Source organism: Puma concolor, chromosome A2, assembly GCF_028749965.1.
Source record: "Puma concolor isolate L17-30 chromosome A2, mPumCon1.1.hap2, whole genome shotgun sequence".
Lineage (NCBI taxonomy): Eukaryota > Metazoa > Chordata > Mammalia > Carnivora > Felidae > Puma > Puma concolor.
In genome coordinates this window covers 46,163,065-47,316,497 of record NC_141668.1, presented here as the reverse complement: position 1 = coordinate 47,316,497, position 1,153,433 = coordinate 46,163,065, and the positions used below count along the sequence as shown (strand labels likewise).

At 40.6% G+C, this 1,153,433-nt stretch overlaps 7 protein-coding genes, 1 long non-coding RNA gene and 2 pseudogenes across 28 annotated transcripts; 5 read left to right on the top strand and 5 right to left on the bottom strand.

Annotated features, from left to right (window-relative positions):
* The first annotated feature begins 114,492 nt into the window (after positions 1-114,492).
* Positions 114,493-219,848, top strand: ITPRID1 (ITPR interacting domain containing 1). Of its 3 annotated transcripts, XM_086693188.1 has the most exons (15): positions 132,199-132,455; positions 132,588-132,633; positions 143,834-144,015; positions 145,395-145,443; positions 145,773-145,816; positions 154,931-154,982; positions 157,877-157,963; positions 159,978-160,180; positions 163,294-163,868; positions 170,043-170,100; positions 210,265-210,347; positions 211,412-212,701; positions 217,323-217,450; positions 218,670-218,781; positions 219,247-219,848. In XM_086693188.1, exons 3-15 carry the CDS (start codon positions 143,856-143,858, stop codon positions 219,550-219,552), a joined length of 3,147 nt encoding a protein of 1,048 aa, XP_086549314.1. In that variant the 5' UTR covers positions 132,199-132,455; positions 132,588-132,633; positions 143,834-143,855; the 3' UTR covers positions 219,553-219,848. The 3 variants fall into 3 exon arrangements, with proteins under 3 accessions (XP_086549306.1, XP_086549314.1, XP_086549325.1); XM_086693180.1 differs by lacking the exons at positions 132,199-132,455; positions 132,588-132,633 and adding an exon at positions 114,493-114,617; XM_086693199.1 differs by having other exon boundaries at positions 132,199-132,633.
* A 42,469-nt stretch (positions 219,849-262,317) lies between these two features.
* Positions 262,318-280,674, top strand: PPP1R17 (protein phosphatase 1 regulatory subunit 17). Of its 2 annotated transcripts, XM_086693159.1 has the most exons (6): positions 262,318-262,626; positions 266,513-266,570; positions 267,752-267,858; positions 271,247-271,399; positions 272,779-272,931; positions 279,465-280,674. In XM_086693159.1, exons 1-6 carry the CDS (start codon positions 262,485-262,487, stop codon positions 279,542-279,544), a joined length of 693 nt encoding a protein of 230 aa, XP_086549285.1. In that variant the 5' UTR covers positions 262,318-262,484; the 3' UTR covers positions 279,545-280,674. The 2 variants fall into 2 exon arrangements, with proteins under 2 accessions (XP_086549285.1, XP_025785760.1); XM_025929975.2 differs by lacking the exon at positions 266,513-266,570 and having other exon boundaries at positions 262,525-262,626.
* A 33,194-nt stretch (positions 280,675-313,868) lies between these two features.
* On the bottom strand, positions 313,869-827,756 carry PDE1C (phosphodiesterase 1C). Of its 7 annotated transcripts, XM_086693124.1 has the most exons (20): positions 827,122-827,755; positions 732,698-732,748; positions 703,200-703,371; positions 425,685-425,798; positions 423,628-423,810; positions 422,574-422,640; positions 416,145-416,261; positions 413,848-413,988; positions 402,090-402,190; positions 399,478-399,606; positions 397,343-397,444; positions 396,432-396,552; positions 388,383-388,464; positions 384,905-385,025; positions 383,094-383,269; positions 372,696-372,926; positions 365,918-365,995; positions 334,747-334,815; positions 327,525-327,585; positions 316,183-316,318 (listed from the first exon to the last, which is right to left on the bottom strand). In XM_086693124.1, exons 1-19 carry the CDS (start codon positions 827,204-827,206, stop codon positions 327,572-327,574), a joined length of 2,154 nt encoding a protein of 717 aa, XP_086549250.1. In that variant the 5' UTR covers positions 827,207-827,755; the 3' UTR covers positions 316,183-316,318; positions 327,525-327,571. The 7 variants fall into 7 exon arrangements, with proteins under 7 accessions (XP_025785260.1, XP_086549259.1, XP_086549237.1 ...); XM_025929475.2 differs by lacking the exon at positions 327,525-327,585 and having other exon boundaries at positions 313,869-316,318; XM_086693133.1 differs by lacking the exons at positions 327,525-327,585; positions 703,200-703,371; positions 732,698-732,748; positions 827,122-827,755 and adding exons at positions 600,460-600,486; positions 619,864-619,966; positions 620,533-620,679 and having other exon boundaries at positions 313,869-316,318.
* A 126,651-nt stretch (positions 827,757-954,407) lies between these two features.
* LOC112866378 (ribose-phosphate pyrophosphokinase 2 pseudogene) lies at positions 954,408-956,842 on the bottom strand (annotated as a pseudogene).
* A 7,057-nt stretch (positions 956,843-963,899) lies between these two features.
* On the bottom strand, positions 963,900-967,004 carry LSM5 (LSM5 homolog, U6 small nuclear RNA and mRNA degradation associated). The gene is made up of 5 exons (XM_025929723.2): positions 966,889-967,004; positions 965,670-965,765; positions 965,352-965,379; positions 964,559-964,631; positions 963,900-964,157 (listed from the first exon to the last, which is right to left on the bottom strand). Exons 1-5 carry the CDS (start codon positions 966,932-966,934, stop codon positions 964,125-964,127), a joined length of 276 nt encoding a protein of 91 aa, XP_025785508.1. The 5' UTR covers positions 966,935-967,004; the 3' UTR covers positions 963,900-964,124.
* Positions 967,005-973,719: 6,715 nt separating this feature from the next.
* AVL9 (AVL9 cell migration associated) lies at positions 973,720-1,038,523 on the top strand. Its single transcript, XM_086692995.1, has 16 exons — positions 973,720-973,949; positions 995,725-995,845; positions 997,353-997,438; positions 999,875-999,946; positions 1,010,063-1,010,152; positions 1,010,894-1,010,960; positions 1,013,089-1,013,129; positions 1,013,870-1,013,908; positions 1,017,739-1,017,808; positions 1,018,339-1,018,877; positions 1,027,009-1,027,143; positions 1,029,184-1,029,403; positions 1,031,873-1,031,990; positions 1,034,642-1,034,695; positions 1,035,175-1,035,263; positions 1,038,199-1,038,523. Exons 1-16 carry the CDS (start codon positions 973,857-973,859, stop codon positions 1,038,312-1,038,314), a joined length of 1,950 nt encoding a protein of 649 aa, XP_086549121.1. The 5' UTR covers positions 973,720-973,856; the 3' UTR covers positions 1,038,315-1,038,523.
* Positions 1,038,524-1,043,822: 5,299 nt separating this feature from the next.
* Positions 1,043,823-1,064,041, top strand: LOC147583144 (uncharacterized). Its single transcript, XR_015245714.1, has 4 exons — positions 1,043,823-1,050,068; positions 1,050,524-1,051,570; positions 1,057,008-1,057,116; positions 1,060,552-1,064,041. It is a non-coding gene; the product is annotated as an uncharacterized LOC147583144 (long non-coding RNA).
* A 634-nt stretch (positions 1,064,042-1,064,675) lies between these two features.
* Positions 1,064,676-1,089,382, bottom strand: KBTBD2 (kelch repeat and BTB domain containing 2). Its single transcript, XM_086692979.1, has 4 exons — positions 1,089,246-1,089,382; positions 1,077,488-1,077,998; positions 1,070,514-1,070,679; positions 1,064,676-1,067,400 (listed from the first exon to the last, which is right to left on the bottom strand). Exons 2-4 carry the CDS (start codon positions 1,077,655-1,077,657, stop codon positions 1,065,865-1,065,867), a joined length of 1,872 nt encoding a protein of 623 aa, XP_086549105.1. The 5' UTR covers positions 1,077,658-1,077,998; positions 1,089,246-1,089,382; the 3' UTR covers positions 1,064,676-1,065,864.
* Positions 1,089,383-1,106,454: 17,072 nt separating this feature from the next.
* LOC112866381 (RP9 pre-mRNA splicing factor) lies at positions 1,106,455-1,149,489 on the bottom strand. 11 transcript variants are annotated; one of them, XR_015245733.1, is made up of 9 exons: positions 1,148,362-1,149,199; positions 1,144,957-1,144,987; positions 1,143,006-1,143,135; positions 1,137,487-1,137,578; positions 1,130,624-1,130,685; positions 1,129,550-1,129,912; positions 1,127,227-1,127,350; positions 1,121,250-1,121,334; positions 1,106,455-1,110,247 (listed from the first exon to the last, which is right to left on the bottom strand). XR_015245733.1 is itself a non-coding variant. In XM_086693065.1 (6 exons), exons 1-5 carry the CDS (start codon positions 1,148,574-1,148,576, stop codon positions 1,121,269-1,121,271), a joined length of 534 nt encoding a protein of 177 aa, XP_086549191.1. In that variant the 5' UTR covers positions 1,148,577-1,149,199; the 3' UTR covers positions 1,106,455-1,110,247; positions 1,121,250-1,121,268. The 11 variants fall into 11 exon arrangements, 6 of the variants coding, with proteins under 6 accessions (XP_086549191.1, XP_086549213.1, XP_086549195.1 ...); XR_015245731.1 differs by lacking the exon at positions 1,127,227-1,127,350; XR_015245735.1 differs by lacking the exons at positions 1,106,455-1,110,247; positions 1,127,227-1,127,350 and adding an exon at positions 1,112,023-1,112,376.
* Positions 1,110,296-1,119,638, top strand: LOC147583143 (uncharacterized; annotated as a pseudogene). Its single transcript, XR_015245720.1, has 2 exons — positions 1,110,296-1,110,490; positions 1,118,139-1,119,638. The product of XR_015245720.1 is annotated as an uncharacterized LOC147583143 (transcript).
* Positions 1,149,490-1,153,433: the final 3,944 nt, after the last annotated feature.

Here is a 1,153,433-nt window from a genome sequence, read left to right as displayed (position 1 = left end):
CAGTGATGCAGCTGGACTCCATTGGAAAACTAAACACCTTATCCATATTAAGTAGTTATGAAGGCTAGGGCTCTGGATGTAAATAATAAATTTGCACTGCAGTCATATTTGTAAAGTACATCCCTTTTAATAAGTGGAAAGAATATGGTAATAAATTTCACACTAACTCATGTGCAAAGGAGAATTTTACAGAGTTCAAATGTGTTAAGGCAGGTAAAAAAAAATGTGTGGTATGAAATAACTAATCATTGAGATAAAACAAATGAAAAAAGATTAGAATCATGTGCACAGGATTGGATTGTAACTCTTTAACCACTTGGAGCTGGATTCAGCCTAATGTAGCTTTTTGTATGCATGATGTTTCTCTGCCTCTCTTTAAAAGAAAAATGAAAGTAAATGGGGCATTGTGCTGCTTCCCAAATTAATTCACAAAAGCCGAGGACAAGACACTTCTAGAACTAATTATTGCATACTTTAGAATATCTTTCTCTTCCCCAATTTTTAGAGGCAGGAATGAGAAGAGTAAAGAATTTATACAGGATTCCATCCAGCATTAAGCAAGCCGGCTGGGGCTCTTCCAAGCTCCCCTCTGAGTGCTCCAAATATGCTCATTAATTCATTAATCTGCCAAACGTTTAGTGTCTATTACATGTCAGGCACTGGGGATGCAAAGATCAGAAGGCACCGTCCTCAATCTGAGGGTGCCACAGTTTAGTGGAGAAAATACAAAGACACATAGATATCCCAGTGAAAAGAAACACTTGCTAAAGTAGAAAAATTCAGTGTTAGGTTGCAGAGAGAAGGGCCACTTAACTGTTTGCTTTACGGAAAGGATTTCAGACAAAAAGCTCAATAGGAGAGCTAACCTTGAGTAGTTCAAAAATAATCTTTCACAAGACTTTGCCCCAAATCTTGCTGTTTGTGACAAATTACTGGAGGTTGCTCAGTGCTAGCTTGTTTTTCCTCAATGGACCATTCACAGAAATCGATCCCAGTTCCTACCAAGACAGAGCTTGATGATTACCCATACAGTAAAATATAAAATTGAATTCCTTCCTCATGGCAAACATAAAGATGGATTTAAAAATGAAATGTAAAAAAATGAAATGGAAGAAAAAAAGAAATGCAAAAAGCTAAACATTTGGAAGAAAATATAGGATGATGCTTTATGAAGCTGGAGTAGGAAGAATATTCTTAATCCATTCTCAAAAAATGGAAGACCTGAAGGAAAAGATAGACAACTTTAACGTCATTAAAATTAAAATTTTATTTTCATCAAAAGGCATGTGCAAACAACCCTCAGATTGGAGAAGATATTTCTAATTTGCAAAACCATGTAGATTAGCCTCTTGAATATATGATACTTATAAATCAATAAGAAGAAAAATTTTTAAAAAGAAAAATAAGTAAAGAAATGAATGAGTAAAGAAACACATGAAAAGATGCTCAGCCTCTCCAGTAATTGGGATAAATGCAGATAAGTCACAGATTTCACACCTGTCAGATTGGCAGAAAGACAAAAAGACTAAGGATACAAACTGTTGGCAAGAATGTGGGGCCACAGACACTCGCCCGTACTGTGGGTGGGATTGTCAATTATTACAACCACTTTGAAAAACAAAATGGCAAAATCTAGCTGGGGTGAAGATGTACATAACTTATGACTCAGGAATTTCACTGCTCAGAATATATTCTAAGGACATGCTCATATATATACACAAAGAACATATCCAAGGAGGACATACTGTGGCTGTAAAAGAGCCAAAATGTCCATGCATAGGAACATAGAGAAAAATGTGGCATATTCATACAATGAAATACTAGACAGCAGTGAATATGATGAACATGCAAGACCTTGAGTGGAAAAAGGAGGTAATAAAAATAAAAAGAGGGGCTCCAGGGTGGCTTAGTCGGTTAAGTGTCTGACTTCAGCCAAGGTCATGATCTTGCCATTCATGAGTTCCAGCCCCATGTCAGGCTCTGTGCTGACAGCTCAGAGCCTGGAGCCTCCTTCAGATTCTGTGTCTCCCTCTCTATATGCCCCTCCCCCTTTCACACTCTCTCTCTCTCTCTCTCTCTCTCTCAAAAAGAAACATTAAAAAAATTTTTTTAATAAAAAGAAAACTGAAGCATGAGTAGTAAAACAGAAGATAATCCTGGAGGAACCCATTCAGTTTTCAGAAAGGATAGAAGATCTTGGGGTAGACGGGTGAAGTTTGAATATCTATGAGGGACAGGAGATGGGCTACAGCCCAACCAGGACAAGGAAACAAGAACAGTGCTCTACACATAAAGCTTCCCATGTCAAAGTCATACCTGACCTCACCATCTAGAAAATCTCCATTCACACTGGTCTGGTAAAGTTGCAAAAGAATTTGCTCTGTAAGAGAAGAAAGTCACCCACGAGAACTTGTGAAATCTTATGCCTGCTCCACAGTAGTAAGGAATCCCACATATGTCATATAATGAGGAAACTCCATGCTGAGCAGTTAACATAAAAGTTATCATCAAATGACAACCAAATAATAATTTAATAAATGACTGTTTACCACTCACAGACCCTCACTGAAAGGAATACTAAATAAAGGCTGAACTTTAAAAAGAAGGAAATTGGATGCAGAAAGACCCAGGAGAATGAAATCATGAGGACTAAAAGAAGTAAATCTAAATAAAATGACCGTGAAAGCAAAGCTGTAACAATGACATCTAAAAGAGTGGTGAGGTAGCTAAAACCATGTTGGAACTGAGATATGAGATCAGAATAACATGGCAGCATGAGAATGGGGAAGTGGGTTTAAAGCTTCCCAAGGGCACACAATTATGGGATAGACAGATTTAATCTTTAGACTTTGTTATATGACATAGACTTGTTAACTTTCTCCACAACTTGCAAATAATTCCTTTATTAAGCTTTGGTCAATTGACTCATTCTCATGTATCATTTTCTGTCATGGCTTCATGACTCATTTTAATGCAGACTTAAATACTTACATTAGAAATTAAGAAAGGTTATAAACAAATGAGCTGAGATGTCAGTTCAGAATGTAAATCCAAGGAAATGGAATAAATGAATTAGTAAAAAAAAATTAATGATACAGGAATTAACTATGCAATAGAGAGGATCGACAAAATCGAATCCAGTTCTTTAGAGACACTGAAAAAAGTGCTGGTTATATTGCTCAAGAAAAAGAGAAGAGAAACAAATAAATAATATTAGAAATGCGGAAGGGTCATGACTATATTATAAATTAAATGAATCATAAGAGGATATTTTGAAAACCTTTATGCAAATAGGTCTTAAAATTTAGATGAAGTGGAAAAATTGCCAGAGTTGGCTTGAAAATTATTAGAAAACCCTAATATCTTTAAGGAATTTAAAGCATTAATGGAAGTCTACTTCTCAAACCACCACCCTCAGTTTTATCAGAGAGCCAAAGAAATGAAAGCATCTGTCTTATCCAACTGTTCCAGAAAATAAAACAAGAGAAAAAGATCCCTGCCTGCCTGTATGGGTCTGGTAAATAACTTTGATGTAGAAAACAGTCGAGGATAGCACAAGAAAGGGAAATTATAGGCCATTCTCACGTGTGAACATAGAAACAAAAAATCCAGAATAAGTTATGGTCAAACCAAAGTAACATATGTAAAAAAAGATACACAAAACAAAAAAGGGTTTATCCCAGGAAAGCAAAGCTACTAATAGGTGTGTATGGATTAACAGTGGTCTGGTGTTTCCCTTACTATCTAGGATCTAAAGGGAAAAATCTTGAAGGAACTTCTTAAAGCCTTTTTTTTTCCAATGTTTGTTTGTGTGTTTGTTTATTTATCTTGAAAGAGAGAGAATGCATACAAGGGCAAGTGCAAGCAGGGGAAGAGCAGAGAGACCGAGAGAAGGAGAGAATTCCAAACAGGCTCTGTGCTGCCAGCACAAAGCCCAATGCTGGGCTCAATCTCATGAACCAGGAGATCATGACCTGAGCCAAAATCAAGAGAGGTTTAACCGACTGAGCCACCCTGGGGCCCCAGAAGTTCTTAAAGCCCCTTAAAGAAAGTCCTAAGAAACACTGGTAAAGTTTTAAAATGCAAGGTTAGCAAACTACTTTTTAGTTTTACTAGCCAGTGACTTATGAATACCAACTGTATTTCATTTTTTAAATATAGTTAGTTCTGTGAATAAGCAGAACAGAATTATAGCATGGCATAACTGGAGAAGATCTAAGAGATTGTATAGTTGAACCTCTCATTTTAGACCTAAGATACACAGGTGTGAAATAATGTGCCCACGGTTACACAGTTCATTAGAGGCAGGTTCAGTTTTATGACCTTGGTAAACTTCTGGCTCTGGTACACCAATGCCAAGGGTCCCCCAAAATGCTGACTCATGGATATGGGTATTTCCATCTTTGTGTGATGGATTAACTTGTTAGAAAAACCCTCTCACCTAGAACAACTAAAAAGGCTGGAGATTATGTATACATATGTGTGTATGATATATACACATGTAAGTGTATCAGAGGTAAGCACAATTTCCCTTCAGGAATTTACCAGTTGAGGCCGAGAGGTTGAGAAGATGGGCAGAACTTTGGAGAGAAAAAAGTTGGAATTCAAGGCCCTCTGTGACTGGGGGGGTCTTGGTAAATACCCCAAACCATCACTTGGAGTCATTTTGGACACCTGAAGGACTATACCTAAGAACTATGGGTTCACAGAATTTAACCAGCCCTTATAATGATGAAACCCAGGTTCAAATCAGCTAAGTTCCATATTGGACTAAAACACACAGTTGCTACCTAACTGCCACCCAGAAGCAAAGCAAATTATCTCCGGAAGAAAATAACATTACTCTGAGCCTTGAATTTTTTTCATACACACTGTCTGGCATTTAATGAAAAATTCGCAAACATAATTAGGGACAAAAAGAAATAAGGAAAAACTAAGGGGAGAAAATAGCAACAAGCTTACAGGTGATGCAGATATTGAAGTTATCACAGACTTTTAAATAACTAATTAGTAAGTTCAAGAAAATAGATGATGATCAAGAAAATGGATCATGATCTTGTGGTTCATGGGTTCAAGCCCCGTGTCGGGCTCTGTGCTGACAGCTCGGAGCCTGGAGCCTGCTTTGGATTCTGTGTCTCTCTCTCTCTCTATGTTCCTCCCCTGCTCACACTCTGTCTCTCTCTCAAAAATAAATCAACTTAAAAAAATTTTTTTAAAAAACTAGATGACACATTGAGAAACTTCATTAGGCAACTGTAACATATATTTTAAAACATCATGTGGGGGGGCGCCTGGGTGGCGCAGTCGGTTAAGCGTCCGACTTCAACCAGGTCACGATCTCGCGGTCCGTGAGTTCGAGCCCCGCGTCGGGCTCTGGGCTGATGGCTCAGAGCCTGGAGCCTGTTTCCGATTCTGTGTCTCCCTCTCTCTCTGCCCCTCCCCCGTTCATGCTCTGTCTCTCTCTGTCCCAAAAATAAATAAACGTTGAAAAAAAAAAATTTAAAACATCATGTGGGAATTCCAGAACTTAACAATATATAACTTAAATTAAGAAATAGATAGGTTCAACAACAAATTAAATACAACCAAGAAAAAGATTAGTGAACTGGAAGCCAGGCCAATAGAAAATATCCACATTTAAACATAGAAAAATAGATGAAAAGCACACACACAAAGAAACATAATGAACATAGTATGATGCTTGAGGTGGGACACTGTCAGAATATTTTGGAATTTCTCACCAAAGCTGCATCTCAAGTCAGAGGGGGGCCTTGGGCATGTGGCCCAAGAACCAAAGCATGTGCTACAAAATACGGTGGTACTATTATCCTCCAATTAAAGCATAAGGATTATCCAAGTAGATTAAAAAAACAACAGCCATATGCTACTTACAAAAGAAACATCTTAAAAATAGGATGCTGAAAATGGAAGTCAAAAGATAGAAAAAGATATATTCTAGTCCTGTAAAGTACACCCTTTTATAAAAAAATAAAGAAAGACTCTATTTAGGAAGATGCAATCATTCTAAATTTGTATAGATTTAAAATATGCAAAGCAAAAATGATAGAAATAAAGCTAATCAGGGCAAATTAAGTTTACCTATTCACTGAATAATTTCAGCATCTTCATATAGAAAGCGCCTCTCCTGTGATAAAATTAGAGAAGGAAGCTGCCCTGAGGCGTGAAAATAAGGGTACAAGATATCTCTAACGGTGCTTGGAATTTCACATGTTGGGATATGTTTCTTAAGAATTTTTAGACTTGGGTTTCACACCTGAGGGGAGAACTTTGTTGTAAGTGAGAACATCAAAGTGTTGGGGAATCGAATGTGAAGCAAACTCAGTGAAGGGGGCACAATAGATCCATTATAATTTTCCCATTTTTTTTCCTTTAGAGACAGTGATAATGTGCTCATGCAAGTGGGGGGGGGGGGAAGGGCAGAGGGAGAGAGAGAAAATCCCAAGCAGGCTCCACACTCAGCACAGAGCCTGACACAGGGCTCGATCTCACAACCCTGAGATCAGGACCTGAGCTGAAATCAAGAGTTGGATGCTTAACCAATGGAGCCACCTAGGTGCCCCATAGAATTTCCCCATGTTTTAGCCACACCAGTTTCTGCCTAGAATCTGCATGGCCAGTTGCTTCCCCCTATACCTCTATGAAAAACGTTTGCACATGCTTGTCATTTTCAGTTTCTTACAAACTCAGATACACTCCTACCCTTGTCCAGTGCCTTCCAAACATCAGGTACAATGATTATTCTTTGCTGTCTTACTTAGAACCATTTGGGTCATGGAATTAAAATTTACACTGCTTCTACCCCATAAGGCAGCATCAAACAGTGACACCTAATTTCCTGTGGCCATGTTCTTTGTAGCTAATTGTCTTGTAGAACTGAAATATTAAAAAAAAAAACACATTTCTGACGTGTGTGCACTATTACTGTATAAAAATCCACATTGCAGGTGTGCATGTCCTGTGCTAATTCATATCTTTGGGATTTTTCCATTGAAAAAAATGTCACTTCTCTCTAATTCATACAAAGTTGCTGTTAGTCTGAAGCCTTTCACCTCTCCCATCCTGTGTGATTGGGACTGATCTGTAGGAATCAAAAGTTGTCAAGGAAGACCATAAGCTCTGAGGCACAATAAATTATTTCATCATGTCCATTTCCTTGGATTTTCAGTTTAAAGGAATGTAGTGGCTTTAAACCCAGGCAAGGGACAGGCCTGCATCCTGCCTCAGGTACACAGAAGCTCCTGTCTGCGGGGCATTACCTTTGGAACACCTCTGTCTAGCTGTTAAGAGTTTTATTCTTGGAGCACAGAAGACGTGAATATAAATCCTGGCTCTGTAATATATTGGCTGACAGATGTTGGGCGAGGCTCTCACCTCTCTGGGCCTCAGTTTTTCTCATGTGGAAAGGAGGGATGATCTCCATCCCAAAGGTTATTGGTTAATTAAGAAAACTCATATGAAATTCAGTGCTGGCAAAAAGAGGTCAACCTCCAGGAGTCATTACTATTCAGAGGCTTACTCAGAAAGGTCTGTACAGAGGCCCTCCCAGGAAGGAATTTATACCAAAGGAGAAGAGATATGTGGGGTCCGTTTGAGGTCCTTGTGTAGGAATATGGGGGATTCTGGTGGTATCCATCATGCAGACTGTCCTGTAGCCCCAGTCTCATGACTTCTGCCTAATCTCAGGAGGAGCAGTGTAATAAAGGTCAAGCACAGAGAGGAATGAGGGCTTTAAAAAGCTGTGAGCAGAAGTCAGCACCACCATATGGTAGCACAGGTATCAGGCGTGGCACGTGGAGAGGTAGGCACTGTCCACATACAAGCTCAGTGTTGGCTGCAGTTGTGGGCATGATGACAGGCTGCGGGAGACGAGGGACCACATCCTTCAGGAGCTCCGGGTCCCATCCTCAGAAGATGTACCACAGCAACCGGAGCAGGAGGAAACACGTAGGACAGATGCACTTGCTGGAAGGACCCATCCCGGAAACCACTGTCCAGGTGCTTGAGGCCATGCTCAAATTTCCACCAAGCACTAGGTGAAGGTTGAGCCAGAGAAAAATGTGCTCTCAGCAGGCTGGTCTGGCTACGTGAACCTGGGCTGCCTTCATGTCCTGAGTGATACCTCTGGATCTCTCCATTCCACATTTCAGAGGAATGTTCTAGTTCCTCTCCAGAGGGCTTGCCATCTGTTTTTCCCTCTTTACGTGTGTCTGGCTATCATTTCTGTCTTCCTTAGAATATGATTAACCGCATGTCATGTATTTGGATTTGTTATTAGCTGGGTTTCGCTCAACCTTGGTAGGGTGTAGAATATGGAAGAGAGCTTTCACATTTTCTGACTTTTTGGTCAGTATCTTTTCCTCACCCCCTCTTCTGACCTGTGCCCTAAATCTATCCAAATATTCTTGGTTTTCTCTACAATGCTTGCTTTTTCCTTTAACTGTACTTAACCACCTGCTATTTGCTATCGTAGTTATGGCTCTGCCAATATAACAGCGTCAGTGCGAGCAGACTTGGGTATCCACCATTCACTTCTGTACCCTGTGGATGGAGGCTTAAAAGTCATCCCAGCTCATATTTTCTTTTTCATCCTGTTTCCCAAAGTGCTTTTTAAAATTTTACTTTAAATTAAATTTTTCGAAGTTAAAATGTTGAATATATTTATTTTTTAGAAAGACATCCTTGGTGTTTTCTAATGCCAGATGATGACTTTAGCAATGTCTTTACCAGGACGGTGAAATTTGGTGTAACTATAATGACAGTCAAAAGGAACATTAAAAACAAAACAAAACTGGGAGTTCTTGTATTCAAATCCATAGTGAGATTAGGTACACATTATATTTCTAAGTTAGCATCTTTTTATTCATTGAAAATTAATATAAGGGGCCCCTGGGTGGTTCAGTCAGTTAAGCATCCAACTTCGGCTCAGGTTATGATCTCATGGTCTGTGAGTTCGAGCCCCAAGTCAGGCTGTGAGCTGACAGTTCAGAGCCTGGAGCCTGCTTCGAATTCTGTGTTTCCCTCTCCCTCTCTCTATCTCTCTCTCTCTCAAAAAGAAATAAATATTGAAAAATTAAATAAAAATTAATATAATAACACATGAATGAAGAATGAGAGAAAGAAAGTAACAAGAGGAAGGAAGGAAGAAAGGGAGAGAGGGAGGGACTCTCACATGTAAATAAATGCCTTCATTACAACATTTGAAGTCACATCAATTTCACAGTCTTCCTCAGAAGACATGATGGATACAAGTCATGGTGTAATGATGGGATGGAAACATTCTAAAGGTCATGCGCATCTTTTGGAATATCCATTATTTAGACATTGGGCAACCATTCTTTGAGCAGTTATAATGAGCCAGGGTACTGTGTTTCACTCCAGAAGGTGAAACATTTGACCTTTTAAGTGTTTTCAAATGTAACTCTTAAACAATGCTTATGTTCCGTTCTGTTAAAACAGGATTGCTTTTCAAACAAAGTAACAACCGACACTGACTCAAGAGTTTGTTTCTGGTTATTTTTCTACACCACGGGAGGTTCTGTCAGGCTTTCCTCTATTGTGGTATCTCATACTGCCCTCAAAGGAGATGGTTTGGACAAGAGAGTTTGTTATAGGGGTGAGGGGTGGCTGTTGGCTGTGAAGCAGAATGGAAACAATAAAGCAGAACACAGCAATACTAAATCAATCTGGCCTGTATACATAGTTTGAGCTCATAACCTCATTTATTTTCCTATGTTCCGAAAATTCATGAAAAGCTTCATGAATGATTTCAGACTGTGTCAATCCTGTTGGATCAGTGCCCTCTCAGCTCTGTAGCACAGTAACATGAGGAACGACATTGTGGGGCAGAGGGATACACAAATATATGTTCAAAGTGCAGAAGATGGGATCATTTTTAGTGATCTGGGACCCCTCCTCCTTGGAGTAGAACTGAAGTAAGAGAGAGGCTAAGCAGGATATTGAGACTGTGGGCAATCCAGAGAGGTGAATAGAGGCCCCCAGCAACGGTGATGCTAAAATAGAGGCCGAGAGAAGAATGTCTCCATCATGACAGATCTGGGCACTTTTCTTTGTCTCTGGCAGGTGGTAGTGCTGCAGAGGCGGCCATCTTGGTGGGCAGTCCATGAGCTGCACAAAGCTCTGCCCTCACCTGCCCCTTCAACGGACCTAAAAAGGGATGCAAGACAAGCAGTCCTTTGAAGAAGAGGAGTGGTAGATATAAGGGGTGGGCAGAAGTACAGAACCATTTCTTCCTCCTACTCTTCCAGACTGTGCATCTCTTTTCTTCCAAATCATTTATACCTTCCGAACTTTTCAGTTCAGGAGCACATTTAGCTCTTAACCACATTTTCCCATTAATACTGACCTTCATTTTGAGGGTCATACTGATTTCATATTTGGAATATATAGATGCTCACCATCTGTCTAATGTAGGATCTTTATTTTCTTTTCACAAACACTTGGAATTCTCATGGAACACCAACATGCCAGCTCAGTGCCTTGACTTTTTTTTTTTTTCTTTTATTGCTTCAGGAGATCCAAGTGATAAATAATGAGTACGATACTTATTACCTTCTCTTTTGCCTAAATGCCTTACTAAATGCATTCCAAAGCTGCATCCTCCTGCCTACTTCAGGTCATGGAATCCAGCAGTAAAATATATATGTATGTGTAATTCACCTTATAAATATATATATATATATATATATATATATATATATATATATATTTGTCTAAAAGCTATTTGCTGCCTATAAGCTGTATAAGATGATTGTCTTTATTATCTTACCCTAAAGGATTCTCTCTGTTTTTGAGTTTCCAACTATGGAAGAATTGAAAACCTTGTTATTGTTTTAGAGGAGAATTATAAAATTAACAACTTTCAGGGGAGCCCAGGTGGTTCAGCCGGTTAAGCATCCGACTTCAGCTCAGGTCATGATCTTGTGGTCAGTGAATTCGAGCCCCACATCGGTCTCAGAGCCTGGAGCCTGCTTCAGATTCTGTCTCTCTCCCTGTTTCTCTCTCTCTGTCTCAAAAATAAATAAGCATTAAAAATTCTTTAAAAACCTTCCAAATAAGACTTCTGAGGAAAAGTTAAAGAAATTTAGAGAGTTAAAGGAATTTAAGATTGGGGTGAAATCAGGTAACAGCGTTCTCATATTTGAGGTTCCACAGGGCATTAATGCTTCTGCTCTGACCCTCGCTCCCTCACACAATGGCTGTAAATAGAGGTGAGGCCTGAAAGAAGCATAGAATGGGGGTTCACCTCTTTATCCTGAGTCCTGTGTAGCCTCTGGTGCCCCCTTAGCCTTTAACTTTTCCTCATCTGTGAAAGGAAGAAGCTCATGGCTACGTTCTAGAGCTGTTTTGAGAATGAAATGAGATCACCCACTTAAAACGAGCTGCTTACATTTGTGGGTGAGGCACTATTCTAAACTCTGTGTGTATTACCTTCTTCATAATGACTATGTGTGAGACCTGCTACATCCATCACTTGGCAGATGAGAACCAGAAGACACAGGGCTGAATTTTGGTTCCCAAGTCTGCATTCTTAACCGCTCTTTACATTTAGAGCATCGACTCCAACACAATAAAGTATCACTTGAAGTGAGCTAGAAATATTATTATTCCTTAGCTTTACTTTATTCCAAGTCTTCTCAAGGGTGTCTTTGGAAATTCTTACAGAAACAGAATGAGTGGTGTTAAAAATCACCTTGTGCATGCAGTGAGTGTAGGAATGCATTTGAAAGTAAGTTATATAATAATTACTAAATGTGACACATCCAAAATGATTGTGAAAATCCTGCCTTGTGATTATGATGTAGTAATTTAGAGGTACTGATGAGGGAAAGACATTTATTTCATTCCTTTCTTCCTGAAACACTAAGGATATTTATTTATCTATTTATTTACTCCTTTATAGGCAGGCGGAGCATTGTTGTTCAAATTCATAATACTTAATTTAGGAGTTGAAAGGCTGATGCCACTCATACAATGATCACAGCCTTTAAAAGTAAATTTCCCGTTGTCAGACACCCAAATTAACTGGCATAAATGTATGACACATTGTGAAACAGTTGATTAAACCAGTTGCCAAACAGAACTCCATTCAGATAATAACCCAGTGTTCAACACATTTTAGCACAGACTACATGAAAAGTCTTTAGCAAAATCAGAGAGGAAGATTGTTCTCCCACTTTGATTTTCAGAAAGATGATGTGATTATAATAATAATAATGTGATGACCTTTGGCATGAGCAGCTTCTGGATTCAGTTCACTAGAAAGTGCATTTATTTTTGCCAGTGAAGGATGTGATTACATAGTGGAAAAGATGGTGGGTTATCGAGTTTTTTTGTAAAGATTCCTTACTTTGTAGGTCATGACCAGGAAAGTCCGCTGATATTCTCAGTTCTATATAGCAAAGGCAGTGCCAGAATCCAGGACTCCTGCCTTGCTGGGCTCTTGTTCTTCTTGTAACAATAAACTGCCTCTTTATTTTTTGGGTTCCTCATACTTCTTAAGTCAGCATTTCTTTGGAAATATACTCCAGTAGAGATACTTTGGGGCCAGACTGGTGCTGAAGTAGAGAAAGGATAGGGTAGGCTCCCTCTTTTGTGTGTTATCTGTGGCCTGCTCCCTGCTGCTATGTGGCTGATTCACCACTCAGGTTCATTTTCATGACCTCCCCCTGCCATATGAACCATGATAATGCCAGTCTTCACTTAACATGATCCTGATGTAACTTAAGCGAAGGGGCGTCATTAGAAATAATGGTTAACATTTTCCCCTTCTTTCCAACAACTGTTATATTGTATTTGCTAGAACTTTCAGAAAAGGTTAAACAATTACATGAAAATGAACATTCTACCCTTATTCTTGATTTCATGGAATTCGTGAAATATGTGCTGCCTCTCTCCTCAGCCCTGACTGATATGGGAGAAACTGGTACTCAGTCTCAGAACTCTTTCTGCAGAACATGGAGGCCGTTAACACATCACACCTCTACCCAGACAGCCACCCCACAGCTACTGCCAACTGGTAGGAGTGAGCAAAGGCAGAGAAAAACATTTGCCATTCATACTCTAGAGATTTGCCATGCACAGCAAGTGCTCTCCTTTATCCCATTTATGTATGGATTTCTTTTATTGTTATATGTTTTTCATTTTTGAAACAGAATTGTACGTATACATATATATAGCATTTTCCAAAATGATTATAGCCCCCACCCCTTTTGGGGGGGGGGGTTGGCTAGTATTACCATGGATTACATTAATTTCAAAATATTAAATCATTCTTCGGTTTCTGGATGAACTATTTCTCAGCCATGGTGTACATACTCTTATATTTGTTGTTTTAATTAGGTTTTTTGGTTTCTATATTAGCAAGTGACATTTACCATCAGTGCTGTGTAACTTATTTTAAAACTATGTTTTAGTATCAAGGCTTTGCTATTTTACTAATATCATTTGTGGAATATTCATCTCTTGGTATCTATACAATTTATCTGTTTTTTAATAGGATCTACAGTGCCCCATAAAATCATTAGGACTAAGTGACTCTTGGAATATATGTTCAATTTTGTTTGTGATTATCAATATATTCAGATTTTTTCTTTAGTTACATTTCAGTAATTTACATTTTCCTGGAAATTATTAATTTTATCTACATTTTCAGATTTAGTTTCAATGAGTTATAGCTGATATTCACTTACAGTTGTTACATTCTCTTGTCTATACTCTCTCTTCTAATTGTGAATATTGAATATCTTTGTTTTTTTAAATACTTTTTACCCATGTTAGAGTTACCTATTTCATTGGTCTTAGCATAGAAACACTATTTGCATTAATTTATTAATTATATGAACCTTATTATTTGTTTTATTTAGATGGAGGTTTTTTTAAAAAAATGCTACTCCTATTAAGTTTCTATAAGATATGTTTCCATTGATTTCAATTGTTTTCCATATTTCAGTAATCATTTAGATTTTGCTTTTACTCATTGTTTTATTACTACTATTTGTAACATTGGTTCTTTATCAGTACTAGGGGCCTGTGTTCAAACTTTTTCTTTCATTGTATCATATTAACATAGGAAGATGTTCTCTTTTTTTTTTTTTTATGTTTATTTATTGCTGAGACAGAGAGAGACAGAGCATGAGTCGGGGAGGAGCAGAGAGAGAGGGAGACACAGAATCAGAAGCAGGCTCCAGGCTCTGAGCTGTCTGCACAGAGCCCGACATGGGGCTCGAACTCACAAACTGTGAGATCGTGACCTGAGCCAAATCGGTGGCTCAACTGACTGAGCCACCCAGGTGCCCCAGAACGTGTTCTCTTTGTGTTAATGCTATTGCTTGTTCTCACACAATCCATTAATTTAAATCTTTTACTGTCATTTTATTTTATGTATATTGTAAATATCAGAAAAGAAAGCTTTTACCATAAGTCAGAAATCAAAACTAGTCATAGCTTAAACAAATAAGTATAGCGTTTTTTCTCTTCTATTTTGTTTTGTTTTGCATTTTAAGACCTGTAAGGTCATAGGTTCTTTTCAAAATGCCATCCATTTTCAGCATATAATTTTGTTGCCTCATGGTTGCAAGATGGCTGCTGAAGCTCTAGACATCACAACAATTTCCAAGCCAAGACAAAAGGATAAGAATGGTACCAGCTATGTTGGTTCCTTTCACCTGAAAAGCTAAAACTTTCCCAGACACCCCATACTTCCATATCATTGACTAGAACTGTATCACGTGACCACCCCCAGCTGCAAGGGAGGCTGGAAAGTATTTATCTATTCTAAAATCTATAGCAGAAGATGAAGAGGAAGAATGAGTTGGAAATATCTGGTTAATTAACCAACTAACTCTTGTCTGCTGTAATATGTCTATTGGAAATAAAAATTATGATTTTTTTTTTACCCAATCTGAACTGTAACTTTTAGATTTATTATTATAATTGATTTTAATCCTCTCATTACACGTCTACCCTTTTTTATCTTTTAGTATTATACAGAAGATAATTTCTTTACTTTTTCCTCTTCTAAAATTTCTACTAGCAGTTAATGTTTGTTGAAAAAGGTTTTTAACCTATGTTTTTCTTATAAGATTAAAAAATTGAATTATATCTTCAATATCCTATTATTTGAAAGAAGTAATTATTAATTCCTAATTTTCCCTTTTGTTAGACTTTATCACACTCCTACTACCTGACCTATATGAATATTTGAGATTTAGATCCAGAACATAGTATTCTGTACTATTCAGTTTACTGGTTTTTAGCATATTCACAGAGCCGTGCACGTATCACCACAATCTATTTTAGAAAATGTTCATGGCTTTAAAAGGAAATACACAGAAATGAATTACATTGTTAGTTCTTCCTTTATATTTTTTCTCTTTGGAGGATAATATTTGATATTATCATTTTTTAGCCAGATTTTTAAATGTTCTTTAGGCTTAATTTCTAACTTAACTGGTTGCAAATATTTAAACTCACTCTTTCATAACCTTTGTTGGGTAGAGATTGAACTCAACAATATGTAACAGAAAACTTAAATAATGGTTGCTTAACCAAGATGGCTATTGGTGTTCCTTTGTGTAACAAAAAGTCTAACGGTAGAGAAACCAGAATTGGTATAGCAGCATCACACTGCCACTGGCTACTCAGCTTTTTTTATGCCATCCTTGGGATGTGGTCTTTTTTTCTCTTGCTAACAAGACGACTGCATTAGGTGCAGCAGATATGAGGGAATTGCCATAGGAAGAAAGGAAGACTGTCCACATGTCAGGAGAGCAATACCTTCAAAGAAGAACAATACCTTCAAAGAAACACCCAGAACACTCTACACATCTCATTGACCAGAGCTATGCCTGCCCAGCCACCTCCCATATACACCTCACTCCCAGGGAGACTTGTGGCTTTTAGATGGACACATTGCCAACTTGAACACAGTTGGGGTTCTGCTAGTAAATTAGAAAGGGGAAATCAATATTGCATAGGCAGCGGTCTTGCACATTCCCCTTTTTCGACCTCTTCCTGGTTTAGTTGAAATATGTCATCAATTAATATTTTTTAAACAGTACATTTTAAAATCTCATATGTATCTGAAACTATAGTTCTATGTTTTCACATGTAAAAACCCAGCTTTGCCTTGAATCATTAACTTTCCCACTTAAAACCTTATATTTATTTTTAAAGCTTTATCGAGACATATCTTACATAGCATAAAATTCATGCATTTAAAGTGTATAGTGTAGTGATTTTTAGCATATTCATGCAACTGTACATCCGTTGCTACCAGCTGTTTTAGAACATGTCCATGACCTCAGAGGAAATGCCATTCACGTTAGCATCAGTCTTCATTCCTCCCCCTTCCCAAAACCTGGAAACCACTAATCTACCTTCTGTCTCTATGGATTTTCTGATCCTAGAAATTTCACGAGAAGGGAATTATACAATACATGGCTTTTTGTGACTGACTTCTTTCACTTAGCACAATATTTTCAAGTTTCATCCATGTTGTACCATGTATAAGTATTTCATTTTGTTGCTGAATAGTATCCCATTGTCTGGGTGTATGACATTTTATTTATCTGTTCTCTACAATTACCATACCATCGGTGGATTATTTGACTTGTGTTCCACTTTGAGGCTATTATGAACCTTCATGTGCAAGCTTTGTGTGAATATGTTTTCACTTCTATTAGGAATATACATAGCTAGGAGTGGAGTTACTGGGTATTAGAATAACTCTATGTTTAGCTTTTTGAGAAAGAATCACACTGTTTTGCAGAGTGGCTGCACCAATTTCACATTCTCACTAGCCGAAGAAGAGAATTCCAATTCCTCCACACTGTTGTCATAACTCTTGCTATTGTCGGTCTTTTTTATTATAACCATCTTGGCAAGTATGAAGTGGTATCTCATTGTGGTTTTACATTGCATTTCCCTGATGACTAGCAATGTTGAGTATCTCTTTGTGTGTTTATTGGACATTTATATCTCTTCTTTGGAGAAATGTCTATTCAGAGACTTTATCCATTTTTGATTTGGTTATTTGTCTTTTCATTGTTGAGTTGTAAGAGTTCTATATGGTACATTTATTCTGGATACAAGTATCTTGTCAGATATATAATCGAAGATATTTTATCCCATTCTATGGGGTGTTTTTTCAGTTTCTTGTTGGCATTTGATGCACAAAAATTCCTAGTTTTGATGAAGCCCACTTTGTCTTTTTTGCTTTGTCACTTAAGCATTTGGTGTTGAAACTAAGAAACCATCGACTAACCTAACGTGCCAATGATGTACTTTTATGTTTTCTTCTAAGAGTTTTATAGTTTTAGCCCTTACATTGTGGTTTATGACCCATTTCTTTTTTTAATATGAAATTTATTATCAAATTGGTTCCTATACGACACCCAGGTTGGTGCCCAATGCCCTCAATGCCCATCACCCACCCTCCCCCTCCCTCGCAATCCCCATCAAACCTCAGTTTATTCTCAGTTTGTAAGAGTCTCTTATGGTTTGGCTCCCTCCCTCTCTAACTTTTTTTTCCCCTTCCCCGCCCCCATGGTCTTCTGTTAAGTTTCTCAGGATCCACATAAGAGTGAAAACATATGGTATCTAGTAGGACTTATTTCACTTAGCATAACACTCTCCAGTTCCATCTACATTGCTACAAAAGGCCAGATTTCATTCTTTCTCATTGCCAAGTAGTCTTCCATTGTGTATATAAGCCACAATTTCTTTATCCATTCATCAGTTGATGGACATTTAGGCTCTTTCCATAATTTGGCTATTGTTGAAATTGCTGCTGTAAACATGGGGGTGCAAGTGCCCCAAGGCATCAGCACTCCTGTATCCCTTGGGTAAATTCCTAGGAGTGCTATTGCTGGGTCATTAGGGTAGATCTATTTTTAATTTTTTGAGGAACCTCCACCTGTTTTCCAGAGGGGTTGCACTAGTTTGCATTCTTACCAACAGTGCAAGAGGGTTCCCATTTCTCCACATCCTCTCTAGCATCTATAGTCTCCTGATTTGTTCATTTTAGCCACTCTGACTGGCATGAGGTGGTATGGTTTATGACCCATTTGAGTTAATTTTTGTGTATGGTATGGGGAAGGGGTCCAAATTCATTCCCTTGCATGTGGATATCCAATTGTTCCTGCACCACTTGCTGAAAGGACTAATCTTTCCTCATTAAATTGTCTTGTACCTTTGTTGAAAATAATTGACCATAAATGTGAGGGTTCCTTTCTGGATTCTCAATTTTATTTCATTATTATGGAACATGTCTATATGTCTATTGTTATTACATTACCATTCTGTCTTGATTTCTAGAGTTCTGTAATAGATTTTAAAACCAGTGAGTTTCTCAACTTGTATCTCTTTTTTCAAAAGTGCTATTTCTGGATTTCTTCTTGCTTGTGTCTCTGGCTAAAGTGTTTTGTTCTGAGGGACGTCTCTCAGAATGCACTGTGCCACCATCAGCCTTCCTCCAGCTCCTTTTTCTGTCTTGGTGTTTTCTGGAATTTTCATCCCCTGTCTGGATATGGGAAGGCTGAGATAGGGAAGAGACCATAGGGTCATCCTCCAGCCTCTTTTCAGAGTATTTCAACAGCTCAGAAGAGGAGTGGATGCCTCAGTCTTTCACAGATGCAGTATTCCTATCAGCAGGACAGGGGATAGATTTGGAGAGACATGTAAGAATCTTTTTCCTTCCTCTTTGCTCATGGTCTCATATGGTTTCATAAAGTCTCCTTCACGAAGCCTGGGTAGATTCCTTTCAACCCCATTCCACCTTCTGTATAACTGAGGCTGATGTTTAGTCAGTACCTTCCACAATGCCTATTAGAGTTTGTTCATGACCAGCCTCTGTCATGGTTGGTTTATGCTCATGCCTGGATGATAAATATTTTGAATAATACCCTGCTCCTTGCACATGTCGATTTCCCCTAGATACCAAGATGTGATTACCTTTCAGGCTAAACTTTGCTGCTGTTATGAGCTTTCATCTGAGCTGTGCTTAGAACTGTAAACCAGGTGCCACTTTGCTCTTTGCTTTGGAGGTCTCTGTTGGATGGGATATGAAATTGTGGTGTAGCTGCATTGAGTTTCTGACTACATTGAGTAATTTCATTTAATAATCATTTTGATTTTCCCTCTGTGTAAATTTTCCCTGAGAGGAGGTTAGGCTCATTGGGAGGTGAATTCATTCTCCCAAGTCATTAAGGTTCCGGTTAGTGCTCTGCAGCTATAATTAATTAAACTACACTCAACTTCCCTAAAAATGAAATTCTCTATATCCCCAGTGAATTCAAGATTTCCACTACATAGACTGAGACATGTACACACCAAACCCTGGGTTTTTCTTGAGGCTCATCTTACCTAATTTTTTTTTTTTTTTTTTTTTTGCCTCCCAGTCTGCCTTGATGAAGGTATCTAAATTTAAGTAGGAGCATGATGAAGGTGATGTTTCATTTCTACTTTTGTACTTTGCAGATTTTTTTTTTTTTTGCTAATCTAAGTGTCTTATAGGGTAATAATATCTAAGAAGAGGGTGGTAGACAGTAAAAAGGAGGAAGTATTCTTTATTTTAATTAAAATGCTAACATAAGGCATGATCATTGAGTGATTGCATTACAAAGCAGCTACTTGTTCTGCCATAGTTAAGTGTGATTTGATGCGTCCATTATGAGCCTCTATTCTCAGGGGTTTATATCTTGGCCAAAATAGTCCCTCCAGGCTGAAACTTGGCAGACAACTCAGCCTAATTACAGTCATTTTCCTTTTTGGATTAAGAAAATGGAATTATTACAGTGTTTTAAGCCCACCCACCCCCATACTTTCAAAGGTCTATATTTATACCCACACAAATTGTGAGCTCTTGATACTTTCAAGTAAGATGGCAACTTAGGAAGAACCAAAAGGCTTCTTTAGTACCTGTGAGCAACCTGACCCAGGGATTCCAGAGGGAAGGACTCATCCTTCCTCAAGCAATTGCAGCAAGGAGTCTAGGAAGTCACTACATTAGTAACAAGGTGTGTGGGGATGTCAAGAAGCCCAGTACTGTGGGTTTGGTTACCTTCAGGAAACAGGTAAAGTGTATCTTCTCCAGTCATGGGGCCACAGCCCCATCACATTCCTCCTTTGACTTTCAGCTGGCCTAGAATTGTCCTACCACGCATCAGACCTCCATTTTCATCATTCATATTTACCCATCAATAAGGATGGACAAAAATTGAGAGGATTAGTGGTGATTAGCGGGCTCTTAGGCATAATCATAGAAATCCTGGGTCAGCAAATCTTCTCTGCAGGTGTCACTTGTCTTGTGATCTTGGAGACTTCAGAGTCCAGTGGCTTTGCCAGTCTCCAAAGAGCAGGTATGTGATATGTTTTGCTTCCCTGAGTTATCATTGTATTACTTTTGCCACAGTTATTTGACAGATCACTATGGATAGTATGAAAATTTTCATCATTTCTTAGGTGCAATAAGTGAAATTTGACTTAAAATTCTACATCTTATCTTTTATATCCCACTCGACTTTGTTTTTCTTTTATAACTTGAGGCACGTCACATCCTCTCTCAAGTGAAAGTATTGTAGATAGTAGATGGAATGCTTTTGCAGCTTTAAGACAGCTTCCCTGACAAGAACCACAACCTACAATTTGTAAACTTTTGTGAAGAAATCAGTGTGGTTGCTGCAATTTACAGCTTGGATTTCCCTGGGTTCCTGCTTGTAAATCCATCTAGATATATGCCATGAATATGTAACATGCAGACTGATGCTGAATGTAGCACTGCAATATAAATAGGATACTTGGGCTTTTCAGAAAAGCAACAGGAGTTAAAAAAATTCAATTCAGATTTCTACACTATGCAGCCCACTAAAGAGACCATGGAATCAAAATGCTGAAGATGTTAGACAGAAAATGTTGCTGAATCAGTTCCTTCTAAGAGGCTGGCAGAAATGAGTCACGTGGTACAGAGGGAGAAGGAGCTGAGGAACACCTGTAGCTGTCAAAAAATTCATTTGCTTGGAAGGTTTGGTATTTGTGTGAGTGCAGTGAGCAAATAAGCTATGTCAATGATACATAAAAACGAAGTTACAGCAATTAAATTAAAAACTAAAAAGGTTTTGAATGTTATAACTGAAAACATTTTAATTGAACATAATTCTATGGAAGACTATTAAATTACCACCTTGGAACAGAAGCACAAACAATGTGATAATGAGCTATGGAACCAAAATTTAGAACAGATAAACTGAAAAAATTACAGGTACCCTGGTGTAGGGAATGCACAGTGCTGATGATATGAAAATATGAATTATTTATACCTTCTTTAAATGTAGAATGTAAATTTGCTTGGAATTAATTTCTGTTGGGAAATCACTACACAGTAAACATGGCTGTCTCTTAAGGTAATATTTTTCCTCCTAAATGTTATTATTATTATTTTATTATTGTTGTTGTTGTACTGGGAAGAAGAGAAGACGAAAAAATGCTCAAGATTGAAACTGCCAAGTTATGGTTACACTGGAAAATTAAATCCTTTATTTCTGGGCAACATGGAATATAGAGAGCTACAAAGTAAATTATCCTACACTTTTCAACAAAGGACAGCCAAACTGAGTGTTACAGACTGAATTGTTTCCCCCTCAAATTCAGACTGAAGCCCTAACCCACAATGTGATCATAATTAGAGATGGGTCTTTGGAAGGTAATTAAAGGTAAATGAGGACGTAAAGGCAGGGTCCTAACCCACCGGGATTGCTGCCTCTACAAAAGAGGAAGATCTCTGTGTGTTTATGGGTGTGTGTATGTGTGTATTTGCACACTCGCGCGCGCGCGTGTGTGTGTGTGTGTGTGTGTGTGTGTGTGTGTGTACAGAAGAAAGGTCATGTGAAGACGTAGCAAGAACCTGGCCAACTGCAAACTAGAAAGCAAGCCCTTTCAGGAAGGGAATTGGTCAGCACCTTGATCTTGGATCTCCAGCTTCCAGAACTGTGAGAAACAAATTTCCATTGTTTAAGCCACCCAGTCTATGGAGCTTTGTTATGAGACCATGGGCAGACTAAGTAAGACACTAGGTCAGTAGAATGCACATTTATATTTAATTTGACGTCATTTTTGTATGCTCACCCACTGAAGACCATAAAGGCTTTTATGTTTTCGACCCTCTGAACTGTGTGCGCATGAATACCTGTGTATACCGCCCTTCAATGACTTCTGTTTATTGATTCATTGAGTGTGTGTTGTTGTTTCTTCAGAACTGAAAGTCTGAAATTGTTGAGATACTTTACCGTCTTTTTTCCTATTACATCTTTAAACTCTGGTGTGCATTGACATTTTCAGGCCTTATTTATTTATTTATTTATTTATTTATTTATTTAATATGAAATTTATTGTCAAATTGGTTTCCATATAACACCCAGTGCTCCTTCCAACAGGTGCCCTCTTCAATGCCCATCACCCCCACTTTTCCCTCCCTCCCAATCCCCATCAACCCTCAGTTTATTCTCAGTTTTTAAGAGTCTCTTATGGTTTGGCTCCCTCCCTCTCTAACTTTTTTTTTTCCCCTTCCCCTCCCCCATGGTCTTCTGTTAAGTTTCTCAGGATCCACGTAAGAGGCCATCTTAATTTAAACTAAGCATATTTCAAGTGCTCATAGACACATGTGGCTATCATATTGGACAGTACAAGTTTAGATTGGTTCATATTAGTTAGTCTCATGCAAAAGTAACATGGAATAAGTCTATCATATCCATAAGAGCATTTTCAAATAATCAGCCAATAAATTTTTGAGTCTTCTTAAGTATGTACATTGAATCATCTCAACTATGGTCTATGACTAAAGGGAGAAAGAAAGTATATGATTTGTGATTATCTAAAGGGCATAGACATGGGACCACTGGTTAGTGGCCTTGGGCTTCTGTCTTGACTAACATCTTCTCCTTGACTAACCTTCCACAAAACCTCAGTAGCCGCTCACTCCGATGTACTTCACAGGTGGGGAATCTGAATCCAGAAAAGGAAAGCAATTGGTTTGACCAAATTATACAGTTAATTTAGTAGCAGAACTAAAACTTTTTTAAGATTCAGGTCTTCCAGCTCTCTACCCATTAATCTTTTTTTTTTTTTTAATTTTTTTTTCAATGTTTATTTATTTTTGGGACAGAGAAAGACAGAGCATGAACGGGGGAGGGGCAGAGAGAGAGGGAGACACAGAATCAGAAACAGGCTCCAGGCTCTGAGCCATCAGCCCAGAGCCTGACGCGGGGCTCGAACTCACGGACCGCGAGATCGTGACCTGGTTGAAGTCGGACGCTTAACCGACTGCGCCCCTACCCATTAATCTTTAATAAATGATGGCATTTATGAATTGATGCCAAAATGCCTCTGTAACTCTTATGAAAATAACTATACTATATCCCATATATAAATCATATAAATCACATGTGGAGGTGGTGAGAGGGAGAGGAGGGAAGGGATCTAAATGAATGAATTGTATTTATTAGCCTAAATATGTACTAATTTATCTCAGCTGCTCAGAGTATTTTTATGCTTCTTTACCATTCATTTCTCTCCTCTATTCTGGCTAAGTCAAGGCCATGTTCTGGAGTCCTTTAGGCCAGATGGACTAGCTATGAGGTCTGGGCTTATAACTTCTCTGTGACTTAGTTTCCTCAACCTATACAACAAGAAAAAAAGAGTACTTCCTCCATAGTTTGGCTGGAGGGATTTAATAAAAAAAAGACATTAAAAAACACAGTAGAATCTGGTACATGTTAAGCATTTAATATATGTCAGTTGTTCTGGATGGATAAAATTGCCACATAACTGAGTTTCAAATAATGATGTTCATTACTTCTTATGCTCTTCTAGTAAGGGATTTCTTCTGGCTAGAATGTGTCTCCACCTTTCCTTTGAGAGTTTTGGTGGGAGGCAAATATAATAGGGGTCAAGTTCGAGAGGCCAAAAGGCAATAGATGCTTTCTCTCATATTCTCACTCAAGACACTGAAAGCCCAACACTCCCTAAGATCAAGAGGAGAGTATGTGGGGGCCCTTGTCATTCATGAGGGGTTTATTGGTTACCAGGAGCCAGTCAGACTTATATGGTGTCTGACCCAGTCTCTCAGAGTCTCTCTGCTGCCCATCTCCCCCTACCCCCTTTTAACCTTACCTGGACCTTCTTCCCATGAACACCTCTTGTTTCTTCCACACTGAGTATCTCAAAGTTCTCCCAACTCATCAACCCCTTATCCATGCTGTGTCTTTGCACCTAACTTTCCCTCTGCCTAGAACATCCTTACCACTCCCCACTCCTCCTGCCCAAAACCTCTCTTCACCTATTCTTGGCAACATACAGTCTCCAGTGCCAGCTCTGCCTTGAATTCTGAATGCTCCTGGGCTCCTCCGACATTGTTCTACTTGTCATGTTACCATAACATGTGCGTTGTGTCTCTCCCCTGCCAACAGAGGGTTCCTCCTGGGCGGGGACCCGCCTTACTTACTTCCACATCCCTAGCTCCTAGCACATGGTCTGGCACATGGTAAGTGCCCATGCAGTCCAGTTAGATAAATGAGTTAAGGACCCTGCCCACAGCTGACCACCATTCGTACCACTGTAGCCCCAGAACTCTTTCCCTTCTGTGTTCAGAGTCTGGAGCTCAATTAGGCTTCCAAATGTAAATTCTTTCTTTTAATTACAAACCGTAGAAAAATACGTGTGAATGTGGGTATATTTTTAACCTTGGATGCCTGCATTCTTTTTACCTTTGCCTGGTTTGGAAATCCATCCTTGCCTTCCCTGTGATCACGCCTCTCTCTCAGTAAATGGACATGAAAGTGAAGACGTGAATATTTTTATCTGACATTATTTTGGAGCACCGCTTTCCTGTTTGCTGCTGTTTCCTTTTCATGGACCATTAGCAGCTTCCAAAGGCAATATCCTTTCCCTGTCACACTATGCCATGGGGGGCCATTTCAACAACTTCAGACTAGGGCATTAAGTGCAATTCTGGATGAGAGTCAGCACATAACCAAATAAAAATAATAAAGGGAAAGCTTGTAGGAGCCATTTGGAACGCTGTCCTGCGCTGAATTCATTTGCAGCCTCACAGAAACCTACCCATCACCGGTGATCAGCCCCGAGCCCGACCGTACCTTATTTAATTGTAAAGTATTTCATATCCTCAGAAACAGCCCTGCTCATTTGCTTTTCCTTTTTTGGAGATTGTCTTAGTGGAATGCTGAGATTCTAATCAGTGGGAGAAGAAGAAAATGCAGGTTTTGATTTTAGCAAGCAAAATAAAAAAGAAAAGAAAAGGAGGGGGGGGGTACATTTCTTATTGCTTCTCTCCCTTCCTTAAAATGAGCATTTAGGAGGCCTGTTTGGAAATTCTTCTAAACTAGGTGCTTAGCACAGGGGAGGAAGAGACAGAAAAGCAAGGTGAGCAAGCTCACGTGCCTAATTCAGCATGAGCCACTGCTACCCCTGGTCTCCACGCAGATGGTGGTTTCAGAAATGAACTGGGGAAAACTAAGCATGGGAACTGGTTTCCAGACCAGTGTCCCTCATGGTCCACCCATTTGAGAGTGTTCTGAGCCTGCATCCAAGAAAGCCTCAGGTCTAGCCAAGCCGGGGAAGGTTAGCCTACAAGAGTGTATCCCTAACTTTCCTGACATCAGGGCCCCTTGGGGAGGCAGGCTGTTAAAGGTACTGATTCCCAGAGACTTTTCACCTTGAAATTCTTACTTAGTAGGCCTGGGGTAGGTAATGAGAATCAGTATTTTAAGTGCCTCTGAATGAACCTTATGATCAGGCAAGTTAGACAGCATTCCCTTAATTTATTTACCCATTCTCTAAACAAACTTCTCTGATAACCAGTTTTGTACAAACTGGTGTCCTAGAAACTACGGGGACAGAGCAGAAATAGAGGTGGAGCCTCCCCTCTTGGAGTCTACCATCTAGAAGAAGATTGTGGCACTTCCAGAAAGCTGCCAGTTCATGCTTTTATCTTCAGCTTTTCTACAACTCAGTGGTTCAGGTGAATAAACATTGGTGGTATATTCACTAATCAGCCAGTTAAGAAATGCTGGTAGAGTGTCTTTGCAAGATACCATTCCTAAGACCTGAAAGGGTTACACCTCAGAGCTGATCCTTCAGTTCAGAATATCAGGACAGGCTACATTAGAAGACCAGGGATGACTCATAAGTCTGTCCAACAAAATAATTCTATTCTAAAAATCATAGCTTTTATCTATCACATGCTTAGTATATGCTGAGCTCTATGCCAGGCATTTTCCTCTAGGCTCTTTAACAAGAGCAAAGGACTGTTTGTTTTGTTCATTGCTATATCCCCAGCTCCCAGGACAGAGCCTGGCACATAGTAACTGCTCAAGAAATATTTGTTAAATAAATAAGTAAATATATTATTGGCTGATCTAATCTTCAAGACAGTTCTCTGAGCTAAATACTAAATACCCCCAGATATTCTAAAACTCTGGGATGAAGCCTAGAGAATCTATCTGTATTTTTATCAAGGTCTTTGAAAGATTCTTCAGGTTGGCCAGATTTGGGAAATAGGCAATCTGGACCAACACCCTAACAGACATGTAAATTCCCTGGGCTACGTTCTCCTTCAGTGCTTTTTGGCTTCTACCTGAACATTTCAAAGGTGAGAAATTCACCACTGATTATGTTAGCCCATACTGTAGCCCTTACCAAAGTCTAACCACTTTAATTGTAGAAATGGTCTTCTTATGATTACCTGAATCTTACCTTTTCTTCACTTCTACCGTCCTTATTCCCTCTCCAGGGAAAGGATCATGCTCACAACATTTAGCTCTTGATCACTGTGTATAATGAAGAATTAAGATCATTCCATCATACCAGGATCTAAGAGGCAAGGGAGATGCTGAATCCATGGCTGATCCCAGCTGAGAAGCTTAGACTCTAGACTGTTTAAAAATCACATGGTGCCCTGAATTTAAGAAGAACACAGACCATAAACTTAGGTTTGAAACTTGACTCTCTAACATATTAATTATGTGACCTTGTACAAATTAATTGTGCACTGTGAACTTCGGTTTTCCCATGTGTGATGTGGGGAAAATAAAATATCTTACCATTGTGCATATAAAATATAATAGCTAACAAGAACAAAAACAAAAGCCAGATGTAAAAATAAAATAATACCCACAGCTCACATTTCTCATGTGCTTATTAGGTGCTGAGCACTGTGTTAGTGAATATTCCCCTCAGCTCATTTGGCCTGTTTTTTTGTTTTGTCTTGTTTTGTTTTGCTTATGGTCGTATCCCCAGCACCTAGAACAGTATCTGACGCACAGTAGCTACTCAATAAGTATTTGTCGAATAAGTGAGTTAACCCATTAGCTTATCTGCAAAACAGGTCTGTGAACTAAATGCCACTGGTAACCCCATTTTACATGTGAGAAAACAGAAGCTGATTACTTGTTCAACCAGCAGGTGATGGAACAGGAGTTTACACCCGACACATTCCCGTGTTATCTACGGACTAGTTATCACAGGCCTTTGCCATTCATTGCTAATGTCAATAAATGTAACTTTAGATTTGTACCCTTATGCACTGTGACATCTGTTGCTGGAGAGAGTGCTTGAATTTGGTTGTGCTACCGGACCTCAACCTGTCATTAATCTATCCGGTGGATGAATGTGTATGTTCAGAAGCCGGCAGCACCAGAATAGGGTCAGTGTTCTTTTTTGTCCTGGTGGTCTCACTGCCTGCTTTGTGAGACATCATGCTTTACCCAGAGCCTTCGGTTGTCTTTTCCTCCCACTGAATAGTCACTGGGAAAAGCAAGGACTCTAAAACTGCAGGACTTAAAATGAAATATGTGATGGCTTCGGGCTATGTGTTCCCTTTGCTGGGAAGCACTGCCATGATAATTGTTTCTACAAAAAGAAACTACAACTCTGGCAAAAAAAAAAAAAAAAAAAAAAATCAAACCCTCTGTTTGCTTGAACCTATCATAAAGCATTGCTGGTAATTATAGAAGCTGATTGTGCGACAGTTTAGTTTAACTTAATTGGCAATTTTTTTTTTTTAAGCCGCAACACAATAAAAATAGTACAGAACGAGTCAGGTTCTAGAGATGGAACATTTAGCTTTGGTGAAATGTCAAAGATCTGTGCACACTGCCAAAGGTGTGGGAATGTAACTCTCTGCTGTCAGCTCTGTTATTTAAACTCTTGCTACTTGTGTTTTAAATTCTGTTTCTTGAGTGCACAGAGTCTGATGTGGGCTTTTATCGTATCCTAGCTAAGCAGGTCTTTAAACGGTTGTGGGAAGAAATGTGCCCCATAAACTAATTTAGAAACATGAGAGTCCTGTGTCTGGGAGAGGTGGTTTGTACAAGATGAACTAGCTGTGTCCCATTACAGATTAAGTATAATTGCCTCTTTGGAGGGTTCATTTTATTTGATTTAAAAAATGGATTAAATTTTTGCCTCTTTTTCCATCACCAGGGGCAATCTCATCCTGTTCCCCTCCCTCGGCCTCTTCCCTTAATATCTTCATCATCGTGTTCATTGTCTTCATCCCCAGCCTCATGACCGGAATATCCTAGTAATAATAGTGATATTAGCTCGCCCACTCATTATGATCACTGCTATCTGATCATGGCCAAATACAAGGCCAAGGACTTTGGAGAGTCTTCAGGACAGATTAGAAGCCATTCATTAGAAAGTGGCAAAGCTTAGACTCACTCCTGTCTAGCACCAGGGCATATGATTTTATCCACAATGTTATTCTATGACGTTTAGAGTTTTGTCTACAACTTTGCACCCATCTCTGGAACAAAGCTTAGTGCTATTTCATAGCCAAGGCAGAAAATAGAGCAAAAACCTCAGGGCCACCATTCGGTGAGGCTTGAAATTGGTCTTGCTACCTGTAGAGCTGGTATCTGCTATGGTAGGGATGACCCTTGGGGGTTGTGTCCCTTCCAGGTGGCAGTCTTCCAAGTGCAATAACCTTTCCCCATGGCTCCTCCTCCAGGTGGGAGTTGTGCCTCTTTTCTGGGCCCACGTTGCCAGGTCCCCAGTAGGCTTGGAGCTCTTCCCTGAATGCCAGCCCACTACCTGGGGCCAGGAGAGACTCTTCTCTGTTCTTATCAGTTCCTTCCCCCCAGGGCTTGGAGTCCCAATCCTGTACCTACAAGTGTGCAGTGAAGACTAGATATTCCTTTTAAATGAAAATTTCCGTGATGGTGATGATTGTAGTGATCCATTCAGTGCTATTTACCAGCACTATTCTTAGTGATTTTACTTGTACTAAATGCCCTCACAATAAGCCTAGGAGGTTGGTCTGTTGTCCCCCCCACCCCATTTCCAAAGGAGGAAATGAGATAGAAAAGGGTTAAGTGACTTACCTGAGGTCACACAGCTAAAAAGTGGCAAAGCCAGATGCATACCCAAAGTTGGTAAGCTTAATCATAATACTATGCTGTAATGTCAAAATAGCATGGCAAATGATTTAGGGAAGCACACTTTAAAAATGCTTCAGATGAACACAACAGCCTCCAGGTCAATTGATTTAAAAGAAAACACTTCTCCTTCAAATCTACCATGTAACCTTGAAATGGTTGGGGTTCATGTAAAATTCAGGTTCCAGTCTCCTGATTCTTCAGTGGTATTTTTTCCATTCAAATTATATTTTAGGATACCTGTCCATTGCTGGATGTACAATACTATGTAATGATTGGATTATAATCATAATCATATACCTTATTCTTACATGTACAGATTTTTTAAATCAAATTACGAACAACCACATTACTACCTGTATCTGTATGTGACTCATTAACATTCAACCACGTCACTGAAATTTATGTATCTTGTTGATACTGATTAACCAGTTAACAAGGATGGCAGGCTTTTTTTTTTTTTTTTTTAATTTTTTTTTTCAACGTTTTTATTTATTTTTGGGACAGAGAGAGACAGAGCATGAACGGGGGAGGGGCAGAGAGAGAGGGAGACACAGAATCAGAAACAGGCTCCAGGCTCTGAGCCATCAGCCCAGAGCCCGACGCGGGGCTCGAACTCACGGACCGCGAGATCGTGACCTGGCTGAAGTCGGACGCTTAACGACTGCGCCACCCAGGCGCCCCAAGGATGGCAGGCTTTTATGTGCTTGGCACTTGATATATATTCAGCAATATCAAGATGAGTAAGAAAATTGTTTTGATAAGAAACACATACATCTATGATTATATGTACAAAGTCTTATTCTTTTGTATAATGGTGGAGAGGGGGTTCTTACTAATTACACCCTAGAGGTTAGCTGTGGGAAGTCATCCAAGGGAATCTGAGACAGGGAGGGAGGTAAGTCACGACTAGGGCTGGTTCTCTTTGCAAATGAACTGTGACTAAGAGGCAATCATCAAATAAGAAAAGGGAATTCAGTAGGTGGCTCAGCCAAGGTCATAAGCTCTGAGACAGAAGAAATGAGAAGTCTTCTAGTCACACACAGGCCCGGACTGAGTCTCCATGAGGATCCGTGGTGTCCACTTAGAGACCACTTGGCAGCTAGCTAATGCAATCGTGAAACTATGGTGGGTATGTCTTGGGAAAAATAAACAGGAAAGAAAGGAACAGATTAGAGAAAAATGACAAACACATCACTGGACAGAAGCCCCAGAAACCTCCGTTTCATCACAACTGCATTGATCTTGGGATAGCACCAGGAGCTAAGAAGGGGCATGCTTGCTTCCCTGATTCAAGGGGCTGAATCTGAGGGGAGACCCATCTGCATCAGTGTTGAGTGATGGGGGCAGAGGCCAGAGAACGTACTTTCTGAGCATGTGACCGGGCTGTCTGGGGGTCCGTCCAGTTCCTTCCCTTAAGGTTCCAAAGACACTATAGCTTCTAGGTGAGAAAGGCCAAAGGGAGTAGAATAACTAGAATGAGGGGCCCCTGGAAAGGCCCTGTGGAGCTCACCAACGGCTGGTGAAATGGACTCTGTGTCTCTGTCTCCGTGCTTCCATGCATTCTCATATTTAAAAGTTTCTGTCTTCATAGGTAATGACCGCTTTCAGCATTATTAAGCAAATATACCTCCTTCTAGTGTGGGAGAACATTTAGATTTCTCATTTAGCACACCGTAACCTCCTGGGATTTTTCCTGGAGGAGATGTCACCTCTTATGGGACACAGAAAGGAAGCAAGGTCTTGAGATAGGGCTTGGGACGCTTAGGAGCAGAGGCTTCCATTGTGTTGGAGTTATCTGGATAGACATGAAAGGCCGGAAAGAAGAAAGGACAGAGATATGGGCCCATACTAAGACAGACAGATGAGAATACCTCACCCCCTCCCAGGACACATCTAGGCATATGTGGGCCTATGCTGGGGACGGGCTGTGCCTGTGCATGTGGACTGGCTGAGCTGTGCCCAGGAGCAGGGGAAACTTGAGCTATGGGGTCTGGCACTTGTCCTTTCTCTGCACCTTGGGGCCCATCACCCTCTGCACACACACCACTGGTGATGGGGTGGTGGACGTGGCTATGGCGGGGCAGGTGGGCTCCTGTGCTGAAGTCCCGCCTTGGGCTCTGAAGAGAAACACACAGAGTTGGCACAATGGCTTTTCAGTGATACCATGTGGGTACAACTTTGTCAGCTTCTACATGGAGCTTCTCTAGCAAGGGACACGTTTGCCTGCTTCCTCTCCATGGGGGTATGTTATTCACGTGGTCTTGGAAAGGAGTAAATCTCCAAAGTTTTGTGACTTATCAGGAATATGAGGCCCATTGAAGAGAACTTAAAAAAAAACAAAAACAAAAACTAAGAACCATTTCAAATACACCAAAGTATAGAGAACAAAATTAAATAATTATATATAACACCCAATTTTAACAACCATTGAGAGTGTGTCATATTTGCTTCAGATTAAAAACAAAAATATTACTCATACAGCTAATGTCCATTTTGATTCCATTTTTGTTCCCCTTCCGTTCTCTTTTTTTCTCTTCTACAAGTCGTATGAAACTTCTCATTAGTGCTTTCCTGTTACCATACATGTGTGTGTCCATAAATGATATAAAGTAGTGCTGTGTTTAAAATTTATGTAAATGTTATCATATTCTATATATCCTCCTTCAATTTCAGCCAACATTAACTTTTTAAAGTTATCCATTTAATGCAGAATTAGATCTAGTTTATTTGTATTAACTTCTTTCTTCCTCTCTCTACATCTGTTATCTACCTATTTGTCTATTATCTATCAGTCTATCTATCTATCTATCTATCTATCTATCTATCTATCACCTCTCTAAAAAGAGAGTTTGATTTATTTCTAGTTTCTCCCTTTCTCACACTTAATTTTTCAATTCAGTTAGAATGTATTTTTGTATGTATGATATAGAATTTCCACATGTCACAATGTCACTTATGGAATAGAACATCATTTCCTCTACTGCTTTATAATTCTCCGTGTTTTCTTTTTTTTAATTTTAAAAATATTTTTATTTTGAAGAAGAGAGAGAGTACACATGAGTCAGGGACAGGGGTGGATGGAGAGAGAGACAGCGAGAGAGAGAGAATCTTAAGCAGCTCCACCCTCAATGCGGAACCTGACACGGGGCTTGATCCCAAGACCCTGGGATCATGATCTGAGCTGAAATCAAGAGTCGGACACTCAACAGATTGAGCTACCCAGGCACCCCATAGCTGATATAGCTATGGGTCTGCTCTTGGCCACTCTAATAATCCATTAATCTATGTCTCTGTCTCTGAACCAATATAATATTCTTCTAATGATTATAGATTTCAACAAGATCTGATACCTGATAGGCTAAGACCCACACCCTTATTCTTCAAAATGAGGAAGCTCTGATTTAGATAGTAATATTGGGCTTTGATTGACTCTATTGGAATAAAACAAAGTGTGAAACTCTGAGCCCAAGGAAGTGAGACATATTATACTGTCTGCAATTAGTTATCAAAACAATCTTGTAGAATGAAAGTATTATTCTCATCTTGGAGATGATGAGACTAAGAGCTGGTGATGTTAGGTAACTTGTCTTGTGAAGACATTTGGAAAGTGGCCTGTGCCCAATGCCGTTGACTTCACATTGGTGCTTATTAAAGATACTTTCCACCGGATCACTTAGTACGCCTTGTGAAGCCCCATGAAAAATACTTTCTTCTCCCTCAGGTAATATGAACTATATATTTTCCTCTTTGGAGTGTAGGAAATTTGGATTCAAATCGTGCTTAACAATTTCACTCAAAAGCTCCTCATGATTTAATTTCCTGTGTTCTATTTTTTGCTCCTTTTCTTAATATCCTCTTCTAGTACATATTTTTTCCTCTCTTGATTTTTAAATATTTATTTCTAATATACTGTGTTGATGCATGTCAGTTTTATAGCTAACTGTAAATAATTTACAAAAAATTGATGAATACATGTTATTTTTTTAATGTTTATTTATTTTTGAGAGAGACAGAGCAAGTCAGGGAGAGGCAGAGAGAGAGGGAGACACAGAATCTGAAGCAGGCTCCAGGCTCTGAGCTGTCAGCATAGAGCCCAACTCAGGGCTCAAACCCACGCACCATGAGTGAGATCATGACCTGAACTGAAGTCGGATGCTAAACTGACTGAGCCACCTGGGTGCCCCAAATACATATTATTTCTACTACAGCACTGTTTTCAAACTTTAACGTACATCTGAATCACCTGGGGTCTTGTTGAAATGCAGGTTCTCGGGCAATAGGTCTGGGTGTGGCCTAAGACTCAGCATCTCAAAACCAGCTCCCAGGTGATACCAGTGCCGCTGTTGACCCAAGGACCACTCTTTGAGGCACAAGGCTCTGCACCCCAGATGAGAAGATTACACAGTCACATCTCCAGGGTTCCCTAGAGGAGACATAGATGGCCACACGGGGCTGAGAGTTACTGATGACGATTCACAGATTTTCCATATTTTCAGGTACCCCTGGGAACTAAAGGTGTGTTTGGGTGTGATTTCCTGTCAGCTACCTTCCACAGCCAGGGCACAGGCCTTTCTGGCTGAGGAGAGCCACACAGGTAGTGAGGGTGTTCTTGCCTTCTGAGAGCAGGTCTCATTCTGGCTGTACATTAGAGTCACCCGGGACGCTTCTTAAGAAACCCTATAGCCAAGCCACCTTCTAGCCCAATTCAATCAGGATTTCTTGGCGACAGGGCCTCAAGAGTTTTTTCAAGTCTCCCAGGTGGTTCCAAAGTGCAGGCAAGGTTGCAAACCACTGCTTTGCAAGGAGGGAGAGAAATGGTCCCATTTGCTGGTTTTGTGGAGAATCCTGCCCTCCGCTGCTCTGCCCAGACTGCCCTTCTGGGGAGGGGGAGGCCCTGCCGTCAGGCCAGTATCAAGCCAGAACTGTCAGGATTAATTTCTCAAAACTCTTTCCACTCCTAGCCCCTTGAAAGTCTCCCTGTTGGGATCTCTTAGCAGACTGGGTTCTTTCAGAATTGTCCTATTTTAAGATCCAAATACAAATTAGAGTGAACATTTTAAATAACATAGAATTTCTTTTTCGTACTCATAAAAGATTAATTACAGACTGAATCCATTGCTCCTCCTTCCCTACATGCCCCAATTTGCATCTTCCTTTCTCTCTGTCCTTGGTTTTCAGATCCAAGTTCCCTGTGTCGGAAGGCAAGTTTCAATTTTCTCTTTATGTGTTTTATTTCTATGAAATGGAAAACAGGGAATTTGAAATCCACATGACCCTGGAGTTGCATCATATCTCCTCTAAATGTTCATTGTGTGTTGAAGAGCAAGGTTTTTCTTCATGTAAAAAAGCCAGGATAATACTGACTTCACATGTTTGTTCTATGAGTTGAGTTAAATTAATTAAATGATAATATGTGACAGAATTTCTTCCATTTCACAAAAACTCAAATCTTTGTTTCCTTCCTTCCATCCTTCCATTTCCATTTAGAAACAAGTTGCAATATATCCTTTTATATAATTGATACCCCTCCTTTTCCTAAAAGAGATTTGAGGAGACTAAAAGGCACAACAGAAAGCCAGTATACAAACAAATATTTAATGGAAAGCGTGTGCCTGAGTGAGATCATTCTTTTGGAGACATAACTATCACATGCCACCATTAAGCAGTAATGTGCTCTTCATAATCTTAATTCAAATGAAGAAGTTTTGGACAGAAGAATTGCTGCTAAAATTCCTAATGAAACACAGCAATTACTTTCTCATTTTTTCTTTTCTAAATTTTTTCTTTTAAACTTTAGTCTTGGATTGCAAAGAAATTAAATACAAGTATCTTTATCACCTATTTTTTTCTTAATTTCGGTGCTTTTTCCAATTTTGAAAATACCACCTTATTTTTATTTTTTTAAATACCACTTTAAATATAGGTGAATATGTAGACTTATTGTTGTAAAAAGAAACTCCTATTCCATTAGATTATTTATAGTAGTAGAATTTCTTTTCTGCATAAGAGTAAATAGATTCACATTTCTTATATTCTTGGAATTCAGATTGTGAGTATTTTGGGGTCTATAGTTGTGAAATGATGACAGAAGATCGCCTATTCTCAAAAGGCCTTGGTTCTGAGCTATCACAGGAATGATCTTGAATATTATTATTTGATTTCATGATACCCTTTGAAAATGTGTTGAACAACATATTTAATATTTAAGCTAATGAAATGTTTTGTTTTGAGGAATATTATGGCTCCCTTTGTACTAACTGGAGACAGGGCTGAAATTCAGCGTCTCATACACAGACAGTATCCAAATGGACACTGAGGTGATTTAAAAAAAAAAAAAAAAAAGGGGGCGCCTGGGTGGCGCAGTCGGTTAAGCGTCCGACTTCAGCCAGGTCACGATCTCGCGGTCCGTCAGTTCGAGCCCCGCATCAGGCTCTGGGCTGATGGCTCGGAGCCTGGAGCCTGTTTCCGATTCTGTGTCTCCCTCTCTCTCTGCCCCTCCCCCGTTCATGCTCTGTCTCTCTCTGTCCCAAAAAAAATAAATAAACGTTGAAAAAAAAAAACAAAACACAAGTGAAATAGCACTGCATTTGCTTCAGAACACAGAGAAAGAGTTTTCGCTTCCACAAAAAAAGAGACCCAAGCTTAGGTTTCTTTAAACATGTGGTCTTTTGTTTACCACTTTTGATAGAGAAGTAGATACAGGGAAATATCTCTGTATTCAAAAGAAAAAACATGGTACAAGCATCATGATAAATGGCCTATGTCACGTGACCTTTAGGTCATGGAGACAGTAGGGAATGGTGAGGAGTGTGGCGAACCACAGACTATGTCCAATTGTTGCCACGTGGGAATGGAGCCCAGAGTTGCCGGATCTTTTGAGTTTGCAAGGGAGACAAATAGCCTGGATTTTTATGTTGAAAGTGTCCTAAGTTTTAAAATACATCTTTTAAAAAACAATTTATAGACTAAATAAAACATGACTGCCAACTAAATTCAGCCAGAGAGCCACAAGTTCATGATTACTGCTTTAAAAATACCACAAAAGATTCAAGGGGAAGAAATTTCAGTGAGGTGTTTGGTAAGAAGACTAGCTCCTTTCTAGAATGAATTGTTAGTTGTTTAGGAGAAATATGAGGTTCCGTGTGTGTGGTGTAGACAGAAGGCTATTGGAAAAGTATTTGGTTGAATGGGACATGATACGAAGTACATCACCTTTTTGTGATGGAATGTTGAGGATCGAAGGCATGCACTTCAAGCACAGGGAGAAAGAATTGGCATACAGCCACCACACCAGATGGGGAAGGCCACTATGGTCCTGTCACTGAGGACCAAGTGAGGCTCCCAGAGGAATTGCCAGGACATAAGATAGAATGACAGTCCAGGTGAAGAAGACAAGTTGTGGTGAGACAGTGACCTGTCAAAGATGAGCTACTCTTGGAGGCAATTTTTAAAAATATCAACAAATGATAGGCAGGGCATTTCCATTCAGGGTACAGTTGTGGGGAAAAGGACTCAACGTTTCCTCAGGGTTTTTTGTCTTGCATCCTCTTCTTAGCAGTTAGAGATTGCTGTTCTCACCCTCCCTGTCTGTCACGCTCCCCACTTTCCTCTACTTCTTCTCTTTTTCCCTAGAGAAGTATAGAGAAGCCTCCTTAGGCTCACCATGGCCCCGCATTCTGGATCCAATCACCTTTTCATACTTGTAAACTGAAAAGGAGCAAGCATCCTGCACACATATTTAGTGAATTCTGGATATGTACTACATGCATTTGTTGTGTGTTTGGCTTTTTTTTTTTTTTTCAACAGGGACTTTCCCCATGTGAGGGAAAGAAAGAGGAATTTGTATTCACACTGCTTTGTAGAGTTCTAAAATGTGTTTTGGGGGGATACAATTCAAACACTAAAATAATCCATTTCATGCATATTAATTGATTTTTACATGAAAACAATTCCCATTTGCATGAGAGCTTTGGCAAGTTTTGAGTCTGGGGAAGATGTTATAAACAGTAGTGGGGAAAAAAATGAAACCAAAGATTGCACTATGTTGGCGAGAGCTTAGAAAGCCAAGTGCCCTAAGACTAGTTTTTCTTGCTGCCAATGGCAGAAGTCCGCTGGTCATCCTGGCCCATTGCTGGCCACTCTTCCCCTGTTGTCCTCCATCCAGAGTCTCAAGTTTCTAAATCCTTGGGTTTGAATCCTGAGCTTCTTCTCTTTTCTAGTAATTGTCTCTCCTTAGGTGAGCTCATTCTGTCCTATGGATTCAAAAACTGTCTTTGTGTTACTGTCTCCCAAATGTAAGTCTCTAAGCCCAGAAAACTGCCCTGGTTTCCATCTCATGGATGCTCCACTTTGAGGTCTTATCAACCCACAAAAAACTCATCTCCTAATGATTTAAACAAAAGGACATTTATTGGCTCACACATCACATATAAAGAAAAGTAGGTAGGCTTCAGGGTTGGCTTAATCCAGAGGCTTTGGCTCCATTTGTCTGTGCTTTTCTGCTCTCTCTCCTTTCCACACCATGTGCTGGCTTTGTCTTCCAGCTAGTAGTGAGATAGGTCCGACAGTGCCAGACCTTGGGCCTTCTGTCCATTGTGTCCAGAGGAAGACAGAAGGATGCTTCCTAAATCCCCTCTCATAAGAATGAGGAAGATTCTTTCCCAAAAATACCCAGAAAAGCTTTCTTTGAGTTTACTTGGTTTGAATTGAGACATGCCCATTCTGACTCTTCCTTCCAGGGCAAGTCCCATGTGGAGATTGGTTTAGCCTTCCCATCTCTAAATTACGCATGTGGCAAACATAGTGGGTGACCGTGAAAAATCTGGACTGATATTCTCAGCTTTAGAAGATTTTGCACCCCTGTTTTTAATATTGAATTTTTGTATTGTTCCTTCATTATGGTGAGATAAAATCCATACAGAATTAAATATATCTGCAAACTTATTGATATAATGTCCCAATTACAATAAAAAAGAGAAATGAAAGGTGCTGATAGTAAAAAAAAATATGTATCTCAAAATGCAAGTGATGGGGCACAGTTACCTTGGAACCTCACCACTCAGATGTGGTCCATGGACCAACAGCATCAGTACCAGCTGAGAGTTTGTTTGAAAAGCAAAATCTCAGGTCCTAGCCCAGACTTACTGAGTGTGAATCCATTTGTAACACCATCCCCAGGAAACTCATGAGTTTGAGACACACTGTGCTAGAAGACATAATGCAGTCAGATGTTGTTTCTATTTGCAGAATCACAATGAATATGATAGCCATCAATGTGACTGATATAGATGTGTTGTGTTGGCAAGTCAGACATCCACTGGTGGTATGATTTTTGGAAATGATGAACAACACTTGATACAAGAGCAAAACAAAGTACAATGTGGCCTCAGTTTGCCTAATAGTTGGATTCCTGGAAAATACGGAACATAATAAGTGATGCAAAAGTATCTTGTGTTTCCATGTAAAATGGAGTTGGGTTTCTAGGGTTCTATAATACTAAACACATCTTATACCTGATTCAGGTGTTTACTTTTGATTTTGAATATCAAATAAGATATTTGAAAGCAGCGCAGGATCATGGGACAGCTCTGCAGACTTTTCCTTATTTGCTGTCAAATCTTTTGTCCCCCATGTGGGCTAAAACTAAGTTTAGTTTGAGGTAGAAAACTCAGCTTCTCTAAACTGTCAGAACTCAGTTTATGTTCAGGTCAGATTCAGAAAGGATCTTTTGGAAATTTCCAGGTATTTCATATAGACGACAAGCCGGGCTATGAATCACAGAGGACAACCATTCACAGGTGTAAATAGGTAGAATGTATTTAGATGCCATCTGTTAAAATTAGTTATGTCACTTGTTAAGATGAATGTGTGCAAGTGTGTCTGCTATATCGATAATTACAATGAGTCTGGGAACCTTATCATTTTGTGCAGTACAATATTCCTATTTCTTAGCCCCATGATTCTCAAAGTGAGCAGACATCAGAATGACCTGGAGGGTTTGTTGAAACAAAAGTTGCTGGGCCCACCTCCAGTATCTCTGATTCAATAGGCCCAGCATGATTCTGAGAATCTGTATTTCTACCAGACTCCCACAATTTAAGGTGTTTCTTAAATTCGCCAAAGTCCAAGGATCATTCCATGAGAATCACTGACCCAATAAATATATGTGAATGAAGGAATTAGATTCAATGAGTCAACAAATACTTCAAGTGTATACTAGTGTTGAGTGCAGTTCACAAGTCTGACACCATCCTGGCCCACAGGAAGAAACATTCAGGTTGAGGAGAATAATCACATAACTGTGTGGATAGGTGTGCCAGTAGAAAACTGTGTACTCAATGTGGGAAACTGAGGAAAGATTAAGAAAGAGTATTTACAGGGGCACCTGGGTGCTTCAGTCAGTTGGGCCTCCGACTCTTGATTTTGGCTCAGGACATGATCCCTGGAACATGGAATCGATCCCCGTGTTTGCTTCGTGGTAAGTGTGGAGCATACTTAAGATTCCCACCCCCCCCACCGACCCTCTCCCTTGCTCGCACTCTCTCTAAAATATAATAAAAATATGGCACAAAAACAGACACATAGACCAATGGAATAGAATAGAAACCCCAGAACTAGACCCACAAACGTATGGCCAACTCATCTTTGACAAAGCAGGAAAGAACATCCAATGGAAAAAAGACAGTCTCTTTAACAAATGGTGCTGGGAGAACTGGACAGCAACATGCAGAAGGTTGAAACTAGACCACTTTCTCACACCATTCACAAAAATAAACTCAAAATGGATAAAGGACCTGAATGTGAGACAGGAAACCATCAAAACCTTAGAGGAGAAAGCAGGAAAAGACCTCTCTGACCTCAGCCGTAGCAATCTCTTACTCGACACATCCCCAAAGGCAAGGGAATTAAAAGCAAAAGTGAATTACTGGGACCTTATGAAGATCAAAAGCTTCTGCACAGCAAAGGAAACAACCAACAAAACTAAAAGGCAACCAACGGAATGGGAAAAGATATTTGCAAATGACATATCGGACAAAGGGCTAGTATCCAAAATCTATAAAGAGCTCACCAAACTCCACACCCGAAAAGCAAATAACCCAGTGAAGAAATGGGCAGAAGACATGAATAGACACTTCTCTAAAGAAGACATCCGGATGGCCAACAGGCACATGAAAAGATGTTCAGCGTCGCTCCTTATCAGGGAAATACAAATCAAAACCACACTCAGATATCACCTCACGCCAGTCAGAGTGGCCAAAATGAACAAATCAGGAGACTATAGATGCTGGCGAGGATGTGGAGAAACGGGAACCCTCTTGCACTGTTGGTGGGAATGCAAATTGGTGCAGCCGCTCTGGAAAGCAGTGTGGAGGTTCCTCAGAAAATTAAAAATAGACCTACCCTATGACCCAGCAATAGCACTGCTAGGAATTTATCCAAGGGACACAGGAGTACTGATGCATAGGGGCACTTGTACCCCAATGTTCATAGCAGCACTCTCAACAATAGCCAAATTATGGAAAGAGCCTAAATGTCCATCAACTGATGAATGGATAAAGAAATTGTGGTTTATATACACAATGGAGTACTACGTGGCAATGAGAAAAAATGAAATATGGCCTTTTGTAGCAACGTGGATGGAACTGGAGAGTGTGATGCTAAGTGAAATAAGCCATACAGAGAAAGACAGATACCATATGGTTTCACTCTTATGTGGATCCTGAGAAACTTAAGAGAAACCCATGGGGGAGGGGAACAAAAAAAAAAAAAAAAGAGGTTAGAGTGGGAGAGAGCCAAAGCATAAGAGACTGTTGAGAACTGAGAACAAACTAAGGGTTGATGGGGGGTGGGAGGGAGGAGAGGGTGGGTGATGGGTACTGAGGAGAGCACCTTTTGGGATGAGCACTGGGTGTTGTATGGAAACCAATTTGACAATAAATTTCATATATAAATAAAAAAAAATAAATAAAAAAATAAATAAATAAAATAAAATATAATAAAAATAAAAATATAATGTAAAATAAAAAGACGATTTACAGAGGTGTGGGCAGGGTTCGTGGAAGCACAGGAATGTGAGGTGCCCAGTGATTAGCAGGAACAGGAAGTGACCCTCCCTGCCCTGACAAAGCAGGACTAGGAGCTGTTATAGGAACAGGGAGCACTGTAGCCCTGGAAGGTGGGCTGCCTGACAGGTGCTGAGGCTTCAGTTAGAGGACCCTAGAAACAACTCCACTGATGGAGGGGTGGGAGATAGAATCCCACCTTTCTCTGTCCTGCCCTCCAATCTCCTCACTGACTCCCTTGTAGGGCTGCCAGATAAAATATAGGGTGCCCAGTTAAATTTGAATTTCAAAACTTTTTTAATGCTTTTTTATTTTTGAGAGAGAGAGAGACAGAGCATGAGCGGGAGAGGAGCAGAGAGAGAGGGAGACACAGAATCCGAAGCAGGCTCCAGGCTCCGAGCTGTCAGCACAGAGCCCAACATGGGACTCGAACTCATGAACCCTGAGATCATGACCTGAGCCAAAGCCAAATGCTCAATCGACTGAGCCACCCAGGTGCCCTTAAATTTGAATTTCAGATAAGCAGTGAATTTTTTTTTTTTTAGTGTAAGTGCAATACTTGGATATACTTCTACTAAAAAAATATTTCTTGTGTATCTAAAATTCTGAGTGTCCTGTATTTTATTGTTGATGCTAAATCTGGCAACACTATCCCCATGGGCAAACTTAACCAGAAGCCAGAAAGCATGGGGTAGTAAACGTTTCAGTACATTAAACTTTTCAGGGCATGGAGCCGGTAGAGACAGGGGATCTGCAGTTAAAGGAAGGATTTTGGAAATCAGAAAATAATTTCATGTTTGCCTGATCTGGTAGAGAGAGAGAGAGAATTGACGATTCAGGAGTGATTAAAGACATGTGTGAGAAGCTTTGGAGAGGGGCATTGACATGTTGCCCTCAGTGACCAGTGTAAAGGCAGCACATAAAGACCAGAATCTTCGCAATTGCTTGCAAGCTCACCAGCATCCCCTCCACCCCTCCCACTGCCATTTTCTCCTCATCTCTCCCTCACTTCCCTCTACCTCTCCCCGGCTTCTTGCTCCAAAACCACTGGCCTCCTTGCTGTTCTTTGATATGATTTGACAACTAGGAGTTCACAAATGGCCCTAGATGCTCATTTGGGGTTACCTGGACAATGAGTTAATTGGGACCACCGTGGTTCCGGCAGGAGGGACTGTCCCAAAACTTAGCTCCATGTGGGGATAATGGCTTCCTTCCTCTGGCAAGAAGGGCTACAAATCTTCTTGGACCCTAAGGTCCCCAAATAACTTCCATAAACACCTGGCACCTTAAACTCCACCTGCCTGACTCCAAGCAGTGTTTATTATCCACTGAGAAGGTCATTCTTACAGGGAGTTAGGTCCTTCCATAGGGGCGTAAACCCACTATGTGTCCAAACCCAGCATGCTTTGCCATGGGATGAAGAGAGGATGAGGGGGGTGGCATGCCTCGTCTAATCCTGTGAATCCCTCACTTGTAAGATTCCCCAATAAAGCCTGTTTGTTACACATTCTGTGGGATGTTGTCGAATTTATCCTCGGCCAGGATGAACAATCCCATATCAACACAAAGATATTTAACATGCATGGCTCTTGAACATTCCAAATGTGTTCCTGCCTTTGCCCTTGGTATATACTCTGCCTGTAATATCATTGCCCGAGATGTGTTTATGGCACTTTCTCTCATTTCCCTCTGGTCTCTGCTAAAATGTCTCATTAGAAAGACTTTCCTTGACTACCCAAGATGAAAGGGTGATTTAGTCCACTCCCCAACTTTCCTTTCAAATTCTACGTTTTATTTGTTTCTTGTCTTACTACCCAATTTGGATGTAAATTGCCTGAAGCTGACACTTTATTTTGTGTCATGTTATACCCCCAGTGCCTAGAAGAGTACCCAGGATGTAGCAGATGCCCAAGGATATTTGTTGAAAGAATGCATAAATACAAAAAGATGGCTATTAAGTGGATAATGGACTGCAAGCATAGCGAGATTGAAAATGGAGGCTTCATTTAGAAAGTTAGACCTGCAAGGAGGCAAAAGACCATAGCAATTGAGATTAGGCTGGAGAAACAGGATCAGAGGGAATCAGATTAGGAATGGTTTGGGGGAGAATGTTGGTAGGACCTGCTGGCAGATTTGATTTGGTGGGTGCAGGAGATGAAAGAGTCAATGAAAAGCCCCACCATGAGCAATGGAATGGTTAGGATTTCCAGTCACTGAGGTGGGAAAGGCTTGTGAAGAGCAGGGTGGAGTGGCTTGGGAGGAAAATCAAACGTTTTGGTGTGTGAGGGCGCCAGTTGGGCCTCTGACTTTGGTTCAGGTCATGATCTCACCATTCATGAGTTTGAGCCTGGCATCCGGCTCTGTGCTGACAGCTCAGAGCCTGGAGCCTGCTTCGGATTTTGTGTCTCCCTCTCTCTCTGCCTCTCCCCCCTCACACTCTGTCTAGTTCTCTCAAAAATAAGTAAACAGTTTTTAAAAAAAGAATTTGGGTGTGTCAACTTCAAGTTATCTATTAGACATCCAAAGTGCAAGCCTTATGTAAGCAATTCAAGTTTCAGGAAAAGGTGATTGGTAGACACATAAATTTGGGAGTTATATATGGTTTTCAAAACCAAGGGGATTGTTTTAGTTAATGCAGGGAAAATGTATTACTAGTAAAGAAAACGGAGAGTCAGAGGAAGTCCTGTTACCCTCGAACAGTTAGAGGCCGAAAAGGTAAGAAAAGGCAAGTAAAATGGATTGAGAAGTAATAATTCGAGAAGGAAGAAAATAAAAACAGAAGCATGTAGAGTCTTGAATACCAAGAGAAGAAACGTGAGGATGCAGAGGTTAATTAGTATAAATTTTATGGAGAAAAAATGGCAATATGTATCAATGTCTTAAAGATAATCACACTTTTTATTAAGTAATTCAACTCCTAAAAATCTAGCTATAAAATTCTAAAAACTATGCAACAAGATTTACGCATAAGAGATTTTCACTGAAGCATTATTTTATAATAGCCAAAAATTATGTACAACATAAATGTCCAAAAATAGGGCATTAGTTAAATAAATTGTGATGCAGCCATACAATTGAATATTATGCAGCCATTAAATTATGTTTATGAAGAGCTTTTAATGAGCTGAAAAATGCTGATAAGATGATATAATGTTAAGTGAAAAAAGAGCATGCAAAATTTTATGTACAGTATGATCTCAATTATTCAATCATATGTACTCATTGAAAAATACCAGGAAGAAATATCCTAAAATATTAATATAATTTCTAGCTTGTGGGATTATGAAGTTATTATTTTTCTTTGTTTTTTTTTTAATTTTCTTCAACTCATCATGTATTTCCTCTACAATCAGAAAACATTGAAAAAAATTCTTCCTTAAGTTGAGTGGAAATCTGTCTCACTGGGCTTTGTTGTCCTTTTATAGAAATAGAAAAGTGAGTAATTCTTACCTCTTTTTTCTAGGCAGCCTTCAAATATTTGAGGAGAGCTGCCAGCCAAGAGCTTTAGTTTTACCTATGAATCCATGTCCCTCTGTCTTTCAAGCTGCTGAGGGAAGAAATCATCTGATCCCTTTCATATCTCCTAACAGAGAATCTTCTACATCATTTACCACTTGGCTCTGTGATTAATCTAAACTTCAGTTTCCTCACATGCAGATTGGGAATAAATTGTTGAAGGAGACTACCTTTAGTGGGATATTGTGTATAAATGACTTCACAATCCAGGCACTGTACACATTTGAAGGAATGGATGCTCACAGGAGGATTGCCAGAGAGTGGGAAGAGGGAAGAAGGGATGGAACCTGAGCATGTCCAGCTCTGTCACTTACCACAGCAGTGGTGCAGACCAGTCACAAAGACTCTCCTCCATCAAAGGGATTATTACCAGCTCCTTGTGCTGTCTCCCAGGGTTGAGTTCAGAAAGAAATGAGGTGAGAAACACAAACACTGTGGAAAAGTCAAAAAGTCCTGTGTGTGTGTGTGTGTGTGTGTGTGTGTGTAAACATTATTTCCACATTGGGACCTTCTCCCTCACCCTACATCCCCTAACCCCTCGTGTGACAGGGACTTGTGATGCTTTCACCAGTGGATGTCTTGGCAAGGCAGATATGACCCTTCTCCAGTAAGGTCCAGTCTTTCTTATTTCTCTAAAATTTCAAATCTTACCCACTCTAAATGATACTCAGCCCATGAATATTCACTTGAACCTCCTTGAAGTATTTCTTCCTCCATTGCACACTTGCAGAAATTACTATTCCTACCCTTTGGAACTCACTAAGTTCCTGCTTTGCACTTTATATTTGCATCAGTATTTATTCATTCATTCATTCATTTTATGTTTTTAAAATTTTTTTTAACGTTTGTTTATATTTGAGAGACAGAGACACAGCATGAGCAGGGGAGGAGCAGAGAAAGAAGGAGACACAGAATCCAAAGCAGGCTCCAGGCTCTGAGCTGTCAGCACAGAGCCCAACATGGGACTCGAACTCATGAACCACGAGATCATGACCTGAGTGGAAGTTGGAAGCTCAACTGACTGAGACACTCATTCGTTTTAGAGAGATATTCATTCATTTGAGAGAGAGAGAGTTCAAGCAGGAGAGGGGCAGAGGGAGAGAGAGAGAGAGAGAGAGAGAGAGAGAGAGAGAGAGAGAGAGAGAGAGAATCTTAAGGAGGTTCCACACTCAACATGGAACCCAATGCAGGGCTCCACCCCATGATCCTGGGATCTTGACCAGAGCAGAAATCAAGAGTTAGACGCTCAACTGACTGAGCCACCCAGGCACCCCTGGAATTTCTTTTTACTGACTAAAATTGAAATCCTTAAGAGCAGGAGTGACCTATAGCATAATGGATCTGTAAGGTCTCGTAATCTGTTCATATGTTTTCATTTTAAATATGAAGAAATGGAAGACTGAGAGATGGGACCTGGTTTTCCAGCATTTTGTGTTTAATTGGAGGCAGAACCAGGACAGGGACTGAATTTCTGACTACTTTTTCCATTGGTTCATACCAATAGAAGTAGATGAATCACTGCAATCTCTTTCTCCGCAAACTCCCTGCCCAGGGCTCACCTTCATCAGAAGTCAGTGGTATAGCAGTTAGGGACTTGAAATATGTGAGTGTTGAGTAGATATTGCTGCTGAGTTGTGGAATCTTTCTTAAGCCATTTCATTATTATGAACTAGTAAACTATTGTTCCTCTCCCACCCTATCCCCTCCCTATCAGTCTTTTACCCCTACTTTGGGAATGATTCAGCCATTTGAGAAAGGAGGTATAATACAGGGGCAAGGATTATACTACACTCCCACCCCAGGACTTGAGGACAGGAAAATTCTCAAATTTGGTTAAGTGAACCTCCAACTACTTTTGGTGGGAATCTAGGCATTAACCAAAAGTCTTTTCTTGACTTGGGTTATTCTGTTTTTCTCTTGGTGGTCAACTGATGCGTTTCCATGATTCTCTTTTTCCATAAAAGGTATTTCCCCCAAATCTGAAGCTGAAATGTCTTCTATACAATACTGGTCTATCAAACATCTTATGATTATTTACAGGATAGGGTTCAAGTACTACTGCAATTTTGTTTTCAATCCAAGGTTTCTGCCCTCCTTAGAAGGGTTCTCTAATTAATTGGCATGTAAATGAGGCTTAGGAGCTGGGTTTATCAAGGGCTTCACATAGTTCTCAAAGACTTTCTCATCTCATTTTCAAGGCAATTTGCATACTTTCACTCAGTTCTCCTTACACATTTCTTTGAAGAAACCCCTTATGCCCTTGGGTGTTCTCTGTATACAACTCCCTTGACCTAACACTTGTGCTTTACTTTCCCCTGAGCAATGACATTGCCTTAGGCAAAAGTGACACATTTCCATCACTGATGAGCCTCCTGAAAGATTCAGAGAGTGTCTTGGGTACTGGCTTGAATGTATCTAGAGCTGAGGTTGTATATCCTGTCATCTTTAGAAATTCCATGCACAAATTAAAGAGAAAATGCACTCCTCCATGTAGAGAGGAATAATAATCCTTCACAAATAAATTTCCTTTCTTTTTGCTATGCTAATTAAATTTAGATGAGTTTGGTGAAGGGGGGGTTATTTTATTTTTTCTTCTGGATTCATCCTTTTCAAATGGCATTAAACAATGATGTCTTCATGAAGGACGAGTTATTCTGCCTCCTGACCTACATTTTGGCCACATTCCATCGCTATGGAAGAAGGGAGACATTCGTCTTTTTCTGAAATTGAATTTGGAAAGGTCACTTCTAGGAAAGCATAAGACATGTCACTTTGAATGCTTACATGTTCATAGTGTCATTCATCCATTCCTTTATTCAGAAAACAAATGCTAATTGAATGGTAGCACATATCAGACAGTCTCTTCTGGGTAGAAGATAGAGTTTGCCTCTAAATGCTTGGTGGCTTAGCACTCTGATATATGGTAAGGGATGGAAGAGGCCAAGAACTAGGAAAGGTGGATCATGATCCCAGATTAGTCATATTTTGTGATCCTGGACATGTCATAAGTGAGGAAACATGGTTCAAAACTATGATAAACTACTCTTATCCAATTGGAATTTTTCTTTGATATACTGAAATAGCTCTTTTAGACCTATTTAAGCACAGATTTCTAAAATTGCATACTTTCTGTGTGTGTGTGTGTGTGTGTGTGTGTGTGTGTGTGCGCGTGCGCGTGCACATCAAAGGAAAATTCAAGCAAAATAAAATAAAGCTTCTTGCGAGTTGAAGTCTTCTTAGTGACTTTTGAGCTCAGTGTTGCTGATGCTCAGGCTTTTGCCCATAGTATGAGGAGTGCTGGTAATGTGCATCTCTCTGAAGGAGCACGCCATTCTGGGTTCTGGTCTTTTCTAACCTATTGATATCCATCTTGCAAGTTTTGATACCGCAAGTTTCTTGGTCTTAACAGAATGTGTCAAATGGTGTTTTTCAGGCAACTACTGGAACTCACAGTCCTCAACAAATACTTAGTTGACTGAAAGACCCAAGAATTGAAGCTGTTTGATTATTCCACCAGTAATAACATGTTTTCTCACACACAGGCAATCACAATTTCAAGTCTACCACCTGGCTTACAGTAATTGGATGACATGGTTTGCAGAGATGTTCAAATGTATGTGTGTGCATGTATGTGTGAGTTCATATCATCAACAGTGGCATAAGAAACAACCTAATAAGAGACTCTAATCTACTAGTGCTAATTGGGACAGCAGTCATAAATGTGTCCTGGCAAACCCAGACTTCTCCCAAGCTTCCATCCCCAGGGAACATGAAGAAGTGGATTGGGCACAAGGCTCTGTATTGTTATTTTAAAAAGTTTTTTTTTTAACATTTATTCATTTTTGAAAGACAAGGAGAGACAGAGCATGAGCAGGGGAGGGGCAGAGAGAGAGGGGGACACAGGCTCCAGACTCTGAGCTGTCAGCACAGAGCCCGACACGGGGCTCGAACTCACAGACGGAGATATCATGACCTGAGCTGAAGTTGGATGCTTAACCGACTGAGCCACCCAGGCTCCCCACAGTGCTCTGTATTATTAAATTACTGGAGACATATTAGTCCTGTGAGAGAGAACTCAGAATAGGAAGGATGTCTGAATCTTCTTAGCATAATAAGACCAAGATATTAGTTCTTAAGAAAGAATCAAAGCTATGTTAATAGGGAGGGATTTGGATTTCTTGTGTATACAAGAAAAGAAGGCAGTGCTAGTAGGGGGTTAATGCTAGTGGTGGCCAAAAACGTTTGATATTGAGTATGCTCAGCCTTGTTTCTCAAAGCATGGTGCAAAGACCAGTGGCACAGACATCACCAGGGAGACTGATAGAAATGCAGAATCTCAGGTCCACTCTAGATGCACAAAATCGAACTCTGCAATATTACAACATCTCCATTAAAGTCTGAGTAGCAATGCCTAGAGGAGAGTTTTCTCCCTCCAGGCAAACACATGCACATACCATCAGGGACACCAGAGCTCATCAACCCTTGAGAAGCAGATATTCGACACCTAAGGCTATTAAATATGTAATCTACTTGAAGATTTTAATGATTGCTGAGTTTTAAATCAGTTTTGTGGGTAGGAATGGTGAGTTCTGGTTGAACAAAATTGGAGACAGAACTGGACTGTATATAGAGTGGAATTTAAAGAAGGCTTTGGGATGCGGGACAGAAAGTTTGGCAGTGAGAAAAATCCCGGGGTGACACCCTCTGAAAGCCTGTGAGAGGACATTTGAGAACTGTCTGCCCCAAAGACCTAAGGGGAAGATCTACTTTTGTGCAGGGAACATAAGAACCAGAGCAGGATAATGCCTAATTCCCCAATCCCAGTCTACTCTGTAAGGTTGGTAACAATCCTTGAACTCTCAAAAGCATTACCTAAAGTAGTGGCTTTCAAACTTTTCAAACATTTTTGACTTGCAACTCACCATAAATACATTTTACATTAGTTATACCTGAAATAAGTATTTTGTAAAATTTCACTTATCCTGCCTAATGCATTCTGATATTTTAATCCATCATATTCCATTAAAAAAAATACCAGTATGACCTGATAAATGATTTCATGACCTACCAATATGGTGGCATGGTCTGCTTTCACTCGGAGGAAAGGGGATGAATGATATAAGGACAGGTTGAGAAGGAGAATCCATTCCTCTCTGGTCTTCTATGAGATCAGGACTATCTGTCCTCAGTGTAGACACCTGAATGGCCTGTAGGCAAAACCCACAGATAATACAGTGGTGCTGCTCTCCTCTCTCTAAGGAACATGGGACTTATTCCATGGGGAAAAAAAGGAAGAGAAGGAGCAACAGCAAAATTCACAAATTCCACAGGTTACGTCACTGATTTGGTTTAAAAGCAAACTATTTGTTTGTACAACAATCATGACAAAGTATTTTTATAGGCAGGACAAAAAATTAAAAATATTTACCACATTTTCTTTCACATGAAGAGATTTTGAGGAGATTTAAGGAAGGACCAGATTGCTTTCTTTAACAAAAAAGATGGTCACTGTCTTAGTCCATTTGGGCTGCTATAACAAAATACCACAGACAGGGTGGCTTATAAACAACAGAAATTTGTTTCTCACAGGCTCTGGAGGCTGGAAGTCCGGATCACGGTGCCAGCATGACTGGGTGAGGGCTCTCTTCTGGGTTGCAGACTTCCCACGGTGTCCTCCTATGGCAGAAGGAGCTAGGGAGCTCTATAGATCTTTTTTCTTTTTTTTTTTTTTTATAAGAGCACTAATCTCATTCATGAGGGCTTCACCCTCATGACTCAAGCACGCCCAAAGGTCCAAGCCCCCAACACCATCCCATTGGATATTAAGATTCCAATATGTGACTTGTGTGGAGACATAAATATTCAGGCCATAACAGGCAGAGAGGGAAATGAACAGAAAGGAGGCCAGATGACCAACATGGGAAAGAAGAGAGGAGGAAGAGTGAATAGAGGGTATCTGTAAAAGGAGACTGGGAAACTTGCTGTGTAGTGCAGGTTTTTAGAAAATTTGGATATATCAAATCTAGTAGAATTCCTTCCTTGACATACTGCCCAATTCTAAGAAAACCTTTAGAAAAAAGTTATATTATCCTTTAAAGCTTTTGTAGAAGTGTATGTGTATTTCGTGTATGATAAAATGAGCCTTAAGGCCACCGCCAAAGAGTCAGTTTCATTTGGATTACAGAAGTAAAGTAACAGTTTTAACTAATAAATTGACTTTTTCCTGATTGAATTGAGGAGGGGCCCAATAGGAAGAATGAGTGAGTTACCAGTGGGTTACAAAGATCTGCTTTGCACTTGTAAGTATTTGCATGCAAGACTGCAAACGTTTCCTTATTAACATTTTCTTGGCAAGATCCAAGTGGGCCTGGTGAATCATATGGTTTTCATCCATTTAAAAACTTAAATGCCTTGTAAGTTTCTGGAGGCAAATCAATATTGGCTTATGAGATCTATCAGTAGACTGCAGGATCTGATCTCACCTAGGTGTAAGTCTCGAGAAACAGGATTTTCTTCCTTTCCACAAAATTGAAAGAAATCAATAAGAGTATGTATAAATAGGAGGAGACTCCCCTCTCTATGAAATTAACTTCTCACAGGACCTCAGTTAATTAAAAAAACCTTAGTATAAGAAGGAGGGCTGTAGCAACATTTCAGTGAGACTTTTTGGGGAAAATCCAACACCATGAAGTTGCATGAGCCTTCGTTTCTCTAAGATCAGAGCAAGACAGACTCAATGTGTTGAGATTACTGAGAACTGTCACATCATTGAAGCTCAAATCATCAAAAGAAAAAATATTTATTGAGCTTTCTTTGAACCTGAGGACTTGATGAAGTTGATGAGACCTATAACCCCTGCAGGTCTAAGGAGCAGATAAAATGATACTGGATGGAGTGGTGTGTGTGATATCAGTGTTTCTAGGGCAGCCTCCTTACAAGTGAGGTTTTATGAGTCACGGTGAGGAAGTAAGCAGATGATCCCCCACTGCCTTAAAGACAATAGATGAGCTGTCACCTGCTCCTGGATATTCTGAAGCTCTCAATGGCATCTGAGAGGTAGTAGTTTCACATCCTTCTCGTACAGTGTGCAGGTAAAAACCCACAAGGATCATTTCCTTCTTTTTATCTATTGTAGGAATATGTCAACTTGAGTGTGCATGCACACTTAGAGCCTTGCCATCTGAAGTAATTTGTACTGGTAGCTAAGGAAAACAGTCAACAGGCAAATCAGGACTTAGAATTTAAAAAATGCTGCCAAAATTATTCTTTTCTGGTTACTGACAATCATTGGGAATTATATTTCTTTTTTTTTAATTTTATTTTTTATTTTTTAAAATTTACATCCAAATTAGTTAGCATATAGTGCAACAGTGATTTCAGGAGTAGATTCCTTAGTGCCCCTTACCCATTTAGCCCATCCCCCATCCCACAACCCCTCCAATAACTCTCTGTTTGTTCTCCATATTTATGAGTCTCTTATGTTTTGTCCCCTCCCTGTTTTTATATTTTTGTTTCCCTTGCCTTATGTTCGTCTGTTGTGTCTCTTAAAGTCCTCATATGAGTGAAATCATACGATTTTTGCCTTTCTCTGACTGATTAATTTCACTTAGCATAATACCCTCCAGTTCCATCCACATCATTGCAAATGGCAAGATTTCATTCTTTTTGACTGCCGAGTAATACTCCATTGTATATATATTTCCACATCTTCTTTATCCATTCATCCATCGAGGGACATTTGGGCTCTTTCCATAACTTTGGCTATTATTGGTAGTGCTGCTATAAATATGGGGGTGCATGTGTCCCTTTGAAACAGCACACCTGTATCCCGTGGGTAAATGCCTAGTAGTGCAATTGCTGGGTCGTAGGGTAGTTCTATTTTTAGTTTTTTGAGGAACCTCCATACTGTTTTCCAGAGTGGCTGCACCAGCTTGCATTCCCACCAACAACGCAAAAGAGATCTCTTTCTCCACATCCTCGCCAACATCTGTTGTTGCCTGAGTTGTTCATGTTAGCCATTCTGACAGGTGTAAGGTGATATCTCATGGTGGTTTTGATTTGTATTTCCCTGATGATGAGTGATGTTGAGCATGTTTTCACGTGTCGGTTGGCCATCTGGATGTCTTCTTTGGAGAAGTGTCTATTCATGTCCTTTGCCCATTTCTTCACTGGATTATTTGTCTTTTGGTTGAGTTTGATAAGTTCGTTGTAGATTTTGGATACAAACCCTTTATCTGATATGTCATTTGCAAATATCTTCTCCCATTCTGTCAGTTGCCTTTTAGTTTTGTTGATTGTTTCCTTCGCTGTGCAGAAGCTTTTTATTTTGATGAGGTCCCAGTAGTTCATTTTTGCTTTTGTTTCCCTTGCCTCCAGAGACGTGTTGAGTAGGAAGTTGCTGTGGCCAAGATCAGAAAGGTTTTTGCCTGCTTTCTCCTAGAGAATTATATTTCTCTCCTTGTAGGTGTCATAATTTCCTTCCTCTTCAAATGGAGTGTTTTTACAGTACCATGCTCTGTCCCTGTATGTAATGGCTAAGCCCATGACATTCTGTTCTTCCACCTCCAAACAAACCATCCTGCTACTTTCAAGAGCTCACCTTGCTCTGTGTCTTATTGCCACTCTCAGCTTCGTCTTTGTAAAATGAAGGACTGAGCCCCAGAGTTTTAAGGGTTTTCCCAACTTTACTTCTCCTTTGATTTTCAAGTGTCCAACCCTGCCATCTTCCAGTGGCGTTTCCTAGCTGACCCCAGCTCCCAGCAGTCCCCATTGGCCGCTCTTCCCGACTTTGCTCAGAGACATCAGATCCATAGCTTACTTACAATCAGCCGTGGCGGGAGCAGTCCTAACACAGAGTCTGGCAAGCACAATAGATCAGACTGCTTTTGTTGCTGGAGAGCCAGCGGTTAAACACTTACCAGCACACCACCATGCCTCTCTCATGTCTGATGCTAACGAGCCTGACAGACACTGCTCTTTGAATTTGGCATGGTCATCTCAGACTCCAGGGCAGAAGCTAATACTTGGGTCTCATATTTGTTCCCTTCCCCTTCCCCACTCCTTGTCTCTTTTGAGAAAGGAATTACATATTTTTCAGTCAGCTTTGCACAAAATCTTGGTATCATCTTTGTTTTATCTCTCTGCACCCACGGAGAATATGCAGAGTTTTAATGGTTATTCCTTTGAAGTTTCTCTTAAAACCATCCTTTTTCCTCATTCTCCTTGCCAACCTTCATCATTTCACACCTGAGTGTATTCAAGAGACTCCCAACTTTCTTTTTTGTTTTTGCTTCTGTCTCTCCAATCCTATACATGGCAACAAAATTTTCTTAGTTCCCATCTTTACCCAGTAAAAACTTTCATGGCTCCAGCAGCTCTCTGATCATATTTCATGTCTAACATCCCCTGCCTAGTTTATAAGGCTCCTGTCAATCTGGCTCTGTGTTAGCCATCTCACAGGTTTTTCCTACTCTGTCCCATCACTGTTACGATGACTCTTCCTGTCATCTCACATAAGCCTCAACTCCCAAGCTGTTCTCTCAAGGACTCAGAACACCATTGCTGCAGCTGCAGAAGAGAACGAAGCGGCTGTAGCAGCTGCTGATGCAGCGGCAGATTAACCTCCCAGGCTTAACCTTCTGTTGGACCGCTCTGCATTCGCCCATGTCTAGCTCCCATGGGCCCCTCTTTCTCCATCCAGCTCATCTCCACAACTAGGCATTGCCTTCTCATTTTGAGTCTTATGGAAATCCTGACCAGACTCTGAACTGCCTTCAGTGATTCTACTGCTCTTGCTGAGAACACAGCCCTAGAGGATGCTGGTCCTAGGCTGCATCCTGCTATGCTGATAACCCCAAACGCTGTAAGTCCTGGGTCCTAAACCATGTGCTTGGAGAGAACAGACATGCTTATTTATTCCTGGTGCCTGTGCCCTTTCCTCTCTTTATTCATTTATTTGAATAAAGTTTATTGAGCATATACTGTGTCAGGCACCAGGATGGGCAGTAGAGAAGCAAAGCTGAAAAGACATGATCGCAGCCTTCTGAGACGGGGGTTGGCAACTACAACCCACGGGCCAGATTCAGCTCACTAGCTGTTTTTGTACAGCTCGTGAGCTAAGAATTTTTTTCACATATTTAAGTAGTTGGAAAAAGTCAAGAGAATATACGGAACTCAAATTTCAGTGTTGATAAATAACATTGTCTTGCAGCTCAGGCGGGCCCATTTGCTAAGGTGGCATCTATGGTTGCTTTTCTACTCTAACACCAGAGACCTTATGGCCCATGAAGCCGAAAATATTTACTATCTTGGCCTTTACAGAAAAAGTTTGTTGACCCCATTCCAAGATTTCAACATTTAGTGAGTGAGATAGACATGCGAAACAATTACAATATCCTTGGATGACTAATTTGATGGCAGTAAAAACAAGAGACAGGAGTAGGAGAGAATAAAGCTCCTACTAGAAAAAGTGTCTGGAGGCTAACGTTTGAATTGTACGGAAGGTGAAAATATGTTCAACATTTGGATCAGAGAGTGGGGGGAGGGGAAGGCACACAAACATTATGCCAAAGGCACGAGGGCAGGGGAGAGACAGGCATGATTTGGGGAAGAGAACATTTCCACGTACCTGTAGAGTTGACTCCATAGCTTTCAAAAACATAACATATTGAAGGTGCAGAATAATACTGTTTTTGTAAAGTTTAAATAATGCAGAATAATAAGATATATCTCACGTGTGAATGATAAATACTCAAATCAAGATATGGTGACTACGTTTGAGAAGGATGGGGAGTCAGACTGAGGAGAGCATCCGAGAGATTTCATCTGTACTGCAATGCTTTATACCTTTTAAAACATTTATCAGGCAAACATGGCAAAACTATTTAATGTGACGATTGCTAAAGCTAATTACTGAGTTCACAGATGCACATTACTTATTCTTTCTATATGTTTGAAATATTTTATAAGGAAAAACAGTGATTTCACCCTCTGCTTTAAAGATGCTCACAGTCCACAGTTTAGAGGTGGAGGTGACTTGGCCTGTGACAAATTTGCGTTTGGAACTTTTACAGTGACTAGAACAGAGAGTCCTCCAATCTAGCTTCGAAATGGGTACATTTATCATAAAGTCACACAAAGGACACCTCCTGAAATCGAAGGACAGAAACAAAAGTACAGCCAGGACTCCTGGGGACTGGAGCTGGGAACTGGAAAGTGGCCAGAAACCTGGGTAACCTTTCACAGAAACTGCAAGGTTGTGCTTGTCCTCTCTCTCTCTCTCTCTCTCTCTCTCTCTCTGTCTCTGTCTCTGTCTCTGTCTCTGTCTCTGATTTTCTCTGGGCATCTGCTTCACTCTGTTCTCTGCTTCCTTGTAACGCCTCTGATTCATCTGTAAGATGGGAAATGGAGTTGCCCTTCTACCACTGACGACTTCCATTTGGCTCTGTTCCAATTTATAATGAAAATATATAACTCATGTATATCATCATTTTGAAGAAGGCCACACAGGTTTATGCCCATGCCAAGTCCATGTATAGACCAGTGCCACTGCCGGATCTCTTGTTTACTCCTAGTGGCCATCCCAATACCAATAGCACCCAGGGCTGTTTCCCTGAGCAGAGGCTGTAGGAGGTACCACTTACTATTACCCCTTTTTCTTCTCTTCTTCTCCTCCTCCCATCTGCCTCCCCCTCCTTCTCCTCCTTCTACTACACCTACTACTACTACTAATAAACACTTTCTTTAAATGCCTACTGTGTTCCAAAGACTGCACCACACACTTTACAGACATCATCACATTTGCTTCATACAACATCCCTATGAGATAATACTATCATCCCCATTTTACAGGTGGGGGGAAATGAGGCAGGAAGAAAGCTAGGTAACTTACCCAAGGTCATAGTGTGAATGGTAAAGCCAGGATTCTCAGGCAATCTGAGCATCGCTAGTAAATCGACTGGCATTTCTTGCTCTTTAATTCAGGCTGAGATTGTTATTACAGAGATGCAGAATGCAGGGGGGAGGAGAGAAAGTCATTTAAACAGGATGCTAAGGGGTAAATAGGACTTCTTACAACAAAGAAGAAGAGTGGATTTAAGAAATGAAACAAATGAACATAGTGGGGAAAAAAAGAGAGAAAAACCATAAAACAGACTCTTACCTATAGAGAACAAACTGAGGGTTGCTGGAGGGGATGTGGGTGGGGGATGGGTTAAATGGGTGATGGGTATTAAGGAGGGCACTTGTTGTGTTGAACCCTGGGTGTTATATGTAAGTGGTGATTCACTAAATTCTACTCCTGAAACTAATATTATACTGTATGTTAACTAATTAGAACTGAAATAAAAAACTGAAACAAACGAAAGAACAGTGGACACAAAGGCAGGAGAAGAGCCAGGAATGCTCAGTAACCCAGATGGAACCCTGGGTTTGAGATAAGTGGGAGAAAACAGGGAAAACACAACAGCAATACCCTTCACTTAATGACCTGTAGGTGGAATTGGCCTCTGCCCAGCAACTATATGATAAGCCATCTAAAGTATAAGCTGTCTGGCTCTTATAAGTTTACCGGATGGGAAAATACAAGGGGATAGGAATTTTTATTTTCAAGGGCCTTGAAGAAATAGGGTATATACAGACATAAAAAGATGAATGCCATGGTATTTTCTGTAATAGCAAACGTGGTGGATATTATTAATATTATGGCTAATATTCACCGGATGTTTACTATGTACCAGGACCAGCTAAACTCTTTATACACGTGAGCATATTCATACACATTAGATCATTTAATTTCACAGGAACCTTACAGATACCATTATCATCCTCATTTGACAAAATCAAAAACTAAGGCTTAGAGTGACTTGTTTACAGCCCAAAGACTTGACTTGGCAGAACCCATGTCTCTCTGACTCAAAAGCCAATTATGTTAGTCACTGCGTTATAATGCACAAAAGTTCAGCAAATGTGTGTCTAGATTGGTTATGAAACGCGCATATTGTGGACTATCATGCAGGTATTCCATGATGCTGTAGTTCTTTATTTTCATGATGCATTGTTAGATGAGAATAAAGTTGCAGCATAGCATGTATGGCATAAATATATATATATACACACATTTTATTTATTAGAAATATGTACATATATTAGAAATACACAAGTTATGAAATACATTTTTATTACACACAGAAAAATCTAGAAGCATATACACCAAAATATTAACATTGATCTCCTTGTATTGAGATCTGAGATCTTTTATGTTTTGCATGGGTTATTTGCATAAATTCTAGTGACCCTGCTGTATTGGTGTACTGCTGGAACAAAGAGGCTCCAAAGTGCAGTAACTCTCTCCTGTGACTCGGCCACTCTCGACTCGCAACCTCCAAAGCTGCCTCCGGCATCCACTTGTTCCCAGTCAGCTGGGGAGGAAAAGAGGGATCCAGGACAAGCAGTTTGTCTTCAAAGCAATGACCGAGAAGTGACATGATCTCTTGCATGCACACCTCATTGGTCTAATACGATGAGGAGTGGCAGGGAAATGCAGCTTCTAGCTGGACGGCCCTACACCCCGTTCCTATCACTAAAAGCAGGAAGGGGCTAGTGAACACTAGGGGACCCTTGTATACATTTGGCTACTTAGGATGCAAGATTTTCAGGCATTCCAGAAGAGAAGACTGTTCTGTCTCCTCCCCTATATCTCCACCCTCCAAATGATGCTAGAAACCTCCTTCTCCCATAATCCTTTTCTGGGCCATTGCACAGATTTGCCCCACACAACTAGAGAGGACAACATTTGCCAATGCTGGGAGCTGAATGGTGTGCCAGACCAGGCCCAGGGGTGGCCGAGCTTCCTTTCTCTTTCAGCCTACGCTCCTACTCAAGTGAGCAATCCTTAGCAACTTGCATAGCAGTGTGTGTGTTTCTGACCTGTCCTTGGGAGACTAGGTTTGTATTGGCTGGCCTTTAAGCAAGGATGTCTCCCATCATTACAGTGGAAACCAAACTGCTCTCCCATTGCATGTCTCACTGCTTCCTGCACCACACCCTCTCAGCCACATCTTCCAGCCCTGCACTTCTCAATATATATCCCACCTTGCTGGGGTACCAGTCCAGAGCTGTTTGGAAGGACTTGTTGTTGCTGTGATTAAAGCACTGAATATGTATACATACTGTATAATTCCCTTCACTATATTTTTTTTGACTTGATGTCATGACGCCATTTCTCTGGCTAGCTTCTCTAGTGATAAAACTTCTGAAACAGAATAATACTTAGAATTCATGAATTCAAAATATCTAATTTGTCTTAAAATAGGAATGCCTACGCAGAGCAGGAAAAATCCAAGCAGGTCAAAAGGATATCGGTTTCTCCTGACTTCTGTCCTCAGTCCTCTGTTTTTCTATTAGGCAACCACGTAGCCAGTTTCTTGCATATTCTTCCAGAGGACAGAGAAACCATGGTAGTTAATTGGACACACCATAGCCATTGCATGTTTTATTTATGCCACAATCAGAGTTGGGGTCAGAACCTGCAGGGAATGGACTGAAGGCATTTTCTGAACTCACATCCTGCTCTTCCTACTGCTGTTCCATCCTTTCTCTGTTTCTCCCCAACCATGAGCTCCTTCGTATGCATGCAGGTCAGATGTACCCAGCTCCGTGATGACCTCCATTCCCACCCGGTCCCGCGTGCTGCTTTGATTCTCCAAGAAGAACACGTTTTCCCCTTTTGGTGCCCCCCGAGCACTTTTCTCCAATTCTCTAGAGTTTCTCCAGTAGTCATCATTGTTAGAATGTTCACCTTTCTCTTTCCTTGCTCCCTGTAAGTTCCTTGATTGCATAAACCCTTCATTACAGATCTCTGTGGCTTTACAAAGAAGAGTGCTTATCACATAGTAGGGGCTCCGTAAATTTTTGGCAAATAAAAGAAGACACAGACAAGCCCTTCCCATTGGTGAGTGGAATCTAATTGAGATGTGATTGAATCCCAGGAGCAAACCCTGGCCGGGCTCCTTCTCAAGAAACTGTGAATTTCTCACTGCAGCTCTCCAGAGGGGCCTGCTTATCGGGGCTCAGTGTGTGGTCTAGAATCATGTGCACCGACATATTGCAACGCGGTATTTTAACGATGCCTTAGGTAGGAGGCAGCGCTGTCACATATAAAATGGCTAGAGAACGAGACGTCTCTTCCTCTCCCCATTTTGAAACTTATCAGATATTTTGGAGGAAGATGCAAATATCAGATCCCTTCAGACACACAGATATGGGCAGAGACACATACACGCACGGAAATGCTGTGTCTTCGCTAAATATAACCCTTTGTAGCGACAGTATCTCAATAATTTTCAAGTGAAAAGATAAGGAAGGGGAGCCAAGTCTTTCATAATGAATGCAAGCCTATAGCTTTTAAGCAGGGCTAACATATGGGCCACTGATGTGAATGTGAATGCAAATTAGATATTTTTGATTGCTTGAAATAAAGTCAGCAGAATCAAAGCCTCACACAGCAAATGGTGCAGATTTAACTACGTCAGTGCCAGGTTGGGAACAAGAGCTCTTAACACATCCTCAGGAAAAAAAGGCTTTCAGGCTGGCATTTTGGATTGAGGCCTTGCTAGGTAGGGCAAAGATGTGGCTTTATTGCCATTCTGGCTCTTCTTTTAGAGGAGAGTCTTGCACCCATATAGATTAAAGATCTGCTTTGACCTCTGACCTTTCTGACTTATTACGTTGTCAAAAACCTTAAGGTGGTAATGAGCTTATGGAGATCATTTTATCCAGTCTCCTGCTTTCAAGGAGGTAAAATCATACTCACTGGGGTAGGCACCATCCTGGGTGCTGGAGGCCCAGAAGGGAATAAAACAGTCACTTTGTTCAAGGAGGTTGTACGTGTTTGGAGTTGTGAGACACAAACTCTCACTGCAGTGTTGCATGATTCTTCCTCTGGCAGAAGTGAGCAGAGGAGCACAGGTGTAGGTATAGTTGAGAGAGAGGCTCATACAGTGAGGCACACGGTCCCTTGTGAGGGAGAGCATGGGAGGGTAGTGGGCAGGCAGACTGTGAAAGCGGAGGGGCTCTTGCTCCCAGTGTGCCCAGCCAACTCATGTGATGCCCAAGAGCTGAGGGTACAGGAACAGAGATAAGATCAAGCCTTTCATAATGTGAGGCTTCTGCCCCCTCAAAAGAATGAAGTGCCTGCCAACTAGGCTCCACCATGCAGAAGGGAGCCTGCCTGGACTCAGTCAGGGAAAACATGAGAAGCAGAGGTGGTCTAGTGTCCCCTTACCCTATATTCCCAGGCTTGAATTCCAGCCACCATAGCCTATCATTTGCAGGGACTTCTACTGTCAAATCAGCCCAACACGTCTGTCCCCTTCTAGTAAATGGCAATCTTCTCTCCACTGCTTCCCTACCCTCTAGCTTAGGGTTTCTAAACCTCACTACCACTGACATTTTGGACTGGATGCTTCTTTGCTGGAGATGGGGGCTCTTCTCTACATTGTAGTATGTCTATCAGCGATGAGTTGTAACAATCAAAACTGTCTCCAGACATTTCCAAATGTCCTCTGGGGGAGGAGGTGGGGACCAAATTGTCCCCATTTGAGAGCCCTGGTTGTAACCTAAACACGCTGATACTCTCTCCCAGGAAATTCTCATTTCCCTGCTCCAGTGTTACAATGTGACCTTGGTGGGGGCTTCTGGCTCTCTTGTAACAGCCCCTCCCCTTGGCCAAAGTCTTACTGAGCCTGGTATGCCTGGTTTGAGCTGCTGCAACCATCATTTCCTCGGTGCTCCCATTGGACCCGGGAGGCTCTTACTTCTAGTAGCACATGTGGACATGATGAGCGTGGAGACTGTTGATGGTCAGATAACCAGTCATAGCCTTAGCTTCCCTAAAAGAGGTGGAGATGACATGAGCAAAATTCTGGTGGTCTATGAGTACCTGGGACTATATGCCCTAAGACCTGTGGTTTGCCTCCATGAGCATTGTACTCTCCTTTATACTGAGTTCATGTAGGTTGAGTTTCAGTCACTTACAAGCAAAGCAGACCTAAGGAACACACTGTCCCATGGTGAGGAAAGTCCAGTCTGAGGAGAGGCAAACAAGTCAACAAGATGAGGTGAGAGTGAGGTTGTGATTATGCCAATGTCTGGAGCACAGTCAGTCTGGGCTGCCAATCCCAGGCTGGCTTAGGGCAGAGCTGCTTGCTGGGGGTCATCCTACCTCCAGAGAGCAAAGCAATGACAGGGAGACAAATGACCAGAGTTGGGTTCTTGTGTGGGATCATATCTCCATCTCTTTTGCTTATCCCAGTGAAAGTTTCTATCCCCAGAAATGTGCCCTAATAAAATGCCCTGGCTCCTAGTTCTACCTCAGTCTTCTAGTGATGGATTGGCAGGGGCCAGAATGGAGCTGAGAGGAGCTTGACCCTATATAGAAGACTACATTTCTCCTCTTCTTGTTCTTTTCTCCTTTTAAAGGCCAATGACCAAGTAGAGATGCAGCTGTCTTCCCAAGGAGAGGAAATCTACTGAGGATCCTTAAAAAAATCCACTTCCCTTCGTCTGAATCCCCACCTTCATTCCTGTATCACCTGGGGCTTATGCGGTAGATGGCTCAATTCCCAAAGCCTTTATAAATGCTTCTTAAATGCTGTTTCCAGCATTAAATTGGATTGGTACTGGATATTAATAAAATTTATAGAACTTTTTTTAATGTCTATTTATTTTTGAGAGAGAAAGAGCACAAGAGGGGGAGGGGCAGAGAGAGAGGGAGACACAGAATCCAAAGTAGGCTTCAGGCTGTCAGCACAGAGCCTGATGTGGGGTTCAAACTCATGAGCCGTAAGATCATGACCTGAGCTGAAGTCAGACACTCAACCAGCTGAGTCCCCCAGGTGCCCCAAATATACAGAACTTTTAAGGAGAATTTAAAATTAACCAAATCTGAGAAGTCAACCACATTTTTTTCTGATTATGAGTTATAAGCAGTTGTATTTTTCAACCAAATTCAACAGAAAATATATTTTGCATCAAAGAACAATATGGCCACTGTGGCGCCTGGGTGGCTCAGTTGGTTAAGCATCCAACTCCAGCTCAGGTCATGATCTCAGAGTTCATGGGTTCAAGCCCATGTTGGACTCTGTGCTGACAGCTCAGAGCCTGGAGCCTACTTTGGATTCTTTGTCTCTGAGAGCTCTCTGCCCCTCCCTGGCTTGTGCTCTATTACTCTTTCTCTCAAAAATAAATAAACATTTAAAAAATTTCTTTTATAAAAAAAAAGTAATATGGCCCCAAAATGCAATTCTGATACTATTGAACCTCACCGTCTCTGTCCATGGCACAGCCTCTAATTCTAATGAAAAAAAGAACACAGAAGAGGAACAATAGTAAAAACAATAGTACAAAAAATAGTACAAAATAGTACAATAATGGTACAAAAATAGTACAAGTCTTTTGTTATCTGCCCTGGCCCCAAACATCTTCTATGATGTATTTAAGTTTCCTTGCCTTGGACAACCCTACTAATGTAATCACGACAGAAACATCCATGTTGTCATAGTACAGCATCCTTTAGTCATAGGCCTTGACTGTATGTCTTTAAAGGAGCATATCAGCCTCTTGACCATGGCTGAGAGATAGGAGAAAGAAAAAATAGATTACCTTAGCAAGCACCAGGTCACCCACCATAGCTGAGTCCTTCAATCTGAACAGCCCAAAGCTGCATGTCAGAGCTCTACTGGTTAGGAGAAGCTTCCCTGATCCTACAAACAACCCTTACACTAGCTGTGTTTCTTGCTGTGGGAAATTATACACTGAGAACACAACCGTGTAGCTGCTCAAGGTTCCTGGTCAAGCTGTTCTCATCCAAAAAAATTCCTTTCCCTGCTAATACCAGATCCTACTAACTAAACCTGGGTCATTGCTCATCAGGCCTGGAGCAGTATTTTGTGTTTTAAGGAACCCTGGGATTTGTTTGAATCAAGTAGAATAAGACATGCAGACACAGAAATGACTGTCAAGAAGCTAAAAATTTTATACAGTTCCCTGGAAATAGGAAGCTTAATATGCCATGCAGGACCGTACAGAGAAGCACTGGGGTCAGGCAGGAGGCAGAGGAAGCGGGGTCAGGTGGCTGGGGTGGAGGGGTAGGTGTATGGAAATGTAGGCAAGAGCTTTTCTTGTGGTTTCTGTGGGAAGGAAGAAGCAAGGCACCATGAGCAGCTTTAGGATTGGTTAGTTTGAATAATTTCAGCTTGCTCTGGGGCATAGGGGCTGTACCTGATGGTCTGGAACCTGGCCCCGGAGTGATTAGGGCAGGGGAATTAGTAGCTTGACATGTGAGACCCTAATAAATACTTTACTTGGGAGTATTGGTTTGCATATGAAAGGCATGCTGGCTGAGTTGTTTACTATCTCTAGGAATTGACTAACCCTGGATGACACAGTCCATCCAGGGCCAGTGAGGCCCCAGATGTCAAAGCAACAGAATATAGGAAATAAAAAGATATGATTAATACAGTTTGTCATTAGGGATATAAATTAAGGTGGTTCTCAGACCTTGTATGTGTCATGCTACAGAATTTTTTTTTTTTTTTTTTTTTTTTTTGAGAGAGAAATTGAGAGCATGAGCAGGGGAGAGGAGCAGAGGGAAAGAGAGAAAGAATCCTAAGCAGGCTGCACACTCAGTGCAGAGCCTAACGTGGGGCTCGATCCCATGGCCCTGGGATCATGACCTGAGCCAAAATCAAGAGTCAGATGCTTAACCAACTGAGCCACTCAGGAGCCCCACTACAGAATTCTTTATGCAAATAAAATGTCACTCAGATGACTACATAAAGTAGTTAAAGGATAGCTGCTCTGGTTGACATAAGGATCACCGGCCCAGAGACTTGAATACACAGCCTTCTGTCTTTTTCGTGGGTGGTTCTTGAGGCAATACTAGAGATATATGGATGATGGCTCAGAAACAGGGCATTGGAGGCCTCTCCTAATACCGGTTGTACCTGCCACAATGTGGGAGTCAGTTGCTCACATTCTAGCCCTCTGTGTATACTGCTTGAGTTGGTTGGAGGTTCAAAGAAGGTTCTGGGGACCCACCATCCACATTTGTTCTGCCAGAACACTGCTCCCATGTACACTTGTCTGAAGACAAGGCCAGGAACGGGGACACCTCAAAACAAGCTGGCACTTGTATGGGGGGCTACATCATAGAGCAACTTGTCTGGGGCCCAGAAAATACCTCTCCGAGGACTTGGACGGGACCATGCACAAGGTGCTGGCCTAGGGTAAAAGGACTTGAGCAACATCTTCTGCCCCCTTCCTCCTGAGCCTTTGAATCTCAAGTCCTCAGTATCTTCCTACTTCAATGGCTTGAAAATGAAGATGGTTCATCTGAAGATGAACCAGACAGCCAACGAAGAATAAGGGCAAGACTTTGTCTCAAGGTCTAGTCCAGAATAATCATGATGACCTGCCCCAGACCCTCTTTCTTAGGCCCGTTTCAGTTCACTACATGCAAGGAGGCAATGCAAAGAAGAGAGTAAATCAACATTTCACTATCATTGGCATCATCATCACCGATACTGTTAATTTTATTGCAATTATCATTTTTTTTCATGATATCCCTTTCTTGCTTCGAGGCAATTGTTATTAATGTAAGTTTAAGGTGCTTCATTGCCCTGAAATGGCTGGGAGAAGCTATAGCTCTCTGTCTTGTTAACCTGAATTTTCTGTCTGTGTTCTCTCAAGTGACTACAGCAGTGCTGTTGCTGTTATTTCTTGGTTGACTTATTACATCAAGTGCCTATAAGTATGCTGACAGCATGGGCTAGAGAGTCAGTCTCCTATTCCTGGGCTCACTCCAAGACCTCAGGAGAACCTCGTCTCCTCCTGTTCCCTGCTGCTCAGAGAGGATGACCATTTCTTGCCCTTGACTGTACCTCTGTACCCTGTTCCTCCCCATGGTCTTTTCTTATGGGAAAGCATCCCCTGGAAAGAAAGAGTGACCTTCCTGTTTGGAATCTGCGTTTGAAAATGAACCCCAGTTGTTTTGCACTGTGGAAACTTATAAGTAACGTCTCCTTGGAAACAGTGGCACCTGATGACCCACTTAATCACTTATTGCTCAGGATCAAGTAATGGAATTTTCAGTTTATTTCTTCTTGATTTTGAACTCAGGGCTGTGTTCTGGAGAGTTAAATGAACTGGCTGGAAATCTGTCCTCTGAAAAATTGAACAACATCCTATTTTTACTTAAGGCTGCACTTTGACTCTCAACACCTGAGCACAAAGGAGAAGTGCCTAAATTGAGAGATGAGTATATACTATGTGGAATTAGGTTCCCATTCACCCCAGCAGAAACCTGATATGGGAGATTCAAGGTGATGTATGAGAACACTTGGCTAATGCTTAGAAAACTCTTTGTAGTACAGTCATTCCTCTATGTGTTGGATGCATGATTTTAAACTCCTCTTTTCCTTTTGTTCAAACTGACCTGAAAGTTGCATGTTCAAGTGAGATTATTTATAATACAACGTTTGAACTTTATATAGAGTACGATCCATATATAGGTTGTTATTGTATGTAGTTATCTAAAATGAAAGTACATGTAATTCTCCACTTACTTTCTTGGCTTCTTAGGTAATATAGAAAATTAAAAGTTAACTGTAACTCATATGGACAGGTCGGTGAAGTAGAAAACAAGCTCATGTGGAGATGGTAAAGAACTGTCCTTGAGCAAACGAATAATGATAGAGGGAAGCAGTTGGTGATGGCTTGTGCTGTTCCCAGGCCTTCCTGATTCTGGCACAGTCACCTTGTACATTTCCAAAAATGTAGGGGCAAACACTTTAATATATATCAACAAAAAAAGCAGAGGCATTTGAGGAATATGATAGTATAACTCCAGTGTTAATTTAACAAATTTATCTTTTTAATTTTTGTAGGATCTGTTTACTTATGATCAGCATACTAAGATTTTGAAATATACTCAGAAATGTCTAAAACTCATTGATGTGGAAACCAGGCCAGACATTGTTCAAATATGTAAAGTGGAGATTCTGAGATGTTCTGTAATTCTACAGTCGTTGCTGTTGTTATTTTCGTTTTTGTCATTTCGAATTACTAAACGATAGATCCACCAGTGACATAGGAGATGAACTAGTCCAATTATCTCATGATTCACATGATCATCCCGATTTCCAGGATGATCGCTGACCTTCTCAAGGTCACATTCAAAATCCATACTGCCTTATGTGGTAGACATTGGTCACACACAGCTGTTGAACACTTGAAATGTGGCTGGAGAAACTAAAAAACTGAATTTTAAATGTTATTTTAATTAATTTAAATTTAAGGGGTGCCTCAATCGGTTAAGCGCCAGACTTCGGCTAATGTCATGATCTCATGGTTCATGGGTTCAAGCCCCAGGTCAGGCTCTGCACTGACTGCTCAGAGCCTGGAGCCTGCTTCAGATTCTGTGTCTCCTTCGCTCTCTGCCCCTTCCCCGCTCACTCTCTGTCTCTGAAAAATGAATAAACGTTAGAAAAATTACATTTAAAAACTGATATTTGGTTCAGTTACTGGAAAATTTTAAGTACATCTAGAGTAACTTGGCTATGTTAATCTACTTTTTCAACTATAAAGTTTATGAAATCTAAATACAGATCAATTACTTCTGAGGAGTCTTTGGCATCCAAAGTTAGATGTGCTGTAAGAGTAAAATACACATTAAATTTCAAAGACTTAATATGAAGAAGATACAAATATTTCATTAATAAGTTTTCTGTTGATTGTATGTTGAAATAATATTTAGGATATATTGAATTAAATAAAATTGATTAAAATAATTTTACCTCTTTCTTTGTACTTTGCTTTAATGTGGCTGCTAAAAATTTAATTACACATGTGGCTCACATTATATTTCTATTGCTAGTGCTGCTGTAGAGGATAAAACAATTAAGACTGCAAATACAGGTTTTTGATTCTTGGTCTCTTGATCTCTCCACTGAACCATGCTGCTTCTTTAGAACATCTTCTTATCTCCTCCATTATCTTTGCAAAAGCTGGTATGTGACCTTTCATCAAAAGTTAAAATGAAATTAAAAGGAAAAAAAAAACTGTTAGAGAAAGCATTCTGGGAATACGGTGGAGGAGGAAGCACCAGGAATCTGTGTCCCACCTAGACAACTATTGTACTAGCAGAGTCTGTCAGATACAGCTCTTCTGGGACTCCTGAGTCTACTGAAGGTCTGTAACTTCCAGGGGGAGCTTTGAAAGGTAATTTGTACGGTTCTTGGGTGGCTCAGTTAAGCATCTGACTCTTGGTTTCACCTCAGGTTCTCCGGGTTTGTGGGTTTGGGTCCCACATTGGGCTCTGAGCTGACAGTGTAGAGCCTGCTTGGGGTCCTCTCTCTCCCTCTCTCTCTGCCTCTCCTCCCCTCAAAATGAGTAAACATTAAAAAAAAAAAAAAAGGAAAGAAAGAAAGGTAATTTGCAGTAAATTTCAGTCAACATCAGCTCTTAGCACAGTAGCAGCTACTCATCTCCCACCCTCACCTCCATGGTAGGCAGCTGGGCATGTGCTCCTGGAGCAGTCTATGCACAGCTTTCAGGAGCCAACATGAGCAAAAAGGACCGTGTGCTCTGATTGCTGATTGCTGCTTCTGGTCATACAGGTACAGGAAAAGAGATAGGTGGCCTGTGTTGTTGCAGGAACATGGCTCCTTCCATTGAGGTGAACCTCTCTCCCTCTGGTTGAAATGACGTGCAGGAGATTTAAAGAGCCAGCACCCATTCCCTCTTCTCCTTTCATTTTTCCCCTTGCCTCCTTTATAAGCCAGACATTAAAGACTAGGACATTCAGAAGCAAAGAATACAGTGCTACAGTAATAGTTGAAGACTGCAATACCCATTTTCAATAATGGATAGTACAACCAGACAGAAGATAAGTAAGGAAATAGAGGACTTACACAACACAATTAACCAATGAGATCTAGCATACATATACAGAACAGCAACGTCATATACATTCTTCTTAAGCGATGAAGCATTTTTAAGCATAGAATATATATTAGACTACAGACTAAATATCAGTAATTTAAAATGATATGTATTATACAAAATATCTTCTCCAAGCACAACCAGATGAAATGAGAAATTGGTAACAGAAATAAAACTGGAAAAGTCACAGATTTGTGGAAACTAAATAACACACTCTTCAACAATCAATGGATCGAAGAAGAAATCACAAGGGAAATTAGAAACAACTTTAAGATGAATAAAAATGTAAAGACAACATACCATAACTAATGGAATACAGCAAAAACAATGTGAATGGGGAAAGTTATAGCTATACATGCCTACATTAGTAAACAAGAAAGAGGAGCACCTGGGTGGCTCAGTTGGTTAAGTGTCTGACTTTTCATATTGGCTTAGGTTATGATCTTGTGGTTGTGAGATCAAGCCCTCCATTGGGCTCTGTGCTGATAGCGCAGAGCCTGCTTGGGATTTTCTCTCCCTCTCTCTCTGCCCCTCCCCCACTTGCATGTGTGCACTCTCTCTCTCAAAACAAATAAATAAACATTAAAAAAGAAAACAGGAAAGATCTCAAATCAACAACCTAACTTTACAATTTAAAGAACTAAAAAAAAACCCAACTAAACCCAAAGCTAGCAAAAAGAAGGTAATAAAAAAGATTACAGTAGAGATAAATGAAATAGAATATAGAAAAATAATAGAGAAAATCAATGAAACCAAAAGTTTTTTCTTTGAAGAGAAATCAAGAAAACTGACAAAGCTTTAGCTAGGTGAATTATGTAAAAAGAAAAAACAAACAAAAACAGGACTTAAATTACTAAAATCAAAGGTTAAAGTAGGTATTACTCCAAATTCTACATAAACAAAATTTATTATAAGACAGTACTATGAACAATTTTATGCCAACAAATTGGATAACCTGTATGAAATGAACAGATTTCTTGAAACACAAAACCTATCAACATTTAATTATGAAGAAGTAGAAAATCTGAATAGACATAACTAGTAAGGAAGATGATTGCTGTGAGGCATGGGTCTCCCAGTTTGGGGACCTCACAGTGTTAAGGGGGAAGTGTGTCCATTCATGATACTTTTGGAAAATAACTTAAACACAAACCCCATTCCTTGTGCACTGCTGGTAGGAATGTAAAATGGTGCGGATGCTGTGGGAAACAGCAAGAGATTTCCTCAGAAAATGAAAAGTAGGATTACCACGTGATCCAGCCATTCCACTTCTGGATATATATCCCAAATAACTCAAAGTGAGAACTCAAGGGATATTTGTGCACCCATGGTCATAGCAAGATTGTTCACAGTAGCTAAAGCCTGGAAGTAACCCAAGTACCCATTGATTGAATTGATAAGCAAAATGTGGTATAGACCTTCCTCGACTGATGATGGGGTAACATCCTGATAAACCCATTACAAGTTGAAAATATCGTAAAGCTGTAATGCATTTACTACACCTAACCTAGTGAACATCACAGCTTACCGTAGCCTACCTTAAATGTGCTCAGAACACTTACGTTAACCTATAGTTGGGCAAAATCATCTAACACAAAGCCTACCTTATAATAAAGAGTCGAATATCTCATATAATTTATCGACTACTCTACTGAAAGTGGAAAACAGAATGGTTGTAAGGGTACAGAACGGTTTTAAGTGTATCATTTGTTTACTCTTGGGGTCACATGGCTGACTGGGAATGACTGTCATTGCCCACCAAGAGAGGGAATCATACTGCACCTTGCTAGCCCAGGGAAAGATACAAAAGATTAAAAATCTGAAGTTATAGAGGTTCAGTTTTACAAGGTGAAGAGTTATGGAGACGGATGGTGGTGCTGGGGGTACAGTATCATGGATGTGGAATACCACTGAATGGTACACCTCAAATGACTAAGATGAGAACATTTATGTTATGTGTACTTTACCACCATTTCAAAATAGGAAAAAGGAAAAAAAGAAAAACCTTTCTGGCTGGCCTGGACTCTCTGCTTGGTTATATTACCTATTCCCCATTACTGGCCTTTTATTTTAAATCTTGGTATTGCTCTCAGTGTGGGCCTGATAATTGTCTCTATTTCTTTATATTATTATTAACCACATTCACCACCCCTCCCTGAAGGAGAACTGTATCGTCATCTCTTAAACTCAGGTGTGGCTGCGAGAGTTGTTTTGACCAGTGAAGCCTGAGGAAGGGTGGGGTCTGTCACGTGGGGTTGCAAGCTCTAGAGCCGTGTGGACTTGACATTCTTTCTTTCCTTTCTGCCATGATAATAGGCCGAGGCTATGATGTCCCAGGTGGAGACTGTCCCTCATCTGGGACCTGGAGTGAAGGTGACTGGAGCAAGCTGTAGCTGTGGTGACAGCTCAGTAGTGTGAGTGAGAACAGATCTCTTGGGGCTGGAAGCCACCAAGATTCAGGGGTCATTTTTTCTTGCAGCTTAATCTAGTCTCTGGTGTTAATGAATTCTGGGGAAGGTAGGTGGGAGGAAAAGGGAAGAAGAGGAAGCTGGGTTGGCCAGCCTAGAGGCGATTTCCATTCTTTTCCTTATAGAGGTTTATGTGCGCTTGGCAAAAAATAGCCCATCTACATGATTTTCACAGAGGTAGAGGGAGAGTAAAGACTTATCAGTGCTAAAGAGGCCTATTTAAGACAACAGTGGTTGGGGGGCACCTGGGTGACTTAGTGGGTTAAGTGTCTGACTCTTGATCTCAGCTCAGGTCTTGATCTCTGTCCTGAGTTCAAGCCCTGCATTGGGCACGAAGCTTACTTAAAATGAAATGGAATTTTGGGGCGCCTGGGTGGTTCAGTTGGTTAAGCATCTGATTCTTGATCTCAGCTCAGGTCTTTATCTCAAGGTCGTGAGTTTGGGCCCTGCACTGGGCTCCATGCTGGGCGTGGAGACTACCTTAAAAAAAAGGGCAACGATGGTTGAGTTTATTTTCATTTCAGAAATAAAAAGACTAGTTATAAGGTTTTCAAAGGCAGACAGTGTAGTAAGTACAGGTCGTGTGGCTATAATGCAAATTTGACCCTGGCTGTTAGAACACAGGCTATGCCAGGCCCTCCTGATTGGAGATGTCACTACTTTTTGGATTTCTGAATGATTAACTACTTCTTTCTGCCTTTTCCAAAATGATATTAGAGGTAAAAGTGGAAAGGGAAAACAGAGTTAGTGACTCAGAGTTGCTTTTAATTGAGTATTTTTAATTATAAAAGAAGTAAACATTCATTTTCAGTTTAAATCATTCAAGAAGAAACAGAGCAAATAGTAGAAGTCTGCTCCTTCTCTGCCTAAAGTGCCGAATTCTATTCCTCAGAAGCTGTTATAATTTCTTCTGTCTTCCAGATGTGTTTTTTTTTTTTAAGTTTATTTATTTATTTTGAGAGTGAGCATGTGAGCAGGGGAGGGGAAGAGAGAGAGGAGGGGGAGGGGAGAGAAAATCCCAAGCAGACTCACACTATCAGCATAGAGCCTGATGTGAGGTTTATTTTTTTTTTAATTTTTTTTTTTTTTAACGTTTATTTATTTTGAGACAGAGAGAGACAGAGCATGAACTGGGGAGGGGCAGAGAGAGAGGGAGGCACAGAACCGGAAGCAGGTTCCAGGCTCTGAGCCATCAGCCCAGAGCCCGACGCGGGGCTCGAACTCACGGAACGTGAGATCGTGACCTGAGCTGAAGTCGGACACTCAACCTACTGAGCCACCCAGGCGCCCCTGATGTGAGGTTTAAACCCACAAAGTTGTGAGATCAGGACCTGAGCTGAAATCAAGAATCGGACGCAAAACTTACTGAGCCACCCCGGCACCCTTGTCTTCCAGATAACTCCAATGTCCGTATCAGCACAGAGATAGCTCTGGATATGTTTGCTGGAATGGTTGAATATTATTTTTTTCAAAGCACCAATATGGTACCGTGCTCCACAAGCTATTCTGTATTTGCTTTGATCACTTCGCAATGATACCTTGGGTATCATGTCAACAAAAAAATTTGTACCATTCTTCCTGTTAGCTATGTAATATTCCTCTGCTTGTATGAACTATAATTTATTTAACTAATGTCCTTTTGGGGCGCCTGGGTGGCGCAGTCGGTTAAGCGTCCGACTTCAGCCAGGTCACGATCTCACGGTCCGCGAGTTCGAGCCCCGCGTCGGGCTCTAGCCTGATGGCTCAGAGCCTGGAGCCTGTTTCCGATTCTGTGTCTCCCTCTCTCTCTGCCCCTCCCCCGTTCATGCTCTGTCTCTCTCTGTCCCAAAAATAAATAAACGTTGGAAAAAAAAAAATTTAAAAAAAAAAAACAAAAAAACAAAAAACTAATGTCCTTTTGACCAGTATCGTTGTTTCTAGGGTTTTTTTTTTTCCTATTATAAAATACTGTAATGGACATCTTTCTCTCTCTTCAATCCATGTAACATTCTGTATAAGTCTTTATGCATGCGTGTTAATATATCTGTGTGAGAAATCAAAAGAAGAAAGCATAATTAAATAGTCCTTTAAAAATGAATAAATACTGGGGCGCCTGGGTGGCGCAGTCGGTTAAGCGTCAGACTTCAGCCAGGTCACGATCTCGCGGTCCGTGAGTTCGAGCCCCGCGTGGGGCTCTGGGCTGATGGCTCGGAGCCTGGAGCCAGTTTCCGATTCTGTGTCTCCCTCTCTCTCTGCCCCTTCCCCGTTCATGCTCTGTCTCTCTCTGTCCCAAAAATAAATAAAAAACGTTGAAAAAAAAATTAAAAAAAAAAAAAAAGAATAAATACTGTCAAATTGCATCCCAAAATGTGAATGTGAGCAAATCACCCTTGACTATCTTGGGAATGATAGTTTCTTTTAAATTTTTGCTAATATGGTTCAACAGTAGTGATACCTCATTTGACATAATTTGCTTTTTACTAGAAATGCACTTGAACTTTGTATCCTACATTTATTGACCATCAAAAAGCAGAATGGGGCAACACTTCTGTGATCTCATGAAGGGACTTTAGCTCAAAGGCTGGTACCTGAAGTCCTTTGGAGAATGAGTCTGGGCCCCTGGGGGTAAGATCCATGACCTATTTATTTCTGTATCACCAGTGCTCCAACATATCTCCTGAGATATGAAAGACATTCCTTCAGTGTTTGTTGGATGAATGAATAAAAGTGGGTACAATAATGTAGGAAAAGGCTGAAGAAGGTATAGAATTTTCAGAAGAACTGGAGACATGATGTTTGGAGTACAAGGAATTGAAAGAAAACTCCATAAAAGTTACAGGCACACTCTGCTCATGGATGTGTAACCTGTGCCCCATGCTCGGAAGGGTCCTGAACTTAATTTAATGCATAGCTGGCACCATTTTGAAATTCTTAATAGTTTTTAATAAGGGGTCCTGCATTCCCATTTTGCAATAGACCTCGCAAATTATGTAGCTGGTCCTGAGTACAGAAGGTGAAAGTAAATGGGAAGATAAATATTTAAAAAGTGTTTGGAAAGATGAAGTTGCACTTGAGGGTTACATCTGGTTGAAAGTGCAAAGTGGGGCCTCTGGAACCCTTTTATCACATGCTCCTACTTACACTAAAATAGATCAGCCTATGTAGTCCTTTCGAATCCTCATTTTTAGATTAGGAAATTGATGGATAGCTGGCCTGTGGCAACAGTAAAATTATAGGTATGATCCCATCAAAAAACATCAGAGTAAGCAGCTGTCCATTGAGTGGGGAAACAAGAAATAGAAAAAGAAAACTCAACCAATTGTCTGCAATGGCAGATTACAATTTAGGATGTAATTACAATAATTACTATGGAAAGAATTACAGTGGGTGCTGAGTTAAATATTTTACTTGTGAAGAATTTCACACCAAGTCCATTGTTTTGTAATAACTGATTTATATTTACCTCAGTACACAAATGAAAATGGTCATTAAGACTCTGAAATGCAGCGGGGCTCCTGGGTGGCTCAGTCGGTTAGGCGTCTGACTTTGGCTCAGGTCATGATCTCTGGTCCGTGAATTTCAGCCCCGCGTCGGGCTCTGTGCTGACAGCTCAGAGCCTGGAGCCTGTTTCAGATTCTGTGTCTCCCTCTCTCTGACCCTCCCCCATTCATGCTCTGTCTTCTCTCTGTCTCAAAAATAAATAAACGTTAAAAAAAATTTTTTAAAAAGACTCTGAAATGCAGCAAGTGATAAAATGGAATTCATTTCTATATATTTGACAATTGGTATATTAGGCACGTATATGTCATATAATACATATTAACACAGAAGAGGGAGAATCATATGCCAAGCATCTTGCAAGGGAGAAGGAACATGGTGAATTTCAGGCACTCACTGACAAAGGAAACACCAGAAAAAGACCAAGTTCACGGTGGAAAGATCATAAGTTTGATTTCAGAAGCATATGAAATGTTGACTCCAAAGTGCCTCTGAGATATCTCAAAGGAGATGTAATAAGGAATCTTTTGTATTTAGAGAGAAAAAGAAATGTCTAGTTTGGAGTTGCCTGTGTATTGCTGATGATTGAAGGCTTGACCATGGACTAAGCCAAGAAAAATAGGAGAGGGAAGAAACCAGGGGCCAATCCCTGTAGAATGGATAGGCCTGTGTATGGGACTGAGAAGGGGGCCCCAGAAGTGGGAGGAAAACCTACCCTGTGTTGAGAACAGACACCAAGGGAAGAGATTATTTTAGGAAGAAGCAGTAGTCAGTGGTGCCAAAAACTACTAGCAGGTGCAATAAAATGATTCTTTTATTCATTACATTAAGTAACATAGAGGCTGCCACTATCACTGGAAGAGCTGTTCAGGGGCCAGAAGCCAGACCAGGATGGGTCAGGAAGTGGATGGGATAAGAATAGTGAAAATACACATTTGCTGTTACCCTTTCGCTCACTCTCTCCCTCCTTCTCTTGTCCAAAGATATAAAGAATCAAGCCATCTGGATTCTCCTTTCTACTCACTCGCTTTTCTGAGAAAGCCTGAGATGTAGTGGAGGTGTCCAGGAAGAGCCCATTCTCTCTAGGAGTTGAGGACAAAGGCAGGGCAGTAAAGGTGACTTTCCTGGACCTCTAGCCCTGCTCCAAGTCTTAGTCTGGGGGTGATGTTTGAAGTTGGGGAAATGAGTGAGCAAGAGGCTCCATTCCTCCTTTCAGAAGACAGAGATTCGGGGAGTGTTCATCGCCTTCCAGAGGAGGACTAACCCTATATGTAAGCTGACACTCCACCCACAGGAAGCGTGTAGCCAGAGTGCACCGTCCATGAGGCCATGTGCTTGGTGAGCACTGTGCCAACTCCTGGCCTTAGTGCAAAGTGTCATCTCGATAACTGCAAATGCCCAGGGTCTCACATTCGCAAACATCTGAAATTTAGAAGTATGTCTCTGGCTAGAACTGAGACCACACACAGTCTCAGAAGTACCATAATAGGATTGGAAAGAAGACAGCAAAAACTGTGAATCTGCCTCTATGCCCTTTCACCCCAGGCAACTATTGAACGTCCTGGTGCCCCAATTTCTTGAAATTTCTTGAAATATGGATTACAGAATCTACTTCATAAGGTTGTTGGGGAGAAAAAATTAAATGATGTAAGATTATGAAAGACACATTGAGCAATGCATAGCAAATAGTAAGCATTCAATAAATGTAAGCCATTGTTATTTTTATTACTACCAGATGTTCATGAACAACATGATCACATCACATTGTATTTCTGGTATGAAACATAGTTTGTTAAATGTAAATATTTTTGAAATAGCATCATTTTGTGACCTTGTTTTGACATTTCTTTATATTTTTAATATCCCAGAGCCTTAAAATAATCTAAGGGTTTCAAGCTCTTCTCCACTCTGGATGGACTGACAGTGGTCACTCGGGAGGACTTGCATATGGAAACGGAATGTGGGAGAAAGTGTCAGTGACAGGGGTTGGAGGTGGGCTCTACCTCTGTCTTCACAATTGCAAGACATCTCCTGAATGCTCAACCTCCAATGTTTTTTTTTTTAATTTTTTAAAATGTTTATTTATTTTTGAGATAGAGAAAGAGACAGCGTGAGTGGGGGAAGGGCAGAGAGATTGAGAGAGAGAGAGACAGACAGACAGAATCTGAAACAAGCTCCAGGCTCTGAGCTGTCAGCACAGAGACCAACGTGGGGCTCGAACTCTGGAAGGGCGAGATCATGACCTAGGCCAAAGTCAGACACTTAAGTGACTGAGCCACCCAGGTACCCCTTAACCTCCAATGTTCTTTACTGATATGGTGATAAGATGACTGTTGCTGCCAATTCTGTGGTCAATGTTGTTATTCAAATGGCCAGTTCTCCTTGGAAAACCGTCTTCTGGCACTTGGCCACATAGGCAAGGCCAGCTCTTAGCACATCTGCAGGCAAACGGCATTACTAAAGGTTGCTTTGTGAATTGTTATATCAAAAATTAGCTTATGGACTGTAGGTCACAAGGGATATTAATGTTTGGGGTGCTTATCAAATAGATTTAGAGCTTTCCAGAGACTGGAGTCTCTGGGGGAAAGAGGAAGGAAAAAATAGCTTGTCTGATCTAGCTTGATGGTCAGGCAGAAGATTCTTACTTTTCATAGAAAAAGTCGAGTTGCTAACAGAAAAGATTGATTACTGGACACAGTTACTCAAACTAGACAAATTAATCTTTGGGAATTCAGAGTTCATGGAATATATATTTTATGAGCAACAACAGGTATGTTACTTTCTACTATTGTCAAGGAAAGAAAATATTCACATTAAGCGATGGTGTTTCTGAAAACCAATTAATTTCTTCAGAAAGGCATTCTGACTAACTGGGCTATGGCTGTCTTGGCCCCCACCTTGGACTAGCAAGGGAACATATACAGTACTTAGCAAAGCTAAAGCTTCAGGCTGGGAGAGGAGAGACTAGTTCACAGTGAGTTCTATGGAAAGACATCTAGACCCAGGTGCATTTAGAGGCCATGAAGGAAGGCAAGAATGGCTCCCATTCCCAGGTTCTGTGCTAGGCAGCTCCATTTTGGCAGAGAGCATCTTTGTAGGAGTAGTAATTACATTAACCTGGTCGGCAAGTTGAGGAGATACGGGTAGAAGAGAGCAAACAGTAGCTCTCTTCTTGGTGCTCAGTCTGCTAGCATTCATTTTATATCATTTTTATTTACCTAGAGGATGGGTATTCCACCCACATTTAACAAATGGGGAAACCGAGGCTCAGAGAATGTATGTGACTCATCCCAGGTCACACGGCTGGCAATTTGGCAGGAGTGGGTGGGTGCTGGGGTCAAGCCCACGTCATCGCTCATGACACATGATCTTTTCTGCTCCATCCAAACTGCCTCATGGCACAGTTGGGTTCCCCCAGTTTGGATATCTCTTCTTGATGACACTTGGAGGTGTTTTCTAACCAGTGAATTACACAGATTACACGAAAATGGCTCAATATGCGTCATGAGATGAGAACTATCTGCAGTTTACTCTTCCATTAGCCTAAATGCAATCGTTATATTCCTGCTGACATTGCTTGCCATGCCTCCTTCATTGTGATGAGTTAGTTAATTGACTAATATCTACCTTGATTATGAAAGGGCTCAAACAGTGTAACAAATAAAAATATCATACAGGGAAGTAGAAGGAGCTAAAGAAAGAACTAAGAAAATGTTACAGAAAGGCCAGTAGTTCTCATTAGTACTTGGCTAAGGATGTGACTTTGCACTGCTCACTGCTGTGCCCTCTTTTTTCATTTCCTGGATCCTACCTAGCCTCTATCCGGGTCTTGTGAGGTTAGTGGGTGGTACAGGGCTGGTTGCCTCCTGCCTCCTTACACTGGAGACCCATAATCAATGACAGAGAATGGCCAGTATCAGCTGATAAAATACATCAAAGTTCAAAATTGCCCCCAAATGTCAAAATATTGGTCTATTTCCTTCTAGCACCTTTTTGTTTTTTGCATGTATATGTAAAAACATTTTTGCAGCGTTGAAATTCTACCACACACATCATTTTGTATTCTTCCTTTTCGCCCAGCATTGTATTGTTACAGCATATAAAATTCTATGAAAACAATTTGGGAAACAAATTTAATTAGCTTTTTTTTTTTTTTTTTGAGTTGCGAAACACATATATTCATATGGTAGACACCTGGCAGGGTATGCAGGATTGTGGTCTCTCCCTACCCACACCCAGCCCTGGCACATGGGGCGGAAATGCCCGCCAGACCTCTTGCTAGGGCTCTGACTCTGGGGCCATCCCTGCGGCTGGTGTAGCAGAGCTGAGTTGCAGAAATTAGAGGGGGTGTTTGCATATGGATTCTCTGGATCCCTAACCAGGCACCTTTCTTCCTTGATAGTTTTTGTCTAACTCTATGGAATATTCCCTTCTGCCCTGACTGCCAAAGGTCATTTCTACTGCTTGACCATTTATAATGACCATAATACTGTGCTCTTGGAAGATCTGGTTGTATCTGCCAGTTTGTTCTGCCCTCAGGCCTCTGGGCAGGAAGCTTGTGAGTTTGTTGGGAAGAGGGGAGCTGCATGTGACCCACGTCCATGGAGGCAGATAAAAGCAAATTCAAAGCAACAAGATACCCTAGACTGTGCCTAAACCCTCTGACCAGCTGTCTTTGCTCCTGGACTCATGGCTTCAGTTTCTGAACTCTGTATCCAACTTGGATTGCTGCCTCTGGTATCCTTGGCAACTTTCCTGCCTCTTTTTACTACCTGGTCTTTGGCTGGTTCATGTCCGTGGCTTTTGGTGCTCTCTGTTACCACGTGGGTTTGCTCCACCATAACCTCTTGGCTGTATAGAGTTTCAGCTTTGGCCATGGTAAGCCTATTCTCCATTTCCTTCTGTTGAAATGGGGCAGGTTCCAACATTTTGCCTATGAATGTTGTCGAACTGCTCACTACCTTAGGCAAAACATGAAGCTCCCCCCCACCCCCTCAACCTCCAGTCACCCTCTCACTGCCCCTACCTGGAGAATTCAGTGTGACAGGAAGAAAGGACAGTCATTATCATTGTCCCAGAGAAAGATGAGGAGATAATGGGGTTGACACTCAATTTACATGAGCCACTGCTTGTACTCACCACCACCACCTTGCCCGTATTTCTCTTCTTGAGTAATACAGGGGTAGTTCCAGTACATTTCTAGGTTCCCAAGCCCAAGAGGGAAAAGCAGAGAGGAGGAACAGGCTGATATCCAGACTGTTCTTCTTCTAACAAGGCAGAATCGATGGCCCCTCTCTGAAGGCATTCTGCAGCCACAATTCTCTGCCTCCGGAGAACGTAGGGTTGGTTGGATAATATACCACCCAATCTGGCCAGACTTGCAGAGGGCAAATTGTCAGAAGACTTTTCTTTAGGGAGGTCCCTCTTGCCCTTTCATTCACCGGTGATGTGAGTGAAATGGGCAATGTTTCCAGAAAGCAAAAAGAACTATAAACTGTATTTACATATCCTTTGTCCCAGACATACTATTTCTAGGAATTTACACTTTAGGAAATTACTGGACAAATGTAAGAAGGTGCAACCTGGTTACTGCAACAAGGTGATGACAAAGTTGGCTATAAAAGCCAAAGGTACGGGGCGCCTGGGTGGCGCAGTCGGTTAAGCGTCCGACTTCAGCCAGGTCACGATCTCACAGTCCCTGAGTTCGAGCCCCGCGTCAGGCTCTGGGCTGATGGCTCAGAGCCTGGAGCCTGTTTCCGATTCTGTGTCTCCCTCTCTCTCTGCCCCTCCCCCGTTCATGCTCTGTCTCTCTCTGTCCCAAAAATAAATAAAAACGTTGAAAAAAAAATTAAAAAAAAAAAAAGCCAAAGATACTTAAAGAGGGAGGGAAGAAGGGTAGGAAGAAGGAAAGAGAGAAAGACAGAGACAAAGATACAGAGAGAGAAGCAGAGAGAGGGAGAGAGAGAGAGAGGGAGAGAGAGAGAGAACTTCAATGCTCCACAATATGGAATTGGTTAAATAAACTGAGGTCCATCTATAAATGAAATACTATAATACAATATAACATTAAAATGATTTATATGGGGTTACTAGCCTAGAAAATGTTATATTGTTAAGTTACAAAAAGCAAGTTACCAAACAGTCTCTTTTTAAGGATATGTACTACATGTTAACAGTGGTTATCTGTGGCTGGTGTGATTTCAGGTGACTTTCAAAACTTATTTTTGTGGGGCGCCTGGGTGGCGCAGTCGGTTAAGCGTCCGACTTCAACCAGGTCACGATCTCGCGGTCCGTGAGTTCGAGCCCCGCGTCAGGCTCTGGGCTGATGGCTCGGAGCCTGGAGCCTGTTTCCGATTCTGTGTCTCCCTCTCTCTCTGCCCCTCCCCCGTTCATGCTCCGTCTCTGTCTGTCCCATAAATAAATAAAAACGTTGAAAAAAAAAATTTAAAAAAAAAAAACTTATTTTTGTTTATGTGTTATTTTAAATAATCTACAAACTCGTGCATTACTTTGGTAATTAAAAATAGTCAAGGGGGAAAGTATTTAGCAAATTAATTAAAACCCCCCACCCCAGCCATTCTGAACCCCTTGCTTTGTGTGAGAAGTGACCAGCACCTTGGGGACCCAGACACAACTTCCAGTCTTTGAAGCAACGCTGTCTCCTCAACTCAGGATGAGCAGAGAAATCTGGATGAGAACCTCATACTTGCCATACATTGCCTCATATAAATCCCGGGTGCTGGCAATCCTTAGCCCACAGCAGAATCCCCACCTGCCTGGGGGCCAGCCTGAGGAATATTTTCAAGAGCCCAGAGGACCACCTTCTGTTTCCCAGAAGCTTCTGCACAGCACCACCTGTAGGACAGTCAAGGAAATCTAATGGTTCCTTAGCTCTTTGGACCCTTTTCTGATCTCAGGAAAAGGCTGCCGTTGTCTTTCAGCGCACTAATGCCTGTCCCCACCCACCCTGACCAAACCCAAACTCGGCAGGCCCAGCTGCAAATGCGTTAAACGTGCCCTTTCAGGGGCCCCATCCCTGATGGGATCAGGATCTCTCCAGGCAGTACTCAGAATTCTGTGTTTTTAACAAACCATTCTGTACAACTAAACGCTGGAAGACAGGTTGCCCACACAGCCCTACGCTCTCTGTGCCATTAGAAACTCATGGCTTGCTGGACTAATTTGTTCTTTCTCGCTATAGCAAGGTGGCGGGTGTGTGGGAATTCAGACAAGCTGAACCCTACCAACAACTTGATGAATTCCTTCATTCCCACTGCTGGATGCTGGTGGTGAAAGAGTAAGCCACGGCCACCGCTCTCCAGAATCTTGCAAGCAGACGGAGTGCCGGCTTGTAAACACATGGCTATTATGCAGTGTAGTAGGCCAAGTAGCAGAGGTCAGGAGTAGAGAACCAAATGTGACATCATCCCAGGCCACGAAGGGGTGGAGTATACAGAACTGGTAAGAAAGCCCATGTGCCTGGAGCACAGGCTGCATGGGAAGCAAAGGGCTGAGGAATCAGTGTGAGACAGGTTGAGCCCATTCTACAGCCGAGAAAGAGAGGAATTGGGGCTCTAGTAATTTGCTTTCAGTAATAAAGGGCACTAAGATCAGAAATAACTTTTTGTCTCTCCACCCATGGGACATGGGCTGGGATTCCTACCTCCCACCCAGATTGCTATGTTTGGCCACACAACCCCAGGGAAAGGGATATATTACTGCATTAGCTCTTAATCATTTCCATGTCCTAGATCCCTTTGAGAAACTGGTGGAATGTGCCTATGCACACACACTTTTGAAAAAATCACGAGAGGTTTATTGACCCCCCTGAAGCACTTCTACCGTTCATGAGATAAAAACTCTTAACCCACAACAAAGGACAGAGAGAGGTGGGGAAGGGTAAGAACACAAGGAACTGAAATCTAAGAAAAAGATGTTCATCGTTAACTGGGAGAAAATGCCTTCTGAAGGGCAGGAGGAAAACAACAAAATGAGTAGGCTGTGTGATGCGTTGCCAGCAAAACATCCAAAGTGATGACAGCTGACGTGCTAGCAGTATTTTAGGATCTCTCCGCCACTTGCACATTTGTTCCTCAGATACACTGACAAAAGCCCACGTTGGAGATTATTGATTCTCTTTCCATTGAGCCCTTTCTATCGAGGACTACAATAAGAAAGCTCCAGGCCTGGAAAAAACATCGAGCCGTTGGTGTGATGAAAACTATGCGATGTGTATTAATGAAATCACTTGGTGCCTTTCCCACAGGATTCCAGAACATTCTCGCTTGGGGACACAGCTTCCCCTGTAGTGCCTCTCTCCCAGAAATTACCTAGGGTGGCAACGACCATCAGTGTTGGCCCAGCCCGACCTCTGCTGTTTAGAGCCTTGTTTTGTTAAAATAAATATGCTAAACTCACTCTCAGTAAGTTTGACGATGGCTGTTCATGAGGTCGTGAGTGGCTCTGTTCAGGTGGGAGCTTACCGGTTTCAGTGTCTCAGTTAGCAGAAATGAGGAATGTAAGAACACAAAGGGTGAAGAGAATTGGGGTCCATGGCCCTAAGATTGCATAGTTTATCTCCGAACATTGCCAACCTTGACATCTAGTCTGAGGTCACGTTAAAAAAGACATAGACCAGCACTAGGAATGTTTGCTCAGTGAAATTTGTCCTTTTCAAACCTCTCACAGACAGGACCTTAACTGACAAGTCCCCCCCTCACCCCTGTTTTTAGGAGCCCCAGAGGAGACCTTTGGGGAATCTCTTCATCCACTTCCATTTCAAACCTTGCAAGGTATAGATTATTATTGTTCCTGCTTAATAGATGATGAAAGTGGGTCATCTGTAGTGAAAAGAACATGGGTTCTGACCCCATGGAGCTCTGGATTTGGTGGATCTGAACCTCAACATTCTTATCTATAAAATGGATGTAAACCCTATGCAATCGCACATTATTGTAGCAATGAATCCGATGCCTTAACTAAAGTCAAGTAGACAGTAGGTGTTCAAAATACAGTTTCTTCCCTTCACTAACTGCCCGAAGTTACTCTTCTGGAAAATGGCAGAACCAGGTGTTGTAACGGCAAGTCCAGGAATCATTCCGTGCATTCTGCCCTGCCCTGCCTACATCTTCTGTCCTCTCAAAGCCACCGTGGAAAGAGCTTCAAATTCCCATATGGAGCCTTGGAGATTCACCTTTCATGACAAAGATTCTTGCAGAATTAATTCACAGCATCGCTAAGGTGGGGTGCTGGTGGATGTGAGTAATTTTTTTTATAGCGTTACAATAATTTATCATCCTCTCTCCAGCAGCCGTACTCTCGCTGGCAGCTCTAAAACCCTACAGTCCACGAGAGAGCAGTGAACAGAAATATTTTCAAGAGCAGATGTGACGTACCTTCAAAACGCAGGATTGTCCCACTGAAACTGGGACATCTGGCAACCCTAAAAAAGCCCAAACTAGATGAAATAAAAATTATGAGATGGAGAAGCAGAAAAATATGTCTTTGCATTGATTAGCAGGGAATGTAATTAATCTCCTTCAACTCCCTTTTCAGTCCTGTGGTGTAAAACAAGGAGAAATTGCAGTCCTGCTGCGTTCCCCTGTGACAGCTCTTACGTGATCATTTCAAAGTAGTACGAGTTTTAAAACTTCATAGTAATGCCTCCCCTTCTCTTGCTCAGAACTGTTCGGGGAGTGATAAAATTCATGCCCGAACGTCCTCAACACAATGCCTTCCTTAGTAGCCTGGCCAACAGCGGGGCGAGAACGTTCAGCTGACTAGAATCAGGCCAACTTTTACCGTTTTATTAGGAAATTCTACAAACAACTCTTTCTTTGCCTGTGAGATGGCTTTATTCCAATTTCCCTTTTTGTGGATGGGCAGAAATGAGAGAGGAGGGCAGACCAGCCCCAAGAAAAGGAGGGAAGATCTCCAGATTCTTCTCATCTGCTCCTCCATCCTTCTCTTTCTGTTTTGGCTCCTAGCATCCTATGTTAGGTTGGTCATTTTCTTCTTATCAAACCTGTGTTGTATTTAGCCTTAATACCATTAGACAAGACACCAGTGTCACTGTGTAGCTGTGTACCTTGGTCTGTGTTCCCTGCTCCGCTCAGTCCAGCACAGTGCCTGAAACTGTAGGTACTTAGCAGTAAAATGTTTGTGGACTTGAACAAGCCAGGCCCCTCACACAGACCAACGAGCCTTGAAGAGTCAGTATCTGAGCTCAGTTTGTAATCTGCTAGTGGACAGGCCACAGAGATAAAGAACAAAGATAAAATGTAAGAAACTAGTCTTTTTTTTTTTTTCAACGTTTATTTATTTTTGGGACAGAGAGAGACAGAGCATGAACGGGGGAGGGGCAGAGAGAGGGAGACACAGAATCAGAAACAGGCTCCAGGCTCTGAGCCATCAGCCCAGAGCCTGACGCGGGGCTCAAACTCACGGACCGCGAGACGGTGACCTGGCTGAAGTTGGACGCTTAAACGACTACGCCACCCAGGCGCCCCGAAACTAGTCTTTTTAAGCCAAATATCCTCTCTCTATAAAGGTATATTAAAAATATATAGAATATTAATATATAAATATATTAAATGATTATATATTATATGTGGTATAATATATAAATATATGTGCTATAATAATTATATATAACAATATATAATACAAATATATATGCTACATTAATTTTATACACACACACACACACACACACATACACACACCTATTGAATTACATTTTATTCTCCCAAATATTCTATTATTCCTGCTTCCTGGATCAGAGAAGCATTATGGACTGATTTGTGTGCTCCCCCAAAATCCATACATTGAAGCCCTACCCCCAGTGTGATGATGGTATTTGGAGAAGGAACCTTCTGGAGGAGGTCAAGGGTTAGATGAGCTCCCAAGAGATGAGATTTATGCCCTTATTAGAAGAAGAAGAAGAAAAAAAACCCTCTCTCTCCTTGTGCATAGTCAGGGGAAGTGCCATGCGAAGACACAGCAAGATGGCAGCCATCTGCATGCCAGCCAGAAAGAGTTCTCGTCCAGTTGACCCCTTGATCTAGGGCTTCTAGCCTCCAGAACGATGAGAAATGAGTTTCTGTTGCTTAATCTGTCCAGTCTACGGTATTCTATTAAGGCACTCAGAGCTGACTAACATAAGAAGTGATGCCTGAAGTGGTTAAACACCATACCCATGAGCACTTGGCCATGGAATTTTCATAAAGGTGAGAAAAAAAACCTGTGTCTCTGATTCCAAGCTCAGGACAATCTCCACTACACCATTCAGACAGCTCCAAGTCCATGACCCATCGTGAATGACTATGTATACTTGCATGGATACAAGCAGCTTTTTTATCCCAGGGGTTGTTCCCTCAAACAAACCCATTGAGGCTGTGCAGGGAAGCTGGAAGACTTAGGTCTGCATCACCCTGTGCCAAGCACAAGCTGTGAAAGCACACCACCTGCTGCTCCCAGCCTCAGTTTCCTTATGTGAATAAGGGGGACTTGTTAAGAGCACTAACTTGAGAGACCCTTGGGAGCTAAGTGCCTTAAAACAACAGACAGCACATCAATTTCAGTCAGAAAGCTCCTCAGAGATGAGGCAATTTCTCACTTTGCAGATAAGGAGATTGATCATAAACAATGATCTTTGAGGACTAGCCCTGCCAGAGTCACCTTAAATTCATCCCTCAGAGAGAACATCCAGGGGCCTTGTTGATTCACACAATTAAGAGAGAGGTCAGGGCCACCTTATTTGTTAGGCACAGACAGTATGGAGTCTAGGGCCCAAAAGACTTTTGGGGCCCATTTTTAGCTTCTTTTAACATCAGAAGAAAAAACATGAACTTTTAGGTCAGAAAATTATGTTATTTTCACACCAAGGCAGTTATAGAATATAATTTTTAATACTGTTTATGAAGGAGGGGCCCCACAAAGACAAAAGTGCCTTAGGCCCATAAAAGTCAGACTGCAGGCCTGAGGAAAGCAGCAAGTAATGAAAATACTTTTACTTCCAAGGGAAACATTTCATTCACTTGGATTAAATACTGCTCTGTAGTTCTGCGGCAGCCACGTTCGACTCCCTCGTGTTCTCCTAAAAGTGCAGCAATCTGGCCAAAGTCTTGTCTGCTCGCGCTGTTCCCACTGTCTACATCATCTCTTTGCTCTATACTATCTTCTGCACTAGGCAAATATTCTAATGTACACTCACCTTTGTGCCTTTGCTAAAACGCATCGCAGCCCTTGGTCTCTGGGTTTTGACTACTCGCATCACCCTCATCACCCTGTGCTTTGTGTTTTAATCATTCAGTCAGCGAGCCAGCCATATCCAAAGTTTACAGAGTGCCCTGTGCGATGTGGTAAAGCTTAGCGGTAAAGACCGGATTCTGGTCCTAAGTTCGAAACGCAGTTTTGCCTTGTCAGTAAACATACTTTCCTTCTTCCTCTGTAAAATGGGGAAAATGATAGCATTTACCTCACCAGATTCTTATGAAGATTATTTGAGAATACACACATGTGTGCACACACATTTGCATACCCAGACTCACTGCCGGGAACATAGTAAGTACTATGTAATGATAGATATTATCATTATTTATTGTTAATTAATAGTAATAGTATTATTATTATCAATTTCTAGGCCCTAAGCATACGAGGAGCCCCTTACGAGGGTCACAATCTGGTGGGAAAATAGGCAAATAAAGAAAAAAACATTAAGATATATCTTTCTAAGTATTTTGAGAACCCAGACTCTCTCTAGCTGGGGGAAGTTGGGAAGGCCTTTTAAATGGAGACTGCATGCAGGTGGATCTTGGTAGAGGGTGGGTTCCTCAGGCTGATGAGGGGGCAGGGCGTCTAGGAAGGTTTGCAGACTTGACTATCTCAAATGGCGAGCTACGTTTGGAGATTGGTGAGAAGTTTGGTTGGGCCAGAGCATAGGCCACTCCAGGGAGAGGAGCCGGAAGGGCAATAGGAGGGGCACAGCTGAGACACTCTTAGGAGTTTGGCCTTTTGCCTATAAGCTTTTGGAAACTGGAGAGTAATATGCTTAAATGTGTACTCTGGGGAGACCACTGGGTACGGATGAAGGGAGGCCTGGAGGGAAGGGTCATCGCAGGGGTAGCAGTCACCAAATTATTGTCAGCATGATCTCAGATCTTGGGACTGGATCTAAGGCAGATGGGGTGTGGAGAGAGAGAAGAAGAGGCCGGAAGTGCAAGACTTGGCAGGGCATGGTGACAGATTGGTTGTAGGAAGACGGGGTGAGGGAAAGATGGAGGCTGACTGATTCTTGGTTCTTAGCCCAGGTGGCAAGATCGATGGTGCCTGGGTAAGTGAAGACTGAAAATGGTGAAGAAGGAGGCATTTGCAGTGCTTCTGGAACACACGTGGAGACATCTGGGAAGCAACTGTAAGCATGAGTCTGTGTTCAGAAGGGAGACCTAGGCTGTGATAAAGGTTTAGAGGATTCAACAAGCCCATAGGTGATAATCAAAGTCACAAGAGTAGCTGAGAGCACCCAGGTGAGGGTGTCAGCCATGGTTGGATGAGAGACACAGATAGCCTGCAGGGATTCAAACCTGAACAGTTTTGGTGAAGTTGGAAGGAGTCAACGACAGTATATTTTGTTAATTGTTCATTGTCCTCCTTATCCACAGGAATGTCAGTTTCATGACAATAGCATCTTTGTGTTCTGCAACAAAGGCATTCAGAGCCAATGGTATCATGTGATATAAACTGGAGCATATTGGGGAAATATTACAAGCAGAGGGGAGTTGAGCATACATGATCCTCCAAGGTTCATTATCTCAGAGAAGGGTGTCAAGGTCAGGTGCACCATACAGAGAAAGCTTCCACTATTTTGAAGTTCTACTTATTTATAACAGTGGGGAGGGTGTGACCACATAACAGTAGAGGCTTCCTGGTAGAGGAGTGTCCTCATTAGAAAATCTGCGTTGGTCCCTGTCCCAGTGAGCTAACTTTCCTCACTGAGCCATTAAAGGGAGGAAGTGAGCCTCCAGGCCCATTGGATCTGTATCTCCCCACTCAGGTATCCCAAACACCTACAACATTGCTCAGCATATAGAAGTGGCCAAAAATAGTCATGGAATCAATAATCAAGGACTGTCTGGTATAGTCCTTGGTACATAGTGAGTGCTCAAGGAGTGAACTTTCCTTATGTCTTCCAGACGCTTACAGGACTCATTTCTAAAAATTCTAATTTATTTCTCTTAGTCCTCTTCCCTGTCACACATCCTAGTGGGGACTGATCCACTTTAGGGATTCTAAATACCCTGGGGTTCTTTTCATGTTCTTCTTCCAATCACATTTGTTGTGCCCTCTGTCCCATCCCTCTATCCCTCCCCTTCCTATTAGATAATAACACTTTAGAACAAGTAGGGACAGCTGCCATCAGTTGTCAGCTAAGGAAACTGAGACTCCCAGGGTTTAATGTCTTGCCCAAGACCATAGGGGTGGTAATTTGCAGTGTGCGATGGCCTAAGCCTTTGGACTCCAAGTCTATGGCTCTGCTGCTGCCTGCTATGGGAAGTACTTGGAGTATGGTTCACAGTGGTCCTTGAGCAGATCTTTGGGAGATGATGCTGCATTTCCAGAAAAGCTACACAACCCAGGCTGCTTAGGGTGGAATGGTGGAAAGAATACCGTTAGTCAGGAGAGCTGGGTTCCTGGGTCAGCTCGGACACATAGCATATGTGTGACCTTGGGCAAATCTCAGCAGTGCCCTGGGCCTCAGTTTTCACTTCTGCAAAATGAGAATAATAATTCCTGTCCATTTTACACTATAGAATTTTTGAATCAACAATTGAAAAGTCCATATGCCTAAGAAATGCAAATGTACAAATAAATACATAACTGAGTGAAAAAGTTTAGAGGATTATAAAGTTGTCCATAGTATCAGGGGCCTCTTCTTTTTTTTTTTTTTTTTCATTATAAAAATGGTCAATAATGAAAAGAGGACCATTTAGGGTCTCTAAAGATTGAGTCACAGTAGCCATTTATGTATTATGTATTAATTTAGATTCTAAATTAATTTTTCCTAAAAGGCATCAGGCATGTTTGAAGTGTGCTTTATAAACTTTTTTTTTTTTTTATCAGACAGATGAAATTTCTGATAGTTCACTCTGGCAGAAATAACTCATTGTCATTGTCATCACTTTGATAAACAAAGCTTTCAGGTCTTAAAACACCCTGGAAGATAGAACTGATATTTGCCAAGGGATCCTTTGGTCCATGAATCTCACCAACTTGTTCCTTGTGCAGTTAGTTACATGAATGAGAAAAAGAGCCTGGCTCTTGGATCTGGGACATCTGAACTGACTCCTGCCAAGTGGCAGGGACAATTTTAGTGCTGCTGAGAATCTGACTGCTGTTTCCGCCTACTCCCGCCTTCCTCCTTCCTCCTGTCCTTGAGCACGCAGATGCTGCCTGCCTTCTGCTCTCTCCTTTACCAGTTTCTTGTATTTCCATGTCTCCTTGCACCCGTTTTCCTCACTCCATATTCTCACTGTTTGCCTCCTCACCCCTCCCCACTCCCTATGCACAACTATGTATTGCTTGGCTTCTCCAGTAGACCTATGCTATCTTTCCTTAACCCTGTGAGTACAGTGGGGCACAGCCTGGGGGTAGCAGGGTGACTTCATTTTCTCTTGACCCTCAAAATGCCACTGATAAGAACCCTCTCCAAATGTGAACACGTCTCCACTCTCTCGTCTTTGTTCTGGGTTGCCGCATCCTTCCGCTAACCAGGCATCTGTCTCCAGCTCTGCCCTCTCCAGTCTGCAGAATCACCCCCTTACATTCAGAGTGAACTTTCTAAATATTAAATCTGACCAGGTCAACTTCTAGAATGCTTCAGTAAACTCCAGATAAGATCCATTCTCCTCAACTTCATATTCAAAGTCGTCTCTCACCCGGCCCCTGCTCACTGCTTCTAACTTACTCATCTCTAGCTACACATGTAGCACAGACTTAATGCTGACCTCTGATGGCATTGCTAGTGAATGGATGAGTGAGGGAGTGAGTGAGTGAGTGAATGAATGAATGAATGAATGGCAACAGTAGGGTACAATGGGAAGAGCATGGACTTTGGGGTAGACCTGTGTGCAGGTGGCTACCACTTATTTACCTACTGAACAATTAGCCTCCTTCAACCCAACTTTTCTGTTTAAATAATAGTAAGTCTTCTGCCCTCCCTCAGGGCTGGGACTAGGGGGAGGTGAATAAAGGCTTCACCTTGGACAAAAAATTCAGGGGGTCACCAAAACCTCAGTATTCAAGAAAACATTATTTGCACATAATATTTTTTAAAAATCAAAATTAATGTAAAAGAGCCCCATGATGAACACATTTCAAAACTTAATAAAGACCATTTCTGACCTTGCTCTTACGGCTTGCTCTTCGTTCTGCCCTTCTCACAGGGTTACCGTGAGAACTCAGTGCAGGATGTGAACCACCACCTGGCCTGTACCTGGCCTTTCACTTGTTCTTGAGTTCTCTAACGCAGTGATGTCTGAGTGTGGCTCACAGACCCATATCTATCCATAAACCATTGTGGATCTGCAAGGAGTTCAAAGTGTTTTTATATTTTTATAGTAATTGGACAGAGTGATGTTATGTCTGCTCACTCTATTTACAAGTTTGGGCTTCTATTTTGTATGTCTTCTGTTTCTTTCTTTTCCTTTTTTAGCGATTCGTTTTGATTATAGCTTATAAACGTTTTGGGCCATAATCATTTGGAAATCATTTTACAAAACTAGTCCTTCCTCACAGATGATTTAAACACTGAGCTCAAGTTTGAAACAATTCAAAAGGTCTGTGGCTTTCTAGAGTGGATTCACTTGTTACTAACATGGAGTGGGCCAAACTGTGGGAGGAGGTGGTCTAGGCAATACTAACTGTAGGAGAGCCCCCAATATCTGTGTAGTCTATGCAAATGGCGCCCCCTGGTGTTGTGAGCAAGGCAGCCCAGTGTGCATCCTGCACAGTCCACCAGGAGCCACTCCGAACCCCCTGCTTATGGTTCAGGCTGCATTTCATTTCCCCCTTTTATTCCTCTGCTTGCTGCTGCATTCTGCTAGACAATGTATCCATTCTCATCACTCACCTATTCAAGCAACGAATACTCATGAGCCCTTACTATGGGTGGGGACATTCGCAGATGCTGGGAACATAGTGATGAGAACACCAGACACGGTACGTACCCTTACTGAGCTTACAGTCTATGGGACAGGCCAGATGAACAATTACACAAGCGAATAATTATATCGACTACAACCTGGTGAAGTAGCATAAAAACTAAACACAGTTTATAATGTGATACGTTATAGAGCAAGCCTTACTTAACCAGGGTGTTCAGTGAACCTTTCTCTGAGGACGGGAGCCCCGAAGTATGACAAGGTCTTAACCGTACAGGCAGCAAGCAAGAAGCTTTTATAGGCAGAAGGAATAAAATGCATCAAATCACAGGAGGGAAAGGGCCTGCTGTGCTCCAGGACCTGGAAGGAGAGCAGCGTGATTCTATAGAGACAACAACACCAGGTGAGGTTGAGAGGTAACGTACCACCTCCCGCGGCATCCGGAGGCTGTAGTGAGCTATTTGCACGCCACCCTAAATGCAACGAGAAGCCTGCCCCCAACTTTCAACTGTGTGTCCTGTCTTTGAAACGTGTATTATTTGGGATAATCAGTGTAGCTAACACAAGCCAGCCTAATCTGTCAAGCCTGCGTTAGCTGCTGTGGTGGACGTTGTGTTCAGCCGTGCAGGGCCCTGCCTTCACTCGCTTCCTTGACTGCTCCTCCCCTCACCGCTACTTGTTTCTGCACAGACTCTGACCCTGGGGAACCAGGCTGGGCAGGGACGATCTGCTTGGATTCAGCGACCGGTCAAGGGAGGAGAGCGTGACCCAAGCTGAACTCCTCAGATTACTTCTCTGAGGGTTAGTCTGACTGCAACCAATAGGAAAGCCTTTTGTGATTGGACGCCAACCGTGAGCACATTCTCTGCCTTAAGGAGAAAACTTGTGCACACCGTGGAATCAAAAACAGGCGGAGGTAGGGGCGCCTGGGTGGCGCAGTCGGTTAAGCGTCCGACTTCAGCCAGGTCACGATCTCGCGGTCCGTGAGTTCGAGCCCCGCGTCGGGCTCTGGGCTGGTGGCTCGGAGCCTGGAGCCTGTTTCAGATTCTGTGTCTCCCTCTCTCTCTGCCCCTCCCCCGTTCATGCTCTGTCTCTCTCTGTCCCAAGGATGAATAAAAAAAAAAAAACGTTGAAAAAAAAAATTAAAAAAACAAACAAACAAAAAAAAAACAGGCGGAGGTAAAGGAGGGATCGATAGGAAGTCGGGACTGTATACAGTTACAGGCCCCGGGCCCTGACCCTTCTGCACTGCTCTGGTTCCTTTATCAAAGAAACCTAACAAGTCCTTTGTACCTATCATTTTGTCCAGCCTTATGGGAGTGGTTTCTGTGACCTGTAACTACAGACGTCACACCTGCAGCCTCCCCGGCTGCCCACCACCTGTAGGGCCTGTCCTTTCCCACATTCCCACATTGCCCGAGACTTCATCTGCCTCAACATATTTTATTTATTTTTTATTTTTAAATTTTTTTAAAATGTTAATTCCAGTAGAGGTAACGTACGGTGTTAAATTAGTTTCAAGTGTACCATATAGTGATTCAACAATTCTCTATTTTAAATACAGTGAAGGAAAGTCCATGTTTCCTGAAGGGTTTCTGTCAGGAACTTTCTACCACTGGGAGACTGAGTTTGACTGTTTCTCAATGTTTTGAGGTGTGCTTTATCATAGGGGAAGTTTGCAAATTTAAAGACCATAAGTCAGTATTCTTCAGAGATTCTATGGTGCTCCTAAGAGAGGACATATACATATCATCTCTTCACAGATGCACAAGTGCTCACACACGTAGGTACATACACGTGCAAACTCACACACGTCAGAGTGCGTTCTTAATGGATGTTCAGGTTAGTTTCAGTTGTTGCTTTTATGACCAAGTAAAAGGAATACCGTTTTCTTCAATGTTCCATAAATAAAAGGCCTTTTCTTGGGCTCTGGGTCAATTTCAAGTTCTTCAAAACCATCTGGAGCATGATTTCCTTTCTTCTTAACAATTTCTTTGTGCTATTTTTCTTTAAGCTCAACTCTAGTAGAGGGGGGAAAAAAAACCCTCTAGAAACCAAGCCAAAAATCGGTGTGAATCTTGACAGCAGGCTCCAAAATGCCAAATGGGAAAGAAAGAAATGGAAACACTGACTTTTTCCAAAGCCATATAACAATTCATCCATATAACAATGCACCCATCTCAATGCGTGTAAACTTTCAGAGGCTGGCCTGGGCCAGGAGGAGCAGTTTGTCTTGGTGGTTACGCATTGTCATATGCCCATCTATCCATCCACTTCTAATACTCTGAATCTGGTGACCTTTAGGATTCGCTGCAAAATCCAGATGTTCAATCTGGCTTGGAAACCCCCAGAGGACTAACTATGGGTGTATTGCAGAGGTACGTGTAGATATTTTAAGCTGCGAATGATAAGTTAATGAGGTAGGTGGCTTGTTGAAGTCTTGGAAGCAATGATCTACTGCCGGAAACTGGATTTTTCTGTGGTTTTAGTCACTTTTAAGAATAACTTCTGTTAGTCCTAGATTTATACTAAATTGCTCATAAAGGCTGCATTATAGCTATGATGATGTGCCATTTAGGAGAACCATTTACACAAAATTTTCAACTTCAAAACATATTAAGTATTCACTAGTTATTTTCATATCAAAACAATTCTGTTAATACATTTTCCTACTAAACAATTCTAGTAAATATCCAGCTTCTCTGGTTTCTTTAAAAAAGATTCTTTGTGGGCACTTTTATGTCATTGGGAGAAAAAAAATATTTTGAGTAAGGTGGGGAATCCATATATTCTGGAACAGAGGTATCAACTTGTAAGTTTTAATTATGTGGCTATTGCTGTGAGAAGGTATGGTGACTGCCTTTGTTACTTTTGATCTCAGGAAAAAATTTTGGAGTTCTGAAGCTTAAAGTGACTCTATGACTGAAATAAAGATTGTGGCTGGCAATCAGTTAAGTGTGACAGATTCTATGATCTGCTCGCGAAGCTGGTAAGCTGGTCCTTGAGAAATACCCCTGGATTCTCTTGATTGTCTGCCTGGTAAGGGACAGGTGAGGGGGCAAGAAGCCTGAACTGGGAACCAGAAATCTGCATTGGAGATTAGGATCTAGTATTGACCATCCAAGTCATCCTTTGGCAAGTCATTTATTTCTCAAAGTTCCAAGTTCCCTGTTTGTAAAATGGGAATAATACCTGCCCAAATTTTCTATGTTGTCATGGGATTTAAATGAGATTACACATGTGAAAATGCTTCTAATCTATTTTAAAAATCACATGAAGATTACTATCATCCTCTTCATTTTGTCCATAAAATAATGGTGTTCTCTGTGCCTGGAATGTTCTGTCCCTGCATCCTCTCAAGGTATATAGGTTTAGATTCCAGCAAAAGGCAGATTTCACCCCCAATTTGTTAATACAAAGACTATACTGAAGGAATAAATGTGTGGATAGGTTTAAGGGATCAGCCAGGAAAGGTGAGAAACCTAGGGAGTGGCAAAAGTGAGAAGCCATTGCTACCTCTAAGGCCAGGGTGACTGTGGCTCAGGTGGGAGGCTCCCGGTTACAGAGCTGGAGCCATGGATGGGCCACCTCATGGGAGCCGCGGTTGTGGAGGGCTACAGTCTCCCCAGGGTGCAAAGGCTCAGGTGCTAAGCAAGGAAAAATCAGAAGAAATGCCTCAACTCTCCCTCCTCCTGCCCCCTGGTGTCTCCCTTGGCCAAATTCCATTGTGAGCCAGTTGAGAAGGGAGTTGGATAGGGAAGAGCCGGTGTGGATGGGGGCAGGTGGAGAATCACCAGCTCACTGGCTAATTCCTTCTTGTTACTCAGTTCTCATCTCTTAAGAATGCCTTTTCTTACCACCTGATCTAAAGGATTTTTTGCCAATCCTTTTCAACTCCGTCACCTTGTTGTACTTTTTTGTAACAACTATTATGACTTGAAATCACTTCACCATTCATTTGCTTGGTTATTTATTGTTTGCCTCCCCCTACAAGAAGGTCCATTCCATGAGGGAGGGTCCTGGTGGGTTTTGTTCACTGCTCTAACTCTAGAGCCTGGAACATTATAGATGTTTCCTATATCAATATTACTGAAAAATCATCAATGAATAATGATGGTAGAGTAATGGAGGAAGATGATCCATTGGTCAGAGATGCCATCAAATGAATACATGAGCTGTGACTATATCAATAAAAATCATCTTTGCTCCTAACCCTGAAAGGAACTGCCAAATTTTCTAGAGAATTCAGACTGCCCACTCTTGCCAGAGGCTAAGGGATGTTTTTGAATGACTTGCTACAAAGACTAGTTGTTCCCTGATTGTTCTTTGCATGCCGCAACAAAAATAGTGTTTTCGTGACAAAGTGTCAGGAAGAACCAAGACCACTCATTTTCTATTTGCATCTGGAGGTGGAGACTCTACCATTTCCTCTACATATCCCTTATCATTCTGGAAAAAGGGGAGCACATGTTGCACAGAAGCCCTTGCCCCCAAAGACCTGAATGCATCTTGGCAATGACAACAATACTAGTAATCCCTTATACTTGTATAAAGTGCTTTAGGAATCAAAAAGTACTGTTATAGAGGCTCCTGGGTGACTCAGTTGGTTAAGTGTCCAACTCTTGATATCAGCTCAGGTCATGATCTCACGGTTTGTGTGCTGACAGCACAGAGTCTGCTTGGGATTCTCTCTCTCTCTCTTAAAGTAAATAAATATTTAAAAAATAAAGTCTTTTTAAAAGAGTACCATTATAGCCATCATCCATTCATCCTGACACTACCTATGGGAGAAGTATTATTTTCTTGTTTCTTAGATAAGAAAGTGGAGGCTCAAAGATGTTAGGTAAGTTGCCCTGTAGGAAAAATGGAGTTTGGTCTTGAACTCAGTCCCCTCAGCTGTTTCCTATATCATTATCACTGAAAAGAACATAGATCTCTACTGGCAAAAGCTGCCACTGACCAGGAAAATCCATGAATGGAAGACCTGGAAGGGTCTTATCTAGCAACTGGCATGAATTCATTTAGCATCTGTTAGTTGATCAGAGAGCTTGGTCAAGTAACAAAGAATGGATTTTGGACTCAGACTTAAGACCTTACTTTGGAACACATTTGCTTTTTGATTTTTAGGTAAGTCATTTCTCTCTGAGTCATAGTTTTCTCTTCTCTAAGTGGGTTATCAACACATGTCTTCCAGAGTCGTTTGGGAATTAACTTGCCCCAAGTTACACCATTAGCAAAGGGCAAAACCAGAATTTGAATCCAGTCATGGAAACTAATAATAACATTGAAATAATAGCATTGAAAATGAGACTGGACAGGGGCGCCTGGGTGGCGCAGTCGGTTAAGTGTCCGACTTCAGCCAGGTCACGATCTCGCGGTCCGGGAGTTCGAGCCCCGCGTCGGGCTCTGGGCTGATGGCTCAGAGCCTGGAGCCTGTTTCCGATTCTGTGTCTCCCTCTCTCTCTGCCCCTCCCCCGTTCATGCTCTGTCTCTCTCTGTCCCAAAAATAAATAAATGTTGAAAAAAATATTAAAAAAAAAAAAAAAAAGAAAATGAGACTGGACATTCCCCAGTCCTCCAATGTCTTATTTGCCCTCTCAGCCAACCCAGTGATTTGCCCACCCCATTGTTAGAAAAATGAGGGGGAGGGAAAGAGGGAAAAGAGATTTGATGTAATGAGTCCTTGCCCTCCAAGTGGGAGCTGAGTCTGAGCATAAGGAAAGCAAAAGATAGGAGCAGAGGCAGAGCGTTCACCCACATTCATCCTGGTAGAAAATTTAGTTTGAATAATCCAAGACTTGAGACTGTCCCTCCCAAATATAAAAGAATATTCCAAGATCGTTTACATGCCTATCCCATCTCTTTGACCTTTGTTTTTCAGTGGCCTCTCTGGGGGGAGGGGGGGAAGGGGGGAGGATAGGAATCCTGTGGCTCCTTTTGATGCAGGCCGTGGGGACCCAGATGAAGGTAAGAACAGGCAGCTCTCTTCCTGCTATTCCTACTGGACAGCAGTAAACAGCCAACTGTCCCCAAGGGATGCAGACCTCACCGCTGACGTGAGCATAAACTGCTAAGGCTGTACCCCGTGATGACAATGGAAGGGAGTCCTTGCAGCTCAGGAGGGCAAGTGGACTTTGCAGTTAATCAAGCAGCCGAATAGACATCGTAGTTAATCATGTCAGATATTGTGGCATCAGCTCTATTTGAAACAAAAGGAGGGTGGAGGTCACCACTGGTACCAGGTAAGAGGAATGGCAGTTAAAGAGGAATGTTTTATCTATGAATTACTCTTTTAAAAAGACGGGAAAGTATGAGGGCTGTGATGTTAATAGGGTCAAGGTTATTTGAAATGTGCATAGGAGTTATTTTTGTGAAGCACAGCTGGCAGTGTCAGTACCTATATTCACCCTAAGAGAGGTGATTCCACCATTATAGCCTCTGAAATTGGGATCAGCTGTCTTGGAAAGTGGAGCGCTCTTTATCTTCATTCATGTGTCCAGCGGAGCTGGGGGACGGTTAGGGGAACAGGTGGAGTGGATTCAATCACTGGATGGAAGAACATAGATTAGAGTGGCCTCCAAGGCTTGGGTAACCTAAACTGCCTGGGCTTCTCAGTGAGCATATCCATATAAGGAGAACAAGAACTCTAACCCCAGTGCCAGGCACAGAGTAATTGCTCACTTAATGAATGTCTAATAATAACAATACATACAGACTTTTTAAATTAAGTACTTATAAAGCAGTAGGTGTTTTGCTGAGATATTCATACATCATTCAGTCCTCTCCCCAACCAGTGAGCTGTAGAGCAGGGATTCAAAACCTGTCCCCCTAATGTTGGCCTTCACACACAGTATCTCTTGGTCGCTGCTCTCCTTTGAGGCCTCGCTGGCTAGGTGGTGTTAATCTGGGAAGCTGACTCACACAGTAGTACTAAGTGCTCTCATGGCTTCACAAGGGTCTGTGCATTTTATGGTGTTCTCAATGCTTTGATACAAATGTCCAATATGTGAAATGTTTGGGCACTTTGGCAACTTCATGGAGGTTTAGGGAAGCATGGAGGATTTTCTTCAGTAACTAGCTGCTCGTTGGAGATCTGTGCGTTTTGAGTAGGGCCAACCAAGTTCATTATCATTTTTGAAAATGTTTTCATGAATCTTCAGGAGAAACGAGACAGCGTCTTGTTAGGCACTGGAGTGGACCTCTCATTTAATCCTTACAATGACATAGAGAAACACATTGTTATTTAAATTCTTGTAGCAAAGGAAACTAAAGCTCAGAATGGTTTATGCACTTAACAGAGGCCACATAGGGACTAGCAGAATCTGGTTTTAAATACAAGCGTTCATGAGTCCAAAGCCCCCAAATCTAGAAGGTTTGGGGAAAAGTGGGGAAGGTGTTTAGTCCACTGCTTTTAAAACTTGCTCTGGGGGCGCCTGGGTGGCGCAGTCGGTTAAGTGTCCGACTTCAGCCAGGTCACGATCTCACGGTCCGTGAGTTCGAGCCCCGCGTCAGGCTCTGGGCTGATGGCTCAGAGCCTGGAGCCTGTTTCCAATTCTGTGTCTCCCTCTCTCTCTGCCCCTCCCCCGTTCATGCTCTGTCTCTCTCTGTCCCAAAAATAAATAAACGTTGAAAAAAAAAAAAATTAAATAAATAAATAAATAAATAAAACTTGCTCTGGGTTCAGTTAGATGGGGAAGACATCTTACTTTACCTTGGTTTTAGAGATTCTCAGTGCACATCAGCTCAGGAATGATGCTCAGAATTCCTACTACAAGGACCATTTGTGTATGGCCAGCACTTCTCAAGGGTATCTGACCACCCAGCCTTTCCCACCACCATTCACTGTTGTTGTTGCTGTGCAGGGACTGGTCTTTATTTCCATGTAATATAGATGAACATTCCATGAACCTTGGACTATAAGTTGCAAAATTCTGCTTTATTCTGCTCTTGTGAGAGAATCAGTGCCATAGTAGGGACAGCCAATAATTAATACTCTCTTTGTATATGTGATGTGTGTGTGTGTGTGTGTATGTGATATGTCTGTGTGATGTGTCTGTGTGCATAAGAGCCTGAGAGTTGAGTGCTACCACTATGTCTAATTGGGAATAGGAAGAAGATGAATACAGATAAACAAATGTTTTTCCTACAAGTGGGCTCAATGACTGCCCCAACTTTTCTTCTTACCCTTTATTACATCAATATTGCAAATGGGAATGTAATGGGAAATAATGGTATCAGGGATTGACATGTGTTGCTGGGATTGCTGGGAATTGGGATGACGGTTGTGGAGGAAGGTAGAAACAGGAATCCACTTCCTGGTATGAACAAATGATGCTAAAGTCTGGGATGTGACAGCTTCTTTTAGGAAAGCTGGCAAAGTGATTAGTACCCAGCTTCTCTGAGGCATTGAATATACACCTCTGACCTACAACTAGGGGTAGAGACAAAGGCTGATAAGAAAATTTTAGGATCTCCTCCAATGGAATTGCAGATTTTGGAGAGTCTGCTGGGGCATAAGTTCTTCTACCTCAGTTCCATATCTCAGATAGATGAGACTGGACTGGATGGTATCTAAGGTTTCTCACAGATTAATGCCTGATGACTTCATGATTTTAACCATCTTTACCAAAGGGTTAATAAAAATTGATCATTACGGAATTGTTCAGACTATTTCTTGGTAAGTAGCCCCCAGTATGGTCTCTCCCAGCTTCTTACTAAAATAATCATGAAGAAGCAGATTTAGAGAAAACCCAAAGCATTAGAAACTGAGATTTATATACAACTTGTTATCCGGATTTTGAATGCCTTGTTACTAAGTAAAATACAAATGGAATAATTTCGGAAAAACGATATCAATTTGTGTCATGACCTGGTTTAATGTAATGAAACAGTATGATTAAAGAAATAATAGATGTTTTCTTTCTTCCATGTCATCCCTTGCAGATTTAAGAACTAGAACCTGTACTCACAAGACTATCAGTGTGCATACTCCCCCATCCTTCACTTTTTAAACTCTTACGCAAAGACTATGTGTCTTAGAACTCAAGCAGGAGATGCAGAGGGCAGGGCTTCGGCAGAGTGCATTCTGGAAAGTTTCATTATACAAAGAAAATAGTGAAGCCCAAGTCTGAGGAAGGAAACTTACAGAGCACAGCAAGCTTGGAATGATCGATTTTCACATATTGTTTGGGCGCGTAGCCATGAGAGAACAAAGGCAGGAGAATAGCAGGAAGATTACACACTAGTTAAAAGTTTGGTAGACGCTGGTCAAGGATCTGGAAGATGTGCTCATTGACTTGCCCTTGCACTTTAGGTTGGAGAAGGGAAATCAATAGTGGAAACACCCTGTCTGAAAATACAGGGAATGATTAGATCTCACCTTTCTAACAGTTATCTTATAAACATTCATTTCTTGAAAGATGGACACTAACAGTAAGAGAGCGGTATGGTGAGCAGTATGGGAAAGAAAATAGCATCCAAATGACACATTTGGCATATCATTGGAGAAAATAAGGAAAGGAAGATACTTCTACAAATCATCCATTCATGATCTCAAGGAAAATTTTGGGTAACGGGTTATATTGAGCACAGAATGAAAAAGACATGGTCTATGTAAAATATGAGCAGAGAGCCACCAAGAGAGAACAGGTTGAGGTTAAAAGATTGGAGTGGATAATTAAAATAGACTTAAATAAGATAATATAGATTTTTAAAGACTTTTAAAGGACAGTAGCAGCATTAAATTTTACATTGGAGAAAAGTAGAACTGATGTGTAAAAAAATGTTTCAGTGATATGAATGACAAATTTGTAAATTTTTTCCAGAATGCAGAGGCAACATACAAAAAAGGCAGTGGGGGGCAGTGGGAAGACTATAAACACTAAAGACAGATATAGATGGCCAATTTCAAATTATTATTTTTTTCTGAATGAAACTCTGGAAAAAGTAGAGAGGACATACAGTTATAATAAAAAAGCATTTTCTGCATATTCCATGTGAAGTCAAAGAAATAACATACATCTAGACATTTGGAAAAAGACAAACAACTAGGATAAAGATAAAAATCAATTATGATCCAAATAAGAAAAACAGGTTTTCTGCAAAGAAACAAACATTAATTTAGCTCAGTTTCTCATTTGTAACCTTAAATGCCAGTAGAACATAAAGCAGTGTTTTTTCTCTGTCAACGAACAGTTTTTAGACCCAAGAATTTTAGACTCAATTTTGAGAGGGCAATAGAAATATATCTTCTGATAAAAAAGAAGCTCATGGGGCGCCTGGGTGGTGCAGTCGGTTAAGCGTCCGACTTCAGCTCAGGTCACGATCTCACGGTCCGTGAGTTCGAGCCCTGCGTCAGGCTCTGGGCTGATGGCTCAGAGCCTGGAGCCTGTTTCCGATTCTGTGTCTCCCTCTCTCTCTGCCCCTCCCCGTTCATGCTCTGTCTCTCTCTATCCCAAAAATAAATAAACGTTGAAAAAAAAAAAAAAAGAAGCTCATAAAATATGCTAATGACATATGTACCCTACTTGATAAAATTATTTGCAGACCTATTCCAATTAAACAAGAAGGCAAGAAAAATTAGGAGCTCAAGAGCTCAAGAATGAAGAAGTCACAGCATAAAAAGAGTGAGTCTGCATATAGTCTGGCCTATTTAACAATTCTTTGTCAGCATAATTGCACAATATCGGGTATATGTGTAAAGTTATAAGCAAGATTATAGGTGATATGAACAATATGACTAATAAAGATAATGTTAAAAATATATATCACATTTACATCCTTACAAACTGAGAATCTAAGATCCTATGCCCATAAAACACGAACACAAATCAATGACACATAAAGTCATATAGACAGTATCAAAACTTTCAAAGAATCAATAGTATAAGCCTCAGTGTCCTGACCTCTGGCCATGCCATGCTTCTAGAATTTAATAACAAAAAGTTAATTTATGAAAGCACCAGTAAATGAAAAGCAAATTTCCAAACAAACCAGGCTGAGTTTTTCAGTTTTGTTTTTCAGCTTCAAGTCTTTGGAAGACGACGCCTCTTGTCTCAGAGATGGATTGGTGTTGGAAAGCATGTCACACTGCCAGCTGAAGGAAAGGTCAGTTGTGAAACTTAGAGAAGACTGTGGGTTTTCACCTAATAGCTCTGATTACCAAGCAGCGCCTCACCCTTCAGCTAAAATTGCTTTCTTTTAAGTTTATTCATTTATTTATTTTGAGAGAGAGAGAGAGAGTGAGAGAGTGAGTAGCTGAGTCAGGGAGGGGCAGAGAGAGAAGGGAAGAGAGAATCCCAGCCAGGCTCTGCACTGTCAGCACACAGAGCCTGACCCAGGGCTTGATCCCATGAACCCTGAGATCATGACCTGGGCTGGAAATCAAGAGTCAGAGTCTTAACCGACTGAGCCACCCAGGTGCCCAAGCTCAAATTGCTTTTGTAAGAGATGTATAATATTGTATAAACCTGAGACCAATTCGACTTCAGATAAGCCAGAAGTGTCCTATGGAGAATGAAAGTAACAGGAAACACTTGCCAAATTGCCAACTATCTTATAAACATTCATTTCCTGCCCCCAAAGGGTAAGCCTTGAGTAATAAGGGAAATATGTGTCACCTCCCCTTGGCCTGCCTTTAGCAAACTTATCTGAAGTAGGTATTGTTCTTTGTTTAAGTTGAAAACCCAGTCCCCTGAAGACTGTAAGAACTTTCCAGAGGTTCATGCCATAACTGTGGCTCTTTTCCAAGTCTTACATGGTGGAGATACCCGCAGTGTGGGTTCCAGGCCTGTGGGACCTGACATACCACTGAGGGCCCCTTGGCTGTGCCAGGTGGTTTGGGGTAACTTTGCTGCTTGTCAGTTCAGGTGTCCATCAGCTTTCCTTGGTGGTCTTGATGTGCTGCTCAATAGCTTATAAGCTTAAAGGGAGTAATTCACAGTTTTTCAAAGCAGAAAAGTGGTTTGATTGTTAGGCAGCTCTTGAGTACAGTGTTGAAACATCCCGGCCACTGAAACTTCTAGAGATATTGCTCTGTTGAATCATAATGTGTAGAGATTCGTAGAGTGAAAAAGAGTATTTTAAGTTGGGCTTGAATTGCAGTGCAGTTCCTGTTTGCTGGTTCCCTTTGCTAGGATTTGGGTGTTGGAACTCCTGAAGCAGGAAGTGAAAACCACAATTTTTGCCTATGACTGGCTCTAATTGCTCATGTTTTGAAATCATCTCCTAACAGAGACTAAGGAATACAGTAGACATTTGATAGATATTTACTGAAATATCTAAGCCTAAGAGGAAGGTGTGTGGTGACCATACTTACTAAATTTTTCCAGAACCTTCTTCATTTTAAACATTCTGCCTCATTATGCAGAGAGGCATAATTTTGTCTTGATTATCAAGTGAAGAAATATGGTTTCTTTGGTGTGGGTTTCAGATAGCTAAAGGAAGAGATGCTTTGGACATGCTATCAACCTGTGTGAGCAGCACACATAAAACACTAGCACAGTGACATCATGGAAAGCCTCTCATCTTTGGAATCAGAAATTCCTGGGATTACACCCCAATTGCACTAGGTATTACTTGCATGACTGTGGGCAAAATCTTTATAATTGTAGTGGGCAGAACTGATGTTCCGATGGCCATGATCATGGAAGACATCTGGGGAGGGGGAAGGGAGAAATATTATAGAGTCATATTTCCTGGGACTGAAAGTCCAAAAGCCCTTGTTCCCCTAATACTGCACACACTGTCTTCATGGTCAGCTCTGTGCCTCCAGCTGTACCTCCATGAGAAAAGCCAGGATGCCTACAGTGGGCTTCCTAAAACAACCGGAAGAGAGAATGGACATCGGTAATGTCTCAGTGCCTTTTCCTGGAAAATATTTACTGCAACTCCTGCTCTTTCAACAAACCCAGGAGGATATTTGCAGAGCAGTGTATGATTCTGAAGTTGTAAAGAAATATTTCACTCAGCATCACGACTCTGTGTCAAGGCTGTAGGTTCATTCCAGTTTGAACGGAGCAGGAAAGGAGAGAAGGAACAGTTGTTGCATATGGGAAAAGCTTTCATAGGTAAATTCTATGATAATGAAAGCCCAGGGATAGCCTCTGTATTTAAATAAACCAACATTTTTTTTTCTTTTTCTGGTGGAAATATAATGCATTCTGTCATCAGGGCTGCTCCCTGCTTCACCAAGATGGAATAACAGCATCATAGCTGAATTCCACCTGTACCATTCTCTCACCACAATGTTTGGCCAGTGGCCTAAAATACTTGGCTGCAGATGAGGGAAATTAGAGTGTGAGTAACTGGTGCGATTAACTCACCTCTAAACTTAGGGTAAATGAAACTCCCTTTGGCAGGGGGGAAGGAGAAGGGGTTGTAATAGTTATAGCATGTGTTTTCAGCCCTGAAGAAGAAATTAGCAAATGAACTTGAGCCCAGTGATCAGGGATTCATCAGGAATTAAAAAGTACCAGATTCAATGATGCAGTCTGACCATGTTCAGTATTTAGAGATACCCTCCACTGGTCCATAGTGCACCATGGGTCTCTCTTCCACAGTAAAATCCCCTAATGCAGGTGCCAAGCTATCAGTACAATGCATTTGGACTGTTTTCAAAGCAAGTGAATTATCTACTGATTCTTTTGTACCTCAAAACCACCCTCCGAGTCAGGCAGGCATGACATTATTATCCCGATTTGGCAGATAAAGAAACTGAGGATCAAAAAAGATAGACCACCTGCCAATGTCACAGAGCTAGTAAGTGATTGGTTCAGTTCTTAAATCCAGAACAATTTGATACAATCCAAATTTATGGAATCCCTACTATGTTCCAACTTTTTGTCTCTTCTTGTCTCTGTCTTCTTGCTCTTCCTAGCAACCACAAAGTCATATCCTCAGGTCCAACATCAGTGTCACTCTGGGTGCCCATTGGGCTCTCTGGTCACAGTCTTGGCCCTGCATTTCCTCAAGACAGATGCTCATGACTGTCAGTTGCATCTCTGCCAAATCTAGTAAGAGATGTTGGCAAATTCACAAAGATCTTGGAAACCCTTTCCTTTCTGAGGCTTCATGGACCCTCTCTGTTCCAAGTGGGTAAGTGTTCCTCAGCTGTGCACATTGGAATATTCAGTAGTTTGTGTCATGGACCACAGAGCAAGGCCTATGTGGAACACATCTTGTATTTTCTCATCCAGAATGGAGTCTCAAGTGTAGAAGAGGCTTATTAGGTGTTGATGAGACTATTTATTATTAGGTAAAATTAAAACGTTATTATTAATGATGATAATCATCATCATCATCTAATAATGCTAGTAGTGGATACCGTTTACTGGTATCACACTGTTTTCCAGATGCTTTTATACAATGAGTTCACTTAATCCTCATAAAATCACTACACAAGATGGAAAACTAACATGGCCTGGGGCCTCCTTTCTGAGACTGAGCCCTGGACCTACCCCCAATGATAAAGAAAGACAAGGACAGCCCCATCCAACCTACATGAAACATGAGACATTCATGGGCAACAGAAGGACCAGCACCATGGATGAGTGACTCAGTAGGAAGGGGGTTTCACACGTGCTCTTTTTTTTTTCTCCAGACTACTTACTTCCCACTCCACCAACTCTGAAAGGCGAAATCAGCAGGCAGCCCAGAGAAGCTAGGGAACACCTGGTCAGGGTAGGGCTAGAGGCAGGCCACAGGGCCAATAGCAACAGATACATGACAACTGGACCAATCAGCAATTGAGCTTTTCCTCTTTAATCACCATCCTCCCTGAGCCCAAGGTGTTGGTTAAATGGTGACAAGTGAATGAGAGAGCCACTGTAAAGGAGCTGAGTCAGCACACAGGTACAAAGGTAGCTCAGGTGACTCCTCTGACGAAGGGGCATTCCTTCATCCCCACCATTTAAACTCCTATGGACATAACGAACAATCCAGGCTTTTACTCTTTCCCATAAGTTCATATCGCCAGCTGAGATGTCCACTATATCCAGAGGAATATGAGCTCAGAGGAAAAATAGCAAGATAGCTAAAGAGCAAACAACATGAAAAGGAAGATGGCAACTTGAACAGCTTATACTGAATAAAGGAATATTAATAGACCAGAGGAAAAAAAATAAATGACTCCCTATGTGGAAAGACACTACCTTAAAATCATGAAAGTTGACATCACCAGTAATGGAACAAATTGACTTCATATGACTCTTGATATGGTGCACTGAGAGGAACACAGAACACAGAATCACTTTAGTGGTATTTCTGCAAAAATGCAAAACCTGAATCTAATCATGGGGAAACATTGGATAACCCAAACTGAGGGACATTCTGCAAGTTTATGCTTCAAAATGTTGCTCCCATTATATTTAAAAGACTTAGGGATGTTCCAGATTAAAGGAGGATAAAGAGACATAACAACTGAAGGCAACTCATTATCTAAAATGTTCTTTTGTTACAAAGGACATTTTGGGAACAACTGGTGAATTCTGAATAATGTCTGTAGATTATATAACAGTATTTTACAGTACTTTATCAAGATTAATTACCTGATTTTGATCACTATATGGTGTAAGTGATTGTTCTTGTTTTTAGACATTTAACACTGAAGTCTAGGGATAAAGAGGTACCATGTCCATAATTTACTCTCCAATGATTTACACCTATATATTTATACATCTATCTGTAGATTGACAAGTAAATAGATAACTATATATAAAATCAAAGAGAGAGAGAGAGGACAGAAAATGTGGTAAAATATTAATATGAAATTGGGGTGAATGGCATATATACATTCTTTGTGTTATTTGTATAAGTTTTCTCCAAGAATTAAATTATGTTAAAATATAAAATTTAAAAATATGACTCCCACACACATTTCCTATCCCTTTCCTTGCTTTATATATCTTTTCTGTGCTTTTAACACCTGACATATATTCATTTGACTATTTGTTTATCTGTCTCCCTCCAGTATAATATAATTTCAATGAGACATGTTTTGTCCTAGCCATATTTCCAGCATGGAAAATAGTACCTGGCATGTAATAAGTGTCAATATAACAAATAAATGTGTAATAGCTATTCAATGAATATTCTCAAAGGAGGATATAGAAGGATATTGGAAAAATGAGACTAGAACAAGAATTCGTAAAGAAGAATTTTAGGAGGTAATGGGTATAAAATACGTTAGTTATAATGTAGTGAAACTTAAAAACATGAAAGAAAAGTGCAAGTTCTGAAAGCTTCTGAACAAAAAATGATCACCTACAGAAAAATAATAATCTAAGAGAGAGAGCAGATTTCTCAAGAGCAACAATAGATGCAAGTACACAATGGAATGAAATTTCAAAAGATTTAAGGAAAAGCACATTGAATCTAAAATTTTATATCCAGCTAAATTCTCACTTAAACTTGAACATTAAAAAAGCTATTCTCAGGAATGTAAGGAATGTCAGGACTAGCAGATATACAAAGACCTTGCAAAATAGAAATTCATGTTATTTATAATAATACATGGAAAATTCACAAAAATTCAAGTACCATCCATCAGTTAATTTCAGATCATCAGCATCATAGAAACTAAAAAATTTATAACTACTTAAAAGAAAGTTTATCATTCTAAATGTATGATCAATAAACAAGATAGGCTCAAAACAAGTGATCTAATATATAATTCAAGAAGATAGATATAAAGCAAGAAAGTAAACCCTTAGAATGAGGAAAGAAGAAATAATAAGAATTAGAGCAGAAACTAAAGCAGTATAGAATAAAAAAGAAATACAGAAGATGAACAAAACTGAAATTTTGGTCTTTTCAAAAATTTACAAACTTTAGGCATTTGGCAAGACTAATGAAGACAATTAAAAATGTTTACCAGCATATTAATTATATCTGAATTTTAAATATATAATGTAATTAAAAAATTATCTGCAAAATATTTCAGAAAGTTGAGAAATAACTATGGGAAAAATGGAAAGTGTTTACAGCTTAAAAGAATATCACGGACAACTACAGGCAACAATTTGGAAAGCTTGAGCCAAATGCATAAATTTCAAGAAACATTAAATACCAAAATTGGCACAAAAATAAATAGAAAATATGAATAAATCCTATTATCAAAGAAACAGTTAAACACTTCCATTTCCACCCTGCTTTTACCAGCAGAAAACCCCAGGCCCAGATGACTTTTAAAAAGAATTATATCCATTTTTAAATTAAAAAAAAAAAAATTAAAAGAAAGAAAGGTAATTAACTTATTTCATAAGGCTAGTATATTTGCAATTTCAAAGCCAGATAAGAACAAGAAATGGAAATTATATGGACATTTTGCCTAAAAACATAGATAAAAAGTTCAAATTAGATATTAGCTAATGGAATACTTAATGTATTTTAAGGTAATACATGATAATCAATGAGAGTTTATCTTAGGAAAGTAGTGCCTAAAAGGAAAATTTAACTCAGAAAAAATATTAGAAAAGTAGAATTAGAAGATAGTCTCTTTAGGTTGATAAAGTCTACATATTAAAGATACCCAGGAAACATATGCATATAGACTTGATCCTTTTATTGTAGGAAATTACACAAGGATATACCCACTGTCACTCTACTGTGTTGTTTAAAATGGTGTTAGAAGTGTTGGCCAATGCAATGAGACAAAAATAAATAATTAAGGAGGAAGAAGAAAGAAAGTTATGAAGATAAAAAGGAAAAGGACAATATATATATTACTGTGAATTACATGATCATCTACACAGAAAGAGTAATAGAATTTTCAAAATATGGTAACAATAGAGTTCCATAAGGTTGTCAGATACAGACTTTGCTGTATAAATATCAATATCAATATCAGACACAGACTATGTAACAATATCATTGTTCTATATTAGTGTATTGGTCAGGGTTCTTTAGAGAAACAGAATCAATAGGGTGTGTGTGTGTGTGTGTGTGTGTGTGTGTGTGTGTGTGTGTATGAAAATATACATCTTTCTCTCTGTCTCTCTCTGTCACTGGATAGAAATTTATAGAGTGGGGCCTGGGTGGCTCAGTTGGTTGAGCGTCCGACTTCCGCTCAGGTCATGATCTTGCAGTTTGTGAGTTCGAGCCCTGTGTCTGTGCTGACAGCTCGGAGCCTGCTTCCGATTCTGTGTCTCCCTCCCTCTACCCCTTCCCCACTCATGCTCTGTCTCTCTCCGTCTCTCAAAGATAAATAAACGTTAAAAAAATTAAAAAAAAATTATTGAGACAGAGATATGAGATATGTACATATATCTCGATATATGTATTGAGATAAATGGTATCTATCTATATAGACAGAGAGAGACAGAGACAAAGAGAGGCAGAAAGATAAAGACACAGAGAGAGATTTGATAAAGAAACATCTCCACAAACAGGAGTAAGAGGAAGTGGATTGACTAAAGATTGTTCAGTAGATGATATTCAGAAAATTGGCTCACCATATGCAAAAAAAAAAAAAGTTTGGATCCACACTTTATACTGTATATTTGAGTGGACTCTAGAGGTATAAAAGACCTATATATTAGAGGTAAAGCTATAAAATAATGGGGGGGAGGGACATGATAATTTATTTAATCATTAGGTGGCGAAGTACTTCTTAAATAAGAACCCCAAAGCACAAACCAGAAGGCAAAAATTGGATTTGACAACATCAAAATTAAAGACCTCTGTTCAATGAACCGCTGTATAGATTATGTTAACATATGGGTGGCAGATTAGGAGAACATATTTGCAACTTCAAAAACCGACGAGGGATTAATCTAGAAAATACAAAGGACTCTTATGAATGAACACAGTAGAAAAATGAACACAGTAGAAAAATAGGCAAAGGTTATGACTCTACAATTCAAAGAAATGAGAGCATGGAAGGATAAAAGCATATGATGAAATTCTCAACCTTGTTAGTGAAAGTGTAATGAGAGAAATGAAAATTAAAGTAATACAGACATACCACTTTATGCCCATCTTAATGAAAATCAGATACCACCCAGAGTTAACAAATGCCTGTGAAATGGGATCTCTCCTGAACCACTGGTGAGAGTATGGACAATACAACACCCTTCTGGAGATCAGTGTGGCACAACTGGGTGAGGTAAGGAATGCATGAACCCTCTAGAACAGGCGATGGCCTGACCTATAGAGATGAATAGGAGTAATGAGTCCATAAGGAAAAACCAGACAGAAGAGCAACCAGATCATTCCATTATTCTATAGCATAAAGTTCCCTTTGTGGTAATAAGGTGGACCATGGATGTTGATGTTACCCACACCCACCATACATCCCTACTCAAAACAACAAAGAGAATAGCCCAAGATGCTAGGCCTCTCAGCTATGGTATGTCCTTCACTCTTCAAGGGTAGCTGAGACCTCTAAACTTCGGAGGTGACATCCTGAGTTAAAAAGAGACCCCAGGTAGCTGTAGTTATTCAAAACACCATGGATCCTTGATATTAAGTACATCATTTACACAAAAACAAAGTGAAAATGTAAGCTTAAATATATCTGAGTCATCATTCTTCCTGATCCTTGACTCTAGACCAGCCTTTGTGACTTTGCCTAACTGACTCTGATCCTGAAATCTGACTACAAGTTATATATCCCAGACAAACTCATACACAAGGTCATGAAAGTCTGGTCATGAGAGACATGAACAAGAATGCTTATAATGTCATTGTTGGTGATTGAGTAGCACTGGAGCCCAGTTGAGGCTCTATCAATGGTGGAATGGATAAGTAAAATAAATGGACTGAGTTTGAATCTTATTTGACAATTAGGAACTCTACAAGCAAAGAAGTAAGAGGAGGTTTTTCCTGATAGAGGAAAGAAGCAACATCTGTATGGGTGTGATGTGTGACAAAAACAAAAACAAAAAATGAAAAACAAAATTATCTTTTAGGTTCTTCAAACAAGCACAATGGTGAGTAAGTAAGTGACATGATCAGATCACTACTAGCTATGAGGATAGATTGGAATGACAGGAAGTCAGGAGGCTGGAAGACCAGGAAGGTAGCCGATATAACCCAGAATTGTCTAGTCTTAAACAGGTGGTGGTGGTGGAGACAGAATGGAAAGGATAAATTTGAGAGGAGTTAAGGAAGAAGAATTGACAGGGCTTGGTTGTGAAGGGAATGAGGAAGAAGGGATCAATCTAAAATAATCCCCACATTTCTGACTTGAAATTTGAGTGAATGTTTATGTCATTAACTGAGATCAGAAACACGGGGGAATATTTTCTGGGCTTAACAAGTATAAGTCTATGAACAAAAACAATTAAGTGGTTGGCTCTGCTGTCTGGAATCTTTGAGTTCAGTGGGTAAGAAAACCACATAGACAAGTGATATTGTAGCAAAATTGCAAGGAACAGTAATGGCATTGGGGAAGGGAGATTAGCTGCCTTGGGGGGCATATCAGCAGTAGATAAGAGTATAGACTCTGGAGCCAACCATTGGTGTTTGAATCCAAATTCTTCCTCTGAGAGGTTGTGTTCCTAACCTTTCCATGTCTTAGGATCCTCATCTGCAAAACGAGAATGACAGTAGCACCTATCCTGCAGGTCTGGTGTGAGGTTTTCATTAGGACAGTGTTGGGAACATAGTGCTTTAACTGGTGAGTTAGGCATGTCCTCGAAGCAGTATGATAATGTGAAAAAGGGATTCAGACATGGGGGTAGAAGCATACATTGTTGTTCAGGTCATGTGACCTTGGACAAAGCAAGCCATCTTTCGGACTCTTAGCTTCTCACATGTTACATATAGAAAGGGAAAAAGTAAAACAAACAAACAAACAAAAAAACGAAACAAAACAAAAAATATCTTTCCTGGCCTGGGTATCCAACAGGTCTTTAGAAACAAAGTAAAATAATGGATGCATTTAATGAAGCTGTAAAGCCAATACTAAATGGAGCAAATTATAATCACTAATGTGATTTCACCGGGGGAAGAAATGCTAACAACAGAACGTACTTGCTGTTTCAAGGGTTTGCCAGTCTGTGGGAACAAGGAAATATCAAGGACAGAGATCTGACCTAGGGATAGAATTACCAATGCATTCCACCTTCCTTTCAGGGTTCTTATGACAATTAACTTGCCAAGTTTCAACCACAAGACCATATGTTTACTAGATCACGTGGGGAAATGTGGTTTGTTCTGATTATTTGTTTGCATTAACATTAGTGCAGTGCTTCATTTATTATGTTGGCCCAAATTCAATCTGTCAGGAGGCTTCACAGCACATAAAGTGTAAAAATATTCAAAATGCAAGTGATTTTTAAAATAGGAGAACCCTAAGCTCACCTCCCCCCTAGCAGACCTTGTTGGCAATCACCTTGGACCTCACAGAGAGTGGTACTCATGCTGATTACAGTCCTGACTCTTTCTAAAGATTTGAAGATCCTTCTGAAGTGCCAAAGGAATATTCACATTTACTAAAGACAGCTTTAATATTTAATAAAATTTAATTATTCTAATTATTTGGAAGTTGGTATTCAGTGACCTAATTCAAGGTAGGTCATTTGACCAACCAGACCACCCACTTTCTGAGCACTCAGAGTAACTAAATATACATCAACTCCTCCCTTCAATGTTTTCTTACAATTACAAATGGTATGCCAAATTCATACAGTAACTTGTAGGATCATTATAGTACCCAAATTCACAATTGTTATTTTCTAAGTCATAAATCATACCCCAAGGTGAGACTCCACGTAGACATACAGATGACTTTATAGCCATACATATGACTTTGCAGTTCCCCAAATGTATCATCCTGTTCAATAATTTTCTACCTTTGTTTGATGTTCTACTTTCAACATCTTTCCCACTACCCCAAGTCTAGCTCAAACCTCATCCATCAGGAAAACTCCTATTCATGCTTCAAAACTCCTTTCAGACACTACTCCTTGGTGAAGCCTTCCCAAATTCCTGGTTGATAATATGTCCTCTATCACTCTGGGTCCTCAACATTTCTCCATGGAAGTTACTAGTTGTGGCCCCCAAAAGGCTGTGAGATCCTTGGGGAGAGGAAAGTGATTTGTTCTTCACATCTCCTTTCCCCAGCCCTGGGTCTGGCACAAGGTAGACCTCCAAAAATCTTGTGGTGCCCATGCATACAGGAAGTCTCCTCTAATTTGGCTCATTTGTCTGAAGGAGCCCCACTATCTCAGATCCCTGTTTTGAATGTTTCCTGATACAAAAAGATCAGGAAAACAGGTTTTTCCCTGGGACAAATGGGCGTGGATTATGAAAATGTTATGCAAGATTAGTCAAATGCTACACTGTTTCCTTCAGGAACTGTCCAGGTACACAACTGCCAGAGAGTTCAGGAGTGGAGTTTGTGTTGCAGGTGGATGAGGGCCGGTGGAGGCTGTTGTGATGACCAGCTTCTTGAGGGGGTGGGCTTTGCTTGTCCCCTGACTTCTACTCCAACGGGCCGAGGTAAGACTGTTCATCAGTTTTGCCTTAGCAACCTGAATGTTCTTCTTGATCACTAAAAGAAGGGGCATAGAAAGTCTGTACCCTCTTTCCCTCTTCCTATTTATAAGTCCTTTTTATTTATAAGTATTTCCAAGTATCTTTTGACTGTGACCAAGCTAACACGCTTGGGTTGAATGCAGGGGATGTTGATGAGACTGCAGCTGTTAGAAACCAGTAGAATAATGTGAAATGTTGTGGATCATGCAGAGGCTGAGGAGTGAGGAGGAGACAGAGGAAGGGGATTAAGTCGGAGTCTCTGTGGGTGGGGGCAGATCACAGATGATAATAATCTAGAGCTGTAGCTAAGAAAGGACAAATACATGGTGTGGTCATGAGACCTAGCTGAATGCAGAGGAGGGGAGAAAGGCAGGGGGTGGGGTGGGGGGGGTGGGGGGGGTGGAGAGAGAAAGAGAGAGGAGAGGAGAGTCCAGGAGGTAAGAACTACTTATAAGCATGATGCTCCATTTCTGGTTTCCAGATGGTGATATTTTTGTGTGAGGATGTCATTCAGGACAATGTTCAGAATGCCCTAATCAGAATGATATTTTGGTACTTTGTAGCCATACAAAGTATGGCTTTAACAGATATAAGTTGCTGATTAATGAAACATGCTAAAACTGATGAAATTGACTGTCCAATGGGATAATAGAGCAGATTTATACATATATATTTCCATATCAACATATAGAAATATAATTGCTTTTATTTGATATATGTGTGTCTGTCTCATTATATAATAAAAGTAACTGTACTATCAGTAAATACTTTTCTAAAGTCACTGCAGGGGTCCCTCTCACTTCTCCTGGTTCCAAAATCACCATCACGGGGGTACCGTCTGGAGAGCAGGACGGTCTCTAGTAATTGTTTATTCATATTTGACGATATGTTGCTAAATAAGAACTTTCGTTGGCCACTCCCCCAACCCCTCCAAAACAGGAGATCAAGAAGTGAGGGAGTTTGAGGGAAAGGATTTTTCTTTTTTAGAAAATAGCTGTAGGGCTGCTTTTTAATTCATTTTTGTACTTCTCTGTTGAAAAATACATAGAGGGATAAATGCAATGAGACAAACAATCTGCTTTCTCCAACAACAGTAAAGGGAAGTCTAGAGAGAAACCAATCATGATATGTTCATACAATGGACAACAATATGGCCACTAATTTTGCATACATTGTCTTGTTTAAAATGTTTGTGATGAGTCAAAGTGATACCTTTCTTATGTAAAGAACAAGTAATTGAAGGAGGGGAGTGTGAATGAGAGAATGAGAAAAGACAATGAAGAAATCAGGGCACAAATCCCAAGAATGTGATCAAGGTGTACTCTTTTGCAGAAGGGACTAATGATTTTCTATTTCATGTTATAAGGGGCCAAAGACATTGTGTTAGGAAAAGACATAGTCTAAATATGTATTAAATCATCCTTAATAAGTTATGTTGCTAATAATATACTGGGCTCCTAGTTAAACATTGAACTTTTAACCAATTTAATATATTAATAAATGGGGCATTCAGGAAGGAAGGGGAGTACTTTGGAAGCTTAGTTTAATTGTCTTTTAAACCATTGGGTGCACAGAACAACTTGAACAAGTTGTAGAGAATTCCAGAGACACAGGGGGACACAGAGAGAGGGGCCAGAAATTAATAGTAAACCCCATTTTATAAACATCATATTTTATAATATGCACAATATTTTATCACCTTAGTGTCTTATTGGAACTTTAGGTCATTTTGCAAAGGTTTTTTGGTACATATTTATAGGTTCTAGAAAATAAGTATTGAAAATATTTTCAGGGGCACCTGGGTGGCTCAGTTGGTTAAGCGACCAACTTCAGCTCAGGTCATGATCTCGCAGTTTGTGAGTTTGAGCCCCACGTTGGGCTCTGTGCTGACAGCTCAGAGCCTGGAGCCTACTTGAGATTCTGTGTCTCCCTCTCTCTCTGCCCCTCCCCTGCTCATGCTCTATGTCTCTCTGTCTCTCAATCATAAATAAATGTTAAAGAAAAACATTTTTTTAAATATTTTCAAAGAAGAGATTCAATAAATCAAACTTTAGACTTCATGTAAAAAGCCCACCCAAATTATACGATCTTGTTTGTTTTCTTATTTATTTCTATTAAGTCTATGAAGTCCAATTATGCCTTTTACCCTATAATTTTAGACACCCTGGCTATCCTTCAAATCTCAATAGAGAAAACTCGGGGATAGTGGGGATATAGTGTATAAAGATGGCAGGAATTGTGGTTGAGTCAGAGATAGCAAAGCTCAGGAAAAAGTAAGTCACCCATTCTGAGCCACAGAGATAGTGGAGGGTGGAGCCCAGATTTACATCTAAGTCCAAAGCTATACTCTTAAGAAAAAGATACATTTTTCCTAATTCAAAAGTATTATATGCTCACATAGCTATAATTAGAGCCTCACATACCCTTTTACACTTTCTAAAAGGGCAATCTTTATAGAATTGTTAAAGCAGTGACTTCTCTGGGAGAAGATGTGACTGGCACCAAATGTTCCTGACTCAGAGGTTGCTGTGAAAATAGTGTTCCACACAAGAGGTATCCACTGCATTAGATAGTAAAAGAAAGATGGATATATGCTAGATGGAATAATGGCTCCTATAGCAAAGATGTCAATATATTTCCTTGCATATCAAAAAGGACTTCAGGGCACCTGGGTGGCTCAGTCGGTTAAGCTTCCAACTTCTGCTCAGGTCATGATGTCACAGTTCTTGAGTTCGAGTCTTGCATTGGCCTATCTGCTATGAGCACACAGCCTGCTTCGGGCCCTCTGTCTCCTTCTCTCTCTGCCCCTCCCCTGCTCACACTCTCTCTGTCTTTCAAAAATAAATAGACATTTTTTAAGGACTTCATAGAGATGATTAAGTTAAGAGTCTTGTGATAGGAAGATTATCCTGAATTATCTGGGTGCACCCAGGGTGAGCACAGGGGTCCTTGTTGGAGAGAGGTAGGGGAGTGACTGAGAGAGGAGATGTGTTAACACAGGTAGAGGGTCCATCAGAGAGATCTGAAGATGCCACCCTGCTGGCTTTGAAGCTGGAGGAAGCAGCCATGAGCCAAGCAATGCAGGCGGCCTCTAGAAACTGGGAAAGTCAAGGAAATGGATTCTCCTCCAGAGTTCCCAGAATGGAATGCAGCCTTCCTAACACCTTGATCTGAGCCCGGTGACACCCATTTTTGACCTCTGACCTCCAGAACTATAGGATAATAAACGTGTGTTGTCTTGAAGCTAAGTTTGTAGTAATTGGTTACAGCTCATTCGGAAACTAATACCACTGTGATAGGTTTTTCTAGGTGAACTTGTCGTTTCAAGCAATCAGTGTCACTGAGGGGCAGGAGTGAGATTGTGGAGAATATTGCTGATTAAGACAGAGCAGAATCTTTGATGTTGGAAGAGCCTCAGAGTGTGACTTGTAGATGTGTAGACAGTGAAGGGTGCTTCTCCATCATTCTTCCTTAATCTCAGGCCCAAGGAGAAAGCAGCATAATTAGAGTGACATACATATAGCAATATGTTCACTTTATCACACAGGATATTTTCTGCAGATTGTAGAAAATAAAAAAAAAATTAACTAAGATCTTACAAAATAATTATCCTTGTATTCAACCCTTTCATATTTTAACCATTTGTTAAATAATTAATAAATTATTTAAAACTTACAGAAAAAGACTTTCTGAACCAATTCCCACAGAGCATACATTTCCTGAATCTCAACCTTCCATCACCTTCCAGAAGATCCAAAAGAAGAATTTGGGCAAGCCATATAATCTCCCTAGAGTTCTTATTTTGTGAAATTATACCCAATTCATTTAGATGGGAAAAGAATCTTGAATCTTAGATCTGGAAGTAGCCCCAGAGGTGGCAATGGCCCAAATTTTTCATTTTGCATGTGAGGAAACTAGAGCGGTTACTTGTCCAAGATTTCACACTGCATTGCCCTCTGCCTGTGTCCCCAAAGGCACAATATTCCAGGATCTGTACGAGGTAGTAGGAATGCAGAATATTTTTTTTTTCCTTGAGAATTTTGTAATTTGAGAAGAAGACAGACAAAACAAACAGCATAAATGTATAAAATGGTTTCTTGTATGGGGTGCCTGGATGGCCCAGTCAATTAAACATCTGACTCTTGATGTTGGCTCAGGTCATGATCTCATGTTTTTGTGAGTTCAAGCCCCACATTGGGCTCCATGCTAACAGTGTGGAGCCTGTCTGGGATTCTCTCTCTCCTCTCTCTTTTACCCTCCCCCACTCACACTATCTCTCCCTCTTTCCACATAAGTAAACATTAAAATTAATTTTTAAATGGTTTCTTGTAAATACAATGACAGAGGTAAGCACAGGGCTCTGGTTGAGCTTAGAGGAGGGGCACACAGCCCAAAAAAGCATCAACCATGAATATCTGTTGATTTTAAAAATAAAACTTCTTTTTACTTCTTTTTAGTTTATAAAAATAATTATACCCTTGGTAAATTGTTTTTAAAATACTGTCTCTCTGAATATATATATAATTTTAATACATATATTCCTATCTGTCACTTAGCACACTATCACAAAAAAATCTTAATTTTAAAGTCACTGAATCTCAGAGTTGGAGAGGATGTACTAAATGCCATCTAGGCCAATTTCTACATGAATAAAACTTTTTATTTTTTGATAGTGTTAGATTTATAGAAAAATTGCAAAGATAGTACAGAGAGTTTCTCATGTCCATTTGTCCCTATTATTAACATCTTACATTAGTGTGGTACATTTATTATAATTAATGAACCAATACTGATACATCATTATTAACCAAAGTCCACACTTCATTTAAATTTCCTTAGTTTTTACCAAATGTTCTTTTTTTCTGTTCTACAATCCCATGCGGGACACCACATTACATTTTGTTGTCACTTCTTCTTAAGCCCCTCTTGACTGACACAGTTTCTTAGATTTTCCTTGTTTTTGATGGCTTTGACATTTAAAAAAACAAAAACAAAAAACACTGATCAGGTATTTTGCTTTTTTTTTTTTTAATATATGAAATTTATTGTCAAATTAGTTTCCATACAACACCCAGTGCTCATCCTGATCAGGTATTTTGTAGACTGCCCCTCAGTCAGAATTTGTCTGGTGTTTGTCTTCATGATTAGAGCAAAGTTCTGAGTGTGTAGGAGGAAGATCACAGAAGTAAAGCACCATTCTCTTCATACTGGATGAAGGGTACATGACTATCAACATGACATCGCCGTTGATGCTCACCTTGATCACTTGGTTCAGGGACTGTCAGGTTTCTCTACTGTAACGTTACTCCCCACCCCCCACCTTATACTGCACTCTCTGGAAGGAAAGTAACTACGCATAGTCCACATCCACGGGGTGGGAAGTTAGAAGGTGGTGTATCTACCTACATTATTTGGAATTTTTCTGCATGGGAGATTTGTCTGTTTTCCCACGATCATTGAGGACTCATGGATATTTATTTTAAACTTTTAGTTATGATCTCATACTGTTTTATTTATTATATGCTCATATTGTACCAGCTTTGGCCATTAGGAACTTTTTCAGCAGGATTTTGTATCTTTGACATACCACATCAGTGTGTGTGTGTGTGTGTGTGTGTGTGTGTGTGTGTGTGTGTGTGTACGTGTATGTGTGTGTCCTTACTTTCTGGTGCTGTCAGGACCTATGAGTTCCTGTTTTATATTTCCTGCCCTAGACCTATAATCAGCCATCTCTCAAGGAGCATTGGTTCCTTATATTGGAGAAGGGTATTAGAAACCAAGGCACGCTTATTAATGGTGCGGTGTTTTGCTTCTAGGCCCTCTCAGCTGACAGAAGAAATATATATATATATATATATATATATATATATATATATATATACACACACACACACATATATATATACACACATATATATATACATACACATATTTTATTCATGCATATGTACATATATACATATATATGTATTTCTTCTGTCAGCTGAGAGAGCCTAGAAGCATATACATACATACATACATACATATATATATATATATATATATATATATATATATATATATATATATAATGCTGACCCATGTATACAGACATACCTATAAATATGTCCATATATAACCATCTGTACCTACACTAAGTTAATCATGAGTTAGTACTGATGTCCCCAAGTCTAATCCATTACCACCTGGATCGCTGTAGCCTCTTCCCTTTGCTTATGTATAAATTTCCACTCCAACTGTGAGAAATCTGGCTCCCACATTACGTTTGTGTCTTTGCCCTTTTATTCTCAGTTAGCCTGAGAATTTATCCCTTCTATTAATCTTTTAGAAAAACTGGCTTTAGTTGCATTTATTTTTCTCTAGTGCTTTCCTGTTTCAACGTCATTGATTTTCGCTCTCATTTTTATTATTTTTCTTTTCTTCTACTTGCTTTAGGCTTATGTTGCTCTTCTTTTTCTAGTTTCCTAAGGTAGAAGCTTAGTTGATCAATTTTAGACTTTATTTTTCTTTCTAAAATATGTGCTATAAATTCCTTTCTGAGCACTGCTTTTGTAATTTTGTGTTTTCATTTTCATTGAGTTCAAAATATTTAAAAATTATCTTGAGATTTCTTAGCTCACATTGTGTTGTATAGAATTGTGTTGTTTAATGCCATTTGGAAATTTCCCATGCTTTTTTCCATTACTTATTTCTATTTTGATTCCACTGTGCATGAGAACATATTAAATCTTCACATTTGTCCAGTCTTGTAAATGTATTTTTTAGCCCAGAATGTGGTCAGTCTTGTTGAATGTCCCATGTTAGCTTGAGAAGAATGCACATTCTTCAGCAGGTCAATGCAGTTTTCTATAAATGTAATTTGGATCAAGCCAGTTAATAGTGTTGTTCAGGCTTACTGATTTTCTGCCTACTTTGTGTATCAGTTACTAAAAGAGGGGTGTTGAAGTCTCCAACTATAATAGTAAATTTGTCTATTTCTCTTTTAAGGTCTACCCGTTTTTACATCATTTTTTGGATGCTTTTTTGTTGGGTGCATATGCAAGACTGTTATGTCTTCTTATGTAATTATATTATGCCCATCTCTATCCCTGATAATCTACCTTGCTCTGAGGTCAGCTTTGTTTAAAGTGTATATAGCTAATTCAGGTTTCTTTTGATCAGTGTGGTATATCTTTGTCCATCCCTTTTATTTATCTGAGTTCTTATATTTAAGTGCATTTCTTATAGACAGCACAAAATTAGGGCTGTTTTGTTTTTTTTTTATACCCTCCTACAGTATTTGGTTTTTGACTGCTGTGTTTAGACCATTCACATTTTAAGTGATTATTAATGTAACCGGATTAGTATCTACTATGTTCGTAACTGTTTTCTCTTGGTTGCACTTGTTCTTTGTTGACTTTTTCCCCTCCCTTTCTGCTTTTAATGAGCATTTTATATGATTCTGTACTTCCTGGCTTAGTTTGTCAATTATATTAATTTAAAAACATTTTTAGTGATCTCCCTAGAGTTTACAATGCACATTTTAAACTATTCTAAATTCACTTTTAAATAACGCTATACCACTTCAGGTGTAGTACAGATACCTTAAAATGGATACCCAATTTCTCCTTCCCATCCCTTGTGATATTACTGTTACCCATTTCACTGATCCATATGCTATAATCACTCAATACATTGTTATTATTGTTACTTCAAACAGTTATATTTGAGATCATTTAGGAATAAGAAAAACAAAATGTTTTCCTTCACCTGTATTTATTTATTCTTCCATGATACTCTTTTCTTTTATCGATCCAAATTTTTTTTTTTTTTAAATTTTTTTTTTCCAACGTTTTTTATTTATTTTTGGGACAGAGAGAGACAGAGCATGAACGGGGGAGGGGCAGAGAGAGAGGGAGACACAGAATCGGAAACAGGCTCCAGGCTCTGAGCCATCAGCCCAGAGCCCGACGCGGGGCTCGAACCCACGGACCGCGAGATCGTGACCTGGCTGAAGTCGGACGCTCAACCGACTGCGCCACCCAGGCGCCCCTCGATCCAAATTTTTTACCTGCATCATTTTCCTTCCACATAAAGAAATTCTCTTAACATTTGTTGGCAGACAATTCCACTGATGATGAATTTTCTCAATTTTTGTGTTTCTGAAATGGCTTTATTTTTCTTCACATTTGAAAAATAATTTCACTGGATCGAAAATTCTAATTTGGTGGAATTTTTTCATTCAATGCTCGAAATATTTCACTTCACTCTCATTTTGCTTGCTTGGCTTCTGGTGAGAAGTCTGCTGTAATTCTTATATTTGTTCCTTTGGAGGTACATTTCCCCTCCTCTGGTTCCTTTCAAAATTTTCTCTTTGTTTTTAGTTTTCTATGGTTTGAAAATAATACAACTAGGTATGATTTTCTCATATGTATACTATCTGGTGCTTTCAAATTTCCTAAATCTGTGGTTTGGAGTCTGCCGTTAATTTTGGAAAGTTTCTGGCTATTATTTAAATATGCTTTTCTGCTCTGCTCTCTTTCTTGTGTTTCTGATATTAAAATTATACATGCCGCATCTTAAAATTGTCCCACAGTTCTTGGATGTTCTGTTTTAGACTTCATTCTTTTTCCTCATTGACTTTTAGTTTGGGAAGTTTCTACTGGCCTATCTTTAAGTTCATCGATTCTTCCCATGGCTGTGTGAGTCTCCTAATGATTTCATCAAAAGTGTTCTTCGTTTTGTTGCAGTATTTTTTCATTTCTAGACTTTCCTTTCAATTTTTTCTTAAGGTTTCCCACTCTCTGCTTACATTACCCTTCTTTTTTTCTTACATGCTGTCTACTTTTTCCATTATACCCTTAACACATTAATCACAGTTATTTTACATCCCTTATCTGATCATTCCAACATCTGTGTCATATCTGAGTTTGGTTCTAACAATTTTTTGTCTCTTCAGACTATGTTTTTCTTGCCTTTGATATGTATTGTAAATTTTTGTTGAAAGTCATACGTTTTGTATCAGGTAATAGGAACTGAGGTAAATAGCCTTTAGTGTGAGAATTTATGTTAATCTGACTAGGTATGGGGCTATGTTTAATGTTTGCTATAGCTCTAGGTACCAGAGTTTCAAATTCCTCTAGTGTCCCTGTTTATAGCTCCTATCTTGACTTTGGTTTTCTTTAAGTAACTCCTCCAAGAAAAAGTGACACAGAGACTTATAGCTCTTTCAGCTATAATCTCCTTTTATTATATTGAAACCCCATTGGCATATTAGTTAAATGTTGGGGAGAGGAAGCATTCTACAATCTTCCGATTAGATCTCAGTCTTTAATGACCTATATGTTAGGGTTGTGACTTTCACAGTTCTGTTGTGAAAAGACTGTTTGGTTAGTGGGATAGCCTTCTCCTTCCTGCCCACATTGCCCCACCTGGTAGCACCATTCCCCTCTATATCCTTAAAGCCCGACCCCCGTTGACTACATTTTGTTTTGTTTTCTCCATAGGTGACATAGGCTAAAATGGTCTAGTATAGGAGAAAAGCTCTTCTACAATTGGAGTAAGGGTCTGTCAAAGTCTTTTTCCTTTGGAAAGCTGCAAAGACTATGGAGAAGGATCTGAGCATATTTCATAATACTTTCAATGCTTTTCCTCTCCCTTTCCCAGAGCCATGAAGGGATCTTTCCTTCATCTTCTCTGTGAGGACCTGGTAGGTTTCCTGGAGGTAAACCCCACAAAAATGTAAGAGATTGTCCTGGATTGTATCCATGAGGGATGTAGATGCTCTCAAACTGTGTCAAATTCAATGTGTTTGTGTTGTGAAATAGTAACTCACATACCACCCCTCATTAGAATTGTATCAGGTTTCAATCTAGATTTAGAAAATGCTATTCTACATTACAAATAATACTACATTTTTTATTATAGTCTGTTCTCAAACTGACACTTTTAAATTTTGTTAACATTTACTTATTTTTAAGAGACAGACAGTTATTTATTTTTAAGAGACAGAGTGTGAGCAGGAAAGGGACAGAGAGAGGAGACACAGAATTTGAAGCAGGCTCCAGGCTCTGAGCTGTCAACACAGAGCCCGACACAGGGCTCAAACCCACAAACTGTGAGACCATGACCTGAGCCAAGGTCGGGCACTTAACTGACTGAGCCACCCAGGCACCCCTCAAACTGACACTTTATTTTTCAGTTGTAGTTGACGTTATTGCCCTACCTGTCTCCTTTAAGTCTTGAAGGATTTTTTCTAGTTTCTAAATTATTGGAGAGCAATGAGTCAAATTTTCATATGGAAAAGAACCTAAACTTTAAGGAAGCTGATTTCCATGTTATTTCTAACAAAAACCAATCTGTGAATCCCTCAGTGCCATGAAAATTTTTTTGTACATCTTACTTGTGAATGTGTATTTGAATTCATATTTTCAATATCACAAGGAAAATGACATGTAAATTTTTAATCTGTTTCCTTTGAAACTTAATGAGTTTTCATTGTGTCATAAAATAAAATGCTTAAATGAAAAAAAAAAAAAGAGGGGCTCCTGGGTGGCTCAGTCGGTTGAGTGTCTGACTTCAGCTCAGGTCATGATCTCGCGGTTGGTGAGTTCAAGCCCCGTGTTGGACTCTGTGCTGACAGCTCGGAGCCTGGAGCCTGCTTCGGATTCTGTGTCTCCCTCTGTCTCTGCCCCTCCCTTGCTCATGCTGTGTCTCTCTCTCTGTCTCAAACATAAATTTAAAAAAACATTAAGAAAAAGAAAAGAAAAGAAACCTGGGCTTTTTTCTTACTATGTGAAGTTTGTTGACAAAAATGATAGTTGTAAGGGTGATGGTTCTTCTTGAACCACTGAAGAACCAGCTAGACTAAAATGGCTTAGAACCACTATATTGAACAATACTGAAAACACTCATGGAAAGGAATGTGACAAGGCACATTGTAGGAAGCATAATATATCACTAATATAACAACTTTCCGATGATCCTGATACTTTTCCGTACTCAAGACAATGTGTAGGCCAGATGAATCCACGTACCATTTTTTATGAAATGTCTCTGAATAATTGACACACTCCCTTCCGACTAAACATGCAGTGACTTTAGTAGAGAAAGGAACAAAACCAGTGCCATTGGTTCAGTTTATCAGACATTTACCGAACAGTTATTTATTTCCTATGAGCACCGTAAATGGGAATATGATCCAGCTGCCTGAAGTGTCCTAGAAAACTTTCCCCAAATACCATCCATTTGCATCCTGAAAGCATTTTATACCTCAATTACAGTGATAAGCAATTTGCAGCATATGCAGCTGTTTTGAGTCCTGGCTAGTGGTCCCATTTCAGGAGTAAAGATTAGAGAGCTGCCTCCATTGTGTTACTTTTCTATATGGTCAGATTTAACACATTCATTGTTAAAAAGCAATTTCGGTCTTCTTACCGACTTTCATTATTCTGCAGAGTGGGTAATCTAAGTCATAAGAATGTACATTTTCCCCCATGGGGATCAGTTAAGTGAGACATTAAAGGAAGGGTTTTGTTGTTGTTGTTGCCAGTAATAATGCAGCCCATAAACTTTTAAAATATATCTTGAATTGCTCTGCTTCTAAAAAAAAAAACTTCATTCACCTATCCTCTGTTATCTTAGATTATTTCACATAGTGTTACAACTTTTTGTTTATTACTCTATTTCCATCCTAAAAAGAGGGCTCCTTAATTCAGCGAGACTATCTTATTTTTACATCTGTAGTACCTAGAAGAGAGTTAGCCCAGAGCTATTGTTCAATAAATACAATGAAATGTTGAGATGAAATTAATAAGATTCTATTGAGATTTGAACCTAGCCTCTTTCATTACTGAGCTCTAAACCTAACCTATGTATCCAAGCTGCCTGCACAATTATTATTATTGTCATCATACATACAAATCACAATGCATCTAAGATGACTGTAGTAAGTTTAAAGACCATTCTTCATACATTATTGCAGTGATCCCTACAATAATTCTGTGAAGGGAGCATCTGTAAAATAAATGTTTGCATTTTACTGGTGAGAATACTGAGATTCAAGAATTGAGACCTGCCCAATGTCTCACATGTAGTACACACTGGAGCCAGCTCTGGGTCCTAAGTTCTAAGCAATGTATGCTTTTCTTTTGTGTAAAATGGGGTTTTTCTATCTCAACACTCTTTTGGTATTTGGAACGGAAAAGTTCTTTGCTGCTGGGAGACGGTGCCTGCTCTGTGCATTATAGCTTGTTTAACATTATCCTTGGCCCCTATTCATTAGATTCTAGGAGCGACCCCCACCCCACTGTGACAACAAAAATGTCTCCAGGCATGGCCAAAGGTCCCATTGGCCAAATCAGTTCCAGTTGAGAGCCAATGGTCTAACAGTAGGCACAATGTGGCACAAAGTACTCTGGGACCAGCATAAATAAAATGAGGGTAAAATGGTATTGGGGGGGGGTCTCCTTCACAGTGGAAACAGCATTTAATTTGAATTTTTACTGTAGAAAGATTGAATTGACCTAGCAGGATTTATTGTGATGAGAACGAATAACAAATATTTGTTGAGCATTCATGATGTGCCAAATTTAACTCTAAGGGCTAAAATATAATAAGCATTGTTAAATGTCTTCTTAAAATGAAACACCGTCTTAACATCCATCTAGTGGAACATAGAGCTATTTGGGGTCACTTAATCTCATGATATGCATTTAACATCTAGATTTATCATTTTATCTGCTAAAGATTACTTAGGAAAGAATTGCCTCCAATTTATTTTTGTAGCTTACTAACATAAATCAGTCCCAATCATCATTTAATTGTACTGTACATGGAGATTGTATTTTCTAGTAAGTTTCTGGCTCATTGGGAATGTTCAAAACTATTGAATTAAAGTGTCTTTGCAAAATGCGGAAGGAAGGAAAGCCTACCTTTAGCTCTTGTCCCTGTTAAGCCAGGGTTCTTGGAACTGCATAGAAACTCTCTCAACAAACATGACAGATTGATGAGCCTGGGCCTAAATCTACTTCCCATCTATTCAGAACCACTGGAAAACTGAAAAAGACTCTGACATCTCTGAAAATATATGCTTTCTTTCCCTGAATTAATCATTTGGAATATGTATAGGAGCTGTTTGCATACTCTTTGTGTTGATCTCTAGAAATATATATAATTATTAAGAGTATGGATTTGGGGGACAGATAGACCTAGACTTGCCTACCTCCTACCTCTATCCATATGAACTATATGACTGAGGACAAGTTGTTTTAATATCTGTGAATCTCCGTTTCCTCATCCACAAGATGAGGATAAGAATGATTTCCACCTAGGGCACCTGAGTGGCTCAGTCGGTTGAGCATCCAACTTTGGCTCAGGTCATGATCTCATGGTTTGTGGGTTCAAGCCCCGCATCAGGCTCTGTGCTGACAGCTCAGAGCCTGCAGCCTGCTTCGGATTCTGTGTCTTCTCTCTATCCGCCCCTCCCTCCCCCAGTCATGCTCTGTCTCTCAAAAATAAATAAATGTTAAAAAAAATTTTTTTTAAAGAATGACTTCCACCTAAGTTTCTTGGGGGGATCAATTAATAAAGTGTTGTCACACTTTTCATGTGGGATTTGGCACAAGCCAATAACAAGTGGTGGCCATCATTACCATCATCTTATCATCTAATTTTTGTCACAATTACTAAATACAGAATTCCTATATGGGAGGACTCCCTTGAAATGAGAGTGGGTTTACCTTTAAAGGTATGTTGACATAATCTTTTCCCTAAAATAGGAAACACTTCATTGGGTCTTAGTAAACAATGAGGGTCTGAAGAAGATTCTAGGGAGGCTGAAGCTTTCTCTCCCTACTGCAGGCTCAGTCTCTGATCATTAATCCATCACTACCATCATCATTCACATCTTTTTTGTAAGATAGGTTTTCTGAGGGTCTAAGTGGGAATTGTAGCACTCTTCCATCCTAATCAATATGTCTTTTTAAATATTTAATAATAGGAGGTGAGTGTGTGTATAGAAGAACAATGACAAGAAGCAAAATTGACCAGAGTTCAATCAGGAGAGAGGATGCACTAACCAGAAACAATGATTCTGAAATACTGAGATTTGTTGGGATTTACTCCATCAGAGTTGTCTTGGAAAACTTGAGGGAAAAAATGTAGATTTTCTCATCCCACCCCAGACCTATTGACTGACTAAAAACATGCTCATTCAGGTTTGAGAACCCTTTAACCAAAAGTCTCAACTGTCTGTTGTCTCTCCCTATGATAACCTACTCCCAGTAGATATTTCAACAATGCATCGAACTCTGTTCCAGAATCCAAGCAACCTGATGATTAAAATTTGGCTTCTCATGCAGGTCAAAGGTTTCAGTTCTTTAGAGTTCACAAGTGTGCTTTAGCTCTTGGCATTCTTAACCCTTTTCCTCATCTTGCCCTCCTTCTGGGTCTAGATTCTCCTCTCACTCCAGACTCTCTCCTGGAGTGAATTCATCTGTCACCCTGGCTTCAATTAGGAGTTATTTTGTGGCTGCACATGTATGTTAGTCCAGACTTCACTACTGAACTCTAGACTCACTATCCAAATTGCATTGTGATACTTCCCCTCAGTGTTTCCAGGGGAACTTCAAACTACATTTGCAAAGCAAAACACACTGGATCCCTCCATAAACTTACTCCTCCTTCTATAATCCCTGCCCAATAAAGGAAATGGTATTGTCCACTTGCCCAAGTTGGCAACCTGAGAAAAATCTTTGACCACGTCTCCCTCCACATTGAGGACAGTCAGTAAAACCTACTGATTTTTTTCTCCCACGTAGTCCTAAATTACTCACATTTTTCTCTCTAATCTTGGGGCCCTGGTTGTAGCCACCATTATATCTCAACTGGTTTTCAGCATCCTGCCTTCAGTTTTTGTTCTTTCCATTCATTCCACTCTCCATATTGAAGCAAGAGGAACTTTTTAGAATATAAATTTGATCGTGTCACTTCCTGCTACCCTCAGAATAAAATGTAAACCTCTTAATAGCATATGACATCTTTCATGATCTGGTTACTCCTTCTCTCTCTGGCTATATCATTTGACACTGACTCTTCATAAGTCATGCAGTAGCCGTACCTAGATTCTTGCAATTCTTCAAGTGGACCATTCTTTCTCTTGCCTGAAGACCTTTACACATGCTGTTACCTCTGCCTAGATCACCCTCCTTTCTCCCACCCACGTAGAGCATAGGGGGGTTACCTTTACTTACTGACACCTTAAGAAGGCTATCCCAGACAAAGGAGATTACAAGTGAAATCACTTGATCAGGAAGACATTAAAACGGTGCTTCTTTTAGCCTGTTTCCCAGGATAACCCATTAATGGTTGAAGCATTACATAGGGGATTCCTGAGACTTTAGTTCTAGTGCTGAATATACCAAAATTTCATTTTGTGACACTGTGAAACCACTTAGCTTTTCTAGGTCTCACTTTTCTTATCCTTAACATTCTATTACAAGATTTCTGTGTTAACCCAAAGAGATCAAGTCTATGAGAATGGCATACTTATTGAAAATATTCATGGCATCACTTTTCTAGCTCTACCCTCACCTTCCTTCTAGTTGGACAACCCCTCCCTTTTAGTTTATTTCTCTTCTCCTTCACCTCCTCAACTAACTAAAATATCAAGTTTAAATTTGATATTTTCCAGGATGTTTTTTCCAAACCCTCAAAGCTGGGCTGAGATCTCAACTTATGAGATCCCATAAAACTTTCTTTTTCCCCAGAAAAAAACTTAGCAACTCTACTTGTCATTTTGATCTACTTTATTACCTCCTCCCTTGGACAGTGAACTAAGTCACTTTACTTTAAGTACCGATTTGTGGCTAAGGTGTGTTCTTCTGTAGGCTGAGGGGCAGACCTACAAGGAAGTGTTCTATTTGGGAGACTGTTCTTGGAATATCAGTGCACTGGCTATCAACTGCACATTGTTTACCAGGCTTTGATATATATTGTATCTTCTTTAATTTTCATGCAGAAAGCTTTTTTTTTTTTGGTATTCAGTGATGTACACATTACTTTTTCTGAATTAACTATGCCTCTGAAGAGGAATTGATTTTCCCAAGACCATTCTAGTAGGAGCTATGTTTAGATACGTTCGTGTTCTCCCAATTCCTAATGCATATTTCAATGCATGTGCACTGCAATCTCTCACTAAATGAGCTACATTAATAAATAGATATGTAATTAATAGTCAAAATGTGAGTATTTGAGGGTTTCTTTGTAGATGTGATTGCATGGTCATTTTTATTTAAAAAAAAATCACTTTAAAAAATCATCTGAGATAAAAACTGTTAAAATAAAGGACTTCATTTTCTAAGTCTAGTTCTGGACATGATATTTTGAGTAAAGTTTATTTATCAATTAACCTTTGTCCAAGACCATCATATCCTAATGGGTGGTGCAGAGATCCTGGTCTTCTCAAGGGTAAGTGGGCAACGGATGCCACAGGAGGAGAAGGATGTGGTGTTACCCCTAGCCTTGAGACACACTTGGACTCCTGAGAGTAGAGATTTCAGACATTGGTGGTGAAGAAGTGAGAGAAATCCTAAGAAACAAGAGCCATCTCCAGGGATAGGTTCAGGGCCAGTTTATATAGGGCTATTGAAATCTTGCTCACAGACACTAGGAGGTTTGCAGAGGAACTCCCTAGGTGTGTGTGTGTGTGTGTGTGTGTGTGTGTGTGTGTGTGTGTGTGTGAAAGAGAGAGAGAGAGAGAGAGAGAGAGAGAGAGAGAGACTAAGGCTAAAACAACCTTAGTCCTTCCCTTTTGTATACTGGGGTTCCTGTTTTTTTGAAGTTAAATATCATTTGAAATGCACATGGTCTTTTCTATAATTCTAAACTCTGATAATGCAGTTTATCAACATGAAGACAATTGTTGGCATGCATGACTCAAGAATAGAATAATTGTCAGGTTGTGTTTTAGCATTGTATCCTTTGTAAGGATCCGTAGTAAATGTGACCATGAAATTTAATTTTTTTAAATGAGGATGATAATGTGTTTATTTACCTTTCTGAAATGGAAATGATCTTTCAATGAAAATACTTCATAGATACTGAAATCCCTTGGAAAGTAGAACTATTAGCCCTGACAATTTGGGCCCCTTCTTTATGGGTTTGGGAATATGTGTGTATATGTTTTGTTTCCTCTGAACTTTCTAATAGAACTTCCTGGGAATTGAATCTCTCCACCTGGAATATCAAGTTCTACTGTCCTCATTTCCAGTGATGGTTTGCAATGCAAATTGTTGGGTTGGTAACACATAGCACCATAACCATGGTAACCAAATGAAGACAAGTTTGCTTTACTTCCTCAGCAAAGTACTTTCCAGCCCTGCATTCAGACCTGATGCTACTGCCAACAGTCAAGGGCATTAAAGGAACAGCCAGAGGGTTCATAGAAATAAAAACACAACTGGACCCATTGTATTCATTTCCCACACTCCTCCCCTTAGTCCAGAATTTGTTACTAAAAACTTCTGCCATTTCTAACTACTTTCTAACTGCTTTCTTGGAGGCAAGGGTAGAGAGAATCACCATGTATCTTTATCCCCAATTTGACTATAGATTTTGGCAAGCAGACTATCCTGGCTTTCTGTGTCTAACTTCAAAATAGGAGCAGATAGAAACCTGGTCACAGTTCTGTGGTCACAAGGACTTTTTTAGTGTTAGCAGCTGTGATGCTCAAGGAGACAGGAAGGTGTCCAAATAAAAACACTTTCTGAGAACAACTACAGCAAGCTACAAGGGCCACTTCTCTGCCGAAATTCCTTTCCTCTGGTATAGTAATTCTTATAATTTGTTAGTTTGTTTCTCGCCTGTGGGGGAAGGGTATTAGTCCTCTGTTCTCATTTTCTCTCCGTTGGAATGGAAGGGCAGCTGTGGCATGTTCTGAATCTTCTTTACCTGCAGGTATGTGACCGGGTGCTTCCCAGGAAGAAAGACTATTAGCAGTAAGGTAAGCAATCTAATTGTCATGGATCCTGGCCTAGATGATTTCAGCACTCCCATGACTGCCTGGGTGGCCTCCATTAACATGGAAAGGTCAAAAACACAAGGGATGGGAATGCTCTAGACTCAAGATTCTTGGTTTATTTCCCCTAAGTTTGAATACCATTTCAAGTAATGTTCCTGAGATGAGGTGCAGAGATTACATTTTCCTTCCTTTTGTAGCTATTGGGACTTGTGTGTCATTTTCACTGATTGTTTATTGCTGCAGTGTGGCTCAGTAGATGATTTTCTAACTCTGCCATTCCTTCTATCATTATTTGTTGGCATTCTACTCTAAAGAATAGCTTCTTCATCTCCCACATGTCTGCAGATTTTAGACATTGGTACATATTACCTGACTTCTCTCCAGGAGGTTTGACTATTTAATATTTCCACAGTGATGAGTGTCAATTTCCCACCTTCTAGATGTTCTCACACTAATGAATTTCTGAGAATCTAACATGGGTAACCTATTGTCTTTTTAGCCTTCACTTCCTTGTACGTTACATTTACATTTTTTAGCCATTTCTAGATTTCCTATTTTTTAATTGCCCTATTACATTGCTGCTACTTCTATGTATCTTTTTTTATTGATTTATAATTGCATGTCATATAGTAAGTACATAAAAACCTTTAATTTCACATATTCTACCAAAATTTTTAGTTTTTTTTAACATTTTGACATTTTTATTATCTTTGCAATAGGAAATTTTAAATTCTTAACTGGTTAAATCCATCATGATTTCCCTTCTTCGCCTTTGGTGTCATTTCTCCACAGGTGTTTACCACCTCAAGATTAGAAAAATGTTTACCAATATTTTATTCTAGGACTATTTTTTTAAGTTTATTTATTTATTTTGAGAGAGAAAGAGAGAGAGAGGGAGAGAGGGAGAGAGAATCCCAAGCAGGCTCTGTGCCATCAGTGCAGAGCCCAGTGCAGAGCTTGATCTCATGAACCATGAGATCATGACCTGAGCTGAAATCAAGAATCTGATGCTTAACCAGCTAAGCCACCCAGGCACCTCTAGGACTATTTTTGTTTCATTTTTCTCATATTAAATCCTTAACACTATTGAAATTTATTTTGATGAATTATTTAGGGCTCTCTTTTTTGTTTTGCTTTGTGGTTTTTTTCATTAAATTTTAAATTTAGAAAATTTAAATTTAGAAACACACATACAGTTCTAAGAAATAATACAAAGTTTACCTGCCTTAATGCAAAAATCTTTTCAACAGTACATGGATAACCTATTTCTGCCTATGTAGATTTTTATCTGGGACAGCCATCGACAGGTATAAAGTTGTGACATCAGGATAGTTTCTTACAATCACTTATAAGGAATACTATCTGTTTCTTTCTCCACATTCCCTGAGATTTTATGGTTATGATCATAGTGAGAAAGGAAGGATGATGATATCTTTGATGTCAGAGGAGTAAAGTACATGCTAGAATTTGCCTTTGTGAATAATCCAGGTAGGAAAGGAGATTTAGACCCAGGAACTGGCTTAAAATTTGATCTCTTCTCCTCACTACCAGCTATTTCTGTGTGTTTTTAGATGCAACACTTTCTTATTGTAGTTAAGAACTTAACCATTATGATGGTTTCCTATTGGACTGAAATATGATGCAATTTGTATTGTATAACAGTATGTTTTTAAACTTGAGGTGTGTGCATCTGAAAATCTTAAAGAAAATGGCTTGACCAGTCACTTTTTAAAGGTATTAGGAAAGGTATATAGAAGGAAGGTGTGATAGAGCCCAACGAAAAGTATCGTTAAGAAAAATAGTCATCTGCATTGGTCAAGGTTCTCCAGAGACATGAGATTATGTGTGTGTGTGTGTATACATATATATACATACACATACATACATACATACATATGCGTATATGTATACATATATGTGTATGTGTATGTATACATATATGTGTATATGTATATACATACATGTGTATATGTATATGTGTGTATGTATACATATATGTGTATATGTATATATGTGTGTGTGTGTAATATACATATGTGTATATATATATATAATTATATAATACATAATATAATTACATACATTTAATTATAGATAAAGAAATCTATATCTATCTACCTATCTCTCTCTCACACAATTATGGAATCTTAGAGGTTCCATGATCTGCCATCTGCAAGCTGGAGACCCAGGAAAGCTGATGGTGTAGATACAGGCTGAGTCTGAAGCTTGAGAGCTGGGAGCATTCACTTGTGTAAATCCGAGTTCTAGAGCATGAGGAGACTGATGTTCCAGCTCAACAATCAGCCAGAGAAAAGGGGAATTTTATTTACACACTTTTGTTCTATTTAGGCCCTCAGCAGATTAAATAATTCCTGTCCACACTGGGGAAAACAGTCTGCTTTACTTCAGGCTACCAATTCAAGTGTTAATCTATTCTGGAAACACCCTCATAGACATCCCCAGAAATTAGGATTAGCCAGATATCTGGGCACCCCATGGCTGAGTCATGTAGACACATAAAATTAATCATCACACCATCGGGTAAGATGAGTTGTGATTTCAGTAAGCTAACATTGAAGAGCATGTGTTTAATTGTCACAAATCCACTGCTGAATAGCCCTTTGGTGAAATTTATGCCATTATTGCTCACATGCATTTTAATCCCCCTGTCTGGAATGTGTGCCTATTCATTAACCTTCTTCAAGAGCCAGAGCCAATACCTCCCTTTCCAAGAAACCTTTGTTATGCCCCTAAATGATCATTTTCTCCTTCAATATTTGAGAACAGTTGTTTTATGCTTCTCTTAAATGTGTTTTATGTTCTACTTCGCAGTATATAGTTAATAAGTACTATATTTTGTAATCAACTGTAAGCTCCTCAAAGTTTCTTTGTACACAATAGACAGTAAAATATTTCACTGAATTGAATTAGTAGATGATATTATTGCATTTATTTACTTAATAGTCCATGCGTATGACATGCTTTTATGAGGAAGGACTAGTGCACAGTACTATCCCTGATGTGACAGAAACTATAAAGATGAGTAAGTCACACTTCCCACCTCCTGAGAGCAAAGACAGAGTCCAGCATGAGAGTAATCATTCATTCAGTTAACAGTCATGGCTGATCACCTATTATCATCCATGGCCATGGATATAAAAATAAATAAGTCATGGTCCTTGCCAAGGAATTGCCAAGGAGTCCACTTAGTTGAGTGGGAAAGGCAGAAGTGCAAATAAACTACTTGAGCATGAAAAGTGCCACTATAAGGAGTTGCAAAGGTTTCTGTGAATGCCAGGAGCAGGCTAGGATGGGAGTGGAGGGTGATAAGGGGAGAAAGTGCTATAAAGTGAGTTCTCTTTGAGCTCAGTAAAATGGTATCCAGGAAAGAGAAGGGCAGCACTAGCAGAGGGATCTGTAGCCAGTAGCATCAGAGAGGAGGGCATGTTGAACACAAGTAGTTCTGTGTATCCGGAATACAATGTATATGCAGGCACCTGGATTGGGATGCGTGGGAATGGGAGACACCCACACATCCTCTCATTCTCCCTTCCCAGGACGAGGCAAGGCAAATGTTGAGAAGACAAGAGTAGAAATAATGAGGAAAGCGGGAATCATTGAGAAAGAAAAATCTCTTTAAAGTTGGAGAAGGATTGGAACAGGGCCAGGAGTAGATGAGTCAGTTGATTCAATTTACCAGCACTTCAAGTTTCTAAGAAGCTGTATATGTAGTTATTGACCATAATCTTAGTACTCTTTTGCTTATTTCACCAGCAAAAGATGAAAACCCCAAGTCTAAGAGAACTGACTTTGGGTTCCAACTTGGGCACTACTGCCTTGTCTTTAAATCCAGCTTGCTCCTAAATATCAGGAGAGAGCACCCTTCACATATTTCATGGTGGGAGGAAGCCACCCACAGAATAAGTCATCACAGACTGCTTGTTCCTCCTAGCAGAGTATTGACAGAACACTCTATTCTCTAAGATCTGCCTTTACTTCACTGAATCACTTGGAAATCTTTACATGTATTTGTGGGACTTTGATACTTGGACAGTGAGGAAGAGCAGAAGGGCATTCCTGGCTTGGCTTTGTTGTTTGAGTTTTTGAGTGGTCTTCCAAGTAATAGAAATGGTGTTTTATTTTCAGCCCTTTTATAGTCTTGATGGACATAACTTTAAAATATGTTTTAAATGTGAGCTCCACTCATCAACCAATACGCTACGCAGAGGCCAGAAATAGAATAACCATCTTATGGAATCATCTCATCACATCCAATTCTCTCATATTATGCAAGAGGAAATTACATTCCAAGACAACTTGAAACCACATGCCCAATGTCATACAACCAATGAACTATTTGTTGATTAATTAAAATAAATTACTTTTTGTTTCCCTGGTGATGAGTTAAGATCTTTCCTCTGCTAACGCTGTTGGAAGGCACATAGGAGAAGGTAACAGAAGGTATTTACTCAGATAGCTTTGGTTGAAATAGTGGAAGTGGACAGACATCAAGCGACTAGCCAGAAAATTTTGCTTCAAAATGAAGGTAGAATATATATTTATATAGTTGAATATATATTAACATATACAATCTGATCACTTGTCTAATTCAAATTGCATTGTTCCCTGATATCGTATACCTGTTCCTGGCAAATTGCACCTTCTCATAAATTGTTTAATTGTTGAATACCACACTTTTCTTCATGGCTTAATAACCAAATTGCACCGATATTTCTCAATTCCTTTTTGGCATTCATTTAAACAGTAATTTATTCAGCAAACATATATCGAGTACCTTTTTCATACAATTATGATATTAGAACTAAGAGCTCTGTCCTGAAGAAAATCCCACAGTGGGATAAACAGAAGGAGTGTTGAAAGTTGGCAGATTATTGAACTGAATGGTCAGGTGTTGATGGGTCATCTAGATTGACAATGAAATCTTCGGGGAGGATGACAAAAAAAAGTCCCACGTTCAATCAACACACACTTATAAAATGTGAAAATACTTTAGTAGTGATTTACATTAAACTATTGGATTACAGGGAACAATTAAAGCCACACTCACATAGGGAAAGCATGTAGATAAAAAAAAAAAAGATAAGACGGAGTTGAGAACTGAGGTATAGAACACTAAAAAGTTAGAAAAACCAGCAAAAGATCTTGAGAAAAAAGCCTTGAGTGAGATAGGAAGAAATCTGAGAGAGCATATTATTAAAAAGCATTGTTTCCAACAGATTGTTTCCATTAAGAGGAAGTGCCCAACTACTGAAAATTCTAAAATGATAAGAACTGACAGTTAGTTGAGCATTAGCATACTGATTTGGGTGGGTTATAAAAAGAGTGAGAGGTGTGGATGGTGCTGTACATGGGAGCTTTTTGCTATGATCCAAATGAGATTACAAGTTCTGATTCACATAATAAGGTTGACAAAAGCAGAGGAGGTCAGTGTGAGATATATTTTAAGGGCCCCTCTCTCACTCTCTTTTAAGTAACCTGTTGTGAGGTGTAAAAGGAATAAAGGAATTAAGGAAGACTCATAAGTTCTTGGCCAGAGCAACTGCCTAAATAGTGGCACCATTTATTAATTTGGGGGACACTGGAATAAAGCCAGGGGTATGGGGGTCAAGTAGAAGTCAAGGAAAGAATAAACAATTCAGTGTGGCACATAGTAACTTAGAAATGTCAGTATCCAAGTGAAGATATCAAGTAATTGGGAATAGCCCATTTGGAAACTCAGGGGCCCTATTCTAAGGATCTGGACTAGATTTGGAAATGTGAATTTGGGAATCATCATCTAGAAAACTAGAGTAGGAGTTGGAGAGAGATTGAAGGGTCATTCAATGACCAATGAGTGGAGGATCATTTTAAGATGAGACATTTTAGCATGTTGTAAACTAAAGGGAACAATTCAGTATGGAGGGAAAACAGTGTCCATGCAACATCTACGAGTAGGATAGAGGTGACAAGGGATGTTTGAAATTGGGAGTTTAGAGGATGTTCACTTATAGTGATGAAGTATGACCCTGGGAATTGAATAGAGAAAGGAGTGTTGAAAGTCAGCAGAAAACTGAACTGAATAGTCAGATGTTGATGGGTCATCTAGATTGACAATGAAATCTTTCAGGAGGATGACACAAATACCATCCCATTTTCAGTAAGTGAGGCCATATGTCCTGGGTGTTAATGACAACTTAGTTTGGTAGCCTTGAAAGGACAGAGGAAATAAGATCTGAAAGTAGCAATGAGGAACATGGAGGAAATTGGTATCACCTCTAAGGTTAGGGTCCTGATTCAATGGGTGAAAAAGAAAAAACTCAGCTCAGAGAGTGACAAAGTAAGCTGTGTTCAGGTTTCAATTAGAAAAAGGAGATGAAGGGACATTCGATGAAGAGCTTAAGATAAAGGGGATCTGGTGGTTGACAGTCTGTGAATACCAGAGGGCACAGGTGTTGGGAGCACCTGAGAAGGGTGAGAGATTGGGCCAGATGAGGCAATGTCCGCTGTCACATGAGCAAGGCTCTAAGGCATGAAAAAATTAGTCCTATGATCTCTTAGAGTATGATGTTTGAATCAGTTCTCTTAAAGTGGCAGCCTCCCAGGACTGGTTTCTTAGTCTGTACAGGGAAGGGAGTTGTATCAAGGCTCATGATAATTATTTTTTTGAGAGCATGAGGGGCTGTGAAGGCTTCTTTTTTAAACTTCTGTGTATGAAGTCATAGTTGAGAAAGGGGCAGGTCTTCCAGGAGCATACGGTTCTATGTAGACTTCTCCTAAATTTTTCTACTGGGGAAGTTGTTGTATATGGAAGGTGGAGGGGAGCCAGGCAAGCCTGGATATCATTGAGATCTCACGAAAGGCTTGAACAGAGGCTGTGGTGATGAGGATCCATAGTGGAGACATAGAGATGGTAAGATTCCTGTAGACTCCGAATTCCTGTGGAATTTTTTTCCTGTGTGACATTTTCTTCTTGACCACAGGGCTCCTTCAGAAGTGGAGCCAAGGCTAGAACTATAGTCTGCAATTATAACCTTGAAATTAAGATCATAGTTGAAGGAATTTCCAAGCTCTGATATGTGTCTCTGTTCTCAAATAAACATGCATTCTCATGGTCACAGAAATATTTTATTCTCGTACTCTCCAAATGTATCTTCTCAATTATTCAAACTAAGTAATCTCAAAATGACACAGGTTATAGGCAAACCATGAGTGTCAAATTTATCTCCTATGGAAAAACAACTGAACTGTTACACTGATTGGTGATTCTTTTTTACTGGACAGTTCTCGACATGAAAATGACCTAGAGAGGCAACATAGAGAAGGAAAATGAAACAAAACCAAAAAACAAAAAACAAAACAAAACAAAAAACCTGACCAATGTGGGTATTGATTGTTTTATACACATTTTTCATTAATTTTTTCCAACAGCCGTATGAAGTGGTTATTTCATACTCATTACAGAGATGAAGAAATAGATTATCAGAGATGTTTGAAAATTTCCCTAAGGAGATGTCAGAAAAGCAACAGAGCTGAGATTAAAATCTGGAGTTATCTGACCTGAAAGGACTTATTTTTTTAACCACATAAGAACCAAGATATACTGGCTAAACCAGCTGGTGTTCCTTTCCCAAATAACCAAGCAATCAACTTGCAGTCACAGATTCTTTACCCTGGGCAGAGTTCTGTGCTGGGATCTGTAGGGAACACAGAGATAAATAAAGCACAGTCCCTATTCTCCAGTATGAATAACCTGTTTGGCAAGATAACCTGTTTGCACAGAGGTGCAAAAAGTTAAATAACCCCAGAGGGCAAGAACGTAACCATTGTCACTGCTTTAAGTATGAGTATCAAATTCTATGATTTCACTGTGGGCTGAAGGCCTCACAGTGAAAAGGAGCAGGTATGGTTGCATTTGCTCAAGGAAGAAAATGTCATGGAAAATTAATGTAACAACACCATTTTTTTTTTCATTTTGGCCTTTTTAAAAATTTTGAAAGCTTGATAATATTTTAGTACATTACTCTTTGTCTTTTCAATATACTTTGTTGTTGTTTTGTTTTGTTTTTACAAAATTGAGTTTCCGGTGTATATATTATTTTGCACCATCTTTTAAAAATTAAACATAATATGAGAAATTTCCCACATTAATGGAAGTTCTTTATACGCATAAGGATTAATAGCATAGTAATTGGAATAGAAAGGATCTGAAGACAGGAAAGGGACCCTCGGGCACAGGAAACAACATAATCTAGGATGAAGATTCATTTTGGGCCAAGCCAGCATCAGCAAGAATTTGGATCCAAATGGTCCTTGGGATAAAGAGTTAACCAGAGGAATCAGCAGAGACCACATCCTACAACTTCTGCTCTGTCAGTCCCCTGGGCAATTCAGGGCTACCACCCGATCTGTGTCCCTTTGCAAAGGACTGCTCTCAGGGTCAAATCCGTGGATGCCAAAGGAGGGTCATTCAAACATCAGAGAATGCAAAGCAGATTTGTTTACTGATCAGAAAGGCATCCACGAAAAACGGCTGCACAAAAGAGTTGTTCTTTACAGACCAGTCCCTGACCCCAGCCTTTTGCAAGGGTTCCCACTTTCCTTGGCAAGCTTTTTACTGCTCTCAAGCCAACGACAGCTGAGCTGGAAGGCAGCATACCCTCACTGGTTGTGCAAGCCTGGTGGCTGAGGTCAAACATGCCATTTTAGAGAGGAAGTCTGAGACATACCGATAAAGCAGCACTTCTATTGAAAATTTTGATGATTTTTACAGGGTTGTATTTGGGAAAGTGGTAGCTAGGTTAAAATTTGACACTGGAGCACAGGAGCCACAATTTGAGGACTGTGAGCTGCTTGACAGGCCCTGATCCTACTACAGACCAGAGTCCTTTGTGCTAAATAGGACCTCACTGTCAGCTGAGGTGGGTGGACGAGCAAGACTATTTTGGGGTATCTTATTTTCCCATAATACACTATTCTTTTCTTCAAACCCTGAGCACGTACTGAGTCTGATATTTCACGAATCTTGTTGAGCGTGATTTGGGAGATTTTCCCTCCTTGTGAAATTCTGAATTGTCAGAGTTGATGCTCTGATAATAATTCACATGCCCAAGATGCACTGCATTGCCAAAGAGAACTTTTTTTATTCAAAAGTACCAAAGCTTGTGTAAAATTAATAACTAGAAATTAAATTCAATTCCTACAGTTTGTCTTGTGTTATAAATTCTAGTATACCAGATAACCCTATAAAGTTTAGAAATACATATCAGGGCGCCTGGGTGGCTCAATCAGTTGAGTGTCCAGCTTCAGCTCAGGTCATGATCTCCCAGTTCGTGGGCTCGAGCCCACATCATACTCTGTGCTGACAGCTCAGAGCCTGGAGCCTGCTTTGGATTCTGTGTCTCCCTCTCTCTCTCTGCCCCTCCCCTGCTCACGCTCTGTCTCTCTCTGTCTCTCAAAAAATAAAATAAAACATTTAAAAACATTTTAAAAAAGAAATATAATCTTATCTGTATTATTTTTGACTTGTGTTAGCATCGAAAGTTTTATTAACATTTATTTGCTCCCAGAGGATATTCTAAAGGTTAACTTTCTGAGGTTGGCTGACTAAAAGTCTCCCCATAAATATAAATTTTAACTGTCTACTCCTTGCTATAGTTTTTAAATAATTGAAATTTCTTAGTAATTGTTTTTTATGCATAAAATTAATAGTTGACACAATTGGCATTAATTTTTGCAGTAATTTACTATTGCAACAATAAATGTATATTTATACTTCAACTGGATTCTAGAATTTTAATGTACAAAGCATGCAAGGAAACACTTACTGCCAGTTGCACCAACAATGTTCACCTATGTACTTAAATGAAAATATTCAAATGTTTTCAGGAAATTTGAATGACTTTGCCTTGATAAAACACTGATTAGAAACAATGGTTTATAGCATATGGTTGGTGATTATGCATGAGTTTAAGGATGCAAGGGGTGCTGCTGAAAGAGAAATTTGACTATCTGGTCATTTCTCTAAACTTGGCTAATACACTGTGCAAATTCAAGTAGATGTCATGGAAAGAAGTTAGTCAGAAAGTGCTTTGGAATTCTAGCTTTGCCACTTTAGTTTTATATGTATTTATTTAGCACCTACTATGTGCTGGGAATATAGTCAAATACTGTAGGCATATCAACAAGTAAGAGGCAGGCCCTTGTTCTTAATGTGCTGATAATCTGGGGGTTTTAACAACTCACTCAGCTGCTATAAGCCTCTGTGTCCATCTCTTACTCTGCAACTCTCATAATGATGTTAATAAAGGTTAAGTGAGATAACAAAGACGATCAGTATTTCTTGTGCCATATACATAATATACTTACTAATATTCTAATTGTCCCAATCATCCTAGAGGGTAGATGGTATGGTTTAATAATTATGGGAATATGCTTGGAGTCTGGTGCCCGGGTTTGAGTGTTGGTTGTTGTGTGGCTTTAGGTGTGCAACTTTAGATACACAACACCTTTCTCTGCTCTTCAATCTGCTATAAAATTGTGACAATTAGATTGCCTCCTTGGTTGGCAATTTAATTCAACAATAGATGTATGGAATGCAGCATAGAATCTAGCACATGATAAGTACTCCGCTGAAGTCAACAGTTATTATAACTCAGTAGAATTTACACCCAATTAAAAAATAAGAGAATGTAGAAAGATTACATAATTTACCCAAGTCCACCCAATAAGTTGCAGACATGAGACTCATCCAGGTTGATCTGTTGCCAAAGCCCTTATTTTTTACATTTTGAGTCTCTAAAAATATTTTTATAGATGTAACTGTTGGATAACTTGGAAGGGTATTTATTATGTAATCAATACTTTTAAACTTCCTTCCTGGCTGATGTGCCCTCCAGTCCACAGTTTCTTTGCATCCACATCGCAGTCTATCTGATTGGATCCACCAGAGGGTGGATGTGGCCTGGTGACAGGTGAAGTCACATTAGTCCCAGCCTCCTGTGGCCTCTCCACTTAAGAGGCAACCACTTCTCTGCATTGGGACAGGGAACTCAGCTCTGGTGGGTGAGCCAGGCTCTGGAAGATTGTAAGTGTTGGTGGTATGAGGACTCTGGCTTCTCCTTCTCACTGAACCAAGCCTGAAAGCTGACTCATTGCATCTGATATGTTTGTCTGCATGTTTTAGTTTGCCGAATTACTCCCTTACAATGGCAGAGAGGTCACATGGATCCAGCAACTCCCCAGGAGGCCAAGAAAAGAGCAGGAGAGAGATCCTGAGGTCCACCAAGAGGGCATGGGCTCGCCTAGATCAGCAGCTGCCACCTAGCTCTGAGGAGGAAAGCCAGGGTCTCACCATCCCCCTGCTGGGTGAGAACAGGCCCTCAGGGCTATATGAAAACATCCTGCTGTGGGTGGTAAGGGATGTGGGGACTTGGCTGGGGGCAAATGATTTGGAACAAATGCTTGGCTTTGAAGATACCAGTGTTCCTGGTGGGACGCCAGAAGCATCTATGACACGGGCACTTCTGACTTTCCCCACAGACATTCAAAACACACACCTTCTTGATGGAAATAGACCAACTGTTCCCTTTCTACTCCGAGGTCGTCTCATCCCAAGTCCCCCATGGACTTGGAGTCCATGCCAGAGACATGAGGCTTCCTGCAGAACACCAAACATTTTATTGAAAGGCTCTTATATGCCGGGTCTTGCACGAAGCATCCCTAATAATTTTAATAGTTTAAAGAATAATAAGTAGGAAAACACTTCTCCCTCCACAGTGATGTTGCTGTTTGATGGCTTTTCTTCCTTGCCCACCACTTCATTCATTCTACGTCTCTGGAATCCCTAAATTTAAAAATAAGCATCTTCCATGCCCACCTGACACCTTGTGAGTGGGTAAGTCAGGTACTTCACAGTTTGGTGGAACAAAGTCAAAGAAAATCAGCCCAGAGTAGCCTGTAGCCGACCAGAAAGGAAAGAAATATTTACCGAGAAATGCTGCTTTTCTACCCTCTCCTTTTTGCCTGTTAACTATTTGTTAAGCCAGTGACAAAGATCCACCTTAAAAGGCCCGTGGCTTTTTAACACAGGGTGCCTTTGGCAATCCTGAGACTGTAGTGCACTATATCCCTGGAATGAATGCAAATTTGGTTTAGAACCTGGCAGAGAACTCCTTGCAAATCAACATCACTGGCTAGCCTCCTCAGGTAAATGTGATTCAATAAGGAGAGGGTCCATGGTGATCTATATCTGACAGGAGAAAGACAAAAGTCTGGTATGCTTAATCACCCTTCATGTTCACACCAGGTAATTTAAAAATTATTCTAACATCTCTTGCACTTTGGTGATTTGTTTTTCTTCCTTTTCACTTTTGCTTTTCCTTTTCCTTTTCCTTTGCCTGCCTTCCTTCCTTCCTTCCTTCCTTCCTTCCTTCCTTCCTTCTTTCCGTCCTTCCTTCTTTCCTTTCCTTTCCTTTCCTTTCCTTTCCTTTCCTTTCCTTTCCTTTCCTTTCCTTTCCTTCTTTCTTATTTCTTCAAATCAGTCATTTGGCAAGTTTATATACTTTGTTCTCAGGAAAGGCTGATTATGGAAAGCAGGAAGTTTTGCCTTGGGAAAATGAATGAATATGCTTATAGAAACTTGTGATTGAATATGTAGGAAATAGAGCTATGGGTGGTGGCTGGGTAACAGGTAGCATTATTTTACCTGGTGTGCTTTGATTGCTCTGTTTCTTTCTCTTCTGTAGAAGATACCAAACAAGCAAGTATTCAGCAGTGGCTGGACTCTGGATTCTTGTAAGTGTTTCTTCGTGCCCTTACACATTTCTCTTCCAAAGATCCTTGCAAACAATGTGGATAGCTCTGCTGGGGCAAGGTGTGACAGGTAGGGATTTTCATTTTAACTGGGTGCATGAAGGGTGGCTCCATTATTACAAAAGTTATATATCAATTTTAAAGTACACAATAGAATACTGTTCCAGTTCCTGGCTGTTGATTGGTTTTAAAAAGCCCTCCCATAATAAAGCCTAGCTCTGCATTTACTCTCATCTGTTTAATTAAATTGCAATTTAGTATAATTGAGTTGTGCACATAGTTTGACTCGCAATATTTTTGTTTCTTTATAGGGTCTCTGTAAATGAAAACTTTCAGCAAGACATCGACCACACTGGTAAGACAAGAGAACCAGAAGCAGTTAAGCTTTGTGGACCTGAGTAGATTTATTAAAATGTCTGTGTGAATAAATCTTCTTAAAATGAGATTATTGGAGCTTACTAGAAATGGAACAGATCTCAAAAACCACCCAGCTCAATTGCTTTGTTTGATATATAAATCTGAGGCTCAGAAAGGATAGGGGGTTACCCAGCAGCAGCAGGTTGGGGGCTGCAAACCAGGACTCTTGCCACATCATTAGCTCAGACTCTACCAGAATACTCACTGGGTCCTATGAAGACATTTTGTAAGGATATAATTATGGAAATGCAATTGCTTTAACTTTTCCTCATGCTGTATTGTACTTCTATGTTTAAATCTAGTTTCTTTCTCTTCTTCAGTCTCAAAGTTATATCCTCTCTTTCTAATGATGCTCTTGTTCTCAAAAAGAACAATATTGAATTCTACAGCAAACAGTGCAAGTATGTATTTCTGATGCAGAACATATATCACACCTGTTACATTGACATGTGATAAGAACATTATAAAAAGAAAACAAAATTAATTGCAGATCTCACAGTTTCCATATTCTCTAAATGAAATAATGTATTTCATAGAAATACAATCATAAAATGCACTCACCGACTGACTGTTAGTCTGTGGAGCATGCGATGCTTGATCTCAGGGTTGGGAGTTTGAACTCCATGTTGGGTGTGGAGATTACTTAAAAATAAAATCTTAAAAAAATAAATAAAAGGCACTCACATTTTAAGTGCTGCTCAGATAGGAATATAAAACAAGTCCTGGCAATTATAAATGAAAGGCAACACTGACTACAAGATACTTTCTGATTTCATAGATGTTAAAATGTGGGGAAAAAAGTGTGTTTTAAAATTGGCAAAATGCCATAAATAATGTATGTAAAAAATGACATAAATTAGGAGTTTAATGATTAGAGGGGAAAACTATTAGTTTAATGGTTACTTACTTGACTGGTTTTCATTATTTCACTTCCTCCACTGACATCTTCAATTAAGATTGACCATTGGTTACAAACCAGTTTAAATTTGGGACTTTTTTACTTAATAAAAACAAAATAATACAGTAACAACAGCTAGGTATATCATTGAAATTTCCTCCTTTTCCAAGCTGCTTTGGAGTTGGAAGTTCCATGATCCCAAAATCTCTGAAGATGTTTGCCAATAAACCAAATTTAAGTATCTGTTTACAATAGTGCAGAATCAAGAAAAGGCAAGAACTTAAGAACTATAGCCAGCATGAGATGTCAGATGTCACTGATGTTTCATCTTGCCCGGGTCATGGTGGGAGGCCTGGAACCCACTCTGGAGCTGCCAGTAACTGTTTTATTAAAAGCTTCACTGGGGCGCCTGGGTGGCTCAGTCGGTTGAGTGTCCGACTTCGGCTCAAGTCATGATCTCACAGTCTGTGAGTTCGAGCCCCGCATCGGGCTCTGTGCTGATGGCTCAGAGCCTGGAGCCTGCTTCCGGTTCTGTGTCTCCCTCTCTCTCTGCCCCTTCCCTGCTCATGCTCTGTCTCTCTCTCTCTCACAAATAAATAAAAACATTAAGAAAAAAAAATTTTTTTTTAAAAAGCTTCACTTCCTAGAAATTAAAGACAACCATGGTCCTTCCACCTCTGAATCAAGTCAATGAACTGTAAAGGCACATACAGGAGGTGCAGAGCTGGAGGAAAGAAGGGATAGCGATCAGAAACACACAGTTCCCATTTGCCAAGTCCTTTATCTTCAGTGAGGTTTTTAATAATAGTGGAAGGGCTTATTACAAGTTTAATTGAGCCTTCATTTTTACAAAGCCCTTTATGATCTATCATATTTTAAACTCAGTCACCTGTGTGGAAACAAGGCTGGTGTTCATCTGAGCTTTGCAGGTGAAGAGTTTGGGCCACAAGGTGATCACAGCTGGTTACAAGAGGGCAAAGGAGCATTAAGTCCAGCATTCTATCAGCCCTCCGTGGGCTGGTTTAGCCATGATGAGACCAATAAACGTGGAGTTTAGGGAAGCCAAGAGTCATACTGAAAAATGTGGAAACTTGAACGGTATCAGAATCTGGTCATGTGAAGGTCGTGGTGAGGGTGGCAGGGAGAAAATCTGTGGCAAGGTGAAAAGAAACTGAAAGGGGAGAAGAGTAATCCCTACTAGAGGCAAAATCCCATAAAAACTCATGCAATCCTATGGCACCTGGGCGATTCGGTGGGTTAAGTGTCTGACTTCTGCTCAGGTCATGGTCTCCTGGTTCGTGAATACAAGTCTCGCATTGAACTCTCTGCTGTCAGCGCAGAGCCTGCCTTGGATCTTCTGTCTCCCTCTCTCTCTGCCTCTCCCCTGCGCGCTCTCTCTCTCTCAAAAATAGATAAACCATTAAAAATAAATAAATAAAAAATAAATAGGTAGATAGATGATAGATAGGTAGATTATAGATAGATAGATAGATAGATAGATAGATAGATAGATAGATAAGAAGCCCTCATGCAATCCTAGTATGATACAGAGTGGTGCATTAGTTCCTGGGGCAGCTCTAACAAATTACCACACACCTGGCAGCCTCAAACAGAAATTTATTGTCTCAAAGTTCTAAAGGCTGAAGTCTGAAATCAAGGTGTGTCAGCCAAGGTCATTCTCTTTCTAAAGGTTCAAGAGAGGAATCCTCCCTTGCCCCTTCCTAACTTTAGGTGACTCTCAGAAATCCTTGACATTTCTTGGCTTGTGATGACATCCTTTCCATTCTCTGCCTCCATATCCACATGGCCACTTTTCCCTGTGGGTCTTCTTTTCTCTTTTTTTAAGGACATTAGTCATTGCACTTAGGACCCACCCTAATCCAGTATGACCTCATCTTTACTAATTGTATCTACAAAGACCCTATTTCAAAATAAAGAACACATTCTAAAATGAGATATCAGATACGGAAATTAAATTCAACTCACTACAAGTAGAATTTATTTTAAGGCTGTTTCCTTCATTGGTCACCCCTGAGGCTTTTATACTTTGAAGTAGGAATAAGATTCAAGTGTCTGCTCATCTTATAGGTGACCCAGTGACCCCCAGAGAAGTCAGGTGGGCCTCTAGGTCTCAAACTGAGCCCCAAATAAAATGGGACAGGGGATGGCATAATGCTTCAGTGGACCTATTGCTGAATTCCTTCTGCATTTTGAGATGACCAAGGTGGGGTGCTGTCCTCTTATGGTGACTCTTGGGCTTTCCTGCTGCTCTGTGTCTACCCAAAGTCTCATTTTTATTAAACTGGAATCTGACTGGCCCATTTCACATCGTGTTGAACACCATTACGCCAGGTAAAGCCATGAGCCCTTGGCACTTCCGTCTCTTTATCAGTAGAACCGGGAGGGGAAAGAAATGAAAACATGTGAAGGCCACACAGCTAGGTACTTTACATAAGCTATCTCGTTTTCCCCAACCATCTTCCGAGGTAAATATTACCATTACTAACTTTTGCAAGAAAGAAAATGAGACTCAGAAAGGTTAAGTAACTTGCCCAAAGTAGCCCAGTCAGTAGACAGGAGGGTCAAGATTTGAATTTGGATCTGTCTGACTCTGTAGCCATGTTGCCTCTCCAGAGGACTGGTTCGATTTACTGTTACTATATGTGCTATGCATGGAAACCCCTGGGAGGAAAGCCCTGCATCAATGTCCTTGCCAGAAAAATCAAAGTGTGAGCATCATGGCTAATGTCACCGACATTTACTTCTCTCTCCAGGTCTTCTGGCTCTTGTGCATCAGCCTTCAGAGCCACAACACAGTCCTCCAGAATTTAAAAGTCTTAGAGTAAAACTAATTTTTGAAGTCAAGCGAGTATCTACGGAAATGTAAAATAACCATATCTGTATCTTAAAGTAAAAAAGACACATCAAATAATTCCTCTGGAAAGCCACATGAAGATAGGCTGGCTGCTTGCCTCCCAAGTCTCATTAAAGTACTTCACAAAGAATGCTCTCTCACTGTCTGCCCTGTCTTCTGACAAATATTTGGGCATTTTAGCTAAGGGGTCTGGCAGTCTTCTTTTTAAGTATCTCCAGAACATTGTCTGCTCAAGGCACATGGATAACTTACAGGAAACACCCTTATGGAAATCCCTCAATTTTTTTGGTCTTTTTTCTGTCTGAGAACCTCCACCGATGGTGAAGATCAACCCCTCTTCGTGGTCACCAACTGCTCACACAAACACAAGTTTGATTCTCAGTTTGCCCTCAGTGAGGATCCATGGGCCTGCCTTCTTATAGCCACAAACACAATAGGACATTCAGAACCTCTTTGGGGTCAGTTGGGGTGCTAAAGAAACATAGTTATGACTGTTAAGGTCTCTCTTCTCAGGTTTCTGACTCATTCTTAATCCCAGATTCCATATTAAAGCTGTGTATAAGAAAGCCTGGGGAGAGGAGCTAGTTTCTGGTAAACCCATTCCCACCACTGAAGAACAAATTAGACATCAGCACCGTCGCCCTATTAGAGTGCATTGGCGTTATCCTGGGGGACAGACACCTACACCGATGCGTGTGCCACATTATATAATGTACACTTGTTTACCAACACAGCCAAGAATAACTGCGAGGGAAAAAAAAAAAGAAAAAAAACCAGAACCAACTCCTACAGCAAAGAAACAGTTTTTGTCAAAGATCTGCTTGGAACCATCGATTACTTGATGGGTGGTTAATTCATTTGTCCTTTTAATATTTAGATACTTCTTCAATCCCCAGAGAAATCTTTGAAGGATAAACTTACACCTTTCTGGAAGGAACTCATTAAATAAGAACTTACAGAATCAAATTCTAAAGCCTGTGGTCTATAAGATGAGGTCAATGTAAATCCAGTTAAACATAATAGATACTCCCTAATGCTTATCAAACAAAAGCACTTAGAGCAAAGAACTGAGCTAGGGGAGAATGCAAAGATGTAGAATGCATGGCTCCTGCTCTTACTTATATCACTCTGACTTACCAGGACCATTGCAATCTGAATACAACCTGGGCCAGCTTTTCACAAGACCCTCTCGTCTCAGCCCCTCTCGTTGCCATCCTAATTCTTGATCTTTCTTCATCTAATTCCTCCTGTCCTAAAATCTTTCCTGTTCTGTTCTCCTCTTGCCCTTCTTTTGAGGCCTGATTCAGGTCCCGTATTCTCTATACAGCCCTTCCTGACATCTGCACTCAAAGACTCAATTTTTTGTCTGAACACCGGTCACATCCATGAAGGGTTCTGCCCATATGGCACTTGGTGCTGCCTCAAATTATTAGGGAGAGGACTCACTGACAAAATTGTAAATCCCACTGAGGTAGGAATTATCTCTAACACATCTGATTTCCCCAAAGCTAGTCAACAAAAGATCTTAGTAAAACTGGTCCATAATGAAGCTGATGTGAGTCATATTGGGAAATTTTCAAGGAAGAGAGACTTGGGCTAGTCAAAGAGCAATATGTATTTGAAGAAAACAAAGAGGCAAAGGAAGACAATGCCACTTGGTTCAAGGAGCTTGAACAAAGGCACGGAATGAAAAGAAAACCAAGTGTGTGCAGGAAAACATAGAAAAGGTGGTCAGATTAGAGAAATGGTTTCATGCTGGGGAGCAAAGGTGGAAATTTTTTCTGGTAAAAAAGGTGTTGTCAGGTTATAAATGCCTTAAAATCCAGAAAGAAGGAATCACACTTGATGTGTTAAGATCATCTCAGGTTCCAAAGGAGAGGTAGTTATAATTGGGGTCTGTATTGAGTAGGATTTGGGGACCGTATCTTTGGTCATGAATAGTTAGTGATGGCTGCCACAGGTGCAGTGCTGGGGAATTGAAGTCCACGTGTTACAAACGTGCTATCTCTACACTAGTGAGTTATGCATGATTTCTGAGAAGAGAAATGACAAATTCCAGTGTTTATCCTGCCCACTTTGGGAAGACGCTGTTGTGAACTCATGAACTCGGGGTGTCATGAGGGTGTGGGCTGTGTGTCAGCAGTGGAATGGAGAGGGCGAGTCAACTGCATCCAGAGAAGAAGCAGATACGTGGGTGAGGAAGAGCAAAGCATTACAGTTGGCTTTAAGGTTTTTGAGCATGAATGTCAGGGAGAAAGAAGAACCTTTTATTTTGTAAGCATATAGACTGCGATTATTTGCAAACTGAGACAACTCAACCCCGCTGACTGCCTCTACCAAGTGTCTTGGGCATGCAGGAGTTAAATACACAGAAAGCTGCAGAATGCTATTATTTTAGAGCCCTGTGAAAATGTAATTTGATTAGTCTATTGGACGATATTCCAAAGAACCAAATGTCTTCCATGAATCAGTCAGAAATGCTTAGGAAAACCAAAATAAAAAATGCTTTCTAAGCCAATAAAGGTGCTAATTAGTGCCTTCTGCATATCTCACTACATCTTCTCCAGTAATACATTTTGCAGGGTTAAGTGCATGTCTGCTGCTTCAGATGGCAGAAGTCCACCTAACAGTAGGGAGGGTGGCTGGAGACTCAAGTATCTAAAAGGGAATCAGAACCGGCGTTTAACCCATGCAATGGGATGTATTGAGTAGAGCAGAGAACTCTTTTTCTTGCTTTAATTCTCTTCCAAATCAACCCTTATAAAACCTAGGGAGAGTAGGACCTTACTTTTTCTTTCTTTCTTCATCCACCATTGATTTTAAAGAGTAGAGTCTGGTTTTTAAAAAACCTAATAAGGGTATCCTAGAAGGAAAAATAAATTGGAGAAAATACCAAGACCAAGCAACTGGAGAAGAAAGAAGGACTTAAGGAGATCGTAGCCAGTAGGGATTTACGTGGTAGATACAGACACATCTATAAGTGTTTCGTTTTCTGCTGGGGCAGCCTCAAGCGTGGTGCCTACAGAAGCTTGAGGAAATGCAGGGTAACAGGAATTTGTCCCATTATGGCATTCCCTAGGTGTCAAATTCTTGATGTGGTCCGAGGTAGCTGACTCCAGTTCTTCCGGGAGCTGGGCAGGTAACTGCTAATGAACCAAGCAAGCAGGGCAGAGAGACTGCGGAGAATCGCAGAACACGTGGGCTCCAACAGATCTCTCCCTGAAGAGATCTGGGATTGATACTGCTGTGTCTTCTGAGTTTTAAGGAAATTCTAGGAATCTCGGTGCAGGGGAGAAGTGGGCTACCAGCTTGTGCCTCTCGGTTCAGGTTCCTTATTGAATATAGGCAAAGGGAACAAGAACCCTGACAAGCCCAGGAAGTTTATCTTGCAAATTAGCAAACTGGAAAACAACAGCAACAACTATACTTGAACTAAAACCAAAAAGACCCTCCAATAGGCAAGGAATAATAGTTTCTTACTGTCTCATTAGTCTCTCAACTGCCTGGTTCCAAATGCTTGAGAGGTATGGAGTAGATTTATATGGTTCACCCCATATGACTTGTGTGGCTGAGTTACATTTGTTTTGTAGGGCAGACATTCATTGCAGCCATACTCTCACTACCTTTCAAAATTGTAGTTGTGTATTCTGAGCTTAGTTAAGAACTCACTGTTTACTCACACCTCAGTGATATGCCTTGAGTCCTTATCCTTCCAAGACTATATGTTCCTTTTCCATCCAGCAGGGTCACTGAGCCCTTGTAACAACAGATGAAAACTATAAGTGTTATTTCCATATATCAAATTTGGCATTCAGAGGCAAGTTCGTGGATACCTTGAGAACTGTTTCTAGTCTCCTCCCCAGACAAGAACTCTGGCTCCACACTGAAGAGCCCTTTATTATTTTCAGGCTCTTTTTTCATATGTTTCAATCATATAGGTTTGTTGTTGTTGTTTTTTTAATTTCTCCCACATGCATTATATTTCTTATGGTGAAAAACTTCACTTTCTTATGGAAGTGCTGAGTGGCAACATTTCCAGTGTGATACGTGTCACATGTTCGTACTCGGGAAAGCACCCGGGAGAACCACCCTGAGAAGAAATGAGAAGGTTGGTAAATTTCTGGAAGCACCAGCCTGAGTTCTGAATGTTGCCGGGGCAGCCAGCAGCCACAGCATTACATCATCACTCCTGCTTACCATAACCACAACGCATCCTAAATGGGCCTCCGCCTCCCAATATCAGCTCTTCTATTCTGCCCTCAGCACCACTAACAAGGCAAATGGACCTTCCACATCCTCTCTCTCCCATTAATTTGTTTGCTCAAAAATCTTCCCTGGTTTTCCAGGTAAACTCCTCTTTCTGCTTTTCAAATAAGTTACAGGACATTCTGCTGGCAGTGTGGTGTTTTGAAAAGCAACAATAGCAACAAATAAAAATAAGCTGTGATATCCGGCTGGCCACGGAAAATTTATTTAATCTCTCTGAGCCTCAATTTGGCTCTCTATTAAGGAGAGATTCATAATACCTATTTCCTTGATATGTTGTAAGAATTAAAAGAGGTGCTGCATGCAACATGCTTAGCACACTGCCTCTTTAATTTATTATTTAATGTTAAATAGTAACTGTTATTGCTATAATCAATAATAAAGGTAATGATAAATTCCTGGATCTGCTACTTTTGAACGTGTGATCACGGGCTCATTACTCAACTTCTGTGAGTCTGTTTCCTTATCTGAAAAATAAGGATAGGTCCTAAATTTTAAGAGTGTTGTGAGGATTAAGAGATACAAATGCATGGAAGATGGTCAACAAATGCTGGGTCCTTCATGTATTTTTTTTTGCCTGTCCCCACCCTTGCTCCTCGACCTTGTGGGCCATGAGAGAGTATTCCAAAATGGCCTATGATCCCTTCTGAATAGCCCTATCGCTGTGCTTTGCATTTGCTACAGACCCTCTTGGTGCATGGCAACACCTCTTTCCATCCATCAAATTTTACCCATTCTTAAAAATCCAAGATAGTATCTCCATGAAACCTTGGCCAACTACTCCATTTGCCACTGACTTCCCTCTCGACCAAGCAAGTACATTTCTTCAAGTGGTCGTCACACAGTTTAGCCATTCATTACATTCTGTCTTGTTCACTACAGAGATGCCTTGTACCTCATGCACATACAATCTCGGACATGGAAATTGATCCCATGTTAATTCGTCTGAGGACTAGAAAATCTCCTATGGGACAAAAGGAGATTAAGCTCATGTCCCCTTTTGTTTGTTGCAGTTTCTGTGAGTGAACAAGGGATGGTGTACATGACCGTGACGGGCTACATGAGGTAGGTGTCAGTGTCACTCTGCTCCAGTATCTGACAGCCACAGTTTTCATAAATGAAAGGGAAGTGAGGAGCTTTCTTAACAATGCCATGGATCTTGGGATTTTGTCACTGGTTTAGCCACAGCACCTGGAACACTTTCACTAGCCTTGAGAGAAATAGAGGTTCTTTAAATGTCATGAGGCAGTGAGCACAATAAACGAACAAATGCTGGCTTGGAGGGAGGATTTAATTAAAATATATGCATAAAACACATTTGACTGTAATACGAGTGTTCAGAAGGACCTGTTCATGAAATAGTTGCATCCGTATTCTCACACTGTCAATGTTAGTCATCACCATGCTATTTGCTGGGCAATAATACAGTTGACCTTTGAACAACACGGCTTTGAACTGTGTGGGTCCACCTATATGCAGACTTTTTTTTTAATTCAAGTATAATTAGCATACAGTGCTGGTTTCAGGTGTACAACATAAGGATTCAACAATTCCATACATTTCTCAGTGCTTGTCATGATAAGTGTACTGTTAATTCTATTTCCCCCATCCCAGCACCCACCTCCACTTTGGCAACCACCAATTTGTTCCCTGTATTAAAGAGTGTGTTGGGGTTTTTTTTTAAATTTGTCTTCATTAAATTAAATTAAATTTCTTTTAATTTTTAAAATTTTTCTTTGTTTATTTGTTTTGTTTCTTAAATTACACGCATGAATGAAATCATGTGGTATTTATCTTTCTTTGGCTGATTTCACCATGCAGATTTTTTTTAAAGTACAATACAGTACTGTAAATGTGTTTTGCTTTTGATTTTCTTAATAACATTTTTTTTCTGTAGGCTACTTTATTGTAAGAACACAATATATTATATATAACATATAAAATATGTAATTGACTATTATCAGTAAGGCTTTCGGTGAACAGTAGGCTATAAGTAATTCTGTTTTAAGGGAGTTAAAAGTTATATGTGGAGAGGCACCTGGGTGGCTGGGTCAGTTAAGTGTCCGACTCTTGATATCAGCTCAGGTCGTGATCTTACTGACATGAGATCAAACCTGAGTGTGCTGAGCATGGAGCCTGTTCTGGATTCTTTTTCTCCCCCTCTCTCTGCCCCTCCCCTATTCTCTCTCTCTCTCTCTCTCAAAAAACAAAGCAAAACAAACAAAAACCAAACAAACACAAAAACACAACAGAGAAATAAACGTTAAAAAAACACCAAAAGTTATTTGTGGATGTTTGATTGTGTGGGGGGGGTCAGCACCCTTAACCCTCACGTTGTTCAGGGGTTAACTGTACATAAAATTTCCAATGTTAAGTAGAAAGCAGTAAGATTCCTTAATATGAGAATAGAGACTAGGTCTCAAAGCAGTGCTCAACAGTGGCAGCCGCATGACCTCAGAACTTAATAGAATTGCAAATTTTCAAGCCCAATCCCAGACACTCTGAATCAGAAAATCTCAAGGTGGGGTTCAGAAATCTGTTTTTGCAAGCCCTTCAGGGGATTCTGAGAAATACCCTCGTGTAGGTATCCTATGCCAGTGGTATAGAAGGTGAGCTTTTTGACTTTGAGAACTCTGCTTCCATGCCTCAGCCACCCTTGCGTGTTTCAAGATAATTCCAACTAGTTGAAAACCAAATACTCAATACTGTATCCCTCTGACTCCTACCAATTCACAATTTTTCTATTTGGTCGTAGTTTTTCCTTCTTAGCAGATTACTTTTGCTGCTTATAGAGTCATAGAGCCACAAAGGACCCCAGAAATCTCTCAGACAACTTTCTCATTTTGTTGAAGAGGAAAATGAAAGCCAAGGTCAGTGACTCACTCCTGCTCTCATGGCTTGATCAGAACTGTGACTATACATGGATTCTCCTGGATCCAAGTCCAGGGCAGTTTCTGGGTGGCTTTGCTGAGCATTATAAAGGAAAGTAATGCTTACAGACCCCGAATGAAACAGAAATATGGCAGGCTTAATACAAACTGAGGTGAGGCAATAAATGAAAGGATATCTTTTGCCTCTCTCCAGGGCTCCCAGCAAGTTCAGCCATCTGTTAAAATCAGGGTCTTTATTATTCAGAAACATACACGTTCTCAGCCTTAATTGCTTCTCTTGCTCTCTTCTCAGAGAAGCAATTGAACAAAGAGGCAAAGGACAAAATCTGGGCAAGGACTAAGGAAAATTCAGGATAACTTGGTCTTCTAGGGAAAGTGAGATCTACATTGTATTCTTTGATAAATTCCCATTTTGTGCCAACTGGCTGTTACAACTGAGGCTCAATGAATCACTGGTACATCAGAACAATATAAAACTGAACTACATTATAACAGGGGCTCATTCTGTTTGGAAGTGCTTTCAAATGACTTGCAACGCAGGCCCATTTAGCTAGAGTGTCATTGGTTTTTGTGGTGGGGGAGGGGCCAGTTACCGTTGCATATGGGTGGCCACAGGAGACAGCATTTAGAGATTGTTAACCATGCACTATGGAATCCGTCACCGTTATGGGAATTAATAGGGAGTCACTTCAGTAACCGCTCACCGTACCTCTTTCATCACATAATTTTAACTTCTTTGGAAAGTTGGTGCCTAGCCGAGCTGTGTTCCTGATAGGTTCCCCAATGATTTGCCATCTGTCAAAAGTGAGACATTCTGTCACCTTTATAATGAGCACTAGCGGGCACCTAACACTTAAATTCTCACACCTTCTGTAACACAACGCTCTTGGAAACAGGAGCATCTTCTCCACTGCATGCTCTCTCTTCTCCAAAGGTGCAGCCATTAGGGATTATTAGAAATAAGGAGGAAATGCAAATGTTTGCTCTGGAAGGGAAAGATTCACAATGATCTCCCAGGGGACTATCTAAATCAACATATCTCATCATTGGTATTTTCCCCCACTGTAGATCTCTGCATCCGTTTTCAGAAACTCCCACCCTTTCTAGAGGGACCAGTTTCAACTCTTGCCATTCTACTGCAAGTATACCACAAAGGTATGTGATTTCCAGGCACTTTTCATCCAGAGAAATCATTCTGTACAACTGTGGATTTCATGAAATTATAAATAGGCATTTGAGAAATAACCTGTTGAATGAATGGATGAGAGAATGAATAAAGGATTTCAAAACTCTGATTCACAAGAACGGTGTAAAAGAGTCAGGGAGATCAAGCTAAGTATCTGCCAATGGGGAAATGGTCCAACAAACTAACAGCCCACCCATTTTATAGAATTCTATACAGTGATAAAAGGAATAGGCAGAAAGAACTATATATACTTAGAACAATCTTCAAGTCATATTTTTGAGGGGAAAAAGTAAGATGCAGAAAGATATGCAGTAGGGTATGCTACTATTTATAGATCAAACAAGTGAAAACTATAAAGCATATATGTAATATAGAAAAATATATGGAAGTGTACAGATAAATTTAGTAGGAGGGGAGTCAGGATTTGTGGGGATAATGGCCAAGGGGAAAGAAACCTTTATGTGTAATATAATGTTTTGACAATGTGAATATATTTTATGTATTTCTTACATAATTAAATATAAACAAGAAGAGTTAATGATATTAAAAATGTTTAGTGACAAATCAAGCAATCAATACATTCTGAGACATGAGATTGTGAGCCTTTAGAAGGCAGAACTATGTCTTTGTTCCTTTTTGCACCTTGGGTGCCTAGCAGAGGGCCTAGAACATGACAAATGTTCAATAAATATTTGTGTAAATGGGCAGGATAAATATTTGTACTATGAGGACAATATGATAACAGACTAAATCTTTCATACACGAGTTAGATTTCTCCCAAGAATCTTTTTTCTCCCTCAAAACATTTTTATTTGGGGGTGTCAAGTGATTGGTATCCCCAGTTCTTCAGTTCTTTCCAATGATTAAGATATCTGAGCTGAACCATTTAAGCCCCACAGTAAGAGTTTTTGGCTTATCTTTTCTTCCTTGATCGAATCAGGAGGCAAAGCCCCAGATCTCTATGTCACATAAGAAAGTGTAAACGTGATGTTGAGTAATGTGTGGTAAGTGGGCCTGCCCAGCGAGACTACAGGTGGCTGTTGTTAAATGTGTGAATGGCTAAATACATGAATTGTAATTAACCCAATTTAAATGATGAAGTCATGAAAGTAAATCATCCAAACTATCTCAAATAAGCTCCTTGGTGTTGCATGTAAAGCAGAGGCAAACAGAAACCTGAAACAAAAGAACCAGGCAAACCTAGGAAAACCTCCTCAAAAGTTCTGCTTCCCATGTAATCCATGAGTTTTTAAAAAAAAGGTCAATAGCACAGTTACCAAGGAGAAGGTCAGTGATTGGGAAGTGGTTAGTATACATAAATATAATTTCCAGAGAACTGAAGTTTATAATTTTAAGTGCCAAAGCTGAGTAAAATGATTTGAAGAAAGCACTTCTTATTTCTCACCCAAGTCCCCCCCCCCCACACACACACACAAATACAGAATATATTTTAATCCGCCTTAGGGACTACAAACTATTATTTGTAAAGATCAGTCCTTAGAGTCTGCGTTTAATGACACCCTCAGCAGATTGTGTGGCTGAGGATGCCCTCAGACTGATTCTCATTAAACACATTCTTTTTTGAGTTCTGCTGTTCACAGTTTTGTTTTGTTTTTGTTTTTTTCTGTTTCACATCACCATGAACTACCATTTCTTTGTGGTTATCAGTGCATCGCTTCTGGTTTCTGTCCCACAGTCTTCCTGCTGTCTCTAACTTAACATTTGCTTACTATGAAATAGATCGATAAATAAACTCATTGGTCTTGCATAGAAAGTACAGCCAACCAGTCCCTGAATGGGGTTGATGGACTATCCTTTAAGTAAGTATATGTGAGTTCTCGTAAATGCACCATCTATTTGCCTATTTAGATTCCTCTTCCATTCAATTTCTAGAAGATTGGGTGTGTGAGGTGACTAGAAAAAAAAAATGGGTCTTGTTAAATGAACTGTTACTGGATAAAGATATTCACATTTTTACCACAGCATTCCTGAATGGCTGGAATTTTGGGAAAAAGATCCAGTGGAGATTCTCTTGGATCTGGGGTTTGGTGCAGATGAGCCAGACATCTGCACTCAAATCCCAGCCAGATTTCTGGATTGTGGCTCAGCAGCCAGAGGAATCAACAACCAGGTTTTTCTTGAAGCTCAGAAGCAGCGAATGGACATTGAGAACCCGGACTTGTATGGTAAGTGGGGACTGCGTGGTTTCTGAATCTCAGCAATGGGGGTGGTGGCCAGGTGAGCCACAGTATTAGGAGAGACCATATGGGATATATGTGTAGTGACAGTCACCCCTGCGTTGCAGTGGCTTAGAGCAGAAACGTTTACATGTTGATCACTCTATGCTACGCGTCTGCTGTGGCTTCATGTGCATGTTTGGGGGGAAGATCTGTTGCATATGTCTTCATATGTAGTCTTGGCCCCATCACCTGGAAGTCACTGGTTGCAATGACAGAGAAAAGGTGGAAATGGAGAATCATACTTGACTCTTACCTCTTTCTGCTCGGAATTTACTCATTGATTTCATTGTCCAAAATCAGTTACATGGCCACACTTAACTCCAAAGGGGTGAGAATGTGCAGTCCTACCATATGTGCAGAAGAAAAAATGCAATACCAGTGGAAAGCACTAATATATGCCATAGCCACTTACCGGGGAGGCAGAGAAACCACGAAGCTTATCACAAGTCGCAAGGTGAAACCTTAATTTCCTCATCTATAAGGCTTAGAATGTTACTTATTCTACCATGAGCCATGAGTGGTAGGTATTAAGCTGTCAGATCTCCAGATTTGAGGATTAACTATACCTAAACCTCTTAGTTATCATACATGCTGCTATTTTTCCTCAGCTGGTGGTCAATGGAATTTTCTCTAGGATGTTACTAGGACGCTCTTGGAATGTGTGCTCAAATAATTTGGGGGAAAGATGCCTTGCAGTTAAACAGGTTTATTTACTTCAGGATTTGTTTAGTATGGTGAAGTGCACTCTCAGTCTCCCAGAGAGGATGCAGTGTAGATTTTTCAAAATCATTTAAATATCAAACCCCTCTTGGAGGAGCGTTGAAGAACATCTCCTCCATGGGATAGAGTTTGCAGAATTCTAGACTGGAGAAAATGCCAAAATGCTGTTTCTGAAATAAGTTCTTTAAATAAATTCATGAAAGTCAAGTGCGATAAAGTGGTTTTCTCAAACAAATATCTTAGACTTTTCATTTTAGTCTCTGTTTCCCCCATTTTCATGTGGGTAAAATGGGTCTCAAAATTTCAGCAATGCAGTTTTTTAAAAAGAGGATATATCCCCGAAGATGTTGTTAGGAGATGTTTCTTTACATTTTGGAAGAAATTAGTATCATTCTTTGCTGTCTCCTTCTCCAAGCCACAGGGAGATGCAAGTTCTTTGATCAATTCTTTATTTGGAGACAATAACTCTTATCAGTATTTGAGGAGTGTTTGACTTGAGCTGTAAAGTAAACATTTTATAGATGAAATTGACACACAGATTATAGAAGACCCGGGAGCTGGCCCCTGCTCCTGTGACTGTGCCCACTCATTTCCACCACTCAAAACTATGCTAATAACACACTGTGGCCATTCTCACTCAACACTTACCACTTTTGATTCAAGAAAGCCGAGAAGGTTGAATGTAAAATAAGCAATAATAAAATTAGTTGGTTGGTCCAAAAACAGAAGGGAAAAGTATGTCTTATTCAACATCAATTAAAAAAAGGCTCAAACGTGAAGGGATGAGAATCAATTGGTTCATTGTTCAATCTACCAAAGGCAAAACAAACAAACAAACAAACCACAAAACACCCACTCATCCAACACCGTAAGACTCTGTTCTCTGAATTGACTTACCCAGTTAAATGGATAGATTCCTAGTCTAAGTATAAAAATCTGCTGTAGGATGGATGGATGGCAATCATAAAAATAGAATTATGATTCAGTCATACCCTTGGGCTCACAAAGAAAGATTTTGTTTCAGTTAAAGCTGAACTTAGAGGAAAAATGTAATCAGAATGCTTCTGAAAATATCCAGAACCCAAGATTCCTTTAGATCTTGAAAGAATATCATAATCCTCTACGAAAAGCCCATCACATTTTTTAAAGTAGAAGGATCAGTAGTCAATGTCTTTGCCTTTCAAGTAGAGGGAGCAGGTGGATGCAAGGATGTGCTCACGGAAGAGTCGGTAGTCCTGAGGGTGCAAGCAACAGAACAGAGGAGAGTATCCTTAATCACCAACATGGCCTTTGACCTTTGCTGAGCTATGCAACCCTGCATGTTATCACTGGGGTTGAGAAAAGGTTGTGTAATAAAAACAAAATGTTCTGTTTCCATCTTTTTGGTTTTATGATCTGGAGATACCAAAACTATTCTTCACCATTTTCTTTCAAAGTGACAATGTGTCCCCAAATTGGCCTATCCGCACTAGGTCTCTTCCACATGCTAATTAAGTCAATAATTGCACATTGCCTACATGCACCACCCAGAAGGACTTACAAGTTGAGGAGCTGGTTCATTTGAAAATACAAATGGATTTTCACATGAATGACTATCTTCCCTCGGACAACTGAGGACGATATATTGCCTTCCAGAGTCTTACATATTTATAACTCTAACTACTGTATAGCATTGTGCTTTCACAACAGATGTGGGAGATGCATAAGATGGGTATTATTACGCTCATTCTCCTGATGAAGAAACTGTTTACTATGTGCTTGGCACGGACTAAGCACCATATTTCTATTAATTCATCTACTCTGACATCGCACACCCAATGATTGGTTGAACTGGGATTTGGATCCAGGCCTTCTGAGTCCATATTCCATGATCTTTGCACACCGTAGGTGACAGGACAGGTGGAGATGATGGAGGTGATGATTATGGTATCTGCCACCTAAAGCTACGGAAGAATACTCGAGTTCACCTCACATGAAAGAGCTAGCTTCACTCTTTAACCTTTAGTTTAATATACAATATTAAGATTGATCCTTGCCTATAGTTTTTATGGATTTACACATAAAAACTACAGGCATATATGAGTGTATATAGCTATGCATATTTAACTGAATATAAAAGCTATTAGCTTTCCCCAAGACACAGTGGCATCTTCTTATGTTGAGGAATCACCACCATAATAACCAGTGGCACATAGTGAGAAAAACTTAAGTTTCAAGAGTTTAAGTCCTTCCCATCTTGAAAATCACATGTGTTACCAACCTGTTCAGTTTTTACTACATTCATGCAGCTTCATTGAAAACACCCAGTCTAAAAATTGTGTGTTTCTTGTATCGTTCAGGTCGTTTCCGACAACTAGAGATCCTGGACCATGTAGCCAATGCCTTCTCATCTTTGCTGAATGATGTTAACATCCTGCAGAATAAAGCTGAAGAGAAATATGGAGGGGGAAATGTGCAAAGAACCTCAGTGAGTGAGGCCCAAGAACATCGAAGAAGAATGGGTGGACTTTTTAGGAGAGCTTCAAGGCAGAGTATTGCGAAGGACTGCAGCTCAGAAGTGTCAGAGTCATTGAAGATAAGGGGTAAATTTTCCATTGCCTCTGCAAAATCAGGAGAATGTGGAGCAGAATTAGCAGCTGTGACAAACAACCATGACCAAAGTCATTTGTGTCCTTCAGCAGAACACTCGTCTCTCCAAGCCTGTGATGACTTGGTACCTTGTCATTCTCCCCAAGCTCTTCTGGGCAAGCAATGGCCTCACCCATCCACGCTGGCCAAGAGGGCTCCTCCTTCCTATATGTCTGAGCGGTCAGTCAAGGACAGAACTCAGAAGGTGAACTCGATCCAAGCTAACAAGCTCAAGAGCTTCTCTCGTCTTGCAGGCAAAGTACCAGACTCCTTTGAAATGGAAGAGGTCAGTGTTGTACCTACACACTCAACTTCTAAGGGAAGTAACCATTCCCAAGGCATCTTCTGCTTTCTACCCTCAGTTAACCCCTTCACCTTTCAACCCCTCAGCTTATATCTTATTGTTCCAAATTCCTGTTTTTAGTCTACAACATTTAAGGTCATTCTAGCATGCTTTCATCCACTCTAACTTTCCTTGTTTCACCAATGGTCTTTGAGAGCCAGTTCAGCTACTTCCCACTCAGTGAAACTTGCCCACACATCCACTCTGTATTCTCACAGCCTTGGCAGGGAGAGCTTGTATGGCAGAGACTGTACATGTGTTTCAATGACATCTCCCCTGCTAGTCTGTCAGCTCCTTGACCACCAGGTTTTGTCCACAAGGAGATGTATCTTGGAAATATGTCCCCCGTGACGCCTAATGCAAGGCCTTGGACAAAGAAGTAGGGACCCGGGTTTGGTTTTGATTTTGCAGGACTAGTATTTTATTTGTTTGTTTGCTTTGGAGTTTATTGATATTCACATAACTTGACCTCCATTTCATACATATTTATTCACAACTCTGTCTACCAAGAACTTTTAGTACCAACCTCATTCCTATGCCACTACACCTTTCTGGGGCTGGCCCCCCTTCTTCTGGTGACCACGCAGCTGTCAGCATCAGTCTCAGTCTATGCCACCATGAGTCAACTCAGGAAAAGTATGAATGCATTTGATAGTTATCTCACTGTTGGATTCTCCCGGGACTGCACCGCAGCACAGAGCCTCTTGGCATGGGTCCTGTGGCTTGGCTGAAGTTCATGCATCAGTGCCTGCTTGCTTTCATCCTTTTCACCACATCTTATGCAGGCTGATCACCCTATATTTTGTTCTTAAAACACAGGAGTGAAACATGTGATGGGGAAAAGATTATACTTTTACAGACTCTTTCCTCACTTGTTTCTTCTTCACACTGCCTATTTGGTTTCCTCCCCACATCGTTTATTTCCCATCTATCCAGGGTCAGAGCCCGGTAATTCCTCAAACTTCTCTTTCTTGACTGGGAGAAGGGCTAAGGAATGTCAGTAAACAAAAGATTTTTTGTCCTATATGTGCATGTATGTATATCTTCACATATTTCACAGTCTGCTCCTTCATCTTCCCCTTCACTCACTCATGCTAATTTTCACCCTCATTTAGATGACACCCTTACATGCACTTCTCAGTCTTTTAAAAAAATATATACACGTTTTCACACATTTCTCTATTCTTTAATATTATGACAAAGGAAGAGCAAATTTTTTTCCCTTTCATCATGTAAATCATTCAGAAGTGGGGCAGAATATTTATATGCAAATCCCAAGGTGGGACCACCTTTCTTAGAAGCCCTCTACAAGCCAGGCGCTCTGATAGTCTCTGGGGTGCAGAACCTGCCAGCACGGGAACCTCAGTGCAATGGCAGGGGTGGGCACAGTAACATGCAGGGAGAGTGACAGCTCTACCGGTAAACTTTCATATCACTCTAGACATGTTTGGGACATCTAGGGAGCAGAAAGGTAGGTTCTTTTTTTTTTTTTTTTTTTTAGTGTTCATTTATTTTTGTGAGAGAGACAGAGACAGAGACAGAGTGCGAGCGGAGGAGGGGCAGAGAGAGAGGGAGACACAGAATCCAAAGCAGGCTCCAGGCTCCGAGCTCTCAGCACAGAGCCCGATGCGGGGCTCAAACTCACAAACTGTGAGACCATGACCTGAGCTGAAGTGGGATGCTTAACTGACTAAGCCATCCAGGCACCCCAAGAAGATAGGTTCTTAAACAGCCAAGGGGCTGAGAGGATCAAGAAACTTGCAGGAGGTAAGACTTACCCATAACCTTAAAAGAAGAAGAGGAATTAGGTGAATATGCCTATTGGTAGCCCTCCCTATCCCACAAAGATATGAAAATTGCCTCAAAATATGTAGCTGTTGATGATCCTAATATCTATGCATATATGTTTATGTGTATACATGTCTTATGTCAAAAATTATTTCAAGAACCTTAAAATATTAAAAAATAAGAACCTTAAAATATTAGTCTGAATGTAAACCAATAGCCTGCAGATAAATAAAAATTATAAATGGAGAGGGGCGCCTGGGTGGCTCAGTCGCTTAAACGTCCAACTTCGGCTCAGGTCATGATCTCACGGTTTGTGAGTTCAAGCCCGCATCAGGCTCTGTTACTGACAGCTCAGAGCCCGGAGCCTGCTTCTGATTCTGTGTCTCCCTCTCTCTCTGCCCCTCCCCTGCTCATGCTCTGTCTCTCTGTTTCTCAATAATAAATAAATGTTAAAAAAAATTTTTTTAATTATAAATGGAGGAAAAAAGGAGACCTTTGATCTAGTGCCCTGATTTGAAGATAAACTGAGGTAGCACTAAGAAAAATTTTCTTTTATTTCAATCTTGCAAAGATTACTTAATCACCAGACTACTACTTACAGTAATATAAAGAATATCAAGAAAATCTGCAGTCCATTTGTCAGTCTGCTATATTACTTAGGATCCAAACAAGAAATTTCACCATCCCCAGCCTGTTGGGATGCCTCACAGACTCTACTGTCCCTTTACGAAATTTTTTTATGCTTCAAGCTTGATTGACTTATAGGAAAATAAGGTCCATTGGACACCATCTATATGTGAGAGGACAGGGAGAGATAATATTACATTCAGGATAAAAAAGATTCAGAACAGAGTGTCAGTTCTTACATGGTACACTTTCAAATATTCTTCAATAGCAATTATTCAAGGCAAAGCTCTCTGGTGGTATGTATGGAGGTGGGAAGACACTCAGGCTCCAAAATAAAATAATACAAGTTCATATGTTTTGTGTGTTTGTTTGTTTTTATTTTTTTAATGTTTATCTTTGAGAGAGAGAGAGAGAAAGAGAAAGAGACAGAGCATGAGTGGGGAGGGGCAGAGAGAGACAGACACAGGATCCGAAGCAGGCTCCAGGCTCTGAGCTGTCAGCAAAGAGCCTGAGGTGGGGCTTGAACTCATGAACCACGAGATCATGACTTGAGCTGACGTCGTTCCCTTAACCAACTGGGCCACCCAGGCGCCCCTGTTTCTTTGTTTTTTAAATAAATTTATTTTTATTTTATTTTTTTAAGGATGTTTATTTATTTTGAGAGAGACAGAGAACAAGTGTAAGTGGGAGAGGGGCAGAGAGAGAAGTAAGACAGAATCCCAATCAGGCTCCTCACTGTGAGTGTGAAAGGCCAATCCCGTGAACCATGAGATCATAATCTGAGCTGAAAGCAAGAGTCAGACACTCAACCAACTGAGCCACCCAGGTACCCCAAGCTCATATGTTTTTAGGCACATACTAGGGACTCAATAAATATTTGTGAATGATTAAATTAACATAAAAAATATTTGATAATATTAATTTAGTCTGGGTGGCATCCATAGAAAAACAGAATACTCTCTTGAACTTTATAACCAACTTTGTCCCTGGTCTTTCTTTAATATTTGCCCAGGTTTGTGTGTGTGACAGGCTATATGTGTATCCAAGGCATAGAGCCCCCAAAATGATATAAAGGAAATTCACTACTTGAATTTTGTTTTTCTAAAACGTATACCTAAAATATTATGTCCTCATCACAGTCTGGGAGAAAAATATTTGTTTCACTCAATACCAATGGATGAGTAAATGAAGCTTGGGTACGTTGCATCTTAAACAGGAACTAATGCCAGATTTAATAGTCATTTTTTAATGGGAAATTTAAGAATCCAATTATAAGAAATGAAAAATATGTGTGAAATTCGCAGATTTTCATGGCATTTAAAACATGAGCCAATATACTTAAATATCTAGCTATCATAATTTCAACTGTGATTGGCCAAAATTACCTCCTGATCAATCTATGATGCTCCCCTAAAGTCCTACTTACAGGCTGAATTTGACAATATTTGGCTCACTTTTCAAAACTATGATTCCAAGAAAATTGTGCATCGATTTTTTTAGTGCAGAAATCAACATATTTTTTGTTTAATTTTACCTAGTAAAACTGAGTCTGTTCCTTTCTTTTTAAATTCTCAAACATATTAAGAGAATTTAATCCTAATGAAGCATCTGCAATTGTAAAGTCAAGGTAGGATGCTTCTTTATAGCCGCTATAAAACATGTTTAATCTTCCTCTCGCTTCCATACAGGGATCCTGCTCCTAGAACTAAATGTAAGAAACATTGACCCTACTATTAAACAATGCCAATTGGCATCCTGAGTAGGTGGAAAATGTTTCCAAAGTTTATAACTGTTCCTTTATTTTTAATTAAAAAAAATTATTAAGAAGTTTGGCTCAGGGGAAACAACCCAGGAATACACCTGGTTTCCGTTCTAAATTGTTGAGATTTTGTTGTCTGGGGTTGTTTCTCCCTAGATGACCATGTACTTTACATCACACAAAGTGGACTTTCCTCCATGATAATAATCTCAGCAGAAGAGTTTTCTTATTATACTTGAAAATGTCCACGGTACATGTATACAGTACACAGACAAGGTGCACGCTGGTTTGAGTTACAAAACCAATAAAAGTAATGTTAAGAAATATGTCTAATGAACCATAAGTATAAAACAACTTTAAAGAAAACAGATGAAGGATTAAAAAGAGGGAATAAATAGTTCTTCTTACATTGCTAAGCTGTAACCTCATGGTCTTCTCTTTATTCCTGAGTTTATGGCCCTTTCTGGCCACTTGTGCTGCAATGTTCAAATGCCCTTTGATTCAGTTTTCACTATTCAGATATGAACCTAAATGGATAATATGACATGTAGAAGAAGATTTATATATAAGGATATTCATCTCACCATTGCTTTTATTTGCAAAATTTAGAAAACATTCCAACATTAAGAGAACCATTAAGTAAATTAATGTACCTTCAAAATATGGCCTATTGTAGTCATGAAAAATGGTGTTTTCAAAGGAATTTCACAACGTGGGGAAAGAAGCTCTCCTTCTAAGTTTTGAGTGAAAATTTTTGATTACATAACGATGTCCAAAAACATCATATTAAAAGGGAAACCTGCAAGAATGAACTCTAAAATATCAACAGGAACTGTTTTCTTACCTTCTTTAACTTTTTTTATTCATCAAGTTTCTGTAGTACTCTATCTTATTACTTTTCAAGAAATTTTTTTTTTTTTTTTTTTTTTTTGAGAGAGAGAAAGTGCACAGGAGCAGGGAGGAGCAGAGGCAGAGGGAGAGAGAGAATTTCAAGCAGGCTCCATGCCAGGCATGGAGCCCAGTTCAGGTGTCATCTCCTAAAACCCTGAGATCATGACCTGAGCTGAAATCAAGAGCCAGATGTTTAATGGACTGAGTCACCCAGGCACCCTTAAAAGAAATATTTATTATTTTGTTTTACCCATAATTTTATTCTCAGTAGAGTAGTATTTATTAATTTCTGAAAATAACTTTAATGATAAATTCTGCTCTATCAATTTGGAAAACAAATTTTCTTTGAGCTATCTAAGCTCTGTATAGCAACTGAGTTGTGAATTTTCTGAATTGCTTTCCATAAATTTACCAAGTCATAAATAAATCCCTCAGAGAAATAAAATTAAATGTAGGAAATAACTCTCATTCTCCAAGTATATTTAAAGCTCTTTAGGAGCAAAAAAAAAAAAAAAAATCTAGAATAATATTATTATTATTTCAGTCTCACTCAAATGCCGCATCTTCCAGACAGGGTCTCTATTCCTCCCACCTAGAAGTGATTCCCCCATTTCCCTCTCCTGATCTTTAGTTCTTTGAGTCTTTATCCCGAGTGCTTGTACCATGCCACCTGCCTGCCCCCCAGTGTAAGCTCTTTGGGTTTAGAAATCATCGGGGCGCCTGGGTGGCTCAGTCGGTTGAGCGTCCGACTTCGGCTCAGGTCACGATCTTGCAGCTCGTGAGTTCGAGCCCCGCGTCAGGCTCTGGGCTGATGGCTCAGAGCCTGGAGCCTGCTTCTGATTCTGTGTCTCCCTCTCTCTCTGCCCCTCCCCCATTCATGCTCTGTCTCTGTCTCAAAAATAAATAAACATTAAAAAAAAATCTACTTTAAGAAATCATGGTTAATCCTCTTAGCGGTAGCCAGTAGGCACTCATTATATGTTGATTAAATAAATAAAGTGAATTCGTTATGAAAACATTTCTAATGAGATTGATGTATTTTGGTGTCTCAGGTCCAGAGCTTTGAGGAAGAGATGGGTAATCCTCTTGACATGACTTCAGGAATTGCAGGTAAGAATTTCTCCAGGTGTCCAATTTCATCGATGGTCTTTCAGAGAGAAACTGTAAATACCTAGCACTCAACTTTCTCAATATGTAGCCACCTGCACTGCCATTTACTCCCACCACTATTTCCACCTACTACTATTAAAGGCATACTAGCGATGCCAATGTGCATGCAAATTTCAAAAGACTTACTGCAGAAACGTTCAACGTCCCTAGGGCTAATGCAACATGTGGTTTGTCCAACATTAACTAAGTGTGATTTAATCAGGAGAGTGGAATGGATTCCACAAAGGACTGGGACTCACTGAATGAGTCATTTCTTACTCCTACTGACAACTGCTTGATGTTAAAAGTCACATCATTTTACTGGGCCTCGGACAAGTGGAGGTAATTTTTAAGTTCTCTGCAAGCACTTACATTCTAAATTAAGTGATTGTAGGACCTTCATATTAAACTCTCCATGGAAACAAGTTGCCTAGATGTAACGTTCCAAATAATCTCTCAGAATCATGTTACATAATCCTAGACAGCAGAGAAGGAGGGCTTTCTCTACACCTCATCCTTCTGCTCCCATTCAGCCATCATTGTGATTCAGCATTTCCATGATCCTATAACAGAGCTAAAAGTAGACAGGGATTAGTGAAGCAAAATAAAGCAGATGAAGCTAGTGCATTTCCTGGAAGAAAATATGCAAATTTTTAATTTAATTTAGTGTGGTGTCAAACACATCTTTTTCATTACAAAGTATATGTATGGGCCTCATTTTGCTAAATGCTGTTTAGAAATTATGCATTAGTAATTATAGGGTCCTGCTGATTACATAAATTGTTATCCTGCTCTTCGAAGTAATTACCACATAACCTGCATTGAGGTTTATAAGACAAAAATAAGCATCTGTTTTTCATCTAATTGAATGCTTCTCAGTGAAGCTGGAGGTCCCCGTGCCAATAGGAACTGCCTTCCTTGACATTCAATTAAGAGGTCTACTGATATCATGTAAGTCACCCCAATCATTCCAAAAAATGATTTAGGACGTTAGGCAAAAGTACCAATCTCCATTTCATTTCAAATTCAGAAAGCAAAGTAAGATGGGTGAAGGTTAGCCTAATGAAGAAAATCTGAATTAAAGTAAAGCAAATGTAATTTATTACTTTCAAAAACATTGTCGTAAACCCAGGAAAAAATAGAACTGAGAAAAAAATAAGTAAAACTAGTTCTATTTCTATTATAGGCAAAGGGGAACATTATTACTTTTATTTATATATGAATGACTGAATGAATTCATTTATGTATGAATTATATATATGGATGAATTTATATTTCTATATATATGAATATAAATGAATTTTGACTCAAAGTTAAAAAGATGACTTCATTCAAAAATGAAGGTGTGTGGACTATTTTGACCAATAGGATATGGCAGAAATGATGCTTTACTACTTGTAGAGTGTTGCCTTTAACCTACCTGGCTGCTTCCTGGCTCTTGAGATACTTGTTCTTGGAACATTCCCTATGAGAACCCAGCCCTCATGTTGTGAAAATCCCAAGCCACATGGGAGTGTCCACTCTGGTGGACAGACTTGAATGAGCCTCCATGTGAATAAGGCATCCAAGATGTCCAATCCAGTCAAACTTTCAGATGACTTCAGCTCAGATGTCATCTGACTGCCACCACATGAGAGAATCCAAGCGACAACCACATAGCCGAGCTGAGTCACCCCCCAGAACCATGACGGATAATAATCAACTGTGGTTCTAAGTCACAAATATTTAAAGGTTTAGTAATACCAAGTGACAGTAAAAATGTGAAACAAACACTTACCCACTGTTGGTTGTAAGTTAAAATCATAATAATTACCTGAAGTATAATCTGTCAATGTCACACAATTTTAAATGTATGCAAATATTCCAGTTCTGGGATTTGACCCATCAGTAGACTCCAATGTACACACAAGGTTTTTGATTGCAAAAATATATTTATAATAATAAACAGCTAGAGGCAGCCTAAGTGCCCCAACGTATAAATTAGCTTTAAATGATTATGGTACATTTTTACATTAAAATCTATTCAGACAGTATTTTGGAAAATGAAGCAGATATTTTTGTGTTGATATGAAAAGGTCTCTGAGATATACAGTTGTTAAATGAGAAAAAAAATATGTACAAAGGTTTTATATAGACACCTCTTTTTATTAAAAGAGTTATCTATTTCTATGAAGGGGAGAAAGTATGCACAGAATGCTTCTGGAAGAATATTTCAGGAACTGCTAATGGAAGTACCTTAACAGAAGGGAAACTAACATGTTTTAAACTAATTGGCATCTTTTAATTTTCTTTTGTTACCATGTGCATATGTTATTTTCATAACACTACTTAGCAAAAAATTCTGGCAATACTATAGGCAATTGACACAATAAAATGGGGAATTTTGTTGTTAATTCTCTGCTCCCCATGACAACCAGTCCAAAACTTTTGTACACTTTGTATTTTGTATCTTTTAATTTTTAAATCAAAATTATATGTTTGAAGTATGAAACATGATGTATATGCACATACATACTGAAATGATTATAGTAGTCAAACGACTTAGCATATCATCTCTTCACAGTTTCCATTTTATAAGTGTGATAAGTGCACCTGAAATCTACTCTCTTAGCTAATTTTCAATATTCAATATAATATTATTGACTATAGTCACCATGGTTCTTAGATCTCTAGACTTATCCTTACTTAACTGTAGCTTTGTACCCTTTGAACAACATCTCTTCCAAAATTGGGAAACATTTTAATATTCCTCTCAGTCTTTTACTGATCAAGCATGACATAATAGAAGATGGTAGAAAATACATTAATATTATAATTGATAATATGAGCATAATAGAAAAATATTGAAATAAGTATTCTTTATCAGTGTTCTTGATTTACTTTGTTAGAAGGGCTAATAATTTGTAAATGCAAAGATTATTTCATTGATTTGCTACACGTGCACACATTATGTAAGAGCTACCTTGCCATGGATAAATGCAGTAATATGTGAATTCAATAATAAAAATATAATACTTCCTCCTCCCAACAAACAAAACAACATACTAAATCTAGGACTTGTGGACTGAGTTCTCCATCTTTAAAAAAGTGCAGAAAGTGCTCATGTAAAGCTATGAGTTCAGATCATTTAAGTAATAATGATGAATATTTCATATAAAATTGAAGAATTGGAACAGAAGCAGTAATCTGAGGCAAATTCATAGCTTTAATTGCTTTCATTATCAAATAAGTAACAACTAAAATGAATTATTTGCCTCAAGAAGCCATCATAAAAAAAAACATATTTGGAAGTTAGAGATTATTGAACTAGAAATTAATAGTGGAGAAAGCAGAAACAAGTTATTTGATAAGTAAAATCAAAGCATTAGCTTTTTTGTGGGCAAAGCTGTCAAGCAATAAAAAGAGAGAAGTGCATACAAACAAAACCAGATAATCAAAATAAAATTAGAGAAAAGACAGAACCACTGATATAGAAGTTATACCATCTGAAAAACTGATGCTAAAATTATAAAGGAACACAAATACAAATGGTATAATTAAAAACAGGGATAATTAACATGGATATTTCAGAAAATATATGTATAGTAAAACCTTGGTTTGCCAGCATAATTCATTCCAGAAACATGCTTGCAATTCAAAACACTTGTATATCAAAGCAAACTTTGAGAACCATTGGCTCAGTTGTGATCACGTGACATTCGATGTCATGTACTACTCCTATTGCAAGACGTTGCTCATTTATCAAGGTAAAATTTATTTGAAATGTTTGCTTGTCTTGCAGAACACTTGCAGAACAAGTTACTTGTAATCCAAGGTTTTACTGTATTTATATTTCCACATTTTATATAATTTTATATTTATGTTGCCATATTTATATATACATATCTATTGTAAACCTAAAATATTAACAAAATAACACAGCAGAACTCCTAAGTAAACTAATACCAGAGAGGGATAAACAAACAAAAATTAAGTTTATCAAAAGCAACGTGTAAGAACAGCAATGCACAACAGCAAAACCAAACCAAAAGTGTTACATGAGTAGACTCTTCCAGTTTTTCAAGAGATAATTGCTCTTCTCTGTAAATTTTCCAGGTAATGTAAACATTTGTAAATCTTTCCAATTCCTCTTAGGTTAAAAAAATACAACACTTGGTTTCAAAATTGACTAAATTGGCTCATAAAATTGATGAATTTTACTTAGGAATACAGATGTAATAATTTTCTTTTTTTTTTTTTTTATGTTTCATTTATTTTTGAGAGAGACAGAGTGAGAGTGGGGGAGGGGCAGAGGAAGAGGGAGACAAAGAATCCAAAGCAGGCTCCAGGCTCTGAGCTGTCAGAACAGACCCTGACACAGGGCTTAAACTCACCAACTGTGAGATCATGACCTGAGCCAAAGTCAGATGCTTAACCAACTGAGCCCCCCAGGCACTCCTAAACATTTTCAATAAAGAAACGATGATTTAAATGTAGTAGAGCACCAGAAATAGTCTAATCCTTGAAATCTTTTATTCCAAGATTTCAATGTTTCAACAATTGAAAAACTAAAATAATTTATCAACTACTATGATAAATTATGAAAGGAAATAAATGATATGATCAACTTGATGGATTATGAAAAAGATGTGTATGCTTATAAAATATTTCACTCTTCACCAATAGAACTTTCAGATGAATGAAATTTCAGATGGATAATTAAATATAAAAAAATGGCACCTAAATTATAAAAGGGCTAATAGTATAAATGTAGATGAATTTTATATAAATTTGGAACAGAAACCTATTTTTAAAGCTTGATTAAAGTGCAATAGCTAATTGAATTAATTTTTCATGACTTTTTTCAAGTTGATTTATTTTGAGAGAAACAAAGACAGCACAAATGGGGGAGGGGCAGAGAGAGAGGGAGAGAGAGAATCTCTGTGCTGTCAGCACAGAGCCCAATGGACAGTTTGAACTCACAAAACCGTGAGATCATGACCTGAGCCAAAACCAAGAGACAGACACTTAACTGAGCCACGCAGGTGCCCCCAGTTTTTCACTAAACATTGAATATACCTATGTATGTATGAAAAACAATCATAAAAAATTGAAATGTAAATGACAAGCTGAGAGTATATATTGTCATCATAAACAATAAATGATTATGATTTTTGCTATACAAAGATTTCTTCCATTACAAACATTTAACAACTTAACAGTAGTGCTTTTCCATAAATTTGAGGGTGGATCAACATTGGTAGAGTCACTTCAAACATACTCTATCAACAGTTAAAAAAATTTAGGAATCTCAAAAGATGCAGAAAAAAGAAGACAGCAAAATGTAAACATGATTCATGATTAAAAATCAAAACAGAGAAAAATTATTTGCAAGTAGAAACAGAAGGAAATTTTCTTAATCTGAGAGGCATCTATCAAATCTTCATGCCAAATATCAATCCTAACAAGGAAACCTTCAAGGAAATCCCATTCAACAAGGAACAGAACTTGCTACACTCCTTTTATTCAACATTGAACTCAAGGTCAAAGCAGAATGACAACACCATGAAGTAAGATGTATATAAACTTAAAAACTATTCACATTCGTAGGCAAAATAACTGTCTGCATAGAAATCCCAAGAGAACTAATAGGCATATTAATAGAATAATAAGGTTTAGCAACTTTGTTGAATGTAACAGCAAAATGCAAAAATCAGTATTATCTCCAGGCATCAGCAATGACCAATTAGGAAGACATTAAAGAAAAAAAAAAGATTTCTCTCACAATTCCAACAACAATAAACCTATAAGAGTACCTTTGAATATACCTAAATGAAGACTCAGGATATTTATTGGGAAAACTATAAAATATTACCATGTCTCTTAATGAGACCTAAATAAAAGCAAGACTATGTCATGCTCAAGAATGGGAAAGCTCGGAGCGCCTGGGTGGCGCAGTCGGTTAAGCGTCCGACTTCAGCCAGGTCACGATCTCGCGGTCCGTGAGTTCGAGCCCCACGTCAGGCTCTGGGCTGATGGCTCAGAGCCTGGAGCCTGTTTCCGATTCTGTGTCTCCCTCTCTCTCTGCCCCTCCCCCGTTCATGCTCTGTCTCTCTCTGTCCCAAAAATAAATAAAACGTTGAAGAATGGGAAAGCTCAATATTATGAAGAAACCAAATATCCACCAATAATAAAATGTACAGTACAATTTCAATAAAATCCTGATAGGGCTGTTATTTGCTTTGTTTTGTTTTGTTTTTGTGTGGAACCTGCAAGATGGTCCTGAAATTCCTATGTCCTAGTAAAGGACCAAGGAGAGCTAAGATAATAATGAAGATCATGGAGGAGAAGTTTATGTTCCTAGAAATCAACACTTATATCATAATTGTAATTAAGGTGTTATACCACTGTTAAATTTTTTTTTTCTTTAAAAAGATGATGGATCAGTGAAATAGGGGTCAGAAACAGACCCTTACATGTATAGAAATGCTAAGTCAGAGAAAGCATTTCAAAACCAGTGGAGAAAGGATTAACACAATTGATACAATGAATTGGTTATCCATATGAAAAAGATAGAAAATTACACCCTTAGCTTGTCCCATTAACAAAGATAAATCCAAGTACAGCTAAGGTCTAACTGTGAAAAGCAAACCATTGCTACTTACAGAAGAAAATAAAGAAGGGTATACTTATGACCTCAGAGTAAGACACAATTTCTTAAACAGGACACCCAAAAGCACATTATAAAAAGAAATATGGATAACATGACTTCATTATAATTGTTAATATTGGTTCAACAAAGACAGCATAAACAAAGTTCAAAGACCAGTCACAGGTCAACTGTATTACAATTGAAAAATAAACGAAGTCACAAAGTAATAGATATCTACAACCTATGCACAGCAAAATGTTTGTTTCCAGAATTAATATATAATTTCTAAAAGTGAGCAAAAAAAAAAAAAAAGGCAAATGACTAAACCAAAAATGCACAGTAAATTAGTACACAATTCACAGAAAAATTAACCAATGAAGAAGAGGGGCTCCTGGGTGGCTCAGTCAGTTAACAGAGCTTGGAGCCTGCTTCCAATTCTGTGTCTCCCTCTCTCTCTGCCCCTCCCCTGCTGTCTCTCTCTCTTACTCTCTCTCTCTCTCTCTCTCTCACTCAAAAATAAATGAACATTAAATTTTTTTTAAAGAAGAAAATATGCTTTACCCTATTATAATCAGGAACAGATAAATTTAAATTATTAGATACCATTTTAGACTGACAAAAATGTTTAAATTTAATTCTACCAAGTATTGGTGACAAAGAAGAAATCTTACACAGCTGATGAGATTATAAATTGGTACAACCATTTTGCAAAGCAGTTTGGCAAAATCCAGTAAAGTTTAAGAAGCACAGACCCTTTGACTCAGCCATTCCATTCATAGGATATGGCCCAGAGAAATCATTACATATATGCAGATGTGAATGAACGTATAAAAACATTTTTTGCAACACTGAAATAGTGAAAAACTTAAAACAACCTAAGGGCAATCAAATCAATAAGAATAAGGTTAATGCTGTCATAACATAGTCATAGAGTAGAATAATATACCACAACGATAATAAACAAACAAGTTAACTTATCCACATGGAAAAATACCATGAGTACAAGGTGGAAGTAAGTAAATCAGTTAGATGCGTACAATATATAAAATAAATTTACTTTAGCAATAGTTGGTATGTATTAATAATGCATATACAAAGTAAAAGCACAAAAATATACAAGGGAAATATAAACACCAAATTCGGGATCCTGGTTAACTCTGGGAGGTTAGGAGGGAGGAAATGAGTTCAGGAAGGGATAAACCCAGGTAAATGAGACTACTGTGTCTGTAATGGTTCCTTTTTAAAACAAATCTGAAGTAACTTTGAAAAAATGTTAAATTTTAATACCACTGTAGGTGGTTACAAGGAATAGATATACATTATGCTACTTTCTATACTTTGTACATGTTTGAAATTTCCCAATGCAAGAAAATTGAACAAAAAATAAAGGTGTCAGTGGGAATTTTATTAACCAAGCTAATGCAAACAAAGCGATTTTCAACCTCAGTAGTAATCTGAGAAATATGAATTAAATTACACTAAAACAGGCAAATGAGTTATTAAATCAATGGAGGTTTAAGAAATCATAGAATCTAATGTTGGCCGGAATACATATTGCTTTCTGGAAGGCAATATATAACAATATGTATCAGAAACTTTGCAACTGTGTTTATCTTCCTACCTGGATATACCCTCTAGGAAGTTATCCTAAGGCAATTATAAAAGAGGTGTGAAAAACTAGCTTAAATGTCCAATATAGAGGATTATTTGGAATGGAATAAAATTAAATGGAATATCATTTCGTCATCAAAAATGACAACTGGTATTTCTTGCCACAGTGGTTAAAGACTTACAATTAAAAGATAAAAGCAAGTCATAAAATAAAATGTGTTTCTCAATTCACTTATATAAAATTACATATATAATCTATATAATACACTTAAAAAATAAGTTAAGCTACACTTAATAGTTTGGTGACCATCTCAGGGTGATGGGTTTCAGGTAATATTTTTCCTTTCTTTGTATTTTATACAGTTCAAGTTAAAAATTTTAATGCAAGTTTCTAACCCTCAACCCTCTCACAAAAAAACAAAATAGAGAAAGCGTGAGTGTATATGGTGTAGACAATGGCAAGGTAGATAATAAATGACGTCTGGTTCTTCCTTCTTGTGCTTCTCTGTGTTTGCTCATTTGTCCACAACAGAATAAATAATCATTCATCCAAGATAATGCTAAATGTACCTAGTTACAAATTGAGTATATTTGGGGATTTAGTGAGAGCTAAATTATTAAGGTTTTACTGATAGGATTTTTGCTCCAAAGCAGATTGGAAAAGGCAACTTTGAAGAGATACCTTTTATATCCTGTCTCCTGGTTGGTCTTTTGGTCTTCTTCCTGATCAGTTACCACTAAACTAAACTAGATTCTGTTTAGTCTCTTTCGATTTCACAATGTCTCTCTCTTCTCATCTCTCTGTTATTTCAAAGGGGCTGGTGTACTGATTAAGAACACCAAAGACAGCCCATTCTCTCTCTTTTTAAAATTTTATCTATTTAAATTCAAGTTAGTTAACATACAGTGTAGTATTGGTTTCAGGAGTAGAACCCAGGGGTTCATCACTTACATAGAACCCCCAGTGCTCGTCCCAACAAGTGCGCATCCCCCATTTAGCCCATCCCCCCCACCCCATTCTCTTCTTAGGCAGACAAATTCCACAGTCCATGTATTCTTCCTCCTTTCTTTTCTCTACCTGTAAACTTTCCCGTTATGCTATTAGTAGCCTTGATCAATGACACCTCTACAGGACTCATCTGGAAAAACACTAACCATTTGCTTATGTCTCTCTCCCTTATGCTAAATTATGTTCTGCTTGAGATTAGGAATCTTGTCTAATCTACCCACCATCCCCAGACCTAGCACAGTGCCTGACCCATTAGGGAACCCCGTATATGGCAACATCTAAGCTTCTCTTACCTTCGCCAGAAGAGTTTACATTCTCATTCAATAGTGGTGATTTAATGTTGCAACAGTGTTCTGTGGGCAGAGTATAATGACTGTCTTAAAATATAATGCATGGTATTTTTAATGATTTTATTGGCATGGACTTCGGTATTTGTAAATTAGGACTGCATTCAATAGGTGTATTCCTTTCAGATCAGCGGATTGGTGCTTTCTTTTTGCATGTTGCATTTAGTCCTAAGTAATGTAGACTTACTTTATTTTAGGTTTGCACACATTCCAGCAACATCTCTCAGAAAGTTGTTTTACCTGAATATACATGGAATCTGTTGCTCAACTCTATATTCCAGTCAATTATAATCATTATTAGGAAGCAATTCATTGGGTTTGGGGGAGGGGGGGTTATTGGTTGCTTTTAAAGTTTCTGTATTTATTTTGAGAGAGAGAAAGAGAGAGCAGGGGAGGGGCAGAGAGAGAGAGAGAGAGAGAGAGAGAGAGAGAATCCCAAGCAGGCTCTGCACTGTCAGCACAAAGCCTGATGTGGGGCTCGAACTTAGGAACTGTGAGATCATGACCTGAGCCAAAATCAAGAATCAGATGCTTAACCACCTGAGCCACCCAGGTGCCCCAGGAAGCAATTCATTGTTAAATTAACAGTTAACATTTGACACCCAGACTCGCAGTGTCCTGAGCAGTTTCAATTACATTATTTAATGTAATCACCATACTATTCTTTCCTCTTTAGAGATAAGACATCAACAAATTAAGCAACTTGCCTGAGTTTACATAGCTGGCAAAAGAAGGACCAAGTTCAAGTCAGGATCTTTTGAATTTAAATCTAGTCCTCCTCCCATACTGAATTCATTCATTCAGTGAATATTTAATGAGCGCTTATACAAATAAGAACCTGGTCTAGGTGCTGGAGACACAAATGAAAGCAAAACAGAACTTAGTCTCGTAGAGCTCGTGAATAACCAGGGAAACCAACTAATTACTGAATTACTACTATGGTAAATGTTATGAAGGAAAAGCAAAAGATAAATGGAAAGCTACTAACATCCAGGAAAGAGCCAAGTACACACTTGAGTGCCTTGCTAAAGCATCCCTTTAAATTCTTGGCAACATTTATTAAGTGCTAACTCCATGACAGGTGCCGTCCCAGGCACTTTACGTGTATTAATTCATTGAATCCTTCCTTTGGGGGGGGGGGGTGGATTCTACCATTACTATTCCCATTGCACAGATGAGGAAACTGAGGTAGAGAAATTGTGCAACTGCCCCCAGCCACACACCTCGGAGCCCCTGACTGCCTTTTGTTTCTGGTTGGCTTCTGAACTGATTTTGAGAGAATGCACCTGGTCACAAGCTCTTAGCACTTGCCTTAGCTTCTAGTGCAGAACAGCTATTAATTAAAACAACAAAATTGCTCAAAGATAAACTTAGATCACGAGAGCCAGAAGATAGTGATTTCTGTGGTTATTTACACATGAATCTACTTTGCCATCTACAGTTTCATACTTGAATTATCACCGCTGGCCTCCCTGATGATGGGGATTGCTAACGTGGAGGTAAGAAATGAACCCCACTGGCACTGAGCAGAGGGGCTGGAGTGCCCATCTCTTTTGTTGTTGGTTTGGTTTGGGTAGTGTTATTTGTTTTCAGGGAATTAGCACACAGGGAAGAGAGATAGGCGAAGTAAAGGGAACTGATCACCGGCGACTGCCTGTTCACAAAACAGACTAGGAGCAGGACACTGGCGAAGCCCAAGCCTCAGTGGCCCTGTCCCTTGGCTCCGTCCCCTGGCCTCAATTTGAGTCCAATTGTTTAATTTTCTGCACACCCCACGAAAGGCAATTCCCAGGCTGCTCTGTATCTTCTTTATATTTCCCCGTAATGCCGTCTCTGGCTGTTTAACTGCAGCAGGCTTTATGATAAGAGTTGTTGTTTGTTTTTTCTTCCTTGGCAGTAGGCAAAGACTTAATTTTAAAAGACACACTCAGACTCAAACAGCCCTGAACGACTTACACAGAAAGCAGGGTGTTTTCTAGGCTTGTTTTTGAAATATTGCAATTTTTTTATTAGGCAATTTTATCATTGTTATAAATAAGTAATTGTACTGGGGAGAAGGGATAATCCTTATTTAATTAAATTCATCTATACTCCCAGGTTGGCAGCGAGAAGACATATGTGAGACTAATACCCACAGCCTGCCTCTTTGCATGTGCAATTAAAAATTCACTCTACAGTAGCTCTGGCAGTTTAGTGTTGCTTTTGGCATTTACAAATTCTTTTATTTTGTGACTTTTTTTTTTTACCATACACATATGCTGGAGCAGATGTTGCTTATTTGTTGTTTATTCAAATCTGTAGGCTCTGGCAGCTAACTCCATTGTTCTGTAATGAAGCTTTATTCGCTGTCCTGTATTAGGACCCAGCGCCTGCACGAGAGACTGCGTTAGTTCCCAGTAGGACGCCACGGTTATTGCCCTTGTAGTTGGCTGTTTAGAGTTGGAAGCTTGCGCTGGGGGAGAAAACCACCACAACAAAGAGCTGGGTGGTTACAGTTGGGGGGAGTGGGAGGGAACAGGCAGGAAGGTCACCCTGCAGTGCTCTGCTCTGTGTTTCTGCCCGGTGGCCTCGGCCTGGCATCCGGACTCTGCTGCTGTGGGGTTCTGGTGTCCAAAGCTGGGAAGCCTTTCCTTCTTGCTCATTCTCTTCCTTGACTTTCTTTTTCTCTTTCTAGTTATTTGATTCGTTCACAAGCAGGGTGCCTACTGTACCTCCCCACCCAGCCCCAGCCCCTTCTTTCCAGGGCACCCGTGGATTCCTTAACAGCCACATTTAGCCAGAGGAACTCTGTCCGGGGCAAAGCTGTTTCTTCCACATATCACCCCCTCATCACATCTTTCCTCGTCCACATACTGTTCTGGCTGCCCGTGTCTTGGGGGTAGCCACACTTCATAAAGTCGAGAATGTCAGGTCCACATTGACCAAAATAAAGACCCGCTGATCCCTAGAGCTCCAATGCCAAATTTTGCCTTCTGGAAAACCCCTGTCTTGGCCAGGAGGCAATCAATCAGAGATGTAACCACCTCCATCTGGCACATTATGACATGGAACCTCACTATTAACACATTTGTGATTCATCTTGTCCCAAGGAGCGGTGCCAGGGATCAAACCACATCCTCCCTCCCCGTGGCAGCTGGGAGCACTCTAGCTTCCCAGCATGCAGAGTTCGCACATTGGCTCCCGTGACATCGCAAGTAACAATTCTTTTAATTATCACACCTTCCCTCCCCCTCCCCACCCACTCCACAGACATTTTGGCACCATGGGGATATTTTGCAGCCGGCAATCAGTACTTTTCTTAATTGACTGAGTGTGTTCCAATAACGTGAAGCCTGGTATTATCCACTATGGAATGAAAGGGGCAGTTGCTTGATGCTGAGTTCTGTAGTTACAACGCCCGGCACGTGTTTGGTAGCTTTTACCTCCATAAGCATGCTGTAGTGTTTATTCATAATTTTTAAAAATGATTTCTCTTCATTGTCTATACATGTGAATGTGAATCTCCCTAGGATTGAACTCAAGGACGGTCTGATTCTGGCCCCAGTCCATGCTGGCAGTCTCACTTCATCTCCCATAGCCTACCCTGCATATATTGGGGTGCTCAGTGTCCTCCATCATTCCCCACTTTTCTGTCTCTGTAGTACCTTGCTGCTTTTTCATGGAATCCACTTCTGATCTCCTTTTCCACATGCCAAATCTCACCCATCCTTCAGTGTCTCAGTTCAGTTACTACTCTCCTATCACTTTTTCCAAGAACCCTGTTCCCTGGGGATACACCTTCAGTGCTCCCATAAATTTTGACATATGCCTTTACTATAGGCCTTAACACAGTTTGCCTTGAATTATCATTAGCTGGTGTAAGACATATGTCCCTAACTAGATTGTTACTTCTTTTAAGGATTTGTTCCATGCATCTTCTTAGCTAAAGGTTGGCGTCACATCTACAGAGGGGTTAGCGTGGGGAATGGGTTTAAGGAACCAGAATCAATCTTCATTGAGCATTCTGTGTGCCAGGGACTATACAAAGCACTTTACATTCTTCATTTATCCTCAGAACAATGATCCAAACAATCCCAAAGTGGATTTTACTCCCATTTCCTAGATGAGAAAACTGAGGCTCAGAGAGGATAGTAATTTGTATCAAACTAACTCAGCTAGTGAGTGGCTGAGCTAGAATTCACAGAATTCTAGAATTTGAGAATTCTGACCCCAAGCTTTTATTCTTGCTGAAACACTCCCCTATTTTCCTAGTAAAATTTGAATGTTGTTATGTTAGAATAGCCACGTTACTACCATAATATAAAAATGTAGGTAAAACTACAGTCATCGTTCAACAGAGAAAACACTGCTATCTTTCTAAGGAAATCAAAGTATATTAATTAAATCAAGGTATATTAATATAGCTGAAGTCATCCACACCAAAAAAAACCAGGGACCAAACTGAAGTTTATGACTTAACCAGGAGTTAAATTTATTTAAATTCAGACTTAATACATAATAATTATTTTATTATGATATTAATATTATATTATTATTCAAATCCCCACAGAACTATGCTAGACATGAAAATAAATAGGACCTACCCTGCCATGTCCTTATAAAATCTTTTTGTTTAATAAGAAAGAGATATGTTTCAGAGTTTTTTCAGAAGATAGTTTGTGTCAGATATGAAACCAAGAATCCTTTATTTCATTTTAGCCTGAGAGATCGTGGGTAGGGGATTAGAAAGTCAATCTCTCACTGATCTTTTTGATCCTGGATTGGAGAGTATGAAAGGAAGGGAGGATGTGGCCAAGGTCGTTGATGGAAGCCACCAAAGAGGAAGGAAGGGCAGTAAAGTCAACACATTTCAGATGCTCTTTTTCTTGTGTTTTATCCCCTATTCTTGCCCCAGCTCAGCCCTCCCACTCCCCCCACCCCACTGGTTTCTATGACCCTTTAATAACTAGCCAAATGCTAGTATAAAACCTTTCAAGGTGAAACAAGACCATTAATTAACAAGGCCATTAATCAAGAAACTAGGCCATTAATTTAAAAGGGTTTTTTTTTTTTGCCAAAAATCCCACATAATGTGAAGTAGTATGAAGATCAGTGGCTTGAGAAAGCACAAGGGGGAAATCTTCGCCTCCCAGCTCCTTTTTCCGTATCTGTCGGAAGGAAGTTCCCGGTTCTTGTCTGGTGTAGCGAACATCATCCTGTTATGAGAAGCACGAGGCCCAAAAGGTTGGGCAAACAAGGTATCCCAATGGGAGGAAAACGGATGCTAGTCAGAGGCTTTGAATATTAGGGTTTTTCCTTTCCTAACTGGATCTCATTCTGGTTGCCCTCCTCGCCTTGGGAAGAGAGTCGGTATTTCCCCCTCCCAGCCTCAGCCTTCCCTGGGCAGGTTGAAGCCAGAGAGGTAAGGCTCATTCTTCTTCCTGGGAAGAGAGGTTAGAGAGAGGCACAGAGCCAGAGCAGCTGAGATTTTGATTGGTTTCTCCCGCTGCCAGCTCTCGTCGGCTTCTGGTGCCCACACAGACGTCAACGATCATATCTGACATGGTCTATTTCCTGCAGCATGTGCAGTTTGCCCACCTGCGTGGCAATCACACAGGTTTAACCTTGATCAGGGTCTGACGCATTAACCAATAGGCTTTAAAACGTATTTTATAAAATAACAACATGGTACGAACTTACAGATACTCTATTTTCATGAAGTGACTTTCTTTGAAAAATGGGTCGAGTTGGTCTATGGAGGCTTTCAAAGTTTGTTTTTTATCATTGTTCCTATTATATTTTCTTTTTTTTTTTTTTTAATTTTTTTTTTTCCAACGTTTATTTATTTTTGGGACAGAAGAGACAGAGCATGAACGGGGGAGGGGCAGAGAGAGAGGGAGACACAGAATCGGAAACAGGCTCCAGGCTCTGAGCCATCAGCCCAGAGCCTGACGCGGGGCTCGAACTCACGGACCGCGAGATCGTGACCTGGCTGAAGTCGGACGCTTAACCGACTGTGCCACCCAGGCGCCCCTGTTCCTATTATATTGATAGATAATATTGATAGTATAAATTCTTAGAAATAAGACTATTTCAGACACCAGTATTTGCTCTTTGTTAAAACTGGAAAGTGAACAAATTATTACGTGCTCACAGTCCGAAGCCCCTGACACGCACACCCTGGTTACCCAGTGTCTAGTGTAGGACCTGACATCTATTAGAAGCTCAAAACTGTTCAATGTGTGAATGAGATCAACAAAGATTTCTCAGGAGCTGTAGTTCCACCTATGATTCACAGACAATCAAGCTCCTCCCTAAAAGTCTGCGACACAGACAGAAAGTCAAGATGGCCAATCCCCTGAGGCTTAAGTGAAATCAAGGTCACATAGAAAAAACCTTGCAAAGATAATATAATCCAGTTTCCTAGATTTCTGTTGAACTGACTTGATATGGAAAAAGAGCTTTGAATTTAAAGAGGAAAAAAAGATTTTTTTGTGTCCATCAGACTATCATTTTCAAATTTTTTTTTTTTAATTTTTTTTTTCAACGTTTATTTATTTTTTGGACAGAGAGAGACAGAGCATGAACGGGGGAGGGGCAGACAGAGAGGGAGACACAGAATCGGAAACAGGCTCCAGGCTCTGAGCCATCAGCCCAGAGCCCGACGCGGGGCTTGAACTCACGGACCGCGAGATCGTGACCTGGCTGAAGTCGGACGCTTAACCGACTGCGCCACCCAGGCACCCCTCAAATATTTATATCAAATACTGTATTCACTGACGTGTTCATCAGGGAAATTGAAGAAACTGAAGGTTTATATGGAGATGCTGAATAAAAGATATGGACCAAGGTATTTTGGAAAAGCATTTTTTTCTTTCTGTTTATTTTCCTTTGTGCATATTGCCAACTCTTTCTACATTTTCCAATACCTTCTCAGTATATATATATATATATACATATAATAATTGGATTATAATTGGATTGAATCTTTGTTGGAGTCCCTATTTTTGGAGTACTTCTCTCCTCTGTCTCATGGATGCCTTCACTTTGATGGAGGAATATCTCTAGTAGCTTCCCAAGAAGTATGCTGTTCTTAAAACCAGGTGATTTCATCTCCTTCTAGTTCTGCCCTCATGCATTTTTATTTATTCTTCCATTTCTTTTTTTTTAATTTTTTTTTTCAACGTTTATTTATTTTTGGGACAGAGAGAGACAGAGCATGAACGGGGGAGGGGCAGAGAGAGAGGGAGACACAGAATCGGAAACAGGCTCCAGGCTCTGAGCAATCAGCCCAGAGCCCGACGCGGGGCTCGAACTCACGGACCGCGAGATCGTGACCTGGCTGAAGTCGGACGCTTAACCGACTGTGCCACCCAGGCGCCCCCCATTTCTTTTTTATAATAACTTTGTTGAGATACAATTTATATACCATAAAATTCACTTTTATAATGTGTACCAATTCAGGGATTTTTAGTGTATTCACAGTTGTGTAACTATTATCGCTAATTTTAGAAGATTTCCATCACCCTAAAAATAAGCCCCATGCCATTATCACTCACTTCTTCATGTCTGATGCCCTCTCTCTCCCTATGAAAATTGATAATCTACTTTTTGTTTCAATGTCTATTCTGGCCATTTTATGTCAATGGAATTGTACAATTTGTGGTCTCTTGTGACTGGCTTCTTTCACTTAGCATGACATTTTTGAGATTCATCTATATTGTGGCCTATATCCATACCTTATTCCTTTTTCTATTGATGAATAATATTCTATTTTATGGATATGACATAAATTCATTTATCCATTCATGAGTTGATAGACGTTTGGGTAGTTTCCACATTTTGGCTATTATGAATAATGCTTCTTTGAACATTTATGTGTAAGTTTTTGTGTAGACATACGTTTTTATTCCACTTGGGTATATACTTAGGAGTGTGATTGCTGGGTCATATGGTAGCTCTGTGTTTAACATTTTGAACAATTGTCGAATTGTTTTCCAAAGCAGCTATGCCATTTTACACTCCTACCAGAGAGCTGTCACACAGGTCACAGAGTGACAATTCCCCAGGAATGGGGCTTTTCTGGGACTTCCACATCCTTTCTGCTTCCTCCAATAACTGCTAGAGCTGTTGGCTTTCACAGCTACCAAGGTGCTGGGGCGACGATACGGGATTCAGGAAAGGTTCACTGTTCTTGTTTATACCCAGCTACTTTTTTCCTTTTAATTTTTTTAACATTTATTTATTTTTGAGAGACAAAGTATGAGTGGGGGAGGGGCAGGGAGAGAGGGAGACACAGAATCCAAAGCAGGCTCCAGGCTCTGAGCTGTCACCACAGAGTCCAATGCAGGGCTTGAACTCAAGAACCACGAGATCATGACCTGAGCCGAAGTCGGACGCTCAACTGACTGAGCCGCCCAGGTGCCCCCAGCTACTTTTTTCTTGAATATATGTTCCTTAGATTGTTACAGGACTTTGGTTAGTTCTAGAGTTATGAAAGAGTTAATTTTGACAGTTCTTGCCAGTGTTCCTGTTGTTTTTATGGAGTAGGAGGGTTTGGAGGTTATTTTTCCACTATTCTAGAAGTACCTCTCTCCCTTTATGTCTTTGTAATAAAACACATTTCTTTCCTGGAGCTGTAGTAGGATATTTGCAAGAAAAAAATGTGTGTTCCTTCTAGCATTTTGGTCCAGACCCCACATTTATGTTATTATTCAGGAACAATGGATTTTAAATTTTCCGCTAGCAGAATATCAGGTAGTAAGACACACCAGAAGGAAAGATATTCTTGGTTAAGGCCACCTTTCTTTTAAATTCCCATATGATCAGCAGTCTGTTTTATTTTGGTCTGAAGCCAGATCCAGTGGTTATGTTTATATTTATGTTGTATACCCAATAACACTCTGGACATTCCTGAATTTGAGAAATGGCTCCTCAGAAATGCAGATATCATTTTGAACTCTTCATCGTTCTCTGTACAGCATAAGGACATTAGGTTACATTTGTGGCATTCTTGTCATTAATAAGAGCTTCAATATTTTCTAGCTCATGTGTTTTTTTTCCTCACAGTCACCTGTGCAACAGCTCAAGCCGTCAGCTTATTACCTTTTTTAGCTGCTGGACGTTGGCTCGGAGGAGTTAAGTAACTTGCCAGAGAACAACCAGTTAATATGCACCAAGGTTAGGAGTTGAATCCAGGTCACCTACATTAAAGGTTAGAGACCTCTTCACTATACCATCCAGTGGCCTGGATCCCAGGTTTTTGATTGTTGTTTAATACAAACCATCTGATGCTTAAAATACCTATACAACATCCAGGATTTTCTCAAACATCTAAAATAAGGGGGCTGGGGAGGTGAGTCCATGAATGTTTCCAATAAATTATGCTTTACAAGGGAAGGCTGGAGCTAAATACCTTTACTTTTGGAGGGGCGGAGAATGTAGACGGGACTATGAGGCTTAACTTGAGCTCATCGGCTTATCTGAAAAATAATTCTGCATGCAGGTCTGCAGATTTGTACTTTTTCTAGTAACTTAACAAATATTTACTAAGCATCCATTATGTGTCCAGAGCTATAAATAATACTGACAAATCCTCTACAAAAAGAAGAGGTGACATACAAAGTAAAAGGTATATATGCCTCTTGACTATCGTGATTTTCTGTTTCATTCAATACTGTATGCCCATATCCTTAGGACATATGCATATCCTGGTACATAATTGGTGTTCAATAACTATTTATGGCATTAATTAACTCACAAGAAATTTCAGATATTTTTAAAGGTTATAAAAAGAGAAAATGGGGTAATGTAGTATAGAGTGTCTGGGCACAGGGAGCTATATTATACCGCATAATTAAGGAAGGTTTTCTGAGGAGAGAGTATCAGACACTCTTGTCATCTGACTTGAGAGTAAGTTATGGCTTATATTTTGAAACCTACTTCAGAAGGAACCACAGAGAAAACTCCTGACTTAGCAGCTATGTTTATGCTTTCAGATCACAAGGACTCCTGAAATGTCCTTTCTTGTTCCCTAGAGTAGAATGGCAGGGGTGGATGCCAGACCACACTGGGGTCCATTGCTAATATTTTCCATCGGCCAAGGGACTCAGTGGATATTTCCTTTTAGCTATAAGCTGTAGGCTTGAGAGTGTAACTTAGTTCAGGTTAACTTTATTCTAATTTTTTAAAGGAGGATAAGATGGCTTCAGGACATATATATTGATTAGCAAAATGGTAGAAGTTACCATAATCCAGAATTCACCCTTAGAAAACAAAGTGACAAAGGTTCATTAAACACATACTGCCAATATATTCTCATTTGTTCTTCAGGCATGGATACAGGACTAACTGGAGAAAAGCCAAAGATTTAATACATGTAGGTTAATGGAAAAAGGTCCGATCACATGTAGTATTCGTGTGAACTGCAGTAAGTTATTTGAGGCCCACAAATCTCAATGTTTCCATTTTCACAATGGGCATGATAACATTTACCCAACTTGGGTGATGGGCATTGAGGAGGGCACCTGTTGGGATGAGCACTGGGTGTTGTATGGAAATCAATTTGACAATAAATTATATTTAATATAAAAAAAATTCACCCAACTTGGAGTTGTAAACATGTACAGAACATCACAAGCAATAATGGCAAGCAGTAAGTATGGCTGTTAGCCCTATTGTCACCAAGAAGGATTCATCTCACAGATCCTTTGCAAATCCTCTTCTGTTATTTCTACGGACAAAGATATAAAGACATGAGTGATTATCAGTGTATTGTCCTTAGTACTCTTTTAAGGAAAATGAAACATTAACTTTTAAAAAATGGAAATCCTTTCTCTGATACTTAGGAGTAAACTATGTGTAACTACATACACTTTAATTTTCAGATATGATCAAGACTGTTACTAGTAACATACTAGGGATCAAAGTAAGGACCAATGCAAGTAGTATGGTAGAGGTTACTGGGATTTCTAATTCAGTCTTCTGTTAAGGGGCCTGGCTGCTAGACAATGCTTTGAAAGCGTGACAAGATGCCTACTATCCACACAAACATGTAAATTATTGGAATTCTTGCCATTTTCAAGAATTGTGGTTTGTTATCAATATATTAGTAACATCATCTTTAATTGACCATGGCTTTCTATTGTGGCTTTTCTTGATTTTTTAAAAGGTGCATCAATGTTCATTTATATTTCTTTATTTATCATATTTATGGTTAGCCCTTCAGGGCCTAGAGATGACTGTTTATATATCTGGGCTTTTTGCTTTCAATAGTTAGATTTTTTAACATGTAGGTTCCAGAGTTCAGTTATGAATCATCGCTACCATTTGTCTTTGACACTGACCTTGGGGAAAGGTTTGTGTTAGAGTGATTTATTAGGAAGTAGTCCTAGAAAAACAAACAAACAAACTAACTAACATAGGGGGACTGAGGAGTGGGACCGTGAAGAGAAGGAGGTAATATACTTTTTAATGCACCCTTCCACAGAGCAACAAAGGTCTAATTTTTTCATCATCTCATTGGTTCCACAGGCACTATCTGTTATTTTAGCCTTGAAAAGAGCTAGTAACTTAAATCACACAGTACATTCCCCAGGTAACTGGAAGAATAGTTTTCAGTGGCTTTTTTCTGATTTCCTCTGTGCCCAAAGCAAGAAACAGCATGAGGATTATGCACAAGTGAATGAGACAAAACACGCAAGACCAAAAAGGTTTCTAAAATGCATATGCTGGCAGCATGAAAGCATTAGCTTGTCTTTCAAACAATCATCAGACTCCCAAACCTCTCCTGCCTTCCTTTTGCCTCTCCAAACCTGAGCACTCCATTGATCAATGGAGTGATTTTAATCTTGATGGCTGGCATATATGGTGTGGTTGCCCTGGTCGTATTCCAATCTAGATAATTATATCTCCTCTTCCTCAAGCCTCCTGTTGCTGATATTCTGAGTGGCATTCTTCTTTCCTTTTTAACCAACTGCTCCGGGGCATCACTGTGAGGTGGTAAACAGTTGGAGGGAGCTGCCCCAGAGATGGTTGCACATCAGTGGTAGGTGTGCTGTCCTGGTACAATTTGTCTATCAACTTTGTTCAATATTCAAAACTTGTGGCATCTTTCAGGAAGAAAAGCCTAGAGAAAAAGCCTAGATCTTACGATCATTCCTAAACCCTTAGCAGATTTGAAGCATTGCTCTCCTGAGGATGGAGATAACACCAACAATTAAAAAGTGATAGACCTTTACAGAGAGGGTGATTAATGTAAAGGGGTTTCTCAATAGGAAGTATTCATTGATAACCTATCATAAAATTAGCCTTCTGTTCAGGTTACCCACAGGTATCATACCTCCGTGCAGTATTAGGCATTTCTAAGGTAAGCAAGAGGGGCATTAAAATAGCACCCAAGGGGTACCTGGGTGGCTCAGTTGGGTGAGCGTCTGACTTCAGCTCAGGTCGTGATCTCGTGGTTCATGGATTCGAGCCCCGCATCGGGCTCCATGCTGACAGCTCAGAGCCTGGAGCCTACTTCTGATTCTGTGTCTCCCTCTCTCTCTGCCCGTCCCCCGCTTGCATTCTGTCTGTCTGTCTCTCTCAAAAATAAAAGAAACATTAAAAAAAATTTTAAATAGCAACCAAATATATCCAACAATTTACTTAAAAGAAGATGTGTTATCAGCATAACATCAAAACCATCATGCTTTATGTGAAGAAAACTTCATTGTGACTAGAGATAACAGAGTTCAGACAACATTATTTCAGAGAAAACACATTCCAATTGGTCACCTCCATTAACAGTTATTCTCCAGACAAGTTCCTTATCTTCTAAATAAGCCAATGTCTCATTTTCTAAAGAAAAAAAAAGTCACCATACTCTCTTGTCATTTTTCTGGTTCATGGTTGTATCCCTCCCTCCAGCTCTTAGGGGAGGGACACTACTTTACGTAAAATAATCAGTTAATTTGGTTTAGGGAACAGAGATAAAATATTTGAATTTCAGAAAACAAAAATTTGAGTTCTTCAGAAGAAATGTGCTTACATTTACTTCTAACCCTACAAATCACTTCAGGAAAAGAAAATATAGTCCCTTTTCTATTTTAGCAAGGGAAATGGTGGGAAAAGAATTTCAGAAGCACACTTATATCTATTGCTGTTAAAGAAATTCTTCTACACGCTCTTCAGACATTTCCTGATAGTTGTGGCCTCCCCACAATACTAAGGAAGCTTGGAGAAGGCAGAAGCCCATCTTCCTGATAGACTTTTAGGAATTGCCTTCCTTCTTGATTCTATTAGTGTTACAGAAGCAAGGGCTATGATGTCCATATCCAGATCAAAAGTATATAAATATTTCTCCAAACTTAAGAACTTTTCTGCTTTATGTATATCTTTCTAGTCACTACCCAATTTGTCCCTCCTTCCCCACAACATGACCAATAGCCCATAACCAATAATTAAGGCTGCTCATGGGAAAATGCAAAGAGGGCAAGTTTACAAAGTCTTTGGGAGTTCATCTCATGTCCTTTTCTTCTGATATACAACACTGCTGGAGGCATCTGGGTACTGCCACCTCTGGGTACCCAAGCTTCACAAAACTTTTGGTCAAGAACGGGAAGGCACAGAATGTTTCTTTGCTGATCCATAGCTCACTCCTAAGACAAAATGCCTCCAGTAGGCTCTTCTCCTTAGAGAAGGTAGAGAAGACATTAAAGAAGGTTTTCAGTCAAGGGGCGCCTGGGTGGCTCAGCCGGTTAAGGCACCACCTCTTGATTTCAGCTCAGGTCATGATCTCACGGTTGGTGAGTTCGAGGGTTCTCTATTTGCCCCCATCCCCCACACATGTGCTCTCTCTTTCTCTCTCTCTCAATCTCTCTATCTCTCAAAAAATAAACTTCAAAAGAAAAATAAAAAGGCTTTAAGTCAAGATAGCCAAAGGGAGGGGTGCCTGGGTGGCTCAGTCGGCTGAGCATCCAACTTCAGCTCAGGTCGTGATCTCTAGGTTAATGAGTTTGAGCCCCGCATCAGGCTCTGTGCTGACAGCTCAGAGCCTGGAGCCTGCTCTGGATTCTGTGTGTCCTTCTCTCTTTGCCCCTCCCCAACCCACACTCTGTCTCTCTTTCTCAAAATAAATAAACATTAAAAACGAGAGAAGAGAAAGAGAGAGAGAGCCAAAGGGAGCCAAAGAAGGCCAGAAGCAGACTTTCAGAAACTTGCTTCCTTAATTGGGTTACAATGTAGAACATCATAATTATAGTTGAGGATTAAGACTCACCTACAATTATTCCTATTTTGTGAATGAGGAAATCAATACTCGTAAAGGTTAAGTAATTTGCTCAAGTTCACCCAGCTGGCAAATGTTGGCATCAGGACAAAGCCCAGAACTCTGACTCCAAATGGCATACTCTGCCCAGATCCCGTGCTCTAAATAACTTTATTATAAAATGCGCTTTGCTGATGCAGACTGCTTTCTATCAGAAGCCAGATGGATAAGATGGTTTGTCCCACATATCACAGGGGGTGGGCGACACACAGCATTTCAGGATTCACTCTGTACAACCTGACGGCCCATCGCCTTATATATAGCATGTCTGAGAGAGGAAATCCCTCCACTCCCTGTCTCCGTCTTTACCTTTGTCTTCTTCCAATTTCTAAAGTACACTCGTGCTGTCTTTAATTTGTATATAGTAACCATAATATTCTATTAGTTGTTAAAAATAGATTTAGCCCCCTCTCCTTTTCTTCACCTGTAAATACACGTGAGGTATTCTTTCTCCATCTCCAGAGGCTTTAGTGCACCATGTTGAGCCAATATGTATACTCATGTTAGATATTTAGGGGTGGGATTGGGGTTATGGTTATTTTCAGGCAATCACATTTTTGTCATTATAAAATAAAGGCTTATGACCACATCTCTAGGCCAACCCTCATACTTTACATATGAGGAAAGAAAGTCCCCTGAGGTAATTTGCTCCAAGTGCCAGTGATAATTAGTGCCAAATCCAGACCCAAGATTCCATTTTGAATCTTCAATTCTGATGATTTTTTGATTAACCAATTCTCTGTGTAACATGTTCCTAATTTACTCTTTGTTTACACCATATGTGTAAAGCTGAGTTCAAGCAGGTAAATCCACTATACCACAGCATTCTGATGTCAGGAATAATGTCTGATTTCTCTTCAATCCCTAGAATTTCCCTTAGTGACTGGCACATGGGAAACACTCAAAAATATGTATGTTGAAGAAACAGATGATCAAATAGGTTTTTAAGTAAAGCATGTTCTTAAAAACAGCTAAAAAATTAGAGTAAGCTTTTCTTGTGATGTCTTTTTTTCTTGATGAAACCCAGCGTATTTTATTGATTTTTAATTTATCTATTTATTTATTTTTAATTGAAATTCAAGCTAGTTAACATACAGTGTTGTCTTGGCTTCAGGAGTAGAACCCAGTGATTCATCTGTTACATGTGACCCCCAGTGTCATCCCAAAAGTGCCCTCCTTAATGCCCATCACCCATTTAACCCATGGGCCCACTCATCCACCCCCCCCCACCGCCACCGCCAGCAACCCTCAGTTTGTTCTTTGTATTTAAGAGTCTCTTATGGTTTGCCTCCCTCTCTGTTTTAATCTTATTTTTCCTTCCCTTCCCCTCTGTTCATGGGTTGAGTTTCTCAAATTCCAAATAAGAGTGAAATCATATGATATCTTTTTAAAAATCTTTTCCTTTATAAAGTTATGTTATAAATGCTTCATCAAAATAAAATGATCTCACCCAAAATTGCAACACTATATTTCAGATTCAGCTACGTTAAATGTTAATAAGAAGGTTCTTTATTTACAGGTATTTAATGATGATTAAAAAAAAAACCTTCAGCAAACTTTGCTAAGACTTCTTTATCTACGTATGGCTCAATCTGTGATTTTTCCAGTGTTTAAAAGGAACCCAAGTTGATTCTAAAATCAAAGAACAGACAGAAGTTCAAGTGGGTTGTAATCTTGGCAAAAACATGTTCTGCCAAGAAAAAAAAAAAAGAATTCAGCCTCCAAATCTGTTACTGTGCATGCATCTTCTGGTTTTCCTTTTGTATGAGCAAAGACCAGGAAAGAGAATCATAGCAACACATAAAGTAATGGAGTATATTTTGTGTGACTAAAAACATAAAAATTGCTCGTTTGAAATTAGACCAACTGTATAACTCCTTTTGAAAAGTCACTTTGTAGTTGGCCACCCTATCACCACAATTATACTTCAAGTTTGGGTATATAACCTTATGTTCCCAGAACTGCCATGAATAACATTGTATTGTATTGTATTGTATTGTATTGTATTGTAAGTTTATGTATTTTGAGAGAGAGAAGGACAGCACAAGCCAGGGAGGGGCTGAGAGAGGGGGAGAGAGAGAATCCCAAGTAGGCTTCACACTGTCAGCACAGAGCCCAATGTGTGGCTCAAACCCACCCACTGTGAGATCATGACCTGAGCCAAAACCAAGAGTTGGACGCTTAACCGACTGAACCACCCAGGTGCCCCTGTCATGAATAACATTTTAAATCACCGTAATTAGCCTAATTGCCTAAATAGCACCTAATCTGATGCTACTAGGTAGAAATAAGTTTTTCTAATATGTTTTTGCTTGTATTTCACTATTTACAGATCTGCAGTTGTCCTTTTCCTTTGTTATCATGTTTCCCTTTGCTATCATGAACATCCCAAAGGTGGATACAACAGCTTAATTTGAGTTCCCCCCTGTAGTAGTTATTCAAAATTTCTGTTCTAAATAGCTTTTAGCATTTAAATCCAACAGTTTTCACATGTCCATGAAACCATGCCCTATCAGAGAAGCCAGTGCTGTTGGGGCCTCAGGTTAAAGGGACTTAGTTTTAAATGTGCCCCCAAACTCTTGTTATAAGACCATTTATTCTTTGTAAGGGCCACTGGCATCCTCAAAGTTCATTCTCAGAACATTAGACTGTGAACTTCTGGAAAGGAGAGGGATGATCCTATTCACCATGTGTCCCCTGAATCTAGTACATTGTCTAGCACACAGTAAGCACTCAATAGATAAATGTTTGTGGAATGAATGAATAAATATAACAAACTTCTTCTAGGAGGTAGCTACTCATCAGTTTTAAGATTATTTTATTGTTTAGGAGGCATACCTTGTGAATTGTGTGTTTCAAAGAAAACATATGTTGGGAAAGATGTCCTGGGATATTTTTCATTGCTATCAAAATAAATAGAAAAGCATTCTTAGTATTTTTCCTTAGCATCTATGCTATCCTTAATGTGTGGCTTGTCCAGTAGACAAGCTCTTCAAAGCCTGGGCTGCATCTTTCAATTCTCCTCATTGTCCATCCAGTGCCTGGCACAGGGTAGCCAATCAGTAAATGGTTGTTGTTATATGAATGGGAATATATATAAAATAATTTTACCAAAATTTAAAAAGGCTTGGTAGCAGAACATTAGTAGTGCAAAGAAGAAAAGAAAAGAAAAAGCTGACATGGAAGATATCCTCTAGAGAATCATCAGCATAAACAGGACAAAGAGAAGTAAGTGAGTAAATATTACAGATATGGAGGACAATGCCCAATCCTCTGTTCATCTTTTCTCCAAGCTTGAGTGAGTTGAGGTCCCTAAAAACCCAAACCTCTTTTTTATTAAAAAGCAGATTAATCAGAATTAACATGAAAGAATATAATGCTATGAGAAAATTAATCATGGCAAGGCATTTTTAGTTGTCAGGTTGATTGTACAGAGTATATCACTCAAACAGGAAAGAGAAAGTATATCAAAGTGTTTGACTAAAAAGAGTTTGAAAAGAAATTATTTACTATGGTGGGCTGGATTGAAGGAACCAGTAAGAGATTGGGAAGTACCCCCAAGACTAACAAGAGTACAAGGCCATGTCTGAAAAGACAGACAGAATCATGCAACTGGAGCCAGATCCAAGTGGAAGCCTTAGAAGAGAACACCTCACCAAGACTCTTACTAAAAAGGGAATGCAGCCATTTTCAAAAAGCACCTTGAAGGAAGTGGGTGAATAAATACTCCATATTATTTCCCCTGCCCTTCAACCTCCTACTTCTATTTAACACCTTCCATCAGTGGAACACAAATGCAAGCTTGGAGCACAGACGGGGCAGAGAATGACCTGAGCGAGGCAGTAAGGTAAGGAAGGGTGAATGGAAAGCACCAGCACACAGCTGGCTTCCCTGAGAGCCCCCTTTGTCTCGGATGCAGCCATGAGTCTCACATCTGTCCCCTAGAATGCAGCTAGATGAAAATCATAAGCCTGATTCTTGAAGAATCTCTTAGTTCTCTAGCTTGGTGAATCTAAATGTTTGGTTTTTTCTTTTTTCCTTTTTGAACCCTGGATTATTACTTTTGATGAAGTAGACTGCCACATAAAAGGGATACTTCCTCCTATCTGAGGATTTGACATAATCATCTGCCAATCAACTGGTTAACTCAAGCAGGAATAACGTTTGCTCCCAGACTGGAGCAAACAAAAAACGAAAAACATTTGGACTGGTTGTCTCTACAACTGTGGCAGTCGAATCAGTACAGAAATTAAAAGCTACAAAAAAATCAGCATTACAAAATCTGCAATCCACCCATTGCCTAAGATGGTGATGGGGACATTGTTCATTTTACCCTGGGAACTTCTAATTTTCTATTTTCAAATATAGGATAAGCACTGGATCTAAATTTAAATGTGTCATTACATTCTTCCAGGATAATGAATGCAGGTTTGCTATTAAAAATTGGATCTGTGCCCCTTCTTTTTTGTCTCAGGAATATCTAATAAATAAGAATCTATGTAGACAAAGAGGATATGTAATTGAAACAATACAATCTTTATAGATTCTTAAAAATGTTCTGTTTTAGAAATATGTAATTGAATTAGAATTCTAACCTGTTTCATTCCAAAATTCTGCATGACCAAACCCCTAATTACTTTATTCCACTTAGCTCCAGGCACACTGACTTCTTTCCTCCTGTGGGTGGAAACATAGCTTGTGAGGGGGGAGGGAGCAGAAAGAAACATCACAAGTCACTCCCTGTGAATATATTACTCCGTAGTGTCCTTTTCAACAATTGTCAAGGTAATTTGTTGATATGATGATTTTTAAGAAAATGGTATTGAAGAGATGCCAGAGGAAGCAGTGCGAATAATGCATTTAAAAATACAATGGTCAGGGGTGCCTGGGTGGCTCAGTCAGTTAAGCGCCTGACTTCAGCTCAGGTCACGATCTCGCGGTCCATGAGTTCGAGCCCTGCGTCAGGCTCTGGGCTGATGGCTCAGAGCCTGAAGCCTGCTTCCAATTCTGTGTCTCCCTCTCTCTCTGTCCCTCCCCCGTTCATGCTCTCTCTGTGTCTCAAAAATAAATAAACGTTAAAAAAAATTTTTTTTAATACAATGGTCAGACCATGGGACCAATAGAGAGGGATTTTTGTGCTCACTTAACCTCTCAACAAACATCCTCTTAATAGATGGCCAGAAGATAGTGGAGGCACATTTTAAATTGGAATTTGTTGCTGAAGAATTCTATACCCTTTCAAATTGTCGTATATTTAGTAAAGCATCATTTCAGATAAAGTCTCAGGAATTATAAATTACATAGGCATAATGCAAATGCCATGAAAATTCTTAGAAGAAACATGACAAAACAATTCAACAACAATATCCTGGATCTAAAACCCAAATCATATCATAGAAAGCTGAATGTAGAAGAAAATATAATTTTCAGCAAATACAGATTAATTAGGGAGTCAATACATACTGCTAATTCTTAATGTTGCTAATTGTAGTTTGAAATGTTTGCATATTTTAAGTTATCACCAATTTAATTTAAAAACACTCTACATGCTTTGTGAATTACCAGAGGGGAAACAGCAATCATGAAAATATAGTATACTTGGCAAAAGAATAAACATTAAAATTTAATTATATTAATAATACTACCAAATATTAAGGCCAGGAACCAGGATAAGTGTTTTATATTATTGCCTTTAATCCTCACTGAAGTCTCTGAGATAGCTATTTATGGTGCAGTTCAAAACCAGGTCTACTTAAATGTGATGTTTGGGGGTTATTAATATAACAGTAGGATAGCAAATCCACATTATTACTTGTATCCCAGTTTTCACTGATTTGTATCAGCCATTGGTAATGTCGAACTGTTAAATATTCTAAGGCTGAATTCCAGCTCAGCAGAAGAGATTGTCGTGAACTATAAGTGATGCCTATTTTCAGATTTTCATCAAGTATATCACATATTTGCTGAATGAATTCCAGTTATAAAAATAGAAAACATAAAATTACAAACATTGAGACCAAATGCATATCTTATGAAAGTAGTTATAGATGGAATAGTGCATCTAACAAAGGAAAAGACTCAAAAGTCATTTAAAAATTTATCCACATTTAAAATAAGGAATCACAGAAAACCTAAAAGAAAAATGAATGGGCCAAAATATACCACAACGTATGCCAATGCAAAAAAGAAAAAACAGGAATGACAGCATTACTATTAGATACTATGGAATTTTTTTAAAAAAGAGGGACCATATAAAAACTTATGAAATAAGTCCAAAGCTATCTTAAGAGGCATAGACATAGTCTTTTCTCTTTTTAGAGACATTAGAATGAAAATAAATTATCTGACTAATGACATTAGAAAATAAATTTTAAAAAATAAGAATTGGGGCTCCTGAGTGGCTCAGTCGGTTAGATGTCTGACTTCAGCTCAGGTCATGATCTCACGGTTCATGAGTTCAAGGCCCGCATTGGGCTCTGTGCTGACAGCTCAGAGCCTGGAGCCTGCTTCGGATTCTGTGTCTCCCTCTCTCTCTCTCTCTGCCCAACCCCTACTTGTGCTCTGTCTCTCTCTGTCTCTCAAAAATGAATAAATGTTAAAAAAAATTTTTTAATAAAAAATAAAAATAGAAAAGTAAGAATTACTATCAATCCAAGAGGTAGAAATCCTGAAATATTAGTAACTATTGCCAAAATTAAAAATTATCAAAAAATTGTATCTTTTAAAATGTGCCATAGTCAGTGGTTTTATGGCTGAGCTCTTTTAAAAGTTTAAGGAAATAATACAATATCAGCTCTCCAAGCTGCTTGAGGGCATAGAAACAGACAGAAACCTACCCAGTTATTTGCCACACAAGTGGCACAATTCTTATACCACAGTCTGAAAAAGAAATGCATGTGTTCACAACCACACACATGTGCACACACACATTATAAGGAATTTTTGGAAAGAAAAAAGCTCACATCTATTATGTGAAAAGAAGCAGATTATAAATTGTGTCTGTTATGATTTTAATTTCACAAAATACACACAAAGACAGGTGCACAAAGAAACTGTGATGGATTTAAAGACCTATAGACATATTATAGTAATTTTCCTGCATGGTTAGAGTATAGGTGATTTTTATTTTCTTACTGACATTTTTTCATTTTCATAATTTTCTTCACCAGCATGTACTACTTCTGCAATGCTAAAAAACAACTAATGGTATTAAGCCAAAAGAAGCAGCTTAGAGAAGCAGCTTTTCTCTCTGTGTCTCTGTCTCTGTCTCTCTCTCTCTCTCTCTTTTTATTTTTTTGGTAATGATAAAGAAAGTTCATTCTCACTAAAGAACAGAGGAAAGACTGCTAAGCCTAGAGCAATAAACGAACAGAGACAGAGAGAAGGAAGAAAGGGAAAGAGAGAAAGAGAGAAAAGAAAAAAAAAAAAAGAAAAAGAAAGGAAGGAAGAATTCCCAGGTAACAAGAGGTTGAAACAAAAATGTCGAGAAGGCACTCATGGAAGTTATAAAAACCTTATGTAGAAATCTTGATAGGATAGAAACTCCTCCGTCCAAACCTGCTGGCATAGATGGAAGAATCAAATTGCTTCAGGAATATTTGCCACAATCACGAATGTTCTCAGCCATTCTTCGGTTCTAGGATCACAGTCAAGATAAATATAAGCTCTGTGAGGGCGGGTACCTTTGTTGATGTTGTGCAGGAGTTTCTAGAACAGTGTAGGATCCCGCAGGGGCCCAGTGAACGTTTGTGAAATGAAAGAACGAGGGTTTGCAGTAGAGCACCCCCCGGCTCTGTGTCATGCCTCTTCTCTTCAGAGTATTCTCAGTGGCTTGGCCCACAGCAAGAATGGGTTTCAAAGCCAAAGGTAACACCAACAGATTTTAGAATGAAGATCAAAATCATCTTGACAGGATTAGCCAGACCAAATTTCACAAGAAAACAAAATAGAGACTGATCTCAGTATAACTCAACTGGGAACCCAACATCTGACTAGACTAACCCTTGGGCTGTGTGGATAGGAGTGAAATATTCAGAAGTAGGCAAAGGGGAATCCTCCTGTACTCCATGTTGGTCAGACCACATCGCACCTACTGAATCTAGTTCTGAGTTCTGGATCGTATAGCAAACATTACTGGGTAATGCTTATTCAAAAGTACAAGACAATGGCTTAAAAACTCTGCCCTGTGAGGGCTGATTTAAAGGATCTGGGGATATTTAAGCTGAGGAGGAAAGGCCTGGAGAGTACAAGAGAGCTGTCTTGAGGAGAAGGGATTAAACATGTTCGGTATTACTCCCTGGAGCAAACTGTGACCAAGAAATGGAAAATGCTAAAGCAGATTCAGCTCAATATAAGAAGCATTTTATAAAAGGTATGATATGCTCTGACTCGATAGAAGTAGGTCCCTGTCACCACAAACGTGTAAGCACTAGCTAGATGGCCATCTGTAAGGAATGTTCTGGAAGGGATTCCTGCATTGGATGATAGGTGATACCATTCTATCTTCCAACCTGGAGAACTGACTTTTGTTTGCTCTATAAAACATGTAAAATTCATTTTTAAAATGCCTTTGGGGGAACACAGCCTCTGGAGTCCAGACACTTCACACTGTCCCTATTGTCTTGCATTCTAGCTGCTTCACAAGTTTATGCCATGCCCAGCTCCTGAGGCATCTAAGTTTGCATAGTCTGTAATGTCCAGTCCAGTTCCAAGATAATTGGCCTCTGTGACTCAACCTCACCACAGAGCTGTCACAGAATTTTCTCCCACTAGGAGGCAGAAGGGAGGGGAACATGGCAAAGAAATCGGTGAAGTATAATAGATCCATGTAGACAGTGAGCCCCAATTTAAGGCTGAACTATTCTGCTCTATACAACTCCAGTACTTGGTACACCCCCTAAAGACTCCTTTTCTTTTCCTCCCTCCCTCATTTATGTTTCAATTCCATAGACTTCCTTTCTCCTGAGCCTCTAGGAACTCAGACTACATTGAGAGTAAAACTCTCTACTTAGGATTCAGAAGTTATTATCAGCTCAGCTCAGAAAAGCAACCCTTTGAGTTGACTTTTCTGACTACTTTTAGCCATTCCAGAGACTCAGGGCGGGGCCCTGGCTCCTCTGTTCTGTGGTTGGTGTAATGCTGCCACCTGCTGATTATTCAGGCAAAGTGCCTGAGGCATCTGTCTCCTGGCGGGCAGAAATGTTTCAAACTTATTAGGCAGTGAAGTAGTCTTACCCAGGCAGGGTCCACCCACCTGGGATGGTAAAATCTAACTCTGTGAAGACAGTCCTGTGCTGAAAAAAGTCATTTCTAACAAATATTAATAATGGTAAATATTAATGATATTTATTAATATTATTAAGTTATTAATATAATTTATTGATGATATTAATAGTGACAGAATTCTAATTGGTAATGTTACTCTGTCACAAAAATTTATATATATATATATATATATATATATATATATATATATATATATAATCTTTTACAGAAAGTCTTCAAGTATTCGTGTATCCAACATGTATTATTAAATATTACCCTCATCACAACCCACAAGTAATCTATCATTACCACATTTATTCTTTTTCCCATGATGAAACATTCAGAGAGCATAAATGGTGTGCCCTAGATCACACAGCTAATAAATGAGAGAGTCAGAATCTGAATCTAGTAGATCTGGTTCCAGATTTTCTAAATGACTCAGTTATGGGACCTGTATGGATCTCAGTAACATATGATGTAGAGAAGTTAGCCCCCTTGAGTTACAGGATTGGCAGAGTGGGGGACCCAGCAGTCTAAAAGGGGCATGACAAACCCATAAGATGGCTGATGGTGGTTTGGAACAGGATCCCTCCCGTAGTGGAGGGTTTGAATAATAAGATCTAGCTAGGAGAAAAAGACTGGTAGGTAGAGGTAAGGTGGGAAGTCAAAGCCCCAACCTAGTGAATTAAGGAGGAGCTGTAGTTCTTGGGCATATTAAGAGTCTGTGGAAAATTCCATTGTAGGTGATGAGGCTTCTAAAGTTCTCCCAAACCTGGCCTAGATGGCTTCAGCAACTGAGCTGGGTTGGCCTGGGGGTGCTGGTAGTACTTCCATCACTCCCACCAGAGGCCATACTGTCTTCCCATAAGTCTTGCTCTCCATATCACTTATTAGGTGTGAGGACATAGGAGTAACAAACAAACACGTTTGAATTTGTCTGTTTGTTTCATCATCTATTGATCTATTGTAGCCACCCTGGGTGGGGAAGTTTCTCACCCTTTGTATCATTTAATCGCTACAACCTTAAGGGAATGTTTAGAATTTTGCAAACCCAATTTCAAGATGTTTATTGTCTAGTTGCTGAAAAGGTGGTTTATAGGCAAGAAAGATTTTTCGTTTTCTGAAGAAACTAAACCATCTGTAAACTGGCCCACATTTTGCTTGGTGACTCTTTCTAAATGATTCAGATGCATGTATTTGACTCCTAAAATACAAGATAAACAAGCCTCTATTCCTGGGAGAACTATGCCCAATTCCACCATTTGATCTCACCATCAAAGAAAAACTCTCAAAATCTGGTTGTTTCACAAATACACTTAAATGAGTTTCAGAGGTTATTTTTGTTGTTTTTGTTTGTTGTGCTTTGCACTAGTGTAATTAACTTAAGGTAACGGTTATAATTTTTAAACATCCATCTTAGAGGAAATTACTCTTTTTACCTTTTAGAGGCCCTTTATGTAGTGGTTGTTTATTTCCATTTGGACCAGATTGATATGGACCAACCAGCATATGGAGGAATGAACTCCAACATAGAATTTTGTTCTAGTACTTGAATGCACAATTTCATCTTAGACTTGTAAGAAGAGGAATAGCAACCATTTTATATGAAGCTTATACTCAATAATAGTAATTGGTTAGGGATTATCTAGTAAGTTCAAAGACTAATGAGGTACCTGGAGTCCTTCACAGCTTGCGGTGCAAATCTTGCACCAAAACATATAGAAAGAGGAAGAGGTTCCAAAGCTGTTTTGTCCGTCCTTCAGCAAGGTTCAACCCAGCTATCAAATATCTCTGGGCCCTTTAACGTTTACATGGTATGAGGACGGAGAGTGATTGGTAAAAATCAGTCCCTTCTTGCTTTCTCCTGTCCCATGCTCTGTCTACTGCAAAGTGGTTCTGGGGGCTAAGTAGAATGTGGGTCCCAAAGCACGTAAACTGGAACAGGAGTCTTGTGTAGAAAACTCTTGATGATCAGCCATCCACTCTGGAGGGCTAGTCAGTGGAGAGGCCCCAGCCAAAGTGATCAGGGCCCTTGGGTGGTACCAAAAAAGTATTTGACATTCTGCATTGAGAGTTTGAAAGGTTTCTGCCCTAATCATCATTTATTTCATAGCCATAGTTGATATAAGGAGAAAAATAGGTGATTTGAAAGACAAAACTAAGAGCCTAGAAGACTAAAAAACTAAAACTCTAGAAGAGTTTTAATATTGGTTGAGTTAATTATAACAAGAGCAGTGAAGTCTTAAATATTATACCATATTCTGTAAATATTACACAAGTAAATTTCCTATAATAAATATACAACAGGTATACACTATTTACTTTGTCAACAAGTAAACAAGTATTCTGTTACCCAGGCTAAGGTCTCTGTAAAGATTGTACCTCATAGTTAAAGGGAAACTTCAGAGGGAGTTCCTTCCATATAAACTACTCAGTTTTATAACAGGTGATTGTTGGTTCGTTTGTTTTACTCTCCTAGGTCTTTGTTATAAACCTCACACTACACTGTTAGTGTTTTTTGTTTAAATTTTTTTTTTAACGTTTATTTATTTTTGAGACAGAGAGAGACAGAGCATGAACGGGGGAGGGGCAGAGAGAGAGGGAGACACAGAATCGGAAGCAGGCTCCAGGCTCTGAGCCATCAGCCCAGAACCCGACGCGGGGCTCGAACTCACGGACTGTGAGATCGTGACCTGAGCTGAAGTCGGAGGCCCAACCAACTGAGCCATCCAGGCGCCCCTTGTTTAAAGAGTTAGTTGTTATTTTAAAAGATTTAGAGAATTGAAAAAAAAATCTTTAAAACTTACCTGCACCTTTTTTTCTTACAACACTGCAATGATGTCACTCCACTGTCTTCTCACTTAGATCATTTCCAGGGAGAAACTCTCTGCCTTCCTTAACTTTGTTTCCTTTGTGTATAATGTGTCTTTTTGTTTCTGGCTGATTTTAAGACTTTTCTCTTCATCATTTGTGTTGGAAAATTTCACTTTGATGTACCTTGGTACAGTTTTCTTCTTGGTATATATTTCTTGTGCTTGAGGTTTGTTGAACATCTTGAAAGAAACTTTTTTTTGAAACATTTCTTCCAGTGCACCCCCTCCTCTTTGGGATATTCCAATGACCTACATGTTCCATTACTTGGCTTGTCCCATGGCTCACAGATGCTCTTTTGATTTAAAGAAATTTTTCTTTAATCTCTGTTTTTTACACTTGACCTTAGCCAAAAGGCTGAAAGCTATAATGTCTGTTTTGTATTAGGGATACTTTCTACTGCTATGTCTTCAATTTCATGAATTTTTTCTCCTGCAATTTCTAAAATGCTGTTAATTCCACCCAATATGTATTTTACCTGAGACATTGTAGTTTTCATTTTTGGAATTTCTATTTGGGTATTTTTTAATATCCAGCAGTCTCCTCCTTATCATATTTAATCTTTCTTCTAGCTTCTTAAACATATGGACCATTGTCAGACCATTATCCTGGTAGGTAATTCTAACATCTGTGTCAGTTTCAGTTTATTGGGTTGTTTTCCTCACGATGGGTCATACTTTTCTGCTTCTTTACATGCCTGATATTTTTTGTTAGATGCCAGATATTGTAGATTTTACTTTGTGGGTGCTAGATATTACTCTATTTCCATAAATATGCTTGAGCTTAGGTCTGGGACACAGCTGAGTTACTGGGAAACAGTTTGATCCTTTCAACTCTCACTTTTAGGATTTGTGATGTGGGGGGAAATGCTCATTCTAGGCTTAATTAGTCCTCACTCCTGAAGTAAGACCTTCTGAGTACTCTGCCTCACCAGTGCTCTGAGAATTGTGAGGCTTGGGAATCTGGCTGATGGAAGCATTGCACTATTCCAGGCCTGCATGAGTGGTAGGCACTGTGCCTTTAATCTTTTCCAGTGATTCTTTCCCTAGTCTTTGGTGTTTCCTCAGGAGCTGATCAGCCCTCCGGTAAATACTAAGGGGGGTTTCTGTGAGTTATCTCTTTGTGAAGATCTCTCCTCTCTTCCACTCTTCCCTGCAAACTCCAGCTGGCTCAGCCATTCCAGACTCTTAGTTTTATCTTTTCAACTTAGGGAGTCTGCCAGGTTCTGCCTGGGTCTGCCCTCCCTCCCTACACCACAGCCTGCAAACCGTCTCAAGGCAGGAAGCTGAGTGATCATAGGGCCCACATTATTTGTTCCTGACTTTCAGGGACAGCTACAGCCATTTTTAATTATCTGATGCCTGTACTCTTGAAACCATTTTTTCACATACCTTGTCCAGTTTTTTAGTTGTTTCAGGGGAGGGAAATATAGTTCTTATTACTCCAGCTTGCCAGAAGCAGAAGTCTTCTTTAAGTCTATAACCAGAAACCATTTTCCATGTTTTACCATTAACTATAGAATAAGAGGTAACAGCAAGGTTAAAGACATTGTTTTCTCAAATTTTCTCCCATCGCTCTAGGTTTCAGCTATTAAAAACTTACAGTCTCATATTAAAGGGCTAGTATCCAAAATCTATAAAGAACTCCCCAAACTCCACACCCAAAAAACAAATAATCCAGTGAAGAAATGGGCAGAAAACATGAATAGACACTTCTCTAAAGAAGACATCCAGATGGCCAATAAGCACACGAAAAGATGCTCAACATCACTCCTCAGCAGGGAAATACAAATCAAAACCACACTGAGATACCACCTCACGCTGGTCAGAGTGGCTAAAATGAACAAATCAGGAGACTATAGACGCTGGAGAGGATGTGGAGAAATGGGAACCCTCTTGCACTGTTGGTGGGAATGCAAACTGGTGCAGCCCCTCTGGAAAACAGTGTGGAGGTTCCTCAAAAAATTAAAAATAGATCTACCCTATGACCCAGTAATAGCACTGCTAGGAATTTACCCAAGGGATACAGGAGTGCTGATGCACCTGTACCCCAATGTTTATAGCAGCACTTTCAACAATAGCCAAATTATGGAAAGAGCCTAAATGTCCATCAACTGATGAATGGATAAAAAAATTGTGGTTTATATGCACAATGGAATACAACTTGGCAATGAGAAAGAATGAAATCTGGCCTTTTGTAGCAACGTGGATGGAACTGGAGAGTGTTATGCTAAGTGAAATAAGTCATACAGAGAAAGAAAGATACCATATGTTTTCACTCTTATGTGGATCCTGAGAAACTTAACAGAAGACCTTGGGGGAGGGGAAGAAAAAAAAATGTTAGAGAGGGAGGGAGGCAAGCCATAAGAGACTCTTAAAAACTGAGAATAAACTAAGGGTTGATGGGGGGTGGGAGGGAGGGGAGGGTGGGTAATGGGCATTGAGGAGGGCACCTGTTAGGATGAGCACTGGGTGTTGTATGGAAACCAACTTGACAATAAATTTCATATTAAAAAAAAACAGTCTCTGATTTTTAGATTTTCACTTTAATGGAGGCTGAATTAAAGAATATGGAGTTTATAAACTTAGATTCTACAAAGCTAAGCTTCTTTCTCTTTACTCTGACCCCAGGATGGGATAGTTGGAATTTGGGTTGGGGCGACCACCTCTGGAACCACATCTCCACCAATTATCTCTGTTCAGACAGATGGGCAGTTAAGACTGGTGGGAGAGAGTCCTACGAGGAGATGAGGTGCTGCTACCCTTATTAGTGGGGCTTCCCTTGAGGGCTGGATCCAGAACACTTAAGCAGAGGTTGGACTGCTTGTTTGTGTGCTTTTTGCTTTTAACTCCTCTGCAGCAGCTAGTGCTTCAAGCAAAGGTAAATTCCCCGTTTCTCACTTAGACCCACACCCAACCTTTCTCCTAGGACAAATGAGGCTCCTCTTTCTGCTTCTTGTAGAAGAAGAGCTATTCTCCAAATGCCCTCTGCCCAGGTGACTTCCTCTTCTAACCCCATGAAGCATTTCTTATTAAAGAGCAGCAAAAAAATCCTACAATTTAATCTTTAGCAAGTTGATCCTCCAGTAGCCACCCATATCCCCCACCCCCGCTAATGTAACATATCTATGCAAAAAGTTCAAATAGATTTAGAATTTCCAGACGCTTATGTTTACAAAGTTGTTATCTGCCCTCACTTAACACTGTTCTTTCTCTGCCCCTTCCAGCCTATTGCAATGACAAGAGAAGCAGTCTAAAACATGAGCACAGACTTGTAGTCATATAGAGTCCAGATGAAGCTAGCTAGGTTCTTATCTAACATTTCATTAAAAAAAAAAAAAAGAAAGAAGATATACATGTCTTAGTTAGGGCTGCTATAACAGAATACCACACATTGAGTGGCTTATAAACAACAGAAATGTATTTCTCCCAGTTCTGGAGGCTAGAAGTTCAAGATCAAGGTGCTGGGCCATTTCAGTGCCTGGTGAAGAGCCACTTCCTGGTCCACAGATGGTCACCTTCTCACTGTGTTCCTGCATGGTGGAAGGGACAAGGGGGCTCTCCTCTCTGGGGTCTTTTTTATAAGGTACTAACTCTATTAATGAGACCTCGGCTCTCATTTCCTGATCACTTCCTGAAGGCCCCACCTCTTAATACCATCACCGTGGGGGTTAGGATTTCAACATATGACTTTTGGGGGCCATAATATTCAATTCATTGCCAAATATATACACACAGATATATACATTTTGTTTTTTATTGTTTTATCAGCGTGGCATTTAAGACACATGCATTTCCTGCTGGATTTTCTTCCCCTTAGTCAAGACGCATCACAATCATTTGTTATTTAGTTTTAAGAGATGGTAGTTCTTTTTACTTTATTTCATGTTTTTACTCCTTGTATCAGGAAACCAGTGGCACGATTTTCCATGGGCCCTCTGACAATCGATAAAGTAAATCCTTGTAATTCCCTCCTTCATCTACATTTCTGCATTGGGCATTTATGAGGATCTACGGCATGTCGGGCACAGAGGGGGTTTGATCTCAGTCCTGTTGACAGCCTATTTCCCTTCACTTACTCCAGGCCTCTTTATTTCTTTCTACAGGTGCCACAGTGAACAGAGAAAACAGCTGCCAGTCTGACAGCAGCGGGTTCCTGGATGAACCACCAGAACCACTGCCCCTGCAGGTAGAAAGTCCCTGGAGGGCTGGAATAGGAGTAAAAAGAAAGATAAGTAGATAACACGCTGCCACATTTGGAAAAGGGCAACCAGCCCTTAGAAGATATGCACCCTTGGGGCGCCTGGGTGGCGCAGTCGGTTAAGCTTCCGACTTTAGCCAGGTCATGATCTCGCGGTCCGTGAGTTCGAGCCCCGCGTCGGGCTCTGGGCTGATGGCTCGGAGCCTGGAGCCTGTTTCCGATTCTGTGTCTCCCTCTCTGTCTGCCCCTCCCCCGTTCATGCTCTGTCTCTCTCTGTCCCAAAAATAAACAAAAAACGTTGAAAAAAAAATTAAAAAAAAAAAAAAAAGAAGATATGCACCCTAGGCACCCAAGGGACAGGGGACGATGAAGTCACAATAAACAAGGTGCCATAGGGACACCTGGGGGGCTCAGCCAGTTGAGCTCAGGTCATGATCTAGCAGTCCTTGAGTTCGAGCCCTGCCTCGGGCTCCTTGCTGACAGCTCCAAGCCTGCCTCGGATTCTGTGTCTCCCTCTCTCTCTACCCCTCCCCCACTCAACACTCTGTCTCTCTCAAAAATAAATAAACATTAAACAAATTAAAAAAAAAGCAAGGTGCCATAAAGCTTAGCATTCCTTTCCTTTTTTTTTTCTTTTGACTTTGCTAAATAACGAAGGTGAGCCTCCTAGAGAGAAGGTCCCAGTTAAAGTAGTAAACTAACATACACCTGAATTTGTAACCCTGATCTCCTGACTCCTAAGTCAATGGTAATGATAAAGAAACGACACACACATTTTTTTTTTTTCCCGAGAGAGAGAGAGCGTGCGTGTGTGAGCTGAGGAGGGGCAGAGAGAGAGAGAGAGAGAGAGAGAATCTAAAGCAGGGTCTGCAGCTCGGAGTCAGAGGTGGGGCTCAAACCCATGAACCATGAGATCATGACCTGAGCCAAGATGAAGAGTCAGACGCTTAACAGACTGAGCCACCCAGGTGCCCCAGACACACCCACTTCTTAAACCGAGTGCCTCCACCACCCTCCCGACCCATTTGCCTTTATCCTGGTTTCTCACACAGATGCCTTCCTTGCCAAGCATCCAGAGTCCTGCTGAGGATGGCTGTAGACAGCCGAGGGATCAGAGCCAGCATGCAGTCTCACCCCAGGGCTGCCAACCAGAGTCAGATGAGTCTGATTACAAGGGTATGGTGAGCACATCCTTTCCATATCAAGGCTGGAGTCTCTTGGAAGAAAAGGCCTCGATACAAATGGCGGAGAAAGAGTCTCAGTTTGATGACATGGAGGAGCCACCACGGCCACTGACTCCGGACAGTGCCCTTCACAGGACCAGCAGAGGGGGAGAGCCCTCGGGGAAAGGGAGCCACGTGAGGCAGCCCCCACCCATGCCCCCAACTGAATGTGAGACTGTGGTGGGCACAGTCACCTCCACACGTGATTGTCCTCTGGGGTTTATGGCGACCCATATCGCAAAAATGAAGGACGGGTTGCTGAAGCCTGAGGGGCCTAGGGAAACACATGTGCAAAGCCACTGCTGCGAGTTCCAAAGATCACCTGGAATGGAACCTGCTCACAACAAGTTCCTCCATGTTGACTCTGAGGCCCCAACCGAAGAAGAAGGCAGTAAAACTTATTCTGACACCAACAGTATCTTACCGATGGGAGAAAGTCCACCACAGCACGACCCCAAGCCCAGTAACATCGTGCCCTATACAGTTGACCTCATTCAAATATCCGGAAAATCCATTCCCCACCTAGGCAAACTGGCTGGAGATACTCCCCAAGCAAAGCCAACATTTAGTGCTTTGGGTCAAATACCACCTAGGGCAGAATCTGAGATGGAAAACCTTCCTCCAAATGCTGACTCAAACACTGTTAGCTCCAAGGCTGTGACCGTCCAGATGTCCTCCAATCTGGCATCAGCTGCTCAGAATGCTGTGGCTCTGGGGACTGATTCTAAAGGAACAACTTTAGAATGCACTCTGTGTGACCCTGTCCCCACAACAGAACCAGGACTGGAGACAGAATCAAGACAGTGCAGTGATGTTTCCATTCAGACCTATATACGTGAGCCTAGGCCCTGGCATTGCTCTTCGGCCCCAAGTCTCACCAAATCTGCCTCTCTAGACACAGGCTTCCCTCGTATCTACCCAGCGGGCATCAGCCATGCCGTATCCGCTCACTGCTGTGTCTGCTGTCATCACTGTTCGCACTGCCACTCAGAGAGGCAGAGCCCCAACCCTGCGCCGTCAGCCTGTAGGCACTGCCCATGCTTCCATAATCATCTGGAGGCCCAGTTCATGAAGACTTTGAACGTCCTTCAGGACACTACAGTGAGGGAGTTGTGTTCTGTAAGTATTCATCTCTGCAAAGACGGGAAGACAGATGGAGCGATACCACCTTGGGGATAATGTTCAGGCCTCCTGAATGCGGGCACTGAGGGCATGCCTTTCTATCTCAGATCATGAGTAGTACCTGTAAAGTGTTTTATAGCTTACCATATATGCCTTCAAATTTCTTCTTATCTGATGCGTCCAATCAATCACCTTCTGAAGTAAGGAGGCAAATTTCATTATTAATCCCCATTTACAGAGGGATCTAGAACAATAAAGTCATGTGTAAGGTTATAAACAGTAACGCATCTGTACCTCATCTCCAATTCAGTCTGATTGAACAGTTCTCTGTCCTAAATTCACTTAGCTGAATAATCTAGCACAAGGTATGAACGCTCTCTGAGCCTGTTTTATAAAATAGGGAGACTATTCATGCCACCAACACAGGCTTGTTTTAGGTTAAGTGAGAGATTGCTTGTGAAGCACTCAGCACACTCAGGCACTCAAAACAGTGCCCAGCACACAGAAAGCCCTAGAAAATACTAATTGTATGGCTGCTTCTGAGACATAGCATGGGGGGAAGCTCAGAGCCAGGTACAGGATAAGGACTGGCTCTGGAAGCCAGGCAGGAAGACACTGATTAGAACGAGGACCACCGATTAAGCCTGGGCCAGTGCCAGGGGTGAGTGACCCTCCATGCAGACAGAGCCCTCCTCACTTCTCTAGTTGGTGTTAACAGATGACCTTGGGCCCACGTAGCCCCAGCTGTGCGGAGAGATCTGGCAAGTGGAAATAGACCTTTCTCTTCACTTGACACTATGAGACATCAGCACTTCTGCAGAAAATACAGGGATTTTGCATCTCATTATGCACAATGACCATCTTTAGACTTGTGTGTGGCTTTCAAATGAGTAGGCGTTTAAATGAGAGTGTCCATACAACCAGCTCATGTCTTCTAAAACCTTGTCTCACATTATCTTAGCCTGCTCTCCTCCTAGAATTCACAATTATCCAAAAAAAAATGAGGGAGCACCTGGGTGCCTCAGTCAGTTAAGAGTCCAACTTCAGCTCAGGTGATGATCTCACGGGTTCAAGCCCCATGTCGGGCTCTGTGCTGACAGCTGGGAGCCTGGAGCCTGCTTCAGATTCTGTGTCTCCCACTCTCTCTGTCCCTCTCCAGCTCACACTCTGTCTCTTTCTCCTTCAAAAATAAACATTAAAAAAATTTTTTTGATGCTATTTTTACAACAACTTGATCTGACATTATACATCCTGAAATGCATAGCATGTCAGGTTCTATTAGATGACAGTGCATTTCTCCGTATTTAGATTCAAGGAACCACAAACATACATTCAAAGAAAATAATCAGCACACACACGTGCATTATTATACTTATGTGCGGGTATACACACATGCACACACACACACTTGCAGAAAAGCAAGTAAAAATGGGGGAATGCATTCACCCATGAGAGGAGGCTACTTAAACTGAAGAACAAACTCAAGAATGAAGAGAAAAGCCATCTGTGGTGAGTGAGTCTGGGTTTGTAAGGCCTGAAAAATATTCTGGAGAAAAATGTCTCTAAATCAGATGCTAAGTGCTAGCTAGGACTACAAAAATTATTTATAAAAAAAATTATCTGGAAAATGGATCTTGAACCACATGAAGATTATAGGCAGGGATAGGTACTATCTCTTACCTGTCAATGGAAGTTCCAGCTGCGCATTGAAAGTAAGTGCAATTTTAGATAAAAGACTCAGAAAAAATCCCCATCTCATCCCCTTACAGAGAAATATGTAACTGTGCAGAGACTCATTTGACTAATTGGCAGATTCCATTTTTGTTGTCCTGTGAGTCATCTAAAATAATGGTTTGTAGGTATGATTAATTCTTATATATGTGTGTGAATTCTTCATAATAAGTTATTAATTTAAAAAAAACTCTCCAGGAAAGAAAATGATATTATCTGAAAAAGATTTTTAGATATTAGAAAATGCTTCTATAATGTTTATTATTTAGATTTAAATAAAAAGGAAGCATACACAGAACATAGAAAGTAATCAGAGCCAACTCAAAAGTGAAGTTTCAATGTTTTCTGGTGCTGTTGCTCTTACTATTGAAGTTAAAGTCTGTTTTAATGGGCTTGGGTCAGCAAAGTAGGCCTTCAATTAACCTTGGGTTACAACCCAACACTTATATTGGAAAAAAGAGTTCAAAACAACTTCTTTTTTGTTTTCCTTGCCGAAATTTTTCCTTTTTTCTGAAACTACTTCTATACCTGTTCTAGAGCTGAAATGTAGCTTTAGTATTTCCAAATGACCAGAAGATGGCAGTGTTTCAGAATCTTCCACATCACTCCCTTCTCCGGGACCAAATGGCCATCAGTTACTCCTAAATCCCAGCCCTGCATGCCTTCCAATCACAAAGGGTTACCCTAAAATAACTAGATGAAGCATAATATTTAATGTGTCTAATGCTCAGCCTACTTGAACGCCATATTTCCATGCCCCTGGCCTCACCATCCCTAGAACTTGTCAATTAGGACCATTCAAACAACTCACTCTTTTTTTTTTTTTTTTTTTTTAAATTTTTTTTTTCAACGTTTTTATTTATTTTTTTGGGACAGAGAGAGACAGAGCATGAACGGGGGAGGGGCAGAGAGAGAGGGAGACACAGAATCGGAAACAGGCTCCAGGCTCCGAGCCATCAGCCCAGAGCCTGACGCGGGGCTCGAACTCACGGACCGCGAGATCGTGACCTGGCTGAAGTCGGACGCTTAGCCGACTGCGCCACCCAGGCGCCCCAACAACTCACTCTTAAGAAACGAATAACTTCTCCCTGTGTCCAGCTACACTGTAGTTAATAATCCCTGCTATAACTCAGTTAGATCTTGAGAAGAGAATAAATGAATCAGGATACCTGGGCTTGAAATCTGCCCTTTTTTGACCTTGGACAAGTCAGTTTGCCATTCCGTTTCAGAACACTTCTCATAATAAGAGCCCTCCGTGGCCTCTAAGATTTTTCTGGTTTCAAGAGCCCTACTGAGGTCACCTTTCAAGCATGCTTGTCAACATCAATAACAGTTCAAAGACTCCTCTACCTGGTTCGAATGTACTCACACTGAAGCCAAAGTAATTTGAGAGTTTTGCCATGTAAAGTATGTTTTTCATATAAAAATATTAGAGGACGGAATCAAAACTGAACTCTCAAAGCAAAATGATGAGGAGTTTTCAGTAGAAAAACATCACTTGAAGGAAAATATATCCATTGTGACAATTTTAGTAAAAATAACCATGAGGCTGCCAGGATTTGACCATGGCGTTTTGGGGACAAGAGTAAGAAATCTGGGACTTCCTAAAAACAGGGCTAAGAGGAATTAACACAGTTGTAAGACCAGTCTCTGTGGAAGGAATAAGAGGAAGTTGAAAGAGGGCTGCCATGAAAATCAGTTTCTTTTAAAGAGCTTTCCAGGGGTGCCTGGGTGGCTGAGTCAGTTCAGCATCCGACTTCAGCTCAGGTCATGATCTCACCATTCGTGAGTTCAAGCCCCATATGGGCTCTGTACTGACAGCTCAGAGCCTGAAGCTTGCTTCAGATTCTGTATCTCCTCTCTCTGCCTGCCCCCCATCCTCATGCTCTGTCTCTCTTGGTATCTCAAAAATAAATAAACATTTAAAAAAAATTAAAGAGCTTTCCAGAAGCTCTACCAGGCCTGGGAGAGAGAGCATTACAGTCTAAAAAGCATTAATGTCACTTAAAGTCAGATGGATGGAGATGCTGGCGTTCTGGATCATGCATCTATTCAAAGCATGATCCAACCTGGGCTGGAAAACTAGGCGGGTAACTAGTAAAAATTCAGCAAATCGTGAGGTTCCTGACAAATGGACTGGGTTTAGGGGCTGCAGGAAGATACATAAATTAGGAAACCAAGGCAGAAGCACAGTCATGCAGAGAAAGTACGATTTAAAGAACGGTTCACATCAGGAGCAATAAGGAGCAGGATAGGGAGAATAGACAGAGTTCAATTCTAGATTCACTTCATGAAGAGAGTAGGATGCCTCATCTATGTCTGCCTTACTCCAGATGAGCTTGTTAGCTACATGGAGCTGATCCTGCAGATTTCACCACCAGGGATTGTGGTTAAGCAGGGCTAAGACTAATAAGAAAATATTCTAAGCAGACTTTCTCTAATCAAACACATACCATCCAGACAGATGTGTTCAATGTTATTGAGATTCAGAGTGAGGCAGTATTCAGCACCCAAATTAAACAAGATTTAACAAGACTCAACTTTTCTAAGCACAAGCCCTTGCTCTGGGCGTTTGTCTACTGCTCTCCCTTATCTACATCCTCGCACCCCCACATCACCTAGTCCTCCAGACAGCCTTTCTGTCTCTGGGACATGATGCCACCAAGGGCCATCCTATAACAGCTGCTCTTCTGTCCCAGACCAGTATTGCCTCCACTAGCCTGGAGAAGCCAAAGGCTGGCCTTTCCCTCTTTTCTCCCCCACACATTAGCAATAGGGCTCCACTGCAGACCAGGGAGCCCAAGTGGGAAGGCAGGCTCCGCCATGGTGAGCTCTTGCAGTGAATCAGGAAGGACTCCCTTCTCAGCTCTTTTCTAATTGTTCTCAGTGCACAGTCCAGGAGATGGAAGCCATGAAGACGGTGTGCCAGTGTTTCCGGGAGCATTTAGAGGAAATTGAACGGCACCTTACAGGACAGCAGGCACTCTTTTACAGGGACATGTCAGAGGAGGAAAGGTAATTATTGAAGAGAGTCATAAAAGTAAGTAGCAGCCCACACACCTGGAGCAAGGAAAGGTAATCAGGGCAGGACAGATGAGCACCAGGGAGCAGGATTAATGAGAAATGAGTCCTTTTCCTTTGCTTTCCTGTTCTTGTCTTTGCTTTCTCAGTGGGAGTCAGTGAGAGCTATTTGCTAGATAGCAACACTTACTCTTTAAGGCCAAGGCTATTTGAGGTCAGAGGATGGGCAGTCAGCTGGGAAGAGGGGGGTGGCCAGCAGGATATCTTCAATTGATGTCAATGGGACTTATGCAAATGTAAATGTTGAAAATCTGCATTATTTTCACATAGATTAAAAGCATATATCCCAAAAGTAGATTAGCCATTGCCTGGTCCTGAAGGGTGGGAATAGGGTTCAACTGTTAAGGGGCACAGCTTTTATGGGACAGATGGAAGCATTCCTAAACTGCCTGGTGGTGAGAGATACCACTTGGCAACTTTACTAAAAATCATTGTAGTATACTGTTAAAATAGGTAAATTTTGTGGGATGCAAATTATTCTGCAGTAGAATTGTTTAAAAAAGAAAGGAAACCTGGGGCGCCTGGGTGACTCAGTCGGTTGAGCATCGGACTTCAGCTCAGGTCATGATCCCATGGTTTGCGGGTTCGAGCCCCGCGTTGGGCTCTGTGCTGACAGCTCAGAGCCTGGAGCCTACTTCTGATTCTGTGTCTCTCTCTTTCTCTGCCCCTCCCCTGCTCAAGCTCTGTCTCTCAAAAATAAATAAATTTAAAAAAACATTTTAAAAGAAAGAAAACCTGCCCTGGTAATATACCTATGTCTGCAACTGATACAAATAAAGAAGGTGACATTCCCTTTTAAGAAATGCCAGAGGAGTGAGGCACCTGGGTGACTAGTCAGTTAAGCTTCAGACTCTCGGTTTCAACTCAGGCCATGATCTCATGGTTTGTGGGTTTGAGACCTGCATTGGGCTCCACGCCGACCTTGCGGAGCCTGCTTGGCATTCTCCTCTCTCTCTCTCTCTTTCTCTCTCTCTCTCTCAAAATAAATAAACTGAAAAGAAAAGAAAAGAAAAGAAAAGAGAAAAGAAGAGATGAAAAAAGAAGAGACGAGAAAAGAAATGTCAGAGGAGTGACCTCCATCTTGAGAGAGACGATGGAGGACTGCGCTTGGAGGTGATGTGAAATTTGGTGATTTTCTATTCTTTCCGTGCAGGGAAGAGGCAGAGCAACTGCAGACTCTACGCCAGGCCCTGCGGCAGCAGGTGGAGGAGCTGGAGTTTCAGTTAGGAGACCGGGCTCGGCAAATCAAAGACGAGATTCTATTGGTACGAGGCAGTGGGGTGTGAAGATTGATCACATCCTGCCCACCGTAGGAGGGATGCGTTAAATCAAAACCTGATTGCACATTCATTTCAGATGCTAGGGTTATGTGCCTCTATTTTAAATATAAAGAAACTGAAGCCCAGAAAAGTGCATCACTTGGCTCAAGGCCACGTGGCTGCCTAGCTGATGGCAGTGCAGGATTAGAACTCAGGTCATCTAATTCCTATGCCAATCTTTCCTCCTGCCTTGTAAATAAGAGATAAATATTATTAGCCATTTCCCCAAAGAGAATAAGAAACACAACTTTTGAGCTAGTATGGCTTAGTCACTTCCAGAAGCTCCTGCTAGCTCACAGAGCCCACTCTAGAGAATTCCTGCCCATGAGTACCTTTCCCACAAGTCTGGCTTAGTTATTTGGCACAAATATGGTAAGTTGTCCTCTCTTTCTTTCCTTATTTTCCTTGTAGCAGTTTGAGCTTCTCACAGAGGAACAATGGAAACACTATACAAATCTGCATCACTGTGACTGGACAGAAGAAAACGATGGCCAGACTTCGTGTGCTAAAATCCACTCAGCCATGGCCTCCCAGGTTGCCTTTCTTCTGGACGAATACCAGCAGGTTCCCGGATCAAGCGTGATCCATACGGCTGCCTGTTCTCCACCCACCTGGAAGAGCAACACCAGGATGTCTCCTCCAGCTCAGGCTGAGTCAGGTCCAGTCCCTTTGTCAAATTGTCCTATTGGAGAAAAGGATACAAATGACTTCCTCTAGATCAGAGCCGTTTTGATGACCTTCCTGCAAAACATAAGAGCACATTCTCACCAGACAAGGAAATCTAAATTTCCCCCCAAAAGGTGTCTATCAATTCTTCTTCATCTATTTTTGAAAACATTCTACTCTGGGGGGCAGCTGGGGGGCTCAGTCGGTTAAGTGTCTGACTTTGGCTCAGGTCATGATCTTGGGGTTCATGAGTTTTAGCCCAGCGTCGGTCTCTGTGCCGACAGCTCAGAGCCTGGAGCCTCCTTTGGATTCTGTCTGTCTGTCTGTCTCTCTCTCTCTCTCTCTGCCCCTCCTCTGCTCATTCTGTCTTTCTCTCAAAAATGAATGAACATTAAAAAAAAATTTTTTTTTTAATATTCTACTCTGGGGATGACTGGGTAGCTCAGTCAGTTAGGCCTCTGACTCTTGATCTCAGCTCAGGTCTTGATCTCAGGGTCATGAGTTCAAGCCCCATATTGGGGCATGAAGCCTACTTAAATATACATATATTCTACTGTTGTTGAACCCAGGAGAAACTCAATATTTCAATATTCATTCAATACAGAATAAATGAGCACCTACTGTGTTCCTGGCAGAGGGAATACATGGTAGCCAAGATATATGTATCTTGGTAGCCAAGATGTTAGACAAAGAGAGAAAATAACAACAAACGAGTAAGATAATTTCAATATTGACAAACGCCATCGGAGAGGATAGTGTGGGAACAACGTAGGGGGTGGTGTGGAAGAAAAGCATATGGCATTCCTGAGGGTGACAAGGAAGACCTTGCTGACAGGAGGCTATTTGACCAAGACCCAAAGAGTGAGGAAGAGGAAGCCATGTGAAATTCTGGGGAAAGAACCTTTAAAGCAGAAGGAATGGGAACCTTAACGGCCCTGAGACAAAAACAGCCGGAGCCACTGAGCACATGAGTGATGGGAGCACGGAGGGAGACGAAGTCCACGGGACCCATTGTGCACCAGAGTCTGAGAGCAGATCCTTCTTCCATGTGGAAGCCATTACAGGCTTTAAACAGGATTGTCATATAGTCAGGGTTACATCTAAAAATCACGCGGACTGCCTGTGGAGAACACACCGCCGGGGACTTGCAGCTAGGCAGGACTTCCGGTCATGACACCATTGGTATAATCCCTGAGGTGAGAAAGTGTCAAGCTGCTTCCATGCAGCTGGAGAGGTGTGTGAGGCCGCCATCCCAGGGAAATGCAGGATGCATTGGCAGGCTTGAAGTACTGAAGGAATGCTAAGGAACAGGGAATAATCGAGGAATGGAATCGTCAGAAAAACCTCATGGAAGAAGTAACCCCTTGAAAGAAGTTATAATTTGTACAAGACGGGCAAGTGGAGGTCACTTCCTAGCACAGAAACTAGGAGGCTAATTCTTTTGAGACTACCCACTCCCAGAATGGGTCTCCTAGCCCTTCTCATGCTTCATCCTCCTTGCTTTTCAGAAACCTTTGGCTTCGGTAGACCTCTCCTACCCTCTGGACCATCCCACAGTCTCTTCTTTCTCTCTCTCCACACCCACTTCCCCAATATGCACACTCAGTCTGCAAACATCTTTAGCTCCAGTTCCTGCCCTCTCTGGAATTCCTGTCCAGCACTTTCTACTCTCTGTCAGATAGTTTCACCCGGAAGACCTGCCTGTATGTCTCACTCAGCATCTAACACTTATCCTGTTATTTCCCAAATCAGTTCATCTTCCTGATACTCTCTGTTGATGGCATCACTGTTCTCCTTGACATGCAGACTCAGAACCACAAATTCACGTTGTCACCTCATCCTCCTTCACTCTCTTCCCCCAGAATCAATGAACACATCACTGCTGAGTTTACTGCCATAATGCCATTCCCACAAGCCCCTTCAGAACCTGTTACCCGGTGAAGACCCAACAGAGGGGCCTCCTAACTGCCTCTAGCTTCCTTCCCTCTGAGCTATACTGGTCTCTGCCAAATTGGTCTCCCTCATGCATCACTTGGGTCAAATTACACTGGCCCAGCAAGAACTTTTAGGATATCCTAGAGACTTAGAGAGAAGTCACAAGATCATACTTCCCAGAGCAGTCTTGCACCAAAAAAACTCTGTGTCTTGCCATTATTATGCCCCTCTCCGTATCTCCAGTTGCCTCATTTCCCTTTAGTACATCCCTGTTTTGGCTCCTACATGATGGTTCAGCTTCCAGCCCCAACTTGGCTCCTGTTATATTGCATATATATCCCCCTAAATTGTCTTTTTCTAAAATTATTAAGCTTTTTCCTCTTTGTCTGGGTCAGACTCCAGGCTCCCTGGTTTATCTTTATTTCTCCAATGTAGACTTTGGAAAGTTTGCTGTGGTTTCTGCCTGGATAATCAGTCAGATGACTTCAGATATGATGGAGGAGGAAAAGGAGACCTGTTGCCTTCAGATGAAGGGTAGCATACGGAAACCCCAAGGATCGCTAAACATCTCATGGCATTTCCTTACTTAGTCTCCTAACTTTCCAACAAAGAGCACAAACAGGGAACCAGGATGTGGAGAGGCTGCCCATCTCTCCAGAACCATGACTGTCTTCAGCCCCCGATGACCTGATTGCCAATGCTATATCTTCCATAGCTCATGCCCTTCCTCTCATAGACATGAGACCTCTGGAAACCCAGGCCACCTGGGGATCTGTGGATTACTGCTGGTGTCCACAGTGGTTCTCCATCTTGAATACCCTTTAAACTCACTGGGGAGCTTTAAAAAATACTGACATTGAAGCCCCACCCCAGATCAATTACATAAGAATTCCCAGGGATGGGATCCAGGTATCTACAAATTTTTAAGGTTCTTCAGATGATTCTGATTTGCAGTTAAAACTGAGAATTGTTGTTCTAGACAGAGAGGCTACCTTACAATTCAATCTTTTCCTGCTGTTTTCTAAGGGTTCTTTGATTTCCCCTTTTCCTTTCTATACCACCCCTCTCAGCTAAAGAAGTCTTTCACAATCCATTTGGTTGCGACAGTCACTAAATAACAAAATTGGGAGAGAAAAGAAAGAAAAAATGACATGTGGACTTTATTTCTGTTTTTACAGCATTGACTTCTACCTTGCTCATCAGTTTCATCTTTATTTATAGAGAAGCAGTAAACAGATGACTTTGTTCTGTTTTCCTTCCTTTCCCAAAAGTCCTATTCCAAATGTGATGAAACAGATTAAATATACATATTTGATTAGGTAGGTCAGGGTAAGGATTGTTTGTTTCCTCCATCGAACACCTTCATTCTCTTGCAGGAAACGTCTGTATAAAGTAGCCAATTACAAAAATTATGGAAATTTCTTTTCAATGTATACAGTTGTTCCACCCAGAGGATACAACGCAAACATTCTAGGAAGGTGAGCAATTAGGCAATTTTCCTTTACAATGTAAACATTAAAAGTAAATGTAAGGCTGGGTGTTTGAATATTATTTATAGCACCCGAAGATACGAAGCAAGTCTCTCAAGGATAGAATCCACAAAAAGCGCTCAGGTAACTCAAAAACCCTGACCTTATGATGTCACCTGCCTTTCGTTCTTCCACCTTCTCCATAAATAAACTTCGAAAATTCATGTGTATAAGTACCGTGCGCTAACTGAATGCACCACTGGAGCACTGGCTGTTGTATGGAAACCAATTTGACAATAAATTTCATATCTAAAAAAATAAATAAACGTTAAAAACAACAAACAAATTCATGTGCATATCATGGTATTTATAGCTGCTACAGTGCTTCACTCTGGTATCAATTTGCTCGACTTAATACATCATAAAACATTGTGGGTACGGACAGGATGTCAAAGTGTTTTCTGGAGTTACCCGGCAAAGAAAATGCCTTCCACCTCGAATCTTCGGGCATACCTTGCTGGCCTATGTCTTTATTTCAGTGTGATACACGATGTCCCATGCCAAGCCCTTACATTACAATCTCTTGTTCTCAAAAGTGGGTTCACAGCAAAACTGCTCATTAGGCTTGGAAAACATTTTTTTTTTCCTGAGAACCTAGCTTAAAGCTAAATAAGATTCCACTTTGGAGTCCAGATGTATTTTGACAAATTTCAGACATGCTTTTGTCTTGAGTTGATTCCACAGAAAACAGATGGAAATTAAGATTTGGTGGTTATTAGCTGATATGATCAAAGCGGATAAAATGGACTGACCATGCAGGATGCCATTTGTTTATACAAAACTAGGAGTCTTTTGCGTGTGACAAACTTGATCTCGTTTGAGTCTCACAGCGCTGAGGGGAGTATTCCCCATTTGAACAGTGAGGGAGTGAAGCTATGGAGAGATGGACCTACACACTGAGTCTTCTGCTTTATCATTAGTAGACAATGGCATGCTGGAGTTAGGGACTCAAGCTCTGGAGTTACATCCAGGGTTTCAAGCTTACATCTGACTCCACTACTTATCTCTGTGTCAGGTAAACTACTGTAACCCCCTAAGCCGCAGTGTCACCATCTATAAATTACCAGAATTAATACATACATTAATGCCCTTTAGAACAAGCCTGGGACATGGTTCAGTATGATTCCATACTGAGTCTGGCTCGGTATGATTAGGATCCTGTTGATAATAATGAGAATAGAAGCAACTTTTTAATATCTACTCCATGCAAGGTACTGGGCTAGATATTGTGTGTGTATTTTCACTCATCTTTACAACAATCCTGAAAGAGGAGAATGAACACAAGCTCACACACACACACACACACACACACACACACACATACTCAAGAAGGTTGTAAATTGTCTAAGTTCCGGGAACTGGTAAGAGATTGAGTTGACTCTCTGATTCCCTGCTTTGCCAGTGATTCCCCTTTGTGGCTTTGCCAAGGCTTGGGGCTTATGTGGAGCTCACTGATGGATCCAAATCAGCCAGAGTAGCCCTGCTTTTGACTACATTTCATATTGGGCTTTAATAGAGATTTTCCTTTTAAAAAAAATCTTGTTACTACAGAAAAGTTTGAAAAGTACTGTACTATGCTAATCACCCATGACTCATACGGTCAGATACAGGTTCTGAGTTGCTTTCATACAAGGAAATGACTGCCACCACACAGGAACCCTCAAGAACCTACCATCCAAAAACTCTTAGCTTACTGCCACTTGCCCCACTGCCAGGAATAAGGGCAAGAGGTCCTTTGCAGTCTCTGAATGATTTTCTGGGGAGTCTTTTTGTTCTGTCATCAAGTCCCGAGATCCTGAATTCTCTTTCTTTGAATGTTGACTGTATTCAAGTTGACTATATTCAGGAAAACCCAGATCACATATTTAAAAAACAGAGGAGATCATTGCAAAAATATTTATAGGAAGTTAAAAACATAGCAAACTCTTGCAGCACCTGGGTGACTCAGTTGGCTAAGTGTCTGACTTAGGCTCAGGTCATGATCTCAAGGTTTGTGGGTTCAAGCCCCACGTCAGGCTCTGTGCTGACAGCTCAGAGCCTGGACTCTGCTTCGGATTCTGTGTCTCCCTCTCTTTCTGCCCCTCCCCTGCTTGCTCTCTCTCTCTTTCTCAGAAATAAATAAACATTAAGAAAAAAATTTTAAGAAACATAGCACGCTTTTTAATTTTGAAACCCAAGTCAGGGTTGGAGTCATTTCATTTCATTTCATTGGCAAAAAAGGAAACGGTAAAACCATACTACCAGATTATTTTCAAATTTAGAAATTGGCAAGAAAACAATTTAACCTCTTCTTTATCAAAGGACTGGAGTTGCTTCCCTGTATTATCTTCATTCTATCCAGATTCTATTTCTGTATTCAAGGCCAAAGCTTTGAATAGAGAAGACTGGCTTGAGAAACAATATTGGTAACTCAAGTCACATATTTTCCTTGGTTTTTTTATGCATGAGTGAAGACCCAGGTTGCAAGGTGGAGACAAAAAAGATAAAACCTTGAAGATTGCTTCAAACCACAGCATATGCATAGGCTATGTAGTTTTGTCTAGGAAAGTACTTTTTTTTTGGTCCACAGATAAACATTTCCCACAAAAGTATCCCATTAGATTTCATTTAACAGATTTTCCCTTATATGTGGATTTTTGTCCACAGGACCAGAGTTATTTTGTCTTCAAAAGGAATAATTCTGTTGAGAAAAAAAAGAAGATAGAAGACTTTCTCATTATGTGAAAACCTGGTCTATTTTCTTTGGGTTTTTTCTTTGTTGAGAAAGTGATCAGTTTCTGTGGCATAACACTAGTCAAATAAAATGGGACATTTGTGCAGAGGTTAAAGATTAAAAGTAGCTTCCCTTTGAGAAGAAAAGCTTCAGAGTGTTTTATTGTGGGTTGGTGGGTTGCATATCTAATTTCAAATTATAATTAAAATAACAACAGCCATACTTTGCAGGGATTGTGGGTTATTAAAAATGATGTCAAATTACCCTTTTTGAAAATTGAGAGAATATGAACAGAAGCCAAAATACAGATGGCATCTTTCTCTAACCAAACTCAGTCTCTAATAGTCTAATTTTAAAACATTAGTTGGCCAGAGGCTTAGTATGGGATGTGCCCTCTCTGAATCTGCCCTCAGTTAAGTAAAGGAAGAGCCCTCTGCATCGAAGGTGGTTTCTTATTTGAATCCTTTTGGGGACTTTTCCCTTTGGGGGTACTTTAAGAGCTCAGGAAAATGGAAAGGAAAATGGAAGGGAAAGACAACAATTCCTAAATTACACCTACATTTTCTTTATTCCCATTATCCTTCAATAATTGCTTATTTGTTGATGACAATGTACATGAGTCACAGGACATCTGCATTTTTCTTTTTTAAAATGTAAAGTATTGGGGGCTATTTTACAAGTGTGTACTTTAGAAGAATTAAGAAACATAATAGGTATCCACATAATAGGTACCCCACATGGACTCCATCCTTATCCAAAGTCTACATGGCACTTAATTGTTCACATTCCCACCTTCCCCTGGACTTCAGAGTAAGTTTCTTAAAAAAAATTTTTTTAATGTTTATTTATTTTTAAGAGAGACAGAGTGCAAGCAGGAAAGGGACAGAGAGAGAGGGAAACACAGAATCTGAAGTAGGCTCCAGGCTCCAAGCTGTCATCAGAGAGTCCAGTGACAGACTCACAAACCAAAATGATCATGACCTGAGCCGAAGTCAGACGCTTAACTGACTGAGCCACCCAGGCCACCACCGTCCCCCCCGCCCCCCCGCCCAGAGTAAGTTTCTTGAAGAGGGGGACTGAGTCCTTATTTTGTGATATTGTTTGTACAGAGCACTATACCTGGAACATGATAGGGGCATTTGGTGAAAAAAATCCTGAGTGATATTTTCAGAGGGCTTGGAAATCAGCACTGACGGTATTTTTCTTATGACACTTTAAAATGTTATTCCACTGTTTTCTTCTTTTGTTTTTGCTTTGCCTCCATGGTTTCTGATAAGAGAGTTTCCCTCGTTTGAATCACTGATTCCTTATGTGTAATGTGTTGTTTTTATCTGGCCTTTTTAAGATTTTTGGCTTTGTTTTCTCTGTTCTTTGGTTATGATGAGTCAGAGAACGGCTTTCTTCAAATTTTTCCTATGTGAGGTTTGCTGAACTTCTTTCATCTGCAAATACATGTCCTTTTTCAAATCTGGAAGTTTTTCAGCCATTATGTCATCAAATATATTTCTGCACCATTTCTTTCTCCTCACCTTCCAGGATTGCAACAACATCAAAATAAGAAGCTTTGAAACTGTGGTTTATATGCACAATAGAATACTATGTGGCAATGAGAAAGAATGAAATCTGGCCTTTTGTAGCAACATGGATGGAACTGGAGAGTGTGATGCTAAGTGAAATAAGCCATACAGAGAAAGACAGATACCATATGTTTTCACTCTTATGTGGATCCTGAGAAACTTAACAGAAGACCATGGGGGAGGGGAAGGGGGAAAAAAAAAGTTAGAGAGGGAGGGAGTCAAACCATAAGAGACTCTTAAAAACTGAGAATAAACTGAGGTTTGATGGGGATTGGGAGGGAGGGGGAGGGTGGGTGATGGGCATTGAGGAGGGCACCTGTTGGGATGAGCACTGGGTGTTATATGGAAACCAATTTGACAATAAATTTCATATTAAAAAAAAAAGAAGCTTTGATACTGTCCCACAGCTCTTTGAGGCTCTGTGCATATTTTATCAAACTTTTTTTTTCTTCTGTGTTTTTCAGATTGGATAATTTTTATTGATCTACCATAAAGTTTATGGATTCTTTTTTTTTAAGCTTATTTATTTATTTTGAGAGAGAGACAGAGCAGGAAAGGGACAGAGAGAAAGAGAGAGAATCCCAAGCAGGCTCTGCACTGTCAGAGCAGAGCCCAATGCAGGGCTCAAACTTATGACCCATGAGATCATGACCTGAGCCGAAATCAAGAGTCAGATGGTTAACCAACTGAGCCACTCGGGTGTCCCATTATTGATTCTTTTCTTACTCATCTCCATCCTGCTTTTGTGGTGCTACAGTGGACTTTGTACTTCTGTTATAGTATCTTTCAGTTCAAAATTCCCATTTGGTTCCTGATACACCTTCTATGTTTTGGCTGAGAATTTGTCTTTCCAGGAGTGTTCACCCTTACTTCATGCACATCATTGTAAGAGGTTCTTAAAGTCTGTGTCCGATTATTACTACATCTGGGTCATCTTGGACTTTGTGTTTGTTGAATACGTTTTCTCTTGAAGGTTGCTAACATTTCCCTGATTCTTTGTATGTCAAGTAATTCTGGAATGTATCCCAGGCATTTTCATATTATGTCTATGAAACTCTGGGTTCTGGGCTTAACTCTGGGTTAAAATTTTTCTGGGGAGTGTTGTTTTTTGTTTGTTTGTTTGTTTTTGTTTGTTTTCAACCTAGTTAAGTTCAGACCACAGTCCTGACCCACCCGCATGCTGTGGCTCCAATATCAATTTAGTATTGACAAACTTTCTGTATTATCTGGCCTCCCCTGTGCATGCACCATCCAGGGCTCAGTCTGAAACCTGGATGGCGGTCTACACTGTAGGTCAGTTCTCGGAGTGTTTGCTGTGTTGCTTATGGTCAAGTTCTATGCATGCATGGCTCGTGATGAGCCCAAGACTTTGCAGACTTAAAGGATCCCTTTCTCCAGCTACCTCTTTTCTGTGAATCCCCCACATTCTCTGACTCCTAGGAGCCCTTTTTCATGGAGAGCCATGGTTTTAGCATCCATGCACTATAATGAACTTCCTGAAACTAGGTCTACCTCGGAGCAAAGTAGCAAGAGGAAAGAGCCTTCGAACCACCTGTTGTTGTGGCTGCTACCCCTATGCCATCTCCACTGTTGCTGCTATTGCCACTGCCACAGATATGCCACTACATTACTCAGGCACACCCGAAGTAGGGATTGAGGAGGTAAACCTCTCTCTTTCCCAGGGACTCCTTTCCCAGCCTTCTGGCCCAAGAGAGAATTTTTCTTGCAGCATCTTCTGCTAGCACTGACTGCACAGCTTCAAGATTCAGGCTGCCGTGGAATCTATGCCAGCAAATATGGGAGGAAAGAAGAAGCAGAGACTCTTCTCAAAAGGTGTGTCCTTTGAGTTTTTTATTCTCCTCCCCTGTTGGCTTGCTATTCTGTATTTTTCAGAGTCTTCAGATAGTTGTTTCATGTATTCTGTTCAGGACTTTGGGTTGTAATCAGGGGAAACGATAGGGTGGCATGCAGTTCCTTCATCTTAACCAGAACCGAAATTTGCCAATCTAATTGTTTCTAATATCCTTTTGTCATGGTAAACAATGCTAACACTTGCTTACTATGTGGTGAATACTGTCTTGAACCTTTTACATGTAGGAAAACAACAAACGTTTGTCGCAGGCATCATTATCCCGAGTTTATAGAGGAGGAAACGGAGACTTATGGGGTTAGGTGAATCACTCAATGTCACACAACTGGAAAACCAAGTGCAATTCCTGGCCGGTCTGACCCCAGAGCCAAACTCTGAGTCAGTCTGCAGTATAGCCATGGCCAGCCCTGTCACGCAGCCTGAATGGGGCCAGAGCTGCCGACACTCTGATTACATGTGAGGATCAGGCAGCAGTCTTCTCTGGGACCCGTGTTTTCATAGCTTTCAGCATTGATTAGGTCAAGCTGAAAGATGTACTTATGCACAAGGCAGGTTGAGACTCACTATTGCTTTGTGTTGGTTACTGGGCAGGTGTTTGTTTAAAAGAAGTGGAAACAGGTGTGTGGGCTCTGATTCAATTACATGATGGAGAGGAACACACTGATCCATGGCCATTTTCAAGGAGAGATGCTGATTGTGCTAATTAATCATTTGTCTGTCAGAACAAAATAGAACATAATAGAAAATGATGTTCCAGTTACCACAGGTATGGAACACGGACTCTAGTGTCTGTCACTCCAGCAACCAGATGCAACTGTTTATGATGACAGCAATTAAGATGCAGTAGCTGAGTCCTCCTGGACTACCATGTCTGGGATGGTTTGAAGGAAAGGTGTTTTACAGACTCTTGCCAACAGCATGGGACGTCATCCAACAGGAATTGCGTCTCAAAGGAACTTTTCCCTTCAAAGAGATTAACTGAGTCCTTTCGGATCATGATGGTATCCCAGAGATATGGCTGAATGGAATGTTTTTCCATTCTGTGCTCTTGGAACACTCAATCTACCTCACGCAACCATGACGTTTATGCCCATAACAGAGTGTCATAATAATATTCAATTCTTTCTTGAAGCTATCCACTTGCCACCCAACAGCCAGGGTGGTCTCTTAAAAACAAATTGGGTACGTTGCTCCTCTGCACAGGAGTCCCCAGTGGCTTTTCAGTACATGTATAATTAAATCCCAACTCCTCACCCAGATCTACAAGGCTCTGCACGACCCAGCCCTGCATACTCCTATGCCTTCATTTCATGCCACTCTCTCCCTTTCTCTCTATGATCCAACTTCATGGACCTTCTTGCCAATTGCTGAACAAATTGAGGCCATTCTCACTTCGGAGGGATTTCCTTTGCTGTTTCTTTTTTGTATTTGCTATTCCACTTTCCCCAGACATTCACACAGGTGGTACTTTCTCATTCGGTTCTCCGTTCAAATAGTTCAAATACCACTTTTTCACAAAGGCTTCCCTTCACAGCCCTACCCAAAATAGGGCTTATTCTTGCACATACCTCCATATATTCTCTATACATTTAGCCTACTTTGTTTTCTTCATGCATTTATTATCTGGATTTTTATTGCTTCATTTATTTGCTCAGTGGCTGTCTCCCTTACTAGAATATAAGCTTCCTGGGGAAGAGACTTGTCTGTTGCCTTTCCGTATTTTATCTGCAGGCCTAAAACACTGCCTGACACATAATACATTCGTAAAAGAATTTGATGAGTACATGGACAAGAAGATTAATTAACTAATAAATATTGGATATACACAAATAAGGCACAGTCTAATCCATCAAGGAATTTTTCGTTTGGGGAAGAAAACACATACAGCTAATAATCTGTCCGTGTCACTTCTTTGTTTATACCTTTCAAAAATTCCCCATCAACAGTGAGGTTTCTGAGCCTGGGATCATCATTTTCACCAGATAGTGGAGAAGTTTAGAAAAAAATATTAGGACGCACGTTAAGTCTTTAATAAAGTGAATGCAACCCAAATTACAGTGTTCTAACTTTTGCTTCAGGGTTACATCTTCTTTTAAGTTGGAGGACTTTCCTCTTGGTTGCAATGTAACAAACCTAACTGCATATTATAGGCTCTACCTCAGAGATTTCTCCTCTGCTCCCTTACTTCTCCAGCACATGGAACTTGCTATCTGAGTTCCCATCATTGTAGGGGCACCTGGGTGGCTAAGTCAGTTAAGCATCAGACTTCAGCTCAGGTCATGATCTCATGGTCTGTGGGTTCAAGCCCTCCCTGCGTGGAGCTCTGTGCTGACAGCTCAGAGCTTGGAGCCTGCTTTGGATTCTGTGTCTCCCTATCTCTCTCTGCCCTTCCCCTGCTCACGTGCACTCTCTCTCTCAAAAATGAGTAAACATTTTAAAAAATGTTTTTGAATCTCCATTACTGTAAAAGCACTTTCTTCCAAGGGCCTGCTTTGAAGCAGACTATCGTAGGGACAGGTTTCCTTTATCTTTAGGACCTCATGTCTATGTCGGTTTTTCAGATTATGGTAAAACATCTAGCTGGTGATTCTTGAATATGACTTCCCATTACAAAAGCTACTGTTACCTAGAAAAAAACACCCAGAAATTTTCATATAATAAAAATCTCGTACGGGACCCAGGCAATTCCTTCCAAGAACACATAACCCCAGCCCAGTCATGAGGAAAACATCAGAAAAATGCATTTAGAGAAATTCTACAAAATATCTGACCAGTGTTTCTCAAAACTGTCAAGAACATCAAAACAAAGAAAGCCTGAGAAACTGTCACAGCCAAGAGGAGCTTATGGAAAGATGGAGACTACCTATAATGTGGTATACTGAATGGGATGCTGGAAAGGACAAGGGAACAACAGGTGAACACTAAGCAAAAAAATATATAGACTTCTTTTTTTGTTAATGTTTATTTAATCCTGAGAGAGAGAGAGAGGGCAGTCAGCACAGAGTCCGATGCGGGACTCGAACTCACAGACGACAAGATCATGACCTGAGTCAAAGTCAGAAGCTTAACTGACTGAGCCACCCAGGTGCCCCTAAAATACAGACTTCTGAATAAAGTCTGGAATAAAGTATAGATTTCAGTTGGTGATAATGTATCAACATTGGTTTTTTCATTGTAAGAAATGCACTGTGCTAATAATGTAAGCTGTTAATAATAGAGGAAACTGGGTTCAAACGCATAGGAAGGAACCTTCTGTACCATCTTCACAATTTTTCTGTAAATCGAAATGTTCCTAGAAATGTAAGTTGATTTTTTTTTAATTTTTTTTAACGTTTTTATTTATTTTTGAGACAGAGACAGAGCATGAACGGGGGAGGGGCAGAGAGAGAGGGAGACACAGAATCGGAAGCAGGCTCCAGGCTCTGAGCCATCAGCCCAGAGCCCGACGCGGGGCTCGAACTCACGGACGGTGAGATCGTGACCTGAGCCGAAGTTGGCAGCTCAACCGACGGAGCCACCCAGGCGCCCCTGAAAGTTGATTTTTAAAAAGAGAGAGAGAATAATACCAATGTACAACTAAACCAAATTGAAAAAATATAAATAAATAAATTTTAAAAAGAAGAAAGAAAATGAAAAGATAAGCTGTAGATGGGGAGGAAATACTTAGAAAATACATATCAAATAAAGAACTGGCATTCAGAATATATAAAGCACTGCCATGACTCAATAATAAGAAAAGAGCCCAAATGGGGAAAAAAAAAAAAAACCCACATAAGATTCAGACAAATACTTCAAGTAAATAACATATAGATGGCAAATAAGCACATGACAAGAGACACAAATTATTAGCCACTTAAAAAGGCAAATTAAAACCACAATTAAAAAAATAACAAAAAACACAACAACATACCAGAACACATCTGTTAGAATGATATTAGGGGCACCTGGGTGGCTCAGTTAGTTAAGCATCTGACTCTTTTTTTTTTTTTTTTTTAAGTTTATTTTATTTACTTTGTGAGAGGGAGAGAGCAAGCAAGCAAGCAGGGGAGGGGCAGAGAGGGAGGCAGAGAGAGAATCCCAAGAAATGCAAGGCTTCATCCCAAGAATCGTGAGATCATGACCTGAACCAAAATCAAGAGTCAGAAGCTTAACCCGACTGAGCCACCCAGGCTCCCTAGTGTCCAACTCCTGATTCTGGCCCAGGTCATGTCTCATGGTTCATGGGATCAAACACCATGTCAGACTCTGCGGGAACAGCACAGAGCCTGCTTGGGAGTCTCTCCTTCTCGCTCTCTGCCCCTCCCCTGCTCGCATGCACACAGTCTCTCTCTCAAAATAAATAAATAAGCTTTAAAAAAAAAAAAGAATCATGCTAATAACCATAAAAATGATACTGATAATAAATTGCCAAGACCCAATGCTAGCAAGGATGTGGAGCAACTGGAAGTCTCCTACAATCCTGGTGGGAATGCAAACTGCTACAGCTGCCTGCTTTGAAAACAGTGTAGCAGTTTTTTATAACATTAAACATACATTTATGAAACAACCCTTGTGAAATTCCACAGATTATGTCAAAGGCGGACTCTGTCCTGTCTCAATGTATATTGAAGGAATATAGAAGGAAATTCTTCCAAACTTGCTTTGATAATAGCTATTATCAAATAGCTATTTGGTGCATATTATATACCAGGCACCATAGTAGAGTCTCAAACATACAAAACAAGACAGACAAGATCTTTTCTTTTCTGTGGCTTACATTCTAATGGGTAAAGGCAGAGATAAATAAACAAGAGTAAAGTCAACAAAAACAATAAAATTTCAAATAATGGTAAGTGCTTTTATGTAATCCATAAATACAACAACATGATGGTGACTGTAGAGGTTACATTGTACTGGTCACCAAGGTGGACCAGCTCTGTCATTGGGGTACAGGCCAGAATAATGGAATAAAACAAATCAGATAACAAATGTTGGCAAGGTTGCACAGAAACTGGAGCTCTCTTACATTACTTGTGGAAATGTAAAATGGCACAGACACAATGGAGAACAATTGTTCAAAATGCTAAACAAAGAATTACCACTTGACCCAGCAATTCTACTTCTGTGTACCCAAGGAAATGAAACTGTATGTCCACACAAAGGCTTGGGCATTAATGTTCACAGAAGCACTGTTCATAAGAGCCAAAAAGTAAAAACAGCACAAGCTTCTATTGACTGATGAATGGATAGACAAAATGTGGTACATCCATACAAGGGGATAACTCTTCAGCAACAAAAAACAATGAAGTACTAATAATGCATGCTGCAACATAGGTGAACCTCGAAAACATACTAAGTGAGAGAAGCCAGCCACAAGAGACCATATACTTTATGAATCCATTTATGTAAAATGTCCAGAATAGTCAAATCTGCAGAGGCAGAACTTAGATTATTAGTTCTCTAGGGCTGGAGAATGAGGCAGGTAATGGAAGTGACTGTCAATGGGTACAAGGTTTCTTTTGGAGGCCATGAAAATATTCTGAAATTAGATCATGGGTGATGGTTGCACAATTCTGTAAATATAATAAGAACCATTATATTGTTCACTTGAGTGTAAACTATATCTCAATGAAGTGTTAAAAAATAATAAGGCAATTATGCAAACACCTGAGGCAGAGTGTTTCCAGGGAGGGAACAGCGAGCATGGCCATGAGAGCTGGGAATAAATTTGGTCTATTTAAGGAACAGAGAGAAAGTAAGGCTGGAGCTAGTTGGGGAATGAGAAGCAAATAGAGACCAGGTCAGATAGAGTCTATTAAGCCATAATGGGAAGCTCGGATTTTATTCTGAGTATGATAAGAAGCCATCGGAGGGTTTGAAGTAGGATAGTGACAGGAGGGGATGCATATTAAGATTAGTCGGGCTACTTTGTGGGTAAGTGACTCAGGAATATAAAAGAAAGCAGGGAGGCCAGCCAAGACCTATTATGGCAGCTTGCGCAACACCCAGAAATGTAATAGATTTCTTTTTTTCTTTCCTTTCCCTTTCTTTTCCTTATCTTTTCTTTCCTGTGCTTCTCTTCTTTTCATCATAAACAAAAAAACAAGGTCACTTTATATTTAGCAGAACAGTTCTCATGAGTGATCCCAGAAAAAGACACTAGCCAAAATATTTGACCCTCTGTTAACCTTTAGTACCTCAAACAGGTTGTACGTCACCGGTCACAAGAGAACAATCTATTAATAATGAAAAAATTTAGACTCCTTTTATATAATTAGTCCTTATAAAAAAAAAAAAAAAAGGTAACATTCCAATTTAGTATCAAAACCTGCTTTTCACTCCAAACAGCACTGTCACGGTAAAACATAGGCCACTTCATGTGGCTATGACAACTCTTCCCACACCGATTTCCTACCTCACCGCAGCCAAATGATTTCCCTACATCACAAACAAACTACAGTCTTCGGGGTTATGTTTGGAAAAGGAACAATAAGGCATCTGTAGAAAACAACATTTGCATGAGATCCCTCTTCTTGCCTAAGGGGTTATTTGCAGTGTACAAGCTCAAGTGGGTGGCAAAGACTAGGCAGGCTTTGTGAGACCATTACTCATGTAATGAGATTTGAGGTCCGCTATTCAACACAATTTTCAGTGGGCACTCTCCCCATGGTTAAATTGCTGCCTACAGACATTTTGATTATCAAATGTAATTTAAAAATGAAAGAACACAAAATACCCCTTCTTTTCTCCAGCCCCACCTCCGCCTTTCAAGTTTTTCCATTTATCTCCTAAAGGAGGTTTGCTTAGCAGGATACTATGTTCAACCTTGGAATGTCTGACTCTCACCTGGGACTCCTCCAGCCCTCCTCCCATCCCGTGACAGGTCCCAAGGCATCTCTCCAGTTGACCCAGAAATTTCTATGTCAAGAGCCAATCAACCTTGAAATTATGAGTGATTTGACACCTTGTGTTTCAGCCAGCTCCAAACATCCATATACCACATGCCCACTTCTCCATAAAATTAAGCTACACCCATACACTGGTGATTGTAACCATTTTAGAGCCTGTTTATGAGTTCTAAACCTGCCCCTGCTTTCAGTGCAATTTTCCTCCAGTTTCTCTCCTTTATGATCCTGCATATCTCCCTGTGAACTTTGTTTTGCCCTAATCTCTCTGATAACTTTTGTCTTATTATTACTTGGATTCTAGAGAGATGAAGCAATGTTTTAAAGTAGACTCGTGAGAAACTTTAGAAGTTTGAGCTCAGGCCCTGTGTATCAACTGCTGTGAGACTGTCTTAGCACCTCGGCCACAAGCCCAGTTGTGTTTCACTGGTCACTCGATGCTTTGTGCCATGATGATAGCCTCACAGGTCCACTGGCTCTGAACCTGCTCTACACCACTTCCCTACTCTACACCATCACCACCTCATCACCAAACTGGGGCACACAGGAATGTCTGACTGTCTTCAGCATCATGCCTAGATGGAGGGAAATCATGGGACCCTGTCTTAGACCCTCTGTCCATCTCAGACTACCATGCTGACATTTCTGTGGTGCCCACTCAATATAGTCATAGGATATATAAAACTATGGTCGTGAGTCAACCAGAAGCTCAAATGGGAAGCAAGCTGTAAGTCCCCTGAGCTCTGAGATTCCAAAACCTCTATCAGGGAATCCCAGAGATCTAACAGGGATTTAACCAGAAGTGGGGCACAAAACCACACTAAAACTAAATTATTTTTCCCCTCTTATTTCTTTCCTAGCTTCTTCCACCCCTAACCCCACGAGGAATTTTGCACATGTGTGATAGGAGTGTTCTTTGTATCATAACTCCCACTATTTCATGCTCCAAGGATTGATTCAATTTGTGAAAATCTAGTCTGGGAATTTTCTAGAAAATTAATATTTTTCTCTTCTTTCCTAAAGCCCTGTTTTTATCATTTTTATCTTGATGGGGACTTTAAAATGTTCAAAGCTGAGCTATTACTTTTTGTTCTAGGCATTATCAGTTCCCTCTACTGGGGCAAAAATTCTGATTCATGGCCAAAGATTAATGTAAAAAAATGCTGGGTGGAAAGGAGGAGGGAGATATATTTTAACAAGATGAGAAAGTACATTGTGTGATCTTTCAAAACACAATTGCAAACATGAACATTGCAATTACAAATCATTTTCCAATACCACTTATAGAGAACAAGATGGGGTCACTCATGTCAAGAAGGGGCCTGTGTCAAGCAATGATGGAAGCAGTTAAGGGTACTATGGCTACCAGATATCACTGAGCCTAGCACTAGTTGACAACACCCCAGAACTGATAACAAGCAGAAGCAGAGGAGATCTCCAGGAGCCCAAAGGGCCAAATCCCTTTTTAAAAAAGGAAGGATTTTTGCAGCAAACTGTCAGACTCTTCAGACATAGTCCCCTCTATGTCTGACCACTTCAAAAAGGCAGCTGCCTGATGGATCTCTGAACAGAACTGAGGCCCTTGCCTGCTTGAACTTAATAAACAGCAAGTGCTGAGAGCTGACCCCGACCAGACTGAGGCTTTATCTCAACTGTGTGCCCACAGACGGACTTCAAGTTTGGTTCGTTAACTTCCTACCTTCTGTGTTAATCTTGTTTGTTATGTGACTTGTCTTGTGTTCTGTTTTGTGCGCTGTGTAAGAAGCCAAGTTAATCACATGGTGAAATGTCATTGAGTTTGGGATCCTGAACCTGCTTTATAATTATGTTAACCTTGCTTTATGGCTGAGTAAAGCTAACATTGTAGAAAGACACAACTCATGTGTTTGCCTTCGTAGCGTGCTCATGACACTGCTAATGCCTTCCATTGATATACAGCTAGCTTCTCATATTTCCTTCTTATTAACAATGAAATAGATATCTTTTTACACAGAACAGACAGTTTTGGTAGGTTAAATTAATAAGAGTGAAATTTCAGGGCCAAAATATTAACATTTTTAAAGCTTTAGATACATGTGGCCAAAGTATCCCTTTCTCCACATAGACCCCCCAACAATTACTCTTCCTCCATACTCTTTTCATAATAAGTCACTATCATTTATTCAGCTCTGTCAACCGGGTATGTGAGTTCGGTTTGCATTTATCTGAATATTACGGAAATCAAACAGATTTGCATATACTTTTGACTCTTTTTTTCCTTTTCTTCTTTTCTCTGTTTTTTTTCTTTTTTGGTTTTTAATAGCCTATTCATATTCTTTGTACATGTTTGGGAGTGTGGAAATAAATGAAGAGCTTTCAAATGAGAGCAAGAAAGACTATTCATTTCAGAGCCTCCTATAACAAGGCAGTCGGCCACCATCACTTGTGTTTGGCAGTGATTCAAGGGCAGACGGGGAAGGGGGAAAGCTTTATTGTGAAATAAAGGGAAGTCTTCAACTATGCTCTGGGTGGGAGTTGTTGGCATGGTGAAGCTGGAAATGAATTGAGTGCAAGTGAGCCATCCATACGATTGGTTTGGGGAACATATTTGACCCTGAGTTGGAGCTGGGCAAAAATTAGGGAAAGTGACAGTAATTACCAAGTCATGGCCATTTGGGGCTGATTACTGCAAAGGTTATGGGTCAGAGTTCTTTTTTCTTAGGTGACCTAGCCATTGTCCATTTGTATACCCAGATTTTCAAGAGGGGAAAGATGTCTTTTTCTTTTTGATATGTAAGAACTCTTTATAGATAAGGAGACTCATTCCTGGACACATGTGTTGCCAATTGATTTTGAAGTCTGAACTTGTTGAAGAGTGTTTATGTTATATCAGTTTTTAAATATTATATAAACTATTATTTTTCATAGCCTCTGCTTTAGTTCGCTTAGAAAGATTTTTCACATTCAAATATTATAAAGTATTTACCTGTATTTTCTTTAATACTTATACTCTTTTTTTTAATATATTTAGAATTTATGTTAGTGTAAGATGTGTGGTAAAGACTAGTTTTCCTTTTATCCAGACCGATAGGCTTTTGCCTCAACAACATTTGTTAACAAATCCATCCATTGCCCATCAATGGATTCCCACAATAGTTTTGGTTTGACGAGATTATAATATCTGCATGTGAATTTGTAATTGAAGTCTAAGCTTATGAAGTATCTCACAGAGCTTTTAAGAGTCCAATGTGGGGCAAGGCGTAAACTTCAAAGAAAACCTGGAACTAATTGCTGAGGTAGGAGTGTGTATGCCATTGGTAAGAGTTTACTATGTGTTTACAGTTTGTGTCCTTTAAACGTATCTGAAATGCACAAATCTTAAATACATCATTCAATGACTTTTGACAAAAAGTGCAACTCAAACTATTATCAAGAAAATGTGGGGCGCCTGGGTGGCTCAGGTGACCTGAGCGTCCGACTTCAGCTCAGGTCATGATCTCATGGTCCGTGAGTTTGAGCCCCGCGTCGGGCTCTGTGCTGACAGCTCAGAGCCTGGAGCCTGTTTCGGATTCTGTGTCTCCCTCTCTCTCTGACCCTCCCCTGTTCATGCTTTGTCTCTCTCTGTCTCAAAAATAAATAAACGTTAAAAAAAAATTGAAAAAAAAAAAAGAAAATGAACACCATAATAATCTCAGAAGTTTCCTCCTGTTCTTTCCCAGTGAGCCCTTCCCCCTCCTACAGAGACAATCATTACTCTTAATTTTTTTCCCATCATACATTAGTTTTGCCTGTTATTGTCTATAACATACTTTGAAATGCAACAAAAATAGTATGTATTGGGGCACCTGGGTGGCTCAGTCAATTGAGCATATGACTTCAGCTCAGGTCATGATCTCATTGTTCATGAGTTCAAGCCCCACTATCAGGCTCACTCCTGTCAGTGTGGAACTCATTTCAGATCCTCTGTCCTGCTCTCTCTCTCTCTCTCTCTGTCTCTCAAAAATAAATAAAACTTAAAAAAAATACTATGTGTTGATCGAAGGAGAGAGGAATAAATAGATGGATATTTATATGATAAAGCAAGTATAATAAAATGTTAATGATAAAATCTGGAAAATAGGTATATGTATATTCCTTATAAAATGCTTTCAACTTTGTTTTTGTTTGGAAATGCACATAATAAAATGCTAAAAAAGAGAAAAGAAAAGAAAAAAAATCAAAGAAGAGCTAAAACAGTTCTGAAAAAGACCAAGATTAGGGAAATATTGCTACATATCAAAAAATATATAAAGATATATTAATCAATATAGTGTGGTGCTGGTACAGAGATAGAAAAACTGACCAATAGAATAGAATAGAGAAACCAGAAATAAGCCACATGTATGCAGAAACTTCATTTACAATGGAAATAGCATTGCAGATCTATAGACGAAGAATAACTTTTTCAAGAAAACAGTACTTGGACAATTGCTTACCACATGGAAAAATAAAATAAGATTCCTTTCTGACGGTGTAATATCAGATGAATTAAATGGACTTAAATGGGAAGGCAAGATTGTGCAAGTTTTTGAAAATGTAGTTTACTGATGTTCAGAATCTATTTCCACTTTCCTCTGATGTGTATCCTTGTACTACAGAAATCTTACCAAAAAAAAAAAAAAATTCTCCACTTCCCACTAAGGAACAGGATACAATTAGGTCTAATCAATTAGGCACACTCACATGAGATTTAGAAAGTGGCAATGAGGCCAAGGCCACCTACCTGCTGCTTTAGGTTGCTTTTGGCTTTCAGCAAGTCCAAGGAGAATCCAGCAGGCAGCCTCACTGGCGGAAGGACAGTTGTGATGGCCGCAGTGGCTGGATTCTGTTCCAGGCTTCAGTTACCGGCTTCAGAGCTGTCAAGACATGGCTGACACGGTGGTTGTGACAGCTTTGTGAGTATGGATTTTTTCTTCTGGATCATAGATTTTATTTAGATGCGAGATCCAGATTTCATCAGCATTAACTCCCTCTTTTAAACCGCTCAGGTTGAAATACCTTGGTTATATTTCCTGCATTCAATCCTGACTGACAGAGCATGCAAGATTAGAAAATACCCTTATGGCCTTTAGGAAAGTATTTCTTAAACAGGACACATCAAAAAAGTCATAAATCAAAGTAATTCACATTTGACTTCTGTTCAAAAAAAGACAATATAAATAGATAAAACCTCACAAAATAGTTGGCGATACTTGCTACATATATCCTTGGTATAGATTAGAATCCTAACTAGATTTTTAAAAAAAAACTAATATGAATCAATAATAAAAAAGGGAGAGAAAGTTTAAAACTTGGCAAAATACATGAACAAGACAAAGTGCAAATATCCTATCAGCATGTGAAATTATACTTAGCTTCACTGGGAAGCAACAAAATGCAAAATAAATCCACAATACAAAATTCGAACTCATCCGATTGGTAAACATTTAAACAGTGGCTCATCCAGTGATACTTGGATATGGAAAAACCAGAATTCTAAAACACCACTAATAAGAATGTGTTCTGCTACAGCCACTTTGAAAAGAGTCTATAATTACTTGAAAGAGTCCAACAAGAGTCCTACCACACAGATATTTCATTGCCGGGAGTATATGTTTGAGAAACTCTTACACATATGAATCAGGAGGTACGAGTAAGAATTATTCTGGAAGCTTTGCTTCTATGGAAAAAAATCTGAAATCCAAATGTTCATCAGTAGTAGCATAGATGAATGAACCATAGAATATTCGTTCAGTTACTATGCAACAATGAATTACAGCTACTTGTTGCCTGTTTACTCTCAGATCTATTCCTCGCCCTACTGCAAACTACACTTTCTGGGGTCCTTTGCCAACTGACTTCTAGTTAGGTGGGTATCCTGGCCAATCAGATGTACAAGATGGAGGCTGGGGAGTTGGAGGGAGCAGAAATCTAGGATATTTCTCCCTCTTTTTTCCTCTGGTGTAGTGGATTTCCTCCAGCATAGGCCACATCTCTTCCATTTCCCACCAGAAACTCTTTTCTCTATGGATCCAGCTCTTGCTATGGTTCTAGGTCTCACCAGATGGCCTGGTTCTAAGGTCAGGACTTCTTAAACTCTTCCAGCCCCAGTGGTGGCAGGGTCTTTGTGCTGATGCTAATAGCTGGTTTCCCTCACCATTCTCTACTTCTCAGGTCTTTGAACCTCCATGGAAACAATGCCTGTATTGCATTTCTTTTGTTTCATACCTAGAGTGGTCTTTTTTTTTTCTGATCCTTAACTGATACACACAACTGCATATATCACAAGTGGATCTGAAAAAGCTTTTTAAAAAAAAAAAAAAGAAAAAAAACAAATTGCAGAAGAATACCGACAGTATAATTATAATTACATAGGTTTCATAAGTATGCAAAAGTAATATATTGGTTACGGATATAAACATATGCTAAATCTATAAAGACAAACTATGGGGAAATTTCAGCAGAGGAGGTGTAGTTTCTGAATCTTGTAAATTACCCATTAAAAAAAGATAAAACTGGGGCGCCTGGGTGGCTCAGTCGGTTGAGCGGCCGACTTCAGCTCAGGTCATGATCTCACAGTCCGTGAGTTCGAGCCCCGCATCGGGCTCTGTGCTGACAGCTCAGAGCCTGGAGCCTGTTTCGGATTCTGTGTCTCCCTCTTTCTCTGACCCTCCCCCGTTCATGCTCTGTCTCTCTCTGTCTCAAAAATAAATAAATGTTTAAAAAAAAAAAAAAGAAGAAGATAAAACCAGGGGCACCTGGGTGGCTCAGTTGGTTAAGCGTCTGACTTTGGATCAGGTCAAGATTTCATGGTTCGTGAGTTTGAGCCCCACGTTGGACTCTGCACTGACATTTCAGAGCCTGGAGCCTGCTTCAGATTCTGTGTCTCCCTCTGCCCTCGCCTGCTTGTTCTCTCTCTCTCTCTCTCTCTCAAAAATAAATAAATATTAAAAAAAAAAGACAAGACAAGGCAACAGAATAGCAAAGCCAAATCCACTGACATCTACAAGAAAGCAAGTGACCAGGTATCCATCTGAGGAACTACATATAATGAATGTATCTCAGAATCTACTGCCTCAGACATGGAAGAGAATATTTCACCACTGTCTCCCATATTCCAGAGTTGCCCCAGGAAATATTAGTGCCTTGTTAATACCACAATGCTTTCAGGTTTGCACATATGCCAGAATGGCTGAGCAGGCTTCTGCAGATGCTCAGATGGTAGAAAAGCCCAGGGCAAAAAGCAAGAGATACGCCAGTGCAGCTGAGCCAAGAGCTGTTAACAACGGTCAAAGCAAAATGGTGGGCGAGCCGGAGTCAAAGCCACATCCAAAGCAAACTCTGAAACCTGACAATAAAAGAATACATTTGCTTTTCAAATGCATATATAACATTCAGGAAAATTCGTCATAGTTTAGGTCACAAAGAAAACCTCAATAAACTCCCAAGTATGGATATGGTACAAAGAGCATTCTTTGACTCCAATGAAATAAAACTAGAAATTAATTGCAAATGATAGTAATTTTAAGAAATATAAACACACACACACATGTACATACACACTATTAACTTCTAAGTCATGGGGGAGATACAAAACAAAATTGCAGAAGTTCTTTAAAATAACAAAAAATGAAAACATTACACATCAGAAGCTATGACGTACAGTCAAAGCACTAATGAGAGAGAAAATTACATACATATATTGTATATAAGTATATATATGCAAATGCATATACATATATAAGTACAATATATATGAATTAACTACCAATTCCAAAATCTAGAAGAAAAAAAATAGTAAACCAAAATAAAGCCACAGGAAGGAACAAATAAGACAAAAACAAAACTTCATGAGTTAAAAAACAGGAAAATACTAGAATTATTAGGTAAATACAAAGTTTTTCTTTGAATAAAATAAATGAAATAGAAAAACCACTAGCCAACTAATTAAAGAAAAAAAGGCAAGATGGGGAAATGATGAAGACGTAACATCAATCAGGAATTTTCTTAACGAATCATAAGAAATGACTGCAGAGGGTGACCATTGGTCCCACCTTCCCTAGGACAGATTATGTCTGTTGTCCTAGCATTGCCTCCAGTGATCACACACTTTAGATCTCAATTGGAAAATGATTTTTATGGTCACCTCGATTCTGCACAACTCTCTCTATAAATTTGGAAACCCAAATTGAAATGAATAATTTTGTAAAAGATGCAGCAGCAAAACTAACAGCAGAGACAGAAAGTATAAATATGATAATTACCAAGGGAGACAAAGAGAAAATAATTATATGGATTCCCCCCAAATAAGCACCAGGACTAGAAAGTTTTACAAGGAAATTTTACCAAACTTTTTAAAGGTCAAATAATAGTAATGTGACTTAAACTATTCCAGAACACAGTAAAAGAAGAAAAACTTCCAAACACAGTTGTGAAGAAAGTAGATTGACACCAAAAGTTGAAAAAGATTATACCAAAATGAAAACTAAATCGCTCTCAGTTATGAATGTCAATGAAAACATCTTAAACTATTAGCCACATTAGCCAGTAAAATAAAAATATATATCCTAAGTGATCTCCTCTCCCACAAATGGAAAGCTTGTTAAATATTAGAATGCCTTTTAAAATAATTCAGCATACCAATAAAGCTAAGGAGAAAAATTATATTTTTATATCCATAGGTGCAGAAAAAATATTTTATGAAATAAGTCAGTCAGAGAAAGACAAATACCATACGATTTCTCTCATAATGTAGAATTTAAGAAACAAAACAAATGAACATAATAGGGGAAAAGAGGCAAACCAAGAAACAGACTGTTAACTGTAGAGAACAAACTGATGGTTACTGGAGAAGAGGTGGGCAGAGGGGTGAGTGAATTAGGTGATGGGGATTAAGGAATGCACATTCTGTGATGAGTACTGGGTGTTGTATCTAAGTGATGAATCCTTAAATTCTGCACCTAGAATTAATATTACACTTATGTTAACTAACTGGAGTTTAAATTAAAACATGGGGGGAGAAAGTGTAATATAGAACACAATGTCATATGTATTTTCCCTTTGATCCAATCATGTCACTTCTATGAATCTTTTCCAAAATGAGATATAGAATATTTACATCACTCCCAGAATGTGTCCTATGTTCAGTTACCAGCCTTCCTACCATAAGGAACTTCCTGATTTTTTTTTCAGCATAAATTAGGTTTGCCTGTTTTTGAATTTCATGTAAAATATAATCATACACTATGTATCTGAATTCTCTGCTCAACAAAATGTTTTGAGATAATTTATAATTTTGGGTGTAGTTGTTTACTCCTTTTCACTGTAACATAGCATTCCACTGTGTAAGGACGCCATAATTTATCTATCCATTTTCCTATTGATAGAATTTGGGTTTTGTTTGTTTATTTGTTTGTTTAAGTAGGCTTCGTGCCTAGTGCAGAGCCCATTGTGGGGCTTAAACTCATGACCTTGAGATCAAGACCTGAGCTGATATCAAGAGTCCGGATGTTTAACCAATGGAGCCACCCAGGTGCTCCTCGTTTGGGTTGTTTCTACTTTGGGTTTTTTATGAATGATGTCATTGAAAATTTGTTGAAAATACGTGTCTTATTGAACTACTTTGGCAGCCTTGTCAAAAATCAACTGGTGATATAAATGTGGGTCTTTCTGGTCGGTTTCATTGATCAATTTATCTCTTTCCACTATCTCTATGTCAGTGGTTCTCAACCCGAGTGATTTTGCCCCACCCCTGGAAGGACAGAGGGAGGGAGTCATTTGACAATGTGTGGATAAGTTTATTTGTAACAATTCAGAGAGGGGGCTGCTACTGGCATCTAGTGAATAGTGGCCAGAGATGGTGTTTAGCATCCTACAGTACATGGGACAATACCCACAACAAAGAATTATCCAGCCCAAAACATAAAATAGTGCCAAGGTTGAGAAACTCCAGTCTACATGAATATAACACTGTCTTGATCATGATAGCTTTATAGTAAGTCTTAAAATCTAGTAGTGTAAGTCTTCCAACTTTGTTCTTCTATTTCAAAATTGTTTTGGTTATTCAAACTCTATAATTTTGAATGAGAATTGCATTGAATCTTTAGATAAACAAGGGAAAACGAGCTTCTTAATGATACTAAGTCATCCAATCCATGAAGATGCTCTTAGCTGCAATATTGGTTGATAGGTTTTTTTTTTTTTTTCTTATCATGTGCTTGCCCAGTTTTTGTATGAAAATTATGCTGGCCCTATAGAATGTTTGGGGAAGTGTTCCCTTCTTTCTATTTTGTGAAAGATTTTATGTAAACTCAGTATTATTTCCATCTTAAATGTTGGTAAATTTAGTAGTGAAGCCATCTGGACTGGAAGTTTTCTTTGTGCAAGAGTTTAATTATGAATTAAATTTCCTTATAATGAAGGGCTATTCAGATTTTCTTTTTTTTTTTTTCTTGCATCCGTTTTGGTAATTTGTGTTCCCTAAACATTGCTTTAATGACACTCTACAAATTTTTGATATGTTATATTTTTATCAGTCAGTTGAAAGTAGTTGTCTTTGATTTTTATTTCTTGACTAATGGATAATTTTGAAGTTTGTGTCTTAATCATCAAATATTTGAGCATTTTCCAAACACTTTGGGTTCTTTATTTCTAATTTCATTCCACTGTGGCCAGAAAATGTACTGTTTTATTTCAATCCTTAGAAATCAAGGGTGTGTGTGTGTGTGTGTGTGTGCTTATGGCCCAGCATATATTCTATACTGGTAACGTTCTATATGCCCTCGAAAAGAATGTGTTGTTGAGTGGAATGTTTTAAAATGTCAACTTAATTTGGTTGATACTGTTCTTTAAATCTTTTGTATTGCTATTGATTGTTTTTCCACATGCACTATCAATTACTGAGAGAGATTTAAATCTCTAATTATGTTGTTAAAATCGCTATTATTGTGGATTTCTCTATTTCTTCCTTTACTTCTGACAGTTATTGTTTCATTAAATCCTGCTACTAGGTACCTACACACTTATCATTTATATGTATTCTTGATTAATTGACCCTTTGTCCTTATGAAATGTCCCTCTTTATCTCTGGTAATGTTTCTTGTCCTCAAGTCCACTTTGTCTGATATTAATATTCTAACTTGCGCTTTCTTAAGCTTGCTCTCTGGCACATTTTCCCCATTTTTTTTGCTTTTATTATATTTGTGTCTTTATGTTTAAAGTCTGGGTCTTATAAACCATTAATAGTTTGGCGTTTCTTTTTTATACAATTGGACAATCCCTGCTTTTTAAATTGAGTGTTCATTTCATTCTAATCACAAATATTGTCCATTTTAAGTCTACAATCTGTGTATTTGCTAAGTAGCCCCTCTGTTCTTTGTTTCACTTTCCCTCAATTCCTGCTTTCTTTTGAATTAATTATTTCTTGAGATTCCATTTTATCAGTGCTCTTGATTTATCAGACACACCAGTTTGGTTTTTTTTAAGCTGTTGCTCCATGGTTTATAATATACAACTTTAATGTATTACACTCTACCTTCAAGTGATATTATGTCATTTTACACATAATGTAAAAACCTTACAAGAGTATTCTTCCCTTTACCTCCCTTCCAACCTTTGTTGTCATACGATCATACATTTTACTTCTATGTGATATAATCTCAATAAGAAATTGCTATTCTTTGTGCTTTCAGTATCCAACTGTCACTTTAAAGATTAAGAGATGAAAAAAATAAAGGTATTTTACCTTTATTCACATGTTTACTATTTCCACGGGTTGTATTTTCTTGCTTCTTTGCATGTCTCAAATTTTTTATTGTATGACAGACATCATGGGCAAAAAACAAAAAAACAAAAACAAAAACAAACCAGTAGAGACTGAAGCAAATAATATTTGCCCTGAGCAAAAGGCACACTTATTCTTCTATCATACACTAGCATGGGGGCCTAAATAAATCGAATCTGAGATTAAGCTGGGTTGGGGCTTTGTTACAGCTTTCATTAGCTTCAATTCACCACTGACTCCAGGTATTTTCAGGGTGGTATGAGGACCTTCTCTTCACTAGGACTTGGGCTCGATGCATTAATGATTTCAAGACTTCTTTAAGATTCACTGTCCAGGGGCGCCTGGGTGGCTCAGTCGGTTAAGCGTCCGACTTCAGCTCAGGTCATGATCTCACACTCCGTGAGTTTGAGCCCCGTGCACAGGCTCTGTGCTGACAGCTCAGAGCCTGGAGCCTGTTTTGCATTCTGTGTCTCCTTCTCTCTCTGCCCCTCCCCTGCTCATGCTCTGTCTCTCTCTGTCTCAAAAATAAATACAAATATTAAAAAATATATTAAAAAAAAAAAGATTCACTGTCCAGCTGCTCCCCTTCAGCACCCTAGGATAGCTCTCTCTACTCATCAGTCAGCTTTCAGCTTTTTGAGTCATTGGGGGCTTCTCTTTGCCCTTCAGTCCTTCTTGTTTTGTGCATTTCTGTAAGATTTCTCTCCATCCTGCTGCCCCGATTCTACCGGTTCACAGTCTCTAAAGTGTACTTGGCGATGGCCTGAAGTGCACTGGCATGATTTCCCCTGATTTTCCTGCTCTGCTCCTTGCATTCTATGGGTTCCTGCCTTGCACTAAGTGATGGCCTGGGTGCCTCAAGGAAAATTTCTTTGCTCTCTTGCCCTGCACACAGCTTTCAGTGGAGTGGACCACTACACTTAACTTGGAGAAGGTGCTGTGAGTCTCAAGGAGATTATCTTTGTTTTCCTCCAGCCCTCCTGCCTTGCCCCAGCCCTCAGCACACTACCTACTCCCTTGCACTTAAGGCAAACCCTTGGGAAAGTGAGAGCAAGTAAATATAGTTCTCTCTGGCCAGGGCTTTTCAGGGTTCTAATGAGCCCTGCAGCTCATACCCAGCCATTAAGATTTCTCTTCATCTACAATGAATTCTTCTTTTGCCTCTCCCTTCCCCAGTGATAAAGGCAATCATTCCTCTATTTTCTCCTAGGAAAAATTCATCACTTTCTCTAATTTTTAGCTCATTTAGCTTTCTTTGCATCTTCGACAATCTGATAGGTTTAAAAAAACAATAATATTTGTGGTTTATCTTGTTTGCTCTCATTGTTAAGACCTTGCAATTTCATATATGCTGACAGCAAAAGTCTCTCCCCACCTTTAATTTTAATGAATGAACTTTGAATAGTCATGGAAATATAACCTCTTATAACATGTTCTCACATATGATTTTCAAAGTTCTACTGAGCCTCCAAATATAGCTTTTGTCTAAGTTGATCCAGGAGATTCCTATTTGACAAATTAAACTGGATTTTATTATTAATGGCAATGTGAGAATAAAAAATGAAGCAAAGGGAAGAGGATGAGTATTTATTAGGTGTCTGCTATAAGCCGCACACTGTATCAGATACGTTTGTGGTACTCTCTCTCTTACTACTGATCACAACCCTGTAAGGCAGATATTACTGCCTCCATTTTACAGGTGGGAGACTGAGGTCTCAGAAACTAAACTACCCGTGTTCACCCAAGTGTGACTAGACAGGGTAGAATCTAAGCCCAGTTTTCTAGATTTCACATCCTGTGCTTTCTTTCCCAGTATATTAAATGCTCAACACAAGAATGTAGGGGGCAGGGAATGAAGAGGAAATCACGTTGGCAGTAGGGGCTGACCAGGTTGGAGAAGTAAGATCGATCAATGAACCTCGATTCTAGTTGAAGATGTTTGAAGTTGACCTCAAAGGCCATTGGTATCATTTCAATTTCCTGGATTGTGGTGGTAAGGTAAGAAAAGGTTTTCTGGAAACACTGGCAGAGACAAGAGCTGGTTGACTTAGTTTCCATACTGTGTACAGTACCAATCCAAACCCAAATGAACACACAGTCTAGTGATAACCACATGCTTGTTTGCAAAAGTGGCTTAGAAGCCAAGCCTCCAACCTTCCCTCCCACCAGGGTGCACCCTGGGGCCTCTGCTCTGCAAGCATTCTTGAGCTGCCACTACAGAGCCAGGCAGACTGGACAGACAAGAGGAGGGGCCAGAGTCCTTGCCAGAAAGCAGGTCACTGACCTTCTCACTGGTAAAAGGCTGGAGAGTTTCCCACTGGGCTTTATGTGGATAGTAATATGAGGCATATAATTTCCTTGAAATTAAGTGCAGAAGTTATAGCTGTTATTTGAAACACATGCTGGGCTTAAAATTTGCTTTCACGTTTTCCTAAATGGTGTGTCATTTTTCATGCAGTTGAAACTAAAGAAGCAAAGTCCTGAAACTTAAAAAAAAAAAAATTGTACATCGTAAAAACCTTAGTCAACACTTTTCTTCATGCTCAGAGTTAATGAACTTACTTATTAATATTTTGTAGCACAATTCAAACATGATCACCCTTCATTTAACTACTTCTCCCTGAGCAACAGAAGCTTTAAACTACATTGCACATACCTTAAAACTCTACATGCCCTTTGGGAAAATACATGTGCTTGCTCCCTCTGTGTTTAGAAGCCCCCATAAGCAGTGTGTCGTATCTGCCACTATTACCATCTGGTAGCTGACATCAATTCCCTCGCTGGTTTCCTCCAACAGGGCAGCCTTATATGAACACTTGCAGTAACATTTGACAGGATTTGGTGACGCAGTGGGGATTAGGCTCAGTTCCTTTATTGTGCTGCCTCTCTTGGTGGAGGTTTCTCAGAATTCGGGCAAGTCTCAGATTTGGGGAACTCGTAACAGCTTAGCTTGAAAGAAGCGAGCATGGAAATGGCGATGAATTCATTCTCTGCAGGCCTATCCATTCTCACGTGCTATGAGAGGTAACCAGTGACCAGAGAGCACTCGGGTTCCCTTAATGACTTAGAGCTGCATTAGTCAGCATATTTGCAGCATGTTTTTCATCTTTAGTACACTTATTTAATCGAGCATCAGAGAAGCCATGATAGAATTAATATTCAAGCAAAGCTTTGGATTAGTCACCGAATAAAAGCCACATGGCTCCCTTGCTGTTCTGCTGAGTGGTGATCACCATTTTATACAGTAGCCAGATGTCCAGTTTTGAGAACATGTTACTCAAAAGGAATAAAATCAGCTTGATTTTCAGGAGGGAACAAATGATGGGTCTGATTTGTCTGTTTCATTGATGCAGGAGAATAGAAGAGTACGAAACATGGGAAGACCACCAATGCAGCTAGGGGAAGTGTCACACTCATTAAAGGTAGAGGGAAGAACACTGACCCTGTAGAGGAAAAGATTGGGTTCAAATCACTGCTTTGCCCTTGAGTAGCTAGTCAGCATTGACAAGTGATCTAGGTCCTGAAAATCAGCTTTTAAATCTGTAACATAATATAACATATACCTGATACAGATGTGATGACAATTAACCAGAATATAGTTAGGAGATTGAAGTAAGAACTTAATAAAAAGCTAGCTAGGTCAGAGTGACTATGCTGTTTAGATCAGAATAATGCTCAAGATCAGTCAGTGTGATTATGTCCCATTGGGTCAAAATGCTGCTCAAGGTCAATGAGACTATGGCCCTTTGGGTCAGAATAAGGCTCAAGGACCTCATAACTCTAAATCTCTATTGGATATGACAAATCAATATAAGCCAGGACCTGGAGACTAGATAGAAATGCAACTAAGTGGGGCAAGTCTTGGAACTGAATCAGCTTCAGGAAATGAGAGAAAATTAAAGCAAAGATAAAAAGAGAGATCAAAGATGGTGTATGTGTGGAAAATGGGGATGCAGCTTAGATCAAATACCCAGTCAAGCATCAGAAGACTTCAGTGTCATGTCCTGATAGATGAGCGGCACATCATCAGAGACATTCAGGCAGCCAAATGACATCAGAAAGTAGCGACCAACCCACCCCATTTAAAGACAATTCACCCATATTCATGGGAAGGTATTATCATCATAGCCAAAATATCAGAAAATCCAAAGTTTTAGTTAAAATTTGATGGTTCTTGAAACCATATAACACTGTCCCTACAGAAAGATTGGAACTTTTTATTCTTTCTCAGAAGGATAGGTAAATAACTGCTATATTCCGTCAACTTTCAAAATTTGGCTATCCTTGACCATCATCCTGTGCCATATTTCATGCAAAGAACTTTGAGATTGTGATGCGACTGTATTTTATTTACCACTGTATCTGCAGTACCTAACACACTGCCTGCACATAATTCCTCAAAGTTCAGTTGGATGGGTGGATGGATGGATGGGTAGTTGGATGCATGGGTAGTTGGATGCATGGATGGATGGATAGATTGTTTCTCTGTCTGGATTGACTTTATATGCCTTTCATTCAAAATCAATCCTCCATTTCTTCAAAGACCTCAAATCCTCTTCCAAGAAACAGATCCTTGCTTCTTTTCTGACGATCCCACAGCTCTTGGCTCATATCTGCTAGATCACACAGTGTATCCATCATTCTTTCTGTGGCTACCTCCTTTCATTTCTACCACATTATGAGCTCCTAAATGGTAGGGTCCATATCTTATACACGTTGAATTCCCTCACCAAGGGTTAACTTCATACCAGTCATGACACCAAGTTATAATTTGAAAACTAAAGGCATAGGAAAAATATTGACAGCAGCCAGAGACAAATGACAAATCACACATTGGGGAACACCAATTTAAATGACAGTGAATTCCTCATCTGAAACCAAAGATGCCAGAAGAGGTAGCATAATATTCTTCAAGTGCTGAAAATAAAAACAGAAAACAAAAAACAAAAAACTATCAACATCAAAATCTATATCTAGTGATATTATCCTTCAGGAATTAAAGGGAAATAAACACATTCTCAGTAAATGGAAAACTAAAAGAATATGTTGCTAGAAAATATACTCTTTAAAATTTAACCAAAGGAATTTCTTCTAACAGAAAAGAAATGATATAAGAAAGAATCTCAGAGCATCAGGGAAGAAGAAAGAACAGTTGAAAGACTAGAAATATGTGCACTTACAAGAGCCTAGCTTTTTGCTTATGAGTTTTTAAAATAATATTTCATGATGAAAACAAAAATTAGAATACCACTGGATATTCAAGACAATGTTTAAAAGTAGGAAAGGTAAGGGACCTAAATGGAATTCAGGTTTCCACACTGCATGTGAAACACTAAAGTGTTGATACCAATAGACTGTTATATTCTGAATGTTTTTGGATGTTTTTATGAGTGTTTATGGATGAGATTAACATTTAAGGCGGTGGACTTTGACTAACCCAGACTATCTTCTGTAATGTGGATGGGCCATATCCAATCAGTTGATGGCCCAAATAGAACAAAAATTAACCTTCCCCAAGTGAAAGGAGATTATGCTGGCAGATCGCCTTCAGACTTGAACTGCCTGAGTTTCTAGCCTGACAGCCCACCCTGAAGATTTTGGACATGCCAATCTTCATAACCACATGAACCAACTCCTTAAAATAAACCTCTTTCTATATGTATGCACTTCCTATTGGTTCTGTTTCTCTGGAGAACCCTGACTACTACAGAGATACACTCAAACAGTCTCTAAATGAATGAAGGTAGAATCCTAAAAAATGCTCAATTTACTTGAAGGAAGGCAAGAAAAAAGAAAGAGAGAAAAAAGAATCAGAAGAAACAAAAAGGAAACAAATAATAAAATATCAGAGTTAAATGCTAATATATCAATAATTGTCTTAAATGTAAATGGTCTAAATATATCAAATAACAGAGATCTGAAGAATGGACAAAAACCGCTACTCAACTATATTCTGCTTACAAGAAACTCACTTCCAATTCAACAATACAGATAAGTTGAAAGAAAAACGATGAAAGAAGATATGCATTGCAAACAATTTTTAAGAAGCAGGAGTGTCCATATTAATATAAGGCAACATAGAATTCACAACAACAAACTTACTAGTAACAAAGAAGAACATTACAAATAATAACAGGATTAATATACCAGGAAGACATAATGGTCAAAACTGCCTAAGCACCAAGTGACAATCTCATACACAAAAAGCAAAAACTAATAGAATTGAGGATGCAAGTTTGGTTCAATATCTACAAAACAACGTGATTCATCACATCAATAAAAGAAAGGACAAGAACCATATGATCCTCTCAACACATGCAGAGAAAGCATTTGACAAAATACAGCATCGTTTCTTGATAAAAACCCTCAAGAAAGTAGGGATAGAAGAAACATACCTCAAGATCATAAAAGCCATATATGAAAGACCAAACACTAATATCATCCTCATTGGGGGAAAACTGAGAGCTCTCCCCCTAAGGTCAGGAACAAGACAGGGATGTCCACTCTCGCCACTGTTATTTAACACAGTATTGGAAGTCTTAGCCTCAGCAATCAGACAACACAAATAAATAAAAGGCATCCAAATCGGCCAGTAGGAGGTCAAACTTTCACTCTTCACAGATGACATGATACTCTATATGGAAAACCCAAAAGATTCCACAAAAAAAAACTGCTAGGATTGATTCACGAATTCAACAAAGTTGCAGGATATAAAATCAATGCACAGAAATCGGTTGCATTCCTATACACCAACAATGAAGCGACAGAAAGAGAAATCAAGGAATCGATCCATTTACAGTTGCACAAAAAAGCCATAAAATACCCAGGAATAAATCTAACCAAAGAGGTGAAAAATCTACACACTGAAAACTATAGAAAGCTTGTGAAAGAAATTGAAGAAGACACAAAAAAATGGAAAAAAGATTCCATGCTCCTGGATAGGAAGAACAAATATTGCTAAAATGTCAATACTACAGAAAGCAAACTACATATTCAATGCAATCCCTATCAAAATAACACCAGCATTCTTCACAGAGCTAGAACAAATAATCCTAAAATTTGTATGGAATCAGAAAAGACCCCGAATAGCCAAAGCAATCTTGAAAAAGAAAACCAAAGCAGGAGGCATCACAATCCCAGACTTCAAGCTGTATTACAAAGCTGTAATCATCAAGACAGTATGGTACTGGCACAAGAACAGACACTCAGATCAATGGAACAGAATAGAGAACCCAGAAATGGACCCACAAACGTATGGCCAACTAATCTTTGACAAAGCAGGAAAGAATATCCAATGGAATAAAGACAGTCTCTTCAGCAAGTGGTGCTGGGAAAACTGGACAACGACATGTAGAAGAATGAACCTGGACTACTGTCTTACACCATACACAAAAATAAACTCAAAATGGATGAAAGACCTAAATATAAGACAGGAATCCATCAAAATCCTCGAGGAGAAAGCAGGCAAAAAAAAAAAACCTCTTTGATCTAGGCCACAGCAACTTCTTACTCAACACGTCTCTGGAGGGAAGGGAAACAAAAACAAAAATGAACTACTGGGACCTCATCAAAATAAAAACCTTCTGCACAGCAAAGGAAACAATCAGCAAAACTAAAAGGCAACCAACAGAAGGGGAGAAGATATTTGCAAATGACCTATCAGATAAAGAGTTAGTATCCAAAATCTATAAAGAACTTATCAAAGTCAGCATCCAAAAAACAAATAATCCAGTGAAGAAATGGGCAAAAGACATGCATAGACACTTCTCCAAAGAAGACATCCAGATGGCCAACCGACACATGAAAAAGTGCTCCACATCACTCATCATCAGGGAAATACAAATAAAAACTACAATGAGATACCACCTGACACCTGTCAGAATGGCTAACATGAACAACTCAGGCAACAACAGATGTTGGCGAGGATGCGGAGAAAGAGGATCCCTCTTTTTGGTGGGAATGCAAGCTGGTGCAGCCACTCTGGAAAACAGTATGGAGGTTCCTCAAAAAACTAAAAATAGAATACCCTATGACCCAGCAATTGCACTACTAGGCATTTATCCATGGGATAAAGGTGCTGTTTCGAAGGGACACATGCACCCCCATGTTTATAGCAGCACTATCAACAATAGCCAAAGTATGGAAAGAGCCCAAATGTCCATCAATGGATGAATGAATAAAGAAAATATATATACATATATATATATATATATATATATACACACAATGGAGTATTACTCGACAATCAAAAAGAATGAAATCTTGCCATTTACAACTACGTCGCTGGAACTGGAAGGTATAATGCTAAGTGAAATTAGTCAGTCAGAGAAAGACAAAAATCATATGATTTCACTCATATGAGGACTTTAAGAGACAAAACAGATGAACATAAGGCAAGGGAAACAAAACTAATAAAAAAACAGGGAGGGGGACAAAACATGAGACTCATAAATATGGAGAACAAACTGAGGGTTACTCGAAGGGGTGTGGGAGGGGGGATGGGCTAAATGGGTAAGGGGCACTAAGGAATCTACTCCTGAAATCATTGTTGCACTATATGCTAACTAATTTGGAAGTAAATTTTTAAAAATAAAAAAATAAAATTAAAAATAAATAAAAAATAAAAAAACTAATAGAATTGAAAGGAGAAATAGACAAATCTGTAATTAAAGTTGGGGACTTCAACACCCCAATCTCTGCAAATAGACAAGAACTTATCAAAGAAATTGACGATCTGAACAATTCAATCAATATCTAATTGAAAAATATAGAACACTCCATACACATTTTTTTCAAGAAATCATAGAACAGACACCAAGATAAACTGTATTGTGGGCCATAAAACAACCCTCAACAAATTTAAAAGAATTGAAATTATGCAAAGTATACTGTCAAACCTTAATAGGATCAAACTAGAAATCAATAAAAGAAAGACAATAGAAAAATCTGTAAACATGTGGAAATTAAATAACACACTTTTAAACAACCTATGAGTCAAAAAGGAAGCTTCAAAAAATTTTAAGTACCTACAATTAAATAAAAATAAAACCTGGCTGCCTCAGTCAGTTAAGTGTCTGACTCTTGACTTTATAGCACAGGTGATGATCTTACAGTCATGAGATTGGAGCCCCACATCCAGCTCCACGCTGAGTTTCTCCCTCTCTCCCTCTCTCTCCCTCTGCCCCTCCACTGCTCACACTTGTGTGTGTGCATCTGTGTGCACTCTTTCTCATATATGTGTGTGTGTGTGTGTGTATAATAAAACTACAACACATCAAAATATGTGGAATGCAGTTAAAACAGCACTAAAGGGAAATTTATATCATTAGTGCTTACATTCAAATAGAAGAAAGGTCTCAAATCAGTAATCTAAGTTCCTACCTCATGAAACTAGTAAAAGAAGGACAAGATAAATCCAAAGCAAGCAGAAAAGGGGAAGTAATACACATAAGAGCAGAAATCAATGAAATTGAAAAAAGGAATACGATAGAGAAAATCAATGAATCAATAAAATTGATAAGCCTTTAGCAAGACTGACAAATACAGAAGACACGAATCACCAATATCAAGAAAGAAATGGGGGGTATGTCTACATATCCTGCAGCCATTGAAAAGATAACAAGGGAACAACTTTATGCTCATACATTACAAACTTAGAAGAAATGGACCAGTCTTAGAAAACCACTAACTACCAAAATTTAACGAAGATGAGATAGCCCTAGAATCAGTAAAGAAGTTGAATTTTTGAAGGCTTGAAAGTCTTGAAGGCTTGAAGGCTCCCAAAAGAAATGTCTCGACCCAATGGTTTCAACATCTGAATAGAACACTAGTTTATCATAGCTTCTTCTAGCAAATGAAAGAAAAAGGAATAATTCCCAAATAATTATACAAGGTTAGCACTAATTAGATAGTAAAACCAACAAATGACAGCACAAAAAATATAGAAGGGATCTACCTCTTTGTATTATTTTGTGTGTATCTACAATTATCTCAAATGACACCACCTTTTATTTCAATAAGCACTTATTGAGTATTTGACAGTTCATTTCTGAAATGTTAAATTGTTTTATATCTTAATTTTAATTAAATGAGAATAAATGACATCAGAATTTATTAGTGGTTAATTGAAATAGTCCTCTGTTATGAAGAACTAAAAGGTGTTCAGAGCTTCCCAAAGCAAAACATAGACACTTATTTACCAGAAAATATTGATCTGAAACAGTTATTTCTCCTCTTTAAGGGCTGAAAGAGACAACCGAAGAGACCCAGCAAGATGTCTGGGATAAAAGCAGCCTACAGATATTCAGTGCATTTGCTTATGCTCTTTCTCTCTCTTTCTCTCTCCCTTGATTGTGAAAGCCCCATCACCCCTCAACACAGAAACTGCCTTAGATTGATTCTGGAAAGCAAATATTTCAAGTACACACTCGATAGGCTATTGACTAAAATAAATTGTCTAGAAATGCTCATCACTGTGATCATTCTCATTCATAAAGATTGAATATTTGTGATTAAAATGAAAATATATTCATTTAAAGCTAGTTACCATTAGGCATCCATCAGGAATGAAGCCAGCAGCCAATTGAGCCACACGTCAGAAGGCTCTTGGACCAACAAATCATGTCATGGGCACAATGGCTCCTTGCACTTACGCTGGGAGCGCTGTAGGCCAAGGGTCTATGACTTCAACACTGCACATATGTGGCTGTTATTTAGAGCTCTCTGAGGTATAGATTTACATTACCATCTGCCATCTCAGTTGCTGTTTACATCTGCCTTAAAAGGGGGGGTTGGGCATAATCAATTAAAGTGTGCATAGAAAGCCCTGGAAAAAAAAAACAAAACAACACCACCACAACAACAACCTGAACTTGGCATAAGTACACATGTCCATCCAAAGGGGAAATAAGGAATTCATACTCTCTTCTTTCTTTGAAATATTCCCTTTGAATTGGGGAAATTCAGGGACGAAAGAGTGTTTTAAAATTCCTAACACCGTTTAGCTTCCCTGAAGACCTTCAGAAATATTCTCAACTATATATGTTTTAAAGTTAATTTATTGATAAATGAGACCTGATATAAATTTAAAACTTTCGCTCCATGAAAGACTCTGGTAGGAGTTAGAAAAGACAAAGACAAGCCATAAACTGGGAGAAAACATTTGCAAAACCGTATTTCTTATAGAGGACTAGTATCTAAAATAAAAAGGAGTTTTCAACAACACTCAACAGTTAAAAAAAATCCAATTAAGAAATGGGCAAAAGATATGAAGAGACATTTCACCAAAGAAACATACAAATGGCAAGTAAGCGCATGAAAAGATGTTTAACATCATTAGTCCACAGAGAAACATATTAAAATCACAATGAGATACCGCTGCACACCTATAAGAATGACTTTTAAAAAATTGCAACAAAGGGGTGCCTGGGTGTCTCAGTCGGTTAAGCATCTGACTTTGGCTCAGGTCATTATCTTGAAGTTTGTGAGTTCGAGCCCCGCATTGGGCTCTGTGCTGACAGCTCAGAGCCTGGAGCCTGCTTCGGATTCTGTGTCTCCCTCTCTCTCTCTGCTATTCCCCTGCTTGCGCTCTCTCTTTTTCTCAAAAATAAATAAACATTAAAAAAACTTTTTTTGACTGCAACAACACTGAATGCTGGCAACTATGAAGAGAAACTGGATCACTCATAATGGCTGGTGGAAATATAAAATGGTAGAGCCATTTTGGAAAACAGTTTGGCCGTTACTTATAAAATTAAATATGCAACTGCCATACAAGCCAGCAATTGCACTCTTGGGCATTTATCCCAGAGAAATGAATACTTATGTTCACACAAAATCCTGTACATGAATTTTTAGAACAGCTTTATTTGTAATAGCCAAACACTAGGAACAATTCAAATGCCCTACAACACATGTAAGGTTAAATGTTGGCATATACCATGGAATACTAGGCAGTGATTAAAAAGGAACAGATTATTGATGCATGGAACAACTTGGATGAATCACTGGGAATAATGCTGAGTTAAAAAAGAAAAAAGCCAAATCCATAAAGTTTCATACTGTATGATTCCATTTATATAGCATTTTTAAAAAAATTTTTAATGTTTATTTTTGAGAGAGAGAGAGAGAGAGGAGAAGTGAGAGAGAGAGGAGAAGGAGACACAGAATTTGAAGCAGGCTCCAGGCTCTGAGATGTCAGCACAGAGCCTGATGTGGGGCTTGAACCCATGGACAGCGAGATCATGACCTGAGTCAAAGTCGGACGCTTAACCGACTGAGCCACCCAGGCACCCCTATATAGCATTTTTTAAAGATTTTATTATTTTTTTTAAGTAATCCCTACACCCACTGTGGAGCTCGAATTTACAACCCCAAGATCAAGAGTCGTATGTTCCACTGACTAGGCCAGCCTGGCTCCCCTATATAGCATTTTAAAAATAGCAACATTAGGGGCGCCTGGGTGGCGCAGTCGGTTGAGCGTCCGACTTCAGCCAGGTCACGATCTCGTGGTCCATGAGTTCGAGCCCCGCGTCAGGCTCTGGGCTGATGGCTCAGAGCCTGGAGCCTGTTTCCGATTCTGTGTCTCCCTCTCTCTCTCTGCCCCTCCCCCATTCATGCTCTGTCTCTCTCTGTCCCAAAAATAAATAAACGTTGAAAAAAATTAAAAAAAAAAATAGCAACATTATAGAAATGGAGAACAGATTAGTGGTTGGAGGGACTGTTAAGCAGTGAGTAGGAGCAGGGATAATGAGGAAAGAAAAGGGAGGGGGATGGGTGTGACTAAGGACAACATGAGAGATTCTTGTGATGGAGCCGTTCTGTATCTTGACTGTATCAACACCAATATACCAGCTGAGATACTGTCCTATGTAGTTTTGCAAGATGGCACCACTGGAAGAAATGCTTAAATGGTACAGGAGACTTGTCTGCATTATTTTTTTTTAATTTTTTTAACGTTTATTTATTTTTGATACAGAGACAAAGCATGAACGGGGGAGGGTCAGAGAGAGAGGCAGACACAGAATCTGAAACAGGCTCCAGGCTCCGAGCTGTCAGCACAGAGCCCGACGCGGGGCTCAAACTCACGGACTGCGAGATCATGACCTGAGCTGAAGTCGGATGCTCAACCGACTGAGCCACCCAGGCACCCCGCATTATTTCTTATAACTATATGTGAATCCAAATTATCTCAGAAAATGTTTAATTTTTTAAAAGAATTGAAGAATTTAGGAAGGAAGCATATTTTTTCCCCTCAAGTTTGGAAATGAAGATACTGCTAACCCATTGGCCAAAAAGGCTGTTGATAAGAAGATAAAGCAGGCAGTTTGGAACAGAGAGATGCTTCTAGGGACTTTCTCTTAATATCCAGAGCCTCCCTTCCTAGCCAGGAGCATTACCTTGTGGCAGCCTCCATTTCTTTCCAGTAGATTCCAATAAGGACTAAGACAAACCGGATCTAACAAGGAAGGCTGCTCCCTGCTGATTTGTTACCATGGCCTCTGAATAAACTAACCCTAGGAGTCGGGATGCGTTTATTATGGTTCCAGCCCTATTATTTGGGATACTGGCAAATGGAAAGGGGGAATCAGTCAACTCAATACTGAAGACTAACAGGTAGATGAGGCCAATGAGGGGCTTCGAGGGATGCACACTGCTTGCAGCCTCTGGAAGGAGAGGAAACAACATGTGTGGATTGTATTCATACCTCTTGGGTGTCATTGTTGGGTGGCCTCTTGGCTGCCCTCCAGAGGTCTCAAGCTGGTCTCTGCCCGAACCCCCAGACTAACCTCCCTGCTCTTCATGCCCAGACCAGCGACTAGATACTGCTCCTCTGGTCAACACAGGACTTCCTCCAGTGAGCTTACCCCCAACACAGACCCTTCCTCTCCATATGACAGCACATCACACCCAGCCTCGCTTCAACACCATTTGCTCCCCCTGCCCTTTCCTGTAGTGCATGTGAATTCCTAGCATTAGAACATTTGGTTTAGTTCCTTTGGAGGAGCAAATATTTCCTGGCCCCCACACCCCAACCTAGCTAAGGAGGGCTGCTTTCTTCGCTACGTGCTGTCCTCTCGGAATGATGAGCAGTATTGCAAACCGGTTAAGAGCATGGATTCCACATTTGATTGCCCAGTTCAAGCTCTAGCCTTACCACTTACGAGCAGTGAGATCTTGGGCAGATGATTTATCAGCTCAGTGCCCCAGCATCGAGAGGGGGATGATGACAGCAGTTTATCTGGCAAGACCGTACTGAAGATAAAATGAGTCAATATGGGTAAAGAAGAGTGCCTGTCACCTGGGAAGCCTTATGGAAATGTCAGCCATTGCTACTATTCTTCTCACCCGGGCCCCGGTGGTGAGTGAAAGTGCCTTGTGGTATTTAAACTCAAGTAGATTTGAGAATTAAAATCAGCTGTAGCACCTTTCGGGCAAGTCACCTAACCTGACTGTGCCTCAGCTACCGTATTTGCAAAGTCAGGCCAAAAAACCCTACTGCATCGGGTTGTTTCAGGGATTAGAGGGTCTAGCTGGCTTGTCTGGATTCCTCCAGCCTTGCACACTGGGAACTCAAAGTACCACTCTGTATTGTGTTTTGTAATGGACAATTATTGCAGTCGGAGCAGTGGCAGCGAGATTATCGTCTTCCCCTCTCCATCCCCCTTGCCCTGGCGCCTGTGAAACGGAGCATCCCCATGGCAACAGCGGCAGCTGGTCCCTTGATAAGAGGAGCTGGAGCCCAGCAGCAGCCACTGCTGCAGAGAAGCCGGCCCAGCTTGGGGAGGAGGCTTGCCCTCCCCTTCTCTCACCTTCTCATCCCAGAGCCTGCACTGATTGGTAAGTGCTTCAGATTTTTACTCCAAGAACGTTTGCAGCAAGGAAAGCAAATTTTCAATAAGTTACTGCTTCTTTATGGTCGCTGGGACAAAGGAGGCGGCAGCTGGTGGTGAAGGGGCAGGGAAGGGGGCGGGGGCGGGGGTATGCTTTCTGGAGCAAGACTAAGCTGGGGCTAGATGGGGAGCTGGAAAAGTCATCATTTTCAAGACATTTTTTCTAAAGGAGGTGGAGTTCTGAATTCTGTAGAGTCAGAATTCTCGCAAACTAAATTGCTAAGTTTCGAGATGAACACTGATATGTCCACATATTCGCACATTGTGGGAAGGCTCATCTTCTAAGGCTGGGGAGGCTGTGCTTGCCAAAAACACCTTTCCATGCCCTACTTCAAGTAAGACTCACTCCTTGAGGAATACTGCAAATTTAGTCTTTTAATGAACAAACCTGATTTTAAAACGTAGTACTTTTTGACCTGAATTAAATCCTCAGGCTAAAAAGAGATTTGACAAAGGATACGGATTTTATATAATCAGACACCACATTGGGCTGTGGACATAACCTTCTAACTTTTTATTCCATCAAATCAATCCAGGGATGATTACTTTGGGGGAAATTCTTCAGAATTCTTTAGAATTTCCTCAGTTAAGCTGCGTCCGCTCGCTTCTGAGAATCAGTAGTACCATATTCCCAAGACTTGGAAAGGGGTGTCTGCGTTGGTTTGTACCTTGGATTGTTCTAATCTCATGATTAGCTTCAAAGAAGGCCAAAGATGGGACAAGGAGACGTTTCCAACGGTTCAATTTAATAAGGATGAAAAGAACAAACAAGGCAACGCACACTTTTTAAAGTGTCAGCGTCCACTGAGATCTGGGCTAGAAGCTTTAGACACGCTGTGTGAATACCCTCAACCCTGGAGAAAGAGCCACCATCAACCCATTTTACAGATGCGGAAACTAAGTTTCCAGGAGGACATACAATTTCCCCAAGTGGACCCAGCTAGAGACCAGTACAAGTAACCAAACATTTGCTTCTACCCCGTATTGCCTCACAGGGCCAAATGCTTGATGTCAGTGACCTTGAGTTAAACTACATATTCTAACATCCAGCCAAGAAACTTACTTACTCAGTGTTGAGAAAAAAGGCAAAATGCCCAGACCTGCTTCTGACCTCAAACTGAACTGACCAATCTTTTTAACATGAGGAAATAGCACTACTGTCCCCAAAGTAGGAACCGGCTCTGGGCTGGTGGAGGCCCCCCTGCCCCCACATTGTCCTCAGCTTCAGCAGCCCACTCTGGCTTGGCTGTCCTCCTGCAATTTGGTGGGCTTCCTTCCCAGGTCCCTGATCTTCCGGTTCCTGTTCTCAAAAGAGAAGGTGACTTTTATCATTAAATGCACTGGTGCCCCTGTGCATTGTGTGATGTCAGTTAATATATCTCTTCTCTAGGTGGTGTTTGCATTTACAAGTGTCTCTCTGTGGGGGGGTGGGGAGGAAGGCTTTTCAGGTGAGGGTGGGCAGTTTGATATTATCCAAATCAACACTGTGTGTGAGTGTTAAAATTCAGAGACACTGAACGTGCAATCAACAGCAAGAAGAATGTGAGAGGGTGACAAATCTTTGTACTAGAGAACAGTTTATGTAACACCCCCAAGGCATCTCATGAGGCCCTAGTCCCTTGGTTAGAATCTGAACACCCAGGTATTTAGGTATGAAAGAAAGAGCCAGCACTAAGAACATTCCCAAATTACGGTGAGCTGCTGAGGGAGATGATACAACCTTCCAGGGCAGCATGACAAGCGCAGGGTCCCTTTGCTGGTGCTTGGGATGGGGAGGCTGAATTAAAGCATGAGCAGGGGCAGAAATCATTTCTTAGTTCATTCATTAGACTGGCTCGTGTCTTACAGTGGCTCAATCACACAGAGCACTCCTTATTCACCAGGAGGGAAATGACGAGTGAGTAGGGAGAGGGGGTCATCTTATACTAACATTCAACAGACAGGTAAAATGACAGTTACCAAGAAGGTGATGCTAAACCAAACTTTTCTCTCCTCGAGTACTTGTTCCTTTCTTTGTGTGAAGGTTTTCTGCCAAAAAGATCTTAATGACATCATCCGTGATAGCAGTATCCTCTAATCCCCTGGGCAAAACTCAACCCTGCCCAGCACAGGCTATTGTTGTGACCTAAAACCCCAAATCTGGAAACCATCTTTCAGCCCCATAACAAACAGAAGCTTGCTGGCCCGGCCCAGCACTGCATGCTTGCAATCACACTGGTTTAAAACAGTATTTCTGGGGTGCCTGGGTGACTCAGTCGCTCATGCTGGGCATGGAGCCTGCTTGGGATTCTCTCTCTCTCTTTCTCTCTCCCTCTCTTTCTCTTTCTGCCCCTCCCTGCTAGCACTCTCTCCCTCTCTCTCTTAAAAAAAAAAAAAAAAGTTTAAAGTTTAAAGTAAGTAAATAAATAAATGAATGAATAAAATAGTGTTGCTTCCCCTACAGACACGAGGTACTATCTTGGGAAAGAAGCAGGTGCCCTCACCTTGTCCAGGGACTTCCAACACTTGGACAATTCACCTGCTAAGGGAAGGCTTCTCTCTCACACATCCAGGACCGTGAAAGCCGTTTTGTTCAGATAGATGAAGGCTAGCCCGCCCATGGTTCAGCATCTAGATGAAAATGAAAGGTTTGATAATTTTTTAGCTAAACAAGCTGGTCTTCATTAGCTAGTCATCCGGTATGGTAGAGATGTTACATAATAATGACTACCATTCACTCAGTACCTGCGATGTGCAAAGCAGGGAGCTATTCCATTTAACCTTTATAGTAACTCTATGAGGTAGATACGATTTCCTCTATTTTACAGGTAAGAAAAGTGAGGGTAAGAATGGGATAGGAGGACAGAGAGGGACCTGTGACCCCGGGGCCCATCCCTCAGTGCACCACAAAGAGGCTAGCCTTTGCTAATTCTATCATAGCAGCTGTAGCTTGTAGAAAAAAGGGGAAAAAATGATGACATGGTTACTTGGGCTCCATTTACCCCCACTACCTCATTAACATTTAGCTACTGAATCAAAGTCATACCTCTTTTTGAAGAGCTGCGATTCAACCTAGATCCATGTGAACTTGAAAGCTCAGATTCGAGTTAAATAACCAGCTATTGAGCACACAGGAGCAGTCATATGATTCAAGTACAAAGAAAAGAAAGCTTACTCTGGCTGGAGAGAAGGAGAGGGGGACCATTGCCAGATAAGACCTAGAACAGAGAGTAGGAGCCTAGGGTCAAATGACGGCTCTGACTCTAAGTGTGTAACTAATGATAGGTCCCTTCAACCTCTTCAAGCCTCAGTTCTCCTTCTAAATGAACACTGGACTAGATCCTCGATGGGGTGATTTTCAGCATCAAGTCAATGACGGGGCCTGTGACTTTCTGCCCAGAGTGAAGATTGGATTGGTTAAGGCGCACAGGCCGTATTTGAGGCTGCAACTTTCCCTCGAGACCTCAGCACTGAGCCCACTCATCCCGACTGATGGTCCAATAGCTTTCCTCTCTACTTGAGCAGGTGGGCGGTAACCACCCAAGTTAACAGCATACTTCCTTATGGTCCCAGGGAGTTGGCAGTCTTTATACAAACATTAAAACAATGGTCTGAATTGATTTCTGCTAAAGTCACTCAGTATAGTCAGTCTGCTCAGAATGACACTAAAAGCCGGGTTCAAGTAATCCGTTAATAGCTCCATCTGCTATGCAATGATCTCAGCTTGTAGGGGGAGAGGCCCTCCAGCCTTCCTGGAGAAAACTGGCTTATTCCTCAGAAGACAACTGAGTTGAACTAATTCTATGAGCTTGAAATGTTAACACAACTGGTCTCTGTGTTCGTCTGCATGCCAGTGATCCAGGAATCTCAAGAACAGAGGATCAGTTTGGGCCATTTTAATCTTTTTTGTCTGTAAGTATTCTTGTTATGATAGAAAGTGAGAAATAAATTTTCAGAAAGAAATAGAATCAAGGCAGATTCTATAAATCTCAAGTAATGCATTTCTCATTCAGACTTGACATATGTCCATTCTGGATTTCCACTCCTGGAGAATGACTACAACTAATAGCTCTGAAAGTTCAATGGATTTGTGGTCTAAGAAAATGGGGGAGGGGGAGGGGGAAACAGACTTGCTTTAATGTCAGAAATCTCTAGGGAGAAAATAATAAAGATCCGTTTCAAGACCTAGATTTTTTCCTTACCACCTTATAATACGGGCAGGGAAAAAATCTTATTACCTTATAATTACTTTATACTATACATTTATACATTACATGCTATACTTTGTAGTATGTCATGATAGAAAACCAGAAGGCTGATTCAATTTGGGTTCAAAGGAATCACTGTTTTAAGAGTCTTGGGCATCTAATGGAAATCTTCAGGACTGGGTTTGGACCCAGGCTATTTAATAATTGGATCTTGGCTATTTAATAATTGCATAACTAAAGAAATTATGTTTTCTGATTCTTGCTCTCTTCATCTATGAAGTAGACATAATCCTACTTTGCAGAACTCAACAGAATATATAGACAAGATTTAATCAAGATTTCTGTAAGTCTCAGCTAACTCATTTCTAATTCAGAATTGACAAGTATTCATTCAGAAACTCCCACAGTGCTTCTGAAAGAGGAATAAATATTGAACGTTTGATGAATGGCAGTTATATCCATGTATGTGTGTGTTTCATTTATTTTGACTTAAATCTTTTTTCATGTTTATTTATTTTGAGAGAAAGAGAGAAAGAGCGTACATTCATGCACATGCATACAAGCAGGGAAGGGGCAGAGAGAGAGAGAGTCCCAAGCAGTCTCTGCACTGTCAGCATGGAGCCTGATACAGGGCTCGATATCCGATCGAGAGATCATGACCTGAGCCAAAATCAAGAGTTGGATGCTTAACTGACTGAGGCACCCAGGAGCCCCTATTTTGCCTTAAATATTAAGTTAGAGCTTCTAGTAGTTAAGCATAAGAAACAGACTTGAAAAATGGGATTGAATTGAGAACGTAGTAAGTGCTCAATAAATATGCTTATTTAATAAGTGAGCAAATGAGCAGAAGACACACTAATGGTCTTGTTTCTTATACTTCTGTAGGGCTGGAGAAGATATACCTCCTTCGATGATGTCCACTGAGCAAATGCAGCCACTGGAGCTCTCAGAAGACAGGCTGGACAAGCTAGACCCTCATCGTGAGCACTTAGGTAAATGCTGCAGCGTGCATGTCAGTAGTGAGAGTCAGAAAGGAGGTGTCTCTGCCATCCTCTCGCCATTCGGTTTGCAGGCAAGTCAGCGGGAGGCCCCCTGAAACCTGATCGTTCGTACCTTCTGGTGACAGCCAACACCAGCTGGAAAGGCAAATAGCCATGGCTCTGTGGGGTCTGCCATGTAAATATTAGCCGAAGCACTGGAGAGAAGTTCATTAGAGTTACAGAAAGAGAGAAAAGGCATTGTCCTCTTTTCTGGGTCTGACAGAGTCCCAGACAGAGCATTTCTGAGGCAATAAATGGAATGTGGCAGGAGACCCGCTTTCTAGTATTTGCCGGCACACTTACACCCCATGTGCAGTGCAATAAAATATTTCAAATATCTCTCTTTGCCTATCAAGACAGAATTTTAAATAGCCTTTTTCGGCTTTATTGTCAATCTGTTTCCTTTCCAGAACTGACTTTTTGCATAACCTTTGTAATGAAAATACCAGAAACATTTCTGCCTCTACCCATTTCTAAAAATGAGACATTCAGACTTTTGATGGATGGGCCTTTTGCATATTCATAGCCTTTGTTTATGTCTCGCCTGGTTATGAGTCCCCCCTCCTCTCCCCTCTCCCCATTTGCCATCAAGATAGTTTATGTTCAGGATTTCTCCAAAAGTAGGAAAAAGTGCAATGGAAGTAAAAGTCCAAATTGAAGCAAATGTCTTGCTCTCTGTACTGTGCACTGAGTCGTATCCTCGGGTTGAATGGTGACCCATGACTGGTCGACATCCAGCCTGTACTTCCAGAGGCCCTACCACTGGGCAGCACCCATTCTGACCAACATTCATTCATTCAACAAATGCCTATGGTATGTATGATATGGGGGGGAGGGGGAGTTAACTGTACTATGTGGCAGCAAATTTTTAAAATGGTAATTTCAGTCCTTATGAAACATAGTCCCAAGAACCTCGGCTTACTCTTGGTGCCATAACATGCCAGGAATGTAACCTTTAGTTTTTCATCTGGCCTTCCCAACTTCAGTTTCCTCGTCTGCAAATTGGAGATAATAGCACGCCTTCCTTGTGGGCTTGGTGTAAGGACTACATGAAAGAATGTGTTTGGGATACGATATGAATATTTAACAACCGGTAAGACACAGGCATTGATTAGTCAGAGAAGGTGTTGGTCATTGCCACACACTAGAAGGATGTGGAATTATCTCGTACATAAGCAGTACTCAGGAAAGTTCCCCACTCACCTCTTTTTTTTTTTTTTTTTGTATATGTAAACCTAAAAGCAAATAGTGCAATGCCTTACATATAATATGATCTCAATAAATATTTGTTAAATTGAAATGATTGGATGGAATTATTTAAATCCTTTAGGTGAAAGGAAACATGTATTACTATTAAATATGGCTGAAGGGAATGACGCTATTTGATTTTTTGGTTATATACTGTGATCTTTGGATGATGCAGGCATAATAATGTATGGTTACTAAGTATTTCTCCTGGTAGGTTTCTCACGCATATTGAATTTTCTAAAACAAAGGACCCCATCCAGACATAAAGCCCAATAGATCACAGCAACTTGAAAACAAGGACCATTTCTTACTTGTCTTTTTAGCCCTAGAATCTTGCTCAAGACCTGACATAGAGTAGGAACTTGATCAACGTTTGTTGAATAAATGCATGAATGAATGACACAGGTTATATCTAGACCCACAAAACTGAAGTGAACAGGTTTGACACATTTAACCCCCAGTGTTTTGAAGACATTGACCTGAATATTTTCATAAAAGAGAAACAGAGAGAAAAAGAAGGGAGGAAGGAAGGAAGGAAGGAGAATAAAAGGAGGAGGGAAAAGAGGAAGGGGCTGAAAATATCCAATTAATACCTGAATTTCCCCAAATTCATTCACAGCCGTAGATGTAACCAGACTGTATCCAGGTCAGAGTGAATTTCTTCACTGTCTATGGCTTCTTTGAACCCTAACAGACTATCTCCTTATATATAACATGTTTGAGTTCATTCATTCAAGCATACATCCGACAAATATTTATTAATTGCTGTAAGGAGATAGAAACACAAGATACCTGTCATCAAAGATGGCAGAGAAGATATATGCAGAAAAGGTGTTACATGAGCAAAACTCCTGCAGCTACCCAGAAGCTGAGAAAGGATACCTAAGACTGGGAAAGACTTACAGAGATGGGGTGGGAGGTGGGCTTTCTTTGGATCTTATAGAAGGTGTCAGGGGGTGAGCAATGGCCAGAGTCAATTTTTTTTGAGGATTTGAGATATATCAAATGTAACAACTGCTTTACCAACATTAACAAATGTAGTCTTCTCTCTCTGTCACACACACACACACACACACACACACACACACACTGATTTAATATTATCCCCATTTAAAAATTTGAGACGATATCAAAGTTCCTAGAAAGTGAGGGCCAAATTCTCAGAACTAACAGGGGACAGAGTCAGCAACTGAACTGCGATCAGTCCAACATCACTTATCCATTCAACATGCATTTATTGGAGGGAGAGGCAACTAAGACTAAAATTATTAAAAGGACATAATCCTTAATTTCCATGTAGCCTCTTTCTAGAGCAGGAGAGAAACCATTATGGAATAAACAGGTGCTAGAACAATGACAGAGGAGCTCAGAGGAGTGCACCATCAACAAAAACATTGAGGAGTCAGATGGAGCAAAGAAAATAATGGGCGAGGAGTGATCAGACTGGATTAATTGTGTACCCTGGCATCTGATGGATGTGATGCAGAGCCTCACAAGCTCCGGGCACTGAGAAAGGTAAAAAGCTGAGTAAGAGGGCAGGAGGACCTGGGGTTGAGATGGGCAAATGGGAGAATTGCAATGCCAGTGTGCGGTGAAACAAGACACCAATGCTGAAGGCAAGTATGAATCATCCGGGTGACCACCTGGCCACAGGAATGGAGGTGGGTGAGGAATTTGCAGAGAACTTTACTACAAGACTGAAGAGCATGCCTGGCTCCATCCTGACCCGTGGAGTCTTCAAGAGAGCAAGCCTTGAGGAAAAGAAGTTAAGAAAGAGCATTTAGCACAGAGAACCTGTTCTCCCATCACAAATTTAACTCACACCCACTCTGTGGCTTGCCTAATTATATTTTAAAGTTCTCTTTTGCTTTGATTATCCATCCCCTTTGGCGTTTTGTAGAATATTCCAGTTTTCTGTTTTACTGTGTATTTGTGCAAGGCTCCTAAAGTTTGATGTAGACTAGGCCAAAATATATAAATAATTTTCCTTTTCAGACCAAATGGCTCCCGCAAGTGATTGGAAACCAACCAGTTTATGAGCAACCCTTATTCACATCACATTCTTTTTTATTTTGCATCCCCTCAATATCAGATGACCTTTCAGACCAGTTCATTAAGGACTGTGATCTCAAAAAGAAGCCAAGAAAGGGAAAAAATGTGCAGGTTGCCCTGAATGTTGAGTCAGACCAAAAAAAACCAAGAAGAAAAGATACACCGGCATTGCACATCCCACCTTTCATACCAGGTAACGGACAATGAGTTCAGTTCGCACATCTGTAAAAGGGAACCGCTGCTGTAGATCACATTGGTCTTACAACGTTTCCTTAAATACTTGGGTGTTTTTAAATCACTGGTACTATCCCTACATCTGTCTTCATGACAATATGGCCAGCTGCTGTAACAAATGAATTACAAAATGTTAATGGCACAAGTTTTGGGTTTTTTTTTTTTTTTTCACTTATCAATAGTGCAAGTTGCAAAAGCAGGTTCTGCTCCAAACAGTAATCCCAGGATTCTGGCTGGTGGCAGTTTGCATGTCACCAGCACATGGCTTTCAAAGTCACCGTGAGCCTCAGCATCCAGCAGGCACAGGGATGAAGTGGGGAGGGGCGCAGAACAGAGGGCGAGATTGGCAGGCCCAAAAGGGGCACAGCTCGCATCCTTCAGTCCCAAACTTCACCGGACTGCAAGGGAGGCTGAGAAGTGTAGACTCTCTGTGTGCCCAGGAAAAAGCAAAATGGTTTGACGAACACGTTGTCTAACGTGTCTCTCTAACAACCTTGTGTGTGAGGTGTGATACTGTTTCCCAACAGTTTTGTTTGGTCTTCTTTCCTTTTCTCCTTCCCTCTGGGTCATGTATTTAGTGTTCTTTCCACTCATGACTCACTTGGAGGGCTACAAAACAAATAGAAGCCAGAGCTTCCTGGGAAGGAACTTTCAGTTTTACAAGACAAAACAGAAGCACCTAAATAGCTGAAATATGCAGGAAGAAATAACAACTTTATGTAAAAGTTGTTTACTTTTGTAAAAGTAAAATAATTGCTTTATGTAAGTAATGAGGTCCTTACATAAAGACTCCAGGAGCTCAGCCTGGGCAAGGGGTTGTGGAAAGTTCCCTAGAAGAGGCCGCTTTCAGAGAGTCTTTAAATGATGGAGAGAAATTTCACATGTGGGAGAGGTGAGAAGGCAGGCAAGACACTGAAGAGTGAAGCATGTGGCCTGCAGAACAACAAATGATGCATTGCTCTAGCCAGGATGGCCCTGGGAGGCAGGCAAACCTGGGCTCAATTCCTGGCCCTGACCCCTGGGAGCTGGGCTGCGGTGGGTATATTTCGGTGCCTCGTTTTCCTCAGATGTGTGACGGTGATGGTAATACTAAATTCCTCAGTGTTTTCTGAGGCTAACATAAAATCAGGCACGTAAAACCCTTTACTTAGAGGATGTTCGCTAGTGTTGCCTCAACAGAGACTAATTCTTAATATTGAAACGATTGTTTAAAATAAGTTTGAAAAGATATATTGACTACCATCACTAGGTATGTGTGCAAATATGAAGGCATAGTCCTTACGTAGTAGGATATATGTGTTTGACCCTGTTTCCCCATTTGTTCCCCAAACCATGCAGGTGTGCTTTCAGAACATTTCATTCAAAGATACGATGTTCAAGAGAGACATCCAAAGGGCAAAATGAGTCCAGCTGTTCATAACACTGACCTGGAACAGAAAAAACCAAGGAGAAAAGACACACCTGCCCTGCATGTGTCCCCCTTTGCAGCAGGTAAAAGAGCTGGTGCAAGGCATTTGCAGGGGGTGATGGGAACAGGTCAAGAGCCTTACCATCTGGAACTGCCACGGGCATGGCCTTTGTCCTGGCCCAGCAGTCTGTGTCACACAGCAGTGCTCTGGGGAAGAGGAGCATGTATGGCTGCCTTTCACGTTTACCTTCCCCGGCAGCTCCCCCAGGGCTGAGTTGGAGCCGGGGGAGGTTCAGAGCATTACTCGTGCTTCAGCAGGATTGGTCAAGTTCACTGAGCCAATGAAATAGAAATGTCAGTGGGTCCTTGAAAAGAGTTGAAATATCCCCCTCCCTAGTCTTCCATGAATCATGCATCCTATGACTGATAGATGATTCTCCCAAGACGCCTGGATATACTGACCAAATGTTTAAAACAAGAGAAAGAGAGAGGGAGAGAGAGAGAAAGGGAGATTCAGAAATAATGATAACCACCTTCATATGTGTCAAATCAAACCAAAAAGTCTTGCTGAACTGTGTACACCACCCCAGGCTATATAAGGCAGCTAATGTATGAAGTGTAGTCTTGTCCCTGAGAATGTTAAGTGCAGGTTGGGGAAAAAGACATATACATTCACGATTAGGTTATAAGACTGAGCGAGTCTTATACATGTGACTGAGTGAGTCACATGTGTGAGTGTGTGTTTTACATAGATATTTGGAGGGGGTGGCAGAGAAGAAAATGTACTAATGTTTATTGAGACTCTACTAAATGTTAGGTACTGAGTTCAGTATGTTTGTGGATTTTGTTTAAATCAGCTGAGTAACACAAGAAAGGACCTATTAGGTCCCTTCACATAAAAAAGCTGAAAGAGAATGTATGTAACTTAAAGTCTTCTGTGGATGACATTGATGGAGAGGTAGGTGCTTGGTTGATTGGTTGGATTGAGATGGGATGATTAGGAGGACAGATAAATGGATCAAATTATGCTCAAGATCCAACGCAGTGACGCAGCAGAGCTGGGGCTCTAATCCAGGTCTGCCTTACGTCATACTGGGGTGGATAGTTGGGACTTTCAGCTCTATGGCAATCCAGAAGGGACACTTAGGGAGGAGATGAGATTTTGTTGCTATAGGACTATGTTTCCCCATTATTTTATTTAATAAAAAATTGAAAGACACCTCAATCATAAATAGGCAGTCAGGGATACAGACAAGGCCACTGATCTCTGTGGAGCAGAGCCAGGCAAGGACGCATGGAGCATTGAGGAGGCATTTCTCTGAAGAAATGGACCAAGGACCAAGTGACAGGTTCTGAACTGCCTCAAACGTGTTCTCATATGCCTGCAATGAACCTCCAATCCATCACACATTTCCCCCAAGCTCTGCCTCTGTCCCAGTTCTAGTCACCTTTCAAGACTCAACCAAAGTCTCTGCTAACAGACCCCTCCAAGTCCAAAATGAATCTTTTCTGTCCGTAACTAACTCTGTAGTAGATGGGCATGCAAACTGAGACTGTCATCTTTCAGTATAGTTTTCATCGTTCTTGCTGCTATTTTTGTAGCTCTTCTTTAAATTGACTTAAATTTGATGAATTCATGAGAACTGGCCTGTGATTGCTCTATGTTGCTGGTATTGACCTTGCTGTCTAGCCAAGTCCCTTCTATACAGCAGTGCTCAATAAGGATCTGTTGATTTGATATTCTATTTGCCAGTCACAATTCTGCAGTTCCAAGTTCTCTATTAGGAGATTTTATTTCTTTACCCATTCCTGTATTTGTTTTTATTGAAGTTCTTCTAGGGGAAGACTTGATCGAGGAACAAAATATTTATGGGCATAGAGTCACCTTAGCAGAGGCATTGAACATGGGCTTTGCGATCAGAAAGGACTAAGTTTGATCTCTGGTTCTGCTCATCCTAGCTTTGTGAGCCTGGGCAACCAGCACAAACAAAAGAGCCTCCTTCATTTCATGCATTTCTGAATGGAGGACCATAAAAATCTGTTTCCCAGAATTGTTAACAAAATTAAATAAAGTATATAAAGCACTTAGCACAGATCCTGGATTGTTCAAAGTCCTCAATAAATGTGAGTTCCCCTCCATTCTCTTCAATCTTACATTCCTTGAGATTATTCAAACCATTTCTAAAAGTGAGAATTTTCCTAGCTGCAAGTGTTTTTACCTCTCCATATAAATCTACTGATTCAAAGGACTTCCTAAAATGTTAAGCCCTGTTTATTTAAGCAATGGATGCTGCCTACATCCCAATATCTACATCTTAGGAGAGCAGCTTCCGAGCTGAATTTTTAAAAAGTGTTTATCAAACAGGGCAAAGTACACAGAGCTGGAAAGAGAGGCTGTATATCCACGGACTCTACACACATTATGGAATTCCTAGGATCAGCAAATCTCTGTGTTGTATTTGCAATTATAGATAGTGTTCTATGATTCTAGTTTTTATTAGCATATTAGCTGAAGCACTTTATTTTTGAAGAGCCTTTTAGTATCTAAAGATTTGGCAGTAATCGAAATGCTAGTTAAGCTGATAAGGATAGAGCCTTCGGCAGATGTTCAGAGAAACTCATATTGGTTCTAATAAGGGTGTTGAGAGGAACTCACAGACAAATGCACTCTGGAGACATCTCCTCTCATTAGCCCTTGGCAAGTGAAGACCGGACAAGGATTATCTCTCTCTTCTAAATCTCTTGCTAACTGCCTTCATTCCCCTAGGTTAATGAGCTTATTTGATGGGTTCCAACTGCCAGACAACTCCTTAGTGAGGAGTCATCTCTGACTTCCTTGCCAACCCAGGTCTGTTCCCAACTTGGCCCACATTTGCCAGAGCCCCCCATCTTGGTGACTGCATGGCAGGGTGCATAGGACTGTGATTAGTAAGATCTTAATAGCCGAGACCTGCTTAAAAGAAAAAGAAGTCTTTAGCTAAGGTTTGTGGCAAAAGGAACCAGGAAAGTAAAGAATAACGAGGCTGGAAGCATTGAAGAGAAGTCGCTTGGAAAATTGGCCCACGAGCTGTAAATATTTGGAGATCAAAGCTCACTAATGTGCTTGTAGAAAGGAGACTGATATGTCCTTTGAAAGTGACACCTCTTCTGTTTTTCTGGGAATAGTATTCTCTCTGGTGTGGTTTGCCAGGACAGGTGGCATCTCAGCCCTGGCTTCCTTGAATTAGAGGCATACATCTATAATGCAGGTGACCAGCTCTGAGTGGAATCATGGCCTAAAACAGCTTGTTGCAAGGCTAATTGGTTGGCCCTTAGAGACCTTGGACTGACAGCTTTGGCCTTAAAAACATACGAGTTTCTAACAAACAGGCAAGTTCCTTAAACTCTCCTACACAGAGAATGGAAAGGTAGGAACTGATATTTTCTAAGTCCCTACTGTATCCCAAGTCCCCTGCTAGATGCTAGGATATCCTTTAAGAACCTCACAGTTCTTGGCCAGGCAGGCTCAGTTGGTTAAGCGTCTGACTCGATTTCAGCTCAGGTCACAATCTCATGGTTCGTGAGTCTGAGCCCTTCATCAGGCTCTGTGCTGACAGTGCAGAGCCTGCTCAGGATTCTCTCTCTTTCCCTCTATCTCCGCCCCTCTCCACCCTCTCAAAATAAATAAATTAAATTTAAAGAAAAAAAAAAAAAAGAACCCAAGAGTTCAGTAGGGGGTAGGGGTGATGGATGTATTGTCCAATGATTCCTACAATGTGAAAAGTGCTTTAATGGAGGTTCACGTAAAAGTGTGCTTGAAGCATAAAAGAACGTTGGTCTAAATCTACCTGGCAGTGTCACCCCCTGAGGGAGATATGATTTATTTTTTTCTCCAGTTTTGCAAATGAATAAACTGAGGCTCAGACAGGTTAAATGACTTGTTCAAAGTTCAATGACCACCAGGACAAAGCTTTCTGGCTCTAGAGTACATTTCTTCAATAACATACCTCTGTTTCCCATGGGAGAACATAGGCTCAGGACTGGGTTAAATCACAGACCAGTGTTTATCAAACCTCATTCATCATCAAATGAACAAAGCTGACAATATGAAGAATCAAGCAGAATGCAGTGATGACATAGATGTTACTGATTTAAGGCTCATCCTAAACAATGATAGCCATGAAATCAAGATTTTGATGAGCCGCAATATGTATTTTTCATTGTAAGACATTATTTTAAGGCTTAACTATATTAATGTAAATGCTAGTTCACTTTCCACTTGAAATTATCTCCTGTGTCCCTGTGGAAAGCCTAGCCTAGTTTGGGAAGGGCTGACCTTGATGGTTACACAGGCTCCTCCTTTCCCTGGAATCCCAAGACTTTTTTTTCCTGCCCAGATGCTTGTACAACTAGGTTTCAAGGATACCCCAAATAATCAGAAAGTTGACTGAGATCTGGGAATTTAAACGCTCTTGTCCACTTTGAATCACCTCAAATTTGGCTTGATGTGAAAAGATATCAAGGAAATTAAGATGGAAAGTTTGGGGGATTAGCATAGTTAACTGTATGTTCTCCTACCACGATAGCCTTAATTCCAAGGAAAAATCCAAACCTCTTTGCAGCGGGTATAAGAGAAAATATCTCCCACTGTGTTTCCTAAGTGATTTATGCAAAATCCTCATTTTCAACCAGACTTCTGAAATTGTTTTTCTCCTCCAATAAATATCAGCTAATTGGTAAAGAACCCATATGAACAAACTAGGAACTGAATCAAATGAATAGTCATTAAGATCAACACATAGTTTTCATTAATTTGCCGCTGTTGAATGGAGTCCAGTGTTGTAGAAAGGCCTCTTGTGGTGCACAGCTTTCTACCCTCATGTTTAGATCTTTCTGAAATGCTTAATGAACCGAAAGGATTCTAATTATGAGAAGGTGGGAGTGGGGCAAGGCACTGTGGTTGGCTGGGATGAGATGACAGAAATCACGGAGGACTGGCCTTGAATCATACCCTCCTTTGTGTTTTTATTAAAATGACCCTACTTCACAATTCACAGGATGAACAGACCCACCCAGACCTCCTTGGATGGTCTTAACTGGTCTGATCAGTCCAGAAAATTGTGCTTAGGCTTCTGAATTTCAACGATCAGTAAACTCTTAAAAAAGAAAATATATTGGAGCCCAACATAGGGATACCAACTTTGGATTCTGCCTAGTAAGATGCTAAAAAACTAACCACCTGACATGCCTAAAATTTCATAAAAGAAAGGATATTTTTTTTTTTAATTTTTTTCAACGTTTATTTATTTTTGGGACAGAGAGACACAGAGCATGAACGGCGGAGGGGCAGAGAGAGAGGGAGACACAGAAAAGAAAGGATATTTTAATACCCAAAAGGAGAAAAAGAGTCACCTCAAAATAAAGAACAATTTTTTTTTTCAACGTTTATTTATTTTTGGGACAGAGAGAGACAGAGCATGAACGGGGGAGGGGCAGAGAGAGAGGGAGACACAGAATCGGAAACAGGCTCCAGGCTCTGAGCCATCAGCCCAGAGCCCGACGCGGGGCTCGAACTCACGGACCGCGAGATCGTGACCTGGCTGAAGTCGGACGCTTAACCGACTGCGCCACCCAGGCGCCCCAAGAACAATTTTTTTAAATGGTAGTCACAGAACTTTACAAAAACTCACAGCCCGTTCTTGAGTTTCTCATTTTGCTCTGAACCACGTAAAGTTTAGCGCCTACCAGCACTGACACACAGAAATGGCATGTTCAGAGCCTCTGCTCAATATTTCCCCTAGATGTTAAAATGTAGTTGATTTTGACTTTATGCTGCTGACCCGTTCTTTGCAAAGAAGTGAACTAGCAAGTGTAAAAGGAAGGGATGGGGCGCCTGGGTGGCTCAGCCGGTTACGTGTCTGACTGTTGGTTCCGGCCCAAGTCATGATCTCACGGTTTGTGAGTTCAAGCCCTGCATCGGGCTGTGTGTTGACAGTGCGGAGCCTGCTTGGGATTCTCTCTCTCCTATTCTCTCTGCCCCTCCCCTGCTCATGCTCTTTCTCCCTTTCAAAATAAATAAACTTTACAAATGAAACAAAAAGGTATAAAATAAAAGGAAGGGAGAAGCGGACTCAGCTGCTCACAGGCATGGTGCTGTGCTCAGCCCTGGACGAGCTTCTTGTTCAATGGGCACAATAGCCCTTCACATCAGTATCAGTGTGGTCATTTTACACCCAGGAAAATTCAGGTGTGAAAGTGTTCACGGGCCCAACACAGATCAAGTGAGTGACAGAATGAGAGGTCCGAAGCAGTTGGGCTCCAAAACCCGTTTGCTTTTCATCCAACTGTGCTGTGAACTTAAATGCAGAACACAGACACGGGGGTAAAAGTTGCCTCTGACTCCCAGGTTAGTGTCTCCTGGTAACCAGAGCGGTGTCCTGCCTGAGTCACAGCTCCTCTGGGAAGGCCAAATAAGGCCACCCGGCTCCCTCTTTCTGTTGGCACCTTTAACACTTAGCTCTGCAGATGCTAAAGGGCTTTTGGGTTGTCATGCTCCTGTGTGCTGTGTCTACGCTGTAAGGTTGTCTAATATTTTAATTAGAGGCACTTAATTGCAGATTGGTGCTTTGTTTTGCAGGTATGACACTGCTCAGGGACGAGAGACCCAAAGTGATCATGGAAGATGACGAAAAGGATGGTGACAAAATAGCTATTTAAACAGAGCTCCCCTGAGACCCTTGTAAATAGGTTAGATTGGTTCCCTGTGGCGACCTAGAAAAAAAATAGACTTGCTTCTGCTCTCATTTTGTCATAATCTGCCTTTAAGATCCAGACATCTTTCCCCCAGGAGGCATACTATATCAGATTGCCAGTCACCTCTTTGACTCTCTCTTCTTTCTTGAATCTGGTTTCTATTCCCGCCTCTTGAATTTTCGTTTTCTAATGCAACGGAAAGGAAACAGATCATTCCAAAGTGGGAGGTAACAGGGAAAACTCTAGTGTTAGCTTCTGCATCTTCTGGATCAATTCATGGAGCAAAGAATATGAATAGCATGGAAATGCTTTATTTCTTGGTCTACCCTGGTGACCAGCACTTGACTTGACATTATCCAAATAGCAGCTCAAGGGGGGACTGACTCCCTGTTGCCAGTTAAGGAGGCGGGAAGGCTTGGTTCAGACTCACTGATTACTTTGGAGAACATGGTCTTTTGTGTCCTTTATCTTTCCTCAAGAGTCCAAGTGTCTCTGGTGACCTTTCTATGATCCTTGTAACTGATACCCTAAAGGCGAATGAGTTGGGCAAGTCAACCCAATTGACCATGCTGGTCTACTGAGAAGCTTAGCAATATTTCTTATTTATTTTTATTTTTTAAAACATCTCTTAACCATGTTATCCTGAAATTTGTGAGCTGTGTCCCAAGTGAACCATGATAGGTAGAATATTGTTCGTGATGAATTTTCTCTTTAAAAAATTAATTAAGGTCGATGGAAGGCGTTTGTATATTTTTAGCATTCTGACTTATTTAGACCCCAATATGCTTTCTTGAATGGGAAGGAAAAATGTGGTGTTAGCTACTGAGCAGGGATCTACACATAACCCCAGCCCCAGCCTGCTGGCTATGGGTGCCATGGGAAACCTTTGCGTGAAGGCCTCATCCACCAGGTGCTGGATGTGAGGAGATGCAAAACCTGTTGTGCAAAAATAGAAAGGTGGATATTCAAACAGATCCCACCTGAAAGGGCTAATGTGGAGGCTCTATATACACCCTGGCTCCAAAAGGCTGTCTTTCTCACAAACGTGGACAAGATATAGGACACTGCTGGTAATAAAAACGCTTCTAACCACATGTTTATGGCCCGGTGCATTTCTTCAAAAATTATTTACTTACAAATACCAAGAGAAGAGGTTGCAGGAGAGAATTACAGGACTGATTCTGTTTGTTTTTTGACCCACGTAAGTTTAAAAATATTTGAATTGGCCATTAATATTTCACAATCCAATCAGGAGAATTAGCCTAAAATTCTAGATGTGCAGATTCTCTTAGAAAAACACCTCAAGATCTGACAACCTCGGGCCTGATTAGAAGCATGGCAACTGTCAGCTGATGCTGGGCACCGGATGCCCTTTTACAAACACGCATTGTCCAGCTCGCCCTCTGCCCCGCATGGAGTATGTCGTCTGCTGACTTTACCCTCCAGCCTTCACATTTGGGTTTGGAGTCGCTGGTGAAGACCCACACTTCGTGTTCCTAATGATCTCTTGCCAACTTGATCCCAGGACTCCCTTTTCACTTCTGATGGCCTCAATCCCAGGGGTCAGGGAGGAGGGGAATAGATGTGGCCAGGCTGCTGGTTTAGGCATAAGTGGTGCAACAGGGCCAGCATAAATTCTTTAAGAAACTGAAGGCAACTACTGTACATAATAGGATTATATCACTTCTTCTGCTATCAGATTTGCTGATAAGCATGGTGTGTTCCTGCAGCCATGCTTTCAGGGTCTACTCAATAAACTCACAGGCTACTCAGGGAAAGCCCAACCCATTTCTGACTTCTAGATGGTGTGGAGAGTAGATGGGCTATTGTAGAGACAAAGGCCTTGGGTTCCAATCGCAACTGTGCGGCCCTGAGCAAGTCCCTGAAACTCTCTGTTTCTTTCTCTTAAAAATGAAAATAAGAATCCCTATTTGGCCTTCTTAATAGTTTGAGAATGAAATGAGATCATGTATGACAAAGAGCTTTGTGAATGAAAAAAACCACATCGATATGTAACACAGGATAATTTTAAAGACATTTTCGGAGCAAGGACTCTACCTCTTCTATTGCCAAATCTCCATCGCCTGGATATTAAATGGGTAGCGATCATTCAGAATTCAATGACAGCACCTGACAAAGGACTTCCAATAAGGAGATCCCATCACTTGCGCAGCCTTAACTGAAAGAGTAGCCCTCCTCCTTCTGGGAATGGCCTTCGTCACAGTCTCCGCCGAAAAGGAGCGTTCACAGAACGCAGAGGGGCAAAGCCAGTCAAACATCCAACCAATGCTGGACACCGCTGGGGTGATTTGGACTGAAATCTAATCTCCCTTACTTCCCTTGACCCACGTGACCCTTTTCTGGGCAGCTTAAGTAGAGGCTTCATAATGAGGATACATTCTGATTAACATAAACAGCTCTTAGTACGTTGTGAACAACTTCCCTCCAGCCGCATAATAGAATTAAGAAAATAAAAGCATTATATGGTAGCCTATTCAGAAAGAAGGCCCAAAGTAAAGGCATCCCAACAGAACTGGCAAACCAGTTGGCCATTTGTCCCTTCTGAAGGCATCTACCAACCCTAAGCTACCTGGATGAGGAGGCACCAGATGTGAGACACCCCCACACAGGACTGCTGCCTTTCTTTAGATCCAGACCCTCTTTAAAAGCTGTTGCCTGAGATCACACAGCCAACTTCTCATGTTTAATTATCACTTGGGGAGGCAGAACCAAGCAGGTGCTGAAGGATAGTGATAGAATCATAAAGGACTCAAGCCGTGTTTCCTTTTCAATTCAATCAAGTGAACTTTCCTTCCCAAGCCTGTGTTGTCCAGGTTGTTTCTTAAAACAAGGATAGATTGAGATAGCATGCGGTTGTGAAAACAAGCTAGTCAGGCAATTATTTTTCCTAGCTGAGAATAAGAGGCTAGTTCCATAATGGATTTTGTAGAGCCTCTGTCATCTTGTGGAACTAAAGCTCCCTTTCCACGTGTAATTTGTAAGTGTGAAAAGGTTACTCAAAAACTCCCCAAGGCAGGGAATGACTGTACAGGAAACCCATGAGCTGAGAATATCCCCCTCCCGTTCTACTGGACACAAGATTGCTTTGAACTGGCTTTGAAGTATCATCTGTACAGAGGGTTCAGAACCCTAGGATGGCCATAATTCCTGACCCACAAAATCAGGGCAGGAGACTGCTCATAGATAAATGTGCAGGGAAAATAATGCACTATTCGAAAGGAGCTCTTGCCTCAAGAGCCCCTGATATCAGCTTACCTTTTGCAAGAAGAAAAGGGTAGGAATTTCCTAACCTATGGTAGCAGGTCCTTCCAGCAAAATAAGAGCCCTCGTTTTTCAGGGGACTCCCAGAGAAGAAATAGAAAATGGAATACCACTGTGCTCATCCTAACCAATGTCACTCTGCCTCCTGATGACAAATGTGAGCATCAAGGTTGACTAAGATAACAAACTACAGATCCTCTTGTCCTTATAATTATGTGAGAGCTTCAGAAGAACAATATATAGGGGTGCCTGGGTGGCTCAGTTGGTGAAGCATCCAACTTTGGCTCAGGTCATGATCTCATGGTCTGTGGGTTCAAGGCCCTCATCGGGCTCTGGGCTGACAGCTCAAAGCCTGGAGCCTGCTTCAGATTCTCCTTCTCTCTCTCTGCCCCTCCCTGACTCATGCTCTGTCTCTCTCTGCCTCTCAAAAATAAATAAAAACATTAAAAAAATTTTTACAAAAAAGAGCAGTATATACTTCAATATTTATCAACCAAATCATTTATAAACTATATTTAAAATTTATTAAATGCTACTTAAATAATGCCCTTCATGAAAGGAACAGCGTGCTCTGAGCCCTTGTGTTTGTTCAATCTTTTTCCTATACCATCTCACTGGATCCTCAGAAGCCATTGTAGGAACTCGTACTAGCCAGGGATATTGACTTGAAGGAGTGGCCAAGACCGGAATTCAGGTCTCTGAACTCCTAACCCAGCACTCTTTGTATTTTACAAAACTGCCCTGAAAATCCCCCTAAAAGCCAGTTCCGGAGGACAGAGAAGCTTAAAGAGGGAGGTTTTTCAGTGATCCAGAAAGGAGTGCAATATGTAAACGGTTCCCTTTCGTGACTTTTCCCCGCCCTCTCTAAGGAGACTCATGTTTGCCTAAGTACATAAACATTTTCACCTTTCCGACACCCAGAATTTGATGGTGAGTAGCAGACCCTATGCTTGAAGGAGGTGAGTGGATTATCTTCATCTTCTCATTCCACCCCAGCCCACATACTATCCATTCTGTTGTACTTCACGGCCAGACTGATCTTTTCCAAAACCCAAATCTGACCATGTCTGACCTCGCCTTAGTGTCTTCTCCTGGCTTAGAATAAAGGCAAACATCTAGAGCCTGGGACTACTCCCTTCACGCTCCTCTGTGCTCCAGGGGTGTTGGCCTCCTGACAACTCCTAACGTGTGCAACATTCCCTCTACCACAGCATCCTGCCGCTTCCAGGGATGCTCCTCTCCCCTCCCTCCCACCCACTCCCCCACCCGGGGCCACAGGACACTCGGCGAAGTCCACTCAGCCTTTAGAGCTCAGCAAAATGACACCTCCCCAAGGAACCTCTTCCTAGCCACGTTTTGTTTTAAACTTATTTATTTATTTTGGGGGAGGGGAGCAGAAGAGGGGCAGACAGAGAGGGAGAGAGAAAGAATCCTAAGAAGGCTCCTCACCGCAGAGTGTGTGGAGCCCAATAAAGGGCTCGAACTCATGAATTGTGAGATCACGACCCGAGCCGAAATCAAGAGTCACACACTTAAACAACTGAGCCACCCAGGTGCCCCTTCCTCACCTCTTTGACCAGGTCGGGCTTCTCCATTACTCACATGTTCTCCAACCACCAAGTTCTTTTCCTTCATGGTCCTTGTCTTTCATGATCGTCCATTTGCAAAACTGGTTAACCTTTGTCTCCTCGCCATGAATACAGAGGTTGCATCTGGTTCTGCACCAACACCCTACGCCTGGCATAGAATTTAGCATGACATAAACGGTCTAGAAATGCCAGCGAGTGAGTGGGCGAAGGAATGAACTTTATGAGACACCAAACCTGATAGTGCAAGGCTGCCATGCCATCTGCCAAACTGGAGGAACACAAGGTTACTAACTCTTACAGAAGACCGGAGAGTCACTATAGCCACAGCAAGCTGGTCTGTGTTCTGGACCCCAGGTCCTCCTGTTGGTGCCAGAGAGTTCTCTCAATTAGCAGCCCACCTTCCGGTGAGCAGGGTTTTCTGTTAGCAAGTCCTCTCCCTTCAGAATCAATGGTGGAGTCAGAGGGAGGGGCAGTTGCCCAGTAACCTGAGGGTGTGAGTGTCATGGCTTAAGGGTGCCATGGCCGGCCAAGGTGAAGACCTCACAGACGCTGGAGTTGGGGGGTTTCCAGCACGAGGGGAAGGGAGAGCGTCGCTGTGCTCTGGCACCTGACGCTTTTTTTTTTTTTTAGTTTTTTTTTTTCAACGTTTTTTATTTTATCTTTGGGACAGAGAGAGACAGAGCATGAACGGGGGAGGGGCAGAGAGAGAGGGAGACACAGAATCGGAAACAGGCTCCAGGCTCCGAGCCATCAGCCCAGAGCCTGACGCGGGGCTCGAACTCACGGACCGCGAGATCGTGACCTGTCGGACGCTTAACCGACTGCGCCACCCAGGCGCCCCTTAAGCTGCTGTATTATCATCATATGTGTTCACCCTAGTGATTACATAGTACGTGGAGAAAATACCAATCTATTGACATTTGAGACAAATGACAAGGGAAAATCTAAGATGTTGGTTTGACCATATAATTTGTGGAAACAGTTTTTTTTTTCAGATGTATTATTATTATTATTGCAAGAGCAATTGAGCTTCTCATTAATTGCGTGTGGAAGGCATCTTTGTTCTTTTTTCTAATCACAGAAGGCATTCTCTGTACCTCCAGTCCATTTTCCAGTCTGTTGGCTTCCCAGCACAGTTTAGGCTAGGAGCTCTGAAGTGTTAGACATACCTTCCATCAGCCTTGACCTCTGGCCTGCAGAGTTTTGGTCCATCCCATTGACTATAGCCCAAGGTCCTGTGCGTCATACTCCTGAGAACGTGAGAATTCTAGTGCGCCCAATGCCTCCACAGGCTGAGGTAAACAGGAGGAGTTCTGAGACCCATCGAGGCCCAAATCATCCCTGCTGTTCCAGGTGACTTCTAGGTGAGTCAGCTTGTCATGTGGATTCAAAGACCCTGAGACCCCATGCCCGCCTGTGCCTGAGTCTTGGAAGAAATCACATTTGCCATGAACTTTTCCAGGACCTACTGTTACAAAAAAAGTCCTAATCTTTTGACTTTTTTTTAATGTTTATTTTTTTTAATTTTTTTTAATGCTCATTTATTTTTGAGACAGAGAGAGAGAGAGAGAGAGACTGAGCATGAGCGGGGGGGGGGGGGGGGGGGAGAGGGAGACACAGAATCCAAAGCTGCCTCCAGCCTCAAGCTGCCAGCACAGAGCCCAACGCAGGGCCCAAACCCACAAACCGTGAGATCATGACCTGAGCTGAAGTTGGATGCGTAGTCGACTGAGCCACCCAGGCACCCCTCTTTTGACAGTTTTGTACAGCTAAGGACCAACTGCCACCTTGTGCTATGATCCTGGCAGCTGGGTGTAGAGGAATGACTGCTGCATACAACCTTCTGCAGCTAAAAGCTGCTGCCAGGCACCCAGGGTAGCTCCTACGGGCTTGTCGTGGGTCCTGGGATCACCCTAGGGGAAAATGTGTGAAACACCCTCTAAGGGTAGTATAGTCAAGTTCAGGGCCCTCCTGTAGTTCTAGAACCAGCCTAAATACCAAACTGACCCTTGGTTACCAGCAGGGGGCCATGAATAGCAGCAGTGATGAAGGCAAAGGCAGGTTGAGAGACAGGAGTTTGAAAGAAATGTGTGAAACTAGGAGGGTGTCGATGCGGGGAGAGTGGATCCCTGGGGTAAATCCAAGTTTTAGAATCTTGAATATCAGGGTCTTCTGTGGCTTCTTTCACAATTTACCAGAAATGCTTCCAGATGGCAGCGTGGCTTTCCCTCCTCCCTGAACACTCTATGGCTCCCAGCTACCCCCAGCATTCAAGAAGGCCCTGCAAGTAAAGGGCCGCAAAGCTTAAACTTCATTCGCTACTTAATCAGTCTGCCCTCAGTGGACCCAAGAGACAGACGCTGGCTGTGCTAAGGACAGGGGAGCTGCTATGAGCCTAGGCAAGTGCGGGCACCTGTTTCTTTCACCCTTTTTTGCAGTGGTACTCAAATATCATATGTTCTCCACACTTTCGCTGACCAGATCTTGTAGCAGCACGATTGATGAAATTAAAAGGCAAAGATTATTAAGACAAGACTACCTGCTTCAGGAAATTTTGATAAGGCATCTTCCCCAGTTCTTGCAGTGCCGACCAGGTTGTCCTTTAATGCTAAGTGACCGATACAGCTCCTTTTCTAAATGTTTATGTATTTATTTTTGATATAGAGAGAAAGAGAGCATGCATGCACAAGCCAGGGAAGAGCAGAGAGAGGGGGACACAGAGAATCCCAAGTAGACTCCACGCTGTCAGCACAGAGCACGATGCAGGGCTCCGAGTCACGGACCGTGAAATCACGACCTGAGCCGAGTTCAAGAGCTGGATGCTCAATTAACTGAGCCACCCAGGTGCCCCAAGACTGATTCAACTCTTTACTGCTCTGGTCAATGCTAGCACAATTTCCTGATGTCAAGTTCTCATGTGTTCTTGGAAAGAGCTCTTTCCTTGACGTGATCCCTTCGTTCTTTCGCAGTCACACGTTGCCCCCCACCATCCCATTGCATAACCACGTGGCTCTATGTTCCTTCTGACAGTAGTTGCGACAAAAATAAACTCCACACATTTGCTGAAATGAGCCAACATCTATGTGAAGGGCTTGACGCATCCTGGTCCACACCCATTGCTCTAAGGCTTCTGTTCAGAAAGAAAACAAGCACTATGGCCAATCCTGCTCTTCCTTAAACCCCTTAATCCCACAGGAAAGCTTCTTGCTTCCATTGTCAAGTGTTTCAGGGATCCTTTTGAAAGGAAATGCTACTGGGAAGGCTGATATGTAGAACACATAGAAGCAGAGGTGTTAAGAGAGAGCGTGGTGGGAAGCGCCCTGTTTCCCCTGCCGTCCCTCCTCCCCTCATCCCCCTCTGGCCTTTACGGAAACCCTGAGGACTTTGCTGAGCAGAGTTAGGAACCACAGTAACTAGGTAATTAGGGAGGCCAAGCATTCCTTCAGCCGCTTCCAACGTGAGAGTCCTCGATTCACACTCAGCCCCAAGCCTCCCATGTTGAGTGGGATGCAGGTTTTCATCGTGTGGGTAATGTATGGGTTTTAATATACATGTTTGCAAGCTCCGTCTTTGATATACCCCGCGCATTTCTGAATAGGAACAATGTCCCTGGTGATTCCTCAGTCTGAGCAGCCGCCAAATCTGCAGCCGGTCTCCTATAGAGCAAAGCAAAAGCCAGCAATAAAAAAACTAAATAGCAAATCAACAGGGTGTAGTTCTTGAACAAATGCACATTCATAATTTGTAACTGTGTAGTTATAAATCCCCTCCTAGAGCTTTGCTCTAACGACCCAAAACAGAGAGGAAGCTTTTATTTTTTTTTTTCTCCATTTGGGTATTTGGTGAAGGAGCGATGTACATTTGCCAACAGTACAAATATTTATACTTTTTAGTACTTTAAAGCGTTACTTCCGATGTAGTAGAGTTACAGAGAATCAAGGCCTGGTTTTACCAAGCCCTGCCTCTGCAACAAAATTCCTATCAGCCGCAGATATTAATTTTAGAGAAGAAGAGAGTATTCTGGATTTGTCACGAGAGGTTTAAAGACAGGCTCCACGACAAAACCCTCAACCGCATGCTTGTATGTGTGTGTGTGTGTGTGTGTGTGTGTGTGAACATACGCATATAAATCTCACCCCAAATCTTCTCTCAAACCAATGTCAAGCACACAATGCTTGGCAAAAGACAGAACATCCTGTGGCCCATTTCATTGCAAGCTCAACCTTAATCTGCAGTAGTAAGACAAGAGGTCAACAGAAGGAGAATTCTAGAGCAGAGTTTATGTTTGCCATTCAGAGATGATTGGCTCTCAACAACAGGGCTCCTTTATCACGGAGCTTAAATGAGGAGATGAACATCCATTTATTCGGAACAACGCTGACCGGCAGAACTCCCTGCAATGATGGAAATGCTGTAGGTGTGTGATGTCCAATATGGTGGGCACTTGCCACCTTATGCCTCCTGAGCACTTGAAATGTGACCGGGGAGACTTGGGACCTCAATATTTAATTTTATCTAATTTTCATTCCTTTAAATATTAATAGTCACATGTGGGTAGTGCCTATTGTATTGGGCAGCAAACGTTTGGAATGTAAACATATCTGATTTGGGATGCTGTGGTTGGAAATAGAATCAACCATCCAAGCAGTTGGGTTGGGTGTAGAGAAGCAAGTGACTTTAAGTTGAAAGAGATGTTAACATCCTCGTGTGGCAGAGACAGTAGGGTTTGGAAACTCCAAGTTAAATGTTCGATGTTAAATAACCCCAATAATGGAATTTGTATTAGATTTCCAGGAATGCTTGGGAAAACTCTAGACAGGAAGCTCCAATCCACAGACACACACTCAGATGCTTTTGCTCTTGAGAGAGCCAGGCTAGATGTCCAACCACAGCCATGGTTGCACAAAGAAGGCTTGGTTGAAAGGGGAGAGTGTGGAGAGAGATGAGACGGTCAGATAACTGCCCTGAGCAGGATGCTATCCCCAGTGGATTCTCATTTCAACCTCACAACAATCCCATTCACGGGCACTAGGCAGGGGAAAGAGTCCCAGAAAAGTAAGAGCCCAAGGCTCACATGGTAAGTATAACCCCTGGGATTGGAACCCTGTCATATTTGCACCGGAACCCCTCAGAAGGTGCTGTGTCTCTTTGCTGATAAAGACTTCGTCTAGCGGACTCCTTTTGCACCTGCCCCCCACCATTGGATTTCCCATCCCCTCCCAGCGTGCTTTGGCCGCGCCCTCCAGGAGCCGAGCTACCCTTGGTTCCCCACCAGCCCTCCTGCAAACGCCAGATCCCACACCCTCAACTGCTCTGCAGGCACGCCGCTCTTGCTTCACTCCAACCTGGCTGTCCTGAGCCCAAGGTCTGTCAACCTGACTGCTCTTCTGGGCTTTGACGCAACGTTCTGTGTTCTTCTTTTGGTGTGAAATATAATAGCCACATTCACTCAATAAACGCTTATTGAACACAGGACTGGACATACACCAGACATGGTAATGGGAAGGTAAACAAGGACCTTGCTCACTGGAAGCCTACAGTCCACCAGCAGGATAGTTTCAAACAGAAATAATTCAATTAAGTATTTACATTGACTAAATCAGGGTTATGGGAACTTATAACAAAGGAGCCTGGCCTCGTCTTGGAGGCAGAGGGGCAGTCAGAAAAGTCTTCCCTGGAGGAACAGCATTTGTTTGCACTGAGATCTGGAGGATATATGTGTGTTAATCAGGTGCAGGTCTCCCCAGAAATCTGGGAGAACCTGGCTCTGGGTCTGATGGTGTCATTTTGGAAGTTATGTTAGAGTTCTTGTGGTCAGTTTTCTATTTGGAAGTTCTGGAAGTTATATTAATTTATCCCCCATTCCTTGGGTATTTATGGATCATCCACTGTTTTCTGAATACTGATAGTTCAGAGATAGCGGGGCACCTGGGTGGCTGAGTCGGTTAAGCATCCAACTCTTGGTTTCAGTGCAGGTCATGATCTCACGGTTTGTGAGTTCAAGCCCTGCATCAGGCTCCATGCTGACAATGTGGAGCCTGCTTGGGATTCTCTGTCTCTGTCTCTGTCTCTCTCTCTCTCTCTCTGCTTTTCCCCTGCTCTCTCTCTTTCTCTCTCTCTCTCTCTCTCAAAATATAAATAAATAAACTTAAAAAAAAATAAGACATCATCCCAGCCTTTTGTGAGTTCACACCACCGTAGAGGAAGCCATCAGCAAATGCTGATGACTTACTACGTGCAGTGCTAGATAAATGTCAGTTCTGGAACCTGGAAGAGTTGGGGTCAGAGGAGAGGCTAAGTACCGCCAGGGAGGTGGTAGAAGAATTAACAGAGGGGGTGAAATCTGAGCTTGCTTAGAGAAAGAGAGAATGAAACGTGAGAATTTCAGTTCTAAGGACTGAAGTGAAAGCAAAGAGGGGTGGAAGCTGAAGAACATAGTCCACATTCTCTGGTGATAAATCTTTCCTGTCTGGAGCCTGGGTTTTGTACGTTGTAATCAGGTAGACCTGGCTCAGTTTCAGACTCCAAACCACTGGCCTGGGATTTGACTCTAGGCCTATGTCTTGACCTCTTTGGAGTCATGCTTCCTCATCATAAATAAATAAACAAACAAACAAATAAATGCTATGCTTTTGTAAAGATTAAATGAAAAAAAATGTGAAAATTTCTAGCACCTGGTGTGTCATAAAGGAGGCATAAAACAAACGATAGAAGCTTTTTGGTAAACGTCGATTTTCTTTGTTCATTCCACTGAATAAGTGTAATCTTCCACTTGGGCCTTCCTCAGATATGGCTGCCCCTGCCCAGAGACCATGGTTGATGGGCTTGGTCTGGGATTAACCCGGGATGAATGAATTTCATTTGCTCTTTACCAGAGGCTTTGCTCTGGCATGAATGACAAATTTCATAAAGCCTCAACTCCTAATACACCACAGAGCAGCCATTTGGTGAGGAGGCAGTAAGACAAAAAAGAGGTTTTGCATTTTTTAACATTTTTACCTCTTGCATGACCCTTTTAATTTTTTTTTTTTTTTTGATGCCTATTTATTTTTGAGAGAGAGACAGAGCATGAGCAGGGGAGGGGCAGAAAAGGAGACACAGAATCCGAAGCAGGCTCCAGGCTCTGAGCTGTCAGTACAAGCCCCAACACGGGGCTCGAACCCACAAACCGCGGGATCATGATCCTGAGCCTGATCCTGAGCGTGACCTGAGCGAAGACAGACGCTTAACCAACTGAGCCACCCAGGCGCCCCTTGCATGGCCCTTTTAAAGTTTAATAGTAGCAGTAAATTTAACCTCAGTAAAACCCTCCGAATCTGAATCCATTGTACCCTGTAGTTGACTCTCCGTTTTACATCAAGGAAAAGCTTCTCACACAAGGGGTCTTGGAGAAGGGCAAGGCTATACCCCGAAGGATTCCTGTCAAGGAGATGGACTGAAGGCCAGCTCCAGATCGCAAGCTCAGTCCAGTAAAAAGAACAGTATCAGGTAAGTGAGAGATGCTTGGGCATGGGGAAAAAATACCAGGAGATTTCTCCCTTTGATCCAGGATCATAATTGCTACAAAACAAGTTTTTCTGATTGATGCCAGGAGAGGAAATGAAACAATTTAAACTTCTGTCAGGACCATGCTGTATAAAAAACATGCAAACCTAATTTGAGAGCACAAATATTCATTCAGGGAGGACATGTACTACATGGGGAGCTTTGGAACTACACCTGTGGGGTTTGACCCAGTATGACTGGCGGCTCGGTCATTTACCAGCTATGCCTTCGGTGGTGGGTTCCTTAGCCTCCCGTCGCTTCAGTGTCCTCATGTGTAAAAGCAGTTTGCTTATTATACCTTCCTTACCATGTTGATGGGACAAGTAATTGAGATCCTGCACTTAAAGCCTCTGGTTCCTCTGGTTAACTCAATCTTAGTTCAGCTCTCTTCCCCGCTTTCTCCTGTTTGTGACCTCACCGACAGATACTGTGCTGAACAAACTCACACGTGTCTGTGCATGCACAAGAGTACATACTCAAAACACACACACACACACACACACACACACACACACAGATGCTTTCATCTCTGCAGAAAATATTTCAGGATCACTGACCTCCAGTCTCACTTCTTGCATTCAATTTCTGCTCCCTCCACTAGACTTCCTCCTCACCCCCTTTACCAGGCTTCCAGCTCCCCCCACCCCAGCATCCCCCGGTCCTCCCCAGGGCCACGTCAGCCCTTTTCCCCTCTTACCACCACCCAACCACCCCTCCGCCTCTCTGACCTCTGAGCTGTCAGCTGTCTACACATGGTTCATCTCAGTCTGTGAGCCCTTCCAAACTGGAATTACCCCCCTGCAGTGTGGGAAAGAAAACCTGGGCTTCCAGGTCAACCCAGTTAAATAAGCATTTGCTAAGGACCTCATTTTCAGTTTTTCGACTGAAGCGTGTGTGCATCCTCTGTGGCAAGCACTTTATTGCCGCAGGCAGAGAGGTTGAATCATTTCTGTCCTCAGTGAGGAAGGGAAAACACACATATGAATAAATAGATACAATTCACTGCAATACATGCAGATACCCATTCGCGGGGCAGAGGTCACACCTAATAGTGGGTTTACTTTGCTTGGAAGGAAATGAGTGGCCCAGAAAAAAGCTTAAGGGTGAGAGTACCGATGAAAGCGGATAGGAAGGGTGGACAAAAGAGGAAATGACACAGCGGGGGGGAAGGAAGCGACAAATAAGACAGACCTAAACTAGCCTGGTGGGTCTGAACACCTAACGACTAGATCAGAAAATGCAAGGAGTTTCGGGGTAATGAACTGGAAAGGTACAGGTAGGCAGATCAGGGAGGGCCTTGCAGGGCAGCAGAGGAAATCAGACCTTCATCGTCCCATCCCGTTGCTGGGAAGCCTCTAGGTGACCTTACAGGGAGGAATGACACTGAGCGGTCTGTGTCGCTGCATGGTGGGGAGTGCCTGAAGGAGGCGGCAGGAGCATCAGGCACCACAGCTCCCGCAAGCTCACAGGAACCTACAAGACCCTAAGGATGAAAAGGGAGCCTGAAGATCAATGGGTGGGACTAGCTTAGCTCTTCCCAGAAGCTCCCACCAATCAGTGGCTACAAATCACCTCTTCGTACAACTAAGGACCACATGTTTGGGGGGAAATGGCATCTTCCCAGTAAACGCTAAGGCAAAATAGTTCCGGGCACACCTTTTCTCGCAATGCTCCAGGCACGATGCCGAACTTCCACAAAGTTTACCTCTTACCAGGGTTGATCTGGCCCCTATTCTGGCCCAGAGAGGAGACAGGTGGGCATGGAGGGCATTCCTTCGCTTTGTTTATTTTCCCAGAGCTCCATTCAATTCTGAATCTGAAAAAGCAGGGTGTTATTCCGAGGGGACTTGCCCTGGCGGAGGAGGAAATGTCGATGTAAAGGGTACATCAACCCAGAGATTGATTGCCTTGTGGTGATCACACACATGCAGATGTTCCCACACCCACTCAGATGTTCCCATTCACTGTGTGGGGCCAGGAAGCCCAGACATGGGGCGTTGGAGGAGGAACTTCAGTATTTCATTTTCTTAAGACATTTACCTGGAAAAGTTCCTCCACCCTGAATGTTTTCTGCCTCTAGGTTTTATTCATCTCAAAGTGGTAGCAACTGAATTATGATAAATAGCTGATTTTAGGCTGTTTTTGAGGGACTCCATCATTTTTGGACACCAACAGTGATGCTGAATTTTGTCCACCTGGGTAGCCTCTGGTGGCCAACTGTGGGCAAATACCAGGATAGATGTTGCTGAGAAAGTATGATTACGATGTGATTCCCATTTAAGTCGGTAGAGCACAATGTAGGCGGGCCTCATGCAATCATTTGAAGGCCTTAAGAGCAAAAACTGAAGTTTCCCAAAGAAGAAATTTGATCTCAAGCCTCCAGAGTGGGGCACCCGGGTGGCTCAGTCGGTTAAGCGACTGACTTTGGCTGATCTCCCGGTCCGTGGGTTCGAGCCCCGCGTCAGGCTCTGTGCTGATAGCTCAGAGCCTGGAACCTGCTTCAGATTCTGTGTCTCCCTCTCTCTCTCCTCTCTGCCCTTCCCCGACTCATTCCCTCTGTTTCTCGGTCTGCCTCAAAAAATTAAATAAACATAAAAAAAAAAAAAAAAGACTGCAACGTAGAAACCCTGCCTGTGTTTCCAGCTTGCTGGACTGCCCTGTAGATTTCAAACTTGCAAACCCCCAATTGCATGAGCTAATGCCTCAGATTTTTCTCTCTGTGTTATTGGTTCTGTTTCTCTAAAGAACTCTGACTTACACACCCACATACTTAGAGCTCTTCATTCCCGCAATTTGTGTTAACAATATGACTAAAATTGATAACGGTAAACTGCAAACCAAGGATGACCTGGAGGATTCATTGGTGGATGTTCTTTAATCTGATCCTCAAAAGATAGGTTTGGTAGAGCCCTGATGCCTTCTTATGATTAGGGGAGAGGATTGCTGAGTTAGGTGGGGGGGTAACAGTGATTCATCCTGATATTGACGTGAGGTCGTTTTAGGGATGTGTGTCAGGCACTGAGCTTGGAACTTCCATTTGAAATGGAAAGTCATTTTATAGGGTTTCCACACAAAAAAAGAATAAGAATGGCTGGCATTCTGCTGATCTGTGTTTGTTATTCATTAAATTGGCTTACAATGCCTAATTTTTTACCTCTCAAACAGATAGAGATTGAGTGTCTCCTTGTCCACTCCCAATGGTTTCTTTCAATTACCTGGATTATACCTGAGCCCCAGCATTAAAATAGGGCAGGGAGCTCCCTCCAAGTTATGGCTTTTGGGAGCTATGTCGTTTGCTGAATGTAGCACACAGTCATGTCACCCCTCTGCACAGGGGTTGGTGAGGGGACCATGGATGCCTAAGATTCGCAACCCACAAAGTGTACTCCTATGAGGTAGCTTTTAAATATCCCACAGGCAGAGAGTAGATATTACTATTCCTATGAAACAGATAAAGACACTGACTTAAGAGAAGCTAGTGACCTGCTCAAATCTGCACAGGTGGTAAGCACTTCTAGAACTGGAATCCAGACTTTAGTTTTTTTTTTAAATTTGTTTAATGTTTATTTATTTTTGAGAGAAAGAGAGACAGAGCATGAGCAGGGCAGAGAGAGAGGGAGACACAGAATCTGAAGCAGGCTCCAGGCTCTGAGCTGTCCGCACAGAGCTGGACGCAGGGCTAGAATTCATGAGCCGCGAGATCATCACCTGAGCTGAAGTCGGATGCTTAACCGACTGAGCCACCCAGCCACTCCCAGACTTTAGTTTTGAGTCCTTGTTCATTGTTTATTAATATCCCTGCCCTTCCAGGATTCCATGACACAAATGGCTTCACTATGCATCCTTTTAAAATTACTTGTAAAACACTGGCCCCTGAAAAGTTTCTTTCACACCTAAAAATGCTCTGGATATTTCAAAAGTAATAAAATCTCCACCCACCCCATTCCACCAGAAATTAAGATTTTTTTTTAGAAAGTGCTCACTGCACAGCTCTTTATTGAGCAGCTCCTATGAAGACGGTGCTGTGAGATTTGATGATAAGCCACGGCCCCAGAGACGTGTGCACCGACCATTAAAATCATAGATACTTTATCTGAAGGATCTTAAAAGTTAGTTCATGTGGTCCCCACTCTGGTCAGAAAATGACCCCAAGACCTTGGCAACCTGCTGAAGTCACAAAGTAACTTAAAGAGTCCCTTGGCTCCTGGTCCAAAGCCCTGGCCAGGCTCCTTACTGCTGTTCTCTAACACAAATCGGTGTCTTAAAGCCATGCTTCCCAAACCATGCACCGAGGAACCCTGGAGCATTATGGATACTTTAAATTTTGAGGGAAATACATCAATACTTGATATCTGTCGGATTCTGTGTTCACTACTGATTCCAGGTAGTTCATATTTCAACATGTCCTATCTTTTCAAAGCTGAGTTTTCGACTGCTGCTGTGCTAAAGAGCAAGTGTGTCACACACCCACACACAGACACCAATAAAGAACAGTGAATGAGGGGGGCGCCTGGGTGGCTCAGTCTATTGAGCATCCGACTTCGGCTCAGGTCATGATCTCATGGTTCGTGAGTTCGAGTCCCGCGTCAAGCTCTGGGCTGACGGCTCAGAGCCTGAAGCCTGCTTCAGATTCTGTGTCTCCCTCTCTCTGTGCCCCGTCCCCGCTCATGCTCTGTCTCTCCCTCAAGAATAAATAAAACATTAAAAAAAAAAAAAGTGAATGAGGGTGTTGCTGTCCACAGTGATTCCAAGGTTTGAGAAATTGTGCAGGCCTCGGGTGTGCATATATCTCATTGGTAATTGTGGTTGTTTAAGAATAAAATTAAAGTATCATAGTTTTCTTTCAATTTATGCATATAATTCTTTTCAAATGGCTGCTAAGTTGTTAGAACATAATGCCTAATAAGTTGTGTGAAGCTAACAACGTAAAAATTGGAAAAGGAAGTTCCTTTGGCTTAGAGTCCTGAGACAAAGCTGCTGAGATGCAGAAAGTTCTGGAATGTCTGCAGATTAAAGCCTTGCTACTCCAAGTGTGGCCCAGCACCTTCCCTGACACCTGGGAGCTCATTAGAATTGCAGAATCCTCTACCAAATCCAGATGGGAAGTTGATTTCTCACCAGGTGAAAGGGCCTCGGGTGATCCTCATACCCTCCCCTCACCCTTAAGCTCTGCCTTAATAGAAGCAAAGCCGAGGCCTGGGGGCTCCTTATCGGACAAGAGTATCCCCAGGAGTCAGAATTCAGACCCCACCCCTGACGCTTACTAGCTCTGGATCTTGGGGAATATTGTGAACTTTGAGCCTCTGTTTCTTTACCTGTCAAGTGAGAATAATGGCCTATCCTGGCTCTTTGAGGTGGTAATAAAAGTTAAATGAGAGAATATAAAGTAGACCGCCTGGCCCAGAGTAGTCAATAAACAATTGTTTCTTTTTGCTTCCTGGGTCTGTGGCTAGAGCCACAGGCAGGGGATTTGACTTTTTTTTTTTTTTTTTTTGGTATCTTTGAAAGGTCACAACTGCTACAATTGGCAAGCAATTAAACACACACTCTCTTCCCAGGTCTTGTTTGCAGGCTCCCTGCCTGGACATGTGTGTAGGTTTGCTTAGGAATTTTATTGTGTCTCTATAACGAGGGCAAACAGTACAAGGGGGCCCAGGGGCAGAGGACTTGTTATGGAGGGGGGTGTGTGTGTGTGTGTGTTTGTGTGTGTGTGTGTGGTAAAATACACATAAGTACCATCTTAACCATTTTTAAACGTGCAGTTCAGTGGCATTACGTTGTGCAATCATCACTGGGGTCCAGAACTCTTTTCGTCTTCTAAAACTAGAACTCCGTACCCATGAAGCGAGAACTCCCCACTCCCCCTTCCCCCAGCCTCTGGCAACAACCCTTCTACTTTTCTGTCTCTATGAATTTGACCACTCTGAAGTACTTCATATAAATGCAATCTTACAGTATTCGCCTGTTTATGACTGGCTTATGTCACTCAGCATAATGTCTTCAAGGTTTATTCCTTGTAGCACGTGGCAGAACTTCCTTTCTTTTCAAGGCTGAATAATCATCCTTTTTGCGGATACACGACATTTTGCTTATTTGCTCATCTGTCTATGGACGCTTGGTTGCTTCCTGCTTTTTGGTTGTTCTAAGGACATACCCAGAAGTGGAACTGGATCAGATAGTTATCTTTAATTGTTTGAAGAGTTGCTGTACTGTGTTCCACATCCACTGTACCATTTTACATTCCTACCAGCAGTCCACAAGGTGTGGGATTTGTTTTTAAGGATTTTCTCTAAAAGCAGAAGGAATGACCCTGCTTGATAGACAAGGACACATTGTCCCCTATGACTGTGAGGTCCCCAAGCTGGGTGACACTGCCTCACTCCTACTGGATCCGCTGGACATTTAGGGCGGTGCCCGGAGACTAGAGCGGCTCAATACAGGATTGCAGACTCAAATGCAATGTTCCCAGTCAGCGTCTATTCTGGTCTATCCTGGAGACCCTGCTTTTCTTCCTACACACCACCGCCACCTGCTGGAGAAAACTCACATTGCAGCGCTAAGGTAGTGCCTTTAATACCCCGCAAACATTCATTTAGAACCTGCATATTCAGGTTTTTGTGATCCTTTAGACAGGTTGAGGCTTAGTTTTGCTTTGTAATTTCTTTTATCAGAAATAAAAATGTCATAGAGTTAAAATAATGGGTGCACAAAAAATGAGTGTGTGTGTGAGAGAGAACCAGGATGACTGAGAATAACTTGTATGGAGGGAAGCTCTGTAAAGAAATGGAACATGGCAAAGTGTGTTAATGGTATGAAAAGACACAAGAGGAACAGGAGAGGGCCAGCCTTGAGGCACTTTAAAAGTGGCCATTTAGGGGCACCTGGCTGGCTGGCTCAGTCGGTAATGAGATGCTTGATTACAGGGTTGTGAGTTCAAGCCCCATGTTGGGTGTAGAGTTTACTTAAAAAAAAAAAAGAAGTGGCCACTTAATGAAGTTGATGTTCCAATTACAACTCATTGTAACAGCTCATTATAACAACTCCTCTGATTCTGTCCTTAGCTGCAGGAAAAACAATTAATGAACACACCCGCCATTAACCAAGTTTGGTCTCTTTGTATTCATATACAATAAAACTATAACTTTTGAAACCTAGAATCAAGAATTACAGCTTTTCAATAGTTCAAACTGACCTTCCCCAAATAATATTCAGAATTCATTCTCTCACATACGAAATATCGCCACTCCAAAGATGTCATAGTACAGAGAAGCTAAAGCCTGAATTTGTATCTGTTTCTTCCACAATAACCATCCCCAAACACTGTGACTTTGGTCATCATTAATAAGAAGAGAAATGAACAGGAGCTTTTAAGCCTCGCTTGCCTGAGTGGACTATTACATAGGTTGAATAAGAGAATATAAAGCCTGAAAACATAGTAGGTGCTCAACAGACATTTGTTTGTTTTCTCATTGGGCTCAAGTTTCCCTCCCAAGTTCCTCTCTGAGCCCCACCTCCCCCCCCCACCCCGTCTGTATCACTGAGGTCCTACAGATGCCCTGAGTGATGGGATGGGTCCTAGGGGGTTATCAGTTCACACCTCCTAGCGTTCAGCCAGGTGAGCCAGGAAGAGGGATTATGTGAGTTGAGAAGAGGTAAGGAGAAGCAGGGATGAATGCAATCTCATTTCAAAACAGGTGTTGCTTAAAAAGAAACAGCTAGGGGGGCGCCTGGGTGGCGCAGTCGGTTAAGCGTCCGACTTCAACCAGGTCACGATCTCACGGTCCGTGAGTTCGAGCCCCGCGTCGGGCTCTGGGCTGATGGCTCAGAGCCTGGAGCCTGTTTCCGATTCTGTGTCTCCCTCTCTCTCTGCCCCTCCCCCGTTCATGCTCTGTCTCTCTCTGTCCCAAAATAAATAAACGTTAGGAAAAAAAAAAAAATTAAAAAAAAAAAAAAAGAAACAGCTAGGGGAGGAGGGGTTTTGGAGAGGCCACCCTAAGGGGCCTAGTTTCTATAGTACCGAGCACTTTAAAAGGGGCCTTCAGAGGTGTCAGGAGGGCAGGGGACCCATCGGTCCCTTGGGGAGGTAGTTAGCTGCTAAAGAAGGCAGGGCTTTGGACTCAGGCAGACTGGGGTTCAAACCCAAGCTTCCCCAGTCACCTGCTGTGTGGCCCCATGCAGGACACTGAATGCTCTTAGCCTCCATTTTCTCTTGTTAGAACGGGAACGATAATTCTGGTGATGTGGTAAGGATATAAAGAACTAACATATGAAAGCCTGTCCCAGAGAGACCTTCTCATAGGACATGCTCAAAATGTGCTTGCTCCCTTTGGAGAACACTAGCTGCCCTTCCTCATCTCACCCCCCCAACTCCTCATCCACACCCCTATACATGCCCCCCTGCCAGCCCCCATCCTCAAACCTTTGGCCTCCAAACTCAGTGGCAACCTTGTGTGCATGATGTACAATTATCTACTGAGATCTCTTGGGATTCTCAAAGATTTCCTGTTCACTAAGACACTATTGACTGATGTGAGCAATAATTTAGACACACACCACACACATACACAAACCAGGCTTTCTAGAAGGAATTTTAATAGTGATAGCACCTTTAAATTTTTTTTTCAATGTTTTTATTTATTTTTGGGACAGAGAGAGACAGAGCATGAACGGGGGAGGGGCAGAGAGAGAGGGAGACACAGAATCGGAAACAGGCTCCAGGCTCTGAGCCATCAGCCCAGAGCCTGACGCGGGGCTCAAACTCACGGACCGCGAGATTGTGACCTGGCTGAAGTCGGACGCTTAACCGACTGCGCCACCCAGGCGCCCCAGTGATAGCACCTTTAAATGAATAGCATGAAGCCTCACTCAGGCATCAGCCAGCTCAGGGGAAAATTATGAAGAGGATAGGGAGCAAAAAGCCCTTCCCAGAGCACCTAGAAATCTATGTAATGGGTGAGAGGTAATGGTCTTATTTTAAGAAGGCTCCTGGAAGCACTCATAGTCTTGATGGGAATATAAATAACTATTTATTGAGTACTGACCATGTTCCAGGCACTATGCCATGAGCTTTACATGCATTTTATAATGTCATTCCAGCCACTGTTATGTTCACTTAATCAATAAGGAAAGGGTTGTTTGAAAGGTCATATAGCTAATAAACCATGGGGCTGTGAAGTAAGTCTGATGATGGGGGTGTGCTAGGGTGCCCAGGCACTCACAGGAGTCCTCCAGAAGTAAACCTAAAAGCCCACTCACGGTGCAGCGCGGCTTCTGAGCCCTCCGACCACCCTGCCTCATCTCCCTCATCTCAGTGTGCGGCGTTGCTCTTGGGTTGCGATCTTGACTTACAGCGACCACAAGCCTCTGCTGATGTTGTGAGATCCCAACTAGCTCCGCCCACCCAGGACGATGACCCAGAAGCTGCCCCTACCTGCTGGGTTCCTGCCCCACCTTATCCCCGGTCTTGGCTACTAGCTGACCCAAACCAAGCAGAGGGAACAAGGCATGCAAATGCCGTGAACCCCAGGACTGTTGTTATTTCCAGCTGCTCATGGAGCATGTGTGGGAGGGGCAAAGAATGAAGGCAAGGCAAGAGGCAGGCAGGCACAGATCTCAGAAGGCACCTAAGGTCTTCTTAGGCACTCAGTGTTCTGAAAGCAATGAGAAGCTGGAGTTCTTAGGCAGGAGAAGTGACTTGATCACCTTGGTAACGAAAAGTATCTCTCTGGTAGTTTTAGTGGCTATGACTTTGAATTTTATCCATCAATCCATATATTTATTCCTTAACCCGGTAGACTGTTTCTAGGTGTCTAACACAATCTGTAATAAAATACAAATAACATTCATCTTGGGAACTGGAACTCAATTTGTGAGTTGATTTAAAAATAAAACATTCTCCTCTTTGTTAAGAGTTGTGGGTTCTCCATCTGGGTTGTCATAGAATGGAAAGTAATAAGTTTACCTACAAATAAAAGAACAAAGTTATCTGAAATTAGGGAATTTTATAAATGGGAACAGACAGTAGAGATATTTTAAGTCCATGGTTCTCTGCATTATTATTTAAAAAGTTCCACTTTCATATAAGAAAACTTAGACTTTTGGAAAGCATTGTTTGAAAAAAGTGCATAACAAAAAGTCACCATGAATTCTACGATATTAAAGGCATATTTTACTATTTGCAATACTACCCACAAAGATTAAGAAGAAATGTGTATCTTCATGTGAATATAGATATGTGTATATATGTGAGTGATATGCCTTCCTCTTGTAAAGTCTTTGTATATAAATCAAGTTTTATCCAGTTAATGATAGGGAGTAAAATAAAATATTAAAAACCATAAAATAACTCTAGAGGTATTTTAGAAAGAAGCAGAGTCAGTCATCTAAAGACCAGCAGACTTGCCCCTTCCCTTCACCCCAAAATACAAACCCTAAGGCGCAAAGACTGATAATACATTTGGGTCAATTTATCACCAACCAGAATCCACAAGATATAAAAGGAAGTAAAACTTTGCACATTTTTGATCCCACTGTTGGCAGAAATTTGAAAGTAAACATTGTTTGTTGAGGGGGGGTGCTAGCTTCTGAAATAGACAGCCCCAAGTCTCGGTGGGTTATTACAGGAAAGGATTGTTTCCTGTGATGCCACAGTACCATGTGGGTTGCTGGGGGAGGAGATTCCTACCTCTACTCAGTCATTCAGGCCCCTTCCATCTCATGGTTCCATCAATCCCTAGGGCTTCAGGCCCCTCCACTGCACCCACTGCATGCAGCAGCTGGTGAGGCCACAGAGAAATTGTTGAGAATTGTACAGGTTTGGGGAAAGAGTTGGAGAAACATACATCACTTTCCCTGCATTCTATTGGCCAGAAATTGGTCATGTGACCGACTTGATTGCAAAGGATTCTGAGAAAGGAAGTCTAAGCATCTGGCCAGCAGAAAAGGAAACCGGTTTGGCAAACTGTCTGCTCTGGCCCTCCTCAGCTCCCCCCACTAAATATGTAAAATCCTAGAATTGATATTCTCATCCAAACAGGACCAAGCAGGCTCCAGCCAAGAATTTCAAATAGCAGTCCTCAAGATGAGACATGCCAACCATGTGTATCGCAAAGACTTTCCAAGAGGCACATGGACGCAGGACACTTTAAATGACTCATCTTCCCAGCTTAACTCTACTCTGTCCCCTACAACTGAGCTGCCTGAGAACTGGTCTGCGTGTTTACGTGAATTTCCACTTTCCACCTTACTCTGCAAAGGGAAGGCACGCCATAAAACACGAGTCAACCGTGGAAGCCTCATTTAAGTGTGCATCAAGGCCTTCTGTCTTGAACATTTTGCTGTGACAGGTCAGAACGAGGCATGTGAACTCCCTTTGTGTTGCTTTCTTGGAACTCCCTTTCTTTAGGGGATGCAGGCAACGAAGTCACCCACCACCCCTCTCTCTAATGTGCCCCAAGAAAAGGATGATATCGACAAAGGCATGCTGTAATTGTTGTTTCTATTTTTCCAAGTGGTGAATGGCCAACATGTAGACTCATCATTGATGAGTCTAGGTGAAACTTCTTGGTGTACCTGAAAAAATTGAGCCAGTGAGTGACTCTAATGCCTGGCTTAGAGATCCTTTTCAACCCACATCATTTCCACTTTTTCACTGACAACAAAGTTGAAATAGGTCCTATTTAAACTGTCAGAATAACTATTTTGGGGCTAGATTACCAGTGTATATTTTTGGCACATTACCCACACGAGGTTCAAAGATTTAAGGGACATAACTATAATAAAACTTCGTCTATTTCCATATCCTTATCTCTGTGAACCAGTTTTCCTCAAACACTTGTTTCAATGCCCAAAATGAGAGTATATCATTCCAGCAATAAATAACATCCATCAATGGATCCAGAATCTAATGAGGAAAAAGACCTCACTGTCTCATTAGGAAACACATTTCCATCAAAATTATACATTTGATGGCTAATAATGTTTTACCAAAATTTATACTATAATTATGTTGTTTTGATCTATTTTGTTGTAATCATAAGTTCACATAATCCTCATCATTAAGCATAGTCCCTATGAGAATTTGTGATTAAATATCTTTTAGTCTCAGATTTTGTGGTGCTGTGACTTTTTACCATTTGGGTTTTTCTTTCTTTGTATTCTGTCTTTCCTAGATATCATTTATGAGAAATTTGGAGAGTTTACATGAAGTGGTGGTGACTATATTAAATGGTTTTGTCTTTTTTTTTTTTTTTCAACGTTTTTATTTATATTTGGGACAGAGAGAGACAGAGCATGAACGGGGGAGGGGCAGAGAGAGAGGGAGACACAGAATCGGAAACAGGCTCCAGGCTCCGAGCCATCAGCCCAGAGCCTGATGCGGGGCTCGAACTCATGGACCACGAGATCGTGACCTGGCTGAAGTCGGACGCTTAACCGACTGCGCCACCCAGGCGCCCCTAAATGGTTTTGTCTTAATTTTACATCTCTTATGGGTTCCGTAATATCTCTTACCTGATCATTTTTCAGTCCCTTACCATATTTTCACCCTCTATTTTTTTCTAAGTTTTAGCCTTTCCTGCTCTAAACCTAAATTCATCCAATTTTCTCACTATTACCATTTTTCTCATTTTTTAAATTAATAAGGTCTGTTAAGCTCTTGTTTTGTTTTCCCTTCAATTTTATTCTACTCTATTTTTAGCTACTTCGTATCTTATTTTTAATCTTCAGCTTCAGGTTTATCTTCAGTTATTTTCATCAGTTATTCGTTTTCATCTTTAAGATTCTTCTAGCCGGTGACTGGCTTTACAGGAGCCCACAACCAGCAGTAGTTTCTCTTCCTTCTTGGCAGTCGTGCCTATATCCCCCCAGATGTGGCTCGTCAGAGGGACCAAGAAGAAATGAGCTGAGCCAGGGATGATGAGGGATCTGTTAAGAATTTGGTAGGACTAGAGAAAGCGATCCAGGGTGGGAAATGGCTGCAAGGGTTACAGGAAAGGAAGGCGGGGGGGGGGGGGGGGGGCAGGTTATTTATATCTATCTATCTATCTATCTATCCCAATTCGGTGCCTAAAGCATTCCCCAGAGCTAACAACTCTTGCTATTCTGGAAACACTTTATCCACAGCTGGAGCACAGCCCTCACTTATCACATTGCTTGGTAGTTATGTGGTCATAAAGCTACGTTCCCCACCAGATGAGGGCTCCTTGGGGACCAAGGACTATGACTCCGCCAGAGTTGCAAATTCCCAGAACACAGCACAGTGAAGGTATTCAGTCAATATTGTCCAATAAAACAATGAAAGAATGGTACTCAAAGCCAGGAACAAGAGGCATGAATAAAGAAAATGGAAGTGGCACGGCGTGTGTATGTACATTCCAGGACAATGAGAGCATGTCCCCCATACATTCCACTAAGAAATCAGTAAAGAACAAACATGGCACAGGACTTCTGTTCACACAGGAAAACCCTAAGTCCCTCTGCTCTGCGGCTATCAATCGGTTGTTAACATCAACTAAGAGGCCAACATCTTCCTAAGGTCTTACTTGATGATGGCTCTCTAGACTCTACAGTTTCTGTTCTTTTAATAACTACAAATGTCTTATGAATCGGGACTTTAGAGATTATATTTCAACTGAATTCAAGACATGCTTCCCAGTCTTCCTTCACTGAAACACTGCATTTTTTCCCACATTCTTTGCTTTCCACATTCTCGAAGCTTAATTTCACAGAACTCACCTATACCACCAAAAGTAATGCTAAGCACCATTGGGGGTAAGGGCAAGTAGATCATGAACATTTCAAAACTATGTAATGTGATCCTCCGGGAATGTCTAGCTCTAAGGCAAACTTTCTTCTGAGCTCCTGACCAGCAAATCAAACTGTTAATTGTGTGTCTTATAAACCACATGTGCAAAATGGAACAACCAGTTTCCATTCTGTCCCCAGATGCTTCCTCTTCACCTCTCCTGTCCATCCTGCCCTTGAACTCTCCACCTCAGCAACCATTGCCTTCATTGCCCTCACTCGTGCAGATAGCCCTCCCTCAACACCCCATCCCTGTTCTGTTGATTCTACTTTTCAAGTCAGAATTAACCCTACCTACCTTGCTGTTTCCAATGTCACTCTTAGTCTGGCCTCAGTTCCCATCTCTAAGGTCTCCTTATTAGCTTTCTGGTTTTTTCTCTTTACCCCAACTCATTCTCCATCCTCCAGCCACAGCAATCTTTATCAAATGGGAACGTTATTCTGCTGGAAACTTGGTAAAAAAAATTTAAACCTTCCCTCCTTCCTCCACATCCTCAATCTGCCTCTGTGACCACTACATGAGTCAGCCCTTTCCTATTCAGAGAGGTTCATCTCATGCCAGCCTCTCGACTGGTCACAGTGCTCCTATAATATGGGCCTTTTTGCATTTCACCAAGTGTATGCTTTCTGTTCATGCACTTTCCATCCTTCTACCCACTCTTAAGTCTCTTATTTTCTTCAAAATTTTTGATGTTTTTATTTATTTTTGAGACACAGAGAAAGCATGAGCAGGGGAGAGGTAGCGAGAGAGAGGGAGACAGGACCCGAAGCAGGCTCCATGCTGGCAGCACAGAGCCAGATGTGGGACTTGAACTCACGGAGCCGTGAGATCATGACCCGAGCCAAAGTCAGGTGCTTAGCTGACTGAGCCACCCAGGTGCCCCCCAACCCTGCTTCAGTTTCTTAATTCCTATCTGTCAGGTGCCTGCAACTGCCCTCCCTCCTACAGCAAGTAAGACGAAGGGGGCAACAAGAGTGTAAGCAGAAATGTTTTCTTGTGTTTTTAATGGCGACAACAACTGAAGTGAAAAGATCATATTGGCCCTGGACAACTGCTTAGAGAATGCAGTGCGTGTGCACACACACACACACACACACACCATTCTGTCCCGCAAAAAAGTAAAACGAATATTTAAGCACCTTGGTGAAACTTTCGGGGAAGCAGGGTCTTTAATTTAGCTAGGAATAGGCTTCAGAAATAGCAAGAGAAAAAGTAACTTCACAGTAATTCAGAGAAATAGTTTATTTTTCTCACAAAACAGTTAGGTTTCAAGAAATCAGGCCAAGGATGGTGTGGTGGTTCAATGATATCATCAGGAACACGGACCCTTTCTATCTTTCTGATTCCTTAGGGTCAGCATGTCGGATTTTATTTCCATGCTCCCCATTGCCTTGCGGACCCAAAATGGCTGCGGTACCTCCCAGCTAAAGTCAGTATTCCGGGAAAGAAGAACTGAAATAAGCAGCTTTATATTTCATCAGCAAAAACCGTGTCACCCGACTGCCCTTAAATTAAAGAAAACTGCGCAACTGAATGTTAACTTTCACAGCTTCTGTAGCAAAGATAGAGGGGAAAGGGCTTGGAAACGAAGGTTGTGCCAGCATGCTAGCATACTAGGGATAATAAACAGAAATAAATAGTGCTGTCATTAAATGGCAATGCAATGAAATGGCGCTATAAATAATAAATTGTTATTTATTTTCATATATAAATGTCATGGATATTGTCAACTTAGAGTTCTATCTTTATTATTTTAATATTTATTTATTTTGGGAAGACAGCAAGCAGGGGAGGGGCAGAGGATCCATAACAGGCTCTGCGCTGACAGGCTGACCGCAGTGAGCCCAACGCGGGGCTCGAACTCACAAACCGTGAGCTCATGACGTGAGCTCAAGTCAGACGCTCAACCGCCCAAGCCACCCACGTTCCCCAAGCTCTGTCTCTATTATATTTATCAGGATTTCTACATTTGTCTCCCAATATTTCCTCCAACTACATTTTCTTCATATTTAAGGCTCTATATATATAAATTATATATAATATGTATAGTTCGAACAATAAAGCTATTCAAGAACCTAAGCCTTGTGTTTGATAATAGTATAAACATATACAGAAATGTAGCAGCACGATCAGAACAAGAATGGTATTTGCTGCAGTTTGACCTTTTTGACTCTAAGAATTCATCCAGCTAGAAACTATCCCCATTAAAGATGCCCTGGAACTCAGCAAACAGCTCATGCCTCTAAAAGACACCAGGTGGCAGTGCAGCATAAGAAGTGAGTAGAATCTAGTCTGGTAACCTGATTCCACAAAATTAATCGGTATCATTTTTGAATGTGTGCCTTACCTGGCTGCTTGGACTACCAGTTCGTCACGGCTTCAACTTCCTTTCCAGAAATGAGCGAGGCAGGATGCGCTTTTAGTGATACGGGTTTCATCTGGTTATTAACATGCAAATTCTTTTTCAGCTGGAAGACTGTTGACTGAAAATACAACTGTGTTGTCTGATACCACATCACCCCTGGCATTCTTAGCCTGTTTTAGGAAATGATGAGATCACACTCTGATATTTGTTTCCAAAATTCTGGATCACGTGGGACCTCCACAGGCAGAGATGTTTGTGAAACAGATGGCCTACGTGAACTACCTACTTTTGAGGGTGAGACTCTAAGGCCTAGAGCTATATTCCATTATTCTCTAGGAATTTTGAGTCTGCAGATGAAACAGAGACACATATGAACAGCCAAGTAGGGTTTTTTTCTTTTTTAGAAAAGTACAATGATACTTCAATCTTTAAACGTACATTTCTTTTTCTGCATCAACTGAGATTTTGACATGTGAGAAGATATTGAATCAGCAGAGAATTAGAGTAAAGGCAAAACTAGGTTATTTCTTCATCCAGGGATGATACACTGATTTTAAAAGAATAGAAATGCCAACGGATTTCAACCAATTGCATGGAGCTCTGTGTTGGGAAGGCTTTTCAGGCTGGGTCTGGACTTGGTGGGAAGAGGTGTACTGACTGACTAGTAATGTCTGTCGTAAGTGAAAAGAGGAGATGTGGTAACATATTTGTCACATACGGACACATTTTCTATCTCTATATTACTCTGGTTCGGTGGCATCTTTAGCCATTACATTTTTGAGGATCTATTTTATATGAACCACTGTGTTGGTTGCCATCGCAAACACAAATATGAAAAAGTGTGTGTGTGGGGGGGTGGTCTTTACTCTCCCCAAAATGATCATATGGTAAGAAATAATTAAGATCTATGTAATTTGAGGCAGAATCACTGAAGTGTCACGAAGAAGCAAAAATAGATCATTCTGAGGGTTAACCAGGGCAAAAGACCAATTCTAGTCAAAGAGATCACAGCACATGACCCAGAGAAGATGACATTTTCTGTTGGGTCTTGAATAACGAAGATTTTCATAAGGACAATAGGTGTAGAAGGAGTTACATAAAAAGAATGATGTGAACATACAGGAGAATAGGCCTGGTTCAGTCAGGAAACAGTTCCATGTGAAGGTGAGTGTAGGTGACAGGTGTCACTTCATGAGGAGCTTGTCTTCTGGAAAAGGCACAATTAATATATTCTCCACATATTCATTCATTGAACAGAATCACCACCCAGTGATATCTTTATGCCTTTATGGCTTAGAATGCTTCAATTCAAATGCTTTGGCATTCATCTGACCTCTGATTATGGCCGAGGAGAAGGAGGGAAAGGGAGAGCTTGTACAGGATCCTAGCACACCCAAACGTCTCTGTAAACTTGCCAGCCGTCACAGACAGGCGCTGAATCTCAGCCCGTAAGGAGCCCACTGGATGAGACAACAGTCAATTAAACTCCAACAGGGGAGTATGCTCGTGGCAGACTTGCTCTTCATGTTTGTCTTGATAAAGCCTCTACCACTGGCCATTAGAAGTCAGTTTTTCTGGAGCTAGGAGGTGTCTGACATGCGAGGGAATATCATTTCCTGCTGCCAAAAGCCATAATTATTAAGGAAGAAATCTGGAACTGGCTAGCAGAATTCCAGAGAAGTGTCAGTGAGAAGAGTGTGAAAACTGATTTGGAGAAATAAAAAAGACAAATGACTTTGAGAATGGGTGACTAAAAAAAAATGGGGGTAATAGCAATAACAGAAATATAGACATCGGGAAGATCACAGTTGCAAAAGAATCCAGGAGTGAGGCTTAGGGTACCTTCAAGACATTCGGATGCAGAAGTCCATCTCAGAGTTGGGAATGCTTGTGTAGGCTTGAGAAAGTGATAGGGACAGATTTGTGGAGTTAGAAATCAAGCTGATGGAGTTGGTGCTTAAAAATCCTAAGAAAAGATACAGTTTATTGGAAGAAATCTGAGGAGAAGAAGGCTGATGGCTTGATTTGGGGAAAAGTCCCGTGAGGAGGAGGAGTAGCCAACTAGTCAGGCAGTTAAGTAAAGAGATAAAAGACAAATCAGGAGAATGCAGGGCTCATAGGCAAACGGAGGAGAGTTTCTAGATGAAATGGTGTGGGCAACAATGTGAAAGCCTTCAAAAAATTCACAGGGAACAAGCCTGTGGAAATGTCGTTGTGCTTAGGCAGTTTGGATATCTATTTATTTGATTGTTGAATTTCATCGCTGATTTTCTATGAAAATCAAATGTAAGCACGTTTTGGCAGTAGAAAAAGGATACAGTTCCGTTGGTTTTACAGAGGAAGAGAAATGATATCTTCCTTTGAGATATCAGGGACGGATAAGAGGATGGCATAGAGTCAGATACCCACAAAGATCAGAAGCAAATAATTAAGGAATGCTTTTCCTCCATGGACTGTATTTTCTTAATGCTGCAGTAGAGAGGACAGGGAAAAGGAAGCAGGAAGTTGAGCCATCCATTTGGATTAACTGATGAGAGGTCAGGAAGATGTATTCAATGAGCAACGGTCCTTGAAAAACCGATCTGCAGGTGTGTGAGTGGTCACGTTAGCTCAATTGTAGGGCTTCTCTTACCAACGCTTCATGACATAGTTTCAATAAAGGACACAACACTGGCCCAAGATGGAGAGGGACACAACCAGTCTGTGTCGGGAACAATCATGCTATCGTTGTTGGTCCTGGATTCTGTATTGGAACCACATGAGAGCATCGTTGAAGGACAGAGGATGCATAATGCGGGCGAGCAGGCTCAACAAAGAGGTACAGCAAGTCTGCAAGCAGCATGGCATGTGGAAACAATATATAGTCCTGTAATCAAAGGACCACAACTAAATCTCCTCTCTACACTTTTCTACTAGCTCTGCAAACGTTCTGTAACAATTTAACCCTTTGAATCTCAATTTATTGATTAGCAATAAGGACAATAAGTCTTTCCACACAGGTTTATTAAGAGTTAAATATATTATTAGTACATGTTAAAGTGCTTTAGACCTAGTGGGTACTTAAAAAATACTAACCAAATTTTACAATCTACTGTACTAGAGCAGTATAATGTAATTTCGGGTTTTAGCAGCCATAATTGGACATATTTGTCTCTGTTGTTACATTTACTTAATATCCTTTTACCACTGGGTCTTAAAGTTTGGAATCTTCTTATACCCAGTGAGTCATAAAAGATGAGTTGTTTCTATAATGGCTGGTTTCTAGGCAAGGTGCTTCTATAAGCACTGGTCAGCTGAACCTCTTACTCAGGTGCACAAAACAAAGTATGCCATAGAACGTTCGCAGAGAATCCAGAGAACATTAAAATACACACTTGAATACAGTATTCTGTAGTTATTATCACTTGTCATTCCCCAAAAGCAGTTTTTCATTTTCTTTAAATATAACAAAAGTATAATGAATGCTCATAAATCTCCTAAATTAGTCTTTAAACAATTCCACCAGGAAAGGCCTACTATCTACATCTATGCTACAGCAGAATCTTCCCTGGCCCCAACTGGCCTCGCTGTGGCACCCGAGGCTATGCCAGGGTCAAGCCTGGGGCCAAGTAACTAATCTTTCACCCACCCCCAACTCCCAGTCCTAACACATCCTCACATTTAACTTAATTTGACAGACTCCCAATGAATCAAGATGTCGACTCAACAGTTTTTTTTTTTAATTAAAAATGGATCAAAGAGGGTGTAATTGATGAAGTGAAGTTGGCAGTCAATGGGAAAATGAATTTAAACTTTACAGATAAATAGGTGGCCTTCCATCTGTCTTAGGACATGGATCTTTATGGAAATCCCATACTTAAAAAATAGTCGTTATCAACCATCTCCACTTTTCCTCTCTACCTCACAGGGATTAGAAATCATAACAGTAAGAGTGCTGGAGTGCCTTCCCTATTTCAAAAGCTCAATGGATACGATCATGGTAAGGCTTAAGTGGCTTGTGGTAAAAAGAGGTAGGAAGAGAAGGAAATTAGCATTCTCTCAACCCCTATTAGTGACAGTCACTGCCCCCTACCCATCTGAGGTTAGTATTACAACTAGATGGGAAAACAAAAACAAAACAATACCTAGGGACTTATTCTGGCCAGAAGTGGGGTGGGAAGAGGGACAGGCAGACTTATACTGCTCTTTTCTTACAGGGACTGGTCCTGCCTAAGAATTAGATTATATTACAAAGAGAAAAAATACCGTTCTGAAGCTTCTGTCAGTTCTTTGTGCTTATAGAAGCAGGACCCAGAATAAATGTGCTTTGTTTGGCAGAGTGAGTTCATAAGCTTTAAAAGTGCCTTGAACTTGTGTGGTGTAGGGAGAGATGGATTGCTCTGTAAATTCATAGGAATTTAAAGTTCAAGAGCGGGGGGGAGGTCTGGTAGAAGGAGAAATCCAAGAAGATGCAGGCAAATCTGTGTCTAAGGAAGAAACAGCCATGAAGAATCATCCGCAAAGGGAGACTAGCTGATACTGCTATTGGATTTTTTTTTAATTTTTTTTCAACGTTTTTATTTATTTTTGGGACAGAGAGAGACAGAGCATGAACAGGGGAAGGGCAGAGAGAGAGGGAGACACAGAATCGGAAACAGGCTCCAGGCTCCGAGCCATCAGCCCAGACAGAGCCTGACGCGGGGCTCGAACTCACGGACCGCGAGATCGTGACCTGGCTGAAGTCGGACGCTTAACCGACTGTGCCACCCAGGCGCCCCTGCTATTGGATTTTTAATTTATATATTTGCTTCTGCTGTGCCATCATCCTAAACTTTCTGGTAAAGTCCGTTCTACACAGTAGGCTTGTATCGGTGGAACTTGGAAAAAACAAAGGGATGGGGTGTGGAAAAAGAGATGGGGTGAACAGGAAGAGACGAAAGACAGAACTGTAGGAGTAAGAGGCCAGGGGTGAACAAGGGTTCAGCGAAGTGGAAGATGAGAGCAAGAGGCAGCCACGACAGATAAAAGATGGAAGCCCGAGAACTCCAAGGGTGCAGGAGACACAGGTGAAGGGAGCATGGGATGAGGGTGGGCTGTCGGGTTTCCAACTGAATGTTGAAATGCATATTAAAGATGGAGATGCAGGGTGAGGCAGAAACTGGTACCTGGGAGAACAGGCAGGTGGGTAAACATCACTAATTAAATCATTAACATCTTTTTACTGAAGGTGGAGAATATGAACAACCTATCTGATGTCATAAAACTAGTAAGGGACGTTGCTCTCAAACTCAAAAGCCTAACTTCTTTTTACTATACTCCACTCTTTCTCCAAGAAATAATAGAGAATATTTATTGCTATCGTTACCATATGCTTAGCCCTGGTACTGTGATAGGTGTTTCTACCCCCCAAAGTGCCTGTTCTGAACTGCTAACTGGAATAATATAAACCAAGTTGATAACACAGGTGTTTACCTACAGACTAGCTGGTATTACGGGTTACTCATATTAACAAATTAATCGACTGGGTTTGTGGTATGGGAAGAAGGGGGTCTAAAAAAAACCCTACCACCTATACAATCAGGAAGCCAACTGAAAAGTTTAAATTATGCTATTCATCTTGACAAGATATTCAGGACTAAATAGTGTCAAGGATAGGGAAAATCTAATGCTTTTCAAATGAACCCCAGAATTCTGAAGATGAAAAAGGTGACTCGTACAAGAAAGTCCTTGAAAAGCATCTTTTTATTTGCTGTAAGAATATAATCTGGCATTTGTACACAATCCATCACGCCAAAACAAAAACAAAAACAAAACACATGGTAGGTATCTTACAAGCAATGAGGAATCTCAGTATCTGAATTCAATCAAAATATTAGCCAAAGCTGAAAAATAGCATCTTGGGATAAAACAATACAGAAAATTCTGCCCTAGGATCATGGCTTCTAACGTCAAGAAGCACAGTCAAGAAAGCACAGCCACGTTGCTATCTCAATGCCTAAGACTGAAAGTATTGCAGGACAGATGATAAACATCACTGATGATCCACTGGAAGCAAGGAGGCCAGTACCCCATGGGCAGTTTCACTGTTTGCTTAATGGCTCTGTGAAGCAGGCACTAAGGCGCCTGTATACAAACAGGGAGGAAGTACCTGTTGAGCTAACCTTCTTCAGGCAGAATAGACGCTGTGAGCCTGCAGAAGGATCCCGTCGCTCAGGGACCAAGCAGGGAGTTAAGAATTACAATTGCTTTCCTAACAAAAAGTCACAGTGATTTTTCTTTTTGTAGAGTAATTAAATTTCCCTGAAACACCATTGTAAACCATGTTATAAATAAATTACTCACTAGCGTGATGGGCACTAAACTCTGGAGCTGGCTCAACTTGCATAACTGTGGTTTACTAGAAGTGAACTGTGGTGAAAGAGAGAAGAGAACACTAAACCGTTTGCAGTCAGACTCCAGAGGCTATGGCCATCAGTACACAGCTTCTGTGTACTGTGCCTGGGAGTTTGTTTGTTTGGTTTTTTTCCTTTTCTTTTGTTTTCTTTTTCTTTTTCTTTTTCTTTTTTTTTTGGATGTGGAATGCTCCTAATTACATCTGTTCTGTTCCTATTACTCACTGAATTCAGCAATAACAATCCACACCTACATTACCCTCAATGTTCACCACAAAAGGCAGAGTGGGTATTATGAGTCCCACTTTCTAGTTAAGTAAACTGAGGCTTTTAAAGATTATGCCGTTAGACCAAGGGCATGCAACTAGTTATAGACGGCACAGGACTGGAGATCAGAACCGCCTGACAACAAACCTAAAGTTTTCCACTGCACCAGACCATTTCTAAAGGGATCAAAAGCTATTTCTGGCCTTGAAAGATTCCTTCCCACTTTGTGTGATTTTAGTCCCAAAGTAAAAACTCTAGGAGAGATTCAGAAGAGCTAAAAATGCCGCAATGAAGAGAGGTGAGTTATTGACTTCCATTCCTCCAAGAGCTGGAAGAGCAACTGAGATCCCAAAGGGCTCAGCTATATGGTCTGCCGGGAAGATTATCCAAAATTGAACTTAAAGGTATCTCCAACTTTATGGAGAAAAATCTGCAAATTAGAGATTTAAATTAGGTTCAGCAATTTACATCCTCCTGCCCCAGGACCACAAGACTTCTCCTGGGGTAGATCTCAAACCTGGAGTCTCTGAGGCATGGGCATCTCATTGATTTCTAGAATTGTCAACTGTAAGTGAAAGTAACAAATTAGAAGTACAGCCAAAATGTATCTCCTGCAAACTCTCAAATTTCAAAAGGTACGAAATGAGGCGATTGTGTGAGCATGCAACAAAAACCAAAGCATGCGTCTTTATTTTTAACTTGTATCTTCTCTGTGAAGCCTCTGTTCAGAATTACCTATGAACTCTATTCATCGGTCTTCTTTTCCGCTGTGATTGTTACATTCAGAAACACAACTTTTATCTTTAATGCATTTCCTTTGGAAGTTACATATTCACCTACATTTTAAATATTATAATAATCACCATATTTAAGAAATGCATATGCAAAAACACCTTTTTCTACTGTATTTAAAGTTGGAAAAGATGTTTTAAGACTTACATTTCTTAAATACAATGATTATTAAACCAATATTCTTACTGGGGCAAGTCAACTTCTAGGGATGAAAGAAGTGTCAGTGGGAGGGATTCCATGTTTTCTAAAGAGGTGGCATTATTTTAATTTGGGTTCTATTTAGACTTTGAAAGATCTATACAAATATAAGCCACATGAGACTAACCTCTTACTCCTGGAGTCTCCATTGACTCCCAAATCCAGTAACGGCTGGGTCCATAACAGAACAAAGGGGAAAATCACATACAGCCTCCACTTTGCCTTGGTGGAGTCAACCACGAAAGCACCAGCCCCCAAGGCTTCCAACGGTCTTGGAAGCACATCCCACTGTGGCCGGTGAGTGCTGAGAGGCAGGGGAGTGGGTCTCTCCTTCACTCCCTCTCTTCCCCTTGACCTATTTCCTGTTCCAGTTATGTGAGATATTCTGAATCTTTTTCATTTTGATCCTCTGATCCAGCATCTTGTACCTCGCAGGATGCTCGTCAGTTTTCTTTGGGACCGAAGGTGCGTAGGAGCTAGACGCGTAAGCAGGGCGTTTAAAATGACGTAGAGGAGGCTTGATGACTGGAGGCCATGCAAAGGAAGACAGACAACCATTAGCCTTGCCAATGACACGGCACAACCTAACTACTGTGGGCAACTTGCTCTCCCCTAGACCTGTCTGTTCTCTTGAAAACCAGGAAACAGGGCGCCTGGGTGGCGCAGTCGGTTAAGCGTCCGACTTCAGCCAGGTCACGATCTCGCGGTCCGTGGGTTCGAGCCCCGCGTCAGGCTCTGGGCTGATGGCTCAGAGCCTGGAGCCTGTTTCCGATTCTGTGTCTCCCTCTCTCTCTGCCCCTCCCCTGTTCATGCTCTGTCTCTCTCTGTCCCAAAAATAAAATAAACGTTAAAAAAAAAAAAAATAAAAAAAAAAATAAAAAAAAATAAAACCAGGAAACAAACAAGTTGGATCCTCACTGGGAATCTTACTGCAGGTAGATGAATAAATAACATTATCACCCTCGTCATTTACTTAAAATAAATAAAGAGATAGACAATGGGAGCAAGGAGGCCAGAGATAGACAATGTACACAACCTAGAGACAGACAATGAGGATCCCAGAATACAAAGCTTCTCTGACAGCGAACGAATGGAGTTCAGGAAGTGAGTGGGAGCAGTGGTATCACTTTGGGGAACAGCAAAGTAAACACAGGTGAGCAGAGTCATACCATGATTCAGCATTTAGCACTGTGTGTAAGCTTCCAGGCTTGCAAAGTGGCAAACAATCTCGAAGCGCTAATAAAAAGTACCTCACGGGGAAAATATTTGCCAAACACACACAGAAAGGTCTAGTGTCCAAAATGTTTTTTGAAAACTCTTAAAATCCAGCAAAAGGAAATAAACAACCCACTTTACCTCGGAGCAAAAGATCTGAACTGACTCCTCACCGAGGAAAATACGCATATAGCAAAAAAGGCACACAGGAAAAGAGGCTCCACAATTTGTGCCATTAGGGAATTGCACATTACAAGAGCAATGATATACACCACACACCTATTAGGATGGGCAAAATCCAAAACAAAACTGATGACACTGCTGGCGAGGATGCAAAGTGTCAGAGCCACTTCGGAAGACAGTTTGACAGTTTCTTACGAAGCTAGACATAGTTTTACCGCACGATCCAGACATTCTGCTCCTGGGTATTTACCCCCACTGATTTGAAAACCGGTGTCCACATAAAAACCTGCATATGAATTTTATAGAAGTTTATTCATCATTGCCACAGACTGTAAGCCAAGAACTCCTTCAACTGGCTGTCCATGTTGTAGACCACCTACACGACGGGATATTATTCAGTGATGAAAAGAAATGAGCAGTCAAGACACATAAAGACATAAAGTACTAAAGTGATTCCTCCTCGTCTGCTCCCCTGTGCTCTGCCCCCCACCACCCACCCCACCTCTTCCCTGGCTCGGTCCCACTGGAGAGCACTCTGTGATACCATGTAAAAGTGAATAAAGGTAAAGCCAGGTTAAATGATAATCACAAACAGATGAGATAGAACAATCAGGTAAAAGGTATGAAGGACAGAGCAGGTGCTGAGCCATTTCCTCAAACACTAGTTCTCAGTGAGGCGATTGTACTAACATGTAAAAGGCCAGCAAAGAAAGGTAATACACAGTTGTGTCAGCGTGGAGGGCTAAGATTAGGGGACAGATCTATCAAACAAGAGGTTACCTTTGTGAAAACCAGTTTCACATATCTCTTCCAATATGATCAAGCAAAAGATCAGAACTTAAACATACAACTTAAATATACAATCATAGGGGTTAGTGAAGTTCTGGTACATTCTTAAAATATACTACTGTGATACTATGGAAAAGGGATATAGATGTCTATTAATAAAAATAGAGGTTCATATAATACTGTTAAATCAAAAAAGCAGTAAACAGAATCTAATCTCATCACTATAAAAACATATCAATATGCACATAGGAAAATCCCAAAGAACACACATTTAAATCATAGCAGTGATTACCTCCGAGTAGTATAAACATAGCTGTTGTTTTTTGGATGTGTACATTTTCTAATTTTTCTATGATGACCAGGTTTTAGTGATGTAACTTTTGAAAAATAAACATGCTATTAAAAATTCCTTCCATAGAATCATACATCAGAGTTATTCTACAAAATCATATGTAATAAAAAGCCAGAAAAACGGGGGTGACTCTGGGCTTTAATATTATAGACATCTCAGAGAGCTCATAGCTGAGTATACTTTTCACAGTCTATAGACTAATATTCATTCACTGATGTCTTAGAGCACTTATGTGTTGCTGATAAAACGGTGAACAAAACAGAAATCCCTGCCCTCATGGGACTTCCATTCTAGTGATTCCTGCTGAAATTTGTGACTTCACTTACAGAAGAAAAACATATTCAGGCATAATAAGGGATGCTATTACTACCATAACACCCACACCAACTTTTCCTAAGATGTCTAGCAAATGGTCCTGTAGTGACAGAATAATACATGTGCAGAAGAATCGAGAATTTTTTCAGACTTCACAGTGCTTAATTCTGTTTCTTAGGGTAAACAAGGGATTGCAGCACAAAACACTCTAGGAACAAGTGTAAAAACGACCCTGTTACCCTGGAGAATGGTGTAGAAACAAGAGAGGTTTCAGATTAAAAGCTGATTGTTGCAAGCGTCTGGGCTAGCTGATTTACTGCTCTTCAAGTCACAATCCCTCTCCATATTCATTCTATTTTCGCTACTCAGCATGAACCCAGCCAAAGTATTATTGAATTTCCCACTTCTCAGCAGGAAGAAACATTTACCGTTTGCTGGAATTCTTTTTGTCTGAACAAAAACTCCCCTTGCCACTGGAGTCGCTGCAAATAGAGTTGAACCCGCTGATAGAGATCGGCTCCCCACCAAGACTGTGGAAATACTTATATGCCTGCTGTCACCTTTACTCAAAATGTTGGAAAAAAGAAAAATTCATATAGTGCTGTTTTGTATGCATTGATTGCCTCTCCACTCTGCAGGGAAACATGATTTGATGACAGGGCAAAACAGCAGAGCTAGGGATAAGGGCACCATCTTGAATGTAATGGAGACTTTTGTTCTGGGATGCTCGCCTGGCCTCCAGGGCTCTTTCATTCGTCTCCTGGCTATTCTGGAGATACTGGAAGAGGATCTGATCCTTCCACTTTCAATGACTGCACACATCCCACAGCTGAACCCAATCCGTAGTGTTAAAATCCACCTCTCCTTCCACGAGGGTAGAGAAGAACCAAACTGGGAACAGAATCCCCTCCCCTCCATATGCTTGATTATCAGCAAGTTGGACCTTTTTTCTCTTGGGGACATATTTACAAAGTCGGCTCTCATCTCTTAGAGCAATTTACTTGAAGGAAATGATCTAATTAGCTAATGAAGATTTGACAAAGTCACATTTCTGCACTGAGCCTGAACTTGGGAAAGTCATTATCTGTATTACTTTCAAAAGTGCTTAGGAAAAGAAAAGTGCATGACAAAAGTTGATCCATCACCTCCTTTATTTCACAATTATGCACAATATTTGTTTTTCATGAAAGCAATGCTCTTTGAGGGGTTTTAATCCTCATCTGTTTACATCTTTTTAAAATTTTTTTTTTCAACGTTTATTTATTTTTGGGACAGAGAGAGACAGAGCATGAACGGGGGAGGGGCAGAGAGAGAGGGAGACACAGAATCGGAAACAGGCTCCAGGCTCTGAGCCATCAGCCCAGAGCCCGACGCGGGGCTCGAACTCACGGACCGCTAGATCGTGACCTGGCTGAAGTCGGACGCTTAACCAACTGCGCCACCCAGGCGCCCCATACATCTTATCTTACTCATCAACACCAGGGTTCTCCCGTTGTCTATGATCTTCTCCCCTTCCTCAGCCACCACCAACCTCTCCGTTACACCCTCTCTGTCTCTGTCCCTGTCTCTATCAAGACCATTTTGCTTGGTGGCTACTTTTCTTGTGGTGTGGGAGAAGAGTCTCTATAGAACTAGTTTTCAGAAAATAGATTCAGACTTAGTCCTACGTCAAAATCATGCGGTTGTTAGTTGGATTCAGGCATTGCAATGTGAAAGAGGGCTTTTAAAGCTCTTTAAGATCACAGAGCCTGGAGCCTGCTTCAGAGTCTGTCTCCCTCTCTCTCCGCCCCTCCCCTGCTCATGGTCTGTCTCTCTCTGTCTCTCAAAAATAAATAAATGTTAAAAAAAATTTTAAAGCTCTTTAAGGTCATATTAGACTACTGTTTCTCAAAGTATCCTTCAAGAAAGTTGCAAATGTAATAGGTATTGTTAGGGGATGGGGAAGTTCCTTGTCAAATTTAACTGGGTTAAAGGTAAACCACCATCTTCATGGTACCCCATCTTCTCAGACACCTAAATAATAGGGCTATGTATTAATGAATCCTTAAAAGCAGCCAATAGCATGTAGCTTTCCTCTGTTTCTTTTTAGGCTAAGGAACTCCCTTTATAGGGTCCTCTCACAGAGTGTTCAGCAGAAAACACTTTCATAAAAACAGGGCTAATCATTACCTTAGGGCATCATATCATATGCTATGATGAATCCCTACCTCAGGACACCTTGTTGTTCTGCACTGAGAGCAGGTCAGAGAGAACTGTCACTAGTCCTCACCTGGTGTTGGTCCTGCCTAATCTCAAGCTAAATAACAATTTGTGTGAGAATCCGTCTCTGTTCTTCTGATCCACTATGACTTGATTGTGATCTTCTGGAACCACTAACACTGAATCTCTGTTGCAGAGCACTACCTGTGATGGCAGCAACTTGGTCTATTCTTAGCTTCTGAATGAATTCTAATTATTAGCACCTTTTTATTTTATTTTTTGATGTTTATTTGAAAGAGAGAGAGAGAGAGAGAGCATGAGTCAGGGAGCAGCAGAGAGAGAGGGAGAGAGAATCCCAAGCAGGCTCCATGCCGCCAGCACAGAGCCTGACTCGGAGCTCAATCCCAGGAACCACGAGATCACGATCTGAGCCAAGACCAAGAGTTGGATGCCCAACCAACTGAGCCACCCAGGCACCCTAATATTAGCACCTTTTAAAAATAAGAAGTGTTATACATGTATTTTCTGCTCTTTCAAAGAGAATGCCATGATAAGAGCTTTGGAAAAAAATATTTCCATTATACACCTTTTCTATCTGCATTCACACACACACACACACACACACACACACACACTCACATCCCACATACACTAAACTAACAAGATAAAAAAATCATTTGCTGCCTCTGGAATATTGGTTTACGTGAAGAATAAAACCCCACTTCCATACATTCCATTTCTAAAATCAGTGTCTACTCGTGGTATCTGCCTGAAAGCTGATGCAAAGTCCTTATGAAAATTACAAAAATCCTTCACAAGTTTTGAATTGCAAGGGATTAGAATGCTAACATCAGCTCCACTGAAGACGGCATGATAAAAGAACCTGAGCTTGTGATTTTCATTTCAGGCTTCACCACATACACATATATATTGTATACATATATACACATATACATACAATACACATATATTGTGTACTAGGCACGATGCTAAGAATTTAACGAGAATTAGCCTTTCATCTCCTCTACAACCCTATGAAGCAAGCACTGTTACCACCCTCTTTTCGGGTGAGAAAACTGGAGCTTAGAGAACTTAAGCAACTTGCCAAAGCCTACACAACATGGCATGCAGGGAGCCTGGATTCTGGATTCACCTTCAAGCAGCTCAGCTTCAGAGCCTTAGTCCAATATTTAAGATAACCTTGGGCCAAAGTTCAGAGTAAGTTTTAGTAACTACCATAATAAGTTGAAAGAGTCAAAATTGTATCTCATTTACACTATCAATATTTGAGTATATAATCTGTATAATATATGGGATTCTTGAATACCTTGTTAGCAGCTATAGTTACACTTCCCCCAAAGCAAAAGCCAATCATCCCCCCTTAATATAATTTGTGGTGATAACTTGGGAAGGAATTATATAAAGGTCTTAGCTAACAGATCTCTTAAATAACTGCTTTTGTCTCTTCCTTCACTTATGCCAGGTTGGAACATTAACAGGAATTCCAAAAGTCTCAGCCCCTATTGATGAGCAATCAAGCTAGGTTGAGCTCCAGGTGGTTCTCTCCCTGGCTGCATATGAGAACCACCATGGGAGATTTAAAACATCCAAACGCTCAGCTCATACCCCAGATCAATTAAAGTAGAATCTATGGGGGGTTAGTCTGAGACTTCAAGAGTTTTTAAAGCTCTTCAGATAATTCCACTGTGCCAGAGTTTGAGAACTACTGTTTTGGTCTCTCCAAATGTCTCCTTCCTTATCTTCACAAAAGAAACAATAGTAATAATATTTTGCACACTGGAAGTGTTCTGTAAACTGTAGAGAGCTAGCCAATGTTGCTGCTATATTTTGATCATAACATCCTGCCTTGCTAGGGAGGAGTCTTTTGTGCATCTATTAAGGTTGCTTGTGGCCTTCAGAATTATGCTTTGTCTCTCTCTCTCTCTCTCTCTCTCTCTCTCTCCTGTCCACTACGTTTTGTTCTTCTGTTGGGTCTACCATGAAGACAAAAGCTCTGAGAAATGAAAAGGTATTTTTGTTGTTGTCGGAGAAAGCAACTTTGTGATGCTATCATTTGAGAACTCTAAGAAGACCCACACCAAGAAGAACCAACCCTGAGATTAGCCATTATTTTCTAAATAAATCTAACACTTGGAAAAGCAAAGAATAAGAGCAGACAAAGAGGACATTCCTGATGTCTGACTGAAGGATAAGATAAGAGTGAGAGCTTGCCAGGCAGAGATTAATTTTAAAGCCTGCCTCTACCACTCCTGTTTTTTTCTTGGGCGAGTCACTTTTCCTGTAAACTCCAAGTAAGTTCCACATTTCTCCTCTCCAGCCCACGCGTAACAGTTGCCTACTTCACAGGGCTTCTGGGAGGACTCAGCCAGACTGGGCATATAAAGGACTTACTATGGCGTCTGCAATAAAAAATGCCTTCGGTTCTTTATTGTTATCATTGTAGTGATAGTGACCACGTCCAAGGGTAACTCCTGGTGGATAAAGTGGGACTAAAACCCTGAACAGACAGAATGCCAAGAAGACTTCCAGGGTGGGCACTGCCATTCCCTGTAGGACTGATCTTGGGCTGATAGTTATAGTGTTGCTCAGTTTGAGATATAATCTGCCTGGCGTTAGTTTATGCCTCTGGATTTGTATTCTCTCTGGACACTTTCTATCTTCTTTTCGGGGCATCTTTTCAGATTATCTGGAATTCCAAACATGGTTTATGTCTGATTCTGATCAAGTCAGCCATATCAGCTAATTTGGCATGACTCGGTTGCATTTTGAAGGTGAGCTCAGGAGAAAACATAAAATCAGCCGAAAGACTCCTCTCTATGTTAGCATCAGCTCCACGAAGGGCTGAATCAGGCAGGATTCTTCCTATTCCCAAGGCAGAAACACACCCTTTAAAACTCTAGCAGTTCGGCTGGACTGGCTTTCAAAGGTAGTCTTTTCCTTAAAGGGCAAGTGGAAGATATTAACTGGCTTCAGCAGTAAAACAGGCTTGGTTCTTGTTCATGATCTAGGCTTCCCACGAGACGTTTTAAAAAATGAAAGCGAAATAAAACAACCTTTTACAAACTCAAGGCTTGGCTGCTTAAGGAGACCCAGTAGCATGGTCTCCGTCTTCTGTACTATTCGGTGTTTGCACACCCATTATCGCAGCTGCCCTCATCCTTGGAAGGGGCCAGATTCAGTTCTGTCTCTACCGCGTATGACTCGGGCACATGGCTTCAGTGCCCCACATTAGATGTAGTGTTGTCTAAGGAGATGATCTACTCTAAAACTCCTCAAGGTGTGTTTTATACTAAAACTAAGATAATGAAACCCATTACCTACATTTTAAGACTCTGGCTCTCCAAGGACTTTACCTCAAGAAACTGAGAATGCTAAATAACCCACTGGTTCCCTGTTTTCACCTCACAGTGTAAAGATCCCAGAAACAGGAAGCCTGCCTCTGAGAAGCTATCCAGAAGGAGCTGTGACACTGCATGAGCCAAACCACTACCTAGCATCGAATGATGACCCAACCAGCATTTTCAGGTCCCCAGAGGAACGTATGTCCATAGAGAAAAGATAACCCGCCTGGTTTTGTTGCCCTTCATCCAACTTGAAGTTGTTTGCTTCTCCACCTTGCCTGCACATCAGATTGCCTGGAGAGCTTTAAAATTTACTGATGCCCGGGGCGCCTGGGTGGCGCAGTCGGTTAAGCGTCCGACTTCAGCCAGGTCACGATCTCGCGGTCCGTGAGTTCGAGCCCCGCGTCGGGCTCTGGGCTGATGGCTCGGAGCCTGGAGCCTGTTTCCGATTCTGTGTCTCCCTCTCTCTCTGCCCCTCCCCCGTTCATGCTCTGTCTCTCTCTGTCCCAAAAATAAATAAAAAACGTTGAAAAAAAAATTAAAAAAAAAAAAAAAATTTACTGATGCCCAAGCTCTACTCTCAAAAGTCTCTGAAACGATCTATTATTTTAAGTTGGAGCCCAAACATCAGGATGTTTGTCACGTCCAGTGATTCTAACGTGTAGCCAGGTTGAGAAACACTGGCTTAGGTGCCAAGTTCGTTTTGAGAATAAGTCAGTTTATACTTAGGTATTAAGGAATATCTGGGGCAGCTGGCAGGATCTGGTCATTGCATGCAGGAGTTTCCAACCCTTAGCCATCTGCTAAAATCTGTGACAAGAATTGAACCCTTGAAAACCTACTTTGGAGGGAGGTGGTGTGGTATTACAAGAGAAGCATGGGTTTGGGACAGCACCTAACTGGGTTAAGCTATTACTAGCTGTAAGATTCTAAGGAGATGAACTATTCTGGGACTCAGGTATTTTTTTTGTTTTGTTTTCTGCTTTTCTGTAAAATGGGAAGAATAGTAACTACCTTGCATGGTGCCATAAGGATTTTAATGGGGATGTAAATGAGAACGTATATACAGTACTTTGTAAGCTTGAAGACTCCCAGTATGTTGTATATATTTGATATGTGGCTACCATTTTTATTACAGAGCATAGGGGATGAATAGTCATCACTGAGGGCCTTTTCACGGCGCCCTCCCTGATGGATTTCTTATGATAGTGTAGAAAAGTCATATAATTCCCCACACAACTAGATGCTACTACATCAAAGACCTTACCAAACAATGAAGAGATTAATTTAATTTATTTATGAACATTTGGCAGAGAACACACCATTCTGATTCAAAAAAGACTAATTATCTAAAAAGTGCATGTGTGTGTGTATATATATATATATATATATATATATATACACACACATATATATGGAAATCTATATCAGCTACCTGAGGGAACCAGTTTGCTGAAACTAAGTGCCATTCTAACCAAAGCAAAAGCATCTAGCCCACATTCTAAACTACTTATACAATGTACAGATACAATGTACAGATATGGATGTTTGTGCAATCACTTTGGGCAACACCTAACCATGAGTGTGAAGGGGTGCTGGAAATCCTGGTTGGGATGGGAAGTGTGGTTTAGACAACCAACCATGATGGAAGAAGTTTCAGTCACTGATTTCTAATCTTGATGTAATTAGGAAAATCACAAGGGCACTTTTGATTCTTAAGACTCTGCATTTATTATGCTGAGGCATAATAATTCTTCAAGTCACCTTCATTGGAAGCCATTCTTAAACCACTGATGCCCTGGTCTTTTAGATGCTTCTTTATGCTTTATCCTGCAGATCATTAATCCTGGCTACAAACCTCATGGGGACAGGGACAAGGTGTTATGCACACTTGCGTCCCCAGAACCTAATCACAGAACTGGTAACAGTTGGTGCTAAGAAATATTTAACAAATGAGTAAGCTACTCTGCATCACACTCAGTAACTTTCATAAATCTCGCATTTACTAAAGAATAAATGAATCATTTAGAAAACACATCAGCTGGCAAAGATGATGGGAATCTACAGACCCTGATAGGTCCCCCTTGCTTCAACAACGTCTTGATGTCTAGATTTGCTGCCCATATTTGTTCCAAGAAGGGTGTCAGCAAGTTCCTTCGTCCTGAAGTCTCAAGTCTGAAGCCCGAACACGTTTGCTTTACACAAATGCTACAACCTCAGCTCATTTCTACACTAGAGTATGGAGAGGCACTGAGGCATGGTTTTCAAACCCCTCTCCCTCTAACAAAGAGCTAAAAGAGGAGGAGCAGTTAAGTAAGGCCCGAAGACAAGCTCTCTTCTTATTCAAACAATGGCTGGTTATTAAATGCACTGCAACCTGAGGATTTAATGATTAATGGTTTCATTTAATAAAATTATTATTTCAATTAATAAAAAAAATAAGGAAGTCCTCCCTCAAGGAGGGATCACCTTCAATTTAGTTATTTGTTTTCATTTTGTTGGCCCCAGCAGGCCCAACGTATGTGAGCCATGCTGTTTTAAAGGAGAAAAATCTTTTGGAGAAAAGCCAAGTATTTTTCCTGAGTTTCTTTTTTCCCATCAATGTGTATGGTTTTCCACATGCACATATAAAATGGGAAGTGTAAGGCTCAGTCAGTAACTCTGCCCTTTGTTCATACCAACAAGGACCTATGCCTGGAGAAGACTGCAAAGCTAAATTTCACCAGGGGTCTGGAGCTCTGAAGTACTAAATCAAAATATAACACGTGAGCTTTGATCTACACCATTGTAAGAATGACAACTTCCATCCCTCAAACTCAACATAAAAGAATTACAAAAGAGCACTCACTGGAATCTTCACTCAAAACACAGGGCAGGGTCCCTCCACACTCATAGCTGGGTAATTGACCTAATCCCCAGACAGAGCACAAGTGTGCAAGAAAGGCGGTTACAGTGTGGACTATTTGACGTCTGTCTTTACCCACTAGCAATGAAACTCAAGCAAAAAGCATAGGCTTGTCTTGCCTCGCTAACTTTGAGCAAGCTACTTATCCAATTATGCCTCAGTTTCCTGATTTGTGAAATGGAGATAACATTACCAGGATCAAGTGAGGTAATACATGTTAAGAATCTAACATTGTCCCTGATATTTAATAGATGTGCAATACATACCAAAGTATTTATTGTTAAAAACCTGTGTTAGGGAGATCAGAAGTTATTTTTTGAAGTTCATCACTCAAGAACTTATAACACACATAATGTTTCGTCCTGGTTAAAAAAAAAAAAAAATCATAAACTTCCTAAAATGTCTTCAGACCTCAGAGCTGGTCAGGTCTCTTCTGAGGAATCCTCCGGATGGACGTTTTATCCGTAGTCCCCTAGAATAGGACACAGACAATGTCACTGCAAGCCAGCTGGCATCTCAACACACACGCTCTTTCTACGTCAGACACAGAGATTAGAAGCTGAGCTGCGTCTATTGCCAACACTACTGTGCATGCCAGCAGCTGCACACACAAAGAAGCAATCAGCTGTCTGCATCAGCAAATGGTGACAGGACTGTACCTTTCCATCTAGGGACCACTTCAGGAGAGTGATGGGACTGAGGCGCCCTGGGGAATCTGCTCAGAAGTAAGTCACTGACTAATCTCCATCATCAGCAGTCATGACTGTAAGTAGTGGTGAAGCTCCGGGCCACTGCTCCAGTGAGAGCCAACATCTCCTCAGCTCTCCATCATTTACAGCCCACCATGGAGCTTGACTGGGTTCACAAACCCCATGGGGCACAGTGGAAGTTGGCTCTAGAAAAAAATCGGCTGCAGGTGCTATTACTTTATGACACAGGAGTCACTTTGCGATAGATGTGCCAAGAATCAAGGTGATGTCCCCAGAAGAGTTTCCCGGTGCTGGAGTTTTAGGAGGACTCCTTTGATAACTTTGGAAACCACACAAGCAGTTCCTTGATGAGTTGTTCTCTGGTGGCTTCTGGATTGAAGCATGGTACCAGGGGCGCCTGGGTGGCGCAGTCGGTTAAGCGTCCGACTTCAGCTAAGGTCACGATCTCACGGTCCGTGAGTTCGAGCCCCACGTCAGGCTCTGGGCTGATGGCTCAGAGCCTGGAGCCTGTTTCTGATTCTGTGTCTCCCTCTCTCTCTGCCCCTCCCCCGTTCATGCTCTGTCTCTCTCTGTCCCCAAAATAAATAAACGTTGGAAAAAAAAATTAAAAAAAAAAAATTGAAGCATGGTACCAGCAGAACTTTCTTCATATCTGAATCCTCGTATCTCCCCCAGTATGTTAGAAAGAGAAAACATCAAATTTCTCTGCAATATATCTAAAATCAAGTTTTACATGGATGAAACCAAACAAAACAGTCTTGGAAGACAACCATAGATTTTTCACTTAAATTCTTTAATATGTAATACTTTGAGCAGACAGAAAAGTATAGACAAAGGTATCAAATTCCTATGTATTCTCAATACAACTTAATCAAATGTTAACATTTTGCATATCAGTTCAAAAATGTATTTACTTTTTAAAGTTTATTTATTTTGAGAGAGAGAGAGAGAGTGAGGGCGATGGGCAGAAAGAGGGGGAGAGATAGAACCCCAAGCAGGCTCTGTTCTGCCAACACAGAGCCCAATGTGGGGCTTGATCTACCGAACCATGAGATCATGACCTGTGCCGAAATCAAGAGTCAGACACTTAACAAACTGAGCCACCCAGGCGCCTCAGTTCAAAAATTTATTTAAAGAGATTAAATATCACAAATAGGGTTGAAGTACCTAGTACACTGTTCCATGATACTTCTCTCCCCCAACCCCCCACCACATGCAAAAAGCATCATATAGAATTGGGTATTCATTAGCCCTCTGCATATGTTCACTCAATTATTGAATTTGTGTGCATTTATTAAATATCTAATATTTTAGCTTGTTTTAAAAGATAATATAAATTGTATTAGATGGTATATATCTTGTTGCAACTTGCTTTTCTTGTTCAATATTATGTTAAGCATTGTTTGTAACAGCAAAAAATGGAAAAAAAACATCAATAGGAGAATAATTAAATATCTTGTGGCTCATTTATATAATGGACTGCTATACGAATGTTAAAATGGATAATTTTCTTTTTCATATGTTGTCAAACTTTCTGTGGGTCTTTTTAAAGGTGTGCATTTAAAAGCAGGATAGAGCTGGATTTTGTTTTCCTTATCTAATCAGATAATCTCTTAAACCATTTGCAATTATTGTTATTACTCATATTTTTGGACTTGATTCTACTACCTAATTTTGGTTTTGTTTTGAATTTGATTCTACTATCTAATTTTGTAATCATTCTTTATTCCTTGCTTCCTTTTCTTCTTCCTTCTATTAAGTTGATACATTTTTATATTCCCCTTTTTTGTTATTGTTCAGTTCCCAATTTAGATGTTACAGGCTATATCTCCACTATTTTACTAATGATACTTTGTGTTGAAAAGTTACAAAATTACAAAGTTCTGCCCAAAGACAAAACAGGTATTAGCAGTCCTTAGCTTTCCACTGAACAAACCTCCTTTCATCCATAGATTCTGTTTCTCATTTTAATACAAAAATTGGACATTATTTTTAGGGTCACTACTCAAATTTACCAATATGTTTTATTTACCTGTGCATACACCATTTATTCTTGTATCTCACACCTGCTTTGGGTTTGTTTTTCTTCTTATTGAAGTATATCCCTTAATCATTCTTTTAATAAAGACTGTGACTGATAAATCATGTCACTGTATATCTGAATTTTTTTTTACTTTGCCTTCACTCATAATTAATAGTTGAGCTATTTTAGCTATAGTATATTGGTTTATTTTCCCACAACACACGGTAGATACATTTTCACTGTCCTCTGGCATCTACTATTATGAATGCAAATTTTGCTGCTAGTTGGTTGTCATTTTATTATAGGCAAAATGCTTGCAGCCTCCTTGAATATAACCAGCTTTTCATGGCATTTAAGATTTTCTATTCTTGAGGCAATTTTGGGCAATCTCACACAATATTTTTAGATATGCATTTGGTTTTATTTAGGTATGGCAACTGAGGTGCATTTTCCACCTACGTTGAATCTCTCAAACCATTTAACTATCTTCCATGCTCTTTCGTTTTTTATTGAGATATAATTCATATACCATAAAATTCATCATTCAAAGTGTATAGTTCAGTTAGCATATTCACAAGGCTGTGCAGTCATCATCAGCATCTAATTCCAAAACATTTCCATCACTACTAAAAGAAATCCCATATTTATGAGAATTCACTCCCCATTTTTCTCTCTCCCCAAGTTTCTAGCAATCCCTAATCTCCTTTCTCTTTCTACAGATAAGCCTATTCTGGATACTTCACACAAACAGAATCATATAATGTGTAGCCTTTTGTCTTCTGGCATCTACTAGCAATTTCACTTCTTTCTTTCACTTAGGAAAATGTTTCTAAGGTTCATCCATGTTGTAGAATGTATCAATACTTCAATACTTTAGTATGGCCCAATAATAATCTATTATATGGATATAGCACATTTGTTTTTTAAATTTTTTTAATGTTTATTTATTTTTGAGAGCAAGCAGGGGAGGGGCAGAGAGAGAGGGAGACACAGGATCCAAAGCAGACTCCAGGCTCTGAGATGTCAGCACAGAGCCCGACAAGGGGCTCAAACCCACGAACTGTGAGATCATGACCTGAGCCAAAGTTGGACACTTAATCAACTGAGCCACCCAGGCGGCCCAACATTTGTTTCATGTACTCATCACTTCATGAACAGTTAGTTTCTCTCCACTTTTAGCTATTATAAATAATAATGCTATGAATATTTGTGAACAAGTTTTTGTGTACACATAGCTTTTCAGTTCTCTTGGGAATACACCTAGGCGTGGAATTGCTGTGTCATACGGTCACTGTATATTGAACTTTTTGAGAAACTACCAAACTGTTTTCCAAAGTGGCTGCACCATTTTACATTCCCACCAGCGATGTAGAAGGCTGGTAATTTCTCCACATCGTCATCAACGCTTGGTATTATTGTCGCAATTTTTGTCCATGTAGAGTCGGATCTCACTGTGGTTTTGATCTGCATTTCTCTAATGACTCATGCTGGTGAGCGTCTTTTCATGTTCATCTGTATATCTTTTTTTGAAAAAATGCTTCTTTAAATCCTCTGTCCTCTGATTAATTGGGTTATTTATCTTCTTATTGTTGAGTTGTAAAAATTCTTCATATATTCTGGATACTGGACCCTTATCAGATATATGATTTTCAAGTATGTTCTTCCATTCTATGGATTTTCCTTTCCACTTTCTTAATAGTGTCCCTTGAAGCACAAAAGTCTTTGGTTGGAATGAAGCTATATTATCTATTTTTTTCTTTGGGTTTTAGGTGTCATATGTAAGAAACCACTGCCTAATCCAAGGTCATAAGGGTTTATCCCTATATCTCCTTCTAAAAGTCTTACAGTTCATGTTCTTTCACTTTTGATATGGTTCCCTCTCTAAACTGTGTTTGGTATCCGGTCCTAAGGACTGACTTCCAACATTAATTCTCTTTTCATCTGTGTTGCACATTGAGTTTTTCTTTCTCTTTTTAAATTCCAGTGGCTATAAATTTGTTGGCTTTTTAAAATTTCAGATTCTGAATTGCTTCTTTTGCATATCTCTGTTCTTATTATTTTTTTTTTTCTGCACAATTTTATTTTATTGTTTTCAAGGATTATTATCCCTCTGGCTTTTTGAGTATCCTTAAACATGGTATTTTATTTTATTTTACTTTACTTTATTAGAGAAAAATGGGGGAGGGGCAGAGGGAGAGAGAGAGAGAGAGAGAGAGAGAGAGAGAGAGAGAGAGAATCTTAAGCAGGCTCCACGCTCAGTGCACAGCCTAACACACGGGGCTCAATCCCAGGACCCTGGGATCATGACCTGAGCCAAAATCAAAAGTCAGATGCTCAACCAACTCAGCCACCCAAGCACCCTTAAACATGATACCTTAAATTGCTTGACGCCAAGAGTTTATGGTAGAGGTATTTGAGTCAAGGGAGGCAACGTGGTATTCCTGAGGTAGGACAGTCGTGGGCTGGCCATCGTAATGAGTGAGGTGAAGGCTGTCTGCTGCACGTTGCATGGTTAATTATGTCAAATGTTTTGAGAACTCCAGTTCTGACCACTTGGAATTGCCAGAACTCAGAGCCCCCAACGCACAATTTAGGACAGTTCAAACTGCCAAACTGAGGCCAAAGACAAGGTGTCTGCAAAGACAAGGTGAGTCATAAGCCTTGGAAAACTAGCAGGCCAGCAATAGGCCCCCAGCACAGCAGGTGGGAACCAGGTCAGCTCTGTATATTATTGTGGATGTCTAGGATGAGGTCAGAGGTGCCATGTGACCCAGGAATGATATAACCTTACAGAGAAAAGCAAACACTATCACAGCACACTGGAGTTGCTTGATTTGGAGTCGTTTCCCCCCTAATGCCTATAGTCCTAACACCACCAAAACTACAAGCAGGAACGAGATGAAAGAGGCTTCCAGAGACAACAGAGAAAGAAAGTAGAGTTAGTGCAAATCCAAATTTGAAAATGAGTCTTTTTCTGAAGGCAGTTTCTTTCTCTGCAGTCATAAATGAAACTGGACAGTTCTCACTCACACACCCAGTCTTACAGACATTAATGAGCACCCAGTGTGTGCTTGTCACCTTGAAAGGCACCGGGATAGAAAAAAAGACAGTCCCCACTCTTGGAAAGGCTGCTATCAATGAGTGAAGGCGTTTACAAGCAAATCATTGTAAGTCAGTATTAATTCTACCTAGATGATTTGGAAGGACCACCAAGAGAAATCATCCAGGAGGAGAAAAGGGTAAAGAGTGTTCTAGGCAGACTGATGGTGGCAGGAAGGTTTCAGGGCTATTCAGTGGACACTGAGTCCCGTTTTTGGACTGGGGTAGGGAAGCTACAGAAGTTGAGGTTGAAAAAGTACAGATGTATGGATTATATTTCATCTACTCTAAGGTGCCACTGGTTGTAAAGTGAACTATTATTTCATGTACAATCAAGAAAAAATGCTGCTCACTAAATTATAACACAGCATTGATTGCAAAACATTCCTATTGTATAGGGGCTAAAATGGAAGGCAATGTCCTGCTCCGAGTGGATGAAATTTGGCAATTCCCAAAAGAAGAAATATAAAAGATAAATTAACATTGGAAAACGGATTAAAAAAAATAAATAAAACAAATACAAAGTAAATGTGAAAATAATTTTGTCTAATCAAATTGGTAAAGCATTAATGTTAGCATTAGCAAGGGCATGGTAAAAGGCAAACTCACCACTAAAAGTATAAAATAATATTACCTTTATGGAAATCATTTTGACAATAATATATCAAGAACCTAAATATGTACATATTCTTTGAGCTAGTAATCCTACTAAAGAATCCATTCTAAATCCACACTTACAGACTCAGAAGATTTGGATACAAGACTGTGAGATTATTTATAATAATAAAAATAACATAAAAGAGAAAGTTATCCATGAATAGATACATAAATTGTGGTATAATATGAAATGGAAGTCAGTCACTGAAATATTATTTAATATTTAATAATGGGGGAAATATAATATAACAGTAAATTTTAAAAGGGAAGAAACAAAATTCTCTGTAGAATATAATTCAAATCTAGGGGGAAAAAAGCATCTAATATAGACTGGGAGGAGCGGCAATCTTGGTCAACTCTAAGTGCTAGCATTATTAACATTTTTCCTTCTTAAACATTTTATTATTTCTCAAATTTTCCCATGTCCATATCTACCTCCTTCCTCCCAAACAAGTTTTGCCAGGTTTCACTTATAAAACTTAAAGTGTGGTAGAGAATGTAAGCCTATGCATGGAGACAGAATGACCAATAGGTGTTCCTCATATTACATAGCAATTACACAGGATCATCGTGAATGCTTAAAATTTTCTGGCAAACGTTAGATGGTATCCAATACAGACTGTACAGGACTTTCATGTCTCTCAATAGTGGAGATTAGCTATGAGTCAGTTCTATGCTAAATTCTCAAGCATTATTTCTAATCCTTACCGTCATGCAGACAGATGAGAAACAGAGTTCCAAGAAGCTGAATAAGTGTAGTGAGCTTGCACAATTTGAACAAGGCAAGGCTGGGATTTGAACGCAAGCCTCTCACAAAGACTCACACTCCCTTCCCTGTACCATTTGGCTCTCAAAGAAGTTCTTCCATCACCTGCCCCAATGGACATCAAGGAAGAACACGATTCTACTCTTTCCATCAGTGAGCAGGAAAGATTGTGAACCAAATATGTGTACATAATGTGCATTCCAAAAGGCACGTTACAAATGTTGACGGCAGAGGCAAAGCTCTCTGATAATGTGGGGTGGACTAGATAGATAAGGGACCAGATTCCCATTTTATCAACCGTCAAAATCAACTCCTGAGAAACCAGTCCTTTCTGTCCCCTGTGATTGCTAAGGTCATGGTGCTGTGCCATCTACCCACCTGGCAAGGTAAGGCGACTCACAGAGCTAGTGCTTGGGGCTGGCGAGCCGTGGGAGCGCTTCTTGGTGCCTAGAAAGAGGAAAAAAGGGGTAAGGAAAAGCAGGATTGTGGACAGACTTGTAGGACAGGTAAATGTTCATCTGAAACATTATCAAATAATCCAAACATTTGGGTCTTAAAACAACGTTTGGGAGAAGGTTGGGTGAGGTTGTGGGAGCAGCACGTATTCCATGGTCCAAAAGAACCAGGAGCATAGCCTTTACCTCTGTGCGTGTGATGGTTCTCAGTTTCCTGTCCCCAACACATCACAGAGCAGAACCACACTTTAGAACCACCAAGGAAGTTTTCTAAATACACAGTTGCCTGAGCGCCACCCCCAGAGATTCTGTTCTCACTGTACTAGGGTGGAACTCTGGCATCAGTATGTTTAAGTCCCCCAGATGATTTTATGTGCATCCAGGGTGGAAGACTGCTGCTGTGGAAGGGAAAGTTCTAGATTTAGAACCAAGGAAACAGGGGTTTGTCCCCAGAGACTTTACAGGCTATTGAACCTCAAACAATTAACTTGATTTTTCTGAAGCTCAGGTCTTCTGAAAAATAAGGGAAATAACAATGACATCAAAGTGTTCTGGCGAGTATGAAAGGGACCACGGTGTGTGTGCATGTGCAGGAGACCATACTAATGCTCGGTTAGTGGGGTCCATGGGCTCTCTGCAGCTGGCATCAAAACTCCCACCAGGACGGGGCACCTGGGTGGCTCAGTTAAGCATGAGACTCTTGATTTCAACTCAGGTCATGATCTCATGGATTGTGGGTTTGGACCCTGCATCGGCCCCGAGTTGATAGTGCAGAGCTTGCTTGGGAATCTCTCTCCCTCTCTCTCTGTCCCTCCCCTGCTCCTATGCTCTCTCTCTCAAAATAAATAACAACAACAACAACAACAAAAACATCCCACTGGGAAAGGGATTATCTATCTTCGTTCATATGAACAGTTTCGTGGGCCACGAGGGAATGACAAGGCAGACCCCAGAGTGAGGATCAGGAAGGAGAGAGAAAACAAAGGGAGGGCTGAGTTGTTGTGAAAAAGAACATTCACATAAACATATAAATAAGTATGTGTGTGTGTGAGTGTATACACACACAAGTATATATTTTTTTATTATATATATGCATATGCACACAGACATGCATGGGTATACACATTCACATATATTGTGTATACAAATGTTATTTATCCACTCATTCATCTCTTTCTTTATTTTGTCATCCAGAGTGGGGCAAAAGAGGCCTGGACATCAGAATCCAGCAACACGGCAGACGCCTGGAGTCTGAGCTGGCAGATGTGCGGAGAGAATCCTTAAACAGAAGATATACATGATCCACTGTCATTTCTGTTACAAGTCCCCTGAACCTACTCCAACTTTCTGTAACATCTACGTTACACGCAGAGGCCTGATGTGTATGGAGGTTGTGTTCATTGAGAAATCGCTGTCTGAGTCAACACAGTTGACTTCTCATCAGAGGAAGTGAGAACTTGGGGCCAGAAGTGAGCGGGGAAACTCCCCCCACCCCCCCGAATCGCAGGTGAGATGTGGAGAAATACACTTGGGATGGTGTCTGAGAAGTTTCATTTTAGTCTTACAGGCTAGGGTACCACCCTGATATTCTGTGTTATTGTTATTATTATTACTGGAAGTGGTAGGCACAGTAGTGTTAACAGGAGGAGAAGAAGCAACAGGAAAAACAGAAAACACAAACGAATCCAAATACCTCAGGGCCACAGAAACGGTTAAGTTGCAAGGAGGTGAGAGAAGCTACATCGGGCAGAACTTTACGTCCCTGTGGTTCAGGTCTCATATGTGCCCTGAATATCAGAGTTGGCAGGGAATGCAGAGGGCCCAATCCTGGCTCTGAGGGTGATTCAGAATTCCCTGAGGTGATTTCTATAAATGTGGCATCCAGGGCCCTTTCCTGAGCCTACTAAAGTGAAATACCCAAGGAATGGAGCTAGATGTCTGCAAGTCAACAAGTTGCCCAGGTGGGTCTAATGACCACTGGTAGCATGAGGTGTCGCAGACACCCCGAGGTGAAAAGCCCAAAGTGAAACTCTGGGTCAGGACCAGGGCTGCCTCATTGCACAACTCCAGGGGGTGCCCTTCACAATGCATCCTACGCAAAGAATGGTGGGCCTGTGCATAGCAAGTCAGCTCTGATCAGGGGTACTACCAGGATGCAAATCCATGCCTCTAACCTTCTTGTCCAGAGCCACTTCTGGTCCACCAGAAATGCTTCTGTGTCCCACTGATCTGCATCTACACCGGGGCGCCAATGACTCAAAGCATTTATCCCTCCACTCACAAAACACCTTACTTGTCTCACTGTCCCCTCTACCGTAGGGCTTACAACAGCAGCGCAACATCCAGGCTGTAGGAGCGGGCTGTCCTGTGCCTAGTAGGAGGTTTAGCAGCATCCCTGGCCTCTACCACTAGGTGTCAGTAGCACCTCCCTATCGAGATCTTCAAAAATGGCCTCCTGACAATGACAAACGTTCCCTAGGAGCAAAATTGCCCTCAGGTGAGAACCATTGCTTTAGGATGGAGACTGGGTTCAGGTTTTTTATTCAGAGTGGTAATTCACAATTTGACCGCTTGGTCATTAATAATAGTCACTGTTGCACATCAAGTGGTTACTATGTTCTAGGTACCATATTAGCTATAAATAATTAAATGTACATTAGTTATCTTTCCTGATAGTAACTCTCTGATGGTAAAATAATTCCCATTTTATGGAATTATGGAATTTGGAGACGAAAGCTTTTGCACAAAGCTACTGAGTGGGGCAATACTTAAGCCAAGATCCTTCAGAGTTCAAACCTAGAGACACTTTTCCCTGTGACTCTTGCTGTTTTTTGACTAACTCAATATCCAGGCTCCCTTCAAGTGCAGTCATACTAAATTTGCCTCAGGATAAGAAAAACCTAAACAATTATTTTAACAAAAAGGAAAAACAAAACGAGATTTTCAGGCCCAACCAAGCACTGGTGAGCCAGCATTTCCAGAAGGGCTTGGAAGTTTCACAACTGCCCCAGGTGATTCTGATCATCACGCAGGCTTGGAAAACTTTCTGCAATAGAAATTTCCTTGTTGTTGTCTCACTACTGGAAAATACGGCACTCTGCTTTCCACGGCTACTCTTGTGAACTTGAGAGATCAAACATAACGTTGCCTATGCGAGCCCTTGAAAACCTGCAAGGCACTGAATGACAAGCCTTCAGTGTTATTACCTGTAGAAACATTCGCTAGTACTAGGTGATTTCATACAAATGCTTGGTGCAATTAAAAGAAAAATGACTCACTGTGATTTTTTTGAAACCCTGCAGTTTGGTGGCTTTTCCTTGGGACAGGTTTTCATCCCCTTGGTATGGTCTTTGCAGACACTGAGTGACATGGGGACCTCTGGGAGCCTTGGGTCAGTGGAAAAGTGGAACCACAAGCCCTCTAGACATGGAGTTATTTTTTCTGTTTGCTGGATGAAATGCCCAATGTACCAGGAAAAGGGAGCAATCATCCACATCTCTCCTAATCATAAGTCACAAACAGGTAGCATGTGGAGACACATAAAATAAACCTGTTTGTGATTTCTCCCACCCTTTAGATGGCATCATGGACTATTGTGGGTGGTTAAGTTCTGAGTCAACCCCCTACTGGCTCCCCGTAAACTGGGGTTGTATTCCTGAAATCATTTTCCATCCCACAGCCACCAAACTTACCTATCACTTTACTCACAGTGCCATTTGTGGGAATAATACTCAACTCATGTAAGTTTCATTTTCTAAAACCCCACCCCTTCTTTGCTCCAGTTGCCAGAGAAAACACCAGAAACTGAGCTGGAAGATCTAGGTCCGGATCAGCTTCCAAATTGTGCCCTACTGTTCCATGCCAGCAGAACACCTTGGGACACATATAACTCTAGGATTTATCGTAGAAATCTACTTGGGAATGACGCTCTGTGAGTGACTCAGAATTCACTCTGTCAGAGCTTTTCTATCCTGGCTACACATTAGGATCACCTGGGGAGTTGTAAAGAAAATATGCTAAAACCCAGGCACTTCCCCCAGAAATACTGTTCAATCGGCCTGGGGTGGAGCCCAGGCCTGGGCAATTTTCAAGTTCCCAGCTGAGCCCGCTCTACAGCCGGAAATGAGAAGCACACACTCAGTGAATACCTATAGAAGATATTTCTTTCGGCCATCAGGCGAAGCGTTCTTTCTTCTGAACAACTGGTGTGCTTTCTCCTCAAGGATGATGGGAATCTTGTAAATGGCTTCTTTTCATTTTTATTCAGGTTTCCAGGAAACTCAGATCCAATTTATGAAATAACGCTGGGAACTGGGCAGGCCTCTTCAGCCTGCATGACTGCTTACTAACATTTGTCCTGGTTTGCTCCAACTACACTAGCTACTTTTTGCCTCTGGTTTTAGTTTGCTTTCTTAATGTCTTAAAAACAAATTGATTAATGATTTTACAATTCCAAAATATTTTATAAATGAAGTAGGTAAAATGAAAACATGAATAATCAACCACATCAGGGCTGACATCGCCAAGCTTTATGTTCCTCATCTCTAAAAACTTAAAACCATCGATTTCAAGATATAATTGTGGGGATCGAGTAACAGTGCACATGTGGAAGTACTTAGCAAACTGCGCAGTGTGATATAGGGTTTATTATTAGTTTATGCTCGAAAGAAAGGGTGTGTGCTTGAGTGTGTGTAAAGTAGCTAATATGTCATCTTTGGAAGATAAGCATTTTAAGGTCACAGATTACACTGTCCTTGACCCACGGCATGTGAATGTTCAAAGAGTAAACAACCCAATCAGTCAGCTCGAGGCAGAAATGTCATCACTGCAGCTTGTGTGACTGGAAGGATCTTTTGACAAACGAATAGCTTTCAGATATTTCAAATTAATGTCCTTCGTTGGTTCAGCTAACGGGCAACGAATCCAATTCATCAAGAGTCTGGAGAAGAAGACACTGATGGAAGTGACACCCAACCTTGGGGCAGATACACACACCTAAGACTCAGGACAAGAGGTTAGCAGTAAACCCCAGTGATAGGCAGCTTGATGTTGAACAAACAATTCCCCTTCTGCAAAATAGGGTGAGCACCGCCAAGCCCACTGGGAAGGGGTGTTTTAAGAGCCCTTGAGATCAAGTGTCATCATTAGTAATGGTGCAACAACAGCAATGTTGTTACAACACAAGCAGATGGATCCCACAGGCAGAGGTGGGTGCTGAAAACAGAAGTAGGAAAAGTGTCTATCAACCTACAGGGCATTTTCAATCCCTTTCTTTTAGCATTTTACAATATCTGCCTTTGTGATACGCACAACCTCTGATCTCTATTGCTAAGCACATCCACCAACACCTTCTCTGTGTTTCACCCGGGGTGTGGCAGAGGGCAGCAAGCCGTTGCCTGATGCCTCAGAATAGATCACCATTTTTGCCTCTTCCCATTCCTTGACAAAAGCATCAAGAGAAGCCCACGTTCTGCTCAGGGCTGTGGCATCACTGAAGGAGGCTGCATTGCTTCCAACCCACCCATACCTCCCAAAGAGTTGTCTTCCAACAGCGTATAAATTAGGGCTGCACAGTCACAGTTAAATAACCCTCTTCCTCCCCCCTACAACCACCATCAGTACAATGCCTTCTTTGTAACTTGATCTCTGTTTATCACAAAGAACAATGCCCCAAAACACAAGAGCTACTCAGATATGCAACACTGTATGCTATTTAAATACGGCTGTTTTAATATTTGAATGTGCCTTGGAATTGGGCAGGCAAATGACGAGTCAAACAAACGTTCATAACCCTTGACCCAGTAACTATACATCTAGGAATTCATCCAATGGAGATATTAAAAAATGCTATAAAGCCTAGGAACAAAGAACTCCATTGCCACGTTGTTTACAATTGCCAAAAAAATAAAATAAAATAAAATAAAAACAGGTAACTTAATTGTCCCACAGCAGAGAGTTGGTTAAGTAAACTGGACTAAGCCATGAAATGAAATATTCTGTTGCCATTGAAATCACATTAACAAAGAGTGTTTTTTAAATGGGACAATGCTGATAATCCAATGTTATGTGAACAAGCCATAATACAAAAGTAAACATACTGCACTCCATGGCCTCGATTGGGTAAAACACAATAGCAAAAACCAGAAGGCATTGAGGAAGGAAGTGACAGTGAATAATTTTTGGATAGGGCATTACAAGTGAATTTCATTTCATTATACTTTTCTATATTTTTTAAAATGAGTAAAGTCTGCGTTTGCTTTCAGAAAAAAAAAAATTTAAAAATACGTTTCAATGCACAGCAAACACAGCCACTTTGGATGAACATCACAGCCTCCTTTGTTAAAGTAATAATCCAGTGGAGTTACTATGCAGGAACAATACACAGAGGTGGCCCAGATAAGAGGGTGGGGTCTGTGTAATATCCTCGCCACCAGGGAAGTCCCTCTTAGTGGCTGGTTTGAAGGAGGTAGGCTCAGTGCCATCCTGTATGTAAACCACTAGTATGCCCACAAACAGGGGTAATGACTATTCCCTAGTCAGGCTCCTGATGTTCACTGCTGCAGAAAAAGAAAATATTGCCAGGTAGGCCTTTCAAGAGAAAAGAAAAGGAAAAAAAATCTGGAATTTGAAAACTGGCGTCACAGGATTGGAAAACCATGCCATCATATCCAGAAGAAAACTGAACATATGGAAGCCAGCTTAATTCCATGAATGCTGACATTTCTTATGCCCTGAGGAGCTTCTGATAACCATCCACCTCACCTCTCAAAAAAGATTATGAGATGTGATGCACTGTGTATATCTTCCAATGGGCAGGCAAAGGCACTTGGCACCTAGGTGTTATGTGGTGTTCGGAAGGATACAAAAGAGACAGATGGTTGAGTGAGTTTGGACAACCCCATATCTGGGACAGAACACAGACAACAGCAAGAAAACATTAAAAGAAAGAAAAAACAGCATTTCAGTTTTCAAATTCCAACTGAGAGATGAACTCATTGTTTTTATTTGATAATCGGAAGAACATACAAGTACTTATTCATTAGTAGATGATGGGGGAAATTATACATTGACAGACTGTTGGCCTCATCCATGAAATAAAGATTTACAATAAACACATCTTTAATTTATTGAGAGCAGTTTAGCATTTCTGTTTTACATGAATCTTTACGAATTATTTTTGCATTTGGAGATGTGATGCTATGGCATTTGAATAGTTTGTTTTAGTACAAACCAGCATCATAGGGAACAAAACACTCTTCTTTAGAATGGATGACCATTCTCTTGCCCTACGATATACAAATGCAAATCACAACCAGCATTTTATCTGCTAGAAACATATTTTACATTATGGAAGTACATTCTATCACTGCCATAAAATAAAGACAAGTCCATGTTACCATCTTCCCTTTTGAAAGAGCATTCTCAGGACATATCCAGAAATCTCTTCCTCAACCCTCCAAAAAACTACTTATTTGGCATGATTTGGATGGAGGTTTGGGGTTTTGGTTCTGCATGCCTTCCTCTTTTGAGTCTTTTTAGACATTCTTGGTATTAATCTAGACATCTCCCACAAATCCAGCTGAACAGCAGCAAAATCTAAGGCTAAGGAGATGAGCTGAGTTATGCATTCACATATGGCCAGTGCCCATATCAGGAGAGGATCTACCCACAGTGAGGGCATGGCATCCTAAGGAGAAAAACCCTGTGAGAGCAAAGTGTGCTCTACACTGAGGGAAGATAACAGCATTACATCAGCCTCAAAGTGGTTCACCTTGCTTTGGGTAACTGGTTTCCCATGAGAATTTCCTTTTTCCTGCTTCCTTTCCCCAGTCTATTCCCTACTCCCCACCTACCTACCCCACCCTTGGCTCCCAACATTTCCTCATGTTAATTACATTGGAACAAGATGGGTTTATTCCCTCCCCCCCCCCCCCCCACACACCATTATTTTGTGTTTCCTTGTGCTTAAAGATACTACAAGCAGAATGGCTTGCCTGGACAGAGGCAAAATAAGGAATTTATGAAAGGTAGAAAAATGAGGGAAGAAAAGAAGGGAAAGGTAACAGAAAGGTATGAAAAAGGGAGAAGACACTTAAATTAGGTAGGGGGAGGAATCTGGCTGTACAGTGGGCACCGGAGCTGATAAAAACCTAACTGAGCTCTACAAATGAAAATAGCAAATATTTTTAAAAATTTTGTACAGCATATAAAATTGTATAAAAATATCATCAAAGCAAGAAAAAAGAAAAATGTATATTCTACAGTTCTATCTCTAGAATCAGTTACTAGACAATACTTATAGCTGTATATTTTTACTATATATCTAAGTATATCAGTGTGTGACTATATCTCTGTACTATCACACATATAGCCATTCAAAGACAAGGACATTAGTATACAGATACCTACCCCAAGATAGATCATGACAGAGAAGCGAAGACTATACAACAATGTGCCTCCAGGGCAATCTTTTTAAAAGCCAATACATAGCTACTGGGTTTTAATGGGTTTTATTTTAAATGAATTATCCTGCACCATAACCTGACAGAGAAATGTTTCTGCAGGTTCAGAAGCCAGCTCCTATGAAGATACATGGGTGAAGTTCAGGGATCATGGCTGAAGCTGACCAACGCTGAGGGCCTCCATGATGGTACTGAATGGCCTGCTCCAGACAGCATTTACCTCCCAAGGGAGGGTGAGTAAGTGTGCCTTGAGTGAGCTGAAAGGGCCCACACACCACCCCCTGCTTCTTCTGGCTCAGTGGAAAGCAATGTGGGCTGGCACCAAGTTCATTTAATGAAGCCAGCCTTTGCCAGCGTTGAGTCACTTCCACTTGGGAACAGAAACCAGAATAAAGGTAAATTCATCTCAAATACATCTGAAATATTTCAATGGAAAATGGGTGAGATGGTGGTGGGGATTAGTTAAAATAACCAGGAACTAAGAATGTTTAAACTGACGTTCATGAATTTTCCAGTCCAGACCTTCCACCGTGTACCCACTCTTGTTTAGTGTAAAAACAAGGTGTTCTTTCAATGAAACAATTCTTGATTATGCAGCCTTTCCTGGGAAAGGACCTAGTCTTTTACAAATGTCTAATGAGAATACCCAGAGGACTACTTCCCATTTTTCTAACCTCTCTGAAGCCAAATTAACTTAACTCTGTCAAATGTCCTAGGTGGCTCTGTTACCATTCTAATTCTAGTGTCACCTCAATGCTCAGTGTCTTGACAAGAGGAAATCTTAAACAACTGAAATCTGGTCTTGGCAGGTAATGTGTCCCTGGTTCTCAGAGGGATGTTTTGTAGAAATATTGTGTTGTTCATTACATTTTTTTCATTAAGTTCATTTTCTAAGTGATAATGAGGCCTTTAACGATGGAGCACTGCTGATGAATCACAAGTATTACTTTCCATTTATTCATACATAAGATCCGATATAACATCGTTATCGCACCATTATGTTCCTTAACGTCCAACTTTATGTGGTTCAATGCTGTACCAACCGTAATATCGGCAGAGCAAAACTGGGCAAAGATTCCCCACCCCGCACATACAGAATCTCCTGTTTGCTCCCAGAGAGTCTATTTTGGATTTTAAATATTTCAACTTGGATTATAAATATAAATCCACTGGTATTTCATATAGATTGGTGTCATCATCCCTTTTAAAAGAACAATTTCAGAGAAATCCTGTTTTGTTTTATTTTTCTTAAATCCTAGAGCCATAGAGAAGTTTTTATTTTTTATTTTTTCACAAATTTGGCTCTGACAATTTCCCCCAAACTACTTGCAATTTCCTATCCCTTATGATAAGCTATTTGTGTCTCTAGGTTATGTTTGCATATACTTAGAAATTAAGCCTTTAGTGATATGCTTGGTATATAGGAGCTGCTGAATAAATGTTCAGGTAAATCTGAGCTTTGTTTGCACTCACAGGTGGAGGGTGGAATGCAGCGGGACAGTTGTGTATGCACTTCTTGAAAGCTGACTGTGTGCCGGGCCCTGTGGGGACCCCCCTGCTGCTGCAACTCCTGATGGGATATGTGGGAATCTCAGAATCAGAACAAAGTTTCCAACTGGAAAAAAAAAAAAAAAAAAACGTTGCCTGGATTCTTTAAATCCCCTTTATTTGGGACATAATACTGCACACATAGGCTTTAATCTCAGAATCTTCTCTATCTCATTATGAGAAAAAGATTTAGTGCTTTTTTTTTTTCTTGTTTTCCACCATACTCCATGGGGGACATTATGAAATCATTTCTAACATATAAGTCTCTGCCCAATGGTTAGGAATAGAAGAAAATATATATTCTATCTATCTATCTATCTATCTATCTATCTATCTATCATCTAAACAAAAGTGATCCATAACAGAAGTGATACTAAAAGACCAGTATTCTTACTCCCAAACTATGGATTATAAAATTGGTCTCCATCTTTTTGTCTACATTCTGTCTCGTCCCGTAATAATGTTGCTCTTTACTTTTCGCTTTTCAAATTTACTAAAGGCGTGGTTCCAAGTGGAAAATATAATACAATGGCTTTAATTCAGCAAATGAAATAAACAGGTACACTCCATTGTTCTATGGCTCTTAGGTGTTTAGATACTATTTTACTGTTTATGTATATCAGGTCCTTAATGGGATCCTGTCAGATGTTTTCAGTAGTTTTTAAAAGCTCCAAGAATGAAATGGATAATGGAAGAAAATCCATTTGAATTTAATGGGTTAGAAATGAGTCTCTTGCCTGCTGCCATAAGTTATTAGGGCTCATAACCTAAGAAAGGTTGGAGTGAATAAAAGATGGAACAAAGATCTCCCTATGGATGGATCATTATGCCATCAAAACATACCACATCATCAAAACCTGGATGTAGACAATTTGGTGACACAGGGACCCAAACGTTAGGGCCACCTGCACTGGAAAGCGTTCCGCCCAGGGATATGTAGAAATTGTGTTTTGTCCATGGTGGAAATGTCCCTACTGCTTTCTCCACACACTGGTCAATTCAGGTGTGTAAGCCCTTGCTTTCTATGTGACAGCCTAACACTAAGATGCCGTACTCCATGCAATGGAAGAATGTGTGTCCCTTATCACTGTTCTTTTGGAAGTTGTTTCAAGAGAACAAAAACACCACAGAGAATGAGCTAGAGCTTTGGAAATACTGACTTGTTTTATCAATGTTTTATCTACTCCAGTATCAATTTATACCACAATAATACATATATTTTTATTTTTAAAAAGTAGAATAATTTTGCATTTTTACTCAACGTCCCTTCAAAATACTTTTTCTGGATTTAAAAATGAGTTACATGGAGCTTTGTTTTTCCACACAGCAAATTCCAAGCAGAGTTCTCTACTGAAAGCAATTCTCTTCCCATTCTTTTTTAGCTAATTAATGACTCAAGGCAAATGAAAAACATTTCCATCTCTATAGGTGCTAGAAAAAATGGCTATATTCCTGTTTCTTTCTCAGATATTGTTTATTCTTACTTGTTAAGAGTATAAAAAGGAAATTGTAAGCTTTCTATTTTGACTGGCTGCAAAGCTCTACATACAAAAATACAGAATAGAAATGAGGTAAAAGGCTCCAAGATGAAAGATTGGACATGCACTGGTTGGTTGTATTTCAGTCCTATACAAAACCGTATCACCTCAAAGAGTATAGTTTGCAAACTGATGTCCCATGGACTGAATGCAGGTCACAGGCATGCTTTTTTGGACCCACATAGTCTTTGGAAATTTCTGAACTCATTGCCAATATTTGAAAATTTGGAGAAAGTTTACATAAAATCCAAAGTATCTAGGGTCCCCATTCCTACGCAACACTAATCCTGTAGCTGACTAATAATTGCCCCCTTTCGACAGCACACACCTCAACATACAAATGACTCCAATTCCTCACAGTCCCTCCTGTCCTTTCTGCCTCGCTACTGCCAACTGCCGTTGATCGCAAGAACATATTATATGGCTTGATCTACTCAATTACTTGACCTATCAGGCCTCTGCTTTGGATTTGTGACCACATTATTTACTGTGGTCACTGTTAGGAAAGCAGAGGGAACTACAGAAAAATATGTGTTATTACAATGCAAAATGTAAAGCTGACCAAAGAACTCTGTTTAAATGTCAGTACACAACTGTCATTCTATTCAGATCATTCTGTTGGGTAATATTTCAGAGAGGCAAGAGGCCCTGTAGACTACATACAGGGTCTCCTTTCTGTCTGAAGAAATAGCAACATTTTGCCTTAGGAATAGATTTTTTAAATGTTTTGGTGTTTTTAATGTAGAAATTAAATCTGCAATGGGGAATACGCCTAAGCCTACCTAGCTCTTTCTCTTCCTATTACTAATCCCACTCTATCACCAGTATGCTCATGGAGTTTCCCCTTGGGAAGGACTCAAAGATTCCTTTGTGAACCATAACCATTTTTAAGCATCAGTTTTATCCAAATCAAAGCATTTAGACCCACAACATTACACTTCACTTATACTCCACTGGATTCCATTTCGCCCTGGATTCAGGAAGTGTATCTTTATCCTTTTTCCATGCTATCTATGTCCATGATTCTTACTTTTGATTTGTGCTAAATTGTCTCTTGTGTGATATTTTTAAAGACTCACTAAAATGAGAAGAATTATCTGACATATTTCCCTGATACTAATTCCCTTAGCACTTCCCTGAATAGAAAGAAGAGTGATCAAGTGAAAACATAAATATGCAAAAGAAGAGGGCCAGCCAGTGGTAAAAATTTCAGTAAGCACTTAGTTATGGATGATAACCAATGAAAGCAATGTGTTTCCAACCTAAACAGTATGGTCATTAGCTGAAACATTCAGGTTTATATTAATGAATGCAAAGATAAATAAAGTACTTACAAATAAAGAGTCCTATAGTATAATCTCTTTTAAAAAAAGAATCTCATATATAAATGGAAAGACGAGCATAAGAACAATTTTTAAGTATGAAAGAAAGTTGGAGAAAAAGAATGTTCCTGACTCAGGAAAGGAACAACCAGAGACTGGAATCATCATCTTAGCTGTGATGGAGGGCCAGCACGGCTGTCTCCACCATCAGCAGCCAGTACAAAAATAACAATTTAAAGTAACAGCATCGACAGTAATAAAATGGCGATTACTGTGCATGTGACTTTTTCAGACCTCCCTCAGCATATCCAGGATGTCCATCCAGGCCAGACAGGTGCCTTGAAAGCCAGGGCATTGGCAAAGAATTCTGAGGAAGTCCCTTCATGTTTTGTTTCTGTTTGTGCAAAAATCTCGAGTTGTTTTATTTGCCTGGGGGAGGATTTCCCCAGAGTTCTTAGACCTCAAACCAGCTCCCAGAGAGCCATCTCTTGGAAGATGGCATGAGGCAAGGCCAAGTGTGGGGGACTTGTTTCTGAAACTTGTACACCTTCCCCAGATATGGGTCTTTGTGAAGGAGAAGGAGAATGAAGAAGCTCAGCTAAAATGATGCAAGACATGGCAGCCTCTTTAATTGTATGTGAGGTGTGTTTTACTCTTCTGAATCTGAAAAAAAGAAAAAGAAAAAGAAAAGTGTCAATGCTGCCTTTCCCCCCTCCCCCACCTTCTCCACCCTCCAGGTCTGAGGAGAAGAAAAATCTAAGGAACAACAACAACAACAACAACAAAAAACAAAAAAAAAAAAAAAAAAAAAAAAAAAAAAAAAAAAAAAAGAGAGAGAGAGAGAGAAGTATCAATTAAACATTTACATACTAGTCATTGCTGTCTCCTTTGTAGTACAGTTTGTTCTGTTCATAAAGGGAAACTCTCAGTGGAGAATTTTAAACACTGGTTACATTCAAAATCTTACCAGTTACTTTAAACTTGACTATCAAACATTTGGTTCCCTCAGTATGGATCTAAGATACTTTATTTTTGACCAAGATGACAGGGACTGCCTTGTTTGGCCAATATGCTTCAGGGGTCAGTGGGACTGAAAGGAATCAGATTCACTGAATCCCAGCCATTTCCATACCAAAAGCAATGTTCCCCTCTCAGAATTTTTGCCCTACCCTTAGAACCTTCCCAGAAAAGATTCAAAACAAGACGTGTCCCAGCTGAAATCATTGTGCAGATGGGCAAATCAACTGACTTCTCTATTGGGCCCAGAGTGAGGTGGTGGAGGAAGAAGACAAAGATGGAAACAGGACTAAATTAATGGAAACAGACAATGCTGGACTTTTTTTTTTTTTTTTTTTCATTTGGCATACCCTACCCCTATGCAACCTCACTGGGCTTGAAAGGAAACTCTAAAAAGCAAGCAGACAAACCAAAACCATTATGTTATTGCTTCCCCTAAGTGGTGCATGGTCTGCCAGCCACCATGCCTTGTAGTTAGACAGGGTTCTCTCCTGTGCAGGACTCCAGGTGGGAGAGGAGTACAGTGGCTTAGGCTTTATGGATAACACCATCACCTACAGAAATGTCAGGAGTCAACAGTGGGTAAGGAACATTTCTTATTCAACTTTAAAGACTGAGATACTCTCCTAAATAAGACTTAGTTGAAATTAGACAGCAAACTAGTCGAGAAATAGGAGAGCCCTATCTGATCTATTGTAATTACTATCAACTCTCCATTTTCCAGGGGCCGTTGATCTAGCACTGCTGTTATTCCTCTTTCTTCATTCTGGTCCATTGTATGTTTACCTTCCATTAGCACCTTCACTTATTTGGGAGAAATACTTCTGGCCAATCAGTTTACTCTGATACTAGCTAGCACTGTCAGTGAGGGAAGTTGCCAGTTGCCTCCCTGCAACCTGCCAGAGGAAAGGGGTGAAAAAAAAAGCTGAAATAAGGACCGAAAATTTCCCCCTTGATTCTAATTATCTATGCACAATTTGTTCTGTGTGGAAGTTGCAAGACAGGACCCCTCCTTAGGGCTCTGGCCCTGCCATTATCAGTTTGGGGGTCATATGTAATGAGACTCCTTTTAGACAGTCATCATAGCACTAACCATCTTAAGAGATGTCCCCAGGTCCTTAAATACAAAACCAAATTTTATAATGATGATATAAGTTTGAGTTTGAGTTTTTAATGAATGTTCAATTGGTTGGAAGAATGCTAGGGACAGACAGCTGGGGACTAGGACACCTGTTATACCCAGTGAGCCTCAATTAACCAACAGGGAAGTGATGCACATCTTATTTCATGCAGCCTGGGTTAGCAGTGCCCAGATGTCCAGTCTGCTGGGTTCCAGAGATGGAAAGAAGTCCATCTAGGGTCTAAGTGGAACCCACAGGCCTTTGACAGAAGACCTTTCTCCTTTTCTATTCATTGCTTATGAATGAGATGAGAAGTGGCTGGCTGTAAATCTCCGTCCTCCCCTCCACAGTCTTTATTTACCCCTCCCCTCCACAGGGATGGAGGGGAGGGGTAAATAAAGGAAATGTGGGTTTAAGCTGCACCTGTGTTCATTAAGTACAGCCAACAGAAAAAGAAAAAGAGACATATGCTCTGTAGCTGGGTCTGTGACCTGAATGACTGTCACAGCCTTCCTGAACACATGCTCTCTCTAAAGTAGTTTCTGTTTATGAATCTTTTAGGGCACTTACTGTAAGGTCCTTCATATCATAGCTATCTGCAAGAAGATGTTCTACCCAGACGATAGACTCCTTGATGGCAGAGAATACATCATTTATCTTTGTAACTCTTTTTGCATATAGTACAATGCCTGACATATAGCACATGCTCAACCAATTATTGTGGTTTTTTTTTTTTTTAAGTTTATTTATTTTGAGAGAGAGCATGATCAGGGGTGGGGGAAGGAGAGAGAGAAAAAGAATCCCAAGCAGGCCTGCACTATCAGTGCAGAGCCCAATGTGAAGCTCGAACTCACGAACTGTGAGATCACGACCTGAGCTGAAATCAAGAGTTGGACACTTAACCGACTGAGCCACCCAGGCACCCCAACAAATTATCATTTTTTAATTGAAAGTGAATTAAATAAGCATCAGGTGGATGGAATAGATGCAGAAGCATAGTGATGAGTAAGATTTTCCACCTTTTTGGAAATCTGGACTTTCATAGCATGAAGTAAAAACTAAAAAGAAAATCATAAATCCGTTTATTTTATATTTTATTCAATAGCAAGGTGTGATATGTCAAAAATGTATATTTCCTGGGGTCCCTGAGTGCCTCTGTCAGTTAAGCATCTGACTCTTGATTTTGGCTCAAGTCACGATCTCACGGTTCATGAGATTGAGCTCCACTTTGGGCTCTGCGCTGACAGTGTGCGGCCTGCTTGGGATTCTGTTTCCCTTTCTCTCTACTCCTTCCCTGCTCTCTCTCTCTCTCTCAAAATAATAAACATTTTTTAAATATTTTAAAAAATATTTTAAAAAATATTTCCTTTGAAGAAATTGCCCCATTATGTAGACTCATCTCCCAGAGAAGGGACACCTGCTGTGTGGGCAGCTTTGACATGGTCTGGAAATCAGGCTTGCTCCTCACTCACTCCACACTCCCTCCCCTGAAATTTGAGTGCCTTATATTTGCTTTGTTGTGGGTTGGTTTTGTGTCTTTGTTTTCAATTTAAACTAAAATTGGATACGCACTTTAAGCTAAAATTGGGTAAGACTACAGAGTATTATGAAAATAAGGTCCTGGAGACAAGATGTTAAGTGACCCCTCTGTATTTAACTGAGATAAAGGATTATTTCTTGTTACAGGGTCTTTGAATTCCATTGATTACAAATCTATGTTGGCTTTTTGGAGGCCATGAAGAGCAGTTAAACCCACCCACCTTTTAATGATTGATAAACTGAAACGGAAAATATCTTCACCTAACTTGGGATGATTCAAGAAAATATCTAAGTAAGTGCCATCCGTCCACCCACCCCTTAACCAAAGACTTTTCTTATGTCTCACAAAAGAGTAGCCACGGAGGCTCTGAATCCTGAAGACATGCTGTATGAACTCATAGAGACATACTTACTCTACAGAAATTAATAACAAAGAATGTTTCAGCAACTTCATTTGGAGAAAAAGGAGCTGGAAATGTAAAACAGTGTGGTCCTGTTTATTCCACCCTTCCCACGCTGCTCCTCCTACAGGTAAGTGGAGATGCTGTATGAAGCCATTTGTTTTAAAGATAATTGTTTTCAGAAGAGGCTTAAATTTCGATGTAACATGGTTCGACTCTAAAAAATATGTTTATCTGTCATAATGTTTATTCCTAGATCATCTATGAGGCAGCCCTCACAGGAATCTGGCACCAGGCTTGAAAAACAACTGTAAACACTTTTCTTTTTCATTTTTCTTGGGTTTGATTTTTTACAGCCTGATTCAACTATCATCCAAGCTTAATGAAATAAGCTGAGTTGGCTGAGAAGAGAGTTGGGATTCAAACCACATTTTCAGGTTCCAGAAACTCTACCATAGCTGCCTCCCTATGGAGTCGACTTTCTACAAAAATGACAAAATGATACAGTAAGCAACGGAAAGAACAAGTGTCGTAAAACGTAACCCAATTTTACATGTCTAGTAGAATTTCTGTGGGGCTTATAAGTGGGTCCTGGTTTTGTTTTGTTTTTTAATAATGAAGAAATGCTAAAAACCAACCAACCAACCAACCAAACAAACAAACAAACAAACATTATTTTAAATACAGCTGTTAGAATTTATCCAGGCACAGATTTCACTGTTTTAGGTCATAAGTGTTATTTTATTTTATTTTTTTAATTTTTTTTCAACGTTTATTTATTTTTGGGACAGAGAGAGACAGAGCATGAACGGGGGAGGGGCAGAGAGAGAGGGAGACACAGAATCGGAAACAGGCTCCAGGCTCTGAGCCATCAGCCCAGAGCCCGACGCGGGGCTCGAACTCACGGACCGCGAGATTGTGACCTGGCTGAAGTCGGCCGCTTAACCGACTGCGCCACCCAGGCACCCCCATAAGTGTTATTTTAAATGGTTATCACTAAATATCCAAAAGTATATATTACCTGCTTTCTCCTTGCCCCAAATGATAAGTGATAGGATTATAGTATGATTGTTCTAAGTTACTTTCACTGCATATAATACTAATGCTATAGCCCTGCTAAGACAGATGGGTAGATGGATGGACGACGGATGGATGGATGGATGGATGGATGGATGGATGGAGAGATAAACAGACAAGAGTAAGTGTGTAAGTAAATTTATAGGACTATAACTTCCTGAAACCCTGCCTATACCTACATGATGATCTGTCAAAATTTACTCATTTGATCTAAATACACAGAATACGTACAAAAGATGGTGGTTCTTAGCTCTAACACTTGCCCAATTTTTTTTTCTTTCTTTTTGATCCATGGCATCTGTGCTATAAACTGAGAACAATGATGGTATTAAACTTTTATTCTGTAACTTTTCTGCCTTCTTTCCCACTTCATACAGCATGGTCTTTCTTTCCAAACTTAAAATTTGTGAATAACTCGCTCTCTTCTGTACCACACTGCCCAAGGTATTTTACTGCAGTTACTCTCTGTATTAAGAACTTAGTAGTTTAACATCTAAGGAAACAATGAAAACATTCAATTCTCCAACTGCTACAGAGCCTGGCACACTCTGAAGAGGTAAGTAAACGTCAGGCACCAGCAGCCCCGACCACTCTTTGGTGCAGGTGAGGGTAGAGTTGCCTGTACACAAGAGTTTTGTTTCTGATCAGTCTTTGAATCTGCTATTTTTGAAGCCAAAAGAGACCAGAGACTGACCACAGAGACCAAGAAAGTCCTTCACAGAAAGTTAAATGAGGCTGGAATTTTATACCTGAAACATTATGACTGTTTTATGTTTTTCTCAATTTTATTAGTTTAGGAAAAGGAATATAAGTTTCAAAATAAGTGAAAGAAAAGTATTTTTTCTCAAGCTTTCACTATGGTTCCAGAATATAAGATAAAAATAGCATGTATTATAGAGGGCTAATTCTTACGAAGATACAGATGTCATCACTTGAAGATTGGTGCCCTTCTGTGGAGAATGTTAAGTATAAATACAAAGAGGAAGCTTCAATACTTGGTTGATATTGCTTTTTTAATGGTTCTCCTAGAATGTGTGTGTCTAGAAAAGAAGTGGCATTAACAATGTAGACACTTGCTAGCTCCTGGCATTATTTCAAAGGAAGCTGTTATTTTAAAGAATTTTTATAATGTTAATAGAGTTTCTTTAGACAAATGCATTGTTACTTGTGTTTGTCTAATCTGTGTAGAATCTCACAGAACCTAATTTTTCTAGGGGGAAAACAGATAAATATTTATTTCATGAGTACTATGAAGTTATTTTTAAATCCTAAACATCAGTATTAAGGGAAAAGATTACATTTTCCACAGTTCCAAAATTATAATCCTTTCTGTCAAAATGGATTCCTTTAAAAATACAATGGTACATTAAGAGTGTAACGAAATGTCTAGAAGATAGAGTGAAACGATGAAAGCTTATATACCAATAGTTCCAAGGGGAAAGTTGTTTAAAAAGATTAATTTTGTCATTACCAAAGAGTACATAATATACTTTCATTTGACATTTCTAGTATGTGGCTATTTGGTAAGAAACTGGAATCTAAATGGCTATGTAAAAAAAAAAAAAAAAAAAGCATGAATTGACTTCAGAAGTTTTCTTTAGTATAACACAACTTAATTATTTTAAACCCACCAATTTTACATCACAATATTTAGATAATATCGCATATACACACAACATACATATATTGTATATACATATATTTACAAAAGTTTAGGTATCTTATATGTATATACATATATATATTTCACTTGCTGTTTTGATACTACAAATGTGAATTTTAAAAGCACAAAAATGTATAGGAGTAGTAGCATGTCACCTGTTCTTTTATAATCTACCATGAGGATATCGATTATACACTGCTCCTTAAAAAGCATGAAGATATTCACTAAACCCAAAAGTATATAAAAATACATTGGTTTGAAATAGATGTGTGTAACCAAAAGAGATAACTGCTCTGATTCACTGTGATTCATTGATCCTAGGACCATGTGTAAGTAAAAGGCTTTGTATTTCCATGTTCTCAAGAGTATAAGTCTATAGCGAAAAGGAGCAGATACATTTTTGAAGCCCACCCCATTTGGCCACTTCCTACCCACATGTCCTGGATTGGTTAATAATTTTCACCAAAATCCATCCAAAAAACAATTATTTTGGGTTTCAGCATTGCTTAACTCACAGTAACTCTTGTTGGGTCAACCGACAGCACAGCTTCTAAAATTAACATGAAAATAATACTTAAGCACATCAACCAAAATGTTTAAACAACAAGGGGTGCCTGGGTGGCTCAGTGGGTTAAGCACTGGACTTCAGCTCAGGTCATCATCTCACGGTTCGTGAGTTCAAGCCCTATATCGAGTGAGCCCCACCTCTCTCTCTCTCCTCTCTCTTTTCTTCTCTGCCCCTCATGTGATTCTCACTCTTCCTCTTTGCCCATCACTCACTTGTGCCCTCTCTCTCAAAAAAAAAAAAAATGTTTAATCAACAAAACCCTTTAAATCTAACTAGTGAGATTTTATCCAGATGTGTGAGAATAACAGGCATCTAAAAAATAATATTGCAATTCTCTCCTCCATTTACCAACTTTCTGTAGTTTTCCTTTGACAGGGTCATTGGAGTGCAGCGTCTAGACACTTGGGTTATCACACTACTTGAGAAAATAAGAATGTAAAATGTTTTGAAAAACAAATATTTCACGGCCCTTCTTGCTAAACCATACCACTTACTTATTATTCATGCTCCACATGTTAATACATACACGTAAATTTGTTACGTAAATGGGTCACAGGAGTTTTCATGGACAAACGGCTAAGGGAAATGGGATATTAATCAGAACATGTGTTGTTATGATGACTTATCTTGACTGGGACCCAGGGCACTCCAGATGTTTGGTCCCTGTACACTTATGGAAAATAACTCACAAGGATGCTGTATTTTCACATTGAAGGAAATTTCTTTATTAAAGAAACAGGCCTACTTTTTGTCAATACATAAAAGGCTACAGTGCAGTCTCTTCCCAGAACTAAGAAAAAAAAATGTTATCCTCTGAGAAGGAAAAAAGTAAAAAAAAAAAACCCAAAGGATGTGATTAACTATTTGTAGAAACTACCTTAAGGCAGCAGCGGTTGACCTCAGTGGCATGATCAACAGCAAGGTGTACTGCAAATCATTCATTCCTAAAAGCAGTTAAATACTGCAGTTCTACAGGTTTTGTTTTTAAAGCAAATTAGAAAGGATTCAAGTTTATGGTTTTGGTAGCACTATCTTGAACGTGAGAGAAAAGGACAGGGTAAGGTAATAGCTAATGTTATTGGAACTGTTCACCATCTTGGCCTTTTTTTATCCACCACAGTTCATGATCTGAGCATAACTCTGGATGTATAAAGTTTATGAAAATGTGGTAGGCTATTGTGGGGAATAAAAAACAATGAGAAAGAAAAAGAGACATCTGCCTTAAAAACAAAGAAGATTCCTCAATATTAGACGAATGGAGAAAGAAAATGTGGCATATATATATATATATATATATATATATATATATATATATACTTTACACATATCAAGAGGTATGCTCAGATCATGAAGTACTCCTGTGCTTCTTGTGTTAAGCGTCTGACTCTAAATTTCAACTCAGGTCGTGATCTTGCAGTTCGTAAATTCAAGCCCCACAATGGGCTCCACACTAGCAGTGTGGAGCCTGCTTGGGATTCTCTCTTACTCTCTCTCTGCCCCACTGCAGCTGACTCTTCTCTTTCTCTGTCAGAGTTAAATAAGAACTTCAAAAAAAAAAAAAAAAAAAAAAGATAGCTCTTACATACAGAACAAAATTAATGAAAATCCAGAAAGCAGATTTCACTTCAAGAATTCTATGTCAAGAATTTTCAAGATTCCATAGTCTCTTCTATTACTCAATTGTCTTATTTGTAGCTTCTGCAATACAAATTGGGAGAGAAGTTGAATTAAGATGGCCATTAAGACCACTGCCCTCCAAGAGTTGTGAACCCATTAGAATTCTGAATAAAATTATATTAACAAGCTGCTTAGAAACAAACCAATCTGTCAAAAATTGAGGGAAATAGTAAATGAATACAAATGCCTGTAAAGTCCCCCATGGCTAGCATATATGGGATTGATTCAAATATGAGTGTACTGAAGATAAGTAAATGTATTCAATTGTTTCTAAAGCTCTGCATGGGCCAAGGCACAGCCAGCATCAGCTACAAGTGATAATAAGATGCCCTGTGAGAAGAAAAGCATAGACGGGAACAATGAGGCAATAAAATGAGGCAGTGACCACAAGCTACAGCTTCTTTATTCTGGGTTATAAAGACAACCTAACAACCACTGTCCTGAGTAGTGTGGGAAAAATATTTGAACAAAGAATGAAGTGAGCATGATTCCCTGAGATGAGAATACTGAGGTCCAGGTATCTATGCAGCTTCTAAAACTGGCCTCAACAAATGCATGCCTCCTGAATAATGATATATGTGCCAGTGTGTTTTTGCTTCTCAAATTTCTTAATATGAACTTAAGTCAAAAACTATCCCTGTTGTAAAGACAGACATGTGTCTCAGTTCTCCATGCACCCTGCTGTTTGTCTGTTTCCTCCCTAGATTTACAGAGAAGGGCACACCTCCAGGCCTGTACAGGCCCCATCTATCTCTCACTACCAACTCCACTGCAAAGCACATCCCATCCTTAAAGCAACTAACAAAAAAATTCCAATTTTAGCTAAAAGATAAGAACATCAAGTACAACTCAAGTGTATAGGTTCAGACTCTAGCCTTCCTCTGATTTATTAATAATTTGGTGCATCTATTATAATAGAACAAAACAACTAACAAAGTCAAAGTCATCCATTCCATTTATTTACTCACTTCCAAACTACTTTGATAGGATCACTAGATAGAAAACAGGAAAAACACATGCATTTCTTCAGTTGACTCTTGTGAGCCCAGCAGCAAGTCAAGGTCATGAGACACCAGACTTGTGAAGAATAAAATCACAGGCAAATTGCTTTAATGTACACAACAAACTTTTTAATCACAAGTAGTAGTTCTACAAAAACAAACAGGAATATTGGCTCTATTGCCTTTTATATTTTCTGCACCGGGATCATAAAGAGAATGTGAACAACCTAAGAAATATGCAAAGAACATGGCTATAAGGCAATGAGCTGACAAAGTTGTGTCCTGACTGGCAAAGTGAAGTAGAGAGCTAAGAAATTATTAGGTGAATATAATATACAAGTGTAAAACCATCTCCCGACATATAAGTTTTGTTTTGTTTCCTATCAATATGGTTTTTAATTTGGTTTTTAATTTACATTTCCTACTGGTGTCTATGATCTCCTAGTGTACTTATTTGCTAGATGTACATCTCTTCTTGTGAAATGTTTAGATCTTTTGCATGTTTTTCATTAAGTTATTTATTTTCTTATTATTGAACTTTGAAGTTTCGTTATATATTTTGGTACAACTCCCTTTAACACATATAGGCTTTGCAAATATTCTCCCTCCGTCTGTGGGCCATCTTTTCATTCTCTTAATAGAGGCTTCTGAAGAGCAGAAGTTTTTAATTTTGATAAAGTATAATTTATCAATTTGTTCTTTTATGGTTTGTACTTTTGTTGTCAAACCAGGAAATCTTCGCCTAACCTGAGATCACAAAGAGTTTCTCCTGTTTTTTTAACCATAAGTTTTACAGTTTTATATTTTAAATTTGGGTTTATGATCTATTTTAAATTAATGTTTGCATATGATGTGAAACATAGGAGATAATTACTTTGCATATGAATATATAATTGTTCCATCACCATTTGTTAATGACTACCTTTCTCCATGGAGAAATAATAAGTTGTCCATATACATGTGGATCTATTTCTGGACTCTCTAGTCTATTCTATTCACGCATTTGTCTATCTTGATGCTAATATTATGCTACCTTAATTACTATGGCTTTATTGTAAGTCTTGAAACAAGGTCTACCTTTTTAGTCCTTCAACGTTTCCCTTCTTTCTCCAAGTTGCTTTCTCTACTTTGGCTGTTTTGCATTTTCCATGTAAATTTTAGAATTGGCTTGTCAATTTCTACCAAACAAACAAACAAACAAACAAACAAACACCTGCTAGGACTTTAATTGGGATTAATTGGCATTAATCTGTAAACAATTTGGAGAGGACTTACATTTCCACTATCTCTAGAAAACCCCCCAGTATTTGGAACTAAAGAGTACACATCTAAATAGCTCTTAAATAAATGTAGAAATCAGAATGGAAATTATAAAGTATTTAGAACTAAATGTGAATACAAATGCAACATGTAAAACTTTTTGGCATACTACTAAAGTGGTACCTGAAGAGAAATTTATAGCACTTAATGCCTACGTTACAGATAAAAAAAAGATCTCAAATCAGTGACATTAATTTCCACCTTAAGAAACTAGAAAATAAGGCAAACTCAACCCAAAAGTAAGCAGAAGAAAAAAATAATAAAGATAAGAAATCAATGAAATAAAAACAGAATAACAATGGGGAATATTAGTGACAATAATTAGTAAAACTTATCCTCTAGCCAGACTGGTCTGGGAAAAAAGAGAAAAATAAACAAATTACCAATATAAAAAAAATAGATTATGTCATTACATATTCCACAAATATTAAAAAAGATAATAAAATAACATAAATACACCTATTTAATTTCACTATGACCTGTAAACATACTTTGCATGACTTGGATCCTTTTCAATTTATTCGGACTTGTTTTATAACTCACAATCTGGTCTATATTGATAAATGTTCTGTGTTCACTTGAAAAGAATGTGTATTCTCTATTGTTGGGTGTTCTATGGATGCCAATTAGGTAAAGTTTGTTGGTAGTGTTGCTCAAATCTCCCTTTCCTTGCTGATTCTATATCTATTTATTCTATCAATAATTGAGAGAGGAATAGTAATGTCTCTAAATAAAATTATAGATTAAAATTTTTTTGCAGTTCATTTTATGTATTTTAGTGCATAAGTATAAAGGATTATAATATCCTCCTGATAAATGGACAACTTTATCATGCAATGAACTTCTTGATCTCTTATGATAATGTTTGCAAGAAATCTACTTTGTCAGGGGCACCCAGGTGGCTCAGTGGGTTGAGTGTCCGACTTCGGCCCAGGTCACGATATTGCAGTTTGTGACTTCAAGCCCCACATCGGGCTTGCTTCTGTCAACATATCAGTGCAGAGCCTGCTTCAGATCTTCTGCTCCCCTCTCTCTGCCCCTCTCCTGCTTGCACGCTCTTAAAAACAAATTTTTTAGGGGGTGCCTGGGTGGCTCAGTCAGTTAAGCATCCGACTTCAGCTCAGGTCATGATCTTATGGTTCAGGAGTTCAAGCCCCGCATCGGGCTCTGTGCTGACAGCTCAGAGCCCGGAGCCTGCTTCAGATTCTGTGCCTCCCTGTCTCTCTGCTCCTTCCCCACTCATGCCCTGTCTCTGTCTCTCAAAAATAAATAAACATTAAAATTTTTTTAAATAAATTTTTTTAAAAAATCTGTTTTGTAAGATATTAATGCAGCCATTCAATTTTTTTTTTTTTTTAGAACCAATTTTAAAACCAATTTCCATCGTTTTACCTTTGGGATATTTTGTCTTTTTTATATAAAGACAGAATATAATTGGGTCTTAGAATCTGAAAATCTCTGCCTTTTTATTGGGGTGCATAGGCCATTCACATTTAATGTCATACCTGATATCAGCTTAGTTTTAAGTCTATGATCTTGCTATTTGTTTTCTATTCATTTCATATGTTCTTTGTTCCCTTCTTACAGTTTTTTTTTTTTTTACCTTCTCCTGGATTAAATATTTTTATGATTCCATTTTATCTCTTTTGTTGGCTTACTATCTATATGTCTGTTTTGTTATTTTAATTGCTTTACAGTTTATAGTATATCTTTTAATTTATCTCAATCTACCTTCAAATGATATTACATCACTTCATGTATATTAGAACTTCACAATAGTATACTTCCATTTCTCCCTTCCCAGCTTTTTATGCTATTGTTGTCATACATTTCATTTGTATATGTTATATATCAAAGGTGTTATTATTATTTTGATTATTTTGTTCAAATAGTCAACGATCTTTAAGAGCTTGAAATGATATGAAAAAATCTTGTATATTTATCCGTCTAGTTACCATTTTTTGTGTACCTCATTCTTTTGTTCAGGCTCATATTTGTAACTGACATAGTTATCCTACTGCCTCTCATTAACATTTCTTATAGTGTGGGTCTACTGGTGAATTCTTTCAGCTTTTATACATGAAAGGTATTTTTGCTGGTTTTAGAATTCTTAGTTGAATTCTTTTTTTCTGTCAGCATGTTAAAGACATTGCTCCATTGTCTTCTCACTTGCATTGTTTCTGATAAGAAATCTATAGTTATTCTTACCGTTGTTCAATTGTACATGATTTTTTTTATTCCGCTACCTATTTTTTTTTTTTAATTTTCTCTTCATTACTGCTTTTGAATAATTTGATTATGACATGTTTTGGTGTAATTTTCTTCATATTTTTTTGTGCTTGGGCTTTACCAAGCTTCTTGAGTCTGTGGATTTATAGTTTTCATCATTTGGCAAAATTTTGGCCATTACTTCACCAAATATTTTTCTTCCCTCCTTTCTCTATTCTTTATGTTAGGGACTCCAGTTACACATACATTAGGCTGTTGAAGATGTCCTACAATTCACTGATGCTCTTTACAATTTTTTTGTTGTCTCATTTTGGATAGTTTTTCACTAGTCTTTTCTTCTGCAATGTCTAATCTCATGCATTGTATTTATTACTAATCTCATCCAATGTTATTTGGCCAATACCATCCAGTGTGTTTTCCACATCATACATTGTAGTGTTCATCTCTAGAAGTTTGATTTTGCCTTCTTTATATCTCCCATGTCTCTAGTCAACTTCCATACATATGGGCTTTAGTTATAAGAACAGCTTTAATGGTCTTGTCTGCTATTGTAACTTGTTTCAGTTCTGGGTTGGTTCCAATTGTTTCTGTCTCTCTCATATTTTCTTGCTTCTTTGCATGTCTAATAATTTTTTATTGGATATTGGACATTGTGGATTTTACCTTTTGGGTACTGTATATTTTTATATTCCTATATATATCCATAAACTTTACTCTGGGATGCAGTAATTTGAAAACACTTTGATTCTTTTATGTCTTATTTTCAAGGCTTGTTAGGTGAGACCAAATCATCATTTAGCCTACAGCTAATTACTCCCCTACTAATAAAACAAGACTATTAGGAGTATTCTACTCAAATCCCTTTAAATTATGAGATATTCAAGGCTGGTTAGTGGGAATGGGCACTTTTCCCGCATTATATGAAGTATGAACATCAGGACCATTCCCTCTAATCCTTAAGTTGAATGGTTCTTTCCTGATCTCAGGTACCTTCCTATCTTTATTGGTCAATCAGTACCTTGATGTATACTGTTTAGATCTCTGGAGCTCTATATCTCTACAGCTCTCTCCTCTCTGGTACTTTATCTTGTTAACTTTAGCCACCATGGCTCTCCCTGGATCCTTTATTCAACTCTTCAACTCAAGGAATCCATCACATCTGCCAGGGTTCCCCCTCCTTATTCTGCCTGGAAACCCTCTCAGGAGTAAGTTGGAACAATCATAGGGTTTATTTCATTTGTTTCCTATTTCTTGGAGATCACTGTTCTTCATTTCTTAATGTCCAGTGTCTTGAAAACATATTCTTCCATAGAAGTTGTCTTTTATTATTATTATTATTATTATTATTATTATTATTATTATTTCAGGTGAAAGGGTAAATCTAATTCTTATTAGTCCTCTTTGGCAGAAGCAGAGGTCCATAGATAGTCTTTGTCCACACTTCTCACTCTACACAATTGATTTTTAAATTTCATGAACACCTTTAAACATTCCAATTTCTAGAACATTCAGTGAAGGAGAAATTCCTGCTGAACTTTTTTTCTGGAATTTGGCAAATAACCCTGTAGGGCCCAATTATAATCAATCTTTTGAGAGACACAAATCGTGGCTATCTCTTATATCTCTGTTAATGTAATCAGACAAAGTTAAGGGCAAGTTCATATTTCTGGGCAACTATAAAAAATTATGGCAGGCCCAAGAGGCTATGCTGTTTCAAACATGACTAAAAACACACTGAAAATCATTCATTCATTTGCATCCTACTCTTCTAGTGACCCTGTAAAGTTTAGGCCCTGGGAGAATCTTGGCTCAGAGGCCCAGATCTTTTTATGTTAGCACATTTCTCCCTTAGGGTAAACAAGGTATTTTCAAAGAACATTCATTCTTTGAAGTCAGTTTGAAAATTAGTGCTGCAGGATTCTAAATAGTACCTCAGCAGCCTGACAGAGATAATGTACAACTGCAATGTGTTCACTGTGCCAGGATGTAATTTACTCTTTCAGCACACACCCCTTCCTTCTGTGTGTGCCTCAGCTCAAAGCGTATGGGATTAACCAACTGTGGTCCAGTTTTCATCAGGTTTCTTTCTGAATGCGTACAATGTTGAAACTTCAAACCACAGTGGGTTTGATCATACTGGGCACTGAATTGTGCTTGGATACTTCTTCTCAACAATTAGAGCTGTCACCACTGGTTCCCAGGGGTTATATGAGGGGTAGGGGCATTAAAAATAGTTAAATTGACTCCCTCTGGTCATCAAATGTAATAGGATCTATTAAAAAGAAATGTTCAAAATGTATGCTAGTTTTTAAAAGTCAATGTACCCACTGATCTACCTATCATTTAAAAAAAATCTAAAGTAGAGAGTTTTGATGAGCAAAGAGGAAGAGATAAATGAGACCAATCAATTTCTTTTCCACTCATGCCACCAAGAAGAGCTTTAGTCCTGGTAAAGATTTTTGGCTAAGATAGCACAAGTAACTAAAACCCAATGACCTATGTTCTTATGATACCAAAGCAGTGATAATGACTGATGTCATGCTAGCACATCAGTGAAATTAAAATACAAAGTTGTTCACGTCCAAGTTTGTATACAAACTTGCTAGTGTAGGGACACACTTGACTCCATGTGAAGCAGTGGAAAGTTAAGAGTTATAGAGGGAAAAAGGGGTAGATATCAGAAAATGTCTCTTCTTTACTTACTTTACCCTATTCACTGAATTAGGGCTATGGGCTCAAGAATTTCACCCATTAAAAAATCAAGTTTTACATTTATTTGTTCAATAGAACATAGTGTCTATTCACTCCTTCCCATACCCTCCTTTTTCAAAAAAAATTTTTAATGTTTATTTATTTTTGACAGAGGGAGAGACAGAGCATGAGTGGGGGAGAGATAGAGAGGGAGACCCAGAATCCAAAGCAGGCTCCAGGCTCTGAGCTGTCAGCACAGAGCCCGAAGCAGGGCTCGAACGCACAGACCACGAGATCATGACCTGAGCTGAAGTCGGATGCTCAACTGACTGAGCCACCCAGGTGCCTCCCCTCATACCCTCCTTTTAAAAAAGCTGTTTAATTATTTAAATACTTGGGGACAATTCAGTTATAAAGGACACAAGTAAAATAGAAGGGCTTATTGCAGGTAATAAAATTTAATTCACAATGCCTGCATGACAACGTCATAGCAGATATTTTAGCACAATATAAAAATGCAACAAGACCTGATGTGAAAGATTTGGGACTTAGTTTATTCTTCAGTTTTACGCTATAGGAGTTCATATGGGCTACTCACTGGATGCAGGATGGGCCTGGTGTCCAGGTGCTGGGTTAATATCTAACACCATTCTCCTCCACTGCACACTTTCTGGCTTGTGTTACCTTGACTTGGGTTTAATGATATGTGGCAACAAACTTTACCCATAACAGAGTCTGACTAAGAGACAGTCATTTTGAATTCTGTTTTGTCTCCGTGTAATTCATGTCTTAGTCACAATCTTCAAGGAGAGTATTTTTATTAGGTACATGGTTTCCATTTGCATAAACAATCTGGTGAAAAACTGCACATGGGTGCTCCCTAGGTATTATGTGATAAGACACCTGGAGTGAATTATTTGAATGAACTTAAAAGAAAAGACTTGAGAACTGATTTCACACATACGAGTAAAGAAAGCCTGTCACAGTGACTTAGAGACAAAAGCTAGAGGTTGCTTCCTTTTTAATAGATATGTGAGGAGTTGTGTTCAAATTTCTTCTTATTTCTCAGTCTGAATACCCATATTTGTTCTTCAATGACATTAGAACCAAGGTAGCATTCGGTGCAGGCAAGTGTGAATCAAAGAGAGTTTGGGACTCTAACAAAACCATGTACATGTACGAAGGAGCCACAAGGAATAAGCCCATGTCACAACTGAAATAGTAGATTTCTATATAAGGCAAGAACAGTTTTCTCAGTAGGACAATACAAAGTCTGAAGGATAATATAATCTGAACTTTCAGGTTTTGGAAAGAGTAGAATGCTCTTTGTGAAAAGTAAGAGCGGCATCCATGGAGCATATCACAAGATAGCTTCATTCTAATCTGTTTGGTTGAGATTGCCATCCAAAGCTTGCCTTTAAGACTTATTCTCGCTGACCAAACTGCTTTCTACACTCTGTATGTTCTCCAATAGGTGGGTTTCCCAACATAGTGATAACACTGAACAGGTATCTGTTTTTACTGAAACTAGTAATTCCTCATTAAAAGAAAAAATATGAAAACTGAAAACATGGAGCATTTCCCATTTATACTGCACATTTCGCAAAGACTTGTATTCCATTCTAATCATCAAGTCCACAGTCAACTTTAAAGTTAAAATGAAAAAAATGGCAAGTGATAAAGCGAGAGTAGAGAATGTATTTATGATGAAGAAAGAATGGTGGGGAGGAAGAGATAAAACAATCATCTGTAAATTATCGAAAAAGGGATAGACTACTCGTTAAATGTAGTGAAGTGGTTTTTTTAGGGTATAATATAAGAATATATTGACAACCATGATTTCAATTTTAGGTGTAATTCTAACAAATTGCATTAAATTGCACACTTTATGGAAAAGTATAATGGAAATTATGTTCTTACCATCTGTTTTCTTTGAATCATTTCCGACATTGGATTGATCCTTCCTGTCGGTCTTATTTTTACCATCTTTCAAGTCACCTGAAAGTAATAAACATGACAAACAGTATATAGCTAAAAGGGAAGTTATAAATATCCTTAAACTTGTCAAGGTAAGTAGAGGAAAAAGAAGTGCATAAGTTTAGTCACGAGGGGGTACATGTCTGAATGTAAATATCTTTTATAGCCACATATTAGGCCTCAAAAATTAGATTACAATACAGAAACTAAGACAAAGCTCCTGTTAAACAATGTTTGCTTAATCCAAGAATGTTTATTTTCCAAGAAAGGCAGTTCAGCTTTATTATTAGGCTGTGGAGTGAAGAAAAACTTAAGTCAAATGTAAGTTATACCAGGTAATAGCTATTTAACTTCTATATGCTTCAGTTTCCTCATCTGCAAAATGGGGATAATAATAACTACTTTATAGACATAATATAAGGACAAATGTATTTAAGGTATTGAATAAATCATCTAGTCCTTCACTCAATGACAATTGTTACTGTAAAACAGAGCTATAAATAGTATTCTAAGTAATGAGCTTGTTGAAACATGATTCGTAAATGTTAAAAAACACTACGCAAACAAATGTACAATAAACACGTGTCAAACACTTACTTAATTCATTTATGAAGGAACCAGAGAGACAGCGAGGATGGTATTCAAGGGCATTTAAGGAAATGGGTATTTATAGGCATTTTATAAAACCGTTAAAATAAGACGGTTGTGTTGGAAATAAAACTGGTTATGTCGTACAATAAAATCAAAACCTTCGGGGGGTTATCTCCTCTAACAGTCAAAAATCTGTAAGTTAGCATAGAACTTCAGAGCACCTAGGCTTGAGTCAAATAGTAAATGACAAAGTTAGACATAGTCATGTTCTCCCACAGCCAGGGTCATCAAACGATAGCTCATGGGCCAATCTGGAAAGAAAGGTTTTTTTGGAAACAGTCATTTATATATTGTCTGTGGCTGCTTTCATGCTATAGTGGTAGGAGCTGTATGGTTGCAAGAGAGACACGCAAAACCAGGAATAGTTACTGGCTGGGTCTACGCAAAAAAAGTCTGCTGACCCCTGTCTAAGATAATTAATCCCTGGGCATGTGTGTTCAACAGTATGCCAGTGTGACATTGAAAGGACATGGCACCCTTTCCCCCAGCCTTATTCTCAAGTTTTGGAATTTTTTCTTACAGTCTTACTGATGGCATCTTTCTGTTGTAGCCTGCATAAAACCCAGAATAGATTACAACTAAAATACTGGTACTATTGAAGGGAAAAGACCCTAAGAATAATTACAACCAGGAAGAAGTGAGCAGGGTCCTATCTCTTTTTGCTTTCTTTGTGCCAGGCAGTGTGCCAAATGCTTTGCATGCGTCATTTCATTAAATTCTTGTAACAACCCCTATGAAGGTACTACTATTGAAAGTAGATAAATTCATCAAAGATTAATTCACTAAAGGATCAATCTGCAGAATAGCAAACTCATCAAATGATTGAAGAGGTTTTCCAAGTCTGAGTTTTCTTCTAACTTCCCTGCAGCCACTCTGTCATATACTGGTTGGCCCAGCTTTGTTGAACACAGTGCACTGTGTATGCCCATAACCTTGCATATGTGTCTCCTTCTGGCAGCACAACTGCTCCTGTTGGCTACCGTGGATCTGGTTTAAGCCATTCGACTAATAGTTTTTGCATAAATGGCCAATTGATCTTTCTACAAAGTGATTTTGTTTAAACCGACTTGTGAAGAATTGACATGAAACTCATATTGTCATCTCCATTTTATGGCTCTGGAACCTAAGGCATGGATAAAGTAATTTACTACAGTATACATAGATGGGTCTGATTCTAGAGGCTAAGCTCTCAACTACTGTATCTTGCAACTTCCCTATGAAGTGTAACTTTCTGATTTCGGGCTTCTGTTCACTGTTGCCATTTCTAAATGCCTTTGGTCTACAGATTTAGAAAGAAATGATTACATAAGGAAAACTCAAGACCATTTTGGGTTGTGATACATTAACAATGTATTTTCAATAAAATTCGACAAATCCTAAATTAAGTTGGGAGTCAGTAAATTCTCCAAGTTTCCTCTTAATTCTGAATGGGATGAATTGGCTGAAGGGATTGAGGAAAAAGGTCAACTTTAGCCACAGTGTAAGCAGGAGGAGTTCAAGTGAAGGAAACGGTCACCACCCTTTACCACCATAAATGGCCAAAGAGAGGATTCCTTTGGAGGTTCCATGAAACAGTTCAAATACTGGCTTCTTCCTGTTTTAAGGATGCCAGAGATAGATTCAAGGATCTTAAGCCCTGTGGTCAAATGAATTCCCTGCAGAAAAATGATCTTCCTTTCCCAAATGAGCCTTCACACCCCTAATGCACAATGCTTTATGCCTTCAGGGTTTCCCTGGACTGGAGATTTAGGTACAGCTGCAGCAAAAGACCAGGATGTCTTCCAGAAGTCAGCAGCAGGGGTTCAATTTGCTGGATTCTAGCCAGCAGCTTGTGGCAGCCTGGCTTCTCCTCAGTCAGGGTTGGGGAGGCTGATAGAGAAAGTACCTTGATGGAGACCAGAGCTTAGGGGATCTCATAGTTGCTGAAAAGGACCACACCTCCAGAACCCCACTTAACCAAAATCCTTCAGTTCTATCCTGGAAGTATCTTGGGTGACCACAAAGAAGGGCGCTGGGAAAGTGACACATGTTTGTTTGATGATGTTCCTTGAACATAACCCATTAGGTAATTTCCCATGGGTTGTATATGGAGTAATGGCTGATGTGAGCTGTTATTCAATAAACAGGGGAAACAAAAGAGCCTTTCTGCGCAGTTATAAATCATTTTAATTAGGCTCCTGTAACACAGTCTCAAACCATCATTAGCCTTTCTTATTATTGCTCAAAATTGACTTATTTTCCCATCTCTTATTTAATACTTAATTTTTAAGGGAAATGGTAGACTGTTGATTACTTTGGGAAATAAACACAGTTGTGAAACCAACCCAGCCTAGCTGAAAACTTGGGCTCCTGTTTGTTCCTTTCAGGCTCTCCCTCTTACAGTCTTCAAAATAAATTACTGCCATCTTTGCCCTCTCTGGGTATTTGTTTGTACCCATTTCATAAAATTCATAACCATTTCTATGACTGGCATGTTTATGTTCATTGGTTTCTCTCCCTGACCAGACCTGGGATTGGTAAACTATGGCCCATGGGCCAAACATGGCCCCAGTACCTGGTCTTACATGGCTTACAAACTAAGAATAGTTTTTACATTATTAAATGGTTGAAAAAAGGGAAGAATATTTAATGATGTTTGAAAATTGTATAGGATTGAAACTTGAATTTTCATAAATAAAGTTTTATTGGAATATGGCCATGCCGATTTGTTTATATGTTAGCTGTAGCTGCTTGCACTAAAACAGGAGTGTTAAGCAGGTGTAACAGGGACTGCATAGCTCCCAAAGCCTACACTATTCACTATCTGGTCTTTTACAGAAAAAGTGTGCCAATCCCGGGAATAAACAGATCATAAGCTTCTTGTGGACCTCCACTGAGCCTCAATATTTTTGATTTCCTGTTCTCCCCAGTAGTGCCAAAACTTGCAAATAGTAGGGACATGCTGATTATGAAATATAAAATTTGGACTCGGATCTGAATTTGACCTGAAATCTCTACTTAGTGGTTTCTTGACCTTAAGAAAGTGATTTAACCTCTCTGACTTTCAGTTTCCTCATCTGTAAAATGGGAACGAGGTATGTACCTCCAGAGTCGTTAGCATTTTTAAATGTAGATAAAATCTCATGTACAATGTCTGGCAGATGTTAAGCATTCATTAAATGTTAGAGATATTACAATAACTATGTTTATTAAGGGAAAGCCATTTTTTTACCCACTTTCCTAAAAGACAAACAAATAGGGAAGAAATACATCTTGCCTCTCTCAGGAGCCCTTACATATTCCTCCTTTGGGAAGGAGAGACTCATCTAGAAGGAGGAGTTTGAGAATGCAAAGCTCAGCCCAGCCACCCATTTCTCTGGTTCCCAACTCCCTTTGAGATGTGTTTTCCACAAAACATACACCTTTTCAGCCACTCCAGAAGCAGCCTGCTGGGGTGCTAGGATGCTGGGGTGGTGGCGGGAGGCAGGGGTGGTGGTCCTAGTCCTGTCTGCTCTGCCAGTGTCTGGTTGGCTAAGCTCAGCTCAGGGCAGATGTGTGACGTAGCCCATGTGCTCAGCAGACCAAGATCACATTTTCCAATTCAATTCTAGTTGCAGCAGAGCTAATATTTTGATCATGGACTTTTTGATTCTGGTATCTCTCTCTTAGTTGGTTCTGACCTCAGGAGTGGATGAGATGGGGTCTTTCGCACTGCCCTCTAAAACTCCAACAGGTATATCATAAATTCTTATAAAGTTGAACATATTTTCTGGACCATGATGCACCTGAATACAAAACAAACGAGCTATGAGCAGTCTCTAGAACCAGGCTGCTGAGGGTCTGGACAAGTGGATAAAGGCCTTCTCTACCTCCTCTGGTGGTCAAGAGGTTACCTGAGGGAATTTATGTAAAATTCTTGAAACATGATATGAGCTATCATCATTATCATATGTATTAAAATACTGTTTTCTGATTCTACATGTTATATATGTTCATTATAAAAATAACTGGAGAGTGTCGTGCTAAGCACCTTCTATATATTTCTCATTTACTCAGGCTATGTAGCATACATAATAGCTATAGTATGGCCCTATAAAGCAGGTAAGAGAATACATACATAAAGAGAGGACTTAACACAGCATCTGATGTAGGTGCACCTGGGTGGCTTAGTCGGTTAAGTGTCTGACTTTGGCTCAGGTCATAATTCCGTGGTTTGTGGGTTCGAGCCCCATGTTGGGTTCTGTGCTGACAGCTCAGAGCCTGGAGCCTGCTTCAGATTCTATGTCTCTCTTTCTCTGCACCTCCCCTGCTCGTGCACATGCATACTCTCTGTCTCTCTCTTTCTCTCTCTCAAAAATAAATAAACATTAAAAAAAAAACAGCATCTGGTGTATAGTCAATAAATCCTAGTTTGTTCTATTGCTGTAATTGTTTTTTGCTATCATTATCATTACTGGAAGCTCACAAGTGGTCCTTGCTGTGAGCAGATATTATTACACACATTTTACAGAGACAGGAGAAGGTTAAGTAACCTGGCCATGGCCACTTAGAAGTGAGAGGCACAGCTGTAACTTGAATCCAGGTCTGTCTGACTGCAAAACTACCTTGCCACAACCTGGCATTTGACAGCTCCAGAGACTCTGAACTTCCTGCTCTTCCCTGAAGAAGGTAACCAACTCCATGCCCTTGTGCCTCAGCTCATCTTGCTCCCTCTGTCTAAGAAGTCCCAGTCTCCCATCCGACCAGCAAACTTCAGCATTTAAAGCAAAGCTCAGGCATCACCACCTCCTGAAGTTTTCTGTGACATTTCTCCATTCCACAATCCCCAGATGCAACAAAGCTAATGTCTCTTTTTTGACATGATCCTTGGGCATTTTATCAGCCATGCTACTACTGTTACTAGCTCGGAATCACTTCTGAGGATGTTCATACCCCTATGAGATTGGGGACTTCCTATGGCTTTTCCATTTCTAAATTCTCAGTGCCAACCACAGTGCTTCGCACATAGTTATTAACCAATAAATATCTGTTGCCGTAAATATTAAGAAATCATCAACAGTAAGTACAATCATCCAGATCATCCTGGTACTTTTCTGGTCTTAAAACCTAAAGTTCTGGGGCACCTGGGTGGCCCAGTCTGTTGAGCATCTGACTTCAGCTCAGGTCATGATCTCGTGGTTCACGAGTTCGAGCCCCACGTCAGGCTCTGTGCTGACAGCTCAGAGCCTGGAGCCTGCTTTGGATTCTGTGTCTCCCTCTCTCTGCCCCTCCCTGATTCATGCTCGCTCTCTCTGTCTCTCTTTCTCTCTCTCAAAAATAAACATTAAAAAAAATTTTAGGGGCGCCTGGGTGGCGCAGTCGGTTAAGCGTCCGACTTCAGCCAGGTCACGATCTCGCGGTCCGTGAGTTCGAGCCCCGCGTCGGGCTCTGGGCTGATGGCTCAGAGCCTGGAGCCTGTTTCTGATTCTGTGTCTCCCTCTCTCTCTGCCCCTCCCCCGTTCATGCTCTGTCTCTCTCTGTCCCAAAAAAATAAATAAACGTTAAAAAAAAAAAATTAAAAAAAAAAAAAATTTTAAACCTAAAGCTCTGCATGCAGGAAGCCCCTCAGTCCCGGGCAAGGTGGTCACCCTAATGTATATACTTATTCACCTACAGATGGCCAGACACATACTATAGGAACAGACCCTAGATAGACCAGGGCCCCAGCCCTGCCTACTAAAGGGATAGTATATATGGAAGACTGATTTTCCAGTCCACCCATCTGGGCAATAAGCCCTCAGGAATGTGCTGGGATTGTTAACAGGTATTTCCCCAGTGGATAGGCAGGCACTGGCCAGAGTCTCCAGAACAGCTGGGAAAGGCCTGGAAGGTATAAATCTCCCCAGAAAGAATGGCTCAAGCAAGGCTCTGGCTGCTTTTGATGGGATCCTAATGGGGTCCACGGCCCAGTGAGGTGTGATCAGCAGCAGCTGGAAGACCACAGAAGCCCTGTCCTGAGAGCCGTCCTCACGGGTGTGGTTGTTGGCCAGTTTCCATTCATCACGTCATCAGCACCCCAAAAAGAGCCTTTCACCGGTGAAACTGTACTCACCATTCTGTTGTTTTTCTCCTGAGGACTTCTCAGCTTTGGAATTTTTCCCACGAGGGTTGTCGCTTTTGTTTGTGCGAGTTCCATTGACTTGATTCTTAGCTTCTCCAGATGTCTTTTTCTCAGCTTTGCCAGCCGCGCCTTCTTCAGCCTGGCTTTTGGCTTCCATTTCCTTTTGCTTCTCCTCCGCGGCCAGGCGAGCTTTTTCCTCTGCTTCCTTCTTGGCCTTCTCCTCTGTACCCAGGGCAAGTTAGGAAAGGCACAGAAAAGATAAAAAGAGGTCACACTATTAGGGAAATTGCCTCTTTGAACAAAACCAAGCCTTTGCACTGAGTGTTTGGGGTATATTTTTGGTTAATTCACATCAGATTAGTGTGTATATTCAGGAAACCAATAAAATTGGTTCATGGTGATGTCATTTGTGAAATCAGTGGATTATAAGGGAGGGCAGGGAGAAAATAATAATAATAAGGATAATGATAATTAATAAATCAAGATTATAATTGGCATCTTCAATATTATCGTCAGTGACTTCTCTTGAGTGTGTCCTCTATGCCAGGTATTATGCTAAGTGCTTTTCAAGGAATACTTCCTTACATTCTCAAAATACCTTTAAGCAGTAGCTATTATTACTAAAACCATATTTTATGGAAGTGAAGTCAAGGCTCAGGTACATTACAAAACTCTCCTGTGCCACTGTAAAAATTGGAGTTTCATGTAGATCTGTTTAGGATCTGGAGTTTAAACATAAACAACTGATTACAAAACAGAAAGACAGGAAAAATAATTGCCACTAGAACAGTACAGTTTCAGGTCACTGTGAATTTAAAAGTAGGATGAGGATGGGGTGCCTCGGTGGCTCAGTCGGTTGAGCGTCCGACTTAGGCTCAGGTTATGATCTCACAGCTCGTGAGTTCAAGCCCCACACCAGGCTCTGTGCTGACAGCTCAGAGCCTGGAGCCTGCTTCGGATTCTGTGTCTCCCTCTCTCTCTGCCCCTAACCTACTCACATTCTGTCTCTGTCTCTCTCAAAAATAAATAAACATTAAAAAAAATTTTTAAAGTAGGAAGAGGATAATTAGGCCTTACAAAACACAGGTCTTCAAACTGTCCACAAGATTAGAGGTGGCCTTTCGTTTGGCCAGGTATCCTGGTCTGTATCTTCCCCTTTAGTGACAGGATGTCAGCTGTATTTCCAATTCTGCTTACTATGAAAGGATCTGGTTCTGTGTTTCATCAAAAACATGGCATAATTACATATGGTCAAGTATTCATGAAAAGATAGATTGGCTCATTCAACTGATAGTTTATTGAATAGCTACAGTGTCAAGCACCATTTTAGGTGCTGGGAATGTAGCAGCACGTAAGAATTATGAAATAGAAAAGATCATAATTAAGTAAACAAGTCACTAAGGTAATTTCAGGTGGTGAAAGGGTTTTACAAAAATGGTTAAGCAAAATAATATGATGGAACACAATAAACATAAAGGAGGGAGGTGGCATTACATCAGGAGGTAAAGAAAGTGCTATTTGACCAGATTCTTTGTCATGAATTGCTGGCTGTGCAATAATTAGGGGAAATGGCATATAAGATAGAGGAATTTAAAAATGTCAAGGCCATGAGGTAGGAATGAGTGTAGAATGTTCAAGGGATATTGAGTTAGTCAGTATGGCTAACACAAGTTTAGAAGAGGTTAGTGACAGATGATGTGGTCAAATGGCCAAGGACATGCAGAATTGAGATCATGCGGGGGCCTTGGAGGCAATAAAGTGGCACTTGGTTGCAGAAAGTGACACACACCTAACAGAGACCAATCATCCCTTAGGGTAGAGGCTCACCCCGTTTAGCATTCAACTGACTAAAAAGGCTTTCCAGATTGTGCCATCCATTATAGAAAACATTATTTCATTTTTTAAATCTAGATATGTTAAAAATATCCTACACCTCATTATTATCAGGGGTCCTCTTGATTTCCCTTGGTTAGTGTTGGTCCTGAAAAAGCTAGCTTTCACAGACAACAAGTTTGTTTTTAATCTAATGGTCACCAGAGTGACCACCAGAGTGGTTGTTTCCCCTGTTTTACCTGGTTAAGCTTTCACAGACGACAAGTTGGTTTTTAATCTAATGGTCACCAGAGTGACCACCAGAGTGGTTGTTTCCCCTGTTTTACCTGGTTAAGAGCACAAAGCCCAAATCTGATCCAGGTTCACATGTCATTGAACTGTATTGTATTTTGTGGATGTCGATGATCTCTGGCTTCATTAGGCTTCTCCCGCCCCTAGATTTGCCTGGCTTCAATGTCCTCCTTAATATATTATGAAGTTTTTATTACTCTTTTCATTGATTCATCTATCCACCTATCCAACTCAATGCCTTGGTGTCACCCCAGACAAATTAAATCGTATTCTGGAGGGAGAGGGGCAAGAATAGGATATTTTAAATGCTCTCCAGATGATTCTAACATGCAATCAGGATTGATGAGCACTCATTTAAATTTTAAATGTTTGCCATTCACTATTTCCTGACATTCTACTTCCCAAGAGGATGCATTTATACTTTACAATGAAAAGGCGAGGAAAGATTTCTTTACAAAATAACTTAATTATGCACATATAGAGTATGATATCTCTTCTGACTTCTACAGAAAAGTACAACTAAAGAGTAAGAAGATGCCCCTGCAGAAAATAGTGAAATGGCATTCTCAGTGGACTACAGGATCACAGGAGGCCCCCTGGAATGTTTGCCCAGACTTCCTCTCACCCTCGCATAGTGCCCGAGAGACAGAAGTCAAATGTCATCGCCATCACTGAATTCCCAGAGCCTGGCACATAGAAGACGCTCATGGAGTATTCGTTAACTAAGTGAAAATGCACACAATGGGTATGATTTGCCCAATCTGCCAATAAACCTGACTTGTACATATTCCATCTGTAATCTAGACCTGTGTAAAATACAGAAAGCATACAAACTCTAAAGTCCTATCTTGAAAGAGTTAGCCATTTGACAAATGTTGGTTTCCTTAACCACTAAATACAGGTGAGTAAAAAAGATGACTGTACTTACTATATAGAGAGGAAAAGTGAGGGGGAGGGGAATTCACTCACATTCAGGTAGCAGGTTAAATAATTTATGGTCCCCTCACAGAATCCCCACTGAATCTGTGGCAAACTTTCAACATTCAAAATATCCACAAGTCAAAAGCAACTGATAAAAACTGAAGGTGTTAAATTCTGGTTTGCTACAGAAGAGCATAAAATGTGTGAGCAAGAAAAATTTATTTGACAACTGAGTCAGAACAATTTTCTATGGAAATCTAGCAAGGAAAAATAAAAACTGGGAGAAGGTACATTTCAGAAACAAATCCATTTTTGCTCAACTACAGCTGACGGCGGTCAATTGATGTTTGAATTAATGAATGGCAGCTCTTATGCCATTACAATCAGATCCCAGGCAGCCTGCCCTACTATATGACTCCTGTCCCTGTGGCAACTGTGTTCCAGCACGTGGCTTTGCCATGTTCTTCCACTTCACCACTCTACTCCCGTCTCTTCATGATTCTGTGAAATAACTGAAATGAGTGTGATCAGCTATCAGCACCCAGTGATACTACTCAAAATAAGTAGACAAAAACAAGCAAACATATAACTAAGAAAAAAAAAAATCAGCAGAAGGTATGTTTGTGCCACTGTAAAGAGATTCTCATATATTTTCAGACATACAAGATACATAAACCTTTCCTACAAAGAGAAAAAGTAGACTAGCGCACAATTAATTTGTGCTATAAGGTTCCAACGATAATATATATAGATTTAACTTGTCAGGTCTTAGATTTAGCATCCATGGCACTCGTAGGCTTCTAGACTAGTGGGAAGCAAATGCCATAGTTCAATTTCATTTCCTTTTGCTTCCCATTTCAGGATATCTGTGGTGATTTGACTCATTATGAAAATGGCCCAAACCAGCAGCTAATGAGTAAAGGTAGAGCAAAGCAGAGCAGGGCCCTCATGAGCCACAAATCTTGCTCCTCCTTAGAGCTGGTCCTATCCCACGCTGCATGCTATGCATTCTGGGAGAACTACATTGATTTCATTTCATCTCCCTTTCTGAATAATGGTTTGTAGTCTCTTGGTTAAAAATGGTATTGCACTAGTTATCCCTTGGTAAAATTTTCTGAATTGCCTTCTTAAACTACCCACAGAGAGAGAGAGAAAAGGAAACTGAAAAACAACCAAAATACTATATGAATTTTGAATAGTTAACTCTTAGTTGTACACAAAAACAACAGAAAAATATCTCCAGCTATCTAAGGACCCAGAAGGTGTTCACACAGGATCTTTCTAAAAACTGAAGCCAAATGCTCTGGTTTCTCTTCAGATTGCATAAATCTTTCACCTTTTAAAAACTGAAGCCTCGGGGCGCCTGGGTGGCGCAGTCGGTTAAGCGTCCGACTTCAGCCAGGTCACGATCTCGCGGTCCGTGAGTTCGAGCCCCGCGTCAGGCTCTGGGCTGATGGCTCAGAGCCTGGAGCCTGTTTCCGATTCTGTGTCTCCCTCTCTCTCTGCCCTTCCCCCGTTCATGCTCTGTCTCTCTCTGTCCCCAAAATAAATAAACGTTGAAAAAAAAAATTAAAAAAAAAAAAAATAAAAAAAAATAAAAACTGAAGCCAAAAAGTGATTCAACTGATAGAAAAATTCAACTAATATTAGAAACTTAGGGGGGCGCCTGGGTGGCGCAGTCGGTTAAGCGTCCGACTTCAGCCAGGTCACGATCTCGCGGTTCGTGAGTTCGAGCCCCGCGTCGGGCTCTGGGCTGATGGCTCGGAGCCCGGGGCCTGTTTCCGATTCTGTGTCTCCCTCTCTCTCTGCCCCTCCCCCGTTCATGCTCTGTCTCTCTCTGTCCCAAAAATAAAATAAAAAACGTTGAAACTTAGGAATAAGGAAATATATTAATGATGTGCAATAAAACTAGTAAATCTTAGTGTTCAATGGAAATAATTGTTTAATACATATAAAACTTGATGCAAATATTACAAATAATATTAAAGGTTAAGTTAATTATAAAATAATAATCTACTTATAATCACCTAGATTAAAAATCTCATAGTATTTCAACAAAAACAGTGATTATGTAGGAAATAAATAAAAATTCCGTAAATCAGCATTTGCAAAGGAGTGTCATTATATACAATTTCTTAATTTAATTTTTTAAAATGTTTTTTTAATTTCTGAGAGAGAGAGAGAGACAAGAGTGCAAGCAGGGGAGGGGCAGAGAAAGAGGGAGACCCAGAATCTGAAGCAGGCTCCAGGCTCTGAGCTGTCAGCACAGATTCCGATGAGGAGCTCGAACCCACGAACCGTGAGATCATGACCTGAGCCGAAGTTGGACGCTTTAACAGAGTGAGCCACCCAAGCTCAACCATACCATTTCATATTTACATTGATACACATAGGTCAATAAAAATGTAAAGGAAATCTCTGGTAAAATAAAAATAGGATATATTTTAAAAGACCATTTATAAAGTTAGCTGCGGGGTAGGGAGATGGATTAAATAGATAAAGGGGATTAAAAGATACAAACTTCCAGTTACAAATAAATAAGTCATGGAGATAAAAGCTAGAGCACAGGAAATATAGTCCTACTGAAAATATTGTAGTAATGTTATATGTTGAGAGATCGTGACTATACTTAGGGAAAAAAAGAACATAAAATTAAAAGGCATAGGACAAACTAGTGCAGGGCAGAAGTTGCAAGATATTTTGTCAAGTGATGAATTACCATCCTTAACATATAAAGAGTTAATATGAATCAACAGTAAAAATATAAACATTTTAATGGAAAAATGAAGGGGGGATATAGGGAAATATTTCCCACTTCTATTGGGAGATAATATTAGTTGAAAAAAATTGCCAGAGAGAAATTTGATAATATATATCAAGAGCCTTACAGTTTTTCATCTACTTTGACAGAGGAAATTTCACACCTAGAAATTTATCCTAGATAAATAATCATACGTAGGCTCAAAGACTTTTGAACTTGCATGTTTTTAACACTGTGATACGCAATAATGAAGAATTGGAAACCAAAATGTGCAGAAATGGAGGAATGATTAAACTATGGTATCACATACAATGCAGACATTTAAGTCATACTTTCCAAGAATACTAGTATGAAGATAAAGTGCTCAAATAGAAATAGTAAACTGAGGGGCACCTGGGTAGCTCAGCGAGGTAAGCATCCGGCTCTTGGTTTTGGCTTAGGCCATGATCTCGCAGTTCCATGAATTTGAGCCCCACGTCAGGCTCTGCACTAGTAGCACGGAGCCTGCCTGGGATTTTCTCTCTCCCTCTCTTTCTCCCGCTCCCCCACTCACACTATTTCTGTCTCTCCCAAAATAAATAAATAAACTTAAAAAAATGTTTAAAAATGAAATAGTTAAATGAAATACAGGACAATATTATACTATGATCGCAATGTATGGGGAAAATTTTTACTTATATATATGCATGATAAATAAAATTAAAAAGAATTACATTGGGGGCACCTGGATGGTTCAGTTGGTTGAGGGTCCGACTTCAGTGCAGGTCATGATCTCACGGTTCATGAGATCGAGCCCCACGCAGAGGGCTCTGTGCTGACAGCTCAGAACCTGGAGCCTGCTTCTGATTCTGTGTCTTGCTCTCTCTGCCCCTGCCCTGCTTGCACTCACTCGCTCTCCCTCTCTCTCTCTCTCTCAAAAATAAGAATAAGCATTAAAAAATAAAAATAAACCAGCAATAGCATGGCTAGGAATTTACCCAAGGGATACAGGAGTGCTGATGCATAGGGGCACTTGTACCCCAATGTTTATAGTAGCACTTTCAACAATAGCCAAATTATGGAAAGAACCTAAATGTCCATCAACTGATGAATGGATAAAGAAGTTGTGGTTTATACATACAATGGACTACTACTTGGCAATGAGAAAGAATGAAATCTGGCCTTTTGTAGCAACGTGGATGGAACTGGAGAGTGTTATGCTAAGTGAAATAAGTCATACAGAGAAAGACAGATACCATATGTTTTCACTCTTATGCGGATCCTGAGAAACTTAAACGAAGACCATGGGGGAGGGGAAGGAAAAAAAAGTTAGAGAGGGAGAGAGCCAAACAATAAGAGACCCTTAAAACTGAGAATAAACTGAGGGTTGATGCCCGGGGGGGGGGGGGGGGGTGATGGGCACTGAGGAGGGCACCTGTTGGGATGAACACTGGGTGTTGTATGGAAACCAATTTGACAATAAATTTCACATTAAAAAAAAGAGAAGAGAAGAAAAAGAAAAGAAAAAAGAATACATCAGAACTTCACTAATAGCTATGTCTGGTTGGAGAGGTTTGGAGTGATTTTTATTTTCTTCTTTATATATCTTACTTATATGTCAGCACTGTAACCTAAACACAAATTATTCTTACACCAGAAAAAAAATGTTTAAAAAGTGTTAAATACTAAACAAAAATTGATCAATATTGAGCCTGGGTGGCTCAGTCGGTTAAGCATCGACTTCGGCTGAGGTCAGGATCTCATGGTTTGTGAGTTCAAGCCCTGCGTCAGGCTCTGTGCTGACAGCTCAGAGCCTGGAGTCTACTTCAGATTCTGTGTCTCCCTCTCTCTCTGCCCTCCCCCACTTGCCCTCTGTCTCTCTCTCAAAAACAAACATTAAAAAATGTTTTTTAATTGATCAATATCGATCAGACTTGCAAATTGTTATAGCTACACATCTTTGTTTGGGAACAATAATTTTCAGCCCTGAGAGCTGTTAAGAAATATTGGTTTAAGCTTTTCTAACAACTATGGGTTCTGGTCTAGCTCGCTTTGTAAATCAGGTTGGGCAGTAAAACCAAGACTTTAGATCCCGTTCTAATCCATTTAATAACAACATAGGTTCAAGTGCTCCATACAGCTCAGGCTTTCTTGAAATCACGGTTTTCTGATAGAAAAGAATAGGCAAAACAGCCTGGGATAATCTGGTACAAACTAATCACCGAGGGAAAAGAGATGCAAACTGAATTTCTTAACACCAGTGAACTAGTCAACAGCATTACCGGGAGGCTGAAAATGTAATAAAGTATTAGATATAGGTTAGTATTTTTACCACCGTCTTCATAACTCTGCATTCAAACCTCTAACTTTCTTTTCCAATTTTTTAAAGTAACAGCTATGAGTTATCAGGCACTAACCACACACAGGCTCTGTTCTCAGTGCTTTTCATATATTATTTCTGTTCTTTGCATCAGCTCTGTGATGTGTATTATCATCCCCAGAAGGTAATTTTCTCAAGAAATCTACATGAATCTGCCAAAGAGCACAGTGCAAATAGGGATTCAATTCTCCATTTCCCCACTAACTGAAATTTGCTTTGATATTCAAACTATTCTCCCACAAAACATACATAATCCAGGCTTTGTGCCTGTGTCCACTCCCTCCTTGTTCCCCATTTTTAAATATAGCACCTCCTTCAGGACTCAACCTCAAGCATCCTTGAAGTCCTGGCTACAGGATGCCTTCCCAAATACCCAAATAAGCAGGTTTAGGGAAACGTCCCTTTATGCTTCCAAAATAGCTTAGCCATATCTCCATCAGCGTACCTAATATTTTGTAATTATCCGCTTTTATTTACCTGTCATTCTTAAAGGGCCAGTTTTCTCCTGGAAAAGAAACTAACGCTCCCCCAGGTCATTAGTTTCAGAAGGTAACTTAAGGAAGCCAGATGACTGCAAACAAATTATTCTGAAGTACCTCTTTAGACTGTGTGCTGTCAGGAATTGGATTTTCAAACGTAATGAGTGTAATTGATTACAAGAGAGTGCTTCTTTTGAGATGAGGTAGTAGCTGCCACTGCTGTTTGCAATGCCTGCCAACAGGGAGAATTTAAATGTTTAAAGCATCTGAATATACTGTGAGAGGCTACACTTAAAGTACGGAAGAGGAGTTGGCTCCGTAGCTCAGGGTGCAACATCTGTCCTGAAATGATAAGGGCCCAATTATGCCTTAACAGCACCATAAACATAAATATAAATATAAGCCCTCTGTCCCACATGAAATGAGCAGCCACTTGGACAGGATTCTGTGGACAAGCCACAGTGGCTGGCATCTGATTAACTCCAGCAGTGAGGTCTCTTCTCTCCCACACCGGAAGCACCCCCTGAAGTATGAGGGGCCAACAGGGCCGGAACATGTTGCGCCCAGCCACTCCCGCACTTCTTCCAACGTGTTGTGCAGGCACTGGTGGATGAAAGTGTCAGTGTTGTGTTTGAGGATAGAACTCTCTTTCCTTGTTATGAGGATCTGGGGACAGGGGCCAGTGAGTGCTGGTGACAAGTGCAAATCCTTGAGTGAACTTCCATTCTTTCTTTGAAAGAAACTCTGTGGTAATGCCTCCTGCCCTCAAGAGGCTGTGAGCTTTGAGGATGAGGATGTCTGTTATTCACCTGTGCACTCTTGGCACAGAACACAGAGCCTGGCACATAGTAGGGATTCATTCAGTAGATGTTAACAAGCACTGACTATTATTGAAGGCTCACCTCCACAAATCCTACTGGGATCAGCCCCCTCACCGAGCTCCTCGCTGAGCTCCCAAGAGCCAGCTATGTTTTCGTGCCTCCCTGGAATCAGGCACCACAGCATCATGCCCTTATCTCAGGTATGTGTTCCTCCCTAGACTACAAGATGAGCATGTAGTATGTATGGACCATGTAGTATGTGTTCAATAAACACAAATACATGTATGAGCAAATGGGTTTCAGCTTTCAAGAAGCGCACAGATTTCAGTCTTTTTTATTTACAGTACCAAGAGTCATGATGTTTCTGATATGAATTTTGACATTGGCCTCAATGAATTTTACCTACAAGTTACCTTCATCTCAGAAGATCAGTCTGAGTTATGACTGAAAGGAAGTTGAGAACATGAAAGGAAGATAAAAATGTATGCAAGGATATTAAAGCTCTCTCTGTCCTAACGTAATGGCAGGGGTGGCTATTGGCCAGGCTTTACTTAGAGGAAGGAAGAAATTAAGGCCTCACGAGTGTGTCACATGACACGAAATGAGAATGAAAGTAGTCTAGCAAAAACCAAGAAATAACAACACCCATCCTCTGTAGAATCTTTATACCAAAAAGAGGAATTCAGTCATACAGCACAAAGGTCATGCTGAAATGGGGACTCGGTGGGCTGCCTCATTCTGTCATGTACTGAGCATTACGTACAATGAACAGCAAAAGACGGAAGAGCCTAACATTCCGCCACTTGGATAAACAGCCTGAGATTGTGCTTCATTTGCAATACCTAGAAATCAGGGTTGGCAATGCCTTGTTTTTTTAAGTGGATTTGGACAGATCTCCAGGAAGGTTCCCCAGTAGCATGTTACCTTTGGGCACCTTGGCCCTCCATCTCTCCCGATTGATGTGCACCACCTCAGTCCACGTGGCTTTGAAACTCTTATAGTCAACAGGGATGACAGAACTGTTGACGGGCGCACTTCCTTCTGAGCCAGTGCTCTTGACACCCGATCGCTTCGCATCTGCCGAACTGATGCTGTTCAAACTGGAGATCAAAAAGTCATACCCAAGAGGATGGTTAGTGTTTGAAAAACATATCCCAGTAAGCAAGCCCAAGAAAGGAGTGAGCAACGCTCCTCAAGTTATTGGGGTGCAATTCCTCTTTCCATATGTGAGAGATGGGAAATTCTGTATTCTCAGCAGGAGAAAAAGATCAAGATTTCAGCCTCATGAGTATCCATATCCCCTGTATTTCTTCTCTGTTGATTGGTATCTTCTTATTCAATATGACTAGAATTCCCTCATATGAATCTTCTGGCTTCAACTCTCCAAAGTTAACTAATTTGAAACCAGGCTCCTACTTAGTTCCACAGTGCACCCACCTGCTTCTACCCTGACCACTTTTCCAAGTTACCCAGTCACTTGTTCCTCTTTCTCTCCAGGTCCACCTCCCCCTGTACTTGAGTGCCTCTGACCCCAGGATCCCCAAGGCCAGAGTAAGATGATTTCCTTGTATCCTCTGGGGAAGCTGAAAAGGCACAGACACCTTAGAGATTGTGGGAAATGAGACATGCAAAAGACATTTTTTAAAATGAATATTACTTCAAGCTTGAAACATGGGCATTTTTGCAAACATAGAAAGTGTAGCCTCCTGGGAAACTTTAAGGTATTATACACTTCCAGGTGGCTTGCGCAGTGACTGACACAAATGCACACCCGCTGACAACCTTGGCTGACTAGACCAGCAGGATATGTTTCAGCCCAGTCCCGTGGGGCAGGGGACCAGGGAGAAGGCTTCCGTCCTCCTTGTTAGCAGCCGTCACTGGGTTCATTCACCTTGAGTGTTCGGGATCCCACTGTCCTAATATTCCTCTTACCTTCTCTCCTTCTTGCTCTTTTCTTATTTTTCCCATTAATTCCATTTCCCCCCTTTCTCATTTATGACAAAGCCCAGGTTTTACATGGACAAGCGGGGGAGGGGCAGGAATACTAGCCATGGTGCAAGCATTTCCTCTGTGCTTGATCCTGTTATAAGGGCTTTATGTAGACTGAATAACTCACTTCGTCTTTCCTCCAACCTAGGAGTATTACAACCTACATGGGAAATCAAGAAAACTCGCCTGAGATGACACAGCTACAACGTAATGGGATTGGGATGTTTAACCTGGAATCTGACTCCAGAACCTGCCACTAATCTATACTCAATATAATGAAACCGTGTCAGAGGGTGATTTAAAACTTGCAGGTTTTTTTCCTTCCTCCACTTCATTCCCTTCCTGAACCTAGAAATGAAAGTGAGTTTCATTTCTTGGGATGACTCCGATCAGGAGGACTGTCTTTTTGGATTATGGGAAGCAATAACTGTCTGGGCTCAGGCAATCAAAGTGCCAAGGTGGATGTTGTCACGAGCAAAAGCACCGAAAGAGAGAATGTGGTAGGAAACCTGTACTGGGAATGCTCCGGTCACGGTGTGGACCTTGGTCATTCCCTTCCCGGCCAGCCTGGAGAGTACAGACAGTACAGCTTCAACTCCTCTGAGAAAAAGCAAGAGGCAGACATCTCTCTTACAAGAGAGGGAGGGCAAACATCATTATGAAAAACCCCCATCTCTCCCAAAGGAGTGACTCTGTCCTTGTGGAGAGGCCGACCTGACCCTCACCCTTCAAGCTTCTGCACTGACCTTGAACGCCTCTGTCCTGTCCCGCCAGTTTGGGAGGTTTCATCAATTAAAGGACTCACGATCTTTTCGGTCATGTCCGTGAGCACAGTAAAGGTGGGTTCCACGATGAAATCAATAAAACCTGAAGAGAGACAGCAACGCTTCAGAGGAACTACACATAAACTGGTCCCTTCCATATTTCCCTATGGAATCTGATGAACCTTCTCTTTTTTTTTAAACTTCATCTGCAGAGGAGCTCCAGATCAGATCAGGAGAGAGAAGGTTGGTCTTATTCATTTAACATATTCCTGGAGTTGAATATCATGAGTGAGTTCCATCTCTCCTATGTAACTTCCCATGACTTTTTAGTAGATGGTGCAATAAAGTGCTTAAGAAACTCATATCCAACCTCCACTGTGTCATAGATCTGTGGTTGGTGCTGCATAAAAGATGAAGATGTAGAACACAACCTGCCTACCCTCAAGGAGTTCACAGGAGAGATGACCTGAGCACAAAAATGACCCTGAGGGGATATGGAAAGGGCCCAAGGGGAAGCCCAAATAAGGCCTCTGGGAAGGGAAGGAAGGAAGGATATTTGCCCTCTCACGAGAGGTCTGTGAATAGCTTTAGGGGAGTTGTGTGTTTGAGCTGAGACCTAAGGCTCTTCACTTTAGGTGGAAGGAGTGGAATAAGCAAAGTGACAAGGATAGGAAAAAGGTAGGATGTGTCTGAGGAATGACTGAAGCTTAAAGACTCTTTTGGAGTTGGAAAGGGGAATCTTGGGAAGGCAGGTAGTCACCTGTTTAGGGCAGGAGGCTCCTGAGGGTGGAGCTAAGGAGCTGAGACTTAGATGGGTACTCTACGCTCCTTGACGTGTTTGGGCACCATCACAGTTAAGATTTTTTTAAATGTTCTTTGGGAAAGTTAATTTGGCAAGAGGGATGGGAAGGGAGAGAGCAGGAGGGGCTGAGGCTGAGAAAATCATTTTAGAAGCTGTCGAGATAGCCCAAAGGAAGGTAAGGGAGGGGAGACCCAGTGTCATTCATCATAAGGCAGATGTGTGATGGAGGCACACGTCCACGTGCTGCAGTAGTGGTGCTGTCTCCAAGGAGATCTCGCACAGCAGAGCAGAGAACACAGGGAGGATGGCGGGGGGACAAAACGTGGCTGGGGAAAAAAATGATGGGCTCAGACTTAGATGTGCTATTAGGTGCAGGGGACACATGCAGATGGCAGAGGGCAAACGGAATTGGGAGAAACAGGGCTGGAAACTGGGAGAGGGGTCAGATCTGGAACTGTACCTTAGAGATACGGCCATGTTGGAGAGACAGTTGATGTTAGGCTGGAGTCACTGTGTCAATGGCTCAAAAATACCCAAGTGTTCTGTGACACGTTAGGAGAAACTATATGACCTGAAACTATTGGTCGTCGTTCCTTAACGCAGCCATGTGCAAGTTAGAAGGAAATGAAATGCCAATCCAAGGAAATACAGTGTTTGGTACAAATGCTTATTTGGTTTTCATAATGACTGAAGTGCAGGTGATCTTGGCATTTAATGTCCAGCAATGAAGGATGCTGAAAACCGTATAATGTAATTGACCAAACAAGGATTGCCCCAAATGCCCATAGTATCCTGATAAGGAAACACTGATGGCCAAATTTGTGTTATAGTTAATTGAGGTATACTTTTACAATTTTAGCTTAAGCTGAAACTTAAGTGTTTCATGATACTATTTCACCTTTTTGCTTTCTTACAAGTTAAACTCAGTATGTCCAAACCAGAACTAACTCATCAGCTTTCCCTCCAACCATCATAAATGGGACCATGATCCAACCACTTAATCTGGATCGCTGCCTTTACCTTAGATTTGCATCCAGCTGAATCCTTAATATGTTATATGCCACCTTTCTCCTGGAGAGTCTATGTGCTTCCTCAATTCTCACACTCATCATCTCTTCCCTGTAAGCCTGCAGAAGGCACCCAGCTGATTTCCTCACCTCTAGTCTTACTCAAAACCCTCCAAGCTACCGATAGAGAAATCTTGCTATAACAGTGGTTGACAAGCTTTTTCTGTAAAGGGCCAAATAGTAAATATTTTAGGTTCTACGGGCCAAATATAGGACAGCTACGTAACTCTCACACTGTAGTGCAAAGGTAGCCACAGACAACACTCAAATATCGCACTTAGCTGTCTTATAATGGAATTATTTACAGGACCAAGTGGTAGGCCATGTATGGCCCACAGGCTACAGTTTGCTGACTCTCATTCTAAAGCATCCATTTATACATTTTTAAATCTTACTTAAAACTCTTTGGATATACCTTGATTTTCTCTCCATACACAGCCCTTACTTCATCATACACTCTGCCCACTACTCCAACCATATGGAATTATTTGTAATTCCCTGACCGTACTAGGCTGTTTTAAATTTCCCTGCTTTGTATATGCTAATCCCTTGTTTGGAATGCCCTTCCATGTGCCTGTTACACGCCTCTCACCTACAGCACCATTTGCCTACACTGTCTACTTCCTTCTTAATCCCCAACTCAAACATTACCCTTCAACAAATCTTTCTGGGTTTAACGGTCCACAGACACTATTCTGTGCCTGAATGTACCACATAGAAAACTCAATCTGAGCACTGTAACACTCAAACAGACACTGTTTTCCTAAAGTCTTGCCTACTACCCAATACTGGCTCAATGTCTTTGGGAGCAGATAGCATTTATAATTTGTATTTGTTTTTTATACCATCTAGTACAGTGCCCAGCAGTGCCCCATGCCTAATAGAAACTCAATACAATAGTATGAAAACAATTATGAAAAATAGTATTCAAAACACAAGTAGACAAAAAATCAGTAAATCCTTGTTGAATTTATTTTTTGAATAATTTCAGACTCTTCCAAGGTGGAGATCACTGATGATATTTGATTAATGTGTGATACTGGTACCCTCATATCTATGGATTTTTGTAATTCACATATATTATGGTTATTAGCAGTACAAAATTATCTTTATTTAAAAAAAAGTGCTGAAAAGTTTTTAAAAAGAAGGAAACATTTAAAATGAGCCATTCCTGGAATGAAGCTCATCCAGGAAATAGGACTGTCCTGGAAACAGGGCCAAAGGAAGAAGCATCACTGGGGAGAAATGACAGGGAGACTTCCAGTGTTGCATGCAGAATGAAGAGGTTGAAATACAATGGGCTTCCTGTCACTGATTTTTACCATGTTGGAAAGTTGAGGCCCTCTCTGCTCTTAGTGGGGAATGATAGACACAGCAGAGCACCACTGTCTAATCTTCCTACGAACCAGCGACATTCCAGGGACAAGGATGGGGAGAGGGGCTCTAACAACCCAATCAGCCAAAGCCATAAGCATGGCACAGCAGAATGGAGCCAGGTTCCCAGCCAAAGTATCACTGGGAGCACCTGCGCTTACTTCCAGGCAACCCCAGTCCGTTTTTTCTTTCCATCCAAAAGGCTGTCAACACGTACCCACTTGCGACTGAGCAACCATCGTTGACTTTCTGTCGCACAGAGGAGAAAAAGGCAGCCCCAGCTCTGCTTCTCTGTCACCCTGGAAAAATAGGAGGTCACAGTAAATTAAGATCAGTAGGTGGAGTTGCCCAGATTTTATTTAGCAACTTCAACCGCCACAAAGGCCACTGGTCTTTATTATAATTATTACAATTACATTATGTAATAAGTCCTTCTGGGGCCTGATCCTGTGCATAAAAGACACCAAGAGGCTGAAACCCTCTGGGGTCCAATCATTCCATCCAACTGTAAAGGCACATGCTGTTGTACAGAAAGCCTCATCGGGCAGCAATTGGTGCCCGAGGAAAGAAAAGCCAACGAGTTCTGTGGCCTAGAGCTAAAACTGCAGCCAGAATTCCTGTGTGTTCTCAAGTTTTCGTTGATCTGTGTGGCGTTTCTTGAGCCAGTGAACCTCTTCCTCCCACCCCTGCCAAGACACAAATTCAAAGCAGACTGATCGGATTTATTCTGCTAGTGTTGCTACCTAAAGCCACACACCTGAGGTAAGTGCTCTGGGGTCTTAAGCACAGGGGTCCATAATGAACAGTGGACCAAAAAATGAAACAGAGTAAATACTTGCTTGTGTTTACCAAGTTAGACAATAATAATTTTCTGACCAATATATTCTCAATCTCACTAAAAAACCATCACTATAATAAGCGAGTACTATGGAAAGTCTAAATAATGAGGGAGATGATTTTTTAAAACCTGAACCAGGGGCGCCTGGGTGGCTCAGTTGGTTAAGCGTCCAATTTTGGCTCAGGTCATGATCTCACAGCTCGTGGGTTCTGGCCCTGCATCGGGCTCTGTGCTGATAGTTCAGAGCCTGGAGCCTGCTTCGAATTCCCTGTCTCTATCTCTCTCTGCCCCTCCCCTGCTCGCTCTCTCTCTCTCTCTCTCTCTCTCTCTCTCTCTCTCAAAAGCAAATAAACAATAATAAAAAAAATTAAAACCCGTGTGACTTTAGTCACACACCTGGAGGAAAGGAAAAATATGACACCTTTCTTATAGTAGTGAAGGTGTGCTGATTCATTTTACAAGGCTAGAATTTGCTCAGGTTAATGGCTACTGATTTGGGCTTGAATCTGGCCTTTCTCCCTCTAGCTGTGTGATCACAGGAAGTTGACTTTCCTTCTCTACATTTCAGTCTTATGTTCTATAAAGTATGGATAATAATACTTATCTCATCAGGTTATGATGAGGATTAAATAATGAGAAAATATATGTAAATAAATAAAAAACTATTATCATTTTGTAATAGATATCTCTAATATTTAAGTCAAGATTTGAGGAACATTTAGTGAATTTATTATCTCAAATACACTCTGATTATAATAAATACTACCAATAAATTAATAGTAAGTGAAAAGTAACAACGTCATTCAAAAACTAGGCCAAGTTCAAAAACTAAATACGTTTTCTTTCTAAGGCATGTTATCGAAGAGAAAGGATGCTGGTTCACACACACAAAAGGAAAGGAAGGAAAAGGAATGGGCGTCTGAGGAAGCTGAATGGTGGGGTCACAATAGGTGCTGGGGACATCCAAGGGTCTCAGGAACAGTCCTGAAGTGGCTCAGTTCCTTCTGCACTCTTTCCTGGATAGACACCCCATGGGACACAATGGTTCTTCTGTTTCTGAGTATTCCTTGGCATGATAAAAATAATTTACCCCTGAGCTATTTCTTCTTGGGCAGTATAAAAAGAAGGAAGAGGATTTATGACATAAACTGTTGTGGTGTAGATGGTTCTGTGGGATATCTCAGCTTAAACAAGTAAAACCCACTCTTATTCCCTATGAAGCAGGGACACAAGTTAGTTTTCTGGTACATTTTAATGGGGGTGGTTTAGAAGAAGAGGTGGGAAACACTAACCACTTGACTATTAAGACGTAAGCATTAGTTTGGATTTTATTACTGAAAAAGTACAAGCTATAAAACAACTTCTTATCCCATGGACTTGTCTGTACCCACATCTATACACCACATACATCTTTTGGATTTAATTGAGCTGAGCAGGCTCAACTATTAAAACCCTATTTTAAAATAGTAGTCATTGAATTCCCTTTGGATGACAGGTACATTTATGAATTGGAAAAAAAGTAATTTGCAGAAAGTAATGTGGAAAGGTGTACTTCTGGTGAATTCAACTTGATTGAAACAATATTATATGGTTCTATAACTACTGGCCCATGTGGAATTATTCAAACACTTTCCTTTTTACTGAAGACATCAATATTTTTTAAGAAGGGCAAAAGCCTCAGTACAAAGGATAGTTTTGTAACTAACGGAAAAGAAAAACAGACCATTGCATAAAGGAAGATTGCATACGAAGCTGCACAAACAAGAGTTTTTCTCGATGGAAACACAGTAAGGGGCATAGAGGTCAGGAGTGTAAAAAGCAGGCCACACAAATACCCCTGATCAAAGAGTTAATGAAGGTTTAAAAGAAAAGTGATAGACATGGAAGAGAAACAAAAGAGAGACAACATATGAATAACTGCTTTCCCTAAAAAAGAGAAATAAATAAATGGAAAAGGAAAGCATTCAAAGATTTAATCAATGTAACCTGAATCTATAGAGGAAAAGAATAGACCAGGTCCCAAGAAAAGCTATTACAGAACAATCATTATTGAAATATATCCCAGTTCTGTCAGTGGGCTTCAAAGGTAAAGAAATGATCCTTTAGGGCACATAAGCAAAAAGATACATCACCTAGACATGAAAATAATTACAGCAGGGCCTCCAACCCCTCCATAGCAATATGCTCACGTATTTGAGTGAAATCTAAAAAAGTCTTCAGGGAAAGAAAGCTTGATTCCACCCCTGGCCCACCACCCACCAAAAAAAAAAAAAAAAAAAAAAAGCAAGCAAACTATGGCCCAAATATAATAGCAGTAGAAAAACTGGCAAGTATACAAAAATGTGTTGCATTCGTTCTTCTAAAAGAAACCACTTGAAGAACAACTTTGGCCAACCGATGGAAGATCAACCAGAGCTAAAGTACCAGCAGTGAGTAGAACCAAGACAAAAACAAACTAGAAAATTATGCTTTTGCCAGATATGTTTTCCACCTTTCCAAGTGGTATTGTTTAAGGTTTATCTTTTGTAAACAGCATGTCGTACATGCCAGAGAATGCTCATTTAAAAACTCAGGACAATTTAGAAATATGATAGCCAACAAATAGCAATAAGGAGTTAATTATGTTATGAAAAAAAATGGGGAATGGTATTGGAAGGTAATGAATAAACACTGGCTTTCTTATCTGTTGTAGATGGGGGTAAGAATATATCATTTAAACTTGATACATAAAAAAAATAACTAAATTTAAATAATAAAAGACAGACTACAATGATTAAACCAGTTAATAAAGCCAGCTAAAAACAGGTGCTGGGGAAGAGGTGAGAGGAAAAGAAGTTTACTAATTTTTATAACAAGGAAGCAATAGATACTATCGAAATAAATAGAGAATGTAAAATTTTTTATTATCAAGTTAACCACTGGAAAAACTGAAAATATAAAACTTCCAAGTCATCAGAAGAAGTAAATACATAACAAAGCAGACAGCATAGCTAATACAGTGAACTATTTAAGAAGAAACCATAAAAACAGAAAGCATAATGTAAAATGTCATGGCACCTAAGATCAAGTATTTCTGTCATTTCAATGGATGTTAATATAGCTGATTTCAAATAATAAAAGAAAAGAATATTAGATCGCCTCATAAAAAAACCTCAACTATGTACAGTGTTTATTTATTTTTAATGTTTATTTTTCAGAGAGACAGAGAGAGATGGAGTGTGAGCAGGAGAGAAGCAGAGGGAGAGAGACACAAAATTCGAAGCAGGCTCCAGGCTCTAAGCTGTCGAACCCACAAACTGCGAGATCATGACCTGAGCCGAAGTCGGACACTTAACCAACTGAGCCAACCCAGAAGCCCCTATATACAGTGTTTAAAAGGCACACCCAAACCAAAGTGTTTCTGAAAGGTGGAACATAAAAATCTATGCAAAGACAGGGGTCATATTCTTAAAATGAGTCAAATTTGAATTCTAGGTAAAAGCATTAGATGAGATACAGAGGCAGGCTTTATAATGACAAGGGGTACAGTAAATTATGATGGTCTAATAGTTATTAATATCCAAGAACCAAGTAACATAGAATCAACCTTCATACTACATAGAAAAAAAAAATAGAAACACTTGTCATCCTACAAAAGATCAAAAAAATTTTAATGATATATAAAATACCTAAATGACATAATTGATAAGGTAGGTGTGTACAGTATTCTTTGAATTTTATATCCTGCAAGAAGAAAATAAATATATTTTTCAAGAGCAGTGAATAGTCACAACACTGATTATACAGTAGGTGACAAATGATTCACAATAAAATCCAAACAATGAAAAATTTCTGTGATTTAATTTCAATAACCCACAAATAATTACAAAACTAGAAAGCAAAAGACCCTACCACTGGAAATTATATAAACAAACACTTCTATCAGAAGCAACTCTTGGGTAAAAGAAAAATCTACACAAAATTCCAGAATATTTAGAAAGGAGTGATTGTAAACATACTGCATGTATGAATCCGTAAGATTCATAAGAAAAAGACAAACTCCTAGTCTTAGTAATGTTAAACAGGCAGAATGTAAATAAGTGAATTAAGCATCCATCTCAGGAAGTTAACAAAAGAACAAAGTAAACTCAAGCAGAAGAAACGAATTAGTACAAATGAAAACCTCAATTAAGGTATTATAAAATAAAAAAGAAACAATAAAATAATCAAATGATTAGCTAATTTCATAGAGAAGGGCACAAACACTAATATATGAAATGAAAATTAAAAATGAGGAAATAGGGGCACTTAGTGGCTCAGTCAGTTATGGATCCCATTCTTGATTTTGGCTCAGGTCACTGTCTCACAGTTTGCAAGTTCGAGTTCGAGCCCTACATAGGGCTCTGCACTGACAATGCAGAGGATGCTTGGGATTCTCTGTCTCCCTCTCTCTCTGCTCCTCCCCCACTCACACATGTGCACTCTCTCTCTCTCTCTCCCCCTCTCTCTCCCTCTCTCTCTCTCTCTCTCAGTAAAATAAACTTTAAAAATTAAAAATTAAAAAAATTAAAATGGGGAAATATGGTGGCTCAGTCAGCTAAGCATCCAACTCTTGACTTTGGCTCAGGTCATGATCTCATACTTCATAGGATTGAGCCCCACATTGATGGAGCCTCGCTATCAGTGCAGAGCCTGCTTGAGATTCTCTCTCTCCATCTCTGCCCCCTCCCACTCACACTTTTTCCCTCTCTCTCTCAAAATAAATAAATAAGCATTTAAAATAATAATAATAATAACAGGGAAATAACCACAGACACAGAAGATATTAAAAGAATTGTAGAGAACATTTGCAAAATATAAAAATAAACAACAATATAAATGAAATGAACCTCAAGACTTTTATAGCATGTATTTACCAAAAAGGCAAACTTATACTTCTTTAAAGTCAATATTTCATTGAGAAGCACCCTGAAGCAGTAGCTTAGATTTTGTAAAATATGGTTATAATACTTAAGATATAACTTACTCTTTTAGCAAAGCATGGAAGGTCTGGTCTTTCAGTACTGAGGCTATGCCCTTATTTTGAATTATAACCCAACTTCCAAATGTAATGCTTTCAAAGACTCTACAGTCCCATTGAGATTTCCCATTTGAACTGTCTGATTTAAAATCTATAGTTAAGAACTGAGGCAACATTTCTCCTACATGGGTTACTTACAATGGCTTATGGCATCTGGGTTAAAATATTAAGTCAATAAAAATAATTTACTGAATCATAATTACTAAAAAGTAGTTCCAGTCCAGTGAGCTAACATTCCGTTCCCAGTGGGCAAGAAATTCAATAAGGTTATTTTCACATTGCCTCTAGCACGTTTTCATTCAATTCAAACATATGTGTATGCAAACAAGGTTTCTTTTATGGGGAAAATTTGCACGTTTAAGTAATTTCTCATATCCACTCACAATTAAAAGAAGGAATCATTTCATTACCTCAAACTTACATGAGTTACTATCACCGACCTTTGGCTACAAATTAAATACTCCTAGCCATTAGGGGTGTTATTACACAAGCAATATTAAAGAAAGCATATGATAATGGAGAGGGGGTATTTACAGAAAATCCTCTCACTAATATTAGGAAAAGAGCTTCTGGAAAAATGGTTCAAAATTAGCCCTTGATTAAGGATGAATTTGCAGAGTCATTCTTATATACATAAGGCCACACCTATACAGCTCTAGTTCCTCACATACCACTAGGTTCTCCGTGAGAACTAGTCTGAGAGACCAACCAATGCCTTTGCAAAGGGAAACAGCCAAATGCAGAACAGGGTACCTGCTGGTGTATTCACATAACAGCTGAGGGGTGCATGTGTATATGCATACCCTGATGTGAACTCCTAGACAGTATGAAGGAAGTGTAGAACATGTAATGCCAGAAGGACCCTAAGAAAACATCTGGTACAACCTTCCCCTAAATCCACTCCCCACTACCACGTCCTAAAACACAAATCTCAGATAAGTCCATTAGGAACTAGAAGAGTGATTTGATTAGTCCCACGAACCAGGTGGAATAGAAAAAAACAACGAAGAGTCATCTGGACTTCGTTGAATATGCTGTTAACTCTAGTCCCACCTCATCACTGGATACTGTGTACAGTTTCAGAAGAAAACACACACACATATAGATGCCTTCTACAATTCTCCCATTCAAACCAGAATCCCAGAAGAAGAGTAATCATAGGAGTAATTTGCTTCCAAAAATTAAGTAACCAGTGAAAGACCCTATCTTTTGTCGGTTCATGGGACAAAGTTGAGACTGGCCTTCATAAATGTTCTGTGCAGTGTCAGAAGTCTCTGAGTCCATGACATGAACCACCCTTCATGAAGTAACAAGAACTGAATTAACTGTACTGATGTGAATTGGCTGTAATTCAGGCCCCACAGTCTGCATATGTCATCTTGCCTTCAACCTCAGGACCTCGTATCTCAAAGCAGATGTTTTAATGGCAGCTCTTCTAGAGAAGACATCAGTTTTTGGTACTATGCACTTATTCCCCTATTTCTCTACTTCTGTGTACCTTTTTTAAATTTAATATTATTTAAAAAAAATTTTTTTAACATTTATTCATTCATGAGAGAGAGAGAGAATGAGCACAAGCAGGGTAGGGGCAGAGAAAGAAGGATACACAGAAGTGAAGCAGGCTCCAGGCTCTGAGCTGTCAGCACAGAGCCCGATGCAGGGCTCGAACTCACAAGCTGTGAGATCATGACCTGAGCTGAAGTCGGACGTTTAACTGACTGAGCCACCCAGGCACCCCTTTTTAAATTTAATTTTAAAGTACTGCCTACTCACTAAAGACTCTGGCTACCCTTGTAGAAAACACAACCCTGTGTCTTAGGATGTAGTAAGTTTAAATATAATTGAAGCAGTAGCATCTAGTGATTTCCTGACCACAAATTGCCACACCTCACTTTGGAATTTGACAACATGGCTTATCTGCTCAAAAGAAACAACCCAACCAATTATAACAGCTAAATTATTATGAGTTAAAGATTAACATGTTAATCCTACAGGACAATGCAAAAGTAACTACCATTTGGTCAACCCATTAAAATAAAGAGTAAAAAGGAAAGTAACCAGTTGACATTTTGACAAAAGACTGCCAAAAACAAGTGCTTGTTTTTTTTTTTTCCAAACAGAAATGTATAGGACAGAAACACCATAATGTTCTGAGAATCAAAATTTAGGTAAGAGTCAGACATCACATGACCAAGAAACAAAAAAAACAAAACAAAACAAAACAAAAAAACAAACAAACAAAAAGCTATGAAACCTTACTCCGCAAAGAAAATTACTGCAGTTCCCATAGTCTTATTATAGCATTGCTGAAATAGAAAATTCAGAAATATCTACTGATGACAGCTCTGAGGAGTAGCACAACAAGGTACCTGTCTGAAGAACTCCTCCAGGAGTGACATTGTCCAGCGATGATGGAGCTCCCATGCTTTTGCTGGATGGCTAATGTCTGCTGTGTGCAACATCAGGGATAATGCTTTCGGCTTTTCAATTCTGTCAACCCAAAGGACCCAAACACGTGAGGATCAAACTTTCAGAGTTTTTAAAAATCATTGCTTTGTGGGGCACCTGGGTGGCTCAGTCGGTTGGGTGGCCGACTTCGGCTCAGGTCACGATCTCGCGGTCCGTGAGTTCGAGCCCCACGTCAGGCTGTGTGCTGACAGCTCGGAGCCTGGAGCCTGTTTCGGATTCTGTGTCTCCCTCTCTCTCTGCCCCTCCCCCGTTCATGCTCTGTCTCTCTCTGTCTCAAAAATAAATAAAAAACGTTAAAAAAAAATTAAAAAAAAATCATTGCTTTGTTTTATCTCTTCTATTCTCCCATCTCAAACCCCACTTCAGCTGAACTGGGGGAAAGCATCATTTCATCCTACAACTGAGCTTGTTATCAGCTGAGTCTCCATGTTTATTGAGCTGCACACCTCACATATAGACTCAAAAGTATCTCTGGAATGACCGCATCGTTCAAAAAGACAAGAACCCAAGAGTCACTCACTGCCTTTTGTGGCCTCTCCGCCGAGTGAATCTTTGATGATTTAGTTTCCCACGAAGAATTATTTTAAATTCTAACTGGAGCAAATTGTTACTGGTCCTATTATTTACTTCAAACCTGATGAAAATCTATCTGTGATATGTACAATTCTCATGCTCTTTCCTCCAAACATCCCCACTTTATGAGACTATTCAGTAACGTTCTCTGAAGAAGGTGCTCTTCCAAGATGCTACAACATGGACAAGCACCTCTTCGGACACCCATAAAAACACATGAGGTCACAGGGGCACTCACGCTTCTGGCTGCTGCAGAGCAGTCTTCATTGCTTTGATTTGTTGGAAGTGACAGGACATATCCGTGGCCATCACCATCTCAATTACCAAGGTCCGAAACTCCCTTTCAGGGACACCCCGTGGAGAGAGAAGCATAGAAGTAAAAAAATGGAAAGCAAAAATTTGTTTATACTTTCTGCCACTTCTAGGCAAAACCAGTTAATTAGTTGTGACATTTCTAATCCACCTGAGCCTTTTAGGTGGGCTTTTTTTCTTTTTTTAATGGGGAATAAGTGAAGGGTAAGGATTAAGGAAATCATTTATTAGGGATATGACACATGGAATATACATATCATTCAGCATGGCTTATTTCACTGAACCTTTGCATAATGGCTAGCACAAAAATATTCGATAAACAGCTGACTGTTTAATTAAAATATAAGTACTATTTGCATCACCGTAGATTCAGAACTCTGTAAGGATTCAAATAGTTTTGCCTCTGGTGGCACCTGGGTGGCTCAGTTGGTTAAACATAGGACTTTTGATTTCGGCTCAGGTCATGATCTCACAGTTCGTGGGTTTGAGCTTTGTGTCCAGCTCTGTGCTGACAGTGCAGAGCCTGCTTGGGATTCTCTCTCTCTCTCTCTCTCTCTCTGCTCCTCCCCATTTGCTCTCTCTATCAAAATAAATAAACTTTAAATAAAATAAATGGTTTTGCCTCTAATCTTTGAAACACCTGACCTACATTTACATGACTTGCAGGGTTGCCATATACATCACAAAGTGTGCTAAGCATTTTAAATGGGTTATATCCTTTGTCATAACATTAACCAAAGCAAGAGATAAATTTTATTATCTATTTTCTAGAAAATAAATTTTACAACAGTATGAAGGGGTTAAGTAACTTCCTAAATGTCACATAGCTAGTAGCCATGTCCATATTCAAACTCAGGTGTGCCTAAATTCATTCAAAGACACATAATGTCATTTAGGCACTAGAATTAGTTATCCATGATTTTTTTTTTGAGCGTCAAAATAATTTTCTTAGGAAGTTTTGAAAGTTTTAAAAAAAGTTCAAATCAAATAGAAGGTGAAAAACATATTTTAAATAAAAAACTCAGATTTTAAGAAGCTAAGATTTATTCCTAGATATCTTAATTAGTTTTGGTGCAATTGTAAATGGGATCAATTCCTTGATTTTTTGTTCTGCTGCTTCATTACTGATATACAGAAATGCAACTGATTTCTATATATTGATTTTATATCCTGTGACTTTACTGAATTTGCTGAATTGCACTGCTAGGTATTTACCCAAAGGGTACAAAAATATAGATTTGTAGGGGTACAGGTACCCCAATGTTTATAGCCTCATTATCAATAATAGCCAAACTATGGAAAGAGTCCAAATGTCCACTGATTGATGAATGGATAAAGATGTGGTGTGTGGGTGTGTGTGTGTGTGTGTGGGTGTGTGTGTGAGTGTGTGTGTGCTGATATCAATGTAGATAGATAGATATAGATATATTACTCAGCCATCAAAAGGAATGAAGTCTTGCCATTTGCAGTGACGTGGATAGAGCTAGAGTGTATTATGCTAAGTGAAATAAATCAGAAAAAGACAAATACCACATGATTTCACTCATATGTGGAATTTAAGAAACATATAGGAAGGGGGAAAAAGAGAGAGAAACAAACCATAAGAAACTCTTTACAACAGAGAACAAACTGAGGGTTGATGGAGGGAGGTGGGTGGGGGATGGGCTAAATGGGTGATGGGTATTAAGGAGGGTACTTGTGTTGAGCACTGGGTGTTATATGCAAGTGATGAATCACTGAATTCTACTCCCGGGGTGGGGAGGGGGGGCAGGGGCAGAAGATAAAGGCAACACAAGTTTCCTAAGGTAACAAACAGCAAGTATTTCCAAAGTGCCTATAATATATTTGAATATTTGTGTTAAGCAAAAGACAGTTGGGGGGGGGGGAACAGAGAGAAAGAGAAGAGAGAGAGCAAAGGGAGGGAGGTGAGTGGTGGGGGGAAGCAGAAGAAAGGGTGCCATAAACATTTCAAATGGTATTATTTCTCCAAAAGCAGCATATTTCATCTCTCCTCACGGTTCCTTTCTTGGCCTCCAAATCTCTCTCCTGCCTCATCCTTACCTCCAGTCGTCCTTTGAGAGATTGATCAAAATATTCATTTCCTCATCCTCTTGCAGAAGGCGGTAAGCTGCACTTAAATGGTGATTTTCTAATACGGACCTATCGTTGTACAGAATAGCAGGGTCAGACCTGAACAGAAAGCCAAGAAAATAATTTAGGATGTTAAACGGTTGAGATTTTTCAGGTAACTCTCTCAAGCTAGAATGCATCGTCTTTTTTCCAAATGTAATAATTATCTTTGCCCCATGCCATTTATATCAACCAAAAAGCTAAAACCAAACACTACAAATTATCAATAGATATATGTAGGGTATTTTAATGTCAATATGTGAATGTGAAATATGTGATATCCAACCTGAGAATTCTCTGAAAACTATTCTATAACCAGATCTCAATTATCTCTACTAGTAGCAAAGGTGATTTCATAAAACATGGGTCAACTCAAACTTCCTTTGTCTTCTGGAATAACGTTAATTTTTAAAAATTTTACTCAATGAAAGAATTTGTTTATTATCATTATAATTCTCTTAACACATACCACTTGATAGGTACAGTGTGCCAAGTTCCTCTGGTAGTGCCTTGATCTTAAAATTTGCCGTGTCAAAGTCATACGTGTAAAATTGAGAGTAAAGATGATAAGAATTATATGACAGTTTTTAGTCACTTTCTTACAGACCATTGCACCAAACACAGAGCTGTGTGTTTACTATTTCAATATCTTCAGTTTAATGAAATCTTAGATTATTACAGGTTATTTGTTGCTCATCAAGGGAGCCAAGTCTCAGTGATCTAAAGTGACTTCACAGAACCCCATAGTACCTAAGTGTCAGGGTTGGGATAAAGGCAAGGTCTTCTGAAAATTCAGCCACTGCTCCCCACAATAACTGCTGACTGTCATTGGCCACACTTTGGGATATATCTAGCATACCTTTAAAGTGTTAGGCTTAACATACCATCAAAGGACAAAGAACCAGGTCACAGATTTAGTTTTCTGTGCAGGGATCACACAGGCTGAGATGCTTTGAACAAAGTTCTATTAAAGAAGCCAATGTTTAAATTCTATTCTAAACGAAGCATACCTGAACCCACTGGAATATCCCCACTCCTATGGAGATAACACAAAACATACAAATGTCGTGGTGAAAGGTCTGGTCTTATATCTTTTAAGTCAGGCTCTAACTGACATATATTTTGTGACATTAAGCTCATGTCCAGCTGCTGTAATTAAGCCATTTCCTCTGAGTTGGGATTGGTTTTGACATTGGTCTCCAGCAAAGACCCATGTACAGTCCACCCACCTCTCTTCCTTCAGCAAGTGCTATTCACCACAGCCTCTGTCCTCAGAGCAAAGGCTCCACTCATAGACATCCACTAAGCAGAGCTGCTCTGAGGAATTCCCTATATTTAAAGACCTTGCAAGTGAACCACAAAAGGCTGCTTCCCAGTAGCTGAGGCTCCTCTATGTGAAGAAGCAGGAGGTAGACAATGAAGCTAATGGCTTAAGTCCCTTTGTCTGCTGCTATCTATTGTAATTCCCCTTCTGAACAGAGATCAGACAGTACTGTCTTCTGTTGTGTACCCCATAATTAAGTGTTGGGTTCATTAAATACATGTCAGTTGATTTAATGAACACAATCCTATCTAGAGTGTGCACCTGCTTTTTCAAGTGAAACAGCAAGTATTTAGTTGGTTTAAATTCTCATCTCTCCCTGCTACGTTCTTCCTCTTAGCCATGCCATCTTTCCCCAAATTCTAGCTTCTTTTGATTACTATGCCAAGGCCCTATTAACCCTACTGTCAGAGTTCCATATAATTGTCTTAAGAGAAGGTAAGCTCTTGGGCCAGGACAGGACTGATAAGGTTTCATCCCAAATGGAAAAGACAATTGACTGAGACTGCTTGCCTGGAATTCTGTGCTGAGAGCAATATTAAGGAAAAATGTGAAGCTTCGTTTAAAAAAAAAAAAAGTTAGCAATATCTGTTATAGTAAAGAGGTTCAGAGTGGAGCACTTGGACCCATATTTAATACTCTCCACAGAGGTTCATTACAGTGGGTACATAGGTTGTCTATAGTAAGGAGGTCTACATGAGACAACCTAGCTCCCCAGGCCTTATGTGAGGGAGCAATGCAAGCACTCAACAGAGCAGGGATAAAATCAAGAAGGATAAGAAGAGCCTCCCCAGAATCCCGGAGATCATAGGGCAAGAAGGCTCAGGTATTGTTCATGTCAACAGAAACACCCCAAGCCTGGCCCATGCTCGCTGATTTAGTCTACTTGGCATCTTCACCTTTATGTGAACTGTTCTACCGCCTAGTAGAAATAGTATGCATAGTCCCTGTATAAGTAAACAAATAGCTAGCATCAGAATAGAGAAGAAAAGGATATCCATATTTGATGTGAATAAAATATGAGAATTGGGAGCAGATGGCTTCTCAAATTCTAAATCTTGGTCAAAGTTGACCAGGCTGATATCTTGTTGAAAAGTTGATTTTTTTCAGAAACGCCAAGGTAGAGCAACCATGCAAAAGAAAGGTGACTAACACCTTTCTGACTTCTCATTCTCGGTCCCTGCCCCCTCCTGCCTCTTCTCCAAATATTCAACATCCTCACCGGGTCTGAATGTGGAAATTGTTGGTGGTTCCGGTGTGCTCATAGTCATGGATGGCAGCTGAGAAGATTATAGCAAAGATCTCCAGCTCCGTCAGCCAGTTCTGAAAGGGAGATTACAGGGCAATCAGATAATCTGTCTCTTTCTCAGACAGAGTCTTCAGCTTGCTGACAACACACCCACATCGCTGTCTTTCCGCCCTGCAGCTGGCAAGCTGTTGCCAAACACACGTTTTCTGACAGACAGAATTTTTTTTTTCCTGCAAGGAGACTGGGGGACATGTGATTTGAGAGCAGCATGCCCAGCAAGGTTAAAAAAAAGCCAACGAGTAGTTTTATTATTTTTTTTCCAGGAAGCAAAAAACAACAAACATGAAGACTTTAAAAGCCCTCATTGTATTCTTCCCCAAATTCCACATAAAGTTTCTGGGTAGACACAGAAAAAAATGTATTAAAAATTTCAATGCAATACCAAGAACACACAGAGAACACACAGAAAACCTGATGTCTCTCCACTAGAAAGTGGGTAGGTAGACAGATGGAAAGGTAACACCTGGCCTTCTACCTTATGCGTGCTGATCTTTGAGAAGACCTCTCCCCATCCACGCCACCAAAACTGGCCGTAATCCAAGGTTCTCAGAGCGTGTTCCCTGGACCATCAGAGGTAGCATTACCTGTCAGCTTGTTACAAATACAAATCCTACCCCCATCACCCCAAACCAGAAACTCTGGATTTTACCACCAATCTGTGTTTTACCATGCAATCCGGACAATTCTGATGTATACTAGAATTTGATAGCCACTGCATATTTGAAGCTCTCTTAACTGACTTCCATTTCAATAACTTGAGATTCACTGATGCTTCCCATCCCTTCTGTAAACCATACTGCCCAATGCCCATATGACAGAACATCCATGACTGCTAGCCCAACCTTTGGGACCCTCAGCTCACTTTTGTTACTAGCTGAATCAATACAAGTTTCAGTGTGGTTTATTCCAAGCCCTGTTTTGACAAGTTGCACTTGTTATTATGATTACATAATTAAATATGATATAAAACCAATAAAATAGGAACACAAAAATGTAACTGTTTACCTATCATACCTAAATTCAATGATTTAGACATTGTGGCAAGTGTGAGACAGAAGGAAACAACTATAAAAATTTAGAGGGATTCTGCCCTGAGTTTATTCCATGAGTATCTTTAAGTTCCCATTTCCCGGGGCGCCTGGGTGGCGCAGTCGGTTAAGCGTCCGACTTCAGCCAGGTCACGATCTCGCGGTCCGTGAGTTCGAGCCCCGCGTCGGGCTCTGGGCTGATGGCTCAGAGCCTGGAGCCTGTTTCCGATTCTGTGTCTCCCTCTCTCTCTGCCCCTCCCCCGTTCATGCTCTGTCTCTCTCTGTCCCAAAAATAAATAAAAACGTTGAAAAAAAAAATTTTAAGTTCCCATTTCCCTTTGAAGAAATGAAACTAGAAATTTTAGATAGGAGCAGGGTTAAAGCAAGACAAATATGAGTACCCACATCAGCAGAATTCAGAAAAGAGCCAGGAGTCAGAATTAAAGATTAGTGAACACAATATATTTACTTGATTTAAGTTAGTACAAAGTGATTAAAAATTAACACATACATTTTCATAATTCCCACCTCAACTTTTTCTTCCCAATTAACTACTAATTTTGATATTCATCTTGAAAACTTCTTGAGAATTATTACCTTCTTTGTGGATAACTGAGGGTAAAATAAATAAACTACAGACAACCTATGGGGGGAAAAAGACCTTACAGTTTGTAAAAGAATAAGTATAGAGATACTCAGGGGGAAAAAAAAAACACTACACTTTTGCAAATGATTTCTAGCAGAATTCAGCATGAAATGTCAGGAAACTTTCTGGCATCTTTGATAGATTACACTTCAAAAATACAAGCTAGAGTGCCTGGGTGGCTCAGTCCATTGAGTCCATCTGACTCTTGATTTAGGCTCAGGTCATGATCTCATGGTTCATGAGTTTGAGCCCCACACTACCAGAGTTGAGCCTTCTTGGGGTTCTCTCTCCCTCCCTGTCTCTGTGCCCTGACCCTCCCCCATTTATGCTCTTGTACTTAGTCTCTCAAAATAAATAAAGTTCAAAAAAAAATACAAACTGATCTACAGGGAACAGAAAGACATAAACACAGACTAAGATGAAAAACCAAGAAAATGAAATTAACATTTAAGATAAGTAAGAACTTCAAGTGAACTGAAGTTGCAGTGCCCTCCCTGAAAGCAGTGGGGGGCGTTTTCATCGGGCCTAGTGCCTACAGGGGCTCACTTTACATCAGGCAGCATTCTAGGTGCCTCACATACAGAAACTCATGCCATACACACAACTCCGTAAGATAGGTACTGTTGGGGGCGCCTGGGTGGCGCAGTCGGTTAAGCGTCCGACTTCAGCCAGGTCATGATCTCGCGGTCCGTGAGTTCGAGCCCCGCGTCGGGCTCTGGGCTGATGGCTCAGAGCCTGGAGCCTGTTTCCGATTCTGTGTCTCTCTCTCTGCCCCTCCCCCGTTCATGCTCTGTCTCTCTCTGTCCCAAAAATAAATAAACGTTGAAAAAAAAAATTCTTCAAAAAAAGATAGGTACTGTTGTTGCCTCCATTTTCTAGATGAGAAAACTGAAGCTGGGAGATGTTCGATGACTTACCCAAGGTCACACAGCTAGCCATGTGAAGACCCACATACTAGGTCTCCAGAATTCCCACTGAATCTCTGTCACATTTCCTTTGGGTCATTGTTCCTGTGTTTACTCAGTTTTACATAAAATTATATAGGTATAATTTTATATTACACATGCTCTTGCTACTTTCCATACATATATATTTTTTTTATTTTGGCAATGTCTTTCTTTTCTTCACCAACACCCTGTCCCCACTCGATGGCCTTCACTGTCTCTACCCATCTCATCCCCCAGTGTATCTCTTTCTCCAAACTCATACAAAGTTAACATTTTATTTTAATTAAGTTTGTTCATTTATTTTGAGAGAGAAAGAGAGCATGTGAGCAGCACAGGAGCAGAGAGAGAGGGAGAGAGAGAATTCCAAGCAGGCTCCATGCTGTCGGTGCAAAGCCCAACATGGGGTTTGATCCTAATCATGACCTGAGCCAATACCAAGAGTTGCATACTTAACTAACTGAGCCAGCCAGGTGCCCCCCAAAAGTTAACATTTTAAAATAAGATTATGAGGCTATCTTGGAGCCTGTCAAGCCCTGCTTGGAACAGAGCTTCTAAAATGACAAGTATGTCTGGAACACTGTAGTCCAAGGCTATTCCTATTGGCTATAAGCAGGGTCCCTGGAAGCACACAGCTCTTCTTAAAACAGAAAATATTTACACTAGAGGTGAAACTGAATTCTCTCTAGGCAGGAGAGTGTTCGTGTGTACAAAGAAAAGGTGACCCCTCATGGCACACCCAACAAAACCAGAGTATCTGAGGAAAGGTAATTCATGCTCATGGAAACAGTGGCATGATTCATGCCAAATTCCAAAGCAACCTTCCTGGTAGGGCCATTGGACACAAACCCATGTGATGTTTTACCCCTCAAGGATTTAAACTCATGGGAAAACAAATATAAGTGTAGGGTTTTTTTCCTATTGTTAAATAAATAAATCAATAAGTCAATCAATAAAAAGATTATGACTGGGAGACAGTATACCATCTAAACAAATCTGAATCACAGAGCATCAGCCCAGACAGTAGGCGTCTAAATAACTACATAATTATGGTTCTATTACAAATATCAGTGTAACTTCTCCCCTTTGCCCAAATACACTAACAAGATCCTATCTTACTTCTAATAAACCAAAACCAGCAAATGATTTAAATAAGCAAACAACAACAACAAAAATAAGACCATACCCTTTAAAAGTCATTTTAACACCCTTGCTTTTCAAAACACCCTGTGGATGCTTAGAAATCAGTTCTGTTTCTTGAGGCTAAGAAGGACAGATGATATCTGGCACAAAAGGAAGGAAGGAAGGATACAGGAAGAAAGGAACAGAGGAAGGGAGAGAAAAGAGAAAAAAAGGAAAAGAGAAAGGGAAGGGGAGGGAAGGAAAGAGAGAAGAGAGAAGAGAAGAGAAAAAAAAGAAAAGAAGGGAAAAGAAAAGAAAAAAGAAAAGAAAAGAAAAAAGAGTGAGAAACAGCTTCACAGATGGACCTTGAAGATTGGACAGAACAAGAAATGGAAGAGGGCATTTTCAGAAGGATGAAGAAATGAGCCAGTCCCAGCATCAAAAGCTGATTCATCATGAGTAAGGAAATGATTCCCTTTAGAGGAGTGGGAGTTCGGGCTACTTAGAGCCCTGGCACTAGAAGCCAGAGTGAGGAACACAAACCAGATTCAACAGGCAATGAAGTTTACATGCAAGAGGGTAACGCGGTCAGCATGCCAGTGAGGGGGAGAAATAAGAACAGTACTTCTGCATGGCAAAGTCCTTACAGTATGCAGAGATAGTATGAAGGTAGAATTCATTGCTAACTCATAGCAGTCAACTGACTGCAAGTGGGCAGAAGAGGTTGTAGTCAAGGATAAGAGTGAATTAAAGATGGTCCTCATATTACTAGCCTAAGTGACAAAAATACAAAACAAAACAAAACAAAATAATGGGTAGTATTAGATAGCATCATTAATAGAGACAAAGAAGGTGGAAGAAGTTATTTTGAGGGAAATTAGGCTTCATATTTTTTTAAGTTCACTTATTTGTTTTGAGAGACAGAAGAGAGTACAAGCACACAAGTGGGGAAGGGATAGAGAGAGAGGGAGAGAGAATTCCAAGCAGGCTCCATGGTGTCAGTGCAGAGCCCAATGCAGGGCTCGATCCAACAAACCGTGAGATCATAACCTGAGCCAAAATCAAGAGTCAGATGCTTGGCTGACTGAGCCACCCAGGAGCCCCTGGCCTCCGTATTTTAATATGGTCCAGATCGTCTTGCCTTTTCCAAGTTAATTAGTGTGAACCCAGAAGTTTTTATGACAACCCAAAAGTAAGAAATTTAAGTCCCACATGAATTGTATTCCAGAGTTATCAAACTGTGACAAGGGACAAGCCACAGATCCTATCAGCATCTCTCTATCTATAAAATATGAGTGTCACAACTAATTCAATAACAGGGATGCCGTGACAACTGGTAGCAGTGGACTTCGAATTCTGTAGTGCGTGACTCAGGAAGCAAGCGCCATAAGTGTGGGCATGCGGGCAGGTGGAGGGCAGTGGACACCTCAAGGAAAACGACATGGGCAAAACTGCTAGAGGGGACATTATTAGCAAGTTATGGCTTTGATATGGGAATGACAGTATCTCTGTAATGTTTCCACCCCTATGTTAGTTTTCTATTGCTACCTTAAATTACCACAAACTTAAGCCTCAAAGAACACCTCCCAGTTATTGGTCAACAGTTCTTCTGTAGGTCAGAAGCAGCATAGTGTGGCTGGATTTTCCAGTGAGAATCTCAAATGGCTGAAATCAAGGTGTTGGCAGGGCTGTGTACTTTTCTGGAAGCTCTGTGGAAAACTCTGTTTCCAGGTACATTCAGGGCATTGGCAGAATTCGTTTCCTTCTTGTGCTTTCCACTCGGCCCCCTCCATCTTCAAGCTAGCAACAGCTTGTGGAGTCCTCACACTTCCTCTGCCACCTCTTGACTTTCAAGGACCCATATGTACATTGGGGCCTCCTGGAGAATCTGGGCTCATCTCCCTACTTCATGGAACCCTGATGGAACCTTCACTGTATTCGTGTTTTGGCATCCAAGGTACCATTAGTGTTGCAGCAGAGGGCAAATCATGGGGGCAAAAATTCTGTTGACCACAAAGACTAATAAAATTATTTAGCACTCTTTAACCATTTATATGTGCTTAGTGTTTCCTTTATATGATGACAAAATATATGATCAAAAGTACAAGATATACAGCTTCTCCCTTCTAAAAAAAAAAAATAAGCAAAAGGAAAATTAATGGCACTTGTCTGACAAAAGCAATGAAAGGGGCCAAGGGATGGCTTTGCAGTTTGGAATCTTTTCTTAAATCAAACCTAAATCAAACTTTGGAGCTCGGAGTCTAATTCATATTTATCCAATCAACAACTCTTCAGTCTACTTCTGTTCAAGGATTTTTCTCTTAAAAGTAGGCAAAATAATTCTGAAAGGATTCAAGCATCTCCTCAGAATCTAAGTTAAGCAATAATGAGTAATATAAACAGATTACAGTGAGTAATACTGTTGATGTTGAAGCCCAGACATCACTTTATCAATAGGATGTTTTGATTCCCTACGTGTCTTACAGTTTATAAAACTGAAATGATTTAAAGCGTTTTCCCCCTCTTGGTTTGTAATGAAAGGTTAGAGTAACAATATGCTCTCCATTCATCAGAATGCTCCCCACTGTTTTTGTAAGCTTGCAATGAAAGAAATTTGTTTTGAGCTGCATTTCCAAGAGAGTGTGGGCGGGAAGTAGTTTCTATATTTAAGAATGATTCTGAATATGGCCTGAATTGATAATGAAAATTCAATGGCAAACGAGCTCATTTAAGAACAGTATGCAGCACATCATGATCATTGGCTGCTAGGATATAACATTCATGTTAATGATAACTTGCATTAGCATAAATACTTGGAGTTTTTCTCGAGGGCTAAAAAAGCTATGTATGATTCACCTTTATATCTCCATTGTACACAGTACACAGAAAGTACCGACTAAATATATGTTGAATAGATGTGTCCAAAGTACGTTTTTACATCCATTTTGATCCTCACCAAATTTTCAGGGATCACATGAGGACACTGAGGTGTAAGAATATCAGGGGCTTATTTTTTTATGTTTCTATTTTGGCCACAGGTATTATAGAAGTATAGCTAAATACATAAATGCATGGTGTTAGAAGTCAATCCTGGGACCAAATCATGGCTCTGCTACTCTATTTGTTTGCTTGGGCTGCCATAACAAAATGGCCACCGACTAGGCAGCTTAAACAAGAGAAATGTATTTTTTCAGTTCTAGAGGCTAGAAGTCCAAGATCAAGGCATTGGCAGGGTTGGTTTGTGGTGAGAGCCCTCTTCTCAGGTTGCAGATGGCCACTTTTGTGTTGTGATCTCACATGGCCTTTCCTATGCACACATGCATGTCTACAACCTTAATCTCCTCTTTGTATAAGGACAACAGTCATATTGGTCCACCTATGTGACCTAAATTATGTCTTTAAAGACCTTGTCTCCAAATATAGTCACATTCTGAAGCACTGGAGATTAGGACTTTCAACAATATAAACTGGGGAGTGGAGGGTGGGGGGAGACCAAAGTCTGCCTATGACAGAGACTTTATAACAGGGCAATCGTAACTCTGTGAATAGGTTTCCTCCTACTTTCTACTGAATTTGTGTCTTTTCTTGTTGATTCCTTTCTATAACCTGGATCTTAATCCTTGCTCTCTCTATATTTTCCTTACATCATTATGATGATTCTTTTTACCCTACAGGTTTTAATTTTAATATACTCAGCTTAATCAATATTTTTATATAACTTTTGTGTTTAAGAAAGAATTTCCTTTTTCAAGTACATAAACATATTCTCATAGTTTCTTCTAATATGATTGGATTTTTATTTTTGTATTCACATCTTTAATTCATTTGTCTGATATTTGGCAAATGATTTAAAGTAGAGCAATAACATTCTTTTTCCCCCCAAATGAACAACAGTCCTCAAAACACTTGTTGAACTGAATCATTTTCCCTGTAATGTTGTCATCTATACACACATCCTTACCTTCTCACCTGCAATCTTTCTTCATTATCCTCAGTGTTCCATCCTCACCAAAGCACTGAGACCACTCAAGCCAAGGACACAAATGACTTCCATGTGCCAAAGGCAGTGGTTACTTGCCTATCCTCATCCTACTGGACATTTTGGTATGTGTCACACAGTTCACTATTCTCTTTTGAAGCACTTTCCTTCCTTGGCTTCCATGACACTGCACTCTCTTGGTTTTTATTCCATGTCACTGACCACTCCTTTTTAGTTACCATTAGTGGCTCTAATTCTTTACCTTCATTTCAAACTCTAGACTGCTCCAGGACTCACTGCAGAGCCCCTTCTACTTCTCTATTCACACCACCTCCTTAGATAATCTCATCTAATTCCGTGTCTTTTGCATAATATTGATATGCTGTAGATTTCCTAACCTACATGAGAATCCCTGACCTCTTTCCAGAGGTCTAGACTCCATTCATTCTCTTCCCACTGGACATTTCCACACTGATGTCTAATAACGATCTGAAACTCAACATATCTAAATCAAAACTGTTGACTCCCCCTCTCCCGAAGCCTGTTTTGCCACCAGGCTCTCTCATCAACCGCATTTATCAAACCAAAGGTGTAAGATGTACTCTTTTAAATTTCTAAATTCTACTTACCACCCAGTCCTTTTAACTCTGCTTCAAAGACAGATGTTTTTGTGTCTGTATCCCCGGATTGTCCTTCTGTGTTCCAGGATTGTCCTTCTGTGTTCAAACTACCCTTATCTCTCTGGTAGACTTCTACAGTACCTCTTCCACCAGGCTGCCTCAAAATCTATCCTCCACAGTAACACTTTTCTAATCTTTATCAGAGCACATCACTCCCCAGTCTGAAATCCTTTAGAGGCCTCACTCTGCACCTAGAAACTATACTTAAACTCGTTACCCAGGCCTATAAAGCCAAACTTGGTTTGATTCCTACCTTCTCCAAACTTGTCTTGTACCACTGTTCCCCACATGTACTTTTATATTCTGCTCCTTGAATGCTGCAAAGCTGTTCTCTCGTGACGGGATATGTGCTAGTTCCACCTTAACTCTACCGGCATACTCTTCTTCAGTCCTTGGCATGGCTCAAGCTAAAACTCATGACCATCTCAGATTAAATATTACCTCCAGAGAGAGGCTTTCCTAACTGTCTAATGAAATTCCCAGTTTTGTCTTCGTGGGTGCCCTATTTTAATTCTTTACAGAACACTATGATATATTCTTTGTTTATTTTTTCATTGGTCTTCTATTTATAACCTCCCACTAGAACATAAGTTCTGTAAGAGCAGCAATGTATCCTCATCTTGTAAATATGTACCTAGTACATAATAAGTGCTCAATAAATAAGTTTGGGTTTTGTTTTTGAAACTTTACTCAATTTCATTTATCTATTTGTCATTTTTACACAAATACCATCCTGTCTTAATTTTATTTTATTTTATTTTATTTTATTTCACTTTACTTTACTTTATTTTATTTATTTTTGAGAGAGAGAGAGGAGGAGAGGGGCAGAGAGAGAGAGAGAGAGACAGAGAGAGAGAGAATCTCAAACAGGCTCTATGCTGTCAGCATGGAGCTCCATCTCACAAACAGTGAGATCATGACCTGAGCCAAAATCAAGAGTTGGACACTTAACTCAGTCACCCAGGTGCCATGACCACCCTGTCTTTATTACTATAGTTTCAGCATCTATTTTAATACCTAGTAGAATAAGGACTACCGCATCACATACATTTTTTTCAAAACTGTTTTTTCCACAGTTGTGAAATATCTATTTTACATATATTTCATACTCAGTTTATCATGTTTCATTACTTTTCATTGGTATTGCTTTGAATTTATAGATTAGTTTGAGGAAAACTGACATCTATATAACACTGAAGATTTACATTAAAAAATATAATGTATTTCTTTTTTTATTTAAACGTTGTTTCTCTGCCCTTTAGTTTTACAGTTTCCTTTTTATCACTTTTAAAGTTATTCATTAGCAATTTATTGATTTTTTTAAAAAAATTCTCAGGAATGTGTGTTTTTCTATTACACTTGTTAATTTCCAGTCAAGAGGATAGCTACTTTATCTAGATCTTATTGAGGACTTTTATTTGATGTAATAATTTTTGGTTGATTTTCTTGATTTTTTAAATGAGATGGAAAAATTATTTTCACATGATACTTCTTCAACTTTTTTAGATATGATACTGCATTGGCTGAGACCTCCAGAAAAATGCTCAATAGCAACATTAATGCGGGCATCCCTGTTTTGTTCCATGCCTTCATGGAACCACCATTAACTAAGCCTGATCTATGTTTCTGGCAAAAATCTTTTATCACATTAAACAGGTCCCCCTTATGTATGGGTGGCTCAGTCAGTTAAGTATCCAGCTTCAGCTCAGGTCATGATCTCGCAGTCAGGTCCATGGGTTCGAGCCCCACATTGGGCTCTGTGCTGACAGCTCAGAGCCTGCTTCGGACTCTGTGTCTCCCTCTCTCTCTGCTCCTCCCCAACTCATGCTCTGTCTCTCTCAAAAAATAAATAAACGTGGGGCAACTGGGTGGCTCAGTTGGTTGAGCGTCCGACTATGGCACAGGTCATGGTCTCATAGTTTGTGGGTTTGAGCCCTGCATCAGGCTCTGTACTGATGGCTCAGAGCCTGGAGCCTGCTTCGGATTCTATGTCTCACTCTCTCTCTGCCCCTCTCCCATTCATGCTCTGTGTCTCAAAAATAAATAAACATTTTTTTATCTCAATAAATAAATAAATAAATAAATAAATAAATAAATATTAAAGTTTTTTTAAAAATCAGTTTTACAACAAAAAAGAACTGAACATTGATACGAGGTTTTTGCGGGCAGTCCAGCAAAGTTTTACTAACAATTCCTAACTGTTGAGCTTCCTTTATGATGCAGATAGAGCATTTCATCTTTTTCATAGTTTACTCCTAACCATCACAGTATTTCTACAAGATGGAATATTTTTTCACCATTTTAAGAATGAGGAAATCTTGACTCAGAGATTTATGCAATTTATCATAGGTCACAAAAATCTAATAAGTAATTACTCAAGGATTTATGTCCCACTATATCTTGCTTCAAAGCCCACACTCTTCCCACTGTGTTCCATTTTTAATTCAGTGAGACATTAGACCAAGTCTTTCAACATGCCCTAGAGGAAAAAATAACAAATGTGTTGAGTTTATGGGCTAATTAATAACCATAGCTGAAGAATGTCTACCTTGATGTCAACTCTGAAGAAGATTTCAAAGGAAAAAGTCACAAGAGAACCAACATAGAGAACTAGCTGTTTGTCACTAATAGCTATATCTTGTCAAATTAATGGCTCCCATCAAAGCAAAATGGGAAAAGGCATAGATAAGCAAGTTAAACAGGTCAGTTCATACAATGGATTATAGAACAGAGATTCAAAAACATCTAAAGAGTTGAAATGTTGGGCCAAAACGAGCAAGAAAAGTTTCACATGGTTAGAAGTAACATTGACCCTTAGGTCAAACAAATCAAACACACATAAATAGGATGAGAATAACCATAGTCCTTGTGAAAAAGGTCTAGTGTTTTAAACCAAAAGCTAACCGTGTGTTATGTGGGTGCCAGGCACATTGGTACAATTCCAGTATACATGGATAGCACTGTCATTGGCCATAGCAAGAGGTTAATAGTACTACTCTCCATATCTGGAAATACAGATTTCGTTCTAGAAATTATATTTAATTTGGCCATAGCCTAATAAAGATGCAAGTCACTATCTCATATTCATTTCATCAAGTCCAGGATGGAGAAAATGTCAGAGGCAATGAAGAACCCCAAGACCTTCAGTGACTGGTTAGGCAATTTTGGGGGAGCAGGAAGTCCACGCACCAGTGCATTTCTTGTGCCTCCAATAAAAAAAAATCATCATCACATTTTTTTCGTGTCATCTAAGAATTCCTGTCCGTACTTACCGCTACTCCTGTCTTATAAAGGAGGTAATGCACAGTCTGTGTAACGTCAGCAGCATGCATTAAATTGTGGTAAGGATTTTTATGCTTGCTGTATCCTACTTCCAGGGCCTCCACAAATGAGACAAGAGCAGAAATGGGGATCTGAAAGAGAGCAGGAAGGTGGATTAGCTAGTGATTTGGTAGCCTGAAGTGAGGCAGCAGAAATCTAAGGCACTCTAGCTGCCTCTTTCTGGAGGCATAACATACCACGTGAAGAAATGTGAACTTTCAAAATTAGTAAAAATCACTGAACAAATTATCAGCTGATTTGAAAAATCTCCCAGGAAGTCCCTGGTTTAAGAACAGTCTGCCCTGCAAATTGCTTTTTGTGCTCAGTTTCGAGCTCCAGGGGGAACGAAACAGGATCATCTCAAAGACATTTAGGGCAGAAAGGTAGGTGTTCATTTATATCTCAAGCAAAGGGTCAAGTCTTTTATTTCTTGAGAAATAAATGAATACAAGCTGTGTAGCATATATCATTTATTTGGGGGGGAAACACAAAGTACATAGAGATCTCAAGTTGTAAAATCATTGCAAAATAAACTTAGGCTGCCACCTCCTGAAAACTGTGCCCTTTAGAAGGAGTGATTGTATGCCCTGGACACATGGAAAAAACACAACAAAATATGTTCTATTACTTGGCAATTTATTATTGTTGCATTGCAATTTGGATTAATATTTCCAATTAGCCTAATTCTTTTTCTGTCTCAAATATGTATAATATACATACCTGCTTTTTTTGTGTGTGGCAGAAAATAAAGACTAGTGCAAAATACTTCTACAAAAAAAAAGGGGCCCCTGAAAACATTCACTGTATTTCTGTTCTGGATAAATTCCTTGGTTTAGAGTAAATTATCAAATATAACACTGAGGAAAAAAGAGAGAGTGTGCATTCCAGTATTCCAGGAGACTAACCATCACGTTAGAAAGGAAAAAAAAAAAAAAAAAAAAGGAAAATGTTTTACTATTACGCTTTGTGAGCATCCATTACATGTTCTTCCTTGGGCACATCCTTCAATATTTACCATTTGTGGGTTTTTAAAAATGTAAATGTTGCCTCTCATATGTCAGAGACTAAGTCATTATCATTTTTAAGATGAAGATTCAATACACCTAGGTTCTTTGGACTGTTCATGAGAGATCCATGAGTCACTGAAGTGTTAGGTTACAAGATGTGCATATGTGCACAAGAACTGAGTATCCACCAGGTTTTCAAGCAGATTTTTGATACAAAAGTAATTGAGGACCACTGCATTTATGGCTATGTAAGAAATACACCTCCACTTGTGTTAGGAAAGTGATAAAGAACTGTGCTGTCTAGAGAAATCAAGGTATTATATTAAAAAAACAAAAAACAAAAACCCTGCGATTTCCAGAGGTTCATCCATATGATGAGAGAAGTGCAAGGAACATGGTACGATAAAGGTCACTGGACAAATGCACAGATTCCCTGAGGAACCTGGCCCCACCTCTAGAGTCCATGGTATTAGAAAGCAGAGGGGATTGAACACTGAAAACAATTCATGCTCTTTACTTAAAGTTGAAGAATTAATTTGAAGCATGAATGGCTGGGAAATACCGATGATCTGTCACAGATGATAAGTGAGAGCATTTGTCTGAATCTGAGCCAAGTGGTGGGGAAAGAAGTTTGCAGAGACAGCAGATGCACACTCTGTCTCCATTACTGTCTCCATGCCAGGAGTGTTTGACAATACATGAAATCAGGCTGAAATGAGATCCGCAGGCCGAGTTGTAGGGGAGTTCTACTAGTCCACACTTCCGGTTGTACTTCTAGGAAGTACAACCTTCTTGCCTGCCATGAGCCCCACTGGACAAGGGCTTAAGGAAAAGTTCCCACTGCAGAATTCAGGGAAGCAGCTGTCTGGATGATGCTTCCCAAGTCACCCACAGCAGTTTTCAGTCCATATTAAAAGGATTCTCTTGGTCTTAGCCCAAAAGTCATGCAAGGGTGGACAAAGCATGCATATTTTAAAAGTAGGCAGTGGGGCTCCTGAGTGGCCCCTCAGTTGGTTGGGCATCCGACTTCGGCTCAGGTAACGATCTCACAGCCTGTGAGTTCGAGCCCCACGCTGGGCTCTGTGCTGACACCTCAGAGCCTGGAGCCTGCTTCAGAGTCTGTGTCTCCCTCTCTCTCTGCCCTTCCCCTGCTCAAGCTCTGTCTCTCTCTCTCTCAAGAATAAATAAACATTAAAAAAATTTAAAATAAATTAAATAAATAAATAAAAGTAGGCACTGACCTTGAAACGGCTGATCAGATCATAGCGTGTGAGTAATTCATAGAAAATGAATTTCAGTGCATGATCACCGCTGGCCTCATTGAGGGAAAAGACATCAAAGGACCACTTGTCCACATCCTGTATGGCAGGGCAGGGAGAAAGAATGCCTTAGTTCATAGCCACTTGCACAGCTACGAGTCTCCCCACTTGGGAGTTACCCCATAACCCTCACCCAGGATTTTCACAGCCCAAAACTCTAACACCCTTTCCGCCCTCAAACTTTTTCCAATTTGGCACACATAAGTAGCATGCACTGATAAAATAATTTTAAGTAGTCTTACTATTTGTAACAACAGCTCTAATTTCTGGAGTGCCTACCACATGCTAGGCATTGTGATGTGTGATAAACACATGATTTGTCCTGAAAACAACCCTAAGTGGTAGGCAGTATTGGTCACATCTTACAGATGAGAAAACTGAGAAGTGCATTTCCCTCAGACGCACCACAAATGAAGTGTTATAGACACAAGTGGGGGCGAGGACACAAACACAGTCAACAGATGCCTCAGCTCAGGCTCTTTCCATTAAGCCTGTCCACTACACGCTGAACTTCCCATCTTTATTCACTTCACAACAACCTAGGGTGCTTCCCTCCTCCAAACTTCTCCCCAGTCCCTTACTATTACCTATGGACTTCGTCTTAGTCCACAGTTGAAAACATTAACCCACTTAAAATCTTCAGAAAAATGCCTGATACAGAACAAGTAATATATCACTTCAGTTCAAACCGCTGAGCTAAAACCGTGGAGAAAGATTTCATTTCACAAAACAGAAAAATGCTACCGCTTTTGGAGTCACTGATCTGAGAACCTAGCCCTCAAATCTGTAAGTCGCTTTACTAAAAAAAGTAAAACTAAGACCTAAGCTGAAGGCGCTCCTCACACACCATTCTTGAAGTTCAAAGGCTTATATGTCTATAAAGATATAGACTCCAAGATATATGTAAACTTGTCTGATGTGTCTTTGACTTATAGTCAGCCACTTGTGGATGTAGTAAACAAAAGTGCGTTTAAGCAATAGTTAAAGCAACAGTTATTTGGTTTCTTGTGTCAAGAGTTTCACTTTCAAGGGTGCCTGGGTGGCTCAGTTAGTTAAAGCTTCCAACCTTGGCTCAGGTCATGATCTCGTGGTTTGTGAGTTTGAGCTCCACATCAGGCTCGGCACTGGTGGAACAAAGCCTGCTTGGGATTCTCTCTCTTTCCCTTTTTGTCTCTGCCCCTTCCCCACTTGTGCATTCTCTCTCTCTCTCTCTCTCTCTCATAAATAAATAAATAAACTTAAAAAGGGGGAGGTTAACTTTCAGTAAAGACCGTGTCCTGCCATAAGCATGACAATAAGGACCCATGTGAGACCATGTTGAGTCAAGGTAAAGTGTCAGATGCTTCCCTGGGAGAGACTCTGGTGGTCTGGAACTGTTAACCTAAGTGGCTCTCACCTCAGCCCTCAGTGCATTCCAACATCAGCCAGCTATTCCAATCCTGTCCCGTCTCAAACATCCCAACCACCAAAGATCATCCTAAGGCCACTAGAGTCTCTCTCTTGGATGCCAGGGCACAGGAAAACTGAATCATATATAGGGAAAACAAAACTTTTCCAAAAGGGTTTCAGTGGATTGTTTCAACTGACACTTACTGGTAACCTCACCTCAGCCTTCTATAATTTCTCCTCCATTATAACAACTAAAGAAATAGCTCTAAGTACTGAGCATATTTTCTGTGCCAGGCTCAGTGAGAGAAGTGTTAATGTACATTTGCTAGCCCTCACAACTCTAGAAATAGGTGTTACTTTCCCCACTTTTACAGATGGCAACCTCTGAAAGACGAGAGGAATTGGCTAATGCCATTTGGTAGCAGATCCAGGTAACAGTCCCACTGATATCACTGCCAACAGATGGCATTGTAAACTCAGTGAATATATGCTGTGACTGAGGTCTCATGCCCTAAATGCCCAACAGGGCCCAGGCCATAGACAGTGGGGCCATTTAAGATAACCCAAGACCTAAAGCTTCACCTTAGCTACCATAATTGTCATTGTCATGCCATCCATCGTCTGACCATTAGTCCTAAGGAAAAGTCCACAGACAACTCAGTAGGTGGGAAAACATTTTGTGATTTTTTAATCCTATTCTCTCAAATGAATAGAAAAGAGAAAGGCTGTCACTGAAAATTGAGAAATCATCACAGTAAGAAGTCATTATTTATTCTGAATATTAGGAGTTAGGGAAACAGGAGGAAGAGTGTGAATAGTGAGATGGATGTTCTCTCCTGCCACTCATTTTTATTTTTTTAAATAAAGAATATGTTTATTATTTTTTTAATATGAAATTTATTGTCAAATTGGTTTCCATACAACACCCAGTGTGCCTCCCAACAGGTGACCTCCTCAATGCCCATCACCCACTTTCCCCTCCCTCACACTCCTCATCAACACTCAGTTTATTCTCAGTTTTTAAGAGTCTCTTATGGTTTGCCTCCCTCCCTCTCCTTTTTTTCCCCCTTCCCCTCCCCCATGGTCTTCTGTTAAGTTTCTCAGGATCCACATAAGAGTGAAAACATATGGTATTTGTCTTTCTCTGTATGACTTATTTCACTTAGCATAACACTCTCCAGTTCCATCCACATTGCTACAAAAGGCCATATTTCATTCTTTCTCATTGCCAAGTAGTATTCCATTGTATATATAAACCACAACTTCTTTATCCATTTGTCAGTTGATGGACATAATGGATATCTTTCCATAATTTGGCTATTGTTGAAAGTACTGCTATAAACATTGGGGTACCAGTGCCCCTATGCATCAGCACTCCTGTATCCCTTGGGTAAATTCCTAGCAGTGCTATTGCTGGGTCATAGGGTAGATCTATTTTTAATTTTTTGAGGAACCTCCACACTGTTTTCCAGAGTCTGCCACTCATTTTTAAAAGGGCCGTAGTTGTGATTCTCCAATTTTAATGTTCTTCAGAACCACCCAAGGTGCTCAGGAAAAAATGCTGATTCTTGGTTGGGTGAGGGACTTGCAGAATCCTGCTGCAGGATGTGGAGTCTCCATTTTTAACAAGCACCTACTTTAACTGTCTTAAGCCATTCTTCCTGTCTTACCAAACTTGGCCCAAGGCCCATTCCCGAAGAAAAATTTCATGAACTTCCTATCAGTCTAACATAGCCTGAAACTCCTCATTTCCTCCCACTTTAAACCTGGAGTCTGCCCAGGGTGTCTCTTTCTAAGTTACACAACAGCTGCCTTCTAAACAATAACAACACTTCTATAATTTCAATAACCCCACCTCAAAAGATTAGAGAGAAAACTCCCCAAATGAGAAGCTAGCATATATTGGATGGAAAAAATTAAAAGAACAAAAATTTCACATTTAGAGATTGGTGGTGGTTAATTATTCTCTTATTTAAGTGTGATTTTATGCCATGTTCTTACATTAATCACAAAGGTTAACATGACACTGGCATGATGGTTATTTTACTGAATTGTATTTTCTTTCAGGAAATTTTCTATAATAGAAGGAAACAATAGTGGTTCCATATAAACTGCTGGCAATGAAGTAGAAATAACCTTTCCTAACAAGCACCACCTAAAACAAAAACAAAAGAAAAAAAAAAAGGAAAGAAAAAAAAAAAAAAAGAATATCTGTGTGATCTTGCCAACTCACCTTCAATCCACTGCAGATAAAACCAAAGTCTTGTGGGGTGGGGGGTGGGGTAGAAATATTACATTGTAAAAAGATCTTGAACTTCCCCAGTAAACAGCGGACAGGATCAAGACAAAGGGAAGCTTTAGCCTTATGCACATTATCAGCAATACTTGTGGAGAAGGGTAGTAATTTGGAGAGTTAGTACTTATTCTTGGGCTGTATCATCTAGGTTCCTTTCCCCTCAGAAAGACAACATGTGTTCATCTGAGAATTACTTTTCCCTAAGCTAAAAAATAACAATTCATGGATATCCCAGGTTGCTCCACATTTTCTTCAGTTATTTTGCATAGAAAAGACGCTCCAATTTAGAAGAAATATTTTCATAAATTTCTTAGCACAGGTATAACTACCTGTATTGATGTTCACAATAAAAGAAGAAATTATAAGGGGCGCCTGGGTGGCGCAGTCGGTTAAGCATCCGACTTCGGCCAGGTCACGATCTCGCGGTCCGTGAGTTCGAGCCCCGCGTCGGGCTCTGGGCTGATGGCTCGGAGCCTGGAGCCTGTTTCCGATTCTGTGTCTCTCTCTCTCTCTGCCCCTCCCCCGTTCATGCTCTGTCTCTTTCTGTCCCAAAAATAAATAAAAAACGTTGAAAAAAAATTTTTTTTTTAAAAAAAGAAGAAATTATAAGATAAAGGCTTCTTTTAATGTCCCTAAGCTTTCATTGAATGTTTCAGGTTCAGTTAAGAAAATCAATGCAGCTTCATAATGGGTGTTATGAAACATCAGATCTCGTGAAGCGATTTCACTGATTAAATGAGAAAGTCGCTACGAATTTCACCAATGTATTGGGCACTGGTGGGGGGATTGAAAAGGAGTGACAGGAAACGTGTCTTCTTGCTGTAACCTTCTTGAGTATCTTTCCTGTTCTTAGGATGAGCTAAGAGACAGAAAATGGAGAACTGAGAATCTGAATACAGGGTCTCACAAATTCAATTAGTGAATGTTCTTGTAGCAAGAGAAAGAGACTATAAAATATATAATCAAAATGGCCCCCAAAGGCTCACTCTTGACATTGAATTAAGCACTCCCATCCCTGATTCCATAACTAGGTAATTTAAGTTATCTTCCAAAAATATCATCAGGTAATACATGTTTCAGGTTTCAGAGAAAGACAACAATACATTTAACAATAGTAATGATGCTAGGATGTCCCTGACAAATGGATGATTCCATGTACAGACATCATGCAATGTCAAGGAGCCAAGTGATCTGGCCCTTAGCACAACCCCACCCTCAAATCCAGAAGCCAGATCCACTTTAGTACAGCCAGGATAACCTCAAACCAGTGGACCTGAACGGATGCATATCTAGAGGAATACATCCACTTTGAGGCTTTTATTTTTTTTTTTTATTATTTTTTTTTTTAATTTTTTTTAACATTTATTTATTTTTGAGACAGAGAGAGACAGAGCATGAATGGGGGAGGGTCAGAGAGAGGGAGACACAGAATCTGAAACAGGCTCCAGGCTCTGAGCTGTCAGCACAGAGCCCGACGCGGGGCTCGAACTCACGGACGGCGAGATCATGACCTGAGCCAAAGTCGGCCGCTTAACCGACTGAGCCACCCAGGCGCCCCAGACTTTGAGGCTTTTAGAGATATTCTATACAATTCCAAGAGCTTGCCTGACAAAATAATTCTCCAGGACTTAGTACACTTAGACTCAAATGTCTATGTAACTTCTCATGGAACTTTTGGGCTCAGTGGGAGTCTTGGGTAAACAGTAGGATACATGGGTTCTGGGGACACACATTCATGCAGTAAAACGTTACTGAGAGCTTACAATGTGATTGGAACTCTGGTATCAAACTTTAGCTCTGGCTCTAATTAACTGTATCTTTTTAAAAATCTCACTAAGTCTCAGTTTCTTCATCTACAAAATGGGAGTAGAATAGATAATCAGATAATGATACCACTTTGATCAGCAAAGATCCTTCTGATGGTGATGTTGAAAAATATGAAACCCACACTGTGTGATTTATTTTTTTTTTAATTTTTTTTCAACGTTTTTTATTTATTTTTGGGACAGAGAGAGACAGAGCATGAACGGGGGAGGGGCAGAGAGAGAGGGAGACACAGAATCGGAAACAGGCTCCAGGCTCTGAGCCATCAGCCCAGAGCCTGACGCGGGGCTCGAACTCACGGACCGCGAGATCGTGACCTGGCTGAAATCGGATGCTCAACCGACTGCGCCACCCAGGCGCCCCTGCACTGTGTGATTTAAAAAATTATCAGGGCGCCTGGGTGGCTCAGTTGGTTAAATATCTGACTCTTGATTTCAGTTCAGGTCATGATTTCACGGTCATGATCTCGCCACCATGAGATTGAGCCCCGTGTCAGGCTCTTGCTGAGCATGGAGCCTACTTGGGATTCTCTCTCTCTTCTCTCCCCTTCTCTCTCTGGCCCTTCCCTACTCATTCTCTCTCTCCCCCTGTCTCTCTCTCTCTCTCTCAAAATAAATAAATAAGCATTTATAAATAAATAAACAAACAACAGAAAGAAAGAAAAAAATTAGCAAGACAAAGGCAAAAAGACTGTGATACTGTAAGAACAGATAAGTGAAAAATAAGAAGTCAAGAATGACTGGGAAACCTGTACATGAAAGCCTCTCATTTTCTAACAACAAATCTAACTATACTTTTTATAGGATACTGTGTACACTGTAAGATCTTTTCATTGGTATTACCTTTAATGCTTCAATAACAGCTGGTGGGTAGCTCAGTCCAACCATGTTTGATGTCCGTCTATACATTCTGGCAAAGTCAGAGGGGAAAAATGCAATGTCATATCTTACAAACAGGAATTAGCAGGACACACACTTATACTAAGTGCTGACAAATAATGAGAAGTCATGTCGTTGGGTGAACCAAGAAACGTAATTGTGTTTTACAACCTTTTTCATAGACATTCAAGTCGCCTAAGAAAGAGTTAAATTCAAGAGAAATTAAAGCAATCCCAAATATGTGAACCATTGAAAAGAAACAAAAAAAATTAATCTCTGTGCCCCAAATTGGAAAGTCAATTATTAAAATGGGTCACTTCTTCTGCCAGAAGTGAATTATAGTACAGCATAGACAGTATGCAAAGTAGCACTTTAACCTGAATGAGGAACTCCTATGGGCAACCCATTTGGAAGAGCTTGTTCTTTAGAACTGTCAGAAACAAAAAGAAAAATGTCCCAGGTGAACTCTGAACTGAATGTGGCATTTTTAAAACCTGTAACTGTGTAATGAGGGTCATAGGAAGAATAAATTGATTTGTGCAGTAAGGATTATAGCAAGAAGAAATCAATTACTGCAATCTATTTCTGGGGAAGGGGGCAATTTAACTTAAAGAGCAAAATGGCCAACAAAATTGGAAAGTGTCATGGGGAACTCAAAGCCTTTCAACAAACTGGTCCCTCTGGGTCAACAACCTCAAGGCATCTTTGCCCTGTTCCAAATGCAGGCACTAACCACATATGTCAAAGGATGATGGATTAGATGATGGCCTTTTTTAAAACTCAAACCAGATCTTTTCTAGTTAACAGAAAGCATTCTGAGCAAAGGCAAACGCTTGTCCTAATGATGCTACAGAGATTAAATAGATATGTTTTGGCAATCTCTCATTCAAGACTATCTGTTTCCACCAGAATTTTCTGGTTTATAAAGACACCAAAATTAAATCAAAGAAAAGCTTTCAGTTGTTGGAAACTGGTGTTCCTTTTGCTGCTTTGGTCATTGAATGACAGCTATCTTTACCTCTCCACAAATATCCCGGCCTGCACTGCATGGACAATGCTCTTGAACCGTGGCTTCTCCTCGCTCCTTCTGAGCATCATCCCCATCTGCCTCGTGAAGGTGGAGGCCAGCCAGTCTCGGACCTCAGAAGGCACTGCATCTGACTGAATGTCACTGAGTTCATCCTCTGTATCCAGGAGTCGCCTGAGCGGAGGAAATACAACCAGGACACTGAGATTAAATCTGAAGTTAGAGCTCTCTGTTCAAAACAGCTTCTCCTTCTTTCTACCCCACCTGCATACATAGGTACAACGAAACCAGATAAAAATGGCCACAAAAAATACAGCATGTTTTTAGTAAGGCTTGTAAAACCTCACCATTTATGTTTCAGGATGGTTCTGTCTACCAGACTGGACAAAGAAACACAGAACTCAGAGGAAGTCAAATATACCCCATTTCAGGCTGTAGGTCTCAGACCCACTGCACTAAGGAGCACCCAGTATCTGTATTCCTAGGTTTGTGGAATTTGAATGGGATATAAATCCTCCACTTAAACATGCATTCACAGGGAGGTTTATTTTAGAGATGGACCATGTGGCATTATTTTGGGTTTAAAAAAAGAATATTTAAAGACTTTGCTATAGACAATAATACTGTATCACAAACTCCAAAGTTGCTAAGAGACTATATCTTAATTGTTCCCACCACAAAAAAATAATGATGATTATGTGACCTGATAGAGGTGTTAGCTAACGCTATGGTGGTAACATTATAATATATAACATATAATAAATCAACCCACTGTACAACTGAAAGTTACCCAATGTTATACATCAATTATAAATAAATTTTTAATAAAAATAAGTTTAAAATAAAATAAAATAAATATTTTTTTAAAAAATTTAATTTAAAAGAGAAAAAGAACTACTTTGTAAAATATTATCCAAATCACATCAACCCAGTCCTCTGAAATAATAAACATCTGAAATGATGTCAACTGATATTCTTTCTAGTTTGATAGCACATTATAGAAATTTAAATTCTAAATTCAAGAAAAATTTCCAAAATAATTCAGTTCTTTATTTGAGCTCAGTTACGTAAGTCAGATGTGCTTACCTGACTTTTCAAACTTGTTCATAGGTCAGACCACCAGAAGAGAACATAAATAGTAATGAATTATAATAAAATTATATTTTATATTTATATTAAGCCCTGGTAAAAATAAGCAGTATAAACAGGTGTTCATAAAAAGGGTTTTTTAAAAAAGGTTCTTTTTTTCCCCCCTTTAGACACATCAATTGGGGGGCAGGGGAGAAAATGAAACATTTGGGAAAAAACTAAGATATCAAATTTCCTTAAATTAGGAACCAAGCATGTCACCAAACACTAAGCCACATACATAATTCTTAGATCAGGGGGAAATCCTTTCAGATTGGAATCTGGTACAGGAAAGTAAGACTGACAGAGGAGCCTGTCTGAATTAGGAAAAAGAAGATAAGATTTTCATATTTACCATGTCAACATTTTTCAAAAGAAAAGCCGTTTTGCTATTTTCAAATGCATTTGGTGACTGGAAGTGCTTTCATACTTTTGGGTAATTCAAGTGGGATGAGTCTATTAAGAAAATCAGTAACATGTAAGATTGAAGGAGGAATTCTCGGTGCTTAAGGGGATAAATGCTTCACTACCACTTCAGGAGTTTCCGCTTAGAGACAGATGTGAATTAAAACACGAACATAATTTTTAGGCTGAGGCTGACAATGTGCAATAATTACAGTGGAACTCTACACTTGATAAGAAATCTTACCATATTTTAAAAAATCATTTCTTCTCCTCTTACATTATCTCACTTCATTGTCATAAAGGCCATGTGAGAGAAGTTCAAGTAGCTTCTTTTCTAGATGAGGAGGTACAGAGGATGTGTGAGGGTGAAAATCTACCTGATTCCTTTGTGGAAACTAAAGTGCCATGACCAGTCATTTGACTGCTACCCCATACAGGCCATGGGGGACATTTCAGAAAACCAAATGACAGAAAACTTCCCATCAGTGCACTAACTTCTGTCATTTCTAGCTTACCTGGTTTCATCAATGTACACGGATTCAAGTACCGTGGCTGCATATTCCAAATTCTTCTTAAGATCTACCACTGAAGCCTCTCCTCTCTCTAATTGTTTGACCAAAGACCGTAGCCTAGGGGGAAAAAAAGACATGACTAAACTAGAATAGAGGAAACAAAGAACAATCTTACAATTATAGTGACACATTTTACAGCCATGGAATATTTTTATTTATCCCAATATACCTGAAAGGAAAACACAAATCTAGTGATGGAGTAGACCAGTATTTCTCAAAAGAGCAAGTTATAAAACAAACACATACGTTTTTGCCAATGTGAAGCAAAAACAAAAAATGTTCTCATCCACCAGGCACTGACCACCCCCGAGACTTCTAGCTATCTTTTATCTAAGAGTTCCCTAAATTACCAATGATTTTGCTGCTTCTCTGATTTCAATTTTTTTGGTTCTCATTGGACGTATTAAAGCATGAGCAGCACCAATATTCACCAAATGCCACTGGAGATTCCACTGTGTTGAAGACTATGTTATGTTTGTTCAGCAGTGACCAGCTTCATGAGCCTGCATGGGTAACCTCATGGCCAACGGGTGTTCCAGGATAGGTAAGGAGAGTCAGACCACCAAAATACCCATAGAGGGCTACATAAGGAATACATGAAGAAAAACTATTTTCCTGGACAGGAGGAATTCCTTGCAGATTAATACCCCAGCTCTAAGCGGGGGGTGGGGGGGGTGGAGGGGTGGGGGGGGGGAAGAGGCTGGATGATAAACCAAGGTAATGAAGACAAGACCTTCCCCACTGCTGGTCAAGTATTCCAGGCAATGTAAAAGAAATGATAAAATATGCTCTCTTATTTATATCAACATTATCCCCACAGAGAAGGAGTTAGCATATATGAGAGCAATAAAATGACAGCAGAAGATCAAAGTCCAGTAACTGAGAACACTGTAAATTCCAGAGATATGGAAGTTGAACAAACTCCTTGGGCTGTTTGACACTAGGTAAAGAAAAGAACAGAAACTTTGAGGACAACCTTGGGTCTGAGCCCCATATCCCAACATACTAGCTGTGCTATACCAGGCCAGTTATTTAACTTCTCTGAGTCAGCTAAAAAAAAAGGAAGATTCAACCACCAAATGTTCTAAGTTGATATAAAGATTAAATCAAATTGATAATAATATGTTCACATCAATCATGTGGATTTTTTCTAGCTTTAATATAATTAACACATCACATTGTATAAATTTAAGGTGTGCAACACAGTGATTTGACACATGTATATACTGCAAAAATGATTACCAGAATAGGATTAGTTAACACATTCATCATCTCAAATATTTACAACCTGTTTGTGTGTGTGTGTGTGTGTGCGGCAAAGACATTTAAGATTTACTCTGTTGGCAACTTTCAAGTATACAATACTTGAAACTAATACTTGCTAACTATAATCACGGTGCTATAATCACCAAAACACATTAGATCCCCAAAACTTATTCATCTTATAACTAAAAGTCTCTATTCTTTGACCAACATCCTCATTTCCTCTTTGTTTTTCTGAAGGCAATTGTTACTATTATTGTTGCTGTTATTCAGTGACCTTGATCATCAGAGGCAGCCAGACAGGAAACATTCTAGCAATATACCTAAGAGTATTATGAAGTCTCCATTTCCCAAGGCTATGCCCACGTTCCTGACTTCAAAATATCCTCAGATTTGCCATCATAAGAGATAATAGGTCACTTCTTGGCCAGGTGTAGACTACTCCCCTCCAGATCTACATGAAAATGATCACCTGTAAATACTGAGGAAAAGTTCTGGATTAACCTTAAACAGTAGGTCAGCCACACAAAAGAAATTCCCAGGAATTTCAGTGATATAAAATACAGAAGAAATTAGATTGAGGATGGTCACTACTGGACTTGTGAATCTCCAGCATGTAATGGGAAAATAGGCAAAGGAAACCAGCAGAGGCCTCTGTGGGCTTAGAGGTAAGGATCAGCCCTGCGGCTCCCATTAGCAGCACTAGGAAGTGTTCTGGATTTCAGGGGCAGCAGGACAGGGAGTTGGCATGGAAGGGCTTACCAGTCACTCACACACAGTGGACAGCCAGCCTGCCAAAGAATGGGGAGATTGTAGCTGTGAGCCCTGAGAGCTATTCCAAATAAGGAATGGAAGTTCTTTAGCAAAACACATTCCTGGCTAAGTCTGCCTCTAATTTTGACTCTCACCTCCAGGGGCCCAACTACCCCCAAGATGTCTGGAATCTCAACCAGCAAAGTCAAATGAGGGTAAATGTAAAAAAATTTTTTTTAATTTTCTCCCTTCATTTGGGGTTTAAAGATTCCACCAGGAATTGACATGAATCTCTAATAGGACCCATGTCAAATCTCAAAACCTAAGAGGAGTGAACCAAAAGTAAAAAAAAAAAAAAAAAAAAAAAAAAAAAAAAAAAAAAAAAAAAAAAAAAAATGGCTAGGCAAAACTAATAGAAGTAAGGACCAGATGATTCTGTCTACCTGCAATAGGGCTTCCATAAGAAATAAACAAACAGAAGCAGCTTTAGTCAAATAAGTTTTCCTAGACTGAAGAAAGCCTTTTGTAAGAGGATGAAAAGGGATCAGATAAAACCAGGAAAAAATAAATAAAAACATCCAACATTTGCTGTTGTAATTTTTCATTTCAAGGAATAGAGAAAAGAACTTGAAAACGTTTGAGAAAATAAAATATATGACTTACAAAGTAAATAGAAATGTAGCTGGCCATAGAATTTGCCAAATACCAGAGAGCAATTTAAAAGTAATACCATTTTTTAAAGAATAATGTGGTATAATTCAAGAGATCTATGTCTATATCTATACAGTAGAATTGCCTACAAATATAGTCTCAGGTGTGGATAAGTTCAAAAATCCATCATTAATATGATTTTCCAAAAAAACAAAACAAAACAAAAAAACAATAATCTTGAAGGTATACTCTAGGACAGTGATCTTTCAAGGGTGGGAGTACATTCATGGTTCTCCCATTAAATGGATTGTGAATTCATGACCTAGATTTAACTAAGCCAGTCTTTACAAAATAGACAAGTAGTTTCAAAGATTTTAACAAATGGCAGATGAAACACAATCCTAATTATATAAGGCCAAGGAAATATAAAAATGACTGACAGGTCTTCTCCCAAGACAAGCTCCTGTTCCTAGTAGAAGGGCTTCCTATGTCACTTTTATGAACCAAAAAGCAATTATAATCGTCAAAAACAACTGAAATTATTAAGAACATTATATGGAATACTGCTTTGAATCCACTATTCTTAAAGATCCCTACTCCCAGGAAAGCACAATATCGGGGCAATACAAGTCTAGAAGAGTTGGGTATCATCTTGTGATCTCGCACCAGGACCACAGGCCAGAACAGGAGTGGGGCTCCCAGGGAAAGCATCACCTGGAATCCCACTCCACAGTTCAGATTAGAGTGCTGAAAATCATCTCCCCTGGAAAGTCCCAGGCTTGGTACCACAAGTAGCAGAAAATCAACAGTGTGGGGCTCCATCCTGATGTAGTCACCAGTCGTGCCAGTCAGACATTGGGCACAGCCACATTTATGTATCTGCTGTGAAGGTCTGACACGACAGAAAGTTGTGAACACAAGCAAACCCATAACTGAGTGACTTCAACAAACCCAGAGAAGAAATAATACAGAATAAAGTACCTTTAGGATGCGTAAGAAGTACTAAAAATTCTTATCTGTTCCCATTTCCCTGGCTTACAAGATGAGCAAAAGATTCTACCTACACCCTGGTGGACACAAAGGAAACCTAGGACACACTCAGTGTGTTTATGGAGAGCACCTAGTTGACAGTCACCTCTCTTTGTTCAAGAACAACTAAACAGAAATATATATATATATATATATATATATATATATATATATATATACATTATATACTATATATTATATATCATATATATACTTATGTATATACTTATAATATATACTTATATAATATATTATTATATATATAATATATATAAAACATATCAATGAAAAGATTCAGCATTAAAGAAAGAGAATACAGCACTCAAAATGAAGAGCAAGGACTCACTTTCAAAAATAAAATTCACTAATGGCAACAGAAGTAAGTTTCAGGGAACATCTGCTTTGTGTTCAATAAAATTCAAGAAAACATGGATCTGTGAAACAAAGGTGAGAGCGGAAATCATAATGTAATAAAAAGCAAACATATTGAGACAGGAAAAGAAATTTAAAAGAAACAAAACATGACAATAGAAAGACTATATAAACTTTTTTTTTAGAAAAAAAGAAATAAATGGTGACCAACTTTTTAGACGCCCAGCTCCTATTTGGACTGGCACCCATCAAACACAAGCCATAGCTGTCCCTGTCCACATAGCTGCCAGCTTTATGCTTTATGCAGCCACCACACAAACCCTAGAAAATTCCAAATGTCCTTATTTTCAAATATTGTTGAGCTCTAAGACAGCATTCAGGTGGGTGTTTCTCCACTGGCCCCCTCTACACCCTCTCCTCCTTATCCTTCTTGGAATATGATGCCCTGTCCTTCCCTACCTACCACATGAGTCTGTAGCTTCGTGAATGGAAGAGTTTCAAATTAGCTCTTTCACCACTGCCACCAAATCCCTAGATTTGAATCCATCTTAAGAAGAGTTGTCTAAAAATAGCCAAGATCTCTCATACCCACGTTATAAAGTATTTTTGTTAACTTTGGAGAAGACTAGCTAAAGGAGGAAGGCTCGGATGCCCTCCTCTGTTTTCTTAGTGAAATTTGTCTGGGTATTTTTCCATGTGGATTCATTTCACCTAAAAGCCAAGGTCCCAAAGGACCAATCCCAGGTAAGCTCTACTCTATATAACTAGCTATTTAATACTATTCATAAGAAATTTTGGTCCAGGCACCTAAAGGAAGGGAGGGAGGGAGAAAGCTGAGGGAGGGAAAGGGGAAATATACAACAATACCAATAATAAAGTTTCTCTTCTGCGTGAATGTTCATAGTTTCCAAGCACTACATTTATTTCTGTCACCATGGCTGCCAGATAATGGTTCCAATATAGAAGTGCAACACCATTTTAGGACTGGCTTATGCTTTCAAACTTTGGCAATATGCCTTTCTGTTATGAAGGGTATAATTTTATTGTGGATGAACCACGGCATCTTTACCCGAGTCCTCCACTTCTCTACAGAAGCTGCTTTCCACGGGCTTCCCAGCTACAAGGCATATGATGAAATGCTGTGTTACTTAGCTTCCTGTGCCCTCAAGCCCAGAGCAAGTCCTGGATGCTGAGTTACCTTGAGACCATGCCATTATGTGAAACGCATATAAGCATCAGAAGAGAGCAACTGAGGAAAGGCCGAACACCATATTTTTGAATTTGAAAGGCAGTTGGAATGGATAATTTTCCAGAACCAATAGGGTTGATTTTATTAGGAAACAACTTTTTGACTCAACTTCATAACCCAGAAAATTGCCCTACAATGGACTAAGCACTACTCCCCACCCAGGTGACATCCTAAAAACCCTCCTATACTATGCTTTGAAAGCACATATATTCGTTGAGCTTTAGACACTACTACAATGAAATCATCAGAAAAGCCTATCAAGCAAAAATAAACTGGAATAAAAAGCCAGGAAATACGGTTTCTTATTGTCGGTCCTTTCTGCCCCAGGTTATTCCCTTTGAGAATGGATAAGCAGCAACAAAAATGCCACCGGGGCCAAAGGATGGCTGTTATCTCAGACAGGCTTTGTTTAATTTGAAAGAATGTAAAAGGGAACTGGATCTTTTAAAACACTTCCCGTGCAGGTTCCAGGGAATCATGAGTCCTAAAAACTCTTTTGAATAAAACACTCAGTGTTTCAGTTCATCACATCCGTGTATTTGTAAGGCAAAAACATCTCTGTGTACTTTTCACACACCTGTTTCCTCCATGTCACTCCCATCCCCTGCCACTTACCTAAATGCCACAGAAATTAAATTAGAACAATTCCTCCTAAAACAGCCCTAAAGTGGGATACTCTAAGTGACCCTCAGATTTATGTTTTAATGTCATCTGCCAATGCCATCTGAGTATTTTTCTGGTTTGTTTTTATAATTAATTAGGGTGCCTGCACTTGTAACACTCATTCAGCATTTGCTGGGTGCTTTCTGTATGCAGGCACTGTGACAGGCTCTAACAATCCAAAGGAGAAAATGCAGAACTTTTCCTTAATTAGGGAAGATGGACAGCTAATAGGCACCTGCCACGAAGCATGGCAAGCATGATCCCTGAGGTGACAAAGGTGCTAAGAAAGCAAAAAGGAGGGGAATGTACAAATAACAAGGCACTCACTTGAGGAGATGACATCAGAGCCACTGGAGGCCAGATAGGCATCAGCCAGGCAAGCGATAAAAAACAAAACAAAACAAAACAAAACAAAAAACTGGCAAACTTTAGACTAAGGGAGCAGCCAGAAGACTGTGATCCATTCAGGAAATTCCCATAGGTAGCTGGAACTTAGGGGTATGTGAAGAGATAAAACTTTAGAAGAAGGCAGAAAGAAGCCAGACCCTGGCGGGACTATTGTGTCAAGCTAAAGAAATTTAATTTTCTCCTGGAGATAATGTGGATTCCCCTGGACAATTTTTAAATTTTTTTTTTCAACGTTTATTTATTTTTGGGACAGAGAGAGACATAGCATGAACGGGGGAGGGGTAGAGAGAGAGGGAGACACAGAATCGGAAACAGGCTCCAGGCTCTGAGCTATCAGCCCAGAGCCCGACGCGGGGCTCGAACTCACGGACCGCGAGATCGTGACCTGGCTGAAGTCGGACGCTTAACCGACTGCACCACCCAGGCGCCCCCCCTGGACAACTTTTAAATGGGGTAGGGAGCGGCATGATAAGATTTTCATTTTTTTTTTAATTTAAGTTTATTTATTATTGAGAGAGAGAGAGAGAGAGAGAGCGTGAGCAGGGGAGGTGCGGAAAGAGAGGGAGAGAGAGATCCCAAGCGGGCTCCACACTGTCAGTGTGAAGCCGGATGCAGGGCTCAAACTCATGAACCCGTGAGACCATGATCCTAGCCTAAACCAAGAGTCAGACACTTAACCGACTGAGACACCCAGGCGTCCTAAAGAGTAGCGTTTTAAAAAATCTAGCAGCAGAGCAAAGGAGTGCAGTTACTTAGTAAGTGGGAAAATTCTATACATTTTTGTTGTAATTAGGCTTGTCTAATAGCCTGAACAGTGCAGTAGGAATATAATCTCTCATGTGAGAGCACAGTGATAAATAAGGTGTTGCATGAGTTTGGTGGTAGCATGGAGTGTTGTTTTTAATAATTTCTGGGAAAGGACTTGTTTGGAGCATGTGATATCCTGATATAGTGACCCCCAAAAGCACGAACACCAACAAAAATGATGACTGGCAAGAATAGCCTAGTTATGTAACTTTTACCTTTTGTTAATGCCCTAAATAAAAGAGAATTTTGCTTCTATGGCTCCCAACATGCTTAGGCAGAGGTTCAAATAGATTTAAATGGATTCATGGGCTCGAATTATTCTTTCACTTAAAAAAAAAAAAAAAAAAAACAACTGGATGCCTAGGTGCATTTCTGTATTTTTACACACCTCTCTATATACGTTATTGACTAGTAAAAACATAATGTTATACAAGACTTTAAATATCATTATTAACAAAATTGACCTAATTGAACATGTACTGAATGAACACTACAGTCAGTTGCAGAGTATGTTCTCTTCAAATGCACATGTAACAGTTATCAAAATTGACTGCATGCTGGGTCATAGCAAAAATATCAACAAATTTCAAATAATTGAAATCAGATAATGTTCTCTAATAACAGTGGAACTCAGGTTGAAGTCAATAACAGAAAAAAATGAATAGAAATATTCTAAATGTTTGAAACTTTAGGAATATACTTCTAAATAACCGTGGGTCAAAGATTAAATGAGAAAACCATTCTAATGTCAATAAAAATATGATACGTCAAACGTGTGGCATTCAGGTAAAGCAGTGCTGAGAGGGAAATATATAGTCTTTTATTTTTTGATTTTTTAACATTTATTCATTTTTGAGAGACAGACAGAGAACATGAGTGGGGGAAGGGCAGAGAGAGAGGGACACATAGAATTTGAGGCAGGCTCCAGGCTCTGAGCTGTCAGCACAGAGCCTGATGTGGGGCTTGGACTAATGGACCGAGAGACCATGACCTAAGCCGAAGTCAGATGCCTAACCCACTGGGTCACCCAGGTGCCCCTGGAAATATATAGCCTTAACTAACTAGATCAGAAAGGGAGAACATCTGAAAATAAGTGATCTTATCATCTATCTCAAGAAATTAGAAAAAGTAAGTTAACCCATTTCAAGAAAACAGAAAAAGAACAAGTTAATCCAGAAGAAGTTAAAGATAGCAAAAAAATAAATAAATAAACACAATAAACAAAACTTAATTAAGTAGAAAACAAACGTTTACTTAGGAAAAATAAAGCCAAAATAATAACAAAAAATAATCACCAAAACCAAAAGCTAGGTAAATCAATAAAGCTTAATAATTGAATTCAATAATTCAAATAATTGAAAAGCTTAATGAAATGGTTAAGCCAAACAAGACTGATCAAGACAAAAAAAAAAGGCACAAGTAACCAAATATCAAGAATAAAAGAGAGAATATTACTACAGATCCCAGAGATATTTTAAAAAATACTAAAAAAATAACATAAATACTTTTCTGCAGATACATTTAAAAATTGAGATAAAATTTTTAAATTTCAGACAATTTATCAAAAAATTTTATAAGAAAAAAGATAAAATATAAATACTTCTGTATCCACTGAAGAAACTGAATCCATAGTTTAATATTTTACCACAAAGAAAATGACAGTGCTAAATCATTTTATCAATGAATTCATCCAAAGAGGACATAACACAATCTTCCAGAGAAAAGCAAAAGAAGAAACATTTTCCAATTCATTTTGTGAAGCCAGCATACTCTTGCATCCAAAACTAAACAAGACAATTATAATAACAGAATTACAGATCAGTCTCTCATAAACATAGATGCAAAAATCCTAAACAGAATTTTAGCAAACTAAATCCAGAGATAAATAAAATGGAAAGCAAACACCAAGCAAACTTGCAAAATGCAAGGTTGCTTTAATATTTTAAAGCAATGAATAAATGGTATTATTTTAACAGAAATGAAAGAAAAAATCATACACTCTTCATAACAGGTTTAGAAAAAGCATTTGAGAAAACATCTATTCATGATAAATACCTTCACAAAGAAGGAGTCGAAGTAAATTTCCTAAATCTGACACTGGGTCTTTAAAACAAAATACTACAGCAAACATCATCATACATAATACTGAAATATGGTGAGTTTTCCTGTTGAACTAGCTAATATGGGGACATGTATTACCACGAATTCCCTTCAAGCCTATATGGGAAGTTCTCACCAGCTCAAGAAAGAAAGGAGAAGAAATAAAAGGCATAAATACTGGAAAGGAAAAATAAAACTGTACTACAGATGAAATCCTACATAGACAGGATATCTAAAAGAATTTGCAAGTATTATAATTAAAAGGTGAATTTAGCAAGGTCACTGGATAAACAGCAATAAATAATTACAAAAGCATCAAAAAGGAAAGTATCCAGAAATAAACTTTATAAAAGACAAAAAAGAACTCTATAAAAAACTGTAAGATATTATTAAGAGAAGTCTAAATGGCCTAAAGAATAATCCATGTACATAAATTTAAAACTCAGTATTTAAGAAATATGAATTCTGCCTAAATTCATCTATAGATTCCATGTAATCCCAAACAAATTGTCCACAGGTCATTTGGTAGAAATTGACAGGCTGGTGCTAAAATTTATTTGGAAATGCGACCAAATATACCAAATATGGTTTTTGAACAAAAAAGAACAAAGCTGAAGAAATTATACTCCTAAATACCAAGACTTATTACAAAGCATTTAATTCTGGCCCTGTGTCCCTTAACCATGTCGCTATTTTAGCCTTCTCCTCTCAATATCCAGCTGGCATGTGTAAGGATGTGCACCTGTACTTTTATATTAATTTAAACACAACATAAGTAGGCAAGGGAATCTGCTACAAGCATAACTAAAACAGCTAAATATAAATTGCTTTTAAATGATCCTGGTCTACGTGCGATTGTTCTAGTCCACCAGCATGGGCCCATTCTTTGGATGCCCACTTGAGGGTATCACTACATACTCTCTAGGTTGCTGTGGATTCTCTGATGCCTCTTGTTTTCATGAAGCTACACCATGAACATACCTGAATATTCAGTCTTCTCTTACTTTCTGTTCTACAGAGTAAATCTCCTTTCAGGATGCATGTTTGTGGGTGAGAGAGTGAGAGGATATGAGTGCACATGCATGCAAACTCACTATCAACACCAGGCAGAAAGCACTGTTTAGACCAGGAGAAGCCTTGTATTTTTATGGTATTCCAGGAGGTATTATGACCTAGGGTTAAAGCATCAATTCATTTAGAGTTGATAATATTGACTTTGCTCCTATGGAGTTCTTATGATCATATAATGTATTGATTTAGAAAGGGGGTTCCCTCTAGTCATTCTTGGTCTTCTAGAGAAATAATTCTTTAATACTAGTTTATCCCTTACTTGTTTTCACTGTCACTCAACTCACACATTCTAGGTTTTGTTTTGTTTTTTAAGTTTATTCATTTACTTTGAGTGGGGGAAGGGGCAGAGAGAAAGGGAGAGAGAGAATCCAAGGATGGAGCCCGACCTGGGGCTCAGTGTCACGAACCACGAGAACATGAGCCAAGATCCAAGAGTCGGATGCCTAACCCACTGAGCTACCCAGACATCCCTCACATATTCTGTTAAAAAGAGATATTGCAAAAAAAAAATTAAAAAATAAGTGCAAGACACACAATTATGCTAGGAAAATCTTTACTCCTGAAGGAAGACATTGTCTCTCTAAAGTATGACTCTAGGTGGGCAGAGCTTATTAGAATAGAGTGCTAATGTGAGAACCCACTTTATTGGCCAGCTTTCTTCAGGAAAAAGAAATAAAAAGAATGAAAAGGAAAACTCAGAGCATCATTCAGAATCTACCACAGGCCATGCTGGGGGCTGTGGAGGGAGATGGAGACGAAATCCTGCCAGCCTACCAAGAGGTAAGTTCCAGAAGCCATTTTTCATTTGCAGCTATTCATGTGCAAAGAATCACCATCACTTTTCTCTGCTAATAAACATGCCACTTCAAAAACATCTGTTGGGACAGACCAAAGAAATGAGAAGGACTAAAAATGTCTTTGAATGGTGGTAATGAGAAAAGGAAGATGAGCGGAAATAAGAGGGAAATCTGCAGGAAGATTTAGGCAGGTTGAAACCACACATGGACAAATTTCTCTACATCTTAAGAATCAGCCCAGCCCCATGGCTCCCTCACTTTCCTTCCTGAATTCAGTTCCTTATTCAACCTGAATTGCACTGTGTTGGAATGATTATCCAGAGAAGCTAAGTAAAGTTCACTCGCCCAGCAAAATCACAGAAATTCTACCATACTAGAAACATAGTATATTTTAATAAGATAAATCCACTTTTGGGTTTTTTTTCTTTTATAACAGATACAAATAAAATTAATTTGTGGATAAAAACCTGCAAAGAATGGCTAACAAGATGCTGAATTAGCACAGTTCCCTTCCTTAAGATTAATTCCAGAAGAATTGTAGAAATAAAAACCAAAAAAACTCAAAGAAAACTGTAAGAGACTCCCAACATGACTCAAGGGTGCTTTGCATGTGTGAGGACAGAGCAGTGCGTGGACCAGAACAGGCAGCAGACCCACCAGGTCCCGGGAGGAAATGGTAGGAGAGGAAGTGTTACAGTCAGTAACTGTTCCCTCCCTTCTTCCACTGCCTCCAAATCCACAGTGGCCACCCCCACACCTCTGGTGACTCAGAACTCTAAAGGTCAAGAGATTCAGGAAAGTTCGATCAGGGTTGTTCATCTCACCTTGTGGCTCCACTAAGTTTGACCTAGGTTCCAAGACAGCCACAGAAGGAAAGAGAATGTGGAAGGACACATGTGGGAGGGTTTTATGAACCAGGCTGCAATTGGAACTCATCACTTCTGGTCACTCTCCATTGTTCAGAGCCCAGTTCATGGCCACACCTTTCCAAGAGAGAAGCTGGAGGATGTAGTGTGGCTGTATGCCCTGGAGGACGAGGGAGCTGGTTTGCTGGAGAGCCAGCCAACCTCTGCCACAGCTAGGAAATGGAATCCTGTCATCTATACTTGTTTTTCCTTTTTTTTTTTTTTTCAACATTTTTTATTTATTTTTGGGACAGAGAGAGACAGAGCATGAACGGGGGAGGGGCAGAGAGAGAGGGAGAGACACAGAGTCGGAAACAGGCTCCAGGCTCCGAGCCATCAGCCCAGAGCCCGACGCGGGGCTCGAACTCCCGGACCGCGAGATCGTGACCTGGCTGAAGTCGGACGCTCAACCGACTGCGCCACCCAGGCGCCCCTATACTTGTTTTTCCTTTTAACCCTTTTGTTTCTACCCTGTTGAGAAGATCAAATGGGATACTAACTGTATATTAAGGGGGCTTGTTAACTTGATAATCTTTTTAAACTGAGAATCATAATCATGCTGATTATGGGATAACTTCCCAAACTTTCTGACAAATATGACATCGTTCTCGTGGAGACTATCCTGAGTGAAAAAAGGCAATCCCAAAGTTACGTATTATATGATTCCATTTATATCACATTCTTACTACGACAGGATTGTGATACGAAGGACAGATTATTGGCTGCCAGGAGAGGAAGGGGGAGGAGAGTGGGACAAAGATGGGAGCATAAAAGGGAGCTTGGGATGGTGGCACTATCCTGGATCCTGACCGTGGGAACAATGCACAAACCAACATGCCTAATAAAGTTGCACAGGACTAAACATATGTGCACACACATGCACACATGAGTACAATAAAACTGGGGGAATCTGAGAAAGATAAGTGGATTGTGCTCATGTCAATATCCTGGTTGCACTATAGTTTTACAAGATGCTTCCATTGTGGGAACTGGGTAAAGAGTACATGGGACTCTCTCCATATTACTTCTAACAATAATCTGAATCCATCTCGAAAGAAAAATTTTAATTTAGAAAAAAGGACATAGCCCTACAGCTCAATGGAATATTGATAACAGGTTGGACTGACGTTGTCCTCACCCTGACTGGTTTTACAGGGGTCTCTCTGTTCATGTGGCCTGTTTAGTATCTACCTCCCAGATCCTTCTGCTTGGTTTCAGCAGGGGAAGGGAGAAATGTTTATGGGTGAGCTGTTAACTGTACGATGGCCTTGGAGAGGATCCAACAAGGGCTTACAATCAGTGATGTTTGGAGCATGGTAAGAACCAAAGACTCAAGGCTATTTCAGGCTGGAGAGTCTCAGGGTCAGCTGAAGAAACTGAGATGCTAGCAAATGTCACTTGCTAAGTGACTTTCCTTTGGCTTGCTGGGTGACTTTCCTAAGGGGTCCCTGATCCCACCTTTCCTGGCCACGACACCTGCGGAGCTCTAAGGTATGAGGCACCTTCCCTCCTTGCATTTGTGCTCTCCCTTTCCAGTTCATCCTCAGAAGTCCGTTTCATTTCACGGGTAATTTCCCTGAGGCAGGCTGGCCACGAAGGGTCTGTGAAGAAGGAAATCCAGAGCTAGGCATGAGGCTGATGGGGTGACGACAGGGAGGCAAGGGTGTGAAAGAACCTGTCACGGTGATTGTGTTGTATTGTACAGTCCTTACCAATGAAACAGGAAACCAATTTGCATATTATTAACATTTGAAGTTTGTTTTCAACCTAATTACCTTTCAATTTCCTGCCAACTGTAAATCATTCTGTTAGAGCTTTGGGGTGGGGGGCAGGTAGAGATCTGGACCCGTGGTGCATTACCATTCATTGTCTGACTGCTCTAGCACAATCTAATAGCGGAATGTGTCAAAAGCCAAAAGATCCTCCATTCTTCTGCTATATTAATAGGAAAAAAAAAAAGAGTCAAGGGGACTTTTTATTCAGGCATTATCACCTCACTCACCACTTCTCTTTGTACTTGAGGGTTGGGATTTATTCCACTTTCTCTTCTATTAAAATAGTGCCCCCCCCCCCTACGGTTAGAAACACAAGCTTGCTGTAGCTCAGGTCACTAAACAAGGTAAATGCTAATACAGGACCCAACTCTCATAACTATTTAGGAACACAACCCATCCCCTGTTAGCTATTTTCTACCAGAATTTATAAGGAGAGTTGATTTACAAAGGAATTAGCAGTAATCGTAGCACATATTGATGAATCAATATGGATAAAGCCCTCTGCTTATGCCAAGTAAATTATTCCTCAGTGTTCAGGATGGTAATTTTTACGATTTAAAAAATACTGTCTGGTGCTTTGGAGTTCTCCTCTCACGAGCAGCGTGAGCCTCCGTGGCACCAGGACTTCCTCATTCAGCATTTTGAAAACCTCCTAAAACTCAGCACACAATCTGTAAGTTTTTTTTAACGACATTTGAACCTCTGTGGTGTTGTAATATGTTCTGTTATTGAATATGAAAAGAAGAATTTTTTTCTGAAGAGCCTTATTGAGTTTCAGACTCTGGCTCAGGACTAGAAAGAGGAGGGAACAATTCCATTCAATGATTCTCTGTCAAAGAAAACAGAGACCCCAACGGAATCACAAAACGTCCCACACTTGGATACTGACTTCGGAAGAGTACATGAGATCTGTCAAATCTTGAGAAACAGTGGTGCCTTCACACCTACGCTATTGAGGGTTTCTGGAGAGGAATTTTCCTTTCTCCCAAAGGGACTGCAAACCCGCAAAACTGGGGCTCAGTGATTGATGCCATGACCTGGTCAAGCAGGAGAGGGGACACCTGCTCTGTCCACAGGACCAAAGGCCAACCAGACCTGATTATAGGTCTGCCTGCAGAACCTGAGAAGTGGCTGAGCTCGGTCCAGTGCCAGCGTGAACTAAGAACATCATTAGCATCTCTACTAGAGTTGGAGACCGACTGGTCTTTAAAATTGATAATCACACATATGGCTCAGTGAACAGCCACTTCTGAGTGTGCTTTGGCTCTGGGCTATTTACTATCGCTTGCTGAGGACCAGGTGTGGATTCCTGCTTCACTTTTTCTCACAGCCCTTGCACTCTCACATTTGTCTCCACAAAGATGCCATCAAGTCAAAAGTGAAAAGCTAAAACCTGTGGCCCAGGTTACCTACTGCTTTAGACTTCCCTCACCTAAAACCTTAGTTTGTCCTCATGCAGTGAATTCCACTACCTGAATTCGCTGGTATGGAACAAAAGAGACTATGCTATGTTTTCATCCCCCCCCCACCAGCCCCCCGGCCAATAAACTCCACTGCTGCCAACAGCCTTTCTGACCATGACAAATCTCCAGGAAGTGGCAGAAAGAAGAGTCTGGACATGGGTAGTGTCCTAGTCCAAAGTCCTGAGGTGGGAGGTTGTTGAATGGGTCAGGGGAACACAGAGAATTGAGTAACTCAGCCTTTCGTGAACTCAGCAAGGAGGACTCCCAGGCCATTTTCACACCAACCCAGCACAGCGACATCACAATACAAGCTGCTACTGTATGATAGTTAGACAGAGGGAGGGACAGTTCCCATCACTCAAGTCTCCCTTGGCTCCCAGTGGTAAGGAGGAAGGTGTCACAGGTGCCCTGTGCCCTGCAGAAGGACATGGGATAGCTGATAGAGCTGACTGGCAGGATTACCATGAATGCTGCCATGACTGAGGGCTACAGGGACATATTCCCAACCCAGGAGCCAAGTGGGAGTTACAGACAGACCTCAATGAGGGGACAGTGCGACGGGAGCTGAGCAGGGCCAAAACAGTGGAGAGAAATACAGACCTTAGCTAAAGCTGTCACTAAGACTTTCAGTGACCAAGGGGACAAGAGGGATAAGAGGTGTCAGAGAACAATAATGCAAGGCCCCATGCTGTCTTGGAGAGTAACAGGGAGAGAAATACAGAAATCTGAAAGTCTACGTACTTAAATATTTTTGTTTATTTATTTTTAATTATTTTTAATTTATTCACTTAGAGAACAAGTGGGGGAGGAACAGAAGAAAAGAGAGAGAGAGAGAAAGAGAGAGAGAAGCAGGTTCTGCACTGTCAGCATTCCAATTCACGAACTGTGAGATCATGACCTGAGCTGAAATCAAGAGTTGGATGCTTAACTGACTGAGCCACCCAGGTGCCCCACTTAAATATATTTAAACATGAATTACCTAAGAAGACCATTTAAATTATTAGATCGGGTGGGGGTGCCTGGGTGGCTCATTCGGTTGAGTATCTGACTTCGGCCCAGGTCATGATCTCACAATTTGTGGGTTCAAGCCCGTGTCGGGCTTTGCACTGACAGTATGGAGCCTGCTTTGGATTCTCCATCTCCCTCTCTCTCTCTGCCCTCCTCCACTCATGCATGCTCTCACTCTCTTTCTCTCTCAAAAATAAATAAACGTTAAAAAAATAAATATTTAAATTATTAGATTAGGTGGAGTTTCAAAAATTGGATTATAATTAGTTACTTTCCACTTTCACGAATCTCTCTCTCTCTCTCTCTCTCTCTCTCTCACACACACACACACACACACACACACACACACACACACAAAACACCCCATTACAGACACAGACCCAGCAGAGTAAGGCTTAAGAAGATCAGATCATGCACAGGAAGTAAAGAAGCCACAGTTCCTTTGCACATCTTCAGTATGCTGTGAAGAAACGACTGCCTTTCTACATTCAAAGCACTGAGCAACTCCTCAGAGGCAGGCAGCACACAAGAGAAATAGATGGATTTGGTGCCAAGCCTGTTCCCATGGCACTCACACCTGGCAGAGGAGGTAAATGCAAAACAACCATTATTTTCTATGGCAAATCCTGTGACAGCTATAACCAAATATTGTTCGAGTACACAGAAAAGGGAAATTACTCCTGATAGAGGTAGGACAAGGCTCACAGGTGTAGATATGCAAGTGAGGTTCAACAGTTCCATTTAACAAACATTTCATGCATCCTAATAATATATGCTTGCTACCGTGCTGGGTCCATGCATCTTGAGGGTACAGTCTGGTAGGGGAGGCAGATGCAAAGAGATAAACTCCACAAAAGACATTAAGTCTTAAAATAGACTGCCTTGGGCATTAAAAGGATAAAGTTTGAATGTGTCAACTTCAATTTCCAAAGAACACCAAGAAACCCAAAGTTGAAAGCAATCAGTGGCAAAGTTCACTGAACCCTCTATCTCCTGTTTAGGATAAAATAGTACTTTATTTATTTATTTTTAATTTTTTTTAATGTTTTATTTTATTTTATTTATTTTTTTTTTGAGAGAGAGACAGAGAGTGAGTGGGAGGGAACAGAGTAAGAGGGAGACACAGAATCAGAAGCAGGCTCCTGGCTCTGAGTCGCCAGCACAGAGCCTGATGCGGGACCCGAACTCATGGACTGTGAGATTGTGACTTGAGCCAAAGTTGTCCGCTCAATTGGCTGAGCCACCCAGATGCCCCAAAATAGTACTTTAAAATAGATATTGGGGTGCCTGGGTGGCTCAGTTGGTTGAGTCCGACTCTTGATTTCGACTCAGGTCATGATCCCAGGGTCATGGAATAGAGCCCCACTTCGGGCTCCGTGCTCTGCATGGAGTCTCCTTGGGACTGACTCTCTCTCTCTCCCTCTGCCCCTCTTCCTGGCTTGTGCTCTCTCTCTAAAAATAAATAAAATAAAATAAAATAAAATAAAATAAAATAAAATAAGGCATTATGAGAAGAGGTGGGGGAGGAAAAGGGGAGGGGAGACATATGAGACGATTTTCAAGTCATTTCCTGAATTTCTTCCCTTCATATTTGGGAATATAATACCTTTGGTCCCACTTGAAAAGGCAGGAACTATGAGTCCAGTATACTGCTTGTGTCTCCCTAGGGCGTAAACAGTGTATCTGCCAGCCAATAGCCCTGTTCCCCTTCCAGAGAAGGCTGAAGAACAATACACGTAGACTGAGAGGAAGGGAGGAGGCCTGCAAGGAGTGTGCTGCCCACTTAGGATGACGTCCTATGGGCGGCAGTGGACGCGGTCTCAAACAGATAAAAACACAGGGGAAGAAAAAGTTAGGAAGTTTTTTTTCCCCTTAAGTTTCTTCTCCAAAATGTGGACTGTAAGAGGGGAAGGGATTCCAAAAGGACAGAACACAAGTAAATATGCCAGCTCTTGTGATTTTCATTTTTCTGTCCCACCTGAATCTCAAGAGTAGAGGGAGAGGTGGGACAGAAGGACTATCCCTGCTTTGGAAAGCGACTCTCTGTTGGTCATTTCAAACAGGGTATGAATCTACATATCCCTGGGGCAAAGCTGGGGGTCATTTCACAGGGATGAGTGCAAAGGCAGAAAGACATTAAATGTCTCTTAGGGATTCCTTCCAAAGGGCTGTTTGGGTCCAGCCGAGATGTCCAGACGCTAGATGAGCAGGAGTCTGGGCATCACTGCTATACTGAGGTTTCTGCGGGGAGGCGGGAGATGTCTGCTCCTGGACCACAGGGAGGATGGTGGGTGGGGTGCAAGCAGGACCTGCCAAGAGCAGAGAACGGACACAAATGGGGAAGGCAGGATAAGATGGATTGATCGCCCACCTACTCAATTTAATTGACTACCAGAAAGTTTCCTTATTCTTAGAGGCTTCTTACTAGCTCTTGTGATCCACTTGGTAAGAATTTGTTGCTATCACTGTTGTCTAGAAATGAAAGCAGCTAACTGGACCTTGAACTGGACAGTTGAACATACTGTCCAGAATGCTTTCCTTCATGTTTTTGTGGTATATTTGCTTCCATGGCAGCTAGTCAACAGGCAGTGACAAAGAGATAAGCAGGGGAAAAAGAGTTTTGAAGAGGTAATAGCAATAGCATTATCACAGTAATAGTAATATTGGTAATTGTATTGGCATTATTCTAAATTGATTCTAGTGCAATGATTTTCAAAGCCAACACTGAATTCTAATTTCCTGTGGGCTTTTAAAAAGATAGGAATCCAGCCCAGATTTTAGGCCAAAGTATGAAATGACAAAATCATGCTGATGATTCTGACCTTGCAGAGTGGTGGTAACACTTTCAGACAAATAATCTGAATAATTAAATCTTGTGAAGTCTGAATAATCTTGACCAGTGCTTTCTGAGCTGTATTCCACAGAACACTTGGCCCACAGGATGTTAAGAGGCATTACCAATGAAAAGCCTTTCTGGACGGAAATGTTGTGGAAATCCAGGTTAAACAAAGTTAAGCAAACTTAGATATTTGTCTTCTCAGATCTCTTCCTGTTGATGTGACACTCACTCAGACTCTCTGAGGTAAGGCTGTTGTATACAGCATTTCCCCACTAGACTTGACAAAAAAGATTAGTGTGTTTCTTTTAAATCCCTCAATGTTCAAAGGTGATAGTGTATGGGATTTGGGGAACACTTCTCTGAAGCCCCCCAGCTCTGCCTCCTTAGATGGGCAGGTACAGTCATTCCAGGCAAGGGATCTGGCACACTTGAGATGAAATAATTATAAAACAAGACAGTTTCCCTCCTTTTCATGCACTTAACAATTTTCGATTATATATTGAGCTAAAAAGATACGGAACAAAACACATGCAAGACTATACATTCACAGAAGCAAAGTAGTAAACCACAACATGTGACTGTCCCTGCAACCAATTTTCTATTTTAAGGATATTTCTTCCATTGTTTTTCAGTATTACGATATTTTTACATGATTCATCGATGATTTCTTAAGTTAAACGAGGGGTGGTCTCAGATATTTTGATGAAGTTCGTGTTTACCTCTGCGATGGAAGAATATTTTTAAAAATTCTTTCCCTTCGTCTCTTACGACTTTTCTCTAGTATTTTTTCTTTCTCTCTCTGGACACTCTCTGACAATCGGTGAACATAATTTACCAGGACAAATGGACATATCGTTATGATTACCAATTCTCAAGTGGACTGTACTGTTCCACATTTGGAATACTGTCCCTAAATAAACAGAACCACCACAACCTATCTATTCTCCCATATTCAGAAGCTTCTGGTTAGAAGAACTTCTGATCAGGGGCGCCTGGGTGGCGCAGTAGGTTAAGCGTCCGACTTCAGCCAGGTCACGATCTCGCAGTCCGTGAGTTCGAACCCTGCGTCAGGCTCTGGGCTGATGGCTCAGAGCCTGGAGCCTGTTTCCGATTCTGTGTCTCCCTCTCTCTCTGCTCCTCCCCCGTTCATGCTCTGTCTCTCTCTGTCCCAAAAATAAAAATAAACGTTGAAAAAAAAATTAAAAAAAAAAAAAAAAGAAGAACTTCTGATCAAAACTACAAATAATCTGATATGTATTAATTTTTTGCTTCTTTCTTTTCCAGTAGTCAGAAAACCAATAATTAGTTGCCTACCCACCACAGACTATTTTCAACACAATGAAATTTTTTTGTGAGTAATTTTTTTTCAGGTCGTATTTAAATTTTTCTTAACATTCTTCTAACTAACTCAGGGTTTGTTTTGTTTTGTTTTGGACATACTATATAACACACATACACATATGGGATAAAAATAAAGTTTTCTTTAGTTTGTATTCTTTAAAAGATATCATAGGAGATTCCAAATGAAGTATTTCACAAATGATAAACACACTTGTCATTGGCATTTCTGTGTAGAGTACCCCACTAGATTTTCTTAAATTTTACAAATCTTTATTTGTATTTCAGAAAGAATACACGGTCATTGCAGAAAATTTATAAAATATCTATTAGAAAATAAGAGAAAATAAAGATCACACCAAATTGTTTTAGAGAACAATATTTCATCATATATCCATAAATAGATTTTTCAAGTGATGGTTTATTGGCCTTCCCTACACAAATTATTTGGTAGAATGCTTTTTATAGCCTAATACACTATAAATTTCTTCCCATGTTATAAAATGTTTTTCTCCAACCTAATTTTAACAACATAGTTTGCCACTAAATATACACCATATCTTATACAATCAGTCCATTAATATTGGATATTCAGGTTGTTTCTAGTTTTTGCTATTATGATATATATTTAAACAAAATTTTTATAGCTATATTTTTGTGCACTTATTTTTATTAGGATAAAATTTAGAAGTCCAATATCAGGATTAAAGGAAATGAGTATTTCTAAACTTTTTGATGCCTGTTGCTAAATTCCCTACTAAAAACTGTTTTGCTTTTTCACCCGCAGAACATGAGAATGCCCACTTCTCCAGATCTTCATAAATACTGGTAAGACTGTTTGAAAGGCAATGGAAATACATTTGCATAGCTACATGTTTTGTCTCTTTTTTTTTATTCCTTGGATTTCAATGGAAATTTTAGAAAAGGGGAAAATAAAGGGCTTGATATAAGATGATCACCTTTAACTGGAATGGCTCCCCTCCAACCCAACCAGATTTTAACTGAAGGAAGTTATTTATGTTTCCAATATAAAACAGTAAAGAAGGCCGGCTTCTCTGCCTAGCAACTCTGAAGCTTTCCATCATTCATGCAGTCTAGCCTCCTGCTAGAGTGCCCTTAGCATAGCATTGTTTGTGGCTCTTGTCTTTACCAAGAGCACAGGTGTCCCATTTATATCAATCAGTCCTGACTGTAGATAATAAAGCATCAAGAAGTGGCAACCAACATTGCAAGTCCCAGAAGATCTCTAAATGCCCAGTTATTACCAGAAGTATTAAAAAAAAAAAAAAAAAGCATTACAGATGTTATGTCTTATGTGAGAAAGGTGTTGGGACAAAGAGAAGAAAAAGAGGCTGAAAGGGGAAAGTGAGGAAAGAAAGAGGGGGGTGAGTGGGTGGGTGGGTGGGCAAAGAAAGACGGATGCAGGGGAGGAAGGAGTGATGTCAAAAATGTGTCAACCCTTAGAGATGAGCATTCTTGTATTTCCCTCAACAAGTGAAAGGAAGCAGGTTAATATATTTCATTTTGCCTGAAGGCTTCCATTAGATTAAACTGAGTCTTGAATGTGTTCATCATAACTGTCTCATCCTCAGGCAGTGATTCGCAAGCAGGGGCGATCTTGTCCCCCACAGGAAATTTAGCAATGTCTGGTGACGTGTTGCTTATAACAAGAGAGTGTTACTGGCATCTCATGTATTAGAGGTCAGGGATGCTGCTAACCATATAATGCACAGGACAGCCCCCACAACAAACTGTAATCTGACTGGAAATGTCAATAATGTTGAGAAACCTTGCTCCAAAGAAAACAAAAGTTTAGTTATCTGTTCTTATGGAGAAAAGGAATTCCACTGTCTGTTTCTTCAGTTTAAAAAAAAATGCTACAAACAATAACAAAAAATCTCTAGCAGATCCTAGAAAATGTCTACTTAATTAATTGGTTTTCTTGTTTATTTTATTTGTAACAGCTTTATTAATGTATAACTGATTTGCAAAGAACTACACATATTTAATGTGTATAATCTGATGAGTTCGGACAAATGCAAACACCCATGATACTCTCACCACACCAAGGTAACAGATAGATCCAATATCTCGCAGTTTCATTGTGTCCCTTTGCTTTGTTTCTTTTTGATTTGTTGTAAGTGGTAGAGAATTTAACATGAAATCTATCCTCTTAACAGATTCTAAAATACACAATACCATATTAACAATAGGCACTGTATTGTAGAGCAGATCTCTAGAATTTATTCTTTTAGCATAGCTGAAAATTTCCACCCACTGAATAATTGTTTTATTACATAAACTATATATAACAATAAAAATACATATACTTCTAATTTAATTTCATTTTCTTTCTCATAACACTATTTTATTAAACATCTGTTGAATTAATCACATATATTCAGCAAATTCTCTAATCAAATGTTTTTTCTTTCTTATCTGAAGTATATTGTTCTTAAAGTTACACCTTCTGGAAATCAAGAAAAAGGATTAGGTAGTATTCATTAGCTTTCTCTTCCTGTTTTCTTTTTTACTATAATATACAATATTTTAAATTTTTTTTTTCAACGTTTATTTATTTTTGGGACAGAGAGAGACAGAGCATGAATGGGGGAGGGGCAGAGAGAGAGGGAGACACAGAATCGGAACCAGGCTCCAGGCTCTGAGCCATCAGCCCAGAGCCCGACGCGGGGCTCGAACTCACGGACTGCGAGATCGTGACCTGGCTGAAGTCGGACGCTTAACCGACTATGCTACCCAGGCGCCCCAATATACAATATTTTAATGGAAGTTGTGAAAGTGCCAACAAAGTTTAAGTTATAGAGACAGTTCATCTTTTTTTTATTCATACTAGGGTAAAATTTACTATATAAACATGACAACTATAAATTAATAAATATGCAAATAAAACATCTGTAAGGAAAGTGCTATTGTCTGTTCAACATTCTATGTTTTATGTGAAAAAGACAAAAGCACAGTAACATAATATATACCTAAATGTATGTCAATATATATAGTATCATATATATATCATATATGTATTAATATATTGCAGATATATCACAACAAAATACAAGTGTTGTCTATAGCACCCTATTGACACCCTGAGGGTTTTAGAATTTCCTATTTCAGAGTCTGACTTGCAGTTTTAAAAATCTAAAAGTGAAACTTTTTCACGGACTCATTGTTTAGTAAGTTCTTAAAATTTCCATTACCAAAGATGGCTCAATATTTTAAAACCTGTTAATATAATGTACCAAATTAATAAGTCAGGAGAGAAAATCTATATGATCTTTTGATAAATGCTAAAAGGAAATTCAATACAGCAACTAAAAATCTGTAATATCTAGAAATAAATATAAGAAGAAATATCCTGGCTCCATGTGAAGAAAACCACAAATATTCAACTGAGGCACATCAAATAAATATTAAATTGAAATCTGTATCATGTTAATCCCATGTTGATGGGAAAGCATATATTTTAAAGATATAAATTTCTTCTCAAATTACAACATAAACTATTAATTTGTTATATGGTTTCAGAGTTTATTCCACAATTAATCTAGAGGGTTAATTTTTTTTAAATAGCCAGAAATCTTCAAACAAAATGGAATTCAAAAGAAAACCAATTTTATATTTTGCCCTACCAGATATCAAAATGTAAAGTTTGAAAATAAAAACAATATGGCACTCTTGTTAATGTAGAAAAAACAATTTGATTTTTATCTTAGTTTAGAATAAAATTTCCAGGAAAAAATAGTAAGTCCTATAATAACAATATATAACAAATTTATTTTATAACAGTAGAAGTTAGGATTATTGAACAAATAGTATATAACAAATTTGTTAAGCGACTGTAAAAATTAAGATAGATGGTACCTTATACCAAAATGTTTCCTAAATTGACTGAAGATTTAAATGTAGAAAATGAACCCATGCGTACACTCAAAAACTATGTAAGATATATATTAGTATAATTTGGGAGTGGGAATAGGCTTTTCTAAACATATCAATGTTTGCAAGCATAAAAGTAACAAACCAATAGACCAAACAACTACAAAAACGTTAAAGTATTATGAAATGCGAAAGTCTATTTATAACATATTATAACAAAGAATTGTTTCTAAAAGATTTTTTGAAATCAATAAAAAAACACAAACATGCATTTTAGGGAGAATATGCAAAGGAAATGAGCAAAAATAATTTACAAAAGATGAAATATACATGTCCAATAAGCTTAGAAAAATTGATGAGCCTCAGAAATGCAATTAAAATTTTACTGAGATTCCATTTATTTATTAAATTGGGCAGAATCAAAAACAATAATAAAAGTGCAGAGAAGCATAGGGGAAATGGTTGCTCTCATAGGTCACTGATAGGTCTATATATTATATGATCTTCTCAGTGGGCAATTGGGCAATGTTTGTCAGAAATTTGAAAAATGTGGGTATCCTTTGATTTAACAATTTATCTTCCATTTATTCATCATAGTAAAATAAATAAGGATATTCTGAAATATTCATTTACAAAGATGCTCATCAGTGTGCTCCTTTATAATGGCAAAGAAATACAAAGTTTCGACTAATAGAGAATTGATAAATTACATTAATATAGTGCCATTAATTGGGATATCTTCAATTTTTATTATTATGTATTATAGTTATAAAACAAAATTTTAAATTATATACAGCATAATTACTTATACTATTTATAATTACTTATAATGTTTATAATTATTTATAAATTTTTAATAAATTTATTCATATATTTATAATGTTCATCATATATTAAGTGAAATGGGTAAGTATACATAGTTATCAGTTTCCTTATAGAATCCATATATGAAGAGACTTTTCTTAGTCTTCCCAGACTAAATACCAAAAAATACCAAACAAGTATGTCTTAATTGTAAAATCAAAGTGCTACATTTTGATTTGTTACATATCGGAATATTCCATATTTCATTTGAACACATAAACTTCATGAACTAAAGTGTAATAAGGCCAAAGCTATACAACTAACCTTAAGGAAGTAACCATTAGCAAGGAATTAAAGGACTAATAAGGAACAGTGCTTTTTATGAAACCATTCCATATCTAACAAAAACATTTGAATTTTTTCAAGAAAAAAATAACTTTTTGACAGGAAAATAAAATTTGTGCAAATATTGGCATCATGGGATGCCACAAAGAAATTGTTTTAAAATACTAAAATAAATCTTTCCATAGAGCACAGAAAAATATCTGAAGATATATGTGATGAACTGAAACTTAATAAATTGTATTTTATTTTCTATAGGCATCAGAGGTGTCCTCTTTTTATAAATATGCCATAAAATACAAAGAAAAAATTTAAATCTTATGTACAACACTGATAAATTAATTTAGTCGGTAAGGAATTTGAGCAAACCAATTTTTCATACATCAGTACTCCAGTGAATTGTAAATGGCACTCAAATACCACAAGGCCAGATTCTTATCAATTCCTGCATTACTATTCATTGTAAAACCTGTCAATCTTTGAGCTCTAAATACTCTAGTGAGTCTATACATTATGTAATAATAGTAAGAATTCAAATATCAAGAGAGTCCATTCTTTTGCCAAAGTTTTCAAAATGAGAGCATGGAATGGGAAGACTGTTTCCTTAGGGGAGATTTCTCCAAAAATAGCAGCCTGAGTCAAACAGGAAAACAATTGGTCAAACTCATTTATTATTACAATCTAATCGTGTTTTACAGCTGCCCATGGGACATCTAGGAAATTACATTTACAACTTTAATCAAAGGGCCAGCATTAATGCTTTATGTAATAATCAGTTCTTCTTTGCTTATCTCTATAATTTAGAAAAACAAGATTAAGACAAGATAGTAAGTGGTCATTTCCCTCTTAAACTTATTCTGACCCTCAGCCTTGGTTTCCCTATTAATACTTAAACATGTAAGTAGAGCAGTGAACTTACACTCAAAAGAAAATTCAGACAGTGAGAAGGTTCTGAATTTCATGGCAACCTGCTCAGTGTACAGGAACACAGAGGGCTCTATGTGTAGTCTTTTGAGTAAACTTGTCCTTTCAGCTCCACAACAACCCAGGAGGGAAGCAGAATTCAGCCTTTAGTGATGCAGGACTGGGCAAAGTAAATAAACCATCTCATTTCTTGGTTTTATAAGCACCAAAGAGAAGCACAGGACAAAATGAAAAAGCAAAGAGAAACAACTTTAAATTTTAATGAACTTATAACTCCAAGGAAACCTTGATGAAATCATGCATAGATGGTTTCTAGTTCAAATTATTTAAAAGACATTTAAGAGCAAAAATGGATTCAAATAGATCTCAATGGGAGATTATTTAGCATTTTTCTCATTAGGGGTAACAATGAATCTGGATTCAGAGACATTGTTTTTACAATATGAAATTTGCAAGCAAAATCACTGAAAGTAAAAACATCTGTATACAATTAAAGAAATTTCTCTTGAATTTAAGGGTCTTAAATTTAGGCTCCTACCACAGTTGTTAATTTTTCAGATTCTTCAGATTCTCCTAAATGAAGATATCACATCTCCACTCACTTTTTCAAAATATCTAAATTCAGTTTGTCCAAACACATAAATATGAAAAAAGCAGGTTTTATGTATAATTATTCTCCTACTGAAAACTGCTAAGTACTGCTTCAACTTATTATAGGAATGGATAAGAATGAAAATTTTTTCCAACATTCACTGAATTTCCATCATTCTTTTAAGAAAGAACCAACTCAATAAAGACCTCTCATCTCAACTGCAGTGAGTAAAATTAATCTTTTTACAGTAAATTATGCATCCCATCCTATATGGTTCATGTCTATAATTCACTTTAAAGAACTTATGGAAATGGTTTGGATGCTCTGTTAACTGAACATATTTGTTGATGAGATGATTTTTAACATCATAAACTAGGAGCATCTTAACCAGAATTGGAATGTGTTACCTTAATTATTATTCAGCTGAAAAACCTGCTGGGGTGTCTGGGTGGCTCAGTGGGTTAAGCGTCCAACTTCAGCTCAGGTCATGATCTCACGGTTTGTGAGTTCGAGCCCCGCATCAGACTCTGTGCTGGCAGCTCAGAGCCTGGAGCCTGCTTCGGATTCTGTGTCTCCCTCTCTCTCTGCCTCTGCCCCATTCATGCTCTGTCTCTTCCTCTCAAAAATAACATTTTAAAGAAAAAGAAAAAAAGAAAAACCTGGTAAAAACTATGCTAAGACTTTTTTTTTAATTTCATTCTTTTTTTTTTTTTTTTTTAAGTTTAACTTATTTTGAGAGAGAGTGAGCAGAGGAGGGGCGGAGAGAGAGGGAGAGGGAGAATCCAAAGCAGGCTCCATGCTGTCAGCGCAGAGCCTGACTCGGGGCTCAGTGTCACAAACTGTGAGATCATAACCTGAGCTGAAACCAAGAGTTGGACGCTTAACCGACTGAGCACTGAGGCGCCCCTCCTTCTTTTATATACTGGATGAACATACTTCCTCTAGACTAGATACTATGTTAGACGCTGTGGAGAACAACAGAGGAATCTGACATGGACCTTGGTCCCATAATGCTCATAGCCTAACAGTGCAAGTTCACTACAAGATACCAAATGATTGCTTGCACTTAATTTAGTAAACATCTGAAGACTGCCAATGTGCTACACGTTATTCTGGACCCAAGGAAATGAAAGCAAATAGGTCACAAATTGACAGTATTTTATTTGGTTTCAGACATACAAATAAAGAACACCTCTAATAGATTAACTAAATGTTATCACTATATTATATAATCAGATATCAGTAGACCTGGACTTTTGTTATCTTCACTTCCTGAAAAAAACAACTGAATTAAGATAAAATGTTATGCCATCTGGTTTTAGAAAATTTTTAGAGATGAAAATGTCTATTTGAAAAAAAAATATGTCTTTTATTGCAAAATCATCTTGAAATAAATTCCTTCTACATTTTAGAACCAGGAAATAATCTGTCACTTCACTTGGACTGTGGGGACTATATATAATTCAATGTGTGCAAACTTTGGTCTTCTTTTAAAGTCCTTATGGTTGAAGTTTCATTCGTACTGCTAGGATCATAATGGACATTAAGTAAAGGTGTTGGATGGAAAATGAATGGCAAGCCAAATATTTTTACTTAAGCACATTTTCTCTTATGTGTAAATTGAATGGATCATGATTATGTGTCTCCCCAAATCTTCATATGTTTGAAGTCATCATCTTATCATAACTTCTCCTCTTTACGTTAAATATTCCCAAGTCATTGCCTCACAAACACCACATTTAACGCCTTTAATCATCTCACTCATCCTTACACAACTCTTTCTCAGTTTTTCAGGTTCTCTTTAAAGTGTCAGTATCATGAGATTCTAATTAGTTATTATCTCTTAAATGTCAACTTTTCTTAATAATTCCCAAGCATGTGTTAACTTTTTATAGTACAGCGTAAGCTAATACAAGGATGATAGATCATTCTTTGAATCCATCTTTGCTTTGTTTTAAATAAATTAGCGGTACAGTGAAATACACCTTCCTTGGTTTGGTCTTGATATAGGAAGAGGTGTAGATCAGAAATCCCCATGCCTTTGGCCAAATCCACTGTGGAGTCAATAGCATTTGTTGTTGTGGAGTACAGATGCTGTTTGGGCTATTGAGAGAAAAGTTGCAAGAAACTTCCAGTTCAGGTGGGGCACAGGCATTCATTTGTGCAAAAATAAGTGAACAGACGAGGGATCTCCCAGCAGTCTAGCATGTGGCCATTGGAGTATAAAGCCTTCTGTTCCAAAGCCTAGCTTTTTCATTTACTAGTTGTATGACCTTGTACAAGTTTTTCCATCTTTGGTAAGATGGGGATGATAAGAGTATTTACTTCACAGGTTTGGTGACAATTATATAAAATAATATATGTAGAATGATTTTTAAAAAATGCCACAAATTAACCAAAAAAGTTTTAAAAAATAAAAAATTAAATAAAATAATGGATGAAGAGAAATTAACACAGTGCTTTTAAACCCTCAGCAGCTGCCATGTGTATGTATGCACATATGTGTGTACTTTGTGCCAGGTATTCGGCTAGGTATATAAATAACAATGATGCAAAACAATATTTAAAAGAGAGTTAGGGGCACTGGGGTAGCTCAGTTGATTAAGTGTCTGACTCTTGATTTTGGCTCAGGTCATGATCTCACGGTTCCTGAGTTTGAGCCCCATGTGGGGCTCTGCACTGACAGTGTGGAGCCTGCTTGGGATTCTCCCTCTTCTTCTCTCTCTGCCCCTCCCCTGCTTTCTCTCTCTCAAAAATAAATAAATAAACTTAAACAATAAAAAATAAAAATAAAAAAGAGTTAAACTGACAAGCAAGAATAGATCTTGAGAATGAGCCAGCAACCTCCTAATATGTCTTGAGAATGTGCATGCCTGTGTGTGCATGTGTGTGTACATCGAGAGTCAGAACTAACCTCAGGGTAGGAAGTTCTGAGCCTACAGGTAGCAGCAAGATAAATATCCTTGTCCAAGGGAAGCAAAGAGTAAGAAGAATGGCATCCAAGTCCTATTAGATGTGTATTCAGCCTCACCTGCATTCCTGTGCACCATTCCTTCCCTCCCAAAGCATACAGGCCTCCGTAGATGAGATCGACTGTGACTCGTAACTCATTCTATACAGAGACTATCACCAAGAAAAATCAGCAAGCATAAAAGGTATTTAATAAATTAGAACCTGTAAAACTTTATGGGAAGCAGGTGTTTGAGTCTCATTTTCTGGAACAGGAGCCTAACAAAAGGATTATATGAAGTATTGTGAGGTTGTTCTGCCTGTGAACAATGATGGGAAATGTAATCACATGCCCCACAAACTAGACTATGATAAGTCTCCCGTTGTTAGGATAATGCCATTTATACATCTATTTATAACTTTATATTCCTCCCTTTCATTTCATTCTTCATTGAAAGTTAATGTATTGCAACTCATTGGCAGGCAATTTATTTTAGGGTGAAAAGTAATCTAATAAAGAACAATAAAATCTGTGAATACGAAAAAATATCCCAAAGATATAAGCAGATTTATTATACAAAGATGGAAAATATATCTCTTATATGAAGGCATTCATAAAGTGAGTTAAGTTCTCTGTGCAGAAGTTCTTCGGAAATATATTTGGCAGAGTCATTTACTTTCAATGTCAGCAATCACCTGGGAACAGGTAAAAATTACTCCTACAAGTCAGGAAGTAGTTATACACAGCCAAATAACTAGAGCAAAATAAAACCTTATGGGAGAAATAGATGAGTGTACTGAAAAAAAGGAGGGCGGGTAAAAGAGAAAGACCTAAAATTTAATTTACATCTAATTTAAAGACAAAGTTAAAATGGGCCCACTAACCACACAATGATTTAATTATAGGATGCTGGTAACCTTGATTTCATTTGACAACTCTCAGTAAGTAAATCTCTAAGAAATTCATATTAAATCATTTGTAGTATTTCTCTAGAACCTAGAAATTATCTTTAGGATCTTTAAATTTACTTCTTGGGGTCATGGACCTGACTTTCCATGAAAAATTTCAATATAATTTTCTCTCTTTAATTTCTGCTTCTTGATGGAACAGTTCCTCTTTCATGGTGTCATTAATCTCAATGCCCGGTTTTGATGGTGGTGCTTAGGTTCACTGTGTGAGGAGTGGATGGCCAAAACACCCCTCTACAGTGAGAATATGCAGGTATTCTCACTCCAGTGTGCTTCCGTCATGCTCTGGACATCTACCATTAATGGGCACATCATTACAACACTGTGTGTTGTTAATGGTCAGTGCATAGGCCTCTGTCAGTCAGTCCCTGTGCTGTGCCCAGACACACAGAGACTCAAAATCAGGTCTACAACTTCAAGAAGTAAACACTCTGACTTTGCAGGACAATCTCATTTAGTCCTCAAAACAAATCTATGAGGTAGTCAATATTATTATTCCTATTTCACAATGGAAAAAAAATGGCTCAGTGTATATAACTTTTCTAGGGTCACACACCTAGAAAGTGATGGCATTTGACCCCAGAGCCTCTCTCTCTCTCTCTTTTTTTAAACATTATTTATTTTTGAGAGACAGAGAGAGACAGAGCATGAGCAGGGGAGGGGCAGAGAGAGAGGGAGACACAGAATCTAAGGCAGACTCCAGGCTCCGAGCTGTCAGCACAGAGCCTGATGCAGGGCTCGAACTCATGAATCGCGATATCATGACCTAGGCCGAAGTTGGATGCTCAACTGACTGAGCCACCCAGGCGCCCCCAGAGCCTCTCTTTTTAACTACTATGTAATTCAACAAGTAACATCGATTAGATGTTTATTGGATGACTAAACAAATGAATAAGACATATTAAAACAGTGGCACCTGGGTGGCTCAGTCAGTTAAGCATCCAACTCTTGATTTTGGCTCAGGTCATGATACCCATAAGTTGAAGCTCCACATTAGGCTCCACGCTGACAGTGCTGAGCCTGCTTTGGATTCTCTCTCCACTCTCACTCTGTCCCTCTTCCTTCTCTTTCTCTCTTTCAAAATAAATAAATAAGCATTTTTTTAAAAAGACATATTAAAACAATTTAAATATGTGATCATATTCCTATTCAGTCTGTCAACTTTCTTAGAACATTCTTTTTTTGGGGCGCCTGGGTGGCGCAGTCAGTTAAGCGTCCGACTTCAGCCAGGTCACGATCTCGCGGTCCGTGAGTTCGAGCCCCGCGTCAGGCTCTGGGCTGATGGCTCAGAGCCTGGAGCCTGTTTCCGATTCTGTGTCTCCCTCTCTCTCTGCCCCTCCCCCGTTCATGCTCTGTCTCTCTCTGTCCCAAAAATAAATAAACGTTGAAAAATAAATAAATAAATAAATAAATAAGCATTTTTAAAAAAAGACATATTAAAACAATTTAAATATGTGATCATATTCCTATTCAGTCTGTCAACTTTCTTAGAACATTCTTTTTTTAAATAATTTATTTTTTGAGATAGAGAACACATGTACAATGAAGGGAGGGGCAGAAGAAGAGACAGACAGACACACAGACAGAAAGGGAATCCTAAGCAGGTTCCATGGCCCAGTGTGGAGTCCAACATGGGGCTTAATCCCAGGACTCTGGGATCATGACCTGAGCTGAAATCAAGAGTCCAACACTCAACTAACTGAAGCACCCAGGCACCCTGAGATAGAATATTCTTAAATTTGGGATTGTGTATTTCCCAGGTTAAAATTAGATCACAAAGACCATGCCCAGTACTATGGACACTGGCATTTGATGAATAAGCTAAAGCAATGAAAAGAAATATTAGTAGTCAGAGATTGTGTCCTCAAAGGACTAATACAACTAATTACACATTCTAAATCTTAGTTTATAAATTAACCAAATTGATGCAAAATGCCTCGATTTTTTTTCATTTCATTGATTCTATCAACTAATTGTGATGTTTTATAAATACAGCCCACATACTGTAATAATGTCAAAGTACTATTAGAAAATTAATAGTGGACTGAATTAACCTGGCCGTTACTTATCCATTAAAATATACAGTTTAGTACCTGGGTGGCTCAGTCAGTTAAGCATCTGACTTCAGATCAAATCATGATCTCACAGTTCATGAGTTCGAGCCTTGCGTCCGGCTCTGTGCTGACAGCTCAGAGCCTGGAGCCTGCTTAGGATTCTGTGTCTCCCTCTCTCTCTGCCCCTACCCCACTAGAGTTCTCTCTCTCTCTCTCTCTCTTTCTCTCTCTCTGTGTCAAAAATAGATAAGCATTTCAAAAATTTTTAATAAAAAATAAAATATGCAGTTTAAAACAAATTCCTTTCAAACACTCCTGGGATGGTCTTTTTGATGTGTCAATTTAGCTAAGCTAGTCCCCAGTTATTCAATGAACACTGATCTAGGTGTTACTATGAAGGTAGATGTGACTCAAGCTCATAATTAGCAGACTTCAAATCAAGGAGATTATACTAGACATTTTGAGTGACCCGTCAAAAGCCCTTAGAAGCAGAACTGAGGCTTCTCAGAAGAAGAAATCCTGCCTATGGACAGCAGCTGTACTCATGCCTAAGAGTTCCAGGCTGCCCTGCCTGATGGCCATCCCTGCAGGTGTGGGCTTTACCTGGCAGTGCTGAGAACTAAGTAAGCCCATTCCTAGCAATCACTCTCTTCATGTATCTCTTCCATGGAGTCCACTTTTCCAGTTGAAGCCTGACTGACAGAATTACTCTTGCATTCTTACATGGCAAATAGTTGGAGTGATTCTAGTCAGTTTATCAGCCTCTACTCAAAAAACACACAGGGTTTGGAAGCAATATAAAACTCAGCAATAGCTGGAAGTTCTTATCACCATTTTAATAAAAAATAAATTTTAAAGAAGAGCAAAACAGAAGCATATGAATTTTTAATAAACACCCTGAATTTTTATTCGTAACTCCAGTGGCTATTACATAGTGGGTGCTCCACACATCTTGTAAGTGAATAAATGAGTGAGTGAGTGAATGAATGAATTGATTTAGCTGACAGTTTTCCTGTGCTCTCTCAGTCTTTACTTGCAATGGGTGGGCTATAAAGGACGTAAGACCCTAGCACAAAAACTATAGATCCAGATAAATAATTGCTTTCATTCTTCAGAAGTCCCACATGAATTTCCCATTTTTAAGACAGTACTTTGCACCCACAAACTGTGAAGTCTCTCACCAATAATTCTGCTGACTTAACCACTGAAATATGGAAACATGCTTATCATCACCAAGAATTAGGAAAATGAGCCAAAGATAAAAACTTCTAAAAACTGGGGCCTGAGTCCTCTTAGTTGGTTACCCAGATGTCAGTTTCTAATCATAACTAAGTAAGTATATGGTTTTGGCCATTATAGCTATTTCTACGCACTGGTGATCAGCGATTTAATTAAATCATCACCAGAGAATGCACAGATCTTTGAATATCTAGTATCAAAACATGCCACTGGAACTCTCTAAATAAGACTCTCTAAATAAGGCCTCACATGCTCTATCATGTGAGGAATGAGTCTGGCCACCTTTCCTATCACTCCCCTGACCATAAACTGCCTGGACTCTTTGGGCTTCGCATTTGGCTCCCTCATTTTGCTCCACTTGGAGCTGATAACCAAAATCCAGAATGTGTTCTGTTACAGATAAGGCCTCAGGGGTACTGGCTCTTTCAGGTTCATTAACACCAATGAGGGAAAGAGAGGGAAGGAAAAGGAAACCTCCCTTATTCGTTCTCCATTGTTCCTAAAGCTCATAGAGTATCTCCCGTCTATGAGCTAAGAAATAACACCATCCATTTAATCTTTCTAAAACTCTGTATTTTTATTTTTAGCAGAAGAAAATCAAACAGAAGTTTAATAACATGTGCCCATGCAAGAGACCCGAGGAAACAAAATGGTTCTGGGAGGCAATGGGGGGAAAGGCAATCCTAAAACCCTATTAAACAGAACATCCCATATATTATCAATTCTAAGACACATTTATTTCCACATTTTAATATATCTTAAACAGACATACATTGTATAATCTATAGAATGACTTATTTGGCATTGATTTATCTTCCATAAAATGAAGGTGTACCTTACATTGACAGCATCTTATTTTTTTTTAAGTTTATTTATTTTAGAGAGAGAGCAAGAGCGAGCGTGAGTTGGGGAGGGGCAGAGAGAGAAGGAGAGAAAAAGAATTCCAAGCAGGCTCCACACTGTCACGCAGGGCTTGAACTCACAAGCTATGAGATCATGACCTGAGCCGAAACCAAGAGCCAGATGCTTAACTGACTGAACCACCCAGGCACCTCTGACAGCATCTTATTTTAAATGAAATAGGGTCTTCAGTTAATTTTGCTGATGAAGAAACTGATGCACAGAGGCTAAGTACCTTTCCCAAGGTCACAGAAATAGGAAGGGGCGGAGCCAGGACTTGAACCCTGGCAGTCTGGCTCTAGAATCGAGTTTCTCAAAATCGGCACTATTAACATTTTGGGCTAGTTCTTTGTTGTTAAGGGCTGCCTTGCACACTGTAGGATACTTAATAGTATCCCTGGCCTCTACCCACTCGATGACAGTAGCACCCAGCGCCAAGTTGTGACAACCAAAAATGTCTCCTGACATTGTCAATGTTGCCCGGTGGGCAAAATCACTCCTGACTGAAAATCATTGCTCTAGAGTATGTTTAATCACTGTGCAATATATATTCTTTCCTAAAAATGAAGACATATCTAGGGTGACTTCCACTACAACCAGAAAAAGGTTGAGTCCTCTCCAAAAATCAAAAACACTACTTAGCTTAACTTCTCTCCCATACAATGGTCCTTTCTCCTGATTTCTTTTATTTTTGCTCTGCTCTTACTGCCCTCCCCCATTTTAATTCTGCACAATCCTTCAAGCAGTATTCTTTCCATCCTCTTGCCACGTCTTATTTCTGTTCACTTAAGTTCTGACTTTCAGTTTAGATGGCGAACTGCAGTTTGGAAGCACCTCTGGAGGTGCTGAAGGCACCCATCCCTTCACCAGCCTTTTGCAGGTGGAGAGTTCCCTGCTGCCTTTTACTGGCTCCACCTCATACCCTAGGGACAGGTAATGGGAACCACTTGCTTGCTCCAGCCTTGGCCAAATGAGGAAATCTAGCAGAGGCTTTCCACAGGCTGGTAGCATCGTGCAATCCAGGCAATTAAAGAACATAATTTGATTATAATACGTTCTGATGAGAAGACCATTCTATTCTCAAAATCCTGTAAGTTGAGAGACCATATATGTGGTGGGTGAGTGCATGGCTTCTATATAGCTTAATGGCCTAGGTTTCAATCCCAGCTCTGCTGCTCAAAAACTGTGTGAGTTTGGGCTACTCCATCTTCCCCTACTTCAGTGTCTTCCTCTGTTGAGAGGGAAAATAGAGCCCCTACCTCATACAATTGTTGTAAAACACTTGGAAGAGTACAACACCTGGTCTATGCAAACAACAGATAAGTGTTTGCGATCATTAGTAACCCAATACTAAAAACAGCTGAAGTATGTTTTCAGCTTAGCTTGATAGGTTGGTTCCCAGCCTAGTTTTTAAACAGAATACTCACATCCAAATACTAAATGTAAAACCAGAAAAAATATATAAGCAAATTGCTTACTTATATTCAGAGCAGGATGATGGACTTAGACTATCATTTTAGATTTGGTATATATATATATATATGTGTGTGTGTGTATATATGTATATATATACACACACACATACATGTGTATACACATACACGCACACACATATACACACATATATATAAATACACATACATGTGTATACACATACATGCACACACATATACACATGTATGTGTGTGTGTGTGTGTGTATATATATATATATATATATATATATATATATATACATACATCAAATCTAAAATGATAGTCTAAGTCCATCTTCCTGCTCTGAATATAAGTAAGCAATTTGCTTATATATTTTTCACTATGATCAGAAGGAGAAAAATCAATAAAACCTATTTATTCTGAAACAGCAAATGAGAAGAAAGAAATCTCAAATCTAGTTAATCTTATAGTCCTATAGCCAGACAGTTACTACCATAAATATTCAGAATTATTTGACTTCACATACAGATGTCTTTCCATTTGGGTAAACATGTATTTCTAAATGAAATTTACTTTGGGGGAGGAACCACTATTTTTATATGATGGTGTATTAAAACATAGATAATAAAATTATTTTGGCCTTTGAAACAGGGTGTTCCCTGCAAAACAGCAGGATATGTTCAATAAAGTTTTTTAAAAAGACAACAGAGATAGCTGGCTAGAAATTACATGGAAAAAATTCATTTCACACAAACATGTTTAACAGGTAATCACTGAGGATGCTTGTGTTTCACAGATTAGTACTCAAATGTTTGCCTTCATAGTTGGACTTGATTTCTATCTTCTTCACCCCAAGTGGTTGGCTAGACCAAGCGTTTCATATTTCAACCTGTAGTTTTGGTGATCAAGAGACATTAGCGGTGAGCAACTGAGATGTCTTCCCAGCCCTGTTGATTTACCATATAACAATAAGGATGCAAACATATGGACCTCAGCTTCCTCCCCTGAAGAGGGGAGATGGTAAGGGTTCATTGTCGTCACAGGGCATGCACACCTTTGAGGCTATCCAATGTCTGACACTATCTACAATTCAGAAGTCCTATTTTCAACTTTCACATTAGCTTTCTACATGGTACACAGCCATTCACATGAATTTTCAATAAAAATTTTCAATGAAATTTTGAAACTGCTTAAAAGAAAAGGAATCCCCAGGGTACAAGCCAATGCTATACAACAGTTGCGTCCAGCTCCATTTTATTAGGGAGTGAACTGGGCAAATAAAACACCATAAATAATAAGTTGTGGTCACGTAGGAGGAGGGAGGCTAATGGAAACAATCAACCCTGGGCCAGAATGACAAAGCCAAAACCTGGAATCAGAAGAGCAGAAGTTACCCAGCAGGTGTCAACTCAGAGATGTGACTATGGATGAACATGGGAATAGCAGACAAGATGCCGGAATCTGAACAGGGCAACGAATGAGCTGATTTGAGGTATAACGGTAATCCAAGTGATCAAACCAAGTCTGGGGTTTGTGACCTGGGACCAAGACAAGAACAGTCTAAAATAATTTTAGGAGATGGCACTGGTACCTCTTTTGAAGAACCAAGCACAAACTAGTAGTCGCCCTCACACTCAGTTCTCCAATCCTTGCCTCATAAATCCAGTTTGGCTGCAGCTACTGAGCAGCATTTGTGGGCTGGTTTGCCATTTCTGTTCATGAGCACAAAGAGCAAAGTTTTTCAAAAAGAACCTGCACAGTCCACTTCATTAATCACCCTTCGGCTTGCTACCTTTTGCCTACATCTCAGGGTTGTATGTCAGTTAAATCCACAGCAGTTGTATTTTTAAACCAGCAATTATCCTCATTCCTCTCACCGACACCCCATACAGTTAGTCTGGTTTAGGTCCAAGGAAAAAACAAAAAGAAAATTATATCCTGGCTAAAATAAATTCATATAAACATACCTCAAACTGGCTCAAAATCACTCACATAGTTTTTAAGCAGCTCCAATCTGATTTACAAGTCAGATTCAAAGTTGGTTCTATACCAAGTATGAATTAATTACACAAATATTACCAAAACAACTATAAAAAAAAAAAGTCCAAGGCTTTGGCTAAGAAGGCTAAAAGGCTAAGACCTTAGTTAAAATATCGTTTAGAGAATATAGAGATATCACTGGAAAACCTTACCACATCAAGATAAATATAATAGTTTGGATTATATGTGTAAAAATAAGCATAGGTGGGAAAGAAAAGCTTGATGACAAGGAGTTCAGGGAAGAATTTAGCAATTCTACATCCAACCTGATCCATCTACACCCAAATGTCAACATATAACTTGCTTTTTCTATTGTTATGTTAAATAGGGATGCTTACACTGGCCCTGATGATAAGAGGAATCTAGGGAAGGCAAAGAGTAGACCTAACATAATACCTCTTAAACTACAGTCAACTAACTCTAAATACATGTTTTCAAGGCAAGGACATGTGGATTAAACAAATTAATTCCTTTCTCCCCATTATCAAGCTGTCTTCTTCAATCATTACCAAGGTTGAATACCAAGCTACCAAATACATAAAAAGAATTGCCTCAAGAACAACTTTGGTAAAAGATGCTCATGCCACATAAACACAGTTATGTCAAGGTTTTTCTTCCATTTTAAATGTTCCCTTTTAGCATCTGTAATAACAAAAACTGTGGTCCAGATGAAAAGAGTTCAGAAGACAACACCCCATTTTAATCATTAAAGATAGTCACTATTCCTCTGAAGCTATGAGAGGATTTGCTCAAGAATAAATCCATTATGGCAGAAAAAAAACCACTTATGTAACAATGATATGTCTGTCTGCCACTAAGTATCTCCAATTCATTTAGCTCTATTTGCTTAGTCTCACCAATATGATGTTCATTCATCCATTCATTCATTCATTCATTCATTCAAATACTCACTTTTTGAAAAATCCAATCCATTTGCAACCCAAGGTGAGATTTAAGGTCCCCCAAGAATCTAATCAAAAGTCAGTCCTCTTGCTGTGTAGACTGATCTGTGGGTTTGGAATCTGTGTCCTTTATTAAGACCCTGCCTTTCCCAAAGAGAATTGTCCTTTCAGGTGCCAATCTCTGTCATAACAGCCCAACCTAGATGCTCCCCAGGAGCCCGTGACCCAGGCTTGGCCTTGCACTCCAGCATTATCAGTATTCAAGGTTCAGCTGCCATGTTACAGCCCTTCCACCTAGGTCTTGGCTGGATGTTGTTACATCTTCCTAAAACCTCCTGCTTGCTCACTAGGCCTGTTGTCTGCTGCCAAGTTACTTCATCATGAAAATCTGCCTCCAGTTTTGATATTGACAAAATTGGCCTAGACTGATGCTACTTATGGATTTGGGGATTAATGATAACCACATATCCTTCACATCTCATTGAATCTACAGGATTTTTGCCTGGGCATGCTTAGCTTTAAATGTCTACACTAACTTCTCTGTGTTCTGATTTCCTTCTCGGTAAAAGGAGGATAATGTTAACATCTACCACAAAGGATACTATAAAGATTAAATTATATATATATATATCTTAAAAGTATATGAAACATTTATATTTTATAAGTATATAAAACTCAGAAATTTACAAGTGTCTGGCAGATAAAACATACTCTGTAAATTATTATTAGTATTGCTATTACTATTATTGTTGACTTCTTCCAGTAAGCTGCAGGATCCCTGAAGATGGAGACTGTGTCTATTCTATTCTTAAAACCCCTCAGACCTAAAGGGTGATTTGCATATCTTAGGCAATAAGTGGTTGTCCAATAAAATTGAATTACCAAGTACTTACCAAAGATATCTAGAAATATTATGTCAATCATATAGCTATAGAAAGTAATACTATAGAAATCAAACTGCCTACTTAAAGACATAAAGTCACTAAAAGAGCCAGAAATGCAAGACAGTCAAAAGCCCATAGTGCTGGTTCCATGCACGGTCTTCATACCATACTGTTTTCCTGATATAAGAACCAATGTATTTACTCAGACCTTATGATTTATATTTACTTCTCCTTGGGAAAGGGCACGGCATAGAGTACCTTGGGCATGCTCATTCATTCATTCATTCATTCATTCATTCATTCATATATTTATTAAGCCACCTCATGCCAGACTGTTTCGGGTGTAAGGAGACTACTGTACATTGGACATAAAGCATTGCCTCATGGAGCCTACATTTGGCAGGGGGGAAGTGAAGAGGGTTTAGAAAATAAAAACATTATTTTATATTAAATTGTGATAAGTATGAAGCATAATATTGAGGGACTGTTCCCTTAAATCACCTACAGTGACACGATCAGCTCCTGTTCCATTTATTCTTATCCTTTTCCAGAGCCACTGGACCAGCTTTCTCCAACACCTGGTCAGTGAAGGGAAATGTATTGATTTGATGCTGAGAGGGGTGTAACATTGTTATTTTGCTGCCAATCCTCATGCCAAAAGTCTATACTTCACAGCCAACCTGAGGAAGAACCCCATTACCAGTTACGGGCAGAAACTTACACAGCCCTAGGGAAGTCCAGCAGCTCACAGTGAGGAAGCTCTCTGGGATGGGAAAGGCATCACTTCTATTCAGCCACATGAAAAGAAGCAAATGGCCTCAATCCTGATCTGGTTTCCACCTCAAACACAACCACAAGATAAACAGAGAATTCGTTTGGTAGGAACAATTCTCTTTTTACAAATAGAAGATATGCTATATCACACTATGTGCTCTAAAACCCCAGGGATTATTTAAAAAAAAAAAGAAAAGTTTTATAGTCATCAATTTCATTTTAAGAGTTTTGAGGCACCTTCAAGATTTTATGACCTTTTACCGGTGCAACAATCCACAGATGGGTATTGCTCTTTGAAGCAAATTAATGTCAACCTAAGTATAAGTGAGTCAGACCTATGAGTTTCTAAGCATTATGGTTAATTATACTGCCAAAACCAAGCCTTTGTAGAGTAGTTTTAATTCACTGGCTTTCTGAATAAGCCTGCTGAAGAAATATTTTACTTAATGACATTAATTGTCTTGATATTGGGTTTGGATAAGTTGCTTTTTCATATAGCAACTGAATGGGGAAAAAACTGTAACAAACACATAAAAAAACATAGAAATCAATCAATAAAGTTCTTTTTTCCCAAATTACTACATTGAACCCTGCATTCAGGACCTGTCAAGCTATCGATCTACTCTTCATAATTCCGTTTCTCCCAAATAGCTATGCTCTTCAATCATGTTTGATAATTAAACATCGAAGCCTTGCCAAAGGGCCTGTTAAAAATATCTATACCTCTGCTCTGGGAAAGCCTCTGGTAGAAATGATATATCGAATAGTTTAGATTCAAATCACTGCCCTGATTTAAACCAGGTGGAAATAATACTATAAGTAATATAAATAATTGAGTGCTACCCACAACACCATATATCAAAGACCATCAAAGATATTTAATGTTGAAGCCCTTCCCAATACTAAGCCCCAGGAGATTTATAAGAGGTCAAGATGATTGGACCTCCTTAATTAGAATATAAATACATTTATTGATTTATTACATCAAACAGATCCATAAGTGGCTACTGATTTTTTTACATGGTCATTTTCTATTTCAATGACAGCCATCAATTAAATATTAATCAGAATCCCCCACCTCACCTGTAGTTTTAGTGTCCTGGACTCAAGCAAGATGGGGCATTTTGTGTCATAATTCCATGCCATTCTAGCTTCAGAGTTTTGGAAATAGAATACCCGACACTAAACAAAACTTGTGTGAAACTGCCAACTCTGAGGCAACATATTATTCATTTGTGTATGTGTATGTATCATGCATGTATGCCCAGGCCAGCTCTGCAGACCCATGAAAACCAAAATGACTCCTTCATCCCAGAGTAAAGAGGGAGAGAAGGAAAGGGAGGGGAAGGGAGAGAGGAAAAGGGAGACAGAGGTAAAGAGGGAGAGGGAGAAAGGGAGAGGGGAAGAAGGAGAGGGAGATGTTTAGTTGTGAATGTTGCAGAGGGGACCTGGGGGTCTGACTGTTCCTGTGAAGAATGTGAACTAGTCATTCAGAGCTTCTTCTGGCCCCCAGTTCCTGCATACAGTCTTTTTGTTGTTCTGCAGCTAATACGAACTTGCCTCTCTGTGCCTTCCCTCTCTGAAAGCTATTCAGTTTTCAGAAATGGCAGTTAATGCAATTTCCAGCTTTTCTGTTGACATCTCTTTTCTTTGGTCATTTCCTCTCCCCTTCTGTTCTTGTACATTTATGCCTTCTCCATTGCTTCGCTGTCATAAGGAAGAGTTTTATGAAGGAGCAGAGGTAAACACGTGTGTTTAGTCTGCCCTATTTGGCCAGAAGTCTCCTCTATACCCTGGCATACCACTATAATCTAAATCTTTTTGACCCAAAATGGCTGATTTCTAAGGTGGGACTAACATTAAAAACAGTAAATGGCATTCCTTCTCTTATTTCTTGCTCCTCTGGCTCCAAGGAATTGGTTATACACAACTAATAATCATCGGCAGTACTACTGCAAGTAAGGCACATATTATGGTGGGGTTTACAGATAAATCTCAAAGTTCAACCGTGAATACCTAGCCAATGATTTACTCTTGTTAACATATTAAAAATAGGGAGTAACACTTGGGAAAACAGAAATAATTGAGTCATAGTGTCAGGGCACAACCCATACAATCCTGAATAGACAAGACAGTCATATGTGGAGTAAAAAGAATACAGTTGATGGAGTAAAGATCACACGGAGAAAAGAATATCACGTCCTTCCCACCACTTGCTCTAGCCTGCTATTGAACCTCTTTACTCAGGTTTTCAGTTCAATTATTGTACTCTTCATCTTTTTTATTTCCGGTGCTTTTGGTTTTTTTTTTTTTTTTTTTTTTTTAGCACTCTTTTATATTTTCTATCTCTGTCACATTCTTATCTTTGTTCATGCATTGTGTTCCTGACTTTGGTAAGCACGTTTGTTACCATTATTTTGAATTCTCTATTCTATAAATCACTTAGGTCTGCTTCATTAGGGTTTCTGGAGATTTATCTTGCTCTTTTGTTTGGAACATGTTCCCGTTTCTTCCTTTTCCTTGACTCTCTGTGTTGTAAATTAGATAAAACAGTCATCTTTCGCAGTCTTGACAGATTGTGATCTCCTGTAGGAAATGAATCTTGTCACTCAGCCCAGCCTGAGTTCCTATTTGGCTCTCAAACTTTTGTGATTGCTCAAGCCACCATCTTTTTTCCCAGTGGCTCCCAGTACTTGAGTATATGCCAAGATTTGTCAGTGTCCCAAAGGGAAGAATCAAAGTGAGCACCTAGATACTGACTGACCAGAAGCCAGACCCTCAGGCAGCAGCTGAAACTATACAGTGAAACCTCTTCCAGGAAGAAACTGGGAGAAGAACATTTTTGCCTTCTCCCTCTGCACTGAGCCTAGGTGCATAGCCACAGCGGGTGCTCCTGCACCCAATTAAAAGCTGCTTCTTTGTTTGCTATGGTCCTGTGGGATTTATAAATGCAAGTGCCATTGGTTATCAGAGGTGGGTGAGTGGGGGCCCATTCCTTGAGTGGCAGCCATAAAAGTTGGGGGAATCCAGATGTGTGGACAAGCTCCTTCCAGAAAGATGCTGGCAACTTTGTTTTATTGTTGGACCAAGTGTGAAGGGAAGTGCCCACCAGCTCTTTTGGGCTTGAGGAAGGATCTCAGTCAGTACCATGCTAATTATAAGCCAGACACTCAGGCAGCAGCTTGTAAAGTGTGCAATCAAACCCCTTCCAGAGAAAGACTAGGACACAGGCATTTTTATCTGTTCCCTCTGTGCTAAGCCCTGAGGGGATAGCCCACTGTGAATGCTTGCTCCCTGTTAACTGCAGCTTCTTTGTTTGCCATGGGTCCTATGGGATTCATCAATGCAAGTCCTGTTAGCTTTCAAAGCTTTCTGATTTGGGAGCCTGTCCCTTTCCAGTAGTGACCTTAAAAGTTGAAGTACTAGATGTGTGGTCCCAACCCTTCGTGCCTCAGGGAGGGACTGGGGGCTGGATGTTTCCTCTCTGTTACTGTATATTCTGTCAGTAGTAGGATTTATGACAAGAGTGTGTTTCAGCTTTTACTACCCAATTTGATGTAAGTATTTTTTCAGGTGCCTGATGTATAGGAGTCACTCAACCAGTTTCTAGACTTCTTTCAGAGGCAACTGCTCCATGTTTAGCTACATATCTGGTGCATGCGTGGGAGGAGGGAACTTCAGAAGCCTCTTCTGTCTCCATCTTGGTCCAGAGTCTGAGTTTTATTTGTTCTTGATGAAAGGTTATTCTTCATTCCTCAGTGGAATCAGGAGAACCAATCTGCTTCTATTATGAATAATTTTATTATTTAGCTATTTAAATAATACTATTTATTGAGCATTTATTTTCTATCAGGCAGTATGCCAAATGTATGACACACATTAACTCATTTAATCTTCACAACTATATGAGATAAGTATTATCAATACCCAATGAGGAAGTGAAAAAACTGGCAGGAAGAGAGGTTAAAATAATTTGCCAAAGCCACACAGCTGACAAGTGACAGAGCTACAGTCTGAATCTGGTCAGCCTCCAAAGTTCACCTATTTACTTCTTTATTATATTACCTTAATATGCCTACGAAATTCCATGGCATGAAGAATGAAAAGACAGTCTACATTAATAACACTTAACTTTTGTTTTTTTTAAACTGCAATCTTTTAATTTTTTTTTAAATGCTTATTCACTTTTGAGAGAGCTAGAGGGCGAGCAGGGGAGGGGCAGAGAGAGGGAGACACGGAATCCAAAGCAGGCTCCAGGCTCTGAGCTGTCACCACAGAGCTCTACATGGGGCTGGAACTCACGGACCAGGAGATCATGACCGGAGCCAAAGGTGGATGCTTACCCGACTGAGCCACCCAGGCACCTCTATTTAACTTTTCTTTAAATACTTTGTGTGATGTCCATGACCCATCTTACAAATACTTCAGATTATTTTGGGTATACACTATATAACAATCTTAGGCAAACTAGTTCTGGTGCTCTGGAAACACCAAAAACATTGAGCTTTTTAAAATATAAAATCTCATTGCCCTAGGCAAGAATGCTCTATGAAATTAGAGACAGATTTTGCTTATAATTTAATAGTCTTTTTTTCTCCATCATTTGCATAGCAATACAGCTTTTATAGAGTTTTAATTCTGAATTTACATTCCAAAAATGTCAGTCTGGAGGCTGGAATCCTAATAACTTTGCGGTATGCCTATTTTACTGAATACGTATAAATGTTTATTTTCTTTAAGCAGCATATTTTGGAGGTAAAATGTATTCCAAAGGCTTTAATCTAAGCAGAGGCTGTCATAAAACTTCCCTGGAATATCTTTCTCTTACAGTTAACCAAATTACATTGGGTATTTGAAGCAAATGAGGATATAACAAAGCGATGTGGGTGGACAAAATGTATGAACTGCATCCTGTTTATGGGACATTTTTACAATTGTATAGGCTGACAGCTATGCTTAGAGAAACAGTTGAAGAAAATAAAATCATTCACTCAATGGTTTATAAGCAAAAGAGAAAAAAAGGATGTTAATCTTCAAGATAAAAGTGTGGAGTCAAGAATGAGTTTTATGTAAAAAAAAAAAAATCATTACAAAGGTCCTTGAAAGAATGTAAAAGACAATACAATTTATAATGACTATTCGAAAGTGGGTCCACCGATCCAGAATTGGAAGCTTCTGTCCTTCTTTCTTTCTGTGTGTGTGTCTCTCTCTAAAGACGTTTCTGTCAGCTCGGGTGCATTTTCATCAGATTTGGAGTGTACATTTGGGAAGCCATGACTAAACATAGACCAATGACATATGCTGAATCGACTTGGGCAGAGAGATGTGGGAGGGGTACTCAGAGCAGCTGACGCTCAAGACACAGCAGGGAGGTCCCCTGCAATACGCACTGTGGTTCTCTAAACAGAGAAAGCCTACAGAGATTTTAAACGTAAGTCCCCAAATCAATAATTGCAGTGGCAAATGCTCTGAATTGCCCTTCTGGTTTTGGCTTGAGCTGCTTCTCACTTGAGCCACACAGTTTGATTCATGCACAGTGGCTGCACATTATCATTTGGAGGACTTTTAAAGACTATGGGTACCCAGTTCCCAGCCAGACCAGTTAATTTGGCATCTATGGAAGGGGTGGGAGTAGGGGGTAGATGCGTAGCCCCAAGGCACCAGCATTTTCAAACGCTCCTCCAGTAATTCTAAGGAGCAGCCAGAGTTGAGAACCCCTAGTTCAGGGTGAGTAGCTGTCAGAATTTATTAAATGATGGTTGATAATTCTCTCTCTCCTAAGTAACATGGAAGAGACCAGCTAGTAGTATGTAAAATTAAAATATTTTGCTTATAAATAACTGAAAATATTTTATGTCAACTATATATGTTTGTGCTGCACAGTATACTAGCAAGAAGCTTCGACACGGAAAAGTTAGTGCCTTGCAGATCAGAAGTGGACTTGGTCTCAAGAAAGCCAAGGCGAGGTCACCCAAGTCCAGTGCTTTCAAAGTATTCTCTCAGTAGCCAGTGTAATGCGATGGTCCCAAATTCCTAAAGTGAACTTTTTCTATTATGTAGAATCCCATTGGTATGTAGCTCTTACTGTAAGTCCACAGTAAGTCCACAACAGAAACCTGAGTTTTAAAACCCAAATGTGAAGGTTCCTTTCATCTTGGGTAGCACTATTTGTTTTAGGTACTTTCAGTAGGAGGGTAATATAGGGTCTCTCCAAAACAAGTAAAGAGACCCCCTTCAATGTGCAGCAAAGCTCAATAGAAGATATGCTCTGAGCTGACAAGCATTTCTCATTCTTCCCATGTGATCACCTTTGGATTCCAACCTAGGAAACAGAAGGGACTGGCTTGTTGCCTGCAGGCACATGACTGGCACTGATAAATCCCTGCCTTGCATCATTTCAGACAGCTTTGATCAAGGATTCAACGGGAGCCACAGACACCTGGTCTCTGTAAAGAGCCTCTTCATTTCCTCCACTGATCCAGCAGCTGCTCCTTCCTTTTGGGGACCCCCGCGTTTATATATAGGCAGGGTTCAGAAGGAGGACACTGTGACATTGGTTGCTCTAATGCCTTCCTTATTCAAGGAGATGGGCAGCGGTTCTGTTACTGGAAGCAACTGGAAAGTCCAAAGCACTGTGCTTTCCCCAGAGGGAAATGCTGGTGCCTTGGAGACCAGGTAGTATTGTTATCAAAATAATTTTAGGATCCAAAAGAATGAAGTTCAAGCACAGGGCCATCCGCAAAGAATGAGAAGAGTCTTACGTTCCTATAACTATTTTCTTTGTCAGTAGTACTCATTTTGAAGTATAATTTATTCAATTACATTTGCCAAGTAAGTTGATACACACTACCCCAAGTGCAAACATATTAAAGATGGGAGACGAATGAGTGAAGGTGATCAATCACAGATCTAAGTATAAACCACACCTCATGAGATGCAAAAAGAAGATGGGACCTCAGTGTCCAATTAACCCCAGCCAAACTATAGTACTCAAAGAGCTTTTACTTCCGAGCAGAAAAAAACAGTCCTTAATTCAGACAACAATGTAAAATTTCCAAATATATGGCTCAGTCAGATTTATAGAAAATACCTGGTCGAAAATGTGTTCCATATGCCTGAAGCCACTCTATAAGAATAGACATTTCTCTCCCTCTCTCCCTCTCTCCCTCTCTCTCTCACTCTCTCCCCGCCCCCCCCCCCCCCTTGGTGTGTGTGAACATCATTTTGAAAGATGTTTGTGTTGTAGCTAACTGGTCAAGTCGAATGCTGACTGTATTTCTTAACCATCACAAAACCTTAAATTTGTGTAATTGGAGCTTCCTTTTGTTATCTGGAAATGGTAGGAAAACTCAGCTTTCTATATTGTTTTCTAAAGTATATTAAGATAAAAAAAAGAAACTATTGCTACTATAAGAAAAAAGAGAGAGAGACAGAGAGACACACACACACACACACAGAGAGATTTCAGAGCTGAAGAATTTCTTTAGACAGAGTCCCATCACTAAGTGGACTCCAAGGGATAAGGGTCTGTAATGCTGAGATGAACTTCATTATTAGTTTTTTTTAATGTTTATTTATTTTTGAGAGAGAGAGAGAGACAGAGCACGAGCGGGATAGGAGCAGAGAGAGAGGGAGACACAGAGTCTGAAACAGGCTCCAGGCTCTGAGCTGTCAGCACAGAGCCCGACGCGGGGTTCGAACCCACAAACCGTGAGATCATGACCTGAGCCGAAGTGGAACGCTTAACCAACTGAGCCACCCAGGCGCCCCCATTATTAGTTTCCCCCCCCCTTGAATATGTCTGTTATCATTCAGCTGCCCCTCTTCATCAGTGGGAGGAACAATTAAATAAATTATTTAAGTTATTAAGTCAATAAATGTTTATCAAGTGTCTGTCATGTGTGAGGTACTAGTTAAGACGTAAGGTCATCCATACAATAAAATTCCACACAGTCCAAAAAGAATGAGGAAAATCTATACAGGATGCTAGGGGAAAACCCAAGTGAAAAAAAAAAAAAAAAGAAATACAAAAGTATTTTAAAGTATTCTTCAGTTGCACTTTTAAAAATGATTTATATTTAGGGGCGCCTGGGTGGCGCAGTCGGTTAAGCGTCCGACTTCAACCAGGTCACGATCTCACGGTCCGTGAGTTCGAGCCCCGCGTCGGGCTCTGGGCTGATGGCTCAGAGCCTGGAGCCTGTTTCCGATTCTGTGTCTCCCTCTCTCTCTGCCCCTCGCCCGTTCATGCTCTGTCTCTCTCTGTCCCAAAAATAAATAAACGTTGAAAAAAAAAATTAAAAAAAATGATTTATATTTGTATTTTTATATGCACATAATTACATGGAAAACTTTTGATACAATGCACCAGGAACTACTGACAATCTCTGGGGACTGGGGCGCCTATGAGGTAGAAGGGAAATTCAGTTTTCATCACAGCGTTTGCATGTTTTTCACCATGTACATCTATATTTCACATTTCATAATATAAAAATGTTTAAGTTACAAGAACTATTTTCTAGAGTAGACCTCACTGTCACTAAGTGAGAAATGATTTGAAATGAAAGATGAAAAAAGTGATTTCAAAGAAACACAAATTTTCATAACTTTACCTAGTGTTCAAATGTATTTGAAACCCTAGGACTCAATTTTCAAGTAAAATTAGTATTCAATAAATGCTTAGAGATTTGGCAAACATGGAAAATCATACATAACCATACACCTGCACCCCAACCCTAATTTCCAGGCGTGCATATACGTACATACTGTGCCTTATGTCTTAAATATGTCTCTTCCTGCCCACCCTGGTGTAAGGCCGCCATTCGTCTCAAATAGCTATAATGTAAGACACAGGATACCTGTTACCACACGTGGAAGTTTATAAACAGAATTCTATGTTGTATGCTCACGATGGGTGAATAGAATACATCATATTTTCCCTACACACAGGCCTGTGGGGGGGGGGCATCATACACACATACACAGCCTGACATTTGTGTATTTGGCAAGTGGAGCTCCTCACATGCTTCTTCTTTTGCAGTGCATCATTCAATGGCCTAGGATATAAAATGTTTTCCAACTCAGAGATTTATAATGCTCATGTTCAAGCCTACATGTGGTATTGTCATGAGAATTAGCTAAATGAAACATAGGAGAGTCCCTAACTCAGAATCTTAGAACAAATCAGCAACTCAGCAAATGTTCGTGGACTGTATGTTGAATACCTATGTTGAAAGTGAATGCAAACCTATGGGTGTTTTAGAACATAGCCTCTAAAAGAGCTATGACAGAAAACTAAAAATATGATAGGTTACTAGATGCTTTGCTCTTTCATCAGACAAAATAGTAAACAAATCAATATATCAAGACGGTATTTCCAATGTATTAAAACAAAACATGAACAAAGGTAAACATCCCAGTACTTATTTCTGGAAGTGATGCTATAGTAAATGTTGACATTAAAGAACAGCTTCTTTTTTTTTTTTTTTTTTTAGTGTTAATTTGTTTATTTTTGAGAGAGAGTGAGCGCGTGCACATGGCACGTGTGTGCGTGTGCGTGGGGGAGAGGGGGAGAGAGACAGAATCCCAAGCAGGTTCTGTGCTGTCAGTGCAGAGTCCCTCGCAGGGCTTAAACTCTGGAACTAGGAGACCATGACCTAAGCTAAAATCAAGTGCTGGGCACTTAACCAACTGAGCCACCCAGGTGCCCCTAAAGATAGTTTCTACTTCATTTTCCAGCATTGAGGAGCCTTTTCCTTTTCCACACCAGTTAGCATTTTAAAAGAAACTTTCTGCTTAAATAACAGGTTTTTATGCCAAGCACAGCCAGTAGGCTCATTACATTAAATAAGAGTATAACAATTTTAGGATGGCACTTTAAAAAACCATACCCAAAGAATGAATTTTACTTTCTCAAGGCACTTGAACATGCACTGTTCCATTTATGCTTTTCCACAGTATGGTATAGAAAGAAATACGGAGTTGTCTCAAAAAGTTTAAGTGCTGGGGCTCCTGGGTGGCTCAGTGGGTTAGGCATCTGATCTCTCCATTGGTGAGTTCAAGCCCTGCATCAGGTTCTCAGCTGTCTGCTGAGAAGAGTCTGCTTAGGATCCTCTGTCTCCCTCTCTCTCTGCTTCTCCCCTGTTTACCTGTGTGCTCCCTCTCCCTCCCTCCCTCCCTCCCTCCCTCTCTCTCTCTCTCTCTCTCTCTCTCTCTCTCTCTCTCTCTCCCCAGAAAAAAAAGGGGGGGGGGGGGCCTAAGTGCTACCTCCCAGGTCTCTACCACCAGGAGACTCCATGTCTCCTGGTTACCACAATGCTATCACGCCATGAAATCGCAGGACACCCCTGACATAAGAAGAGCTTTCCACAGCATGAAAAAGGATGCTATATTTGATGTACATCTCTGCTGTGAGAATTACACCAATTTCAAAAATGATTCCAGTTTTTAAATGCATCTGCTAGAATCAAATAGTTATGGTATACATCTCTGAGACTATTAGTCTTAGCTCATTAATAACATTTTTATTGGTAAGTATAAATCAGAAAATAACATAATAATTAACATAATTCCTGTCATTTATTCTGAATGGGCGGGCCTACGCCAGCCGACTCCATCTTGTTCTGTGTCCTTCACCTTGACCACACCTCCTCCCCTTGAGTAACCCCCCCCCACCTGCCTTAACAGGACTCGGACCCTTCCCCAGGACCCTTCCCCAGCCAATCGGCTGAGGCCATAGCCATTACCTCACCAACTGCCCCAGGCCCCAATAAAACCTTTGTCCTTTTGAAACTCGCTCTCTTTCCCTGGTATCTCACCGCTGTGTCGGTGCAGGTAGGGGATTGAGCTCGAGCTAGCTCGAATAAAGGCTCTTTGATTTTGCATCGGACTCGGCTCCCTAGTGGTCTTTGGGGATCACAAATTCTGGGCATAACAATTCCACTGGTGCCCTTCTGTGTGTAACATGTTTCACACTGACACTAGTTTATGTTCACAGCATAACTTCTTTGTGGTAGAAAATTTATGACGTAAAAATCTCCGGCAGTCAGTAAAAAAAACTGACAGCCAGTAAAAAAAAAAAAAATATGTTAGTTTATGTGAGTTGATGTCAGGTTTATATGGTAAAACTCTTTTGCCTCACAATCTAAAAGTTAACAGTAAAAGTACTGAAAATTTATCTAATTTGTAGTACTGACAAGGAAGAGTAATTTTTTTCTTATGCCACCATTCTCTTTAAAGCCTGTTTGTGATGAGAACTTTTACCAAAAGTCACTGTGGCACTTGTCACTCTCATGGTGACTGGTGGTCAGGGTCGCCTTTCATTGTTTGTAGGATTGATGAGATTTTGGGGTGATGGTAGGGTTAGTGGGGTCCAGAGTCGACACCCAAGAAAGAATTCTTGAAGACGTCTTTGGTGCAAAAAGGTGATTTTATTGAAGCACAGGGACAGGACCCATGGGCACAAAGAGCTGCCCCGGGACCATGAGGTTATATACTAGAGTTGGGGGAGGTAAAGTCCAGGGGAAATTTCTAGTGAGATTTTCATTCCAGGATAGTGGAAGCCTAGCTATTGTCAGGCTAAGGTTGTTTTCCCTCTACAAAGCATTAGCATTAAGACAGTAGGGAGCTCCTAGAGAAACATTCTACTCTGCCAGCCTCAAGTATTTGTCAATGGGCTGCAGGGTATGAGGAAATTTAGTTCTATCTGCCATTTCCTTCTGCCTTTGTTTCCCCACAACACTGTGGAGGGTGATGGAGACTTGGGTCCTGCAGGACAATGGTCTTTATCAGTTAACCATTTGTTTTTCCCCTTTCCTTTGTTCCTGGGCAGCCAGGAGTGCCAGAGGAATATCACACACACCCCACCTGGGCAGGTGTGGGTTGTGGCCTGTCAGCTTGCCTTATGCTCCTTCAACAGGATTACCATGGGCCAGAAAACTAGGAAGGTCTAGCTCTGTAAGAAATAAAGTCCTGGGGTACCTGGGTGGCTCAGTCAGTTGAGCGTCTGGCTTCGGCTCAGGTCATGATCTCACGGTTTGTGAGTTCGAGCCCCGCGTTGGGCTCTGTGCTGAAAGCTCAGAGCCTGTTTTGGATTCTGTGTCTCCCTCTCTCTCTGCTCCACACCCCCCCCCCCCCCCCGCTCGTGCTCTGTTTCTCTCTCAAAAATAAATAAACATTAAAAAAAATTTAAAAAAAAGAAATAAAGTCCTCAAACACTAAATTCCCTTTTCAATAATACAAATACTTGATTTCAGGGGTGGGGGACAAAAAAGGAAGAAAGTAAGTGGTTGTGTACAATTTCATATTCAAAATGCAAAGATAATACTGCATTTTTAAACTAAAAATCTCATTTCTGGAGCACACATGTGAAGATAAAAATGTCACATGAATGGGTTCATTTTACCATATAACCTTCCTTCATGACAAAGGCAACAAAAGCTCAAATGCCTTCTTTAATAAGAGCCAATGGATAAAGATATCATTTTTATGTGGGTCTATAAGTTTTAAAATGCCAAGTTGTTGAAATAGTGAAGAAAAGGCATCCTGGGTAGATGGAAAGGAATAAAAAGTCCATATACTGACCCGAAACTCCTTTGTTTAATTGAAATCAATACTTTAAAAAAAAATGGCTGTCAGCCCTCGGCCCTGGGCATTCTCTATTTCCTTAACAAATCAAGTTAGGTATTTCAGCTCTGCCCCTCGCCCCAGGCCCATACTTCTCTCTCTTACAGAAGTTCCCTCTTACTGATTTAAGGGCACAAGTTCATTCTCCTCTGGCTTTTGCTTTTCACACTGAAGTTTCTATCTCTGAAAGGAAAACCTATAAATCAGTTCTCAGTACAAATGAAAAGTCAGCAATGCCAAGGATGAGAGAAAGGTACCAATGATATGAGGGCAAATTCATTCTTTTATTTATTTATTCACAAGCAACCACTCTGTGTCAGGCCTAGTTCTAGGCCTTGGAGACAGATGTAATGACAAATATTATTCAGTTTCTTGGCTCAAGGTGCTTAATATCTGGTCAGGGTGAATAAAATGAATTAAAGTTCAAGCACATGTGCTAATAAGAGCAGTATAAATAAAATGAGATGGTAGTCCCAAGAACAGTGTTCTGGGCTCCTTTGCACCAAAGTTTCACTGGCTCTAGGGCCTCTTATTTACCAAGTCAAAGCACCACCAAGGGGCAAATGGTAGGGAAGAAAGACAATTCTAACAGTGATAGCAGCTTCTGCAATGCCCAGTACACTGAGCATGGGTTGTGGAGAGGCGAAGACAACAAGGTCTATTAACCCCACTTCTCACACTTGATTAGAGGGGAGGGGACTTCACTCCACTTGGCAGAGGGGAACTGAGGAGAGAGTAGCTTCCATGGGATATAGGCAGCAACCTCTGTCCAGGTTTCAATCACTTCTCATTATATACTTCTACAGTGATCATATTCTGCAAACCAAAAATATGAGACATGTGGTCTGTCAAAGCATAAGTTTTTTTTTTCAAATTCAAACTAGATATATTTATATAAACACTTTTAAAGGCCGAAGACTGAACCACATATGCTTGACAAACAGCCTTGATGAAGTAGGGAATGGTCCGTAAAGCTCATTGCATGTGCTGGTATAGAGAGTTACAAGTTTCACCAAGTTTCAGCATACCCAAGTTACATGGATGCTGATGCTACAAACAAACAAACAAACAAACAAAAAACAAGTAGAAGGTTGTTTTTTGTTTTTTTGTTCTTTTGTTTTGCCAGTTGCTAACAAAAATTTAAATTCTCTTTCCTGAAGATTTTAAATAAAAGTCTACAGGAAGGGAACTCAACAATATGCTCTAAAAAAACTATACCAATGGCACTCTAGTTCCATTCCTTCCAAGAGAGAAAAGTTACACCTCATTCATCCCAAACTTAACAGGCATCAGAAACACATACATGAGCAAGTACACAAATAGGAAAGGCCAAGAAAATTCCCCAGTAGGTTCGGGTACTAAACTTCATGAAGGTGATGATAACAAGCAAGACATTTAGAGCTTCACAGGCCCCATGAACTCATATTTTGCATACAAGTATAAAAACTTTGCTTCTCTGGTTTAACAGCTCATAGCAGGTTAGAGAAAAGAATATAGAAAGATGGTAGAAAAACTACTTAAGTTATGCATATTAACAGTGCTGGTACTATGAATATTTGTTCTGTGAATGAATGAATAAATGAATGACTAAACAAGTCACATCTAGTAGCCTTGCAATAGGCAATGTATTAAAAGCTGATCAAAAACATCCAAGACCCATAATAAGAGAAACTATTTATAAATCATATATCTGATAAGGGATTAATAACATACATATATATATGTATGTGTGTATATATATACATATATATATATATACATATATATATGGACTTTGCATTTCTCTAAAGAAAATATAGAAATGGTCAACAAGCATATTAAAAGATGTTCAACATCACTAATTATTAAAGAAATGCAAACCAAAACCACAATGAGATATCCCATCTATTAGGATGGCTATCTAAAACAAAAACAGAAACTAAAAATAAGTGCTGGTAAGGATATGGTGAAACTCTACCTTTGTGCACTGTTGTTGGGAATTTGCACACCTATGTTCATAGCAGCATTATTTACAATAGCCAAGAGGTAGAAGCAACCCAGAGGATGACTGAAAATGATAAACAAGGCATGGTATTTATATACCGTAGAATTATTACTCAGCCTCTAAAAGACCAACATGAAAAGATGCTCAACATCACTAATCATTATGGAAATAAAAATTTACACCACAGTAAGATATCATCTCATGCTCATTAGAATTGCCATTACCAAAGCAATCTACATATTCAATACAATCCCTATCAAAATAACACCAGCATTCTTCACAGAGTTAGAACAAACAATCCTATAATTTGTATGGAACCAGAAAAGACCCCGAATAGCCAAAGCAATCTTGAAAAAGAAAACCAAAGCTGGAGGCATCATAATCCCAGACTTCAAGCTATACTACAAAGCTATAGTCATCAAGACAGTATGGTACTGGCACAAGAACAGACACTCAGATCAATGGAACAGCATAGAGAACCTAGAAATGGACCCACAAACATATGGCCAACTAATCTTTGACAAAGCAGGAAAGAATATCCAATGGAATAAAGACAGTCTCTTCAGCAAGTGGTGCTGGGAAAACTGGACAGTGACATGCAGAAGAATGAACCTGGACCACTTTCTTACACCATACACAAAAATAAACTGAAAATGGATGAAAGACCTAAGTGTAAGACAGGAAGCCATCAAAATCCTCAAGGAGAAAGGAGGCAAAAATCTTTCTGACCTTGGCCACAGCAACTTCTTACTCAACACGTCTCTGGAGGCAAGGGAAACAAAAGCAAAAACGAACTATTGGGACCTCATCAAAATAAAAAGCTTCTGCACAGCGAAGGAATCAGCAAAACTAAAAGGCAACTGACAGAATGGGAGAAGATATTTGCAAACGACATGTCAGATAAAGGGTTAGTATCCAAAATCTCTAAAGAACGTATCAAAGTCAACACCCAAGAAACAAATAACCCAGTGAAGAAATGGGCAAAAGACATGAATAGACACTTCTCCAAAGAAGACATCCAGATGGCCAACCGGCACATGAAAAAGTGCTCCACATCACTCATCATCAGGGAAATACAAATCAAAACCACAATGAGATACCACCTCCCACCTGTCAGAATGGCTAACATGAACAACTCAGGCAACAACAGATGTTGGTGAGGATGCGGAGAAAGAGGATCTCTTTTGCGCTACTGGTGGGAATGCAAACTAGTGCAGCTGCTCTGTAAAACAGTATGGAGGTTCCTCAAAAAATTAAAAATAGAACTACCCTATGACCCAGCAATTGCACTACTAGGTATTTATCTAAGGGATATAGGTATGCTGTTTCGAAGGGACACATGCACCCCAATGTTTACAGCAGCACTATTAACAATAGCCAAAGTATGGAAAGAGCCCAAATGTCCATCAATGGATGAATGGATAAAGAAGATGTGGTATGTGTGCATACACACACACACACACACACACACACACACACACACACACACACTGGAGTATTACTCAGCAATCAAAAAGAATGAAATCTTGCCATTTGCAACTACGTGGATGGAACTAGAGGGTATTATGCTAAGTAAAATTAGTCAGAGAAAGACAAATATCCAGGACTTCACTCGTGTGAGGACATTAAGACACAGAGCAGATGAACACAAGGGAAGGGAAGCAGAAAGAATATAAAAACAGGGAGGGGGACAAAATATAAGAAACTCTTAAATATGGAGAACAAACAGAGAGTTACTGGAGGGGTTGTGGGAGGGGGGGTGGGCTAAGTGGGTAAGGGGCATTAAGGAATCTACTCCCCAAAATCATTATTGCACTATATGCTAACTTGGATGTAAATTAAAAAAAAAAAAAATCCTACCATTTGTGACTACATAGATGGACCCTGAGCGCATTAAGCTCAGTGAAATAAGACAGAGGAAGACAAATACTGTTTGTTCTCACTAATATGTGGAACCTTAAAAAAATAAAATTAAAAGAAAAAACCACCAAACTCCTAGAAAGAGAAATCAGCCCTGTACTCACCAGAGGTAGAGGTTTGGGGGAGGAGGAAGGTGGTCAAAAGGCACAAACTTCCAGTTACAAGACAAATAAGTAATAGGGACATAATGAGATGACTGTAGCTAACACTGCTATGTGGTATATGGGAAAGTGGTTAAGTGAATAAATCCTAAAAGTCTCATCAAAAGGACAATTTTTTTCCTTCTTTCTTTTAACAAAAAGAAAAAAGAAAAAGTTGTATCTATGCGAGATGATGGATGTTAGTTAAGCCTATTGTAGTAATCATTTCACAATATATATAAATCAAACCATCATGCTGTATGACTTAAACTCGTACAGTGATGTATGTCAAGTATTTCTCAATGAAACTGGAAAAAAAGAGGGAAATTCTGTCCCAGGTTATGACATAGATGAACACTGAGGACATCATGCTACGTGAAATAAGCCAGTCACAAAAAGACACATACTCTCTGATTCCACTCATATGAGGTATCTGACTAATGTAGTCAAATTTCATAGAAGCAGAAAGTAGAATGGTGGTTGCCAGGGGCTAGGGAGAAGGAAAAATGAGAAGTTGTTGTTTAATGGGTATAGTTTCAGTTTTGCAAGATTTAAAGGCCCAGAGACTGGGTGCACAACAATGTCAATATATTTAACATGACTAAACTATACACATAATAATGGTTAAGGTGGTAAAATTTGTTATGTTTTTATAATTAAAACTCTTTAATAAGACATCCAGAACCATTTATTGCATTAATAAATATTTATACACATCAGTTATGCTCACTACCAATTATCAATGCTAATGATATTGACCATTAAAAAAGAATGGACACAATTGGACACACCAGTAGACACAATTACATACTTTCAAGATTGTCCAATACAAAATAGTTTTTAAAAGTGGCATTTGCAGTAACAAATCGCAGCTGTTATAAAATTCATTAATATGTGGCACTCCATTCCCAGACAGTGTAAGATTAAGAATTTCTCTATTTTGCCTCAAAAAAACCCCCACCCTAATTAATAAATGTATTTTGTATTCATTTAAAATAAACTCCTTTGTGATGAAGAAAAAGCCCTTTTTTATCATCCTGAATCATGCAGACTAGAGATCTATATTGACTGAGCTCTCTGGCTAATTAGTCACCACACATTTCTTACTGTGTAGATACAGTCTAACACCTATTACATGACTTACAAGCAATTTTGGAATTCTTGCAGGAATGTCATTTTGGAAGATGGATCTATTTTTGATTCAACAATGGTTATTAATCTAGTATCCTGAAAAAAATCAGTAGGCATCCAACACATTTAAAAGTGGTTTGTAGGGGTGCCTTGGGTGGCTGAGTAGATTAAGCATTCAACTCTTTATTTTGACTCAGATCCTGATCTCATGGTCGTGGGATCGAGCCCTATGAAGGGCTCTGCACTGGGCATGGAGCCAGCTTGGGATTCTTTCTCTCCCTGTCCCTCTGCCCCTCCCCACTACACACGCATGCAACTGCGCGCTCTCTCTCTCTCTCTTTCTCTCTCTCTCTGTCTCTCTCTCTCTCTCAAAATAAATAAACAACAAAATAATAAAATAAAATAAAACAAAATAAAAGTGGTTCATGGAGGTCTAGAATTTGCAGTTTCCAAACTACTCACAAATTTTGGTAATCCTAAATAATTTCTGTGTAACTTTTATCTTGTAAGATATCTCAAAAAGGAGCAAGCCAGCTGGATAAATTGAGGGTCAACAACCAAACAGCTTAAAGCCAGAATTAATTTTACTGGTGGAAATCCTTTTATATTCAATGCAATAGTTACTTTTAGAATACTTTCATTTTAATCATGTGTTCAGTGCTATAATTATCTATCTCTATCTCACGAATGTGAAAAACATTAACAAAAGTTTAATGTAAAACCTTATAAAGATCTACTTTGAATTATCTTCATACAGAGGGGATCCCTGACACCCAGAAGACAAGTTACTAGCATTTTCGGGAGAATGTCCTGGTCCTCTCCATATTAACTGGAAATATAGTATGGTAGGCAAAACAGAGAGGAAAACAGGGATTTTCAAATACAAAGATAAAAAGATAAACAAGAATCACCAAATGATTTAGAAAACCCAACACCAAACTCAATGGAAATAACACCCAAGGAAATGGAGCAAAGAGAAGATAAATTTAGAATAAATACATTGATATTTTCAAGACATGGGATTTGATATTTATGGGATCCACAAATATATTAGATATCTTCTAAATTAATTTTGATCATTGGACAAAAAAACGGAATAGAGGGGCTAAATAGTAAATTGTATTCAACTGAATATGAACTTGGGAAACTGAAATAACAAGTCAAGGAACTCTCACAGAACGCATAACAAAAATATACTGGGGGCGGGGGAGGGTGCGTGCGCGTGTGTGCGCACTATTACTCAGCCATAAAAAAAGAGTGAGATCTTGTCATTTGCAACGACATGGATGGACCTAGGAGCCATTATGCTAAGTGAAATATGTCAGACAGAGAAAGACAAATATTAGATGATTTCACTTATATGTATAATCTAAAAAAACAAAGCAAACAACAACAACAAAAACCAGAAACAGACTCATAAATACAAAGAACAAACTGAGGGTTGCCAAACAGAAGAAGGGTGAGAGAAGGGGCAAATAGGTGAAGGGGATTAAAAGGTACAGTCTTCTAGTTATAAAATAAATAAGTTTGGAGACAAAAAGTACAGCATAGGAAATATAGTCAATAATATCATAACATTGTATAATGACAAATGGTGGCTATACTTGTGGTGAGCACTGAGTATTGTATAGAATTGCTGAATCACTATGTTGTACAGCTGAAACTAATACAGCACTGTATGTCAAATGTACTTCAATGTTAAATATAAAAAAAACAGACTTCCAAAATATGAAAAAAAAAGTTAAGAGACAAGGAGGATGGATCAAGATATTTCAATATATGTCTAACAGGTGTTTGGAAGGAGAAAAAAAAAAAAAAGCACAGAGAGACAAAAGTAAGTAAAGAAATCTTAGGGGGAAAAAATCCCAGAGCTAAAAACACAAGTCTCAAATTGAAAAGGGCCCAAGTGCCAAGCCGGATGAATTAAATTATATTTGCTATACTGTGGTGAAATTTTAGAACATCAAAGTTAGTGAGGAGTAAAATAGTACAAGCTTGAAAAGAGAAATAACAGATTACCTACAACGGTACATATTGATATCAGATTCTCATTGGCAACACTGGAGTGCTAGGAGAGAAAGGACCACACTCTTTGAGTATGGACAAGATATTATTTTGAATTGGTTCCCATCAGACTAGCAAAAATATATACACATTTTTCAAACCTTCTGGCTTTTAGAGAACTTACCTCCACAGACCATCAATGAAATAATTCCCAGGTTAGTAAAAGAAATTAATCTGAGAAAGAGGAAATTACAACAAGCAGAGCAGAGGAAGGTAAAACCTTGGACAAGGGATACCACCTCTTTCAAGTAGGAAAGAAGGTCAGACCCCTGACACATAATGGTGGCCCCGTGGGTGGGAAGCCCAATTTTTCAAACCAATGTCTTTTCTCTTGGGAAACGCTCATCCCAGAATGCAACAGGAAGACCCACTGTGAAAGAGCAAGATATAGCTGCTCTGAGGGGCACCTCTGCCTGGGAAACTGGATACTGGGTTCTAGGAAGAGAGCTTAGAAGTAAGAGTCAGCAAACCACTGTCCCTCTCCCAGGTCTGTATTTGTTCTTTCTGGGTCTTGAGTTCCTTATTTGTCAAGTGGTGAAAAGTGTGCTTACCCTTTCTTAAAACACTGATCCTAGCCACTTCAAGCATATGTTTTGTAAACCAACACTCTCTCTCTAATGACAGGCCTTTAAAGATGAGTATTACATTTCATCTCTTGGCTATTCACTGGTAGCTCCAATGTCAACAAACATTTATTGAGTTCCTGATCTCTCCAACTTCTTTGCTCAGACCTAGAGAAGTACAGAGGACTGAAACAAGATCCAGTCCATGAAGGGCTCCTATAATGGTGGCTAGCAACCATTTCCTATTCCTCCAATTTCACTACAGTCTCAGTCTAGGTCTCCAATACTGTCTGGGATATCTCCAGCTGTTGGCTGGGGAAATCCCTAGTCTGCATTTTTAAGCCCCAGAAGCAAGTAGTTGCGTTATGCACTATTTCTGTAAGGCCCACATCCCATGCTCTTTGGTGGATCACTCAGGGCACTGAGCATTCTGGGTGACTTGGCCTGTGGTCTCATAACCCCTCTATATCTGATCAGAGACTGGGATGTGGTTCTGATTCTCAGTTTCAAAGCATAAATGGGATCAAATAGATCCAAGGGTTTGAAAGAACTCAGGCTTACAGGAGGGTGAGAGGTTACTACTAATCATGATCATCCTAGATACTTATCAAATACCGTGTCAGGGATTTTACACACTGTCACAACCACCTTCCAGGGAAGAATTACCACATGCACTTCACAAGGAGCAGGATGGGAATCAAGGAGGTGGGGTTATTTGCCCAAGGCTCCTGCTAGTAAGTAACAGACAGGATTTGAAGTCACATCTATCTTACTTCAAATACCATGACCTTTCTATTGTGCCAAGCTGCCTCCTTCTATCCCTGACCAACCATGCTGTGGGCTGGAGATGGAGTTGTCTACGCTATATTTTCTCCTCTGACATACTCTCAGGCAGATGCAGACTTGTCTAAGATGAAAGCAGTAATTGGGAGAAGAGATGGAAGAGGCCTGCATCAGGCTTTCCCACTGATGACTTTCTAGTTCTTCTGTGCACAGAGTTGTTGACTCATCCTCTTCCAGACTAGGAAAAAACGTTTGCAAAGGCTTCTGCTTGAGACAAAGAATGGAACCCTAGAGAACATTCAAATAGTACAGCATTGCTGGCCTGGAAAGCCTGAGGAGAGGGAAGGAGATGAGGGGCTAGGAGAAATAGCAGGGGCAGAGAAGTCTAGGGACCTCACAGAACCCACTGGAGACAGATGACTTGAGGCACTGAATAGGAATTATGAGTCAGAACTTCTCTGGAGGACGACAAGGACTGTGTCCAGTAACCTGAGCAGGAACCTGCTCCATAACGCTTATTTGGTCCCTTGCTGGTCCTCATTTACTAAGCACTAATTCTGGTATGGAATTGGGGATGCAAGGTGAATGAAAACCAGTCACTGTCTGTGGACCACCAGGTCATTTCCATCCTTCCCTCCTTTCCAGGTAAAATTGCCCTGACTATTATCACCCCTTACAAGAACAGAGCATGCATACACCTTCCATATTACACATCCACACACAAATTCTGGGTCAATTGCAAATATAAAATTAATTCCAGCTAAAGCCCCATTTCTACAATATGACAAAGAATAAGCAAAATACCCAATCTTCTGAACGGAAACACAGATATTTCAAAAACACTAAGCAGCCATTTACCTAAACTGTCCACCCAAGCACAGAGTAGCTTCCCAAGACACAAGGTTATCAGGACATTCCATAGCAGAGCAAAGGTGATCTGAACTCTGGCTATCCTGAGACTTTGGAAAGAAACTGAGTCCTAAGATGGTACTCTAAATTCACTTAGTAGAACCCTAAAAAGTAGAGGTAATGGGCAAGCAAAGAGGGAGCCTCCTCTAGTGGGGGACAAGAAACCCACTGACTCTGAGCTGAAGGACAGAGAAGACCTGCTCACCAGCCTTATCTCCACTCTAGAGTCAAGTTCATTACCTCTAGAATAAGCTAATCATCCTGCAGAAGATATTAGTACAAATTCCAATGATCCAAAACCCATTGTGCTCTGCTAGATGATGACAGAATATCTTTTGCCAAAGGCACAGAAGTTTCTATGGAGAGCCCAGAAAGGGAACCTCTCTTTCCCTTGGAACCTTCTGCATTTCTCCTTATCAGCCCTGCCACACTCCTTGCTCCTAGAATTGAACCAGATCTTGACATATCCAGGGAGGAGGTATAAGACAATGTCTGTACTCTAAATTAATATGTAAATAACAAGGATTCTGTTACCTTTCCAACATCCCCCTCCTCTTAGTCATTCCTAATGGAAGACTTTTCGACATTTTGGGAAAAGAACACTGGACTAAAGTAGTCAGGGGATCTGGCTTCTAATTTTGTCTCTACCACTCTTTTAACCAGTAACCTGGGCACATCCCTTACCTTTTTACATCAAGAGTTTGTCATCTGTGATTTTATGATGATAATGTGAACCTCTCAGGGTTCCTAAGTAGCTCAAATAAGACTATTATATGAAAGTGCTTTAAAAACTATTAATCACAATATAGTGGTATTTTGAATGATTGTTTGATAAAACCATGCAGTAAATACTGTTGATACTTGAAATAAAAAAGGAAAGATGCACAAAACAAGAAATTATATTTCCAGTAACACTGAGAGTCAGATATCTATCTATCTGTGAAACAGATATCTCTACTCATGCTAATACATGGGCAGGTAGTTAAACTTTTTGGGTTTTCCTTTTACATTTTAGAGGTAAATGTAAAAAAATAGCTAAACATCTTTCTAAGAATGGAGAAAAGAACAGCCCGTTTTTCCCTTCCCGAGCAGTCTGAGGAAACCACAGTAGGAAGAGCTGGAAGCCTCACATTGACTCCAGCTAAAGAGTGTGAATACCTCATTTCAAAGTTCAGAAGGGAAATCATAAGCTGTATCAAGCATCGTGTTTTGTGTCAACCTGCATCATGAACCTCTCCAAACTTCTCCAGGAACAGTATTAGTTTCAGGGTTGCTAGCTCCCAATTTATGCCCTTCGAATAGCTATTTATCATAACCCAATTCCCTCATGCCGCCCATAGTTGCCCAAGAAAAGGGTGCATTTTTAAAGTTATGTCCCTCAGTAATTTATGAACCTGGCAGAATGACGTCAAAGCCATTTGAATTCCCAGAAGAAATACACACTACAAATGACGTGAATTGAAATTGATCCAAGGGGTTATTAAAATGGATGTGTGCTGCCGCTTGTCTCATAGGTAATAAACGATGCTGTTCAAGCAAGCGGTAATGCAAAATATTAGAAGGATCTGAGATAGTAACTTGAGATCATTCTTCTTGGAAGGCACTCATTTTGAGAGGCAAGTGATAGTTTTGTCTAGAGGCAGTAATAAGAAAGCATGGTATTGCCTGGATTACATCTATCGTATGGTCGATTGCCATCCTCAGGACGTGCACAAATGTGAAGAGTAAACACAATCTGTATTGTCCTCATTTAAATTTCAGCCAGTAGAGCTGATCTCGCATGTGATAACAAAAGATTTCTTCAATTGCCTAGGAAATTTTTTTCTGCTGATAAGTCTCACAATCTTGTTCTTGTCGCTAAGATGGTTTTTTAAAACAACCATTCACAGTTATTGTTACTGTTCTTATTGATATACAAAAACTGCACATTTTTAATGTATATAATTTGGTGAGTTAGGACATGTGCATCAACCCATGAAACCATTATCTCAATAAAGCTGTTACAAAAAATAAAAAATAAAATAAAAGCACATGTATTTTTTTAAGTACCACGTGGGCTATTACAGGAGCAAGATGTTAATAATGCTAAAAGAAAAAAAAAATACAATTGGCCATGCCTGGTGGAGAATATATAGCTGTAGCCACTGAGACAGGCCAAGACCAGGCCCCCCGTATAAAGGAAATTTCTCATGCCCGAAAGCATGAAAAATCCCTATGTTATGTGTGCCCCTTGGTTAGGCTATTTTAAAAAAGACCCTGTCCTTCAGCAGTGTGGAAAGGTTTGAGCTTTGGGGTACAGGATCCATGTGGAAGAGCTCTAAATGCAGAACAAATGTTGCCGATTAGTTCCATGTAAGGTAACAGTTAAGAGCCATATGTCTATGATCTAGCTCCCGACGTCAAAAGGAAATCTAAAGTCTAGCCTGGAGCGGCTCAGAACACATATTTGACCTCTGCCCTGCAGAATTTGCTCACTAAACATCTAGAGGTCAGAAAGGCTATGGGAGCCACTTCAGGGAATTGGTTCCAAAGGAAGTCTTGTTCAACAAAAAGCTATATTGATTTTTCAGCCATATTGTATTGTTTTAAGTAACAGATAAGTACTGATTTGTGTTACCCAGAGTAATACACATGGGGATATGAGGCTTCTCATTTTCTGCCAACCTAAAATTGGTACTCACATCTTAAGGTGAAAGCAAGTCCACCAATAATAGTACATAAACATCAAGGACCAGGAATATAAGCCCCTAAATAAATAACTAATTCTTCTAACATACTTCATTCATTCTCTCCAGAATTTCTGTATACACAGGTGATCTTCTTTCCAAAGGCATGTGCATGAGGGCTTTCTCTCAAGGAAAGATAAACTGTACATTTCTTTAGAATAGGATCACACTTGGGGCATGAGGATGGCTCAGTGGGTAAAGTGTCCGACTCCTGATTTCGGCTCAGGTCATGATCTCATGGTTCACAACTCTGAGCCCCACGTTGGCCCCTGTACTGACAGTGCGGAGCCTGCTTAGGATTCTCTGTCTCTGTCTCTCTGCCCTCCCCTGCTCGTGCTCTATTTCTCTCTGCCTCAAAAGCAAATAAATAAACATTTTTAAAAAAGAAAAGAAAAGAATAGGATCACACTTTCAAATATTGGGATCAAAACTGATTAGAAGACTTTGTTGACTCCCTACCAGTGAAAAACAGTACGTTCAGAAAAACTATAGTGGAATCTCTAAAATACTATTTCTTAAAGATACGGATAGCTAGATAAAAAACAAAGAATCTCACCAAGAAACATCAAGTAGGACAAAACTCATATCTGTTAAGTCTCTTCTAGTCTTCACCAGTGACCCCAACCACAATATCCTGTGGTCAAGCAGAAGTCTCTGGCAGAAGCTGCCCACATTGCCTGCCACGCCCCTCCCCCCACAGCTCACTGTTTCCTATCCCAATGGCTTCCACTCAATTCCTTACTTTGTATTTAAACAAACTCCTTGCTTTGTTTGTATTTAAATGTCACTTAGGTGAAACCATGTTTTTCAAATCACCAGAACAAGACCCATTAAAAGGCATCCTTTTCCACTTTCAAGGTTTTTTAAAACTTCCTCATCTTACTCTGCCCTTGCCAGTTTTCTCTTGCCATCACTGTTAGGCTCAAGCATTCACCTACATTAAGGTCAACAAGTATGTGGCACATGATTAACAACATGGCTAGGAGTTGGCAGAGTAACTCTCCCTCCCAAAGATGTCCACTTGCTAATCCCCAAAATCCTTAACTATAACAAAGAGAATTTGCAAAGACATTAAGATTAGGAACTTTAGAATGGAGTAGCCTGGATTTTCCAGGTGGATGAAATCTATTCAAAGGAGTCTTTGGAAGCTGAGAACCCTGCCCTGCTGCACTCAGAAGATGAGGTGGCAGACAAGGCAGGAGAAATCTGAAGCATGAGAGGGATTCAGCCTACCACTGCTGGCTCTGAGGACAGAGGAAGGGGATGGCAAACTCAAGAACATGGGCAGCTTCTAGAAGCTGAGAATCACCACGCCTGGCCAGCAGCCAGCAAGAAAATGACTGTGTTGTTTTAGGCTGTTAAATTTGTGGTAATTTAACAATACAAAATTAATACAGTGGCATTTGTTTATAACAGCTGTAATAAATTGCTTTTCTTTAATATTTACTACAGGCTTTTGCCTGGCTCTTTGTGAATTGTTTTCATAAACACTAGAATTTGACTAGCTTATTATTTTACCATTTTATTGCTTTTCATGTTTCACTATTATTTGATATTTTTAAATTAAGATTTATAATGTCTTCTATAACTGGGTTTAGAAATCTATCTTATCAACCGATCAGGAGAAGAAGTTCTAAAATTATAGTCCTACAGCCCCGAATTATTTAAATAGGTACATTCTTCAGCTGTATAAATATAATGCTAATTCTAGGAAGGCCAAAAACATTTGGTTGCTTAAATAAGGAAGAATCAAATTTCAGGATATGGAAGTTTTAAATTCTTTCAAGTAGGATAGCCCTAGGGGCCATATCAGCAATGTCTAGAGAGACTTGGTGCTAAGGAAGTATGATAAAGAGTTTCATTCAGTCGCTAAATCTGTGTCAACAACATACATTCACACTCACTCTCACAAATGGAATTTGCTTCAAAATAAAATCTCTCAAATTGGATGACTAATCTTACCATTTTCCAAGGCCCAGATTATCCATAAATAATAATGTAATTTTTCTTGAAACATTCTTTGTTTATCAAAGTTTTGCTACTTTGATTTCTCTTTTGAACCAGTTGTAATATCTTACTAGTTCTCTCATTAACAAATGAGTTAAACAATATATTTGACATGTGTATTGTTAGGGCTCCACAGAAACAGAACCAATAGTGGATGGATAGGTAGATAGATAGATGGATAGACAGATGCTAGAATATATTTGTTTTTTTTAATTTTGATTAGATATATATCTCTATATATACTATATGTATGATAGAATATCATATATATATGAAGAACACTTGTAAATATTTTATATATACATATAATAAATCTATGTCTATATAGAGATAGAAATAGAGAGAGGTGGACATAGAGATAGAGGTGGGGATAGAGAAAAGAAGAGAGATTGAGATAGAGATAGTAGATAAAGATGGACATAGAGAGGCACTGGCTTATGTGACTGTGGACTCTAACAAGTCCAAAATCTGCAGGGTGGGCCAGCAGGTGGAAGACCCAGGGAAGAGTTAATGCTGTAGCTAAAGGTCAAAGGCAATCTGCTGGCAGAACTCCCTCTTCCACCAAAGAAGTCAGTCTTTTTTCTATTAAGGTCTTCAACTGATCGGATCAACCCAATGGATGAAACCTACCCATTGTATGAAGAGTAATATGCTGCCCTCAAAGTCTACTGATTTAAATGTTAATCTCATCTAAAAAAATACTTTAAAAGAAACATCTAGAATAATGTTTGATCAAATATCTGGGTCCTGTGATTTAACCAAGTTGACACATAAATTCAACCATCACAACATGGGTCAACATTATATTTGAATGAAAGCCAAGATTTACCTCTATAAAAAAAAATAATAATAACCTTTAACAACTGGCAGGCCTTTGAGGCCAAGTTATGCTGGGTCTCTTTCACTTCCAAAAGCATCACTGCACCCCTCCAAAGTCAGCCAGGTCTTCATAGTACCCATTACCATGGGGAAGCCCCCAATCATTCACCGCTGCAAAGCAAAGAACTCCAAGTATCATTTTAGTGAGTCGTGTCAGTGATCTTCATATATGTAGGGTCACCTATGATAAATATTCTCATAGTACCTGTACTGAAATAGCTTTTAAAAATTAAGTCAGCATTCACTCAAAATACTGATTGAACATTTACTGCAATCATGTCATTGTAGAAGATATAAAGAAGCAAATACCTCAAGGAGCTTAAAATACAGTTGAGACAATATACAACACATCTGTTCAACATACATTCTTAAGAAGAGGTCAAGTTCAGACACTAGGTATGTTCACCTGAGAAGGTCCACTCTAGCTATGCTACTATTCTAAAGAAAATGCAACAAGATGCACAGATGATGCTGTTAAAATGTGACGGACAATGTTATCTCTATTTTCAGGATCAGGTTAAAGATTGAGAGGCTAAACCCAACACTAACTAGCTCAGCCATGAGGTCCTGCCTGTCCACTTGTACAGCACCTAAAACATTACCAGTCCTCATCCACAACTTCTCTCTGGGACTTTTTAACAACCCAGCTCACCAGAAAACAATCTGTCATCTTTTCAAACACCCACATAAGGATACATTCCAATTTCTCTAGAGATATCAGTGTCAGTAACTCATTTGAGAGATCCTCCCTTATCAATACAGTTATGTGTACTTTGGACCTGACTAATAGGAACACTCTTATTCAGTAAACATAGATATCTTAGCTGATTGGCAACCAGGAAAAGGTGTTGTAAATGATAAACTATACACAGGTATAGTTCAGTTTCCTTTTAATACAGTAGTTTAGGTATTGGCTGAAGAAAATATCTAAAGTTTAAAAACAGTTAATTATTTAAAGTGATGGTTAAATTCTATTTTATTAATATCATTTGGAAATGATTCATTCCTTTACATTCACTTAGCTCCATAAAAGGTGTGAATCAATCACCACTCTTGTCATTTTAAGCATAAAACAAAATAAAGTGGTATTCAAAATTACCAGTTCTTGACATCTTCTCTAGACCTTTTCTTGCTCCCAACTTTCCTTCCTTACTTGTCCCTGTCCTTGATGTTTCAGTATTACTTATCCTTTTTTGGAGAAGGAGGATAGTTGTCTGGTGGAGATGGGAGGGGTAGTTTTTGTTTTTGCGTTTTGAGGGGTTTTGTTTCTGTTGCGTGTGTGTGTGTGTGTGTGTGTGTGTGTGTGTGTTTGTTTTAATTATCATCCTAACACCTAGTACTCTTTCTTGGTCACCTGGATGAGGAAGGTGTTTTTTAAAACCTATACACTGCAGTTTGATAGCAAATCTGGCTACCAACATCCAAGACAAGCCCCAAACTGGGATGCAGCAAAGAAGGAGCCCCACACAGTCAATACATTCAAATTTGTACAGTTTGCTGGAAAGCCCCTAATTTTACAAATAGTCCTAACTTTATGTAACAAACTGGCTTACCACTCAGGAGCATATTAGAAATTGCAAATGTTAAGGGGTGGGCAAGGGCAACAGGCTGACATGCTGTTTCCAGCGGAGGTTGTACTGGAAACAAGAAAACCTACAATGAGCAAACAAATTGCTCAAACAGTAAAGTCTGGGATCTTTTACACTGATGAACTATATATATATTCAATAACCCTACACAATTTGGTCTAAAAAAGCACATTACTACCATTTGCCCTCAATTTTTAGATATATGTTTTCACTTTTTAATGTTTCAGAAATTGAAATCAATATTAGAAGTGATGTGTTCCTTTAAAATAGTAGTGTTTCCTTCCTTTAGTGAAACTCAGTAATCCTACAATGTAGAATTTAAAAAACGAGGTGATGAATATGCATTAAAAAGTTGAATTGGGTTCACTGTCCTCTGGATTGAGAGCTTTCAACATTTTATAGAGATTTTCATCCCAAATCTGGCATTTTTATCTCTTAATTTGACTTAAAGGGGTAATCCAGAAAATTAAGTTATGTAGAACACTACATTCCCCATAGATGCCTGATAAATAAATGATAAAACCTAAGCATATGGAGCTCCCCAAAAATGCAGCCAAGGGCTATCACAAACCATTGCTAGTTTACTTTCTTAGTAAGTTTTGTTTTTTCCTGATTAATGCTGTTTGACTTTCCTGCCTTTTTAAAGACCCACCCCAGGGGTGCCTGGCTCAGTAAGTCAGAAGAGCATGCAACTCTCAATCTCAGGGTTGTGAGTTTGAGCCCCATGTTGGGTGCAGAGATTACCTAAATAAATAAAACTTTTAAAAAGTAAATAAAGACCCACTTGAGTGAAGTTTAGAGGCTTCATATGATTCAAAGTATAATTTGTCAGCTTCCACATTAAAAAAATGTACATATCTTTTCATTCTCACTCAATAAAGAAAAGCTATATGCTTGAGCAGACAGTGTTTCTTGGCTATTTGTCTTGCTTTATTTGGGTAACAGTTAACTTACCTAGTCCTCAAGCTATCCCTCAACACACTAAAAAACTAAACTGCCTTTTGAATATTTATAAATCTTTCTATCTGACTGGCACTGTGATCAATCAATGTTGCACACAAAGGTAAAGGAAATGCAAATTCTGCTCCCAAGGGGCTCAAGACGGTGTTGACATAAAAACTGAGGTCTTATTAAGAGCTGACCATTAATCAATAAATTTCATGTGCAATATATTCCCATAGCCCATCCCAATTTTGACAAACCAAAAGACACTTCTATAGGTCACTCCAATTTCAATAAACTCAAGTACACTCTCAAAGCTCACTCCAATTTCCACAGCTTAAAAATATGCAGAGTAGCAGAGAACTAATAAATAGCTATTGTCATAACTGCTAACTGCATATCAGAAAAGGACTCACTTTGGCAGAGATTTTCAGTGCGCCTAAGTGTAATTTAAGCAATCACACCCATATGTGTGTGTTCTTGCTGTCATTCCACTCTCTTTCTCTCTTACTCCTGAAAAGTATATTTGAAGGAAAGTAAGAGTTATAGGAATAGCCTTGAGTCCGCTCATTAAGTGAATCATTCAAAAAAATTTATGGTTTTATTATTAATAACAAATTACTTGTGACACCTCACAAGATCCATCCACAGTAGGCACTGCCAGAGAATCCAACCTAGTATAATTACATATGAAATCAGAATGATAAGATTTAAACTTGAAAAAGAGTTAGAGAAGTTAAAATTTTCACCAAGGTACAGGGTACCCTGACTGCATGGTAATCTCCACGAGTGTAGCTATTGTTCCTACAAAAATTAGATGCATCTGACCCAGAAATTATCCATGAATACATGAAAAGAAGAATAGATCCCAAACCTATCAAACCATGTGTGCCAGTTCAGCCACTGGCCCTTCTTTCAGCCTTTCAGGGAAGCTGTCTTCCCTTCCCCAAGTTTCCTGTATTTCTCACTACTATTTGCCATGCAGGTACTGGTAGCCAATAGGTCTGAGCAAAGAAGAAATGGTGAAACCAACAGTTACTTCAGTCGCTACCGTACAACTCTCAGGTTTTCTTCCCAACTGTGGGCATCACTCAGCAGGCTGAGATTGGCCCCTCATAACTAACCACAATTTGGCAGGGCCTTCCTTTATCCAGCACTCCCTCATGGGTCTTCTCTGTGGTGAATAGTTTTTGTTTTACTTGAACCAACACCTGATCCCAAGGCAGCTAAGCCTAAACCCTGTGGGCGGGAGAGCTGGACTGTCCCCACCCACTGGACACAGAATCTTGGCCTCTCTGTCTCTGTGCCTTCCATGGAAAGGCTGATACAGGTTTCACCTCTTACCCTCCCTTTATTCTCCCACAAGAGATACCAATTTACAATTCTCCTTGCCTCACCACTGCTATGAAATACATAAACAATTTCGTATATTAAAATTAAAATAACACACTTTCCTAATTTCAAGCTACACTATAAAGCTATAGAAATCAAAACAGTTTGGTACTGTCATAAAAACAGACAAATTGATCAATGGACCAGAATGGAGAGCCCAGAAATAAACCTAAGTATATACAGTAAATTAATATTTAACAAGGGAGCCAAGAATACTCAATGGAGAAAAGATAGTCTCTTCAATAAACAGTGATGAGAGAACTGGACATTCATATGCAAAAGAATGAAACTAGATCCCTATCTTACACCACTCACTAATGTGAACTCAAAATGCATTAAAGATCTGAAATAAAAAACTCCTAGAAGAAAACAGGAAGAAAGCTCCTTGACACAGGTCTTGGCAATGATTTTTGGATAGGACACCCAAAGCACAAGCAACAGCATTGAAAATAAACAAGTGTAAAAGCATCAAACCAAAAAGCTTCTACACAGAAAAAAAAAATCCACAAAGTGAAAAAACAACCTATGGAATGAAAAAAAACTCTTGCAAACCATGTATCTGATAAGGGGCTAATATCCAAAATATATAAAGAACTCATACAGCAGCTCAATAACAAAAAAATCCAATTAGAAAATAGGCAAAAGAGGGATGCCTGGGTGGCTCAGTCAGTGGGGCATCTGACTTCAGCTCATGTCATGATCTCACAGTTCGTGGGTTCGGGCCCTGCGTTGGGCTTTACACTGACAGCTCAGAGCCTGGAGCCTGCTGTGGATTCTGTGTCTCCCTCTCTCTCTGCCACTGCCCCACTCATGCTCTGTCTCTCTCTCTCTCAAATATAAGTAAACATTAAAAAATTTTTAGTAAAAAAGATAAAACAGGCAAAAGACTTGAACATTTTTTCAAAAATGATTTATGAATGGCCAACAGGTACCTGAAAAGATGTTAACATCACTAGTAATTAGGGAAATGCATATCAAAACCACAAAAAGATATCACCTCACGCCTGTTAAAATGACTGTCATCAAAAAGACAAGTCATATAACAAATGCTGGCAGAGTTATGGAGAAAAGAAAACACTTCTGCACTGTTGATGGGAACTTAAACTGGTGTAACCAATATGGAATACAGTATGGAGGGTCCTCCAACAATTAAATATAGAACTGCCACGAGATCCAGCAATTCCACTTCTAGGAATATAGCCAAAGGAAACAAAAACACTAACTCAAAAAGGTACTTGTACCCCCATATTCATAGCAGCATTATTTACAATAGCAATGACATAGCAGTGATCTAAGTGTCCATCGATGGATAAATGGATAAAGAAGTTGTGGTATACATATAGAATGCAATATTATTCATCCATGAAAAAAGGAAACCTGCCATTTGCAACCACACGGATGGAACTTGAGGGAATTATGCTAAGTGAAATAAGTCAGAGGAAGACAAATACTGTATGATCTCACTTATGCATGGAACTCAACAAAACCAAACAGAACAAAACAAAACAAAACAATACAACCCAACTCCTAGGGAAAGGATTTATGGTTATCCAAAGCAGGGTGTAGGAGGAAGAGGAAGTGGAGGAAGGTGGTCAAAACTGACAAACTTCAGATATAAGATAAATAAGTACTATAGATATAATGTACACCGTGAAAACTACAGTAAAACTGCTGTGTGATATATAAGAAAGTCGTTAAGAGAATAAATCAGAAGAGTTCTCATCACAAGTTAAAAAGAGGTTTTTTTCTTTTGCTTTCATTGTATCTATATGAGACGATGGATGCTAACTAAGCTTATTGAGGTAATAATTTCACAAACTATGTAAGTCAAACCATTATGTTGTACACCTTAAACTTACACAGTGATGCGTATCAGTTATATCTCAATAAAATAATAAGAACTAGTCAGTGAGTGCTTACTGCGTACTAGGCACTGTGCTAATTGTTTCCCTTATATTGTTTTATAAATCTCAACAAATCCATGTATTTACAGAAGGGAGAACTGAGACTCAGAGAAGTTAAGTAACTCCCATGGGATCATACAATTAGTAAATGGCAGGGTTAATATTCTAATCTATCTCCAACACTCAGGTTTTATCTACGATCTTTTCCTCCTTACTCAAGCGTAAATTCCCTACCCAACTTAGGTATAAGAAAGCACCTCTATGAGGGAGCTATTTCTTTTTCACAGAAGGTTATCATACAGGGAGGAAGAGAGGTGTCATGGAAAAAGCACTACTTTTAGTCCTGGATCTCACACACTGTGAATCTCTGGCAGGGCTATGCCTCTCTGGGCTTCTAGTTCCACACCAGGAAAATGGACATAGTAATGCCTGCTCTTCAGACTGCGGAGCTGAACAATTAAACATGAGAGGCTGTATGTGAATGAGTTTTGACAAAAATTAAACAGGCACTACAACTGGTATTATTAAAATATTTACATGCATCTACCTAGAAATGTGGATGAGTCACAAGTACTCAGTTTTGGAGATTATGTTCATTATTGTTAATATTTCCAATAGTGTGCCCTACATGCTTTTCTATATGGTAGATGTTCAAAAACTATCATGTTGTTGGAATGATAATAAATACATATATCAACCATCACAGCCAGAAAGCTGGTATTAACTGGCAGCCATTTAAAACAAGAAATTAAATTTATTTCAAAATTAACTAAATGTTTGCTAATTCTATCTTTGACCAATCTGCCTCAATCTGTTTGGGCCAACAAGAACACAAGTTTGCAGGTATGCTGATTTAATTAGTAGCCACGGCAGGTTCCATCCATAACTCAGCATAATGGACTCCACCATTTAACATCTTATTTCCATACTCCATTCTAAAGGCAGAGGGGAAACCTTGAGAGAGATGAGAGAGGTTTTGATGCCTTAGTCCTCAAGTAAATGCAAAACAATTTGTCCCACTGTGTATGTTTGATATGGACAGATCCTCAGCAAAATCACTGAAAGTTTAGGAGTCAAAACTAGAAACCCAAAACATAGGCTCCATACAAGAACACCTTCACTAGGGAGACTTAACTGGCTGGATTTCTTTTCTTTCTTCTTTTTTTTTTTTTTTTTTAGCTTATTTATGTATTTTGAGAGAGAGAGGGAGAGAGGGAGGGGGGATAGAGAGAGAGAAAGAGAGAGAGAGAGGGAGAGAGAGAGAATCCCAAGTAGGCTCTTCACTGTAGTTCAGAGCCCAACACAGGGCTCAATACCACAAATCATGACATAATGACCTGAGCTGAAATCAAGAGTCAGACATTTTCTTTTTTTTTTTTTTAATTCTTTTAAGTTTTTTTTTTTTTTTAATGTTTATTTATTTTTGAGACAGAGCATGAGTGGGGGAGGGTCAGAGAGAGAGGGAGACACAGAATCTGAAACAGGCTCCAGGCTCTGAGCTGTCAGCACAGAGCCCGACGCAGGGCTCGAACTCACAGACCGCGAGATCATGACCTGAGCCGAAGTCGGACGCCCAACCGACTGAGCCACCCAGGCGCCCCCAAGAGTCAGACATTTAATGGACTAAGCCACCCAGGTGCCTCTGGATTTCTTTTCTAAGCTCAGATTTTGTTTTTGTTTCAAACCAGTGTCTCCAGAGAAAACATTGATTCATCCTATCAGGTACTTTCACATCGAGTTCCATGCTAAGACAATGTATTTGACACATCAGAATAGCAGTAGAAACTATTTCAGATGACACCATTGAAAAGACTCTTCGCACCTTTTGAGAGCTACAACTCAGAAACCATTTCATGGTATCTTGCATGAAAAAGAAAGGAAAAAATAACTCAATAAATACTGTTCTTATGAGTTTGTAAAATATTATGCAAAAAAAAAATACACACACACACAGCAACAACAAAATAGGAGAAGTAAAACTACAGAAATAGGGTACCTTAGTACCTTGGTGCACAATATTTTTATGGTAACATTTTAAACTGTGATGATTTGAAACTTTACCATTTGAAGTTAAGCACCTTTTCTTGTTCTTTTCCCAAATATATTCTCCACTTCAATCCTCTGTGATACATAAGCAAAACTCATTAATGTGAGGCCTAGAGGACTAAAGAAGGTCCTATTTGTGTAGCCAGTGGCTGAAGATCTCCCAAAGACTCATGCTCCCTCATCCAGGTATAGGGTTGTTTCTGGGAAGAGTTGCACCATCAGGGGCTACCTGTCCCAATCTCCTCACCCCTCACTGAGGTAAGGCCATGGGACTAGTTCTTGAGTGGGAGGCATGTGTGTCACTTGAGGACCAAGAATCTTAAGGAGCAATTATCCCTTCTTCACTCCTTTTCTCCATTCTCTGACTGAATGGAAAGGTTTCAGAGGCTGTGCCACAAAACAGAAAAAGTATGGGTGCCCAAGTCACCACTTGGCAGGTTGGCTACCCACGTGACTAGGAACATGTAAAGAAGTAAATTTCAGTAATGCTAAGTCACTGAGAGTTTGGTGCTTGTTACAGCAGCTAGCATTACCCTAACTAGTCCAATTTGCTGCTTCAGTTTTCTTTCTATTATACAGTTTTTCTCTTAATAGGTCTATTCTTTTCTAACTAAAAATTTGACTCTCTGAACTATTCCTGGCTTTTGGGTACTATAAAGAATCTGTCTCTCTGATTTACTGAAATAGTTACCTAGACTTTTCTCCATTTATCTGTAGCCGCTTGGCTTATCATATTGAAATACTACTATTTGATGGAAGTGATTAGAACAGAACAGAGTTGTAGTGTGGGGCACAGATGTAAGTTTGAATGTTGATTATGGGTAACCCTGGACACATTATTTATTTTCACCAAGCCTCAGTTTCTTCCTTTATAAAAGGACAATAACACATTTTACCTCTGATTTGACATTTCATTCTCTCATCTCAAAATGTAAAGAGATAAATTTTCATTCAGTCTCAAACAGCTTCATACATCTCTTTCTGCACATTTTAAATCACTGCCCCAATAGGCCTGGCAATAGTTCTGGTACTAAGGAATCTTATTTTATGTAACAGATAAGAAGCACATCTGGAAGCAGCCACAATGTGAAATGATACAGGACAGTCTATCTGGACAATCCTCCCTGCCCCCAATTTGAATTATGTTACATATAATTTTATGTGGCTGTTCATTTGTCACATATGATTTATCAAACTGAATCCACTCTGTCCATTTCATTAAATCCTTCTCACTGCAACAGAACACCCATGGATACCACTGTGTTTTCCTCCTCCTTATTCTGGCATTAAGGAAATAGGACTAAAGTTTTACTCTCACTGGTAAAGCTATTCACCCTCAAATCAAAACAAATGTTAAAACATCAGTTAAATATTAGCTAGTTTAACAACAAAGTCAAGAAGTTTGGCCTTCAGGAGGCAATTTCCACAGAGTACACTCAACGATTAATTTTCTTGTGCCCCAAATCAGGCAGGACAATATGAAGTATACTAGGTAATTGCCTGAAAATTGAAAAACTCCCCACCCCCGATATGTAACTGCAGTAGTCTAGATTGGACTTTTAACCTATGGAAGTACATACTGGGGTACTCTAAGAATGTTCTCAGGTCCAGATAGCACCCTGTCCAACTGTCTTATTTCAAAAGTAAGGAAACTCAGGCCCCAGGAGATTCAGTGAATTGTCTACGGTCAGTGAAGGAATATGTTAATTTACCATGGGATGCCCAGGAGATGTCTGCTTGCCTGCCTCCATGTCACACTGATGTCAGAGGCTCACTGCAGAATCCCCTTCTGTGTGCACTGCCTTCCTCTGGAGACAATACAGTCTAAGCCAAGAGCTTTAGGGACACACACACACACAGCCTGATATGAACTAAGTAACCTTGACCCAGTCACTTAACCTCTCTGAAGTTCAATTTCCTCTCTAGTAACATGGTATTAAAAACAGCGCCCACATCAAGGGTGGTGATGGAGACCCACAGAGCCTTCAGTCCTGACACTGAATGTGCCCTCAACTTTTTTTTTTTTTTTTGACTGGATATGATCACTATTAAGAGGATTCCGGTGTAAAAACAAACAAACAAACAAACAAACACAAAAAACATGCTGCAGCTCAGATAAATATAAGTGCCCATGTGCAAATAAGCAGAAGAGAGAAAGGAAGGAGAAAACTCTTCTTCCTACTTCTAGATATGAATTTGATTGCTTAAGGAACCGTTCCCAAGTGAATGAGTTTGATATTGCCTGTCTTTGCTTGTTTTGCCACATCAACAGTGAAGATGATCAATTTGACTTCAAGGGCAAGTCATAAAAGATGAAAGATTTTTACACTTTCTAATACTTATACTTTTAATGTTTTCATACGTAAAACAGAGAATTTAATGTATGCTCAGAATGTACCCATTAACGGATTTACAAATAAAATAAACTTCCACAGGTGTACAGGAACTCTCTTTTCCAGGAGAATGGGCTATCTAAATCTCTCAGTAGGTTGAAACAAGTGAAGTGGAAATTTGTTGACTGGGGTTTGAATTGAAGTGATTTGTAATTGATAAGTTTTTCTCGCTCTTAACACAGAGTCACCTGATAAATCACCTCAGCTCACCCTTCGGGGATCCCTGTTCTGAAATTTGTTTCTGTGTAACCTACCAATCACCTACAACCACCAAGGAACAACAAATTTCAGAATGCGTTAGTCAAGCAAAAATTCAAACTAAAATCTAACTCACTTTGTTTTGTAACAAAGACTCAACAACCAAACCAAAATTTCTAACTCTTATCACAACTATAAGAGTCTTTCAAAAATACACACACACACACAAACGAACAGCAATAAGTCAAAATCATGGGAAGATTAACAATGAAACCAATTTATGTTTGCACAGGTCTCTGCTCCCCCTCTATAAACTGGCATGTCCAACTATTAGAAGATATTTTTCTCCTGGAGTAAAATATCCTTCCTAATAAGCCTACCTAATTTCTCTGCAGAGAGATCATAATCTAAATATATGCCAGCACCCAAGGTAAAATTGGCCAATATGCACACTAAGGAATAAAAATGGGAAAATTCATAAATGATCTTTTTACAGAGACAAAAAAAATTGCCACATACTAAAACCATAGTGCTATTAACAGAGTGTTAACAGAAGTTTTAAACACATATGATTTTTGCCAGTCATACATTTCACACTAGACAGGCAATACGGTTAACTGCCCTGATATAGACACAAAGATATGTCTATGTAAATATGCAACTCAATGTCTGGCATTTCAAGCAAAAGGGTAACATGTCAGTTTTCCATTTGTTCTTCTACTGGAGACATTAGCTAACTTGTGGCGATCAGGCACAAATATCAACCTTTTCCTATAAACCTGGCATCACCCGATTCTGTCATTCAAAAATGTCTTTCTACGTGATCCTTGAAAACAGCTGTAGAAACACAGCTCCCCTGTATGGACAGAACAAACCACCTAACCCCCACTGAACTGATGCACTGGGTTCACACAGTCAAGATGCAGGGCAAGAGGATAAAAGGAAAGTGACTCAGCATTTGGGAACTGCGACATCACTGGCAAATTTAGTTTGGTTTTCTGTAAGATCTAACAAGAGAATTCTTCATTAGCACTGTCATTTTGAAAATATGGGGAACACTGGCCACATAAGCACAGTTTTCACTCAGTATTACATACTGGTGTTCCCTTCCTGAGTAGCTCAGCCAAGATGCATTTTCTCAGCAGTTCACCTCCCAGCTGTGGCTTTGGTTACTGCTGGCAGTGGTGGGGGTGATGGCAGAACAGGTAAAAACATCATCCCCATCAAGCCACTGAACAGCCACCAGGACCTGATGTGCTTTGTATTTTTTTAAAGAGTTGCTCTCCAAATGATAGATAACTCTGAAAGCCAACTAGGTGTTATGAAAAGCACTGTTTCCCGCCATGGCGCCACAGTTTGGCCCACTTGTAATGCTGGATATGCCAGTGAGTTGCCTTTTCATTCACTGAGGTGTTCTAAACCTTGAATATACTGCGGTGGTTAAACAAAATGTCTTTTTTGGTTTACAAATTGTTTTAAAGCTGATGTTATACGAACAATGTTTGCTTATCCAAGTATCTGCAGGGCAAATTACCTTGCATTCATGCTAGAGCCAAGCTAAGTTACACAGACAAGAGGGCTTGATCTCAGTCTCCCCATTCAGGCTCATGCATTTTTCTGCATCTCATCAACTTATCGTAATAAGCCTCCAATCAACATTAGTATTTGCTTCTCTTAAAAATTACAGTGATATTTAGACATGTTTTATCTTTTGTAAACACTTGCTGCTTCAGGTGAATCTGACATACAGCTCAGAGCCTGGAGCCTGCTTCAGATTCTGTCTCCCTCTGTCTCTGCCCCTTCCCCACTCATGCTCTGTCTCTCTCTCTCTCTCTCTCTCTCTCTCTCTCTCGCTCTCGCTCTCTGAAAAGTAAATAAACATTCAAAAAAATTTTTAAAAATATTCTGAAAGAACTATCTATAAACCGATTTTTTTACTGAGAAATTTATTTATTTATTTATTTTAAATAAATTTTTTTTGAATGTTTTATTTTTGAGAGAGAGAGAGAGAGAGAGGGAGTGCAAGTGGAAGAGGAGCAGAGACAGAGAGAGACACAGAATTCGAGGCAGGCTCCAGGCTCCAAGCTCTGAGCTCTCAGCACAGAGCCCAACACAGGGCTCAAACTCACAAACCATGAGATCATGACCTTAGCCAAAGTCGGAAGCTTAACCAGCTGAGCCACCCATGCACCCCTAATTCAGAAATTTAATTCACGCAATAGAGAATACTCATTATTTACAGAAAGTCTATGACTAATTCTTTTGCAGAGTTCCCTTTTGCAATGTTAACATCCAGCCCTGATTTATCTGTTTTGTAACTCCCAATCTTCATATATTAAGCATATCCAAAAAGTGCCTAGGACAGCGCATGGCAAACAGTGGTCATTCAATAAATGTTCTGGCTTAACGCAGCTTCAGAAAATCCACAAAATGATCTACTATAAATCATAGTGCGCCCAGACACATTTTCTAAAACTATGTACAAGTTTCTGACCTTGAAATAATTTGGACAGAGTCATTCCCTTTTAGATATTAAATGACTCCATGGAATTTTTGAGTCTTAGAGAAATCTTTGGATTGGATCAACTAGCAGAGAACTAGTCACTTGGGAAATCAATTTCCAGATCTTCTACGTGTAGTTTTTCCCAGAACTAATCTTCCTGCAGCTGAGGCTTCCTGCCAGTTCTCTTTCACACCACTCCTTTCCCCTTGTAAAAACCCAAGGAGCAACAAACAAAAACACAAGACAAAATAGGAGTCCTCAACGCCTTGTTTAATCAAGTCACCATGACCACCTTCGTCTAAATTATTGAGATATATTGCTAGCTTTGCTATTTACATGTAGCAATTATTTATTTTAAAAATTATAATTCTGTCACATAGTTTTCACCATTTTATACCAAGAATAATTCTAAAGATAAGCCAACCCAGGGGTACCTGAGTGGCTCAGTCAGATAAGCAACCGACTCTTGATTTCGGTTCAGGTCATGATCTCACAGTTCATGGGATCGAACCAGGGGTCAGGCTCTGCACTGACAGCACAGAGCCTGCTTGGAATTCTCTCTCTTCCTCTCTGTTCCTCCCCCACCACTTGTGTTCATTCTCTCTCTCAAAAGAAATAAACTTAAAAAAAAATAAACATAACCCAATCCAGAGGGGGAAAAATTAACACTTAAAGACTTATGGTCACAAGACATTAAAAATAAATGCAGTTTTATTAATATTCATGTTTTTTCAAGACACCATGATAGGGTGATCAATAAGAAATGTTTAACACAGGATAATATTCTCTAGGAGATGGGGAATGAAAATAGAGTTTTTAAGAGGTAAAAACCTTTTTCCCATTTTTTTTAAAGATGATATTAGGGATCAAATTAAATCATTCTCTTCTATATACTTTAAGAAGTGATGTTAGAGTTTCATTTTTTTTTAAATGTCTATTTATTTATTTGCCGGGGTGGGGGGGGGGTGCAGAGAGAGAGAGAGAGAGAGAGAGAGAGAGAACCCCAAGCAGGCTCTGCAATGTCAGCACAGAGTCCAATGCAGGGCTTAATTATAACCTGAGAGTCACTTAACCAACTGAGCCACCCAGGTACCTCGAGTTTCATTTTAAACTGTCAATATTTACAATACACAAGAAATAACATAGTTTTCAACTTACTAAATTAAATGATAACTACAATGGAGGAATCTGAAGGACAGTATCTTAACCAAGTGACCAAAGTTAACAGACCAACAATGGGACAACAGGTGTCCTCTGACTCCTAATGTGTCACAGTGATAAGGACATAATACCACTTCTGGCAAATTCCTGCAATAGATGGATTACCTGAATCTAATCATGGGGAAATTCCTGACAAACCCAAACTAAGGGATATTCTACGAAATAACTAGTCTTGACTCTTCAAAATGTCAAGGTCATGAAAGCAAAGAAAGATGGAGGAACTGTTTTAGATTCCCACAATAGGTGATCCTGGACTCGGTGTAAATGCTATGCATAAAGACAAGCAGTAAAATTTGAATACAAAACTGTAAGTGAGATCATAGTATTTTATCAATTAAACTTCTTGACTTGGGTAACTGTACTGTGATTATGTTGGAAATGTCATTGTTCTTTGGAAATATCCACTGAAGTATGTAAGAATAAGAGAGTACTTAACCTCAAATGGATCAAAGGAAAAACTAGATAGATAGATAAATAGATAGATAGGCAATAAATAGATAGATAATGAATAAAGAAGCAAAACTGGCAAAATGTCAACAATATTAACAGTGAATTTGGTGAAAGGTATCTAAGTGTTCTTTGTACTACTCTTTAAATTCTCCATGAGTCTGTAATTATTTCAAAATAAAAAGTAAATGAAATAAAATCTACATGTCAAATTAAAATATGGGAGTGCCTGGGGTGCCTGGATGGCTCAGTCACTTAAGTATCCAACTTCGGCCAGGTCATGATCTCGTGGTTTGTGAGTTCAAGCCCCACATCGGGCTCTGTGCTGACAGCTCAGAGCCTGGAGCCCACTTCAGATTCTGTGTCTCCCTCTCTCTCTCCGCCCCTCCCCAGCTCACACCCTGTCTCTCTTTCTCAAAAATAAATAAACATGAAAAAAAATTTTTTAATAATGGGAGTGCCTACATCATTTTCCAGAATCTTACCAGGTACTATTGATCAAAATATTGCAAATGCTGCAAATTCTGGATTGCTTCTTTCTTTCTCTCAATAGGATCTCTCAATATATAACCTTAACATACATATATCATTTCACCCAAACTCAAGCATAAACCAACACCAATAAAAATATCTCCAGAAATCAGTGTATTTCCTCTTGCTCTTCTCAACAAAAGGAGGTAATGAATATGGGCATAAAAGAAAGTGGATATTTGCAAAAACAAATCCTGCCTCAGGTTGCTGAGATGATCCTTAATCCAGAGACAGTTCAAATTTCAAGACTCAGAGACAAAACTTATAGCCAGCAATCCCTGTAAAAATCTAACGTAAATGTCAAAAGAAAATTCTTGATATACTATCTTTCTATCATGCCTGGAGTTTCATAATTAGAAATCAAATGCTGCCTTCTAAATGTTCAAAAGCTTTCCAACACCTTTTGAACAAAACAGCACAAAATAAAGAGGCACTTTGTTCCTACCGACCTCTTGGACCTTTTACTGAAAGCAAACCAATTCTAACTAGAGGAGCCTAGATAATATTTCAAAAGTGTCATACTCCTACAATCTCCTTACCTTGGAAACACCTAAGTGCAACCATCTTTCAAAGCCAGTGCACCTTAGCTGGTAAGTGCCAACAACCCCCAAGAGGCTACACAAAAAAACTGAGTCCTTTGGTGCTATTTGTAATAGTTGAAAACCCAAGATTTCCAGTTTGTGGCAGTTTTGTGGAGACAGAAAATAAATCCTGCGATGGATAGGCTTATGGGCCACATTTTCCACTCAGAGAGAAATGACTCACTTCTGCTTCAACTGTATTCCATACGGGCTACAGAGGGAGTGGGGCTAGGCTGGAAGGGGTCAGAGAAGGATGGAGGAGGCACAAAATTAGAACTAAAATAACGGGGCCTTAAAATCCTCTGGTCAGAGAATAGAGAAAAGGCTTCAGCAGGAGACAAAAGAAAGAAGAGATAACACGGTTAATTTTGATGGCCCTATAGGAGAAGGTGGCTACAAATGGGAGGCCAGCAAACCAACATGAGGGTTCCAGAACTGCAAAGTGTCGCCCTAGGATTGGTCTTAGCTAAATGATTCAGCACTGACACATCAGTGTACCATCTAACACCTCTCCATCTTCACTCCAGTTAAGACCCACACATAAAGTCAGGAGCTGGGTACATACAAGGTCAGCAGGAATAACATGAGAATGAAGACAGGCCACAAGTTGAGCATGAGCTCATCCAAGGTCTTCTGAAAAGACAGGTCCACTTGCCCTGTGACCAGCGCCCTTAGCCAGGTCAATTCCAACATTAAGTTTGCCCCCTTTAAAGAATATATTGCTTTTGGTGTCTTTGGGTTCTCCTTTTTCCTTCTTATTAAAAGCAACTTCTGTTAACTTCTTGCTACAAAAGCAATGCATTAGAAAAATTAGAAAATACGAATAAGAAAAAACAAGCCGGATGCTCACCATAGAGATAAACATTATTAACCATTTAGGTATATAAGTAAGAATGAAAACTGAGTAATAAGAATAACTGCCTATATTTATTGATCAATTACTACATGCTAGACACCCAAATAAGCACTTTATATATATTACTTAATCTCACCATTAAAACTTGTTTTTAAAAAAAGGTAAGAAAAAAGTGTTAAACAAATTTTATCGATATTTAAGACCAAATGCCATGCTGAATCACTAGGTTATATTGTTCAGCATATATGTGTTTATTTGTTGTGCATAGATGCATTTATTTAGCAATGAAATAATTTCCGTATTAAAATCTGCAGTCTTCCCATTCAGAAACATGAATATTTCCCAAATTATTAAGAGTTTCAGACAGTAAAGAACTAAAGTGTTCTTCATATAGGCTCTGCCCATACCCTGTTGAGTTTATTGTTTAGTTTCGATGCAGTTGTAACTGGGATTCTTTTCTCCCAATTATATTATTGTTTGCATATTTATTTAGGATTCCCTGTAATTTTGAGAGTAATCTGTCATATTTGAGAAAAAAAACAAAATATATTTTCTAATAAGGATTAAAAACCATGGGGAAATAGGGATGCCCGGGTGGCTCAGTCAGTTAAGGGTCTGACTTCAGCTCAGGTCATGATCTCACCGCTAGTGGATTCAAGCCCTGCACCAGGCTCTGTACTGACAGCTCAGAGCCTGGAGTCTGCTTCAGATTCTGTGTCTCCCTCTCAAAAACAAACAAACATTAAAAAAAAAATTTTTTTTAACATAGGGAAATGGAAGTGGGTGGTAACTAGAAGTTAATTTGAATTGTTTACCTTGCAAAAGACAGAACTTAAGTGCTGATAGGGTAATCAATGAGCACCTATTTATTGACTTGTTCTGGTGGTGAATTACACAGTAGGGGGGTTATAAAATAATTCTATAACCACTGACCTTGACATAAGAGTTAACAAAATGGGTGGAAGATTGAAAGTTCATGTATGAAAATCTGTTAGCACCTATACAGATAGTAAATACTAAATTGTGTATCATGACTTCACCTGTGCTAGGTGTTAAGAAAGTGTCTAGAAAGCTGAGATGGTAAAAGAAATCCCACCAAAATAAAAAAGCTTATATTATCATTGAGTCAGTGGGCAGTTGGCAAATAAAAAGTCAGTATAAATATAGAGAATAACATCTTTATGGTGAGCTCCAAATAGCCACTAAATTCTTTTACTGTAGCTCCTCAAACAGTGAAATCAATAATAATCCTGCTGAAATATCTTGGGGATAAGGAAGAAGGGGACAACAAATCCATGAAATTGCTTCTCATTGTTGAATCATGTTGCTAAAATGTGGGTTAGTCAAAAAGCATAGGGCTGCCTTCTTCCTTGAGTCTTAATTTATTCAATTGTTTTAGACACAAATCTCTTTTCTTTGGCTAAGAATTTATTGTAGTTTCATCCTTCCTAAGAAATGAAAATTGCATTGTTGAACAAACAACTTGTAAAGCTATCTATTTTCACTGACATTTATTAAGTACTTTGCTCCCTGCATTGGATTTCTATTTAGTCACTTCTATTTAGTCACATCACTAGATCTCAACCGATGTCTTGATTAGAATCCTTGAAGGAAGAAGGGAGAAAGACTGTTTAAAGCCCTCTACCTCCACTGGGAAAACAGGCATCCTAGACACATGGTGCTGCAGACCACACTTTCTTTTTGCCCATTTTTATCTAGAAAGAAGATGCCTAAAGGGGGGGGGGGGATGGGAAGGGAATGAGTCAGTATTCAGCATTTCCTATATGCCTGGGACTGTGTTCACAACGTTACAGGGTCCCCCTCCTCAAAATGACCTTTGCAGGTAGGTATATCACCTCTATTTTACACTTGAAAACTGAGGCTTAGTGTAGTTACAGCATAACTGGGGTTTATACACACAGGCTTGGATACTTAAGGGAAGGGTTCAAATACCAGCTCCACTGCTTACCAGCTGTATGATCTTTTCTTTTTAATTCTTATTTAATTTATTTTTTAATTTACATCCAAGTTAGTTAGCATTTAGTGCAACAATGATTTCAGGAGTAGATTCCTTAATGCCCCTGACCCATTTAGCCCATCCCCCGCCCACACCCCCTCCAGTAACCCTCTGTTTGTTCTCCATATTTAGAAGTCTCTGATGTTTTTGTCCCCCTCCCTGTTTTTTATTATTTTTGCTTCCCTTCCCTTATGTTCATCTGTTTTGTATCCTAAAGTCCTCATATGGGTGAAGTCATATATTTGTCTCTGGCTGACTAATTTCACTTAATATAATACCCTCCAGTTCCCTCCATGTAGATGCGAATGGCAAGATTTCATTCTTTTTGACTGCCAACTAATACTCCATTGTATATATATACCACATCTTCTTTATCCATTCATCCATCGATGGACATTTGGGCTCTTTCCATACTTCGCCTATTGTCGATAGTGCTGCTATAAACATTGGGGTGTATGTGTCCCTTCGAAACAGCACACCTGTGTCCCTTGGATAAATACCTAGTAGTGCAATTGCTGGGCCGCAGGGTAGTTCTATTTTTAATTTTTTGAGGAACCTCCATACTGTTTTCCAGAGCAGCTGCACTAGTTTGCATTCCCACCAGCAACCAGCTGTATGATCTTGAGTGAGCTATTTGATCACTCTGAGACTCAGTTTCCTCATCAATAAATGGGGAGAAAACTCTTTTTTTGCAAGCACAGAGCTGGTGTTTGAACGCCACTTTGCATTCCCAAGCCTGTGTATATGTGCCTCATTATAACTATTCTAAACCTCAAAGTCCCTGTGAGAATTATGTATAGAGAGCACTATGAGGATTAGGTTCTTAGAGCACTTAACACAGTGCTTGTCACATAGCAAGAACCCAATAGGTGGAAGCTATTATTAGTAATAAATAGCAGCCATGATTATTAAGATTGGTTCTGAAGACTAATTCTTCTGCTTATTTCCCCATTAATTCTGGACTATGCTCCTGCCTTCTCTGCCCTGCTTTATGAACCAAGACTGCCTTCCAAAGATGCATTACCAGAGTTCCCTCACTGGTAGGCATCTGGTTGGATAAGGTCAATGGGAGCACTAACAAGAGGTCAGAGGTCAGAAGGAGAGAAGTTCAGGTACTTCCACTCTCTTCTTCCTCTGAGTTATATTTTCTGGTAATGATGGTGTCCCTCCACAACTCCAGCTCCTGTTAGGAGACCCTTCTTCCATAGTTCCTGTTCTTACTGGCTTCCTGCAATGCTGATTCCTCCCCTTGTGCCTTCACAACTAAAGGGAATAATAACTTCCCACTGTTACTAGTCTCTGGGTACCCAAACACCCACAGGTGATCCCCTTACTCCTGGGCCCATATTGGTAAGTAGTTCCTCCATTAAAATCTTTTGAACCATCTGAGTTGGAGTCTGCTCCCTGCCAAACCCTAACTGATATCCAAACTCAGAAACCATATATTAGTAAATGAGGGAGCAGCCACCACTATGATCCATTGCCAGTGCTTTACACAGCACTCACTTGCCAATGGTGATTTGAACTAAAGCAGAAGTTTACCACCAAATATTAAGTAGCCATTCTTAGAAGGAAGAGGAGCATTGTTAATGTATATCTGGCAATTACCAAAAAATACATTTGGTGCTTATTTTGACAGTAATTAAAAATGTTCTCTATCTCATTAAAAGCTCCACCCTAATTACACAGGTTGGTCCAAACCCAATCCTGAACATAATACCAACTACAATTCAACTTGCTTCTGAGAAATGTCAGTCTAGCTTTATTCTGAGAAAAAGAAGACCAACACTCTTCACAGAAACTTAGAGAAATATGCCCAAACTGCTGCCAGCACAGTTTTTCTCAGTCCTTCTGAAAATGTTTATTACAAACCTCAAACTCTGGAAACCACCATTATCAAAATACCACCAGAGCCATTTTACAAACCATCATTTCAACCATGTTCATTTAGGACTCGACAGAAGCCACTTTAGCAGGTCTCATTTTTTCCCTAGCAATTCCAAGTGTAATTGCTAATCAATCCACGGGGCATGAATAAGCATGTAATTACTCAGTTAAAGAGTAATTATATGGGCATTTATTTGTACCCTCCAAGCTCAAGGGATATTGGATGCAATACCCAAAAGAGGCGTACTGTATGTTTTCAAAGATTCAAATTTGTGTTTGCTTCAGTGTTTCCTTTTTGCTGTTTCTGCGGATCTTTTTATAGCTTTTGTTTTGGTGTACAATTTGCTGTGTGAAGCTTAGGCGCTTTAGATGAAATGTTTAAAGTAATGCGCCAGTGTTTCACACGACTGTAATCAGTTTTGATGATTTGAAGCAATTTTATAAGTGACCCCACATTATTAGTGAATCATTGCGAATTTCCCATTTTGGAATGGAGCAATAAAACAGTAGTCTTGACAATTGCTGGTTATCAACAAGCTCCAAACTGGCAAGGCAAGCACAGAGTATAAGCTCTGAGAACCTGGCGACTCGCCACTTTCAATAATTATATTCTGCCAATCTCAACTCCCAGCTGCAATGTCAGCTGGATACAGAATTTTTACCCATTTCCTGTCCTGTACACTGCACCACACCGCCACACTACTGCTGGGTCTTGCCCCAGATGCTAGGCCATTTCACTGAGGATTAAGTGACAGCTTATGAAAGTTCTTCCTATTAGAGAGAAGTGCCATAAGAATATTTTGGAGTCCAGTGAATCCAGGAAAAAAGAGGCAGCCTCAGGTATGCTTCCTTGGCATCTGTTCCACTTTGCATGACACCGTATACATCCAGGCCTAGTTATCCCTCTTGTCACAAGGCTCTATATTTATACTTAGCTTCCCTGTTGCCAACCCCTACTTAGCTCTTAGGTTATTGCCTAGAACATGGGCAAAAAATAAATACTTGATAAATGGGTGAGTAAATGAATGGATGAATGAATGAATTAGTCCACCTGGATGCCCCAAAATAGTTCATTTTGCCATCTAATTAGTAACCCTCCCTCATTGTTCCACACCAAATGTCATGAGCATCCTGTGCCCATCAGACCCTACCTGATTTTGCATACACTTGGAGAAACCAGCCTATGGCTACACTTGGTATCCCTGTTGCCTCAACCACAGCAACAAGCATGGGTCCTGCTTTGCTCTTACCCAGCTGCAACATCAGTTTTCTATTGACTTATTCAAAAGGGCACACCATAAGACTCCACCCTGTCTTCACAGAGCTCCCCTTCCTGCCTACCTTTGCATTATCCATGTCTGACCCATTGCAATCAGCCACCACAGAGGAACCATACCTGGCGTATAGAGTCATTGCTCAATAAATGTCCACTATTTGTCAGTAGGAGCAATTTAACAAATGCTATATCTTTATCTGAGTGCTGTATTAGTGATTTAAAATGCATTTGTCGGGGCACCTGGGTGGCGCAGTCGGTTAAGCATCCGACTTCAGCCAGGTCACGATCTCGCGGTCCGTGAGTTCGAGCCCCGCGTCGGGCTCTGGGCTGATGGCTCAGAGCCTGGAGCCTGTTTCCGATTCTGTGTCTCCCTCTCTCTCTGCCCCTCGCCCGTTCATGCTCTGTCTCTCTCTGTCCCAAAAATAAATAAACGTTGAAAAAAAAAAAATTTAAAATGCATTTGTCAACTTTTTCCACAGAAGTCATTTACATTTTAGAAAGAACAGCAGATAAAGTTAAGCAATAGTACCAAGCCAAAACACAAGGAGAAAAACCGAAAATTTAGCATAGAGATGTTAATAAAATCATGGAATTGTTTCCATTTGGAATAAAAGTACAGGGAATGGAGTTCATTCAGCCCCTACCTTTCCAAAGCTAAGAGATATCCAGGCCCACAGAGGTCACTGACCTTTTTGTTCACTAGAAAAAGGTACAGAGCTAATCAACCATACAATGAGCTTCTGGCTCCCTAGACTGGAAAAGGGGTAGGGAAGAAAGAACAGAGGACGAGCAAGACCAAAGTGAAGTTAGGTTGAATCATTTCATGGCAAAAGGAGGAATTAGAAAGTAACAAAACTTTTAAAACCGATATTCCCTCCTACCAGTTCTTTCTGCACAGCACCTGTTCACTGATGAGCACAATGGTGTCCAGTAGATTCAAATTTGTCAAGGTGTGCCTCCTTGCCCCCTGCCCCCATCATGGGCTGGATTGTGTCCCTTCAAAATTCATATGTTGAAATCTAAACCTCCAGTACCTCAGAATGTGACTGTTTGGGGGAGATAAGCTCTTTAAAGAGGTGATTAAGTTAAAACAAGGCCGTTAACATGGGCCCTAATCCAAACTTACTTGTGTCCTTATAAGGAGATTAGAACATACAGAGAAACACCAGGGCCATGAGCACAGAGAGGGAAGACAAGGAAAAGAAACAACAAGAGGGTAGCCATCCACAAGCCAAGGAGAGAGGCCTCAGGAAACCAGCACTGCTGGCACCTTGATCTTGAACTTCTAGACTCCATATCTGTGAGAAAATAACTTTCTGTCTATGAGCCACCCAGTCTGTGTGGTATTTTTTTATGGCAGCCTGAGCAGACTAACACACCCTCAGATCTTCCAATTCAAAAAGCTCCTATACTACAGAACTATGGAAATGAAGAAGGGGGCACTCCAAATGAACCCACTGGGCCAGAACCAGATTACAGTCAAAATCCTAGCTCAGTCCCCAACCCTGCTGCCTGCTTCTGCAGGCTGTGTGATTAAACAAAAGTCCCTTCCCCTTTCTGGGTCTTGAGTCATCCTCTATGATGGGGTGGAGGAGAGACACGGTACACAGTTCCAGGTTTTGCTACTTCACAAACCTGTTTTGGGGACCAAATGAAATGACAGTATCAGGAAAGTGCTACAAACATGTAAGGTATTTGAATAATTCTTATTCTTAGTGTCATGTGCAAAAGAAGACCAATTCAATCCTAAGTCTATACAAAGCAACTGCCTGCTACAATAGAATCCAGAATCTCCTAACATAACATCCACATGTCCAGGATACAATTTTAAAAACCACAGACCATACCAAGAATCAGGAAAATCACAACTTGAATGAGAAAAGACAATCAATCCAGGACAACAGTGAGATGAATCTGATGTTTGAATTCTGATAAGGATTTTAAAGCAGTCATCATAGAAATGCTTCAGTTTTTAATTTAATAAAGAGATTACAAATGCTTTTGAAACAAGTAGAAAAATAGAAAATCTGACACACACAAAAATAAAAGATATTAAAGAACCCAGTGGAAATTACAGAACTTAAAATGAAATAACTGAAGTTTTTTTTTTTTTAATTTTTTTTTTAACGTTTATTTATTTTTGAGACAGAGAGAGACAGAGCATGAACAGGGAGGGGCAGAGAGACAGGGAGGGGCAGGGAGGGGCAGAGAGGGAGACACAGAATCTGAAACAGGCTCCAGGCTCTGAGCTGTCAGCACAGAGCCCGACGCGGGGCTCGAACTCACGGACCGCGAGATCATGACCTGAGCCAAAGTCGGACGCTTAACCGACCGAGCCACCCAGGCGCCCCTGAAATAACTGAAGTTTAAAAACTCACTGGATGTGTTCAATAGCATAATTAATAAGACAGAGAAAAAATAGGTGACCTTGAAGACAGAACAATAGAAAGAGACATTGGTGAGACGACAGCAAAACATCTAATAGTCATATCATTAGAGTTCCAGAAGAAGAAGAGATAGGGCCTGAAAGCATATTCAAACAAATAATTACTGAACACTCCCCAAATCTGATGAAAGACGAACCTACAGATTCAAGAAACCAAGAGAATACCAAACAGGAAAAATTCAAAGAAGTCCACACTAAGACACAGTATAATTAAACTTCTGAAAACTAATGACAAAAAGACATAATAGGATTAACATCTAGAAAGTCAAAGTTTGTTGACAGTATACACACCAAGAAGTCTTTGCATACTGAAAATGCAAATAAATTTCTGCCAAAGGGGTATATAGATATAGACAGATATTGATATAAATGTAATACAACGTAGCATTTACAATGTATCATGTACTCATGAGCCCTTTGACAAATACTAACTCATTCAATTATCAAAACAATCCTATTAGGTAAGTATTATTATCCTCATCAACTTGCCCAGGGTCACAAAGCTAGGGAATAGCACAGCTGAGGATTCAAAGTCAGGCAGTTTGAGAGTTTGTATTCTTTATCAATGTGCACAGAATTAGTAGTATAATCAATAACCAAAAAGTACAAGGTCTTTAAAAACTAGACAATGAGATAAGAAATAATGCAGAACTTTATTCCAGGTATTTGTTTTAAACATTTTCTTTAAATGTTTAAAATATATATAAATATAATAATAATTATATATTAGGGCTGGACATCATGGCTTACATAGGCCCAAATATTAATAACTTTCATTGTTCAGAACTGAGTGTAACCTGAAGCTGTAGTTGGTGAAAACAGTATTTTTTCAGCCAGAATCATACAGTAAAAGACCTGTTATATTTTAAATCATACCAGTGTGCTCAATGATTTTTATTAAGACATATACACTCTAAAATATGGAGAGCAGATATCTTCACAATTCTATTAATTAAAACAGAAAACACATACACAAAGAAATTAGACAGCTAAACAAATACAGGCACACCAAGCAATGAAAATCTTTTGCAAATTTGAAAATAGTATAGGTCTCAGGATAAAACTGTCCTTTATAGGAGTTCCAGGCTAACATTATCTTTTTGTTCTAACATGTAACCATTTTCAGAAATGTGGTTTCCTGTAAACCAAAAGGAAACTAAAGTGTTTTTGTTACACTTAACTACACTAATGCTCTCTGTAGGCAACAGCACTGTTTATAAGTGACATTTACCTTGGAACTGGAGGGGGCCATTAGGATATACTGGAACATACTAAGTGTTCAATAAATGCAAGCTTGATGGATAAAAGGGAGAAAGAAAGGGAAGGAGAGAGATCCAGATTCTGGGCTTATTCCCCTCAAATTTCCACCTTGCTCCTGGAATTCTTGAATTAAATGCCAAACTAATGCCTTCATAAATCTGCAGTGTGAGAACTGACTGTATATGGGCACGAAAGGGGGTGATTTCTAAAACTGTTGTGGTAATGGTAAGCACAGCTCTATAAATTAACTAAAAATGACCAAATTGTACACTTAGATGAATTTTATGATATGTAAATTACACCTCAATAAATCTGTTTTGCAGAAAATCTTCTCACTGCCCTTGGAATAAAGCCCAATTTCCTGAAAGCATTCCTTGATAAGGCTCCTGCTTATCTCACCTCTTATCTTTTTCACCCCAAGTTCCCTAGCCCTGTGACCCACAACCTCACTTCTGTCTACTGCACAACCTGCAGTTTCCAGCAAATCCGAGGTGGTTTTACACCCCCATGTATCTGCTCACTTTGCTCATTTGCCTTCTGCCTTCTGCCTTCCAGTCGTCTTCACTGCAGCTGCCTGAAAAACACCAAATGGTGTCAAAGACACAACTCAACCAAATTCCTATTCTAGGAAGCTTTCTTGACCCTTTTGGTAGAATTGGCCATTTCTTCTTGTGTAACCCCAAGACACCCAGTAGCTCAATGTCTATAAATATTTTTTTTTCCTTTCAGGTGACAAAGACATCTGCAATTCTATCAAAATGTTGGTTAGCACCAATCCTTTCCTTCTCAGACCTATAAAGATAATGGGCAGATACATTGAGGCTAACAAGACAGTGATCCACTGTGAAAAAGGAGCCAAAAGAATAAAGATTGCTGTACACAAGCCAAAGAACTATGTTAGCAGCAATGAAAAGAATGTATTACACACACACACACACACACACACACACACACACACACACTCACTCACTCACTCACATATAAAACAGCCATATATAAAAAGAAAGAACATAAGCTTTGGAGCCAAAGACCTAAGTTCAACCAAAAAAGCATCACAACTGAGACTGATGAACATTCAGTCTCATGTCCCATAGCATCTCCATCTGCTTTTAAAGCATGTCTGTAGAGATTATTCCAATAAATGATGTTTGTTTCAGGCCATGAGATATCAAGAAAATGCTAACTTCTGCTTAGAACATTGCATAAGAAGGGAGGGAAGTATCTATGGACTACAGTCAAGTTTCCTACAAAGGAATATTAACATTTTAGCACACAAAGGATTAGCATAAAACCTGGGAAATTAAGTAATACATAACTGCATCCTCCCTCAATGGAAGAATTATTATGGGGATCTGTGTTTGCAATCCAGACTAGGAAGAGAAACTTAACCATTCAACAACCATTCAAGCATTTGCTGAACAAATGATGTATGAAATAATGAAACAAGCAGTCTAGAAGATGGTAACCTGTGCTCTGTGGATGGAATGTATGCTACAAAGGAGCACATGTGAAATGCTATTGGGCCTCTAATTTCAGAAAGTTAACAAAAGATTCAAGGTCAGTGATAATTAAGTTCATAAGTATAGGAAATGTTCTAAGTAAACATCTCTTAGCAGATACAGAATTTCCATTAAGTATTCAATATTAGTTAAGTCATCTTAACCAGTACTTTTTCCCTGTAGCCTTAACCAGACTATCAGCAAGCATGGAAATACACCTGCGAAATGCATGTTAAATCTGTGTGCTTCACTGCCACCAATCTGGCCCATGCCACTGCAGTCCTAAATATGGACAATTCTGGTAGCCTCCTAACTGGCCTCACTTCAGCAGTCAGAGTAAATCTTTGAAAACATCTATCAAATTAAATTATTAAACCTCTTTGGGGGAAGGGACCAATTAGCTGATTATCCTAACTGTAAATTTATAAGATCTACGTCAAGTGTTTGAAAAGAAATGGGTCCAGAATGGGCCCAAAAGACCCAGAAAGCCACCCAGGATATCTGAGTATGGAACTGAATGGTGATTGGCACCTACCCTAGAAAAAAAGTGAAGGCTGCAATGTTCCTTAAGATCCCCGCTGTGTTCCCGGGTGGCTCAGGTGGTTAAGCAGCCAACTTCACCTCTGGTCATGCATGACCTCATGGTTTGTGAGTTCAAGCCCTGCATCAGGTTCTGTGCTGACAGCTCAGAGCTTGGAGCCTGCTTCGGATTCTGTGTCTCCCCCTCTCTCTGCCCCTCCCCTGCTTGTGCTCTGTCTCTCTCTCAAAAATAAAAAATAAATAAACATTAAAAAATTAAAAAAAAAAAAAAAAGATCCCCACTGTGTTGCACCAGTGGCCAACAGCAAGTCCAGCAGCAAGACAGCAGAGAAGATAGGAAGTAATAATAACAATAAAAAGAATAATCTGGTGAAAATGGACCCCAAGTGCAGTAGTCATCTCCGTGTTAACAATCACCTTCTATTGCAATTTACTGATGGGGCTTTGTTTCAATACAGCATATACAGGGGTAATCTACAGAGTGTACTATTTAAAGCTATGTATTTTGAAGCAGCACATATCACCCTCATAGGCACTGCTAGGGGAGCCAAATCAGACTGCTCAAAAGTGAAATTACCTATAAAAAAAAAAAGAAAGAAAAGAAAAGAAAAGAATAGAAAAAAGAAAAGAAAAGGATAAAAGGTAGCAGGAAACGTCGTTTCCTTAGCACATTTTAAAGGCATTTAAAATTAATCCGGGGGCGCCTGGGTGGCGCAGTCGGTTAAGCGCCTGACTTCAGCCAGGTCACGATCTCGCGGTCCGTGAGTTCGAGCCCCGCGTCGGGCTCTGGGCTGATGGCTCAGAGCCTGGAGCCTGTTTCCGATTCTGTGTCTCCCTCTCTCTCTGCCCCTCCCCCGTTCATGCTCTGTCTCTCTCTGTCCCAAAAATAAATAAAAAAAAGTTGGAAAAAAAAATTTTTTAAAAATAAAATTAATCCGAATTAAAACATCCTCTGAAGAGATAGCAACTGTGGCTTTGTTAAAAGGAAAAGATAAAGAATATGATGCTTCCTGTTTGAAAATATAAACTGGGTCTCTGTTTCCTATTCTTTCTTTCTCCATCAACTATGTAAAAACCACATCTGACCCCAGCTACTCTCTTATCATATGTCACTGTTCCCATTTTAACACTTAGCCCGAACTGATTTTACTTTGTTTATTTGATGTGTGTGTTGATTTTGTGTTTGTACACTAAAATATGAGCTCCCTAAGAGATGCTTAAGAGAAAGGATCTTGTCTGTCTTATTAACCACTGGGGCCCAATGCGTTGCAGACAATAGTTACTCACTAGCTACAAAATAAATTAATGAATAAACCCTGCATTTAACATAAGCTTAGAATAATAATAGTGATAAAGACTCAATACTGATTAATAACAAGCATCCAAATTGCCTGCTTATTATGAGCCAGTCCCCGGGTTAAATCTTTTCTGGCATCTTCTTCCTTAATTCTCCCTAGAGCTCAAGGAGGTACAAATATCATTATCCCCACTTTAGAGATAAAGACACTGAGATGTAGAGAACTTACATAAACTGCCTGAGACTATAGAGCCAGTATTTGCTGAACCAGGGCTCAAACCCAGGCTAACCCTAAAGTTAACACTCTACCTTTGCAGAACCTGCCTCAGGGATGCGCGACTCCACCTCTCTTCCTGGCTGGCTTCCTCACTGCCGCAAGGCTCAGGTGTGTGAGGGCTCTATCCTGCCTCTGCTGAAAAAGGTATCTGGACAGATTTTCAACATGGATTTCAGCAGTCTCCCTGCAGGGACACCTCAGTGAAAAAATAGTCTTCCTAAGTCAAATCTCCTACATATGGAAGCTGGGCAGAGAGGTAGTCAATTCTGTCATCTGAGCCTCAAGAATTTATAATGTTAAGTGATGGATACTTAGAGAATGTACATTTCAGAAGACTCAAATTGAGTACAGATGTTTAGAAGATTAGTGTCAAATTAGAAAGCATTAAGCAGACATTAAGGCAGACCAAACTGGTCTTTTTCAGAAGGTGGGTCAGGATGGAAGAAATGTGTGTTTACTAAGTAGGCCAGGTTACTCAGAGGTGGTCCTCTAACTCTGAAATCAATGCAAGAAGCCCAGCTTTGCCAGAGAACAAGACAAAGTAGGAGGCCTGGACTCTGGGGCTGAAGGACTGAGCTAAAAGCTTTCAGATGAGGTAGAAAGGGAATGGATTCTCCTGCCAAGACTTTTCAGTAGCTTATAGATGCAGCACTGGAATGCAGGACAACAGAGTGTTTTCTTTCCTTTGTTTTTATTGTGGTTAAATTATGTATTACATTACGTTGTTAATATGTATATATTATATGTAAACATGAGATTTACGCTTTTAACAAACTTTCAAGTGTGCAATATATTATCATTAACCATAACCACAATGTTGCATGGCCCGTCTCTAGAATTTTTTATCTTGCATGGCTGAAATTGGAAACCTTGTACATTGTTGGTGGAAATGTAGAAAGGTGTAGCCACTTGGGAAAACAGGATGCCGGTTCCTCAAAAACTTAAAATTAGACTCCCATGTATTCTAGCAATCCCACTTATAGGTATATATCAAAAAGAACTGAAATCTAGATCTTGAAGAGATACAAGCACTCCCATGTTGAAGGCATCACTACTCACAATACCCAAGATGTAGAAGCAACCCAAGTGTCCATCAATAGATAAAGAAAATATGGTATACAAATAGCCATAGTGATCTTGAGAAAGATCAATAAAGCTGGACATATCACAATCCCAGATTTCAAGATATACTACAAAGCTGTAGTAATCCAAATAGTACAGTATTGGCACACAAACAGACATAGATAAATGGAACAGAATACAGAGCCCAAAAATAAACCCATGCATATATGGTCAATTAATCTACCACAAAGGAGGCAAAAATATACAACGTAGAAAAGACAGTCTCTTCAACAAAAGGTGTTGGGAAAACTGCACAGCTACATACAACAGAATGAAACTAGACCACTTTCTTACACCACACATAAAAATAAACTCAAAATAGTCTAAAGACTTAAATGTGAGACCTGAAACCATAAAACTCCTAGACAAAAACATAGACAGTAATTTCGTTGACACTGGCCATAGCAACATTTTTCTAGACATGTCTCCTTAAGCAAGAAAAACAAAAGCAAAACTAAGCTACTGGGAAGACACCAAATGAAAAAGTTTTTGCACGGTGAAAGACAACATCAACAAAACAAAAAGGCAATCTACTGACTGGGAGAAGATATTTGCAAATGGCATATCCAATAAGGGGTTAATATCTAAATATATAAAGAACTTATACAACTCAAAACCAAAAAAACACAAATAATCCAATTTAAAAATGGACAGAATACCTGAATACATATTTTTCTAAAGAAGACATACAGGGCGCCTGGGTGACTCAGCAGGTTAAGTGTCCGACTTCGGCTCAGGTCATGATCTCACCATTTGTGGGTTTGAGTCCCACGTCAGGCTCTGTGCTGACAGCTCAGAGCCTGAAGCCTGCTTTGGATTCTGTGTCCCTCTCTCTCTCTGCCCCTCCCCCACTTGTGTTCTGTCTCTTTCTCAAAAAAAAAAAAAAAAAAAGAAATCAAAAACAAAACAAACAAAAAACATTAAAACTATTGTTTAAAAAAACAAAAGAAGACATACAGATGGCCCACAGATACATGAAAAGATGCTCAACATCACCCATCATCAGAGAAATGTAAATCAAAACCACAATGAGATATCACTTCATACCTATCAGAATACCCAAATTAAAAAACACAAGAAACAACAAGTGTTAGCAAGGATGTGGAGAAAAAAAGGATCCTTGTGTATGGTTGGTGGGAATGCAAATTGGTGCAGCCACAGTAAAAGAGAGTATGGAGATTCCTCAAAAAATTGAAAATAAAATTTTATGATCCTGTAGCTCCATTACTGAGAATTTACCCAAAGAAAATGAAAACACTAATTAAAAAGATATGTATGCTTCTGTTTATTACAGCATTATTTACAACAGCCATGATATGGAGGTGACTCAAGTATCCATCCATAAAGGAATGGATAAAGAAGATGTGGATAAAGAATAATGGATAAAGTGTGTGTGTGTGTGTGTGTGTGTGTGTGTGTGTGTGTGTGTGCGCGCGCGCGCGCGCGCGCATGTTCATATAATGGAATAATACTCAGCCATAATAAAGAATGAGATCTTGCCATTTGTAATAACATGGATGGATCTACAGGGTATAATGATAAGTGAAATAAGTAAGTCAGAGAAAGATAAATACCACTTTTTCACTCATATGTGGAATTTAAGAAGCAAAACAAATGAACAAGGAAGAAAAAGAGACAAATAAGCAAAAGACCACTCAAATACAGAGAACAAACTGGTGGTTGCCAGAGGGAAGGTGAGTAAAAGAGGGACAGAATAAAGGGGATTAAGAGTACACTTATCTTGAGGAACACTGAGTTCCATTTATAGAACTGTTAAGTCATAATATTGTACACCTGAAACTAATATAACACTGCATGTTAATTATACTTCAATTTAAAAAAATGTAGTATGTACATAAAATGGAATATTGTTCTGCCTTAAAAAAGGAAGGAAATCTGGAATGTTTTCTTAACCAACAATCTGATGCTGGGGATACTGAGACTGAGTCTTAAAACTCCATTTTTTCAACAGAAAGCACTGGGAGAAATGAATGAGATCCTACTCCTGAAGGGACACGCTAATATCATCCATCTATGGGTTTCTAGAGGAGGCAATGTCTCTGAGGTTTCTTAAACAAAACTGTTCCTTTATTTTCATTTAGTGGTTCCACTGCATTCAGAAAGATTAGGCATATTTCCATATTGTGAAATCTCATTCCCCAAATTGCTTTTGGAGTATATGTGCTGGTCTCTAAATGATGCTACACACCCAGTCATATGTGCTTATATGATTGGGTGGGAATAATAAATCTTCAGCTAAAGATATTTAATATTGTAGAGGAGAATATGCTGATCATTCGCCTTCGTGACTTGAGGAGTCATGGCAGATATCGTTAATAAATCACAGCCTTAGAATCCTTAATCCATCAATCACAATAGTACTCCAGAAATGATGGGCCTTCCCTATCATGAGTAATTTATGGAAATAAAGTAGAAGAGGCAGCATAGATGGGCAGTTAAGAGCACCACTCTGAAGTTCAACAAAGTTTCATATCTTGGCTCCTTTCACTTACTGTGCGCAGGTTTCCACCACTAAAATGGAATAAAAATAGTCCCTAACTCATTATATGAAGGTTGTAGGGATTAAACAATTCAAGTAAGCAGATAGTCATTATTTTTTTATTTTTTTGAAGTGCTAGATACTACTCTAAGTGCTTTTCACATATTAATTTATGTAATCCTCAAATAATCATCTGAGAAAGAAACTATCCTTATCCCCCTCTTGGCAAATAGGCACACAGAGAAGTAAAGTAACTTGCTCAAGGTCACACAGCCAGTAAGTGGCAGAGCCATAATTCAAACCTAGGCAGTCTGGCTCCAGAGTATACACGTATACGCCACATGTACTAAGAAGATAATTCCATGCTTATTAGCTTCCTGCTAAGGTTTTGTGAAAGTGAGTACAAAATATGTGCTGCTTTGCTTTGAAATCTCCATATGAAAGCTACTAGAAAAATACAAAGAATTATTTTACCACTCCAAACATCAGCCAAGAAGAAATATGAGCAACAGAACTGACTACACCCAAGTACCATATAATTATTTTGCCACAGGTCAGCAACTATAGCAGATGTTGGTCTCCATCTTCCTGACAGGTGACAGGTAGTACCAACCCTCTTTAAATAATAAGACCTCAAAGTACTCATCCAGATGGTAGTGGAGAAATAACATATAAATCACCATGGGGATATGGAGACCTAAGTAAATGTTCCAGGAAAGAGCTCCTTTAACAAAAAGTAGCCTTTTTCACGCGTGCTCAGATTTCACGAAGGAAGTAGCCCATAGTTGTCAGCTCTCCTCTCCTCTGCAGATGATGAGCTTTCCAGCCAGCCAGATGCTGGCTTCTAGAAATGCAATCTAGCATCCTCCTGGTACCCCAGCACAAAGCTAGGCAGATCTACTTCATCACAAAGTTTCAGGTGAGTCACAGATAAAAAGTGAGTCCTTAATTATCAGGGATTAAGATTTCAGGAAGTAATTATTTTTTAGAAATAATATTTGATTTTTAAAAGTATGGAAATTAAAGCTTTATCCTGTGCAGAATGATTTAAATTCTGGCTTAATTTCCACCTACTAATATAATTATGATGATTAGTCTTGATAAAAGTACTTTGAATTTGCCTAACACCTCCTAGGTGATGAATTCCAAGCCTTCGGCAAGTCCTGGGTAGCAAGATTATTAGTTTTTTCTGTATTTCATGAGACCTTTGGATTGATACTCTATGAAATGAGCCATGAGCAGGTTTTCACCTTACTGGCCAAAAAATATTTATACCTATGACCAGCTTGTTTCCTGACTATATGAGTTTCTTATTGCTGCTATAACAAATTACCACAAACTTAGTGGCCTGAAATAACACAAATTGCTTATCTTGCAATTCTGGAGTTCAGAAGTCTAACACAGGTTTCACTGACCTAAACTCAAGACATCAGCAAGGTTATACTTCTTCTGGTGGCTCTAGTGGAGAATCCATTTCCCCATCTCTTCCATCTTCCAGAGACTGCCTGCATTCCATGACCTATGGCCCCTTCCTCCATTCTAAAGCCAGCCAGCCATGTGGCATCTTCCAATCTCGCTTGCTCTCTGACACTGTCTCCCTCTTATGAGTACACTTGTGACTACATTTAGCCCACCGGATAATCCAAGATAATCGTCCCATCCCTAGATCCTTAACTTAACCATGTTGGGTAATACATTCACAGATCTCAGGATTAGGATGTGGACAATTGGGAGAAGGGCATTATTCTACCTACCATACTGATCCTTAATACTGTCATAAAGTCTTTTCTTCTACTCTATGAGGCCATTAAATGTCAAAAGTAACCGAGTTTTAAGTCATTTTTGTAGCTATGAACCACCTTGTACATATCTAATAATTCAATGTTATAATAAGTTATGTCAAACTATAGCCAAGAATGATGCCATTATAATATCATCTATATAAACAGGGGGACAAAAATTATAGCAAAAAATGTTAAGTCTTAAGTTCTGCTTTTCTGCATTTATATGCCTATGGATTTATGGATAATTGAGATTTGATAGATAAGGTTATAAGTAAATTTTAACAATATAATGTCACTTGTCTTTAATTGGCCCATTTCATATCCTTTAACTATAAAACTCTTTGCTGACAAAAATTCAAATTAATTTGCTTCGTATTCAAATGTTTCAATAATGATGAGTATAAAGCAAGTCTTCTCTCTGGATTTTGATCAGTAATACTTTTACTCAAGAATAAAGATTTTTACAAACTATGATCTACAGTTTACCCCACTACCTCAAGTGATGACATTTTATTGCTGCTTCAGTTTTAAAACTATATCTGCCTACAAGCACTTTTTCTAGATAGTCATGCCTACTTTCTTAGCTTGAGTAGATGACACACACACATTACTATATATAGTTGTATGTGTCAATACACATATATAAAAAAAAGAGATAACAGAGAAAGTGTTAGCTGCATATATTTTATCTTTTGGTGATGTAAAAGCAATTTAGAAAGTTTTATATCTGAGAATTAAAAATGAAACAGAAAAAAAAAGAAAGTTTCAAATCTTACAGATGAAATTCATGTCTTGGAAGCAAGATGAGAACAGAACATTTTCTGAGCACATTTCACATTGGAGACTTGTTCTAGGTGCTCTACTCAAACAACCATTCTCAAATACATCATATGTTTTGTCAGTGTCTTAAAAACAGCCTATTATATTGCCTTACATAACCCCCTTCTAAGCTGTACAACACAATTCATTCACTGTTTTGCCTAATTTTCCACCTGAAGAACAGAGCAGAATATTATTCTTTCTATTTGAAAATATCCAATCAGAGTTATGTGGAAGTCAAGTGTCTCCTCCAAGGAACTAAAGCAGCCCTGGAAATGGCTCTCAACTTGACCCCTGACATGGCAGCCATTCAGGCACGGTGCCCTGGAAATGTGGCACTTCCAACAGAGGTCACGCCGAGGTTCCTGCTTTTCAGAGGTCTCTCTCTTTGCCAATGGGTGCATCAGTATGAATTCAAAAGAATGAAAAACAGTTCAGTACAACATTCATCTAACTGCTTTGTCCTGGGAGAGGTTAGGGTAAGTTACAAACCAGGATTTTAATGTCAAAACCCTGTGTTCAGTGAGGCATAATAGTCAACTCCCAGTAGCCTATACAAAGGAAGATGAAAGGATAATGATAAATAAAATTCACAGAAAATAGTAATACTTCGGTGGAACCAAGAGCTGTAACAAATTCCTGACTTTGAAGATACTACATATAGATGGCTCCATGTTTCTTTTTTTTTCTCCCTCCCATACATATAGGCAGAAATCAATGGGTCCTTCTTAGTTTGGATAATTCTGAACACAAGCCAGAACCAACAGACTTTGAAATGGGCCTGAGAGGTTGATGGGGGTGGGAGGGAGGGGAGGGTGGGTGATGGGTATTGAGGAGGGCACATTTTGGGATGAGCACTGGGTGTTGTATGGAAACCAATTTGACAATAAATTTCATATATTGAAAAAAAATAAAATAACAAAAAAAAAAAAAAAAAGAAATGGGCCTGAGAATAACACACATACAAAAATTGCCTAATTGAAGTCAAGAACCAACTCTAGGCTCTGGACAATTGTTGAATCTAGGTGGTAGGTATAAGGGTGTTCATTACACTGATCGTTTAACTTTATGTTTAAAGAAAATTTCAAAATCAATAGTTGGAAACAAAAAAGTGAAATAAAAAAGTAATTCATAAGATACTTTTAAAATATTTAGAATTTGACAAATTTGTATAAATTTGGGGCATATTCACACAAATCAGTTTCATATATATACAGCCCTACCCAAAAAAACATTTATATAAAATCTACCACCTGAGAAAATGGAAATCCACATTGTTTCATACCTCTTCAGAATGAACAAAATGTGGCTGGTGTAGAGTTCAATTCTTTGGAGAAATTTCCTTTTGCAGATCGTGTCATATTGACCCATACTAAAATAGCAACTAAATATTCTAAACCCATCCCCCTCTTGGTTTAACTGTCCTTGTCACACTGTCTTTAAGTCAAAGTACAAACTTCCCCAGAGCTAAGCAATGACAGAAAAATCTCCCAAGTGCTCCTAGTTACACAGACTCAAAGACTGGGGTACAATGAACATTCTAATGCCTACACACTCTTTGGTGAATTTAAATTTCCCAAAATTATGAATAGTCAAAAAGAGTCTTATGGAAGCTTCTACACAAGAAAAAGGAAATGAGATCCGGGGTGGAGACTGTCCAAGAGGAGGGAGATAGAAACCAATTTATGGATGACTCCCTAACGCACCATAGAAGATAGTACAAAAGCAAATACACTGAAACATGAATTCCATTTACCATCACATTTGACAACCCAAATATTTTGTTGTTACTAGAAAGTGAAACTAACGCTCCTGAAAAAAAAAAATGAAATGAGAATCAAAAGTGGTCATGATCACAAAACTAATGTCCCACAACATAGTACAAATGCCTCCTAGTTTTTCCACTACACATGAGAGTTAATTTAAACATTAGAAAGCCCTCTGATCTATAATTCCAACACCTTATTTATTTTGTTTGTAAAACCAACTAAGAAAAAAAAAAAAAAGCAACTCTGGGCAGAGGTGCAAAGAACTTCTCTGAATTACTATGTGTGCCAAACTTCCTTCTCCACACATCTCCCTCTTCCTTTTCCTTCTCTCTCATCCCACCTCTCAGAAACACTGCCTTCTCTTGTGGCTGCTTCAACAATCCCCTATTCCAGGATTTTTTTTTTCCATTTTCATCTTTCTATTTTGCCTGCTCCTTTCTGGCAACCTTCAGACCCCAGTACATGGCCATCCCAGCTGGCTATATAGTTGGTTCTAAAGAAATAATACAACCAAAATACAGAAAGTTGTTTTAGAAATTAGTGACCAAACTGCATAGAATTAGTAACGAAACTATACAGAGAGTTGTAAAGAAAGAGTAAGAGGCCTGCTTACTCTTGGCAAACAAATCTTCAACAAGCAGATGAATCTTCAGTGAGTAGTTAACCCAACAAAGCTTAGTTGAAGAAGGCATTCAGTGCATATACAAGGCTTTAAAAACTAAATTACCTGAAGCCCTCTATAAAAACATTAATTGGTAGGGGGAGGCGCCTGTGTGGCTCAGTCGGTGGAGCGTCCGACTTCGGCTCGGGTCATGATCTCACGGTTTGTGGGTTCGAGCCCTGCGTCAGGCTCTATGCTGACAGCTCAGAGCCTGGAGCCTGCTTAAGATTCTGTCTCTCCCCCTCTCTCTGCCCCTGCCCCACTTGCTCGCTCTCTCAAAAATAAACATTTTAGGGGCACCTGGGTGGCACAGTCGGTTAAGCGTCCGACTTCATCCAGGTCACGATCTCGCGGTCCGTGGGTTCGAGCCCCGCGTCAGGCTCTGGGCTGATGGCTCAGAGCCTGGAGCCTGTTTCCGATTCTGTGTGTCTCCCTCTCTCTCTGCCCCTCCCCCGTTCATGCTCTGTCTCTCTCTGTCCCACAAATAAATAAAAACGTTGGAAAAAAAAATTTTTAAAAATAAACATTTTAAAAAACATTAATTGGAGATTATCAACTTGTTAATAACAGTATCTGTCACAGAAAGACCAGCAACTTGGGAATAGACTGATCTGGGCCACCACCCAGCCAGGAAACCTTGGGCAAGTTATTAAACCTTTCTGAGCTTTGTTGTTTTGCCTATAGTGAGATAACACCTATCTACCAGGGCAAGAAGAAATGTGCGAGTATACATAAGAAAGTGTACATTCAGTAAAAGAATAACATGCAAGTGAGTTATTGAATAGCAGACATTGTGAAGTGATTTGTACATGTTGACTCATTAAACCTTTACAATAATGTGATCAGATGAAGTTTTAGCCCCTTCCTCCCTGAAGAGATCAGAGTCATTGTCAACACCATCAGTTCCCAAATTTGACTTCATATTTGAATCACCTGGAAGGTTTTTTGTTTGTTTTAATTTTTTTTAATGTTTATTTATTTTTGAGAGAGAGAGAAACAGACAGAGAATGAGCAGGGAAGGGCAGAGAGAGAGAAAGAGACACAGAATCTGAAGAAGGTTCCAGTCTCTCAACTGTCAGTACAGAGCCTGATGTGGGGCTCAAACCCACAAACCGCAAGATCATGACCTGAGCCGAAGTCAGATGCCTAACCAACTGAGTCATCCAGGCACCCCTGAATTACCTGGAAGGTTTTTAAAAATTGTGATGCATGAGATTTTTTTTTAAAGTTCATTCATTCATTTATTCATTCATTCATTTTTATGAGAGAGAGAGAGAGCTCATGCACACACGAATGGGGGAGGGGCAGAGAATGAGAGGGAGAGAGAGAAAATCCCAAGCAGGCTCCCCACTGTCAGGGCAGAGCCTGATGTGAGGCTTGAACTAACAGATCATGAGATTATGACCTGACCCAAAGTCAGACGTTTCACCTACTGAGCCCCCCAGGCACCCCTAAAAATTGTGATACATGAGATTCCTATCTAAGAGTTTTGGGGTATAACCTGAGCACTGGGATTCCTAAAAGCTCCCTAAGTTTTCCCAGTGTGCAGCCAAGGTTGAGAATCACTGTTCTAGAGACACCTTTCCCCTCCACATCTTCTGCCTTGCTTTTCTTTTTCACATTCTGGGGTCCCTTATCAATGAATTCATCAATCACTCATTCATACATGCATGCACTATAAATTTGGGGAGAAACAAGATATAGTCACCATTATAGGAAAAAACTCAAAGTCTAGAGTGTAAATATATGAGTAAGCCAACAATAATAATCTGAAGTGTTCTATCATGCACACTCAGATATTTAATTGAGTGCCTACTATGTACCCAGCACAATGTTGCTAGGCACTGGAAATAGAGCAAAAAAACACATGGACACATAGCCTTATCTGATGAAGTTTCCTATCAATCGATAAGGACTATAACCAAGGTAAGTTCTGGTTGCTATGGAAGAAAGATTCTGTTTTCCGGAATCATCCTTCCAGCCTGGAGAGGCAGTAAGCCTTATAATAGACAAGCAGTTGGAATGCAATACAGTATGAGGGTGAGAGGGTGGCGAAGGGAAGTCTAGCTAAGCAGAGGCATAACTGAAAGTCAAAGTGCAAACACTGAATGATCTGCATGCAATGCCTTGAAAGCAGCTTGCTCTCTCACACTCAACCCAGGAACTCAGGAAAGGTCTCCATGAGTTGAGGAACTCTGCACCTACTCTTCAAAGAAGAGAAAGAGATACTCAGGTTGGGAGATGGTGTGAGGATCCTCAAGAAAGAGAAAGCAAGGGCAACAACTTTGAGGCAACGTCGGGGGCAAACTGCACCCAGACAATCTAGCCTATTTCCTCTCCTTCTCTCCCATACCATCTGACAGTTACTCTTCCTTCTTGTCTTTTGACTGTCTTACCCCACCCTTTAACTACCCCCTCTTTTTTTGGCCTTATACTTTGCTTGTTCCTTCTAAGCAGCTTTCAGCATCTTTGACCTCCCCTATCTCAACTGTACCTTCCACTCTACCTTGTCCACTTTATCCCGGGTGATCGTCCTGGAAGCAGGGCAAGATTCATTAGCCTGTACTCAGAAGGGCCCCTGCACTTGATTTACTGCTCTGATGTCACTGTCTTGAAATTCTTAATAATTTTTGAACATTGGGCCCCTGTGTTTTTATTTTGCACCAGATCCTGCCTATTAATGTAGTTGGTCCTGCCTACAAGATTTAGGGATTCACCAGTCTAGACAGAGAGTTCTGGAAAATAATTTCTAAAGAGGGTCACCTCTGGTGCAATGATCTTTTAAAAATTGGTTCAGTTTGTGGATTGTCTACAACCTTGGTTTATAAAAACACTGAGTGCTAAATCAAATGTTGACATAAGTGGATCTTGTCATGGAGGAATACAAACTTTCTCTCTGAGAAATTCCAGTAAATCAACAAATTACAGTATGGAAGCCTCAGACAAGAAATCCAGAAAGTTAACAAGACATGGTCCTTCAGAGCAGTTGTTGATTCAACACTCTCCCTCCAGTCCATTCCTTGGTTCCTCTGAAAGAAATATGGCCCTCAGTACAAAATAGTAGAGCAGAAATGTAAGGAAATGACCAAAAATCAATGCTTAAAGAAAAAATCCGGGGATGGGGCGCCTGGGTGGCTCAGTCGGTTAAGCGTCTGACTTCAGCCCGGGTCACGATCTCACGGTCCGTGAGTTCAAGCCCCGCGTCAGGCTCTAGGCTGATGGCTCAGAGCCTGGAGCCTGCTTCCGATTCTGTGTCTCCCTCTCTCTCTGCCCCTCCCCTGTTCATGCTCTGTCTTTCTCTGTCTCAAAAATAAATAAACGTTAAAAAAAAAAAAAAGAAAAAAGAAAAAATCCTGGGAGACTGCTGTTGAGATACCCACAAGCCATGAGTGCATAATTTCTCTTCTGAGGAAAGATTTATCAGCCGGGGACAAGTGCCAAGAGGAAGCAGACTGGTCAATCAGTACTACAGCGATCATAAAATGCCACATCTTCACAAGGAAGGGATGAGTTTTCTCATGATTCTCTTTTGCTCCACTGAAACACAAAGGGTCCTAGGTCACATTTTTTAAATAGTAGGGCTGTTTATACAACTGGGTAAATTAAATTTAGGATTGACCCCAAAGGAATGGTTTCTCAGAAACCTTGATAATTCTTATCCTCAAGAGAAAAGAATTTTGAACTTCAATTTACAACATAAAGTCAAATCTAGTCCCTACTCTCGACCCTCCCTTAGTACGTTGCTCCCCATTTATATAACAGGTAGAACGACACTGGCCAACACCCCTCACCATGAGGTTGTCTTAAGGGCCAAACAAGAAGCTCTTTTATATAGAAATTCTTTCTAAGCTAGGTGAACTAATCACTAATAAATGTTGCTATTATTACATTGGACATTCTTCACTTTAATTCAAGACGTTCTAAGACCTCCTTTTTCTCACTCAGACTAAGTCTGTCAGTCCCTGTCCATTCTTGCCTTGTCCAGCTATAGATGCTCCCCAGGATCTCCCTCTTCACCAGCAAGATGGCTTTTGAATTAGGGTACCTGCACTAAAGCCCTGCACTAAAATACCTGCACTAAAGGGTGTGACCCCAGCCAAGTCCCCACCTGTCCTCTACCAGTGGCTCTCTCTGAATCCCTACACTTCATACACTGCTCTGGCTTCCTGGTTTCTTTGAGCAGGATTCATTCTTCAGATCTGTTTAGATATTGATTACAGTGCAACTTCTTCCAAGAGTCTTCCCTAACGTGTGTGTGTACATGCACACACATACACACCAACACGCCTTTTGTGATAGCATTCCTGCATTCTTCCATGCCTCCTTGCATTCTACCCTATTATAGCACTTGGTCCAGGACACTGTAATAGTTTCCTTTCCTTCAGATGACTTTCTTCTCCTCACTAGATTGCGATCCCCTCGAAGGCAGGGACTGTGTTTATTTTACTTTTTCAGGCACTTCACTTGGCACAGTGCCTGGCAAGAGTAAGCATTCAGTAAATGTTTAAAAAATGTTTTAAAAATGGCAAAGAAGAGGGGTAGGGGGAAGGGTGGGAGATAGTGGACTGAACAATGCTCCTCAAAATTCATGTCTAACTGGAAACCCAGAATGAGACTATTCGTTTTCTAAGACCATCATAACAAATTACCACAAACTCAGTGGTTTTAAAGACCAGACATTTATTCTCTCACAGTTCTGTAGCCCAGAAATCCTAAATCAAGATGTTGGCAGGACCATCCTCTCTCTGCAGATTCTTGAGAAGAATCCTTCTTGTCTTCTCCTAGATTCTAGTGGCTCCCAACAATCCTCATGCTCCTTGGTTTGGGGCTGCACTACTCCATTCTCTCTCTCCTACTTCACATGACTTCTTCTCTCAGGGTACCATCCCCTTCTTATAAAGACACCAGTCAATGGATTTAGGGCCCACATTAATCTAGTATGACCGCATGTTAATTTAACTAATCACATCTGCAAAGACTCTTATTTCCAAATAAGGTCACATCCTGAGTTTCTAGGTAGACATGAATTTGTGTGGGGGGGGGGGGGTGGGGGGTGGGGATGGACTGATTTAACCCACTACAGTGACCTACTTGGAAATACAGTCTTTGCAGATATAATTAGTTAGGGATCAAGGTAAGATCATACCAGATTTGGGTGTGCCCTTAATTCAATGACTAGTATCCTTATAACAAGTGGGGAAGACACAGAGTGAAGGCTGATACTGAATTGGTGCCTTGCAGTCCCAAACCAAGGAACATGTGGAGCCACTAGAAGCTGGAAGAGTCCAGGAAAGATTCTTCCCTAAAGCCACCGGAGGGAGCATGGCCCACCAACATCTTGATTCCGGATTTCTGGGCAACATAACTGTGAGAGAAAACATTCCTATTGTTTTAAACCAGCAGCTTGTGGTAATTTGCTGGAGAAGCCCAGGAACTAATGGGGGAGAGGGATGGTGAAGCATTGATGAAGATGAATGATTGCGACACTTCTATGAGCTTCTATTCCCCGCCCCCCCCCCAAAAAAATGTTAAAAAGAAACTAAGGAGAAATGCATGTGTTTCAAGACAAACTTCAAACCTATGTAACTTAATGTTAATGCTGATTAAATCAAAGGAATATGAGTCACAACAGTTTAAATTTTATTGAATCTGTGACTTAAACAGGTATGTGGAAGAAAACATTCTCAGATGGACTGAGATGACGCTACTAGATGTTTGTTTGTTTGTTTATTTATTTATTCATCCACCCATTCATTCATTCTTGTTTATTTAGTACAGTTTTTTTAAAAAAGAGAGACGTTTAAATTATTTTTCTGGAAATCCCTGCTAAAAAAACAGCCTGTCCTTGATATTTCTTGAGGGGACAATAAAAAGTATACAGGGCGATGCAAATAGAGTGTGCGATTCAAAGCATTTATTCCCAGTGGCATTTAGGAACCAGAATAGGGTGGGCCCATCCAGCTGAGCTCATCTTACCTCCCCCTCAGTCCCTTTTCGGGAGCAGTGGAAGGAAGATATTACAGAGCTCTGAAACTTTTTAAATTGCCTAAAGAGAAAACCACACCCAGGCCTAAAGGGAAAAGAATCAGCTTGGAAACTAAGAAAATATCTCCGGCTAGGATCTCCTAGAAGGTCTTTGTTCTCTCTCTGCAAATACTCAGATGAAGGGACAGGGTCCTCGATAATAAAATATCCCCTTCTTTAATAAAAACTTATTGAAGCATCATTATATTTTTTTTCTAGAGAACCTGGTTATAGCTTCATTAGCATACAAACTGGACTGAAAAGAGCTTATTTCTGGTAACTTCAGTAATAAAATCCCTTTGAATGACATTGAATATGGAGCTATCTTTTGCTGAATTTTCCTCTCATGTGAACAGTTCTATAATGAACTTTCAGTACAAAACTGGAATGAGAAGATATATTGGTTATCTGCCAGCTTAGATCCATTCTTCACCCTTCTCTGTGTGCCTCCCCTGGGAGAGTCACTGTGGCCTTCTGCTCCCCACTAGGTTTCTGTTGGAGGCACCAGCAGAAGATCAGAGAGTAGAAAGAGAAGGAAGTTGGGGTGGATGGGGTACTTAGGCCATGACCCACCCTGGGGTCACTATTGTTTTGACCTTGACAGGTAAGGCAATTCCTTTCAGACTCTTCTGAGCTATCTCCAGCGCCCAGTCATTTCACCCCTCCCCTGCCCCATCAGCCCCAGTTAGTGACAGCTTCCTGCCATTGCCAGTCCCTGACTGTCTCATCATTCCTTCTGGTTCTGTTAACTGTGCCCATTTGTCTATAAAAAGAACCTTCATTAAGTGGCCCTGAGTTGAACTCTTGGTTCCAACCAGAGCCATGACTGATAATAACACCAACATCTGTAAGTCAATTTAAAATATGGCCATGTAATCCATATAAGTAATGACAGCAACTCAAAAAGATGACTTCGCCTTACCTGCCTTTTCTCCATTCTACCTTTACCTGTTGAAATTCTTCCCACCCTTCAAGAATTATCTTGAACAAATTTCTAATTTCATCCAGTTTATTCCACATTTAGGCCTTTTTTTTTTTTTTTTTTTTTTTTTTTTTAGTTTTACTATTTTGGACTTTACGTACAGGATTTTTCTCATTCTTCTTCATTTTCATTTGTGTTCAGGTCATATCCTCCTTCTCTGGCTAATAACTCCTTAAGATCAATGACAGAATGGAACTAATTCTTACGTCTCCTCCCAACCCAGTAACTAGTTCACTGACAGTACACACAGTCACTGTGTGCTGCTCCTGTAAACTCTAGCCAGGCAGGTATTTACAATTATTTCCCTAGCATAAAACCAAGAAAATTTTCATAAATATGCATACCAGATATATGTATGTATATCTGATTTTCAGCTCAGGTCATGATCTCACAGTTTGTGGGGTTGAGCCCTGTGTCAGGCTCCAGGAGCCTGCTTGAGATTCTCTCTCTCTCTCTCTCTCTCTCTCTCTCTCTCTCTCTCTCTCTCTCTTTCTCTCTGCCCCTCCTCCACTCATGTACATGCTTTCTCTCTCTCTCTCAAAATAAATAAACTTAAAAAAAAAATTAAATATATCTACATGCATACCCTACAATGAAATTTTCCTGATAAGCCAACTCTTCCTCTTTTATTTTGATAGATATATAGACACAAACACAGACAGACATAGGTATAGGCACAGGTACAGGTATAGGGTGTAGGTATAGGTATAGCGCATAGGGTATGGGAGTATAGGGTATAGGTATAGGCACAGGCATAGGCATAGCCATAGCCATAGGTATAGATATAAAACAAGTCTTCACCTTTGTCAAGTAGTTTTTGAAACACCTTACACATTCTTATACTTCAGTGTCTCTGCTAACCCAGAGAAAATTTACTTTCTCCCTTGTTCCTTTTCCCTTTAATGATGCTGCCCATTGCAGCCATTGTTAGCCCCTGACTGGTGAACTGTCCTTTGCTCTCTCCAACTATGGTAACCAGAGACCAGCTCTGTCTTTGTCTTCAGCACTTCTCGTGCTGTCTCCATCACTTATTACTTACATAATCATATTCAATTCCTGTTTCCTCAACTAGAAAAAAATGGGAAAAATTTGGTCATTCACTGATTGGATCCTTCAGTAACAACTTACTGAGGACTGGGCACAGGGAGGCAGGTGAATCTGAAGCAGCCCCTCCCACAAGGAGTTTGCGGTCGGGTGTGGGGGTGCAGAGGAACAGCAAGGCAAATATGGTGCATGAAGGAAGACTTCCCAGAAGGATCACTAAACCAAGCCCCTAACTCTAAGCTGGAGTTGGATAAAGAAACACCCTCGATAATTTGGGTGATTTTAGAATTATGGAAATAGTAACAGTCACAGTTGCAACAGCAGAGAGATCCTTTTCACAACTGAAATTAATATAGATTTACTTGAATTTTACTGGGTTTAAAGAGAAACTATCTCCTTTGTGAGTCTGACTACTGAACTTAATTCAGCTTCAAAATTACATTACCGTTCTGCTGGAGAGTCACTTAGAGCAGCAAGATGCAGGGGGAAAAGTAATTTAAATTAAAATCATACTTAAAAATTCAGTGCATTATCGTGATCTCACTAGGATATTTATTTCATGTTGAAACCACTATAGTTTTCTCCTTCAACCAAGGAGCCTTTTACATGTTTTTTACCAGCAACTCTGAGCTGCCTCCAGATAGTAAATGAGGCTCCCAGGTCCCGTAGGCCTCTCACTTGACCAAGAAAGATGGTTGTGGACGCTGATGAAAACATTTTTATATTTTAATAGATTTAACTCTGTTTATGCTACGAATACCCAACTTATACATTTCCAAAGTTTTTATTACATCTACATATATGTATTTAAATATGTATTACATAGTCAAAGTTTATTTGTGAGCTATTTAATTGGAATGTGACATGCATTTCCCTATAGAAATGCTATCTAATAGTGCCTAGCTTCCCAGGCTAGCTAGGCTGAGAAGTCTAGCTAGCTAGACTTCAAAAGTCTATTACACTACAGCATCTGGTCACTACATCAAACAACGTCTCCATGGAGAAAGTATGGATAAGAGTCAAATTCAGAGGCCTATAGTTCTGATTCTGATTAAGTAATAAGGTTAGGACCTCTGAGGCAAAGATTAGAAACAGGTATGGTGGGTACAGAGTTAAGTGGGGTCTCTGAGGCCCTTGTGCTATACAAAGGAGAGAGCTAAGGCTTTGAACTCAAACAGACCAAAGTCAAAATCTCAGGTGTATCAGTTACTAACTTTGTGGCCATCAACAAATTACATTCTCTGTGTCTTCATGTCCTTATCTACGAAATGGGAATGGTTGTGAGAATTAACTAAGGTAGCACATGCAGTGTACCTCCCGATGCCTGGCACATAGCAGGCACTCAGTGAATACCGGTTCCTTTCCATTCTTCCCTCTGCTTTCTGAGCCTGTTACCTGTACTGGACTATGAAGAAATTGACTTCCACTGTAGGGTTGAAAAAAAAAAAGAACTAAATGAAATGCATGCATGTGTGTGTGTGTGTGTGTGTGTGTGTGTGTGTGTTATGTGTATACATATATGTGTGCATAAAATCAGTAAATACTAAGTACATGGCCCAGTGAATAGTAAAAACTCTGTAAATAATGGTTCATTTTTCCACCAGCTCTAGGCAATATACTGAACAGCCTGCTTCCTTTCCCACTGACACAGCCTATAAATTCTTGCTCACCATTCTGTCCCTGGGCCACTGCAGTGTGAATCACAGTGTTTCTTCTACCAGTCACAAAGTCATCGTCTTTGTGACTGGTAATATATTATAGGGTTTCCAGTTGGTTCCAGACCTCTGGGTTTATCCGGAAAAGCCATAGGGGTGAAGACTAGAAACATCTATTTCCATGAATTGATCTGCATGGGCTGAGAAAGTCCCTGAGGTCAGGGGTGAGTACAAAGACAGAAAGAATACCTTTCCCCCCACCCCCGAGGGGTCCCAGAGGGCTGTGTTCACAGGCTGCAAGAGTATTTTCACAGGGATACTTCTCTCACTTGTGAGCAAGCGGAGAAGAGAAACCCTTCTCATGTATGCACAGAACACATGTGGCTTCAGCTCAGTGACGTCCAAGGAACCACAACACCCACTGGGACTATCAGAGGGTTTGCACTTTTAGGAGAATCGGGAATCTACACCAGTTCAGGGAAGCCATTTTCCTAAAAAGGATCCCAGTCACAGGGCAAAGACGAATGAAGGACTAGTACCCAGTGTCTTCAAGCACTGAAGACATCAGGGAAGGAAGGTCTTCAGAGAGACAAACCATGAGAGAACTGCTTCGTCACATATGAGAAACCCCTAGGAGCTCCCAGTCAACAGAGGAAAGACTTTGCTGGGGGGCAGGGAGGTAGTCCTGAGATTTCAGTGGCAATGTAAGCCAGAAACATGTGAATTCCCTTAATGGAATTCATTCTGCATCCACAGGCTGGGAAGGTCTGAAGAGGGCACAGAGAGAAGGGTGCATCTGAGGAGGACGTCCAGCACCCTGAACTGTCTGCAGCAGTCCTCACAGTCATTGGGGGGACTGGAGGGCTTAACAGCAGAACAGAATAAATGGTTACATTATTACCTGTGTAAATAATACCGTTTCTAAATATTATGGCACACTGGGGTGAATGGGTTGCTCAGTCAGTTAAGCATCCAACTCTTGATTGTGGCTCAGGTCACGATCTCAAAGTTCATGAGATCGAGCCACGCACTGGGCTCTATGTTCACAACAGGGAACTTGCTTGTATTCTCTCTCCCTCTCTCTCTGACCCTCCCCCACATGTGGATGCTCGTGTGCACTCTCTCTCTCGAAAATAAACTTAATAAATAAATAGATAATATGGCACCAATATTAATAACTGTGCCTCTTTTAAGCAAATGTGCTAAACCGTTATGGCTTGTTGCCACACAGAGATAACAGATAAAGATGTCTTGCTAGCACTTGTCAGGATCTTGGGAGGAAGACGCAGTATAAATATCAATTATGATCGGTGGAGGTTTTATTGTGTTCCATTCTACAACTCATGCAAGTTCTGACCGCTAATCTTCAGACCATAAAATCAGCGCCTACTTAGTGTACTGCCTACAATAGTTCAACTGTAATTAGTTTATGCCAGTTGCTCTGGGAGCATCTCTGAGAGGAGCTTTTCTTATCCAATAATTATGCTTTGGTTGTCTTTCAATACAAGTCAATATATACTTGTTAATATTTAAGTGGCCTCACACTGAGATGCTAAAAACAATGTTGTGACTATGTCTCAGCTATGTCTGAGATAGAGAATGGCTGTGGCCTTACTATCTGTTGGAACTCTAACATAATCATTACTGATCATCCACTATGAATGTTTAACCCAAGAGATAATCGCTGCTTTCCAGGCTAACACTCAAGTTGGCTGATATAAAGTCATTCCGGGATATGCAAAGGATCATAGTCTGAGCTAGCCTTGGGGGAAGAGAGCACACAGTGTCTGGAGGGCCGAGTTGGCAGGTATTGGTAACAGTGATTTAGGAAAACCAAGAAAGGGAGACATAGGGCCTCAGGCATAGACGTTCACATGTCCTAAGTGATCAACGGGTGGTTACCCTCTATAAGTCTAATTTTTTTTCTCTATTATACAACATAATAGTTTATAGATATAAAAGCTTTGGGTATGGGAAATTAAAGGAAGAAATTTTGAAATGAGGAGTCTCATAAAATCTTACAAAACAGTAGGAAACATTAAAATAATAAATAATTGGAATGCCAATATATGCAAAAGATGTAAGAGAGTAAAAAGTGAATAGAACAGAAAATTAGAAGGCCTAAGTTTTAACCCTAAAGTTTACACTTACTTACTTGTGACCATGACAAGTCTTTTCATCTCCATCTCTTTCCTCATCAGTAAAAAGAAAATCATAGACAAACCTGATCTCTTAAAAACAAACAAAAACCCTCTTACAACTGGCCAAACATAATAGTCCTGAGTTTTCCCTTTTTGGACAGTGTTTATGCTGAAAAGCATACAACCAATTTATCAGTATGTTTTCCCAACGGCCCTGTGTAGAAGACAGAATAAATCATTAACCCCCCCAAGGAAGAGAAACCAGAAAGTGGAAAGTCCTTGAAGTTGCTGAATCACTGTTGGTGTCTGATACCCAAGTCCCCTTTACTGCATATATTCAATATCACAAGCAGTAGCAAGAGCTCCAATTCAGAGGAAGCAGCATACAAGGCAAACAATAATTACTTTGTGTGGTAGAAGGGCCACAATTCTCTTTTTTTTAGGTTTATTTATTTACTTTGAGAGAGACAGAGAGCAGGAGAGGGGCAGAGAGAGAATCCCAAGCAGGCTCTAGGCTGTCAACACAGAGACAGATGTCACCCACTTTACAGACTAAGCTACTCAGGTGCCCCATCTCTTGATGTTCTACCTCTGATTTCACTTTATGGCCTAGAGCAAGCCCTCAAATTTCTTTATGCCTTAGTTTTCTCACCTAGTTATGTGTTAATATTATCTAAACTACCTTATTATTTTTTTAAAAAAAGGAATACTTTAGACCTATTCATAATCAAAGCATTTCCGAACAGAACATACTAGCTTTGAGAGCTAAGGTGCTTAATGTGCACTGAACTTGGAAATTAAAAAACTGATCTTGATAGCCTCATTACAATCAGAAGGAACCTAATAACCAACCATTTTTCCACTCTCTTTCAGCCATTAAGTTTTACAAGTCCAACAATTAGGGATCAAGAAACTTCAGGATCCGGGAAGGTAAAAGAACATCTACAGGGGCGCCTGGGTGGCGCAGTCGGTTAAGCGTCCGACTTCAGCCAGGTCACGATCTCGCGGTCCGGGAGTTCGAGCCCCGCGTAGGGCTCTGGGCTGATGGCTCAGAGCCTGGAGCCTGTTTCCGATTCTGTGTCTCCCTCTCTCTCTGCCCCTCCCCCGTTCATGCTCTGTCTCTCTCTGTCCCAAAAATAAATAAACGTTGAAAAAAAAAAAAGAACATCTACAAAAGAAATGAATTCAACCTAAGCTTTATGCAAATCTGGGAATAGTAACTGACAGTTGTGAGAGCTTGCTTAAATACCATTCTTAACTGGTTTGTAAAACAACAGGAAAACAACCGTGTAAAAGCCATGGTGTTGGGGGCGCCTGACTGACTCAGTCTGTAAGGCGGTCAACTTTGGCTTAGGTCACAATCTCCTGGCTCACGGGTTGGAGCCCCGCATTGGCTCTGTGCTGATAGCTCAGATTCTGCTTCAGATTCTGTGTCTCCGTCTCTCTGCCCCTCCCCCGCTCACACTCTGTTTCTCTGTCTCTCAAAAGTGAACATTAAAAAAAAAAAAAAAAACATTTAAAAGCAACAGCTTTAGCAAGTACTTGTTTACAAAGGGCTCCATATTACAGCAAAATCCTTGGTCCCATCAAAATGTAGCAAAAGCCAGTATGTAATGATTTGGGTTTTCAACCCTGAAACAAAAACCCGCATTGGCAGGACTCCCTGGACCATGATAAAGCATCTAGAAATGTTTTTCCATCCTGTATCCTAAAAAAATTCCCCTGAGTATCCCCTTTAAGTTACAGGTATAACTACTGTCCAAGGGTTTCCTAAAATTATAGCAGGAAGGTAAGGAGAAGAAAGAGAGCCAGTGAGGCCCCTTTGGGTTGGAAGTCTATTTTGTAGAATGCTTAGCAGACAAGTAAATCCATTTTGCAATTTTTAAGGAGCCAAAATACAAACTTACATATCTACCTTCTAGTGACTCATTCTCTACCACAACTTCAATGCCCAGAAGCCTTGTTCTACAGTAGAGAATATTTCCCTAACAGTTTTACATTTTTCCAACTCTGCATTTAAATCCATTTAAGAATAAGCCATTTTAAAATTCTGTCTACTGGAGCCTGGGTGGCTCAGTCGGTTAAGCACCTGACTCTGGTTCAGATCATGATCTCGTGGTTCATGAGTTCAAGCCCCATGTTCTGCTTCAGATCCCCTGACTCCCTCTCTCTGCCCCATGTGCTCTCTCTCTCAAAAATAAGTAAGCGTTTAAAATAAATACTAAAATGAAATTATGTTTAAAATTGTAACAAAATTATGTTACGTTCCTAATTATGCACCAAAGATCTGTTTTGGGGTTTTTGTTTGTTTGTTTTTCATATCATCTGGGTTTTGGCACTGAAAAAAAATGACTGGATCACCAGTTTCTTACAAACAAGAATAGATTTTTTTTTTTTACCCAACTTTGTAATTCCCCAAAGAACTTCCTGGAGTTTTATATCTATACAGGGTGCTGCTTACAACTGATAGGCCAACTGGTTTCCTAACAAAAAGCACCAAATCTTAGGACCAAAACAAACAAACAAAAAGCATCAATACTTAATTGTCACCAGCGTCTAGGCAAAGCAAATACTTTTGTATCTGTTCATAGTTTCTGGTTGGCCCATGCCCCGCCCCTCCTCCCCACCCATCTACTTGAGGTACAGGTTGCCTATTCAAAGGGTGAAAGAACCCTTGGCAATGGGTGTGGGTGCCAAAAATCATAGGTTTATTGGACAGCCAGCATTACCCCAAGAGGGACATCTGTTCAGCAGGAAGCTCCCACTCTGTGCCAGCCTTCAGAACCATCTGCCTCCTTATGCCTCAGGACACACACACACACTCGTCCATGCACTGACTGGGTATGAAACCCTAGCTGGAGAGTGAAGCTGGCAACATAAAATGTCTACCTCACAGCAGAGGCTAAAGGAGCATGTAGTGAAGAACCATCATGATCACTATCTGGACGTGCCTCTGTATGAGAGAAAAAGAGTTCCCCGCCCTGTCCATGCCCCGACCAGCCCCAGCCCTCATGCTAGAATAGTCATTTACAGACTGAAAGACTTAATAAAGATCATCTACAACGATGTCCAAAACTAAATTTCAAGGTCACAGATCCACTGTAAGGTCTTCAAACACTCAGAGAATGCCTTTTTAACAACTTTCACATGGGGGAGTTGGAGGGAGTAAGAGGGGGAATGTCCCTTGGATGGTTGATCTTTCATTACACTGTGTGGTTGGTCAGATCAGGTGATTAAAGAATAGAGTCAGTGAGCCTAATGTCACACAAGACAGACACATGCAGGTCATGGGCAGGAGACTCGCAGGCCATGCCCTCCTGATATATGTGTGTGCCTGTGCTTGCATACACTTCTATACACGTGTGTGTGGAAGGACAAGACACAAACTGTACTGCTTAAATGGACCTAGTATCTCCCAACTGCTGAACATTATCAAGTGAACGTCCAAGACGAGTAAACGGTTTAAATGTTTTGATGATTTTATAAACTACGGGTGACTTTAAGAAATATTTTGGAAGTTTACAAGGCAGTTAAAATAAGAGAACAGAAAGCAGTAAAATTCTAGATAGAAAGGGGGAGATAATAGTACCAGAAACCAGAGAGGAGGATTATTGCAATTGAGCACCCACTCTGGCTCTCTAGTTAAGCAAAAAGAAAATCATGAGAAGTAAAATAAGGCACATGATGTAATAAAAGGGAGCTTTTAGAAAGATAGGTCTTCCTGGTACTGAATTTAGGAGTAATTCACTGCATGAAAATGTAAAGATGGATGGATTGACAAATATTAATAAAACACAAAATAACAAATAGTGCTTCATGAAGCAAATCAGCATAGAAGTTTGGAGTGTGGATTTTTCAACAGACAAATCTGAGTTCAGATTAATAATGAGGACATTGGTCAAGTTACTTAAGCACACAAAGCTTCTGATTCCTCATCCCTATAATGGAGGTGAGGGTACCTACCTTGTAAGGTCGTCACGAGGGTTAAATGAGACAACACAGGTAAAGGATCTTGCACAGTACCTGACCAGTAGGTGCACAAGAAGTGTTGGTTCCATTTACTATTTCTCATCCCCACTCACAGTACTTGGTCTTCATGTGGGTGGAACAAAAGTCAGAGACCTAATGCTCTTGAAGGCATTCTACTGACAGTGTGGATACTATGATGGTCAAATCGCTAGCCACATGCAACAATAAAACTTGAAGAAACTGAAGGAATGGTGGCTGGCCTCTTAGATTGACAGTGGTCTCAACCACAATTAGGGAGTTGCCGTAGGACTCATTGCCAAACAGTGGGATTAACAACTTTTTGACCATCTCACCCAGATAGTGGGCCATCCCACCTCCATATTGAGGACTAGCTATAGGCACGATTATAGACAAAGCCAATTCTTTGTCTCAAAGAAAACACACATTGTGAACCTGTCAAATGCTTAGACAAAATGAATTAGGATTCCAGAATTCTGTATCATAGAGCTCTGGCACAATAATTTAAACTTGACATATATAAGAATAAATGTCACCTACTTTAAAAAAAAAAAACAAAAGATAAAATACTTTTATATGGCTGCTAAAAAACATTTTTAATAGAATTATCACCAGATGGAATGTGGATGTACACGTATTAGATGGATGACTAAATACTTAGCAATACTTTACCATATGTCTGACTCTGTGCTAGTCCTTGCATGTGTATTATTTCAATTAATTCCAGCAGCAGGAGAACAAAGGTAATACATCGGATTATTATCATCAATTATGCTTATACACATCTAGGTACAAGTATAAATTTGTATTAATGATCCATAAAAGAACTGTTAAACTGAAGAATGCTAAAGGATCATGTATGCGGCCCACAATACAATTAAAGAGACTAAAGCAGAAAATGACCATTAGTAGCAAAATTATGGTAATTTAGTCGCCATATACATTGCTTTGTGCATAATTAACAATTTGGCCAACATATGCAAATTGTAATACTAGAAGTTCTTTTAGCTAAAGGAAGGATTATCCGAAATTCATTTCCACAGCCAAATTCCAGCCCCTGGCAAGTTCTCTAATATCTGCACATTTTCTCAAATGATGCAAGCAGGTCAACAGCACTAAGCCAAAGCAACAGTTTAATTTTAGCAACTCTCTGTGCAAAAGCTACTGCAACCAAGAAGGTCACAGCCAAGGTTACTATGCCACTTCCTAACGGCTGTGCTGTCAGAAACACCACGAATCATTTCCAAGTACTGAAACATGAAGGAAATGTTGCAGTCCAGTAACAGAGGAACCAATACACTTGGAGGGTTTTCAGAAACTCTTTCCTACCCAGAACCTTCTTACTCCCTAAAGTCAAAGCCATTCATTCACTCAATATTTATGGTTGTTCACTGTGTGCCTGGTACTGTGCCAGGGGACAGTTACATCAGACACAGGCATGGCAAGAACTTACATTCTCAGACCTAAGCACAAACTTCAGAGGCTACTCTTAAGGAAATAAAAGGCTCAGAATCAAAATGCAGGAATATTAATATGCAAATATGCTCTTCAATAAGGGTGTATCATCTATTCAACATGCACTTGGGTAATGAACCAGAATAACAGACACACTCTGCCACAACTCCATCCAAATGCCCATTCAGGGACCACACAGCCCCGCACAGGTCTGGCCAGGGGATCTGCATAAACCATACTCAGCTGAGCACAGCAGAGCCTGGAAGAAGCACCAGGAATCTGTGCAGTTCCAAAGCTCTGGGACCCTGCAGCCACTTCCCATGTGACACTAATAAATTACTGGGGGAGGGCAATCTACTGAGTCTACCAATTCAAACACTCACCTCACCTAGAAACACCCTCACAGACAAACCCAGAAACAATGTTTAATCTCACACCCCATGGCAGGTGAAGTTATCATATTATATTAATCATCACACTAGTAAAGTTGCCTGAGAGGCACATGTGCATGGATTCCAAACAGGAAGAGAGTAACCTGTAGGGGAAGAAAATACCCCGGTATGATCCACAGAGAGCACTTTCAGGAGAGTCCTGCCAACCAGCATGGAAGCAGGAGCCCAGCGGTCCTGGGCAGCTGCAGCTGACGATAGTCACCTAGGTAAATATAGGTTCTGCCACATGACCTTGGACAAGTTACTGTGAGCCTCAGTTTCCCCATCTGCAAAATGAGAATGATCTGGGGACCTACCACATAGAGATTAAATGGGGCGCCTGGGTGGCGCAGTCGGTTAAGCGTCCGACTTCAGCCAGGTCACGATCTCGCGGTCCGTGAGTTCGAGCCCCGCGTCGGGCTCTGGGCTGATGGCTCAGAGCCTGGAGCCTGTTTCCGATTCTGTGTCTCCCTCTCTCTGCCCCTCCCCCGTTCATGCTCTGTCTCTCTCTGTCCCAAAAATAAATAAACGTTGAAAAAAAAAAAAAAAAAAATTTAAAAAAAAAAAAATGACATAAAAGGTATTAAGTAATTAGAACAGTTTCTGACTTAAAAAGTACTCAATGAACATTGGTTGTGTTTCTACTATTATTAGAATAGCCAGAGCATAAACACCACCCGCCACACACACTCTTCTCCACCCCAGTAATTACTTACTGCACACTATGGTATTTTGCACAGGCTTCTATCACACTACTTATCACAGATACTAAAATTAGTTGTGTGCAGATCTGTCTCCTTCTAGACTGAGTGTTTTCTGAAATCAAAACAGTTTGTATCTTACTCAATTTTATACCCTCAATGCTTAATACTTGGAAAGTGCTCACACGTGTTTGTTAAAAATGTCAAAGTGGAATGAAAAATTTTGAATCATTTAGATTCACAGAGTGATAACTGCAAGCAATATTCTGAAAATTGAAACTCAGTTTCTTTTCATTTTGTGGATGTCTTTTCAGATAGTTCACCATAAAAGCAGTATCTATAAATAAAGCTAACTTGCACTCTGAGGTCCATTAATGTGCTAAACCATCAGCCCTCCAGCTTCTCTTCATGTTCATTCAACTTCATTCTGCGAAGTTTAAGCCAACACATTTGACCAAATGAACACAATTCATCAAAGAGTTCAGGCTGCCACAGACCTACACAGAGATCCAAACAACAGGTTGTCTATGCAATGGGGACAGGCAGATCCCCTTTAACATGTGCCATCTCTTGAATCAGTTCTCTTTCTCACAGCTTGATGGAGAGGGGAGGCATGTGTGGAGGTACTGGCAAAGGAAACTCTAACTCTTTTCCAGGCACTATGGCAGATTTCTGTAAGTTGGGTAACTACTCAGATATCTCTGCCAAGCAGATTGTAGGACTGTGAGCTCCAAGAATGCCCCAATAAAAAAAAAAAACCTTATTCCATTCCTATATAGTGAAATCACATTTGTCCTCAGATGCAATTGTGCAGTTCAAGATAAAACACTCCATGCTACAATGTTTACTGTCATTAACTGTTAAGTCCCATCTATCATGGAGGCCAGATTCATCCCCTGACTAAAGCCAGTAATATGTCTTTGGGATAAAGCACAAATTTGAGGAGTTTAATAACTTCATTGCATTACATGACCCATGCATTATAACAACATAGCTATGGCTGGACTCAGCTACTATAGTTACTCAAGCCAACCTTATGTTTACAAAGGACAGTTTGTTTCTAGAGAGGCAGAAGACTAGTTCTTGGAGCCGTTCATTTATTCCCTAGTAACTTGTTTGTTGAGTGCCTACTTTGGGCCACACACTGTTCCAGGTACTATGGCTACCGAAAAAAACTAAAACAGACACAATTTTTTGCTCTTATGGAGTAATGTTAGTGAGTTAAATGTTAGTGAGAAAAGGGGTGCCTGGGTGGCTCAGTTGGTAAGCATCTGACTCTTGATTTCAGCTCAGGTCATGATCTTATGGTTCATGGGATTGATTGCCATGTCAGGCTCTGAGCTGACAGCACAGAGCTTGCTTGGGATTCTCTCTGCCCTCCCTCACTCTCTGCCCCTCCCACTCGCACAGGCTCTCTCTTTCTCTCAAAACAAATAAATAAATATTTTTTAAAAAGTTAGTGAGAAGAGACAGACAAAAAAATTAAACAAAAGCTCATTTCAGGTAATGATGTATTGTTAAGAAGAATCAGGAAGGCCTTTTCGATGAGGTGAAATATGGATGATGGGAAGGGACATCCATGCAAACATTTCCCTTTGCACAGAACTTAATCTGGCTATTCTGTTCATACTTCTGTGGAGCTCTGTGGAAGGACCACACATGCAGTTTTCCAGAAAGTCACAGCTAAGATGGATCGTGAAAACTTGAACTCATCTCCATGCACCAAAATCTCTAGATTCCCTAGATCCCTAGAGAGATCTTGTCAGACCTCTGAGTATAATCTAGACACTTGGGGCAAGCCTCTGTTGTTCAAATGGCCCCCAACACACCTTCAAACAAATAGGACTCAAATAACAAAATAGTTTATTTTGAATTGTCATTAGGTCATTAACGGTAATATCCCTTCTCTAAACTTAATTGAGGAGGAGTGAGTTACAAAGACCTGGAGAGGGCAACCAAGAGGTCTACAGATGGAATGAATACTTACTATAAATTGATCACCTGATGTCCATGCTCCCTTTCTTTCTCATCCCTACGTTCAGTTCTCCTGCGTTGAGAGGACCCCACTGCCAGCTCCAGGAAGGAATGTCTTACCCAGACCTGGCCAGCGCACACACTGATCCACTCCTTCTCCATAGGACTTGCTATAGAATGGGCATGTGGCCCTAGCTTCTCTAGTCCAAGTAAGCCCTGAGATCTGTGCAAAAATTAGCAAATATAATGGTTATTTTCTGCCGGAATGAACCCAGAGGTATGTGAGGCACAGATGCAACAGCTAATCCTGGTAGAGAACAGAGCCTCTGTGGAGCAGGAATGTGGGAAGGTGAAGTAAGACACTGTGCCTAGATGCATTCATTTGAACACCTGGATCAAGCCACGCCTAGAGCCAACATACTCTCAGTTTCTTAAATTCATTGGTTCATAAATTATTTCTTTTTTTCTTGTATTAGTTTAAGATAGGTTTTCTATCCCATCCTACAGAAAAAGTACAAATACATACCACAGGTAACTTTTCCTCAATACTAAATTATTGAGAACTTAACACACTTCCCAATATAGCCAAAGAGCCATTTGTAAAGAATTCTAGATTGCTAAAAGAGAAAAATTAGGTCTCTTATGATTTCCATTAATCAATAATTCTTCATTTGGCACATATTATGTTTTCACATTGGTGCCAGCTTCCATAGAGGATGAAAATGTATAAAACGTTGCTTCCCTGGCCTCAAAGTATGTATCCTATAATCTATCACTGTTATTAATGCTTTACTAATCCATAGAGCTTTCTAGGATATAGACCATTTTTAAAACACTGAACTTCAGGTGCAAAGAGAAAGACTAGATTCATCCAAATCCTTAGTTTATGAACTCTCATCACTGCCCCATACGTGGTCTTTTTTTATTGAGTGCCCAACCAACCTTACGTCATTTCACTGCATCTTCACAATGGAACAAGGAGGCTGAGATTCTGAGAAATCATCCAAACCTCCTAATTAGTGACTGCCTCTCCCCCTCACTGGCCTGTTCATAAAAGTATAAAAGAAGGAGGTCCTCCAATCACACTAGCAAGAAGCTGCACCATACTGGCTGGTGTATTTGAAAGGTGTAGTTCAGAACAGCGCTTTACATTTGCCACTAAGCACAAAGTCAGAATTTCTGGGATTGCTTTCAGTCAACTGCTGATTTGGCATCTCTGAGTGCAGTCATTTTAAAGAAATTTTGCACCAATTCAGTCGGTACCCACAGACACACTGAAATAGTCAAGCCAGACTCAAATCAGAATTTTTCAGGATAACAATAAGCGGTAGCTTAAAGTATTTGTGAGAACTTTTCTTCAAAAGTCACTTCTTTAAAATGTTGTTACTGACTTTCTTTAGTGGCATTTTCTTTCGGCAGATCAATGATAGGTCTATTGTCCCTTTTTTGGTTCTACTGGTTCTGACTGAAGCCAATCAGGTAAAAAAAAAAAAAAAAAAAAAAAAAAAAAGGCACAGTGGTTTCATTTATTTAATCTAGAAATTAAATCACCTAAAAAAAGAATGAAAAAATTTTTACAGACAATTGATTTCTACTCTGTGCCTGAAGTGACTCACCTCTATTCTTCTGGCTCATTAAATTGATGAAGCAGTTTCACTTTTGGGGTACAATGATCTCAGAAGAATTAACATTCTCTACATTAATTAGCTTAGAAAAAAATCATCTCCCATGCGGGTGCTTAGGTGGCACAGTCGATTAAGCATCTGACTCTTGATCTCAGCTCAAGTCATGATCCCACAGTTTGTGAGTTCAAGCCCCGCATTGGTTTCTGCACTGATGGTGTATGCAGCCTGCTTGGGATTCTGTCTCTCCTCCTCTCTGCCACTCCCCCGCTTGTGCTCTCCCTCTCAAAAAAAAAAAAAAAAAATCCTCTCCCATGCTACACAATTCAAGGGGGTAAAGGATGTAAGAGTAAAAGAAATGTTTCCACAGTAGTGGATATTTATGGGGGAAATAAACCATGGCTTGGGTCCCAGATCTTTCAGACATCACCAGTAGATGGGTGTCCTGGATCAGAAGCCTGGTGTTCAAGGAGGGCTTCATGGCTAGTCCTGTCACCTACAGCCGGGGCTGGCAGTACAAGATAGATTGATGCCATTTTCCATAGAAGGATAAGAGCTCAATATTGGAATGTTCTCTTTCTTTCACATACATAGCAGGAAACAAAAATATGATGAAATTCCATAAATGGGTAAGTTGGGTAGGAAAGAGAAATATGGTTGATGCTGGCAATAAAGTGCACATATGGCCAACACACATGAGAAAAAGAAAGACACTGTAGCCCTTGGGGTGACCATATGCAGTCCAGGGTGGGGGCTTGGGGGAAAGGGCCATCATGATACAAAGTGTTCTATCCATGGCGTCAGCCTGGACAGGCCTAAATCCCAGCTCTGCTACTCTCCTGCTTTATTGCCATATGGCAGGACAAGAATAGGAGGAGTCCAGTGTTTGGCACATCAACATTTCAGTGGTAGTGGTCTTCCTTTCTCTCATCCCCACTCACTATCTAGGATAATCCTTGGGGCAATTAAAGCCTTATAGCTTCCAAAGTTTACCTTATTTTTACATGCATCATGACTAAAATAGTGAGTATAGAATTTGGAATCCCTTAAGCAACCCTATTTTCCATTAAATTTGCCTAATTAACTCTATTAGGATCCAGAGAGGTTTTAAAAATAGAACTTACCTATCTCAGAGTTAATTGCATGCTGTTGTCTGTTCAATACTTCCATCTGTACATAGGACTTGTGTCCTAAGAAACAACTTTACCCTCACATATGCCCCAATTAACTCTTTTCCCCCAAAGAGCCACCTCAGCACACCTACCATATTGGCTTCCTAAATGTACTTTGTTTCTAACATAAGCTTCAGTCCACTGGGTTTTACAATATTGTAAATCAGATCAGCCGTATTACTAATTCTCTTGGCCGGCACCAGGAATATGGGGAAAAGAGGCCACTGTAAAATGTCTGTAATTATTATTTTTCATGTATCATGAAGATTTATACTAAGATAAATAATAAAAATAGCTAGTATTATAAATAATGATCACCTTCTTCAGGTTTTTGCCTCTCCCGTCCTCACTATTTTTACTTGCACACCAACACCACCATTACCAGTCTCGACTAGCCTTATTTTTCTCCATAGCACTGCTGGTTCCATAGTACGTTACTTATGTACTTTATTTTATGCTTCACTAGAATGGAGGCTCAAAGAAATCATCACTTTGTTTTCATTTCTATACCCTTAATATCTAAAACACTACCTGGCACAGGGCAGAAAGTCAAAAATATTTGAATATCTAACATTCAGTTTGGATCTAATATTTCTTTTTTTTTAATTTCTTTTTTTAATATGTGAAATTTATTGTCAAACTGGTTTCCATACAACACCCAGTGCTCATCCCAAAAGATGCCCTCTTCAATGCCCATCACCTACCCTTCCCTCCCTCCCACCCCCCAACAACGCTCAGTTTGTTCTCAGTTTTTAAGTCTCTTATGCTTTGGCTCTCTCCCACTCTAACCTCTTTTTTTTTTCCTTCCCCTCCCCCATGGGTTTCTGTTAAGTTTCTCAGGATCTACATAAGAGTGAAAACATGTGGTATCTGTCTTTCTCTGTATGGCTTATTTCACTTAGCATCACACTCTCCACAGTTCCATCCACGTTGCTACAAAAGGCCAGATTTCATTCTTTCTCATTGCCACATAGTACTCCATTGTGTATATAAACCACAGTTTCTTTATCCATTCATCAGTTGATGGACATTTAGGCTCTTTCCACAATTTGGCTATTGTGGATCTAATATTTCTTTAAGACTCTCTCTCCCTATAAAGAAGTTCATGAGAAGTAAAAGCTAATATAATATGACAATACTAAATAATAGGTTTCAGAGAAACTTCCAAGGTAAATGGTAGAAACATGTTCTTTACAAACTAAATCTTCTGATAGCAATTACAGTATGGCTTAATATTGCTTCTCAGAATGCTTTCAATAAATACTTAGTAAAAATAGCTCCTTTCCAGATGTCTGTCAAAACTCTAGGGCTATTTAGGCCTGACCTATCCATGTACAACCTGTCAGACATAAAAAATGGCAACTATGAATAGTCTAGTGCCATTTGGATCAATAGACCAGGCCCCTGCTCTACTGGCTTAGCTCCCAACCAGCTGCTCTTTTACTCCATGGCTGTAGATTCCTACAAGTTGGATAATGATAAACAGACTCTTCACAAAGATGCAGTACAAGGTAAGGCTATGAGAAAAATGTATGAGGAATTATGCTTCCAACCAAGCTGGAGTGTCAGTGATCAGATTTACCCTCCTGCGAAAAACAACCTAAAAATGGGCAAAATACATAATTTAGTGGTTTTCAAGACATTGGACATCAACAAAGACTAGACAATGAAGAGTGGTATCTGAGACATGGAAAACAAACAAGGGGAGCTCTAGGATCACAGCTTACAGTCTTAAGAAAGTTTCCGGGATTCATTGCAGGGAATGGGAACCCAGGTGGAGTCTGGCAGACTCCCTGAGGTAGAAGAGAAAGCTGAAATTCCAAAGAGACAAAGGCAGCTAGAATTTGCAGGACAGACTACCTGAGAAAGAAGAACTGCACAAAGAGAAAACATCAGAGTTCTGCAGAGAATCCTACCTGAGTATACACGTAAGTAATGTTAGTGCATATGTGTGGGGAAGATATGGCTGCTTTTGTACTGCAACAGCATAGTCGAGCAGTTACAACAGCATCCATATGGCCCTCAAAGCCAAAAATTTACTATTTGGCTCTTTACAGAAAATAACTGCCAACTCCTTACTAACATCATACTCAGTGGTAAAAGACAGAATGCTTTCCTTCTAAGATCAAGAAAAAGACACTACTTCTATTCCACACTATTCTGGAGATTGTATCCAATATATTAAAGGAAGAGAAGAAAAAGATATACAGATAGGAAGGGGAGAAGTAAAACTGCCCTTATTTATAGGCACCATGATCTTTTATGTTGAAAACCAGATGGAATCTACCTAAAAGCTACTAGAAAAAAATCAGTCTAGCAAACTTGCAGGATACAAGATCATTATACAACAACCAATTGTACCTCTATATACTATAAATGAACAATGAGAAGTTGAAATTTAAAAATAATGCCATTTAATATGAAAGAACTTCAGGGCGCCTGGGTGGCTCAGTCGGTTAAGCGTCCGACTTCAGCTCAGGTCACGATCTCATGGTCCGTGAGTTCAAGCCCCGCGTCGGGCTCTGGGCTGATGGCTCAGAGCCTGGAGCCTGCTTCCGATTCTGTGTCTCCCTCTCTCTCTGCCCCTCCCCCGTTCATGCTCTGTCTCTCTCTGTCTCAAAAATAAATAAATGTTAAAAAAATTTTTTTAATAAAAAATAAAAAAAATTAAAAAAAAGAAAACTTCAAGTACCACCTTCTTTCATTAAGATAGAAGTGTTTAGCCTTGTGCTTCACTCATTGAAACTACACTGTGTATAAACCATCATCAAAATAATTTCTTACATCAATACATGAGTGTTTGCACACTTAGGAAAAAAATTTTAATAAAAATAATATCAATTATAATACAAAATATAAAATAATAATAAATATGGTAAGAGATTGTTAAGATCCTGAATACTAAAAGCTACAAAATGTTGTGGAAAGAAATTAAAGGAAACCTAAAATAATAGTGAGATATACTGTGTTTATGGGTCAGAAAACTCGATATTGTTAAGATGTCAAATCTCCCCCAAATTTATCTATAGATTCAACACAATCCAAATCAAAGTTACAGAGGCATTTTTTTGTAGAAACTGACAAACTGATCCTAAAATTCAAATGGAAATGTGAAAGTCCTAAAGTAGCAAAGCAAATCTTTGAAAAAGATTTTCAAAACTTTGAAAGTGCAACCTGATTTCTCATCTTATTATAAAGACAGTTTGGCATTAGTATCAAGATAGAGCAATAGAACAGAATAAGAGTCTTCAAATAGACATACAAATATATAGAAAACTGATTCTCAACAAAGATGTAACAGCAATTCACTAGAGAAAGGCTGGTCTTTTCAACAAATGGGGCTGCAACTACTGGATGTTCATACACAAAAATCTAAGCTTCAGCCCATCCTTATCACCACATATAAAAATCAACTCACAATGGACCATAGGCCTAAATACAAGTCCTAAAACTTCTAAAAGAAAATCCTTGTGACACTGTATTAGTTTGCTATGGCAAAATCAAATGCCATGAATTGGTTAGCTTAATAGAAATTTACTGGGGGCGCCTGGGTGGCGCAGTCGGTTAAGCATCCGACTTCAGCCAGGTCACGATCTCGCGGTCCGTGAGTTCGAGCCCCGCGTCGGGCTCTGGGCTGATGGCTCAGAGCCTGGAGCCTGTTTCCGATTCTGTGTCTCCCTCTCTCTCTGCCCCTCCCCCGTTCATGCTCTGTCTCTCTCTGTCCCAAAAATAAATAAACGTTGGAAAAAAAAAAAAAAATCTAGAAATTTACTGTATCACAATTTTGGAGACTAGAAGTCCAAGATCAAGGTGTTAGCAGGTTGGTTTCTTCTGAGGGCTGAGATCTGTCCAAGTCCTCTCTCTCTGGCTGGTAGATGGCCATGTTTACCCTGTATCTCTATATATCATCTTCCCTATATGTATACCTGTCTCTGTATCCACATGTCCCCATTTTATAAGGATACTGCCAGTCATATTGGATTATGGTCCACCCTAATGACTTCATCTTAATTTGATTACCTCTGTTAAGAACCTACAGGAATAAATAAGGTGCAATTCTGAGGTACAAAGAGCTAGTACTCTGACATATCTTTTGGGGGAGAATATAATTCAACCTATAACAGACACCAAAATCACAATCCGTAAAAACAACAAATGATAAATTGAACTCCATTGAAATTAAGACCATCTACTCTTCAAAAGACAATGTTAAGAAAATCAAGAGCAAGCCACAGACTGCAAGAAAATATTTTCAAATCACATGTCTGATAAAGAATTTGTGTCTAAATATACAAAGATCTTCAAAATACAATAATAAATTGACAATTTTACTTTTATTTTTTTAATGTTTATTTATTTTGAGGGGGCAAGGGGAGCAGAGAGAGAGGGATAGAGAGAACCCCAGCCAAGCCCCACGCTCAGCACAGAGCCCAACGTGGGGCTGTATCTCACAAACCATGAGATCATGACCTGAGCCAAAATCAACAGCCAGACACTTAACCAACTGAGCCATCCAGGTGCCTCAAATTAACAGTTTAAAATGAGAAACAGATTCAAACAGATATTTTACCAAAGAAGATACACAGGTGGCAAATAAGTATATTAAAAAAATGTTCGGGGCGCCTGGGTGGCGCAGTCGGTTAAGCGTCCGACTTCAACCAGGTCACGATCTCACGGTCCGTGAGTTCGAGCCCCGCGTCGGGCTCTGGGCTGATGGCTCAGAGCCTGGAGCCTGTTTCCGATTCTGTGTCTCCCTCTCTCTCTGCCCCTCCCCCGTTCATGCTCTGTCTCTCTCTGTCCCAAAAATAAATAAACGTTGAAAAAAAAATTTAAAAAAAAAATGTTCAACATCATTAGATGATACAGAAATACAAACTGAAATCCAATGAGACAAAACCGCAATGCTCATCTATTAGAACAGCTAAATTAAAAAGACTGACTACACCAAGTGCTTCAAGGATATGGAGCAACTGGAATTCTCATATTCTTCTGGTGGGAACATAAAATGGCACACATTTGAAAAACAGGTAGTTTCTTAAAACTTTAAACATGTAACTATGTGATCTAGCCATTCCACTTTTAGGTACTTAGTCTACAAAAGTGAAAGTCGATGTTCACACAAAAACTTGCCTATGAATATTCTTACAACTTTATTTGTAATAGCCCCAGCTGAAAACAACTCAAGTGCCCATCAACAGTGAATGAAGAAAAATATTATGGCACTTAATCCGTAGAGTAGAATAATATTCCACAGTATAGGGAATGAACCCTTGACACATGCAGCAACATGGATGACTCCAAAATCAGCTACACTAAATGAAAGAAGCCAGTTCAAAAAGAGTACACACTGTATGGATCCACATATGTAAAATCTAGAAAATCCAAAATAATCTACAGTGCTAGAAAGCAGATAACTGGAAATTTGGATAGAGAAGGCTAAGGCAGAGCTGGGGGAGGCATTAAAAAGGGTGATAAGCAGAGTTTTGGAGGTGATGGATATGCTCTTTATCTTGAATGTGGTAATGGGTTCACAGGTTATATGCATATGTTAAAACATACACTTTAAATAAGGGCAATTTATTGTATGTGAATTATACTGAATAAAGCTGATGTTAAAATACTCATTTCATATACAGATGGCCTCTATTTCAAGTTCTGGCTCTATCTCTTTTTAGCTTTGTTATCTTGGGCACGTTATCTCTGAGGCTCACATTCTCTGAGTGCAAAATGGTAACTCATAACACTTATTTCCCAGGACTATATTGTAAATACCAACTGATAACTCAGTGTCTGAAAATAAGAAATGAACTCAATATTGTAGCTATTATTAATAACAATAATGAAGTTACTCATTTCTACTTTTTAAAAGACAAGACACACAATCCATATTTTCAGAACCTAGAAAGCCGAGTGTTCTCCATTTTCTTATTTAGTGTTTCAGACAGTGCTAACATAAATGAGTTTTGCTAAATCAAAAAGGGAATTGGCAGAAAGTCAAAATGTGTTTTTCTGATCCTTTAAAATCATTTTCAAATATGAGTTGTGACCTAGCCTGCAATTAACACAATGGGTTTAGTTATACAGCCTGAGCAAAATAATGCTTTTTTATACATATATAATCCTTCCTTAACTGCAGTGTTGTCAAAACTACATTTCAAGTTTTACACACACACACACACACACACACACACACCTCAAAATTTTTAACTTAAAAGTCTTTTTAGGGGCGCCTGGGTGGCTCAGTCGGTTGGGCGGCCGACTTCGGCTCAGGTCATGATCTCACGGTCTGTGAGTTTGAGCCCCGCGTCGGGCTCTGTGCTGACAGCTCAGAGCCTGGAGCCTGTTTCAGATTCTGTGTCTCCCTCTCTCTGACCCTCCCCCATTCATGCTCTGTCTCTCTGTCTCAAAAATAAATAAACGTTTAAAAAAAAAAAAGTCTTTTTATATGTGTGCAGTTTAGACCCTCAAAAAAGAAAGCATGAATAATTCTTGTCTCTTTGCAGAGACCACATGGGTGGCCTATCGGATTATGCAAAGAGAGGAGACAGGTCTGGGTAGCATCCTTATAATGTGTGAGTGGAAGACCAAGCCTGGAAAGATATCCTTAAGCACTGCAAAAATTAGTAAAAGGCAAGATACACAAGTACTTTGCTGAGACTTTGGAAAACGAAATAAGGAAAATTCACATGCAAAAGGCATTAAACGTCAAGTCAGTAAGAAGACAGTTTGAAAACATTTAAAACCTATACAGTCAATGACACAAAAAACTTCTGGTATAATCTGACTCAAAAAAGATCACACCCTCACAGCAATGGTTTGTGAAAAAGTGACATTGTTTTAATGCCTACAGATCTGGTTTATTTAGGAGCAAACACCTTCAAGAGCTTTTACTTTACTGTATCTTTAAGAAATATATTAAAGTTTTTTAAAACAATTAGAAAGTACTCATTTATTTCCTAGCACATATTTTCCAAGTTCACAGAAAGAGACAGGGTCTACAGTCAGGCATAGAAATCTCAATTCCATGTATGCTACTGAAGCCCCAGCTTTCAAGGTGTGTATATTTAGAATGTGCAAAAGACAAAACAGACGTCACTGAACAAATGACCAAAAATGAGGAATCAAATTCTTAACTGACAGTATAAATGGTGACCCTCTAGTTTGTAGGTGTTCACAAATGTAGTAACACTTATAAATAATATGGTTTCCAATATGTACAGGTGCTGTGGTTTATCTCTATATATGTAAGTTTTCAACTAAAAGTCAATAAAGTTCTCTAACTCCTTTTCTCTCCTGAGCAATGTGTTCTAGCACAACCCTATAGTCTGAGACCTGGGTTTGAATCTGCAGAACTATTTCCTAGCTCTTTCTTTGATCTTGGATAGCTTACTTAATCTCACTCAGTCTCAGTTTCCTCTTATGTAAAATATGCACAAAAATAGCATATTTTATTGTGAGGATTAAATGAGATAAAGCTTATAAAGTGTTCAGCACAGTGTTTTGCAAAGGAAAGTACTTAGTATTAGCTTCTAATTAAGGCAAACACATTTCTAGTCCTCTGTCTAAACCCTTTGAAACAGAACAAATCTGAAATGGAGCTGGAGTCAAAATTAGAAATGTATTTCATACATATGGAAAAACCACATTAAAAATGAGAAAAAAGTCCATTTTCTAAATCAATTGTGTGAAATCAGTCTGTTGCCATCGTCATCTCAACAAATCAGACTAGAAGGCCAGAAATTGTTCCACGGCTTCAGGAATAACCAGTTTGCTCAGGAAGAAAATCCCAAATCTCCATGTTGTATTGAGAGGCACTTGAATGAAGTTCATGATTGGATAGTATGTTATTTTTCTAACCAATGTTTCCATAAAAGTCCATACTATTTCATATAAATTAGTTGTTTGAGATTTAAGATATTGTGTCTAAATGCGAGGAGCAAATTTAAATGAGAACACTGAGGGTTGATGGGGTGTGGGAGGGAGGGGAAAGTGGGTGATGGGCACTGAGGAGGGCACCTGTTGGAATGAGCACTGGGTGTTGTATGGAAACCAATTTGACAATACATTTCATATAAAAAAATTTAAATCAGAACAAACCATGGAGAGGAAAGTATTGTTAAAAACCATACAATTCATGGGGCGCCTGGGTGGCGCAGTCGGTTAAGCGTCCGACTTCAGCCAGGTCACTATCTCGCGGTCCGTGAGTTCGAGCCCCGCGTCAGGCTCTGGGCTGATGGCTCAGAGCCTGGAGCCTGTTTCCAATTCTGTGTCTCCCTCTCTCTCTGCCCCTCCCCCGTTCATGCTCTGTCTCTCTCTGTCCCAAAAATAAATAAACGTTGAAAAAAAAAAAAAAATTAAAAAAAAAAAACCATACAATTCACAGGACAACCCAGTTCTCCAACCCAGCCTGTCTCACCACTAACATTTTTAATGCCAAATGGTTAAATCGATGCTCTGTAAGCTAAAGAAATACAGATAACTGATGTTTAAGATAAAACAAGCCAGGGAAACATACAGGAAAATTACTGTTATTTTTTATATCCTCCCTCAACTTATGGAAGCCAGGTACTGGCAACAATATTTTGACCTTTTATTTTTAAATACAAAGATTCCATAAAGGAAAAGGCTGATATATGTTTTGCTAATATATTTTGCTACTGAAAAATGTAGTGTTCTTTTTTTTCAACGTTTTTTTTTTTTTTTTTTTTTTTTTATTTTTGGGACAGAGAGAGACAGAGCATGAACGGGGGAGGGGCAGAGAGAGAGGGAGACACAGAATCGGAAACAGGCTCCAGGCTCCGAGCCATCAGCCCAGAGCCCGACGCGGGGCTCGAACTCACGGACCGCGAGATCGTGACCTGGCTGAAGTCGGACGCTTAGCCGACTGCGCCACCCAGGCGCCCCGAAAAATGTAGTGTTCTATGCATCAAAAGAAGTCATGAGAAAAAAAATTTAAAAGCAATGATAAACTAGAGGGAAAGCAAAAAAAGACACAGGATTTATACTTTTTAGTTTATAAACAGTTCTTAGATGGAAATATAGACAAAATGTGAATAGGTAATTCCCAAAAGAAAAATTATAATCATTGTTGATACATGTTCAATCTGATAATCAAGATGCACAGAGTCATCTATCAGATATAAAATATAAAATATCAATGGTGAGCATATAGGAATTTCTTAGAGAATAATTTTTCAATATGTATTAAAAGCTTTATAGATTTTTCCTTACCTAGGGAAAAAAGTGGAGAAGTACATAAAAGAATACATGCATCAGAACAGTTTTATAGGGGCGCCTGGATTGCTTAGTCAGTTAAGTGTCTGACTTCGGCTCAGGTCATGATCTCGCAGTTTGTGTCTCCCTTGCTCTCTGTGTCCTTCCCCAACTTACACTCTCTCTCTCTCTCAATGACGAATAAACACTAAAAAAAAAAAAAACAAAAACAAAAAGACAAAACAAAAAAAAAATGAACAATGTTTATAAAATGAAAAATCAAAACAACTTAAATGTCCAACAATAATGGGTTGGTTAAATCAATAGCAGTGCAGACATATGGTAGAATATTATGCAGGCATTAAGAATAATTCTTTAGATGCAGATTTATGGACAAGAAAAGTCATTAATATATCAATAAAGTGGATAAAGCCATTTCAAGAATGTATAGTCTAATCCCATTGTTATATCATTCTTTTGCACTGAACAAAGTTTGGAAGACTGTGTATATGAAAATGTTGACAGTTCTCTGGAAAGTAGAATTTTGGCTGTTTTTAAATTTTTGTGTTTCCTGTGAACAAGACACACTCAGACATAAATAATTGTTAAGAATAGGCTGTAGAGTCAGTCTGAATTCGAAGCCCAGCTCCAACACTTATCAGCTGTGTGTCCTTTTTCAAATTATTTAGCCTTTCCAGGCTTCTGCTTCCCTTCTATAAAATGAGGATGATAACAGTGTCTATCTTACAGAGTTACTTTGAGTATTAAAAGGTAGATCTCCTAAAATAGTGCACAACTCCTAGTAAAGACCCAATAATGCTAATTATTATTATTATTATTATTATTATTATTATTATCATTTTCTACTTGTGCTACTTATATGATAAATAAAAATAATAATATTGAAAACTGGGCACCCAGGTGGCTCAGTTGGCTGAGCATCCAACTCTTGATTTTGGCTCAGGTCATGATCTCAGGGTTGTGGGGTCAAGCCCTGCATCAGGTTCCACAGTGTGCTTAAGATACTCTCTCTCCCTCTGCCCACTCACATGCTTTCTCTCTCTCTCTCTAAAATAATAATAATAATAATAATAATAATAATAATAATACTGAAAACAATTAGGACAAAAACACCTTGACACTGAGAAAGGTGCCAAGAAAATTCAATGGAAAAGTAATAGTCTTTTCAACAAATGGTTCTGAGGCAACTAGATATCTGTACACAAAAGAATGAAGTAGGAATACTTCCTTACATCATACACAAAAATTAACTCAAAAGGAATCATAGACCTAACTGTATGAGCTAAAACTATAAAACTCTTAGAAAAAAATATAAAGGTAAATCTTGTAAAGTTGTATTGGACAATATTTTCTTAAATATGACACCAAAAATATAAATGACAAAAGAAAACAATGATAAACACGACTACATGAAAATGAAAAGCCTTTCTGCTTCAGAGAATACCATCAAAGAAGAAAAAAAAAAAGCAAACATAGAGATGGGAGAAAATATTTCCAAATCATATATTTGATAACAGACTAGTATCTAAAACATATCAAGAACTCCTAAAACTTAATAATCAAAAAGACAAATAACCCAATTAAAAATGACCAAAAGATCTGAATAGACATTTCTCCAAATATATAATGGCCATAAGCACATGAAAAGATGCTCAGTATTATTATCCATTAAGGAAATCAAAACCACAAATGAGATATTATTTCACATCCACTAAGATGGCAATAATCCAAAAGACAGATAATAACAAGTGTTGCTGACAATGTTGAGAAATGGAAACCTTCATTCAGTCCTGGTGAAAATTTAATACGGTACAGCTGCTTTGGAAAATTATTTGGCAATCCTCAAAATGTTAAACAGTTACCACATGGCTCAGCAATTCCACACTTAGGTATATACTCAACAGAAATGAAAACATTAAACATATGTCCATACAAAAACTTACATAAGAATGTTCATTAGCAGCATAATTCATAATAGCAAAAATGTGGAAATAACCCAAAGGTCAATAAACTGAGGAATGGATAGAGTCTAGTATATTCATACGATGAAATACTATTTCACAATTAAAAGGTATAGATACTGATACACGCTACACCATGGATGAATCTCAAAAAAATCATGCTAAGTGAAAGAAGTCAAACACAAAAGACCACATATTATATGATTCCATTTATATAAAATGTATGGAATAGGCAAACATATAGAGGCAGAAAGTAGATTAGTGATTGCCTAGAGCTGAGGGAGAATGGCAGGTAAGAATGAGGGATAAATACAAATGGATATGTTTCCCTTTCAACTGATAAAAATGCTGTAAACAAATTTTGGTAATGGTCACACAATTCTGAATACATGAAATACATTGATTGTACACTTTATTTTTTAATGTTTCTTTATTTTGAGAGAGATAGAGAGAGCAAGCAGGGGAGGCGCCAAAAGAGAGGAGAGAATCCCAAGCACTGATAGTGCAGAGCCCAACACAGGGCTCGATCCCATGAACTGTGAGATCATGATCTGAGCCAAAATCAAGAGTCAGATTGAGCCACCCAAGCATCCTTGATTGTACACTTTAAATGGGTGAATATTTTGGTATTGAATTACATCTCAATATAAGTTTAATTTTTTTTTCTAATTCTCTGACAACTCTGAGCTTGACTTCCTAAGAATGTCCTTGGAAGAACCAAAAGTTTACATATATATACTTCCTAATGTTTTTTGTTTTGGGGGGTTTTTTGTTTTGTTTTAAGAGAAAGAGACAGAATGCAAGCAGGGAATGGGCAGAGAGAGAGGGAGACACAGAATCCAAAGCAGTCTCCAGTCTCTGAGCTGTCAACACAGAGCCTGACACGGGGCTTGAACTCACAAACCATGAGATCATAACCTAAGCCAAAGTTGGATGCTTAACCAAATGAGCCCCCCAGGTGCTCCTCTGGCAGTTTATAAGGGAAGCAAAAGAACACAGTTCAAAAAGATCTCCTACCGGGGCACCTGAGTGGCTCAGTCAGTTGAGCATCCAACTTTTGATTTCGGCTCAGGTCATGATCTCACAGATCGTGAGTTCGAGCCCCGCATCAGGCTCTGCTCTGACACTGCAGAGTCTGCTTGGGATTCTTTCTCCCTCTCTCTCTGCCCCTCCCTGGCTTGCTTCCATCTCTCTCTCAAAAATAAATAAAAATAAACCTTAAAAAAAAAAAAACAGATCTCCTACTGAACTGTTAGGGCTTCAGACACTTCCTTTTCATATTCACCCATGACCAACTCCTCCCCTGTGACTCACTCCTTAACTCCTTTTTGAGCACCTGTGCTAAGCCAGGCATAGCACTAGGTAATGGGAAACAAAGGTGATCAAACCCTAATCAAGTTTACAATTGAGTGGAGGGGCACCACAAGTGACATTAACGCAAGATGGTCAAAGTATAGGGTACTTGGCAGCATGTGGCAGGCTGGCAAAAGGAAGCATCATGGAAGCAGTGATGTCAACATTGAAAACTGGTAGATGAATTAGAGTTGGCAAGCAAAAGTGCTGGAGAAAGAAGGAATCAATCAGGGCAGAAGGAACTTGTGCAAGGGACTGGAGGCTCCCGTGTTGTCTGCGGAAAGTGAGGTACATACAATATGGTCAGAGAAGACAGTGTGAACCATGGGGGTAAAAAGCAAGTAGGGTTCTTCATGAAAGGCCAGGTGTACCATGTTAAGGAGTTCAGATATGAATTTGAAAACAATGCAAAACCATTAAATAGGAAACGTACAGGGGCGCCTGGGTGGCGCAGTCGGTTAAGCATCCGACTTCAGCCAGGTCACGATCTCGCGGTCCGTGAGTTCGAGCCCCGCGTCAGGCTCTGGGCTGATGGCTCAGAGCCTGGAGCCTGTTTCCTATTCTGTGTCTCCCTCTCTCTCTGCCCCTCCCCCGTTCATGCTCTGTCTCTCTCTGTCCCAAAAATAAATAAACGTTGAAAAAAAAAATTTTAATAGGAAACGTACACAAGAATACTAGTGGTTGGAGGTTTAGAAAGATTACTCTGGCTTTACATGATCCAAAGGGAATATGACAAGAAGCAAACACCTGAATTTGGAAACTACCAGGTAAGAAATGGCAGCCCACACTGTGCTATTGATGGTGTGGGAGAAGAAAGACAGCTGGATCCAAGAGGTATTTCACAAACTGATGGGACACAACTTTGTATGTGGGACAGAGAAGAGGAAGGACAACCCCCAGCTGTGGCTTTGGCAACTGGATGAATGATGCCATTTGCCAAAATAAGGAACATTCAAGAGCAGCAAATTTGGAATGGAAGATATTAAACATATTTCATTTGGACTTCCTAAATTAAGGTGCCTATAAGACTTCTTAGTGAAGACAAAGGTTAGATATATAGGTCTGAAGGTCAAGAAAGAGAGCTGGCTGGGGGAGTTGGATTAGGGAATCATGAGTGTGAAGAGACTAGATGAAGTTCTGGAAGAAGCTGAGTTTTCAGGGAAGAGCATGAAGAAGGCCTGGGGCAGACCCCAGAGAACACTGATTCCAGGGCCATGGGAGCTCCAGTCCACGCTCCTTCAGCTTCCAAGGGCCTCTCTTCTGCCCTCAATGGTTAGCCCAGTCAGCACAGGTACTTAGGGTCTGATCACTGAAGAACTTGGTCTTCTTTCCTTAGCCCCTAGGCATCCTAGGCCCTTTGTGCACCTTCAATGAGCTTTTATCCCAAAAATGTCAAGGGAAGTCTATGTGCCAAGCACTGTCCTGGGTGCTGAGGTATAAAAATGCCAACAAATCCCCTGCCCTAACAAAGCCTAGTTGGGCAGGGTTCAAAAAGAATGCAGGTGACATCAGGACCCTGTGGCAAATGGCTCTAGTAAGGCCATGCCCACAGGGAAGAGCACAATTCTACTCAGGAAGTATTGGCAGGCCCCAGCAGAGAGTGCTTCCAGAATGGGAGTGTTAAAAAAAAAAAAGAGGAGAAATCAAAAACACAGAAGTGAAACAGGCCCAGGGACATCTGGGGATGCAAGTACTTCAGAATGGCTGTGGCTCAATGTGCAGATGAAGAAATCCTTTTACCCCAAGACAGGGGACATCCCTGAAGTATATGCAGTTACAGGTGGTTTGATGAGGTCTGTGTTTTTTAAAAGCAGGCAGTAAAAAGAAAATTCTAATCCATGAGTCAGATCCCAGGTCCCACTTACCAGGGTGCTTTTCACAAGTGCAATACAAGTGTTAGTTTGTAATCACTTTGCTACCTGCTTATATACTCATAGCAAATACTGGTAATGGGAAGAGCAGTTCTGCCCGCCAATGGGACCAAGCTCCCAGGTAGTTTGCCTATCAGCACACTTACAATCTTGGAATTTCTTCACTACATCTGAAATTTTAAAGGAAGGTAATTTTTTTTTCCCCTGAGAAAAGGGTATGTAGATGGAGACTTCCTTAATGGCAGCAGATTGATTTGGACCCACTTCACTCCCAGATTCCCTGATTCTATGAATGTAAGAAAAACCGTGTTCCCAAATTTTGTTGACAGAGGGTAGTTTAATCTTATAAATTCTAAATTTGTTTTTCTGAAACAGCAAACACATAAAGTGATACAAGGGCTTCCAAAATACCAAAATTTTAATAGGTCCCTTGCCCAAAATTGGGCACTTAAGTCAAATCCCATAGATCTGAAGCAGAGAAATTTAGAGATACTTTAAAATCAAGACAGAAAAAAAAAAAAAACCCCACAGATTCTTGGTTTTACAGAGTAAAGACATTTAGTGTGAAATTGCAGTTATATTTTCTGAAAAGCACACTAGAGCCTCAAATCCTGGCAATTTGTACAAGGATAAACTGTATTCAAACATGGCCCAAAAGAGTTCAGTCTGTATCAGACAAATTTCACACAAACCTAAAATTTTGCTCTGGGGAGCAAATCAAAATCTTCCTGACAAAGTACAGATCATATAGTGTTTGTTTTCATCAAGAACGCCAGTAACATAAACTTCAAAGCCATGTTTTGTATTGCAGTAATTTCTATACCCGCAGTCTGGTTAAACCGTTACGGCCATGACGCAGGTGGGGCAGCCATATTTCTCTGCTGCCAAATGCTCTGCTCTGGATAGAAATGAACTATGCACAGGAGAAAAATGCAAAACTAACATCCGAGGAGGATATATAGGTGAATTTTAGAAATGAGTCCTCAATACATCCTTCCATATTCTTTCCAAATTTGCACTTGGATCAATTTACTGGGTGCCATCACTATTGATTTTATCCCAAATGAAGCCCATTATTAAAGGTTGTCCTGACTCTGTACTTTCTCAGCCCGTGTCCTTGATGTTCCCACATTCATACTTCTGTGGGCCTTCCTCGCACTGCATTGAAAGGAATGCTTCTCAGAGATTCTGTTGCTTGGAAATGGACCTTTTTTTTCAAGCTCCTTACATTTTTCACTTAAAATCCAAGGCACTGACCTTCTGACAGCTTCATAGACTTTGCCCTACAAATCCTTACTGCACTGACTACTCTCTAAACAAATTAGGCTCAGTAGAAGTTCACAGCTTTTAGTGTGTTCTTTCCACAATAATTATTTTTGAGAAGGGAGAAAGGTAGACAAGAGTTAGAGGATGGCATAAGGAAGACACATCCTACCTTGTATAGACACAATTTATTCATTAAGCACCTCAGCCATGGGACAAGATACAAAATGAGATCCTGCATAGGTAAGTAATAAGCAAACCAAATACTTTTTCTCCACTTTCGCATGTCTTTTTTATATTTTCAGAGCTTCCAGAGGCTTGGCTGAAGTATTTTGTGCACCAATAAAAGTTATTTTAACACCTAATTTGAATTCTAGTCATGCCTTATTTGACATTTTCAGTTTATATCATCAGTTGACATTCATTTGATGCCTATCAACAAAACTCAGGAACATAATAATTTTTCTTGAATTCACAGAATCCCAGATTTAGGAGTGAAATGGGTCCTATTCAATCTACTGCCATTAAGGAAGATTGTATTTACACAACTCTTAGGAAAAAAATAGCTCACCTTCTTTTAAAATTTCTGAAGAGGAATATTAAATACGTTCTCTCTTAGGATGTCTCTGGTATCTCAATCTAATAATCAGATATATTTTTTTAATTCCTAATGTTTAACTTGAATATATAATCAAGCTACCCCAGGGACCTGTGTTTTTACACTCTCTATCCAAAGCCCCTAATACAGTGTCTGACACATAGCAGGTGGTCAGCAAATATTTAAATTTTTTTTTTCAACGTTTTATTTATTTTTGGGACAGAGAGAGACAGAGCATGAATGGGGGAGGAGCAGAGAGAGAGGGAGACACAGAATTGGAAACAGGCTCCAGGCTCTGAGCCATCAGCCCAGAGCCCGACGTGGGGCTCGAACTCACGGACCGTGAGTCGTGACCTGGCCGAAGTCGGACGCTTAACCGACTGCGCCACCCAGGCGCCCCAGCAAATATTTAATAAATACCTACAGGAGAGAAAGGAAGGAAGGAAGGAAGGAAGGAAGGAAGGAAGGAAGGAAGGAAGGAAGGAAGGAAGGAAGAAAGAAAGAAAGAAAGAAAGAAAGAAAGAAAGAAAGAAAGAAAGAAAGAAAGAACAGCAGGAGAGAGGGAAAAGAAGGTAAAAGAAAGAGCCAGAGGGAGGGAGGAAGGAAGGAAGAAAGGAAAACGGGAGGAGGAAAAACCAAATAAATACCAAGAAGGATCAAATATTAACTCAGCACTCAAGAAATTAACAACAGAGTAACAAAGATGAAACATGTACATAACAACCATAATACAAAGTAGAAAATATTAAAGGGCCACAGATGAAATGTTGAGGAAAGTCAGAAGAGAGTTATATAATTTCTAGCTAGGAAAAGCCAGGAGCAAGTCACAGAGGAGATATTTGAAGTGGGCCTTGAAGAACTGGTAGAATTTAGTCAAGTGATCATAAGGGGCAAATGTAATTCCAAGAAATCATGAATGTGAGAAATCACGGGGTGATGGCAAATGAAGTGGTTTAAGGGGGGCATGCAAATGGGATGGGGCCCCTTCAGTAGCCAGGCATATCATTATACAGCAGAAGTATTAGTAATGACTTAGGAGATCATTTAAGTAAATACATAAATGAATAAATGAACAAATGAATTAGCTTAGGCCTGGCACTTTAAAGATAAAAGAACATGAATACGGCTTCTACTATCAATCTGCTGATGTCAATTGCAAGTTACACCTTTATCTCTTTATAAAGGACCTGTGGGAAAGTCTTCTTCCATTAAATTGATTCTACTTGAACAAAAAAAAATGAAGGACAGAATTTTAAGTGTTTCATAGCGCTTGCATATAATTTTATTTTAATCCCAAGGATATGGGAAATCAATATGAAATAGATTCTAATTTTCCTATTACCAATACTATAATCTAGTGTGAGTTTGCATTTCTTGCCTTTCTTTTTACTTCTGATATTTTTTTAACATTTAAAAGTGAACCAAAAAGTGTTCCCACTCTTCCTCTTGCCTGTTTATTCCTCACCATTTAATACAGATACACCTTAAAGACGGGCCAACCAATTTGTCAATAAAGTACTCTCCTGCTGGCTTTTATGGCTGAATTATTTCTATTAAAAAAAAAAAACTAAAAAAAAAAAAAATAGGACATACTGCCACACAACTAGTCCTAGCAGAAATGTTAACTCTAGAATAAGATGGATAAAGCAAAATCAGTATAAAAGCCAGTGGGATTAGTGAAAGCTTCAACATACGGCTTGCAATGGCTGAAATCTCTTCTGATCCATGATGTTTGTTAAAGATTAGATTTGCTGAAAAACAACCTCAACCCCTATTAGTAAGTTCTAATTGAGTTTTCTCTCTATAGCTGTCAAACTTCCTATACAATATGAGTTTTTTTCATGCTTAAGCTCCAATGAATTTTTAAATATACATCAGAAGAACTTAACCTCTTTTTCATGGAGGAACTTGTAAATACATGTTCAAAGCAGCTTGATGTATAAGAGCCCCAAATTAGAAACTACCCAAATACCTTTCAATAAGTTAATGGTCAAACTGTGGTATATCCATACCATGGGTTACTACTCAGCAATAAAAACGAATGAAGTATTGATAAGCACAACTTTGATGAACCTTGAGGAAATTATGCTGAGTGAAGAAACAGCCAGTCTTAAAAGGATATAAACTGTATGATTCCCCCTACATAACACCCACGAAATAACAAAATTACAAAGATGAAGAACAGATCAGGAGTTTGCTAGGGATTAGGGATGGAGCAGAGGGGATGGGTATGACTATAAAAGAAAAACTTGAAAGTGTCCCATGGTAATGGCAGAGTCTTTTGATTGTGGGGCTCATTAGACAAAGCTACACATGTGAAAATTGCACAGAGCGTCACCCACATGTAAGTGAGTATATGCATAACTGATGAAATCTGAATAAATGCTATGGATTGTACTAATGTTAACTTCTTGGTCTTGAGATCATACTGAACTCATGTAAGATGTTACCACTAGGAGAGACTGGATGATGGATACACAGGACTTCCTTGTACATTTCTCCATAACCTCCTATGAATCTGCCATTACTTAAACATTAAAAGTTCTTAAAATATATGCTCAATGCATCTCAGGATGTGTCATGAGATTTATCTCTACTGAGATATCAATACTGAGTGCAGAATAAGCTATAAAATACATGCTTTTTTGAAGAAAATACTGGTGAGAAAGAAAAGGGAGGAAGATGTGCAACCATCTCTAGTTAAATCTAAAACTGATAAAAACTTGATGCTGGGAACAAGTCACAAAGTTGTCTTAAGCTTTCAATACACTTTCATACAATGGGGACATTTATACCAACTTAATAAAGTAGTTGTACAAAATAAAGAAACATATATGGTATTTAGTAAAAGCCTGGGACTCAAGAAGTACACTCAACCCTTGAACAACACGGGTTTGAATTGCTCAGGTTCACTTATACACAGATTTCTTTTTATAGATGCAGTACAATTCTGTAAATGCATTTCCTCTCCTTTATGATTTTCTTAATAGCATTTTCCTTTCTCTAGCTTACTTTATTGTAAGAATTCAGTATATAATACATATAATATATAAAATATGTATTAATTGACTGCTTATGTTATCAGTAAAGCTTCTGGTCAACAGTAGGCTATTAGAAGTTAAGTTTTGGGGGGAGTCAAAAGTTATATGCAGATTTTCATCTGCACGGGATGGGTCAGTGTCCCTAACGTCCATATTGCTCAAGGGTCAACTATATTTTTTTTCAACGAGCAAAAAAAGAAAAAGAAAAAAATCTCTATCATTTTATTCTTCTCTCCTTATTGGAGACCTTACTTATTGCATGACCTTACTTCCTGAAAAAATTATTTTTTCCTCCTCCAACAATAACCGTCAGATACAGCAAAGATTAAGCATAAAATCAGAGCTTATTTCATCTAGGTGCGTCTGTTTTAAGTAGGCCTAAGTTTAATCACTTCAGCACTGAGGCACAGCTCTGTAAGCTCTCAGAAGCACAGAATCCCATACACAGTTCAGCCACAGGGCTGAAATGTAGCACTTTAACAAGATCCCTGCTCTGAACACTTAACACTCAACCCTTCTACTGTGGTCTCCATCCCAAGGTAATTGCAAGTCTACTTCTCTCAGTGAATATAATCCCCCCCTTTCGTTCCTGTTAGTGAAATGTAATGACCTGGACAGATGGCAAACAGGCCACTAGAAAAGTGATGTCTTCAAGTACCAGCCCAATGAGGGAATCCATCCAGGAGGTTTAAATGGAACAGATGAGCGGGCCAAAAACCAATAAAGCAGGAAACTGTCCCAAAATCAGCTATTAGAAGAGGCAAGTATCCCAGAATGCAATGGGTCTTCACTGACCCCAAGGGTCAAAGCAGACAAAGCAAAAAATGGACAGCATGCTAAAAGTCATCTTCATATAAAGTTACCATTTTTTCAGAAAGCTTTTTCTCATCTCTAAATGTATCTATATTTGCATTCATTTGTATGCCAGATGTCAAAAAGATAGTATATCAGAGAGGTCAGGCACAAGGACAGCCTGAAAGCCAAGGCCAGGGTCCAGGTGGGGGTGGATAGGAGGTGGAGGTAGGAAGCAATGGGGTGGGGGAATGAGAGTCAGCAGAAACCAATGGGCAATGGGGCATGAAGATGGTAATTAGAAGCATGTATGTATTCACGGCTTGAAGACATCACTGAAACAGCTGCCTGCTACCACTCAGAACATGAGGAGCTGATCCCAGCAGGGCTGGCTGAGGCTTCCAAGACAGGACAGACAACCAGAAGGCAGAAGGGCAGTGCCAGGAAGAGTGGGAATAGCAGCTCTAGGTGAGCCAATTCTAACAGCGTCAGAAATAAGGCAGAGCCATGAGACAGATCTGCCATGGGTGGGATTTCACTCCAACAGGCAGAGGACAGTTAAGGTCAATTATGGGCTGACGCAGATTGGCTTGTCCACAATTACGTATTCGGCATCCATGTTGTAGGTGCAGTTCCCAATCTGTACTTACAGCTAAAGGTCACATAGTCAGGATACAGGCCCCCACTCCACTGCCCTGTTCGTGAGGGAGCACATTCTCTTTTTGATCTTAAGGAAGAAGATCAGAACACCTACCTAGCTGTGGCTTTTCAGGCCAACCAAGATCTGGCAGCTTCTGTTTCCTTGTAATACCTTCCCAGGAATTTGTTCTGCTAATGAGGCCCCTCCATCTGACAGCTGGTTACACAAGCTGCTCTCAGAAAACAAAAGCTACATGTTGAGGTAACCAATATTCCCCCACATGCACGCAAGTGCACATGCATGCGCACGTGCGCACACACACACACACACACACACACACACACACACACACACGCTCCCCCCAATATAATTCAGAAACTATGGTTAGAATGAATCCGGCACCAAATGGAACAAAGGCTGCCTCCAGCTCAGATTGAGCGTTCCCACTTTTTTCCTTGCCAAGTGCATAACCTGTGCTATACTTCTGTTCACCCACAGAGCAGAGCTGACCACAGCTTGCAGTGTTAGATGAAATGTTGGTGCCCCATCTGGTCTGCCATCTCCTCTTATCCTTCAATAGCCACCACAGAAGAGACTCGCTGACCATCTCAGAACATCGAGAACCTATCTCAGTCCTCTAAGAACAGCATTCTGCTGGGATAAGAGAATTCCAACTGAACTACTCACTGATCTGGGCATGTTAAAGCAATCACCATCATGACACATCTATGGGAACAGGCAAAATCCAGAATACTGACAATACCAAATGCTGGCAAGGATGAGGAGCAACAGGAACTCTCATGCATTGCTAATGATAACGCAAGATGGTGCAGCCACTTTGGAAGACAGTTTAGAAGTTTCTTACAAAACTAAACATACTCCTTACCTTATAATTCAACAACCATGCTCCTGGGTATTTATCCAAATGAACTGAAACTTATGTCTGCAGAAAAACCTGCACACAGATGTTTATAGAAGCTTTATGCATAATGACCAAAATTTGGAAGCAACAAGAGGTCTTTCAGTAGGTAAATGGATAAACTGTCGTACATCCAGAGGATGGAATATTACTCAGTGTTAAAAGAAGTGAGCTGTCAAGCCATGTAAAGACATGCAGGGATCTTAAGTGCATCTTACTAAGTGGAAGAAGTCAATTTGAGAAGGCTACATACTTTATGATTCCAACCATATGACACTATGGCAAAGACAATACTATGGAAACAGTAAAAAGATCAGTGGCTGCCAGAGGTTGGGGGGAGAGAGGGATGAAAAGATGGAGCACAGAGGATTTTTAGGGAAAGGAAACCACTCCATACAATACCATAATGACGGATACCTGTCATTATGCATTTGTCCAACCCATAGAAAGTACAATGCCAAATGTGAAACCTACCGTAAGCTATGAACTCTGCACCTGAATATAAATATCACCTACTTATATGTCAGTGTAGGTTCATCAAGTTGACAGTGGGGAAGGCTGTAGGTATATAGGGGCAGGAGTACATGGGAATTCTCTGCACTTTCCATTCAGTTTTCCAGTGAAGGTAAAGCAAAAAAATGAGTTACTAATTAGAAAAAAAAATCTTCAGAACATGACAAAAGCCAAACCAAATATACTGACATGCAAAATGAGTGGTAGTGTGCCTGTGTGTGTGTGTGTGTGTGTGCGTGTGTGTATGTGTGTGTGTGTGTGTGTGTGTGTTGAATAGATACCAACTCAGAACATTCCCCAAAAATGCTGTCTTTACCAATATGGGAAAAGATAAGACTCCAAAGATGCCACAAATGATGGTAACTGCCTCAATTTTCTTTGCAAGACAAAGAAGCCTATCAAAAATGGTAAAGAGGCTAAAGTAAGGAATTTTTATCAATCAAAAATCACAACGCGAATCGCTATCAGGATGAGTCTCACTGCTATGAACTTCATTACAATCTACTGCATAAGAACTTCAAAAAGAAATTATTTTTATCTGCTAGGCTAATGTGGTGATTACCATTTCCTCAAATTCTTCACTTCATGTTTTCAGGGCAGCAAAATTCTGATATAATAAGTCTTACACTGAAACCGTATTCAATCTTCAAAAACCAATCAGAAAAAAAAGCACAAGCAAGTCCTCTTGGGATTTTGATTTAATCACCTTTAGAGACTAAAAGTAGGATCAGAACTTAAGTATGTTCTTACCAAAAAGGGGAATGCAAAAGCAAAGCAGGCTAGGGAGAGCCTTCCTCTGGTTCCTAGCTAGAGCAGTGCTGTCCAACAGAAATGTACTGCAAATCACATGGGCATTTAAAACTTCCTAGTAGCTACATTTTTAAAAAATAAACAGGTCAAATTAATATTAACAGTGTATTTTATTTACCTATTTATTTAAGGTATCTAAATGTTTACCATTTCAACATGAGGCAGTAGTAGCCACATTTCAAGGGCTTAACAGCCGCCTGAGGCTTGTGACTAGTGGTTACCGTACCAAACAGCATAGATTTTTGACTTTGTGTAAATTAAAAGGTCCCATCCTCCCCTCTTTTCAAATATTTATTTATTCATTCAAATGCACTTATTAAGTCTCTAATAAAAGTATTAATAATTATTATTAAATATTTATTATCTCTAATAAAATATTTTATTATTCTTGCCATTAGAAGTTCAGCTGAATAAGCAGGAAGAGCACTCAGGTCACCCCTTCAATCCAAGCAAATCAATAAAAGGTTAAGATCTATGATAACCTGAAAACCAACCAATCTCAGTTTTGTTGTTCTTGCTGCTAATTTTATTTCCAGTTCATATCCTTCCCTTCCTGTTTGGAAAAGCAAAGAATTTCTCATCCCAAGGTTATCTTCATGATTCAAAGTAATGTTGCACATAGTTCTGTTTTAACAATAATCTACAGATTTTATAGAAGTAGAATATATCAAGAAATAATATGTGCAATGCTATTTGGGGCCTGAAAAAAAAAAAGCGGAGGAAGGTGTGGTGAGGAATGGGAGGAGAGGAAAGAAGGAATGGAGACGAGAAGGTGGTGAGGGGGATATCACAGCATTTCATAAAAATAAACTCAAGGAATCAAGAGTTTAAGAGCAAGATTTTCACATTTAATGACTTTCACCCAAACAGGTAATGGGACCTAGGTTTAAAAAATTGTGTAAATGTTTTTAATAGGGATTTTCAAAGCTATGAATGTTAATTACATGCACCAATACCTCTGAAAGACCAAGAAACACAGAATTTAGCCACTGCAACTGTGCATTTTAAAGACTGTCGCTTAATAAACACTATAATGGGCCTTCTTATTTCATTGCAGCAAACTCATCACAGCAAAGAACTGGAAACAACCAAGTGCCTATCATTAGGCAAGCAGTTCAATTATGACTTAAGTCATATTATTAATTTTTTAAACATACATTTTTAGGAGCTGACATGTCAAAATTGCCAATTCATGCTCACATGAAAAAGTAAGTTGCAGAAAAACACATATTATGCAAAATACACATACCCCACACTGATAATAGCTACAATATCTCAAGAGGAACCTGGGATCAGGATAGTTGAAGGGACAGAGGGGGAGCCAAAGAAGACTGGACCCTTCAGTCTTCTCAGTAATATTTCAATTTTTTATAGGGCAACTATAGTCATATTTTACTTATATTAAAAAAAAGAATTTTAAAACAAGACACACCCCCAAATGTGTTTATCCCAAATCCGATCTTAACGTATTGGAAGCCATCACACTCACACTTAGGTGTTTGTGCTCACCTAAAAATAAAGCTTCTCCCATCATATTTATGTAGATATTTGAATATCCCTGAATACAAAAAAGTAGTTCCTTGGAATTGCTTATTTTTAAAAATTCATATCTCTGCAAATCTTCTCATGTAAAACTGAATACTTCAGTATGTTTCTACTTACTTGTGTATGAACTGAGGTCTTGGAGATACTGTGAAATAAAAATAAAATGAATGGGGCGTCTGGGTGGCTCAGTCATTTTAACCATCCAACAGTTAATTTTGGCTCAGGTCATGATCTCACCGTTCATGGGATCGAGCCCCAAGTCAGGGCTGTGCTGACAGTGTAGAAATTGCTTGGGATTCTCTCTCTCCCTCTCTACCCCTCCCCTGCTAGTGTATTTGCTCTCTCTCTCTCTCTCTGTCTCTCTCTCTCTCTCTCTCAAAATAAATAAAATAAACATTTTAAAAAATAATGAAATAAAATAAAATGGAGAAATAAACTGGATGCTGAGCTTGATGCAAAACTATAGCTGTGATTCACAGTTCTTCACAGTCTTGTCTTTGACTGACTTTATCATAAACCTGATTAAGAATTTATAAAACAAACAAACTGCAGTGGATACTACTGTCACTTGCTAATATGGACCTCTTCTCCCCCTACAGGAGGACTAAACTTCTCCATCCCACTGATGTTGGACTTGGCCATGAGACTGTTCTGCCCAAAGTCATGATTTACACTACAATGAAGTAAGCTTTAAAGCTTTAAAGGTGACCGAGTGGTTTCTCTCTCTTGCTTCTGTCCTCACCATGAAACCCACAACCCTTCCTTTGAGCCATTTCACAACTCTGTAAATTGTAACTAACCGATAATCATACAAAATAATTCTTGTCTATAGACATGCAAATACATTCTGCCTGGTGTGAGGCAGTCAACTTCCCTCCTCCACTGTGGAAAAAGTTCTGCCCTCCCCATTGGCACATTTCTAATCTATACATGTGCCTGTTCTTTGGATGGCCATTTGAACTATTTGTAACATCTTACCAGTTCCCTCATTAATAATGAATTAAATAAAATCCTTAACATATATTCATTTTACATGTGAATGAATTATAATTTTACCTTTAAAAAAAAAAAGTATCCTGACAGTGCTTAATATGTGCTAGATAATTTTACTATACATTTAATCCTCCCAACAACCCCACCTTTACTAATAAGAAAATGGAGCCTGAGAGAGATTAAATAATGTACTTAAAGCCACACACTGATTAACAGCAGAGCTGAAAATCTAACTCAGGTCTAGCTAATACCCTCTCTACAGTGTCTTAAGTGCAACATTCTGAGAAAGGAGTAATTGGTGTGGAATTGGAATGTCAAAAAATGACAGAATATTAAGGTCCAGTTCCTTTGTCATATGAGGGAACTGAGGCACAAAGGCATAAAGATTTTCCCCATGTTGCATAGCTTATTTTGGGCAAGGACTAGAACCCAGGGCTCCTGACATCCAGGGTAGTGATCTTGGGTTCAAGAAAGAAGTTGAATATGACCAAAGCCTTGATGGATAAGTAGAATCAACAGAGTTGGCAGGACACAGGGAATAGAAGCAAGGACACAGTGTGGATATTTGGCGTGAAGAACAGGAGAAGGGTTGTATTCTGACCACAAGGGTCCATGGGCACGCCCAAAGGAGGTAGGGGTGGGAGCAGAAGGAAGCAGGGCAAGGAGACTCTATATCCAGACACTGCCACAGGGCACTGGAGAGGAGAAATCATAGGTTTGTAATCCAGGAGCATCACTGGTTGGTAGAAAAATATCAAGAGGTTTTGAAATAAGTTTTCTACTTTGCTAGAAGTCAAGATTAGACGGAGGCTGTCCGACCTTGGGCACAACCCTTTACTATATGAGCTTGCAGCTTCGCCTGAGGCTGAACAAGGTGATATCTAAGATTCCTTCTAGGGCCAAAGCTACAGCAATGTCAAAAGAGCAGATATTCTCCCTCTTAAACTGATCGTGGTAGTATACTGAGTTCTAATCACATGTGTAACAGAAATCCACAATGCCACAACTAGTTAGGAGTTTTCCCAAAGAGGAAAACAAAGCTACATTTATTGTCAGTCCACTGTCAGGCTGTGTCCCAGATCAGTGGGAACTTCACAACAAGCCCCAGCTGCTTTTTTTCTAGTTAAATGTGTCACTATCAAGAATCTCTCACACTCTAAAGTTTTCCCATTTCTTTGCCACCTGGGCATACCCTGGTCCTCGCAAGTCCAAAGCAACAATCAAGGTCTCCATTCTCCATTCACTGCTGAGGGTGTGTGGAGAAAGCCCCTTACAGGTAACAGGACCTTTATTCCCAAAAGGCACATGTAAAATAGAAGATGAATGCACAGAGAAGAGAGGTCAGACTGGATGGTACAGACCAACTCTACCTAGAAGGAATGAATGATTCCTGATTCTCTTATTATAGGGTAACGTCCACCACCCCATAGTCCCACACTGGGTATTAAGAACACAATAAACATCCACACACAGTGTCCTCTCAGCCACCTACATACACATCACTCTATGGAGCCCCACTATTCAAAGGGCCAGGGACTAAAGGCATCAGAATCACCCAATAGAAACACAGAGTCTCGGGCCCCACTCCAGACCTACTGGATCAGAATTTGCATTTTAACAGCAACATGTTTAAGGTGATCACAGTAAAGTTCCCAAACGCTGTTTGCAGATTTCCCAGGAGTAACGCAGCAGCAATGCATGTGTATACAAAGAACTAACAAGTCAGCAGAGAGATGCAGACGGGAAGAGACCAGTCCCTGAACTGGAAAATACAAGCTCTATTACCAACACAATTAATTCAGAAGGTGACTTCTCAAAACTCATCTTCAACTGAGATCAACTGACAACGCTAACATCTTCCCATGGTGAAATGAGGAGTGAATCCACAGGCAGGGAGAGAGGCACGAGAGGAGGGGTGAACGGTCACTTGACTGCATTCCCACAGAATCGAATGTCAGTTCCCAAAGCTGTCCTCGGATGCAGGATGCTCTGTGGTGAATTTGCTGTCTCTCTGTGACTCAACCACAGATGAATGAGCTTAAAGAAAAGGGAGAAGCAAACCATGAAATATAGTAAATTACAGCTTAATCTTCCTCACCCTGGAATTCATTCAATAGTTTTAATGAACTTACAGTCTGGAAGGCAGGGTGAAGAACGCATACAGAATACGGAATACATTAGCAGAAAGGATTTCATGCTGCCCTGTGCATCAGAGAAGCCCAATTCCCTTTGTTATTAAAGGGATAAATATCCTTCCTCCAGTCAGTACTTTGGAAGGGAAAAAACCGAAAACCTGCTTTCCATTATTCCTGTATCTACTATCAATTCCTAAAGAATGCAGATTCTCAAGGGCTTATTAGAGCAAGAAGTGATTCCCAAGACCCAGTCAGCTCCCACTACTTTGTGCTTTTACCCCGCACCACGTAGGCAGGCAAAGGCCAAGGGCCCTGGGCCTTCACGGTGAAACTCTACCACATTCTTTCTCTATGCGTCACTTCCTTTGATTGGATCCACAGACTTGAGACAGGTTCAAACAACTTGCTTCTAATTTAGGTTAGAGGAAAACCCAAAGACTCCTGGAGGGGCATTAAATTATCCGTAGGGGAGAAAAAATACAGCACCTGGATTTATTAATGCATTTAGGCTGGACCTGGACACTCAAATATATCCACAAGAGGATATAGTTTATGCCCTTATTTTCAGCACCCATTGATCACCACCAGTAATTTTCAAATTATGGTCTGCTATCCATCAGTGGATAATAAAATCAGTTTACTATGTTAATAAAATAGCATAGACTATGAAATATCAGATTTAATTACTCGTAGTAAGATAAACTCTTATTTCATTTGTGCGTGTGTGTGTGTGTGTGTGTTCACACACACACAGAGTCACCATGTACAATCGTTTCTTATTGTGGGTCACAGTAAGCGGGAAACCACTTGCTGATTTAGAGCACCTGGAAATCAGCCTTTTGCTACAAAGAGAAGGGAGGAATCATGGAAAAAGAACTGGAAAAACCAGTTTCTAAATGAGCTTCTAAAGCAGACAGAGGGAAAAATCAAGTCTTCTTGTGGACCCACCAATGGGACTGGAACTTCTAGACACTCCCTTTCCTTGCTCACTCCCCCCACACCCCAATTATGGCTCCATCGCAAGCCACATCTCATCAGGGATCTCACAAAAAGGAAGAACTGATTTGTGCCAACACAGATTTGTGCCTGGGACAGAGATGCCAGTCTGGCATGTGGACTCCCCTTAGCAGCACAAGAAAAGGCTGAGCAATCTGGAGATCCTTTCCTTTGGCAGTTTTCCTTAAGGTCTTCATTCTCTACAAAGATTATCTTCCTTTTCTCCCTTAGGTATGTTCACAGTAGCCCCCAGTCACGCTCAGTCTCTAACACACAGGAAAACAAAATAGAGGGATTACGCAAATGCCCAAATCACCTGCATCAGAATGACTGTAATCAACACTGATGATGAATTTTAATGCAAACACAGTTATTACCCCACTTTGTCACCATAGCCCAATATCCCCAGAGTCAAAGAGAGAGTCAGGATAGCAGAGGACTTAAGAGCCAAACCGGCTCAAGTGAAACAAAGCCCTGCTATTTTCTGACCTGGGAAAGTTGTTCATGTTCTCTAATACTGTTTTCCTCGCCCATAAAATAGGAACAACAAAAGTACCTACATCAGAGGTTATGGTAAAAATTAAATAAGATAAATGTGGAAAGCACTTAGCCTGGCACCAGGAACACAATGACTATCATGTATTATCATCTATTATCATAGCTATTATTATTATTACCATCACATTTTTACCATCACATTATTACTAGCTTATTTGTTTGTTTTGAGATCTATACCTCTGGTATGGACTTAAAAGTATGAGCATAAAGTAATGATATTTTGTTATAATTGTTATTGTAAATGGCTTGCATAATGATGGGCCTCCAAACTCAATCCTCCAGGGACTTTCCCATTTGCCCTGGGGAAACAAACACCATAATGCTTCCCCCTTTAAACAAGTTGTCAAAAGCCAGAAAATCTATGCATGTGAGAGTTTATATTTCTGAAGACCCAGCAGCTCAAAACTCCAACGGGATCAGTCCCTACATGTTCTAGTATATGAGTATGTTAGCAGGGGGCAGTTCTCGCCTCTGACAGCCACATACATCAGCTGCAGCTATGGAAATGGGAAAAGCCACCCCACGTTTCAGCTATAATGTACCTGGTCAATTGTGAAATCGACTTGAAGGGAGAGAAATCTCATCTTGACCCCATTTGGTAATGAGCACAAAAGGCAGCCTGGCCACCAAAGAAAATGCCAGAGAAGGGGCAACTCAGAGAAAATTCAACCAACTTAGGCAGTGGAATAATGTTCTGTGAGTGCCAAGCTGGCCTTACTGCCACCTATTATAACAGTTTTTCAAATCAAGGACTTCTCCATTCACACATAGTTTGCTTCAAAAATGACTTCTCCTTCCATAAATGATGTTCCTCTGAGAACCACATATGTAAGAAACAAGGACAAAGGAGGAGGCATCTAAGCCACCAGGTCAACCATATTCACTCATCCACCTGCTCCGACACAGTCATCCTGGGTTTATTAGGGAAACAAAAATGAGTAAGGGGGTCTTCCCTAAGAAGGAGCTTATGGGATGGTTAGGGAGACAAACAAACAAGAATCCAGTGTAACAACTAAAACACTGTAGGTACCAACGAGACACCACAGAGATACAGAGGAGGGATTGTATAGCCTACAGGGAACTATATAGGTTAAATGTTTATATTAAAAAGACAAAAGGTTTAAAATCAATACTCTAAGTTTCATCTTAAGAAGTTAGAAAATTAAACCCAAATTAAGTAGAATAAAGGAAATGATAAAAATAAGAGCAGAAAGCAATGAAGTGTTAATCAACAGAAAAAGTTACAGAAAAAAGGTAGGTTTTAAAAAACATTAATAAAAGTAATAAGCAAGTAGCAAGACTGATCAAAAATGATGAGAGAAAGCACAAATTACCAATATCAGGAATAAAAGAAGGGGTATCACTGCAGATTTCACAGACATTTGAAAGATGGTAAGCAACATCATGTCAGTGAATATAACAGATGAAATGAACAAATTTTGTGACAAACACAAATTACCAAGAATGACACAAGAAGAAACAGAAAATCAGAATAGTCCTATACCTAGCAAGGCAATGGTTATCCAAGTGTGGTTCCCCAGTCTAATAGCATCAGCAACACCTGGGAACTTTCTGAAATGTAAATCCCCAGGCTCTACTCCAGATTTATGGAATCTGAATTCTGGGGGTGAGTCTCAGCAAGCTGTGTTTTAACAGACCTTCCTAGTGTTTCTGATATCATTGGAGAACTGTTTTAATACGTTCTTCCCTCAAGAAATCCACACCCAGACGGCTTCACTGATGAATTCTATCAAACATATAAGAAATATAAGAACATTGATAACTGTGGTTACCTTTTGGGTACTGAATGGGATTAACCAATGATTAAAAGAGACTTTGGCTTTATACACAATCTTTTTTTTTTTTTTACAATGAGAATGTATTCACAAATTATTTGTATAATCAAAACAAATAAAAATATTCAAAACAGGAAAAAAAAAGACCAGCCTTATAAAAACTGAGAAAATAGAGGACAGAACACTTCCTCATCATTACTTTTCATCTCTATTGTCTTATGGAAAGTGTAGCAGATTCTTTTTACCTGCCCTTTTAGTTTTTATTTTGAAGTGGTTCTTGGTTTCTTTGGGATGAGCCACTCTGACAGACAAGTGGTCCACAGGGTCTGGGTGGCCACAGTACATGCCTTCAAATTAAGAAAAGTCTTTATTAATTGTCTCCTTTCCTTTGTTTGCAGCCCTTAGAGAAGTGATTACCTACTTCTCTACGCAGCAGCTCTCTGCTCATGGCACAACCGCTAGGAGACCCACAGCACAGTGATCCTGCCCTCCCCTTACATACCAAAACCCACTCAAGCCAGAGAGACTGGGACTCAGATAACAAAAGTGATTAAAATCAAGTATCCACTCATGTTGCTCCTTCTAAATAAATACCCATAAAAACTTTCCACATCTGGCTATTTTCTCTTATTTAAGTCTCAGCTCAAGAGTCACCTCCAGCAAGATTTTCAGAGCCCCTAGACTAAGCAGAGCACTCCCTCTGCTATGCCTCTGCACCTCTATCAAAAATCTTATATTCAAATAAGCTGTCTGGGTCCCTATCTGTCTCCCATTGTGTCATTAGCTCTTTGAGAAACCACACCTTACTCTTTCTTTTCATTTTTTAATATCTCACAGTGCATGACCATCACATAGCTGATTCCCAGTAAATATGCAGTGAAGTGAAGAGTCTGGGAATGAAGTCAGACAAGCTGAAATCTACACCTATAAATAAAACATGCTAACTTCATTTTACTCAATACTTTTGGCAGAACTCATTTTTAAAACTAAATACTTTTAATTTGCTCTTTGTTCAATCTCTCAGTGGTGTTATTGTTAGTGCAAACTATGTGGACTGGCTTTCACTTTGCAGCCTGATCTCCCCTTTTAAATCCTGGGTGGGTACAGTAGGTCCCTGCCACTGACCTGTGCATTGCAGGACATCTTGAAAGATAAATATAGGGACCAAGAGAATAGCAGTGAACAGATAATACCTAAAATCTTTGGCTAAAACAGCCAGATTCCTTCTTTTAGGCTCTTTCTAGAGACCTGTACTTTATCTCCACAACTTTATGAATCAGCCTGAAGCACAAGGCAGATTCTCCCACCTCTGCCCATAATTTGTTGGCACTGGTCCAACTACTCCTCTGACAAATGAGATCCTGAAGAATTAATCTCCTACACAAGCAGAGTAAGTCCTTGTGGGAGGCCAAGTATCGCAGAGAGTTTGCAAGGTCTCATTCTTTATTATGATGAAAATGGCATTCTATAGCCATTAATTTTTACTGGGAAGGAGAGCATTATATTAACAGCTAATATTTATTAATCACTTACCACATACCTAGGAACAGAGTCATATACATTTATATACATATACATACACACATTGTCTCATAAATATATTGTCATATATACATATACATATGTCGTATCGTCATATATACATATACATATACATATACATATACATATACATATACATATACATATACATATACATATACATATACATATACATACATTGTCTCATTTAAACCTTATCAACAACCTTAAGAATTAGGAACTTTTAGTAGCCCATACCCTGAAAATATGCACACTTAACAGGCTGAAATATCACAAAATTAAGAAGGGGTGGAGATAAGATTTACATTTAGGCCCCTCAGACCCCAAAATCTATGCCCTGAGTCTCAATATTACATTGTCTTGTTAACAGACCTCTGGTATAATTATGCGCCTACAATATCCCACACAAACCAAAGGCAGAAGTCGCTGATAATCAAGGAAGGGGAATCATCCACCCCACCAATCTAAAGATCTAAAGTACCCTTTAAACATGATTCATTAATAAGCAACTAATTAAAATTTTTTTCTTTCTATTCAAAATAATGATGTTAAATGGGAAACTAATATTTAAGCCATGTGATGGCTTCATCAGAACCTCATCTGTTAAATCATGCTAACGGAACACATTTCTGAATACAGAGAAGTCAGCAGGGGAAAAAAAACAGATGTAGAGCAAACAGGTGGAAGTATGAAGTCAGTGTGATCTAATGAGCATAAACCACAGTCTTAATCAATAGCTATCTGCATGGGCCACCAGGAACACCATCACTGTCACCATCACAGTCACCACCATCACCATCATCAGTATTGTTATTATTCAGTACCTTCATCCACCCACTACCCCCCCACCCCGGCCCAGCAATATGATCCCTGAAGAAATGAGGCTTCTGTTTACCTATCAAACAGGCACTGTTTGCATTACCAAAAGGGTTAATTTTCTAACCTTTTTCTCTTGATAATGGGTCATGAGTGAACAGTGGCAACTAGTAAATATTTTACAATCGTTACTATTACTAACAACACAGTACATTCAAATTAGTAAAAATTACTGCAAAATCATGGCAAAATTGCTTGGACTTATCAATTTGGCATACCAGTAGAGAATGATCGTGTAACTCACAGTCCATATTGCACACATCAGGCTCATTTCTTAAGCTATTTAATTGTTGCACCAGCTCTAAGAGACTCCTGATTATGATCTAAATGATAAAACGCAACTTAAAGATTAAGGAACTGATTGTATGAAAGTCATCCCATAAATCCTCCATTTGTATTTACCCCAGGAGGCATCAGGACCACCAGGACACCCCAGCTCTGCTGGCAAAGCCCTGTGACGCACAAACGCAGCTGCTGAGAGGGGCTAGCCCTGTGACTCTACACAGAGCCATGTTTTCAGACCTGCGCGACTGGCGGAAGACTTGTATCAGCCTCAAGGGACATTTTTGTTGTCTGGCGGATAAGTAGGAATCCATTCCAATTTATACTGGGGCTTACTTTGTAGCTACTAGTTTTCACTGAAATTACTGATAATTCATGAAACAGATGGGACTTCATTTCTCAGTAAATTTGTTTTGCTTTATTGCCTCCTGTGTAACAATACGCAACAGTATCGGAGTGTTTCTTTTAAAATCTGTGATTTTATGTTTCTCAGGGTTAATAGAATATAATAGCATGTAGAACTTATGATTTCTGATTTGTTTCAGCCTATACTATATTTACATAAACCAAACAATATTATCTTTTCAAAACAATTTCAAAATCTCTTTCAATGCCTGATTTAAAGTACTTTAAAATTTTTTTCTTATAAAATTTAAATGCATCTAATACACTATAAAATTTTCCATGCCAACTAAATAAACTATGAAACAGAATTCATAAATCTGCTACATAAAGAGTGAATCATAGGTCAAAATAGTAACATTAATAATAATAGCTAAAATACTCTTTACACTTACAAAAAGCTGGAAAGCACACTTAATGTTTTCAATCTTTATCTTATTTAATCCTTACAACAACCCTATAGGTGAGAACTATTATTTTTCCCTTTGTACAGACAAAGAAAGTGAGGCTCAGAGCAAGGTTTCTCAACATCAACACTACTCACGTAATGAATCAGATAATTCTTTGTTAAGGTGGAGATGTTCTGGGCACTATAGGAAGTTTAACAGCATCCTTGGCCTCTATCTACTAGATGCCAGTAGTATACCCCCCTCTCAGATGTGACAGCCAAAAATATCTCCAGACATTGCCAAATGTCCTCGGTGGTGGGAAGGACACTCCCCCTCCACTCGGTAGTGTGGAGTCACTACCACTTGAGAATCACTAGCTTAGAGAAATTAAGCAATTTACTAACTGTCATATATAGGAAATGGTAAAGCAGGGAAGCCAGGGAGGCTGATTCTAGAAAGCATGCTACCAACCAATAAAATACAGTGCTATTTACTCTGTCATAGTTTAAAGAACATAACTTTCCCCTCAAAATTGAAAACTAAATATGAGGATGAACTATGGGTGCCTTCCTATGGAAAGATCTTCCCTGACCACACCAGACTGAGCCACTTCACACTTATATTTCCTAATGAAGGACCATATTCCAATGGCTATTGACTTGGCATAGCTTGCACTCCTGCCCCATCTACCCCAACCTTCTTTCTGTTCTGTTACATGTGCCCCATCACTTGTTAATGCTGATTCCATCCTTCAGTAAATAAGACACAGTCTCTACCCTTCGCAGAGCCCCTAAAAAGCAGGGCCTATCTTCTTCCTACTTCCCGCTTCCTCAGGTGAGCCTGCACTCAAAGTGCCAGCCCTTGGCAAAGTGGCCACAGAATTCTGATTTTCCGAGAGATCTCCCAAGCACTCAGTGACTGAGCACATCATGTGCCAAAGACTTCCTATGTGTTTCATATATACTATTTCATTCTCAGCTCACAAGAATCCTAGGAAGCAAGTATTATTATTTCCATGTGTTATTGGCCAAGAGGAAACTGAGGTTTGGGTAAGTAGGGGAACCTACCCAAACATTACACAGGATTCCTGCCAGGACTCAGATTTCATGGATAAGCGAAGACTACAGACACATGTCTTCCAAAGAATGTTCTCTGCTTAGTCTATTGCCTCCAACTTGCTTAAAATGTTCCTTCAGGTCCCGTCTCCCGATATCCCAAAGTCATGGGAATAAACAAAACAGAGCGGAGGGTGAGTCCACTCATGCAGACAAAGGGAAAAATTCAGGCAGTGACCTCATGAACTCTGAAAAGGAATTATCTTATTAAATCAGAGGATAGAAAAATACAGAACAAGTTTTCTTTTATCTGATTCTCTTTTTGTTATTTACTTTTTATGCATAAAAAGTTACGTATTCATGTATGACTGATTATATCACTTCAAAGTACTTTAAGCTGTTGTACTAAAATAAATGATTTTGAAAAAAAGAACCTGGTGGTAGAGGTGAATTTTTCCCCCTTCAATCACATTATTTAAATATAGCTTGTTAGGTTTCTTTTTTTAAGGCTTCATTAAACTTTCTTGAGAGCTTCAACTGTGGGTTGAAGCCAAATATGAAATTTTTCAAATGTAAAATGTCCCAATGAAAAAAAGAACAATTGGTGGAGAGGGGAAATGAACTCCAAAAGACATTTCTTTCTGACTCTGATTATATTCAGCTTTACGCTGCTTCCTTTGGGAGGTTGGAGGTCGGGGTGTGGGAGTTCCTGAGCTGTAAAAAATTATGAAACCACTTGAATAGAAAGAACCCAAGAAGGTTTTGGCATCTCAAAGTCTTGCCTTTAAACCCTAGCCCAACCACTTTTCTGCTTTGTGACCTCAGTCAAGTTGCTCATTTTCTCTGAGTTACTCATCTGTCAAACAGGATCACCATGAAGATTAAACTAGATAATGAGTGTGAAACACCTAGTACAGAGTAGATACACAATAAATTTAACCAACAGGGTGTCTTTTAGACATACCTGTATTTTTGCCAAATTCTGCTTTGGCAATTGTCTTTCCATGCCTTTATCATGGTCAGTTCACATTATTTAGGTGAAATCAGAAATATCTAAACCTAGGGTGATCTAGCTGGTGGCCAAAGAGCCATCGGTATGGGGCCAGTCTATGCTACCAGCTTAGTGACCTCCATTCTCAGCCTCAATGCTGCTCCTCTCCCATGATGCAGTTATAAGTCCTCAAGTGCTTGTCATCACTGCAAAGATTGTGGTGGCCTGGGCTTTCTAGTGGAAGGGCCTCAGTAAATAGAATATGAGAATAGTCATTTTTGAGCCAAATGGAACCAGAGAAAGCCGTATATTCAACCTCAATCTCTTTACAGATGAGGACACTAGGACCACTAGGAGTAATTTGGCAAAGCTAAGCTAGCGACAGGATCCAAATCTGATTCTTAATTTTTCATCTACACCAGTGGTTCTCAACTAGAGGTGATTCTGGCCACCTCACCCCCCACCCAGGAGACATTTTTGGTCATCACGACCAAGGGATGGGGATTGCTACTGGCATTTAGTGAGTAGAGCCCAGAGATATTACTAAACATCCTACGATGCACAGGATATCCTCACAATGGAAACAGCAATAGTGCCAAAGCTAAGAAAGTCTGATCTACACTGTTGGATCCAGTGTCTCCAGAGACTCCAAGAGCTGCCTCTTAAGCTGCTGTTGTTAGGCATTGGACTTGGCCTCAATTTGGAATCAATCAAGTCAATTCTGACTCTTTAGTATTGAGGGCCAGTAGGATTAGGAGGGAGTAGAGACTTGTCTACCCAGGCAATTTAAAGTCTGGGCTTAACTTGTGAAGCATAGTGATACGTCCAGCATGAGTGCTACTGAAGTCTTAAAGACACACTTAAGTCTTACTGGGCAATCTAAGAAAATGATGCTCAAAACCACTTTGGCAAACACCACAGAACAGCCAAATGATGTACACCATACAGTTATCAAATATTTAGAATAATGAACTGCAAACAAATACATTTGACATTGCCCTAAACATCTCTAGAATGGTTTGAATCAAGAAAAGATAAAAGATTGAAGCCCTGGTAATAGAGCAAAAATACTCTCAGAGTTTCTACCCAAAGCTAAAGTTCCATATTGAAAGAACTTAAATAGAAGAGAAAAGCAGAGTCAATGATCCAAACAATTACACACTTTCTGGTTCTTGACCATCTGGCTTGCTGACCTCGTAGGACTCTATCTACCCTGACCAGTGGGAGGACCAAACGAGATGTGGGAGTATGTGGTGATCGGCAAAGCCATTTGTAAGTATGAGTCATTTATCAATCTGAGCTTGTTTACCCACAGTTCCACTTGGTAATTCTGACTTTGGTTCTGACCCAGGGTAAAAAAATATACGGAGGATCCCAATCTGATTCACTCATACATTCAACCCACATTTAACAAATACCAATCATATCCAATGCACCATGCTTTTGAGGAGCATATTTCCTACTCAACAAAATCACATTGATGCATAGAAGAATGACATGCACCCAATTATTTCTTGCACATGGAATTAGAGCAGCATAACTGGATAAGCAAGATCTCTTTTACATGGAAAGATCTAAGAAGGCTTCACGGAAAGAAGCAATATTTGAATTGGATCTTCAAGAAAACATGGGCTTTCAACAGGTAAAAATGAAAACATTCAAAATACTAGAAAGATTATGAATGAGGAATGGATAACAGAAAACACAAGGTAAATATGGCAATCAGTGAGGAGGAGAGCTTGACTGGAACTTAGGATGAATGGAAGAGGGTAACAGAGACAAAGCAGAAAAGTGAGATGGATGCAGATGAGAAACCCTTAAAATCCTACACAAGAAGACACCCTTTATTAGCCAAAAGGAAGCCAAAGGAGGTTTGTTGTTGTTGTTGACATGGCACAATCAGAGACACTGTGGGAAAAGTGATCAGACATAGGTATGCAGAATGAGATGAAGAAACCAGAGTAAAGAGAGGGGTTAAGAAAACTCATTGGATACTCTAGGAAATGGGTAATGAGACTGGACCAAGATCATGAGAATGAAAATAGTGAGAAGTAAAAGCCCACAACCTATTAGAAACCTGTCTACCATGGGCAAAGGGGGAGAACAAAAAGTTAAAGTTGAAGAAACACACACAACAGACGATCATATGAAGTGACTCAAAAGTGTTGTTGATCCTGGGTGAGTAGGAAAATGGTAATAATTATAATTATCATATACAAAGATGGAAGAGAAATGAAGACCGAATTGTGCCTAGATGATCTTTTTGACTCAGAAAATGGCAACCCACTGATAAGGTCATTACTGCTACTAGTATCTACATATACTACTCAGATTCAGTGCCTGAGCTACTTACAGTATCTCAGCACCCTCTCTTACCACACTCAGTTCCTAATTCCTGCTACACCACCTCCCTGGCTCTAAATCCCTGCACCTGTGCTCCTCAGACTCCTGCTGCTATATTAGGAGGGCAACTGAATGAGAAAGGAATGAATGAGTGGTAGTTGCCTGATACTCTGACCTCTGACCAAACTATCTATGTAGACCCTCCATCACCTTCCTTTCTTCCCCTGAAATTAACTGCCTTGGGCATTATCCTTTGTGCATCTCCGTGTCCATCTGTGATCTGTGCTCTAACCAAACCATTTTGCTGTTCTTTCTGGTGTACCTTAACCTGCTACCATTCACTGTAAAGTCACTTGATTCAGTTGGCAATCTTGGAATGTAAATTAGACATATTCTCACAGCTGATACACATGTCCTTACTACTCTGAGAATGTATTAGTCATCACAAATATTGGAAAATATTTTTCAAAGGACTTTATCTCTTAAAAGATCCTCATGTCCCTGATGTCACCAATATTTAGACTCTAAATATCAATACTACTAAGTAGTGGTATCCAAAATTATCCGTAAGTATGTGAAACTATGCGCATTGATTTATCCAATATCCCCTTCAACTTTCTCCAAAAGTTACTTGATTGTCATTTTTCACAGCAAAAGTAAGAACAACAGTCCACTAATTCTCTGTCTGTGATACTGAAAGAGCTTCAGAATTCACCAATGAGCCTTTATATGTCCCAGAATGAGAAAGGGGCACAGCTCAGCAGAAGATGCACTTGCTCACACAAAGATACAAGTGCTTAGAAAGTAGCCTTCCCAAAGGGTGATATCCACTCATCTTCCCACCCCCCACACATGACAATCTGTTATTAACAGCAAAGGTGGCAGTTCTGCTGATGACTCATTAAGCATGCTGATTCGTGACAGCATAGGCAGACCTGACTACGGGAATCATTTGCTGAATTTAATCAATTATTGGGCTCATCAAATGTGATTACTAAGCCACATAAAACTCCAAGTGAAAGAAGGCATAAGACAGTTGGAGGAAAAAAAATAGTTCCTTGTTTTGCCTTGCAACAGATAGGCTCTATTATCTACATGTGAGATAGCCACTCTATTGACTATCTCCACACGTTTTTATCCTGGGCTCTCTTCCTTCTAATGTCCAGAATATTTTTGAGACAATTGCTTTTTTGAGAGAAAGCCTAAAGGATCAGTAAAACATCCACTTTTAAGATAACTGAACACATGAAGAAAACAGAGAAAAAATTCTCAATTATCCTGTTGGACTTTAATATGCCCATACTTCCAAGCACCGTGAATAAGAAGCAATATTATTTATGATCTAGTGAGAGACGAGTGTAATGTATAATGGAAATATCTTCCCAAATGACCGACTTATTCCCAATGACCTTCAATACTAAAAGCACTTACCATATTCTAATTATTTTGTTCACATGTGCCTTAACTACAAGTCTGCGTACCTCTTAATAGAGGCGATTTCTTACACTGTTGACCTAGAAAAACACAGGTTTGAATTGTGCATGTCCATACACACAAGATTTTATATACACACACACACACACACACACACACACACACACACACACACACATACAGTACAGCACTTTAAATGTATTTTCCCTTCCTTACGATTTTCTTAACATTTTCTTCTCTCTAAGTTTATTGTAAGAATACAGTATATTATACATACACATAACTGTTTATGTTATTGGTAAGGCTTACAGTCAACAGTAAACCATATTAGTGATTAAATTTGGGGGGAGTCAAAACTTATACACAGATTTTCAACTGCACAGAGATTGGTGTCCCTACCCCCCATGCTGTTCAAGGGCCAACTGTATATGTTTTTATTTCCAGTACTTATTTTTTTAAAAATTTTTTTTTTCAACGTTTATTTATTTTTGGGACAGAGAGAGACAGAGCATGAACGGGCGAGGGGCAGAGAGAGAGGGAGACACAGAATCGGAAACAGGCTCCAGGCTCTGAGCCATCAGCCCAGAGCCCGACGCGGGGCTCGAACTCACGGACTGTGAGATCGTGACCTGGTTGAAGTCGGACGCTCAACCGACTGCGCCACCCAGGCGCCCCCCAGTACTTATTTAAGTGTATGGCAATCGTATTAAGTAAATGTGTTAAATTGAAAGATTTTTGTGAAGTACTTTGCATGTGACTATCAATCTAATTTGATCACCAAAAAGATGAGAGCGACCACCTTTGGCTAAAGTTATTTGGTCATAGAAATGTCTAGATTTATAAAGTGAGTAAATCAGATATAGTCAGAACCAGAACTTCCTACATTATCTAAACAGAGCTAAGATTTGATAATCAAACAACCAACCAACCAGGCAACCAAGCTACAATTAATAACAAATCAACAAAAACCTTTTTGCTAATGAAGTTTTCCCTATCTGATGTGGCTTGAAATTCTAACTCCTCAGCAGTCTGACCAAATTATTTCCACAGTCCAGACATGAAAACTGGACATGTGTCTGCAGGGGTCCCTGAGGTCTGTGGATAAGTCCTCATTTGTACCTTTGCCTCTGATTCTGCGGACCAATCACAGCATTTCCAGGCACACTAAAATAGGGGTGTGAGTACGTGCACACATGTGGGTGCATGTGTGGGTTAGAAGGACTTCTAACATGAATTCGGCTTATAACACCATCTCTGGTAGCAGTTCCTTTCTTTAGTAGCAACCGAGAAATATTAGATTATTTCTAGGTATTTGTGATGATTGTATACATGATCTGGCATACTTTCTCAAAGATATAAACTTCTCAGAGCCAGACCTGATAACTTGAATCTGCAGCTGTATTAAAAACAACCTGATGAGAATTTTCAGGGTAAGCAGGTCTCTTGAGTAATCCCTCTAGCTGTCAGATTACCATGTCACCACTTCAACGAATTCCTTGGAACAATTGGCCCTCGTGGACAAGACTCATTCATTCACAAGGTGAAAGGATGGTTCCCCTTAATTGTGTTGATTTAAGGCCTAATCCAATAAGGGTTTCTGTGCAGGGAGAAGCTTACCTACTAGTTACTGGTGTACTTACTAAGCCAGTAAAGAGTTCCTATAACATCATTCCTTCGGTTGAAATTCTGGTCTTGGAAGAGACGAGTATGTTTTCCTTAATATTAAAGTGAAATTCAGTAAAACCACTATCATAACATTCTTTGGGGCTACTAAGATCTGCCTGGTCCTTGATAAAATATTTTTAAAAAGATACCTACTTCAGTTAAGTTGTAGTAGGATGATGATGACTTTGAAAGCCAGAGGATTTTTTAAAATTCTTTTTAATGTTTATTTATTTATGAGAGACAAAGAGACAGGGCATGAGCGGGGGAGGGGCAGGGAGCGAGGGAGACACAGAATCGGAAGCAGGCTCCAGGCTCTGAGCTGTCAGCCCAGAGCCCGACACGGGGCTCCAACCCACCAACCTGAGATCATGACCTAAGCCAAAGTCGATGCTTAAAGGACTGAGCCACCCAGGTGCCCCATGATTTCTTTTTCTTTAACATGGCTTTGAAAGATAAATAAGTACGTAAGTGAAATGAAATGAAGCCTAGTACTCTCGTCCTAGTTTAAACACAGGTAGATTATTTTTGTATCCTGGGCTCCTAATGTCCAAAACAAACCTATGAGATCTAAAGCTTTCTAATATAACATTTATGTCATTTAGTTTTCCTACGTGAAGCCATCAGCTTTATCTGACTAATTATTAGTTGAGGCCAAACAACTACACTTAGCATGCAACTAACCAGCTGAGTCCACACTAGGATGCTTGTCACTAACATGAAAAAGGAATCACAGCTACAAATGAATCATCAAATAGACAAGCATACATTCAAACAGACCAGCATCTGAAAGAGGTATCAAGACATATTTAAAAGTGTCTCTCATTTATCAAATGAGGTATTCACTTAATCCAAATTTACAGATCCCTGGAAAAGTCTTCAAACAAGATCATTCTGAAAAAAGTTATAGGTTTGGTGTATGAAGAAGGTCTCAAATTCTTTAACAGCCTTCCATCAAGAGATGTAATCTATGTGCCCTTCTCTTGAATCTGGGTGGGTTCTGTGATATCTTGACCAATAAAATACAGAAGTGACACTGTACCAGTTTCTGGACCCAGGCTGTATAATTAAGACCAGCATCCTCTGCTTCTTATCTGTTGAAACACATGACCTAGGAAGCCAGCAAAGAGCACAACTACCATGAGGCCACCATGCAGTGAGAAGCCCAAGTTCTATGCTGGAAGGTGAAAGCCATGTGCAAAGAGAGAAAGAAACAAGGAGCACCAAGTCTTCCCACATGTTAGTAAAGAAACAATCTTGAAACTGAACCCTCCATCTCCAGTAGTCCCAGCTCACTCCAGCTGGGTCAGGTGCAAACCACTCAGCCAAGTCCTTCCTGAATTCCTGATTCATAACACTGTAAGCAGAATAAAATGGTTGTTTTAAGCCATAAGTTTAGGGATGGTTTGTTATCAATGACAGATTAGTAGACATGGATCTATTTCACATGAAAATATGTATATGATTAAAAATAGAAGAGCTCAAACCAACCCTCTATTAATTTGCACTTTACATGACTTCAATGAAGCTGGCACAAGACAGTCTATTTTTTTATTACATCGACATAATAAGAAATGCAACAGCATTCATGTAAGATATGCAAAAATATGCTTTCAAAAATAATCTACATAGTAATTTGAAACTTGACAGGTTTGAGCCACTCTCTTGTAAAACTCCCTCCAACCTATTTATCCCTTCTTAAAATAAAATCGAAGCAACTTTGAAATATCTCATGCCCCAGGTTAACCACAAGTAAAAATGATAAATTACCTTTTACTACTGAAGACTATTATGCCCTCTAATCTGAGTGATTAATTTATATCCTGCTCAGTGGTTCACATGCAATTACTACCATGAACCCGATGAACTTGAACAAGACAGAATTATTTTGCCATCTGTATAAGCTCACTATATTTAGAAAAGTATAGCAACCTCCAAGAAGCCCTAAGGTTTTGTTCATCTTCTCTCAACGATGTGTGCACCTCTAAATCACATATCAAATTGTAACACCACTACTTTAGATTATCGACTTTATTTGGAAACCATAGGACAGCACTCTCTACCATGAGATGATGCTCATTAGAAAAGGTAAGAGTAAAGTAGTCATCCGAAAGTACCATTGTTAAAACCTACTGCATTGGTGATTTTTTTTTTTAATCTGAATGTAATCTGTTTAATGTTATAACACCAAAATCAAATCTAATCGATGAAAAGTAGACACTAGCCTTTTCGACTGAACTGCGGGCTTCTAATGCTTGGCAAACAAAAGGTCTGAGCAATGCTATTTCTTTGGAATGTGCTTTCCAAACTCTTCTCAATAAAACAAAGTAAGGGAGGATGATAAAAGATGATCTTCTACTTTAAATTATCTTTTCCATGGTTAAACCAAAAAGACCAATAATGCCCTTGAAGGAATTTGTACCTATTTTGAGCTCAACAGCATTTTGTCAGAGAATCAGGCAAATAGGAATTGCAGGCAAAGGAAAATTCAAACGCTAAAAGTATACTTAAAGATGCTTTTATACTCCCATCCACAAACCTTCAGCACCTCCCAGGCCAGCCCCTCTCCGGTCAAAGTTTTAGTAAAGTCACTAGGTGGATCAGCAGTTAACAGGCCTTTTCATCCATCAGATCCATTCTCACAGGAAGGTATATACTCACAGTGCCACCCTAAATGTCTGCAATCAATTTTTAATTCCAGCAGCAGTAGTGATCCAAAGATTAAGCGGGGACCTCACTGAGAAGGAACCAAGAGACCGTTCATTACACTGAACGTCCACCATGAGCCAGACTTGCGATGAGTTGCACCATTAATGACTCAACCAACCAGCTCCCCTTTCTCAGAAAGACACTCTTACCTCTGGGATGTTTTCTTATATTTCCTCCTGTAGGAAAAGAAGCATAAACACACATCAGACAAGGGTTTGTGGCAGGCAGTGAATTAGAAAAGGTAACTTCAGCAGGGATGGGCGTGGAAGGTTCTTTCTGTGAGGCTTGTGAGTTTCCAATACCAGCTAAAAGTTTCGGATTATTGTGTCATATTGTGGTCAGATGCATACAAGCAGTCTTAACAGTTACAAATAGCCTCCCAGGAGCTCAGTGGCTCTGCCCTCCTATGTTCTTCCCCTTCCCCTTTGAAGGCAGTGTAGTACCTGGGGTGAGGTCAGGCTTTAAAGACCACAAGACCCAGATTCAAATATCAGCCTTTCTATTTGTTAGGTTCATGGGGTTGTTGAGGAGTAAACGGGCAGGGTCTTGTAAAGCATTTCTTTTGTCTGGCACATTTTAAACACCCAATAACTATTAGCTATTTGTATTGTAACTATTATTACTATTGCCTACACCACATAGCACTGGAGTCCCTTTAAGAATGTGCCTTTTACAATGAAAATGAGTCTTTCCGCTAAACCATAAGATCAGACATAAGCTCTTCCCAGAAGGAAGAAGGGAGGAAAGGGACAATGAGAAAGTCTAGAAGCAAAGGGGTAAGAGCAGCAGTAGGAACTTGCTAATGGCTCAGCTGTGGGCTAGTCTTCTAGAAGAACACTTCCGCAGGAGCAGAAATGGCTGGAGTTCTAGTGCACCTCTGCTATTTAGCCTTGGGCAAATCTACTGGGCATAGAGCTTCTTAATCTATCAAATGGAGATAATATCTGCCCTGGCTATCTCACCCAGGTCATGGTGGCATCCAAGGGGAAAGTGGCCATCAAGTTTACTATCCCAATATCTCAATGGTTTTTATGTTCATGTCAGTTTTTGCAGATTCTAAAGTCTCTCAAAAGAGTCTGAATAGGATCTTAACTGGAGGGGATTCAAGGAAAGAAAGTGGTGGGAGAGGAAAATGTGTCTTCCTTGCTGCATCTCCAAGAAGTGCAATGCTTCCCAGTTGTAAGGAACTAAGGAGTTCCACACCTACGCTCCCATTACAGTCACTGCATCCAGGAAACCAAGCCACTGATTTGCTCATACAGCTGTACGTCACACATTTTTTTTAAAAAGGGCACAGATGTTTCAAATTCAGAATCACTATGACCTGTTACATCTCTGTTCAGATGAAAAAATGAATGACGGTGTTAGATGTTAAATGAAGAAAGCAGCATGCAACGCAGAACCTACAGGATGATCTTGCCTAATGTACCAAATATCTATCTGAAAGGAAACACCAGAATGAAAACCATGACCACAGGGTAGTGGATTAATCGATCACTGCCTTTATATTTACTATTTTTACGATTATTCTATACCTGTATATAGTCACATATACAGATATACAGATATATAGGACTATATGAATATATAAAGATATTTACATGTTTGAATTTTATCATATATAAAGAGAGGAGGTCAACTAACAGAGCGGGTTAAGGCTTGAACTTTAGAACAAACTGTTCTGATCTTGGCTCTGGCACTTAGCTCTACAATATGTGACCAGTTCTTCAACACCTCTGAGCCTCAGTTTCTTCATTTATAATGTGGGAATAACCAGAGAACCTCCCACAAGACCTTGTGATAAGAAATAAATGAGATCGCCCACATGAATGTCAGTTTCACAAACGCAGATTCTTTGTGTGGTTCCCCACAGTAACCTAGTGCCTAAAACAGCGCCTTGCACCCCCTCTAAAAGCTGTTCCTGGACCCCATCAGCAGTGACAGATCACTCTTCAGGCAGTAGCCAAGGGCAGAGGTTCCATCTACAGGCACAGAGCACAATGAGTTGTGGTGTGGCCCATGCCCTTGGCCCTTGTTAGGACTGTTGTCTACTAAACTGTGTTAAGAAATCTCTGGCAAGATAATAATAATAATAATCATCCATTGAGAGTGTGCAAGAACGAAAGACAATTGGGCAGGCAGGCCAGATGGATGCTCCTGGCTTCTACCCAGAAGCCCAACTAATTCTATCAGCAGAGGGTATCTTCAAAGGTCAGAAGAAGACAACCTTTGTTATTGGCTTCCACAGAATTCTCCTAGCATTTGCCAAGAAACATGCAAAGCAAATGCTGGGAGCGCTGAGACAAACAAAGATGAACAAAAATTAGAAGAGCTTCCATTTCCAGCACCCACTAGTAACAAGCACTCAAAACACATGGTTAATCCTCACAATACCACTGTTAAAATCCACTCTCTGAAAGAAATCTGGATTCTAAAAACAGAAATGAAGACATGTACCTTAAGTGTTATTTTATGATAACAACCAATACAAGGGGGGTGGCTCAGAAAGCTTCGTGAAGGAGGTAGTTTTGACTGATGGCTGGGATTTCAGCAAGGACAAATATGAAAATATGAGACAAACAGGTAAGGAGAGCATGTCTAGCGACCTCAAACCAGCCCAGCCCAGCCTAGCCAGATATGGGAGGAGATAGGCTAAAAAAGTGCTGAGGACAAAGTTAAGAAAAGTATTATAATTTACACCCTGTTTTAAAAGATGATACCTGGGAGAAGGGGTCACCTTTTGCATTGCCTTGTCTCATCTCCAAGTATGTGGAAAGACAATAGGGCTCTGGAATGTGACAGACTCAAAACCCAACCACTACCCCCACTCCCAGCCGTGAGACCTCAGGTATGCTCTATGCTAAATCAAGCTTTAGTGTCCACATCTGTAAAATAGAAGGAATGATCTCAGAGGGCATAGCCAGGTACATGTATGCCATATAGACATTCTAAAAATTTTGCATCTCCTTGCCCCTATTTTGAGCTTCTTGAGGTCAAGGATCCTATTATGTAGATCTGTGTATCTACTCCAAGGGCTTGCACATCAACTAGCACATGGGTGGCACACAACATGCTTGTTGACAAAATAAATGAATCATTTGCAGCTGCCACTCACACTTACCAAAATACTGGTTGTGCTTTTGGTAGACCCAAAGAAACAGAGACCAAAAATCTGATTTTCAGTATAATCCACTCCTGATACTCACTCCTCACCCTCATAGATGCATCCTTGGTTTCACAGACCTGAAGTTCTCTCTTCCCATCTTGTCCCAGATAGTTTCAGAACCAAGACAGATCCAATCCAAATAGTGTCATCTTATACTGGAGTTTAAAGGTCGGCACTTAACACACTGGAGAAAATGTACTTCCATGGAAATTACCCCACTCAAGATCCACTCACAGATCATTTGGACTGGGCAAGATCAGTGAGGCCTGAATGAGCCCTACTTATCCTTCAGCTCTCAGCTGAGACATCACTTCCTCCTGAAAACCTTCTAGGGTCTCCCAAACTGGACAGTGCTCCTTTTGTATGTCCCACGGTGTCCAGAGTTCACCCACATCATTGCACTTGTCACTCCAGATAGTTAGGATCTGTTATGCTGATGGCAATGATAGCTTGTCTGCTACCTGCTGGTGTTTCTCTCTTTCTTAACACAGTGACTGTCAAATGGCAACTACTCAATATATTGCTGGGGAATGAAGAAGTGAATTTATCAAGAAACTGATCAAAAACTTCTTTCTTTCTACTCATTTCCTTCTGTTCAGCAATGACTTACTATGAGCAGTGAGGACACCTACAACAGCCATCGTTTTCTACACACATGAGGAATGTAGTAAGAGAAGGCTGGGGGCCTCACAGTTGTGGAGCATCTCCTCTGTCCCATGTCCATTACACAAAGTAACTCACTTTGACATCTACAGACCCTGGGAGGGCTACCTCACTTTTCACTTGATGGAAGGGAGGTTCAGAGAGGTTAAGTAACTTAGCTAAGGATACAAAACTTTCAACTGGTTGAGAAAGAAAGCAAACTCTGAAGGCTTCAAAGAAAATTATGCAAATAAATCAAAGGGTGCCAAGAGGGAACTTAGACACTAGACAAAAATAAACAAAACCAACAATGATAAAACAAACTGGGTCCTTTCCTTCCAAACGCAGGAAATGAACTGGAAAAGAACCCAGTTTATTTTTGGCCTTTTGTTTTTAAGAACTTCATCAGAATTTATCCCTGATTCATAACCTGAAAGACAAAAGGAATATTTTTAAATGTTCTGTTTTGTTTTTTCAAACTTACTTCCAATTTACAATTTTTTGAAACCTGAAACAATACGCTGCAAATCTCAAAATTCACATAGCTAGACTGAGCCGATATAAAAAGTAGAGAATGACCAGGAGCTGCTGTGCTCTGAAATCTGGCAACCCTGGCAGCATGGGAGATGGAGATGGCGTGGCTTCATGCTCAGACAGAAGGCCGGTCATCTCCACAAGGCCAGGCCAAGGGAACTGCATCCACGAAGGTCTAGAACAGTGCTTTGCAAACTGTGCCCCAGAATGGGCTCTGCCCTCCTCACTCTGTGGACAGGCAATACAGTATTATACTGATCGCTTGCCTGGACTCAAAGCTTCCTCCAGCTTGGAGTGTCCAATAGGCTACGTGACCTTAAGCAACTTCTATCACGTTCCCAACCACCAGTCTCCTCATATGTAAAAGCCGGTTAACAATAACACCCACTGCACAAGATGATGTGAGAGTCAAGTGTAAGAATAATGTAAAGCCTTTAGCACAGTGCTGGGTATTCAGTAAGGGTTTGAGAGTCAGCTACTATATTAATAACAGTACTGAATAAGTAATAATGGTATTTTAATTCAATAAGTTTCCAAATTTTGTTTGAAAAAAAAAAAGCTTTTCATTGATTAAAGAAGCAAAGAAAAAAGGCTGCAGATTGTTTTCTAAAAGTTAAAAAAAAAATTCAATACTTGCAATTCTCCTTATCTTAGAACACTTGAACCATGAAGAAAGCAGGTGCTAACCTCAGTGTTGCTAAGAGGAGAAGGAGCCGAAACAGTGTCCAGCTTACCCCCAAGCCCGAAGGACCCTGCAGGCTATATACCGCGCCACACACTCTGGCTGTGGTCCCAGTAAACCTAGCAGAAGTGCACATGTCCTTCTAATGTTGAAGTAGGACCATTGTTGAGAAGGCAGGAGAAAAAAAGTAAAAGTGAGTATTTATGAACTAGACGCCATAATAATCCTTAGAAATATCTCAAGTTACTTTGTTTTGAGAGGCAGAGAGAAAAAGAGAGAGTGTAGGGGATGGGCAGAGAGAGAAGGAGACATAATCTTAAGCAGGCTCTACACCCAGCATGGAGCCTAACACAGGGCCCGATCTTTATGACCCTGAGATCATGACCTGAGCCAAAATCAAGAGTCAGCTGCTTAACTGACTGAGCCATCCAGGCGCCCCTTTAAAGTTGTCTTTTGATAAAGATTCTTTTTATCAAGCACTCCCTAAAAACTGAAGCCCATTGAGTTGCTAACACAGAATCACTAAGCACCCACCAGAAGTTGTAACTCAATGCAGAGACATGATGTACTATAACCAGCATTGACTGACCTATATCCACTTACCTCTTAGGCAAATTAAAAGCCTCCTGGTCTTCACTGAAAACCAATGTCTGTTTCATCTGGAATGTTTCTGTGGAATTGTGGATTGACCAAGAACTATCATCGGTGGGCGTATGTGTATGTGTATGTGTACATGCACGTGTATAGAACAGGAAGTGAGGAGGTGGAAAATTTCCCCTCAAAGGCTTCCGTCCGTTTATACCCAGCTGATCACATTCTGCAAAGTGAATACTGAGATGAGAACATCACCAAAGAGCAAAGGGCACTGACCCCCAATATTTTAAAAAATTACTGAAAGCTCTCCATAGCTGTGTCATCTAGCAGAGGCTTCTAGCCACTGAACTTCATTTTACCTCTCCTGGCCCCAGCCAGGGAGAAAAAGGATGAAATTAAGCAAGCATAAAAGGGGTGATTCTGTCCATAGTAAACCTGGACCTACTTGGGGACAGAGCCCAAACAGCAAGGGAACAGCAAGAAACAACAAGGCAGGAGCAAGGATGCTTCTGAGGGGCTTTATTTGCTTTTTGGGTGGCTTGGAGTTCCCAAAGTACCAGGCATGCCCACAATCAAATAAATGTAAGTTTCACATACTCCAAAGTCAAACAGATGACTTGGGAATCATTCCTGATAGCCCGGATAAGTGAGGGTTGAATAAGCACTGATGTTAAATTACGAAGCGGCTGGCAGTCTTTCGTTTTTTTTTAAGTGAGTATCTTTGAGTAAGAGCCATATGGGTGCTACAATAATGAGGTTTATAAATAGGCTTAATATTCAAACAAGCTGGCTTTAAAAAAAAAAACAAAAACAAAAAAACTTGTGTTCAGTTTCAAAGTTGACAGCAAGATACCTCCCAGTGGGGCACAAGAGGGTTTTCCGGTGTGGAAAGTTGAATGTGCAACAACTACGCATGCACAGTGAGAACTCTAGCTCTCGGCCTTCAGTGTTTGCCGGCACTTCCAGGCAATGGTGACTCATTCTGCTCCAGATCCCGTCTCCATCCTTCCCTACCAAGGTCACTACTGCTGCCGATACACAGACAGCTTTGGAAATCTTGGTTCTCGGCCCTCAGTTTCCTAAAGGGAGAGGAGATTGGGGGACAAACTCAGAAAAAGTGCACAGAGTTAACTGAGTGGAGTTAACTACATGTTCTCAGGAGTTGAGCTCCCTTGTGGGAAAGTGGACTACAATAAAATGTCCCAAATACCCATGAAATGAGCAAGGACCTGAATGATCATCTGATCCTCCAGTTTTGTTTTTCATTGGCATATGGGTTACAGGCTGAAGAGAACTGGATATCTCTGGAAACTTCTGAATACGTCTTAAATCATTTGTATGAACTACTCTACATGTTGCTGAGAATGGAAGGTCCTTGTACATTTCTTCTTCATCTACCAGTGATTTCATTTCCATGATGCATACATTAAAACCTAGATTTGCAAAGCTTTGTGTATATTGACTGCTTGATGGCACTTCTCATATTTGGAACAAGTAAATGCCATTAAGAAAATGTATATAAATTGCAGTCTCCTGGCACCTTCTGGCAGAGTATTGGGGAGCGGGAGAAGATATTAGAGAATGTGAGAGATTCTCTTCCGTTACTAGCTCAAATATTTCTTAACTGATGAGCTACAGAATGAAAATCCATATGGGCAATGATTCTATTTTCTTTCATGGCCAAAGATCCAAAGCAATATAAAAAATGAAAAATAGTAAAATGATATAAGCTCACTTTCACCTGGAATAACCCAATAATTACTAAAGGGTTGTTTTTCTTTAAATTTTCTAGAGAATTTTTCTGCTAGTTCTTTCTTTTGGGGGGGGGGATTGTCCCACAGACTCACACTCTTCCATTTAGCCTTGTTAGAAAAGGAAGATCATATTCAGAGTCAGCGACTCCCAAGGCACAAACCTGCAATATGTACTCATCACCCAAAGTGATGAGATCAAATTCAAATGAAGAAGTGAGGTTTGGGGACGAGGATGGTGAACCCGAAGAATAAGAGAACGCTAATCTGAAGCAGAGCTATAAATAAGACAATCGATTTTTAACTCACTCCTAGAAGCAAATATGTTTGTATCTAGTGCTGGCTGGGCACTGGAAAGAGGAGAAATCTTTAAGAATTAATCCAAACTAAACAACCCCACAGGAAGCCCCACCTGGAACAGCACCAATTCACTCAGCCAATCCACACGGTGCCCCACGCTCCCATATTCCCGAAGGCCTGTTTCTTCATTGTTCTCCCTCCCCAGCCCCCCTGTCTGCCTGCAGACAGCTGGCCAGACATAGAAATCCAAATCTCTTGTTCATGCCTGCTTCTCTCCTGGGCCTGAGTTAAAAATTCCAGCACTCGAATTACTATCCAACAGGCCCCCAAATGGGACTCCCCCCCAAAGAAAGCTGAAATCTTCTTCTGGAAAGCAAGGCTTTTTGAACAGACCAAGCACTATTTCCCTCCTGCTTAAAGCTAGGCAGTGAGCTAATCACTGGCACCAACAACAAAATATGGAAAGGTTTTTAGAGAAAGAAAATAGAAAGTAAATGTCATGCTTGTAGAAGTTCAGGTAGTACTTTTTTGCATAAATTATTTATCCCTCTATTCACATATTTACAACCACTTGCTGTGTTATAAGCACAGCAAAACTGTGTGGGTGGGAATGGAAGAGATTTCTGTGACCTCCTTCTTAGGAGCCTGGCTCCTGTTTAGATTAACATCAATGAGAAAGGCTGAAAACAAAAATATTTCTTAATATCCATGCAACACTGCCAAAGTGGAGATAAATCCAAAGGATTAAGACAAAATCTTACTCTCCACAGATGTATCCCTGTAATTAGGGGAGGAGTAGAATTTTTTAAATTGAATTATCCAAAGAGTTGCTCCAGGTCTCTACTTTGCTCTTCCCCATGTGTATTTAGCCGAAACAAAAACTGTATCTTCTGCCAAGTTTAACTTCGGCGACCAGTCTAATCTTTCTAAGCCTTTCCTATCTACTCTAGGAGTATTCCTTCCCTCGCTCCTCTCTTCCACCCTCCTCCCAACTCTTATCCAAACCTACTCATGGCAGAAAGCAGCTACTGGCCATTTACAACTCCAGGTGACTTTAAGTCAACACACAGTTCCTGGGGAACAGAGATCCTTCCTATTTCCTCCAAAACTTCTCTAACAGTAACATCATCCACAGAAGACTCTTCTCTGGACACAGGCTCTGTAAATTTTAACAATTTAAATATGGCAAAAATAATGGGAATATCCAAAAAACAGAAAAAAAAAAGAGGGAAAAAATTAACTAGCAGATACACTCATAGGGACCATTCTGAGCTCTACTATCAATGGAAATCAGTTGAACATTTGAACCAAATTCTGTTTACCTATAGTTACCTTCACTGAAACTATCCAAAGACTCCCAGAAATGGGTGCTTTGAACAATTCCTTTATTTTTTTTAACCATGACTAATTTTAGTCCATAGTTTTGTAGAAAGAATGACAATTCTAAACAATATTTATGGAGCTTCGATTTATGGTAATTAATCCTTTTGTGTCACAAATGAGCAACACAGAACTCTATTCGTGAAAGTATTTGTGGTGCCTCATAGTTAGCAGACTCGATTTCCAAATACAACCTCCTGGAATAGTATACTAGATATAAAATAGGTAATTTAAAGGCATTATAAGACCCATCACAGTCATCCTTAGACAAGAGTCAGAGAGATAGAGAAAAAAATGGGTCAGATATTAGTCTGAATTTGAACTATTCCTAAAACACACATGGAAGTAGATTTCAAAAACTAATCCTTCAGGGGGCACCTGGGTGGCTCAGTCAGTTAAGCACTGGCAGTGCCTGCTTTAGATTCTCTTTCTCTCTCTCTGCCTCTCCCCAGCTCATGTTCTCGCTCTCTCTCAAAATAAATGATAAATTAACTTAAAAGAAAACTAATCTTTCACTACTAGATTTACTCAGAGCGTCTCTAGAGTGCAGGAAAAGTCATGGTTATTTCAGCATTTTGGTTGTTTGGAATCTGGATAAACAAAACTTAATGTTCTTTTGATGTCCAATAGTGACTTTCGGCCAAAATATTCAACGCATTCTTATGTTGATTATTTAAGGTTTCACTCTTCTGGTGGCCTTAAGGGAAAGGAAAGCTGTTTCAGCAGAATATTGAATAGTGCGTCGCTGCAATAGACCTCTGGAAGAGAATGAAAGTGGAAGGAGGGAGAGCACTTTGGGGAAGGCCTTAAAGAGTAGGAAAAGGGCCATGAATGAGGAAACATGGTGTGGAAGGTGAGAACTACACCAGGACCTGTGCAGTGCCCCAAGAGACAGAGGCCTGGTGTGTCCATCATAGGGCACCTCAGGAGCAGCAGTGACCCCACGGAGCACCACTGGGCAAGCCTAGACAAAGGACAACCTCCTGCAGAATCTAGAGAGTCTACCCAGCCAACCTTCAAGAGGCCCTGCTGTGGTGCTTGGGCTCCACGCTTTGGGTCTCACTGCCTGGCTCATGCTCTGTAGTTCCCAGAAGGTCCATGGTGAGGGCCCAACTTCATTTGGCTTCTTGGGTCATAGTCTCTTTCTTCCCTTGGAATACTGGGAATGATCCTGCCTTCCCCACCCCCTCAGGTTTTTGTCTCTGTTCCAAATCCATGTTATGGTGAGCATGGCACCAAGTAGTCAATATAAAGGTTCCAAGCAAAGCTATGTACACATTATGAGCTGGCCTTTCCCATCTGTTGGACAAGAAAATGTCAATGAGAAAATATATATAAACTCACAGTCTTCTGGTACCTTCTGTCAGACTATTTAGGGTGTCACACTAAACTGCATTCTCTGTGTCTGTGTATATACATACATATAATTTATTTTTCTTCTTACTTTGTTGGACTATACATTATACCTCCAAACCAGGCTTTTCCATTTATCTCCAGACTCATTTATCCAACTGCTCATGGCTTCACCACATCTATTCAAGGACATCTTATAGGCCCCTCATATTCAATATGTCCAAAACTGAACTCATTATCTCTACTCCCCACTCATTGTGCTCCCACGCACAACCAAACCTACAACATTAACCCCCACCCCACCTCAGTGGGCCTGATCTAAGTAAATAGCATCTAGGAATGAAGCTAAAAACCTAGGAGTTTTCCTAGATTCCACACTCTTCCCCATTTCCCACATCCAAATCCTGTTGAGTCTGCCTCCTGAAAATCTCTCAAATCCATCCCTATAGACTTACAATGGCTTCCCATTGGTAAAACCCCTGGTCTAAAGAAGAAGCCTCTCAGCCTTAGTGCATCATCTGGGAGCCCTCCGTGCCATGAGAGCCAAGCAAGGGAAGCAGTGAAAGTGCAGGCTAAAGTGTAAAACAAGAAAGCTGAGGCAGAGGTCCAAGTAAACTGCTAACTTCTGCACCCATGGAAACCACAGGAGCAGAAACAGGAAAGCCAGAGGTCAGGGATGCTAGTACCAATTTGTTGGTACATGTCTACTTTCTAAAGCTTGATTCAATGGATCTAGAAATCCGTCACCATCTCATCACAATGACCACCTTTGAGACCCACCTTGCTCATATCAAAACAGTCCCTTTTGGTCCTTTGCCCTGGACCTGTGATTTTCAGGACTAATTCTGTTTTCATTTGTAGCTGAATGTGGCACATGTACAATAAATCATCTCTTCTGCTGTCTTAGCTGAAGAAATAAATAAAATAAAATAATAAAATAAAATAAAATAAAATAAAATAAAATAAAATAAAATAAAATAAAATAAAATAAAATAAGAAGCAAGATCCAATCCCTCTCTAGCCACGTCTTGAGACTCCTGTCTCTATACAATCTTGACTCTAGCCACGTGGCCTTCCTGTTTTTTCAGAGGTGCCATGATCCTTTGGCTTTTTTGCACATGCTGTTTTCCCAGTCCCTGAATACCTTAGAACACTCTTCCTCAACTCTTTACATAACGAATACCTACTTGTTCTTCATAGCTCATTTTAAATCTCACTTCCTCGGAGAAGCCTTCCCTGATTTTTGCACCAGGTTTGGGCCCTCTATTATATTTTTCCGCAGCACTCGTCAATATAAATAATTACTTGTGGAATTACATATTTAATATTTGCTTCTACCAGTAGACTGAATGTTCCCTAAAGGAGGGAGCCTTTATCTTGCTTCTCACTGCCTGGTGCCTGGTGCGTGGTAAGTGCCAGAGAAATGTTTGCCTAGTGAATGAGTGATGGATTACTTTCCTACATATAGTTGTATGTGTAGTCGTTCAGATATATCAATAAAATTCATTACCTATAATCATAAATTATGTCTTCTCAATTGAATTATTCTCTAAAGCTTTTCATTATTTCACAACCTAGAAACATCTAGGCTTTTCTTACACTCATGAAGACTCATTTATTTTATTTAATAAGAGCTGTCAAAAGGTCTTTAATAAAGAGTACAGTTCAATAAGTCTGAAGAATACCAAAGTTGACATGGATTCGGTATACTTTCTCCAGAAACAAAGTGTTCCATTTGTTGGGGAATCCACTTTTTATTGCTGATGAGAAGTTGTGATGCTCATTCTCCAAGCTGTTAAAGACTACTTTATGGGCCTCAGACTCAACAATTATTTTTCTTAGTCTCTAATCAAAAAGCCATGACTCAGGTCATGTAAGTGCTTTCCCTCCATATGGAAAAACTGGAACCAAGCAGTTTCTATGAGCCAAAGAAAACTAAAGACAGAAAATTGAGCTAGAAATGTAGAAATACCCTCTACTCAGGGCTGCATCCCAACCAATAGAGGCTGTAAAGCTTGGTCAAAATAATAAACACTTAGCTTGATAAATAGTGAGTTGTAATTAGCTAATAAGTCAGCACAACCAAATTATGTTAAGCAAGTGATGATGTACTAATATACTGCATTAGTATTCAAGTAAAGAAAATTTCATTCTAAATGTAAAAACCCATTTACCCTTTATATATTTACCTCTTTCTCCCTCTTAATATATATTAAGAACCTATTCAGGTGAGACTTTATTGATCTTTATTAGGATAAGAAAGACTCAAAAATAATCCCTCATATACAAATGTCTTCCTTCTCTGAATCCTAGGACATTGTGTCAACATCACTTATTTAGCAATTAATTATTGCACATACTTTTATTGTTGTTTTTTAACTTTTCATATGTATAAAGATTTATACTGTCTCCCTAACTAGACTCTAAATTTCCTGAGAACAGGGTTTTTCTATATCTCCTCTGAAGCTCCTGGTATCTGGTATAGAATAGGAGACCAACAAAAATATGCCAAGCCATTCCAATTACGTGACAGATTGGAAGGGCCAATTAATACCCTAAAATACGTAATCTGGAGGAAATAAGTAATTTTTTAGATTATTCTTTTGGCATTGCTTTATTAGTGAGATTCACGTGAAGCTCCTCTTTCTTAGGTCATCTGTTTGCGAGGCTTTTCCTCAGAACCATGACTCTCAGACCCACTGCTCCAAGCCAAAGGTCTCTCCATAGTTCCAGTCTATCACCAACACCTACATGGATCTTCCAGAGGCTATTCCATTTCAACATATCTAAACCCAAGTTTATCACTCTGCTTTATCCCAGCCTGCTCTCCTCTCCATGGCCCCTAATAAGGCAAATGGCACCAAACTAAGACACCCAAGCCAAAACAAACTTGGAAGACAACTTCCCTTTCTCTCTCTGCTCCAAAACTAACTGGCACTACACTAAATTCAAGAATCTTCTCCAAACAGTCGCCAGGCCTCAAATTCCATCACCAGTCTGTCCTCTACACTTCTTCCAGAGTAGCCATCCTAAAATTCAAATCTCAATTTGTTACTCTCCAGCTTAAAGCCTTTTAACACTTCCTTATAAGTAAGAGATAAGATGAAAACTCCTTAAAATTACCTGTACAAAATAAAAAATATTCTCTGTAGGATGAATGGAGAGTGGAACACATTTGTGTGTGTGTGTGTGTGTGTGTGTGTGTGTGTGTGTGTGTGTGTAATATAGCAAAATGTGTTCAAATATTTGCCTCCTTAAACTATGAGCATGTACAGTTTTGAATAAAACAAAAAGCAAATCTCCTAGAATTCCATGTATTACTACCTGGCGCATGCCTTCCTTTCCAACATTCTCTCTCACTCCTCCTCAATGGGCCAACATCTCCCATGCCTCTGTACCTCTGCACACTCTGTTACCTCCATTCATCAGCTTTCATCTATCCCTCAAAATTGCACTTGATAAGCTGCAAGAGGATATCACACAGCTACCTTTCAAGGAAAGTAACTAAGGCTCTTGGGAATTAATTGATTTATAGGGAAAGGTAACCCTGTGAGGTCCCTAAGGGACCAGGGACCAATTTAGGGGCCAAGTGCTTTTGGTTTTAATGTTAATTTATTTTTGACAGAGAGAGAGAGAGAGAGACAGAGTGCGAGCAGGAGAGGGGCAGAGAGACAGGAGACACAGAATCTGAAGCAGGCTCCAGGCTCCAAGCTGTCAGCACAGAGCCCCACAGGAGGCTCAAACTCACGAACTGCGAGATCATGACCTGAGCCGAAGTCGGACGCTTAACCAACTGGGTTACCCAGGCGCCCAGGGGCCAAGTGTTTTTGAGGTGACCTGGGAGATTTCTGTCCAGTAGTTCAACATTGGATGATAGCAAATTGACCCAACCACACCCTCTCCTCTTGGAGATTATCAATGAGAAGTGAGCATAGAGAAGGGCACTAGGATTCAGGCTTTATCCCTAGTAAATAGAAGAGCTTTCCCAGTTGCCCATAAAACCAGCTCATAATTCTGGGCTGATTTATTCTGGGCTGACTAGAGGACTCTTTGCTTCCTCAAATCTTTGCAAAACACTTCTTTGCATCTTTGCACAAGGCTGACATGAATGAAAAGGATCTGCGCGAGTCTCTTCCTTGTAACTCTAAGGACTCCGCTAGAATAAATCTGCAGCTGACTGCCAGTCGGCAACACCTTCTCTGGCCAACCCAGATAGAGGTGGCTCTCTGTGTATCCCTCTGTAACTATAGTCAACACTTCCGGCTTTTCCTTTCAGTCTCTCCTGCCAGCTTTGGAAGTGCTGAAGGGCAGGTATTTTATCTACTCTCGCACACCCAGAGCTTATGAAAGTGCCTGGCATATAATAGACACTCAGTAAATGTTAACTGAGTAAACTAATGTTGCCTGAACACTGATGGCGCTATTAAAACTTTCAGATGAGTACAGAGAAAATACAGCAGCAGAGGGCTTCATTAAACAAGAAATATGAAACCAGATACCCAAGCTTCTTTGTCTATGGCTTTCCCTCACATCTTTGCTGTGTAGTTTGGAAGAGTCACTTAAGGTCTCGGTACTTCAGTGGGATATTAGTGAAGACCCTTTGAGAGAAGTCAAACTCAAAGCAACCTTAGCAGAAACAGTCTGGCTGGTGGTAGAGCTGGCAGAGTACAGAAACTGGGGCTTCTGGGAGCAGATCGGGGATTTCCACTCCATATTCTCCCCTCTGCTTTTCCCTAAGTGGTGGCTTCACTGTCTCCTATCACAGAAAGGTCTTCCCCATGAAGTGGGAAGTTGAGCCAGTGGCAGCCACCAGGAAAACCCAGAAGAAGGGAAAGCGGCACTCTCCAGCGGCCAAGAGAGCAATGCCAACAAAGGACTTTACCACTCGGTTCCGTGCCACACCTGAGACCTACCTACCACTCTTGCCACGAAGGTCAAATTCTAAGATTTGCCAGTCCTGGGTCTTGAGCTCATCCCTAATCAGGAGGGAGGCAGGGTCTATTACCACATTGGGGAATGGGAAAGCCCACTGAATAGACAATAGTCCCAGTCTGTTACCTTAATGGCTATTTGCCTCCCTTTATATCATGATATCATTTTAGATAATGCAAAAGAACACATCATCTTCATAGAAAGTGTTATATAAGCATAAAATTTATTATACTGACTACCTCATAGTAAGGAAAAATAAACACATTATAGCTTAATTACAATTTTGACAACAGAATAAGTGAAACCTGTTCACTTGCTCTCAACTGAAAAAAAAAAAAGGTATAGAAACACTTTTTTGTCATCATAGAACAGTCTGGCAATAGAAAAACCCTTGGTCAGGACCCAAGGTACAAGTCATGACTCAAACCTATGCAGCCGTGAGGCTCCCCCACATCACCAGAGGAATAAAGTACAGCCGTTGTCGTATTTTCCCTGATTGGAAGATTCCCTAACAAAACAGCCATCGGGAGGGGCCCTTAAAAATTCCACCCTCTTTGCAGAGGAAAGAAGTATGACAACAGCACTGAGGGGAAACCGAGGTCTACAGAAACGAAAATGGGTTTAAAAAAAAAAGAGGCTCATCCCAGAAATGTAAGCAGATAGCATCCCTTTGACAGACATAATTAAAAAGCTCAGGTGTGCAGTATTGTTCCCTCCCAGCACAGAGGAACATGAACATGGGTCTGAGAGCTGCAGAGTGAGGATGAGGAACACCACAACCTTCAAATCACAGTTGGTCTCTATACATTGGTATTCAGCACCTCACGCAAGGAAAAAGAGTCGTCATTATGGTAAATATCAACGCTTGCAGGGTTTTGCCATCTCAGCTGGGGTACATAGTGTTTAAAATTCACATTTCCAGTATTCGATGTGCTATGAGCATGGCGATGATGCTACAAGGCTAGATTAAGAGTTTTTCCCCATTTTTTTCCCCAGAGAAATATGTGAATGAGCTCTAGGTTTCAAATACGTATCGATAATTTACTATACACCAGGTAGTACTGTAGGTGCTGGGGACACACCGGTGATCAAAACAGACTGGAAAAACTATGTCCTCATGAAGTTTATATTTTAGTTAGAGAAGACAGACAATAAACGTAATAAAAAAAATACCTAGCATTCAGGTGGTGAGATGTGTAAGAGAAAAAAATAAAGCATGGAAGGGGGATGCGTAGAGGTTGTAATGTATACAGGATCATTCCCTATATTCTCCTATGCTGTAGATTCTTGGCAGATAATAATAGCAGGAGCAACAATCCTCTTACTGCTGGTAAAGACCACTCCAGGCCAGTGCACAGAAGGGAAGAGGATATGGGGAAGGAAAAAGAGAACTTAGATAAACAAGAGTGGGATTCAGCCCTGGGTTGTGGCTTTGCCACATCTGTTCCTACCTCAGTTTAGATCTCTGTGCCCAATCTGGGTAATGATATTAACAAAACCTGCCTCCTACCTCGTTCATGGAATACTGTGTTGATATGTCATATGGCCTATACGCTGATCCAAATATATTTGGATATATACATTCATGTTGAATATTATAAAGTTCATATTTGTGTCTTTATGTTTCTTTAATCACCTACTTACTGAACACCTACTACATGCCAGACCCTGCTCTGTACACTGGAGGTACAGCAGTAAGCAAGACACACAAAGTGTCCGTCCTCAAGGAACTTATGCTCTAATACAGGAGATGAAAAATTCAATAGTAAATTGAATAGAAAAGATACTGACAAGAAGAAGACGCCACTGAACAGTCCAGGCATGAGATGATCAAGTCCTGAACTTAGATGGTTCCCTAACAAGCTGAACTAAATTCGTAACTATCTGTGATCATAAAGCCCTTTCTATAAGGGAGTCATGGTAATAAATTTACTTGAAAATCCAATAGGACTATTGGGTATTTATAAAATGATGAAAGGGCTGCTTCCTTTCTCTTACTGACAGTCTGTTGTGTGGACAAATAGAAACATACCCTTCCACCTCCTAACGGTTTCTAGTTTGTGAACTGCGAAAGTGTTATTCCAAGTGGTATAAATAAGCATGCCTTTGGTTTCCAGAGTCTTTAGCAACTTATCACAGCACTACTGTTTTGGTTTTTTAAGTGGCAGTAAGAACCATTAACAGTAGTAAAAAACTATGCCATAATTACGGTAGGAACATGTCCTTTTCGAAACAGAAAATGAAGTAACAGATCTCCTAGGATTGCTGTTAGGCAGAGCGTTTCAGCAGAAGGGTAAAGAGAGGAATTCAAAAACACACACTTGGAAAAGAATCAACCCACACCTTTCATGTTCAAAGGCACCGGATGCTGAATAGATATGAGAGACTAGAGAACGAAAATGTGGTTATATCACACCCCAACACCTTGGGGAGAGAAGCCTACAAGATATGAAGCAGAAAGCTACAAGACAGCGTGTTGTAAGCACTAAATGCTTTTTTACGCACATTCTCAGCCTGGCTGATTTGCCCAAACACTCCTCTCTAGCCTGAGTAGCTCCATGGAGTGGGCTGTAATTGTAAAGCAGCCAGAGAGCAGTCCTGAGTGTGTGCAGATGAGTCCCTCCAGCCGAGATGGCAAGGAGACCAGCCTGACTGCACTTTTACATTGCATACCTTGGACCCAGACTGTAGAGGCCAACAACTCTCTGTGTGCACCACAATATGATCAGATTGAATGCTCATTACCTATGACATGAGTTTATTGTAAACACTGCTCTGAAAGAGGCGCTGCCTTGCACGCGTCTCAACTGTCAGGACAGTCTGCCAACCAAAACAACAAAATTTCCACACAAGTTTACCACCTCTGCTTGCTTACAGCAGCCAGACAACTCAAAAATCATAGTATTTGGCATGGTTTCCCCTTTGGATCAATGGCAATGGAACTCACTTAGATTATTAATGGAAGGGCTTTTATAAATTACACTTTAGGGGACCCCTTAAAGAAACATACACTTTCGTTATTGCTTCCCTTTAGAAACTTTGAATACCCTGGTCAGGATGTGGTCTCCTCTAAGATGAAGCTAACTTAGATCAGTGCCTTTTTTATTTTATTTTGGGATGTGATGTGTGTGTGTGTGTGTGTGTGTGTGTGTGTGTGTACACGCACACACACGCACATGCTTTCAAAAACAATAACTACAGCAAAACAAACAAACTGCCAAGGAAGGAGCTGGTATTCCCATCTTTGTCCTTCATAAGGAACAGAATGTCTGGATAATATATTTGGAGAAAAAATTGTTTTTTTAACTGCACTAGATATTTGATGCCAAATGTCTAATGAAATGAATATCGGGTAGTTATGAAAGATGTCTTTGGGATCTGCCTGGTCAACTGAGGAGCAAGATGTAAATATACAGGTATCATTAGAGCTTCCTGAATGGGGTAACCAGCTCTTCATTATCTATAAAATCTTTTCACAGAAAATACAATGTATTTTCAGGTCACCTCTCCTCAGTACCCAAAACCAGACAGAACCCAATGAAGTGAATGAAATTCAGAGATCTCTGTCCATCAGTCCAACTAGAATTCTGGCCACTATATTGAAAGCAAATGCACGATTTCACTATTCAAATACTGCTAGGAAACTCCACTGTTGGTTCTGACCCCCACTTTCTCCAAAAATAGCCCCTTCCTTCTGGTGACTATTTTAAGATAGAAAGAACCCTAAGAAAATATCAGAAGTTGAACTAGGCTGGGGAGAAGGAGAGGAAAATTTAGCAGCCAGAATGCATGTAGAATTTGAACGGAAGGTAAGTTCTTGGACCACCTGCCAAGATGTTTGCAAGCACTTTGCAGAGAATAAGTCTTCCTTCGATTAACAGTCCCCAGACTTTTCTCCCTGGGCAAAAGGACCAGAAACATCTCCATGGGTACTGAGCTACTACCACTGAAATCTAAGGACATTTCCTCTTTCCCCCAAAGAAAGTATGCTTTGGAAATAGCAAGGCATTCTAAAACACTCAGAAAAGTCTCTTTTGAAAAAAAAAAAGGGGGGGGGAGGTAGCAGTGACTGTAATTAACAGAGAAGCAGTTGTGGAACTTCTAGGGCTGTACTTAAAGAGCCATGCGGGAACAGGGTGAGCAGTCATGGCTGTAGCTGTGTAGTAAAATACTGACTGCAGAGAGAAACGGGGCAAGAGAAGTAAATGGATTTACTTACAGCCCTCGGAGCCGAAGCCAGATTTTCTCGATCTGTTCGGGTTGCAGGTATTTCAGAGAGTTGCTCTCAAATTCTTCAATCTCCTTGGTCGGCGACTCCATAGCTGCAGGTTATCAGTGGGAGTGAGGCTGGGAGAGTTTGGGCTGGCCCTCCCCGCCTCCTCGCCGGCCCGGCCCTCGAGCCCCAGCCGTGCGCCGCGCGCCTTTGCCTGTCACTTTCTGTGCGCGCTCCTCCTTCTGGGCCCCCCAAACCCGGACTTACAGGGGGCTCGCAGCGCCGGCGACCCCCGGCCCAGGTGCCTCCTGGAGGCGGCTGCGGGGACCAGCCATGGTCCCGAGCTGCTCAAGGAGAAAGCACCTGGACCTAGTGGGATTTTTTTTTTTTTTTAACAAAGCCACAGAAGCGAACCGTGAGGCAGCTGAAGGACTGGGGGGAGCGAGGGAGGACCGAGTGTGGAGGGGAGACAGTGAGAAGGGGAGACAGGGGAGGGGATGCGCCGAGAGGGAGCTGGGGCGGGCGGGGTGCTCCGACCCCGAGGCTGCGCACGGGGCTCCGCCCGCGCCCCCAGCCCGGGGCGCCCCGTGGCCTCCCCCCCTCCCGTCCCGCCCCCTCTCCCCTCCCCCACCGCCTCGCAGCCTTCGCGCCCCGTCTCTGTTTTCTTTCACTTACCAGCAGCTCCGCTGACAAGCGAGAAAAGTGACAACTGAGAAAAGTCGTCTGTCAGCGCGCCGGGGCTGGCGTCTGGTGTGACACCCGCGGGCGCGCAGGGAGGGGCGCGCCGGGCAGCGCGGTCCGCGGGGCACAGGCTCGCCAGGCTCTGGCCTCGGACCCGGGGCCCCGCGCGCCACGCACCGCCCCGGCGCACACAAGACCAGGCCCGCGGCGCCACGCGCGAGCCCAGGGACCCCGGGCTTGCGGGCCCCCCGGGGGGCTGCGGAGCAAACAGCGCGGCGAGCTTCCGCGGAGTTTATGGGGGGAGCCCTCAGGTATGGCTCACCTACTCGTCCTCCCTTGAGCCGCTTCCATTTTGAAATATTAAAGCAATTGGTAAGGACTAAAGTAACCACACATCACACTTAGAAGGTCCTGCTACGTTCCTGCTCTTGAGAGTCTTCGTTTCTCCCCCCCACCCCCCACCCATGGTGCGGAGAAAAGGAAAATAGAAACCAACAGTGAGGAGGTAGGAGTTTCCACGGATTCCACATACTCAAGAGGTCCCCGCGGGGCGACGGCTGAGCAGACGTTGGGACTGGCAAAGAGTTTCAGCTCCACAGAGTGGCAACGCACCGTCTGTTTCCCCCTAGGTCATTCACAGTGTCAATAACACCCTGTGTGCTCTGGAAGAATGGGACCAGCTATGGAGTTGGGAAGCGCGGTGGGATTAAGAGAGAGACCACAGACAGAACACTAGAAGATCCTGGCTCCGGGTGATTGCAGCCCTGACTGACCTCACAGAACTGGTGGTCAAACTCCCATCTAGAAGAAGCCACCAACACTTCCCTGGGCCATTTCAAAGCTGGCACTCAGGGCTCCTGAGATTCTGGGTGCAGCCTGCCCTGTAACCATAGTTCCCTCACAAGCAGTTAGATTCTTTCAGTCACATTCCCAGCGTCCTTTGGCTACCCATCAGTTACATACCTGCTTCTCAAAAATGAGAGACTTAAAGAACTCATGTTTCTTCATTGCTCAAGTAAAGTTACATTCATTGTGACCTTGACAAAGAAATAAAATGATAGTGTCAAAATCCTAAACGTTCACCCATTCGATGGTTGGCATTTACTTTCCAGAAATTAGAGGTTTCCATCCATCCAGTGGTGGGGATGGCATGGCTAGCCCCAGTCATTCCAGTGGAAGAAGGTATCTTCCACAAGGTGAGATGACAGACCTATTTGATTCAAAAGGACTTACACACTCACCTGCCACACAATCTGAAGTCACCTCATTAAAGTCAGTCCTTACGGATTTTCTGGAACCGCATACATTATCACTGAGTTAACACATTACTACCAGGCAAAGGTAGTATTAAGCAGCTACCATGTTAACATGAAATTGATATATCTGAAAAGAACCAATTACCTACCCAATGTCACCCAGCAGGGAGCAGTGACCTGCTAGAACTGGATGCTTAAAAAAAAAAAAAAAAAAAAAGACATTGTTTTAACCACTTGTTTTGGGGATGCAAGATGGGAGGCAGCATGGTCCCCAGAGAGGTTTCCATCTCTGTGAACTCTGGGCAGCCTGCTGTCAGAATATGGAAGTGTAGCAATGATAACAGCAGCAAACAGGTATCTCAAACTGTCTCCAGTCTGAGCACTGCTCTAAGGTTCTATGCTCACATAACACTGGCAACAAGTCTAGGACGCAAATACTATTATGATCATCCCCATTTTACAACAAGAGAGCTAAAGCACAAAGAGGTTATCCAAACCCACTGGAAAATGAACTGACCTGGAAAAGTGTTTGAGTTATGGCTCATTACCCTATCCAGTACAAATCTGTTCCCCTCACAGGGTCCCATTTTCCACCTGGCTAATGTAAAGAATTTAGGCATAAAGATTTTTTACATCTGTTCCACCTTCATGATTCTATGAGGTCATCTGGAGAGAACTGGGGAAAGGAATTGCTGAAAAGGGACATGCATATGGCTGAAAACATATTTTAATTATGGCATGGTTTCTCCAAGGACTGGCCTGGGATGAAAGGATACAAGAGAATAATAAAGCATATTCATCTTCCTGCCCTCCACCATATGTATGACCTTTTCCTTGTCTGAGTAGGATTTGGGTTAAGTCAGAGAAAAGTGAATTTTAGAAGAAAAAAGAAAGGAATAATTGTTCACTACAATTAAGCCCATCAGAAAGGGAAGACAAAAAAAATATCCTTTAAAAAGTTTCTAAAAAGTAATTTTGTTTCATTTTTAAAAACTTTTTAAAATTGTACATTAGAAAATTAGTAAAGATCTATCACTTTTTTTTTTTTTTATTTTAGAGCCATATAGTTTTTGGAGTGGGAGGGACCTTAAAGATAATCTGGTTTAGTAGAAGTTTACAGATTTTTTAAGCAACAGAACATTTTATGTAGAATAACATTTTATAAGGGACTCCAGTGCACACCTCATATTTAAAGATTATAGAAAGTGGTGCTCTGGTTGAATGGGGAAGGGGAGTGGGGAGTGCTTAGTTCTCAGAGACAGAGTCCACCTCTTCCTTCTCTATATCCCATCCCTGTGTGGCAAATACTCCCACTTCACAGATGAGAAAACTGAGGCTAAAGTACCATAGACTATCTTAGGATTTCTTGCTCCTAATCCAGGGTTGTTTCTAAAGCACATTATGAAAGGTTGTCTTCTCTCTGCCAACAAAGTATTACTACTTTTAGATGCACCATGTTATTATGTCACTCAGACTTTATTCTCTTTATGTATCACAGGCAGGATATGCTTGATAGTTGCAATAGCATTACAAGCCACAATTTCCACTGGCATTCCACCCAGAGACAAGCAATAAGTAGATGCAAACTCACCCAAAAACAAAAAATCTAAGAAAATGCAAAGCCACTCAAAACTTTGCTTTGGAGGTTCATTTCCATTGTAACTTCCTAACCCGACTTTTTCAGTAAGACGTTTTAGGAAATCTTATATGGTGAAACATCACTAAATACACACACACACACACACACACACACACAACACACACACATATACACACAGAGACATGCATACATGTGTAAATATGTAATGTACATAAACACACATACTTATATACATAAATATAACTGCCAAATTAGAGTATTTCCCCAAATAGGGGCACCTGGGTGGCTCAGTCGGTAAAGTGTCCGGCTCTTGGTTTCGGCTCAGGTCATAATCTCATGGTTCATGAGTTCCAGCCCCGCATCAGGGTCTGTGCTGATGGTGCAGAGTCTGCTTGAGATTCTCTCTCTCCCCTCTCTCTCTGCCCCTACCTCGTTTGCACTCTCTCTCTCTCTCAAAATAAACTTAAAAAATTATTTTAAAAAATAATAAAATAAAATATTTCCCCAAATAGACATAGAGTAACTTAGCCTAAGTACTAGCAAGCTCCTCTGCATCATAAGATCAGAGAGAAAGTGAGCTCCCTGTCTGTGGCAGAGTTCAAGGAGAAGCCGGATGACTATCAGACAAGGGAGGAGGCATCAAGCTTTGTAGGCATAAGAATTACCCCTCAGGTCCCTTTCATCTCTAAGATTTCATAACCCAACAATAATCACAATAACCACAACCACTACCCTTACCAGTTATTGAGCACTACTAAATGCCAAGTGCCATGCTAAGCACATCACAGGTTGTTTCCTCCTCAAGAAAACACTTCAAAAGAGTTCATCATGCCCATTTACAAGCAAAGACAGAAAAGGCTCCCAAAGGTCAGCTCACTTTTGCAAAGACATGCAGTCAATAAGTGTCAGAGCCAGGCTTTAACCCCAGACCAAGTGCAAAGCTCCTGTTCTTTTCCCTTTGTTATACCACCTCCTTGCAGACACATAAAAAGACAAGTAAAGGGGTATATAGCAAAAAGGGTAGGGCTTCAAGATCACAGGTGAAGGGTCACTGATACTGTGGGGGAATTAGGAAGGCTACATAGCAGAGGTGACATTCAAACTGGATCAGGAAAATGGATCTGAAGAAGCTGTTTACGTGGAAGATGGGTGGAGGCAGATGACTCTGGAAAGAGCACACTGCTTGAAAAGAAACACAGAAGCATGAGAAGGTGTAGAGTGTACAGTTCTTCACAAACACTTTTATGTGGCTTGACTATAAGGGCATGACTAAGACAGGCAGGAGAAAATGCTGAAAGGGTCTGCCAGACTCTGTGGTCACAGAAGTAACTCAGTCTCTCTCCAGATGATGGAGAGCTGGGGGTGGCTCAAGGCAGAGGAAGGCATGGTCACATGTCAATGGTACTCGCTGCCCTGAATATGCAGCACACACGGAGGTCAGCTCTCCAGGAACCTACCACGGGCGTGTGCAACAACCATGGGGCAAATGATCACCAGGGCTCCGTAAGAAGAATCTGGCTATCAAATACAAACAAGCTCCTCAGCCTACGGAGAACGAAGAGCTGCACAAAGAAAAAAGATAAAATCAGAAAAAGCACAGCACTGTCTCCCATGAACACCCGTCTTCCAGCTACAAGATTAGGACCGCTTGCTTTGACCTTCATGAAGCAAACCAGAGCCCTTGTTACAGTTTTCATGACTCAGGAGTGGCATCATCCAGAGAGTCTCTCAGTAGCAGATGGGGGAGAATTCTAGAGAAGTATTAAGGATATCGGAAGTAGCACCACCAGGCACATCAGCCCCTCCTTCCCACTCAAGCCAGAACATAACACAATGTCAATAGAGACATTGACGTATCGTCAATGGAGACAATAGAGAAGACACATTGTCTTCTCTCCCACTGGCTTCCCTTTCTGGCAAGGGGCCTCTTTGGTGACAGGTACACTGTCTTTTCCCTTTGAAGTCCTCTCATTGTGGTTTTATAATTTGGGTCAGACTCTGTCCCAGGAACCACCTCCACCTGAAAAAAGAAAGTGCAAGAAGAGGCAGTGAACTGCTAAGCACAGAGGACCCCCGTTCTCAGGCCCATCTGAAATGGGGCTCTGAGTAGCCAAATCTCAACCGTCCAGAGTTTGGCCCAGAGAGGGGGGGAGAGGAGACAGGAGAAGAAAGAGGATGGAGTCCCAGGCCAGGAGTGGTCTCATGTAACCTGCGTGTGGCCCAGTGTCTGCCCCTTTCTGTGGCAGGATCCTTCAATTGCTCTGACAGGACAAGCTCATGTGATGCTTCCACCGGAGGTGGTACAGGCAAACTGAAGGGCTAAGTGTAGCACTGAATCACATGTGACCTAGGACACGAAACTTCTCTTCTCTGGCCATGGCTGGGTTGGACTCAGTGACCTCTGGATCCCTTCTTAGCTCTCACATACCCCAGTCTGAAACCCAAGCCTGGCCTGGGACAACCATGCTTTTTTGGCCCTCCAAAAAAAGCTACAGGAAAACTGGAGTGCTACCACTGGCTAGATTTGACTATAATAAACATCACTTAGGTTGGCCAATCAAGGCCATCCACCCTGTATCTCTGAACAAAGTGACCAGTCTAAGGGAGCCACATAACTAAAGCAGATCTAATATTGGTTCCTTATGAGAGATTTGATGTGGCCACTGGGAAAGAGAGAGAGGGTCTGTCTTTTCTTTGAGATAGCATTATAAAGCTTGAGGTTATCTTGGCCTGGGTACATCGTTACCATGTAGAGAAAATATACCAGAAAAATGACACCAACACAGAGGAAAACAGAGAGAAAAGCTAAAGACAACAAGAAACAAATGTTACAGGATCTTTTTGAGCCCCTTGATCCTGCTATGGCTGAAGCCAGAGCTTCCCATGGACTTTTAAGTTATATGAACCAAATAAATGTCCCCTCCCCCCATATTTTCTCACTTGAGCTAACTTGAATCAGAGTTCTGTCACTGGCAACCATAAAAATCCTAACAGAACTCCCATAGAGGATTTTTGTAAGGAGCTTAAAAAAAAAAAAAAAAAAAAAAAAAAGCATGGCCAGTACCTTAAACACTGAAAGCTCTCATAACATAGTATAGCTCCTCCACCATCTCATCCATCCAACGGGACATGAAGGGAAGGAAACTGGAAATGGTACAGTACCTTGGAGTGGGCAGGGCACCCAAGGTAAATACAAGGAGACTTATCATCTCAACAAATAGATACCTCAATAATTTCATTTCAATAACAGTTTGGTAACAACCTATCAAAGCACTGCCATTATTATGTACATTAGTTCTTCAAAACAATCCTGAAGTTAGTGAAACACATTATTTTTATCTCAAGTTTTGACATGAGGCGGATGAGGTCCAAATGATCTGTTGGCTTCCCTTCCCTGGTCTACCATCCAGCTAGTGGCCAGGTAGCATGACAATACACAGCTTCCTGACTCCTGGCCCTGGTGGCCACTCTGCCTCTCAGAACACACTGCCAACCCTGCAGAATTAACTTGGCTGTTCTAATGAAATTGAAAATTTTGCTCATGTAAAACTGCTGATGCTACAGTCAGCCAAATTCCGACCCAAATGCACATAAATCAGCGGGTTGTTCTTCCTATCACTGTAAAGCAAATTTGAATGTGGAAAACCTCAGCGCTGAAAAGGATCTTAGCAATCCTCTTAGCCAAGTTGCTAATTACATTGACAGGAACAAGCAGCCCAAGCAGGTTAGATAACTGTCCACCAGACCCGGTGCTTGGCAGTGGCACAGCTGAGACCAGAAGCCATGTCCCGGTGCTCCACTAGCCCTGAGTTTCCTTCCCGAATCTCAAGAATGGCTCCTGCTCCTATCCGAGGACTTGGTTCAACAGTTTGTTCACAGATAAGGAGAAGGAATGACCACTAAAAGCATAAGCCATTGGCAAAGGCTTCCTGAAGGAAAAAGCTAGAGAAGAGAGGCTCCAGGAACATGAAATTGCATACGGTGGCCCTGATAACACAAGGAATCTGGTGTGACCAGTATAGGGGGGGCCAAGAAAGGGACAACAGGCAAAGGCTGGATATGCAGATTGAGGTGGGCCAAGGCTCCCATATGAAAGATTAGTCCTTGTATGCTCTTGCCAGTAGGGAATCATTAAAATCTGTTGAGAAGGTGTATGGTAGATGCAAAGCAGAATTGTGATTTAACAAGGACAATTTATAAAGAATGATAAATTTTTTTCCTGGGGCGTTGCGTTGGCTCAGTCACTGAGTGTCAGACTCTTGATTTTGGCTCAGGTCAGAGTCTCATTTTTGTGAGATCAAACCCTGCATGGGGCTCTGCACTGTCAGCACAGAGCCTGCTTGGGCTTCTCTCTCTCTCCCTCTCTCTCTCTGCCCATACCTCTCTCTCTCTCTCTTTCAAAAACAAATAAATAAACTTAAAAAAAAAACTTTTTCTCAAAAATTGTTCTTGAACTGTCACCAGAGAAAAAGATTTGCAGATTCTCATCTCTGTAGCAGGGCAGGGGAGGGGTGATAACACAGACACAATTTCACAAACAAACGCTAGGACTTTTAAAGTTCATTCACTCACTGAGTGCTTACTATGTGGTAGGCACTATGTGATAGTAAGTGTGCAGTGGTCAATAAAAAATCCAGTCCCCGCAAATAGGGAAACAGATAACACAACATCATCATAAGTTGTGAAAAGTGCTAAAAAGAAAATAAACAGAGTCCAGTACAGAAAACAATAGGGGTGGGGCCTATTTATAAATAGGTTGGTATCAGCCAACTACTGCTATATAATATACCACCCTCTAGGATTTAGTGGTTTAGAACAACAGCAACCATTTTTTGCCCCCTCGTGATTTTGGGGGTTGACCAGGCAGTTCTTCCACGGGTCTTGTTTGGGGTCTCTCATGCAATTGGAGCTATAATATCCAATATGGTTTCACTCACTTGCTTGTCAGAGCAAGCGTTCTGAGAGGGAGGAGGTGAAGAAGCTGCCAGCCCTCGCAAAGGCTGGGCCCAGAACTGGCACAGCATCACTTCCGCTGCATTTGGTTGCCTAAAGCAATCATAGTGCTAGCTCTGATTCAAGGGCAGGAGGAGAAATAAACTCTACCTTCCAAGGTGGAGGGAGAGGGAAGAAAGTGACACAGATTTTAGAGCCATCTTTAATCTACCTAGGTGGTCAAGGATGGCCTCTGTAAGCAGGTAACATCTGAGCCAAGACCTGAAGGAAGAAAAGAAATCATCCAGCTAACAGAAAGGAGGAAAACATTTCTGACAAGAGAGAACAACATACGCAAGGATTCTGAGGCAGGAAGAAGCTTGATGTGGTTAAGGAATGGAAGGCAGTTAAGTTGTGGCTGAAGGATGTGACAAAGGGCAGAGTAGCCTGGGGTGAGAGGCGGAGGCAGCCAGGTGGGGCCACAGCAGAGCCTTGAGGGCAGATTTAAAGGCTGGCTTTCACTTGAAGTACAAGGAGAAATCACTCAGGGATACCAAGAGATACAAGTTTGTCAAGGGTCACTCTGGTTGCTACATGAAGAATGGCTGGAAAGGAATAAGAATGTCCCCTGGCCTAATCAGAGATGCTAACTAATCTCAAAAAGTGATCTGAACTGGGTGGCTCAGTTGGTTGGGTGTCCGACTTCGGCTCAGGTCATGATCTCGCTGTTCGTGGGTTCAAGCCCTGCATCGGGCTCTGTGCTGACGGCTCAGAGCCTGGAGCCTGCTTGGGATTCTGTGTCTCCCTCTCTCTGCTCCTCCCCTGTTCATGATCTGTCTCTCTCTGTCCCTCAAAAATAAATAAACGTTAAAAAAAATTTTTTTTGAAAAAGTGACCTGAACTGAGGGGAGACTGTAATGAGCTCCAACATCCAAAACCCACAGTGACAACACTGAACTAATTCAATCAGTGATGATGAACTAACTTCCCTGTTGGTAGCATTACTACAGGATTTACTAGACTAGCATCCCGGAAGACAGAGATCACAAGTATCCTGTCCATCACTGTCCCCAAGGGCATAACAGGCCAACTGGCCCATGACCAACTTGAGCTTCTCAGAGAAGGACTGTGAAATTTATTTCATTTATAGTCCAAGATGATTACTGCCATATGAACTATAGTCAATGAGCACATCTGAGACATGCAAACAACTAGACCAGAAGCTAATTTGGGGTTGTTTGAGGAAAGGCCAATAAGGCACTGCCCAGCTTGCATTTTGGTTCATAAAGGGTTAACTTTCAGTTATCCAGCAGCTGTACTTCCAAATAAATGAAATGTTACCTTTTGTGTGATTAAGGATACAAGGGGAATGAGGGGATATACTCCTGACAGTATCTTCAAAATTGTTCTCTGGGATATCTAAATGGCCCATTCTAGTACTTCTGATTCCCAGAAGTAAAAGGATTTTTAAGACCCAGGAGAATAAAAGAATAATGTCTCCATGAATGCCTTCCACCCATATGCTTTTGACAGATTTGTGCTAATAAAAAAGACCCCGAAGGCACCTTGATTTGGCCCATAGTCCTTCATATGTACAAACTGACAGACTCATCAGAAGTTGGCATACACTTACCTTGCTACTTCTGAGAGTTACAGACTCCTATAAGCAGGGAGTAGGACCTGATTTATGGAGAGGAATGGAAACTTACGGGCACAAATTAAAATTAATTAGCATGCAAGGCAAATCTTAGCCAGAGACTCTAAAAGCTGTGTGCCACCAGTACCCCCGGGGAACTGGGTGGACTCCCACAGGTATAGATAGTTCTATGGATTCTCCACTGCTTGGGCTAAATGTCAATGAAGAAATGACAATTATTCTCCTCAGTGGGATTTCAGAAGCACTTGAGAATTTAAAACCAAAGCATTGAAAAGAAAGGGTGCTGAGTCCTTGAAAATAGCTCCAATGTAGTCAGTGAAGATGCTGTTAGCAGCCATTCTGCTTTCACTGTGGGCAAACCAAGCACAGCCTTCCACATCAGTCTCTAGGTAACAAAGATTTCATTTCATACTTCCTGTCTCCATCTCGAGCACAAAGAGCATTTGTGAAAATCAGTCCCCACCTCACCTGTCCATACAACATAGCAGAAGTACCCTCTGCATCCTGTGCAGAAATCAGTCTCATTTGCCGTGAAGGTTCCAATTTTAATGATCAGAGTAATAATTTCCCATATACTCCTATTCTACATATGACTCAATCTATCAGAAACCATTCTGCCAGATCGAATTCCAAGCAATGCCTAAACATGCTCCTATAGCCTGGGACTTGGGACCACATTTCATATTCATTTATTGCAGGATTGATCTGTCTCTAACTATGTGCTAGAACCAGCCGGTCAGAGAGGAAATTTTAATGCATGACCTTTTCAAAACCCCTCCATCTCTCATAGCAAAGTCAAACTTGGTTAAGGGTTTATTGACAGAGGGCTGGCCATTTACTACTGGTCACCTCGTTAGCTTTATTTGATAACTATGGCTCTTAGAAACAACATTCTCATCAAATGAAAATGTGCTTGTGTCAGAATATTGGCAGGGAGACTTACATCATTCAATCTGATTATAAATTTGATTAAAATTGCAATGATAGCCTACCTCCCACGGTTACTATCCAGCCCCGGAAACCACGACTAATAAATGCATCATCATAAACCACTTAAAACATAAAGGAAAGGAGGTGGGGGGGAGGGAGGAAGGAAAGAAAACCACTCCTTAAAAAAGCTACGGAATTCAACGGTAAAAAAAAAAAAAAAAAAATCTGAAAATGTAGTGATGGGGCTTTTCTTTCTGTTTCTCTCTCTTTTTTAAACCCAATTAAGCAGGGGCTTACATTTGAGAGCTTATCAGAGTTTGCTCTCCAAAAGTACATGTGAACGCATTATTCTGGGCATTTTGGCAGCAGCCTGGCGCCGCGTCATTTCGTGCTATGGCTGAGCCCATCTCCCTCGCATTTGCAAACATTGGGGACACGCTTTTCTCGTCGGCCAGGTCCGCCAAGGCGGCCAGAACCTCGCAGCGGCGAGGAGGCTCCATTTGTCCCAGCTGCTGCTAACCATCGCGCCAAATCAATATCCCGTCAGAAGGCGCTTTCACCGCAGCAATTGATAGCGCCCCCGAGGCTCCGTGACGTCGCCCGGTGTTTGCTAAGCGAAGGAAAATCCCTCTTTGCACCCGGGGCTCTGACCTCACTCCCAGCGGAGCGCGCCTGCCTGTCCTTAATCACCCGTGAAATGGTGCAGGGGGGGAAACGGTGCGGAGGAGGGGCAGCGCGGAAATAACCCAGGGGACGACCAGATGTGACTCATGCTTTTCACCTTTGAAGGGAAGTCACATTTTGGAGCAGGATTCCACTCTGGCCTGCTTCCAAGGGACACAAGAGAGAGAATACCCTTCCTGTTCTCCGCTGACAAGGACCGTGCAATGCAGCTGGAAGAAAAGGGCCAACATCAATAATGCATCAGGACCATGGCTGACATAGTTTTCGGCTATCTGGGTAATTGAGCAGTTGTCAAAATATAGCTCTAAAAGGCCATGTGTGGACAGAGCCAGCACGGTTACTGAAAGGGCAGACTTAACCCTGCATAGTGTCCAGAGGACATATCCAATCTCTCCTCCTCCCCAAAATAAATATTTGCTGCCAATGTGAGTTAGTAACAGTACTAGTAGCAGTATAGTAATAACAACAGCTACTGTTTATTGTATATAGTATGTACCACCCTCTTTGCAAGCATGATAACCCCTGAAACCCCCACAGAGAAACTTAACTTGCCCGACGTCATATTGTAAGTGGCAGAACTGGATTTGAGCTGAAGCCTGTCACTGGCCTACCCCACCACTATGGTGTCTCTCAGAATTAGGTGTTTTTGCGTAAAGTGGAAGGCTGATTCCATGTGTCTGATCAACAAATAGTTCTCTGACCCAGAACCCTCTGACGATGGTACTATGGCTTTGCAATTGCAGAACACTGCAAGCCAACTTTAAGCAGCTTTATAGTCAAGAATGAGGAGAGTGGGGAAGTGACCACTAACCCAAGACCACACTTGCAAACAGTGGCAATATGCTGAAATGAAAAGGACCCTGCAGTGAGAAACTTAGCAGCTAGTCTCTTAGCAAATGTCAAGTATACAAGACAGTATTATTAACTAGAGCCACCGTGCTGCACATTAGATCCCCAGAAAGCATTCATCCTGTGTACCCAAAACTGTGTACCCTTTGACCAACATCTCCCCATTTCCCTGCCCCCCACACCATCCCTGGCAGTCACAATTCTACTCTCCACTTTTATGAGTTCAACTGCTAAGGGGGTAAATCTTAAGCATTCTCACCACGACCACCAAAAAAAAGGTAACTAGGTGAAGTGATAGGTATGTGAATTAGCTTTATTGTAGTAATAATCTCACAATATGTACATACTTGTGTGTGTGTGTGTGTGTGTGTGTGTGTGTGTGTGTAAATCCATCACATTGTGCACTTTATACTGCAGTAAAGCTGGGGGGGGGAGAGTCTACAATTGTCATCATGGGAGCTGTTTCACTCATTCATTTGAGGATCTACAAATAGACCCTTACCTTTAGAAAGCCACAGCACAGCCGTGCCATGTGCCACACAGGTTTCTGGGAAAGCATGCTCTCTTCCCAAGGGTTTCCAATGACCAAAAGGGAACACACAGTTTGGGACTCCAGAAAGAAACCCCACATATCACATACCCAGGAAACCCTCTTATCACCCACTCCATTGTCTCGTTTTTGCCTCGGGAGCATTCTTCCTTCTCTCCAGAGGAGAGACCCCAGTAAAAATTTTGCTTGTTTGCTTCATTAAGGCAGGACAAAATACTTCCTTGGTACTATTTTCTTGCCTTTTAAGCCTCTCTCATTCCTTTCATCTAATTTTTCTGTTGCAAAAATGAAAAGAAAACGTCTTCCTGGAATGATACATGCAAATGAAGAGGCACTGGTGGGAGCTGAGATGAAATGCTACAGAGCTGAAAATAATGCACCGAGCTAAGCAAGCCAGCGGGCTCCTCGTTGATAACACAAATAATAATGGTGGTAATCATAATAATAACAGCAATGTATTAATAATAACAGCAGCAACGCTTCTGCATTTATCTCCCTTTGGGACAGTCCTTTTCTTGCCTTTTCTCAGGTTTCCCAAATCCGAACACGGAATTAGGCGGAGGGCCTGAAGGGAGGGACTCTGCCCTCTGTGATCTGTACTCAGATTAATGAAGCATTCATAACACCTGTGCTTACACTTCTCACACTGTCATCTCAGCCATCTCGGGGCTGGTTTCATCTGCGTCTGAGCAAGCCTTTAAATTCCAGCAGCACCAGGGATTCAAAAGGCAATGACCTTCACACACACACACACACACACACACACACACACACACACACACACACAGGCTTTCCTCTCACCACCCAGGAAGCTGGGGGCTCAGCACCAATACCAGACAAAAGCCACCTTCCACCCTGGAATTAATCATCATTTCAGAGTTTCCATTACAAATCTCTGTTTAGAGAGCCCAGAATAGCAGACCAATCATGGGGTTTTAGAGTGGTTTTAAACTTTTATGGATCAAGGACACTCTTTGAGAATCTGATAAAAGCTACAGATTTTCACTCTATTTAAATAAAATGTGTACACTACGATTTGCATATACAAGGAGACTCTTGGACTCTCCTGGAGCTCATCCAGCCTCCTTTCCCAAAAATCCTACTGTGGTTCAAAGATGTGTGTGCGTGTGTGTGTGTGTGTGTGTGTGTGTGTGTGAATCTAGTTTTTTCTTCTTAGCACTAAAAGAAAATGCTATGAACTAAAAGGAGAAGATAACTAATAAAAAATATAATTCAAGTTCTTCAAGAAGGGAACTGTGTTTAATGAGCACGAAATACATGCCAAATTCTCTACCAGGTATATGATACGCGTATGTGCATTTAATCCTCTTTACAATCATGCAACAAGGGCTGTGTCTTTCATATTCACCTCTCCATCCCTAATGCCTTTCCCACTTCTGGTCCTCCTTAATTACTTGCTGGATGAATTAATTATTACTCTTTTGCAGATGAGGAAACTGAGCCCCTGAGAGGTTAAGTAACTTAAATCAGACAGGGAATAAATGCTAATAGAGGCAGGGCTGAACTCATATCTGCCTGTCCCCTTTCTCTTGTGCCTTGATGAGCATTTGGTATAAGGGACTAAAGCAAAGACCCAGACATAGTATACAAATGATATGCTCTGTTGGTGGCAAGAGTTGTGGGAAAGAGGAAGAGCAGAGTAGGTGGGCTGGGAGTATGTGGAGGGGCTGGGGCAGGTCGCAATATGGATCAGGGTGCTCAGTGGTGGCCTCTGTGAAAGATGACATTTGAGCAGAGCCTGGGAGGAAATGAAAGGATGCGCCAAGTGGAGGAGTATGCCAGGGAGGGGAACGGTCTGGGCCGGTAGTATGCCTGGTAGCTCAAGGAACAAGTCAGGAGACCAGGGGGAGACTCATAGAAGGTGGGGTTGGAGAGGCGATAGGGGTGCTGTGGAAAGACCATGTGTCAGTCATTGCAAGGACTCTGGCTTTTACTCAAGGTGAATGGGAACTCACTGCAAGATCTGGAGTTGGGCAGAGGCATGATCTGACCTCATCTTACAAAGACCACTTTGGCTGTTGACGTGAAGACGGAGGGTGGTGGGGAAAAGGTAGGGGTGGGGAGACCAGGTATGAGGCCACATCCAGTTTTCAGGCAAAAGATGATGGTGGCTTGGCCAGGATGGCAGCAGTGAAATAGAGAGAAGTATATTCTGGACATGTGAGAGAAGAGAGGAGGAGTTAAGATGACCCAAGAAACAAAACTGACATCTGTTCAGGCTGATCCCTGCCTTCTAGGTAGGCAAGCCTTGAAAGCCTGCTCTTATTTTCAAGGTCTCAAAACCAACCTGAGAGGAATAATGTGTTTACAGTCTTCAAATACATTTCTTTTTTTTTCCATGAAAGAGATATTCTTGCGTTATAGCCTTGTGAAAAAAGAGGAAGGACTTCCTTAAAAATTGCATGTTTTTCACTTCCGAGTTCTCGAAAGCAAGCTTTGGAAAAGTGTTTCCTTTGTCTTACTCCCTACCTTCATATCTAAGGCTGCATGGCCTTCCCTCCTGCTCTGCTGCACACCAGGTCGGTACTGGAATGTGCTCCCGCTGTCCACTAAACACCAGTGCTTCCAAAGAGCTTTCTGAAATGGGGAGCTCTAGGCAGATGCTGACTTCCAGGTGACCCGAATCTGACACCAGGAGTGAGAAGCCAGGGCTGTCCCCTCTGCTCCCATGAAAAACACAGACATTCCTGGCTAGCCTAGGCTGCCAGGCAAATGTTGAGCCATCAGCTCTGGACACAATCAAAAGTGAATGTGGAGCTCGCTTCCGGATCCCACTGCGCAGCCAAGAAGACAGTCCACGGGAGGTTAAAGCAAAAGTGCTGAAGGATTTGCAGAGGGTAAGTCTCCCACTTACTTCCATCGAGGGTTTGCTTTTGAAAAAATGCTACGGTGGAAAAGCCAGGATGATAAGAAAACTACATTTTTGTAAGGAAAAATGTATTACACATCTACTATGTGCATGGCACTACCATCTTGCGGAATTCCACACAACATCCTGGGAAGCCAGCATTATTTTCTCCATTGTTCAGAGAAGGAAAGGTTAAAGAGGTTAAGCAACTGGCCCAAAGGGATCCAGCGAGTCAGTACAGATGTCTGACTACAAATAACAGCTTCCACCATAGCTGCCTGTAGGCTGACTGACTGTCCTCCGTGTGCCTGGGACCGAGAGGGCTCTCAGGATGCAGGATTTTCAGTTTGAAGTGCAGGAAAGCTCTCAGGCAAACCAGGACGAGAGAGTCACTCTAGCTGCCTCTTGAAATGAAAATATGCCCATAAAAAATGCAACCATTTCATGAATATCTAGAAAATTCAGTAGAATAATTTAAGTCTTTAAAAAACGTCATTGAGAAAATTAAAAGTGCACACTCTTATTTAAGGTAAATATGGGCTCCAAAGGGGCTCACCTTTAAGAAAGGCAGGTTTCTTTTCTTTTCTTAATAGCCAATCTTCTGTGATCACAAGAGTGAGTCCTTGGTGAGAATTTGCTGCAGAACATTAATCCCCAATTTCCCACACATTCAACTCCACACTAGAATCGGTCCTCCAGCCGACTCCCAAAGCACACTTGCCAGTTGTGAGTGTTCCCAAATCCAGTTGCCTTTTGCATCTGCTTGCTGCAAAATGTCAATCGCATCTCTTGCTCGGGTCATTATGATGTATACCCCTGACCAATTTACCCAAGGACTCTGGCCCGATGTCTTGCTAAGGGGACATCAGTGAACTCAGCTACCTGAGATAAGATTCAGCTGCTTAGAAAGGTGGTGTTATTTCTCCAGAGCCCAGGTTGCCGCATTTGCTAGTACTGCTCCCTCATTCATTTCACAGACATTTATGCTAATTTTGTGCCAGGCTTAGTGCTGTCATCTTCCAGCAACTCATCAATTGGCAAAGGATTCCCTTTTCAAGGAGTCTCATTGGCATGGTGTCCTGACAGATGACACAGAAGACACTATCCTCTTTTTTATCATCCAGTGACTTGATCAAAGAAACTGAGGCATCAAAATAAGCCAGAATAGTTGAACTGTCACACTTGGCCCCTTTGAGCAGCCAGCCCAGAGGTGCCAGAAGCCCTCGACATGAGCTTGTGTGTTTCGGACACCACTAGCAGGGGGGGACCCAAGGGGCAGAAGAGCCCTTCCTTACATCTTTCTCCACAGGCTGGGAGCACAGCAAGGCACAATCTCTGGCTCACCTCTGAATCTCAGGGCTAATGCCCAAAAGGCAAAGAAGGCTGAATGTGTCACTCTGACCCAGAAATAGATGGAGAGGGACTCCTCCTTCTCTAGCAGGGGTCTCTTCTCCCTGCTTATCTCTGCTCTTGCTTATGCAGGTCTCCCCCATTGCAATGGTGTGCCCATATATGTTTAACCTGGTACAGGGGGAGCCCTTCTTTATAGCATTTGCTGATTTCTGCAGTGTAAATACTCCCACCATGGCTGATGTCTGTGGTGTAAATACTCCCACCATGCCAATTTGAAGCTACCAACATGATGTCACTGAACACAGAGCTGGGAAGAAATGCTCACAGCCGCCTCCAGCACACCACCACTCAAATCCTCACACCAAGAACTCAACGCCTTATCTTCCTTCGGTTCCACTCTTCCAATTCTTGAATGATGGGTGAAAGCAACTGTGCTGTTGTAACAAGGGCCAAAAACAGAGGCGGACGGGGGAAGTGCATGACACTTTGCTTGACTACAGTGGAGGGTGTGTGGATTTTTACGGCTTCAAGTAATTTCTTTCCCGAGTGCTAAACAACTTCACATGCTTTATTTCAGTGCAACTTAAAAAGCTGCCATCAAAGAGAGAAAGTAGTTCTCATTAAACAGATAAGGAGACCACCTCCAAGTGGGTAAGACCGTCAAACAAACAACTACATCTGAGTCCCAAGCCCTATTTATTATTTATTCTTCTGTTTGTATCTCCCCATAGAGGAGTCCAAGGGTTCTGTCTACAGTGTAGTATGATGATGGGGGTCCCCTGTTTTAATTCTTTCAGTGGCTCCCTATCAATCACAGGATGAAGTCCCAGATATGTGTGTAGCATGGCATAGAGGCCATCTGGCTCTGATCCCACCTCTCCTCACTAGCCCTGCAACCTTGTCTAAACTCCAGCCATAATACTCGAGATTTCCGTAAAATGACCGGCTCTTTCCCAACTCTGGCCTCAAGTCGTACCTTCCACCTGTCCACTATTGGGGACACACCTCCTTTCCAGCCATCCACCATCTCCAGCTAACATCTGCATATCTTTCTACTAATTTATTGTCCTTATTTATTTGAAAGACACTCTGCTCCCTCTAAACTAAAACTCTTTGAGAGCAAGGACTGGGCTAGTTCATCCTCCAGAACATATAGGCAATTTTTAATAAATGCCTGCTGAAATCATCTTGTTCTTTCATTAAGAAAACTAGTCCTGCTGCTCAAAAAGACTTCTGCATGCTCAGATTGCCTGAAGACTGACAATCTCCTTGGGAAAGAAAGCCGACAGTGGTGGCATTTCTGATGAGGCTGAAGCCAGACAACAATCAAAAACTGTGTTCCCAGGACACACAGATCTGGAATCCTGTGTGGGCGTACATCAAGTCCCACCTTCACTGACAGTTTCTTCCTTCTAGTCAGTGGCATCGGAGCTGTGTCACTCCCAGCAGGACAGGTGTGCCCTTTGCTGCTGTGTCACCGTGTGCACCTGCAGAGGTTATGTGGCTTGGCCAGAATCACACTGGGTGGGGGAATACCAAACAAGACACAAGCATTTATTATCATAGTTCTACAGCTACAAACGAGGCTATAAGTAAAGTGCCTACAGAATAGCACAACACAAGGTCCTTCACACCTGGCCCCTCTCCAGCCTCAACAGGTACCAAATGCAAACATCTATCCCATGCTTAGGCCAATATTTCCCATAATATTATGTTGCACGGAATTCTAAACTGACATCATAAAACCAGCCTTTGGTTAAATAAGTTATAGAAATGCTAGGTTACCAAATATGAAGAGGGTATCTTTACTGGAGGGCATCTGAGAACTTTAATATGCTAAGGTGTATCATGAACCTCCAAACTGAGGTATAGTATGTAGAGATCCCCAGACTTAATGGACCATGGAAACTCTCACTTCCTTCTTTGGTGGATCACCTTTAGTCACTGATACTCTCCCAATGTAACTTTGAGAATCCAGTTCTAGCCTCATGAATTCATTCAATCACTGAGCAGGTGAGGCATTTCAATCAAAGCCAAGGAAAGAAGCATTAATGGTTTTGGAAGATTTTTTTTCAAGCCCTCATCAGGGGGAAATACAGGGTGAAGTCAGACAACAGAATGTTAAACAGAAAATGTTAAAATATCTCCAAAACAAAAATTTTTAATCCCAAGCCATAATGCCATACAGAGCATCAAATCCTGCCAAGAGAATAAACTATTTATTCCCCTTGACATCTTAGGATTCTCTTCATGGTAGAAAGAGCACAGACTTGGGAATTAGATCCACCTGCATGCAAATCTTGGCTCTGCTCCTATTCACTGGCTCTAGACTGCCTTGTAGAGCTGTGGTGAGAATTGCAGAAGACAATGAATACCCACACATAACAAAAAGCAATTAATTCACACCTTAACATTATTATTTTTCTATGATATGGAAAAGATCCCAATATGTCCTGTGCAAATAGCCTATGCTCTTTCTTTATAGAAGTGATGGTTCTATTCCAAGCTCTGCTTTATGGCCTGGCACAGGATGAATCTGTATTAATAAAGACTCTCCAGAGAAACAGAACCAATAGGATAAAGGATCATATATCTATGCATATACAGTTGGCCCTGAACAACACAGGTTTGAACTGCATGGGTCCACTTATACATGATCTTTTCAATACAGTATGGTACTGTAAATGTATTTTTCTCTTCCTTATGATTTTCTTAACATTTTATCTAGTTTGCTTTATTGTAACAATACAGCATACAATACATACAACATATAAAATGTGTGTTAATTGATTATGTTATTAGTAAGTCTCCCAGTCAATTAGCTATTAGTAGCTAAGTTTGGGGAGTCTAAAGTTATATGTAGATTTTCTATGATGCAAGGGGTCAGTGCCCCAAACCTCACATTCATTGTTCAAGGATCAACTGTATATGTATACATGTACAGATATGATTGTGTGTGTGTACTTATATATATATATATATATATATATATATATATATATATACACACTATGTATGTGTGTACTTATTTTTTTAATGTTTACTTATTTATTTTGAGAGGGAGACAGAGAGAGAATGCTGGGGAATGGGAGAGAGAGAGAGAGAGAGAGAGAGAGAGAGAGAGAGAGAATCCTAAGCAGGCTCCACTCTGTCAGCACAGAGCCAACACAGGGCTTGATCTCATGAACCACGAGATCATGACTTCAGCTGAAATCAAAAGTTGGACACTTAACCAACTGAGCCACCCAGGCACCCCTATGTGTATTATAAGGCATTAGCTCACAAGATTATGGAGACTGAGAAATCCCTAGATATGTAGTTGTTAAGTTGGAGACCCAGTCTGAAAGCCAGCAGGCTTGAGAACCAAAAACAGATATTTCAACCCAAGTCCAAAGGCCAGAAAAGACCATGTCCCAGCTCCCAGGCACAGGAGGCATAAGAAGTTCCCTCTTACTCAGCCTTTTTGCTCTATTCAGGTCTTGAACTGATTGGATGAAGACCACCACGTTATGGAGGGCAATCAACTTTACTCAGTCTACTGATTCAAATACTAATCTCATCCAGAAACATCTTCACAGGCAAACTCCGAATAATATTGGGCCAAATGTCTGGCCACCTCACAGTCCAATCAAGTTGAAACATAAAATTAACCATCACAACATCTAAATACAGCTACTGAATTAACTGAGTAAATCTGGGATTTGGGGCTGTCAGAGACCAATATGCCAAGAAGCAAACTGAAATGCCAAGTGACAATCAAACTCTAGTGCCAAGATACCTAAATAACTGAAGGAATTATTTAATAATCTAGCTACAATGAACTATTCAACAATCGTGTCTGCTGCCCACTGACTGACTCCCAAAGATTAGCTGATCGTGCCTCCAACTTCAATACCAACATTTGGGGTCATGTAAATGAAAGAGAAAATGCTCTTAGCCATCAAACAAAGCATCCCATGCCAACAGCAATGTTTTGTTGGTTTGTTTTTTAATCATATAACTCTACCCTGTTGGTGTATATTAAAAAAAAAAAAAAAAAAGAAAAAACAATGAAGCACCCCAGCAAACTTCTGCCCACACTGAAAAAATGAACAATTAAAGAATACACTGAGACTTACACTGGGAAATATGTGGATAAATAGAAAAACAGTTGCCACAGGCACTAAATGCAACTAAAACCTCCATTCTGCTGGACTCTTCACACTCCATGTTTAACAGGAACATAAGTCGCAAAGTAACAAGGCATGAAAGGGGAGAGAGACTAACAACTGCTGAGCATTGTTGTGCCAGGCAGTGTGCCAAGCCCTTTAAAGACAATGACCCACAATCCTGATACAGATATGCATTTACTTTCCCATTTCATAGATGAGAGAACTGGAGTTCACACAAGCCAACTGACTTGACCTTGGAGAGTCTTTCTTCTCATGGACAATGAGAATTACATAGATGATTGTATTTGCCCCTTTGTTAAAGATGCCAGGCAACTCAAGTTCAAATGATCTTAACATAATCCTTGTTTACAGATTTTATTTTAATGTCTGGTTTTTTTCTTGCACCCTTGTAAGCCACACCAAATCCTTTATGAATCAAAGAAGAAGGATGGGTAGAAAGATGGACACACAGGACATCTGGAAGGATGATCCAGATTTCTCTGATTCCAAAGCTCTTACTCCTTTTACTTCATTAAGTTGGGAATATTTGGTTGAATTAGGTTTTTGTTCTGCTGTTTTGCTCTGTTTAAGCATCCTTCAGGATTTTCTAGGATGAGTCTAGATCTATATACCTTGGGCCTGTTATAAACCTTTGAGTAATTTCCTATAGGATCATTCCCATTTTATCTCCCCTATTGCATGGGCCCACAGTTCTTTTTCTAAATCACTAAACTATCTGAAGAAGTTGGTTCCTGGTACTGAAATTTAAAACATCTACTTATGGCCATAAATGAATATTGAACTCTCTGTAAGAGATGCATGCCGCAGTATTTAGGGGGAAATATACGAATGTCTGCAACATACTTTGAAATGCATCAAAAAAAACATAGGGGAAGAATAATATGGATTGATGGATGATAGAAAAATAGATGGACAGATCTGTGGAAATGCAAATATAGCAATTGTTAGTTACAGCATCAAAATGGTGCATATATGATGATCTCTGTACAATTCTATCACCTTAACTATCTATTCAAAATTTTTCATTAAAAAATATTGGGGATTCATAGAGACAGTGTAATGCCAGGGGCTGGGAGAGGGGGACAGTTTCAGGGGTGCCTGGCTGGCTCAGATGGTTGAGCACCGACTCTTGATTTCAGCTCAGGTCATGATCCGAGGGTCATGGGATCAAGCCCCATGTCACGCTAAACATGAAGCCGGCTTAGGATTCTCTCTCTCTCTCCCTCTGCCCCTCTCCCCAGCTCACACACTCTCTCTCTAAAAAGTAAAATAAAATAAAATGCCCTTTAAAAAAGATGATAAAAAATCAGATCCAAATTAAAATCTATATGGAGAGGGTAGTAGTGACAGTTCAACAACGATGTGAATGTAGTTAATACCACCAAATTTGACACTCTGAAAGACTTAAAATGATAAAACTTATGTATGTTTTATACATAGAATTAGAGAGAGAGAGGAGAGAGAGAGAAGAAGGAAGGAAGGAAGGAAGGAAGGAAGGAAGGAAGGAAGGAAGGAAGGAAGGAAGGAAGGAAGGAGGGAAGGAAGGAAGGGGAGAAGGAAGGGAGGAAGATTGAATTATTCTGCTATATATTGCTATAGCAGCAATAATTGCTCTTGAAAATACACAGAAGGAACAGAACAAAAAAATAGATTCTCAAATATTTTTACATATATACAAAAAAAGTGAAGTAAAATATATTATATGCACCAGACCAAAAAAAAAAAAAAAAAGATTTAAGTCTTAAAAAAAGAAAAAGTTATACACAGATTCCTTGGTTTCAGTAGAAGAAAAGTACCTGAAGGGAGGAAATGTCATCTGTGGCCTTATAAAGAACCCTGGACTACATCTGACTTTGCTTCTAAAAATTTCCCCTAAATCACTGTGTGCTGTTCATACGTGTTTCACCTCCACTGTGTTAATGTTGTCATCTGGAAGAAAAATGTGGAAAAGTGATACCTTGGGTCCTTTTCAACTCTAACATTTTATAAATTGTGGATTCTTCTGCATGGTGTATAGGAGTCCTTGTACATTATTATTAGATAGATAGATAGATACTACATTGACTAATTAAAAAGACAAAACCTCTTCTGGATCCCTCTTGTCGGCAAAATCCCGTCTAAGTCCTGAACACGCATACAAGGCCCTGCGAGCCTGCTGCTCCAGCCACCACCTCTTCCGTTTCTCCCACCTTTGACGGGCTACAGTCATTCCCCCTTTCTCAACTGTAGCGTCCACGGTGCCTCTGAGTACGTTCTCTCCCCTGGCCAGAGGTCCCTGCTCTGCCTCCCCTCCCCTCGCACCTATCTTCGACCTGGGGACACTCTCCCCTGGTTCACTCTGAGCCTTCCTTTGATCCAGCTCACTAGAACCCCCCCAGTGAGCCCCTCTTGGCACTTCACCTTCTCATGCCCACCCCCTTCATCATCATCACCACCAACATCAAAGCAGTTATGCTACTTCCTGCATCTTTCATTTTGTTTGTCTGTCTGGGGTTTTTTGTTGTTGTTGTTCCTTTCTTTCTTCATTTTGCTTTGTTTTATAATTGAGATAGAATTGACATATAACATTATATTTATTTTAGGTGTACAACACAGTGATTTGACATTTGTAGGCAGTATGAGAGAGGACCACTGTAAGTTTGGCATGCATCCCCACTCTCCACCTCCTACTACCAGTTGTACTCACAATGCACCTTTTTGAATATGCCTGTCTCCTTGGTGAATGAGTCTGTGCCAGCAGCCCCTCAGACTCCATTCCACTCCCAGGCACCTAGCACAGCAGGTGGTACATGGCCATTTCTCAGCTAAAGTGGACAGAACAAAAGGAAAGAAGAAGGGGAAAGGAGGGAGGAAGGGAGGAAAGCAACATTTCTGTATGTCCCATCAAACTTAAGGCTGGTTTAATATGGCATTCCTAAAGAAGAAATTCTTGTTTGAGGAAATAGGTGGTATAAATTCTGTTGTGCTTTGGTAGGAAAATAAATACATAGTTCTGGCTGCTCCCATTAGTCATCCAATGCCATAAATTAAATTCCTGCCTGGTGGCATATTAATCTACTATGCCCTAACTTACACACTCATGCACAAATGCCAATATCTACTAAATTAAGGAAGAAGTAAAGATGATGTTTTATTTTAATTTTTCAGAAAGCCATGTAAATACTTCAGTCCTGGCTAAGGCAGTACATAATGCCTTACAGAGTCAGACATTGACCTTCCCTTTTAATCTAGACGGATCCATCCATGACCCACCTACTTGCCAGAATAAGAAAGGTGAGCCCAAAACACCAGAGTATCTAAGGTAATGCCCAACATGATCACACATGCATGCACAAATATGTGCATGCGCACGTGCATGCGTGCACACACACACACACACACACACACACGTTACCCTGATCCTGACCTCTTTGCTGAACAACTTAGTCCCAACCCACAACCCTTCCTGAGGACAGACCTCAGGTGTTCCTATGTTCTCTCCAATACTTGAATAAATGTTCTGGAGAAAAGGAAAAAATAAGACAAACTGATTCAAACCCTTCAGAACTGGTTGATATGATTCAACATCACCTTGCTCTAAGTAATATAATGCCCACATGGCACAATATATAGGATCAACTGAATATCTTGATGTCACACTTGATGTTACTTCTCACACTGGGATCCCTGGCTAAACATAAAACCATAGTGCTAGAAACTAAGAAGATCCAGATCCAAATTCTCTTGCCCCTGAACATAAGTTGTTTGTTCCTTGTTACTTTTTAAAATGTCTTTTCAAAAACTGTCACAAAAGGAGATCAACCAGCTTCTTAAGCATATGGATGTGATATCAACCAACCAAGTTATTCTTACAATGGATTCCCCACAGAGGGAATTACTGGAAAGTAATGATAAAACTTTGGTTTGAGTATTCTCAGATACCCAAGATATATTTCCTGGTCAAAGACAACTAAAAGTTGGTTAGATATCTAAATTTATGGATTCTTCTAAACGATGATCTATAATACCAGATATTCTTAAAGTTATTAAATAATTAGAAAAGGAGAACTCTTCCACTGCATTTGTTCACTCAGACTACATTTACTGAGCACATCCTGGGTGTGTACCTAACATAGAGCATGATTCCTTTGGGGTTTCCTGGAAACAGAGGCCCCCTTTGTCATCCTTTTCCACAGTAGTCTACTGATGCTCTACTAGTTTTTGAGCCTGACAAACTTGGGTTTGGATACCCATTCTGCCACTTAGCCACCATGGCCTTGGGCAAGCTATTTAACCTCCCTGAATCTCAGCTTCCTCCTCTACAAAATGAGGGTAATAATACTATTCTCAAAGGGTTGTTACAAGAATGAGGTTAGCAAGCCTATATAAAGCACCTGGCATGTTGCCTACCTCAATGTCAACTCCTTTCCCTCCTTCCTTTTCTATCTGGCAGGAGGCAACAATTCAGGAAAAACTGTACTCAGGCCTGAGAGGTCTATAGTGACAACTGCTCCCACAGCATGGCATGTTACCAAAAGGGAGACAGAGTGGCAAAGAGTGACTTTTGAGGTGACTGCTATTTAGCCATTATGTTTCTGGTGTGGTCTCCTGGCGACTGCTGCCAAAGGCAGGCCATGGAAAAGCTGGTTCATTATGGACATTTTTCACTTTGCACATGCATCCATGGAGACCTTTCAGCCCTCCCTTGGGTATGGTGGGATTGCTTCACATAGAGAAATCAGAATTGAAGGGTTTCCTCAGGTGACTGAGGAGCATGTGACAACCCACATAAAACCATATCCTATTCAATAAGGAGAGAAGTTCCTGCCTAGGCCTGTTGAAACTCAGTTGCCACTTACAAGTATAGAGAATTACTTAGGCTAAAAGTACAGGTCCAGGGGATGCTGGTTAAATATAGTCAATTATGTTCAGGGTTGTATCATCCTACCTCTCCCATGTAATACTCCACCCATAAGCGTAAAAATGGACAAAAAGAATGTGGGGGAGACATGGTAAAAGATTCCAACAGATATCTAAAAGCAAGAAAGAGCAAAGAGTACAGTCTGACTGTGCTACCAAAGGAGAGAATACTACAATCACTCCTCTACAAGAGGAATGAGTCGATTCATCCTGCAGAATCCCAAAACCCAAAACCTGAGGAGTCAAGGTCAATGGAAGGTACAGATGAATATGGAGCTGAGGACAGGGGTCTTAGCCTGCCTCTTATCCCCATAGTGCTGGCCACCAGACAGATATCTCCCACCCACTCCTGCCCAGCAGGAGGTTAGAAGATTCTTGAGAAACTGAAGAGCTCCAGAGAAAATATCACTAGATACCAACATGGGATTCCCCAAAGAGACCAGCCAAAAAGCTGCCCAATTACCCTGCAGTAAAGCCCAATAGGTTAAAAAGCCCAATCACATAGAAAGGGCTTGGTATTAGGGGCGCCTGGGTGGCTCAATTGGCTGAGCGTCCAACTTTGGCTCAGGTCATGATCTCACAGTTCCTGGGTTCGAGCCCTGCTTTGGGCTCTGTGCTCACAGCTTGGAGCCTGGAGCCTGCTTCGGATTCTGTGTCTCCCTCTTTCTCTGCCCCATCCCCACTCATGCTCTGTCTCTCTCTGTCTTAAAAGTAATTAAAAACATTAAGAAAGAAAGAAAGAAAGAAAGAAAGAAAGAAAGAAAGAAAGAAAGAAAGAAAGAAAGCTTGCTATTAGCTTTCAGTGGTCTTAAATATGAATGGACAATGGTTGCCATGTATTTAAGAAAATCTTTTAACATGGTAAGAGTCAAAAAATAAATATTAAATATAATATATATATATATATTTGAAAAAATAAAAAGAATCAACCCAAAGGATTAGAAGATTGGAAAAATCTAATATAAAGTAAAAAAGAGAAAGAAATGGAAAAGCATAGACAAGATCCTTAAAAATAAGAGCACAATCTAGAATATCCAACATCTGACTGAGCAGACTTCCAGACAGAGGAAAGAGGAAAATGGAGGGACGACATTACCAGAGGAATTAACAGAGTAACATTTCCCAGAACTGGACACAAGTTCCCAGATAGATTCAAAGGGTGCTCAAAGTGCCCAGCATAATGAGAAATAGGACATATATCAAGGTATATCATCATAAAATTTCAGAACGGCAGGGCTAAAGAACATATATTAAAAACTTCAGGGAGGAGGATAAGCTCACAGTTCACATAAAAAGAACTGGAATCAAGGAGCATCATAGTTTTCAATTATAACCCAAGAACCTAAAGGCAATAAAACAATGACAACTGTTTTGGAAAAAAATATCTTCCTCAACCTAAAACTAAGCATAGCTAAAATTTCAAACAAGTATAAGAATAGAATAAAGACATTTTCAGACATGCGAGGTTTAAAAAAATGTATTCTTTTTCTCAGGCAGCTATACAGGATATGATACCCCCACGGCTCAACTTGACTTCTTTCCTAAGTTGGATTTCCTTTTCTTGGGTCCCATATCAAGATAAAATAAAGACGCTTAATACTAGTGATGGAGCCAAAAGAAACAGTACACTGACAGGAGGGAGGAAGGAAAAATGGGAATGTGGTCTAAGAAAACTGAGAAATTTTAACAATAATTTTATTTATTGCACATTATATTCAGTGAATATGACAGAATTTACATAACCATTTTTAAACATTAGGAGTTGAATTATTTCCAATATTTATTATTGCTGCTCCGTAACACACAATTATCTTTTTTTCTTTTTACCTTTTAAGCCTCTTCACCCATTTCTCCCACCCCCATCTCCTGCCTCTGGCAACCACCAATCTGTTTTCTGTATCTATGAGCTTGTTTGGTTTTTTGGGTTTTTTTTTTTTTTTTTTTTGCTTTTTTTTAGGATATAAGAGAGAACATATAGTATTTGTCTTTATCTGCCTTACTTATTTCACTTAACATAATGCCATTGAGGTCCATCTGTGTTGTCACAAATGATAAGATTTCATTCCTTTTTTATGGCTGAATAATACTCAATTGTATGTATCTATCACAATTTCTTTATTCATTCATCCATCAATGGACACTTCGGTTGTTTCCATATCTTGAACGTTGTAAATAATGCTACAATGAATATGGGGTTGGGGGTGGTGCATTTATCTTTTAATTTTCTTCAGATCCTCCATACTGTTTTCTATAGTGGCTGTACCAATTTATACTTTAAGAACCTGCCAAAGTCCTCCCATTCAGATTGCTATTGAAAGCCCCACTGTTCCCAAGCTGGTGCAAATAAGAGTCACACTGCAAAGGAAGATCTAAGCATGACTGTTCAAAAGTCCCCATGATTGCCATGACCAATGAGATGACAGGAAATAGAGAAAGAAGGTATGCTTCTAGCTTAAGGTGATAGACAAAACATACACACTTATTCCCTCTCTCTCCCAAATTTCTACTAAAAGAGACATGAGGGTTTTTTAAGGTATGAGGATACAAAGATAAAGCAAATGAGAGAAAATAGAAGAGCAAAAATATTTTGAAAACTGGAGAGCAATAAGATGAGTAGTAACCACCTCAGGAGACCCAAGAAAGGCTTAGTAATTGGCAGTATTCCTCTGGTACAAAAGAGGAATAAAATAAGCTAATTGGTTGAAAAGCTGGTTAAGAATCACATCTCAAGATTTCCTGCTATGCTCCATATATAATACAATTCCTTCATCCCCAAAAGTCTGAAAGATTTAGTCTTTGGGGAGGGTAAATCAGAACATTTCTGGAGAGAGAGAGGATACCCAGCCCTCTTCCTCTTTAGCTCACGGCATTTTGGCAGATGAGCATTTAACTTCTAGACAAGACATTGGAAGATTCTCTTCTGAGCAATCTGAACCAGCCAAAGAAGAACAGAACAGAACAGAAAAGAAAAGAAAAGAAAAGAAAAGAAAAAGAAAAGAGAAAAGAAAAGAAAAAAGAAGAGAAGAAAAGAGAAGAGGAAAAGAACAAGATATGGATATCAGAGATCCCGCCCCCAAACAATTCAACCAATCATGGTAAAGTCTACAATCTAGAAGCACCACCTCACCACTCAGTCCCCACCCAAATATCGACGTGGCATTTAGTGCCCTTTTCTTAAATATGAACAACCAATACAGGGTATCAGACATCTGAAGGACATCTCTAACATAAAAGATTGGGAATAACAGCAGAGAGACTGAGAGGAAAAAGAGAATTTGTAAGGAGATTAAAATTTAAAATAAAAATAAAAAAAACTATCACCCTTCACACATACCTTCCACCACATCAATAGGGTTCCTATATAATGAAAGGGGATTACAGCTAAAAGAACTGCAAGCCTCAGATTCCATTTAAGGAACCATCAGAACAACCCAAAGACAAGAGACAAAAACAAAGACACTAGAGGAAATGTTCACCTCTGACACGACAGCTATGGTAAACATGATCTACTTCCTAAAGAATTAGCTTTGGGGTGCATGGGTGGCTCAGTCAGTTGAGCATCCTCGGCTCAGGTTATGATCTTACAATTCTTAGGGGTTCATGAGATGGAACCCCCCCCCCACCTCTCTACTGGGCTCTGCACTGACACTGGGGAGCCTGCTGGGAACTCTCTCTCCCTGTCTCTCTTCCCCTCCCCCTCCCCCATGCACGCACTTGCTCTCTCTCTCTCTCTCAAAATAAATAAATATTTAAAAAAAAAAAAAAGGAATTAGACTTATCTACCTCCATTCCCTTTACCTGATACATAATATGTGGCTTTTAACAAAACTTGTAAGTCATGCTAAAAGCAAAAAACATAGTCTGAAGAGACAAAATAAGCATTAGAACCAAATTCACATTTTGGAATTCTCAGGGAATTTAAAGAAACTATAATAAGGTGCCAGTTGGCTCAGTCAGTAGGGCCTGTGACTCTTGCTCTTGGGATGGTGAGTTCAAGCCCCATGTGTGGTATAGTGTTTACTTAAAATGACAAAAGTTAAAATAACTGTAATAAATATACTAAGGGCTCTAATGGAAAAAGTGGACAACATGCAAGAACAGATGGATAATGTAACCTTAGAGACAGAAACTCTAGCAAAGATGAAAAGAAAATGCCCCAAACTAAAATCACTGTAACATGAATAAAGAATGCCTTTAATGAGCTTATCAGTAAATTGGACATGGCTAGGAGGAAAATCAATGATCTTGAATATATGTCTGTCAAGAGATACTTCCAAAACTTAAATGCACACAGAAAAAAGAAAGACAATAGAATATCCAAGAGCTGTGGGACAAGTACAGAAAGTCTAATATATACATAATAGAAATATCAGAAAGAAGAAAAAGAGAAGGGCAAAAATGTTTTAAGTAATAATGCCTGAGAATTTCCCAAAAATAATGACAAACAGCAAACCACAGATCCAGGATGCTCAAAGAACACCAAGTAGTCTAAATACCCCAAATCCACATTTACACTTATCATATTCAAACTGAATAAAATCAAAGACAAAGGGGAAATTTTGAAAGAAACAAAGCAGGGGGTATCCCACCTACCTACACAGAAACAACTATAAGAATTACACTGGACTTCTCTTCAGAAACCATGCATCAAGTAGAAAGTAGAGAAATACCTAAGGGGCCAAATGGACAAACAAAAACTAAAATACCAACCTAGAATTCTGGGTCCAGCAACATTATCCTTCAAAAGTGAAGGCAAAACAGACTTTGTGAGACAAACAATAACTGAAAGAATTTGTCACCTAGACCTGCCTTGCAAGAAATGTTAAAAGACATTCTTTAGAGAGAAGAAAAATGACACAGGTCAGAAACCTGGATATACATAAAATCAAACACACACACACACACACACGAGGAGAAATAAATAGAAATAAAATAAAATCATTTTTCCTTTTTTCCTTTTCTTTTTAACTTTATTTTAGAGGGGTGGTGGGGGGAGAGGGGCAGATGGAGAGAGAATTCCAAGCAAGCTCCACATGGAGCCCGATGTGGGGTCCAATCCCGTGACCCCAGGACCATGCCCTGAGCCAGAATCAAGAGTCAGATGCTCAACTGACTGAGCCACTCAGGTGCCCCAAAGTCTTTTTTCTTGTTTTTAATTGATCTAACAATTTGTACAAAATAATAATAGTAATCATGTACTTGATAATTATAGCTTACGGGTAAGTAAAATAAATGACAGTGATGTCATAAAGAATGGGAGGGTAGAATTGGGAATTCTTTGTTACAAGGTGCCTGCACTACCTGTGATCTAGTATACAGTTACTTAAAAGTGGACTTGAATTGATTATAAACGTATATTGCAAACTCTAGAGCAGCCACTAAGAAAATTTTTGAAAGAAATATAGTTGATATACAAAGACAAGAGAAAATGCAATCATATAAAATGCCCAGTTGAAACTGGATGAAGGTAGAAAACTCAGGAGACAATAAAAAGAAACTAAAAATAAGGACAATGAAGAGAAAACAGTAGTAAGTATAATAGATATTAATCCAACTAATACTAATTAGTATTAGTAATTAGTAATCCAGTAATTACTCTAAATGTGAATGGGTAAGTATACCAATTCAAAGACAAAGACTATCATAATGACTAAAAAAAAAAAAAAAAAACCAGCTATACACTGTCTACACAAAACTAAACTCTTATATTTACCTTCAGTGAGATAGGAAATAAGAAATAACTCTTGGAAATTAAAGATATGATAAAAAGCAATTAAAAACTCAATGTGTCATAATATAGGTTCTAAAGGACTCTTCCACAGAGTAAAAAGGAAAATAAAAACACATAAAAATAGAAAAGATAAGAAAATTAGAGGATCAATCCAGGAGATAGTGAAGGCTCAAAGGGTTTGCTCAGGTCATGATTTCAGAATAAAATTATAGAGAGGCAAGATCCTCAGACTCAATCCTTCCCTAAGCATTTATTGTGCACTGACGATGTTCTAGTACCATGACAAACATCAACATTTGGCTCTACAACTGTATCAAATTGCTCCCTCCTTGTTCTAATAAGCATATAGGATGCATAGCATAAATGTTCATAAGTTAGAAAATCTGGCCATGGTTTCTTCCTGTATCCCACAATGTCAGATATCAACCCAGGTCTCTTCTGGCCTGGGCCATGCCCACAGAACCAGGCTGGTGGGTTGGGCCAGAGCATGGACATTTTTAAATGGAATGAGTCACTCATTCAGTACACTGGCTACCATATGCTTCTGTTCCAATGTTTGTGCCTTCTCTTCAGTTCAGCCTTACCCCTGGCACACATATATTCTATCTGGTCCACATTCCAGGACTTGAGGTAAAATAAGGCTCCTTGGCCAAGGGAGCATGCAGGGAACTGGCCACAAATACTGTAGGAGCACAGGAGTGAGAGAGACATGGAAGTTCAGGCTTGGGGTACATTTATCAAGTGCCCTCCCTATCCTGGGCACAATGTGTCACTGGGGTATAAAAATTACCAAATGCATAAATACTGATGTACAAGAATTCTCTTCATACCGTTGTTTACAATCACAAAAGCAAAAACAAAAAAATAGCAAATAACTTAAATATCTGAAAATAAGGAAGAGGTTTTAAAAATCCTAATACATCCATATGAAGGAAGGGATCACACAGGCTTCAATAACAACAGAAGTTTAAATACATGGATAGATGGATAGATGTTTGTTGCTCTGCCAGGGAAAATATTACAAAATAGTATATACCTGTGTTCCATTTTTGTTTTTTAATAAAAGTAAGTTATAAAACAAATGAATAAACAAACAGAAAGCAAAATTGTACCTATAAATACAGAGAAGAAATGGATGGTTGCCAGAGGGACGGGGGGTGGGGGATGGGCCAAATCAGTGAAGGGGAGTGAGAGATACAGGCTTCCAGTTATGGAATGCATAGTCATGGGAATAAAAGGCACAGCATAGGGAATATAGTCAATGGTACTGTAATAGTGTTGTATGCTGACAGATGGTAGCTATACTTGTGAGCATAGCATAATGTACAGAGATGTTGAATCACTGTGTTGTACAGCTAAAACTAATGTTATATGTCAACTACATGGAAACTTTTTTTAAAACAGCATGTCTAATGGATCTAAATAAGGCTTTCTCAACCTCAGTACTATTGACATTTTGGACCAGATTACTGTTGTGGGGCTGGTCTGTGCATTGTAGAATGTTCAGCGGCATCTCTGGCTTCTACCCACTAGGTGCCAATAGCTACCCCCCACTTGTAACTACTCAAAATGTCTCCAGACATTGCCAATGTTCTAGGGGGTGGGGGTGATCAAAACTGTTCCCAGTTAAGAACCACTGCCCTAATGAAGAAGTCTGGAAGGGTACACAGTATAGATTTTGGCATTTACTATTCAATAAATCTTAACCATGGCTATCTCCGCTTGGTGACATAACAAGTGATTTCTTTTTTCTTCTTAGAAGGAAGGAGACTTCTGAGGTATCTTCCAATTTTTATAACATTAACATGTATTTCATAAGAAATTATTAATATTTTAAAAATACTGCATAGTCAAGTTGAAACAAAGAGCTCTCCCGGGTCAATGGAGTTTGTTAATAACCCCAAAATGAAATGTACAATTTCTGTGCTCAGATCTTGAATGTCTGTACTTAGATACACACATAATACAGATGATTTTTTAAATTTAGGCATTAACAATTCTAGAGATGAAAGGGACCTCTGGTGACCCTTTAGTCCAGGGATAAGCAAACTACAGCCATTGGCTAAAACCAGCCCATTACCTGTTTTTAGAATTAAAGTTTTTGGGGAACCCAACCACCGGTACTATTTATGACGGCTTTCACGCTACATTGGCAGAACTGAGTAGTTGCCACGGAGACTATATGGCCCACAAAGCCTAAAACATCTGACCCTTTACAGAAGGAGTTTACTAACCCCTCCTCCCATGCATGGGCATCTCCTCTAGGACAACCGGCCCCAGCTGGGACTCACCTAGGCACCAAGGCTTCACCAATGCAAGGGCAACCCATTTCTTCACTGGACAGCTTTGAATGACAGTTTTGAGTTGTTGTTTCTTTAACTCTTGACTGAAACCAGCTCCTCTATGACATTCTTTGTCCCTACTTCTGCCTTCTAGAGCAACAGGCAACATTTCTACCTACCCTTCCCCACTTTGACATCCTCGCTTTCTCTCACTGCACATCCACAGATCTCTACCTTGAAAATATATCCAGAACTTGACCACATCTCCCACGTGTGCTGCTTCTATTACACCATCTCTTACCCTGACTCTAGCTATAGTTCCTAACTAGTCTCCCTGCTTCTGCTTTCACCCCTCCTCAATCTCTTCTCAGGTGTCAAAGTGATCCTTTCAAAGTACAAGTTGAATCATGTCCCTCCCCTGCTCAAAATCATCAAGTGGCCCCCATCTCTCACTGAGTAAAAGGCGAAATCTTACAAGGGCGTACAAAGACCCCACATGACCTGACTCCATAGTCTATCCCCCCTGCCCCTCCCCCATCCCGCCTTTCCCACTCTGCTCCAGCATCCATGGACATTTTCGACATTTCTTAACCAAGTTACTCCTCCAGGCCTTTGCACTTGACCTTCTCTTGGCCTGAAATTCCCTCTCACATGTCTGCAGGTCTCACTTCCTCACCCTTTCGGTACTCTGCCCAGAGTCGCCCTCTCAGGGAGGCCTTAATTGAAATTATAACCCCTCAACTCACTCCAGCACTCTACGCATTCCTTTTCCCTATGTGACTCTTCTATAGCTCATCTCCTAGTGACACGCTCTATGTGTAACTTATTTACTCCTTGCTATATATAGCACATGAGCTAAATATGAGCAAGGGACTTTTGACTGTTTTGTTCACTGCTATTTGCCTACCTAAAACAATGCCTGGCACATGTAACATTCTAAATAAATACCTGAATATCCAGCATGCAAATTCACCACCATGGGTACACATGTTCCTCCCAATATACGCATATATATGAATTGATTTTTTTTATTGTACTGAAATTTTTTTGAAGTATAGTTGACATGCAATGTTATAGTAGTTTCTGGTGTACAACACAGTGATTCGACAATTCTGTAAGTTATGCAATGCTCACCACAATTCTTGAGGCAACTGACAGAGAGCTAGTTCTGACTGGGAAAGTATGCATGCATTCTCACTATCTCCATTAGGAAATTGAGACAGTTGTCAAAGATGTCTTAACTCTCCCTGGCCATAGGCTGACCCTGCAGAGAAGAAGTGGCATTGCCCTCTACAAGGGTTTGCATTTCAAGATAGACATGTAGATGTGCACAGGATTAGGGGCAGCCAAACAGAGCCATTAAACCAAGGAGAGTAATATGTTTAGATCATGTGTAATGAAGGGGAAGTATAATTTACAGGGGCATGAAAAGGCCATGTACGGGGTTGAGATGAGGTATACCAAACCCATGTCAAGAGAAATCAATGAAGGATCATGAAAGAAAATTGTCATGAGGGGCATGTTATGGGCCATTATTATAGCAGGTTCTTTTACTGCCCTTCAGGGTCAGATTATATGTGAAGAAACTGAGGTTTAGAGAAGTCACTCACCCAGGACTACAACACACAAGTATAAATACAGGTGCGTGTCTTCAAAGCCCATGAACTTTCTACTAAATGATATCTATTATCAAGAGCTTAGGACAATGCCTAGCACACAGATAGATATTCATATCAGCACTGTTTTCATTACCAAATCCTACTGCCTTGCATGAAGAAACCATGACACCTGAGCAAGAGTGGGTCTTTCCCTTGACTAACCAAAAGAAGACTACAGCTACACATTTGGCCCACAAGCCCCACTCTGCTGGCCCTTTTGGTCATCACCTCTTACCCTTCCCACCCTTTCCCTCTCTCTCTGCCCAATTTAAAGTGAGAGATGAGGGGCGCCTGGGTGGCACAGTCGGTTAAGCGTCCGACTTCAGCCAGGTCACGATCTTGCGGTCCGTGAGTTCGAGCCCCGCGTCAGGCTCTGGGCTGATGGCTCGGAGCCTGGAGCCTGTTTCCGATTCTGTGTCTCCCTCTCTCTCTGCCCCTCCCCCGTTCATGCTCTGTCTCTCTCTGTCCCAAAAAAAATAAACGTTGAAAAAAAAATTTTTTTTAAATAAAGTGAGAGATGAACCTCAGTCTCTACACCACTGGAACGACGATGCTGATGAATCATCGTCCCTCAAGATGGTGCTGCTTCCACCAACCCAGCAGCCTTTCAGAGACTGCCATCTGATTAAACCCCATAGATGGGTGGTATTTTCCAAACTACTGCATTTAAGATCTCAGAAACAGGTGTGGAAAACAACAACTGAGCTTATTAGAAGATGACTTTAACTGCCTGAGAGGAAACTAAAAATCTCTTCAAACTCCCCAGAGAAATTTCAAAAACTCCAGAGCGGCTTGAAGCACAACCACACATTTACTAGAAATAAAACATCTCACGTCGAACGTACTCTCATTAAGCAAACAAAGCTGGAGGGTGCTGTTGGGAGGCAGTGGACTGACACAAATTACACTTGTAGTGAGGCCTTGCACACACACCACAGCGGGAAACAGGGTTTGTAACCAGATGGTAGAACAAGACTTCTGAGAGTAAGGCGTTCTTCTCATCCCTTCTCTGTCCCACAGCAAACTCAAGAGCACTCTGAATCAGACTCAAAAGGATGAAATATTTTAAAAGTCTCAAAAATGTAAGCAAATGAAACCAGAAAGTACTAAAATTACATATCATATCAAAGTCCTTAGATTTTTAAGCTTGGAGCAGAGGGGCAGGTGTGAAGTGACAATAAGGATGTTTCGGAGACACCAAAGATAATAGGTTTGATTATAGATCTTGAAATCTTCTAAAAACTATCAGCACCTTCATAGCATTTTAAAGACACAAAGTTGTGAGTGTAAGGTACTGATTATATTAAATTTGTCAGAACCTCACCCCCATTGTACAAAACAGTGCAGGGAGCAGAGATGGAGTGAGGTGGCAAGAAAGGATGGCTTGGTCACAACCAATTAGCCTGAGATTATGGAACCATGGTTGGCAATTGGGTATTTCTGGAACCATAGAAGTGCTGGGAGCCATGAGCTCATGAAGTCAAAGTCTGTTGGGGAAACTTATGTTCAGACCAGGAGACCTCTGGACTATATTCAGGCAGTAGCCAGAACTACAAGAAAAGGAGTGCAGAGCTAAGAAGACAAGATAAGAATAAGAACAGCTTGGGAATGGGGGAAGTGCACCCCCACTCTGTGGGGGCTGGTCAGCATAGAATGGCACAATGTCAGAAGAAAGGTAGACAAAACAAGATGCAGCAATAGACCCCTATAAGTTACTTGCCTGCCCACTTAACAGGAAAACTCCACAAGAAAATGAATAAAATTGGTTTTCCTTGATGTTCTCCCAACCTCATTTTGGTATCTTCACCCAGTACTGCTTGCACTCATTCATGGTTACAATATTATCTTTCAACCAAAAAAACCCCATAATTCTCTGTTGCCAAAAGATGACTCATTAGAACCTAAACTTTCTAAACACCTTGGGAATCATAAAGGAATCTCTGTATTGAATATTGTGTCTCCCTCAAGGTGGTTATGTGTCCTCTCATAGGTTTTCCCCCAATTCTAGATACTAGAGCCCCCCACTCAGCGTTCCACCTCCAAAATGATGTTTTCTCCTACTTTCTTATATTATTTTCCTCCTCTTCCTCCTTCTCATGCTTCTTCAACTTCTTTCCTCTTCCTCTTCTTTTCACATATTCTCTTCCTTCTAAAGCTTATTGAATGAATGACAGAAGTGATCCAGCTTCATTCTTAACAAATGTTTCACCAGGGGTCCCAACTCATTTTGTTGAATCAGCCATCCTTTACCCACAAATTAAAAAGCCTTCTTTATTACATATAAAACTTTTTTATATACTTGGGTCCATTTATGGACTTTTTACTCTATTTTCTTCATTTATGTTTACCTATGGTTGAATCTGTACACAGTGTTTTAATCATTATAGCTTCATAAATCCATTGTTCCAATAGTGAACACCCTCCCTTCTAAAAATAATTTGTTCTTCTATTTCTACTTTTGTAAGAGATTTACTCAGAAACGGACATTGCTAACATTACACTTAAAAATCTGCTAAGAAGGTAGCTCTCATGTTAAGTGTTCTTACACAATAAAATAAAATAACTTACGAGGAGAAGAAGAAATAGATGTTGCCTTTTGAAATCAGTTTATCTGGCTTAGACTTTATTTGATCATGATATTGTAAGATGCAATCTGATAACGTTTGTAGACTTTTATGTCTATATTCAGAAAACAGACTGGCCACTAGTTGTCTTTGAAGTGTAATTTCTACCAAAAATCATAACCAAAATTTGCAAGGTTGAGCTCACTATATCTTCTAATTTCTAAACTCTGTGGAGCTAAATATTCCTAATAAGGAAAGATAATCCAAAAAAAAAAAAAAAAAAAACTAGTCTAGGCAATGTGCCAAATGGTCAGTCAACAACAGTGTGATAATTTAATCATTACAGGATACACTTATAAATGTAGAATGAGTGAATGAATGAAGGAAGGAAGGAAGGAAGGAAGGAAGGAAGGAAGGAAGGAAGGAATTTCTCCAATTCCTTTGCCCCCTCAGATTCTTCCTTGTCCCCAGCTCTCTGAGGTGAAAAGATGAAAGTTGCATTGGCAACTTCTGAAGAGAATAGCCATCAGAGGAAAGAACTATACCTCCCAGAAGGCTTTGCACAGTGGAAAGATGTGACTTGTGAGAAGCTCATCTTGCAAACCTGCACGTAACTATGGAACCAAATTGCAGGGACAAAATGGCATGGATGAGATAGGTCTGCTCAAGTAAAAGTGCAAGAAAATCCCAAGAAATTTGGAGCATTAAAATGAAAGAAGGAGGGATTTTTTAAAAGATTCTTAGCCCAAGCCCTTAAAGTTCCTAAAATATCAGAGGTGTGAGTCAAGAAAGTTTTGTCCTTAAATGTGACATTTCTCTGGGGAGTAACTGAAGGGTGTTTTGAAACTTGAGGCGATGTTTTGATAGCATTACTGTAGTCAATCCATTCCTCCTTTTATTGCTGTACCTAGGTTTACTATGGGGTGCTCATACACTACTCAGTTTGTAGACAATCTGATGTACTTCTCTTTCTCCTAGTACACAGCTATACCTACCACATTGCCAAAGGACACTCCTAATGTGCTCAGCAAACCCCGTAAGATAATACACCTGCTATTCTCAAGGGATGGGAGTAAAGTGTCCTTGCTGCTTCTGATTAAAGCTGATGCATCATAATAACCAAGACACAGGCAGAGTTTGTCAGATCTATTCCAAGTAAACACCTTAATGACCTCCCCAAATGGCAGGGGGGCTGCTCATAATAGACACATACATATGTAAAACAGCAAAAGAGAAGGTGCCAGAGTTTTTCTGCCACCTGTACTTTCCTCTCCAGATTCCACCACCTGGGGTGAGAGTGATGATGAGCTGTGGGAAACACAGAAGGTGCAGTAACCTTGGAAAGCTGGGAGCTGAGGAAGCAGTGAGCTAGAGAATGAGAGGAAACCAGAACAAGAGAGGTTGGTCTGAAAGCCCTTTCAGTCCACAGTCCCCATGAGGTGATTTGTGTCCTCTTTTCCTATTGCTTTGGACTACAAAACTATAGAATTACAAAACTCATGCTTCTTACAACCCTATAGTTACTTCTTCCCAGAGCTTCAGTCACATCTCTGGACAAGTTCATCAACAGCACCCTATCACCCATTCCATGGCAATAAGATAAGCATTTGAAGGGAGTGCTTAACACTCCTCATCTCACTGTGACTTCTTCAACCATATGGCAAAAAGCATTTTTATTTGCAAGTTATTACTCAACTATACAAGTGAAAAGCTCTGCTTCTCTGCTCCTGGGATCACGCAGATGCAGGATATAGAAATCAAAACCCTTGCTCGGTATGCATCTGGAAGCCCCTCAGAGGGAAATCATCCTTGAAATTTCTACCTCTCTTGACATGATCACTCTTCTTCCTGCCCAACCCTTCAGACAGATTTTGTTCTAAAGGTCAAGAAAAAAATATTAATCTCAAGCAGTTTGGCTGGCTAGGCTTTCCAAACTATTTGACCAAGAGCCATTTGACCCAATTTCGCTAATAATAATAATTATAGGAAAACTATCTCATGTGTAAATGGGACTTTATAACTTGTATGGGATTCTGTGTACATGATCCCTTTGGGCCTCAGGGTCTAAGGTACAGGTTGATTTCCTCTTTTATAAACAATAAAGCTGAGACCCACTGCAGTTGAGAGATGTGCTCAAAATTATTACCAGAGCTGTAAGTAGAACCTAAGCCTTCGACTCCAGTATAATACTCCTTCACCTCTTAGTGTCTTCAAGTGTTTCAAACTTATAACAACTGGTCAGTTTACCACATATGTGGGTACATACATGGGCACATACACATATGTATGTTCCCAGATCCATAGTGATGCCCCCTCCTCCATTCCTTTATATTGCTCATTTGTCTTCTCTCTTATTTTCTTGTTCAGTGTGGCAAGAGGTATATTTCTTATGGTAGGTTGTAGTCAAGTGTTCAAAATCCGCTGCTTACCTTTTTCTCCTAAATGACGATAGAAATTCTGGAATAGAATAAATTATTGAGAAATTAAATTGGTACCATGCTTTTAATTTGGGGGTAGGATGTTGGGAACTCAATAGCCAAAAGAATTAAGTCTTAAGGGGAGAATCCCCTTCCCCTCCCAAGAGGGAGCCGGTCTCTATGTCTTTGAAGGCTGGTTTCTGTTACTCTCAGGGAAGAGTGAAAAGGACAATACTTTAGGATAAATTTCCAAGGAGAGGACAGATGCAACAACAGGAAGAGAGACCTGCCCTTTCCCTAAGGTTTAGAGTTCTAGAACCTGGGAAGTCATGTGAGTATGTTTGGGTCATCACCATGGTCAAGCCTGCAAGGAGGGACCTTAGCGACATCATCACAGACAAGCATAAAAGCAAAGTCTGACAGACATAAAGAACAAGGTCTGAACTGGAGCATCTAGAAACAAAAGGAAAGATACCAATGATGGTACCACAACAGAATTAAGGTCAGGTCCTTTCTTCATTTCCCAAGACGCACACAATTACTGATATCTTTGCAAGATTCCATAGAGAAGAGAACCCCCATAAAAATGAACATTAGAATTCTTTACCAACTATAGCTAGTATAGTTTAAAGCGAGGTTTGATTTCATTTAGAAAAATAAAAAAAAAACATGACATATCTTGTATCATTTTGTGGTTGCTGTATGCTATTTGTGATACTAGGATGATATGACTGACTTTGGATCCTACCCAGAACTGCTTCTAGAAGGACTCCTCCACGATGGAGAGTAGTACCAAATGCCAAGTCAGATAATATATGAGAGGGTATCCAGGGCATGGAGACCAGGGAGCTAAAAGATGCCAGATTTAATGGCAAGCTGAAAATGAGTTTTTATTTTCTCCTCTGTCCCTCTCTCACTGAATCCCTGCTTTCCACACTGATTCATGGATATACTTGGACATACTCTGTTTATACCAAAATTCCAAGTCTATGAAAAGCTCAAGAGGTTCTCAGGGAACTGGAAGAAATAAAGGGAGACTGCAAACACTCAAGCTACTAAGCCAAAACTGTCATCTAGAAACATACAGAATGACAGTGAAAAACCCCAGGTTAAGCCAAAGTCTTAAACATACCTCCAGATTAAGGTTCCTACTGGGAGCTGCTAGAGGGGGTCTCAGAAAAGCAACAGTGTTAATGGGAAATGCTCCAGTTTCCATAACAGCCTAAAATTGACTGTCCCATGAGTAAGAGGGAATTCCTTCCGCCTGACTGGCTTCAGCTGGGACATCAGTTCTTCTCTGCCTTCATACTCAAACTGTTCTTTCTGGGTCTCAAGCCTGCTGGCATTTCAACTGGAACTACACCATCAACTCTCTGGGGTCACCAACTTGCCAACTACAGATCTTAGGACTTATCAGCCTCCATAATCACATGAGCCAATTCCTCATAAAAAAATCTCTAACTCTTAAATACAAAGAACAAACTGAGAGTGGCTGGAGGGGTTGTGGGGGGCAGGGGGGATAGGCTAAATGGGCAAAGGGTTGCATTAAGGAAGACACTTGCTGTTGGGATGAGCACTAGGTATTATATGTAGGGGATGGATCACTGGATTCTACTCCTGAAATCATTATTGCACTATATGCTAACTAACTTGGATGTGCATTTTTTAAAAATTTAAAAAAAAACATTCTGATCACAAACTATCAAACTATATATTTATTATATATATAATATATATATAATAAAAGAAGAACTTCTACCTTAAAAAAAATCTCTATCTATACATACATTCTATTTGTTCTGTATGTCTGGATAACCCTGATACAGGGATTAATGTGGAAAATCAACTTAAGAGCTCCTCAGCGTGCAAAGAAAAACACTGAGGAAAGTGCTTTAATATAACAGGAGCTCCTAAAGAAAGAGCAGAACCAATGAAACAAGAGTAATAATCAAAGGCATAATAGAAGAAAAATTTTCTGGCTTGATCTGCAAATGCTATGACTGTCTACCAGAAAAGCTCAAAAGAGAACAAATAAGAACTCAGAAAGAAAAGTAACAAAACACATTACAAAAACTAGTAATTTTCCTATACATCAAGAACAGTTAAAATAACACAATGCGGAAGGAAGGTAGGGGGTTTCTAACAACAACAATAAATATAAAATACCTAGAAATAAGCATAACAAAGAACCATATAAAAATTGATAGGGTGTCTGGGTGGCTCAGTCAGTTAAGTGCCTGTCTTCACCTCAGGTCATGATCTCCGGTTTGTGGGTTTGAGCCCCATGTCGGTCTCTGTGCTGACAGCTCAGAGCTTGGAGCCTGCTTCAGATTCTCTCCTTCTCTCTCTCTGCCCCTCCCCTACTCACGCTCTCTCTCTCTCTCTCTCTCAAAAGCAAATAAATGTTTTAAAAATTTTTGATAAAATGTTCTTGAAGAATACAAAAGAGGACTAGAATAAGTAGAGAGTACTTCCTGAACTAAAATATTCAATATTGTAAAGATGTAAATGATCCCTAAAGTAATCTATACATTTAATGCCATTTCAATAAGATTGGGGGATGCATGTCAGAGACTCTAAATTTTTCCTGAAAGATTAAATGTACACATTGATTAAGATGTTTCTGGGAAAAAGAACTGGTACTAAAAGGAAACTTACCCAACCAGATCCTAACAGATATTTTATAAAGCTACAGTAAATAGAACAATGTTAATGCTAAAGCAAAAAGAAAAAAAAAAAAAAGAGGCAGATTATTGGATTCGAACTGGAAAGTTAAAAAAAAAAAACTGAAGTAGACTTCAGATGGCATTTAACACTGGTAGAAATAAAATTTTATTGGCGGGGGCGGGGGGAGTTTTGCATTGACCTTATTCATTTTGCTCTTTTTGTTGACACCTACCCCTCACAGCCCTCAGAATTGGTTAGTTCAGTGTAACACAAGAGCAATAGAAGGTTTGTGCAGGACTATGAGAGTAGTGGCTGCTGATCTGTTCCTATTTCTGCAGTTCTGTGTGATAGATTTGTCTGATCTGGGTCAATAGGGCTCCATAACCTGAGTGTTCAATACCTCCAGAGGCCGCCCTGCTGCTGCCGCAGATCCCCAACCTTTCTCAGGACCTGAAACCCCTTCTGCCAAAAGCATATTGTCCAGTCTCATTAGCTGGGCATCGGGAGGATCCTCCTTCTGCGCCCCTCTGACACTAAGACCTGTTTTCTCCTTGATCTCACACAGGACGCTGAAGAGTGCAGGTTCCATTCTGTGACTTGTCAGGGCATGTTTCTTTGCTTGTGCCACATCCAAGCTCTGGTTGGTGATGGTCAGCATGTGATAGAGGATGTCACCCATGTCCTGCTTCCTGCCATTGCCATCCGCCCCTTTATGGCCATGTTAGGGAAGGTGACAAGGCCATGCCCCCCTGCACTGAGTGGACGGCTAGGTTCACCCTGGCCAGAGGCTGTAGCATCCTGCATCAATCGTCCATCCCATAGCATGTGAGAGCATGAGCAGGGCTCTTTCTTTCTTTCTTTTTGAGAAGATAGAATTTTAAGAGTTTGTATTCTGTTAGCTATATAGCAATTTAGGTAAAAAAAAAAAAAAATTAATTTAGTGCCTATCTTATGCAAGACACCAAAATAAACATGAGTGTATTAAAGATACAAATTTTAAAAATGGAGCCACATGAATGCTAAATTACAGCCTAAAGAACTACTTATAAAATATGAAAATGGAAATTTTATTTAGAAAATTTATTTTTATAAGCATGAAAAATAAAGAAAAGATTGGAGAAATCTGACTTTATAAGAATCCCTATGTGTCAACACATGACATTAAATTAAACCTACACAACATATGAGGGAGAAACTATAACATGCATGAGATAAAAATAGAGTAATGTCATAATTCTTATTAATTCAATAAGATATATAGATATAGAGGGGCGCCTGGGTGGCGCAGTCGGTTGAGCGTCCGACTTCAGCCAGGTCACGATCTCGCGGTCCGGGAGTTCGAGCCCCGCGTCGGGCTCTGGGCTGATGGCTCAGAGCCTGGAGCCTGTTTCTGATTCTGTGTCTCCCTCTCTCTCTGCCCCTCCCCCGTTCATGCTTTGTCTCTCTCTGTCCCAAAAAAATAAATAAACGTTAAAAAAAAAAAGAAAAGCTAAAAACAAAAAAAAAAAACAAAAAAAAAAGATATATAGATATAGATATATAGATATAGATACAGATATCAAGAGACAGACACAAAGAGAAGGAATTCAAATGGTCTGTAGAAGATTACAAAAATGTTCAACTTCGTTATTGTTTTAAAATGTAAATGAAACAATGATAATGTTTCTCTACCATCAAACTGACATTAATTTCTTTAAATGATCTTGGCCTAAATTGTACAACACGGACAATCTCTTCAACTGTTATAACAGTAATACCAACGTGTATGACACTTCAGGGAAAAATACGGCAATGGCTTAAAGTCAATGTATAACTAGTGCAGGAAAAGCTCTTTAGTAAAGCAACTCCACATTTAGAAATTTATTGTTAGGAAATAATCAGATAAACATTTAAAAACTGTTTTTCACAATATTAAACATTGTGTTTAAAAATGAGCCACACGCTAAATGTCCAACAACTGGGGATTTGTTTTTAAAACATTAGAATTCACAAAATCATTAAAAGTGATGTTGTAGATTAGTATTTGGCACATGAATTTTTTTTATCTATAACTGACCATCTTTGCTCCCTCCTGTGCATCCTATTTTCTCACTCCTTAAAAAAAAAAAAGGTCAACACTGAATATCGCTGTCAAGACTGTGCTTAATCACTCAATTGTGCTGGAGTTAAAAAAAAAAAAAAATGGTTGAGACCAATGTACTGAAGATACACATTTACTAACATGGAAGGATGTTCCTGATAACAGTGTTCATGCAGGAAGCAAATTATAATTTGTTTTATAATTGTCACTTCAATTAAATAAATTTATAATTATAATTAATTTAATTATAGTTTAAATTACAATTTAAAATTATAAAATTGTTTTTGAGAAACACATACACCAACAGTAAAAAGATATAAAAGATATTGCAATGGTTATATCTGGGTATTGGAATTACATTTTTAAATTTTTCTTCTTTTTGATTATTTTTACATTAATTTCAATATATTAATATATACTTATTTGCTTACCAAATTCAATATATTATTTTTAAGTTTATTTCTTTTTTTTTAATAATCTCTACATCCAACATGGGGCTTGAACTCATGACCCCAAGATCAAGTCATATGCTCTTTCAACTGAGCCAGCCAGGAGCCCCCAAATTCAGTATATTAATAAACGTTAATAAAACAGTATATTATATGAAGTATATATATTCAGTTTATTAATAAACAAACATTAATAACACTTTTATAACAGGAAAAAAATTATTTTTACTTTGTTAAAATACAATTGAAAATTGCTCTCAAATTTCTCTTTATCAAGATGTTACATTGGTAGTTATTGATCAAAAGGAAAAAAAAATGACACTAATGAATCACTCCTGCTTTTTCAATTGCCTTGCAGTTAATTAATTTTCCTCAGATTCAAAACTTTTTGCATTTACTCTCTTCAAGCCACTCCACATTAATGTGAAATAACACAAAAATAATCTTGTAATAGTGTAACTTCTTTACTGCTTTCATTCAAAGACTATAAATTGTTTTAATGGGCTTATAGATTTCTTCTTCTTCTGAGTTAAGACAGAAATAATCCTCCCGATGACTGTTATCTCAGTTCAGGATTAAAATAGAGCACACGTTGTTCCGGTATAATTAGGCCTGAAGTTCTTTTATATGGTACCTTACAAAGTTAGAGAATTATAAAATTGTGATTCCGAACTTCCAAGATTTTCCTCCTCTGTTACCTAGAAACAACATACCTCACGCAATAATAATGGAAGCATGGTTCCAATACAAAAGCCCAAAAATCAATCTAACTGCTTATACTAATTTTTTTAATAGTATAGATTTTCTGGTTGTTGTTGTTACAGAAAATAGTGCCAAATGTGCAAATAGGAAAGGCAAAGCCAACAAGAATGATGTCTCTTTCACATTTGAAACAACTGTCTTTCTGTCTTTCACTGCAGAAGCTATCTATCCACCTTTATAGGGAAAAACATTATAGATTTTTTTCCTGGAAGAAATGGGAACTAATATTTCTCCATTACAAAATATAGAAAGTAAAGAAGACATTACAAAAATTCATTACAAATTTGGTCAAGATACGAATACCATGCAGGTACAGGAAATTATAAAGTACTTAAGGAGCATCACCATGTTCATTATATCAAGGAAAATGAGAGGAGCAAAGACCTTGAAAAATTATAGCCTCTCTCACCTTACTGCCTTCCAAATGAGCAAGTGATAACAAGAAGTACAAAAGCTTCTCCTGAGTTCATGCTCTGCCCAGTCGCCAGCAATGGGCAATGACGATTAAGTACATTACTATTGCTAACTTTTATTGGGCATTTTGTGTTCTAAGCCCTGTTTCAGGTTTAGTCTCTTGAAGTTGAGGAGGTCAAGATAAATCTATGTGGATCAAGGTTGCTACATTACATCATAGGGTGCTGGAACTTTCCCACAGTTTATGAACCTCTTACTAATTTCCCCACATGGATCTGCACATAAGCCTTTCCCTTGGTGTCTGAAAGGCTGTCACCAGTCCTTCAACCATCACAACTCAAGCATCTCCTTTCAAAATGTTCCCTGACTCTTTTACACTCATTCTCAAAGTGAGAGCCCCAGCACATCCCTTATTAGAGTTTTATTGTGCTGAATGCCACTGACTGTTCAAATGTCTGACTCCACTAGTCTCACAACATAAGGTATATATGTAATCACCTCTGTATCTCTAGGGTCTGGCCCCCAACCCAATTCTCAGTAAGGATAATAATTTGTTCCTTGATTGATTGACTCATTGGATGGATGAAATGAAAATTTTAAATCCTTAATGTTTAGAAGGAAGTAAATGCTTGGTCACTTGTACATCAGAGATGACCCTTGAGCTCCCATTAATATATTAGTGACCTAAATTTAGGTAGCCCTGGTAAAGCTATCTACTTAGAGTCAATGAGTCCTATTAGTTCTAACTCATTCACTCTCTGCCTCAAGATAATTTACTTATTTTTAATTTCAAAATGATCTGATAATATGATTCATGATAACGTACCTTCCTGGGTATGTCTTCTCTTCCTCCTAATTGCCATTGCCCAAGTTCAGCTTCTCCTAGTCTCTAAACCACAGACATTACTTTCCAAATGACTGCACACTCTTTCTTTTATTTATTCAATAATTCTTTATTTAGCACTTTCAGGTACTATTGTAGACAGTGGAGACAGCAGTGAACAAGACAGACATGGACCCTAACTTCATAGAGTTTAGAGTAGGGTTAGACAAAGAAAATTCAGGGAATCTGAAGATAGATATCATAGAAATCAATGTAATGTAAAGAACAGAGAAAAAAAATATTGAAAAAAACTAAAAGAGCCTTAAGACTTGTAGGAAATTTCAAAAGGTCTCCCATAAAGGTAGTTGGGTCCCAGAAAGAAAAGAGAAAGAAATTTGGCCAGAAGAAAATAATAGAAAAAGTGGCCAAAATTCCCCAAATTTAGTAAAAGACAAAAAATTACAGATTAAGGGGCTGCCATGGCATAATCAGTTAGCACGCAGTACTTACACAATAGCGCAAGCAGAAAAATTTATAGATTCGGGAAGAACACATTCAAGAAAACTAGATCTAGGTACATCATAGTCTAAGTGTTAAAACAAAAGATAAAGACCTGGGACAGATAAAAACACTTAAGGTAAGAACAAAGAAGAAGATGAAGATTAAGCCACAGGATTCTCTAAAACGGAGATGTCAAGTAGAGGGTGAAGAGCCAGTAGATGAGACTGAGAAAAAAATAGCCAATGAGGTGTGTGTGTGTGTGTGTGTGTGTGTGTGTGTGTGTGTGTGTACACGCGCGCACACACACACACACACACAGGGGAATGTGGTGTCACATGACCCAGGAGAAAAGGTGTTTTGAGAAGGAAATGGTTAACTGTGCAGCATGCAGTAGCATGGACGAGTGAGATGAAGGCAAAGAAGTAGCAATTACATTTGGCAACACAAGAATCAGTGAAAACCTAGACAAGAGCAGTTCCAATGAAGAGGTTAGAGAAAAAAGTTCAGGAGCCTAAAGAGGTTAAGGAAAGAAAGGAAGGCAAAGAAGAAAGGCAAGGACTTCATTCTTCACTCTGATGAGAGAGAACTTCTAAATTGCCAAATTCATTATGCCTTACTCCTAAGAAAAACCATTCTAATAGAGAAACCTAAAGTCCTGAAAAGAAGAAGAAAAAGGAGAAGAAGGAAGAGGAGGAAGGGGGGTGGGTTGGAGAAGGAGAAAGGGGAGAAGGAGGAAGAAAAGGAGAAGGAGTTCACAGCAGATTAAGGGGATTGAGTGTTGCTTCCCAACCTGCCAGTCTAGAAGGAACACGAAAACATCAAGGAAAATGTAATGCAATGCAGAAAAATGTGTTCCCCAAACTCCTCTCATAGCCAGTCCTATAGGTTGTTGGAAAGAAAACTTTGAAAAACTTTTTGGAGTCGTGGTGGTGAGAAGTGAGATATCTCATGGGAAGTTTTGAAGAAAGCACAACCCTCTATGGTCAACACCAATAACTTTAATTCATGCATCCATTTTTGCTTCCTCTGTTCCCAGAAGTGTCCAGCATATAGTAAATGCCCAAAAATATTTGTTGAAAGAGTGAATTGGTTCAAAATAACTCAATTTTACTTCTCCCTTGGATTTTATATCTCATCAGAAGGCTCTTTCTGATAAAAATGCATATTTGGTTACAAAGAGAGAGGGGCCAAAACAAGCACATAGCAATAACAGCAAGGTCAAAGTTGCTGAAATGTCGACCCAAGTTGAGATAGCCTTAGCTCTCAGTTCCTTGCACCCAGGATAAATCTATACTGTGTCACTCACAATATGCATATACAAATATTTAGTCATTATTTTGTACACCTGAAACTAATGTAATGTTATATGCCAATTATACCTCAATTAAAAAAGTCTCTACTGAATCATATTTAAACAGAAGTGTCTGGGCCTAACAGAATCTAGTCTGTGCCTCTTTTTCCAAAAAGTTGCCTTTATATGAAAAAGACATGAAGATTTCACTTGTTTAATTGAAAGTAGTTTGGTGTTGTTTATTTAGCAGTCCTTAATAGAAAAGAAGGAAGCAATTACACCAAGAACACTTTCCTTTTAAACCCCACATTTATAAAGCACTGTATTTTCTTAATGTAGTTCACCTTTACAGTGTCATGTATTCATTCATTAATTAATTGATTCATTCATTTATTTTATTCCTGTATATAGTAATCCAGGATGGGGCATAAGAATATCATACTGTTCTTATAAATTAAGGGGTCTGGTTCAATAAAGACCCTACAAAACACTAAGCATAGTATGTATTGTGAAGGGAAGTGTGCTTCCAGAAACCAGCTTTCATGCTGCAAGCAAAGATGCATAGCAAGCAATCCAAAGCAATCTAAAAATAGACCAGGGTCCACCTCCAGCCCCAGCACTTTCCATCTTCACTCTCCATCAAAAAAAAGTCAGCATCACCTGGTTCTTTAAGGGCTGTGCAATTGCAGCACCCTTTGAGCCCATGCTCCACTTTCTGGACAACACAATCAAATTAATTCCTGTCATATGCTTTGCTTGGGTGTCACCATTATTAAAAAGCAATGTGAAGACTGCCTGGAAAAAAGCTGATTAGCAGCCACAGTTAAATAAAGCCTCTAAAATTGAATAATCAACTAGGTGAAGGATGGATTCATTGCCAGCTGTTGTATCTCCTCTGTCCCCTGGAGAAGAAGCAGATGAAGAGGCAACCAAGGCTGTTCATCATCAGATTAAATGATGAAAAGAGCCAATAATCATTTCTACTTCAATATTTGTTACTCAATTCACTCAACCTATTATTCAAGTTTTGTCTACATCAGTTGAAAGAGTGTTTCCTCTCTGGAAACAACATTAATAGGGAATACATTAGGGCAAAGTGTCTGTCCATTCAACTCACAATCTCCTACTCCGACTCTCCACTCTCTTTGACATCATCCCAACACTTACATGGCAATGGTTACTTACAGTAAATAAGAGGCATATATCAGTCCATAAGTGTTTATATCTCTGATTGATCAAGGAAATTCCATTATAATTTATATAACTCTATACAATTATAATTTAGCACATCTTTCATGTTGAGATCCCCAAGCTCTTCAGTGATTACTGAAGAATTGAGTCCATTTATTTTGTATATCACAACTTCCTATGAGAGTTTAGCATGGTCATTTGTTAAATATCTCTGACAAAGGGAAAAGATACTAAGATATAATAGAGAACAACAACAACAAAAAGGTAACTAAGGATAATACAAATAGCAATGAATTTTGAATCAGGAGTTCTGGGTTCAAACCCTAGTTTTAAAATCTTTTGAAACACACATTGTGGATGTTCAAGTGACAGTTTTATTGAGCCAAATACTTATTTTATTAAAAAGTGTTAACCTTCGGGGCGCCTGGGTGGCGCAGTCGGTTAAGCGTCCGACTTCAGCCAGGTCACGATCTCGCGGTCCGTGAGTTCGAGCCCCGCGTCGGGCTCTGGGCTGATGGCTCAGAGCCTGGAGCCTGTTTCCGATTCTGTGTCTCCCTCTCTCTCTGCCCCTCCCCCGTTCATGCTCTGTCTCTCTCTGTCCCAAAAATAAATAAAAAAAAACGTTGAAGAAAAAAAAAAAAAATTAAAAAGTGTTAACCTTCAACTAATGTACCACACTACACAGTAGTCATCTATTGTCTAAATATGAGGATATTACAGTAACTTCTAGATTTGTCATGAAAATTAAATGGAATAACAAATATGAAAGGGATATTCCAATATAAGGTACTATTATTTTTTTTTAAATTTTTTTTTTTTCAACGTTTATTTATTTTTGGGACAGAGAGAGACAGAGCATGAACGGGCGAGGGGCAGAGAGAGAGGGAGACACAGAATCAGAAACAGGCTCCAGGCTCTGAGCCATCAGCCCAGAGCCCGTTGCGGGGCTCGAACTCACGGACCGCGAGATCGCGACCTGGCTGAAGTCGGACGCTTAACCGACTGCGCCACCCAGGCGCCCCAGGTACTATTATTAATATCAGTATTTTTTGGAAAATTTTTTAATGTTTATTTAGTTTTGAGAGAGAGAGAAAGAGAGACAAAGCATGAGCGGAAGAGGGCAGCAAAACAGGGAGATACAGAATCCGAAGCAGGCTCCAGGCTCTGAGCTGTCCACATAGAGCCTGACGTGGGGCTCAAACCCACAAACCATGAGATCATGACCTGAGCCGAAGTCAGATGCTTAACCAACTGAGCCACCCAGGCACCCCAATACCAGTATATAATTAAATCAACAGATGGTCCAAACTCATTTGGACCAATGTTCTCCCACCAAACCTTTACCCAAGACACAAGCTATAATCTTCCAATATTTGAATTTAATGCACTCTCCTTTTCCAAACTTCTGATTGATGAAGGTGTTAATTGCTAGGAAATGCAGATTCCTGGGCAGACCAAGCCAAGAAAGAAAATACTAAGGTCGGAGATTATCATTCCAGAATATCCAAGAGTTGAGGTTTGTGAGCATAAATGAATAGATAAAAGATATGTTAAGTACTAATTAATTAAAACTCATATTGAAAATGTAGGCACATTGAGAATCATTAATTCCAGTTTATATAGATCAACTGACAACTTATGGTAAGAATTTCTAAATGTTGACCCATAAATCATTTTGATGTGTTCTATTCTTCAACCAATCAATTTACCCATCAAATTATGAAATCTATACATAGACATTAGTAGTCCTGAGTCTCTAACTCAGAATTTAAAACTGGAAAAATGTGGGGTGATGGGTATTGAGGAGGGCACCTTTTGGGATGAGCACTGGGTGTTGTATGGAAACCATTTTGACAATAAATTTCATATATTGAAAAAAAAAAGAAAATGAAAATCTTTAAAGAACCATAAAAAAAAAAAAACTGGAAAAATGTGGAGAATAATCAAAGGCACTGGTATCCACTAGGACTTTCTACAGTGATGGCAATGTTATATAATTTGTGCTGTCCAATATAATACCTAGTAGCCACATGTGGCTATTAAACATTTATAATGTGCCTAGTGCAACTAAGGAGCTAAATTTGTAATTTTACTTAATTTCAATTAATTTTGGTATAAATAACCACTTTAATATACAACCTCAGGATTGGTCCTCCAGAAGCCATTCAGCCATGCTTCAGGGAGAGACTCAAGACTTCAAGAAGAGGGAATAACGATTCTTTAGGTATATTTTAGAGAGATTTCTTTATTTTTTCTTTATTTTTATTTTTATTTAAATTCTGGTTATTTAACATACAATGCAATATTGATTTCAGGAGTAGAATTCAGCAATTCATCACTTACATACAACACCCATTGCTCATCACAAGTGCCCTCCTTAGTACCCATCACCCATCTAGCCCATCCCCCACCCACCTCCCTCCATCAACCCTCAGTTTGTTCTCTATCATTAAGACTCTCTCATAGGGGCGCCTGGGTGGCGCAGTCGGTTGAGCGTCCGACTTCAGCCAGGTCACGATCTCACGGTCCGTGAGTTCGAGCCCCGCGTCAGGCTCTGGGCTGATGGCTCGGAGCCTGGAGCCTGTTTCCGATTCCGTGTCTCCCTCTCTCTCTGCCCCTCCCCCGTTCATGCTCTGTCTCTGTCTGTCCCATAAATAAAAATAAAAACGTTGAAAAAAAAGACTCTCTCATAGTTTATTTCCCTCTCTCTTTTTTCTTTCCCCCTTCCCATATGTTCATCTGTTTTGTTTCTTAAATTACACACATGAGTGAAATCATATGGTATTTGTCTTTCTCTGACTGACTTACTTCACTTAGCAGAATACACTCTAGCTGTATCCACATCATTGCAAATGGCAAGATTTCATCCTTTTTGATGGCTGAGTTATATTTCATTTGTTCATAAAAAATGAACAAAATGACCAATTTAAAGAGAAGGAAGAGATATCTACATTTTAATCAATCAGGCCAATGACCAGCCTCATGAATTGTCTCAGTAACCTTGTTTGCTGAATCTGCAAAAGGTTTGACAGATTCATATGTTCCTCCTTCTCAACAGAATCCAGACCTTTTTTTTTTTCTTTTTTTTTTTCAGGTAATAAAAGTGTGGCTATTGATTTAGGCAGGCTGAACCAGCCTTTGCCTCAAGAGTGGATCCTAACTGGCCTAAACCAATTACACTGGCCCCAAAGTGAATTATGGCAACCCACAATTTAGACACAAATCTGTGATATAATTCTAATTAACCCAGTTGACAGGATGAATAGTCAACTGGGAAAAGAAGGGTGGAAAGGGATGGGGTTGCTTTTGAAAATGGTTTCATTGGGGCATCTGGGTGGCTTAGTTACTTAAGCAGTTGACTCTTGATTTTGGCTCAGGTCATGACCTCGCAGTTTGTGAGTCCGAGTCCCGTGTCAGGCTCTGCACTAACAGTGCAGAACCTGCTTGGGATTCTCTCTCTCCCTCTCTCTGTGGCCCTCCCCTACTTGCACTTTCTCTTTCTCTCTCAAAATAAATAAACTTTAAAAAAGAAAGAGAAGAGAAGAGAAGAGAAGAGAAGGGGAGGGGAGGGGAGGGGAGGGGAGGGGAGGGGAGGGGAGGGGAGGGGAGGGGAGGGGAGGGGAGGGGAGGGGAGGGGAGGGGAGGGAAGGGAAAGGAAAGGAAAGGAAAGGAAAGGAAAGGAAAGGAAAGGAAAGGAAAGGAAAGGAAAGGAAAGGAAAGGAAATGGTTTCCTTGGCCTTGCCTTTCTCTTTCCACCATCTTGGAACCTGTGGAGGCCTGCTGGGAACAGGACTCATGAAACAACAAATATGTCTGAAAGGTTGTGGTCCAAAGTCATTTCTGCTGGCTATAAGCAGGGGTCTCCAGAAGCAGAAGGAACACACAGTTCTTCTTAAAATTGAAGGTGTTTAGGGGCGCCTGGGTGGCGCAGTCGGTTAAGCATCCGACTTCAGCCAGGTCACAATCTCGCGGTCCGTGAGTTCGAGCCCCGCGTCAGGCTCTGGGCTGATGGCTCAGAGCCTGGAGCCTGTTTCCGATTCTGTGTCTCCCTCTCTCTCTGCCCCTCCCCCGTTCATGCTCTGTCTCTCTCTGTCCCAAAAATAAATAAACGTTGAAAAAAAAATTAAAAAAAAAAAAAAATTAAAAAAAAAAAAATTTGAAGGTGTTTATACTCGAGATGAAACTGAATTCTATTTAGGCAACAGATGTGCTTATGTGTACAAAGCAAAGAACAACACAGTGATTCCTGGTGGCAAACCAAATAAAATCAGAGTAACTGGGGAAAAGTAACTCATGCTCATGGAAACAGCAGCATGGTTAGTGCCAAATTCCGAAGCCACCTTCCTGCTAAAGCCACTGGCCACAGGATCTGTGTGATGCTGTACCCCTCAAGGATTTAAACTAACTGAAAAGTAAATAAATAAAGGTGTAGATTTGAAGAAAGAAAGAAAGAAAGAAAGAAAGAAAGAAAGAAAGAAAGAAAGAAAGAAAGAAAGAAAGAAAGAGGAAAAAGAAAAGAAAAGAAAAGAAAAGAAAAGAAAAGAAAAGAAAAGAAAAGAAAAGAAAAGAAAAGAAAAGAAAAGAAAAGAAAAGAAAAGAAAAGAAAAGAAAAAAGAAAAAATGTTTTCCTCACTCTTAAGAAAGATACTGGAAGAGGTACCTCATGTTCCCCTGAAGCTTGTCATCTATTAATGTGATGCCTGGAACTTCAGCAGCAATATCATGATTGTGAGGGGAGCTACTCTGACTACTAACACATCCTGCTGAGCATGACAGAGCAGAAAGATGGAAAGAACCTGGACTTTTAATGACAATCCTGAGCATCTGAACCAACAAATCCTGAAGTAATCCTACTACTACTCTTCTATTTATGTGAAATATTTTTTGATTCTTTGACCACTCTGGGTTGGATTTTCTGTTACTTGCACCATTCTGAAGCAACCTCCATCTGTTAAGTACCAGGTAGGTATTTAACAGCCATTAATTATCTCATTTAATCCCTGCAACAACCATCCAAAGAAAATTTCACTAAGTCCATTTTGCAGCTGAGAAATGTGAGATTCAAACGAGATGACATTGAAAAGGTCACTTGACTAATAAATGGCAGTGTCCAGATCAAAGCTCAGGGGTGCCTGAGGCCAAAACCCACATTCTTCCCTACCAGCTCCTATCTCTCAAAACTGTATGTCTCAGTGAGGATGTGAGTTAGCAGGTAAGTCTTAACGAGGCCTTGCTCTTGCAACTGAGATGTATTACTTTTCACATCATCTGTAGATTCTCACATGTAGAATAAAGTGATCCACCTAAATGATCTCACCCAACTATGCTTATAAATGGAAAACAATTAGAGCAATGATTCATTTCGATTTTAATTTCAAAAGCATTCCCTTCGTACTTTTCCTGACAGCTGAGAAAGCAGGCTTTGAAGTGAGAAACTCAACCTCCCATCAGACATTCTGCAGGTTCCTCTCTAACATTCTTGATGCTGTTAGCTGCTTAGGTGGGGAATGACTGTGGCTGTTACAACAGCAAAATGCACCCTCTTGCCCTCTTCCCTGACCAACTAACAGAGTATCTCAACACCTTGGCCTGTCACAAAGGTTGGGATTAATTCTGAAATGCTGCCAAGGTGCCTCGCCATTTTACCCAAGAGTAAGGATGTGCATTCATGAATAATGAAGGCAGTGAGTGAGTCAAGCAGCATTATTCAGTTATTAGCCAACTGTAAGGTGTGCTACTTCACAGAATGATTATATGCTAATAGGTTCATTTGCTTGCTTTGTTTTGATTCCTCAGGACGGACCTCACTCTTACCTGTGGAATAAAAATTTGCAAGGCTCTTCATTTAGTTTTCAAGGAGACAGCTTTTGGGGCCATGATTTATGTTTGCCATTGAGACTCAAATCTATTTAGGGACTTTGAAAGCATTTAAGTGAGGAAGCATAAGAATAGGATGCTCCAAATAATATTAAGTAGATACTCTCCCTTTCAGGAAGTGGAGCTTAATCCCATCCCCCTTGAGTATGGGATGGACTTAGTGACTGGTATCCAATGAATAACAGTATGGAAAGGAGAAAATAGTATCTTGACAGTGAGGAAATCTGGCAAATACTACCTTAAACAAGTATCGGATTTATCATAATAAGTGATACCACGTATCCCCCGATACGATGTGAAGAGAGAAGTTCACCTCTGTGGTTTTCCTCCAAAAACCCACAATCCAGAGTAATCATAAGAAAAGCATCAAACAAACCCAAACTGAGAGACATTCTACATAATATCTGACCAATATTCTTCAAAACTGTCAAATCATCCAAAACAAAGACAAAAATTGCTACAGACCAGAAAAAAACTTAAGGAACCATGAAAAACAATGCAATGTGGTGCCCTGGATGAGATTCTGGAACAGAAAAAGGACATTGGTAGAAAAATTGGCAAAATACAAATAAAGTTTGGAGTTCAGTTAAAAGAAATATACTTATGTTAGTTTCTTAGTTTTGACAAGAGTACCACAGAAATGTAAGATTAGGGGAAACCAAGTGAGTGGTATATGGAGATACTCCGTATCATATCTGTAACTTTCCTGTAAATTCAAAATTATTCCCACATAAAAAGTTTATTTAACACGTCTCCCACCCACCCCCCAAAAAGAGTAAAAGGAACTGGAATGGGCTCCTTCTTTGTCCACTGTCCCAGAAAATACATGATCCATCCCTGACTCTGTGTGCACATCAGCCTTCTGCACATGGCTTTTGAATGAGAATGAAAAGTCAAGAGAAGGCAAAGAAAACAGGAAAGATTTAGATAAGCAGGGAAAAATTAAAGAGAAGAAAAATGTATCAACTATACTTCCTTTTTTTTTCTTTAATAAGGAAGATAAGTAGAAGAGAAGGTGAAAAAGGGGAAGGCACTCAATCTCATTTCTTCTTCCAGGGCCCACAGAGAAAAACTACATTTCCCAGCCATCCCTGCTTTTAGACAGGTGCCATATGACTCAGATCTGGTCACTGATTCATACGTAGAACAACATGCACCACTTCCCAGTCTAGCCTCTAGAACAATTCACACTAGTCACAATACTCTCTCTTTCTCTCTTGCTCTCTAGACAGACAGGTGGAAACTAAAGCCTCTGAGGTGGTAAAGCTACATGATGGAAGATGCCCAGATTCCTGAGTCTCTGACCGGAGGTGGCCAGACAAAAGATGCTTAAACTCATAGGAGGTGGCAAGTGAGAAACAGAGTTTTATTGTGTTAAGTTGCTGAAATTTGAGGTCTGTTTGTTATATAGCAGCTAGACTATCCTAATACAGGAAAACACACACACACACACACACACACACACACACACACACACACACACACACCAAAACATTATAGAGCAGTTCAGAATGTAGAAAGGGGAAGAGCAGGCATTAGTCTGTGGCCTCAAAGGATGGCAGCTTTTGGGGCTGCAGAGTTGGGTACTGAATATTCCAGGTGGAGAGATCTCCCTAAGAGAACTATCAAATCAGAAAATGACATGGGGCACCTGGGTGGCTCAGTTGGTTGAGTGTCCGACTTCAGCTCAGGTCATGATCGCGCAGTCTGTGAGTTCGAGCCCTGCGTCGGGCTCTGTGCTGACAGCCTGGAGCCTGCTTGGAATTCTGTGTCTCCCTCTCTCTCTGCCCCTCCCCTGCTCATGCTCTGTCTCTCTCTCTCTGTCAAAAATAAATCAACATTTAAAAAAAATTTTTTTAACTAAAAAAAAACCAAAACAACAGGGTATAGTCAACAGCAGACTGGCATACACTTCACTTTAGCTGAAACACTACAGGGAAGGATGGAAGAGCTAGGAAATGAGTCGGTGAAACAAAGTTCAGGCCATCCCATAGTAAGGCTCTAAGTGATGTTTTAAATTTTTTTATTATTTTTTACTTTTTTTTTTGAGAGACAGAGAGAGACAGAATACAAGTAGGGGAGAGGCAGTGAGAGAGGGAGACACAGAATCCAGAGCAGGCTCCAGGCTCCAGCTGTCAGCACAGAGCCCAGCGCGGGGCTCGAACCCACAAACCGCAAGATCACGACCTGAGCCGGAGTCGGACGCCTAACTGACTGAGCCACCCAGGCGCCCCCTCTAAGTGATGTTTTAAAGAGCTGTCTTAGGTATTTAAGGTTTTTAAGTGAGGCTGTGACAGGAGCAGATCTACAGGGTCACTCTGACCTAAAATACAGAATGAACTATGTGTGAAAACAGGGAGCCCTTGGAGAATGCTACTGGAGTAGCTGGTGAGGACAGCCTGAACTAGGGAACAGTGAGAAGGGAAGAGTCCTTAGAGACCTTCCAGGAGCTAGCATCCCATCAGCTGGTAGGACTTTGCAGCTGTGCAGGACACAGTATCACTGACCATGATTTTATGTAACTTAGAAAGAATCATCACTTCATCTCTCCTTGCCATCCTCTTGTGCTATGCTAAATCCCTCCCATCGAGGGCTACCATATATTTTGCAGCTGTCAACTATAAACAGTTCCCAGAAAGAGAGATTAAATAGCTTTAACTTGTTATTCAACAACTCGTTCCCATCTTCCTTTACCCACAGTCCAAGTCCAAGACTTACATTGTAAAGGGGAAAATGCGCTTTTTTTTCTCTCTCTCTCTCTCTCTTTATTTCTTCCTTTCAGTATTTCTCTTTTAATGCTAAATTCAAGTCAACAAATATTTGTAGTCTACTGAAAAAAAGCTGAACAAAGTGTCAGGAATATAAATTTAGATAAGAAAATGTCTGAAAATAAGTATCTTACAGTAAGGGGTCAGAAATTCCAAAGCACATGTGGCTAAGTGTAAGACAAAGTGCAATGACATGTGTGACCTTGAACTACAGGAATGCAAGGAGGAGACTCATCCTGCCCAGGTAGGATGGAAAGGCAGTGAGGATATCTGACTGGGGACTAGACATATACAAAGAATACTGCTGGGTTGAGAGATGGGGGGGGCACTTCAGACCATGAGCAAAAACACACCATGGTAAAAGGCTTGCCAAGTTTGGAATCGTTAAGGAGTCCAGTATATTGGTCAGGACTCGTGGTTTAAGGTGACAGAAACTGAACTCAAACTGATTTAATCAAGACAGACCGACAGACACTGTAGTGGCTCATAAAAGCAAGCTTTATCTAGCTTCAAGTGAATCCAGGGGCTCAAATGATACTACTGAGACTTTGTGTCTACCTATCTCTCAGTGCTCCTCTCTTCTGTATCAGCTTCATACCCTGGTAGGCTTTTCCCATGGAGACTACGTGGCCCCTGGGAAGACCAGCACACATCCGACCAGCCTGGCACCAGCTTCCCAATAATCCCTGCAAAACCAAAGGTTCGTTCTGATTGACACGGCTAGAGGCACCTCCCCATCTCCAACCCTGTACTTCCACCAACCAGACCTGGGATACAAGACCCAACCTGGGACGTTGAAGGCGGGGTCAGCCCCACCCCAGCCATGTGGGCTCTAAGTAGAAAAACACAGTTTCCCCGCCCTGCAAGAGGAAAAGAATACATGCTGGGTAGGAAACAAATGTCACTACAACTGAAGTGGCTGGGGAACAGCACAGAGGGTAGGGAAGGCAGAAGTGGGTTAGGTGATGGGTGGGGAGAATCAAAACAAAATAAGGACCACATCATGGATTCCTTTTATGATATGCAAAGGAATGTGGATTTTATTCTTCAGACTACTGGTTCTCAACTATTTTCTCCCACAACATAAATGATGAATGACACCATCTGCAGGCATATCCGGGGGTTATTTGTGATTTTTTCCATGCATTAGCTCTAATTCTACCCTCATTCTCTCACACTAGACAGCAATGATACAGTGAACCTTGCTCTAATTGGTTTTTAAAGAGTAAAACAAAAAGAGAATAAATTATTCACAGACTTCTGCTCTCTAATTATTAGTAGTAACAAATTACTTTGATTCAACAATGACTCCCAGTGCCTCAGTAGAGCACAGATGTTGTAGGCAATGAGGAGCCACTGAAGGTTTTTAAGTATAGGATGGATTAGATGAGGAGATTCTAAAGGCAGAGAGGCCAGTTGGGAGGCTATTATATGATAGAAAGGTGAGAAGTGCCAAGGACTTGAGCCAAACTGATAGCTGAAGAGAATGAAAAAGGAGAAACTAATTGCAGAGGTTTTGCACAGGATGTCACTGCTTACTGAACAGAGAACAGCATGATGCTTCATGTTTGACTGACAGCTCCCAAATCATGCATTTTCACCCCCTCCTCCCATTAACTCTTTTATTCCTGGGCCTGCTAACATTTACACACTGAAGAAAGTACATGACTGGTGGGGGTCGCAGATGTCAGAACTCCTGTCTAAACAAAGTTCTTACTCTCGGGTTTAAAGGAGCGTTTTTTTCAGGCACCTCGGTGGCTCAGTCAGTTGAGCATCCAACTTCAGCTCAGGTCATGATCTCGTGGTTTATGAGTCAAGCCCCATACTGGCTCCTGCTGTCAGCACAGAGCCCGCTTTGGATCCTCTGTCCCCCTCTCTCTCTGCACCGCCCCCCCCCCCCCCGCTCATGCTCCCTATCTCTATCTCTCTCAAGAAATAAAAAAAAAAAACATTTCTTTTAAAATTTTTTTAACGTTTATTTATTTTTGAGACAGAGAGAGACAGAGCATGAGTGGGGGGAGGTCAGAGAGAGAGAGGGAGACACAGAATCTGAAACAGGCTCCAGGCTCTGCACTGTCAGCACAGAGCCCGACGCAGGGCTCGAACTCACGGACCATGAGATTATGACCTGAGCCGAAGTCGGACACTTAACCGACTGAGCCACCCAGGCACCCCATAAAAAACATTTTCAATAGAGTGTTTTTTTCATAACTTCTTATTGATTGTAATTTAAAATATAATAAAATAATTCATAATAAAATTGTTGGTAATTTTTAGGTGGTTATGAATGATTGTGTGGGCATTAATTATACCCATAACTGCAATTGGTTTTTTGTTTGTTTGATCGTTTGTCTGTTTTTAGAAAGAGAGCTTGTACGAGCAGGAGAGCAGCAGGAAGAGAATCTCATGCAGGCTCTGTGTTCAGCATGGAGCCTGATGTGGGGCTTGATCCCACAACCCTGGGATCATAACCTGAGCCAAAACCAAGTCAGGCACTCAACTGACTGAGCCACCCAGGCGCCCCACAATTGTTAATTACCATAAAAATATTGTTACTAATAACTGTTCAAAATAGTGAACATTTTATAGTGCTATACCACTTTACAGATTCATTTACTCCATTTATTTTATTTTCACAATAGTTCTGAAACAGGTGTTGATCCCCTTTCACAATGCTATCAGACTGAGTGACATACCCCAAATCATACAACAAATAAATGGCAGAGGAAAGGTTAAAAACTCCAGGTTTCTGACCTAGGACCATGATTTTTCCACTTCATTTTAGTACTCATTATTTTCAGTAAAAATGAATGAATAAAAACTGTATTCCCAATCTGAGACTGGATTATCATCTAGCTTTTAGATTTTTAGTTACTCAGCTGTTCTTAAGGAGAAAATTTAAGTAGAGAGAAATGAAAGGGTGTAAGTAGTTTGGAGGTAGTAGAAACAAAGCAATTCCATCGGTTATCTCAGGAGGTTCTCAATGGCGTTGTTATGGGCATTTGGGGCGAAACAATTCCTCTTTGTGTTGGACTGCCTTTTGTATTTTAGGATCTTAAAATCTTCCCTTACCCCCACCTCCAGGCATTATGACAACCAAAATTCCCACATGTGTTTTCTATTGCCCTCTGGGGGATCAGGATGACACTGCAGGATACCTGGGCCTAGCCTGGGCACGAAAAGACTTTGACCCTCCTCTGAGGCTTCAGGTAAGGCAGAGGTAAAACTAATGGTCGTTAAAAAAATAATAATAAAAAGTAAAAAAAATTAAACCATTTATTTCCTAATACCATCCCTAAACTCTCTGCCCACAATGCTTTTGTGAAAGCTACTTCCTCTCACTGGCACTTACTATCCCCTCACAGAAACTAACCAGAAACCTTATCTCTCCAGGCACCTGAGTGGCTCAGTGAGCTAAGTGTCTGACTCTTGGTTTCAGCTCAGGTCATGATCTCACGGTTCGAGAGTTCGAGCCCCACGTCGGGCTCTGCACTGACAGTATTGAACCTACTTGAGATTCTCTCTCTCTCCCTCTTCTCTGCCCCTCCCCTGCTTGGGCTCTCTTTCTCTTAATTAATTAACTAATTAATTAATTTTAAAAACTTATCCATCATTTTCAACATATTCAATGCTCAGTCAAACGAGATGGTTCCAAGAAGCGCTGCTAAACCCCACGCTGGTGGAATGATTCATTCTCTCCCAACACCAGAATTCCCAGAGCATTTGTCCCTCGGTTCAGTCTGCACTAAATTTCACGTTGCAATCACGTATCTCTATACTGACTTCAGCACTGTCAGTAGAAATATAGTGCAAGCTACATATCTAATTTTTCTAGTGGCCACATTTAAGAAGGTAAATATAGCAAATTAATAATACATCTTAACCTAAAATATCCAAAATATTATTTTAACATGTAATCAATATTAAAATTGTTAATATTTTATTTTTTGTATCTAGAAACCAGGTGTAATTTACTCTTATAGCACATCTTAGTATGGAAGCTAAATTTTCATTAGAAATATTTGCTAGTGTTTAGATTTCATTAAGTGTACAGTTGAGAGTATAGATTCACACACTCAAGTTGTTCCAGACATAACTCTCAATGGAAACTCTTAAGACATAACTCTTTTTTTTTTTTTTTTAATGTTTATTTTTGAGAGAGAGAGGGAGACAGAGCACGAGCAGGGGAGGGCAGAGACAGAGAGGGAGACACAGAATCCAAAGCAGGCTCCAGGCTCTGAGCCATCAGCACGGAGCCCAACACAGGGCTTGAACCCACGAACCGCGAGATCATGACCTGAGCCGAAGTTGGATGCTTAACTGACTGAGCCACTCAGGCGCCCCCAGACATAACTCTTAACAGTAGGAGTTTTCCAATAACTGAATTGGTCTCAGTGTTAAAGCTTATATTTAAATTCATTAAAAGTGAATAAAATTTGAAAATCTGTTGCTTGGTGGCACTAGTCACATGTAGCAAACAGCTACCATATTGGACAGCCCAACAGTCTACACTACTAGATTTAAAACTCTTCAAGGGCTTACAGGGCCTTATTCAGCCACTGTACGCCCAGCACCCAGGTCATTACCTTGTGCACAGTAGCTACTCAATAAATGTTTGTTGAACAAATAAATGAATAAGTGGCTCATCTTAGTGTTACCATAAGTATCCAACAGAACAGTTTGTATATATGGCAATAATTGTGCCTCTCATTTACATAACACTAAATAGTTTACTAAGCTCATCATCTATTCATCTTCACAAATACCCACTGAGAAAGATATTATTTCCACTTTCCAGGTGGAAAACAAAATGACAAGATTCAGAAAGCTGTGTGGAAGGTCATTAGTAAAGGACAGAGCCAGACTTTGAAGCTAGATTTTCTGAATCCCAGTTAAAGTTCCTTCAACTGACTCACAGCTGCTCTTCAGTGATCAACAAATGTATGTGGAATTGAATTAAACACTGCAGAGTACAACACAAAATATGCTGAGCACAACTGAGAAAGGATTCTCTGAAATGTCCTATATCAATATACAACATGAATATCAAAATTACATAGACCCTATGCATCAGTCAAAGGAAGAGTCCAGGCAAAACATTCTAAGACTAAAGAGATTACAATTAATACCTGTTTGATAAGAAAATACCAACTGAGGGAGGGTTGGAACAGTGTCCAAAGAAGGACAACAAAGTCACTATTAGCCAGAGCATCTCTGATCATAGACACACTGCTTATCTGGGGAGTTCCACAAATTCTGCCTGGGATACAAGAATCTAACCCAAGTAAATTATCTTAGATCTATAAAAATCTATTTACACAAAGATGTCTGCCACAGAGTTGCTTATATTACATTTGCAAAAACACTGGGAAAACTTCAGCATCCAAATATGAACAAAGGTTGAGTGAATTATGGTGTATCCACTAAGTGACATTTAAAGTTTTTTGATGCTCATGAAAGTTTAAATGTGAGGAAATGTTGGGTGGGCTTATAATATTAAATTTTAGAATATGATACTGTGTGATTAAAGAGAAGCCAAGCATATCCATAGAGGAAATCGATCAAGTTTTAACAATAGGAAAAGAAAGAACAATGGGTGATATTTTTCCTCTTCCCTTTTTCTATGAGCACGCATCACTTTTAAATAGAAATATATGCATTTAAAACTTCCTTGAAACAAGTAACAGGCAAACACAGCTCATGTCTCCCCTACCCACCCCCCACCATGGGTAATGAAGCCCAAGTAAGGGAAAAGCTTCTCTTACTTCCTGTCTAGAAAATGAGCTTCCACTCAGAATCAAGGAGATAATCCTTCTCTCTGAGTTGTTGATCTAAGCTACTGGGTGGGTCAAGAACTATCATCACCCTTTGGAAGGATATAGCAACTGCTCAATGACAGTCTAGCTCAATGCCCAAGGTCACACAGCTTTGTAGAACTGAGTCCAGGCAACATAGTCAACTCAACTGTCACAGTAAAGCTGCTCATATTCTCTAAAGTGCCCTGGCTGCCTTCCAGTAGACCCACTTCACACTGGGCCCCATCAGCATGGGGTCACCTTACACACTTGGATAATTGCCACCCAGTTCTGGGAGATGTTGTTCACACTATTCTAAGAGTCAGCCACATTAAGTCCTCAGTGATAAAGAGCCTGGAATAGGAAATGTCCTTGCAGCAAGCCAGGGCCTGGCAAATATAGCTCCCGAACTCTCCCAGGCTCCCCTCCTGCCTTGCCCATGAAATCGACCACCTTTGTTCTAAAGTCAGTAGGATTTCCCAAGGATAAGCAAAGGCTAAAATACAGAAGGATGCTTACCTTCAAAAATCCTTTCCTAACAAAATCTCATACCTTACTGATGGGCATCCACAGGGGCAGGTGGAACCATTCAAACTCAACTGGCTTCCACACTGAGATGCCATCTCACAGCAGTCAGAGTGGCTAAAATGAACAAATCAAGAAACTAGAGATGCTGGAGAGGATGTGGAGAAACGGGAACTGTCTTGCACTGTAGGTGGGAATGCAAATTGGTGCAACCACTCTGGAAAACAGTGTGGAGGTTCCTCACAAAATTAAAAATAGATCTACCGTACAACCCAGCAATAGCACTGCTAGGAATTCACCCAAGGGATACAGGAGTGCTGATGCATAGGGGCACATGTACCACAATGTTTATAGCAGTGCTTTCAACAATAGCCAAATTATGGAAAGAGTCTAAATATCCATCAACTGATGAATGGATAAAGAAGATGTGGTCTATATATATAATGGAATACTACTGGGCAATGAGAAAGAATGAAATCATGCCATTTGCGGCAACATGGTTGGAACTGAAAGGTATTATGCTAAGTGAAATAAGTCAGTCAGAGGAAGACAGATATCCTATGTTTTCACTCATATGTGGATCTTGAAAAACATAACAGAAGACCATGGGGGAAGGGAAGGGGGAAAAAAGAGTTACAGAGAGTGAGGGAGGCAAACCATAAGAGACTCTTAAATACAGAGAACAAACTGAGGGTTGATGGGAAGTTGTGGGAGAGGGAAAAATGAGTGATGGGCACTGAGGAGGGCACTTGTTGGAATGAGCACTGGGTGTTGTACGTAAGCCAATTTGACAATAAATTATATTAAAAAAAAAACAACTGGCTTCACAGATGTATACAAATGTCAAACTCATCCATTTGAATATTTAAACATGTGCAGTTTTTTTCTATACCAATTATATCTTAATAAAGCTGTTGGTAAAAATACAGTAACCATTGATTTACCTTTATATTTCTTCCACTAAACTCTAAGGTCCTTGAAGACAGGAACCTTCATGAGGTCTTTCCTGGGCATATGTTACCTCTTCTCCTTTGCCCCCAACTCCTTGCCCAAGAACAATTTATTACTCCGTTCTCTGTGCTCCTGCTTCTAGCTTGGGAGTCAAGTGACTGGAAGGCACAAAGGCTCTGGGGCCAAAAATTTACAGGTTTAACTCTTGGCTATTCTCTTTCTCAGCTGTGTGCCCATAGGCAAATCATTCACTTTTTCTGAACATTACTTTGTTAATATGTAAAAGAGGGATGATACCTACTAGGAGCAAAACAAAAAATGACTATATTACTCCCCTGAGCAGTATGCTAGCAAAAGACACAGAAACCGTCAGCATAGGCACCATATGGCTTTAATGAAAGGGCAGGTTACCTTGAAAATAATAATAATACTCAATTCCAAGTTGGGAGAAATGAGCACTGTCACACTCAATCTAAGGGGTTCAGTGCTGATTGGAATTGCTGGAAGAAGCCCCAGTGGAAGAGATTACTTAGGGCTCTTCTGTGATGTGGTTTTTTGAATCAAGATGCCCTTTGAATCAGTGTTTCCACTGCTAGTTATCTACCCTTAGGATACAGCTTAATATACAGCAATATCTAGATGCACAAAGATTTTTATCATAACATTCCTTTCATGAGTGAAAAATTGCGGGGGGGAGGGGGGGAGGGTGGAACCTGGACCACTCAGTTGGTTAAGCATCCAACTTCAGCACAGGTCATGACCTCAAGGTTCGAGGGTTCAAGCACTGCATCAAGCTCTCTGCTGTCAGCATGGAGCCCACTTCGGATCCTCTGTCCCCCTCTCTCTCTGCCCCTCCTCCGCTCATTCTCTGTGTCTTTCTTTCTCCCTCTCTCTCCCTCCCTCCCTCCCTCCCTCTCTCAAAAATAAACATTTTAAAAAAAAGTGAAAAACTGGGAACAACCTAAATGTCCAACACACATTCACATACACACATTATGTGGCAACACAGAAAAATGCTTAAGATAAAATGTTCAGTGGAAAAAAATATCAGGATACAAAATTGTATCCACACCATAACTGCAACTATAAGAATAAGGCATAGATAGACTTCAGGAAGGATGCCAAAATGATAGCACAAATTATATTCAGGAGGGGTTTTTTTTTCTTCTTTTACCATTTATCAAATGTTCTACAAGGTAAGTACATTATTTTTATGACACAATTTCCTTTTGGAAAGATGAAGAAAGGAGGGCTGGTGACTAAGAAACTGAGGCAATGTCTCAAAGTCAGTTTATCCCGAAGGTGGTGAAAACATGTCAGCCACTGAAATAGTAAGTAAAAATAGTCAGTGCCTAGCAGGCTTCTGAAAACTTCCACGTATCACATTCCCAAAAGAAAACATGCACTTCGCCTGCATTCTGTTGAATTGGCTTTTGGAGAAAGACAACACAAGGAACATTTGGTGACACTTCAGTTATCGAAAATGGCATGGACATATGGCATCTCGAAGGGTGGGAGAGCTCATTCTGTGATCATTCCAAAACTCAAGACGCCCGTTCCAGATATGTACTGTAAGAAAGGAGCAAAGTCTATCTGGTAGCTGTGGTCAGGAAAGGCCTTCATGGTCATTGGAAAAATGGTGCCCTGTGGAATATTTTAAAATACCAAGGTACTGTGACTGTGGGAGGACATAGAGGAGGAAGGGAAGATCAGGGAGCCTGTGGTGTAGGCAGAGCAATGGTTCTCAGGCCTGCTGAACTCAGCTTAACCAGAGAGGCTTTTAAAACCTACAGCTGCCAGGGCCCCACGCCAGGGATGCCGGTTTAATCACTTGTGAGTATACTGTGCAGCCTGGATTAAGACCCACTGAAATAGAAGGTAGATAATAAATCTGAAGAGAATAGAGACCGCTGAGTGTGGTAAAAGGCAAGGTTTTCAACTGGGAGAAGATGAAATTACATCACAGAGGGAATTCACTTGTGGTTACTGGTGACGCCATTGATTTTGTTCATTAAGTTAGAAAAGAGATAGAATTTTATAATTCATTTGCTCTACTTTCTCTTAGGTAGACTCTCTCTCTCTCTCTCTCTCTCTCTCACACACACACACACACACACACACACACACACACACACACACCTCAATAAGTTGAGTTAGTGCCAAATATCAGAATTCCTGGTGACATTTTGTAAGCTTTAAAACTACAATTAATAGGGCGCCTGGGTGGCTTAGTTGGTTAAGCATCTGACTTTGGCTCAGGTCATGATCTCACAGTCCATGAGTTCGAACCCCACCTTGGGCTCTGTGCTAACAGCTCAGAGCCTAGAGCCTGCTTCGGATTCTGTATCTCCCGCTCTCTCTCTGCCCCTACCCCATGTGCGCTCACTCTTCTCTCTCTCAAAAATAAAAAAACATTAAAAAAAAATTTTTTAACTACAATTAATAGATATTAGGGACTACACTAAGTCTATTTAACCTGTTTAAAAAATGACTGCAGATACAAAACAAGTTGCAAAAATGGTACAGAGAATTCCTACGTACCAATCATCTAGTTTCCACAAATGACAACATCACACACAACAACAACACATGATCAAAACCAGGAGGTTGACATTGACACAGTACAATTCCCTGGACTCCAACCGCACTCAGATTTCAGGAGTGTGTTTTTGTGCTAGCTGTTTTTACATATACTTTCTCATTCCACCCTTCCATCATTACTACTTCCATTTTGCAGAAAAGAAAACTGAGGCCAAGAGTAACTTTCCCGAGGTAGTGAGTGACATCGTTGGGACAGAAATAAGGCTTTGTCTGATTCCAAGCTCCAGTTCTACGTTACCTTCCTCTACCAGGTCTGTGAACTACACAGAGCACACCACCGTGGTTCACAGCCCCTAGAGAGAAAGGGCTCTAGCAAGACCCCAGGGAGACGCTGGTGATAGCCCACGGGCCTCGCAAGTATGTAGGCTCAGGCCAGGAGAGCAGGAAGTCTTAAGAAGAGCTTTCTAGGTCTCCAGATGAGCAACTAAAGCTGCATTCACAGGCAGCTTTTGAATAAAGTAAGGCAGGAGGAAGGGGCAGGCAGGCACCCACGGCAGCAGGCCAGTTGGTGACGTGAGAGTCCACACTCAGCACCAAGAAATGGCTGGAAATGAAGTAAGCAGACTGATGTTGGCACCTAGCATTGGATCAGGGTGACAGGGAGGCAGGCAGCAGGAGCCTAACTAGAAAATAGGTCCACACTAGCAACAAAACCGGAAGACACAGACCCATTCCTCAGTGCTAGACTAAGAAAGCAATGTGGCCTAGTGACTAAAATGTAGGTTCTAAAGCCAGACTGTCTGGCTTTAAACCCCAGACCTACTGACTAGTGGTATGAGCTGGGATCAGTTAACTGCTTTATGCCTCCATTTCTCCATCTGTAGCTATTATTATTATTATGCACAATTTGACTACGCAGGGATTAAAATGAAAATGTTAGAAACAAAAGAGAGGCAGGGGGTACCTCAAAGATCCTAGATGTCAGAACAGCAACTCAGTGCTAAAGGACACATGAACATGGCTACTAAAGTCAGATAAAGTTAATTCCTTTATACAGCACAGGGCCTAGAGCAAAGTATACATATTCCAAGAGCATTAAACAGGATGTTAATGCTGAATCATATTACCCACTAATTATCAAGCACCTGCTGATGCCAGACACTGTGCTCATTGCTCAACATGTATAACCTTCCTTGACTCCCCATGGGTATCCCATGAGGAAAAGAATATATAATCCCATTAAAGAGATGAAAAAACTGAGCCTCAATTTAGACTGCATGTTCAAGGTCACACAGCAGGCAAGGAGTGAAGCTGAGTTAAAACCAGAGCTCAAACATTCTCACTATACCTCACTGATAAGATACAGGCAACTCTTTGGACTGGTGGTTGTCACGGTCATCAGATACCGGCCAGCAGGAGCAGGAAGCAGAGAGTACTGTGTTATGGCAGGAAGAGATAAGGAGAAAAGAAATGGAGACCCTGCTTAAAGTCCAGATAATATGGAACTCCCTTCTCTGGCTAAGTTATACCTTTCCAACCTACTCCACATGACTCTCTCCACTCTGCAATTCCCCATAATTCTTGCGGCACCAACAGGTTCAGGTAAAGAAAGGCATTGCCTGCCACCATATCATAGGACCCCAAAGAGGCTCTGCTAACGGGGTAGGGGTTTAGACTCTGGATTTTCTGGTACACATCTTCATATTCCAGGTGAAGCTAATTTCTGCCCATTAGAGTCAACGCATTTGAGACTGCAAGACCACTCATACCACCTCTCTGCTTGGCCTTTGTGATTTTCCTCTCATAGTTAAATCCCGGGGCTCCAGGTGTGATGAAGACACAATGGCTTATAAAACATTGAGTGAAAGAAGAATCCAGAGTCTGTATTGATACTAAAATCTAGACAGAGATGGAGAAAGGGAAGGGAAGGGAAGGGAAAGCTCTTGTCCATAGTCAAAGGTCATTCCATCGGTGGAGCAGGGATGACAGAGTTAGAAATCACCATTAACTCAGGCAAGAATCACAAAGTGGAGCTAAAACCACTGCATAAATGTTTGTTAGCGAAAAGGTTACACTACATAGTCTCAAAGTATCTTCCCACAGATAACCTATTACTTACACAAAGGGAAAGGTAACTTTACAGTGGAGAAATGGGGGAACAACCTCAACCAAATGCTCAAGATTAACATCACCAGTAACGGAAGCAATAGGCAATCTTTTCCCCTACTGCTGCCCTGAGAAGGACACAGTATCTATCACTTATGTAGTATTCTTGTCAACGCAAATAACCTGAAGCAAACCACAAGGCAATGATCAGGCAATCCCTAACTGAGGAACATTCTGCAAAACAAAACACATGACCTGTTTGCTTCAAAATGTTAATTTCATGAAAGACAAAGAAAGGCTGAGAAACTGCTTCAAATTAAAGGAGATAAATGAGACATGACAATTCAATGTAACGTGTGCTTCAGAAATGGGTCCTGGGCCAGAAAGAAAGATTGCCATAAAAGACATTATGGGAACATTTGGCGAAATTAGAATATCGGCTGTATACAGTAGTATATAGTAATCATATTATATTAATATTAAGCTTCCTGAGTTTGAGAATTCTACTGTGGCCATGTAAGAAAAAGGTTTCTTCCAAAGAAACTCAAACTGAAACTGAAAGGTCATGATGTCCACAACTTAGGGTCAAGAAATTCAGAAAAAAAGATAGATTCTGATATGAAATGGGATGGGATGGGATGGGATGGGATGGGATGGCATGGCATGGCATGGGATGGCATGGGATGGCATGGGATGGCATGGGATGAGATGAGATGAGATGAGATGAGATGAGATGAGATGAGATAAACATTTGATAGCAAGTAAGCAAATGTGACTCCAGGTAGAGGTTTGACAGTTGTTCATTTTACTAGTCTTACAAATTTCTTGGAGGTATAAAATTTGTCAAAATCACCTTTTTTAAAACAAATGCAAAGACATTTCTTAAATACAGGGACCTGTAAGTTGACTTAGAGTTAGACAAGATAAACTTGGTCAGTGCTACCCTTGGAAATTTAACCATGGAAACTCAACCCTGACATAGCCAGTCAGTCAAGGGTAGAATAAGTGGCCCAACATTGAAGAAACACATAATTTAACAAGTATAATCCAACCCCCCTTCATACATCTTTCTCTAATTCTAAATCTGGACCATTTTCCAAGAATGAAAATGATGAACAGATCAAAGTTTGGGATCCATAATCCAAGACTGTTATTTGATTCACATCTTCCTGCTTTTGACTTTGTAGACAGGGTTCAAGTCATGCTCTTGGGCAGTTTGCAATCTGCCTGCCTCCAAGTACTTGAGCCCCATCACCATAGCCAGAATTATCACCTCTTCCAAATGAGGACATGCGTGTCTGCAGCTCATGTTCAAATAACAATCCTTCCCCCAGCTAAGCTAACCCCCAGGGTCTGGAGGTAATTTATTGTAGCAAATTCACTTCTGGCTGCACTTAACACTAATCAATAAATGGGGAGCAGCTAGGTTATAGATATGGGGCTGTCTATTCAATAACCATTAGCTACTACTGCATTTAGAAGTAATAAATTTAAAAAAAAAAAAAAAAAAAGGTCTCTGTTCCAAAGCATGTGGAAAAACATATTTTCACAGGTCTCTTCCCCAAATTGCCCATGTACTTCCTCCAGGTACCATAGGTGCTCAGACCCCATGCTACTCTCTATCTCCATTATTCCACCTCTGCCGAAGGCCGGAAACCTTTGTTTTGATGCTCTGTGTATAGGGGACTGAGGCATGGAAATATAATTCCTAGTTTTGTAACTTAATGAAAAATGTAGTCTCCTTCTGCGTCTCCAGAGATTTTACAAGAGCTCCAAAGATCTTTGCCTATGGAATAAAACTGAACCTTACTCCCTCAGTAACAAGGCCCTACCATATTTGGTCCCAGCTTTACCTTTCCAACACTGCCTCCCTTTCACAAGCCTCAGACATAAATCCAGCAGCTCCTCCAACACTAGCCATGTCTTCCTGCCTCCCGACCTTGGCTCGCACTGTTCTTTTTGCTTCCCTTTTATGTCCAGCATAAATGGGTGGTCCAGGGTGGCCCATATCATGGTTACACCAAGCACTATTCATCATATTCATCAATCCATGTGGAGTCCAGGAGGGCGGAGCATGCACTGGTCTAGTTCACTCCATGTGACTCCAGTGCATGGCACAGGATGTGACTGAAGGGTGGGCACTTGAATGGGAAAAGACAGCATCCGGCATTAGAGAGATTCTAATAAGAAAGAAACTGCCCTAATTAGCAAAGTCAAAAACCCTGCCCTAATGCTGGGAACAAAATGGGAACAGAATTTTCTATAGAGTAAAACACAGGGTCACAATTATCGTGAGGTTGATAACATAACCAGGAACCCCGCACTGCAAAGGGCAGGGACCAATAACCAATCAAAGGATATCACAGTTTGCATCATCACTGGACACAGTTTTAAAGGGCTTTTCTTTATTTTTCTTCAGGTACTTTAATTTGACTGTAAAAAAACAAATGCAGTAAAGTCATTCATCACTGAAAGTTTATAAGGAATAACATATGGTGCTTTTGAGAAATTTCCCAGTGCAGGGTCCCATATCAGTTAGCCAATCTATCTGTTTACCTCACCTACTATTAAGACTTAGCCCAAAGCCTGGAACTGGGGAGATGAAGGATATAATGCAGGAGAAGTGGAAAGCCAGGGTCCAGCTTTTCTGGCTCAGAGAATTATAGGGAGAAGGGAAACTGGGGCAGAAGAGGCACAGGGGTGAGATCTGTATGTCTTTTTCTCTCTCTAGAAGGACATCTACCCACAAACCAGAGGGTCCACATCCAAGTACACACAGTGGCCAGTAATGCTAGGTAGTGGGAGGCTAGGTTTTATCTTTCCCAAGTTGTCTCTCAGGTTCTGAGAGGTTTGACCAGGCCCCAGATGCTCCCACGAGTTCCTGAGGCCAGACCTCAGAAATGACCTAAGACTGTGATGAAGAGTTGGCCAGTGAGGCCGACATGGGGACAAAGTAGCCAAGGGCGGAAGGCTGGACCAACTGATTCAGAACCATATTAAATTTTTTAAATATTTTTTAATGTTTATTTAATTTTAAGAGAGAGAGACAGACAGACAGACAGACCACAAGCAGGGGAGGGGCAGAGAAAGAGGGAGACACAGAATCTGAAGCAGGCTCCAGGCTCTGAGCTGTTAGCACAGAGCCCAACACGGGGCTCAAACTCACAAACCATGAGATCATGACCTGAGCCAAAGTCAGACACTTAACCAGTTGAGGCACCCAAGCGCCCCCAGAACCATAACAGAATCACAACCAGACCTCTATAGATCCAAAGCTCTGCCAGAGGAGGGGTGGGGGTAGGGAGGCCTTCCTTCACTTAAGACAAAACATCAGGGATTCCCTGCATACTTGAGGTCTCTGTGTGGCCTAGGGCAGAAGTTCCTGTTGCTAGTCAGGAGGCACAAAAGGTTGATCCACACATCACACTGGCAGGGAAATTTAGATAGAGGTTCCAAGAGTGTCCCAGCCCTCCTCCCCCACATGACAGTACTGAAGCTACTTGACCCTCCCTGTAGGGTTATTCTAGGATGAATCACTTACACTTTGCGTACAATGTTCTTCTGGGAGTTATTCTGAGGGATGTACACTGAGGTGCTGAGGATACCTCAGATAAGGTCCATTCCTGTGGCTGGAAAGATGGATTCTCCAAAAGCCCAGTAAGAACATGTCAGGTCTGAAGAAGGATGCACTCTCTAGGGAAACTCAGCCCTAGGGACAAGTCCACTGGCTGGAAACTGGAGTGTGTCCATAAGTAAATCATCTGTACAATGTTCAACATTTTTGAACAGCTGTAGTTTGGATATGATTTAAAATTCTCCCCTCGGGCGCCTGGGTGGCGCAGTCGGTTGGGCGTCCGACTTCAGCCAGGTCACGATCTCGCGGTCCGTGAGTTCGAGCCCCGCGTCAGGCTCTGGGCTGATGGCTCGGAGCCTGGAGCCTGTTTCCGATTCTGTGTCTCCCTCTCTCTCTGCCCCTCCCCCGTTCATGCTCTGTCTCTCTCTGTCCCAAAAATAAATAAAAAACGTTGAAAAAAAAATTTAAAATTCTCCCCTCTTACATTGTAGTTTCTGTAGTGGATCCAAATGTTTCAGCAAAGTCTCTTATAGGCAATGAAAGTACAAGATACTAAAGGAAATTGTGGCCTGTTCCATATTTACCCCAGCGCTAGCGCCCACGGGGAAGGTACAACATCAACTACAAAATGTAAAATCAAATAGAGAGAGACTGGCCCAGGCTTTCTAGGCCAGTAGCCTTGGAGCTGTGCCCACAGCACAGAGCCAGCAGTGATCAGCCCGCAGAGGATCACAGTGAGATGGGAGACTGTGTTAGCCCAGGTCTTCTCTGAGAGGCAGTTACCGAGACATGCAAGAAATCTATCAGCGGGAACATCTGTAAGAGAAAATGGGGAAGAAACCAGAGAGGCTGGGAGAGTAGGGATACAGGTCTGACAACCAGTGAAGGAGAGAAGGAAGGAATATTGAGTGGAAGTATCTTAGACCACAGTGCAGTTCCAAAGAAAGTTCAGCAAGGCCATCATGGAGTCTTCAAGCCAATGTCAGCATTAGAGAAGCCCCATGTCTTCCAGGAATGGCCAGTCTTAGCATCTCTGATGCTCTCAGTCACTGGCTGAGAGAACACTTGGTAAACACAGCCTCAGCCATCACCAAAACAAATTTCTCACACAGAACATGGAGCCTTGGGTCAAGTACACTTCCTGTGGTTGGAGATGTGAAAGGTGCATGGCTGCCATAAGGATAAATCTCCTCTTCTCCAAAATACCAGGGAAGGACCAAGAATAATGCAAGAAAAATAGTGTCTGTATGATACATGCTTTGTCAATTTCTAACACTAAAAACTCTGTCCATAAAAACTTACTTACAAAAAGAAGCCTAAATATTTCCCTTATGGGAAGCCAACTTTGCAATACAAACTCCTCTGAGTTATAAAAAAAAAAAAAAAAAAAAAAAAAAAACTCAGAATTAATTCTTTCATTTTCCCCTTAGCAAACTTGAGGAACACTCTACAATTTGGATTAGCGAAGACCAGAAGAGGAAAATGTCAACTCCAGGGAGGCAGCACTAAGTCAGGGAAGTAGGTGTCCCCAAAAGTCCCAGTGGGTGACCAACATACGGTGATAGAGAAAGATGTGTGACCAGACTTCTCACAAGCTAATTGGGAATTTTAACCCATGACTCATCCCGGGGTGGGGTCTGAAGCGGCAGGGGCCGCCACCCCACACCATGCCCTATCATCAGCCAGATTGCACATTTCCTGAAAGTAATCAAGTCAGAAACTGGCTTCTTGGCAGTAGCCCCTGGTGGAAAAATGACTGCCAAAAACAAAAATGAGGATGAGTTCAACGATTTAATTCTGCATGGAAAACACAATCCTGTTAAATGGGATCTGACAAGGCCTTAATCTCATCCATAGCTGAGGGCGTTGGCTCAATGCAGTTCTGCTCTCTGCAACATATTCTTAGTAAGCTATGTATAGAATCAGGAACACTTTTGCCAAAGCCCAAATAAGTCCATTCTAAGTGGGAAGAGAGGCGTATCAAGCCCCCAATGATTCTCTGGGGATTTAGCATGCTATTCTTCCAAATGCAAAATTATCAAAGCTTGGTAACTCAACCCATGTTGAAAGTCACACAGTTCAAGGTAAGTAACAAAAATGGCCAATGCACTGGACGGCTTCAGAATCTCTGCTAGTGTCTAAGGAGGTCAGGTCAGGACAGCCTTACTCATAAGGCGCCCATGGGGCTCCTATTCCCACCCTGGGGTTCATTGCACAACCCAGTCACATAAGAAGGGGTCAAGGTGTGGAGGATCAATCCACTCCTAAACAGGTTTTTGGAAACTGGAAGAGAAGGAATTAAGGGCTGTCACATTCATTAGCTCTCTTAATCCTAGCAACAGTCCTATGTTGTTATTTTGGTTTCCATTTGTCAAATAAGGAAATTGAGATTCAAAACCATGACTCAAACCACATAGGTTAGAAGAGCATTTGCAAACTCATACCTGTAGTATTCCAAAGCCTATGGCTTTCTACTCAGAGGGTGGTCCTCCGACCATGACATCTCTTGAGAGTTTGTTAGAAATGCAGATTCCCAGGTTGCAACACAGACTTACTGAATCTGGATCTGAATTTAATAGGATCCCCAAAAGAATTCATTCATAAAGTATGAGAAACACTGCCTTTAAAGCGGTCCTATCCAAAAGCATGGGTGGATTAAAAACATAAATTTGAACGAGAAAAAGGATTTAGTACAAAAGAACAGGGTAGGTCCCACAGGAGAAGCATCAAACTATATATCCAAATTGCCACATCCAAATTAGCAGAGCCAATGATGCTATCTTATTCACCAACAACAAACCCAGAAGCCAAGGTGATGTGGCAGTAGTAGAACGTGGTGGAGAGGTCATAGCTTTGGAGTCAGGTGGACTGAGCTGAAATTTCTAGCTCTGCCACCTGCTGAGTGACTTTGGGTAAGCTGTTTGATCTCTCTGAACCTGTTTCCTGACCTGTACCACTGGGATTACAATACTCGCTTGTAACCTTGGGAGATTAAATGAGCAAATGAATGTACAGTTCCTGGCCATAGCAGATGCTCAATAAACATCAGTTTCTTTGCCTCCCAGTGCAATCTGGACTGGGCCTCACCTTTGCAAATGTGCACACTAGAGGCTGGGGACAGAAAAGGCTCCCAGCAGCCAGTTCTTTCCTGTTCTCTGGGTCCTCAGGTGGCAGGTACTGAGTCCTATCACTAATCAGACTAGCTGGGCTTGTCCGTCTTCCTCAAGCTCCAGATTCAGCTTTCTCTCTCACCTCTTTTAAGAAAAACCTGAGCAGACAGGCTCAAAGAGACAGGTCATAAAGAAGAAGGAAATCAGGCATCTCTGTATAATTCCCAGGAGTATCTATTTTCCAGACACTGAAGCTTTTTTTTCTTAGTTATGTTCCCACATTTTTCTTTTCAAAAGTCTCTGGTCTTGAAAGCAGAATTTTCATGCCAGAGGCTTAGCAAATTTTCAGACCCCACGGGGTCTGCACCTGGAGCCACAACACCCAACCTGATCCTATTTACTCTGTGTGTTTATGCTCAAATGCACATAAGGTTTCCAGTGAGAGCTGAGTAGGAATAGGAGATTAGCACTTCCAGAGCACATTCTGGGTGCCAGATACTGGGCTTGTCTCTCTCATTTATATTAGCTCCTTTAAACCCTCCCTCCAACCCCAGGAAGTAGGCATCTTTATCCTTGTTTCAAAGATGAAGAAACTGAGACCAGATTAGATAAATGACCTGCTCAAATTAACACAGCAAAATATTTCTGAGCTCCAGGGATTATTCAATATCATACAGTCCAGTGATTCTCTAACTGCGGTCCCTGGACCAGCAGCATTGGCACCACCTTGTTAGAAAGGTATATCCTAGGACCCCACCCAGACCTGGGGATGAGCCCAACAATCTGTTTCCATAACCCTCTAAGTAACTGTAATGCATACCCATGTTTGAGATCCACTGTTCTTGTCTACCCTCAGATGTGACAGTTAAGAGAACAGACACTCAAAGAGATGATGCAATTTGCCTTGGTAACAGAATCCAGACTAAAGCCCGGGACAGTCACTTTCAGAAGTTGAATTTTCCTAACTGGGTACCTTACAATGTCCCTTTCATGAGGAGTAAAGACTAAAGTCCATAGTAAAACAGCACAAAACTATGCTATCTTCCGGCGATATTGGCTGGAATTTGAAAGTGCACAAAAATGAGGAGACCCTTCCCTCCATGCACTGCTATCTTTCCCTCGAGACTCTGCTGAACCACATGCTCTGAGACATGGAACCTCCACGTCATCACCGCTGCCCAGCCAAGAGGAGGACTAGAGGGGAGAGTGTCATGGAATGTATTCAGGATGGAGACGGCATTTACACACACCTCAGCCATCAACTTATAAGCCTTGGAGGAAAGAGGCCATGCCTCTCATTTTCTAGAATCCTTATTTCTAAATCTGTGTGCAAATTCTCACTTTCTGCTACACCCTCTCACATTATTGCTAACTGACATAAACAGACAGTGTTGACCACCAGTGGAAGTCATTTGGAAGGGGAGCTATTCTGAAGCCCCATTTGCATCGCAGGCATGCTTTTTTATGTGCGTTTATACGTGATATATTTACTTGGGGTGGGATTCCAGGGGCTGATAAAGACTAGGTAGGACCTAAAGTCTACCCAAGCTACCCCTTGTTTCTGCCATTGGTGACCACCAATTGACAAGCAATTGTCCTTATGAGTTTGTATTTGAATTTAATCAGAACTATGGGCACTACCTCTCTGGGCCAGTTTCTCTATTTCTTTTTTTTTTTTTTTTTTTTTTTAATTTTTTTTTTTAACGTTTATTTATTTTTGGGACAGAGAGAGACAGAGCACGAACGGGGGAGGGGCAGAGAGAGAGGGAGACACAGAATCTGAAACAGGCTCCAGGCTCTGAGCAGTCAGCCCAGAGCCCGACGCGGGGCTCGAACTCACGGACCGCGAGATCGTGACCTGGCTGAAGTCGGACGCTTAACCGACTGCGCCACCCAGGTGCCCCAGTTTCTCTATTTCTAAAATGGGCATCATCTTTGGGTGGTTAGGCCCATGCCTGGCAACATAAGAATCCTATTGTTATTGTTGTTGTAACAGGGAGCCTAGGGGGAGTTTTAAACATACAAATTTCTGCAACTTTTTTGAAAAACACCTACCATTCATAAACGTATGAACACTTCCTACCTTATTTCTTTGGAAATAGAGACTGGAATTTACCTTTAGGGCAGACTGTCCCTTTAATCTAAAAGGAATTATGTGAATGGAAATATTATGCAAATACAAAACAAGCATACACTCTTTGTCCTGGGAGTGGCTTGTATGCAATCATCTCCACATACTTGCAAAGAACTAGAAACGATTTCTAGGGAAAGTGATATGAAGCATCTATCTGATCCCTCCCTTCTGAGGATCCACATCATTAGAATATGTATGAGACATTGTGGTAGTGCTGAAGCCAGGTGTCAGGAAAGAACAAAAGAAGCCAGCCAGAGGAGGTATCACAAGAAAGAGGAGATCTGGACTGGACACCAACTTAGAACTTCACTGAGATCAGAGAGTCTACACTTAGTGTGAGACCCCATTGCCCTGGCAGGTGGCAGGAGGTAGAGCAGGCAAAGGGCTAAGTCTTTAAGCCTGTCACTAAGCCTGGAGTCCCTGGGGACAGTCAGGGAACTGAGCCCCAAGACTAGACTTCCTAATAATTAGGCACATTGGGTTTACTGTCATTGCAGTTTGGATCTTATTTGATAATAAAAGCTGATGACCATATTTCATGGCCCAGGATTCCTAATGCCCTCCAACTGTGAACAAGGAGAAAGAGAAGGGAGTAACCAAAATTGCCAAATCTTCCCAGATTTCCCAGAGTTACTAATACTGGGAAGTAAGTCAGCAATTCTCAGGGTTTTTCACTCTAGTGAAATGGCCGGTGAGGGGGAGAACACGTAAGTGATATATTCCTATTGGCATTATTTAAAATCCAGCTACAACTCATCTCTTTCTTTGCAATCCAAAAAGCATATAGAAAATAAGTGGCATTATTACAAGGGTAACCTTGATTCTGCTCTAATTTATATCTTGATAAATAAACTGTTTCCACATGTTAATACTTGGCTTGTGATCACTTGTGTACAAAGAATCTCACAATGATGTGACTACCACAGCTAAGAACAATTGCATTAGAGAATATTTACCCTCTAACATTCCCACTGAAATCACTTATCTTCTTCAGAAGAAAGGATGGTGCCAGAATAACACACGGTTGTATTAAGGAGACAAATAAATGAATAACCAATGCCAATGGATTTCTAGCTTCAATTGCTGAAGGGTTGGCATATTTACACCTGCTGTGTTTTTCTTACTGCACCAAGTGTTACAAGGAACTAAAAATAGAGCCCGACCTTAACAAACATAATTGAATTTTTTTTCTGAAACCCAGACATTGATGCATAATACAACTAGCAGATCAAATGAAGTTCATGGTCATCAATACATTTTCTCTATTGAGGAGCATTGAATGCAAAGAGAAGAGATGATGGTAATAGAGTTGGCAAGCAAATGAGATGTTCTTTTCATGAGAGTGCCTCTTTAGCTGTTCCCTGAAGAGGACAATGAACCTGATCTGGGCTAGAAGGAGTAGCTACAAGAAGACTGCATGTGAGGAGTGACTCCACCAGAGACGCTCCAAAATGAGAACACACAGCCCAAGAAAGCCATTCGCCCTCCCCTCCCCCACCAGTCATGTGCAGAGAATTGCAGGTTCATGGAAGTTATTTCTCTCTACCTGAGTGGGTTTTATTTTATGTAAAACCTCACAATGCAGTCACCAAACCCTTAGTAGGAATAAGAAAAGCATTTGCTTTGCAATTCTTGTCCCGCCACTGCATCAGTCACACTACATAAAGAAATCCAAACCCCTATTCATCACTGCTTTTCAGAGCTCATCTATAATTCAGTCGACACTAAGAACCTTCACACAATGAAACGGCTTTTACTGAGCGATTACACACATCACCTGGATGCAAAAAAGAGTACATTTTTCATGGATGCCAAGAGTTGTCTAAGTGGTTTATGGGAGAAGAAAAGCAAGGTTTGTATGTCCTACTGGCCATGTGGAGAGCAGGAAAGCCTTATATAACGGAAAGAAAAGTGAAAGAAGTAAAATTAGGGTAACAGGGAGAAAGGAGGGGAGGACGGCAGGATGGCAAAAAAAAAAATTAAACCTTAATTTCTGAAAACAGCACTGCTGTATATTTCAAAAGTGAGTTTGAAAGACCCATTCGGGGGGAGGAAATCACTTTTATACACCATGTCCCGTACTCAGATTGATTTTTATGTGACACAGAGGAAAGGTAAGTGCTAGAGTCGTGACGAAGTGGAGCCCAAGAGAAGAAGAAAACACGAGAGGCCTCTGCAGAAGACTCGAGACCAAATGATGAACAAGAACAGAGTCAGCAGCCACCTGGGAAAACACACAAGGAAGATCTTTGCTTCCTTTCAGGAGGCAGCAGCTCTCACATCTCTTATCACTTAGAAACCCTCCCCCAGCCAGAGACTCTAAAGACACGGGGCTGAATTCATTCCCACCACATGCTTTTTCTCTGTGCACTTATCTCCATGCGTCATCCTCTTTTGAAGCAAAAGACTCATTAATCCAATTCAAATTGCCAACATCAGTAAATCCTTTGCCTCAGCATTTAAATGCCAATACCAATTAAATACCAACAGCAACTTAACTACTGATGGGATCTGTGCTACATTCAGGAAATCCAGCCAGAAGTCCAGCTAGCATTAATTCCAACACTCCTTCATCAATTCTAATTTACTCAGTGCAAAAAAATGAGGTAATTTTCTGGCCACGCCAACGATGCATCCAACTGGATTGAAATAACTCGGCAGCAAATAAGAAGGAACAGATTGATTGCAATCCACCAAACCTGAAGGATGTCTTCACCAAGGCTTCTGGGCTGTCGAGCTGAGGCAATTCATCAGCTAAGATTTCTTCTGGTGGTCGGGGGTCATGGACGATAGTTGGCCGTGGCTTTTCCTTGGCATTCCCCGTGAGCCCGTCAATGAGGGAGTTCCACAGACAGTTCTGCGACTTAGACCCTGAGGTGTGAGGGGGGAAAAGTGTGCAGTCAATTACAAACCAACAGCGTGCCCTGCCTTACCCAACTCAGGATTTTCAGAAGCAAAGCAGGGAAACTTCCCTATTTCTCATGATCTCCTACATTCAGAGGGTTCCAAGAGATATTGGTCAGGCAACTTAGGGAGTAACCAGGACTTTTTAAATTTATATGCAGAAAATAGGCTAATACCCTGAATATTTTGACCCACAGCTAAATATTAAGGATATATATCTTGTCTCATTTCAGTGGTGATCAACTCCAACTCCTAATAGAGCTGTAGGTATTTACTTATATATTTATTCAGCAATTGGAAGTATACAAAGGACTACCATTCTAGAGAAGAGTAGGATGTTAAGAAACAAGTCTCCCTTATGAACTCAGCTTGCCTAAAGCCCAAGTTTCAAGACTCCATTCTGTGGAGACATCCACCCCACATAGGACCCCACCTTTAGAAACCAGAACTCTAGGCAGGTTTGTCTTCTAGAAGATCAAGACCCAAGAAAAACTATACTGCGTGTTTACTGATACTCTACCCGACAAACACTTCAGTCATATGAGATGAATGTTAAAGGCAAACATGAAGTGGAAAGAAGTGTCACAAAATAGGGCAACCAAGGTCAGTATCAACAGGGATAAATTACATAGATATTACGTACAATTGATATGATGTGATGAAAATGGCACTTTAACTCTAGGTGTCTTCTTTCCCAAAACACATAGCCCCAGTGTATTAAGCATGTTTCTAGCTTCTATAAACTTGATGCTTTAACATCTGCCCTACATCCATACATTCTTTGTTCAGGACAACTCAGTAATGTATCTGAGTCACCTTGTCTTAGCTTCCTGCCTCCTCAGCTCCCACCTCCTCCCTCGCCTCAACTCTTCAGAAGGAGTCCTTCTTCCAGGGGCATGCTTTTCAAATACAAACCAAACAAATCAGAGCCCATACCCCCAACTCCCTCACTGAGCTTTTGCACTCTAGACCACTATTCACTTGCCCAACTCACCCCAGCCCAGGTACCAGAAAACTAGGGACAGCCCCTATGCCCCAGAGCCCACTGAAACTATTCAAACTAGCCAATCCTAGGCCTGCTTACCCTGCCTTGCCCATGACTCCCTACAGAAACCACAATAAAGACTCTTGCTCACATTTTCCTCCACCCTAGCTCTACCTTATAACTGGCCCCAATGCTTCTCAGCATGGCCTCCATGGTGCAACATGGACCCCCTCTTCGGAGACCTGCAGGTATTAAAAAACTATCTTTTCAATGGCAGTCATCATCAGATTTGCTGGCCCTACCATGCCTAAATAACAATAAAAACCTATCCAAGTACCCAGTCTAGTCATGGGGAAAACATCAGACAAATCCCAAGTGAAGGACATTCTGCAAACACCTGACCAATACTCCTCTAAACTATCAAGGTTATCAAAGAACAATGAAAGTCTGAGAAACCATCACGGTCAGGAGGAGACTAAGAAGACATGATGACTAAACACAATGTGGTGACCTGATGGGATCATGAAACTTAAAAGGACATTAGGTAAAAACTAAGGAAATCTGAATGATGTACTTTAGTCAATAATAATTCATCACTATTATTTCATTAATTGTGACAAATGTACAATATTAATGTGAGATTAATAATAGGGGAAAACTGGCATGGGGTATACAGGAACTCCTAGTACTATCTTTGCAAATTTTCTATAAATCTAAAGCTGTTCTAAAATAAAGTTATTATAAAAATACAAATAAATAAAATACTATAAATAAATAGCTATTATAAAAGAAGTCTATGAGCAAAAATAATTTTTTAAGCGGAGCCCGATGGTATTACCATTACTATTACCCAATTACCACTGGCTTATGCCAGTTATGCTCTTCCCAAAGGAAAGAAAGTTTTTATCTTTGCACAAAGATACTACTGGGTTTCCAAGTCATGCACCCATAGAGCTGTGTCCATCCAGAAGGGGTTGGCTTTTTCTACCCAATCCATGCAGATGGAGTATCTTTATCTAATTCACACAAAGACTCTTTATGGGGCCTAAGGGGATGCACGTGGAGAGGTAAAAAGCACTGCCAGCTAATGCACATTCATGTGATAGGTGGGCAGAGAGTATGTCTGTATGCACATGGGGATGTCTCCCCAAGACTCTAACCAGCTACCTGAAGCCCACAACAGAAGAAATCACCTGAAGGACAGCTTTGCCACTAAGACCAAAAGAACTTCACACAAAGGAGAGCATCTCAACAAAGATCCCTGAACCTTTACCAAGGACACAAATGGGTCAGCACAGAACTCTTCCAACAACCACAGCTATGACTGACCCCCTTAGAATGTCCCACATCCAAATTACTTTTGTATGAATCAAGAGAAAACTAAAGCACACTAGTGCCAAGAAACATATGCCTCCAACTCTCGAAATGCAGGACAGCTTTTCTGAAGTCCTAACCAAATATCTTAACAAGATCCAGCCCTATTAATGAAGGTCTGGTTCTATGTTAATAAAGGTCTGTTCTATGTTAACTAAGGTCTGGTTCTAAAAGGAAGAACAACAGCAACAGCCTGTTTTCTTAAATTTGATCTAAATGAAGGCTTTACAATAAACTCCTAGCCCATTTCCCTTCAATCTTTTATTTATTCATTCAGTATACACATGTTTCATTCCCTCACTATGTCAGGTTCCATTCTGGGCCCTAGAAATAGAAAGATGAACCCAGAAGCAATCACAATAAATGGGCAATGCACCATAACTAAGGGCAGATGAATACTCTAGGAGGCAGAGAAGGGCTCACCCACTCTGCTTCAGAGCCCTGGGGAAATCTACACAGAGAACATCACATCTGATATGGTTCTAAAGCAGGAACAGACCTTCAGCAGATGAGAAACAGAGAAAAGAACATTCAGGGCAAGCAATATGTGCAGAGGTTCAGAAGATAACAAGGTAGCTTGTGAACGCTGGAGCAAAGTGAGAGGCGATAAGGTCAAAGGCTGGTGGGACAAGTTGTAAAGTGCCTTGAATAAAATGTTAGTCATCTAGAATGTCTTTTTTTTTTTAATTGCCCATAATTTTATTAGCCAAAGAAAATCACAGATGACATTTAATAGAATGTCTTCTTTAGACCAAAACACAAACAAAAAAACAAAAACAAAAACAAACAAACAAAAAAACTAAGGCCATATCTATGTTTGAGAAAGGAGACCGGAACACTATGGAGTGGTGAACTTGTGAAGAATAGCATGGTCACGTGAAAAGGTCGGTGAATCCATATCATCTGTAGATGAAATAAAGTCTTACATGGACTTATGACTAATTCTTAAGTATATAGAGATGAGATTAATAAACTACAAACTAGGGGCGCCTGGGTGGCGCAGTCGGTTAAGCGTCCGACTTCAGCCAGGTCACAATCTCATGGTCCGTGAGTTCGAGCCCCGCATCAGGCTCTGGGCTGATGGCTCAGAGCCTGGAGCCTGTTTCCGATTCTGTGTCTCCCTCTCTCTCTGCCCCTCCCCCGTTCATGCTCTGTCTCTCTCTGTCCCAAAAATAAATAAACGTTGAAAAAATAAATAAATAAATAAATAAATAAATAAATAAATAAATAAATTACAAACTCATGTAAAGCACTAATGAATTTATAATAGGGTTTTCACCATTTTCTCAGTGAGTGAATCAGAAGGGTCAGGTGACCTAAGCTCTCTCTCCATTAGGGGAGACTGTTATTGATCTCCGCTTTAATTCCACTGTGGTCTGAGAACAGACATTGCATGATTTCTAGTCTTTTTAATTTTTGTTAAGATGTGTTTTATGGTCCAGAATGTAGTCCAATTTGGTGAATGCTCCGTGTGAGTTTGAGAAAAATGTGTATTCTGATATTGTTGGATGAAGCAATCTACAGATGTTGATTACATCCAGTTGATTGACGGTAAAGTCTTTTTTCCTTTTCAAATAAATTTTATTTCATTCATTAAAACAACATCTATATACATAAAGAGTATTATATGCATACAAGAGTTAGTATATGTTCAGGATACAGATCATTCCCAGGCCCCTTGCAATAACTTTATGGTACATTCCCTCTCACTACCCAATCCCAGAGATGAGGAAATCCTTCTAAAGATTTATGATGATACTTTGGAAAAAATATTTCCAGATATTTTTCCACATTAGCACCTAAACAACTATCCATTCATAAGGATCATTACTATTAAAATTGATTTGTGATAAAAACTTTAGAGAGTAAAAAAAAAAAAACTTATAGCAACTTTTTGATTAAAAAAACTTTGTTTATTTCTGAGGGGAGGTTTCAGATTTTTATTAGATCTTCACCGGGTCCATAATGCAATACAAAAAGATATGTACCAGGGCACCTGGGTGGCTCAGTCGGTTAAGCGGCCGACTTCAGCTCAGGTCATGATCTCGCGGTCTGTGAGTTCGAGCCCCACATCAGGCTCTGTGCTGACAGCTCAGAGCCTGGAGCCTGTTTCAGATACTGTGTCTCCCTCTCTCTCTGACCCTCCCCCTGTTCATGGTCTGTCTCTCTCTGTCTCAAAAATAAATAAATGTTTTAAAAAAAATTTTTTTTAACAAATAGATATATACCTCTGATTCTGAGACAGATTTTCCATTCCACTAGATTGATGCTGTAGTGAATTCAACTATGTTCTTGCTGATTTTCTGCCTGCTAAATCCATCCATTTATGAGAAGGGTGTTAAAGTCTCCACCTGTGATAGTGAATTCATTCTATTTCTTTTTGAAGTTCTATTAGTTTTTGCCTCACATAGTTTGACACTCTGTCGTGTTAGGCACATACACATTAAGGACTGCTAGGTCTTCTTGGAGAACTGACCCCTATTTCATTATGCAATTCCCTATTATCCTTGATAATTTTCCTTGTTAGAAGTCTGCTCTGTTTGATGTTACTGTAACTATTCCTACCTTCTATGGATTAGTACTAGTATGGTGTATTCTTCTCCATCAATTTACTTTCAATCTATATGAGTTTTTATACTTAAAATGGGTTTCTTGTAGGCAATTATAGTTGGGTCTTGTTTTCTGATCCACTCTGACAATCTCTCCTTTAATTGGTGCATTTAGACCCTTGATATTCAAATGATTATTGACACAACTGGATTAATATCTACCACATCCATCACTGTTTTCTATTTTTGCTTTTGTTTTTTGTTCCTATATCTGTCTTCCCTTGTTTTTCTGCCTTGTGTCATTTGAACCAGGTGTCTTACACGATTCTATTTTCTCTCTTTCTTAGCATATTGGTTTTAGTTCTTTTTTCAAATTTTTTAATAAAGTCACCCTAGAGTTCACAACATACATTTACAGCTAATTCAAGTCCACTTTCATATACTACCATACCACTTCAAGTCCAGGGTGAGTACCTTATAATAACAAAATAATCCTAATTCCTCCCTCCTGTCCCTTGTACAATTGCTGTCAGAGATCTTCAGAGGAGCTGTGCGTCATAGTCAGAACTATCCTCCTGAGGAACGGAAGAAGGGAATATTTATATGCAAGTTCTCATCCCGGGGATGAGAACCCCACAGGGTATTATAATTGTAACCCCATGGGGTATTAATTCTCTAGGCTTTCTGGGTCCACTATGCATGACTGTGGGACATCATCAGAGAATCCCGACATAAATCCAGAGAATCAATTAGGCCAGAGCTTAGAAAGTGGGCCAAGAGGATGTGAAGCTGGGGCTCAAGAGGTACTTAATACACAGAGTTCCCACACAGTTTTAGTATCCTAGAAAACACAGCCTGAATCCCCATCTGCTACTCATTCCTGCCTCAGCAGGATCACAACGGCCCTTTACCATGGCTCTTCCCAAGGCAATGTGACACGGGCCTTTTGGAGCTGAACTCTGAGAGCAGGAAAGAACACTTCCTCTGATTCTCCACAAATGTGGGCAGAGCACTCTCCAGGGATACCGGAAGGGTCTGCTCTGGCAAAATGAAAAATAAAAATTCCCCTGCTCTGATTTATTTTAAGCTGATTTTGAAAGCATGAAATGTTTCTGACTAAATACAGGCAAAAATATGGAAACAGATAGAGTCACACAGGTCTCTCTCAATAATATCAAAAACCCCATGAGGGAAATCAGAGATAAACTAAGCCTTCAGGATACCAAAAATAACGTGGCTCAGGTGCAGGAGATGAGCAACTCCACTCAGCCCACTCAGTGTCATCTGCTTCTGCCCACTCCCCTCCCCTCCTCTCCCCACCCCTGCTTTCCTGTCTCCTTTGACTTGTTTCTGACTCTCATTTGAAGCTTATTACATTCTCCTTTTCTGTTATTTCCCCTCTGTCCCTGTGATAAATCCTCTCCCTTCTCCTCACAAAGACAACTTCTCACATACCCCATGAACCCTCCAGATTGATTATAAATCTTTCAGACTCATAAACTTTGGTAGCAGCATCTGTACCACTGAGTTTATCAAGACAACAAGTCCTCAGATTCAGATGTAACAAACATTTGTTCGGTGGTTGCTACGTGCTGGATGTTATTAAGATGTTATTAACCGTCAAATCAACCCTTCAAACTAAATACTATTAAAATACTACCGAATGCTAGGGCATTAAGACTCCAAGAGATCAAATAACCTAGATCACAGAGTTAGAAAACAACAGAAAACGACAGTTGAGTCAACTGCTTTGACCCAAAATTCTCACTCCCCTAATCCAGGCCTCCAGGTGATATATCACACTGTTTATATTTTATTTATGAGTAAATAAACATACACATAATGTAGCTCAAGCAGAATGCTCCACACTTGTTACTATGAAACAAACATTCTTTTACATAAGAAATAAGATACACTGTATCTGCAACTGGGGAGAGCCTTGATCTTGTTAAGTCTCTTGCAGGAAGCAGTTTGCAGCTTCCTTTAAAGAAGGAAGTTCAGGGGCGCCTGGGTGGCGCAGTCGGTTAAGCGTCCGACTTCAGCCAGGTCACGATCTCGCGGTCCGTGTGTTCGAGCCCCGCGTCGGGCTCTGGGCTGATGGCTCAGAGCCTGGAGCCTGTTTCCGATCCTGTGTCTCCCTCTCTCTCTGCCCCTCCCCCGTTCATGCTCTGTCTCTCTCTGTCCCAAAAAATAAATATTGAAAAAAAAAATTAAAAAAAATAAATAAATAAAATAAAGAAGGAAGTTCAGGGGGTGCCTGGGTGGCTCAGTCAGTTCAGCGTCCGACTTCGGCACAGGTCATGATCTCGCGGTTCATGGGTTGGGCTCTGTGCTGACAGCTCGGAGCCTGGAGCCTGGAGCCTGCTTCGGATTCTGTGTCTCCCTCTCTCTCTGCCCCTCCCCTGCTCATGCTCTGTCTCTCTCTGTCTCTCAAAAATAAATAAATGTAAAAAAAATTTTTTAATTAAAAAAAAGAAGAAGAAAGTTCGGGCTGCATGGGGAGATGAATAATGCAAGGTAAGTGTAATGGGTTGAGAAAAGACTTCTTAAGAAAGAAAATGAGATGAGAAGGTTCTAAATCAGAAATAGCTACAGATTCATTCTGAAGTGTGTCTAATGGTGCCAGTCTGATAAACTGCTAGCAGGAGGAATCCAAGGTGATGTGGTGATCCTATTTAAATCTGACAAGTGACTTATCAACTGGGTTCCTGATAAAAAAAAAAAAAAAATTGCACAAAGATTACACTGGCAAAAGGCTGAGAAATTAGAGTCTTGCAAAAGCACAGAGGAAAAAGGAAATTTAAATCTCCAAAAAGGTAAAAAAAAAAAAAAAATTCTTAGAAATCATCATTGATTCTCAAAATATCTGTGACATGGGTTTGTAGGTATTTCCCCCTTCTGGGGAAGATAAGGGTCCTGAAGTTCCTATAGGGTAGGAAAAATGCGGCTGCAGCACAGAGGTCAGGAATGAACCTAATAAAACCCAGATGAAAAGTTTTGTGCTCACTAAAAACAATAATGGTAACAATAATAATGGAAAAATAAGTATCAATAATGCTTTGAATATCTTTAAATCAGTCACATAGGCACTATTCTTTTACTTTGAATATACTAACCCTTGATTTTGGAAACTTTTCAGAAATTTTGTCTCCTGGCAATTTCAAAAAGATTTTAAAATTGAGGCGCCTGGGTGGCTCGGTCAGTTGGGCATCCGACTTCAGCTCAGGTCATGATCTCACAGCTCGTGAGTTTGAGCCCCGCATCGGGCTCTATGCTGACAGCTCAGAGCCTGGAGCCTGCTTCAGATTCTGTGTCTCCCTCTCTCTGTGCCCCTAACCCACTCGCATCCTGTCTCTGTCTCTCTCAAAAATGAATAAACATTAAAAAAAAATTTTTTAAAGATTTTAAAATTGAGCTCTATTTCTAATATCATACACATGAAGGTAAAAGGGTCTCCTCTATCAAAATGTAAGAATACAACTTGATAGGGGCGCCTGGGTGGCGCAGTCGGTTAAGCGTCCGACTTCAGCCAGGTCACGATCTCGCGGTCCGTGAGTTCGAGCCCCGCGTCGGGCTCTGGGCTGATGGCTCAGAGCCTGGAGCCTGTTTCCGATTCTGTGTCTCCCTCTCTCTCTGCCCCTCGCCCGTTCATGCTCTGTCTCTCTCTGTCCCAAAAATAAATTAAAAAAAAACGTTGAAAAAAAAAAATTTTAAAGAATACAACTTGATTTGTAATAACATATTCTAAATTCTCAAAAATGTTACGGCTTATTTCTGAGTTATCCCTTTAGTTTAACTTGGCTTTTTTAATGATTGTATCACATTATTTTACTTAGTATAACTTCATAGTATCTATTAATTATCTGACAGGGCAAGACCGCCTCTTTTCTCTTTTCGGCTATTCTTACTTGCTTCAGTCTCTAGGAAAACTTCAGTTAAATCTGTTTGTCAGGGCGCCTGGGTGGTTCAGCAGCCGACTCTTGATTTTGGCTCAGGCTGTGATCCCAGGGTCGTGGGATCAAGCGCTACATCAGGCTCCATGCTGATCACGGAGACTGCTTAGGATTCTCTGTCCCTCTCCCCTGCTCTCTGTCTCTCTCAAATAAAAAAAAAAAAAAATGTTTTTAAATCACTGTCAGTTTCTAAAGAGAACTCTTCTTTTTGAATGTATATTGAGATGGTACTTGAGAAAACTATAACTAATTACTTAAGGAGAAGAATTATCATCTTAACAGTATATCATGCTCTCATCCAGGTAGATGACTGGTCCTTTCTGTATGGAACACTTGTTGTATTGACTTTCTCAAGCACTTTTTCCTCCCTAGTTATAACAGCACCTCTCACTTGACTTTGAGAACATCTCCTCTCATGTTACCCATTCCATGTGAATCTTACAGGCTCTCAGCTATGTTCTCTACTGCTCTGGCTTCAGCGATAAGTCAAGGTAGTGGGCATACGACCCGAACTTGGATAATCACAGATCTTCCCTGGTATTTTCCATACCGAAACTAAAAGGAAGAGCCTTTTCTTTCTTAGTAGGTTGCTAGTGCAAGCTGCCACATCCCAATACCTGAATAAGCCTAAGAAAATGAAGCTAGTACCCTAAGGAAATCACACAAAATGAATCCTGAGAGTGGCATGTCCCTGGTTGTAATCCCTCGTATCCCCAGACCTACAGCTCTTCCATAGGTCTGTGAACTATTATGGTATCCTTGCAGCAAATCCCATTAAAATGGCTTGTACTGAGTTTCTGTCACCTGCCAACAAAAATGTCCTCCCATGTATTCAAGACTTTTATTTCCTTTAGTAAAGTTTAGTTTTCTTTGGTCCTGGCAATTTGTAGTAGGTTTTTTTCTGGGCAGTGCGTATGTTGGTCCACTCTTGTTCACAGAGTACATTTTTAGATTATATTTTCTAAATCATTTTTACTGGGATATAAAATAGATATTTAGTGTATTTGCTTAACGGTCTGTCTCCCTACTAAACTCTTAACTCTTTTAAAGGATTTCCTTGTTTCTTTGTTTTAGTCTTTCTAAGCACATATGCCATCTACAATAATTTTCCTTTCTTGTTTCTAATTGTTATGCCTCCTATTTCTGTTTGGTCTTACTGCATCAGCTAAAACTTTCAGAAGAATTTTAAACCATGCTGGCAATAGCAAGCAATTTTATCATTTTGCTAGCTTCACTTAATTTTCTATTTATGAAATGTCTATAAAATTTTCTGTTGTAGCCTTAATATAAATTTCCCTCTTATAACTGAGTTTGTGATTATCCCAAAAAACACACAATTCAGTAATAATAGCTTTATCATATATTGAGAGATCATGTATTGTTCCCCCCCACCCTCTCTCTTTCTCTCTCTCTCCCTCTCCTTTCGACCTATTGACATGTTATATTAATAGCAAAATGGAAAAGAAAAAAAACTTACTTTCCAGATAGAATCAAATTTCCTCAGAGGAACTTTGTTGGAAAAATAGTTTCATAAAACAAGGGATTGGGGGGGGGGGGGGGGAGGTGAAAGCCCTAAAGGCATAGATTGAAAAAAGACAACAAAGAAAGAGTTACAGGGGTACCTGGGTGGCTCAGTCGATTAAGCATCTGACTTCAGCTCAGGTCATGATCTCATGGTTCGTGGGTTCAAGCACCGCATCAGGCTCTGTGTGATGGCTCAGAGCCTGGAGTCTGCTTCAGATCTGTGTCCCCCTCTCTCTCTGTCCCTCCCCCATTCACACTCTGCCTCTCTCTCTCTCTCTCAAAAATAAACATTAAAATATTTTAAAAAAAGAAAAAGTTATGCTATTCTGCACATAAAATGAAAATAATTTAGAGGTGGGCAAGAACAGAAAAGAGGGGAAAGAAGTGGGGGAGAGAGAGTCTTCAGGACAGCTGCAAGATGCAACCATAATTGACAGCAGTAACTGAAGAACTTTCCAAAAACATATAAACCTGATATCCATGTTTGTCACATGCCAGGTAGAACTGCAATGTAATCACCTCTCCAGAACAGTATGGTAGTTCTATTTTTTTTTTTTATGTTTATTTTTGAGAGGGAGAGAGAGAGAGAGAGAGAGAGAGCAGAGAAGGGGCAGAGAGAGAGGGGACAGAGAATCCAAAGCAGGCTCTGTGCTGGCAGCAGAGAGCCTGATGTGGGGCTTGAACTCACGAACTATGAAATCATGACCCGAGCCAAAGTCAGAGGCTTAACTGAAAAACCATCCAGGAGCCCCTGTGGTAGTTCTATTTTTAATTTTTGGAGGAACTTCCATGATGTTTTCAAAGAGGCTGCACCAATTTACATTTCCACAGTGTACAAGGGTTCTCTTTTCTCCATATCTTTGCTAACACTTGTTATTTCTTGTCTTTTTGATAGTGACAGGTGTGATGTGGTATCTCATTGTGGTTTTCATTTGCATTTCTCAGATAATTAGTGATGTTGACCATCTTTACATGTACCTGTTGACCATTTGCATGTCTTTTTTTTTTTTAAGTAGGCTCCACACCGAGTGCAGAGCCCAACTTGGGGCTTGAACTCACAACCCTGAGATCAAGACCTGAGCTAAGATCAAAAGTTGGATACTCAACCAACTGAGCCACCTGGGCACCCCTTACATGTCTTCTTTTTGATTAATTTTAAATTGTTAAATAGACGAATGGCTACTATATTGGATAGCCTAGCTCTAGGAAGTAATCAGAAAAGAAAATAAACATTCAAAACTATTAATATATAGATGAAGATTAGAATAGACAATGCATAGAATGGTAATGAATTTGAATATCTCTATAAAAAGGCAATTTTTAGGGGAGTCTGGGTGGCTCAGTCAGTTAAGCGACTGACTTCAGCTCAGGTCATGATCTCACAGTTCATGGGTTTGAGCCCCACATCGGGTTCTGTGCTGACAGCTCAGAGCCTGGAGCCTGCTTCGGATCCTGTGTCTCCCTCTCTGCCCCTGCCTTCCTCATGCTCTCTCTCTCTCCCAAAAATAAATAAATAAAATTTAAAAATAATAATAATAAAATGGCAATTTTTAAAGGAAAATACAACAAAAGAAAGAGATACCTGTAATTCAGCAATAGCATATGATGACATTGAAACAATTGTGAAATAATTACTTTGCTAAAAATACTTTGGATCTCAGGAGTTTTATAGGCAATTATATTAAAATATCAGGGAATAGGTTATTCTTCTGATGACAACTATATAGAAGAAGAAAGTAAAGGCTAATCTTTATGAATATAATTGCAAAAGCTTTAAATAGAATTCTAGCAAAGCAAATGTATAAATATACAACAATAACAATACAACATGACCAGGTAGAATTTATTTCAGTAATTCAAGGTGACTTCACTATTATGAAGTGTTTTAATGTATACTCCAGATGTCATATGCACATGCCTTTTAAGGCCTGCATGAGACTGTCTCAAAGCTCCATCCCACACTATTTTTTTAAGTTTGTTTGTTTGTTTGTTTGTTTATTTATTTATTTATTTATTTTGAGAGAGAGAGAGAGAGAGAGAAGCAGGGTAGCGGCAGAGAAAGAAAGAGGGAGAGAGAGAATCCCAAGCAGGCTCCTCAGTGTCAGCACAAAGCCCAACACAAGGCTCAATCCCACAAACAGTAAGAGCATGACCTGAGCTGAAACCAAGTCAGATGCTTAACTGACTGAGCCACCGAGGCATTCCCCACCTCCAAATTACTAAAATTACTTTGAATTACCAAAATTCAATCCTCTCTCTCTGTCCCTCTTGCATGCATGTTCTCTCTCTCTCTCAAAATAAGTAAATAAACTTAAGAAAAAAGAAAATGAAAACAATAATTTGAAAAGATACATGCATCCCATGTTTTTTAAATCAATAAATCCAAAATATTATCATTTTAACATGTAATCAATATAAAAACGTTAATGAGATTTTGTATTCTTGTTTTTGAAAATCCAGCAAATAATTTACACTTACAACACATCTCAGCACTGGTCACATGTCAAGTGCTCAGGAGTCACGTTTTATGGGACAGTACAGTTCTACAAAATTTATTTTGATTCATGTTTCAATTGGCTGAAGTATATATACCCTTGAATAATTCTTTCCAGGAATGACAAGGTTAATGAGTTACACATGAACAACAACTTCAGTAGAGATTTTTTACATTTACATTAAACTCAACATATTTCTTAATTCTCTTCTGTTATTTACATGCTATAGAAGAGAATTAGGAGCCAAGTCTGATAGGTTTTCTTTCTTTTGTAGGCAAACATTTTTCTTTATCTTTGTATTTCAAACATTTTGCTAGCATATATGTAATTGTGAGTTATTTTTACTGATTTTTAAATTTATTTTTCTGGAACACCATGAGCCCTTTCAATGTGGAAGGAAACTCAAGCCCTACTTTCTTCCATTCAGGCAAACTGCCTTCAACTTTATCTTTTATTATTGCTTCTGCGCCAATTATTTTGTTTGGCTTTAGTCTCAGAACATCTATGATTCATTTACATGCGTTGGTTCTTTCTCTGACCTCCTATTATCTTTTCTCATCATTTTCAGTTTGTCTTCCAATCATTGGTTATATTTTTCAGGGTCAATTCTATATTTCAACATGAATTTTCATTCCTATGTCCCATATTTACTTTCTTTTCATTGTTTCTCTATGCATCTTAGATCAAAATCAACCTGCTTCTTTTCTTATGGCTTCCTGGTCCTATCTTAGAAGCGCTGTATCTTCCTCCTTCTTATACAGAATGCAAAAGAGTATTTACATGTGTTCTTTTGGCTTCTACATTAAATCAGTTTTCAGAAGGCTACCACTTCCCTATGTTTTTATTATGGCATTTCACTTCCTTAGTTTTTCCTATGTTGTTTAGAGTTTTATTTTGGACGTAACCATAGGTAAGTCATTCTGGAATGCAAAAAGATTCATACAGAGATTATTGTTTTCCAAAAGGCAAGGTATGTAGGTCACTGTAGGTTTCACTCGTTGTCTACTTGGGCTGCCAGATAAATTCAGCAGAAAGAACCAAGAGTCAGATTGACATTTATATCCAAACAGTTACCATAATAAGCAATGCATAACCCAAGCCTAAAGAGTAAGCACAAAAACATGGTGCCCAACCTGCTTCAGATAAAGCCTTGCATCTGTCTTTACCCGATTGATGGGCACAGCTCCCACATAATTTTCAAAGTCTATTTAGAAATTCATATGGTACAGTAGATCACTATATAGTGAGACCATCAATCCCAAGAGGAAAGGTCTTGATTACTCTTTGTCATACATCAGAAGAATGAGTCTGTTCAGCAGAGTAATGATGTAGACAAGATTAAAGGGAGGCTGTTTTCAAGAACTTTGACAGCATTCATTTAGTATACTAATTAAAAGAGAAGTTTATCTGTTGAGAATGAAATCTACTTGACAAACACTTTGTTAATGGTCAGTGTAAGTTGGGAACTTGAGAGTAAAAAGATAGCATTCTTTTAAGTTTTTCATAATTTAGACTTTTCACTAATTCAGACACCACCACCCCCATAATTAAGTGAAAATTTTTCAATGCATAACTACCTTGAAATATGCTAATGTCTGCAAAGCATGCAAAAATCCAAGTTTTACCATCTGCTGGATGATTCATTTGTAAATCTGCCTAGTATTCCTTTGGGAAGTTCCAGCACGGATTTTTAACCTCATTATAAAAACTTGGTAGGAATGAATTCAGTATGTATGAAAGTGCTCTGAGCACTTGGAAGAATGTGCCACATTCATCCTAGACATGTTGAAATGGTATGTGTACTGTGATCAAAAATAAAAGTGTTTGAAATGAATTGCTTGGAGATTTGGTGTTTTAATCAAGAGTTCCAGAAAAACAGAGACTTTGAGGTAACGTATTAGTCACAGAGAAGAGCTCTTTCAAATTCTGGCCCAAACTAGCCGTTGCTGGTAATAGAATAAAAACGATGGACTGTTTGTTGGTAGTAAGCTCCTTTAGGAAAAGAACTGTGGCTTACTCATTTTTATACTCCTGCACCCAAAATGTCCTTTCAAAGTTATTCACATGTGTCGAAGATACCTGCTTCTGAGGCTGTAGAAATCACACTAAGGAACTTCAATAAACTTCTCAGTCTTTTCTTCCTTCCATGTGCTTCAATTGTATCATGCATGGGTTTTCTTCAGTTTCTTAACAAATGGCTTCACACCTTGACCTCCCTTCCTATCTTGCCCTATTGGACTAGGGAACCTGGCTTCATAAAGTTTACTGACCTGGAAACTAGGCAATTCTTTCATAGGTTCCCAGAAGTGCAGCTCTGAACATGATAATTTCTCCCATGATTTCATAACTACAGGGGAGTTGTTCATAGTTTAATCTGCAGGCTGATGAACACTGAAGGTGCACATATTACAGCCTACAAAACCGGATGTGTCCAGCCTGGGTTTCAACCCAAGGCTTAGCCAAGACCTAATGCACACCATGGCAGGAACCACTACACCTCCTTAGTCTACCTGCCTGTCAGTTGGGGGAAGGCAGAGGGATGGAACGTAGTGTGTGGCACACAATAGGCACTCCATAAATATTTGTTGAAAAGAAGGTATCATGGGAAGTTGTGACTGGTAAGTCAGGGGAGTCTCCTAAGATAAAATACATCTGAATTCTTTCAAGCAAGTTAATTGAGTATGAATCTCTAAGAATTGTCCAAGTGGTAAGTGACTTTATCACCTTGTTTGGAATTGTTACAGATCTGGAACATTTCTATTCACTCTGCTTTCAGCCCAACTGAACAAACATTTACTGAACATTTACTATGTACTGACGAGCAAGGCACAGTTTCTGTTTTCAAGGAACTCAAAAATCTAGTAGGGAGATAGTCGTGAAAGAGATATTTATAATACAGTATGATGCAAGTAATAATACAACTATGTAGAAATATACTGATACCAAACAAAGAGAGTGATACTTTTGTCCCAGGGATCAGGCTAGGCTTTACAGAAAAGGTGGCCTATGACCAGAGTTTTGAGAGATGAATGGGTTGGCTTGGTGATCAGAGGGATAGAACATTTCAGGCAGAACCACATGTACAAAGGCATGGAAGAGTAAAACAGCATGGGAGGGCAACTAATTTCATTTTTCTGAGGCTGAAATAATGAATTAGGTCATTAGAGGAGAGGTCATCTTGGGCCAGAATTTGAAGGGCCTTATGTCATATACCAAGGATTCTGACTTATAGGCTATGGAAAATCATCTTCTGGTGTGTGGTTTTTTTTTTTTTAACATTTTACTCTGAGAAAATTATAAATTCACATGCACTTGTAAGAGATAATACAAAGATCCCATGTACCCAGTTTCCCCCAATAGTAACATTTTGTAACACTATAGTACAACATCATAACCAGGATGTGGACACTGAGGCAGAACATGGCCATGGCAAAGGTCCTTCAGGTTATCCATCTATAGCCACACCACTTTCCTCCCAGCCCACTCCCTCCTAACTCCTGACAACCACTGATCTGTTCTCCATTTCTAGAATTTTTTCATTTAGATAATGTTGTGTACATGGAATCATACAGTATATGTATAACCTTTTGGGATTGGCTTTTTCATGCAGCATAATTCTCTGGAGATTCATGTGTGTTGTTGCATCAGTAGCTTGTTCTTTTTATTGCTGAGCAGTATTCCATGGTACGAACACCCTATAGTTTGTTTAACCACACACTGGATAAATAAATCTAGGTTGTTTCCAATCTGTGGCTATTATGAATTAAACTTCTATAACTATTTGCATCAGGTGTTTTTTTTTAATTGTAGTGAAATATACATAATATGAAATTTACCATCTTAACCATTTTTATGTGTAACTAAGTTCAGTGGCATTAAATACATTCAAGTTGTTGTGCAACCGCCATCCCCCTTCACCCCCAAAACTCTTCTCATCTTGCATAACTGAGCTGTGTCCCCATGAAACTAACTGTCCCCTCCTCTCAGCCCCTGGTAAGCATGATGCTACTTTCTGTCTCTGTAAATTTGGCTACTCTTAAGTACCTCAAGTAAGTAGAATCATACAGGACTTATCTTTCTGTGACTGGCTTATTGCACTTAGCATAATGGCTCAAGATGCATCCATGTTGTAGCTTGTGCCAGAATTTCCCTCCTTTTTAAGGCTGAATAACATTCTACTGTATGTACATTTTCTTCTGTAGATATTTGGTTCATCCATTCATCCACCTGGGCTGATTCCACCTCTGCGGTACTGTGAATAACACCCCAGTTCTTTACCCAGTCCTTTGGGGCACACACCCAGAAGCAGAATTGCTGGATCAAACAGTAATTCTATTTTTGAGTTTTTGAGGAACTACCAAACTGTTTTCCATAGCGGCTACACGACTTCACATTCCCACCGGGTTCCAATCTCTCCATATCCTTGCCAATATTTTTGGGTTTTCTTTTATTTTTTTTCTTTTACACTAGCCATCCTAACAGGTGTGAGGTGTCATATGTACAGGTTTTTGTGTCTTTGTGTCTCTGGAAAAAATGCCCAGAAGTGCAATTCTTGGGTCATGTGGTAGTTGCATTGTTTACTTTTTAAGAAAAAACAGCCAAACTTTTTAAAAGTGGCTTGCCACCAGCAATGTATGAATGATGCTGGTTCTCTGCATCCTTGCAGGATTTGATGTGGTCACTATTTTTTTATTCTGGTAGTTGTGTCTCACTGTGGTTTTAATTTGCATTTCCCTAATGGCCAATCAAGTTGCACATCTTTTCAAGTACTTACTTATCATCTATGTATCTGCTTTGGTAAAATGTCTCTTTCTGTCTTTTGGCCATACTCTGAATGGCTTGTTTTCTTTTTTACTTTTGAGTTTTGAGAATTCTTTATATAATACTAGAACTCTGTTAGATAGCATAATTATTTGCAAATATTTTCTCCCACTTTCTAGCCTGTCTCTTCAACATCTTAACAGGGTCTTTTGCAGAACAAAGGTTTCTAGTGTTAGTGAAGTCCAATTTATCAATGTTTTCCTTTTATGGATCATACTCTTAGTTCCAAGTCTTTCTTGCCAACCCTTATAATCCCGTGACTTTTTTCTGTTTCTTTTTTTTTTTTTTCTAAAAGTTTCATAGCATAAGGTTTTATCTTTAAGTCCATAACCCACTTTGAGTGAATTTTTGTATAAAGTTTGAGACTTAGGTTGAGGTTTGTATTTTTGCCTATGAATGTCCAAATATACTGGCACCATTTGTTGAAAAGGCTATCTTAGCTCTATTAAATTGTTTTTATGCCTTTGTCAAAAATCAGTTGGGCATATTTGTGTGAATCTATTTCTGGCTTCTCTATTCTGTTCCATTGACCTATGAATCTATCCTTTTACCAGTACCGCCTAGTCTTTATTACTGTAAGTATACTTTAAGCTTGAAATTGAATAGACTGATTCCTTGCACCTCATTCTTCTTTTCCAAAATTGTTTTAGCTACTCTAGTTCCTTTGAGATTTCCATATAAATTGTAAAACGATCTTGTCTATATCTACAGAAACTCTCCTTGGGATTTTCATAGGAATCGTGTTAAATTTGTATATCAATTTAGGGAGGATTGACATCTTCACTATGTTGACTCTTCCAATCCATGAATACAGTCTATCTTTCCATTTATTTAGATTTTCTTTGACACTTCATCACCATTGTAGTTTTCCATGTGTAAGTCTCATTTACATGTTTTGTTAGATTTATACCTATACATTTCACTTTTTTTGAGCAATTGAAAATACTACTTTATTTTTAATTTTGATTACTTTATGTTTACCTCATATCTTATAAGCTTGCTGAATTCACTTATTAGTTCTAGAAGGCTTTTAATAGATTCTTGACAATTTTCTGGATAAACAATCATGCCTTCTGCAAACAGAGACAATTTGATTTCTTCTTTTCTGAACTGTATGCATTTTATTTCATTTTCTTCCCTTATTGCACTGGCTACAATGTTGATAAATGGATGTGAGTAGATATCCTCATCTTGTTCCCAATTTTAGGGGGAAAGTATCAGTCTTAGAATAATGTTAGCTGTAGGTTTGTAGTAGATGCTCTTTATCAAATTGAGGACATTCCCGTATATTCCTCTTTCCCTAAGAGCTTTTATCATGACTGTTTAACGTCATCAAATGCTTTTTTGACATCAATTGATATGATCATGTGATTTTTTCCTCTTTAGCCTATTAGTATGGTGAATTACATTAATTTTCAATGATGAAACAGAACCCCACTAGGCATGATGTACAATTTTTATATTGTTGAATCATTTTGTTAATATTTTGTTTAAACTTTTATATCTACATTCATTCATTTTATATCTACATTCATAAGGATATTTTGTTTAAACTTTTATATCTACATTCATTCATTTTATATCTACATTCATAAGGATATTGATCTATAGTCTTTCTCTGGTTTTGGTATCAGAGTAACACTAACTTCATAAAATGAATTGGGAAATATTTCCTCCTCCCTATTTTCTGGAAGGGAATATGTAGAATTGCTGTTAATTTTTCTTTAAAAATTTTGTAGAACTTTCCAGTTAAACTAACTGGGTGTGGAGATTTCTTTGGGGGAATTTTTAATTACTAATTCAATTTTCTTAATAGTTATAAAGCTGTTGGCTATTTCACAACTGGCGAATTGTAGTGGGCTTGTGTTTCTCAAGGAAATGATCCATTTCATCTAAGTTTTAAGAGCCCCAGGTCAGGCAAAAGTCTCAGATCCAACTCCCCATTCTGCCCAAGGCCTGAAATCCTTACCCCATGTGGATGTCAACATATACACTACTAGATCCCATGGGCTTGGCAACATCACCGCCACACAGCATAGCTGCAGAATCAGCAGGCATGTGTACAGCTTGCTGTACTAATATTAAATTCCTCCTTCATTTACACCTGCAGAGTTCCCTTTCTTTATTACAAGTTTAACTATGCACTTTAAAGTATTTTTAAAAATATTTTACTCAGCATCTCTACATGCTTATAAAAATGGAGGGGTTTCAGGCTACCCTAGTCCACCTTTTGCTGAAACCAGAAACTTCACCCTAACTTTATTCAAAGGAGCATACATTGAGAGCGGAAAGGAGGAAGTGCTTGGCATGCAATAGCCAACCCATGTCTTCCTTGCCCTCCCTGAGGTTGCATTGCACACAAAAAATTTCTAATAAGATTTTTAAATCGTGTAAACCTGTACACATGTAGTAAGAAGTAAATATTTGCTATTATCTCATCAAGCTGGATTACAATTCTCCCTAGGGAAAAAGAAATTAGTCTGCATGAAGGGGAAAAAAAAAAGTCAAAAGGAGTAGAGATGAAATGCTGAAGGCAAAAGTGTCAGCAAATACCAATGTAATTAATGTGATGATCAAGCTACTCTGTGTGAGAAACTGGGAGGAGGGCCTTTCAATTCCTAAGAGAGAAATGGAAATACGGGCAAAGAAAGGAGGAGGGTAGGGAGAAGGACTAAGGGGTGGAAGGCCAGGAGCTACACGGGCAAAGTGGTCTTTAAAAAAATCATCGGTGGTGGGATGGATGAAAGGGCTGTTGAGAACAGGACTGTGAATTATAATTGTCTGCATGTAATGGCATATTGTAATCTCTCTCGTGGATCTCTCATCTTCGGTCAAGTTCTGCTTTGACCAACAGCCTTTGGTTCCTCCAAAAGAAGAGAAGGGGCTTTGTTCCACATCTGAGTCTATGTCAGAGCAGATAAGACAGCCAGAGCATATAGAAGGAAACAATCAACAGAGGTAGGAAATCAGGTCAAGGAAAACAGTAGGTCATCCCAGGTATTCACAGAAACATGAAGGAGCACTCTGAACTTCCAAAGGGCACACAATAGCAATTTGGGCCTATTTACCTAGATCTCAATGGGCCAGGAGCCTCCAGCTGACATGTGGGCTACATACCATCCACAAGCTCCTGGAAGCTACTTATAGCATCATCAGAGAGTCCACTGGTGAACCAATGGCCAACATATTGGGGACCAAGTGATACAGTGGATATATTCAAAGACGTAATCATACACATTCAAAAAGAGAAAATCAAAGTGAGTCTCAGTTCCCCAAACACAATTACACTCCAAGCCTTCACTATGACCATAAACATCAACCCTTTCCAGGACAAGCTGAGGTTTCCCCATTAGACCAGTTCTTGCAGACAGCTCATGACACCCTGACAGGGATGCCATAAAGAAGATTTGGATTTTACATGAGGTGGTGAGGTGGACTAGATCATTTTTAAGTTCTAGTCTAACTTGAAATTGTTCAGATGTAAGATAATGGGTTGATATATCTGTTTACTGAACCAAACAGGTTTGCTTGGCTGATAATAACTATATCTGATGAAAGAGATGGAGAAAAGGAGTAAGATACAATCTGGAACCCCTTGTGGTCAGGCAGACGGATCTTGGGTGAACAAACATTGGGGAGTAACTGTCTATGGTTCTGAAACACAAATATGTCATGACAAAAACTGCAGTTTCAGGATGACGGTACACGTGACTGGGAAGTGCAAGCAAGAGGCCAGTGGACCAGCAAATAAAGGGCTTATAATGACCTTGTTGTGAAGGGGGAAAGGCCAGGAGTTGGCAGGAGATGGCTTTAGAAAGAGAAAGAGAATTTGATTCAAGAGATGATGCAGAGCAGTGCCAGTTCCAAGGGTTGAGTAGGGGTACATTTAGACTCTCTTCCCGGTACTCACCTTCAGCCATTAAATTTTAATTTATTAAAATTTAATAAAATTTTATTAAAATTTTATTTTAATAAAAATAAAATTATTCTTATTTTAAAATAACAAAAGACTATTCTTTGAGAAGGGCAGTTAACATTTGCTTTGTCATATGTATATCTAATTACAAGTGGCTATAGAGAAATACTAATAATAATACTAATAATACTAATTGTATGATTCCACCTCTACCTTCACCACCACCATCACAACTAAAGCAGTGGTTCTGAAAGTGGCATACATCAGAATCACCACTAGTATCTGCTGGGACCCACCCCAAGAGTTTCCAATTCAGCAAATCTGGTAAGGGGTCCAAGTATTTGTACTTCTAACAAGTTTCAGAGACCCGACTTTGAGGACCACTGAGCTAGATCACTACCCTTCACGTATAGAAATTTTAGAGCTGGCATTGTTGAAGCTAAAATTCCAGTTTCTGCTGAAACAAGTGGGAAATGAAGATATTCAGTCCTTAAATACTGTTAAGGTGAGACCTAGAGCTCTATAGACGATCTGAACTTTTTAGAAATAGACTTGTTTAAGACAAATCAGAAAATCTCCAGATCCAGGTCCTGCCCTGTCCTGGGCCCTTTATACGGCTCTAGCTCATCCACAGTACATGCTCCTGAAAACACTGAACACCCAGCCACCAGCCACAGCCCACTGCTCACGGCATCTCTCGGCCCTTCTTCCCACCCATTTTATCTCCTCCTTCTTCTCATCATTATGGTTCCATAACCCATCCAACTCCACCTCAAGCTCCTAATGCTTGCAACAGACCTCCCTGGCTGTGGCCAGCAATTTCAAAAAGTTCTCTGGCTGGACTCTAGCACTCTGTTAGACAGGATTTTCAGTGTGCCCTGGGGTTCCACAATGGGCACCACCATGTAATAGGTGCAGGCTCACCCTCTATCCCAACCCCAGACAGAACTCACCCTCACTGTACACCCCTATCTGCCCCTGCCCATTCTCTGCCCAAGGAAGGGGATCATTCACCTACCCACATTATATACCCAATACAAATATAGCAAGTGACCCTCCCTTTGCTTTAACATCCATCCACCCAAATTACTCCAGCTCTTCAATAGGATAATCTGTTTTCAACACTATCTGGATTTTTACCTCCAAAAGCAAAAGAGGTCAAATAAGACTCCATTTCCTTACTGCTTTTATTCCACTATTTTCTTTCCAACCATTGCTCATCTCAGGGGAGAAATTATTCTCTCCTCAATTAGAGAAGTAATAAAAACTCTAGAATGGAGTTTCCCGGCTACACAAGTTTTGGGGCCAACACCTCCCTCTGCACAGACTCTTCCAATGTCCTGGATAGTCCACAAAAGTCCACTGCACTGAATGCCTGCCTCTTTTAAAGTCTCCTAGAGTAGAGATGCACACCAAATTCTGGGCTTCTGCTGCCACATTGTGGCCATATCTGAACACTGCATGCAGCCCTGAAAAGTACTGCTTTGTTTTTTTTTAAGATATAATTGACATATAACATCTTAGTTTCAGGTGAACAACATGATTTATTTGTATACATTGTGAACTTACCACCACAAAAAGTCTAATTAACATCTGTCACCATAGTTACAAATTTTTTTTCTTGTGATAAGAACTTTTAAGATCTATTCTCTTAACAACTTTCAAATACACTATACAGTACTATTAACTATCATCACCACACTATACATTACATCCCCAGGACTTATTTATAACTGGAAATTTGTACCTTTTGACCACCTTCTCCCATTTCACCCATCCCCACATCCCCTCTCCTATCTACCTCTGGCAACCACCAATCTGTTCTCTGTCTCCAAGTTCAGTTTTTTTGGTGGTGGGGCAGGGGTGGGTATTATTTTACATGTAAGTGAGACCATACGTATTTGTCTTTCTCTGTATGACTTGTTTCACTTAGTATAATGACCATGGATGGACCTTGAAGCCTTTTTTTTTTTTTTAAGATTAGAAGTTACCTTGTCTACCTGTTAACCTCCACTCACTCCCCAAACCTCAGCTAATGCTTATCTCCTCCAGGAGGACTCCCTTGAATCTACTCCCATCCCAGGTCAGATGAGTTCTCTCCATCTGGTTCATGAAGTTCCTTGTACAATCTCTAGCATTTCCTTCTACACACTACACTGGAGCCACTGACTTCTGCATTGTCTGATCAGATTGTGAGCTCTCTGAAAACAAACTTACTCTCGTGTGTGCCTCTAGGGCCCGGCACAGAAGTCTTCAATAAACATATGTGAAAAGAAGGAAGGAAGGAAGGAAGGAAGGAAGGAAGGAAGGAAGGAAGGAAGGAAGGAAGGAAGGAAGGAAGGAAGGAAGGAAGGAAGGAAGGAAGGGAGGAGAGAATGAAGGGGGGTGAGGAGAGAGAGCAAATGACCAATATTTGTTCTAACAGATCGGGGACCATGTCACATGTTTTTAAGTATTTTATCACTCACCCTGGCATGTGATCAACCACAACCACTCTGGAAGTAAGTTATAATATCGTCCTGGAATCCAAATGCATAAAGTGTGACTTAGAGGGGTAAGTTTCCTGCCCAAATTCACACAATTCAGAATTCCGGGACAGAGAACCCAAGCCCAGGCCTAACACCAGAGCCTGAGCCCTTAATAGCTTCTGAACACCTTGACATTCGTGTGTGGGAGACCCTTGAGGACACGCTCTGGAGTGGTTTCAGCAGTGTGTGTACTGGCAGTGGGATAACATTCCCCTGCTTATGAGGTGAGGATGAGGAAGAGAAGTGGGGAACAGAGCTGGAGGGTCCTAGTTTACTTTGTCTTCACTCAACAAGCAGTTATTCCTACACCAGGCAAGGTTAGTACACAGCTCAACCAGGTGGGGCCCTTGGCCTCCAGGAGCCTACTGTCTACTGGAAAGACTGACATACACATAAGACAGACATCTCCAGGGAAAAGCTCTCCAGGATGGCACTGGAGGGTAGCCATGCCAGCATCTCAGATGTCTGGGCCAGCAGGGAACCCAGCCCCACAACCAGCTGACTTCATCCCAGAAGTCCAGGAGCCCCAGCCTAAGGGGAGGCCCAGGAGCTCCTCACCTGAAGGTCCAGCTCTTCACAGCACAGCCATGGTCCCCAGAGGTCACCTCCATCTCCAACAGAAGGCTGAGTTGCCAGCCAAGTGTGAAAACCTTTCAAAGGCTTCCCCATAATCAGGGTCCACTCTTTAGGCTAGTACAAAGACCCCTCTTGGCTTGACCCCAGGTTGCCTCTCTTTTGTTCCGTTTACACACTGAGAATATTTTTTCAGGTGTCTGGGGGAAAAAGTTAAAAGGTCTGATATCAATCATTTTCACCATAATAAGAATGAACCCTATGTCCTCACTCTGGAGAGAATTTGCATTTCAAGTCTTCAAGTGATTCCCTTATTTGAGGGAATTCCTGATATCAGTGAGCTGGTGGAAGGGATGTTTGAGGAAAAGGTCTTCCCAACCCAGATGGAACCAACTGTAGTGACGGCCACTATAGTGTGGGTCTAGGATGCTTGCCCTGAGCTAAAGTTTGAGCATCTCCACTACCAAGATGGCAGACCCCCTAGTCTCTGAGCTACAGAGCTGGCAAACCCAGCCCTTAGACCAAAAAGTAATGTGCACTGGGAACAGCCAGGATTTGGAGTTAGGAGACCTAGAATTCCATCAGTGAGAAATTCTCAGTGTTTTCTCCCAACTTTGTTGTCCTCATTTGTAAAATGGAGACACTGGTTGTCAGAGAGTTTTGCATGCAGGACCAAGGTGAGGTGCTCTACAGGCTCATGCCCCCACCCCCACCCTGGCTCTGATGCATGGGAAGGAAGTCCCCACACACAGGACCTCCAGCCCCAGGACAGCTAGCCTCATAATGGGTGCCATTCTAAACCATCAGTTGGTCCAAAGCCAACATGCCTTGGACTCATACAGTACCTTACAGTCAGGGTCACTCTCAGTTCCTCATTCTCTTGGACACTGTCATTTTTCTATAGGTTTTGGAGGGAAAGATAATATTCTCCACTGCTTTGGAATCTCATCCCCCTCCCTGTCTCCTTCCTTCTCCTTCCTCACCTCCATTCCTAGAAGAATGACTTTCTGGTTACTCTCCATGCCTGTGGCTGTTAGTCAAATGCTCTGATTAAGGTCAAAAGCCACTGTTAAGCATAAAATGATGGGGACGGGGTGATGAAGGGGCCATGATAGGATCCAGAGACTCACAGAAGTCACTCCACAGAGTCCACAACCACAGCACTGCTATTTCATGGCATATTAAGTGTCTCCAGTCTAAAGGTGACAGGGACTGAACTTGACCCATGGGCTTTGGCATCAACTTCTTTGAGGAAGGTTCAGTGGTTCTGGGTGGTGGTGTCAGCCTCTGAGAGAGGTTCCAAGAAGAAAGCCGGGGATGGGTTGTATTGCAGAAGTGACCAGAATAAGGCCTGCAAGGCTGGTAAACCAACTGGTCAAGCATGATCAGAAACCAGGCCTTGGAAAAGCTAGATGTTTTCATGAGTTCTACACTCTACTTCCCTCTGCTTCTCTTTTGGGATCTCTTAATATAATCAACACAGTTCACCTCTGTTGCAATATGGGGAAGCCAAGAAAAGTATATTGATTCAAGCATGGGCAAAATCTCTGGAGAAATGAGCAGCATATTCCAGAAGAATAAGGAATCAGAATGTGAGACCCCACAAAGGGAATGAAACCCCTGGGATGACTTGGGAGGCCAGTGGACCAGCTCCCCTCCTTCCCACCCTGAGCTCTTTCTGCTGACCACCCCACCTCTTGAGTCCAGCTTTCAGAGCATCTCCAACCTATGTTCTCATTGCCCACTCCCATCTAGCCTAAATCCATGCTGGGTGGTGCACACTGTCAGGGCTTTCTGTGTGTCTCAGTAGGGGCAAAAATTAGAGTGTCACAGTATTTCATCTTCTGGCCTCCAAAGAAAAGTCTGTCAACCAAATCCTTCCACTCTTCCCAAAGTGAACATTTCATTCACACCATATCACACCTTCAAGATCATTTTCAATTTGTATATGTGCTGCCAAAGCGAGCACAAGATCATTTTCAATTTGGTAAGTAAAGTCTCAATTAGACAATGCTACATTAAGAATTATCTTTTTCTTGGGGCACCTGGGTGGCTCAGTCGGTTAAGTGTCCAACTTCGGCTCAGGTCATGATCTTGCGGTTTGTGAGTTCAAGCCCCATGTCAGGCTCTGTGCTGACAGCTCAGAGCCTGGAGCCTGCTTCGGACTCTGTGTCTCCCTCTCTGTGCCCCTCCCCTGCTCATGCTCTGTGTCTCTCTGTCTCTCAATAATAAATAAACGTTTAAAAAAAAATTTTTTTTAAGAATTTTTTTCTTCATTATGCCCTGTTCAATCTCCAGAGCCTCCACCAAAAACTATATATATGGGGTGCCTGGGTGGCTCAGGCAGTTAAGCACCCAACCCTTGATTTCAGCTCATGATTTCGCAGGTAGCCCCATGTCACGCTCTGTGCTGACAACTTGGAGCCTGCTTGGGATTCTCTCTCTCCCTCTCTCTCTCTGCCCTTCCCCCACTCATGCTGTCTCTCTCTCTCTCTCTCTCTCTCTCTCTCTCTCAAAAATAAAGAAATAAACTTTAAAAATATTTTTTTCTTCCTAAAATCCACCTCATATTTTCCATCTAGTATTTGCTACAAAAAAATTTAGTAGCTAATGTGCCATCTAATTTTTTTTTCCAGGACAATGCACTGGCAGGAAATTTTTTTTCCTTTTTTTTTTGGTCCAGAATCACAGAATCAGCCCAACTTAATTGGTTTGTCACTAATTACTTTTTTTCCTAAAAGGATATTTTTTTCTTTCATCTCTTCACTTACCTCCTACGAATAAGCTTTCAAGTGACATATCCTCTTTTCAACCCAGACACACAACTTAGAAGTTGTGGAAGCCATTTACAAGTGAAGTCACCCTCTTCTGTCTGGGAAGGGACCAGCTGCTCCAGGTTTCATTCTGGCTTCACGGTGAAAGGCCCCCATCCCGTCCCCTTCCTACATCTCCTGATGAGCATCAAAACTTCGGGGACTCCCGAGGAGATGCACGCAGCACAGTGTGCCCAGCGTGGTTGGGTTACCATTTCAGCTTATTAACTTGCCTGACTACTGCTTGGGAGATCAAGAAACAAAGGGACTGAAAGCATATTCATCATCCTCATTGAGCCGTGGGATGAAATGCTTATTTTGGGAAGTAATGGTTCCAGGTAGGAGGGAAGTGAGAAAGGAGTGTTTTATTACACACCTTCTAAAATGTGAGCACTTAATGCTCTCACATTATCATCTATTATTACAGTTCTATAAAAGCCATTTCTAGGAACCAATCCCAAAGTTTTGAAGCCTTCCCAAAAGAACTGGAAGGCAGAATTTAGAAGAAGGCCCTCTAAATAGAAAAATTGTACTTTTGATTCTACACATTAAGGCTTACTATGGCGGTATCCACACCCAAAACTCAATCCACCTTAGGAAATAAGGCCGTGACAGGGAATTTGTGTCCCGTGACTTCCAAAGAAGGTAACTTTTTTATAAAGGAGAGAAGATGGGTACGGATTCCCTGTTTTTCAGAGGGAGAAAACTGAGGCCCGGAAAGTTTCAGTGAAATTACTCTAAGTGAAAGTGAGCAAGTCGTGCTGGTGCTGGAAAGAAAAATCCTCCTGTTTTGATTTCCTGTTCCACCATTTCTCCACTCCATGCCTGTCTGGTTCGGGGAGCATCTCCACCCAGCCCCGCTCAACCTCTGGTATTTCTGCTCCCTTGTTGCAATCTGGGTTTTCATTCGAGAGAGAGCATTCACTTGCCGCATAGTTTGCTGATCACCCTGGCACAGAAAACACTGAGAGGCTTTTGACTCCCGTTCTCCCACTAATGATCAAGACCTACAGACAAAAGAGTCAAGTGAAATTGATGGGGAGCTCCAAGGCCCTTACAGGGATCCCTGTGCCCAAGGAAAAGCATTCAACCTATCTTCACAATGTTCACACAAGCTTCAAAATGTCACCTAAGTGAGGTAAATTTCACACAAGCTTCAAAATGTCACCTAAGTGAGGTAAATTTCACACAAGCTTCGAAATGTCACCTAAATAAGGTAAAGCCAGTGGAGCTAGTCCAGAAATCCACTGTGGGTGGTGACGATGCTTTCACACATGTGTGGACCTTGGCAACTACAAGCATTTTACATACTCTTCCTCATGCTGATGTCATAAAAAGCCCGCCCCTGAGTGCAGAACTCTCTGAGAGGACTCCCAGGGCAACAGTTCTCAAACTCAAATGTGCACAGAAATCACGTAGGGATTTGTTAAATTCAGATACTGATTCAGTGGGTCTGGGGCTCTGCATTTCTAAAAGTCCCCAGGCAATGCCAATCCTCCTGCTCCCAGGACCCCACTTTGAAGAGCAAAACCCTAAAGCACAGTTTGATAAACTACAGCTCTAAGGGTTGAAAGGGCAATAGCAATGAATAGCTCACCCACGATGGGGCTGAAATGAAATATTAACCCATTAAAGACATTTCCTATATTACTCTATTATCGACAGTGTTTTACTGACAGCTGGCAGGATTACAAGTGTGGACTGCGCAGGCAAGAAAGCCCCTGAAGGAGCCCAGGAAAGGAGTGAAACAAGGTCTACTCACGAGAGAAGCGGGCAAGTGGTCTGGCAGGCTTGTCTCCAGCTTCATTTGCGACTGAAAAAGAAAAGCAGACAATGCAATAAAAGCAAGGCACATATGTCCACAAAATATGCCCAACCTACAGCTAATCCTTTGGGGGATTTCACATTAAACTATGTTTGAGGATCTTTGTAAGAAAATAAAAGCAACTTCACTCTGTCTATATTCACTCTGCCTATATTCTCTGTCTATATTTCCATTGCTGCTCTCAATGTCTAAATGAGGACAGATGTCTTCATCATTTTGATTAAGTGCATTTGAATAAAGCTGGAGAGGACCTAAGCAATTTGTAATTTCCTATGCCTCGAGGTGGAAAGTGGCTTGCACCCACACATTAAGAGGCATGAATGTCTGACTTCCAAACCTGTGTACGTCCTTCTGGTTCAAGCTTCCACTTATCAGGCTGTCTTAAAACACATAAATGGGGGCGCCTGGGTGGCGCAGTCGGTTGAGCGTCCGACTTCAGCCAGGTCACGATCTCGCGGTCCGTGAGTTCGAGCCCCGCGTCAGGCTCTGGGCTGATGGCTCGGAGCCTGGAGCCTGTTTCGGATTCTGTGTCTCCCTCTCTCTCTGACCCTCCCCCGTTCATGCTCTGTCTCTCTCTGTCCCAAAAAAAATAAATAAACATTGAAAAAAAAATTAAAAAAAAAAAAAAAAACACATAAATGCACCCCAACCACTTAACATAAAACCACTATGCTCAGATGGATAGGGCCAAAGCCAAGACAGGATTTCAGAAGGTAACAACAGGGTTAGTTTTTATTAAGATATTTAACTTTAGACACTAACAAACAAGGGAGTTCAAAAAGAGGGGATCAAGAAAATTCTTCAGAGAACTGCTCTAGAAAACCTTACCCTTAAAGCTTCTCAGCAGGACACTTTACCCTCCTCTGATAAGCGTCTAAATAATTTGTCATGTGGACAGAGTCATAATTAATATCCCCTATATTTATGAACACCACCTTTGTGAAGAAAAATGAGATCAATCATTAAGTGGAAACACAAGTTTCATTCACTTTAAATATCACTTTTAATGCCCATAAGGATTATAGCTTGCTTATTTTATATATTCATAGTAAACGGGCACGATAGTTGTGGTCAACTTGAACAGAACACCCAAAGCAATCAACTGGAAAAACTTGTTCATTTCAGCTTAGAAAAAAACACTCACTAGACAAGCAGAATAAAAGGGGTGCTAAAGTAATCATTAATGTATGCAAAGTTGCAGCAGCGGGACAAAAGAAATAACTACTTCATAAACATTACATCAATTTTGCAAAGCATGGAAGGAGTGAAAAAATTCTTTTCACCCTCTCACAAAGGTAAAGATTTCACAATTCACTACATGTGGACAGATTTTTATTTTTTTTTATATTTTATTTTATTTTTTTTTTTTATTATATATGAAATTTATTGTCAAATTGGTTTCCATACAACACCCAGTGCTCATCCCAAAAGGTGCCCTCCTCAGTACCCATCACCCACCCTCTCCTCCCTCCCACCCCCCATCAACCCTTAGTTTGTTCTCAGTTCTCAGATGGACAGATTTTTAAAGTTCATGGATCCAAACTCAGTCTACTTTCCTGTCATTTGCATGGCCCATTGTCTTCACTCTCTTTGTGGATGACAAACAAGATGTTATTAAAAAAACAACGCGGGAAGGGGGGTGTGCCATTACCTACCTCCGTTACCTCCCACACCCCAGCATTTCCAAAAGGAAGAGGTTAAGAGAGGCAGAGAGGAGCAAGCCCTCCTTAGGTACTGACATGAGTTTCCCTGGCCTTGAGTTCAAACTGTTCCCTCTCCAGAGATCCTTCTTTAAAGAAACAAAGCAAGGGTTTCTTCCCCCAAAATATTTGCTGCAGAAACTGATGGGCTACTTTTAAAGTAGAAAAACAAAAACCACTTCCATTGCTGTGAACACCAGCAGCCACAAAAATGTTCAGCTTGGAGAGTGAGCATCTTCCCTGTGGGAAGGAAGAGGAGCAGTGACAATACTGTCACCATTTTACACTGCAGCGATGGCTGTTTCCTCACTCCAGGGCTTTTACCTCCTCTCCCCACCACCCTTTCCAAGGATGGGAATTGCTGACCCAGATCCAAGTCAGACCAGGAGAGGCAGGAATCGAGATCTAGGCCAGTGGAGTACCAAGAGACTTGTTTCTACCCAGAAGGAAACTGAACCATGCCAGCAGGATTATTTTCCTAAACATAGACCCGGTGCCACACTCCCTTACTTAAAGGTCTCCAGCGATGTCCCAACACTTACAAGACACAATCCAGCTAACCTGACCTGGTCATCAAACACCTGGCCTCACCTATTCTTCTCAGCTCACTCTATTTGCCAGAGCATCCTTCAGTCACATACTCTGAAAATTCCTAAACACGCCCTACACACACCCTCCCTCCCCAGGACACCCCTCCCCACTGCCTCACCTGCCAAGTCACACTCATCCTGCAAGATTCAGGTGGAGACATTCATTTCTGAAAAGCTTCCCTGACGCTCATCACAGCTTCTCCATCCCATTGATCTCTGCATACACCCAACTCCCTTCCCAGACAGTAGTTAGCAAACTTTAGCAGACATCAGAGCAAGTAGGAAGGTTGGTTAGAATAGACTGCAGGGTTTGTTAAAGTAAAAATTCTGACTCAGTGAGAATCTGCATTTCTAACAAGTTCCCAGGTGATACTGAGGAGCTGGCCTGGGGACCATATTTTGAGAAAAGCTCCTCTCAACTACAACCTACCCTACCCAAGACAAGGATCATAACTTTGTACCTTTGTATTTTCAGTCTTCTGAACACAGAGTGAGCGCCACACAGAATAACACATAGGGTCAGTGTTTTCAGAACTAAATCAAGTAGGGGCGCCTGGGTGGCTCAGTCAGTTAAGTGTCAGACTTCAGCTCAGGTCATGATCTCATCATTTGTGAATTCGAGCCCCACATCAGGCTCTGCGCTGACAGCTCAGAGCCTGGAGCCTGCTTCAGATTCTGTTGTGTCCTTCTCTCTCTGCCCCTCCCCTGCTCACACACTCTCTCTCTCTCTGCCTCTCTCTGTCTCTCTCTCTCTCTCAAAAATAAATAAACATTAAAAAAAAAAAAAAACTAAATCAAGTAGACCGAATCCATACCACTGCCACAGATGGCTTAGTAGACCAGAAACCTAAGACTGGCTTCCAGAGGATAATAAAAAGGCCCAGGTGTGTTGTTTGGCCCCACAATGTTTTAAATTTTTAAACAATCATCTACATTTAAAAATCAAGAGATTTCAAATACAAAATTTAGATTGTAGGCTTCTCTGAATAACTGAGTGGCTGTCCTGTCCACCGGCCAGTAATGGCTCACCACTGGGACGCCCGCTATGGGTGGTTCTGTCTCCTGCATGCTCAGGAGGCAGCTCTTTGCTGATCTGCATTGGGCTTTCTATATTCTCTGCATGGTCCACAAGGCAAATGAAAATAAAAGTTGTTTTGAATGAAACTAAAACTCAACAGAGACCAGCACTACAGAAAGTGGTTGTGGCCAAGCTCACTGAGCCCTTTGTCCCCAGCCCACAAACTGCCCAGGCAGCCTCCACAGACTGTTGGGACACACCTGGGCTTCTTGGCCAGTGGAAGAGTCCTCTGCTGTTTGCCTTTTATTTTTTTAAAAATATACAGCAAGCTTTAACAACAGACTAGATGTTCCATTTATCAGATGCAATTAGAGCTTGAATTTGGCAAAATCTCATAAAAATAATTATGTAGATTTAAGGAAACTTATCCATATCATACTGTTGGGCAAAACATACAGACCAGTACATATGATGCTGACTTGTATATCTAGGCTACGTGTCTATCTGGGTACAGAGAAAGGAGTGGAAAGATGTGCACTAGATATATTAACAGTTATTTCTTCTGCATCCTAGCATTTGGGATGACTTTTAACCTATTTTATACTTTTCTGCATAAACCTAACAGTTTATGATAATCATGGACCATGTTTATAATCAGGAAAACTGTTCTTATTAAAGGGGTAGGAACAAGGTGTCTATTATTTGATACACATTAAAATTTTAGATATTGTGTGTGTATGTCTATTTATCTATTTATATAAATTACATTTTAGATTCAGATTCCGGAGGAGTTTGGGATCACAGAATCCAGGGGACTTTCCATCTCTAGTCCCAGACGATTCCCTATAAAGAGTCCAGAAACGAATCTCCCATCTGCTCTCCAAGGAGTTCCACACTTTCTAAATCAGGGATTTGCAACACTTGTCGCACATTAGAATTGCCCAGGGAATTTGGGGGTGGGGGGAGGGCACCTGAGTGGCTCAGTCAGTTAGGCATCTGGCTCTTGGTTTCGGCTCAGATCGTGATTTCACAGTTTCAGCGTTCGAGTCCCACTTTGAGCTCCACACTGGCAGCACAGAGCCTGCTTGGGATTCTCTCTCTCCTTCTCTCTCTCTCTATACCACCCCGCCGTGCTGTCTCTGTCTCTGTCAAAATAAATAAGCTAAAAAATGAAAATTAAAAAAAAGAACTACCTAGGGAACTTTTAAAAATCCTGATGTCTAGGCCATACCCCAGACCAATTAAACAGAGCCTTGGGGATGGGACCCAAGCATGGATACCTGTTAAGCTCCCAGATGATTCCACTGAGCAACTGAGAAGTACTAATAAATGGTGTAACTTCATACACCTTTACCAAAGCAACCTTTAGGGAGGAAGGTGTGGCTCAAATTCCTTCAAAAAGTAATTACTGCCTTTCAGTTCTTCTTTTCAGGATGCTTTTGTTTTGTCATTAAAATCCTCAACAGAGACATACCTCTGCTTTAAGAAAAAAAGCAACTGTTAAGATTGCAAACATAACTATGGGGACCAATTAGTGAGCAACTCTTCACATTGCGAAGGTTTCTTATAGAAGGATTGCCTCCAACCTTCAACACATGCATACTGTGCACCAACCGTGAGCTTGGCACTGGGCTAGAGTCTGAGTGGACTGCAACAAGAGATTTCACTCTCAGCCTTCACATACAAATAAATTAGGGAAGCAAACTATGCCTTTCAATCTGGGTTTATCCCAACCTGATGAGCTAAGCAATGGACTTTAAAATCGTGATGATAATGATGATGACGATGATCCAGATTCCTTAGTCCCATCCCAGAAACACTGAATCAGAACCCCTGCAAGTGGGGACAGGAGTATGGATTTTAATCAATTGCCTCAAAAGCTATGTCTGTGGTATGTCTGTTGTGTGTCTGTTGCATATCCCCCTGCCTCCCCGCAAAAAATGGCCAGAAGCAAATCTTAAAGGAAGGGTTTGCCACGGAGACCAGAGAGAGGGAGGCAAGTGAGACAGGAAGTTAACTCAGAACAATGAGTACCCCAACCCCAGGCAGTGAAGGTGGCACTGATGTCCCAGCTAAGCTACAAACAATCTAGCCCATGAGAACAGGAAGGGAGGGTGGTCCAAGCAGCTGTGGTGGTGGCCTGGGCAGGTGCACACTGCTTTGTAACCAAAACTAGCACCAAAAATACTACCACCCTTGTTTTGAAAGCTCTGGCACCTGGGGGTGTATAAACGCAGCTGGGGTGCTGGGTACCCGGGTGAAAACACAGTGAGCAAACAAGCCGGGAACAGAGCCTGGCTTCCTGAAAGGAAACCTGCCCGATGCATTGGCTATCTGCTGCTTTGCCACAATCTCTGAGGCCGGTCCATGGACCCTCTCAACGTGAATTCCTTTGGGAAGCCTAGGGGCTAGAAAGCCAGGCACAAGGAACTCCCAGAAAAGAGAGGCTTGGAATGAGGTTCCCAAGTTACTGTAAAAGGTGAAGCTCAGAACTGCTCACAGATGTTTGCTCACCTCACATTGCCGTCAACTCGCAAAGACCCAAGCAACAGCAAAGGAAACTGGATGGAATGCTGGGGAGAAAGACTTGGTCCAAGATCACCATTATCACCTTCTAAGTAAGACCCTCCATGACTACATTACCAAGGCCACACCTCCTGACTCCCCGCTCTTCCTCTGCCCCCATTCCCCTTCCCTGCTCTGGTCCTCCCCACAGCACTGTCACCTTCTCATATGCTCTGAACTTTACTCACTGGGCTTATTGCCTTTCTCCTTCCACTACAAGGGATTCTCTGAACAAGCACCAGGAAAGAAGGTCATGATCATGATCACATGATCATGATGACATGACCCAAACTCAGAGCATGATTCTCTGCCGGTGAAAGAACTACTACATCCCCAGTGCCTAAACACCTGGCACACAATTTTTATCGTATGAATCAATGACTAACCTTCTAACAACGTACCACGCAGAGTGCAATGGGGCCAAGAATTGGAAGAAGTGGAGGGGGAAGGCACAAGGACATTAGCACACAGTAAGCCCTGTAAGTATCAATTCAGCACGTAGAAATATTTATCAAGCACTGACTAAACTGTAGATATCAGGTAGTAAAGCTGTGAACAACCAGACATGGCCCCTGCCCTTCATACTGAGTAAGACTGACATTCCCATTTGATAAATATTCAGGCCACTGGAATTCAGAACTGTCAGGTAACTTTTCTAAGACCACACCGTTGTGTGGCAGAACTCCCATCCAAATCTAGGTGTACCTGGCTCTGAAGCCCATGTCTTTCCATCTTTCCCATTTCCTCTTTGCCTTCCAAGAAGGGTAGGAAGATAGAAGCCATGCTCCAGAGAAGGCTACACCTAGAAAAAAAGTCTTACTAAGGCCTGCCCCTCTCCCTCATGCCTCTAGCCCTGGTGAGAGCCACACACTGGCCTGCAGAGAGTGGAAGAAGTCACCTGCCTGGGACCTCATACCTGACACAAGCCCAGGAGATTCTCAGTAGAGAGGAATCCTTTTGTGAGTGGGTGCGGGAGTGAGGACTCACAGCAATGGCCTCCAGAAGGGGGAGACACTAGGTACAAAGGAAGGAGCTTCATGCCATGTTCCTGCCAGAGCCCCAGCTACCAGCCCACTCCCTAGCCCTCTTAAACCCTCTCTAGGTAGAAAGTAGTAACAAGGGAATAGAAACAATCGAATTCATGTTAGCATGAGAAGCACTACAACTTAGAAAAACAGCCTCAGGAGACACGACCTATTCTCTTCAACAGGTAAGGAAACTGATACTCCGAGAGATCAAGCAACTTGTCCAAAATCAGTCCAAAGCCAAGTAACAGAGTCAGAAACATCATCTGTTTCTCCAGCTCCAAGCCCAGCATTCTCAGAAAAAGGGATGAAGTCAATCTCTTCAACTCTCACACAGTGATGGGTCCTGAGTGAAGTAAAGAGTCTGGCTTCTTTTTCCCCCACTGGGTTTGATAAATATCAATGCCTGACAACTCCAGGATCCATTTTAAGCATAAAAATGTTTAACTCTAATTGAGGATGGCTGACTCAAGTGCTGTGTTGAGAAGGCTTCTGGTGTCTGACGTATCCTCAAAGCCTGTCCCGGGGGTGGGGGCGGAGGAGGCTGGGGGAGGAGGGGTGGGGATGGGTAGATGGGTAAATGGGAAAATCCCTACCAGATTAGATGACACATAAAAGAATAGGGCCACAAAATGTATAATTCACAAATAGGGTTAACTACTTACATAAAATACATAATTAGGGTTGCTAAAAATGAGAAATGCTAGCTATATAATACCGTATAATTCCGCATAAATACCGAATTTTATCTTCACAGCAACTCTCTTAGGATAGTGCTATCATTTTCCCATTTTCCAGATGTGGAAACTGAGTGTTTGAGAACTTAAGTAAATTGCCTGAGATGAAACGACTAGCGAGCGGCAGGTCTGGAAATTGAATCCAGTGCTGCCTTACTCCAGAGCCAGCGCTTTTAACCCCTGTGCTACCCATCACACTTCCCCAAATGTTAATACTATTTCCTGAGCCCTACTACCAAGAAACCCAGACCCGGCGGGAGAGCCCCTTGTCTCCCCCCTACGTAGCCTCAAGTTAAAAGCTCACAAAGGAAGGCGCCCTGCTCTCCTGTTCCTTAGGTGGAACAGAGCTCTGTAATCCAGGTGGAATTTGTGCCCCAATGACATAAAAGATATCACCACACCGCAGCCTGTTCCTGTCTCCCCTTCTGTATTCAGAGATGCTCAGCATTGCCTCATTATACCTTCCAGGCCAATTTGGCTGTCAAATCAACTCTGAATCAAGCTCTTGCACAAAAGAAAATAAAACCAATTTGTAGTGATGACTCATCAGGGCTGATAACTTGAAAGTGGCAGGGATAGCACACCTTCCAGACCCTCCTTTCCTAGGGTAATGGGCAAACCCTTACAGAGGGCAAGGCTTGCCTGCCAGAGGGCAGAATGGCTCACCTGCTCACTCAGACCAGGGCGCAAAAAAACACTGAGAGAAAAATCAAAGAAACCTTTGCCAACCTGAGAAGACTGCTTGGAAAACATATTGTCTTTATTATTATTTTTTTTAATTTGAAGGAATTTGGGTCATATGGGAAGACTCATGAAATGTATTTCTTTCTTCTCTGGTCCTGATTTTATACATTTGTTTATTTATCTATATCCTCCCTCATCCCACAAATTATATATTGCTTTCTATTTTGCTATATGCACCAATCCTTTATGGAAAAGAGTGGGATATTAATAAAAAAGTGAAATTTACTTATTTCAATCACTTCCTTGCTTCCTTTCCCTGATCCCTCTTTCCAAGTTTGTCAGGTTTCAAACTGACTTTCCACAGCTTCCTGTGACGTAGATCAAACAATTTATTAACCTCTATTGAGTCCCCCTTGAGCGCCCTCTTCCGCATTGCTGTGCATGCAGGGATGGACATTACTGGCCCTTGGGTGGCTAGGAGTCCAGCTGAGACCCAGTGGCCAGGCACTGAGCTTTCTGACACAGATTATTGGAGTTGTCGCAATAAGGATGTATCGTGGTGCGTGGTATTTCTGCGGAAACCACCTGGCCAGGGTACCAGGCCCTGACCTCACAGAGCCTGAGGCCAAGTTGGGGAAACATAATATTAATATGTGACATGATCCAAACTCTGTTGAATGCTAAATGAAAGTCCTTGTTCACAGAAGAACAAGAATCAGAACTTTATGAGATTAAAATCCAATATCAAGCTGGCTGCTCAAACTGTTAACTAATCACAGTCCAACCCAGACAGGGCAAAGAAAAGTATACAGAAGAAGAGGAGGGACACAAAAATGCATTACACCCGTATGTCATGTTAGGCCCTGATGGGAACTTTACATCCATAATTGTCATTTAATTTCCACACCATCCCACAAGGCAAGTATTATCATCCCTATCTTCCGATGAGGGAACTGAGGCTTTAGAAAAGTGAAGTAACTTGCCCAAATCAGGGCCAGTAAATGGGAAAGCTGGGCTCGAAACTCAGTTCTATGAGTCCTTCTCTCTTCTGCAGTTCACACGGCTGGAACACGCATTAAAAGATGTCTGATCCTTGGGGCACCTGGGTGGCTCCATTGGCTAAGCATTCGAATTGAGCTCAGGTTATGATCTCACGGTTCATGAGTTCTTGCCCCATGTCGGGCTCTCTGCTGTCAGTGCAGAGCCCATTTCGGATCCTCTGTCCCTGTCTCTCTCCCTGCCCCTCCCCTGTTCATGCTCTTTCTCTCTCAAAAATAAAATTTTAAAAATTTAAAAAAATAATAATTTTTTTAAAAAAGAGGTCTGATCCAACCCCACATGCCCTGCTTGGATCCCCTGCAACACCCCAACTGCCCCTCTGGAGACAGGCCCCTTCACCTTTAACCTGTTCTACAACCTTAGAAGGTTCTTCTTCATGATGATGAAATCTGAGGGTTCATTCAACATTTGATGACAACTGTCATACCCTTGAGCCCCCTCAACCCCGACTGACACTCCCTGTTCCCTCCTCCTTTGACAAAAATAACCAGAGGTCTTCACTCACAAAAGTCAAGTCATTTAAATCACTGCCAAAAGAAGAGAATACATGTGTCATTTTAAATAAGCCTCAGCCACCCACTGCTTAACAACATTCACCTCCACGATGATCTCCAGGCTAAGCCAAATCCCCACCTTCCCAGGAGACAAAGGGCACCTGGGAACCATTTTCTGTACTGTATAATCAGGAATCATCCAAACGGACTGAGCGTTTTCCAGAAGACTGCTGTCTGAAGTACCACACCTCAGACTTTTCTGTGCATAAAAATCACTTGAGGATCTTGTTCCAGTGCAGGAGTGGGGCCTGAAACTTTGCATTTCAGACAAGCTCCCAGGTGATGTCGTTGGTGCTGGCCCACCAACCCCACTCTGAATAGAGAAGTGTTAAAGGACATAACCCACTTTGAAAAGAAATAGCCAAGCACACTTTCTGAGAGCCCCTTGGAAAGCCCCAGTGTGGTTTTGAAAATACACACGATGGAATTTAACGTCCAATTGCCTGGTTGTTCCCCCCCCCCCCCCCCGCAGCAATTTTGTGAGAAAGAACTGTTCACAGCAGGACCTTGAAACGTACTTAAGGACAGATTCTGAGAGTGTGTGCATGTGAGGAGGGTCCAAGCGGAGAGGGAGAGGGAAACTCATCCGCCTCAGTGGGCGTGAAAAAGAAAAGAGCTGAACTAGAAAATCACTCCCCAACCGGAGCGTGCCACCAGCAGGGTGCAAAGCCCAAAATGAGCAAAGAGCTGCTCAGATCCGAGGTAAGACGTGAACCTCCCGGCCAGGACGAACTAGAGCCGCTCTGTCTTCATGCACGCTCCTTGCAGGACCTTGAGCTCAAGACAGCTAGTGCGCATGCCTGGCTCCTCCCAAGCATGGCTCAGGTGTGCGCCGCCTGCACTATGCTGTCCAGCAACGTAGATCATCACGTCTTTACTGACTGGCTGCAGGTTGAGCAGATCAAATGCATCAAACAAATAAAACTAGACACAGAAAAAACTGTACCCTTGAGCAAGGAACTCAGATGCCCACTGGACTCAGCTCCCCACAGCAGAGCCGACATCTTCCCGTGGGATTTCCCTCCGGCCTGCATACTCGGCTGCTGAGTGAAGGACTGGAGAAAGAGTGGAGGCAGCCAGGTCCAGTCGTGAAGCCACAGAGGGCCTGGGACAGAGACCCCCCTGCCACTAGGAGCCGTCCCCTGCAGGAGCCAAAGATCCCTGCTACCAACCAGTTAAAGGCGTGCTCTTAGCTTGGCAATTGATCTTCTCAGCTGGATGGAAGTTTGGGAACCATTTGGGGGTCACAAATTGGAGGCAGGTGTATTGAGCTTGGCAAGCACAGTGTTTAAATGATCCGAATCCCCTTGGGAACAGTTCACAGTTGCACAGATCCCTGCTGCTCACACCAGACGGCCCTGGTCCCAGCTGCCTACCTGAGACACGCGCATTAGGACTCTCAAGCCGTACAAGCAGAATTGTGTTTCTGCCAGAAATCTGCTCTCCCCCAGGCTTGCCCATCTCAGCAAATGCTACCACCCTTCCCTACCCTCCCTTCTGCACCACAGTGGATCAGGACACAATAATAATGTATAAACCCTATAAGCCTTACCTCTAAAACATACCCTAACTCCCACCACTCCTTCTAGCTCCTCTCACGTAAAACTCCGGCCCAAGCATCCAGGGCCCTCTGCTTAGATGACCCCAACATCATCCCAGAGTCTCCCACTCCACTCGTGCCCCTTCTCCGTGCACCACCAGCCCATCAGACTGCATGACTTCCCCACTTAAAACCCTCCAGCACTTCTCATGGTGTTCAAATCGCTGCCGACACATCCCTCCCTGATCTGACCTCACCTTCTCTTCACATCTGCTAATTGGCTAAGATCTAGCTACACCAGCCTCCGTTCTCCCTCCCAAAGGATATTCCCATGTCACTTGCTTCTCCTGCTTGGAATGCTGTGCTACAACTGGTAACAAGGATTCCAACAGCAGTGGCTCCCCTTCCAGGCCCTTCCATGTCCAGGTACCAGTCTAAACATTTTACATGTGATAACTCATGCAGTCCTCTTAATGACCCTAAGGGGCAGTGCTATTGTTATCCCCACTTCATAGATAAGGCATCTGAGGCACAGAGAGGTTAGGTGACATTCCCAAGGCCACACAGCTGGCAAATGGCAGAGCCAGAGTCCTCACTGGGCAGTCTAGTTCCAGCGTCTTGCCCTGAACCACCACATACCTCTGCCTCTTACAGATCTCATCCCTGGCACAGCAGCCCCCTCACCTGTCAGATCTCAACCCAAATGGCACGGCCCCAGAGTCTACCCTGACCATCATCCTCTCTCAAGCACCTGTCACTATCTGGAGTTGACACACTTCTCCATCACAAACACAGACACAAGAGGGTATAAGCTCCCTGAAGGCAGCTTCCAGCAGCCTTATTCTCAGAAGGCTAGAGAACTCAGAATAGTGCCTGGCACAAAGCACCCTCAGCAAGTATGAACGAGCCTACGGCCTGGTTTATGCTACTGCCTGGACTCTGAAGGCATCTGAGTTTTCAGTCTTCCATCTTGTCCTATCTTGTAGTCCTATCTGTAGTCTCCCCATGGCCTGCTCCACAGCACAGTCTATGCCCAGATGCCAGGGCCCTGCACAATGTGGCCCCAGCCACCCTTCTGGCCTTGGACTCCCACCCATCTCCCCACAGCCCTGCATACCAAGCATCCTGAACTCTCTACCTGTGGGTCCCACTCTGGACACTTTCCCACCCCAAGCCTTTATTCACACCCTCCTTTGACTTTCATGGCCTTCTCCACTTTTCCCAACCAATGAATGCTCATTCACACATCAGGGACCAAACGTACCTACCCCCAAAGAACAAGTCCCTCTGTGATCCTACTCCTGTCCTCTTGACACCAGTTTTCTGTCATGGCAGGCGGAAAGACCACAGGCTTTCGAGTCAGACAGACCTCATCTGGAGTCCTGGCTCCTCTGCTGTGTTACCAAACCTTTCCAAGTCATTTTCGTCACGTGCACATTTAAGTCACAATACTTACCTCTCAAGGGTGTCAGAGCGGGTGATGAAATGTGGGAAATACTCAGCACCATCTTAGCACACAGCCATGATGAGATGCTCGACAAAAGGTAGATGATAGTATTAGTGTTATTTCTTTAGGGTCTACTATCCCGTCAATATGTGTGTTCCATGAGAGTAGGGAGACTCTCTTAATCCCCTTTTGTCTTAACTGCTCCGTGCATGCATGACACATGAATGTCAGTAACCATCTACTGCAGAAATGCATGAATGGCATCTTTGGATTCTGCTTCCAGAAAACCCTGGGATCACAGGAGGTCAAAGCCTTGCTCTTGCTCTGGTCCTTTTCATCTTACTACTAATAAGGGGGAAACTGAGAGACAGACAAAAACTGTGCATTCAGGACTTTTGATCTTAAGTTAGAAAAGCTGACTTAGAAAAGGGGGCAAGGAAGACCCAGCTGTGGTTTCGGGGAGGAGGTGGAAGAGGACAAGCTGGAGAAAAAGAACACTCCCAGAGGGCTGGCCATGGGTGGCCAGCTTTGTTAATTAGGAAAAAAACTAGGGGCACCTGGGTGGCTCAGTCGGTTAAGCGTCTGACTTTGGCTCAGGTCATGACCTCGCAGTTCATGAGTTCAAGCCCCACGTCAGGCTCTGTGCTGATCGCTCAGAGCCTGGAGCCTGCTTCCAATTCTGTGTCTCCCTGTCTCTCTGCCCTCCTCTGCTCACACTCTCTTTCTCTCTCTCAAAACTAAACATTTAAAAATTGTTTTAGGGGCACCTGGGTGGCTCAGTCAGTTAAGCATCCGATTTCAGCTCAGGTCATGATCTCACACTCCGTGAGTTCGAGCCCCACATCGGGCTCTGTGCTGACAGCCCAGAGCCTGGAGCCTGCTTCAGATTCTGTGTCTCCCCCTCTCTCTGCCCCTCCCCTGCTCATGCTCTATCTGTGTCTCAAAAATAAATAAAAACATTAAAAAAAATTTTTTTAATTGTTTTAAAAACCAGTAAAATATACCAGAGTCTACTGGGGAACCAGCAAGAAAGGAAGCAGTAGGGACAAAGTGATCATTATCCATTCTCAGAGAGGGTGATCGCTCATCACGTCCCGGCCACCTGGCTGGATGAGTTACACCCCCACAGCAGCCCCACAAAGAGGACATCGTGCAGCTCAGTCGTGTTAAGGGGAGGAAAGGCAGCCTCCATGCTTCTGGAATGCGCATCCTAAACCTTCATGGGACACGCCTGCCACGTGTTCCTCTGTACTTCCCTTTGCAGTTTCTACACAAGCCCTTCTCTTTCTCCCAAGCCCACACACGACCTCACATCCCCCCACTGCCTGCAGGACGATGGCAGTTTTCGTTTTCTCTCTCTGAAGGTTTTTCTGCTAATGAGCTTAGGGTCGAACAGCTAAGGATTGCAATGAGTGCTACAACAGAACAAGTCCAGGGTGCTCTCAGAAAGAGGAAGGTGGGAAGGGGGGGTGCATATTTTAGATCGGGGAGCAGAGTAGGCCCCTCTGAGGAAATTAAACTTAGGCTCATGGTGAGATTTGAAACCTACACTGCCTTTGCGTCTCCACCATTCCCTCAGGACACCTCTGCGCAGCCCTGCAAAAGGGAACTTGAAAGAAAGGCAAAAGACAAACATCCGATGGGAACAGTTGTTTCTACTCACTTTGGGCAGGGTGTTAACAAAGCTGGGTTAGGAGAGGTATTTTCACGTGATTGCAGACCTTGATGTCCACTGAAGTCTGTCACTTATAATGCAACACAGGGGCACCTGGGTGGCTCAGTTAGTTAAGCCTCTGACTCTCGATTTCAGCTCAGGTCATGATCTCACGGTTTGTGGGTTCAAGCCCCATATCGGGCTCTGCACTGATAGCACGGAGCCTGCTTAGAATTCTATGTCTCCCTCTCTGTTTCTCTCTCTCAAAAATAAATAAATGAACTTAAAACACACACACACACACACACACACACACACACACACACACACACACACACAGGGTTTAGGATTCCAGGGCTTGATGTGAATGACAGCCTCTCTGCCTGGCCCTGGCCCTGACTCCCTCATTCAGCCTCTTGGGGCCTGAGCTGCTTCTAGAAAACAGCATTAAAGGCAGGATACCTGTCCTGTCTTCCTCACAGTGTTGTTCTAAGGAAGACCTAAATGAGCTACCTCATAAGCACTCTGTAAATTATAAGGAGATAAGGGTTACCAACAGCACTTCTGTTCACACGGTGCAATTTTATATCTCAACGAATACAGAGAATTTTTATGTTTTACTCCTCTGGACAAACATGGCGATCCCTTTATTCATCTCTTGGAGCCATGAACTGAATGTTTGTGTCTCCCCAAAATTCATACATTGAAGCCCTAATGTGGTGGTACTTGGAGGTGGGGCTTTTGGGAGGTGACTGGGTCATGGGAGTGGAGCCCCCATGATAGGATTAGAGCCCTTATAAGAAGAGGAAGACACATAGCCCCCTCTGTTTCTCGGCCACGTGAGGATACAAGAAGGCAACAGCCTAGTAGCCAGGAACTGGGCCCTCACCAAGAGGGTGGTGCCTTGCTCTTGGACTTCCCAGCCTCCAGAACTGTGAGAAATAAGTGTTTGTTGTTTAAACACCCAGGTTTATGGTATTTTTGTTATAGAAACTGGAGCTAAGATACCAGAGCTCATATTTAAAACAACATAAGAGTAGATACGATCAGTACAATAAAGATTAGAATTAGAAGGGCAACCAAGTGAGAAGACGAAAAGGGCCTGGGGTGCACCTTGAGACAGGATGATCAGGTAGGACTTCTGATGAGATCTGAGCAGGCCCCCACAGGAAGTGGAGATGTCCAGAGAGGCAGGCTGGGGGGGGGGAGGGGAGGGGGGCAGCAAATGCAAAGGCCCTGAGGTGGAACATGATGGTGAGAATGCATATTACCGTGCCCAGCACATAATAAGCACACAATAAGCAGGAGCTACGTGATAATAACTGTCATTCTCACTGCTGCCAAAACAGCTAGTTTCTACTGGTGGATGGGCCAAAGCCAAGGAAACCCAACGCACTGCAACAGTTAGGGCCCTGTCAGAATTCAGCTCTGGGGGCTCTTTTCATGCCGCTACAGAAAACAGCCACATGGGGGCAGAGGCCGTTAAGAAGTAGTACTTACACAGGAGGGTGGCAAATTCACTCTGTTTTATCCTCCGCTGGATCCTACGTCTTCCACATTTGCCCGCCTCGTCTCCCCCAAACCCAGCCTCTGAGGGGAAGAGGTCTCTGCAGGCACATCATGCAGTCACTCAGCTCACATGTGCTGGGCCCCTCGTGTGAGCTCAGCTCTGGGCCAGGCACTGGGGACACGGAGCTGCATCAAGGTGAGATCTTTGCTCCTGAGGAGCTCACTATTGGGTGAGGAGTTAGGAGTGGAGAAAAAAACTGGTCAAAATAACGATAGCCCAGACGAAGCAGCAGCAGGGTGGACCTCAGTGACAAGTGCCCTGGAGGCAGAGCGGAGAGAACATTCTCAGGGAAACCCACCTTCCATCCCCAACCCAGACCACATGAAGTCCCTCATTGTAAGTTCACATTGAACCTCCTCCCTTCATGAAGTTTTCCATTTATGAAAACTGTAATGGAATAACAATTTGGGGATTAATATCTATCTCTTCTGCTAGACTGTGGGCCTCACGAGGCAGGGACTCTGTCTGTCTTGTTCACACCGACATTCCCAGCACCTAACACACGGCTGGCATGTGGCAGGGGTACAGAAAGACGCTGTAAATAAATAAATGCTGCTTAACACCAGAACACTTAATTCTGTTGTGGAAACGTGATATCAGCCTCCAAGACGGCTCCCATGAGCCTTGCCTCCTAGGGCTCACGCCCTTGTGTGCTCCCTTCCCACAATAAGTCAGGACTGACTACACGATGAACAGATCACTGTAAATGGGTGGTACGACTTTCAAGTCCTGCTCATAAAGCATTGCTACTCACACCTTGCTTTCTTGTGGATCCCTTGCTCTGGGAGAACCAGGAAGTAAAGCTGTGCAGATTCTCAAGTGGCCCTATGGAGAGGTTCAGATGGTGAAGAACTGGGGCCTTCTGCCAAAAGCGAACATCAACTGGCCAGTCAGTCATGTAAGCCACACTGAAGCTGGTCCCCCAGCCACAGTCAAGGCTTCAGATGACTATAGGCCCAGCTGACGTCTTGAATGTGACCTCATAAGAGACGGTGGCCCAAAACCCACCTAGCTAAGCTGCTCTCTTCCTCTTCTTATAGGGACACTAACCCAATCATGAGGGCTACACCCCCATGACCTGATTACCTCCCACCTCCAAATACCATCACATTAGGGCCTGTGCATAGGAATTTGGGGGGAACAAAAGCAGCAGTCCCAAAATTCAAGTGCAGGAGGAATTAACACCAGAGCTGTTAGAAGAGCTCCATGACTCCTCAACCAGGGATCGCAGCAGCCTCCATCCCAGCTCCCCTGACTCAGTGGGTGACCCAGCGCTTCTGCTCTGCCTGCCAGGTAGAATAGGGCTAGGCACAAACAGTCTGTGTCCCTCTCTCTCCAGGACCACCTTCTGCCAGGAAAAATTCCTCACATTCTGTGCCACTCTTCCTTTCTGGCCTTGGCTCCCTTGAGCCTCCCCACTGCCTTGCAACGGTGACGCTACTCTGTGCCCCAGGTGATCACCCTGCCACTGGGGGCTCCCCCTTCCCTCCTGCAGGGCAAACAGAGGCAGCATCCCAAGGCATCTTGGAATGATTTCCCAAGACAGCAGCAGAATCTGAGGCAAACTGACAATGTGATTCCAAGCTCAAAACCCACCTTGGAAACACTAGGTCACCACGATGCTGCTCTTTGGAAGGGGGAGGTGCCTTAGGCTCTGAAGACCACATCTCAAGAAGACTGGAAAATTAAAGGGAAATTTATATTTCCAGAGAAACTACTCTGTACAAGCTCTGGGTTTTTTACACACATCTTTGTCCTCACTGTTACCCTGTGAGATAGGCATCACTATCCTCTTTTTCTAGATAAGTAAACAGAGGCCAAACAGGTTGAATCAATTACCCAAGGATACAGACAACAGTTGTGTATAGCTGGGCAGGTTGTGCACTGCACAATTCTAGGGAGCAGAAAAAAGTGATTTCAGAAGGGGTATGGTTTTCTAATTTGTACAAAGTCACATATGGTTCTACTGGATAACCACCAAACTGCTGGTCAGTAGCAGTTTCATCAAAAAAAGATGAGGTCTGACTCCCAAGCCCTTGCTCTTTCCACCAGACCTCTACACCTTCCCTGGGATAGCTTCAAGCATTTCCATATCAAGTTCTTCACAGTTCAACTGGCAAAGATGGAGCCACAGACCTCTAGAACATTCCAGCTGGAAAAGATGTTGGCAATCAATAATCTACCTCAAAACCTTCCCTCTGTATTAGAAGAATACAAGGCCCAGAGAGGGGAAGTGAGCTGCCCAAGATACACAGCTGGGTAGGGCACATCTAGGACTTGCATCCTGTGCAGATGAAGGTAGGTCTGGCTCTGAGACGGTCAGAGCTACATTATCTAAGCTAGTAGTCTCAACTCTTTTTTGCATCAAAATCAGTTATAAGTGGAGGCAGTGAGGGAAGGGTCTCAAGGAAGTATCCCTCACCAGACAACTTTCTGAAATCTAAGCTTCAAAGAAGGTTGGAAGGAAGGAGGAGCTAAAAGGGCCATAGCTCAGAAGTTTCTCCAGAATAGGCAAGAAGTGCATTCCTCTGCAGGCCTGTCAGCTCCTGGAAGGGAAACTGTTGCTAAGTGAAGCTTCTAGGCCGTCCCAGGTGGCCTTCCTGGCAGTTGGCATCCACCTTGAAGGGAGAACTCAGATTCTGTACAGGCCTCCCTGGGAGCCCCTGAACACCATGGTGATGGCCCCCAGGCAGCCGTTCAGTTCTGCCTGGGCTCCAGCCAGGGTGACAAGAGCCCAGGGAGAAAGGACACAGGGAGGAAATCCGAGCACTCAATTTACTGTTCTGTGGAAGATGCCAATTAAAATGTTTCACCCTTCTGAGGCTGCTGTTCAGCCTTGTTCCTGTTGGGCTGCCTCATCAACAGCCCTTCCTGACCGCCCCACACTCCAAGGCCCACCCAGCTTCCTTTCCAGGCAATAGAGCACAACAGACTCAAAGCTATGATGGCCTTTAAGGACCTCTAGAGCCACAGAGACCCCCACCTTGACACTGAAGTGCAGGGAGACAGGGTGACTGCCCAAAATCACTCGGCTGGTCCATCCTGGCCCAAAAGCATTCATGAGATGACATTTTAAATATCACTGAGAATCACTGAAAATATCACCTGGTCCACCCTTTTTTTCTGCATGAGTCATTGCCACTGCCAATGCACACAGCTGGTTAGGACCCATGCAGGAAGAAGATCCAGGACTCCAGACTCCCAGGTTCCAAACACTGCATGGCCCAGGAAAAAACACACCACAGAATTACCTGCAAACCGGTGCTGGAAGAAGCTGTCACACAACATCTGGAAAAGGGATCTGGCGACCACTATCAGATCTCTGTGCACAGCTATCTTCTGGTTTAGCCTCTTCCATCATACTTAGAGCCCAATTTTTATAAAGTAAAGACTAACTTACCACTTCACAGGAGCTAAGCAAATCTTTTTTTTTTTTAATCTTTTATTTATTTTTGAGAGAGAGAGAGAGAAGTAGAGAGAGCAGGGAAAGATCAGAGAGAGAGGGAGACACACAGAATCCGAAGCAGGCTCCAGGCTCTAAGCTGTCAGCACAGAGCCCGACGCAGGGCTCAAACCCACGAACCATGAGATCATGACCTGAGCCAAAGTTGGACGCTTAACAGACTGAGCCATCCAGGCGCCCCTGGAGCTAAGTAAATCTTACTTACTTACTCCATGTGTAGGAGTGGGAATAATTATGTGGGAATAACTATTTAAAAGAGAAAGAGAGTACGGGAAAATTACATACTTATATAATGTCACTAACATGAACATGAACACAGGTGAAATAATAGTAAATTAAACACCAGACCCAACACCAGTTAGCAAACTGAAAGTAAAAAGGTATTTTTTATTATAAAGCTTAAACAAATTATGCTTATAACAGCAGTGTAAGAATAATATTAGAGAATCTATTAATCTCATAATATAATTTAGAGGTATATTTCTAAATTATTTGTGATTAAAAGAAAACAAATGAAAACAAAACAAAAAGGATGAGATCTCTTTCCAGATGAGATTGAATCAGCACACTCCACCTTATGTCTCCCACTGAACGCAGCTACAAAACCTGGATAGAATGCGTGGAGCACCTACTTGAGTTGCTGAAAGTAAACAGTAGCAGGTAGATTAAAAGAAAAGACAGGAATTCAAAGTACCACCAAACCAGTAGTAAGTTTTCTGGTTTTTCTTCAACTGTCCTCTGTCTTTGCCTCAAGGCAGTACAGGACAGCAGCATGAATAAAGAGTAGACATCACCATGAAAAAAGAGAGCTCCAGGTGAATACTTCCAGGTCTGGAACAAGAGTGGGAAAGGAGTCTTCTAATAGTTTGAGTAGGGGATATCCATGTATTTTTTTTCCCTCATTTTGTGTATTCTCTTGTGTGTCAGCCCCTAGACACCCACAAGCCCTTACGACTAAAGGAGGGGTATCTTCTTCTCTATGGTCCCAAGAGAGTGGAGTGAACCTCCACTGCATTCTTTTTCTCTCTCCATCTTCCTGCCCCTTGGCCTGGGATTCAGGTACAATCATGGGAAGTAAATACGAGAGAAACTTAAATAAAGTCCCAGCTTTCTAGCCAGAGACCTAAAAGGGGAGCATTAGAGAACCATAAAGTATGAGGGGGATTGTGGAGAAGAAAGGTTCAGGAAAACAAACCTCTAAAAGGTATATGATCTTCTAGGCTCACTTCTGAGCAGTACATGTGTGACTTTGACTCTAAACAGAATAGCATAGACCTTAAAAGCTGAACTAAAAAGTAAATTAGTATGGGGGTTCCTCAAAAAGCTAAAAACAGACTACCCTACCACCCAGCAATTACACTACTCTTTACCCAAAGGATATAAAAATACAGATTCAGAGGGGTACATGCACCCTGATGTTTATAGCAATATTATCAACAATAGCCAAACTACGGAGAGAACCCAAATGTCCATTGACTAATGAATAGATAAGGAAGATGTGGCATATATATGCATATGATGTAGGACAGATAGATAGATAGATAGATAGACAGACAGACAAACAGATATTATTACTCAGCCATGAAAAAAAGTGAAATATTGCCATTTACGACATACATGGATAGAGCTAGAGTATATTATGCTAAGCAAAATAAGTCAGTCAGAGAAAGACAAATACCGTATCATTTCACTCACATGTGGAATTTAAGACACAAAACAGATGAACCTAGGGGGAGGGGGAAAAAAAGGGAGAGAGAGGAAGGCAAACTGTAAGTGACACTTAACTATAGACAACAAACTGAGGGTTGCTGGAGTGGAGGTGGGGGGATGGGCTAGATGGGAGATGGGTATTCAGGAGGGCACTTGTTATGATGAGCACCGGGTGTTACATGTAAGTGATGAATCACTAAATTCTACTCTTGAAACCAATATTACACTATATGTTAAATAACCAGAATTTAAATAAAAAATTGAAGAAAAAATTATTAAAACAATAAATCTTATGGCATATAAACTTTACCACAATTTTAAAAACTCGATATTAAGAAAAGGAACAACACAGTAAAAAACTGGGCAAAAGACTTAGACATTTCACAAAAAAAAGATACATAGCAAGCTTACAAAGCACACACAAAAAAAGACGGTCGACATCATTAGGCATTAGGCAAATGCGAATTAAAACTACTATGAAATACCACCACACACCTCTTAGGATGAGTGGGATGACTAAAATAAAAAATTTTGACAATACCAAATGCTAGTGAGGACGCGGAACACTGAAACTCTCAAACATTGCTGGTGAGAATGCAAAACGGGACAGCTACTCTGGAGAACATTTTGGCAGTTTCTTACAAAGTTACACATATGCTTACTACAGGAATTTATCCTAAAGGAATAAAAATTTACATCACACAAAAACCTGTACACAAATGCTTATGGCAACTCTATTCATAATCACCCAAAACCAGAAACCACCCAAATGCCCCTCAGTGAGTAAAGGGATAAGCAGACTGTAATGACTGTACCACAGAACTGCTCAGCCATCCAAAGCAGCAAGCTTCTGATACATGCAACTTGGATGCATCTCACAGACCTTATGGGGAGTGAAAAAAGCCAGGCTCAAGAGGCTATACACTATATGATTCCATTCATGTAGCATTCTCAGAAAGACTTAAATTATGTGACAGAGAAGAGATCAGTGGTGCCAGTGGAAGTCCAAGAGAATTCACACACACATAATTAGAACTAGTAAGAGAGATAAGCAACTTTCCGGATTTAAAGTTAACAATAAAAATCTATACTGGATCCCTTTACACCAATATTGTACAATTAAGAAATGTAATTTTTCAGGGGCGCCTGGGTGGCTCAGTCGGTTAAGCGTCCGACTTCAGCTCAGGTCACGATCTCGCGGTCCGTGAGTTCGAGCCCCGCATCAGGCTCTGGGCTGATGGCTCAGAGCCTGGAGCCTGCTTCCGATTCTGTGTCTCCCTCTCTCTCTGCCCCTCCCCCGTTCATGCTCTGTCTCTTTCTGTCTCAAAAATAAATAAACGTTAAAAAAAATTAAAAAAAAAAAAAAAGAAGTGTAGTTTTTCAAATGATCTCTTCTACAACAGCACTGAAAATTTGCAAGGTGCCAAGGACTAAATCTAGCTGAAACATCAAGACCATTATAAAGAAAATTATAAAACTGTATTAAAAGATATTTAAGAAGGCCAGATTTGATATGTTCATGAATGGGAAAACTCAACAGCATAAACTCTCTCCAAATAAAAGTATACATTTTAACTGAGTATTTGCAAAGCATTTAGAACAGTGCCTGGCACATAGGTGATACATAATTGTTGTTGAACACATAAATCAAAATTCCAACAAGGTTTTTCATAAAACTTGACAAGCTTGTTCTAAAATTTTTAAAACAGAACAAAGGTCCAAAAATAGCCAAAGCAATCTTGAAGAACAGAAGTGGGAGGAAAGATAATTTTCATTCCACCAGATATTAGCACTTAATTATGAAACCATTAAGAATGTTTTATTGGCCCAGAATGAGACACAAAGGATAGAATAGAAAAAACAGTCCTGAAATATTTGCTGTATGGACACTTAATACATGACAGGAAAGGTATTATCAATCAGTGGATGCTGGAACTGTTTATGATCCACACTGGAGAAAAATAAAGTCTTAATTCACACCATCTACAACTCTCAACTCCAAGTAAAATAAGGCCCTAAACATGAAAAGCAAAACTTTCAAAAGAAAATGTTTGTTCCTCAGGGCAAGAAAGGATTTCTCAACCAAAAAGCAAAAAGTACAAACCATAAAAAAAAAAAAAAGATTTTTAAAAAACAATTTTTAACTTCTGTATGTTAAAGATTCTATAAACAAAGTGCAATACAAACCATCAAGCAAAAGAATATAATTCATATAACCAACAAAGAGCTAGTATCCAACCTAGACAAAGAACTCCAATAAATCAATACAAAAGCAACAAGTAATGTAATAATTTTTCAAATTAAAAAAATCATGTAAACAGGTAACTCACAAAAGAGGAAACCAAAATGGTTAATAAACACAAAAAGATGCTCAATCTCATAATAATCAGAGAAATCAAAATTAACACCACAATGAAATCTCACCAAATTAAGTATAGTAATGTTTTCTAGAGACAGGGAAGGAAATGGAACCAGGAAGTGGTTCACAAAGAGCTTTAACCAAATATGTAACTGTGAAGGTCACTAGACCTACTCACAAATATTTCAGCTCCCCTCTCCTAATGCATTCCCTGCACCTCCAGCCTCCTTGCCTCCTCCTCACTTTAAGCTAGGCAAGTATGTGTGATTTGCTTTTGTCAAGCAAATGCATGTAGAAGTGTCACTTGTGGGTGGAAACCTTTGAATAAATATGCAATTCGTCATCTCTCTTTCCCTTTGCCTGCAGCCTGGATCCTGGAGTGGGCCTCTGCCACCCATGTATGGACATAAAGCATGAGTTGAGAGGTAAAACCGTTTGTTTCTTTGTTTGTTTCTTTGTTTCTTTGTTTTACACCACTTAGATTTGAGATGTGTTTGTTACAGAAGCATAAACTAGCCCATCCTGACACAGTAGCATCTTATTCCTTTAACTGGGTGGTAGGTATGTGGATGCTCATTATATTATACACTATATTTTATGGACCTAAAATATTTCATAATTTTTACAGCATAATTTATGGTAATGAGTCATTATCTAGGTTAAGTATAGAATATGTATGCATTCATTCTATAAATATTAATTGAGGGCTTACTATATACCAGATACTATTCTAGGTGCTCACGAGTCAATAGTGTACAAAAAAAGTCAAAGTTTTTGTGGAGCTTAAGAGAGGCGAAGCAGAAAACAAACTAATACATATTTAATAAATCAAATGTCATTATTTACTATAATGAAAAATAAAGCAGAGTTAAAGAGATAGAGAGTAATACAGTACTATTTTAAATAGCATGATCAGGAAAGTCTCTAATAAAGAGATCTCTCAGCAGAGACCAGAATACAGAGAGTTGCAGAAGGTGGGTACAGGGATGGAAGAGAGGGGAAAGGAGAGGGGGGAAAACAGCAAGAAAGTCCTGTGTCTGGAGCCGAATGAGAGATCTGGGAACAAGACTACATTGGGCCCTCTCGACCATGGATGGCCATCAGACAGCCTTGAGTAAAAGAAGGTTATGATCTGAGATATACCTCAAAAGGATCATCTGGCTGCAGTGTTAAGAACCTTTAAGAGTTTGTTAGGTGGAAGCAGGGAGACCAGTTAGGGAGCTACTGCAATGGTTCAGTCAAGAAGAAATGGTAACATGGGGCACCAGGGTGGCTCAGTTAAGCATCCGACTTCGGCTCGGGTCATGATCTCACAGTTCGTGAGTTCAAGCCCCACGGCGGGCTCTGTGCTGACAGCTCAGAGCCTGGAGCCTGCTTCACATTCTGTGTCTTCCTCTCTCTCTGCCCCTTCCCTGTTCATGCTGTGTCTCTCTCGGTCTCAAAAGTAAATAAACATTAAAAAAAAAATTTTTTTTTTTAAAGAAGAAATGGTAACCTGGTCAAAGGGAAGAGAGGGAGGTAGGGAGAAATAAATTCAGGATTAGAGGTAGATACAACAGCATTTGCTGATGGGATGGATATGTAATATAAGGGAGGCAGGTAAAGGATGACTAGAAAGCATTTGGCCCAAGCAACTGCAAGAATGGAGATGCCATAAACTGAGTAGAAAAGACTAGATGAAGATCAGACTAAGGGGTGAAGACCAGATCAGAAGTTTGGTTTGGGCCATGTTCTGCCTGTTAAAAATCCAAGTGGTTGTATCAAACAGGCAATTAGATATAGGAGTCTGGAATTCAGGGGAAGAAGCTCAGACTACAGTAAGCAATACATCACTGGTATTTAAAGCCATGGACTGATATGCTCATCCACAAAGTAAATGTAGATAGAGAAGAGACCTAAAGACTAAACCCTGAGGCAGCACAGCAAACACAGAAGAAGGCTCCACTGAAGAACAGAGGTTCGTATCTCAAAGCCAAGTGAAAGAAAGTTTTAAGAAAGAGGGAGTGGGCAACTGTGTCAAATGCTGCTAAGGATTAAATATAATGGCTGCTGGATTTGGCCAATGTGGAGGTCAATGTGGAAGTGTTGATCTTGACAAAAACAATACCACCGTAGTTGTGGCAGCGTGTGGGTTTGACACAGATTGAAGAGAAAAAACTAAGCCCTCATGTGTAAAAATTATGTTGAGAAATTTTCGTACCAAGGAAATCCAAGAAATGGGGCAATCACTGGAGGAGAATGTTGTGTCCATACAGAATTGTTTTTTTAGAGATAGAAGCTATTAGAGCATGGTTGCATGCGAGTGTAAATAATCCAAAAGAAAAAGAAAAATTGACAGTGTAGTAGAGGAGGGATAATTGCAAGCAAAGTTCTTAAGAAGGTGAGAGAATATAGGGTCCATTGCACTGTAGAGATGTTGGCCTCAGACACAGTCTATCTACTATACCAGGACAGAAGATGTAGGGAGAAACAGCAAGTGTAAAGTATGAATGCAGGGTATGTAAGTACAGATGCAGGAAAGGTAGAAGATGTGGCAATGGGACCACATGGACGTTCTCCTCTGATTGCCTCTATTTTCTCAGGGAAATAAGAAACAAGGTCAACCGCAGAGAATGAGGAGGTGTAAGATTTGTGAAAATTCTGAAGAGACGAGAGAGGATATAAAATAGTTGTCTCTCAAAGGGAAGGAAGGTACTGATTAAGATTTGCCAGGTAGGGCGCCTGGGTGGCGCAGTCGGTTAAGCGTCCGACTTCAGCCAGGTCACGATCTCGCGGTCTGTGAGTTCGAGCCCCGCGTCGGGCTCTGGGCTGATGGCTCAGAGCCTGGAGCCTGTTTCCGATTCTGTGTCTCCCTCTCTCTCTGCCCCTCCCCCGTTCATGCTCTGTCTCTCTCTGTCCCAAAAATAAATAAACGTTGAAAAAAAAAAATTTAAAAAAAAAAAAAAAAGATTTGCCAGGTAGTACAGGGTCTAGTATGAAATTCATGGTCATGAATTTTTAAATAAGATAGTCAGCATGTCTATACGTTTTTCTCAGCCACATTCAGCTGCCAGGAGTAGACAGAGTTGGTGGTTTTCCAGGCTATGTGTTGTTGCCAAACAAGTAGAATGGAGGGTGAGTACAAAAAGTATTCAAAGGAGTGATTATAATGGTGGCCCATGGAAACAAGATGAGTAAGGAGGGAACAGAGGACTTGAGGGGGTGCTTGCCAGTGAAAAGAAGGCAGGGTCAACAGGTTGGAGTTCCCAAGGGGTTGAATAATTGTTGAAGGTAAGCTTGCTCCTAGGAGTGGTCTGGAAGGAAAGAAAGGATTAGTCAGGAAGTAGAATATTATTAACAGGGATTTGGTGAGAGGGGTGATACACAGTGATTAGCAATGACAAAGCCTAGGGTATCCTCATGAGTGTGAGTGGCCAAGAGAGGACAAGGTCATTGAAGATGAGGAAATAAATTAATAAAAAGAGGAAGATATTAGGAGGATCATCCACTTGTACATCAAAGCCACCAAAAATTGTGACAAGAGTAGTAGACCAGATACAAAAGTCTTCAATAAAATTTAAAAAATAAATTTATATTTTAAAAAAAGAAAATACTAATAGAGAATTTGTAGATCCAACACTCACAGAAGATTATTCTTTAATTTTTTTAACATTTTATTTTATTTTTTTGAGAGACAGAGAGAGACAGAGCACAAGCAGGAGAGGAGCAGGCAGAGAGAGGGGGGATACAGAATCCAAAGCAGGCTCCAGGCTCTGAGCTGTCAGCACAGAGCCTGACGCAGAGCTAGAACCCATGAACATGAACAAGATCATGACCTGAGCTGAAGTTAGATGCTCAAATGACTGGGCCACCCAGGCGCCCCTCACAGAAGAATAGTCTTGTGTTATATTTGTAAAAAAAAAAAAAAAAAATGAAGACATTTTGGGATTGTCTTGGAATTGGGGTTAACAAACAGCTTGTCAGATTATCAGAAATAACATGATGCCATGTGAATAAACAGTAACTGAAGTAATGACATGGCAATTAAGGCAGATATAACCTTTGATGTTTAAAAATCTCTTCCTTGATAAGATTTTCTAAATTAGTTCATATACCTGTCCCCACTCCCCCTCTATCCCAGCTTTCATCCACAATGAACCCAACAGAAGTGCAGAAGGAAGAGAAGCAAGTATTTATTTCAAGGACTCTGGGTTTCACTTACATTTAGTAGTGAGGGAACATGGAAAAATAGAAAGATCAGGCATTCAACCCATAGGAATATCCCCCTGGTTCTCATAAGGCCCACTGGCTCTTCAGATAGAAGACTTGAATTCGAAGTTCCATTATTTGACTTACCATTTCTGTAACCTGATACATTTTCTCTCAGTATCTTTGTTTTTAAATCAGTAAAGTAGGGGTGTCCCCACCTACATGGCTCTGATGAAGATTGAGACATGCTGTGAAGGTTTTATTAGCTATGAAATGCAAAATAAATGAATATTCAACTATTCCCTTAAAAAAAAAGTCTTCAAAGAAAGACTGGAGATGGTTTCCACATGGTTATAATGAGTTGCAGGTAGTACAGATTGAGGCCAGAGCTTCCAAAGACCAAGGGGCTTCTCAGAAGGACGCAAGAACAGTGGCCTGAAGCAGGGATGAGAAAGAAAAAGTTGATGTATGCACCTCTGGGCCTGGTGGGACAAGGGAGAAGAAAACATCCAGTGGAAGTAGTGTTCACCAAAGATAGCCCAGTTCTAGATGGAGCAAAAGGGAAAAGTGGCCACTAGGAGAAAAAAGTGAGGACACAGGGGATTTTACAAATAGGAGAATGAGGGTTCCATTGGGCCCTGTGGATGGTTTAAGGAACCGGGCAGAAGAGAGGCACTGAGTACAATTTAAGGAAAAAAGAGCTATATGGAGATGAGTATCTAGAAGACGGTGACGGATGACTCAGGGTCTTGGCTTCCCGGAATACCTACACAAATGAGTTACTCCTGGTGGATCACTGTGGAGAGACCACCTTTTAGGCAATTGAGGTAGGAAGGAGGAATGTCAGGAGGAGGAAGAATGAGGTTTACCTGGATCACACAAGCATTACACACTTGCACAATGAACATATGCATGATGTATTTCTTTTTTTTATTTATTTAAGTTTATTTATTTTTGAGAGAGAGACAGAGAACGAGCAGGGGAGGGGCAGAGAGAGTGGGAGAGAGAGAATCCCAAGCAGGCTCCGCATTGGCAGCACAGAGCCAGATGTGAGGGTCAAACTCACAAACCACAAGATCGTGACCTGAGCTGAAACCACGAGTTGGACACACTTAACCGGCTGAGCCACCCAAGTACCCCTTCATGATGTATTTCTTAGGGAAATGGCTCTGAGACAAAGAGATTTCTACAAACGAACACTGTTAACAGGTGGCTCCACACACTGGCAGTGCCTGCCTTCCTAGGCTGATATGCACACTGTTTACACAGCAGGAAGCATGGGGAATACCCAGATTAGTCCTTTGAGCCCTCCTAGTTCAGCAGTTTGGGGTGATGTTTTTGAGCAGGGGGCAGCCGGTGACACTAGTTTAAAATGGGATATGGAAATTATCTGTGGTTGTTAATGATCTACACCTTCACGGTCCCACATGTCATGAGAAATGGCTCTGGTGGACTTAAAATGGTTTAAACTGCACACCAGAAATACCAAAATAGAGTCCTTCACCCATCACACAGATCTGAAGGGAAGTTAGGTCTTTCAGAACATCGTGGTTGGGGTAGGTGATAGTGGGGCCTGGAAGAGTCCTTCTAATGGATCAAACAGTTGGAGGTGAGAGGCGGCAGGTTCGAATCCTGACTCTTTCCTGGGGGGTAGTCATCTATCCAATTTTAGTTCTTCTGCATGTAAATGTAGGGGATAATGATGCCAGCATCTGAGAGCAGTTGTAAAGAACAAAGTCTATGGAGCTTTTAGTACTAAATCAGTGCTAGTTTTCTTTCTCACCTCTTTCGCAGAAAGAAGCCATGAATTCTGGGATATACAGATTTGAATAAGAAGACAAGAAAGTACTGGTATTCCTGGTCTGGAAGAATACTTAAAGATACAAGAGTTTCTTTCTGAAGTGGCTATAGAATGAAGCATGTCTCAAAAGCCTTTCAAGATGAGGATTTATGTGTCAGTGTGTTTCCAAGGAGACTGATCTCACAAAACCTACTATGATACACACTCCCTTTACAAAAACAAGATAACATCACGCTCCTACTCTCAGCGAGTTCCTTCTGCCTTCTGACAAATGATGGCAAGGTAGGAGGAAGGGTCTAAAAGCAGGATAGGAAGGCAGAACCCCCACACTCAATTTGTGGAATGAATGAATGTTGTGTTATTCCTGCATGCAGCGATGAGGAAAGAGAAAGGACAATGACATAAAAAGTGGCCACATGGGGACCCAGGAGGGAGCACAGAGACAGCTGGGGACCCAACCACTGGGCCTGGGACAAGTAGTAGAGCTAGATAACAAGAAACAAGGCAGGAGGCCAGGCTGGTTCTTAAACCCAAAGGCCATGCAGCCAAACTCACACATGAAAACTGGCCTCCAGAGCGCTCTCAGTATTCCAGAACCAACTGTCCTGACCTGGCTGGTCTTGCACTGAAGCAGCATTTGGAGAACAGATGTTTGTGAGTCCTGATATTGAATGTGGAAAATGGAATCCACTTTAGTTCCTTTTTCCTTTGTGGGTATTTGGTATTTTCACCTAATCACCAGCTCCCTCAGGCTGAGGCATTGTTTTCCAAAGAGTGTTCTATGAAATACCAGCAAGATATCCCATACAGGAAAGTGCTTTGTCAGAAAATGCTGGCCTAAGCCTCCAAACAACCTCCCCATCCTACAGACATGCAGGGCACATTGGCATATTAAAGGCTCATGATATTCTGCTGTAAAGAAACCCGATTTTAAGATGTATATGACTAGAAAACTCTTCTCCCATCTATACATGAAACACACACCCAGAAGTTGTGTCCTCCTGGGGATCCTCAAAGATGGGGCTCACATGGTTTCATTGCGCAGTCACCCACTAAACAGACCTAAGTTAAAGACCTGGATGCTTCAAAAGTGAAGAGTTGCATCCTTTCATTCCACAAATACACATGGAGAATGTAATAATTGTTTAAAGATGTTGGCATCATGAAAGAGGTACAAACAAGATGTTGTAGGACTTCAGAAGAGAGAAAGCTTGGCAATATTGCTAAACTGAGAATTTTAGAAGATATCATGAATATCACCTCAATTTTAAGGTTCCTCTCTGATTGTCACATAATCGTCTAAAACTATTAACCAACTTCTGGAGGCTATTTTAGACCTCACTGTGAGTAGAAGTATTTTATACCTAGTTCCCCCAAAGCTAACATGTGTTTCCATAAATCCATGGATTAAGAAACATCACATCAATAAGAAGACTGTGGACTGAAACGGAAATGGAAATGGGCAAATATTTCTCAGTGTGCCGTCATCCCACCTCCTGCAATGGAATCAACCAAGAAGCTTACACATTCGCAGATATACCCAGACCTTCTGATGGAATTTGGGGGGAGTGGGGGTCCCAAGAATCTGCATTTTAAATGGGGCCCCCTGAGTGTCTGGGTGGCTCAGTCAGTTAAGCGCCCAACTTCGGTTCATATCACGATCTCATGGTTTGTGGGTTCGAGCCCCATGTCAGGCTCTGTGCTGACAGCTAACAGCCTGGAATCTACTTCAGATCTGTGTCTCCTTCTCTTTCTGCCCCCTTTCTGTTCATGTTCTCTCTCTCTCTCTCTCTCTCTAAAAAATACTTAAATTTTTTTAATTTAAGTGGCCCCACCCCAATATGATTCTGATCCATGCTTAATGCCTAAAAACCACTGAATCCAAGATTTTCAAAGTTATTAAGAGTTCACATAGAACTTTTGGGAAATATATTACTTGAAGAAACCAAGAATTGAAATTGATGGCACTGAGCTCACGGTGACTATCAAAAAAGAAAGCCCAGGAAAAGGAACATGTCCATTAAATGGTAGTAATGCAGACTTCCGGGGAAACGTAACAGCAGGAATAGAGAATAAGAAATGGATTTCACAGGAATTTCCAAAGTTGTATTGATTCAATTCAATAACTGAATATATTATGTGGGCACAGGCTGTTAGTTTAAGTAAGATATGTTGCCACTCAGAACAGGCTTGGTTGGCCCAAGTGAGGGTGTGAAAGGTAGTTAGTTAATACTGTGCATGTTGTGTTTGAGGCTCCTATGGGGTGTATAAACAGAGAGAGATCCACTTGGCAAAGAGACATATGAGACTGGAGTTTGATAGAGACACTGAAGGACTCCATACAGAAACTACTACTCAGAAACTAATGGCTGAGGTCCGCAAGGGAGAGAATTTGGTATTGAAGGGAAGACCAAATCCTCTTCAAATCAGTATCATAGTCATTGAACACCAAGGATGTGAAAAATCACTGGACTAAAAAACTTAAAATGCACAAGCCAGAGTCCTGACCTTAAATGAGCTTAAAACGTAGCAGAGGAGTTGAGAAATAAACATATGGAGAATGAAAACATGTAAAATTGAAACAACAGCTTGGTTCAGCCCCAGAAGGGATTTTTCAGAACCTGGAAGAAAGTGTATCCAGTGAATTACATAGATAAAAAGCCAAAGGACACAACAGACTGACAGAAGACCTCCTGAGAAGGTAAGCTCTACCGAGACCTAGAAGGACAGGTAAGATTTACAAGAGGAAAAATACAACCCTTGCAAACAGCCTGTACTAGCCTCTCATTAAACAGATGTACCAGGACCCTCTGCTGCAGGAAACACTCTCTGACCCAGATGTTGCACCATAATTAACTTCTAATGACACTGATGGGCAGAATGGCACCAACATTTGGAAAACAGAATGTTTGGAGAGAAAAGTCTTTGTGAACAGCTTCCCTTTGTTTTTTGTGCATTGTACATAAATGCTACTGCATATGTGAAGAACAGGCATGAGACATGTTAGGTGAGAGTATCAGCAAAGTTGTTTCTGGTAAGGAAGAAGGGTATCCATAGTCTTCAAATATATGCAGCTGTCATACAGAAGAGGGATTGTATATATGTTCTAAGGTGCTAATGGATGAAAGGTCTTGGGAGTCAAATATTTTGTAAAACACTATAAAAAAAAAAAAGGTGTCCAATATTCAAAGAAATCCAGAAGGAAGTGGTTGCCATGGGGGATAACAAGTTCTCCTTCATCCCTGGAATTGTCTAAGTGGGGTCTAGACAAACTCTTCACAGGGATGCTATGGAACAGAATCAAATATGGTATACAAAATCCTAGTTTCTTAGAGTTGCTCTTAAAGGGCCATGCCACCACATTGGTGACTATTTTTATCAATTCTACTTTGGACTAATTTAAAGCTTTTTCTTTTTAAGAACTAAGTGCCTTTCACAACTGCTCTCTCATGTATCCACTCAACAATCCGTGAGATGATTTCCATTTTGCATATAAAAAGATTCAAAGGCACAAAAATAAGTCAATCACTATGTCTTAAGTATAGTGGAGTGAGGTTCTAAGTTAGCTCAGAAAGCAAAATTTACATGTGCTCAAGGATTACCTTTGAAAATCCCTTATGTCAGCTGTAAAGTATAGTCAGTCTCTTTGGTCGCCTGTATACAATCCTAAACAGTGCACGAGATAAGTGCATGCAGTAAGACAGAGTGTTGAATAAAGAACACATATGCAAAATATAAACTTGGAGAGTTTTAAATTCTATAAAAGAGAGAAAAGTGAGGGTGCACAGGTAAGTTTTTGAGGGTCAAATGAACATTTGCTACCACTCCACCATACACACAGCTTATTCGACTCTGTAGCACTGAATTAGGACAGATGAACTGCTAGCCTGGCAGAAAATGAATAATGACACAAGAGCTCCCATTTACTGGCACTTACCTGCCAAGCTCTGTGTTCAGCACTTCTTTGAATCCTTTCAACTACCTATCTATGGGATAGACACTGATACTATCCCCATTTTATAGAGGAAGGCTATAAAAGTGGTAACCCTGGGTCACATACACAGCCACTATGTAGCAGAGCGGAAGCCAGGGTTTCTCTGACTCAAAAACATGGGCTTTTTGGAGTGATTCTCCAATTATCTGTGTGTCACAATCACCTGGGGAGAAAGCCTGTTAAAAGTAGAGTTTCTTGGGATGCTCGGTGGCTCAGTTGGTTAAGTGTCCAACTTCAGCTCAAGTCATGATCTCACAGCTCGCAAGCTTGAACCCTGCATCAGGCTCTGTGCTGATGGCTCAGAGCCTGGAGCCTGCTTCAGATTCTGTGTCTCGCTCTCTCTCTGCCCCTCCTCTACTGTCTCTCTCTGTCTCTCTCAAAAATAGATAAACATTAAAAAAATTTTTTTCTTAAGTAGAGTTTCCTAGGTCCATCTCAGACCAACTGACTCAGAGTCCCAGCTCCCTTCCCAGTGGATCCTGATGCAGATGGTCCACAGACCACAGTTGGGGAAACCCTGCTATAGGCTCTAACTCCCCTGCTTCATGCACTTTCCACTAAACCATGTGAGTGCTCCCTGTCCAGTGCCGTGAGGGCTATTAACAAAATGCTCGACAAGGATGAATATGACTGATAATGCTATAGCCACATCCGCTTACCATTCATCTCTGAAGCAACATGCCCCAAGTCCCTCCATAAGCACACCTGGCTGCCTGGGGTTTGTTTTAATGATTCGCGCAGACTAAAGCCCCTGAAACTGTGGGACCTTTTCCTGATGAAATCTCTTTCGTGGTTAATCCAAATAAGCTTTTTACTTAAAAAATACCTCAAAGGCTGATTACAAGTTCTTGGCTATAATGCACCATGGAGGCATCCAGTCATGGACTTGCACTTCTGAATAGAATCATTCCGCTCCTTTTGATTGAAAAGGCACATGATCTAGTGCCAGATGGTGACATTTGTACAAGTCAAGCTGGATTAAGTCAAGTGCTTTAGTGAAGCATGATGCAGATAAAGAAAATGACGGATTATCAGCACACACACACGCACACAAACACACACGGCTAATGCTAAATTCTTTAAATTGTGGTAGCAGATTCCCCACCAGCCCACTTCTGTTCCCTGGCCTCTGCAGTTCCTAGCCTCAAACAGCTAGATATACTTAGCATTCACCCACCTACAGCTGGCATGTCACTGTCCAGGCAGACCTAGGGCTAAGTCAAGCAGCACAGGACTAAGCTCCTTAGGCCCTCTTCCAGCCCACCTCTGCCTTCACATTTGAATCTGGGTTGGCCCCATCTAAACATAACAAAAGCAGCCTGAAGCTTCAGCTCAGGGAAAGGTGGACTCATCTAGCCAGTTTTCCAGACAGGGCACCTGGGCATTCATCATCCTTCCTTCCTTTTCCCTCGCCTTCCACATCAAATCCATCGCCAACTGCTGTCAGTTCTACCTCTCATCTGCCTGCCTCTTTCCAGCCCACCACTGCCAGGATGCTCCTGGTTTCCTGTTCTAGCACCATGCTTCCTCTTGGGATCACTGTAGCAGGTTCCTAACTGCTCTCTAGCCTCAAGACTCTTACACTCAATGGATTGCTCTCTTCTCAGCACCTGCACAGAGGAGTTGCCTGGCTCAGAGGAGGGTAGTATACACACTAAACCATCAACCCATGAATAATAAAGTCATAATTAAAATATTTATAACCTCTTGCCCTTTCTCCATGCTCCATTCTCTACCACACACCCCTTAAAATTTTGCAGCTCCCCCTTGCTATTAAAATAAAGTCCAAACTCCTTGTGACTGTTTACAAAGGTTGGCCATAGTCATCTCTCCAGGTATGTCATCTGCTACTTCCCTCATCCTTCTCTGCACTCAGGTCAAGATGAAGTTCTTTTAGTTGCGAACTCATCTGATTGACTGTATCAATCGGATCCCAGCCCCAGGGTTGAAGAGATAACCCAAATGATGGCTAATATCTACAGGGAGGATTCCATTTTGTATTTCCCTATAAAGTGAATACTTAGGGATCATGAATCTTTTAGGCAAATGCCAATTATACAGGGCATCTAATAATGTGTTATACAGGAGGTCCCCTCCTCTCTGACTTGCCTACTCTTAGGCAACCGCTCTCTTGTTTTAAAATTATAGCTAATACAAACACATAAACAATGTACCAAGCACATTTTCCAATTGATTCTTCATTCATTCAGTAACTGTTTACTGAGTGTCTACTCTATGCCTAGCACCGTGCAATGTCTCACACATAAAGGGCACAAATCACAAAGCAGGCACAGCCCCTTCCCTCATAGAGCATATTCCAGTGGAAAAATAGACTTTAGACAACAAACTACACCATCAATTATTTGATGATGGTCTTATAAAGTACTAAGAAGAACCAGGAAAAAGAACGCATATACCCAGTTAGTCTGGAGGGAAAAAGAAAAAAGACTTCTTTGGGAAATGGATGTGTGAGCTGAGATCTGAAGGACAAGCAGAAATTAAATCCATAGTGAGGACAGGCAGGGAAGAGGCATTTCAGGCAGCAGGAACAGCATTCGCAAAGCTGCACTGGAAGGAAAATGAATGTGGGAAGGCCAAAGCAGGATGTGAGATGACCAAAAACCAAATCTAGAGAGACAGGCAGGGCCAGAGGCTTCAGGTCTTAGAGGCCAGTGCTGCTCGAACTATTTATTTCCAACGTGTCATGGACGGATACTTTTGCAAAATACAATAAAAATGTATTGCCAGAAAATTAAAATTAAAGGACATACAAAATATGAGCCCCATTTTTTTTCACTACTACACAAACATAAAATTATTCTGCCAGTTAGTATAAAATTTTTAAATGCTTGCTCTCAATTTGTGTCCTTTGTCATGGCTTATTGGTAACAAACGGGCACCTATCCACAGACTACATTTCTAGTGATGAAGCCATCAAAGGACTTTAAGAATGGGTAAAGCAGGGGCGCCTGTGGGGCTCAGTCAGTTAAGCATCCAACTCTGGCTCAGGTCATGATCTCATGGTTTGTCGGGCTATGCTGACAGCTCAGAGCCTGGAGCCTGCTTCAGATTATGTGTGTGTGTGTGTGTGTGTGTGTGTGTGTGTGTGTGTCTGCCTCTCTCTCTCTCTCTCTCTCTCTCTCTCTCTCAATTTAAAAAAAATTAACTTAAAAAAAAAAGAATGGGTAAGGTAAATTCAAAATAGAGTTTTTCAAAGATCACTCTGGCTATTGTATGGGGAACAGGTTTGGGGTGGGAAGGGCAACTGGGGCCACTGCAGGCATCTTTGTGAGAAATGATATACCTTAAAGGGAATGATATTTAACATTTGCAACAACCTATGAACAGGTTGTTAAGTGAGATTTAAGGTCATCTCCGGAAGTAGAACTCACATTTCCAAAAACCTAGTAAATCCAGACTCTATAAAATCTTATTTAAATACAATCCTTAGAGCCATCTTACTGGTGACCTTTTAACCTTTTACTCTTTCTGTAAATAGCCTTTCTATGCCATCCACAGCCAAAGTGGGCTTTACTGAAACCCCATGACGACCCATCAGCATTACCCAGCCCTCCAGAGAACACAGCCGCCATTCTTCATGCAAATGCCCTGCAAAGAATGAAACCCCAGACATAGAATGAGAATCTGCTCATAATGGAACTGTTCTTTTTACTATTTTCCCATGGATGTTCTTTTTACTATTTTTCTCATCTCTCTTAAACTGATGGATTTCCGATGAGTCCTGATGACTTTTAAAAGACAACTGAGTTTATGCAGCTGGGGGAGGAAAGGGTTCAGGGAAGGCCAGGAGGCAGCTCAGCTCAACAGCAAGAGCAGAGCCCTTTGCTGGCAGGCAGAAAGTGCCTGTGACATCCCTCTATCACACACGCATTGGGCTCTAAGACCCACTGTTTATTGTGCAGTCTCTCTAAACCTTAGTTTCCACATCTACAAAATGGAGCCAATAATTTCTGCTCTGGCTCACTTGCAGGACTGAGGTAAAGGTGGTTTCAGTGTCATTCAAACATTTCTGGCATAAGCAATGTGCCAGGCATTGAACTGGACACTGAGGTCACAGACCTGGGAGATGAAGTGTAAGGAATTAAAGGCAATGCTGCACAGTAAACACAATGCTGCACAGACACATACACAGGAGCACCCAGAAGAGGCAGTGTCCACTCTCAGGGAAGGGGGTCAGCGGGTCAGGGAAGGACTCCTGGATGAGGTGGTGGCTGATCTTTTAAAGCAGACAAAAAAATTTCCCCAAGCATATAAGCCTAAGAACACCATCCAAGGGAGAGGGATCAGCACGATGCATTTGGAAACCACAGGTAGCTCACTGCTTAGAAAATACATGGGAATAAGGGAAAGGGTATAAGGCAGGACAGGGAACCACAGAGGGCCTTGTGCACCAGTGAAACAAGGAAATGAGATCATAGAGAGCATATCTGAGGTTCTGGGCTGGACTAGACTCCAAGGATGCACTTCAGTGTGGGTCACTATTGTCATTACCACTGTGGAAAGAAAACAAAAAAGTGGTTGTGTGCATCTGACCTTCTTTCGAGGATACCTCCAGAAACAACAGTAAGACACTGAGGAGGCTAGAAGTCCTATGCTATGCAGGTGGGGACAAAAGTCAGTCACATTTGCTACTGTGACCTCACTTGTACTGACAGGTTCAGGAAACGAGTCCTCTGCATGTTCACAAGAAGACACAAACCTTTGGGTGTTGGTCCAAGATGCAAAATAACAACTGTTCTCTACCAGACCTCTTGAGAGGCCAGGGAAAAACTCCACTCCCTTCCTGCCAACTTTAAAATAAAACCAGAAAGCCAATGGCTTCCTTCACTAGTGTTGCCATATTCTAAAAGCAATAAATAAATGCTATTTTCTAGGCAAATGACAAAGACAGAAAAATCCTGACTTTTGCTCTACTATTCATCAGAGACAGCACCAACTTAGGGCAATCCATCCAGAACGGGTGAATGTGGTGTGTATGTTGCATGCATGTCTGCGTGTGTGCACATGTGAACATGCATGTACACGCACATGTGTGTATGCATATGCACAGGTAGGCAAGAAGAAGGCAGAAGAGACCTCAAAGATCTCTGCTAGAAGGAGCTGTCTACTTCCAAGAAGGGCTGCCCTAGAGAGGGCCTTAGGACCCTACAATCAACTCTATGCTTCCAACAAGGCCTTTCCTGCTAAGGAAATTCTCTCAGGAGATAATGGCTTCCCTAGAAAGTCAAAGACACAGCCTGAAATCTGACTAGGAAGAAATACAAAAAAAAAAACAAAAACAACTTCCATTTCTTTTCAGGAGTCTATTGAAAGCAGCCAGTCTAAAGTGGCTGATACACTGAATCTTCCCCATTGCCAACTGATTCCCAGAAGAGCTATGAATCCCAAGACTCTCTGCTTTGGAAATCATCCACATTGATAACAAGAGGTCCCAAAGGTTGGCAAGAGCCCAGAGCATGACCCCAAGGTGGCTGACATCACCTTGCAAAGCTGTTAAGAGCATTAATGAGTTCATGGGACTCAAGGCCACTCAGATGGAAGACACCAAAATAACTGCCCAGATTTATTTCTGTGCCCAGGTATCCTGCCCCACATCCTTCCCTCTTCTCACTAAGGAAGGAGGAGAATGACCGTGAGCCTTGGAGATGCATGGAGCTCAGTTTGAGAACACCATACTCAAAGTTCTTAAACTTGAGCGTGCATCATAACCACCTGGAGAGCTTATTAAAACACGTCCAGGGGCGCCTGGGTGGCGCAGTCGGTTAAGCCTCCGACTTCAGCCAGGTCACGATCTTGCGGTCCGTGAGTTCGAGCCCCGCGTCAGGCTCTGGGCTGATGGCTCGGAGCTTGGAGCCTGTTTCCGATGCTGTGTCTCCCTCTCTCTCTGCCCCTCCCCCGTTCATGCTCTGTTTCTCTCTGTCCCAAAAATAAATAAAAAACGTTGAAAAAAAAAAAATTTAAAACACGTCCAGAGTTTCTGATTCAGTGAGGCTGATGCAGACCTGATAATCTGCATTTTGCCTAAGCTACCAGGGGAGGCCAATGAAGCCAGCCTATAACTATATTTTGGGCAGCCCGGGGCTACCCCATACTACCTCCGTGACCTTTGCCAAGTTACCTAACTTCCCTGGGCCTCAGTTGCCTCATCTTTTCAATGAGCATAGCAAAACCTGTCTCCTAGAGTCACCTAGAGTCACCCTGGGCAGTGTGCTTGAGAGAACCTGTTTTACAGCCTGGCATAAGAAGCATTTGATAAATGGCATCTGGAGTTTTGCACTAAAAGAGCCACAAGCTCCCAAGACAGTAATACAAGTAGAATCTTGGGGGCCCAAAACCCAAATTTCAGAAACATTTGCACGTGCACACACATGTACACACACCATTTCCTACTCAAAATATTATCAGTTCTCTGGGTTCCTGGAGGTTCAGTTGCTCTTGAGAAGAAGGAACGAGAATGTGGCTAAGGGGAATGCCCTGTCACAGCTGGCTTCACTACCATCAGTCATGAACGTTCAGCAGATGGAGCCACAGTTTGTGCTGGCTGGAGACTGAGCTGAACGGGCCCCCTCTCCTGCCCCTGAAAAAATCGGGGGAGCCAGACACAAACAAATGGCTAAAATGCATTGTTTTACATATAACATTGGAGATACTGTGAATGCTATGGGAACGTAAGAGGAAAGGATATTTGCCCTGCCTGTAAGGAAGGGTTTGAAAAGCTTCAAAAATGGTGCATTTGCAGTGAGCCCTGAAGGATACAGTAGAAGAGGGCAAAGAACACCCCAGCAGAAACAAGAGCACGGACACAGGACAACGGACAGCAAGCTGGGGAGTGAAGCAGCCTGCACTGCTGTGGGCTTGGAGTTACGTATGCGTGGACAGGAGAGGCAGAGGCCAGATCACATGCACGAGGGGCCCAGCAGACTATGCTGAGCAGTCCCCCATGAGGGAAATCAGGACACATAAAATGTTGAGGCAGAGACACGACACAACCATCCCTGTGCTTTGGATAGAGCACTGTGGCAGTTGTGGAGGAGGACTGGCGGATCAAGCTTAGAAGAAGGGAAACCAGGGGCACCTGGGTGGCTCGGTCAGTTGAGCTTCCGATTCTTTATTTTGGCTCAGGTCAGGATCCCAGGAGCTCCGTGCTGATCATGGAGCCTACTTAGGATTCTCTCTCTCCCTCTCTCTCTGTCTCTCCACTACTCAATCTCTCTCTCTCAAAAAAAAAAAAAAAAAAAAAAAGAAGATAAAAGAAAAGAAAAGAAAAAAGAAGGAGCAGGAAGGAGGAGGAGGAGGCAGAAGGAAGGAGAAGGAGGAGAAGGAGAAGGAGAAAAGCCATTCAGGAGGCAAAAAGTGGCAAAAGTCTCACCCAGAGTGATTCACAGGGAAGAAGATGAGGGAAAGAAATCAAAAGACTTTTCACAAGAATTGCCCAAGTGAGTTCCAATGTGTTTTGCCACTTCATGTAAGGTAGGGTTCACATCAAGAATCCAGCTCAGAGACCTGAGTATCTGAACTTGAACAATCAGACATGTCTCAGTTTTCAGTCAAGTGGTTATAAGGTATAAGCAGCTTGTTTAACAGAGTTTTCCAAAAGCTTGGTGTAGACATCCTGTTTGGAGTTACAGAGAAGGGGCTCCCACTGTAGGCTTGGTTGAATGACTGTCACGCCAGGTGACTGGAGTGGAAGATCCCAGGAGGGACTGCAGAGCCAGTTTTCTGGAGGCAAAACTCTGGGCCTCCACCTCCCAGCTTCCCTTTCTCCAGTGCATGAGCACCAGGGCCTAATGGCATCCAAGTCATCAGGGGCTGTATTTCTCCCACAAGCAGCCAGTTCCCTCCGCTAATATGTCTTCCAGCCTAACCAAGGAACTCCTGTCACCCACTCAGGCTCAGCTGGCCCCAGGGGCTGCTTAGCCACTCACCAGGCTCCCCTGCCCTCCTCTGGGTCAGTCCCATGGAGTATTGGAAGGACCACTGAACACACAGTGATGTTACCATGGGCAAGTCACTTCTCCCGGCCTCGTTTCCTCATCTGTAAAATGGAAGTAATAGCATCTGCTCTACCTCTAATATGTGCTATTGGGAGGATTAAATATATAAATGTGTATAAAGATGATTTATGAACTGCAAGTCAGTAAGTGCTGCCATTCTTTCTACTTCCAACCCAGTCTCTAGCTTCAGTTTCTTGCTTTTCTCTACATTCTTTTAGGCAGTCCCCATCCCCTTGCTCACCCAGGGAAGGTCATTTTGAAGTTTATCACTGGGTAGCAGGGCTGAAATTTAACAGTCCACCTGTCCATCCATCCATCTTTCCATTCTACAAACACATAGTGAGCATATTTTTTATACATATTTATTTATTTTTGAGAGAGCGCAAGCGAGGGAGGGGCAGAGAGAAGGGGATAGAGGATCCAAAGTAGGTTCTGTGCTGACAGGAGCGAACCTGATGTGGGGCTCGAACTCACAAACTGAGAGATCATGACCTGAGCTGAAGTCAGACACTCAACCGATGGAGCCACCCAGGTGCCCCACATGTCGACCATATTTTATGCATCAGGCTTTGTGCAGCTGCTGGGATTATCGGGCACACAGTTCCTGACTTCCAGGAGCTCACAAATAAGCCACCCAACCAAAGTTTGACAGCCAGCTACCATGTACCATTGCAGAAGTGAGGAAAGAGTGAGGATGAAGAAAAAGTACATGTAAGAATTTAGAGAAGTTAGAGAAAAGACAGGCCAAGGAGGAAAACAAATGAGGAAGAGGAACGGCAACTTTTTTGGGCGTCAGCACTATCACCACCTGTTTTGGCTGTCTGTTTCCGCTTCACCTCTATTCCAGGCCTGGACAGGTGCCTGAGAGAGAGTAGGGGCTCAATGAAGACTTATGCACACCTGAGTCAGGTGCCAGAAACCAACTCCCTAAACTCAAATCCCAGCTCTCTCATTTACTGTGTGATCACAGGCAAATTATGCAACTTCTCTGTGCCTTGGTACTCTCATCTATAAAAAAAAAAAAATTCCTGATTGCACCTACTTTAGAGTGTTGTTGTAAAGATTAAAATGAGTTAATATTTGTAAAATGCTTAGAACAGTGCTGGCACCCTGTAATCATTCTATGAGTGCTATTACTATTATTATTATCATTGCTGATTATTATTATTACTACTGTTATTATCAATTCGTAAATACTCATGAAACAGAAGAGGTGGTGGCTCTCTCCTGGGCACCAGGACAGACAACACTACAAAAGTTCACATGCCACTCAATTGCCCAAGCCCAGGATAGGCTCCTGATGAGGCTGGAGCCCCAGCGCAGCGGCTGCTCTCAAGCAACCAGACACCAGCAAAGCTTGGCATGGCCACATTCTGTGTCTGGGAGCAGAACAAAATATCCTCACTGCATCCTGGCAATGCCTCTGTGAGAGGCAGGCAGACGCCAGTTCTCACAGGGGGCTGTTCCTGTGAGGGGGCAGCCGTGAGGATGGATACAGAAGGTTACAGGCTGCCCATTCCATCTACCTGCTCGGGCAGGTGGACAATCTCCAAGGAGCCATACAGGCAAATTCAAAGACTTCAGGCCCCTGAGCAGAGTTTCCAGACAGAGCAGATGAACTGACAAGTGCACCAAAGGTACAGGACAAATGCCTTTCAATTCAAATTTGCTCTCTGCCACCCACCAGCTGGGGGACCTCAGGAAAGTTCCTGAACCACTTAAATCTATGTGTCCTCATCTATAAAGGGAATAATAAAACCTACTTCTCAGAATTAACTCATATGCCAGCACAAAGGCCAGCCCACCATAGGTGTTCCAAACTGTGAAGGGAAATGGAGCCTCTATTGAATCTGGTATCAATATCAGCCCTTGTCTGGTAACTTGCCCCTTCCAAACACAAAGCCTGACAATGTCTCTCTTAGCAATACATTTTCCATGTGCTTCCCTTCTCACCCATGAGAGCTGGGCCCCTGCATATGGCCTGACCTGGAGATGACTGGTGTGCAGACAGACAAGGGCAAGGGCACGTCCCTGGTGCACTCTCAATTAACAAGCTGTACGCATGCCCAGTCAAGGTAATCCAAGACTCTGGGGTCCCTGAGGAACCATCATGTTAAAAAACAAAAAGGAGGGGCGCCTGGGTGGCGCAGTCGGTTAAGCGTCCGACTTCAGCCAGGTCACGATCTCGCGGTCCGTGAGTTCGAGCCCCGCGTCAGGCTCTGGGCTGATGGCTCAGAGCCTGGAGCCTGCTTCCGATTCTGTGTCTCCCTCTCTCTCTGCCCCTCCCCCGTTCATGCTCTGTCTCTCTCTGTCTCAAAAACAAATAAACGTTAAAAAAAAAAAAAAAAAAAAAAAAAAGGAAAAGAAAAGAAAAGAAAAGAAAAGGAAAGGAAAGGAAAGGAAAGGAAAGGAAAGAAAAGAAAAGAAAAGAAAAGAAAAGAAAAGAAAAGAAAAGAAAAGAAAAGAAAAGAAAAGAAAAGAAAAGAAAAGAAAAGGAAAAAAAAAAAAAGTAGCCAGGCCAACAAGTGTAAGTGCCTCAATCTTGGGACTGGCTCATAAAGCTCCAGGAAACCCAGTGGGCAAGGCAGTCAACTTCCTGAAACTTTCTTTTGGACAAGTTCACAACCCTCTGTGTTTGTTTGTTTTTTTTACTCAAGCCAAAGAACAGCTGTCCTCATACTTTCAAGAATCCTTCAAAAGGTTCAGCTCCTTCCAAAAAGCAGCTCTTGCTCTTACTTTTTGAAAAGCCTACTAGGTTCAAGTCAGTTCCCTGCTCTGAGCCCCAGTCTACTCATCTGTGAATTGGAAACCATAGGATGTACCTCTTGGCACCACTCTGAGGACTAGAGGTAACACCTGCCACACCGCCAGCACAGGGCAGGCTCTCTGCAGGTTCCCCATCTCACTCCACAGTTTGGACCTCAGTGGATCACTGCCTATGGTAGGCAGTCGGTAAGAGTTTATCGAAAGGAAAATACTTCTAAAGTCTGATTTTCTAATATTTCATATGGTGTGTGTTTCCCAACTCCCCAGACCCAGAGATGCTATCAGCATTTTTCTACCAAACAGAAGTTTTAATAAACTGCTTTCCCATACTCTAAGTGGGGAGAAAAGGAGGGCCGAGGCTGGCAAGGAGCAGCACTGAGACCCTGACTCACTTCTTTCATCAGTGTTTCATCAAATTCTACCTGAGTGCTAGCATACGTGGGCATGGCTGGACAACTGTCCAGAAGGCACAGGACCAATGTCTCATGTGCTTGGGGCCTAGGACAAGTCTCTGCTCTAGACAGGACACTGCCTTGGAGTCAGGACAAGTGGATTCAACTTGAACTCTGCCTCTCAACAGCTGGGGAACCTTGGGCAAGCTCCCAAACCTCGATGTGTCCTCATAGGGATGATGAGGCATTCCTGGACTCAAATCTGGATCTGACTTAAAGTCTCATGGTTTTCTACTACACTGGGATGAAATTCTAAAAATCAAAACAAACAAACAAGCAAAACACTGCTCTTAAGGAAGAATTTTATTTGTTCTCTCATCCACCCCAAGGGAAATTCCTTAAGCAAACATCACCACATTTCCACCCTATGATCTTGCTACAGTAGCCAAAATGGACCAAATTAATCTAGAGAAAGAGAACACTGTTAATAGAGGGCACTTGTCACCCCAACAGGCTCCTCCAGCCTCCATGAAGAGGATGAGTCGGTTTATTCTGCATGCTCACTTTTCAACAACTTTCATTACACACATCTGTCAGTGTCATTGCATAAACACACAACACAGACCCACAGCACAGCCTATCTTTCACCCAGCCAGAAATTCTTTGTTCCACCTAAACACTGGGCTATTCCCCAAAAAAGTGTCATCAGACCCTGAGGACTGGGCCTAACCAGTCTTCAGAGAGCTACTATGTGGCTCTTTCTGTTTCCAGGCCCACTGAGGAGGGCTGTCTCACCAGAAAAGACTTCAGTGGTTAGGACTTTGGTTTCAAGTCTGACTCAAAGCCGGAAGCCTGTGAAAATCAGAGTCAAGGTCAGGGAGGGAGGCAATGAAGAGAAGAGTGACCGAACAAAGCAATCAGCAGTAGGAAGGACAGAAGGCCTGGCTCCACCCCTCACTGGCTACATAATCTTGGGAAAGTTATGTAGTTTTTCTGGACCTCAGTTTTCCCATTTGCAAAATGAAGATGGATGATTAACTATGCTTTTCTTTTTTTTTTTTTTTTAACATTTATTTATTTTTGAGACAGACAGAGACAGAGCATGAGCAGGGGAGGGTCAGAGAGAGAGGGAGACACAGAATCCGAAACAGGCTCCAGGCTCTGAGCTGTCAGCCCAGAGCTTGAACCCACAGACCGCGAGATCATGACCTGAGCCGAAGTCGGACGCTCAACCGACTGAGCCACCCAGGCGCCCCTAACTATGCTTTTCAAGACCACCGCAAGCATTATGGGATGATATACGGGCAAAACAACTGGTGCGGAAAAGGTCCCAATGAAACAAGTCACTTTTTCCTCAGTTCTTTGTTTTGTGAACAGAGTGGTCAGTCCACAGAGGGCAGCCTACTGTGGGTCTTCTCTGTCAAGAGATCTCATCTTCTTCACCCCTGAGAGACTGAGAGAAGGCAGAGAGAGTTCCCTCCCTGCTGTATGAATTCACTGTTGGCTTCCTGACTCAACAGCCAAGAATTCGTCAATTAATTGATTGATTTTCACAGTGAACCTGCCCATAAATGTCTACTAATGTGACAGCTAAACCATCAGAATCAGAAAAGCTCAACAGACATTTTAGTGGGTGTAAGTCAGTCACTATTTTGAAATCATGTATTCCCTCAGCATCAGATCAACATCTCCACCTTGCAGACTTTTCTTTTAGCGTGCCACCAGTTTTAAAGTAATGTTCACAAGCAGAAAAAAAACACAGGTGGACAAAATTATCCTGAGCCTTCCATTCTGAACACCAAAATATATTTTTTTGATTGTGTGCTGAGCCTGAGATAGGCGGCTCACACCTGGGGCCACTCGGGGAGTTTTAGATGTGACATCTAATGATTTTGGGTGTGAGAAAACAGCTGCCAAAGACCAGCTAGAACTTCCCCTGGTTTGCCTATATTGATGAGGATATTTTTTAATTTTTTAAGTTCTAAATTGGACTATACATAGGAGATAAAAAGTTATGTCAGGATAATTTTTGACATTCATTTATAAATTTGTATGTTAATTTGTATTTTCTATGGTCCCCACCTCCACCTCACATCCAATTCCAAATAAGCAACCAGGAAACTAAGTCTGTGGCCCCCTCTTATCTTTGCAAAATCCTAAATTCACTGGAAAAAAGTTATGCTGGCGGGGCGGGGCGGGGGGGGGGGGGGAAGGTAGATGGTCTGGGAGGATGGCACATAGGCTAAGTGACTTTGAAGGTTCTAAAGAAGGCAAAGGAGAGACAGTTCCCCAGATAGGAGATCAGACTGCGGATGGGATCCCACGAGTGGCAGTGGTTCACACCCCACTATGTGGCACTGCACCAGGGTGGTAGTGATTATAAGAGGCCCCCAGCATGGCAGCTCCCCTGGCACACAGGTTTCCAAACTGACCAAAGACCTCCTGTGTACTGAACAGGGTGGAGAATCAGCAAAGCCACCAACCAGACCTGCAGTGAACCAGGCTGGGACTAGGCAGCTCTGTGGTCCCCGGTGGTGACTGGTGATGCTCTTACTCCTAAAATCTGGAGAGGGAGAGCCAGTAATGACTCTGAACTTCCTGCCTATCAGCTGGAACGGAAGCTTGAAATAAAGTTTAAATAGATTTTAAGAAAGATAATATGTCTTGCACAACTAGGTGTGTATGTGTGTGTGTGTGTGTGTGTGAGAGAGAGAGAGAGAGAGAGAGAGAGAGAGAGAGAGAGAGAGAGAGAGAAAATTTCCACGTAAAGGCTTTCCTTGACCCATTAGGTCTTAGGTCTCTCTTGCCCTCCTGGATCCTTTAGTCCTTAGTCACAAATATCATTTCATTCAAGACTCTGCAAAATGATGATTCTTGGTTTTACCCGCTTTGAGTTGTAATTAAAGAATTAAGATGTCAAATATGATTCCTACCACAGAATCCAGCTACCTCCTTTCAATAAGGCATGGTTGGGAAAGTATCAGAATCACCTTGAAAATTTTTTCACTACACATCTATTCATTACTACCACTACAACATCCCTAGTAACCCAGATCTTCGGGGGCAGGGAAGGTGAGAAGGGTATGATGTACTGTTTTTAACATTTTATGAACAATTTCAAGTTTATAAAAAGTTGCAAAAATGGTACAAAAACACCCATAAATACTTTACCCAGATTCATCTATTATTAACACTTTACCCCATTGGCTTTATTCTCTCCTCTCTCTCCTCCTCCTCCCTCCCCACTCCATGTGTGTGTGTTCACGTATACATACTATCAGTTTGGTGGGGGTATAGCTGTGAATGTATGTATAAACTTGTTTTTCTGAACCATTTGGAGTAAGTTACATAGATTATGGCATCTTACCCTAAATACTTAAGGGTGTATTTCCTAATAGGGATAATCACAATATAGTTAACAACTTCATAAATTCACACTGGCAGCACTTTTATGTATTCCACCGCCCATATTCCAATTTTGCCAGTTGATCTCATAACACCCTTTATGTCATTTTGCCCTTCCAGAACAGGACAGAACAGGATCCATTTGGGGGTCAGGCATTGCATTTAATTGTAATGTCTTGTTAACCTTCTTTAATCTGGTACATTCCCAATAGCCTTTCCTTATCTTTTATGACGTTGGCATTTTTGAAGAATACAGCCCTGTGCTTCCCACACTTTTTCTTAATGTATGAGGGAATGTTTCTCATTTTTTGTGTATGTCTGATGTTTCCTGTGATTAGACTGAGGGTTTGTATTCTCAGCCAGACCACTGCATAGATGATGTTTCTTTTTTTTTTGTAATATATGAAATTTATTGTCAAATTGGTTTCCACACAACACCTAGTGCTCATCCCAACATGATGTTTCTTTCTCAGTGTCTCACATGTGCAGGCACACAATGTCCGTCTGCCTCTCACAAGTCATTTTATTTTTGGTCACCTGATCAAAGGTTATGTCATATTTTTCTCATTATCCTTACTGTTTTATTTCTTCCCTTGCAAGATGCTTTAGGACCATGAAAATACCTTGCTCTTCCTCAAAATTCAACCCACTCTCTTGATTTAGTATCCACCGATAATTCTTGCCTGATCCAAACTTTACTATGTTTGCAAAGTGATGATTGCAAATGTTCCACAGATTGTTAGCGTACCTCTGTACTCCAAACAGTTGAGAACCACTAGATAGAGAACCCCCAAAACACTGGCAGGTGTTGAAGATCTAATGTGCAAAGAACAAGGGTCATAAAAGATGTTGTTCACATTTATCAAGGAAGGAAAAGAAGCCAACATTTATCAAGCTCTATCTTCAAGCACTTTACATACATGATCTCAATGAGCCTTCATGACCACCCTTTGAATTAGGTATTTTTATTCTTTCACAGATTAATACACTAAGGCTCCAAGGATTTAGCTAACACACCCAGAGTCAAACAGTTACTAAATGACTACACTGAGTTGAATGTAGGTCCATCTGACTCAAAAGCCCATGCCTTTTATACCCTGCCACTTTCGTAGCTAGTTTCTGATTCCCTCCAAAACGGATCCAAGCCTTTAGGTCTCTCATCACACTGACCCACTGGGGAGGGAGATCTCATTCAGAAAATACCCCACGCCATCCAGGACTTTGGTTGGGTGTAGTCCACTGTAGTGTTAAAGGAATGGCTGATGAAGGCCACCAGTAATTATTCAAATACATCCACTGGATTCAGTGCCTATATTGATCCTATCCTTCTTCCAGCTGCCCTGAGGTTGATAAAGCAGAGTTGCACAAGCTCCCATTCTCTGGGCCTATCATGGAACTAGAAAAAAAGAAAAAAAAAAAAAAAAAAACCACCACCATACAGCACTAACAAAAGTTCTGCCTAGAGGCCTTTTGCACTTCTCCCTTCCTTTTCAAGTAGGCTTTTCCAAAATGCCCAAACAGATGCTTTCTTGTTCTGCCGGTTCATACTACAATATCCCCTATTGTTTTTTAATCCACATTACATTTTCCTTTGGAATCTGGGTTGATTTTGCCAAGAAGCAAGGGCAATAGTCCAGTCCGTGATGAATTCATTCAGATATACAAAATTAAGAGTAGTATGGATGTTGTACACCCAAAACTAATATAATGTTATGTCAATTATATCTCAATAAAAAAATTAATTTAAAAAAATTTTAAGAGTAATAATGGATTTAAGCAGTTAACAAAACAGAATAGATGAACATTCCAGAGAAGGCAAGATTAGCAAGGAAGAAACAAGTGAGAAGGGAATTCATTTCATGAGCATCTTTGTTCTGTCTCACTGTCCGTTAGCCCAGATAATTACATTGCTGCTAATGGTTAATGAACAAGTCACCAAACTCCTCTCTGTTGCGGAGGTTTGAATGAAGTTGGCCTCATACTTCAGCTTGAGCGGTGGAGACATGATTTAAGGCTGGCCAACCAGGGCATCCAAATGTCTCCAGACATAGTGATTCATTCAGAGATGGGAACATGACCCAATCCAGGCCAAGAAGACTTATGCTGGAATAAGAGGGAAAGAGAAGAATGTTCTTTCTCTCTTGTTTTAAGGATAACACACCTGAAAGCCACCATCAGGGCAGAGTTAGTCTGAGGGTAAAGCCAACACACAGAAAAGTAAAGTCAAGACATAAAAAAAGACCAAGCCTGAGGAAATAATTTGAGCCACTGAATCCAACTATGCCTAAATCTAGGTTACTCTTTGGTATTTTCTGTTTTGTGAGTCAATATGTAAAGTGTTTCACTCAAGTCAGTTTAACGTTGACACTTTACAACCCAAGAAATCCTGACTAATAGAGATAGATATATCCAAATAACTGAAAAATAAGTCAGAATGGTACTGTCAGAAATAAAGAACAGAAATTAAGAACGGTATTATATGTGTTCACAGAAAAAAGGCATCGCTTCTCGTGGAACAATCAGGAGAGGTTGCATGAAAGAGGTGGTATTTGAGCAAGCTCCTAATGGATACGTAGGAACACCTGGAGAACCTCCCCTCCAAAGGGAGGAGGGAAATGGCAAGAGAGAAGGGAAACATTACCCAGCCAGAAGAAGAAAGAGAAACAAAGGCGTGCATTATTTTGAAGAAAATTGCAGACATCCTTTCACCAATAAAATCTTCAAAACCTATCTGTCACAGAAAAGAACTTTTTTTAAACATGACTACCACAGCATTTTTACACACAACAAAATTAACAATTCCTTAATAATATCTAACACCCGGACTGTGTGCTCAATTTCTCAGTTACATCCAAAGTGTCTTTTTTTTTTACCTGGAAAGAATCAGCATTTATTGTATAAAAACTAAATAAATATATTAAGAAGTACAAAGCTCCAGTTGTAAAATAAGTCATGGGTACGAAAAGCACAGCATCGGGAATACAGCTGATAACGTTGCAATAAGTTTGCATGATGACAGACGGCAAGCACACCCGTTACAGCAAGCATTGCACAACATGCAAAACTCTCAAATCACTATGTTGCACACCTGACACCAATACAACACTGTATGTCAACTACACCCAAACAAAAAAAACTAAATAAATACAAAATGAAGGGTTGTAAATGAAAACAGCTCAACCATTGAGTGCACTATCATTTTTTCGATATTCAAATGTTGCGTGTAGGTAAAAATTTTATATACTTTATATACGTGGCCCCAAATGTCTAAGACAATACCATGCACACTGTGGCAATCAAAACATTGCTATAGCTGATAACTGAGTTTTATGAACTTGACATAAAATAAGGCATTAAGAGAGATAATTTATTAAGGAGAATGTACTATATTTTTCAACAAAACTTAGAAACAACCCCAACGTGTCTTTTTACGTTTGTTTTTGTTCAAATCAATATCCAATCCAGCCACCAGAGGGTTTGAAGGCGGTATTTACATTTTTAAAGGATCACTCTCAAAAGTGTGCAAGAGACAGATCTGTCAATGCAGACAAGTAAAGGAGGCTACAGACATGATCCTGGTGAGAAACACAGACTGAAAAGGGCTGTAGAAATGGAGATGGATGGATTGGAAAATATGAAAGACAGAAAATCTCCAGAAGAGGAATCAAGTTTCTGATAAGGTGAAGAGTAGGATGAGCAAGTGACACCATCAGCAGAAGCAGAAAAGACATGGAGAACAAATCAAGAAATCATTTTTGAGAACCTGCCATATGCCAAGGCACTGTTCCCTGCACTGGAACAAGAGAGACAAAACCCCTGTCCTTTTTACAGCTTATATTCTAATTGATGGCTGAGAGAAAGCGGTAAGCAACAAAATACAAGTATAACAAATACAAGGAATTCTGACGGCTATGGAGGAATTAAAATCTGTGAAGTGACAGATAAGTTCCGGGGCCATGGATGATCAGCGGACTTCTTTGGACAGAATGGTCAGGGCAGGCTCCTCTGGGGATACGGCATTTGAGCAGAGTCCTGAATGACGACATGGGGCTGGCCTTGAGGATGAACATTCAAGGCAGAGGGTACTACAAGGGCAAAGACCCTGAGGAGAGAATGAGCTCGAAAAATAGTGTGTTAGCCTGGGTCCTCAGTGCAAGAAATTAAATGCACAAGAATGTCACAACTTGGGATGCTTGTGAGTAAATGGGGTAGAGTGCTGGAAAAACTGAAAGAGCCATCTGACCACAACCCTAGTGGAGGAGGGAGGAAGAGAAGGCGGGGTGAAAGCACCCTGGAGCACCAAGGAATCTAAAGGAGATGTGGCAGGGCAGTACTGAGCCTAAGACAGCAGTCAGAGGAGCCCCAGGTCTCCAGCCCTGCCCTGGGAGGCGCAGCTGAGCAGTCCTGGTCAATTACACTCTGTAGTTACAGATGCAAGGGCTTTCCCACCAAAATCCTGTGAGCAAGGCCCAGTGCGGAGATGAGGTCAGAAAGGGATGCCTAGGCCAGATCACAGGCTGCAGTTCTTTCATCTAAGGGCAAAGGGGGGAATTGAGGGTCCGTTCAGTTTGGGGCAAACTCAGCTGGAAACGTCTAGGGGACACTAGGATGGAGATGTCAAGTGGGCAGTGGAGAGCACTGCTTTGGAGGGCTCTCAAGAGTGATCTCAGGGCTCAGGAGAAAACTCTGGGAAGGTCTGGCACACAGGTAGCAGCAAACACTTTGGAGTGGACAGAACACTCAGAGCAAGTACAGTGAAAAGAGAGGGCTGGCTGACATCCAAACCTGGGGGCATTTCCACGTAAGAATAGGTGGAGAAAAGAGTCAGGTAGAAGGGGGGTGGGAAGGATCCATCAAGCACTGGAGGCAGGGATGGCTTGGGGGAGAAGGGGAGGAAACCAAAGGGCCTTTTCCCCTCAAACTGCAGAAAAATACCCCTGCTCTCCCTCTCTATTTCTCTCTCACTCTCTAACATTCCTGCCAATGACCCCCAACCACCTGAAGTGGGGGTCTCATCTCACACCCCTAAAGAGGGATATAATGTCACAGTGGGAGGAAATTTCTTCCCACATTGCTTCTTTTTCTCCTGATCACAGCTTCATTTCTCTACCCTACAGGGGCTATCCACAAACAGCAATTATGATGCCTCCAATTTATGGAACTCTCAGGCACTTTACATTCATCCCTAGGAATTAAAGATTATTCTCCCCATTTTACAGAAATGGAAGCAGAGGCTCAGAAAGGCTTAGTGAGGACAACTGTCCTAAAGGCAAGCCAGTGTGCCTGTCAGTAAAAGAAGTCAAGCTAGCACGCTCTCAGGACAAGCACACCAGACATGGTGGCCCAGGGAGACTGGAAAAGGAGCACACTCTCCCAGGGCTGCCAGCCTGGGTGTGCAGGCCTCCCCAGGTCAGGAGCCCAAGCTGTGCAGACCCACTCCTAGACCCAGCACCGAGGTACTTAGGGTAAGACCTGATGCAGAGAATTTTAAGTTCAGCCCAGTCTTGATGTCTCCAAATGGTTCATCCCTACATTTTTCCCAAAGGCTTAGGAGGGTACCTTGCTCAGTATGGCCTGGTGATGGAGCAAGAAGTGGAATTTGGATAGACCTGGGTTTAAGCCCTGGCCCCAGCACATGCTGACCCCATGGCTATGGGCAAATCACCTACCTCTCCATCTCAGTTCCTCTACTGGAAAATGAGACTAATGATACCTCTCTTTCTGGAGTGATAAAAGGATTGAATAACATATATAAAGCACAGCATATAAAAGGAACAAAAATATACTACTGTGAAATTTTTTTTTAAAGGTAGGGGCTTTACATTTCTTTATTTCTTTCTACCTTGCCTTGTTCCAAAAGACAGTTAAGGCAGCTGGTACACAATAAATATTTGTTGGCTGGGTACATGTAAAATAGATACTAATGAGCTTGATCTCCCACAGAGAGGCTGGAGAAAAAAACTGAGGAAAACTTGCCTACAGTGCAATTTATTAGGTTGTTTTTAATATTAACGATTTGAATTCCAGCCTTTCACTGCAAGGGAGAAAAATGAATCTAGTATTTAAATGCGCTTAGGATAATAGGTAATATTTCAAATAACGCAGCCTTTCACTAATTAATAGCATTGAACTAGACCTCTCCCCCCTCCTTCTCCTCCTCCCCCTCCCCCTCCTCCTCCGTATCCTCAACACATGCATATGAAGGGATCCCTGAGTGATGGTCAGGGAAGGAGCAAGAGAGGCAGCAGTACCAGCTAGCACCCCTGATAACAAACTGTTAGTAATTCTGACTTGAAGAGAACCTCTCATGTCTTGTGAATTCTTCTCCATGAACTCTGAAAGAAGCAATGAACTATAAAACACTAATAACCCAACCTGGCTGGACTCAGGTTGTCACCACAGCTGTGACAGTAGCAATATATAAAGACCTCCTTAAAAGTGCCTGTTAAATGTTCATCGTGTTGTTGTTTATAGTTAAAATGTTGAAAGCAACCTAAATGCTTAACAGTGATGACTTTGTTAAACCAGCACTTCACATTGTTTAATGTGAGCTTTAATGTGACTCAAATCCCCGGGGGGGGGGGGGGGGGGGGGGTTGTTAAACTGCAGATTCTGAGCCAGTAGGTTTGGCTAGGGGCAAAATTCTGCATTACTAACAAGCCTCCTGATGTGGCCCACAAACCACACTTTGAGTAGCTAGGCCTTGGTTAAGCTATAATAAATGCATATTAGAATAATGTGCACTTGTTAAAAATGATGTGGATCTATACACACTCATACGGAAGGGAGTTTAGGATATACTGTTAAGCAATAAAAGCAGGCTATCCAATTAAAAAGATTAAAAATCAGAGCACAAAACTATATATATAACAATTCTATTTTAGATGCAAATTTTGCATGTAAAAAAGTCTAAAATAATACACTACAAAATCTAAAAGTACTTATCTACAGGTGGTGAAATTTAGAGTGATTTTAACTAATTTTTCTTTTTGTGCAACTGTATTTTCTAATTTTTTTTCTTTTTACAATAATCAAGTAGCATTTGAGCAATAAAAAAGAAAGAAAGGAAAAATCTGCAAGAGGTTATGAGGCCCAGGAAAATGCTTTCTTACAAGAATAATAAGCAAGAATATATATAAAGTCATGCTAATTTCAAATGTGACAATGCTACCCATCAAGGTGCCCCAAAGACCTTTAGAAAAGGAGATTGGTTTCCGATGGCTTGACCTAAGGAAAAAATGTTATGAAATGACAAGCTGAAATTCCACAAATAAGGAGCTGGTTAGGAATAGTGACCAAGATGCCATCTGGCTTTAATACCTGAGGTGCCCCCAGGCTGGATGCCACGATCCTAGAAATCCTGTTCAACAATCTTATGGTACTTGGGGATGGATACACAGTGCAGAGGGCACAGGCTTTGGAGTGGATGAAATCGAGATTTAAGTTCCAGCTTTTCCATTTAGCAGGAGGTCCTTAACTTCTCTGTATCAGTTTCCTCCCATGCAACATAGAGGTGCAAACAGGACTTGGATGAATTGGTAAAGGAGATGAACTTTGAGAAGTCCTCTCCACAGTGCCGGTCTACCAAGTGGTAAGCCCAATGGACAATCTAATCAACTTGTCAGGGCTAGTCCCTAGAGAAGGAATTTTTTTGTTTTTAACCTCAGTACATATTGTGGTGCTAAACTGGGTACACATTCCTTCCTCTGAGTGAGTTTGTATGAGGATAGAATGCTATGATATTCCAGAAGAGATCAATAATAAGAGGTACCAGTTTTTGAAGAAACATTTATGAAAGAAAAAGTTGAAAAATATTTTATCTAGGAACAGAATCATTTCTCAAATAGGAATGGTGCTGCAAAATAGGTAATTCCCATCAGAAGGAAACCCATGATAGTGGAGGAAGTTATAGTATCAGATTAGTTGAACTTAAATAAATTACTTGTGATGATTTTTAAAAATTAACAATCCCACAGAACCTTGTTGACAAACAGGCAAAACAGAAAGAAGTTGGCACACCTGTCGTAGGTTTTACACCATCCTTCCCTGACTTGGCAATAGGCCTCCACCTGTAGGATAACAGTAAATGGAATAATGCTTACAAATGAAATGAACACCAGAGGTACAGCCTCTTGTAGTCTTTCTAGCTCCACTTTGAAGAACAACAGGAAAGCACCTAGGGTGACTTTCTGTTGCAAATAAAGGACAGTGCAATGAAGGGAAGAATTTGACAGGGTAAACCAGGCCTTCTTGCTGGAGAATGTCTGGATGCTGAGGACCTGTTGTTTCTTCCACTGGTTTAGCTGCAACAAGTGCCAATAAACTGCCTTACCTATTCACCCTGGCTGCATCTCAGCCTGGGAGGGACCTTGCCTGAGAAATGAAGATGCTCACTGGCTTGGGTAAGCAGATTGGGGAATGGAGCAATGCACACTGACACTTGGATAGCTCTCTCTGCCCCTTGTGATTAGCCAGGAGAATGGAGGCGAGCCAGACAGGTTAGAAAGAACAGCAGGACCAGCCGTGAATAAGAGGCACATCTAAGCCCCAGAATCTTTGGGAGACCTCGTAACCCAGCTTAACTGACCTGTGCTAGGGATGCGGCTGGATCAGGAAATGATTACATTCTCACACATTCAGGACAAACATTCCAAACATTCCACCAGACCAGATCATATACATAGGCAGCTACCTGTTTCACACGGAAAGTTCATAATTTACTTCACATTTAACTAATGAAGATGAAATTCTCCCATTTAAGTAAATTCTGAAAATTCTAAACACTTATTTTCACAAATTAAGAGTCTCTAAACCCAAAGTTCATGGCCTTCAGTAAGATTTATTACACAGGAAAAAATCTTAACTTTCAATTAGCAAAATATTCAGTTAGGTTGCCTGTGTGGGACACTTTTGACTCTCTAACCAACAGCCATTCTCCCTTCAAAGCCTAGCAAAGAGAATCCTGATTATGTTTGGGTGCTTTGGACTCAGTCCAAGGACTAACTCATGACTGGTCTAAGTCAATAATGACAATGCCCTTCTAAGAAGCCAATGATTGGTCTATGAGTATGCATGTGTCCCAGTTCTAGCCAATGATAGTTTAGGAAGTAACTAACTGCTGATGCACCCATATGGCCACATTAAGTAATGAGCTGGAGAACAAAAACAGAAATGCAAAGCTATTTTCATTGGGCATACATGTCAAATGTGACAGCATAAAAGAATACACTGGGCAAAAGTGGGCAGCTCCATGATACAATTTCAACAAGTATTTATTAAGCATCTACCATATGCTTAGCTAACCCTATATTATTAGGTATGGAATACTTCATCAGTAACCTCTGTAGCATCTGCTTCAAGATGGAGGTTTGGTTGGGGTCTTTTAGGTTATTAAACAGGAACTGCCCTAACACCTGGCAATGATGAAATCTACCTTAGCTTGGAGCATACCCGGGAAGTGACTCTTCCAGCACAGCACTCAAATAACATTAGTTGCAAAAAAGAACAATAGCTGCAGTAGCAGCAATAATAGACATGGGGCAAAGGGTGCCCACTCCGAGGTTGATGGTGCACAGCCTGTCACAGAGAGTCCCATAAACCAGGGAAGTCAGCAATCAGCATTTTGCAAAACATATTAAAGGCAAGTAAAACTGTCCATCAAAATTAATTGATAAAGTCTTGGTCCCGTGCTTTTAGCCAATGTATAAACATAAACCAAGAACTTCCTGTAATTACAGTACTTCTGAAAGTATGTTGGGGTGATACCAGAGGTCATCCTACAACAATTTCCTTAGCCACAGTAGACAGAGTTATCAGAGTGAGAACTGGAACTTGATTTCAGAACCCAGAGAGCTCTTTTGCAGGTCATTGTGTTTGTTTATTACTAAGATGGAATTCACCTCAAGGCTCAGTCAGCCGAACAGATGGGCATGGTGATTGATAGAGAAGGATATCCTTGAGAGCCAGGGGATTCAAATGTTGCCTTCAAAGACAAGTACAACCAATTTGTGGGGGCACTGAAGCTATAGCCATGTCTCTAGTCAGCATGAAGCCAATCAACTCATTAACAAAATCAGCTGCTTCAACACTGTAATTGTGGTGGCAGCCTAGATCACAGAAGTCATATGTGAAAGTGTCCCAAATCTAAAGACACTGATTCCTAGTATCACTGCTTTGTTGAGTTCTTGAGGAGAATAATATACTTAGAATATCAACTCATACTACTGTTTTCTTTTCTAGATATCTCAAAACATGGTCTGAGTACTATTCTCATTACAGAAGAGGGTTATGGAGGATTGTGTACTTAAGGAACACACACCAAAGGACAACAGCAAGGCTTATAGTAAAGTTAAATCTTAAGAGGGTTTTGGAATAGGACACTTAGAAACATCTAGTACAATGTCTCAAACATTTTTAGCAGTAAACCTTTTATTCGAATGGAATTTCACACAGAACCCCAATATGGATATAAAGGTATTTAATTATCATAATTTTATTTAAAAGGGAAAACTCTTGGGGCGCCTGGGTGGCGCAGTCGGTTAAGCGTCCAACTTCAGCCAGGTCACGATCTCGCGGTCCGTGAGTTCGAGCCCCGCATCAGGCTCTGGGCTGATGGCTCAGAGCCTGGAGCCTGTTTCCGATTCTGTGTCTCCCTCTCTCTCTGCCCCTCCCCCGTTCATGCTCTGTCTCTCTCTATCCCAAAAATAAATAAACGTTGAAAAAAAAATTTAAAAAAAAAAAGAATGATTGTAGATTATTATCACCTTCAGCATCTAGTATATTTCTCTGTCATATACTGTTTTAGTTACACAAGATCAAAAAAATCAGACTGGTACTCATAAGCAGGGACAAACTTCTTTTCTCCTCACCCTGTAATCTCAGGATAATTTTCAAATAAATTGAAATAACAGAAGAAGCTTTATTCCACGTTCCACTAGAAAAGTAGCTAATCTTACAACATAAATGAACATGTTTACAATTGCTGATGTCTTCAACAAAATTGGTATATTTGATAGAACGTATGTAAAGTGAACATATGTAAATTTTTTTTAAGTTAAAAATGTATTTTACAACTGATACTTAAATCAAACATTTGCTTGATTCCTACAGCACCTTTCCTAGGCCCCAGGATTCTACCAAACTGCTTGAAAACTACTGATCAAATTAAATTCCTTGATTTCATAGATGAAGAATTTAAGGCCAGGTTGGGAAGATTGTTGCTCAAAGTCATACAGTTAGAAAAGCATCTCTAGGACTAAAATCCAGAATGTTCTACCCCAAGTTCCAACACGCTTCCACTAAGCATGCTATAGTTCTAAGAAAAGTTGTTCCTCTTCCACATTAGATACACTTTTTACTTCTAGCAAAGAAAGCAAGCTCACATATTTCATCAGATAGGACCTTGAACACCTTGACATGTATTTCAGAGTTTAAAATGAGAAGGAAAAAAAAAAAACACTTGTAAATAAAAACTTCTCTGCAGGATGCCCACACCCAGCTTCCAGTGACGTCAGTGGGGTTCACGCAAGTTCCTCTTATAGGCACATAATCTGCACGCTCATACTGAGCCTCTTTCTCCATGGCTCAGACTTTGTGCTTCCTCCATGAATCTCGCTGAACCAAAGGTGAGAAAGCCAGTAAACTTGAAAATATGTTTCAGGGTAAGAGTTTAGCATCAAACAAATACCAGCAGCAGGCAAACAGCTGGATTTGACAATAGCTATCTCTCATATGAGAATTCTCCAAACCCCCTCTCTGTATCCTGGCCTGTAGCCTAAGGCATCCCCACTGCAAGTTGGCAGGAATTTCAGGGAAAATAAAACAAAAGCCACAAGCCTTCCTGGATTGCCCCTGAAAACAGCTCCTGGAATGGGCAATGCAATTAAGTGCAGAGCTCCCCTTGTGGTTCACTTACACACCCATTCTCAAACCTCACGACCACAGAGAGCTAGTAAATCATTTGTTCATGAGTGTTGCTGAAAGTCTAAGACAAGAAGTCATTTGCCATGAGTGAAAGCATCCAGCAAATTCACTGACATAATGACATGATTCCTAACCATGGTCATTTAATAAGTCCCTATCACCATCGATGACTGCTCACTGAGTTAGCAAAACCTTATTCATAAATGGCAAGATGGCCAATTTGTGAAAATGCAAACATATTTTCATTTACTTGGAATATAAACGGCCATGATGAAAACAGAAAATTTTATTGCAGTAAGACTAATAATGTCAACAATAGCTAAATTTGTTTGTCACTTATCATGTACCAAGCACTTGTATAAGTACTCTACATTCATGAACTCTTTCATTTTCACTGTAACCCTAAGAAATAGGTACTATTATCAGCCCCGCTTTATAGAAAGTAAACTGAGGCAGAGACAAGAAAGAAGTTATCAGAATGGACAGAACAAGAACAAACAGGACTTAAATAAGCATTTGTCTTTTCCTATCTAGATATTAATTGGTATCTAAACATGACTCATAAAACAAGTAAGAGAAAAAGCTTAGACATCCCAAACATCATCTTCAGGTCTTCTGTTAACACAGATGAGAGGCATTTTAACACAAGAGCAAGCAGACATTAAATCCCAGAGTTACGGGTTAAATGGAACCTTGGGATCTAGGAGGAGGTGGGTAACTACATGAAACACAGCTACTTTGAGAGATAGTATTTTGAGAGATAGTATTTTGATGTGACAGTTACAAATTGGGGCTCCACAGCAAGACAGGCTACAGTCCAACTCTAGCTCCGCCCCTTGTTAGTTCTAGGATCTTAAGCAAATCATTTAACCTTTCTGCGGAAATAATATCTCACAGTGTTGTTGTGAAGATTAAATGAGCTACTACACATGAGGCCTTAAGATAGAACCTGGTCCACAAGAACCACTTAACAAACATCAGTTACTGTTATTGTAACCACTGCTACCACCACTGGAGACAGTAAAAACTGGGAAGTGAAACTTTGATTAGCATAGAAAGAACAAAATCCTGGCTTTTATAAAACAGTTTGTTCACCATTCTGCTCCTGGAACTCATTCTTAAAGGAAATAAAAAGTCCCTAGACCCCACGTTGCTTACAAACTGCATACATGCCCAGTTTTCCCACAAATAGCAACATATGAGACTACTCAAAAATGAATAGTTGCCCTCAATATTTCAAAAAAAAATGAATAGTTATCTTTTTAATCCTCTGTAAACCTCACTTTTATAAAATCTTCACAAATTGCCAATAGGCATTTAAAATGTTTTGCAGAGTCTTAGAAAATTAGCTATGCTAATGCTAATGCTTCTGGCCCAAATGGTAGAAAGTCACAATGCAAATACTCCTGAGTTCTCATTAATAGCAAAGAAGAGGGGCGCCTGGGTGGCTCAGTCAGTTAAGCGTCTTGGTTTCAGCTCAGGTCATGATCTCAGGTTCATGAGATTGAGCCCCCAGTCGGGAGCTGTGCTCACAGTGTGGAGCCTGCTTGGAATTCTCTCTCTGCCCCTCCCCAGCTCTCTTTCTCTCTCTCTCTCTCTCAAAAAATAAATAAACTTAGAAAAAAAATTTTTAGGGGCACCTGGGTGGCTCAGTCAGTTAAGCGTCTTGGTTTCAGCTCAGGTCATGATCTCAGGTTCATGAGATTGAGCCCCCAGTCGGGAGCTGTGCTCACAGTGTGGAGCCTGCTTGGAATTCTCTCTCTGCCCCTCCCCAGCTCTCTTTCTCTCTCTCTCTCTCTCAAAAAATAAATAAACTTAGAAAAAAAATTTTTAGGGGCACCTGGGTGACTCAGTCAGTTAAGCGTCCAACTGCAGTTCAGGTCATGAACTCCTGGTTCATGGGTTCGAGCCCAGCATCAGGCTCTGGGCTGACAGGCTGGAGCCTGGAGCCTGCTTCAGATTCTGCGTCTCCCTCTCTCTCTGCCCTCTCCCCAGCTTGCACTCTGTCTCTCTCTCTCTCTCTCTCTCTCTTTCAAAAATAAATAAAAATTTTTAAAAATTAAAAAAAACTTAATAGCAAAGAAGACACAGAAAAAGATTTAAAAAGTCATAACAAAACTAAAACTGACCACAGCCCAATACCAGAACCTGGGAGCAACGGAAGAAGATTATAAAATAGATGGCACTGGATTAAAACAACAGCTGCCGAGGCTCTTGACACAGCCTGGCTTTGATGAATGAAACAGACCACAAGACCAAAGAGAGAGAGAGATTGACAGAAATACAGATGCTTCAAACTTCCCCTTTCATCTCTCAGCCTTAGGTTCTGTTCCCTCGTCATCATCCCCACCTCCACCCGTTCCTTACCTCTTAAATCTAACCAGAAACCACAAATTCTAGAAAATACAACACTGATGCAGGTGGGAAGCAACCTGGTAGCGGCACAGTATTTTCCTCTTAGATAAAGGCAATACACCATCAGGATGAGCCCTGATGACAATGCACACCGATAGCTGTGGCTGTTCGCATTCAGAGTGCCAGAGAATCAGGCAATGGGAGGAGACGGAAAAATGCCACTTCACTGGAGCAGGACTCATCAAGTCTAACGGAAATAAATTGGGCTGGGAGTGATGACACTAACATGATAAGGGGTTTGGACTACGTGGCAAAAAAAAAAAAAAGTATAAACATGGGCAGATGGAAATTAAAATGCGATTAAAGTTGCAAAGAAAACAAATGCAGAAGAGAAAGGATTCTGAGAAAATAAAAATGTGATTCTTGTTGTGGAAAACAGAGAATGGAAGTCAGTACAGGGATAATGGGTGTTCCTGAAAGAAACTTCAGAACAAATGGAAAAGAATAATCAAAGACAGAATAAATCATTCCTAACCTGAAGAAAAACTGCACAAGCATATCAAATGGCCCTTTGACTCTAAAGTCAATTAAGAGAGACCCACATCTACCCCTCTGCTTACAAAACTATTTAACTACAAGGATAAATTTAAAAACAAACAAACAAACAAACAAACAGAACTACAAGCACCCAGGAAGATTAACCAGGTTGCCTATAAAATATGAAAACTCAGTCAGGCTTCAGATTTCTCCAATGCTAAGCTAAATCCAAAGAGATACTGAATCAATGCCTACAGAATTTTGAAGAAGAACATAGTTACCACCAGCAATTTTGTGCCACCAATTTCTCTGCCATGTTAGAAAGGTATTTTGAGATACATGAGCTCTTAAGGTACACAGAAGCTTCTAGAAAGTTTCCTGAATTTGCAGTAATAATCTGAAGATTAAGACAAGACTTTCAGAAAAGCACACAAGTGGCTTGCAGGGAGAAATAAAATTAGTTGGGGTGCCTGCCTGAGTGGCTCAGTTGGTTAAGCATCTGACTCACGCTTGGCTCAGGCCATGATCTCAAGGTTTGGGAGTCCAAGCCCCCACATCGGCTCTGTGATGACAGCGCAGAGCCTGCTTGGGATTTTGTCTCCCTCTCTCTCTCCTCTCTCTCTCTCTCAGAAATAAACATTTTTTTTAAAAAGACAAAGTTTGGGGCGCCTGGGTGGCTCAGTCAGTTGAGCATCCGACTTCAGCTCAGGTCATAATCTCACGGTCCGTGAGTTCGAGCCCCGCGTAGGGCTCTGTGCTGACGGCTCAGAGCCTGGAGCCTGTTTCAGATTCTGTGTCTCCCTCTCTCTCTGACCCTCCCCTGTTCATGCTCTGTCTCTCTCTGTCTCAAAAATAAATAAACGTTATAAAAAAAGAAGAAAAAAAAAGAAAAAGTTAAAAGAGAAAAACAAGTGGCCGAAAACTGGCTATAAACTGGATTCAGGGACTGTCAAAGGATATAAGCGTTCTTTCTGGGGTGAGGGAAATGTTCAAAAATTGCATGGTGATGACAGTGGCACAATTCTGTAAAAATAATTTTATTGTTTACTTAAGCAGGTTATTGTATGGTATATCTCAATAAAACTGTTTGTATTAGTTAGAGTTCTCCAGAGATTCAGAACCAACCAGATATAGAGAGAGACACATGTAAGAGGAGATTTCTTTTTTTTTTTTTTTTTTTAACATTTATTTATTTTTTTGGGACAGAGAGAGACAGAGCATGAATGGGGGAGGGGCAGAGAGAGAGGGAGACACAGAATCAGAAACAGGCTCCAGGCTCTGAGCCATCAGCCCAGAGCCCGACGCGGGGCTCGAACTCACGGACCGCGAGATCGTGACCTGGCTGAAGTCGGACGCTTAACCGACTGCGCCACCCAGGCGCCCCTAAGAGGAGATTTCTTATAGGAATAGGCCAGCACAACAAAGGAGGTGAGAAGTTCTCTTATCTGCAACAAATTAGATGATGCCCACCAGCCCTAGGGAGGGTGATCTATGCTTCGCCTGAATTCAAATGCTAATCTCTTATAAACACCCTCACAGACACACCCAGAAATAATGTTTACCAGCTATCTGAGCATCTTTAGCCTAGTCAAGTTGACATATAAAATTAACCATCACATTCTTTAAAAAAATAAAATCAAATATAAAACTTACCCAAAGAGAAAAATCTATAATGCTAAAAAGAATCATGTAGGAGGCGCCTGGGTGGCTCAGTTGGTTAGGCATCCGACTTCGGCTCAGGTCATGATCTCACGGTTTGTGAGTTCGAGCCCTGCGTCGGGCTTTGTGCTGACAGCTCAGAGCCTGGAGCCTGTTTTGGATTCTCTGTCTCCTTCTCTCTCTGCCCCTCCCCCACCTGTGCTCCATCTCTCTCTCTCTGTGTCTCTCAAAAATAAATAAATGTAAAAAAAAAAAAATTTTTTTTTAATCATGTAAAAACTATCTGGATTTTTAAGCCCAAGGTTATATCAACATAGCCTAAGAAGTGGGCAAAATGAGTAAAAGTGTGATAAACACCTTATCACCAAAGGCGCCATGCCACACCTAACTCCAACAACCTGAAAAAATTGATTAAAGAAGCTTCTGAAAAATGAAAACTCCAACAATCTGAGTTGATTAAAAAAGCTTCTGAAAAATTATTAAAGAAGTCTTCTGGAAAGAAGACTAACACAACATATGTCTTCCAAACACCAGAAATAACAAAAGGTAAAGAAAATACAGTCCATATGCCAAAAAAGAAACATGGCATTTTTTTCAGTAGAAAACATTGTTAATATGTCAGAAAGAGCAAATATAACAATTATAATGATAATTATATTAATCTCCCCAATCTAAAAAGTTAAAACTAATCGGAAAAAAAAACCAAAATATTGTGCACAGTAAAACAGACAGGTTAAGGACAAAAAAATGAGAAGCCTAATTTCTTGATTGATGAAAAATATAGACATTTCAAACCAAGAAGAACTTCACTTAAAAATGGTTATTTTGGGGTTCCTGGGTGGCTCAGTTGGTTAAACGCTGACTTCGGCTCAGGTCATGATCTCAGGTTCATGAGATCAAGCCCCACGCTGGGCTCTGTGCTGACAGCTCAGAGCCTGGAGCCTGCTTCCACTCTCTGCCCCTCCCCCACTCACACTCTGTCTCTCTCTCTCTCTCTCTCTCTCTCTCTCTCTCTCTCTCTCAAAAATGAAATAAACATTTTTTAAAAATGTTTAATGGTTATTTTTTATGTTTATTGCAACCAAGGAAAATGTATTTTTTAGTGGGAAAAAAATGTAGTTTACAACCAGCAAGTACAGAATGATCACATGGCACATTATGAATATGTGTGTTCATGTGCACCAATAGAGTAAAGGGTGTTCACCAAGATGTTAGATGTAGGTTTAGGGAGAATTTAATGCTTTTGGAAAGCAAATGGGAGACGCCTGGTTAACTTGAGTTTTTAATGGTGAGAATATAATAGTCACATACACACATACATACAAAAGATATTGTAAATTTGAAGAAAGAAAATGGTAAAACCACTTAGTGGTATATATCCAGAGAATCATTATACTGAAAAAGAGAAAAACTGACAGTGAATATGTAATTCTCATTAATCTACAAAACAAATTACAGTGTACCTAAATATATACAAAGCTAAAAACAAAGAGAAATTTCTAAGAACAAGATATAATAACGAGAAGGCTTTACTAAACAAGTAAGTCTTCATCAGGTCAAGCTGCCAAAAAAATAAAGATCTGAATAATGGTCCTAATATAATTACTAACCTGGATAATTAGTCGGGATTATACAATTATAATTAAATTAATTTATTAAATATATTTAGTGATAATACATGAAAACAGAAAATATCTTCTGTTTCTCAGTGCCCATGGAATATTTTTTAAAGTTTATTCAGAATTAGACCACTTAAGGGGGCGCCTGGGTGGCTCAGTCGGTTAAGCGTCTGACTTCGGCTCAGGTCATGATCTCGCAATCCGTGGGTTCAAGCCCTGCATCGGACTCTGTGCTGACAGCTCGGAGTCTGGAGCCTGCTTCGGATTCTGCGTCTCCCTCTTTCTCTGGCCCTTCCCCTCTCGAGCTCTCTGTCTCTCTCTCTCTCAAAAATAAACATTACAGGGGAGCCTCGGTGGCGCAGTCGGTTAAGCGTCCGACTTCAGCCAGGTCACGATCTCGCGGTCTGTGAGTTCGAGCCCCGCGTCAGGCTCTGGGCTGATGGCTCAGAGCCTGGAGCCTGTTTCTGATTCTGTGTCTCCCTCTCTCTCTGCCCCTCCCCCGTTCATGCTCTGTCTCTCTCTGTCCCAAAAATAAATAAAACGTTGAAAAAAAAAATTTTTTTTTTTAAAAAAAATAAAAAAAAAATAAACATTACAAAAAAAAATTAAAAAGAATTAGACTACCTAGGAAGTTGTTAAGTCATGCTCTTACCTACCTATTAAAAATCTTGAGGACTTTTAAATGGACTTATAAACTAAACATTTAAAGTTCATCAAGAAGAAAAATGAGCAAGAATAGCAAAGAACGTTTTGAAAAAGATGAATGAGTGTAGCTTTGTCATATTGGATATTAAGATACATCACAGAATTACAATAATTAAAAAACATCACACTAGTACAGGAAAAGACTAAAAGAAGAATGGAACAGAAATTCCAAAAGGAGACTCAAATGTGTGTAACTATGTATGTGTTACATAATTATATTATGAAATTAATGTTTTAAATCAGTGCAGAAAAAATTGATAATTTTTTATGGAGGGGAAACAAAATTAAATGTCTGCCTTATTACAAAATAAGTTTTGGGGCGCCTGGGTGGCGCAGTCGGTTAAGCGTCCGACTTCAGCCAGGTCACGATCTCGCGGTCCGTGAGTTCGAGCCCCGCGTCGGGCTCTGGGCTGATGGCTCAGAGCCTGGAGCCTGCTTCCCATTCTGTGTCTCCCTCTCTCTCTGCCCCTTCCCCGTTCATGCTCTGTCTCTCTCTGTCCCAAAAATAAATAAAAAACGTTGAAAAAAAAATAAGTTTTAGATGAATTCAGAGATTTCAATTAAAGATTTTATAAAAATAAAACTATATAGTCTTAGAAGAAATAAGGAATGCAAATTTTCATAATCTCTTTATTGTAGAAGGTTTTTCTAAACATAAACTACAAATGAAGAAATTGTTTCATTTTAAAATGTAGTGTCTGCACATCAAAGTTAAAAGGCATATGTACAAGTGGTGAAAATTACTTGTAGCAAATATCACCAAAGTTTAATAGCCTTAATATAAAAAAAACTTTATTTTAGAACACATGCCAAAAGAAAAATGAATATGCTATTTATAAATGAAATATAGATGCTATTTATAAAAGAAATAACATGAGAAAGAAAGGCTCAAACCCACAAATAATCAAATAAATTAACAGAAGAGTTATATGCCATTCTTTGACGTATCAGAGTATACCTTTTTTTAAAGGTTGAGATCCAATATAAGTAAAGGTCAACAGGCAAACTCATACTTTATGTGTGGATTTGTAAACTGGTTCAACATTGGGGGAGGGAGTTAGACTATATATTTCAAAAGCTTCAAACATAGTTCCACTCAACAGCTTTACTCTGAAGAATGTATCCTAAGGCAGAATAGATTTACAAAGATGCAAAAATGATGATAGTCACTGAATGGTATTTGTGGCAGCAAGAAAGCAGAAAGCACATAATATCCAACAGCAGAGACCAGCTAAATAAACCATGGTACCTTAGAAATTCTGTCGAAGAAGACTTTGATACAAAATGATATTAATTACACACTGTCAGGTGGGGGGGAAGTAAACAACAATACAGTAATGGTCTCATATTTTAAAAATAACAATAAATGTCTATCTGTGTTAAAACTCAAGCAGAGGGGCACCTGGGCGGCTCAGGTGGTTAAGTATATGACTCTTGATGTTGGCTCAGGTCATGATCTTACAGTTTATGGGATGGGAGCCTCCGTCAGGCTCTGTGCTGTGCTTGGGATTCTCTCACTCCCTCTCTCTCTGCCTCTCTCCCGCTCATTCTCTCTCTCTCCCTCTCTCTCTCTCTCCCTCTCTCTCTCTCTCTCTCTCTCCCTCCCTCCCTTCCTCCCTCCCTCAAAATAAATAAATAAAATTTTTATAAAACTCAAACAGGGGCACCTGGGGGGCATGGTCGGTTAAGCGTCTTGATCTCAGCTCAGGTCATGATCTCACAGTTTGTGAGTTCAAGCCCCGCATTGGGCTCTGCATTGACGTTGGAGAGCCTGCTTGGGATTCTGTCTCTACTTCTCTCTGACCCTCCCCCGCTTGTGCTCTCTCTCTCTCTCAAAATAAATAAACTTTAAAAAAAATTTTAAAAAGCTCAAACGGAAAAAAAAAAATATTTACCAAAATGTAAACAGTGATTGTCTGCAAACATTGCTATTGTAAGTAGGATTTTGTGTTCTCTTGGCCAATCTTTATTTTATAAATCTCTCTACAATCAACATGTACAACTTGAATAATAATTGTTAAAATAATAACAACAATAGCAGGTAAATCATGCTGAAAATTGTTAAGCTTTTTCTCCTTTCGAAAAGCACGAACATACTAGTTCTTTTTCTCCTGAGCATGGAAGAAAGCACCATGAATTCCCATTAATGGGAAAAGATGTGGTTTGCCCTCACCCTGAGGGACACTTTCAGTGGGATGATTACAGCTGCTATGACAACAAGGAGAGGATGTGATGTCACATAATGATCCAGTGACTGTGATGTTCCTGTCCCAGTGCGGCGCTCTCACTGCCAGCTGGAAATCCAGCAGAGACCTCATTAAGGGCATCTGTTCAGTAATTACTACAAGTTTCCCCTCGTCATGCCTCCAACTCTGCAAACAGCCCTACCACAGAACTCCAACTCCTGATTCACAAAGGGCTCTAATCTCCCACTTCTGCAGAGCTCAGACCGACAGTCACCAGAGATCCAGGGTCAAGTGTCGGCCTAGTCAGTAAATGTAACTTCCATCAATAGGGACCAGGAGAGAAGAAGCAGACAGAGGACTTGCAGCAAAGCAGATATAAACTGAAGCTTCAAGGCATTTTACTAAGAGATCAATTGCATCTCCCTAAAGTGTTTATTGCCATTTCCCTCAGAGAAAACCTAATACACCTCCAACCTACAGAAAAGAAGAGCAAATAGCTGTGGTTGCACAGCAAGCCAGAGAATCAACTGAAATATCAGAATGCAAAATGAATTCTCCTACAATGAGTATGAAATCCCAAGACCCTGTTCGCACAGTGCTCTGCAAAGAGTAGGGGCAAAGTGCTATCATGGAAAGAGCCAGACCAACCTGGTTTCAAGTCCCAGCTCTATTCCCTACTTAATCTCCTGGGCCTGAGTTTCTTCACCTGTAAACTGAGAATGACAATGAGTAAAAAAGGTTGTTGAAAATTAAACATAAAGCTCTGAGCCTAGTACCTATACCTGCGAAAGAAAGAAAGAAAGAAAGAAAGAAAGAAAGAAAGAAAGAAAGAAAGAGGAAGGAAGGAAGGAAGGGAGAGAGAGAGAGGGAGGGTGGGAGGGAGGGAAGAAGAAAGAAAGAAAGAAAGAAAGAAAGAAAGAAAGAAAGAAAGAAAGAAAGAAAGAAAGAAAGCAAGCGAGGGAGGATGGACGGACCTCCCCTAAATTTTTTTTTCACATCAAACTAGATGGATAGGTCAATGAATTAATTGGTCCCTCCCCTTAGGTCTTGACTGGACCAATGCAACAGTCTCCTAACTGACCTCTCGCTCTCTCTGGCCACTCCTACTGCTAACCATTAAATGACTTATTATGATGGCTTTTTGCATGCCATTTTTTCTGCCTAGAAAGTTCCCTAAATCTCTCCCTTGCCCATCCCATCCTCAACTCCATCCAATTCAGTGATTCCCAAACAAAATTACACATCAGAGTTACTTAGAAAGCTTTCTAAAATGCACATGCCCGGGCCCCTCTACATAACTATAGAATCAGAATCTCCAAATCCTGGGTACCAGAAATCTTTAACAAGCTCCCCATTTGGTTCTTATGCAGCCAGCCCTTCCCCTGCAGTATTTGAAAAACACTGATCTGGCTAATTCCTACTCCTTTAAAACTCAGTTTAAGGACTCGAACATTGCTGGTAGGATTGTAAAATGGTACAGCCACTTTGGAAAACAGTCTTTAAAAGTTAAACATTAATTTACCATACAACCCAGCAATTCCACTTCTAGGAATCTACCCAAGAGAATGAAAACATATGTCCACACAAAGATCTGTATATGAATGTTTATAGCAACATTATTCATAATGGCCAAAAAACAGAAATAACCTGTGTCCATCAACTGAAGAATAGATACACAAATGTATATATCAATATAATGAACACTATTCAAAATAAAACAATGGAGTAGTTATACATGGGAATGACTGCACAATTCTGTAAATTTACTAAAACTCGTGAATTGTACTTTTAAATTGGGTAAATTTTATGGTATGTAAATTACACCTCAATAAAACTGAATGAAGGACGGGAAGAAAAGATAAGACAAGACGGGTGACTGGGTGGCTCAGTCAGTTTAACATCTAACTCTTGATTTTGGCTCAGGTCCTGATCTCACTGTTTGTGGGTTCAAGCCCCACATTAGTGGGGCCTGGTTGGGATTCTCTCTCTCACTCTCTCTCTCTGCCCCTCCCCAGCTCATGTGCATGCACACATGCTCTTTCTCTCTCTCTCTCTCAAAAATAAACATTAAAAAAAAGATAAGACAAAATAGGGAAAAACTGAGTCGAAGTCTTTGCTGACTCCTGCAAGCAACAAGACCTTCCTACCCCTGTGTTACCTCCATTCTTTCTAAATCCCTCAAATAATACTTGGTCCAGAAATGTTATTTTTTAATATCAGTCTATAAGCCCACGTACTTTTCAAGAATGAGAAAACTGTCTAATGTCTCCTTATGTGTTGCAGTCAATGGACACCTAGCAAATGTTTGTAAAAGAATCAATGAAGGAATGAGTGACCCAATGAGCTTTCTGTTGAAATAAACTATTAAGAAACATTCTGGTTCTAAGCTTAATACCCAGTTTACCTTCCTCATACAAGGTCATAAATCCTCTCATTGGGATAAGAAGAAAGTTGGATGTCCCAAAATTGCTTTGAATTTTTACCAAAGGTATGTCCCACAAGAGTAGGAAGAGCCCCTTCCTCTGACATCCCCCACACATAGTCAGGCTCACACACAACCACTGTAGCTTCAAATACCCTGGACTCAAGTCCTGGTCTCTCCACTTCCCCAGGCAAATGCCTTGGCTTCCTTTCCTCAACAGAAAATGGGGAATGAAATGAGCTGATACTTTCAAAGCCCTTAGAATCATGCCTAGCAAATAGCAAATGCTCAATTATATACAGAGAGAATAAATATACATGGAATGTGTGTGTGTGTGTGTGTGTAAATAGTGAAACATTACTACCCAAACAGGTCATGCTGTGAAATGCTCAGGTAAGTCTCACCTGGCTTGTGGGGTACCACAAAGTGGGGGATTAGGGAAACTGAGATAAACACAAAACAGGGCATAGGTACTAAGAGAGAGTAAGTTGAGTAATTTTAAATGTCCTTACATACAATTAGGTCTTAAAAAACAAGTAATAGAACAACATGTATGATCCCATTTAAATATAGAACTACAATAGAGTATTAAGTGAACATAGGGTAAAGAAAAATATGGAGAGGCACCTGGGTGGCTCTATGGGTTAAGTGTCTGACTTCAGCTCAGGTCATGATCTCTTGCAGTTCACAGATTTGAGCCCCTCATCAAAGTCCATGCTGACAGTGTGGAGCTTGTTTGGATTCTCTCTATCTCTATCTCTCTCTACCCTCCCCCACTTGCACTCTTTCTCTCTCAAAATAAATAAATAAACTTTTTAAAAAAAGAGAGAAATATGGAAGCAGATTCACCTAAATATTATCAAAGGTCATCTCTGGATAATAAGATTTTCTTTCTGGGGTGCCTGGGCGGCTAAATCAGTTAAGCATCTGATTTTGGCTCAGGTCATGATCTCACAGTTTAAGCCCCAGTCAGGCTCTGAGCTGAGCCTGCTTCGGATTCTGTCTCCCTCTCTCTCTCTGCTCCTCTCCTGCGCTCTCTTGCTCTCTCTCTCTCTCTCTCTCTCTCAAAAATAAACTTTAGGGGCGCCTGGGTGGCGCAGTCGGTTAAGCGTCCGACTTCAGCCAGGTCACGATCTTGCGGTCCGTGAGTTCGAGCCCCGCGTCGGGCTCTGGGCTGATGGCTCAGAGCCTGGAGCCTGTTTCCGATTCTGTGTCTCCCTCTCTCTGTGCCCCTCGCCCGTTCATGCTCTGTCTCTCTCTGTCCCAAAAATAAATAAACGTTGAAAAAAAAAAATTAAAAAAAAAAAATAATAATAAAAATAAACTTTAAAAAAAAAATAAGGCTTTCTTTCCTGAGTTCCTAAAATGAATCTTAACTATTTTTACAGGGAAATAAAATTAATAATCCTATCTTCATTTTGTTAAAAGCTAAGTTAAGTAATTAGGAAAATAAAGACAGCCTCCAGCCCCCATGGACCACCTGCCTCTCTGGCAGCCTAAAAGTTTACCTGCTTTGTTCTGAAGAGACAATGAATACTCAGAAGGAGACAGGAAGGCCCAGATACAGAGGAGGAAGAATGCCCACACACGGTATTAACTAGGAACAACAAAATAGCAGGACCAGTCAACATTCAACAAACAGATTCACCACAGTAGAGGCAGTGTGCTTTTGAGAACACAAATCTGATCATGTCATTTCTGCTTAAAGCCACCAGTTGCCCCCTACTGCTCTTGAGGAAAAAGACCAAAATCCAAGAACCTCTGCCCACCTCTCCAGCCTCTTCTCAGCCATGTTCCTCCTCTACCAACCCCCCAACCACAGGGCCTCTGCACTGGCCATCCGCTCCACTTGGATGCTCTCCCACCACCGCCTGACCTTCATCAGGGAAGCCCACACCAATATCCCAGACTAGGTTCTATCCCACTGATGGGCAGTCACAGCACCCTGGCCATTTCGTCAGAAGATGGAGCCCAGTTATACCACCAACATCTATGGGCCCTACCAGCTGTTGGTTTTACTCACATTATACCCCTAGTGCCTAACACAATAGCTGTTGTGTGGTGGGCACTCCATAAAGAAAGCCTAAGTGAATGATTACAATCCATGGCCAGGTTGGGACACTGCAAAATATGAGCCTAAACAAAAGCAAAGATTAGATCGTGGAAGGTCTATGAGTCCTCTTGGGAATGTGGGCTTGATCCTGCAAGCAATGAGAAGCTACTGGACAGTTTGTTTGTTTGTTTGTTTGTTTGTTTGTTTGTTTTTTAACTCCTATACTCATTTTATTTATTTGTTTGTTTTTATTTAAATTCCAGTATATTTAACACACAGTGTCATTAGTTTCATGTGTACAATACAGTGATTCAACAATTCTATACATTACTCAGTGCTCATCACATCACGATAACCACATGTGATTATGGATGAATGATCCATAATCCATAAGGATTATGGATGAATAATCCTTAATCACATGTACTCTTAATCGCCTTTACCTGTTTCACCCATCCCCCCCACCCACCTCCCCTCTGGTAACCATCAGTTTGTTCTCTATAGTTAAGGGTCTGTTTTTGTTTGTTTCTTTTTTTCCTTGTTCATTTGTTTTGTTTCTTAAATTTCACATATGAGTGAAATCACATGATATTTGTCTTTCTCTGACTGACTTATTTCACTTAGCATTATACTCTCTAGATCCATCCATGTTGTTAAAATGGCAAGAGTCCATTCTTTTTTATGACTAAGTAATATTACATTATATATGTGAGATATATATATATATATATATATATATATATATATATATATATATATATATCCCACATCCTCTTTATCCATTCATCAATCAATGGACACTTGGCCTGCTTCCATAATTTGACTATTATAAATAATGCTGAAAAAAACATAGAGGTGTATATATCTTTTTGAATTAGTGTTTTTGTATTCTTTGGGTAAGCACCCAGTAGTGGAAGAATTACTGAATCATATGGTAATTCTATTTTTAATTTTTTGAAGAACCTCTACACTGCACAAGTTTGCATTCCCACCAACAGTGCACAAGGATTTCTTTCTCTCCACATCCTCGCCAACATTTGTTGTTTCCTATGTGTTTGATTTTAGCCATTCTGACAGATGTGAGGTAATATCTCATTGTGGTTTTGATTTGTATCACCCTGATGATTAGTGATGTTGAGCATCTTTTCAGGTATTTGTTGGCCAGCTATTTGTCTTCTGTGGAGAAATATCTGTTCATGTCTTCTACCTGTTTTTAATTGTATTATTTGGGGGGTGGGGGATGGTGTTGACTTGTATAGGTTCTTTATATAGCATGAATATTAACCCTTTGTTGTATATGTCATTTGCAAATAACTTCTCCCTTTCAATAGGTTGTCTTTTAGTTTTCTTGATATTTCCTTTGCTGTGCAGAAGCTTTTTATTTTGATGTAGTCCCTACAGTTTATTTTTGCTTTTGTTTCCCTAGCCTCAAGAGACATATCTAGAAAAATTTGTTACAGCTTATCTCAGAAATTATTTCCTGTGCTCTCTTCTAGGATTTTTACGATTTCAAATTGCACATTTAGGTCCTTAATCCATTCTTAGTCTATTTTTGTGTATGGTGTAAGAAAGGGGTCCAATATCATTCTTTTGCATGTAGCTGTTCAGTTTTTTATTGAAGAGACTGTCTTTTTCCCATTGCATATTCTTGTCTCCTTTGTGGAAGATTAATTGATCATATAACCATGGGTTTATTTCTGGGTTCTCTATTCTGTTCTATTGATCTATGTGTCTATTTTTGTGCCAGTACCATACTGTTTTGATTACCACAGCTTTGTAGCATATCTTGAAATCTGTGATTGTGATGTTTCCAGTTTTGTTCTTCTTTTTCAGGAGTGTTTTGGATATTCAGGGTCTTTTGTAGTTCCATATAAATTTTAGGATTGTTTGTTCTACTTTTGTGAAAAATGTTATTGGTATTTTGATAGGATTACATTAAATCTGCAGATTGCTTTGGGTAGTATGAACATTTTAATAATATTTGTTCTTTCCATCCATAAGCATGGAATATCTTTCCATTTGTTTGTGTCACCTTCAATTTCTTTCATCAGTGTTTTATAGTTTTCAGAGTATGGGTCTTTCACCTCTTTGGTTAAATTTATTCCTAGGTATTTTATTAATTTAGGTACAATTGTAAATGGGATTGTTTTCTTAATTTCTTGTTCTGCTTCTTCACTATTCGTGTATAGAAATTCAATGGATTCCTGCATATGGACTGTGTATCCTGTGACCTTACTGAATTCATTTATCAGTTCTGGGAGGTTTGGGTGGAGTCTTTAGGGTCTTTTACATATAATGTCATGTCACCCGCAAGTAGTGAAAGTTTTACTTCTTCCTTACCAATGTGGATGCCTTTTATATATTTTTTCTTATCTGATTGTTGTGGCTAGGACCTCCAGTACTATGTTAACTAATGGTCATGAGAGTGGACATCCTTATCTTGTTCCTAATCTTATAGGAAAAGCTCTCAGTTTTTCACCATTCAGTATGATGCTAACTATGGGTTTTTCCACATATGGCCTTTATAATGTTGAGGTATGACCGACCCCTCTAAACTTACTTTGTTGAGGGCTTTCATCATGAATGGATGTTGTACTTAGCCAAATGCTTTTTCCACACCTATTGAAATGATCCTATGTTTTTAACCTTTCTCTTATTGCTGTGATGTAGCACCTTGATGGATTTGCAAATACTGAACCACCCTTGCATGTCAGAAATAAATCTCAAGTGATCATGGTGAATGATTTTTTTAATGTATTGTTGGATTCAGTTTACAAATATTTTGTTGGGAATTTTTTTTGCATCTATGTACATCAGACATATTGGCCTGTGGGTCTCTCTCTCTCTCTCTCTTTTTTTTTTTTTTTTTTTTGGTAGTGTCTTTATCTCATTTTGGTATGAGGGCAATTATGGCTTCATAGAATAAATTTGGAAGCTCTCCTTCCTCTTCTATTTTTTGAAATAGTTTGAAAAGAATAGGTACTAACTCTTCTTTAAATGTTTGGTAGAATTCACCTGTGAAGCTATCTGGTCCTGGGCTTTTGTTTGTTGGGAATTTTTGATTACTGATCCATTTCATTGATGATAATCAGTCTGTTTAATTTTTTTTATTTCTTTCTGATTCAGCTTTGGAGGGTTATGTTTCTAGGAGTTTATCTATTTCTTCTAGGTTGTCCAATTTGTTGGCATATAATTTTTCATAACATTCTCTTATAATCTTTTGTATTTCTGTGGTGTCATTCATTTCTGATTTTGTTTGAGTTATCTCTCTCTCTGTCTCTCTCTGTATGAGTCAAGCTAAAGGTTTATCAATTTTGTTTATCTTTTCAAAGAACCAGTTCCTGGTTTCATTGATCTATTCTATTAGTTTTGTCTTAGTTTCTAGTTCATTTATTTCTGCTCTAACTTTATTATTTCCTTCCTTCTGCTGGTTTGGAGTTTTGCTGGTTCTTCTTTTTCTAGCTCCTTTAAGTGTAAGGTTAGATTGCTTATTTGAGGGGTTTTTTTGTTTGTTTTGTTTTGTTTTTTGCTTCTTGAGGTAGACCTGTATCACTATAAATTTCCCTCTTAGAACAGCTTTTGCTGCATCCCAAAGATTTTTTAACTGTTGTATTTTCATTTTCATTTGTCTCCATGTACTTTTTATTTCCTCTTTGATTTCTTGATCGACACATTCATTGTTTAGTAGCGTGTTATTTAACGTCCACATATTTGTGTTCTTTCTATATTTTTTCTTGTGATTGATTTCTAGTTTCATAGTGTCATCAGAAAAGATGCATGGTATGAATTCAACCTTTTTAAATTTGTTGAGACTTGTTTTGTGGCCTAACATGTAATCTAATCTGGAGAATGTTCCATGTGCACTTGAAAAGACTGTGTATTCTGCAGTTTCAGGATCAAATGTTCTGAATATATCTGTTAGATCCATTTGGTCCAATGTGTCATTCAAAGCCACTGTTTTCTTGTTGGTTTTCTGTTTGGATCACCTATCCATTGATAGATGGAGCTGTAAAGTCTCCTATTATTATTGTATTGCTATCTGTTACTTCCTTGATGTTCGTTAATAGCTGCATTATGTATTTGGGTGCTCCCATAGTTCAGTGCATAAATATCTACAATTGTTACATCTCCTTGTCAGATTGTTCCTTTTATGAATATATAGGGCCCTTCTTAATCTCTTGTTTCAGTTTTTATCTTGAATTCTATTTTGCCTGATATAAATATTGCTACTCTGGCTTTTTTTTCACTTCCATTTGCATGAATAAATGCTTTACTGCCCCTTCACTTTCAATCCGCATGTGCCTTTAGGTCTGAAATGACTCTCTAGTAGGCAGCATATAATTGGGTCTTGTTTTTTTGGGTTTTTTTCTCCATCCCCTCACTCTATGTCCGTTTCTTTTTTTTAATGAACTTTTTTTAATTTAAATTTTAGTTAGTTGATCTCAGCTGGAGCAACTTCTTACTAAACACATTGCCAAAGGCAAGGGAAACAAAAGCAAACATGAACTATTGGGACTTCATCAAGATAAAAAGCTTCTGTACAGCAAAGGAAACAGTCCATAAATCGATGTCTTTTGATTGGACCATTTAGTCCATTTACATTCAAAGTAATTATTGATAGGTATGTTTTTATTGCCATTTTGTTACCTGTTTTATGGTGGATTTTGTAGTTCTCTGTTACTTCCTTCTCTTGCTCTATCTCTCATGGTTTGTTGGCTTTCTTCAGTGATACACTTAGCTTCCTTTCTTTTTTTATTTTTGCCTATTACTGGCTTTGGATTTGCAATTACCAGTTTATTTATAACATCTTATGATTTTAGCAGTCTATATTAAGTTGATGGCCTGCTTAAATTTGAACACATTCTTCATTTTAACGTTCATTTATTAATTTTTGAGAGAGAGAGAGCAGGGGAGGTGCACAGAGAGAGGGAGACAGAGAATCCCAAGCAGGTTCTGACAGCAAAGAGCCTGATATGGGGCTTGAACTCACAAACTGTGAGATCATAGCCTGAGCCAAAATCAAGAGTCAGACACTTAACCAACTGACCTACCCAAGCACCCCTGAACCCATTCTTTTATTTAAAAAAAAAAGTTGATTTACTTATTTTGAGAGAGACAGAGACAACATGAGTAGGGGACAGGCAGAGAGAGAGGGAGAGACAGAGAATCCCAAGCAGGCTCCACACTGCCAGCTCAGAGACCAAAGCAGGATTCAAACCCACAAAGCAGTGAGATCATGACCTGAGCTGAAACCAAGAGCTGGATCCTTAACCAACTGAGCCACCCAGGCATCCCTCTGAACCCATTCTTTCTCTTCTTCTCCCCCTGCCCAGTTTTAGATATATGGTGTCATACTTTATATCCTTGTATTTTGTGAATCCCTGGACTGATATTTATAGATATACTTGATTTTACTGCTTTTGAGCTTTCTACTTTTCTTACTCCTATTTATGGTCTTTACATTCAAAAAGTCCTTTTTAACATTTCTTATAGGGTTGGTTTAGTGGTCATGAGTCCCTTTAACTTTTGTTTGTCTAGGAAAGTCTTTATCTCTCATTCTATTCTGAATGATAGCCTTGCTGGATAGAGTATTCTTGGCTGCAGGTTTTTTCTTTCAGCATTTTGAATATATCATGCTGCTCCCTTCTGGTGTGCAGTGTTTCTACTGAAAAATCCCCTGATAGCCTTATGAGGTTTCCCTTGTAAGTAACTGTTGTCTTTTCTCTTTCTGCTTTTAAAGTTTTCTGTCACTACTTTTTGTCTTGGTGTGAACCTCCTTGGGTTGATTTTGCTGGGGGCTCTCTGTGCCTCCTGGATCTGGATTTCTGTTTTTTTCCCCAGACTCATGAAGTTTTCAGTTATTATTTATTCAAATATATTTTCTGCCCCCTTTTCTCTTTCTTCTCCTTCTAGGATACCCATAATGTGAATCTTATTACACTTGATGGTGTCACTAAGTTCCTTAAGTCTATTTTAAGTTTTTATTATTATTTTTTCTCTCTCCTGTTTAGCTTGATTGTTTTTCCATTACTCTGTCCTCCAGGTCCCTGTTCCATTCTTCTGCTTCCTCTACTCTACTGCTTATTCCATGTAGTGTATTTTTAATTTCAGTTATTGAGTTCTTCATCTTGGGTTCTTTTTTATGTTTTCTATCTCTTTGTCAAGGGTCTCACTGAAGCCCCCTACTCTTCTCAAGTCCAATGAGTATCTTTATGACCATTACTTTAAATTCACTATCAGGCATGTTACTTATCTTCCATTCCATTTAGCTCTCTTGCTGTGATTGTGTCCTGTTCTTTCCTTTGGGACACATTCCTCTGTCTCTTCATTTTGTTTAACTCTCTGTGTCTGTTTCTGTTAGGAAAGTTAGCTACCTCTCCTGCTCTTAAAGTAGTGGCCTTATGAAAAAGAGGTTTTGTAGTGCCTTGAGGTGTAACATCCCCTGTTCACCAGAACCTGGTGCTTCAGGGATGTCTCTTATGTGTATTGTGTGCTCCCTACTGTTGTGGCTGAGTTGCATTTGCTTTTAGTCCAGTTGATTGCAATGGCCTTCTGCCTATTGTGGACAGGGTTTGGTCCCTGTATTGCTAATGGGCCAGTCTGGGGCTGCCTTGGGCTTGACTTGAGGCAGACCAGGCATCTGTCAGTAGCACTGAACTACAAGACATGTAGTTTTCCATGTAGGCTTTCCATGTTATCTCTTGAGAAGTCTTCATTTTGGGGTGGTGCCTACAATCAGATCAGATGTCTTCCTCCAGCCCACTGATAAGGCTGAAATTGAGCTGGTGTGTGTGGTTACCTCCTCAGGGCAGGAGTCACTTTGGAGTGGTACCAGGCCCTGTCAGAACTGCTTACACACTGCTAGGCTTGTGGCACCACTTTGGATGGGCTCCAGTCAAGAGCATATTGGAGGGGGAAGGACAGCAGGAGAACACAGGGGCAGGGCACACAGTGTTAGTTAGGTCTGCACAGGTCTATTGTTGGAGGAGACCTGGAGCTGTTTCAGAAAACTCCTGCCACAGGGCTGAAGGGAATCAGTCCTCAGGAGAGCATGGAGGCAAGGTGCACGTGCCAGAAAGGCCCAGAAGGTAGGGAGTTGGAGGAGGTAGATCCACAGAAGCACACAGGGGCACAGCAAGCAGTATTAGCAAGTTAGGTAGTGAGTTTTGGCATCATGCTGGTTCCCACAGGTGTCTAGGTGTCTATGTGTCTATGCTGGAGGGCAAAAAAGCAAAACAGTGCCCACCAGGTGCTTTGTTCCTGGAGGAGTCTCCAAATGATCCCTGTCCCTCCAACACATGCTCTGAGATTAGGAAACAAATCGCCCTCCCATAAACCCCAGGTGCTTTTCAATCTGGGGCTTCTATGATGTATCTCCACAGGACTGTTGTGCTGTCTCTTTAAGGGCAGGGACTCAGTTGTCCATCCCCCTCCCAGCTCTCCAAGAGCCAAGCCCACTGATTTTTAAAGTTCTAGGTTTTAAGCCCAGCTGATTATAGGAATTCACAAAATTTGGCCCTTCTGGTTTTCAAAGTTAAATGTGATGAAGAGATTCATCTTCCCCATGCTAGTTCCCCATGTCTGGGGTGCCTGATGTGAGGGTCTGTTTCCCTCCTCTCTTTGCATCTACAGCACCTCTCCCTCCTATGGACGCTCTCCATGGGTCCATTCACCTCCTAACTGGGTATGCTTTGATGTGGCTTTTCTCTACATTTAGCTGTGGAGAGTCTTCTCTGTCAGTCTTTGGGTCATTTTCTGGGTTATTTACATTGATGTGGGTGTTTTCTAATTGTATCCATGGGACAAGTGAGGTTAGGATCTTCCTACTCTGTCATCCTCCCCAGAAGTCCTGCCATCTTCCCCAGAAGTCTGCTACTGGACAGTTTTAAACTAGAGGGCAGAGAGATCAGTTGTATGTTCCAAAAGAGTATTCTATTTGCTGTATTGAGAAGAGTGTGGAGGGAGGCCAGTTGGGAGGTAGGGAGACCACTTGGAAATATTGCAATGACTCAGTGAGAGAAGAAGAGGGTATGAACTACTGCAGGGGAGGTAGGGGTGGGGAAAATGAGTAGGAAAAACTTTAGAGAAGAAAATCAACAGGAGTTGATGGCTACTTAGATGAGATGGAGAATGGGGACACAGGAAAAGTGGTTCTCAAATTACTGCTTCAGGTGCCTGAGCTTTCTGAAATGAAGAAACTGGATTTGAATCACTTGTTCTGAAACAAGTCATTCGGACTTCTTGAAGCCCCAGTTTCTCCACCTGCAAAATGGAGCTGCTCATAGTTTTCCTGCAGGGTTACTGGTAAATCAAATGAGTTGATACTTGGGAAAGTATTTCACAAATAGTAAAACCTTGTTTTTATCATCATCAACACAGGGGCAATAACTTGCACAATAACTGTATAATCACCCCCCAAAAAACAGCCTCCTTGAAATCATCACTAAGACTAGGCTGAGAGTCTTACAAAAGTGGCCTAAATTCTACATCTTTTAAACTTTTTTTCACTGTCTTAAATAGTTGGCCTCATGAATGACCCAGATGAGAAAGGAAGAAAAGGCATCTTGGAAGGTTGGGTTTCCCTGGGGCCCAGCAAATGTTGGGGACCTGCTTCAGCACAAAGTCCTGCTGGCTCCCTCTTTAAGAGATGTTGGATTCCCCTTCAGTGCTTACTAACTTATCAAAATTTGAAAATGTAAAGTAACTTCCAACTGTTTAAGAAAGATGAGTCCCTAGACACAATGAGCCATACTTTATGACTACAGGGTCAGCATTTAAGTCAGCCAAAATACCTTCAGGTTTGGCATGAACAAGGAAGAAGAAAAGGGAAGGCAAAGTAACTAAGATTTATAAACACTTGGGATGGTATCATTACTGGGCCAACATTTTATAAATGTCATATTTATACACAGATATTATTATTCTTACTTTACAAGGTTCAGAAAGGTAGAGTAGTCAGACACCTCATAAATAGTGAATGAACATCAGAGATCATCAATTCAACTTCTGATTTGTCCAAAAGAAGGGATATTCTTCCTACCTTATACACTACAATGAGTCTTTGAGATGATCATCTCCAATAGTCAAAATGTCTGATGAATAAAATATATAATTCAGCAGGTCCAACATAGCATTCCAACCCAAAAAATAACAAAACAGGAAAAAAGCGCTGGACCTGGACTCTGAAGACCGGCACTGAAACCCTCACTCATCAGGAACTGCTCCATTTGCAACCCCACTTATAAAAGCCAGATGAGACCACCTTAAAGGTCCTTTATTAAATGCTAGACAAATGCTGGTAGTTACTAGTGACACAAGTCTAGGATAGCTGATCCTTCTCTTGTTTTCTTCTCGAAGCTCATGGAATCACACCTGAGATACTCTATGCCATCACCAAGAGAGAAAGCACACTGTCTGAAGAAGCAGAAAGATAAAGCAAATCAATTAATATGACTTCCTCCCAGAGAAACAAACCTCCACAGGAGCCAGTAAGGATTGATACTCCTAGATGGAATTTTGAGTGGTTTGGACCTTTGTCCAGCAGATACTGTGCTCCCATAAATATAAACCAACTTCCAGTAACTCTGCTTCCAAGCCCCCCTTTCCCAGGGCTCCTTGGGGAAGGCCTGATTCTCAGGCCAAGCTCCCACCACACTCCAGAGCCTGCCTGCCAAACAGCACAGGAAGTGCCAACCAGCTCTCCCCAGAGTAGCTGGCACCAATTACCCAGACCCTGCTGGAAGAACTCGGCTGGGGTAAGGCAGGCACTCCAGATACCGGCCTGGTTGAAAATCCTATACTAAAACAAAGACAGCCTTGCAGCCCTGCCAGCACTCAACATAAGTGGCTGGTAGGGGTCTGTGGGAGGCAGCCAGGGGGCAGGCTGGTGAGCCCCATCCAGGGAAGCAGCTGTGGGCCTGGGAGACTTGCCCACTCCCTGATTGCAGAGCCTCTCCATCATCACAACCAACAGCTACCAATTATTGGGCACCTAGAGTGAGCTAGTTTCTTACATTCCTCATCCTATTGAACTCTCCCAACACAACAAAGAAGAAATTGTTATCCCATGTACAAATAAGGAACATGAGATTCAAACAGATTCTTTTCCACAGTCACAGGGACAGGACAGGCTGGCACTGGGCCTAGTGCCCACATCTCCTGCATCGCTTTCCTTTCCACCTACCATCCTGGCCTGGGAGAGCTAGCCACCTAAAAAGGGGCCTGGACATTAGGGACTCACTTTGCAAAGCCATCATAAGTGACACATTAAATCCTAAAGATGATAAACTAGTTGAAAAGATGGGAACATTTGTAGGCCCTCCATGGATTCATCGCAAATAACTGTACAGCATCAGGACACCAATGCCCAAGGACACAAAAGTGAATGTCTTTTGCAGGAAATGCCAATTTTGAACAACAGAAAGTGGAAGACTAAGGTCATAATTACAGCTTTTCAAAGAACAGTATATACAAGTATTTGATCAAGCAGGACTCAGAGTTGCTTATTACTATTATCTTCATGATAACAATGTTATTTTAGAAATATGTCACCATTATGGATATATTATGGATATATATATATGGATATATATAATAATAACACAAAAATACTATTATAACAAACATTCACACAGAACTTAACTATGTACCACATGCTGTTCAGAGTGCTTGATATACATTAACTCTTTTAATCCTCCGACAACCCAAGAGACAGGTAATATGATGATCTTCATTTAACAGATGAGCCCACTGAGATACAGAAAGGATAAGTAACTTGTCCAAGATCACACAGCTAATAAACTGTGAAGTCAAAATTCAAACCAAGGTAGTCAAGTTCCAGAATCCATGTTCTCAACCTCTATATAGACTGCCTCTCAAATTCAGCAAGCATTTATTAGGCAGAACCCATGCAAGGTGCCCCCATAAATATTATCTATTACACATTTATTGTTCATAACAAGCAAATCTAGGAACATGAATTAAAACCATAAAGACTTCCTATACCACCAGAATGGACCCAACCCTGCTGACAAACACCTGGAAATCTCCACCCATGTCCCACTAGGATTTGATCTCATAAAGGAGAAATGGCTGGAAGGTCCAGTCAGCTACACAGCCACTTGCCTTTGGTTCCTTCCTTGAGTCTAGCTCAGTGATTATCAAACTCACTATGAGTGAGAATTATCATATACAATTATATACACACAATCTAGGCTACTTACTCCAAGAATAGTTTCAACTCTTCACTAGTCCTACATCCAATTTACCTCTGCTTTGCTCTGAACTCTGCAAGGCATCCTTCACCAGAAATCCCAGTGCATCTCATTTAGCCATTCCCCAGTGCCTTCCCACTCTGCGAAAGCTATGGTGGCCTTTAGGACTCAAAGCTCACCTCCTTCCCAAGAGGCAGGAACTACAGAGATATCCTTAACCAACCAGTTCATTTGCAAATGGAGAAACTGTGATGTCTATGTTAACTGACTTGATGAGCATTAAAGAGCAAGTTAGCAAGAAATGAACCCCAACCCTCAATTCTGAGTCCACTATGTGTTTTCCAACATACTGTGCATTTCTCCCCCTGCCCACCATGGTTCCCCTGCCTTTCCACAGTGCCTAGTTCAGTGCTATAGTCAGCAAATGTTTATTATCTTCCAATGATTGTGGTGCTGTAGACTAAATGTTTGTCTCCCCAAAATTCATACGTTGAGCCCTAATCCCCAATGTGATGATATTAGGAGGTGGGGCCTTTGGGAGGTAACTAGGCCATGAGGATGGAGCCCTCATAAATAGGATTAGCACCGTTTTAAAAGAGACCCTAGAGAGGTCCCTCAATATTTCTGTCACACGAGGAAACAGTGAGAAAATGGCCATCTATGAAGCAGGAAGCAGGCCCTCACCAGACACCAAATCTGCTAGTGCCTTCCCAGCCTTCAGAACCGTGAAAAATAAGTCCCTCTTGTTTAAGCCACCTGGTCTGTGGTATTCTGTTACAGCACCCCGAATGGACTGAGGCAATGCCTAGGAACTCCACTTGCATTTTATCTCATTTAACTTCCCAACTCAGCAAGGTAGATACTACTTATTATGTCCACTTATAGCTTAGCCATGTGATGTCACCTCTCCAAAATTACAACAAAAGGAAGATGGGGTTCGGAAAATGAACCCCAAGTGTCTCACTCCAGAGCTTGTTATATTCTGAACTCTACTGAGTCCAATTTAACCATGCTGATCCCCTTTTTCTCCCTATGTCCCAGGACGGACTCATAAGCCTGGCTCAGAAGGTCATTCCTGAAATTCTGGAACTACTCCAACTTCTCCATAGCCCCACGTGGATTCTGCCAGGTCAGTGGAGGCTGGGTAGACATTCCAGGTACACTGTGTGGCCCAGGGAGGGACATCAGTCCATGGATGGCAGAAGAGTGCCCAGTGCACACTTTGCTCTTGTTCCTATCTGGTGTCAGGGGCCAGCACAGTTGTACAGGGCTTTCTGGGGGCCACCACCCCACACCGGCACAGGCCAACAGTGATCCACCTCTGAGCCTGCTCCAGAGCATACCCACAAACCCTCAGGATCACGCCACCAACCCTCACCCACTCCCAGCCAGAGCCAGCTCTAGTCACGGCATGATTTCAGGTGAAGGGAAGGCACTCCGAGCAAAAGAGGCACAGTGTGACAGCCAGGTGCTATGCGTGGCACTTCACTCCTCAGGCTGTGGCTTACCCACAAAGAAGGTGGTATTACCCCCTTTGTCCTGAGAAGGAAATCAAAGCTCAGAGAGGCTAGCTGACTTGCCTGGCCAGCACAATAAGCCCTTGCGTGACTCCAAAGCCCAGGGTTTCTTACCACAAATGCAATCTCTCTGCTGACACATATCCCTAAAACTGTGCTCCAGTAGCTGGCTGACAATCAGAACCCCACTGGGAGAGCCTCATTCCTCAAGCTAAAGATACAGCTTCCCTTTGTTGAAGTGCAAGTGCTGTGAAGAGGGGGCACAAGTTTTAACCAGTATGAAGTCTTCCCTAATAATAAGAAGCATTTTAATGGCATTTTAGAGTTAAAGCAATTTTTTCATGCATAACTTCACCTGATCCTCACCACAGCTGCATAAATAAGACTCATACTCCCCATTTCACATATGAGGAAACTGAGGCTCAGAAAGTGATTTTCCCAAAATGCAGAATGGGGTCGGGGAGATGGGTACCGGAGCAGAGATAGCAAGCCCTGGGTGGCGTGACCCCCTCGTTCCACACACTGCTTCACCTCACTCTTTCCAGTCTTCTCAGAGATAGGAGGAGGAGGGGATTAGGTCTGTGGGTACTGGGAGGTGGCTGCAGAATATTTTGCCTTGGGTCCTTATTCAGTTCTTTGCTCCCTAACATCACTCCCAACCAAGTAGGCAATGTCGAAAGGTCTTGCCTCCACCCAGACAGACAAGCAGGCTGACAGAAGGCAGACAGGACACTTAGCCAAGAGAGCACTGAGACCAGACTGGACTGAGAAAGTTCTGAGCCATATGCACCAAGGGAGACCAGGGGCTTCTATACCTGGGCTGGAGAGTGGACCCCACCCCCGGTGCCTGCAGCCAAGTCATCCTGGCCTAGTTTACCACTGAGCCCTGCTCTGTGACAGGAGCATCCACCAGCAGACCTCCTCTACTTAGCTTGGGTTCCCAGCTCCTGCAATCCAAGGGTGTGGCAGGGAACCCTCACTCCCAGCCCCCTGGGCCTCTACTGTCTAGGGGCCCCTTGTGTTTCCTCCTCTGGGACAACCCCGCAGAGAGAAACATAGGGTGAAGGAGATAGTGGCAGTTGCTACAGGAAACGCATCCCTCTGTTAGCAACACCACTTCTGTACAGGCCTAGAATTTTCCACACTACCACTTTCATTTTTGAAGGAAGCAGCTTCTTTGCCATGCACCCCACCATTTCACATCCTCCCAGTCCATGGCTTCACCCATTTCCTTCTGACACCCTAGAGGTCATCACTGAGGGGAGAAGGGAAGTGAGAGCCCTCCTGGAGCCCCATTTTCTCATCTGTAGAATAAGTAGTGAGGAGTACCAAAAGAGATCAAGTGAGGCCCACTCAGGTGTTTTGAAAAAAAAAAGTTGTTTTTCTTTTTTGCAAACATATTTCATTTTGGGGGTAAGGTTGTGTATTTATATTTCAGGCAGCCTTGTGGAGAAAGTAAAAATCTGTGAATGCACTTAACACAAACCCAAATAGGTATCCAAGCCCCAGAAGACAAGGAAAGTTCTGGAAAACAAGAATACTGCAACTCCCTCCAAATCCATTTGTTCCATATTCAAATGCTAGTTCACAAAGTACCTGACCAGAGTCCAATAACACTTGAACTTCAACATATGGCCTTCAGTTAATACTAATCATTCAATACTAAAATTCAATGGTTTCCTAGGGATGGAACACGCAAATCACAAATGCTGGATGACAGTCAGTGCTTTCTGATACGGCACATGTTCACCTTCATCGTCTTATTTCCAAGACCTCTTGACCACATACCTGACTTCATGACCTGAGAAAATTATGTAAAGAGGACACAAAATCATTTGCCTTGGGATATGGAGAGTGATCAGACTGATGAGGCAGCCCTGGTGGGAAGCAGACTAACGGACCTTGTTTCTTCAAACCTGATACTCCTCCCAGGAGCAGTCCAGTCTCACCTGTGACAATGCTCCAACGCTTTGTGGTTCTGCCCCAGCCTGTGCTGGCCCAACAGACCTGGCAAACTCCCTGGCCTGTCTTCATCAGGATGATGGATGGGTTCTCAGGCTCAGGCAGAAATAAAGTACACAGTGGGAGGCAGCATGGTGTGAGGCAAACCGTGGGCTGACAGGTCAGAGCAGATGTGGTTTGAACCCCACTCTACTATTTCCTGGCTTGTGACTTTCAGCAAATCATTCCCTTTCAGAGTCTTAGGAGTTTCTTCTCCTAAAGTCGGGGTCATAACAGATAACTTTCAGAATTGGAAAGGTGATCAAATGAGCTGAGTAAAGCACCTAGTTCAGAGCCTGGTCCAAACCGCACAGCTACACATGACATGTGGCGGCACTTGTTCTCAGTCAGCCTTGACCATCCATATCCCAAAGTCCCTGAAGCCAGGGCATAGGCTCCTTTAGGAGCCTCAGGCTTCCATGGAAGAGGGAACCCTCACAGTTTTTCTCCATAGGGATGTTACTGGTGTTTAGGAAAATTCCTCATTGTGCAGGACTGTACCTTACTTACTCTGCAGAAAATTTAATTCCTCTGGGCTTTGCTCACTGTCTTAGAGCCTGTCCACAGCCCTCTACCATGCAACTACCAAAAGTGCACCATGTATGTCCAAACAGCCTCTGGGGTGTATCACCCCTGTGGAAAAGCATTGCTGAAGGCTTCTCCCTGCCAATCTGAACCAGAAGTGGATGTCTCTCCTTAGTTCAGAAATGTCCATTCAACAGAGAGTTTTTTCAGGAGCCTCCAAACAAACTTTATTCTTGACCTTGACGCAGGGTGGGTCACATATCCCCTCCTGCAAAACTCCCAAGACCTCCATGACCTCATCCGCTTCCCCTATTAAGAATGTCTTCAGGGGCGCCTGGGTGGCGCAGTCGGTTAAGCGTCCGACTTCAGCCAGGTCACGATCTCGCTGTCCGTGAGTTCGAGCCCCGCGTCGGGCTCTGGGCTGATGGCTCGGAGCCTGGAGCCTGTTTCCGATTCTGTGTCTCCCTCTCTCTCTGCCCCTCCCCCGTTCATGATCTGTCTCTCTCTGTCCCCAAAATAAATAAACGTTGAAAAAAAAAAATGTTTAAAAAAAAAGAATGTCTTCGGGTGCCTGGGTGGGTCAGTCAGTTAAGCGTCTGACTCTTGATTTCAGCTCAGGTCATGATCTCAAGGCCATGAGTATGAGCGTCGGGCTCCATAGTGAGCATGGAGCCTGCTTGGGATTCTCTCAATCTCCCTCTCTCTCTGCCCCACCCCTGCTCACACATGCTTTCTCGCTTTCTCTCTCTCTCTCTCTCTCTCTCTCTCTCTCAAAAATAAATATTAAAAAAAAATCTCTTGAATCACCAGTACCATAACATGAATTCCTTTAGTAAAGTCCTTTGACCTAGAAATTTTGCATTTGTTAATCTAGACTACAACAGGAGGTAGTTCCTATTGACAATGTCAGTCACTTGAGAAAAGGAGCAATCTAGGAGGGACCAGGATCTCATGAGGATTCTTCTCTCACATGGTAAGAGAGGGACTGTCTACCTACTCTGCCCTGCAGAAACCATGTAAGTAGCTGGTGTAGGGGCTAAGGGCATGTTGCCCCAAAATGTGTTACTTTGGCATGCAGATTATTTTGAGCTGAAAACAATCAAGGCCCAAAGACTTAGAAACTTTGACCTTCCCCCTAACTGCCTAAAAGTTAGAGGATCTGCTCCAGGAAGAGAGCCATCAACAGAGATAACTACAGTATTGATAAGAACTAGGGGTGGTAGACAGAGAGGAGCCTAACGAAGTCTGTTTGTTAAAATTGCTCTCTATGCCTCATTGATTCTGAATGGCCCAGCAAACATTTGTTTACTAAACATTTACTTTTTTTCATCTTCCTGTCAATTGCTTTCCTTCCCTTTGAAGGAAAGGACCCCCATGTCCTTCTCCTTAGTTCAGGATGGCATATATACCTCGTTTTGTCTGTCTGTCTTTGGAATCTCATGTCTGTGTGGATTCCCAGTATGTACATAATTAAGTTTAATTTTCTTCTCCTCATCTGTCTCATGTCAGTTTGATTTAGTTCAATTAGAAGAGCCTTCAAAGATAGAGAAAATTTTTTCTCCCTAACATTGGTAACAATGGGTGAGGACTGCAAGATGTCTCTATGTTTCAAAGTAAGTCTTAACCGCCACATACTGATGTTGTAGGAATATGAGTCCTCCTACTTGGAAGAAATATTGTTAATATACATGACAGTCAGCACTTGCAAACTACATATATAGAGAGAGGGAGAGAGACAGAAAGACAGCAAGAGAGAGGTGCCCTTGAATATATGGGGGTTAGGGACACCAATGCCTCACACAACTGAAAATCCACATATAACTTAGATTCCCTAAAAACTTAACTACTAATAGCCTGCTGTTGACTGGAAGCTATATTGATAATATAAATGTTGATTAACACATATTTTGTATGTTATATGTGCAATATACTAGATTCTTACAATAAAGTAAGCTAGAGAAAAGAAATGTTATTAGGAAAATCATAAAAAAAGGAAAAATGCATTTAACAGTATTGTACTGTATTTACTGGAAAAAATCTGCATATAAGTGGACCAATGCAGTTCAAACCTGCATTGTTCAAGGTCACCTGGATATGTATATAGCTGTATATATAAACACACACAGGACATATATGTTCATGTGCATATATAATATATATTACCGATATATATTAATTATATAATTATGTGATTAATATCAAGTAATTGTAAGTTACATAATTAACATACTGTGTTACAATTATATATTATTTATAATTAATATATTAATTTATGTATATTAATATTATTATGTATAATAATATTATGTAATTAATAATAATATAATTAATATATTAGTTATATGTATAATTAACATGTATTATATACTGTACCTTAAGAGTAACTGCAAGTTAAAATAAATAATAAAATCACCCAGAGAAAAAACATATAGGCCAAGGACATAAAAAGACAATTTTACAAAAGAAGTAAAATAACACGTGGAATTGAGATACTTCTGTCCACTTCTCAAACCAACAACTTTTTTTAAAATTACAGTGTCTGGATTCATGGGAGAATATGAGCAGCTTGACCAACTGCTGGTGGGAACATAAACTGGTATTTCCAGAGGTGAGTTGAACAATCAGTGTGTTTTAAAATCTTTAGAAATATACATAGAATTGGACCAAGCAGCTATACTTCTAGAAATGTATCTTCACAAGTATTTATGGATGTCCTCAGGGGCTCCTGGGTGGCTCAGTCCGTTAAGCATCCAACTCTTGGTTTCAGCTCAGATCATGATCTCATGACTTTGTAGCCTGAGCCTCACATGGGCTCTGCACTGACAGTGTAGACACTGCTTGGGATTCTCTCTCTCTCCCCATCCCTGCCCCTCCCTCGCTCATGCTGTCTCTGTCTCTCTCAAAATAATAAACTTTAAAAATTATATTTAAAAAATTTTAAGTCTTTATGGATATTCTCAAAGATTGTCTTTCTTCATTATTGTGGCAAAAATTAAAAGACACTAAACAGCCAACAATTACAAGTGATTCTCTTCCTTTTTGATTATCTGTATTTTCTAAAATGTCTATATTGGCCTAAAATGCCTAAAATGTCTCTTAAGGTACTAACTAGTTTCCACTTAGTACATATATGTCACATATACGGACATATGACATCACCTCAAGAATACAAATTCCTTGAATACCAGATTCTAAGTCTGATTTATCTTCATACACTACCCTGTGATATTAGCTTAGGGCCTTGAATAATTACAACAATTGCCATTTATTGAATGTGCACCATATGGCAGGCATTGTGTTAAATTGTCTCTTTTAATGTAGTAAAATTCAATAAGCCGTTGTTGAAGGAAGGAGGGAAGAAGGACAGATGGAAAGGAATGACTGAATAAATGTCCAGAGATCTGAAATAAGCTAGCAGCTCTCTCACCAGCTCACTTTTGAGGTCCCTCCTAACTAGCAGACCATAGTGCCAAATCATTTCTTCCTGTGAGGACAGGAGCAAAAGGACAGGAGTTAGGTGGGGCAGGACGACACTACAAACCTGGGTTTTAGAAGCCACACTTTTTAGAAGATCTCACAGAGAACTACCAGGTAAAACTTTAAAAATCACTTTTAGACGTATTCTTACCAGATGCAAGAAAACTAATATTAACATGACAATGGCCTTTTAATGAATCACTTTTGACCTCAGCAACATTTAATTCATTTCTACAAAAACTCCCAAACAGCCACCATCACCATCAGAGGGTGAAAGACACATCAATTAGACATAGTTTCATAGGTCCAAAATAAGTGATTCAGGGCAGGGTGTGAGCTCTCACAAAGACTAGGAGGCTAAGGGAGTGCAGAGGGAGAACTTCGTTCTGATGGGGAAGGAGAGCACAGGAGGTGGCAAGTGAGAGGCAGGAGAGACAAGATTTCTCAAAGCAGAGTTAGGGAAACAGCATTCCTGCCTGAGGAAATAGCCAGAGCAAAGGCTCAGAGGGCTGGGGCATGGGCAAGGGCAAACAATAAGCATGTAGGAGATACAGATTTGAAGTGACAGTTGGACAGTAAAGGAGAGCCTTGGGAAGCAGGCTAAGGAGTTGAGACTTAATTCTGGAAGCAACGTGTTCAGTCCATGCCCCAGAAATCTTGGGCTACTTCATTAGAAGGAACAAAAGTGGTCTAAAGATGTATTCCTCTCCACTGGTTTCTTGCCCCAGGCAACTTCCTGCTCCTAGGGCAAGCCGGTGCAGCCCAACAAAAAGCAAATTAACACATCCCTCACATTCAAAGGTTTGGGGGTTAAATTCAGATTTAAAGCCACAGTGACCTGAGCATACACAGAAATAGAGCACCTTGGCACCTGGCTTTGCCCTGTTGTTTTCCAAACTCTGATGTTCCAGAAAGGAAGCCTCCCTGGCTTTGCCCACCTCCTGGGAAGATTAAGAGGCAATCTCTGACCAATTGTTTCAAAACAGTGCACAGCACAGAACTAGTAGTGGAGCATCAAGAATTGATCTCTTCAAATTCAGCTTCCAAAGGGTTAGCCCTGTGGTCCTGCTACCTCTAATAATCCCTCTGGTACCCCACTTGGTAAAAGGTTTGAGGAGGAAAGGAAACAGGAGGTCCGGAGGACGGGGGACAGATTTTTTTCAAACATTTGAGTAACATGATACATTTCTCCCTGTCTGCATTCCGTGCCGGTCGGTCTCTAGGTTTCTTGGATTGACTCTCTCTCTCTCTCTCTCTCTCTCTCTCTCTCTCTCTCTCTCTCTCTCTCTCTCTCTTCTCCCTACTTCCCTCACCTGCCTTTCTCTCTGTGTCCCTTTCTCCTTGTTTCGACTTTTGTAAAAACTATCGTTCAATCTGCCTCTGACTCTATCTCTGTGTCTTTCTCTCTCAACTTCGGCATCTCGTTTCTGTCACTATCTCCACCACTCTGTCATTCTCTCTGTTAGTCTCTGTCTTGGCATCTCTGTCTCTGTTTCTGACCTGATGTCTAGGTGTTTCCAATGAATGTCTCTGTGTATCTCTCTCAGTTCTCCCATGTCTCTTTCTGACTTCCCTCTCCCAGCATTTCCAGCTCCACCTCTCCATCTCTTTGCCTCCATCCCCGTCTCTATCCCTCCTCTCCAGTTTGCGTTACTAAAATGTCAGCGAGGAAACAGCAGTTCAGAAAGGTGTAACCCTGAAAGCCGCTTTCAGCGGACTGCCCGGTCAGAGCGGCGGGAGGGGCGCTGCGGGGACAGCCCCGCGTCGGGCCACTGTCACCGCTCCCCCCCTCCCCCGGGCTCCCCTCGCGGGCGCCCCGCGGCCCAGCCCCGACCCCTGACCGCCTTCCACCCCCGGTTAGAAAGGACCCTCCCCGCCACCGGCCAGGGTGTCTGCCCGAGCCAGGGGTCGGACGGAGGACAGAAAGTTCTCACCGATGGTGAAGCTGTAGCCATCGATGCTGAAAGTGGCGCTCCGGCATTTTTTGAAGCCCTCTTTCCTGTTGCTGGCGTCCGTCATGGCTCGGCCGGCGGCGTCCCGGGGTTCCCCGCGGCGGAGCGCGCAGCCCCGCGCTCGGCCCCGTCCCCTCCCCCAGCCGCGCGGCGCGCTCTCCCGCAGCCCCGCCGCCCGCCCGCCGCGAGCCCGGTGCGCCCCGTGCGCCGGCTGCGGGTTCGGGGGGCCGCCAAGCAGCCGAGGCGCTAGGCGCGCGGCGCGGTCAGTGCGCGGCGCCACTGCCCCATCCCCGGTGCCAAGTTCCAGGTAGGACGCGAGGAGCGCTGCGACAGGGAGGCGACTCGCGCCCGCCCGGGCGTGTATACCCGTGTATACCGGGGCTCAGGGGGATGCCGAAATCCCTATCCCTTCCACCCTACTCTCCTCGAGCGCTGAAGCCAGCGCGCACGCCTGGTTTCTATCTCAACTTCGCCTTCCCCCCTCTGGGGGCTGGTGGGGTTTGGGGACTCAAGGGAATGGCTAAGATCTGGCGTCGTGCTTCTTCTAGATGTTTTCTCTGGCAGGCAGGAGAGCTCCCAAAAAGCACATCAACAGATGGAAGCAAACATGTAAGCCGGTCAGATGCTGCCAAAGTTTACTCCAAACAAGGAAGTCGGGGGGAAATCGCCACGCCCACTTCCTCCCAGCAGCTGTCCCCTCTACTAGCCTGGATCCCTGAGGTTACTTCTCAACAGTCCCTCGCCAGGGATAATTATCAAAGCAACCCACGCGTGTGATTTCACACAGAGGTTGGAAGGTGTGCAACTCCCAACCACGTTCTAGCCCATTCCTAACGGCTGGTCCCAGCTCTCTCCAACATGGTTTTGCCAAACGTTAGACTCCTGGAGTTTGGGGAGGTAAGAGAGATCTTACCAATCGGACAGCCAACCCTCTTGTTATAGATGAGGAAACTGAGGCCGACAGAGTCTTAAATAAGAGATAGATGGAAAGCAGCAGCGTTTAGACATAGTAATTTCACTTTACGACACCAACTCAATCATTGGTTCTTCCATTACCTAAAATGACTGGTGGGCAAAATTTACACGGGGAGATATCATTCCCTCCGACCAGCTAGCAGTTGCTGAGGATTTACAGTTGCATTGTTCTGTGTCAGGGACTCCGGAGGATGTGAATAGACCAAAGCTGAGCCCCTTGGTGGAGTCTACCCAGTGCCACATGTGGAATGACAGTGCTATGCTCAGGCTATTAGTGGGCTGCCATTAACTTAACCTCATTTGAAACAATTAATATACACTTGTCAGAGAGTCAATCAAGTTTATTTAGAGAATCAATCAGGTATATTCCTAATTGGTTCCAGTTGAGTTTAGGGGGTTTAAGGAGAGTGACAGGTCTTCAGAACCTAATTAAAATTAGAGACCCTCTCCAAAAAAAGGCACATACACACATGTACAGTATTCTACATACAACTCAGAGGACCTGTAACACCCTCAAGCTCCCTGGGATGCAGGTTAATGGATGTCTCAGAATTGAGTCTCTTTCAAATCACCATATATTTTTAGAGACATGGGTATTTCTTTTTTTTATGTCAGATGTAGTTGGAACTTCAGTTATAAATTCCCTCAGGAAAGACCTAGAATCACACTCACATTGATAGCATGCTTAGGTCAATAGCAAGATTAATTGATCCACAAGGCAATAGGTGACAAGGGCCTCACGTCACACAGAATGGTATGTCTCAGCTTGGAAGCCTGGGGATGCTTCAGACCCTGAGGTACTCCTTGAGACTGAAAATGGTTACAACGGGAAAGCGTAAAAAGGGCTCTGTCGACAGACGTGGGTCTGAAATCTGGTTCCACAACTTACCAGCTATGTGACCTTGAGCAAGATGCTAGAATTCCCTGAGTCTTGCTTTCCTCATCTTACAATGAGGGTCAAGTAAGACAAAATGGAGGAAACCTAGGCATACAGTGGGCATTCACTGATTGCAATCACCAGGTGGTTCCCAATTTTCATTATGTAGACACTGGAAAATTCTTCTCCATGACAACAATATATTTTAGTTATTGTTATCGCCACTAATTCTATACATAATGAAAATTTTAGGGGCACCTGGTGGCTCAATCAGCTAAGCCTCTGACTCTTGATTTCAGCTCAGGTCATGATCTCACAGTTTGTGAGATCGAGACCCATGTCAGGCTCTAGCGCAGAGCCTGCTTGGGATTCTCTCTCTCCCTCTGTCTCTCTGCCCCTCCCCTACTCGTATATGCTCTCTCTCCCTCTCAAAATAAATAAACATTTTTTAAAAAGAAAATGTTATATGTAAAATTTTTATGTATATATTTTTAAATATAGTAACAAACAAAAGTTTCCAATAATTCCCATTCCCCTGTATGTCTCCCACTTTCCTAAACCTTTAGCAGACACACATACCTTCTTTTGTGTCACAGTAAATCCTGGAATGAGGAGCCTGAAAGCCCTGAGTGATAGTCTCCTATAGTAAATTATCAAGAAACAAATATCCTGATGCAATGGAAATTTTTCCTTGAGCGAGTGAAATTAAAACTTGGTACTTAATCACTCTTAGCAGAAAAGCTTTCTGAAATACAATCTATAAAAATAATAACAATGTGATCATTTATCTGTCCCCTAAAGACTGGTAAAAATAACTTGGCTGAACAATTAGAACTGTTTTTAAACTGCCTCTCCCCAGAATCATTACCTCTCTCCCTGGTTTTAGAGTTTGCACACCTACAGAACCACTAACTGCATTGCTTCAAGTGCAGAGTCTTAAAGCAGCCTTCTCAGTGTGGAGCTCTCACACCAAACCAAGTGAGGCTGAATGCTAACATTACATAAGCCAAGAAGGAATGAGCTCGAGACTAAGATCAAAAGAAGCATTGCTTTTGCTTGCTCTTTCGGAAATGCCCGGTCAAGAATGCCTGTGAAGTAAGAAAACTAAAGCAAAACGGCTAAGCAGATCTTGGTGTCAGAGCAAGGGTCAACAAACCAATGCCTGCAGGCCACAACCAGCCTGTCACCTGTTTTTGTAGTTTTCACACCTAGAATGGCTTTCACTTTTTAAGTGATTGAAAAAAATTCAAAAGAAGACCATGTCTTATGACATGTTAAAAATATACGGAATTCAAATTTCAGTATCTACAAATATTGGAACATAGACACACTCATTTATGTACATATCATCTATGGCTACTTTTAAATCAGAAGGCAGAGGGGCGCCTGGGTGGCGCAGTCGGTTAAGCGTCCGACTTCAGCCAGGTCACGATCTCGCGGTCTGCGAGTTCGAGCCCCGCGTCGGGCTCTGGGCTGATGGCTCAGAGCCTGGAGCCTGTTTCCGATTCTGTGTCTCCCTCTCTCTCTCTGCCCCTCCCCCGTTCATGCTCTGTCTCTCTCTGTCCCAAAAATAAATAAATGTTGAAAAAAAAAATTGTTTAAAAAAAATAAATAAATAAATAAATCAGAAGGCAGAGTTGAGCTCTTATGCCCAAGACCGTATGACCTGCAAAACCAAAAATATTTACTATCTGATCTTTACAGAAAATATTTGCTCCTCGATTATAGTAAATACCTTACACCTGTCTGGACTTGGATAGCTTTTAGTTTTATTATATTTTAAAATAAGTTTGGAAAGGAATCATTCTTCTTTTCACTGTTAGAGTAGTTTCTAACAAGGAATATACAGCAACAAATGTTTGATAAAGGAAGGAAGAAACAATATCATATTAATAGTTTGATCCAGTCATTAGCCAATATTAATTAAGGATCAGGGGCACCTGAGTGGCTCAGTCGGCTAAGTGTCCAACTTTGGCTCAGGTCATGATCTCACAGTCTGTGAATTCGAGCCCCGCATCAGGCTCTGTGCTGACAGCTTGGAGCCTGGAGCCTGCTTCAGATTCTGTGTCTCCCTCTCTCTCTGCCCCTCCCTTACTCATGCTCTCGTGCGCTCTCTCTCTCTCTCTCTCTCTCTCTCTCTCTGTCTCAAAAATAAACACGTAAATTTTTTTTTAAAAAAAGATTAGGGGCGCCTGGGTGGCGCAGTCGGTTGAGCGTCCGACTTCAGCCAGGTCACGATCTCACGCTCCGTGAGTTCAAGCCCCACGTCGGGCTCTGGGCTGATGGCTCAGAGCCTGGAGCCTGTTTCCGATTCTGTGTCTCCCTCTCTCTCTGCCCCTCCCCTGTTCATGCTCTGTCTCTCTCTGTCCCAAAAATAAATAAACATTGAAAAAAAAATTTTTTTTAAAAATAAAATAAAATAAAATAAAAAATTAAAAAAAGATTAATTTCTTCCAAGAGTTAACACATGACCCTACTTCATTCTAAGAAAGTAGAGTAGGAACTGAACTCAGTACCTAAATCAGTTCATAGCTCATGGATGAAATAATGCCCTTCAAAATATAACAACTACATATGAAAAAGTAAAAATCTGGCAAGATACTCCCCTGACTCAGATGCTACTGCCATATCCTTTGATATTCCCTGTGAAGGGGGTGATACCCATTTCTATATAAGAGAAAGAGTGTCAATGGCATGTATCTATTTCTCACTGGTTTTTAAACTTCTAGAAAAAGATGAGACACTATATGTAGTATATGTTATCAAAAAGTCAGCTTTCTAAGAAAATAACTTTTTATTTGATGTACCAAAGAAAAATAGCTCTTCAGCATTTCATTAATGCATTCCAACCATTCTCAGGTAGGAAGCTGTCTACCATTTTGGAATCCCCCCAATAGCCAATGATCTAAGAATTGTAAACCCAAGTTGCCCCAATGAGAGCTTTGTTCATACCCCTCATGGACACCCTCTGGGCTCTGACAACCACTTCAAATTCTGGGAAGGGCCCCCTCACAGTCACATGATCAGAGAAATGACTGCAGGCAATGAAGTTTCTGAACTGCAACCCCGCTCCTCTGGCTACAATTGGTAAGGTCTAGATGGGGCCAATGAGTATCTTTGCTGAGAACAGGTATTATGAGAGGTGAAAAGAAAATTCCAGTATGTTCCAGACCCGTTCCAGCCAGTATCTGAAAATCGGCTCCTCCTAAATTCCACAAGATACCCTTGTGCCTTATACAATATTCACTCTTTGTGAATGACCCAGCATAAGGGAGCTTCTCTTGCTTCACAACCAGGAGTCCTAACTAGTCCACCAAAGATACTCCCTTCAAGGGGGGACACAGGAAGAAAAAATAAACAGAGAAAGAGAGGAATCAAACTAACATTACTGAATGCCAACTAAGTGTTAGGCATTGTGCTAACCATGAAACAGTCCCTGCTTTTGAAGACTTTACATGAAGAGTAAGTCCCAGACAATCTCTGGAATAGAGCATTCAGATGAGAGAGCAGTCTTAGAGAGTCTGTACTTCAGGAGGCAACTCCTCTTCAGCTGTCACTAACACCCCTCTCTGTTTCATTTTGCTTCTGTTATTGCTTCCCTAGAGCCCATTCTTTACTTCTCATATTAATTAGGCCCAGGGATGATACAGACCATGTAAATAAACAGGGAGAATAAAACCAAAGTGCCTACACCCTTGAGGGTCCAAGAGAGATACCAGAAAGATGCCTGCAAGGCCCTGATGGAGATTACAGAATTCTATTTGCACAGTGAGGCAATTTTCCTTTGTGATAGGGATGGCCTCCCATCTACTCAACTTTTTTCTAAGTTGACACGTTAATAGTGCATTTGTGAAAGTGACTATTTTTCAGTACCTACCTTCAATATCTCAAAAAATTCTTCTTCAGTGTCTCCTTTTACAAAGAAGACATCCAGATGGCTAACAGACACATGAAAAGATGCTCAACATCACTCATCATCAGGGAAACACAAATCTAAACCACATTGAGAGACTACCTCACACCGCTCAGAGTGGCTAAAATTAACAGCTCAGGAAACAACAGATGTTGGTGAGGATGTGGAGAAAGGACAACCCTCTTGCACTGTTGGTGGGAATGCAATCTGGTGCAGCCACTCTGGAAAACAGTGTGAAGGTTCCTCAAAAAATTAAAAATAGAACTACCCTACGACCCAGCAATAATAGCATTACTAGGAATTTATCCAAAGGATATAGGAGTGCTGATTCAACAGGGCACATGCAGGGGCGCCTGGGTGGCTTGGTCGGTTAAGCATCCGACTTCGGCTCAGGTCATGATCTCACGGTCTGTGAGTTCGAGCCCCGCGTCGGGCTCTGTGCTGACTGCTCGGAGCCTGGAGCCTGTTTCAGATTCTGTTTCTCCCTCTCTCTCTCTCTGCCCCTCCCCTGTTCATGCTCTGTCTCTCTCTGTCTCAAAAATAAATAAACGTTAAAAAAAATTTTTTTAATTAAAAATAAATTTAAAAAAAAGGGCACATGCACCCCAATGTTTATAGCAGCGCTTTCAACAATAGCCAAATTATGGAAAGAGCCCAAATGTCCATCAACTGATGAAAGGATAAAGAAGATGTGATACATGATAGATAGATAGATAGATAGATAGATAGATAGATAGATAGACAGACAGACAGACACACAATGGAATACTACCCAACGATGAAAAAGAATGAAATCTTGCCATTTGCAACAACGTGGATAGAACTGGAGGGTATTATGCTAAGTGAAATAAGTCAGTCAGATAAAGACAGTATCATATGTTTTCACTCATATGTCGAATTTGAGAAACTTAACAGAAGGCCACAGGGGAAGGCAAGGAAAAATAAGTTACAAACAGAGAGGGAGGCAAACCATAAGAGCCTCTTAAATACAAAGAACAAACTGAGGGTTGATGGGGGTGGGGGGGTCGGGGGGCAGGGAAAATGGGTGATAGGCATTGAGGAGGGCACTTGTTGGGATGAGCACTGGGTGTTGTATATAAGTGATGAATCACAGGAATCTACTCCTGAAGCCAAGACTCTACACTGCATACAGTGTATGTTAGCTAACTTGATAATAAATCATTAAGAAATAATTCTTCAGGGTCTCAAAAAATATTACCTGAGCGATTCCCAGACCAATACTTTCCCCATAACATGAAGTAGCAAATTAGAGTAAATTAAATTTCTGTTTTTTTGCACTGAGAATTTGGGGAAACTTTCCCAATAGCCTTTGGAGTGAGGAGATTTTGAGAACTGGACACACTCTGCAGTAGAGACAAGATGACTTCTTGAGTTTATTTACATAATCCAGAATACAAGCCTCACATATTCTTCCCCCTTAGACCACCTGGTTTGCCTAGAGACCTCCTCCTCAACCTTCAAGTCTCCACTGATGTCCCAGGTCTTCCAGAAAGCATTTCCTGCCTGACCTTCCTAGAGGGAGGAAGCCACTCCACTAAGCCCCTTCTGCATCTCCATCCTAGAACCATCATGTGCACTCATTCTGCTTGTTTGCACACTGGTCACCCCATGACGATATGAGCAGCTGGCACAGCACGGTGCCTGGCACAGAGCAGGCCCTCACTGCAACATCTAATGAATTGAAGAGTGAACACAGATGTAACATGCAATGCTGCATGCCAAGAGGTGACGTGATGGGAGCAAGACAGTCATTCTCAGGCATCCCTCCCTCCGTTCATCCTCCATCTTCCCCTATGATGAGCTGTGTACCCAGTTCAAAGCACAGCTCCATAGTAAACAGGTTAACCGCATTTAAAATTAATAAAATAAAACAAAAAGCCCCTCTACTTGCTAGCTGTGTGACCTTGAGCAAGCTGCGTGGCCTCTCTGAGTCTGTGTTTTCTTCTGTAAAATGGAGATGTAATATCTATCTCATAGGGACTAGGTGAGTTGCAATGCGATAATTCATGTTAAAGACTTACCCTGAACCTGACCCATGGTAAACTTTCAATAAAACTTTTTTAACACCATCATCACTAGAACACTAGGTCCCTTTTGTGCTTGTTTTCTACATAGAGTGCTTGAGATAATCCATACTCAGAGGTAAGAGGAGCAAGGCTTAGGGCTCACTCACCCATGGGTCCAAACCCCAGAGTATCAATCACCCCATGAGCAATAGAGCCAGAGATTCTAGGCCTCCATCACTCAGGTGAGCTGTGGACACTCACAGGCTTCCACAGAGCTAGAGTCCAGACTTTGGGCTGTGGCTCAGACAGCACCCTCAGGAAATGCTCAGTTACTCTCCTCCCTCCACCAGCATCCAGTGCTCTCCCCATTCCACGATATTTCTGTCATCTGGGCATCACCACATTAGGCAGACATGTCGTGGCTCCCATCTTCTAGATTTAACTCTGAGGACTATGGCTGCATCACTTGGGATGCCTTTTTGCTCCTGGGCATCCAGGACACAGCTTGCTCCTGGTTTGCCTCCTAGCTTTCTTGCTAATTCCTTTACTGTCGTGTAACCAGGGAATCTCTCATCGTGGAAGTTCTTATCTTCTCACTCCATTCCCTCTCCAAAGACCAATCCTCTTCATTCTTGATAACTCCATTAATGACTCTCCAGTATCTATTTCCAGTTCAGATCACTTTCCTGAGCAATAGGGTATCTCTCTGACAGGCCAACCTTCTGAAGAAAAAGAAGAAAAAGGAGATATCCTACAACCTCAACTCGTCCAAATCTGAACTCCTCATCTTCCTGTTTTGCCCCCAGAGTTGCCTTGCGGTGTTACAAGCAAAAATGCATTCAAAAAGATCTTTGAAGGTAGAGACCATGTCTTACGCACTTGTTTGGCATCTTACGTGATGCCTGGCATGTAAATCCCCATTAGGAGTTGTGGAATGAATGAAATGAATGATTAGTATACAACGTTCACAGTACCAAGCGGACTTCCAACAGTACAAAGTGTTTTCCAAAGAAGAAAAGTCAAATGAGAGTTGGCGATTCCTCTGCCTATAGCACAGCCTTTCAACCTTCCTCACTAGACTAATACTCTTGACAATTTTAATAAGGTGGCACTAAATTCAATAAGGTTTCCCAAAATTATAGCAGGTATCTAAGTTCAGTTTAAATCTGACTTCCATCCAACTTGCCCACACCCTTAAAAGCATAATATTTACTAGCAGTCACTATAATTATGCTCCATTGTCCACAGTGGCTACTAACTCCCTGCTGTTTTGTCTCTACACAAAGCCAGCCTCACAGACATGAAGCTCCATTCTTTCCCAAGAGAGCATGAACATGGCTCATGACAGCTATGGAAGGGCAATAAAAGTCAGGTCCCCTGAGCACAGCACCCAGATCCAACAGGACTCAAAGGCACTATGGTAATCCCATGGGCTGACCTTCTATATCTCTGCAGGAAAAACAGTCACAGATGTCTTGGGTAATGGTGTGTTTGAGCCAAGTTTCTTCTGGCTGCAACTATTTCTGACCTTCATTTAGTGTGCCACAAGACTACTCAGTACCTTTGGGCCACCCAAGTATGCTTGGGTACCCACTACGCAGTAAAGGCAAGGCACAGATGCTTCACCACTTAACCACAGTGGTTCTCAACACCAACAGCACACTGAAATCACCTACAGAACTAGTAAATCATACAGACACTAGGGCTCACCAAAACAGATTCTGATTCTGTTCAGATTCACTGGGCTTGACTGGGAATGGGGGGGTCTAAGCACGGCTATTTTTTTTTAAAGGTCACCAAATGATTCTAGTGAGACACCAGGAATGAGAACCACTAATGGTTTGCAGTATTCATTCCAAACACTCCTGGTCTATTTCCAACCTGTTTCCATCATGATGTTTCCATCTGGCTCCTGATTGAAGCCATGTCTTCTGTTGCAAACCCCACCATGTGCCAATGGCAATGTATTTGACTTCCCTCTTGATTCCTGACTTTCTCTCAAAGGTTTCACTTAGATACACCCTATCAACTCTTCTCATTTCAGACTTCCTTGAGAGGGTTCTGACATTCTGTGCTTCCTTGGAGCCAACAGAAAGTGTGTGTGTGTGTGTGTGTGTGTGTGTGTGTGTGTGTGTGTGTGTGTGTGTGTAGCTATGATGTGCTAAATCCTGAATTAGTTTGCATAGGTAACATCTGTAACAAATATCTAAAGTCTTGGTGCCCTGACATCACAATAAAGATTAATTTCTTGCTCATTACAAAGCCCAGTAGGGGGTGGGGAAAGGAGTGACTGGGGAGTTATTCAGGGACCCAGACCCTTGCACCTGGTCACTCCACTGACCTCTAGTTGCCTAGAGTCCTCCACTGGATACTCTACATCTAGCTGGAAGATGAAGGAAGAAAAAAAAAAAAGGTTAAAGAACCATGAAGAAAAATTTTAGGGACTAGGCCTGGAAGAAACACATATCCCTTCTTCCTACATTCCATTAGCCAGAAATTAGTCATATGGCCCCACCAAACTGTAAGAGGGGGCCTGGGAAATGAAATTAAGAAAGAAAGAGGTTTGGTAAACATAAATCCTTTGAAACCCTATCCTTACCACTGTTTTGACCAAATCTGACATCTAATTCACCAGGTGTAGACATAGCTTACACCTGTGTGCTAGGGCTGAGGAAAAAATCTGCCCTCAAATCAGACTTATAACCTTTCGGTCTTAAATCCAGGCTCACTTGATCAAAGCACCAACCCCACCACCATGGTATAAATTAAAGCTTTGCCCCACAAATAACACCTCTTTTTCATGTGGTCTGTTGTTGGTGTATCTCTTACAGAAGATTTAAGAGTATAAATAATTTTAATATTACATTCTAGCTCCGACTTTAGAAAGTAAGCCAAAAGTATAATTCATTTAGGAGTTGAAAATTGCATCATTCGTCTGACAGATGACTTTTTTTTTCTTTCTGTAACTAGAAAACATAAATATATAGAAATACAAAAATGCCAGTATGTTAAGAGGCAAAAGGAATAGCAGAGAGAAGTTTGGTGAATGATCTTTAGTAGGCCAGAAAATTTGCCACATCAAAGATGCTTGATGAGGCTCTGGGGAATAGGGGATTAGAATAAATACAAAGCATCCAAGGTAACAACTTGCATAGCAATAGGTCCCAAATGGACAACCCTTTAGAGGGAGAATTAGCTCACACCTGCACGGGGATGTAGGTAAGGGAGCATTGTTTCTTAGGGGTCTAACATGGGTCAGGCCACCGTATGGCAGGTTCTGTTCTAAGTATATCACACATACATTTCATTTCAAGCCTTCCAATAACAAGAATACATTATGGAGCTAGAACCGCATTTTCTCACTGCGGTTCTAAAGTCCCTGGAGAAGGTAACTCCTCTCAGGGACAACCTTGACAACAGAATTATCAAGAGCACCAAGAATGCTGGAACCAAAGAAAACAGACAGGCAGACCAAAAAAGGATTTCTGACACCAAAGTGGATCCACCTATTCGAATCCAAAATGACTTGTAATACATTCTCCTCCATCTGTTGTTCACTGGCAGCTAAATTCATCTCATACTTTCTTCCAGCTTAGTGATTCACCTCAAATCAGATAGCAAACATGTTCCTTGTCACCAGCAAACACACACCCACGCAGATACACACAGCTAGCTACACACACACACACACACACATACACACACACACAATGCATACACACACACTCCACTTTTGTGTCCTGGATGTGGCCTCCACTGGTGATGATAATGGTAACAATGCTGAGGTTTTGGAGAAAATATGACAAAATAACACAGTGAGGGTAAAGATAAACTACATTTAAGAAAAAAGAGCAAACTACAAAGTAGGATTGGGTACAATGGCAATCATGTGAAAACACACCTTAGAAAGACAGGAAGGAGGGGCACCTGGGTGGCTCAGCTGGTTGAGCAGCTGACTTCAGCTCAGGTTGTGATCTGACAGTTCATGAGTTCGAGTCCTGCATCAGGATGGAGCCACTTCCAAGCCTGTGTCCTCCTCTTTCTCTGCCCCTCCCCCACTCATGCTCGCTCGCTCTCTCTCTCTCAAAAACTAAATAAAACATTAAGAAACAAAGACAGACAGACAGACAGCAAGGAAACACACCAAAATGGTAATGGTGATTATATTCCGGTGCTGGGGTTATAGGTACCTTGGTTTCCCACAGCCAGCGAGTTCAGGCTTGTCCTGGTTCATATGGACATAGGCTAGCTGCATCTCTGGTGGCCTCCTACCCAGGAATGTGAGTGAAATTTAGTTTCTTATTTTGTGTGCCCTCCAAATTTTTTTACTATGCCCATAATTACAAAAGAAAGAAAAATAAACATTTTAGAAGACATGTCAATACAGACATGGATACCTATGTTAATTCCTATATTTTCATGTTTCAAACATTTTATAATTTAAAATGTCTATTAAACTAAATTATCCTGGGCCATATCAATGACCCATCCCTAGACTGTAAGCTTCACGTGGGCAATGTCTGTTTCGTTCACTAATCTAAACACCCAGAACAACACTTAGCACCTAGCAAGCAGTTAAGACCTGCTGAATGAACACATGAATATTCAGGTTCTGACAATAGCTTCAAGAAGAAATATGGAAATTGACATGTCAGCCTTTTAAGTCAGAGATGTGCTCTCCCCATCCTCCATGAATCAGGATAAGATGGCCCACATTTACCACAGATTGAATAAACAAGAATTCCTGCTCATTGCCCCACAATTCCTGGCTCCTCTTCTTAGAAGGGATTTCATTCTTCCATCATTGCAGGACCTAATGGAAAAATCCTGCTACCACGTCATCAGGAATACAACACCTTATATAGTGGTACTTTATAAAATACTAGGCATGTTCACTACAGAAGGCAAGCTGATGCCAAAAGAAATAGATTACACACTTGGGTGGATGAAATTCTAAATCATGATCATGAAGTTAAAATAAATCTTCATGGGTAGGGAAAGCACAAAGTCTCAACATTGACAAGATGACTGAAATCTCAGAATCACAAGCAAATTTTTCCAGCTGTTGATTACATTGCTGCCCCCAAAACTCTACCAGAGAGTCAGTCTATATTATCATGATAAAAGAGAACAGTTATAGTTGGCAGCAGGTGGGAGTATTAATGATTTAATGCTGAGATGCTTTTGTCAGCTATTTAAGTTACCAAAAGGTATTTTTTTCATTGTGATAAATTCTTGCACATATATTTGGCAATCAGATTTTTAACAAAATGCCTCTCTAGACAGCCAAGGGCATTTGAAAGAATGGAGGTGATTTGGTTTCCTCTTTTCACATGACTTGCCTCTTGGCTTCATTAATGCTCTCTCTGATTTTGAAGATATCCTGCAAACCACAAAGCATCGCCATTGACATGTAGCCTACACTCAGCACATGGCTGTGGGGTCCACTAAAAATGGGTGGCAACTGAAGAACATCACAAGGAAAAACAAAGAGTGCTAGAAATTCAAGACCACGTGTTGGAAACACTAAGCAGTGGGAAAGGGTAAAAATAACATGTTAAAATTCAGTGATTGAACTGAAAGGAGTAAGAGAAAAGTCAATGGGTCCTTCTAGAACTTGTCTTCATTTCAACTCATGTTTATGGAAGCCACTGCACTAGACCCTTTCACAGACAGAATTGCATTTAGCCCTTACAATATTTCCTATTTCATACATGAAGAAACTGAGGCCAGTGACAGCCAGGTGGATGAGAGATCTAAATCGGGACCAATGTGACTCCTCTCCAAGCCTCCATCCATCATGCTGGGTCACCTCTCTTCATGTTCTGAGAAGTGTAAGGTGCTAGACACTCCCATCTGATGGCCCCTGTACTCACTGTTACTTTTTTCAACCTCCTCCTTTTTAAAGAAACTCTAAAGAAATAACTAAGCAGGGAAGAGACTGGTGCCAGTTAGAGCCTTATTCCTTTCCCATCCCCATGCCTGGAATATAGAACTGTGCCCCCAAGATTCACTGCCCTTGAACTGCCCTTGAGGTTTCTGTTCCTGGGGGAGGGAGACTTTAGCCACCTCTCAAGCCTCTCCCCACCCCCCCAATTCCAAGTATCTTAGGTGGGCTTGGTTCCCATCCACAACACTGGCACGGACACCCAGCACTGAGTACCTGCAGCTTCCTGCTACACCAAAAGAAAGGAGAAAACTCCAGATGCAGTGAAGATGACTTGCCTTGAAACCAGAAACCCCCCTCAAAGGACTACAGACCTGCTTTCCTGATACCCAGATGGACCCTTGAAACCTCTCAACAGAGACTCTTTTGGGGAGATGGGAAGGACATCCAGCTATCTCAAGGAGTGGGAAGGAAGAGGGAAAGTGGAGAAAATTTACAAGAGTGCCCAGAGGCCCAGTGTCCACCTGCCTTGGTCCCTGCCTTCAGGCAGCTCACAGTTTAGTTGGGCTAACCCTTGAGTGAATTGAAGATGCTAAGACAGGGAATATGGGGGAGGGGGTGCAGCATACAGACTATTAGCCCAGCCCAGGAATTCCTGAAGGAGATAACATTAACACCAGTCTCTTTTTTTGAAATAAGAGTGATTAAAAGGCAGGAGCAAAAGTGATAGGGTTTTTTTAGATTATTAGTGTCACTTTCACCCTAACCATTTTCACATGCATCCTACCCGCACACACAGCAATTCAGTAAACCATCACAGAGAACAGCACAAGCTTTACAGCCAGAGTGAAACCCTGGAGCTGCTCTCATTGGCTATATGACCCTGGGTTCTGCCTCAGTTTCCTCATGGCTGATCACAGCACCTCCTGTGGCTGTGGTGAGAGTTACATGACTTAATACACGAGCAGGGCTCAGAGCAGTGTCTGGCATGTAGTAACACTCAATAAATAGGAGCTGCTGCTACTGCTGTCATTGTGTCTTTGTTTTCAAGCCTTATGCATTTCACTGCACTTTTGCCCAACGTCTCTTTGACACAGGAAGCTGTGAAGAGTGGGAAGTCACAGGTAAAGGGACAGGGTCAGAGAGGGGCATAGACTGCCCAAACAACTAATTAGTGTGGTTCTCGCGCCAGGACTTGCGATTGCCCACGTTATTCCCAACACTTCACGCTTCATAAGTTGTTCACAAACCCTGAACTCTTGAAGAAATTTCCTTTAAAAGCTTTAATGACTCCAGCGCCTCTTTCACATAAACAAAGAGGGAAATGGCACTAGGAGACCACGTGACTGGCAACGTTACCACCTCGGAGGACCTCGCACCTGCGGTTTACTTGGGGATTTTTGGAATCTGGGCTGAGTCTCCTAATTCTGATGAGATCCCTCCACACTCCAAGGTTCCACAGGGTTCCTGTGTCCAACACTCCCCAAACCACCACCACCCGCGGCATCAGGAAACACAGGTTCCTCGCTTTAGAAAACACAGGTTCTTAGGAATGCAAGCTGGTGCAGCCACTCTGGAAAACGGTATGGAGGTTCCTCATAAAACTAAAAATTGAACTACCCTACGACACAGCAATTGCACTACTAGGCATTTACCCACGGGATACAGGGGTGCTGTTTCAAAGGAACACATGCACCCCAATGTTTATAGCAGCACTATCAACAGTAGCCAAAGTATGGAAAGAGCCCAAATGTCCCTCGACGGATGAATGGATAAAGAAGATGAGCTATATATATACAATGGAGTATTACTCGGCAATCAAAAAGAATGAAATCTTGCATTTGCAACTACGTGGATGGAACTGGAGGGTATTATGCTAAGTGAAATTAGAGAAAGACAAGTATCATATGACTTCACTCATATGAGGACTTTAAAAGACAAGACAGACGAACATAAGGTAAGGGAAACAAAAATAATATAAAAAAGGGAGGGGAACAAAACAGAAGAGACTCATAAATATGGAGGACAAACTGAGGGTTCCCGGAGGGGTTGTGGGAGGGGGGATGTGCTAAATGGGTAAGGGGCACTAAGGAATCTACTACTGAAATCATTGTTGCACTATATGCTAACTAATTTGGATATAAATTTTAAAAAATTAAAAATAAAATTAAAAAAAAAAAAGAAACTCCAACTCTACAAGCAGCATAATGGCAATAAATTCATATCTTTCAGTACTCACTCTAAATTTCAAAGGACTAGATGCTCCCATCAAAAGACTTAGGGTAATGGATAAGAAAACAAAATCCATCGATATGCTCTTTATAAGAGACCCATTTTAGACCTAAAGACACGTTCAGATTGAAAATAAGGGGATGGAGATCCATCTATCATGCTAATGGTCACCAAAAGAAAGCTGGGGTAGCCATACTTATATCAGACAATATACATTTTAAAATAAAGACTGTAACAAGAGATAAAGAACAGTATTATATAATAATTAAGGGGCTATCCACCAAGAAGATCTCACAATTGTAAACATTTATGCTCCAAACGTGAGAGCACCCAAATATATAAATCAATTAATCACAAATATAAAGAAACTCATTGATAATAGTACCATAATAGTAGGGGTCTTCAACACCCCACTTATAGAAGTGGACAGATTATCTGAACAGAAAATCAACAAGTGAACAATGGCTTTGAATGACACACTGGACCAGATGGACTTAACGGAAAAAAAAAAAAAAAGAAAACACAGGTTCTTCCTTCCCATGCCCACGCACCCCCCCCCCCCCGCACCCTCCCCCCACCCACCCCCACCCCTACCCCCAGGGCACTAGCCACACAAGCGTGTTTGCCGCTATCACCGCTGGGGGGCGTCTGAGTGTTGGCAAGACTCCACCCCGCACGACTCAGGACCCTCCCCTCGTCACTTAACAGAAAGGCAGCAGGAACAGAAAGTGGGGGAAAGCCAAGGACCCAGAACAAGTGAAACGATGTGAAAGCATTGGTCTTCCCTTTTCTCCAAGGTGAACGTACCTTCTTAGGCTGCCCAGGGGTCTCTTCTCACCTGGACAGAAGGACCCCCCTCCCCCACTTACCTGGCAGAGATGACCACGTTGAAGGGCAGAAGTAAAGGTGAGAAACCAATAAACGACTATGAGAACGTTAAAATGGACCACATTTGCCTGGATATTTTCCCACAAAAAGAGCACAGGGTCCTGCAGGCAGGCCTTCAGTGTGGCCGAGATACCTGCCAGAAGTACTGCCTTGCTCCTTGGGAACGCTTAGGAGGCTCCAGAAGGACATGCCTGTGCGGTCAAAATGCTCAGAACTAAGGTACAGGACACCTAGATTCAAATCCCAGCTCCACCATGGTTGAAAAAGGCATTCGCATCTGAGTCTCGGTTTACCCATCATTTCAATGGAACTGATAGTACTTTTCGTGCTCCCTCAAGCTGTTTCTAGAGCAGAAGAAGAGGGTCTGGAGGATGTGGGATGAAGCTGCGCGCAGTGGGGCTTACCTTGCTCTCCCACGTCCTTGAGTTTGTCCACGGTTTCCTTCGGGTCATGGCACTCCCCTGCAGCCCCTGCCCTCCTGGCTTCTGTCGGCACAGAAAAGAAACAGGCCCTGTCAGGCACCTGAACCAGAGGACCACATCCTGGTTGCTCTGTCCGGGGTGCCTGATGCTGTTGACTAGTTTCTCTGCCTGGCCTTTGACTTTGGTTTTTCCTGCACTGCCATCCCTGTTCCCTCCTAGCTGGCCCTCTAACCTCTCTCTGCCCCTTAAACATTGGTGCTCCCAAGGGTTCTCTTACAGGCTTCCTTTTTATTCTCACTCTCCGTCCCCTTGGGTGCTGTTGACTTCTATCTCTTCAGCCAGCACATGAAGGGACTGAGCCATCTGGACAGTGGGCAAGCCATCACTGGAAAAGAGAACAGCTGGGAAAGAGATGGGAGCTTCCTCCAGACCCCTGGAGTGGGAAATATTCCTGCATCCTGAGAGCACTGGTCCAGAGGAGGCAGAAACAGAAAAGTAGGCCAAACTTTGCCATAGAATGTCATTTGCCACAACCTTGTGAGTAGTTCTAATGACTCCCATTTTTCAAATGGAAAAACAAACCCAGAGTGGTTAAATAAAAGGCCCAAGGTCGCAGAGCTCATAAGTGACAAGGTCAGGATTTGAACACAAGTCTTCAACAGGTCTGGTGTACTTTCTTCCTCCCCCACAGCCATCCCTGTGGGTTCAAAGTCTGAAAAGGCAAGAAGTCAATTCTTTTTTTTTTTTTTTTTTCTCAACGTTTATTTTTATTTTTGGGACAGAGAGAGACAGAGCATGAACGGGGGAGGGGCAGAGAGAGAAGGAGACACAGAATCGGAAACAGGCTCCAGGCTCCGAGCCATCAGCCCAGAGCCCGACGCGGGGCTCGAACTCACGGACCGCGAGATCGTGACCTGGCTGAAGTCGGACGCTTAACCGACTGCGCCACCCAGGCGCCCCAAGAAGTCAATTCTAAAGTGAAAATATTCCTACAGAAATGTTTCTTGAGGTGGTGTTTAATTGCACATATTTAAAGGTGCCTCGTTAGTGCAGTAGGTAGGGCGTCAGTCTCATAATCGCACGTATTTTGCAATGACTAAAAGTGTTTTCTCTCAGTTTTGTATAGTTTCTATACCTCCTGAGCATAGATAAATAAAACACAATTATACATCTTATTAGCCCCAAATCCAAAATGAGCACGGTACATAAAAGACCCCCCAGAATGCCATAGCCTGAGACACAGAGCAAAGCTTCTCTGCATACAACCCAGCCAAGTCGGGGTGGAGGGGAGCAAACAAGGTGATTTAAGGTCAATTCAGTGAATGCCAATTTGCCAAACAGAATCTTCAACCTACTAATTGATGGATTATTGACTCACTACACCTTGTTTGTAGTAACACTTTTTTTATGTTTATTTATTCTGAGAGAGAGAGAGAGAAAGAGAGCACTCCCATGTGACTGGCAAAGGGCAGAGAGAGAGGGAGTGCGAGAGAATCTCAAGCAGGCTCCACGTTGCCAGGGCAGAGCCTGACACGCGGGGCTCCATCACTTGGATCGTGAGATCATAACCTGGGCTGAAATCAAGAGTTGGTTGCTTAACCAACTAAGGCACCGCCCCTCTGTGTCAATTTAAATATGTTCACATAACACACTTTCTGGGAGAAAGAGATTATTAAAAAAATAAAGTAGTAAATTAACCTTAAAAAAAAATAAGAAAGATGGGAATGCAAGCTCCACTCTGGAAAACAGTATGGAGGTTCCTCAAAAAAGTAAAAATAGAACTACCCTACGACACAGCAATTGCACTACTAGGCATTTACCCATGGGATACAGGGGTGCTGTTTCGAAGGGACACATGCACCCCCATGTTTATAGCAGCACTATCGACAGTAGCCAAAGTATGGAAAGAGCCCAAATGTCCATCGATGGATGAATGGATAAAGAAGATGTGGGGGCGCCTGGGTGGCTCAGTCAGTTAAGCGTCCGACTTCGGCTCAGGTCATGATCTCGCGGTCCATGGGTTCAAGCCCCGCGTCGGGCTCTGTGCTGACAGCTCAGAGCCTGGAGCCTGTGTCTCCCTCTTTCTCTGACCCTCCCCTGTTCATGATCTCTCTCTGTCTCAAAAATAAATAAATGTTAAAAAATTTAAAAAAAAAAAGAAGATGTGGTCTATATATACAATAATTACTCGGCAATCAAAAAGAATGAAATCTTGCATTTGCAACTACGTGGATGGAACTGAAGGGTATTATGCTAAATGAAATTAGTCAGTCAGAGAAAGACAAATATCATATGACTCCACACACATGAGGACTTTAAGAGACAAAACAGATGCACATAAGGGAAGGGAAACAAAAATAATATAAAAAAAGGGAGGGGGACAAAACAGAAGAGACTCATAAATATGGAGAACAAACTGAAGGTTACTGGAGGGGTTGTGGGAGGGGGGATGGGCTAAATGGGTAAGGGGCATTAAGGAATCTACTCCTGAAATCATTGTTCCACTTTATGCTAACTAATTTGGAAGTAAATTTTTAAAAAATAAAAAATAAAATTAAAAAAAAAGAAGAAGAAAGAAAAGTGAGAGCAAGGAAGGGAGCATTTCTTAAGCACCTACCGTGTGCCTCCTGGGCTCTGCCTCATACTGTCACCACAGTGCCCAGTCTCACTGAAACCCGCACCCGCTACTAGGTAGGTGTCATAATCCCGGTCTACAGAAGAGGAAAGTGAGGCTCAAAGTCAAAGGTGCACCACTACCAAGTGACAGACTCCTGATTCAAACTCAATTCCGTCTTGCCCCAGAGTGGGGAGCATGAAGGGTAAATTTTACAACAGTCCTGATCCCTCTTATAGGCGGTCCTCATCTTCTCTTAGCTGAAGAAACAATTGCTCAATGACAAAAGGATAAGAACTTCAAAGAGAATTATGTCAACCACAATCGGTACCCACATCCTAAAAAAGACAAGTTAATATCTCTTCTTTTGTGTAGCAGCCTTTCTTTTAACACAATCACAGAGCAGAACCACGAATTGTTAGCTTGGCTTTGATTCGCCAGGAGACAGCATAGGTGAGTTCCAGAAGGAAAAACAATTCACAAAAGGCAAAGTGACAATGGATGTGGGAGAAGGAAAGCAATCTCTAAATCACCGTAAAATTACTTTTGGGTGGCTGTGGAAACTTTACCATATTATGTTACTTTCTCCAGCATGCGTAAAGTAAATGCCCCAGAGTTACAGAATGTTCCTGACTTCTTTCTGCTTTCTCAAGTGCATCATTCAATAATTAAAATCTATTATATTCCTAGAGCAAAACACTTAGTAACACCTCAGCAGACACTGGGGAGGAGAGAAATGGAATTTTGATAGCAGGTCTGCTAACTTGAGATGAAATCAACTTAATGCTAATTATTTTTCACATTCAGTTTCTATATTTACCAAATGGCCTAACTGTGGGAGAACAGGGTTCTTTCTATGAATGCCTGCTGAATTAATTAACCTTCCCTATCTATGCACATTACCGACACTTCAGGCCCCATTTCAAACTCCATCAGTTGTTCAAATCCCTTTACCCCAGCTCACAGGGATTATTCTCTTCTCTACCTCCATTTGCACTTTTGCTCATATAATTAGCACTTCACATACATATTAAATGTATCAACGATGTACCGTATATGACATGTGCCAGACATCTGATGGGATTTGAAGACAACATGATTACTAACAACAGCTGATTTCACTGAATCCTTACTAAGAGCAGATGTTATTCTAGGTGTTTTCGTGTATATTAAATTATTGAGTCCTTGCTGTCTATGAAGAATGTCCTACTGTTACCCTAATTCTATAGATAAAGTCAACTAAGTTACTTAGTAACTTGCTTAGCATTACTCGGATCATTAATGATGGAACCAGAATTTGGACCCACACAGCCTGGCTCTAGGACCCTGGCAATTAGTCACTACACTATAGCTGCTTCTCCAAGACCACATTCCAGAAGCTCATAAAATAAAATAAATGAATAAAAGACAGATATGGAATCAGAAGAGGACACAAAAGTGTGATATGACTGAGCACACTGAGGGAGGGTGACCAACAGACTAGGAGAGGCTAGTAGGAGTTTGTCAGGAACCGCATCCCAAAATCTGGACTTCTTTCAGCAATTACAGATTCATTTTATCTATTTTAAAATGTATATAAATGGAATCGTACAGTGTAGCTTCTTTGGCATCCGGTTTCTTCCACTCAAAATTCTATTCGTGAGACTCATGCATGTTGTTTGCATGTAGAGATAGTTCATTCTTTCTCTTTGCTGAATTGTATACCTTTGGAAGAATACGCCACAAATTATTTACCCATTCTACTGCTAATGAATATTTGGATTGTTCCCAACTTGAGGCTATTAGAAATAGTGTGCCATGAACATTTCTTTCACATCTCTTGGTGCACATATGCAGGCATTTACATTCAGCACATCCTCAGGAAGTGGAATTGTGGGGTCATAAGTGATGTGCGCGTTCAGCTTCGGTAGACACTGCCAAAGAGCTTTCTAAAATGGTGCTATCACCCTACACTCTCATCACAGTAAAGAAGAGTTCCCTTGCTCACATCCTTGCCGACTCTTGATATTGTGCTCTTTTTGCCATTTTAGCCATTCTAGTGGCGTGTGGTGCCACTTCATTGAGGTTCCTGTTAAATAGCCTTTTAATCTCCCTGCTTCCTCTTTTGCCTCCCTCTGATCCACTCTCCAAATAAAACCCAGAGAAATCCTTTCCAAACACAAATCGGAACGCACCATTCCCCTTCCTAAAACATCCCAGTGGCTCCCTCTGCACTCAGAATGAACCCAAACTCGTAAGCACTGCCTGCAAGTCCCTGCGTGATCTGGCTTCTGTCCACCTGTCCAGCTTCATCTCATGCCAACTACACTCCCTGTCTTCCATGGGGCTCCCGGCACTCCAGCCTCCTTTCTCTCCCGTGAACCAGCCGAGCCCTCTCCCACTTGAGGATCTCTGTGTCGTTCTCTCTGCTGGAACGCAGCCCTCGTCCCTATCCTCCACCCCAACTGCCTACATGCCCAACTGAGATTAATTCTTCAGGTCTCAACTTACAAATCACCTCCTTAGATGAGAACTCTTGTCAGACTTCCCTATCAACAGTTCATTTCCTCTGCAGCACCTGCACACCTCCACATCTTATTTCTTTATTTACCTGTTCACATCCTATTTTCTCCACTAGTGTATGAGGTCCACAAGGGCAAAAACATGACTCTTTTGGTCACTACAGCACACCCACCACCTGGCACATAATAGGAGCTCAATAAATTTTTATCAGCTAATGGATTTAATAAATGTATCCTGCTTGGGAGGATCTAAGCCCTTCCTTGCTGAGGAAAATAGATGAAGCAAAATGTTCTGAGATGTTCAGAAGAGAAGCATCATTCATCAGCCTAGCCCTTATTTACTGAGCACCTACTATGAATATGATAAGCCCCATGTATTTTGCAACAAAAACCACATCAGCACTCCCTCTCAATTGTCAACAAGCTTTTAATCCAGTATGGATGACCCTAAGGTGCCCTGAGCACCTGCTTCCTACTTCTGACCACTTTATGTAGATTCACCCATACTTCAGAGGTGCAGTAACATTTAAATTTAAATTTAAATTACTTTACCCAGTGTTTTAATTCAGAAAATTTATGTGTAAGGAGGGAGGGGTTCAAATAGTAATGCTAATAAATTATCACCTACAAAATGTGGGCAATTGATAAAAGAAAAATAATAACCATCTATCCTCCTACTACCCAGGAAAAAAATTAGCGAATCTCCTCCAAGTCTTTACTCTTTCTTTTTTCCTTTACTGTCAGTGTTGTTCAAAAGGCTCAGTTAAGAATATGTCTGGAACTGCTGTATAAAGTAGGGCATTTGGGGGATTCTAATTATTCAGGCTTGCACTGTGGGTAGGAGGGAATTAAAGCCCTCTATGCCCACACTGGCAGAAATGAATTGGGAATAAACTGGAGATAGATTATTAAAAGCCAGTGTGGACCTGTTTCCAGCTCACTTGCTGAAATCACCTTCCAAACCTTGCCTTTGTCTCCCCATCAGGGATGCTGGAGAGCCTCGCAGTCCCAACAGCAATTCAGCAAACACTTTTCTGGAATCAAGAGTAAATATAGTATCTCCTATATAGATATATGAACCTAATAGATTCAGAAGCCATATTTGGCCATCATTCCTAGAAGATGGAAGATTGGGAAAAGAACCACCCTGTTACAGGACACCTATTCTTGCTATCTACAATGTTGGACACCTTCTGTAACTTACTTAATCTTCACAATGGCCCTAGAGATAAGCATTATCTCCATTTTGGATGAGGATGTTGAGGCATCATGAAATAAGTGACTTGTCCAGGGCCCCACTTAATAAGTGGCTGGATTTAGCTTGAACCCAGATCTCTCTGGCTCCAAGACCTTATTCAATGACACTGAGAGCTTGCACCTTGGACTTAAACTGTGGGAATATAAGGAGGAAGAACAGAAGAGGACTTTTCCTGTGCTGGATTTCAAATTGCTCGTGAACCCACAGTGCTGAGTGCAGACTATCTAAAGGGGACTGGGGAAAACATCAAATTAATTGAGATCATCACAGAGTTAGATTACTACTTAATAGACTAGCTAAACACTGGGGACGCGGCCTCAATACAGCCAGAATTTCTAACTGCAGTCTTGTCTGTTTCCAGTGATGCATTTGGATATCTAGCTCCCTGCCAGCACCTTTGATGAGAGTGTGTTAAATACATACTTGGGTAAGGAGCTGAGCCACTGGGAGATGGGTGAAGCCCATTCCAGAGCCCCAGACCACGATGTATTCCACTCTAGACCTCAGTCCCACAGCAAGAGGTCAGAGGCAGGGCATGGGAACAGGATCGACCCCCAAGCTTATTTTGTCCCCAGAGCAGAAGTGCACCAAGTTCCCTAGAAACGCTATGGGTGGGAGGGAAGTTAGGGCCAAAGAGCCAGGAATTGCATCTGCTAACAGAGGGGAATTTTCCAACTAAAACAATTAAGCATGGACATTGGTGCCTTGGGAAGATTTATCCTGTTTTCAATCTTGCTGAGACCTGGGCCTTCCTTCAACTTACACACGTTGCCTCCTCTCTGAATGCTGAAGTTAGGTGTATTGCTTTCCTTTCAAGTATAGGATAGGTGGCCTAGGAGTAATGAGAGCTCCATCCCTTGAAGGAGCCAGAAGAGGCTAGCTGACCACTTGAAGGGAACACGGGGGGCCTGATTGAAATTTGACATGAGACATTAATTCAATCACTCGTGTTCAAATTCAACAACTATTTACTGATATACAAAGTAGGCCTCATCCCTTAATGGAATTGGCAGGTCAGTGGAAAAGACATGAAAACAAAGGCAGAAGGAAACATGTAATTGCCAATCATGGAAGTATATGAAGGAAAGAGAGGCATTATGAGGAATAATAACAGGGAGAATAAGAACTAGTAAGTAGAGGGACAAACTATGTTTTCAAACAATTCGCTGTAGCAGTTGGAAGTCCATTTGGAAGCCATCTCATTGGCCTAGGAGAGAAATGATGTGCCTTGAGCCAGGTGCCAGTGGTAGAAGTAGGGCAAAGTGATCCATCGGATGTGTATTTTGGACATACAATCAACAGGACGTGGTGGGACTGGAGAGATGAGGGCTTGGAGGAGAGGTGAGGAAAAGGAGATGACTCCCAAGTTTGGGACTGGACAAGATCATCTGAAATTGTGAGTTTATAATACCAAGTAGATTCCAGAATATGAGACTTCAAAACCCAGATTCATAGGCCAAGAGATAAGCCAGCCTACCTCTCAGTTAAGCACAGGGCCACCAGAGGCACTAAAGGAATTGCTACCTAAAACACCTTTCTCCTGTCGGGGCTGAAAGGAGAAGAAAGTGAGGTTTTATTCTGGTGCCACAACCTCCCTCTCTGTTCTTCCCCTCCGGCCCCCATACCACACCTTTTGGAAACCCAGGACTCCCATGCTGCGTCCAGCCACTACATTATCTGGGGCATGTATTAATAAAGAATTCCTATAATCATAAGAAAAGCATAGACAGTACTATACACATAGGTGATATAGTAGATAATATTGTAATAATTTTGTATGGTGACAGATGGTAACTAGACCTATCATGGTGCTGATTTTGTAATGTTATAGAAATATCAAATCACTATGTTGTACACCTGAAACTAATATAATATTAGTTTGGATTTTCATGAAATGGGGACCTGCCTGTGTAGCTGGCACCCAGATTAAGAAACAGGAGGGGAACCTGGGTGGTTCAGTTGGTTAACACACAATATTGTATGTCAATTATGATTCGATAAATAGATAAATAACAAAACATAAATAACCCAATAGAAAATGAGCAAAAGATCTGAAAAGACATTTCACAAAAAAGGATATCCAAATTGCCAATAAACACACGAAAAGGTGCACGACCTCATTAGTCATTAGAGAAACACAAAAGAAAGCCATATTGAGACGCCACGGCATGCCCACCCAATGACTAAAATGAAAAAGAGTAACAATACCAAATGGTGGCAGATTCAGAGCAACTAAATTACTCACATATTATTTGTAGGAATTTAAATTGGTATGACTTTGGGGCAAACCACCCCTAGGCACTAATCCAGCAGAAATATGGACATATTTGTGCCAGAAAATATGTATGAGAATATTTTCAGGGGCACTATTCATCACAATCAAACAACGGGGAAAACTCAAATGTCTATCCATAAGAGAATGGATAAAATAAATTGTGACATATTCATATGAATGAATGCTATCTAGAAATGAAAGTGAGGAAACTAGATTTCACGAACATCATGTTGAAAAATGAAACCAAATGCAAAACAGTATTCTCTATGACTCAGTTTATGTGACTTTCAAAAACAGGCAAAACTAATCTCTGGTGATAAAAAGTCAGGACAGTGGAAACCATTGGGGGCAGGGCAATCGAGACTACAACTGGGTGTAAGGTTTCTCTGATGTTAGTGACATCCTGTCTTGTTTTTTTAATGTTTATTTATTGTTGAAAGAGAGAGAGAGAGAGAGAGAGAGAGAGCAGGGGAAGGGCAGAGAGAGACACACACACAGAATCCTAAGCAGTGTCCAGGCTCTGAGCTGTCAGCACAGAGCCCAATGTGGGACTCCAACCCACAAACTGTGAGATCATGACCCGAGCCAAAGTCAGACACTTAACCAACGGAGCCACCCAGGTGCCCCTCCTGTTTCTTAATCTGGGTGCCAGCTACACAGGCAGGTCCCCATTTCATGAAAATCCCTCAGCCTGTACCTTGTGATTTGCCTACATTTAAATACATTTGTTTTATACGTCAACAAAAATGTACTTTAAAAACATCTGGCAGTCAAAGGTGATACAGCTACAACAAATAACCAAACGCATAGTCAAGGTAAACCAAGGTCACAGCCAGTCAGTGCCATGCATCAAGTCCAAAGAGAATGGATAAAAAAATAATAATAAATAGCAAAATCACTGTAGCTTCAAATATTAATTTTCTGAGCATTTTTAAGGCCTTGATATATTATTATTATGGCATTTGGCTGCCAACTTTTGTTCTGGCTATAGGATTTGGCTGTGTTTTAAAGGTTTGCAAAGGCATTACTGTATCCCTTTCAGGGTAGTCTTTTGTACGTGCATAAATGCTATACATGCACATACCCATCTACTCACAAGGATATGTATGCACACAATAGACATGCGTGACTACAAAACAATGAGAACGATTCCCATAACCACCCACAAAATGAGCCTGAGTATATTATCATCACAACTGGTCTGGGTGTGCATGCTTCTTGCCACCGAATGCTCATTAAAGAAGTCCAAAAATTATTTGAGGAGCTGTTCTGGTCACCAAAACAATTTGTGCTGTATAATGGGAAAAAATACATGCTTTGGAGCCCACCACTTAGCATCTATGTGTCCCTGGACGAGTGATTCAACCTCTTTGACTCAGTTTTCTACCCAGAGAAAATGGAGGATATATGGCCTAAATTGTCGGACCACAGGGAGCATTGAACAAAATCATTGACAGGAAAATGCCTGTCATGTACGAAGTCAGCGCTTAACAGATACTAGACAGTTGTAGCAATGCAGCAGACTTTTTTATCTTGCGATTCTATTCATTTTAAAGTAAACACATTAACTTTCTCTATTTCCTCCATAATTTAATGAGAACAAAAGGTCAGGCCTTTTGAACTTGCTTCATAGACTGGACATTTTCAAAAAAAAAATGTTTAAAAATATGACAGGCGCTGTCATTTCAGAAAGAAAAGCAAAGATAAGGAAGGGAGGGCATTGGAACCTTACATTTGAATTCATGGAACAGACACCTTTTCAGGTACACACATTAAAAGTAAAAATAAAATGAACCACCAATAAATGAATCAATGAAAAAAAACGTAAAAACATTAAAAGTCATAAAATGCATTTCATTTCACTTCATATTTTAATCAAATTTCTTTCAGTAAAACTAAATGACCTCCAGTGACAACACATAATTACTGAGAAAGAATAACTTCAGTTGCAATCGTCTAAATAAAGATCCTTAATTTCTGGGTAACTGAACATGTAATATGTCTTTTAAAAAATGTTTTTTCAACATAATCCCACTAACATTTTGTCCATGGTTTATATTAGAAAATGAACCTAGGGATGCCTAGGTGGTTCAGTCGGCTAAGCATCCAACTTTGGCTCAGGTCATGATCTCATGGCTTGTGGGTTCGAGCCCCATGTCAGGCTCTGAGCTGACAGCTCAGGTCCTGGAGCCTGCTTCGAATGCTGGGTCTCCCTCTTTCTCTATCCCTTCCCCACTTGTGATCTCTCTCTCTCTCAAAAATAAATAAACATTTAAAAAAAGAAAAGAAAATGAACTCATTTTATCTGAATATTCATAGATTAAATAAAGCATGGCACTTTTATATAATGGACATTAAAATATAAGCATAAAAGCAGTATTTTCAAAGAATATTTGATGATTTCGGAAAATGTTCATGAAATATTTCCAAATGGCAAAAAGAGGGGCTATGAAATAGTATTAAGTACAGTGTATAACATCACTTTTTTGATATATACATATGTTTACACAGCCTTAGAACTTGATTTTGAAAAGACAGCTACTCAGATGTTCAGAAGAGGTATCTTTGAATGGCAGGATTGCAGGCGATACATGTTTATTTCTTTAAACTTTGCCTTTCAAATTTTACACCATAAATATCTATTACTTTTATAATGAGACAAGAAAATAATCTTCTCTTTAAAAATGATCTGTAACTAACTGTTACTTTTTTGATGTTTTTTACATCTTGGCAGAAATCCAAGGGTAGATTTATAAATGCTTCCTTCCCCTATCACTGCTTCTCCCTTATACCTTCTTTCATTTTGACCATTTTGAGGAAACATTTATGAACATTATCATGTAATGTAAAAAAATAATAATAAGCACCTGTTCATAAGTGGTTGCACAGACATATTCAAGATTTTAAGCCTTGAATAGTCTATCTTCAAATATACCAAAAAATTGATATGTCCAAATCTCTTATGGAGACTATGTGTTGAACAGTGAACTCAAGTCTACAGTCTGGCCTATACTTGGGTGTGTGACCCTGGACAAGTCATCCAGCTGCTCACAACCTCTGTCCCTCACTTGAGCCCTCCAGGGACTGCCTTTCCACTTCCCCTGTTCTCCTTGCAGGAAACCCTGTAACACTCAGAGAGTGGCCAAGAAGCCCCAGCAAGGCTGGTGGCATTTGGTCAAAGAGTTCTGTGTTCATTTGTGAGGGCCACCATAACAACGTACCACAGACTGGGTGGCTTAAACAACAGAAATTTATTTTCAAACCATTCCGGAGGCTAGAAGTCCTAGGTCAAGGTGTTGGCAGGGATGGTTTCTTCTGGGGCCCCTCTCCTTGGCTTGTAGATGGCGGTCTCCTCTCTGTGTCTCCATGCAGACTTCCCTTTGTGCAAGTCTGTGTCCTCATCTCCTGTTCTTATAAGTCATATTGGATTGGGGTCCATCCATATGACCGTATTTTCCCTTAATTACTTCTTTAAAGGCCATATCTCCAAATACAGTCACATTCTGAGGCAGTAGGGGTTAGGATTTCAACACATGAATTTGCGGGGGGTGGGGACACAGTTCAGTTCCCAACAAGGAATGGGTCTGGTAGAGGCAAGAGTCCAATTAAAGATACGGTATGGAACTACCTACAGATTTCCCAAAAGATAGGTAGAGTTCTAGTTTCTTCACACCCTTTTGCAGCAGGGCACTGCTTAGCAAAGTTGCCCTCCAAGTGGGGAATCTTTTGTATATTATCCAACAAGCAACCCGTTCAAGCTGTCATGCCAGCTGCCAGCTCATCGTTCAATTTTAGCAGCACCCCCACTTGTATCCATTAAAGAGAGATTGTTTATGCACTTATTTGAATATTTTACTGCATTTTGCCCTTATTATGTCAAATAAATGTGTAGAAAGTGGGAAAATGACAGGCTGGAACTAGTGATTAGAAACAGAAGTCTCATCACTTACTACAGTTGACGCAAAAATGGGAATTATAGTGTGGGCTTGAATCAGGGACTCTCTCAACTGGGAGTTCACTGAGCTTAGGCTGCTACATATACATCTGTGAAGGAAAAAGAAGAAAAGCTAAAGAACATAGACTAAGTTCCAAAACCAAATGATCAAAGACTGGACCTAAAAGATGAGATGTAACTTGGGATTGGAAAGTGCATTTTAGCTCTCAGAGAATGGAGCTGCCCTTGCGACATCTAAATATCTTGTGCAACCTTCATACATTTGACATTTGTACCCTTTTCCAGGAACTGCCTATACGAAACTTTCCACAGAAACGAAGACAATTCTGTAGTGGAACTCAGGAACGAACAATTCAGTGAGCATGATTTAAAAGTCCCTAAGAGAGCCAAAGCATAAGAGACTCTTACAAACTGAGAACAAACTGAGGGTTGATGGGGGGTGGGAGGGAGGGGAGGGTGGGTGATGGGTATTGAGGAGGGCACCTTTTGGGATGAGCACTGGGTGTTGCATGGAAACCAATTTGACAATAAACTTCATTAAATAAATAAATAAATAAAAGTCCCTAGCCACACCATGGAAGCCTCCTTTCTGTACAAGTCCTGAGTCATAGTCCCTCCCAGCCCCATCCCCAGACATTCATATTCCATAGATTCAGTTTTCATGTTTCTTAAATATATTTCTTCCTTCCCACCCCTACTTTCCTAGCTCTTCCTTAGAGAGCTCCTGAATGGGCTCCCTGACTCTAGTCTTCTAACCTTTATACCCCCATTCGCCACCATCAAATAATTCATTTGTTCAATTAATATGTATTTTTTGAGTCCCTATTGCAGTCGAGATTCAACCTCAAACAAAGCAGGCACACACCCCGGAGGTAATAGTTTAGTTGCACAGATAGCCAATTGCTAGAAACAAATAACTATAATAAACTAGCACTATGAGTGCTTGATAGTAAAGAACATGTGCTATAAGAGCAGGCAGCTGGGTGACCCAAACTACTGCAAGGAAAATGGGAAAAAATGGTATTGAAAAACATTTACTGCATACATATTTTTTCTTGGGGGAGGACCAGTGAAGAAGAAGGGGGTAAAACATAGGAATGAGCAGATTCTATGAGGTAATGAATAGATGTGAGGCTAAGATGTCTATTAGACATCTGAATAAAGATATCAAAAAAGCATGTGGATGTGTTAGTCCAGAGTCCAGGATCTAGGATGGAGATAAAGAATATGGGGGGGGGGGGTTCACTATTTAAAGTCATGGTATCAGATGAGATCACCTAAGGAGGGGAGAGGTGAGCAGAGGGAAAAGACAAGTACTAAGCCTATGTATATCAATTTTTTAGAGGTCACAAAGAAGAGGAACAGCAAAATGGATGAAGAAGAAACAGTCAATGAGTTAAGAAACAGAGCAAGCGTAGGAGAAATCACAGAGCAGTGGAAAAGAGGAGACTTCAAAAATGAGGGAGTGAATGAAGTCTTTTCAACAAACGGTGCTGGGAAAACTGAATATCCATGCACAAAAAACATGAACTCAATATCCACACACAAAAAACAATTAAGTCAAAGTGCATCAAAGACATAACAGCTAAAACTACAAAAACTCTCAGAAGAAAACATAGGGGAAAAGCTTCATGACATTGGACTTGGCAATGATGTCTTGGATACGACACCAAAAGCACAGGCAACAAAAGCAAAAATAGAAAAATTGGACTATATCAACATTTTTTAATGTTTTCTTTTTTGTTGCCAGATTTCCTCTAGTTTTATTTATTTTTTCATTAATTTATGTTTATTTATTTTTGGAGAGAGAGCAAGCCAGGGAAGGGCAGAGAGAGAGAGAGAGGAGGAGAAAGAATCCCAAGCAGGCTCTATGCTGCCAGCGCAGAGCCTGAACCAGGCTTGAACCCATGAACTTTGAGATCATGACCTGAGCTGAAACCAAGAGTCAGACGCTTAACCGACTGAGCCACCAGGAGCCCCTGCACTATATCAACATGTTAAACTTCTGTGCAGCAAAGGACACAATGAATTGAGTGAAAAGGCAACCTAAAGAATGTAAAAAAATATTTGCAAATCATACATCTGATAAGAAGTTAATGTCCATAATATATAGAAGGGGCAAAATAAATCCAGAATATATAAAGAAGTCATACAACTCAACAACAACGGGTACAGAGTTTCAGTTTTGCAAAATGAAAAGGTTTCTGGAGATGGGCTGCACAATGTGAATGTAGTTAACACTACTGAGCTGTGCATTTTTAAATGGTTAAGGGATGCCCGGGTGGCTCATTCGATTAAGTGCCCAACTCTTGATTCTGGGGACTGGGCCCCATGTCGGGCTCGGTGCTGAGCATAGAACCTGCTTGAGATTCATTCTCTCTCTCTCTCTCTCTCTCTCTCTCTCTCTCTCCCCATTCCCCCTCCCCCCGCATGTGAACTCTCTCTCTAAAATAAAAAAAGATGATAAACTGTGTATTATGTGTATTTCAACAAAATCTTAAACATTTTTGAGAAATAAAAAAGTTAAAAATATTTTTTTAATTTTAATTTTTTTTTTTTAAGTAGTACATTTTGCTGACAGGCTGAATAACTGTGTGTAATAAGATATGGCACTGGAGACTTGTTAAAGCCATTTCAGTAGAATGAGCTATACAAGCCTGATGGAAATGAAGGTAGGAGAGAGACTGGGGGTGAGGAAATAGCACCAGTGAAGATACATAACGTTTTCAAACTTTAGCTTTCAACAAGAGCATAGAGATGAGGCCACAGGTGGAGGAGGATGTGGGGTCAAGGTTGGCAGGGTTAAGATGAGCAATGTTAAAGAATGTTCGCAGGGAATCATGGGACTGTCTAGGGGTGTAGGGTAGCCATTTGGGATCTGCCGTCTTTTAGGTGAATGAGCCCCACTGGCATGGTGGTGGCCCTTACTCCAGCAGCAATACAGCCGCTTGGGGGGCAGGTGCAGAGTTAGTGACTTTAACCTAGCTTTAACCAGGTTGTGGGGTTTTTCTAGGCAATTTTGCTAGAACATAAAACTACTTGAAAAACTAAAGTCTTTTTTTTTTTTTTAATCACTCTGAAATGCTGTGTGGAGCATGAATGGGACAGGGGCAACCCTGGAGAAAGAAAGTCCAGTCAAAAGCTCGCTGTTGCCACTTGCTGAGACACAGAGCACAGAACAGGAGGGAATTTGGGGATTTGGAGAAGTCCACAGTGAGTTCAGTTTGGGGGTGGGAGGTCGGGGGAGGGGGGGAGGATGCGAAGTCTGAGTTTCCCCGAGCTGAAGGGAGTCCATGCCCAATACTTTTTCCATAAGGGACTAAGCACAGAAAAAGCCCCCTCAGTGTGAACCCCTATAGCTCTGTAAACACACTCATCATGGCCAAGGCCAGCACAAGCCTGTTTGCATGAGCCATGTAGTACGATAGTTGAGTTCACGGACTCCAGAGTCAAACTTTCTAGTTTGAGTCTTAGCTCTGCTACTTATCAGCTAGAACAAGTTATTTAACCTTTCTGCCTTACTTTCTTTATCGGTAAAATGATGAGTACAATAGTACCTACCTCACAGGTTGCTATAGATAAGGCAAGTCAGTATATATAAGGTAGTTAGGAAAGTAATAAATCATAAACACTATAGAACCACTTGCTATCAATATTATGAATAACTCACGACCTTGAAGAAAATTTAGCAGATATATTTATTTATCCACTCCGTTGTTCATTCATTCAATAAATGTTGAGATTCTCCAGTACTAGCAGTCAGAGATAAATCATACCCTAATTCTGCTCTCAAGAAGCTTAAACTAACACAGTTAAGACATGCAGAATTTTACATTTTCAACCCCAATCTGAAGAGCAACTTCAATTAACTGATAACAAATATTACTGGAATATATGCGTCACCAGAAAAAAAACATTCAAATACTTTTCTTCTAAAGTCAAAGTCATGTGTTTATCTTGCTTCATATATATAATTCTTCCTTTTATATGTCTATCTTTAGGTGATATATTTTATTTCAATGTTTTATATATGAGTGTACATACATATATATGTATATACACAAATACATCATCTTGTTTTGCTTTTAAAAAGCAAAACACCCAGGTGCCTGAGTGGCTCAGTCAGGCACCTGACTCTTGATTTTAGCTCAGGTCATGATCTCATGGTTCATGAGTTCAAGCCCCGCATCGGGCTCTCTGCTGTCAGCACAGAGCCCGCTTCAGATCCTCTGTCTCCCTCGTTCTCTGCCCCTCCCCACTCTCTCTCTGTCTCTCAAAAATAAGTAATAAACATTTTTTTAAATAAAAATAAAAAGCAAAAGTATTTGAAGAACAATAGTCAATTCTAGAGAACCAGGCGTCACATAAAACCAGTTGTATGCTCGGCCACAAAAGCAATGGTGTAGTGAGGTGTGGTGGGTGGTTCAGAGCACAGAGTCTGGAACAGACTTCCTGAGTTTAAATCCCAGCTCTCCTATTCACTAGTTGTGGGGCCTTATGCAAATGAGGCCTCTTTGTGCCTCAGCTTCTCTTTTGTAAAATGGGAATATAATAGCACCTTATAGAGCTGTGTGGCTTAAATGAGTTAATAAACATGAAGCACTTGGAATAGTTAGAACCTGTAGTGTTAGCTATTATTATCATAGAGAAATGTTCCACCAAAATTTTTGTACTTACTTATTTTGCGCTTATTTATTTTTAAGCCCAATTTAGCATTCAAGTGATTTTACAAACTCTGTAATATGCACCCTCAGCAAAGGACAATCTAGATTTTACATGAGATAAGTTGGTACAGGCCTTTCTCATTAAATAAGGGCTGTTAGGAATTGTTAATTCGGTCACTAGTCTGAAGCTTGAACCTGCCACCAGAGGGCGCCAACAATGCGTTTCTGACAAAGCTGTGCAAAGGTGACCGTCAGGCAATACAGAAACAGATCAATATCCACCAGAATTACTTCTGGGTCTACTCCAGCCGGGCTAAAACAAGATTTTCTTTACATTTAATCATTCATTCATTCATTCATTTTTGAGAGAGAGAGACAGACAGAGTGCAAGCAGGGAAGGGGCAGAGAGGGAGACAGAATCTGAAGCAGGCGGCAGGTTCTGAGCTATCAGCACAAAGCCCCGCAGGGGGCGGGGCTCGAACCCAGGAACCATGAGATCATGACCTGAGCAGAAGTGGGATGCTTAACCAATTGAGCTACTCAGGTGCCCCATGGTTTTTATTCTTTACATTTAAAGATCCAATTTTGGCAATTTAGGAACCCCTGGTTTAAAGAACTTTCTGATTTAAATGATTGGTAATATTTGAGTTTTAAGCCACATACCCCACACCAAGCTTGTTCCAAGTCTCTTTTCCTTCCTCATAGACGGTGAGCTGGGTTCACAAGCCACCAAGAGTGGGCCCTACCAACTCTGTAAGGAAAGTTAGTGCGTTCATGCTGTACCTCTTTTCCCCCAGTGCACGAGAGGATATTGTGTTTGAATTACCATCCACATCACTCCATATTACTCAGGTATATGTAAAAATATCTTCAAGTGTACATTTTACTTGTACCTAATAATTGCATGCTCCGCTGAGTTGCTCTTTAAATCTGTCTCCACTGTAACACTGTGGTTCCCCATTTACAGCCTGCTTTGCAATAAATTATCTTTTGTAATTTCCCAAAGTCTCTGGGTTTGTTTTTTTTTTTTTAATGTTTATTTTGGGGAGAGAGAGTGAGCAGGGGAGGGGCAGAGATAGAGGGGGACAGAGGATCCTAAGTGGGCTCTGAGCTGACAACAGTGAGCCCGATGTGGGGCTTCAACTCACGAACCGTGAGATCATGACCTGAGCTGAAGATGGGACACAAGGGACTGAGCCACCCAGGTGCCCCCAAAGTCTCTGGTTTTAATTAATCCACTTAAAACCCATTTCAAAGAAAACTGATGCATTTTTGTCTTTAAATTTTATTCATTTGTACATAGGCCAGTATTTTTATCTTTTTGGCAACTCTGTAATAACATTTTATTTATTTTTTTTTTAATTTTTTTAACGTTTATTTACTTTTGAGACAGAGAGAGACAGAGCATGAATGGGGGAGGGTCAGAGGGAGAGAGGGAGACACAGAATCTGAAACAGGCTCCAGGCTCCGAGCTGTCAGCACAGAGCCCAACGCGGGGCTCGAACTCTCAAACCACGAGATCATGACCTGAGCCGAAGTCAGACGCTTAGCCGACTGAGCCACCCAGGCGCCCCTGTAATAACATTTTAGATCCACGTTGTATGTCATTATCCACACAGTATCATTTGGCCTTTTAAAAAGTCAACTATTCCTCAATGATATTGAATTTTTTTGTATTGTTCGGGAAATCATTTGAAGAAAATGTAACTATTATACACCTGGATGGAATAGAAATTTAGATACTATAGTTGCACAAAATTTGTTCTAGTTCACTCTCTGTAAGAGCTCAAGTCTTAACACTGTATGAGACCTACATATCTGGCTCCGTTTCCTCTCTGGCTTGTCTCCTGCTTCACTGTCCCCTGTCTTCTTGGCTCACTCTATTCTGACCTCCGCACCAGCCCTTGAACATGCCAAGCACACCACCGTCTTGAGGCTTCTACAGTGCCTGGTCTCTTCCTTTTTTGCTCTTTCCCCCAGACATCACTTCCTACCTCAAATACTACCCCTTCAGTGTGTTCTTCCCCGACCACCCTGTATGAAATCAAATACCTCCAGCATCCTTGATTCTCCATCCCCTGCTATCTTTTCCCACAACATTTATCACCTCAACCACATTGTGTCATTTTCTTTACTTTTTATGTATTGTCTGTCTCCCCCTCCTGGAATATAAGCTCCACAAGAGCAAAGACTTTTGTCTGCTTTGTCCTATTAGGCATCCATGGGACCTAGAACAGTGCCTGGTCTGTATGATGTTCAATAAGTGTTTTTTAAACTAACAGAAAGGTGTTCAAAATATTAAAATGTCCTGAGTCACATCTCTCCATCATTTAAAATTGTGAGGATTGCAGGTGCCTGGGTGGCTCAGTCGGTTAAGCGTCCAACTTAGCTCAGGTCATCATCTCACGGTTCATGAGTTCGAGCCCTGCATCAGGCTGTGTGCTGACAGCTCGGAGCCAGGAGCCTGTTTTGGATTCTGTGTCTCCGCCCGCCCCCCATCTCTGCCTCTCCCTGGCTCTCACTGTCTCTCTCTCAAAAATAAATAAACATTAAAAAGAAAATTTTTTAAATAAATAAAACTGTAAGGATTGCATCTATTGCCCATTTGCATTTTTAGCTACAACAGAGGTTGCGCTTAGTCATCAGCCTTAAATGGTGCTTAGTTTCGTTTATTTATTCATTTTGAGAGGGAGAGAGAACACACACAAGCTGGGGAGGGGCAGAGAGAGAATCCCAAGCAGGATCTGCACTGTCCATGGGCCTCAATCTGACGAACGCCATGAAATCATGACCTGGAGCAGAAAACCAAGAGTCGAATCCACTGAGCCACCCAGGTTTCCCAAGTGGTGCTTAGATTTTGAAACAGAGAATAACTAGAGCTTCAGCCTCATATCATTCCCCTTCTAACATGATCATACAGCCATATCTTCTGGAAAAAATCCCTCACCCAGAGCCTGAGGATCCCCCGATCCCTGAAATTCCCACATAATGTTTTCCCTTCTTATGTATAGAGTGGATCTGTGACTCTTCTCCATCGTCCCTAAGCCTGCCACTGAACCTCTCCCAAGATAACATGCATGTCCACAATGAAAAGGAGGAGTGGAGAGGCCACAAAGCCCCTATGAATCTAAAAACCACTTTCATTTTTCTCTATGTGTTTCTATAATAGAATCAAGAGAAATCTGTCTCTCAATGCCCCAAATGAAGTAAAAGAGTTGTGACTGTCTGTCACCATGGCCCCCAATTTCTTCCCCGAGGAGAGTAATAAAGAATAACCAGATGACATCGAAAATACCAACCATAAATGAAAAAGCTGACAACTTAGACTTCACTAAAATTAAAAACTTTTGCTCTTCAAAAGACACCATTAAGTAAATAAAGACAAGTCACAGACCAGGAGAAAATATTTGCAAATCATAAAACTGAAATGATTTGTATCCAGAGTATATATTTTTTAAAGTCTTACAACTCAGTGAGATGACAAACAACCCCATTTAAAAACAAATGGGAGGGGCGCCTGGGTGGCGCAGTCGGTTAAGCGTCTGACTTCAGCCAGGTCACGATCTCGCGGTCCGTGAGTTCGAGCCCCGCGTCAGGCTCTGGGCTGATGGCTCAGAGCCTGGAGCCTGTTTCCGATTCTGTGTCTCCCTCTCTCTCTGCCCCTCCCCCGTTCATGCTCTGTCTCTCTCTGTCCCAAAAATAAATAAACGTTGAAAAAAAAAATTAAAAAAATAAATAAATAAATAAATAAATAAATAAATAAATAAATAAATAAATAAAATAAAAACAAATGGGCAGGGCACCTGGGTGGCTAATGGCTGAGCATACAGCTCAGGTTGTATGATCTCACAGTTGGTGAGTTCAAGCCTCACATCAGGCTCACTGCTGTCAGCAGGTAGTCCACTTCTGATCCTCTGTCCCCTTCTCTCTGCACCTCCCCCGGTCATGCTCTCACTTTCTCTCTCTCTCTCAAAAATAAACATTTTAAAAAATAATAAAATTAAAAAATTAAAACAAGTGGGCAAAGATGTAAATAGATATTTCACCAAAGAAAATATATGGATAGCAAATAAACACATGAAAAGATATTCAGTGTCACTGGTCATTAAGAAAATGCAAATCAAATAGCAGCACTCTCAACAATAGCCAAATTGTGGAAAGAGCCTAAATGTCCATCGACTGATGAATGGATAAAGAAATTGTGGTTTATATACACAATGGAGTACTACATGGCAATGAGAAAGAACGAAATATGGCCCTTTGTAGCAACGTGGATGGAACTGGAGAGTGTGATGCTAAGTGAAATAAGCCATACAGAGAAAGACAGATACCATATGTTTTCACTCTTATGTGGATCCTGAGAAACTTAACAGAAACCCATGGGGGAGGGGAAGGAAAAAAAAAAAAAAAAAAGAGGTTAGAATGGGAGAGAGCCAAAGCATAAGAGACTGTTAAAAACTGAGAACAAACTGAGGGTTGATGGGGGGTGGGAGGGAGGAGAGGGTGGGTGATGGGTATTGAGGAGGGCACCTTTTGGGATGAGCACTGGCTGTTGTATGGAAACCAATTTGACAATAAATTTCATATATTGGAAAAAAAAAAAGAAAATGCAAATCAAAACCATAACGAGATACCACCACACCCCCTAGCATAAAGGCTATAATTTTAAAAAGTTAGATAGTATATGTTGGTGAGGATGTGAAGAAATGGAAATGTAAAACAGTACAGCCACTTTGGAAAACAATTTGACAGTTTCTTAAAAAGTTAAACACATACTTAGCAAATGACCCAGCAATTACACTCCCAGGTATCCACCCAAAAGAAAGGAAAACATATGTCCACACAAAGACTCTCATAAGCAAATGTTGATAAAACCAAAAACTAGAAACTTAAAGGTCCATCAGCTGGCAAATGGATAAGCAAAATGATACATCACAGAGTGGAATCAGGGCCAGCTTCATGAGAATGTAGCCTCCTGCCAAGCTAATACCCGGGTAGCACATGGTATTAAATTTTTTTGAGCAATTGAAGAAGAGTGGAACTCTATAGGCCAGTCTCTGTCTTAATGGATCTGGCAGTTTTTGTGATATTGGAATAAGAAAGAATCAAGAACAATTTCATTGTGGTAGGCAGAATTCTAAGATGGCCCTCAGGAATCCCTGCTCCTTCATGGTCATGCCCTATATAATCTCCTTCCCTTGAGTGTAAGTAGGATCCGTGACTTTCTTCTAGCCAACCGAATATGACAAGGATGAAGATATTTTACAGATGTAATTAGCATTCCATATCAATTGGTTTTGAGCTAATTAATCAAAAGGGAGGTTATTAGGGGTGGGTCTGACTTAATCAGGTGATACCCCTCCCTGAGGTCAAGGATCCTCCTTGCTGGCTTGATTAAGTACGCTGCCATGTTGAGGAAATCTACATATCAAAGAACTGTGAGTGGCCTCTAAGATCTGAGGGCAGCCTTTGGCTGAAAGACAGCAAAATGCTAGAGTCCTCAGAAAGCTGGGAGGAAATTAATTTTGCCAGGAACATAGATGAGCTTAGAAGCAGACACTTCTCCAGGTGAGAATGCAGTCCAGCCAACATCTTGACCGCAGCCTTGTGAGATCCTCAGCAGAGGATGCAGCTAAGCTGTGCCAACCTCCTGACTCACTGAACCTGGGAAATACTAAATGTGTGCTGTTTATGGTGATTCATTACACAAGAGAAAACTATACTCTGGACTATACACTTGAACACTATACACTTTGTGTGATGCCACACAACAGAGGCATCCCTAACTTTGTCCAGAGCTAAGATAGATTATTACATCTAATAAAACCACCTGAGCTGCTGTGCTCCTGGTGTAGACTGTAAGCGTGGCAACTGTGTTTACTGAGCTAAAAATCAGCATCCATAGTCTGATGACTGCACATGACTTTACAGGAAAATGGGACTGGGTCTGAGCTCAGTTTTATCACATGAAGAACAGAATCGGTGGTTAAACAGAGTGGCTAAGATTAACAACTCAGGAAACAACATACTGGCAAGGACGTGGAGAACGGGGAACCCTCTTGCACTGTTGGTGGGGATGCAAACTGGTGCGACCTCTCTGGAAAACAGTATGGAGGTTCCTCAAAACGTTAAAAATAGAACTAACCTACAACCCAGGAATAGCAATACTAGGAATTTATCCAAAGGATACAGGAGTGCTGATTCACAGGGGCACATGTACTCCAATGTTTATAGCAGCACTTTGAACAATAGCCAAATTATGGAAAAGCCCAAAGGTCTATCAACTGATGAACAGATAAGGAAGATGCGGTTTATATACACAATAGAATATTACTTGGCAATGAGAAAGAATGAAATCCTGCCTTTGCAACAACACGGATGGAACTGGAGGGTATTATGCTAAGCGAAATAAGTCAGTTAGAGAAAGACAGATATCATATGTTTTCACTCAAATGTGGACCTTGAGAAATTTAACAGAAGACCATGGGGGAAGGGAAGGGGGAAAAATAGTTGCAAACAGAGAGGGAGGCAAACCATAAGAGACTCTTAAATGCAGAGAACAAACTGAGGGTTGGAGTGGCAGGGAGAGGGGGAAATGGGTGATGGGCATTGAGGAGGGCACTTGTTGGGATGAGCACTTGGTGTTATATGTAGTGATGAATCATGGGAATCTACCCCCAAAACCAAGAGCATACTGTATACACTATATGTTAGCCAACTTGACAATAAATTACATTTTTTTAAAAAAAGGATAGGCATTAATAAAGGGACACAAATACAGCAAAGAAAAAGGAGGAGGAGGAGGGGAGGGGGAGATGGTGGTGGCTAAAGATGAGATCTGTGAAAGGGCCTTGAACAGTATCTGGCACACAATAGGTGCTCAATAAATGTTACTTTATTCTTTACCCATATGAAGACTCCTCCTCTGCCTAATCCAAAATGTGAGTATGCATTTTAGCACTGGCATTCCACAGACAATAGATCCATTTTCATTTTCATATCTGGGGTAGGAGGGCTCCCTAGGAGGCCAGGTACCATAAGCCGGTGACTCCCTGAAGCTCTTATTACACCACCAAATGGGCCCTGTCATATGCAGGTGGGCTCATTTGTACTGTCCACTCCTACATTAAACAGCAATAAGTGACCAAGAGCTACCAGTTGCAGCTCAAACTTATGACAAAGAATTCTAAATCCTTTTCTCCCACACAACCAAAGCTTGTAAGACATCTCCTTGTAGAAGCTATTCTAACAGAACCACCAGGGGGCGTCATGAGATCAAAGAAACAACCAGTAAACCCTCTCCTCAGAGGGGATTACTTGAAATTTATTTTCAAGTGTCAAGGACCTTTCCCAAGACCCTCAACAAAGGTAGCCCTTAAGGTGACCTGTGGCCTCCTGGGGGAATCTCTAGATACGGCAGAAAGTTCAGGGACTGAACCAAAAAAACTGCACTTGCAGTTAATAAGGCAAGCTCTGAACTTTTGACTGAATAGAGTCTAGGGAAGGCAAGATGGCCGGGGTCTTCTCAGTCTCGCAGCAAGCTAAACCTCTCTTACTCCTCACCACAGATTCACAGTAACTGCAGCACCTCAAAAGGTGAAAAGATTTCTGCTGAAAACAAAGAGAAGGCATCTCAGCATTCAGTATCACAATACTGTTCTCTTTCCTACTCTGCCTTCCCAACCCCTGTCCCAATTCTCTTCCTCTGTTCCAGCTTCTTCACCAGATCTGGTCAGCACCTCCCCACATGTCAAGATCCAGCAAGTTCCAGCATAAATAGCACTACTTCTCTTAGCCTTCCCAGACTCTCCACACCTGGATGAATGAATGCTCCCTCATCAGAATTTCCTTCCCTCTTTGTTCCTCTAAGACATCTCCTAATGTGCTGTATTACAGTTATTTGTTTATTCATCTACGTTCCAAGCAGATGCAAGGGGAGGGACCGTGATTTATCTATCTTAGCAGCCTCCTGGTTGATCCCAGGGTCTGGCAAAAACAAACACCACCTGAATGAAAACGAAACTTAATTACACCCATTCTCATCACTGCAAATTTATGAAATAAATACTTCCTAAAGGAGCTTCAAGGTTTTACAAATAGTAGAGCTGGTTTTTCTCAAAGGTCCAATCTAAGCTAAGATGCAAATTTATTTCCGAAGTCCCCCCATGATACTCTTCAGTGTAAAGTATAATCTACTTTATATGGCCGTTTTTTATTTCACAGGGATGTGTTCCTCATTGAGAGGAATTTCATCAATAATATCTTGAAAGATGATTGTATGACAAGATCTGTAACCAATGCACAGAATGGACAAAGGGGGGAACCAAGATCAGATGGGGAAAAAACGATGTGTTCCATCACAGAGTGGATGGATGGTCTGTCAGGGACATTGTGGAGGACAGGGATGGGACACTGGAGCAGATGATCACCAAGGCTTCACCCAACCCTCAGACTTTAGAACTCCAGGAAATCAGGAGTATTCTCATCCAAGACACTGGTGAGCTGCCAAAGACCCCAGAATGTCTCCCTGGGAAACTTTGTGTTTCCCATGCACTGGGAGAGCAAAGAATAAAAATGTTCTGTCCCTTGTTAATTACGATCTTGCCTTGATGACATTAAGAGATAAGTGGTGCTTAATGAAATAAAACCTTGCTAACTAGGGAGCTGTTAAAAGTGGACACAAGCCAGAGGACATGGGCCCTGGGGGAAATGAAGTCATTTGTGCTTAAGTGTTTTAAATTATCCAGAATCTTGTTTGGATGAGCACAATCTAGGAGTATACTCACAAAGCATCATGGAAATTGTAAAAATGTAAAAGAAATCCACAACGGAAGTACCATGTACACTTTGTTGAGAATCCTCACCCTGTGAATTAGCTGATGTCTTGTTAATTACTTTATTTGATGTGCCATGGTTCCCTAATCATCTACTTCTGCTATTCTAGCCTTGCTTTTCCAGATTTATATTGAATTCATTACACCTGCTACTTCACATATACAACTTACTGACTTTACAAACAAATGATGAATAAGTGTATTCTAGGCTCATTTTTTTATGATGAGGATTTTTCCTTAATTTTTTTAACTCACATGTGCAGATTAAAATGGTGCTTTATTGATTTTGACAATGAAAATAGTAAGAGCAAATCTTGAGGAGCACTTATTGTGTGTTTATATAGGTTACCTTATTTAATAGTCTCAACAAGCATACAAGGTAGGTAAAGTTATTATCCCTATTTTATAGATGAGGAGACTGAGGCAAAGAAAGAGAATTTTGAGAGACTTTAATAAACTGCTTGATAAACCATCAGATAGGTTGGGATCAGAATCATTAACACAGCTTCGCCTTCTACCTGTCTGACCTTTGATGAATATTAGCCAAGACACTAGATGTGCTGTAAGCCCTGCATTTCTGTAGTCTCAGTATAGCTGTGCCAATCAGCTGTCTCCTGTTCTATGGGGAGAATACTGGCAAAAGCCCTGAGAACTTGTTTGACCAAATATCTAGGCTCCTTTTCATACCTAATCCTCCCTGGATTAGACAAGGGAGAGTACAGGACTCACAGAATGGAGAGTCCTAGAGGGGACATGCTCTCCTTTCTACACACACCTTAATCTGAAAATCTACACACACACCTTAATCTGAAAAAGGCCTGTCTCCACTTTTGAGCATATCATTTGTGTAGAAAAACCTTAGGAGACTGTGATGTAGTTTAACAGTATGTAATCCAGAGAAAATGTAAAATAAAACATATGCTTGAATTTAAATTTGAGCCATCTTTTAAAATATGCATTATCATCTTTCTGTTGTTGACTCTGGAGACTGGCTTCAGTATAGAAACATTTCAAGAGGAAACAACATAGTGGACTCTGGGGAATTAAAGTGTGGGGAAACGCTTGAACAGAAAGGGCGTGTTCTAACAGAATTAGGTGGACCATCCTGGGTGCCCAGCTTAGGGGGGGGGGAGTTCTGAGATCGGCAGATACTTGCTTCAAATTCACTTTAACCAGCTCCTACTTCCCTTTGCTTGCCCGGACGGAATGTCAAGGCTCTAACACCAGCATTTCTTTATCTATAGTGCCATCTGGGGATTACATGCCTTCGCTGTCATAATATAGATCACCGGAGTCTGGACTTCCACTGCTCCTCTCCATGCAATGTGCGATTGATGTGATGTTGGCATTTGTCTGCAGAGGCTCTTCATCCTGCTCGTGGGAGAAGATACGCATCTAGAGCCCAAGCTGTCAGAGGTGTCCAGCTCCCTCTGGGACCTCCAATGATTAAGGGTTTGTTCTCTACCTCTAATTAGCAATTCTAAAGTTTTCAAATTTGTGCCAAAGCACTTATATGGAACAGGCGGTGGCCCCAGGAGGAGTCAGCGGGCTTTATGCCCTTGACCAGAGCCCTCCTGCATCCCTAGGAGAAGCTGCCTGACACAACTCCCGTCTTATTTTATGTCATACTATGTTCTGTTTTCTTTCTTCCTCCTTCACATCCCACTCAGTGTCTATCCACCACCAAAGTACGTGTCTTTCAGATGTCCCCAAACCAAATCAAGGGACTGCCAACACCCTCCAGAACAAGCTAACCAAATACAGCAGCATCTTTTCTTCTACGTTCCCAGCAGGCATTTCTGTCTTTTGAAATTTAATGTTGACTTCCAAGGCCAAAGAAAGTGGACATTGGAAAGGAACAATTCTGGCATGCTGAGTAGCAGCCCAATGTCATCACATGATAGAACTGGCTGCAAATCGTAGCCCCTATTGCGGACCAGCTAGTGCTCTAGCGCGTGCTTACTCTTCAGGTTGCAGTGCCTTCATTAGCTAGGGGAGCTAATAGTACAGACTACTCTTCCTTCACAGGGAGGTGGGGAGGATCAAATCAGGAAGTGCTAGGCTCTGTAAAAAGACTAGACTTGAGGATTCCATGCGGACAGAGACTGGCTTGGGTCCTTGTAGACGACCTCTGCACCCTCAGAGCCTAAGAAGAGAGCTAGACACATAGCACAGCCAACATTCATAGAGCATTAGCAGGTGCAGGGCTCTGTGCTAACACATTAACTCACGTAACCTTCACCACAGTATGAGCAAGAACTATTACTACTCCCATTTTACAGGTGATGAAACTGAGTATTGCAAAGTTAAGTAATTTGCTCAAGATCATGCAGTTGGTAAGTAGCAAAGGAGGGATTTAGATTCAGCACACTAGATCCCTCTCTCTTGCTTTACTTTTCTCCATAGCATATGTCATCATCCAATATTACACGTAGGTTTGTGCACAAGTGTATGCATACATGTATGTATATTATACATATTACATACCTATTTATTTACCATCTATCTCTCTCACTAGGGTTTAAATTCCATAAAGACAGGAACTTTCGCCTGTTTTGTTGCATTTTTATTTCCAATGCCTATAACAGGAAGCATGTAATAAATAAGTGCTCAGGTAATAGTTAATGAATTAATGAAAGAATCTAGCCCGAAGCTTACACTCTTAACCACTGTTATACTACCTCTCTATGAATAGCTGTTCTTTCTATGCTATTTAAATGTAAACTCTGCGAATGTAAGGGATTGTTATTAAATGTTTTTTGACCCAAACCATTGTGTTCCATTCTGCTCCACTCAGCTCCATTTCCTCACTGTCCCCAGTAAAACCGTGTCTTTCCCATTGCAGAGCCTTTGCTCATGGCCAATGCCTTCTTGAAATGCCTTCTTTCCTCCCTGGCACCCAGCCAAATCCTACCCACCCAGACTTCAAAGTCAATTCAAACCCCATGTGCACCAGTAAGTCTTCTCCAATCCTCCAGCCCACACATGTCCATCTCTCCTCTGAATTGTCCTATAATTACAGATGAACTTAATTTGGTATTTTTTTTTTCAACGTTTATTTATTTTTGGGACAGAGAGAGACAGAGCATGAACGGGGGAGGGGCAGAGAGAGAGGGAGACACAGAATCGGAAACAGGCTCCAGGCTCTGAGCCATCAGCCCAGAGCCCGACGCGGGGCTCGAACTCACGGACCGCGAGATGGTGACCTGGCTGAAGTCGGACGCTCAACCAACTGCGCCACCCAGGCGCCCCTGGTATTTTATATATATATATATATATATATATATATATACTTTTTTTTTTTTTTTTGAGAAGGAGAGAGCATGAGCAGGGTAGGGGCATAGAGAGAGAGGGACAGAGGATCCACAGAGGATTCCGCACTGACAGCAGCAAGCCCTATGTGGGGCTCGAATTCACAAACTGCGAGATCATGACCTGAGCCAAAATTGAACACTCAACCAACTGAGCCACCCAGGTGCCCCTAATTAGGTATTTAATTTCTTTAATCAAGTAGAGTCTCCTTACTTGATGGCAGATTCTTGGTGGGGACAAGGACGGTGTCTTTCCTGACTCTGAACCCCCACACAGAGCGTAGCAAGGACCAGGCACACGCTAGGTGTTCGGTGACCATCACTTACAGGGAAAAGACCGACTGCTCAGCTCACCTTCCTGGCCTGGCAGTGCTAGAACGTGGGGGCTGACCTATCTGGAATGAAGAGAAGCAATTAATGGGCCCTCTATGTTTTCCACTAAATGTGAATTTTATTTGTGATCTATAAGGTGTCTGGGCACAGAATATGATCAGTAAGATGAGAGGCCCAAAACAAACTGCCCACCCCTATCTGTTGCTATGGTGTTACCAAAGGCAGTAACAACACATATCCAATGGATTCTGAGAGGACGAAACACAACACTGAACTCAATAGCAGTTTCTATTCCTCTTCCTCAAACATGCAGTTCTCATTTTGAAAACCAGCGTAATCTGACTTGACTTCAACAGGAAGCAGCGGGAGAAAATTCAGCACTATTCTGACTCTTGTGCATTCAAATGCTATGAAGTTAAGAGCTTTGTAGAAGGAGAAACCCAGAGCCAGCTTCCTGGGTGTGCAGCATGTGCAATCACACAGGGCTCTGCCCTCAGAAGGGGCCGCACTTCAATTAATGCTGTACTGTCCTCCTCTTGATATGCTTACTAATTTTCAAACAAAGGACCCTGCATTTTCATTTTGCATTGGGTTCTGTAGCTTATGAAGCCCGTCCTGAGGAAACCCCTGGGGACATAGAGAGAGAAAGGCACATTGGCTTCTGTTCTCTGAAGGTATAAAATCCCATTTCTGAGGGGCGCCTGGGTGGTTCAATCAGCTAAGCACCCGACTTCAGCTCAGATCATCATTTCACAGTTCGTGGGTTCAAGCCCCACGTCGGGCTCTGTGCTGACAGCTCAGAGCCTGGAGCCTGCTTCAGATTCAGTGTCTCCTTCCCTCTCTGCCCCTCCCCTGCTTGTGTTCTATCTCTTGTTCAAAAATAGATAACACTTAAAAAATTTTTAATCGTGTTTCTGAACTCAGAGCTCAGGAGTGGAAAATGTGAAGACAGAAGGCAATAGGAAACCCACAGAGTGATCTATAATAACAGCAGCAGCAACAAACACTATCAGAGCTTTATGAGTATTAACTCAAATAAGTGTATTTGAGGCTTTTCTTCCAACAAATGGATCAACATGATGCATAAGTGGCCTATCAATTTTATTTAAGTGAACACTTCTACAGTGCTTAAAATGTTGGGGCAGGGCAAAAAATAAAAATAAAAAATAAAGTGCTTAAAAATGTTTCATTAAGGAACTAAAACATCATGCAAACACACACTTGTATGTTCACTGTTGGCTAATGCTGTTCACACCTAGCTGCTGCCTAAAAGTTGCTAATAACAAGATCAGCATTTCCCTACTAAAAACCTATTTCTCGGGGCGCCTGGGTGGCGCAGTCGGTTAAGCGTCCGACTTCAGCCAGGTCACCATCTCGCGGACCGTGAGTTCGAGCCCCGCATCAGGCTCTGGGCTGATGGCTTGGAGCCTGGAGCCTGTTTCCGATTCTGTGTCTCCCTCTCTCTCTGCCCCTCCCCCGTTCATGCTCTGTCTCTCTCTGTCCCAAAAATAAATAAACGTTGAAAAAAATAAATAAATAAAAACCTATTTCTCTTAAAATTAACAGTCCCTGCAATAACAGACACCACGTACTGAATCCTTACTGTGTCCCAGGGTTTGCTCTATGTGTTTTACATGTACTAACCCAGTTATTCCTCATAACAACCCTACTGGCTCCATGCTAGTATCATTCTCATTTTTATAAATAAGGAAACTGAGGCATGGACAAGGTTAGCAACTTGCTCAAGGTTGTACAGCTTATAAGTGACATCTGGGACTTGGCGTCCGAAGTCTTAAACCTATGCTCGCTTTAACTTGGCTCCCGAGGCATCGTGAGGCACTGCCCACCACTCGTCTCACATCACACACACTGCCCCCAATTTCTACATTCCACCCATGTGGACTTTACGTCACATCACACTCACTCTGCTCCTTGAAGGCTCTCATTCTTTATTTACACTGCTTCCTCTATCTTGAACGCTAACCTCTACCCTATCTCCCTCCTCCCAAAAATATCCCTTGCTTTTGCCTACCCAAATCCTGTGCCTCCCTCCAAACTCCACTCAAATATCACTTCCTCTGGGAAGTCTTCCCAGATACCCCCAAGCCAGCTTGAACCTCCCTCTTATACACCCTGAAAGAAACCAAGAGTTTCCTTCATAGCACTTCTCAGTTGGTGAATAACCACGATTTAAGTCACTATTTGACTAATATCTGTTCTCCCCCCTGGTTTGTATATCCAGGAAGTCAGGTACTGTGCCTGTTTCTGCTGCCCTCTGTATTCCCAGTACTTGGTGGAGTACCTGACTATGGTACACACACAGCCAACACTCACTGAACGAATGGCATGGATGGATGCTGCTATGGATGAAGCTCTGTGTCCCCCCAAAATTTGTATGTTGAAAGCCTAACTCTCCATGTGATAGTAGCAGGAGATGGGGCCTTTGGGAAGCGATCAAGTCATGAAGGCAGAACCCCCATGAATGGGATTAATGCTTTTATGAAAGAGACCCCAGAGCGTTCCCTTGTTCCTTTTGTCCTATGAGGACACAGCAAGAAACTGGCCGTCTATGAACCAGAAAGCAGACCCTCACCGGCACCAAATGGATAAATAAAATGAAGTCTATCCATACAACGGAATGTTATTCAGCCATAAAAAGGAATGAAGTACTGATACATGCTATAGCATAGAAGAGCCCTGAAAACATTGTGCTATGAAAGAAGAAGTCAGTCACAAAGGGCCACATATATGATTCCATTTACATGAGATGCCCAAACCAGACAACTCTATAAAGACAGAAAGTAAATTAGTGGCTCTTTAGGGCAAGGAGAGAGAGGACTGGGATGAAATGGGGAGTGACTGCTAATGGATAAGGGATTTCTTTTTGAGGCAATGAAGAGTCTAACATTGACTGTGGTGGTGACTGCACAACTCCCGAATACACTAAAAACCCCTGAATTGAACATTTTAAGCGAGTGAATTATTCAGTGTGTGAATTGTATCTCAGATAATGGCCACAAAACTCTTTGACACTCCTTGTGTGGAAAAGAAGAATGTTCTGTCCTTTTGAATTTGGGTGGACTTGTGATTCCTTTGGCTAATAGGGTGTGACAGGAGTGACATTATGTGACTTCCAGCGCAAGGTAGTTTGTGGGAGCACACTTGGTGTCCTGAGTCACTGTGTAAGAGCTCAGCCGCATTGAGGCTACCATGCTGGAGCCCAAACCATGTGGAGAGGCCGTCTGTCTTCCAGTCATTCCAGGCATCAGACGTGTGAGTGAATGAGCCTCAAGAAGACTCCAGCCCCGGCCAAGAGTCACCCTGCCTTCATGTGTTCCCTGCTGAGGCAGCCCTTGGACACCATGGGACAGAGACAGACTATGCCCACTGTGTCTGCCCTAATTCCTGATCCACTGAATCACAAAATGGCTGTCATTTTAAACTACTAAGTTTGGGAGTGCTTTGTTATGCAGCAATTAGTCCCCAGAACAGATGCCAAAAGGTAAACTTTATTGATCTAAGGTTTTGAGCAAAATAGAAAACATTTTGAATCCCTGACATCCCGTGAATTCAATTTTTTTTTTTTTTGTAAACCAAGTCTTTGTTTTTTATCTTATTTTCATTTTAATTCCAGTATAGTTAATGTACAGTGTTATATTAGTTTCAGGTATACAATATAGTGATTCAACAATTCTATACGTTACTCAGTGCTCATCATGATAACTATACTCTTAATCCCCTTCACCCATTTCACCCATCTCCCCACCCACTTCCTCTCTGGTAACCATCAGTTTGTTCTGTACAGTTTAGAGTCTGTTTTTTGGTTTGTATTTTTTCTTTGTTCATTTGTTTTGCTTCTTAAATTTCACAGATGACTGAAGTCAGATGGTATTTCTCTTTCACTGACTGATTTACCTCAGCATTATGCCCTCCTAGATCCATCCATGTTGTTGCAAATAGCCTGATTTTATTCTTTTTTATGGCTAATATCACAGTGTGTGTGTGTGTGTGTGTGTGTGTGTGTGTGTGTGTGTGACACACACACACACACACATACACACATCTTCACATCAACTCAGTTTTACCCTAGCTCTCAGCTGATTTCACGTCCATGGTGCCACTCAGGCCAAGGCAAAACTGTGAGTCATACATCATCCTTGATACTAGACAAGTATCACTGAGTTCCCAGGAACTAGGTTACCAGATTCCTTGTGTCTCCTGAGTCTCGTCAGGAAATAGATAATAAAAAGGATAATTTAAGGAGGGCTCAAAGGGAATGGAGGGGGAGGTGGAAGGTGGGGAGAGAGTCTGTGTTCTACAAGCATCCAGTGGATACAAGCCAGAAATGCTGCTAAACATCCTGTAATGCCCAGGACAGATCCCACATCAAAGAATCCAGCCCAAAACATCAAGAGTGCCCAGGCTGAGGACCCTTGCTATAGGGTGTCCTCACAAAAGCCCTGGCATTGGGGTCATGCAACCTGACTTCCAGCCCCTGCTGTGCTGCCAGAAGTTTTGTGTCTTGGACCAGTGACACAACCTGCCTGAGCCTCTTTCACATCTGTCAGATTAGGATCTTGATAACATAGGACCGTGCTTGTTTGTGCAAAGGACGTGTTCTTGAAGACTTGATATAATTTAAACCTTGAATAATTCAAAACCAATCCTTACAAATAGTAACAGACGGTTCTGTTTACCAGCTGAACCCATGCAGCCATGGGGCATTAGCATAAACACCACTGGTAATTTCATCTGCCAGCCAGCTTCGAAATTACGTGACTCCTGATAGATTTTTACACTTGAGCGAATCACATTAATTTCATGAATAAAGTAAGATTTTGTTAATATTTTATATCATGCTTTTCACATTCTCATCAAATGCAATGCCTCTGCATCTACTCTCCCCTGCCCGCTGGGGCTGTTGGGAGGGTCAGGCAAGCCCCGTACCCCTAGAAGGGTTGCTGCTCTCGGTAGAACCACCATGCCAGGGACTTCTCTGTCCTTTCTCTCTCCCTAATTTTCAAGCCATCTCTTTCCATAGGGCATCCCCCATGGCAGTTAATCTAATGAACTAAATCAGCATTTGCTTGAGCTTCCTGAGCCCATGCCTCTTTGTATGAACATAAAAATATGATGACTTCCCCTTTCCAAAGATCCTATAAGCATTTGTCTAGTTTGGGCACCCCTTCATGGGCCCAGATACAAATTACTGGGCTCTTTGATGCAGCCATCTCTTCCCCTACCTTTCCACTTCCCAGCCAATCTAGAGAGTGAAATGGAAAGGATTAGATAATGACCCCAGGACATTCAATAGCTGAGTAAAATAGGAGCTGCCCAGAGGTGGCCCATCTAGTCACAAGTGTGCAAGGCAGATCACCAGAAAGGAGTGTGGGAGCCTGATTAACCTCCTTCCCTGCTCCCATCCCTCCCACCAAAGCACATTGTTCCTACCACCATTATAAGCACAGTGCACTGCAATATCACGGTTAGCTGGTGATACTTGCCTTAGACTAATGTGCACTTTCTATTAGCTATTTTAAAATAGTCTGTGGGTGGGCAGGGGGCGGTTCGCCTGGGTGGCTCAGTTGGCTAAGTGTCGGACTTCAGCTAAGGTCATGATCTCATAGTTCGTGCTGACAGCTCAGAACCTGGAGCCTGCTACAGATTCTGTATCTCTCTCTCTCTCTCTGTCCCTCCCTCTCTCTCTGTCCCTCCCCTGCTTGCACTCTGTCTCTCTCTCTCTCTCTCAAAAATAAATATTAAAAAAATAGAAAATAAATAATAAATAATAAAATAGTCTTTGGGCCCTGCCATTACCTCTTTGGTACCCCAGTTGGGAAGGACAATTTTAGAGGGTCTCTTTATAGTAGTTTTGACATTGAGGAGCATCTCATGCTTGCCCTCCCATCCTCAAATGTTCCAAGTCACCACTAACAATAGCTAAGAGATATTAAATCCTACCTTGCCAAGCTCTATTCTATTTTACAGGTACTATTTCATTTACTCTTCACAGTAGCATCATAAAATAGGTTGCTATTATTATCTTTTTTTTAGAGATGGGGAAACTGAGGCATAGGGAGGTTAAGTAACTGACCCAGAATCACTAATCACTACCCAGGTAGTCTAGGTACAAAATTTATGCTCTCCAACGCTACAATCTACTGCCACTTACCAAGGAAAACAGCATGTGGGTTTCATCTTCCGATCCGTCTCAACGGCCCACAAAAGGGGCTGTGATTTCCGGTGCACAAGAGTCCACCAGATAATCCCTTCCCCCAGTCTCTACGAAGAGAATATTTCTGGGAGGAAGAAGCAGTATTTAAAGTCATACCACTCCTGGGGCGCCTGGGTGGCGCAGTCGGTTAAGCGTCCGACTTCAGCCAGGTCACGATCTCGCGGTCCGTGAGTTCGAGCCCCGCATCGGGCTCTGGGCTGATGGCTCAGAGCCTGGAGCCTGTTTCCGATTCTGTGTCTCCCTCTCTCTCTGACCCTCCCCCATTCATGCTCTGTCTCTCTCTGTCCCAAAAATGAATAAACGTTGGAAAAAAAATAAATAAATAAATAAAGTCATACCACTCCTCAGCCCATATGTTTGGGAGAGTAAGGGGTTTGTATGGGGGCTGAAATGAATCAGATTTGTGCAAGTTACCTCAGGGGCATCGTGTTCTAAAGCCGAGGTGGGGATCCTGCCAGTTGAGTGTAATTACATTCTTTGATGTCAGCCCCCACATCCCCTCTGCCACCTCCCTGGCTCAGGCAGAGGCAAGGATGAACAAAGGCTGCTCACCAGTCTTCCTGCTCCATCCAGTCCATAGCCCTGGAGGCAGCAAAAGCCAGAGAGATTCTTGCATGCAAATCTCAAATACAAATCTGACATGTCACTCGCCTTCTTAAAACTTAAAACTTAAAACTGAGGGCTCTCTACTGCCCTCAGCGAGAAGTCCAGACTTTGGCCTGACTACCTCCCCAGCTTCAGCTCCATCACTCTTCAGCCCCAGCCCCACCACAGGACTTGCAGATTCCTGAAAAGGATCTTGCCCTCTGACTCCTCCCTGTGGCTGGTCTCCCCGCTGTCCTGTGAGCCCCCTGAGGGAATGTCCCAGTCATCTTTGGGTCCCTCTGTCAAGCAGTGTAGAGTCTCAATACAGGTGTGAGGCTGGTCCAGACAGTCAGGTGGATCTCCTCAGGGTGCAGGTAGGGCTTGGAGCACCATCCCATTGCCAATCAGATCAGAGGACTTGCAGCCAGAAACTCAGCAGCCATACTGAGAAACAGTGAGCCAAGGACAGACAGAGGCCCAAGTCCAGAGGATAGGACACAGCTGAGAACATGACAGGTAGAGATCCCTTGAGTCAAGGACCCAAGGATCAGAGGCACCAACCAAGGCAATCCCTTGGGCTGTGAGCCAAAAGGACAAAGAGGGAAGATTGGGCTTTCAATGAGAAAGAAAAAACAATGTCAGAAACATAGAGAAACTCTCACCCACAGCAAAATCTCCAAACATCCTGTTTGAAGGCAATACCACAAGCAATCTCAGCTGGACTGAGAGGTTACAAACCATAATTAGGGCTGGCAAACAGAGACTTCCTACAACTCAAGATTCCTGAAAAAAAATAAATAAATAAACTGCCTTCAAATAAAAAGTAGGATCTTTGTCCATGAGCTTCAGGAAGTTGTCTGTTATTTGAAGGGCCACCCTCTCAGACTGTCAGTTCCCAGGAACGATGAAATAAAGCAGCCTGAGATTCCACCCCTACAAGAGTTGCCCAGAATAACTAAAACTCAGCCCCATGGTGGACTTTCATCTCATTCATTTTCCTGAGGGTTTCTCCCTCTTTTTAATGCTAACACGGTTGACAAACCGCTGCTTCCTGTGAGCATTAATTGAGCTGTTGATGGACAACTGCATAATTTGAGAGCCAAGAATTTTCTGCAGCTGCTATTAGTGGCTGCCTTGTCTGGTTTCTGGTAATAAGTTCATCAAATTCACTGTATGTCTAAAACCAGAAATCTGAAGCTATAAAAAGAATTTAGCGTTGGAATGAGTCTTTCAACGTTCTCTGCAGGACTCACTGTGCCACGGCTGTCTCTCCTGGCCCAGGAAACACCCAGCCAGCGCCAGGGACTCCACTGGGGGCATGAGCTGGTGTCCACCCCCAGCGCCTCCCCAGGGCATGCAGGCCCACCCCTGTTGCCTACTCAAGGACTTAGCCCCTGCCAATTGCCCTCTCTCTCCTGCATTATCGGCACCCCCTTTCCTGGATCATTCTCATCAGCACACAAATTTGTTATTTGTTCCATCATAAAAGAAAACATTCTCTTGACTGATTGCATACTCTTCCCGATATTGCTCCAATTATCTGCTCCCTTTCATAATAAAACTCCTTGAAAGATGAATCTATAATTATTGCCTCCTTTCCTCTCCTCCCATCCTCCTTTGAGCCTGCCCCGATTGGGCTCTCATCCCCCCTGCTCCACTGGCACTGCCCTTATCAAGCTCAACAATGACTCTGTTCCCAAATCAATGGCCAACCTCAGTCCTCATTTCACTGAGCCTCCAGCAGCCTGTGACACATTCGATCACTACCCCCTTCTGGAAACATGCACTCCACTGCCTTCCAGACACCATGCCCCTGCTTTTCCTCTCTGTCCATTCCTTCCCAGCCTCCTTTGAGGATTGTCCTCATCTTTCTGACCTCCCACTTTTGGGTGCCCCTGGGCTGAGTCCCTGGAAGTCTCTTCTCTCTCTATTCTCTCTGCCCAGGTGACCTTGCCCACACACATGTTGACATGCCCTGTTTTACATCTCCAGTTCCAGACTCTTCCCTAAATGAGCTTCCTGGAAAAACTCAATTAGATGTCTCATAGGCATCTCAAACATAGCACATTCGAAGCAGAAGGACTGCTTTCCCCTCAACACCTTCTGTTGCCCCTGCTCCATCTTCTTCAAATCCAAGGGGATATGGCAATTCCATTTTTCTTTTCGCTCAGACCATAGGTGTTGGAGTCATCCTTGACTCCGTTGTCTTTCTCCACATCCACTCTACCTTCAAAATACACGTAGAATATGATTACTGCTCACCACCAACCACTCTTTTCTCATCCAAGCCACCACTCTTTCTGCCTGTTCTGTTGCAATAGCATCAAAGGTTGCCCCACTTCCCCACCCCACCAGTCTCCTGTCCACTCAGCACCAGAGAGATGGCTTATCAATGCACCCTGCATGAAATTGCACTGCTCTGCTCAACTGCCTGCCCTCCCATGGCATTCCATCTCCCTTATAATAAGTCCAATATCCTCAATGGGGCTCACCCTGAGTCTATGCACACTCGCCCCCAACTACTTCTCCAACCTCACTCCCCGCCATCTTGCTGGTTCCTTCCACTCCTGCTACACTAGCCTTCTTACAGTTATCTGGATGCCTAAGCATGCTCCCAACTCAGGGCTGCCCTGGTTACTCTTTCTTCAGCCTGGTTACTCTTTCTTCAGAATATTAGTGTTATAACACTAATATTCATGTGATTCTCTCCATCATCAATGCCTCTTTTCAAGTCTTCTAGCCAGAGAGGCCTTTCCTGACCACTTTATCCAAAATATCTCCCCTCTTCAACCCTTTTGCCTTGCCTACCCACCCTGCAGATTATCCCTTAACAGCATAAATTTACTTGTGTATTTATTATCTGTCTGACCCCTCCTACCACCACCACCACCACTGGAAGAAGAGACTTGGTTTGGTTCCTGGAGGCTGGAACAGTGCCTGGCACACAGGAGACCCTCTAAATCTTTACTGAGCACTGCCATATGCCAAGCACTGATTTGAGTGCTTTACATAAATGAACTCATTTAATCCTCCAAAGAGACTACAAGATAAGTAATATGACTATCACTCCCATTTCACAGAAGAAAGTGAAGTACAGAGAAGTGGCATATCTTGCCCAAAATCACACAGCTAGTAGAAGGCAGAACCAGGATTTGAATGAAGGCAGTCTGGCCCCAGCACCTGCTTTCTAACACCACAATACACCTCCCTTAAAGAGCTCAGAGTCCAATCTGGAGGAACTTTTTTTTTTTAACATTTATTTATTTTTGAGAGAGAGAGACAGCACGAATAGGGGAGAGGCAGAGAGAGGGAGACACAGAATCCGAAGCAGCCTCTAGGCTCTGAGCTGTCAGCACAGAGCCCAATGTGGGGCTTGAACCCAAGAACCATGGGATCATGACCTGAGCTGAAGTTGGATGCTTAACTGACTGAGCTATCCAGACACCCCTAATCTGGAGGAATTTTTAAGGCTTCATCCTGCCTGGACTTACCATTCAGCACCTTACCTCTGACCTTGGCCCCAGTTCTGCTTACAGAGCTCTGCTCTGCTGAGAGCTGGGCCTTAATCCTGGTTCATCTCTGCTTCATCTCTGTTTTACTCTTTGGTAAGGGTCCTAAGTCTCTGACTTGACCTGCCTGTCCACAATCCTTGTCCCCAGAAGTGGGTCCTGCCAGACCCCTCCCCAAAGACAAGTAGGCTTATAGGTGTGTCACAGATGGAGAAGCCTTCAGGAGCTCTCTAGACTATCTGGACAGAGCCCAGCCCAGGCGTGTCAGGAACATGGCTGGCAGTCCAATAACTGCCTCTAAAACTGCTTTGGGAAGAAGCCTGTCTGCAAGCCCCTACCAGGTAACCTTACTAGTTACTAGTACACCGTTCATTAACCATTCCTAACTCACTTAGAATTTGCCAGACCCTGTGTATGGCACTTCCCACACATTACCTTATACAATCCTGTGAGATAGGTATTCTAAGACCCACTTTACAAATTTTAAAAGTTTAGAGATTTGCCCAAGGTCAGGGTAGGATCATGATCCAGCCCATCTGACACCAGCACCTGTGTTCTCCCTACTCTTCCTCATTACTACCTGGAGGACCTTTCCCAGTCTGCAGACATGTCTGCTCGTTCCTCATACATCTCAAAGACAACAGGGGATAGAGAATTCTGAAACACATTCCCCTGGCTGTCTAATTATTACATTCAAACACACACACACACACACACACACACACACACACACACACACGCATGGAGTCATAAGGCAAGGCCTCAGCCAGCTGATGTCTCCACTCAAAATTAATAGACAGCTGCATTGGGGCATCTCAGGACTAACCACATTTATATTTAATAATAACTATCAAGTTATTATCTTTGACATTAATGGCAGGAATTTGAACAGATAATTACAGCTCAAGACATGAACTTCTCTTTTGCTTACTAAAAATCATAGGGGACTTGCCTATGACTGAGGCCTGAGTCATTACATACACTGCAAGAACTGCCAGCAGTGAGCAACAATCACAAGACTATCAAGCATTGTGACACAAACATTTTTTTGATACCTACTGCACACCAAGTAGCAAAGTCCAGTGGCTAGAGCTCTGAATTGACTACTCAAAGGTCCGGGTTTGAACCCCAGTTCTACTACCTATCTGCTGTGTGATCTTGGGTAAGTTACTCTGTGTCTCTGAGCCTTGGTGAAAAGAGAGAATGGAACCAACTGGACTTTCTAGAGGTCTCCTCTAGATTTGGCATTCTACGGAGAGACAAAGAGGCTTCAGATCCCACACAGTAGGGGCCAAAAGAAAGTCTCTTTGGGGAGTCGGCTGTCCATGGGAAAGACCAGGAAGGACTCTTCTATGTTAGAAATGGTTGGCCTTTGAATGTAAAATACCTGATTTAGTGAAAATAATTATCAGAATGATGAATGCCTGCATGCATGCATTTATTCATTCATTCAGGATAGAAATGGCCAACCCAACCTTTACTCAAGTCCTGACTCTGCAAAGAGTCACAAGCTTTGGAGTCAGCCACTCTTGGGTTGGAGTCCCAGCTCCAACTCTTACAACCATTGGCAGGTTGTTTAACCTCCCGAACCTCAGTTTCTGCATCTTTAAAATGAGATAATAGTTCTTACTACCTCTATTTCCCCCGTTTGCCAAAGACTAAGAACACACCCACTTGACCACACTCAGATCAAAGGAAGCTTGTACACATCTGAGATGCTTGTACAGATGTACACATCTGAGAAGCTTGTACACCCACAGGACTGCTAGAAAGTCAAAATTAGCTTCTTAACTCACAAAATAGGTCTTTTATATCCCATACTCATCATCAGTATAGTTGGAGCTCCCCATTCATTTAACAAGCTTCTTTGGAGCATCCTGTTGTGTTAGATCTAAGTATTCACAAGTGAATAAACATGGTTTCCATCCATACCAAACCTAAAGTCTAGAGGGGAAGAAGTACATACAAACAGCATCTACAGTTGAAGGTATTCTCAGCAGTTTGCATCCCATCACAATGCAGACAGGCGCTGTATAAATATTATTTGAAAAGAAAAAAAAAATTAATAGCAAGATAAGGGAAATCCAGAGTACCACGGGACCACATAATAGGGAAACCAAATTAGACATGGAAGGTTGCAAGAGCTTCCCTGAGGAAGAAATATTTCAGAGAAGGAATATTCCAAAGGAAAAATCACATGCAAATCTAGAGGGAAAGCACAGATTTCGGTCTATCAGAGAACTGAGAGCAGTTCGGTGACTATTGTTCAGAGGTCATAAGCAGTGAGAGACAAATCTGCACAGGTACACGTGGAGTAACTCTTAAAGGGCATTGTAAGATCATGTAAGGAGGCATGATTTTCCAGAGAGCAGTAGGGAGCCTTTAAGGGCTTTTAAAAGGCAGACACATCATTAGATATTTATTTTAGAGCTATGGTTCTTAAATCTTAATGTACTTAGGTATTACCTCAGGGTTTTGTTAAATGCAGATTCTGATTCAGTAGATCTGGGGTGGGACCTAGGATTTTAGGAGTCTAGAATCATGCATTTCTAATGAATTCCCAGATGATGTCATTGGATGTGATGTCCATGGACCACGATTTGAGCACCAAGATGTTAGAGTGGTCACTCTAACCAGTTTTGGAAAACAGATGAGGATATAGCAGGACCAAGGAGGCAGATACACCAATTAAATGAGCGATAGTGAGGAAGTGGGCTGAGGAAGTGGCAAAGGGAACAGAAATAGGTGAGCAGAGATGGAATATTACAGGATTTGTTGGGAGAGAAGGCAAGGTTGGTGCTCTGGTCCATGGCTTAGGCATCTGAGTGAATCAAGGTGGCATTCACCAACACTGGAACCCAGAAGGAGAAACCAAATTTGGGTGAAAAGATGAATTCATCTTTTTTTTTTTAAGTTTGTTTGTTTGTTTATGAGAGAGAGAGAGAGAGAGCACACTAGCAGGGAAGGGACAGAGAGAGGGGGAGAGAGAGAATCCCAAGCAGGCTTTGAGTGGTCAGCAAAATACAAAGACCAAGTGAGTAGTTCTATACAGACCTGTAGTTCAGAAGACAATTCTAGACTGAAGACATATATCTGGGAGCCATCAGTAGGTAGATTTTTAGTTTTGCTTCTCTATAATGCCAAAGAAGCTAGGGCTACAATCTCCTTTCTTCTTTTCCTTTTTTAATATTTTTTAACATTTATTTATTGTTGAGAGACAGAGAGAGACAGAGCACAAGCAGGGGAGGGGCAGAGAGAGAGGGAGACCCAGAATCTGAAGTAGACTCCAGGCTCCGAGCTGTCAGCACAGTACCCGATGCAGGGCTTGAATTCACGCACCATGAGATCATGACCTGAGCTGAAGTCAGACACTCAACTGACTGAGCCACCCAGGCGCCCCATACAATTTCCTTTCTTCTGACAGCCTTTGAGGTACTTCCAATGCAAGGGGCAGGAAGCAGGAAGCAGGCAGCTCCATGGCACTCCCCTTCTTGAGTCTATCCATTGCTCTCCCACAATCCCCCACAAGCAAACATGAATGGGGTGTGCAGGAAGAAGAGTGCTCCCTCACAGAGTCCTGGTGGGAAGCTCATCTTGGGACTCTGCTTCTCCCCACTGAAATCCAAACTCAATCTCCCTCACAGAGTATTTGAGAAAATGAAATGAAAGATTACAAAGGATATCTGGCACAATGCCTGGCAGAGAGTGGAAAGAGGGAACTAGGTTATAGTCACATGCAGTATCATGCCCGGGGGGGCCAGCACGAACTTGGCAGGACTTAAATCCCAGTAGGTCTGATGAGCTCCAGACAGGAACAAGCATGGGAAACAAGAAATACAGGAGGAACTCCTGCATCTATGGTCAAATAACATTTGGCAAAAGAGCCAAAAATACTCAATAAGGAAAGAATAGTCTCTTCAACAAACGGTGTTTCAAATACTGGATAACCACATGCAGAAAAATGAAGTTGGACCCTTATCTTACATGACTCACAAAAATTAATGTGAAATGGATTAAAGACTTAAACATTAGATCTGATCATAAAATTCCTAAAAGAAAACATAGGGAAGAAGCTCCTTGACATTGGTCTTGGCAATGATTTTTTTAATAAAACACCTAAGCACAGCAACAAAAGAGAAAATCAACAAATAGGACTATATCAAACTAAAAAGCTTCTGCACAGCAAAAGAAATGATCAACAAAATGAAAAGGCAGCCTACAGAAAGGGGGAAAATTCTTGTAAACCATATATCAGATAAGGAGTTAATATCAATATATATAAAGAACTTCTACAACTGAAAACAACAGTAAGCAGAAAAACCCAATCTGTTTAAAAAATGGGTAGGGGAATTAAATAGACATTTTTCCAAAGAAGACATCCCAATGGCCAACAGGTACATGAAAAGATGCTCAACATTACTAATCACTAGCAAAATACAAATCAAAGGCACAACGATACATCGCCTTACACCAGTTGGAGTGCTATCATCAAGCAGACAAGAGATAACAAGTGTTGGCAAGGATGTGGAGAAAAGGGAACCCTTGGGCACTACTGGTAGAAATATAAATTGGTTCAACCGCTATGGAAAACAGTATGGAGTTTTCTGAAAAACTTAAAAATAGAACTACCATGTGATTCAGCAATCCCACTTCTGGCTATATAGCCAAAGGAAATGAAAACAGGGTATCAAAAAGATATCAACACTCCCATGTTTATTGCAGCATTATTCACAATAGCCAAGTGTCCATCAAAGGATGAATGGATAAAGAAGATGTGGTTATACAATGTAATATCATTCAGCCACGACAAAGAAGGAAATCCTGCCATTTGCACAACATGGATGGACTTTGAGGGTATTATGCTAAGAAAGGTAAGTCAGACAGGTAAAGACAAGTACTGTATGATATCACCTATATGTGGAATCTTATAAAACTAAACTTGTAAAAACAGGGAGTAGAATGGTGGTTACCAGGGGCTGGGTAATAAGGAAATTGGGGAGAGGTTGCTTAAGGGTGCAGAGAACTAGCAGATAAATAAGTCAAGAATATCTAGTGATTATAGTAAACAATACTGTATAATGAACTTCAAAGTAGTTAGGAGGCTAGATCTTAACTGTTCTCATCACACACACATACACAAAATTATATGGCATACTGGAGGCGTGAGCTAATGCTACAATGGTAATCATTTGCAATATAATCAAATCAATACCTTACATACCTTAAACTTACACAACATTATATGTCAATTATAGCTAATTTTTTTTAATAAAATAATATAAAAAATATTCCCAGTTCCCAGGAGATAACTGGCCTTGTGCATCAGACTAATTATGGAAATCATAGCACAAAGTTGTGGAACCAGGCGTGAGGTTGCTGCTTTGTTGACACACCAAGCTACTGGCCTGGAGCCCCTTAACACCCCAAAATCAGGCCTGAGACCTGTTCCAGAGACTAGAATGGCCAAGTAGCTCTGGTTCTGGAATTGTAAAGATGCTATTTCACACATCCATACCTTTACTGACACAGCTCCCTCCATTCTTTCCTTTGTCTCTCTACCCTTTCCTTACAAAATCTAGCTCAGGTCAGCTTTTGCCAGAAGATGCCCCTGGACCCTCCACTCCTGCCTTGGTGTCCCCACTTACTCGATATAGAAGACCATCATATCCTCGACATCAATTTATTGTGTATATATACTGTGCCTCCTTCAATAGATTGTGAGCTCCAGATGGCTACTGCACTGGAATGATAGCAAGGTAACATCTAAATGTAATGGCCGGAGTCTGCTGAATGAATAGACTGACTTTCATTTTCATCACTATGACTGACTTGGTTCTCAAGGAAAAAACACTCCTGGCACAGGACACCTAAATGCTGGTGAAACATTTTTTAATCCACCTACATGACTGAACTGGCAGAAAAGTAAAAGACATGCTCAGAAGTTAAAAACAATGAGAAACCATAAATCCAGAGAGATAAGCAAGTGCTAAAACTGACATTCTCTCTGGAGGCATCTGCCCATCCCCAGTGGTTAGGGACTGATTTTAATGGGCCTCATGAGCATAAGAGGACAGGAAATAAAGCATGGAATCAGAATGAGGTAGAAGACTGAAATAGAGATCTCACCAAAAACTAGGATCTCCAAAAAAAAAGCGTCATCCTCAACTATATGAACTAGATCTTTAAAAAAAACCTTCCCTATGGGGCACCTGGGTGGCTCAGTTGGTTAAGCATCTCACTTTGGCTCAGGTCATGATCTCACAGTTTGTGAGTTCAAGCCCCACATCAGGCTCTGTGCTGACAGCTCAAAGTCTGGAGCCTGCTTTGGATTCTGTATCTCCCTCTCTCTCTGCCCCTCCCTAGTTCACACTCTGTCTCTCTGTCTCTCAAAAGTAAATAAACATTAAAAAAAAATTTTTTTTTAATAAAAAATTAAAAAAAACTTTCCCCATGGTATGGGCAAACAGCAGAGATATTAAATGTTTTGACCTTGACTCTGAGTAGAGTATGAAAAAAATGGGGGGGGGGGGGGAGGGAATTCCCTAGAGAATTCTTTTTTTTTTTTTTTTTACATTTATTTATTATTGAGAGGCAGAGACAGATAGAGCATGAGCATGGGATGGGCAGAGAGAGGGGGAGACACAGAATCCAAAGCACACTCCAGGCTCTGAGCTGTCAGCACAGAGCCCGATGCAGGGTTCGAACTCACAAACCATGAGATCATGACCCGAGTGGAAGTCAGATGCTTTACTGACTGAGCCCCCCAGAGAATTCTTAATCACAAGGCTTCACTCACATGGATTCAGAACTGGAATCGATACTACATGTAGGGACAGAAAAACCCAAAGTCAAAAATCTAGTTTAAAGTGGTTCCAGGTTGACCAGTAAATCCTATGCAGAGTGAACAAAAGGAAAATCATACCAAATGCATTGTATTCAAACTGTAAAACACTAAAAGAGAAAAAAATCTTGAAAAGTAAATTTAATTCTTAGTACAGCTAGAAGAACCTCGGATGGAATAAAATTTCTTCCTCCCCTTCAACACAAATAAGTTGAAGGTAAGAAAAAAAAATAAAAAAGGAAAAGGAATTACCTTGCAAACAGTAGTCATAAAAAAAGCTGAGGGCTCCTGGGTGGCTCAGTTGGCTAAGCCTCCAACTCTTGATTTCAGCTCAGTCTTGATCTCACAGTTTGTGGGACTGAGCCCCACATCAGGCTCTGCCCGGACAACATGCGGCCTGCTTAGGATTCTCTCTCTCCCTCTCTCTCTCTGCCCTTCCATGCTCATGCTCTCTGTCTCCCTCTCTCTCAAAAATAAACATTTATAGGGGCGCCTGGGTGGCTCAGTCGGTTAAGCGGCCGACTTCGGCTCAGGTCATGATCTCGCGGTCCGTGAGTTCGAGCCCCACGTAGGGCTCTGTGCTGACAGCTCAGAGCCTGGAGCCTGTTTCAGATTCTGTGTCTCCCTCTCTCTGACCCTCCTCTGTTCATGCTCTGTCTCTCCCTGTCTCAAAAATAAATAACACGTTAAAAAAAATAAAAAATAAAAAATAAATAAATAAATAAATAAACACATATATATATATATATATAATATAAATATATAAATAATATAAAATAAATGGGGCGCCTGGGTGGCGCAGTCGGTTAAGCGTCCGACTTCAGCCAGGTCACGATCTCGCGGTCCGTGAGTTCGAGCCCCGCATCGGGCTCTGGGCTGATGGCTCAGAGCCTGGAGCCTGTTTCCGATTCTGTGTCTCCCTCTCTCTCTGCCCCTCGCCCGTTCATGCTCTGTCTCTCTCTGTCCCAAAAATAAATAAACGTTGAAAAAAAAAAATTAAAAAAAAAATAATAATATAAAATAAATATATAGTATAATATAGAAATATATATATTTATATATGTTATTTCTATATAAATATATATAAATATAAATATATAATATATATAATTTATAAATAATATAAATATATAAATTATATAAAATAAACATTTAAATATATATATTAATGTAGCCAAAAAAGAATGTTTTATAATGATAAAAAGATCAATTCATCAAGAAGATATATTCATTATAAACATATACACACCATACACACCTAAGAACAAAGCCCTAAAATACATGAAGCAAAAATTGACAGAACTGAAGGAGGAAACCAACAATTCAACAATAGTAGAAGGAGAATTCAATACTACTCTCAATAATGGTTAGAACATCTAGACATAAAATCTAAAAACATAACCTTATGCTACTTGAATTATTTGAAGACCTCTTCAGATTCCCTGCCAATTTTGCCTGAATCTGTGCCAACACTCGAATCATTTATTTTGTCTTACTGTTGCCAGGAGATCATGAACACTCACCCCATTTTATGTCTTCCCTTAACCAATGTTTTATGAGATATTTTCTCAATGCCACAAACAATTCAATATTTATGGGAAATGTATAACTTATGATTTGCTTAATAATAATAAAAGGAAAAATGCAGGTTACTAATGACTCAGAAATGACGCGGTGTAGAGCTGTCGTTATACAAGGCTATTTGTGGAAATTTTAATTGTTGAGAAATAAGAACACAAAAAGCTTCGTTGGAACCCCTGGGTTTTGGTAATTAAGGTGTATTGTCTGCTAGTGATGCAAAGGTTGTGGAAAACTATGAAATGTCTCTCTGGTTAATGCTTTTTTCAAACAGTAAGAGATTATCCAGAAAGTACATCAGAGGAGAAACTGTTAGGAAAAAAAAAGCTACGAAAAAGAGGCTGAAAAAGAGGCAGGATAGAGGTTTCCAACTATATGAAGGGCTGCTATATGGAAAAGGTGATAAACCTGGCCTATAACTACTCAGTTATTCAACAAACATTTGAGTATATAATTTGTGCCGGGAATTGTATTAGATGCTAGTAATACAAGAACAGGGAGAAACCAGCATCAAGGAGGAAGAGACTTGTACAGCATATCACCTCACAATGTAATAAGTGCAGCAATCAAAACAGGTACAGGGAAGAGTGTGCTGTAAGAGTAAATACACTATGGGAAATCAGGGTAGCCTTCTTAGAGGAGGTGGCTGTTCAGCTGAGAAAGAAATCAAAGTTTACCAGAAAGATGAAGAGGAAAAGGACTACAGAAAGAGGCATGAGCAAGAGGTACAAAGGCATGAAAAGGGATGGAATGTATGAGGAAATAAGTGATTCCATATTGAGGGTACAGAGTAAGGGTAGGAGGCAGTCAAACAGGAGGTGAACAGGTGCACAGAGGCCAATTAGGATGGGCTTAAACTCTTATTGGCAAGCAGAGAAGGGAAATTATAGTTCTTATATGCTATTTCAGTGGAGCTAAAGTAAAACCTGGGGTGAAGTTACAAATTATAGGGAAAAAATATTGGGTCAATATAAGAAAAAACATTTTAATTAGCTAGAAATGCAAAACCAGGAAGTTGTTTTTGCAGAATACTGATCAACACCAGTAGCAGCCAGAGATATGTGTTACAGAGACAATAAAATTTGTTAGAGAGATAATAAAAAGGATTCCCAGGAAAATCTATATGAGGAAAACTTTAAAACACTCCTAACTTGAACAACTGGAAAAGCACCCTTTGTCCTCGAATAAAACAACACAACATCATTTAACAGTGCCCTCTCCCCAGACATTTAGTTTGTATCCAATTCTTGACTATTATAAACAGTGAACACCTTTGTTCAGTGGCATGCTGGCAAATGTTTAACAACTGGGGGAGGAGGCCTTGATTTCTAGTGTTTTCCCTGGTATAAATACTCTGGCATGGGTGCTTTCAAGCTACTTTCATAAAGCCACTGAATGGGGGATTGGGATTTTAGTTTTCACAAGCCAACAAGCCGTCCCCAACACACCGCTGCTTCTCCTTAAAGCCTTGTCTCCATATTGCATTATATTCTTAAATTCATTGGTGTGGAATGATTGGAATACTAAACACAAGTACTTTGGCGGAATCCTTATACATACTGAACAAGATACTCTTTTTTAAAGTCCTGGAAAAGTCTGATATCATACATAGAGCTCTAAACCTGGAGAGTTCGCTGTTCCCGTCTCTGAGGAACACAGCATGCTGTGTATGTCTCTAAACTGACACCGTTTTATAATTGTCTTTCCAACAAGAGTATGAGACCTCAAGAGAAAGGACTCTGCCTTACTCGCATTCATACCACGGTAACTGACACGGAAGTAGCTAGCACAGAAAATGGTTTTTGGATTGCATGAATGAACAAATGAAGAAACCTGAGTTCTAACCCCAAATCTGCCTCTCACTCAAGGCTTGACCTTTGCCAAAGCAGTCTCCTTCTCTAAATCTGAATGTCCTCCTTCATTTTTCCCCAATATGTCCCACAGACATGCTCTATACAGAAAAGCCTGGGGGGGGGGGTCGTGATTAAGACAGTTGGAAAATATTGAAAAAATCAGGTTGGACTCTGCTCTTAGAGTCACAGAGCACATTTCTAGAACAAAGCGTCTGAGAAGCCCAGCAGTGAGTAAAGCAGTTTAACTTTGTCTTACCACATGCATTTGTCCATGGAAACCTTCCTGTTCTCAGTATTGGATACTGAACTAGAAAGGTGTTCAAGGCTCTTTCGTGCTCTGATGTTTTATGATTTGGTCACAGAATAGCTCCAACTGAATTTGAAACTCAAGCTAGACGTTGAAAATTAAATCACAGGGGCGCCTGGGTGGCTCAGTCAGTTAAGCGTCCGACTTCGGCTCAGGTCACGATCTCGCGGTCCGTGAGTTCAAGCCCCGCGACGGGCTCTGTGCTGACTGCTCAGAGCCCGGAGCCTATTTCAGATTCTGTGTCTCCCTCTCTCTCTGACCCTCCCCCATTCATGCTCTGTCTCTCCCTGTCTCAAAAATAAATAAACGTTAAAAAAAATTCTTTAAAAAAAAAGAAAGAAAATTAAATCACAAATGTTAAGAGAGTGAGGTCATGAATGTGCTATTAGTTGGCATTTGTATTTGTAGTGTCATAATACAGAAGGTCCCCTTCCCCCTTACACATCCCTGATAGGGTCACTCTTGAGCAAGTTCCCACCCTAACATGTACCTTGCAAGCCAGAGTCACCTAGATGTCCTGTGCTCTTCACTGTGATTCAGAACCCACCTTCACTTTGCCTGAGTGGTTCCTGGGTAAAATGTATCACTTTTTCCATCTAAGGTCCCAGTATACACAGACTTCCCATTTTCTCACCTTTTGTAAATTGCCATAGACTTGACCTAATTGATGGTCATAACCTTGCTTGCACCATTATCTAAACTAGTAGCCTCCAAAGTGTTTTGATTGTACATATCAACCTGGGAAAATATTTTGGTGTGCACTCCCAATTTATCGTATTCATTTATTTGTAAATTATGGGCATGCTCTGTTGTCCTGATATAATATGGCTTTTATTAATTTGTTTATGTTTATTTATTTTTGAAGGAAAGAGAGGCAGAGCATGAGTGGGGGAAGTGCAGAGAGAGAGGGAGACACAGAATCTGAAGCAGGCTTCAGGCCCTGAGCTGTCAGCACAGAGCCCGACGTGGGGCTCAAACCCACGAACTGTGAGATCGTGACCTGAGCCAAAGCCGGATGCTTAACCGACTGAGCCACCGAGGCGCCCCTCTAATATGACTTTTATTAAACTCAGAAGAATATAAACATAAATCAAGTGAGGAAACAAAATAAACAGAAGTAGAAGTTCTAATGTTTTTGTACAACCCCCAGCAGGTTAACTTGGGCTCCCCCGGTGTGCATGTCCCTTGCTTTGGAGACCAGCCCTTAGGTTACAAGGAAAAGTAGAGGTTACATCAGGCTCCCAAGCTGAGCGGACGAGCTCTACTAACATGACCATTCCTGCTTCCAAGAGGGGTGACTAGCCTTCGTTGGAGAACCTGTAGCAGTTAAGCATTTCAGCAGAGTGGACTTTAACGTGAAGTGGACCTCGTTTCAAATTCTGGTTTTATCAGCTTGCTGGTATGTGACTTTGAGCACATACTATTTAGTACTAATAGTATCTCTCTTTTTTTTTAGGGACTTACTAGGTGTCAGGCAGTCTGCTAAGTATTTTGATACACAGAACCTATTTATCCTTATATCTGTCATGCAATGAAGATATTATTATCCCCATTTAATAACTTGGGGAAAATAAGACCCTAAAACGCTATGGAATTTGCCTAAAATGAAACCTCTATCTGTCTCACTCCAAATTCCTGACTCCTGAGCACCACACCCTACTGCCTCCCATGCTCACCCTCTCTGAGCCTCTGGTGTTTTATCTACGAAGAGGAGATAAATAGTATTTATATAATGTGAGCACAGCACCTGGGCTCAACAAATGTTAGCAGTAATTGTTAGACCCCCCCCCCAGGTAAGTCCCCAAAAAGGTGCCAAAGGTAAGTCATCAGAATAAGAATATGTAGAAAGTTAATCACGTTGGGCCCTGACCAAAGAAGGTGCTAGGAGAAGGGAGCCGCAGGTAGCCCAGTAGAGGGCCAGAATGTGTGGGTATGTGCCCTGCCCTGCCTATTCCTGTGGCCTTGAAGGCAGGGGTTTCAGAGCTGCCTGCCAGACCCACCTGAAGTGCAGGTGGGAGCCTAGGACCTTCCCAGCTACCTGATTCCAGATTAACATCATCAGCTACTTCTTCTCTGACTCCATGGTCATACGCAAATTTCTGAAAGCATTTCAGCTCTCCATGGAGGAGAGAATTCACTGACCATTAATGTTCTATAACAGGGCAACTAAATTAATAAATTGACACTTTTGAAACTCCAAGACGTGGAAGAAAGATCACAAGCCTAAGGACCTGGCTCCCACACTGCCTGGACAGCTGTGTGATTTCAAGGGATCATCTATTTCCCTATTTCTCTACCATAGACTTCCACTTCCCCAAATTGCTAAGGTCCCTTTTTCCTCTTCTAAGTTCTAAAGCTGAGGCACTTAAATCCCCTGTTCCACAGCTTTCCCTCTTATGAAACAATCAACGTTGCTCCCCAGCAGTGAGAGCCAGCAGGGTTTATTTTAAGGCTTGAAGATACTCAGGAGGAAGAAGCCGTATCATAAATATAAACTAGCACTAAAATCACTCATTACTTTAATCATTAAAAGCATCCTGAGGTATGGAAACATAAAGGTTGCAACAATCACACTCTTTATTTTTAAGTTTATTTATTTAGAGAGAGTGGGGGGGGGAGGGGCAGAAAGAGAGGGAGGGAGAGAGAATCCCAGGCAGGCTCCACACTGTCAGCACAGAGGCCCACTTGGGGCTTGATCTCAAGAACCATGAGATCATGAGCTGAGCCGAAATCAAGAGGCTGGTGCTTAACCAACTGAGCCACCCAGGCACCCCCAAACCCCTGTCCTCTCTAAATTTGTAGGATTATTGGGTTGGTTTGCCCTTCACTGTTTGCTGTTGATTTGATTTGCAGTCAACAGGAAGCCACTCCATGATTCAGTTTGATTCCATTCAATAAACACTTCTTCTACTCCTCCACTTTGGCAGGGAGCTCCCCAAATCACATTTTACATCGACAGGTTCAACAATGCTCGCAGTACTCTTACTCAGTACCAGTCACAGTGTTGGGGACTGGGGATGGGGAGAGGGCTGTAAAAGATGACAGATGCCCGTTTACCATTTCTTTTTTTTTTTTTTTTTTTTTTTAAGGGTAGCAAGGTTAAGAAAAATTACAACAATAATTCAAAACCTACCCACGTTACCATTACCACCCTCAACACAAAAATTGTCACTATTGCATCCATCCCTCCGTGTGCATCCATAATTATTAGCCCAGTGACCAAGCACCTGCACTGAGGAGTGAACTGTGGGGGGTGCTGAATCCCAGCCCCACCCCCCGCCAGCCAGGTAGGTGGGCCAGAGACCTCAGACAAGTTCTCTGGACTCTGTGCACTTCTCTTTTCTTGTGGATCAAATGGGAACAAGGGTGGTCCTTATGTTATGAGGGCTGAAGGAATTATACATGTAAAGGATTTAGAAAGTGCCTACCACATAGCAAGCAGCCAATAAATGGGTGCTGTTAATTACGGCATCCACACTAGTGTTTAACTTCATTTCCAATAGCTGTTATTTATTTGTTCGCCGGCATTGATGACTCTACATATTCATCGTGCCCATTTGCTCCATATGCGAGGGGCTAGTGGTGCTCCTTGGAGTTGTCTCATTTTTCTTGGCTGTGACAAGGAAGTAGGGAGATACACCCTCCAGTCAAAACCCTGCGTAGTGCGGTATGACTTGAGCAAAAGAAAGAAGCAAAGAGCCAGGATTGGGCAGACCTCTTTTCCATCTTTGCTTGCCGCTTGCCCCTCTTCCCGTTATATACCCCCTCCAGATCACCCTTGCTAACAACTGATACGTATTCTTTACTTTGTTAATGTCCATCTAACCATATGTAAACTTACAGAGGGTGGGTGTGAGTGTACATGTGACAAAAGAGTGTTTGCTTTCTTAAAAATGGGATCATATGATAATATATTTCTATCCATCTTGCTTTTCTCACTTGAAGTATCTCAGCTGAAGGTGGGTTTCTTCATAAGCATGGACTTACAATTTTAAATGGAGCATTTACTTCAGCAAGACTTTATCTATGGGAGCCCTGTGGGGCCTGGGTTGAGGATAGCTCTCTCCAGCAAGCATTTACATTTCCTTTGCCTGGAACCCAGGGCAACTACCAACCTAAGTCAACTTTATTTTGTACACTATCGTATATTAGAAAAAAGTACCTATTTATATATTATGTTGACTACTATAAGCTCACTTTATAGTGTCCCAGAGCAGACGGTAATGTGAACTGGGAACTCAAACACCAGCAATAGCAGACCTTCAGAAATGAAGGCTTAAAACAGATTTCTGTTTTTCTCTGCCCGAACCCAGGATAAAACCAGTAACATTTTGCTTTGTTTTTTCTCCTTGCTGGTAGACAAAACTTCCTTTGGCACATTCATTCACAAAGGTCCTGGCTTTGTGCAGGGGTTTCAGTTCCAATTCCCTAGTTAACCCAAGTCTGAGGCCTGGTCTCCTGCCACCTCCCCCCGCCACAGTGTTTAAAACCCAGTTACTGAGGGGCGCCTGGGTGGCTCAGTTGGTTGAGCATCCTACTTCGGCTCAGTTCATGATCTCTCCGTTCACGAGTTCAAGCCCCATGTCGGGCTCTGTGCTGACAGCTCAGAGCCTGGAGCCTGCTTTGGATTCTGTGTCTCCCTCTCTCTCTGCCCCTCCCCAACTCGTACTCTGTCTCTGCCTCTGCCTCTGTCTCTCTCTCTCTCTCTCTCTCTCAAAAATAAATGAAACATTAAAAAAATATATAAAAATAAATAAATAAGTAAAACCTGGTTACTGAGATCAGCAGCCCCACTGCACTTCTTCGGCCCCCTAAGAGGTTCTCTTAATTTCCTGCAATAACAGCTCTGCATTTAAAGAGCTGTTTGCCGTGCTTTATCAATTATTCTAGGAATTTATAAGATGAGTTTTTCAGGATACCTACTCCATCCCTGGAGATCAGACGGAAGTCAGAAGCCTATTAGCATAGTTGTGTCCATTAGATGCACATCCATCTTCCATGCATTGGATGATTAAGTCATCACGCTTATGCAGCTCGGGATACTTTCCAAAGTGCCTTTCAGGTCCATTATATTCTTCGGTAAACTCAACAAGTCCATAAGGTAGATACTACAATATCATTATTTTCATCTTATAGGAAAGGAATAGATGCTGAGAGAAGCTAAGTGTCTTACGTCACAGGGGCCAAAAAGCAAAGTGGAGGCAAACTGGGAGTAGCATCCTGGCTTCACCCACTGCCTTTCCCCTGCACCACCAGCCTCTGCTATCACAGCCACAGACTGAGCCCCTGGCCTCTCATGAATTCTTCCACCCCACTTCTTGAGCTCCTACTGTGAGCCAGACCCAGAGTCAGGCACTGGGATTGAAAAACTGAAGAAAAGAAAGCCCTTCCTAGGGGCTCCTAGGTTGGCAGGGGAAAATAAAGCAAAACCCTCAAGTACAACACACTCAGGTACAAACTGTAGAGAGAACAATAATGAGGAGAGCACAAATTTGCCCAGATGCCATCGATGACTTCTATTTCTAGTATACGAAGGCGGACAAAAAAAAAAATGCTATTCGAAGCTGGTGCAGACTTCCTCTTGTTCAGCAAAACATATTGATGTTTGCAGTAAAACCCCTCCGTAATGCAAAAAATGAAATCCAGAAAATCCAATTGCATGGAATGCTGAAGTTGCATTATTGCAAGGTTAATGAAAAGCAATACTTTTCAGAAGAATTTCCAGTTACTGTACAAGGCACATGCATGCGGGACTGTGGAAGCACTCTTCAGAGCTGTTTGGTTTTCTTGACTGAGACAGGGAGGCCTGGAAACACACCCTCCAGTCAAAGCTCTGTGTAGGACGCCTGTGAGCTGATTGGGAAGAGATGGAAGGGCCAGACTCTAACTGACCAACTAGTGTAGCCAGGGTCGTGGCGTGGCCTCCTTCCTCTGGAAGACAGGCAGTGTCTTGATGGGAGTCGGGAATGCTTTAAACTGATCACAAAGGAGTCACTCCCTCACTCCATCACATTCCTCCACCACATTCCCCCCACCCCCACAAGTGATGGGATTTAAAAACCAGGTGCCAGGGTGGCTTAGTCAGTTAAGTGTCCCAGCTTGGCTCAGATCACAATCTCATGCTTTGTGAGTTCAAGCCCCGTGTCGGGCTCTGTGCTGACAGCTGAGAGCCTGGAACCTGCTTTAGATTCTGTGTCTCCCTCTCTCTGCTCCTCTCCTGCTCGGTCTCTCTCTCTCAAAGATAAATAAACATTTAAAAAAAATTTTTTTTCAATAAAATCCAGCTGGGCAGAGGGAGGGAAAAATGGTCACTTTGTGCTGCATCTGAATTTCATCATCCCAGGGCACCATTATCACCAGGTTCTATTGTATTTAACTGTGAAAAGGTAAGCTGCAGCACGTCAGCTGGAGGGGAAGTGGGACTGAGGGAACTAGAAACTTTCCATAAAAGGTAAGAAAACTTTTGAGGGGCAGGGAAGGTGATACTAGGTCAGAAAGAGAAAAGAGCAAAGCAACAAGAGGTAGGCCAAGAGACAATGTGAAGAAAACAACCGAGGAGTTTAATGTACGATTTTCAGTTGTTTGCTGTGCTGAGCTCAATGTTGCCCACCTCCTCTGCCCATAAACTGCTTCACCCACAATCTTGGGTCAGTGGTACTCTGGGCAACCATGGAATCAGAGCTGTGTTCAGTGGGGATGCCGTGGGGTGATGTGCAGGCAACAGCAGGCAGAGGGAAGAAACGGAGAGACAGCACCACAGAATCTGGACACTGGAAACTTGGGGTGGTGGGGAGGACTGTGCATGGCCCACTAGTTAACCTGGTAGGGTGACTCGAGCCCATCCTGCTTAAGCGTTCAGTAAAATTCAGAGAGACATAAGAGAACACTCAAGCCTAAATAAATACATTATAAAATCTGAATGAAAGAGAGAATTTACTAGGAAGATATAATTTGCCTAAAGATTCCTCAGAAGAAACCAAAAATCTTGAGCGGTATCCAGTTTCTAGAGAAGAAAGAGAACAAGTTGTCAAAAATTTGCCCCCCTACACACCTCAAAAACAGCAGGCCCAAGGTTTCAAAGGGCAGGTAATTTCAATGGTATTTAAACTGGTCTAGAGTATAGAAAGAAAATCTTCTTTTTGTAAAGAAAGTATTACATTGGTATCAAAACCTGGTAAATGTTTCACACATGGTAAAAACTAAAGACAAATCTCACTTCCTATCTATGCAAAAATCCTAAATAAAATATTAACCAACAGAAAGCAACAGCACATCAAAACAATAATATGTCTTATCTAAGTAAAGTTGATTCTAGGAAGGCAGAGATGGTTTCATATTAGGAAATCTATTGATTATTCATATTTATTGATCTAAGGAGAAAAGTCATAATGACTCCTTAGGGGATGAAATGGCATCTGATAAGCTTCTACCCCTAGTCTTGATTAAAAAAAAAAAAAAAGGCCAAATACCCTACGAGCCAGCAGTTGCATTACTAGGTATTTACTCAAAGAAAACAAAAATACTGATTCAAAGAGACACACATACCCTAATGTTTACAGCAGCAGCATCAACAATAGCCAAATTATGGAAAGAGCCCAAATGTCCACTGACTGATAAATGGATAAAGAAGATGTGGTTATATATAAATATATACAAACACACATACAATGGAATATTACTCAACCATCAAAATGAATGAAATCTTGCCATTTGCAATGACACGGATGAAGCTATAGAGTACTATGCCAAGTGAAATAAGTTAGAGAAAGAAAAATACCATATGATTTCACTCATATGTGGGATTTAAGAAACAAAACAAATGAACATAGGGAGAAAAAAGAAGCAAAAGAGATTCTTAACAAGAGTGAACAAACTGATGGTTACTAGAGGGGAGGTGGGCAGAAGGATGGCTTAAATGGGTGATGGGTATTAAGGAGGGCACTTGTGATGAACACTGGGTATTGTATGTAAGTGATGAGTCACTGAATTCTACACCAGAAACCAATATTACACTGCATGTTAACTAGGTTGGATTTAAATTAAAATTCGGAGAAAAAAACATAAATAGATGACAGCCAAATAACATAGGTAGCTTTGAATAATTCTGTGGGTATGTGTACATATATGTATATAGGTAACATATATACATACATATACACATATACATATATCCTTGATATATATTCCTTAATGTTATTTTTCATATGTATGTATATAACATATACATATATATGATATGTACACATAATATCATATACATATATATGATATGTACACATACATACACTTATTCTGAAGACAGCAATCTAATAAAGTCAGAAACAAGAGGCTCACTCTATTACAACTTAACTTGGTCCCAGGAGTAATATGAATATAATTATAAACCTAACTACACAAGAGAAAGAAATGAGAAGTATAAAAACTGGAAATAGCAACATAAAACTATTACTGTGATGTGATATATCTGGAAACCATAAGAGAATCGACAAAAAAAAAAAAAACTGCTGTGAGCAACAGGAAAATTCAGTAAGACCCATGATTGATAACAAAGAAAACTGGAAGGAGCCCCAAAATCCATCAGTTGGAGAGTGAGAGGTAAATTATACTATGTACACAGAAGAACACCCATTAAAAATAATGATGCATAACTATATTGATATAAAAAATGCTCACAAAATATTGAGTGGAAAAAATTACATTAAAAAATAGTATGTGTAATATAGTCCCATTTATATAATATGTATATATGTTTGCATGTGTGTGTTTTTGTGTGTGTGTATGCCTAAAGAGATATTTGGAAGGATGTGTACCAAAATGTAAACAGTAGTTATCTTTGGCTAGTAGTTTGTTGATGACTTATTCTTTGTATTGTTCTACATTATTTGACATTTTTGCCAAAAGATTGTTATTTTTATAAAAATAATAAAGCCATTTTCAAATCATACTGAGACGTTAGAAGAAATTAATAGCCACTATCAGACGATGTTTTTGGTCCCTTGCAGCTATAGAGATTCATTAATGCTGTGTATGCCCTTATATCACACAAGGGTTTTGTTTGGGTGTGTATGTACAAAATTAGCCCTCAAAAAAGACAGACTTACTTACACTTGAATTCTCCAATCTCTCCTTTCCAGTGGATTAGAACTCAGACTTCACAAGGAGAGACAAATCTGAATGGCTAAAACCTATACCTCAGTCAATGCCTTCCTTGTAAAATTTCCAGTGGCTGCACTATTCACAGTTTCAAAGAGTTCTGTTGTACAAACTTAGACATGGGGAAGATACTGTGCTGTGGAAAATGTCAGATGACCCCAAAATGGCTTTAGTGAAGACAATGATACTAGTGATAAAAATGCATGTAAAAAGATTAAATAAAATTGTTTTATGAGGGGTGCCTGGATAGCTCAGTAGTTAAGCCTCCAACTCTTGATTTCCGCTCAGGTCATGAGTTCAGGGTTGGTGAGATCAAACCCCTGGTTGGGCTCTGTGCTGACAGCAGGGAGCCTGCCTGGGATTCTCTCTCCCTCTCCCTCTCCCTCTTTTTCTGCCCCTCCTCCCCTCTCAAAATAAATAAATGAACATTAAAAATTTGCTTTAGGAAATGTAAGAGTGTAAAATGTAATATTCTAAATTAATGATTTTCTGCTACTTGAGATTTTTTAAGGCTTTTTTTTTTTTTTTTTTTTTTTTGGTTGTGGGTTTGGTTTTTTGGTTTGGTTTGTTTGTTTATTTTGAGAGAGAGAGCGAGAGAGAGAGAGAGAGAGAACACACAAGCAGGGGAGGAGCAGAGAAAGAGAGAATCCCAAGCAGGCTCTGCACTATCAGAGCAGAGCCCCACACAGCTGGAACTCACGAACCATGAGATCATGACCTGAGTCAGATGCTTAAGGGACTGAGCTACCCAGGTGCCCCCACTTGGTATTTAATAGGTGTAACAAAAGTAACAAAAAATATGTATTAAAAGTAGACATGTGGCTTTTTTTTTTCTACTCCCTTGAAAGTGTGTGTGTTCAAAGGAGGCCACTTAAAAAAAGATCTTTTTTCACATTTTCTCCAAAAGGAAAAAGAGTACTCGCCTTGTCATTTCATTACAGGACAGCTTGAGAAGCAGTATGGGGTCTGCAGGCAGAGGTCTAGAGCCCCTACTTAACTGGTATTCCTACCTTCTTTTTCCGGGCCCAGTGAAGCCCGAATCCATGGACTGATGATAACAAAGCGAAAGGCTGGAGGCCGGGGCAGGGCAGGGGAACCGAGGACGCGCCTCCTTTCCTTTTCCCCGGGGAACCCACAATTAGTGTGGCTGTGGAAAAAGTGACAGAGCGGAAAAGCAAAAAGTCTTGGTGGCTGATTTACAGGCTAGTCAGCTCCAAGGCCACGTGGTGGGTGAAAACCCACCGCAGAGCAGCTTTCCCCTGAGTTGGGCAGTGGCCGCCCTTAAGGAAGTGACCCGAGACTTAGCTGGTGGTGGGGAGAAGGGGGCGGGGGGCCAGAGAGCGGAGCTGGGCCCCACCCATCCCCGCCCCACCCACAGCAGCGCCCAGGGCCCGGATGCGGCGTCTGCCCGCCCACTCCACTCCAGGAGCCTTGTGAGGCGACCTGGCTTGCCAGTGATTGAGGCCGGGAGTCCTTCAGGGCGCGTGCAGATACTCACACTGACGGACGATGATATGTACAAGGAGCCCTGGGCAGTGATGGCAAGACACACTGAGCGTCTTTGGTCTGAGATCAGAAGATCCTCCCAGAACCCTCCTCCCTTCCTCCTGTCCTTTCTCCCTCCTTCTCCAATGCAGAGAGGCTCAGGGTGTGCTTGGGAGTGACTTGGACATTTATATTCAGGGGTAGCGGTGAGAAGAGCCTCTGAGCACTCCCTGGAAGTGGAGAGAGATGGTCTGGAAGGGAGAGAGCTATGGAGACATCCCTGCCCTGCTCCTCCAGGAAACTCAAAATGTAACCAGAAAAGGGATATGGCCAAGTGGTTACTGCCTGCTAAGAAACAAGCTGACACTTTGCTGGACATTTTGATGCGGCTATATTGATGTGGTGTTTTTGGAAACTTGGGGTTACTAAGAAATATGAACAATTTAATCAGCTAGCCTCATCCCTTGCCCAAACCCCACCCCATTCCTGACCCTCACTCAGCCTGTATTTTCTTCTAAGTGTAAGGGAAAGTGGGCATGGGATGACAGGCTGAAGCTCAGGGAGGCTGCCAGGGATGAGCAAGCATCAGGATCAAGGTGAGAGATGGGGTGAGGCTCAGGCTTGGGGTGGGGGTCTGCTCGCATTCTTTGGTAAAACTGGTTTTGGGTGACAGGCTCAGAACTCCTCTAAATCATTAACAGGTTTAGTGGGGGGTGAGATAGAACTGCCAACAATGAGGAGCTGTGCGGAGAGTGACCCGGGGAGGGGGAGGGGAAACCACTGGCTTTGTGTGAGTCTACAGAGACCTAGAGAAGAACCACAGAGGGGAGCTAGCCTGAAACACCCACCCCATCCGTGCCTTCCGCTCCCACTCCCAGCTGACAGACTTTGCCCCGGGTCAGGAGGACAAGGACGTTTGAAGATGTTGCTGCCCCCGCCTCAGGGCAGACTTGGCCTGAAAGCTGCAAAAGACCCAGCCTCTAAAGAGCAGCAAGCACATTAGGAGTAAAGCCTGACACCCGCCCATCAGGGCCTTTTATTGCTCCACTCAGTCTCAAAGCTTTCTGGGTGAGCTGAGTGGCTCCCAACCGGAATAACCACTTCTGTGGCACAGGCACCAACAGCAAGAAGAGAAGCTCGGAGGCACCAGCAAAGCTGGTACAGAGCAGGAGTTAATCCTACTTCTGACTGGTTTCCTTTAGAAAATGATACTTTTTTAAGCACTGACAACTGCTTAGTACTGGTTGTAAGGAAGTTATGCTAGGGGTGCCTGGGTGGCTCAGTCGATCGACTTCAGCTCAGGTTAAGATCTCACAGTCCGTGGGTTCAAGTCCCGCGTTGGGCTCTGTGCTGACAGCTCAGAGTCTGGAACTGCTTCGGATTCTGTGTCTCCCTCTCTCTCTGCCCCTCCCCTGCTCATGCTCTGTCTGTCTGTGTCTCTCAAAAATAAATAAAACGTTTAAAAAATTTTTTTTAATAAATAAACACTAAAAAAAAAGAAGGCTTAAAAAAAAGGAAGTTATACTAAAAATGCATTACTTAGTAGTAATTTTATTAGTAGTCCAATAATATCACACCCTGACGAAGACCCTCTCCTTCACCAAACTTTGGTTAGGCTCCTCTCAGTCTCTCAACTAGGCCTCAACTTTGGCCTGGCCCGTTCCTCTTGTCCTTGCCAGACACAGCCCAGTTGTAGCAAGAATCCTCCCACCCTGAATATCTGATCTCTCTTGATATCTGATCAAGTTCTTCTTGATGTCTAGGTCCTTCTCCTGCCTTCAGCAAGAATCCTGTTAGGTCACTTTAACAAAACTCCTCTTACCCTTTTAGTAATTTAGTAAAATTTACTCATTTCTAGCCATTGATCCCCTGACTCTGCTAGTTAGTTATAAATCCCCATTTATCTTTGCTGTATTCAGAACTGAGCCTGAACTCTCTCCCCTATTGTGATATTCCTTTTTTTTTTTTTTTTATGTTTGTTTATTTTTGGAAAGACCGAGCACAAGCTGGGGAGGGGCAGAGAGAGGGGGAGACACAGAATCTGAAGCAGGCTCCGAGCTGTCAGCACAGAGCTCAATGCGGGGCTCAAACCCACTACCTGTGAGATCATGAACCAAGCCGAAGTCGGACTCTTAACCAACTGAGCCACCTAGGCACCCACCCCCGATTGTAATATTCCTATTGCAGTAGTCCTGAGTAAAGTCTCCCTTACTATTTTAGTAAGTATCAGAATAATTTTTTAACAACATGTAATAATAAAAATAATAGCTAATGCCCACTGAGCACAGACTCTCTGCCTGACACCGTGCTAGGAGCTTTGCTTTAAGTCCTTACACCCACAAAACAACCCAGTAAAGCCAGTTGTTTGCATCCCCATTTTACAGATGAGGAGTCTGAGTTTCAAAGAGTTTAAGTAACTTGCCCAAGACTACACAGTTAATAATGGGCGGGACCAGGATTTTAACTCCATCTGTCTCGCCCCAGGGCCTGGGCTTTTAGCTACTAAATAACATTGACTCTCAGAGAAAAATTTTTAAAATACTATAATCCCAACTGGGTAAAAATTATATTATGCACATAAACAAAAAAAAAAATGGGAAGGTATACACAGACGCCAAAACAGCTGTTTCATTAAGGAGATGATATTTTAGGAGTCTTGTTGTTTTATCTCAACTTTTTCTAGATATTGTAATTTTATTATACTGCAACCAAAAATATATATCTATAAGATATATAGATATATATTCCTATTTCAACTTTAACCAGAGATAATCTGATTCAGAAATAATAATTCTATAGTCAACTTCTCAATATATTTACCATTATATTTCGACCACAACTTGACAATAATGAAAGATAATGATAAATGTTCTTCTGAAAACTTTTACAGCATTATTGCCTTCCTCACATACTATTTGTCCCCACAAATAGTTGCTGTTGTTGGGCAGCAACAAATTGCCCAAATTTTTTCATCAGTGTCAAACTGCTGGTGCCATGGGCAGTTTAGCACAGTGCTTAAGACCTTGGTTCAAATCCCGTCCCCAGCACTGATTACATGTATGAGCTCACCAGATGTATGAACTCACTAAATACGTGACCTTGGATCATTCTCCTAGCATCAGTGCCTCATCTGTAAAAAAGGAGATAACACAGTACTTACTCGTGGTGTAATGCTGGTACACAAAGAATGCATGGAATAGTTTCTTAGCACACAGTAAATGATCAATAAATGTTAGTTCTATTGTTCCTGTATAATATAATGATTTAATTTTTTCTCCACACTTTTATAATCACTAACAACAACAACAACAACAACCAGCTCACTGCCTACTTTCCGAGCAGCACCATTACATAACAAGATTCAGACATGGGAAGATACAGCAACATCTACATTTTAAGACTGTGCTTCAGGGAGTTTCTGGGTGGCTCAGTCGATTGAGCATCTGACTTTGGCTCAGGTCATGATCTCGTGGTTACTGGGCTCAAGCCACAAATTGGGCTCTGTGCTGACAGCTCAGAGCCTGGAGCCTGCTTGGGATTCTGTGTCTCCCTCTCTCTGCCCCTCCCCTGCTCACACTGTGTCTCTCTCTTTCTCTCAAAAGTAAGTAAACATTTAAAAAAATTTTAATTAAAGACTATGCTTCAGTTTTTCCTTCAGAATAGAGGCTTTATTCTGGAAGGGGTGCTCTCAGATTAGTAACATTTCTTCCCTCCGGGACTGAAAGAAAATGCTCATTGTTAGGGTGTCAAAGTCCAGAAACTAATTCAACATAAATAGCCAGACAGGGCTTGAGAAGAAAAAAAAAAAACAAACAAAACAAAAAAAAAAAAAAAACCTTTTCCAAACAGCCCTGCCACGTAATCTTCAAACAGCATGGAAATGAGGTCCACCCAACTCTTGGAGCATTTGAGCTACTGGCAAATCTCACCGTTATACAAAGAAGGTTAAGTGAATACGTTGGGCACATACTGATTTAATGGTTCCTTTCTTCCCATCGTGTCTTAGTTTTATTGAGGTCTGTTAGGAAGATGTGATATCAGTAACGAGCCCAGCACTCTAACTGGCAGGGAAAAAATGGCAACATGATGGAATCCTCCTGAAATCTGTAAGCTAGGGAGTGGAGAGTACTGGGGAGCAGAACTTGGAGGAAAGAGTCTGTCACTGAATCTGGATTTCTAATTTAATTCATATATAGTTCAAATTAACAATTTTCTAGTATCCTCCAAATGTTTAGTAAGATATATCTTGTTAAAAGGATACTCAAAAACTAGTAGATATGGAGAGAAAACATGACAGAGAGCAAGTGAGCAAAAGACCAGCCCCTTTAAGAGTTCCCTTCCTACTCAGGAACGATCTTCTGGAGGTTAGCTTCCATTCCTTCAGAGGTACAATCTTGATTAAAAACAAAACAAAACAGGGTGTTTGGATGGTTCAGTTAGCTGAGCATCTGACTTTGGCTCAGGTCATGATCTCCTCATTCGTGGGTTTGAGGTTTGAGCCCTGCATCTGGCTAGGCACTGACAGTGTAGAGCCTGCTTGGGATTCACTCTCTCCCTCTCTCTCTGCCCCTCCCTAACTTGTGCTTTCTCTCTCTCTCAAAAGAAAAAAATAAACTTAAAAAAAAAACAAAACCTTGGGGCGCCTGGGTGGCTCAGTCAGTTAAGTGTCCGACTTCAGCTCAGGTCACGATCTCCCGGTCCATGAGTTCAAGCCCCGCGTCGGGCTCTGGGCTGATGGCTCAGAGCCTGGAGCCTGCTTCCGATTCTGTGTCTCCCTCTCTCTCTGCCCCTCCCCTGCTCATGCTGTCTCTCTCTGTCTCAAAAATAAATAAACGTTAAAAAAAAATTCTTTTTAATAAAAAAAATTTTTTTTAATTAAAAAAATTTAAAAAAAAACCTTTATAAACTAAAACCACTAACTGGCTAAGGATGATTTTATTTCTTTTATTCAGGTTCAGGGATTTTGAAGTGGACGTGACATCAGAGAAGGGCAAGTCTGAACAAAGCACACATCTGTTTCCTGTGATATTTGCTCATTAGATCCAATTGCTGCCAATTGTGGCCCAATATGCACATCCATTTTCCCGGTCTCAGCCATTCCATGAAGATCAAATCAAAGTCTGACATATGCATACTCTGTCATAAGCCCTTGAACAGCCAAGATCTCATTGGATCCCAGTTAGGCCCCCCTCTATCTATGAGCAAGTCACCTAGACTCCCAAAAGAATGCCAAGAACACCGCAGGGAGGCAATTTTCAAAGTTAGTATAAGTAAGATCCTCCAGGTATGTGTGTAAAAATGCAGACTTCTGGGCCCCACTGTCAGATCCTGATTCAGTAGGCCTAGGAAGGGGCCCAGGAGAATGCATTTTAACAAGAACCCCAAGTAATTCTGAGTCAGGAGTTTTCCAAATGTGCTTCCAAATGGTATGCTATGTTGCATACCATGTAATTTAATCAGCTAGAATCGATTTTGCACTGTTCACCTTTTGTTTATTTTTTTAACATTTATTTATTTTTGAGAGACAGAGAGAGGCAGGGGAGGGGGAGCATGAGCAGGGGAGGGGGAGAGAGAGAGAGAGAGAGAGAGAGAGAGAGAGAGAGAGAGAGAGAATCTGAAGCAGGCTCCAGGCTCTGAGCTGTTTGTTAGCACAGAGCCGGACACGGGGCTCAAACTCACGAACTGTGAGACCATGACCTGAGCTGAAGTCAGATGTGCAACCGACTGAGCCACCCAGGCACCCTGTTCACCTTTGTTTAAACTAGATTTATCATCTCTCCAACTCAATTTCAAGTTTAAATCCTAGCTTTGCTATTGACTAGCTCTGAGATCTTGGGCAAGTCATTTGACCTTCATGAGCCTGTTTCATCAGCTGTAAAACAAGAAAAATCAACTCTAAATGTGCTAATGTTGCTAGTGCTCACAATATTTCCAGTTCTGCTCCTCTTCCTAGACATGCAGAAGACTACATATCCAGCCCCTTGCACATAGATGGAGCCATCTATCAGGAGGACCAGATAGCAATCCAAGCAGCAACAAACCCCAAATCTTCTGCTAAGAGGTGAAGTACAGAACCAAATCAGAAATCTAGGAGTAGGGTGCCACTTGAGCTGGTATACATCTCTGGACTCTCCAGGTTCATATGCCTCCTTCATGAGAGGGCAGAAGTGCCTGACAATATTTCTTACCAAAAAATGAATATTTTTTGACCAGTGAGAAATTATTTCTAGTTACCTTCATGTTGTGTAAAATCCTTAATGCAACTAGATACAACATAGTTGGAGCAGTTAGAGGAATCATTGAAGAATGTAGGAATATACTTCTTATTGAGTATTTCTGATCAGGGTGCTAATGTTAACTGCTCACCCCTAGAAGGCAGATTAAAACTCTCTCTCTCTCTCTCTCTCTCTCTCTCACACACACACACACACACACACACACACACACCCCACTATCTAGGTTGAACAGTGAGTAAATTACAGACCATATAACACCAAGGATAACATAAATATATGTGATCTATGTCCTTATCCCAGAAATGAGTGAGCTAGGGCTCCAATCCTCTAACATCGAATGAATTGCTTTGTGTTTTCTTGCTTGCTTCCCCTCTGCCTTCAATCCTTCTCTGGTTCTACACCCTTCTCTTCCCTGCCTTCCTCACTACACTTAATTGTTTCATTTCCACAGAAGAATCAACATGGCACTGTGGAAAGAGAACTGGACTCGAAATTAAAAGGTCTCTACACTAGCTCTGTCAGTCCATTGACTTTGGGACTCCAGGAAAGATACCTACATCTCTGACCTGTTTATAAAGATAACCAATATTTACTAAGTGATTATCATGTCCCAAGGCATGTGCTAAGTGCCTTACATAAATTACCTTATAGAGATGTGGTTAATACCATTTCTATTTCCATTTCTACATAAGGAAGTGGGCTCTGAGAATGTTCAGTTCAGGTAGCCAGAAAGTATGAGAGTCAAGGATTAAGATTCCAGAGGCTCTTTCCCTGGCACCATGCTTCCTGGATGAAATAATGGACTACCTAAAAATCTAACTAACTGCAAGTGATCTAGGATAAAGCATGTCATCAATAATAAATTAAAAAGTTGATTCATTTCAATTCCCTTTCTTTATTAAAGGGGAACAATAAGGCCATCTGTTCCATCTATCTCAAAAAACTGTCCTGAAGACCAAATGATAAAGACACTCTCTCAGGGTTTTCTAAGTTGTAAAGTGCTGTACAGACATAAGGCATCCTTCCCCAAGTCTTCTACCCAGCAAGAGCAAATACTGGTGAGACCATCTTTGGAAGCAATGCCTCTTGTAACTATCAGTAAAGAAAATGAAAGGAAAGTAGTTTGGAGACTTCTCAGCCTTGATACAATACTGGGACTCCAGTTTGCCTCTCTAAGAGAAAGACAGTTTGGCAGAAAAGGACAGTTCCTGGAGGTAATGCCAAATCCACAGTGGCCCAGTACTTGCCCAGCGCACCGCCATTCCCTGTCTTTAACCTAAGCTTTTAAAAGGCTGCTTGTGTCTGTTTAAATTAATTTGGAACAGGGACATATCCTAAGAGATCCTGGGAGTGTTGAAGATTAAGACACTAATGGCATCACCACTTCATCCATTCACCCTCTGATCTTTAAGATGATGAGAGTTTTGTTTTGTTTTTGCATTAATCAGTCTGTAGGGGAGCAAAATTTGACACCCCCAAAATGTGTGTTTTTGGCATGAGGATTAATTTAGGCCTATTAGTTTTTAGAAACAGAAGACTCAAGATGTTTTTCTTTTTTGCCTCCCTGCTACTTTCTAAAAGAATTTAGACAGAGGACCCGCTCCAGGAATGGAGCCATCACCATTCCTCTCTATGTCCCATTGTTTCTAGATGGCCCAGTAAACATTTGTTTATACCAAACATTTCCAAATCCTTACCCCTTTCTCTCCTTAGTCATATATATATATATATATATATATATATATATATATATATATATATATATATATACCACATTTTGCCCCACTGTCTTTGGAAACTTTCATGTTGATGTGACTTCCCTGTACATAATTAAATTTGATTTTCTCCTGTTAATCTGTCTCATGTCAATCTAATTTTCAGACTAGCCAGAAGAATCTTGAAGGTAAAGGAAAAAATTTAATTCAGTCCTTTTAATTCAGCTAAAATTTTCTTTTTTTTTTTTTTAAATTCTTTTATTTTATTTAATTTATTTTTTTTCAACGTTTATTTATTTTTGGGACAGAGAGAGACAGAGCATGAACGGGGGAGGGGCAGAGAGAGAGGGAGACACAGAATCGGAAACAGGCTCCAGGCTCTGAGCCATCAGCCCAGAGCCTGACGCGGGGCTCGAACTCACGGACCGCGAGATCGTGACCTGGTTGAAGTCGGACGCTTAACCGACTGCGCCACCCAGGCGCCCCTCAGCTAAAATTTTCAAAAAAAAAAAAATCCCAAATTAGAAGCATCACTGTTGGGGTGCCTGGGTGGCTCAGTCAGTTAAGTGTCCAACTTCGGCTCAGGTCATGATCTCATGGTTTGTGGGTTCAAGCCCCTCATCCAGCTCTATGCTGACAGCTCAGAGACTGGAGCCTGCTTTGGATTCTGTGTCTCCCTCTCTTTTTTGTCCCTCCCCAACTTGCACTCTGTCTTTCTCTCTCAAAAATAAATAAACATTAAAAATTTGGGGGGAAAAAAAGCATCACTGTTAAAGAATTATAATTATCTTGATACTTTAGAAATTGACTGTAAGAAAGTGGCCCTACGGAGTTAAGCAGATGAAGCAGAAAGATTAGGTAAATAAAAGCTACCTTGCATCCAGAGTCTCTCTCCTCTATAGCATCTGCCAAGATCTAAAATCAAGAACACAATAATGGCTAATAAAATACACCTAAGAATAGTGTCCTTTCTAGGTGGCTTCTATGCATTGACCAGTGGTTTTCAAAGTGTGATCCCTTGACCAGCAGCATTAGCAGCATCTGGGAACTTGCTAGAAACGGAAATTCTCATATTGTTTGCCAGACTGATTCGCTAATCAGAAACTCTGGAGATGGAACCCAGGATTCTTTTTTTTTTTTTTTTAATTTTTTTAACTTATTTTTGAGAGAGAGAAAGAGAGTGTATGTGCAAGTGGGGGAAGGGCAGAGAGAGAAGGAAAAGGAGGATCTGAAGCAGGCTCTGTGCTGCTGACGCAGGGCTCAAACTCACGAACCATGAGATCATGACCTGAGTCAAAGACGCTTAACCTGATCCACCCAGGCACCTCCGGCCCAGGATTCTGTGTTTTACAAGCCTCCAGGTGAGTGTGATACACGTTTTGGTCGTAACAGAATCACCTGGGAAATTTGGTTAAAGAAAGTACTAAGACCCCTGGCCTCATCCCATACCCACGAGCCTGGGCTTCTGGAATTTGCTCTCCAGGTGATTATGATAAACACCAAAATTTGAAAATCACTGGTGCTAACATATAAGGGGACTGAGTCAGAGGCAAATAATACTAAAGAGATTATTAGCCCACCAAAGTTATACACAATTTGCTTTAAACTAAAAACATCTGATTGGCAGCAATAGAAATAAACATTACCTAAACTTAAGCAAAGCCTCCCAAAAGTTCAGCTGCTGACGACCCTCCTCCTTTGAGGGAGTTTCCAGAGTGAGAAAAGACTGATCCTAGCACTGGGAATTGTGAAAATTCAGCTGCCTATTAGCACCCAGAAAGCACCATAGAACCTTCTATACTTGCCCACTACAGCCCTGAACTACCCCTCTTTGTTTTTGTTGTTGTTGTTGTTGTTGTTGTTGAGTTGGTGTATAAACCTTTACCTCTGTCTACTCAACAAGTTACTCATTACTAAATATTCCCTTATGCAAATGTAAATAAACCTTTTCTCTTCTCCTTAATCTATTGTCAGTTAATTTGCAGGACCCTTATCTTGAATCTAAGTGGGTAGAGGAAAAATTTTCCTCCCAAAAGTGATATCCTTATCAAGAATCACAGAGGACTTAGATGGAAACCAAAAACAATGAAATTCAGGAAGACAATGTTCCAAGACCACCATCTGACAAATATTGGTTGCACTTTGTAACTAGCTCTTGCAGGACACACATTTTCCAAATGTTAAAACAGCAAGACAAAAGAAAAAAAGGACAGTATCTGAAAATTGAAAGAGCCCCAATAATTTTAATACACAGATCATTAACCAAAAAATCACTTTACTCAATGATATCAAAGTTTCTCCCCATCCAGAGGAATTTCTATTTGTTTATTTATTTATTTATTTATTTATTTATTTATTTATTTATTGAGAGAGAGAGAGAGTGTGTGTGTGAGTGAGTGGGGAGGGGCAGAGAGAAAGGGAGAGAAAGAATCCTAGGCAGGTCAGAGGCTGATGCGTGGCTCGATCTTACGAACAGGAGATCATGACCTGAACTGAAACCAAGAGTCACATGCTTAACTGACGGAGCCACTCAGGCACCCAAGAGGAATTTCTAACAAAAGCTAGAAGCCTCAGATAATCTACTGCAGATTATTACACAATAGACAGATTGCTGTGGAAGGTTTTTTATTTGATTATTCGTTTATTCTGAGGTACTCTTTTACTAAAAATGGACCAAGCTGTTCCTTCCTTTCTAGCAATGAGTGGGTTCCCAAAACTTTGAAAAGAAACAAACATACAAAATATCCATTCATAGGGGCACCTGGGTGGCTCAGTGGGTTAAGCGTCTGACTTTGGTTCAGGTCTTGATCTCATGGTCTGTGAGTTTGAGCCCCACATTGGGCTCCGTGCTGACAGCCCAGAGCCTGGAGCCTGCTTTGGATCCTGTGTCTCCCTATCTCTCTGCCCCTCCCCTGCTTTCTCTCTCTCTCTCTCTCAACAATAAATAAATATTTTTTTTAATTTTTAAAAATACCCATGCATAACACATGCCAGGTCTCCACTTGGGTTTTGACACCATATCTCATTTAATCTTCACAACGGTATGATGAGAGTAGTAGGGAACCATCAACATCTGTAAGAAAACAAGTCTCAGAGGCCTAAAGCATTTAATATTGGATGAGGAGAAACAGCTGGCCTTACTGCTCTAACTCTACACCCTGAATCTCATTTTCCCCATAAAGTTCTCTGACTTTAACTACAATATCCAAGATGACTATTTCTTCCTTAATACTCTGACACCTTTCACCCAGGACTAGTGCAATTTCTCTTGGTTCCACTGACCATAGTTGGGACAAAATAAAACTTTCAAAGGACATTACTAAATAATAAACTAAGGACTAACAAATGGGAAATAAACATACAGCACTTAGAACAAGTAGCATAGAGAAGTGGATAAGAACATAGTTCTAGAGCTAAACTACCTGGCTTTAAATTCTGGCTGTCATTTACTAGCTGTGTGACTAGTTTCTTAATCCCTCTGTGTCTTAATATCTTCATCTGTAAAACAATAATAAAAGTATCCATCTACCATCTTATAAAATAGCATCTGGCACATAGCACTTATTTACACACGCACACACACACACACACACACACACACACACACACACAATCAGTTTGGCTTGTAAAGTTCAAGTTTTAGTGTGCATCACAGTTGCTTTGCTGGCAGATTCACCAGTTCTGTTCTGTTCTATCCAATATTTGGAGAAATCCAATCGAATCCAACAAAGGGCCACCCAGCTTCACAGGTAAAGGAAACTAACCTCATTTTTAAAGATGATAAAACTGAGACCGATCTGCAATTCCACGTATCTAAACTCATCAGACTTCAAAGATTTAAGCTCAAATACCACTTTTTTAAAGAGCAAAATATAGAAATCAAATAACTTTGCATATGTATCCTAGGTGATATAAAACTCAGAATGTCATTTTCAATTGGTGATTTTCTTTATGAAATAAAATGGAAGGAATGGAAAAAATGAATTCTTATACATTCAAAAAGTTAAAGTTAATAGTATTTAAAAGTGTGTCCATCAAATCCAGAACAGAAATTAACTGAATGCAAATTCCTGGGAATTGGTCTCCAGGCATTGTAAATGTGTGAATTAATCACAACATCCAAATCTTCTGCCCACATCATCAAAAGTGTGAGAAAAAAAATATGGTAATATTCTTTCATGGAGATAGATACCTACATACATACATAGGTAGATATATAGATTTGTATTTCAACTAATATCACACACATACATACACACACACAAATTAATATTAAAGAGTTTCACAAAGGAAGTCCACATTCCATCCACTGTAACTATGATAGATCATAATAAGATTATATAAAAACTAAATTTGTATCCTATACATTAGAAAATATTAAGCTTCCAGATACTTTGATAATACCTTACCCTTTAGAGTACTTACAGTTTACAAATCACTTTTATCACCATAACTTCCTTTGAGTTTCATGGAATAGGAGATGTTACAACTCTATTTGGACTCATTTTTAAAAAGCAAATAGTACAGGCTTAGAAAATATAGGTCTTCTGCCCTAGGATGTAGAGCTTAGCAGAACCCAGGTTCCCTGACTCCAAATGTCATTCTCTTTCCATTAATACCCCATAGACAGGTCCTATGAATGGAAAAAAACTAATATATTTTACAGTGATAAATCCCCTCTTGCAAGAGCAATGTATATGTATCTTCTTTTAATTTTTGTTTAGGAAGGTTGTTTGAATAACACAAGAACAAATAAAAGCTAATGGATAAACTCACAATATTTTTTAGAAAAAAATTCTCCAGGGAATAGGAATACATGTATAATTACCTCTCATGAGTCAAAGTGTAAGCCAATCTCCCTCTCCACTAACCTCGTCCTTTTCTGTTTAGGGGAACCAACATTGTGCACTGGATCCTTTGAGTCCTTTTTGAAAACTCAACAGACAATAGCAGTGACCATCACAACCTTGCCTGGGATAAAGTGGGGATTCATGTGAAACCAAAAGGCCAGCTGATGTATTTAGTAACTTCTAGTGTGAGAGATTTTTCTTTTAATTACATGTACCAACTGAAGGACTTTTCTTCCCATTTACACAAAGTAGGACCTGCCCTATGAAATGGAGCCTTTGAATATTTCAAACTAAAAATTGAAAAGTTTCACTATTCCCTTCAGTTTTAGCTGAAGAGGTTCAGAGATCAGGTTCAGGCATAATACTGAATATCTGCACAGCACTTTATAGTTTCAAAGCTCTATGCTCCATATGCTCAAAACTCCATATGCACTGTGTCTGGTTAGATTTTCCAGCTACCTAGTGAGGTTCAAGTTATTATCAACCCTATGTCACAGATGATAAAATTGAGGCACAAAGACAGCATCCTGCCCAAAATCACAATGAAAACAGCAGGTGGAGACTTAGGTCCACCTAAGTCCTGAATCCTGTGTGCTCTTTTCACTTCTCCCTTGCTGCCTCCCTTAACAATGTCTTCTCCTAAACACACACCCCAAGCCCCTTCAGAAGAGACTAGTTCAAATACTGGTTTCCTTCTTCACACATGGAACTAAGGTCTTAGACAAGCAGGAATCTCCTGCCCTTTTCCCATTTCCCCTGGGAGGAGATAGGAAGATGCACCTCATTTATCCTTATCTTTCCAAGACAACAAGGGAGACCTCGCTGCCTGGTGCCAGCGCCAGTACAAAGCTGGGGGAAAGGATCCATATGGCGGAAACTGCGTTGCTTGCTACTGTTTAAACCCCTGTGAAAGACGGTCTTTCTGAAATAACTCTCTATTGACAGAAATGAATCTTAACTTGTAAAAGTTATGGGCAAGAAAACAAGGAAATTGAAATCCTGTTGAGAAACAGAGCCTTCATTTCTTCCCCTGCTGGTAAGAAGCCCCCCACAGGTCTCCAGGCAGCAGCTCCCTGCGATTCCTACATCCCTGTGCGAGATAAGACTCACCCGTGGCGCTACCGCTCCGGGGCAAGTAGGGCTGGGACGTACTCTCTGCACGCTTCAGCACCGCGGACAGCTCCAGACTCTCTAACTTCCCGCGCTCTTCCGGGCTCGCCGCGGCGGACTGAGCCTCCCAGGCTGCCGACGGGTCTGGCGTCTCCGCCCGCTCGGGTCCTAGCCTCCGGGTCTTGGGGAAGGCGAACGGGTCTCTTCCAGCAGCGGGAGCAGCCGGTGGCTCCTCGAGCTGCGGTGAAGACGAGCCCAACTGCACCACAGCGCTGCGGGACCGCGCCAGCGCGGAGGAGAAGGAGCCCATCTCAGCGGGCCGAGCTGGGCTCAGGTGAGCGTCCACGTCTCCCCGGGAGACCCACACTCCTTGCCTGCCAAACACTTACTCCCTCTTCTCGCCGGAGCGCCCCCAGCCTCTGCTCCGCCTCTGACCCCGCGGGTTGCAGCCCCTCCTGGTGGAGGAAGAGGAGGAAGCTGAAGAGAGGGCTGCGCGCCCACCTCAAGTGGACCAACGACAACCCGGGCCGTCTCCGCGCCTGTCCGACAGTCCTGGGTGGATGGAGACACTTTGGAGGGAGGGGGACGTACAGAGGTTGTTTGGCGACTACTGGAGAGTTGGGGGAAGGAAGACGTGTGGCATTAAGTTAGGGATACTTTTTTTCTCTACTTTCTGCCCTTGGTTCGCCTGGGGCCAAGAGTCTGGCACGTACTTCCTCCTCCTCTCCACACTCCTAGTTCTCCTTTGTCCCGCGAGAGAATGGAGGATTTAGCGAGGGCGGAAGAGAAGCCTACATTTGTTTCCTTCTCAATTACTCTTCTTAGAGCCAATATCACTACCCTTTTAGGTTGTGTTTTCCCTAGGAGTAGGGCTCGAAGCTGTCCCTGAAGAAGACTTGTAAATCCCCCTCCCCAGGGTGCCTCCGCCCTTGCCCCGCACCCAGGGCGCCTCCCCCTATGGGAGCCACTACCGCCCACCCTTCCTGTGGAGGCGGGTGGGAGGGTTAGGCCTTAGGTGGCGGTGGAGGTGCAAGGGGAGACCACTCTGCTAATTCCCTGCAGGGATGCGCGGAGGCAGGCGCCAGCGGGCTCTGGAGGCTCTCCTGACAGGAAGCCAGAGCAGCCAGGGGCCCTATTAATAGGCCTACCCTGCCGGCCCCATCCTTTCTCTGACTGCAAAGCGAGGGTGGTGAGGCCTAATACGTCGCTAGAAGCAGGAAGGGCAGCCTGGTATTATGTTTCAGCTAAAATCCTGTTGCCCAGATAGGTTTTAGGCCTTGCCCAAGGTTACTCAGCCAGTTAAGTGGTCGGTTTGGGTCTTGTGTGGGGGGCTCTTTTTTCTAGATGCAGCCTCCTACCACACTGCTCCCCATTCCAAAGGTTTTCAGGCATTGAATTGTGAAACGAAACAACTGTGTGATACACAGCATATCTAAGGTTGGAGTTTGTGAAGAAAGAGTGACTTTATCAGTGATTCCTCAGCTGTCCTGGGACCCAAACTACCTTCCTCCTCATTCAGTGCCCTTTCTATGACAGCATGACACTGGACATTGTCATCTGTAAAGGGGCATACAAATAAGTATATGTAAAGTAGTATTATCATGGAAGTGGCTTCCAGATCAACAAGCCCCAAGATGAAAAGAGAAAAAAAAAAGTTCTTAAAATCCTCAAAGGGTATTTAGAGAAGACAAGTCAGAATTAACTTGGGTGGGACAGCTGCAGGTCCAACACATCCCTCTGTCCTTGGCATTGTTTCCTGTGAAGCAAGAAGAAGCAGAAATCATAGGTCCTGAGCTAACATTACACCGCCCTCTACCATTTAAGGGAACACACACCACACACACTTGTGATCCACTTACCATATAAGGATGATGCCGTGTCCTCTCACCTCAGCCAACATCATGAGCCCATCCTCTCAGAGCAGGCAAAAGGAATGCAACAGGGTCCACCTATCCAGGTATCTGTATGGCTATATTAATTGCTTAATAATTTTAATCACTTTGGGGCACCTGGGTGGCTCAGTGGGTTGAGCATCCAACTTCGGCCCAGGTCATGATCTCACGGTCCGTGAGTTCGAGCCCCGCGTCGGGCTCTGTGCTGCCAGCTCAGAGCCTGGAGCCTGCTTCGGATTCTGTGTCTCCCTCTCTCTCTGCCCCTAACCCACTCTCATTCTGTCTCTGTCTCTCTCAAAAATAAATAAACATTAAAAAAAATTTTTTTAATAAATAAATAATTTTAATCACTTTTCATTATTTCCTTGCTCACCTGATGAATTAATAGAGCCTGGTATAAATGCTCACTCTGGGCAAAGGACTTTTTAGAAAGGCAGCTCCCTGGGTAGACCTTGCACCTTGCACCTTGACTTGATTTCTTTGCAAACCTGACATAGTCATCATTAGGAATAATATAAAGATGGGCACAGAAAGAGGTAAGATGTTCTGGACTTAGACTGTGTGACATATTCCACTTGGCTCTACCTATTGTGAAAGTACATAAACATAATATTTCTGAATGGGATGATAAAGAGCTGCTACCCTAAGCCCCCAGAGTCCCCTGTTCCATACTAGCCGATCCAGGCCTTGCCCCAGGACACACACACACACACACACACACACACACACACACACATGCACATGCACACCCTTTTCTTGGAGCGTGTTGAGATCAACTGGGCTTGATTGTTGACATTTCTGCTGATAGCCAGAATCTCCCAGTTCTCTTGTCAGTGGGAAGAAATGAGCTTGGAAAACTGAAATAATCCTCTCACTTTTCCACTTGCATTTCAAAAAATGCGGCTGTGTATGGTCAGCTAGAGTTTAGAGGAACATGTTAGAGAATGTGCTAGCTATTGGTGACATTCTCATGGCCCTTGCCTTTCTTCTTCCAGGCCTCTGACCTCATCCATCAAGGACAGGAGAGCTCCCTCCAGATTTCCACCAGTGGGTGCTCAGCAAAGTGTTCACTGAGGGGCATTGGAAAGACCTTCTGACTTACCCATCAACATCCTGCAAAGATGTCACCAACTGGGTGCCTTTGGATCCTGAAGGTTTTACCACTGACAATGTTGAATTTTACCTGAGCCCTGTACTCCTGGAAAGTCTTGAAGGTTGAGAAGTCCCCTGCCCTATGGTGTTCTGGAAAACAGCTTACTACAAAAACCACCCTTCATCAAATGACTTAGGTAAGACTCAAGGATACTCCTTTGTTTATCTATGACAAAGCTAGGACACTGACCCTCCCTCCAAACTTCCATTCTTTGCCTCATAAATGATTAGCTGAACTATTTCATCCCCATTGATCAACTGGATATAATGATTGTTAACCAAACTTTAGTTAAGCTTATCTCCTTCCTCCAGGCCCCTGAACTTTGGCCAACCTCAGCCTGAGCCAGCACAAAGCCCCCCTGAGAACAGGATGGCCTCAGGGTAAAATATTCCCTGATCTGCTATCTGATCCTGTAACCCCTTCATCCCACTTCATCACATGCAGTTCTTTTTGGCTTTGTTTACTCCTTTCTATGAAAGGAGACCCCTTTTTGCCTAACTCTTTAGACATTTGCAGATCTCATGGTCAGGGCATTCTCCCAATTAAAATAGTCTCTCCCCCCTTGCAACAATCCTTCAAATAAAGCCTCTCCTTACTAAGTTCAGATTTGTTTTCGTTGACACCATCTTTAAGAATCCCTTGTAGGGGCGCCTGGGTGGCGCAGTCGGTTAAGCGTCCGACTTCAGCCAGGTCACGATCTCACGGTCCGTGGGTTCGAGCCCCGCGTCAGGCTCTGGGCTGATGGCTCAGAGCTTAGAGCCTGTTTCCGATTCTGTGTCTCCCTCTCTCTCTGCCCCTCGCCCGTTCATGCTCTCTCTCTCTCTGTCCCAAAAATAAATAAACGTTTGAAAAAAAAATTTAAAAAAAAAAGAATAGAAGTATCCCTATTAGAGAGTACTCCAAGCCTTAGTTAGCTAAAGGGTTTTTTTGAGATTCATTTACCCCTGTTTGAGTAAAGGAAGAGGATAGGCAAGAATATTTTGAGAACCCACAGGGCACTAGACACAGCCCTAGATAATATATATGGTTTGTCTCATTTAATCTTTTTTTTTTATTTTTTTTAATATTTTATTTATTTTTGAGACAGAGAGAGACAGAGCACGAGCAGGGGAGGGTCAGAGAGAGGGAGACACAGAATCCGAAGCAGGCTCCAGGCTCCGAGCTGTCAGCACAGAGCCTGACATGGGGCTTGAACTCACGCACTGTGAGATCATGACCTGAGCTGAAGTCAGGTGCTTAATCAACTGAGCTACCCAGGCGCCTGTCTCATTTAATCTTTACCACAATCTTACAAGTATTATTATCCTCATCTTACAGATGAGAACACTGAGGCTCAGAAATGTAAAATGATTTCCTGAATACCCTGCAGAGGCCAGACTGGAACCTAGATCATTAAATTGGAATTAGCAGCTCTACACAGACAACAGCCCCCAAGGAACCTTAAAGATCCCCGAGTCTAGCCTCCTCCTTGGTCATATTGGGGAAACTAGAGCTGGCGGCTTGTTAGTGGCAGCAGAGTCCAAATCTTCCACCCCAACCACTGTCTCATCCCAACACAACGCAGTTAACATTTTCACCAGCTTCACAGAAGTCTTGTCGTCTACCTTATTTTAACTGCTCTCTGCTGAGGAGGTCTAAACAATTCCCAAGGAACTTCAGAGGGCTCCAGAAAAGACCCCAAACTCATGAGACTGAATGATTTCAGGTCAAGTCAGAACACACAGGAGCAAAGAAGCGATTCAGTCAGGCTCCTTTAACATCGATTGGGTACCAACAGCTTGTCATGGTCAGCCAAACACAGGATTAAACATGGCTTCTGCCCAGGGCTGGGGACTATGGGAATATAATACAATGCTGGAAACCTGAGCTGTACCACAGGCATTGGCAAGTAAAAGGAAAAACTCCTATAACTCAACCTTGAAAACACAGAGGATGACCTGCTCCAGGGAAATCTGAGAGCCAGAGAAGGGTTGGGATGTGGAGCCCTGGCGCTGTGACGGCATTGCTAAGCCTCTGGGTACAATACAGGAATAAACATGGCCAGTATTGTTCTTAAAAACAATGACACACAGGATGTTTTCCCACTAATTCCACTGTTTCATTTGCCTTTGTCGTATCCTGGGAAATTAGAAAGGTTAAATATATTATCCACCCTACTCTATATCCAAACAAAATAAAAATTTAAAAGCTGAAATGGATGGCCCAAACCTAAGTGGGGATAAGAATAGATACAAGTCTAGTTCTGGCTTTCATGTCTTCTGACTCCAACAAATGTTCTGTCTACTGTAAAAATCAAAAAGAAAATTTAAGTTGCATCTTTGGGCCATCTATCTTTTCCAACTTCACCCAGTGTAGGAGTTCCTTCTATAGGGCTCTGCCAAAAAAAAAAAAAAAAAAAAAAAGTAAAATTAAAACTTATGGCACCTAATTAATATCTCAGTAATAGAGAGTTCATTTCTTTTTATAATATATTCTTTCAGTGATTATTAAAATGATACATTTTTATGGGATAAAATTTGGAAACTACAAAAAAGCATAAAGAATAAAATTTAAACCACTCATAACCCCACCACACTTTATCTTCCTTTTGCTATTAAAACACAAATGAAGTTTATGTTGATTATTTTAGTGGTATTACATAGGATGATACCTAAGACATAATCTATATTATTTTTGGAATAGTGTCTCCCAATCATAAAAACCCATCTAATCATAAATACCCAGTCCATTATATCCATGTTTTACAAAATTAGGATCATATATTATATACTACCCTGGGACCAGATTTTCTCCCTTAATACATCATCGTCTTATTTAATTTACATTTGTCATAAAATGTGACTTGAAATGTCTGCGATATATTTGTTCATTCCTTGACATCACTATAATTTATTTAGCCTCTACTCTAATATTGGTCATTTACATTGTTTCCATTTTTCACTTTCATAAAAATAACATGGAATAAGTATTAATCTACTAGCCTGCTCATGTAAATAGTTTATTCACTGCAACTTTGTAGTAAGTTTGAACAACACTTTCTAAAATCTCCTTGGATTTTCTTATACAAATTTTTTTCTAGATTTACCTTTTCAGCATCTCCTATAAAGATGAGATGTTGTTTGAAATACAGTCAATGTTACAGATTAGCCAAAGGAGAATTGATAAATTTGCTCTTATTATTGCTTTCTGAGACAGTCTACTTACCAATTAAGCAGCACAAATGTTTTAAAAAGCTGTTCTTCCTGGGGTGTCTGGGCGGCTCAGTCAGTTAAGCCTCTGACTCTTGGTTTCGGCTCAGGTCCTGATCTCACGGTTTCATGAGTTCAAGCCCCGCACTGGGCTCCTCACTGAAAGTATAGAGCTTGCTTGGGATTCTCCGTCTCCCTCTCTCTGCCCCTCCTCCACTCACACTGTCTCTGTCTCTCGCAAAATAAATAAATAAACCTTAAAAAAAAAAGTTGTTCTTATCAATATTTCTAGGCAATAATCTTTAATGGCCCCTAATATCACAAGAAAGACAAGACCAACAAATAGTCAATGCCTCCTGGTGTAAGTTCACAGCACCACCTAGAAGATGTCTTGCCAAAAAATCAAACCTGAATCTGACCACATCTCTAGATCTACTACCAATTTATTGGAAATACAAGGGATAGAGGATCATGGTAAATGACAACATACAGTTACAATCAGCAAAGTCCAGACTCTGAAATTTTACAGGACAAACAACTAATTTCTTCAACAAGTACATTGGAAGTAGAGGTGGAGGAGAATCTTATACATAAAAGCTATTTAAAAAGCATATCGAACAATTGTAATGTATGAACTTTATTTGGATCTTGATTCAAGCAAACTGTTACCAAAAAACTTCATGTGACAACCGGGAAAATATGAAAACCATCTGGATATTTGATGGTGTTTAGGAACTACTATTAGTTTAAAAAAAATTTTGTTTTATGTTTATCTATTTTTGAGAGACAGAAAGAGCACAAGTAGGGGAGGGGCAGAGAGTGAATGAGACAGAATCCCAAGCAGGCTCCAGGCTCTGAGCTCTCAGCACAGATCCTGATGCGGGGCTCAAATTCACAAACCGTGAGATCATGACCTGAGCCAAAGTCGGACGCTTAACCAACTGACCCACCCAGATGCCCCTATTAGTTTTTTAGATTAAATAAATTTAATGCTTAAGTTTTTATGAGCAGTCCTTATCTTTTAAGGACACCTTCTGAAATACTCACAGATGAAACGATAGGTCTGGGATTTGCTTCAGAACAACCCAGGTGAAGGCATGGAGGGAATAGAGATGAAACAAAACTGGCCATGAGTGGGTAATTAATTGAAGCATGGTAATAGGTCCATGGGAGTTATTTATCCCATTCTCTCTATTTTTTATGTTTTAAATTTTCTATAACAAAAAGGTTTTTTTTAAGCTGGTCTTAACACTTTGCTGAAGTCAGTCTCACTTCATTTTGTGCTTTAGTTCTGTTGTCTAGAGCAGAACTGTTCAAGCTGTGGTTGTAATCCTCCACTGGGTCATGAAATGAATTCAGTGGGCCTCGACTGACCTTTGTTTCATATGGAATGGAATAGAATAGAATAGAATAGAATAGAATAGAATAGAATAGAATAGAATAGAATAGAATAGAATTAGAGGGCATCACAATAAGTAAAGTCAAGAACTGTTTCATGAATCTTTTCATTCATTCTGTGTGTATGAGTGGTATTTGTCCATTTCCTAGATCACGACGTAAGTTATATTTCATACTCCAGATTATAGTGCAAATTTTTTGGAAAACATTTCTCTAGAGCAGAGGTCTGCAAACTTTTCTATAAGGAGCCAAATAGTAAATATTTTTGGCTTTGTAAGCCATAGAGTTGCTGTCACACTATTCAGCTCTGCAGTTGGATCATAAAAGCAACCATACACAAGACAGAAGTGTATATGCACGACTATGTCCCAACAAAACCTTATTTATGGATACTAGAATTTGAGTTTCATACAATTTTCACTTGTCACAAAATATTCTTCTTCTGATTTTTTTCCCCTAACCATTGAAAAATGTAAAAATCATTCTTAGCTCTAGGACTATACAAAAGCAGGGGGCAGGCTAGATTTGGCCTGTCCTTTGCTCTAGAGTTTCTAACGGAAAGGTTTATTGTGGGAAGGAGGAAGGTCACCCTGCTGAGGTTTTAGGAGTCTGTGTGGTCGGTAAAAACACATTAAAATTTACCATTGCTTAGATTTGTTTGGGGACTAGATATTCAATTTATTTTGAATAGCATTTCAGTTCAGGTCGTGATCCCATAGCCGGTAGTGAGACTGAGCCCCTTGTTGGGCTCTGGGCTGAGCATTGAGTCTGCTTGGGATTCTCTCTCTCCCTCTTTCTCTGCCTCTCCCCCCATTCTCTCTCTCTCTCTCTCTCTAAATAAACATTAAAAACAAAAACAAATAAAACTAACAGAAAATAACAAGTACTGATAAAGATGTGAAAAAATTGGAACCCTGTACACTGTTGGTAGGAAGTAAAATGGTATAGCTGCTCTAAAAAACAGTATGGCAGCTCCTCAGACAGTTAAACATAGGATTACATTTGACCCAGCAATCCCACTTCTGAGTATATGTGCAAAAAAAATTGAAAGCAGGGACTCAAAGAGATATTTGTACACCCGTGTTCATAGCATTAATCACAAGAGCCAAAAGGTGGAAGCAACTTAACCATTAACAGATGAATAGATTAAAACATATGTGGTATGTATAGGCAATGGAATATTACTTAGCCTTGAAAAAGAAGGAAATTCTTACATTTGCTATAACATGGGTGAACCTTGAGGACACTATGCTAAAGGAAACAACTCAGTTACAAAAAGACAAATACTGTATAATTCCACTTGTATGAGGAACCTAGAATAGTCAGACTCATAGAACAGAAAGTAGAATGGTAGTTGCCAAGGCCTGGGAGGAATGAGACATGGGGAGTTGTTTCAGTTTGGCCAGATAAAAAAGTTCTGGAGATTGGGTGCACAACCACGTGAATGTATTTAATACCATTGAATTGTATACTTCTAATGGACTAAGATGGTAAATTTGATGCATATTTTACCACAGTTTTTATTAAATTCAGTTATTGAGAAGAAAGAAACAAAGACTTTCAGAGCAATACCAAATCTGTGCCTTCTTTTAGGTGATAAAATTGTAAATATAGAAGACAGCCATTGTGTTCCATCAGACTTCTCTTACTCAAGCCAACTGTTTTCCACTTCACCAGCTCTTCCCCATATGACAGGCTGTTCAGGCCCTTTGCTTTCCTCCATTGTGCTCCTTCTAATACCTTCTAGTTGTTGTGGGGTTTATTTTGTTTAATGTTTTTCTTAAAATTGAATTCCCAGGCTGAAGACCATGATCCAGATGTGGTCTACTCGGGATAGAACACTTTGGAATTGTCCCTTCCTATGATGTGGCAGACCCTGGACCTTCCACAACGTGCTCTGAGAATGTTATATCTCGTACCTCAGGCCTGTTTTGTGGAATCTGCTTCCCCCATTTGGTACATGGGCCTTTGAACCTAAATGCAGAATTTTTAATCTACTCCTATTTAATTGCATGTTTTGCCCCAGTTGTGTTAAATTAAATTGAAAGGAACTACTTCCAAGAATTAAAAAAAAAAAAACAACAACAACCTACAGGGGCACCTGGGTGGTTTAGTCAATTAAGTGCCCAACTTGGGCTCAGGTCATGATCTCATGGTTTGTGAGTTTGAGCCCCGCATCAGTCTCTGTGCTCACAGCTCAGAGCCTAGAGCCTACTTCTGACTCTGTGTCTCCCTCTCTCTCTGCCCCTTCCCTGCTTGTGCTGTGTGTGTGTGTCTCTCTCTCTCAAAAGTAAATAATAAAACATTAAAAAAAAAAAAACCCTACAAAAAAACACAAACAAAAGAACACACTAGATTTCATGATCTGAATATAAAAGACCAAATCTGTAAAGTGACAAGGGTCTTCCTTCCCAGCTTCTTCAACTATTCTTCACATGATAAACTGTAACAACTGAGCTTTTGTTAGATCAAGATTGACACAAAAATAGGGGCACCTGGGCGGCTCAGTCGGCTAAGTGTCCGACTTCAGCTCAGGTCATGCTCTTGTGGTTCACGGGTCCTAGCCCTGTGTGGGGCTCTGTGCTGACAGCTCAGAGCCTGCCTGCTTCGGATTCTGTGTGTGTCTCTCTCTGCCCCTCCCCTGCTCAAGCTCTATCTTTCTCTCTCTCTCAAAAATAAGTAATCATTAAAAAAAAAAAAAAATTAAGATTGAGACAAAAATAAAGCAAACACGGCAAAACAGTTTCATTTAGTATGCCTGCATTTGACTGATGGTGGCTGCCTGCAGCACTGTGTTTAGCAGGAATATGGAGCCATATCCATGCGGAGCAAGAAAGAGTGCGGTAAAAGATTAAAGGTGTCTGTCAAAGACAGAGGTAAAGAGAGAGAGGCTAGGAACGCAAGCTGGTGCAGCCACTCTGGAAAACAGTATGGAGGTTCTTCAAAAAACTAAAAATAGAACTACCCTACGACCCAGCAATTGCACTCCTAGGTATTTATCCAAGGGATACAGGGATGCTGTTTCGAAGGGGCACGTGCACCCCAATGTTTATAGCAACACTAACAACAATAGCCAAAGTATGGAAAGAGCCCAAATGTCCATCAATGGATGAATGGGTAAAAAAGATGTGGTATACACACACACACACACACACACACACACACACACACACACAATGGAGTATTACTCGGCAATCAAAAAGAATGAAATCTTGTCATTTGCAACGACGTGGATGGAACTGGAGGGTATTATGCTAAGTGAAATTAGTCAGAGAAGACAAAAATCATATGACTTCACTCATATGAGGACTATAAGAGACAAGACAGATGAACATAAGAGAAGGGAAACAAAAATAATATAAAAACAAGGAGGGGGACAAAATAGAAGAGACTCATAAATATGGAGAACAAACTGAGGGTTACTGGAGGGGTTGTGGGAGGGGGGATGGGCTAAATGGGTCAGGGACACTAAGGACACTATAAGGACACTATATGCTAATTTGGATGTAAATTTTAAAAAAGAAAAAAAAATTTTTTTTAAAAATTAAGAAAGTGAGCTCTTAAAAAACATTAAAAAAGAGAGAGAGAGAGAGAGAGAGGCAAGTATGCCACCAATTTTCAAAAAAAAAAAAAAACCCATGGGTTTTTCTGTGGTTGCATTTTTGCCAAAGGCCATATAACCAAAATCTAAAGGCTATTAGCAAGAGTGTTTCAATTGCTCTTATTTGTCACTACCCTATAGTAGGAAATAAAGCTAGAAAAGGAAACCTAATGTCTGTAATTCCCTCAGACTTCAAAGGACATCTGCATGTGCTGGGCTGATAATTCTGTTTTATCCCCACCCACCCAACTTTGAGCCAGAGTCTAAATCAGAAACGGGAAACACAATTCTAAAGGAAACCAAAGGATAGAGGAAAACATTATGATGATATTTTTAATTATACTTAATATTACACGAAACATATGTATGTGAAAATATTTTTTAATTTTATATGAAATGTGTGTATGTATATAAATCAGTCCGTACTAAGAGAGACAGATACCTTATAACATATACCATATATAAAGACATATAAAATCATAGTAGGAATACATGGGGAAAGGAATGATTAATCTTAATATCTTCTGTATCCTACTAAGTTAAAAGAAATTCAGTGTATCTTTATGATATAAGGCAAATGATGGCCCAGACCCAAATCTGGCCTTTCATCTGTTTTTATGTGGCCTGTGAGCTAAGAATGCTTTTTATATTTTTTAAATGGTTGGGAAAAAATTAAAAGAAGAAGGATATTTCAGTCAGTTAAGTGTCCAACTTCAGCTAAGGTCATGATCTCAGTTTGTGAGATCAAGCCCCACATTGGGCTCTGTGCTGACAACGCAGAGCCTGCTAGGGATTCTCTCTCTCCTTCTCTCTCTGCCCCTCCCCTGCTCACTCTGTCTCTCAAAATAAATAAATGAATTTTAAAAATAAAAATATGAGGGGCACCTAAATGGCTCAGTCCATTAGATATCCAACTTCGGCTCAGATCACAATCTCGCGGTTTGTTGAGTTCAAGCCCCGCATTGGGCCCTGTGCTCACAGCTCAGAGCATGGAGCCTGCTTCAGATTCTGTGTCTCCCTCTCTCTCTCTGCCCCTCTTCCCCTCACACTCCGTCTCTCTCTCTCTCTCTCTTTTCCTCAAAAATAAATAAATATTGAAAAAAATAAAATTAAAAAATATAAAAAGTACATGAAATTCAAATTTCAGGGTCCACAAATAAAGTTTTATCAGAATAGAACAATACTCATTTACATATTACCTATATTTGCTTTTGCATTCAACAGCAGAGTTGAGTCTTTTGACAGAGACTATATGGCCCACAAAACCAAAAATATTCACTATCTAGCCATTTATGGAAAAAGTTTACTAAAGGGTAGTGGTCATCATGTCCAGGATATAGTTTCTTTTACAGATTTAGCATTGCAACTTGTATTTTGGACCCAAAAGCAAGTAAGATTTCAAGTGATTCGGGGTTTGTTCCTACCCATGTACTTCTATTATAGTAGATCTTAATATAAAATAACTTAATAAATGATAAATCAGTCTAAATTTTTCACAAAGTCACAAAAAAACATTGATTATTGTACTAAAATTGTTAACTATTTCTTAACTTTTAATTATGATTTTTAATTTTCTAAATTTTAGAAATTATTAAATAAAAATTATTATAATAACCATTTTCTTTTTAAATAGGAAACACCTAGCACCTAGCATATACTAGGCATGCAATAAATTTTTGTTGCATTTAGCTAAAATAGTTTAACTCTTCCTATTTCAATTCATTAAATGAAGCAGTTGCTCCAAATGTGTGAAAATAAACGAAGAGCACCCAAATGAGAAAAAACAAAGGCAATTAATTCAGGACTTGCTATAGCAAAGGCATCTCTACCATGACTTCCACTTGGAGAGACGAAAGGCAAGCAGAGGAGTGGTAAAGCTTTATAGTGGAAAAAGGGGAAGGTTGTGGCCGTGCCTTGACTGGAGGCTGTTGGCATGCACAAGCTGTAAGCAGGCTAACAAGAAACGGGGTATCCCACGTGATTGGCTAGGGCAGCATATTTGGCTTTCTCCAGTTGGTCCCAAGTTAGAAGTGGGGACAAAAAGTAAGGAAGCTGTCAGCTATTAATCAAGTCCAGGTAATTTGGGGCCAATTGCTACAAGAGTTATCGTTTGGCTTCCTGGAATGGTTGCTGTAGACAACTGGTCCAAGTTGTACTTTTATATATGGTCTCATCGTTGTTTGTATATTAGTCTCTCAAATGCAAAAGGCTAAAGCTCTCTTCAATGTCACAAACATTGCACAACCACTAGCTATATGCCAGGAACCACATCAGATGCCAGGAATAAAAGATAAAGATGACATCGTCACTGCCCTACATTGTGGGAAAGGAGGCACATACAAAATCTATAAGGAAGGCAGTCTATCCCTTATCTCTTGTAGAGATGGAATTAAAACTTGTCTACAAAGAGCTGTTGACACATAACCTTCCCAAAGAGACTCCACCACCTTCAAAGGCAGTGCCAGGCTCTTAGATTTAGGAAATTGTTTTTAGATATGTCCTGCTGACATTTAAGACAATGTTCTCAAAGCCTACCCAGCAAAAAGATAAATTCATGGAATTTCTTAATGTGTTTAAAAAATTTTTTTTACATTTATTTATTTTCGAGAGACAGAGAGAGACAGAGTACAGGTGGAGGAGGGGCAGAGCGAGAAGGAGACACAGAATCCAAAGCAGGCTCCAGGCTCGGAGCTGTCAGCACAGAGCCCGATGCAGGGCTCAAACTCACAAACCATAAGATCATGACCTGAGCCAAAGTCGGACGCCTAACCAACTGAGCCACCCAGGCCCCCCTGTTAATGTGTTTTTAAATTTAAATCCTCACAATAGGATTTCTTTGATTCATGGTTACTTATATTCTTACAAACCAGAAGAGTGAAAACTCTATAAAAAATAGATTAAACTAAGATGCAACATCTTCCCACAACCAGTTTGTTGATTTTTTTAGAAACATATTCTTGAATATTGAATGGCACCAGTCAAGTAGCAATTATTATACCCCAATTATTATATCCCTCTTTCCCAATCTGATTAGGCAGAACTCCCAATTTTCCACCTGTAGCCTGGTTCTCCCTCCCTGTTGTACTTCAGGTTCCTCCACTCATCTGTCTTTCTTGGATCTTACAAGTCCTGCTGTGCTCACAGAGTTTTATCAATGGTATCCATCACTTCTGACTCATTCTATTGGCCAGAGCAAGTCAGATGGCCAAATCCAAGTCAAGAAGGCAGGGAAGTAGGCCCCCAGCACAGGGAGGAGAAAGAATCAGGGCCAATGATATAGCGTACCTCACAGCACCTGTCTCTGCCTCTGCATACTCGTGTAAAAGCATAAACGATAAAGTTCATGTAACTTGTCCCACAGCTCCAGCTTTTGAGTCTCCTCAAGCTCATTAATAAAGCACAGCATAGTAGTAAGCTGAGCTTCGGAATAGACAGATGTTGGTTTGTTCCCTAGTTCTCATCGTGTACACCGATGAAACCCTGGGCAAGTTACATAACCTTTCTCTGACGTTCATTATTTTCATCGGCAAAATAGAGATAACAACATTACATGTCTTTCATCAGTTGGGGTAAAGCAGGAAGCAGATGGCACTCTCAAACTGGACAACATAACAAGAGTTAAATAAAAGGTCTCATCTATAAAGGTGTCAATAATCCTATTGTACCCTTTTCCTGTCCTCAGTGTAGGTTCTGGGCTTCTCGGGCCAGCCCTTATGTCTCTCAGTACCAACTAGTGAAAAATACCGGGCACGGCTGTGAAAACCAAATGCCCTCCCAGCAGCTGATGAAAGAAATCTCCACGAGATAGGCCACCCCTCCAGCTTCAGAAAAGCAACAAAGAGCCTATGTCACAAAACTGCCCTTGCAAATGGCTTTTCTAACAAAGGAGTCTTCTAAGACAGCTAGACTGTGAAAGTAAGCTTTCACTTCTTGAAGTCTAAAATTTCACTTAATCTTTCCTAATAATGTATTGCCTTGGTGGTGATACCTAAATTGATAGCTTTGTTTTCTGGGAAGTATAAATATTTGTAAATTTTCTTTAAGCCAGGAGAAAAAGTTAATGGCACTTTCATTTTCTTCCACATGCACAAGCTATTTAAAACCTATGACTCCAGCTAGATTTTTTTTATTTTAAACAAAGAGTTTGAAGGTCTATATTAAGATTAGAATTAATAATAGTATCTATCTCATTGTGCAAATTAAATGGGCTACTGCCTGGGAAGTAGTTAACAATTACACGTAATAAACTCACTTATTAGAGACTGGCTCTCAAAACTGCAAACTAAGATTCATGCACATGTGCATTAGAACAGAAACTCAAAAGTGGGACAAACGAAACCAGGTGGGGTGTTACATGCAGCCCGTAGGAGCCGGGCCCTGTGACCAGCCCTGGGAGAGAGCAGCCAGGGAGAGGAGCCCATCACCTAGGGCCTGTCTAGAAGCCTCCATCATGGGCATGAGTGGGGCCCAGCAGGAAGGCAAAAACAGTGACACGGTGACACGGTAATAGGGAGACTATGAAAAAGTGGTATACACAACAAGCAGGCAGGCCACATCTGACCATAGGAGGTGGGACTCTCCCCAATATGTCTAAAATAATTTACAGACAATTACAAATTACATTTTTTTATTTTTTTATGTTTATTTATTTTTGAGAGAAAGAGAGAGAGAGAGAGAGCACAAGCAGGGAAGGGGCAGAGAGAGAAGGGGACGCAGAACCCAGGGCAGGCTCCAGTCTCTGAGCTGTCAACACAGAGCCCGATGCGCGGCTTGAACTCACAGCCACCGTGAGATCATGACCTGAGCCGAAGTCATCCAGATGGTTAACCGTCTGAGCCACCCAGGCGCCCCACAAATTACATTTTAAACTAAAACTAATGTTTAACACTCTTCAGTGTTCTTGCAGCTTGCATTATTCTTACTTTTACCAACTTTGGAGAATTTTAAGGAATTTTAAACAAATTCATCTAATGATACTTCAGACTTACTATGCATTATAAACAATAATAATCAAAGGTATTCTTTCTTCAGCTCTTCCTATGTGCTGGGTGATGTTGATGAGGCACTTCACTTATGGTTTATGGCAGAACCTCTGGTGACAGAGATCCTAGGTTCAAAGCCCAGTGCTGTGATTCATGGCTGCACGATGCTGGAGGATTATCTCACCTATACTACGCTTTAAGTTCTTCATTTGTACGATGCTGGCTGTGAATAAAGTGCGTGCCCACAGCAAATATTAACACATTAGCACACATCATCTCACGTCATCACTACGACACAGCAAGGTCAGCATAGTATTAATCCCATTTTATGGTCAAGGAACAAGTTCAGCGAGGTTCAGCTACCTGTCCAAGTTTATGCAAGTTCAAATCTAGGTCTTTCTGACTCAGACCCACGCATGTTCTTAACCACTGTGCTATGCCAAACTCCCACCATTTATCAAATCTGCAGCATTTTGAAAATGACAGAATTGTTTTGGATCTGTGTGCATTTATTCTATTTTTTAACTTTTAGAGAACTTTTTTGCCAGTTTATCTAAAGAGCCATTCATTCAGAATAGAACTAGGATCTCAACAAATTATCCAGCCATGGCCTGAAAAACAGGGGATGAGTCACAGGTCAAGGGTATGAGGAGGAGGCTGGGTCCCAGCAGGGAGTCCAGTGGCAACCTAACCTGTACAGGGGGTCAAAATAGGAGAAGCAGCAATGCCCGGCTGAGATCAGGACATTTCCACCTCCCCTGGTCTCCACAATAACAATTAAATATAGGTATAATTATCTGGCAATGTGGAAACTGCGACATAAATAGGTTAAATGACTTTCCCTTTAAGTAAGGCTGTAGCTAGAACTTGTACTGGAGCTTAAGTACCGTCATGGAGTGGAAGAAGGGGCCAGATGACACAACAATGGAACATTCCTCTGAAGTGACCCAAGGCAGTTGCCTGTGGTGCACCGCATCTATGCCCATGAGCTACGCGGACATTGTGGGGCCTTGTCTAGGTTGAAAGGATCCCAGACACAAAGTGGGACACACTCAAGTCTCACCGGAGCATGAGCTGCTTCGGGGTTCTCTCTCTAGGCTAGGAGCTGCTGCCCCCACAGGCAGATGCAGTTTTTACAGAAAGAAAGGAAGGGTGTAGATGAAGGTAAAGGAAGCCCAGAGAGAGAGAGAGAGAGAGAGAGAGAGAGAGAGAGAGAGAGAAGAAGCAAGCAAGTGCCAAAGTGAACATTGGCACCAGCTCTGTAGAGACCTGACCCCAGTATGCTGCCTAGCAAGGAGAGCAAACCCTTCCCAACCCCAGGGCACTACCTCAATTCCACAGCTGCCTCTGGTTGCAACTTGGAAGCTCCAACTCTGCATTCAAGATGAGGACACCAAAGCATCCAATTTCATCTAGCCCATGACAAAAGTCGGGGGGAATACTTGGGTTCTGTATCCAATGCACATAATGGAAAACTTGATCAACAGTAGCTTAACCACAAGCATATTTATTCATCTCACCTAACAAAATGTCTGGAGATTGGTGGTTCCAAGGTTTCTCAGCCTCTCTGCCATTGTATTGACCTTCTTCTTGGGGTCACAAGATGGCTGCCAAAACTCCAAGTATTGCAACCTCACACGATAGCAATCCAAGCAGAAAGGAAGAGGACCAGTGGGAAAAGGCCCTCTCTGTACAGATCTCTCTTTTATTAGGGAGGAAAACTGTACCCTAGAACTCAGCCCCCTTTACATCTCACTAGCCAGAACCAGGTCCTATGCCCAGTTCCCTAAACTGCATCACTAGCAAAAAAGAGAGAGAGAGAGAGAGAGATTCCATGATTAGCTTAAGCCAAACTTGGGGCTTCTGGTTGCCTCCAAAAAAATCAGCTTTCTTTTAAAGATTACACAAGCAACATGGGGTGACTGGGTGGCTCAGTCAGTTGGGTGTCTGACTTTGGCTCAGGTCATGATCTCCCCAGTTCATGGGTTCGAACCCTGCATCAGGCTCTGTGCTGACAGCTCAGAGCCTGGAGCCTGCTTCGGGTTCTGTGTCTCCCTCTCTCTGCCCCTCCCCTGCTCATGCTCTGTCTCTCAAAAATAAATGTTAAAAAAAATTTTTTAAATAAAGATTACACAAGCAACAGTGGCTCCATCTCCTATTCCCAACCTACCCATTATCCCTCCCTCTCCCATTATTGTCCATTCTCCAAGAACCTGGTCCTTGATGAAACCAATCCCTTTGGCCTGCTCACAGAAGAAAAGAGGAGAGCTCTTCTCAAAGAGTGTGGAGGCACATTGTGTGAGCACCAATTTCTACTAATTATACCGCTGGAGTTCTTACCACAAACATTACCCGTGGCACCCAGATAATGTGGATCTCCCAGGGCAGTTTCTGCTATACCCTACACTCAGAGCCTCAGCACTTTGGAACACTCCAAAACAGGCTGATTTCATGACAAATTTGCTAGTCATGGGTATTTTAGTGAAGATTCCATGGAAATGGAAACAGAGGAGTGGAGAGGCTCAGCACAGAGTCATCACCCCAACAAGTCTCCCTTGAATAACACTTTCAGACCTACTTTGGAAGCTCCTCACTTTCCCTCTTTGCCCTTACTTCACACATCCTCTACAAAAACTGCCCTAAGTAGTCTGCTCTTGCCTCAGCCTGCTTTTTCCACTCGGCCAAAGGCTCAACGGCCGTTCATGAATCTGCAACCAAATATTATTCTTCAAGCAAAGCGACTAAAATTATCATTCACTATTATAGATGTTGATAAGTAGAGTGAGTAGGAGAGCAAGGAATAAAGCATAGGAATTAAAGTGAGTAATTTCTAATAGGGAATGTTGGAAGCAGGGTGTTGATTGTTTTATCTTGGGACAGGTATTCACATTTTAGGTCACCAAGAGTAGCTAACTTACAATTCAAATTCCTGTCTCTGTGAGGTGAAATACATACCCAAAGCAAGAACAAGACAAATGACTTTAAGCTGCCATACCTCATTCTCATTAGTTCTAATTTTATGTTCAAACTGTGTGTGTGTGTGTGTGTGTGCGCGCGCGCGCGCACGTGTGTGCATGTGAGAGAGAGAGAGGGAGAAAGAAAGATCAAGAATAGTTAGCCAAATGGACTCAATTCCCCAAACCCCTTGAGAGCTTGCTGTGGTGAAACCAATTTTACAGGCGTCTGTCTGACATAGACAGCCAATTATTGGGACCCTCTGGAATCCGCTGGACCTAAGGGCTTGCCATGTTACCTTTCCCTCCAGTGAGATGTAGGCCAAACAGACTGGGGATCAAGTAAGTGAGGTGTTCAAAGACCCACTGACCTTAACCACCTGAGAACTGAAGCTGAAATAGCTCACAAAGGGGGTACACTTGTTACCTTACTGGAGATAGGAACAGTGGTTAAACAGAATCTCTGAGACCACTGATTGAGACTTTTTCAAACAGTAAACTTCACTCAGAAGTACTCTTTCTGGTTGCACTCCAGGCAAACTTCTCTCACCCTGTTTCAGTTTTCTATTGCTGGATGAAACACACACACACACACACACACACACACACACACACACACACACACACCAAAACACAGTGAGTTAAAACTATAACAATGTATCATTTCTCCTAAGTCTGTGGGAGACTAGTTGGGGTCACTCGTGCAGCTTTTAACGGGAAGCTCAGTTAGGGATCCTGTTTCTCCTTCGTATGGTCTTTCTTTCTATGTGACATCTCCAACTCTAGCATCTCCCCTTGTGGCTTGCCTCTAACAGGGTAGTCCTGACTTTATCACAGCATGGTATTTGGGTTGCAAGGGTGGTCCAGAGGAGAAGCCCCAGTGTACAACTGTGTATCTAGCCTCTGCCTATCTTAAGCTCACTAATGTCACATTGGCAAAAAAAAAAAAAAACCCCACAGGGCCAATGTGGGAGGAGACTCCACAAGTGGCTCACTGGGTTCACTGTCTACCACAGCCTCAAAGTGCCAGTTTCTCTAGTTACCCCTCTGGGGAACATAATACTCTTCAGGGAAGACAACTGTGAGACTCTATGGGCTGAAGACTCTAAGTCACCAGAAACAATTCAATAACAGTGAATATAGAATTGAGTTAAAGAGGATTTCAGAATATGTCTTAGGAAGATTTGTTATTTGGTGTTACCTTAAAAAAATCATATTAGAAAGAGTCGGTGAAAACATAAACCCCCCACATTTAATCAGATGGTTTAAATTATTGAGTCTGGAAGGTAATGAGTGTGCCTAATTGAAATTTGTCTTCAGACATGCTTCCCTGATCTGCCTCTTTTCTAAAGTTAGTACTTAATTCATCCATTTCTTTATTCCTTCAGTAGGTGTTCATGAAGTATCAGGCATGACTCTACACGCTAGGAATTTGTGCTCAGCCCTAATCCATCTCTCACTGTCTCTACCTGGATTCTAGCAATGGCCCAATACCTGGTCTCTCCATCCCAACTCCATGTGCTCCCAAGTCCAAAAACACAAAACTAAACCCATTTTGTTTCAGCTTCAAAAGCTTCTGGCAGTGTATAAAATCTAAACCTTCCAGAGTGGCTTTCAAGACCCCTCAGAACCTAACTCCCATCTACTTTCTGCTAAAAAGTACTTTTTTATGAAGAGTAAAATCATGACTCTCATACAGATATGAAGGGAACACCTGTCTCATACAGATATGAAGTGAACATTTTATTTAGCCCACTGATTAGTAAGGACCTGGTAAGGTGTTATTAAGATCAAGTTCAAAGGAGTATCTTCTACAGAGCAGACACGTGTACAGACACTCAGGAATACTGAAATGAATTTATTTTTTTAATGTTTATTTATTTATTTTGAGAGGGGGGCAGAGAAAGAGAGGGAGAAAGGATCCCAAGCAGGCTCTGTGCTGTCAGCATGAAGCCTGACTCAGGGCTCGATCTCACAAACTGCTGGATCATGTCCTGAGCTGAGACTAACAGTCGGATGCTTAACCAACTGAGCCACCCATGTGCCCCTGAAATTAATTTCTTAACAGAAGCAAAACAGAATGCTTCCTTCCACCTGTATGGCTTGGGGTTGGTGGAGGTGGGGAATCAACTATACCTCCACCTGACAAAATTGATTTTCATTTCTCCAGACAAGAATCACTTGCCTTACTCTTAGAGTTGTATAACTTACAGGGTTGTAAATAACTCAGACAGTGAGAGGCACAGATCACTATAGAACCACATAATATGGAAGAGTGCACTGGACAATGCCCTGCATTCTGTAAGATACCCAGTAATCTTTTCTTTTTCCTTTTTTTCCATTTCAAAGTCTGATCATTTTTTTATACCTTCCAGCCTCATCATCAACTGTTTCCTCAGCCCTTCACCCTATGTTATTGCCACACTATGCTCCTCATAGCTGCCTAGGAAAGCCCCATGTGCTTCTGTTCACATTTCTGGTGCACTTTCTGTACCCTCTGCATGGAATGGACCCACTCTCTATTTGGAAATATACCCATCTTTCTATTTATTCAGCATATACTTCCTTCTACATCAATAATAGGCCAATAAGTAATGATTCAGAGGTGAAGAAGAAAGACAAGGTCTCAGCCTAGCCTGGGAATTATACTATACGTGTGCTATCTACCTTGAATCATCAAGACTTTAGAAAATGCACAGATGTCCAACCATTGTGTAACTATGAGTGTCAGTGGGACTTCCCTTGGAGTGCCAGGACATTTCCACTGGTGATCATTCTGAATGAAAGAGGAGCCCTCAAAGGAGACTGAGAAGGAACATTTGGCAGAGGCAAAAGGACCAGAAGAGACCAAGACAAGACAATCAGAGCAGGAGGAAGGACTGGCCAACAATGCAACCACCATGGAGAGCTCCAGCAAGAATATGAATTAAATACACCTGTATGTTTTGGAAACCACATTTTGCAGAGTGTTTCCATGGAAAGACAGAGGCAGAAGTCATTTTACTCTGGGCTATAAAATGACATAAGGGGTAGAGAATTGTAGAGACTGGATGTGGTTTTTTTCTTTTCAAAGAGTAGAAATTCAATTTAGAACTAGAAAGGGGAGAAGGATGGAAAGAGAAAGTGTAAGTATATCTGCTAAGTCATTTCCCAAAGCAAAGCCAGCTATATTATCATGTAGAAAGAACACTGGATTTGGACTACAAGCAAAACAAAACAAACAAAAAACACACAAACCTTGCATTCACATCCTCCTTACGAGATTTGGGGTTTGCTACGCAATCTCTTTGGGCTTTAGTTTTCTTATCTGTACGGTGGGTATGGTAATGCCTCAAAATATCATTCAATGACATAATCTTTATAAAAGAACATAATATAAAGTCTAGGACACATCATTTGTTCAATATGTATTATTTTAAGCCTCAGAGAGACATTCACTGAGGTTTGGTTTGTTTTTTACATCCCATCTGGCCGGGGTTCCAGAAGTGAAGAGTAAAAGTACCCACTGTCCAAGGGCTTTGAATTCTTGGTAGTAAGAATTTGCATTTCAGGATCCATTCCTAAGTAAGAACCTGGGAGATGATCTTGCTTTGCTTTGCTTTACTGAAGGGCAAGGCCCCCAAAGGTGATCGCAGAACAGACCCGAGAAACCAGGTCTCTTGAGAATGGTACCCTGCCTTTTCCTCCTTACTAATTAGACCCCAGAAAGACTCTAAGATGGAACAAGTGGGAAATGTGAACAGCTCCTTTTTATCGCTGAGGAGACTGAAGCAGCTCAAAGTAGAACTGATGCAAACCCTAGGCCTCCTACGACTAATCTACCACCAATCACCCTCAAGCCCCCAAACCTTCCACTCCCACCCCCGAGGAAGAATTAACTACTTGAACAGATGACTTTAGGTTTCCCTTCTGTCTTCAAGAGGGGAAAAGTTCACTTTCTTTTCTCTAGACAGCATCCTAATTTGTTTCCACTTAGCCACATAGCTCAGGACAAAAGCTTTTAAAATTAATGATGCTTTTCTAAGAGCAACTGCTTCTGCTCTAATCACATGCTATTTCTTGCTACCCACGGAGCCCAACATTAAGACTGCCTAAAGAAATCATCAAATTGCCCAAAATGCACTGCTCTCAAGCCTCCAGGTTGCTTAATAAATGATGATGAGTCACCCTTAGCTAGGTAGTCACCTCACATCCCTTACAATGTGAGCTTTCATGTCAATATACTCCCTAGGAGGCAAATGTGGGCTGGGAAAGGTCAAGTCTCAGGGTTTTCGAAAACCTTCCCAGCCGTGTTTGTTTGGTTTTTTTTAATTTTTTTTTTTATTGAGGTAAATCACATAACATACAATTAGCTATTTTATTTTTTTATCTATTTTTTAAAATGTATTTATTTTGAAAGAGAGAAGAGATCAGGGGAGGAGCAGAGAGAGAGAGGGAGAGAGAGAGAATCCCAAGGAGGCTCTGCGCTTTCAGCAGCTAGATGCTTATTGACGGAGACACCCAGATTTAGCTATTTTAAAGTGGACAATCAGTTGTATTCAGTATTTCCACACAGTTTTGTGCAACCATGAGCTCTCTATGGTTTCAAAACTCGCTCATCACCCCATTAAAACACCTTGCACCCATTTAAGAAGTCATTCTTCACTCGCCCTTACCCACATCCCCTGGTACCACTAATCTGCTTTCTGTCTCAGTGGATTTGCACATTCTGGATACATCATATGAAAGGAATCATACGTGACCTTTTGTGCCTGGCTTCTTTCACCTAGTGTAATGTTTTCAAGGTTTATCCATGTTGTAGCATGTATCAGCACTTCATTCCTTTTTATGGCTGAATAGTATTCCGTTGTGTGTATATACCACAATTTGTCTATCCACTCATCTGTTGGTAGACATCTGGGTTGTTTTCACCTTTGGATTATGATGAGTAATGCTGCTATGAACATTCTTGTACAGATTTCTATGTGGATCCCAGAATGTGTTTGATATGCCTCTTCACTCCTTCAGCTCATGAAGAATGCTTGACTGGAACAACTTCCATGAAATCTTCAGCAAGAAGGAACAAGATATTCTTAAGGACAAAGGGATGTTCTTTTTTGTCATTTTTAGTTCACTGCATGATTTTATTGAAAATGTTTAGCATAGGGGCGCCTGGGTGGCTCAGTTGGTTAAGTGGCCGACTTCTGCTCAGGTCATGATCTCGCGGTCCGTGAGTTCGAGCCCCGCGTCCGGCTCTGTGCTGACAGCTCAGAGCCTGGAGCCTGTTTCAGATTCTGTGTCTCCCTCTCTCTAACCGTCCCCCGTTCATGCTCTGTCTCTCTCTGTCTCAAAAATAAATAAACATTAAAAAAAATTTTTTTAAAAAAAGAAAATGTTTAGCATAGTATTGAGAAACATCGTATTCCATACAGACACCAGGATTCACTATTCCTAGTGAATAGGATATTCACTATTCCTGGATATTGCCATCATGCAGTATGGTCTAATATGAATGTCTGTAAATGTTTTTATATAATTTAAGTTTGGGATTCAATGACTTTTTCATGTTCTTATTTTCCTGACTCCTTTATTTGACGACATAGAGGCTGAGCCTCTCCAGATTCAACAGAGTTAGACATGATCAGAAAATGTGGTTGGTCTTTAGGACCAATGAGGAGTAAGAGCTGGGGAAGGCCTGGGATCAACTGATTACAGAGGATCTTTATCAACTTGGTTGGGTAGCAATCTGAAAATCTTAAAATTTGGCCCCTGAATATGGCCAAATTCATACCAATTAAGTCACAAATGTATATAAAATACTTTAAAATACAGAAGTGATGTTAAGTAATGGTAGAACAATACATTCTCAAGCCAGGGATAGACAGTGCAAACTTCTCACTCATGTTTTCTTTCTGAGGATCATTATTGTAAAACTAGTTCAGTGTATTCTTAGACTCCAAATATCTCAAAGTCAAATGTTTATCTCGAAATCAACTGGTTTTAGCCATGTCAACATGTCTGTATTGAGAACAAACTGAGGGTGGATAGGGGCGTGGGGGAGAGGGGAAAATGAGTGATGGGCATTGAGAGGGCACTTGTTGGGATGAGCACTGGGTGTTGTATGTAAGTCAATTTGACAATAATTTTTTTTAATTTTTTTTTTTAAATTTACATCCAAGTTAGTTAGCATATAGTGCAACAATGATTTCAGGAGTAGATTCCTCAATTCCCCTCACCCATTTAGCCCATCCCCCCTCCCACAACCCCTCCAGTAGCCCTCTGTTTGATCTCCATATTTAAGAGTCTCTTATGTTTTATCCCCCTCCCTGCTTTTGTATTATTTTTGCTTCCCTTCCCTTATGTTCATCTTTTCTGTGTCTTAAAGTCCTCATATGAGTGAAGTCATATGATATTTGTCTTTCTCTAATTTCGCTTAGCATAATACCCTCCAGTTCTATCCACATAGTTGCAAATGACAAGATTTCATTCTTTTTGATTGCTGAGTAATACTTCGTTGTATATATATACCACTTCTTTATCCATTCATCCATCGATGGACATTTGGGCTCTTTCCATACTTTGGCTATTGTTGATAGTGCTGCTATAAACATTGGGGTGCACATGCCCCTTTGAAACAGCATCCCTGTATCCTTTGGATCAATACCTAGTAGTGCAATTGCTGGGTCATAGGCTAGTTCTATTTTCAATTTTTTGAGGAACCTCCATACTGTTTTCCAGAGTGCCTGCACCAGCTTGAATTCCCACCAGCAATGCAAAAGAGATCCTCTTTCTCCACATCCTCGCAAACATCTGTTGTTTCCTGAGTTGTTAATGTTAGCCATTCTGACAGGGGTGAGGTGGTATCTCATTGTGGTTTTGATTTGTATTTCCCTGATGATGAGTGATGTTGAGCATCACTTGCTCAAGTGACGTCGCTTGGCCATCTGGATGTCTTCTTTGGAGAAGTGCCTATTCATGTCTTTTGCCCATTTCTTCACTGGATTATTTGTTTTTTGGGTGTTGAGTTGGATAAGTTCTTTATAGATTTTGGATACTAACACTTTATCTGATATGTCATTTGCAAACATCTTCTCCCATTCTGCCAGTTGCCTTTTATTTTGCTGATTGTTTCCTTCGCTGTACAGAAGTTTTTATTTTGATGAGGACCCAATGGTTCATTTTTGCTTTTGTTTCCCTTGCCTCTGGAGACGTGTTGAGTAAGAAGTTACTGCGGCCAAGATCAAAGAGGTTTTTGCCTGCTTTCTTCTCGAGGATTTGATGGCTTCCTGTCTTACATTGAGGTCTTTCACCCATTTTGAGTTTATTTTTGTGTATGGTGTAAGAAAGTGGTCCAGGTTCATTCTTCTGCATGTCTCTGTACAGTTTTCCCAGCACCACTTGCTGAAGAGACTGTCTTTATTCCATTGGATATTCTTTCCTTCTTTGTCAAAGATGAGTTGGCCATATGTTTGTGGGTCCAATTCTGGGTTCTCTATTCTATTCCACTGATCTGAGTGTCTGTTCTTGTGCCAGTACCATACTGTCTTCATGATTACAGCTTTGTAGTATAGCTTGAAGTCTGGGATTGTGATGCCTATTGCTTTGGTTTTGTTTTTCAAGATTGCTTTGGCTATTCGGGGTCTTTTCTGGTTCCATACAAATTGTAGGATTATTTGTTCTAGCTCTGTAAAGAATGCTGGTGTTCCTTTGATAGGGATCGCGTTGAATACGTAGATTGCTTTGGGTAGTATCGACATTTTAACAATATTTGTTCTTCCTATGCAGGAGCATGGAATCTTTTTCCATTTCTTTGTGTCTTCTTCAATTTCTTTCATCAGCTTTCTACAGTTTTCAGTGTATAGATTTTTCACCTCTTTGGTTAGATTTATTCCTAGGTATTTTATGGGTTTTGGTGCAACTGTAAATGGGATCGATTCCTTGATTTCTCTTTCTGTCGCTTCATTGTTGGTGCATAGGAATGCAACCGATTTCCGTGCATTGATTTTATATCCTGCAACTTTGCTGAATTCATGAATCAGTTCTAGCAGTTTTTTTGGTGGAATCTTTTGGGTTTTCCATATAGAGTATCATGTCAGCTGCGAAGAGTGAAAGTTTGACCTCCTCCTGGCTGATTTGGATGCCTTTTATTTCTTTGTGTTGTCTGATTGCAGAGGCAAAGACTTCCAATAATGTGTTGAGTAACAGTGGTGAGAGTGGACATCCCTGTCTTGTTCCTGACCTTAGGGGGAAAGCTCTCAGTTTTTCCCCATTGAGGATGATATTAGCATTGGGTCTTTCATATATGGCTTTTATGATCATGAGGTATGATCCTTCTACCCCTACTTTCTTGAGGGTTTTTACCAAGAAAGGATGTTGTATTTTGTCAAATGCTTTCTCTGCATCTACTGAGAGGATCACATGGTTCTTGTCCTTTCTTTTATTGATGTGATGAATCACATTGATTGTTTTACGGATATTGAACCAGCCCTGAGTCCCAAGTATAAATCCCACTTGGTCATGGTGAATAATTTTTTTAATATATTGTTGGATCCTGTTGACTAATATCTGGTGGAGGATTTTTGCATCCATGTTCATCAGGGAAATTGGTCTGTAGTTCTCCTTTTTAGTGGGGTCTCTGTCTGGTTTTGGAATCAAGGTAATGCTGGCTTCATAGAAAGAGTTTGGAAGTTTTCCTTCCATTTCTATTTTTTGGAACAGCTTCAAGAGAATAGGTGTTGCCACTTCCTTAAATGTTTGGTAGAATTCCCCTGGAAAACCATCTGGCCCTGGACTCTTGTCTGGAGGGAGATTTTTGATTGCTAATTTGATTTCTTTACTAGTTATGGGTCTGTTCAAATGTTCTATTTCTTCCTGTTTCAGTTTTAGTCATGGATATGTGTCTAGGAATTTGTCCATTTCTTCCAGATTGCCCATTTTATTGGCATATAATTGCTCATAATATTCTCTTCTTATTGTTTTTATTTCTGCTGTGTTGGTTGTGATCTCTCCTCTTTCATTCTTGATTTTATTTATTTGGGTCCTTTCCTTTTTCTTTTTGATCAAACTGGCTAGTGGTTTATCAATTTTGTTAATTCTTTCAAAGAACCAGCTTCTGTTTTCATTGATCTGTTCTACTGTTTTTTGGTTTCGATAGCATTAATTTCTACTCTAATCTTTATTATTTCCTGTCTTCTGCTGGTTTTGGGTTTAATTTGCTGTTCTTTTTCCAGCTCTTTAAGGTGTAAGTTTAGGTTGGGCATCTGAGATCTTTCTTCCTTCTTTTGGAAGGCCTGGATTGCTATATACTTTCCTCTTATGACCGCCTTTCCTGCATCCCAGAGGTTTTAGGTTGTGGTGTTATCGTTTTCATTGCTTCCATGAACTTTTTAATTTCCTCTTTAACTTGTTGGTTAGCCCATTCATTCTTTAGGAGGATGTTCTTTAGTCTCCAAGTATTTGTTACCTTTCCAAATTTTTTCTTGTGGTTGATTTCAAGTTTCATAGTGTTGTGGTCTGAAAATATGCACAATATGATCTCGATCTTTTTGTACTTGTTGAGGGCTGATTCGTGTTCTAGCATGTGGTCTATTCTTGAGAACATTCCATGTGCACTGAAGAAGAATGTATATTCTGCTGCTTTAGGATGAAATGCTCTGAATATATCTGTTAAGTCCATCTGGTCCAGTGTGTCATTCGAAGCCATTGTTTCCTTGTTGATTTTTTAATTAGATGATCTGTCCATTGCTGTGACTGGGGTGTTGAAATCCCCTACTATTATGGTATTATTATCAATGAGTTTCTTTATGTTTGTGATTGATTTATATATTTGGGTGCTTTCACATTTAGTGCATAAATGTTTACTATTGTTAGGTCTTCTTGGTGGATAGACACCTTAATTATGATATAATATCCTTCTTCCTTCTTCATCTCTTGATAAGTCTTTATTTTAGAGTCTAGATCGTCTGATATAAGTATGGTTACTCCAGCTTTCTTTTGTTGACCATTAGCATGATAGATGGTTCTCCATCCTCTTACTTTCAATCTGAAGGTGTCTTTAGGTCTAAAGTGGGTCTCTTGTAAACAGCATATAGATGGATCTTGTTTTCTTATCCATTCGGTTACCCTATGTCTTTTGATTGGAGTATTTAGTCCATTGATGTATAGAGTGAGTACTGAAAGATATAAATTTATTGCCATTATGTTGCTTGTAGAGTTGGAGTTTCTGCTGGTGTTCTCTGGTCATTTCTAGTCTTTGTTGTTGCTTTGGGTCTTTTTATTTGTTGTTGTTGTTGTTGTTGTTTTCATCTTTTCTCCCCTCAGAGAGTTCCCCGTAAAATTCCTTGCAGGGCTGGTTTAGTGGTCACAAACTCCTTTAATTTTTGTTTGTCTGGAAAACTTTTTATCTCTCCTTCTATTTTGAATGACAGTCTTGCTGTGTAAAGAATTCTTGGCTGCATATTTTTCTGATTCAGCACATTGAATATATCCTGCCACTCCTTTTTGGCCTGCCAGGTTTCTGTGGATAGGTCTGCTGCAACCCTGATCTGTCTTCCCTTGTAGGTTAAGGACTTTTTTTTCCCTTGCTGCTTTCATGATTCTCTCCTTGCCTGAGTATTTTGTGAATTTGACTATGATATGCCTTGTTGATGGTCGGTTTTTGTTGACTCTAATGGGAGTCCTCTCTGCTTCCTGGATTTTGATGTCTGGGTCTTTCCCCACGTTAGGAAAGTTTTCTGCTATGATTTTCTCACATAAACCTTCTACCCCTATTTCTCTCTCTTCCTCTTCTGGGACCTCTATGATTCTGATGTTCCTTTTTAATGAGTCACTGATTTCTCTAATTCTTAAATTGTGCTCTTTTGCCTTAATCTCCTTCTTTTTTTCTGTTTCACTATTCTCCATAAGTTTGTCCTCTATATCGCTGATTCTCTGTTCTGCCTCATCCATCCTTGCCGCCATGGCCTCCATTTGAGATTGCAGCTCAGTTATAGCATTTTTTATTTCATCCTGACTAGCTTTTACTTCTTTTATCGCTACAGAAAGGGATTCTAATCTATTTCCAACTCCATCTAGTATTCTTATCATCATGATTCTAAATTCTGGTTCAGACATCTTGCTTGTATCTTTGTTGGTTAAGTCCCTGGCTGTTGTTTCTTCCTGCTCATTCTTTTGGGGTGAATTCCTTCATTTCACCATTTTGAAGGGAGAAACGGAATTAATGAGGTAAAAAATTAAAATTAAAAAAATTAAAATTTAAAAATATTAAAATTTAAAAAATATTAAAATTAAAAAATTAAACACACACACACACAAAATCGAATAAATGATGCTAGATCCTAGGTGTGTTTTGGTCTGGGTGTTGAAAGGGGCTTGATAGATTAGAAAAAAAAAAGAGGAAAGAAAAAAGAAATAATGAGAAATAAATCATTTGAAAATTTGAAAAAATGAATACACTGAAGTAGACTAAAATGAAATGATGGAAGTAAAATAGAATTTGAAAAAATTTACACAAAAGTAAAAAATATAGTAGAAAAAAATTAAGAAAAATATTTATTTATTTATTTATTTTTTGGGGGGGGGACAGAGAGAGAAAGAGCATGAACGGGGGAGGGGCAGAGAGAGAGGGAGACACAGAATCGGAAACAGGCTCCAGGCTCCGAGCCATCAGCCCAGAGCCCGACGCGGGGCTCAAACTCACGGACCGCGAGATCGTGACCTGGCTGAAGTTGGACGCTTAACCGACTGCGCCACCCAGGCGCCCCAAGAAAAATATTTTTAATAAAAATTGAAAATAAAAATGAATTTTTTCTCTTTCCATATTCAAGAAAAAAGAAAGTAAATGAAAAGGAAAAAAGAAAAAAGAAAGAAAGAAAATTGAAAAGATGGACCAGCGAACAGACTGAAATATGACTGAAATTACTTCATTTTCCCCTAGAAGTCAGACTATGAAGCATTATATAGTCCATAAACAAAGGAGGCAGAAGAGACTTGGGGTCCTGAAAAGTGAGGTTGGCCCACTTGGGTGGGGCTTAGTGTAACAGCTCTGTTCTCCACTAGATGGCGCTGCTTAGCTTACTGGGGCCGCTTGTTGTGATGCTTGTAGGTGCGTATACGCATGCGCGTGAGCGGTGAAAATGGCGTCACCCAGCAACCCAGTCTCTAGTATAGGAACTCTGTTCTCACTGATCCGCAATCACGCACCTGTCCTTTGTCTCTGGCTTCATCCGCTCCCTGCTTTTACACAGTCCGTGACAAAGCCCCAGGCAGCACCTCCCTCCTGAGTTTTGTCTCCGATGTGGCTGTTTTTCCCGACCCCTTACTTCTGAGGGACTATGGTTTTGACCCTTTCCGCCCCTCTGCAGAGGGTCTCACTAAGCAATGGCTGTGTGCCGGCCGCACCCAGGAGCGTTTGCAGGTCTGTGCTGTTGCCGATGTCCAGAGACTGTGGCCAGGTGCCAGCCTGCCCCAGAAAAAGTTCGCGAGACAGTGTAGCAGCAGCGTTTCAGGGATTAAGGAAAATCACAACGCACATCTGGCATCAGGCTTCACCCACAGCGACCTTGTTCCAGCACCAGTGAATGTGGTTGTTCTCCTGGGTCCACTGGGGCCTTGCCTTTGGGGGACCCACACAGTCGCTACCAGGTGTCCTCCCAGCAGGGGAACTGCCTCTCCCCGTGTGGCCTGAAGAACCCAGACCCCACTCTGCTCCTGGGGATTCGCCCTTCCCACCAGAGCACCGCCAGGTATGGAGCTGCAGCATTTCAGACTCTGCCCTCCCCTGTTTACAGTCTTAATGGAAGTTAAACCCTCTCCTTTCTCCTTTCTCCCTTTTTAGTTCAGTCCCTGCGGCTGTTTCCACTTTTCCACTTTCTCTCCAGCTGCTTTTTGGGGGCGTGCTTTTCCTGTATCCCTCCCACCCCCGTCTCCGTCCTCTCTCCGAACACAAAATTGGCTCCCTGCCCTCCGCGGCTTCTCTCTCCCTCAGTTTACCTCTCTGCGCCTTGTACGTGCTGAATTCTGTGGTTCACGTTGTGTAGATTGTTGTGTGAATCCTCAGATCAGTTTTCTAGGTGTGCAGGATGGTTTAGTGTTGGTCTGGCTGTATTTCATGGACACGAGACACACAAAAAACTTCCATGCTGTTCTGCCATCTTGACTCCTCCTTGATAATAAATTATATTTAAAAAAAAAACATGTCTGTATTGGCATGTCAGATGTCTTCATAAACAAGTCAAAAACTACATTTCCATTTCTCCAAGGAAAGATATTCAAATGCAGAATTCATGTATTTCTCAAAAATAATAAATACTACACGGCTTCAAAACATGGTCCTTTTGGGGCACCTGGGTGGCTTGGTCAGTTGGGTGTCTGACTTCGGCTCAGGTCATGATCTCACGGTCCGTGAGTTCAAGCCCTGTGTCGGGCTCTGTGCTGACAGCTCAGAGCCTGGAGCCTGTTTCAGATTCTGTGTCTCCCTCTCTCTGACCCTCCCCAGTTCATGCTCTGTCTCTCTCTGTCTCAAAAATAAATAAAAGTTAAAAAAAAAATTTTAAAAAAACATGATCCTTTCATCATGCTAAACCAATTCTTTCCAGATATACATTGTTACATTGTAATGCTTGTCAGATTTAAATAAAGTTCTCACTTGAAAGCTCCACACCTTGTCTTCAATAACAACTAAACGCCACTTGCTAGCTTTAATTTTGACCTCTTACTATATCAGAGTTTAAAACTGCAAATGGTGGGGCGCCTGGGTGGCTCAGTTGGTTGAGCATTCAACTTCAGCTCGGGTCATGATCTCACGGTTCATGCCTTCGAGCCCCGTGTCGGGCTCAGTGATGAAAGCTCAGAGCCTGGAGCCTGCTTTGGATTCTGTGTCTCCTTCTCTCTCCGCCCCTCCCTCCACTTGCACTCTGTTTCTCTGTCTCTCAAAAATAAATAAACATTGAAAATAAAAATAAATAAATAAATCTGCAAATGGTATTCAAATCTCCTTGCTAACTAGCTTGGATTTTCAATTCAGAACTTAGATCAGAGGATATACTGTCTCCCTTATGAAATTAGAGCAGAAGGGAGGTTCCCAGGCTTTGTCTAGCCAGGCAAATCCCCACCTTTCTTTTTGATCTGAATTATTCAGGTTGCATATTCCAGCCAATATTTATCTAAAGTTCAACTTTTCTCTGTGGCAGTAGAGCATCTCACTTAGGGAACTGTTGTATATTATCAGCCTGTGGGTCACATAATCCTCAGTGAGATTTTCTCCATCCTCTCTTTTGGCAATTTTTGAACATTATCCCAATGGAACAATTAAGGTTTACTTATTAATACTTTTTCTTCACTTTCTCTTACCTATATCTTTCAGACAAAATCTGCAGTTAAAATAATCATTTGCTTAACAGACTTGCTGCTTCAGAATACAAAAAGCAAATAGGTATTTAATATGAATGAAATAAATACAGAAAGGGGATAGTGTTTAAATATGCCTTTAGAAGCACTCATAACAAATTTATCTACTTCTTATATCAAAAACCAAAATAAAAGATCAGACTGAATAAGTGTTAATGGATTTAAGGTAGTCTTTATTTTGAGGAAAATCCACAACATAAAACGATTGAGGAAAAAATGATGCATTTTTAGAGCACACCTCAAAAAACTAAGAAATACTGGACAGCTTCCAGCTTCAATTTGCAACCCACTAAGGCAGTCAGAAATTGCTCATCAATTTGATGATAAGTTTGAAGAGAGTAACTCTATTGCTGGACAGAACTTTGGGATTTTAAGACTTAGAGGGTGAAGTAAGTGTGGGTACTTACCACGTGTTTTTAGAAGTGGTAGTTTTAAAAATTGCGGTGATGTCCCGGTTGGATTAGAGGTAATTCATAAAACTACATTTATTTATGATTACATTGCCTGATTTGTTTAACTCCTATGAGAAAATAAATGATTCACTGGCATTTTTAGCTAAATGAAATTCGGTTTAAATTAAGCAAAATAGCTAACTGGCTTATTTGAACCCTGAAAGTTAACATTCGGGGTATTTCATGATTTTCTAATGTACACTTGAAAGGAGAGAACTAATTTGGGCTTTACTTGAATGTTCATAATATTATTATTACATGTAAACTAGTACACAAAATGCTTTCATAGGAAGCTATCTTTGACAACCTCAGAAGTATGTAAAATATGAATTTCCTCAAGGGGATTATATTGTATAAGAAAATTGTGCAATTATATGATTGTGGCTTAAGACTATCATAAGAACAAAGGTAAAAGTTCCCCATCACAACAAGACAAAATGGCACCAACACTTCTTTTTGTTGTTGTTTTAATGTTTATTTTTTTATTTTGTGAGAGAGAGCATGCACGCAAGGGACAGGCCGAGAGAGAGAGAGAAAGAGTCCCAAGCGGGCTCCACTCTATCAGTGCTTAGCCCAATGTGGGGCTCAATCTCACGACTGTGAGATCATGACCTGAGCTGAAATCAAGAGTTGGATGTTTAACCAACTGAGCCACTCAGGCGCTCTGACACTGACATTTCTCATTCAAGTTCAGTTAAAAACCAAACGAGCATTCCTGTATCCCTAGCCACTGTTTCCTAAAACCACAAAGATACGTTCCAAGGCTTAAAACAGAGATCTGATGCTTTAATAGTCATCATTCTATATTTTACTGAATTCTGAAGTGAAAAAAAATTTAATTCAAGATATCACGTATGAAATCATAATATCGTGGAGATATGAAGGGCCATGGCTAAACAAGTAGGAGACACGCACCATTGTCTGCCCTTCTGATCGCCTCCGCCAAAATCATTGAAACACCCGTAACTTGCATCTTAGAGCAATGTTTTGTTTTGTCCTCTTGTAGAATGGTCTCTGTGATGTTGATAGCTACAGAGGCAGCATTATTAATTCTGGAAATAGCTGGCCCAGAGAAGATCCCATGAGTAAAGATGGCATAAACTTTAGTGGCTTTGGTAGAGTGGCTTGACTGCAGTATATAGCATTTGTTGTCCACAAGGATGGCTACCTGATCTTTAATTAAGCACCAGTCCAAATCATGCTACCCACCTCCATGGCTCTCCTTCTTTCTCTGTGTGCCAAGGCCAACACCACATGCAGTCTGTCCGTGAATGATGCAGCCTCCTGCTTTGGGAGAAATGACAACACACATCCTCTGGTCGGCAATATTCTCTGGTTTCTCCATGTGAGTCACTCACAGGGATGGCAAAGAAGTCCTGGATGAGCAGCATGTAGGCCCACGGTAGTGATGTGATCTGCCCCAGCTACTGGAAGCACAGAATTATTTGGGAACATAGTACTTCTGGAGGTCATCCCAGGAAGCAAGTGGGGGAGCAGAGAAGTATGTGACGGGATGCGTTAATGCTGCTATGACAGCTAGGGCTCCCCCCCATTGAGATCCCTCCAGGAGACTGAGTAGAACACACCTGAGAATTACCCCTACCTAGAAGCAAGAGAGCTGGAATTTTTATCCATCAACTCCTGTCCCCGTTAGTCAAGAGTCACTCTTGGGGGCAGTAACTTCCAGGCATAGCATGTGTATGAGGCCAGAGAAAACCTTCAAACAGAATCGTGTGCTTGAGTAGGTAATTGATTTGACGCAGAAGCTGACCACCCAAGTTAAAAGTGACCTCCATGGTGGTCCAAGGGGCTATTGCAGGGAGCACTGACAGCATCTTTTACAGTTCCCAGAACCCACTCTACAGGCCGACCCCTCAACTTCCACAACTCAACCACAATCTCCTCTCTCAGATGTTCTTGTTGTCTATTTTAACTAGATTTTATCTGGATTGAAACAGTGATGGGGTGGGGAGTGGTTTCCCCATAGTGTGCATTGGGCTAGCACCCAGCAGTAGTTCAGGAAAGGACAAGACCTAACATGTGTTAAATACCCACTATAGGCCAGATTCTATACATACAAAGACTCAGGGTGATGCTCAAAACAGCCCTATGACATACATAATATCCTCCCAATTCTATATATGTATACATATCCATACACATACACATATACATATGAAAACTGAGACCTGGAGAGACAAGTAACTTACTCCATCTCGAATGGCTAGAAAGTGATAATGCCAACAAGCAAACCAAGTGTGCTTAACTCCAAAACCTCCTGCCTTTTCCTCCTAACACATAAAGAGAAACCAGAGTCTCTTCACCTCTCAGGAAAAACATTTCCCCTAGATCAAGAGACCCCGCTTAAATAATTCCTGAAAACTTCAGAAAGCTCCAGTTCTCCCAGAGCTTAGCGTGAAATAAACCTGATTGCCCAGCAAAACATCTTTTACTAATACTGAAATTGTACCTGACCCCTGAACTACATAAACCACTCCTTAATACACATCCACTCAACACAAAACCCTTTACATATCAGGCTATTTTTGCTGCTTTGAGTTTATATGAGGAGGAACTGCTGTGGAACAGGCCACAGGACAGAAAGCTACATAACCTTCCTCTAGGGGGACATTTCCCAGAAATTCAGCACCTATTAAGTGGAAAGAATCTGGGTGACGTGTGTGTGGCAGTATTTTCACGGGTCCATCATGCAACTTTTAAAACACTATGCCCAACACCTTGGTGGCATTTTAGAAAACTTCAGTGCCTTGGCATAGTCTGTCCCCACTACCTGGAATGCTTTTCCCCTTCCTGGGCAAACAACCACTGAAACTCAGCTCAATGATTATCTTTTCTGGAAAGCCTTTCCTGACCCCGTCCTAATGGAGGTGATCACTCTCCCCTTCCCTTTGTGCACCTACAGTCCCCTCTTTCCATTCCACCTCTAGCTGTCCATAGGGGCTCATTTGTGGTCCCCATCGCTATGGAAAATCCCTTAAGATTCTGCATTCTCCACCTGTAGTAATGTGAGCACCCAATCTGGATCTAGAAGAAAACCTGGGCCAAACCGTCCCACTGAGCATATCACTTCTTCCCCATCCTTTTCTCACCCCTTTGCTGGCACAGGTTGCCTCTTGCCTGACTCAATTTTCTCCACTAATTAAATGTCACACTTCTAGCAGCAATCACCAAGAGATGCTCTCCAGGCAATTCAGTAGAAGCAAAAATAAGGTCCTTCCCATTTCTTACTACCCTCTTGAGATGTTGATGGTGAGGCTGACTATAACTAATGACAAATAATAGGGTTGCCATGAGGAAGTATTAATGTGGCCCATGGCTCAAGGAGCAGCAATTAGGAGACAAAATGCCTTCCTTACTTCCCACTCCCACACCCTCCCCCGTCCACATGTTCCAAAAGCTAATGTATTCATCACACTGCATCACACTTAGGAGATCCCTCCTATCTTTCTGGCCAAGCAGGGAGCTTCTGAAAGGCAGACACAAAGTAAGTGCTCGACAAATGTTAGCTTTATTAATGAATTAATGATAACCATGAACAAAATTTGAAATCTCCCTGTTTCTTTCATTCCAAACTTAAAACTAATTGCTTTGTAAGTTCAGCCATTTTCTGATTAATAAAGGCCACTTTCTCAGTCTCATCCTAAAAATAAAAAAGCTTCCTACTCTGTTGTCACCACTTAATTCAACAAATATCTTTCGAGTCCCTTTGCCCAAGCACTGTGCTTTGTGATAAAAAATTCAAAGATAACTAAGAGCTCAATTCTCAGAGGAAATGTAATGGACTAAGTGGCAGGTAGCTTAAATTGTTGAAATGGAATTGCTGTGATGGAAAAATGATAAAAAAATAAGTTGATCCAGAGTCTCTTTAAATAGTAGCGATAACTACTGCCATTTATTGAGCACTTACTATATGATTGAAACTATACTGGATGCTTTACATATATTATCTTCGTTAATTTTTACAATTCCAAGAGGTGGTTATTCTTCCCAAATTACAAATGAGCGAATTGAGGCCAAAGACAGTAAATAGCCACCTAAATTCACACAACTAATAAAGGATTGATTGGGATTAGAGTCCAGGTAAATCTGATTCTGGAGCCCTTGTTTTTATCTACTTTATACTTAAGTTTTTTACAGTAAAAAAAGGGCACCTCAAGTAGAAAATGTGAATGAAAATAGATTCCTCTTTGTCAAAAATCAGTGTAAAATAATAACAATTTAACCCTTTACCTACCCTTGTGGTGTGATTCAACAGTAAGTACAGCAGAGTGGAAGCCCAGAAACCTCACTTTGAAGCTGGATTTGGGAAAAACACAAAAGCCTGGACTTTAGCAACAAACTGCCTGGTCTACAATGCACTCTGGTGGCCAGTTGGTGTCATTCATGGTTATTTTTAAATTTAAGAATGAGATTGTCAACAACCAAAGATTCAGTCAGGGTCAACCTTGGATAAAGTAGATTAAATCTGGGGCGCCTGGGTGTCTCAGTAGGTTAAGCATCTGACTTCGGCTCAGTTCATGATCTCATGGTCCGTGAGTTTGAGCCCCGCGTCGGGCTCTGTGCTGACAGCTCAGAGCCTGGAGCCTGCTTCGGATTCTGTGTCTCCCTCTCTCTGTTCCTCCTCCACTCGCACTCTGTCTCTCTCTCTCTCTCAAAAATAAATAAAGATTAAAAAAAAAAAAAGTAGATTAAATCTGTCAAAATGTTTCAATATTTAGCCCTTATTCTGTTTTTGATACTTGGAAACAACCACCTTCAAGTAGTTTCCTCTGTCTTATTCCCATTAGTCTGACTGCTAGTCTAACACAGGACTTACTTATTAAGTAGTAATCAATTACTAGTTAATTTCAGTAAGAAACATTGAGGAATACAAAAACTTGTGGGTTAAAGTGGAAGGATGAACAGGATATTTGCAACAGGTCTTGGATAGTCACCACATAAAATATTTAGTAAAAACGGAGGAAAATGTAACTTTACAACGGAAAAAGGTGGCAAATATCAAAGCTCAAGATTAACAACATTAGAAATGGAACTAGTCGACGTAATGTGCAATGAGATGCACTCGGAAGGATAGCATTCCTCCTGTGACACACGTCAGAAATGCACACTCTGAGCTTACTCATGAGGAGACAACAAACAAATCCAATTTGAGGAATCTTTTACAATGGCTAGTCTGCAACCTTCAGAAATGTTGGAGTCATAAAAGTCAAGGAAAGACTGAAGAACTGTTAAATTGAAGGAGATTGGAGAAACCTGACAACTGAATACAGCACATGATCCAGGCCTAGATCCTTTTGCCATGAACACTGTTACAGCAACTGATGAAAGTTGAGTCGGGTCTGAGTGTTTCTGATTCCTGCAACTTTTCTTCAGTGAGTCTGAATATATATATTTTATAAAATACGATTTTATTTTACAAAATACAGTTTTGTAAAGTGTATATTTACAATGTATATTTTACAAAATACAATTTGAAAAATAAAAAGCCCCCTGCATAGGCATCCCTCTTTTGACTTATAATAATTTCACTAACATTCTTCTCACGTTCAATCCTAGAAGATCTCATATTTCCTTTACAATAAGGGCCCCCCTTTTTTTTAACTGATAGAAATCTACCACACCTCTGTGGGTGAAGCTGCAGTTTTGTACCCTGAAATCTAAAGATATGATTGGAACTTGTGTAATCAACAAATCAATGCTCAAGAAAGAAATTGAGACCACCTAGATAGGAAGTGACCCCCAAACCTATGGACAAATTCCTCCTTGGTCCAAAGTCCAACATTTGAGGCAGCAGATGAATCATTGCCTACCAAGGCTTGGCACTAACAATGTAAACTAGAACTCCACCAGTACTCCATAGCACACAGGGAACTTAGCTGCCTGGCAGTTTAAATGCAGCAAAAACTGTTCTCTCCACTAACACAACCACTAACATATACAGATTCTCTATCATCGGATCCTTGCTTTAGTCACACCTGCTTTAAAAGCTGTATCTGCACCAATCTACACTCTAAGGTGTGGGGATAAGCTTAGGAACCCCCCAGGTTTACACCAATGGGTTGACAAGGCATAAAGAAATACAAATTCATGAAACGCTCACACCTGAGTTTGGGTAAACCAGATTGGCACCCCAAGGATAGGCGGTGCAAAGGCACCCCAAAATAGTGAGGGGGTGCAGAGCCCCCAGAATAGAGAGAGGCAAAGACCTAAAATAGGAACAGGCACAAAGGTGCCCAATACAGAGGTGTATGAAATAAACAAGATTAGATGTTCAGGGTGGAAGCACCCCCAATTTAGTACTGTAGCAGAAAGCTGTTTTCACAGGATAGGGCCAGATTAGGTAAATTGGTGAATTGGACTATGTACCGCTGTGCTGCAGGCAAAGCAACCCAGAGCAGAGATGGTTAACCAAAGAAAAGGTGCCTTATTCACCCTGAGGTTATTTCCCCTATCTGTCTCATCCCCCTAGGGTAGCTAAGATAAACAGAGGTGCTGCCTCATATCTGCTGTAAACAACCTTCAACCCAACTGCCCGGTGCCTGGAGTTTGTTTTGTATTAACCCAAACCCCTAACCCCAAATATCTTCAAGACCCCTTTCCCTCACGTTCACAAGTTAATGTTCACAGATTCATGGTCTCTTTGTGCACATCCATCGCCATGTTTGTAAGCCTTCTGATCCTAATAAAAATGGGGGAAGGACCCTTATTCGGGGCTCTTGTCTGTTCCCAGACATTAGCCATCTCTCGCTTTTCATCTTGCATTTCGCTCTCTTGCTAGACAAGAGAGAACTTTAGAGTCTACGACACTAAGGCTGTGGGTCTCAAGCTTTGATGAGGATTAGAATTAGCTGGGGAATTGGGGAACTCCATAAAAATACACAGGCCCAAGGCCCTATCCCACTTCAATAAGCCTGGACCTCTGTGTTCTTTACTGGCTCTCCAAGTGATTCTGATAGCAGTTTTCAAACCAAAATTTGAGAAAAACTTACACAAGTCACCAATGCCAGCATAGCTTCTGCCTTTGCTGCCCTCATTTTTGCTGAGGCCTCCATCACTTTAGGGCCCAGCACATGCAGCCCTGCCTCCAGAGAGGAAACAACACCTGTGTAAAAACAGCCACTCACCAGCAACCTGCCAAAGTGAAAATCCTATATGGCCAACACCTAACACGAGAACATTTCAGCTTCAAACTAACCATTCTACTCTACTGGAATACTCACAGTATTTTCTTCCCCAATTTTATTGTCTAGACACAGTGCTCCTCACCCATGCATCAAACATGAGGGAATTTTAAAGGGCCCAATAAATAGTATCTCTATTGTAGAACAGTGGTTCTTAACTATGGGTGATTATTTTGCTCTCAGATGACAATTGGCACCATCTGGAGCCATTTTTGTCACAACTGGGGAAAGGGAAGAAGAGGAAGGATGCTACTGGGATCTAGTGAATAGAGCCAGGGATGCTGCTAAAGATCCTACAATACACAGGACAGCCCCTACAACTAAGAGTTACCCAAAAATGTCGAGACCCTTATTTAGGGTAGTACCCATTCTAAAACGAATTGCGGCATTAAGACAAAAACAGCAGCAGATGGGAGGCCTACCATCATCTTTATTACTGTTAAGACTAGATTAAGAAGTATCATTTACCCGTAGGCTAGTGAACTTCCTGTTACTGAACCCCAGAAATAGACTCATCTACCTTGCCGACTAAGTAATTGTATGCCTCTCTAAGTGAGGTCAGGCTTCTCTAAAACTCCTAGCATGTTGGAACTAAGAACATGTGCTCCTTGAAGGCTAATTCTTAGGGGGGAAAAATGAAGAGTGGAGTATGACCACCCATTTCCCATAGGATAGTGAATAAAAGGGTGAAAAGGGGGCACTATTACATTTGACCCCCCTCCAAAGAGAAAAAATAACAGGAGAAAAGCATTCCCCAACAAGGGCCAGAAGTGGCGAGGTGGGGCAACAGACTCCTAGTAGCTCCTGAGAACCAACTGCTAAATCCAAGTTTGCAAGCTTGTGGTTAAACCCTTGGCAGCTTGAAATCAGCCACAGTAGGAGTATTTATACCGGGTGAGGGTGGGGGAGGCACAAAGCAGTGCTTTGTTTTGGAAAATAAATTTGGATTGAAAAATAAAGAGGGGCACCTGCCTGGTTCAGTCAGTGGAGCATGCAACTCTTGATCTCGGGGTTGTGAGTTCGAGCGCCACTTTGGGTGTAAGGATCACTTAAAAATAAAATGTTAAAAAGAAATTTTTAAGAAAAAAAAAAAGAAAGGTGGATCCTTTTTTGTTGTGGAAACACTAAAATTGAAGATGGATGCAAGATTTAAATGAAACAAAAATAACAAAACTGTATCTAATCATAGCAAAGAGGGTCTTTCTAATCCATGTGTACCAATGATAAAAATCATAAAGGATGAGATCAACACATGACTACATAAAAGCACATTTACGCCAAAAAAAAAAAAAAAAAGTACCAAAAAGAGACAAATTATAAACCGGGGAAATTACCTGCAAAATACATGACTAAGAGTAAACTCTTGGGGCGCCCGGGTGGCGCAGTCGGTTAAGCGTCCGACTTCAGCCAGGTCACGATTTCGCGGTCCGGGAATTCGAGCCCCGCGTCAGGCTCTGGGCTGATGGCTCAGAGCCTGGAGCCTGTTTCCGATTCTGTGTCTCCCTCTCTCTCTGCCCCTCCCCCGTTCATGCTCTGTCTCTCTCTGTCCCAAAAAAATAAATAAACGTTGAAAAAAAAAAATTTAAGAGTAAACTCTTTAACAATTCTTACAAATTAGTAAGAAAAAGACAAGCATCCCAATGGCAAAAGCCTCAGAAGTAATTCACAAAATACAAAGGAGTTCAAAATTAATAATGAAAACTTTAAACATACTAGGTTTTGCCTATCACAGTGGCAAAGCGAGACGGTAGAGCATAGCCAACATTGGTAAGTATGTAGAGTACTATGGAAAAAAATACCATGAAAAACTGCTGGCAAAGTGTAGGATGGTACAAACTTTTTGTTGGCAACACTATAACCTTTGACCTCACATTATGAATTTCTTCTAAGAAAAATAAAAATGTAGGGGCACCTGGGTGGCTCAGTCAGTTGAGCCTCCGACTTCGGCTCGGGTCATGATCTCAAAGCTCATGATTTTGAGCCCTGCTTCGGGCTCTATGCTGACGGCTTGGAGCCTGGAGCCTGCTGTGTCTCCCTCTCTCTCTGCCCCTCCCTCACTCACTGTCTCTCTCTCAAAAACAAACACTGAAATTTTTTTTTAAAAATTGAAAAGAAAAATATATATAGACTACTATGGGCAATAATAAAAATCAGCTAAATTATGGTAAATCATTTAATGAAATACAATGCAAACATTGATGTTACTGAAATGACATGGAAAGATGTGCACCACTTAAATTTTTTTAAAAAGTCTTAAATGGGGCTACAGAATGGTGTATTCAGGATGAGCACGTTTTTGTAAAAATAATGTGCATGAGTGTACTGAGAAAGTCTAAGAAGGTATACAGCAAAGCGTAATGAATATTTTCCTTTTTACTTATCTCTATTTCTACAATGTGCATGTTACCTGTATATTTTGTTTTTTATTATTGAAGTATAGTTGATATACAATAGTTATACTAGTTTCAGGTGTACAACATAATGGTTCAACAATTCTAAACATTACACTATGCTCACCACTATGAGTGACTACACCATCTGTCATCATGTTATTATATTATTGACAATATTCCCTATGCTGTTACTTTCCACCTCTGTAACTTATTTATTTTATAACTAGAAGTTTGCTTGTTTTGGGGGGGTGTGGGGGGTTGTTTTTTGTTTTTTTGAGAGTGAGCGCATGCATGAGGGGCAGAGAGAGGGAGCAAGAGAGAGAATCCCAAACAGGCTCCACCCTATCAGAGCAGAGCCTGACGCAGGGCTCAAACTCAGGAACTATGAGATCATGACTTGAGCTGAAATCAAGAGTCAGACCCTTAACCAACTGAGCCACCCAGGTGCCTGCCCCAGTTTGCTTGTTTTTAATAGGAGTTAATGGAACTTAAGTTCGATAGAAAAATCATTTCAAAGCATCAAGAGTTTAAATGGAATTCTGTAAGTAATCATTTCAGGTTTTTCAAACACAACTGTTCAAAATCAAAGCGTGTCATTTTGTTCGGAACAATTTTTGAGAATCAAATGGTCACGTACCTGAGTAAGAAAATGGACATAAAATGACAGGAAAGCAAGTGACAAAATAACTACAATACTTGTTACACTGGCTATTGCAGCACAAAAAATAAAATGACAATTAACCAAAAACATTTTTATTTTCGTCTTCAAAGAACAAACTGTTCTTCTTTTTCCAAGATAATAATGATTAACTTACAAAAATGGGCATTTACAATGCATCTTCAAAACATTTCCCTTCAACGGGAAACTTAGATTTACAGAATCCAAACATTAAAAGGTTAAAAAAAAAATTCTATTTTGTTGTCATTATAAAACTAAACAGAGTTAAGTCAAGGAAATCCATTCATACTTCAGGTCCTTCTCCTCCAGGAACCAGCTGCATAGAAGGAAAAAGAGTTTATTAATAACACCACCACCCGCACCATCTAAAAACCCTTCCTCATCAATCCAAGCCACTTGCGCCTCTCTGCACCTCCCTCACATTCCCATTTTCTCCGGGTCATCACTTCTGTTTACAGTTCCCAACATCATCAATTAATACTCAGAGCCTAAACAATGATTCTTGGCAAACTAAAAGATTAAATAGCCCAAGCAAACTAACTTTTAAGCCTAAAGTCATCTCCAGCAGCTCAGCTTTAGAGCCTTGATCACGAGAGCATCTCCTTCCCAACTTAAGCGCCACTGAGACATGAACATCTCATCAAGCAAGGTAATCTGTAATCCTTGCCCCACAAAAATGCGCTAACATCTAAATAAAACAGCTTTACTGTGTCTTACCATTGTTATATTATTTCCATTTAACAAAATCTGATCTAATTTAGTGATCCTTCTTCCTTCTGGTGTGATTTCACTAAATGAAGAGATAAAATAGAGTCAGGATAAACAATGATAATCAAAGCCAACATTTTGACCCCTAAAAAGGTTTTTCCTGTATATAAATGAATGTGAGGTCAAGCAATTACATCAGTAGTTTTAAGAGGCAATGGTTATTGACTGAATGATGTACATTCTTCCCCAAAGGCAACACAGTGAACTGACTGGCTTGAGATCCACACTCACTGGGACTGACCTTCATAAAAGCTGAAACTTGCCAAAGAGATCAAATATGAAATGAAATATTTACTAGCCTCCCTTTTTTACTATTACTTACCACTAATCCCTATCTGTTAAACAAATCTTTAATCAATTCAATTTTGAAAGCAGTTACTAGTCATGATCTTTGTAACTAATATAATGGAACAAGCATTTACATTTTATGCTATACATAGCTAAATGCTCTTATTATCAGTACCTTGATTTGCTTCAGCCCAAAGATTCCTGGCAGTTTTGAATATTTTTTACTTTAAAGCTCTGTCTCCATTAACTTCCTAACAATTCATTAATAATTACATCATGGCTATAACTGTGTTCCAATTTTACTAGCATCCAGTTTTATCAGTAGACAAAATTTCTACCTTCAAGGTATTTCTAACAGGCAATGTTTTCCCACAAATCATTTTCAACTCATTAATACTAAAATTACTTTAAAGAAAGATTTCCCCCAATTCTTTAATTTTTTAACACTACTCACAACTCAGTGACATCCTCCAGTACCATATCTGAAATTTGGTGTTAAGGAAATAAATATACCAGGTTGAATTTACTCTGGCTTCTGCCTTTATTCAGTTTTAGTTACAATGTTTAACACAATAGCTCAAATGCAAAATACATGTCAGTGGTAGGAACTTTACCTTCTTTCAGTATATGCACCTCTTAAAACACTATCACAAGTTCCCTGAGAAGAAATTTTTATTATAATAATCAGTAAGAATTGACTGTTGATATTCTTACTTCTGTTCTTAAATACTGAAGAAAAACCCACACCACCACCATCCTTTTAAAAGGATACTGACAAAGTCATCAAATCCCAAAAGCGTGCCAACAATCTCTTTATCACTCTTCATCACAATGTGAATTCTTGATCCTATACATTTGTCCACAAGTTCTTTATTTAAAAAAAAAAAAAGAAAGAAGAAAAAAAGAGGGGGTAGAGAAAAAAAGATTATTTTACCATTTCTTCAACAAATATTTAACTGTCTACTGGGACTTGTTCCTTGCATGCGGTGAAAGATAAACCGGGAAAAGTATTCATTCAAAATTGTACATTTTATACTACATAGCTCTGTTGCATAATCAACAGAAAAATTTTCTGTATTCACTACTTACCTCCCCTTTGTTGAAATTTATCACAGTCGTGGTTTTATGTTATTGTAGGTTGTTTGATTAATCTATGAACCTCCTCCCCCTCAGAGTCTAAACCCCGTTTTCGCATGTCTATTTCCCCAATGGGCAATGCCTGACATATACTAAGTATTCAAAAAGAGTCTCTCGAATGAAGAAATGAAAACTTTTAAATCATGGCCACCTCCGATAACTCAAATGAACTCTTTAGCTACAAAATACTGGAAGATAGAGGCACAACCGTCTTTACCAGAGATTTCTTCCTGTCATCATTTCTGTGCTCTGGACGCAGTTGAGTTTAGCTGACTTAGCATTACTTGGCATGATGTTTATTTACTTGTCCCGTGTTCTATCTCTTCCAATGCTATGTGCTATCTGAAACCAACGGATGTGATTTAAATTTGCCGAACAGTGCCCAGCCATTGCGTCTAGTGCACACAGCCTCAGTGACAAAACTAGTTTCCAGATCTCCCTTTTAGGCTCATTCCAGACGCCAGCGCTTCTCTCAAGAACTAGCCAGACTAACTGCAGGGTCTAATCCGGAGCCTAAATACCAAGTTGAGGAGTGGGTAGGATACCCATGACTGTAGAGGCGAGCCCACAACAAAGAAGGCCGAGGACACATTCACTAACTGTGGACCTTTTTGGGTGACGGTTTGGTTGGGGAGTCACAAGTTCCCGCCTCAAGAACTCCTACCACGCTTAAAAGGCTTGAGCGGTTGGGGAAAGCAGACTTGGGAGCTTAGAAACCAGCCCCGGAAAAGTAAAGCGGTTGTTCCAACACAATTTCCTAACACTCGGCTAAGGGCTACTTCGGCTGCAGACCCTCGGCCCCCAATGCTTAGCTTGAGCTCTCCGGGTCCCCCTCCATACAGGACAACGATTACCTAGAGGAAGCAGCTGCGACGGGTTAGTGGTAGCGTTCGCCGCCATGGCTACGCCGGAAGTGGCCTGCGTGTATCGACGTTAGGACGGCGAGTTTGAAAGAGCGCGCTTCCGCTCTCACCCCCAACCCGCGCAGTCCGGGCAGGCTCTACCAATCTGAGGCCGAACATGCGATCCAGCCAGTCCACGCGAGTCGAGCCCAGTCAGTTCTTTCCGCGGTCCTGAGATCTCGGGAAGTATTTCTGTCCAAGGGACGTGGTGCGGCCTCAGCAGATATCTGCATTCCCCAGGCAGTTTCCGACAGACTTTAAAGGTACTGCCTTGTGAATAAATTCTTCCTGAACCTGAAAGGTTTTGCAAATTAGGAAAACCTTTGAGTCGTCTTATTTTATCCTATAAAGTTGCATCTCATCTCAAGTCAGGATCTTTTGTCGGACCAAATCAATTCGTTTTTCCCGCCACCAATTCACTGTGTTACAATTTTTGTAAAAACTGTTTTCTAAAGAATCAACCGCTTTTAAAAGTCCAGTGAATTGAAAACCCACAACCAGCATTTATTTTTAACTTTTCTAGGGTGGAAATTTTAAATACGTTTTCTTTTTATTTCTTCTACTTTATTTAATTTATAGGAGTCTGATTTATTTTAGACTTTGTATTCACTTTCAACAGATACTTACTGTTTTGTCTAACAAGCAACCACCAGATGTCACTCTTTGTTAAGGCCATCACACCTAGAAAACCTTAATGCTTTTTAACTTGTTTTGAAAAAAAAATTTTTTTTACATTTATTTATTTTTGAGAGAGCGCAAGCGGAGGAGGGGCAGAGAGAGAAGGAAGCAAAGAGTCTAAAGCAGGCTCCAGGCTCTGAGCAAGCATTCAGCACAGAGCGGGATGCGGGGCTCGAACCCACTAATGGTAAGATCATGACCTGAACCTAAGTCAGACACTTAGCCCCCTAAGTCACCCAGGCACCCCTGCACTTGTTTTGAAAAGAATAGAAAGCAGACAAATTCTCTGCCTTAAGTCTGTTTTGTTTGTGTCCCAGGAACTTAAAGCCGAGGAGTCTAAACAGGAGAGAGCAGAAAGAACATCACTCATTCATACAACAGATAGTTGTGATGCAGCCATCATTAATAGTGTGCATTAGTTACACACTAGTTGGCATTTCGCTGAGTATAAAATTTACAAAACAGAATTACAAGGTCTTCCCTTGTAGGAGCTTAAGGATGAATGCGGGAGGAAGACTACTAACAAACATTATGTACAAGAAACAAGAAATTTAATACAAATTAAATTATAGCAATATAATATAAAAAATATATAAAGCAAATCCTAGAGAACTAGAGATCCTTGGTATGGTTTAAGGCAAATATCAACAAGAAGGGTTCAGAAGCAGATGGGTCCTTCAGTTCAAAGCTTCCTTGGGTTCAGCCTTCTAAATACCAAGCCAATTCTGCCTTTTTTGCATTTCATAAATACTGAGCACTTACTATGTGCCAGAAAACTTTCAAATACACTTAATCCTAATTTTTATGACTATCCTGTGAGACAAGTGTTCGAATGGAGTTCCTCATACTCAGAGAGGTTAAATAACTTGCCCACTGGTCACATAGTTTGGGAAGTTTCACAAAGGAATTGACAGAAGGCTAGTCTTAGGAGATAAATAAGAATTGGGTAGGCAGAAAAGGGGTAGAAGCAGCATTCCAACCAGAGGGAACACTGTGTGCAATTGGCATATGTCCACCACCAAAACTCTCGCTTCACTTTTATGTAAATCTTAACATACTTCCTCTAAGTTTGGCGTAAAACTCTTACCTTCCCAAATGTTTTCCCTATTACTTCATTTTATTTTATTGGACTTAACGATGTTCTGCTACCAAATTGTGGTAAAATGCTGCTCATCCTTCAAAACCCTGCTCAAAGTTACCTGGGTGGTTCAGTCGGTTAAGCATCTGACTCTTCATTTCAGTTCAGGTCATGATCTCATGGTTCATGATTTTGAGCCCCGTGTTGGGTCTGTGCTGACAGCATGGAGCCTGCTTGGGATTCTCCCCCGCCCCCTTCTCTGCCCTTCCCCAGCTCATGCTCTCTCTCTCTCAAAATAAATAAACATTAAAAAAAAAAAAAAAAAAAAAAAAAGGCCCTGCTCAAATGTGACCGCCTCTGTGAAGCTTTTCTGACTTGCAGACTTGATAGGCTCTTTCATTGTCCCATGACAACTTCAATAGTTCTCAGAAGGCTCTCAACGTATTCTTCTATAATTATCTTTGCAGAGGGTTACCTCCCTCCCCAAAGACTCTGGAGTTCCTCTATGTCAAGAATTTAGGGAAGCTATAGAGTACAGTAATTAAATTCATTGGTTCTGAGGGGTGCCTGAGTGGCAAGGTTCATTGAGTGTCTGACTCTTGATTTTGGCTCAGGTCATAATTTCAGAGTCATGGGATGTAGACCCAAGTCGGGCTTCTTGTGGAGCCTGCTTGGGATTCTCTCTCTCTCTTTCTCTCTTTCCCTCTGCCTCACTCCCCTGCTCTCTCTCTGTCTCTCAAATAAATAAAATGCAAAAAATGTATATATATTTTTAATTCATTGGTTCTGAAATTACATGACTTTGGTTCAAATCCTTTCCCTACCACAATTCCTTCTAGTTAATTTGACCTTCAGCAAGTTATTTAACATAAGTGTCAATTTACCCACTGGAAAAAAATGAGGATGATAGTATCTACTTTAGGATTGTTGTGAAGATTAAATGAAATGATCCATGAAAAGTGACCAGCTGAGGACACAGTGCTTATTCATTAAATGTGAGCTATTATTGCTTATCCTTATTTCCTAATACTTATTAACATGATGGGTGGCTTCGAGTGAGTGCTACAAACGCTAGCATTGCTGGCTGGCTTCACATATATCTTGTTTTTATAACCAGACATAGACAATGGGGGGGGGGGCAGAGGAAGAGGGATAGAGAATCTCAAGCAGGCTCTATGCTGTCAGCACAGCCGCACTTGGGGCTCAATCCCACAAACCATGAGATCATGACCTGAGCTGAAATCTAGAGTTCAACACTTAACGGACAAACCACCCAGGTGCCCCTTAAATTTCTTTTTAAATTTCTTTTGATGCACTGTGCCTCCCAGTCAGGGTCTAATGAATATTCTTTAAATTGATTCCATTTATTCATCCCCATCAATATCCTCCTTAACCTTCATAGGATTCTAAAGACAAAGTAATGCCAAATTTGTTTGTGACACCCTTTTCCTTCCCTGGTTTTCTTTTCTATTTCTATCCTTGTTTTGTTTTCACAATACCATAATGAGAATAGGGACCAAATTCAAGACATTGTCCCTATGTGATAAAGTTTACAATTCAGGAAAAATATGCTTTGAGAAAGTCAATACTTTAAGTTTTCCATTAGCAATTTTCAATACTATTGATAAAGAATAAAGAAAGTCTCTTTATACTCTGAAAAAGGAAATATGGTTCATTTACACAGTAGAGTTAATGGGGATTGCTTTAGAGTGGTTTTATTTTATCATGTTCTCTCTTGAGGCAAGAGGCAAAAAGAAACAACAGTCCAATTCCAGATGGAGAGTTCATTTTTAATGAACTTAAAAACATGTCATAGCTCTGTGTCTCCAGGGTTTTTCTCCCTTTAGCCCTTACTTACAGAGCTAACATAAAATAGAATCTATAATTCATCATAAAATATATATAACCAAAAGAGGCTCTTCAACTTACCATGTGTTCAGAAAAACTTTTCTAATTTTTCTCCTCTAGATAAATGTTATCATAAAAATACAAACAAAAGTTTCCTTTCAGAATAATGTTCAGAAAGTATTGTTATCTCAAATTACTCACAATCTTGATAATATTCTTCCAAAATTTTAAACTAAGAGAAATTTCTGTTTTTTTCCTCAATAGATATTTGTCCTTAAAAACAGTATCTTGTTAGTGAATTCATTCTATATTAATACAACTTATTCAAAAGCCAATATAAGGGGCCCCTGGGTGGCTCAGTTGGTTAAGCATTCGACTCTTGATTTCAGCTCAGGACATGATCTTAAGGTCATGATCTCATGGTTGTGAGACCAAGCCCCACATCTGGCTCTGTGATGGAAGTGGAACCTGCTTAAGATTCTCTCACTCCCTCTCCTTCTGTCCCTCCCCTGTTTGTGTGAGCTACTGCTCTCTCATTCTTAAAAAAAAAACAAAAACAAACAAAAAAAACCCCACACACAATATAAAAGTTATTCTAAAATTTTTTGTTTTTGTTTTTGTTTTGTTTTGTTGGGGAGAGAGACAGAGTGCAAGCAGGGGAGGGGCAAAGAGAGAGGGAGATACAGAATGCGAAGCAGGCTCCAGGCTCGGAGTTATCAACACAGAACCTGGTGTGGGGCTCAAACTCTGGAACTGTGAAATCATGACCTGATCCAAAGTTGACGCTCAACTAACTGAGCACCTAGGCACCCCTAAAAATTATTATTCTAGACGCACCAGTCTGTATATTTAGAATTGGAAAAAAATTCTGCAAATTCCCTTGCTCATTTTCTCTCCCGAATTTCCCAGTAACATACTTTTTAAACATTTAAGCAACAAAATAGTTATGAATAAATGATGTAGTCTTAGTTGGATTGCCTAGGATGCAAAGTGATATTTATAAAGCTGTTACTGTTACTGGATCTCCTGCACAATGAATTAAACAATTGGTGTTCACTGCAGGTGTAAAGTTTTTTGGGTTTTTTTTTTTAATTTTTAAAAAAAAAATTTTTTTTTTCAATGTTTATTTATTTTTGGGACAGAGAGAGACGAGCATGAACGGGGGAGGGGCAGAGAGAGAGGGAGACACAGAATCGGAAACAGGCTCCAGGCTCTGAGCCATCAGCCCAGAGCCTGACGCGGGGCTCGAACTCACGGACCGCGAGATCGTGACCTGGCTGAAGTCGGATGCTTAACCGACTGCGCCACCCAGGCGCCTTTTTAATTTTTAAAAAATATTTTTTATTTATTTTTGAGACAGAGAGAGACAGAGCATGATCAGGGGAGGGGCAGAGAGAGACACACACAGAATCTGAAGCAGGCTCCAGGCTCTGAGCTGTCAGCACAGAGCCCAACGCAGGGCTCGAACTCACAGACAGTGAGATCATGACCCGAGCTGAAGTCGGATGCTTAACTGAGCCACCAACGCGCCCCAGGTGTAAAGTTTTAAGATGCCCTGCCCTTGAATCTTTTTAAAAAGTTTGTTCAATTGGGGACACCTGGGTGGTTCAGTCGGTTAAGTGTCTGACTTGGGCTAAGGTCATGATCTCAAAGTTGGCTACAGCTCAGAGCCTGGGGCCTGCTTTAGATTGTTTCTCTCTCTCTCTCTCTTTCTCTCTCTCTTACCCTGCCCCTCCCCCACTCATGCTCTGTCTCTCTCAAAAATAAATAAATGTTTTAAAAAAATAAAAAAGATTGTTCGAGTTTAATTTTGGCTATGCCAATTGTGGAAAATATTGAGACAGATGAAAGAAAACAGTAATATATTCTGCATACAAGGAATAATATAGTTTTACACATAGTTCTGAACCAACACCAAGAATATTGCAATATAATAAAGAAATGAAAACTTTCTATAGTATTTTTTTTAAATGTTTATTTATTTATTTCTGAGAGACAGAGACTGAGCACCAACAGGGGAGGAGCAGAGAGAGAGGAAGAGACAGAATCCGAAACAGGCTCCAGGCTCCGAGCTGTTAGCACAGAGCCTGATGCGGGCCCGAACCCACAGACCGTGAGATCATGACCTGAGCCGAAGCCGGACGCTCAACCGACTGAGCCACCCAGGCGCCCCTCTACCGTATTTTTATTAGCATTAAAACACTTGTACTGAATCATAGAAAAATAACTTAATTACAGGAAGCCTACTGTTTTTCTCAGCTTTACTTCAATTAGAATGCAAGTTCTTAAATTACAAGGTCAGGAGTGTAAAATATCAACTGCCAACGTTGTCTAAACTAAGGGATATGCACGAATAATGATAAACTTCACAGCCAATTATTGCAGTAATCTCAAATTCTATTTGAAGTAGGCCCCTACCTATCCTTTAGTTTTTAAAAATAAAATTGAAGTAGTACAATACAGTCAGTAAGGAAATTAAGAATCCTGGTGACAATAGATGATATATATTTTGTACTGACCAGAGTACTAAACCCAGAAAAAGAATGAAAATAATATGTATTTTTTAAAATATCGGTACTGGAATAATCATTTACAGGTCTCCCTATAAACTTCCTCTATTGTCGAGGATCTCTTACTTCAGGCTTTAAAAGGCTTCCAAACTCCCCTACATAATAAAGAGAAAAAAAATATATAACGAAACAAAAGAAAAACCCTGGGTGAGCAAGTAATTTAAAGGTAAAATGCACAGGTATAGAGTCCCACTAATATGCCTCCCTGTTATCCCAGAGAGGGGAAGGAAATGAACGAAGGAATTGGATAATGGAGAGAAAACAAAAAAAGATAGTGAAAAAGGAGGAAAGCCAAGGAAAGAGGGAAAGGGCGGAGACTTTAAGAAGAAGAGAGGGCAAAGGAGGAGAAAGTGGGTTAAGATCAAACGCAAGCAGTAGGGGATAGAAGAGCCGGATAACCCCGCAAGCCCCGCCCCCAACCTCGGGCCCCACCCCCACCCCGCACCAGGCCCCGCCCCGTCAGGTTCCCTCAGGGTCCTGCCCCGCCCTGCCTCGCCGGCGGCGGCCGCGTCAGGTGACAGCCCGGAAGCAGCGGAAGCGGATGAGGGAAGCGCGGCCCCGGCCCTGGGGGCGGCGCGCAGCTGCAGGAGCTTCGGCCTCCTCCGGGCCACTGCGCGGCCCTCATGCGGCGCCCCTGCTGACACCTGAAGTCCACCGCTCGCAGTCCTCCTCGGGACCGCGGGGTCGCCTGGCCCGCCGCCCTTGGCGGTTGAAGTCGTCGTCTTGCGGGCCCGCGGCGGCCGCCCATGGAGAAGTCCGGGCGGGGAGGCGATGGCGCCCCCCGGGGGCCTGTACTGCACATCGTGGTGGTTGGCTTTCATCACAAGAAGGGCTGCCAGGTGAGGAAGGGGCCTGAATCCGCGCCCCCCCCCCCCCGCGGTTCGTGCGGTCGCGCTCAGCCGGCGCCCACTTCCCTCAGCCCGCCTCCGTGCTGCCTTAAGCGCCCTCGGCCCATCTGATCTTGATACCATTCCTGCTCTAGCACTTTGTCCCACGTGAAACCCATCCCCCACACTCCCTATTTCTCCTGCCCTGAAAATTGTGTTTTGAGCAGTCGAGGAGCTACGTGTTGGTATGTTGGGGTGGTAGGTGTTTAGGTTCTTTGGTGGAGTGGGAGGAAGGAATCGAAGGTCAACCCCACTCAGTTCCTCATTCATTTCTGCCTCCATTGACTTTCTGGATGTACACCCATTATGGGAGGCTTTAGAAAAATTCAGCACTTGGACTGCGTCTTCAAGGTAATGAACTCGGTGGGCTTCCACGCAAATGCCTCGGGTTGTTTGAAGCAGGCGGCGGCGTGGGAAAATCCACTTCTTTGTTTATCTGTGGAAGCCCTAGAATCCGTCGTGTTTGGGTGGTGTATTGACTCCTCCCCCGCTTCCCATTGGGCCTTGCTTTTGCTATTTGATCTTGTCCAAATCTTGCCTTTTGGTGAGAGATTGACCTTTCTAGTTCAGTTGCAGTAAGAGAAAGTGTATTTATCTAGCAAAGAAATGTGCAAATATAAAATTATTTTTAAGCTTCACTGAAATAGTGAATAGGAACAATGGAACGTTTGCAGTATATGTTTTGGAGTCAGGGGAACAAAATAGAAGCAGAATTATTTAATGAGCCCAAATACTGGAAGGCAATGATGTCATAATGTGCTAGTGAACAGGAAATTGAAATGCTTGAAGTATTAAAACTACTGACTGCTACGCCTAGGTAATGTAGCATTTCGTTTCTTGGGTTTCACAGAAAATGTAACATTTTGAAAGACTTACTGGCAAAATTTAAATTTGTTAGAGGATGATGAAATTGGAGTGAAAAGATGGTTGTGTTTGTATGTGTTCTAACGACTGCTTGACTTTAAGGTATTCTTTATCTCTCAGGGAAAAGCATAGAAAGATACCAACGAGGGTGTGGCCTTATTTAGTGTGGTGTTAAAAAAATTCCAGGCAGCATAAGTTTTGTTTTTTGTTTTTTTTTTTTTTAACGTGGCTGTGTATTTACAAGTAAAAGGATGGATATTTGAGATTGTACCATGGCATGCAAACTGTTCATTGGACTTTTAATGCTTTTTCAAATTTTAATTCCAGTTTGACATAGTGTTATATTAGTTTCAGAGGTACAATACAATGATTCAACAATTCTCTACTCAGTGCTCCTCACTATAGGTATAATCTTAATCCCCTTCACCTGTTTCACCCGTCCCCTCCCACCTACCTCTGGTAACCACCAGTTCCCTATAGTTAAGAGAGTGTTTTTTTAAAAGGTTTGTGTCTTTTATACCTTGCTCATTTGTTTCTTAAAGATTTTTTTATTTTTATTTATTTAAAAAAAATTTTTTTAACGTTTATTATTGAGAGACAGGGCATGAGCATGGGAGGGGCAGAGAGAGGTGGAGACACAGAATCCAAAGCAGGTTCCAGGCTCTGAGCTGTCAGCACAGAGCCCGATGTGGGGCTCAAACTCACAAACTGTGAAATCATGACCTGAGCTCAAGTTGGATGCTTAACCGACTGAGACACCCAGGCACCCCAAGCCAGACTGAATGGGACTTTTAAAAATAAAAAGGGAATATTGGTAGGAGAAAGAATAGAATCTTTTAATTTTTTGCTGTCCTATAAATTCAAGATTAATTATGTTTTATACCAGTTTTATTGTCAAAAGTAATATCAGTTGTACTCCCAGAAAGGAAAAATGATTTATTTTAGGAAACAAATGTAATGCTCTTTAGAAATTGAAGGAAACTGGACAACAGATTATGACATGAAGGAGGCACTTTGGGCTGAAGTGGCACACTAGGTGCCTTGGCATTTCACTGGATTCATTAGGCTTTTGGTTGTAGCATTAAGGTAGTGGCAGCTGGTTTTTGTTAAATGAACACTGTGCTGGAAATCAGGAGACCTGGATGACATCCTGGCCTCACAGCTTCATGACCTCCAGCAATTCCAAATCACTTAATTTTTCTGTAACATTTTTTCCTCTACCAGATTTCTTCATGAGAATTTTAGACCTGGCAAGGGTCCCTGGAGATCATTCTACTCCCGTCTCCCTTAAGTTTACTGAAACCCGGAAAGGTTAAGCAACTTAAGAATACTTAGGGCACCTGGGTGGTTCAGTTTGTTAAGCATCGGGCTTCAGCTCGGGTCATGATTTCACGGTTTATGAGTTTGAGCCCCGCGTTAGTCTGGCTCTCTCTCGTTAGCACAGAGCCTGCTTGGGATCCTCTGTCCCCCTCTCTCTCTGCCCCTCCCCACTCATGTGCTGGCATGCTCGCGCTCTCTGTCTCAAAAATAAACATTAAAATTTTTTTTTTCAACGTTTATTTATTTTTGGGACAGAGAGAGACAGAGCATGAACGGGCGAGGGGCAGAGAGAGAGGGAGACACAGAATCGGAAACAGGCTCCAGGCTCTGAGCCATCAGCCCAGAGCCCGACGCGGGGCTCGAACTCACAGACTGCGAGATCGTGACCTGGCTGAAGTCGGACGCTTAACTGACTGCGCCACCCAGGCGCCTCTCAAAAATAAACATTTAAAAAAAATTTAGTATGATATCAGAAAACCCAGAGCTGGACAATAGTTAATGCAATAAAAACATTCAGAAAAACTATTGCAATAGAGGAAAACAGACCTTGGTATAGAACTGGACTCAACTCTGAATACATCAAGGAAAAGCAGACGTTTATAGCCAGGGAGCAGAGTGGGGGCGGGGAAGTCAATGGATGGAAAATTACTACATCAAGAGTAAAGGGGGGTTTCTGGCTTAACCCAGCTGACAGGATTCTTGCTAAAATTAGACAATGCAGGGAAGAACAAGGAAGCCCAAAAGTCAGGCCCTAGTTGAAAAGAGAGTTCTGAGGAGACTAACGAAATTTTGATTGAGAGACTGTTAGCACTAACATTGAAACCCAGATGTCCCTAGTCTTTATCATCAACCATATATTTTTTTTAATGTTTATTTTATTTTTTAATTTTTTTTTAATCTTTTTATTTATTTTTGAAGGAGAGAGAGACGAGCATGATCAGGGGAGGAGCAGAGAGAGAGAGGGAGACACAGAATTTGAAACAGGCTCCAGGCTCTGAGCTGTGAGCAGAGAACCCGATGTGGGGCTCGAACCCACGAACCATGAGATCATGACCTGAGCCGAAGTCGGACGTTTAACCGACTGAGCCACCCAGGCGCCCCATTTTAATGTTTATTTTTGAGAGAGAGTGTGTGCAAGCTGGGGAGGGGCAGAGAGAGAGGGAGAGAGAGTCCAGAGCAGGCTCTGAACTGTTGGTGTGGAGCCCAACTTGGGGCCCCAACCAAAGAATGGTAAAATCATGACCCAAGCTTAACCAACTCAGCCACCCAGGAGCCCCAGTCATATCTCTTTTATAAGAGCACTTTTAGGTTGTCGGCTCTTAGTAGCAAGGGAAACTACACACCTTGTTTTTCATTTATTTTTTAATCTACATGATGTTTCACAGAGACCAGGGCAATTTTTTTTTCTTTTCTTTCTTTCTTTTTTTTTTTTTTTTTTTTTGAGAGAAAAAGTGCTAGCTGGGGAGGGGAACAGAGGGGAGAGCGAGAATCCCAAGGAGGCAAGCTCCGCACTGTCAGCACAGAGCCCAATTTGGGGCTCGACCCACAAATTACTAGATCATGACCTGAGCTGAAGTCCCACGCTTAACCAGCTGAGCCACCCAGGTGCCCCAGACTAGGGCAATTATTTTTAAATAAATGTACTTGTTTAGTAGTGTCTGTTGTCCGGGTTGCTGATAGAATGGAAGAAAATGCAAGGGATTCTGCCACAGTGCATTCAAAGATGAGAAAACTAGTATAGGTTCTTTTCTATTTTTTCTTAAGTTTTTTATTTTAATTCCAATATAATTAACATACAATACAATATTCAATACAGTCAAATATAGCACGATATAGTGAAATCCCATCACCTATTTCACCCCCCCATCCACCTCTGCTCTAGTAAGCATCAGTTCCCTATAGTTAAGAGTCTGTTTCTTGGTTTATCTCTTTTTTCCCTTTGTTTTGATTCTTAAATTCCGTATGAGTGAAATCATATGGTATTTGTCTTTCTCAATCTGACTTATTTCTCCTAGCATTATACTCTCTAGCTCCATCTATGTTTGCAAATGGCAAGATTTCGTTCGTTTTTATGGCTGAATAATATCAACTATATACATACCACATATTCTTTATTCATTCATCTATCCATGCTACTTACATAATTTGACTATTGTAAATAATGTTGCAGTAAACATAGGTGTGCATATATCTTTTCAAATTAGTGTTTTTGTATTTTTGGAGTAAATACCCAGTAATGTGATTACTGGATTGTGTGGTAGTTCTATTTTTAATTTTTTGAGGAAGTTCCATACTATTTTCCCCATAGTGTTTTCCACAGTGGCTGAACCAGTTTGCATTCCCAATGGATTATTTTCTTACTGCTGACTAAAAGCAGCTTTTAAAAATTACACTTACCTCTCATAGCAGAAAATGAAGACCTTGTTTGGTTTTGCAAATCAAACAAGAATTTGCTATTTTTAAAGGTGCCTCCGTCGCTTAAGTGTTGACTCTTGATTTCAGTTCAGGTCATGATCTCACTGTTGGTGAGTTTGAGCCCTACATTGGGCTCTCCACTGTGAGTGCAGAGGGATGCTTTCTCTCTCTCAAAATAAACAAACTTTAAAAAAAAAAAAAAGTGCTATATTTAGTCAAAATCAAAATGCACAGTGAGCAAAATGATTTTTAGATTTATGTAGAGTATTTTCTAACTCTTGCAAGAGTCAAACATTTAATTTTAGTAGAACTTTTACTATTTCTCAGAAAAATTTTGGCTTACTGTTAATCTTTTGTTAATTTTCTGTTATTTTTCTGATGAAGGTTGGTTGGATAGATGACACTATGATTTCTGGACTTGAGAGAGTTATGGTTGGATAAGTGGATAATCCCAAAAACCTTCATTGGAAACCCTCTGTGGTGTTAGCCAGGTTGGATGTAGGGCATGCTAACACAGCCAGTGCACTCACACAACAGCACAAATGAATGAAAAATTTTCTCCCACTAAGTTGGTTGATAAAATTGACAGGTTAATTCTGTCAAAAACAATGAAACTTGTCAGAGATGTAATTTGCCCAATGGATGTGTAATAGTATTGGAAAAGATAGGAAAATAGTTTGTTCAACTATATATTTTTTTCATTTTTGGCTGCCCTATTTTTTTTGTCTTAGTTTTTATAAAATTTCAAGAAGAATGTTGGTTTTGCCAAATTCTTGAGAGGAATATTATAAAAAAGTGTACTAAAATTTCCAGTATGTTATATTAGTTCTTAAGGGTGTTTCTCACTTCCACAAATCAGTATCTTTTGATTTAGTTTTTTATCTTTTTTACATGTCCAATTCTTTTTTTTTTTTTTTAATTTTTTTTTTTTTCAACGTTTATTTATTTTTGGGACAGAGAGAGACATAGCATGAACGGGGGAGGGGCAGAGAGAGAGGGAGACACAGAATCGGAAACAGGCTCCAGGCTCTGAGCTATCAGCCCAGAGCCCGACGCGGGGCTCGAACTCACGGACTGCGAGATCATGACCCGGCTGAAGTCGGACGCTTAACCGACTGCGCCACCCAGGCGCCCCTCCAATTCTTTTTTTATTTTGTTTTTTAAGTTTATTTTTTTTTGGTAATCTCTACACCCAATGTGGGGCTCAAACTCACAAACCTGGGATCAAGAGTCGCATGCTCTTCTAAGTCAGCCAGGTGCTTCTCAGTGTCTTTTTAGATGTCTTACAACTCTGCTTTCTTAAGCAGAGTTTAAAAATCCAATTGTTTTGGAAAGTGAGTTTGTTACATGCATTAATTCTTAAGAATGTTTTAGACACTGCTGTTTCTTTAATCAGCATATTGAGTGTTTCAGAGACTGTAATTATGTAAGATTTCCCCCAGGATGGATTAATGAGCCACTGTATTCCAGGTGTAAAGGATTAAAAGTGCATGGCTCATTGAATTGTGATTCTGACTTCAGATTATTTTAGGCTGTGTGAGGGTATTTTGTTAAACTGCTCTTCCAAGTATTCAAAATTCTGCTGGTCTTGTTGATTACTTCTTTCTGTTATGCATAGTGAAAATTCCCATGTTTGGTTGTCCTTTGTAATTTGTATTTTACTTATTTATTTTTTAAGTTTATTTATTTTGAAGAGAGAGAGCGCGCGCGAGAGAGGGCAGGCTCTGCACCTCCAGCACGGAGTCCAACTCCAGGCTTGAACTCAGGAACCTCGAGGTTATAACCTGAGGACTTAATCAACTGATCCACCCAGGCGCCCCATGTAGTTTGTAATTTTTAGATTGCAGTGAGTTAAAGTAAAACTTTGTGTAAAAGTAATGCCTTTCAGCAGTCATCTGGGTTAATTAGCATGATGACTTTACGTGGGAGGATATACTAAATCTTTGTAAACTCTTCTGTTACAAAGGTGTTCTGTAGTGCTATGATAGAGGAATCAGGTAGTTTCACATGAACCACCAGGTTAAAGCCATCTTTTATTTTTTAAATTTCTTTTATTTTTTTTAAATTTACATCCCAGTTAGTTAGCATATAGTGCCACAATGATTTCAGGAGTAGATTCCTTAATGCCCCTTACCCATTTAGCCCATCCCCCCCTCCCACAACCCCTCCAGTAGCCCTCTGTTCTCCATATTTAAGAGTCTCTTAGGTTTTGCCTCCCTCCCTGTTTTTATATCATTTTTGCTTCCCTTCCTTGTGTTCATCTGTTCTGTCTTAAAGTCCTCATATGAATGCAGTCATATGATATTTAGTCTTTCTCTGACTCACTCTGCTTAGCATAATACCCTCTAGTTCCATCCATGTAGTTGCAAATGGCAAGGTTTCATTCTTTATGATTGCCGAGTGAGTAATACCCCTGTGTGTGTGTGTGTGTGTGTGTGTGTGTGTGTATATGCATACCACATCTTCTTTATTCATCCATCGATGCACATTTGGGCTTTTTCCATACTTTGGCTATTGTTGATAGGGCTACTATAAACATTGGGGTGAATGTGTCCCTTCGAAACAGCATACCTGTATCCCTTAGATAAATACCTAGTAGTGCAGTTGCTGGATCATAGGGTAGTTCTATTTTTAATTTTTTGAGGAACCTCCATACGGTTCTCCAGAGTGGCTGCACCAGCTTGCATGCCCGCCAGCAGTGCAAAAGAGATCCTCTTTCTCTGCAAACTCGCCAACATCTGTTGTTGCCTGAGTTGTTAATGTTCGTCATTCTGACAGGGGTGAGGTGGTATCTCATTGTGGTTTTGATTTGTATTTCCCTGGTGATGTTGAGCATTTTTTCATGTGTCGGTTGGCCCTCTGGATGTCATCTTTGGAGAAGTGCCTATTCATGTCTCTTGCGCATTTCTTCACTGGATTATTTGTTTTTGGGGTATTGAGTTTAATAAGTTCTTTATAGATTTTGGATACTGACACTTTATCTGATATGTCATTTGCAAACATCTCCCATCCTGTCGGTTGCCTTTTAGTTTTGCTGATTGTTTCCTTCGCTGTGCAGAAGCTTTTTATTTTGATGAGGTCTCAATAGTTCATTTTTGCTTTTGTTTCCCTTGCCTCTGGAGACGTGTTGAGTAAGAAGTTACTGTGGCCAAGATCAAAGAGGTTTTTGCCTGCTTTCTTCTCGAGGGTTTTGATGGCTTCCTGTCTTACATTTATGTCTTTCATCCATTTTGAGTTTATTTTTGCATATGGTGTAAGAAAGTAGTCCAGATTCATTCTTCTGCATGTCGCTGCCCAGTTTTCCCAGCACCACTTGCTGAAGAGACTGTTTTTATTCCATTGAATATTCTTTCCTGCTTTGTCAAAGATGAGTTGGCCATATGTTTGTGGGTCCATTTCTGGGTTCTCTATTCTGTTCCATTGATCTGAGTGTCTGTTTTTGTGCCATAAAGCCATCTTCTAACACAGCTGTGTTGAGGATCCCCAAACTAGACATAGAAGATGGTCATTCATCTTGTTTCCTACATTTTTGCACCTTTGAAGCCTTCAGATGTATCTTAAATGAAAAACTCCTTCATTTAAATTAAAATGAAACTTTAATTTTATCACTTGATCATTTTTTTCACTTTGATTTGTGTAATGAATTCTGTAGGTTAACAGGTTAGTTTCTAGTGATGGATTATTATAGTTTATTGATATAGTTAACATTTAGGTCACTTTAAGTGAAAGTACTACCATGACATTTAAAGTAGTTTTGAAATATTTATCCATGTCAACTCTTTTCCTGAAAAATTTTTTAAAGTTTATTTATTTATTTTGAGGCAGAGAGAGTGTGAGCACCCTGCCAGAGGGGCAGAGAGAGGGAGAGAAAGAGAGAAAATCCCAAGCAGGCTCTGCAGCACTGTCAGCTCGAGGCCTGAATTCACCAACCATGAGATCATGACCTGAGCCGAAATCAAGAGTTGGACACCTAACTGACTGAGCCAGCCAGGTGCACCCTGAAATTTTTTTAAATTTCGCATTTAGCAAAAGACTCTTCTTCCTTAAAACCTCACGTGCAATACCTGGGGGAAATTATAAGAGGACAAAAACTCTTTGTGATGTAATTTATGAACACCTCGTTTACTTATTATAGATTATGTGTTCTCTAGACTTTTGTCCTTATTTGTGGCTGTAAATACGTAAACTGTCAGATAAGCATGGTTTTTAGTGAAACAAGTGAATATCAAACTTTTTGGTTCTTTCGTAAATAGACTGGACTTTTTTTTAACACTGAAAGTAATAAAGAATCATTATTTTCCAAGGTGACCTCATAAAAAGCTGCAATTATTACTTGATTTTAAGTTCTTGAATAAACTGGTTTTACTAGGCTATACTACTTTAAAAAGTAGAATTATGAAAGAACTAGAACTCATGTTTACACTAGTTCCAAGGTAAATAAAGTAAATGAAGCACTGAAGAGAAAAAGGATATTTTCCTCTTGGTCCATGTGGGCTGATCATGGGGAAATCTCCAGTAGTAGCAGAATGTTGCATTGCAAAATCAGGGCTGGGCTGAGGAAATAGGTGAGGTTGGTTTATGGTAGGGTGGTAGTGTTAAGTCCTGACCCATTCAGGTTTTGGTGACACATGGCTGCCTGACAAGCATATAGTTTTGGCACCCGCTATTGATGCGATCATGTGGCGACTATGGAGTATTGTTTGTGATTCTTGTCGGAATAGAAGTCTTTTGGAACAGAAAGAACAATGTTTTGGGGAGTTAGAGGTTAGGGAAGAATAATGTCTAAAGATTCTTTTTAGCTACTCAGAGAAACTGTCCTGAAACAAGATTATATTTTCTAGCCCTCTACTGGCACTTTCATTTGGTGGAGGTTTTTTCCTAATGTTAGCCATGCTTTTTATATACTGAAATGATGAAAATCTCTGGCTTTGTAAGGCTGGAACCTTAACAGAGCAGTGGGATAGTTTTCTTTTAGGCCTTGGCATCACAGCCACGCAAGATGGGTGTCAACCTGTATAAGGGAAGTTTAGAAATAACTAGAAGATTCTTTTGTTCTCCTATAATTCCCCCCAGGTACCTAATTGTGCCTATTTCTTTGGCTTAAGTCTTTGATTCCCTAGTAAAATGCTTATGTTTCGTAACCTTCTCCTTCATGATATAATATAATTCAGATCCTTTGCAGATCATGGATTTTTCTAGATAAGGGAAAACTGCAGAAGAACTCTGGTCTACTGGGGATGGGCACTACAAGAAGAAGATAAACACATAGAGGGAGAGGACTTTTTACCTACTTAATAACTTTGAGAAAGACTGACCCTATTATATTCTTTTTTTTTTTTTTTTTTTTTTTGAGAGAGAGAGAGAGAGAGAGAGAGAGAGAGAGAATATCCCAAGGAGGCTCTGTGCTGTCAGAACTGTGAGATCATGACCTGAGCCAAAATCAAGAGTCGGATGTTTAAGTGTCTGAGCCCAGCACCCCTGGCCCTGTTATATTCTTTGGTTGAGATGCCATCAGATTAAAACCTAGTTTGTGTCTAGGATATTTTTAGAGGATGTTATTTAAATTGGTACTTTGGGCAATTTTTAAATCATTCCAGTTGTTTTATTTTTTATTTGTATTAAGTTTATTTTTTGAGAAAGAAGGAGAGTGTGAGTGGGAGAGGGGCAGAGAGAGAGTCCGAAGCAGGCTCTTTCCCAGAGCCTGACACAGGGCTGGATCTCACAAACCGTGAGATCATGACCTCAGCCAAAATCAAGAGCCAGATGCTCAATGGACTGAGCCACCCAGACACTCCCTAGTTGTTTTGAAAAATAACATTTCTTAATGATCAGGATAATATGTATTCACTAGTAAAAAGCAGAAAATACAGAAAAAAACTATCACTTAAAATCCTATATCCTAGGGGCACCTGGGTGGCTCGGTCGGTTGGGAGTCTGACTTCGGCTCAGGTCATGATCTCACGGTCTGTGAGTTCGAGCCCCGCATCGGGCTCTGTGCTGACAGCTCAGAGCCTGGAGCCTGCTTCAGATTCTGTGCCTGCCTCTCTCTCTGCCCCTCCCCTGCTCATGCTCTGTCTCTGTCCGTCTCAAAAATAAATAAACGTTAAAAAAAAAAATAAATTAAAAAAAAAATAAATAAAATCCTATATCCTAAAGAAATCTGCTCTTAAGACCTTGATGAATATCTCTCCAGTTCTCCAGTTATTTTTTTTTTTTTTACAAATATGGATACCTTTTCCCAAAAACATATTATACTGTAATCAAGTTTTATGGCCTACCTTTTTGTCTATGCCATTAATATCTTTCCACATTAATAAATACTGAATTATAACATTTTAAAATGGCTGAACAGTAGTTTGTGGAAATATTTAACTCTGCTTTTTAAAAATTTTGGTACTCCCAATTTTTTGCTATTTTGAATAGTGATACAGATAACATCCTTGCAGTGAAATCTTTGCACCTCTTTGCCTATGTATGGAGACTTCATTTAAGCCATCTTTTTTCTTCACATAGGTCTTGTTAAAATGGATTTTGAAGCAGAACGTGCTGAACACAATTTAAGTTAGCCTGGATGATTCTGCCTTCATAGGAACTGTCACTTGTACAGTGGCATTCTCAATTTATTTTAACATAGATTATTTCTCACATACCTTCCTGACAGTTGTTGGGCTTTTGATAGCCAGTCGGAAAGAGAGACGACAGAGCAATTAGCAGGTACTTCTTGGTGTTGACCCAAACACAGCGTTGTAGTTTTTGGCTTCTCCTCCCTGCTTTCTTACTTTCTTTTTCTTCCATAGACTGGGAGACCACATCTTATAAATATATTAGAACTGTGTTTGAAATAAAATGACTTAGAGGTTTTAAAAGAAAACCTAAAGCCTTCTCCTTGGAATATTATCAGGGGCTTTATGACAGGTGGCTAGGCTGAAAGATGCTTTTCTTATTTCTGGTTTTTGGCAGTGGTCTAGGTAATTGTCAGAAGTCTGATCTCTGAATAAACTATGTTTGGGTTCGATTTCATATATGGCCTCTGCACTTAATTTTCTTCACCCAACTGATGCTCATTGTCACAGTGTGTATTGAGTATATGAAGAAATAACAAACAGGGCTGTTAATGAAATCTGTTCCTGCCCCCATGGCTTTCGCTGGTGATGTTAGCAACTTGTTAGACTCTGATGGAGATAGTGCATTACCAGAAATTGGAATCTTTTTTAAAATGTTAAAAATCAAAAAATAAAAATGTTAAAAACAAATTTAAATATAAAAGATTGCTAAGGTAGAGTTCATTAAAATAGATTTCAATCTTTTGTTAGGAAATAATTAATTTTTTTCCTGCAAGAAAATAGTTTTTGAAATTTTGATATCATCTTTGTATATATTTTCAATAACCTAGAGATAAACAGTGTTCTAATTGTACCATTTCATCCAAAAGACCAGTCTCCGTCATTCTACCATGTTTTATACAAATTCTTGTCCTATCTCTTCCATTGTAGAGGAACATTGTATGCAGTATTCCTAATATTCCTTTGTACTTGGAGCTCTGATAGATTCTCTTTTACCACTGTCTGCTTGAATAATAGCAAAAGATATCTGGTAATCAAGATATCTGAGTTTTAGCTTGACCCTAGTGGTTATTAGATGTGTAACCTGGGGCAAGTTGCCTAATGTTTATGAACTTTGGTTTCTTCATCTGTAAAATGAGGGTTTTACAATAGGTGATTACTAAGATCGCCCTTCACTTGCATGATTATAAGATGAAATCAACACACATTTGCTAAATACCCATCCTCAGAGCCAACGTTCAGATACATTCCCTTCAATTCAACAGGCAGAACATAGTGTTTGTTGTAGCAGTCTGAACGGAGAAACTTTCTAGGATATGATAATTTTGTCTTAATATAATAGAATGGTTGCCCACAGCTGTATATAAATCATTAAAACCTATGAACTCTGTACATTTAAGATCTTTGCATTTCATACCTTGTAATAACACCCCAAGTCTAAATAATTTAAAAGTGCTTTTTTAGGGGCACCTGGCTGGCTCCAGTCTGTAGAGCATGCAACTCTTGATCTCGAGGTTTTGCATTGGAATCCCATGTTGGGTATAGAGATTACTCAAAAATAAAAAAATCTCAGGGCACCTGGGTGGCTTAGTTGGTTAAGTGCCCAGTTTCAGCTCAGGTTATGATCTCATGGTTTGCGACTTCAAGCCCACATCAGGCTTCCTGCTGATGGTACGGAGCCTGCTTGGGATTCTCTCTCTCCCTCTCTCTCATTTTCTAAAGAAAGAAAGAAAGAAAGAGAGAGAGAGAGAGAGAGAGAGAGAGAGAGAGAGAGAGAGAGAGAGAAGAAAGAAAGAAAGAAAGAAAGAAAGAGAAAGAAAAAAAGAAAGAAAAGAAATATATATATATATATATATCCTAGGGTTTTTTTTAAACCTTTCTCCTTGTAACAAATCACAAAATTCTTTATCCTTCAATACTTTTGAAAGGGCTGTTTCAAAAACTATTATTCATATGATTTTCTTTGTTTAAACTCCTACTTGTGCATAGCTAGGGCTTAGCAACAGTTCTCCATCTGTATTCTTTAAATTTTGAGCCTTAGAAGGATTTAATTGACAAAAATAACTCAAAGAAACAATGGCTCATTTTTTATGTTTTGTCTTTATGTGTTGTATTAAATAAGCATGGTATCTTTGGAGACATAGAAGCTATATACTTTAATACAAGAACCCAGGCATCTCTTGGATGCTAACATAACTTACGTGCTGAAAGCATAAATTTCCATTAAGCACAGTGATTTGTCTCTACACTTTGTAAACAAGTTACAGCAAATATTCTAAACTCCATGAAGATGCCCTAAATATTTATATTTATATAATTTATATTTATGTGGTACTAATATAAGGTTTAGTTACCATGCAATTTGTCATTGCTATTCTATGAAGATATTATTAGCGTTAATAGTAGTTGCCCTTTATTAAATGTTTTCTATATACTGAGCACTGTTAGATGTGTGTTTATCTCATTCCTATGAACATACTGAGGTTTTATTAGCCCTCTTTTATAGATAAGAAAATTGAGGTGTAGAAGTATTTTATTAAGTTAAGGTATAATTTATCACCAATAAAGTACACACAACTTAAGGGAGAGACTTAATTTTTACGTACACATACATCCCTGTAACCACCATCCTGATACAGAATTAATTCCAGCACTTCTAGAAGATCCATGCAGGCGCCCCCTCCTGGTCATTACTTGCCTGAAGGTTACCACTGTTCTGACCTACGCCACCATATATTTGTGTCTCTTGTGTCTGACTTGTTTCACTCCAGTGTTATGTCTGAGATTGATCCATGTTGTTGATTATATTATAGTTTCTGTATTATAATTGTATGCCATCATTGACCCATTCTTCTGGTAAGAGACATATGAGTAGTTGTTCCTAGTTTTGGGTTATTACAAATATAACAAAAAGCATTTTACTTTGAAATTTAAGTGGTTTTTTAAAATTAAGTTTATGAAAGTTGGATTTTTCCCCCATGTACTTATGCATATTTGTGCTATGTGACCAAAGTGTTCATTTTACTTGGGACCTAAAATAATATAGGAGTTTAGTTTTTTTAATATTAAAGATCCTAGAAAGTCCAATACATTTAAGATCCTTCAAAACTATTTTTTGCTTTTAAGTAAGCGCTCGTAATTAATAAATGCATTTGAAATTATCTTTACCCAGCTTTACATAAAGTAGTGCTACAAAACAAATCTGATATTACTGGAAATAAATGGCATTTTCTTATTTATATGAAACACAAATCAAACTGCATTGACTCCATAGCTGATGGCATTTCTGATTTGTGAGCTGTAGATCTGCAAATACTGTCTGAATGAATGCCAAATCCTTATAGGACTATTTGTTTTCAGATATCTTTGAGATGTATAGAGATGAATACTTGTAGAGTTTCTCAATTTCACTATTCATATGTAGTAATAAAGATTTATCCTTCCTGGAAGAAACAATTTTAAAAAGAGCATGGCTCTATAAAATCTCTTATAGACTTTTAATTAGCTGTGTGTATACAGTTGTGTGTTAATGAACATGTATGTTTATGCAGAATTTCAGTGGTTTTAAAGTAGAAAAACATGGGGCACCTGGATGGCTAAGTCAGTTAAGTGTCCGACTTCGGCTCAGGTCATGATCTTACAGCTTGTGAGTTTGAGCCCCGTGTTGGGCTCTGTGCTGACAGCTCAGACCCTGGAGCCTGCTTTGGATTCTCTGTCTTCCTCTCTCTGTGTCTCTCCCTTGCTTGCACTCTGTCTCTCTCTCCCTCTCAAAAGTAAGATTTAAAACAAAAAAATTAAAGTAGAAAAACAGGATAATGAAGTTTTTTTTTTTAACTTTTTAAAGTTTATTTATTTTGAGAGAGAGAGCTAGCGTGGAGGAAGGGGCGGGGGGGAGAGAGAATGCCAAGCAGGCTCGGTGCTGTCAGCGCAAGCCTGACCAAGGGACTCAAACTCACAAACCATGAGATGATGCATGACCTGAGCTGATTTAATTTTTAAAAATTCAACCCAGCATGGGTTTCAAACTCACCACCCTGAGATCAAGAGTTGCATATTTTTCTGACTGAGCCAGCCAGGAATCCCTAAAAATTCTGTAATTAAATTAAAATACACGTCATCTGTTTTGTTGTTCATAATGTGAGTACCTCATCTGTTTTTTGTTTTGTTTACAGTCTTGAGGTCTTTTTTTTTTTTACACTTACCATGCTATGAATTCATAGAGAATGGGTTCCAGCAGTTTCAGGTTCCTTTCCATTGGTTCTCACAAAATGTGCCCGAGTGGAACAGGCTGACACTTCAGAAAGTACCTTTCTCGTTGGCTTTCTTCTTTTTCTGATCATTTTCCTTCACACGCTTTAGCAAGCTATTTTGACTCTTGGAGTGCTTAATATGCTCAATACTTAACTGTCTTGCAAGAATCTTGCCCTTAACTTATTTGTTTACAACAATACCAACAGCATCCTGGGTAACACTGTAGACTCTTCCAGTTTTGCCATGGGACCACATTTGGGCATTCTGTTCTGAACAATGCCCATTCCTTTGATGCCTGCAATATCACCTTTCTTGTAGATTTGCATGTATGTGGCCAAAGGACAAACTCCATGTTTTCTAAGAGGTCTAGAGAATATAGGGGGTGCCTCTTCTCTTTTCCTTTGTGTTGATCATTTTGATGAATTACTGGAAGATGGTGGTTCCAGCCAAAAGGCCCAAGTACCTCATCTTAAATAAAAGGAATGTGGAATAGTAAAATGGTTATTTAATTCTAGAAAAAAAAGAACTGGCAGTCTTTATTCAATTAAATATATAGAAGCACATGTTTTAAACTAAGATACTTCTTTTGTTTAATTTTTGTTTTCTTTGTTTGCATTTATTAAAAACAGTAAAACTTGGTTTTAACTGGTAAGTCTCAATAGTACCATTGCACCTTTACAGTACACACTTTATTTTTCTGGGCATCCAGTGCACTCGTGAAACTATAAAATAATGTATGGTGCTGAGATAGAGGAGAATTAAGCACGATCTATTACAGAAATAAACAGCTGATGAATATAGTCATTTGTTGCCAACTTTTGAAGAGACTAAAGAGATAGTGTCAGTACTCTTGTAGTGTTGACTAGAGATTTGGCCGAGTAAACATAACTTTGAGAAGACCTGTCTTCTATATCCAGGGTTTTCTTCAAAGAGAAAAACATCATGACAGAGCCTTGACTTTGGTCCCTAAAATGCTTTGACTATTAAGAAAACAAGCACCCATGCTTCTGAGTGAAGGGTCAGGGGAATCCCTGAGGGGCCTAGAAAGGGAGCAGAGAGAGTAGCTGACTCAGCTACTCTAGGAGGCATACCTCTTATGCCATCAGTGTCTGTGAGCACTGTGTTAGTGTTTAATTTATGTGCTGTTTGGCATGGTGGCTTTTATTGTTCTCTGACAGTGGAATGGATGTTTCATTGTTAGAAAGTGAACAAAGGCTACTTTTGAACAGCACTCAGAGTTTACACCAGGGTACTGTGTTATTATTTTGTGTTTTTTCAACTTTTTGTTTCTGAGGACCACGTAAATGCAGTCTGACTGGGGGGACACTTTTGTTTTTGTTTTGTTTTAGAAAGTAGGCTCCAGGCCCAATGTGGGGCTCGAACTAATGACATAGAAATTAAGAGTCACATGCTCTGGGGACTGAACCAGCCAGGCACCTCTAAAGGGCGCCTATAGAGCACACCTTTGCAATTTGATTTATAAACTCTGAAAATGAGTGGTAATTTTTACCATTCATGGTGAACAAACATACGTCACCATTTCATACATAGTTCACTTAGCCTTTAGAAAAATTGCCTTTTATTTCCTTATAATTAGACCATCTTTATTCTGCTTTCACATTTTAGAAATCAGCCATTGTTTTTCCCTCTGCGTCTGTTGTAATCATGTAAGTATGTATGGGGCGCCTGGGTGGCTCATTTGGTCGAGCACTTGACACTTGATTTAAGCTCAGGTCTCAATCCCAGGGTCGTGAATCGAGCCCCCACATGAGACTCTGCGCTGAGTGTGGAGCCTGCTTGGGATGCGCTCTCTCTCCCTCTGCCCCTTTCCCCTGCTTGCATGTTCTCTCTCTCTCTCTCAAAAAAAATTAAGAAGTATGTAAATTACTGCTACTAATTGGGATCAAGATAGATTCAGTCGCATGAATATGAGTTGACAAAAAAATTTGAAATCTGCAGGATTTAATAATATTACCCTTTGGGGAGACATTTGGTGTATCTGTTGTACATTGTATGTACTGATGTCCTATCAGACACTTTATTTGATCCCCAAATTTAAGTTAGAGTTTGGGCTGTGAACTTCCATTATTTTATTTCTTTTTTTTCTTTCTTTTTTTGTTTTTATTTATTTATTTTTTAACGTTTATTTATTTTTGAGAGAGAGAGTACGAGCTGGGAAGGGACAGAGAGAGAGGGAGACCCAGAATCCAAAGTAGGCTGAGCTGTCAGCACAGAACCTAACGCAGGGCTCGAACCCACAAACTGTGAGATCATGACCTGAGCTGAAGTCGGTCGCTTAACCGACCGAGCCACCCAGGCGCCCGTAGGGACTTTCATTATTTAGTAGTAACCCTACTGGATGATAATCATTCTAAGTGTTTCTTTTCTTTTTAGTCTTTGGAGATTGACTTTGGTTTTTGCCTATGATTTTTTCACATATACTTAGGGTTGCCATGTACAGCTCTACAGACTTTGCACAGTGTAGCTGCAGGAAGAGCCCTTCATGTAAACTGCAGTGATGGTGGTTCTGCTGGACTTGTGCAGTGGGGCAGCCAGCTGTCCCTACCTTTACTTTCTGTGGTACTGCTTAGTTTAATTGGCATTCTTGTCCAAATTGCCTTTTGATTCAATTGAGTAGTATTCGAGAAACTCTGGTAACTTCCATGAGAATTCCTTTTAAGCCTCTGTGCCATGGAATTGTGTCTGTCTGGATTGTTTTGGACTTATCCTAAGGGGAGTATATAGAGTAGACAGTATTCAAAATTTGAAGAATATACGACTTAAGGTTTTAAAATCCCATTGATTGGGAAATAACACAGTCTTGTTAGTTTTTTTTTTTGTTTTTTTTTTTTTTTTGTCCCCAGACACCAACCTGGGTATCCTGTATGTCAGTCCTATTCTGCACTAACTACCCAAAGTTAGTGTCAAACTCCACACGTTTAAGGGCTCAGTCCCACAAGACACCTTCACTGTAGATGCCAGTACTGGGTCCCCAGGCTACCTGCACTTCTGTTCAATTTAGCCACAAATTTGGGGGTTCTCACACCCCTGTCTCAGGTTCTGTAATTTGCTAGAACTAGAACTCTGGAAAATGAAAGAGTTGCGTAGGACCAGATGTGGTGAAGGGGCACAGAGCTTCTATGTCCTCAGTGGACATGCTGCCCTCCTGGCACCTCATTGTCTTCAGTAACCTACAATTACCCTGAACCCTATCATTTAGGGGATTTCATGGAACTTTCATTACATGGGCATGATGGATTAAGTCATTAGTTATTGGTGATTGCACTCAATCTCCAGCCCCTCTCCCTTCCTGGGAGGTCCACCTTTCTGGTGACCAGGCCCCATCCAAACGCTATTTAGTAGCCCCACCACTACCAAGTCCCCTTGTTAAATAAACTCAGGTACAGTTGAAATTGTCTTATAAATAACAAAAGGTACTCCCTTCACTCAGGAATTTCCAGGGCTTTAGGAGCTCTAGGCCAGGACCAAGAACAAAGACCAAATATATTTTTTATTATACCATACTTGAATAGTACTGAATAGTTTGTAAAGATGTTAGAAAAAAAAAAAGCGCTCAACAATAGAAGATTGATTAAATAATGAAACAATACCAAATCACTGTTAAAACTGTTGTGTGTATGTAGGCACAGAAAGGAATTTGTGTAAACTGTTTTGAACTTGGTTAACATCTTCAGTTTCCAAATGCAAGAATTGGTTGGTAGCAAATAACACCAACATAAGAATTCTAGAGAGCTGCCAACACAGCACAGACAGTGTATAATTTATGAAAAAGTTGTGTTCCCAAAGTTAGCTGCTTGAAATTTTGAATATATTCTCCCTGTTAAGGAACAAAAATTCAACTGAATAAATGTGAAGGTCTAATTGGCTTTATTAAGTGATTTGTTGAATCAGGTGGCATCCCATCTAGCAAGTAGTGGGGAGCTCCAAGGAGTTGTACAAAAATTTGGAAGGGTTTTATAGGAAGAGGGTGGGGCAAGGAAGTTATTAGCAAAAGAAAAGGAAGGATTGTTCCAGGCACTGTCCCTTTTTCTCCTTTTTCTTCCGTGATGAGAAGGGCAAGGGGGTTCATGGGTTACCTCATCTTCCTTTGCGGGATGGAGAGGGCCATATGACAGATTACCTCATGTGGTGCCAATCAGAAAGTTCCTGACTGACCAGTTAAGAGTTATTTCCTAGGGGGGTTGGAACTCTGGTTAGGTTAGGTATTAAGCCCTGTTTAGTGACTTAGCTTAAGTGGCTCCATTTTGGGCCTGTGGGTTTCCTTATAACACCTCAAAGAAACAATATTGTAAGTACTCTGGGCCCTGCTCAGCCTAAAGCCAACTTAATTTTATCCTTGGAATTCTTGGATTATATGCAGCATCTACACTTAAAACAATTTTATGAATTGACTTCATTTTAAGTTCCAACTAGAGTCCAAAACAGATCTTCATTCAGTAGAATGAGGAGTTGGGAGAATAGACTGAACATAGCAAAGCATCAGATATTAAAGTCTGACTATTGGTAATTTGTTAACTAAATCTTCAGAGAAGGAGCTAGATTTGTACATCTCCCTTTGTGTCCAAGAGGATAGAATGGAAATAAGATTTCCTTCGAAAGCCAGTCACTATTCGTGGTTATCTTTTGCCCCCCTCCTTTTTTTACTCTAAAAGTAATGCATATCCATTTAGAAATAAATACCCATTTACTTAAAAGTCAACGATAATCTCAGTTTATTGTCAAGTAATGCAGAAAAAGTGTGTGCTAATATACATGCAACACAGATAAAGCACAGACCAAAATATTAGTAGTTTGTGAATATAGATGGTTATAAGGTTATGTTCTTTCAACTTTTCTATAAGTTTAATTGTTTTCCAAAAGAAGATGGGGATAAAAAAACTTAACAGGAATATTCCTTTATCTCCAGTCCCCAACCCTATTCACCTCTACAGAGGTAAACTGTTAGCTTGTATCTTTTCAAGCGATGAATTAAAAAATTAATTTACAAAGATATAGAAGTACAATTTTTTGCATAAATGTAATCATAGTATAAGTAGAATTATACTGCATTTACTGATATTCTGCTTGTTTCTTCTATTTAACAGGATGTATTACTTTTCTACTGCATCATAAATTACCACAAACTTAATGACTTAAAACAGTACATAGAAAGTCCTGGAGGTCAGAAATGGGTTTCACTGGGCTAAAATCAAGGAGTGCTGTGTTTCTTCAGGACACTTAGGGAAAATCGATTTTCTGGCATTCTGCAGCTTTTAGAGGTCACCTGCAGTCCTTGCCTCTTGGCCTGTTCCTCAACCTTCAAAGCATGTTGAACCTTAGCATCTTCAGATATCTTTGACTCTCTCTCTCTCTTTTTTCTTTTCTTTCTTTCTTTTTTTTTTTTTTTTTTTTTGAGGGAGAGAGAAGGTGCAAATGAATGAGGGGAGGGACAGAGTGAGAGAGAGAAGCGGGACTCACCCATAGCACGGCTCGTGTTTTACCTGAAGTGGGGCTCCAGCTCACCTGATGTGGGACTTGAACTCACAAACTGTGAGATCATGACCTGAACCAAAGTCCAATATTTAACCAACTAAGCCACCCAAGTGCCCCCCAGGTCTCATGCATTTAATTCTTCCTTCTTCTCCACAAGTCTCGTTGAAATAACAAAAAGAAATAGAAACAGAGAAAATGCTGATAAACTTGGAGAATACCAGAAACCGAGGGTGTTTACTAGAAACTTTGTTACTTCTACAAGACATGGTGTTGGAGAGATTTCATTGAACTTTTCACTGACCAATTCTCAGTCTTAAAAGAAAATAACCTGAAATGTTGATTAATGCCCACTCCTCCTCCTACCAACCCCGCAGCAAAAACAAAGCTCAAAGCTACACATATCGTGAGCAAGGGAGTCAGTTGAATGGAAGCAAGCCTAGATCTTGGCTTATACTTCTCGGCTTCTTTGTTGGACCTCTTCTGCTCAGTTCAGTAGGATGTTGGTTTTTCTCAGGGCTTCATGGCTTTAGTTACCATCTCTTGATGACAGTTTCCAAATGTAAATCCAGTTACCACCACTACTATCTCCTATCCTCCTATGCACATTAAAATCCAAAAACCTTTAAGTCAGAAAGGGGAAAGGTCTTAAAAATCTTGCCTCCTTTTACTCCTTTTTTCTTTTTCCTCTTGTGTACCATAAGTTTGCTGATAATGCCAAATGGCATCAACAAGTATGTAGAGTTTAAAACTATTTTTGGCTATCAGGATAAAATGCTCCCTTTGATTAACAACCTTTTGGCTACCATTGCTTACTATTTTAGGTTGAATTCTCTTACCCACCCCTGATTCCAGGAGATGGACATGACAGCCACACTTTACCTGAAGAATGGAAGTATTTGCCCTTCCTTGCCTTACCAGATGGCGCACACAACTACCAGGAAGGTATGTAAACAATGGAGCAATTACTAGGTGCCCCCCCTTTTTTTTCTTTTTAATTTACCAAGACATCTTAGATTCTAAATATTTTGGTAAATGAAAGGCCTTTGGCTTCTTGTAACTATTTATAAAACACGTGTTTGTTTGGAGATGACTAGTCAGACACTGGAAGATTTCCAGAGGAGTGCTGGGCTTTATGTTGGTAATGTTGTTGAGCATTGGCCACTCTTTTGCCAGGAGCACTGGCTAAATTAAGTATTTGGCCAGATTAGGACATCTGTTACTGGTAGCACTTTTCTGCATTTATTCTTGAGACTCCTCTTGGAGGGAAGCTACAGGGCTTACCTATGCTAGCTACTGTTTGGGGCTCTAGCTGCAAACTTAACTAGCTTAGTACACCTGTGCCCACCTGGGATTGCTTCTCCACCCCTAGAGCCACTGCTATTGCAGTGCTCTGCTTAAAGTTGCGTGTAAGGGGCGCCTGGCTGGCTCATTTGGTAGAGCTTGCGACTCAATCTTGGGGTTGTAAATCTGAGCCCCATGTCGGGTGTAGAGATTACCTAAAAGTAAAATCTTAAAAAAATAAAATATAAAAGTTTATGTGTCAGAGAAGCATGTTAACATCCTCAGAGAAAGCAACACTGTGAGGTTAGTACTGAGTCTCCTACCTATAAATGCATGTTTTGACTGGCTTAACAAAGGACTAAGTTTTATCATGGCATTAGGGGCTCTACCAAAACACCAGATTAAACTTGGTTTAATTACTTATTTTCCTAATATTTAATAATTTTCATATGAAATGAAACAAAATGTTACTATGCAGTTTAACATAAAATCTAAATACATTATTTTTAAACTTACAAATATTTTGGTGTACTTTTTTATCATGAAAGTTTTTAAATAGAAAAAAAGTTTGAAAAAATAGTATAGCAAATATTCCACAAGTTTTCTTTATGTGTGTGTACAGTTTTGCCCTACTATCTGAAAGTCTAACACCATGTTGCAGACATCACGACACTTTACTTCTAAATACTTCAGTATGCACTCCTAAGAATAAGATCATTCCTCAGGATAACTTCCAGTACCATTATCACAGCTAAGAGATTTAACAGTAATTCGAGAATATCATCTAAGATCTAATCCATGTTCAAATTTCCCCAGTTATTCCAAGAATTTCTTGGATCCATCCAAGATTCATGAGTGGCCTTTCATTTTTATGATTCTCTTTCTTTTAATCTGGAATAAAGTATTTTCTGGGATAAGTGACTGTAGTTTCAACTTAATCTATTATTCAGCCTCCTGGTCTTTTGAGAATGCCTGAATGAATGTACACAATAAGGCAGTGAGAGGGATGCTAAGAAACCAGTGGTTGCAATGCTAGGTGTTAAGTATGACATGGGTTCCTCGTTACATCATCATTTTTGTTTTAATTAACTGCATATAATAACTTCAATTTACATTATTAATAAGGGGAATTCACTTTGGTATTTACATTTTTCTGTGTGTCTCTTAGATACTGTATTTTTTCACTTGCCACCCAGAAATGGAAATGGAGCTACAGTATATGGTATCTCCTGCTATCGGCAAATTGAAGCCAAGGTATGGTAGTACAGTGAACAACAAAAACACTGAGAGTGTTTTTAAAATTTTTATAAACAATTTGAAGTTGTTTTCCCAGTAGTACCAGTTTATTCACATGAATGTTTTTGTAAGTTGACATGGTAAGTATAATTGCCATAAAATAGTTTGTCCATTTTTTTTTTTAATGTTTATTTTTGAGAGAGAGCGCATGAGCGGAGGAGGGGCAGAGAGAAAGAGAGAGGGACAGAGGATCCATAGTGGGCTCTGTGCTCACAGTGGAGAGCCCAATGCAGGGCTGGAACTCACAAACCATGAGATCATGATCTGAGCCCAAGTCAGGTGCTTAACCGACTGAGCCACCCAGGCATCCATTGTCTCTAGATAGTTGTACCTAAATTATCCATGTCTTCAGAATGCTGTATTTAAATTTTACAGTGTCCTTGAATTTTCTTTTTCTAATGTTTGGTATGTAATTTAGAAAAATTAAGTGATAATGTGTGTTGTATTTTAAGCAGCTGTTTAGAATTAGTGGAAAGTACTTGTAGCTTTGAAATACTTGCATGTTAATTATGTACAACTCAGATTTTGTTAATTCTTAAATTACCTGCCAGCTTAATGTCTGAATTACTATAATAGCTCTAATTAATACAAATAAGCCAAGATGGGTAGCTTCCCCTTTCATGGTTTGATTCTGAGCAACACTCTTTTGTGTCTCACCAGTTTTTTGTGGTGAAGATACTCTGTGAGTAAAAATCTCTTGCCTTTCGTTAGATCATTAATACTCTAGTGTTTCTAGTAGAAACACTAGACTTTGGCTGCACATTGGAGTCACCTGGGGACCTCTAAATACTACAGATGACTGGGTCCCAACCCCAGAGATTCTGGTTTAATGTTCTGGTTATCAGGTGATTGCAAACCTCCGCAGTGTTTTTTAACGGGAGTTACCTGGAGACCCTTTTTTTTTTTTTTTAAATACACAGCTGGCCTTTCCTTCTACTAAATTAGAATATCTGAGAGTAAGCTTAGGTAACTCTAAGTTTTAAAAGGCTTCCTCAGGGAGTAATTAAGTTAGTAAATCTTCTAAAATTTTCTTTAGCTTTTTATAATGACCATTTCAAACATGCAGATAAATGAAAAGAATTGTACAATGAACACCTGTATACCCACCATCTAGAGTCAACAGTAGTCAGCATTCTACCACATTTGCTTAGTGTGTGTCTGCTTTTTTCCCTGAACCATTTAGAAATAAATTGCAGGTGTAAATTCCACCATACCCAAAGTTGTTAACTACTGTGAAATAGTCCTTCATGTACAGGGCCTGAAATATAGGACACACCCAGTAAATACCTATGGAATGAATAACTGAATTTAAAGGTAAACCTGAGGGTAAGAGTTAGCTTGGTAGTTTTGTGCATTTGATTGCCTCATATACTATTACCCTTAATCTATGTTTACATGAGATGAAATGAATTGCTCCCCTTTCTTGGAGACTGTCCCTTTTACTCTAGTCCCCTATAGATTGCGCAGACACAAGTAAGATTCTTTCCTCAAACTGTCGACATTAACAACAGTTCTCATGCTTCACATAGCCTTTAAATGGCATTTCATACCATCTGTCTCCCTTACCCATTGGGTCTGATCCACTCCACAGTATATTGGCATTGCCCATTTCTCTTAATATTTCTATCCTCACCTGATAACAGATATCAGAAGGACCTAGAGCCTAGGAGAAAAACTGATTCCCTTTGACTGAGGGTGAGACCTGACAGATGAATCCAGTCAAGGCAGAGAGGTAGAAAACAGATTGAGGGAAGGCTGTATTCTTGACTTAAAGACTAGTCGTCAGTCATAAGTCACTTGAAGACACTGAGGCCCATTGGTCCTCAGGACAGGTGCCAGGAGATGTTAGGCTGTATACCACAAAGGGGAAGAGTAGTTCTTAGTTCACTCACAGAGTTACCTAGAGTTACCTGATGATTAAATCAAGGCTTGTTCTTTACTAGCAGAGAATGTAGACCTCTTACGTGGTTGTTCTCACAGTCATCAAGGCATGAGTTATGGCTCAGGGCTGGGCTATAATACCAGTTTTCCAGTATAATCTAGGCCCTTCTCACCAGAAACAGTAGTCTTGGAGTGCCCATTTTCAAACCAGAACCAAGGACATTTGATTTGAATTATGGGTGTGGCAACTTAAACAAAAAGTATTCTCAGACGGTAAGTTCCTTGAGGGTAGGGATTGTCTCTCACTGTTACATTCTCAGTGCCTACCAGATTCTGGCACATAGTTTCCTGGCTGACTCATTCAATAGATATTTTCAGAGATTCTCAATACATTTAGAATTTAACCAAATGTTAGAATTTTTTTCTATCTCACTGCTATTTTTACATTGAAAGAGAATGATTTTTAAATATTTCTATGAAATATTATTAATAATGACTCTTTGTTTATAATAGGCATTGAAAGTGCGGCAAGCAGATATCACCAGAGAGACGGTTCAGAAAAGTGTCTGTGTTCTAAGCAAGTTGGTAAGAGACCAAATAACTCGTTAATGTGTTTGTTAACCATGGCAGATTTTTAGTTGAGAATAAGGCATTATTAGAATAAGGAGAGATTTATGGACAGTAATAGATTAAAATTCATCAGGGGCCCATTTTTTATTCTTGTGCATCAGCTTTTTCTCTTTGCCTTTCAGCAGTTTTACTCTCATTTGCACCATTACCCACAACTAGATAAGTGGAAGGAAATCTTCTAGATAGGTTTTTGGGAAAGAGGTTGACACTTGCCCAAAATGAAGTAGCTGATATATTTCATTTATCCTTTTTTATTTTGTTTTTAAGACTTTGGATAATACTTTACTAAAACTCAGAATATCATAATCATTCAGATTGTATTGATATAAAAGTATATGATTCTTGCTATGAAAAATTGTAGCCTTAACTTTTTAAATTTTTTTTTTTTTAACGTTTATTTATTTTTGAGAGACAGAGCATGAACAGGGGAGGGGCAGAGATAGGGAGAGACATAGAATCTGAAACAGGCTCCACGCTCTGAGCTGTCAGCACAGAGCCCGACGCGGGGCTCGAACTCACGGACTGTGAGATCATGACCTGAGCCGAAGTCGGAGGCTCAACCGACTGAGCCACCCAGGCGCCCCTTAACTTGCTCTTTAAAACTTAAGATTTTTGAGGAATGGAAATGACATAATTATACAATAGCAATGCTTTACAGTTGTTTCATCCATGTACAAGTTGATCAGATGCAGGTGTATAATTTTAACTTTTTATTTTTAGTAGGAAATGTGTAACACTTCTTATTTTCCATAGTTCCCTATTAAATCGTTTGTAATATTCCATTTTTATTACTAATAGGATATTAACACCTTTACTGGTAACATCAAACGACCAATTCTACATATAAAATATTATCCCCCAAGTCCCTTTTGTGGGGAGAAATCCAGATCTCTATCATGTTAATTATCTTACAGCTATATGATTATTGAATACAATCATTTCTGCATTTAACCTCAATCAAAATGGAGAATATTTCATTTGCCTAGTCACCAAATGTATGTAGGTTTTGTTTCATTATGTCTTCTACATTGTCCAGTTTCTTACATCCACTGACAATTTGAATGTAGTTTGCTTAATATAAGTTGAGATTTGTAAAATAGGATTTATTTTGACTTTTTAGTACTAAGCTTTAAAAAAAATCCTGGATAATAATAATAATATACTGTGAGCCTTAATAATAAGATTTTGAGGATCAGATATTTCTTCCAAGATCTTAGTTTTACATAGAGGGCAAGAATAGACTCCTTAAAAAAAAAAAAAAAAAAAGGAATGGATGTAAAAGACCCTGATATCAGAAAATTAATAGATTGTACACAGTTTCTAAAATGGTAGCCTGAAAAATAGAATTCAATGAATTACTTTTTTTTTTTTAATCGATGAATTACTCTTATACTGGGCCAGATAACCAAAGCATAGGAGTACCAGATGTTAAAGCAAACACATGTTGAAAGGCTTCCTGAGTAATCTTTCTTCAAAGAACAATTATAATAACAATAAATGTCATTTATCAGATGACTATATGTCAGGTATTAATTCAATACCAGACACTTTTTAGATATAATTGTGATTTGAATCCTCATGTCAAAACAGATCTAAGTATTTGTTGCTTTCATTTTACAAAGAAACATGTAGAATAGGGAAAAAAAATGTCTAACTCTCATAGACCATGTAACTACTAAGTGATAAAATTGGGGTGAAGATCCGGGTTTTATCTGTCTTTAAATAAGCATAGGGAATAGGGAGAGCTAGCTTATGCAGAAAGGTTTGATGGTTCATAGTGCATTGTAATCTCTATATAAAAATATAATGACTCTATACTTAGATATTCTGGATGGTAATAATGATATAGTAACAGGGATATTGGTGGTGGGAGGGGACTCTTCCAGTGTTACTTCTATTAACTAATTGTATAATAATTATATACAGCATTGGTCTCTGCATTCTAAGAAGGACATAGAAATCAGAAAACATCTAGAAAATAACATTGAAAATAAAAAGGATGGAAATGGTATAAGAGGGTCTTAAATAGAAGTAAGAATTAAGGAATAATTTTGTTGAAGCATACAAAGGAATATTTTGATAAAGGACACAGACCAGTTGTTCTAAGCCTCCAAAGAAGACAAAAAAGGGAAATGAACTTAAATTTAATCATGAATGTTCAATTAGATATAAGAACCAGCTATTATAAGGATGATTAAATGTCACCACAAACCAGTGTAACTGTAGAATTAAAATGTCATAAATTTTATAATGACTATTTGCAACAACATGGATGGAACTCTATAGAGTATATTATGCTAAGCTAAATTAGAGAAAGACAAATATATGACTTCACTCATGCAGAATTTAAGATGCAAAACAGATGAACATAAGGGAAGGGAAGCAAAAATAACGTAAAAAGAGGGAGACAAACCATAAGAGACTTAAATACAGAGAACAAACTGAGGGTTGCTGGTGGAGTGTTGGGGGATAGGCTAAATGGGCAAGGGGCATTAAGGAAGACACTTGTTGGGATGAAGACTGGTTATATGTGGGGGAGAGTCTTGAAATTATTATTGCACTATATGCTAACTTGGATATAAAATTTAAAAAATAAATAAAAATAAAAGGGAAATTTTTATAATGACTAATGTTTAAGTGCCTTTCTAAGATTTTTTTTAATGTTTATTGATTTTTTTAATATAATTTATTGTCAAATTGGTTAACATACAGTGTGTAAAGTGTGCTCTTAGTTTTGAGGGTAGGTTCCTGTGGTTCATCGCTTACATACAATACCCAGTGCTCATCCCAACAAGTGCCCTCCTCAATGCCCATCACCCATTTTCTCCTCTCCCCCACTCCCCCCATCAGCCCTCAGTTTGTTCTCTGTGTTTAAGAGTCTCTTATGGTTTGCCTCCCTCCCTCTCTGTAACTATTTTTTTCCCCTTCCCTTCCCTCATGGTCTTCTGTTAAGTTTTTCCAAGATCCACATATGAGTGAAAACATGCTGTCTTTCTCTGACTTATTTCATTTAGCATAATACCTTCCAGTCCATCCATATTGCTGCAAATGGCATGATTTCATTCTTTATCATTGCCAAGTAGTATTTCATTGTATATATAAACCACATCTTTATCCATTCGTCAGTTGATGCACATTTAGGCTCTTTCCATAACTTAGCTTTTGTCAAAAGTGCTGGTATAAACATTGGAGTACGTGTGCCCCTATGAATCAGCACTCCAGTATCCTTTGGGTAAATTCCTAGTATTGCTATTTCTGGGTCACGGGGTAGTTCTATTTTTAGTTTTTGAGGAACCTCCACTCTGTTTTCCAGAGCAGCTGTACCAGTTTGTATTCCCACCAACAGTGCAAGAGGGTTCCCATTTCTCCACATCCTCACCAGCATCTGTTGTTTCCTAAGTTGTTAATTTTAGCCACTGTGACCCATGTGAGGTGGTATCTCACTGTAGTTTTGATTTGTATTTTCCTGATGATGAGTGATGTTGAGCATTGTTTCATGTGTCTGTTAGCCATCTGGATGTCTTCTTTGGAAAAGTGTCTATTCATGTGTTTTGCCCATTTCTTCACTGGATTATTTGTTTTTTGTGTGTTGAGTTTGGTAAGTTCTTTATAGATTTTGGATACTAATCCTTTATCCGATATGTCATTTGCAAATATCTTTTCCCATTCCGTCGGTTGCCTTTTAGTTTTGTTGATTGTTGATTGTTTGTTGATTGTTGTTGATTGTTTCCTTTGCAGTCCAGAAGCTTTTTATCTTGATGAGGTCCCAATGGTTCATTTTTGCTTTTAATTCCCTTGCCTTTACAGATATGTCAAGCAAGAAATTGCTGCGGCTGAGGTCAGAGAGGTTTTTTCCTGCTTTCTCCTCTAGGGTTTCGATGACTGTCTCACATTTAGGTCTTTCATCCATTTTGAGTTTATTTTTGTGAATGGTATAAGAAAGTGGTCTAGTTTCATTCTTCTGCATGTTGCTATCTAGTTGTCCCAGCACCATTTGCTAAATAGACTGTCTTTTTTCCATTGGATAGTCTTTCCTGCTTTGTTAAACATTAGTTGGCCATACTTTTGTGGGTCCAGTTCTGGGTTCTCTATTCCATTGGTCTGTGTGTCTGTTTTTGTGCCAATACCATACTGTCTTGATGATTACACCTTTGTAGCAGAAGCTAAAGTCTGGGATTGTGATGCTTCCCTCTTTGGTTTTCTTTTTCAATATTACTTTGGCTATTTGGGGTCTTCTGTGGTTCCATACAAATTTTAGGATTGTTTGTTCTAGCTTTGAGAAGAATGCTGGTGCAATTTTGATTGAGATTGCTTTGGGTAGTATTGACATTTTAACTATTTATTCTTCCAGTCCATGAGCATGGAATGTTTTTCCATTTGTTTGTGTCTTCTTCAATTTTCTTCATAAGTTTTCTGTAGTTTTCAGCATATAGATCTTTTACATCTTTGGTTAGGTTTATTCCTAGGTATTTTATGGGTCTTGGTGCAATTGTGAATGGGATCAATTTCTTGAATTCTCTTTCTGTTGCTTCATTATTGGTGTATAGAAATGCAACTGATTTCTGTACATTGATTTTATACCCTGCGACTTCGCTGAATTTATGTATCAGTTCTAGCAGCCTTTTGGTGGCGTCTTTTGGGTTTTCCATGTAGAGTATCATGTCATCTGCAAAAAGTGAAAGTTTGACTTCTTCTTTGCCAATTTTGATACCTTTTATTTCATTTTGTTGTCTGTTCATACTAGGACTTCCAACACTATGTTAAACAATAGTGGTGAAAGTGGACATCCCTGTCGTGTTCCTTATCTCATGGGGAAGGCTCTCAGTTTTTTCCCCACTGAGGATATTAGCTTTGGGCTTTTCGTATATGGTTTTTATGATGTTTAGGTATGTTCCTTCTGTTCTGACTTTCTTGAGGGTTTTTATTAACAGAGGATACTGTATTTTGTCAAGTGCTTTTTCTGCATCTATTGACAGGATTATATGGTTCTTATCCTTTCTTCTATTAATGTGATGTATTTGCGAATACACTGATTGGTTTGAGAATATTGAACCAGCCCTGCAGCCCAGGAATGAATCCCACTTGATCATGGTGAATAATTCTTTTTATATGCTGTTGAATTCGATTTGCTAGTATCTTATTGAGAATTTTTGCATCCATGTTCATCAGGGATATTGGCCTGTAATTCTCCTTCTTTGTGGGGTCTCTGGTTTGAGAATCAAGGTAACGCTGGCTTCATAGAATGAGTCCAGAAACTTTCCTTCCATTTCTGTTTTTTGGAACAGCTTGAGAAGGATAGGTATTAACTCTTCTTTAAATGTCTGGTAGAATTCCCCTGGGAAGCCATCTGGCGCAGGACTCTTCTTGGGAGATTTTTGATAACTGATTCAGTTTCTTCACTAGTTAAGGATCTGTTTAAATTTTTTATTTCTTCCCGTTTGAGTTTTGGTATTGTGTGGGTACCTAGGAATTTGTCCATTTCTTCCAGGTTGTCCGATTTGTTGGCATGTGATTTTTCATAATATTCTCTGATAATTGTGTTTCTGAGGGATTGGTTGTGATAAGTCCATTTTCATTCATGATCTTATCAGTTTGGGTCCTCTTTTTTTGAGAAGTCTGGCTAGGGGTTTATTAATTTTATTTATTTTTTCAAAAAACCAGCTTAGTTTCATTGATCTGTTCTGGGTTTTGTTTTGTTTTGTTTTTATTCTGTATTGTTGATTTCTGCTCTGATCTTTATTATTTCTCTTCTTCTGCTGGCCTTGGGGTTTCTTTGCTGTTCTGCTTCTAGTTCCTTTAGGAGTGCTCTTAGATTGTGCATTTGGGATTTGTTTCTTGAGATAGGCCTGGATTGCAATGTCCTCTCCTCTTAGGACTGCCTTTGCTGCATCCCAAAAGGGTTTGGACTGTTGTGTTTTCATTTTCATTTCTTTGCATATTTTTTTAAATTTCTTCTTTAATTGCCTGGTTGACCCATTCTTTCTTTAGTAGGATGTTCTTTAACCTCCATGCATTTGGAGATTTTCCTACCTTTTTCCTGTGGTTGATTTCAAGTTTCATAGCATGGTGATCTGAAAATGTGCATGATATAATCTCAGTTCTTTTATATTTATTGAGGGCTGTTTCATGATCCACTGTGTGATCTGTCTTGGAGAATGTTCCATGTGCACTCAATATAAGGTGTATTCTGCTTTAGGATGAAAAGTTCTGAATATATCTGTCAAGTCCATCTGGTCCAGTGTATGATTCAGGGCCATTGTTTCTGTATTGATGTTCTGCATAGATGATGTGTCCATTGTTGTAAGTGGTATATTAAAGTCCCCTGCAATTACCACATTCTTCCCAATAAGATTGTTTATATTTGTGATTGTTTTATATATTTGGATGCTACTGAATTGGGTGCATAAACATTTATAATTGTTAGCACTTCTTGATGGATAGACCCCATAATTATGGTATAATGCCCTTTTTCATCTCTTGTTACAGCCTTTAAACTCCAGTTTGTCGGATAGCATGATAAGTGGTTCTCCATCCCCTCACTTTCAGTCTGAAGGTGTCCTCAGGTCTAAAATGGGTCTCTTGTAGACAGCAAATAGATGGGTCTTGGGTTTGTTTTGTTTTTTTGTGTTGTTGTTTTTTTTTTAATCCATTCTGATACCCTATGTCTTTTGATTGGAGCATTTAGTCCATTTACATTCAGTGTTATTGAAAGATATGGATTTAGAGTCCTTGTGTTGTCTGTAGGTTTCATGCTTGTAGCGATGTCTCTGGTCCTTTGTGGTCTTTGCAACATTCCATTCAGAATCCCCCTTAGGAGCTCTTGTAGGGCTGGTTTAGTGGCGATGAACTCCTTCAGTTTTTGTTTGTCTTGGAAAACCTTTATCCCTCCTATTCTGAATGACAGGCTTGCTGGATAAAGGATTCTTGGCTGCATATTTTTCCTATTCAGTACATTGGAGTTTTTCCTGCCACTCCCTTCTGGCCTGCCAAGCTTCAGTAGATAGGTCTGCTATTACCCTTATGTGTCTGCCCTTGTAGAGGCTCATCTGTCCCTAGCTGCTTTCAGAATTCTCTCTTCATCTTTGTATTTTGCCAGTTTCACTATGTTATGTCAATGCAGAAGATCAATTCCTATTATGTCTGAAGGGAATTCTCTGGATTTCAGTGTCTGTTTCCTTCTCCAGATTGGGGAAGTTCTCAGCTATGATTTGTTCAAGGACACTTTTCACCCCTTTCTCTCTCTTCTTTCTCTTTTCTATCAACACCTGTGATACAGATATTAATACGTTTCATTGAATCACTTAGTTCTCTAATTCTCCCCTCGTGGTCTAGAATTTTTTTTATCTCTCTTTTTCTCAGCTTCATCTTTTTCCATAATTTTATCTTCTATTTCACTTATTCTCCCCTCTGCCTCTTCAGTCCTCGCTATCACAGCCCCTCGTTTATTTTGTACCTCATTTACAGTATTTTTTTAATTCATCATGACTATTTTTTAGTTCCTTGATCTCTGCAGCAATAGATTCTCTGCTGTCTTCTATGCTTTTTTCAAGCCTAGCGATTAATATTATGACTATTATTCTAAATTCTTGTTCGGGGGCACCTGGGTGGCTCAGTTGGTTAAGCGTCCGACTTAGGCTCAGGTCATGATCTCACAGCTCGTGAGTTAGAGCCCTGTATCGGACTCTGCTCGGAGCCTGAAGCCTGCTTCAGATTCTGTGTCTCCCTCTCTCTCTCTGCCCCTAACCCACTTGCATTCTCTCTCGCTCGCTCTCTCTCTCTCTCTCTTTCTCAAAAATAAACACTTTAAAAAATTTAATTCTTGTTCAGTTGTATTATTTATATATGTTTTGATCAATTCTTTAGCTATCATTTCTTCCTGGAATTTCTTTTGAGCATTCTTCTGTTTCGTCATTTTGGCTAGTTTTCTGTCCCTTATGTGTTTTAAAAAGCTTGTTGTGTGTCCTGTACCTGTGAGCACTAGTGTATTAAAGAGGGGTCATACACTGCCCAGTGCCTGGCCTTCAGGAGGTGTTTTTTGGAGTGTATTACTTGCTCTCTGTTGTGACTGGTTGCTTCATCTCCCTGTTCATAATGATGTTTTGGACCCTCCACCAGGTGTGCTTTGATTTTTTTCATTGAAGTAGCCCTGGAAGAGAAAACAAACAAAAAAAACAAAGACCAAAAAAACAAAACAAAAATAAACACCAGCAACAGCAAAACATCGGGGTGGGGGCAGTGTTGATGTGAGAGGCCTTATCCCATACAAAGAAAGAAAGAAATGACAGGGGCGGGGGAAAAATAAAATAAAATAGACCAGCCAGAGAAACTATACAGCTTAATCCAGAGAGAGAAAGAGGAAAATAAAGGAGATACAGAACAGGTATAAAGAGAATAGATTAGATATGTCTGCTTAAACAAACCAACAACCAAAATAATCAGACTAGAGGAGAGAAGAAATAAAAAGCAGAAAAGGAAGTATATATATATATATATATATATATATATATATATATATATATATATATATATATACACACATACATATATATACTAAGAATTGTCCAAGAATTAAATCAGAAAATGCAAAACCACTGGGTGCCTTGGAACCCATGGCAGCATTGGTCTGGAGGAGGGGCTGCCTAGTTCATCAGCATCAATTCCCGCTCCCGTAGATACAGTTACCAGGTGTGGAGGGGCGTGGTTTGGTGTAGGTGGGTCCCGCCTCCACTGTGGGCCCACTGTCTGTTCCCTGAGGCCCTACCTTGTTGGTGATGGGGAGAAAAATGGTGACAACCCAGTCTCTCTTCCCTGCACTGGGTGTCCCAGACCAGTCTATTCAGGCCATCCTCACAGTGGCACAGGCATGAATACGGCAGTTTGTCCCGCTCTGCCAACTCCCGCACCTCCCTGAGGCTGGACTTGGATTTAAACCCTGATGTCTTAAATATGCCCCAGTTCTGGGGAAGTGCCTCTCCGCACCACCAATATATGGCCTCTGACTAGCGGGCACAGGCAGTCTTTGTCCTTTGAACGGTTATGTACCTTCTTCCCACTGCACTCCAGGGAGGGATTGCTTTCTCCCACTGCGGACTGCACCTCTGAACTACTTACTGAGCCTGGGGCTGGCTCCCCTCATCCCCAGGTGCCCGAACAGGGCAGCCGGCCCTAGTCTGGGGAAAGCTCAGCAGTTAGCGGTTTTATCTATGTCCATCTCAGTCCGTGGTTTTTCTCTTGTCCAGATATGCTTCCCCAGCCTTTCTCTTCCCTTTGTCTCTCCGCAGAAGGGGATCCCACCCATCCCTGCCTACACTGCCCATTTTATCTCTCCCAGTTCACAGTCACGCACCTATGGCCCTCCAGGTTATCCCTGTGGGCCCTTGGAGAAGGCTCTGTCACTCTGCAGCCTGGACTCTTGGAATTCAAAGTCCTTTGGCCTCAACACAGCAGGGAACTTTGGGTTCCCCTACCTCTCCACCATGTTGGATCTCTCCAATATTTATTTTTGAGAGAGAAAGCGCGTGCCCATGTGCGCACATGAGTGGGGGAGGGGCAGAGAGAGAGAGAGGGAGACACAGCATCCGAAGCAGGCTCCAGGCTCTGAGCTGTCAACACAAAGCCTGATGCTGGGCTTGAATCCACGAACCACAAGATCATGACCTGGGCCCAAGTCAGATGCTTAACTGAGCCACCCAGGTGCCCCCGTTTAAATGCTTTTACCCTGTGTTATATTAATTCTGGAAACAACCTCATAAGATGTACTGTCTTTTCATATCCTGGTGTTCATATCAGCAAGCAGGTGTGGGGAAATTTGGTGCCCAGGGTCATGTAGCTGAGTGATGCAATAGACCCAAGACGTCTGCCCACACACGCTCAACCACTGTACTCCAAGGGTCAGGTGCTTTTCAACAGCAGCCATAGAGCTAGAACAGATTATTTAACAGCTCTCAGCTGTGAATAGTAAGATACTAAAGTTGAAGTTCCTTTTTCTCCCTGTTCTCTTTCAATTACAAGTTTGTAAGGTGTTTGATTTTTTCCTATTACCAAACTAATAGTAATTTTTTCTTCTTTAAGCCTCTCTATGGCTTGCTTCAAGCAAAACTTCAGCTCATTACACATGCATATTTTGAAGAGAAGGATTTTTCCCAAATTTCCATTCTAAAGGTAACTATATCCCTTTATAGCTGTATTTGGCTGAAGACTGTTTCATGAATCAAGTAAATCTTGTCAACAATATTGTAAAGATAATCTTTTATTAGCTTAAGAAAGACATTCTTCTTAAGAATGGCAAGGGATTTGCCCAAAATGTACAGATCATATTTATTAAATTTAATCATACTGCCTTTTATTAAATAATGACTACAAAGAAGTGCAATTAAGTGCCTCTGTTAATGGATAGTAGCTCGTTTGCTATGGCATTGCTTTTCTAAATTTGCTTATTTTACTTATTTACTGCACAGTGTGTTTATATATTAGTCTTCTGGTTTCTATCTCCCAAAGCAATAAATAAATAAATAAATAAATAAATAAATAAATACTACGTGACTATTTTACTAAAGATGGATAACATGTTTTTCTCAGGGCTGCCATGAATGTGTAGAACATGGATCTCTCCTGGATCCTAGTGAGTGTAGGACAATTAGGTGTTTACCAAAGAAGTAGAGGGAACTTAGCCTACAATCCATACCACCATGTGAATGAACTAAGCTCTTAAATGAAGAGGAAGAGAAGGAGGGAGTGCTGGAAACTGGTAAGGTTTCAGAGAGACCTTGATTATTTCTAAATTTAGGGTATGGCAAAACAAACTGTCTAGGTTAAAGAACCAAGTTTTTCCTGGTCATCATACCTCTAATTTAGTGTCTGAAATGATTGTAAAATGTTCTAAATTGAGTCTATATTTTATAGGAGCTTTATGAACATATGAATAGTTCCTTGGGAGGAACTTCATTAGAAGGATCCCAAGTATATCTTGGTAAGTAGCTTTTCTACAGATCAGAAGAAATGCCCTCATTTCTTTTTGTTTGGTAAACCAAGTTGCATGTAAAACTGCATAATCAAAATTAATTTTCTATAAGTGATCTAAACTTAAATTCTTCAGTGTTTGATGTTGTTTCCTTAAATATCTTCTTCACTAGTATTTGTATTGAAAAGAGTTTGGGGCGCCTGGGTGGCGCAGTCGGTTAAGCGTCCGACTTCAGCCAGGTCACCATCTCGCGGTCCGTGAGTTCGAGCCCCGCGTCGGGCTCTGGGCTGATGGCTCAGGGCCTGGAGCCTGTTTCCGATTCTGTGTCTCCCTCTCTCTCTGCCCCTTCCCTGTTCATGCTCTGTCTCTCTCTGTCCCAAAAATAAATAAACGTTGAAAAAAAAAAAATTAAAAAAAAAAAAAAAAGAGTTACAATGTAATTGTAGCGATATTTGGAACTATTACTGTATAAATCACACTTCTGCTTTTCAGAGTAGTAGTGGAAGTGTTTTCCTTATGGTAACGCTGGCCAAGTCAATTCCCTTTCATGACAGGGAGAGCAAGAGAGAGAGAGAGAGATCTGCTCAGTTCTTTTTTATCCTAAGATTTTTTCAAGTAGGGGGTTTTGTTTATACTGTTCTGACAGTCCAGGATATTCATTGGTGTCCACGTTGCTCAATAGGCACTCAATAAATATCCTTTTTATGATTAGAAAAAAAATTTGCATCACAGTGATTTATGCTCACTGACTCGGTTCCTATTTTAGCATGAAGTAGCTAAACTGTAGTAGTTCCCTTTTATAATCCTGTGTATAATGTAAGCTGGTCACAAAACTCCTAAGAATATATGTTTCTCTGAATTATTTTCTCTAGTCCTATGACAGATGTTCAGAGAAGACTATGATGCAGAAATAATAGCCATGGAGTATGGCGAACAAAAACCATATTTAAATGATTGCCACTATAGTATAAGCTTTGTAATATCTAAACTTGTATGATTTGTAAGATACTTGTAGAATGGGGAGAAAACAGTAGAGCTGCATTGCCCAGAGCAGTAGCCATTAGCCTCATGTGACTATTTACATTTAGATTAGAATTAGTAAAAGTTAAATAAAGTTAAAAAGTCAGTCTGTCAGTACACTTGATACATTTCTTTTTTTTTTTTTTAATTTATTTTTAGAGAGAGCACCTGTGTGCAAGTAGGGGAGGGGCAGAGAGAGGGAGAGAGAATCCCAGGCAAACTCTGCAATGACAGTGCCAGGCTCGCACTCATGAACCTGAAGATCATGACCTGAGCCGAAACCAAAAGTTGGACACTTAACTGATGGAGCCACCCAGACACCCCAACTTGGCTGCATTTCAAATGTTCATTGGCCACATGTGGCTACTGTATTGGACAGCACAGATGTAGAACATTTCCATCATTGTAATTAATTTTTTTTTTTTTTCAACGTTTATTTATTTTTGGGACAGAGAGAGACAGAGCATGAACGGGGGAGGGGCAGAGAGAGAGGGAGACACAGAATCGGAAACAGGCTCCAGGCTCCGAGCCATCAGCCCAGAGCCTGACGCGGGGCTCGAACTCACGGACCGCGAGATCGTGACCTGGCTGAAGTCGGACGCCCAACCGACTGCGCCACCCAGGCGCCCCTTTTTTTTTTTAATTAATTTTTTTTTTTTTTTACATTTCCATCATTGTAAAAAGTTCCATTCGACCATGCTGTGTTTGACTGTTAATAGTTATTTGAGAAATTCTTTGTTTTTTGGTTTTGGGGTTTTTTATTTTGAGGTGGGGGAGAGCGCACACACATGAGCATGTGTGTTGGAGAAGGACAGAGGGAGAGTGAGAATTCCAGTGCGGAACCTGACACGGGGCTCAGCCTCATGAACCATGAGATCATAACCTGAGCTGAAATCAAGAGTCCAACATTTAACTCACTGAGCCACCCAGGTGCCCCAGTTGTTTGATTAAATCCTGAGTATATGTGTACATAATGGAATATTACATAAGTATTTTAATATTTGCATATTCTTACCATTCCTGTTTTTTACCCGCCTTTCTTTTGATGGGGAAAAATCTTTCTTTAACAAAACCCATATGTTGTCATCACAGATTAGCTTTCTTGTTAACATTGTAGGTCTGTCTCCTCGAGATCTTGTGCTTCATTTTCGACATAAGGTATGATACCTTATTTAACTTATGATGTATTAAAGTTATATTCATTTAACTTAGTAAATTCCATGTGCTACAAGGTCAAATGGAGATTGTGGCATACTAGGTTTTAGTTCTTCTAAGACAGACAGTACTCATAAGGATAAAAGTTGAAAGTGTTGGTAGTGTTAGTGCTTATCTGATAGAAAGTTTTTAAAGTACTGTATAGGAATACTGTCTATTTCTATGCAGGAGAGGATACTTTTTTCTGTTGCCTTTGTAATTTCAGATATCATGAAGTTAGAGCAGAAAGAACCCTGTTTTAATCTTGCAGAACACTTTATATGTTACTCATAGTGAAACATTTTCCATCTATACTTATCTGATCTTTATTATTAAAGTATATGCTGACTGGGACATATACACATTGATTATTCATTTAACAAACACTTATTGAGTATCTGCTATGTGAATGCCCTGGACATCCAGAAATAAATGAATAGTCCCTGCCCTTTAAGGAGCTTGCAAATATTTCAAGCAGAAATGCTTAACTTTCCAAAAAGCACAATTTGTTAGAGATTTAAGGGGTTCTCACATTTTTTAGAAGACACATAATTTTTTATTTTTCAGCATAAGTTAATAATTTCCAGTGTATTTTTAAGCATTATAGTTAATATTATTGATTAAATGATCTATGGTTATGTTTGAGGAAGGGAAAAAGGAAATAAGTATGAGTTTATTTTAATATAGTATTTTTTTTTCTTTAGGTCTTAATCCTGTTTAAACTAATTCTTCTTGAAAAAAAGGTGAGATTTGAAGGAATGAAATATTTAACATTGACATTATTGACATTTCTTACTATATAAACTTAAAACCTAATTGTGAATTATAAATTAAGACTTTTTTTGTCTATCAAATTGTGGTATACCGAAGCACCTATTATTCACTACCATAGAAGTATAAATTTGTGTAGTCTTTTCTGGGGACAATTTGACAGTATCCAGTTATCAGAATAGTTTTGACTACAGGGAACATAAAAGTCCAATTTAGGGGTTCCTGGGTGGCTCAGTCAGTTGAGTGTCCGACTTTGGCTCAGGTTATGATCTCACAGTTTGTGAGTTTGAGCCCCACGTCGGGCTCTGTGCTGACAGCTTGGAGCCTGGAGCCTGCTTCCAATCCTGTGTCTCCCTCCCTCTCTGCCTCTCCCCAACTCTCAACTTTGTCTCACTCTGTCTCTGAAAAATAAATGTAAAAAATAAATAAATAAATAAATAACAATTTAAACTGACTTAGGGGCGCTTGGGTGGCTCAATCAGTTAAGCATCTTGACTTTGGCTCAGGTCATGATCTTGAGGTTTGTGAGATCGAGCCCTGCGTCGGGCTCTGCTGACAGCTCAGAGCCTGGAGCCTGCTTTGGATTCTGTGTCTCCCTCTCTCTCTGCCCCTCCCCCACTAATGCTATGTCTCTGTCAAAAATAAATAAACATTAAAAAAAAAAAAGCGTTGGCTTCACCTCTGGTTGAGACTAATCAGGAGCCACCCTTGGATCTGGGGCCAGTTTTTTGTTATTGTGTTAAGTTTACTTATTTATTTTGAGAGAGGCAAGCACACACAAGCCTGAGTGGGGGTGGGGCAGAGAGAGAGGGAGGGAGAATCCCAAGCAGACTCCTCGCTGTCAGTGCAGAGCCCGACATGGGGCTAGATCTCACAAACGGGGAGATCATTACCTGAGCCAAAATCAATAGTTGGATGCTTAACCAGCTAAGCCACTCAGGGACCTCTGGAGCCAGTTTTATATACCATATTACTGTGCTAAGCAGAGTAGGGGTGGAACAGTTGTTGAAAGTCAGCCATTTATGGCTGGTATGGTTTAGTCTAGTATGGTTACCTTAAAAGTATTTATTCCTGGAGAGCCTGGGTGGCTCAATTGGTACCCCAACAATGTTTTTAACTTCTTAACCAAATTTTTAATTGTTGTAAAATACACGTAACATATAATTTACCATCTTAACCATTTTCAAGTGTATAGTTGAGTGGCATTACATACCTTCACATTGTTGTGCTATCATCATCATCCACTCACAACCTCTTTATTGTGCAAAACTAAAACTGTGTCCCTTAAATAACTTCCCATTTTCTTATTCCCACTGACCCTGACTTATGGTTTCTATGAATTTGGCTACACTAAGTTCTTATATAAGTGAAATCATTCAGTATGTCTTTTTGCGACTGGCTTATTTTACTAAGCATAATGTCCTCAAGGCTGATCCATGTGTCAGAATTTCCTTCCTTTTTAAGGCTGAATAATATCTGTTGTACATACCACATTTTGTTTCTCCCTTCGTCCTTTGATGGACATTTGGGTTGCTTCCACCTTCTGACTCTCATGAATGGTATGTGTACATCTCTTCAACACCTTGCTTCCAGTTGTTTTGTGTATATACCCAGAAGTGGTATTGCTGGACCAGACGGTATTCTACTTTTAATTCTTTTGATGAACCACCATACTGTTTTCCATAGTGGCTGCACCATTTTACATTCCTGCCAATAATGCACAGGGGTTCCAGTGTCTCTACATCTTTACCAACATTTGCTGTTTTTTAGTTTTTTGATAGTAGCCATTCTAATAGGTATGAGGTAGTATCTCCTGGGTTTAATTTGCATTCCCTAATGGTTAGTAATGTTGACCACCTTTTCATGTGCTTATTGGTCATTTGTATGACTTCCTTGAAGTCTGTTTAAGTCCTTTGCCCATTTTTTGATCAGGTTGTGGGTTTTTTGTTGAGTTGTAGGTTTCAAACTTTGGTATTCATAATAAAAAATGCTTTACATTGCAACCCAGAGCACATATAGATACACGTATCTGAAACAACAATCTTGCAAAATAGAACTTAAAACTAGTTACATGCAGTGGCATTTATGATCATGTATCTTTATGTAATGTGGCAAATCACAGGTACACTCTTTTCATATTGATTTGATGAAATAAGGCTGCCCTTTAATGCAACATTTGGTTTCTCCATACTTGCAAAGCACTCAAGATTACTCTGTAAGGAAAACATAGACAATTGGGGGTACTGTGCTCTGTCAGATAGCACTTGAGTGTCACTAAATAATTTGTTTATAATGGGGAAAAAAACTCACCTAAGCAAATCTTTGCTTGTTTTTTTTCCCAACCAATTTAATGATGACCATTGTTACATTTCATGCAATATCTAATCCTGTTCGTGATTTTTTTCTCAGTTTTTATTCTGAAAAATGTCAAACCTGCAGAAAAGTTGATAGAATCCTATAATGAACTTTTATACCCTTGATCTGCATTTACCATTTGTTAACATTTTGCCACTTTTGCATTACATTGCTTTATATATGTTCATTTTTTCCCCCTGAATCCTAATTTTAAGATCATGGTACTTTACCCCTAAATACGTTAGGATATATTTCTTTCTTAAGACTAAGTGTATTCCCATATAAGATACCATTTTCACGTTCAAGAAATTGTAACATTGATGCAATAAATGACATCTAATCAGTCCATTTTCAAATTCTTGAGTTGTTGTAATAATGTCCTATAAACTAGTTGCTGTTTCCACTTTGGGGACTAAGAATCATGTACTTCATGGTAGTCCTCTTTAATCTCTAACAGCTGTACCACCTTGCTGTTGTTTTTGTTTTTCCCCAAAGAATCCAGACTAGGGGCACCTGGGTGGCTCAGTTGGTTAAGTATCAGACTCTTGATTTAGGCTCAGGTCATTGATCTCACGGTTCATGAGGTCAAACCCTGCGTCAGGCTCTGCACTGACAGCACATAGTGTGCTTGGGATTCTCTCCCTCTCTGTTTGCCCCTCCCCTGCTTGCACTCTCTCTCTCAAAAATAAACAAACACTTAAATCCAGGCTAAAGTTTAAGATTATATTTGCCTGATTATTTTCTTGTGGCTAGTTGCAGCTGAAACTTTTTTGGGCGAGAATACTATACAACTGGTGGTGTGTCCTCCACAGAGTTATCACACCAGGAGGCTCATAATTGTTGGTACTATCGCTGGTGATGTGAAATTTAATCATTTGATTAAGGTGGTAGTTGCCAGATTTCTTCATAGTGAGGTACATGTGTTTCTATTTACAACTAATAGCTAATCTGTGGGATGATAAATTTGAAGCTATGTGAAGAGCCCCTTGCCCAACAACCTTTCACAATAGTTTTAGCTCCCACTGGTAATTTTTAACTGGATCATCATGGATGCTTGGTGATTTTTTTTGATTCTTTCATTAATGTTTTATTTATTAGGTGTTACTCTTCTGTAAAGAATCTTCCCTTCTGTACTCCCCTCTACCTTTTTTTTTTTTTTTTTAAATTTTTTTTTTTTCAACGTTTATTTATTTTTGGGACAGAGAGAGAGAGAGCATGAACGGGGGAGGGGCAGAGAGAGAGGGAGACACAGAATCAGAAACAGGCTCCAGGCTCTGAGCCATCAGCCCAGAGCCCGACGCGGGGCTCGAACTCACGGACCGCGAGATCGTGACCTGGCTGAAGTCGGATGCTTAACCGACTGCGCCACCCAGGCGCCCCTACCTTTTTTGTTTTGATATTGTAGACCCAGGATTTTCTAATTTAATTTTGATTGAATCCATTTCAGGTTCTCTTTTATATTTCTCCAGTGAATAAATTGGTGGGTGCCCTGATGACTGTGTTATCCCTTTTTCCAGGTAAGAGGATACAGTATCTACTCTTTATTTAACTTGTACTGGAACTTTTCAATGATAAAAATGTTTCAAGGATAAACTTGTTAGGGAAAATATTTCTATTTAACATGATTTTCTTTTGGCAGTGGGTTTCTCTCTTTTGTTTTTTTGTTTTTTAAGTTTATTTTTAAAAGAGAGAGGGAGCACAAGCAGGGGAGGGGCAGAGAGAGGAGACGCATCCCATGCAGGATCTACAGTCCTGTCAGCACAGAACCCAGTGTGGGGCTCAGACTCACGAACTACGAGATCATTACCTGAGCTAAAATAAAAAGTCGGCCATCCAACCAACTGAGCCACCGGGCACCCCTGAGTTTCTCTCTTTTGTACGAGATTTTTCTTGTCTTTTTTTTTTTCCTTTAATTAAAATATGTGCAAGCATAACTTAATAAAATTTTTATAGGAGAGTTCTAGTTCTAATTAAAATGGGATATGCAACTCTTATTTTCTCCCACCTTATTGTAAGCCTAGATGTTCTCCAATATTGTGTGTTGTAGGCATGATTGAACATGGTCTCAGTGACTGTTCTCAGTACAGACCCCGAAAGAGTATGTCTGAAGATGCTGGGCCTCATGAAAGTAATCCACCTGCAGATGATTTGGTTTCTATGTCCGCTCCTGAAATTTTAAATACCAACTCAGGAACTGTTAAGAAAATCATGACAGGGAACCATGGAGGAGATGCTGGCATCAAGACTGAAGAACCTTTGCTCCAAGCGGAAGAGGACAGCAGCAAAGGACAGGAACCCAATGATACCAGTCAATATTTGAAACCTCCTTCTCGCCCATCTCCAGAATCTTCAGAAAGTGACTGGGAGACCTTGGATCCTAGTGTCTTGGAGGACCCCACCTTGAAAGAAAAGGAACACGCGGGGTCAGAACAGACAAACTCATTTCCAAAGGAGTCTGTGCCCTCAGACAGTCCTCCAATTACTGTACAACCTCAAGCTAATACAGGCCAGGTGGTCCTGATACCAGGGCTAATTTCTGGTTTGGAAGAGGACCAGTATGGCATGCCCCTGGCCATCTTCACAAAGGTAAAGCTTGTGTTCCTTATTGAGGCCCTTAAAGAAACTGACAGCCTTTTGGAATTTAACTTACAGTATTGAACATATTTTCAGGTCTGAAAACTTTCCTTGAAAACCGTAAGATACATATGTATAGTGCTGTAGTTGTCTCTGACCATAGTGTCACATATGCCAGGTACCATACTAGGTTCTAAGTTCTTCTATCCATGTGTCTTGCAAGATACACCTTTCTAGTAACTACAGCAAATTTTTTGATTTTCTCCAAATAGCATCCTTTATGCATGAAGTAAAACTTTATGTGGAAAAGGAAGATGGGTAGCATTGATTTGAACATGTATTTCTTCCTCTAGGATGAATTCTTCCTGGGTTTCTCCAACTTTACAAATAAGTATTTGCCCTGCGTCAGTAATGCTGCATAGATAATGGGAAATGCTTTGTTCATTTTGTGGCCTGCTAGGGGATTCTGAAATTACTTTAATTGATTTTATGATCAAACTAATGCACAGTTTCTTAAAGCTGGGATTTAGGAACCTGGGGAGAAAACTCAGGGTTCTCACTCTACTAGGTATAGGTCAGTAGCCACCAGTTGTGGGTTTTCTGAACTCACATGTGGGTGTGAGAACTGCCTATATTTTTGAAGCCTTCACGTGGCTGCGTTACCCACTGACCCTCCAATTTTTATCATTGTGGAGATGTCAAGAGGGTGATTACCTGGGGAGGGATTTTGTTTTTGTCCATGAGGTTGCTGAATTAAAGCAAAATAAACATATATTTTGTGGGCTGTCAATAAACCATGTTTGGCAGAATATTCTGTTGGTGTGCATTATACCAATACTGAATGTATGATGGGCTTACTGCTGTCATGCTGGTAAATCATTTTTCTTTTTGGTTTTATGTTTTATTATGCATTGATTAATTTGTCATTTAATCACAATTGTAAATGCAAATGCTGATTTCTTTCATGTCAGTAACTTTGGAGTGTGAAATATTCTTTTTTTTTAGTTGAAGTATAGTTGACACAAAATATTCTTAAAAGTGAATTGTGTTTAGGCTTTTTTTTTCTCTTGAAGATTATGAAAGATTTATTATACAGAAGGAATTAGGTTAGCCAAAGTTCTTAAAAGTGATTTTAAAAATAGCCAGAGAGAAGCTTGCAGAATATTCCTGAAGGTAGGATATTGAGCTTTTTTTTTTTTTTTAATGTTTATTTATTTTTGAGACAGAGAGAGACAGAGCATGAACGGGGGAGGGTCAGAGAGTGGGAGACACAGAATCTGAAACAGGCTTCAGGCTCTGAGCTGTCAGCACAGAGCCCCACGTGGGGCTCGAACTCACGGACCGCGAGATCATGACCTGAGCCGAAGTCGGCAGTTTAACCGACTGAGCCACCTAGGCACCCCAGGATATTGAGCCTTGAAGAGAATAATAAGCTGACTAGTCCCCTGACTCAGTTAGCATATGAATAAATAGAAACAAATTTCTACATAATAAAACATTTATGTCTGGAAGAGATTCCTCAGCTCTCCAGGTTTCTAGTCTTCTCTCTGGTACTTGAAATTGCTGGAGAATGATGCCTTTCATGTCACTCTCAGAAATGACGCTTACTGAATCACTGCCATCTATCCCAGATGCTAAAATATGCTTGAACCTGTCCGGAGAGTTGATTTCTGAAGTGTAGAGAAGAAACCTGGGTGCTGAGGGAGAGAAGATGGGATTAGAGGCAGTGTTGGGTACAGTACCCATAAGGTGAAGGGAAAGAATGAGGGGAACCAAAGAAGGAGGAGGAAAATTAGAGCATTCTCTATATCATATATACACTCTGCTGGACTAGACCACTTTAGAACCAGAGAAAAGTTGAAGGAGAATGAGAGAAATGGAAAAAAGCTAAAGAAGTTGGGGTAGTATTTTCAGATGTGGAAGACCATCCTGAGGGTTTTTATGTCTTTCCCTGATTTTAAATCTTCCTACCTTACTATTCAAAGAGTACTAGAATTGTCTACATACTGGAACAAAGCAGTTAGGGTTAGGGGCAGCCCGAAGGCCTGGGGCCCTGGGAGTTAGCGTTCCCACTTGTTTTAGTGTCATGAGTCCACTTCTGCCTCCTCTTTTCCAGCTATGAGATAATATTTATTATTTGGTAAAAATTAGGTCTTTCCATAAATGGAACTCTGATGAAAAGTCCCCTCAATTGAGGCAACTCTAATTGAATAAAAGGGATTTTTATTTTTAGTATCTAAGAGATAGGGAAGATAATTTTAGGCAGCCACTAAATTCTTTTTGAGACTTTTGTGCCTTTTTTAAGAGATCAGTTACTTAGGTTTTTAAATTATATCTATTTGGTACCCTTGGTTTTTAAAATATTGCCTCCATCAGAAGATCACTTGATTTTGAATTCCTAATTTATTTTAACTTTTTTAGTAAAATGATAAACTTATGAAAAAGTTAAAAACATACGTAGTTGGAAACTAGATTTTTTTTTTTTTTTGCTACATGTATTAACCTCCTTTAATTATTGCTTCTGAGCTTATATTTGGTTTGCTTGCTTGCAGCTTGTCATTTTCTTTCTCTTTCTCTTTCTTTCTTTTCTTCTTTCATTATTCATCCATACATTCATTCATTCATTTTAGAGAGCATGTGTGAGCAGAGCAGAGGGGCAGAGGGAAGGAGAGAGAGAAAGAGAAAGACTCTTAAGCAGGCTCCACGCTAGCTGCAGAGCCCGACATGGGGCTCAATCCCACGACTCTGGGATCTTGACCTGAGCTGAAGTTCAGAGTCGGACACTCAACCGACTGAGCCACCCAGGCACCCTGCTTGTCATTTTCAAATTTAGGGAATCTACAAATACCTTGATTGGCTAGCCAAAAAGTCCTGGATGCATGTTTATGATTTTTTATTTAAGTGGAACCATACTTTTTTTTCCTCTTGACCTTGTTTTTAGTTTCATCCGTGTTTTTGCCTGACATTGCATGTTGTTATTTCTATGTAGTTTTCCATTTTCAGCTATTCTGCAACTAATCAGATGTGTGGATGGACATCTGCATTGTTGCCAGTTTCTGGTTACTATAAGTAATGCTGCTATGAAAATCTTACTCAGGAGTCTTGGCTAGACACATGCCAGAGTTTCTGTAGCATTCAGTACTTAAAAGCAAGAATATTGGATTGTGTGGAATGGGTGCCCTCAGCTTTACTAGAAGAATTCCAAATTGTTTGCTAAAGTGGTTGTGGCAATGTCCTCCATTCCCAAGGCAGGGTGTGAGTTCCCATTGCTCTGCATTCTCACCAACACTTGTTATTGCCAGCCTTTTTAATATTTAGTCTAACACTTAGCCAACCTGATAGTATCTTGTGTCTCTTGGTTTGCATTTTTTTCAGTAATTACTTTTGAGGCTGAGCATCTTTCCATATCCTTTGTGGTGTGTGTTCAAAACTTGTCCTTGGGGCACCTGAGTGGCTCAGTTAGTTAAGCGTCCAACTTTGGCTTAGGTCGTGATCTCGAGGTTCATGGGTTCAAGCCCCGCATCGGGCTCTGTGCTGACAGCTCAGAGCCTGCAGCCTGCTTCAGATCTGTGTCCCCCTTTCTCTTTGCTCCTCCCACCTTCATGCTCACACTCTCTCTCAAAAATAAATAAAAACATTTTTAAAAAACTAAAAACTTTTCCTTGTCACTGATTTGTGGGACTTAATATATTCTAAATACCTTTTCTGTTCATCATTTTTTTTACTTTGTGGTTAGTGCCTTGGGAATCTTATTTAAGCATCCCCCACCCAGCCCCACCTCGAGGTCATGAAGACAGTTTCCTGGGTTATCTTTCAAACCTCTGTAGTTTTGGGGCACCTGGGTGGCTCAGTCAATTGAGTGTCTGACTTCGGCTCAGGTCATGATCTCACACTCGTGAGTTCAAGCCCGGTGTCGGGTTCAGCACTGATAGGTCAGAGCCTGGAGCCTACTTCAGATTCTGTGTCTCCCTCTCTCTCTCTGTCCCTCCCCAACTCGCACTCGCTCGCTCGCTCTCTCTCTCAAAATAAATAAACATAATAAAAAAAATTTTAGGCTGCATAGTGTTGCCTTGCACAATTTGGTTATTATTAACTGGAATTAGTTTGTGTATGTTTGAGGAAGGAGTCTTTCTGGACTCTTATTCTTCCATTGGTATATTTATCCCCGGGGTGGTCCCACACTGTACGTATATCCTATCAGGCAGAGAAAAGGCTCTCCCCCTCTTATTATTGTTCTTCAAGTGTTTCTTAGTCCTTTGTATTTCCACATTAATTTTAGGATTATCTTCAAACTCTAGATAAATTGTGGAGAGAATGGACATCCCTATACCAGGGAGGCTTCCAATTCATGAACATGTTTATCATCCCTGACCAAAGGAGAGGTGAGAAGATGGCATACAGTCTTGATCATACTGTAGCACTTTCTAAGTCACAAGAGAGAAGCACACTGCTTTTTCAGCTCAGATTATTAGCTCATGGATTATTAGCTCATGACAGTTCTGCTAGATTTACCAAGCAGAGATGTAGGGGTTTTGTCTGGTTCTTAATTGTGTTAAAATATATAATACATACATATACATATATATGTGTGTATATGTATGTACGTATATGTATTTATCTGTTTTTTTAAGCATTTTTAAGCATACAATTTAGTAATGTTAAGTTACATTCACATCCTTGTGCTATTGATCTCCAGAACTTTCTCATCTTGAACTGAAACTCTATACCCATTAAACCATAACCTCCCATTACCCCTACCCCTACCCCTGGCCCTGGGCAACCACCCTTTCTGTTCCTATGATTTTAGCTACTCTAAATTTTTTTTTTTTAATTTTTTTTTTTTTTTTAACGTTTATTTATTTTTTTGGGACAGAGAGAGACAGAGCATGAACGGGGGAGGGGCAGAGAGAGAGGGAGACACAGAATCAGAAACAGGCTCCAGGCTCTGAGCCATCAGCCCAGAGCCCGACGCGGGGCTCGAACTCACGGACCGCAAGATCGTGACCTGGCTGAAGTCGGACGCTTAACCGACTGCGCCACCCAGGCGCCCCAACGTTTATTTATTTTTGAGACAGAGAGAGACAGAGCATGAACGGGGGAGGGTCAGAGAGAGGGAGACACAGAATCTGAAACAGGCTCCAGGCTCTGAGCCGTCAGCACAGAGCCCGACGCGGGGCTCGAACTCATGGACTGTGAGATCATGACCTGAGCTGAAGTCGGCGGCTCAACCGACTGAACCACCCAGGCGCCCCTGATTTTAACTACTCTAAATGAATCATACATTATTTATGTTTTTGTGACTGGCCTGTTTGACTTAATATTCTCAAGGTTCATCCATGCTGTAACATATGTCACAATTTCTGTCCTTTCAGGCTGAATAATACTCCATTGTATGCATATATCATACTTTATCTGTTCATCTGTCAATGGACATTTGAGTTGCTCCCATGCTTTGGCTATTGTGAATAATGCTGCTATGAACATGGGTGTGCAAATACTGTTTGAATTTTTTTTTTTAATGTTTATTTTTGAGAGAGAGCGTGAGTGGGGGAGGGGCAGAGAGAGAGGGAGACAGAATCTGAAGCAGCCTTCAGGCTCTGAGCTGTTGGGATCATGACCTGAGCTGAAGTCTGGCGCTTAACCGGCTGAGCCACCCAGGTGCCCCTGGATTTTTGTTTTTACTATTCTATAGCTCCAAATACGGAAATTAAAGTACCCTAGAAAAGTGAAAAGCCAGGAGGGGGCTTGGGTATGGAGGCTGCTTTATGTGAAAGGATTTTGTGCTCTTGTTATCACCGTACAATAAGGAGCTCTAAAAGATTTAGGGAAAAATAGATCATTTATTAAAAGTAACTGTGACACAATTTTAAGACTATTTTGAACTATTTTAATTAATTTTATAAATATGTAATACTTTCACATGGTTCAGTATTCAGAAGATTCCAAAGCATGGTTACAGTGGTAACCAGCATTATTAGTCTTCTGTTTTCTCTGGGGGTATATTATATATACATAAGTGTGTAGATATTTTCCCCTCCTTTTTTACACAAATGGTACCAGACAATACCCCCCTTTTTTTTTTTAATTTTAGAGAGAGAGAATCTCAGGCCACACATTCAGCTCAGAGCCCTGACACAGGGCTTAATCTCACAACCCTGGGATCATTACCTGAGTCGGATGCTCAACCACCTGAGCCACCCACATGCCCCTATACCCCATTTTTATATTTTTTCACCAGCTATTCCTTGGAAGTGACTTGCATCCTTTATCAATGCAGGATGTTCCATTGTATAGACAAATGGTTTATTCAGTTCCCTGCCCATGAATGGTTAGGATTCGAATCTTTTGCTGCTATAAAAAACAAGGCTGCAATAAATAACTCTTCACAAATCTCACATATGAGCAGGTGTATCTGTAGGATAATATAAGAAGTAGAATGCTGGTCAAGCATACATGTAGTTTTTTAAGGAATGTAATTTTTTAATATTTCTAAAAGCTTTGAACTCTTGATTTTTAAAAATATTTTTTTAATGTTTATTTTATTTTTGAGACAGAGACACAGCATGAGTGGGGGAGGGCAGAGAGAGGGAAACACAGGATCGAAGCAGGCTCCAGGCTCTGAGCTGTCAGCACAGAGCCCGATGCGGGGCTCAAACTCGTCAACTGTGAGATCGTGACCTGAGCCGAAGTTGGATACTCAACCAACTGAGCCACCCAGGCGCCCCTGAACTATTGATTTTTTAAAACCTACTTCTTTGTTTTCATGCTGGTGTAATACATAGGGAGCGTTCAATATTGTAATGTTTATGTTTAGAAACAGGTACTTGGGATCAGGGGGAGTCTGTTTTTAAATACAGAGCTCACAAAGTAAAGCATGAACCCTGAGCCTTACCAGCTGAGTGATTCTGAATGAGGAACAGGGGTCTTTCCGGCCTTTAGTCCCAAGAGGGGCATGGGTTGAGAAGTGCTGTACTGAGTATCTCTAATGCATAAATGGGTTATTTCTGCTGTTTCTATTGGTCAGCATTTTATTAAATGGAGGAAGATACTGTGAAGAAAAAGAATAAAAGTAGGTTACTGGACCTATATTCCAACTTTTGGAAGTGTTCTCTCCCACATTAAGATATTTAACAACAACCTGTTAGGGACAAAGCACATCGCAGGACACAGTGAAGAACATGAAGTAGCAAAAGAGATGTCTCCTGCCCTCAAAAATAAGACATCATCCAGAGAATGCTCTCTAGTTCCGTGTTTGTTTAAAAAAAAAAAAGTGATGAGAAGTAAAAAAAAAAAAAAAAAAAAAAAAAAAGTAAAACTGTCACAGGACTTGAGATTCAAAACAAGTTCAGGGGTTCAACAATTCTGCCCTCCTGGCTTCATTACACAAATTGTGCCACTTGTTGGATATCTATTTTGATTGATAGTCTTCCAACAGAAATGCCATATCCTCCTTCATTGCATCATTGCAGTGTTAACAGCTTTATTTCTCAGGAAATATGCTGCCTTCTGTACACTTAACGGCCTGCTGTGGTTTGCAATTCGACTGTAATTTTCGGGGCAGCATTTTCAAATACCAGTTCAAACAGAAGTTAAATATATAACTACTGCGAGTGTCTTTTTTTTTCTTTGCTTTAAACATGTAGCAAATACTTGAAATATTTTTGCATGATTTTTAACAATAGGGCAAGTAAACAAATGCCATATGCAGTGCTTTGCTGTTCTCATAACAGTATATCACTGGTTATGTGTTTTCAAATTTTCCTGGAAGAACTAACAGCTTTCTACTAAACAACATACTTTTTTAATGGGTTTAATATTTCATTTCCTAACTGAAAAAGTCCAGTTCGTTAGTTACCGTGAAATCTTTTAAGTTGAACCGAGAACAAAGTGATCGAGTAAGACAATTTTCATGTTAGACCAGCACACATGGAAGAGGTTAGTGACTAACTGGACTCTGTGCAGTCAAGACCCGAGGGTTCCCTGGAATAAGTACTGTAGTGAGTAGGAGATCAACTGTGCTAGGGATGGTATGGCAGTAGGACAAGTTTGGGAGTTTCCTTTCCTGCTGTTGGCTGTCTCAGCTTGAAAACAGGTGGCTGCCCCATTATTTTCTGATGTGGTCTATTATTCTTGTAACTCGTAGGGATATCTGTGTCTGCCATATATGGCATTGCAGCAGCACCACCTTCTCTCTGACGTCACCGTTCGCGGATTTGTTGCCGGGGCTACTAACATCCTCTTCCGACAACAGAAGCACCTCAGTGATGCCATTGTGGAGGTGGGTTTGCATATGAGTACATGTCCCTGACGCTGCTGGTCCTGTTTCTTTGTTAACTGGAATTCTAACAGCATGGGAATAACACTAATAAAGATAAAAATTGCTGTCCCGTGCATTCTACACACCTTAGGGTGTATCAAGTGATCTAAGTCTCGTAACAATCTGTGAGATATATAAGATGCTGTCCAGATCTTAACACATTTGGGAAATAAGGAGCAGGGAAATTAAATGGCTGGTAAGTGGGAGTGACCCAGGATTGCAAGCCAGGCAGTCTGGTCCCACTACAATATCAAAATTAAAATGTGTTTATTGTTTAAATAATTTAAATACTTCTAACCTGTTTAATTTGCTCCTGATATGAAGAGGAAGTAGCTACAGATAAATATTTGACATCAACATATGAGAAATTTAAATCACGTGTTCACTTTTTAAATTGAAGTAATTTTTTAAAATTTCACCCAGCCTGGATTTTTATACTTTGTTTTGTTTTTTAATAAAACTTTTTTGGGGGGGGGGGGCGCCTGGGTGACTCAGTTGGTTGGATGTCCATCTCCTGATCTCATCTCAGGTCGTGATCTCATGGTTCGTGAGTTCACGCCCCCACATTGGGCTCTATGCTGGCAGTACAGAGCCTGCTTGGGATTCTCTTCCTCTGCCCCTCCCCCATCCTCCCTCTCTCCCTTTCTCTCTCTCAAAAGTAAACATAAAATCTTTAAAAATTGTTTTAAAAATAAAACTTTAAAAAAATTTTTTTAATGTTTTTTTTTGAGAGAGGGAGAGACAGAGCATGAGCGAGGGGAACACAGACTCAAAGCAGGCTCCAGGCTCTGAGCTGTCAGCACAGAGCCCGACATGGGGCTTGAACTTACGAACCGAACCACGATATCATGACGTGAGCCAAAGCCAGATGGTCAACCGACTGAGCCACCTAGGCATCCTTTTTAAAAATAAAACTTTTTTGGGGCGCCTGGGTGGCGCAGTCGGTTAAGCGTCCGACTTCAGCCAGGTCACGATCTCGCGGTCCGTGAGTTCGAGCCCCGCGTCAGGCTCTGGGCTGATGGCTCGGAGCCTGGAGCCTGTTTCCGATTCTGTGTCTCCCTCTCTCTCTGCCCCTCCCCCGTTCATGCTCTGTCCCTCTCTGTCCCAAAAATAAATAAACGTTGAAAAAAAAAAATTAAAAAAAAATAATAAAACTTTTTTTTAAATATTTGTTTATTTTGTGTCTGAGAGAAAGTAGGAGTGGGGTGGGGCAGAGAGTGGGAGAGCAGGCTTTATGCCCAGTACAGAGCCCGACCCAGGGCTGGATCTCACGACTCTGAGATTATGACTTGAGCTGAAATCAAGTCAGACACTTAACTGACTGAGCCACCCAGGTTCCCCATATAATATCTAATACAAAGTACCAAAACGTGCTTCATGGGAAAATGTTTATAGTATGATAAATGAAAATTTGGGGGTCCCAGTTTTGAGGGGAAAAAAAAATAAGTCCATACCTCCCCAGGCAGAGGGTAAAGATGGAAGGACAGAGTTGCTTCAATATTACTGGTTACGTTCTGGTTCTGAAGTTGGTTGGTGGGTTCATAGTTATGTGATTTATTGTTATATTTCAAAATTAGCCTGTAAGTTATATATATCTCTTTGTATCTCAAATATTACATTATACGAATATTCCAAAGTATCTGTATACTCAACGAAGGATTTTTAGCAACTGTACTTACAAATTGTAATTATTTCTGGTTGTGTGACAAAGGTGATTTTTACTACACACTTCCATTTTCTAATATATTTAGAATCAACATGTGTTACTTTTGTAACTCAGAATCAAATATTAATGTATCTGTTTTCTAAAACCATAAAATGAGGATTTTCGAAGTAAAGAAAAAACTTCAGTGTAAAAACCTCTTAGCCTCACTTTTTGAGAATGCTGTTATTCGTATTTTCTTATTTCCAGCTTCAGCTTCCCAGTAGTGACTCTTTAAAGTGTTACATGGATATCTGTGTGAATGGCCAGACTCTGACTTGTACCCGGGTACCCTCTAGGTGGAAGAAGCTCTGATCCAGATCCACGATCCGGAACTCAGGAAGCTGCTTAACCCAACCACCGCAGACCTCAGGTTCGCAGATTACCTAGTGAGGCACGTGACGGAGAACCGAGATGACGTCTTCCTGGATGGCACAGGCTGGGAGGGAGGTGATGAATGGATCCGAGCCCAGTTTGCAGTCTACATCCACGCGCTGCTGGCTGCCACGCTACAGTTAGGTAAGGAGCACATAGCCAGTTTTTCCTTTTGTAATCTTTGTGAGGTTTTGAATTGCATAAGAAATACATTTTCATTTTGAAACCTTATCTGTTACTCCCTCATACAGAGATAACTTCTCTTAGCATTTTGAGTACTTTATATCCTCCCAGACCTTTTTCTGTTTATATGTTTTGGGTTTTAGCTTTGTGGTATTTGTGGTGATCCTTTTACAAAAGTGGATCACGTTTCAAATAGTTTTTGAAACTTAGCTTTTCTTTATTTAAAAAAAAAACAAAACTTTCCAAGACAGTAAATCCAGGTCTTCATCACTTTTACGTGGCTGCTTTGTGCTCTGCCATATGGAAGGAAGGACATGTCAGGATCTGGGGGCTATTTATAAATACTGCTTACATGTTTTTAAGATCTGTGAAGGAAGAAAAGAGAAATATAAAAGGTAGAAATCACTGGAAATCACATTCCCAATGATTAAGCCTTCCAATTTCACATTCTCAGAACTATTCCTACTAAATGGTTAGGGTGGAGCAGGTAAAAGACTCACTCCTGTGTTAAAACCATCTCATTCCCCATAGAGAAGAAAATCTATAAAAAGCAAATGAAGCTCAGCAACGAGCTTTTGCAACATGGTCACCTACCACCATGGATATGTAGCAAAGATTTGGTAGATTTTTGTTGTTGTTAAAAGAGTGTTGAGCTTTTGTTTTTCCTTTTTTTCCAATTACCTCTACCACTGTTTGGGGGAAGTTTTTAAAAATGTGGTGCAACACAGATAACCTAAAATTTACCATCTTTGCCATGTATAAGTACGTAGTTCCATGGTAACATTAAGTACATTCACATTGTCCTGTCAGTAGATGTTATAATCAACCCACCACTGTCACCTCTCAGGTTAGGTGTTCATGAAGTGTGTGTGACATTTGGAACCCAGGCTCCAGGTGTGTGCTTCATTTATAAAGGAACACTCTGTCCTTATTTGAGATATTTTTAGATATCTGCCTCTTCTACAGATTTAGCGGCTGAGACACCCAAGACTAAATGCTCAAGTTCAGAATCATTCAATAATCTAGTAAGAAAACCCCAGTCTTCACCAGTCATGTTAGCTTCATGAGTAATTTACTTTTTAAACATATTTGCCCCGATAGCTGTAAGTGCTGAATAATAGTAGTAACTGGCCTTTTTTTTTCTTTTTCTTTTTCTTTTGGAACATTTCATATGTGCAGGGACCTGTTTTATTTTGAGCACCTTGTGTCTACTAACTAATTTCAACCTCACAACAGTCCTGGAGGTACATACCCTGTCATCTTTTTACAGGGAGGCAGTGAGACACAGAAAGGTTAAATAGGTTGCTCATCCATCTGGTAGAGACTGAGCTGTGATTTAAACTCAAATAATCTGACTCAGGCCCATGCTGCTGTTAAAGGAGATTCAGCCTAGTGAACTGTTTGAGGAATACATTCTTAAAAAAAGTCCCGTATATTTTGCATTTAGAGCCATGTGTATCCTCTTCCTTTTTCCCAGCCACAAAAGTCATGTTTCACCTTCAAAGCAAGCAACTTATAATTAGTATGTGAAGAAAAAGCCATTCGAATCCATTCTCCAAACGTTTTCTGTTCTTCCAAGCAGAACAAATGCTCTCTTAAAGCTTCCTCATGATAATGAAAAAGCCGTGGGGCTCCTGGGGTGGCTCCATCAGTTAAGATTAAGTGTCCAACTTTGGTTCAGGTCATGGTTTCGCAGACTGAGTTCGAGCCCCGCGTTGGGCTCTGTGCTGACAGTTCAGAGCCTGGAGCCTGCTTCAGATTCTGGGTCGGGGTCTGTCTGTCTGTCTGTCTCTCTCTCTCTCTCTCAAAAATAAACATTAAAAAAATTTTTTTTGAACTGAAAAGTTTTCAACATTAAATATGAAAATTCCTTTGTTATTTTAAGTAAAATAACAGTGAAATGTTTGGAAATTAAGGAATGAGTTTCACCAAATAGTGTGATAAAGTCCAAAGAAGAAAAAAGTGACTAAAAAACCAATTCATGTATTCATTCTAATTTTTTAATAGAAAAATAACAATTTGAAAAGACAGAAAGATGCTCTGATTGCCTAGTCCATATGTATACATCAATACAGTTACTGTCCAGCCTACAGTTTTTGTTAAATAATACTATGCCTCCTAACCTTGGTAAGGAGAACGTGGAAATATTTTGGAATTATAAGGAACCTTAGAATATATCTGGCTCAACCCTCTTATTTTCCGGTTAGGAGAATGAAGTTCTGAGTGATTAAGTGACTTGCCAAAGGCCACATAGCTTCTTAACAGGATTTCTGGAACTAGACCCAAGTTTCCTGATATCTGGTAGGCTATCTCCCCTATAAAGCAGGGGGGTGGAGGGGACAAAGCCATTCCTTCACCCTTTTTGGTTGTTAATTTTCACATCCCTGACTGGCTACAGTCCAGCTCAACTTTCAAATATTTGCTTGACAGATAATGAAAAGATACTATCGGACTATGGGACAACCTTTGTTACAGCATGGAAGAATACTCACAACTACAGGGTGTGGAACAGCAACAAGCATCCGGCACTTGCAGAAATAAATCCAAAGTAAGCACGTCCTCTGAAGGTTGATAGTATGTAACATGGTGGATTTACTAAGTATGCCCTAATGTAAAGAAGGATTGTATTTTAACTTTGATGACATTGTGAATATCTCCAAAAATCTCCTGAAGTAAATTATAAAATCCCAGATACAGAGAAGCAGCTGAAAACTGCTTCCCTATTCTTCTTACACAAAATGCTCCAGACATTTTTGGAAGGATTTGCATTTCTCCCAGATCTTGGCATAATTCAGAAGAGGAAATCTTGGCACATGGTGATACTCGATACATGATAGTTCTTCTCTCCCTTTCCCTGGATCTGTACTTTAGCTGAATGGTCAACCAGGTAGAAACCTTGAAGGAAATACCACTGAGAGGCTATTTTAAAACATGAAGTGTGAAAAAGCTAAAGTTGATATTTGAACTCCTAGGTGTGTGGTCAAGCCTGGCTTCCACCGCAGGTTCTAAAATCCTACAAAATTTAATACCTGTCGCAGTATTGAATGTTGACAGACTTTATCCACGTAGGCATAGAAGACATTTAAATATGCTGTGGCGTGGGGCCATTATGACATGAGGTTATCTTTGAATGGAACAGAGGAGTGTGAGGAGACCCATTGATGGAACATGTGCGGTAGTACCCCCTTATCCGTGGCTTCACTTTCCAGTTTCAGTTACTCCAGGTCACCCGCAGTCTGGAAGCAAATGATCTTTTTTGTGATGTATCGTCAGGTCAGTAGCAGTCTAACGCTACATCACAGTACTTAACATCCTTCACCTCCCTTCTTCTCATCGCGTAGGCATTTTATCCTCTCCCATCACCAGAGGAGGAAGGGTGAGTGTAGTGCCAGAAGAGATTTTCAGAGGAAAAGAGAAAGACCACATTCACATAACTTTGATTGCAATGTAGTGTTATAATTGTTTTATCATTAATTTTTGTTAATCTCGCTGTGCCTAATTTATAAATTAAACTTTATCGCAGGTATGTATGTACAGGAAAAAACATAATGTAAATAGGATTCAGTACTGTCTGTGGTTTCAGGCATCCACTGGGGATCTCGGAGTGTATCCTCCGCAGATAAGGGGGAACTACTGTACATCCTGAGAACTTCTTTTCTAAATTAAACTACTAAAATGTTTTTGTAATGATGAACAGAATGTTTATCAGGTGTACACTGAACATTTGTTTTTATTTGTATTTTAAACTTCTCAGTAAGAGTCAGACAAAAATCAGCTTTGTACTGACTACTGTATTATTTGGGAGCCAGAGTTAACTAGACTGGGAATGTGATATAAGTGGTGCTATGAAGAATATTCCCTCTCCCTCCCCCCAAAATCCAGATATTTATGTCGTAGTAACTTGGGGAAGCATCTGCAAGGATGAAGTATAGCAGGGTTGTAAAGAACATGTCTGTTAGCCTTTATATCATCTATCAAGAAAAATGACTAGGTTCAGCAACGATTTTGGTGGATTTAATCATCACGCTGGGCTGTAGCAGAAACCTATGTTGCCATTTGAATGTGGTAAAAACAGAATTAAAAGGCAAAAACAGCTTAATAGTATTAAATGAAAGAGCTGAGAGTTCAAAGTATTCTCCCTCACTAACCACAAGGCCTGTATTTTAAAGAGTGATGAAGGGAAACAGATGTGAGTTTGTTTGCCTGGTGGCCCTCACTGTGGTGGTGCTGGGGTGGGGGGTTTGGGGGGTCTACTGCGACCATCCGCAGTGTGTCATGCAGGGCCATCTGGTCTCCCCTGCTGGTCAGATCTCTATCCAGTCTCTGCATTTGCTGTGGTGCCTCAAATTTGAACCAACTCTACAGATTTTTTTTTTTTTTAACGTTTATTTATTTTTTCAGAGACCTAGAGAGACAGGGCACAAGTTGGGGAGGGGCAAAGAGAGAAGGAGACACAGATTCTGAAGCAGGCTCCAGGCTCCGAGCTGTCAGCACAGAGCCCCACATGGGGCTCGAACTCACATACTGTGAGATCATGACCTGAGCTGAAGTCAGATGCTTAACCACTGAGCCACCCAGGTGCCCTGAACCAACTCTACAGATTTTAATGTAGGTTCATAAGAGGCTTAGCTGGAATGGGCTTTAAAAGATTCTAAGACAGTGGTTTTAAAAATGTGCAAATAGGGGCGGGCGCCTGGGTGGCTCAGTTGGTTAAGTGTCTGACTCTTGGTTTCAGCTCAGGGCGTGATCTCACAGTTTGTGAGTTCGAGTCCCACATCACGCTCTGCGCTGACTGCGTGGAGCCTGCTTGGGATTGTCTTTCCCTCTCTCTGCCTCTCCCCCAATCATGCTGTCTCTGTCTCTCTCAAAACTAAACTTAATAAAATAAACATTGATGCTTAGCCCAACCCCAGACCAAATAAATCAGAACATTAGTGTAACATTAACACAAACCACCCACCGCACTCCAAGGAAAAAACAAAACAAAACACCTTTTTACAAGTGACGAATTAAGCTCAGAGAGGCTCCCGAGACTGTAAGTAGAGAGCTGTGATCAAAGACCTGTTGTCACATGCAGAGCACCACCACCCAGCTGAGTCATCCCTGCAAGGTTTACTGATACTTTCTTATGACAGCTTTGTTTTGCAGCTTTATTGGTCAAATACTTAGAATCTCATAGACTCAAACTTTGTTTTACAGTCATCCTTTTCAAGGCCAGTACTCAGTGTCAGACATGAAGTTAAGATTCTCACAGTGAGTATTTAGAGAAAAAAACTAGGAAAATTTTTATGTCTGAGTTTATGCCATGTGTTTCATTGCTAATTAGGAATTGTTTTTCTCCACTTGATAGACTTGTGCTTCAAATAGTAACCAAATATGTGCATAACATTCTTCAGCTCAGCAGTGTGTATGTTTCAGAGTGAAAACACTGCTGTCTCATAGAGAATGGTGTGAACTAATAACAGAGTTGCCATTTTTATTCTGGTGGAGTAACTTTAGCCAATCATAACTGTAGGGAGAATTAACCATGCATCCTTATGTCCTTTTTTTTTGGTTCATCTGCATGTTATTTTAGTATTTTCTGAAAATGTACATGCTTAAAAGTTTACTAAATTAATTGATGCACAACAAATAATTTAACTTCTTTTCTCAATTCTAATTTGGGGGATGGTTATAGAAGGTGCTGTGTGTGAATTTTTGTAATGTACTTAAAACTTCTTTGCTTTACTCAGTTCTGTTCAAAACAGTGAACGTGGCAAAAAAATTGGAAACGTCATGGTCACAACCAGCCGAAATGTTGTACAAACAGGAAAAGCTGTTGGTAAGACATGCCCTTAGCCAGAAACAGATTAGAATCATAACACATCTCTTCTCTGTACTCAGTGTGTCATTGATAAAATCATAAAGTTGTAGAAATCTGTGTATCCTATAATACAAGATTGTTGAATACAAAAGTTGTTTTTGTGAAAATATTCACAAAATGTTAAAATTCTTGTGACATCAGGTAATGTCAAAGTTCAGCAAATTTTGCCACACCTGATGGAAAGAAACCAATTTTCTGATGAATTCACTGTTCTCTTACAAGGATTCAAATTTCACTGGAGTTTTGTCCCCATTTCCTGTGCTGCCTGCATTTTTGTATAAGTAGTAGAACACCATAATAAAGCAGACATTAAGAGTGCTGTCTTCTAAGGTATTAACATACAGTAAAAAAAATCACTGAAATGAACAGGCGATTTTTAAAACAATATCAATAAAACCTTCATAGGCTAATAAGAGAAAAAATACAAGTTACCAGTATTGGGAATGAAAGAGGGGACATCACTATAGATCTTACAGAAATGAAAAAGTATAAGGGAATATTGTGAATAAGTTTATGCCAGTTTTTTGACAATTTAGATGAAATATGCAGATTATTTGAAAGACTCAAATTGCCACGGTGCCTGGGTGGCTCAGTCACTTAAATGTCTGACTTCAGCTCAGGTCATGATCTCATGGTTCATGAGTTCAGGCCCCGCATCAGGCTCTCTGCTGTCAGCTCAGAGCCTGCTTCAGATCTTCTATTCCCCTCTCTCTGCCCCTCCACCTCAAAAATAAACAGTAAAAAAAAAACCCTCAAATTGCCAAAATTGATGCAGTAAGTAGTCGGGAATTTGAATAGCCCTGTATCTAGTAAATAAATTGAATTAAAAATAAAAACCATGCCATAAGGTTTTTTATTTAATCCAGGTAAAGATGGCTTCACTTACGAATTTTATCAAATGTTTAAGAAATAATACTGAATTTTTTTTTTAAGTTTTATCTATTTTTGACAGACAGCGTGAGTAGGGGAGGCAGAGAGAGAGAGCTTGAGTGAGAGAATTCCAAGCACAGAGCCCTATGCGGGACTCAAACTCATGAAACCATGAGATCATGACCTGAGTCAAAACCAAGAGTTGGACGCTCTACTGACTGAGCCAGCCAGGCACCCCAGGAATAATACTAATTTTATACAAACTCTTTCAGAATGTAGTGGATGGGATATGATCCTCCCCAGTTCATCTAATGACGCCAGTGTTACCCTGAGAACTGAAGCCTGTCAAATGGTAGCATGGTGTCGTTTACATTCTTGTGCAGAGTGTTCTTCACTTAAAATACTTTGCAGTTTGTTCCATATCCATTCTAAAAAAAAAGTCTCGTTCCTTTTTTGTATTTTTAACCTTTTTTTATATAATTTCAGACTTGAATGGTGCAACAGTGTACATGCTCCCAATTATCTCAGGTTCACCAGTTATTTACATTTTGCCATATTTGCTTTGTCACATCAATATGTAAAAATAGGTGCCATCTCCTTCCTTAGCTTCCTTGAGAGGTTGACTAACCCTTCCTGTACACAGTTCAGAAGCCTTGGAATTAGGTGATTTCTGTGCAGGCCTGAGCTCTAACATTCTGTGTACCTAGAGTCAGGGTGAGTGAGCTACATACGTACTGTGTGGACCCTTTAAAAGACAGACATAGAGCACAAAGCCCATAAGTGGGTTTGTCTCATGGCAGGGAATGGAATTTAAGATGTGAGCATTTATTTCCATACAATATTACGCGTTTAACTTACTTTGAATTCTTTTTAACAGAAAAATTCTACTTCATATAGGTATATGATGTCGATTGTTACTTCATTATTAGTGATGCTGCTGCTAAGGCCAGCTCTCTTCCCCACTCCCCTAAGAATAGTGGGAGTATATGATTTAACTGCAGTAATTTCACTTGTACATCAGCTTTGGAGATAAGTTTCTTTAAAACAAAACAGACAGACCTGAGGCAGATGGAGCAGTCGGCATCTTCATTTATGGCGCAGCGTTTCAATTTTTTTTTTTTTAAGTGTTTGTTTATTTTTGAGAGAGATAGAGACAGAATGTGAGTGGGTTAGGGACAGAGAGAGATGGAGACACAGAATCCGAAGCAGGCTCCAGGCTCTGAGCTGTCAGCACAGAGCCCGACACAGGGCTCAAACTCACGAACTGTGAGATCATGACCTGAGCCGAAGTCGGACACCCAACCAACTGAGCCACCCAGGCGCCCCTGGCAGCAGTGTCTCAGATGACAAAAGCACATTTCCTGAGAGCAGCCTAACTACTCTTGCCTGGGGAGGTGGTTATCAGTTATCAACTTGGATGTGAGCCACCGAGAGAGCACATAGTTTGTTTTTTGTTTTGGTTTTTTTTCAGCTTTCCCAGGTGATTCTGATGCACAGCCAGTGCTGAGAACCGCTGGCCTAGCATGCTGGGTATAAAGGAAAGAACTGGCTGACCACCTTCAGAACGAACGCTTAGGAGAGTAGGCTCTTAACCCAGAAGTTACCCAGTTTCCTACTAAATATGCCCATGGAAAGGGATTGTTTTGAACCTAGAAACTTAAACGGTATTTTAGCGGGGCGCCTGGGTGGCTCAGTCAGTTAAGCGTCCGACTTCAGCTCAGGTCATGGTCTCGCAGTTCGTGAGTTAGAGCCCTGCATCAGGCTCTTTGCTGACCATTCAGAGCCTGGACCCTACTTTGGATTCTGTGTCTCCCTCTCTCTGCCCCTCCCCTGCTCACACTCTGTGTCTCTCTCTGTCTCTTTCAAAAATAAGCGTTAAAAAAAATTTTTTAATGCTGTTTTAGTAACTATTAACATACTGATGTGTAACAGTAAATAAACATTTATTAGCATTGGTCTTTCGGTATCTCCTAACAAAAGTGAAGACATGTTTCCTTTTGTTTTTCCTCTCCTCTCCCTCCAGGCCAATCAGTTGGAGGAGCTTTTTCCAGTGCAAAGACAGCTATGTCTTCCTGGCTTTCCACTTTCGCCAGTCCCGCCCCCCAGAGTCTCACTGAGCCGCCCGACGGGAAGCCCTGACAAGGTGTCCAGAGGCCGTGGTCGCTTCCTTAAGTTTAAGTGTTCCCTGTCTGTCTGCTGCTCCCAGACTGTTCCTCTTCATCGGCCACAGGTCCACGGCAGGGGACCAGTACGTCGAACTGTTTACATGGATGGTTGCCCTCTGTCTAAATGAATTCACAGGATGCTGGAGAGATGAAATCGCAGCCATAGAGGGGATGGCTTTCCAGGTTGGGGTTTAAATTGACTACTTTTATTTCAGTCTGAGCCTGATTAAAACAGACAGTGAACCTTCTAATGAATTTTCAGTCCTGATATTCTACATTTGTTTACTTTAGAAAAGTTTTTACTTATGTAAATTCTGTTCTCTTTTGCTGTTTGAATATCCAGGTGGCCATTGTAATTTATATGTGGTAAAATTAAGTTATCTTACTATTTTAATTTCAAGTTGGCCCTAAAATGTGCTTATAAAGTTAAGGGGCCATACAGTCCAGCCCTTTGTTGTTATTTTGCTGATTATGTGATGGTTTTTTGTTTGTTGGTTCTCTACCCACAAAACACACTTATCAATTCACTGACTCCCAGAAACGTGAAAGCCAGAGGCAGTAGTTCTGAGGATGAAGTGTTTTATGTTTATAGTTTATTCTTTCCCAGTCCTAAGCACTTGCTCTGAGGCATCGAGAATGTCACAGTGGTGTTGGAGTGGTATAACCAGAATGTGTATTTAGGGCAAGGCTTTAGAAGCCCTAGGTGTGAGTTCTGTCAACTCTAGTTATCTTGCAGTCTTCTACAAGCATTTTTTAACCCACAGTTTGTGCCTTCTATTTCTTCTTTTAAACCGTTTCCCATTGGCTGTTTACAGACATAACAGGTTTTTTCTTAGTCTTATTCTTCATACAGCTTTTCAAGGCACTTGGCCTTTCTACTTCCCTGATGGAAAATCCTTCGGTAATCAATCCCTACCCCATTATAAAAGTATTTATAAAAGAAAAACGAGATGATCCATAAATATTAAATAGAAATCTCATCTTCACTCACGTTTAGAAAAGCAAGAGGCAAGAGGAGAAAACTACAGCTGTGACATCAGTCTTGTTTCACAAAGGACCTCTGGTTTCACCTTAGACGCATGCACATGTGTGCTACGTACTGAAGATTTTTATACAACTGGACCTCACGTATCTGCCATGCACAGCTCTCATTTGCTTTTCAAGGGGACTCTGGATGGGTGTTCTCAGGGAGTACTTACAGGGGACAGACTTTTTTCAGTAACAAAGGACACTTGACAAATATGTTGTGAGTATGATCTACATATGATAGGGTGTTGGGAAAATAAGGGATCTAATTAAGGAGAACACGTGATTATATTTGATTTATCCCTTACAAAATGTTGATGTAAGAAGTAAATTCTTCTAGGGCATGTGAAATGGACATAGGGATATAATCTAAATGTCTCTAAAATCTCCTATTTGTGTTTTAACACAAGTCTGACAAACGTAAAAGCGTACTTCCTTTTGAGCACAATAACTGAAGAATTCAGTGATGATCAATGAAAGGGCTTATTGTGAGAACTCTATTAACTCCACTTCTGCTGGGGAAGTTAGCCTTCTCAGGAAATACTATTTGAAGAGAAGAAAGTAATAACCAAACAACACCTTAAAAGGTAACTTTAATTAGTGTTGCACTGAGATTGTAAAGAATTCATTCTAACATCCTGTTTCATGAGGCCGCATCATTAGTCGGGGTGTCTAGTGTTAGTGTGCAGTTGTTAGCTCTCTGCTGCCCAAGCTTCACAGCGCCAAGAGCAGCTGCGAGGCCGGCCAGCACACCGCTGGTCCATCCTCCAGTTTGTTTGGGTTGCGGGCTTGGGGTAAACTCTCATCTCTCACTGTTCAGAAGCAGGCCAATGTACACGTTGCTATCCCACTGAAATAAAAATGGTTACGTGAAATTTAACTTTGCTTTAAGATCACTTTTTCCCCATTTTAACCTATACCTTTACATGAACTTGCTATTAATTTTTCTAGTTCAGAGTTCAGCTCTTAAGCTGGTCATTTAACTGACTTTCAGCATAAAGTGAGTATCTCAAAAGATAGAACTTTTGTCAGAGAAGTAGTCAAAAGACTAACTATATTTCCTTCAGGTTCTGGGAGGCATTGGAGTTTTCAGGGAGCGTAAGCTAATATGTTGTTGGCAGGGGCCCCAGGGCGGCCAGCACAGTCGAAGGCAGGAAGCTTGGCCCCTTGTCCTGGGAGCCCGCGTGCTTGTGACTTGGATTCCAGGCTTCAGCTGAGTGGCCAGCCCCAGAAGCTGTAGCCTTCCTGGTTCTGTGAGCCACGGGAGCCAACATGGGGCCATCTTTAGACATAGCACCGGTAAAGGTGGATGTTCTGCTTTGGCCACACTTGCTCCAGTCCCTTTGTGTCTAAGAACTGAGTATTGGTAAGTAGGCCTGAGGGAGCTAGGGTCAGCCAGGCCTTTCCAGGGTGTGCCAGCCACACAGACTGCATCTATAGCTTGGCGGTGGCCTCACTGCTATCTAGGTAACTTAAAAGTAGTGCTGGGGAAAAGTCCCTGGCATTTAGTTCCTACTAAGGCATTGTAATGACAATTGACATAGGGAAGGAAAAGAGTTAAGGCTACCAACCACCCAACCTGTGTTAAGAGAAAAAGTTGCATGTCAAGAGTGAGGCTCAGAGTTCTCTCGCGTATGCATTTGACTCACATAACCAGGATGAATAGTCTATCTCCAGCTCCCCTAGTGATTTACTAGTCAGTGCCCAAGGTCTAAAACAATCCTTATCTACTTTTTGCTTTAAGAAACAGCAGAAATATCCTCAGGCAGCAAACCAGAGCATATGACGTGATTTCCTCAATCTTATCTTGCTTTCTCAGTTCTATATTAAGCATTGGATTTTTTTTTTTATGATAATTTACTTTAGAAACGTAAGAAGAAAGCAAATTTGGAAGGGAGAGAAGTTAGAAGTCACAAAATTGAGGAACAAGGTACTTACAATCTGAATGAAGGTATTCTGAGGACACAGTATTTAATGTGCTGAAAGTTATAAGAATTCTTTTACAGAGAAGTTAGGATTTTAATCTGGTTACAAGTTTGAAAATGAAGCTATAATCTTATCTCCCCGGCAGGCAGGTTTTGTTCTTACTTTGTTTTGTGGAAGTTACAGCCCGTGTTTCCCTCTGGGCCTGGTGACGAGTTGGGGAGTGTTCAGCTCTGGGAGGGGCAGTGGACTGATCTTGAACCGCATGAACTTTTATCCTTGTCAGCGGTTGGGGCGAGTAGCCTGTTGGGACGGTAGCTGCTACATATTGTCCATTATTTTATCAGGGAGCTGGTTGGGACTCGAGATGGCATCAACATTTGCATGCCACCAGAGGTGGCCCAGCATTTGTGGCCTTTCCACCCAGGTCGGTGGGCAGCCATTAAAGCTGACAGGGAGTGCAGCCCTGGTTTCTAGAAGAGGATTGTCATTCTGTGCAACGCAGTGTGCCACTGGGAGTATTTCATTCCAGGTCTTTGGACTTCGTGACATTGGAATTGTTTTTTCATAATTTCCAACATTCCATAAATATTTGTCAAGGACAAAGAAGAGGAATGTGGATCTTTATTGTTTTCATATAAATAACTTTGTACGTGTGACTTCCTGCTTTCGTATGAAGGGGAAGAAATTAGCTCCTCCCTTGTATGGTAACTCCAGAATTAAAAAGATTGTGCACGTATAGGGGTTGAGTATATTTTGTAAAACTCTAATGATTTGTATTTCTGTGCTGTTCTAAAGTTTACCTTTTTACTTCTATTAATTAAAGATATAGAAACTATATATTTAAATCATGTAAATGGGACACAATTTAGGGTTTTTTCCCCAGTCTTCTTTTTCATCAGCTTCTCACACACACACAGTATGCTGCTCAGATTTTTTTGTGTGCAATATAAACATTTGAACATTTCAGTCAGGTACTGAGCCAGAAATGGTAATTGAAGTTTTTTAGAAAGCTTCTGTGCTTAGAAAATACTTTGTTTTCTTGAAATATTAATAATTTATAGCTGGAAAAATAGGATCAAGACTTAACGTGTTTCAGACCACTTGGTCATTGCTTCCTAAATGTAGGAAGCGTTTGATTAACAAGTTGGTGAAGGCATTTAGTGGTCACAAAAATAGTTTAAATATTTGAGATTAAAGGCTTCCCACAAACCCTCTGAGAAAGTTTAGCTAAGAAATCTTAGAAAGTTTTCTGAGGAGGTTTGGCTGTGGCACATGTTTTGATCAGAAAGATAGTTTCTCTTTGCTCCAGTAGGTTTATAATTTGTACTAGTTCTTTCTTTCCGTTGTCATTTGTTAAAAAAAAAATGTTAAAATTATAAATCATGTCTAATCATAGTGAATTGTAAAAGTTCTGTATTTTTATTTTAAGGAAACATAAGAATAAAATTATCCTGTTTGTCCTGCACACAGTTGTACTTGGCCTGTCTTTCTAGAAATACCCTTCATGTTGTCGGTGTGGTCTCTGGCCCGCTCCACAGTTGGACAGCAGTGCCAACTTCGTGTAAGAAACCAGCACACAGACCCAACTAAAGGACTCGTTACTCCTTTAAACTCTCGTGTTGATGTTGTTTATGGTGGTGCCTCTATTTTTAAGGTGGTGGCTTCTGCAGGAAGAGCCTCTTAGCTTCTGTGGAAGGCTAAGTGCACAAAGTATAACCAAGCAGAGATTGGTCGTGCAGTCATATCACACGCTCACTGACAGAAACCCTCAGGGGAATAGAACATTGTCGCAAGCAGCCCGTTTTCCCGTCTGGACCGGTAAGCTTCGGACTAGCCCTTGGCATTTCCACTGAGGGCTCCTGGCATATTTTCATATATATTTCCATGTATGGTGCTTTTCTTACAGCTGTTCTACAAAAGATGAGCTTTGTGATGTGCCTCATAGAAGCAGACAGATTTCTTTGCCCCATAGGAACGTGCGCTGACTTGAGTGCAGGGTTAATTTAAGGTACCAGTGTTCTCTGACGTGCACCGTTAACACCCCGGAGCTGATGAGGTACTTGGCCACAGTAGAGCTCAGCGCCACCGGCCTCTCCCCTTTTCCAAGGACCTCTGCCAACTGGGCATCAGGCTCTGCTGTGGTGGGGTGATGGTTCCCCCTCCTCTCCAAGGTCAGAACTGCCTGTTTTTTACTCCGATAAGATGGGAGTTGCAATTATTGAATCTGGTAACATCTAGAAGGAGTATGATTATGGGGCCAGTTTTTTTCCAAGGAATAGCCTTTCGTGAAGGTCTTCTCTGCCTGGACTTAATCTCCCCACACTAAGCACACTTTGTATGATCATGGAGTCAGAAGCCAGGGAGCAACCTGGGGCAGGAGATCAGAATGGTTATGCTCTTTGCATAACCTGTGAACACCTTTGTTTGGAACTGCTGACATCCCAATAGGACAAGAACCAAGATTCAAACCATTTAAATGTATGGGTTTTACCTTTCACTGGATCAGGCTACATTCCTGCAGCACATGAATGTGGACTAGAGCTGTGGGAAAATGACGAAAGCCACATGATGAAATATGGATCGTTGTTGAAGCCAGGTGATGAGGATGTTGGGGTTCATTAGACTCCTCGTTCTGGTTTGGGCTATGACCACCATCCTTTACTTTTCCTGCTTATTCCCGCCCAGGCAATTTCTCCTCAAAAGTTGCAGGGAATTTTAAAGTTTCAGGTCAGGCCCTCAGCATCAAGTCAGTGTGTCTGCCAGTCCTGTTCTGACCATGTGTGGTTCCAGCCACCTGTCCTTGTAAAACAGAATTTCTCTTAGTTCTTCTTTATGCCCCTAGAGCTAGCTTTATAGTGGAAGGGCTGGAAAAGACAGCTCATCAGTTTTTGGAAAATGTGTTCCTCTGTCACGAAGTTCTCACTGTTGTTCCTCAGTAATGTGTCTCCATTCCATCTCTTTCTAGCTCTGCTTCCACATTCCCAGTGCGTCTGACCCTTAACTGGTTTCCGTCTAGCCCTACCCCCCACACCCAGATACATCTTCCCAAAACATTATGGCATTTTTCTTACGTGGTAACCCTCCATATCTACTTACTGTCTACAGAATTAAGTCCAGTTTCCTAAGTCAGGCACCCAAGGTCCACCACACGGGAGCTCATGCCCCATTAGCTTCTCCACTGCTGCCCTAGCCTCCACAAGCTCCGGGGCCGACTGCAGCGTTTGCTGTGCCTCACTTTCCCACCCCCTGATTGTTCAGAGAAGCATTCCTGAGAGAACCCACAATCGAAGACCCAGCGCCAGCCTCTCTCCTTTCTTAAAGTGCCCCCCGCCTTGGAGCTACTTTGAGTCCTTTCTAAAACAGTTGGACTCAGGGTTTAGTGAGAACCACGTAAATAGGGGCTTCCTAGGCTTGGAGATTGGCAGTTGGTAAAACATTTTTTTAAGAAGATGTGTGGGGCAGCGCTTGGGTGTCTCAGTCAGTGGTTTTGGCTCAGGTCATGATCTCACAGTTCTTGGGATCCAGCCCTGAGTCAGGCTCCACCCTGAGCTTGGAACCTGCTTGAGATTCTCTCTCTCTCTCTCTCTCTCTCTCTCTCTCTCTCTCTCTCTCTCTGCCCCTCCCTTGCTTATGCTTTCTCTTGCTCACTCTCTAAAATAAAAAAAGATGGGCAACTTAAGTGAAATATACCTACAGAAAAGAGCAAGGAATATATGTTAAAATAAATCTAAAGCAACCATTCATGTAACCACGACCCAGGTAAGAAGTAGCATATTAGCCAGCACCTAAAAACCCTACTCCGTGTGTCTCTCCGTGGTCCTAATTCTTCCTCGTCCAGAAGTATTTTATACTCATTTTTGAGATAATTATTTCTTTATAATTTTACCTCCTTCTTCCTACATTTGTATCCCAAATTGCATAGTTTATTTTGTGTCTATTTTTGAACTTGAATAAGTGGAATCACCATTTGTATTTTTCTGCTTAATTCTTGTTTTTAGGAGATTATTCTCCTTCATTGTTTTATTAATACAATGCCGTTCTACAGCTATCCCACAGTTTATCCAGTCTGCCAAAGGTGGACTTAGCCGGTTCCCCTTCAGGGCTGACATGAATGGCGGTGCTGCTCTGACCATTCTAGTGCACCTGCATGTGTTTCTCCAGGGTGTAGATGCCAGAGTGAAACTGCTGGATGTTTTTCCGCATTGTCTCCAATGCTTTGGTATCACAAGGAATTTAATTTTTGCCAGTCTGGTGGGTGTGAAATGGTATCCGATTGTGGCTTTTGATTTGCATTTCCCTGAATACTAATAAGGTTGAGTGCCTTTTCATTTATTTATTAGCCATTGAGGGAGAGCACAGGAAGGAGAGGCAGAGACACAGAATCTGAATCAGGTTCCAGGCTGTGAGCTGTCAGCACAGAACCCGATGGCAGGGCTCGAACCCCTGTGAACCGCGAGATCATGACCTGAGCTGAAGTCAGACACTTAACTGACTGAGCCACCCAGGCGCCCCTAGATTTCTACTTTTGTAAAATGCCTGTTCCAAGTCTTTCACTCATTTGTCTATTAGGTTGTCTGTTTCTTATTTGCTTGAGCGTTTTATGAGTTTTTATATGCATGTATATGTTTGTATTCTAGATACTATTTGTCATTTATGTGTGTTGTAAATATCTCATTCTGTGACTTACCTTCATTCTTTATGATCTGTTTTAATGATTAGAATTCTTAATGTAGTTAAATATGTCTTTCCTCTTAGGGTTAGAGGAAATCCTATCTTTCTGTGTCTTATTTGTAAATAAGACTACTCTACCTCAAGGTCATGAGATTCTCTATGATCTTCTAGGAGTTTCTAAAGCTTTGCCTTTCATATTTATTCACCTGGACACCTGGAACTTCTTTTTAGGGTGATCTAGAGTAGAGAGGTCAAATTCCTCCCACTACCCCAGCCCCCGGACATGGCTAGAAAGTTTTAACATTTCTTCTTTTGCCATGTAAGGACTACTATAAACTACTTCATCTTCTCACTCTCACTTCATACAAAGACATCTTAATATGCAAACATGAGAAGAGCATAGGGTCAGAGTAAAGGAGAATCCTTTAAACCAAATAATTGAGTTGTACTGATTAATTTGTATTTTTCTCATTTTGTTACAGGTTCTGTGCACTGGTTTATGGAGATGGATGAAGGAACCTTATTTTTTTGAATCTGAAGGGCTGACATTCCCCAAGTCTAAAAATCACATAAGTGTCCAGTGTTTTCCAGAACTGTCCCAGGCAGCCACAAACTCTAAGGACTTTTAACACATCAGAGACACACTGGCCTCCAGAGACCCAAGATTTGTTCCTCTTTAGCTACTCGCACTGGGAAGCCCCTCTTAAGATTAACCCAAGTCCCTCATACTGCATTTTAAACGCCAGCTGCTCCCCATCAAATATTTAAGGGCCTACTATGTACACACGTGGTGCCTGGCCCTTTGGAGCCCGCTGTTCAGCAGGGACAGGTGAGCAGTTATCACAGAGGGCAAAAAGGGCCAGGTCAAAGGCCAGGATGCGTTTAAGCCCATCAAGGTGGCCAGCTGCTTTCTGAACAGGGACGACTCAAAGTCTCTTCTCCTGGCCTAAGTTGAGACCTGAAGGCTAAGTGAGAGTCGTTGGGGATGAGGTGGGAGTCAGGTGCAGTGATGGGAGAGGCTGTAGAGGACTCCGGGGCTGGGAGATCAGCACAGGCAGACTTGGAAGCAGTGAATGTTCTTCGGTGTGGCTGGGCCCTCCACGGCTAGGTCAGGATGGGGAGAGCCCTGTCAGCCGGCAGAAGGGGGATAGACTCAGAGAAGGCAGGGGAAAACCTGGAAGGGCTTGGCTGCGGGTATGAGGCGGGTCGGGTGCTGCGGATTAGAAAGTTGGTTGAGAAGGACTCACACCCTCTTTCGCCCTGCCCTTGGCCACACATTCAGTGATGTTTATCGGAACCCAGCAGCCACCCTGCCCTTTCCTCAGCAGTCCAATCTCCCAGCTTTGCGCCGACTTTAAATCACATTCGCCCCAAACAATAGGCCCAAGAACAAAACTCCTGTGACTGCCGCTCTCTGTCAAAAAGCGGTCACTGTGAGAACGTGTTTTCCGTGGATTTTGCCAGAGTTTAGCGGCGCTTGTCAGTGAAAAGCAAGTCTGAGAGATTGGGGAGAGCACGGGGGCCACTCCAGCGTCTCAGTTACTCTTCTGGCCGAGTGAAGACCCAGGAGACCTGCCCCACCAGCGTGGTGTAGAAAACTCACTTTTTCTTCACACGCTTGACAGGCAGGGAGTACTTTGTATGCTCAGAAAGTCCATCTGCAGTCATCATCTGGATTTTCGTTTCTATTTGATCCAGTCCATGGATTTTTTTTTTTTTTTTTTTTTACCCCCGATCAACTTTCCCAGAAGGCAGTGCTTTGCTCTGGGGAATGGTTAGGTCAAAGTCGGATAGCAGAGGATTTGAAAAGTAGCCTCTCCACGTGCCCCTCCTGGCTGTGCCCTAGATGATGGTCCCTCAGCAGCGTTTCCTAGAAACCACTGAGACTGAAGTTAAACTACACCGTCCTCAGCTGCAGTGACCCTGAACTGGCCCTTTGTGCAAGGTCATCCATGAGACACCAATGCCTCCGTGCCCTCAATAGGTCATTCACTCCCACTAAATGCTTTTACAGTGGAAATTCCCTGGTTAAGTTTCACAGGTAAAGATGAATATTTTGTGTGTGTCACCCATTGTATGGTTGTTCAAAATCACAGGGCCAGCAGGACTGGAATTTTTTCATCTTACATATTTTCCCACCTTTAAAGTATTAGTGATAGCTCCCTCGTTTTGAGACTCGAGGTTTAAAACATTTTCATTCTGTGTGCCATGAATTCCACTCCTTTGAGCATCTGGGCTTAATGAATCCTTAGCATTTTTCTTTGGGGGCTTTGTTGGAAATGAAGGATACTCTCCACTACTTCTCTGGTTGGAAGATATGTGTTTTATTCCCTTCTAAGTTATCAGGCTAAATCCTGTGACCTTTCTCCCTTGAAAAGCAGGCAGTGTTTCCAAAATTTCTAACACAATTCCTCGGGAATGTGGAATGGGTTTCCTTGTGGACAGTGTTGTTTATGGGGTCTCTGTCTCCATTCATAGAAACCTGCATGTCAGAGAGACAGCGTATATATGAAAACATAGGATAAAGGTGCTAGAGAACCGAAATGCTCTGGGTAGCAGCCCCCCAAACCTGACGGCTAAAAACAGCTCCCCTCGGCTGCAGCCCCAGCAGCAGCAAGTAAAGATGCACTCAGTCACAAACCGACTTACTAGGGTCCTGTCTGGAGTCCAGAAGACAAGAGGAGACCTCTAAAATTTGATATAAAGTGATGAGTGTCTTGAGAGGGCCACTAAAGTGCCATGGCAGTCCTTTCTGCTGGGACAATCAGAGAAGGCTTCCTGGAGGTGTTACGGAACCAGGCTGGAACCATGGTGGAAGAAGCAAGCGGCACTCAGAGATCTTGGTGAATTGGAGATTTATTTTACACCGCTGGGCTCAGAGGAGACTGTTTCTCCAAAGGACTGAGCCCAGAATGCAAGTCGGGAGGGTAATTTATAGCCGACAACGTCCATATCTGTGGGGGGTTTTGCCCACACAGCAAACAAAGGAAGAAGAACCCAGAGGAGGGGTCTCTAAGCTGGAGACCAGAGTTTGTTTTAGCCCCGTCGGCCATCTTTGGCGTACTTGACTTCTCCAACAGAGGAAGTGGCATTTGCTCTGTTTCTTGAGTGAAGAAGGTAAGATTCTGAATAGAGACAGTAAAGGTGAGAGCAGATTTTTAGCCCACCCTCAGGGGGTCCCATCGCCTGTGATGCAGAAAAGGAGAAGCTCAGAGTGAGTAAAGCTCTAGGAAGGGATGAGTGATGATGGAAGAGAACTAAGAACCTCTGGAGATGCTAAAGCCAGAAGGAGACTGAGATGCATAGCAACCACCCCGAGTTACTCTTGGTGAGAATACAAGTCTTAAGGAAAAGAGAGTGAAGAGAGGGAAAACCCCAAGCAGCAGATACAGGAAGGAAAAGAAGTGCAGTTGACCCTTGAACAATGGGATTAAGGGCACCTTTGCAGTCAAAAATGTGTGTGTAACTTTGGACTCCCCCAGAACTTTACGAATAGCCTACTGTTGACCACTGGCCTTACTGATAATAACATAAACAGTCGATTGATGTATATTTTGTGTGTTATATGGATTCAGTATGATATTCTTACAATAAAGTAAGCTAGGGAGAAGAAGATGATGTTATTAAGAAAATCATAAGGAAGAGAAAATATATATTACAGTTCTATATCAAAAAACCCCACATATAAGTGGACCTGACAGGTGCCAACTTCCTCTCTAAGGTGGGAAACTGCTCAAAGTCGCAGATGAATGATGAGTAAGGCCACTCGGACAGAAGTGGACACCCTCCTCCAGCACTTGACCATTTATTCCTTCCTTTGTTGGGTATCCATGCTTCCCGTAGTCTAGCAAGCTCACGCATTCCAACAGTTTTTTCGAGTGCGTTTGAATGTTAAGCTAATACTTGTTTCATTGCTTTAAAAGGTGCCCTTTTAAAAAGCAGGATCCCAGTCACTAACACAGGAATGAACATTTTTATGGACCTGTACCTTAATTAGGGGAGAGCATCGAAGTCATTTTAAATGGACTTAATCTCATCCTAAGCCTGGCCAACATTCCATTCCTAAGGGTTTACATCAAGGAAGTCATCCAAAAGGGGGAAAAAGGTATGTGTATAGAGTTCTATGTCACTGTAAAGGATAATGAAAAATTGGGAACAACAGGATTGCTATGACACTTAAGAGTAATACTAACAATGTGCACCTGGGTGGCTTGGTAAAGTGTCTGACTCTTGGTTTCAGCTCAGGTCACATTCTCACGGTTTGTGAGATCAAGACCTGCAATGGGCTCTCCGCTTGTAGCATGGAAATTGTTTGGGATTCTCTCTCTCCCTCTCTCTGCTCCTCTCCCCCTCAAAATACACAAAATAAACATTTAGAAAAACTAATACTAATAAGTATGATGCTCACTTGTAATGTTAGCTATTAATCACTGAAAAGTGAGGTAATGTAGAGAAGAGGAAAATACAGAAAAAAGATTATACGAATGCAGGCGGTTCACAGGAGGGCAGGAATCCCAACTTGTTTCCCTCTGCACTTCTTCTTCCTTTGTCTTTTCCCAGTTTTTCCCATGCTGGTTTGAGAACATGGAAAAATGAGTTGATTTTGGAGATCAATGACACTTTGGTGATTTTCTTCTGCTAATGAATGGTAATGTGTTGGAGGGGACAATCCAAGCAGTGATCAGGGTAGAGAAGACCTTACACATAAGTAAAAGACTCTCGCATTGCCTGTCTTTCTTTTTTTCCCATTAGGCCCTGAACACATCTCCATCACCACTCTTAATGTTCTGGGGGCAATAACTATCTAGTATTATAATGGATGGTGCGGGGGAGGGGCTGGCGCATAGTAGGCACTTGATGAATATTGTGACATCCCTTCCAGTGCAAGGCTCTCTGGTTACAGTTTACCAACCCCAGGGTAACTGATGTACGTACTGAAACAGCAAAAGGAGCTAAGGAAGCAAAATAAAGCAGCACTTTCAACTATTTCTATTTTACAAAGTGCTTGGTGAAACTGTAAAAGGATATTTAGTACCACAAAAAGTAGGCCAAGGGTAAGAAAAACTCTCCATACCCAGGAGGATTCAGCTGACCAAATTAAGTCTGATCCAGAATAAACAGTTCTCATCTGGAAATCTAGCAGTTCCAGAAAGTACTGTCCAAGTGGAAAAAGGCCCATGATGCTGGTCTGCATAATTATGTAACCCTTTAGGAAAGGGGAAGGAAGTGCCACCATCCTGGGGTACATGGGGAAAAGCAACCATGAGAAAATAATAGTACTCAGGCCTCACAGAAGGGGAGTGTGCTACTAGAGAAACCAGGCCCATAAGCCCTTTCTCATGAACTTGACCAACTTTGGTCATTTTTCCCTGTGCCTACCCGGTGTCCAAAACCTAAAACAGGGTTCCTATTATCCAATCCGTCCAACAGAAATAACTGTCAAATAGGCACGTGAATAGCACTGCACGTGAAGGAACCCGTTTGAAATGAGACACGAGCTCAGCTGCAACGGTCAAGACCAGTCACGTCTGTGCTTTCTCTGGAAAAGCATGATCATCGCCCCTTTGAAGATCACTTAAAAACATCAAACAAACTAGATCCCAGATGGTAAGAGGAATTTAAAATATAACTCTCTTTCCCTAACAAATTGTAAAAATCCAGGCTTGAAATTAAAAGCAGGGATTCAACGAGCTCATGTACACCATGGTCACAGCAGCATTTTTCACAGTAGTCGGGGTGGAAACAACCAAAGTGTCCACAAACAGAGGCACAGACAAACAGAACGTGCCGTGTACAGACAATGGAGTATCATTCAGCCTTTAAAAGGAAGGAAATTCTGGCACCTGCTACAGCACGGATGAACCGTGAAGTCACTGTTAAGTGAAATGAGCCAGGCCCAAAAGGACAAATACTGTGTGACTCCACTTGTATAAGGGACCTGGAGTAGTCCTAGTCATAGAGACAGAAAGTAGAGGGGTGGTTGCCAGAGGCTGGAAGGAGGGCGAGTGGGGAGGGGAGATAGTGTTTACTGGGCACAGAGTTTCAGTTTTGCAAGATAAAAAGTTCTGGAGATGGATGGTGGTGATGGTTATGTAACATTGGGAATGCACTAAAAAAAAATTTTTTTTTTTTTTTAGCACTTTTTTTTTTTTTTTTTTTTTTTTTTATTTATTTTTGGGACAGAGAGAGGCAGAGCATGAACAGGGCAGGGGCAGAGAGAGAGGGAGACACAGAATCGGAAACAGGCTCCAGGCTCCGAGCCACCAGCCCAGAGCCTGACGCGGGGCTCGAACTCACGGACCGCGAGATCGTGACCTGGCTGAAGTCGGACGCTTAACCGACTGCGCCACCCAGGCGCCCCTTTTAGCACTTATTTTTAAGAGAGAGAGCATAAGTAGGGGAGGGGCAGAGAGAGGGAGACCGAGGATCCGAAGCAGGCTCCATGCTGTCAGCACAGAGCCTCACGTGGGGCTCGTACTCATGAACCATGAGATCGTGACCTGAGCCAAAATCAAGAGTTGGCCGCTTAACCAACTGGGCCACCCAGGCGCCCCCTTAAAAATAATTTTTTTAATGCATTTAAAAAGACCATAGAACTAGGCACTGGAAGAGACACTTGGGATCTTTAACTTCAGTTCTCTTACACTTCACCGCCGTTTATTATGGAATATTTCAAATATATACGAAAGTAGAAGAATTTAGTAAACCTCCTTTTACAATATACCATTCAGCTTCAATAATTGTCAGCTTACAGCCAGCTTTATTTCATTTTTACCGTTACTTTTTCCCCCTCAATCCCACAGAATTTTTATCTTTTAAATTTTTTTTTGGAAATAATTTCAAGCATACATGTAAGGAACAAAAAATGAAAATAGTAAGACAAAATCAAATACTTATCACCCTTTACCCAGATTCATCCCTTCATCTCTCTCGCTCTCACGCACACACACAACCCTCCCCCAAACACTTTTTTTCCACCTATTGAGGGCAAGTTACGTGTATCATAGCCCTTTACCCTTAAATACTTCATTATGTATTTCTTTAAAATGAGGATATTCTCTTACGTATAGTACAGTCACCAACTTCAGTAAATTTAACACTGACTCAATTTTATCTCTGTTCCACCTTGCATATTCCAATTTTGTTGATTATGTTCTTTATAGCATTTTTTCCCTTCCAGTTCAGGGCTAGGTGTTGTATTCAGTTGTCAGCCTCCATTTCCAGAGACTTTCTCTTTTATAGCATTGACATTTTGGCAAAATAAATACCTCTTCCTTTTTTTTTTAGTAAGATGGTCCTCACTGGGGATCTGTCTACCATTTTCTTATGATTAGATTCCAAATACACATTCTTGCCCAGAATACTGCCTAGTTTATGTTGTGTTCCTCTCAGGATATCACATGTGGAGGCGTATGTCTATCTGCCCCTTATTGGTGATGTTGATCTTGATCACTGGTCAAGGTTGTTGCCCAATTGCATCACTCTACAGTTACTGCCTCCCCCCTTGCAAATAAGAAACAGTCTGTGCGGAGATGCTTTAAGATCATGCAAATAATCTGCTTATCATCAACATTTCCCTTAGATTCAGCGTCTGTATTTACCTGTTGCTGCATAATACATATGTCAAAACTTAGTTGTTTAAAACAGTATTTATGATCTCAGTTTCTGTGGGTCAGGAAATTGGTAGTGGTTAGCTTGATGTTTCTGCCTCAGGATCTCTGGTGAGATTACATTTCAGTGTTGGCCAGAAGTTGCCATCATCTGAAGGCTTGCCTGGGGCTGGAGAATCCATTGCCAAGACAGTTCATTCATATACCTGGCAAGTTGTGCTGAAACTGTCAGTTCCTTGCTTCACAAACTTCTCTCTAGAGTTGCTTCTGTGTCCTCGTGGCATGGACTGGTTTCCTCTAGAGCAAGTGATCCCTGAGAGAGCAATGCCTTTTGTGACCTGCTCTTGGGACTCATACACTGTCATTTCCACTACAGCGGACTCATTAGGAGTTACTAAATCCAGGGGCGCCTGGGTGGCTCAGTCGGTTAAGCGTCAGACTCTTGGTTTCAGCTCACGTCATGATCTCGCAGTTTGTGGGTTCGAGCCCTACATCACACTCTGTGTTGACAGCATGGAGCCTGCTTGGGATTCTCTGTCTCCCTCTCTCCCCCCCCTCCCCGTTTCTCTAAATAAATAAACATTTTTTTTAAGTGACTAAGTCCAACCCACATTACAAGAAACAATAAGCTCTAAACTTTTTTTTCCCCCAAGCTCCAATTCTTGAAGGGAGACTATCAAAGAATTTGTGGACATATTTTAGGATCATCACAGCATCCACTGATAATTCTTGCCTGATACAGTTCTTTCTCTGATACCTGGAAAATAACGGTTTCCAGCTATATCCTATACTGTTTTTGAAGCAAACCCCAGCAGTATATTTCATCTGTAAATATTTAAGATGTATCTCTAAAACAAAGATGTTGTAATGTTATAAGCTGATAACTTAATATTATCAAGTAACAAATCAGTAATTAAATTTCCATTTGTCTCATGAATGCCATATTTTTTGACATACAATTCACATCCCATAAAATTTATCCATTTAAAGTGTATAATTCAGTGGTTTATAGCATTTTCACAAAGATGTACAGTCATGATCACTATCTTAATTCCATCATCCCAAATAGAAAACGCTGTATCCAATAGCAGTCACTTACCATTTCCCAGTCATCCCTTGGCAACCACTAACATACATGCTATGGATTTGCCTATTTTGTACATTTCATATAAATGGAATAATACCATATGTGGTGTTTTCTGTCTGACTACTTTCACGTAGCATAAAGTTTTCAAGATTGATCTATAGTGCAGCATGGATCTTTTTTTACTGCTGAATTCCATTGTACAGGTATACCACATTTTTATTTATCCACTTTTTGGCTATTATACATAATGTTGCTATGAACATTTGTGTACAAGTTTCTGTGTGAAGCCATGTTAATTTTTGGTTGAATCAGGACCAAAGTAAAGTCTACATAATGCTATGAGTGGATAAATCTTTTAAGTCTCTATTATAGGTTCCTCCTTCTACAACTTTATTTTTTCAATTTGTTAAAGAAATGGAGTCATTTGTCCTGTGTGGTTTTCCAAAATCTGGATTTTGTTGATTGCATAATTTAACGCGTTCTTCTAACTTCTATAGTTTCATAAATTGGTACTTGGGTATAGAGACTTGATCAGGTTTCCTTGATGGAGAGAAGAGGCAAGATGATTATAGGTAGGCTGTCATCCTACCAACATAATTCTCTCTCTCTTTTTGTTGTTGTTTTCCTGATATTTTGATATTAATAATTACTGCCTAGATCCATTTTGGAATAAGAAGTAGTGGTATCTCGGGGCGCCTGGGTGGCTCAGTCGGTTGAGTGTCTGACTTAGGCTCAGGTCATGATCTCGCGATCTGTGACTTTGGGCCCCACGTCGGGCTCGTGCTGACAGCTCAGAGCCTGGAGCCTGCTTCGGATTCTGTGTCTCCCTCTCTCTCTGCCCCTCCCCTGCTCATGCTCTGCCTCTCTCTGTCTCTCAAAAATAAATAAATGTTAAAAAAAAATAAATTAAAAAAAAAGTAGTGATATCTCATTCTGTCATTCCTTCTTTATCTGTTAGCTAGAATATATATAAAGAAAAAATTTGCCCCTCTTTTATTATCACATGATTCAGTTTGCATATAAAAGGAAGGATAAAATGCTTGATTCTTTCCCTTTATTTTATCCTCTAATATTGATCAACTATTTGTAGGTTTTAAAAATGAACTTGTGGGGGCGCCTGGGTGGCTCAGTCAGTTAAGCATCCGACTTCGGCTCAGGTCATGATCTCACGGGGTTTGTGGGTTCGAGCCCCGCATCAGGCTCTGTGCTGACAGCTCAGAGCCTGGAGCCTTCTTCGGATTCTGTGTCTCCCTCTCTCTCTGCCCCTCCCCTGCTCATGCTCTGTCTCTCTCTGTCTCAAAAATAAACAAACATTAAAAAAATTTTTTTAAAAAATGAACTTGTGGATTAAATGTATTTAATACATTCTAATCCCCTGGAGTTATTTTGTTTTTCTGTAATAGTTCTTTTTTTCCCTCAAAATAAGTTTCCAGGGGCACCTGGGTGGCTTAGTCGGTTGGGCATCTGACTTCGGCTCAGGTCATGTTCTCAAGGTTCCTGGTTTGAGTCCCGCGTTGGGCTCTGTGCTGACAGCTCAGAGCCTGGAGCCTGCTTCCGATTCTGTGTCTGCCTCTCTCTGTCCCTCCCCCTGCTCATGCTCTGTCTCACTCTCTCTCACTCTCTCTCTTAAAAATAAACAAACATTTAAAAATTTTTAAAAAAATAGTAAGTTTCCATATTTTGGCAGGAACACATGAGTAGATTTTTTGACATTCATTATGTTAGATGATTAATGACATTTCTTTTGACATAAAGTCCTCTTATTTAGGGTTTAATAAATCAAATATTCTAATGGGTACACTTTTTCCACATAAAAGTAAGAGAGTTTTTGAAAATTTTCATGCTAATGTTTTTATTTTTGAAGAAGATAAAAAGGTTAAATATTTAATAGACCATTTCCAGGAAAAAAAAAAGGCATTGACCTATTTTATGTGGTATCCACTAGGAGGTTCAGTAGATTAAGGGTAAAATTAAGGTCCCTTTATGTACCATTAAACAGCTGGCACCCTCATAGAGAGGAATATTTTCAGCATAGAAGATATGTGACACAACATGTGGTTGGTATTGGAAAAAGATCTACTTTCAAAGACATATATTAATATTTGCATTTTACTGCCCCACCCCCGTCCCCCGCCCAAATACTGCTTCTGGCACAGTGATGAAAGGCAGCGAAAATTAACCACAACAAGTGAAGGGGAGATGTGTTATGATTCAGAAGCTTTAATTCGCAAAAAATTATTAACGTGTGTATCTTCTTCTTGGAGTTATTCTTACTGTTGCTCACATTGTCCTCTCTTTGCAATGGTTCTTTTCTTTTTTATTGTATTCTACTTATTTATTTTTTTAGAGAGAATTCCAAGCAGGCTCTGCGCTGAGCAGAGCTCAATCCCACAACCCTGGGATCGTGACCTGAGCCAGAAGCAAGAGTCAGAAGCTCAACTGACTGAACCACCCAGGTGCCCTTTTTCTCTTTTTAAAAGAATTCTGTGCATGCTGTCAGTCCCTACAAAGCCAGACTGGGGACTGATCCCAGGGAGCCTGGATGCTGAGTCATGCCGTCTCTCACAAGTGCAATTTGCTCCCCGCACCTTCCTTCAAGCATTGGGCCATCCTGGCCTGTTGGATGGGGCCTACCCTCACCCACCAGGTCATATTCCTGTGGCCAGCAGTTCCATAGCACTAAGCCATTGAGGAAAAGGTTTGCATGGTGATTACTGTCACACCCCATATGCCTCTGCTTCCCTTATGGGCCCTCGGGCCTTTCCAGCAATCTTGAATCTTAGATGTTTCCCATCCGACGGAGCCCTGGTCAGGCCTGGCCAATGGTTCATGTTGGCTAGTTGGTTCCTAAGTCTTTTGACGTGACTGTAACAGCCTTCGATAGTTTCCTTGGTAGCTGGTGTAAGGTGTTTCTAGCCTCCTTTGTACATTTCTTGCCTCATATCTAGAATCAGCCTTTTCTTCCAGAATCTTTGGTTCCTTTTATTAGGAAATATTATCTCCAAAACTACAGTCCAGGGGCTAGGATGCTCCCTGCCATGATTGGTAATTGTTTCCAGACCTTTTCAGTAGAAAGGAGGAAAATGTTTTGTTCAAGATGTATGGTGAGTATCTACAGATATTTGCACTGCAAACTCAGGACCACAGGGATTTTACTTGCCCTCCTCTGTTTTACGTCTGGTTCTCCTTTCCCCCACGCAGAGAATCCCAGTTCTAAAGAGATTCTCGTAATAACAGATTAGATTATTATTCATTTGCTTGAACACACAGTATGTCTCGGGATGCGGATACCAACACTACCACTAACGATGTGACTGACAACACTGAAAGATTTTTTTTCCTTACGGTTTGTTCCATTAGGGATGCACAAATTACTGTGTGTAATTTTTTGTGTGGTTATGCCACCCACTGGATACTAATTTAGATTCATTAGCTTCATCCTAAATTTTTAAAATTTAATTTTGCCTTATAATTATGTAAAAGTTTACCTAGTTCTAGTCAGATTTACCAAACAAGATGTATTCAAAGTTGAAGAAGACTTTTATTTTTGGCCCTCATTCTGTTCCTTCCCTCTCCCTCTAATTAACCATTTAAAAATGTTTGTAATTTCTTTTTCTACTTTAAACACATAAGCAAATATTATAGATAAAATAATATATATTTTACCACACACACACACACACACACACACACACACTTTCTACCTTGCTCATTAATTTGGAGATCTCTGTGGATTTGACATTTTTTTTTTAATTTTTTTTTTTTTAACGTTTATTTATTTTTGAGACAGAGACAGAGCATGAATGGGGGAGGGTCAGAGAGAGGGAGACACAGAATCCAAAACAGGCTCCAGTCTCTGAGCTGTCAGCACAGAGCCCGACGCAGGGCTCGAACTCATGGACCGCGAGATCGTGACCTGAGCCGAAGTCGGCCGCTTAACCGACTGAGCCACCCAGGTGCCCCTGGATTTGACATTATTTAACCAATCCTCTCCTGATGGACATTTGGGTTGTTTCTGGTTTGGGTTTTTTGTTGTTGTTGTTGTTTTTTCTTTTTTTTCTTTCTTCCTTTTTTTTTTTTTTTTTTTTTTTTTTTGCTATTGCAATTAATGTTCTAAGGGTAACAGCCTTGTGCATATTTACAGTTAAAAATATTTTTTTTGCCAGGTGGAAAAATACATTTTGTCATTTTGTTTTGGGGAGAGATCACTAGATATGAGATTGCTGGTTGAAAGGATTGGTAATTTTATCGGTATGGCCAAATCCCCAACAACTATGATAATAATTTGCAAGACCATTAACAATGTACGAATGTGCCTGTTTCTCCACTAACAGTATGTCAATCTTTTAGATTTTTGCCAATTTAATATATAAGAAATAGTATCTCAGTGTTGGTTTTATTTGTGTGTGTGTTTCACTTAATATGAATGAGGTGAGCATGTTTCGGTTAGCCATTTCTTTTCCTGTTCATTGTTTATCTCACAGAATCGATTCCCTGTAGAGTCCTTGGTCTTTTTATTTTTAAAAGCTCTTTAAAGATATCAGAGATAGTAACAATTTTAAATATTCTCAGATACCAGCAGGTGTCACAATATCACATAGAGGAACTCATCCATGTTTCTTTTAGTAATTCTATGAATATTCATATGTATAAAAACATGAACACATTTTTCAAGCAGCATTTGTTGAAAAAACTGTCTTTCCCTATTGAATTACCTTGGCACTTTGGTCAAAAAATTGATCATAAACACATGAAAATATGTCTCTGGATTCTACTGTATTGTGCCTATCTACATCATCATGTAGTACCACACTCTTCATTATAGTGTAATTTTGAGATTAAAAAATTTTTTTAATGTTTATTTTTGAGAGAGAGAAAGATCGTGAGTGGGGGAGGGGTAGAGTGAGGGAGACACAGAATCCAAAGTAGGATCTAGGCTCTGAGCTGTCCTCAAAGGCTGGGAGATCATGACCTGATCCCAAATCGGACGCTTAACCAACTGAGCCACACAGGTGCCCCAAAAGATTTTAACTAATCTCTACACCCAACATGGGGCTCAAAACTACAACTCTGAGACAAAGAGTCACGTGCCCTACCGACTGAAGCCAGCCAGGCACCCCTGAAATTTTTTGTGTAAGGGCTCTAAATTTGTTCTTTTTGTAAAAATGGTTTTGGCTATTGCAGATCCTTTGCTTTTCTGTAAAAATGTTAAAATCAGCTCAATTCTGAGAAAAAAAAGTGTACTGGCATTTTGATAGGGATTGCATTAAATGTGTAGAACACCTCAGAATTGCTATCGTAACAATATTCTTTCAGTCCATGAACATGCTCTATCTGCACTTCTTTAGGTCTTTAATCTGTCTCAGCAATGTTGTATAGTTATCAGTGTACAGGCCTTATACATCTTTTGCTAAATTTATTCCTAATTTTGTTATGTCATTGTTAATGATTTTTTATGATTGATAGTATATAAAATACAACTGATTTTTGTTTATATGTATTGTTCTTGTATCCTTGCCTAAGGATACTTGCTAAGTTTATTCATTCTAGTTGCCTGTTTTTTCCCCCTTTAATTCTAAGCTGTATGACTTTTCCTTTTCTTGCCTTATTGCCATGGCTAGTACAATTCCACATAGAAGTGATGAAAGCAGACATCCTTGTCTAGTTCCTGATCTTAGGGGGAAAGTTTTCAGTCTTTCACTATTAAGCATGACATTAGCTGTATGTTTTTCATAGATGTTCAGTATCAGATTGAGCAAATTTCCTTCCCTAATTTGCTGTTTTTGCCATAAAAGGGTATCAGATTTTGTCAAATATTTTTTCTATGCCTACTGAGATCATATGATTTTTCTCCATTATTCTGCTAATATGGTGTATTATGTGATTTTCAGATGTTATACCAACCTTTCATTCCTGGGATAAAACCTCCTTGGCCAAATCCTTTTTATATGTTGGTGAGTTATTTTTTTTTCTTTTTTAAATGCCAAATCATTTGATGTTAATTTATTTGATAAATCCTTTCTCCATAGTGTCAGATACTCCACGACTAATTACTACAATTCCAAAACAGTGGTCTGAATTCAAATTCCCTTTGTGACCTCTGCACTCCTTTGTATAGATTTTTATTTTGTGTCTACTACGTGCTAGGCATTTAGATGTTGAGGATACAGAAATAGAGAGTAGATGCAAGCCCTTGCCCTCACAGCAGTGGTAAAGACAGTCAAAACAAGTTATAAGATAGCTTGATGAATGCTGTACAATATTGGGTACAATTGAGATTTAAATAAAAGGAACCCAAGATAGAATTTTTTTAAGCCACCTAAAGGAAATTACTTGACATGTGAATTGAATTTAACCAGGATCACCATAGCATTTACCATCCAAACAGGAATTTTTAAAAGTCAAAGGGAGAACAAGTATAAACCAGGATGTATGGTTATCTTAGATCTAACCAAAGGGGAAGAGTGTTTGAGGGAGAAAAAATTTTATGTGAAAGAGGACAAGGCCTATTAAAGTAACAAATCTCAATTTAGTGAGTTTATAAACTGTAAGGAAGAAAATTAGGCTAGAAAAGCAAGGAGAGATCAGATTCTAAAGTCCTTGTAAATCAGAAAGGAACCTGCAGCACTGTATTCCAAAGACAGTAAAAGTTCAAAGCAAAGACATGACATAATTGTTGGAAAAAGATAAGTTGATTGTGGTGTGGAAAAAGTGTGAACAAAGAAGGGGATCAGTAGCAATCATTTGGGGAGAAATGGAGAGTATGTATGGGCTTTTGGAGTCATGAAATGTTTTGTAATTGTGTTGTTTGCTATTTGAATTACAGCTCAAGAAAGCGGTTTTGTTTTTTAAAAGATTTAGGAAATTAAGTTCTCAAGGTGAAATGATATGGGCTTTAGATTGATGTGTTAGAAATGAAGATGAGTTCAAGAGATAACTTAAGAGAAACTAGAAGGCCCTTTGACTCACAGGATATGGAGATGAGGGAGAGAGGAAAGTCAAATTAACTCCCAAGATTCTGGCCTAAACAGCAGGATGGATGATGGTGCTGTTTACTGAAAGATCTTAAGACATGTTGGGTGTGAGATAACTGAGATACTCAAGCTAGAGATTTGTTTTGGACTGTTTGTGTCCCTCCAAAATTCATTTGCTGAAACTCTAATCTCAGTGTGATGGCATTGGGAAGTAATTAGGTTATGAGTGTGGAGCCTTCGTGACTCTCAGTACCCTTGTAAGAGGCCAGAGGTCTTGCTCCATCTTTTTTTTGCCACGTGAGGATACAAGAAGTCAGCAGTCTATATTAGCCCAGGAAAGTGTCCTCATCAGAATCTGACCATGATCTGACTCTGACCTCAGACTTCCAGACTCCAGAACTGCGAGAAACAAATTCCTAAGCCACCTAGTCTATGGCACTTGGTTATAGCAGCCCAAGCTAAGACAATATCCAAGTCAGGCTCTCAGATGAAGGTCTAGGCCGAAGGAAATCAACAGAAGTCACTGAAGTAAACAGTACTGGTTAAGGCATGTGTGAATATACAAAATCAAGATGTAAAAGAGGTGAAGTCAGCTTCTGAGGAAAGGCCCCAGAGGTAGGAAGAAAACCAGGCGAGTGTAACGTCACAAGTCCAGTTTAGAGTCTTTCAAATAAAGTGTTCAACAGTGTAAAGTGCTATTAGGTGTCAAAGCAAACCAGCAGAGTCCAGTCTGGACTTAAAAAAAAAAAAAGGAAAAGAAAAGAAAGAAAAAGAGGGGCGCCTGGGTGGCTCAGGCAGTTAAGTATCCAACCCTCGATTTCAGCTCAGGTCATGATCTCACAGTTCTTGAGTTCAAGCCCCGTGTTGGGTTCTGACAGCATGGAGCCTGCTTGGGATGCTCTCTCCCTTTCCTTCTGCCTCTCTCGCGCTCACTTGCATGCTCGTGCTCTCTGAAAATAAACTTAAAACAAACAAAACAAAGTTCAAGTTTCAGTAGAGTGATAGTGGCAGAAACCAGGCTCACATGGTTCAGTGGTAAATGGTGAGATACGGTTTGTCAAAGGCAATTCCAGGAAGGAATTAGGTTTTGAAGGGGGAAAGAAGGAAGGGGGTGAGGAGGAAAAGACTGTTTTACAAAAAGGTTTGGTCATGTTTAAAGAGAAAGGAAAAGAGCCAACTAGGGAAGTTGAAGGCAGTGAAGGGATGAGAAGGCAGCTTCAGAATCAGGGAGGATTGCTTCAAGCTTAAGGTTTGGGTAGAGTCCGGGAATCTGTATTTAATCCTGACAAGATTCTGGTGCACAAGCAAGTTTGGAAGCCAGAGTAATCATAGAGCAGACTTTGCAAGAAGCTTGGAAAAGATGGTATCTTTAATACAGATCCTTGACTCTTTTATTTTCTCTCTGAATAGAAGAGGAAGAACTTGTAGTGGAGGAAGGTACAGATTTAGTGATGCAGTTCAGAGTTTGCGCTCTATCATTTTCCTGTGAAATAGTAATCTGCTCCCAGAGTTGGGGAAGGTGAAGATTTCCTAAGACTGGAGGTTTCAAATTGCTTCGAATAATGAAGGGTAGCTTGCTACTATTGAGGATCTAGTGGTTGTGGATGGTGACCGCAGATGATACAGTGGCACCAATCTGTGCCATCATGTGGTTTCCTCTGGCAGTGCTCAGCAGCCCAACAGTAATCAGGCAGAGAGCTGAACTCATCGACGATTCAGGTTTTGCCCCACAGTGACAAAATAATGACAGGAAAACAAAGGAGTTTAGGATATTGCCAAGAGTGGCCGGAGCATTAAGATGACAGACCTAAACTGGATGGAGAGCTAAGTGAAGAAAAGAGATGACTACTACTAGTGGAACTCCTAATGAGAATAATTTGGGTTTGACTATTTCAAACTCAAGGCCCTTTACATGTATCAGCTTTTGTTCAACATTTTTATCACCAACTATGCTACACTGCAAGGGGACGCAGCTGTACATAAGAAAACCCCTCCCCTCAAAAACATCGTTTTGTAGAAGAGTGCCAGTAAGAGCACTCAACAGAATGGTACAATTAACAGGTCAAGGTACAAGGTACTAAGGACGTGTGAGAAGGGACTCTTTCCAGCACAGGGGAAGAGGTGGTTAGCAGGGAAGCATTCATTTAAAAACTGCCCCCAAGCCAAATAAGATAAAAACGGAGAGGGGGCAAACCATAAGAGATTCTTGAATACAGAGAACAAACAGGGTTGCTGGAGGGGTGTTGGGTGGGGGGATGGGCTAAAATGAGTGATGGGCATTAAGGAGGACACTTGAGATGAGCATTGGGTGTCATAAATGATGAATCACTGAATTCTCCTGAAACCAATACTACACTACATGTTAACTAACTTGAATTAAAAAACACAAAACAATACCCTGCCCCAAGTAGATCTTAAATACAGAAAGACAGCTACAGGCAGAATAGAATAGCAAAAGCCCGATTAGAAGTTAAAGTATAGGGGAAAACAATGTTAAGATGAGGCTGTAAAAGTAATTTAAAGTCAAATTACAGAGAGCCTTAAAAGTGCCAAAGAATTTGGGACCTTATTCAGTAGGCAGTGAGAGGCAGTTAAAGTTCGTAAACATGATTGGCAATGTGCTGTAGGAAGACTGGCAATCCAGAATGAGATCCTTATTTAAGGCCTAAACCAAGGGTTCTTTCTCAATGTGACTGCCCAAAAGAATCACCTGTAGTGCTTTGAAAGACACTGTTGCTTGGGTCCTTGAGTCCACCCACCAGAAATTGTGGTTTGTTTTGTTTGGGATGAGGCTCAGCAATTTAAACGTACTCCAGATGATCCTAATCTGGGACCAGGGTTAAAGCCTTGTCTCTGTGTCTCTAAAGTTGATGTTGATACAGTAAGGTTCAAATCAGACAACAAAGGAAAGCCAAATGTGTGTGTGTGTGTGTGTGTGTGTGTGTGTGTATGTCAGAATGCTGGAAAAAAACAAAAAACCACTTGTAACAAGTTAAACTGCCCCAGTAAAATTAAAAGCACACCGTTGCCATCACAAGAGATATCGTATATATACAATTTATTTAATAAATTAATGTCATTCAAAATACAGTGCCAGAACATGATGCAGTTGAACATGCTAGTGATGTCGTCATGAAGCACCTGTGCTCATGTTAGGTTGGCGGCGCCCCCGCTACTGCTAGTGGTTCCTGGGATTAATGCCAGAGCAGCACTAGTTATCTGCTCTTCTGCACAGCTAGTGCAGAGAATTCCTGAACAGTTCACCTTTCTAATCCTACCCCACCCCCCCACACACATGACAGGTTAAAAAAAAACACACCCTGACAGCTAATGGATATCTATACACAATCACTCTACAGTAATGCTTGTTATTAAATTAAGATGTAATGACCTGGTTAACCCACTCTAAATCTTTAAGATGGAGAAATACAACAGCAGCAGGTAGTTATACGCATGAGCCAATGTTAATGTAATACAGAGAGTGGAGGCATTTATTGATTAAAGCTCCACACAGACCCGCACAACAAGGGACTAGCAATTCTTATTGCAAGCCCAGCAACTTAAGTCCACACCTGGTAAATGACCAGCTGATTGGAAGACCTGTATTCTAGATAGACAAGTATAAGTTAGTGAAAAGAGAGTACATGCACCTAATAGTATAGTTAGACTGATCCTGCAGTCATAGCTCTCCCTGTGCAATACCATGAAGTGGAAGATCTTCCTCAACTATAGTATAGGATTTAGACAACACTTCTATACCAACATGGACACTAGTGTTAAGTGCAGCTGAATTAATTACACTGAAAAAACAGCTGTATTTCAGGACTTCAGAACAGAAGCACGGGAATGAAATACATATACTAAAAATAACCTCAGCACAATCTGTGATATACCACACTAGGAACAGGAAACTACTTTAATAAGTGAACTTTTTGAACTGTACATAACACAGGGCTAACGATGTTAGATAATCCAGATTCTTATGCTCTCATGATACATGTAAAAGTTTCTCAATTATTGGATAATCTATTTCATATTATGGAAGCATATCTTTCTGTAAGACTCACTGATATATATTATACTGATGCAAATATTAAGTAGGGCATAAAAATAAAATTTATCAAAGATAGATTTTTATGTACTCATATTTAGTCCTTTCATAGCCTCTCTTGTTTAGCAAAGAAAATGACAAAGCACATAAATCAGGCGTGCACTCCCTAAACTCCCCAACTATACAGGTGGTAGTGCAACCATTTCTCCATCCAGTTCAAACTCCTCTGTCCCATCCGGTGAAAAAAGGTAAGTTGGTGGTTTCCATGGAGATTCTTCAAGGCAGGATGGATAAAGTTTCCCCACAGTGCACCGGAAATCTCTCCCTAAGTCCCACAGTACACGTTCAGATATATGCTGCCGCAGAGACCACCGGTCAAGTTCCAGATCATACTGGTAGGTGACGTATTTAGCTCTCTCATTTAAGTGGGTTTCTCGCATGAACACACAAAGAGAATTTGAGATCACAACAGCTCTAACGCAGGGGTCTGAGTACCTCTTAGCAGGGATGTTGGCTGCCATTTTCCACTCGTTTTTATTCACATCGTAAATTTCCACAGTTACTGAAGACCCATCGACAGTGCCAGAGGGGAGTCTTATGCCAGAATTGGTAGCAATGTGCAACCCTCCAATATAGAAAATTTTATCACCAAAAGCTGCAGCTGAAGCAAAAGACCTGGTAGTCTGTCTCATGGCCATTTCCACCCATGAATCAGACCTTGGAAAATAACAGTACATGAGGTTCAGTGTCATCACATAAATGCAGTCATGAACCACAACTGCTGCGCTCCACTGCCAAGCACAAGGCAAAGGGCTTACCATTGTCCACTCATCCTTCTCAGTATCATATCGTTCCACGGTCCTCCGATTAAGTTCTCCACCTACACTGTCTCCTCCAATTGCATAGATATAGCCTTCACAGCAAACCAAAGATGGCTTTATGCGGACAAAAAGCATTGGGGTCTTTGGAAACCAGGTATTTTGCTGTGCATCAAACCAATAAAAGCAATTCACAGTTCTGAAGGCAGTCTGAAGTTTGCTTGTTTTACTGTGATTTGTTTTTGTGTTTTTCAGAGGAACTTGACCACCTGCTATATAGATGTCATTATCAGGAGTTACAACAGTCCCAACCTTCTGCAAATCAGCTGGTGGGCTGCACAGCTTGTAAACTTTTTCTGCTTGGGGGCTGTAACAGACAGAAGAGTAAAGACTACAAGGATTTTCTGAAGATGCCTCAATGAAAATCATCATCTCCTCTTTAGTCATTCCAAGTCTTGGTTTGAAAAACTTGGGCATAGACTTATACAGACCTTGAACCACTACAGACTTGTCATTGGGTGGGAGGCCTTGGAACCAAGCTCTCTGTGTTACTTCTGAAAGTGCATCAATTCTGATTTGGCTAAGAACTGAAGACAAATACTGGGATCGTGATTCTGTGTTGTACTCTAGCCACAGCATAGCAGCTTCGCGAACTGTCTCCTCCTTTTCAACATTTAAATTGTCACTACTGAGGATGTCTATCAGTAGGTCATGTGACAGCTGCATGAATGCTTCCTGGTGATACACAGCAGTGAACTTGTGCTCTACCATTCTTTTAGCACTTTGCTTTAATTCTTCACAACTGAACAGATCAGCAAAACTCAACAATCGCACACAATTCTCTGCATTGATTTTCTTAATTAAGTATTCTCGACAACGCTGTAATACATCTTCTACCTAAAATGGGAGGAAACAAAAGGTTGATAAAGACAGGACAAATTTTACTTTTACTGTAAAACACAAGCATATTAATCAGATCCCTATACTACGGTTTGTTTTTATTTTTTTTTTAAATTTTTTTTTTCAACGTTTTTATTTTTGGGACAGAGAGAGACAGAGCATGAACGGGGGAGGGGCAGAGAGAGAGGGAGACACAGAATCGGAAACAGGCTCCAGGCTCTGAGCCACCAGCCCAGAGCCTGACGCGGGGCTCGAACTCACGGACCGCGAGATCGTGACCTGGCTGAAGTCGGACGCTTAACCGACTGCGCCACCCAGGCGCCCCTACGGTTTGTTTTTAGATATGTATGTTTGGGCTAAGAGATAATGCCTTCCAGTAATAATAAAATTATAAGATTATGCATAGTTTCGTATTTCTTCTTGTCCAGTGGCCTACTTAAGTGCCCTATTTAAGAGCTAATAATGTAACATTTAAAAGGCTCTTAAAAATAGCCTTACAGGAAAAGAAAATTTCTGCATAATTTTTTAGGCTTTAAAAAATATACGACTGAGAAAACCAAAGGGAAAACAATGTAAATATATCATAGTACATAAATGATTATCATTTATCATCATAAATGGTTATTATTGAGGAACCAGAATCTGGTTTTCTCAACATGGACAAGGTAGTCATTTATAAAACAAGAAAATCATGCACAATGACTACGTACCTATTTGCCTTTCTTATCTAGAGAGGTAACATAACCAAAGGTACAATAAACACATTCATGTGCCGTTGTAAATTACCTACATTTAAATGACCCACCATAGCCATTCTGTTTCCCAGATTTGTTTTTTTTTTTTTTTTTTTTTTTAATTTTTTTTTTTTTTTCAACGTTTATTTTATTTTTGGGACAGAGAGAGGCAGAGCTTGAACGGGCGAGGGGCAGAGAGAGAGGGAGACACAGAATTGGAAACAGGCTCCAGGCTCTGAGCCATCAGCCCAGAGCCCGACGCGGGGCTCGAACTCACGGACTGTGAGATCGTGACCTGGTTGAAGTCGGACGCTTAACCGACTGCGCCACCCAGGCGCCCCTAGATTTGTTTTTTCTTAAGGAGGAGTAGATCTTGGCTGAATCAGAACTGCTACCTACTATACTTATTCACACAGCACACTAACTAGAAGCAGCTTAGACTGAGAAGTCAGGTTGCTAAGATTGGATGGTCAGTACTTGTATAGTATTAGGGAGCTTTACTTCTCCAAGCTTCAGCTTTCTCTTGTATACAATGGGGAGAGCCTTACCAACGATCACAGTAAGGATTAGATGATATCTATATGTCATCTATATAGATAAAGCAGGATATATATCTAAAACATTATACATAACCTAGATAAAACAGTATGTGGCATATAAAAACACTACCACTCCCTGTGTCTAATAATGAAGATCATGTTGGTGTCACAAAATGCCCCATCCCAGGCCTGTCAGGGCAACCCAGTAAAAGAGACAAGAGTCCTGTTTTTCATTTCATGAGCGTATGCATATGAGTTCACTAACATGTTAGGGAAAAAGTTAGGAACAGTGTTCCTACCTCCAGTAATAAAGTATTTTTTAAATTCCTGGCTTTAAAAAAGGTATTGAAAACTTACAAACTACAGAAAGACAGTGCACATATTGTAGCATTTCCCCCTTTCATGTTTGGATCTAGGTTATGAATGCCCTTGATTCTAAAGCGCCAGTGGGCGCCCTGGGTGGCTTAGTTGAGTGTCCGACTCTGGCTCAGGTCATGATCTCACGGTTCATGGGTTCAAGCCCCACATCAGGCTCCACACTGTTGGTGCAGAGCCCACTTGGGATTCTTGCTCTTTCCTCTCTCTCTCTCTCTGACCCTCCCTTGCTCACACTTTCTCCCTCTTTCAAAAGAAATAAACTTAAAAAAAAAAAAAAAAGGCACCATGAAGCTACTATGGCTTCAGTTTCCCCAGAGATGTAGGTACAGTGGGACAATGCACAATTTTCTAAGGAAAAAAAGAGTACAGAATAAAAAAAGGAAGAAAGCTACATAAGACATGGACTATACTCTGGTTCCCAGAATTTCACCCATGTTGATGTTCAGTGTCACTCATACTCATTCAGCACATACGTATGAAGTACCTACTTTTCTAAGGCTTTACAAAAATAAAAAAAGGGCACTTAAATTTAATAAACACTTTTAAAAATTACTTCTACTTAAAATCTAAATTCTCAGGTAAACCAGGCAAAATATGAAACCAGTATGAAATTTTCACCCATCTTTTTAATTAAGTTCCCATCATAAAAGAAGTTTATTGGCTAATCAAATCCTATTATTTTTCCCATATGCATTTTTTTCCCCTTACACATTTTTTAAAAGTTTTATTTAAATAATCTCTACACCCAACATGGGGCCCAAACCCAGAATCCCAGGATCAAGAGCCATCTGCACTTCCTACTGAGCCAGCCAGGCGGAGCTCCCTTATATGCTTTAAAAAGAGAAAATTTGGGGCGCCTGGGTGGCGCAGTCGGTTAAGCGTCCGACTTCAGCCAGGTCACGATCTCGCGGTCCGTGAGTTCGAGCCCCGCGTCAGGCTCTGGGCTGATGGCTCAGAGCCTGGAGCCTGTTTCCGATTCTGTGTCTCCCTCTCTCTCTGCCCCTCCCCCGTTCATGCTCTGTCTCTCTCTGTCCCAAAAATAAATAAACGTTGAAAAAAAAAAAAATTTTAAAAAAAAAAAAAAAAAAGAGAAAATTTGGGGCGCCTGGGTGGCTCGGTCGGTTGAGCATCCGACTTCGGCTCGGGTCATGATCTCACGGTCCGTGAGTTCGAGCCCCACGTTGGGCTCTGTGCTGACGGCTCAGAGCCTGGAGCCTGCTTCCGATTCTGTGTCTCCCTCTCTCTCTGCCCCTCCCCCATTCATGCTCTGACTCTCTCTGTCTCAAAAATAAACAAACATTTAAAAAAAAATTTTTTTTAAATAAAAAATAAAAAGAGAAAACTTACCTTCTAAAATCTGCAATAAGAAAATTACATCAATGGAAGACATCACCGATGAAACAATGTTTCTTGACAAAATAAACCACTTTATGTATATAACAGAGGAAAAACCGCTTACCTGCAGGAAGCAAGCGGTTTCATAAAGCTGTTCGACAGTGCTGTCATTTATTGCCAAGTTACCCGTGTATGCGTATGCTATTATTATCTGTAAGGTGGCTGCATCCACATTCCTCAGGTGCACGTGTGTCTGTTTGCTTTCACTGAGTCCACTCATGAACATGGCCCTACATCAGAATGAGAAACAAAGCTGATGGGTTTAGTGTAAAACCAGCGTAGACCTAAGAAGGACAACTAGATAACATGGGATGTTTATTTAGGGTATTTGCCTATGGACACATTATAAGGAAAGCTTTTGAGGGACACAAGAGAAAAGCATAATAATTCAGTGCCAAAGATATAACTATTCCACCATCTGAGTGGAAACATCAAACTCATTCTTTATATTCATACAATGGAATACTACTCAGCAATAAAAAGGGAGTATTGATATGTATTATAACACAGATGAACCTCAAATATGTGCTCAATGAAAGAAGCCAGATACAAAAGACCATATATTGTATGATTCCATTTATATGAAATATCCCTCCCCCAAATAAATGCAGAGACAAAAGGGAATTAGTAGTTACCTAGGGCTATGGTAAGAATGGTGAGTCACTGTAAATGGGCACAAGGTGAATGCAATGTTTCAAGTTAGATTATAGAAATGGTTGTGCATCTCTATAAATACACTAAAATGCATTTAATTATACCCTTAAAATAGGTGGATTTGATGGTATGTAAATTATATCTCAATAAAGCTGTTAAAAATGTGATTTACTCAAATTGATTTCCTAAAACTATATGGGACAATTTCCTAAAAACCTATTATATACAATATATACAATGAAGTATAACTCGGCAATCAAAAAGAATGAAATCTTGCCATTTGCAACTACATGGATAGAACTAGAGAGTATTATGCTAAGTGAAATCAGGGAAAGACAAGTATCATATGACTTCACTCATATGAGGACTTTAAGATACAAAACAGATGAAGATAAGGGAAAGAAAGCAAAAATAATATAAAAACAGGGAGGGAGACAAAACATAAGAGACCCTTTATATTTAAGAGAGCAAACAGAGGGTTGCTAGAGGGGTTGTGGGAGGGGGGATGGGCTAAATGGGTAAGGGGCTTAAGGAATCTACTCCTGAAATAATTGTTGCACCATGTGCTAACTAACTTGGATGTAAATTATAAACAATAAATAAATTATAGAAAAAAAAGAAAAAAATCTATTATATACAGGAAACAATGCCAAAAGGCAATTAGTGTTATAGAGAATACAAAACATAACACCCAAACGTAGGTGAGAGATGAAAAAACAATGCAAAGAGTATTACCGTATGCATAAAAGAGAAAAGTCTGTGGTGATCAAAAGTGGGTATGACAACAGCACTAGCTTGGGCCCCTGAAGGACAAGATGAGGAAGGCCTTCACCAATGGATAAAACAGTGAGGGCAGAACATAACTTTTTTTCCAGGGGCATGGCTGAACATAAGGGTTCATGCAGGAGACTGGAAAGCAAACTGGAAAAATGAGTGGCAGTCAGATCACAGAGAGCTCTCAGAGGCTTAGGAGGGGCGTGCCTGGGTGGCTCAGTAGGTTGAGATTCCTGACTCTTGATTTCAGCTCAGACATGATCCTAGGGTCGTGGGATCTAGGACTGCATCAGGCTCTGTGCTGAGCGTGAAACCTGCTTAAGATTCTCTCTCTCCTACCCCTCTCCCTGGCTCACACTCTTTCTCCAAAATAAAAAATGGAGACATAGGAGTCTGAGATTTTTCTTATAGTGAGAACACTGAAGGGTTTTGTGCATGAATTTATCAGCATAATAAAATGTATTGTAGAATGAATACTCTAGTGACAGACCTCAAGTGGCCAAAGGGTAGAGACCGGCAAATGGGCTATGAGTCTACTGCAATAATCTAGATGAGGAGTTAAGAAGAACCTGACCCAGGGTGGCAGAAAAGGATACAAAAGCTATCACAATGAATCAAGATCTGGTGATTTTCTGAACACAGGGAAAGGAATAGAGTAGGAAGTAGATAGGGAAATAAAGCTACTTATTTTTAAATCATTGCCTAAAAAAATAACTGCCAGCCACTGAGAGAAAAATTTTAAGATCACAGAACTGTTAAGTCAAGTTAATCCTGGGAAAAGGGGGAGTTAAATTTTGGATTTAAGGTAAGGGCAACTGAGTCAAATGGAAATAATACAATAATCGGTTAAGTATTTAATATTAATGAAACTCTGGGGAAGATTAGGAATTAATACAGTAGGCAGTGGGGGTGCATGGTGGTTCAGTCGGTTAAGCGTCCAACTCTTGATTTCAGCTCAGGTCACGATCTCAAAGTCGTGAGACTGAGCCCCACGTTGGGCTCTACACGGAGCATGGAGCCTGCTTAAGACTCTCTCTCTCTCTCTGCCCCTCTCCCCTGCTTGTGCAAGCTCTCTCTCTAAAAATGCACACAAAAAAATTGGTGGGCTGTGAATTCTCTACAAAGTGACATGTGTTAAAGATGAATAAGGTATCTGAGGGTGACTAAAAAACTCAAAAGAAAAATGCATCCAGAATCCCAATGACCAACCTGAGGTAAAGTTCAATTAGTATAAAAAAAAGAAAAAAGAATGACAGAAGGTCAAGAAAAGATTCATCAGAGAAATAAGCAGTCCGGTACCATGCTACTTAGGACAAGAGAGGTGGGGTGTCAAAAACTAGAATCAAGGACCACAAAGTCACTGGTGACCACCTAATTGCTTTCATGGTATAGCTCAGAATGAGGAGGAAGGACAGCAGCTAAACTTCAGGCAGTGAAGGAGAGGAAGAGTGGCACAAACAAAATCAATCATGGTAGCTAATGACATCCTCCTCAAAAATACAGGATGACCATAAATAAGCCTGAGTACTGGAGAAGAGGAAGTGTTCTTAGAAAATATCCAAGACATGACAACAAACTCTTTAAACACACACACACACACACACACACACACACACACACACACACACACATATTTAATGTTTACTTATTTTGAGAGAGAGAGAGAGAAAGGCAGAGAGAGGGAGAGAATTACAAGCAGGCTCTACACTGCTGGTGCAGAGCCCAACATGTGGCTCAATCCCATGATCCATGAGATCACAGCCTGAGCCACAGTCAAGAGTGGGATGTTCAATTGACTCAGCCACCCACGCGCCCCTAAAAACACCTATGACTAACTGGCTTCACCTGTTTGACATGAGAATGGGAGATAACCAAAAGAAACCTGAAAAAGAACTGTAAGAGCTCTGAGTAAAAATGGAAGACTAGGGATCAGGTGGTTTATATGTCTATTCCAGCAGAAGGCAGTAATTTTGGAAAAGAGAAAGGGCAAGAGAACAGCTGACTACACAGACAACATTGAGACTGGCTATTTCTACATCATGGTTTTATAACACCAGAAATATGGACATCTGTGAAGGAGCTGAGCTTGCTGAAGACCAAAGATAGAAGCCTAGCCAACTGATTATAAAAATTTTCTTTTTTAAAGTTTGTTTATTGATTGATTGATTGATTGATTGAGAGACAGCACTCAAGCAGGGGTGAAGCAGGGAGAGAGAATCTCAAGCAGTCTCAGGCTATCACTGCAGAGCCGGACATGGGGCTCAATCTCACAAACAGTGAGATCATGACCAGAACTGAAACCAAGAGTAAGCTTAACCGACTGAGTTACCCAGGCGCCACATGAAAATTTTAAACGTTTTTAAGAAAGAGTAAATACTGAATTACATATTATATATGAAATATGGAAAAGTACCACAGTGGAAGAGGTGCTGAGTAATTCTCAAGTTAATCTCTCATTTGGGGTCTAAAATGAACTGTAAATGTTACTAAGACGTACTGTTTCAGAGGTTCTACTGATTCTCGGTGGGATGTAACTGGTAACTTGAACTACAAGGAAAGATGTATGTAACCCAAAAGGAAGAATTTCCAATAGTAAATTTCTACGGACTAGTATTATACATAAAGACATACTAAAATCAACGAACCTGAAAGAATCCAACTGAAGAACACTTGGGAAAAGATCAAGTTATTATTGTGGAAATACAGGATAATCTACCCACTCCAGAGGAAAGGTATATATGGGAGGAAGAAATATAAAGGACTGTTTTCATCTTGGGGATTATAAAAGCAGCCCAGACACAGATTTTAAAGATGTGTGGCTTTAATCACAAATATGTATCAGACTATTCCTCCTACTTATAATTACTTCTACTTAATTCTACTTCTTATTATCTGATTTGCTTTAGAGAGAATATATTTTCTCACAAAACCAAGGATGCTAAAAAAGGGAACTAGCCATTGAAAAGGAAATAACAGTAGCCTTAAGAAGACTGTGTTGTCTTTAAGACTGTAACGTTATTGAGGGGCACCTGGGTGGCTCAGTCGGTTGAGTGTCTGACCTCAGCTCAGGTCATTATCTCATGGTCTGTGAATTCGAGCCCCTCGTTGGGCTATGTGCTGACAGCTCAGAACCTGGAGCCTGCTTCGGATTCTGGGTCTCCCTCTCTCTCTGCCCCTCCCCCCCTCTGTCTCAAAAATAAATAAAAACATATAAAAAAAATTAAAGACTAACATTATTGGAAGATTTAAGTCTCCTGGTCTTCGGGAAAATCAATTCTAACCCACTTAGTTAAAGATAAACAGCCTCATGACTAGAGAATTTAAAGAACAGTGTGTTACCTATACAATCACAAATAAACTTAATGAGAAAGGGAAAAAAAAAAAGGGAAGACATCTACAAAAACGCCAAGTTTACTTCCTGATCAAGATGATGACCATACAGAGAATATTATAGATGGAATTTCTGCACAGATTTAAAAATCAGACTAGATGACTGCTAAGGTCATTACCTTTACAAAAGATTCTGTTCTATGATTAAAAATATCAATCTGAAAATCCACAACTAAGGCATAAAACTCTTTCTAATAATGGGTAATCAATTTATAATTAATGGCCATTAAAAAGGGACAGCTAATAACTCTCGGTATTGACTGAACCTGTAACTTCAAATTTCTAACACCATCTACTAAGCCAACAGATCTGAAAAAAAAACATTGACCATCACAATCATTTGGTAAGTTTTTAAATATATAAAAATTCCTGAACTCTAACCCTGACTCACTGAATCAGAATTTCTAGGTTTGAAATCCAAGAACCTCTATTTGTAAAAGCACTTGAGGATTCTGATGATCAACCAAGTTTTAGAATCACTGTTTGCAAATATGCTAAGCTTTCTAAGAAAATCAATGTCTGAAATTGCATGAAAAATCCACAGCTTAACCTGAAACAATCGCAGGCACAGGAAAGATAAATAGCATTGGGCCTTAACTTCGGGAATCATCAGGAGATGTGCCACATTAAGAAATGTAAAGTTCTGAGGTGCCTGGGTGGCTATCGGTGAAGTCCAACTCTTGATTTCAGCTCAGGTCATGATCTCACAATTCGCGAGATCAAACCTTGCATTGGGCTTTGCACTGGCAGTGTGGAGCCTGCTTGGTATTTTCCCTCTCTCTCAAAATAAATAAACATTAAAAAAATGTGAAGTTTCTACACCTTCAAGTATGTTAACCTTATAAAGTCAACATTAAACCTGCCCTGTCTATAGCTAACACTAAAGAACAGCAGAAATTAACTTTCACAGCTGATCCCCACTATGACTACTAATATTTGTGGTAGTATTATACTGGTCCACATTTAACTCATTTTTATTGACCCTGTCCCTTTCAAATATTAAGTAAAAATTCAACCTAAGGGCAAAACACAAATAAAAGAATTTCTATGACTTTGCTTCCATTCTTCTCACAAAACACACAATAAAGAGAAACCTACTAAAAAGGTTAAAAGTTGCAGAAGATCATAAAAATGAAAAGTTAAGCTTTATTTACTTGCTATTACAAATAAATCAGCTTCTAAATTTTGATGCATAGAGAACAATAGTATTAATTACTAAATATTTAAATCTGGCAAGGAGTCTGGTAAGGCTAAAAGGATATCATAAATGATAATAGTAAACTAAGAGTGAGAAAAAGAAACACATTTTTGCAAAGGAAATAAAGTCCTTAACATGCCTAAACAGCAACAATTATCCTCGAAAAGTTATCGTTCAGCCTACTACAACTCTTACATCAATGACTATTCTTTTTTTTTTAATTTTTTTTTTTAACATTTATTCATTTTTGAGAGAGAGAGAGACAGAGCATGAGCAGAGGGCATAGAGAGAGGGAGACACAGAATCCGAAGCAGTCTCCAGGCTCTGAGCCGTAGCACAGAGCCCGACGTGGGGCTTGAACTCAAGAGTGTGAGATCGTGACCTGAGCTGACGTCAGACCCTTAACTGACTGAGCCACCCAGGTGCCCCTGACTACTCTTTTCTGAATGTAATATTTTAAAATCTCAACAGCAAATAAAAATTATTCATTTCTTTAAAAAAAATTTTCTTAACGTTTATTCATTTTTTCATAGAGACAGAGCGTGAGTGGGGGAGGGCCAGAGAGAGACACAGAATCTGAAGCAAGCTCCAGGCCCCGAACTGACAGCACAGAGCCCGATACGGGGCTCGAACTCACGGACTGTTGAGATCATGACCTGAGCTAAAGTAGGACGCTTAACTGACTGAGCCACCCAGGCGCCCCTCATTTTTCTTTATCTTTTAATGGCAAAACAGCATTCTGAATCTTTTTGCCTCCCCACAATGAAAACTTTACCGGAGTTAATTTCAACAAATTTCTTGTATTTAAACCTTTGCAAAAACTTCTTTTTCCTGTCCTTTACTTAAACATGCAAGGAAGTGATTTGGCAAGCACCATGCCATTGGAATAGAAAGTTTAAGCAAAACATTAAGATGTCGTTTTTTTTTTAACTGAAACGTTTAAAAGAATTCCCATTAAAACATTAAAATAAGCTAACATTCTACATTTGAAATTACAAGCCAAGCAAGATTTAAGCACTTACCTAAAATAAGAGCTACATGTTGCAAGAACCATCTTATGACAAGGGAATTCAGTGCCTTCAACAATTAACACTATGTCAGTAAACAACTGCTGTTCATAAAACAGTTTTAACTGTTCCAACAAGGACACAGCATATTCAGTATTGATCTGCCTCTCGTCTTGAGTGGACATGACTGTATTCCATTAATATCTCCCGGAACAGATTGGAAAAGTCAGTCTTACTGATGGAAGGTCAAGTGAATGCTTCAGAAATAAAGAAAGGAGAAACTCTGCTTGCTGTTATCTGTAGCATTCAGAATCAAGACTGACACATTCACTAATGAATAGTTTCTTGTTATAGGCTTAGAATCACTCCTAGGTCATCCTGTGTTAATTAGGTTCTTCAGTTTTCCAACAGTCTGCAGACGTCTTGCTCAAATTTACAATTGTTGTGCAGCTCATGAGTTAAAGAGAGTAACACACGAGGTAGATTTTGTGGTGACATCCTATGTTTTGTGGATCCTCTGGAGAAACTAAAAAAAAAAAAAAAAAGTTCAGTTAGAGTATGTAGGCCAGTACATTTTTAGAATACAATGCTTAAAATAGCAGATTTAAATATAAATCATATTTATTCAAAGTTCAACTTCAAACATTACCATAAAAACGAAACATGACAAAAGGTACATTTCTTGTTGATTTTTTTTTTTTTTCGAGAGAGAGACTGCACACAGGAGCACAAGCAGGGAGGGGGCAGAGAGAAAGCAAAAAAAGAGAAAGAGGGAGAGCGAAAGAGAGAGAAAGAGAAAGAGGGAAGGGGAGGGAGAGAGGAAGAGAATGAATTTCAAGCAGGTTCCATCCTCAGTGCGACACCCAACACACGGCTTGATCCCATGACCCTGGGATTATGACCTGAGCTAAAATCAAGAGTTGGATGCTCAACCAACTGAGCCACCCAGGGCCCCCTTGAGAAAAGGGATATTTAAAGTCTATTACATTTAAAATTAAAAAGACTGGGAAAAAATAATATTTATAGTCTTAAATTAACTTTTTGTCTTCTCTACAAAATACAAACATCCTCGAAAGTAAGCATATCAATAAGCATATATTTTAAAGTTACTTAAAAATAAAGAATTACCAACAAAGCCAAATACACTAGTTATTTGTTTAGTGGCAATACATGACCATAATTTAAGAGAAAAAGAAAAGAAAACAAAACAAAACCCTTTCTCTTGCGTGGAGAATCTCATTTTGGGAAATATATTCTAAATATACTTACAAATGCTTTATATTTAATATAAATTAACTATATGGTAAACATTCCATTTGTTAATTTCCAAACTATGTATATATACATATATATACGTGTGTGTGTGTATTTTAAGTTTATTTATTTTGAGAGAGACAGCATGAGCAGGGGAGAGGCAGAGAGAGAGAGAGAGAGAGAGAGAGAGAGAGAGAGAGAGAGAGAGAATCCCAAGCAGGCTCCAAGCTGCCCGTTATGGGACTCAACCTTACAAAAGTGTGAGATCATAATCTGAGCCAAAACCAAGAGTCTGACACTTGACTGAGCCACCCAGGCACCCCAAAACTATATACTTTTTAAATCTGTAGTTCAGTTCAGTAAGGGTAGCATAGGGAGTATATCTCTTTGTCCAGTGGTGGTTCCTTCCTAGAAATCTTTTTAAGAGTATAGAATTTTCCGGGGGGGGGGGGGGGGCGGGGTACAAAAAACCCTTTTTGAAACCAAACATGATAAAGAGACATGTGTTCCTACATGGAAGACTCTATATTATACGAATATGAATGTTCTCCAAAATGTATAAATTTAATACAAATCCAACCTAAATCCTATTTGCAGAAAATTCATCTGGAAGAATGCACAGCAGTTGCCAAGATATTTGAGGGGAACGGAAGGCAAGTTTTTCTTTGTGACTCTTGTCAATAGTAAAATGTATTAAAAATCTACAATAAACCCAAGTAAATATAAGAAATTAGATATGCTAAACACTGGCATTTTAAAATAGGAAAACTGGCTTATTTCAACAAATAATGTTGGAACAACTGGCTAACCATTTGAAAGAGGGGGGAAAAAAACCTCTACATTTTAGTCCTATTGCATACCATTCATCAAAAGAAATTCCAACTGAATTAAAATTTAACTTTGGCAAAGGAATTACAAATCAGGAAAAGAAGAGATAAAACCCACACAGAATTACTAAATAGCTAAAACTATCACTTCTTTTCTAATTAGATGACTTAGTTCCCATAATGAGAAAAATCAAGTACTATTGACATGAAACCTATAAATAATACCATGATTGGAACCACTAACACTTTTTCTCACAAAGTATCTCCCATATGTCAAAGAGAAGATCACATTGTACTTCCTGCCAAACTATACTATTACACGAACTGCTAACTTGATATACACTGTCAAATTTCCAGCCAACTTAACTCTGAACGTAACTAAAACAGGTGCAAAGGCAGAGAGAGACTTTGGGTCATTTAAGGTAACGACTTTGCTCTTCCAGATTTGAAAGTTACACTATAAATCTAAGTTCTACTACTATAACCTCTAAAGCTAGTAATACCTAAAATCACTGGCTATTTTCACATATCAATAATGCAAGGCCCAGTGAGGGTATGGAGAAAATGAGCATTCTTACACAGAAGTGTAGGTCAAGTCATACCTACAAGCTCTTATTCAAAACTCTTAGGGCTAGAGAGGCACCTCTAGGCTCAGTCGGTTAAGCATCTGTCTTCAGCTCAGGTCATGATCTCGCAGTTCTTGGGTTCAAGCCCTGCACTGGGCTCTACGCTGACAGCTCAGAGCCTGGAGCCTGCTGTGGATTCTGTGTCTCCCTCTTTGCCCCTCTCCTGCACGCATTCTCTTGCTCTCAAAAATAAATAAACATTAAAAAAAAATTAAAAAAAAAAACTCTTAGGGCTAGATATGTTCTGGAATTTAGAATTTTTCAGGTTTTATAGAGATAACGTGGTACATGTATCATGTATTACAAGACTCTCTCAAGGAGTCTGGCACAACACTCCATAATTGAACATACTACTATCTTTACTGTGGGAAATATGAACAGTGTGAAAATAATACTATAAATAGCCTCGTGTTACTTCAGGTTGAGTTCTGCTAGTTTTTCTTAAAACTTGATTTTAAGAGCTTTCTGAATTTCAGAACTGCAAGTGAACTATTACAGAAAGCATAGTATTTGGCATTGTAAATGCTGACTATCCCAATCTATTAATTCTACCTCTAGAAATTTATCTTACAGAAATGCATGCATTGATAAACTGAAAGTCCTAACCCTAGCTGCAAGATCCAAAATCATCCTCATCCATATTTAAATCAGGTGACAAGAACTGGCAGTCTGGGCCAGGATGAATTTGGATCCCACTGCTAGACCCCAGAATTCCTTGCAGGCTAGCTGTACAGACTAGACTCACTCTGGTCATTTCTTTAACTTCATATTATGACTTGATTTTTTTGTAGTGACTTGATTTTTTGAAAGGACTTTTTTAGGCCTGATTTGTTAAGTCTCTTACTAGATTTAATTATTTTTTAATCATACACATGATGCCACAGTAAAACAACTGAAGATGCTTTTAGAAAATTACACCATGAGCCAGCTTTATGTAATCCTCAGTATGGCTGCATTATACACCCCTAGTCCCCACACCTTACTTTGTAATCTGGAGTACATTTTCTTCCTGATAGGGCATTTTTTATTTAGGATATCTTAATATTAAAATAGGCAGAAAAAAGAGGTACCTAGGTGACTCAATCAGTTAAGTACTCAACTCTTGATGTAGCGCAGATCATGATCTCACGGTTTTGTGAGTTTGGGTCCTAAGCTGGGCTCTGCACTGGCAGCACGGAGCCTGCTTGGGATTTTCTCCCTCCCACTCTCTGCCCCTCACCTGCTTGCTTGTGCTCTCTCTAAATAAATAAATAAATAAATAAATAAATAAATAAATAAATAAATAAATAAATAAATGTTTTAAAAAATAAAGTAAGCAGAAAAAGTTATTCAGATATCATAGTAAATAAGTGTAATAATTTGAACACCTGTATCTAGTACAATTCAAAATAAAACTTCTCTGAAACCAGAGACTTTAAATATGTGAAAATATGTAAAAACGTGAAAAGTTGCAAAGTTTAAGATGACCAACCAACAACCTTCAAACGCCCGTAACATGAATATTTACAGAATCCTTTTCTCCTAGAAACAATACTTGAAATCAATATCCTAAAAATATTTCACAAAGCCTGTATTGTATTACTTAACTTCACCAGTGATTTAACATATTTTATGAATTTTCTTTTTAATAAATATATTGTGTCATGTATCATTCTATGTCATACATAAAATTAGCTTCAAAGTCACACATCTTGTTATCTGCAGAAGTTAGCAGTTAGTTACCCATAGACTAATTCCCAGGTATCAGGGAATTATTTTTCTATCACAAATCAATGGCTACTTAAATTTAACTCAACAAATGTTTACTGAGTATTTATTAAGTGCTGGTCATTGTACTAGAAGTACTCAGACTGAGGGTTGCCAACCACTAGAGCTCCAAAATACCATATGTGTTTATTCTTACTATAGATTACAGCCAAAACCATGATTATCATTTAAAAAAATGGTGTTTTAAAGACCAGTTATTGTAGACAAAAGCTAAAAAGGTGCAAATGGGTAAAGTGAGCCGCGTATAAGAAACGCTTTTCTTAAAATCCACCTGTCTTGATCTTTCATTTCAAAACTTCTGATAATACAAGAAATTTTATTCTTCACCATAAGAAAAACTGTAATACAAGTAAAATGAGCAAAGGAGGTAGTTGGCATTTGATTCCACTACTAACAGTGGTTCATGTTGCAGAAAGAGGAAAAAACTTAGTGAAGACTTTTTTCAATCCTTCTGTTTATTAACATATGCAATGATTATCTAATTTGAAAAAAATAAACTTTTAAAGGGTATACTACTTTCTCTTATCACGAAGACAAAATATTTCAGAGGCTTTGTAAGTTATAAAGCCTCTGTCCCAAATGCTTAACTCTGTTTTTGTAGTGTCAAAGTGGCAAAAGGCAGCATGTAAACAAATGGGCATACTTTATTCCAATAAAACTCATTTCCAAAAACAGGCTGCAGACCACATGTACCAATCTCTGCTTCAGACTGCTTCTTGATCAAATATTAAGAATCAGTGATTAAAATACATAACTCAGGTTGTTATCTCCTAGAAGGTCTTCCCTTTAGATCACAATAACAGGGGAAAAACATACACCTTAAATGCTTAAAAGTTGAATTAAATGTAATTCTTAATCTAACCTGTATATGTTCCACTTTCTCTTCAATAAAAATATTTTAACATCTGTTCCCTAACACACACCTGCTTTCCCCGCCTGCTTTTCCCCAGGTTCAGTGGATTTCTGAAACTTTCTCTTTTGTGCAGTGTGAGTACTCTTTATTAAGGTTAAAAACAAACAAGGGGCACCTGAGTGGCTCAGTTGGTTAAGCAAGAGACTTCAGCTCAGGTCACGATCTCATGGTTCCAGAGTTCCAGCCCTGCATAAGGCGTGCTCCTGTCAGCATAGAGCCCTCTTTGGATACTCTGTACCCCTCTCTCCCCTGCTCATTCCCTTGCTCTCTCTCTCTCAAAAATAAATACTTAAAAAAATAAAATAAATAAAGTACATTCGTCTACAAGATAATCTGCTAGGAAAAAAACACAGTGAGAACTATATAGTCAAAATCACTTATTTTCTATTTTATCAACTACAAATAACTACACGCAGTTGAGAAATAGAATATGTATACAAGATAATTTTTGTGTAAAGAGATATATTTTAAAGTCCTATATTTGAGGGGCACCTGGGTGCCTCAGTCGGTTGAGCGTCTGACTTTGGCTCAGGTCATGATCTCGCGGTCCGTGAGTTCGAGCCCCGCATCAGGCTCTGTGCTGACAGCTCAGAGCCTGGAGCCTGCTTCGGATTCTGTGTCTCCTTCTCTCTGCCCCTCCCCCACTTGTGCTCTGTCTCCCTCTGTCTCTCAAAAATAAATAAATGTAAAAAAAAAAAAAAAAAATTTAAAGTCCTATATTTGAAAGCTGGTCATAAGAAATATTCCACAGCGAAAAATGACGAGAGTAAGAAATGGGAGTTGTACAAACACGACATAAAAAAATTCAGAATGTACTAATGTGCACTGTAGTTTGACATAAAAACTATGGATATTCTAACATTTTCTTTAAATGTCTATTTTTTTTAAAAATTTTTTTAACGTTTATTTATTTTTGAGACAGAGACAGACAGAGCATGAACGGGGGAGGGGCAGAGAGAGAGGGAGACACAGAACTGGAAGCAGGCTCCAGGCTCTGAGCCATCAGCCCAGAGCCCGACGCGGGGCTCGAACTCACGGACTGCGAGATCGTGACCCGAGCTGAAGTCGGACGCTTAACCGACTGAGCCACCCAGGTGCCCCTAAATGTCTATTTTTGAGAGAGACAGACACAGAGTGCAATCAGGGAAAGGGCGTGCGCGCGCGCGCGCGCACACACACACACACACACACACACACACACACACACACACACACACACACACAATCTGAAGAGGCTCCAGGCTCCAAGCTGTCAGCACAGAACCCGATGCAGGGCTCGAACTCACGAACTGCAAGATCATGACCTGAGCCAAAGTCAGATGCTTAACCGAATGAACCACCCAGGCACCCCTCTAAATTCTTTTCCTAACTTATGGGTTCATTTCAACGTTTTTCAGTGATCTACCTGACAGCAGAGAACAACAATGAATAATGTTAGAATGCCACGTACAGGAGATCTTTTCTTCTACTCTCTACCCATGGACTTTCTGCAAAAAATCAGGGGACAAAGTCCAACTTATTCTTAAATCTAAGGACTTCCTATAGAAGTAGGAAATTTATATTATGACTGAGAGAGAAAAAGGAAAGCAAAAGTTTTGGTTCTAATACATTTTTTCTCTAGGCTACCCAAGCTTCCAAGGTACTTTGAGTGGATTCCACCACACAAAATAGTTTCAAAAGGAACAAGCACTGCTATTACATGATCATCAGGATTAAATCAGTCAGCAATCCATATTAATATGCACAATTCTATTTAAAAATGTGAAACACCTCATGAGAAATTATTTCAACAGATTTTCCTCAAATAATCAACATGACTATAAAATAAACCTTCATAGAGCCAACCTGTTTTATACTTTCATCATTAAATCAGAAATATAGAAAATCCAACTTTAAAATTACTCGTACTCCAGAAGTTTAATCTAGTTGTCTGAAATCCTCACTTCATTTTCCTAAAAAAATAACAGTACTACAAAAAAGATGGTTAAGTCATGAGGCTCCAAAAGCCAACATATGCCCCAAAATGTATCTATAAAGAAAATCTACACAAAGTACACGCTGTAATAATGACAATTAAAGAGATAACAGTAACAATAGGGGCTCCTCGGTGGCTCAGTACTTCTGCTCAAGTCATGATCTCACAGTGAGTGAGTGTGAGCCACACATCCTCCAATATGTGCTGTCAGCACAGAGCCCACTTTGGATCCTCTGTGCCCCCCCCCACCCCGCCGTCTGCCCCTCCCCTGCTTGTCTGCTCCTCCCCTGCTTACGCTCTCAAAATAAACTGGAAAGAAATAGTAGCAATTTATATTGTATAGATTCTGAACATTGACTTTAAAGGAACAGAAACCAAGATTAATTGGAGAAAGGCTTGAAATATTGAAATTTTAAAAGTTAACTCCAAACACTCAAAAGATTTCAGAGGTTGATGGCAAAGGGTTCTATTAGGGGGAGAGGAGCTTTCAAATTTCACTCTGAAACCTAGTTTTCAACCCCACAGGTGTGTCATTTGCAGTACCCTTCCACTGAGTAGCTAAGAAACACAAATAGAACATTTTTCAATGCTAACCAGGCAAAACCGAGAAGATAAAGGAAAGAATAAAGGATTAAATACCTGCTGCAGATGAAAATGAGATTGATTAGCAATTAAGTGAGTTGTGTATGTTAAATGAAATTAAAAGATGGAAGGAGGTTGCCAACAAGGACTACACAGAAAATACATAAAGGATGAAAGAGGAAGGGCAGTGAACTATAGATCATGTATGAAGCACTTTCCAGTTTTATATTTTTAACTTAGATGGTGCTGCATCTTCCAATGCCACAAATGCCAATACAAAAGATTGAAGACTTCTTGGAAAGGATCCAAGGCATTCTGAATGTCAAGTATTGCCAAAAAATTAAGAGCATGAACTGTGGAGCTGTGAAAGCCCAATTCTTCAACTAGTTGTGTGACCTTTTGTAAGTTATTTACTTTCTGTGCCACAATATGCTAATTGGTAAAATGGAAGATAAAAACAAATCTCTTCTCAGTGAGCTGAATAAATTAATTTCATAAAGATCTTCGGATGATGCTTGACACAGAACCCTACCACATAAACCTGCAGTTATATTATTAATGCAGTCACTGGCCAGGCTTTTTGTGGCACTTTCCCAACTCCTGAATCTCCACACCTATACAGGTCCAGGCGTCCCAATTACAAAGTCTCAGTACTCAAACACGGTTCTCTTTTTACCACGGGTGAAAGGGATCTTAAAAAACATTCATTCAAAGATTTAGGGAGTGTTTTGATGGTACAAATCACAGAACAAACTGGCTCAACAAAGACTAATCTTGAAAGGGCCGATGCCAGTGCAAAAAAACTAAAGAAGAACCAGGAAGCACCAGTCACAAAACAAAACTTTGTTCGTATCAATGAGGCAATAGATTTCTCCTCAGGGAGGACAAAAAAGATTGGTGCCAAGAAGCTTGCTTTCAAGTTAACAAAACCATCCTGACAGTTGAGAATATTTGGAAGACCGCTTGGTCTTTAGACTGATTGTCAACCACTACACAAACAGTATTTTTTGGAGGCGTGACAAACATCAATTAAAAAAAAAATACCTTGCCTTTTAAAGACTTTATAAAGTTTGATAAATTTCAGTATAGCTTCCCCTATTCTAACCAAATTAAGAGCTCAGGTCTATTCCTTTCCAACCACAATGAAAAGACTACAGGACTCCACCAAGTCAATTATGTTCAGCACCCTAAGTAAATTCAGATCACAAGTATAAGCTCCTATATACTACATTACAATTAGTAAGTTACTTCACTTTTTAAAAATTAAACAAGAACAAAATATTAAATGAGAACATAAAGGAAATGCTACCTGTGATAGAATAATCATATGAGTATAGTATGTCCTTGTATTTTGGATATCATTTTTCGATTTTTCCTCTCAGCTCTACATAGTGACTTAAGAAAGCTGGAGAAATACAGGCTAAAGAAAAACTGACCTTAACTTTTTCACTAGGATTTCACTTTCCATCAAGTCAAAAATCTTTTCAATCACAACAGAAGAAAATATTTCCCAGACATTCAAACATACTCATAAGGTCATTAAGGGCACAGCCAGTTTATGATTATGACTACTGAAGTTTCTCAGTTTATATCCCAAAAAATAAACTGAGGAATACTTAGAATCCTCTGCCTACCATGGAAGCCACCGCCATGTCACCACTTGTCAGAGATGTGGAAGTAGAGCAAAGAAAGTGAAGAATTTTAAAAGCTTCTCTCATTAAATTATATTTTCTCCAAATCTTCTACAACAATCCCTTCTCCTCCCACACTGAGAAAATCTAGGTCCTGCAAATTCCGGGCAAAGGAACCAGGAGTAATCTTCAAATATTTAAAAAATTATTTGCAATCAACCTGTCATTTTTTATACTGAGTTAAATGTTACTTGCTGTATTCAAACTGCACAAAAGTGAAAACGATAAAGCTGATATATAATGAAGAACTCTGATATTTTCATTCATATATTTTATGACAGTAAGACAAATCCTTTTTCCTGGCCTTAGGAAAGTGGGCAATGAGAAAAACAACTCTTGTCTAAATAAATGTGTAAAATCTCTTGGCTTTTCAGACTGCATTCAAATTTCTAGGAATTCAGTGTTCAATGTTTAAAATTTACGAAATAGTTCATCATTTCCATTAACCAGGAGAAAGAGAATCTATAGAATTGTGTGGACTTAAGCACTATGACGCGCTATTCCAACCCACCTCCTTAGAGGCCCCATGAATAACTAAAGCTAACAGATCTTATTTACGGTAACGCTTCCTATGAGAGCAAACAAAAAGGGGAGAAGTTACTGTACTTAAAACTCCTTCCTACAAAACTCCGTGTAGAGAAATTAGCACTAGGTGTCAGAGTGTGAAGATAAAGCATGCACAACAGAAATGCTACAGTCCTGTATAGCTGATCAACAGACAACTTCTTGAGAATTTCAGGGCCCAATGTAAAGGGTTTTCAACAAGCAGCAGAACCACAAAAGATCAAAGTGTGAAGAATACGCTTAACGTTAGTTACCAACCAGATGAGAATACCAAATATCACACGGCCAAAACTAGAAAATAACGGCCTAGTTTGATTCTTAAATTTACTTCAGGTCAGAAAAAAAAAGTCCTCCTGAAAAAACGTTACCAAAGGTTAACTAAGTCACTCACAACCGCAAGAGATTTGAATACTCAAATTCAGGCAAAAATTCACAACTCAGAGGGAAGGAAAAAACAAAAAGAGAAGAAACAAAACACCCCGGTAATTAGTTGCTTCAATAAAAGAGAATATAATTTTGGTCAGACCACATTACTGATAGGGTTTTGTTTCTGAATGCCTGAATTTTCAGTGAGCCAGACGTACAGATTCATGTATAAACAACACGTGACCAGTCCTGTACCCTACATTTTTATAAGGCTAAGTGATCTAGAAGATAAATACTGCATAAAAACGTGCCCTTTTAAAGTTAATTTTACATTTGGGTTCTTTTTCTATTTTCACTTGAAAGGACCACAGTGGTAGCGGACAATTCTAGGGATCTGTAGCCCATGGAGTATGTACTCCTCTCCCTTTAAGGTCGCTGTAAAAGGAGATCTTAGATTGCTAAACTAGAATACAAAAGACGTTAACTCCTGAACTGCTCCAAATCAAATCAAATCAAAGGATATTCTTCTACTTCACGGTTTGTCAATTCATAGGGAGAGGGAGGTGGTCGAGTTCAAATAAGTTAACGATTTCACAGTCTAAAGTAAACACGTACACAATTTTGTTTCAAAGGGCAGCTTCTGCTTTCTTTTTAAAATCGTTAGATCATAATGGGACCTCTGCTAATTTACACATCTCCTGCTTACTTCAGATATACTGGGAAGAAACAAAATGCAAGGAAGGGCTTGCCCTTCTCCGGCCCACCACCTCGCGAACACGTCGCGAGGCATTAAGGGAAACGGTTTTATTTTGGCAAAGGCGGGCGCCAGCCGGGGCCAGGGAGCCGCCTGGGAGCCCCGCGGCCCCGAGGCGCCCCGAGGCGCCCCGAGGCCGGGGCCGGAAACGGCCCCGCGAGCGGCGCACCCGGACACCCCAGCCCCACACACCGGCCCGGCTGCGGAGGGGCCGCCGCGGGGTGCGGAGGGCGGCGCCGGCTGCCCGCGCCCCTCCCCCTACCGCGGCGGAAGCGTCTCGGGTTTGAAAGATGCCGCCGCCGCCGCCCCCCGCACCCCCCCCCCCCGCCGGCAGAGCCACAAAGGGCCGAGCCCCCTCCCACTGCTGCCCTCCTTCCCCAATTCCTCCACAGGTCTTGGCGGGCTCCCCCCGCCCGCCCCTATCTCCCGCCCGGCGCTAAAGACGCCTGCTCACCCGTGTCCCCAGGTTCCAGGGATCGGGATCCGGTGCGGCCGGCGGCCCCGAAAACACTGGGCCCCTCGGGCGCGGCGGCGGGGGCGTGGCCCTCCCGCCGCGGCCAGGGCCGGGGTCTCGCCTCCGCCTCCCCCGAGGAAGGCTGGCGCCGTCGCCTCGTCTTCCTTCCGGCTTTCCCTCGCGCCCTCCCTCGGTCGGTCCGTCCTGCGCGGAAAGCAGCGTCCTCTGCGGGCGCCGCCGCACGCTCCTTAGGGCCCGACCACCGCCAGACTCCTCCCCCGGGAGCCGCGCCGCCGGGCCGCGAGACGCCCGGCTCGCCGCTCCCGCCCCGCCCCTGCGGCGCGCGCTCGCCCCCTTCGCGGGCCCCTTCCGCGGCCCGGGAACGCGCGGGCAGCGGACGGCGGGCCAGCCTTCGCCAGGTTTTAACTCCCGCCGCTTGCGCCCGCCTAGCGGCACAAGCGGCAGTTTTGCAGTTTCCCGGGTTCTTGAGACCCCCACCCCTTTCCCGCGCCCTTCCCCTAGCTTCCCCCGCCCTTTTCCTTTGCTGGATCCCACCGGAAAGCCAAAACAATTGGGTCCGCGCAGGCGCAAAAAAGGAAGCGGAAAGAGGAGGAAGGGAGGGGGCGGTGCGAGGTGACGGGGAGGTGCTTTTGGAGGGGTTTCCCGGAGAAGGTCAGCGGATAGCCCGCGGAGGGCGCGTGCGCGACCAGGCGGTGGTCGCTTCCTAGAAGCGCGGGCTTGGGGCTCAGGCTTAGCCTCTGGAAAGGAGAGGCCCGAGAAATCCAATGCTAGGAAATCCAGACCCCAAAGCACCAAGTTTTATGCCGGAGGCTGTTTTCCCCCCCTTGAAACACAGAAATTTGTAGGCTGGATCGGGAATTGGGAATGAGGAGGGCTAGACATCAGACCATAGGAAGAAGGGGAGACGTTGGGGGACTGGCTGAGTGGGCTTTGTCTCAGACCCTGCTCTCCAAACGCGCCTTCCACTTTCAGAGCTTGTTCGGTTTTCCCGATCTCATCAAGAGAGGCTTCGTGTCCGTCTTTCAAGGCCAAGGAAAACCTAAAAGCAACACCTGAAAGGGCCCACAGTTCTGGGGAGGAAGCAGTTTACAGGGTGCGGGGTTGGGGAGGCAGCCGCATACGAAGACTTCAGATAGGTTTGTGCTGCAATGCGGCGGCTACCTGCTACCCCGCCCCCCGCAAGTTCCAAAGGAGCGCCTTCTAGCCTCACAAGCGAAGCTTTTGTAGCAGCAGATGGCTGTGGCCCACGCTGGTTTGGTTAACTTGGTACATACAGCTTGCTAGCAAGCAGAAAGTTGTAGATTTGCTCTCTCATTTGATAGAAGTTATTCATGGATGCAAAATTGTCAGGAATGCCTACACAGACTTCACCTACCTTCGTAATTTACACTCTCGGCACAAGCCCAATCTGGAAAATGTACATGACTAATTATAAACTAAAAGCATGTAAGTTACCAAAGAGCTTCTTCCTGTAGGCTAGGTTAGATCAACTGAATGCACGCCAAGATGTGTGTACTTGGGAATACTGGTAAAGGATTTTACAGTAGAATTTAGAAAATAGATTCATTCAACAAATCTTTATTGAGTGTCACGTATGCTGTTTTGATATTAACAAAAAAAAAAGCTATAACAAAGATTCAGTCACTTTGCAGGCTTGAGCACCTACTCAGTGCCAGACAAGAAAGCACAAACAAACAATACTTATGGTTAGAGTTTGTGTTTCATCCTGCAGACAACAGAGTCATTTAAGATATTTAAGAAGAATATCTTGATAAGATTTTAGAAAAATAATTCTGAAGGATGGTGGATAATCAGACTGGAAAGTAGGGAAACTGGTTAGAAGGCTGTTAAAATAATCCAGGTAGGAGATGGGGAGAGTGTCCAAACTAATTTAGTGGCAGTGAGAATAGTGGAGCAGAGATAGATTTGAAACCAGCTAGATAGAGTCAATAACACTTGTTTACTAAGAGGATGAGGGAAAATAAGTGAGAGAGGGCTGAGTTTTCTAGTCTGGGTGATTAGAGAGCAATATCAGTAACTATAGGAAGAGTAGCTAATTGTGAGGATGAAAAAGAGGACTAAAAATTTGTCGTTTTAATAACTGTACAGTTAACGGGGCGCCTGGGTGGCGCAGTCGGTTAAGCGTCCGACTTCAGCCAGGTCACGATCTCACGGTCCGTTGAGTTCGAGCCCCGCGTCAGGCTCTGGGCTGATGGCTCGGAGCCTGGAGCCTGTTTCCGATTCTGTGTCTCCCTCTCTTTCTGCCCCTCCCCCGTTCATGCTCTGTCTCTGTCTGTCCCATAAATAAATAAAAACGTTGAAGAAAAAAAAAAAAAAATAATAATAACTGTACAGTTAGGAATACATTTGGCTGCAAGTAAAAAAAGTATTCCATTGCAATGGCTTAAGTAAGGGTCTATTTGGTCACCTAAGTCTGTAGGTCGTCAGTTACCCTGATTTCAACAGCTCAGAAACAGCAGAGCCATAATTTCTGTGATTCTCTTGACATTTCTGGTTGCAGGATTGGCTGTAGCAGTTGTAAGCTTCACACCTTTGTTGAAGGCAGGAAGATGGGGAAAGGAGTGGCCTCAACCATGTATGTTTATTTCTTTTCTTTTCTTTTCTAAGTAGAAGCCTTCTCAAGATAAATACCTCATACCCCCAACTCAGCAGACTTCACATGCATCGCATTTTCCAGAACTGTAATTTGGCCAACGGCAGCTGTGAAGACTTAGTTTTTCCAGGCTCTAATACGAGGCTGCAAGGCAGACAAGCATTGGGAATGGATGTTGGGTCAAATAGCAGTCTGCTAGTTTGCTACTACTTAAAGCATCAGTTTTAACATTTAACCAGAGATAGCAGGCTAGATTGATGTTTCTAGAGTTTCAAAAAAGTCCAATCTTTTTGGTGTTTTAGCTAGGAAAAGAACAGGTTGAACATTTATCCTCAAATTATTTCTACTTGTTTGCCATTTTTTTCCCTCAAGGCTGCCATCCCTTTAAGTCTCAGAGGGGATTAGAAGAAGAGACTTGCTGCAGTCAGAGAAGGCTGACTTCTTGTTTAGCTTTCCGTCTACAGCTGCTATTATACAACTGTAGGATACTTGACATTATTAGTATCAACACCACCTTCATTTTTTTACACATCCTGCCCCTCAGCTTGGAAACTGAACAATCACAGCTAGTTACAGTGTCTAGTTTAAGGAGATAATAAATCAGCATTTCTAGCAATTACACTAACTTTTTTGGAATGTATAGCAGGTCCCATGTGATCTATATCCAAAAGTAGGCACATGACATTGTTTTAAGCTCTCCTTTTTAGTTAAGAAGGCATTTTCTTCTAACTAAATGCCAAAAACCATGAAACAGTGTCCTTTTAAGACTGCATGTGACACATTATGATTCTAGAAAACAAATAATGGAAAACCATTATTATAACAACCATTTCTGGATGTTATAAATCATAATAAGTTAAGATGGTAAGGTAATCTAAAATATTAATGTTAATTTTAACATTTTAACCTATTTAAAAATCTTGGATTTGGAGAGGAAGTTACCAGGGCCATCTCTGAAGGGGACAGTGCATTCCAGAGCTAATATACAATATATCCTCTCCATCTTGCTTCTCTGTAATAATAGAGAGAAAATCTAGTTAAAATGGACATCATTATTACAGGGGAGTACAAAGGAGTTCTTTGTGGTAACAGAACAGTTCTGTATCTTGATTGTGGTATAATCACGAATCTATCTATATGATAACATTTATTAGAGCTATATATAAAACAGCTATTAAGGTGATAAAATCTGAGTAAAGTCTATAGTCTAGTTAATTTCATTGTGCCAATGTCAATCTCCTATTTTTTATAATGTCCTATAGTTATCTAAGATGTTACCACTGGGGGAAGTTGGGTGATTAGTACACAAGGAATTCTATTATTTCTACAACTTCTTCTGAGTCTATAATTATTTCAAGATAAAAAGTTTTAAAAAGTGGATACCATTTGTTCAACAAAGATTTATTTTAGTATCCTGGGGTACAGAGATAAAACATTCATAGAGGAAGAGGAATGTTGTACGAAAAGACCCAAGCAAACCAAGAGTGGAATAAATTCTGTGAAAGCAATATGCTTTCAGTATCTGAGAGCAATATGTATTAGGAAAGTCTATCAGAAGAACAAGCAGGTCAAGAAAGGCTTCTCAGAAAAAGTAGAGCAGGGTAGGTGGAAAAAGAAGGGATCCAGCAAAGGAACACAGCATGGGTCAAGGCATAGAGGTTTAAATGAGCTCTGGTAGGATTCACTATTATATGTTTTCATTTCACAGAGCACTTTTAATCTCATAGCCCTCATAATGATTATAATTAAATGTTTTGTAATGAAAGCTCTGTGAAGGCAGAAACTACTTCTATATCTTTTTTTAAATTTTATGTATTTATTTTGAGAGAGAGAGAGAGAGGTGCTAGTGTGAGCGGGGGTGGGGAGTGGGGGGCCGGGGAAGAGAATCCTAAGCAGGCATCGCACTGTCAGCACAGAGACTGACGCAAGGCTCAAACCCACAAACCATGAGATCATGACCTGAGCCGAAATCAAAAGTCGGATGCGTAACCAACTGAGCCACTCAGGCGTCCCTACTTTTATATCTTGTTGACTCTTCAGTGCTTTACATAGTTCCTGTCTAGGCACTCATAACTATTTGTTGAATGAATGAGATCATTGGCCATGGGAGTAAATGTGGGGGGAATGACAGGATATCTAGAGAGGAAATCAAGAGATAGATACAGATCATGAAGGGTCTTATGTATTACGTTTGGACTCTAACCTAAAGGTAATGGAAAACTATCAGCAGAAGATGATTTCTTTTGGGTTATAGAAAGATAGTACAAAGGATAGTATAAACAATACAAAATGTAGCAATGTTCCAAAGAGGCAAAATGCAATGTGAGTAGTTTGTATGTTACCAGAGGAAAACAAGATAGGTTGTTAATAATTGCAGATCCCACTCTAGGGATTATATGTCTACCAGCCTCTGGGTGTCCAAGGATTTTGTTTTGCCCCAATAACAACAACAACAACAGCAGCAACAACAACAACGACAAAACAATAGCTAACACTTGGTGGGTGAGTACTTACTTTGTGCCAGACACTGTATATATATTAACTCATTTAGTCCTCACAACAACTATATGAATTTGCTGTTATTGTCTCTACAGTTGAAGTGACTGAGGTGCAAAGAGATTAATTAACTCACTCTAGATTATACTAGTAATAAATTGACAGAGTTAGGATTAAAATCTAGGCTGTCTGGCTCCAGAGTCTATGCTATTAACCACTCTGTTTTCTTTCCTCCTAGCCAATCGCTTCCTTGATCACTTCAAATATTAGGAACTACCAGTATGTCAGCAACATGGTTTAAGTAGTATGAACAGGAAATAAAAGAAGGTGATATTTCTTTTCCCTTCTCTTGGGTTATCAATAAAAATATTTCCCCAAGTGTTCAGCAAAGTTCCTCTTACATCTTCTTGGCAGGAAAATCAGATTGCCATAATTGGTTTCCAGTCATGGGTTGAAGCAGAAGGGGCAAAATTCCACCTTCTCTGAGTACATTGCTTTTCTTTATCTGGACCAAATGATGGTTCTCTTAGCAAGGAATAAGTGGATGAGCCCATTGGTAAGACCACCAACAATGTCTGCCACAAATATAATCAAACCATGAGACCAATGCAGTCAATGAGAGTGTACTTCAGGAAGAGCACTGGACTGGATTCTATTCTCAATCTGCCGTTCAGTAGCTACATGATCTCGGCAACTTATTTAGCCTCTCTGAACCTATTTCTTCATATAAAACTTGTGCATACTATACCTTGAGATTGTATAAGAATTTAAGACAATACAAAGTGCCCAGCACACAGTCATTTAATAAGTTACAGTTGTTAAAGTTATGTTACTTTCCACATGTTAAATATAAAATTACCATATGATTACATCAATTCCATTCCCAGGTATATACCCAAAAGAACTGAAAGCAGGGACTCAAGCAGATATTTGTACACTCATGTACATACATAACAGAATTATTCACAAGAGCCAAGAAGTAGAAACAAATGTCCATCGATGGATGAATGAAATGTCACGTGTACATTAGAATATTATTCATACATATACCACTGGAATATTATTGCAATAGAATAGAATATTATTCAGCCTGGAAAAAGAAACTCTGACACATGCTACAATATGGGAGAAGCTTGAAGACATCATGCTCAGTGAAATAATAGACACAAAAGGGCAAACATTATATAACCTCACTTACATGAGCTACATGGAGCAGTCAAATTCTTAGAGACACAAAAGCAGAATGGTGGTTGTCAAGCGCTGGGGGGAGGAAAGAGTGAGGTTCTTATTTAATGAACACAGAGATTCTGATCTGATTAATAAAAGTTCTGCATATGGAGAGTGGCAGTGGATGTGCCACATTGTGAATGTACCTCATGCTACTGGAGTGTATGCTTCACATGGTTCAAATGACAAATTTCATGTTATGTATTTTCACCCCAAAAAAGTTAAAAACAAAACAAAAAGAAAACATTGAAAAAAGGCTTTTGTCACTTACTAGATCTGTGACCTGAGGCAAATTATATAACCTACCCAAGCCTCAGTTTCCTCATCTATAGAATGGGAAAAATAATAGTACCTACTTCCTAGGTTTACCACGCAATTAAAATGAGATGACTTGGTAAAGTACTACTTTGTCTTAAGTTTAATTCTTCCTAGCTTCAAAGGAATATTCTAATATTCTATTCTAATTCTAATTCTAAAACTTGTGGAAGTCCTTAGTACTTTACTTAGCAAAATTGTTACTAACTATGGCAGAGAGAAAATGTGCATTTAAAATTTTTTTTAATATTTATTTATTTTGTGAGAGAGAGAGAGAGAGAGAGAGAGAGAGAGAGAGCATGAGCAGATGAGGGGCAGAGAGAGAAGTAGACACAGAATCCGAAGCAGGCTCCAGGCTCTGAGCTGTCAGCAGAGCCCAACGTGGGGCTTGAACTCGCGGACTGTGAGATCATGACCTGAGCTGAAGTCGGATGCTTAATCAACTGAGCCACCCAGGCGCCCCAAAAATGTGCATTTTTAATTTGACTGGATCGTATGCTAGGAGTATGTTTAGTTTTATAAGAAATTGCCACAGTTTCTTCCAAAGCAGGCATACCATTTTGCATTCCCAGCAGGAATGAGTGAGAGTTTCTGTTACTCCACATCCTCTCCAAGCTTTGGTGTTGTCAGTGTTCAGTTTTAGCCATTCTAATAAGTATATAGTGGTATCTCGTTCTTTTAATTTGCAATTCCCTAATGACATAATGATGTATAGCATATTTTTACATTTATTTGCCTTCTGTATATCTTCTTTGGTGGGGTATTTGTTAAGGTCTATAGACTATTTTTTTGAGTTTATTTATTGAGAGAGAGAGAGAGACAGCACAAGCAGGGGGGAAGTAGAGAGAGAGGAGAGAGAGAATCCCAAACAGGATCTGCACTGTCGGCGAGGAGCCTGATGCGGGGCTTGAGCTGGCAAACTTTGAGATCATGGCCTGAGTCGAAACCAAGAGTCAGACACTTAACCAACTGAGCCACCCAGGCACCCCTATTTTTTAATTGGGGTGTTTGTTTTCTTAGTATTTCTTAGTATTAAGAGTTCTTTGTATCTTTTGGTAACAGTCTGTTACCAGATATATCTTTTGCAAATGTTTCCCCCAGTCTGTGGTTGTCTTTTCATTCATTTGATTGTGTCTTTCACAGAGTTTTTAATTTTAATGAAGTCAAGCTTATCAATTCTTTCTTACATGGATTGTGTCATTGGTGTGGCATCTAAAAAGTCATCACCATACCGTCTTGTGTTATCTTCTAGGAGGTTTTTTTTTTCTTGTTTATTTATTTTGAGAGAGAGAGAGAGTAAGCCTGTGTGGGAGGGGCAGAGAGAGGGAAAGAATCCCAAGCAGGGCTCTTCCACGTCAGCACAGAGGCTGACTCAGGGCTCGAAACCAAGAACTGTGAGATCATGACCTGAGCCACAAATCAAGAGTCAGACACTTAAACCAACTGAGCTTCCCAGGAGCCCTGATCTTCTAGGAGTTTTGTAGTGTTTGCATTTTACATTCAGGTCTGAGATTGATTTTAACTTAATGTTTGTGAAGGGTCTAAAGTCTGTGTCTAGATTCATTTTTTTTTTTTTTTTGCATGTAGATGTCCAGTTGTTCCAGGACCATATCTTTGCTTCACTTTATTGTCTTTGCTCCTTTGTCAAACATCAGTTAACTATATTTGTGTAGGTATATTTGTGGAATCTCTGTTCCATTGTTCTTTTTGTTTATTCATTTGTCAATACCACAGTGTCTTGGTTGCTGTAGCTTTATAGTAAATCTTGGAGTAAGTCAATGTCACTTCTCTAAATTTGTTGTTCTCCTTCAACATTGGTTGACTATTCTGGGTCTTTGCCTCTCCATATAAACTTAAGAACCAGTTTGTAGATACAATAATTTGCTGGGATTTTGACTGGCCTTGCACTGGTTCTATACATAAAGTTTGAGAGAAAAAATTGACATCTTGACAGTATTGAGTCTTCTTATCCATAAACATAGAACATCTCTCCATTAATTTAGTTCTTTGATGCTTTTCATTAAGAGTTTTATAGTTTTGTACATAATTTGTCAGATTTATACCTAAGTATTTCATTTTGGGAAGATGTTCATATAAATAGTAATGTGTGTTTAATTTCAAAGTGAACTTTTATTTTATTTTAAATGTTTTATTTGTTTTTGAGACAGAGAGAGAGCAGGGGAGGGGCAGAGAGAGACACACACACAGAATCTGAAGCAGGCTCCAGGCTCCGAGCTGTCATCACAGAGCCCGACACGGGGCTCGAATTCATAGACTGCAAGATCATGACCTGAACCAAAGTCAGACATCCAACTGACTGAGCCACCCAGGTGCCCCAAAGTGAACTTTTAAATTGCCGGTAAATGTGAAAGTGATTGACTCTTACAGAATAACCTTGTATCTTGCAACCTTGCTATAATCACTTATTAGTTCCAGGAGTTTTCTTGTCCATTCTTTCATATTTTCTACATGGCAGATCACGTCATCTGCAAACAAAGACAGTTGTGTTTCTTCTTTCTAATTTAGTATACTTTTAATTTCTTTTATTCATTTTATTGCTTAGCGAGGACTTCCAATATGACATTGAAAAGTGGTGGTGAGAGGGGATATCCTTGCTTTGTAGCAGATATTAGTGGGAAAGCTTCATGTTTCTCACCACTATCTATATAATGTTCCATGTGAGCTTGGAAAGGCTGTGTATTCTGCTGTTGTTGAATAAAGTAGTATATAGTTAAACATTTTATTCAGGGATTGAGAATGTTGTTATCTATGTCCTTATGATTTTCTCCCTACTATATTTAGAGGGTATTGAAGTCTTCAATTATAATAGCGGATTCATCTATTTCTCCTCACAGTTCTATTAGTTTTTGCCTTACACAGTTTGACACTTTGCTGTTACACACATATATGTTAAGGATTGTTTGTTTTCTATCGTTATGTAATGCCCCTCTTTATCCCTGATCATTTTTTCTTGCTCTGAAGTCTGCTCTATCTGAAATAAATATGGCTACTCCTGCTTTCTTTTGATTCGTGTTAGCACAGTACATCTTTCTCCATCCATTTACTTTTTTTTTAAATTTTTTAATGTTTATCTATTTTAGAGAGAGAAAGACAGAACACAAGCAGGAGAGGGGCAGAGAGAGAGAGGAAGACACAGAATCTGAAGCAGCTCCAGGCTCTGAGCTGTCAGCACAGAGCCCGATATGGGGCTCGAACTCATGGACCATGAAATCATGACCTGAGCCGAAGTTGGATGCTTAACCAACTGAGCCACCCAGGCACCCCTTCATTCTTTCTTCTCTTTGCTTCTCACTTTTTGAAATCTCTATTGTTACATCCTCAAGCTCAGAGATTCTTTCCTCAGCTCCATCCAGTCTACGAATGAGTTCATCAAAGGCATTCTTCATTTTTTAATGTTTTTTTTTTATCTCTAGCATTTCTGTCTGAAGAATTTCCATCTCTCTACTTATGTTACCCATCTGTTCTTGCATGCTGTCTACTTTATCCATTAGAGTCCTTAGAATATTAATCATAGTTGTTTTAAACTCCCAGTTTGGCAATTCCAAGATCTCTGCCATATAGGATTCAGATTTTCATTCTTGTTCTGTCTCTTCAAACTGTTTTATGTCTTTTAGTGTGTCTTATAATTTTTTCTTGATAGTTGGACAAAATGTACTGGGTAAAGTACATCATAGGTACTGGGTGAAGAACTGCTATAAATAGGCCACTAGCAATGCGGTAGTAAAATGTGAGGGTAGGGTAAGAATTCTATTGTCCTATGATTAGGTCTAAGTCTTTTAGTGAGGCTGTAACACTGGTGAACTTCACACATGCTTCTTTGTCTTACACATACCTCCCCCACCCCCAACCTTTAGGTGGTATAGGACAGCTAGCACATGCTGGAGTTGGGAATTTTCCTTCCCAAGGATACTATAAACTCTGATAAAACCCCAGAAGATTAGGCAATGGTTAAATAGTTTTTCCTGAAGGAAGACATTGTCCAAACAAAGAAACAAAAACCCCAAAATGAGCAGGTATACTTAAAAATGGTTCCTTTTTGATACAAAAATACAAATTCAAAGGGGCACATGCATCCCAGTATTTACAGAAAAATTATCAACAATAGCCAAATTATGGAAAGAAATCAAATGCCCATCAACTGATGAATGAATAAAGATGTGGTGAGTGTGTGATGAAATATTACTCAACCATCAAAAAGAATAAAAGCTTGTTATTTGCAATGACATGGATGAAGCTAGAGTTTATTATGCTAAGCAAAATAAGTCAGTCAGAGAAAGACAAATACCATATGGTTTCACTCACATGTGGAATTTAAGAAACAAAACAGATGAACATAGGGGAATGGAAAATAAAAGAGAGGGAAACAAACCATAAGAGACTCTTAACTGTAGAGAACAAACTGAGGGTTGATGGAGGGGAAGTGGGAGGGAGACGGGCTAAATGGATGCTGGGTATTAAGGCGCGCACTTGTTGTGTTGAGGACTCAGTATCATATGTAAGTGATGAATCACTAAATTCTACTCCTGAAACCAATATTACACTATATGTTAACTAACTAGAATTTAAATAACATTTTTAAAAATAAAAAAATAAAAGATAAAATAAAAATCGTTCCTTTTCCCTTGCAGAAAGCACCTACGAATTATTCTCTAATATATACTTACTGGAAGCTGGTAGACCTGCAGAAGGTAAAACTGCCTAAAGGTTGGGGGCCCTGCCAATGACTGGGTCTCCCTGGAGTTCTTGGTTCTCAGATGTGTCAACCCTGAGCCTCCAGCAATTTGTCAGTTACAATTCAGATTTCCTTACTTGGTCCTGGTTTCCACAAAGGTTGCTACTCTTGAGTTTCTACTCCTGTAAATTATAATTCTCTGGATTAGCCTGTCCTAGAATCAACCATTTCTCCAAGTTCTGATTCCTTTTAGTGGAGAATGATATTTGGAAAGAAGATCTGGGGGCTGTGCTCCTTGGTCCTGAGGTATAGTTGCTTTAGTCTCTCTCAGAAAACATATGTGATTATATCCACACACACACACACACACACACACACACACACACACACGTATACATGAACATACATTATATCTATAGCTGTCCATGTACATATATGTGAAAAACATGAGTTCACACTAATATCTCTAACTCAAATCTCCCATCCAAGTACTAACAAGGCCTGACCCTGCTTAGCTTCCAAGATCAGACAAGATCAGGTGCGTTCAGGGTGGTATGGCTGTAGACTCTCTAACTCAAATCTAACACCACTGGGTTCAATCCCCCTTTCCATATTTGTAAGTCGCTCCCCTGCTAGTGAGAAGTCTGTCTCATAATGGGAGATTTCAAACACATGTCACTCAATTAAGTAGACCAAAAATTAATAAGGGTATAGAGAATTTGAACAGAACAAAATTTGATCTAAAGGGTATTTATAAATAAAGAACATCTAAAGTAATTAGCAAATAAATTTGTCAAATGTGGAGCACCTGGGTGGCTCAGTCAGTTAAGTGTCCAACCCTTGATTTTGGCTCAGGTCATGATCTCAGGGTCGTGAGATCAAGGCCACCATCTGGCTCTGGGCTGAGCATGTAGCCTGCTTAAGATTCTTTCTCTCTCTACAGTTCATGCTCTCTCTCTTAAAAAAAAAAAAAAAAAAAAAGGAAAAACTCGTGAAATACAACTATAGTATTTAAAAGGACACTTATAGCTTTAACATATATATGGGGGGCTCCTCGGGGTCTCAGTCAGTTAAACATCCAACTCTTTTTTTTTTTTTAATTTTTTTTTTTTTAATGTTTATTTATCTTTGAGACAGAGACAGACAGACCATGAACGGGGGAGGGTCAGAGAGAGAGGGAGACACAGAATCGGAAGCAGGCCCCAGGCTCTGAGCTGTCAGCACAGAGCCCGACGCGGGGCTCAAACTCACGAACCATGAGATCATGACCTGGGCCGAAGTCGGAGGCTCAACCGACTGAGCCACCCAGGCGCCCCTAAACATCCAACTCTTGATTTTGGCTCAGGTCATGATCTTGCCATTTGTGGATTCGAACCCCCCATCAGGCTCCGCGATGACAGGCGAGACGTGCTTGAGATTCTCTCTCTCTCTTTCTCTCTGCCTCCCTTTCTCTCTGCCCCTCCCCACTCATGTGTGTGTTCTCTCTCTCAAATAAAAATAAAACAAAAATAAACATATATGTGGATATGGATATGGAAAATTAATTAGTTAAATGTACAACTCAAGAAGTTAGAAAAGCAAACAACAGAGAAGTACAAAAATATTTAAGGACGGGAATAAAAGAATAGTAATTTATTACACAGAAAATATGAGAGGAACGACAAAAGACTGATTCTTTCAAAGACTAATTAAACAGATATATTTTTGAGTACAATGATCAAGAAAAAATACAGACGAGGAGAAATATTAAGTATCAAAATGAGGGGTGCCTGGCTGGCTCAGTTGATGGAGCATATGGCTCTTGATCTAGGGTTGTGGGTTTAAGCCCCATGTTGGGTATAAAGATTACTTAGATAGATGATAGATAGATAGATAGATAGATAGATAGATAGATAGATAGATAAAAACTTAAAAAAAAAAAAAAAAGAATCAAAATGATGAGCCACCTGGCTGGCTCATTTGGTAGAACATGCCACTCTCAGTCTTGGGGTTGTGAGTTTGAGTTCCACATTGTGAGTAGAAGATACTTAAAAAAAAAAAAAGATCAAAATGAGGACATATTTACAGATATCACAAGCATTTTTAAAAATCAAAAATTATGAAAAATTTTATACCTAAGAATTGGGTAACATGAACAAAAAGGACAATTTCCTTGAAAAAATCAAGCTATCAAAACTAAATCAAGAAATGGAAAAAAACCAAACAAACTTATGAACATTGGATAAACTGCATCAGTAGTCAAGTGTACCTACAAAACAAAATACACAACACACTCTTTCAGAGAAGTTCTACCTAACTTTCAAGGAATAGGTAAATAATACTTCTCTTACACGAAGTGTTCTAGAAAACAACAACAACAAAAAAAAGATAAGTTATCTAACTTATTTTGTGAGGCTGGGATATCTTGAAACCAATAAAAGACAATGTAAGAATTGAAAATTGTAAAACAATTCCATTTACAATCTTAGATTAAAAATTCTAAGTAAAATACCAGCAAATGGAATCCTACAATGTATATTTAAATATCAAGCCTAAGTTGGGTGTATCCCAGCAATACAAAGATTGCTTAATGAAAGAAAAACCTATTAAGGAATCTACTTTGTTAGAAAAGGGAAGGAGAAAAAATATGATTATTTCAATAGATTCAGGAAAACCCATTTGCTAAAACTCAACATTCATTCAAAATTTTAAAACTTAAAAATTTTCGGCCAATTTGGAATTAAAAGAGACTCTCCTAACTTGATAAAGGGTATCTAGAAAATAACCTACAATAATTCTTTATGGCAAATCATTAGAAATGAAGAAGTGTTGGGGCACCTGCGTGGCTCAGTCGGTTGAGTGACCAACTTCGGCTCAGGTCATGATCTCATAGTTTGTGGGTTCGAGCCCTGTGTCAGGCTCTGTGCTGACAGCTTGGAACCTGGAGGCTGCTTCCGATTCTGGGTCTCCCTCTCTCTCTGCCCCTCCCCCTCTCATGCTCTGTCTCTCTCTGTCTCAGAAATAAATAAACATAAAAAAAATTAGAAATGAAGAAGTGTCTGCTATCAGTCTTTTTTTTTTTTTGCCTTTGACTATTTTTAAATTTAATTATTTATTTTTTCTTTGAGATAGAGAAAGAGAGAGAGAGAAGGGCAGAGAGACAGACAGAGAGAGAGAGAGACAGAGATAGAGTATCCCAAGTAGGCTCCTCACTGTCAGCATAGAGCCTGACTGGGGGATTGAACTCATGAACTGTAAGATCATGGCTTGAGCCAAGATCAAGAGTCAGACGCTTCACTTACTGAGCTACCTAAGTGCCCCTGTTATCAGTTTTTAAAATTGAATATTGTGCTGAAGGTCTTAGAAGATTAAGACAAATGTGAGAATACATTCATTGAAAAGGAAGAAGTAAAACTGCCATTATTTGTAGATGATTCAAGTGTCCACATAAAAAATCTGGTCAAATCTACCAAAAATCTATCTGAATGGTAGATTCAGAGTAATCTACCATTACTCTGAAACTAATGAGAGTTCAGCAAAGTTGCTGGAATAAAAATATCAGTAGATGGGCTTAGCGGGTATTATGTTAAGTGACTAAGTCAGACTGAGAAAGAAATACCATTGATTCCACTAATAAATGGAATGTTAAGGAAAAAAAAGAATAAACAAAGAGCAGAATCAGAACTATAAACACAAACTGATGGTTGCCAGAGAGGAAGGGGCAGGAGGTTGGGCAAAATGGGTGAAGGGGAGAGGGAAATACAGCCTTTCAGTTATGGAATGAGTAAATCACAGGAATAAAAACAGAGCATAAGGAATACAATGGTATTGTACAGCAATATAATGGGACAGATGGTAGTTACACTTGTGGTGAACTTGTGGTGAATGTATAAGCTTGTCAAGGGACGCCTGGGTGTATCAGTCAGTTAAGCATCTGACTCTTGATTTCAGCTCAGATTGAGCCCCATGTCGGGCTTGTTGCTGTCAGTGCAGAGCCTACTTGGGATTCTTTCTCTCACTCTTTCTCTCTGCCCCTCCCACACTCTCTTTCTCTCTCAAAAATAAACATTAAAAAAAAATACCAATTTGTCAAATCACTAGGTTTTACACCTGAAACTAACACTGTGTCAACTATACTCAATTAAAAAAAAAAAAGTCAATAGTATTCCTATATACCACCAATACAGTTAAAAAATGTAATTTAAATGAAAGAACTAACTTTCAATAGCAAGGAAATTTATAACTCTAAAAGATATTTATAAAGGAAATTATAAATTAGAAACTTGTACTTAAGGTTTATCCATGGATGAGTGCCTGGGTGATTCAGTCAGTTAAGCGTCTGACTCTTGGTTTGGGCTCAGGTCATGATCTCATGAGTTCAAGCCCAGAGTCAGGCTTTGTGCTGACAGTGCGGAGCCTGCTTGGGATTCATTCTCTCTCTCTCTCTCTCTCTCTCTCTCTCTCTCTCTCTCTCTCTCGCCCCCCTTCCCTGCTCATGCTCTGTCTCTCCCAAAATAAATAAACTTAAAAAAAAAAAAAGAGATTTATCCATGGAGACAGATGTGATCCTAGTTCATTTATTTAACTCCTGTGTACTACACCATAATTTATGTATTCTCTTGTTTCATGGACATTTGGGTGGTTTTCAATTCTTTTATGTTACAAGCAATGCTACTGCAACAAGATTTTTTTTTTAATATTTATTTATTTTGAGAGAGAGAGAGAGAGAGAGAGAGAGAGCGTGAGTGGGAGGAGGGGCAGAGAGAGAGGGAGACCCAGAATCTGAAGTAGGTCCAGGCTCTGAACTGTCAGCACAGAGCCCAACTGCAGGGCTTGAACTCATAAACTGTGAGATCATGACCTCAGTCCAACACTTAACTGACTGAGCACCCAGGCACCCCTGCAACAAACAGTTTTAATAGATGGCTCCTTGGGATCATATGCAGAATTTTTTTCTAGAATATTTCTAGATGTACAATTGCTAGTTTATGGAGTATGACCCTTTTTCAACTTAAGAAAAAGTTGTGTTTTTTTTACATTTTATTTATTTTTGAGAGAGAGACAGACAGAGCACAAGTGGGGGAGGGGCAGAGAGAGAGTGGGAGACACAGAATCCGAAGCAGGCTCCAGGCTCCAAGCTCCAAGCTGTCAGCACAGAGCCCGATGCAGGGCTTGAACCCACAAACCATGAGATCATGACCCAAGCTGAAGGTGGACGCTTAACCAACTGAGCCACCCAGACGCCCCAACCATTTTTCAACTTTTTGATATTGTCAGCTTGCTCTCCAAAGTGATTTGAAGTATCACCAGCAGCAGTCTATACATGTTCCTACCACTTCACTTCTTCCTCCTTAACTCTCGTGTTGTCAAACTGGTTACATTTCCCCCCCACCATCTGATAGTTATAAATGGCATCTCACTGCAAATCCCAAAAGAATGTAGACTGCCTAGGAATTATAATTTTTTCTTCCCTGCTGTTTCCTTAGGGTTACAGTTGTGCTGGTCCCTTTGTATGTACTCAAATATTTGTGGAGGAAATGAGTGAATGAAGGTTCACTAGTAAGGCTGAGGATCCATGATGTGTTTATAGCTCACCAATATGTTAAAGAGGAAGCTCAAGGGGCGCCTGGGTGGCGCAGTCGGTTAAGCGTCCGACTTCAGCCAGGTCATGATCTCGCGGTCCGTGAGTTCGAGCCCCGCGTCAGGCTCTGGGGCTGATGGCTCGGAGCCTGGAGCCTGTTTCCGATTCTGTGTCTCCCTCTCTCTCTGCCCCTCCCCCATTCATGCTCTGTCTCTCTCTGTCCCAAAAATAAATAAAAACGTTGAAAAAAAAAATTAAAAAAAAAAAAAGAGGAAGCTCAAGGTATGGAAAACAAGACTATTATTATTATTACACTTGCTGTTTAAATTTTCAATATAAAATCCAGTGTGTCAACTGAGGGGAAAGTATAAATCAGGCTGCTTTAATGAGACAGAGACTGTCAGACTGTCAAAAGGAGAGTAACAGGGACCGTCCAAGCAACAGAAAAGGCACTGGGCCTGGGAATCCAAAGACCTTAGCCCAATCTCCTTCCAATTTAGGATTGAAACTTCATATATATGGTTAGATTACTTAACCTCCCTGAATCTCAGGTGTCGTCATCTTAAAATAGAGACAATGATAATAATACCCATTTGGAATCCTGAGCAGAGAACACAGAGTTCACTAACTGGACCTTAACATAAAAATAGCAACCACCACCTAACCTCAGACACCCCACCCCACACAAAATGCCTCAGTTGGCACAAAAACATTTTTATATTAGAGGTCTAGTGGAATCTATGAGCCAGATAGTACCACTACAGACCAAGTAGTACAAAACTGGGTAGTTTCATCTGTGACATCTTCCAGCACAGCCTCAAATCCAAAGCTTCCAATTAGCTGGCATTTCTGGAACACTCTCATTCCAATCCTGCTCCCTGCTGATCTACCTACGAACCCTCTCGGTTATGTAACTTGGAAGCCCTGTTTGGCTGAACACAACCCACTATATCCCTCAACCCATTTCTGAATAGTTGCTGAACTTTGTTTCCTCCCAAGGACACTCCTGTTCTGAGCTACCCTCATAAGGAGGTTCTTCTTTCTTTCACTGTTCATGCACCCCAGCACTGAGATATGGCCACTGGCTTGTGAAAAATCCCAGTTTTCTGGGGACTGACTATTATAAATTTTGGGGGGTTATCTTCAAGAAAAATATTATAAAATTATAAATACAAACATCTTCTGATACTTCTGTCTTTCACCTTGTGGGTCACTGTGCCACATTCATTGAGGACATAGGAAACCTCTATCTACATGACCACGATATGAAGGAGGGGGTGAGTCATCCAAAACTCCAGCTTCGAAGATCTTTTCCTTCCTCAGTGCCAATGACTCTCACCACACAGCATCTGAGCAAAGCACTACTTGATCACCCGATGGACCTCGTTATAATTAGCAACAGTTCCAACTCTGAAATCCTAAATTTAAACTGTCCATTCTCTGACTACAACTCCCTGTCATGTAAAAGATTTCCATTAATTTTTTCTCCATTTGATCAGCTCCCCTCTGACATTACTTCCTTTCTCTTCCTGACTATATACTAGGCCACTAAGTAGGGTGGGGTGAGGCACCTAGGGTAAAACTTTAAGGAGGCACACATGTTCACGGTCATGTAAGTACAGGGTATACATTATGTGTCATGATGTATTAATTTCTCACCATGACACTGAGCTTTCTTGAACCTTTGCTCTTCTGTCCACAAGCTCTGTAAAACCACAGTCCTTGGTTTGGATTCATGCAATCATTCAAGGTCTCTCCCAAGCAACTGAATATGATTGAGCAAGTGATACACCACTACAGATGAGGGAAAATACAAAGTACTGATCCTCATTCCAGGTCAGCCCTCAACTCTACCAGCAATCCTTTTGCATGTTTGTAGAAGACTGTTTTTTTCCCTTCCCTGCAGCAGTATGGCAGACATTGTTAGTTGTCAGCTCAATTAATACCCATTCTCTTCCTTAGTCATAGCATCTCAATTTATTGCAAGTGGCAATACGCCTAGCTAAAAGACAACTTCATTTCAGCCATGGAAAGCCATTGTGGTATAAGCTGAAGTTGGGTACGTCTTCTAGTAAAGCTCCTTAAAAGCAATACTGATGACAAAAGAGAAGCTGCTGTGTACCTGTTGTGCTCTTTTTTACCCTTTCCTTTCTCAACCCTCTGCTTTCTGCCTGGAACAAGCATCTTGGAACATGTGGCATTTTGAAGATGGAAGCCATTGTAAGGATGGCAGAGCAAAACGAAAAGAGACTGGGTTCTTTGTGACAGCAAGGAGCTTCCAGACCTGCCCTGGAAGGATGGCATACCTCCATCTCTATGTGAAAGAAAAACTTTATCCAGTTTCAGGCACCAGTATTTCTGCTCAAACACAACTTTACCTGGTAATGCAGACAGTCATCCCAAATTTTCAATGTTCCCTTAAAGTCTTTATTCTGCCCTCCATTGAAAAATATCAAGAGTAGGGCGCATGGGTAGCTCAGTCAGTTAAGTGCCAGACTCCTGGTTTCAGCTCAGGTCATGATCTCACAGTTTTATGAGACTGAGCCCCAGGTCAGGCTCTGTGCTGACAGCAAGGAGCCTGCTTGGGATTCTCTCTTTCCCTCTCTCCTCTCTTGCTCCCTCATACACACATACTCTCTCTCTCTCTCTCTCAAAATAAAAAACTTTAGAAAAAGAAAAATATCAAGGTCATCACATGCTAAAGCACTGAAACTCCTGCCTTCAAAGACTTCATTTCCCACCTATCTCAGTAACTTTCTTCTGTCCAAGGCAAAGCATTGTAATCAGGCTTAGCTAACCTCACCTTGTGCTTCCTCAGAACATCCTCCTAACATCCTTTCTCTCTCCACTATAGGTAACATCTCCCTGTCTCTCCATTCTGGCCTTACAGATACCTAAATCTCTCGCTTTAAAAACAAAACAAAAAACTCACAATAATCCTTGCAACCCCACGACTCCCATTAACTACGATCCTAGGCCTTTCCTTTCTTTCCCATGCAAAAAAAGCGGAGTCCGTGTGTGCCAGCTTCTCTCTCCAACTGCCCATGTACCAGCCCACAGACGACTTCCCCAGGCCCTCTGTTCCTCACTCTCCCAACCCAGGGCGCCCTAACTGCCAGAGCCTCTGCACCCCTGCTTTTACTCTCCGCAGCGGTAGGGGCTGGAGCGCCCCTCCCTTATGAATCGCCTACTTTCAGGTCCACACGGTCCAGGCTAGCCTCCTCCTTCCTCTCTCCTTTTCCTCCGTCAGCTCCTCTTCCTTCGTGTCAGCGGTGTTAGGCCCAAGAAGGAAGGAGACCAGGGGCTCAGAGCAGGGGAGACAAGCTGTCTTCACCGAACACACTCAAATGGAAGGGACAGTCCGGGAGAGCGAGTGGGACAGGGAACCGACCCGTCCTCTGGAAGCGCCAACACCAGGGCGTCCAGGCGCCGGAGCGAGCATGGTGCCGAAAACTGCTCCAAGGCTTCTCCAGGTGTCCTTGGGAGGAGCAGTCAGGCTCCGATCCTCGCCCAGGGCGCATGCGTGAGCCGTCTGTGGGAGGCCCGCGCTGTGCGCGGAGCCTATGAAAGTAGGAGCCAAGGCCCAGGTGTCAGAGACGTTCCGGGTTGTGGAGGTTGGCTTAGAGCAGGTGGGCGTACCGAACACGGTGAGTGGTGGGGTTGGGTGCCGAGGGAGTGGAGGCGACTGACTTGCAGGACAGGGAGTGGGGTGTGAGTCGTGGGTAAAGAGAGGCTGGGTCCCCCGGGATGGGCTCCTCTGGACCGGGGAAGGGGCGCGGTGGGCACGCCCGAGAGGCTGAGGACGAGGGCGCTGCAGGCCAGGCCTAAGTGATGGCCCTGGAGTGGAGCTCCTGGGCACAGCCCGTCATATTCGAGGCGCTGCGGCAAGTTCTCTCCTGGCCTCAGTCTTCACTCCGTGCTGCTGCTGCTGCTTGGGGGAGCCGAGACTTGTTTGTGCAAGATGCGGCCCGGGCTTGTGGGCAAAGCTGCCCGGGTCCCCAACGCCGCGCAGCCCTGTGTCCGCGATCCCAGGCCAGCCAGAAGAGGTGAGGACCCTTCCACCCAGACTTGGAATTCTGAAAGGGAAACAGGAGAACTTCTCCGTTAACTGTAGTGTATGGCACTTGAGTGCGACTGCCCCTTCCTAAATATGAACACCTGTCTTTCAGCCTAGGACATGAACGCCTCTTCAGAAAACGCACATCTCGAGGGCAGTAACGCCAGACCCTTTTTTTATGTGCACGCCATGGGCCAGCAGCCTTACCTGAGTCCGTGGTGCCAGAGTCCCACCTATAATCCATTCTCTGTTCCTGGGGCAGGTAAGAAGTCCAAGAAGTTCAGTGCGGTTAGAGACCCTACCCCCTAAAGCAACGCCTGAGGTTTTCTAATACTTGAATCCATGATCTCCCTTTCCTCACTCTGTCCTGACACAGAAGAGATTATGGCAGCACATAGGGGCAGTGTTCGAAGTTCACCATTTTAATAGGTAACATTTGACTTCTAGCTATATGCCGGTTATTCTGCTAAATACTGGACGTAGGTTCTCTCATTTGACCTCAACAACCTGATGGACTAGGTATTATTGTTGTCTTTGTTTCACAAATGGGGGAACTGTGGCTCGGAGTCTGGGACTTGCCCAGAGTTACACAGGAGTCAAACCAAAATTTTATTAAACTAGTCTAGTAGAGGGACCTAGAGCTCCTAGTCCCTATAATTTTTTTTTAACAAGGCCTAAAGATTCTAAAAGCTATTATGGTAAGGTCAAAAAAAATTACTCTGGGAGAAGTATGGCAAAACTTAAAAGTTTGGGAGGTGGACATCTAGGATTTCATGCATTACGGGGTGGGAGAGGGCTTTAGGCAGTGCAGGAGAATCCATGGGGTGATTGCTACCTCCAGTAGCAAAGATAATGTTAAACCTATTCTTCTGTGTACCCTGTTGTAGATAAAGCATGTTGGGTATCTTATGCAACTGTTTTCCAAGGAGAAAACTATGTGTGATAAGGATTTCTTTTGAGTTCATCAGTCAATGATCCCACATGAGTAGAATTTTTAGTCCAAGGAGCTCCTGGTGGCAGCCGTTTTATAGCTGTAGTCTGAGCAATAAGGAATTCTGCCAGCATATGGTCTACGGACTTCAGCTCCTCACTGTCTCCAGCAAGACGGCTTACTTGACATATTTGGGACTTGTACCTCCACATGAGCTTAAAGAAATTTTTATATATAAGCATTCCGTTAGCTCTATTTCTCTGGTAATCCCCTAATTAATACAGATGTTGAAATGTGATTTTGGAATGGTAGATGAAGGAATTATATGAGGAAAACTCTTGAGGTCAGAGGGTGGGAAATTCCTAAAAGAAATGCATATTGTACCTTAAACTTTCTTTGAATTAAAAGGCTGAGATTCCATACTTGTGCAGTTTGTTCATGTGATTCACTTTCAGGTTTGTTTATTTATTTAAAGTTTGAGAGAGAGTGCCCATACAAGCAGGAGAGCGGCAGAGAGAGAATCCCAAGCAGACTCCATGCTGTCAGTGCAGAGCCGGAGGCAGGCTTGATCTGGCAAACTGTGACATCATGACCTGAGCCAAAATCAAGAGTCAGACACCTAACCAACTGAGTCACCCAGGCGCCCTTCACCTTCAGGTTTAAAATATTTGTCCTAAGAGTTGTGATTTAGAATTAAAGTGGTGAGTACTGGAAGTAGGACTCAGATTTGTATTGCTTATTTGCTTGTTTGTTTTAATTGCAATCAAACTCAGAGATTTTAGGAATTACTGTCTTGTGTAACCTAGAACTGCAAGAAAGAAGCCACTTCAGGTTGGCTAAATAGGGAATCAAAAGACATAATCCATATTAGTACTTATTTCCCTTTATTTCTAGGTTTTGACTTTCTCTGTATTAATCTCATACTTAGCCATTTCAAAGTGGCAAAGATGGTTACAGCATTCCTAGGCCTGTAATGATTTTATGGCTAGGGGTCTCAGAGAAGAGCCCGCTCTTCCAGTAGATTCAATGAGTTCCAAAGCTCACTGTCAGTGGTCTGGCTTTGTCACATGCCCTCCTTGTTCTACTTACCAAGCCAGGAATAGGGACCAGTCTCCTTAATCAGTCTAGGTTATATGCCCCATGTTGAAGGTGTATAAGCCAGTCATATTCCATTTGGACATAGAAGGTCTCTCCATTTTCAAAGGAGCTTGAAGGGCCTATTGCCAAGAGATGAATGGATGCCAGTATGGAAAGATAAATGTTGACTATAGATTCACTGAAGATAATTTACATCATTTTTGGATAAAGTTAGTTAAGTAGGAAATGAGAGGAATGTATTAGAACTTGTCAAATAGCTGGATAAAATTGTGTATTAAACACATTTGCATTTCCTTGATGACAGATGATGTGAAGCATGTTTTCATATGTATATTCAGCAAGTTTTGTCTGTGTATTTTCTTTGGTGAGGTATCTGTTAAGGTCTGAAGCCTCTTTTTTAATCAGGTTCTTTTCTTTTTTCTTTCTTTTTTAAGTTTATTTATTTTGAGAGAGACAGAGGCAGCATGAGCAGGGGAGGGGCAGACAGGGTGGGAGAGAGAATCCCAAGCAGGCTCCACACTGTCAGCACAGAGCCTGATGTGGGGCTTGAATTCATGAACCACGAGATCATGAGCTGAGTCAAAATCAATAGTCAGATGGATGTTTAACTGGCTGAGCCACCCAGGCACCCCCTAATTGGGTTATTTTCTTAATGTTTTAAGGGTTCTTTGTATATTTTGGGTAACTGTCCTTTATCAGTATTTTCTCCCAGTCTGTGACTTTTCACTCAGTTGACAGTATCAGTATCTTTTGCAGAGTTTTAAATTTTAATGAAGTCAGCTTTCAGTTCTTTCCTGCATGCATCATATATGCCACTAGTATTTTGTATAAGAAGTCATCACTATTCTTAAGGACATGCAGGTTTTCTGTTATCTTCTAGGTCTTATAGTTTCTGCATTTTGCATTGAGGTTTGTGGTCCATTTTGAGTTAATTTTTGTGAAGGGTGTTTAAGGTCTTTTTCTAGAATCACTTTTTGCACGTGTATGTTCAGTTGTTCCAGGATGGTTCGTTGAAAAGACCATCTTTGCTCCATTGTTTTGTCTTTGCTCCTTTGTCAAACATCGGTTAATTACACAGGTCTGGGTGTGGGCTCTCCAGTCTATCCTATTGATCTGTTGGTAACTTCTTAAGTGTTTGGTAGTCTTCAATGGGCCCTTCTGGGCCTGTACTTTTTGTTCTAGAAGGTTATCAGTTGATTTTTTCTTTAATAGATATAGGTCTATGCAGATGTCCATTTCTACTTGTATGAGTCTAGCAAACTCTGTCTTTCAAGGAATTGGTCCATTTTGTGTAGGTTCTGAAAGCTGTGGTAATAGAGTTCATAGTATTCCTTCCATCTTTTTAATGTCCATGGGATCTGAAGTGGCACCTTCTTTCATTTCTGATACTAGTCATTTGTGTCTTCCCCTTTTTCACTCAGTAAGCTGGCTGGTGGTTTATCAACTTTATTGATCTTTTCAATGAACCAGCTTTTTTATTTTTTTATTGATTCTGTTGTCAATTTCATTAATTCTGCTTTAACTTTTATTTTCTTATTCTTTGAATTTAATTTGCTCTTTATTTTCTAGTTTCCAAGATAGAGACTATATAATTGATTTTCAAATCTTTTCAATTTTGTAAATTTCCCTCTAATCATTACTTCCATGTCATCCAACAAATTTTGACAAGTTCTATTTCATTTAGTTCAAAAATCTTTTTTTTCCTTTTCTTTTTTTTTTTTTTTTTTTGAGTAGGCTTTGTGCTTATCACAGAGCCCAGTGCCAGTGCCACTCATGACCCTGAGATCAAGACCCTGAGGTGAGACCAAGAGTTGGACGCTTAACTGACTGACTCACCCGGCACCCCTAGCTCAAAATCTTTAAATTTCTCCTGAGATTTCTTCATTGACTCAGTGTTACTTAGTATTTAATCTCAAAGTATTAGGTGATTTTTCAGCTATCCTTGTTTTCTATATTCAGTTGTAGGCTAAGAGCAGACACTGTATGATTAATATACTTTTTAATTTGTAAAAGTGTTTTTTTATGGCCTACAGTATGTACTGTCTTGGTGAGTGCTCCATGTGGGTGTGAGATGTGTATTCTGTTGAATAAAGAAGTCTGTGGATGTCCATTATTTCCAGTTGGTTAAGGGTACTGTTGATTGAGTTCAGCTGTCCTTACTGATTTTGTACACCTGCCACATCTGTCCTATTCTGATACAGGAGTATTAAAATCTCCTAGTGGTAATAGTGGGTCATTCTATTTCTCCATGTATTTCTATCACTTTTGGCCTCACATAGTTTCACCCTCTGTTAAGGGCATGCACTTTAGGGAGGGATTGTTACGTTTCAGTGAAGAATTGATGTTTCATGTAATGCCACTCTTTATCCCTGATCACTTTCCTTGGTCTGAAGTCTGCTCTGTCTGAAAGAAATACAGCTTGTCCCCTTTCTTTTGATTAGTATTAACATGGTACATCTTTTTCCATTCCTGTCTTCATATTTAAAGTGAATTTTTTTTTTGTAGACAATACAGTTTTTGCCTTTTAGGGTGTCTTGTAATGTTTTATTAATTGCCAGGCATTCTGTACTGCATAAAAGGAAGTGCTCTAAATAGGCTTTTAGTGACATGGTAAGTTGTGGAGGTAGGACAGGGACCATAGTGCCATGGTTATAGAAGGACTGTGATTTTAGGTCTCAGTCTTTTAGTGAGATTGTGCCTTTGGACTATGAACTATGCCTTCTCCCATTGGGCAGGGAAGGGTGGTTAGGGTGGTTTGAGATAAGTATTTGCTTACACCCTGATCAGTTAGGCTCTGGTCAACTAGCTTGTCCTGAGGTCTGGTGTTAGTGTTGGCTGGAGTTCTCCTTGTGTATGTCACAGTGGTTCCTCTTCTCTCCTCTTCCTGTGGGATCTTTCTCCTAGATTTAATGTAAGAAACTGGCTGAGCTACTGTAGATAAAATTCAAAAAAAGCAAAGGGCAGCAGGGGATGGGGGAAGATTCCCTATGAATGGATCCCCTTGAAGTTTTTAACAATCAGATTTGTTCTCCTTGAGCCTGCAATTTGTCAGTAACAATAGTTCAGGCTTCCCTGTCCCACTACTAATTCCCATGGAATTTTTATCTCTTGGGTTTATACTCCTCTAAGTTGCACTTATCTGCATTCACATATCTCTCCAACACTGGGGTAGCACTTTGCCTGTAACCTACTGCTATGAAGGGTCTGGGAAGAATTCTTGATTTTTTCAGTTCACCTTTTTACTTTGTTTGGAGTAAATGACTTCCAAACTTCTTACATATCCAGAATCAAACTCTACCAGCTTTTAATATTAATTAGACATGCAGTACTCATAGGTATGCAATTCAAATAGAGGGACAAATTCATGCTTTTATAAATAGGCTGATTTTGATTCAATATTAAGTTCTCTTTGCATCCATTCCCTCCTTTGTATAACAAGATGAATTAGTTTTCTTTTGACATTGGCCAACATCTCCCCATTTCTCCCACCGCCCAGCCCCTGGCAACCACCATTCTACTGTTTCTGAGTTCATCTTTTCTAGATTTTACATATAGGTGAGATGAAGGGGGCATGGGTGGCTCAGTCGGTTAAGTGTCTGACTTTGGCTCAGGTCATGATCTCACAGTATGTGGGTTCGAGCCCTGCATCGGGCTCTGTGCTGACATCTCAGAGCCTGGAGCCTGCTAAGGATTCTGTGTCTCCCTCTCTCTCTCTCTCTCTCTCTCTCTCTCCCCCCTCTCCCACTCATCTCTCTCTCTCAAAAATAAATAAACATTTAAAAAGTTAAAAAAAAAAAAGAAATGTTTTAGGGCACCTGGGTGGCTCAGTCAGTTAAACATCGACTCTTGATTTCAGTTCAGGTCTTAATCTCAAGGATGTGAGTTCAGGTCCTGCACTGGGCTTTGTACTGGGTGTGAAGCCTACTTAAAAAATGTGTGTGTGGGGGCGCCTGGGTGGCGCAGTCGGTTAAGCGTCCGACTTCAGCCAGGTCACGATCTCGCACTCCGTGAGTTCGAGCCCCGCGTCGGGCTCTGGGCTGATGGCTCAGAGCCTGGAGCCTGTTTCCGATTCTGTGTCTCCCTCTCTCTCTGCCCCTCCCCCGTTAATGCTCTGTCTCTCTCTGTCCCAAAAATAAATAAACGTTGAAAAAAAAATTAAAAAAAAATGTGTGTGTGTATATATATGTATACAGATACATATGTGTGTATAATATATATATACATACATATATATATATTATACACACACATACAGCTGTATACAGATACAGATGTATCTGTACACACACACACACACGCACACAAAAGATTTTGGTAGCAGTTGGAAGAAGTAGGGAAGGAGGGATTTCCAGAAAAGTGAAGAGAAGTTGGCCTGTGGAGAATCCACATATGGCTAGAGCCTACAGGCTTAGTGGGACAGTGAGATGATACAGATACAAATCAGATAATAAGGGCCTTTATGGTACCCTAAAGAATGGGGTCATTGTTCCTCATTTCCTGAATGGCAGTGATAAGCCCTTCAAATACTGTGTCTGGAGTGAGGAGGGGTCACAGTTGAGTCAGAAATAAAATTCTGGGGGCACCTGGCTGGCTCAGTTGGTGGAGCATCTGACTCTTGATGCTCAGGGTTTGAGCATCATTTGAGTTTGAGCCCCATGCCCCACAGTTGGGTAATCTCTACAGTTGGGTGTAGAGATTACTTAAGAAAAGAAAAAGATAATTCTGGAGGTAGTATGGACTACAGACCTGTGAATGTCAGGGGGATGGGTAAAGGAAGTTACTAGTAGTTACTGAGGTAAAAACATAGGAGAGGACTTCAAAGTCCTTCGCATGGTAGAAGAGGGAAGGTATTACAAAGAGTAGCCATGGATTTTGATTAGTGAGTGACAAAACTTTAACACCTATGTTTTTGCAGTAAGTGGCTGAATAGGGTCCTGTGGTAGATTCTACTGGCAGAGATCTGCTATTATGGTATTTTGTTCCACTGTATGATATGGTACAACATATGGTAGGAAGTTATGAGTCATGAACTTCATTCTGTTGGCTTCTAACCTCTATAGACAGTGTTGAACTCCCAACGTGAGACTTATCTGTTTACTTTCAATACAGGAAGAAACCCATAAGCTTGTATGTATAAATACATCAGGCCAGGTCCGACAGGCATTTTGATGCAGTCTTAAACAGTAAAATTGAGTTCATAAGATCAACCTCACTATATTGAGTAAACTGCCTCATAAACACTGATCTGAGTATAATTACTGCTTTTATATACTAAGTAGAGGTTTTATCTTAACTTTGTTAATCGTATACATCTGTTTTGCAAAAGCAAATGCCTTTCCTTAAATGAATTTGTATGAGAGAAATGTGTCTGTCATTCCTGGCACCACTGCACTGTTTACCCCTAAAGAGTGGAAAATGGGGGAAGATGTGTGTATGTGTGAATGAATAGTGCTGAATGAACAGGTTTAGAAAGGCTTGTACATACAAAGGACTTTTGTTCTCCTTTGCTCTATAAGAGCTGACATAATTATTCTTTCTTCAGCCACAACAATCCGGAATTATGCTTAGTGGGTGCTCGGTCTCTTTGAAAAACCGCCACTACTAAGTAGGGGTGATTCATGATATGTTATCTGATGGTCTGGCAACCAGTCAGAACAGATGCCTGCTCTTGTAGTGTAGGAGGGTGCCGGAGGCCCCACTGTTCTGGTCATTGCCCTTTCACTTGTTGAATCCTGAGGGGAGAAAGTGGGGGGCCATTAGCTACCAACTAGCATGGAAGAAATGCCATATTTTAACACTTGGTGTGGCCACTTGGCTGTGTACTGGCTGAATGTTGGGACCAGCTGCAGGAGACAGAGTGACTACTGTATTCTCTTTCCAGGTTTCAGAAATGGAAGTCTGTATTTTCCATATTCAGTGGTACTCAGTGAGTATCCTGGCTTCCTTGTTCCTCAGTCACCATTGCCCACTACACTTAACTGACGACCTACGTTTTATAACACAGCACATTTCCAGCACTGTAGTGGCTATGGAAAGAAAAAGAAAACGAGAGAGACTCAGACTGAACCTCAGCAGGCTGAGAACATGACTCAGAAACAAGGCACCCACTCAGAAGGTGATATGGTGACCAGTATCCCTACTTCTAATATTGACATAGAAATGGATGACATTCCTGAAGAAACAGATGGCGTTTTGTCTTCTGTTGCCCAAAAGAGGGAGCTACACGGTAAGAGCCCTTCTAATAACAGCCTGTATAGGACATCACCTCAAGGAAGCTATGCATCTGAGAAAGAGAAAATGAGGCTAGAACAGAGCAAAGGATCCCTTGTAACGCAGTTCTGGAAGACTTTGAAGGAAACTATGCGTTTGTATGACCTAGCTTATGGTAAAGCCATGCCAGAGAAGATGGTGCAGGACAATAGGATTTCACAGAGTTCTTGGGAAAATAGAACTTTCCCTCATGAGGGTACAGAGGGCATTACATGTAAAGATGAAGAAAGCACTGTCTGGTTGGAGCAGTGTCATGATGTAAGACATGATGATGTGGTAAAGTTGGGCTCCATCATGAATATGAACTTGGGTAAAGAAAAAAGCTATGCAGCTGCTCCCCAATTCCTATCTTCTCCAGATGAAGCAAAAGACAGAGATAGAATCCAGGATACCCTGAACTCAAATCTGTGCCTGTCTTCTGGAGATGGCAATAAGCTCCAGCAGGAAAGGCCGGTCTGCCCCAGCAATAAAGCCATTGAGGACCTGAGCCTACAGTCCAATCCCAGAGTCCCCTTCGCATTGAGGAAAGCATGCTAGACAGTGGTAGTGGGGGCCATGGCTTCCCTGTGAACATGAATGAAGTTGAAGTGATACAGAGCAACAGCTACCCTGAGAATTATGTCCCTCCTCCTATCTCGCTGGCCAAGTTCAACCAGGCTGATGGAGGCATTCAGTGTGATATGAGCCAGTGGCAGGATGCAGAGCTGGAGCAATCCCCTGAGCAAATGCTTTCCAAAGATGAGTCATGACTAGACTACAAAACTAAGGGATCACAGAGAAAGTCAATCAGGAATAGGAAATTGAACACAAATGAAGAAAAAATGACCATAAATGATGAGATTGAGGAGGAGTATCATGAGAACTTCAAAAAGTGTGCCAAAATTAAAAAGACTGTGAAAGGCAGAAAGCAGAAAACCCTGAGCAACTTCTCAAGTGGTAACATAGTATATTTGTTGAAGAAAATGCTGCCTTGAACACTGTTCTTCATGAGGATTCAGAAGACTGTGAGTTGGAAGAGGAAGTTGAAGGTGAAATGTATGAGGTAGAATGCCTCTTTGAAGAAGTTAGTCCACCAGACCCTGTGAATTCCTCAAAAAGAAGGATTTATTAAAAAAATAATAATAATAAAAAAAAAGGGGGCATCTGGGTGGCGCAGTCGGTTAAGCGTCCGACTTCAGCCAGGTCACAATCTCGCGGTCTGTGAGTTCGAGCCCCGTGTCGGGCTCTGGGCTGATGGCTCAGAGCCTGGAGCCTGTTTCCGATTCTGTGTCTCCCTCTCTCTCTGCCCCTCCCCCGTTCATGCTCTGTCTCTCTCTGTCCCAAAAATAAATAAAAAACGTTGAAAAAAAAATTTTTAAAAAAAAGAAGGATTTATTGCAATGCCAGCAGGATAATCAGGATGCCACCTGAGTGGTCTCTCCCTCCTCAACTTATCATCTGGCCCACCAGAAATAAGGACAGGTTAAAGCATGTTGAATATGAGAGCATCCCTATGGTAAATGAAGTGTCAGGACAGGATGGCAGGATCCAAAGGGAACGTATGATGACCATGCAGAAGGGACTGGAGTCTAAGACAGCCTCTCACAAGTTATGGGAATGTAAGTGACTAATGGGCTGATCCTATTTGGTTGTCTGTGGTGGTTCCATACCGCATCCTGGAGGCAAAGGCAGCCGTACATCAATAGTATTTCTCCATTTTGAAAGTATGTTCTTAAACAATTATAGATGCCCATGTGTGCAGGATTGGCAGAGATCTCAAGTCTGAGGTCCTGCATTCCAGGAAATTGTAATGTAATTTGAAATAAAGAGCTGTAGCAGATGATGGAGAGCTGGTTGGTCTTAAAGGACAGTGGGGTTGAGAGAGAAAAGGAGAGATGGACTTTGAGGTAGGTGGTTGCTGAGAATGGGCAGTCCATGTGGAGGCAGTGAATTGTGATACAAATTTGGGGACTGTGGTTTGAAGTGGGAATGGAGACAGCAGCATGAGCTTATCAAATGGGCAGCCAGGGCAGGTCAAGTGTGTTTCAGGGATTGAGCTTGAGACCAGCCGGCCAGAGGGGAGACCTATGTTGAGTTGAGAAGGTAGGTCTAAGCAGAATGGGCTAAAGTAGTAGATATTTTCCTTTCTAGATGTTTTTCCTCTAGGCAATAAGGAGGTGCCAAAGCAAATTGAATAAAGGACAGGAAGAAGTATGCTCTAGGAATCTTCAGCTGGCAGTACAGTGTAGGAGGAATTTGAACTCTGCCTATATGGCTAAAACCCCTGTATAAAGTCAGTTTAAGTGAACTTTGGATATAAAATGATGAGGGTCTTAACTCTCATGGGAGTAAAAGTTTTACATCTCAGAGAATTCATTAATGAAATTGACTCCTTAAGAATAGAAGGCTGGGTTTTGAACTTGAGTACCTAGAAAAAATGGTAACATCTGTGGTAAAGTAAACTTGTGAAGGGAATTTGTTTTGCTTTATGTGTGGCTGTCAGTGGGAGGACTGGACCAGCAGGTCATGCACACCTGGTTGAAGCTGGAGTTTGGATCACCGTATTTTTAGGGAGGGGGCTCAAACGAGTGGGAAGAGTCCAAAGTAGAGCCTGGGGGATGATTGTATCTGGGGTGCAAAAGTGAAATGAAGCAGGTAAGGGTTGAATGGGATGCATAAGGACCCGCAGGAAATTTAATTAAGCTCAGTCTTAGCTCCTAAACCAGAACACTGGCCATCTTACCTTTAGTCTTCTTAAAGTCTCATTTGCCTCTGCTGTCATTTCTCATCAGTGTGTAGGAATCCATTTTTTCCATCCTATCACAGCCCTGTGAAGAAGATAACCTCAATTTACTCTTGGTTATGCAGTGAAGATGGTAATTTTCAGGGTGAACCTCTAGATTATGTCTGTTACATTTTTTTATTGCTAAGGACTGTAGAATGATATAGAATAGGATCTTGAAAAATAGGTTTTCTTGAAAGATGTATTGTTTGTTTGTTTATTTATTTATTGCCATTGTTTTTTTTAAGCAATTTGGGTTATTTGCTGTATGAATCACTTCTTCCCTCAGGTAACTGTGAGAGATGGAAAAGCAAGGTACCTTACAAAGTTTCAAACAGATTCGAGGCAGATGCTGTAAAGTTTAGGAAACAGCCAGCAGGTATAGAGTTGGTATCTATCCGGTGTCCAGTTTTCAATGTCATGATTAGCTTTTAGGGCTTTGTTTGGGGTTTCCTACTCAGTGCATGTTCTGTCCTCTAAAACTAACACTGCTTGTGGGCAGTGAAAAATGGCAGCATTCTAACTGGGTAGTAGACCTGTATCTATATAGATCCTTGCTCACAAGCAGATTGGAGCCTAAGCCTTTTCATTCTGTGGAGTGTCATTTTTTTTTTTTTTAATTTTTTTTTTTTTTTCAACGTTTATTTATTTTTGGGACAGAGAGAGACAGAGCATGAACAGGGGAGGGGCAGAGAGAGGGAGACACAGAATCGGAAACAGGCTCCAGGCTCCGAGCCATCAGCCCAGAGCCTGACGCGGGGCTCGAACTCACAGACCGTGAGATCGTGACCTGGCTGAAGTCGGACGCTTAACCGACTGCGCCACCCAGGCGCCCCGAGTGGAGTGTCATTTTTATGTCAGTTTTCCACATTTAGTTCACCAGTGCTGTTATGGTAGTGTGTTGTATGTTATATGGGATTTTGTAAGTTATCCTGCTGGTTCAAAGTGTCCCAGGTTAGAGCTAGTAGAGCTGGGCACTGGAAGTTCAGGATCTCCCTTAAAAGTTCAGGATCTCCCGGGGCGCCTGGGTGGCGCAGTCGGTTAAGCCTCCGACTTCAGCCAGGTCACGATCTCGCGGTCCGTGAGTTCGAGCCCCGCGTCGGGCTCTGGGCTGATGGCTCAGAGCCTGGAGCCTGTTTCCGATTCTGTGTCTCCCTCTCTCTCTCTGCCCCTCCCCTGTTCATGCTCTGTCTCTCTCTGTCCCGAAAATAAATAAACGTTGAAAAAAAAAAAAAAATTAAAAAAAAAAAAAAAAGTTCAGGATCTCCCTTAAAGGTCTAGTAGTTTGACAGGCTTCTCTTCACACTGGGTCTTGGCATTGAGTATCCCTGCCACACCTTTAACCCCTAGGCCTGGGGTGTCAGGGAGAAAGTGCTTATTGGCTTTTTAAATGGGCCATTCCTGCCTTGCAGCGGTCATAAAGTAAAGATTGATAATCATGCTCCAGCAAAATGTTAAGACCTTTAACTTTTTCCTAAAGATGAAAATTAAAGATATTAGTAATGATTCTTTGTATAAGAGATCTTGAGTTTTACAGCTGATTTAAGGAACTGTATTATTCTTTTACAGGAAACAAATACTGAGTTCCAGCTCCATAAAAGAACTAAATATTGCATCATTATGGTGGTTTAGAACATGTGATTATCCATTGATTTAATCTAATAAAGCTGTTACACCAACAAACAAGAAAATATGACATTGTAAAGCCTTTGCAATTAAAAGATATAAAACAGCAAATAAATTGAATTGTGTATGTGTGTGCTTCTCAAACATTTTGTTCCCGTCTCAAAATGGCCACATCACTGGTAACACCAACAGAGTTGGGTCATTCCTGAATACTTCTGCCATGTCTATTACTGTCTTATAATCTCAGGGACCTTTAAATATGGGGAAAAGGATGGCAGAGTTGAGGACAGACTAAATAGATGGATTCCGCATGAACAGGAACTACCCTGAAGAGAAAGACGGTACCTTTCTCATTTTTTATAAATGGAAACCAGGCATATAGTAGGTCCACTGATGGCTATGTCCCATGGTGGTTTGTAGTATGTTACTTACTTCCAGTGTATACTTGTAGAAACAAGGGAAACTTTAGGCAAACAAGAGTTCCTTATACTCAGAACCTATGACCTAGATGGTAAATTTGTGGAACCAGTCTTCTCCCAATAAAAGATACAGGTTAAGTCTGTGGCTAGGTGCCAAAATGTTTATATGTGGATGAAGGCTGTCCTAAGAGTAATTATAAGATATAGGTATTTGGCAGATATGGAGAGGCTAGGGTAACCTCTTGGAAGGGCTCTCTGAGTGATCGTATCAACAATATTTTGATACATATGGATGGATCCACTCAATATTGCCTCTAAGTTGTCCAGTGATTTTAACTATATATATATATATATATATATATATTTGACTATATTTTTATATTTTAACTCCATATGGTAACAAAGTATCTCTCAAGATGGATTAAGGAGATAGTAAAAAGTGATGGCACTGCATGTTTTCAGATGAGATGCAAAAAGGCAAGCAAAAGATGATACGGTTTCTAAAGCTGGTCTTATGAGAAGATCTGACTTATTTCCTGCCTAACTCCTATTTAAAAGATGGAGTAGATATTCTAGGAGAATATCTGTGACCCCTATCCCCACCCGTGGCTGGATTATGTGACTCTCCTATGTGTCTTCTTTTTTTTTTTTTTCAACGTTTATTTATTTTTGGGACAGAGAGAGACAGAGCATGAACAGGAGAGGGGCAGAGAGAGAGGGAGACACAGAATCGGAAACAGGCTCCAGGCTCTGAGCCATCAGCCCAGAGCCTGACGCGGGGCTCGAACTCACGGACCACGAGATCGTGACCTGGCTGAAGTCGGACGCTTAACCGACTGCGCCACCCAGGCGCCCCCCCCATGTGTCTTCTAGTAACACCTGCATTTTCACTTTCATAGCCCATTATGTGACATATCACAGGACAGTTACAACGTTTTCAACCTTGAGACCATGTATTCCTTAGGGCTATAGATTATTTTCTCCAGTAGATTATCTCCATGGAATAGTTAGTATAGACCCTGGAACATCATATGCACTCAAGTATTTGTGAATGAATGGCTTAGTGTCAATTTAAATGAACAGTTTTGTCCTTGGCACTGTTCCCACCAACATTCCAAGCCCAGAACATAACTGAAATGGGAAGGCTGGAATAACTGAACAATAAGGAACACTTGAGTCCAGATAATACAACTTCTGAGCTTATTTGGGAACTACAGGAAGGCATTCCACTACTCTAACTCCCTACCAACAGTTCTGATTCATTCAAATTCCAACAGTCTGATTCATTCACCTATAAATCCCCATGAGAAGATTAAAGAGTGTGGTTTTTCATTAATGTGTTAATAGGAGTTGAATCTGATTGCTTTTTTGACACCTGTGAAATAGGAGTTTGAAGTGTGGGTAAACTAATTCAAGGCATTTAAATGGACCATAACTGGGGCTCTCTGGCTAGTAGGAAGATATTGGACCCTAGAAGTTAGGAAAGATGGTAATGCCGGTATATGGAAGAGGAAACAGAAAAAGAGGACAACTCCAATGAACACTTCCCTGCTTTGTAATCCTTCCCAAAGTCTTTATTCTAGAGGCCAGATGAGAAGTCAAGCATAGGTTTGGAAAATGGAGTCCAAAATGAAGGGTACATCCTGATACCACCTTCTGTTTCATTTTCCCAAGCAGTTATTATACCCCATGGCACATTGAGTTCCTTAGGGTCAGACTCTGACATGAAGATTTGTGTGCAGGGAGTGCTTTAATGGAGAGTGCTTTGGGGAGTAAAATCTCTGAAGGGGCAAAGAAAGGATGATTAAGCATAGGGAAGAAGTTTGGATATGATGCAGCAACAACAAAGACCTCAGCCAATCCAATTGGGAGCTCCTGAGCTGCAATGATCCTGCAGAATTTTCTCAACTGGGGTAAGAGGACACCCCTATACCCGTGCACTGACCAGTCACTGATACAGGATGACCCTTAGAAAGGAAGCATGACCTTGGGTACTGTGGCTTTCTTCAAGAAAGATCAAATCCCTGGATAGGGGAAGTCAGTTGTAAGTTGTCAGTTGTTAGGCATCCCAGCAAGTGGGAGGGTAAATATTTTAGTCCGAAAGTCAGCAGTGAGAACTAGGCAGATACCAGTAGCACAACAAAGCATCCACTACAACTTCCAAATCAGGTTCCAACTGGAGCATGTAACCGTACTTCTAATAAATTCACATTCTGTTAAAAGTCTAGGGGCACCTGGGTGGCTCAGTCGGTTGAGCATCTGACCAGCTCGGGTCATGATCTCATGGCTCAGAAGTTTGAACATTGGGCTCTGTACTGGCAGTGTGGAGACTGCTGGGAATTCTCTCTCTCTCCTCTCTCTCTGACCCTCCCCAACTTGTGCTTTCTCTCTCTCAAAAGAAATAAACTTAAAAGAAGTTGAATCTAGAGGTGCACCTGGGTGGCTCAGTCAGTTTAGTGTCTGACTCTTGATTTTGGCTTAGGTTATGATCCCATGGTCATGAGATTGAGCCCCATGTTGGGTTCTATGCTCAGCATGTAGCCTTCTTGACATTCTCTCTCTCTCTCTCTCTCTGCCCCTGCCCTGCTTGCACACAAATGTGCACATGCAACTCTCTCTCAAAATAAATAAAGTTGAGACTAGAACATGAAACAAGATGGTCTCTGCCCAAAAGAAGCTTCCAGACATGTCACTAATTTCAACAAACGTAGTGGCTTAAAACAATAACCGTTGACTTCCGGTTTCTGGACTAGCATATGAGGAGATAAGAAGTCTTTTTATTTAGATTCAAGTTAGTTAATATATAGGATAGTATTGGTTTCAGGAGTAGAAGGAAGTCTTCACTCTGTCCTGAGAAGTAAGAAGAACTAAAAAATTACCAAATCTCCCTAAATTCATCAAAGAATGGAGGTCATGACAAAACCACTGATCCAAAAATTGGAGAGAGAGGCAGACACGGAAAATCACAACTTCCCATGGCAGAAGCCTCTGTGGGAGATAGGTGCACTAGGGTAGGATATCGAATGTAACAAGTGGACCATTCTGGTGTTGATGTGAGAGGTGGGGTTGTGGGTATGTGAGGACACAGAATATATGGGTAATCTCTGTAGTTTCTGCTCACTTCCATTGTGAACCTAAAATGGCTCTGAAAAAAATAAGTCTGAATTTTTTAAAAAATGAAAAATAAAAGCATCACCCATTTATCATCTCATAGGTCTGTAGGTCAGAAATCTGGGTAGAATAGATTCTCAGCTTAGCGCTTTGTAACGCCAAAATGAGGTGTGGGCAGGGCTAGGCTATTACCTGAAGGCTGTGGAGAAGAATATGTGCCCAAGGTCATTTTGACTATTAGCAGAAGTGAGTTCCCTGCAAGTACTGTAGGACTGAGGTGACCATTTCCTTGCTGGCTGTTGACTACGATTGCTTTTACCTCTTGGAAGCTGCCCCATTTCCTTGCTATATGGCCCCTTCCTTTTTTTTAACTTTTTTTTTTTTTTTTTTTAAGATTTTAAATAATCTCTACACCCAATGTGGGGTTTCAGTTTACAACCCCAAGATCAAGAGTTGCATGCTTTACTGACTGAGCCAGTCAGATGCCTGGACCCCTTCATTTTAAAATAAATCCACCAACAGCACATCATGTCTTTCTCAAACTCAGAATGTGACTTCCTCTTTGCTACCTGTCAGAAAATTTAAAAACTTCTGGTTCTAAAAACACCATGTGATTTGGTTCTGACCATCCACATAGTTACAAAAAGATCAATTGTGTATTATAATCTAATCATGGGAATAAAATCCATTATAGTAACAAGTTCTACAGATTTGGGCAAAAAATCTTGGAGGTTACTTTATAATTCTGCCTACCACAACCATGATGACAAGTTGATATATACCTTGGTAGAAGGAGTTCTGGTGACTTCTCTTGATTTTCTAAATAGGACTGGAGAGTACTGAGTCTGAAGGGAGAGATTTCAGGATGAAGAACTTTTGATTGATGAGCTTTATGGGCTCAGCGGTCTGGGAATTGGAACAGAGGAGGAAGAGGTTAGTTTGAGGTTCTTCTGGGTAAACCGGGCAAAAAGACAGGTCAAGGGATATGACAGACTGAAGGAAAGGACCACAGAATCTAGGCCAGAAACAGAAGACAGAGAAACCTGGAGTGAGAGAGGAGGAATTAACTTGCAAAGGCTGCAGTGGATGGCAAGATTCCAGTTAAAGCAGGAAGTGGAAGAAGACTTCAAGAAGAGGTTTAACATTTGGAGCAGTGGTTCTCCAAGTCTGGCCCCCAAACCAATAGCGTCAGCATCCTTTGGGCATTTGTCAGAATTGCAAACTCTCCAGTCCACTCCAGACCTAGTAAATCAGAAATTCTAAAACTCTAGGAACAGGACAGAAGAATCTATTTCAACAGCCACTCCAGGTGATTTTGCTGCTCCGTAGTTTAAGAATCATCGATATTATTCTCCATATTGTAACAGAATATGTTTATCAGGAATGGGTTTCCAGCAGAAGAAAGAAAATTCCTGGAAGGAGAATTTTCCCATTGCATGCTCAGCTAGGATGCCTAGGGTAAATGTAAGACACGGCTGAATGAACTGGCCTTACAGTTTTCAGAAATAACAAATCCTGGTCATTCTAATCTGGGCCAATTGTGTTACTGAGATAAACTTTCTAAGACCAAGGCTAGGAACAGTTACTGAAGGGTGCTAGAGAAGGAGCCAGACTGGACTGCATCAGCCACTCTTTAGAGAGGGGAAACCTCAGGGAAAGTGGCAAAAAGTAGGAATAATGTGTTCCAGGGACCCTGAATGATGAGAGCAGCAACAGATGCTAGTGGAGAGGGAGGGACACCTGCTTATGACCAAGATCTGGCTCCACTTTGGCTCAGCAAAGAACAGACACTCTCCCCTAGCTGCAGGCACCACCCCAACCAGCTGAGCTGCCTCAGCTGCAGCTGTTCATAGGTGGGCTGTGCTTAGCCAACAGGATGAGGATGTATTTGAGGATGTGGGTAGCTGACCCAGTACAGTAATCTGGATCACCTTATAATTTTTCTGAATCTACTACTCTAGAAATAATAATAGTTGTGGGAAAATAGCAGTAAGAACTAAGCAAGTTAAATACATAATTTTTCAATGTTATTACAGGGTATCCCACCCCTCCAAAAAACCCTCAAGCAATCATGCCAGGGTTTATGAGCATAGGTCTTTAGAGTGCAGCAAAGCCCAACATGCTTTATACTGTTGAGTTAAAAAATGAAAAAATGGGAGCACCTGGTGGGCTCAGTCGGTTTAAGAATCTGACTCTTGGTTTTTGGCTCTGGTCATGATCTCATGATTCGTGAGTTAGAGGCCCGAGTGGGGCTCTTCACTGAGAGTGCAGAGGCTGCTTGGGATTCTCTGTCTCCTCCTCTCTGTGCCCCTCCCCTGCTCCTGTTCTCTCTCTCTCTCAAACATTTTTTCAAAAATGAAAAATTGGTGCCGACAAATGTTCATACCATGCTAAAAAGAGAAAAAACTTTTTCTATGATACATAAATATTTCCTGATGACTTCACAATAAATTGGTAACATTAAACACTGGGGAAGGGAACTGAGTGGCTGGGGGAGAAAAGGAAGAATTGTCATGATTAAAAACCTTATGTACCTTTTATGGGGCGCCTGGGTGGCGCAGTCGGTTAAGCGTCCAACTTCAGCCAGGTCACGATCTCACAGTCCGTGAGTTCGAGCCCCACGTCGAGCTCTGGGCTGATGGCTCAGAGCCTGGAGCCTGTTTCCGATTCTGTGTCTCCCTCTCTCTCCGCCCCTCCCCCGTTCATGCTCTGTCTCTCTCTGTCCCAAAAAAAAATAAAAAAACGTTGAAAAAAAAAATTTAAAAACCTTATGTACCTTTTAAATTTGGAGCACATGCATGCATTATTAAGAAATAAAAAATTACTACACTTAATAAATAATGAGCTTTTATTATCCTCGACAACAGAGAAAAGCCATGCCTGGAGTCTCTGGGAATTCTGGGAACGCTCCCAGGGGGAGGGGAAGGCTGCAAGTAGCACCTGGAGCTTCCTCAGAGACTCATTCCCTCAGTCTCACCCTACTGGCAGACGCAGCTGGAAGGAATCACAAACTGCAGGGATCAGTGGGAGGAAGACAATGAACAACGCTTTCCTGCCTGAAATCAGCCGCTGTCCAGAGCCAGCACCAGGGAAGACACAACTCACCCTCCGGGGGTCACGTCTTTGCTGGAAGGCAGGTGAGAATTCACATGCGTGACACCGAATGCCCTGCTCTCTTGGGGTCTCCAAGTCCTCCCCGATTCCACACCCTCTGGTCTGGGGCCACAGTGTCTGATTTTTGAGAGGAGAACATGGAATAGGTCAAGTCCTTGTCAGTCCGAGTCTGAACTCTCATTCGACTTGGAAGACTTATGCTTTTGTTTTTTCTTCTTCTTTTCTTTTTTCCTTTTCTTATGCTTTTCTTTCTTCTTCTTTTTCTTGTGTTTCTCTTTACATTCTGAGGAGCTGGAGCTGCTCCCATCTTCATCGGAGGTGGAATCCTCCAGTAACTGTTTTAACTGCTGTATCCTAAACAGAAGTTTGACCAAAGAACCATATTTTAAAAAAATTGTAGATAAAAATGATGTGAGAGCAGCAGTGAGGGTAAAAAATGTCATGAATAACCACCTTGAGAAAGATGGTACTTATTTTTATTTGTGCATGTCTTCCCCATTCTTGTCCACGTCCGTGCCTGTTTGACAGGACTGTAACCAGTATATGAGCCATTCTGTGTTCTTTCCATTGTCCTAAATATTTCTGCATGTTTCTCGAGTCCTTACCACAGAACTTCTAACAGATGCCTACTTTCCTTACTCACCGCCCCCAACTGCTCAAGTAATCTACCTCCTCAAAACAATTATTACTCAGCGTCACCAGTTTTGGGAAAAACAAACTCTCCCGTTTCTTCACCCTATCTTTGTTCATGTCTAAGGATCATTTTTCACAATAGCTCAGACCCTTAAAGACACTGGAGAAGATAAACTAAGCTATGGTTGGTTGCCAACATCAACTATCAGTGGTATGAGCAGGCTGGGCCAAACACACTGCTAAGCCAACCCAGATAGAACAAGGCTGGCCTGCTCATTCCCCACACACTGGCCTTTCCAGTGATTACTCCTGCCTTCCACACATTTCACAACTAAATTAAAGTACCATATTTACCAAACCACTCATCTAATACTGGAATGGATGTTTCCAACTTTATATAAGAGGGTATTGTTATCACCAGGACCACCTCACCTTACATCCTTTTCATGTCTTTTATTCTCTCGTACGATGTCATACATGGGATCTTCATGTGCCTTGAGGGTTAGAGAAGGGTAAGGTTGGATTAGGGCTTTATGGACTGTTTAGTTAAATTAAAATTAAATCTCTATTTCACTGAAACCAGGTTTTTTTCCTGTTTGGTGTAACATTTAATATGTTCTAGGGGCACCTGGGTGGCTCAGTCAGTTGAGCATCCAATTCGATTTCGGCTCAGGTCATGGTCCAGAGATCATGGGATCGAGCCTCAAGCTGGGCTCTGTGCTGAGCACTGAGCACGGAGGCTACTTGGGGTTCTCTCTCTCACCCTTTGCCCCTCTCCCTGCTTGCACATTCTCTCTAAAATAAAAATGAAAAAAAAAGTTCTAATCCTTAAGGGTTACTGTCACTGCAAACCTATTGAGGCTTTTTAAAAAAAAATTTTTTTAAACGTTTATTTATTATTGACAAACAGAGAGAGACAGAGCAAACAGGGGAAGGGCAGAGGGAGAGGGAGACACAGAATCTGAAGCAGGTTCCAGGCTCTGGGCTGTCAGCACACAGTCTGACACAGGGCTCGAACTCACAAATCACGAGATCATGACCTGAGTCAAAGTCTGATGCTTAATTGACTGAGCCACCCAGGCGCCCCCCTATTGAGGCTTTAACAAAGAATTTTCTAATTAAAAAATACAGATTGTAATTTAAATATCCTTTACAAGAATATAAACCATGGCAGAATCATGTAATACTACTCAAGGTAGAAATATTGAGGTAATTTGCTTTGTTCTGTTTGGAAAGGTGATTAAGAAATGGCATTAAGAAAAGCAAGTGAATTACAAAATGATACATAAGAATGGAACATTTATAGGTACACAAAAATATATGTTAAGTACCTCAAACAAAGTCTGCAAGTATACCAGAAGTACAGATAATTTTTTTTAATGTTTATTTATTTTAGAGACAGACAGAGCACAAGTGGGGGAAGGGCAGAGAGAGCCGGAGACAGAATCTGAAGCAGGCTCTGAGCTGTCAGCACAGAACCCGGCGTAGGACTCAAACCCACAAACCATGAAATCATGACCTGACTTAGACACTTAACCGACTGAGCCACCCAGGTGCCCCAGAAGTCCAGATAATTTAAAGTAACTTGAATTACTTAAAAATAAGAATACATGTAGGAGGAATGTTACAGTATGTAAACTATCTCAATTTTAAAAAAGAATAAATCTAATTTGTAGAAATTTTAAATGTTACCAAAAAATTATGTTAAGCTTGGCTCTGGAGCGTCCATTCTGCTAGTCTTCTGGCAGTTTTCTGGGTTAGTCTGGAAAACCTCCAAAAGCATGAAGGTTAAAGAACACCCTACTAAAGAATAAATGGGTCAACCAGGCAATTAGAGAAGAAATTTAAAAATATATGGAGGGGCGCCTGGGTGGCGCAGTCAGTTAAGCGTCCGACTTCAGCCAGGTCACGATCTCGCGGTCCGTGAGTTCGAGCCCCGCGTCAGGCTCTGGGCTGATGGCTCGGAGCCTGGAGCCTGTTTCCGATTCTGTGTCTCCCTCTCTCTCTGCCCCTCCCCCATTCATGCTCTGTCTCTCTCTGTCCCAAAAATAAATAAACGTTGAAAAAAAAATAAAAAATAAAAAAATAAAAAAATAAAATAAAAATAAAAATAAAAATATATGGAAATAAATGAAAATGAAAATACAACAATTCAAACGCTTTGGGATGCAACGAAGGCAGTCCTGAGAGGAAAACACATTGCAATCCAGGCCTATCTCAAGAAACAAGAAAAATCCCAAATACAAAATCTAACAGCACACCTAAAGGAAATAGAAGCAGAACAGCAAAGACACCCCAAACCCAGAAGAAGAAGAGAAATAATAAATATCAGAGCAGAAATAAACAATACAGAATCTAAAAAAACTGTAGAGTAGATCAATGAAACCAAGAGTTGGTTTTTTGAAAACATAAACAAAATTGATAAACCTCTAGCCAGGCTTCTCAAAAAGAAAAGGGAGATGACCCAAATAGATAAAATCATGAATGAAAATGGAATTATTACAACCAATCCCTCAGAAATACAAGCAATTATCAGGGAATACTATGAAAAATTATATGCCAACCAAGTGGACAACCTGGAAGAAATGGACAAATTCCTAAGCACCCACACACTTCCAAAACTCAAACAGGAAGAAATAGAAAACTTGAAAAGACCCATAACCAGTGAAGAAATTGAATCAGTTATCAAAAATCTCCCAACAAATAAGAGTCCAGGACCAGATGGCTTCCCTGGGGAATTCTACCAGACATTTAAAGCAGAGATAATACCTATCCTTCTCAAGCTGTTCCAAAAAACAGAAAGGGAAGGAAAACTTCCAGACTTATTCTATGAAGCCAGCATTACTTTGATTCCTAAACCAGACGGAGACCCAGCAAAAAAAGAAAACTACAGGCCCATATCCCTGATGAATATGGATGCAAAAATTCTCAATAAGATACTAGCAAATCGAATTCAACGGCATATAAAAAGAATTATTCACCATGATCAAGTGGGATTCATTCCTGGGCTGCAGGGCTGGTTCAACATTTGCAAATCAATCAATGTGATACATCACATTAAGAAAAAAAAAGGAAAGAATCATATGATCCTGCCAATCGATGGAGAAAAAGCATTTGACAAAATTCAGCATCCTTTCTTAATAAAAACCCTTGAGAAAGTCAGGATAGAAGGAACATACTTAAACATCATAAAAGCCATTTATGAAAAGCCCACAGCTAATATCATCCTCAATGGGGAAAAACTGAGAGCTTTCCCCCTGAGATCAGGAACACGACAGCCATGTTCACTCTCACCGCTGTTATTTAACATAGTGTTAGAAGTGCTAGCATCAGCAATCAGACAACAAAAGGAAATCAAAGGCATCAAAATTGGCAAAGATGAAGTCAAGCTATCACTTTTTGCAGATAACATATTATACAAGGAAAACCCAACAGACTCCACCAAAAGTCTGCTAGAACTGATACATGAATTCAGCAAAGTCGCAGGATACAAAATTAATGTACAGAAATCAGTTGCATTCTTATACACTAATAATGAAGCAATAGAAAGACAAAATAAACTGATCCCATTCACAATTGCACCAAGAGTCATAAAATACCTAGGAATAAACCTAACCAAAAATGCAAAAGACCTATATACTGAAAACTATGGAAAACTTATGAAGGAAATTGAAGAAGATATAAAGAAATGGAAAAACATTCCATGCTCATGGATTGGAAGAATAAATATTGTTAAAATGTCAATACTATCCAAAGCTATCTACACATTCAATGCAATCTCAATCAAAATTGCACCAGCATTCTTCTTGAAGCAAGAACAAGCAATCCTAAAATTTGTATGGCACCACAAAAGACCCCGAATAGCCAAAGTAATATTGAAGAAGAAGACCAAAGTGGGAGGCATCACAATCCCAGACTTTAGCCTCTACTACAAAGCTGTAATCATCAAGACAGCATGGCACTGGCACAAAAACAGACACACAGACCAACGGAATAGAATAGAAACTCCAGAACTGGACCCACAAAAGTATGGCCAACTAATCTTTGACAAAGCAGGAAAGAATATCCAATGGAAAAAAGACCGTCTCTTTAACAAATGGTGCTGGGAGAGTTGGACAGCAACATGCAGAAGAATGAAGCTAGACCACTTTCTTACACCATTCACAAAAATAAACTCAAAATGGATAAAGGACCTGAATGTGAGAAAAGAAACCATCAAAACCCTAGAGGAGAAAGCAGGAAAAAACCTCTCTGACCTCAGCCGCAGCAATTTCCGACTTGCCACATCTCCAAAGGCAAGGGAATTTAAAGCAAAAATGAACTATTGAGCCCTCATGAAGATAAAAAGCTTCTGCACCGCAAAGGAAACAATCAACAAAACTAAAAGGCAACCGACGGAATGGGAGAAGATACTTGCAAATGACATATCAGACAAAAGGCTAGTATCCAAAATCTATAAGGAACTCACCAAACTCCACACCTGAAAAACAAATAATCCAGTGAAGAAATGGGCAGAAAACACAAATAGAAACTTCTCTAAAGAAGACATCCAGATGGCCAACAGGCACATGAAAAGATGCTCAACATCACTCCTTATCAGGGAAATACAAATCAAAACCACACTGAGATACCACCTCACGCCAGTCAGAGTGGCCAAAATGAACAAATTAGGAGACTATAGATGCTGGAGAGGACGTGGAGAAACAGCAACCCTCTTGCACTGTCGGTGGGAATGCAAACTGGTGCAGCCCCTCTGGAAAACAGTGTGGAGGTTCCTCAAAAAATTAAAAATAGATCTAACCTATGACCCAGCAATAGCACTGCTAGGAATTTACCCAAAGGATACAGGAGTACTGATGCATAGGGGCACTTGTACCCCAATGTTTATAACAGCACTTTCAACAATAGCCAAATTATGGAAAGAGCCTAAATGTCCTTCAACTGATGAATGGATAAAGAAATTGTGGTTTATATACACAATGGAAGACTACTTGGCAGTGAGAAAGAATGAAATCTGGCCTTTTGTAGCAACGTGGATGGAACTGGAGAGTGTGATGCTAACTGAAATAAGTCATAAAGAGAAAGACAGATACCATATGTTTTCACTCTTATGTGGATCCTGAGAAACTTAACAGAAGATGTTGGGGGAGGGGAAGGAAAAAAAAAAAAGAGAGAGGGAGAGAGCCAAACCATAAAAGACTCTTAAAAACTGAGAATAAACTGAGGGTTGATGAGGGGGGTGGGAGGGAGGGGGGGGGTGGGTAATGGGCACTGAGGAGGGCACCTGTTGGGATGAGCACTGGGTGTTGTATGGAAACCAATTTGATAGTAAATTTCATATTAAAAAAAATTATGTTAAAAAGACCTATTACCTTCTTACCTGGGGATAATTACTATTAATATTTGTCTCTTTCTTTCAATCAATATCATTAAATTTATGAAAAATTATTAATCATATTACATGTACAACTCTATTGTTTTTTACTTGTGTCTTCATGAACATTTTTCATGTCTTCTAAAACATAATTTCTGGGGTACCTGGCTAGCTCAGTGGGTAGAACATGTGACTCACGATCTGGGGGGGTTGTGAGTTCAAGCCCACACTGGGTGCAGAAATGACTTAAAAATGAAATCTTTTTTTTTAATGTTTTATTCATTTTTGAGAGAGAGAGAGAGAGAGCAAGTGAGCAAGCATGCACATGTGAGTGGGGAGGGGCAGAGAGAGAAGGAGATGGAGAATCCCAAGCAGGCTCCTGCTGTCAGAACAGAGCCCATCACAAGGCTCAAACCCACGGACTGTGAGATCATGACCTGAGCCAAAATCAAGAGTCAGATGCTTAACCAACTGAGCCACCCAGGTGCCCCTAAAAATAAAACCTTTTTTTTTTTTTTCTAAAAATAAAGTCTTAAAATAATAATTCCTAATGACTGAATCATTTGTATGTTACAGAAATTTATGTTGATATATTAGACTATTAAGTTTCCAATTTTTCTTCAGTTTCCATCGTTTCAATGATATGAGAGTTATCATTATGCATACATATCCTTAGTCATAAACAGTGTGTATATGTTGATGTTCTCTTATATCCTTAAAATAAATTCTTGGAAATGGGGTTTCTGGTCAAAAAAAAAGGAAAAAGAATATGTTCAAAGTTTTTGAGATTTATCATCAATCTATGTTCTATACTATCTGTAAAAACCGACATTCCACTTAAGTGGAATGATTGATCAAAAAGAAATTATTTCAGATTGTTAAAATTAAAACACAACATCTTAAACTCCTTAAAACCTTAAATAATGTTGACCCCAGTTTGACATATACTGATAACCTCAGTACATCCAGACAGTAGCATATTTCACTTGGCAGAAGCAGTTACTGAATGGTAAATTAACACCTTTAGGAGATGACTCTATTATTTTTTTTTTTAATTTTTTTTTCAACGTTTTTATTTATTTTTGGGACAGAGAGAGACAGAGCATGAACGGGGGAGGGGCAGAGAGAGAGGGAGACACAGAATCGGAAACAGGCTCCAGGCTCTGAGCCATCAGCCCAGAGCCTGACGCGGGGCTCGAACTCACGGACCGCAAGATCGTGACCTGGCTGAAGTCAGATGCTTAACCGACTGCGCCACCCAGACGCCCCAGGAGATGACTCTATTAAAATAAAGTGAGGAAATGATAAGTCTATTTTACTGTCTAAAGAGCATATATAATTTATATACACACTTATAGCTTATAAAGACATCTACTCTTTAAAAACTGGGAGGGGTGCCTGGGTGGCTCAGTTGGTTAAGCATCTGACTTCAGCTCAGGTCATGATCTCAAGGTTCACGAGTTTGAGCCCCGCATTGGGCTCTGTGCTGACAGCTCAGAGCCTGGAGCTGCTTCAGATTCTGTGTCTCCCTCTCTCTCTGCCCCTCCCCTGCTCGCACTCTGTCTGTCTCAAAAATAAATAAACATTAAAAAAAAAATGGGAAACTAAAACCCTAATTATAGTTATGATGTTTTATATAACTGAAAACAAGTGATTGAATAAATAAAAATGTCTGCTTTAGAAAAAGAATCACTATTCCCAAGGTATAAACAAATAACACTTTAATAAAAAGTTAGTTTTTTGTTAACTAATCTGTCACACAAATGTAATTTAACAAGAGATGTAGTCAATATCGGATATTCTGGCCAAAAATCTCTGAGAATGTGTTCTATGTGAATTTCCAGTTCGCCGATTACTCCCTGGTTCGTTAATATTCACTACTTCTGAAAAATGTAAATTGACAAGGTGGGGTTCTACTTACTACTCTGAACTGTTCTAATTTTTGGTTGCCTTTGATAAAAAAAGGGCATTCTTTGTCGCCTGTTCGGTGACCATACCGCTTACAACGCCAGCCTAAAAACAAAGAAAAAAGGAAATATTTCTGTAAGTAACAGTTTCATTTAATGAAGATGAAGAATCAGTACATCATATTAAAGTTTTTCTTCATTAAACTCCAATTCTAAAAGCAAATGCAATGACTGGATGAACCATGTACAATCCTAGAAAATAAAGGGAAACTGATTACTTCCCAAGCATCCTTTAATCGTGTAGCTTTGGGAGTAAATATTACCTCACCAGATAAGTATTAAGCAATCCAGTGTAAAAGTATTGTGAAGAGTGAATTTTTTTTGTCTGTAACTCACTGTATTTTTCAAAGAGAAGGTCTTTTCTATTCATCAAGTGACTCTGATCCTCATTTACAATTTCAGACACTAGAGCAAATAGCTTCTTTCTCTGATTGAATCAAAAACTGCACAATCCCTCCCCTTTAATTAAACCAAATCACAAATTATCTTAAAATGTTAATTTCATTAGCACTCTAATATGGCTTCACCTGCTGAACAGGGAAATTGTCCTTTGTAAAAAGTATATTATTTAGAAGCAGACAGCTGTGATGAGGAATGGGGAAGAAACACAGTAAGAAAATACATACACATGTTCCAGGACAACAGAGGGAAGTACACAACTTCGTGGAATTTTAGTGACTATGGACATGGCATCAGGCATTGAGATATAGGGAAAATGAAGTGGTGAACAAAGCAGGAATGGGTGAGATGCTTATTATTTCTCTCACCTGGTCCTCTTAGAACCATCTAGATTTGAGGTAAATCAGGAAGTCATATGAGAACAGTGAGTTAAATGTTTGGACATTAAGCAACTCCAACCAAGGAAGTCAGGAAGCAGGTAAAGGGATTACAGCTAAGATCAGCCAGGTTTGCTTCATGCTGACAGCTACTAAAAGCGTGAAGTGAATGAGAAGGGAAGTTTTTCCTTTTTAATTTTGAGGGCTGGAGGCAGGAAACCATTGAAAAAAAGTGAAGTTTGGAGATTCTTTATTGATTGCCTCCGAGCTGTCCCTGTCTTTCATTAACTCTCCTAATTAATTTAAAATTCAGGAAAGAAGGACTATACTCCTTCAAACCAAAGTCTTTTTTTGTGCTCAAAATTGTCGTATCATTAAAGGAAAGGTGATTCTTGCTATTCAAAATGTGGTCATGGACAAGCAAAATCAGCAACACATGGGGGCGCCTGGGTGGCGCAGTCGGTTGAGCGTCCGACTTCAGCCAGGTCACGATCTCGCGCTCCGTGAGTTCGAGCCCCGCGTCGGGCTCTGGGCTGATGGCTCGGAGCCTGGAGCCTGTTTCTGATTCTGTGTCTCCCTCTCTCTCTGCCCCTCCCCCGTTCATTCTCTGTCCCAAAAATAAATAAACGTTGAAAAAAAAAAAAATTAAAAAAAAAAAAAAAAAAAAAAAATCAGCAACACATGGGAGATTGTTAGAAATGTATACTGTTAGGTCCACCCCAGAAATACTGACACATATTAGAATTTTAAAGGATTAACTGGTGATTTATAGACATGTTAAAGTTTGAAAACCACTGTTCTAGATAACACTACAATCAACAAAATCAATGAAAACATGTACATGTACATGTGTCTTTCATCCTGTCTGGGAGGAGTCCAAATTTTGTGGGGCCTGAGCTTAAATTATGGGTTTGTGGAAGGGGGCTCTTTAGAAAGAAGAATACCTTGCCTTGGCAAATTTTGCAAAATCATATGACCGTATCAACACATCACTGGAACTTCTGCAGGTCCTTGAAAATCACAAGTGAGTAAAACTGGCTCTGGTCCCAACTCTGACACTTATTTTCCAAGTCAATGTACATAGCCATAAAATGGTAATTGAAATGTAAGTAACTACCTCATAAAAGAGAGCAGTGGTTTTCAAACTTAAAAAAAAAAAAAAAAAGCTGTAGACTTCTGGGTAAAGATGACAGACTAAATACATTTACCTGTTTTCACTCCCTTCCTGACAAGTCATAAAAATGAAAATGAAGAGAATTCTTTCCAAGGGGAATAAGCCAAGAAGCACTTCAAGAACGGCCAAGTGACAGCCTCCATAAAAGCACTGAAAATAGTTGCAAATTTGCCCACATCAATTTACTTGAAACCCTGTAAATTAATCAAAGGTTTGCCACAATCTGAGGACCATTAATTCAAGAAAAGCTAGTGAAGTTTGGTAAGAACAGAAGGGTTTCAGGCATTTTAACCAGGCCTACTCCCAACCCTCTCTCCTGATTGCCAGAATAATCTTGAAAACTAGCAGCCTTGCAACCATGACAACTATGAAAAGCAGCAATCCTGCACTCTCAATGGGGTAAGGCCAGGTTTTGAGTCTCTCAAAAATCCCTAACCCCAAAGCACAGAGCCACACTGGCAGGGTGTTGTTGCTATTTAACCAGTCATGTAGTTTACTCTACAGTAAAAGCCCAATCCCTTAGGATATTTGTTGAAAACAATTACCTGCAATTGTTTAATATCACAGCTCCCAACAGCTGTGATATGGATAAATAAGAGCCGAGCTAAAAATTTTAATGATCCAGGTAATGAGATGTCCACAGAGGGCTTTTAAAAATTCTGACACAATCCTGGGAAGCTAGAAGGCTGTGCACATGTGCCAACATTTATTTTGTTTTTTTTTTTCTTTTTAAGTTTTTTAAATGTTTTATTTATTCTTGAGAGAGAGAAAGAGAGAGAGACAGTGCATGAATGGGGGAGGGGCAGAGAGCAAAAGAGACACAGAATCGTAAGCAGGCTCCACGCTTTGAGCTGTCAGCACAGAGCCTGATGCAGGGCTTGAATGCACAAACCGGGAGATCATGACCTGAGCCAAACTTGGATGCTTAGCTGACTGAACCACCCAGGTGCCCGTTTTTTTGATAGTAGCCATCCTAACAGGTATGAGGTTGTATTTCACTAATTACTGATGCTGAGAATCTTTTCATGGGCTTACTGGATACCTGTATATCTTCTTTGGAGAAATGTCTATTCAAGTCCTTTGCCAAATTTTAATCAGGTTGTTTCTTTGTTGTTTTTAGGAGTTCTCTATATATTATAGATATAATCCCTTATTAGATATATGATTTACAAATATTTTCTCCCATTTTGTTAGTTGGCTTTTTACTCTTTTGTTAATGTCTTTTATTCACAAAATTTTGTGGTTTTCATGAAGTCAAATTTGTCTGTTTTTTCTTTTGTTGGCTGTACCTTTGGTGTTTCATCCAAAAAATCATTACCAAATCCAATTTTGTGCAGCTTTGCCCTGTTTTCTTCTAAGAGATTTTATAGTTTTAGGTATTATATTTAAATCTTTGATCCACTTAGAGTTAAATTTTATGTATGATATTAGATAAGGACCCAACTTCATTCTTTTGCAAGAGAATGTCAAGTTTTTTTTAAAAGACTGCTCTTTCCCCATTTAATGGTCTTGGCTCCACCAAAACAAGAAATTAAAACAACAAAGATGAGTCAACATATAGGAAAACAGGAAATTCAAGACAAGAAAGAAGCTAAGGGAAACTGCAGAATGAGTGTCTTAGTTCCGGCTCCCATAATATAGAGTGGGTCACTTACACAATAGGAATTTGTTTTCTCATAGGCTAGGGACTGGAGATCTAAAATCTGGGTGCCAAAAGAGTTGGTTTCTGATGATTACTGTCCTCCTGGCTTGCAGACAGCTGTATCCTCATGGTGTGTCCTTACACAGTAGAAAGAGAGCAAGCTGTCTGGTCTCTTCTTAAAAGGAACTCATCAGGGGCGCCTGGGTGGCTCAATCAGTTAAGCCTCCGACTTCAACTCAGGTCGTGATCTTGTGGTTTGTGGGTTTGAGCCCCGCGTCGGGCTCTGTGCTGACAGCTCAGAGCCTGGAGCCTGCATTGGATTCTGTGTCTCCCTCTCTCTCTGCCCCTCCCCCCTCACGCTGTGTCCCTCTCTCCTTCAAAGATAAATAAACATCAAAAAAAAAAAAAAAAAAGGAACTAATCATATCATCAGAGGCACCCTCAATACTTTATCCAATCCTAATTACCACCCAAAGGTCCTATCTCCAAATACCATCCTATTGGGGATTAGGGCTTCAACATAAGAATTTATGGAGGGACACAAACATTCAATTCATAACACAAAGTGAGGCATGCCTAAGTGCCTCAGTTGGTTAAGTGCACGACTCTTGATTTCAGCTCAGGTCATGATCTCGTGGTCCTAAGATTGAGCCCTTGTCAGCTTCCATACTGGGCGTGGACCCTGCTTAAGATTCTCTCTCTCCCTCTCCCCTGTTCGCTCTCTCTCAAACAAACAACACAAAGTGAAGGGAGATTCCTGGATGATAAGCATGGGAGCAACCATTTTCAGAAGAATGTAATTAATACAATGTCTCAGGCATTTAGAGGTCTTAAGATTCAATCTTTAGAACAATTTGAGACTGAGTAAAAAGAAATCAGTACGTGGAAACCAAAAACAATAATAATAAAACACATGCACATAACACACACCAAAAACAAGATAACTGTTAATCTGGGGCGGGAGGGAGAGGGAATTAATTCAGGATGCATAAAGGAAAAGTAATCACTTTACTACATGACTCAGCTCTGAACATAATTATAATAAAGTAAGTACCCAGGATTATCTAACCAAAATTATGAAAAAACTATTTTGGGGAAGATGTGATATAGTAAGGGTACATATGTGTAGTAAGAGCTAAATTCTCATCTTCCATTGTATGATGTTAACAGATAAACCTGAAAAATCAATGCAATGTAAATGTGATCTTAGGCACATGAAGATAAATATCAAAATAACCAACTAAAAGAGCTAAAAGTGGGAATGGAGAAAAAGAGACTGGGAACTATTTTAATTATGTGCATGAAGAATCTTTGTACAAACAAATGTCTTTAAACGGCAGCAGTACCCTTTCTTCAAATACCAAATACCACTTAAGCTGGATGAAGGTGTTGCGGCTCTGGTGGGGTGGGGGCGTGCACACACAGCACTCCTGCTCTGGACACCCACCTCAGGTCACATGGATGAAACCTTAACACCACTGATGGGGGGGGGGGGGAGGTGCAAAGGACTGAAGCAAGACACAAAGGGATCTGCCCCCTCCAATGTATCCCAATGTACCTCCTTGTCCCTCCTGGCATTTCTACAACAGAGTATCCTTTCTGTTACTTGAATATTACCAAGGAGTGTACTCCAAAGGCAGCTACGGTCCTGTGGGCAACCACTGCCCTTGGGAGTCAGAAGCCCTGGAGTCAAAGCCCTGCTCTGCCTCTTGGACACTCACTAACATACGCAGCTCGGCTTCCTTAACTATGAAACAGACATCACGCCTTGGCTTAACAGGTCTCGGTGAGGGAAAAAAAAAGAGGTAAACACGCTCTGTGAGTCGTAATATATAACTTGTGTGTACTGAGGAGTGTTACCTGAAACTCTCCCATACTCACACTGCATAACTTTGACTTCTTTCCCGAGTGGCATCCAAAGTCCTTTAGTTGGTGCGTGAGCCAGAAATTCCCTGGCATGTTCGTTGCCTGGTACATCTGGTATACAGTCTTCCGGCTTAGTCTCATCTTCCTAAAAAAGGAAACAACATGTACACGACGTGGCAAAAGAGCACTGGAATTCTCTCCTACCTGCTTCAGAACACAGCACTGCCTGGCTTTCACATGGGCTGGACATGCCCACGTCATCCTGTTACCCTCTCCAGTACTAGAAAGACAAATTATACCTGACACAAAAACCAGAAATAAATATACCAGAAGGACTATATCATGAAAACAAAGTAGTTGTTCTTAGAGAAAGGTTACTAGTAAAGCAGAAATCTGCCCTTCATATAGGAATGATCTGTGAGCTCCAAATTCTAACGTAAATCAGATTTAAAGATCAAAAAAAGGTTCCATGACCACAAAATCTTAGTGGAATGAGGCAAGGTGTAACAATTAAAGTAGGGGCACCTGGCTGGCTCAGGAGATGGAACATGCAACTCTTGATCTCGGGGTTGAGGTTTGAGCCCCACGTTGAGTGTAGAGATTACTTAAAAACAAAATTTAAGGGGCATCTAGGTGGCTCAGTCACTTAAGCATCCGACTTCAGTTCAGGTCATGATCTCACGGTTTGTGAGTTCGAGCCCTGTTTCAGCTCTCTGCTGTCAGCATGGGGCCTGCCTCGGATCCTCCGTCTCCCCTCTCTCTGCCCCCCGCCGCCTCTCAAAAATAAATAAATGTTAAAAAGAAAAAAATTAAATTAAAAAAATATAAATTTGCCTGGCTGTTTCACTTGCTTAAGCATGTGACTCTTTGTTTTGGCTCAGGTCATGATCTAATGGTTTGTGGGTTCAAGCCCTGCATCAGGATCTGGGCTGACAGCGTGGAGCCTGCTTCGGATCCTCCCTCTCCTTGTCCCTCCCCTGTTCTTGTGTGCATGCTCTCTCTTGCTCTCTCTGAAAATAAATAAACTTAACATATGTATATACACATATACATATACATATGTATATGTGTATATACATATATATTTCAAGAATTAAAACAGGATTATCTAGAATAAAAATGTTATGTTAAAATAGCTTATTATAACTTGAAGACCATTGTCATGTTTTCTAGTCACACACATGCTATCTCTATCTGTGAGTTGCATATTCACCACTGAATATATGCATTTACAATTAAAGAGGGTTTTTTTTCAGTTTCCATGAATATTTAATCTATAACAGAAGAACATTTTCTAAAACTCTTTTAATTTAAAAATTTTTAATATATATTTTTTATTTTAGGTAGGCCCCACCCCTAACATGGGGCTTCAACTCATGACCCTGAGATCAAGAGTCTCATGCTCTACTGACTGAGCCAGCCAGGTGCCCCTAAAAATCTTTTCTTTTATTTGAAAGTGAGCATGCAAAAGGTTGCTCTGGCCTCTAAAGAGCCCTGTAAGTCTCACTCTCACAGACACTGGACAACATGGCCAGGTTGGCAGGAAGTGGTAGGGGGTGTCCTGCACCAGGGGCTGGACTAGAGGAGCTTCCAGTCTCCACACAGACTACTGTTCTCTGAGCTGACACTCAGGAAACCAGCAGTGAGTAGTCAGAGATGGAGCAGAGCGGTGAGAAGATGCAGCCACAGCAGGAGACAGAGAAGGGGACCGATTACTGAGGAACACGTGGGCCTGCCACCGTTTCTTAGGGAACAGTCACACGGTTGATTACATTTCTACAAAGACACAGGCTGAAGACACAAAGCCCAAAGTGTATGGACTGACTGGCATCTGCAGGGAGGAGCAGGGTTATGAGAAAAGATGTTCCAAACCTTATATAACAGTTTTTCATAACAAGTTACTGAGTCTGAGCACTGAGTCAAATATGTCTGAGAGAATAACCAAAGGTACAAACTTCACACTGACCTTGATAAGCCCAGGAGGAGGTTTTTCATAACTAGAAAGGAAAAGAAAAACTGCCGTCAATCATGTTAACAGGAACACAATACGTTTTAATGAGCAAAAAGCAACTAGAGGTCAAAATGAAAAGAATATCTTTAGTAAAACCTTAAAACTGCATTAGATCTAAAGCAGTTAGTAAAATATGCCCAGCAGTCAGAGATCTTATAAGTAAACTGATGCTACACCACATCCTGCAGAGATCTAGAAAATTCACTGAAATGATAACTAACTTGGTGTTTGAGCACAATGAATTTATCTTCGAAGAAGAGAGCAAGAGATTGCAGGTGAAATGTGTGGGAAGACCCCTGAGCTAATCATGCTTCCAGACTGTCACGGTTGTCAGGTTATTTACCTACCATAACTTCCACTTACTCAGCATGGAGGCTCATGTGGGGAAGGCTGAGGAATCTGTTCTAACCTGGATGGAGGCAGTGCAGGGGGGCAGGAACAAAACTGGAGGGAAGGGCCTGTTGCAGGGGATGGAGGCGATGGTGATCTGTCCTAGAGGCTTTCTTTCCCATATCCCTGCAGCTCTCAGTTCAAATCCTGCCCACTCACCCTGCCCGCAGAGTGAGCCATCCATTCCTCAGTTCTGACAGCCCTCTGTGCCCATACTGACCTCACTGGACTCGGGGTGTAGGACCCCTGCATGGTGCCTGGACGACATTCTTTACTGAATGATGCTAGAGCAAGCAGATGTATGATGTGTGGGAATGTACGTTCCCTTGGAGCTCACAGACTCCCAAGGGTCCTAAGGGTACATACGCATCATGTCTATGCTCCCAATTCATTTTCACTTCCTATCACTCTGCCGAAGTGCCCCAGAAGGGTTCTGGATTCCAAATCTGGAAAATCAACACCAAATGCTCATGTTCATTTTTAAGTACTGACACACTACTAGCTATAACACACACTGCGTGGGTATTTATTTGGCTTTTAACTGTGAATGTTGATAGGACCAAAAGCAAAAATAAGAATGAAAAAAAGAAACATTATAACCAAATATCCTGGGTCTATTCAACGCCTGCAAAGCACATTTTGCTGAAGATATCTGGCCATAGCAGCTAGCTAGTTTAAAACCGTGAAGACTCCAGAAAGTTGTAAATGTGAATGCTTTAACATTGCTGCACCCAGATGGTGAAGCAAGGGTGACTAATTAAATATTCTATAATGAATATGTATTACTTGTATCAACCGATAAACACTGATAAATCTTAGAAGAGTGAATTAGATACTGATATGGAACAATTTCCATTATAGTTTTAAGTAAAAAAAAAAAAAGGTAGGGGGAGGGCAGAGGGAACAAAACAGTGTATTTGGTGAGCTTCTATTTGTGTGTATGGGAAAAAGGACACTATATGTGGCCACGTGCATGCGATGTGCCTGTGCACACATGCACACACACCAAGTTACCTCTACAAGGATATCTAAGAAATTGGTTGCATGCCTGCCTGTAAGCAGGGAAAGGAACTAAGGTCCATTAATGGCAGAGACCTGTGTTTCACTGTATTCACACCTACATGTACCAACCTACAAAATGCTTTTTAACTGCAAAAGAAAAGTGGTATCAATGGTATCTACAGCAATGTTGGTATTAGCCCAGGTTAACGTATCTCTGAGAGAAAAACCAAAGGTAAGTTGGGACTAAGAAAGAAAAATGGCGCCAAAATTATGCTATTAGGAGTTCATATCAGCTATAGAGTTATATAGGCTGCATTTCTCTTTTAACAATGCTGTTTCTGTAATTGTTTCAGGAACATAATCCCCACCCTAGCCCTAACCAACTTGATAGTTTCCTCCCACAAAAAGGGAGCAGGTACAATAGGCAAAACTAAATTTGATATTCAGGTAATATTAAGTGTTCAACATAAAAACTTGCTCCCTGTCGAAGTAACCAATCAATTATTGTCCCAGGCATGTTGCTAGGTACTAGAAGGGAGAACTAAGAGCATAACGATATTATCTAGTTACATCCAAAAAAACACATAAAATGAAAAGTACTCGCATAAGTATCAATAGCTCTTTATAACTGCCCTGATAAAAGGAGATGGTCTATCTTTTTGGAGTATAAGACCCCAAATTCTAGTAGGAGTATTTTTCAGTTCCAAATCAGTTGAATGAGAATCCTGTAGAAGTGAAGCAAGGCAGAGCAGAAACTTCACGAGCTTTGGAGGTAAAAACCTTTGAATTATGATTCATTCTCACTGTGTACTGGGGCATGTTACTTAACCCCCGGAGCCTCAACTTCCACATGGGTGAACATATCACACCACACACTTCACAATGCTGGCTTTTGTCCCTTCTGTTGAAGACAAGTCCATGCTCTCAAGAGCTTCATGAAGCACCTCAAGACTGGAGGGAGCATTAGCATCACAGAGGCCGAGATCTGGACCAGCAGAGGTAGAAGAAAACAACGTGCCAGGTGGTAAATGACAAATGCCAGAAGACTATTCTAGAGCTTTTCTGAGCAGACAGAGGAGGATCTGCCCCATGAAGATTACATAGTAAACAACTAGGCATGAATAGACTTAGCTTTTTAGGTGTGCTACAGTTATTTTCCAAAGCAAATGCTTAAAATATTTTCAAACACAAAGTGGTGGCATAACCTAACAAGAACAATGTAAATCTGCACAAACTGGGGAAATGATACAGTTCTTCTGCAGTCATTCATTAGAAATATTGATGCAAAGAGACCAGGGGTGCCTGGGTGGCTCAGTGGTTGAGCGTCCGACTTTGGCTCAGGTCATGATCTCGCAGTCCCTGAGTTCGAGCCCCGCGTCTGGCTCTGTGCTGGCCGCTCAGAGCCTGGAGCCTGTTTCAGATTCTGTGTCTCCCTCTCTCTCTGACCCTTCCCCGTTCATGCTGTCTCTCTCTGTCTCAAAAATAAATAAACGTTAAAAAAAAAATTAAAAAAAAAAAAAGAGACCAAAGGGAGTTTGGTGGTACAGTCTATGAACCCAATAATCCAGTAACACCTCCTTTGAGCCACAAGAGTTGTACAAAAACAACAGATGGCCAAACGCAAATCCAAATTCCTGAAAAATATGTAATTGTTATTGCCAAGATGAAAAGGAGTGTGATGGAACTACACATTGTGAAATCTATTATTAGCAATGACATTCCCTAAAAAAAGTCAATTTACAACTGTTTTCACAAATTTAAAGGAAGGTAGTTGATGGCTGAAGGGTCCCATTGAAAAGAGCAGGCCAGCCTCCAACAACGCAATGCATTTTGCGTAAAAGGATTAATTACAAAGGATTTGACTCCTTTGAAGACTTTTCTTTACATGATCATCTTAGTACAGGTAACAGAAGTGCCTGAAAGAAAAACGTGTCATTTATTGAATAACCCAGGGAACAGCAAACTTACGTTTGCCTTCTGGAGCTCATTACAGAGTGACAATCACAGAAAAGCACCGAAAGGCCATAAATGCACCTCCCGCCTGATGTTTCCATCTCCTCTACAACCTGCCCTTCTCCCACAGCCATGGGCACTCTCCTCGAACCCGCCGGAGCTGGCCTTGCACGGGGCCTCTTGAAGTCAGGCCACGCTGACCAGCAGGAACGGGAGACCCCGGTCCTCATTCTTTCTGCTCAGCTGGAACCGGCCTCTTCGTAGCCCCCACCCTTCATGCTGCTCAAAATCCTCAGGACTAAAGAGAACAAGTCTCCACGCTCTTCCACCTGACAGCCACCTTCGGAATCTTCAGGGACAGTCCGTCACCCCATTCTCCGGCCCTCCCCTCCGGGCCGCACGAACGGTACAGGACGGCTGGTTCTCGTCCCTCCTTCGCAGCAGATGAAGAGAATGCGGATTTGACCCGGTCCACCGGGGGCCCTCTGAACCGACACCGTGAAAGGGCACGACCGCAGCGCTCACTGCACTTGGCCGCGCGTTCAGTCCCCAAATCGCGCCCGAGCGCTTACTAAGTGCCGCCGGATCCGCCGCACCCGCCCCGCCGAGCCCCGGCCGCACGCCGACCTCGCGCGGGGGACTAGAGCCCGCGCTTCCCCTGCCGGTCCCGGCCGCTCGGCGCGCGGGGGGAACGGCCCTTCCCTCCCCGCGGAGGCGCCACTGGAAGTCGGGTGGCCGCGCCGCGCGGGGCCGGAACTGGCGGTCGGCTTGGCCGGGGTCCCGCTGCCCGCGACCGGGTCCCCCGGGAACCCAGCCTCACGCGCCCCCGCGCCACCCCGACCGCACGCCTCGCGGAGGAGCGCGGGCGGCGCGGACTCACAAGGACTCCAGGTGCTTGAGCTGCTGCAGCTGTTGCGCGTCGTGCCGCCGCCGCTTCTGCTCTCGGCGCCGCTGCAGCTCCTGCTCGGCCGACTCCCGCGGCCGCCGCGCGCCTCCGGCTCGCGCGTCGTCACGCCCCGGCCGGGAAGACATCGCGGCCCGCGCGGCTGAGGCGACCCGCGGCGCGCCTGAGGCGCCTGAGGCGGCCGAGGCAGCGAAGACGGCACTTCCTCCGCGCCGCGCCGCGCCCGGGCCGGCCCCGCAGCGCCCCCTCCCGCCGTCCGCCCGGGCAGCGCCCTCCGTCTCCGCCGAGGCCTCCCGGTCCCCGCCTCCCGCCAGGCCCGCCGGCCACCTCCCCGGGCCGCGGCCCCAAGTCGGCGCTCGGAGCTCCGTGAGCCCGCTGCCTGGCCGGCCGGTGCCGGAGTTCGGCGCGCGACCCCTGGCGGTGGCGGCCAGGCGGGCGGAGGAAGCCTGCGGGGCAGCCGGGACGCCCCGCCCCCGGGACCCTGGGAGCGGGTGCGAAGGGGTTTTGTAGTCCCGGGTGGGATTAGACTATGAGCGCTGCTGCTACGTGGTGCTGGGATTCAAACAGCTTTGAAGAAAGCAAGACTCTCCATAGAAATTCTCTAATTTTCCGGAGCATGGTTAAAACATAGCGTACAGTGTATTTAGACGTTTGGGTGCTGGGCGAAAAGCTGTATATACTGAGCGCTTTTTATGTGTTGGTCATTGAGCTAAGCCCTTAAAAATGGGTGATTTAATCTTTAAAAAGCAATTGCTGTTATTACCCTTGTAGATAGGAAGGAGCCCAGGGAGTTAAATAACATGCACAGGCAATAAGTCGTGGAGCCAGGATGCAAAGTGTTAAGTGCTTAACTAGGTTACATTTTGAAAATGTGTCTGATACGTGAAGTTATGATAATTGTTTTAGCTTTAACATAATGGAAGAAACCACAACGGAAGTAAAAGTAACAGCATAGGGGATATATCCCTCAAATGTGGTGTTCAATATAGTTAATACTGAAAATATATGAAGAGTGCCTTCATATTTATTAGAGAAAATCCAAATAAACAAAGGCTATGAACACAAACGCATGTTACACTGATTTGTCCATTTGTCCCATAACTTGGAAATCAGGTTTCCCTTGAGAGGGAAAAACTGGTACATATACCAGTCCAGTTGTTGATGTAAGCTACCTGGCCCAATAAGTACCCTGTAAATACCTTGCAAGACATCTTCATCTAGTCAAGAATATTGTCTAAGGAAGAGATGTGACTGAGAAACAAAGTGTAACTTAATCGTGTTACAGAAGGAAGATGGTCTCTAGAACCTAGAAAAAGAGAACCAAGGTAAAATAATCAGGTAGTGTTTATCCAGTATTGTCCACTAAAGACACAAATTATATAAACACACATGAATGTTCTGATCACTGGAGAAATACCCACCATATGGAATAAGGCATGAAATTGATCAAACGTGGCCTCATCTCTTTTTTTAGTTGAAGTGTAGTCGACATACAATATTATATTAGTTTCAGGAGTACAACATATTGACTCAACATTTATGTACATTAAGAAATGTTTAGGGGCACCTGGGTGGCTCAGTCGGTTGAGCGTCTGACCTTGGCTCAGGTCATGATCTCACAGTCGGTGAGTTCAAGCCCCTCATCCGGCTCTGGGCTGACAGCCTGCTTCAGATTCTGTGTGTCTCTCTCTCTCCCTCCCCCGCTCATGCTCTGTCTCTCTCTCTCTGTCAAAAATAAATAAACACTAAAAAATTTTTTAAAAATGTGTATCTTGATACTTGTTGTTACCATCTGTCACCATGCAAAGTTATGGCAATATTATTGACAATATTCCGTGTGCTGCACTTTTCATCCCTGTGACTTATAGCTGGAAGTTTGTGCCTTTTAATCCCCTTCACCTATCTCACCCATCCCCCCATCACTCCCCTCAAGCAACCGCCAATCTGTTCCCTATTACACTGTTTCTGTTTGTTAGGTTTTTGTGTTCTAGATTCCACATGTTCGAGAAATCATGGTATTGTCTTTTTCTCTCTCACTTATTTCACTTAGCATAATACCTCTAAGTCCATCCATGTTGTCGAAAATGGCAAGATTTCATTCCTTTTTATGGCTGAGTGATTTCACTGTATGTATGTGACACATCTTTATCCATTCATCTACGGATAGAGACAGGTTGTTTCCATATCTTGGTTGTTGTAAATAATGCTGCAAAAGTTGGCCCTATCTTAGGGAAATACCTTTCAAGACTAGCTAAGCTCCTCTGCTCTGATTCCATTCCCACCCAACAACATCCTGACAGTGTATTATACCAGATCCTAATATGAGGAGAAAGGTGTTTTTGTCAGATCTGAGTACTGGGGTGAGTAGAAAGGTAGTTCTCCTACTATAGATCAATAACTTGACATTGCAATTTGTAATTTAATATCTTATGACTATAGTTATTGTGGCAAATGGTATTATTCAAGTCACCTACAATAATCTCTCCCATGTCACTTGTTTTCTACAAATGACCTTGATACTCTTCCCACGGAGAGGTGGGGTCTATGCCCCTTCCCTTGAATCTAGACCAACCTTAGTGATTTGATTGTAACCAGTAGAAAGTAGTGGAAGTGATGCCTCATCATTGTAAAGATTAGGTCAGAAAAGATCCGATTGTTTCCACTTGGTTCTCGTTGAATATGTGCTCCTAAAGCCTTAAGAAATATAAGCTGTTCAACTGCCCTGAAGCCACCATACTGTGCTGAAGCCCAAGTTAACTCAAGAGGAGAGATCACATGAAGTGATCTTGAGACTCAATAAACAGAGGAATGCTAGGCCACACCCCAGTGGCCTAACCACCCCAAAACCCTAGTCAGATGAGTCCATGGTACATAGCAGAGCAAATCTAAGCGTCTCACACCAACAAAGCTGAAGCAGAATTGTTCCTCCCCTCCTCAAGAAGCCTTGTTGATGGCCAAGCTATGCTCCTAAATTTAAAAAAAAAAAAAAAAAAGGAAGAAGAAGGAAGAAGGAAAAGATAAAAATAAAAGACATCAAATGTTCTCCAACCATAACCGGTGATCTTATAGCAATCCAGCAAATAATCTGAATACCTTGGGATATACTTCTAGGCAGAAACCAATTGGGTTGGGTTTCTGTCGCTTGCAATCGAAGGAATCACGACCGATTCAAATATTTGCTTAACCCAATGATTTGATCTCTCCCTGTAAGGTGGTACTAGGGGAGATGGATACAAGAAGATCCAGGGGTTGATAGTGCCACTTTAGCAAGTATCAATCAAGACTCTTTGGAAAATACCAACAGATCAAAATCCAAATCAAACTGTTTCAGGGGAAAAAAAATGAAGGAATTTATTGAATCATATATGTCAAATGTCATGGGGTTGAACTTCAGGAATGGCTGCATGTAAGGGCTGAAATATTATCATTAACAGCTTCTCTCTCTTCACTTTTCTTTTGTATTGCTTCAATTTCATGTTGTTTCTCTCACTGTGGGGGCAAAGATGGCCACTAACTTAGCAGCCCCAGATGAAAGAAACTTTCTCAGTTCCAATAAGACGTCCGTGTATTATACTCATTGGCTTGGTAAGGATTATGTACCTGTCATGGAAACGGTCACTGTGATCAAGGAGATGTAGTACTCTGGCCAAACCAGTATCATACACCCACCTTAATTCACAGGGGCAGGATTAACAGACTGGGAAGGAGAGTTCCTCAAAGTGAAATCAAGGTTCTGTTAACAAGGGAGAGAGAGACAGAGAGAGAGAGAGAGAGAGACGGAGTGGAAAGGGATTCTGGACAGGGAAAAATAGCAGATGTACAGTTTGGTAATCTGACAGCCTCTCCCAATACCACCTCCTAGTCTGCATTCTAGGCATCTCTGTTTGATGATTAACATGTTAGAACTTATAAAGCAGTGAAAATCTTTTGATCCTTCCCTCTATGCGAGTCTGGGTTCTTTGTGTATTTTGACACCAGACAGAATTTTCCTGGTCATTAACCCAGTGTGATATGCAGGGTGTTGCAGTCACTTCACAAAGGCCTGATGGACCCCCATCCACCCAAAACTGGTTCACTGTCAAGACTGATAATGCCACAAATGCATCAAGAAAGTAGGAAGAAATTTGTTATTCACATATTGATACTTTCTGGAAGAGCAGTTCAGACACCTAAGCTAGTCCAA

What these genes read in the sequence shown, in the direction of transcription:
- ITPRID1 (XM_086693180.1), top strand. Translation starts at nt 143,856, where the DNA reads ATGGCAGAGAGGTCACATGGATCCAGCAACTCCCCAGGAGGCCAAGAA. An exon ending in CATGACTTCAGGAATTGCAG is followed by an intron (nt 170,101 to 210,264) that starts GTAAGAATTTCT and finishes TTCTTTCTACAG; the next exon opens with GTGCCACAGTGAACAGAGAA. An exon ending in CAGTGAGGGAGTTGTGTTCT is followed by an intron (nt 212,702 to 217,322) that starts GTAAGTATTCAT and finishes AATTGTTCTCAG; the next exon opens with TGCACAGTCCAGGAGATGGA.
- PPP1R17 (XM_086693159.1), top strand. Translation starts at nt 262,485, where the DNA reads ATGGCAACAGCGGCAGCTGGTCCCTTGATAAGAGGAGCTGGAGCCCAG. An exon ending in CCCAGAGCCTGCACTGATTG is followed by an intron (nt 262,627 to 266,512) that starts GTAAGTGCTTCA and finishes TCTGCATGCCAG; the next exon opens with TGATCCAGGAATCTCAAGAA. An exon ending in TGTGTCCCCCTTTGCAGCAG is followed by an intron (nt 272,932 to 279,464) that starts GTAAAAGAGCTG and finishes TTTGTTTTGCAG; the next exon opens with GTATGACACTGCTCAGGGAC.
- PDE1C (XM_025929475.2), bottom strand. Translation starts at nt 827,206, where the DNA reads ATGACGGACGCCAGCAACAGGAAAGAGGGCTTCAAAAAATGCCGGAGC. An exon ending in GAGGGCCAAGGTGCCCAAAG is followed by an intron (nt 372,927 to 383,093) that starts GTAACATGCTAC and finishes CCCTGGGTACAG; the next exon opens with AGGAGAAGGCCAAGAAGGAA. An exon ending in AGGAGAAAAACAACAGAATG is followed by an intron (nt 365,996 to 372,695) that starts GTGAGTACAGTT and finishes TATTACTTTCAG; the next exon opens with GTGACTTGAAAGATGGTAAA.
- LSM5 (XM_025929723.2), bottom strand. Translation starts at nt 966,934, where the DNA reads ATGGCGGCGAACGCTACCACTAACCCGTCGCAGCTGCTTCCTCTAG. An exon ending in GGGATTTGATGACTTTGTCA is followed by an intron (nt 965,380 to 965,669) that starts GTATCCTTTTAA and finishes ACCAAATTTCAG; the next exon opens with ATATGGTACTGGAGGATGTC. An exon ending in CTGGAGGATGTCACTGAGTT is followed by an intron (nt 964,632 to 965,351) that starts GTGAGTAGTGTT and finishes CTCTTCATTTAG; the next exon opens with TGAAATCACACCAGAAGGAA.
- AVL9 (XM_086692995.1), top strand. Translation starts at nt 973,857, where the DNA reads ATGGAGAAGTCCGGGCGGGGAGGCGATGGCGCCCCCCGGGGGCCTGTA. An exon ending in CGCACACAACTACCAGGAAG is followed by an intron (nt 995,846 to 997,352) that starts GTATGTAAACAA and finishes TGTGTCTCTTAG; the next exon opens with ATACTGTATTTTTTCACTTG. An exon ending in ATCGGCAAATTGAAGCCAAG is followed by an intron (nt 997,439 to 999,874) that starts GTATGGTAGTAC and finishes TGTTTATAATAG; the next exon opens with GCATTGAAAGTGCGGCAAGC.
- KBTBD2 (XM_086692979.1), bottom strand. Translation starts at nt 1,077,657, where the DNA reads ATGTCCACTCAAGACGAGAGGCAGATCAATACTGAATATGCTGTGTCC. An exon ending in ACATGTAGCTCTTATTTTAG is followed by an intron (nt 1,070,680 to 1,077,487) that starts GTAAGTGCTTAA and finishes ATTCTGATGTAG; the next exon opens with GGCCATGTTCATGAGTGGAC. An exon ending in AAACCGCTTGCTTCCTGCAG is followed by an intron (nt 1,067,401 to 1,070,513) that starts GTAAGCGGTTTT and finishes CTCCCATTTTAG; the next exon opens with GTAGAAGATGTATTACAGCG.
- LOC112866381 (XM_086693025.1), bottom strand. Translation starts at nt 1,148,576, where the DNA reads ATGAGGACCGGGGTCTCCCGTTCCTGCTGGTCAGCGTGGCCTGACTTC. An exon ending in AATTAGAACAGTTCAGAGTA is followed by an intron (nt 1,130,686 to 1,137,486) that starts GTAAGTAGAACC and finishes CTAACCCTCAAG; the next exon opens with GCACATGAAGATCCCATGTA. An exon ending in AGACATGAAAAGGATGTAAG is followed by an intron (nt 1,129,913 to 1,130,623) that starts GTGAGGTGGTCC and finishes ACTTCTGTTTAG; the next exon opens with GATACAGCAGTTAAAACAGT.